Here is a 1,153,433-nt window from a genome sequence, read left to right on the forward strand (position 1 = left end):
TTAAGTAGTTCTAAGTTCTAGGGGATTGATGACCATAGATGTTAAGACCCATAGTGCTCAGAGCCAGTGCTGTGGTGAGTGTCTTCAGCACGTGCCGAAACCAAGATGAAACATTCAAGACGTCGGTGGGTTGGGCGGCCACCCCGCAATACGGATGTCGTGGGATGGACTGATTGGTAACAACAGGACAGGCGGCGAACTTGGGCGGAAGGAACATCAGATTTTAATGCTGGGCATGTCTGTCTGAACTCACAGTGCACCGATCGGACCTCACTTCCCGAACAGCCCTCGGATATTGTGTAAGTGGGCTGCTTAGTTTTTCTTATTGGTAACGCCACATAGCGCTCTGTTTGAAAAATCACTGGCTGTGCTGTGCGCAGTCTGTGGCTAGTTTGCATTGTTGTCTGCCATTGTAGTGTTGGGCAGATGGATGTTAACAGCGTGTAGCATTGCGCAGTTGGAGGTGAGCCGCCAGCAGTGGTGGATGTAGGGAGAGAGGTGGCGGAGTTTTGAAATTTGTAAGACTGGATGTCATGAACTGCTATATACATTATGACTTTTGAACACTAGTAAGGTAAATACATTGTTTGTTCACTATCAAAATCTTTCATTTGCTAACTATGCCTATCAGTACTTAGTGCCTTCAGTAGTCCGAATCTTTTATTTAGCTGGCAGTAGTGGCGCTCGCTGTATTGCAGTAGTTTGAGTAACGAAGATTTTTGTGAGGTAAGTGATATGTGACAGGTATAGGTTAATTTAGTTTGGGCCATTCTCTTGTAGGGATTACTGAAAGTCAGATTGCGTTCTCTATAAAAAATATTGTGTGTCAGTTTAAGCACAGTCCTGTATAATTTTTCTAAGGGGACGTTTCATAATTGCTAACGCGGTTGTCGCCTGGCTGATTACCGTTCCCGATACATATGTAGTGAAGGTTGCATAAAATGAATTGGTAGGGGCAGCTGAATCACCTGTATAGAACGTTAACATACTGTACGTTCGTAACTTTCGTTAACATCAATGATAAGACTTAAACTTTTCGCCATTGGTAGCTAAGCTTTTCCAAAAAATTATCAACTTAAAGAAGTACGAACTTAACTTGTCAAGAAAGTTCCCATCTACATCGCTTAAGGAACTTAGAAAAATATTTTCAGGTTTCGTACATCAACGTGCTTAGAACCAGTCACAATGAAAAGAAATCAACAGTTTTTGTGTCTTTTTTCTGTTTTGGCACTTTGTTTATTAGATTTTACGCACTCCAATACGTAATGCAATTATGGAAGAACTAAAGATGGACGGAAAAAGACCTAGAGGGTGCCCAAGAACACGGTGAAATATGGGAGTGAGAATATCTGTGGAAAGGAGAGGTGTGACCTGGCAGCAAGAGGAGGAAGAAAAGTGGTGGAAGGACCGAGCCAAATGGAAAGGACTCGTCAGCACCCCGACCCGGCAGTAGCTGGAGCGGGATCCGATTGTTGATAGAATACGTAATGCAGAGTAATCGCAGTTCGGAGAGGGTATTAAACGTACAGCCGTTTCGTTTTGTTCTACCCTTAACCTATTGATGGTGACAGTTTTCTTCCACTTCAGACCAGAATTAAGGAACCATAGGATATGACACAAGCAATTCTTGAAAATCCGGTTCCCTGTTGCTTTGAAGTCAAGACTCCCATTACATAGCGTTGATCATTCTCCCTTTGTCTTCATCGCAAGTTGTCGATAATAATTACAGTATGGAAGGATTATTGAAGTGTATGTGTGTTGTCGCATGTTTGTGTTTAAGCTGACCAGTGCGTTCGTTGCACCTTCTGACGATATCTGAAATCCACTGTAAGCTGATCGATTTACGGGGAAATATTTGTCATAATTTACGAACCTCTATTTGCTTCCATTTTCTTTATCCGAGTCATCCTCAGGTTGAGAAATACGGGCTATAATCAACAAAAGTACTGTTCAGCCTTCCTCCGACACAAATGAGATACTATGGAGAGTAGTGCAGTACCTGAGTAAGGGAACTTCTATCATCAGTAGTTGTCATGCGCGATGTCTTCTTTTGAGATGGTACTTCACGGCTTTCGGCTTTTCTGGTGGCTTCATAGAGCAATTGAGGAGCCACAATCTCTACTACAATGTTCACAAACATTCACGTCGCCCACAGAACTTTGAGCGCTCTTTGTTAAAACAGCCATCCGTTCCGTTCTTCTAAGCCTATAACACACTAATTTGATGCAGCTGATTTTCCTGCCAAATTATCATGGTCCTCAATGGACTAGTGGACGCCGTGCTTTTCGATTAGATATTGCACCCTACCAGGCTTCTATAAATCGTTTATACCTGTTGTGTTTTAAGGAATTTAGACAGTTGTACAAGAATGCGTTGCCGACCCGTAAATTGATTCGCAAGGGGAGACGAGAGTGACACCACGTCTCAAGTGCTTCGGTTCTCTTCTTTTCTGGTTTTCCATTTCACTGCCGTACTATGCAGTGCTCCAAACGTACATTCTCAGAAATTTCTTCTTCAAATTAAGGCCCATGTTTGGTACTAGAAGAGTTCTCTTAGCCAGGAATGCTCTTTTTGCCAGTGTTCGTCCGCTTTTGATGTACTCCTTGCTCTGCCCCTCGTGGGTTGTTTTGCTGTCATAGGTACCAGAGCAGAGTCGAGCATACGCATCACACTAGCAGTCCGCCGAATCATATTTGATTATTGTTATTTCTATGCTGCTACCAATGTCTTCTTCGATGGATTAGTGTAATACAGTATTTGTTCGTTTCAGCTGCCCATCTATATTTCTGTTGCTGTTTCATGGCTGTGATGACTTCGCTACTAACAACGAACTGCAACAGTCGTTAGTATTAACAATGATGGGTGGAAACATTGTGACCACCTGCTTAATATCTTGTTTGTCTGTGTGTGGAACGAAATACATCACTGATTCTGCGTATCAGCGATCTGAGAGTATGTTGGTAGGTTTGTGGAGATGTATGGCGTTAGATGTCTAGACAGAGGGCATGTACATAACGGGCCTCTGATTTGCATGTGAGGTGATGGAGCCCGATAGTGACCCAGACATCACCCTGAGTGTACTATAGGGTGTAAATTGTAAGTTGACAAACCATAATAACTCGAAAAATAAACTTCACACGAAAAATTGTGTAGAATCCAAAGTTGATTATTTTCGAGGGGGACATCTGCTAGTGCTAAAATTAGCCCGCCACCCCAGCACCCTGGGGGTGGGGCGGGAAGCAACTTTAAAATATCAAATGTGAATCCCCATTTTTATTGCAAAATCAGCCTCTAAATAAATAACTGCGCACATTTTGTCTTAAACATTTGTTTTGATTCTTGGTTGTTGGCGCTGCAATTCAAGAAAAGCCATGTTCTCGCTTTTGAGTGGAAAACGGTTAGGGACAAATAGAAAACACTTATTTACATCGTAAACTATGATTTTCTAAACCTAAAACTCTCCCCCTCTCCCCACATTGTGGGGTTTGAGAGAGAGGAATTAGGGTTTTACAAATGTTGATCCAAATATTAATTTTTTTCCTTAGATTCTGATAAGTTTTGTTGTTTCGTGGTCATGAGGCCACACGACTGCCCCCCTTCCTCTCGCCCCCTCAAAAATAATCAGCTTTGGATTCTACACATTTTTTTGTGTGAAGCTTATTTTTCGAGTTATTCTAGTTTTCCAACTTAAAATTTCACCCTGTATACTGCTCCCCAAACCACTGTACCACGGTTTTGGCTCCGAGCAACGGACAGTTATACTGTGCAAGATGACATCGCCGTCGGGGAAGACTTCAAGCGTGAAGGGATGCAGGTACTTGTCAGCTGTCAGCGTGTCTCCGGTTACTACCTCACGTCCCACGCAAGCGCAGAAGAATGTCACCCGAACCTTAACATTGCGAATAATACGCGTTCGTGACGCGCTGCACGTTTCGCGCCGCCGTTTACGACGATGACGGCGTTTGTCGAGACGACCATCGACCTAGTGCACCAAAAACGTGATTTACCCGAAGAGCTGGCACATTTCCATTGACCGAAGGCCGAATCCCAATGGTCACGTGCCCAATGCAATCACAATTGATTCTGTCTTTGAATCAACATGCGATCACATAGGAGTGGTCTGCTGCGGAGCTCTGTGTTCAATAATGTACAATGAACGGTGTGCTCCGAAACACATGTGTGTGCACCAGCATTGTGCTCTGTCGACAGAGATGTCACAGATCACCATCGATCCTGCTTTCAAAGCAGACAAGCCTCCGAGCCACACGTTCCTTGAAGACTCGTGGACTTAGCGCCTAGTGGTAGTTTCACTGTCCTATCTCTTTCACTAGGTGCACACGATAGTAGCACGTAAACATTCGACCAGCTTTCGAGCTACTCGTTCACAGGCTCTGCTTAATAATAATCTGCCGTTTGTCAAACACGCTTATCTCAATGGATTTCCCCATTTCCAGGTCATATCTTCGTTAGGGCGACCCACCGTGCGTGTCTGCTCCCCTTACATACTTTTGTTCCGAGTCACCTGCCCGCAACGCCACCAAGCGACATTCAACACCGCTGTGGGCAGTGGTCATGTTTTGTCATATTTGTATTTGTGATCACATTGTTTGCAGTCATAGCGTTAGCTTTCTTCTGCCGTCGGATTTGTGTTTGTCCTGGTTTCCACGACACCAATTTGTGACAGTGATATGCGTGGTTCGTGTTTGAGACGCAACTCGCCACTATTTCCCCTTCGGCGACAAAATGTTCATCACTCGTCCCTAACATCCTCCATTATTTGTTGGAAACATTTCAAGCTCTGTCTTCCCATACAGTTTTTACCTTCTGATACAGTCAACAATATTCCCTGATTTCTTGACCCTGAAGTCTTTGGTTTTCTCTTGTCTGTCTTCTTTAAATGTTCATTTTCTCGCCGTTTCTGTGGCGCACTTCTTCATTTGTAATGTTATCGCTATACCTAATTTTCAACATTCTTTATAGTACCACATCTCAGAAGCTTTGATTCTCTCCTTTTCCGGTTTCCGATGATTCACTTCTGTACAATGGAGTGCTCCAAAAGTACGTTCTCGAAATTTCTTCCTCAGATCAAGGTCGATGTCAGATTCTAGCTTTTTTTTTGTTTTTTGTTATTTTGTTTTTGAGTTGTCTGTTCACCGGTGCTAGTCTGCTTTTTACGCGCTCCTTACTTTGTCTTTCATGTGTTATTTCGCTCCCAAGGTAGCAAGACTCCTTCACTTCAGGAAGACGTCGAAGCTGTTTAGAGGCGTGGTGCTAGATTCGTTATGAATAGGTTCAAAATGGTTCAAATGACTCTGAGCACTATGCGACTTAACTTTTGAGGTCACGAGTCGCCTAGAACTTAGAACTAATTAAACCTAACTAACCTAAGGACATCACACACATTCATGCCCGAGGCAGGATTCGAACCTGCGACCGTAGCGGTCGCTCGGTTCCAAACTGTAGCGCCTAGAACCGCACGGCCACTCCGGCCGGCATGAATAGGTTCAGTCGACATGCAAATATTACGGAAAAGCTTTGAGAAATCGAAGTGAAGGCGGTTATTTTCCCAGCCGCTATTGACAAAGTTTAGAGAACCGGTATATTTGAGAGGGATTGCAGAAAGGAATCTACAGACGCCAAAGAAAATCTTGCACAAGGACCGTAAAGACAAGATACGTTTAATTATGGCCAATACGGAAGTTTACTAATTGAGATTTTTCCATCGCTTCATTCGCGAGTGCAAGAGGCAAGGAAACGTCTATCAGTGGTAGAGGTGAATCGGATGAAACGTGGTCATGATTTCAAATTCCTGACGTGGTGTGATTCACGGAGTGCTCCGACGACCATCCAGCATGTGTTCTGAGCAGGTAAAACATATAGGACACTATTCTGCAGCTGCAGAAACAGAGTAAGGAGGTATCTTTCGGCTGGTATCAAGACACTTTACGATTCGTGCGAACGATACCTCAACCAAGCCGGCATGTAGCCTTCAGAAAGCAATCTACTGTCCTTTCCTTCTACGTGCTGTGATGTTACTGCTGAGAAGGCCCGTCACATACACAGAAGTGCCAAAGAAACTGTATAGACATGCGTATTGGAATACAGCGATATTTAAACAGACAGAATACGGCGCTGCGTTCGGCAACGCCTATAGGAAAGAACAAGTGTATGGTGCTATAAGGGTTGGTTATCAAGATTTAAGTGAGTTTCAATGTGGCGTTACAGTCGGCACAGGAGCGATGGGACATAGCATCTCCGAGGTAGCGATGAAATGGGGATTTTCCCCCCGTACGATCATTTCACGAGTGTGCCGTGAATATCAGGAATCCGGTACAACATCAAATCCCCGACATCGCTGCGGCCGGAAAAAGATCCTGCAAGAACGGGACCGACGACGAGTGAAAAGAACCGTTCTACATTACAGAATTGCAGCACTTACGCAAATTGGAGAAAATTTCACTGCTGGGCAATCAACAAGTGTCAGAAACATCATCGATATGGGCATTCGGAGACGAAGGTCCACACGGTACCCATAATGACTGCACGACACAAAGTTTTACGCCTTGCCTGGCGTCATCAACACCGACATTGGACTGTTGATAACTGGTCGGACGAAGCTCGTTTCAAATCGTATCGTGAGGATGGACGTGTACGGGTATGGAGACAACCTCATGAATCCATGGAACCTGCATTTCAGCAGGGGACTGTTCCAGCTGGTGGAGGCTCTGTAATGGTGTGGGGTGTGTGCAGTTGGAGTGATATGGGACCCCTGATAAGTGTTTCTGACATGTGACACGAACGTAAGCATCCTGTCTGATCACCTGCATCCATTGACGTCGATTGTGCATTCCGAAGGACTTGACCAATTCTAGCAAGACAATGCGGCACCCTACACGTCCAAAATTGCTACAGACTGGCTCCGGGAAAAAATACTTCCACTGGTCATGAAACTCCACAGACATAAACATTATTTAGGATATCTGGGATGCCTGGCAAAGCGCTGTTCAGAAGAGACCTCAGTGGTTGTTACGGACTTATGGATAGCACTGAAGGATTCATGGTGTCATTTCCCTCCATAACTCATCAGACGTTAGTCCATGCCACGTCGTGTTGCGACACGTCTGCATGCTCTCGGAGGCCCTACACGATATTATGCATGTGTGCCAGTTTCTTTGGCTCTTCAGTGTATCTGTGTGAGGAACAGTGGTTGGGCGTGATGGATAACAAGCTGCGAACAATAAAACGGACTGTAAGGCCATAGTGCACCTCCTTCCGCCCAGTTAGAAGCGAGAGAGTCTGTGTAACATGACTTCGAATAGGATAGAGCTCACTAACCCACGGCTTCCTTCTCGGACGGGAAGAACTCCTCCTTCGTGGTCCATGTAGCCTGCTGGACACAGTTCACTGCAGTTTGACTGAGTATCTTTCATATTATCATGAGAGGGTGGAAGCCAATTTATCAGCATACCTGTCCTGAATTTTAATTGATATGAATGTATCTGACGTAGTCAGAATAGGAGAAAGCAATAGTAAGCAGACAATCAATTGTAAAATTATAAAAATTATAAAAAAAATTGTTAATTTCCTTTACAGTCAGCAACTCATAAGCTATTGACTTCTAGTGTAGCTTACATGCTACTGACTGTAAAGGAAATGACTACATGGACGCTTCAGTGCGTAACAAACTTCTACGACCATGTACAGGCGTTTTGTTTCGATTACAGTCATAGATAACGGGGCTGGACATAGAACATTTTACCTGGATATTTAAATAAGAATGGCATGCACCATGTAACGATCTTGTAAGCTGCGACTGCATTTAAAAAGTGCATTTAGAATACATATTATCTGAAGATGGCAGTTAAGCTTGACTGGTGTCATTTGAGTATTAATCGATTGCGCTCCGTCCGAATAGGCTTTGAAAGGCCCAACGGTACCGACTGTCCACCGTGTAATCCTCATGACCACATGCGTCAATGGATACGGATACGGAGGGGCATGTAGTGAGCATACCGCTTTCCCGACCGTGTGTCAGTTTACGAGACCGGAACCGCTGCTTCTCAATCAAGTAACTCCTCAGTTTGCCTCGCAAGGGCACACGTCCAGTCCGACAACACTTAACCTCGGTGATCTGACGGGAACCGGTGTTACCACTGCGGCAAGGCCGCTGGCCAATCGATTGTACAGTAATGTCATATCTTTGGTCTGGAGCTGTTTCATGTGAGCGAGCAACGATGTTGTAAGCTATATCGCAGGGCTAGGTTATCATCTTCGTCGAGCCCGTATGGTTGTAGTAGATAGCGGTTAGCTATGTTAACTGAGGAAACAGTTGTTTCAAATGTGAAGTCTCAAATTGTCGATGTGTTTAATTAAGATGGTTAACTCATGGTAATTGATCTGTGAAGGAGGAAGTGTGACAAATCTTTTATTTACTTGAAGAGGAACATAATTAAATTTTTTTGAAGTCACTCTTTTATTATCGTATCGCCATTTTTCAGCTACCTTTCTATTACAATTTTTAACTTATCGCGTTTTTTTGAAAGTAGAAAAGGAGCCAAGTGTTTTTCGTAAATACCTCGATTTGCAGCTAACAGAGAACTCATTGCACCTCACGAGTGTGTCTGTGTAGATACAGTAATTTGCAGCTTTAGCGTAGTACACAGAGGGGTACTGCAACGCGTTATCCACATTTGTGCAGAATAGAGGTAAGGGCTGAATATCTTGATGTTTTTTTTAGTCAATCAGGGCCGACTTTTGTCGTTCAGAGACAGTTAGATTTTTCTGTGTTTTGTATCAGTTTTAGTTCCGGGATCTGGGGATTATCGTAGCACAAGCTGCGACATTGTTAAGAATAAAACAGTGACCCGAATATAGAATAAATTTCATTTACATCTATGGTCACAAACGTTTTGTCAACAGATTACCGGTTTCGATCTATAATGAGCATGTTCAGATCTGTTTTACAAAAACAATGTCTAATGTAATGAGCCATAGTGTCCATGCCCCTATGGCTGCAGTACATTAGGACACTGTTTCTGTAAAACAGATCTGAAGATGGTGATTATAGATCGAAACGTGTAATCTGTTGACAAAACGTTTGTGACCATAGACGTAAAGCGAAGAAAATTTATAACTGTCGTAGGTTTTATATCAAAGTACATTATTCAGGCAGTTTATACTGTTCAAAATTCTTGCAGTCAGATTGTTCACTTCATCAGTATTAAAGCCTTGCCTTCTCGTTACAACGTTTCAAATTTGTACTACAGTTCATGATTAATTCTACATAGCTCTTATTATTGGTAACAGTCTATGTCAGTCATATTTTTATTGCGTAGAGAGAACTTCGAAGGTCCGGAAACTTTTCATTACTTTGGAAATAATTTTTCAGTTTTAACTGCGTTTGAGACAATACGTAGAAAACATTTTTACATAGTTTTTTAAAAATTTTATGCTTCTACAATGACAAAAGTGATTTTTCCATTTCCTCTCTCATTCTGCCGAATCTGTAAGGCAGGAGATTTTAATGTGCGCCGGGGATGATTGATTCATCCAGTTAGTGGTCAGACAACCATCTTTCTTTAACTGATTGTTTATTGGTCTGCTAACCATATTTTAATAGCTTGTGTTGTATCGGTTTTTACTTTTATACAGTTAAGAATGACCCTACATCTACATCTAAATCTACATTTATGCTCCGAAAGCCACCCAATGGTGTGCGGCGGTGGGCACTTTACGTGCCACTGCATTACCTCCCTTTCCTGTTCCAGTCACGTACGGGAAGAATGACTATGCAAAGCCTCCGTGCGCGCTCGAATCTCTCTAATTTTACATTCGTGATCTCTTCGGGAGGTATAAGTAGAGGGAAGCAATATATTCGATACCTCATCCAGAAACGCACACTGTCGAAACCTGGACAGCAAGCTACACCACGATGCAGAGCGCCTCTCTTGCAGAGTCTGCTGCTTGATTTTGCTAAACATCTCCGTAACGCTATCACGATTACCATCTAACCCTGTGACGAAACGCGCCGCTCTTCTTTGGATCTTCTCTATCTTCTCTGTCAACCCGACCTGCTACGGATCCCACACTGGTGAGCAATACTTAAGCATAGATGGAACGAGTGTTTTGTAAGCCACCTCCTTTGTTGATGGACTACATTTTCTAAGGACTCTCCCAATGAATCTCAACCTGGCACCCGCCTTACCAACAATTAATTTTATATGATCATTCCACTTCCAATCGTTCCGTACGCACACTCCCAGATATTTTACAGAAGTAACTGCTACTAGTGTTTGTTCCGCTATCATATAATCATACAATAAAGGATCCTTCATTCTATGTATTCGCAATACATTACGTTTGTCTCTTTTAAGCATTCAAGATGGTTCAAATGGCTATGAGCACTACGTGACAACATCTGAGGTCATCAGTCCCCTAGAACTTAGAACTACTTAAACCTAACTAAACTGAGGACATGACACACATCCATGCCCGAGGGAGGATTCGAACCTGCGACCGTAGCGGTCGCGCGGTTCCAGACTGAAGCGCCTAGAAGCGCTCGGCCGCCAGCGGCCGGCATTTTAAGGATCAGTTGCCACTCCGCTGCAGATCTTCCTACATTTCGCTGCAATTTTCTAATGCTTCAACTTCTCTCTATTCTACAGCATCATCTGCGAAAAGCCGCATGGAGCTTCCGACACCATCTACTAGGACGTGTGTGACGAGGGCCTGCCATCGGGTAGACCACTCGCCTCGTGCAAGTCTTTCGACCTGACGCTACTTCGGCGACTTGCGCGTCGATAGGGATGAAATGATGATGAATAGGACAACACAACAAAATCTCCGATCCACCCAGGAATCGAATCCAGGCCCTTAGGATTGACATTCTGTCGCGCTGACCACTCAGCTACCGGGGGCGGACATCTACTAGGTTATTTGTATATATTGTGATAAACAATGGTCCCGTAACACTCCCCTGTGGCTCGCCACTTTAAGGTCTGTAGAATAAGATGCCATATTCTGTTTGTTAAAAACTCTTCAATCCTGCCACACAGCTGGTCTGATATTCCATAGGCCCTGTGTGCTAATGTAAGGAAGAGTCCGATGGAGTGAGTGAGTTGTGTACATTTTTTTTTTTTTTTTTTTTTTTTTTTTTTTTTGCAGACGTATTCGTCATTCGTCTTATGCAGGAATTGTAAAGACCCTGATAACCGCGATCTGAGAGCCCTAAACAACAGCGGTATAGCCTACCCTCCGCTATACATAATTTAGTGGCTTGCTAACTGTAGATGTAGCTGTAGAAGAATAAGAAATAAACTTCAAGAAAGTCGTTGTGCTAAGTTGTTGTTAATTCTGACTTAGCCCTTGGTCTTGGTCCGGAGCGCTGATGGGCCGCACCGGACGACCGACTGCTGCCGTCGAAACGACGTCGTCGCCTCGCCGGCACGTACGCCGCCGACACGGCTGCTCAGGTAGTGGAGTGCGTCCCACGCGGTGTGACCCCCGAGAGACGCGGCGCCCGGCGCGCCGGTGAGTTATGGCGGCGCGGCAGGTAGGCGCAGACACGGCCGGTCTCCATCCAGTCTGCACGTGCGCCGGAGGTCAGTGCTCCGGCACATATCACACGCGCGGGCTAGCGCCGCCGCGGCCGCGCTCCGCCGTACCAGAGACCGGCGCGCCCGAAACGGAATTGCATCGCTCCGCGCCGTACCTCACGGGGGGCGATAATCCATCAACGTCAGATCAGCGCCAGATATCTGGGCATCGCGCTGAGGCGGGGACGCGTCCAGGCCATTTGCTCAGAGTTCCAGGTGCCGACAGGCGGACACTGCCTCTTAGTCCGCTAATGCCGTAGTCGGGGCGGCCAGCATAGATATCTCATGTGCGTGTAATACTGGGCCAGTGGCAACAAATACTGACGCTGTGAAAGAAAGAAAGATACATTTAGACTTGTATAAAAACTAACTACACTACTGACCATTAAAATTGCTACAACAAGAAGAAATGCAGATCATAAACGGATATTCGTTGGACAAATATATTATACTAGAACTGACATGTGATTACATTTTCACGCAATTTGGGTGCATAGATCCTGAGAAAACAGTGCCCAGAAAAACCGCCTCCAGCCTTAATAACGGCCTTGATACGCCTGGGCATTGAGTCAAACAGAGCTAGGATGGCGTGTGCCGGTACAGCTGCCCAAACAGCTTCAACACGATACCACAGTTCATCAAAAGAGTAGTGACTGACGTATTGTGACGAGCCAGTTGTTCGGCTACCATTGACCAGACGTTTTCAGTTGGTGAGAGATTTGGAGAATGTGCTGGCCAGAGCAGCAGCCAAACATTTTCTGTATCCACAAAGGCCCGAACAGGACCTGCAACATGCGGTCGTGCATTATCCTGCTGAAATGTAGGGTTTCGCAGGGATCGAATGAAGGGTAGAGTCACGGATCGTAACACATCTCAAATGTGACGTCCACTGTTCAAAGTGCCGTCAATGCGAACAAGGGGTGACTGAGACGTGTAATCAATGGCACCTCGTACCATCACGCCGGCTGATACGCCAGTATGGCGATGACGAATACACGCTTCCAATGTGCGTTCACCGCGATGTCGCCAAACACGGATGCGACCATCATGATGCTGTATACAGAACCTGGATTCATCCGAAAAAATGACATTTTGCCATTCATGCACCCAGGTTCGTCGTTGAGTACACCATCGCAGGCGCTCCTGTCTGTGATGCAGCGTCAAGGTTAACCACAGCCATGGTTTCCGAGCTGATAGTCCGTGCTGCTGAAAACGTCGTCGAACTGTTCGTGCAGATGGTTTTTGTCTTCCAAACGTCCTCATCTGTTGACTCGGGGATCGAGACGTGACTGCACGATCTGTGACAGCCATGCGAATAAGATGCCTGTCATCTCGACTGCTAGTGATACGAGGACGTTGGGATCCAACACGGCGTTCCGTATTAACCTCCTGAACCCACGGGTGCCATATTCTGCTAACAGTCATTGTATCTCGACCAATGCGAGCAGCACTGTCACAATACGATAAATTGCTATCGCGATAGGCTAGACTCCGACCTTTATCAAAGTCGGAAACGTGATGGTACGTATTTTTCCTCCTTACACAAGGCATCACAACAACGTTTCACCAGGCAACGCCGGTTAACTGCTGTTTGTGTATGAGAAATCGGTTGGAAACTTTCTTCATGTCAGCACGCTGTAGGTGTCGCCACCGGCGCCAACCTTGTGTGAATGCTCTGAAAAGCTAATCATTTGCATATCACAGCATCTTCTTGTTGTCGGTTAAATTTCGCGTCTTTAGCGTCACTTTCGTGGTGTAGCAATTTTGATGGCCAGTAGTGTACTTCTGTTGCAACATCAGCTCACTCGGGAAATTGACAAAAAATCAGCTTCGCTACTGGGTTCTTTCCAAACGAGTTCCGTCATATTGTTACTGATGACACTCATCTCGCACTGAAGCGCCGAAGAAACTGGATAGGTACGTGTGTTCAAATACAGGGTTATGTAAACAGACAGAATAAGGCGCTGCAATGCCAATATAAGACAACAAGTGACTCACACAATTATTACTGCTGCTACAATGGCAGGTCAAAAGATTTAAGTGAGTTTGAAAAAAACGTGGTGTTATACTTGGCACACGAGCGTTAGGACACAGCTCCTCCGAGGTAGCGATGAAGTGGGGATTTTCTCGTACGACCTTTTCACGACTGTACCGTGAATATTAGGAATCTGGTGAAACACCAAATCTCCGACATCGATGCGGCCGGAAAAGATCCTGCCAGAACGGGGCCAACAACGAATGAACACAAATGTTCAATGTAGTAGAAGTGCAACCCTCCCGCAAATTGCTGCAGATTACAATGCTGGGCCATCAACAAAAGTCAGCGTGCGAACCATTCAACGAAACATCATCATTTCGGAGCTGAAGGCCCACTAGTGTTTCCTTGATGACCACACGACACAAAGCTTTACGCCTCACCTGGGCCCGTCAACGCTGACACTGGACTGTTGATGATTGGAAACATGTTTTCTGGTCGGACGAGTCTCGTTTTAAATTTTATCGAATGGATGGACGAATACGGGCATGGAGACAACGTAATGAATCCATGGTGTCTGCATCTCAGCAGGGGACTGGTCAAGCTGGTGGAGGCTCGGTAATGGTGTAGCGGTTGGACTGATATGGGATCCCTGATAGGTCTAGATACGATTCTGACAGGTGACATGTGCGTAAGCATCCTGTCTGATCACCTGCATCCATTCATGTCCGTTGCGCATTCCGTAGGACTTGGCTAATTCCAGAAGGACAATGCGACACCCCACACGTCCAGATATGCTGCAGAGTGGCTCCAGGAACATTCTTCCGCTGGCCAGAAAACTCCCCAGACCTGAAAATTATTGAGTATATATGGGATACCCTGCAACTTGCGAAGCGATCTCTATCCCCCCCCAATCCCTCGTACTCTTACGGATTTATAGACAGCCCTGTAGCATTCATGGTGTCAGTTCCCTCCAGCTCTACTACATACATTATTCGGCTCCATGCCACGTCGTGTTGCAGCACTTCTGCGTGCTCGCGCTGGCCCTACACGAAGTTGGACAGGTCTATCAATTTCTTTGACTCTCAGTGAATATCTGCTACAAAAATACTTTTCATTAATTTCGTTTCTTATAATCAAAGCCGGCCGTTGTGGCCGAGCGGTTCTAGGCGCTTCAGTCCGGAACCGGGCTGCTGCTACGGTCGCAGGTTCGAATCCTGCCTCGGGCATGGATGTGTGTGATGTCCTTAGGTTAGTTAGGTTTAAGTAGTTCTAAGTATCTGATGACCTCAGATGTTAAGTCCCATAGTGCTCAGAGCCATTTAATCCATTTTATAATCAAAGAAAAAAGATATTGCGGCATGTCCTCATCACAGACCATGTTTTAATAAAGAGGTTACTATATCTTTTAAATTGTTATAGCACCCTGATATTTGTTCGGCTGTGGGGTCACAGATGGCACTCAAAGCAATTCAGGAACTTTTCCGCGCTAGAGACTGCCTGTGTCATGTACGAATATCTGGTTGAAAGTTAAGTGGGTCGACGAAATAAGAATCCACAGAGTTACACGCTTCCCCAGAATTGTCCCAATAAACCGAAATCGGGCATTCGCTTTCGTTTCAATTGATTTTTAGTTGTCGCTCCATTCCAACGCTTTGCAACATTACTGCTAGATATGTAAATGCCGTGACTGTGCAACACACCGTTAATGCTGTATCTGAATATCAGAAAATTGTTTTTTCTACTCATTTGTGTTAACTTTCGTGTTTCCTCGCTTAGAGATAGCTGTCATTCATCACATCAAAGTCTTCTCGGTTTGGCCATCTGAGATAGTATTAAATCGGATCATCAACACAAGAGCAGAGAAGGCGGTCAAACAACGTCGGCCAAGGTGCGCTGATTAGGACCGCAACACGACAGAAGCGGCTTCTACAAGAAGAGAACATAAACGCCGCTCCTGCCAGCTTTGGCCGCTCAGTATCGGCTCAGTTTTACGACAGTAATTGCAGAGTATTAGCGTGGCCTAGAAGATAGTGTTACAACAGCATTTATTAGTGATCCACAAACTGTGTTTCAACTTTAAAGGAGTATACTGGGGCACGTATGTGGCACCAGAATAAGATAAGAATATTAATAAATTAAAATGAAACTAGGATACTATAACGATGAATGCCTCTGACATTCTCGATAATGTGGATCGCTGACTTTGTGTGACCACAGAACCAAAGATACTGTACTGCTAGTGTTGGAGTAAGGGAGCGCTGGGCGTACAGTTGTAAGTAGCTCTCTGTGAGGAAAAGACGATGGAGTAGGCAGTTTCTGTGGCGTGCTGCGTGAATTCATCAAGAATTAGATTATTGTAGGTATGTCAATATTGTTGATTTGTTTTTGCCAGCGCTTTAGTATAGATGAGTTGGCTGATAATTTGTAATTGGTGAGTAACCCAGGAATGTACGTAAACTGCTTTGAGAAAAAGACTAGCTAGATATTTCATTTTAGTAATGCTTTTTAGATTTGTTAACAGAGCTCTATGTAATTTGATGATTTACAGTTGTGCTAGATTAATGAAATGAGATAATAATCTTATTGTTTGTGAATCAATTTGAGTAATGTGGCTACAATTGTCAGATGTTTTAGAAAAGACAAAATTACCTTGCAATGTTATTTTGCTAAGAAAACTCAGTGTTAGTAATTCGCCGTAATCAGTACCGCCTTCCAGTACAGGCCATATATTTTTTTAAGGAAGATTATTCTCAAATGCTCTCTTTTATCAGCCAAAAGAATTTGAAGTGCATTTCAAGCATTGCACACTGCTGAGCCTGTAGCTAGCATTCATATTTTTTATGAGAGACCACAATATATCGCTTTACTCCGTTGCTACTTTAGAGGTAAGAAAATTTAATTTATTTGTTGCGTGAACAAGGCCTTAAGATTCAGTGCCTAAGGGGCTGAATATATTTGCAGTGACTGTTAACATCTTAGTATCGTCATGACGATGCCATTACGGCCTTATCACTTTAGGACATGGTGTAAAAAAGATCTGAGGATGGTCATTACAGACTGAAGCCGGTTATCGTCTAAGGAATTCATTTTGTGGTCACTGACTGGAATAAAAAGGCATTTTACAGTATTTAATCACTGTCTGTATACGCTATTATGCCGCAGTTGGTGAGACTGTATTTCTTTGTTGGTACTGGGAGTTGAATTGCCGAATTGACTCGTGTAAAGTTTTGCTAACAATGACACAGAGTAAGCACCCAACTTGCAGTTGGAGTTTTGTATCCAGTCCACAGATCAGACTTCATTCAACGTAATCGTCATCATTCTCATTCCTTTTTTAAGAACGTTACACTTGCAATGTTACAGACCTACCAACCGGTCCCTTCTTCTAGTCAAGTTTTGCCAAAAACTCCTCGTCTCCCCAATTCTATTCAATACCTACTTATTAGTTATGTGATCTACCCATCTAATCTTCAGCATTATAAAACTATTAATGTTATTTCCTTGAATTGTTGTATAGCATTCCGAGAACGGAGCGTCCTTCAAGCACCCTACACGAGACGAATGGGCAAGACCCCAACTTCCGGTCATTGTCTCTGTCTAATATTACGTCGACTCATAATTTGCATCCTTCTGCGCCTGGTGTCGATGATTTTTTCCATGTGGCTCCGACCTGGAAACTAGTCACAATCTGAATTTTTTGTCTGACTTACCCAGTTGTAAATTTCTGTTTCCTGTATTTCAATTTATGCTACCCTCCTTTGTATCTCTTGATAACGGTATTTTGTTTCTTCTGTTCAGAAGAAACTTCATTATCTGAGTGTCAGCATCCCCTGGTTGTTTATAAGGATGTGTTCAAAGAACATGTCCGGCTTTTCCTAACGGTGCCTGAGATTTTCTCTACCAGTGTACACAGTTCCTGGTTCGCTCGTCTTCTGTATTGATGGTATCCTGTTCTTCTTCCCAATATCTTCCTCAGAATCCCTCTGTTCTACAAATTCTAACCCTTTCATTCTGAATGTCAGCAAATCGCTGTCAACGAGTCTGCTACCATTAACATGTTTTGTCTTTGGTTTGAAAATATTTAGCTCAAAGTCGAATTCTGGTAGCCTGTCGAACGAAAAGATTGCCCATACTTCATCTGCTCATTTGTCACTGGATTTCCTGTTATTCTAATTCCACCCCCTGACTCCCATTACCTTTGTGTCTAATTTCCCTTAGTTCATCGCATGTTACACGGGTCACACTGTCCACAACTGACTACGATCGTGCATGCGTCGCTAGGTTCAAAGCACCACCTATTTTCTCAGTCAAACTATGGATTCATGCAGACCATTTGTAAAATTGGAATTTTTCTTTAGTTTAAATCCACAAAAAATTTTGTTTGATGTCGCGATGTATTATGAATTCTGAAATGCCTCTGCGAAGTAGCAGCAAGTGTCAAGCAAAACCGATTTCCGTAACATAGAGCTAACCTCAGTTCATATTTAGCACATTAGTCTTGTCTGTGACTTTCGCTATTGCAGTAACTGTATTGTCTCTGACACAAGGACACTGAACTCTTCATTATAGCTTCAGGCCACATGGTATTAGAGTCTCTAAGAAGAAGTAGAACCTCTTAGTGGTCAGCAGTAAGTTGCAGCTTGCCTTAAAATGGCTGAAAGATTTTCAGCAGAAACATGAGAAGAGTAAGTATTCCTGTACAAAGGCCTGGAAAAATGGTGAAATGTTTCGTCTGTTGAGAAATGCTCAAGAGTCACAAATGTTTAACCTGTGTGTCATAGTCTGATCAAGTTTAACTTCCATCAAGAAGTTGCTCTCTGATCCGCCCGAAGTACTGACTTTCGTATTTCCTTCATACAGTTTTTCAGGATTATTCGTCCCTTCTTATTGGAAGACAAGATTAAATTTGTACTGTGTATTCCCTTATGTACAATCAACCATCCAACCTAAACATCACATTTACCAACAAACTGTTACCCAACAATAAGTTCATCGGACAAAATATGAATCATCCTAATAAAAAAGTTACGGAGCGCTTTACATGGTGCAAAATAGTGGTTGTATAAGTATCATGGCGTACAAAGGCGAATGTCACGCCTTTTCAACGACAATCGGTACAAACCCTGTAGGGCTGATTGCTGCTTTGTGAAGGTCCACCTCATCCAATTTTCGAGCCAACATAGGGAAGAAAACTGCTTTCACTGGATACTCTGAGTCGAATACCTCCCAGCAAGTCAGTATGTTCATCAGCATATACAATGAGGTGACAAAAATCATGGGACAGCGATGTTCACAATATACAGATGGCAACAGCACCGCGTACACAAGGTATAAAAGGGCAGTGCATTGGCGGAGCTGTCTTTTGTGCTCAGGTGATTCATGCTAAAAGGTTTACGAATTGATTATGGCTGCATGACGGGCGTTAACAGACTCTGAACGCGGTATCTGCAGCTAGACACATGGGACATCTCATTTCGGAAATAGAGAGGGAAATCAATGTTTCGAGATCCACGGTGTTAAGTGTGTACCAAGATTACCAGACTTCTGATATTGCCTCCGATTACAGACAACGCAGTGGCCAACGGCCTTCACGTAACGACCGATAGCAGCGGAGTTTGTATAAAGTAGTAAGTGCTAACAGACAAGCAACAATGATTCAAATAACGGCATAAATCAATGTGGGACGTATCCTTTATGACACAGTGGCGAAATTTGGCATTAATGAGCTATGTCAATAGAGGGTCAAGGCGGGTGCCTGCGATAACAGCACGACATTGCTTGCAGCGCACCGCCTGGGCTCGTGACCGTATCATTGTACCCCAGACAACTAGAAACTGTGGCGTGGTCGGATGAGTCCCGATTTCAGTAGGTAAGAGCGGATGGTAGCATTCGGGTGTAGCTCAGTCCTCACGAAGCCGTGGATCCTAAGTGTCAACAAGGCATGGTGCAAGCTGATGGTGGCTCCACAGTGTGTTTACAAAGAGTGGACTGTATCCTTTGGTCCAACTGAACCGATCATTGACTGGAAGAGGATATATTTGGCTATTTGGAGACCATTTGCACCATAGATAGACTGCATGTGCCCAAACAAAGAGTTTTTTTTTTTTTTTAAGTTAGAATGTGCCTTGTCACCGGGCCACAATTATTCGCAATTGATTTGAAGAACATACTGGAGACTTTGAGAGAACGATTTGACCACTCAGATCGCTCGATAAGAATCCCAGAGAATATTCGTGGGCATATTGGAGAGGTCAGTTCCTGCACAATATCCTACAAAGGCAGCACTTTAGCAGCTGTGGACGGCTATGGAGGCAGTAAGGCTCAATGGGCCTATTTCTGCTGTGGACTTACACCGACTTGTTGAGTCGATGCCACGTCGAGCTGCGGCACTACGCCGAGGAAAAGGAGGTCCGACACGATGTGAGGAGGTATCTCATGACTTTTGTCACCTCCGCGTGAGGCTGCATGTCTTCAGGGGTTGAAACAAGACAGAAACTGTACAGTAGCTACTTGTGAGCGTACGGTGTAGTCCGAAGAGTCGCGATTTTGCTCTTTTCAAATTACGTAAAGCAAGGAGTGTGCCGACGACCTGATAAGGTGTTTAAACCACACTATTTGGAGGGTGCACTTCAGGTCGTAAGTGGTTCTGAGATGATTTGTAACTGTTTTTCGTAGCATAACTTGGCCCTCCCATACAGGTTACCGTGAACATCTTTTAAGATATTCGGTGACCAAGTTTTGACCTTTCTTGTACATCTTCATTATGACTGTACTGTGCATACTCCAGTCTCCCAAGGTGACCATAGTCGTATTCGCGTTGATATCATGTATCACGAACAATGAGGCACCGCGTCGTTCTTTGACCGACACACTACAATACCCAACCTTAATCCGAAAAAAATATCTTGTATTATTTAGACCACCACCTGAAACGCAGCAGACATCATCCCCTTATTTGGAAGCTCTACGGGATCTGATCATCAGTAACTGGATTGAGCTGGTTGTGGTTTACCTAGTTGATTTTGAGAACTCGTAATTATAACTTAGCTCTAGCAGTGCGTTTGGCAAGCAATACGCACAGCTTACGTAACGTTAAAGACGACTTCTTACATATACAGTCAAAAGGACCGGTCCTTAACATTCTCGAAGAGTTAGAAATCATGAAGTGCAAGTTGAAACATCCAGACAACAGCTACAATGAGCAAACCGAAGTTAAACATAAAGAGATGCTCAGCAACTATTTGCAGTGTCTACAGTGGTGTCCACTACAATAGGTTGCGTTTTTGGTCATTTTTGCCTGAGTTGTATCTGTAACGTCCCCTTGTCATGTCAAATGTGAGGCGTTGCCTAACTTTTCGGAACTAAGTTCGATTTTTCTTTTGATGGGTGGTGCATAATACATTGTTGCCCAACTTAATGCCTAATGTGTAGCTCTTCAGCTGTGTATATATTTTGTATGTTGTGAACTTTACTAGCCACGCTGGCTTCTCCATTACTGAAGATTTTGTGCATCATGACTATGTTGGATGCCCTAAACACTGTGTTCCACTACTTGCATCCATAGCCTAGCATTGTTAATATGACGCACTTTATATATTAACATTAACTAGTATGTCTAGTTTGTGGTATTTCCGTCTGGCTCTTTTTGTATTTTGTACTATGTTTTTATTAATTTTGAAATTTGTACTAGGGTTTTATTATTTTTATTTATTGACAGTTCCATTATACATTTGAAGTCTAGCTTTTATTGTTTGCTTTATACCAGGCCTGTCTTAGCTATTGTCATGTCAAGTGGTTTTAGCGCTATTACACTGAAGCACCAAAGAAACTGTTATGGCCATGCGTATTGGAATACAGAGATGTGTAAACGGGCAGAATGCGGTGATAAGGTCAGCAACGCCTATATAAGACAACAAGTGTCTGGCGGAGTTGTTTGACCGGTTACTGCTGCTACAATAGCACGTTATCAAGATTTAAGATTGTGGTGTTATGCTCGGCTCAAGAGCGATAGGACACAGCTACTCCGAGACAGCGATGAAGTGAGCATTTTCCCGTACGACCATTTCACGAGTGTACCGTGAATATCAGAAATCCTGTTAAACCTCAAATATCCGACTTCGCCGCAGCCGGAAAAGGATCCGACAACTAAGGGACCAACGATGACTGAAGAGAATCGTTCATCGTGACAGAGGTGCTCTCCTTCTTCAAATTGCTGCAGATTTCAATGCTGGCCCGTTAACAAATGTCAGCGTGTGAAACATTAAACCAGACATCATCGATATGGGTCTTCAGAGCCGAAGGTCAACTCGAGGTGGTGGTGGTGGTTAGTGTTTAACGTCCCGCCGACAACGAGGTCATTAGAGACGGAGCGCAAGCTCGGGTTAGGGAAGGATTGGGAAGGAAATCGGCCGTGCCCTTTCAAAGGAACCATCCCGGCATTTGCCTGAAACGATTTAGGGAAATCACGGAAAACCTAAATCAGGATGGCCGGAGACGGGATTTAACCGTCGTCCTCCCGAATGCGAGTCCAGTGTGCTAACCACTGCGCCACCTCGCTCGGTTTGGGGTCAACTCGTGTACTCTTGATGACTGCACGACACAAAGCTTTACGCCTCGCCTGGGCCCATCAACAGCGACATTGGACTGTTGATGACTGGAAACATTTTGCCTGGTCGGACGACACTCGTTTCAAATATTATCCAATGGATGGACGTGTACGGACAAGGAGACAACCTCATCAATGCACGAACGCTGCTTATCACCAGAGGACTGTTCATGCTGGTGGAGGCTCTGTAATGGTGTGGGGCGTGTGCAGTTGGAGTGACATGGGACGCCTGATAATTCTAGATATGACTCTGACAAGTGACACGTACGTAAGCATCCTGTCTGATAACCTGCATCCATTCATGTCCATTGTCCATTCCGACGCAATTGGGCAATTCCAGCAGGACCATGCGACAACCCACACGTTTAGAATTGCTGCAGACTGGCTTCAGGAACACTCTTCTGGGTTTAAACACTTCCGCTTGTCAACAAACTCCCCAGACATGAACAATATTGAGCATTACTGGGATGTCTGTTCAGGCACTCCTGCAGATTTATGGACGGCCCTGCAGGATTAATGGTGTCAGTTCCCTCCAGCACTACTTTATACTTTAGTCGAGTCCATGCTGCGTAGTGTTGAGGCACTCCTGCGTGCTCGCGGTGCCCCTACACGATATTAGGTCAACTAACACCTTTGACTCTTCAGTTTACTAGCGGGTGGTGTTTGGGGAGAAAGTGGGGTTGCAGTCGTGATGCTATCTATCATATCTTGGCCTTGTCCCTTAGTTACGGTGTCGGCGACTCACTGACTTACATGTGTACTTTTTTTTTGGTCATCAGTCTACTGAATGGTTTGATGCGGCCCGCCACGAATTCCTTACCTGAGCCAACCTCTTCATCTTAGAGTAGCACTTGCAACCTACGTCCTCAATTATTTGCTTGACGTATTTCAATCTCTGTCTTCCTCTAAATTTTTTGCTCCCTCTAGTACCATGGAAGTCATTCCCTCATGTCTTAGCAGATGTCCGATCATCCTGTCCCTTCTCCTCATGTGTTTTCCGCATATTCCTTTCCTCTCCCATTGTGCGTAGAATCTCCTCATTCCTTACCTTATCGGTCTACCTAATTTTCAACATTCGTCTATAGCACCACATCTCAAATGCTTCGATTCTCTTCTGTTCCGGTTTTCCCACAGTCCATGTTTCACTACCATACAATGCTGTACTCCAGACGTACATCCTCAGAAATTTCTTCCTCAAATTAAGGCCGGTATTTGATATTATTAGACTTCTATTGGCCAGAAATGCCTTTTTTGCCATAGCGAGTCTGCTTTTGATGTCTTCCTTGTTCCGTCCGTCATTGGTTATTTTACTGCGTAGGTAGCAGAATTCCTTAACTTCATTGACTTCGTGACCATCAATCCTGATGTTAAGTTTCTCTCTGTTCTCAATTCTACTACTTCTCATTACCTTCGTCTTTCTCCGATTTACTCTCAAACCATACCGTGTACTCATTAGACGGTTCATTTCGTTCAGCAAATCATTTAATTCTTCTTCACTTTCACTCAGAATAGCAGTGTCATCAGCGAATCGTATCATTGATATCCTTTCACCTTGTATTTTAATTCCGCTCCTGAACCTTTCTTTTATTTCCATCATTGCTTCCTCGATGTACAGATTGAAGAGTAGGGGCGAAAGGCTACAGCCTTGTCTTACTCCCTTCTTAATACGAGCACTTCGTTCTTGATCGTCCACTCTTATTATTCCCTCTTGGTTGTTATACATATTGTATATGACCCGTCTCTCCCTATAGCTTACCCTTACTTTTTTCAGAATCTTGAACAGCTTGCACCATTTTATATTGCCGAACGCTTTTTCCAGGTCGACAAATCCTATGAACGTGTCTTGATTTTTCTTTAGCCTTGCTTCCATTATTAGCCGTAACGTCAGGATTGGCTCTCTCGTGCCTTACTTTTCCTAAAGCCAAACTGATCGTCACCTAGCGCATTCTCAATTTTCTTTTCCATTCTTCTGTATATTATTCTTGTAACCAACTTCGACGCGTGAGCTGTTAAGCTGATTGTGGGATAATTCTCGCACTTGTCAGCTCTTGCGGTCTTCGGAATTGTGTGGATGATGCTTTTCCGAAAGTCAGATGGTATGTCGCCAGACTCATATATTCTACACACCAACGTCAATAGTCGTTTTGTTGCTACTTCCCCTAATGATTTTCGAAATTGTGATGGAATGTTATCTATCCCTTCTGCTTTATTTGACCGTAAGTCCTCCAAAGCTCTTTTAAATTCCATTCTAATACTGGATCCCCTATCTCTTCTAAATCGACTCCGGTTTCTTCTTCTATCACATCAGACAAATATTCACCCTGATAGAGGATTTCAATGTATTCTCATCTGCTCTCTCCTCTGCATTTAACAGTGGAATTCCCGTTGCACTCTTAATGTTACCACCGTTGCTTTTATTGTCACCAAAGGTTGTTTTGACTTACCTGTATGCTGAGTCTGTCCATCCGACAATCATATCTTTTTCGATGTCTTCACATTTTTCCAGCAGCCATTTCGTCTTAGCTTCCCTGCACTTCCTACTTATTTCATTCCTCAGCGACTTGTATTTCTGTATTCCTGATTTTTCTGGAACATGTTTGTACTTCCTCCTTTCATCAATCAACTGAAGTATTTCTTCTGTTACCCATGGTTTCTTTGCAGCTACCTTCTTTGTACCTATGTTTTCCTTCCCAACTTCTGTGATGGCCTTTTTAGAGATGTCCATTCCTCTTCAACTGTGCTGCCTAGAGCGCTATTCCTTATTGCTCTATCTATAGCGTTAGAGAACTTCAAACGTATCTCGTCATTCCTTAGAACTTGCGTATCGCACTACTTTGCGTATTGATTCTTCCTGACTAATGTCTTGAACTTCAGCCTAGTCTTCATCACTACTGTATTGTGATCTGAGTCTATATCTGCTCCTGGGTACGCCTTACAATCCAGTATCTGATTTCGGAATCTCTGTCTGACCATGATGTAATCTAAATGAAATCTTCCCGTATCTACCGACCTTATCCAAGTATACCTCCTCCTCTTGTGATTCTTGAACAGGGTATTCGCTGTTACTAGCTGAAACTTGTCACAGAACTTAATTAGTCTTTCTCCTCTTTCATTCCTTGTCGCAAGCCCATATTCTCCAATAACCTTTTCCTCTACTCTTTCCCCTACAACTGCATTCCAGTCGCCCATGTGTATTAGATTTTCGTCCCCCTTTACATACTGCATTACCCTTTCAATATCCTCATACACTTTCTCTATCTGTTCATCTTCAGCTTGCAACGTCGGCATGTATACCTGAACTATCGTTGTCGGTGTTGGTCTGCTGTCGATTCTGATTAGAATAGCCCGGTCACTGAACTGTTCACAATAACACACCCTCTGCCCTACCTTCCTGTTCATAACGAATCCTACAACTGTAATACCATTTTCTGCTGCTGGTGATATTACCCGATACTCATCTGACCAGAAATACTTGTCTTCATTCCACTTCGCTTCACTGACCCTTACTATATCTAGATTGAGCCTTTGCATTTCCCTTTTCAGATTTTCTAGTTTCCCTACCACGTACAACCTTCTGACATTCCACGGCCCGACTCGTAGAACATTATCCTTCCGTTGATTATTCAATCTTTTTCTCATTGTAACCTCCCCCTTGGCAGTCCCCTCCCGGAGATCCGAATGGGGGACTATTCCGGAATCTTTTGCCAATGGAGAGATCATCATGACACTTCTTCAACTTCAGGCCACATGTCCTGTGGATACACGTTAAGTGTCGTTAATGCAGTGGTTTCCATTGCCTTCTGCACCCTCATGTCGTTGATCATTGCTGATTCTTCCGCCTTTAGGGGCAATTTCCCACCCCTAGGACAAGAGAGTGCCCTGAACCTCTATCCGCTCCTCCGCCCTGTTTGACAAGACCGTTGGCAGAATGAGGCTGACTTCTTATGCCGGAAGTATGCGGCCGCCAATGCTGATTACGAGTCATGTACGCAGTATTGAATGAATATTCCATGCTAAGACGTAAGCGGCACAGTACATTTTCTGAACAAGATGTAGGGCACAAATATCGTGAATACATATTTCATCTTTCTCCGGGATAATGTAATGTGATGTGCATCCAATTTCGCTACTAATGTATTGTTGAGAACTGCACATGCTCATGCTTTTATTACAAGTTGTTTTTACTCTGTTAAAAAAGAAAAAAAAACATTGTCTCAGCGCTGTCGTATCCCTTGTTGCCCATGTTCTGCAATTCACAATGGACAAACGCAATAAAAGGAAAACGAGACGTTGTCGACGTAGTAATATTTCCTGGAGTGTTTTCTTAATTAATATCAACTTCTGGTGTCCTGGAAGGTACTGAAGATATGCCTTATTAATTTACACAACAGCGGGCGTCCTCTCATTGTTCTCAGCAGGATGTTAACGCGTAATTATGAACATCATAAAAGGAGCCTACGACACTATTCTTGACATAAGAAGTGATATTAATACAGTCGCGTTCACAAAATGCTTACGTATACCTACTGACGACAAATACAAGTGCATCTAGATAGCCCCATGTCTCACATGTCAGTTGTGGTTATCGTCAATTGTCGCTAGAGGTTGACCACAACCAAGCGAAACGAGTACCTGTTACTTAGTAGTAGTACATATGCGTCAGATAAACTTCAGAGTTTCGCTGCCCCTACTTTAGCTATGATTAACACACATTTCAGTGCGAAGAACTAAGATTTTACATTAATAAAGGCATTAACTCTTTTTGTAGCAAGGTACTTGAATTCGGAGGATGTTTTGTAATTCGCTCGTTACACATCTTGTCAACTCCACTACCTGTAGGCATCATCTGTGACCGCATGGCCAATCGTTTCTGTGCATGGGTAATTCCCATTCTCACATGAGAGACGTATTTCGTGGTATTGAGTTTTGATAAATTCGTCGTTTTTCTGGAAAAATAATTTGTGAAAACATGGACGTCTTGTTAAGCCTTTCGGATACTGAAGAATCGGCACAGAATGTACTAGCAAGTGTGCAAGACACATAACGTCCAGTTTCAGATGTGTCATTTCTTTTACACAGGCAGTGTATAAACGTAGCTTCCATAACACGATGGCGTCTGTGCCACAGCTATAATTTGGATTCAGTTTCGACAAAGTGTATTACACGAACGATCTCGTAAACTGACAACGACAGGGAGAGCGGTGTGATGACCACCTGATCCTCCATATCCGCATCCAGTGACGCCTGTGGATTGAGAATGGCACGGCGGAGTTTTTTTAGTTTTTGTTTTAATGTCACAAGAAGGATTTTGCTGGATTGGGCGTTTGCATTCCTTTGCATTCAGCTCGAGATGACAACTAAGTAGCTAGTTGTAGGTCAAGTATAGATTGAATGAAATTTTCACTCTGCAGGGGAGTGTGCGCTGATATGAAACTTCCTAGCAGATTAAAACTGTGTGCCGGACCGAGACTCGAACTCGTGACCTTTGCCTTTCGCGGGCATGTGCTCTAACAAATGAGCTACCCAAAAGCACGACTCACGACCCGTCCTTACAGCTTTAATTCCGCCAGTATCTCGTCTCCTACCTTCCAAACTTCACAGAAGCTCTCCTGCATACCTTGCAGAACTAGCACTCCTGGAAGAAAGGATACTGCGGAGACGTGGCTTAGCCACAGCCTACATCTGCCAAGAAGTTTCATATCAGCGGACACGCCGCTGCAGTGTGAAAATCTCATTCTGGAAACATCCCCCAGGCTGTGGCTAAGCCATGTCTCCGCAATATCCTTTCTTCCAGGAGTGCTAGTTCTGCAAGGTATGCAGGAGAGCTTCTGTGAAGTTTGGAAGTTAGGACACGAGGTACTGGCGGAATTAAAGCTGTGAGGACAGGTCGTGAGTCGTGCTTGGGTAGCTCAGTTGGTAGATCACTTGCCATCGAAAGGCAAATGTCCCGAGTTCGTGTCTCGGTCCGGCACACAGTTTTAATCTGCCAGGAAGTTTCAAGTATAGAATGGTATCTGAAAACCGACATGAACAGCAAGAAAAAAGGTTTTCTCAGTGCAGAGTACATGCCTTATGCCTTACCACTTGTCCAGTGACGCATTAGTACGGTCGGGAAGCCGATGTTCAGATTCGAAGATACGCTACTTGAATATAGATTACAAGGATGTGTAGACCAAGCATCATTAACTGTGCTGACATAGTTATTTTTCATTTTTTTAGAATGAACCCAACTCTTTTCATTTGACCTGAAACGTAACATTCTTTACACATTATTGTGTCCCTGAAAAAATGTTATTATCTCTGGTAATTAGATTCATTCTTTGGGTACTGGTTCTACATTCCTTGCAGCTTTTCATGTTCTGTCAAATAAGCAAGTTCCACCAGCGTTTTATACTTTTCTGTGTAAAATTGTATTTTTAAATTAGTTTTATACCTCTTCAGCTTCACTAATAAATTCTCCGCCATACGTTTGAAGGACAGAGGTCAGGAAACAATTAATCGTATTGTACTGCAAAACACCGATACTTCGTAGAGTACGTAAATATATTGCTGTGTTCATTTACTGTGGAAGGCATGGCTCATCAGTTATGTGGTGGTGGAGCTCATAGAGAAAAGGATTTAAGCACAGTTATTAAGAGCATTTTAGTGTCACAATCTCTTGAAAATGGAAAACAGAAACTCAATTTTTAAATTAACTATTTCCCCACACGCGACTTGTAAGGGGTCGCAAATAATCGCAGGTGCGCAATTGGAATGGTGTCATTGGCATCACATCAAGAACAACGCTTCCTTCTTGCGTGGTGTTTGAAGCCTCCATGTGCCCGCGGATAATAATTGGCTGCCATTGTTCTAAACAATAATTAATATCGTGCAATATTTTGTCATGGTGTCACTTCTCAGGACCACTGAAAGGGAATGGTTGCAAGTTTGGCTATATTGCGGGAACTGATTTCGCTATCGACATAGAATTTATATTGTATTTATAATAGATATTACCCGCGGCTGTGCTCACATGTTCGTAGTTTTACAATGATGAGTGATAATGATTATGTATGCCGTCAAGTGTCTGCCTGATCGGGTAAGGATAAAATGTATGCATTATAAAACAAATTTCATAATTTTTAATATGGTTTATGATCGCTGATGTAAAAAAAGTTCTATTCCTTATTTTACACTCTTAGGCCTCGTTTTTTTCTGCCCTTCTAAAGTAGCCTATGTTTTTCCTCAACAGTTCAATCTATTCCAAATCATTTAATCGGAATCGGTTCACCGGTTGAGTCGTGCAAATGTAAACGACAGAGTTACTTTCGTGTTCAGTAATAGAAGTATGGGTAAACCCGTTGAGGATTTTATAAGCATTGTATTCACTGCTTTTAGTCGTATAATGGAGAATACATCAAACAATAAAAGTATTTTCGCAAATAATGCAAAGCTCAAAAGTCAAAGAGTAAACAGCTATTTCAAATAGATATTATTGTTCCATATTTTGTCTTATATTCCTCCAGTCAGTAAGTATACACTCTTTTCAAAGTAACACATATTCTTCCTAGCTGATCAAGCAATGTCCATACCAAATTCCATAAAAATCGGTCCAGGAGTCTAGTTGTGAATGTGTAACAGACGGAGCTACTTTCACATTTATGATATTAGTACGGATCATATGTTGGAGGCAAATTCCGTCTTATGCAGGACATCGTTTTCCTTTACTCAGACATATATCATCACTTTTTATGATATCCTCAGTGGCTTTTTATTTATGAGCTTTCTCAAGTAACGATGTCTGTTATATATGTTGGTTGTTTTATATCTGCCATCTAGCCTACCGCTTGCCATGGTATTTTGAATGCTGTAATTTTGCTTCACAACGAGTGGAATGGCGGCACAAAACTTGTGTTTTGCTAATTACATATATCAAATGCCTGTGTAACAGCTAACAATGCAACTAGCAAAGTAAGTGTTCTAATGCGTCATAAGCAAGGGAAGGAAGACCACGGCATTAAGAAGCCACGGCAAGCCCCTGAATGCGTGGTGGACATTAAACTATCAATATACGTATCCATAATAGATTGTGTCATGTTAAACCTGGAAACAGAATAGAAAGTGCTGAAACATGTTGTCGTAAAACAAACCTCATAAAATGGTGCCTTGCACAAAGTGGAATTTCTCACCATTCTTAGCAGACACGGATAGTAAAGGAGCTGTAACATCCAAAATATTGCATTATATGCTTCAATTGTGGGATTAAATATTCGTGAAAAAGTTACTGTTGTACAAAATAGATCTGGATTATCTATAGAATCAAATACAGGTACACGAATGATGGATGTATGCTTCTCTCTGAGGGAGACAGAAAGACAGAAAGAAAACAGAAGTTATAAGATTCTAAGGCACAGTTAGTACGTGCATAAATATTATGCACAACTTTTTTCAGTATTTTCGAAGTAGTTACCAAAGTATTTACTTTCCATGTTCAGATCGGCCCCCCTTCCCGCTATCAGCAAGAGTACGAACGATTAAGTCAACGGAGGGGCCGCGTTATGCGGAAGTTGTGGCAGTACCGGCTTCACAGCCGATACACCGACAAACCTGTTGTAAAAGCGCAGGCGATATACCGAAAAGTCTGTGAGTTAATAGCCCGGAACAGCCGAACGGTTCTCCGAAACACTCTGCAGCCGGCTGGCACCAAAGGCGCCGTCGTGAGCAGTATTAATCATGTTTGCGAGATTCGGTACCCAGTACACGGGCGCAGTTGATGGTCAACCCGAATGGATGGTCCTGCAGCGGCCGTTGCTTAGTCACCGCAGTAAATACGGTGCCAGAAACGCGATACGGGCGGACGCTGTTAATCTCGCATTCCATCGTGACCAATTTGCGGATCTGCTCGGGCCGACGTTAATGCATGCTGATAATCTGGGAGCCTAACTGTTTAACGCGACACCGGCGAGTAACGGCCGGCAGCGCGAAAGCTTTGCCCCACGCCGGTGGGCGGACGGGAAGCGAACGGAAATCTAGACCATAGAACAGCACGACACGTGCACTTTGTTGTAGGAGGGTCAGCGATAATAAATGGTCCCAGCGTCTGTACCCCATACGTTACTGTTCGGTGCGGAGCAGAGGCAATGCGATAGCAGTGAACTACCGTTCCACGTTTTTCATTCACGCCAAACAGGAAGTTCCTAATCTTGTATTTACGCACACCGAGAAACACATTAGTCACCTACAACAGACAACAGGCTAATACTGTTTAACATCGGCAGTGTATTTCTTACGGCCTCAGTTCGGCAAGGCAAAATACAGGACATTCTTCAGGTATAATATAGTCTTTAGGGAACATCCACAATTATTGCTAAATTTTTTCATGATCGATAAATCCCCTCCAATTGTACTTGAAATATCCTTTATTTGGATAGCGTAGACACACACACACACACACACACACACACACACACACACACACACACACACTCACACCAGGTTTCAGTATGTAAACCCCATATGCAGGTGCTACAAAAACATAGAAAACCAAGAGGAATTCTTCATAAATTAATTAACATTAAAAGGGCTCATACATATTCATATGAGAAAGTCAGAATGCGTAGGAAAAAGTCATACCAGTCATGTAAAAAATCCAACAAATTTATCAAGTAGTGTGGGAGATTCCGTCCGGGTGAGGTATGAATAGGTTGTCTGAGTCAACCATTGCCACACCGGATAAACGGGACGTAACCGAAGAAAACATAAACGTAGCAGCAAATAAGTCCAAATTGTTAGCCTATTGTAAGCTATGAACCAAAGCGAATGACTATACGTAGGCGTAGGTAAAGAAATGAAAAACAGGGCATAAAAGCCTTAAAATGTGAATTCGTGAAACTGAGAAGTAGTTTACGGTATGTGCCCAGTCCACCGGATATCGTGGACGCCCAGCAAGACCGGTCAGCACACTGTCTCGCGGACCATAATTAGACAACTTAGAACACATGCACCCGTGGTCAAGGGGTGCCGGCACGGTAGCTCAGCGTGTTCGGTCAGACTGCTAGTACCACTCTGTAATGAAAAAAACTGAGCTAATCGATCAACAATGAACTTAAACGGGTGTGTTACGACGTCCGCTCCGAGCATATGCAACGAACAAAACTGAACAAAATGGGATTTTTTTTTTAAAAAAAAGGAGGGGTAGCGTCTTTGATTCATAATCAAAAACGTCTTCGGTCCCGGCTTCGATCCCCGCCACTGCCTAAATTTTAATAAATAATCAGCATTCCAGCATAAGAAGTCAGCCTCATTCTGCTAACGGCCTTCTCAAAGAGGGCGGAGGAGCGGATAGAGGTTCAGGGCACTCTCTTGTCCTAGGGGTGGGAAATTACATTTCGTCATGGTCACACAGAGATTCCGAAATCAGATATTGGATTGTAAGGCGTATCCAGGAGCATATATAGACCCAGATCACAATATAGTAGTGATGAAGACTAGGCTGAAGTTCAAGACATTAGTCAGGAAGAATCAATACGCAAAGAATTGGGATACGGAAGTTCTAAGGAATGACGAGATACGTTTGAAGTTCTCTAACGCTATAGATAGAGCAATAAGGAATAGCGCTCTAGGCAGCACAGTTGAAGAGGAATGGACATCTCTAAAAAGGCCATCACAGAAGTTGGGAAGGAAAACATAGGTACAAAGAAGGTAGCTGCAAAGAAACCATGGGTGACAGAAGAAATACTTCAGTTGATTGATGAAAGGAGGAAGTACAAACATGTTCCGGAAAAATCAGGAATACAGAAATACAAGTCGCTGAGGAATGAAATAAATAGGAAGTGCAGGGAAACTAAGACGAAATGGCTGCAGGAAAAATGTGAAGACATCGAGCCGGCCTCAGTGGCCGCGCGGTTCTAGGCGCTCCAGTCCGGAGCCGCGCTGCTGCTACGGTTGCAGGTTCGAATCCTGCCTCGGGCATGGGTGTGTGTGATGTCCTTAGGTTAGTTAGGTTTAAGTAGTTCTAAGTTCTAGGGGACTGATGACCACAGCAGTTGAGTCCTATGGTGCTCTGAGCCATTTGGACCATTTTTTTGAAGACATCGAAAAATATGTGATTGTCGGAAGGTCAGACTCAGCATACAGGAAAGTCAAAACAACCTTTGGTGACATTAAAAGCAACGGTGGTAACATTAAGAGTGCAGCGGGAATTCCACTGTTGAATGCACAGGAGAGAGCAGATAGGTGGAAAGAATACATTGAAAGCCTCCATAAGGGTGAAGATTTGTCTGATGTGATAGAAGAAGAAACAGGAGTCGATTTAGAAGAGATAGGGGATCCAGTATTAGAATCCGAATTTAACAGAGCTTTGGAGGACTTACGGTCAAATAAGGCAGAAGGGATAGATAACATGCTATCACAATTTCGAAAATCATTAGGGGAAGTGGCAACAAAACGACTATTGACGTTGGTGTGTAGAATATATGAGTCTGGCGACATACCATCTGACTTTCGGGAAAGCGTCATCCACACAATTCTGAAGACGGCAAGAGCTGACAAGTGCGAGAATTATCCCACAATCAGCTTAACAGCTCACGCGTCGAAGCTGGTTACAAGAATAATATACAGAAGAATGGAAAAGAAAATTGAGAATGCGCTAGGTGACGATCAGTTTGGCTTTACGAAAAGTAAAGGCACGAGAGAGGCAATTCCGACGTTACGGCTAATAATGGAAGCAAGGCTAAAGAAAAATCAAGAAACGTTCTTAGGATTTGTCGACCTGGAAAAAGCGTTCGACAATATAAAATGGTGCAAACTGTTCGAGATTTCGAAAAAAGTGGGGGTAAGCTATAGGGAGAGACGGGTCATATACAATATGTACAACAACCAAGAGGGAATAATAAGAGTGAACGATCAAGAACGAAGTGCTCGTATTAAGAAGGGAGTAAGACAAGGCTGTAGCCTTTCGCCCCTACTCTTCAATCTGTACATCGAGGAAGCAATGATGGAAATAAAAGAAAGGTTCAGGAGTGGAATTAAAATACAAGGTGAAAGGATATCAATGATACGATTCGCTGATGACATTGCTATCCTGAGTGAAAGTGAAGAAGAATTAAATGATCTGCTGAACGGAATGAACAGTCTAATGGGTACACTGTATGGTTTGAGAGTAAATCGGAGAAAGACGAAGGTAATGAGAAGTAGTAGAAATGAGAACAACGAGAAACTTAACATCAGGATTGATGGTCACGAAGTCAATGAAGTTAAGGAATTCTGCTACCTACGCAGTAAAATAACCAATGACGGACGGAGAAAGGAAGACATCAGAAGCAAACTCGCTATGGCAAAAAAGGCATTTCTGACCAAGAGAAGTCTACTAATATCAAATACCGGCCTTAATTTGAGGAAGAAATTTCTGTTGATGTACGTCTGGAGTACAGCATTGTATGGTAGTGAAACATGGACTGTGGGAAAACCGGAACAGAAGAGAATCGAAGCATTTGAGATGTGGTGCTATAGACGAATGTTGAAAATTAGGTGGACTGATAAGGTAAGAAATGAGGAGATTCTACGCAGAATCGGAGAGGAAAGGAATATGTGGAAAACACTGATAAGGAGAAGGGACAGGATGATAGGACATCTGCTAAGACATGAGGGAATGACTTTTATGGTACTAGAGGGAGCTGTAGAGGGCAAAAACTTTAGAGGAAGACAGAGATTGGAATACGTCAAGCAAATAATTGAGGACGTAGGTTGCAAGTGCTACTCTGAGATGAAGAGATTAGCACAGGAAAGGAATTCGTGGCGGGCCGCATCAAACCAGTCAGTAGACTAATGACCAAAATCTGGGGAGCGCGATTCTAAGCATTATTGTGAGACGAGGTATGTCTGCGAGAGTGGATGTAGTAGTGTCCGTCGAGAGCTCGGACTCAGAAGACGTGTCACTCTGCCCTCACGTCGGTGGTGGCAGATCTTATCGCACTCAAGGCCTGATTTCATTTATATAGCCAGGAGAGATTTAGATAGCGTAACTACGCCTGAAGATGGTATTCAAGGTGATATTCGCAAGCCTAGCGTGAAGTGCAGTTGCAGGGTTAGGGCCATGATTGTTAGTCCAAGTTCGTAATAATCCCATGTTTTAAACTTCCTGGCAGATTAAAACTGTGTGCCGGACCGAGACTTGATCTCGGGACCTTGCCTTTCGCGGAAAAGTGCTCTACCAATTGAGCTACCCGAGCTCAATTGGTAGAGCACTTGTCCGTGGAAGGCGAGGTCCCAAGTTGAAGTCTCGTTCCCTCAAACAGCTTTAATCTGCCTGGAAGTTTAATATCAGCGCACACTCCGCTGCAGAGTGAAAATCTCATTCTGAATCCCATGTTTTGCTTGTCAGTTAAAGAAGCCTTCTTATCCTTCACACAATAATAATTCTTCTCCACATCTGACTAATAAATATGCTGTGGTTATTAAATGGTACTATGGTTTTGAAATTGAAAAAATTTGTTAATCTGGCACTCAGCGATTATTGATACTTATGTCATTGTAATTGTCATTGTCTATTATTGGTTATGGGTTATGATGATTCTTAAGTTTTTAAATAGACTTAATCTATTAAACCCCTTCCCACAAGTTATGTAGTAGTTAACAGGACAGTCTGGAACCGCGTGACCGCTACGGTAGCACGTTCGAATCCGGCCTCGTGCATGGATGTATGTGATGTCCTTAGGTTAGTTCGGTTTAAGTAGTTCTACGTTCTAGAGGACTGATGACCTCAGATGTTAAGTCCCTTAGTGCTAAGGGCCATTTGTTGAGTTAACAGGACCCAAGCAAATTCTTTTTTATTAAGCTCATTCTTAGTAATAATAAGATTTAGCCGCTGCTGTTACATGCTGCTGTGACTTGCTGTAAACCACATGGAAAAAGGCAGTCATCTAAAGTGGTGAGCACAAAACTTAGGGTCAAAACAGGGACACTGACACTCCACAGTATGTCATGTACTCTGATCCAGTGAAGTCCTTTGGACAAGTCCGAATCGGTATCACTTGTAACCCAGTCAGATAACTTAGGTATTCATTGTTACAGGTTCATTCGTTTCTGTAGTTTTTCATATTCAAATACGCAGTCAGATAGCTTATCCAAATGTTAGTTTTAAGTTTTTCATGTAGCGATCTGTTGAGGACTCATACAACACACACACAGTGTTATGAAAGATTCCGTTTATTGATAGCTCAGGTTGCTTATCGAGTTTATTTTCACAGACGAAATAATCATTTTTGTTGTAGCTACACACACATATTGGTTGCATGTGCGTTACAAAGTTAATGAAAATGCACGGGGATAATTTCAAAGACGCTTAAAATTGAGTCATTCAGCGATGGTACAGTGGGTGAAGAACAGTAATTACAACAGCACATAGTCGTTATCGCGCCTTAAAATGCTTTGAGAAAGGTAATATCCTGAAAAGGGTGAAAGTTAGTGAAATCTTGGATCGCATACCTTACTTACTGCCAAAAGTATTTTTACAAAGTTACACGTTCACAGTGATACACGTCTTCAAGGAGCGGCAGGGTTAATGAAGTAGAGTGGTCCTGTTTCAAGTTCTTCTGCCAGCTGATATCATTATCTGTACTGGCAATGGTTCAAATGGCTCTGGGCACTATGGGACTCAACTGCTGTGGTTATCAGTCCCCTAGAACTTAGAACTACTTAAACCTAACTAACCTAAGGACATCACACACATCCATGCCCGAGGAAGGATTCGAACCTGCGACCGCAGCAGTCGCACGGTCCCGGACTGCGCGCCTAGAACCGCGAGACCACCGCGGCCGGCTGTACTGGCAATCAACGTGGCAGTGAATCAAACTATAACACTTGGTTTTCAGTAACAATATTCAACAGAAAAATTAATGATGAAACTGTGCATGTGATATTTTTTGTCGCAGACGTGTATTTTCACTGTTGTTTAACGTAAGAAGTTAGCACCTGAAGCAGTTATTTTCTAAAAAAAAAAAAAAAAAAATAGGAAGAAGAAATATGATAATTAATATTCCACTTTATTGTGTCAGTCGCAGCCAATCCAATTGACAGTGGAACTCTTATTAATGCTGTTACTATTGTTATTGTTATTACCGCTATTGTTATTTCTTGTCGTTAACAACCTTGTGCAAATCTTTCTAGTGACACCACTTCTGCGCTTGTATGTGAGATGTCTTAGTTGTAATGTTTAATTTGAAAATAATTTTCGTGTCTAGAAGTGAAATACGTCTGGCGATAGGAGAAGTAAAATGCAATGTCGTATTTCTGACAAAAAAGATGAAGCAGTTCGTGTACTTGCGCGGCACGAGAAAAGTACCGTCAATCGTAAACTTCTGTCGTCGGTGTTGATCTTCGGTCTGGATAAGTCTTACAGAGGAACGCAAGTATGAGAATATAAAAGAATTAGCTGTCCTACAGCTGAGCTACTCCCAAAATTCATTACTGCTCTTCCAGGTAGATATTTTGCTTAGTCGGATTATGGTTTCGTGTTCGTCTTGTATGGTGACTATGAGAGAGGGGAGGGGGTGAAACCTGGTACCGACACGTCGCCTATTCCTCTCCAATGGCAGCATCGGACGAGCAGAGTTTAACGTCCCAACCTACAGACACACCACCATCGCTTGTCCTCCGTCCAGCAGCAGACTGCTGGTAGCAGGTAATGGTTGGCCATTACTTCTATTTCGCTTCGTGCTCCCATGAAAGTAACGAAGATATATTCTACAGCCAAGATATAACTGGTTATCCCAAAGCAAAGATGCTAGTGCTAGCTAGCGTGGATATGGAGACAGACTACATTAGGACTGAATTTTTAGTAACAAAGTACGTTGATGGAGTCGATCTCATAAGTTTAAGAATAATATTCGCTTATTACAAGGTGAAGAAGAATGAGACGTCCTACTTGTGCATATCTGATCCAAACATGTTTAATTTAACATTGCAAAACGCTTTTAGTATTGGCTAAATTACTTCAAAATAACATATTTAAAGCGATTTTTTCCCTGTAACACTACTTGTGAGCAAAAGATGGAAGTAGCTCAATGCAAGGTTTATTTATTTGTGGGTTTATTTATCCTCAAACGGTTAGTCCCATAAGTCTGTGTCACTTAACATCTGCGCACACTTTCTGCATACTGAATTACTACCTTCGATATGAAAAGTTGTAACTTACCTATTATAATTGCATTTATCCACCCGTGTTGTCTCATCATGCAACAGGAACACATCACACTATGTACATTGATTTACACTCAGCTAATAGACTTAAGGCACAACTCTCACACACTGTGTGGCTTGAATTCATTGTCCGCAGAGACAGAAAACCTTTTCCGAGACAGCTCGGAGTCTCATAGACAAAGCCTACACGACTCTTCCTTTATTTTACAAAACCTGTAGGGTCGATATTTCGGAAGAGTAATTATCAAACGACTATTTTAATGGCGCATGGATTTTATGGTTTTCTGATTCCGAGCCTTACTATGGTCTCATTTTGTGAGGCCACTCTAGGTATAAGTCACACAAGAGCTGGCGCCGGGACAGATACGTTGACTTCCGACTGGAGCGAGGGCATAATGGGTTTGTTTTTTCCTAACGCCCGATATGGCACAATAACAATGGTGAGTATTATGGGCAGGGCATATAATATTCCCTTAAATCTTCCACCAACGTCAGATATGCTCCCAGTAAAGTGAAGTGGATAATAACAGTGAGAGAGCTGTGCCAGAAGGCATGTTAATGAAGGGAAATGACTCACAGCAATGCCTGTATTTGAATCATAATCCTATCTATCATTCAGAATATCAACCCAGATGGGCTGAAGAGCTTTAATGTCTAAACAATTTCGGAGGTCCTTTCATCAGCCCTCGTCGGTGTTGAAGAAGCCATGGATGCTCTGTGACAAAGATGCTGTTGAAGAGTGATTCATATTTATCGATTTCGGGAGTCAATAGTGATCAGTAAAGTTATTTTACCAGTGAATAAGCCTTACAAGAATACGCAAGTGCATTACCGTTGAGGGTGTGCAGTTCTGATCAGTCTTTGCGGTATCTATAGGCAAATGTTATGACCCAGTCACTTAGTGGCTGCCACGGAACGCGGGGGTCTCATATTGGGTCGTCAAACTATTGACTGGCTACGATGGAAAAAGTGGATGGCGAAGTTAAATTAAAGCTAAAATGAAGTACCTGCTTTTGTGGAAACATGAAGAGCTTTGAATTTGATATGTCGACCGATGTAGCTTCAGACTGTTTTGGTTTGTGGAGATTTCTGCGCAGATTGCAGGGTAACATATGGATGTAGCGAACTAATAGTTAATGCTGTGCATTTACTAGTCTGGTCACTGCACTTCACAATAATTTGTTGCTGTAGGGTTCATTTTATTGGCATAGGCGCTGTATTTATTTTAACCTGTCTCGGTAATAAAAGAGTGTTTAAAGAGGTGGCAAAGTGTAGCAGCGTCGAAGATTGACAGTGGTACGGTGGTTAACGCTTCTGAGAACTAAGTCAGCTAATTTCAGTCTCAAGACACCATCGCTTATGCAGAAACGTGATTTTACAGACGCTGTACCGTCGCCACGCTGGATGCCCGTAAGGCCTGAAACAAATCAGCGACGCGGATGAAAGCCTGCAGCCGCGGGCGGTGAAGGCCGCGAGTATCAGAGCGCGTCGATGGTAACCCAACACCTGCAGGGGCGCGCACCTCAGATCGCGTTCAGCTTATTACGCTCAATTAGCCTTTACGTCGAACGCCCCCCATGGCAGGGGTCATGGGCGCCCGTTCCGTTGGAAGTGCCCTGTTTCTTGTCTATGAACGCTGTGCCGTCAAGGAAACATGATCTAGGAAGACGGAGAGGTCCGTTCCATTAACGAAGTGTTACCTAAGCGTTTGGCAATGACTTTTACCAAAGTACTGCACTGTGTGAGACAAAAAGCCAAGGCTGAAGAGTCATAAGGATTTCAGGAACGCTACGTGTACGTCTGTCGTGAATAAAATAGTCCTGAGAGGCTTAGAATGTCATACAAAGATAGAAAGGTTGTCACAGTGTAAAATCAAAAAGAAATATATAGAAATAAAAAAGTTAAAAAAAAAAGAAATAACACTTGGAAGTTTGCTTATGGTATTGTAACCCTATTAGATACGGCAAAGGTTCGGAATATCAGTTGAACGGAGTGACTAGTGTCCTGAAATTATAAGATAAATACCAACAAAAATAGAACACGGGTAACTGGACGCAGTGATTGGAATCAGGCGATACCGAGAGGCTTAAAGTAGGAAATGAGTCACTGAAAGTAGTAGATGGGTTTCACAGCAATCTAAGTCAAGCAGAACGAATATTAAATGCTGACTGGTATTAATAATGAACACATTTGTAGAGAAGTTTCTTAATGGGTCAAATGAACTGAGCACTATGGGACTCAACTGCTGTGGTCATCAGTCTCCTAGAACTTAGAACTACTTAAACCTAACTAACCTAAGGACATCACACACATCCTTGCCCGAGGCCGGATTCGAATCTGCGACCGTAGCAGTCGCACGGTTCCGGACTGCGCGCCTAGAACCGCGAGACCACCGCGGCCGGCGAAGCTTCTTAATATCAGATATAAATTTGTCAGGTGATCCGAGGAGTTAATCTGTGTGTTCGGAAGATAAAAGTGTGCTTTAGACAAGAAGAGAATATAAGCTTTTGAAACGTGCAGCTACAGGAGAACATCGGAACTTTGATGGGAGCGGAGTGGAGTAGTACTAAATGAAATTGGGAGAAAGGAAATTTATGTTATAAATTGACAATAAAAAGAGATTTCTTGGTAGTACACGTCTTGAGTTATCAACGAATAGTTGGTTAGGTAATAGAGGGAAGTATGGAGGGGCATGACTACAATAAGCAGGTTCAAAAGCACGCCAGTTCCATTCGCTAGAACACTGGTACAGTGTTTGGAGTCTTTCTAGGGATAGTATGGCAGCAGTCTAAGCCTATGATATCGGAGAAGAGTTGAGGAGTTGCCAGAATCTTAACAGGTCGACATAACACGTACGGAAGTGCAACAGAGATGCTTTGACAGAAAAGCGACTACTTTGATCCTGTGAAACCTTCTTTGGTGCAGATTTATTTATTTATTTTTGCACCTGTGATGCCGAGTCAACTATCTTATACTTGTCCCGATTTTCCTGTTTTGGAATTTTTAGCACTGAATATAACTATGTAGTAGTCGAAATGTAGATCTACTATAATAAAACGACAGCCTATCTTATATTTACATGACGCGTCCGGAGGAACAGATACCATCTTCATATAGTTAAAGCTAACCGGCCATTGACTTTCTTCTGAGCTGGATGCACACACATTGCCCGAACTCTTACGGGACTAGAACAGATTGTTTGCCCCGAATAATGAGTGTACTGGGCAGGGGCACTATGAGTGTAGTGAGTGGACATTAAGTTGGGAATGTGGGTCTTGCGGGGAGCGAGCAAGGCAAAATTCCCTGCAGTCGCACTATCTTCTGTGCCCTCGGTGCCTCAGATAAATAGAGCGTCTGCCATGTAAGCAGGACATCCTGGGTTCGAGTCCCGGTCGGGGCACACATTGTCCTCAGCTCGTGGTCGTGCTGTAGCGTTCTCGCTTCCCGTGCCCGGGTTCCCGGGTTCGATTCCAGGCGGGGTCAGGGACTTTCTCTGCCTCGTGATGACTGGGTGTTGTGTGATGTCCTCATGTTTATGTTTTAACAGTTCTAAGTTCTAGGGGACTGATGACCATAGATGTTAAGTCCCATAGTGCTCAGAGCCATTTGAACCATTTTTGGGGCACAGCATCCTATGTTCTTGATTTCATTATCATTTCATTCTGCATGGTCACCGATGGTATTTGATCTTTAAACATGTCCGAAAGAACCAATACCATCTTCATATAGTTAAGGTTAACTCGCCATTGACCTTCTGTGCAATGCACACGAATTGCCCGTACTCTTACGGAACTCGGCAAGATTGTCTGCCGCAAGTAATGAGTGTAAAGGGCAGGGGCACTACGAATGTAGTGTGTGGACATTAAGCTGGGAATTTGGGTCTTGCGGGGAGCGTGCAAGGGATAAATCCCTGCAGTCGCAATATTCTCTGTGCCCTCGGTGGCTCAGATGGATGAGCGTGTTCGGTCAGAAGGTTAGTCACCCTGTGTAAGAAGAAACTGAGTAAATGGATCAACGATGAACTTGAATGGGTGTCTTGGGACGTCCGTCCCGAACAAATGGAACGAAAAATAAAACAAAGCCGGCACGGTAGCTCATCGTGTTCGGGCAGAGAGCTGCTTGCCCTCTGTAATAAAGAAAGAACTGAGTAAAGGAATCAACGATCAGCTTGAACTGATGTCTTGTGAAGTCTGCCCAGACCAAACGCAACGAACAATGCCGAACAAAATGAAAAAAAAAGAAACAAGAAAAAAGATGGATAGAGCATCAGCCATGTGAGCAAGAGATCCCGGATTCGAGTCTGGGACGGGGCACACATTTTCAACTGTCCCCGTTGATGTATATCAACGCCTGTCGGCAGCTTACGACCTTGATTTAATCATATTTCATTTATCTTATATTTGTACCTGGGTCTCGTGTTTTGTAATTTTTAGCACTGAAGATGACTGTGTAATAGTTGAAATCTAGATCTGCTGTAATAAAACGACGGATTTCGCGATCGATTGCTGTTCTTTTCTCCATTGTCTATGTCTGACTTCGTTGGCGGAGCCACAACGTCTAGCACCGCAAGTTGTCTTTTTGTTCTGCAAATATGAAAATCGGATGCGGCCAAGTCGGGACTGTATAGAGGATGATCGATGACATTGAAGCAAAGGCGTCGGATTGTTGGGGATGTTGCAGCGCTCGTGTATGGTCTGGCATGTTCATGCTGAAGGAGACGGTACTCCATGTGTGGACGAAGTTTTGCGCCGTTAGAAACTCGATTACAGCACGCTGTTTCTTGCATACCTATATAGGTTTGGTAGCTTTGCCTCCAAACCGACCAACCAACCGACATACTTGCATTACAAAACGCCTGGTTACGCGCTAGAATTCGGAGCCCCATAGCGACAGTAAGTTGTTATTTACGTCAGCAAAGTGGGAAATTTGGTCGAGTAATATTTATGAGAGGCAGTATCTCAATCGATATTGAGAACAGAATAAAAAATTGTGAAGCTTTCATTTTCTGCCCTCCATTATAAACTTAGATGTAGGGGTGGGAATTTAAACAGGCAGTCCGATTACGAAGTCTTTGAGACACCAGGACGACACCTCACTCACTAATAAACGTAAAACAAGCTTGTAACAAAATAATACCATTAGTAACTAACAATAACATTATGACTTGGTTATAACACAACTAGTGTCATCAACTGTTAACGTTATCACGATGTACTGTTATTGTAGAAAGCTGTACAAGAGGTATACACAATATCAAACCCTCGGTCAGTGTAAAACCTCGGTCAGTGTATAACATGAAAAATCCACATAGTCTATCTGTTGCAAATCCTTTGTGGGGACACAGAATTTTCGTCATCGAAAGAAATCTTTAGCATTTGTTGACACAGAATAGGAAACAAAATCGAAATATATCTTAGCTTTTGATATTGTCGACCGCAGAGATCATAATCTCACTGAAAAAAATGTCATCAAATTACGTAACATTTCTCATAAAGAGTCAGAACGCTTTTCAGAACCAACACAGACTGTTTTGCATAAAACATATCACTATTCTAACGTAGCTTAATTAATGGTTCGCGTGTATATTATACTGTTTCCTTACATTAAGTACATTCATAGTGTTTTGCAAACATGAAGAACGAGGAGGAAGAAAAACTAGAATTTAAAGCCCCATTGAGAACGAGGTCATTGTCGCAAAGTCGAAAATGAAATCAAACAAATGCGCTACATATTACCTTGTGACACGAGTTTATGCCAAATTCTATCCTATGAAAGAGAAGAGAAACACTGGTATTTGATAATCGAACGTCGTTTCAATGTTTAGCATTTTGACCTTCAGGTAACAACCATTTTTTTACCTACAGTTTCTGTTAGATTGTGCCGCTACATTTAAACTGAATGCGTTCTTACAGGAATTACTACCATTTAAACTTCATCATTTCCAGGTGCCTCACTTTTTACTCGATATTTCATGGATACTTCACATGAGAGGATCACACGAGACTCATTGGATACACCTTTTCCCGCTACAGAAAATGGTGCTTTATTTATTTCCAATCCATTCTACTACACCAATTTTTTTGAAATGTTGACCAAAAGCATTTATCATTAAATAATATGGTAAACTCACAAGCAGCATCCAAATAAGTGAGTTTCTGTTTCGCGTGTTGCATTTGAACCGATACCACCATCAAAGTAGTTAAAAGAATCTTACATTGTTGGAAAATACATGTCTGTAGCCAGAGTTACTCACCTATTTATTGGTGATATTGTGCCTCAAAACGAATCGACAACTTTCGTGGATTAGTCAGTGTAATTCCCATGTAAAAAGGTTTGCTCATTTTCCCGTCGGCACTGCATTCTCCGATGAATACGATAAACCAAAAACGAAAGAACATGAAGTTGTCAACAAGAGAAATAAAAGAGCGCGCGTCTAGTTTATGGAAATACTGCCACGCTAACTTCTTCGGCCACTTCTGGTCATTTAAATATTAATATGCGATTCAACAGAGCAAGCTAAGAGAGTCATAAATAACCTCGACAGGAGAGAAAGACAAATATAATTAAGTCGGAAAATGAAACAGAAGAATGAAATATAGCGGCCGGCTTTCAAGACGGGTTTCGGTTATTAATGGGACACGAGACAGTTCTATTTGGGATGAATGCGGCTAGCACACAGCCAGGAGGCGTCTGCGACCTTTCCACTCCAAGTTGCTGAGGCCAGCATTTTAAGGAATTAATTGTATCTACAGCTACACGTGGTAATAACATAGCCCTGTGCATGAAGAATCACATAATTTTAGTGATTTAATTTCATCATATTATTACTCGCAGTTCAAAATTAGCTATACAACTCATGCATTGCAAATCCCATACACAGTTCGATATATAGGGGAAATCTCTCAGACTTTCGCCTTTAGACATCTCTGTAATATATGCATAATATATTTTATTTCACTTTTACAGGAAAACATTCAGTTTTATGTGCTATACTCTGAAATTATAAAAAATACTCAGGAATATTATAAAAAAATCTTTATGTGCAAAACATGTTCCGAGGTACGACATGGTTATGTAGCTAAGAACAAATATTCTAATAAAATTTACAGTGTTACAGTCGAGGAAATCCCGGCAGTACCGCATTTAATCACATATGTTTTGTATTATTACTCTGCTACACACCAATAAACAGCAAGTGAAATCAAACTAAGTAAAAGTGTGATAGAAAACCAGCTATAAGTTAAAAATGTACATACATACATATCCAGTGCTTTCAGGTCTTGCAAACCATGCCCTGCTTGCACGAACTACCGCGGGAAGTGGCTTCGTGGTTTGAGGCGCCATTTCACGGATTGCGAGGCCCCTCCCGCAGGAGGTTTGAATCCACCCTCGGGCATGGATGTGTGTGCTGTTCTTCGCGTAAGTTAGTTTAACTAGTGTTAAATCTAGGGACCGATGACCTCAGCAGTTTGGTTCAATTGGTTCAAATGGCTCTAAGCACTATGGGACTTAACATCTGAGGTCATCAGTCCCCTAGACTTAGAACTACTTAAACCTAACTAACTAAGGACATCACACACATCCATGTCCGAGGCAGAATTCGAAACTGCGATCGTAGCAGCAGCGTGGGTTCGTACTGAAACGCCTAGAACCGCTCGTCCTCAGCGGCCGGCTAGCAGTTTGGTCCCTTACGAATTCACACACATTTGTAACGTTTTTACACAAACTACCTTCATTCCATTCTGTCTTGCCCTCGGTTCCTCCATGTGTGTTCAGTCCTCACGGCTACTATGTCCTTTGCCAGGTCATCCACCCAGTGCTGCCTTAGTCGTCTTATGTGATAAACACGTTTTGAAACAGAAACTACTAGAAACAAACATAAATTTCTATTTTCAAGACAGGTAAAATTGTTAAGAAATTAAGGAAACTCAGTTAATTTGCAAATATCCCATGTTCCGTGGTAACAGACCTTGTGTTTCAAGATACAAGATGGTGCACTACCGGCGAAGTGTGCCTTTACCGTTCACATGTCATGTAACTGGTTTTAAAAATATATGGACTTTTATAAGCCATAGCTGAAGAGTTAACAATATATTCCATATAGCTTTAACGTAATACACAACACTTAAACGTGTAGAACTCAAAGTATTTACAAGTGCTGCACAGAAAATAGCATCATGTCTGGCAACAAGAAAAACTCTAGAAAATGTTGGGAACTGTTTATGGTGGTCTCTAATCCGCATTCTTCCAAATGGTCCGAAAATCAGTCACTAAACAGAAGTACAAACGAAGAAGCATCATATATCACTAGGTACCCTATGATCTAGGTATAAGACTCTCCCCTCTCGAACTCCCACAAGACTGACTGTGAACAAAGGCTTATCACATTGGTAAAAGTGGGAAACTATTGACATCTCTCAGTATAGTACTCGAGTACAATTTTCGTGTTACCGTATGTATTGCTGCCCTGCTGTAAAAATCTGATCAAATAAAAAGTACCGAATTAGAAATTCTGGGCTGTACTTTTAATGACAGTTGATTCTAGTAGATACTAGTATATGTAGGGAGAAATTACTACTAACAAACTGATGATAATTGGAAAGAACATAATTCGACCATAGTTTTTTTATGAGTAGCCCCAGTTTCTCCATTTACCTGGTTCCTTGCAATATACACAGTCAGTCACATCACCGGCCATCATTGCATGAAATCGCAGAGCACGCCTCCAGACTAACATCAGATACTGAACACATATTCTTCGCAACAGTTAACAGTTCCCTTTGACAATAACGTCTGAAAAGTAATCTATGAAGTTTACAATACAGCTCTACATTTGAAATTATTTTATAAGACTGCACCATGTAAAGGCATAAAAGTCCTTATAGTAGTACTGGTATGAAAGTTTCAAAATTCAGAACACTCCTCTCACACCAAACAAACCTCAGCCTCAAAGATTGTACCTTACGTATGAGGGCGGGGGAACAGGAAACTAGCTTGAGGGGGGGGGTGGGGGTGGGGAGTGGCAATGAAGACGAGCTCTACGGCTGAATGTCTCAACTACACAACTTATGTAACCGTTATCCGTGTGGAAGTGTACCGCATCGTGACTTGTCTTGCGAAGTATATTTGTAGATGTTGGTGAAGGTCTCATGTTCCGCTTACGGGTGTCTTCGTTTAGTAAATAGTATTGCTGTTTCAGGATTTATTTCATCGCAAGCACAATCAGTTTGTGCTATTGCATGATATAAATCCGTGCTGCTCAACAGCACTAATAAACTTTACTTTGGAAATGCAACAGCACTTAATCGAGGAAGCAAACTGTAAGTGGATCATCAGCCCCGCAAGCAGTATGCACAGGCGGTAGACCATTTTATCAAGAAGCCGAAAAAATTTATTCTGTAGTCTGTAGAAAACTCAGAACGAAGAATCAGGGCAATGAATGCTCTCTTCCCCTCATCCTACAAAAATTGTTCAAATAGCTATAAGCACTATGGGACTTAACATCTGAGGTCATCAGGCCCCTAGACTTAGAACTACTTAGCCGGCCGTTGTGGCCGAGCGGTTCTAGGCTCTTCAGTCTGGAACCGCGCGATTGCTACGGTCTCAGGTTTGAATCCTGCCTCGGGCATGGATGTGTGTGATGTCCTTAGGTTAGTTAATTTCAATTAGTTCTAAGTTCTAGGGGACTGATGACCTCAGATGTTAAGTCCCATAGTGCTCAGAGCCATTTGAACCATTGAGAACTACTTAAACCTAACTAACCTAAGGACATCACACACATCCATGCCCGAGGCAGGATTCGAACCTGCGACCGTAGCAGCCGCGTGGTTCCGAACTGAAGCGCCTATAACCGCTCGACCACAGTGGCCGGCTACACTGATAAATGTTTGGGAAGATCTCACAGTCATTCATATGTAAGAATATTTCTTTTACTTGCTCTTTCATTTCATGTATTCTTTATAACTGTAAATTGAATAAATAAATGTTACAAAGCCTTAAAACCGCGATATTCATTTTGAAACTACCGATAATTGGTCCAAAGTTAGGGAATGAAAGGAAGGAAAAGGAACAGAGGTAGGAGTAGTGCCGACCGATGTGACCGAGCGGTTCTAGGCGCTTCAGTCCGGAACCACGCGACTGCTACGGTCGCAGGTTCGAATCCTGCATTGGGCATGTAGGTGTGTGATGTCTTTAGTTTAGTTAGGCTTAAGAAGTTCTAAGGTTAGGGGACTGGCGACCTCAGATGTTAAGTCCCTTAGTGCTCACAGCGATTTAAACCATTTTTTATCAGTGTGTCTGGAGTAGCTGTTTCCATAACTGTCTCAATAGTGTTTATCAAGTCGACTGTATCACCTGGTAGCGAAGGCTTGTACACGACCCTTTATGAAACCACGAAGGTAAAAATCGCATGTCATCAGATTAGGTGGACGTAGATGCCATGCCAAACAAGCTGTCATCTGGCCCCTTGTGGTGATTCCAGCTGTCGGGTATAACGCCGTTTAACCAGTCGCATATCCGAAGTTGACTCTCGGCGCGGTGGCTGATGACGACGACCGTAAAAGCATTTCCATTTAAGTCGCTCCCATCAGCCACCGCGCCGAGAGTCAGTTGGAGCGAACCATACTGAGTTATGCCGGTGAGGCAGCGAACCATCTTCCTGCCAAATTAAGTTTTGTGGCTCACCTTCCTACAAGATAAGAAAAACAAGTTACAGTTGCTTCACCGAAAAACAAAGGCCCATAAACTTTCCACTGGGATAGGGCACAGCAAGTATTCAGGTTAGGGGAGTCTGATTACAACTGTACCATCTTGTGGGGATTTGCACACATCCGCACATATGTGTGTTCACATTTCCATTTTGGTGAAATGTCGATTCACCACTGAGGACGACACGATCCAGAAAAATCTTGTACAAACATTTCGTTTGCAAAGTTGGCAACTGAAGCATAGCTTTCGAGCTTGTAACAACTACAAAAGATAAGAATATAGTTATAAGCGTCTCCTTAAATGTCTCCAGAATGACGTTGGAATTTGCTAATTCATGAATAGCCTTCTGAACTGATTTTTTGGGCTGTGCAGAAAAACTCTCTCACTCCCTCGACAGGTTTTCCCGTCACTCTTGGTTATCTCGTATTTTTGACTTTTCAAAGAAAGATGATGTCTTCAAACTCATGATACCATCGACAGATCTTAACACATGAAGGTTTACAACGGAACTCATTGTGGAACATACGATGCATTATAACAACAAATATAGTCCTTGCAGATATTAACACGAAAAGTTTTTTGTTCACTAGTTGCCATATTTGCTACGGAAGACCCATGAAACAGTGCTTGTGCAAGCAGTTACGCAAACAAAATTGTTTGTGTTGCTCTTTCATTTAACGTATTGTTTGTAATTGTAAGTCTAATGTAATGACTGCTACAAAACCTTAAAACCCAGATATTCATTTTGAAACAGCTGGTATTCTGCCACGAGACTCCCAGATACTAGTGTGGCGAGATTTACGGCTTTTCCCGGAAATAGGATTACCTCGGGCTCATTGTATTTGCTCTCGCGTCGTCTTGTTTCAACATTTGCTAGAGAGGCCGCAGCAAACCAAATGAGGTAGCGACGCATGTAGCGTCGGAGTCTCCATACAATTTACCGTGATCATTGCACCTGGCCGCTAGTCGGGAACTAGTTGCCGTATACGAGCGTATTGTCGGATCGAAATGTTGGCAGTCTCTTATTAGTTCCCAAGTAGAAAGCGTGAGGGAGGGCAGTACACCGTCTTACGTAAATGCTAAAACATGGGCTACTTCAGTACTAGTGCTGACATTTCTCACTTCCATTCTCAGTTTTCAATTGCTTCATCTTTCTGAAAGAAAAATCACAAATAAAATAAAAAACCCTTTTTGATAATAGTTCTCGGAGGGGTAATATCAGAAAAAAAACGCGTCTGTAACCAAATATTGCGGCAATTTAATAAGACACAAACCAATTTAAAACGCAGGTAAAACTTTCACTTGATGTAATGAAAGGCATTTCTCCCTTAAAGGAATAAATGCTATGTAATACGGTTAAATTAAAGGTAGTTCCTCTGCAGTATTTTGCTTGTGTGCTCCTTTTAAGATTTTTGACTCACATTGATTAATTATCTACGGAAACGATCAACAGTGAAACTGAGTGAAATGAATGAAATCAGGCCTTGAGTGCGATAAGATCTGCCATCACCGACGTGAGGGCAGAGTGACACGTCTTCTGAGTCCGAGCTCTCGACCGACACTACTACATCCACTCTCGCAGACAGACCTCGTCTCACAACAATGCTTAGAATCGCGCTACCGTGTTTCGCCCTCAGATTGTGACTATCGATATCTGAGTGCTTTTTTTTTTTTTTTTTTTTTTTTTTGGTCATCAGTCTACTGACTGGTTTGATGCGGCCCGCCACGAATTCCTTTCCTGTGCTAATCTCTTCATCTCAGAGTAGCACTTGGTACATAAGTCCTCAATTATTCGCTGGATGTATTCCAATCTCCGTCATCCTCTACAGTTTTTGCTCTCTACAGCTCCCTCAAGTACCATGGAAGTTATTCCCTCATGTCTTAACAGATGTCCTATCATCCTGTCCCTTCTCCTTATCAGTGTTTTCCACATACTCCTTCCCTCTCCGATTCTGCGCAGAACCTCCTCACTCGTTGGCTTATGAGTTGACCTAATTTTGAAATTAAGTTTGTAGCACCACATCTCAAATGCTTTAATTCTCTTCTGTTCTGGTTTTCCCGCAGTCCATGTTTCACTGCCATACAATGGTATACTCCAGACGTACATTCTCGGAAGATTTTTCTTCAAATTAAGGCCTGTGTTTGATACTAGTATACTTCTCTTGGGCAGGAATGCCCTTGTTGCCATTGTTAAAACTTCATCTACTTCGTGTCCATCAATCCTGATGTTAAGGTACTCGCTGTTCTCATTCCTACTACTTCTCATTACTTTCATCCTTCTTCGATTTACAAGCAATCCATATTCTGTAGTCATTAGAGTATTCATTCCACTCAGCAGATCATGTAACTCTTCCTCACCTTCAGTCAGGATAGAAATGTCACCAGTGAATCGTATAATTGATCGCCTTTCACCTTGAATTTCAATTCCATTTCTGAACCTGTCTTTAAGTTCCATCACTCCATCTTAGATGTACACCCTTTTTAATCCGAGGACTTCGTTCTTGGTCGTCAACTCTCACTATTCCCTCTTGGTTCTTGTACATACTATTTATTACCCGTCTCACTCTATAGCTTACCCCTATTTTTCTCAGAATTACGAATGTCTTGCAGCATTTTATATTGTCAAACGCTTTTTCCAGGTCGACAAATCCTATAACCATTTCTTTATTCTTGCTTCCATTATTAACCGCAATGTCAGAATTACCTCTCTCGTGCTGCCACCTTTTCTAAAGCGAAACTGATCGTCATCTAGCACATACTCAACTTTCTTTTCCATTTTTCTGTATATTATTTTTGTCAGCAACTTGGATGCTTGAGCTGTTACGATGATTGTACGATAATTCTTGAACTTGTCAGCTCTTGCTATCTTCGCCATTGTGTGCAACATATTTCGTCCAAAGTCAGATGCTATGTCGCTAGCCTCACTCATTCTACACATCAAAGTGGATAGTCGTTTTGCTGCCACTTCCCACAATGATTTCAGAAACACTGATGGCATGTTATCTGTCCCTTCTTCCTTATTTGATCTTAAGCCCTCCAAAGCTCTCTTAAATTGTGATTGTAATACTAGATCCTCTGTCTCTTATAAATCGACTCCTGTTTCTTCTTCTATCACGTCAGACAAATCTTCCCCCTCACAGAGGCTTTCAGCATGTACTTTCCACCTATCCACTGTCTCCTCTGCGTTTAACACTTGAATTCCCGTTGCTCTCTTAATGTTACCACCCTTGTTTTAAATGTTTTGACTTTCCTGTATGCTGAGTCTGTCCTTCTGAAAATCATTTCTTTTTTTATTTCTTCACATTTCGTCTTAGCATCCGTGCCCTTCCATTTTACTGCCTTCCCCAGCGATCTGTATTTCTGTATTCCTGAGTTTCCCGGAACATTTTTGTACCTCCTCCTTTCATCGAGCAACTGAAGTATTTCTTCTGTTACCCATGGTTTCTTTGCAGCTACCTTCTTTGTACCTATGTTTGCCTTCCCTATAGTTTCTTCGCAGTTATCTTCTTTGAACCTGTCTTTTTCTTCCCAACTTTTGTGATTGCCTTTTTAGAGATGTCCATTCATTTCAACTGTACTGTCTACTGAGATATTCTTCATTGCAGTATCTATAGCCTTAGAGAACTTCAAGCGTATATCGTCATTTCTTAGTACTGCCGTATCCCACTTCTTTGTGCGTTTATTCTTCCTGACGAGTCTCTCCATCACTACTAAATTTCGATCTGAATCTATATACGCCCCTGGGTACGCCTTACAATCCACTATCTGATTTCAGGATCTCTGTCTGACCATAATGAAATCTAACTGAAATCTCGTCGTGTCACCCGACCTTTTCCTAGTATACATCCTTCTGATGTGATTCTTGAACAGAGTGACGAATCACGGAACACAATGTGGTGATACGATGGCAGGGTGTGGGTATGGTGAACTCCCAGTGAACATCATCTGCCAACCAGTGTAGAGCCAACAGTAACATTCGGAGGCGGTGGTTCATGGTGTGGTCGTGTTTTTCATGGAGGATGCTTGCACCCCATGTTGTTTGCGTGGCACTATCACAGCACAGGCCAACATTGATGTTTTAAGCACCTTCTTGCTTCCCACTCTTGAAGAGAAATTCGGGGACGGTGATTGCATCTTTCAACATGATAGAGCACCTGTTCATAACGCACATCCTGTGACGTGGAGTGGTTACACGACCATAACATCCCTGTAATGGACTGGGTTGCACAGAGTCCTGACCTGAATCCTATAGAACACCTTGGGTTATTTTGGAACGCCAACTTCTTGCCAGGCCCCACCGACCGACATCGATACCTCTCCTCATTGCAACTCTTTGTGAAGAATGGGCCGCCATTCCCCAAGAACCCTTCCAATACCTGATTGAACGTATGCGTGTGAAAGTGGAAGCTGTCATCAAGGGTAAGGGTGGGCCAACACCGTATTGAATTCCAGTATTACCGATGGAGGGTGCCACGTACTTGTAAGTCTTTGGCATCCAGGTGTCCGGATACCTTAATCACATAGTATGGATAGTGGATCAATTTTGTGATCCGTTACCAAAGATAGCTCTAATACACAAATTAAAATGTAGATTAAAGTAAACGACTCTTTGTTATTACTGACATATGAGTACTTGACGGATATCTTCTTTTCTCTTCATTTTTCCCAACTAAGGGGCCAATTTCCACTTGGTAATTAGCGGGATGGTTCTGGTCTTCTTATGCTCATAAAATATCTTCAGTAGTATTTTCTGAGAAATTTCATACTACACTGATCAGCCAGAACATTATGACCACCTACCTAATAGGTGGTATGTCCATCTTCGGCACGTGTAACAGCGGCGACGCGTCACGACCTGGAAGCGATAATGCCTTGGTAAGACGCTGGAGGGAGTCGGCACCGCATCTACACACACAGGTCACCTAATTCCCATAAATTCGAAGGAGGGGGCGATGCGGTTTGTGCCACTTCTAGTCATACCCCACATTTTACTCGGGTTCAGATCTACGTAGAGGGGGGGGGGGGGGGCATCACATCAATTGGATCTCGCCACTATGGCTCTCGAACCATTCCATGACACTCCTGGTCTTGTGACATAGCGCATTATCTTACTGAAAAATACCACTGTCGTTGGGTGATGTGATCGCAATGAAGGGGTGTACGTAGACTGCAACCTGTGTACGATAATCCTTGGCCGTCACGCCGCCCTGCAAGGGCTGCGCTTGACACATGGATGCCCACGTGGACGTCTCCCAGTGCATAATGGAGCCGCCGCCAGCTTATCACCGTCCCGCAATACAGGTGTCAACGAGCTGTTCCCATGAAAGACGACGGATTCACGCCCTCTCATCGGCATGGTGAATTAAGAATCGGGACTCATCAGACCATGGAACTCTCTGCCACAGTGCCAACGTCCAGTGCCGATGGTCACGTGTCCATTTCAGTCGTAGTTGCCAATTTCGTGGTGTGAACATTGATACGTCCATGGGTCGTCGGCTGCCCATCGTTGGGAGTGTTCGGTGCACTGTGTGCTCAGACATGCTTGTACGCTGTCAAGCATTAAAGTCTTATGTTAGTTCCGGAACAGTTGGCCGCCTATCCTGTTTTATGCCTTCCCAGCCTTGGACGTCCGACATCGGTAACGAGGAGTGGCCGCCTAATTCCTCGACGTCTGGACATGGTTTCACCCTGGTTTCGCCATGTGTTGAAGACACTCACATCAGTACTCCTCGAACACCCGAGAAATGTTGCAGTCTCCGGAAGGCCCATGCCGATCCTCCGTGCCATCACAATCTGCGCTCGGTCAAACTGAGGTAGATCGCGCGCTTTCCGTATTCTATGTACGCACAGACAGGACGCACATTGATACTACATGAACCGTGCGTGTATCTGACAGGCAGCCGTGCCTCGCCAGATGACGCTCTTATCGCCTGGTCATAATATTCTAGCTGGTAAGTGTGTTTCTTTACAGTGGTACTTTTCATTATTTATGTTTTTCCTTCTGTTCTTATATTTCTTAGCAATCTAAGCAGCACTGTGAAGAAGAATTTCGTTACTAGTATTCGGAATGCTAGATTATTTACTATCAACTCTTCTCCTACTTTCTAATTCGTAGATTTTCTCTAGTTTCTCCTAACTGTATATCGATCCTGCTTTCTTGTAACAAGCTGGGATTGATGTTCTTAGGACTGCAAATTTTAGGCAGTTCCTATGATTCTGCTGCTTTCGAATCTATAAAATTAGTATGAAAATATCAAACGTTTCTTGCACATAGTGTTAACGAACTTAAGAGTACGTGTGGCTTTACATGATAGTTTATGCTCGACCTGTCACGTTACCTATGTTTATAATGTAATTCGTGGATACTAAGCGTCAGTACAGTCAGCTCTTTAAAGCTGCATGAAAACTGCAGAAATTATTCACTGTTGCTAATGATCTCACTGCTAATTACTTCGTCTTCTCCTTTCCTCTTAATACGTTGATGGAGACCTATTTTTTCTGCAGCCTTCGGAGCTTCCTTTAGCTTGGTCAAAGCAGGAACGTTAACTTAGGAGGACCAGAGTGGGGTGCAGTTGGTAGATGCTGAAAGCCCTCTCTGAGCGGGTACATAATAGGAAAATGGCAGCATCTGTGTCCCACAGCATAAGTGTAGGAGTGATCAATCTCTGTTCCATGAAACTGGTCTATACGAGATTTAGGCTAGACAAGATCTGAAGGTCAGGTGAAAACATAGAGCTTCAGATGGTGGGACCAGCCGTTGGCCTCTACTGTACCATTCAGAAATGTTTGTTCAGATCCTGGTTAGAGGTTCTGTGACTGGCTCACAGAAGGGACGAATTTCCGTGCATACCTACGTGCAAAGCTTTTGGTTCACTGTGGGTGGAGATCTGCCATGTAGTGAGAAAGATTATCTATCTTATATCCCACGCCATTCCACTATTGTAAATGCCTGGCAGTATCAGCACCAGCCAAGAGTCACAGAGTAAACTAAAAGACATTTGTGGCCCAAAAGTCGAAGAGAACACTGGCTTTAGAGACGTCATCGAGAACGTACTTCACCTTCGGTAGGCGTCGAAGATATTAATAGAGAGAGATGCCTCCAACATGGAGCAAACTACAAAGGCCTAGCTGGACTCAGACGACTTACACTCTCGCGCCGTTCAGAAGTGGTACGCAAGTGGCGTCGATGCAGCCACAAAGGCAAGAGGGACACGAAACTAGTTAATCTGTATCAGAGTTTCATTGCACATATGTACCACTTACATCCAGCTAATTGCACCCACCATGCACTATGGCAAAAGTATTGGTGTTCAGTCTTGCTTTTCCTGGATCTCTCTTTCAATCATTAATCCTCTCCAAAGTCATTGGGTGTATCCGCGAAATCGTTTCACAACATACTTTCATGTATCCATCAACCTGTTCCATAGGTTTTTTTTCGTATTTGCAGTCTCTTGTCCACTTATTATACGTTTATATGTTTGCTTCAGTAAGTAAATCATTTTTCTTGACATTTTATGAGAATAAACCAATTGTTGTTGTGCCTGATGGTTTTCGTTTGTAGCTAGACGAGCCCCTTCATTAATGTACCCCTGCGAGGCGTGGCACCCGTACTTTCGTGCTTCATTGGATCACCCCTAACAATTTTCGTTTAATAAGACGTTATCCACAGTGCAACATTGTTCCCCTTAACTTCACATGGTCTTATAGGAAGCTTCCCTTCCAGGTGGGTCATCAGGGATTGGTTCTGTAGCATGTTTTCCTGAGGAATTCTATCTTCTGCTTCACATTCCTGCAACTTCAAAGTACAGTCCACTAGCTAGGGACCCTGATACGTATACTGGCTCTGACAGAAGAACTGTCTTGACGTATATCATATTATGAACTATATTTTACTTTTTCTTTGACTTATATCGTATTATAAATTATTTTTATTTTTGTTTTTACTAAAGAAGATTACCTCAACAACTGATGATTTTCTAGAACATCTGCACTTATAAAAATATTCTAAATACAGAATATCAATAAACACACTGTTAGACAAAAAGAAACGGGACGGAAATGTGAGATGTGACGTTTATGTACAGACCCCAGTTCGAGAAGAAATTAATGGTTTATTCAAAAGAAGGAACTTCACAAATAGAGTAACTCAACAACGAGTTGGACCACCTTTGGCCCTTGTGCAAGCAGTTACTCGCTTTGTCATTAATTGCCAATGTTGTTGGATGTCCTCCTGAGGTGTGTCAGGCCAAATTCTGTCCAATGGGTTCTTTAGATCATCAAAATCCTGAGCTCGCTGGAAGACCCTTCCCAAAACGTTTTCAATTTCGGACAGATCCGACAACCTTGATGAAGAAGGTAGGGCTTCGCAAGGAAAATGACGAGAAGCAAGCACTCTCGCCATGTGCGAGCAGGACGGCTTGCATTGACTGACAGACCAAGAGGGTATTTCTATGAAATGAAATGGCATCCCAGAGCGCCACTCCTGGTTGTCGGGCCATCTGATGACGACAGTCAGTTTGGTACCCACGGCTGTCTAGATCGCCTCCAGTTCCGTCTTCAGCCTAGAATCTCGCTTAGTGGAGTATAACTGCCTTCACTGGTGAATCCCGCCTCTAACCGAGCCCCAATGACCAGCGAAGAAGTCTGTGCAGACGTCTTGGACAGCGGTGGGGTATCAGCCTGACTGTCGCCCGCCATATGGCCCGACAACCAGAAGCGATGGTCTGGGGAGACATTTGATTTCATAGTAAGACCCTTTTGGTTGCCATCCGCTTCAACCTTACAGCACAGTGGTTAAGTCGACGATATTCTACTTACAGCTTAATTGCCTTTCATGGCATGCCATCCTGGGCTTACATTCCAGCAAGATAATGCCGACCCGTAGAGGTCGATAGTTTCTACTGCTTGTCCCACCCAGAACGCCCCCCTCCCCCCCCCCCCCCCCCCCGCTACTGAGAACGTTTGGAGCATAACGGGCAGCACCATGCAACTAGTTCCGGATTTCGACACTCTAAATTGCTGGTTGGACAGAATTTGGCAATTTGGCACTATGTCCGTCAGGAGGAAGATTCAACAGTTCTATCGGTGCAAAACCGAGCAACTGCTTATATAAGGGCCATAGGTGGACGAAGATGTTATTGACTTGCTCACTTTACGAACTTTAGTTTTTACATGTACATCACATCTACCGATTTCCGTCCCATTTGGATAATTCCCTCGTGGTGCACCGGTTGCATAGTATTAAAGAGAGACCCACTTTATGCAGACAGCGAATACCAGAGATCCGGAGATGCTCCCGTGAGGCGCGCCAGACCTTATGAGCGTCCACAGTGATGAGTCCCCACTCGGGACGACTTAGTGAGTTCCGCCTGTCAGGAGGGGCCGCATATCAGCCCAGACAGTCGTATCCCGCGGCCATAATTAACCGGTGGCCACGGCCCGTGGCTGCCGCAGGAGGCAGCTAGGAGACTCGGCGGCTGCCCATCGTTCTCCCCGCCAGCCCCCATTACCGTCAGCTCTAATTTCAATATTACCGTTATAAAGCTCTCCCGAGACCCTCGGACACATAACTTCTCCTCTTTCTGTGCCGGAAATTTATTCCAATTTTATTCTGTCCATTATAATCCCATGTTCGTGGCGACCACCACCGAAAACGTACGGCGACAAAAAACGCGCGAATATTTATAAACCGGTCCGGGGCAGGGCGCGCCGTGGAAGCCAGCGGAGGCTGCAGTCGCGGCCGGTCTGCCTCGTGGGCGGCGCCAGCCGCGGCACCTGCAGAGTGCCGCGTTCGCCTCTCTTCTGCAAACACACTACTGGCCATTAAAATTGCTACACCAAGAATAAATGCAGATGATAAACGGGTATTCATTGGACAAATATATTATACTAAACTGACATGCGATTACATTTTCACGCAATTTGGGTGCATAGATCCTGAGAAATCAGAGCCCACAACAACCACCTCTGGCCTTGATACGCCTGAGTATTGAGTCAAACAGAGCTTGGATGGCGTTTACAGGTAAAGATGCCCATGCAGCTACAACACGATACCACAGTTTATCAAGAGTAGTGACTGGCGTACTGTGACGAGCCAGTTGCTCGGCCACCATTGACCAGACGTTTCCAGTTGGTGAGAGATCTGGAGAACGTGCTGGTCAGGGCAGCAGTCGAACATTTTATGTTTCTAGAAAGGCCCGGACAGGACCTGCAACATGCGGTCGTGCATTATCCTGCTGAAATGTAGGGTTTCGCAGGGATCGAATGAAGGGTAGAGCCGCGGGTCGTAACACATCTGAAATGTAATGTCCACTGTTCAAAGTGCCGTCATTGCGAACAAGAGATGACCGAGACGTGTAACCAATGACATCCCATACCATCACGCCGGGTGATTCGCCACTATGGTGATGACGAATACGTGCTTCCAATGTGCGTTCACCGCGATGTCGCCAAACACGGATGCGATCATCATGATGCTGTAAACAGAACCTGGATTCATCCGAAAAAATGACGTTTTGCCATTCGTGTACTCAGGTTCGTCGTTGAGCACACCATCGCAGGCCCTCCTGCCTGTGATGCAGCGTCAAGGGTAACCGTAGCCGTGGTCTCCGAGTTGATAGTCCATGGTGCTGCAAACGTCGTCGAACTGCTCGTGCAGATTGTTGTTGTGTTGCAAACGTCCCCATCAGGCATCGAGATGTGGCTGCACGATTCGTTACAGCCATGCGGATAAGATGCCTGTCATCTCGACTGTAAGTGACACGATGCCTTTGGGATCCGGCACGGCGTTCCGTATTACCCTCCTGAACCTATCGATTCCATATTCTGTTAACAATCATTGGATCTCGACCAACGCGAGCAGCAATGTCGCATACGATAAATAGCAATCGCGATAGGATACAATCCGACCTTTATCCAAGTCGGCAACGTGATGGTACGCACTTCTCCTCCTTACAAAAGGCATCACAACAACGTTTCACCAGGCAGTGCCGGTCTGTTTGTGTATGAGAAATAGTTTGGAAACTTTCCTCAATTCAGCACGTTGCAGGTGTCGCCACCGGCGCCAACCTTGTGTGAATGCTCTGAATAGTTAATCATTTGCATATCACAGCATCTTCTTCCTGTCGGTTAAATTTCGCGTCTGTAGCACGTCTTCTTCGTGGTGTAGCAATTTTAATGGCCAGTAGTGTACACTTGCCGTACGTGTGGAGGAAACTATTGATCGTCGCTTCAGCACACTATACCGGAAAACTAACACGTATTATAGGGAGAAACTACACGATCCAGCCATTAGCGTGACTACTCATGTTAATGTGATCACCTTCTAGGTTCGATGCCAATGTGCAATAATGACTCACAGATGGCAGGTGGCAGCAATAGCAATGGAGGGTATATAAAGCGTGTGTCCCGATGAGGAAAAGAAGCGGTTTATCTGACGTCAAAAAGGCCATGATCGTAGTCCTTTAGGTCAAGGGTTGCAGCATTTTCGAAACGGCTAAGTCTGTGTTCGCGTGCCACTATAAAGTAATACCGCGTATGGCGCTATCCAAAACCGGCGCCGATGCAACTGTGGTACAACCTGGGCCACAAATTACGGGGTGACGGCTGTGCAGGTGAATATGGGCGAGCAGACTTGCAACTGTTGAGCAACTAACCGCCAAGATAACCAAGAGTCTACCAACACTATCTGATCAAGGACCGTGCAGCGAACGTTGCTGTGTATGGGCCTTCGGAGAAGATGTGTGGTCCATGGAAACGTGCTGATTGCTGTTCATCGTTGACGAAGCCTGTAGTCTGAATGCCAATGCCGCAACTGGACGTCGACTGAGTGGCAGCAGGTAGAATTTTCAGGTGAGTCAATTTTTATGTCCATACAAAAGATGGCTGTAGACGTGTAGACAGCGTAAAACATCTGAAAAAAACGCCCTGCAACAATCATCGGGAGGGTCCACGCCGGAGGAGGAAGCGAAATGGTCTGGGAACGTTTTCGTAGCATTCCCTGCTTGACTTCGCCATTCTGTAAGCCACAATGGATCAACACAAGACTGCATCCTTTGGAGACAGTATTCCGCCCTACATGCTTCTGTCAGTGTGACAATTCAACATGTGACACAATCTCAGTGTATGTGCATGGTTCGAAAAGCATCAGGATGAGTTTGCTGTACTCCCTTGGCCACCAACCCCCTTCCCCCCCTCCCTCACCCCCGGAACTAATCCCAATCTAGGATCTGTGAGACCACTCCGATCGCGTGTTCGTTCCATGAACTTCACTTGGGACTCCTAGCACAGCTGGCCACGGTAGTGGAGTTGGTACGGCTTCACATCCCTGTTGGGTTCTCCAAAAACTTAACTCTCTTCCTGTACGTCTCGTAGCAGTCTGTGCTACAAAAGGTAGTCAGATTTTTCACAGGTGGATACCTTACAGTGACTGGGCAACATTGTAGAAAGTTCTAAATCTACAAATGGGGTCTATACTCCACAATCCAGTGAACAGTGCGTGGCGGAGAGTACAACGTACCATTATCATCCATTTCCTGATCTATTCCATTCGCGTCTTGAGCGAAGTAAGACAGACTACTCCTCAGTAAGCTCCCTGATCTATACCTTACTTTCATGGTTTCTGTGCGAGATGTACTCGGTCACTCCAAAAGTTTCTAAACTCTGTTCATAAAATAATTAATGAAATAAAAATAAGCTTTTATGTAAACGTTTTTAAATCGAACTAAAAAATTTAAAATAATTTTTCCTAGCCCAGTAAAGGTTCCTAGCGCCATAGAGAAAATTTTGAAAATTCGTCACTGTGAATTTTTTATAGCTCCGAAAAAAGTGAAATTAACTCCGTGGCAGATGCAACAGATAATTAGGAGGCGCAATATTCACGCATCAACAACGAATTGTATGGGCCATACATTCTTCGTTGTAAATCTTCCAAATATTTTCAGACCCATTCGAATTTCACACTCACATGTGTATGGGGCTAGGAGGGTTAATTTTATACGTTATAATACGATCATGTTAGAAAATTTATTTTTATTTCAATAATTATTTACTGCTTCTTAGTTGTGTTTCTGGTAGATATCACAGCACTTTTCCCAAAATGTGTATATGGTTGAGTGAAAATCTGTTTCACCAGCTACCTCACGCTGACGTCGCACTACTGCATCAGATTCCTGACTTGTTTCTAAATCTCTTAATTCAGAGCGTCTTAGTACATCTGACTCCAGTCGACGTATATGCGCTTCAGTGGTCTCAGTCACTCCTGTTTGATCATGACGAAGAGCGTCAATAGAAAGGAGAGAGGTCTGTTCTTCAGCTGTTTCTTTTGATCTTGCTTGAGCACGTCACTGCACGTCACTGTTAAGTCGATAGGAATGTCCCAAACATCCTCACCGACGTAGCTTGAGCCATATGTGTCTTGGCGTTTGCACTTCGACATTGTACTGCTTTCCATAAACGTCTTTAGCTTGCATTTGGTTAAACTTGCAGACATACTTGCCTCCGATTGCTGTTGAAATTACTCTTGTCGTTTCAGCTTATCCTTCTCAAGGCGTCACTGGCATTGCGTGGCTGTTTCCTGCACTATTCACTATTAATATTATTACCTTATTGTTGCAATCAGCGTGACGGAGTGTCAGTCCTCTGAGCTCGGGTTCGATTCCCGTCTGGTTCGGGGAATTTTTCCGGCCCAGGGATTGGGTCTTGTGCTGTCCTCATCATCATCCTATCATCCTCATCAACTGCAGGTCGCCCAAGTGGCGTCAAATTGAAACACCGGCACCCGGCGAACGGCTTCTGAGTTGGATATGATAGACGAAATGGAGCACAACATGATGAGAAGAGACAGAACTGAAACGAGGTTCGCTCACTCATGCAGTATCACACAAATCAATGTAAATCGTAAAATGTGGAAACTTAATCCATTAATGAATAAGCTGAGAAAAGTGTTTCCTCTCCAGTTTCAGCCTGAGCAAGATTTGGATTACGATGAGAGCATAATAAAGTATTTTGGAAGACGTGGGTGCAAACAGTTTCTGAAAGGTAAACTGTTACATTTGGTACAATGCTTGATGCCTAAGCACAAATGTGATTTACTTAGCCGATTTTCAAATATCCCACAGAACTGATCCATAAGGGAATGAAGTATACGTGAAAACATTTGGAAAATGCGCTGCATCTCTGGTTCTGATGATCGATTCACCGCCTGAAAAAATTAAAACTATGCCCTTCACTTTTTGTTTTGACAACCTGTTACATCACCAACGTTGGTGGTTCACCTAAAAGTACTAGGTTAAGGTGCAACTGGGACGTTGGTGAGAATCGTGTGCCTTAAGAAATTTCAACTTAAAACCCTCTAAGCCAAATTTTTATTAGATGGTCAGCAAGGAAACTGGAGCGATTATTACGAGAGGACTAGATAATTCTGCAGTAACAATTACTTAGGCCAGCCACGGCATCAGTCCTGTGTGCTCTGTGGGTCAAGATTCCAGTCAAGAGAAGGAAAGGATCCCCCTATCCAGGTCACATGTTTTTAGAGAATACAACAAAAGTATAGAGGGAACTGACAAAATGGGTGATAATATATCGTTATATACGGTATCAGAAGAAAAGTATTACGATGGTCAATTCTGCATGACTATTGGATGTGTCTGTAGATGAATCACGTTGGCACGTGGTTTCACTATTAATATGCCACAACTGCAGTTTCAGCGCGATATTCTTATATGTTACCAGATTTCCAATGCAACAATTCCTAGTGATTCTGATGGCCCTGCAGGAAATTCATATTAAGGTAGAGTGCATCATGAAATCAGAGACGATGAAAAAAGTAATCTGGTAACCGTGGTGCCACAGAAAAAAAAGAAGATGCTGCATAGCAGGAAAATGGAAAGAAACTCTAAGAACAATGTGCTGCAGATGTGAAGCTTTAAGAATAACGTTTTATACCACATGACAGAAAATGAACATAATATAAAAGACATACACTGTGATGCTGTGATGTATTTCACTTAAAATGTATGTTCTGCACATTATGACATAATATGACACACCCTGTTTTGTTAAATTACACAGGCCATCGATGGAAAACTATTTTCCTGAAAATACCGTATTCTTATGTTTCAAAAATGGTTCAAATGGCTCTGAGCACTATGGGACTAAACACCTGAGGTCATCAGTCCCCTAGAACTTAGAACTACTTAAATCTAACTAACCTAAGGACATCACACACATTCATGTCCGTGGCAGGATTTGAACCTGTGACCGTAGCAGTCGCTCTGATCTGGACTGAAGCGTCTAGAACCGCTCGGCCACCGCGGCCGGCTATTCTTTCGTTTTTTTAGGGTGGGAAATCGAAATATGATACTTAAAAAACTGTATCACCCACCCTTTCTTCATATTTTACAGTAAAATTTATTAAATTAAGTAATTTTTGTAAAGAATTTAACAGCTTTTATATATTCAAATAATTTAAGAAGGTGGTATAATGAATGTAAATAACGTTGGTAGCCCTGCTTAAAAACAATTACTGGCAAAAAAAGATCGATTCTATTTTTATGTTAACAGATGGTGTTTTGTTCACTGTCAACCTAACCTCACCTTCCTATCTCCTGTACATGTGCTCAGTACAATGTCTAATCGTGGTTATAAAAACTCTGCTGATATATTTATGGTGAATTTGTGATTAAAAACACCAAAGAAACATTATAGACTTTGTGAAAAATACTTATCTATCATACTTCGGATCTAAACTTGGTGATCAATTTAAATCTTTGGCCCCACATTAGATATGTTACGTCTGCGCTGAAGATTTGATAAAATGGTCCAGAAAAGAGAAAAAAGCGCTTAGATTTGCTGTTCCTATGATATGGAGGGAGCCAAGATCTCATTCCGATGATTGCTACTTTGTCAGTGATGATATTACTGGTCATAATTCGAAAAACAAGAAGGTAATAAGCTACCTCAACCTTCCATCCACTATCCGAACAGTAAGGCATGATGTAGATTTGCCGGTTCCTGAACCACCAGATGATTTAAGTTCTATTCCAACAGAAGTATGTTCTGATGTACAATCTGTTTTACAAGACCAGATGATGATGAATTCCATTGTAATACAGAGAGTCTGGAGTCCAAATTGTTTACTCTGACAGAGCTTAACGATTTGGTTACGGATCTGGGCTTAACGAAAGAAAAAGCTGAATTGCTTGGCTCTAGATTAAAAGAAAAGAACTTATGGGCACTTGGAACCAGCAAATACATGCACAGAAAGAGAGAGCAGCAACTTTCCACGTTTTTTTTAAAAGATGAAGGTGATTTAGGGTACTGCTCAGACATTCCTGGTCCGATAAATGAGTTTTGTATTGAATACCCAAAGGAAGACCGGAGTCTTTTTATTGATTCATCCAAAACTAGTTTAAAGGTGTTTTATTAAAAATGGTTACATTTATGCATCTATCCCTGTTGGAAATTCACTGTGCGACTGCTCCCGGCGGAGGTTCAAGTCCTCCCTGGGGCATAGGTGTGTGTTTTTGTCCTTCGGATAATTTAGGTTAAGTAGTGTGTAAGCTTAGGGACTGATGACCTTCGCAGTTAAGTTCCATAAGATTTCACACACATTTGAACTTTTGTTTGACATTCGGTACATATGAAAGATAGCTGTGGCAACCTAGAAGCCGACCACGGTGGTCGAGCAATTCTAAGCGCTACAGTCTGGAACCGCGCCACCGCTACGACCGCAGGTTCGAATCTTGCCTCGGGCATGGATGTGTGTGATGTCCTTAAGTTAGGTATAAGTAGTTCTAAGTTATAGGGCACTGATGACATGTGAAGTTAAGTCCCATAGTGCTCAGAGCCATTTGAACCATTTGAACAACCTAGAAATAGTGCTAAGTAAAATAGGCAATTCTGCTCATGGTAGGATGATATATGGCGATCTAAAATTAACATGCATGCTTCTTGGTCAGCAACCTTGTGTGAATGAGACAGTATGGCTAGGGATCAACATTGGTGCAGAAAGAACTCGCTTGTGAGGGAGTCTTTAAAACCTGGCGAGAAGAACATTCTACGCAGAAACCTTGTAGATCCAATAAACGAACTCCTGTCACCTCTACATATAAAGTTAGGCCTAATGAAACAGTTTGTAAAGGGTTTGCCTAAAGATGGGCTATGTTTTAAGTATCTCTGCCATAAGTTTCCACACCTTTCAGAAGATAAACTAAAAGAAGGCATCTTTGTTGGATCTGACATTAGAAAATTTATGTTTGGTGTTAACTTTGAATCCACAGTGACCTTAAATGCGAAAGAAACAGGGTATCATTCAAGCAAGTCAAGTTCTTAGGACACGGAAAAGACAGGACATTAAAGTGATATAAAAACGCTACCAAGGCCGCTGAAACACTAACATGATGGGGGACTACCGTGGGTCACTTAACCGAGAAATTCAGGAAGCGACTCATCGTAGAAAAGCTATACAAACTGCTTCAAAGAAAAAAGAGAAGAAAATACAAACCAATTCCAGCTGACAAGTGAAAGCTCTATTGACACATATCATTGTTTTAAGTAGCGTACTGTAAATACAAACCCTGCTTATGTTGTAACAAAGCGTTTCATTCATTTCCCTGTTTACTGCAAAGTAAAAAACGTTTATACCATATTCTAAAAAACATATTGCTCCAAAACTATGGGTGATACACAAAAACTGAGGCTAGATTTTGATTCAGCTCATAAAACTCTATAAAAAATAGCTATCAAAGTAAAAAAGGTTTTCCAGAAATGATTTTTCGTTGGCCTGTTTTATTAATTACTTTATTGGTTAGCTTTTTCTGTTCTGTTCCTCTGATGGCAATAAATAAACAGATATCTAATTTGTACAATTTAGAAGTGAAAATTAATTCAGGCAGAAATGGGTTTACTTGTGAATGTTTCTGTCAATATACCTTGTGTTCCTTAGCATGATCAAATTTCAGCGAAAGTTACTCTCCGCTCATACGTGAGTTGCTGTCTTCAAAATACAGGGTGTAACAAGAAGTTTCAGCAATTCCTACAGCAGGTAGTGTTCGTGAAAACAAGGAGGAAAGTCTCTAGAGTCCCCAGAAACTAATACCTGTTGAGATAGAGGTTTTTTACATGAAAATGGTACTGAAACAGAGGATGACAGACTAAAGGCCGAAATACTAAATGTCTTCTTCCAAAGCTGTTTCACAGAGGAAGACTGCACTGTGCTTCCTTCTCTAGATTGTCGCACAGTTGACAAAATGGTAGATATCGAAGTAGACGACAGAGGTATAGAGAAACAATTAAAATCGCTCAAAAGAGGAAAGGGCGCTGGTCCTGATGGGATACCAGTTCGATTTTACACAGAGTACGCGAAGGAACTTGCCCCCCTTCTTGCAGCGGTGTACCGTAGGTCTCTAGAAGAGCGAATCGTTCCAAAGGATTGGAAAAGGGCACAGGTCATCCCCGTTTTCAAGAACGGACGTCGAACAGATGTGCAGAACTATAGACCTATATCTCTAACGTCGATCAGTTGCAGAATTTTGGAACACTTATTATGTTCGAGTATAATGACTTTTCTGGAGACTACAAATCTACTCTGTAGGAATCAGCATGGGTTTCGAAAAAGACGGTCGTGTGAAACCCAGCTCGCGCTATTCGTCCACGAGACTCAGAGGGCCTTAGACACGGGTTCACAGGTAGATGCCGTGTTCCTTGACTTCCGCAAGGCGTTTGACACAGTTCCCCACAGTCGTTTAATGAACAAAGTAAGAGCATACGGACTATCAGATCAATTGTGTGATTCGATTGAGGAGTTCCTAGATAACAGAACGCAGCATGTCATTCTCAATGGAGAGAAGTCTTCCGAAGTAAGAGTGATTTCAGGTGTGCCGCAGGGGAGTGTCATAGGACCGTTGCTATTCACAATATACATAAATGACCTGGTGGATGACATCGGAAGTTCACTGAGGCTTTTTGCAGATGATGCTGTGGTGTATCGAGAGGTTGCAACAATGGAAAATTGTACTGAAATGCAGGAGGATCTGCAGCGAATTGACGCATGGTGCACGGAATGGCAATTGAATCTCAATGTAGAGAAGAGTAATGTGATGCGAATACATAGAAAGATAGGTCCCTTATCATTTAGCTACAAAATAGCAGGTCAGCAACTGGAAGCAGTTAATTCCATAAATTATCTGGGAGTACGCATTAGGAGTGATTTAAAATGGAATGATCATATAAAGTTGATCGGCGGTAAAGCAGATGCCAGACTGAGATTCATTGGAATAATCCTAAGGAAATGCAATCCGACAACAAAGGAAGTAGGTTACAGTACGCTTGTTCGCCCATTGCTTGAATACTGCTCAGCAGTGTGGGATCCGCACCAGGTAGGGTTGATAGAAGAGATAGAGAAGATCCAACGGAGAGCAGCGCGCTTCGTTACAGGATCATTTAGTAATTGCGAAAGCGTTACGGAGATGATAGATAAACTCCAGTGGAAGACTCTGCAGGAGAGACGCTCAGTAGCTCGGTACGGGCTTTTGTTAAAGTTTCGAGAACATACCTTCAGCGAAGAGTCAAGCAGTATATTGCTCCCTCCTACGTATATCTCGCGAAGAGACCATGAGATTAGAGCCCACACAGAAGCATACCGACAATCCTTCTTTCCACGTACAATACGAGACTGGAATAGAAGGGAGAACCGATAGAGGTACTCAGGGTACCCTCCGCCACACACAGTCAGGTGGCTTGCGGAGTATGGATGTAGATGTAGATGTAGAATAATGTGTAGTACATTGTATTTTCCGTCTTACTGTTTCAGTTCATCGTGCTTGTCTCAATGGTTGAAAACATTACAGGATAGTAGGCTCGCTTCAGCAGCAACGTACAGAAGGGGGGGGGGGGGGGGGGGGGGACCCTCCAGGCAATTCGAGCACGCTAACGCGCTGCTTCCTGGACTCGGGTAGGCGCGCTGGCCCCGGGTCGAATCCGCCCGGCGGATATTAACAACGAGGGCCGGTGTGCCGGCCAGCCTGGATGTGGTTTTTAGGCGGTTATCCACATCCTCCTAGTCGAATGCAGGGCTGGTCCCCACGTCCCGCCTCAGTTACTCGGCTCGCAGACATCTGAACACTTGCGCACTATTCCATGGATTATACTTGTTGCAGACAGTTGGGGTACACTAATTCCTTCCCAGGGGGTGTGGGGTGGTGGCACGAAGGGCATCTGGCCACCCCTTCAACTAACATTGCCACATCCGATTAACCATGCTGACCCTGCGTATCGGCGGGAAAAACGGCACTAGCAAAGAAGGAAGGAAACGCTCGTTGGGGGGAGGGGAGGGGAGGCGTACACTGTTACCGAACCTTATCTTTATAGAAAGATAACCAGTGTAGTTTGCTCTCTACGGGGACTCACTCCATTTTGTACGGATCGTGGACAGTTCAGATCACCACAACTTTTTATTTTTTGAGTCATCATAGAACTTCCATCTGGTTTGATGCGGCCCGCCACGAATTCCTCTTTTGTGCCAATCTCTTCGTCTCAGAGTAGCACTTACAACATACGTTCACAGTTATTTGCTGGATGTATTCCAATCTCTGTCTGCCGCTACAGTTTTTGCCCTCTACAGTTCCCTCTGGTATTGTGTAAGTCATTCCCTGATGTCTAAACAGGTGTGCCATCATCGTGTCCCTTTTCCTTGTCAGTGTTTTCCATATATTCCTTTTCTCTCCGATTTAGCGCGTAACCCCCCCCCCCCCCCCCCCCCAATTATTTACCTTATCAGTCCAACAAATTTTCGGCATTAGATGCTTCGATTCTCTTCTGTTCCGGTTTTCCCACAGTCATTGTTTCACTACCATACAATCCTGTGCTCCAAACGTATTTTCATCAATTTCTTACTGAAATTAACGCATGTGTTTGATGCTAGTCGAGTTCTCTTGGCCAAGAATGACCCTTTTAGGGGCATAAGGGCCGGAGGTGTACGATCGCGCTAATGACCTGCTCAGTTTCCGAAGCTCTTTCTATTGAATAAACCATGAAACTGTTCTGAAATTGCAATCATTTGTTTATCTGTGCATGTATATCAGATTTACAGATTTCCGTCCCATTCAGATAATTCCTTCGCGAAGCGTCGTTTTTCTCGTCGCAGAGTGTAGCTAGATACACAGTTCACAATATTACAGACAGTTTATGACGAACTTACCTATGGTGTATATGTTGTCTGTGTTGCTGCTAGCGGAAAGTATAGGGCATTTGCAACAGCTTAACTAAAAGTGTAAGATTTTGTGAATATTTTTTAATTTTTCCCTGTGTTTTTTTTTTCATCAGCAAGTGTGAAGTTTATTTAAAAAAATGGTTCAAATGGCTCTGAGCACTACGGGACTTAACATCTGTGGTCATCAGTCCCCTAGAACTTAGAACTACTTAAACCTAACTAACCTAAGGACATCACACACACCCATGCCCGAGGCAGGATTCGAACCTGCGACCGTAGCAGTCGCGCGGTTCCGGACTGAGCACCTGAACCGCTAGACCACCAAGGCCGGCTGAAGTTTATAAATCAGCTCACTTTTATATACGCTCTGTATATGGCAGTTGATAGAAATCCAAGAGCACATTTGCACCACATTTCCGCCTTCAGTTTTATATACGTACAGGAAAGATTATCGAATTAATTCTTTCCAAAACCTCAGATCAGTGACAAAAATACTGTCTGCTTTCGTCCTACTTTCCATATATTGCTGGTAGAATTCCAGACCGAATGCCCGTTTTCGCATTAATGACACGACTGCGAAATGTGTAAGTGTCAGAGATACGAAAAGTATAGCGACGAGAGTAACGGAGATGGCACGACGCAGACGGGCGTGATACAGAGCAAGAGCACGGCAAACATTGACGTTGTATTCGTACGTATATGCATATCCTACATTTACATATACATCTATGTCGGCAACTACTTCTGCAGGTTGCAAATCAGTGTGCAGCACATTATGACAGTGGAGATGCATGAGTTTATCTAGGTTGTCTAATAGAAAACAAGCTTTTCCTAACTCAGTCGCTAAACTGCTAAGATGTTTCTGTTGGAATCTGTCATGACAAATTAGTCATCTACTGAATTGCTAACACGGTTCTGACACGCCATATTGCTCAAAGTCTCTTGTACATTCTCAGTTAGGTCAACGGCATTCCGAACTACTGTGTTGGAGTTATTTGCATCTACATCTAGCTGAACAGCGCTGCCTATGGTACCACTTATTTCATACTCCTTTACTTGTCGGTCGCCCAGTTATCTGTGGTCTGTTTTTTGAAACAGTCTTCCACAACTTGTATGCACTTTTCATGTTGTGCAATTTTAGTATGTAAGTTGGCGAGTTGTCATCGGCCTCCTTCAAAAGACGACCGACTCATTGTGTTTGTTCCACGTTCTCGTAAGTTACGATAAATGAAGAACTGAACGAAAATATGCTTCATTCATATAATAATGTTCTGACTGAGGGGGAAACAAAGAAATATTTTTGAGTAGAATTCAACAACTGCAGAATTTTAACACAGCATTTCCAGTAACAAAGAAAAAATATTTAAATACAATAAGAAAATAGAATTCGAAAATAGCACAGGAAAGTCATCTGCTACTCAAACATTGTTGCCCTTCCTCACACCATTTCGAATTTACCACCGTAAAAAAGGTTTTAATTTCCCCCTATATTGAGATAATTATAGACGAATGCTCAGATAAGTTGGACAAAATTTGGGAAAAAAATCAGCAGTGGTAACTTCCTGGGAAACATCCTAGCATGCTCTTTAACGTGAAACTGGATGACCTGACGGTGATTTGAAGTAAAATCCTGTCTAAAACTATTCAGGTGTCTTAAAATACGTTTGGCTACAGTACATTATTTGGTTCCCACAATGTAACATTACTCTATCCCTATCTTCTTCGCATTAACGATATATAGCGATTAAACTTGTAAGAAATGATCCCCTGTCTAAAAGAATAATAGCTTTGATGCTCAACACACGGAGTTATTCTCCTTTTCATGTTCCATCCGCCGCAAAAATAAGCACCCACTCAAATCCACATAAATAAAAATGTTATCTGTTTCTCGTACTGAAAATTATTTGCGAAGTTCGTCTGTTTACCTCGTCTTGTTAATTATTATTTCAAACCGCTTCCAACATTGTTCCAGGGATGAAAACATTGCCTTTAATGTTCTTATTTTCTCGCACATAATCCTACAGTGAACTCCTTTATTATGTTGAAAAGTGAGTGGATGTGTGTGTGTACTGTAGCATTTACTTCTAACGACCGAAGAAATATGAACCAGACCTGGTACACAAATAGTTCAGTACCAGAAGGGACGACACCCGTAGCAGTCTTATGTGTGGATGGTGCCATGTAAACGTAACGAGTGGAGTGATTTCAGCCAAACTTATTATGACAAAAAGCATTAAGCTGGGATGAGACACTCATAATATCTTTAGGAGTGGGTGTGCTGATCCCACGCCCCTTCATATCCGCATCCAGTGGCTCCTATAGCCTGAGGATGACACGGCGATCGGTCAGTACCGTTAGAGTCTATCGAGACCTGTTCGGACGGAGTTTAGTTTAGCTAGTGTGGGAAGGAGGCCAGTTGCAAGCGAAATTGAAACGTTTGATATCTGTATCTAATTCATAGTTTATATATAGCTAGAGTCATTGGTCACGCAACCTGAGATTGTAAGCCAAGATGAAAACAAAGTGACAAGTAAAAATAATTTACTAGAACTGCCATTAGTGTCAAATCTACAGTCTTCGGGATCACGAAGGGACATTTCCAATGACATTTCACACGTTGATATTTGATGGAGGAAAGAGAGAGAGAGAGAGTGAGAGAGAGAGAGAGAGAGAGAGGGGGGGGGGCGGTGACGTGAAAATGACTGACAGATTTAATTCCCTTTCTTGTTTAATGTAACGCTCTGTTAAATACGTAACATGGCATGACCAGATAAACATTATAAAAATAAGGGTGAATATGAAGAACTTATTGGTATCGTACTGCTACGTAACAAACAAAAGTCCTTTGTGGCTGATTCAGGGCTATTATACAACTGTGGACAGTTCCTTGACTGTAATGTTCCGTGAAATGCTCTCCGCGCACGGAGCTGCAGAACCTGTCGTGCAGGAATCTCGTGGGTACTAGCAGAATACCTACCAGTACTAGCAACGTTAACTTCTTTTAAAAAACTATTTATAATCTGAGGCAATTATATCACCGTACTTCATTAAATTTACTGCTCACGCGCAACCGCGACGGCATTAGGTAATCCAGCAGTGCTCCAGTTGTACTGGCGGACAACATTATAAACTCTACTTATTTGTGTAATTTGATATTTGCTAGCTGTCACCGTGGAAGGAATTAGCTCGGATACTGTGTAAATATTTTGCATTTATGGCCCAAGATGATCTTTGCATGTGATCACCGAGAAATATAATGTACGTTTCGTAAACCAAATTAAAAGCGTTATTAGATGTCAGTGTAAGACAACGCTATAATTTACATTTCTGACTCAGAAACATGATCACTTCCGTTAGTTACAAATTTACAGCTTAAATTTACTGGCACTAAAGCTTCAAACAGGTGCAGTAAAACCTCAAGCAATACATTGTATGTCCATCCTTGTACTAGATGGATACTGGGACTTAGGAAATATAAATTGGGAACACTTGCAGCCGTCTCTTTTGCGTGTAATTGATTAAGGCACCCTGTTCTGGTGTCCTATTACACCATATTCAAGCCCCTTCATTAAGGTAAATTGGGAGGAATCCAAACTTGAGTGCAGGTGCCGCTATTAAATAAGCGATGTGTGGAATCTCTAATTAACACGATACTTTCACTACTTTGATCAACAGATGACTGCCACGATAGTCGTCGGTTGATGAACGAGTGACAGTATAGCGTTAACCAGAGATCTACTACCTTTACCAGCACCAAACGTACCAGTACCGAACTGAAAAAGACATCCTGCATCCAACAAACACACAAGGTGCAGAAAGGAGCTAAGTTTGGGCAGTTCCTTTGACAGTTTTATTGTTTATTCTCAAAGAACAAGAGGTGGCGTCGACGCTTTGATCACCATATACACTGTAGAGCGCTGGCGCTGACGACGATGACGTACACTCCAGCGCTGCGGCATGGTTCAGTTGCTGAGTTCAATGCTGTTGCCTGTGTCGCAGCGTCACGTAGAGAGAGAATCGACCGACAACTGTCAATACAGCTATCGTTCTGATAAACAAAGTGATAGTGTCGTGTTAACCAGAGATCCTCGGGCAACTGTTATATAATATTGGCACCTGTTATGACAGCACACGAGTTTGCATTCCTGTCAATTTACGTTGGCCAAGGGACATCTATATGATGTAATAGAACACTGAAATAAACCAAATGCTAAACAGATGGCTGCAGGTGTTTTTGTATTCATTTTCTACAAAACGTTTTTACACTACTGGCCATTAAAATTGCTGCACGAAGAAGAAATGCAGATGATAAACCGTTATTCATTGGACAAATATATCATACTAGAACTGACATGTGATTACTTTTTCACGAAATTTGAGTGCATAGATCCTGAGAAATCAGTACCTAGAACAACCACCTCTGGCCGTAATAACGGCATTGATACGCCTGGACATTGAGTCAAACAGAGCTTGGATGGCGTGTACAGGTAAAGATGCCCATGCAGCTTCAACACGATACCACAGTTCATAAAGAGTAGTGACTGGCGTATTGTCACGAGTCTGTTCCTCGGCCACCATTGACCAGACGTTTTCAGTTAGTGAGAGATCTGGAGAATGTGCTGGCCAGGGCAGCAGTCGAACATTTTCTGTATCCACAAAGGCCCGAACAGGACCTGCAACATGCGATCGTGCATTAACCTGCTGAAATGTAGGGTTTCGCAGGGATCGAATGAAGGGTAGGACCACGGGTCGTAACACATCTGAAATGTAACGTCCACTGTTGAAAGTGCCGTCAGTGCGAACAAGAGGTGACCGGGACACCCCTTACCATCACGCCGGGTGATTCGCCAGTATGGCGATGACGAATACACGCTTCCAATGTGCGTTCACCGCGATATCGCCAAACACGGATGCGATCATCATGATGCTGTAAACAGAACCTAAATTCATTAAAAAAAATTACTTTTTGCCATTCGTGCACCCAGGTTCGTCGTTGAGTACACCATCGCAGGCGCTCCTGTCTGTGATGCAGCATCAAGGGTAACCGTAGCCGTAGTCTCCGAGCTGATAGTCCATGCTGCTGCAAACGTCGTCGAACTGTTCGTGCAGATGATTGTTGTCTTTCAAACGTCCCCGTTTGTTGACTCAGGGGTCAAGACGTGGCTGCACGATCCGTTACAGCCATGCGGATAAGATGCCTGTAATCTCGACTGCTAGTGATACGAAGCCGTTGGGATCCAGCACGGCGTTCCGTATTACCCTCCCGAACCCACTGATTCCATATTCTGCTAACAAGCATTGGATCTCGACTAACGGGAGCAGAAATGTCGCGACACGATAAACCGCAATCGCGATAGGCTACAATCTGACCTTTATCGAAGTCGGAAACGTGATGGTACGCATTTCTCCTCCTTACAAAAGGCATCACAACAACGTTTCACCAGGCAGCGCCGGTCAACTGCTGTTTGTGTATGAGAAATCGGTTGGAAACTTTCCTCATGTCAGCACGTTGTAGGTGTCGCCACCAGCATCAATCTTGTGTGAATGCTCTGAAAAGCTAATCATTTGCATATCACAGCAACTTCTTCCTGTAGGTTAAATTTCGCGTCTGTAGCAAGTTACCTTCGTGGTGTAGCAATTTTAATGGCCAGTAGTGAGATTCATACATACGTGAACAGCATGACAACTGGATAACTCACTCTTCCATTTTCAGTATCTCTGCAAAAAATGAAAAGAAAGAACTCTAATACCACATCTCTCCGTCCGAACAGACCTCGGAAGGCCCAACGGTACTGACCGACAGCCGTGTCGTTGTCAAACGATAGGCGTCATTGGATGCGGATGTGGATGAAGATGTGGTCAACCTATCGCTCTCCCGGCTGTATGTCAGTTTTAGTGACCGGAGAGACGTCTTCTTTAACAAGTAGTTCCTCAATTGACTTCACAAGGGCTGAGTGCATTCCGCTTGCCACTAGCGTTTGACAGGCACGGACTGTCACCCATCGAAGAGGTAGCCAAGCCCAACTGCGCTTTGGTGATATGACGGGAACTGGTAAGACCTTTTCTTATGATAATAACACCGATTGTAATTAATTAAATAATTTATGAAAAATACATAAAGATTTTCTTTCAACAAATCATAGCCTGGCATCTGATGTTTTTACTAGTCTTACGCGCTCATTCCTTTTCATACTGCAGGCGAATGGTTACTCCTAGATATAGTTCCAGTAATCTCTCGCAATAATTTAACCAAAGAGTATTGGATTTTTTGATTTATTTACGGAGTGGTAGTTATTGAACTAAATGAAAAAAAAAACCTAAATTAGTTACAAACTACGGTGTGCACACACTTTATTCAACATGTAAACGTCATACAGATATTTGGATTAAGGTTATGATATGTTCGATATGCCTGCCATCATTCTCCATGACCCACCAAAGTGTCGAACAGCGATGCTGTCGGTGGCCTCCTGAGTGGCTGTTTTTCCCTAAACAGTACGCCTTTACTAATATAGCCTCAAAAATCGGATCCGGAGAATATGGCGGCCAATCGAGGCTCATGCCAGTGTCTCTGGGTACCCCGGAACCAGATGGTGGTCCCCGAAGTGCTCCTCCATGGCTTCAAACATTCTCCTGCTTGAACCACACCTTGTCGAAATCAGTGTCACTTTGGACAATGGGGATTAACTCATCTTCTAAAACCTTCACGTACCGTTCGTTAGTCACCTTGCCATCAAGGAATATCGCACCCATTATTCCTTGACAGGACATTGTACACCACAGTCACCCGATGAGCCTGAAGAGAACTCTCTATCGCTAAATGTGGATTGTCAGTCTCCCAAAAGCGCCAATTTTGTTTACTGACGAACCCATCCAGTAGCCTTCGACGGTACACCAAACCATATTCACATCAAAATTCGCATCATGTCCCTTGCCCAACGGTGCAGTTTTAACGTCCTAATGCAAAGCATTCAGAAGTTATGACGATTTTATTTTATATAGTTTCATAATTGCCACCCTGTAAATGCAATACGTACAGTTCATTCATGTTCAGGGCCAATAGTTGGCTCTCACACAAATCATCGTCCTCAGCAGCTCTATCTGTCGTTCTCAAAGAATAGTGTAATGGTTCTACCTTGACTGTAGCTTTTTTTTTGTGAGTCTTCTGACTGGTTTGATGCGGTCTGCCATGATTTCTTCTCCTGTGCCAACCTCTTCATCTACATTAGTCTCATTAACAATTAATTAGACAGCAAATAATTAACTAAACAACAATGGAGGTGGAACCATGACATTGTTCTTTTAAAGATTCACTGCTGTGGTACTGTACATGAGGAACGTGATTTCTGCATTTCACTACAGTCTATTATCGTTACAATACTGTACGAACATGCACAGCTCCTAGCAACGGAGCATTGGGGGCAATTACTCGATCTTCTAGAAAAAATACTCCACAAACAGGAATACACACCTTGTCCTACCGTACAGGTAGACATGTCCGGTTTATTTTATTTTCATTTAGACGTCAAGTTCCGTAGGACAAAATTGAGGAACAAATCTCCAAGGTCATTTAACGTGTCAGTACATGAAACTACAGCGTAAAAGTAATAACAGATAAATGTAAAACGTTTACGAACCCGAAAAAAGTCAAGTCATTAGATCAAGTAAACCCAATCAATAATACAACAAGAATCAGCTTAATTTTCCAAGGAAATTCTCGACAGAATAAAAGGAGTGGCGCATGAGGATACTCTACAGTTTCGATATGAAAGCGCCTCGATTACTGCTAAGATTTTTGAGTGATAGTGGTAGCTTAATGAAAATGCATGCAGCAGTATACCGCACACCTTTCTGCACAATATTTAAGGAAGTCCGATCGAAATGCAGTATTGATTTCTGCCGAGTATTAACTAAGTGAAAGCTGCTTATTCTTGGGAATAAGCTAATATGTTAATCAAGAAATGGCAGTTAGGAGTATATAGATACTGAAAGGCCAATGTCAAAATAGCCTGACACCTGAACAGTGTTCGACAAGAGGTTCTTGAACTTACACCACTTATTGCCCGAACCACCCGTTTCTGAGACAAAAATATCCTTTTCGAATGGGAAGAGTTACCCCAAATACAACACAATAAGACATAAGCGAATGAAAATAAGCAATGTAGACTAATTTTCGTGTCGAACGATCACTTACTTCAGATACCGTTCGAATAGTAAAAATGGCAGCATTAAGTCTTAGAACAAAATCCTGAACGTGGGGTTTCCATGACAGTTTACTATCTATCTGAACACCTAGAATATTGAACTGTTCAGTTTCACTAATCATATGACCATTCTGTGAAATTAAAACGTCAGGTTTTGATGAATTGTGGGCACGAAACTGTAAAAACTGATTCTTACAGGGATTTAGCGTTAGTTTATTTTCTACAAGCCATGAACTAATGTTATGAACTGCACTAGTTGAAACCGAGCCAATGTTGCACACATCATCCCTTACTGCCAACAGAAAACTTAAATATTTTAGAGTTACCAATAATACTAGAGGCCCTATCATTTATATAAACACGGAACAGGAGTGGCTCCAACATTGATCCCTGGGGCACCCTCCAATTGGCTGTACCTTACTCGGACCTCACATCACAGCCATTCTCAACACTGTAAATAATGACCTTTTAATAACTGTTGCTAAAGTAAGAGGTCAAAAAATCGTGTGCTACTCCCTGTATTCGCTAATGGTCCAACTTCTGGAGCAATATTTTGTCATCAACACAATCAGACAACTTAGTTAAATCAAGAAAATATGCCTAGCGTTCGAAACGTTTTGTTTAACCCACCCAGTACTTCACAGAGAAAACAGATTATAGGATTTTCAATAGTTAAAAGACTTCAAAACCAAACTGTACTCTGCGTCTATTTGGAGAATGGCAGAACACGTCATGGTGTACGCAAAACAAATCTCAAAATCATTTCACGATTCACAGCGAAATTAATCTTAGTAGCATCTACCGCTCCTAACGCTCCTGCCCCTTATCAGATCGTTGGAATACACTCTTACCGGCCATGCATAGGGTAAAAGAACTCAAGACAGCTCGTCAACAGGCAGCATGAAGGGAACAAAATGTAAGGACTGCGTTTCCTCATGAACAGACTTTCTATTTCATATTGCTTATTTTTATATCTTTTAGCCATTTACTTGCAGATTCGCTGGCAACAACATCATTTCCGCCCTTTTTATTGCTTGTAAAGAACACACGTTGCATGTTGCACCACCATTCAGCGAGACCTTCAGAAGCGGTGTTCCAGATTGCTGTACACACCAGTACCTCTAACACCCAGTAGCACGTCCTCTTCCATTGATGCATGCCTCAAGTCGTCGTGGAATACTATCCACAAGTTCATCAAGGCTCTGTAAGTCCATATTGTCCCACTCCTCAAAGGCGATTCGGCGTAGAGCCGTCAGAGTGGTTGGTGGGTCACCTCGTCCATGAGTTAAGTGATTTTTATAAGTTTTCCTCTTCATCCAACTGGGGTGAAATTACATTAGGCGTTCCACATGGTTCAATCGTGAGTCCCCTTCTGTTCTTTGTATGTGTCAACCACCTCCCTTTGTATCTGAAACAGGAAGCTGTACTGACATGGTTTGCTGTTGATAAAAGCATCATTATTAATCTGGTGAAAGAAACTCCAATTGAAAATGACACAAATAAGGTCTTTGGAAAAGTCATTAATTTGTTTTCTGCAAATGGGCTTGCTCTAAACTTTGAAAAAACATAGTACATCCAATTTTCTCCTGCAAAAAGTATAGTTCCTTCAATAAATATAGCACATCAACAGAATTCAGTAGACAGGGTAGAGCATACTAAGTTTTTTGCAGTACACATAGATGAGAATCTTAATTGGAAAATTCATATTTTGGATCTCCTAAAGCGACTTGATTCAGCAACTTTTGCAATCAGAATAATTGCATACTTTCACTCTCTGTTGTCATACAGAATAATATTTTGGGGCAACTCAACACTTAGACAAAAAGTATTCACTGCTCAAAAGAAAATGGTTAGAATAATGTGTGGGGTTCATAGTCACACATCTTGAAGGCATCTTTTTAAAAGATTGGGAATTCTTACAATAGCCGCACAGTACACTCACTCACATATGAAATTTGTTCTCAAGAAGATGGCCCAGTTTAAAACCAACAATGACATTCATGATTATACTACCAGAGAAAAGAAAGACTTACACTAACCTTTATTCAACCTATCTTTGGCATAGAAAGGGGTAAAATATGCTGCTATAAAAATTTTCGACAAATTACCAGATGAAATAAAATGTTCAACATTCAGCAGTAATGGCTTCAAAAATAAATTGAAATCATATCTCATTGATGGGTCCTTCTATACCATAGATGAATTCTTGAATCGGAATAAATAAATCTATAAATATAGAATATGCATTTCGTGCCATATGCGCATTTCTTATACACTTGACATGTTCCACATCATAACGGCTACCATAACGTACGACTGATCAATGGAATACGCAACTAACTGAACACCCCTTTTCAATCTATCCTAGGCATGTTCGATGGGGTTCTGTCTGGAGAACATGCTGGCCACTCTATTCGAGCGATGTCGTTATCCTGAAGGAAGTCATTCACAAGATGTGCACGATGGGGGCGCGAATTGTCGTCCATGAAGACGAATTTCTCGCAAATATCTTGCCGATTTGGTTGCACCATCGGTCGGAAGATGGCATTAACGTATGGTGCAGCCGTTACGGCGCCTTCCATGACCACCAGTGGCGTACGTCGATCACACGTAATGCCACCCCAAAGCAGTAGGGAACCTACACATTGCTGCACTCGCTGGACAGTGTATCTAGGCGTTCAGCCTGACTGGGTTGCCTCCAAACGCGTCTGCGATGATTGTCTGGAAGGCATATGCGACACTCATCGGTTAAGAGGAGCGATTCCAATCCTGAACGGTCCATTCGGCATGTTGTAAGGTCCATCTGTACCGCTCTGCATGGTGTCGTGGTTGCAAAGATGGACCTCGCCTTGGACGTCGGGAGTGAAGCTTCGCATCATGCAGCCTGTTGCGCACAGTTTGAGTCATAACATGACGTCATGTGGCTGCACGAAAAGCATTATTCAACGTCGTGGCGTTGCTATCAGGGTTGCTTCGGGCCATAATCCGTTGGTAGCGGTCATCAACTGTAGTAGTAGCCTTCGGGAGGCCTGAGCGAGGCATGTCACCGACAGTTACTGTCTCTCTGTATCTCCTGCATGTCCGAACAATTGTTCAAATGTGTGTGAATTCCTAAGGGACCAAAATGCTGAGGTCATCGGTCCCTGGACTTACACGCTACTTAAACTAACTTGACGCTAAGGACAACACTCACATCCATGCCCGAGGTAGGACTCGAACCTCAGGCTGGTGGCCTGTCCGAACAACATCTCTTGCGTTCACTCCGAGACGCCTGGACACTTGCCTTGTGAAGAGCCCTTCCTGGCACAAGGAAACAATGCGGACGCGGTCGAACCGCGGTATTGACCGTTTAGGCATGGTTGAACTACAGACAGCACGAACCGTTTACCTCCTTCCATGTGGAATGACTGGAAATGATCGGCTTCCGTCTAATAGGCGCTGCTCATGCATGGTTGTTTACATCTATGGGCGGCTTTAGCGACATCTCTAAACAGTCAAAGGGACTACGTCTGAGATAGAATATCCACAGTCAACGTCTATCTCCAGTAGTTCTGGGAACTAGGGTGATGAAAAACTTCTTTCATGTGTGTATTATGCCAAATAATATGCAACTGTTCAAAGAATGCTGACTGGCTGCAATGGACTACCAGAGTTGGCCACTTCTGTAAATCTCTGTGATGGACCGCAATGTCTTTTAGTCGTGATAAAATAATATGCAGAACTGATGGTTTCATTAACAAACGCGTCATTGGCGAACAGGATTGTAAAAAATGAGTAGGAATACCCGAATCGGCAGAAATTTTATAAGTTTTAGTGATTCATCGTGGCGTTGAATAGATAATGATTAAACAAAATAATCGACCGAGTGAGTTTTCACTCAGATATTAAGTGTGAGGTGTTTCAAAAGTTCCTGAAGAACAGGTGCTGGCAGACGTGAGTTGTGATGATGGGTCGTGAGTCTGCTTGGATAGCAAAATTGTTAGAAGACGTTGCCCGAGAAGGCTAAACATCGCAGCTTCGAGTACCGTTCCGGATCACAGTTTTAATCTGGCAGGAAATCTCTAGTAAAATAATGTTCCTAATCCTAAACATTGGTGACCTTCTATTGTTGTTATTGTTGTGGTCTTCAGTCCTGAGACTGGTTTGATGCAGCTCTCCATGCTTCTCTATCCTGTGCAAGCTTCTTCATCTCCCAGTACCTACTGCAGACTACATCCTTCTGAATCTGCTTAGTGTATTCATCTCTTGGTCTCCATCTACAATTTTTACCCTCCACGCTACCCTCCAATACTAAAATGGTGATCCCTCGATGTCTCAGAACATGCCCTCTCAACCGATCCCTTCTTCTAGTCAAGTTGTGCCACAAGCTCCTCTTCTCCCCAATTCTATTTAATACCTCCTCATTAGTTATGTGATCTACCCATCTAATCTTCAGCATTCTTCTGTAGCACCACATTTCAAAAGCTTCTATTCTCTTCTTCACTAAACTATTTATCGTCCACGTTTCACTTCCATACATGACTACACTCCATACAAATATTGTCAGAAACGACTTCCTCACACTTAAATCTATACTCGATGTTAACAAATTTTTCTTCTTCAGAAACGCTTTCCTTGCCATTGCCATTCTGCATTTTATATCCTCTCTACCTCGACCATCATCAATTATTTAGCTCCCCAAATAGCAAAACTCCTTTACTATTTTAAGTGTCTCATTTCCTAATCTAATTCCCTGAGCGTCACCCGACTTAATTCGACTACATTCCATTATCCTCGTTTTGCTTTTGTTGAAGTTCATCTTATACCCTCCTTTCAATGCACTGTCCATTCCGTTCAGCTGCTCTTCCAAGTCCTTTGCTGTCTCTGACAGAATTACAATGTCATCGGCGAACCTCGAAGTTTTTATTTCTTCTCCATGGATTTTAATACCTACTCCGAACTTTTCTTTTGTTTCCTATATTGTTTACTCAATATACAGATTAAATAACATCGGGGATAGGCTACAACCCTGTCTCACTCGCTTCCCAACCACTGCTTCTCTTTCATACCCCTCGACTCTTATAACTGTCATCTGCATTCTGTACAAATTGTAACTTGCCTTTCGTTTCCTGTATTTCACCCTTGCCACCTTCAGCATTTGAAACAGAGTATTCCAATTAACATTGTCAAAAGCTTTCTTTCAGTGTACAAATGCTAGACACGTAGTTTTGCCTTTCCTTAATATTTCTTCTAAGATAGACCTTGTATTATAATCTCCATTATCCATTCCATTACGGAGTATATACTGATGTGAAGTGCTGTAGTGTTAGGGAGACATTGTGCAACTACAGACAGAGGGTAATGTCGTGAGCACAGCACTCGACTTGTATCTCGCGTTCTATCCGAATGTCGGATAGTCATACTGTCTGTAAAGCTCGTAAACATTGGTGGTAGTTGTGGAAGAGGCACGGCACAGGTGTCTTCACTCGCGGGAGAATCATGCGGTGCTGTCGGTAACTGGCTCAGCGCCTACTTTACGGCTAGTTAATATGACGGCTAGGGTCGCGGGAGCGCCAGATCCGGGTTTGAGCCCCGCAGTGAGTTGTTAGCGGCGGGCGATGCGTATCGGCAAATGGCTCGGTTGCGTGTGAGCCGCGATCACGAGCATCTCTCAGTTACAGAACAATTACGCGCTGCGCGCCCAGATGCTATCTGTGTGCAGCGCCGCTCCGCGCCGCCCGCCATCGCCGACTTTCGCCACCGCGGCGGCTGCCCCCGCCCTGTAACCCAGAGACATTTGAGCGGCTCAGCAATTGTAACAGAGCAAGTGCCGCGGAGAAACTCGCCGCGGCGGGCTTCCAATTTCTTTGCTCTTTGTCTTCCGGTACAACTGGGTCAGAAGTGAACCGTGTCTGCCGATACACTGGACAGGACCTGTACTCTTGTAACAGACTTATTTGCTTAGTGCTAATTTTTTTTGTCCTAATTAAAGGAGTGCCAGAGGTCTCCACAAGGTGAGGAATTCGCTTCATTAGTCTCATTAATCGTGTATGTTGACTGGGCCATTTGTTTCCTGTTGCCGCGTCTAAGGTTACAGGTCCACTAATTGGAGCAAATTAGGCAGTCTGGCAAGGCAGCATGCATCTGCTTGAAGAAATACCACAGAAGTTGAAAAATTAGAAAGTAGAGACTAATTTTGCAGGCAACCTGCTTAAAAAAGGCCATAGTTACGAGATGCTACGTGAAGCACTACATCACATCCATAAAGTAAGGAAGATAACCATCTTGAAATAACGGAAATTAATAAACGTACTTCCATGTGTCCAGCCTTTGTACTGAATGGCCAGACACAGTTCCCTTTCTCTCCACTTCTAGCTGCAGATACTACTCACAGTCTTAACCAGACCATGTTATAAATTACCCTCTGCTAGTCATATGCTCCAATTTGTTTTTGTTTCAGTTACTATAATTCCTCTCGTGATGTTTGAAAACATTTACTTTGTGTAACGATAGCTGCTTCACTTACCTTATTATTCTCAAAATACATCATATTTATTTGTAATTTAGGACTTATTAAAGAGACGATTATATTGTTCAGCCACCCTCTTGGAGGAAGTCACCTAAATTTATTATTAAATTGGTTTTCTTCTATGAACAATTGTTGTATTTTGTATTTAGGCCACAAGTTAATGTGTCACATATTTTATTGTAGTTCAAAAATCCTACATAGCATTTACACCGAAATAATTGCTATCATTTTATTCCTAAATGTGACATTAATGTTTTAATCTCTGGAGATGGGAATATTATGTTCATGCACTAGTTTAAAATCTTTGATCCAACAATATTTCACTGCACCATGTATTTATCTTTGTTCTTAGTGAAAGCGTAACAGCCGAAAACGGGTTTCTGAAGTAAATAATAAATATTAATTTATAAGGTCTGCTGATGTTCTCAGTGCACACAAACGTGTGAGACATGATCGCGAACATTATCAGATTGTTGTCTACAGGGAAGGGATAAACCAGATCCTTCAGTATCGACCCTCGACTTCAACCGATGACGTCATTGCAAGCCTCGAAATGAAAGACAAATATTTCAAAATTACGATCATGACGTCACAATCAGCTGTTCCAATGGCGTCAAAATATGAACATCAATTAATAAATACTGAACCTCAGGAGGCGTCTATGACAAATTGCGGCATTTAGGGGAAGACGAAACTAAAACCTAAAACAACAATCGAAGAATCAAAAACTGAACAACAGAAATCAAAACAACGAGAAAACACGGAACAACGATTGGTACCAAGAAACAAAAAACACAAAATTGGCGTGAACAAACTATAACTTGAAACATAACTGACCTATATAGTTCAACCAAAAACTCATTTACCGATACAGTAAGATAAAAACCGATACAAATACAGGAAGCTAAAAAGTGATAACAATACAGACACCCAATCCTCGAGCAAATTAACGAAATGTGGTATCTAAAATATCATTTGACCTGCGTAGCTCAATACAACAACCCAGAATGTCAGGAACGGACAAAACATGGCATCGAAAACATGAATTCACCTATACACTTAAACTGAAAACGCCGAAAGCCCAACTCGCAGGCGCTGCACTGTCTGACAGAAACGTCAGGCACTCAGAAGACATGGTCGGATCTGCCCCTGATAGATCTTTCGTGGGACCGCCTCGGACGTCAACTCCGCCCCACTGTGAGTATCCATGACATCAAGGACCAGCAGCAATAGCTGTGGGCCAGCTAGCAGCCACAGGAGAGGAAACAATGGCTTTATGACACCTTACCAACCGTATCAGTACAGGCATCCAAGCCAGAGGGAGCACAATACCATACTGATAGAGAGTTTCATGAAGTCCCATTTAAATCTGACTCGGTTTCATAATAACTAAAATAATGTAATTGCCCTCTCAGTCCGCGAAGTTTCATTTCGGTTCTTCTTCACCTTCTGGGTGCAAAGAGCAAATGAGTAGTAGATGTAAAAGTTTTATTGTTTCTTCACAAACTCCCTGAGGTGCATGGGAGAGGTAACGTCCCACTGTGCCAGTTATTAGTGTTTCTGGCCGTTCCATTCAGGTTTGGAGCGCGCCAAGAATGACTGTTTGAATGCCTCTGTGCGTGCAGTAATTATTCTCATATTATCCTCACGATCCCTATGTGAGCTGTATGAAGGGCATGTAGTGTATCCCTAGAGTTATAATTTAAAGCCGGTTCTTGAAGCTTGGTTTATAGACTTTCTTGGATAATTTATCTTCAAGACTCTTCCACTTCAGTCCCTTCAGTATCTCTGTGATACTCTCCCACGGATTAAGAAAATCTGTGACCGTTCGAGTTCCCCTTCTTTGTATTACGTTCAATAACCCCTGTCGGTCCTATTTGTTACGGGTTCCACATACTTGAACATGATTCTAGGATGGGTCGCACGAGTGATTTCTAACAATCTCCTTTTTAGATCCAGTGCACTTACCCTGTATACTACCAATAAAACGAAGTTTACCACCTGCTTTTCCCACGACTAAGTCTATGTGATCATTCCAAATGATATCCCTACAAAGCGTTACACCCAGGTATCTGTATGATTCGGCCGATTCCAACAGTGACTCACTGTATATTATAATTGTGGGATACTACGTTTTTTCGTTTTACGAATCTCACCACTTTTAAATCGTATCGAGATTTGACTCAATATTTATGGAGATTCTTTCAGGTAGTACTCCTTTACTGATAACTGCATCATTTGCAAAAAGACTGAGCTTGATATTAGTATTGTCTGCAAGATCATTAATATACAACATGAACAGCAAGGGTCCCAACACAATTCGCTAGGGTACAAGCGAAGTAACTTCTACCTTTGACGAAGACTCTCCTTCCATGATAACCCGCTGGGTCCTCCCTACCAAGAAGTTCTGTCCTGTCACAAATGTCACTTTACGCCATAAGATCGTACTTTTCACAGTAACTGTAGGTGTGATACTGCGTCAAATGCTTTTCAGAAATCAAGATATACTGCATCTACTTGCCTGCCTTGATCCAAAGCTTTCATTGTGTCGTATGTGAAAACTGCGAGTCGTATTTCACATGATCAGTGTTTTCCGAATCTTTCCTAGCTGGCATTGAGGAGGTCATTCTGTTGAGGATACCACATTATGTTTGAGCTCAGAATGTGTTATACTATTTTGCAACAAATCGATGTCATGGATATTGGATGGTACTTTCGTTTATCACTTGCACCACGCTTCTTGTAGACGGGTGTGACCTGTGCTTCCTTCCAAGAACTGGGTACGGTGTTTTGTTCGAAGAATGTGTGATACATTATAGTTAGAAGAGGGGCTAACTTATCCGCTAATTCCGTACAGAATGTGGCAGGGATTCCATCGGGCCCCGGAGCTTCGTTCAATTTTAACTATTTCAGCTGTTTCTCGACACTACTGTCACTAATATTTATTTCATTCATCTTTTCAACAGTACGACGATTAAATTGAGACGATCCTTCCAGGTTTTCCTTTGCAAAGGAATATTTGAAAACGGAGTTAAGCATTTCAGCTTTTTCTTTGCTACCCTCAATTTCAGTTCCTATCTTACACAAGTCTGTCTGTTTGATTTAGTTGTCTTTTGTACTTTGGTAACCATTATTGCCAAACCTTGTTAGAGTCAGTGATACCAGTACGATGTCTACGATATAAAGTCAGTTCGTAGTAAAAATATTCCTATTATTGATAAATCAGATATATGTACAGTATTTAACAATCATTTTCTGAGGATTGATGGTGAATTAGATAAAAATGATTGATGTTTGAAATACTCCTCTGTGATACAGACAAGGGCGAGATAATAATTAAATCACTGAAGACTAAGGACTGTCCTATATATGATGGATTGCCTAGCAGAATATTAAAGTACTGTGCTGTACATGTTAGCCCTGTATATAGCGATATTTGTAGGTTATCCTTTAGGAATGGTCAGTTTCCTGAACGATTAAAGTAGTAGAAAAGCCGCTTTATAAAAAGGGAGAAGAGGATAAAGTAGACAATTTTAGACCTATTTATATGCCCTCAGTGTCTGCTAAAGTTATTGAAAAGTCTTTGTGTGTAAGAATAATTGATCACTTTATATCACACGGTTTGCTATCGAATTTACAGTTTGGCTTTAGAAGTCGACCAACAACTCAAAATCCTATGTTCTCTTTTCTCTGTGAGGTACTGGATAGGTTGAACAAAAGTTTCCAAACGCTGGGCATAATTTTTGATTTAACTAAGTCGTTTGATTGCGTTGATCATAAAATATTGCTCCAGAAATTGGACCATTAGGGAATATGGAGAGTAGCTCACAGTAGGTTCATCTCTTACTTTAGCAACAGACAGGAAAAGCTCATTGTTCACAGTGTTGAAACTGGCTGTGATGTGGGGTCTGAGTGGGGTCCGGTCAAGGGGGGGGGGGGGGGGGGGGACTCTGCCCCAGGGATCGGTGTTGGGGCCACTACTGTTCCTTTTTTATATAAATGGCATGCCCTGCACTACCAACGGTGAGGAATATTAGTTGGGTTTCAAATATTGCAGTTCATAACATACGTTAATGGCTTGTAGAAAATAAACTAACGCTAAATCACAGTAAGACGCAGTTTTTACAGTTTCTAGCCAACAATTCAATAAAAACTGACGTTTTAGTTTCACAGAATGGGCATATGATTAGTGGAACAGTTCAAGTTTCTAGGTGTTCAGATAGAAAGTAAACTGTCGTGGAAGGCCCAAGTTCGGGATCTTGTTCTAAGACTTAATGCCGCCATTTGTACTATTCGAACGCTGCCTTACGTAAGTGATCGTTCGACACGAAAATTGGTCTACTTTGCTTATTTTCATTCGCTTATGTCGCATGGTATTATATTTTGAGATAACTCTTCCCATTCTAAAAGGATATTTTTGGCCTAGGAACGGGCGGTTCGGGCAATAAGTTGTGTAAGTTGACGAACCTCTTGTCGAACCTTGTTCACGAGTCTGGCTATTTTGACATTGGCGCCTCTGTGTGCATATGTTACTGACTGCCATTTCTTGTTAACATTTTAGCTTATTCCCAAGAATAAGCAGCTTTCACTTAGTTAATACTCGGCAGAAATAAAACCTGCATTTGGATCGGAATTCGTTAACTCTTGTGCAGAAAGGTGTGCAGTATACTGCTGAATCCATTTTCATTAAACTACCACTGTAACTCAAAAATTCTAGCAGTAATCCACTCGCTTTGAAATCGAAAGTGAAGAGTTTGCTCATGCGCCTCTTCTTTTAATTTTGACGAGTAGATCCTTAAAATATTACCTGATTCTTGTTGTTTTGTTGATTGCGTTTACTTAAACTAATGGCTTGACTTTTTTCGGGTTCATAAACATTTTATTTTTATCTTTCATTACTTTTGTGTTGTAACTTCATGTACTGACACGTTCCAAGACCTTGGAGATTTGCTCCTCAATTTGGTCCTACGGAACTAGACGTGTAATTAAATAACAAAAATGTTGACATCCTCAAAGAGGCCTGCTTATTGTCATTACATCTAAGATATTTCCATCAGGAGAGGGTTTCTAACTGTCTGTTCTAGGTAATTTTCAGTCAAGACAAAAATGGCTCTGAGCACTATGGGACTTAACATCTAAGGTCATCAGTCCCCTAGAACTTAGAACTACTTAAACCTAACTAACCTAAGGACATCACACACATCCATGCCAGAGGCAGGATTCGAACCTGCAACCGTAGCAGTCGCGCGGTTCCAGACTGAAGAGCCTACAACCGCTCCTCCACATCGGCCGGCTCAGTCAAGACATTTAGTAATGTTTCGCAGGATGGCTTATAACGCCCTCCACTAAAAAAATAGTAATTTTCTCATCTAATTGTTGGATGGTTAAGGTCTCCACTAACGATTACAGTATGATTGGTGAACTTATATACAAGTGAGCTGAAGTTTCCTCTTAAGTTATCGGTTACATCAGGACATGAGTTTGGTGGGCGATAGAAGGATCCAGTTATGTTTAACGCCCGTCCCTGATACTGAGACTTGCCCAAACAATCTCACATGAAGCTTCAATTTCTACATCGGTGGATCTGAGTTTCTTGTCTACCGCGACAAAAATACACCAGCTCCATTTACCTTTTCCTATCCTTTCGATATACATTTCAGTTATCCCCAAACGTTTTGCTGCTGTCAATTTCAGGTTTAATACAGATTTCTGATCCTAGTATTATGTGAGCTTCACTGCTCACTCATGAGCGTATCAAACTCTTGCGAATGCTTTGCAGTTTACCGTTAGGATTTTAATGGTCTCACCTGTGGGAGCCATTTCTTTCAATCTTACACTGATACTTCTGCGTTTCCTTCAACTATCGTTGCCTGGACTCGATGGACAGTCGCCTAATATCGAAAACTCTTGCGGGCACACCACGCACAGTCAGCTACTTGAGTAAATGCTGCTGAAGTGTAGTTTATTCCACCGTGTGGCACAATATGCAACTGATTGCACCCTGTTCCCTCAATTGTTTCCGGGATTAGCCTCTTCAGCATGTTGAATGAGGCACCCAGGAGTATACACTGGGTGCACATGGTGTCGTTTCCTGTCCTTTGCTGCCATTTCCCTAAGCAGCACCACCATTCGCCGTACGGTTGGACTGCCGACGCTTAATAGACCCCTATACTTTTGGGTTTGCCTCCTCTTGACCCTGGAAAAAAAAGGTTTCCCCAAGACAGGTGAGTCACACTGGCGTAGTTTCAGTTTCAGTGAGAGACAGCACCGCAGACTTGTTGATGGACGAGTAATGGCAGATCTTGTACTTTTTGCAGAGGAGACAGGATCCACGAGAGAGGATGGTACTTGAGGTAACTTGGGTACTGATATCACATGTCCACGACTCTCGGGAGCTGTTGCAACACACCGATTCGCAGCAGCTGCCAATCGCTCGACAGTAGTCAGGAAGATTTCCAGCTGCTTCGAGAACAGCATTTGCATTGGGGATGCATTTTGGTTGGAGCTGTGTATTATAAGGAAGTGAAAAAAAGACTTTAAATTAAGCCCGCTTATTGTCTTTTAATCTGTTGAGCTAAAAAGTTGCTAATTCCTATAAGAATTGCAATAAATACACTAAGCGAGATTTCTGTTAAGGCAATACAAAAACCTGCGGTAAAACTTACTAGTTTCCTAGTTCGGGGTTAATTATAGCTGTTTGGTAATTTGAATACAGAGTTAATTTACGATAATGTATAGGATACTCCATTTAAGGGAAAACTAGATATAATGCAATATGTTAGTTAGAATATGTTAGTTAGAATATCCGCTACTGTCACTAAATCACAAACGCCGAATTACTACAAATTGCCCGTAGATTATTCAAGGGACTATTGTAGCTTCCGAGAATTTTAAAAACGCACGTTTATTTATGTTGATATACGAAGATATTAGAGGTAATGTATTCTTTGGCAGAACTGTGAACTACAAACGCTGATTTGCTACGAAATACATTACGTATCGTACCGGTAACTTACGGAAATATAGATTTGTAGCCAATTTCTCACGTGATTTCACAATTAAATTAGAGAACGATGGTTTTGATCGAGGATAGGCCTGCTGTTCTCAAAAATGTTTTTAAAATCACAATTATGCTTAAGCCTATAATCGACGATAACAGTACGAGTATATTGCGGCACTCGCATATGTTCGAAGTCTGGTGGGATATATTTCTTCATTCCTATTGCTTGTCAGCTACCTTCTCCATTTCACGGTAATTGCTGCACCTTCCAACATCAGTGATCCTTTCTAAATACATCTATATCCACCCCTGCGATTCTTTCTTTCGTCTATTCCTTCAGCTACAATTTCCAGGGACGAGTCATATTGTAAAATGTGAAAAGCCTTTGACAGTGTTGACTGGAATACACTCACTGATCAAATATTTGTGTGATGAAGGCTGTTATATTTTTTTATCAACTAAGCAGACAGCTCCTCCGGTCTTCTCAGAATGATAAAGTGCAACCACATAGTGAGCCGTGTATCGACTCGTGCTACACCTTGTGTTTCGATTGCATTGGTTTTTCTTTTCTTCCCCTGACATGTTTGTTTGATTTGTTGTCTGTCATTAAGTGGCTGCTTGGTTGTCTTTTCCCTCTGCTATCGATATCTGCGTTTCTGCTTCCGGGAAATTGCTATGGAGGAACTGAGATCTTTGACTGGTTGTAGCCTCGTGTGGTGGCGCGGAAGTAGAGGTGGAGCGCAGAGAGTGTGGTGGACACGGGATGGCAGTGTGGCTCTCCAGCGCGAAGCAGGTGTGGTCGGTTGTACCGAGTCCCCACGGGATGTATGCAGGTTGTGTGTAACGAGCGGGTCGAGTTGACGGAAGAGCTCCCCGCGTGTTGGTTGTATACAGAATCGCCCCACGAGTAGTTGCTGTTCGTTAACAAGCTTCTTTAAATCCTCCGTTTCAACACCGGGGGTTAGAAGGAGACACCCAACATGAAGGAGCGGTCACTACCCGTCAACGTTGCAGAGAAGACGTGAACTCAGGTGACAGAGCGTGTTGTCGCGTGACCGTGGCGTGTTGGGTACTCTGGCGACAAGTTCGCGGTCGGATGCGTGGATCCTTGCCATCGGAGGTCGTGTACTGCCTGTTCGAGCTGTCGTGGAAGGTTTAATCATTAAGTAATAATTTGGTGTAACCAGCGTCTCTTCTGCCTTGTGGCCTCCGGCGACCGGGATTCCTGTCCCCGGCTCCGGTGTAATTGTAGACTGTGATCTTACCTCCTCCTTTAGTTACTGTGTGATGGGAGGTGTAGTTTTGGCAGTTTAATTGTTTCGCTATTCTGTCGTGTGTTATGAGTAAATTAATGGTTCTTGTTGGTTGATCATGTGGTCGCTCATTCTGGACTGTATGGTGTAATGTTCCCTTGCACGAGGTTAGCTCTAATTCTGTCAGCAAGTTAAGCCATCTTATGTTTTCGCTGGCTAAAAGTCGGTGCAGTGACCAGCCTGAGAGTGGCAATTGTGTTTACGGGTGTGTTTAAATTGTTCAGTATTGTCTAGCCTGAGCATCCCTGAGGAGGTGATTTGTGGCCGCCTTACACGGGTCCGTCATATCTGTTATGTTCTAATGATATTCCAGGCCACTTTTGTATAATTTTTTTTTAAAATTCCTCCATCTTTGTAAATTCCTTTTATTGCCATTAATCGTATGTTTGCTGAGACCTGTTTAATTTTTTTAATGGTGGTGTTGGTAGCTTCACTACCTCACCGTACTTTATTAACAAAGTTCTGTATTTACTTTAGTAGCCTGTTTAATAATGTTGATTGAATTTTTTTAAATTGTTGTATTGCTATAAATTACTTTGTCTGGCGTTAGCGGCGTGTTTAAAAAGGTAGTTTATCGTCGTACTGCTAGCTTCAGTTTTTTTTTAATTTTTAAACTGTTGTATTGCTGTAAATTACTTGATTGCCGTTAGCGGCTGTTTTAAAAGGTTGCTTATTGCCGTACTGTTAGCTTCTGTGTTAAAAAAATTTAATTGTTGCATTGCTATAAATTACTTGATTGCCGTTAGCGGCGTCTTTAAAAGTCTGTTTATTGCCGTACTGCTAGTGTCTGTAAGATACGAGTAAAACATTTGTGAAAATCTCAACTCGACAGTAAACAACTAGAAATTTGGCCCTGTTTCCCAACTTGTGGTGTGACTTGTAGTAACCGTAACCACTGTGTGTGTCAAATAGATACGAGGTCGTGGTTGTTTAAAACAACGTTAAAATATAGGCTCAACGGCCTCTCACAGCGGAAAGCACTAAACCGACGCTTTACGAAAAAACAAGCCTTCATCATCTGAATTATTATACGAAAAATTAACAAACGCGATAAAGATAATATTGTAAATGAAAACCGCGTCTTTCTAACATATGCTTCCACATCAATCATCCACTGGATAATATAAACTGCAGTTATTAATATCGGTCTCATCATAGCAACGGATATTTGTATTTCGTGTGCGTAAACAAGAAAGCAGAAGTACACTATGATCGAATGCAATGTATAGAAGCATAGAGATGCTCAGGATGATGTGGAACCACCCTTGTAACTGTTCGTGTAGATAGTTGTTGTCTTGCAAACGTCCCCATCTGCTGACTTAGGGATCGAAACGTGGCTGTACGATTCCTTACAGCCATGCGGATAAGATGCCTGTCATCTCGGCTGCTAGTGATACGAGGCCGTTGGGATCCAGCACGACGTTCCCTATTACCCTCCTGAACCTACCGGTTCCATATTCTGCTAACAGTTATTGGATCTCGACCAACGCGAGCAACAATGTCGCGATACGATAAACCGCAATCGCTATTGGCTACAATCTGACCTTTATCAAAGGCGGAAACTTGATGGTACGCATTTCTCCTCCTTTCCCCGAGGGCATTTCCCCTCCTTACACGAGACACAACAACGTTTCAGTAGGCAACGCCGGTCAACTGCTGTTTGTGTATGACAAATCGGTTGAAAACTTTCGTCATGTCAGCACGTTGTAGGTGTCGTAACCGGCGCCAACCTCGTGTGAATGCTCTGAAAATCTAATCATTTGCATATCACAGCATCTTCCTCCTGTCGGTTAAATTTCGCGTCTGAAGCACGTCATCTTCATGGTGTAGCAATTTTAATGGGCAGTAGTGTATTTGTAATTTTAATCTCTAAGGGTTTAACTAATGTTTGTTCTTTTGTGAAGTCCCTTAGCGACACTTCAAGATAGCTACAGGTGAAGTAACACCTCTGTTTACTGTATTTACGTGTCCGCCCCCGGTAGCTGAATGGTCAGCGTGACGGATTGTCCATCCTCTGGGCTCGCGTTCGATTCCCGGCTGGGTCGTGGAATTTTCTCCGCTCAGGGACTGCCTGTTGTGCTGTCCTCATCATCATCCACATCGACTGCAGATCACCGAAGTGGCGTCAAATTGAAATACCGGCACTCGGCGAACGGCCTGCCCGACGGGGTACTCTAGCCATACGATTAAATGAAAACTTTACTTACGTGTTCACCTACCATTTCTGCTCCTATTTAGCTTCCCTGCAATGACATCTGCTGCACCACTCTGTAGCTTGCAACTATTACACAACAGAAACTGCCTTTATTTCAGTGGTTTGAAGTTCCTCAGAAATGTTCAAAGTTTATTTTCTCGAAAATTTTCGAGAGTTGTATCGAACTGCTTCGGCAGGTTGAGGTTTATTGTCTGAACCTCACGTATCATAATTATAAAAAATCACAAAAATCCTTCTGCTGGGTACTCTCCTTGTAAGATGAACACAAAACAGTTGCTGACTATTTTGCAGAAAAATTTTAGTTGTTTCACAAAAAATGAAAGCTGCAGGTCGGTAATGTAGGGGCTCTCTTTCAATGGCGATTATTCTGCTCCTCTACTACGACTACATTGGTTTCCTAAGAACTCTATTCACTGGAATGCTATGTTGCTGGGCATCTCGGCCGTTCTTTTCAGCAAACACGCAACAGATTATTGGACAACTACTAATAAAAGGTACTTTTCCTGTGTGTTGCCCTTTTCCACTACTTAATAGTTGTTTAATTTGCATCAGCTTTAATAAAAATTGATCTAATAGTTTGGCTTGGAGGGGATGGGGGGAGCGGGGGGCGGTGGGGGGGGGGGGGGGCAGGCAATCGTAAAGAGTATGTAACGGGAGTACTAAAAGCTGCACTTTAGAATCACCGCCGTCTACCGCAGAAACGACTCCTTGCAGGTAACCTCCCTTCCCTCACTCAACCAAAGGAACGTAATGCGGCATTTGCAGCATACCTTTTGTGGTGGTTGTAACAAGAGACAGACGTCATATTCACCTCAGTGCCTGTGCTACGGCAAGATCTTTACGGTGAATCGTCAAGCCGAGACCATTCAGCTGTGTCGCTTCAGGCGGACCGCTAACGACGGCCTCGTCCGGGACGTCAGCGGCCCGAGCGTATTCAATATCCGGCGGGCAGTGCTTTATCCAGATAACGCTGGATAAACAATGAGAACACAAATGAGAATCTTAATGGCCAATTTCTGAAGCGGGAGGGCCAGCCGAAAATAGATGCATAAATCTGTAGCTCGAATCTTAAGTGAGCGAGAGCGCGCGCGAGGGGACAGGCTCAACAGCTTAACTGCGGCGTGATAAATGACCGATAATAGAGATGTTAGGAGCAAATAAATATTCAGCAGCGCCGCGCCGGCCGCGCCTGGGTCCTGCTGCCCTGCTCCGCCGGGCCATGTCGCCGGTCTGCCAGGCAGTAAACCCCGCACGCAGACTGCCACGGGCGCGGTAAATAAATAAATACCTGCCGAGCAGCCAACCCCGCCAGCTGGGTCGCGGCCCGCATGCGCAGGCGCAGCCGCTGACGTCACCGGCCGTGATCCGCCGCTGCTGCTTGACAGGTGCTCGCGCCACAAGAAACCGTCGCACTTAGCGCCGCTGTGAAGGGTCTGCGAAATTCTGAAACAGCCAGCGCACGTGGAAAGGGGAGCACCATACGAGCACGACGCTGTTGTATGTTACCAAAACCGGCAGATACAACTTCGGGAAGTCGAAAATTTTTTTTCTGTAATCACTGTACTCTACCCCACACACAGGCGGGCGAGACGGCCGACCCATCCACCCAGTGGGTGTGCCCCGACCCATTCGTCTATGTGTGGGCAATGGGGCCACTGGCCGGTATTACACTATAAAATTTCTTTGACAAAGTTTCGATCAAAGATGTGATCAAATATTCGTCATATACATTTGACAAAGATTAAGAGCGGAATATCTGGACGTTTGTCCGCCGGAAACAGTAAATTTGTAATACTGGATATCATGAACTGATACATATATTATCACTTTTGAACACTTTTAAGGTAAATAAATAGTTTGTTCTCTATCAAAATCTTTCATTTGCTAACTATGCCTATCAGTAGCTAGTGCCTTCAGTAGTTAGAATCTTTTATTTAGCTGGCAGTATTGGCGCTCACTGTATTGCAGTAGTTCGAGTAACAAAGATTTTTGTGAGGTAAGTGATTCATGAAAGGTATGTATTGTTAGTCAGGGACACTCTTCCGTAGAGATTTTTGTTAGTCAGATTGCGTTGCACTAAAAATATTGTGTGTCAGTTTAGTGCAGATCAGAATAAGTAAAGAGAGAAATGTTTCAGTATGTTCAGTTTTGCTCAGTTGTTTGAAAATCAAATAACGTAAGATGTTTGTCAGCACCGTCATTCATACATTTTTCTAATGGTACGTTTCAAGATCTTTGACGTGGCGCTAAAAAAGGGGGTCACACTGTCATCATATTTTCCGTCAAAGTTCAAGATGGCTGACAAAAACAACTTGTTATTAACCACAGCAGTTGCATGTACCACAATTGCAGTGTGTGCACTTGCGGAAGAGAAGTGGGGGAAAAAAGGAAACGTACCTTGGTGAAGCCGTGAGTTTTACGACGACATGATTAAAGCACTCGACGGAACGTGTTACATGAACTTATAGCGGAGGACATCAAGTTGAACATCAATTACTTAAGAATGGATGAGCATACATTTCTGTATGTGCTCAGTGAAGTATATCCTCATATCACAAAGCACAATACTTACTTAAGAACTGCTATATCTGCAGAAGACAGGCTGACTGTAACGTTCAGATTCCTTGCTTCCAAGAGAGAGTAAGGTTAGGTTTAGTCATCTTCTTAATCAATTTTTGTATTCAGGGTGCCTCACCTTGTAAAGCGCCTCATCAGCTTCATACATCTCTATTAATTTAGTAGTTGTCGGTAGACACCAGTTGTATTTACTGGCAACGTTTATAAAAACACTACAGATGTCAGAACGCTGAAGCGATGCTAGCGCTCCACATGGTAACATATCACATTACAGTGATCAGAAGACAAACGACTTGTTTGATCAAATCTACAGCGAGGCCCTAGATTTGATGAAATATTTGACGACATTTGACAAAGATCGCTATTACACTATCAAATTACTTTGACAAAGATATCTGACAAAGATACTGGACAAAGAAATTTGTTAATGTAATACCAGCCTATGGACCAGTTTCGTCGGTTTGACCCACGGCATGCCATACTGGCTTCCTGCAGAGACTGCTGGCGAAAGAGCGTGACGTCTTCAGGAATGTGGGAAGGAGAAGTGGGAGGCGAGAGCACTACACGTGCACTGTTAATGCAAGCAAATCCACATATCTCTGGATTGAGATAAATAAAACGCATTTGTTTATTAGCTACTCTTCTTGCATGTCGCTTTGTAGTACTATGAGCACAAATATAAATTATTGTGCTATTGCTAAACGCAAAAATGTTTCATATAAAACTGCAGATGTTATTTACCATGGATTTCCAAAAGAAGAGAGAACTACAGTGGTAATGGGTGTCACTCCTGTAAAAAAACTGATCTTCTTAATGTGAATAATGCAAGGACTTGTTGAGATTATTCCCTTCCCGAAGATTATGAACGGCACACAGGTCAAGAGCTTTTGAGGTTTTCTTTGAAAAGATAATTAAAGAGTAACTTTTTGTCATCACAAATTCAAATTGCGTAGGAGATGCATCAAAGATTATCCAGCAAGGACAACGAACCGAACATACAACTGCCAGATATCCATCCTCTTTAGAAAAACAATTCTGTTTATTATTGGCTTTGGAATCATTCGTGCTCTGTTTTTTACGGAGATCACCAACGTGAAAAGAGAAGAGTCGCTGTCTGATTTAGAAGCTTTACCTCCGAAGATAATTAAATTAAATTAGTCGGCCAGGACGGATGTAGTTCTTAACTTTGATGATACTGTTAAACGAGAAATAGACAGATTAAAAACTAAGATACAAAAGACAGAAAACTGCGCTTTGAAAAGAAGTAACAGGATCTTCCAAGCCAAGCATCTTAAAAATTTTGTGGAAGGAAATAAATGTGCTTCTTCTACATCCACACGACTACTCTGTATTTCGCAGTTAAGTGCACAGCAGAAGGTTCACTGAAACACCTTTAAGATATTTCTTTACAATTCCACTCTGAAACAGAAAGCGTAAAAAACATCTAAGTCTTTCTGTGCGAGCTCGGATTTCTCTTACTGTATTACGATGATAATTGCTGTCGGTAGGTAGGTGCCAATAAAATATTTTGGCATTCGGAGGAGAAAGATGGCGATTGAAATTTCATGCGAAGATACTACCAACAGTTAAAAAGCCTTCGTTTAAATGATTGCCACCCTAATTCGCATATTATATTCATGGCTCTCTCTCCCCTAGTTCACGACAGTACAAAACGAGCTGCTCTTCTCTGAACTTTTCCAACGTCCAGCATCAACCCTATTTCATGTAGGTCCCACACTGCACAGCAGTACTCCAGAATAGGGCGGACAAGCGTAGTCTAAGCTGTCTCTTTATTAGACCTGTTGCATGTTCTAAGTATTCTGTCAATACATCGCAACCCACAGTTTGTTCCCCGCAACATTATTATGTGACTGTTGCAATTGAAGTCACTCATAACTGTGATCCCTAAGTATTTAGTTGGATTTACAACCTATAGTTTTGTGCGATTTATCGTGTAACCGAAATTTAGCGGGCTGGTCTTAGTACTCATGGGTGGAGGACTTCCCATTTTCATTATATAAAGTCAGTTGTCAGTTTCCTTCTGCAATAAAACAACAAGTTAGACAGTGTTTCACAAAGTCCACATTCAGTCTTAAATGATAAATCCTTGGATTCAGTCTCAGAGTAACTTTTTCTGATTCAGGTTACGTCACCGGTAGTGGTTCAAATGGCTCTGAGCACAATGGGACTTAACATCTAAGGTCATCTGTTCCCTAGAACTTAGAACTACTTAAACCCAACTAACCTAAGGACTTCACACACATTCATGCCCGAGGCAGGATTCGAATCTGGAACTGTAGCGGTCGAGCGGTTCCAGACTGGCACGCCTAGAACTCATCCGTAATGACTGGATGTCCGTAGTCTCCTGCGTTTGGCTCACTTCTCCGTCAATTGGCTCCTTCAATACAATAAACGCGTTTGAACTGACATTATGCAGTTTTCATAGACAATATGTTGGTAAATGTGACAGTATGATTCAAAAGATAATATCTACAGTAACATCAAATTTTCCCGAAATGCATCGCAAAGTGGTTTCTCCCCATGTAAGGCCAATAACCTTCATCAGAATAAAGCATCTGAGCATACAAGCTAAAACAGAAAAAAAATCTTGACCCGAAGAAAAAACTGTGTGTTGCTTCATGACCTTCCTGAGCTGTAGTGAGTATTTACGAATACAGTAAGATGTTCTAACTCTTAATATTAAATCTCTGAAGTTAGCTATTATTGTAGGATACAATTGCTTATTTAATAATTTCAGATTTAATAAATGCTTAATAATGTACATTCGCATTTTAAAACATATGATTCACGAGGCTGGTGTAAAAACTCACGCACACCATTGTTGTTGTTGTGGTCTTCAGTCCTGAGACTGGTTTGAAGCAGCTCTCCATGCTACTCTATCCTGTGCAAGCTTCTTCATCTCCGAGTACCTACTGCAACCTACATCCTTCTGAATCTGATTAGTGTATTAATCTCTTGGTCTGCCCCTACGATTTTTACCCTCCACGCTGCCCTCCAATGCTAAATTTGTGATCCCTTGATGCCTCTGAACATGTCCTACCAGCCGGTCCCTTCTTTTCGCCAAGTTGTGCCACATGCTCCTCTTCTGCCCAATTCTATTCAATACCTCCTCATTAGTTATGTGACCTACCCATCTAATCTCCAGCATTCTTCTGTAGCACCACATTTCGAAAGCTTCTATTCTCTTCTTGTCCATACTATTTATCGTCCGTGTTTCACTTCCATACATGGCTACACTCCATACAAATACTTTCAGAAACGACTTCCTGACACTTAAATCTATATTTGATGTTAACAAATTTCTCTTCTTCAGAAACGCTTTCCTTGCCATTGCCAGACTATATTTTATATCCTCTGTACTTCGACCATCATCAGTTATTTTGCTCCTCAAATAGCAAAACTCCTTTACTACTTTAAGTGTCTCATTTCCTAATCCAATTCCCTCAGCATCACCCGACTTTATTCGACTGCATTCCATTATCCTCGTTTTGCTTTTGTTGATGTTCATCTTATATCATCCTTTCAAGACACTGTCCATTCCATTCAACTGCTCTTCCAAGTCCTTTGCTGTCTCTGACAGAATTACAATGTCATCGGCGAACCTCAAAGTTTTTATTTCTTCTCCATGGATTTTAATACCTACTCCGAATTTTTCTTTTGTTTCCTTTACTGCTTGCTCAACTTCTTTTTTTTTTTTTTTGTCATCAGTCTACTGACTTGTTTGATGCGGTCCGCCACGAATTCCTTTCCTGTGCTAACCTCATCATCTCAGAGTAGCACTTGCAACCTACGTCCTCAATTATTTGCTTGACATATTACAATCTCTGTCTTCCTCTACAGTTTTTGCCCTCTACAGCCCCCTCTAGTACCATGGAAGTCATTCCCTCATGTCTTAGCAGATGTCCTATCATCCTGTCCCTTCTCCTGATCGGTGTTTTCCACATATTCTTTTCCTCTCCGATTCTGCGTAGATCCTCCTCATTCCGTACCTTATCAGTCCACCTAATTTTCAACATTTGCTCAATATACAGATTGAATAACATCGGGGATAGGCTACAACTCTTACTCGCTTCCCGACAACTGCTTCCCTTTCACGTTCCTCGACTCTTATAACTGCCATCTGGTTTCTGTACAAATTGTAAATAGCCTTTCGCTCCCCGTATTTTACCCCTGCCATCTTTAGAATTTGAAAGAGAGTATTCCAGTCAACATTGTCAAAAGCTTTCTCTAAGTCTACAAATGCTAGAAACGTAGGTTTGCATTTCCTTAATCTTTCTTCTAAGATAGGTCGTAAGGTCTGTATTGCCTCACGTGTTCCAGTATTTCTACGGAATCCAAACTGATCTTCCCCGAGGTCGGCTTCTACTAGTTTTTCCATTCGTCTGTAAAGAATTCATATTTTGCAGCTGTTGCTTATTAAACTGATTGTTCGGTAATTTTCACATCTCAACACCTGCTTTCTTTGGGATTGGAATTATTATATTCTTCTTGAAGTCTGAGGGTATTTCGCCTGTTACATACATCTTGCTCACCAGATGGTAGAGTTTTGCCAGGACTGGCTCTCCCAAGTCCGTAAGTAGTTCCAATGGGATTTTGTCTACTCCGGGTGCCTTGTTTCGACATAAGTCTTTCAGTACTCTGTCAAACTCTTCACGCAGTATCGTATCTCCCATTTCATCTTCATCTACATCCTCTTCCATTTCCATAATATTGTTCTCAAGTACATCGCCCTTGTATAGACCCTCTATAAACTCCTTCCACCTTTCTGCTTTCCCTTCTTTGCTTAGAACTGGGTTTCCATCTGAGCTCTTGATGTTCATAGAAGTGGTTCTCTTATCTCCAAAGGTCTCTTTAATTTTCCTGTAGGCAGTATCTATTTCACTCCTCTCCCATTTCCATAATATTGTTCTCAAGTACATCGCCCTTGTATAGACCCTCTATAAACTCCTTCCACCTTTCTGCTTACCCTTCTTTGCTTAGAACTGGGTTTCCATCTGAGCTCTTGATGTTCATAGAAGTGGTTCTCTTATCTCCAAAGGTCTCTTTAATTTTCCTATAGGCAGTATCTACACTCCTGGAAATTGAAATTAGAACACCGTGAATTCATTGTCCCAGGAAGGGGAAACTTTGTTGACACATTCCTGGGGTCAGATACATGATCACACTGACAGAACCACAGGCACATAGACACAGGCAACAGAGCATGCACAATGTCGGCACTAGTACAGTGTATATCCACCTTTCGCAGCAATGCAGGCTGCTATTCTCCCATGGACACGATCGTAGAGATGCTGGATGTAGTCCTATGGAACGGCTTGCCATGCCATTTCCACCTGGCGCCTCAGTTGGACCAGCGTTCGTGCTAGACGTGCAGACCGCGTGAGACGACGCTTCATCCAGTCCCAAACATGCTCAATGGGGGACAGATCCGGAGATCTTGCTGGCCAGGGTAGTTGACTTACACCTTCTAGAGCACGTTGGGTGGCACGGGATACATGCGGACGTACATTGTCCTGTTGGAACAGCAAGTTCCCTTGCCGGTCTAGGAATGGTAGAACGATGGGTTCGATGACGTTTTGGATGTACCGTGCACTATTCAGTCTCCCCTCGACGATCACCAGCGGTGTACGGCCAGTGTAGGAGATCGCTCCCGACACCATGATGCCGGGTGTTGGCCCTGTGTGCCTCGGTCGTATGCAGTCCTGATTGTGGCGCTCACCTGCACGGCGCCAAACACGCATACGACCATCATTGGCACCAAGGCAGAAGCGACTCTCATCACTGAAGACGACACGTCTCCATTCGTCCCTCCATTCACGCCTGTCGCGACACCACTGGAGGCGGGCTGCACGATGTTGGGGCGTGAGCGGAAGACGGCCTATCGGTGTGCGGGACCGTAGCCCAGCTTCATGGAGACGGTTGCGAATGGTCCTCGCCGATACCCCAGGAGCAACAGTGTCCCTAATTTGCTGGGAAGTGGCGGTGCGGTCCCCTACGGCACTGCGTAGGATCCTACGGTCTTGGCGTGCATCCGTGCGTCGCTGCGATCCGGTCCCAGGTCGACGGGCACGTGCACCTTCCGCCGACCACTGGCGACAACATCGATGTACTGTGGAGACCTCACGCCCCACGTGTTGAGCAATTCGGCGGTACGTCCACCCGGCCTCCCGCATGCCCACTATACGCCCTCGCTCAAAGTCCGTCAACTGCACATACGGTTCACGTCCACACTGTCGCGGCATGCTACCAGTGTTAAAGAATGCGACGGAGCTCCGTATGCCACGGCAAACTAGCTGACACTGACGGCGGCGGTGCACAAATGCTGCGCAGCTAGCGCCATTCGACGGCCAACACCGCGGTTCCTGGTGTGTCCGCTGTGCCGTGCGTTTAATCATTGCTTGTACAGCCCTCTCGCAGTGTCCGGAGCTAGTATGGTGGGTCTGACACACCGGTGTCAATGTGTTCTTTTTTCCATTTCCAGGAGTGTATTTCACCCCTAGTGAGATAAGCCTCTACATCCTCTGATTTCTCCTCTAGCCATCCCTACTTAGCCATTTTGCACTTCCTTTCGATCTCATTTTTGAGATATTTGTATTCCTTTTTGCCTGCTTCATGTACTGCATTTTCATATTTTCTCCTTTCATCAATTAAATTCAATATTTCTTCTGTTATACAAGGATTTCTACTAGCCCTCGTCTTTTTACCTACTTCATCCTCTGCTGCCTTCACTACTTCATCCCTCAAAGCTACCCATTCTTTTCTACCGTATTTCTTTCCCTCATTCCTGTCAATTGCTCCCTTATGCTCTCCCTGAAACTCTGAACAACCTCTGGTTCTTTCAGTTTATTCAAGTCCCATCTCCTTAAATTCCCACTTTTTTGCAGTTTCTTCAGTTTTAATCTAAATGTCATAACCAATAGATTGTGGTCAGAGTCCACATCTGCCCCTGGAAATGTCTTACAATTTAAAACCTGGTTCCTAAATCTCTGACTTACCATTGTATAATCTGTCTGATACCTTTTAGTATCTCCAAGGTTCTTCCATGTATACAACCTTCTTTCATGATTCTTAAACCAAGTGTTATCTATGATTAAGTTGTGCTCTGTGCAAAATTTTACCAGGCGGCTTTCTCATTCATTTCTTAGCCCCAATCCATATTCACCTACTATATTTCCTTCTCTCCGTTTTCCTACTACCGAATTCCAGTCACCCATGACTATTCATTATTAAACCTACTCCTGCATTAGCCCTATTTGTTTTTGTGTTTATAACCCTGTAGTCACCTGACTAAAAGTCTTGTTCCTCCTGCCACCGAACTTCACTAATTCCCACTATATCTAACTTTAACCTATCCATTTCCCTTTTTAAATTTTCTAACCTACCTGCCCGATTAAATGATCTGACATTTCACGCTCTGATCCGTAGAACGCCAGTTTTCTTTCTCCTGATAAAGACATCCTCTTGAGTAGTCCCCACCCGGACATCCGAATGGGGGACTATTTTACCTCCGGAATATTTTACCCAAGAGGACGCCATCATCATTTAAGCATACAGTAAAGGCGCATGCTCTCGGGATAAATTACGGCTGTAGTTTCCCCTTGCTTTCAGCCGTTCGCAATACCAGTACAGCAAGGCCGTTTTGGTTATTGTTACAAGGCCAGATCAGTCAATCATCCATACTGTTGCCCTTGCAACTACTGAAAAGGCTGCTGCCCCTCTTCAGGAACCACACGTTTGTCTGGCCTCTCAACAGATACCCCTCCGTTGTGGTTGCACCTACGGTACGGCTATCTGTATCCGTGAGGCACGCAAGCCTCCCCACCAACGGCAAGGTCCATGGTTCATGGGGACCATAGTTGACAGTATTAAAAGGCCCGTGAGGTGGAGCTACGAACATTACTCCCTCTGATATCATATGCGATGGCCGATAGCAACGCGACCCCCCAGAATAGAGTACCTGTTTGTTACTAGTTGCTACGGGTTGCACCGGCGGACCTCAACCTGCCTCAACCGACTGCCAGCTGGCACCCTACGTAATTTGTCGGCGCAGACAGGTACGTTCCGCAATGCAGTCGCTGGTCTCTAAACACAGCAGGACTGGTCAGCGAAGGGGTCGGCACAAGGTCGGGCTGTGAATGGGTGCATTCAGACTACATTATTTCACCACTGTCACTGCCTGAATCTTGCAGAGATAAGGAAGTTGCGCTGTATCACAGCCAACTTTGGCGCCTAGACATTGTAGTCCCAAGTGACTGAGAAAAGAGCAGCTTATACGTGTATAAACTAGGGGTAAAAGTACAGACGTGCAAAATTACAGATTAGTGTCCTTAGCATCGCTTTTCTGCAGAATTATTGAGCACGTTCTATGTCCGAATTTCCTTGAGAAACGAAAGCTACCATCTACAAATCAACATGGATTTAGAAAGTATCGCTCTTGCGAGACGCAATTTGTCCCTTCCTCACACGATACCTGCATTTAATGAATATCCGAGTAAACGGTTCCAGATACGTGAGTGGATCAAAGACGTCGTAAGTTGCAGAACCCAGCGAGTGTTCAACAGAGACAGATGTGTCGTCAGGTATACCCCAGCGAAGTGTGCTAGGATTCCTGTTGTTCGCTATGTACATGTGCGTTCTGACGGGGAGGATGAAGAGCAATCCGGGTAACGCTGTACTGCGTAGGAAAGTGATGTCTTGAGGGGCTGCAGGAAGAGGACTTAGAATTTCTATTTCAGACTGTGAATGGCAGCTTGTTCTAAATGTAGAACAATGTTAGGTAAGGCAGATCAGTAGGAAAAATAATCCTGCGACTTTTCTAAAACTCTCCTAATAAACCAAAGTCGACCATTCGCCTTATCTAATAGCGAGCTCAGGTGCTTGTTCGATTTCATTTCGCTATGCTACGTTACTCATATATATTTAACAAAGTCTTGTCAAGCAGCACAGTATTAATATCATATTCGATTAGTGATGTGCCGCTGGACAAAGTATTTGTACAATCAGCTTGGTTTTATGCCTCTTATCGATCGACAACATGCCATTTTGTTCGTCCAGTTGTGCTACTTTGATGCGTTTTCTTTTTATGTCTTAACTATATACACTGTTTTCCACGCCTTTTTGTAATTCACTCTCACCTGTTTTTACACGATTTTTACTCAGAAACGAAATTGGAGAAAATGCTCACAGCGAGATATGGCGATTCACAGAATTTAGCTGAGTTTCAGGTTAAAAATTAGTAAACAAAATTAACTGCTATATTACGGCACCTATGGTAAAGATAATATCGAACGGTACTTCTCCTTTGCTACTCTGTTATTCCTCGCATAAGGCGAACCTGAAAACCAATACAGAATTAACGAAATAAAATCAAAGAGAACCAAATGTCAGTAGCAGTTGTAATGGAGGAGTGACAGTACATGGTCAATACATTATGTAAATACACTGCACCAGCGTCACCTTAGTCGAATTACGAAGTTTATTCCTCAGAATACTGAAAAATAATCATGTATTAAAATTCTATGACACTTGTGCTCCCTAAGAGGCATCCTTCACTGATGTACTCTATATGTTTTTAAGTGCTCAAAGTATGACGTTACTGTTACATTTTGCACATTTACCTTGCGGAACATTTGGAAAAGCTGGATTCCTGAGATCGACGATTAGCATTCTCTGTCACAGTAGCCCTACCGGAGGTATTTGAGAACATAATTAGAGAAAGTAACAGTAGACTACCAAGATTAACATCAAGAAGTCTGTGAAGAAACCCCACGGTCCTCGGGACCTACGCAATGCTTGACAACAGCTAGATCCTCTATTTGATAGTGCGGTAAGGACCGCCTACAGTGGCTATAAATCCAGTCTCGTCCCTAGATAACACCCATGACACGTGATGACGTCTTCGATAGGAGTCTTCCACGACTTGTGAAAACGGCAGTTTCCTGTTCAAATAAGAATTTGCAAGTATGGAGTATGTGATGTAACATAAATTCCTGTAGATGCGTTTTCATCTCTGATGTTGTCTGAGAGGCTGTTGTCTTATGCTCTCTGAGTATAATTCGCTCTACAGAAAGCGTCTCTTACACGAGCTACTGCCATGTCTCAATCGACTACTCGTGGCAAGTGAGACTTCCGCAGCGACCCTAGCGTTGTACCGAGTCACTTCTGTCACGAGTGACCGTTACCCTTTACACATCGGCGCCTAGAATTGCGTGTGTTGTTAAGAGGTGTCTGCCGTTAAATTGACACCGGAACGATGAAAGTGGAGCCATGAGGAATCTTCGCTATTACAAAAAGTCGGACTGTAGTAACAGAACTAAGCAATGGTGACAGGGTTTCACTAATAACCAAACGAAAAATCATAGTTGTTGTTTTTGGCAAAGTAGGGAAAACTAAAGCGTCAACATTGCTGAGAATGAATGGAAATGAAAGGAAAGGGAAACTATAGTTCAAACATTTCGAAACGTCCACATTTATTTTCTCGGGAAAATAAGTACACGAGCGCATTAAAGACTGTTTAGAAATCAGTACAGAGCATCTTTTTATTTTTATTTTTGTGTTTTGTGTTTTTTATAAGGACCAAACAAGAACTAAAATTAGTTTTCTTGATAAATAAATTCGTCTTTTTCGCGAAACAATTTTCATTAAAAATCTTTTTCATATATTTCCATTTTTTAATTATCGAGTTGAGCCTCTATGGACTGCGTGGTAATAACCAATTTCATTTTAGTGTCTAGGTCTTGTTCTTGTTCCGCCTTTGACTTCCTGCAGTACCTTCTGAGCCCGCCAAGAAGTGTCTGTTTATGCTGTTCGGATAATGGTCGTCTTTTGGACGCTGATGCCATTTTAAAACCTTGGTAGTTGTTCACTAATATTCTAAATTTGTTCCTGTCAGGAATATCTTTTTCTGAGATACCAATCTGCCTAAGATCTTTTTCACATTCCTCTGATGTTGTTTTCTTAGAATGGATGAAACTCCATATTCTTTTAGTTAGTCGGTCACCGTCCATCCTCATGAGATGACCGTAAAAAAACAATCGTCTCTTCTTAATGGATGCTGTGATAGGATCTGTCTTGTTGTACAAGTCCTCGTTTGCTCTCATTCGCCATTGTCCATTAATCCATCTATTGCAAAGGATCTTCCTTAATATCCTACGCTCTCGTTTTTTCAGCCGCTCAGCTTGACCTTGTCTATTCATGTTCAAAGTTTCGGACGCATATAAGTCCACAGGTTTCACAACTGTATCATAATGTCGGAACTTGACCCCTATACTCACAGACTTTTTGTTATAGGTATTCTTTGTCAGTTGGTATGTTTGGTCTAACTTGCTCATCCTGGTATTAATTGCTTCTTCTTCTAATCAGTTCTCCTGGATGACTTCACCGAGATACCTGAAATTCTTAACTCGTCCGATTTTTCCTGTACTGGTGATCATCCATTCAGGTCCATCACAGATGTTCGTCATATATTTTTTTCTTTTGAACAGAGATCTAACTTTCTCAGAAATTTCTGACAGACTATTGGCTCTGTTGACTGCTGACTCTATGTTGTTAGCAAAAATGGCCAGGTCATCGGCAAAGGCTAAGTAGTGAATGCACACCCCTTTGTTGTTAGGACCAAGTCTGAACCGCTCTTCATTTGTATCTTCTTGGGCTAACAACTTTCTCTACTCTCGAATGACCTTATCCAAGACACAATTGAAAAGGATTGCGGATAGGCCATCTGCTTGTCTCACGCCCGTTCTCATTGTAAAGGGTTCTGATATCTCACCCATAAATTTTATTTTTGACACTGTGTTAGTTAGAGTTTGTTTCATCAGCTTTCTTGATATATCATCTACCTCAAACTCTTTCACAAATCCGGCCGCTGTGGCCGAACAGTTCTAGGCACTTCATTCCGGAACCACGTTGCTGCTACGGTCGCAGTTTCGAATCCTGTCTCGGGCATTGATGTGCGTGATTTCCTTAGGTCAGTTAGGTTTAAGTAGGTCTAAGTCTAGGGGACCGATGACCTCATATGTTAAGTCCCATAGTACTCAGAACCATTTGAATCATTTTCCACAATATTTGTTAATGCCTGTCGGTCGATGGAGTCAAATGCCTTCTGAAAAACTACAAAAATGACCACGTAGTTATTTCCTCCAGTTAGACTAGCACATCTAAAATTTCAAAATCTGCCAGCTTCAGTAGTTCCGCCATTATTGAATCCTCTCCAGCTGCCTTATTATTCTTAAGGTGGTTGATGGTCTCTTTCATCTCTTCTTTACTAGGTGGAGATGAGTTGGGTAGTTTGTGGATCGGGGCATATACAGGGCATATACAGGGAAGCTTTCTTTCGGTTCATTACAATTAAGTAGAGTTTCAAAATAACGAAACATGATGGAGTAGTTTTCTTTGTTAGTCAGGCGGAGCTTTCCATTTTCGTCTCCAAAACAAAGACTTGGGGTAGGTATCCTGTCAAATTCGATTTGAACGTCTGATAGAAGTATCTGGCATTGTTTTTCGGATATCCTGATTCCTGTTTCTCATACAATCGCTTAGCCCTTCGTAGAACTCTGGCTGCATATTTCAAAATCTTCAGGTCTCCTGGTCGAGTTCCACTTTTTCCATGCATTTGTTCTTTGGGCCACCTCCTCATTACAAACCTCATTCCACCATCCATGATTTCTCTTTTTCGCAGTCAGGACTGCAGTATTAGCTGCTTGTTGGATCTTGGAGGCGATGTCCGTCCATTTATGGGATTCAAGTGACAACTGGTGGTGGTTTGTTCCAATATGTTTTGATTGATTTTGAGCATCTCTGTACTTCAACATTCATTATTTCCTTAACTGCTCTCCTAGAGATTGCTATATAATCAATGTTTCTCTCCACACACACATTGCCTGGTGGTCGCCAAGTCTTTACTTGGCTTGTATTTCTATAATGCAGACATTAATAAAAGATGGAAGGATCGACACATATTGACGAGTCTAATACCATTTCTGTTAGTCATCTTGTGAGCCGGATACTTTCCAATTGTTGATCTGAATTGCGGTTCTATTCCCCAGCTGAGCGTTAAAGTCACCTTAGTAGGACCTTTATGTTCTTAGATGGTATTTTCTGTAACTGTTCTTCCAGAAGGTCCCAAAAGTATTCAACTTTCTCGGGATTGCGTCTGTTGTCTTCATTGAGTGGTGCATGCGCATTGATCAGTGTGTATCCTTTGTTACCACAGCTGAGAGTTGGGATAGAAAGTCTCTCAGAAGGGCCGAAGAACTCCACGATTGAACTGACAACCTTCTTGCGAACAACAATAGCTGTTTCAAGCTTAGGGATGTTCTTACTTATTTTGACTGCCCTTTTACCTTTATAAATTCTGTAACCTTCAACGTCCGTTGTGTCCACATCTAGGTATCTGGTTTCTTGAATGGCCATGTTGGTTATGTCATGCTTGTCCATCATCGTCAACTCTTTGTGTTTCCCAACTTTCAATAGAGAATTGACGTTCAAAGTACCAAAATAGTTTTTCTATTTTGTCTTGAATTTTGTATGCGTAGCTGTGTCCTCAAAGCATCTAGGTTCAGGCTCCCCAGAATCCATAGGCCTGATTGCACTCCTAAGAATGGTTTATCCCCTCAAAGAGGTATTGCCAGGAGGAGTGTTCTTTTTGTGAGGACATTCCATGATGGTTGGTTGTTCCAACTAGTGTGGGTTGGAGAAATCCTTCCCGGTAATAGAACCAAGGTTGAAAGCCCCGGAGCTTGTTAACAGGCCGCTCCTCTAAGAACAGACGGAGCTAAATGAAGATAGTTCGTCCGTTTAATCCAGCGCTGAGACAGGGTTGTCGTCTTCCGCCTTCAAAACCGTTGACCATATTCACCGACACCCTGGCAGGGGCCCTCATAAGATACTATCAGCCGGGTCAGGTGAACCAAGGTGCTTTTAAAGAGGTGGTACTCCTCTATCACTCCCCCTTTGTTCTGGCTTGTGACAGACAGTGCCTGGCTCTGCCGGGGATTCTATTTGCATTATTATTTATGCACATATAGAGCGTCTTCTTTCTACAGGTATTGCGAAACATAAATAACTTTTAACTTTCAGATAATTTGCTTCTATTGTGGAAGAAACTCGTAGGAGATATACCAAATTCTCTTACACCTTTTGCAGTGTAAACTAAAGAGATTTGTTTCTGGAGAGCGTCTGCCTTGAGCAAAACGCGGAATATATTGTTTTTTTTTTTTTTTATTCCTCAGACATGTTTCGATGAAGCTTTAGCATCGTCAGTGGATTTTTGCTATCGTGTAAAAAAAAGTTTCTTGCTGCTTGTAAACGTATAAATTTGGGTTTTTAAGATAGTATTTACATATTTGAGAAACACACAATATTTTGTATACACGTCCTGTTACCACATGCTGTGGGTTTCCTTAATTTTATGTCATTTATTGTGGTTGTTTTGTTTCACAGCTTGATATCTACAACCATGAAGAAATTAATGTAGAACAATTATTTATTTCGAAAATTGATGAGTGGGGGTGTTATGATTACGCCTACCATCAACTAATACAACGTGGAAGATTGTGTGTGTGAGGGAAGGAGAAAGAGTTTCATTTATTTAATTACTGCTTTTTTTGTTTCTGTAATTTATATACAGTAACACGAAAAGTTAATTGATGCAGGCACAGTGAAGATAATGAGGAAACCAGTAAAAGCAAGTTAAACATATTGGAAACACACACACACACACACACACACACACACACACACACACACACACACACACACAGTCTTCCATAACACGCCCAGTTGTAAATTTTCGAAGCAGATAACTACGTTCAGTATTATATGGTTGCAGTGGAAAACAAAATTACTGCACTAAAAGTCATAAAATGTAGAAAACCCACAGCATGTGGTAACAAGGTTCACATATAAAATTTTGTCAGTTTTTTAAATACGTAAATACTTTCTTCAAAACCGAAATTTATTCCTGCATAAGTAGAAAAAGCATTTTTACTGTTTCATAGAAGATAATAAAAAACCCACTGATGATGCTGAAACTTCGGCGAAATAAGTTCAAATGTTCAAATGTGTGTAAAATCTTATGGGGCTTAACTGCTAAGGTCAGCAGTCCCTAAGCTTACACACTACTTAACATAAATTATCCTAAGGACAAACACTCACACCCATGCCCGAGGGAGGACTCGAACCTCCGCCGGGACCAGCCGCACAGTCCATGACTGCACCGCCTCAGACCGCTCGACTAATCCCGCTCGGCGCGTAATATGTCTTGGGAATAATAAGAAAACGGAAAATCGTGTTATGTTCATGATGCACCCTCTCCAAGAACAAACCTATTTGTTAGCAAACACGGACAGAGTAGCTACAACCTCAAGGTGATTGGTAAAATAAAGATTCACAAGCCAAAAACAGGAGGAAATAGGATAACTATGGGTGACGGTGACGTGAAATGGTTAACTTCTGTATTAGCAGACGGCACCACTGCCCCCTATCGACGTTAGTAGTCTTCCTATTTCTGGAGCAAAAATCAAGAGTTTAGAGCTCTACAGTCGACACAGTCGATTGGTTATTGACACCAACGACGTGACTACCGGCCGATTTACTTGTTGGCATGTGGCGTATACCCTCTGCAAGTAGTCGAATATGACCAAAGAGTCAGCTTGAAATTGTGACCACTCTTGTGCTTTGTAGATGATATTTTCCCCTGTTTGGAACAGGCTGCCGTTAGAGTCACTTTTCCCATTACCAAAAACAGTAGCCGTTTTCTATGCCGCGGCTGCAGCAGGACAAACACCTACAATCATGCTTCTTAAGAAGTCTGACAGATTATCCACAACGAGGTATTCACACTGCATTTGTAAACCCCCGCGATGTTTATAACATACTCGGCTATGTGTGGTTGTCTTATGTGGTCTACGCCTACGAATGATTGAGGAGGCCCTGTCATTGACCACCTACACCTAGACATTTCCATACAAAGAAATATCGTGTTGTGGTTTTACTTCAGTTCAGCACATCGAACCAATAATTCCTATCGGATTGCTACTATTATGAATCACGACGTGGATTCCGTAAATTATTTATTCTCAAAATATATACAGAGTTCAAAAATCGTATTAATATGAAGTACCCAATATTGTATTCTATCCTGCATGTAATTTCTAGATTGACAGAACATATGTTTGACTTTCTTTAGACCGCGTCCTTCGTAATTAGACGTACCCGAAGTTGGATCACGCTGGTTAGCGGTGAAAAACAGAGGACCTCCACCGTGACTGGCACCTTCATAAACGCTCAATGGGGAAAGAAATGTAAATAACATATTTACTGCGAGTTGTCCCTATCCATCGAACCGGAGTGGGCATATCATTTATTGAAGGGCGGACAGCACTTGGTGCACTGCACCGATGATCCGTTCGCTGGAGCACTGGGCACCGTTCAGGTGACGTACTTGGCGTACATACAATTCTCTGCCTTCACTGTGGGCGCAGAATACCGTCCACAAACTAAAGATCGTCACTCGAGTAAGGAGAGTAACAACTCTGTCATAGTGAAATAACTTCACGCACTCTCGCTGCCGAAAGCAACACTTATTAAAATCCAATCGCCAGATTTTCCACTGTAGCTCTCGCCAGCGACGTCTCTTCCTCGATCCCCAGAGAGAACTGTCTTCCATTTCTCCCAGCAGGAAAGTCTCTGCTCACTTCATACTCTGCTTCTTCCTGGATACGTTGCATCTACATTTGCGCCGACGAATCCGAGTGGCCATTACGAAAACATTACTTCCCAGTGCAAGAGTCATTAATCTGTCAGTCACTCAGCTCAAGCTTATACTTCTTTCACAAGATTTTCTGGTAGGTTCCATTTACCATCAAACATGTTTAGTAATTCCGCCCATCAAAACGCATACCTACTTTTCAGCAGGAAGCCTGTAGGTCAGCTTGCGAGCATTGTTTGTGACCGGACACATTGTTTTGCACTTAAGGATGTCCTTTCGCGTTCTTCCACCCGCAACACTCTTTCTCCAGGTACACCATTCTAATTTTTTTATCCCACCAGAGAGCAACCTCCCACCTGCTACATCTGTACTACGAGGATTCTGCTGCCTCTAGCTACGTGTGGCGCCACCGTACCCTGCTCTCCCTCAGCGAGTAAATGTCCACCCCAGCAGAACCTGGCAACTCTCTTCCCAGCCCCTCTGTAGCAAACAGCGACTTTCGAGGAAAACGTTGCCCACATCGCCTTTTCAGTCACTGTTCAGCAGCAATTAACTCCCAGACATATAGTACTACAGAAATCGATAGCACATGGCGTTAGTATCAGCCAATGAAATGATTAGTAGTAGCAGGGCAAGGTTAATTACACCCCACCCTACACTGGCGCCAAATTTATTCAAGATGGAATGGTGGTACCACCCCACTCTGCATGGCTGCCAAATTTATAAGCCCCCATTGAGCTGTTGTTCAGCTAAGTGGATTATGACCTCCTGGGGATAATCCATCCTTCTGAGAAATCTCCTACCCCTCGCTTTCCCCCTTCAACACCCCAACCTCTAAACTGTTTCCCCTCCCCATCACGAATATAAGCACATTTTTTATATCAAAGTAATTGAATAATTAATTAAAACGATATATTTATTACCCCTCCCTTTGGAAATATACCTGCCATCCTCTCGCATCCCTCATTCCCCCTGCCCTCCACCATCTAAAAATTGGCGGGAAAAGGACTCAGTCTGTTTTGGAGAGGAAGGATATCATGGTATGAAACTGAAGTAAATGCCAATCACATAAGAGAGTATATAATGTTTATTTTCTCTTTATTTGGTTGGAAAAGCTCACATCTGGCTACTAATATCCCAATTCCATAATTACACTGTTGCAAATTGAAGATGTTTTCATGGAAAAAATTGTGTGTGTGTGTGCTTACTTGACATACGGAGGTCGACTACGCTAGTGCACAATGCCACCACCAGAGGACCTCCCAAAACCCTCACCCCCCCTCCTTCCCTTCCCTAACAGAAGAAAATAGCGGGAAAGAAGACTCACTCAGTGCTGGAGAAGAAGAATCTCATGACACGAAATTAAAGTCAATGTCAATATAATATGTTGAAGCATATTCTTTATTTAATCAGTTTATGGTAGACAGCCCTCCCCCCCCCTTTCCGCTCCCCACCTGTACGTCAGAAGAGCTCATGTCTGCACCCACACCTCCGACTCACATAGTATAATAACCGTAATCACCAAGTAATGAAATGAAGTGCAGTATAGCAACTTGGTGACCATCAGTGTGTATATCTATCGTCCGGATGCCACTACGTAGGTCAGAAACTGCCATAGGTCCCCAATACACATCATAATAATAAACACTGCTTACGACAGACACGATGTCAGCCCGCTCTGATGATATGGCCCCAAAGAAAGCAATAAGTGGTGTCGTTTTATTGATAAGAAAATTTCAACCTCGCTTCTTATCTCTGTCTCTCTGAAGAGCCTATTTCCTGTTTGTGTGTGTGTGTGTGTGTGTGTGTGTGTGTGTGTGTGTGTGTGTGTGTGTGTGTGAATCAACGTCTCCAAACACATAGATGGGGATTTTGTCTTTCCTCAGAATACTGTGTTACTATTGGCTAATGGTGGGAAAAAAGAGGCATCCAAAATCGAGTGAGGTAGTCCATTTGCTGTGCCCTATCAAATTATATGTTTAAAAATTTACAGGAGTCACATTGACACCTTAAAGCACTCACTTCCACCTTACTATGACCATTCATCTTAATAAAACATATTTTCAGGGCTTAAGTATCCCACACAAACATTATGCAAATCAAAATATGAAATTTCACCACAAGTAGTTTGTAGTGCTAAATATATCCGAGGTCTTTGTTTGCACCGACGTTTGACAACACAAACACCCTACTCCATCGAAATGTTGCCACTACATATATCTGGTGAAAAAATACACACTGATCACACATGCGTCATCCGCCAAATTGCACGTTTGCACCAGCCGGGAAAGATCTGCACCTCTGCCGACTTTGCCGGCAGCTGCACGCCCATCCCCTGTCATTTACATGGTCACTGTACCGAATGTTCCGAGGCAGGGGAAACTGTCACCAAGCAGTCAAGCGGTCAATTTACATGGGGGGAGCAACTGTTCAGAGCAAACACCCGTCTTATTGAATCTTCTCAGGCAAAGCACACATCCGCTTCTGTCGCCGCTCACCCAGCACACTGGTCGATTCACCAGCCGCCACTGCCACGGGCAGGAGCAGACTGGTCGGCACATTCTTTGTACCTAACCGGCTAAGCTAACCTGCGACTTCCGGTCACTGAAGCCCCGTGACCACTCATACTGCCGGCCGCGGTGCACCGCGATACAGACAGCTGCAGCTTCCAAGTATTATATACTGTAGTTCTAACTAATTCCACCCTGACATAAACTCTCTATTTTTAAAAATCCACTTCACCCAATGCGAGACAGAGATGTTGCTGACGATGTACTTTGAATTTCTCAAACGAAATGCAGGCTTCTCTCTTTTATACGAGTTATTTTCGAAGACAGTAAAAATCGCTAAGGTATCGTTACTTCTGAAAATCCTGTCACAATATGGCATGGGATATATTTCCTTTACGTATTCTCCCATCAGCTAAAAAAATCTGTTCTAATCAGCTTCATATCTCTACGATCATTTCTCTCTTGCCAATACTAGTTGGCACGCCCAGCTTAACCCGCAGGACAGGACAGGTAGTTTAAATTGTGGAAAAGGGCCAAAATAAGGGACTGTCAGTTACACTCGAACATACAACTTTGTTATTTGATCAGACATTACAGGAGCCAAAAAAAACATTTTTTTAAACAGACCGCTTTAATCTTTTTGACTTAATTACCGTCTGAAAGCCACTTTAATTTAAAAACGGTTGAAGACCAATAACATAAAACGCAAGCATAATCAGAAATTTAAAAGGCAAGCCTTGTCTTACAGCAGTTCTTTATTTAGGCTGAAGGCCCAAAGAATCTGAGATTTTCAGAGCAAATAATTTGAATTTAAAATCGGCTGATTGCCCAACACTTAAGGCTAAGCAACATTAAATTTTTAAAAAAGGCCTTACGTAAAACATTTCTAAATTCGGCAAAACTCAACCAAAACAGAAATTTAAAAGGCAAAGCCTTATCTTAAAAAATGTTCCTTAGTCAGTTTGAAGGCCCAAAGAATCAAACACTTCAAGAGCAAACAAGTTAAATTCAAAATCGGCTGAAGGCCTAACACTTAAAATTCAACAACATTAAAACCTTTAAAATGTCAAAGGTCTTACGTGAAACAGTTATTTAAATTAGGCTGAAGGCCTAAAGAATCTTAAGCCTTAAGGACAAAACAATCTTAATTGTAAAAAAAAGGCTAGAAGCCATACAAGTACAACCAACAAGAACAAATAAAAAAAAGGCAGTACACACAAGGTTAAAAGAAGATGACAAACAAAAAATGACATGAACACGAGCCGTGCCCGGCTCACTGGTATCTTCTTGGTACAGACCCCCAACATTAGAACAAAACTTCACAATTGACAGCACAGTTGATTTACGCAAAACGCTTCGAACTCTGTTCATCTAGATCTCCATGATGCACATATCACACGTGTCGTCTCAACCGTCTGCTGCATTATCACAACACTTTCATATCTACTATATACTAATAAGTTGTGCTAACCTCTTATGGAAGGATCTGGAGACATCTTGTGCACTTGAAAGGGTGCCACGAATAGCACTGGTGTGGAACAGTCTTTGCTGATCAGCAGTTATAGACTAAGTTCACTGTTCCTTCGCGAAACATGGAATGTAGAGGGTATAGTACCCTCCTACTTCTGGTCAGTTGTAAATTAAATCGGCGACAGTGTTTTAAGGAATGTTGGTCAAAGACAGTGCGGGAGCATCTTTCGATCTCCAAATTTATCCTATGAATGCGGGAATAGTACGTGACTCCTACCCACACAAGGAACAACCGTTCATGGTAAATCGTACTTCAAAGTCATCTATCTATATTTGCAATATAGTATATGGTACTCGCAAAGTGGTAGAGGGGTGGATTAGCAATAATACAGAAATGGGGTAAACATGCAGGTGTGTCATTGGTTGGAGTTGAAATTACGGAAAAACTGGTAAAACTGCTAAATTTGATCGCACTTTCAACTGTTGTGCTTATTGCACTACATCGTCCTATATGGACGGTGTCTTTTCCGTCCCATCCGTCCACTGCTACGCTGTTGATTACCAGAACGTGATTGACTGATACCATTTCTTTGAGATGGAGAGAGTCTTTGTGAGAACAAAACCTTCCAGCGGTGGTCAGCACCGATACAGTGGTAGGATAAAGGGCTGCAATATGAGGAATCAATGCTCTTAGTTTCCTTGAAATGGAACACAGAGACATCTGCTACCCGTCACTGTGGAAGTGGATATTAAATGTGGAGGTCATCACCTTCGCACAGTTTTTTGAAAACGCTCCACAATGCTGCAAACTCTTCTAGTTTCCACATGTTGCGATGTCTTTCACATGTTTGTAAGCAAGAAACACCGCCTCTGTCTTTTGTTTCAAACAGCCTCTGTCTAGTGGGAGCAGCGTACACCACGCGGTGTCCAGCTTCCTGTGGGACCCAATGGATCCAAACTTGTTAATGTCGGTTTAGCACTGACACAAACCTGCAAGTGGAGAAGCAAAATGTGTTGCGGCGTATAAAGCTGTAGCCGTTCATTTGCCTGGATGACTTACAGCATAAAAATAGTATATCAAACTGATTGTGAAAAAACAACACAAGAAGTTTCCCCTTGTGACTGATAGCCGATATGATCTTCCTCCAGTTTGGGCGACATAACTTCACACTGGTCTGTGCAAGCTACTTCGGTAACTTGCCACCTGCTCCAGTGCTTCAGTACCTGTATATTCAATAGGTCACCACATATGCTCGATGTCAGCATGCAGACGGAATTTGTTCTCGATATATCGAAAGTCAGGGACACGGTAATATCTTATCGAGTTCTCTAAAAGGTGACATTAGCGAAGTTTCTATAGTTCGGAGGTTTACTCTGTTTGTTGTTACAAAATAACAAGGAGAGAGACAGACACTGTGCTGTCAAGTAATCTCTGACACCATTACTCTGTCATATTTCTGACGTAGTAGAAATACAATTAAGGCGCCGGCCGCGCTGGTCTAGCGGTTCTAGGCGCTGAGTCCGGAACCGCGCGACTACTACGGTCGCAGGTTCGAATCCTGCCTCGGGCATGGATGTGTGTGATGTCCTTAGGTTAGTTAGGTTTAAGTAGTTCTAAGTTCTAGGGGACTTATGACCACAGATGTTGAGTCCCATAGTGCTCAGAGCCATTTGAACCATTTGAAACAATAAAGGCGATCAGGAAATGTATAGAGCGGTATTTGTAGACCATCACTCAATATCAATGAATTGTAGGTGTTATGCTTCTGAATTTCTTTTTGTAGTCCACGTGTAGTCTGCATGATTGTGAATTTCTTCCTGTACGTTGGTCTGCTATTTTTCTTGTAATATCTGTCTACCGATGAGCCCTCTAACTAACTGAACAGTCCCGTCAGAACATGATGGGATTTCAAGAGAATTAGTGGGGTCTGTAACTTGGCGGGTGATATCTCCTACTCGTGGAAATCATATGGATTTACATACTATATATCAAAGACTGGAAGACACGTGACAATACGGTAGGTAAGCGATACTCTGACGAAAGAGGAGTTGAGAGGTGAGCTTTATACTGCTTCTTCTATATGTATATGCTTACTCTGCGATCCATCATGCTATGTGTAGCGGGTTGGTACCCTGTACCGCCACTAGTCATTCCGTTTCCTATTCCACCTGCAAATAGAGCAAGGGAAAGGACTGGCTATATGTCGGATTGTGAAAGCTATCTCCACGATCCTTACGCGAAATGTATGTCGGTTCTGAACAGTGTTCCTCGAAAACAAAATCGGCTTCTCTCCAGGGATTCCTTGCGACTGCTGAAAAAAATATTACTCGCGATGCAAAGTGACTCTCAGGATCAATTTAATTAATTCGCCTATCAGTTTATTATCAGTGATATGCCACCTGTCGGGTGAAAGCGAGTGCATGGGTAACACGGATATGATTTAGGAGCTGGAGTATAATCAAGCGTTTTTCAGTTGTGGCGATATCTTTTAACAAACTTTCGATTTCCAATATACGCATGGAGAGATGACCATAGTAATAAAATACACTGTGTTACCGAATTTATATAGTGATAGTAGTACAGACATACTATTTACAACTTCTCTGTGCTGTTACCTTAAGGGACTCTGTATGTGGGGAAGTGTTTGATTACTTTAACGGAGGTTGAAAGTGAGGAGGCGTCCTGTGACAGAGGTTGATCTTAGCACTATGTCTTGAGCCAAAAATGAATTTAACCTTCTAGTTCTGTGAGGCAGATATTAAGCTAATTAGACCAAATTTTATTAGCTGATGGGAGAATACTTGAAGTAAATATAGCCTATGCCATGTTGTTACAGGATTTTCACAAGTAACGATACTTTAGTGATGTGAAAACGAGTATATGTCCCGACTTCTTCTGTCTTCCAAGATAACTCGTATAAAAGGGAGAAATCTGCATTTCGTGTGAGAAATTCAAGGTATATCGTCGAAAACATCTGTCTCGGATGGGGTGAAGTGAATTTTTAAAACTAGAGGGTTTACGTCAGGGTGGAATTAGTTGCAACTACAGAAGCTGCAACTGTTTGTCTCGCAACGAACCACGGCCTGAAGTATGAGTGGCCACGAGGTTTCAGTAACCGGAAGTCGCAGATTAGCTTAGCCGGTGACGTGCAGTTAGGTATAAAGAACGCGCCGATGACCAGTGTGCTAGGTGAACATCGACAGAGGCAGATGGGTTGCGCTGTGTGAGAAGATCCAGTATGACAGGTGTTTGTTCAGGACTATTATTCCCCACATCTAAACTGACTGGTTAACTGCTTGGTGACAGTCTATCCAGGCTGTGAGCGTCTGGTACAGCGAGAGTGTGAATGCCAGGGGATTGAATGGCAGCTGCCTTCTTGGCCAGCACATGTGTCGGTCTCTCCCAGCTGGCGCAGAAGGGGCTATCTTGCAGTCGGAAGACGGCGCGCGCCTCACGATCACAAGTATGTATGATAGGTAGGATTTTTTCACTAGATATGTTTAGTGGAAACGTTGTTGTGAGAGAGGGTGTGTGTTGAAAAACGTCAGTCCATACAAGATCCTGGGTATATTTAGCACCACAATCTACTTCTAGCGGAAATTTGATAGAAGGAATTAAAAAAGAAAATTTTAAATACAAGTATGGCTATCTATTTTAACAAGCAGTGTGAAAAAAGGGGACTTGTCCCAACTTATACAAAAGCCTAAATCCGTTTTTCTGTATGTAAAAAAAAATCCGAAATCCTTTAGACCTATCATTAAGATAGGATAAAAGAGCTGTAAGCTAAAAAAAGACCATCTTAACGAAGAAGCATAACATTTGTACTTAAATATCTCAAACACTTACCGTGTTAAATATAATTTTAATATTGACGACATGTGGACGCAAATTAACGAACATCTAGAGATTTGTAAAATAGGTATAATGCAGAAACACGAGAAGAAGCTCAGCAATCTTTTTTGTCTGCTTTATAATGAAAAAATGCCCTCAGAATACATTTCAAAAAAGCTGTCACGTCTTTCATGAAAGAATTTTAAATAAAACCAACATCGTCTTTACTCAGAATGAAGATGTCCCGTTAGGAAAATGACTAAAATACAATGTCAGGCCTAACCTGTCAGACAGGAATGTGAAAAAAAAAAGCTTGTTGAGTTAAAAATCGGTCTCGATTATGATAAGATAGATAATGCTTCTCAAGCCAGAATAGCGTATGATGTAACCCGCATGCTAGAGAAAAATACAGCTACTTTGTCTAATGCTACGCATAACGACAGAATTTTAGTAACTTCCATTAATAATAAACTTAAAACAGCAAATGCTTAAATAACTAAATCCGATAAAGGCTGTGGTCTAGTCATTGCTTACATTTCTGAGTATATTCTAAAACTGAAAATTTCTTCAGCGAAAACAACATATCGGAGCTGCATGATGATCCGACTCCTAAATTACAGAAAGAAGTGAGGTCAGCCATTAACAATGCAAAATTTCTTATAAACCCTTTCCAAAAGAAACTACTCATCAATATGAACCCTCAGCCACCTAAACTTCGGTCCCAGTTCAAAATTCATATACCTAATCATCCAATACGTCCAATCTCCAATAGCCTGAATGGCGCATATCACGATTTGGCCCAATTTCTACACGACATTTTGAAAAAATCTTTCGTTTTCGAAAATAATTATTCCGTTCCTAACAGCCACGTTTTGGTCAAAAATATTAAAAACTTAGTATGCAGTTTAGACACCAAGCTCTTTTCCTTAGATATTAAAATCTTTATACCAATGTCCCGGTACATGAGATGCTCATCATTGTGGAAGAAAATTTACGCCAATTCAAAAATGATTATCAGATGAACAGATTACTGATTTTATGAATCTCATTAACGTCGTTGTCAAGTACAACTACTTTGAATTCAACGGACAACTGTACCAGCAGTCTGATGGGCTCGCTATGGCAACCCTTTACCCGGCATCGTTGCCGACATCTTTATCAATTCCTTGGAAAAAAAGCTGTTTAACCGTGTCTCAGCCGCTTCACTAGGTATCCTTTCTTAGACAAGATACGTTGATGATATTCTAGTCATCTATAACGGACCCGCCGATAGTATTGATCATATATTTAAACTTTTTAACAGCCGCCATGAAAAAAAATTATTTCACTATTGAACTCGAAAACGAAAACCGCCAATTGCATTATTTAGGCTTGAGGCTTACAATAGAAGACAATAACATCACTTTCAATATTTTTCGAAAAGAAACGTATACTGACCAAATCGTGCCTGCTTCCTCTTTTCATCCACAGTCTCAAAAAATGGCCTTTTTCACTCTGCCGTCCACCGAGCCGCCTCTGTACCACTTTCAACAGAAAAGTTTAATGAGGAGCATAGCAGTCAATAATGAATATACGCCTAACATTGTGGACGATATCCTAAAAAAGAAAACTGCAAGAACTACCACGCTCAACACCTCATGCACTGAAATTAATCCAAAAAACGTTTATCTATTCCTTTCATAGGACCCATTACCTGTCAGATTCAGCGCATGATTCGCAACAAATACAACTCCAATGTTGCTTTCTCTACTAATAATAATCTAAAGAGAAACTTCATTCAGAATTTGAAATCCATTCGCTCCCCTACAGAAAGTTCTGGCGTTTATAAGATCATCTGCGATACCTACTCTTCCTGTTATATAGGGCAAACTGGACGTGCTTTCACCATCAGGTATAAAGAGAATCTTTTGAGAAAGAACGACACCAGTCCCCTAAATTCATCCTTCGCCGATCATCTCTTAATTACTGGACACGTGCCTAAAGCCATAGGCGATAACAATATTCTGCATACCGAAATGAAGGATGTTTTAGAGGAACTGGAGATTTTCAAACATCTCTCTCGTCATTATGGCCTCATTCTCAACGAACAGCTGCAACTGCGAAATAAAAACTTTTTCGACTGTGTAAAACCGTTACTTGATCTTTGATTCATATTGCCTCATGCAGTTTACCGAAATGTTGTTTTCCTGTTACATCTTTGCTGTTTTCTTGTATAACTAACGTTTTTTTACGTTACAAAATGTATCTCTGTTTAAAGCAGATAAATATGTAACTTCATCCTATTATTATTAGTGCTTACGTTTGCCTGAATCAGCTGCATCACGATTTCACGTGTCTAATTTTGAATGTACAGTAGCCTAGTTGTTTCTGCGGCTACTACATGGCGCTCGTACATGTTTACTTGTCCACACTTTCTAACGTGGGCACCTCAGTCTTGTTGCAACCCTTGTTCACTCAAGTACGAGCAGCCCTTAGCGGCTCGCCATCTTACTTACAACTATTCATGACGTCACCTCTCCGGCTTACATCTTTTTTAATATGTGACTTGTAAGTACTGCATCTTTTCCCAGTCAGTACAAATTTAATTTTAATAACGTATTATATACTTAATATGTTTTAGAACAGTTAGTCTAATTCTGAAGACGACGCACATAGTAGTGTCGAAACCACGTCAATTTTGACTTAATATTTGTGTCGGAAGACTTATTTGTTCTAATATAAGAAATTTGATTACTTGATTGGTATGATGTTTGCATGTGATACTCAAACGTTGAAAGTATGTTTCAGTACCAAGAAGGATCATTGTGTGAGTGTTTTAAGTGGTCTAGTTGACTCCTGTAAATTGTGAAACAATTAATTTGATATGGTAGGGCAAATGGACTACTTCAATCTATTTTTAATATCAAAATGGTGCCAACTGTTCCTTTGAACGCAGCATTAGCCAATAGTAGAACAATATTCTGAGGACAGATGAAAATCTGTCTGCGAGTTTGGAGACTTTGGTTCACTCACACGTACATACAAACTTGAAGTGGATCTTGAGGGACACAGTGACAGGAAGCGAGTCTGGAAGTTCCCGATCAACAGAATGCCGCCAGCTGAATCTTTGTTTGGGGCTGCAAAATGAAGGAAGACTGACATCCTATCCCTGGTCGGCGATATTTAGTTCTGTGATCAATAATAAGGAATTAGGGCAGTTTTTGACCTGCACAGGAGGTTCAAAATGGTTCAAATGGCTCTAAGCACTATGGGACTCAACTGCTGTGGTCATTAGTCCCCTAGAACTTAGAACTACTTAAACCTAGGATTTCTAAGGGGGATTGCGGTAGTTAATTTATCGTTTTAATTAATTAGTCAATAACTTGATATCAAAAATGTGCTTGTATCAGCGAGGGGGAGGGGAGAGGTTTGAGTGTTCGGGTGTTTTGAGGGGGAGGGGTGAGGGGTTTCTCTGGAGGATGGATTATCCCCAGGGGCTCATAAACTACTTAGCAGAACAAATGGTTAGGAGGGGATTATAGATTTGGCAACGATGCAGAGTAGGATGATACTGCCTCTTCATCGTGAATGAAGTATTTGCTTATGAACTGCTATAGCTGCTTGAGTCGAGTCGGTTGCCATAAGATCCCTGACAGTTGCAGTGTCTGGGAATACAGCTTCATGTGTCAACCAAAACGAGTTATGTGATGTGACTTTGTAAATGTCTCTATGGTAGTGGGTAACTTTTGTTGTAGCTATTTAGACAACTACTGTTTTCAGGTGACAGCCTTTAGCACTACATAGTGGAAAGCTGGCAACAGCTTTACTGTCTGTCAGGGACTTCCTTATGCTTACTCGATTATAGTCTGTCTGGTAGACAGTGAAAGTTGAATAAAACAAGGCAGAAAGGCAAAGAGCATCCATTAGCAAATAAATAATAGAAAAATGGCTTTCTCATATAGAAATGAAAAGAGGTGGAATCTGTGAAGGTGTTGATAGTGGGTCCTTCATGTGTCGAGGTAGGCACACAGATCAAGGGGCCCCATCATGGATGAAGAAGATGGGAAGTGGTTGTTGACTAGAATGGATGGATATATAGCATGTCGACTTTGGGACTTTACGACCATTCGAGAAGTTGGTTCTGGGTTTAACTCTCTCCGAAAGGATATGATTATACTGAAAAGGGCGGTAGAACTGCCATGAACTTGTTTCTGTTAGAAGAGTGGTGGGGTATTGAGAAACCCATTGACCAAAGGACTCTGGGATAAGGATTTGCAAGGAACTGGTTGATTCATTTACACAACCTTCAACCTAATATCACTTCGCTGTACCGCAAACTGACTCGTATCTTTTGTTGTATTGCTATAGGCGCCTTGTTCTTGCTGAGGCCAGATAGAGCTGGCATGAATAATATTGGGGAATGGCTGATCAAAGGGGCTGGTAGCTGTATGTATTTAACTGTTAGTCACAGGTAAATTGCAATGAACAGATTAAGTAGCTATGTGTGTAGCTGAAATGTGCAGAACAGTTATGAATCAGTTGCTAATGTTTGTTTTAAAATAAACTATCTTATTTGACTCACTTTTCTCAAATTATAATCCGTAAATGTAAATTTTTTGTGATTTTAAAAACACTTTTACAACATGTTTATGAAACACTAATTTATTTAAGATTATGAAATACCTTATTATTTTGGTATTGTTTTGTGTTTCAGGCTACTAAATATCGATAAAGAGGTTTCTTTGGCTTTCGGTTTGCTCCAATCCCCGCAAATCCATGTGTCCACCCTGTTCATCAGCACTAAACACGAACAACACTAAAGCACTCTAGTGCCCATTCTACCTGTCGCAGAGAATTGCAGCTCTGTCCATTTATGTACCAAATGGTGTTGCTGTGTTCGAAGTTACAGTGGTTTCTGACCATGTCTTCTGGCTGCTTCGTTTTTTTTCTAACTAATGCGTATCCATGTATATTTTATTGTTACTACAATGAAAATCCAAGGCAACTGTGATTCGTTAAATGCGGGAGTGTCAGAAAAGTATATTTAGGGCGGGGGCCTACTGTTAGCCCTCTCCTCACAGTCCAATCCTGGAAACATGTGATAGTAGATCCACAACCTACTACACTGAGAGTGGGAAGCAATGTTCAGAAATGTATATCTATTATGTTATGTACATACTCAGTGTTGACCACATAATAACAGTGTATCTCATAGAAATTGTTCGAAGTTATGGCCATCAGTCTCAGTGCATGTATTATAATGGCATACACTGTTCTGTCATATCCTTGGAAAGATCTCTTGTGCAATGGAAGTGGCAGTGGATGATAAACAGCATGCAACACTGACCATGAAACAGCATAATGTACATAACTTAGCTTATAGCATATGCATCATATGATGACAGTGTGCATTGCACCAGTTTGTTAAACTATTTTGCATGCACACTGCTATCCTTGGTGTCAATAATTTGTCCATTGCATCAGGCAGCTTGTGATGTGTCCATAGTGAATTGTGAGCGTGGTGCTCAGTCAAAGATGGAACATTGCTTGTGATGAGAATTGACAGACATGCATTTAATGTACAGTGTCACAGAATGTAGTGGCTGGAAATGCTATCCCAACACGCCGCCCCCCCCCCCCCCCCCCTAGTGGAAGAAATTTAGCTCCATGGATACCAACTTATGAGAGTCGGAGTTGTTCACACCACAGAGAGCTGGCCAAGATTCCCACCAAACACGTCTAAACTTGCAGAAATGCATGCTAACACAATGTGCTGTCTTATAATATAAATATAATATATTTGTACACTACCAGTTTCAATCAATGACCATCTTCACAGTTAAAAAATATCATTCAGATGTCATACATGCTATTTAACCAGAAACGTATACATAATTGATGACTTGAAAATGTTAAAATGATCACTTAACACCATAATACCAGCTATATGTCAGCAATGGTGCATACTTTTCTGGTTACATAGTATGTACAATACGTGATGTTGTCACAATAAATATTTTTCTGCTGTGTAGTCCATGATGGAAACTGATAGTGAATGAATATACTGTAAGACAGCACGTTGTGTTATCATGCATTTCTAAGATGCTGTTGACAGCCACATCAAGAAGATTTTTGACATATCCAAACACCAGACTTGGAGATGGTGTTGGATCATGTGGCCGACCACAGCACAATAGCCATCTGTCAACTTTCCTGAGAAAGCCACACTTTGAAGAATGTATAGTGGAGACTACTAGTGGAAGATGTATTACGCCCTTATTACTAAGAACATGTGCAAGCACTGAGACCAACGGAGTTAGAGGTCCACACTCACTTATGTCAATGGATTATCCACCACAGTGCTGTAGTGTTGAACATGGTATAGTTCGTTTTGTTCACGGATGTGGTCCTACTCATCCACAATAGTGTTTGCAACGCCCATGTCTGGAGTGAGGACAACCAAAGGCTATCCACATCTGTGGCCACCAACAACTATTTTCTGCCAATGTATGGGTGGAAATTCGGAAAGATCACCTAAGAGGGCCTTATTTGCTGCCTCCCCATTTGACTGGTCCATGTTACCCGATGTTCCTGCGAAATGTGCTGTCACAGATGTACCATTTGTTTTCTAGGAAAGGATGTGGTTCCAACATGATGGTGCACCATCGCACTGCGATGTTAATGTGCAAGCATTTGAATAACATGTACCTTCATCGCTGCATAGGAAGGAAAGGCCATGGCCGGCATTGTTGCTGGATGTCACACCTCTGCGGTTATGTCAGGACATTAAACTAAAAACTAAACTCCGTCCGAAGAGCCCCTGGAAGTCTCAATGATAGCGACCAGCCGCCGTGCCATCCTCAGCCCACGGACATCATTGTATGTGGATACGGAGGGGCATGTGGTCAGCACCACTCTCCTGGCCGTATGTCAGTTTACGAGACCATTGCCGTTACTTCTCAAACAAATAGCTCCTCAGTTTTTCCTCACAAGGGCTGAGTGCACCCTGCTGGCCAACAGCTTGACAGTGGTTAACTTCCGGGATCTGACAGGAACTCGTGTTACCACTGCGGCAAGGCCATTGACACATCAGAACATTGGTGTATGAAATTCGCATCGAAACGGAAGAAGACTTGCTTGCTAGGTTCCAAGCTGCCTGTCTCCTGGTAGTAAGGACGCAAAGGGATCTTTAAGAGAGTGCGTCATTGCCATACATGCACTGAGACTGGCAGTTGTCACTTTGAACAATTAAAATAAGCTACGGCGTTGTTATGTGGTGTACGCAGTAAATATGCTTTCCGACCGTTGGTGCCCTGTCTCAATACAATCGGTCGTGGATCCACTATTACGTGTTTGAATAGAACAAGCACTCCGTCTTCAGGCCACAAGTGGCCCATCGGGACCATCCGACCGCCGTGTCATCCTCAGTGAGGATGTGGATAGGAGGGGCATGTGGTCAGCACACCTCTCCACGTCGTTATTATGGTTTTCTTTAACCGGAGCCGCTACTATTCGGTCGAGTAGCTCCTCAATTGGCATCACGAGGCCGAAAAATGGCAACAGTGCATGGCTGCCTGGACGGTCACCCCTCCAAGTGCCGGCCACGCCCGATAGCGCTTAACTACGGTGATCTGAAGGGAACCGGTGTATACACTGCGGCAAGGCCGTTGCCGTTTGAATATAAACCCAGTATTAATAAGGTTCCACAGCGACAGTCACTGGACTGGATATATGATCTGGGCCTAGTGGGCTGTTCCTTCCACTTTGTACCAGCTAAATAATACCACGAAAGAACGGTTTCTCCCGTTACTTGGTAGGTGTTCTGAGAACAGCGGCAACCTGTCGCGGTGCTCCTCACGACCGTACATTCGAGATTTCGGTGCATGATGCTATCTCGGGCAATCAGCAAAGAATACAGAGAGGTGGGTGGGTGTATGCGTGACGCCCGGCACCTCACACCGCAGCAGCAGCCAGCCGACACAGAGAAGCGCCGGTCGCTTATCGCGCGCGTATCGCGGCTGGTCCAACGCGAGGCCCGTAATGAAGGCCGCGTGGTAATTTATGTGGCCATTGTGCGATGGGGCTGCCCGCCGCAGCGCGGCACGGCGCATGCGCCACGCGGCAACTTGCGGTTCCGGGTAACTAGGCGGTTGCGTCGCGCAGTGGTGATCCGCCCGCCCCCAATTAGCGGAGGGACGCCGCTGTGGTCGCCGAGTCCCGCGGGCGACGGCGGCGCGCTTCGCAAGGCGCCGTCCAGGGCGCGTCGGATTGCAGTAGCGTGTGTGTCAGGCTGTGAGGAGGCGATGGAACCTGATGGCCCAATAGTTTTCTTGGGCGTATATGTAATTCACACGCTATGAGAATGACTAGATACACTCCTGGAAATTGAAATAAGAATACCGTGAATTCATTGTCCCAGGAAGGGGAAACTTTATTGACACAATCCTGGGGTCAGATACATCACATGATCACACTGACAGAACCACAGGCACATAGACACAGGCAACAGAGCATGCACAATGTCGGCACTAGTACAGTGTATATCCACCTTTCACAGCAATGCAGGCTGCTATTCTCCCATGGAGACGATGGTAGAGATGCTGGATGTAGTCCTGTGGAACGGCTTGCCATGCCATTTCCACCTGGCGCCTCAGTTGGACCAGCGTTCGTGCTGGACGTGCAGACCGCGTGAGACGACGCTTCATCCAGTCCCAAACATGCTCAATGGGGGACAGATCCGGAGATCTTGCTGGCCAGGGTAGTTGACTTACACCTTCTAGAGCACGTTGGGTGGCACGGGATACATGCGGACGTGCATTGTCCTGTTGGAACAGCAAGTTCCCTTGCCGGTCTAGGAATGGTAGAACGATGGGTTCGATGACGGTTTGGATGTACCGTGCACAATTCAGTGTCTCCTCGACGATCACCAGAGGTGTACGGCCAGTGTAGGAGATCGCTCCCCACACCATGATGCCGGGTGTTGGCCCTGTGTGCCTCGGTCGTATGCAGTCCTGATTGCGGCGCTCACCTGCAGGGCGCCAAACACGCATACGACCATCATTGGCACCAAGGAAGAAGCGACTCTCATCGCTGAAGACGACACGTCTCCATTCGTCCCTCCATTCACGCCTGTCGCGACACCACTGGAGGCGGGATGCACGATGTTGGGGCGTGAGCGGAAGACGGCCTAACGGTGTGCGGGACCGTAGCCCAGCTTCATGGAGACGGTTGCGAATGGTCCTCGTCGATACCCCAGGAGCAACAGTGTCCCTAATTTGCTGGGAAGTGGCGGTGCGGTCCCCTACGGCACTGCGTAGGATCCTACGGTCTTGGCGTGCATCCGTGCGTCGCTGCGGTCCGGTCCCAGGTCGACGGGCACTTGCACCTTCCGCCGACCACTGGCGACAACATCGATGTACTGTGGAGACCTCACGCCCCACGTGTAGAGCAATTCGGCGGTACGTCCACCCTGCCTCCCGCATGCCCACTATACGCCCTCGCTCAAAGTCCGTCAACTGCACATACGGTTCACATCCACGCTGTCGCGGCATGCTACCAGTGTTAAAGACTGCGATGGAGCTCCGTATGCCACGGTAAACTGGCTGACACTGACGGCGGCGGTGCACAAATGCTGCGCAGCTAGCGCCATTCGACGGCCAACACCGTGGTTCCTGGTGTGTCCGCTGTGCCGTGCATGTGATCATTGCTTGTACAGCCCTCTCGCAGTGTCCGGAGCAAGTATGGTGGGTCTGACACACCAGTGTCAATGTGTTCTTTTTTCCATTTCCAGGAGTGTAATTTAAACCTTGCACAAGCAAGTCGGCTTCTTTTGGTTACTTGAAGGAGTGGTTTGTATTCTGTAGTTTAATTGTGATAAATTGCCTATTTGCCATGTTGACGATATTTGAAAGTTTGGGTGTGGCCGTGTTTTGCATGGATAGCCAGATAGTTAGGCAGGGGACTCCAAACTTTTTAGTCCGAAGGCCAGATTGAGTCCTCTACGAAGTCATGAGGGCCAAGATCTACCTAGTGGGATTAAAACACCCTAGCACTCCATGATAACCGTAATGTAAGGCTAAAAGAAAAATGAAATCGCAAAAATCTAAGGTTGTGCGAATAGCTATCACTGAAACGAACTACGATTTTTATTTCATTACATAATTTTGATTGGTGGACGTACCTGACCGAAATTCTGGCGTATTTTATGCTGGCGAATTTCACCGACAAAAAAGTATGTCACTGCACACTCTTCACGAAAGCGTCCTGCAAAGGTAACGAAATCTCAAAATCATTGTTAGCAACACTATTACTGCAAGACGTAACAGAGGTAGAGTATGTCAACGCATTGTTATTTCAAGCGGTGCAACAATAACTTTAGTTATGTAGTCTTGTAGCGTGTAGGAGAGCCAATGTCGCGGTGTATTGGTCGCGATAGGCCTCGAAACTCAATTGTTGGCAGTATAGGTACCACCTAAAATATTTGGCGGGCCGGATACCGGGCATGTCCGGCCAGCTAACGCGGGCCGGTTTGCCTGCCCTGGCGGGCCGGTTTCGGCCCGCGGGCCGTAGTTTGGAGACCCCTGTGGAAAGGCGACTGCTCGCGATAAACGGGAAATCCGGGCTAGAGGCACGGTCCGGCACAAATTTTCATTGTTGTCATTCCATTGTGCAGCTGATGTATAGTTCAATTTGGTCTACTAGAACAGTGTACTGGAGCACACACACGTCGTTATTTTTGACCGTACTACCATTGTTTAAAGTCTGTCGGTGGATCGGTGGAGCTCTGGTTCACTCTCCACCGACAAACTTTCAGGGATGATAGTAAAAAACAAACCAAAATTGGTTAAAATGGCTCTGAGCACTACGGGATTTAACATCTGAGGTCATCAATCCCCTAGAACTTAGAACTACTTAAACCTAACTAACCTAAGGACAACACACACATCCATGCCCGAGGCAGGATTCGAACCTGCGACCGTAGTGGTAGCGCGGTTCCAGACAGTAGCACCTAGAACCGCTCGGTCACTCCGGCCGGCGAAACAAAACAACAACAAAAAGTGTCTACTAAACATGGGCTCTAAAATGCATGTCTTACGACCTATGTACACTTGTTCACTAAAAGAGAGGTTTCATAATAACGAAAATGAACAAGTGCAGATATCTCTTAAGGGAAGAGCATTGGAGTCCATATTTACTACACATATTTCGTGGTTTGGTGTAAGGAATCTGTACCCGATATTAGTAAAAGTTCTTTTCAAGTACATTATATGTGATACGTGACAGACTACACAAACATGCGTGCTGTAGAAGGCACCTTCCCACTCTACTCGAGGTAATCTCCCAAACCTGATGGTACGGACAGGTAACGAAGAACACAGTTAGCCCATTAAGCTCTTATTGTTACTCACTCAACTTTTTAAGTTCACATACTCAAGCAGAAACAATTAATTCAACGTAGAGTGTGTTATCCGACTTACTGGTTACGATTCGCTGGCGACAAATTGTCGCAGAGATAGCTCTTGGGCCTTTCAGGAAGAGCTGTCTGTGTTGTCATTAAAGGTATGGAGGAAACAGTGCACTATACTTAACTAATCATCACCGTTACCCCGTTTACAGCTAATGAGGTCAAAGGAAATTGTGTAGAATTGTACGCTCATGGGTGGTCACTGTTTCGATTCTATAGCAACAACGTTGTTGGACATGGTGATGTTCCACGCAGCGTAAGGCTCCGGGAGCGTTGTAATAGCAATTTCTCAAGTTGTTGTTTAAATGTCTAGTGTAAATGAAATGAGGTATGGGTAGGTAATGGTACTGTTGGTACTGTTGACAGCGGTGCTATTAAATGTATGGGGCAACACAGCATACACAGATCCCATCATAATACAGCATGGCTGCTCGTAGCACACATTTACTGTCAGATATTACGCTGCTGTTACACTACATAATTATACTAATAATGAGCCTTAGCCATTAAGTAACAGAATCTTATCTCATTGTTTTAGTGGTCAAGTTATATATATGTGTTTCTTAAGGTCTACACACTTAGTTATCATTAAACATACATATTATTTGCTATGTTGATTACATGCTACAAAACTCAGATTATTAAATACAAGAGCGCTAAATATTATTTTAGTGTTTCAGGGAACGCCTTGCTGTAATACCGTTAGACTAAACTGTAATCAGTAAATAAATTAAAAAAATAAATATACAGAAAATGCTTTGAGGCATATGTGCTTTCACTTTTCATTTTTATTTCAATGTACCAGGTTCCACGATATTATATGCTTTTAAACTATTTTATGGTGGAGCGAGCCACTCCCTAATTCATAAACAGCTGATGAGAAACGCTAAGAACTAGAAAAAATGGTTCAAATGGCTCTAAGCACTATGGGACTTAACATCTAAGGTCATCAGTCCCCTAGACTTAGAAATACTTAAACCTAACTAACCTAAGGACATCACACAGGACATCACACACATCCCGAGGCAGGAGTTGAACCTGCGACCTTAACAGCAGTGCGGTTCCGGACTACCAGAAAAGAAGGCTACAAAAGTCAGAGCACGCAAACTTTTTAGTAGCATATAAAATACACAGTATGTTACAGTGCAAACCTATAAAATACACTGATAGGAAGAATTCCTGTGGTGAATAGATGGAATCCTTTTACCTTAGAGTTTAAAATTTGGGCTGATTTGTTCAGACTTTTCACACGAGCTAGAAGACCATTGAAAATGAAGCTTACAGAGTAGTTTCACACCTATTACACAAGTGCAAATCGTTTTCAGTCTGTAGCCCACAGAACGAACATGGCAGCTTAAATGTTACGGTAGTTATTTTGTCAAGAATGTGAATGATTCCTCCCTATTCTCCTAGTCCATCCCTCCCTACATTTTTCTGTTGAACTAGTGGTCTGTCAACACGGGAATCGAAGTTACGGGGATTACACCGTGGTTCAGGTAGAAAAAATCATTTTTCTGCTTTCATCATATTTCGGTAGATTAAGGTTATATTTAAGTACTCTGAAAAAGATTTTGCTGAAAAATTTTTTTTCGAGTATTTAAAGACCATTTTCCTACCACGTGTGTTTATGTGCCACGCCCACTTTTCTGTCACCAACTTTTATGCATATATTTTGGATCTTTATATCGTCTACATTGCACGGTAGGGATTTTTTTTACCCCCTAGTGTGTTGGCTATCCTTGGAATTCAACGATCGGCATTCTTTCGTTTCTGCTGTTTGTAAACAACACGCTTGCAAACACGCCGTTAGTTTTGTTTAAGTGTAATTGCAAGTAGTTTTTACAGAAAACTCGCAGGCATACTATGGGTAGGCCATTAGGAGAAATAAAGAAAATCTGGAGGCAATGGAGAGAGATGTTTGTGCCATATTCTTCCATAAGTCCTGTACTGATGATAAGCCATGTCATGGATTGTGTCCATCAGTAGAAAATTCGTAGTGCAAATACAATAGGGCTCATGCACCTGGAGAATCTTATTCTCACCACCATTCTCTTCCTGCTGCTGTTATTACAGCAATGAAACCTATTTTCAGAGACTTGTCTCATCCTGACCTTCGAAGGAAATGTCTACATGGCCAGACACAGAACCCAGATGAATGTTTCAACAGCATAATTTGGAACCGCCTTCCTAAAACTGTATTTGTAGGCATGCGTACAATGAAACTAGGAGTTCATGATGCTGTTATTACACTCAATTGTGGAAATATTGGAAAGTGTTGGGTACTGAAAAAGCTGGGAATTAATCCTGGTAAAACTACGATCACTGAGCTGCAACATTGCGATAAAATGAGGATAGCTGACGCAAACAGCTCTGCATCTAATGTGGCCAAGAAAGCAAGACAAACATCCAGGAAGTTGAAAAAGAAGCTGGAAGACATGCTAGAGGCCAAAGAAGGGCGATTATATGCAGCAGGACAGTTTTAATTAGCTGCAAGTAACAATTTTCAACAGTTTTTTCTTTAAAGTCAAGTTCCCACATACTAAAATTTTCAGTACATATGCCCCATTATATCAGAAACTGTCATAGACAAATGAAGGAAGTTTTCAGAGACTCTGCATAACATAAAAAGCCACCTCTGGTACTACATTCATTAATATTTCCCCCATTAGAAATTTCTGCAGAAAAAACTTAGTATTTTTTTATAATAAATTTGAAAGAGTATTTCTTAAAAACTGTGAAATGGATAAAGCAGATTTTAGTACAGTTGACTCTTCTAGAATCATGTCACATACAGTACAAATATTAAGGTCCTGCATCAAATAGTTTTTTTCAGAAATGGGTCAAATACAGGCCTAAATTAACATGGGTTGGATAGGCAGGGTGTGGTCTACTTAAAGTCTGGATCCCCTGATCCTTTATTTTCAAGCAATCCGTCTTTCAGAGACAACAAACACGTCATTAGTGCCTTACGTTCGCAGGTGACGAACACAGTTTTAATAGCTCTGTTGTGCCTCTCAGACGCATTGGGGGGGGGGGGGGGGGGGGGGAGTAATAAGCGAATCTGCACGTCACCTGACGGATTGGAGCATTCGAAAGTTGTTCGCGAGATAAGAGGCGAGATTGAGCACCACTGACAAAGGCTCGCGTGACCTGGAGCGCACCGTCCGCTGGGTCTAGCCGGCAATCTCGCTTTACCTCCTACGGGAGCCCATCTGCAGCCGAAATGGTAGAAGCTTTTGTTGGCGGCTCTGCCACTTGACTACAATGCCGCCAACTCCAGCGAGCACAATAGGGTCCACTTTCACTTGCAACCTGTGAACCTGGCGACGGTCCAGTTCCCACTCTGCGCTTCCAGTGGCACAAAGCAGCTTTTTGCTCACTATAATATTCGCTTCATACTTATCTGTATCAGCGAGATCTTCATTGTCGAAAAAAATTGCTTGTTTATCATAAGCTGCCACTATTTCGGAAAAAAGGTGATCCTAGCTATGAATGTGTGATAAAACGAACAAAACTACTTTGGTGTCTGGTCGGAAGATTTTTGAATCTACATTTTGGAACAATTACAAAAGAAGTAAGTGACTGAAATTACACTTAGTGCACATAAATGATTTTTTATTCATTTAAATATATATGATAATGATTTGTTAAGTCATGTTACGAACAGCACCGGCCTCTTTTATTTAAAAAAAATAATCTTACGCAATCAGAATTGATGTTTTATTTTATTACTGGCGACTGGATCGAGTCTTAACAGACGATCTTTAGACCTGTGGTGACACTACTGGTGACATTCGCAATCGATGAGTACAATTGTTCTGTACTCAGGAGGCCAGAAGCTCGTTGGTATTTAGCTACTTGATGCAGCTGGAAGCCCCAGATATTTTATTAAATTCATAACTATTTTGAATCGATTTTACTGTACAGTGTCTCATGAGCCTGCTCCCGTACTGCTGTGTAATTCAGATTGAGTGCGTTACCTAAGGAGCGTGTGCCGGACCGAGACTCGAGCTCGGGACCTTTGCCTTTCGCGGGCAGGTGATCCACCCAGAGAGCTACCCAAGCACGAATCACGGCCTGTCCCCACAGGTTTACTTCCGCCATTATCTTATCTCCTATCTTCCAAACTCCACAGAAATTCTCCTGCAAAACTTGCGGCTCTAGGACTCCTGCAAAAAAAGGATATTGCGGAGCTTGGGGATGTTCCAAGAATGAAATTTTCACTCTGTAGTGGAGTGTGTGCTGATAGAAACTTCCTGACAGATGAAAACTGTATCCCAGACTAGACTCAAATTTGGGACCTTTGCGTTTTGCGGGTAAGTGCTCTACCACCTGAGCTACTCAAGCACAACTCACGTAGTTTTAGTCTGCCAGGAAGTTTTATAACAGTACACACTCCGCTACAGAGCGAAAATTTCATTCTGGAAACGTCCCCCAGGCCTTTGCTAAGCCATCTCTCTGCAGTATCTTCCTTTCAGGAGTGCTAGTTTCGCAAGTTTCGAACGAGAACTTCTCGGAAGTTTGGAAGATAGGAGGCGAGTTCCGGCGGATGTAAAGCCGTGAGGGCGGATCGTGAGCCATTCTTGGGTAGTTCAGTTGCCGAAAGCAAATATTCGGAGTTCGAGTCTCGGTCTGGCACACAGTTTCAAGTCAGGAACAGTGCGATATAGCGTCCAGAGCAATACAGCTACGCCACTGCTTACTGGTAACGTGTCCTAAACCCATCTCTGAAGGGCACTTTAATAGTAAAAAATAGTCCAATTACAACTGATCAGCATGCGTGTAGTCTAAAATAGCCCAACTACAACAGATAAGTGCCAGGAAATTTCTGCTAGGCTCACAGAAAGCCCAAATGCCACATTAAAAATGAGTTCGCAGAGCAAAAATTCGGATAAGACAAGAATGAGAAATGGTATCGGCCGCGTCGCCCGGACCGTTTGTTCATCGGTATAGGCACATTACGTAAAAATTAATTTGTACGACGAGTAGGAGCAAAGAACAAGTCCAGGACATTAAACAGCATCACCTCGAAGGGTAACCCGGAAGTATATCGATAATACCATTGCCAGACCAGACTTGTCTGCCGCTCAGCAAGGTATAAGAGCCGTTTTTTTTTTTAAAAAAAAAAAGAGCCAGAGTCCGGAATGCACAAACCGGTGACAGGAGGGTAATATCGTGGCGTGTGTAACAAGATGTGGTTCCGACCAGGGAGTGGAATTTCACAGCCCGTCGCTAGAGGACACGCTTGCACGTCACGTGACTATGCAGAGCTAGCAGCAGCATGCATCAATCGTCCAACGCTGCCAGTCGCATTGCAAACAGTGACATGGAGGTGTTCGTTTTCTGACTGCGGAAGGAGTAGGAGGAACGGACATTCATCGACGAATGTCACATGTGTACTGCGAGCACTGCATGTCCGTTACGAATGTCAAGGCGTGGCACAAGCGCTTCAGGGAAGGATGGGTGTCGTTAGCCGATGATGCACGGTCTGGAGCACCACGCAGCATTACTGATGACATCGTCCAGCTACCGGATGCCACTCATTACCGAGGACCGCCGAGTGACAGTGAAAGCCATAGCCGCTATGGTCGGACTGAGCGTCGGAAGTGTTCGCGCATGAGCAGTCGTTCCTTTCTGATGGTGTGAAGTGTGTGCCCAATGGGTGCCCCAAAGTCTTCAACCACACCAGAAAGCACGTCGGATGACGCAACGCTATATTCGTGATGAGAATGCATTCCTGGCATGAGTGGTGGCTGGAGGTGAGTCATGAAGTCATCACTTCGAAACAGAATCAAAACGACAGACTCTCCAGTGGAAGCATTCAGGGTCACCACCACAAAAAAAGAAAAAAAAATACATAAGGCCATCCCCACAATTGCAGGAAAGGTTATGCTGACGATTTTCTTTGACCAGGCAATCTCTTCCGTGGGGTCATTCTGCTCCACGACAACGCAAAACCCCCTTACGGCCAACACAGGCACTCCTGAAAAAATTCAATTGGGAGGTTCTCGGCCACCGTCAGTACTGTCCGAACCTCTCCCTGTGATTATGCCATTTTTGGTCTCCTTGAAAAGTCTCTGAAGGGCAAACGGTTCACCTCGGACGATGGCGTCCAGCTGTACCTGCGGAACTGGTTTGCATCGCAGCCCTGGGAATTTTATGAGACCGCCATTCACTGCCCTATGTCACAGTGTGACACAGCGAGGGTCAATACTTGTAACAAGAAAGGTGCTGGTTTCTGTAATTATTCCTCGGCTCGTTTCTTTTTGAAAGCCCCTTACATTTGGAGTCTATTGCTTCCAGTGGAGTCTCATTACCAGTACATCTGGATATCCGACAGTTGTCTGTAAACATGGGCAGGAATCACTCGTTTGAACCAACAAATTCCTTTGATTTCTATTTTACAGTTCACGTCTTCAGGCAGCTTCTAGATCTCTCCAGTAATTTAACACGCAACCACACCGCTAATCAGTAACTGTCATGTGACCAAGATAACCAACAGCCAACAGACCGACAACCTAGTTCGTCCATTTCGGATGTTGACGGGTCCAGGTGCTCACGTGAGAGTATACTCTGTGTGCAGTAATGTTGCCTGAAACGAAGCTACTCTCGCCGAACAAACTCACATATTATACTTCAGTTCTGCATTTCGCGCATTTGCGGCTCCTTGGCCTATATTTTATTCCTTGTTTCATTTTGATGATATACATCTTCCCTGTGTATGTTCTGTAAGAAAGCTTGATTATTTGAGGCAGAAATAGTAGTTAGATTTGAAAATATTATTTACATTTTTCAGCACTTATGCAAGTAATATATTGCATAAAATCTCACTGCTAAATGTACAGTGAATTAGCAAATTCAAGGGATAGGCACGTAATATCACCTGGGGCCCCCTCTGACCCGTCGGACGCCGTGGAAGTCAGTCCACAAGCTCCTGGTACTGCTCTGGAAGCAGCTGACACCAAATACTTTGCGTACTGGCAGACAATTTTGGTCTGCCCGTTGGTGCGTGATCCATGGCAAGGAGCCTGAGTTCATGACCTCCCAGATATCCTCGATGGGCTTCTAATCTTGGATCCTGGTTGGCCATCTCAGTATCTGGGTCTCCCCTGCGTGTTCCTAGAACCACTGCCGAGCGATGTGGGAGCGATATGCGAACGTTATCTTGAAACACCGCTTAGCCATCAGGATGCTGGAAGGCCAAAAATGGCAGGAGATGGTCCCTGAGCAGCTCAAAATATCACGAACAATTCAAAGCCCCTTCTAGAACAACTATGGGGCCCATTCCATGCCAGGAAAATGCATCCCACGCCATGACAGAGACACCACCGCCTTGGACCACACCTTCGGGGTCCATCGATTCCTGTGGTCTGCGCCACACACACGGTGCCTCTCGTCGGCATGGTGCACTTGAAATCGTGTTTCGTCCGACCGTATCACGTCACGCCATTGTGCCATTGTCAGTACCTAGCGATTGGCGACAAATGCAAGCCGTCGTTGGTTTAACAGTGGCACCCGTGTGAGGCGACAGCTCCAACATCCAATGGAAACCAAGGTTGGCTGGTTGGTTGGTTTGGGGGAGGGGACCAAACAGCGAGGTAATTGGTTCCATCAATAATGGAAGGATGAGGAAGGAAATCGACTGTGCCCTTCCAACGCGACCATCCCGGTATTTGCCTGAAGCGGTTTATGGAAATCAAGGAAAACCTAAATGAGGATGCGGGTTTGAAACTTCGTTTTCCCGAATGCGAGTCCGGTGTGCTAACCATTGCGCCACCTCTCTCGGTAATTCCATGTCCGTATGTTCCTCCGGACTTTCCAGTGGTAGACGTGATTTGCTGGACTTTAGACTATCTCTCACTATTGACGATCTATCTAAGATGTTGCCGGCCGCCGTCATCTAGGGTGGCTGGATGGAGGGTAGTTCGTCTTTTGTGGCGTATGACACACTCATTCGACCATTCAAGATACACTCTGGACGCGGTTGAACGTGTTAAGACCAATTCCTACATCACTGCATTCCCGTTTATAGGTTAAGTCTCGCTACATACAGAGTCTTCGAGTCGCTGAGCAGGGCTAAAAAGGGAGTGACTTGCATTCATATTTTTTGAGCCAGGGCCTGATTCGTTAAGAATGATTTTCATGGTAACAGTAGTGCTGTAATGATTTCTAGTCGGCAGACGAGAGTTGTCGTGCTTTCCCTTTGATACCTTCGAGTCAGATTCAATGTGCTCTAACTACAGCTTCACTGTTTGGTAGAGTTAATATCTACATATTTTCAAAAAAATAGTTTTATTCAGATTTAGAGTCAGAGATGCAGATTTAGTTAGTTTTCTCGCATGAGAATTTGGTCTGTAATATACGCATGCTAATTGTACAGTCCCAGAACTGACCTAAAAACTTTCACACCCCACTACCCCTGTGACAGCGGCAATTGCATAGGAGAGCGCCTGAGAAGTGGTTGTGCACGTACCACAATCCCTCTTCGAACTGCGCCACCTCCCGACGACGTAGCGTGTTGCACAAATCACTTGCACAACCACCTCTCAGGCGCTCTCCTATGCAACTGCAGCGGGCACAGGGTGAGTGCCGTGCGCATACAACGCACCTGCGCTATTTGTGCCCTACTATTACTTGACATTTGTTCAGTTGGTTCTAGGTCTGTGCAATGAACATGAGTACATTTCATTACAAATACTCATATAATAAGAATAACTAATTCTGAGTCTCTAAATCTAAATCTGAATAAAACTAGTTCTTTGAAAATACGTAGAGGCTGACTCTACTACAGAGTGGAGCTATCGTTAGATCATATTGAATCTGACTCGAAAGTACCAAAGGAAAAGCACAAACTGAACACGAATATCCTTCTGCCGACTAGAAATCCTTACTGCCTAACTATTACTCTGAAAATCACTTTAAACGGATCAGGCCCTGACTGAAAAAATATGAGTAAACTTACTTTGTAAATTGAAATCAGTTTGTCATACGATTTTTGTTAGGTGGTGTAATTGAAACTTCAGGCATGGCACAGGGGAAATACGGAATATTGTATCTGGGATATAATGACCTAGTAATAACGGCTTTGGTTAACTCACTTACTTTACTACAAAACAAGGATATGGAGTCCAACGTACATCATTACTGAAACCTCACATGGTCAATAGCTGTTGGTTCCCAATCAGATTTGTGGGCAAGTGTTACTTAGGCGATCCCTGATCAACACTTTGAGATAATAACTCGCTCATTAACAACTCAAAGTGAATAAAAACTCATATGAAGCAACATCAGACACTATCGAAGAAACAGATGGTTGAATGTCCGCATGGAACTTCATTAAATAAACTACCAGTGAACTGTTGAATGGGATTTATTATGAATAAATAGCATGTGGTTGCTCCACAACCGCGAGAACAGCATCGGTAGTTTGACGAGACTGTGGCTTTATTTCCTCGCTATACATACGCAACGTGGTGGCACAACAAAACAAGTAATAACTTTTCTAGGCACCCACACGTTAGCTAGGAAGCTGCGTGAACTGAGAATTCGTAGCTGCAAGACAATATGAAGAGTAGGCACGTTGCTTATATACTTGTCAGCTCAAACGAATAATAGAAAGCTTATTCTGAGAAAGTTCAACAGTATAGATCAAAACACATAATGTTTACTGCAGTACAAATATGCACAAGCAGCAGCATATGATATGGAGAATGTAACACTATTTATGTTGCAATTATACTAAATATGTGCACTCAGCATCATATATTTTGCTATCGGTCAATGCGTTTTGTCAAATACACTGTTACATGTCACTTCTTGTCACTTTTTATTGGCAGGAGTAGATCGTACGAGATAGGGAAAACTGACATTATATAGTGGCCAATTTCTTTTCCCAGTATCTCAGAGTTTCTTTGCAATGCTTTGACAAACCCGGAGTTTGCAGGATACCAGCGTTGCCAGATGAAATTCGTAGCCAGACGTACTGTATTTTGAGTGAATCTCTATACAACCCTTAGTCTAGTGCGCGTATCCATGAAATCCTCAAGTTCCATCTTGAAGACTAGTAACGCGTTGTCCTTGGCGTTGGAAATGACTGGAATTCAGTCTTGTCGGTCATGTAGATTGTGAAAGAATCTTTCGTTCCTCTGTATACGGGCAAATCCCTAGTGCGTGGTCGGAAATAATGCCACACGATGAAGAATTTCTGGCCTACAGCAGTGAAATATTTAAGTTTCACAGATTCATAAAAAGGCCTATTAATAAATTTTAACATTTCAACTTACAAATTTATATCTTAACCCAAATAATATAGACAATTGTTTTAACTGGATAATAAGATTTAGGAACCAGGTTTTAAATTGTAAGACATTTCCAGGGGCAGATGTGAACTCTGACCACAATCTATTGGTGATGACCTGTAGATTAAAACTGAAGAAACTGCAAAAAGGTGGGAACTTAAGGAGATGGGACATGGATAAACTAAAAGAACCAGAGGTTGTACAGAGTTTCAGGGAGAGCATAAGGCAGCAATTGACAGGAATGGGAGAAAGAAATACAGTAGAAGAAGAATGGGTAGCTTTTAGGGATGAAGTAGTGAAGGCAGCAGAGGATCATGTAGGTAAAAAGACGAGGGCTAGTAGAAATCCTTGGGTAACAGAAGAAATATTGTATTTAATTGATGAAAGGCGAAAATATAAAAATGCATTAAATGAAGCAGACAAAAAGGAATACAGACTCAAAAATGAGATCGACAGGAAGTGCAAAATGGCTAAGCAGGGATGGCTAGAGGGCAAATGTAAGGATCTAGAGGCTTATCTCACTAGGGGTAAGATAGATAGTGCCTACAGGAAAATTAAAGAGACCTTTGGAGATAAGAGAACCACTTGTATGAACATCAAGAGCTCAAATGGAAACCCAGTTGTAAGCAAAGAAGGGAAAGCAGAAAGGTGGAAGGAGTATATAGAGGGTCTATACAAGGGCGATATACTTGAGGACTATATTATGGAAATGGAAGAAGATGTGGATGAAGATGAAATGGGAGATACGATACTGCGTGTAGAGTTTGACAGAGCACTGAAAGACCTGAGTCGAAACAAGGCCCCCGGAGTAGACAACATTCCATTGGAACAACTGATGGCGTTGGGAGAGCCAGTCCTGACAAAACTCTACCACCTGCTGAGCAAGATGTATGAGACAGGCGAAATACCCTCAGACTTCAAGAAGAATATAATAATTCCAATCTGAAAGAAAGCAGGTGTTGACAGATGCGAAAATTACCGAACTATCAGTTTCATAAGTCACAGCTGCAAAATACTAACGCGAATTATTTACAGACGAATGGAAAAACTAGTAGAAGCCGACCTTGGGGAGGATCAGTTGGGATTTCGTAGAAATGTTGGAACACGTGAGGCAACACTGACCCTACGACTTATCTTAGAAGCTAGATTAAGGTAGGGCAAACCTACGTTTCTAGCATTTGTAGATTGTAGACTTAGAGAAAGCTTTTGACAATGTTGACTGGAATACTCTCTTTCAAATTCTGAAGGTGGCAGAGGTAAAATGGCTATTTACAATTTGTACAGAAACCAGATGGCAGTTATAAGATTCGAGGGACATAAAAGGGAAGCAGTGGTTGGGAAGGGAGCGAGACAGGGTTGTAGTCTCTCCCCGATGTTATTCAATCGGTATATTGAGCAAACAGTAAAGGAAACAAAAGAAAAAAATATGGAGTAGGTATTAAAATCCATGGAGAAGAAATAAAAACTTTGAGATTCGCCGATGACATTGTAATTCTGTCAGAGACAGCAAAGGACTTGGAAGAGCAGTTGAACGGAATGGACAGTATCTTGAAAGGAGGATATAAGATGAACATCAACAAAAGAAAACGAGGATAATGGAATGTAGTCGAATTAAGTCGGGTGATGCTGAGGGAGTTAGATTAGGAAATGAGACACTTAAAGTAGTAAAGGAGTTTTGCTATTTGGGGAGCAAAATAACTGATGATGGTCGAAGTAGAGAGGATATAAAATGTAGAATGGCAATGGCAAGGAAAACGTTTCTGAAAAAGAAAAATTTGTTAACATCGAGTATAGATTTAAGTGTGAGGAGGTCGTTTCAACTGCTAATGTTGCGACCCATCCCCTTTCCCAGGAAAACTACCTTTCTGCAATTTTCGTTCTACACTCATTTACAAAATTTTTTAGTTTGTATGGCAAATTTCACACAACTGAAACGCTATTGAAAAATATGTCGCAAATGTGCTACATAAATGGAAAGTGTTTCACGCAACAAATAAGACGTGTCGCAGTAGCAAAGCAAAATCTAAGTCTTATTGTTTATGTCAGCGCCTGCATTCTATTATGATATACAATAAACAAAAGGTTTTATATCCTTCTCATAAAATACTAACGGCAATTTGAAATAAAAGACGAAGGGCTGTATTTAACTATTGAGTACGCATTCCTTTGAAACAATGAAGTTTCTTTGAGCAAGCAAACTCTCTGATTATGCAATAGAAGTCACATTTAGCAGCTCGTCATATTCCACTGAAAAAATAACTGAATTTAACAGTCAGCTTTACCTAAACTCGATATTAGTAGTATTTTAAACTCCTCCCGAACAATCTATGAAGGCCCAACGGTACCGACCGGCCGCCGTATCATCCTCAGCTCACAGACGTCACTGGATGCGGATATGGAGGGGCATGTGGTCGGCACACCGCTCTCATGGCCGTATGTCAGTTTTCGAGACCGGAGTTACTAGCATTTTAAGATACATAATTTGCTGAGACTGCGTTGGCGAGATGCTGCACACAGTAGAACTATTATAAATATCCTCAAAGCTATTTCTATCTTTGCATAATCATCTAGTAATCAAAAGAAAGGAGAGATTTATCCATTTCGGTAGCTACGTCAATGCCCTTCATCAGTTCCAGAGAGGTCAACTGAGAAGCTACTTAACTGAGAACTAGCGACTCCAGTCAGAAAAGCTGACAACGACCAGTAGAGTGGTGTGCTGACCACATGCCCTTCCATATACACATCCAGTGATGTCTACCGGCCGAGGATGACACGACGGTCGGTCGGTACCATTGGGCCTTCTGAAACGTGTTCGGACGGAGTTCTGTGCCTGTGCCCGTGGCTGTGGTCTATCTCTCCATGGGCTCGGTGCGGCTCTGGTCAGTCGTTATTTAGAGCTGCACGCCCACGGTCTCATTTTTATGTTTGTTGTGATCTTGGATTTATAACTAACAAACAAACACTTTAAGTAATATTTCTTATTGTTTAGTATAAAAAAATAACAGCTAATGGCCTTGCAGCAGTGGTAACACTGGTTCCCGCCAGATCACCGAAGTTAAGTGATGTCATTGGATGGGTCACCATCCGGATCTGCCAAGTGCTGTTAGCAAATGGGGTGCACTCAGCCGTTGTGGTGCTAATTGAGGAACTATTTCATTGAGAAGTAACGGCACCGGTCACGAAACTGAAAACGGCAATGAGAGATGTGTGCTGAGCACATGACCTTCCCTATTCTCATCCGGTGACGAATATGGGCTGAGGATGTCATGGCGGCCAGTCCGTACAATTGGGTCTTGAAGGCCTTTTTGGACGATGTTTATTTTGTTTTTTGTTGTAACAAATAACAAGAGTGCGACGAAACGAAGGATCTAGCTGCATAAGTTTTGTGCTGTCACTATCTCTCTCTCTTCCTCGTTGTCATTGTCATAGACTCTGCTTCTTATAATCACTGGCAGTTACCCACCTGCAGTTTCTCATTCTTTTTATTCCTATCCCAAAGACACTACCCAATCACTCATTTTCTAGAACTGTTCTGTCACTGTCAGCTACCACTGTGTCCCTCTCTTTCTCTCACACTTCCAATATCACCTTCGCTCTTTCTAAACCCGAATCACTGCTGTCTTCCAATATTTTTACTTTTCCGTCTCTTTGCCACTACCACTGTCTCCTTCTCTCTCAGCACATAAAAAGACGAATACGTTCGCATGCCACGATTTTTGAGAAATTTTTGAAGGTGCCGAGGAAGGTAGAATGAGCAACTGGTACCCCCCCCCACCTTTCAGTGAATGGGAGCATTTTTCCGCATGTTCCCTTCTTTTTCTCCATACAGCAGAGCATATCACTCATACCAAAAGAACTTTGTGGGTCAGTAAAATTTTGATAGTTTATTTATGTGAAATTGAAGTAACCAAAGCTATGAAACTTCCTGGCAGATTAAAACTGTGTGCCCGACCGACTTCGAGTCTCGGTCGGGCACACAGTTTTAATCTGCCTGGAAGTTTCATATCAGCGCACACTCCGCTGCAAAATGAAAATCTCATTCTGTAACCAAAACTAGTTTTACGCATCAGACTGGATTTTACCTGAACAAAAGTTTTACATATGTTTCGGTATTACAACATAGGGTTCCGAGAACCTTTTTGATGATAACGGAGTCAATTTACAGCACATTTCTGCGTGGTGCGTCACTTTATAATCTATATTTCCGCTTCACACCGGGTTTTACTTGCGTATTTTACGTGCACAAGTGTGGTAACTTGGAACCTCTCTATCTTCGAAACGAATAAATATATAAATAAAATTTTTAAATTTATTCGAAATCTGCATCTTATGAATATAACGTAAAAATTTTCACCATTTCCAGGGGTGTAGCAGTCTCGTAATGCACGGCAGGATTTGTCTTTCGAAAATGGATAAACAGTTTTCAAAACCGGAAGTTGGCACTTCTGGATAAATTCCTAGAGAACACACAGCTAAAACTTTAGCAATTTGCTGTTGTTAGAATTTTAGATATCTCTCACACTTCCAATATCACCTTCGCTCTTTCTAAACCCGAATCACTGCTATCTTCCAATATTTATTACTTTTCCGTCTCTTTGCCACTACCACTGTCTCCTTTTCTCTCAGCACATAAAAAGACGAATACGTTCGCATGCCACGATTTTTCAGAAATTTTTGAAGGTGCCGAGGAAGGTAGAATGAGCAACCGCTTAAGGTGCACTTGGTCCACATCTAACGCAAGAAGAACAAACCGATTTGCTCCACTTGCCTAAGCTGGAGGAAGTGTGTAACATTCATACTTTGGCCCTCCACTGTAGGACTGTTAGACTAAGATGATCCTCTGTTGGGTTTACAAATGATCCCTAACCCAAGGCCTATATAGAACACTTAACACTTGACGCTACCTTTCTGTCATCAATAGAACCCGAATCAACAGAACCCGCGCCCCAGAAAAAGCCCGTTCTCATGCGCGGCGTTCTGGAATACATTGGTAGCGCACGCAGTCGCATGCGTACCTAATGAAGATAAGATGGGAGATATGATACTATGAGATGGATTTGAAACAGCATTGAACGACCGAAATTGAAACAAGTTGTTGCAGTATTCCCTCAGATTTATTGAGATCCTTAGGAGATTTACCCAAGACAGAACATTCCTCCTCCTTGTGTGCAAGATGTATAAGGCAGATGGAATTCCCCCAGAGTTCAGGAGGAATGTAATAATTCCAACTACAAACAAAGCAGGTGGTGAAAGTTGTGAATATAACCGAACTATCAATTTCAGTAAGTCATATCTGCAAAACATCTAAACGAATTATTAACAGAAACAAGGAACAGCTGGTAAAAGTCGACCATGGGGTATGGATTTCGGAGAAACGTAGGAAGACACGGGGCAATACTGACCGTGCGATTTGGAATACCTACGTTCAAAGAATTTGAAGAATGTTTTTGACAACGTGAAGTGGACTATACTTGAAGAGAGCAGAGATAACATAAAGGAGCCGAAAGATCATTTACAACAGAAAAACGTGCGTGAAAGTGACGCTGTAGTTGGGAAGCGTGTGAGACAGGGCAGTAGGCTATCTCCGATGTTTTGAGGGAGCACAGTAAACCAAATAAAAATTTGGAGATGGAGTTAAAGTCCAGAGAGCAAAAATAAAAACTTAGAGATTTTTCGATGATATTCTAATACTGTTAGAGGCAGCACGGGCGTTGAGGAGCAGCTGAACGGAACTGACAGTGTCCTGAAAGGAGGGCATAAGATGAATGTAAACAAAAACAAAACATGGGTAGTGTGATGTAGCCAAACTAAGCAAGACGAAACAAGATGAGTGGCTGCAGCGTGAAAAGTATTTATTTAAGAAAAGAAGAATTTGTTAACATATAATATAAGACATTTTACTGGAGTGGAGCCTAGTACAAAAGTGAAATGTGTACTACAAATATTTCAGACAAGAAAAGAACAGAAGCTTTTGACAATATGGTGTTACAGGAGCATGCTGAAGGTTAGATCGAGTAACTAATGAGGAGGTACTGATTCAGACTAGGGAGAAAAGAAATGTGCTCTAAATTGTCTACAAGAAGAGACTGGTTGGTAGAACACATGTTTAGGCAACGAGAAATCGTGTTTGTTAATTAAGGAAGATAAAAGTTGCAGAGGGAGACGAAGAGATGAATACAGTAGGCAGATTCAATTGGTTGTAGACTGTAGTAGCTATTCGGAGACGAATAAGCTTGCACTGGGCAGAGTAGCGTGGAGGCTTGGAACAATTACGTAGGACTGAACACCACAAGAATAACATGTGAAGCACGTTAGCGCAGACCTTGCGCGTTCTGTACTTGTGAATTTGAAAACTTAAGCACAAATCACACAATAAATTACTTCTAAGATTGACGGCTGCGTTAATAAGGGACTAAAGTATTAATTTAGACGACCTGCGAGAAACGAGGTGCAGCGTTGCAAGACAGCCCTTGAATCGCGTAGTGTTTCATCACATCCCAGCAGTATTGTATCATAATGAAAGAACGAAACAGCTTTTCTACTGTGAAATCTGAGCCATCGTGATTTGTGGGCGGCGGCTGATTGGTTCTTGATCAATGTTTTCAGTGGTTCCTGGAGTTCACGCTGTGATGCGTCATCGCTATCGCTACGGCTACAGCTGTTAGGTAGGTGTGTAACCTGTTGAACTAACATCAATCGCTATAAGCTACATGGCCATAAACAACACTCGCGTTCAGAAAAGACAGACGTCCATGAACGATCAGAGATAGGACGTTCATATTCACGAGACATGTACATTAGTATGTTCTGCAGAAATGATTTGCATTTGAACCATGTTGGCCTGCGGGTTCGAGGTCAACATCGATATGGTGGACGAACACAAAATACCGGTAAACTGTGCCTGTGGCTCTCGTTGTCGCTATAAACCGAAGGTAAACGGATCAGTGTGACTTGAGCGGACGTAAAGAATGCCTCGCAGACGTATGCGTCAATCGTATCGTCCAAATCAATTAATTTGGAAGAGGGCGCATTATTGACGTGAGGGAATATGATGCATCTATCCGGGAAACTGCTGCTCGTCTGGGACTAAGTACTTCGGCAGTACAACGGATGTGTGCAGAATGGTTCACGAGATGGGCCAGGTTGCACCACACAAACCAACGCCGCCCCCGTCCCCTCTCCCCCCCCCCCCCCACCTCCCCCGGATCCTGGAAGATCGACACATCATGTGAATGGCAGGACAGATCTGCGTTCTCTTTGGCTCTGGCAGAACAATGCAACAGCGTAACACATCGTACTATCAAGAGTGACAGTGCGTCTCCGTTTATTACGTCATGGGTTAAATGCGCGTCTTCCACTTCTCCACCTACCTTTGACGAATGTACAGAAGCTTGCTAGATGCCGGTGGTGTATGGACCGACGTCTCTGCGGACAGGAGTGGCATCAGATAGGGTTTTTGGACAAATTCAGGTTCTGTTTGTTTGAAAAACACGGCCATAACTCGGTTCGCTGCAAGCAGAGGGAGTAGCACTACAGTGATTGCATTCGCACAAGACATACGGAGCCAACTTAGGGCCTTATGGTGTGAGGTACTATTGGGTACAACCAGAAATCTCAGTTGATGACCAGTGTTACTTATGGGAATGACATCCTGCGACCCCCGGCCATACGCTTCCTCCACAACACCCCAGACGCCATTTTTCAGCAAGACAATGCATGACCACATGTTGCTGCACGAACACGTGCCTTCTTGGCGTCACAGGTTGTCGGCCTTTTGTCCTGACCCGTCAGATCACCAGACTTGTCCCCAATCGAAAATGTGTGGTATATGGTGAACCGACAGGTGCTGTGCTGTGCAATGCCAGCCACCAGATACAAACTTTGTAACCAGGTTAATGCAGCTATACCACAGGACGCCATTCGTACCTTATACACGTCGATGCCACCAGACATGGAACAAGTTATCAGGGCCCATGGCGGACCCTCTGCCTACTAGGCAGTGGGACTAATCAGCATTAGTCCAAGGTCACTGAAGCGCTACCTGCAGAACATACTAATGTGCAAGTCCTGTGTGTACCAACGTCCTATCATTAGTCTTTCAAGGTGTTCTTTTTTTTAACTGAGTGTACGTTTCCGCAAATCAACGTTAGGGAAGATGCAAGTACATTTCTGTATGTACAATATTCAGTTTCGACCGTACAATAAAATAAGAGAACAGCGTGATGCTGACTGGCCTATTTGTCATCCTCTTGCAGTGGTGCTATGGTGCGGCAAGGGATCAGCACACTGCCCTCCCGGCAGTTCTCTGCTTTCCAGACTCTGGGGCGGCTGTTCAGCCAACTTCTCAAGTTGCATCACGAGGTTGAAAGCACAACCTGGCGATTCTTCCACCCGGAAGAACGTGTTGCCATACTGAGAATGTAGTCCAGGTCCTCGGCACGGTAGCCAAGTAAAATGACCGCTTACCTCCTTGATGGACTTCCAGAGTCTGGTAACACACTGAAAACAATTTACACTACTGGCCATTATAGTTGCTACTCCAAGAAGAAATGCAGATGAAACCGGGTATTCATTGGACAAATATATTATGCTAGAACTGATATGTGATTACATTTTCACGCAATTTGGGTGCATAGGTCCTGAGAAATCAGTACCCCTCTGGCCGTAATAACGGCCTTCATGCGCCTGGGCAGTGAGTCAAACAGAGCTAGGATGGTGTGTACAGGTACAGCAGCTTCAACACGATAACACAGTTCATTAACAGTAGTGACGGGCGTATTGTGACGAGCCACTTGCTCGGCCACCATTGACCAGACGTTTTCAGTTGGTAAGAGATCTGGAGAATGTGCTGGCCACAGCAGCAGTCGAACATTTTCTGTATCTAGAAAGTCCCGTACAGGATTTGCAACATGCGGTCGTGCATTATCCTGCTGAAATGTAGGGTTTCTCAGAGATCGAATGAAGAGCAGAGCCACGGGTCGTAACACATCTTAAATGTAACCTCCACTGTTCAAAGTGCCGTCAGTGCGAACACGAGGTGACCGAGACGTGTAACCAATGGCCCCTGATACCATCACACCGGGTGATACGCCATTATGGCGATGACGAATACACGCTTCCAATGTGTGTTCACCGCGATGTCGCCAAACACGGATGCGACCATCATGATACTGTAAACAGAACCTGGGTTCATCTGAAAAATGACGTTTTGCCATTCGTGCACCCAGGTTCGTCGGTGAGTACACCATCGCAGGCGCTCCTGTCTGTGATGCAGCGTCAACGGTAACAACAGCCATGGTCTCCAAGCTGATAGTCCATGCTGCTGCAAACTTCGTCGAACTGTTCGTGTAGTTGGTTGTTGTCTTAAAAACGTCCCCATCTGATGACTCAGGGATCGAGACGTGGCTGCACAATCCGTTACAGCCATGCCGATAAGATGCCTCTACTGTTAGTGATACGAGGCCGTTGGGATCCAGCACGGCGTTCCGTATTATCCTCCTGAACCCACCGATTCCATATTCTACTGACAGTCATTGGATCTCGACCAACGTGAGCAGAAATGTCGCTATAGGATAAACCGAAATCGCGATAAGGTACAATCCGACTTTTCTCAAAGTCGGAAACGCAATGGTACGCATTTCTCCTCCTTACACGAGGCATCACAACAACGTTTCACCAGACAACGCCGGTCAACTACTGTTTGTGTATGAGAAATGTCAGCATGTTGTAGGTGTCGCGACCGGCGCCAGCCTAGTGTCAATGCTCTGAAAAGCTAATCATTTGCATACCACAGCATCTTCTTCCTGTCGGTTAAATTTCGCGTCTGTAGCACGTCATCTTCTTGGTGTAGAAATTTTAATGACCAGTAGTGTATTTGAACGAAAGTATATAGAGTGAAAATAAGTGATATTACGAATAACGTCAGTAAAGAAGTTTCTGTTAACAAATTTGTAAAATGTGGTAAATGTAAAGGGACAGCAGCTAATGGAAACATGTGGAGACAATGCTGGCCAGAAATCAAATCAGAGAATCTGTACTCCACTGACGAACAAATGGCTGTAGTTGCACGAGAGTGCAAGCTTGCGCGTTGTGGGCCAGCTCAGTGAAACTATCAACAATTAGTGTATCAGTCTGGTTGAACAACGTGATATCAATCCCGATCTCACCTCCTCCAGATATCATCACACTGGATTTCTCGTAAATTGTTTATATAGTTGTTGTAATGTTCTTGGAAAAGCGTGCCACAAATTGTGCCTCAATGATTCAAAGGACCCTGTTTGCTTTTTATGTGTTGTTTACATTTCTTTGCAATGACATGTTTCGTCTGTGATCAACAAACTTAAAGTTGAGGACCTTCTTACAAGTATCTCGAACCACGATAACCAATGGACTAACAAGGAGAGGCCGCCAATTGTGAAATTCAGATTCGATTCATACTGCGCATAATAAAAGCTCATGGCCAGAGGCATAATGTGGCAAAGCATCAAGATGCACTTCTCAGCCGTTGTCGAGAAAATCGACAGTTAAAGGAAACCGTTGCGGTGAAATACCCTGTACGATTAATAATTTTCTACAGCGTCGTGGCGCAGCGGTTCGTAGTCCGAAGGTCGCCAGATGGAATCTCTCCCCATCCACCCTTTTTTTTAGTATTTGTTTTTTGTAATTCAAATATATATATATATATATATATATATATATATATATATATATATATATATATATATATATATATCCGGCACTCAGTTGCAACAATTATGCATATAATAAGTTGTTGAAAGTGGTTTGTCGTGGAAAAACTGGCGACTTCGAACATCATTATGTTTTCCGCCAGCAAAGTTGTATTTCACAAATGTTATTAATTGTCTTCATAATGTTAACCACTTATAGTTAACGGAAGACGTAGAAACGATATTCCGAAACGAATACGTATAGCGTAAGTCAAACGTTCGAATTAGAATAGAGGCCCCACGAACACAAATTTGATGTGGCAGGTATGAAATATAAACTCCGTTACTCCCTCGTTACACTTGAAGGACAGATGTTGAATGGGCCGAAACGAGCTGCCGCATAACAGTGTAGTTGCCTGATAACTTCGAAAGAAGGTAGATGCGGTCTCTAGAGCAACTTATAACATCGTCGAAAATCAATGCGGACGGGAGAGCTTTGGTAAACCCTGTTAAAAAAAAAAAAAAAAAAAAAAAAAAAAAAAAAAAAAACGGAAAAATGGAGGCGGTACAATTGGAGAGCGATCCGGCCTCACCAACATGCATAAGCAATTCATTAATAGTAATATATGAATTACAAGAAAGTAATTATAAAAAAATTTGCATGGCGCGAGATTCGATCCGGCGACCTTTGTATTACGAGCCCGAGCGCTTACCGCTGCGCCACGACGCTGTAGAAAATTGGCAATCGTAGCGAGTATTTCACCGCAACGGTTTCTTTTAACTGTCCATTTTCTCGACAATGGCTGAGAAGTGCATCTCGGTGCTTTTCCACATTACACCTCTGGCCATGATCTTTTATTATGCGCAGTACGAATCGAATCTGATTTTCACAATTGGTGGCCTCCCCTTGTTAGTGCTCTAAAACTGAAGTATTCGATGTAGAAAAAATGACTTATCTAGACTGTGTGTTTTATGCGTATAAATGCGTAAATTTTAAAGGGAAGGATCTTGAAATACTCCGAACCAGTTTTCGCTAATGCCCAATGAAATTAGGAGACGCCATATAGCTTTTAGTGCAACCTGCCACGAATTCCTGTATTGTGCCGTCACCTTTATGTCAGAGCAGCACTAAAGTTATGGTGACATGGTTTCTCCAGCGGCAGGGCAGGCACGGACGGAAGTTGGTGGGAGCACCTGTCGGCCCTGGAACCTCAGGCGAGCCTCGTTTGGACAGCTCTGCCGCCTCCGTGTGCGACTGACTCATCTGCCGCGCTGAACATCTTTCGCAACTTGCTGACGGCAGTGTGGGCGCACTAAGCATGCCGCCCATCTCGACAGGGGCCGGACTAGCTGCTGCTCAGAAGTGCAAGCGGAAGAGCACGGTCGGTTTAACTTCATTTGTAACTTTAGCTGCCTGACTTACTATCCAACGGGAAAAATAAAAAGTTTACGAGCTACATAAGCTTATTGTGCTTCTGCTCATTGGGCACTCTTCTCCAGTGATAGTCACTGAACGTATTATTAAGTACGTACAGTCACTGAACCGAAGAGTTACTCCAACGCCGGCACACTGTTGTAAATATTGAAGGAGAATATATTGTTGATGACTAAATTCTCAGTTACGTGTATCTGCTGTGTTCATTAAACTTATGGAAAAAAGCTAAAAACTTATGCCCCAACGCAATACTGGGAAATTTCTGTTATAAGCTTCTGGGTCCTATAGAGGGTACTGAGTATACAACATCTGGAACAGGAACCCATGCCTGGAAACGTTATTCAACCATACTACAGAGCGTCAAAGTTATACGGCCCGGTGCCTGTAAATGAAGGTATATGTACAGGGTGATACCGTGATGAGGTTACCAACTTTCGAAGACGATGCAGGATAACTGTATCAATCTGAGGTAAGGGCCCCTCTACCGGAAACGAGCAAGTCGAAAGTTATAAGCGAAAACCGTTCTGATACGTCTGGCAGTGAAATACATGTACCGGTTCTGTTGTGGCCAAGATGGTAGCATTAACGTCAAGAGTATGGGGTGTATTTATTCGCATGAAGTGTTGAGTGCTATTGACAAGGGACTTCAGATCGATTCCGTATTTCTGGATTTTCTGAAGGCTTTTGACACTGTACCACACAAGCGGCTTGAAGTGAAATTGCGTGGTTATGGAATATCGTCTCAGCTATGTGTCTGGATTTATGATTTCTTGTCAGAGAGGTCACAGTTCGCAGTAATTGACGGAAAGTTATCGAGTGAAACATAAGTGATTTTTGGCGTTCCTCAAGGTAGTGCTATAGGCCCTTTGCTGTTTCTTATCTATATAAACGATTTGGGAGGCAATCTGAGCAGCCATCTCCGGTGGTTTGCAGATGACGCTGTCGTTTTGTAAGGTGTCAGGCAAATCCAACACCTTCCGTGAAAACCCTGACATGATAAGCAAATCCAGTAGTATGTCACATAGCTCCAAATAAATTGTGACATTAAATTAACCAAAGTAATACGAGTAACGAGTGAGCAAATGGAATACCACAGACTAACACAAGAATGCCTATGCATGTTGTACCTTCCCACCGTGAGACCGACGCAGTTTCGAGAGGAGAAACGAGAACAGAAGCCGAGACCAGAACCGTGTTAAGCTAGAAGGCCCTACGATAACGGACGGACTGGACACCCACGTTGCCAGCTAACCTCTAGGGCCACACAACCCGCGCGTTTTAGCGTGAGACTGTTTCGCGTCTCTGCTACGTCAAGGACCACCCCCCAGCCCATGTTAAAAGCTAGAGCCCTCCAGCAAATCAGTATAGATCTTACGATAACACAAAAAGGGCCACTACCACCCGCAAGTTTTAGCGTGAGACTTTTTCGCGTCTCTGTTACGTTGCAAACTTTAAAAACATTACCCCACCACGAAAACTATAACGTTTCTCATTGGATAGACAGAATTTTTGTAGGCGGAGCTTAAGAATAACATTGAGACCCTGATTGTTCAGATGAAAACACAGCCAGATAGTTTTTCTTAAACCAACTTCGGTAAATTGTAGTAAGGAGAAGTTAGGGAGGAGTTGCTTCCGAGATGGCGAGGTGAGCGGAGCTGTGCTGCCCGCCGCTGCCCTGACGCTGCCTGAACACCGACAAGGTAATGAACGCACGCGATGCCGCATTTTTGAGCGCATAAGGCTTCACTCAGAACTGCAGAAGTCTCATCTGTTACACCCCCTTTTTGCGTAATGCTAGTGTCGATCGTAAATTAAGGCTCATGGTGTTCACATTTGCCACCTGAAGTAAAAATCTGAAACGTGATGATTTTTCTGTTATATAGTTATTGAGAAGCCACATCAGTCACTGTAATTTACGACAAGTTAGATAAGTAATTAAAGATAATTGAGGGGCACTGTAGATCATTTTGATATTTTTTTCTTTTGTGAAACTTAATTTAAACCTAGATTATAGATGTGATATGGCATAGGTCATCCTTCGATCCATTGTAGAACTTGGAAACCCATTCACGGAATATTCGCTCACATTTTTGTTGAACGCCGTTGGTTTTTACCATCCTGTATTAAAACATTTCCTTTTATCAACAGTGTAATTTATAAACGATGTTTTGTGAGTAGAATAAAATTTCCAATGGTAAACGTAAATGCTATTTCGACGTTATTTTACCAGCTAACTAAAAATAGGAAAGCGTTGAACCCCTTCCACTAAATTTAGTTAGTATTAAAATTCTTTTACAGGGAGTGCAGTGGAGCTGACCCTGAGATCATTAAGTATTTGGTTATTTCATCGCTAGTCTCACTGAACTCTTCTGAATTCTACATGTCATGTGTGATCTGGCGTCTCCTTACCAGCAACAGGTCCCAGGTTCAAACTAGTTAATTCCCTAAAAAACACGCTCAGAGCGTCGTTGCGCGAAAGTGGTAGGGAGACACGATATAGAACAAACAGACATCACCATGAATGTTTGGAGTTTATCGACTAATAAAGTCATCAGAAGATCAAAACAAACTGCAAAACGATTTAGAAAAGACATCTGAAAGGTGCGAAAAAGTTCAAAGAAGGTAGCAAGTTTTGTATTATCGCGAAATGTGGGTGAGAGTGTCACTGAAATGCTACAGGATTTGGGCTGGACCTCATTAAAAGAGAGGTGTTTTTCGTTGCAACGGAATCTTCTCACGAAATTCTAATCACCAACTTTCTCCTCCGAATGTGAAAATATTTTGTTGACACCGACCTACATAGGGAGAACCGATCACCACGAAATATAAGGGAAATCAGAGCTCGTACCGAAAGTTATAGCTGTTCGTTCTTGCCGCGCGCTATACAAGATTGGAATGATAGAGAATTGAGAAGGTGGTTAGATGAACACTCTGCCATTCACTTAAATGTGATTTGCAGAATATCGATGTAGATGTATGATTTTCATACGTCACAACACCACCGTCCAGTTCCAACTATGGCCACAATGTGCAGTGATCAGTCATAGTGATTCATAGTCTCACACAACTGACCAGTCGCAGTGCACTTGTTGACATGTCAACATGAGCTTGGACAAAAGGAGCAGGGCAGTACTGGTGAAGCTCTATTATCGAAACAACAATAATGCTGCAGCTGCCAGCCGCTGTGGCCGAGCGGTTCTAGGCGCTTTAGTCCGGAACCGCGCGACTTCCACGGTCGCAGGTTCGAATCCTCTCTCGGAAATGGATGTGTATGATGTTTAAGGAGTTCTAAGTTCTAGGGGACTGATGACCTCAGATGCTAAGTCCCATAGGGATCACAGCCATTTAAAACATTTGAGCCAATGCTGCAGCTGCACTTCGAGAAAATCGTCGGCTGAAAGGATTACGGAAGGCTCCTCCTTCTCCATTTGCTGTGCGGTGCATGATGAAGAAATTCGAATCGAATGGGGAACTGGGCGTCTCTCCAGCAAGAGGTCGACTACCGACTGCACCACAGTTGTTTTGGCGGACAACGCTGCGCGCCATTCCCGAACCATATGGTACAGCAGCTTGCACCACGGGACACACAACGACGTGTTGACTTCACTCTTCACTGTCTCGCGAGAACTGAAGTTGATGAGCGATTGACCCTGTACTATCTTATGGTCAGTCAAAGCTCATTTTGCTCTGACGGGTGAGGCGAACACATAGAAGCGAGAATTGAAGTTGAGGAGTGCTGGCCTTGGACTATCTTATGGACAGACGAAGCTCATTTTGCTCTGACAGGTGAGGCGAACACATAGAAGCGAGAATTGAAGTTGAGGAGTGCTGGCCTTGGACTATCTTATGGACAGACAAAGCTCATTTTGCTCTGACGGGTGAGGCGAACACATAGAAGCGAGAATTGAAGTTGAGGAGTGCTGGCCTTGGACTATCTTATGGACAGACAAAGCTCATTTTGCTCTGACAGGTGAGGCGAACACATAGAAGCGAGAATTGAAGTTGAGGAGTGCTGGCCTTGGACTATCTTATGGACAGACGAAGCTCATTTTGCTCTGACAGGTGAGGCGAACACATAGAAGCGAGAATTGAAGTTGAGGAGTGCTGGCCTTGGACTATCTTATGGACAGACAAAGCTCATTTTGCTCTGACAGGTGAGGCGAACACATAGAAGCGAGAATTGAAGTTGAGGAGTGCTGGCCTTGGACTATCTTATGGACAGACAAAGCTCATTTTGCTCTGACAGGTGAGGCGAACACATAGAAGCGAGAATTGAAGTTGAGGAGTGCTGGCCTTGGACTATCTTATGGACAGACAAAGCTCATTTAGCTCTAATGGATGAGACGAACACATAGAAGCGAGAATTGAAGTTGAGGAGTGCTGGCCTTGGACTATCTTATGGACAGACAAAGCTCATTTAGCTCTAATGGATGAGACGAACACATAGAAGCGAGAATTGAAGTTGAGGAGTGCTGGCCTTGGACTATCTTATGGACAGACAAAGCTCATTTTGCTCTGACAGGTGAGGCGAACACATAGAAGCGAGAATTGAAGTTGAGGAGTGCTGGCCTTGGACTATCTTATGGACAGACGAAGCTCATTTTGCTCTGACAGGTGAGGCGAACACATAGAAGCGAGAATTGAAGTTGAGGAGTGCTGGCCTTGGACTATCTTATGGACAGACAAAGCTCATTTTGCTCTGACGGGTGAGGCGAACACATAGAAGCGAGAATTGAAGTTGAGGAGTGCTGGCCTTGGACTATCTTATGGACAGACAAAGCTCATTTTGCTCTGACAGGTGAGGCGAACACATAGAAGCGAGAATTGAAGTTGAGGAGTGCTGGCCTTGGACTATCTTATGGACAGACAAAGCTCATTTTGCTCTGACAGGTGAGGCGAACACATAGAAGCGAGAATTGAAGTTGAGGAGTGCTGGCCTTGGACTATCTTATGGACAGACAAAGCTCATTTTGCTCTGACAGGTGAGGCGAACACATAGAAGCGAGAATTGAAGTTGAGGAGTGCTGGCCTTGGACTATCTTATGGACAGACAAAGCTCATTTTGCTCTGACAGGTGAGGCGAACACATAGAAGCGAGAATTGAAGTTGAGGAGTGCTGGCCTTGGACTATCTTATGGACAGACAAAGCTCATTTAGCTCTAATGGATGAGACGAACACATAGAAGCGAGAATTGAAGTTGAGGAGTGCTGGCCTTGGACTATCTTATGGACAGACAAAGCTCATTTTGCTCTGACAGGTGAGGCGAACACATAGAAGCGAGAATTGAAGTTGAGGAGTGCTGGCCTTGGACTATCTTATGGACAGACAAAGCTCATTTTGCTCTGACAGGTGAGGCGAACACATAGAAGCGAGAATTGAAGTTGAGGAGTGCTGGCCTTGGACTATCTTATGGACAGACAAAGCTCATTTTGCTCTGACGGGTGAGGCGAACACATAGAAGCGAGAATTGAAGTTGAGGAGTGCTGGCCTTGGACTATCTTATGGACAGACAAAGCTCATTTTGCTCTGACGGGTGAGGCGAACACATAGAAGCGAGAATTGAAGTTGAGGAGTGCTGGCCTTGGACTATCTTATGGACAGACAAAGCTCATTTAGCTCTAATGGATGAGACGAACACATAGAAGCGAGAATTGAAGTTGAGGAGTGCTGGCCTTGGATTATCTTATGGACAGACGAAGCTGGTTTTGCTCTGACGGGTGAGGAGAACACTTAGAATTGCTCAGTGTGGGGATCCTCACCTCCAGTCACTGTGCATGTAGCTCCTGTGTATGGTGAACGGTTCGCCGTACTGTGTGGCTTAATGGTTACGTTCATCATTGGCCCACTCTTATTTTTACAGGTTGCCGCTCAAGGACCAAAGACGTACATCGTGACTGGCCAGCGTTACTGCGATACGCTTTTCCAGCCCTACAGGAGGGAGACGCTTTGATCTCAACAGTTTTCACGCAAGATGGCTCCCCTCTCCACATCACTTGTGAAGCTCACTTGCTTCTCAGAACCACATTTGGAAATGATCTAATTATCAGCCGATGGTTTCCAAATGCTTGGTCGGCACGATCAGCTATGTCAGTCCATTGATTTCTTGTGGGGCTACCTGGGGGACAGGGTTTACCAGTGGAACATCCACACAGGCGCTGATCTGAAGCGCAGCATATCAAGAAAGGTAGCCAGCATACCTGCGGACATGCTTCGTTCTGCTGTCCAGAATGCAAACCTGCGCTTCAGACTCTTCTGGACACTGAAGGGGGCCATACCTAGCTCTGTTTTGTAGAAGTAATGGTACCAGTATGTAATACTATGACGTACTGCATCAGCATATTACAAGTGTTTGAAATGAACTGATTCTGCTTTATTTCTCTTCCCGTTACCCTTGACATTAATGCTACCGAGTTTTATTATGAGCACTTGGCACATATCTTTACAGGCGCCGATATGTAGCGTCATTGGATGACTTCCGCACCTGGATTCATGTTAAAAATGTTATCCACTCACTCCCCTTTCCCAAGTCCCAGAATTCTGTGATTGGAATTTACGAACACCCTATACATTGATGATGAAGTTTCTATTACGCCGCGCGGGGTAGCCGCGCGGTCTGGGGCACCTTATCACGGTCCGAGCGGCTCAGCCCGGCGGAGGTTCGAGTCCCCCCTCGGTCAAGGGTGAGTGTGTTGTCGATAGCCTAATTTAAGTTAGATTAAGTAGTGTGTAGGCTTAGGGACCGATGACAACAGCAGTTTGGTCCCATAAAACCTTACCACAAATTTCCAAATTTTTCTGTTATGGTAAGTACTGACTATATTTGCATGAAGGCTGTGCCTCGTGTAGTCACATACCTGTCATAGTGAAATAAACGAAGAATTGCCGATTTGATACGTTATTCATAGCTCGGAAAGATCAATAAAGGATTTCCTTCGAGTCTTTAGCGGGTCTAGACCTTCCTTTGCTACCCTCTCTTTATTCTGTGGTAAAGATTACTGTACCTCTTCCTTTCCTCCTTGAACTGCGAGGAACGCGTCACGTCCTGGCTGCATGTACTGCGAGCGCCACGGCTATCTCCGCTGATGTGTGGAGGGTCCGCGGTGGGACGCTGGGCGCTGTCGTGTCTGCCACGGCACGAGGTGGCGGCCTCTCCTGCGCGAGATAAGGGCTCAGAGGAGCCGACGCCGGCACCTGTGTGTCAGCCTGAGGGACGAGGCGCAGCCGCCGTCACTCGCCGGCCCATCCCCTGACGGCTGGACGGATTCTGCAGGCTGTAGACGCTTGAGGTAGCTCGCTCTCTGCTGGGTTGGACTGGTTGATGCGCCCTCCCCACACAAAGGTGGCGCTCGGGGTCGTGATACACGACACGAAACCAGCTTTGCGAAAGGCATGTTTATTCCCTGAAGCGTCAAAGAACCTGCTATAGGAATACGTATTCAAATACATGTAAACAGGCAGAATATGGCGCTGCGGTCGACAATGCCTGTATAAGACAACAAGTGTCTGACCTAGTTGTAGATCAGTTGCTGCTGCTTCAGGGGCACATTATCAAGATTTGAGTGAGTTTGAACGTAGTGTTTTTGTTGGCGACGAGCGATGGGATACAGCACCTCCGAGCTAGCCATGAAGTAGAGATTTTCCCGTTGTTGTTGTTGTGGTCTTCAGTCCTGAGAATGGTTTGATGCAGCTCTCCATGCTACTCTATCCTGTGCAAGCCTCTTCATCTCCCAGCACCTACTGCAACCCACATCCTTCTGAATCTGATTAGTATATTCATCTCTTGGTTTCCCTCTACGATTTTTACCCTCCACGCTGCCCTCCAGTACTAAATTGGTGATCCCTCGATGCCTCAGAACATGTCCTACCAACCGATCCCTTCTTCTAGTCAAGTTGTGCCACAAACTCCTCTTCTCCCCAATTCTATTCAATTCCTCCTCACTAGTTATGTGATCTACCCATCTAATCTTCAGCATTTTTCTGTAGCACCACATTTCGAAAGCTTCTCTTCTCTTCTTGTCGAAACTATTTATCGTTCATGTTTCACTTCCATGCATGGCTACACTCCATACAAATACTTTCAGAAACGACTTCCTGACACTTAAATCTATACTCGATGTTAACAAATTTCTCTTCTTCAGAAACGCTTTCCTTGCCATCGCCAGTCTACATTTTATATGCTCTCTACCTCGACCATCATCAATGATTTAGCTCCCCAAATAGCAAAACTCCTTTACTACTTTAAGTGTCTCATTTCCTAATCTAATTCCCTCAGCATCATCCGACTTTATTCGACTACATTCCATTACCCTCGTTTTGCTTTTGTTCATGTTCATCTTATATCCTCCTCTCAAGACACTGTCCATTCCGTTCAACTGCTCTTCCAACTCCTTTGCTGTCTCTGACAGAATTACAATGTCATCGGCGAACCTCAAAGTTTTTACTTCTTCTTCATGGATTTTAATACCTACTCCGAACTTTTCTTTCGTTTCCTTTACTGCTTGCTTAATATACAGATTGAATAGTATCGGGAAGAGGCTACAGCCCTGTCTCACTCCTTTTCCAACCCCTGCTTCCCTTTCATGTCCCTCGACTCTTATAACTGCCATATGGTTTCTGTACGAATTGTAATCAGCTTTTCCCTCCCTGTATTTTACCCCTGAAACCCTCAGAATTTGAAAGAGAGTATTCCAATCAACATTGTCAAAAGCCTTCTCTAAGTCTACAAATTCGAGACACGTAGATTTGCCTTCCCTTAATTTTTCCTTCTAAGATAAGTGGTAGGGTCAGTATTGCCTCACGTGTTCTTCTACGGAATCCAAACTGATCTTCCCCGAGGTCGGCTTCTACCAGTTTTTCCATTCGTCTATAAATAATTTGCGTTAGTATTTTGCAGCTGTGACTTATTAAACTGATAGTTTAATACTGCTTTCTTTCTGATTTTAATTATTATATTCTTCTTGAAGTCTGAGGGAATTTTGCCTGTCTATTACATCTTGCTCACCAGATGGTAGAGGTTTGTCAGGACTGGCTCTCCCAAGGCTGTCAGTAGTTCTAATGGAATGTTGTCTACTCCGGGGGCCTTGTTTCGACTTAGGTCTTTCAGTGCTCTGTCAAACTCCTCACGCAGCATCATGTCTCCCATTTCATCTTCATCTACCTCCTCTTCCATTTCCGTAATGTTGTCCTAAAGAACATCGCCCCTGTATAGACCCTCTATATACTCCTTCCACCTTTCTGCTTTCCCTTCTTTGCTTAGAACTGGGTTTCCATCTGAGCTCTTGATATTCATGCAAGTGGTTCTCTTTTCTCCAAAAGTCTCTTTAATTTTCCTGTAGGCAGTATCTATCTTCCCCCCCCCCCCCCCCCCCATGAGATAAGCCTCTACATCCTTACATTTGTCCCCTAGCCATCCATGCTTAGCCATTTTGCACTTCCTGTCGATCTCATTTTTGAGACGTTTGTATTCCTTTTTGCCTTCTTCACTTGCTGCATTTTTGTATTTTCCCGTACTACCACTTAACGAGTGTCTCGTGAGTATGAATCCAGTAAAACATCAAAACTCCGACATCAGCGCGACCGGAAAAAGATCCTGGAAGAGTGGGACCAACGACGACTGAAGAGATTCGCTCAACGTGATAGAAGTGCAACCCTTCCGCGAATTGCTGCAGATTTCAATGCTGGGCCTCCAACAAATGTCAGCGTGCGAACCATTCGACGAAACCTCATGGCTTTGGGCTTTCGGAGCCGGAGGCCCACTCGTGTACCCTTGATGACTGCGCGACACAAAGCTTTACTCGTCGTCTGGGCCCGTCAGCACCGACATTAGACTGTGGATGACTGGAAACGTGCTGCCCGGCCGCACGAGTCTCGTTTCAGATTGTATTGAACGGATGGACGTGTAGGTGTATGGAAACAACCTCATGAATCAATGTACCCTGCCTGTCCGCAGGGGACTGTTGAAGCTGGTGGAAGCTGTGTAATGGTGTGGGATGTGGGCAGTTGGAGTGATGTGGGACCCCTGACACGTGTAGACACGATTGTGACAAGTGACACGGACTTGGGCAATTCCAGCAGGAGAATGCGACGCCCTACACGTCCAGAATTGCTATAGAGTTGCTCCAGGAACTCTCTTCTGGGTTTAAACACTTCCGCTGGCCATCAAAATCCCCAGACATGAACGTTATTGAGCATACTTGGGATACCTTGCAGCGTGCTGTTCAGAAGAGATCTCCACCACCTTAATGTTCTTAAGGGTTTATGGACAGCCCTGCAGGATTCATGGTGTCATTTCCATCCAGAACTACATCAGACATTAGTCGAGTGGAGTCTGGGTGATTGCGGGGACCCTACACGATATTAGGCAGGCGTACAGTTTCTTTGCCTCTTCAGTGTATATCAAACATCCCCTTCTGCTTGTGTGACGTGCTTTGTAACAATATTAGTAATTTTAAGTCCTATTTCATTCGTTTATTGAGTTGGGGAAAAGTGGTTGTCTGTATACCTCAGTACGCGCAACGCGTTTTTTTCTTCTCATATGCAACTTGAGGTAGCTATGACGATCCACCGAATGTAATCATTACATATCCCAATAGATGTCAACTATATTACTGCAACAACATTTCTAGTCTTGATAACGGCCTCATTTGAGTGCACCATCACCTCTAGGGTTAATAATGATCTCAATTTTGTGACGAAGAGAGTGCACAAGTTAGTTCAGATATGTCCGATCAGGGTGAAGTTACTGACTGACGTTTAGAAACAGTAGAAATACGAAACTGTGAGGTTACCGATCGAATTGTGTCACCTGTTGCTCCAAATAATCGCAGAGATTTTCTATGAAATTCACATTGAGTGATTTAGCGGGCCATGCTATATTGATAGGGTTTCTGAGCGCTTGTCAAATCAGTAATATACGTTTGCGGCCCTGTGAATATGATTATTGTCGTCTTGGAAGACGGAAGTGTCCACATCAAACTCATAAGAAAGATGTAGAAGGAAGAACAGCATACTGTCTGCGAGGCAGTAGAAATAAACGCTCGGGTTCATGTTCACGGTAACATGATTGAGTGGGCCCGTGCATGGTACTCAAAAAACAGTCAAAACATACAGAAACACTGCCAGCCTTAGCTGCATATAATGCAGCCTGGAGATTAAACGGCTCATATGGTCGTCAGTTCACTCGGCACCTTGTATCATTTTTTGGGGGGAGGTGGAAGGCTGAATAACGACCGCACCTCTAGTCCGCTACTGACCAGTTACTCTGTTGTTTGATACGCTCAAGAGTAGGTGTTTTATGTGTCGCCGTGAGATACAGCCTTTTGCGAGGTGTCAAACTACATCGTGGATCGCATGCAGTACTGTTCACCACATTTGCTAAGAAACTAGTTGAAAGGGAACTGCATCAGTTGACATCTGCAATTCCTTCTGGGTTCTAACGTTCATTGCGATTGGCCACAGGTACATATAAGTGATTTATTAAACGCAATAGATTTTGTAATAGTATGTGATGGGTGCTCTGACACTTATATGTACTCCCAGTAGCAGCTCGTTAATCTTATTTATATAAATCCAGCAAATTGTCCGTTTCCTACAATATCCTCTTGATAATTAGTAATTCAGGATATGCAGACAAGTTCCCTGTCCCCTTCAACTAACTCATAAATTATACTTCATCAAATATATACAAGTAAATTAAATGATCATGATAAATTACTACCTACCGAAGATTAAAGATTGAGCCCACAGATGTTGAAATAACTGGTTGAAATAATTGGCAAAATTTATATTCTCAGAAATAATGTACGTTATAGGTTTTCCCTTTATTGCTATTGGTCCTTCACTGCTTAGCTCCGACCTGTTTAACGTGTGCCATCTGCTTATACACACGGAATGACTGACATCACCGTTGTATGAAAACCAGAAGAAATTACTACCTCAATAAGTAATGTGAAATCTCAGTGCAGAAAGAAGAGTACATGTGACCTCAGTAATTTATCATTATGTCCCTACAGTCCCAGACCGCATGCCGTATCACCGTAATCATAGAAATGCGGCAATATAGAGCCGTGCTTCCCGAAGAGGTAGGCGGCAAAAGCACTGCTGAAGCCTCTCAGATCTCTGGAATATGCCCCGAAAACCTTGGACTGCTAACTGCGGACCGAATACTTCTAAACGAATACTGTCTTATAGCTTCACTGTACAATAGATTATGTGCTTTGTGTCACTGTTTGCTGCACGAGACGCGAACTCCCAGTCGTGGGGCGAAGTTCAGATAATGTCCTAATATAGCAGCAAGTACAGTGTCCTAACAGCTATCTGCTACAAAAGAGCACAAGACAGCAAGTCCGTCCATCATCTGCACAGAGCGCGTCGGATCTGAACGAGCTCTACGACGGAAGATGGCAGGCTGACCACCTTTCTGTACTACGTTTCCTGCAGCAATTCTCAGTTACCTACCACTTAAATGTGGGTAGCGAATTATATGTCTGGAAGTGGCTTTTCTGCGCACGCCGACTCAGCTCCGACGTGGATTTCTGTTATGGCTCGAAGATTCTGGAATATCTCCCTACTTTATCGACAAAACGTGAACCTACCAATCCGAGTCAAGTCGGTTAAATTTTCCCGGGGAGTACATTGTGTCTACGTACTCAATAAGTTAACGGATAACTGTTAAAATTCATGGTGAACCTTCAGCTGTCCTTTATGTCGTACAATTCGCTTCGTTTCTAGTTTCGGTCAAATGGCCATTTCAGGCATAAGCTGGTACAAACGGCAGGAAAGTTTTACAATAAACTGGAGACTGAAACGGAGGGTAAATTACCTTTCCTTGACGTCTTGGTCAGGAGAAGGGCTGACGGCACCCTAGGTCATGGTGTGTATCGAAAGACAACACACACTGATCTGTATTTGCACGCAGACAGCTGCCACCACCCTTCACAGAGGAATGGGGTACTTAAAACTCTAGTACATAGGGCGCGCACTATCTCTGACACAGAGAGTCTACCCCAGGAATTGGAACATCTGATAACAGTGTTTCAAAAGAATGGGTACTCAGAGTGGCAGATCCAACGTGCTCTCCGCCCAACCACTGCAGCACAACCTGTTGAGATGGATGAAGTCACGAGGGAGGAGGTAGGCACTGCATTTATTCCATACACAGGCGCACTCTCGGGGAAAATCGCCCGCATTCTGAAGAAACACCGGGTTGGAACTGTGTTTTGTCCTCCGAATAAAACTCGTGCACTGGTGGGGAGCGCCAAAGATGACCTCGGTTTGAGGAAGGCCGGCGTGTACCAGATTCCGTGTCAATGTGGCAAGTCGTGTATTGGTCAGACGATGCGTACCGTCAAGGATCGATGCCGTGAACACCAGAGGCACACTCGACTGATGTATCCGAACAAGTCGGCGGTCGCTGAATATTGTTTGTCGGAAAATCACGCTATGGAGTATGACCGCACGAGGATTCTGGTACAGACGTCGAGATACTGGGACAGTGTTGTTAGAGAGGCTATCGAAATTCGCACCAATGACGACCTCATAAACCGTGACTGTGGCTATAATCTTAGCAAGGCTTGGGAACCAGCGATTGGGTTAATCAAGAGTAAATCGAGCAAACGCATATTTGTGACGACCACGACGGACAGAGCCATCACACCGACGTCATCTCAGACGCCGTCGCAATCTGTTCCACCGCGCTACCGTGGCGCGGGGCGCGGACGGCGGAGGGAGCGCGCCGCGGGCGGAGTGTATTTAAATCGCCCGCCTCCGCGACCGAACCCAGTTCCCCCTGAGCAGCCATAGCGTACGGATCTCCGTGCCGGCACGTTCACAGGAGCTCAGTCCGTCAGTTCACCTGATGATGGCGACATGTTTGATCGCTGAAATATTGTGCCCGTTGGACACTATAGACCGGCAGTACACCCGTGGATATTTTGATTATCAAATACGCCGGGAGAAACTCAAGAATCACAAGAACATTTTGCTGCTACCATAGTAGTAAAAAATTACTAGCTGTCGATTTGGCCTTTGATTCTTCACGAAAACCATTGTACACAGTTACTATTTGCAGAAAGATTTTTACTATTATGGTGGGCTCAAAATAGCAAATTATTCTTGTTCAAATTATGGTATAACTTTCCTCCCTTTTATGCCAGCTTAAGCGTGATAAGGGTCATTTGACCGAAACTAGTAGCGAAACGAATTGTGTGAAATAAAGAACAGTTGAAGATTCACCATGAATTTTTAACAATTATTTGGTGGCTAAGTGTCTTCACCTGCAAACATGCATTAACAGGTAGTGGCGCCGTGGAGGTGGGTGTCAAGCCATGCCTACGGTCGCCACGTCCAGGCCACCAGACGCCAGCGCGCCTCAGGGTTCGCGACACGTAAGCTGTTGCCCATATTCACCGCCGAAATCTACAAAGACGGCCACCACGAACTGCTAGTCCTTCCCACAGCTACGCATTTCAAGAGCTACCCGGAAGGAGGACGGCTTGGTGTAAGCTTATGCTCTCGTTCTTTCTTACACTGAGCTAGCACCGCATTGATTCAACCCAGTCACCCAACCTGCACAAACTATAAGAAAACTTGTGTACTTGACGATGTCAGTGAGACAGATTATCTAATAATGAATTAGAACCTATTTGAAATCTGCTTGTAATCGCTTACTCAAGTAATATTGTAAGGTGGCTATAATTTCGCACCTTACAAGCAGTCATCTACATACCTTGCCGTGATTTACAACCGGAATTAGGTATCATTTGATAGGTTGTACATCGTATATATGACTATTGAAAGAAGAGTGACATTGTCTCATACACCTTGTAAATAGTTATTAACACTTATTGCTTGAAAGGTTATGGAATGTCTTTATTATCAAAACGGCGTAATGAATGATCGCCTATAATAGTAGAGGATGGAACAACAGAGGAAATAGTCCCATAGTACTCAGAGCCATTTGAACAGAGGAAATGATATGGAAGGCGTAACTCAGGCCCTGAGTGGAACAGCCCACACAGGTGTGTTGGTCCTGCTTAACAGACCAAGTAGCCCTAACCAGACGGTCGCGGCATCTGAGCGCAATGGAGTCGCAGCTGGCCGGTGTTGTAGCTAGGGCGGAAGGATAACCGGAAACTCTGAAAATCTTGCACGCAGCAGAGAGGAACAAGGAAGCGTTACTTCGGAAATCACGCAAACTGGGTTATTTCCGAGAATTTTTAATCTGAGAAGCGTGCCATCATATGAATTCCTAATTAACGGGGATAGGTATTTCCGATCTGGACGACAAAAGATTAAAATGTGGTAGGTCGGCGTTCGGAAGAATCTGTAGAGAGGAACAATATTCCGTGGTTCCTAGAATATGATTCTCCTTCTGCAGTTACAAGAGAGGGGAGCCGAGCTTTGTTGGGAAGTCCGCAGTGGAGAGAAAGTAGTCTCCCGTTTCGAGAGCACGTGTTTGACGGTCGCTCATTATCTACTATTGTTGGTACAAACGGACTTGCTGTCTTCGCTCTCAGGAGATTTTATAGTTAGAACGGTTAGCCACTGTACTGTAGCGAACTTATACGATTCTGGACTTCGCCTCCAGGTAGGGAGACGTTGCAGAGTATCAGCGTTCAGTGATTGAGAGCACTTCTTCTGCCTATACTCACGTAGAGACGTTATCTCAACTATGTCCTTGTTGCCGAGTGTGCGTGTTTGTCGTCTGTAGAAAACAGAGGGGAAAAGACAGTATTATAGTCACAGGACTGTCTTCTGCCGCCCTAGTGTTTGAAAGAGGGTCTTTTTTTATATATAAATTTTGTGGCTGGAGTTCTGCCGTCGTCGCAGACGAGAACCATCACCCCGACGCATCGGACGCAGTACAAACGGTGATATTGCTAATTGCTTCGGTTTTTTAGGGCTATAAAGCTTATCATCTGTGATCACTTACATTTTATTTCCACTGAGGTTGCACACCACTGTAGATCATCTTTGAAAGTAGTGACTTCTAGTGTTTGACACTTAGGTGGTGTCAGTCATCTCGCGTTATTTATATTAGATCGCATACCCATAAAAAGGGGCAGATTTGGGCAATTGATCAATCATATTAGTTAGGAAATCCATTTGTATCCCTATGTCGATTGCACATTGATGTATAAACATTTGTAAATTATAAAGAGTTTTTAATCCACAATAAATGTATAAGCAGAAACAGCATTTGTGATTCGTAGTTACTAGTTCCCTTAACTATTCATTTATGTTGATGTTGTAATTTATATGTTAAAGAGCCAGAAGGAGGAAATTATATCACCATTAAGAGATCCTAAGATCTGCTTCAGGGGGTAGTCAGGCAGGGCCAAATCTTCACTTTCGTGTTCAGTTTTTTCCGTTGTGTAGCTTCATTTTACACCCACCTGGAGTGTTGCATCTTGGAATATTGGAGGGAAAGGCTAACTGTAAAGTGCAAAATACTGTCACCTTACAGTGTTTGTTAGCTGACTGTCACTGACAGAGCATGGCACTTGTCAAAGTCCTTATCGGTTAGTACCTATTACGACAATTGTCCTTACATGCGTTAAGATGCTCCGAGTGGTAGACCATTCCATGTAGAAGCTTTTATGAAGTCCGTGTCGGTACACCAACAAATCGTGCAGCTTCGTTCTTGGTGTGGTAGCGGAGACGTCCTACGATGACTGTCCCTTTCTGTCATTCGGTCACGTCTCCAGGTCGACCCATATTATTGTGCTGATTCCATACAGTAGACTGAAACATACGCACCACTTCACTGCCACGATTTACGTCACTGTTGGGCACCCACATGACCATCTGTTAACAGTTCGTCGCTATCTACAGCTCTCGAAAGGAGCCACTGTTCTCTGAAGGAAGTGTCTAACATTCTTTTCGGTGAGCGAGTAAATTTATCACGACACTGTTTTGGCTGGCTTACAGCAAACAATGTTGCAAATTTTCTGATATACGCAAGTAATTTTAAATGTTTATATCTGCCGAATTGTGACATCAACGTTTTATAATGGAACTATCTTCTAGAGGTGTTCAGTAAGTAATGCAACACATTTCTTCTCTGCCAATTTCGCTTGAAGCAATGCAGAATTTGTTAAGGAACATCTTGGAATGTCCCCCTTTCAGCCCCTGTATTTTTATGAAGTTCCAATTAGTGGCGACGATATGCGTAAACCAAAATGGCGTTTGAAACGGAGGAGCGTTCCAAGCAGAGGGCTGTCATTGAGTTTCATTTGGTCGAAAAGCAGAGCATCGCTGATATTCATAGGTGCTTGCAGAATGTCTACGGTAACACTGGAGTGAACAAAAGACGGTGAGTCGTTGGGGGAGGCGTCTGTAGTCGCCGCAACGAGGTCGCGCAAACCTTTCCCATCTCCCGCGCACTGGTCTGCAGCGCACAGCTGTGACTCCTGAAATGCTACCGTCAGGAATGCTCCCGTCAGGAAATAGAAGAAACGATTTCACCGTTTTCGTGGCCCCAAAAATCCAAACGAACGTATCCTGATCCGTGACAACGTTAAGGCCTAACAAAAGTCTACGCATCCGAGAGGATCTCACAAAACTTCATTGGAATGCTCTTCCTCATACCCACTACAACCAGGATTTCGCACCTACCGACTTCCATCTGTTTGACAGTTTGACATAATGAAGGATGTACACTGCAAGAAGCAGTAGGTGGATGATGGAGGGGGGGGGGGGTTATTGATGCAGAAATATTGTTTCCGACGTCGACCTGTAGAGTGGTACCACGTGGGTATATAGGACCTTCCACTAAGGTTGTGTAAGGCCTAGCACCGAATGGAAATTATGTTGAAGAACACGATTTTGTACCCAAAACAATGGGTAATGATTTAGTGTATTGGAATCCTAATGGAAGCCAACCTGCAGTCAGAAAAAAAATCCGTAGGATTACTTATTGAACGCCCCTTGTATTTTTTTCTGTGCCATTAGAAAGAGTAAAGAAATAATTAACGTCCTAGAAGAATTTGCCTACGATCATGGCGCGGAAATCCTGCAGACTAAAATTAGAAAGAACTTCCGAAGATGACTTTAACGACGCTCCATTTGCGGATATTAATGATATATTAACAAGCCACTTGTCAGGAGAAGCCATCCGTTCCGTATCAGACGTAGCAAACGAGTAACAAAGTTGAGTTCCGTGTGTTTATAACTATGGCTGTCATATCAAGTGCTCAAAATAGGCCTGCCGTTGTGGCCGAGCGGTTCTAGGCGCTTCAGTCCTGAACCGCGCTGTGTTACGGTCGCAGGTTCGAATCCTGCCTCAGGCATGGATATGTATGATGTCCTTAGGTTACTTAGGTTTAAGTAGTTCTAAATCTGGGGGACTGATGACTTCAGATGTTAAGTCCCATAGTGCTTGGAGCCATTTGAACCATTTTTGAGCTCAAAATGGGCTCCTATTTAAAGAAGGCCTGGGTCGTGTTGTACGGTATGGCAAGTCTTCTTCTTTTGCCACAGATAAGGATGCAGATATGTTATTAAGCCTGGCGATCGTGTATTCCTGGTTGCCTTGCTCAAACGATCGACCCAAGATCTCTGGAATGTCTATGTCTATGTGGGATGTTCGAACTACACGGATTGTCTCATGTCACGTCGGATGTCTTCCAATAACAGGAACTAATCGTAGATAGTTGTTATTTTTAGTCCAATCATCATAGCAAGAACAAATTTGTGAAATCGTGCATTCGGAAAATTGAAACCGATTTGAAAGTCATTCCCATTAAGTTGCTTATGAAACGAAATCTGGAAAAGATTATACGTTTTAGAAAGTATTATTGACAGAACCTCATTTTGTTAACCCTACGCACACTTTCGAAGTGCCCTGCAAGACCGCGTGAACTTTGTGTTACCACTGATATAATGTTAGTTCCAGTCTCTCGCCACTTGTTATTCCTTTTTGAAGGCGAATAATATTCTTCAGCCGACCGATGTGGCCGAGCGGTTGTAGGCGCTTCAGTCCAGAACTGCGCGACCGCAGCAGTCGCAGGTACGAATTCTGCCTCGGGCATGGATGTGTGTGGTGTCCTTAGGTTAGTTAGGTTTAAGTAGTTCTAGGGGACTGATGACCTCAGATGTTAAGTCCCATAGTGCTCAGAGCCATTTGTACCATTTTTGAGCCAATATTCTTTAAATTTGGAATTTATAGTTTTTTTGTGTTTGCAAATACAGATTGTGAAATTATTTTATATAGATAACTTACTGCAGCTGTCAAAAATTTGAATCAAAGAATTTTTTTAGCCATTAGCAGCTCACATACAACTTTATTCTTCCCTGGTTTTGGATTTTACAATCATTATCACTGGGAGACTAAATAACAAAAACGGAAAAAATCGTATGTACTGTATACAGACGAAAGACAAAAAACATAACAGTTATACTTAATACACTAAAGCACAGTCACTACTTAAAAAGTAGTACATCAGATGGGTAAACAATGTATACTTCTCAAATATGGCTCAACATACCATATACAACGATGTTCCACATTGGTATTTAAACTGCACACAAGCTGACTAATTTCATAAATCGTATCAAGCAGGTAAAATCTAGTATGAAACAGAGCTGCATCAAACCAGTCTCAGGACTGAAGACCACAACAACAACAATGTGAACTTGTATTTTAGCCAATTCCTTGATATGCTTTTGTTTGTATGATTAGTTGATATCTAAACAGTACAGAATCAATCTTTGTGATCAGCCGTACCCAAGATTTATATCATCTGCAGCCTGTGACCTATATTTCGTTGCAGTCATGTTTTATTACTGACTTACAACGATTGTCAATGTCCTATACAATTCCGTGACGTGTATAATTGTTCCTGTAACTGTAAAAAAAAAAATCTCTAGTCCTACTTGTACACAATATCACTGTCCCTAGCGGTTCATATTACTGTTACTTTATAATGTATGCCCATTTATTCTTGATCAGTGTACAAGGGTTTACGTCATGTGCTTCTAGGTCTCAACTACGTTATATACTGGTTAAATAGCAAATTTCAAATTTCGTTTAATAGCAGTCCAATAACATAATTAATTATCACTATGCATTGCATTCACTGCGAGTACCGTTGATAAGAACTGAACTCGATGTTGTATGTTAAATATGGAATTAGACCCCTGCTTCAGTTTAGGTCATTAAGTTCGTTGATTAAATATACTACCTATATCTGCTACAAACTGTTATCATTTTGCCAAAAATGTATTTGTCTCACAAGGCTTCACTTATACAACATACAATTTAATGAAATGCCATGTTGTGTGATGCAGCGTCATCTGAGCTAATTCTCTTAATGTTACACTCAATGTAGTTAATTTGTGTTAGTAACCATAACATGTTACCAACAGTTAACATTTCTTGTATTAATTGTGCCCTCTGACTTCTCCCATTGACTAAATTATAGGTATTTTAATCTTTGGATACTACATTCTTTGGTGACCTTACATTATGTCAGTTGACAGTTACTTAGATGAGGGCCATTCGGAAAGTAAGGAATGATAGGTCGCGAAATAGAAACCACAGTGAAAATCAAAACTTTTTTACTTGCAACTGTTTGCTATATCTTCCAGCTACTTCCCTACACTGTCGCCTCTCAGACTTAGACATCTGTCATAGCGTTTTAACAACTTTTCAATTCCATCGTTATAGAAGACAGCCGCCAATGCTTTTAGACAATTGTCTGTGTCAAAATATTGTCTTCATAGCCAGCGGTTCATCTGAGCAGAGATGAACCTCAGGGGTAACCAATTACGGCCTGTATGGTGGGTGGTCACACACTTCTCATCGAAAACGCTGCAAGAGCCTATTCATTGTCCCTGCAGAGTGCAGCTGAGAATTGTCGTGTAGAACGAACAGCATGACAGTTGTGTCATATGGATTGCATAGCTTCAGGCGACATCTTTCTCCAGGCCCTCATACTTGGCGGGAGACCCTAATTTCTAGCCATTTTTACATCCCCACTATGAGCTCAGAACTGAAAAGAGCTACATGTTGCGATCAACGGGATTACTAGACACAGTGCCCAATGCATCTGTGCAAAACTTCATCAGATTTTCACTGTATTTCCCACTTCGCGACCGATCGTTCCTTACTTTCCGAATAACCCTCGTAATTGCCACCACAATTTAAGCAACCTGTTACACACTGGATTATACCTGCTTGTTGTGATTTACGGTTTTAGCTAAATGATTTGTAGTTTATATGTCACTGTACAACATTCTTCTATTTGGTAATTTATGAGACGCATTCATTTTCAGCCCATGTGATATTTTTGGAAATTTATTTTATGGGATCAAACTGCTGAGGTCATTGGCCCCTAAGCTTACACACTATTTAATTTAATTTAACTAACTTTGGCTAAGGCCTACACACACACCCATGCCCGAGGGAGGACTCGAACCTCCGACGGGGGAGCCGCGCGAACCGTGACAATATGCCTAAGACAGCGCGGCTACCACCCGCGGCAGTCCATTTGATCCATGTGATATATTGCTTTGTGAGTACTGAGTATTATTTGATGTACATAAGCATACTTCTTACGTTTTGCATTTCCGGGCATTTTGTATCGTTGGAGTCTTCGTCGAAGGTCTTTGTTAATGCCGCAGAAAAAGTGTATAAATCCATTTTAAAAGAATTCTGTGTTATAGTTAGATGACAAAAAATTACGACTGAAAATTTGCCGCGTTGTCCACACCTCCACATACGTTCTCGTTCTAGAAACTTCTGTTCTTACCTGTCTCAGCTGCTTCTCTCAGTGCAGTATGATAATTACAACAAAACTGTCCCACGGTCTTTCACGGAGCAGATAGAAAGCACATACGCAGAGTTCGTGAGATTCAACATAAATTTGCCCGCCCGAGCAGCCGCGCGGTCTAACGCGCTGCTTCCTGAGCGGGAAGGCGTCCCGGTCCCCGACACGAATCCACCCGGCGAATTAGCCTCGAGGTCCGGTGTGCCGTCCAGCCTGTGGATAGTTTTTAAGGCGGTTTTCCATCTGCCTCGGTGAATGCTGGCTGGTTTAGCGAATTGCGCCTCAGTTAAGCTATGTCGGCGATTGCTTCGCAAACACTGTCTCCACGTACGCGTACACCATAATTACTGTATCACGCAAACATTTGGGGTACACTCGTCAGATATGAGACGTTCCCAGGGGGTGGGGGGCTGGGGGGGGGGGGGGCGCGTGAGAGTGGGAGGGTTCCACTGGGGGCCGAACCGCACAATAAACCTGGCTTCGGTGTGGGGCGGCGGTGGGGTGGGTGGACTGCTGTAGCCTGTTGTTGGGTTGTGAACCACCGAGGACTACGGCGGGACGAAGCCTCTCTGCCGTTTCTAGGTCCCCAGTTCAATACACGATACACACACGCAACATAAATTTGCGGATCTCGATTGATTCACGCAAACTGTCAACTTGCCTGAAGATAAAGGCATCTGAATTTTAAATGGACAACGCGTAAAACTAACACCAAAAAATGTATCTGAAGCAAATAAACAAAAAAAAATCTATCGAACAAATCATGTTCTTGTAGCTTTCGCGAATGCAGGAAAAAGAAGATGAACAGTTGTGTAGTTGTATGCCTTAATGAACATCTTGTAAATCGATAATCCAACTTTCTTACGGCTGGAGGATGCGCCCATGGTTTCATTATTTGCCTAGGAAATACGTACATCAGTTTCGCTCAGCAGCAGCCCCGCCTCCAGTGCTTCGTGACTGCGGAGGCGCGGCGCGTCTGCATGTCCCCACACTGACCGAGGCGTAAAGCTAGCCGATAGGCATCTGGGCACGCCGCCACGCACCGTCCCAGACTTGTCGGGGCACGGTTCGTGGTCCACGTGGGGCACGCCTAACGTGTCTGGCGACACGCTCACACGTGTGTCTGGGACGGATAAATCTCAGCAGCGACACAAAACTGCGACTCAGGCTGAGGAATCGATGAAACTCCCCCCGTCGCTAGTGTCGTTGTGTATCGGACAGACTCACTCCAGACATAAGCAGTGTGAAACGAAATGAATTTTCTTCGTGAACAAGACTGTGAGCTATATCAGTACTCGAAGCTCTACTGGTTTTTTCGTGTAAGTCTTCAATGGGTACTCGTTCTCGGAGTGCAACATGAGACTATCACATATTCCCTTACTATCACTATTTTGACCATTATCGGAAATTGACTGCCACAAAACGAGATGGTTTCTTCTGAAAATACCACAGCTTAAGGATCACAGGATCGTTGTTTCCCTACCTTCAAAGATACCAGCATGTCAAGTAGTCACTGATATAATGCAGGAAACGCATTCAGGGCCTAGTTGCTTGTTTATTGTTATTGTTGAATAACGACTGATAAAGCGTGCTATATCAACTACAACCACATCTCATAAATGACGCTGACACGGTAATAACAGTCTTAACCGCAGTTGCAACCAAGACTAGCTTCGCCGGTCGGTTGCCCAGATGGCCTGCGAATCCCTCTGTACAGATAAATTGCGCCCAAGGAAGGGAAGCATGAGTCTCTATCTTAGTGTGGAACATATAATTGTTTTTCAGTTGCAGAGTCTGCCATATGCATGTGTGTATGTTGCACATTTTCCAGCAGTCAACATGAGCAAAAATCGACAATTTATTTCCGCGTTATGTTTGCTGTCTGGTCAAAGTCCTAACATTAATGATAGCTGCTATCAGTTTAGCCATGATACAGAATAAGATAAATTTTGTGAAAATGAAAGAGAGCAAATCTGAAAGGATTCTTTACTTCGTTCTCGGAGTTTCCGTTTCATCTCCCGATGTCTCCTCTCGGTCGAGGCCAAAATCCACGCACTTTTTGAGTTGTGCAGTTCGAGATTACACAACGTACGTCACCGTCCCATAGTGCTCGGAGCCATTTTTCTGAGAACGTACATTGTTGATACTTAATATATGCCTCCAAAGTTGTTCCTAACAACTTCCTCAGATATATTCACAAAAGCAAAGCAGTGTAACAGTTCAAGGTCACATAGACAATATCACCTCAAAGAAGATAAATTCAATTATCGACTTCTACTAAACCTCGCCAAATATACTACGCAACACAGTTACAGGTTCACTTTCATCGAAACGCCGTAGTGGCCACCCACTGCCCCGCTTAAGTGTGAAATTTTGCTCAAAGTTACTTACAAACTTCTTCTGGAATGGTGCAAAAGCTTGACACCCTGTGATGTCACCCTCGGCTGGACGACGCTTCACATAGTTAGGCACAACAAGGCCACAGGTGGTAGCTAAATGGTGTCAATGAAACTGCTTCTTTCCCTGGGCGTCGATTCCCACACATTTCACGGTCGAAAACGAAGTTCGCTGTGCAACGAGTAATAGGAAGACGTTCTTCACAGCCTCTGACACTGCTGACAAGATTGGGCGTTGCAACGCTTCTTTAAGGACGTCGTGAGACTGCATTCACGTTGAACTTGATTACATCCGTTTGGAGTGCAGCGAGGTTAATTTTTTGCTCTCGTTTACAGGTTGGAACCACTACGGACAGTTCAAAACAATTCGACCAAGTTTGAACGTGATCGGAAGCAGCAAAGGATGCACATGGTTACTCAGAGCTTCTATTTGTGCCCGTCCGCCTTCACCCCTATTGAGACTTTTAAAAATGTACCTGCACAAACAGAACCCGTGAGGTCCTAGACGCCTAAAGACCGCCAACCCCTTCAACACAATCGGAGATGGCCTACTATCAGGCGCAAGAGCAGCAGCACCTTGAACTTTCGTCACCAGTTCTGTTTATACAGGTACATTTTTAAGATACTCAACAAATGCGGTTAGGTGACACTACCGAACTAGGAGCAGGGCAGCGGGGTGGACGATTTGTAGGATCCTTTGCCGTTTTATTCACGCATGATCAATGTCGCGTCATCCCTACCATGCCACAAGAGGAAGCAAAACAGGAGGGATGAAAAAAGCGTAACAACCCTTTTCTACTTCGGATCACTTTCGTATTTCGTCAGATGGTTTTGAGCGGTCCCTAGTGCTTTCAACATGCTCACGAAGGCAAAAATTGCTGTCTGAAGGGATCATGTTTAACTTGGATACAGTCCCACAGTGTCCTTAGAAAAGTGTTAAAACTCCCGACTGTCTCAACAGTGTCAAAGGCTGTGTCCAACGTAGTGGGAAGCATCTTCCTATTCACCCTTTGCACTCTGAACTGCCGTATTCGACCGCAAAATGTGTGGCAGTCATCGCTCCAGGGAAGTAGGTAGGTTCATTGCCACCCTTTATGCCACTCGCTGAGGCGTTTTTGTGCCATTTCTGAGCAACGGTGTGACTGGAATGTTTACTTCAGCCACTCGTAACAAAACAGCGTGATTTGAACGCTGGGCGTCGCGGTTCTGGCCTCCATCGCAGATGGGGTGAAATGTCGGTAAAAGGAGTTGTGACGGCCTTCCGTCTGATTGACATCTGAGTTGTGGTCGTTTTTCGCATGCGTCGACAGCTTGCTGTTTGTTCGTCATCAAGTATAAGGGAGCCGTCGCAGGGCGCCACGCTTTTGCACCATTACAGAGGAACGCTTTACGCACCTTTCAGTCGGATTTCAAACTGAAGTGTCGTAATGGGAGGGAAGAAAGCCACTAATTGCGGTGCGGAGTGTGGGTACCGTCTATTAAGCACTGCCTCCTGCTAGCTAATGGCTTTACAATTTAACACGAAACCTGTATCTATCAACCATCTGCGCACCCTCTCAAGCCTAACACTCGCCAGTTCCGAAGCCGCATAGAAAAACGCACTTCCTTTCTATCAGCTACATCCATTGATCCCTGAGGATCACCGAATCCTGACTTGAAGTGTACAACTCCTCAGGCCCCATGACTTGGCTCCTACAACGACAACCGGCCGACTGACTGATTTATTTTGTGTGCTAGAAGCTCTACCGTTCAGGTCTTATAATCATTTGGGACTGTAGCTGAATAGTTTATGGTTCGTTGAAGTATGACCGTTATCGTAGGTCATCCCCTTCTCACTCTAACAGCACTGCAGTAGAATGTGCTGCCTTCCGCCAGAACATCTTAAAATTGATATTGATACTGGGAGAATACGCGAAGTCAATGGAAACTAAAGGAATATTCCCTAAATCCCAAACGAGCACAACTTCAGAAAGCATTCTGCAACCCTCCTACAGAAGACTTTACACGAATTAAGGAAAAACCAAAACATCGGCTCCAGCTCTAAGTAGGAAAACCTCTGAAAAACTTTGCCAGACATCAGCTTTATCGTCGCTAACAAGCAAGATTATTTTCCCTTGGCCCTAAAGTGACGTCTACACAGCTGGCAAAAAAAAAAAAAAATAAATAAATAAATAAATAAATAAAATCGGCAGCAGAAAGAAGAGCGGGCTATGGAGTTAACTTAATACGAGTGTATACCATAGTAGGAAGAATACAGGTTTAAACTTCTGATTTGTGAGCATGCAAGGTGAGAAATTTAGTATGCAGAGTCACCACCTCTGGCAGCATCAGTAGCTATAACCCGGCTAGACATCGAGCTGAACTTAACTTGTAGAACATATCGGGTCCACTTTTCCGTGCTGCCTCTCTAACCGGCTATGCAAAAACGCAATCGCGTGAGCCTAATCGGATCAGAAAATTGAAGTGATCGTTTCCGAAGCAATAACTGATTAGTTGGAAAATAAATTTCTCCATATATTTCTTGTGTAATTTTAGAATGATCTTTATAAAGTTGTGGAAATTACACACACGTAGCATGAAATTTTGAATAACGTACAGCTATGCTATGAAATTATTTTTAAATTTTGTTACCAACGCAATTAGACAAACTCTGTTCATTAACCATTTAGTTATCAGGACAGTAATTATTATTTAAGTTATATGAGGAAAGTTTAGATTCCGGAGAAATTTAGGAACACGAGAGGCGGTACTGAGCCTACGACTTCTTCAAGAAGACAGGTTAAAGAAAGGCAAATCTCCATTTATTTTATTTGTGGAGTTAGAGGTAGCTTTTGACCATTCTGAGCAGAATACTCTCTTTGAAGCTGAAAAGGTGAAACGTAAACTCCTTCCACAGGACCTGTCGGACCCAGCGGTACCGACCGGCCGCCGTGTCATCCTCAGCCCACAGGCGTCACCGGATGCGGATATGGAGGGTCATGTGGCCAGCATATCGCTCTCCCGCCCGTAATTCAGTTTCCGAGAGCGGAGCAGCTACTTCTAACTCAAGTAGCTACTCACTATGCCTCACAAGGGCTGAGTGCACCCCGTTTTCCAACAGCGCTCCGCAGACCGGAAGGTCATCCACCCGTGTGCTAGTCCAGCCGGACAGCGCTTAACTTCGGTGATCTGAAGGGAACGGGTGTTACCACAGCGTCACGGCCGTTGGCGAAGCTGAAGAGGATAAAATACAAGGAACGAAAAGCTATTTACAACTGGTACAGAAACCAGACGGCAATTGTAAGAGTTGAGGGCCATCAAAGGAAGCAATGTGATGGAGTGAGACAGGGTTGTTGTTGATGCACACTGAGTAAGCAGTAAAGGAAACCGAAGAGAAATTTCGAGTAGCTAGTAGAGTTCAGGTAAAAAAAATTAAAAATTTGAAGTTTTTCAGTGACATTTTTGTTCTGTCAGAGACAGCAAGTGACATGGAAAAGCAGCTGAACTGAATGGACAGTCTTGAAAGAAGATGTAAGATGAATATCAACAAAAGCAGTACAAGAATAATGGAATGTAGTCGAATTAAATTAGATGACACTGAGGGGATTAGCCTAGCAGACGAAAGCAGTAAATTATTTTTTGATGTTCGGGTACTAAAATAAATGATGAAAGTCGAAGTAGAGAATATATAACATGTAGACTGCTAATGGCAAGAAAAGCATTTCTAAAGAAGAGAAATTAGTTAACATTGAATACAGATTTAAGTATTACAAGGTCTCTTCTAGAGTTATTTGCACGTAGTATAGCCATGCATGGAAGTGAAACGTAGGCGACAAACAGTTTATACAAGAAGAAAATAGAAGCTTTTCAAATGTAGTGCTGCAGAAGAATTCTGAAGATTAGGTGAGCAGATTACGAAATAATGAGGGGGTACGGAATATAACTGCAGACAAAAGTAATTTATGGCACAATTTGGCTAAAAGAAGGGATCGTTTGACAGGAACAGTTTAGAATTGGAGGGAAGTGTGTGTCAGGATTGGGGGGGGGGGGGGGGTGCAGAGGGGGAGGGTAAAAGTCGCAGAACGAGACCAAGAGATGACTGCAGTAAACAGATTCAGATTCAGAAGGATGTGTGTAGCAGTAGTCATTCGGAAATGAGGCTTGCACAGGATGGAGCACCATGGACATCGGCATCAGACCAGACTTTGGACTGAAGACTGGAATTGCAGTAGTCATTCGGAAATGAAGGGGCTTGCGCACAATGGTGTTGCGTGGAGATCTACATAAGATGAGTCATCGGACTGAAGACTACAACAAAATCTGAGGAAACATGTGCTAACGAAATTGGTCGCACACGAAACTAACTTAATTTCTTTATGAAGCAACAAAGGGACTGTATTTTCAGGATGTGACGACCAACTGCTCGCATATTTTGAAAAGTTTCATCATGAATCTGTTCATAGCGTTAATGCCGGTGACAGTTTTAACATGAATGTGTACATTTGAATGTGTACACTTCATAGTACAGTTTTTACAGATTGACGACATAATTTGCATTACTATATGATGACAGTATACTGCTAAAAACTTTACCACTTGACTATAAAGATTTTATATCCCGACTAACGTAATGCTTTCAGATCTTTTATGAACCTGATGATGGTCAGATGAATGAAACTGGTTGTACAAATAAAGTGTTTTATCAGCGGCTCAAGATGGCAAGACGACATTTTTCGAGTAACAAAGGTATAGTTAAGGTTTTAAACTACCAAACATGAAATGAAGGGTAAATGGTGAAGTTCGGCATTCTGGTTCAGGGGACCAATCGGGCCCGACCGACCGCCGTGCCTTTATCTGCCAATGGGAATGTAAATACCGCCCAGGGGGAGAACGGCGAAATTGGGTAGAAGGGTGAGGGGGGGGGGGGGGAGGTGAAAGGAAGGACATCCAGCCAACATACGCCAGTGACATTGGCATAGCCACAGTAACATGATGACTCTGTGAAGACAAAGCTAGGAAAAGGAACAATATACTGTAATTACGTTCCTTCTGCTAATTATGCTTTCTTCATTGCAAATACAGCGACCTAGTATGAATGTTATAATTATTTCATGTAACTGATACAAGGTAGCATCACATTGGGGATTGGATAGTAAGTCCATCAGTCAGTGGCTCAAAAAGCTGATAACTGCACGAAATACGTAGCTCCCCAATGTGTGCCTACAATAAAAGTACAAACTATGGCCAGCCAGGAGTGGCCGAGCGGTTCTAGGCGCTACAGTCTGGAACCGCGCGGTCGCTACGGTTGCAGGTTCGAATCCTGCCTCGGACATGGATGCGTGTGATGTCCTTAGGTCAGTTAGGTTGAAGTAGTTCTAAGTTCTAGGGGACTGATGACCTCAGAATTTAAGTCCCATAGTGCTCAGAGCCATTTGAACTTTTTTTTTTGCAAACTACGAAATTTAGCAAAGGAAGATGTAGAATGAGCTGTTGAACAGGGGACCACGTGCCAACCCCAGAGACACCGTTAGGTCTTCTCTGTGAGACGTGGGTAGCGGAGCCGCCGATGCAGTCCCGTCTCGTTCTCCGGCCCGCCGTCGCAGCCGCTTACATTCGCGCTCCAGCAGGTTGCTGTCGAGATGTTCGCCGGCGGCATCTGAACCGGCTGGCCCGTGGAGCGCGCCGGCACTTTGAGAGCTGCCTAACTGGAAAATACTTTTACCTGCGCCGACCCTCTTGTTCACGCCGCCCTACATCAAAGACTTCCGAATTCAATCGTCTCTCGTGTTCTCTCCGTCGAACAAGGAACTGCGGCCGCAATTAAGTATGCGCTGGAAATAGTGGGAGACGAGCTGCTCCATCTTTTTCCCGTCCTCCTCTTTTTTGGTGAGTGTGTGTGTCCACGAAGCGGAGAGCGGGGCAGCGGTGTTACTACAGCCGATGGCTCTCTTACACAGCAGCAGAGCGGAGTCTCCAACCGATGCTCCGGCGCCGAAGGTCACTGTCCGCCCCCGCATCGGGCAGGCAGGTATCCGGTGGGTCCCGCGTAATGAGGAGACTGCCGGAAAGAAACCCGAGACTGGGCAAACTTCCCCCCGGCACCCGTGGGAGACGCTAATGTTGCTCCCCCAGCCGGTGGCTGCTCGGGCCAGACGGAGTTTGCTTTTCGAGACAGCGCCACCTCCGCTCCTCTTTCCGTCGGAAGGCCGTTCCGTCCCGGAGAGACGCCGGTGTGGGAGTACGAGGAAGAATAGGCGCGCGGGAGCGGAGGGAGGGGGGCGGGGGCGACGGCTGTCTCCGGTTTAAAAACCCGAACCGGCGTCTCTGAATGGAGCCGGCGCGTTCTCTTCGCTCTTTTTCTTTCTTCTCCCTCCCACGCGTGCTCCTTCTCTGTCTCCGAGTTCGAAGGCCACGGGATACAGGTGGAAGGAGCTACCTGCTGCATACCGCGGGCCATTGACGAGGGCACCTTTACTCGCGTTTCATCTGTCCCCCGAGGGGCAACCGGTTTGCAGAGACTCTTTGGTGCTACCGGAGGAAGTGGGAGGCCTGCGGTGGCCAGGACAATAGTTGGGCAGCGTGCGAGCTCGCTTCTGTTCTGGGACCACCGATGACAAAAGAGTGACGCTACACAGGCAAGTGGAAGTACGCAACAGTTTCGGCCTCTGTGGAGCGTAACAGTGGATGCCTGTTACTGCAAAGCAGTTATTATTCTGTCCGTCATAAGTCATCAAAATCTTTTGATGCACCCCTTCATGCACCTCTTCATCCCAGAATAGCACTTGCGCTCCTGGTCTTCTATGATGTGTTAGATTATTCCACTCTGTGTCTTGTTCTACTGTTCATGCCCTCTAAATCTCCCTGGACTGTCACGGAAGCTACTTCTTGGTGCCATAACACATGCTCCTTCTTGTCAATACTTTCCACCTGTTCCTCTCCTCGCTGATTCTTTGCAGAACCTCCTCATATCAGTCCATCTCATTTTCAGAATTCTTCTATACCTCAAAATCTCAAACACTTCAATTCTCTTCTTTTACGATTCTCTCATAGTCGACGAATCACTTCCATACTGTTCTGTTTTCCAGACACGTAGTTCCAGAAATTTCTTCCTCAAATCAACGCCAATTTTTAATCCTTCTGAATTTGTTTTGGCAAGGCATGCCCTCTTTGCCTTTGCTAGTCTGCATTTCGCGTTCTCCTCGCTTCGTCCTGTATGTGTCGTTTTGCTTCTAATTTGCATTCCTTCGTCTACTTTGTAGTGCTCTAATTTTGATGTTAATGTTGTCCTTTTCCCTTTTTCTCTGGTCTCTCTTATGCAGTCGTAGTCTTAAAAGTTCACACGTTGTACAAAACCACAATATTTTAGTTTGACCACTGACAACGCTTTAAACGGAGGCACATTCGGTGCAAATAAAACCTGATGCAGTAGCTTAAAAGTGCACTATTCCAACGTTATATGACCTTCAGTTTATTGCTAATCTACTTTCTTCCACGCCTTATTACTTTCATCTCTCTTCGGTTTACTCTCAATCCACAGTGTGTGCTTATTAAAATGCTCAGTCTGCTCAACAGGTCCTGCAGTTATTTCTTACCTCCGTCCAGGATAGAAAATGCATCAGCGAATCTTATCATTCATGTCCTTTCACCACGGATTTTAATCCCACTCTTGAGCACTATTTTGCTCATTGCGTCATCGACGTATAGACTGAACAGAAGGGGCGAAAGACTGCATCCCTGTCTTACGTTTTTACTCCGAGCACTTCATTATTGATCTTCAGTTCTTATTTTTCGTCTTGGTTCTCTTACGTCATTGATGACCCGTCTTTGCTACATCTTACACCTGTTTTCCTGGAAATTTCGAGCATCTTGCACAATTTTACGTGGACGAATGCTTTCTCTAGGTCGACAAATCCTATGAACGTAAGTTGATTTATCTTAAAAATTGCTTCCACTATCAATCAGAGAAAGCCACTTACTACGCGGAACGGAAAAGGTGACTTCAAAATACTTAGCACACTATTACGAAAACCTTGTAGTCTTTTGCTCAAAGTGCTCCCGAGGGAATAAACTGCTGATGAGCTAATATAACCTGGCATGTATGTTTCTTGGCAAGATCAACTTCAACCAGAACGACTTTCTTATTTAGTATAAAAATATCATGCAAAAGATCACAACGACTAATTTCAAAATTACACAGTAGAAGCTGCTTCTGAGATGATAAAACTCCTCATTGATTAACAAGGGTAAATACATTAGTCATAGTTGCGGAAAAGAGTATATCGAAAGTTGTTCAGCCAAAAGTGCTGACATATGGCTCCGTTACTGGAATAAGAGAATGTAGGAATCGATTTTGTTGTTACTGTGGTGATCATTCCGAAGATTGGTTTGATGCAACTTAAAGCCATATATTCTTAAAATTAAATGTTTCCGTGAGACTTTTAAGTCTCTCTTTATTCTCTACTATAATGATCGGAAGAGATGAAATGAATTAAATGTCTCAGGGAAACATTTAATTACAAGTCCTGTAAGATCACCAATGGTACAAGGGCGTCCCATTACGTCCAGTGTTGGGGTGCTTGCCAATATCGGAAAGCCCTGGCAGTAGTGACAATTTGTAAGGGAAAAATGAATTGAAAGTTTGTGTTGGGGAGGGCACTCAGCTTAGGTAGTTCGTGCAGCAGTGTTAACCATCGTGCTGTGCTGGTTAAAATGGTTAGCATTTCTGTCTAACAAACAAGAAGACCTGGGTTCGAGTCCCGGCCACAGCACAAATTTTGATTTATTTCGTCTGTTCCGATCATTATTGCCATGTATTCTGGCCAACTTCCTTCATCTCGGATAACTACTCAACCAACATCCATTGACCCATCGTACAAGACCAACAAGATAAGCATTGATCTCTTGCTCCATTTCCCCCTCCCCCCAAATACTTCCCTCCATTACTAAATTGACTGTTCCTTGAAGTCTCACATCCCATCAATCTAGTTCTAGTTTCATTCAGACTGGGCCATAAATTTCATTTCTCTGCAGTTCGATTACGTTATACTTAATTAGTTATGACACATTTCACTAAGGCTGTTGTAAGTAGGTTGTTTAGGTTTTTTTATTGGTAACGCCGCCGCCACGCAGCGCTCTGTATAAAAATCACTGGCTGTGCCGTGTGCAGTCTGTAGCTGGTTTGCATTGTTGTCTGCCATTGTAGTGTTGGGCAGCGGCAGCTGGATGCTAACAGCGTGTAGCGTTGCGCAGTTGGAGGTGAGCCGCCAGCAGTGGTGGACGTGGGGAGAGAGATGGCGGAGATTTGAAATTTGTAAGAATTGGTGTCACGAACTGATATATATATATTATGACTATTAAGGTAAATACATTGTTCGTTCTGTATTAAAATCTTTCATTTGCTAACTATGCCTATCAGTAGTTAGTGCCTTCAGTAGTTTGAATATTTTATTTAGCTGGCAGTAGTGGCGCTCGCTGTATTGCAGTAGCTTGAGTAACGAAGATTTTTGTGAGGTAAGTGATTTGTGAAACGTATAGGTTATTGTTAGTCAGGGCCATTCTTTCGTAGGGATTTTTGAAAGTCAGATTGCGTTGCGCTAAAATTACTGTGTGTCAGTTTAAGCACAGTCGTGTATAATTTTTCTAAGGGGACGTTTCAATGTGTCTTAGTAAGACGAATCAAAAGAATAAATGGAACAGTTTGTATAATGATTAGTCGGCGCGATCACATTTAAGACCACTGTTAGCAGCACTGTCAGCCCTTCATAATATCTTTCATTTTTACTTCAAGTTCCTGCTACAGTAGGAATATTTAACTGCTTCTAATCAGTAAGGAAATAAAACATCAAAACTGCATTGTTTTCCGCTAACAAAAAATGGTTCAGATGGCTCTGAGCACTATGGGACTTAACATCTGAGGTCATCAGTCCCCTAGAACTTAGAACTACTTAAACCTAACTAACCTAAGGACATCACACACATCCATGCCCGAGGCAGGATTCGAACCTGCTGCCGTAGCGGTCGTGCGGTTGCAGACTGAAGCGCCTAGAACGGCTCGGCCACACCGGCCGGCTTTCTGGTAACACTTTTGTCAGGAAAGCAAATATATAGATCGCCTTAAAACTTCGCCGCAACAGACTACGACGGTCCAACGGTACCGACCGGCCGCCGTATCATCCTCAGCCCAAAGGCGTCACTGGATGCGGCTATGGAAGGGCATGTTGTCAGTACATCGCTCTCTCAGCCGTGTCAGTTTACGAGACCGTATAGATCGCCTTAATTACCCAAAATATAGTGCTGTTAATTGTCCTCATAAACATGTCGCCGAGGGCTCACATTTACCGGACATAATTAGTCACTGCTTGTTTATCCGTGGTGCTGATGTCATAACAACTACTCGGTATCTCAGTCTTGCATAGGTACAAGTACGTCTGCAGAACGGAACATAACGACTTTAAAAGTAGTGTCCTCTGTTAACTGCACTAGCAACTGAAACCGACGCTATTATCTACCTTAAGAAACACATTTGCGAACTATACGAATCATTTTCAAAAGTTAAGCGCAGTTTTGGGGACTATCGACAAGACGTTTGGAATAACACGTACAGCGATAAACCCAAAATTTTCAAATCTAGGTTGAAAGACCTCCTTATACTACATTCTTTCTATTCTACATTCATTCTTTCTATTCTTCATGCTCTTTACAATTTGTTATTTATACTTGCAATACAAGTTCACATACGTCCAGCACCTTTGTTGCACTATACATAGCACTATTTTTTCCTCCACTTCTATTTAATACACACGACTCTGTGTAAACTGCTCTGTGACCGGTGTCTTATGAAAAACCATGCAAAACTAGTCTGCATTCAAGAAGAGATCGAAGCTTTAACTGTTGTCAGTGGCATGGCTTCCCTCTTGACGTACCCCAGCTGTTTCTCTTCTGCAAATGCAAAGATTATGACGCACCTGCTGTCCAGATGTGTGGTTTATTTAACCTGACAAACACAGCATGTTTCGGGAAAGTTCTATAAAGAAGGAAAAGTGTTTTTCCTGATAATATCTTCTCGAAACATATTGCATTCTCAAATTAAATAAATCTGGGCAACTGGTAGATTATTATCTGCGTACTGACATAGTGACACTGTTTCTATACGATTTCGCATCATGTAACCTGTTTTCTTCGTATCCGACAGTGAACCAGTATCCGTGTTACTCTGTCAACACTAGGCATGCTTTTCTCAGCTAATTCTACTTCTTCCCCTTCATCTCTAATCCTAAACTTTCCTTGATGTTTCTAGTCCTTCCACTGACCCATCAACTTCTCCTCTGCATTTCGTTCCTCCTGTACCGCTTCCATACATTCTATTAAACAACATGGCATTTACCTAGGACATAATCAGGAATTACTTAAAAATATTAATAACAACGTTATTTTCTTAAATTCCATGTATTTATTACTGTATATATAATGATTACTGTTATTACTGTTATTACTAGCCATTTATTATTATTATTATTATTATAGTTTGTTATTTTTATTATAAAATCAGAAAAATGTATCATTATCGATTTCGAATGTTTGCCTATTTATGAACACGTGATACGTTTAAAATGAAAGAAAAACACTCTAGAATAATAGTAAGAAAGCAAATAACAAATAAAATCAACTTCTTTACATATGTGTATGTAGTTGTGATCGTTGTTGATTAGCTACATTTTTGGAGTTTCGCCTCTGGCCAGCCCCGTAATGGAAGTTTAATACTTTTTGTTATTCAGTTTTGAAATGATTGCTTTCGCTTAATGTGTGCTGCCGTCTTTTCTGCTATTACGCAAATTACTCTGGGAAGTAAGGCTTTTCCAAATGCGATTAATTGTTGCACCATAGGCTACACCATGGTCCTGTTCCTGGGAATTCTACTCAAATTTCAAAATGTTACAGTCGGTAAAATTTGTCAGTACTGCATTTAATAGTCTATCCCTCAATCCTTACTCAAGGAAACCGAAATGAAATTAAAAGGAGTATTAACAAAAACCAGCTACAAGTTGAAAACATTTTCAAGACAAGCAAAATTTTTAAGACATTAAAGAAACTCATTTCATTCGAAAATATCACGTGTTTCATCTTAGACTACCTCCTTCCCTTTCAAGGTACAACATGGTGCACCATGACTAAGTATGGCTTAAGCGTCTACATATTATGTGACTAGTAAAAATATACACAATCGTACTCACTGTAAAACTCTGTGGCTCAAGAATTGACACTGTCCTGCATATAGCTGTAATATATTCAACAGCAATTAAATATTTAGAACACGTCATATTTACAAACGCTACACCATACACAACGTCATGGATCACAGTAACAAAAGTAGTAATCAGTCACCAGACTGAAACGCTGATCAAGAAATACTATCATCTAGGCACAGCACTCTCCCCTACTCGAATGCGTCACGTAGTAACTCGTCATCCGAAGAGGCGCTCACAGTGCAAAGCACGTATACATGTGAACAGAGGTTAATTTGATCTGTTATTTAGTTTCCTTGTACTTTTTTATAACCTTCTCTTTAAACAATTTACCTGATCTGTTTTTGGAGAGTGTCCATTTAAAGCAAAACACAATTTTTACTTTTGGTTTCACTTCCCAAACATGATTCACTGAAGTTTCAGTGTCAGCCGTGGATTTTTAGTTGTTGTTGTTGTTGTTGTTGTTGTTGTTGTTGTTCTCTTCAGTCCTGCGACTGCTTTGATGCAGCTCTCCATGCTACTCTATCCTGTGTAAGCTTCTTCATCTCCTAGTACTTTCTGCAACCTACATCCTTCTGAATCTGCTTAGTGTATTCATCTCTTGGTCTCCCTGTACAATGTTTACCCTCCACGCTGCCCTCCAATACTAAATTAGTGATCCCTTCATGCCACAGAACATGTACTACCAACCGGTCCCTTCTTCTTGTCAAGTTGTGCCACAAACTCCTCTTCTCCCCGATTCTATTCGATACCTCTTCATTTGTTATGTGATCTACCCATCTAATCTTCAGCATTCTTCTGTAGCACCACGTTTCGAAAGCTTCTATTCTCTTCTTGTCCAAACTATTTATCGTCCATGTTTCACTTCCATACATGGCCACACTCAATACAAATACTTTCAGAAACGACTTCCTGCCACCTAAACCTATACTCGATGTTAACAAATTTCTCTTCTTCAGAAACGCTTTCCTTGCCATTGTCAGTCTATATTTTATATCCCCTCTACATCGACCATATTCAGTTATTTTGCTCCTTTACTACTTTAAGTGTCTCATTTCCTAATCTAATTCCGTCAGCATCATCCGACTTAATTCGGCTACATTCCATTATCCTCGTTTTGCTCTTGTTGGTGTTCATCTTATGTCCTCCTTTCAAGACACTGTCCATTCCGTTCAACTGCTCATCCCAGTACTTTGCTGTCTCTCACAGAAATACAATGGATTTTTAGAATCTTTCTATAAAACAGAAAAAGTGCTTTTTGCTACTTATACACACATAAGAGTTTTTAAAAAAAGTATTTACATGTTTGGAACACAGACAGTTTCATATGTCGACCTTGTTAGCATATGCTATAGCATACCTGTTTTTTGTTTTGTTTTTTTGTTTTGGTTATTATTGCAGTTGGGTTGTTTCACAGTTTGTCATCTGCAACTAGACAGAATTTAATGTAGAACAATTATTTAGTTCGAAATTTTACGTCGTGGAATTTATGCTTGTGTGCACCATTAGCTTATGTGAGTGAGTTTGTGTGATGTGTGTGTGTGTGTGTGTGTGTGTGTGTGCGTGTGTGTGTGTGTGTGTCTGCAATCTATTTCACTTGTTTTTCTGTTTCCCCGATTATATACAGTGTGAAGCCCTGCAGTAAGTAACTGATGAAAACTATAGACCTATACTTCTGACGTCGATCTGTTGTAGAATTTTGGAACATGTTTTTTGCTCGCGTATCATATCGTTTATGGAAACCCAGAATCTGCTCTGTAGGAATCAACATGGATTCCGGAAACAGCGATCGTGTGAGACTCAACTCGCTTTATTTGTTCATGAGATCCAGAAAATATTAGGTACAGGCTCCCAGGTAGATGCCATTTTCCTTGACTTCCGGAAGGCGTTTGATACAGTTCGGCACTGTCGCCTGATAAACAAAGTAAGAGGCAACGGAATATCAGACCAGCTGTGTGGCTGGATTAAAAAGTTTTTAGCAAACAGAACACAGCATGTTGTTCTCAATGGTGAGACGCCTACAGACGATAAAGTAACCTCGGGCGTGCCACAGGGGAGTGTTATGGGACCTTTGCTTATCACAATATATATAAATGATCTAGTAGATAGTGTTGGAAGCTCCATGCGGCTTTTCGCCGATGGTGCTGTAGTATACAGAGAAGTTGCAGCATTAGAAAATTGTAGCGAAATGCAGAAAGATCTGCAGCGGATAGGCACTTGGTGCAGGGAGTGGGAACTGACCCGTAACATAGACAAATGTAATGTATAGTGAATACATAGAAAGAAGGATCCTTTACCGTATGATTGTATGATTGCGGAACAAACACTGATAGCAGTTACTTCTGTAAAATATCTGGGAGTATGCGTGCGGAACGATTTGAAGTGGAATGATCATATAAAATTAATTGTTGGTAAAGCGGGTACCAGGTTGAGATTCATTGTGAGAGTCCTTAGAAAATGTAGTCCATCAACAAAGGAGGTAGTTTACAAAACACTCCTTCGACCTATAGTTGAGTATTGTTCATCAGTGGTGGTGGTGGTGGTGGTTAGTGTTTAACGTCCCGTCGACAACGAGGTCATTAGAGACGGAGCGCAAGCTCGGGTGAGGGAAGGATTGGGGAGGAAATCGGCCGTGCCCTTTCAAATGAACCATCCCGGCATTTGCCTTAAACGATTTAGGGAAATCACGTAAAACCTAAATCAGGATGGCTGGAGACGGGATTGAACCGTCGTCCTTCCGAATGCGAGTCCAGTGTGCTAACCACTGCGCCATCTCGCTCGGTGTTCATCAGTGTGGGATCCGTACCAGGTCGGGATGACAGAGGAGATAGAAAAGATCCAAAGAAGAGCGGCGCGTTTCGTCACAGGGTTATTTCAAAAGCGTGATAGCGTTACGGAGATGTTTAGCAAAGTCAGGTGGCACACCCTGCCAGAGAGACGCTCTGCATCGCGGTGTAGCTTGCTATCCAGGTTTCGAGAGGGTGCGTTTCTGGATGAGGTATCGAATATATTGCTTCCCCCTACTTATACCTCCCGAGGAGATCACGAATGCAAAATTAGAGAGAATCGAGCGGGCACGGAGGCTTTCCGGCAGTCGTTCTTCCCGCCAACTATATGCGACTGGAACAGGAAAGGGAGGTAAAGACAGTGGCACATAAAGTGCCCTCCGCCACACACCGTTGGGTGGCTAGCGGAGTATAAATGTAGATGTAGATGTAGATGTAGACGTAGATGATGAATTGATAACAAGAAAAATCCGATCCCAATTTCTTGACACGGAACTGGATTATACGAATGTAATGAAAAGCTCTACAAGACCGATTCGTGTATTCATAAACTAGTATCCCTTGTATCTGTAGTATTACTGTAATTGTGTACAACCCACATATTATGTATTTTGTAAAATTGACTCCCTAAGGATGTGTGATTATATGTAAGAGAGAACCTGAAGACCCTTATTTCGCCAGATGAAATAAATAAATTGTAAACAAAGCCGAACACGCTCATGTCTGGAGGTGCACGTCCCCCTGAATGACTGCGGAGGGGAGCTGCAGGCTGGTGCTGGGCGAGCGCCGATTCCAGCGGAGCGGACAGCTTCCTCGCAGCAGCGCTGGGGAGCGACGCGACGCCTCGGCCGGCCCAGCCCAATGGGATTATTGTTGGCCGGCATTGTGTGGAGCCCGCATTCCTGGAGCAGGTGCGTCCGGAGCCGTGTTGGTGCGTGCCCGCCTCTGTGTCAGCGCGTGCGTTCTGGAATGCGTCCCGGAGGACGGCCGACGCAAGCGTTCTTGCTCCGAGGTGACAATGGGCAGGGCACGAACGCGGCGGTCCAACCTGCACCAAGAGCAAGAGGTGTCGCTCCGCCATCACCTCTGCCTCTGTCTACACGAGGATGCCGTACTCAGGGCTGCTGGTTCGAAACTCAGTCAGCAAAATTTCGAAGGCTCTTCCTGGATATTTTCTGAGTGTTTTCGTACTGCAGATCGGTGGTCTCCAGTATTGTGTTGCAGATTAATTACATTTCGTGTAATTCCTTATATCTGATTTATCTTTGTATCGGTACTGCGTGGAAAATATCTGTGCAACAGTGCAAATATGTTCCGTGTGTCTTGTTTGGAAACGACTTCCTTCCATTCACTCACTGTACTTGTTGTAGACGATAGTAATGCCCACTCTGCACTTCGCCTTCGCTTTCTGTACTACTTGGTCTGGTCTTTAGTGTATTTCCACGCAGTGACACTTGTTCTTTGACGGTGTTAAACTGCAGTATGGAAAAACTTATTGAAGAAGGGTTGGTCAGTTTCCATCTGTTACGGCCTGTAAATTGATACAGGAAACTGAACGCTCAGTGATGAAAATGTACAGGTTACGCATGAGGGTTGCTGGGTTACCTGTGTTTTGATTTGTACCTTCTGGTGATTGTAAATTACAGGCTTCTTCACTGTTGTGATGATGACTCTACAATAACAAAAATTATTATAGTAACGAACCTAATAAATCATAATTACCTTATAACTTTATAGCGAGCCATCAGAGTCTTTACGTCAAAATACTTAGAAAACGACCGTGAAAAACATTCTAAGTTTTGACGATATATTTCAGGTTCGCTCTCGATATCATTAAGTGCTTCAGGTATGACCAATGTACGACAACAATACACAAATCTATCAAACTGCTTAGTAGACGTTTATTTTCCATATAAAGTCTGGCATGTTGATTGAAATACAGTCTCTGAAATTATGAAGATAACAGAGATAAAATACTGGGAGCGAAATGTTAACTGCAATAATTGTAAAGAAATTGTAAACATAACATCATTTCAATGTTTATTTATTCATTCTTATTTGATGTTTTAGTATGAATGAAATGTGATACAGATCATAAAATTTCGATGTATTTTTTTATATAAATTTGACAGTTCGCAGTTTGCTTTGGTCCAATAGAACAAACCTACCTGTACTAAAATTTTGTTATCAGGAGAGTAAAAAGTGAAAACAGTTAGTCTGTACTGTTACTGGGTCATTTCATAACAGACAGGCGCCAACGAGGTGTTAATTAATCGTAAAGTTATAATTTCGCAGAAGCACAACCGGTTTTCATGGTGGTGGACGTTGGGGGACTTCACGAAGATAGGGGAAGTGTTGTACTGGGACGGAGGGGCAGTAAAAGCCTGTGGAGATGGACAGAACATCGAAGTTCCAAGAAAACTATTGCACCAGCATTGTTGCAGTAAAAGAGAAGAGATCTGGTTCTAAGAATTCAGTGAAGAAGAGGAGTCGCAAGAGAGGAAAATTTGGACGAAATAAAAAAGCAAGAAACACGATTTTCAAATTAGACTTACTACGAACCAATGCATAAGACAAAGGAAGTCCAGCAGCAACGATAGGTCGAGAAGTGGAGAGACTGAAGCAGTCTCATAAGAAAAACGCGTATATTGTGCTTTCTCAGAGACAGACTACTGAACAGTCAGCAGTTCGTTTTATTTTAGAGAGACCCTGAGGTACTCCAGCACTAACTACTGTATTTCGAAGAGAAATTCTTATCAATTATTTGATTACTGAACAGTGATCAGGTTCGATGAAGTTCATCTAATTCGTGTGAAGGCCAAAGCGTACATTATTGGAGAATGAAAGCTAAGGAAGTGATGACTCGCCAGTGAATTACATTAACAAGCGCTAGTCCATTGTTAAATTTTAAAATACCGTCGAAATATTTCAATCGAGCACATTCCTGACGCCTATCCTCTCTAAAATAGTTTTACAGTAAGACAATGACAACTGCTCAGATTGACGACGCATCGGAGCGACGAGGGTAATTTGATATTTTTCAAGAAAATTTTCATTAACAAGATAGCACCCTCCGTGTTAATCTGTTCACATGAATCGCCAAACATCTATAAAACAACAACACCAGAGGTCATATGTAAAAGCAGTGGCACCAGGTGAGAGAAGAGAGCATTCCAGCGATTTATCTACATTTTAAAACAGTATTTTTTATTAAGTGAATACCACCTCGTAGCAAAATCCCAAGTAAGATTTGTATACGACTCGAAGAAGGGTAGCATTAAATCAGTTAACGAGTAGGAATAACGGAAGAGTTAATACAGTTAAACGTTGTTCTCGCATTACGTAACTGAATTGCGAAAACGTTATTGCTTGAAAACAAAATACCCTTCTAAATGGTTACAGCAACATAAAATATTGTAATTACGGATTTGTTTGTTTCTCTGAATAAATTCATTTGCAACAGCTCATATTCACTCATACTCAGTGAAGAGGATTGGAGCTATGGAATACCACAGGATATGATAGAAGTTACGCAGTAGACCTTTTCACTGTTTTTCCTTTGAATTTTAAAATTTTGTGCGGAGGTGTTTTAGTAAATTTTAGTAAATTTCCACAAATCACATTTATTTATAAATCACCGTGTTTCCTCTCCCAAACCTAAGTACATTCACGCACAACTCTCATTACGTAGGGTACAGATTAATCAGTGTATATTAATTCGCAGGAGTTATGTAAAGTTTGGAAGGTAGGAGACGAGGTACTGACAGAAGTAAAGCTGTGACGACGGCGGGTGAGTCTTGCTTGGGTAGCTCAGTTGGTAGAGCACTTGCCCGCTAAAGGCATAGGTCCCGAGTTCGAGTGTCAGTCCGGCACACAGTTTTAATCTACCAGGAAGTTTCATATCAGCGCACACTCCGCTGCAGAGTGAAAATCTCATTCGGGAAGATTTGCTTTCACTATCTTGGCTCCCTAACATATAGGCTTACTAAATGCACCAACATACAACGATATTTTTTAAGAAAAACTGAAGAAACACAGTAGCTTTCAAGTAGTTGTGTGTACACTGAGCTGAAAAAAAAGCCAATATAGTGTCGGATCTTCTTCCTCTCGGTATAATGCAGCAACTCGAAGTAGTAAGGAGATAACAGGTCATTTGAAGCCTCGTGCAGAAGTACTGAGCTATGCTGGCTCTATAGCCATCCGTAATTGCGAAATTGTTGCCGGTGCAGTATTTTGTGCACGAACTGACCTCTCGATTATGTCCCGTAAATATTCTCAGGGATTCTGGGTGTCCAAATCATTCGCTCGAATTGGCCTGAATGTTATTCAAACCAGTTGAGAACAATAGTGGCCCCGTGATATGACTGTTGCTTGGGAACATGAGGTCCATGAATCGCTGCAAATGATCTCCAAGTAGCCGAATATAGCCATGCCCTTTCAACGATAGGTTCAATTTGACCAAAGGACCAGTCCATTCCATGTAAGCACAGCCCAAACGATTTACGAAGCTTGCACAGTGTCTTGTTGAAAACTTGAGTCTAATGGCTTCGTGGGATCTGTGCCTCATGCGAACCTTGCCGTCTGCTCTTTCCAACTGAAATCGGGACCCGTCTGACCAGGCCATGGTTTTCCTGTTGGCTAGGGTCCAACCAATATGATCATGAGCCCAGGAGAGGCGTTGCGGGCGATGTCGTGCTGTTAGCAAAGGTACTTGTATCGGCCGTTTGGTGCAACAGCCCATCAGTGCCAAATTTCACCGCACTATCCTAGCAGCTACGTTCGTGATTCGTCCCACATTAATTTCTGCGATTATTTCACGCAGTATTGCTTGTCTGATAGCACTGACAACTCTACACAAACGCCGCTGCTCTCAGTCGTGAAGCGCAGGTAGTCATCCACTGCGGTGTCCGTGGTGTGGGGTAATGACTGAAATGATATTCTCGGTACACTCTTTTCACTGTGGATCTCAGAATCTTGAATTCCCTAACAATGGAATGTCCGATGCATCTAGCTCCAATTACCATTCCGTGTTTTCAAGTTTCGTTAATACCATCATGCGTCCCTAACCACCTCTGAAACATTTTTAGATGAATCATCTGAGAACAAATGAGAGCTCCGCCAATGTACTGCCCTTTTATGCCTTGTGTACGCGATGCTGCCGTCATCTATGTATGTGCATATCGCTGTCCCATGAATTCTGTCACCTCAGTGACATAAACTACTCTGATTTTATATATTTGTTTTGTTATCTTACATGTAAATTTATATGTATTATATTGCCGGCACTAGATCAAGGTAGGAGTCGGGCTAACATCGAATAGATCTCTACAGATGCATCAGCATAGTATTAAACTATTTTGTTGAGGCTGAGGCAAGCGATAGGTGTGCCACTCTGAGAGACAGTTCCAGCACGTAGAACTTAACAGCAGCATTGCGGAGTGGTCATGTACGAAAAGTTAGTAACACTACATCATAACTGATTTGCATCATTGTTTGGCTCTTCATACAGTGAACATTTTCTTAAAATATAGGTTTCAAAACTACGAACTGACTGAAATGTCCACTGGTCCGCTACAGCTGTATTTGTTCAGCTCACTTATATAAACTCACGCAACCGGTTTCGCACCTTTCTTGATCCATCTTCTGGTGCAAATATCAGTGGAAAGTAGTTTTTAAAATTTATGCAGTTATCCGAGATATCCTAAAATACTGAATGGCTAGACATAAACATGGAAGAAAATATAACACATCAAGCAAGGCAACTGGTGTGTATTACATACGCCCCACTTTGAAATGCAATGTCACAGGTCGCAGAATGCCGCAGTCGAACAATTGGTGTGGCTTGGTAAAGGTTTCAGTATGTCTCAATCGGAGGTATTGCTACGACAGTGGTCAAACAATACTAAAATAAATTTACGTATAGTATGAGGACACTGATCAAGTGAATGAAAATTTTGATTTTATGAACTTTGTTCGTACTGCTATATCTAGAGTCAAAAAATTACAAATAATAAATTGCTTGCTCTCCGTAAGAATGTGTGGACATGTCATCACCGTTTGATTCAGTGGTCAGGAGCCATGCGTTGAAGAGTTGATCATCTATTTTTTTTTTTGACAATGATAAAGCGGTTCGAATTCCGTGATTGGGTTAAAATGAAAATATATTTGTCCGTTTGCTCAAACGTATTGTTGAACCAACTACAGACAGCCACCAAGAACTCAGACACCTCTCGATCATGTACAGCAGTGAACGTTAAGTAAAGTAGTATACAACCCGAACGTTGGCTTAAATACAAGTCATACTGGAGATGATACGTCCTTGTATTCCCGACACCTCTGTAGTGATTACCCCAGCCAGTTATTGGTGGACTGCGAGCAACGGCCGGAGGTGACATTTCTTACACTGAAAGTCGCTGAAGAAAAAGAGTTGGTTAGCAGAAAGAAGCTCTCAGACCAACTTGCGGTCTACGGCCAGAGCTGTAGATTTGTAGTTTGGCCTTTTCCCTCGGAGCCATCGCGCAGTGGTCTTTGCAAAAAGTTGCAGCTGTATGCCAGAGCCGGGCTCGAGCATCGCTGACTGCATTTTGTGAGCAGTGTGCTACCAGTTTGCCATCTGAGAAAGCCTATTTCAACAAGTCTCAAACTCTAGAGGCTTTCCCACGACTCCCTGAAATCTAGCACCAAATTGACAAAGTATATAAGTATATAGTGAAAAGTACGACTTAACTAGAACTTCGGGAATGATGGCGCGGAGAACCAAATGGCTACAGTCTCGAGAAGAGTTTTTCAGTTCATAAAGGGGTTGGTACAGCAACCAGTATATATGATACGAAGAAACAAGCAGTCTTGGTTGCATTGTTAAATTTTCTTATTATTTCTCAGTGACGCGTTTCACCTTTATTTAATGCTGATGTGATTATATGTTATATTTTACATTTGCAATTGCACTTATCAGCAACCCACTGAAGTGTATTTTATGCCTTAGATGGAAGACTTGCTTGGCAGTGAGAGGTACCTAGTAGCTTGGCATGACCTCAGCATCGAGTGAGAGGTGGGCGGGGGGTGGGGGGGGGGGGGGGCGGTAGAGTCTGGTTTTAGGGAGATGTGGGTACGCACATTCTTATTGGCTATGGTACTAATTGAGACAGAATTTGAATTTGGAGCCTCCTTGTGTACTCTTTCCCGCTAAAGCGATGTACTTTTTATATGCTTTAGTTTTTAATTTTTATTCACTCTGGTTATTCTAGCTATTACCGTAAGGTTTTTATCAGCAATATTGTAGAAAATCGATCATCTACAGTAGCTGCCATGGCTTGTCGTAGCTCACAGCGTGTAGGCGCCATCGGACGAGAGCTGCTTGCACTAGTCTTATGGCCTTGTATGTTTCCATATCCAATATGACGTGTGCAACCAGAATATGCACTACATCTCTGGCATGCTTGTGATGTAAGGCCTTACTGTAGCCCTGATCCCGTTTGGTTTGCATTCGACTACACCACGTGCCGTAATAAGATAATCTGCTGCTTTCTTGTTACTTCTAATGTGTGTTTATACTTTAGGAACAAAGCAGATTATACATTTTTCAAAAATACCTTTCGCTCATTTTTTGTTTTATTCTGTTTTATAGGGCACCGTGCAGTGTTTTTAAACCTTTCAGAAAGGCATTTACCTGCTGGGATATTTTATGCACGGGGTCCCATATACCCATCGCTACCACATATCAGTAACTTGTTTAATACAGGGTGATTCTAAAGTCACCACATATTTCAAATGGTTCAAATGGCACTGAACACTATGGAACTTAACATCTGAGGTCATCAGTCCTCTATAACTTAGAACTACTTAAACCTAACTAACCTAAAGACATCACACACATCCATGCCCGAGGCAGGATTCGAACCTGCGACCGTAGACTGAAGCGCCTAGAACCGCTCGGCCACCGCGGCTGGTCATAGATTTCAATTATATACTAAGTCACTATACATTTCAGTGACATAGCAAGGGAATATTTGTTTCTTGCAGGTACTACGACAGACGTATGAACAGGTGCGGGCAGACTTTGTCCGTCGATTCCGGAAAACAGGCCCCACTGGACTTTCTATCAAGACCCTCGTCAATAAATTCCAGCGTACTGGTAGTGTTGCAGATGAAGAACGTCCAGGGAGGCCGGTCATAATGCCAGATACCGTGCAAAGTGTGCAGGATGCAGCCCTTCTGCATCTACCAGGAGTAGGGAGCTTTATATTCCTCATACCACTGTATGGAGAGTTCTTCGTTACAGGCTGCACAAACGTGAGTACCATATCCAGGTCGTACATAAGCTTGAAGCGGAGGACTGCGCAACCAGAAAGCTATGTGTCATGACCTGCAACAAGCTGTGGAAAATGATAATTTGATGCAAAATGCCTTGTTCAGTGATGAAGCTACATTTCATACCTGTGGTCATGTGAACAGACACAACTGCAGGATTTGGGCAGACGAACAACCAAGTGTGCTGCACGGGTGGCAACGGGACACAGCAAAAGTGAACGTGTCGTTAGGGATAACGAGGTCAACAGTGTACGGGCCCTTCTTCTTCACAGAACAAACCATTACTGGAATCACATACCTAGGTATGTTGGAACTGTTTCTGGAGCCCCAGTTAATATCTGATGGGATTTTTGTTTTTCAACAGGATGGTGCACCACCCCATTTTGCCCTCGTAGTCACTTAACACAGCGGATTCAAGCAGCAGCTGCTGAGATTACACCAGATATGCTTGGGCAGGATTTTCAGTCTACAGTGGAGCACTGGGGGGGGGGGGGGGTCTAGACATTCAAGGTGATCACATTGAGATGTACTGAAATTATGTCCAATTGTAACATAACTTGCAGTGTCTTTACATATTGGTTAATAAAATTTGCAACCAAGACTGCATGTTTCGCGAAGGTCCATGTACGAATGTTAGCAACCTGGCTTCGAGACCTGTCATGCACACTCTTTTAACAGCCGCTGCAGTGCGTGTTCTGTTGATCAGTGAAGAATGTCACGGCGATGAGGTACCGTCCCTCCTGGGAGGGGAGATGTATAACGGGCTGTAGACCAGCTGGCCTCCCGTTGGCGAGCCCGACCTGCGCTGGGTGATGAGTGGGCACGCCGCGGTGTCAGGTGGCCACGTGAGGGTCAATTAGTGCTAATAGAGCCCGAGCCCGCCCGAGCCGCATCTGCCATCAGTGGGCCCTGGGGAGGCGGTTGTGCCAATCGTCAAGGTGGCCTGCGTCATCGGGGTTACTCACCGCCAGCTGATGCTGAGCGCGCCTACCTGCTGGCCCGGGTCACCTCTCACCGCCCAGGCGAGCCTTTCCCCAGCAGGTCGTTCCGTTGTGAAACGACGACAGGGAACGTCGTCAGAACTGATGTTCATGTGTGTGAAGGTACGAGGGAGGATCGGAAAGTAGCGCACAAACATTTTTCTGTCCCCAGGTACTGCAGCTGGAAAGTTGAAATTTCACGACGATATAGTTCGAAGTTTCCGCTACACAGGGTATTACGTTTCCATGCGCAGCTCTAGCGAGAGAAAACTGAACTACGAAACAAAAATGGCCTCCACGTTACTGTCGTTTACTTACGAAGACCGACGTGTGAACTGCGAACCTTATCGGAGCAGTTCAACATATCCTTCGGGTTAGAGTACGATAATTCTCACGACACGTTGAAATTTTATAAAGTTTGTGCTCGCTGGTTGCTTAAGAATCTGACGGACAACCAAAACGGCCAGATTTGGGTTGGAAGTGCTCCAGCATCCATCATACAATTCGGACTTTCATCAGTGTGGTCCCAAAGCTTAGTAACAGAGTGGAAGTAAAACCAGTCCGCAGATGGCTGCACTCTAACCAAATGGACTTCTACCAGCAGGGCATATTGAAACTGGTACCACGATCGGAGAAATGTTTTGAGAATATTGGAAATGTAGAAAAGTAGGTAAAAGAAGTAAGTTCATTTATGATTTTCTTGTTTTATCACCTATTAAACTTTCTGGTAGTAAAATTATTGTGCTTTACTTTCTGATCTTCCTTCGTACTGAAGTATTTTTAAACGATAGGAATATCCCATGTTTTAGGACACTGTTTCACGTTTTGCGTACTCAGTTTCTTGCAGATTTCTAGCAACACTCGGTTTTATGAAGCTGTCTGCCTCAACTCCATCTAGACACAACACACACATTTGCTTACAGTACTTGTTTTACAATTGGGTTACAGTATATAGGAGAACGCATATCGGTTAACACAATCAAGAAGTCGCTATCGACCACTCCTCAAAAAAGATACAATACTTATTTGGGGAGTTCTACAATGTCTGGCTATATTCAGCACTTTAATACGACTTGTGTAGTGAATAAAGGAGAACCTTTAATCTCGGATGATTACAGCTAGTGATAAATGACTATCAAGCGATAGGGGTAGGTCGGGGTAAAGCCCCGCGTAGGGTAAAATCACGTATCCACGAAATGTGGTCCCGGCAGGCCACTGCAGAGGTGTGGAAATTAGGTGAGTGTTTTTCACAACTTACATGTAACTTTGCTGATGTTATACTTCAACAGCATATAAAGAAGAATCAAAGAATTATTCTTTGACACAAGTGAGAGGAAATAATGGTTCCAGTTAATTGCCAAAATAAAAAAGGCGTATTTATCAGAAAATGGCGAAATGGGGCAAACCCTCACAGGTGTTTGGGGTAAATATCCGCAGCTCCAACAATGTGAAGACAATTCTCCAATGATAAAACCCGCAAAATATGGCGCTCAACCAACATCGCGTGACATTATCGCATCTGAAGATACAATTCCGCTGCCTAAAGTAGATATTTAGAGGTAATGTTCTAGGAAAACATTGAAATGTGTGCCTCTAACGTCGACACCTGCCAGCGAACGAATAGAAGAAGAGTTCATGGGGAAAGGAAAGCTTGCTACTGAGAAGGAAAGACGTGCTAAAGAAAGAAAGGAGCGAGCTGCAGAAATAAAACGACATAAGCTAGATTTCGTTACATCAGCGCCCAAATTGGAGGAAAACGGTCAGTCAACTGATTATTCTTCAAAGTGAGATTAAGAATTTTCACTTCATGACAGTAGCTCAGATATAAATATGGTTCTACCATTGGGCGAAGAGGTATCCGAAGAAGAGGAGGAAGAAACAGAGCCCGGGGCTCCAAGAAAAAGTCACACTTCGTTGTAAATCAGTTTAATTACAGTAAGGGTGGAGGGACACACCAAAGACTATCATTCATTTTTAAGTATTTTTAATATGGAAGGATCTTTTCTTATCAATGTTTATCTGAAATGGGACAAAGACCAGTACGGGGCCCTTCACCCCATTTTGTGAAGTAAACACCAGCATTTGTATTTAATTTTTTTTACTAAATTGTAAATTTCTCCGTCATTAATAATCCGAATCAGCTGAAATTTGGATGGGATATAGGTACAACCCAATATATAACTGCATTTTGAAATTACAGGAGAACCTATCCCTCATTGACCACACTGTTAGGAAAACTAAAAATTGCAGGGCTTTACCTCCACCTACCCTACGTGTGTTAAAATTCACAGGAACTCTAAATAACCTCCAAATCAACGTCAGCATGACAAAACAGATAAAAATCCACCATAGTTTTGGCATCAAATGAAGTAAAAACTCCCCTTAAGATATATGGGAAGGAATCGCCTGGGGCACTGCTCAAGGAACCATCTCACTGTGCACGTATTGTGACTAAAAGGAAACAATGAAAACATAAACACAGTCGGACCAATAATTGAACATTGCTGTCACCGGGAACAAATTCAGTATCTTAGCTACAACGTCATCTCACTCGGTTAGTTTATATGACATAACATCTTCCTCAGTCTGGATAATTGCCATGTTGAAAATGGAGTTTAGTTTGGGCAATACGACTTGTCTTTATCGGCATTTCGTTTGAAGTAAGCAAGGTTATCAGGGTCATGCATATCACAGTTGCCGAGTTAACTGTAGCAGTGCTTCTTTTAGAGAATGCGAAAGGATTTTTATTTATTTAAGGTAATAAACGCCCTTGGAAACAATAATGAGACAATATAAGTCAAGTTCTAAAATATATAGTAGTTACTATCACATTTTAGTTTAATGTGGTTCATTCTACGATAAATCAAGGTACAATATTTTTCAAAATAAGTGTATTATATTTCTTTAGTCCTACAACTATCTTTTTTCTGTTATATCATATCGATGTTCTTTTAGTGTCACAGTAAAGGTCATAGGTTATCTCTGCTCGATCGCTATCATTTTACATCACGTCTGTCATTTCTTATTACTGTCCTATAACACATAACTATATCTACTCAAATTGTTCACAAGTTACTGTACAAAGTGCGGCGGAGAGTACATCGTACCAGTGTTAATTATCCTGTATCATATTCCACATTCATACGGATAGCGGAAAATCCGATCATTGGTATTCCTCAGCGGGCGCCCTACCATCTATCGCATTCACATGGACACCACGCGACGTACAAGGTGGTTCACAGCCGAACTATCAACAGTCTCCCTCAAATAACAGTTGTCTACATTCACCGAAGAGGGTTTCCCAAAAACAAAATCGTCTTTCTTTATAGGTCTCTTCTCAAATTTCCCGATGACCTTTGTCGCTATTTTCGTGTGGACCGTACTGTAATCGGGTAATATCTGGTTCGCCATTACATTTATCTACATTTAACGAGCACTGTCTTTCCTTACGACGAATGGAAATTGTGTTCACCTTTCTCAGAATATCCTCTGTGTCGTCCAGCGACGATACTTTCCCGTTGACACTAACGTCGTCAATAAACATGTTTGTTCGTCTCAATGAAGAAAAAACACAGCCAACCGGTGGCAAATAATTGTTTAATTCGTTTACCTAAGTTTCAAGACCTCTGAGGATATCTCAGCACAATAAAACTTTAAATGCCCTATAAAATAATACATACAAAAATAACTTTGACAGAAACGTTAACCAAGGTAAAAAATGTATTGAAATAGAAAGGGTACTCATATAAAGTTAAATTGCGAGAAGTCGATAGGCAGAAACAATATTAAACTGATCGGCCCAATGTCTTACATTGCTGCTGCGGAAACAAGACACAAGTTGCACCGCCTGTCGGGCGCGGATAGTGGCAAATCCTATTTGAGACATTACAGCAGAGATAATCGAATTAAACAATAGTTAATTATAAAAAACAAAATTCAAAGGACGAAAGCTTAAATATCTACGGTGTAGTTACGTAAATGACCTTTAACTACTTCGCTTTACTGAAATAACCATTTCTTAAAGTACAGAGTATTGGAGAATTCTTACACAAACAGCTGCACGGTCCAAAAAATCTGCACGAAGGAAACTTTAGTAGTACACATCTATATGAGATTGCTAGAAAAAGGTGTTTCAGAACTAGAGGCAGGAAAACATAGTAAAAAGATAAAGGAATAAAAAATCCCCGAGTAGTGTATTGAAGCCATTGAAAAAATGTTTTGGTACATAATTGTAACTTCGTTGAGAATGAGGGCATCGTTTTAGAAATAGGCTTGAAAATCTCCAGCTCTTGGATTACGTCAAGCCTGTGAGCTTTCTTTTCTCATTTAATATAGAAATTTCTTCAACACTTTTCGGTTTGTGATCGTAAATTCACAGGTGATCAGTAAAAGTGGAATTATGTACATTAGTACCTCTTTTTCCAATAAATGTTCCTTATACCTGGCACTGAAAGATCTTCCAATTTGTCCTATGTAATAAACAGGACACATATCACAAGTGATTTTATAAACTTCTGAACTGTGTGCAGGACTTGAGATTTTGTATTTAACGACGTTACACCCCTATTTCGCTCCCTTGAGAGATATTCGTCGTCTAATATAACGCCCTGGCTTCTGGCCGTCAAATAACAACCGAACCAATCGTATTTTCGAGTAGATACCCGGTATGATCACATCTTTATTACTAGTTACAGATTCACTACAGTGAAGAATACTTTCGGAAATCTTGCTCATCTGCATTTCCCAGTTACATGATGCTACACATGAATGAGCCAACACATTGATTTTACTACATAAACAACGTTTACTCATTTTCTTCTTACGACCTTCAAAATTATTTAGTTAAGCAGATATACTGCGAAAAGAACTGTACAATAGGTAAAATGCATACGCTCGCAATAAATTGATGGTGGAAGATTATGATCAGCGTCTATGCCCTAAATTACGACGCAGAACAAACACGATTTCGTGACACCACACTACAGAGACATTCATTTTCAAACACTCTTTCCGTTATTTATTTCCCACTGACACAAAAACACAAGACGCCGCCATCCTCCTAGATATGGTCGAAGACTTCTCCTCTGAACTGACGATGAGTTGGAAGCCATAAAAACGTCATTTTCATTTATTCAGCCACAACGAAACACAGTTTATATTGAGCATACTGTACACACACACACACGCACACACACAAACACACACACACACACACACATCCGGTACATCGCTCCACGCTCCTGTTCATCGCAACATGTTGGACACGCCTTGTTACATTCAATAGTGCCGGCGCATTGGCAAATTTCAGTTACGTTGCAATTTAAAAACCGTGTACTATTTTAATTCTGCTGTGCTGACATGTTTGTTACAAAAATCCCTGGCGGGCGCCGGAACGCCGTTTCAGTGCTTTACGGCTGAAATTAAGCCTTGCAACGTAATGTGTAAATCACAAAAGCTGCACAAAATTCGAACTGAGCTCCTTCCTTCGTCGCTGTGGTAGTTCCAAGTGAGCACATTCAGAACTCATACACTTTTCTTTTCTTCAAGGACAAAAACCGATTATTTAGTTCCTTTCATCCTTAGTTTCCTTCTCCTCCGCAAGAAGAAGTATGTTGCATCGCAATTTAAGTTTAAATGTATATTTAGTTCTTATTAGTCTGCATTCCAACTTCCCTAGTCACCTTCCATTTTCTAGGTAAAATTTTTCATATTATTGGTCTTTGTTTGCGAAATGCTTAACGTAAATTCCCAGACAGTCTAGGGGACCCCAGCAAGAAAGCTGGGCATCGTGAACGCAGACAAAGCCATTACCAATAAATGACGCCACGCGGGTGGGAGCTCAGATTTTCCCCGCAAACCTCGCATGCTAAGCACCTCTTTTTATACGGTGGTCGGAAGGTCGTTTAGACTTCGCCAACAGCTGTTTTTCAGGAATTTGCATAAATTATCTCCTTTCACGCATTCTCCTCGGATCCTCGTAGGAACCTCGCCGTGTAGCTCTTTTTCTTTCTTTTTTTTTTGCGCCGTTTAATACTGTAGATCCTCGCCGGTGGTACGTCTTCTCCGTGGCCACCTGCTCCCGCTGCTCGGTGGTCCGGCGCGAGGGCGGACGTGACGTCACGGCATCCCACTTGTCCGCACCTTATTAAATACGCGCGCCTTCTGCAGCTTTTAGCCTGTAATGTATTTCAGATGTAGCAGGCCCCCGCAATTATGAAAATTAGCGTCCAGCCGGCCCCTTCAGTATGCAGATTTCTCTCGCAGCGTGCGCGCTTTCGCAGTTCTGGGCAGTCGGCGCGTTCCCGAGTCCGCGCTTGGCCCGTTAGGCCCCTGGGAAAAGCTGCCCACGGACAGCTTACATATGTAAAACACTTCCGCGCCATTAGAATTTCTTGTCCCGATTCAATCACACCAGTCTTAATTCACGTGAGCGCTGTGCCGCATCTGTTGACCAAAGTTGTCGCAAATAGATCAAAACGAACGACGGGCGAGCAAGAAAGTTGCAACGAAACGTTTATCGCCCGTCTCCAAATTGCATGTCTCCGCGGTGTAATTTGAATAATGGTAACCACCCAGAAATGACATCATGTGATGTGTGACGAAAAGGTCTCGTATATATTCCGGAGTGTGAGGCAAGCTGTTAAAGCGACGATTATGTCATTACTGACTGACTCATATGTCTGTGCTAGACGAGTATGCAAAAGTAAATCTCAAGTAAAGCCCCGTTGTTAGGAAACTGCATTTATAGCAAGAATAAAACACTTGGAAAAAAAAGAAGAGAGAATGTGTTTCCGAAAGTCTTTTAATTTCTGTTTCATTTAAAATTAATGGCTTTTATGTAAAAACAATTCTTCGCTATTTTCAGTGGCGTAAATCTTATTTTTAACACCTGTATTTTGGAAGTATTATTAAAATTTTCACCTATGTCGTGTTTATCATCTATGTCTTGCATTTATATGTCTAAAAAAATAATATAACTTTGTGTAAGTCAATTTTTGAGGTGTCAAGTGTCGTCAGAATTCCTTTTGATTTGACTCGGCTCCACCAACGTTGTCTCTCTTGTGCCAACTTCTTCATCTCAGGGTAGTACAACACCAAACGTTCTTCATTATTTGTTCTGTGCATTCTAATTTCTGTCTTTCCTTCTATAAGCTCTATAAAATTTCCTCAAGTACTTTGGCAGTTTTTATTAATGTCTTTACATACGCTGTACCATCTAATTCCTTCTTCAATTTCGTGTTTTCCATACATTATTCTCCTCGCCACATCTGCGGGGAAACTTTTTATCAGTCCACTAAATTTTGAGCTTTCTTCTGTAGCAACACGTTTCAGACGCTTCGATTCCAGTCTCTTATAGCCTTCTCGCAACTCGTGATTCACATCCGTACAATGTTTCATTCCAGAGGGTCATTCTCGGAAATTTCTTTCTCAGATGAAGGCCTAAGTTTGATAGTAGTAAACTGTAAACAAGGTGTGCATATTCTCTCTTCCTCTCCCAGGGAGGCTGGTGTTCAGTTTGTCATTTTTTTGGGCTGCTCCTTAATATTTTCATATTCCTTTTGTTCACTCCCAACCTTAGTTCTGCATTGGACAGATGGTCCATGACATTCGATTCAGCATGTTCGACACAGTATGTAAATTTTCCTCAAGCATAGTCTTGAGCGGATATTATCATTTGTATCCTCTCATACTGAATATTAATTCCGCTCCCCGATGTGATACACCTGTACATATGGAAAAGTAGAGGACGAAGATCTCATCTTTGGCTTGTCTACTTTTTCACCAGAGCATTTCTCTAGTGGTCTTCGCTTTGTATTATTCTCACTTGGTTCTTGTACCTGCTATATGCTGGCCATCTTAATGTGCTGTGAATACCTGTTTCCCTGGGAATTTTAAACATATTGCAGCAACTCAATTTAACGAAAGCTTTTTGTGAGTGGACAAATTCTATGAAGTTAGTCTGACTTCCATTATCAAGCGTAATGTCAAAACTATAGTTCTGCTATCATAACTTTTGCTAAAAGCAAACGTATTGCAATTTAATCGAACCTCAATTATATTTTATTTAATCATATGGATTTTCTTTAGTTTGCGCAAAAAACAGAAAGGAAATTAATTGATTGTATCTTTTGAATATAATTATTCACAATCTGAAGAATTATCTTATTTTTCATATGATTTATAGCAGTGCATCACAGTATTAATTTTGGTGAGAGCACTATTGTTAAAATTTCACTCCCCCTGATTTTACATTACATGTATTTGCGTTATAGATTCACGGAAAACAAATTAAACTACTCTTAGGACAAAAAAATGTTTTCGTAACTCAGACATTATTATAATTCCCATATGGTGAAACACTCCTTTGTTTCTTTGACGTAAAAAGTTCTCTTACTCTACTATATCCTGCACCAATGTTATTGCGATTGGAACATCTGATTCGTTTTAATAGATGGAACCTAGGGCAAAACTAGTAGAGGAATATAGCTAATGTGCTAGCGGGCCTACTTGTAACATTTTACTTGCTTATTATTATCTCTGTTAAAAACTAGACATAGCCCGCTGCAAGGTCTTCTTTGCTTATATTATCAGTAGAAATGACGCCAAGCCAAACATTTTGAGGAAGACCACTCCATAATTAAGGCAACAGCCAATAAATTCTTACTGAGATGGGAGCACGTGATGCATTACGACACGAGTCATTGTGAAACACTTTTCCTTCGTTGATGTAAGTAAAACAAATATAAATTACAAAAGAAAACCTCACGTAAATAACAGTTTCAATAATCGACACAGGACCCACAGATGTTCCGAATGTAAACTGAATCAGAGGCTCAGGCGGTTTTGCGACCGTATTGGCTGCAGATTCCTTGACTTGCGCCATAGGGTGGTGGGATTTCGGGTTCCGCTGAATAGGTCAGGAGTTCACTACACTCAGCTGGCGGCTACACGGGTAGCGGAGGCTGTGTGGCGTGGACTGGGCGGTTTTTTAGGGTAGAAGGCCTCGGGAAAGTGCGGGATGAGCTGCAATGTCAAAGGGTGCTTGGCAATTACAGGACGTGCTTGGATCAAGGAACAGTCGGAATTATAGTTGTAAATTGTTGTAGTTGCGCTGGAAAAGTCCCTGAGCTTCAAGCGCTAATAGAAAGCACAGAAGCTGATATCGTTATAGGTACAGAAAGCTGGCTAAAGCCTGAAATAAGTTCTGCAGAAATTTTTACGAAGTCTCAGACGGTGTTCAGGAAAGATAGATTAGGCAGAATTGGTGGTGGAGTGTTTGTGTCTGTCAGTAGTGGTTTATCTTGTAGTGAAGTCGAAGCAGATACTCCGTGCGAATTGGTATGGGTGGAGGTTATACTTAACAGCCGAATTAAGTTAATAATTGGCTCCTTCTACCGACCCCCAGACTCCGATGATACAGTTGCGGAACAGTTCAGAGAAAGTTTGAGTCTCGTAACAAATAAACACCCCACTCATACGGTTATAGTTGGTGGGGACTTCAACCTACCCTTGGTATGTTGGCAAAAATACTTGTTCAAAACCGGTGGTAGGCAGAAAACGTCTTCCGAGATTGTCCTAAATGCATTCTCCGAAAATTATTTCGAGCAGTTAGTCCACGAACCCACGCGAATTGTAAATGGTTGCGAAAACACACTTGACCTCTTAGCCACAAACAATCCAGAGCTGATAGAGAGCATCATGACTGATACAGGGATTAGTGATCACAAGGTCATTGTAGATAGGCTCAATACCATTTCTTCCAAATCCATCAGAAACAAACGCAAAATAATTTTATTTAAAAAAGCGGATAAAGTGCCACTAGAAGCCTTCCTAAAAGACAATTTCCATTCCTTCCGAACTGACTATGCGAATGTAGACGAGATGTGGCTCAAATTCAAAGATATAGTAGCAACAGCAACTGAGATATTCATTCCTCATAAATTGGTAAGAGATGGAACGGATCCCCCGTGGTACACAAAAAAGGTCCGAACGCTGTTGCAGAGGCAACGGAAAAAGCATGCGATGTTCAGAAGAACGCGAAATCCCGAAGATGGGCTAAAATTTACAGACGCTCGAAATCTGGCACGTACTTCGATGCGAGATGCCTTTAATAGGTTCCACAACGAAACATTGTCTCGAAATTTGGTAGAAAATCCGAAGCAATTCTGGTCGTATGTAAAGTACACAAGCGGCAATACGCAGTCAATACCTTCGCTGCGCAGTGCCGATGGTACTGTTATCGACGACTGTGCCGCTAAAGCGGAGTTATTGAACGCAGTTTTCCGAAATTCCTTCACCAGGGAAGACGAATGGAATATTCCAGAATTTGAAACACGAACATCTGCTAGCATGAGTTTCTTAGAAGTAGATACCTTAGGGGTTGCGAAGCAACTCAAATCGCTTGATACGGGTAAGTCTTCAGGTCCAGATTGTATACCGATTAGGTTCCTTTCAGATTACGCTGATACTATAGCTCCCTACTTAGCACTCATATACAACCGCTCGCTCACCGATAGATCTATACCTACAGATTGGAAAATTGCGCAGGTCGCACCAGTGTTCAAGAAGGGTAGTAGGAGTAATCCATTTAACTACAGACCTATATCATTGACGTCGGTTTGCAGTAGGGTTTTGGAGCATATACTGTATTCAAACATTATGAATCACCTCGAAGGCAACTATCTATTGACACGTAATCAGCATGGCTTCAGAAAACATCGCTCTTGTGCAACGCAGCTAGCTCTTTATTCGCACGAAGTAATGGCCGCTATCGACAGGGGATCTCAAGTTGATTCCGTATTTCTAGATTTCCGGAAAGCTTTTGACACCGTTCCTCACAAGCGACTTCTAATCAAGCTGCGGAGCTATGGGGTATCGTCTCAGTTGTGCGACTGGATTCGTGATTTCCTGTCAGGAAGGTCGCAGTTCGTAGTAATAGACGGCAAATCATCGAGTAAAACTGAAGTGATATCAGGTGTTCCCCAGGGAAGCGTCCTGGGACCTCTACTGTTCCTGATCTATATAAATGACCTGGGTGACAATCTGAGCAGTTCTCTTAGACTGTTCGCAGATGATGCTGTAACTTACCGTCTAGTAAGGTCATCCGAAGACCAGTATCAGTTGCAAAGCGATTTAGAAAAGATTGCTGTATGGTGTGTCAGGTGGCAGTTGACGCTAAATAACGAAAAGTGTGAGATGATCCACATGAGTTCCAAAAGAAATCCATTGGAATTCGATTACTCGATAAATAGTACAATTCTCAAGGCTGTCAATTCAACTAAGTACCTGGGTGTTAAAATTACGAACAACTTCAGTTGGAAGGACCACATAGATAATATTGTCGGGAAGGCGAGCCAAAGGTTGCGTTTCATTGGCAGGACACTTAGAAGATGCAACAAGTCCACTAAAGAGACAGCTTACACTACACTCGTTCGTCCTCTGTTAGAATATTGCTGCGCGGTGTGGGATCCTTACCAGGTGGGATTGACGGAGGACATCGAAAGTGTGCAAAAAAGGGCAGCTCGTTTTGTATTATCACGTTATAGGGGAGAGAGTGTGGCAGATATGATACACGAGTTGGGATGGAAGTCATTACAGCATAGACGTTTTTCGTCGCGGCGAGACCTTTTTACGAAATTTCAGTCACCAACTTTCTCTTCCGAATGCGAAAATATTTTGTTGAGCCCAACCTACATAGTTAGGAATTATCATCAAAATAAAATAAGAGAAATCAGAGCTCGAACAGAAAGGTTTAGGTGTTCGTTTTTCCCGCTCGCTGTTCGAGAGTGGAATAGTAGAGAGATAGTATGATTGTGGTTCGATGAACCCTCTGCCAAGCACTTAAATGTGAATTGCAGAGTAGTCATGTAGATGTAGATGTAGAAAAGCATTCTTATCGAGCAGCTGTCACACTTAAACAGCACTCGCGAAACACCTTTCCATAGAGAAAAACCATACTACGAGTGACTGGCTAAAGGCGTCCGACCTAATGACAGATAGTACAGGGCGCTGTTGAAGCTGTACGAATTTTCATGTGAACGTCATTAGAAACACACAAATACACAGGAAAAACATCCATAAAAATTCTGAAAAAAGCTTATCAATCTTGGGCATCATCATTTGTTGCAGGTCGTGGTTGACGTTTCACATGTGGCTGAACACTTCCTGTTTCCTTAAATAACGTAACTATCCGGCGAACGGTCAGGACACCTGGATGATATCGTCCAGGATACCGAGTAGCATACATAGCACACGCCCGTTGGGCATTTTGATCACAATAGTCACACATTAACACGATATCGGCCTTTCCTTCAATTGGTAAACGGCCCATTTTAACACGGATATGTATCACGAAGCAAATATCGTCCGCATTGGCGGAATGTTACGTGATACCACGTACTTATACGTTTGTGACTATTACAGCGCCGTCTATCACAAAGCGAAAAAAGTGGTCCAACTAAAACATTCATATTTCTTTACGTACTACTTGAATATGTAATAAAAAATGGGAGTTCCTATTTAAAAAAACGCAGTTGACACCCGTTTGACCTATGGCAGTGCCATCTAGCGGGCCAACCATAGCGCCATCTGGTTTCCCCCTCAAGCCAAACGAGTTTCGTTCTTTGTATTTTTTTCGTTTGATGCTTATTTCGTGAGATATTTGGCCAGGTCACGATCAACGGGCCACCCTGTATGTGCCACAAGGTGTCGACAAAGAGGGGGGTGGAGTCAGCGTTCTTCAGAGAGAGTCTCTCAACGCTTAGATCTTCACAACAAATGTGCTAAATTTGTCTCTTTTATGACAAAATAGCAATTTCTTCTTGTTGTACCAAAAATTAAGCAGGGGAGCGGTGCGTATATTTATAAATAATGACAGTATTAGGAATAAGTGTAGTCTTGGGATTAGGGTAGCTGTGGAAACGAAGAGCAAACATTTTAAATAATTAGGCGATCGGCGTGTTATAATAATTATGAACGCGCGATACATCTTTGTAAACAGATTTACATGCGCCACTGCTATAATTTCTACTTTGCAACAGCAATATTTACATTTACCCATTACTGGAGAGAAGATTATTGAAGAGTGCGAGTGTAAAATAGAGAGAACTAAAAAAATGCGAAACGTATATGTTAGAAAGCAATGTTCGCTTCTTACCTGGTGTATCAGCAAGACCACTGTAACCTGTTACTGAATTTTGAGGTAACTGCATTTCGTACGTTATGTAAGCACGTTATCACGTAAATCACGGTTCAAAACGACAATCGCAAATGCGTTTGTAGTTTGGGAAAGTATATCCGTTTAGAACAGTTAACTTGTACAACAGGCTCACACAATGTACTATCGCAGTGGCCACTGTTATTATATATGACAATGCTGCACACAAATTATCCACTTCACAAGTACTTTAAAACAAAAACCTGTTTTTGTAATAAGATGATACGAAAAAGGAGTCTGTTATTCGTGACTAATAAGTTAGCTCCGTAAAATATAAGTATGAAGGTGGGCATTCATTATGCTCTTTTGCTTATGATAATGAAAAGCAGTATTATGTTAAAATTTTCCACGAGTAGTAAGTTTTAGCGCAAAATCGGTGTGCAGTCGCAGAATCCCGTCAAAAAAAGAACCATCAATTTAGCTATTCCTCATTCATCCCAGTTTGTTGAGTATGTGATGAGAAAAATTGACGTTAACTTGAGAAATAATATGTACGATGCTCACTTATTATGTTTGTGACGAAATGCTTCACTCGTTCTTTTGCCATTATATATAGTGTCACGTCCAGAAAGGTGGCGTATTCACGACACATAAAACTGCATGTTACGTCACTTGCACTCTTGAACACAGTCGACAAGACTACCACAATAATTTCGCCGTTAGTTCGATAAGAAAGAAGATCTCGTATAGGAAATAAAATAGGAAGTTCTTTACAAAGACTTCCAGTTTCCAATTGAAGAAATTATCGACGGCCAACCATTTCACCTTGATATACTTCCTCTCAGGAGTGCTAGTCCGAAATTTGGAAAGAGAATTAATGTTCAGAGAGAAGAAATAAAAGCTTTGTTGATACGCCAACGCCATTTTAATTCTGTTAGAGAAGGAAAAGGGCTTGGAAAATCATTTGAACAGAATGGATACTGTCTTGAAAAGAGATTATAAGACGACCACTGACGAAAGTAGAGCAAGAGTAATAAAATATACGAATTAAATCAGGCGATGCTGAGGGACTTAGATATGTGACATAAAATGTAGTAGAGGAATTTCACTACTGCAGTTACTAAAGAACTGATGATGGCGAAGTAGAAAGAATATGAAATGGAAGCTAGCAGAACAAGGAAAGTATTCATGAAAAAGAGGGATCTGTTGAAACGTGCCGGCCGCGGTGGTCTCGCGGTTCTAGGCGCGCAGTCCGGAACCGTGCGACTGCTACGGTCGCAGGTTCGAATCCTGCCTCGGGCATGCATGTGTGTGATGTCCTTAGGTTAGTTAGGTTTAAGTAGTTCTAAGTTCTAGGGGACTAATGACCACAGCAGTTGAGTCCCATAGTGCTCAGAGCCATTTGAGCCATTTGTTGAAACGTAATATATGCGTAAATGTTAGGAAAGCTGCGGTATGTGTTGCAGGCCTCCACACATTTTTAAACTGTCAGAGAGTTTCGAAAGAGAGTGTATTTTGCTCTGTTTAGATTATAGAATTCATTGTAGCTCAAACGTTATAAAAATATTTCTGATCGTCTCAAGACCACGGTAACCTGTTACTGAATTTTGAGGTAACTGCATTTCGAACTTTATGTAAGCACGTTGTCCCGTAAATCACCGTTCAAAACGACAATCGCAAATACGTTTGTAGTTTGGGAGAGTATATCCGTTTAGAACATATATGGATGCTCGTGAAGACAATGTATACATATGGCATTATAAACTTCCATGAACAAGTGCCTGTATATGAAAAGCGTATATTACAGTTTTACCGCTGTAATGTGTTGTATCAGGTGTACTGGTATATCTCCAATTACAGAAAATGCTCTAAATGCAAAGCAAATTTTAGTGATACCCTTTAAGGTCAAGCTAGAAACGGAGTTTGTTACCTTCACACTTAAACCTTATCTCCCTAACACTGACCCCTCTGAGATACGTAAAGCAAAACACTAGTGGATGCTGATTACGGTATCAGTAGACGGATCTTACCATCGTTTGGAGACGCAGAGTCTAGCTGGGCGATCTGCAGTCGCATTGTGTAGTGTGCTGGCGCGGTCGCCATATCGGAGCCGTACGCGTTTGCCGCTAATGAGGCATGCCGCGCTAATTGGAGACGCCTTGTCTGCGACTTGTCTGCGCTGCGCCTTGCCACAGGTGTCCCGCCAAGGCGCAGCTGGCTGACACCGTCCACGCAGAAGTACTGAGTAGTGGGCGGTCGCTGTTGCAGCCACCCTCTCAGTGCTGGGGATTTCTGTAGGCGCTACGTGTGAGTGGACATCACTGACTACATGCACAGCTACAGACAAGTCTCGTCACGAGGCTAGTTTGTTTAGTGTATATGCTATGTATCTATTCAGCTCCTCTTTTCTTGTTATCAACTTATTGGCTCTTATTAATCCCTGATACAATCTAGAGATGGAGACAAGCGATCAAAGTATATTCAAAAACTTTTCAAAATAATGTTTTACAAAATATTTTAACAGCCAAATTCACAAATAAAAATCCATTAAAGGATGACTATTTTCAGCTGTTACAACAACATCTTCATGTCAATTACAGAATCAAGTGTAGTGCCAGCTGGTAAAATGAAGTATGTTTGCACATCGCAATGTATTGTCATATACGAGTTTATCTCAATAAAGTGTTGGCTATACCAGTGAGAAAACGTCCATCTTTAGTACACTTTGCATACAGCATATGTACACAAATAACTTGTTAACCACAAACTTCTATGTATAGGTATGCAACCAGCTTCAGTAGTAAGTGGCCTATTCAGAGTTGTAGGCCAACCGGTTACTGACTGGTTATTAACAAAAAGTCTTTCTCAATAATTCTTCAATGGTCCTCTCATAATTTCCGATACTTAGTGATTAAAAACGACATCTCAAATGTGTTACACAGATTTGGAATACAGCAATACAAAAGGAGGATGCTTGGGTTTTTGCATTGAAGACAATAAGAACCTGGGTCGTCAGCTGCTAGTTTATTTCTTATGTCAAATATATTTTCTCATCAGCTGCGTCGCTTATTCCAGTGGTCAAATGATGCTACCAAAGGTTCCGGAATCATATGATGCCATCTTAAGGTACCCGGAGAGATTACCCTGAGCAGTCAAGAATCATTTTAAAAGTGTTTAAGGGAAAAAAAGATTAAAACATCAACGTGTTCGGCGTTGATCAGATTCGTCACCATATTATGTAATTAGTAGTCTCGTTATCTCATTTCGATCATACAATACAGCCAATGTTGACGAGTACAACCGCAAGTGCGTAGTTCCAATTACCCAGAACGTGCTCTAAATTAGGAGCTTGTGGTTCTGGAACCGCTCGCATACCAGTTGCTTAAGTTGATAGGTGCTAAATTCAGTCCTCAGTAATCCATCAGTTTCATCTTCATAGTAGTGCCATTTCTTTACTTTTATCAGACTCACTCACAAGTCTAGCATCAACTCCAGAATAACACACTCGATGTTTCTGTAGAATAACGCTTGGTTCTGGTCCAGTGTTAAACATCACTCACTATTTCTTATCATAGTCGTTTCATTACATTGACCACTGTCTGAAGGAGGGTCGGTCGCCAAACTTGTGGGACAACAGTCACTGTAAAGACAAAGTGGCATGAAGTTCTCCATCATTACTCAAAAAAATCTTTTGAATTGCACCGTGGCTGTGACAAAACAAAGGAATTTCGATCTCTGTTTTCATTCTCAGTTTTCAGAATAGGCTAGGAAAAATTATTGAAAAATTAAATGAGATCTAATGCATGAGCTTGTTACTTACAGAAAAGTGGTACACGCAATAATCTAAGTGTCACACACTAAGAAGTTACCAGATATTAAATCACGTAATGGTAAAGTTCTTTGGATGCACTGTAGCTCCCACAGTGTCAGATTGCGTTATTGAGGCTTGGCCGAAATAACAGCAAAGTAATTTTCGAACTTAGATACTTAAGTCTTATACACTCGTTAATCATACGGTTTTCGCAACACAGAGTCACCTCCTGTAATTCCATGCTTGTCTAACTCATTTCATACAAATGCATGGGTTGTTCAAACATAACGGCAGCCATTTCTCAACCCCATCACTGTCCGTCTCTAATGACCACAGTGTCGGGGGGACATTCCTCTTTTACATACATGACGGCCAAATGAGGGTTGGACAGATGCTCCTGAGGCACATCACTTTAATGTTTCGTGTGCCACACACACACACACACACACACACACACACACACACACACACACACACACACACAAACACACACAAACGCATTCTGAAGGAATTATCCTAATGGGACGGAAATCAGCAATGCTAATGTAAATAATACATTGGTCCACCTCTGGACCTTATGTAAGCAGATATTCGGCTTGGCATTGGTTGATAGATTTGTTAGGTGTCCTCTTGCGGGATACAGTGTTAAATTCTGTCCAGTCCGAGTTATTTGGAGGGCCCCATAATGATGCAAACATTTTCAACTGGAGTCAATTGGGGACAGATCAGTTGGCCTTGCTGGCCTAAGCAGGGTTTGGCAAGCACGAAGACAAGCAGTAGAAATTGCGGGCGGGCATTATCTTGCTAAAATGTAAGCCAAGGATGGCTTGCCACGAAGGGCAACAAACAACGGATAGAATGACTTCAATGTACCGCTGTGCTGTAAGGGTGCCGCGATGACAACCTGAGGGGTCCTGCTATGAAAAGAATTGGCGCCTCAAATCCTCATTCTCAGGGTGACATCCGACTACTGCCTGGGGGGGGGGGTCCCCAGATACGTCTTTGCCGGCCGTCAGGGCCCAGTTCGAAGCCGGACTCTTCATGAAGACAATTCTACTCATTTAATCAGATTCTCATTTGTTCAGTTTAACTGAGAGTATATTATGACGCTGTGACCAAAACGTGTAAAGGTATATTTTTCAAAAGTAAAAATATAAATATCGATCAATACGAACAATTTTTTTGACATAGAATTTTATTTGTGATGTTGCGATTTGTAATTTTTAAACTGACTGTCGTCGCAGAAACTTAGGTAAGATAAGACGATGGTGATACAGATCTTGTCACAGCAGCAGGTAGTTTTCAATAAATTTTAAGGGCCTCTCACCGCATTAACACGCTAAACACATATACTGCATATTGTCTCTGTAAGCATAACTGTCTTGATAACATCAGTAAGGATGCAAAACGGGGTCAGTGTGCTTTGCGGGAGTGGAGGTACTCGCTGCAAGCAAGTAGGTGAGTAGACAGTAGACGGTACTAGCGTGTGACAAGTTCAGAATTTGCGTCAAACGGAAAGCTTGTCCGGAAGGGCAAGGGGGTTAAGGGAATCGCACACATTAAGTCGGAGGTGACTGGATTCGGTCTCACCTTTGAAATTTTATAATTAATTCTTTTTATTTTTTAATTATCTTCCAAGTTAACTAATACGTCCTCATTTTTCACGACGTCACTTTTTTCAGAAGTTCACTTTCACGTGAAGGGTATTATTCCTAAGAGTTGGCAGGCGCATTTTCTCTGGTATTTCGGTACGTACCTGGAATTATGTTTTCTCGCTGTGTAACTAGACTCAACCTAAACGAATAATGTTCATTAGATCTATGACGTGACATCCGGCGTTGACGGAAAGCGACGGTTTGTTTTCCGGGACAAAAAAATCGGATGTGGAGTTAATATTGTAGTTCTGTCAGAGACAGCAAAGGTCTTGGAAGAGCAGTTGAACGGAATGAGCAGTGTCTTGAAAGGAGGACACAAGACGAACATCAACAAAAGCAAAACGAGGATAATCGAATGTAGTCGAATTAAGTCGAGTGATGGTGAGGGAATTACACTAGGAAATCAGACACTTAAGGTAGTAAAGGAGTTTTGCCATTTGGGGAGCAAAATAACGGATGATGGTAGAAGTAGAGAGGATATAAAATGTATACTGGCAATGGCAAGGAAAGCGTTTCTGAGAAGATAAATTTGTTAGCATCGAGTATAGATTTAATTGTCAGGAACTCGTTTCTGAAAGTATTTGTATCGAGTGTAGCCATGTATGGAAGTGAAACATGGACGATAAATAGTTTGGACAAGAAGAGAATAGAAGCTTTTGAAATGTGGTGCTACAGAAGAATGCTGAAGATTTGACGGGTAGATCACATAACTAATGAGGAGGTACTGAATAGAATTGGGGAGAAGAGGAGTTTGTGGCACAACTTGACAAGAAGAAGGGACCGGTTGGTAGGACATGTTCTGAGGCATCAAGGGATCACAAATTTAGTATTGGAGGGCCGCGTGGAGGGTAAAAGTCGTAGAGGGAGACCAAGAGACGAATACACTAAGCAGATTTAGAAGCATGTAGGTTGCAGTAAGTATTGGAAGATGAAGAAGCTTGCACATGATAGAGTAGCATGGAGAGCTGCATCAAAGCAGTCTCAGGACTGAAGACCACAGCAACAACAACGTTTACATTCGTTAGAACGGTTCCAGATTAGTTTAGTGCGATGTCTGATAACAGGGACAGTAAAAACACGAAGAGCAACGAGCTCTCCACCAACGACAGTACCGAGCTCGACCGCAATGATTGCTGCCAACATGCACCAGCTCTGCTAGAGTACTGGTTAATCTTTGCCTTTTATTGTCCGTTAATATATATCGATAAAAAGAATATCGCACTAGACAAATTCGGAAGGCTCTGTCTAATGGTCATGTAAAATTCCGTTGTTAAAAACCTTTTGTTTTCAAAGACACTTTCCTCTGAGACTGGGAACTGCATGGAAGACTGGCTGAGGAATACTTTTTTGGGCTAACGTCAGATACACGAAATTGCAAAATATTTGCCGAAATAGAGAGAAAGCCCACGTGACGATCCTTGAGATGGATACCCTATGTATTAAAAAGGATATATCTGTATGACCATTATTAATACGAGCAGGCAGGAAACGATGTTATCTACTAAGTTTAATCAAATACCCTTCTGACGAGAGTTCTATTAGTCAGTACGCTTGCAACAGACCTAGAGTCGAAGCTGAGATTCTGTTTCAAGATACAACTTGACATGCCGCCGCTAACGCTATTTGTGGCTTTCGTGTTGGCTGCCCTGGAAATTCCTAGCAGCGCATAAAGTACGCTGATTCATCACCGCTGCGGTGGCATGCAACGCAGTAAGTTTTCCACAAAATCTCGATACCGCTGATGTAGGGTCCGAGTAGTAGTTCCAGCCTCGACCGCAGTGCGATACTCGACGTAAGGAACGTAACCTCAGCTGAGGCGGAATAAGGATAACAATCTACACGCGACGGTGATTAGTGTGGAAGGACAAGACCAGTCAGAGGTTGTTTCACTTAACTCACGTCAAGTTAATATAAATAAGTTAAAACGAACTCGTTCTCATTCTCCAGGAAACTGAAGTTAACATGTATATTGACTTAATGCGGTGTAGATATGTATCAAGTATTACTTAAGGTACTCAATTAGAAAACTGTTAAACGACAAGTAAGGGTACTAAACTGCATGTTATTACACAGGAAAGAAGACCAGACAAAAATGTATCTTATATCACGGGAAATAAAGACGTAATCAGCAACTGGACGTTGAAATACGTCAATGGGGACAGCTGAAAATCTGTGCCAGACTGGGACTCGAACCCGGACATTTCCGTTTCTCGCCAGCGCTCGCCTTGACCGCCCCGGCCATCCGGATACGGTCCCCGACCGATTCAAATGTGCAACTTACACACACTACTGACGTAGTGCCCCTACCCATTACCTTCATTATTCCTAGCGTTTCGCTGATTCCCGTAAGGGTTAAAAGCGTAGTATGAATCTGCACTGAGAGTATAAATGGGCCATCTCACCCTATTTATACATACATCAAATCATGTACATTACGTCTCCTAAGCAAATACTAGTGGGTTTATATTAGTCGGAAGTAGGCTGTTTAGGTTTTTATGTCAGTGACGCCACATAGCGCTCTGTAAGTAAATCACTGACTGTGCTGTGTGCAGTCTGTGGCTGGTTTGCATTGTTGGATTATTCTAGTGTTGGGCAGTTGGATGTAAACAGCCCGTAGCGTTGCGCAGTTGGAGGTGAGCCGTCAGCTGTGTTGGATGTTGCGAGAGAGATGGCGGAGTTTTGAGAGCGGATGATCTGGACGTGTGTCCATCAGAGACAGTAAATTTGTAAGACTGGATGTCATGAACTGATATATGTATTATTGCTTTTGAACACTATTAAGGTAAATACATTGTTTCTTCTCTATCAAAATCTTTCACTTGCTGAGTATGCCTATCAGTAGTTAGTGCCTTCAGTAGTTAGAATCTTTTGTTTAGCTGCCAGTAGTGGCGCTCGCTGTATTGCAGTAGTTCGAGTAATGAAGATTTTTGTGAGGTAAGTGATTCATGAAAGATATAGGTTATTGTTGGTCAGGGCCATTCTTTTATAGGGATTATTGAAAGTCAGATTGCGTTGTGCTAAAAATATTGTGTGTCAGTTTAGTGTTGATCAGAATAAGTAAAGAGCAAAATGTCTGAGTACGTTCAGTTTTGCTCAGCTGTTGGAAAATCAAATAACGTAAGGGGTTTATCAGCACAATCATTCATAAATTTTTCAAAGGGGACGTTTTATAGAGTCTCCGCAAAATTTTAAGAAACAAATGGTTCAAATGGCTCTGAGCACTATGCGACTTAACTTCTGAGGTCATCAGTCGCCTAGAACTTAGAACTAATTAAGCCTAACTAACCTAAGGACATCACACACATCCATGCCCGAGGCAGGATTCGAATCTGCGACCGTAGCGGTCGCGCGTTTCCAAACTGTAGCGCCTAGAACGGTTCGACCACCCCGGCCGGCTTTTAAGAAACAGTAACCTTTCTTAGACTATAATGTTCTGCAGATATCGACAGCAAAAGGGAACATTAGCTTAGGTGGAACAGCAGACACGAGACGCCTTGACTTAACTCAATAATACGCCCTCGTATTCCCCTGAAATAACCTTGGGGATGTCACAGGAAACTTAAATCACGGTATGGCACCATAAGCAAACTACCTGTCTTAACCACTACGCCTATGCAGTATATACACTGAAGGGCCAAGGAAACGGTAGACCTGCCTAAATCGTGTAGGGCCCCCGAGAACACGCAGAAATGCCGCAGAATGACGTGGTATGGACTCAACTAACGTCTGAAGTGGTGTTGAAGGGAACTAACATCATGAATACTGCAGGGCTGTCCTTAAATAGGTAAGAACACGAGGCGGTCAAGATCTCTTCTGAACAGCGCTTTGCAAGGCATCCCAAATATGCTCAATAACGTTCATGTCTGGGAAGTTTGGTGGCCAGCAGAAGTGTTTAAAGTCAGAGGAGTGTTAATGGAGCCATTCTGTAGCAATTATGGAAGTGTAGGGTGTCGCAAGTTGCACTTTTGTCGTCGTTGGCACCGTTCTTGCGGCTACTATAACACCACATTCAAACTCACTTAAATCTTGATAAGCTACCATTGTAGCATCAATAACCGACTTAACAACTGCGCCAGACTCTTGTTGTCTTAGTTAGGCGATGCCGACCACAGCGCCGTATTCTGCCTGTTTACGTATCTCTGTATTTGAATGCACATGCCTATACCACTTTCTTTGCCGCTTCAGTGTATGTTTATCGAATAAAATGTTAGTCATTCCCTAAAGAGAACACTAGTCTCTCTGGAACGCTGTAGAATTTCTAGAATTGCTACCAGGCACTTTCTGCTTTTAACCTGTCCATGGATGTCTGTTAGCCAGACAGGCAAGCTGTCGCCCTTTATAAGCAGAACAGGCAGGCTGTTTTACTCCCATCCAGGCCAATCTGTGGCCAGCTCAAGCAGGCTACAGGCTTGTAGGACAGAAAATGGTGGATTTTGTTTATCCTTTATTTCTTTTTAGGGTACTTATTTATTTATTTGATATGAACGGTTTGCTCTACAACTTCACCATCCTTCGACTAATACTGGCTAAAATCGTCAGATTGCCCGTAATAATGTTTCCTGTAGTAATGAGAACCATCACTGAAAGTCAAGATCATTTGTACCTTCGGACCTGAAGATGTCTATTATTTTGCAAAGCCAACTGAAATACTTTACAGAAGTCTAACTTCTGTAACATTAGATTAGATTAGACTAATTATTCATTCCATAGACCCATAAAAGAGGGAATCATCCTGGATGTGGAACATGTCAGATAAACAGATTACAAAAATGTAATTAGAAAATCTTGAGTTTCATGAATTTTAATGATCCTCAGTCAATGAACAGTGAAATTATGTATATGAATTAAATTTAAACATCTAATATTTACAGGTTTAATACTTACATCTGCTTTCATTAAACCCATCATTCAGATATTTGCTAGTTTCTTGACTTTTACAACAGGGTATTGTCAAAAATTAAAGGAAATTATTCTTTTCAGTGATCCTCAGTTAAGAACAATCAGATAATGTACAAGATTTAAAATTAAACTTACACTGTTTACAGACTTAAGACTTACATCTGTTTTCTGTACATCCATCATTCACACCGTAGATCGTTACTTGTCTGTTACAACCAAGTATTGTCAAAAATTAAAGTATAATAAATTTTCATTAAAATTGTTTACTGCACTTGTTGAGAAACTCATGGATGGAATAGAAGGGTTGGCCACCAAAAATTCTTTTAAAATATGTTTAAATTGTGCCTTGTCTGAAACTAAACTCTTAATGGTTGCTGGTAACTTATTGAAAATGTACGTTGCTGAATACTGGACTCCTTTCTGGGCAGGAGTACGTGATTTTCTTTATGTATAAAGGCTTAGCAATACCATATGTCGGCATTTATCACAGATGCTAAAACCATTGGTGGGTTGCGGTGAAAAACTCGTTAAAATGGTCTACTGCACTTGTTGAGAAACTTATGGATGGAATAGAAGGGGTTGGCCACCAGAAATTCTTTTAACATATGTTTAAATTGTGCCTTGTCTGAAACTAAACTCTTAATGGTTGCTGGTAACTTATTGAAAATGTACGTTGCTGAATACTGGACTCCTTTCTGGGCAGGAGTACGTGATTTTCTTTATGTATAAAGGCTTAGCAATACCATATGTCGGCATTTATCACAGATGCTAAAACCATTGGTGGGTTGCGGTGAAAAACTCGTTAAAATGGTCTACTGCACTTGTTGAGAAACTTATGGATGGAATAGAAGGGGTTGGCCACCAGAAATTCTTTTAACATATGTTTAAATTGTGCCTTGTCTGAAACTAAACTCTTATTGGTTGCTGGTAACTTATTGAAAATATACGTTGCTGAATACTGGACTCATTTCTGGGCAGCAGTACGTGATTTTCTTTATGTATAAAGGCTTAGCAATACCATATGTCGGCCTTTATCACAGATGCTAAAACCATTGGTGGGTTGCGGTCCACACCATGTGAAAAACTCGGCTGAGTTTGTGAAAGTACTACAGGGAATGCGGTTGAAAAATGGAGACATACTAGTCAGCTTCGATTTGACATCCTTATTCACACGAGTACCAATAGAAGACTCCCTGGCTTTACTCGAAGAACACTTTGAGAAGTATATCATCAAGCTCTTTCGCCATGTTCTGACCACCACTAATTTCAAGTGTGGTGGGAAGTTTCACGAACAGATAGATGGTGTAGCTATGGGCTCCCCCCTAGCACCAGGCATAGCCGACCTATACACGGAGCACTTTGAAAAGCTAGCACTGGACACTGCTAAACACAAGCCAAAAGCCTTCTACAGGTACGTTTACGATGCCTTTTATAGTTTGGCTACATGGCAGGGACAAAGTGCTAGAGTTCCATCAACACCTCAACAGCATACATGGAAATATCAAATTTACCATGGAGATAGAAGAGAACAAAAACTTACCCTTTCTGGATATCCTGATCACAAGAAACATGGACGGCACGCTGGGACATGTAGTGTATAGAAAGAAAACACACACGGACCGCTATCTTCACGCCATAGCTGCCACCACCCTGCACAACTCAATGCTATACTCAACATCTTAGAGCACAGGGCCAGGTCCATCTGCGATAAGGAAAGTTTTCCAGGAGAATTGCAACACCTAAAGGACACCTTCAAGAAAAATGGATACAGTGAGACACAAATAAGGAGAGATCTGAAGACCGACCACAAGAAGAGAGAAGTGAGACCGGATGAAGACGAAGCAATGGGCTGTGCGTTCTTGCCATACTCGGGTCCTTCAAGATCGCGAGAATTCTCAAGAAACATAAAGTGAAGACCGTTTTCCGCGTAGCAGGAAAAATTAAAGACCTTCTCGGTTCAATCAAGGATCCACTAGGTCTGACGGCACCGGGTGTGTACAAGGTCGGATGTGAATGTGGGATGCAATGTATAGGACAGGCGCAGCGCTGCATCTCACAGCGCCGCAATGAACACGTCAGGTATGTACGCTTGGGTCAGACCAACAAATTTGCTGTGGCGGAACATAGTATTGACGAGAAGCACACCTTCGATTTCGAGGACACAAATAAAATATGCAGTACAAACGGATTTTGGGACTCAGTAATCAAAGAGTCCATAGAAATACTATTACACGACAACCTAATCAACCGCGACTGTGGCTACCATCTCAGCACAGCCTGGGAGCCTGCAATCAGAGAAGAACGTTCCGTTCCACCAAGGGCCGCGGACGGAGCAGGCAGAGACTGACGCCGGGACTCGAACGCGGCCCATCCACCGGCCCATCAAGGCCCATCGGGCGGTTCTGCGGGCGCGTGATTGGCCGGCCGCGGGAAGCGGAGATATAAGCCCGTGACCGACGATATCTCGACACTTCGCCCAAAGATGATGGAGACGCATTCAATCGAAACGTTGCTACGAGACAACGACGCTACTCAGCTGACAACCCATACCACACGTAATTTCTTCCCAGTCAGATGACGTATGATTGCCTATTGCTAAAGTGTTACGTAATGACGCCCTTTGTTTTCTATTAGTAAGATATGACTGAAACCACTTTGCAGCACTAGCACTGACGCCATAATATTTTAATTTACTTAAAAGAATGCTGTGATTCACACAGTCAAACGCCTTTGACAGGTCACAGAATATGCCAGTTGCCTCTAATTTGTTGTCCAGTGAATTAAGGATATTTTCGCTGTAAGTGTAAATAGCTTTCTCAATATCAGAACCCTTGACTTTGACAATGTGTTATTTTCACTAAGGTGCTTAAGTAGACTCTTGAATATAATCTATTCAAAGATTTTGAAAATACTAAGGAATGGCGATATATACCTGAAGTTTTCTAAAGCTATAGATACAACAACAAGCAATAGCTCAGTTGGTAGTACAGTTGAACAGGAATGGGCATCTCTAAAAAGAGCAATTACAGAAGCTGGAAAGAAAAACATACGTGCAAAGGAGGTAATTGCGAAGAAAACATGGGTAACAGAAGAAATACTTCAGCTTATCGATTAAAGAAGGAAGTAAAAAACTGTTCAAGGAAATTAAGGAATACAGAAATACATGTCGTCGAGGAATGAAATAAATAGGAAGTGAGGGAAGCTCAGACGAAATGGCTGCATGAAAAATGTGAAGTATCTAAAAGGAAATTATTGTCGGAAGGACTGACTCAGCATGTAGGAAAGTCAAAATAACCTTCGGTAAAATTAAATCATTCATATTAATCTCATACAAAGTGTCTGGATCGGAGGGAGAAACGTAGAAATTAACATACCAGCAAATTTTTATCTCACTGGACTGAAACCACCGTTAAAGCTAAGGATGGTGTTACTCGGTATTAGTATAATGTCTTCTTGGAGTGACAAATTTTTGCTCAATTGTAGTTCTTATTGGCCTTTTGATCAACATGCATCATTTCACTGCTTATAAGCGAACACTATTAACACCTTTCTACATTAATAGGATAAGGTAACCTGTCGGTTTACCACAAGCTAGCGTGATAATAGCATGCTATCTAATGGCGTTATACCCACGTCCCCTAATGAACTACCCTGCCGAGGAGTACTGGTTTGTCCGTCTCAACTATAGACAGCCGTACTGTACGTGCAATCACAACGGATGGTTATCTTGTAGAGGCCTGACTGTCTTTTCAACAGTTGCAGGGGCAACAGTCTGGTTGATTGAATGATCTGGCCTTGCAACTTTAGCCAACATGGGCTTGCTGTGATGGTGCTACGACCGGCTAGGAACAAGGGGAAGCTATAGCCTTTATTTTTTCCCCCGAGAGCATCCGATTGTACTATGTGTTTTAGCGCTGATGGCATCCTCTTAGGTAAAATATTCCGTTGGTAAAATTGTTTCCTATTTGGATCTCTGGATGGTAGATATCGTCACCAGGAAAAGCAGGACTGGTATTCCACCAGATAGGTAGAATGTTGTTAAACTCCTTAAGCTGATAGTTTTGTTAGGGGAATCAAAAAGAGAAATCGGTAGGTTGAAGTTAGATATACTAACGCAGGAGTAGGCCTAGTAATGAATACGAAAACTGGAATGTGAGTAAGCTGCTACGAACAGCACTATGAACCCTTTATCGTAGCCACTAAAGGCACAAAGCCAACAACTATCACAGTAGTATAAGTTTATATGCCATGTAGCCCCGTAGATTATGAAGAGTTTGAAAGAATATGTGACGAGATAAAGGAAATTATTGTTAAAAGAGAGAAAAATTTAATTCTAATGGATGACTGGAATTCGGTGATAGGAAAAGGAAGAGAAGAAAAAAAAGGAGAACATGTACTAGGTGAAATGAATGAACGAGGAAGCTACCTGGTAGAATTTTCTACAGATCATAATTTAATCAACGCTAACATATGACTTAAGAGCTATGAAAATAGTTTATGTAAGTGGCAGAGACCTGGTAACGCTGGAGGTTTCAGGTTGATTATATAATGCTAAGACAGAGATTTTGAATTCTAAACCATTTTCTGAGGCAACTGTCTATTCTTGTTGATTACGAAAGCTGAGAAACTGCTAAAAGGTGTGAAATTAACGAGACAGGATCTAGATAATTGGAAGGAACGAGAGCTTTTTGAGATTTCAGGACAACACTGAGCGGAAACAGGTGAAAGACGTACCACGAAAACGAATGGGCAGTTTTCAGAGATGAAACAAGGTAGACTGCAGAGAATCATAAACGTAAGAAAACAAGGACTAGCAGAAATCCCTGGACGACTCTTGAGATGTCCAATTGAATGGACGAAAAGAGAAAATATGGAAATCCAGCAACTGATGCAGTCGAAATAGAATATAGACGTCTAAAAATTGTTACTAACAGGGAATGCAAATTGGCTAAGCAGTAATGGCCAGAGAAAAATACAGGGCTGTGACAAGCATGAATAACTAGTGGAAAGACTAATGTCACCGAAAGCCCATGCAGTATATGTCCCTTGACTAACTGTATCATGGTTTTACATCTCTGAATCTTCACCTCATCGCCCCGAGAATCCTGGACAGGGCAGACACTGTAGTCTCCTTGGCTGTAGTTTGTAGGGCTCAACACCAGAGACTGTACTAAGTCACGCATCCTTCTCGTGTGACTGTGAGCAGGAAAATAAGTAATTAAAGACACATAATATTCACTGCATCGTCACTATACCCACATTTAAAACTCCAAAAATTTATGGAATCGTTACGCAATTCCTTTTAACAAGAGAGAACTCGAGGAACCGCTGCTTATATAGGCAGTACAGAGGGCGCCACTGTCCATCAAGTGACGTCAGCTATGAGACTGTCCCTTGTAATGCCAACATTCTCGATTGAAAGTAACCGATCGTCAAGCTTCCGGTGCAACGTTGACATTCAAATTTTATCCAGTTTAACACCTTCGTCTTTCTTGTTAAAATTATTACTGTGTTTATCAACCTCGATAGCCTCTCTAAATATGCGCGCTTAACAATTGTCTTGTTAGTCTGTATGTTCAGTCTGTGAGTTCAAGCACTTTCGGTGAATCATGCGATGGACTTGGATATCGCAATGTGGTTGGTCCTTATCTTAACTGGTAATTGGTACTGAGTTGTGTTGAGTCTTGCTAGTTTCTCCATAATTTTGGCTGGCTTTGGCAGTTGTCAGTTTGATACGATCGTTGAACATCTGGTTTTCGTCGAGATGCAGTCCTAGATAACGTGTGGCTTGCTTCCTCTATATGCTAGTATTGTCGGATTTTAGAATTTAGCTCCTCTGTAGGCCCCTCTGAGCAGAAAATGCGCAGTCTCGTTGGACAGCAGTTACGTGGCTTTGGTCTCTAGTGCCGCTCTCGAGTTGGCTGACACCACTACGAGGAGGTCATCTAGTCGCCAGAGCCCCGGTGTTCAGCTGGGGCTCGACTACCATTTCCCAAAATATTGGTAGGCACATCGGGCCCTGTGGACATCCATTTTCTTGGCAACCTTGCTTGTACCGGCCCTCCATTCTGCTACTCTGCCTCTGCATAGTCGAGAAAGCTGGTGTAGAGGGATGCTGAGGAAAGCTGATAGCCGCATTTCACTTGTACTGGCAAAGAGGGATGGCCAGCACAGGTTATATGTCGATTAATACGGCTCCACGTATTTGTCGCTGATGCTACTTGTTACTGTCAGTGCTTGGTTGACGGCGTCTTCTACTGAATTACCTGTACTGAAGCCGAATTGATGCGTGTGACCGAAAAGGCGTCTGTGCGATTGTAGGCGGTCACACAGGTGCCTTTCATGTACCCCTTGGCGAGAGTCAATAGTATGGCTTCAGGAGGAAAGTTTTTCGTTACGTTCTCCAACCAGTTTATTGAGAAATTCAAAGCTCTCGCAACGCACGCTGCATTGATTTCCTGGCACTACGAAAGAAGCTCTCTCTCTCTCTCTCTCTCTCTCTCTCTCTCTCTCTCTCTCTCTCTCACTATCTCTCTTATTCGCTCGACGACAGTCTCAGGAACTCGTGGGCTACCTGTCAGAAGTAAACTATAGGCCTACTGGGGGGTTACTTACTGTACTCCGTGCGAAACTGTAGAATCCTTGTTGGTGACTATGTTTCTTCCTTCAGAACACGATACAAGCCCTTTCAGTTCTGTAAAGTCAACCATTTTTATTCTGTAGTTTCTGTCGTTCCCAATGGTGGAATTCGCTACCACACCAATAAGTAAATGAAGCTTGAAGTGTTTTTTCCTCCCATTAGCAAATACTTCATGCTCTCGTGACAAGGTGTTCAAGGCGAGGTGTGCTGTTGCTCTGTCTTGCCAAAAATGTAGGTATAGTCTCTCGTCACATGTGAGTTGGTTTACGCTTGGATTAAACAGTTTCTGGACATACCGAGCGGCATTAGCTGTTTGGTGAAAAAACCGTTTTACGATGTGGACACCAGGCATCGCACGAAGAACACCAATCTTGAGATTATGCCAAATGATAGAAGAAGTGCATTTTCAGGTTATACAACTTCCTGAAAGATGCTCACCATCTCATATTCATAGCTATTTTTAACACATATATTTTTTGGAAGGTAAACAGTTCTTTAATTTTTTGCCTGAAAAAAAAACTGTTAAGATAACAGTTACTGCTACTACTTCCGCTAACAAGAGGATGAATAGAGTAATTTTCATTATGCAATTTAACTTATGCATGCATGGCTATTATTTTAGAATTTATCATTAAAATCATTTTCTTTTTTCCATTTAGAGGCCAAAACTAGGCGGAATCGTTAATAGCATCTCTAATGTCTTTCGCAAATGCCGGAAGTGTATTTTTGAGAATGTATACAATTTCATTCTTTTCGAAGAACTTTTCAGTTTCTGAAATGTAATCAGCGCAATCAAAAAGAACCAAGAGGAACTTTTGTCGGCTCTAGTAACCAGGCAAAAATTAAGGAATTATTTACCTTCTTTCATTTGACATAAGAACCTATATACGAATGTACCAACTGATGAAACGTTACAATTTATTTATAATAATGTTATACGGTTTGGAAAAACGGACCCCGTGTGTGCAACTGAACCGTTGGGAAAAGTTAAAGTTTCTCTGTCTTTTAACTACTTTATTTTCAATCAGAAAAAATTACTACCAGAAGGAAGGGCTTGTTATTGGATCAAGTTTATCATGAATATTTTCAGAAATTTTTGGTAATTAGCTAGAAAACAAATTCTTCACTACTTACTTTAACATTTCAGAGAAGATAAAACTGTGTCATAGATATGTTGCCGACATCCTTACGGTCGTCGAGATGACGAGGCTGATGTTCCTGAGCTTTTAAATAATTTTAATCCATTGCATAAAATATGGAATGTACGATGGAAACAGAAGTAGAGGATATAATTAATTTCCTGGACTTACAAGTCATAAGGGCTGAACAAAGATTGAAGATGATATTTCACCTATGCCGACAGCCACTGACTTGAATACTGCAAAGGATTTGTATGATCCACCGGCACAACAGCGCACATTTTTAAATTCAATATTTTATTCCGTTGCAAAACTAGGTGCCGCTAAGGAGGTTATTGAGAAGGAGACTAATGTGTTTATCAAAGCAGTTATAGCAAATGGTTTCAAAGAAACAGAAAAAAGAAAAATCGTGGAAGCGGTTTTTAAGAAAGTGTGGAAAATAATCTGAGGTTCTTGGACAGGCGATGATGAAAAAGCATACTTCACTCTCTTACTATGGTCCTGCGTTAGATGAAATTGCTAGTGCCTTCCGCAAAGTCAACGTTACAGTGTGTTTCCGGACAAATAATAAATTGGACAAAATACTGCTATACACTTGGACCCAGTGATTAATAAGTCTACCAAAGCAGGGCTTTACAAGATCAAAAGCGGCTCCTGTGCGAAACATTACACTAGACAGACTGCGAGGGATTTTCAGGTCAGGTATTGTGATCATGGATTTGCTAGTTATGGTAGCGCATTAAGGGACCTTCTAAGAGAATTAAGGCGTTACTTAAGAAGCATTAGCGATGGCTTGTTTGTACTGCACTATAGTAGTAAATGCATGATCCTAGATATTTCAGGGGAGACTGAAATTTACGTGAACTACGAGCAGGATATGAATATTTTGATAAATGAGCAGGTAACGAGCTGTCGTAAATGGTCTTCCGCTTTCCTCAAAAATGTTATAGTGGAAAAAATATAAAAATAAAAACAGACCTTTTTAAACAACTTGTCAACCTTCAATTGCTTTTTATATACTGTTTTGTATTGTGGCTGCATTCTAAATATTACGAAATTCCGTATAAGTTACATTAAGACTTCGTGCATTGAAAGCTATAGTCAATCGATAGGTCCTCTAGTGGGAATATCGTAAGTTTTCTTCTGACAATTGTGATGTATTTGTTTCAAGAGAAAACAAAAAGTTTCAGGTGGCTCTTTTTACATATTGACATTTTCAGTATTTTAATGAAAAAAGACAAAAAGTGAAAATTGTTGTTATTGGTTTTATTTCTTAAACTCATGACGGATCATACGATGTATATGACGTTCAGCTTATGTACACTGTGCTTTCATTATGGCTCCGTAGTGAACCAGTCTCACTTCATGTTTTGGCTTCGACTGATCTACGCCACTCGCTGTATTTGTTGTCAGTTTTGTTTGTCAATTTTGTATCGATGTCATTATGCTCCCACTTTAACATTTTGTAAAAAGTTTGTTTAGCTGCTCTGCTCGTTTAAACAACTTATAATGCCATGTCACTGTATATACTGTTATTTGTATTTTTTGTGTTTTTTTATTTGGCGCTTTGATGATGGGTGATGGGCTTTGCCCGAAACGCGTCAGCTCAGTAATGGATTTAGTACCACCTCCTACATATCAGCAGCCTATCAGCATTTTTCAGGACGTATTGCTGTTAGTAGCATTAACCGTCCCTGTGCTGACTGATGATGTCCAACAATCATGGAACTCCATCCCAAAAACAGACATCTAGCATCTGTACAACAGGATACATGAAAAGTTTGAATGCCAGCATTCAACATTCTGGCGGTTACAAAGGTTATGAATGTACTAGCATTTCAAGCTTGCAATTTCTTATCTCAAGCTTAGAATAACCAGTGATTTTGCAGTGTTGATCACTTAAACGTGTCACCTACACAAACGCATGTCCAAAGTTTCATTACTCTGTATTAAATATTTTTTGATGTTGCGATTTTTTCCATCGGCGCATATGTACGGGGTGTTACAAAAAGGTACTGCCAAACTTTCAGGAAACATTCCTCACACACGAAGGAAGAAAATATGTTATGTGGACATGTGTCCGGAAACGCTTACTTTCCATGTTAGAGCTCATTTCATTACTTCTCTTCAAATCACATTAATCATGGAATGGAAACACACAGCATCAGAACGTACCAGCGTGACTTCAAACACTTCGTTACAGGAAATGTTCAAAATGTACTCCGTTAGCGAGGATACATGCATCCACCCTCCGTCCCATGGAATCCCTGATGCGCTGATGCAGCCCTGGAGAATGGCGTATTCTACCACAGCCGTCCACAATACGAGCACGAAGAGTCTCTACATTTGGTACCGGGGTTGTGTAGACAAGAGTTTCCAAATGCCCCCATAAATGAAAGTCAAGGGGGTTGAGGTCAGGAGAGCATGGAGGCCATGGAATTGGTCCGCCTCTACCATTCCATCGGTCACCGAATCTGTTGTTGAGAATCGTACGAACACTTCGACTGAAATGTGCAGGAGCTCCATAGTGCATGAACCACATGTTGTGTCGTACTGGTAAAGGCACATGTTCTAGCAGCACAGGTAGAGTATCCCGTATGAAATCATGGCGGTGAATCGAGGAAGTACTGTACATACTGATGAAACTAAAATGAGCTCTAACATGGAAATTAAGCGTTTCCGGACACATGTCCACATAACATCTTTTCTTTGTTTGTGTGTGAGAAATGTTTCCTTTAAGTTTGGCCGTACATTTTTGTAACACGCTGTATATAGGGTGAAGAAGAATTCGAACACTCCGACTTCGCAGTTCGAGTCCTCATATACTAGCAAAATGTCAAATTTCGTGCTGCGCACATTTCGGGCTGTAAATGGACGTTAAAAAGTGGCACTCTGGCAACACTGTAATCTCGTGTACGGTAACTGTGTCAGCATGAAATGCTGTGGAGGTGCAGTGGATAGCGTTTTGAGTTAGTACACAGGAGATCGAGGTTTCTATTCTTGGTAGAGGCTTATTTGTTTCTATTTGCTAAAAGTAGTCTGCATCGTACGGTACCTGGCGTCTTAATCATCGTAAAGCGATTACAGTGGGTCATCTACTAAATGTTTGCAGTTGCGTGCTGCGAACACAGGAAGGGAAGTACAGTCGTTCTAACTGGTCACTGTTTCAAAAAGCCTTTTGCACGTCGTGGACGCGAACTGTTTCGCTCCACTGCATCTGTTAGGTTCCAAACCTGTTTTGTGTGCACCCTCCCCCAATGGTAACATCGAAATTATTTGCAAAGCACGTTGCTAGCCGTACTGGTGATGTAAGGCCGTAAAGAAATGTAATGGACCCGAACGTGGCAAAAAAAATAGGTGGTTTTAGTGAGACGAGAACACGGGGAGAGGGCAAACACAAAAAAATGTTTGGAGTCAAGTAGACGCAGCGGTGCGAAACAGTTCGTGTCCACGAGATGCAAAAGATTTCTTTAAAAGATGAACAGTGAAAACGATTGTATTTGCATTTCTGTGTTCGTAGTAGTAATTGCTTATATCTGAGGAAGACCAGCTGTAATTACTGTATGGCGATTTAGGCGCTAGATACCGTACCAAGTAGACTAATTTTGGCAAATAAAAATATATAGTCCCAGAATCGACCCTCGACCTCCTTTATACTAACCCTAAACACTATCCACTGCACGAACTGCACAGCACAACTATGTGTACTTGCAGAGGAAGTCACAGTACACGTGATTACAAAAGTCATAGAATCCGCTGCACAAAGATTACCGAGAAAGTAAGGTTACCCAGGACCATACAAGGGTTATGCCAAAAGTTTTTAACAGAAATTAAGAATTTTTTTATTTACTATACTACTGTTATATCTTACCAAAATACTCTTCATGAGCACTTACACATTTTTCCATCCTTTGAAAGCACTTCAAAAATGTCTCAGTCCAATCTTCTTTAGGGAAGTCACTTACGAGTTGCGTTAGACTCCTCTTTGGATGAAAAACACTGACCTTGAATTTATTCCTTCCTCCTTCCGAACAAGAAGTAGTCACATGGAGCCACGTCAGGTGAAAAGGTAGGGCGGTATCACTCGCACTTTTTCCTTCTTCAAGAAGTCCTTTGGTCTAGCAGGCGTGTGTGCTGAGGCATTGTCGTGATCAAGAATGACGTGATCACTCTTCTATTTTGAGTGCTTGGCCTCCATATGGCAATGACTTCCGGCAGACATGCAGTCACATACCACTCAGCATTGACTAAGTGACGTGTGTCCAATGTCACAGATCTACCTACCTAGTTGAAGAGTGACCACCATGTTATTTCGAGAGCCTCAACTTTAGTGGGTGGTTCCTGAATTAGAAATCGCTTTATTGAACACTGCTTTATTTTGAGGTCATAGTGGTACACCCATGTTTCGTCACATGTTACGATACTGAGATTGTCTTTGGGCTGTTCTTTGTCGTATTTTTCAAGCATGAAATGACGTCAGTGCATTTTTATGTATTTTAGGGCATCTGTCAGGGAACGTGGCACCCATTGGGACCAAATCTTGGTGAGGCCTAAATAATCATGAACGATATCCTGTGACACAGTCAGTTCAATGTTTAATATTCCTTCAATGTCGCACAATCCAGGATGAGAACCAACGTCGATAATTTTCCTCACAACATCGATGTTTTCTTGGGCCACTGTCATAGATGGAACGAAGTTCATCCTCAAGTGACTCCTGACTCTTTGAAACCAGTTTCTAACGGGGGGACCTAGAAGGGGAAGACTCATCAAAAACATAAATAAGAGAAGAGTGGCATTTTACCATGTTTAACTTCATTTTGTAGTATTGCACAAAAACTGCAGGGTGGAAGATACATCCTGTACTGTGACTCAGCAATGCCTCCGTCTTGACTCACTTTTCACAGCATGATTTAAAATCCAGTGGTGGGAGACCGCTGCGGGTACATTTCAAGATCAAAAACCAATGCTCTTTCTAACTGAAATAATTCCATTCTCGTCAGGCTTCCGGTTTAAGGCCTACTAAAAGCTTTCAACACTGCCCTCATTTCTAAAAACGGATACCGTTACGGCTGGGCTACTTTTCAGCACATTTACCGTCTAGACTAACACTCGAAACCCCTGGGGTTTCAATTTCTAAACTCCTGTGCCCTGTGAATCTGCAGTGCCACGTACGAACAAATCCTTAACTTCAGTAGGCACCTCTTCGCCACTACGTGTATGTTGACTAGACAGGAATTCTTCACGTGTAAGAGGAGATAGATATCGGTGGGAGGAAGAGTAAGGCTCCAGATGATCAAACATCCGCCAGCTCAGTACCAACGCAAGAAATGTTGCTCTCTGCGTTAGTTACGAGCGTGCGTTGTCGTTCATCTGCGCCACATCTGCTCAGAGCATCTCGCATCTCTGTTTGTGAACGGCTCTTCACAAATTCCACAGTGTTTCACAAAAACGGACGTGGTTCCCCGTTTCACTTCTGAGCAGGAGGCCAACAACTGGAATGACCTTCTCCCACAATACCGTAGAACTCAATTTCTTCGTCTCCTTCTTCTTAAATGCGTTCTTACACAGAAATAAAATTGTATACCGACTTATCAGGGTATCTACAGGAAATGGCCTCTCCATATAGCACCACTGCACATTATGCAGAAGGTAGTCAGTGAGGAATATCGCCTTTTCAGTTTATATATTGATGACTTTCTTAAAATTATGAGCATTAGCAATCCATTGTCTGTTTGTTCATTCACTAAGCGAAACTGTTTACATAATTTTATAAAGATTACCTTAAGCGAGTTTAGAGACTTACTAACTACGCATTTATAGAGAGAAATGATCACATCTTCATATACAATCACGTTACTCCAATCGATAGTGTATTCTGTTCTATTTTCTACTACTGGCTGGATAATAAACTACAATTTTTGAATTGGAAATGTTTTCTGACTTTTAACTGTGAAGTCATAAATGGAAGTGAATGAAATTCTTTTACAGCTCTCTGCGGAACAGATGTACCTCAAACACATCTGAAAAGAACATTCTAGGAAATATAATAGTAAATGTTCTTAGTTGTACTTTCTTCACAGTGGGAAACTTACATCTTCTTTCTGCTGCGATGGTAGTCTCTAATACAGCCATCGTTGTTTGTTGTTGTGGACTTCAGTCCTGAGACTGGTTTGATGCAGCTCTCCATGCTACTCTATCCTGTGCAAGCTTCTTCATCTCCCAGTACCTACTGCAACCTACATCCTTCTGAATCTGCTTGGTGTATTCATCTCTTGGTCTCCCTCTGCGATTTTTACCCTCCACGCTGCCCTCCAATACTAAATTGGTGATCCCTTGATGCCTCAGAATATGTACTATCAACCGATCCCTTCTTCTAGTCAAATTGTGCCACAAACTTCTCTTCTCCCCAATCCTATTCAGTACCTCCTTATTAGTTATGTGATCTACCCATCTAATCTTCAGCATTCTTCTGTAGCACCACATTTCGAAAACTTCTATTCTCTTCTTGTCTAAACTATTTATTGTTCATGTTTCACTTCCATACATAGCTACACTCCTTGCTAATCGTTGACCGTGTCGCCTAATGGAAGAAATTCATATTTCAAAGAGGTGAGGTGAACTGTTTCTCAAATAAATAGACAGGCACTGTAATTTCCTTCACGTTCTGTAAATTAACCCAAAATCCAATCTTATTAACAAAAGTCTTACAATAGAAGAGCGAAAAAATGATTGCGTCCTCTCTTCATCAAGACACGCCACAGACATCTTCCATTTTCCCGACTTTAACAAAAGTGAAATTCACATCTCTATCATGTAACAACATCTCTGCTCAGAGAATCGCTTCCGTTTTTCACTTACCTATGCTTCTTTGCAAACATCTAGCAAGTGCCGTTACGCCTGTCCCAACTGTACGTTGTGGGTTCATGTACATAGCACACAGTATAAAATTTTCTTTTCTTATTAGTTGATACCAGTTTATACGTTTTATGTTGTTTTACCCAGAGGGGCGAGGTGTAGTCGTCTGCTTTCGTGGCCGAAGTATCAGAAGCCTTTATTTTGACCATTTAACTATTGGTATATTGGTCTGTTATTCTTTAATATACTATTTGACTAATGTGTGTCAGCTATGTGGGAACCTCTTTTTTAAATCTTTATATGTGATGTATTTTGCCAAACTTTTTCTTTTACTACATCAAAATCACAAATAAATCATTCATTTTACATATATAAGGAAAATATTACAAGTTCCGTTTCACGTCATTGGAGACCTTTCTCACATTCAAATATTTATCTCTTTTTATTTATCTTTATGACAACCGTGTTTCTCTCCTTTAGTTTGCAACAAAAATTTTGCTCTTCTCTGTCCTTTGTTTTTCTAGTGTCGTCGGGCCTCCGGCGTGAGGTGAATCAATTGTTTGAAGTTCCTCGAGGTTCTTGTTTTCCACATCAGGGAGAGCATTAATCGCGAGCGGGTAAGAGTGTGACCAGTTAGTAGTGTCCATTCAGGGCAGCTGCTCACACCTGCCTACCAATTCCGTAAGCTATGACGGTCTCCACTGCATCATGAGGTCGAAGGACTTTGCTGGACCAGGTGCGTCTGGATGAAATCTTCGTGGACATATTGGTGAGTTTTCACCTTAATATTAAAACACAGTTTACACTGTTCTGCTTATTCAGTTCGGCACTGCCGATTCTCTCAGCTTTCTGCACTGCAGATGAATCACTGGGCGATTGCGAACTTAAGTCGTCGCAAAGCACTAGTTTTTAACCCCTGGGTGGCAACTCTCCATATTTGAGGTATGTTGCACAGCCCTTTCGCACATATTTCTAATACGTCTGAGGTCACATAAGATTGGTTTTCACTGGTTTTCAAAATATAGATGAACATACAGATTCATGAAACAAATAAAGGTCATTCAAGCACAATCACAAGAAAATCTTATCTATACTCTAAATCGATGTTCCTCGTAATTAATTTTTTATGACAGCTTTAGTTTTATCTCTAAGAATTTTTTTCCCTTTTTATTTATTTCATTGAGTGAAGAATTTGCTTCTCAAAACCCTTACGTCTACAGTGACAATCTGGAAACTGATATTACCATCAACAAAATGAAGAGGAATTTCTCCACAACAGGAGGAAAAGAAAGTCATAAGAATTATATAAAGCAACTTCTGTTTAAGATAAACATAGCTCATGTTTTTGTACTAGTATTTGTTTTCACAAAGAATTTACGCTACTTGCTATGAGTACATGTGCAATACTGGTGGTAAATCTATGTTCTCTTCATATCATAATGCTTCTTATATTACTATCTACGTCTCAAAATCATTTGTTTAGTACTTAAATTTTTTAATCGGCTAATCGCTTTTGAAACCATCTTCGTACGCTACAAACCGAAATATATGTTTATATGTTTTCATTTAATTTTTTCTTCCGTTTCACTGGTATTCTGTGTTTGAATATAGTGTTACTTGTTTCTACAACGCATTAATTTACCATCAGATGTGGCTTGCCATGTATGAATTGCATTGGACATAGCACTCAAACGTTTACTTAATCGCTTAACACGAAGGCTAAATTAATATCTGATCCACCGTACTCATTATTATTCTTCAGCTGGCATCGTGTTTGGCTGTTTCAACATAATGAACATAAATGTACCTACTTATCCCCCAAACAAGTCAGCCAGCATACCCATTCACACATACGCAGACATTAAGAACAACTCGGTAGATTTAATATTTCTGCTAATAACGTTCCGTCTTCATACCGCTCAGAGTATATCTTTAACAATATTTAATACTTCCTTATCTTTGACAGCGATTTTCTTGCTGAACTATGTTTGTAGAAATAATGGTTATTTGCAGTAATGACTCTTACTCATCTTGAGGCTTGTAGTTACTAGTTCTGCAAAGCTTTTGCCATTTCAATCACGTGAACCTAATATTTCTATTTTTTTACATAGCACATTAGTTTTTCGTACTCACTTGCATGTAGAGGTAGTTTTCAGTAAAATATGTATAATCGACATAGTTTAATCGGTTACAGTTTTATATAAATAACGCAGCTCTTTCATACTGTAAGTAGCTGTAGACAGTGTAATATAAATTGCACTTAATTTTAGTATCATCAATATATTCATTAGCCTGTTCCTCTTTGTAGCCTAATCGTTAAAAATTTGTTTCATTTATTACTTTAGTGTAGTCGAGCCTGTCCGTAAATAGTTCTTTCCTTGCGTTTGACCAAAGCTCTGTCTTTGCAAATAATTTTGTTTTGTGCATAGCTTCTTACTCTGATATATGTAGTCTTATGTGTTGAGTTGGTTTTAAGTTTGTCACATAATGACGTGCTAAAACTGTGCTGTCATTTGATGAAATATTTCATACCAGCAACATTTATGTAAAAAAATACAAAGTGTGCAGCAGTGATACTGGTTATACAAGTTTATTCTTCTAGTTAACACAGTGGCTAGCTATACGGATTTCAAGCGTACTCATCATCCCACTAACTAGTTGTATAACCAACAGCGATAAGTTGCTAACTCACTTGTTAGATTTTGGTTTTATTTGGCCTGATGTGTATTTTATTGTTTACTTAATGCACATTATTCGTAGTATTTCCTTTGCACGATAAAATCTTATTTTATCATTTTCACGAGTTAATGTTTGAACATTCAATCATTGTTTGTTAAGCACCACGTTAGCATGTTTACTACCCGCAACGCAGATAACTCAGCCAAGCGGAGGCTACCATCGATATTTTTGTCGTTCATATTCACTGTTTCCAAACATATATGTAACATGCGGTTGGTATATTGTCATTTCACTCCGAAAAGAATAACAAAACTTTCATAACCGACTTCAAAGAATCTTCATACTTACCTTGGTCTATACCTAGACTAAGATTCATTATAAGATTCTCCAATTTGTTTCAAAAGTAATATGGATATTTTGTGTGTGGTTAAGCGAAAATATATACAGGTATTTTATCACATCCTGAAAGTATTCAAAAATGGTTCAAATGGCTCTGAGCACTATGGGATTCAACTGCTGTGGTCATCAGTCCCCTAGAACTTAGAACTACTTAAACCTAACTAACCTAAGGACATCACACACATCCATGCCCGAGGCAGGATTCGAACCTGCGACCGTAGCAGTCGCACGGTTCCGGACTGCGCGCCTAGAACCGCGAGACCACCGCGGCCGGCTCCTGGAAGTGTTTTCATTTTTTACTATCTGATACATTCTCCAAATTTCTATAATGATTATAGATTGTATAATTTTCCGTAGTAGGTGTAGGTGATGTAATACTTGAAGTCCACTGACCTCTCATGCTTACTGCATAAATTCTGTCGTGCTTTTATGCTGATATAATCCTAGTATTTGCCCTGTCCTTGGGTTGCTCAACAAATAGCATCCTGAGTGTGATATTCTGTGTATAATATATGGTTCTATGTACAACATGTGCCATTTCTATTAAGATTTTTTTGTTTCGTAGATTTAAGATGTATGGGCAATAGCACCTCCTATCCAATGTGAAAAATATTTGCGCAACCTGTTATTTTATCACACTGTTTTTTCCTAGTTCGAGCCTTTCCTTCTAACTTTATTAAGATTTGTCCAACCCTTTCTCAAAAAATTTAGGTAAAGGTTAAACCCACTCGTCTATTTTATATTTCTCGTACATTAATTCGATTGGTGTAAGTCCCGTCGATGAGCGTGGCAAATTATGTAGTATTCGCCGAAGGGCGTCACGTATCCAATACGCTTAGTGTATCTATGTGGTGTATACGTTGTGATAAACCTGTTATCTTAACGAAGTACCCATTCTATGAGGCTGGCCTCAGGGTGAAATTTGGATAAATAAACATGTTTTATGTGATGTGACTTGAAAAATTCTTTTTGTGAAATTAGTTGTATTATTTGTCAGACTAACTCTTGGTTTACCCACTTTCACAAAATATTCTCTCACAATCCGCTTAATTATAGGCCCCGCCGTTACAGTTTTAGTGACATAAATCTGTAGTTATTTATAAACCACATCATATAAGGCTACTACATGATTCACTCCTCCTTTTGCCATGCAAAATGATCCTGCTGCATCGACTGATACCGGGTCAAGGGGTTTCACCGGTGTAATAGGATATAATACATAGAATCGTGATCTATTTTAGTGTTTATTCTTTTGACAGATTACACATAGTTTGATGACCTATTGTACGCTACGTCAAGGTAGTAGTTACAGTAGTATGACATTATTTTCCGAGCACACTTGGCTACACCATAGTGACCCCACAAGTTATGTGTCCACCTGACAACATTGACTAGATTTACCAGACTGAGGCGTTCGACGGTAAAACAATACTCCATTACGTAACTGTAATGTGTTCTCAAGACCGCATCATACTTGTTAGTTGTTGCCTTACTTCGTTCCATCGAGTATCTTTCTCTTGAAACAGACATAGTTTTTACACATTTTCACATAATAGGGCCCATATGTAGCGCCGTACATGAGTAGAAGTCAGGTATTTGCTCTGTGAATTCTGTACATTCATTTAATCGGGGGGGGGGGGGGGGGTGTAGGCCGTCCAATCGCCTTTTACCATCTGGAGAGACGAGGTGCCGCCGCCGCCGCCGCCGCCCCCGGCAGTCACTTCTACAATGTTTACAACGCGATCGGTATTTTGCCTTGCTCTATTCTGCGCACAATTGGGGGCGTTTCGCTGATTTTAGTTTCCACCGCTCCCACAGCCGTTGTTTCCATAATTGTTACTTATGCACAGATGTTCATTCCTGTTCCTGTCCCCTTGTTCATTACCGCAGGGACAGCACCAATTATTCCAACTATTACGGTTTTTTCTTGGTGATGAGCCGCGGAACCTTGAATTGTCATTTCTTTTATTTCTGTCTCGGAAACAGTTTCTTTGAGGCTTTCCGAATCCTCCATTATCGTTCTGTCCCTGCGGCGGTGCGTGTGGATGCCAACCGCACTATGCGTTGCTGTACTGATTTCTGCTATTACTGCCGCTGTTGTTGTTGTTGTTGTTATACCTTATTAACTTCTTCATTTTTCGGTGTACCTTGTAGACGTCTTTTTTTTAATTTTTTTTAATTGCTGTCATGAATGACGTCAATCGTATCCAAGATCATGAGAAAGTATTCTAGGTCATAAGTTGGCACAGTCGATAAATGACTCTAATATTCTCAAAACATCGACATATGATATCGCACTGCTCTAATATCTCTTCTTGTTTAAGTATCTTTCGGTATACCGAAGCACAGATGGCTGTGGATCCAAAACTTTCACTCGTACTCTTCCCTGAATTTCCTTTGTACCAGTATTTCTCCAGGGAGGTCTGTTCAAATTCTGCATACGTTCGACAGTGATCTGCCTCTCCTGCTGCCCACAACCGCGCATCACTTTGTAAGAAACCAAAAACGAACTGAATTTTTTGTAAGTCGGGTGAATGCCGAGGTAAAACATTTCTAAAAAGCTCTCACAAAGACAACTGAGTGTGTTTTCTTTGATTTTTGTGAGAAGACTGGGGACTGTCTATGTTTTGTTGTACCCTCGTCTATTATGACTAACGATAGGCCAAGCGTTCTGTCGTCAGATTGCTTCGCCGTCCTACACCTTTTCGGAGGCGCCAATGCTGCGTGAGGTGACATCGGAACATACGTTTTATTGTTGATAATCAGTTCTTCCTCGTTTTGATTATAATTTCGTGAAACAATGATCGCGTGACTACTGCAGAATGCGGTTTGTTCGATCTATCTCTTTCACTGATAAATTCGGAACGAATTTTAAACTTATATTGTTTTCACATCCCTACCCATTTCAGCGAGAATTTTATGTTCTCTTCCGTTTGTGATTTCTTCGACGTCGTCAACATAAGTTTTTTGTTCCTGGACCCACTCTCCAGCTAGAGTGGAATCGCTGTCATAGGCTCCGGCCTCAGATCTCTCATTGAATCTTTTGATATCCTTAGTGTTACGTTCGTACTCGGTTTTCAAAAACGTTTGCCTTAAAGTGAGAAATCCTGTTTCTTGCCTGAGTTTTTATACATCATCCGGTCAATTTTCACTCGAAGTCTTCATTTCAGGTGGGGGTGTTTGAATTGTTGTTACCGCATGAGCAAAGCTTCCATGTGCGCTTTGTGATCTTCCATGAGCCGTTGCAGGTTCTTCAACTTGAACTTCATCTTCACTCAGGCTAGAATTTTTTTGTCTAGCTGATTGTACATACTAATAAATTTTGTATCTAATTTGTTGGTTGCACCTGTCAACTATGTTCAAGTTCATACGCAAATTTTCGAAGTCATTCAAATGTGTCGTGAGTTTTTAATCTAAGGAATTGAGACTTTGATTTAATTTGCCGAGACCAGTGAACGCGTTTGTAATTTTTGTACTCAAGTCAGTTAGTAGCTCAGTATTCATTTGTATGGATTTCAGTAAGTATTGTTCTATGGTTGATACCTGCGAATAATATTGTTTAATGTACGTATAGTTTGGGTATGTGTATGTGTCTATTTCATTGTCTCTTTCCAAATTATTTAGAAAAGAGTCATTTATTATGGAGGTCTGTGAATTACCCTCATAGACAGTTATTCATGTGTCATTATTTGGTTTAATATTCTGTCCAGTCATTGTAGATGATTTCAGTTGTATATTGTTTTCAATTGTCAAATTGCCGTCGTGTTGCATTGTCATTTTCACTACCTAATATGTTAGACTCTGATCAAGTACCTTCGTGATCACTACCGTTAGTATTAATTTTCTCGCTGATAATTGATACCATTTTTACTGACAATAAAAGTTACACATTTCAATTGAATTATTGGAACATAATAGAAACTCTATAGTTGTGGAAAATTTCAATAATGATATACGTTCGCGACAAGATGGCTTTTCATTGTTGTCACTGTTATGTACTTGAAAATCAGTCACTATTCCAATGAAAAATCTTCTCTACCATAGGTATTGTTAGTTGCAAAAATGTTTTAAGCAGGTTAAGGATCTGGATATTGGAGCAAAATTATTTTTCTGTGCTTAATCCAGGCTTTGGTGGCGTACTTGTTCACGTTCCGTTAAGTCATTTATTTGTCTCTCGAGAAAATTACTTTTTACTTACGATCCGAAGATTGCGGGATCTGGTCTCTATTCGGTCAGTGTATTCTAATCTATTTTTTACTAGTGGCTGCTTAATTAATTATAATTTTTGAATGGGAAATGTTTTCTGACTTTTCACTGCGAAGTCAGAATGGTAGTTAATGAAATGCATTTACGGCCGGCTGCCGAACAGACACATCTCAAACATACCTGAAATAAACTTTCTAGGAAATTTAATAGTAAATGTTATTAGTTGTATTTCCTTCACAATGGGAAACCTTACCTCTTCTTTCTGCTGCGACGATCGTCTCTAATGCAGCCACCGTAGAAATTACTAGTTGTTGACCATGTCGCCTAATGAAAGAAACGCGTATTGCGAACTGGTGAGATGAACTGTTTATCAAATTAATAGACAGGCACAGAGACCGCGGTTAAACTAAAATCCAATCACACTAATAAAACTCTTTCAATAGGAAGAGCGACAAAATGTTAGCGTCCTATCATCATCAAGACGCACCACAGACCCATTTCTTTTTTCCGAAAAAAAACTGGCACATCCCTCTCATCAAACAGCATCTCTGCTGCAGAGCATTGATTCCTTTTTTAGTTTGCGTATACCTCGTTTGGAACATATAGCAAGTGCCATTACAATTGGTACGTGTCAGTTGCAGCAAACGGCGGAAACCACTCAGTTGTCTCAAACTTGCGTTCTCGTCTTTAGCAATGTATAACTTGATGTCACAAGAGGATGAGGGAAACTTACCTTCTTGATCGTGTGCTGTTCTATCCTATGCTGTGGAGTAATGAAATACACTTTTTCAACACATCTGTTTATTGCAGTAACTAAACGAAGTACATTTCTGAGAGAGAATACCTTCACAACTTGGTAACAGAAGAATGTGTATCATAGATCGTACATCGAGAATCACGGTAGAAATTTCGGTACCGTCCTACGAGGTGACGAGCTCATAGGCAGCCCCTGGTAAGCATGGAGAAGCGGTGACCGCGGGAGTCTCCGTTGGAAGCCCGATGACGGATGTGGCTCACGATTAAGACGGCATGACAACTCAGTGGGTAGCAGACCGGCAGGTTAGGTTCGTTGCGAAAACTTGAAACGGTTCTTGATCCGTCATAGTCCGGGAAGCGACTCGCTTCCTCTGATTTTTGTTTCGTTTCTTCTTTTTTGTGTGTTTTTTTCCCGCACCTGATGGGAGACGCTTGGGAGCGTCTAACTCTATTGGGCATTAGCTTAACGTAATCTATTGTTTTAGTTTTCCTCATTGACAGTTCTTTTACATATAAGACTTACATCTAATTCATATTTTACACTTCTTGATATACATTATGCTATGGTGTGTTAGTGTTACTGTGATTAATACACTACAATAAAATACGAGAACATAGATATATTTACGTAGCTGTGCAGTCATTAGCTCTTTTGTGATATAAAAGTATGGAGGGCATGGTTGTGCCATGTTGATGGTTTTCATTTTGTTTGGGGGGAGTTGTTGGTGAATATTAGTTACAAAAACATTTAGGCTTTGTTTACAGAATGATGGTGTTAATGCTATACAGCATACAATTAAATGTAAATATTTGTATTGAAAATACGAGTTTAAATAGCAGAAAAATGTGGATGACTGGATATGGATTGAAGTAACTTTAGAGATACACAATTTCTTGTGCGGCCACTCCCGCTGGAGGTACGAGACACCCTTGGGTACGGGTGTGTGTGTTGTTCGTAGCATAAATTAGTTTAAGTAGTATGTAAGTCTAGGGACTGATGACCTCAGCAGTTTGGTCCCTTAAGGATTCACCCATATTTGAACATTTTGAGCACAATTTCGTGGTGTTCGGAAGCTCAGGTATACAATTTCTTGGAGTCTGGAACCTCTTTGTCAGAGCGTTGTAAGGCTGATTTTGTATACAAGTTTGTGGAATTGGGGGCGATTCAATGTGAAAAACATTTTGTTTCTTTCGTTGGGATAATTTAAAGATGTAAAGCATACACAGTTTCCAACGTAGTAACATTTTTAGTGTTTTCAGTCAAGCGGGAGTTAATGTTGAGTCGGGGTTCGGAACCAATGGCAGGAGGTGCGATTGTGTTGGTGTTTCTTGTGCTATGATCATAATCTGTACTGAAAGTTCATGGTTGTGTATTGTGTGTGGGTGTGTGGAGTGTGTTGAGTATGATAGTTCCTCTGGGCTGAGCAGGGACCTATGTAGCGGCCTCTGGAATGATACAGCGCATTATCACTTGAGCACGTTACGGTGCGGACGTAAAATAATGAACGCCGACTGCAGCGCTGCATGGTGCAGCTCACACGCCACGCAGTAGCGAACCTGTCGCCGCCGGACGCTGTGGCAGTCTCCGGTGGCTTGACTGTATACAATGCGTTGCCTCAACTATTTACAAACAACCTCGTAAGCTAGGAAGGGGCCATAGAAGGGCCGCCAAACGCTGACGGTAGCGCGGTGGTCGAACTATGCAGGGGTCAGCGCCGCAGCAGACCTGCATACACCAAAGTGCCATCTGTGAAACATATTGCATTACAGTTAACATCATGTGCTACTTCCGTAATATACAGTAAGAGTGTGTGAGACACCATTTTACTGCTCTGACGTATACCGAACGTTACTTCTGCTTCAGCTTTGTGTGATGTTTTCCAATAAATTATCGAGACTGTCGCAATTAAAGCAGATCTCCAGTATCTCAGATGTAGGGTTGTCCAATGTGTGAGGTACACTGAGATGACAAAAGTCATGGAATACCTCCTACTCCTAATATCATGTTGGACCTTCATTTGCCCGACGTAGTGCAGCAATTCGACGTCACATGGACTCAACAAGATGAAAGTCCCCTGCAGAGATACTGAGCCATGCTGTATCTATAGCCATCTGTAACTGCGGAAGTGTGCCGGTGCAGGATTTTGTCCATGAAATCACTACTAACTTAGGTCCCAAAATGTTTAATGGGATTCATGTCGGGCAATCTGGGGTGGCTAAATGATAAGCTCGAGTTGTCTAGAACGTTCTCCAATCAGCAAAAATCGTGGCCTGGAGACATGGTACCTTGCCATCCAGATAAGAGGACCCTGTACATTTCATGTTAACACAGCGCACAGTCCAAACCATTATCTGAGTCATCACCAGCTTGCACAGTGCCTTGTTGACTTGGGTCATGGATTCGTGGGGTCTTTGCCACACTCGAAATCTACCGTCAGTTCCACCGTCTGCACACGTGCATATGCTATCCCATGACTTTTGTCACATCAATGTGTACTTAGTTACTTTATACATTGATTTGTATTACACCAACTATGTAGCGAAACCCTAGCACGAGCAGAAGGGAGATACGTTTTACAAAATCTCTACTGATAATGATAGTTGTTGAATACGATTAATTCTACCAATTGAAAACGCTGTTTTGCGACCTTTTTCTTCTTGTTACTGAGGCAAATGTTATATGCCACACGTAAAAGCTAAATCCTATTTTGGGCGGTACTCTATGTTATTACTCAAAAGTGTAATCTTTGCATCGATATTATTAGGCTCCTTACTATAATGACGAAGAAGTAAATATCTAAATCTAAGGACAGTCCACGTCTGGAACAAAACTGTCTTTATCATGAAGGAATTGTGAAGAACTCATATCAGTTACGTCAAACTGCACAAAATACTGTATTCGATTTCCAAAAATATTATTAAATAACGCTGTTTTTACTATGTGGCACATCATGCAACTTATTTTATTATGGTGATTGTTGTTGTTGCGGTCTTCAATCCTGAGACTGGTTTGCTGCAGCTCTCCATGCTACTCTATCCTGTGCAAGCTTCTTCGTCTTCCAGTACCTACTGCAACCTACATTCTTCTGAATCTGCTTAGTGTATTCATCTCTTGGTCTCCCTCTACGATTTTTACCCTCCATGCTGCCCTCCAATACTAAACTGGTGATCCCTTGATGCCTCCCTACTTCTGGTCAAGTTGTGCCACAAACTTCTCTTCTCCCCAATCCTGTTCAATACTTCCTCATTAGTTATGTGATGTACCCATCTAATCTTCATCATCCTTCTGTAGCACCACATTTCGAAAGTTTCTATTCTCTTCTTGTTCAAACTATTTATCGTCCATGTTTCACTTCCATACATGGCTACACTCCATACAAATACTTTCAGAAATGACTTCCTATCACTTAAATCTATACTCGATGTTAACAAATTTCTCTTCTTCAGAAACGCTTTCCTTGCCATTGCCAGTCTACATTTTATATTCTCTCTACCTCGACCATCATCAGTTATTTTGTTCCCCAAACAGCAAAACTCCTTTACTACTTTAAGTGTCTCATTTCCTAATCTAATTCTCTAAGCATCACCCGACTTAATTCGACTACATTCTATTATCCTTGTTTTGCTTTTGTTGATGATCATCTTATATCCTCCTTTCAAGAGGCTATCCATTCCATTCAACTGCTCTTCCAGGTCCTTTGCTGTCCTGACAGAATTACAATGTCATCGGCGAACCTCAAAGTTTTTATTTCTTCTCCATGGATTTTAATACCCACTCCGAATTTTTCTTTTCTTTCCTTTACTGCTTGCTCAATATACAGATTGAATAACATCAGGGAGAGACTAAAACCCTGTCTTACTCCCTTCCCCGCTGAAAGTGTCCATCTTAATTATGTAGACGGAAGATAAAGTGTGAAAACGAGACACCAAAAAGCACGAACCGCGTTGTGTTCTGCAAGCTAGTTTAATCTTTTTATTGAATGGAACATCTGTCGGAAAGCCTATTCTCCTGAAGGCAAATCGTCTGCTTAACGGAGGTTGCCTTTTCGATGGCTCGTCAACACACCTTTAAATTTAGACCATTCAGACAGATAAATGATATAGTCGGTCGGCGAATCTGTGAGGTTTGGCCAGGAACCAATGCAATTTGAGTCAAAAATATTTTCAGCAATCTGGACGCGTCCGAGCAGATTTAAAATTGCTGATTTCGGCAGTAGCCTCCATCGTGTTCGTCAGGAAGAACTGCCATCTTTAGTTGCCGCTGTGACGAAGTTATAATCGGCTCGTGATTAATCGCCCTACGTTATCAGGCTCACATTTTCTGTGGTTAAATGTTACATACCTTTTTATCTCTCGCAATATGGCACTGAGATCCGACAGGCCGACCAATCAATCTGATTATCGGACTATCACAGCAGTAATTACGATAGTCATTAGTTCCTAACAAAGGCGGAGGAGACTGCAGTTAGAAGCTTGAGTTTTTATTGCAAATTGATGCCGTAAGAATGCTGAGAATTTCATAGTTTCCAAAACTTTAGCTCTCACACTACAGTGTTTCACTTCGAATAATAGTACGGCAAATATAAAAATACATTTAAAACTCCTCAACTTGCATTATACGACTCTAGATGTTCCTACAGCAGCATGTAGTGACGCACTTTATACGAAAGAGAAAGGTAAGTTGTACATCGTTGCTGATGATGATTTTCATCACACAGAATTTTTATTTTTAGATGTTTCGTGTAAAAATCAAGTATTCCTTGAAACTGTCCGTGATGATTGCTTGGATGGTGCAGCGTGCTTGTCTGCTGCTTATTAAAGAAGCGATACAATGCGTTGGCAGTATGTTGGCACAAATCCTCTCCTTTTGAAATATTCTGTATTCCAGAATTTCGCTGAACATTTTTGTACTTCCTCCTTTGATCAATCAGCTTGTAACACTACAACTCAGGCCCTACCTAATTGTTTACAGACTTTTTTGCTTTATGTTTATTTAATATTATATCGTTGAGTTTCTGCAAATGTTGTTGGTTTGAATCGATAGCACAAAATTGTATACTTCTTTATTTGTAAAAACTTTGATGTCTCGTTAAAATACTGTGCAATGTATTGGCTTCATTACTTAAATTCTTTGTCTCATTTGGAGGGAATCAAACTTAATGTATATAATTGTAATTTTGTTTAAATAATTTTTTATAGAAATACCAACATGTGCAAACGATATGTTTTGTTTAAAGTAACTACTTGCTATTATCTAAAGAATGATCCTCACTAAGGGCTTTTGCTTATTTTGTATGTAAAAGGTGGTGTGGTTCCCCTCAGAAACAGAACTTTGTAGCGCGCGCAAGTGAAGGATCAGCTCATTGGATCTTATAGTGTAGTCAAATGTAAGGTATCCAGAATGAGATTTTCACTCTGCAGCGGAGTGTGCGCTGATATGAAACTTCCTGGCAGGTTAAAACTGTGTGCCCGACCGAGACTCGAACTCGGGACCTTTGCCTTTCGCGGGCAAGTGCTCTACCAACTTTTTTTTTTTTTTATTATCAGATTGACTTGGTATATTTCACGAGAATTCAGACAACCATAGTCAAATCATCATTTAATATTAGCTGCAAAAAGAAAATCAAAAAATTAGGTGAAACACAAATAAAACATTTCTTCTGAAGGGGAAGACCAACCCGTTACCCCACCCGTATGAATTTTGGGTGTATATATATACATGCAAAAGAGAGAGAGAGAAAAAAAAAATAAATAAATAAATAAAAATAAAAAATTACGAAAAAATACAACAAGGGAGGGGACTCGAGCTCAGGGAAGAAACAGGAATCACAGGGGAACTTAACCAACCCCTTGACGGTTAAACACAAGAAAAAGCATATTCGCAAAAAGCGTTCGGTATTGTGGTAACCGCTGCCATTTCCAATGCGCAGTTGACAAATAATGGTGAAAAACGCGGGGATCTGGGTCATTACCGCCTTCAATGACGTAATGGACATAGTAACCCAAGAGCCAGACAATCGTGTTCGTTTTCGTCTGAGGAAAATAAGAGATGTCCGGATGTAAGAAGATGTCGTCTGGGAATGCGGTTTCAGGCCCTCTAGTAAGAAAAGCTAATTGACGGCGGACCCAGATCCAATGATCCCGTCCGCAAGCAACTAGCCTGTGAAGTAAGGTGTCAGTTGGTGACATTCCTCACACTGATCAGTCGGACGAAGGCCAATACGAAAAAGACGATCACCAGTAGGTATCAGACGGTAAATGACCTTATACCACGTTGAAACAATCTCCATCGGCAAAATGGGAAGACTAAGATGATACCAGACCGTTTTCCATGACGTTGACGGGGAAGCAAGTTCAACAGAAGAAGGGAAACATGCTGTACCCCAACGGATTTGTAGCATGTTGGTAGTAATATGCGTCATAGAAAGTATATCAGCACCCAGAATACCGACAAGTACAAAGTATTCACGAATGTGCCGCAATTTAGGATTAATCCGTCCAACATCAACAGGAGGGGTCAGACTGGCCGGCCGGAGGCGGGAAAGTAAACGAGAGGTGACTGAATGCGGAGCCCGCGTACAGGTTAAAACATTGCGGCGGGCAAATAAGATGGACGTCTTCACTTTGATATCTGAAAGACCCAATCCTCCAAGCTTCCGAGGCCTGGCCACAACTTCATACCGGACACGGAAGACATGGCGGCGCCACAGAAATCGACTAGACAGCTGTTTCAGCCTGCGGGCCATCATCGCGGGAAGCGGAAAGACCTGCGCAACGTAGTATATTTTACTGAAGACATAGGTCTCTAAAACCCGTGCCTTGTGAAGGAGGCTAAGGGAACGGCGGTCATGTTCAAGGATCGCCCCGTGAACACGACTCGTAACCTCACGCCAATTTAGTGCCGCCATTTTGATCGGATTACGATCCACTATGATCCCCAAGGTCTTATGGCGATCGACAACCGTCGCCCAAGGAATGACGACATGATCAAAGCCTCTCAACGGCAGGAACGTGCATTTGCGATCATTAATGCGAGCACCAGCAAGACCACAAAATGAATCCAAGGTATCCTTAAGCCGCGGTATATCCTCGGCATGTCGTACTAAAACCATGACGTCATCGGCGTATGCACGGACTGCAAAAATTTCCCCCAATATATTCCAGCCACGTAAGTGCATGGTGAGATGGCGAAGTAAGGGCTCTAAGGATAGAACAAAAAGTGACATGGATAAGGGGCTTCCCTGGGGTAACCCCCGTCTGATCGATATCCGGGGGGTAGGGTGACCGTTCACAATCACCGAGACACTGATACCGGTAAAAAGATTAGTTAAGACTTGTCGAGCATCATTATTAAAGCCGACAGCGGTGAGCACTCTCGATAAAAAATCATGGCTGACGCGATCGAACGCTTTTTGGAAATCAAGAAAAAGCAAAGCCCCTGGGATATTAGCGGCAGCCGCCACCGAGATTACATCGCGACATTCGAGAACGGAAGTCAGTATCGTGCGTCCAGGCACACAGCTTTGGTGGGCGGCAATAATGGTATCGAGCAGCTTAGAGAGACGGATATTAATTGCTCGAGCGACAAGTTTATAATCAAAGTTAAGGAGAGTAATAGGACGGAGGGAATCAATTGCAGGTCGACCTGTGGATTTCGGGAGGAGGACCATTCTGCCTTCCTGAAAAGGAGCAGGAAGTGAGACTCCCCGCATCACTTCATTTACCATTGACGTTAAGGTGTCACCAATGAGCGGCCAAAATTGAACATAGAACTCCTTAGGAATACCATCTAATCCAGGCGACTTGCGGGACTGCGATCCTGCAACAACATCATATATGTCATCCTTCTGAAAGGGACGCAGAAAGGCGTCGTTTAATTGAGGAGTGACGACGCGAGGCAGCAAGGAGGTAAAGTCGTCAAGAGAGGTTTCCGCCGGGACATGAGTATCGTACAGATCAGTAAAATAGGTGTAAACGAAGTCAGAAATGTCACGGTGAGAGGTGAACACGCGGCCGTCAGCGGTTGTGAGGGAGGCAAGGCACCCACGTTTCCGGCGCGACCGTAAACGGACTAGATGGTAGAGTGACGTCAGTTCCTCTTGTAGAAGGGAACGTGGTTGAGACCTCGTCCGCAGGCCCTCCATTTGAATGCGTTTGAGCTGCAGCAATTTGGCTTTGATGCGCTGTATATCAGTAACCCGGAGGGGAGCATGCGTAGCACTATCGTACAGTTGACGTAAGACAGAATAGTAAAATTCTTGCGTTCGTCGATCTTCTGCCACCTTCGCAGCCCCAAAACGCATGAGAGCCCTACGGATGTGTGGTTTTGCATACAGTGTCCACCATGCCACGATAGACGGGTACCGGTCCATAGTACGAGAACAACGAGTCCAAATGTCCTCCAGGACGATACCAAGTGAGGTATCTTGCAAATACGCGATATTGAGCATCCAAGGAGGACGAAACAATTTTACCGGTTGTCGCTCGTAATTAAACGTAACGGCTACAGCGCAATGATCAGTAAAACAGGCTGGTATCACATCAACAGCCAGAAGTTGCCCACACAAGGAATCGGAAAGGTAAAAGCGATCGAGGCGACTGCTAGACGTGGGAGTAAAGTAGGTATGTCGCACAAGTGTAGGATAGCGAGAAACCCACACGTCACGCAGGTGCAAGGAGCGCACAAGGTCGTCGAGTTCTTTACTGAAATTAAAATTAGGAGACTGATCTACCGGCCGTAGAACACAATTGAAGTCCCCACCTAAAATTATCTTTGTCGGGGATTTACGAAGCAGGTAAATGACTTCTTCTTTATAGAAACTCGAGCGTGCGGTAGTACAACCCGAACCAGAAGGGGCATAAAGAAGGAGTAAACTGAGATCATAAAACGTGCACCCGATCCCCCTTCCACTTTCGAGTACTTCGAAATTCATCAACGGAATGCCTTCTCTATAAAACAAGGCAGTGCCCGTAGAAAGTTCGGAAGCGACATTAAAAAACGTCGAGAACCCAGGAATGGAAAACTGGTCGAATAGGACTTCCTGTAAAAAAACAACATCTGCCCCAGACTGATAGATAAACTGTCGCAAAGCGGCGAGCCGAAGCTCAGAACATATTCTGTTAATATTCAGAGTAAGAAATGTATATGCTTGCATGGAACTTCAACCGAGAAAGAAAAACAAAGATCGGTAGAGAGCCGTCAGCTGACGGAGCAGCATACAAGTAATCATACCAGAAACAAGCGCTGAACAACAGAGAGAAAAACTACGAAACAGAACCCTCATCTTCCCACTGCTTTTTCTTCGGCCGTGACGCGGCTCTCCGTGGTTGTTTACGGATTCGACTGCGGCTCCGCGGTGCCGACGCTGCAGCGTTCGGCTGCGTAGGAGCATCATGTAGACATTCCGTGTCAGATTGCGAGAGAGAGGCCTCTACATCCCACTCGTCCGCAGACATGGGTTCACGGTGGGACAGTTGGTGAATAACAACGGGATCCACTGGCTCTGGAGAATCAATCAGTTGTTTGATGGGAGGAGGCTGTGACCCAGAGGGGGCGACAGAAATTCCAGAAGGGGGATGCGAAACAGAGTCAATAGGAGAAGTGTCAGAGAGCACCGGAGAAGACACGTGGCAACCAGAAGCAGGTTCCGTCACGGGCGTCTCCGAAGAGGCTGCCGCGGTAGCAGGAACAACGTCAGATAAGGTGTCAGGGAGCTTCTGCAAAGGCGTGATAGCACCTGTGGCTTCCTCATCCACGATTTCCGACTGAGAAAGAGAGTCCTTTACCGGAGGCCCATCGGAAGGGCGAGCCAATAAGGAAGATTCATCAGCCGCATCATCCTGTGTTCGCCGACGCTTGTTGTGAGAAATCAGCGCGGGAACATCGGAATTAAGGGCAGCAACATCCCTACTCAAGGACAACGGGGGAAAATCACGGCCGTTGTCGGGCAACGGATCACTGCGTCCCTCAGTAACAGTGAGCGATTCAGTCCGAGATCCTTGCGGGAGAAGATCAGCTAAAGTCAATTTTTTACGCTGTTCGTATGTAGGTTTTAATACCACCACACGCCGCGGACAATTAGTACGGAAATGACCAGTTTCATTACAATAATAACATGTTCCTTCCTGGCCACTGTACGTGATATGGACCCTATAACCACATACCTGTAGGTGAGAAGGAATAGGTTTTTTGACCACCATTTCCACCAACCGAATACCACTATATACCTGTAAGCGGTGCTGAGCAGACCAGCGTTCCTTTCGAATATGGCGTACGTCCCCATAAGGAAGCAAAACGGACTTCAGAAAAGAGTCGTCAACCTCGGGCGGAAGGTTAAATACCCGAACATTTGTATATATCACTTCTGCATTTGCCAAGAGAACCATACTAGTGGAACCATCACGGTGCGTAAAGGGTACCTGAGAACCATGGCGAGAAAGTAGCCTATCAACCTGGAGCGGGTCAAGAAACTTAACAAAAAACACATATAATTCGCTGTCGAAATATGCGGTATGCACCTGATCAGTAGTGACCTTAACTGTATCGACTAACCAGTCATGTATCTCCAAAGAACCGGGCTGGACGTGACGCGTGGATTTGTCAAAGGTAAAACTGACTGTACCTGTACGCGGAACTTTCGTGGGAACCATGGTGGACATCACGGCGAGAGACGACGCCGCGACAGGAAGGGCCGCACGAACACCAAACACCAGCCGACAACCAGCGATGCGACGCGCACGGAGACCAACACGGCACTAAACTGACGAGGAAAACACGCTGCGCTACGGTAGAGGCGGAACTAAGAGCACGACCTAGTCGCCCGACGCGCGAAGCGAGAATGTCCAACTGAGCTACCGAAGCACGACTCACGTCCGGTACTCACAGCTTTACTTCTGCCAGTATCCGTCTCCTACCTTCCAAACTTTACAGAAGCTCTTCTGCGAAACTTGCAGAACTAGCACTCCTGAAAGAAAGGATATTGCGGAGACATGGCTTAACCACAGCCGGGGGGATGCTTCCAGAATGAGATTTTCACTCTGCAGCGGAGTATGCGCTGATATGAAACTTCCTGGCAGATTAAAACTGTGTGCCCGACCGCGACTTGAACTCGGGACCTTTGCCTTTCACGGGCAAGTGCTCTACCATCTGAGCTACCGAAGCACGACTCACGTCCGGTACTCACAGCTTTACTTCCGCTAGTACCTCGTTTCCTACCTTCCGAACTTTACAGAAGCTCTCCTGCGAACCTTGCCCGCGAAAGGCAAAGGTCCCGAGTTCGAGTCTCGCTAGGGCACACAGTTTTAATCTGCCAGGAAGTTTCATTATCTAACCAGTTCGTAAACATCCAATGTATTATACCTCTGGAAACGTACCAAAGACTTGACTAATCCCTGTCACTAATCTGTGACTGAGTGATTTGAATAGCTTATTGAGTGCCAATAGATGTTGAAGTTTCAGTTATTACGCAGCTCAGATCGATGACAGTAAGATCTCTAATTTAATGAACTTACGCTTTTGAGATTTGTGGACACTATTTCGCAACAGTTTAAGCAAAGGTGAGCTGCTTGGTTGCTTAGTTAAATCTTTCTAAGTATAAACGAGCTATATGTCTTCTGAAGTGATGACTTGTAACGGGAATGTTAAAATTAGTTGTCGAATGACAGTTCTTAATAACAATACAGAGAAAATCGTTGCACTGCAAGTGGAACTTATACTAGCGACAATGTGTCTTTGACGGTTATAAGTTACGCTAAATGCAGTGTAAACGTAATAGGGACATCGTACAGAGGAAAGAGCTACGATTAATAATATTTAGAAGTTAAAGCACTCACTATAACAGGTAGCGCAGACTAAGGGAACTCATGATCAGTGGATTAATAAAAGACTTTTCGACAAATAAGTACTAATAAACCAGAGATCATTTACGAAATATTCTTCGTGTGGAGTGAATCACTGCCTTCGTGAAAAATACAGGCCTTATTGCAGAAATGGCGGGAACACACTCAGCTGTTTCAATGAGTCGGTGGATTGTGCAAACGAGCATGTTTCCATGATTTTTCGTGTTCCTATAATGTCTGGAAGCTGTTGTGTTCTTCACTGCAAATTCAGTTACTATAAAGAGGAGAACGTGCTGATTTTTTTCTTTTCCTTCTGATGCAGGAAAGACGAATATGTGGACAAAAAAATTCAAAGGAAAATATAGTAGTTACAAACAAGATAGGTGTTAGCATCCTACATATTCTGAAGCTCATGACAGAGCACCTCGAGCTGATGGTAAGTAATTATTAATAGCTTGCAATTATTTTGTTGGGTGCAACAAGCGTGGATACTGTCACTGAAGAGACTCATGTTCTTTTTTTAGGTTCTATACTAGTATTCCCTAGCAAGTTATTATGATTGCGTTCCATCGTTACTTCAGATTTCTCTACCTATTTATCCTCTCCTGATGTTCCTCAGCGCACACTCCAGAAGTCCGAAGAAAGTTTCAGGACAGGTAATAAGTGCTTCTTTGCATCATTATATAGTAACAATACTGATTTAAAATTTAGCGTACTGATGGAATCAGCTTTCTTTCAAGTTTACTCTCTGTTCACCGCAGCTCCGAGTCTATACATGTCATGTGTCTTTGATTATTTTAAAATGCTATCCAAAAGTTTTGTCCCTACACCCTTATATCGACAGTGCACGTATGTGTAAAGCTATACCGAATCCTCTTGATAATCTTTTAGTCATTTCAGATCAGTTCGTCATAGACCGATAGACATAGATGCTTTTTAATCTTTCCTACAAAAAACGCGTTCTGTGACTTGTCCGTATTTTAACTGATGCCCTGCAGTAGTGAACTATTGTTTTGTAAATTTCACACCGAACTGTGTCGTCTGCATTTTGCTGATTGTAATGTACATGTATCCCATACATGGCAAAGAGAGAGCGGTATAATGTCTGTCAATGTACATTTATGTTGTTAATTTTCTATGTAAATCGTTTAACAGTATTTTAAAACATTGAGAATGCAAAACCATATAAGCTGTCGTCAGCTCTATTTCATAAAATTCAGTTACGTAAATGGAATTTGATTTAGGTCTGTGTATTAATCTGCCGCATCACTGCCGACTTGACGAGGCCCACGAGAAAGACAGGCCGCGGCGCGTACGTCACGAAGGTAGTTCTGTGCTCGCTCGGTCTCTCAAATCAGGAGACAAACTGTTAACTCGCAGCTAGGCGTGTCCGTACAAATGAAAACTGAATCTTCTACAGGAATCTTACGGCTACTAGTCCTGTAATGATGGGAAGTCCATGGGCCTACTTATAATTTATTACGGCTGTACTGGCGTACAATAAAATAAAATCATGCTAAAATGATCATCAGTTGCATAAGGAACCATTTCCAGCATGTAATGAGAACTGTTAAGCAGAGAGACTAAATGCTATAAACAAGCTGTTATACCATATCGAGTACTGGTCTTAAATTAAATGTTAATGTAGTTCTGTTAATCAATAAGACTTCATACTAGCAGATTCCAGTTGAAGATGCAATTCTTGTTAGTAATTACAAGCCCAACTGCGGGTTAACAAGTCTGGAAACGGATTTTGTCTGCTGAGCTGAGCGAGCGAGTTCAGGACAACCTTCGTGACGTAACGCGCCGCGGACTGTCTTTCTCGTGGGCCTCGCGACTCAAGGTGTGGCGTCATCAAAGCCGTGCCACGGCCTTCAGTTCACGAAAGCAATGAGAGAATATCGGTCTGTTACTCTACCAACAAGCTATCAACATGACCGTAATGAGGCGATTTTATAATAGCAAACATTTCAAAAGCTATTGCTAACTACAAGCTTCCACCATCAATGATCGACCTAAAATGAAACCTGCAAATTCATTAAAATATATCTTCGGAACTACTTGGTGCTGTGCGCCTGTAGTATGAATTTCACATTATTGCAACTCCACATCGTCGACCAGTAAGAAGAAGAGTGAACTTACACTACTGGCCATTAAAATTGCTACACCACGAAGATGACGTGCTACAGACGCGATATTTAACCGACAGGAAGAAGATACTGTGATATGCAAATGATTAGCTTTTCATAGCAGTCACACAAGGTTGGCGCCGGTGGCGACACCTACAACGTGCTAACATGAAGAAAGTCTCCAACCGATTTCTCATACACAAACAGCAGTTGACCGGCGTTGCCTGGTGAAAGGTTGTTGTGATGCCTCGTGTACGGAGGAGAAATGCGTACCATCACGTTTACGACTTTGATAAAGGTCGGATTGTGGCCTATCGCGATTGCGGTTAATCGTATCGCGACATTGCTGCTTGCGTTGGTCGAGATCCAATGACTGTTAGCAGAATATGGAATCGGTGGGTTCAGAAGGTTAATACGGAACGCCGTGCTGGATCCCAACGGCCTCGTATCACTAGCAGTCGAGATGACAGGCATCTTATCCGGATGCCTGTAACGGATCGTGCAGCCACGTCTGGCTCCCTGAGTCAACAGATGGGGACGTTAGCAAGACAACAACCATCTGCACTAGCAGTTCGACGGCATTTGCGGTAGGATGGACTATCTGCTCGGAGACCATGGCTGCGGTTACTCTTGACGCTGCATCACAGACAGGAGCGCCTGCGATGATGCACTCAACGACGAACCTGGGTGCACGAATGGCAAAAAGTCAATTTCTAGGATGAATCCAGGTTCTCTTTACAGCATCGTGATGGTCTCATCCGTGTTTGGCGACATCGCGGTGAACGCACATTGGAAGCGTGTTTTCGTCATCGCCATACTGGCGTATCACCCGGCGTGATGGTATGGAGAGCCATTAGTTACACGTCTCGGTCACCTCTTGTTCGCACTGATGGCACTTTAAATAGTGGACGTTACATTTCAGATGTGTTACGACCCGTGGCTCTACCCTTCATTCGATCCCTACGAAACCCTACATTTCAGCAGGATAATGCACGACCGCATGATGCAGGTCCTGTACGGGCCTTTCTGGATACAGAAAATGTTGGAATGCTGCCCTGGCCAGCACATTCTCCAGATCTCTCACCAATTTAAAACGTCTGGTCAATGGTGGCCGAGCAACTGGCTCGTCACAATACGCCAGTCGCTACTCTTGATGAACTGTGGTATCGTGTTGAAGCTGCATGGGCAGCTGTACCTGTACACGCCATCCAAGCTCTGTTTAACTCAATACCTAGGCGTATCAGGGCCGTTATTACGGCCAGAGCTGGTTGTTCTAGGTCCTGATTTTTCAGGATCTATGCACCCAAACTGCGTGAAAATGTAATCACATGTCAGTTCTAGTATAATATATTTGTGCAATGAATACCCGTTTATCATCTGCATTTCTTCTTGGTGTAGCAATTATAATGACCATTAGTGTACTTAACCTTATTCCTGATTTTCATGTGGCAGAGTGGATGATTTTTTCTGGCTTCTCACTTGAACTGTGGGGGCGATTTTCAAAGCACACCACTAGTTACCGACTAGCAATATCACTGATAATCTCTGAGAACACTCCAGTTCTTAGCAACTGGTGACAGCTACGATAATACTTGTTTCGCGTTTCAGCTGCTGTTGTATCAGAAAAAGATCCTGCTACCTGAGAAACTCATAATGAAGATAATTTCTATACAATATGATTAATACAAGGGAATGATCAAGTCTTCCGCATTTTATAATTTTACATTATTCAGCATAAAAGATACATATTTCTCTGCTTGCTCTGAAAGCAGAATACATAATCTTGTGCCACTTGCTTTTGATGGAAGCTTGTAATAAATTTCTCGTCTTTCTCACGTCCCCAGCTGGTTATTTTGGGCTTCGTAAATTTCCTTAAAACATATTTCTTTTTGTTCGGAATTTTTATCTGAGTGTCTTGGATCCCACAAGCATGTACGATAGCTATATTGTATTAGCAACATTGCATTCTCTATTGACGACACCTTCGTTCACAGGATTACGTCAAATTAAGCTCACGTATTAAAACCAGCACAGTTTGAAATAATTTTTATTCTGTTCATGCCGAGGTGGTGAGACCGGAAGCACACTTCAGGAGAACTTCCTTTAGTGCTTTGCTTAAGGACGGATGAGTAGCTGAAAGCGTGCGAAAATCTGTGAATAGTTACTGGATACGGCCGACAGCTTTCCGCACGCACTGCCTGACATTTAGGCTACAGAGATCGCTCGTTTATTTATGCTAGTTCGGCTTGTGTTTGCTCGGGTATAAATCAAGTTTAACCAAATTACAAAGTATAGATGTAGATGTCTCACACTGTACTGCCTGACTCTTAAAAGCGAAAGGTCATTGATGCCTCTGACAGAATCGTTTCCTGGAGACAGATGAGCCGAAGCATACTTTGAATTTCCGAAGAGGTCGAGGAATCCCGGGATGGTGGCCGGCAGACCGCGGCCACACGATTCGGAGATTACCGGACGATGCTCGGCGGATCTCTGACCCGCCAGCTGGAACTGAGCTGCGTGCCGGCGTTCTTTTGTTTGGCGCTGCCTGCGCGGACCGGACCGGAGCGGCACGTCTCATTACCCGAGTACTTTTGGTGAATTAAAGTTGCGCGGGTACCTGATTTGTAGAGAATCACGTCCGGCATGCTTCGTGATTAATCGGAAGGCGATCGGAAAATCTCACCAGCATTCCAGAGTCGGGCCGGACCTGGCGGAGCAGGTACACAAGCATCGGCCGACTTAATCTCCAAAGACGGTGAATTCCACTGTTTCTGCGGCTACTACTCGTGTTGTTCCTTTGCGGTGGACTGGTCGGCGCGATCTGAATGATGCAGAAATCAGGTTGTGGGAAATTAATGCGGCAGCAGTGGTGTTACATCCACCTAGGTTTGTTCCTATTTTTCTTTATTTTTAATTTCCCACGATGTTTACCGCTCACCTCTCAAAAGTTTTGGGATGTCAGAACTAGTGTTAACGTTTCTTGGAAAGAGTTAGTTACACTGCAGAGATCATAAGACAGTTTCTACAGGCACCAGAGGCTTGTACAGTTTCCGTACGGATTAGTTTAGACCCCAAATTTTCCAGGTACAATAAAAGGCTAATTATTATCACGTCTTGTATTCACTGGAGGAATGTTGCAATTATGTTTGAGTAAGTTCATATCATCAGCCACAAAATCCATTGACTTAGTTTAAGTGCAAAGTTGGCACAGTTAGAAATACGAGATGCTTAACAACCGACTGCTCGAAGTTCGCGAATTGACGCTGCAGATCGTTCTGCCTTTTTTCTGGGCTAAGAATATTCCTTGTGAACGCACTGAGAAATCCAAAATATGATCTCATACGATATAACAGACTGTAATTAAGCAGAATGAACAAGCTTTCCAATATCGGTCACAGAGAGAAAGGATATCATTCTTAAAGGTGGAATTCAGTTTCCACAGAATATTCTTAATGTGATATTTCCAATAGAGGTTGTAGATAATATAACAACAGTCAGAAAATGAGTGCAGAGAAAAAAAAATAAAGGAATTGGTCCCGCTTCATACCAGCTGTTCGTTATCTATCATCCAAGGAATAAACCGAGCAACCAGACACACACTAATCAGTCTTATAGAATCTAATCACACTTACGATGTTACTTAAAAACCGTCTTGATTGCAAATTTTTTATTCATATCACCGGTTTCGATTCATTCAGAACCATCTTCAGATCTAATATTTCAGTTACAGGAATAAAATCGCTGGATTTGGACGGGTTAGTCCTGTAACTGAAATATCAGATCTGAAGATGGTTCTGAATGAACTGAAACCGGTCATATGAATAAAAAATTTGCAATCAAGACGGTTTTTAAGTAACATTATAAAATCACTGATTGCTGTTATCCCATAAGACGTTACGTCTGTTTTTGCAAATAATCACACTTAAGCACTACAAGCTTTATTCTTCACAGTACTATTAGGATTATATTTTACAATACTTCAAATCCCTGTCCGTCTTCCAGATTTTGAGTTCTACAAATTAATTACAGGAAATGTCGAGATGGTTCCTTCGAGACGGTTTTACTGGAATTTCTTCCTCATTCTTCCCCCAGCGAGTCTGTACTTGGTATCTATTGTTGTCTACTGTTATCGACAGAATGTTGTACACTAAGCCCACTCCGTCATTTTAGTCTTTTTAAGTAGTTCTAAGTCTAGGGGACTGATGACCTCAGATGTTAAGTCCCATAGTACTTAGAGCCTTTTTTTTTTGCACTTAAAATATTCAGACTTTCTTGTTCAGTTATTTGTCCCTCTAAAACAATTTTGGCTCTAAGGTTCCAGTCCGTGAAATAACATCAATTTTGTTTTATCTGTTTATATGCGTATCCCGCATTTACCAGTAGTTTGACTAAATTTGTGTACTGAAATCTGAAACTATTATTCATATTCTCCTATTATAATCTGATCATCAGCAAATAACGTCGTCATAAAATTAAAATGATCAATTCTTAATGAGTCACTTGATGAAATCAACCATTTATGGATGACGTCATCAATGTAAACGTTAAAAAGGTGCAGGGACAGTGGACAGTCTTGCTAACTCCTTAGATTTCGGCAGATTCTGTCACTTTACTCACAGTACGGGTCATTATTTTACTGTTTTTGTGTAATAACTAAACTGCCACTGGAAATCTAATTGTAATTATCCTCTTCATAACACTCTAGTGATCTAGTCCGTACACTTGCCATGGATTTCTGTATTCAGTGAAAATGGTTCAGGTTGCAGGGTGACTCTTTACAGTGTAATCGTCTGTTGCCATATTCGTAACGCCAAGAAGTGTTATATTGTCTCTTACTGCCAATATAGCGCGTTATGACAGCTACTTCACGTAACGGAAAGCAATTGTTGCGTCGGCAGGAGGGGGGGGGGGGGGGTCACTGGAGATGGATAACAATAATAAGCAGGTAGTCACGCGATCGGATCGACAGGTGCTTCCGTGTAAGCGTCTGGCGGGACCACGCTAACATTAAGTCAGACTGCCGCTACGGCTACCAGGGGGGCGGTTATCTTGTCAGGGCACGCCCCGCGGCGAACGGCCACCGCCGAGCTGTAGCAACCGCTTTCCACATAAGTTACTTACAAATCAGTCTGCCCCCAGGTGCGGACAGGTACCACACGAATATCAGTAAAGCTTACTGCGCTAAACACCAGCTGGCATCACGTGCTTGTATAATCTGCGGCCTGACTAGTACGCTTATTTAAAACACTGAGCACGTGTAATCCACCTCCTCGTTGTAACGACCTGACGAATTGTAACGTTACACACCAGTTTACCATCACGTCCCGCTGCTGACCAGTAGCAACAAGCCTATAAATGCGATGGGAGAGGATGCAAAACATCGCTACGTGTTCACTACGTTCGGAGTGGCCAGTAATTGGCAGTATTGTTACTGCCAACTTCCTTCACAGCTTATTTGCTACCCATTCTCTTCATCCACAATCACAGTTCCTTGGTAGGCTGTCGTACAGTTAACCAGATGCAGGGAGAAATCACCTTGTCGTTAAAGGCTTTCTCTTCGGTGTATCGTGTTTTCTCTACCTATGGTATCGTACAGCGATTCTCTGACTTCCCTGCTCCAAAGAGCTAAAGTTCAGCTTGTTCTTGTTGTTGTTGTGGTCTTCAATCCTGAGACTGGTTTGATGCAACTCTCCATGCTACTCTATCCTGTGCAAGCTTCTTCGTCTTCCAGTACCTACTGCAACCTACATCCTTCTGAATCTGCTTAGTGTAGTCATCTCTCGGTCTCCCTCTACGATTTTTAACCTCCACGCTGCCCTCCAATACTAAATTGGTGATCCCTTGATGCCTCAGAACATGTCCTACCAACCGATCCCTTCTTCTGGTCAAGTTGTGCCACAAACTTCCCTTCTCCCCCGTCCTATTCAATACTTCCTCATTAGTTATGTGATCTACCCATCTAATCTTCAGCATTCTTCTGTAGCACCACACTTCGAAAGCTTCTATTCTCTTCTTGTCCAAACTATTTATCGTCCATGTTTCACTTGCATACATGGCTACATTCCATACAAATACTTTCAGAAATGACTTCCTGACACTTAAATCTATACTCGATGTTAATAAATTTCTCTTCTTCAGAAACGCTTTCCTTGCCATTGCCAGTCTACATTTTATATCCTCTCTACTTCGACCATCATCAGTTATTTTGCTCCTCAGATAGGAAAACTCCTTTACTACTTTAAGTGTCTCATTTCCTAATCTAATTCCCTCAGCATCGCCCGACATTCCATTATCCTCGTTTTGCTTTTGTTGATGTTCATCTTATATCCTCCTTTCGAGACACTATCGATTCCGGTCAACTGCTCTTCCAAGTCCTTAGCTGTCTCTGACAGAATTACGATGTCATCGGCGAACCTCAATATTTTTATTTCTTCCTCATGGATTTTAATACCTACTCCGAATTTTTCTTTTGTTTCCTAAGTTCAGCTTATGCTAATTTTATTACAGATTTTAGAATTTATTGTATGTTAGTAAAATGTAATATCTAAAAGTGTGTAACTTGGAGTGCTTTTAAAACGGAGCATTCATTTCGTTCGTCATGTACGTAGAATCAGATCTCCAGAGAAGTTCCTTAATAGTGCTTCGACCTTTTTGCTGACTTGCTGAGTTCCTTAAAAATTTTCGAACACATATTTCACGCATTGTATACGAGGTGTCCCAGAAGGAATGATGAATATTCAGCGACTTGACAGGAACGACCACACGAAGCAAAAAACATCTAGTAAGAATGGGCTCTAGAGTGCACACTATGAGTTTTGTTCTTCTTCGCTCCTGTGAAACACGCCTCTATTGCTGAACATATGTTCGCCGCTCTTAAGATATGGATTTTAGGGCCAATTTTTATTTGACTATTTTTTTCTTCTTTTGGTCCATTTTCAAATGGAAGAGATTTGTTTCACGATATCGAAGATGATGAATTACTCATTGTTCTTAAGTTATGCAGGTTAGAGCTCATGTTTACTTGATTTTTTTGCTTCAGACGATTTTCTCATACTTTTTAACACTGACCATTCTTCCTGGGACACCGTACAAAGTGAAAATCTTGTTAATCAACTTTATTGTTTTCTTCCCAAATAATCATGCACAATAAGCAACTAAATTTCCTGCTGTTGTCAGACGTATTACTTTCAATGCTGTTAACAGCTTGCCACATAAAACATATTTAAGAGCAAATAATCTTGATTACGCTGAGCATCGCAGTTGAACTGACACTAATATTAATGATTAACGCAAGATTTTTTTTTCTTCTAATGAACGCACGACTTGTCTGCTCCCCATACTTAAGCCACGTAATCTGCACAATGTATCATTTAACTGCTCGCAGCTAAAGACAGGTGTCTCTTAACACATACAATGGCTTTGTACAACGACTCCACGCGTCACCAGCATAGATACATTCTGGGCTCTAGATGGTCTGTCTATGACTGAAATCTGTTACCAGAAAAATTAATGCCATTTACGATCTAGACTTTTTTTTCTAAAATTATGCTACAAGATAGCTGATGTTCCTCATATGACTTCAAAAATTTATCACTGTTTCCGGAATACTCCTTAACCTTATATACGACAACCAGACCATTTACTTCATGATTTTGGCTCAACTTGGAAGTCGGAAGATGTAAGAAAGAAGCCGGACTAGCTCAATAAATGTGTAATAATACAGCTGACTTGTTTTCATTAATCATTAACATACTTTACAGCTCAGCAAACCTATTTACGACCTCACACCTTTCAAGTGTGTAAGACGATATATTTCTTTTTGTTTTAACATTGTAAAATAATTAAATATCACTGACGCAAACAAATCTTCTTCTGCTGACTGGCCGTATGATGGTAAGTTTTCGTCGACCGGCGGTAATCAGACCCGTTACAAGACAAGAGTATGTTCATGGTCTCCTCTACTCTTGCTAGGTGACATGTGACACACAAAATGAACACAATTATGTAGTTTCATTTATGGGTTTGACAATAATACATTTATGGCACCCCAAAAGTAAGACAAAATCACCAAACGTTTCTCGGTTTTCCAAGATGTTTGGCACGCGACAGAATGGTGTTATGTTTGTGGACATGAGGTTGTTGTAGCCTTCTGTTTCAAGACTGATTTGATGCAGCTACCCCGCTAATCTGTTCTATGAATCTCTATCTCCAAATAACTGCTGCAGCCCATCAGAACCTAATTACATTAATAAAATCCTTAAATGGTTGCTACTTCCTACAGTTACTTCGTTTCCAAATGAAATACTCTTGATTCATGAGGATGTATATTCTCAACTTATACCCCCTTTTAATTGTGTCATGAATATCATTTTTAATAATTTCTACTGAATATGTCTTTAGGGGGCGAAAGGCTATTTACAGTTTGTACAGAAATCAGATGGCAGTTATAAGAGTCGAGGGGCGTGAAAGGGAAGCAGTGGTTGCGAAGGGAGTGAGACAGGGTTGTAGCCTATCCGCGATTTTATTCAACTTGAATATTGAGCAAGCAGTAAAGAAAAAAAATAAAAATTCGGAGTAGAAATTAAAATCCACGGAGAAGAAATAAAAACTTTGAGGTTCCCCGATGACATTGTAATTCTGTCAGAGACAGCAAAGGACCTGGAAGAGCAGCTGAACTGAATGGACAGTGTCTTGAAAGGAGGTTATAAGATGAACATCAACAAAAGCAAAACGATGATAATGGAATGTAGCCGAATTAAATCGGGTGATGGTGCGGGAGTTGCATTAGGAAATGAGACACTTAAAGTAGTAAATGAGTTTTGCTATTTGGGGAGCAAAATAACTGATGATGGTCGAAGTAGAGAGGATATAAAATGTAGACTGGCAATGGCAAGGAAAGCGGTTCTGAAGAAGAGAAATTTGTTAATATCGAGTATAGTTTTAAGTGTCAGGAAGTCGTTTCTGAAAGTATTTGTATGGAGTGTAGCCATGTAAGGAAGTGAAACGTGGACGATAAATAGTTTAGACAAGAAGAGAATAGAAGCTTTCGAAATGTGGTGCTACAGAAGAATGCTGAAGATTAGATGGGTAGATCACATAACTAATGAGGAGTACTGAATAGAATTGGAGAGAAGAGATATTTGTGGCACAACTTGACTAGAAGAAGGGATCGGTTGGTAGGGTTCATCAATTTCAGTATTGGAGGGCAACGTGGAGGGTAAAAATCGTAGAGGGAGACCAAGAGATGAAAGCACTAAACAGATTGAGAAGGATGTAGGTTGCAATAGGTAGCGGGAGATGAAGAAGCTTGCACAGGATAGAGTAGCATGGAGAGCTGCATCAAACCAGTCTCAGGACTGAAGACCATAACAACAACATATCTTCATTAATAACTCAAGCTACTCATTGAAATTTAAGATTTCTTCTTTAACACCACATTTAAAAAGCTTCCATTCTCTTGCCTGTACCATTCATGGTACACATTGAGAGATGCAAAAACCTTTTGACTTGGCCTCTCTAATTTATTTTCTTTCACTGTCCTCTTTGAGGGTGCCGATAGGAAGTTGATCAGCTGTCAAGGGCTTTAATTACTCTTTGCTCGAATTAAATCAGGTCATGGGTCTGTTGGTGGACTTTTTGTGTGGGGGAGGCGCGCAAGACAGGGGATTTCTGTGTGGCCGACTCCGCCAAGTCCAGGAAGGTAAAGCCCAGGTGACAATGGCAGTATTCAGGGGCGCCTCTTTTCAAAGGCGTTCTTGGCACCTGGGTAACGGTGAAAGGTAACGAGGCTTTCGTAGACCGCTGAATGCACAAACAAGGTGCCACGTTGATAGACTTACTGCTAGGGGCTGGTACCCTGAGTGAGCCTGACATCCCCAAGTGCGGCGCCGTCTTTGCAAGGGCGGCCGGGCATTGTACCGACCGACTCTTGCGCGACTCGTGTGACAGCGGTGTATGCAACAAACCAGGGCCTCAAGTAGACACAGTATTTTGCTATGTCGGTTACTATTCTCATACCGCTGTCTTCCCGAGAGTGCTTTAAAAGAGCAAGCTGATTGGCAGAGATTCGATGACTCCTGCTGACGTAAGAAGGAGCCACTAGTTTCTGCGCAGCCAGCCTCCTTGTAGGAATAGGATATTTCGTGGTGTTCTGGAGAGGAAATTGCGCGGCAGTTGGTTTACTGGTGATTGGCGCTAAAATCCTCGAACGGCCACTATTGGCAACCATGCAGCTCGGTGGTGTCGCCACAGCTTCATTTTTCAGAGTTTGTGTAGAGAACTGAATTTTCTCGGGGACTCCATTCCGATCTCTCGGAGGGAGATGTCGTGGAGTGAAGACCGGACATCCAGCTAGTTAAGAGTTTTACCTGTCTTGGTAGCCCTGGCCGAGTTTTGTAAGTACTAATCCGGACCGATGGCCAGCACAACTCGGCAACTCGGTTTGGATATCGCGACTTACAGGAAGATGGTCCATAGCCGCAGGCAGCTTACCGGGGAGGTCAGCAGTCCTGATTGCAGCCTGCACTGCAGCCCATTTCTGATAGTTTACACCATACGGTTCGAGCACGGCGTTTGATAAAGTATTCGGCAGCTGCGGCAAAGTAAGGGTTCAGTCAGTTATTTTTGACACCCGCCGTGCCGCATCTCCTTGCACTGTGCCCACAGAGGATCTAATTTACTTGTGGGATTCTATACATTAGTTCTGTTATTCGATCACTACTCCAGAAGTTTGTGAATTAGCAATCTGTGAGGATGATCAGCCCACACACAATAGGGGAAAGGAAACTATATCATTTAACATGCTCCCACTATAACTTTGCCACCTCAACGTGCCATGTACTTGAATAGCCACATATTGTCATATAGCTGAAGATTAGAGGTATTTGTTCTTTAAATTAATAAAGCTCATTGTGGTACTAAATTCTGCTATCATTTCAGTAATTACGGAGCCACATTAGCATATGCTGCATTTAATCATATTTTTCCGAGAGAGATTATTGAATATACTGAAAATTATATAAAGGGTTTCAACCCATGGATTGCCATTAAAAACGGTACCAAACTGATGCTTTTGCATTCAGATATCTTTGCGCAGAACTGGGAGAGTGACGTTTCTTCACGGTGGTTCGTATCTTTGCAACACCAGAGGAATAGTTTCAACTCGCCACTAGGAACTCTTTCAACTTTTCTCTTCGATATTTTCAGAAATAGCTCTTCAATCCTTAATCTTATTTTCGATGGCAGAAGATTTCTCTTTCTGAGACAGTCGTTTCTCACTATTGTCAGTCTGCATTATATATCTCCTTAATCCTGCCTATCATCCGTTATTTTGCTGGCTAAATAGGCAAACGTGAATGCCAAATTTAGAGTGTCACTTTCTTACCTGAAACACTCAGCATTTCCTGATTTAATCTGACTACACTCCATGTTTATTTTATAATCTCTTTTCAAGACACTAAATATTCTGTTCAATTGATCTTCAAAGTTCTGTGCCGTCTCTCATAGAATCATGAGCAAACATTAATTTTAATTATAATTCTTTCATCTTGGTTCATTTAATACTTCTCTATGTAAAGAATAAGTGACATGGGGGACAAGTTATGACCCTTCCTCATTTCTGTATCAACTATTGCCTCCCTTCCTCCTTCGACTATTAAAATTTCACCGAGTGAGATGGCACAGTGGTTAGCGCACTGTACTCGCATTCGGAAGGACGATGGTTGAAGTACGCGTCCGGCCATCCCGATTTAGGTTTTCCGTGATTTCCCTAAATCGCTTCAGGCAAATTCCAGAATGGTTCTTTCGAAAGGGCACTGCCAATTTCCTTCCCCATCCTTCTCTAATGAAGGCGGGACGTTGAACACTGATTTCCTCCTCCTCCAATTTAACAACGTGTCTGAAACTTTCCATTGCTTCCAAGGTTCTTCGAGAAACACAACTTTCTCTCATAATTCTGAACCCAATGTTAGTAGTGTTCCTCAAAAAATTTCAGTGGGTGACTCTCCGTTTAATTCCTTTGTCCCAGTCCATATTATTCCACTATTCTTGCTTGTCTTCCATTTTCTACAATCACATTCCAGTTCCCATCAGGATAAAAATTTTCTCATTATTCAGTTCCTCTTCAGGTTCAGAATTAAATGATTGTCTTTCTTGACGTACTAAATCTTACAGTGTCTAGATTTCTTCACTTGTCTATCTTGGTTACGCTAATTACAGAGTATTGTTAATAGTAGTTCATACATACTTCTTCTACCTTGTTCGTTATTATGCCTATTTCTGCATAACCACTTCTTGATTTTATATTGACAACCTTGCACTCACCTAATCAGAAATCCGGACCTTCCTATAACCACGCTTTGCTAATCGTCATTACTTCTTATTTCAAAATACGCAATTTTGCTGTAAAATTCTCCGACCTACCAGCAATATCAACGCAGCAAACATTCCTTTATCCGACTCGTAGAATGTGTATTATAAGTCTATAGATCTAAAAAAAGGATTGTAGTACCTCTGGAATATAAACAGCTGAAAATAGTTTTCACCACCTCCATACATACAACTGTGTGCCGGATTAGATTTACAGAAAGCAGGTTATGAAAGTGTAAGCCTTATGGGAAGAACAAAAGTAAGAATAAGAAAAAAAACTTTTAGTGCGAAAAAGAAACAAATAGCCAAAATAATGTATCTGTATTGGGGAAAGGCTCATTTTTGTTCATTTATGAAATAAAATGTGGTGTTAGCTAATATGCAATAAAGCGTTGCCCCATACTGTCCGCTGTCACATGTTTGAATTCTCTTCGATTCACTTCTTTGCGTCAAAATACAATACTCGCAAGTTCTACATTTGAAATTACTCTTCCCGCTACCTAGACAGACTGAACAGTGTGCACAGGCAGCATTGCAGTTCCCTCGACTGGAGACAACTTCCACTGTAGTGGACTGCTCTTAGATTGAAAATTTGTCAGCATTAATGAACTGGCTCTGTGCACAAAAGTGCTGGGTATGGTGCAAAATATTATAATAGATATGAAGCCTTATTCAGCTGTCTCTATCTACGGGTTCTATGTAACTCGCAGCACCTACAAAACCCATATGCGAGAGTTTCATATTCTGTCACTCTCTTTGTGCAAGCTATTAGTCCTACAGAAAAAAAGAACACGCCCTTTTTGTAGGAAATTTAATGTAGTTAAATTTTGTAATGGGTTACATTTTCGAATTGTTCAAGAAAAATGCATGCACTAAAAATTTAACTACATTAAATTTTCCACAAAAAGATCCTATATATTTTCTCTGTAGGACTAATAGTTTGCACCAGGGAAGTGAGACAACATGAAAAAACTTGCGTGTGGTATTTGAAGGTATTGTGGGTTGCTTAAAACCCATAGGTAGGGGCTGCTGAAATCACCCTGTATATGCTTGCAGGGTATTTCAAAGTCTTAGCATCAAACGTCTAGGAATGGTAAAGCACATCAAGGGGAACAACTTTTAATAAAGACAAAATATTCACTGATGCTTCATTCTGTATACATTATGCTCCTGAGATGCAGCAGAGCGTTGGCATTCTGGGATGTGCGTATTCGGTGTGTGTTGCGTATAATCCAGTAATTTGCTGTATGTGAAAGGAGGTAGCGCTAGTCAATTCACTCCTAAAATGTCTTTATCCGCTTAGATACATTTATTCGTAAAGTTTCCTCTCCGAAAATTGCTCTGTCAGTTTACTGGGGTGGATAGTGTGTAGTACACCTGGTTAGTAGGCACTGCTAGTTCGGTGAAATCTCGTCGTCCCATGACTGGCAAATACTAAAGGATTCCTGCAGGGAAGGGCCAGTGAACATTTTGTCCCTAACGAACGTTTTTCCACACGTGACATGATCTATCACCCCTAGACGTTTGATGGAAACACTTTGAAGCACCTGGTACGTATTTCCTAGCGTTTATCTTGTCGTATGTGGTCTGCTGTTATCATGAGTTGGTACATTTATTTAATTTTAACCTTGTGACAGGATGTCCTTCCTGTTGCCACAATCGTCGCATACGGGAGATAAGTCGAGTACGCCGTCTGCCTGTGATTCATGTAAAAAGCTTGTTATCGTATTTTAGCAGTTTATGTGTTGTATTTTCTAAGGCAAAGTATTTGGATCAGCCTATCAGTTACCTAAACTGACTTGGAAAACCGCCTAAAAAGCATATTCTGGCCAGTGTACCATACTAACGGTCGGTTATCAGCCGCGAGGATTTGGTTCTGGCCCTGTCTCACCTCTCTGTACTTTATTCTGTACCAGAAGGACATGCGACAACTATAAAAATGGGCGATTAACAAGTTAGTTCAACATGGAGTGCTTCCAAGTAAGATACCATGCACAGTTTTTAGTGAGTTAGCTGTTGTATTCAGCGAGTGTGGAAAGTGCAAAGTTTGCAGGTTCTGTGGGAGGCGTAGTAGCCGTGACCTGATGGTCAGCTAGACAGAGAACGCTGAGCTATTCCTGCTACCGGAGTCGAATGCGGCGGCAGTGGCAACCGATGCGGCTACAAAGCGGCTTAAAAATTACTAACATGCGTTTGTGCTTACGCTCGACTGCCGTAATTGGGCAACAAGAAGTAGGGGCTTTGCGGCGGCTGCGCCGAGAACACTTTGCGCACCTGACGGCAAACAAGAGGGAGCTCTCAGTGCGCAGGTGTACGAAGCACGTGGCGCGCGCGTGGCCTCCGGAGTCTGGAGCTCCAGGCGTCGACGCGGGGAAAGCTAGAGACACACTGCCTCCGTGGAAAAGGCCACAGGCCAAACATAGGGCTTTGTCGTGTGCAACCTCTGACGGTCATACTTACGATACTGAAGCTTAAAAAATTCGTAAATCACGGACGAGATAAATCTACTACGGACAGTTACGAAGTTTTAATTATCACGTCGAAAACATGAAGCTGCTGCCATGAAACTTCATGAGGTAAACCCTCGTTTATGCACACTAAAAGTAGAAAAAAAAGGTAAGCCACGAAGAAATTATCCAAATGGAACGAAAATCGGTGCTTGTGATGTACATGTACATGTACAGACAGTTTTAGAAAAATTAAACGATTTATTAAAGGGAAAGAGCTTCATAAATTGACCAAGTCAGTAACGGGCTGGTTCAGCTCTGGCATTTATGCAAGCAGTTATTCGGTTTGATTGATTGAGAGAGCTGTTGGATGACCTCCTGAGGTATATCGTGCGACATTCTGTCCAATTCGTGTCTTAGATTGTCAAATTCCCGAGCTGGTCCCAGGGCCCTTTCGAAATGTTCCAAACCTTCTCAACTGGGGACAGATCCCGCGACCTTGGTGGTCAAGGTACGGGCAGGCACGACCAAAAGCGGTAAATACTCTGGCTGTCTGAGGGCTTCCTTACAGAATTAAGAGCCCACGATGGCTTGCCATGAAGGGCAACAAAATGGGGCGCAGATATCGTCGACGTACCATTGTTGTTTTAAGGATACCGTGGATGCCAGCCAAAGAGATCCTGGTTGTCGGGCTGCATGGGGGGTGCCAGTTAGGTTGGTACCCACCGCTGCCTGGAGTGTCTCCAGACACGTCTTCGCCCTGGTATCTCACTGACTGGAATAGAATTGTCTTCAGTGATGAATCTCGCTTCGATATGAAGCGCGGAGATCGTCTTGTTGCGCTTCACGGCAAGCCATCCTGGGCTTACTTCCAGAGGTGCATCGAATATTGTACATTTTATACAGGGTGGTCCATTTATAGCGACCGGGCCAAATATCTCACGAAATATGAATAAAACGTTCTAGGTTTTCCAGCCGCGACAATTCGAATAAAATCCTCGATCTTTCGATGGCCATCTCCGCCATCGTCGTCAGTTCACTGAATGCCGGGGGCTGCTTTGGTTCCTCGCTATATATAGGTATGATGACATCATCAGCAGCAAATCAGATCGATCCAATGTGCTGCGTGCCTAAGTCGACCCGGGCATCTAGCGGAGCTACTGACCGTGGCAGCACCAGTGACGTCAGGTTTGAAACTGCCGCTCCCGCGTAGCTTTCTTTCGATGTCCGACGCCCGTCCCCATGCCCTGCTGAGTGTGTATCCCTGGTCTCTGTTGACACTGTTGTTGTTTAAACGAATCTCGGTCGCTTCCTTTACGACTGAGTCCCAATATGTAGACGCATGAGCCAACACTTTTGTATTTTCGAACTGTATTTAATGTCCGTTTTTTAGGGAATGCTCCGCTATGGCCGACTTGTCAAACTCCCTATGTTTTATATGGCACATGTGCTCAGTACAACCCCCAGCAACCGTGTGAATTGTTTGTCCAATATGCTTGCTGCCACATTCACAGGGTACATAATACACACCGGACACTCGAAGAGCAATGTCGTCTTTAACAGAGCGCAACATATCTCGTATCCTGGGGGCGCGCCGGAACACTGGTCCTAGCCCATGTTTCTGCAGCAGACGTCCTAATTTATTGCTAGTTGCTGCACAGTATGGCAGGAATACAGTCCGTTTGGCCTCTTCTACTGATTCACCAGGTGTCTTTAGTCGGCGGCCTTTGAAAGCGTTATCGATTTCTCTTTTGCTGTATCAAATTTTCCTGAAACCACGTTTAAAGTTCAGCAATTCAGATTGTAGGTGGTCGTCGTCAGAGTTAATCTTGGCTCTATGAACCAACGTGTTCAGGACAGCTTTCTTGTGTACACGGTACGTATCGTACAGTGCAAGACGGACGTAATGTCGCAGTTTGCAGAGCCTGCTCCTCAAAGTGCTCCATGAAGAAACTGGCGTCTGCTGGATACAGTGGTGATCCCATGGCACCGTCCGCACTGGCGGAATGTTACGTGATACCACGTACCTATACGTTTGTGACTATTACAGCGCCATCTATTACAAAGCTAAAAAAGTGGTCCAAATAAAACATTCATATTTCTATATGTACTACACGAATATGTAATAAAAATTGGGGGTTCCTATTTAAAAAAAAACGCTGTAGATATCAGTTTGACCTATGGCAGCGCCATCTAACGGGATAACCATAGCACCATCTGGTTTCCCCCTTCAAGCTAGACAAGTTTCGTTCTTTGTAGTTTTTTCGTGTGACGCTTATTTCGTGAGATATTTGGCCCGGTCACGATCAATGGACCACCCTGTATATCCGCCATATGAACTGCGGTCTCCTTCACCTCTCTCCCATTCCCCTAAGATCAGATAAGACTGCTGAAACCGGTCATCTTTGAGCAAATACAATTGTCACCAATGTGATTGCGTCGTACGAGGTGTGTTCATTTATTCACCCCACAGCGCAGCATGTGTACCTTACAAAATTGCAGTCGACTTTTATTTCAAAAATTCTCATTTAGGACACTCAACGTCTCTCTTTCACTTCCGTGTGCTTATTACGTTCCTAGCAACGTGTGTCTGTTTCCTTGAACGTTTGTTGTAATACTTGCTTGTTTACTTTTATGCTGTAATTTGGTGTACTGACACATTCCATGATCTTGGAGATTTGGTCCTCCATTTGGTCCTACGGAACTTGACGTGTAAATAAATAAGTAAAACCAACTGGATAAACATAGAGACAGTATGTTAGTATTGGTCATACTACCTTCTGAAATGCGATTTCCCTCGTACTGGTGACCACTAAAATTGCAACACCACGAATGCGGCATGCAACAAACGTCAAATTATATGTGTAGTGTCTGTTCTTTCGGACAAGCCCGAGAGAACAGACACCACGCATGTAACTGCATAGACAGAGCTCAACGGGCATACGACTGTATTAATGCGGATGCGTACCATCGTTCGTCCCCTCGCGAAAATACGGTAAGGTTGCGAGCAACGGGGAAAGTTAGTGAGGTCACAAAATCAGTAGGGAGCAGCATCGGCGAACTGGAGTAGGACGGGAAGCGTGTACAGATGGCCGAGACAGTCAAGGCGACCGTTCACCAGAATCCCGGGATCGAGTCGTGGTCTGCTCACAAACTATCAAGTCTAGCTGCTGAATGGTTTCAAAGCCCCAAAGCAGCTACGTGATACAAACTTTCCTTCAGTTATAAACGTCAGTTTGTAGGGAAGCAGCCTACTCACGCCGTATAAAATTCACAGCAGTCTTCCCATTGTGTGCCAGCCAGTCCGCTGTAACTAGCTCTGACGTCATAAATGTTGCGCAATACTTTAAAATCAAGTAAATAACCTGAAACGTTTCTAACACGTCAGGAGTAATACTAAATCAATATGTGTTGAATATCAGTTTAATAATTTTAACCATTTTCGAAACTTTGACGTTTCTCTGTAAAAATCATTGGCGCAACAGAAAAGAGCTAGAAACTTAAAAATTTATATTTAGATTCCTTTTGCATAACAATTTAGTAGAAACACTATTCTGGATCTCATAAACTAAAATTTTAGTTGAAATTCGTGATTTTCTGTTTTTGTCTTAAAAATTAAGGAAGCAAGATAGATTAAGTGGGTGAATAAATAAAGCTAGGATGTTTAAATTTAAGTAGAAGGGAGATACACTACAATAATAAAGATGTGAGAAGTTTCAACTGAATAACTATAAAACTATAGAGATAGTGTATCTCTAAAGGGCAAGTTCAGAGCTCGTCTACTGCGTGTAGTGTAATTAAATTAATTCTCTCGCCCAAAATATTGGACTTAGCCACGTCAGACTTTTTTATGATTACTTACCTGTGTGCTGATTGCACATTTAAATTGAGAGCTTCATCGGCCATCAGTAAAGGAAGCAATGATTTATTTAGTAACTTAAAGTGGTGCATTACTAGCCCAGCGGCTAGTCGTAACAGCGAATTTAATCAAGCGTTCCCTTAGCCGTCCGCACCGCGGCTTTATATATAAGCTCTCCAGACGCTAATCAGCGCAGCACCTGTGCCGCGAGACGCGTCGCGTCGCTATCATTGCTATAAACAGCCTCGGATGCCGTAATAAGTTACTCGGGATACGCGTAACCATGAAATCATTTTCCAGTGAAGTGTTAATTCTGGGATGACTTTTTAATGATCTATCTTCAGTTCGCGTATGTCGTATTTTCACGTGCCGCCGCGGGACAGACATTCTACCATTAATTAGCGTGGCGTTTGATGAACAATATCATCAAATTATGGCGAGCATTCACTTAAACATTTAATTTGTACAGTTATAGTTGCATCAGCGCATTAGACTCTGAACTGCTCTGGTAGTTGGATTGTCTGGATTCTTTTTGGTCTGTGACTTTCAGAATATAGTGAACATTTTTGAAAGAATCGTTTTTGATTATGAATCCCAGACAATCTCCTAATTCCTCAAAGCTATAAACTGTAGCTGTAAGTGTGTTTCTCAGTTGAAGTGGGCACTAGGAATTCTAATTACGTTTTGCTAATCATTTTCTGGTTGCCAATATTGTAGTTAGAGAGCCAGTGTTAGAACGGCAAACAACAGCATTAAATAAATCATAGGAACATTTTAATAACAAATATTTCCATACGCCGCCCCACATATGGTCCATCGTTGGGAAAGACATATATCATTTATTATTTAACAATTATTTCTACCCGCCGCCCCACAAGTTGACATGTTGTGCAAAATAGGAAGGAGTAAAGCGATCGACATTCTGTACGTAATCAAAGACTACACAACGAGTTCCTCACTCACAAATCGTATTTGAATGTTGGCTGTTTGTGAGGAGATTGTATTATGTCTCCAGGAAGGAGGAGAAGTGTAGAAGATCGACAGCAGCAGGATCTATTTAGACAGTGATACTTCTGCTCGTGTTCGTCGGAATCCCACGGCAGTCAAGCGAAATGCAATCGATGGGTTCAAGAAGGTCGTACGAAACACCTCACATGATCGTAGCAGCACCACGCGACTAGCGCCTGAGAGACCTGACGTGCTGCTCGGTCGGTCGTCTGCATCGTAAAGCAACGCCACTCATTTTTTAGTCAAGAAATGTCTTCGTTGGCAGCATGACATGCATCCACACGGACAGCGCGACAACGCCTGGAGCTTCACAGCCTGTCTGCACGGCAATCGATGTCGCAGCTTCCCCTGAAGCATCAGCAGAAAGAGGCGATCCGGCAGCGGTGCGCCCAATGACCACGCTGGAGACAAGAGTGGCTCCACATTATCTTTTGATACGGGCCATGATCATATACTCTCACACGAATTTTCTTTACTTTGCATTGCTTCTTCGACAGACATTAGCAAAATATTCAAATGACTATAATGCTTACATAAAAGTTTTATGGAATTGGATTCGTCTAATTGTCACTGAATAAAACCGACGATACGGTCAATTATACCGTTACCGTCCTTTGGTTCAGCATCTGTGCTGCACTGTCGAGATTTTAGTTATATTTCGTTATGACCCCAAATGTGTGATATACATCAGAATTTGGAAAAAATAGTGATTGTTATTACTATTTTTCTACTTCGGTAACAGAGTGTAAAGCATTATTAGATTGCTTTCCGTGTCGGAAGTAGTTGGAATATGATGAAAAACATTTGTGTTTATTTACTCTATCAGCGGAAATCCACGCCTGTACCATACAATTTTTATTAATATTAGATCTGATGTTGTTTTTTCGGATTTATATCTGGATAAGAAGGAGGACTGGGGTTTACTGAACCGTCGATAATGAGGTAGTTAGAATTTTTTGTGGAACTGATGATCGTAGTTGCAAAAAAAAATCTTGTTTCGTGTAATCATCTCCTTCTGATGCTCGCTGTCTCGACTCCAACCATATTGTTACATTTGTAGTACTAGTAGTTTGCTGCTCAGGCTTCTTCCACTTTTCAATAGTGGCCACCTTGAACTCATCCGACTTTTCAATTGGGCCTATGCGTTTTTAATTGGGCGTGCAGATACCTCAGGCCATTAAAAACAGATTCCTGCCTTCCGATGTAAGGTACACACAAACTTGTCGATTTGTGTTTCCGTTTCATCGTCTTGAAATCCATACCGCAGCAATCGATGTGTCGTACAACTGTTGGCTGGAAAATAGGTTAGAGGATCATTGCCCGATAAGTGTGCATATTAGCATCAACAGCGACGACTGCCCATCTGTCTGCTGAACATACATTATGTGATTAAAAGTATCCAGACACGCCCACACATTTGGGTGCATTGTGCTGCCACATAGTGCCAGGTACTCCATATCAGCGACCTCAGTAGTCATTAGACATCGTAAGAGAGCAGAATGGGGCACTCCGCGGAACTCATGGACTTCGAACGTGGTGATTGGGTGTAACTTGTGTCACACGTCTGTAAGTGAGATTTCCTCACTCCTAATCTTCCCTAGGTCCACTGTTTCCGATGTGATAGTCAATTGGAAACGTGAAGGGACACGTACAGCACAAAAGCGTACAGGCCGATCTCGTCTGTTGACTTCCAGAGACCGCCGACGGTTGAAGAGGCTCGTAATGTGTAGTAGACAGACATCTGTCCAGACCATCACACAGGAATGCGAAACTTGATCAGGCTCCACTGCACGTACTATGACAATTAGGCGGGAGGTGGGAAAACTTGGATTTCATGGTCAAGCGGCAGCTCATAAGCCACAGATCATGCCGGTAAATGCCAAACGATGCCTCGCTCGGTCTAAGGAGCGTAAACATTGGACGATTAAACAGTGGAAACACGGTATGTGGAGTGACTAATCACGGTACACAATGTAGCGATCCGACAGCAGGGTGGAGGTATGGCGAGTGCCCGGTGAACGTCATCTGCCAGCGTCTGTAGTGCCAACAGTAAAATTCGGAGGCTGTGGTGTTATGATGCGGTCGTATTTTTCATGGAGGGAGCTTGCTCCCCTGTTGTTTTGCGTGGCTCTATCACAGCACAGGCCTACATTGACGTTTTAAGCACCTTCTTGCTTTCAACTGTTGAAGAGCAATTCGAGGATGGCGATTGCATCTTTCAACACGATCGAGCACCTGTTCGTGATGCACCGCCTGTGGCGGTATGGTTACAATAACATACTTGTAATGGACTGGCCTGCACAAATCACTGATCTGACTCCTATAGAAGACCTTTGGAATGTTTTGGAGCGCCGACTTCGTGCCAGGCCTCAGCGACCGACATCGATACCTGTCCACTGTGCGGCACTCTGTGGGCTGCCATTCCCCAAGAAACCTTCCGGCACCTGACTGAACGTATGCCTGCGAGAGTGGAAGCCGTGATGACCGATAGAAAAACTTCCCCATCAGAAGTAGTCGTTAATTTACTATTATTTGGTTTAAGCGACCATTACTCACTTTCACGAACATGTAAGTCATTTTCAGCGATGTGTCCGAATACTTTTGATCACACAGTGCACGTGCCTGAGCCGGACATCGCTACTACCTATTTGGCTTCACTCTCGTCAGTGGCGATTATCAAACTTCAGATATATTCAGCATGGCTTGTTAGCCGTCGAATTCGCCACACACCGTCAGGTGGCTTGCGGAGTATGGATGTAGATGTAGATTTGAATGATATCGCAGTAGCGTATGTTATTTTGCCGAGCTACTCCCCTACTGACAACCTTCTTGCAGTCAACTGACAATTATTTAAACTTGAACCCATACTTTGAGGCATGCTGTAGACTGAAAAGCGTATATAATCAGCGTTGTAACTTTTACCTTGATTACGCAGGTGATAGTGGCAAGCAGCAATTTGCTATGACCACATGAGAATTGAGAAAGTAGCTGAAAACACACTACACAGCCCCACAAGGCTGAGTGAACTCCAGACCTTTCGATCACAGAACAAGTTAAGGTGGTCTCCCAAGCGAACATGAGGCGGTTTCAAGTGCATCGCTAAAATTCCTCACATGACGAAACTGGTTCTATAGGCACTTGTATCCTGTCATCGGCCTTAGACAAATATTTACCACGCTTTAAGTGTCCGCAACAATCTCTTTCGACCAACTTGAAATTTGATGAGATTACGAAAATATGTGAAACGGAGCTATTCCAATCTTCAAAATTACCCGATCCTCTCTCTCTGCAACAAAGCAGAATCAGTTTCGTTATGTGAGGAATTTTAGCGATGTACTTGAAACCGATTTCTCATCGACGTCATGACCCTAAATCGTTATATAGAATTTACCTTTTATTTCTTCATTAGCATTGCCTCTCCGGTTGTTCTCTAATTACGTAGTTGTCAATGAACAGTTTATCGACAAAAATTAGAAATCTTAACTTTGCAACTAGTGTACCGACGATTATTTTTCGAACAAAAAACATTGCTGTGAAATATTCAATACACCTTACAAAACGACTGAATCGAGTAATTAGATTCCACAGAGGACAATTTTAATTTGAAACGAGATAAGATCTCTTTAGCGCGAAATGATATACACGACTAGATAAAGGACATTAGACCGTGTACTGGTCGCTCTGAATATTCATTCCACCCACATGGGTGTGTGAGAATGAAGAACGAGTGAGCCCAACAATTCCTTGTCGAATGCACATGTACGACGTTTTTGTGCGTTCTAGACCTGCGGCAACATGAAATAAATCAGCTGGACACTGCTGTTCTGTCCGCAGTGCCACCCACAGAGGCCGGAAGGTATTTCTGTATGAATTAACCCGACTGCTGTACGGCTGTAGGCGAGCAAAGCAAACGGTACTTCATAATGATATTCTTATCTGATCTGAATGGATATAAAGCTAAGAAACACAAAAAAACAAGAAGACCCTTATTAATTATTGTTTACTCGTTTATCTAACGAACGTATGACTCTACTGGATGGCAAATAAAATCCCATTACTTTACAGCCCCTGAAAAATTCCCTGAGAAGGTTTTCCTCATTACTGATATTTCTAGGTTTGATTAACAACTTCATGCTCGTTTAGTATTTTCTATTGTCTTCAGATAATTCCTATTCTTTCAAAGCTCTGTGATCACAGTTATAAGCTTCTTCAACGATATATAAAAGCACAGTTTCTGCCATGAAGTATCACAACGACAATACTGTATCAACATTGCCTTGGAGACAGGCATTTTCTAAAAATAAGACGGTCTACGAATTGATATTGGAAAGACGTTTCATTTTGCAAGGTTGAAACTATCGTACCTCAATCAGACGACTGTATGGAAGAACTTTCAGCGGTTGTCACACGATGGTGAAGCCACCAATGTGAAACTCCAGATGACGCCCTAAGCGCCATGGCCTGCAAATAAAAGGACAGGCACCCTGAACTACATCACATTTTTCTCGGAGGTGCTACACTTACCTTCTAGTTACGTATTATTTCGGATCACTTCTGCGCAGTTGCTTATGCTTGTACTGACCATGGGCGTTTGTTATTCTGGTATTGGAAACTGTGCTACAGACTATTTTTACTTGGGACTTTGCTACATCGTACACTCCTGGAAACTGAAATAAGAACACCGTGAATTCATTGTCCCAGGAAGTGGAAACTTTATTGACACATTCCTAGGGTCAGATACATCACATGATCACACTGACAGAACCACAGGCACATAGACACAGGCAACAGAGCATGCACAATGTCGGCACCAGTACAGTGTATATCCACCTTTCGCAGCAATGCAGACTGCTATTCTCCCATGGAGGCGATCGTAGAGATGCTGGATGTAGTCCTGTGGAACGGCTTGCCATGCCATTTCCACCTGGCGCCTCAGTTGGACCAGCGTTCGTGCTGAACGTGCAGACCACGTGAGACGACGCTTCATCCAGTCCCAAACATGCTCAATGGGGGACAGATCCGGAGATCTTGCTGGCCAGGGTAATTAACTTACACCTTCTAGAGCACGTTTGGTGGCACGGGATACATGCGGACGAGCATTGTCCTGTTGGAACAGCAAGTTCCCTTGCCGGTCTAGGAATGGTAGAACGATGGGTTCGATGACGGTTTGGATGTACCGTGCACTATTCCGTGACCCCTCGACGATCACCAGAGGTGTACGGCCAGTGTAGGAGATCGCTCCCCACACCATGATGCCGGGTGTTGGCCCTGTGTGCCTCGCTCATATGCAGTCCTGATTGTGGCGCTCACCTGCACGGCGCCAAACACGCATACGACCATCATTGGCACCAAGGCAGAAGCGACTCTCATCGCTGAAGACGACACGTCTCCATTCGTCCCTCCATTCACGCCTGTCGCGACACCACTGGAGGCGGGCTGCACGATGTTGGGGCGTGAGCGGAAGACGGCCTAACGGTGTGCGGGACCGTAGCCCAGCTTCATGGAGACGGTTGCGAATGGTCCTCGCCGATACCCCAGGAGCAACAGTGTCCCTAATTTGCTGGGAAGTGGCGGTGCGGTCCCCTACGGCACTGCGTAGGATCCTACGGTCTTGGCGTGCATCCGTGCGTCGCTGCGGTCCGGTCCCAGGTCGACGGGCACGTGCACCTTCCGCCGACCACTGGCGACAACATCGATGTACTGTGGAGACCTCACGCCCCACGTGTTGAGCAGTTCGGCGGTACGTCCACCCTGCCTCCCGCATGCCCACTATACGCCCTCGCTCAAAGTCCGTCAACTGCACATATGGTTCACGTCCACGCTGTCGTGGCATGCTACCAGTGTTAAAGACTGCGATGGAGCTCCGTATGCCACGGCAAACTGGCTGACACTGACGGCGGCGGTGCACAAATGCTGCGCAGCTAGCGCGATTCGACGGCCAACAGCGCGGTTCCTGGTGTGTCCGCTGTGCCGTGCGTGTGATCATTGCTTGTACAGCCCTCTCGCAGTGTCCGGAGCAAGTAAGGTGGGTCTGACACACCGGTGTCAATGTGTTCGGTTTTTCATTTCCAGGAGTGTATTTCCCAGCAGTCTGTGAAGATTGTACTGTTCTAAGCTAACACCTGTATATTTATCTGGTGTTCTTGAGGCTATAGCAAACCAAGAAGGTAAGAGAAGCTTCAGCCATGCGTGAACTGTAGCGTATCCTTATCATCATCCCTCGCCCCCGTCAAACGTTGACAGCTTACGAAATGATACCATAAAACCAATACCTCTCTGAGTATAATTGTTATTCAAAATATTCACATGTCATTTTCATTGAAACCACTGCGAATTTACTTATTTTAAGCAGTAGTAAGAAGGAAAAATTTGCTAAATATAGCAATGCTAAGTCAATCGTCTTTTTAAGTAACAATTATTTCTGTAAGAAATACTGTTTTTAATTATTCTTTCATCGCTTCCTGGACGCTAGATAGTATAGTTGTTAAGTTCACCACAGTGTATGACTTTTATGAGTAATAATGTTGCATTTCATTCAAAGCCATTTTATTTCAGTCAATCGATTAAGCAACTGTTCCTCTTATTTTAACTGCGCCATGGAAATAATGTTTTGACCGTTATAATTAAGTCGGGGGTGGTTTGTTGGATGACGCAACGATCAAGAACCATTAGCGCCCTGCCGTAAGCTTTTTATTTATTGAAAGGCGAATCAGTGGTTTTACCAAGAAGTCTGATAATCTTTTTCAAAACATTTTCTACGCGTGAATATTAACTTACTTGTCCGTGCATCACCAAACATACCGGCGACCAACACTGACTTCTGGCCTGAAAATTTTAGTCTTTTAAAGGAAGCGAAATACGCAAATAATTTACCAAGGAATTTAAGAAAAGTAATCAAAATTACAATTGCTGATCGTATAACGAATTTTTATTCCACCCTTATTGAAGTGGATGCTTTCGATGAATACTTTCAAGAAAAAATCGATTTGGAACTGGCAATGAGTGGCATAAAAGGAATCACTTAAGCGCTCAAGTCGATACCCTTGGCTGGGCCCCCGTGGCCCCTACAGAGGGCTATAAGCGCGGATGCAACTAATGTTATCTGTATACAGGCGTTACTGACTAGCTGGAGTTCAGATTGACATTCTCTGTTGATAGTATTCATTACTCCAGGAGAGTAAACAGCAAGTTGTATTGGACAAGAACCATATTTTCTGAATCCTGGTTGGCTGTTTGTCAACAAATCTTTTTCTTCGAGGTAATTCATGACGTTCGAGCACGTTGTGCATTCCAAAACGCTACTTGAAATTGCAGTTAGCGATATGGGTCTGTGATTTAGCGAATTGCTCCTATTTCATTTCTTGAGTATTGGTGTGGCATGTGCAACTTCCCAATCCTTAGGGTCGTATCTTTCAACAAGGGTGACAATGTATATAAGTTTTAAATATGGGGGTATTGAAGCAACATTTTTTAAAAGTTTATGCAAAATTTTCGTATTCATATAGCATTGATGCCGCGCAAAGTGATGGTCATTTCGAAGAGAGATGTAACATCTACGTCGAATTTCGTTACGCAGTAAATAAACACAGAATTAGCAGTTACATATAAATAAACCTCTGAGCGTTAACAACATAGAAATAGCCAAGTTAATTTTAAAAACTAAAGTAAAAATACTTTCACAGAACGCTACTGAATTCCGACGGTAAATAATTCATAAACACGCTTTCCGGCTTTCACTTTGCTAATACGCATATTAGGCTGATTTAAGAGCCGAAGTAATTCTACGGAGCTATTGTCGATACTAACAGCGCATCCCTTACAAGCTGTGTCACTGTTTACGCGGAAAATAAAAAAAAGTCTTCCGCTGCCATAAATAATGGAGTAAATTCATTCAAGAAATTTACGAACACAGTAATTCAAGCTGTGGAATTTATCTAAAAGACTGAGTGCGTCCGAAGCGGGATAGCGCGTTCCCGCACCGAAACAAAAGAGCGTGGAGCGAGCCGGCGGTCCTAACGTATGCTGGGACTCGCTAAAGAGACAGAGATTAAACGCGCCCCGCCGTAATGGACTCAGTAAATCTGAAATTTGACGCCGGCGGGCGCGAGCTACCTGCAGCTGCCACCGGCCCCTGACTTACGTCTCGCGTCGTGATTAACCGCCGTCGTGTGGGGTGCGGGGTGGGTTGGTTGCGAGATTCACACCTCGGTCCGCGCGGCGTCTCTATAACGCGGCCCTAACCAGCGCCAAAGCTGCCGAGCGCGTCCTAGGAGGAGCCACCGGGACCGATGGATAAATGCTAGGAGAGTGTCTCCGGCGCTTTCCCAGAATTCATCTAGTGCAATCAGGCAGACTCGCGTTCAGAGCCTCTTCGAGTTTGCTGACGGTGTAACTTGTTCAGAGCAAGATGGAATTACTATACTTCTTATTGTGCTATCACTAATATTATGGATGTGGTATCGGTACTTCATCTTTACGAGCTTGAGGCGAAAAAGGTCTTACCACTTAATCTCCTCAAACTGTACATACACTATTTTGGTATATAACTGCTGTAGGCACCCAATAAATTCTAGCTGCAAGAAATATACACTGCTCGCCATTTAAATCGCTACACCACGAAGATGACGTGCTACAGATGCGAAATATAACCGACAGGAAGAAGATGCTGTGATATGCAAATGATAAGCTTTTCAGAGCATTCACACAAGGTTGGCGCCGGTGGCGACACCTACAATGAGCTGTTTCTCATACACAAACGGCAGTTGACCGGCATTGCCTGGTGAAACGTTGTTGCGATGCCTCGTGTAAGGAGGAGAAATGCGTACCATCACGTTTCCGACTTTGATAAAGGTCGGATTGTAGCCTACCGCGATTGCGATTTATCGTATAGGACATTGCTGCTCTCGTTGGTCGAGATCTAATGACTGTTAGCAGAATATGGAATCTGTGTGTTCAGGAGGATAATACGAACGCCGTGCTGGATCCCAAGGACCTCGAATCATGAGCAGTCGAGATGACAGGCATCTTATCCGCATGGCTGTTCAAATGGTAAAATGGCTCTGAGCACTATGCGACTTAACTTCTGAGGTCATCAATCACCTAGAACTTAGTACTAATTAAACCTAACTAACCTAAGGACATCACACACATCCATGCAACAGGCAGGATTCGAACCTGCGACCGTAGTAGTCGCTCGGTTCCAGACTGTAGAGCCTAGAACCGCACGGCCACTCCGACCGGCCGCATGGCCGTAACGGATCGCGCAGAAACGTCTCGATCCCTGAGTCAACAGATGCGGACGTTTGCAAGACAACAACCACCTGCACGAACAGTTCGGCGACATTTGCAACAGCATGGACTATCAGCTCTGAGACCATGGCTGCGGTTACGCTTGACGCTGCATCACAGACAGGAGTGTATGCGATGCTGTTCTCAGCAACGAACCTGGGTGCACGAATGCCAAACATAATTTTTTTGGATGAATCCAGGTTCTGTTTACAGCATCATGATGGTCGCATCCGTGTTTGGCGTTATCGCGGTGAACGCACATTGGAAGCCTGTATTCGTCATCGCCATACTGGCGTATCACCCGGCGTGATGGTATGGGATGTCATTGGTTACATGTCTCGGTCACCTCTTGTTCGCATTGACGGCACTATGAACAGTGGACGTTACATTTGAGATGTGTTACGACCCGTGGATCTACCTTTCATTCGATCCCTGCGAAACCATACATTTCAGTAGGATAATGTACGACCGCATGTTGCAGTTCCTGTATAGGCCTTTCTGGACACAGAAAATGTTCTACTGCTGCCTGGCCAGCACATTCTCCAGATCTCTCACCAATTGAAGTCTGGTCAATGGTGGCCGAGCAACTGGCTCATGACAATACGCCAGTCACTACTCTTGATGAACTGTGGTATCGTGTTGAAACTGCATGGGCAGCTGTACCTGTACACGCCATCCAAGCTCTGTTTGCCTCAATGTCCAGGCGTATTAAGGCCATTATTACAGCCAGAGGTAGTTGTTCTGCTTACTGATTTCTCAGGATCTATGCAGCCAAACTGCGTGAAAATGTAATCATATGTCAGTTCTAGTATAATATATTTGTCCAATGAATACTCGTTTATCATATGCATTTATTCTTGGTGTAGCAGTTTTAATAGCTAGTAGCGTATTACGGGTATGGTATGTATCGATAGTTTCATTAAAGCTTTCTATTTCATCTTTACGAGCTTGAGGCGATACAGGTCTTACCACTTCATCTTCTCAAACAGTTCGTATAGTATTTTGGTATATAACTGCTGTAGGCACCCAATAAATTCTATGTACAAGAAATATAACATGGATTTTACAGCTTATCGAAAATCATCTTCAGTGTAGGCTTACAACCAAATCTGCAACTACACAATTATAGAGAACATGTAAATTTTGCGTATTACATGTCAACAAATCTCGCAGACAATATTCAGTGTAGGCTTACTACCAAATTTGCAATTACACGATTATCGACCAAATATAAATTTTGCTTATTACATATAAATAAACCTCTGAGTGTTGACAACACAGAAATAGCCAAGTTAATTTTAATAACAAACTAAAACACAAAAGTGACGAACTGTGACGTTATGTTAAATTATAAATGAAATTACCTCCCGGAACTTCGTCTTTTTCGACAAGTTAGGAGACAGATAAACGAAAACGCTCCCTAGTTTTTGCCAGTCCTATCTCAAATACAAATTAGCTACATTTGTAACATGGAAATTGCATTATATTTTTCTAATTCAGAGACGTAGGACATTAACAAAACTGTTCACACCAAAATTTCATCTGTTATTTGTTAATACTGATCGGGAACATACAACAGACGCGAACTGTTCGTAAAATAACACAAACAGCGAAACACCTGTTTGACAGTCATAGTGGAAAGCGCGCCTTAATCAAACTCAGTATACCATTGTCAACACAATATAAAACATTATATTCTCATAAATAGAAACCTGTAATGGCGGTTAACGTTTTTCTCAAGCTATATACTTCGTATTTTTCTATTTATTATAGTGATATTAACCTGTCTCAGAAGCGTCTAAACTACAATCAGACTAATAACTCCAGCTAGGAACTGAAGGTTTTGAAAGGTCTTTGACGTATCGAAGCAGAAGAGATTCCAGCAAACTTATGTGTGTTAAGGATTGCTCTGAAAACTACTAGGTTTTGGAACCTTAATAGTGGCAGCTATTTATTTACAGCTCGTAAAAAATAGTTACGCGTTTCAAAGTTTTACTGACCTTTAAAGTACTCACCAGCATCGTGTATAGCCCATTGCCAGCGATGTGGAAGTCGTAGGATACTGAGCACTGCCATTTGTGTTGACAGTTCGAGCGCCGCGCTCTATTGCCCAACGAATTTGTAGCAGTTCTGAAGCGAATGCCGTGAAGTGTTTCCTTCTTTGGAAATCGAGTTGAATTCAGCTTAGGGGAGTGCAGTAGGTGATATAGCACTTAGTAGTCCCATCAGTCAAACAACCCAGTAACAGCTTGCACTGTACGTGCTACAACACTGTCCTGCAAAATGATTGTCAGGTCCTGCAGAAAGTGTCATAAGTCCTGTCTCTAAGCTGGGCGTAGGTTGTGTTCCAAAAATGAACAGCATGGAGACAGAATAAAATGCGCTCTAAAACTTTTTTTTAAAGAAAGAAAAAACTGTTTTCAGTAGGCAAGCACGCAGATACGTCGCATGACACGGGAATGTAATCAGTCTCTGAAAGTAATCTTTTAACTGTCTGAGCCACCTTATGGTACATATCTGAAATTATTTTCTCTGAAAAGTATACCGTGGCAGAGCACTCATAATCAATGTTCTGAGACCAGCTCTTTGTACTATGTCTATACTGGGTGGTCCATTGATAGTGACCGGGCCAAATATCTCACGAAATAAGTGTCAAACCAGAAAACTACAAAGAACGCAACTTGTTTAGCCTGAAGGGGGAAACCAAATGGCGCTATGGTTGGCCCGCTAGATGGCGCTGCCATAGGTCAAACGGATATCAACTCCGTTTCTTTAAATAGGAACCCCCATTTTTCATTACATGTTCGTGTAGTACGTAAAGAAATATGAATGTTTTAGTTGGACCACTTTTTTCGCTTTATGATAGACGGCGCTGTAATAGTCACAAATGTATAAGTACGTGGTATCACGTAACATTCCGCCAGTGCGGCCGGTATTTGCTTCGTGATACATTACCAGTGTTAAAACGGACAGTTTACCAATTGCGGAAATGGTCGATATCGTGTTGATTTATAGGTATTGTGATCAAAATGACCAACGGAGGTATGCTATGTATACTGCTCGGTATCCTGGACATCATCCAAGTGTCCGGACCGTTCACGGATAGGTAGGTTATTTAAGGAAACAGCCACATGTGAAACGTCAACCACGACCTGCAACAAATGATGGTGCCCAAGTAGGTGTTTTAGATGCTGTCGCAGCTAATCCGCACATCCTTGCGCGAGAATCGGGAATCTCAAAAATACTACTTCAACATCGGTTGGACCCGTACCATATTTCTATGCACCAGGAATTGCATGGCGACGACTTTGAACGTCGTATACAGTTCTGCCACTGGGCACAAGAGAAATTACGAGACGGTGACATATTTTTTGCACGGGTTCTATTTAGCGACGAAGCGTCATTCACCAATAGCGGTAACGTAAATCGGCATAATATGCACTATTGGGCAACGGAAAATCCACGATGGCTGCGACAAGTGGAACATCGTCAGCGACTTTGGCGGGTTAATGTATGGTGCGCCATTTTGGGAGGAATGATAATTGATAGTTGGCCCCATTTTATCGATGGCAATCTAAATGGTGCAGTGTATGCTGATTTCCTACGTAATGTTCTAGCGATGTTACTATAAGATGTTTCACTGCATGACAGAATGGTGATGTACTTCCAACATGTTAGATGTCCGGCACATAGCTCGAGTGCAGCTGAAGCGGTATTGAATAGCATATTTCATGACAGGTGGATTGGTCGTTCACCGGATCTGACGTCCCCGGATTTCTTTCTGCGGGGAAAGTTGAAGGGTATTTGCTATTGTGATTCACCGATAACACCTGATAACATTGGCCAGCGCATTGTCAATGCATGTGCGAACATTACGGAAGGCGAACTACTCGCTGTTGAGAGGAATGTCGTTACACGTTTTGCCAAATGTATTGAGGCTGACGGACATCATTTTGAACATTTATTGCATTAATGTGGTATTCACAGGTAATCACGCTGTTACAGTGTTCTCAGAAATGATAAGTTTTCAAAGGTACATGCATCACATTGGAACAACCTAAAATGTTGAAATGTACTTACGTTCTGTATTTTAATTTAAAAAATCGACCTGTTACCAACAGTTCGTCTAAAATTGTGAGCCAAATGTTTGTGACTATTACAGCGCCATCTACCACAAAGCGAAAAAAGTCGTCCAACTAAAACATTCATATTTCTTTACGTACTACACGAATATGTAATAAAAAAGGGGGTTCCTATTTTAAAAAACGCAATTGAAATCCGTTTGACCTATGGCAGCGCCATCTAGAGGGCCAACCATAGCGCCATGTGGTTTCCCCCTTCACGCTAGACAAGTTTCGTTCTTTTTAATCTTTTCGTTTGAGGCTTACTTCGTGATATATTTGGCCCGGTGACGATCAATGGACCACCCTCTATAGGCTATTCCTTTCAGAAGCCACAATCGATTATCATTAGTTAGACCTTACACAATTTCACTTTTTAACAAATCAAAGAGCAGAGAGCACGTTAAACTGTGCGTGTGTATTGACGATGTGTGTCACACGAAACGTGTCAACGAAAACGCAGCGCGGCAAGGATTGTGTGTATGCGACGACGAGGAGTGAGAGGGAGGTGAGTACATCGGTACAAACTCGCTAGAGATACCGATACAAGTTTTTCCGCCACGCAGCGGCCAAAGCTCTTGCCTAATATTCTGCTGATCGGCTAGAAAGCCCGCAGAATATTCGATATTAGGCGTGTAGCCGAATTCTCGTACTTCTCGTAGCAAGTCCGATTTTAGACCAACGCATGACCGCGCTCTTGGTGTGTATCTCTGTGTACGTTATTCATTGCCAGTAGAGTACTTGTAGAGTCAAGTTTGGCTACCGAATCGGACTTTCAAATGTGCCTTCACGTACTTTTGAAAATTTAGCTCGTGCTCCACCTAGAAGGACAACTATAACTTTTCGTTTTTGTAGTAGTTAATCACTGTTTATTATATCATGGATACTTCAGAAATTTTAGACGCGCGCTCACCTGATCGTAGTAGACGTTAACCGGATCAAATTGGAGCTCCGGATGGAATACTGTTGGTTTAGTACCTAAAAATACCTTAGAAGTGGATTTTACGTACATTTCTTCATTGATTCAGGCAAACACCGTAAGTGGTTCCCCTTTCTGCCTTAGAAACGCAATACCAGAGAAATCATGCAGAACTGTGTTCGGAAAATCGCTGGCAGACGGAGTAAGCGATCTTGTACTCCCCGGTCTTGGATTAATCTGACACTGCAATAACACGAAGGGCAACCAGAAACAGAATGGAACTGACGCCAAATGGAGTACGAGGAAACCTGCGCTACGTGAGAATTCCGAGCAAGAACAGTAAAACAAAGAAAGAGCATTTTGCTAATTCATTATCAAACCAGCCTCTTGTTATAGTCGGCTACGTGCACGATTGCAACTGCTGCGAAAATAAATTCAGCGTGATGAATAAATTACGTCTGCTGTATTAGGCACGAGCGCCCTGACTTAAATACAAGGTGCTAGACAAGCCAGGGGAAACTGCTAGTTGCGCAAAAGTGATCTATGCCTAGTTCATGCTTCCGGTGACCTCGTATCTAATAATGTCTCCGCCGCCAATTGTGTTTCAGCATCTGATATAATTTTTGCCGGCGCTCGTGCGCCGTAATGAATCCCGTGCTGAGTTATCGCCGAATATGATCGGCGAGGGATCGCCGCGGCACCGTTAGGTGGCGCTCCGTCGGTGGTCGGCTTGTTACAATTAGCGTTGTTTCCCCTCGCAGATCCGGCCTGGCGCTAAATTGAGCGCGCTCGATACTTATCGTCACGAGTCTGGCTGCGTGTGAACTTGCACCTCCTCCGACAATAGTTACCGCTCCTTCGTGGCCCGAGATACTATCTCGGGGGTCTCTTCCTTATGCACCGGGCACGGTTCCACCTGATACAGCACCGACCAACTCGCCAGATCTCTGACTGAAAAGAGTCTCTGCCCAACAATTTCCTGCCATTGGTTAGAGCGCAACGTCTGTACTCACTGATATTTACATGAGGGTATTTTTTATTTTATTTATTCTAGTGCATAATTTGCTTCAAAGTCGTACAGCACTCACAAGGAACCGCTTGAGTGTGAGGTTGCAAGTTCAGTCTTAAGTAAGGCTCATTTGAAAGTGTTGTGTTCCAGTTATGACAGGTAAAGTATTAGGTGCTAATCCATGTGCATCCGGAGGGCGACAGAAAATGAGTGTGCGGCAGATGCAGAGATCAATCTTCATGGAACGTACGTTTTACGCTGCACTAAATGGACGTCGTCGACATCCATGAAATGTTCAAAGCAAACCATTAATTAATGAGAAATGAGGAGCTACAGAGATCACAAAATTTTGGACCATGAAAATCGAAGGGTAACTTCTTATGAGTTACAAACCGTGCATGACCTTCAGCTAGATATACACTCTTAAAGAATGCATAGAGAATCATACGGGTGTAACGAGGTGGTGAGAACTGATGGGATGTGATGACTTGTAACCGAATGCGAAACGATCTGTCGTAGAGCTTACCGTGAAACTCTCTATCCTTCAATGCGTTCTTGCAGATAGTGAGATACTATGTTTTATAGGCACGGAAAAAACAAACGTCCATAAGTTGAATTTGTCCAGTGCTTCCAAGTGGTATGGATTACAATGTCACACCATTTTCAGGAGGGACAGTTTGCTCTAAGGTAGTACAATGTTTACATGCAGAACAGAATCGTTTAAAAACAAGTTATTTTGACCAACTACTGACGAAAAGCAGTGCTCATACCGTAATTATAGTTCTTCTACCCACTTGTCCCGCTCTTGCTTGCTGTGAAATAAGGGGTGCCCTTTCAAAGGAACCATCCCGGAATTTTCCTGGAGATCTTTAGAGAAATCTCGGAAAAACTTTATCTGCATGGCCAAATGCTGATCTGAACAGTCGTCCTCTAGAATGCGAGTCCAGTGTGCTAACCAGTGATCAACCTCGCTCCAGGTAACTATTAGTGACAACCGTATTAAACTACCTGCAGTAGTTACTAAGGAGAATAGATAGTAAAGAGGTGGATGGCAACTTCAATTTATAATATTTGTAGATACACAGCAACGTGTTCTGTAGTATCCATAATGCATAAGCTTAATGTATGATATTTTCACTTTTACTATGGTACATCGTCATTATCAGCTATTTGACATGGACTGCTTGGCGTAGGCTGCCTCCAGAGACAACAGGGGAGGTACTTTCATTAATCATTGCAGTACGATCCTTGTAGGAAAAGAACTGCCATAAACTCCTCCTCTTGCAATAATTCGTAAGGGCCGCGTACCCTTACACCTAACACTATTTGCTGTTCTAGTTATAATCTTCTCATTTGGAATCTGGATGTCTTATCGATTATACGTACATGAATATAGGACAACTGCCAACTGTTGAAAGGATAAGGAAGATTTATAACTATAGAACTGCAATGTTGTACATCGCCTTGGATGCAGAGGTGGAAAAAGTGTTATTGTTGTAATTCTATTAACATTTGAACACAAAACGACGGAATTAGATCGCAAAATGTAGTCGTGCATCGGTGTCAGGAAGAGACGGTCAGTCTAGAATTTCAATGTGAAAGGTTGGTGGTTCGTAGCGGAGCATTGTGCTTTTAATGTGGATCTTTGCGGGTGAGAAATGAACGACTAAAATAACGCTCATGATCCTAAATGACAGTGTTTCCTTATTCGAACCTTCGTTATCCTATTCACTATGGAGCTTTCATTGATTTGACAAGGCGAGTAGGGCGTAGAAATAGTATTACTAGGTCACACAAGAACTGTTGTAAAGTAGTACAGACAGATAAACCCAAGTCTCACTGCCAAAATCCGCTATTTGTAGTACGCACTAATTGTTAAGTTTCGTTCTGCGACAGAAGCCGAATTTATCGCTTAATTTAATCTGGTACGCCTCTCAGTTCTTGAACGAATTCTCGCAGTTTGCGTTTATGACTTCCTGCCTGATTTTTTCGATCTAGCTTTGTACCATTTTTATAGCGCGTCTGACTGGTTTATAGCTACTTGCAATCTTTCAGTGGTTTACGGCCGTGACGTCATGTATAATTTCCTCAGTGTTTCGTCAAATATATTCATGTTCATTTTTAGTTCCAACTAGTCCTCACAAATTTTTATGCACTTTCTTCTGAAAAAATATTTTACAATCATTGTTGCCGTAGATAAATTTTTATGATGTATGACCTGTCATTTCTAGTACAGAAATGAGTATTTAGGGTTTCAATATTATGAGTCACTGAAAATGAATATCAGAAGTCTTACCAGTGTTCAAAATCTTTGTTAAAATTTTCCAAACTACCGTTGCTGCAGTTAATCCCTATTCAACGAGACAAACATAGTCCACTTTTATTCCTGTCCATTCTACGAATCAGACTGAACATATATTCGGGTTCCGTCGTTCTGTAATTTCATGCATGGAAAAATGAAAAATTATTTGTTTGTAAATTGAACAAGGTTGCTCTAAATCTTCGAAAGCTAACCTTTTTTTTTTTTTTTTTTTTTTTTTTTACCGCGTTAAGTGTGTGTACTTCGTCGGATCCTTCCAGTAGCTTGCTACACATCCTTGAAGATGTTTGTTTATTTTTACTTTTTTTTATACCACCTGAAGCAGGTATGTTGCTCACATTCTCAAATTACGAGGAGCTTCTCACCTTCATATTCCTTATTACGTGGACCTTGTGTATCATAAACACAAGAATTCTGCATATCTTCAGATTTTCTCGACATGGACGTTCTTTACGTTGTGGTCGCTGGGGAATGTGGACTGCACAGAAATCTCTCTGAGCGATCTAAAGGCTGTGCTATGTTTTCGACTGTATCATTCCTGGTTGCGTATGTTTTTCATAGTCGCATTTGGAGAACAGGATCTCATTGGCGGTAATAGGCAGCCATCTGTGGCAACGATGCACGGAAGACACTTTCATCAATCGGCAGTACTGTGTGAGCATTTTTCTGTCTTTCTTCACTATCTTATTCGTTCCTAATCTACAGTAGTTGAAACGCTTCGTTTCTAACATTTTTGCGTACAAGTAACAGAATCTCTTGCTTGTGGTAAACTGAGCGGACAATTCTGACTGCGAGAAACTGTTGTGAATACGGACAAAATTGTACTACCTGAGAATAAGACAGATGTTAGGATACACTTATCTACAACAGTACACAGATGAAACTGACAGAAAACGCAGAGGAAGCAGAGTCTTAGTCAAAGAAATTATTCGGTTGTTGCATAAGTTCGTAACGTTTTTCCAGGACTGTAATAAACACAACAAATACACATAAAAGAAACTTTAGTCATCACTAATATATTTTCCTTGACTGTTTACAGCAGCCTGCCAATGCTGGGGTAACTTTTCGATTCAGCGACTGTAGAAGTCACGTTGTTCTGAAGCAAATAATTCGCCGAGCCATGCTCAGGTAGCATTTTCATCCCGAAAGGAAGCTCCCTGAAGGTTGTTCGATACATATCGGAAAAAGTGAAAATCTGAGGGCGCAAGGTCAGGTGATTCAGTTCAGGTATGGTGTTTCTTGTCTGTCTATCTCAAAAGACGAAAGGCTCCTGGAACTGATGGGATACCAGTTCGGTTTTACACAGAGTACGCAAAGGAACTTGCCCCCCTCCGTGCAGCGGTATACGGTAGGTCTCTAGAAGAGCGTAGCGTTCCAAAGGATTGGAAAAGGGCACAGGTCATCCCCGTTTTCTAGAAGGGACGTCGAGCAGGTGTGCGGAACTATAGTCCTATATCTCTAACTTCTATCAGTTGTAGAATTTTGGAACACGTATTACGCTCGAGTATAATGACTTTTCTGGAGACTAGAAATCTACTCTGTAGGAATCAGCATGGGTTACGAAAAAGACGATCGTGTGAAACCCAGGTCGCGCTATTCGTGCACGAGACTCGGTGGGCGATAGACACGGTTTCCAGGTAGATGCCGTGTTTCTTGACTTCCGCAAGGCTTTCGATACAGTTCCCCGCAGTCGTTTAATGAACAAAGTAAGAGCATATGGACTATAAGACGAATTGTGTGATTGGACTGAAGAGTTCCTAGATAACAGAACGCAGCATGTCATTCTCAATGGAGTAAAGTCTTCCGAAGTAAGAGTGATTTCTGGTGTGCCGCAGGGGAGTGTCGTAGGACCGTTGCTATTCACAAAATACATAAATGACCTTGTGGATATCAACGTAAATTGACTGAGGTTTTTTGAAGACGATGTTATAGTATATCGAGAGGTTGTAACAATGGAAAATTGTACTGAAACGCAGAAGGATCAGCAACGAATTGACGAATGGTGCAGGGAATGGCAATTGAATCTCAATGTAGACAAGTGTAATGTGCTGCGAATACATAGAAAGAAAGATCCTTTATCATTTAGCTACAATATAGCAGGTCAGCAACTGGCAGCAGTTAATTCCATAAATTATCTGGGAGTACGCATTAGGAGTGATTTAAAATGGAATGATCATATAAAGTTGATCGTCGGTATAGTAGATGCCAGACTGAGATTCATTGGAAGAATCCTAAGGAAATGCAATCCGAAAACAAAGGAAGTAGGTTACAGTACACTTCTTCGCCCACTGCTTGACTATTGCTCACCAGTGTGGGATCCGTACCAGATAGGGTTGACAGAAGAGATAGAGAAGATCCAACGGGGAGCGGTGCGCTTCGTTACAGGATCATTTAGTAATCGCGAAAGCGTTACCGAGATGATAGATAAACTCCAGTGGAAGACTCTGCAAGAGAGACGCTCAGTAGCTCGGTACGGGTTTTTGTTGACGTTTTGAGAACATACCTTCACCGAGGAGTCAAGCAGTATATTGCTCCCTCCTACGTATATCTCGCGAAGAGACCTTGAGGATAAAATCACAGAGATTAGAGCTCACACAGAGGCAGACCGACAATCTTTCTTTCCACGAACAATACTAGAATGGAATGGAAGGGAGAATCGATAGAGGTACTCAAAGTACCCTCCGCCACACACCGTCAGGTGGCTTGCGGAGTATGGATGTAGATGTAGAATGCTAGAGGGCACTCTTGTGGAGTAGCCTCACTTCACGCAGTCTTCCTGGTCTTTCTTCTTGGACAGTATCTGCAAGACAACTCATTTGTTGACAATAAGTTTCACCAGTGATGGCTACGACTCGGGAAAGCAAATCATAGTACAACACACCGTCGCTGTTCCACCATATGCTTATCATTGTCTTTTATCTATGCGCGTGGTTCTTTGATGTTGGACTTGCTGCTATGTTTGAACTCAGCCAATTCTTTCGCTTCTTTGTGCTGACATAAATACACCATTACTCGTTGCCGGTAGCGATACAGGATAGGAATAGTTGGTGTTGTTCATGAGCCAGTTTATGACGAGCAAGCAGAGATGCCACCCGCTGATTTTGGTGATTTTAGCTTAGAGCATGCAGTACCCTTATACCCGATTTTTCAACCTTCCACATTGCTTGCAAATGTCACACGATGGTGGAAATATCACAGTCCATCAGTTTCGAGTACACTCAAGTGGGTCGTGGTGACTTACAGATCATGCGCTTAAAAGATCTTAATCAAACCTCCAAGGTCTTCGGTCTTCGTGAAAGTGGTGGGTAAAACGAGAAAACCGTTTTATTGCCGTGTTTCGTTCAATGGCATTAGCCTCATACACGGTGAAAATGTTTCTGCCCGTCTTCGCTGCTACTGCTACCCCCCCCCCCCCCCCCCTCTATTGAAGAATAATTCGGAAGTGATCCCATTTCTCCACTTGGCATTCCATTTTCTAGGGCCCACAGCTCCATTCACGGTCTCGAGATGACAAAATGACAATATGTAAACTCAAATAGGAACAATGAACTAAAAAAAAGCCAATCGATAAATAAACTGTTAGCAACCACAAAACCATCATGCAAAACAAAAACACTAAGAAATTATTCACCAACGTAATACATACGTGTTACATTAGAAACATAAGAAACCATGTACGAAAAATATTGGAAGTAAACGTTGTAAATTGTTATATTGATTATTTTCAGGTTGCGCTTGTGTGCTGCTGCTGCATTAATGCTGTTTATGGTTTGCTATAGACATTTCATTCCAATTCAGAGACATGAAATGCATTTACAGCGAAAACATTTTACTCAAGATCGAGGGGTCCAAATAACTTTTATATTAAAAGAATTAGCATTAAAAGAAAGAAACTGTATTTTCAAACATATTAAATTTCAAGATTTTCGTGTTAAAACAGAATGATGCAAAAAATTTGATATCATTTTGTATGCTCTGTACTGTTATTTCAAGTTACCAGACTTTTGGTGTCAAACGTTTTCCAGTATTTTTTTTTTCACTTACGTGGAGTAACTTATGTGTGACTTACATATTGAGATATTGTAGTTTTAGGCTATAGACAATTCTGGCCTTCGGTCTTCCTACCTTAATAAAATTTTGATTACTTACTGTGGTGCTGATGCTGCACTGTGTGTGTACTTGCTTTTGTGCTGACGTACCTTTTTTTTTCTTGGTTTCAGCATTACAAGCACAGTGCAGTGCACAAACGATACTATGTTTTAACTTTTTGTGGTGCAGCCAGAGGCTGAATGGATTTATGTGACGTGGATTTGTGTGTGTGTATGTGTCAGTGTGTCTGTGTTTCATACATTTTAATATCTTTGCGAAGCTTTAGCAGTAAGTTATATATACCGTTGCCCATGTTGCTGGCAGAGATCTGGTATTTTGTAAATAATAATATTATTTCCGGAAGATTCGAAGATGACAGCTATACTCTGTCGAAACCACTCATTGGGGAAATAAAATAAAGATAAAAATATTATGCAATTTTGGCTGCTAAAATTGTTATTTGTATACATCGTTTGCAAGCTGTATACTAGTCTATGCGTTCATGGGTATGATGGTTCTCTTGCAGAGGCAAGAGGTATTTGTTTTGGAATTATTCACACTGATAATTTCTTTCTATGTCTTCGCTGTCTGTGATGGTTGCACTATTTTAGATGATTTTACAAAGTGAAATGTTCACTTTTCATATGGTCAGCATCTGATATGCCGTCTGCATCTTATTCTAAAACTTTTACTTGTCATTAACATTTACCATTGTAGTGCACCTTTGACATTTAAGATGATACAAGCTGTATATCATTTAGCCAGCATTAAATCATGTACATAGGCGTGCAGGCGTATCAAGCAATAACTGTACGTAATAACAAAATACATATTCAGCCTGAAAAAGTCACTGTCAGAATTGTTAGTAACTAAAATTTAAATGAAAGAATACATAATGCCAAAGTGTTGGTTGTAAGTGAAAACTTGTATGTATTGTTGTACTGTGTAGCAAATCTACTGGGTATCTTTGCTACTTGTGGCTTAAATCCGCCGTAGACGCACTAGAGGAAACTTGGACTAGTTCAGTCCAACGCAAACGGAAACATCGCATACAGAAAGTTTATATAATTAGCAGACATGTTTGGCTTTTGTTTTTCGTTTGGCTGATGGGTTAATTAATAAGTAACTACAAAGTGGTTTGTTTTGTAGAAACGAGGAGCTATCCGGGAGATTTTTTGGTTCGTGTTGACTATACGCTGAGAATACTTTATAAGGAAAAGTATGGCATATTCACTCGAGTACTTTCACCAAATAGGAGGCGTATCGGGTTTTTTTCGCTTGATTCACTTCTGAAATTTTTCGTGCCTTTCGTGATCAACTTGTTTCGTTTAGCTGCAGCAATTAAACTTCCATATGTTCTGTACTTTAGGTGCACGCATTCAGGAGCTTTCTTCCCATATCCATACCATCTGATGTCAGCTCTTTTATTAATGAAAACTTTCTTCGCCTCTGTCAGTCAACTTCCTTACTCCGACGATCTTGTGCAATCCTGCTTCCTTGATAGAAGAATTTTTTCGCATCCTCCATTACCGTGTGTTTTCCATTTTAAAGTTAAACAACTTTCTTCTCCTTTCTACTATTCTTCATCACCTTCGCGTTTGTTTTGTTAATCTATTAGCCATTGTATGCACAGTACACTGCACGTTCCTTTCAACAGGTCTACGTCTCCCTTGTGTGGGGGGACAAAGACTACACCGTCTGCAAACCTTTACAATGACATCCATTTCTCTTGCACTTCCTTTCCAGAAAATTGTTGAAATTCTGTCATGTTTTCTTCCCCCAACATATGGAGTACCGATTACAATACATGGCAAATGCTGCATTAACACAGAATTGCCTTTCATCGCCTTCCGCCTTTGTTAGTCTCACTTGAGTTTAGTTTTCACTGGTGCTTCATCCTTGACCCCGTAAGAATTGGTAACATGTTATTCCGCATTACGTAATACAAGACGTTCTTTGTATTCACTAATACCTAGAAAGTGTACTTGCGTTCATAAAATGGCGTTCTATTACTAAGCACAATGTTATAAGCGTTTCTCTGGTACCATTTATCTTCCTGAAACCAAACTGCTTTCTCTATTGCCCGTGTTCAATTTTTCTTTCTATTCTTCTCCTCAGCAATTTATACACGTGACTTGTCATACTGATCTTTCGATTTCATATTTATCGGCACGTGCCTAATTTACGTGTGTTAACGTCCCGACAATGCCGACTTGGCTCAACATTTATTGCGCGGCCCATTCAGGGCTATCTCGTGCACCGAAGCGGAGAAACCGCGGGCCAGCGGTAATGGCGTTCCGCCGGTTTCTCCGCTTGACGACCTCGCCCGCTGATTGAGCATGCGTGTGCTCTTCCCGTGTGTGTTCGCGAGTTAGCGTGGGCGGAGTATCAGGTGCCGGCGATCACATAACGCGGCCCACCTTGCCGGCCGCGGACTTAGAGGCCGAGATCCATCACGCTGATTGACCCCACCTGCCGACGGGTTGAGGCACGGCGCGGCGTGGCGCAGCGCAGATGGGAGCGGCCGGCCGTGCTCCAGACAGCAGGTTGCAGTCGGAACTGCTCGCTTGTGCTTCAGACCGACCACAGAGCGGGGACCACCGTAATGACTGAGAATCGCACAGTTTTCGCTGTAGTACTGAAAGGTGGCAGCCTTCCATTGTAACAAATATGTGCAGTGACCCATAAAATTGCTGGCTCTCAGCCCAAAGCAAACACCACATTTGCCATGAAGCTGGAAATGCACGGACATCTCCTTTATAGAATGTCTTATTTTTTCGTTAAGCCGACACCTCCCCGGGACTTGGTGTCCTCCGCAAGCCGACACACACACACACACACACACAGGCCCCTACCTGCGAGCAGACATTTTCCATCAATCTGACAAGATCAGTACTGTTGTGAGCGTATTTGTGTACAGGGTGTATCTGATTGTCGATAAGGACCATGTAGCGGGATAACTTTAAAACCTTAAAAAAGTTTTTGAGATAAAGGGTATCCACTATGGAAGGCCCGCAAGGCTTTGTAATGCAAACTGAAGGTGGCAGTCACATTCCAAGAAGTTGATAAAGAAAGTTTCAAGTTTGTGACCTCCCTAGAGTTCGTAGCAAATTTTCTTGTGAAATGCAGGGAGACAGTTATTGAACTATATGAAATAAAATCATCATAACTTATGAATGGTTTGCGTTAGAGTGTTCAAACTGCACAGCTGGGCGCGTGTTTATGGTTTGGTTTAGCGACGAAGCTCACTCTCATTTTGACGGATTCGTCAATAAGCGAAATCGACGCAATTGGGAGACTGAGAATTCGCACTGCGCGGTCGAGAAGTCTCTTCATCCTCAACGGGTGACTGTGTGGTGAGCAATGTACAGTTACGGAATGGTTAAAATGGCTCTGAGTACTATGGGACTTAACATCTGAGGTCATCAGTCCCCTACAACTTAGAACTACTAAAACCCAACTAACCTAAGGACATCACACACATCCATGCCCGAGGCAGGATTCCAACCTGCGACCGTAGCGGTCGCGCGGTTCCAGACTGAAGCGCCTAGAACCGCTCGGCCACTGGCGGCCGGCAGTCACGCAATAATCGGTGCGTTATTCCTTGATGGACCGATGGACCGAACGGAACGTGAAGGTTTTGGAAGATGATTTCATCTCCATTATCCAAAGCGACCCTGAGTTCGACAAGATGTGTTTCATGCAAGACAGACCGCGACCCCATCGAAGCAGGAGAGTGTTTCATGTCCTGGAGGAGCAGTTTGGGGACCGCATTCTGACTCTGGAGTAGCTTCAGGCCACTGACATGGGGCACAATTGTCGGTCATATTCTCCGCATTTGAACACATGCAACTCCTTGTCGTGGTGCTATATTAAAGATAAGGTGTACATCAGTAGCCACAAAACCACTGGTGAGTTGAAAATAGCCATTCAGAAGGTCATCGACAGCATCGATGTTCCCACTCTTCAGTGAGCCATGCAGAATTTCGCTATTCGTCTGCGCCGCATCATCGCCGATGCTGGCTGTCATATCCTGCTTGTCATAACCTAAATTCAAATATCTGTAGCGACGTTCACAAGTTCAGTAAAGTCTGTGGACGCCGTAGTTTGTAACTAATTTACGTTTCTTTCCATATAGTTCAATAAATGTCGCCCTGGAGGTCGTATCCTCTATAAATAAAACGTCAAGGTTCTTTTGCTGCCAATACCAGCGATAACCACGCTTGTTGGCTGTGTGAAGGATGACTTGACTGTATGGAAGGCAGGCGTTTGTAAGATTCTCTAGAAGTGAGGCTCGTCACCTGCCGGACTTATGTATAGTTCAAGAACTTTTCCGGGAACATCAACGTTATACTTGCCTATTACAACCTGGTGATTGTGAGGGGGTGGACTGTTCAGCGGATACAAATCGCCTCTATTCAGCCACATGAGAGCAAAAATTTTAAAACACACATATACGCCGGGAATGGCGGTTGGCCAAAATGAAATCTTTACAGACTACAGAAGACAGACCGTAAGTTGCGTAAGTTAAAATATGAAAGGCTGATTTGTTGACTGATGAAAATATGGACGCACATGAACGGAAATGACAGACGGACAGTTGCATAAGTTGATTGATTAAAGTAGATACATAGACGAGTGAAGTGATGAGTGGATGTAGACTGCCATGGGTAGGCGTATCATGGTAACATAGCATTCAGGATGGTGCGTAGGAGGTGTTTGTGTGGGTGGATGTTTGGGGAGGGATTTGGGAAGAGTGAAGAGGGATGCGTTACCGAACAAAGATTTAGGACCTGGCAGAGAGGAGCGGAGGAGAAGGGAGCCCTGAAAAGTGGACGGTGGATGACATCATCTCCAGGTAAATATACCGTGGGCGAACAACTTATTCAGCAAGCCACGCTATAAACTATAGAGAACGTCTAAATTTTAACGTTTGTTTTATACTTTTGGGGGTCCGTTTTCTTGGAAGCTGTTGAAATAAGTTTGACGATTGACTTAATCAAATGTGATGGTGGTCTCAACCTTGGAATAATTTCGATTCCAGGGAGTAGTTAATTCCAATAGCAACGGTACTGTCCTCTTCTCAGACAGAGCTTTGTGAAACAACATCTTTCACAGAGGGGTGATGGTAGTGTATATCTCTGCCGGCCGAGTGGTATTCCTACCACAGTGATTTGTTGTCTTCTCATTCGCACTGGGCTCGTCCTATCAGTAGACAATATGGTCAGCAGCGCTATACTGTCAAAACAGTTTACGAGCGTAACGGTAGCTCCATTCCCAACTATGGCTCCCAGTTTTCAATACTTGGACAACACACGGGAGACAATGCTTAACACTCTAGTTACAAGACATTCAACCGATTTTGAACAGACGCTCCATAAGAAAGACAACACCGCTCCCGGTCACGGCTGCATTACCTTCTGACACCTCTCCTTCCTAGAAAGTGTAACCACTATTTACAATGTAATTCTCTACATAAATTTCTAAACTGTAATCCTAGTTCTTCTCAAACCCTACAGGACAGCCAAACATACGTCCTACTACCCTGTCGTCAGCTTGGCCTCAGTGTTTAAGCAGAGTCTTGGAGTCTATCCTTTCCCTAAGCGTCCATAAATACCTAAAGATCACCTCCCCCCTTCCTGTCAACCAATGTGGTTTCCGTCCCAACTTCCCTTCCGATGACCGACTACTGTGCCCCCCCCCCCCCCTTTCTGCCCTCCCCCAATATTAACAAAGGTAAGTCTGCCATTTTTGTATCCCTTGATCTTGGAAAAGTGTATGACCATATATGGATTTTTCAGAGTACTTTTTACATTCGAGACCTATGGCTTCCAGTTAATTGTTTCCGCCTACCACCGAGCATATGTCACCATCAACAACAACAGCACTGGTATTTTGTTTCCAGATGGAAATGTGTCCCTAGTATCTCGCCACTCTTGTGTGTCCTATATACAACCCATATGCCTAAGCAAACTCCTCTCGTATATATTGCACTAATGCTTAATAGAATAGTATTTTATTCTTCTGAGTACATTTTGAAGTTGATGGTTAATAAATCTGTTCTTCTTTCATAAGAAAGGCCTAGATACCCTATTCATTTAGACGCTTGGTTAAATATTTTTATTATGTTAACAAACTTTAGGCTCTAACCTTATAAACTGGACCCCTTCAATCACTTAAACCGAACCTCTTACTTTTACATGTTTACCCTGCCTGCATTAGTACACCGTTTTCTTTTCTTGGACTTCTCTTGCGGAGGATAATGGGAAAGGTTAATCAAGGAAAGTGAATTCCGCCTAAAATGACTGAAGCTAGTGGTGCATTTAAAAAAAGATGGTTTGAAAGAAGGCAAGGAAACAGTGAGTGTTTCAAAAACAACACCTACAAGATCGTCCAACATGAAGTTCACACCTGAGAAAACAGCAAAAACAAAAACAGGCAGACTTTCAAATTTGGGTAAAAATGGTGAATAAGAGACGGTTGCATTGTCTTGCTTGGGAAGCTTCTTTCTTTGGGCTTACTCGTAATGAGTTGTAAAGAATGACCGTACAAATGCAAACAGAAATAACAATAAACACGCTTTCAGATGCGAAATTGCTGGAGACAATGGGCTAGTTTTTTTTCCTTTAACGCCTCAAAACTAAACTATTAGAAGTAAGAATACTAGAACATCCTAAAGAAGGGGTCTTGGATTTAGCAAAGAAATAGTGATAAATTCCATAACTTTCATTATAACTACTTCGAAAGTTCCTACGTTTTTTTCTGGCTTAATACCTTTTACTCATTTTGTTTACTATTATTTTGATTACTTTTACAAGGTTACCGATTTTGCAATTTTTTTCAAGCTCGGTAAGTGTAAAATATTGAAACCTTTTTCGAAATAATTTTTCCTTATACCTTCTCAGTGATAAATTTATATGGTGCGTAACATAACAAATTAAACATTACATGCGCTTAAAACATAATTTTTTACTATTTCCTGTTCTTTTAAGTTAAAATCAAATCGGTGTTCCTATTTTTCGCACTTCCCTCGAATACTAACCCAGGACTTTTTAAGATGATGCAGTTATCTTCAATGCAGCATTGTTTTAAAGAAAAAAGCGCTGAAATTTTCAGTAAGGTCTTGATAAGATTTCAAAGTGGTGCAAAGGCTGATAACTTCATTTAAATGTACAGAGATATAAAATATTTCACTTCAAAAAATGGAAAACTTAGTATCCAATGACTAAAACAGCAATGTTTCACAATTTCAATTAGTCAGCTCACATAAATACATGGACGTAGCACTTTGTAGGAATGTGAAATTGAATGATCACATATTCTTAGCCGTAGGAAAGGAAGGTAGTAGAAATGTCCATTGGCATGACATTTGTAACATACAGTCTACAAAGGAGACTGCTTGCATGCCGCTTATGCGTCCCATATTACGATACTGCATGTTCAAAACAGAGTTAGTATGGGATATCAAACGTATGCAAAGAATGTGGCACGAATCGTTTCGATTTTGTTTGACTCGCAGTGAATGTCACGGAAATGCTGAAAAACTTGGTTTGGCATTCTCCTGAAGAAAAGGGCAAGCTATCCCGTGAAAGCTTAATTACAAAATTTCAGGAAACAGATTAAGTGAAGAATTTAGAGATATCCCTTAGCCGCTAACTAACGCTCCCGTAGTGAGTGTCGAGACAAACTTAGACTAATTGGATAATGTACAGAGTATTTAAGCAGCCATTCTTAGCGCGGCCAATATGCGATTGGCTCGAGCAGGAACCTTAGAATGTGGCACTATGTTGTATATCCTCTGCCACACAGTTCACAGGAATTTTCTGTGTCTGTATGTATGTAGATGTAGATGTATACAAACCGTTACACTGCAAAAGAATTTCTGTCAGAGAGAGAGAGAGAGAGAGAGAGAGAGAGAGAGAGAGGGACACAGAGATATGCATGTATAATCCGCAAAGTGTAGATCGATGCTGCATTTGTCGTCTGCTGGCACACAATGTAAAAGTTGTACGTATTTTGGTCTCCTCACGCCGTATCTCTTAATTTACAAAAAATTGTGGGAGTTCTACCGCATAAAGTTTGTCTACCCCTAATACAGTGCCTGATAATTTGCTCATTCGATACCCACACACACTGTTTTAGCTACACATAAGATTAGAATATGGTCAAGAGTCACCCTCGGAACACTAACTCAAGAGCAACGCATCTTATCGTAATGAAGTCACTCAAAAGAGTCATGCTGGGCCAATTTTTAACGGTGGTAACTATTTAGTTAACTTCCAGAGCCAATAATGTTCAACTTCGAATGTCTGTCTTACTAATCTAGAAATCACTTATAGTACATTCCTTTTTTATTAGACTCTTATTATTTCTAGAAATATATGTACATTTACACACTTTGCAGTGTAAATGTGCGGGACGTAATATACACAGATGATAGAACAATTTCTATCAAACGTTACAGTCTGGGTACGTAATAAGAAGGATTACTTCATTAATATTCTGCTGGGCATACATATTCACGTTCATGGCAATATAAATATGTACAGGAAATAAAGAAATTATTCCAATTCTTGGGATCTACTATATTTACAAAGTCACAATATAAGATAACACGCCAGTTTATCTTTTTTTATTAGACTCTTTCTCTTTCTCTGTTTACAGCCCCCATCTTGCACCATAGGATCAACTATGAGAGTGCTAAAAAGGTTTACTTCCATGTGACGAATTAACGACACTAGGTTTTTTTTAAATGCAGACAGATATTTCCTAACTCTCTAAGTTTAGTGTGGCGTTCATAGTTAATGTTGACTGAATCCAAAATGTTTTTCTCTAAGTGGAAACTCTCCTGAATAAAACAGTCTGAGACAGAGGGCTAGTGACATATTCATTCATTAATGTGAAAATTCTATATTGAATACATCTACAAAATCTCCCTTGGGTTCCCCTTATCCTTAAAAAATCCACACTAATATTTCGTACATCGAACTGAATACCTAGCATCTCCTCCAGTCGAGGAATACTTTTGTGTTCCTCGCTCTTTAGGAGCTATTTTTTAAGTTAGCCACCACGAGGAATGTGCCAAATGTTGGTAGGCTCCTGATAAATATTTTTGTTTGAGTCAGTAGTTTGACTGGTTTTGACCTACACCCAATAGCACAAATTACGTTACAGTCGTGTACTGGGGAAGTACGAATCTTTCTAACAGAATTTATTTTATGAAACAAGTTCTTGCATGCCACATTCGTTTCCATCCCCGGGTCAAGCAAACCACGCCACTAACCTCTTTTGATATTACTATTATTATTGTTATTGCTATACCCAGGATGACGTATATTTTTAGTTCTTCTCCATTTACAGGAGTTTGAGGAACCTTGTGTGTGGTGTGCATTATACTGATTTAAAGCCACAAACTGCTGCACGTTAAAGTCAGGCAATCCGTTGTAGGGCTGCCGACTGTGTTTGTCGAAGCTTTGCTGCAGAGTAGGCGAAATGACCACGATGTTATTTCTAACACTAGCACCACGAACATTCTTTGAATCTTCATAAATAATGTCAGTGTAATCAAGAGTTGACACAAATTGCTCTGGATCAGTTTCAGGTACACGAACTAGCTTCTCACCAACTACTATGGGTAATTTTAACTTTAAAATGGGAAGCACATCATCACGTGAGACCAATTCGTCCCAGTGACTGGTCTTGTTCAAGTACTGTTCAAAGTATTTCCTTGAACCCTTTTGGCGGACATTAAACACCTCAGTATTGCATACCTCTTTTCCTATTCTCTCTTGAATACAGTCAGACCAATAATTCTTGAGGGAATGTTCCTCAGTTCGACAGAGTTCTGCTATTTGTGGGGCCCAAGACCCATCTCCTTGTACAGTATAAGGCCTGTAGTGTATAGAATCTTCTATTGTTCAGTCCATGACCTTGGTACTTCTTTCCTGTGGAAGAAAGACCTGTGATTGCCTACGCTTCGACAGGCTTTCTTCACGCAGTACTGATGTCATAGTCCCATACCATAAGTTAAACACGGTGGTGATATATCACGAATTTTAACTCCTTCTCCCTGGCCGTTGTCAAAGGGCCTGGATAAGTCTACGAGTACCACTCAATAGTTCTGTGGATTGGGGAGGCGCGTTCATACACATTTCCCTTGACAACAGATAACTGCCTTTCTATGTTGTTCATCTTTTAATGGATCTGGATAGACTGCACAGATGTAACTTGTTCTTGATATGTCTTAGCTATTGTTTGCTGAATTACATAATTTATCGGTCTTTATTTCCTGTAAATTTATCCATCTTCCATTCTTTGTCAGCCGAAATATTTTCTTCGACACTAATAACCTTTTGAACCGTGGTTCTTAATGCATCTGACTAAAACCCCTTAAAAAATTCCATTCGGTCTCAGGAATACCATGGGCCAACGTTTGCAAAGCAGAAATTTCATTTCTAATTGTTTGTGATTATCTTTTAGTGTGCCTCGTTTGCAGTCGCGTCTGTTCTGTAATGTGGTTGGTCAAAATCTGTTCTCAATTGTTCGGCCTACTGTTTAGCGTGTTAGGTTGCTGTTTATTCTGTGCCGGCCGCGGTGGTCTCGCGGTTCTAGGCGCGCAGTCCGGAACCGTGCGACTACTACGGTCGCAGGTTCGAATCCTGCCTCAGGCATGGATGTGTGTGATGTCCTTAGGTTAGTTAGGCTTAAGTAGTTCTGAGTTCTAAGGGACTGATGACCACAGCAGTTGAGTCCCACCATAGTGCTCAGAGCCATTTTTTGTTTATTCTGTTCGGTTTGTTCTAACTTCACTTATTCGGCTAGTTGTTTGCTCGTGTAGTTCTAAGTTCAGCATGTTGACCAAGTACTCTTACATATCTGTAAGTGGATCTAGTACTGAACTAGGAGTCCTATTAGAAATAGTACTCACAGGTCGTGACTCGGTTTCATTTAATTTATCACGAAACTCGTACATGGTTCGTTCAAAGGGTTTGTTAGTCTCAGTTAGAGGATTAGCATTACTTTTTTCACTTCGTTCCGTCACATACTTTTTTGATCAGCTTTTAATCATACTTATTTTCTTGCAAAGATACCATGAAATAGTATAAAATGTTCTCAACAGTGTCACAGATACAGAGCGCTCTCAATCGCTGGAGTTATCGAAAAAAATATCTCTCTGATAGACAAACAAACAACGATGTTCTCTCTATCGTTCTACCAAAACGTAAGTCATTTTGTGAAATACTGATATGCTAATTCCAATTACGTACAGACTTAAAATTTTATGTTACGTCCTACTAGCAATTATACGCAAACGAGAATTAAATGAGCAATTTATCGTTCACACGTGATTGCCAAGCAAAGCAAAACATATAAGGCATTACCCTACCTTACATAGCGTTGTCACCACGATGTTATGGAGTCAGTCCCTTTCTTCTCCAAACAATTTCTAAAATTTTGTCTATATTTATTAAAGTTTCAAGTAACTTCAAAAAATGGCTCTGAGCACTATGGGACTTAACATCTTAGGTCATCAGTCCCCTAGAACGTAGAACTACTTAAACCTAACTAACCTAAGGACATCACACAACACCCAGCCATCACGAGGCAGAGAAAATCCCTGACCCCGCCGGGAATCGAGCCCGGGAACCCGGGCTTGGGAAGCGAGAACGCTACCGTACGACCACGAGCTGCGGGCTTTCAAGTAACATTCAGTATCTTTTTTCTTCTTTTAAATAGACAGTTCTTTGGTTAACTTTCCTTGGATAAAATTCATTTCTCGTAGAGCAAGAAAAATAAATTACAATTCTGTAATACACTAATATAAACAAACTTCATACAACAATAGATATATTTCATTTCATGGTGCCACGTTGGGCGCCAGACTGTGACACTACTTCTGGGACGTCAAAGAGAGTACAGTAGAGTAAAAAGTCTGTTTCAACCGGAACGAGCAGTACACATTATGGAGCAAATTATTGAATTATTTTCTCCGCTTTATGAACAAAATAAGTTAACGTTAGCTCCGAAAGATTATCAGTAGGCGCCATGAAGCACAGCCAATAACGGAGCCAGCTTGATGGCACGTCGTCTGACTATGAAATAATCACAACTGAGAAATAAAGTTCACAGAACAGTAAACGAGTTTAATATTGGAGAATATAATTACGCAACTCTAAGAGGTGAAACATTACCACTGGAATAAATTGAGATTTATTGCAACTCATGATTTCAAAGCTGAACTTTTGCAAAGGTTTTTTTCCTCTGATTGAGAGAAATTTGTGTCATTTTTATCGACTTATGATTGTGTATAATCTTTGTCTCTGCTCTGTAAGCGCCTATTGCGGTAAAATGACGATCGGTCCTTCTACTGTATGATAATTCTTCTTTCTTCTTGTTCATGAGGTTCTGTAAGCTACATGCAGGTTAATCTCTGTATGCTACATTACTTGAATAATTATTGTAGTATCTCATTTACAGCCATGTATGACACAGCCGTGTATGACATTTCAATTCCATCATCCACCTGAATATTCCCCATGCAGATAATCTCCATTGCGTTAGTAGATTTTTATTTCAGGATCTACGTAACGTAAACTCATGACGAATTGATGTCCGGCGCGTCCTCTCGTTACTTAATCCTTCAAATGAAACTAAAACGTCCCTGAGTTATTTCGTACTGATATGGTTTCAATAGCTTACGGGATATTCTTGGCTGTAGCAAGCTGATCAGTCACCTCCGTCTAAGAATTGCGTTAATAAATTTGCTCATTGGTCAGGAACAAAAGCGGAGGAAGAGGGCGCTTTTGAGGTAAAAAGTACTGAATGGATGTTAACTACCTCTTTCGCACTGAACTGTAACGTGTATTAAATAACATTTCTGTCCCTTACCTTCAATTAAGCTTGCTTCCCCACCAAAGACTTTTTTTTTTTTTAAGTGATCAGTCCTCGGATTGGTTTCTTGCCGCCCGCCACGAATTACCCTCCTGTACCAAACTCTTCATCTCTAGCACTTGCAACCTACATCCTCAGTTATTTGCTGAATGTATTCCAACCTCTGTCTTCCTCTAAAGTTTTTACCCGCAGTCTCTCTAGTACTATGGAAGTCATTGCCTGATGTCTTAACAGATGTCCTATCATCCTGACCCTTCTCATTGTCAATGTTTTCCACATATTCCGTTCCTCTCCGTTCTACGCAGAACCTCCTCATTTCTTATCTGTCAACCTAATTTTCAACATCCAGCAGTAGCACTACATCTCAAATGCCTCGATTCTCTTCTGTTCCGGTTTTCCCACAGTCCGTGTTTCACTACCATACAATGCTCTGCTCCAAACGTAAATTCTCAGAAATTTCTCCTCAAATTAAATTCTATGTTTGATACTTCGCTAGGAGCGCTCTTTTTGCCAAACCCTTGTCTGCTTTTGATGTCGTCCTTGTTTCGCCAGTCACTGGCTATTTTGCTGCATAGGTAGCAAAATTCCTCAACTTCATCTACTACGTGACCATCAATCCTGCTGTTAAGTTTATCGCTGTTTCGTTTCTGCTACTTCTCGTTACTTCCGTCTTTCTTCGATTTACTCTCAATCCGTATTCTGCAGTCATTATGCTATTCATGCTATTCAGCATATCATGTAATTCTTCTTCACTTTCATTGAGGATACAAGTGCCATCAGCTAATCGTATCATTGATGTCCTTTCACCTTGAATTTTAATTCCACTCCTGAACCGTTATTTTATTTCCATCATTGCTCTTTCGGTGTAGAGACTGAACAGTAAGGGCCAAAGACTACATCCCCGCCTTACATCATTTTTAATTCGAGCACTTCGTTCTTGGTCGTCCACTCTAATAATTCTCTCTTGGCTCTTGTACATATTGCATATTACCTGTCCTTCTCTAAAGCTTACTCCTGCTTTTCTCAGAATTTCTGAACATTTTGCACCATTTTACACTGTCGAACGCTTTTTTCAGGTCGATACATACTATAAACGTGTCTTGATTTTTCTTTAGTCTTGCTTCCATCATCAACCGCAACGTCAGAGTTGCTTTTCTGGTGCATTTAATTTTCGTAAAGCCGAACTGTTCCGCATCTAAAACATCTTCTTTCTTTTCCATTCTTCTCTGTATTATTCTTGTCAGCAATTTGGATGCGCGAGCCATTAAACTGATTTTGCGATAATTGTCGCATTTGTCAGCTCTTGCAATGGGGAATTGTGTTTATTATATTTTTTCCGAATGCCAGATGGTTTGTGGCCAGACTCATACATTCTATACATCAATGCTAATAGTCGTTTTCTTGCCACTTCCGCCAGTGTGGAATGTTATCTATCCCTTCTGCCTTATTTAGTCGTAAGTCCTCCAAAGCCCTCTTAAATTCTCATTCTAGTACTGTAGCCCCTATCTCTTCAAAATCGACTGCTGCTTCCCCTTATATAAGATCAGACAAATTTTCCCCCTCACAGAGACCTTCAATGTACTTTTTCCATTTATCCGCTCTCTCTGCACTGAACAGTGGAATTCCCGTTGTTCTATTAATGTTATCATCCGTGCTTTTAATTTCACCGAAGGTTATTTTGACTTTCCTATATGCTTCCCACAATCACGTCTTTTTCGATTTCTTCACATTTTTCACGCAGCCATTTTATCTTAGTTTTCCTGCGCTTCCCATTTATTTCATTTTTCACCGACTTGTATTTTTGCTTTCCTAAATTTCCCTGAACAGTTTTGAATTTCTTTCTTTCATCGAGCAACTGAAGTATTCTTTTCTGTTACCCATGATTTCCTTGCAGTTAGCTTCTTTGTACCCATGTTTTTCTTTGCAGCTTCTGTGATTGCCCTTTTTATCTCCATTCTTGTTCCTTACTCCTGTTTCTATAGCCTTACTGAACTTCAAGCGCATCTCGTGAATCCTCAGTACTTCCGTATCCCACTCCTTTGCGTACTGAGTCTTCCTGCCTAATCTCTGGAACTTCAGCCTACTTTTCATCACTACCACATTGTGATTCGAGTCGATATCTGCTCCTGGGTACGCCTTACAATCCAGTATCCGATTTCGGAAGCTCTGTCTAATCGTGACGTAATCTAACTGAAATCTTTCCGCGTCACCCGGCCTTTTCCAGGTATACCTCCTCCTCTTGTGGTTCTTGAACAGACTATTTGCTATTACTAGCTGAAATTTATTACAGAACTCAATTAGTCTTTCTCCACTCTCATTCTTCTCATTTCATGCCCCAAGCCCATAATGTCTTATAAGCTTTTCTTCTGTTCCTTCACCTACAGCTGCGTTCCAGTCCCCTATGACTAGTAGATTTTCATCTCTCTTTACTCACTGTATTACCCTTTCAATGTCCTCATATACTTTCTCTACCTCTTTACCCTGCACCTATCTGTCCAAAAATCCTGGTCTTCTTTCCATTACACTTCATTGACTCCTACTAAACGTAAATTGAATCTTTGCATTTACTTTTCACATTTTCTAGCTTCCCTACCACGTTCAAGATTCTGACATGCCACGTACCGACTCGTGGAGCGTTATCCTTTCGTTGGTTATTCACGCTTTTTCTCATGGTAACCTCCACTTTGTCCGTCCCCTCCTATTTCGGTATCTTTTGCCAATGAAGAGATCATCATGGCAGTTTTTCAGTTACAGGCCGCATGTCCTGTGGATACACGTTACGTGGCTTTAATGCAGTGGTTTCTATTGCCTTCTGCATTCTTATGCAGTTCATTATTGCTGGTTCTTCTGCCTTTAGGGGCAGTGTCCCGCCCCAAGGAAAAGAGAGTGCCCAGATTACGTGTCTGTTCCTCCGCCTTCTTTGAGAAGGCCGTTGGCAGAATGAGGGTGACTTCTTAAGCTGGAAGTCTTCGGCCGCCAATGCTGATTATTAAAATTTAAGCAGGAGCGGGTTACGAACCCGGGACCGAGGACATTTTGAGAACTAATCAAAGACGCAACACGTCCACCACGAGTGTTGCTAGATATACAATCTTAAAACAGGTAGCGCTGCAGAGATTGGATTAACAGTTTTAAATTAGTGACCACGAAGCCAATTATCAATGATGAAATGATAATTAAATCAAGTCCCAAAGCTGCCGACAGGCGTTGGTAAACATCAACGGGGACCGTTGAAAATGTGTGACCCGACCGGGACTCGAACCCTGGAACTCCTGTTTACAAGACAGACGCCCTATCCATCTGAACCATCGAGGGCACAAAGGATAGTGCGACTGGAGGGATTTATCCCTTGCACGCTCCCCGTAAGATCCACATGCCCTACTTAATGCCCACACACTTCACTCGTAGTGTCCCTGCCCATTACACTCATTACTCGCGGCAGACAATCTTGCCGAGTCCCGTAAGAGTTCGGGCAATGTGTGTGCATCCAGCACAGCACAATGGCCGGTTAGCGTTAACTATATGAAGATGGTATATAGATTTCAGCGTCTGCTGAGTGGCGCTTCGAATTCAGTGAAAATATTTAATCCAGTTGATACAGCTGACTACAGGGTACAAGCTACAAATTTATGACACCCCTGAATTTAAAATGTTCATTATCATTTCAGAACAATTATAAGAACATCCTTACAATAGCTGCTCTGTGCAGTTTGTCCTCGGCAATGTTCAACAGAGTAGAAGTACTAATTGCTATGTTTTGAGAACAAATATGAGGTGCCTAAGCCACCTCAGAGATGTGGATAATTCCATTGAACAGAATACGGCACGGAAATGGTTTTCTCGTTTTAAGGAGGATCGTTTTGATATTAGTGACTCTCCACGTTCAGGAAGACCTTGGTGAAGATCATTTAAACACATTACCTGTAATCTACAATGATCCACGTCAGTGTACTAGAGACCTGGAAAATGTGTTGGAGTGTGGTATTTCCACCATCGTGTGACATGTACACACAATCAGGATCATTCAAAAACCTTGTGTATTGATACATGATGATCCAAGTGAAAGTCACAAAAATCAGAGGATGGAATCTCTACTTGCTCACCTTCAACCGGCTCGTGAACAACATCGACCATTCCAAAGCTGTATCATTAATGGCGACGAGAAATGGTGTCTTTATGCTAGTATAAAGGACAGAAAGGATTGGTTGAGTCCAAACAAAGGAGCAACTCCAAGTACGAAGACCTGCGCGCATTCACAAAAAATAATTATATGTATCTGGTGGAACAGAGGCGGTGAGATGTACTAAGACCAGAAAGACTGCATGAAGTGATGTTACCCCGCCCGAATTCTGATAGACTGACAAAAAACGCTATACAGGAGTTGTGTTGGGCAGTCATCCCACTCTCACCTTATTCACCCGATCTTGTACCCTCTGATTTTTCCCACTGTTCGCTCTCTATTCACCAGCCCTTAAGGAACTTCCTTTCCGGATGAAAATGCGCTCCGAATATGGCTCGACGAATTCCCTGCATCAAAACAATGCGAATTATATAGTCGCTGAGTCGCAAAATTACCGCACCGTTGGAGATTCTTGTAAGTGGCGAAGGCGAATATATTACTGATGAACAAAAGTTTCTGTCATCTGTATCTGTGTTTCATTAAATTCATGGAAAAACACTATGAAATTATACACCACCCCATAACAACCTGAGCAAGCTAAGTTCCCAACACAATTTCGTGGGGCACTTTGGATGTTGCGTCCATTTTCTCAATGAAGCAGCATCCAAGATATAACGCTGCGTCCTCCCTAGCTGCTAACTGTCAACCCAATCACAAATTTGGCTTGTATCCCACAGAATCGTATTTTTCTTGAAACTATCTCTGGAAAGCAAGAGTGTACCTGACTTACACTATGGACTGTGCCATTCGCTCCAGAGAGCCAGAAGGCGTCGCGCTACTTGACGTCATAGGCATTTCCGTCCTGGAGTGTGTGCGCAGCGAATAAAGACTCTGCTCTCTGTTGGGCCTGTGAACGATGCGGATGTGGTCGGTAGACTGGCGGGAGACGTCAATACGGGACCTGTGGTCTGCTGAATTGTTTCCATCAAGTGCAGCTTTGTAATTCTCTGAGGGTAAATTATTAAAATTTCTTATGACCCTGTTTAATTTTTCTCCGCGATTCAGGCTCATTTTCTGAATTGGTACTTCTGCAAGACAAAAAGTACTTGTGGCAGAATCCGGTAATTTCCACTGTCATAATCTGTATTGGCATGTCTTCAAAGTCAGAAGTGTCTCAAATTTTCTCGCATGGTCTTCGTGTTACCGAAATCTCCTATATCAGTCTCGTTTCTTGTGTAGGTGTTTGGATTACGAATACTGTTGTTGTGGTGTTCACTCCAAAGGCTGTTTTGATGCAGCTCTTCTAACTACTCAACCCTGTGCAAGCCTCTTCATCTCCGAGTAACTTCTGCAAGCTACATCCTTCTGAATCTGCTTCGTGTGTTGGTGTGTTGGTCTCTTGGTCTCCGTCTACGAACCGATTCCTTCTTCTAATCAAGTTGTGCCACAAATTTCTCTACTCCCCAATTACAATCAGAACCTCACCATTGTTTTCGTGATCTACGCATCTAACCTTGAGCAATCTTCCGTAGCACCATATTTCGAAAGCTTCTGTTCTCATCTGAACCATTTATCGTCGGTGTTTCACTTGAATACATGGCTACACTCCAAACAAACACTTTCAGAAAGGACTTCCTGATACTGAAAGCTATTCTCGATATTAACAAATTTCGCTTCTTCAGAAAAGCTTTTCTTGCCATGATTCATGGGGGGATGGGTGGTGTGGATGATTGCGGGGTGCCCCTGACTAGGGGCAATGCTCCTTTTGGAGGTCCATGTGAAGCCCTCAGCGTGATTTCCTCACCGAATTATAAACTCATCATTCACGTTCACTATGTTTTATATCTACTTCATTTGTGAAATAAAGGTATATGAGCAACCATGACACGTTCGATTAATGTTGTGAGCGTTCAGCTGTTGACTGCAAGTACCAGCAATGTCCTTAATTATGTTTTCACAGTGAATCTGGTTCAATATCTGTTGATGAATGTTGAAATGTATTCCAATTAAAAGAAACTCAGGACTCTCCATTATAATTTCAGAATAATCACTATCCTCTGCTTCACTGTCTCCTGCGGATTCTCGTTTCCTTATCGTAAAACATTTTTTTTGTGTTTGATACGTACACTTCAGCAGATTGAAGCAGTAGCTGGGGAGCAGTACGGTTCTTTGCATTAGATTGATCACGTTCAAATTCCCAGTGTATTCCTTGCGCATACTGAACAGTGTCGAGTCTCATCGATATATACTCTTATGGATATTGTAAGAGATTGCACTCTTCCACTGTTAGGAAACAACAGTTTCGCACATGACAAACGGTCATACTGGGCTCAGGTTTTGTAGTCTCGCTCTGGCGATCAAGAAGGACATTTATTTCTGGCAACAAGAGCGCTATCTCCACTCCCAAGATACAAACTGGGTGGGCGCCTTCAGAACAACAGCGGCCGTGTGTACGACGTCGGCGTCAGGTCCTATGTGAGCGTGTGATGAGGAGGCAAAGTGGACAGCTGTACATGGAGCGAAGGAATCGTCGCGTCGCATGTAATGGCCAAAGGAAGATTGGTTCAGCAGTTGCCACTTGGGAGAGCCCCTGTTCAACCAAAAATAACTAAACTTGGCAAGGGCGTTTCAGAACATTGTCTGATGTTGTGCACCTGGGCCGCGGAGCTCACTTTAACATACAATTCTATCTGTTTAGTGATTTTTCCAGACCTTACTACCCACTAAGTTGCAGTTGGTTATGTTACTTGCTTCTGACAGACCTGAAGATGGTGGATTATTCACTGTTTCTTGTTTCATATTGAGGCATATTGAGGCCTCAAACATCTGCAGGAGATATTTTTTAAGAATGACATGTGTTTGGTCTTAAGCCTAATTATATCCCACTTTTGACTCCAACACTCATTAACTGTTTTAGTTACCGATTATTTTGTTTCTGCTTGTGAACTTTATCGTATTACTGTTTGATGCTATAACTTAATGGAAAAAAGAATTGAAGGACATTAGCACGACGCAGTTTACCCTCAACAACGGACAACACACTTAGCTTACTGATATCAAATTTAGCAGTGGAAATATCAGTGGTAAGTTAACTTGAAAAGAAATACATCATACAAAAAATGCTAAATGGATAAGAGAAGCAGAACATTATAACTAGACAACCATTAACTTTGTTGCTTAGCATAGTGGTTGTCAGTATTATAATTAACTATTATACCACAGTAACAACGCTAAACAATCTGTACATGTGGTGGTCATGGTCTGTGTAGAGGGTTTAATGCTGATGATATACTGATTCAGTTAGTTAGTTACATGCTCTGTAGATGATTTGAACGATTCTTTTATCGAAAATACGTGGAACTAGTTAGTTCACGGTGCATGTAAATCAGTATTAAATTAATGAGCACATTACCAGCATTTGAGTACATTGTTTTTTTACATTGTTTTGCAAAAAGATGTCGGTAAGGAAATCCGATGATAGTTGTTTAAATATGTCTTCTCACTTTTCTTATGTAGTGGTTTAGTTTTGCACTTTTAACATGTCTGAAAAAGTTCCCTGTGCCAGTGATGAATTGCATGTACCACTAAGGACATTACTTACTAAGTTGGAACGACTTTTCAGGATTATGTTTCAAATTCCATAAATCTCATAGGAGAGTTTGTAATTTAGAAGCCGTGCGGGATTAGCCAAGTGGTCTAGGGCGCTGCAGTCATGAACTGTGCGGCTGGTCCCGGCGGAGGTTCGAGTCCTCCCTCGGTCATGGGTGTGTGTGTTTGTCCTTAGGATAATTTAGGTTAAGTAGTGTGTAAACGTAGGGACTGATGACCTCAGCAGTTAAGTCCCATAAGATTTCACACACATTTGACATTTTTTTGTAATTTAGAACTTTTATAATCAAGTTACTTTCAGTGAAGAATGTCTTTGCTAATTTTATTTGATTAAAATTTTGTTGAATGACATTTTTTTAATCTTTACTTGATTCTTCAACGGAATTATTTGATTATATTTTTGCTGTTACCTTTAGAAAGTGATGGTTAAAAACACTAGGAAGCTGTGAAATATCAGTGACAGCATTGTCATTTAGTTTAATTATTATGGAATCTTGCATGCTGACTGGCTGCCTTGTTCCTGTACGACAATGTACCATACAGCTTTAATCTTATTATCTGGATTATTTATTTCTGTCAGGACATGCCTGCTTCTGGACATTTCAAAAAATGTGCGTATTTTGATTACTACTGCTAAAATTTGCAGCTGTTGAAAACTAGTTTATGAACATACTACTGCAAGTACTACACATATTTTTTAATTAAAAAAATGGCTCTAAACACTATGCGACTTAACTTCTCGGCACATCAGTGGCCTAGAACTTAGAACTAAGTAAACTTAACTAACCCAAGGACATCACACACATCTATGCCCGAGGCAGGATTCTAACCTGCGACCGTAGTGATCCCTCGGATCCAGAACTGTAGCGCCCAGAATCGCATGGCCACTCCGGCCAGCTTTTAATTACATTTGTATATAAAATGTTTTAAGAGAGAATGGTGATAGCATGAAGTCAATAAGTGATTTAGAGGCTTGGATTGTCCGAGGAGGGGTGCACTGAGGACTTAAAAGGACGGTGGCCATCTTTCTCTTTTCCATTGTCCGAGACGGTTTGGAAGAGGCAAAACCTACGCTGGTCTGCGTGGTGATCCGGCCGCATGCATTTCGGTGACAGAAAGTTTAGAGTCGTCGGTAGAGGCACAATATTTCACGGCCGTTCAGTGAGGACTTGGAAATTTTCTGCAGTCGTGAGGATTCTGTTTCATTTCTGCCAGTTGCTAAACAGAACTTGCATTTAACGAGTGAAGCCGATATGGACTTCAAACGCCGGCCGCGGTGGTCTAGCGGTTCTAGGCGCTCAGTCCGGAACCGCGCGACTGCTACGGTCGCAGGTTCGAATCTTGCTTCGGGCATGGATGTGTGTGATGTCCTTAGGTTAGTTAGTTCTAGGGGACTGATGACCACAGATGTTAAGTCCCATAGTGCTCAGAGCCATTTGAACCATTTTTAGGACTTCAAACTATTTGCACTTAATCTGATTTTTAATTCAGTTTGCCAGTGAAAATTATCATAATTTTCATCGCTGATCGGCACTTAGAATTACTGCGTATTGTATTGGTTATACTACCAGTTGTGTGATTTCTGAGGAATTTGATTAATTTTAGCAGTGAGCGCAGCCTGTTTTTCCAGCTGTTTAACTTACTTTAACCATAAAGCCTGTGTGCCAACCGCTACATTGAGGGCTAGAGTAAAATTTCACTTCATTTAACTACCTAGAGTTTGTCGTTATCCTACGGAATTTTTGGTGGTACTGAGAACAATAAACTTTATTTGCTTAGTCAAATACTTGTTTTCGTACTACAATTATACCCAGTTCAAGTAACGGAAACAGCCATGATACAAACCCTAACATAGACGCTCAATCAATAAGAAAATAACGGGCTGACGACTATGATGATGAAGAATAAAGAAAGATGTGTATGTGGTTTTCGATAAGCACAGGTAGTAACCTGATAAAATAAGGAAAACCCTTCGTAATTTCCGTGGCGACATCAATAAAAGGTTTCGTAGGCTGGTGGCAAAAGAGGATCTTGATGTATCTCAAGGGTAGTTTGGTATGGAAATAAAAAAAGTTGATGGAACAACAATATAAGAGACTTTTATTGAGGTTCATGTACATCTACATCTACATGATTACCATGCAAATTACATTTTAGTGCCTGGCAGAGGGTTCATCGAAACACCTTCCACTCTTGAACAATGCGCGGGAGAGACAAACAATTAAATCTCTCCACCTGAGCTCTGATATTTCCTTTTTATTATGATGATCCTTTCTCCCTGGCGCCAAGAAAATAGTCCCTCACTGAGGAGAAAGTTGGTGACTTAAATTTCACGAGCCTGTCGAAACGATAAACGCTTTTGCTTTAATGGCTAACACCCCAATTCCCGTATCAAATCCGTGGCTCTCTCCCCTGTTTCGGGATAACACAAAAGGAGCTGTTCTTCTTTGAACTTTTTCGATGTCCTCCATCGACTCTACTGTATGTGACGTGGACTCCACATCGCACAGCTCTACTCCAGAAGGAGGCGAACAAGCGTACTGAAATCAGTCTCTTTACTAGAACTGTTGCATTTTCTAAGTGAAGTGCTCTGCCAATAAATTGCAGTCTTTTGTTTGCTTTATCCACAGCATTATCTACGTGATCGTTCTAGCTTATGATAGTCGTGATTGTAATCCTTAAATATTTAGTTGAATTAACAGTCTTCAGATTTTTGTAACTTATCGTGCAACCGAAAATTAGAGGAGTCCTTTCAATACTTATGTGGATGACTTTACACTTCTGATGATTTAGAGTCCATTAACACTTTTGCATCATAAAGATGTCTAAATGATTTTGCAATTGGTTTTGATTACCTGGTGACTTTACAAGACCGCATATGACAGTATCGTCTGCAAAAGATCTAACAGAGCAGCTCAGATTGTCTCGTAATTCGATTTTATTGTGCAACGCCACCTTTGTGAAAGGAAATCACAAATCTAGTCGCCAACTTAGACGATATTCCATAGACATGCAATTTCAGTAGAAGACTCTTGTTAGGAATGGTGCGAAAAGCGTTCTGAAAAACGAAAAACATGGAATCAATTAGAGATCCCCTGTCCACAGCAGTCATTATTTCGTGAGAATAAGGACCTACTTGTGTTTCACAAGAACGATATTTACGTATCCGTGTTTGTCGATTATCAATAAATCGTTATCTTCGGGGTAACAAAGGAACATGCAATATATGTACGACCAAGTCACAGATCAATGTCCTTGATACTTGGGATATATGACAGGTAATACTGTGAAACAATTTACAGCGCATCAAAGTCTTCTTTTAATGTTCAGCCCTGAGGTCGGTTTGCAGCAGAGCGCCATTCCTCTCTTCTTACTGCTTTCCTCTTCTCATTTCCACGTATTTGTTACATCCAACGTCATTCATGTGTGATATCCTTGGTCATCCTCGCCGATTCCTTCCAACAGCTCCTTCTGCAATTGTTCCAATTATGTTGTTGTGTCGTAGGACGTGCCCTAAGAGATTGTCTCTTCTTGTTTGGATGTGCCTCCACAGAGATCTGGTTTTCTGTACTCTTCTAAGCACCTCTTCATTTGTTACTTTGTCTCTCCAGCTGATTTTCATCATCCTTCTATAGCACCACATCTCTAGGACCTCTAGCGGTCTTCTCTCTTCTCTTACAATTATCCAAGTTTCACATCCGTATAGAGCCACACTCCAAACGAAACCTTTCATGATACGTTTCCTTTTTTTCAGACTGATGTTGTTGCTGGTAAGTTCCTTCTCCAATTAAATGTAATTTTGACCTTTTGTATTCTGGTCGCAATTTCTTTCCAGCTTCTATCATCTCTTGTGATTTTTCTTCCCAAGTAAGTAAATTCCTCTATCACTTCCATCTCCTCTTTTCCAAGCCTCATTCTCAGAGGTTCATATTCTGCTCCTATACTGCATACCATCACTTTAGTCTTTTTCGTGTTTATTCTCATTCCATACTGGTTACAAGGATTTTTTTCCTTTGTTCTGAGGACTTCCTCTAGATCTTCTTTTGTCTCTGTGACTATAGTAATATCGTCTGCATAATGTAGCATGTCTATCTTCTGCCCATTCATTTTAATCCCCATCTCAGTAGTTTCTCGAACTTGGTCTATGGCTTCCTGGATGTAAGCATTGAATATAAGAGGAGAGAGAGCACATACTTGCCTTACTCGTTTTCTAATATGTTCATGGTGACAGTTACTAATCACTGCCACCTCATTCTTATAGAAACTGAGTATCACACGGATGTCTTTGTACTTTATTCCACTTTTTCTCAGCACCTTGTACATCTCTTGCCACATAACCTTATTAAATGCCTTTTCCATGTCTACAAAGGCAATATAAGTTGGTTTATTTTTCTGTAATTGCTTTTCGATAATGGGTCTCAGTGCCAGAATCGCCTCTCTTGGTCCCAATCCCCTTCTGAAACCAAACTGATGTTCACTCGGCATATCCTCCAACTTCTCTTCAATTCTCTTCAGAACTATTTTTTATGAGAATTTTTGATGCATTGGTATTAGGCTTATAATTCGGTATTTTTCGCATTTTGTAGCTGCAGCCTTCTTTGGTATAGAAACAAAGATACATTTCTGGAAGTCTGTCGGTATCTCTCCTGTGTTATAGATGGACTAATAAGTCATCACAGTAGAATGTGACAGTGCTGTAATATTCTGCAGGCAACCCGTTGGCATTCAAAACAGCTTCTCGTCCTCTCGGACTGGATAAATATCGGTGCGAGTGTGACATTCATTTGTATAGTGACTTTTGAAGCTGTCACCCTCTAATTTTTCGTCGCAATACTCTTTAAAGACAGACTGTTGCGATAACTCAACATACACTTTCGTCCACATTGTGATTTAGTGGATGATGTTTTTACTCTTTCCCTGTACGCGGAATAAATTTTCACTGGTGATGGTTTCTGAGACATCAAACTATTCAGCTCCCTTGGCTACGGAAGCACCCACCATACGAGTGCCCAAAATTTGGCCGCTTTCGAATCCACTCAGCTCCGACATAATGCATTCACGGTTACACGGAACACCGTTGTGACCACGGCTGACACAACTTATTGAAGGAAAGGTGCGGGTGTCGTTCGTGGTTAAATATACTAGCGCCAAGTGCAGGATTGGCTCGCCTCTGCATTTATTTTCAAGCATCCATTTCTTGCGTGTTTCCATATTTTTGTTCAACCTCTGTACAGAGAACAGGGTGAGGTCTGGAATGAGAAACATTAAAATTAAAACAGAGACAGTTGCTTAAGAAAGCTCATCTAAAAGTGAAAAGAGCGAGACAGAACTGAGATAGTTATCTGAAGAGCTACCTTCTGCTACTAATGACATTTCCATCGCTACAGCCAGTACCATTACTGCCGTAATGTAAAAGTGATTTTTATGATAATGAACGGAAAAAATAGTTATTGTTCCGTTGTATACAGACTTACAGGAATAGATCAAATAAAGAATATATCAACAGGTAAATTCTTGGGAGTATTTTCAGAGTCATTAGAGACCAAGACAGAGACAGACGAGGAGAAGACTCATTCCTGCCACTATTCCGTTTAGTATTGGGGAAAGTGACTGGAGTGTGACATATTGAACTGAAGGATATACTTATTGGCCACTTTGAGCCAGATGTCATTACATAATGTGCAAGTTTGAATAAAGATGGCAGGTATTCAAAAGTCACCTTCCATCTGCACATATTCTTTAGGTCGACAGCAAGATACATTCTCTACATCAAAGTGACCAACTTTCTAGAATGTTTTGAACGTTCGTTTCGCATTGTTTGCAACTTTCTCAAAACTTGTACGAGTACAGTGGTAGTCAAGTTCTACATCTTTTCTATCTGTTGTTTTTCCAGAAAGAGATTCATATTCTTTGCGTTTATTACATATCTCCTACTTAAACTTCCGTGCATCTCATCCTTTTCCAAGAAGATCTCTTGGTCTGTTCCTCTACCTCTTCATGACAGGTATCAGAGACAGTGACAGACTACTTGATATTAACGCCAATTCGAAATCTTTGGCAGATTACGTGAATACCAACGATTATTATTATTATTATTATTATTATTATTACTATTGTCACCATCATTTTGAAAAATGTTACGATTATTATTATCACCATGATTTTTATGGTTATTAATATTATTACTTATATGAATATAAATGAAGAAATGTGCATATACACTCCATCAACCCTTCTGCAGCAGCCAATCAATAATAACCTTATATTTAAAGCATTTAAGGAACGTAATGGTCTGTTCGTGCACTTACTATTTCAATATCTATAGTTATTTGAATCATTGGGAATGTATTCTGCATTCTAGACGGAGGTATCAAGATTACAACGAATATTATGTTTTATCGTAGCTCGTCAAATGTGGCTATAATTTCGAAAACATACACGGCTCCCTCTTAGCGCCAGTCATTTCAGCTTTAGCTTGCCGTTATGTTCTTGTGACAGGCAGCCATTGGCGTTTACGATGAAGAGTCGCCTGACATTTTCCGGTGTATTATATTCTGCTGCCATAGGTTGCACCGATTGCCCTGTAATGCAAAATACACGGCAGTAGCGCATACCATTGTGTTCCCGAAGCGCTCGATTCATTCTTTAGAGAAACTTCATGAACAAATTTAGACTCGCAACAGTATATAGTAAAAGATAGTGTGTGGAATGGACAAGATCGGAACTAAACAAGTAAACTTAAATCTCACAACAAGTGTAATGCAAAAATATTTAGCTGATTTTATCAAACCAGCTGGATTTTAAGAAATCTCTGTCGCAGAAGTAGAAATTTCAGCTACATACTACAGATGCTGAAGCTGAAGTACTTCACGAAAATGGTTGCTGATACCATATAAGAAACACAACACTACAATTCTGAGGAAAGTTCTATGACGAAAATGTGCTGGATGAAGAAGTAATCAAATGACATACATAAAATTACAGAAAAACTCACAGCACAGAGACATTCACAAAAAAAATGATTAATTTTATGGAAGGAATAACAATAGGTCCAGAAAGAAAATTCTGAAATTAACTTTATATATGAAGACCCAAACAAATGGCCAACATAAATTCATGAAAACCTGTAGGAAATTTGTTAACCTGAAGAAAGTTTTGAAGATAGGAGTAAATTTCGGGAAACCTGAAGGAAATTGGTTAACCTCAATAATGTTTCAAGATAGAACTAAATTTAGAGCGATAATTAATAATCAAAATTTTTTGAAGTGCTTTCTCGACAAGCTTTAGAATGGATACAAACTCGAAAGACGAAACACGACTGACAGGTCAAAAGACAATAGGAGGAAAAGCAGAAAAGAAGCGCTGTTAGATTGTGCACAAGAAAAAATATTAGCTAATAACCACGTACGCGGTAAGTCAGTACTCTGACGTATGCAGATTTTTAGTCGCTTTATAACATTCGTGCCACGATCAGAATTTTCAGATTCTATGAGAAAAAGTCATAGACTCCAATTCTTTAATTACAACAGTGTCACCAAAAATCATGCTTCACGACCTTCAGCTAATGAATACTGCTGGTTTATAAAGCTCAACGTGCTTCTTGTATTACATTGTTCAGAGAAAGAGTCAGTGACGGATGTGGAGCAATGCCGAGTCCACTGCCGTGGCCAGATACGCTAGGTTTCTTGGTTGAGGATCCATAGCACGAACACCCAATCGAGGTGGTCCTACAGAATCTTCATTGGGTTTTAGTGAGGGGAGTTTAGTAGCCAGTGAAATATGGTAGACTTATCCTGGGGCTCTTCAAAGCGCACACGTGCACTGCGAGCCGTGTGAAAGGTTTTGTTGTCCTACTGGTAGATGCTATCGTATCGAAAAAAAACAGCATGTGGGGGGTGGGCATAGTCCTCAAGCATAGATGCGTCCTTGTGTTGATCCATTGTGCCTTCCATTACGACAATACCACCCAGGGAATGACACGTAAACATTTCCCATGCGCCGGCCGGGGTGGCCGAGAGGTTCTAGGCACTGCAGTCAGGAACCGCGCTACCGCTACGGTCGCAGGTTCGAATCCTGCCTCGGGCATGGATGTGTGTGATGTCCTTAGGTTAGTTAGGTTTAAGTGGTTCTAAGATCTAGGGGACTGATGACCTCAGAAGTTAAGTCCTATAGTGCTTAGAGCCATTTGAACCATTCCCCAGGTCATAATAGTCCCTCTGGGTTGCGGATCGTTTGCTTTCAGACAGTTCAAATCTGAGTCCGACCATCCTGGTTTAGGTTTTCCGTGATTTCCCGAAATTGTTCCAAGAAAAAGCCGCGATGCCTCATTCGCAAGAGCATGGTTGATTATCTTCCCCATTCTTGGAACAATCCAGTCTTTGCTTATCGTTCAAATGTGTGTGAAATCTTATGGGACTTAACTGCTAAGGTCATCAGTCCCTAAGTTTACACACTACTTGATCTAAATTAGCCTAAGGACAAACACACATACCCATGCCCGGGGGAGGACTCGAACCTCCGCCGGGACGAGCCGCACAGTCCATGACTTTAGCGCCTTAGACCGCTCGACTAATCCCACGTGGCCCTTTGCTTATTCATCAATATTCTGAGTTTCAGATGTTTCTCAGCCCTGAAAGGAAGCAAGGAAGATTAACTTAAGGGTTAGCTTAACTGCTATAATTGCCTACAGTGACGTCGTTGTTATACAGCTTTTCTCTCAGCAGGTATTGGCTGCTAGCAGTAGAACAAGACACTTTTTATTCATGGGCTGTGCTTGGTGCCAAAAGTCTTGTTTTCCATGTAGACAAATATTTAAAATGGATAAAAGGCACAATGACGCTAAAATTTTTGGGGCTTGGTTAATTAATTTGTAGAAGGTAACTTAATGCTTAGAGCCTCAATTAATTCATTGACTAGGCCTTCTGGTTGGTTGCTACAAGCCAACTAAAACATGCTACAGTTTGCATAAAATCCTGTAAAAGAGATTATAGTAATGTGATACGGATGTATCAGGTATCACAAATTAAGCGAGCAAGCAAACTAACATTTTTAAATACATGTATTGAACCACCGGAAAAGAGCTTATATGACAAAATATTTGCAGCCAGTGATTGACTGAATACATATTGACTGACAGCAAAGAGGCCGAGATTCTCACGGGATGCTTTGCTGGGGAGCACTAGACGATTAAAAGTTTTGGTATATGGCGAGGATTATTGAAAGCAGAGCCTTACCACCTTCAGGTATTGAGTCGACGGTGCGTCGACAGGTATACCCGAGTCAACGACAGCGTCATGTTCCTGTTGTGGCAAATGTCCAACCGCTCTGATACACGTGACGGGATCAGGCACGCAACAGACATTACAAAGGCCACCACCTCGAAACAGTTATGATTGGTTCCACAGAGTGAATTCTCCAATGCTTGAAACGTCCCCTTAGAAAAATTATTACAAGACTGTACTTAAACTGAAACACAATATTTTTTAGCGCAACGCAATCTGACTTCCAACAATCCCTACGAAAGAATGGCCCTGACTAACAATAACCTATACGTTTCACAAATCACTTACCTCACAAAAATCTTCGTTACTCAAGCTACTGCAATACAGCGAGCGCCACTACTGCCAGCTAAATAAAAGATTCAAACTACTGAAGGCACTAACTACTGATAGGCATAGTTAGCAAATGAAAGATTTTAATAGAGAACAAACAATGTATTTACCTCACTAGTCATAATATATATAGCAGTTCATGACACCAATTCTTCCAAATTTCAAAACTCCGCCATCTCTCTCCCCACGTCCACCACTGCTGGGGGCTCACCTCCAACTGCGCAACGCTACGCGCTGTTAGCATCCAGCTGCCGCTGCTCAACACTACAATGGCAGACAACAATGCAAACTAGCCATAGACTGCGCACAGCACAGCCAGTGATTTTTCATACAGAGCGCTACGTGGCGCTCGCTGTATTGCAGTAGCTTGAGTAACGAAGATTTTTGTGAGGTAAGTGATTTGTGAAACGTATAGGTTATTGTTAGTCAGGGCCATTCTTTCGTAGGGATTTTTGAAAGTCAGATTGCGTTGCGCTAAAAAATATTGTGTTTCAGTTTAAGCACAGTCTTGTAATAATTTTTCTAAGGGGACGTTTCACGCTCTAACAGAGCACCCCTGTACAAAAGAATCTTCTTCGTCGGGTCTCCACTCTAGCAGCCATGCCTCGAAATGTGTCTTCCTAGCCTTATTCTTTTCCCATGGCTTTGGTTTGTCCAGTGAACGTCCTTCAGCCAAGTGGTCTGGAGTTATAATTTCGCGGCATACACTAAGTCTTCCTGATATCACTTTGTTCATCGACCAAACATAATCTCCCCTCCAGGCACACGTAACACGTTCTGGTCGAAATTCATATGTTTTACTTGCACGTAACTGTAGCCACCAGAAAATTTCTTCTTCTAGTTTCCATTAATTCGCTTGTTCGTATCGGCGTCGTCGGTGTAGTTGTCCCTCCCAGCCGTAATCTTTCTTCGAGGGCAGATGTTACATATGGCCCAATGGACAGCCTAGCGCTTAGAGAATGTGAAGTCTGTGCGGAGGCATTTTCTTCTTGTCTTAACGGTCTATCTTCCTTTCCCACGAACTGTAGCTGTGGACTGAACTGTTAACAGTGACTACACCATTGTATGGAAGCAAATCAGTGTTAAATAGAAGCACCAATAATTTAAATCACTTCATTTCTGTCTTTACCACCACTTACACTGTTTTCTGTCATGGAAACGCAAAACTGACACAGGTTCTTTCACAGATGTAGCTCAGTTTAAAGCATTTATTATATGGGGTTCATCATCAATAAATCTTAGTTTCCACTTTCAAAGAAAAATGGTATCCCTACATATGCAAGAAGTGCTGAATTGCTGCTCACAAAAATTGTTGACATAATAATCACAGAGAGGTGTTCATAGCATTAACCTATAACGAAATTTCCCAGAAAACTGTTTTGACGTCACAGGCAAGCTACTCCTTTGGGTGCCGGGGTGAAACCGACCACTTCATTGGAATGTGCTTATTGCAGTTAGTTGACGTCACAAGGACAAGCACATGGAAGCAGCGCCACCATATATCTGCTTAACTTTCGCTGGCATCATGAATGATGCTGCAGGAGAAGCAGCTTGCTGTTTCTGGAAGCGTGTGGACACACTGAGAAAATGTTCAGGCGCGCTGCCTGTCCCATTAAGTTACTGCAACAGCTATTCCGCGACGCCAGTTCCAGGAAGACATGCAGATGCGTACATTCATTAAGTATTTTATTTCGCAGTTTCCAAAGATTTCGCACAATGACCTCTGCTTGTGCGTAAGCGCTATCACATTGGTTACTTTTACTATCCATTTTTGTTTATTTTTTGTATCTTAATTTATGTTTGTTACATGTTAAGGTTCAGTTGGAGACATTCAACTTGATACTTACTTAAATGTTTTGACTGAACTCGGTAAAAAGTACAAAAGCAGAGTTTAATACAAATATTGAGGACCTTAAGTAATTACAGCGTGAATTTCAAAGTCTGGATTCCTCCAGCATTGTGTTTATTCGAGTAATGTGGTGTACGTCTACTTTACTTTAGCTTCGAGACTTTTCTTCACGATGACTGGGTGTTGTGTGATGTCCTTAGGTTAGTTAGGTTTAAGTAGTTCTAAGTTCTAGGGGACTGATGACCATAGATGATAAGTCCCATAGTGCTCAGAGCCACTTTCCTTCATGACCACTGTTGTTCGGACCTTCCTTCACGACCACAACTACTCGCTGAATTTCTTTCATGAAACAAAACACATGATGTAAATAGAGTTTTGCTCTTAACTCTTCAAATCCTTACTCATTTTGATTCAGCATGGATCGAACACTTACAAGAGGGAGCTGAAAGGAGTTACCAGGGTTGCTGTATCTGTTTTCTGCTAACCTCATGCTGAAAGCAAAGCAATGAGTAGTTAAATTTAATAACGTGTTGGGTATCCTTCCCATCGTATACACCCAGTGAGGGGACGAAGAGGTGGTAATTCAATATTTGCATTGGACGGACGCGGAGTCAAATCCCTGTTCGAGCATTCTGATTGTGTTTAAAGTTTCCTTCTAAATCTTTTCCTACATATGTAAGGTTAGAGCCACTGTAAAGTACTTGGTGAGGGATCCTACCTATCAGTATCGTCCACCCTCCCTCGAATGCCATTCACGTATTGGGCGAGTGAACATTATGTGCCTGGGTCTCTCTACACGACACACTTTCTCATCATATTCTGACAAACGTAAAGTGAGAGATATGCCAGAGACAGTTTACAGCCTACTTGAAAACCCGATACTGTAAGTAATGTTATTGATTTGGTACGGATGTACCGTGTAATGTTAATAAATTTTAAGTAATGTTATTGATTTGCTACGGATGTACCGTGTAATGTTAATAAATTTTATGGGGACCTGCCGTTGTGGGTGTTCATTTTAGAAATTGACCATGGCCATTTAGGCAAGCTGTTTTTTATTTTGTTCTGAAGAAGGCGTGGTTATCCACGTTGAAACCTGGGTAAACACCGGGAATTTTCGCAATCGAGGCGGATTACTCATAATTTATTTAGATAATTACGATTGCTGACGCGCTGCAATGATGAAAGTTCTTTATTTCAAACAGACTTTGATAAAGCATTTAATAACAAAATTAAAACTTTCCAAGTAATGAAACAAAAAGTCACCAATTTGCATAAAATTTCGCTACCGAACTTGTAGGGAGCCAACTTGCTTTTAAACTTTGGCAAAACATTAAATTACAAGGGCTCGCTAACAGGGAGGCAGAACTAGCATTTTCAAAGGATGCCAAGTAGAATAAAAGAATCAAAGTAAAGATACAGTCATTCACCTCTTACAATAACTAACAATTTTAAAGCCACGTAATTCTCAAATCCCACCAATGAAAGGCAAACTTAATTTTTTTTAAACAGTGGGCAAAAACAATCAGAGTAAAATACAACCATTTAACATTTTACAATAACTAACAACTTTAATAGCATTCAGCAATCACATCGACCTCACGCGAGGCCAGGCGAGGAGGAGGAATCAAGTCAGGAACCATAATCCCTGCCCAAAAATACACTTCCTCCCAGGAAATACTAATAAGAAGCCAAAAGATCACTGTCTATAATTGCACCGGCGACAGGGACAGGAAATCTGAACGCAGGGGAGCCACAAGGCAGAAAAAATGTAATCTAAAACAATAATCACTGCCCAAAAATACACTTCCTACCGGGCAGTACTAATAAGAGGCGGAAAAGATCACTGTCTATAAATACACCTGCAACAGGGACAAGAAACCCAAACACAGGAGGCCACAAGGCCGAAATGACGCTGGTTTGCAAAAACCAAAATTCTTCAGCTAACATCTAAACCTTTAACCAACTTAACTTGCAGTTTATCAGAGAAACAGCAGGTGAACTCCGATGCAAAGGTTCCTCACACCCGACCGTGTACACGTCGCCAGCTTACCCAACAGTGCACAGTTACGCAGCCACGCGCTCTGTCACTGGAGCCTCGTCCTCTCTGCACCAACGGCAGCGAAAGTACCACTCCTCAGGTTAGGCGAGTTACTAGTCCATCATTCCCACCTCCAGATGGAAAATTTAAAGACATCCGTTGCCGCTCCCACTAAGTAGTGACTCGGAACCACAGCCGTGGCCCCCGGGTGTCCACAGCAAGAGCTTACAGCCTTGTCCCGCCAACTCGTTCCACTCGTCTCGCACCGCCAGCATAGACCATGCGGCTTCTCGGAACAACAGCCAACTCTATACCGCCACGCCACGCCGCGGTCTCATCGTACGACATTCTCAAATTCCCGATTTAAAAAACCGACCGACCGTCACCGCTAGGCAACCAACCGGCCATCTACCCAAAGATCTTCTTACCTTACACAAGGCTAACAGGAAGCAACGACTCGAAGATCGATAAGACCAGACACGCCGCCAGAGGGTAATCTCAACAGAATCGTACGCAGCATAACGATAAATATGAAAGAATCAATCAACGGTGGAATGTAAGGACTCAGAACAATCTTTACAGCGCGATATATGTTGAGAGCCGACACACGGCTCACCATCTACTGAAATGGTATATACAATAAGGTGTACTATTGCACTGTCGCTTGGTGCTTTTTATGTACCATATGCAGGACGCAATTGCAGAATCCTCTTTCCAAATCCAACCCAGCAATTTGTCTGATTTCACAGATAGGTTCCACTTCATACCGTTTAGAACCTATTCAAATGACGTTACAAACTTCACATGTTTCCTATCAATTTCGTAATCGGATACTATAGGTTCCATTTTCTTGTTTATGGAAATTATCTTACATTTATTCGTAGTTAAAAAAATGTAAACAGTGCACCATGTGGAAATAGCGAGCCATAGAAACACTTCACTGTGAATAATAATGTTGTTAACAAGCAATAAGTTGCTGGCAATTTTCTTACCAGCATTAGTGAGGGGGCGCCCAATAAAAGACCGCTGATGCGTACCAGATGTTTTCAATAATTTTAAGAATAGATGAGAAAATTCCTTCGAGGTATTCGAAAGAGAAAGTAAAACAGCACAGTGAAGAGTCCGTGCAGTAGAAATTTCGTGAAATGAAAATTTCTTACACATCCCTACCCGAGATAAAGGAAGTCATCTCCAATTTCAAAAGTTAGAGTTTACGTTAAACTGATAATTTGTTTTGGACGTCGTGGAATATTCCCGCTTCAGCTTGTTTGAAGTTCCGATAGGTGGCGGCATTTTACGTAGCCTTTAAAACAACGTCTACACTCCTGGAAATGGAAAAAAGAACATATTGACACCGGTGTGTCAGACCCACCATACTTGCTCCGGACACTGCGAGAGGGCTGTACAAGCAATGATCACATGCACGGCACAGTGGACACACCAGGAACCGCGGTGTTGGCCGTCGAATGGCGCTAGCTGCGCAGCATTTGTGCACCGCCGCCGTCAGTGTCAGCCAGTTTGCCGTGGCATACGGAGCTCCATCGCAGTCTTTAACACTGGTAGCATGCCGCGACAGCGTGGACGTGAACCGTATGTGCAGTTGACGGACTTTGAGCGAGGGCGTATAGTGGGCATGCGGGAGGCCGGGTGGACGTACCGCCGAATTGCTCAACAGGTGGGGCGTGAGGTCTCCACAGTACATCGATGTTGTCGCCAGTGGTCGGCGGAAGGTGCACTTGCCCGTCGACCTGGAACCGGACCGCAGCGACGCACGGATGCACGCCTAGACCGTAGGATCCTACACAGTGCCGTAGGGGACCGCACCGCCACTTCCCAGCAAATTAGGGACACTGTTGCTCCTGGGGTATCGGCGAGGACCATTCGCAACCGTACCCATGAAGCTGGGCTACGGTCCCGCACACCGTTAGGCCGTCTTCCGCTCACGCCCCAACATCGTGCAGCCCGCCTCCAGTGGTGTCGCGACAGGCGTGAATGGAGGGACGAATGGAGACGTGTCGTCTTCAGCGATGAGAGTCGCTTCTGCCTTGGTGCCAATGATGGTCGTATGCGTGTTTGGCGCCGTGCAGGTGAGCGTCACAATCAGGACTGCATACGACCGAGGCACACAGGGCCAACACCCGGCATCATGGTGTGGGGAGCGATCTCTTACACTGGCCGTACACCTCTGTTGATCGTCGAGGGGACACTGAATAGTGCACGGTACATCCAAACCGTCATCGAACCCATCGTCCTACCATTCCTAGACCGGCAAGGGAACTTGCTTTTCCAACAGGACAATGCACGTCCGCATGTATCCCGTGCCACCCAACGTGCTCTAGAAGGTGTAAGTCAACTACCCTGGCCAGCAAGATCTCCGGATCTGTCCCCCATTGAGCATGTTTGGAACTGGATGAAGCGTCGTCTCACGCGGTCTGCACGTCCAGCACGAACGCTGGTCCAACTGAGGCGCCAGGTGGAAATGGCATGGCAAGCCGTTCCACAGGACTACATCCAGCATCTCTACGATCGTCTCCATGGGAGATTAGCAGCCTGCATTGCTGCGAAAGGTGGATATACACTGTACTAGTGCCGACATTGTGCATGCTCTGTTGCCTGTGTCTATGTGCCTGTGGTTCTGTCAGTGTGATCATGTGATGTATCTGAACCCAGGAATGTGACAATAAAGTTTCCCCTTCCTGGGACAATGAATTCACGGTGTTCTTATTTCAATTTCCAGGAGTGTATAATGGAGGCGCGTTCCATGGAGAGCTGTCACTGAGTCCCTTTGGTCGGAAAACCAGACCGTCACAAATACAAAATTTAGGCCCTTGCAGAATGTCTACGAAGACTTGGCTTGGCTCTGAGCACTATGCGACTTCTGAGGTCATCAGTCGCCTAGAACTTAGAACTAGTTTAACCTAACTAACCTAAGAACACCACACACACACATCCATGCCCGAAGCAGGATTCGAACCTGCGACCGTAGCGGTCGCGCGGTTCCAGACTGAAGCGCCTAGAACCGCTCGGCCACACTGGCCGGCTTTCGAGGATCTATGGATCAACAATGGCCCTGGCAGTAAAACGACAAGTTGGGTCACTTGACTCGTCGATTGAAATCCACGTGTTTTTATTTTTTACTCCATCTTAACTATTTTCATTATTGCATTCCTGAAGAGGGGCAGCAGCCTTTTCAGTAGTTGCAGGGGCAACAGTCTGGATTATTGACTGATCTGGCCTTGTAACAATAACCAAAACGGCCTTGCTATGCTGGTACTGCGAAGGGCTGAAAGCAAGGGGAAACTACGGCCGTAATTTTTCCCGAGGGCATGCAGCTTTACTGTATGATTAAGAGGTAAAATATTCCGGAGGTAAAATAGTCCCGCATTCGGATCTCCGGGCGGGGACTACTCAAGAGGATGTCGTTATCAGGAGAAAGAAAACTGGCGTTCTACGGATCGGAGCGTGGAATGTCAGCTCCCTTAATCGAGCAGGTAGGTTAGAAAATTTAAAAAGGGAAATGGATAGGTTAAAGTTAGATATAGTGGGAATTAGTGAAGTTTGGTGGCAGGAGGAACAAGACTTCTGGTCAGGTGACTACAGGGTTATAAAGACAAAATCAAATAGGGGTAATGCAGGAGTAGGTTTAATAATGAATAGGAAAATAGGAATGCGGGTAAGCTACTAGAAACAACATAGTGAACGCATTATTGTGGCCAAGATAGATACGAAGCCCACACCTACTACAGTAGTACAAGTTTATATGCCAACTAGCTCTGCAGATGAGGAAGAAATTGAAGAAATGTATGGTTCAAGAATCATAAAAGAAGGCTGTATACATGGAAGAAACCTGGAGATACTAAAAGGTACCAGATCGTTTATATAATGCTAAGACAGAGATTTAGGAACCAGGTTTTATATTGTAAGACATTTCCAGGGGCAGATGTGGACTCTGACCACAATCTATTGGTTATGACCTGTAGATTAAAACTGAAGAAACTGCAAAAAGGTGGGAATTTAATGAGATGGGACATGGATAAACTAAAAGAACCAGAGGTTGTACAGAGTTTCAGGGAGAGCATAAGGGAGCAATTGACAGGAATGGGGAAACGAAATACAGTAGAAGAAGAATGGGTAGCTTTGAGGGATGAAGTAGTGAAGGCAGCAGAGGATCAAGTAGGTAAAAAGACGAGGGCTAGTAGAAATTCTTGAGTAACTGAAGAAATATTGAATTTAATTAATGAAAGGAGAAAATATAAAAATGCAGTAAATGAAGGAGGCAAAAAGGAATACAGACATCCCAAAAATGAGATCGACAGGAAGTGCAAAATGGCTAAGCAGGGATGGCTAGAGGACAAATGTAAGGATGTAGAGGCTTATCTCACTAGGGGTAAGATAGATACTGCCTACGGGAAAATTAAAGAGACCTTTGGAGATAAGAGAACCACTTGTATGAACATCAAGAGCTCAAATGGAAACCCAGTTCTAAGCAAAGAAGGGAAAGCAGAAAGGTGGAAGGAGTATATAGAGGGTCTATACAAGGGTGATGCACTTGAGGACAATATTATGAAAAAGGAAAAGGATGTAGATGAAGACAAAATGGGAGATACGATACTGCGTGTAGAGTTTGACAGAGCACTGAAAGACCTGAGTCGAAACAAGGCCCCCGGAGTAGACAACATTCCATTGGAACTGACGGCCTTGGGAGAGCCAGTCCTGACAAACCTCTACCACCTGGTGAGCAAGATGTATGAGACAGACGAAATACCCTCAGACTTCGAGAAGAATATAATAATTCCAATCCCAAAGAAAGCAGGTGTTGACAGATCTGAAAATTACCGAACTATCAGTTTAATAAGTCACAGCTGCAAAATACTAACACGAATTCTTTACAGACGAATGGAAAAACTAGTAGAAGCCGACCTCGGGGATGATCAGTTTGGATTCCGTAGAAATGTTGGAACACGTGAGGCAATACTGACCCTACGACTTATCTTAGAAGCTAGATTAAGGAAAGGGAAACCTACGTTTCTAGCCTTTGTAGACTTAGAGAAAGCTTTTGACAATGTTGATTGGAATACTCTCTTTCAAATTCTGAAGGTGGCAGGGGTAAAATATAGGGAGCGAAAGGCTATTTACAATTTTTACAGAAACCAGATGGCAGTTATAAGAGTCGAGGGACATGAAAGGGAAGCAGTGGTTGGGAAAGGAGTGAGACAGGGTAGTAGTCTCTCCCCGATGTTATTCAATCTGTATATTGAGCAAGCAGTAAAGGAAACAAAACAAAATTTCGGAGTAGGTATTAAAGTCCATGGAGAAGAAATAAAAACTTTGAGGTTCGCCGATGACATCGTAATTCTGTCAGAGACAGCAAAGGACTTGGAAGAGCAGTTGAACGGAATAGATAGTGTCTTCAAAGGAGGATGTAAGATGAACACCAACACAAGCAAATCGAGGATAATGGAATGTAGTGGAATTTCGTCAGGTGATGCTGAGGGAATTAGATTAGGAAATGAGACACTTAAAGTAGTAAAGGAGTTTTGCTATTTGGGGAGCAAAATAACTGATGATGGTCGAAGTAGAGAGGATATAAAATATAGACTGGCAATGGCAAGGAAAGCGTTTCTGAAGAAGAGAAATTTGTTAACATCGAGTATAGATTTAATGGTCAGGAAGTCATTACTGAAAGGATTTGTATGGAGTGTAGCCATGTATGGAAGTGAAACATGGACGATAAATATTTTAGACAAGAAGAGAATAGAAGCTTTCGAAATGTGGTGCTACAGAAGAATGCTGAAGATTAGATGGGTAGATCACATAACTAATGAGGAAGTATTGAATAGGATTGGGGAGAAGAGAAGTTTGTGGCACAACTTGACCAGAAGAAGGGATCGGTTGGTAGGACATGTTCTGAGGCATCAAGAGATCACCAATTTAGTATTGGAGGGCAGCGTAGAGGGTAAAAATCGTAGAGGGAGACCAAGAGATGACTACACTAAGCAGATTCAGAGGAATGTGGGTTGCAGTGGGTTCTGGGAGATGAAGAGGCTAGCACAGGATAGAGTAGCATGGAGAGCTGCATCAAACCTGTTTCAGGACTGAAAACCACAACAACAACAACAACAACAACATTCACTTACGTAGAATATTTCCAGACTTGGCGCACCGGGAGCTGAATCGTCCGCGTACATCATGTAGGCTTCTGTACTTTCAGCAAAGTGATTCCGGCAGTAATAAATGTTTTAAATAAGTGAAGTGCGAATTCCAGTTTTCGACTCGACGTTGCAATTGCCGTTGGAAGCAAAAAATTTGTTTTTTTCCAGATGCCTTGTGAAGTTCATTTATCCTTTTGGTTACAATTGTGTGTTAAGAAATTAAATGTTTTAGTAGTTCGCTGACTATTCACGCATTTTAGAGCCAGCAGGAAGTACGGGGGAATATGAAAACGTTAATGTAATTTAGCGATTTACTGCGTGGAACACTGAATTCGGGATTTGTATTAGCTGCCTTGCACCACAACGTTGCAATTAAAACTGAAGGAAAGTGAAGTTAGAACAATAATAAAATCACGTTTTAGCTCTATCAGTTATTGTTGCTTTTGCAGGAAGTTTGACGCCATAGGAAGCCTTACTTACTGCTACCTTCTTTTACGGCGACCCTCAGATTGTTCTTAAATAATACGGGAGTAAGTAATAATCAGAAAGGGAACAAAAGGCATTTATTTCAGCAAATGGGGATTTTTATAAAAAATGCGGCGTTTTAACCACAAAGATGCAGAGCGTACAGATTCACCATTCAAATCTAAGATAGATTTAACATATTTAAAAAGGCATTGTGCCAGACTTCCGATCTCTGATTATATGTACATCCATGAACGAATAGATTACGACAGCATGTTGATACACTTTTCAAACGTAGTGCAGCAGCGATTCTGCTTGACATAGATTCTACAAGTCGTTGACAGGTTTCCAGAAGTATGTTGCACCAGATGTCTATTCATACGTCACTAAATACCCGCAAATTACGGGACGGAGGTTTGTGGGCACGCAGCTAGGGCCCAATACGTGTTCCAATGGATAAGAAGCTGGGTCATTTGTTAGCTAAGAAATCAATTTGGGTTTACTTTCATGATGCTCAAACCACTGCAGCACGATCCTTGCTTTGTGTCGCGGAGAGTTATCTTGCTGGATGGTGTCATCACCATGAGAGATTATTTCATCCATGAAGGGGTGCAGGTCTTCCGGTATTACTATAGATCCCATAGAAAACCAACTCTCAAAGCATACAACAACATCATTCTGTCGACCTGTATCTGTGGCGCGGTACACATTTCAAGCAGCCATACCCCTGGATGACAGAGTTCAAAATGGTTCAAATGGCTCTGAGCACTATGGGACTTAAAATCTGTGGTCATCAGTCCCCTAGAAATTAGAACTACTTAAATCTAACTAACCTAAGGACATCACACTCATCCAAGCCCGAGGCAGGATCCGAACCTGCGACCGTAGCAGTCGCACGGTTCCGGACTGAGCGCCTAGAACCGCTAGACCACCGCGGCCGGCGATGACAGCGTGTAAGGGCCCAATCATGGACCTGGTGTAAGAAGAAATGCCATTAATTCGACGAGTGACATGTTACTATTGATCCATCGTGAAAACTTAGTGATAGTGTGCCCATTACAATCGTAACACAGGAAAACGTAGTGGTTGTGGGAAGTGGATAATGGCCGACATAAAATATAGACCGACATGGCAAGAAAAGCGTTTTTGGAGAATAGAAGTTTTTTAACATTAAATGTAGTCTCACGTATTGGGAAATCTTTTCTGAAAGTATTTGTATAGGGTGTTGCTATGTATAGTCGATAAACCGTTTAGACAAGAAAAGAACAGATGTTTTTGACATGTGGTGCTACAGAACAATGCTGAAGATTAGACGGATAGATCATGTAACTAATGACGGGGTACGAAATCGAATTGGGGAGCGTAGAAATTTGTGGCACAACCCCGATTTGAAGAAGGGATCGATTAGTGGGACACTTTCTGAGACATCAAAGGATCACCAATTTTGTGTGTGTGTGTGTGTGTGTGTGTGTGTGTGTGTGTGTGATGTGGGGGGAGGGGGGTAAAAATCGTAGAGGGAACCAAGAAATGAACATAGTAAGCAGATTCAAAAGGATGTAGGCTGCAGTAGTTATTCGGGGATGAAGAGGCTTGCGCAGTATAGAGAAGCATGAGAGCTGCATTAAACCAGTCTTTGGACTGAAGACCACAACAACAAACAATGAACATAGTAAGCAGATTCAAAAGGATGTAGGCTGCAGTAGTTATTCGGGGATGAAGAGGCTTGCGCAGTATAGAGAAGCATGAGAGCTGCATTAAACCAGTCTTTGGACTGAAGACCACAACAACAAACAAGGCTTATGTATGTAGACTTGACAATATTGATAATGGTATGAAGAATTATAATTAGGAAGAAAACTGTTTTAATGTGTCAAAGTCTAATACGGAGGATGTTGCATGGAGAGCTAGGTGCGGAAGGAGAAACTGTGCAGGTTATGTCCTCTTCATGCATTCGTACTCCTGGTGCTTTACTTAGTATGACAACGCATCTTAGATACATTCCATGTATCGTATGCTGATACATGGCTGTTGGCCAATTTTATGTTTATCTTAAAGCTTGTTTGTCAAGTAAAGGGAAACTATTTTTAAATTTCATGATTGTAATATGTTTTATGTATCTTCTATAGTATTTTCTGAAGATTCGGTCATAAATAAAATTTCGTTATTACGACACAAAGAAAATAAAATAAATTATTATCACTTTCGACTATAAAAATTTTGGCGTTGCTGTTCTTGTCCGAGCATCTCCAGTCCTCTTTGATAGCATTTATTGTAAAGCACATGTATGACGAGTGAGATGGTTGATGTGTGAGATGGAGCTAGAGCTCATATTCAAAGTCCGCCAGAAAAACGTATTCACTCTTTGTTAGGTTCTATCTAGATATCGATATTGTTGTTCGATTTGAGTTACAAGTGTGTTGCAATATGGTCTTTGACTCAACATATGTTAGTACTTTCATCTCGGTATTGAGAAAACAAGATGGCAGGAGCATACTTGACATTCGAGCGAAGAAAATATATTGTGAAATGGTTTCTCAAGTTTGGTAATGCCGTTGAAGTGCCACGTGAGTGGAGACGGGAGCTTGAAATAGAACCGCCAATCCGCCTAATAATTAAACGCATCAGTGACAAGTTTGAATTGCATGGAACGATTTGTGATACTCACAAAGGAAGATCAGGAAGACAGCGTACAGTTACAAGTCCTGCTTCGTCGGCTCTCGTGTGGATCGCTTGTTAATTCTCCACAGCAGTCTGTTACGCAATGTGTACGTGAAGTGGGGGTTAGCAGCAAAAGTGGCAAAGAACTCTGAAAGCTGCAAAGCGGGAAGTCTACATTCCACGATTACTGCTCACGATTAATGATGGCGATCCTGATCGCCACATGAATTTTGACAAATTAAATCAACAAATGGTAACTGATGACGAACAATTTGTGATGAAGGTAGCGTGACGTGACGAGGCCCAATTTAAACTTAATGGAATCGGCATAACAGTGTGTAATGGGCTCTAGAAAATACCCATATTTATGTGGATAAAGCGGTCAATCTACTATAAGTTCATGTGTGGTGTGGACCATCATCTAGGGGCTTAGTAGGACCCTGTTTCTTTGATACTGTCATCACTAGAAAAGTGTACCTGGAAATGTTACACACATCAATTTTGCCAGGTACACGTGCACTTTATGGAACTGATGAAGAGGTCTTCTACCAGAATGAGATTTTCACTCTGCAGCGGAGCGTGCGGTGATATGAAACTTCCTGGCAGATTAAAACTGTGCGTCGGACCGAGAAGTTCGTGTCGATGTTATTTTCAGAAGTCGTAGTTGTAAGGGCGACTTTTTGACGAATCCATTGCCAATTGCGCATGCGGTGACTGCAAGTATCTCTATGGGGAACAGTATCCACTTGGTGGACAACCTGGACAATGGGCTGTGTCGCTTAGCACAATCGCATGCAGGCCCTCGTTTGTGCTGATAATGTTGTTAACCGTTTTGTACCACGTCGACCTGACCAAGGACGAAATACACTGCTGCTGATGTTCGCCCACAGGACATCCCAATTGACACCAGTATGCTTTTGTTCGATTTTGTTCTTGCCCTCATATTGTTTCCTGTGCTCCAGAATGTCCTTGGCAGTTAAAGGGCGATGTTGGAGAAGGATCTCCCTCAAGTAGCTCTTTTACAGACAATATGTGCGGATGTGGGAGAGCTGGAAGTCGATCGTCTGCACATTGATCGGCGGTTCTATGCTTTCCGGCGCGACTGCCTCAAACAACTTTGCCGTAAGGGTGTCAGAGTAGCTTTGGATTAAGGAGGTCATCCGTTTAATGTACAAAGCCATTGCTTTGGCGTTCAGATCGGTCAGACCCGTACCACGATGCAGAGGGTCGAGGGTTACAGTCTTCGCGTCAACTCGAAATATTTCCCCCCGCCACAGAAAATTGGTCAACTTGCTCATTATCTGTTTGGCTATGACGGTGTAGAGTGGAAAGACCTGTGCCACATAATATGCTCTAGACAGGATACATGTATTTATAAATTTAACCCTCTGAAATTGGTCCATGCTGCGATGGACGTTATCTATTAAAGCACCCTTGACTTTGAGCGAAACATCCCGCCAATTTGCCGTTATCATCCTTTGTGGGGGGACCGTCAGTATCGTCCCAAGAGATTTGTGTTCCGTAACATGGTTAGCCCATTCTAGGCCGACATCGTCAGGTCCCCTTAGGCGTAATTCATTTTTGCACCAGAAGCGGAACAATAGCTTCTGAGGTCTGCCACCAGTTGAATCACATCTTCCATGTTCCCCACCACGATGCCGACATCATCAGCATATGCACCAACTGCAGTTTTCTTCCCGGCGATCGTTATGCCCGTCATGTGCTCTTGTACTAGCCGCAGCAATTCTTCTAGTGAGATGACAAAGAGCAACATGGAAAGGGGGCTTCCTTGGGGGACACCTCTTGCGATGGTAATTGGTCTTGTGAGTTGGCAGTTGATGGAGATCGTGGCTTGGTTCAAAATGGTTCAAATGGCTCTGAACACTATGCGACTTAACTTCTGAGGTCATCAGTCGCCTAGAACTTAGAACTAATTAAACCTAACTAACCGAAGGACATCACACACATCCATTCCCGAGGCAGGATTCGAACCTGCGACCGTAGCGGTAGCCCGGCTCCAGACTGCAGCGCCTAGAACCGCACGGCCACTCCGGCCGGCAGAGATCGTGGCGGCCAGACCAGTGATCATATTGCGCACGAGAGCGATAGATTCCTGCCGGAGGCTCATCCTCCGAGTCGTTTCGAAGAGGAATTTATGGCTGACACGATCAAATGCTTTATAAAAATCAACAAAAAGGAAGCCGCAATTAATGGTGCTGGCAAACGTCAGATCGACGATATCTCTATATTGCGCTGTAGTCTGAAATATCGATCGCTTATAAGCACAAGTTTGCTGTTGCCCAATTATGTTTGCGGTCAACGGCATCATTCGTTTGTTTAAAGCTCTCACAATAATCTTATAATCTGAATTAAGAAGAGACGTCGGCCGGAAGTTGTTATTCTTTTCACGTCCCCTATTTTTAGGAATCAACACGATTATACATTCTTTAAGTTCTGGTTGTACAAACTTCCCCGCAGGACGTCGTTAACGGCAAGTGTAAACTTATCACCTATGATACTCCAATATCGTTGATAGAATTCAACCGGAAGGCCATCAGGGCCCGGCGATTTCCTTTTAGGGGAGCCGCGAATTATTTCAAAGACGTCATTTTCAAAGACGTCATCTGGACTAAAAGCCGAAAATAAGCCGTTGTCGTTGGCCGTAATTGTGGAGGCTATAAACGCAAATAGCACATCCGAACCGTCCTCTTGGGTTGCTTCCGCCTCATACAGGGCACTGTAATACCTGCACAGTGAGGACAGTACCGTTTTCTAATCTAAGTTCTTCCATGAATATCCGTCATCGGTTCTTGCGGTGTTTAATCAGATGATATAAGGCAGCCGTTTCGTCCTCGCTGACAGATGTGGCTTTTGACTTAATTTTAAGACCCTCTAGTTGTTTTCTCTTTAACCTTAATAATGTCGCTTTAATTTTCTTGATGTCGGACAATCGCCTGTCTGAGCCATCTGCCTGATCATACATGTCCCGTAACACCATGTAGCCGGCCGGAGTGGCCGTGCGGTTCTAGGCGCTACAGTCGGTCGCAGGTTCGAATCGTGCCTCGGGGCATGGATGTGTGTGATGTCCTTAGGTTAGTTATGTCTAATTAGTTCTACGTTCTAGGCGACTGATGACCTCAGAAGCTAAGTCGCATAGTGCTCAGAGCCATTTTGAACCAAAACCATGTAGTAAAATTCCATTGTACGGTGAACTGCCCGAGATCTCTCTATACTGTAAGATATAATTACTTTCCGTATTTTGGGCTTCGCCTTACAGGTCCACCACTCCAAAACACTCGGAAAGTTGTGTACAGAGTGCAAGCAAAATTCCAAAGCTGCCGTTAGTTCGGCCTCGAGCACGTCGTCTGTTAAAAGTCCGACATTCATGCTCCACTGATTCCTAAACCAGTGAGTTGGTTGCCGGTGTAAGTTTGTGCAGGCACTCACACTACAGTGGTCAGAAAAGCTGACTGGAGTTATTTCCACTTGTAGCAAATTCCTCACTATGTGACTCGACATATGGATTCTATCAATTCTGCTGCTGGAATTATGTGAAATGTACGTGTATTTCACAAGCATGTGATACTTAACTTCCCACGCGTCGCTAAATTTCATTTGGGAGACAAGAAAGTTTAATTCATGGGAATAATTAAAATTGGGGGATTGATCTTTATGGTGTTATACACAATTAAAATCGCCTGCAATGATCAAGTTCGGAGAGTCTCCCAGCAATAAGTAAACGATATCCTCCTTAAAAAACTTTGTTCTGTCAGAGCGCCGTGCACTTCCAGATGGTGCATACAGATTGATTACACTGACGCCCATGATATTCACGCCTATCCCCCGTCCAGAGTCTAACTTTTCGACATCGGTTAGAGGTATTCCTTCCCTGACTAAAATTGCTGTGCCAGCACTCCATTCGGGAGCGAAATTGACTATTGCAACATAGCCGGGAATGTTAATTTGCCATGCTGCGACCTCTTGTAAGAGGGCAATATCCGTACAAGAGTCAAACAAAAACTGTTTTAATAAAGCAAGTTTTAACTCTGACGTAATGTTATTGATATGAAGGGAGGTCATAGTGTAGGCCTGTAGCGTATAGAAAAAGAGATGCAAAAATTTAACAAAACGATGGCATGGGGGTGCAAGAAGGCCGTCTGCAGGATTAAAAATGGCATAATGTGAGCAGCCATGGGAGGATTATTGGATCAGGAAGCTAAATAAAGACCATAACAAGTGATACACTGTGAATCATAGGCCGGTGTGAAGCAAAAACAACACAGTGAATACTGCGAAACATAACCGGATAGGAGGACAGAAGGAAACACGAAAAAGCTTTGCAACCTTAGGCGACAGCACGGAACAAACCCTGTACGAACGGAATTACTACTGCGGGGGACGGGCTCCGCCGAGTACTTCGCTGTTGTCATCACCGCATCCTTCCCTCACAATTTCATAACTAATATTCCGGGTACTACATCCTCTTGCGACGAAGTGGAATTTCCCTTGTTGCCAGGAACGGAGAGATTTGGCTGTGGATTAAGCCTTCGTCGTGGGGCGTTTTGAGGTCCCGGAATTTTTGTGGATTCTTTGAGACGCGGTGGTGTCGTTGTCGCAGCACTGCCGCCGGCATCTGGCATGTTGGTAAACACTTTCGCTTGTGTACTTCCGCCAGGAACTTCTTGTCGGGCGTCAGCTGTAGAGTGTTGCTGACACAACACTTCCTCACTGTGTGCGCGTTGTAGCGGCTGTTGTCCTTCGGACACGGCACGCAAAATTGGAAGTTTCTGTTCATGACCTGGCGTCTCAGAATTCGGCATCCCCTCAAGTCCATCCGCACTGGCTTCAAAGTCTACCCGCATAACGTAATCTGGTGCTAATTCCTACCCAAGCACGACTCACGCCCCGTCCTCACAGCTTTACTTACGCCAGGACCTCGTCTCCTACCTTCTAAACTTTAAAGAAGCTCTTCTGTGAACCTTGTTGAACTAGCACTCCTGAAAGAAAGGATATTGCGGAGACATGGTTTAGCCACAGCCCAGGGTATGTTTCCAGAATGATATTTTCACTCTGCAGCGGAGTGTGCTTCGATAAGAAACTTTCTGGCAGATTAATACCTTGTGCCGAACCGAGACTCGAACTCAGGACCTTTGCCTTTCGCGGGAAAGCGCTCTACCAACTGAGATACCCAAGCACGACTCACGACCGGTACTCACAGCAGTTTTAATCTGCCAGGATGTTTCATATCAACGCACACTCCGCTGCAGAGTGAAAATCTCATTCTGGAAACATCCCCGTGGCTAAGCCATGTCTTCGCAATATCCTTTCTTTCAAGAGTGCTAGTTCTGCAAGGTTCGCAGGAGAGCTTCTGTAAAGTTTAGAATGTAGGAGACGAGGTACTGGCGGAAGTAAAGCTGTGAGGACAGGCTGTGAGTCGTACCTGGGTAGCTCAGTTGGTAGAACACTTACCCGCGAAAGGCATAGGTCCCGAGTGCGAGTCTCGGTCCGGCACACAGTTTTAATCTGCCAGGAAGTTTCAGGTCTTCTACCAACAGGAAGGGGCGCCACCACAGTACCATCTGTACGAGCTTTCCTGGATGACAATTTTCCGGGGCACTGGATTGGATGAAGAGGGACCATTGAGTTCCCTCCACAGTCACCAGATCCAACACCTGTGGAATTTTACTTGTGGGTAACTGTGAAAGTTAACGGCTACCGACATAAGCCAGTCACGCTGGAGTAACTTTGCCAGGAGATTACAGCGACATGTGCAGGGATCTCCACTGTAACATTGACTGACGCAGTTACGGCGACAGCTCGTCGTTCTGTTATGGGTATAGCCGCCAACGGTGAATATGTTAAACATTTAAAGTAACCATGTGCTAAACTGAAGGCTATACAACATGTGTGATCAATTATTAAATGTAAAATAAACACATAAGTATTACTTCTCGTTTTTTAAAGTGTGTATACATTTTCCTGGCGGACTCTGTATAATAGGCTGAATCGCCAGCCATGTTTTCTCCAACTCTGAGGTTTCGGCAATGTTTACCTTGTGGGTGGTTAATCTATTCAAGCAACTTTTTACAATATTTCTTATGAAATATTTGCTATTGCGTATATGAAGTGTACCGAACAGTAATTTACGTGTGTAGAGAAATTTAGAATGCCCTTTCTGTGTAACAGAAAAACTTAAATCTATTATTACACGTATACAGAAATGCAGGCTCGAAACTAGCGTGTAGTTTGCCAATATTAAATGTAATGAGTTAAGAACTCGGTACCATTGTCCTCAAATATTGGTGTTATGCAGTAACATCCTGTGCCTGTTTGTTAGTTTTTGACCGCATTCTGGCACTTGCAAAACTGGCACTTATTTTTTAATCATATGTAGATATTTTAAGAAATGTATCACTATCTACATCTACATATATACTCCGTTAGCCACCAAGCGGTGTGTGACGGATGACACAATTCGCGCCAAAGGCATATTTCCCCCTCTCTGTTCCACTCGCGGATCGCGCGAGGGAAAAACGACTGTCTGAACGCCTTGTTATGAGCTTTAATTTCCCTTATCTTTGAATGGTGATCATTGCGCCATTTGTAAGTTGGTAGTAATAATATATGCTCTACATCTTCGGCGAAAATCAGATTTCGGAATTTAGTGAGCAACCCCTTCCGTTTAGCGCGACGTTTATCTGCAAGTGAGTCCAACTTCAAACTTTCTATGAGATTTTAAAAGCTCTCGCGATGGCTAATTGTAACAGTCACGAATCTTGCCGCTCTTCTTTGGACCATCTCAATCTCTTGAATCAGATCCAACTGTTAAGGGTCCCATACAGACCAACAATACTCTAAGACTTGACGAACTAACGTATTGTAAGTAATTTCCTGTGTCGAAGGAGTCCCTCGCTTCAGCATTCAACACTCCTGGAAATGGAAAAAAGAACACATTGACACCGGTGTGTCAGACCCACCATACTTGCTCCGGACACTGCGAGAGGGCTGTACAAGCAATGATCACACGCACGGCACAGCGGACACACCAGGAACCGCGGTGTTGGCCGTCGAATGGCGCTAGCTGCGCAGCATTTGTGCACCGCCGCCGTCAGTGTCAGCCAGTTTGCCGTGGCATACGGAGCTCCATCGCAGTCTTTAACACTGGTAGCATGCCGCGACAGCGTGGACGTGAACCGTATGTGCAGTTGACGGACTTTGAGCGAGGGCGTATAGTGGGCATGCGGGAGGCCGGGTGGACGTACCGCCGAATTGCTCAACACGTGGGGCGTGAGTTCTCCACAGTACATCGATGTTGTCGCCAGTGGTCGGCGGAAGGTGCACGTGCCCGTCGACCTGGGACCGGACCGCAGCGACGCACGGATGCACGCCAAGACCGTAGGATCCTACGCAGTGCCGTAGGGGACCGCACCGCCACTTCCCAGCAAATTAGGGACACTGTTGCTCCTGGGATATCGGCGAGGACCATTTGCAACCGTCCCCATGAGGCTGGGCTACGATCCCGCACACCGTTAGGCCGTCTTCCGCTCACGCCCCAACATCATGCAGCCCGCCTCCAGTGGTGTCGCGACAGGCGTGAATGGAGGGACGAATGGAGACATGTCGTCTTCAGCGATGAGAGTCGCTTCTGCCTTGGTGCCAATGATGGTCGTATGCGTGTTTGGCGCCGTGCAGGTGAGCGCCACAATCAGGACTGCATGCGACCGAGGCACACAGGGCCAACACCCGGCATCATGGTGTGGGGAGCGATCGCCTACACTGGCCGTACACGTCTGGTGATCGTCGAGGGGACATTGAATAGTGCACGGTACATCCAAACCGTCATCGAACCCATCGTTCTACCATTCCTAGACCGGCAAGGGAACTTGCTTTTCCAACAGGACAATGCACGCCCGCATGTATCCCGTGCCACCCAACGTGCTCTAGAAGGTGTAAGTCAACTACCCTGGCCAGCAAGATCTCCGGATCAGTCCCCCATTGAGCATGTTTGGGACTGGATGAAGCGTCGTCTCACGCGGTCTGCACGTCCAGCACGAACGCTGGTCCAACTGAGGCGCCAGGTGGAAATGGCATGGCAAGCCGTTCCACAGGACTACATCCAGCATCTCTACGATCGTCTCCATGAGAGAATAGCAGCCTGCATTGCTGCGAAAGGTGGATATACACTGTACTAGTGCCGACATTGTGCATGCTCTGTTGCCTGTGTCTATGTGCCTGTGGTTCTGTCAGTGTGATCATGTGATGTATCTGACCCCAGGAATGTGTCAATAAAGTTTCCCCTTCCTGGGCAATGAATTCACGGTGTTCTTATTTCAATTTCCAGGAGTGTACCAATGAACCGCAATCTACTGTTCGCCATGCCCGTTACTTGTGTATTCTGATCATTCCATTTGAGATCATTTCGAATAGTCACACCTTGCCTCTTGAATTGTACCATGCGTGAATTTTATAAGTCTGTTAATACTGGCATGTTACACAAAACTAACATTTTACATCATCTTGTTGGTCGTTACATAAATTATTTCTTGCCCAGCAAGGAGGTTTGAGTAACCCAACCTCCCACTCCACCCCGCTCCCTAAAATTTGTGTATCTGTAATTTAAGCAGTTATGATATGCCTCTGTCATTAATATAAAAATAAAACAGCAAAAAATTTTGTTTCTTGTTGAATTATGATCAAAATTTTATTCTTTGAATATTATGTTACTTGTGCAGTTTCGCTCACAGCGACAAATCCACTATAATATAACAATTAACACTCGTCCTGCAGTAGTACATAGGAAATGGGGTGTTATTCAGTTTGTGTATGTAGTTTCATGCTAACGTCGTATAAATATATTACAATATGTATTCCACTCCATTTTGCCAGTAGTTAAAATATGCCAGAAATCGGTAAATTTTGAGACGAGCTGCTTCAGACCGACTGAGGAAAAAAACGCAATCGTCTACAACTAGTTTCACGTCCAAATCCACTGTTATAACTTACACATACAGTACACAATTGAGCGCTAGATTCTGGTTCCCAGTTGTCTCTGCGACAATTTATGGTCCATCTTTTTCTTCGTTCGGAATCACTTGGGAATCTAAACGTGTAAAAGACAATTTTGAATTGTTAGTGCAGTTCACGAAAGAGCAGGCACTCATATTTACGACGAATTCTTCGTTTACATTTAATTATAACTCTTCATTGTCATCCCTACTCATATGTACACAAATATGAATATCCTCTACTTTGGGGAAAACATGGCGGATAGTTCAGCTCTGGTTTAGCAGTCTTGGTAGGAATGAGGCGTAGACATATTTTCATTTATTAACATCTCTTTATTTCTAATACACATTTGATTTACAGTTGTTGCAGCAACCCCCGACAGTAAGCTATAATACAATTAATTCAAAATCTTTTCGTAAATTACGTTCTTTAACAACCTTAGTATTGCGTAAAGGACGTAATTTTTGCCAAGCGATTTATGTAAAGTAATAGGAAAAAGTATTAACATTGTTAACTATTTGAACTGTCTCACGAATGGCATTGAAGTCGAACATGTATTATATCGGATGTAAGCCACTGAAATTCCTGAACTAATTTTGACTTTTCGATTAGTAACATTGAGAGCGCTAGTCTACTTAATAGTAACTTTCTTTCAGCACCACATCAAGAGAGCCAAACACCACAACCTAAGATCTGCTTTTGCGTAGCGGCATCTGCAGAAGGACACATAATGTCCGCCACGGAAGCTGTGCGGTAAGCGCGGTGCATTGTTACCCAAAAGAGACCAGGTTCCATTCGTTGCAAGGACACAGACTTTCACTGCTTGGGGAATGGGGGTTGTGTTGTCTTAATGTTAAAAAAAAATGGCTCTGAGCAGTATGGGACTTAACTACTGAGGTCATCAGTCGCCTAGAACTTAGAACTACTTAAACCTAACTCACCTAAGGACATCACACACATCCATGCCCGAGGCAGGATTCGAACCTGCGACCGCAGCGCTCGCGCGGTTCCGGACTAAAGAGCCTAGGACCGCTCGGCCACTCGTGCCGGCTTCTTAATGTTCGAATCGCCGTAATTGGCGTTAGCGTTACCCTATTGAGATGTCTAGATAGGGACGTCCGGAAAACCAATAAATTAAGGGGGGGGAGGTAGAATACAGCATGCTGGTAAAATTAGAACTGTCGTATTTCTCTTTGATGAGCCAGACTATATTCCTCCACGCACGCTTTGCATTAGAAGCACATGTCTGGACAGGCACGTGTAATCTGTATTGATACAGCGGGGAGAATGGACAGGACACTAGGGTACTTGTTGTGGTGAACACTGACATTTGTTTCTGTCCAGTTGCAAAGGCTAGTTCCCAAACAATCAGCGCCTACACCAACAGTGGGCCCCATCGTATTGTTCCGCTGTAAAGTTACTGAGTCCGGACAGTGAGATTAACAGACATTACGTGCGGTTCTACGCTCTACAGTCTGAAGTCGAGCAACCGATCCGGTCGGAGGTTCGAATCCTGCCTCGGGCATAGATGTGTGTGATGTCTTTAAGTTAGTTAGGTTTAGTTTGTTCTAAGTTATAGGCGACTGATGATCTCAGAAGTTAAGTCGCATAGTGCTCAGAGCCATTTTTCTGGGCACAAACTTTATTGGTTGCAATTTTCAGGACACTTTCATCCATCTCTACGAATACTCCGCAAATCACACTAAAGTGCCAGAAGGAGATTATCACTCTGCAGAGGAGTGTGCGCTGATATGAAACCTCCTGGCAGATTAAAACTGTGTGCCCGACCGAGACTCGAACTCGGGTCCTTTGCCTTTCGCGGGCAAGTGCTATACCAACTGAGCTACCGAAGCACGACTCACGCCCGGTACTCACAGCATTACTTCTGCCAGTACCTCGTCTCCTACCTCCCAAACGTGACAGAAGCTCTTCTGCAAACCTCGCAGAACTAGCACTCCTGAAAGAAAGGATATTGCGGAGACATTGCTTAGCCACAGCCTGGGGGATGTTTCCAGAATGAGATTTTCACTCTGCAGCGGAGTGTGCGCTGATATGAAACTTCCTGGCAGATTAAAACTGTGTGCCTGACCGAGACTCGAACTCAGGACCTTTGCCTTTTGCGGGCAAGTGCTCTACCATCTGAGCTACCGAAGCACGACTCACGCTCGGTACTCAGAGCTTTACTTCTGCCAGTACCTCGTCTCCTAAAAACGTGGACTGCCATTCCGACGGCAACGTCGGACCCGTTACCGTCGATCACACAGGTCTCGGCACACGGACGATAAGGATCTTCGAACTGCTGTTCGAACTACCTGCAGACGTCGTCATCGAGGCGCTCCGTCCCTATGGCAACGTTCTGGAAGATGTTGCCGAACGATGGGTACAATTTCAGACCTATCCCGTTTTAAACGGTGTTAGACAGGTCCGCATCGAGTTGCAGAAATACGTGCCTTCTTACCTACGTATCGGAGGCTGCCGTGCCATTATAATGTACGACGGGCAACCTCGAACCTGTTCCGGTTGCGGGAAAGAAGGTCACCTACGGTCTGAATGCATTCAACGACGTGTCGCGCAGCTCCCGTTGTCGGAAGCGTCCGTCACACCCACGATGACCGCCCTACCGGTCACTTATGCAGGGGCTCTTGCCACGTCTACAGTTTCGTCCAGTCCGTCGCCCGTTCCTTCCGATCGGCACGTCCCATCGTCCCAGTCACCTATGGACGGTGCGGACGTCCCACCTGACAACCTTGCCGCCGAACAGGCTCCAGCACCGGACGCTGAGGAGAACAGTACTTCTTCACAACACCTGTTTGACAATTTCATTGTACCCACCGACGGATTCGAACCAGGTCCCCGCTCTTCCTTGCCGTCGTCCGACACTGAGGAACACGTGCGCAAACAACGCTCGCCACGTAGGCGCAAACGCCGTCGCCGTTCACCCACGGGCTCTCAAAGCGTCGCCACCCGCGACGACGAAGACGACACCCAACCAGCCGACATTTCCATGCAGAGGCCGGCGGACAACTTTCACGATGATCAAGACATTTCGCAGGACGGGACCACTATGGAGGTCGCCTCGCACAATGTAACGATCGGTGCGCCGGTTGAGACGCCTGTCTCCCCGCCGACAACTCCAGATCTCTCTCACCACGACGCAATTCCCATGGACATTGGACGGACCCATGGCACAGGAGCATGGGCCGACGACATTGAGTAAGATACGCCCCCTCCTCCGGATGAGTTGCCTCCGCCGGACAAGGCTGCCTGTTAACATCAAAAGCGAGGCCCTGCAGCTTATGGGACGGGACTTGCTGTCGGTGCCCTCTTCTTACTTCCCTTGGTGACGGTAGATGCACGTCCACCACCACTTAAACAAACGTATCGGTTTGCCACGCTGAACATCAACATGATCGGCACTGTACCCAAGCTGCAACTCCTATGTGACATGCTTCGGGCCTCTGACGTCGACGTCGCCCTTCTTCAGGAAGTACGCGTTGCCACACTACCACCAGTCTACGGCTACGACTCATACACGTCCACATGTGATCAATCAGGGCGTGGAGTGGCTTTCTACATACGCGAAGGAACCCCACTCAAGGACACGACAATCCTTCCCTGTGGAAGAGGCATGGCTGTTACGATCTTCGACACGCGCGTCATCAATATCTACGCTCCGTCTGCCTCCACGAACCGTCGGCAGCGGTCCACGTTCTTCGGACATGACGTGGCGCCCCTGTTTTCTGTACGCTATGATCGCCTTATCATGGGAGGCGATATCAACTGTGTCCTCCATCCGCAGGACCAAATGCCTGGTTATTCGACATGCCCGGCGCTTCTCACCTTAATCGAAGATTTTCATCTAGTGAACGTTTGGGAGAAAATTCATGGCAATACTCCCGGTTTCACCCATTATACAGCATATTCTGCGAGCAGACTGGACCGGTTATATGTCTCTGCCCACCTTGGCAATGACGTCGCCCAAGCTGAACGGTGGCCCCTTGCATTTTCGGACCACTGCGCCGTCATTTGCTCCCTGGCTCTGCCACCTCAGTCAGTGTGGCGCAGCAGAGGTTACTGGAAGCTTAATACCTCCCTCCTTAATGATCCACACTGCCGACAATGTATTGCCACTACGTGGGCGTCTTGCGAAAGACGCCTTCCGCAGTACACATCCACGTTCCATTGGTGGCTCAAATGTGCCAAACCAGCGATCAGAAAGGCCTTCATACAATGTGGCAAGGAAGCAGCAGCATGGCATCGAAACACCACAAATTTTTACTACGCCGTCCTCCGTGAGCTCGATGCGCTCCCTCCATCACCTGACACCCATAGGGAACGACAACGTACTAAAGCTCGTCTCCTCTCTCTTCAACGTGCATGTCTGCATGGTGTCGCGGTGCGTTCCCGACGACAAGACGTTCTCCACGACGAAACCCCATCCACAATCCATGCCGCATCCGACAATAGTCGTCGACGTCGACTTTTCGTCTCCAACATCACGACATCCGATGGTGTTCACCACACAACACAGGCGGCGGTGGTGTCTGCCTTTGCTGAACATTATCGCCAATTTTATGATGATGAACAGATGGCGACGCCCATTCCTGATGATCTCCGTCCTTCCCCTGACCGGACCCTCACCGTAGCGGAGTCCATGATGTCTGCAATCACCGCAGAAGAGGTAGTAGATGCGATCAACAGAGGGGCCAAGAACAAATCACCAGGACCAGGTGGTCTCCCAGTGGAGTTTTACCGGGCGTTCACCACGTTAATGCTTCCTCGCTGGACGGAAACGATTTAGGAACTCTTTACTCCATTCTTCCCAATTCCACCTGAATTCGTCACTGGCATTCTTCTACCTGTGCCTAAACCGAAGGGAGGACCTCATGTCTCTGCATATCGCCCCCTTACACTACAGAATGCAGACTATAAAATCTATGCACGCCACTTAGCAGCGCGCATGCGCACCGTCTTACCTACGGTCCTTTCGCCTGAGCAGACTGCACGTGGTTGTGGGACCACCTTACAAACAGCCCTAGGAGAATGCCGTGACCTCATTGCACTGGCGTCGGTTTGTCGCCTTCGTGCAGCACTGGTATCCGTCGATTTCACGAGTGCCTTTGATCACGTTCGACACCCATTCCTCCTAATGGTGGCGACACGTATGGGGTTCCCATTACTTTTTGTCGATGCCATTCGCCGGTTACTACTTCCGCGGTCTCGATGATACAAGTCAATGGGAGGCTTGTAGGACCGATTCCTATACGCTGCTCTGTACGTCAAGGATGCCCTATGTCTACTTTACTATATGCCATTGCACTTGAGCCCCTCATCACTGGACTTACCTCTAGACTGCAGGGCCTCACTTTGCGTGACTACACTTTTCACTGTAGGGCTTATGCGGACGATCTCCTCTTTCTCACCTGCTCCTCCACGGAACTCAATGACGCCATCCAATGGATCCACCAGTATGGACGTCTTTCTGGTAGCATTCTTAATGTCCGTAAATCGACTATGATGCACATTGGGCGCGGCCTCCCGGCTATGGTGCCGAACCCACTCCCAGTCAGTACCACCCATCGTTACTTGGGTATTGAATTTACGGGATCCACACACCGCACAGTGGCCCTGGCATACCGGCGGCTTTTGCAGTCGATTCGGCACCATGTCCGCGGTCAAGTGCACCGTAACTTAAACCAACTCCAACGTGTGTCCTATGTCAACATGTATGTAGCCCCTAAACTGGTACACGTCGCCCAGATCCTCCCAATGCCGTTTCTCCTTGGCCGCCGCATCCAATCAGCCTTTGGATATTTCGTGTCAGCAGGGGCACTTTTCAAAGTCCGCTACAACACTTTAACATTGCCTCCTGCAAAAGGTGGCCTCGGACTCGTCAACGTGCGGGCACGATCTTCTGCACTCTTTGTCCACACTCTGTTGCGGCACTGGCAGGGGACGGTTCCGTCCTTAACACGCAGTCTCTTAGATATCCTCCGACCAGCTTCTCTCGATCCACCGATCAATGTGGCACCTATTTCTCCATTATTGTACCACGTCGCCAATTGTTTCATAGAACTCAGCTACGTTCGGGCCGATCTTCCAGTCACCCGTCCTCCCCGTACAAAAGATTATTATCGTTTGTTTATGCTGTCCAACCCTTGCGACCCCATGGTGCTACGGCATCCTGACATTAACTGGCGCACGGTTTGGGGGTGTGTGCATGCACCCTTTTTACCGTAGTCTGTGTCTGCACTCTGGTATGTTTTAGTTTATGGAAAATTACCGACTAACAGTCGACTTTATCGCATAGGACTGGCCACCTCCCCACTCTGCCCTGACTGTCAGCTCGAAGACACCGACGAGCACCGTCTTACGTGCCCCCTGAAACAAAACGTATGGCTCCTCATCCAACGAATCGTGGGCTTTTACCTCCGTGCCCCGCCAACGACGGTAACCCCGGATTTCCTGTTGTTGCCCCAGACATTTCACTACCCTCTTGCTAAGCACCATACTCTCATCTGGTTTCGAGGACTGCCTTTAGAATACCTCTTTCAGAATGGTCCGCATACAGTCCTTGACTTCTGGTACAAAGTTGTGACCTCGCATAGCACCCTCACCCGAAAACCATCTTACTGACAAACTTTTGCCGGTTATCTCCGCAGCGTCTTCCTTGACCCCCCCTCAAAGCTGGGGTGTACCATGCATACCTGTCACATGATGCAACACCCTTATCCACGTTCCCATGCATCGACAAAAAAAAAAAATTTAAAAAAAGCAAGAAGACAGAATATGATATACTTTGTTGTATTTTTTTTCTTTTTAATGTATTTATTTATTTTTTTGCTTAACTAACAGTCATTTGTATATGTTTTAATGGAATGGTACCTTGAAGAACTCTTGCATAGTGAATATATATGTACTTTTAGTTTCTTCAATACAAATTATTACAATAAAAAGAAAAAGATGGTAGAGTACTTGCCCGCGAAAGACAAAGGTCCCGAGTTCGAGTCTCGGTAGGGCACACAGTTTTAATCCACACTAAAGTACCTGGCAGAGTGTTAATTGAACCACCTTCACAATAATTCTCTATTACTGCAGTGTTGAACAGCCCGCAAAAAAGAAACGAACACGTGTGACTTTCCGTGCGAGCTCTTATTTCTCTTTTTTTATTATGAAGATCGCCTCTGAGCACCACCGGTGTGAGTAGTATTATGACGATCGTTTCTTCCTATGTAGACGAGGATCAACAAAATTTTCGCATTCGGAAGAGAAAGTCAGTGAGTGAAATGGCGTGAAAAGATTCCGCCGCAACAAAAAACGCCTTTGTTTTGATGATGTCCACCCCAAATACTGTATCTTGTCTCACATTCTCTCTCCTGTTTCGCGATAATATAAAACGTGCTAGTCTTCTTTGAACTCTCTCGATGTACTCCGTTAATCCTATCTGGTAAGTATCCCAGACTGCGCAACAGTACTCCGATAGAGGACGGACAAGCGTAGTGTAGGCCGTCGGTTTAGTAGCTCTGCTGTATCTTGTAAGTGGTCTGCCAATAAGACGCAGTCTTTGGTTTGCCTTCCCCACAACATTTTCTAGGTGTTTGTTTCTATTTAAGTTGTTCGTAATTGTAATTACTGGGTATTTAGTGGAATTTACTTCCTGTAGTTTTGACAGGTATCCTGTGTAATCGAAGTTTAATGGTTTCCTTTTAGCATTCAAGTGTATATCCTCATACTACCCATTATTTATAATCAACAGCCAATTTTTGTCACCATAAAGATATATTTTCTAAATATTTTTTGTAATTTGTTTTGATTTTCTGATGACTTTACTACATGATAAACGGCAGCATCACACTCAAACAACCTAAGAGTGGTGCTCAGATTGTCTCCTAAATCCTATACACAGATAAGAAACAGCAGAGAGCCTATAACACTACACTGGGGAACACCAGAAATCACTTCTGTTTTACTCGATGACTTTCCTTCAGTTACTACGAAGTGACCTCTCTGACAGGAAATCACGAATCCAGTCACATCACTGAGACGATATTCCATAAGCACGCAGTTTAATTAAAGGCCGCTTGCATGGAACAGCGTCAAAAGACTTCTGAATATCTAGAAATAAGGAATCAATTTGAAAATCCTCATCAATAGCACTCAACTCTCCGTCTGAGTAAAGAGCTAGTTGTGTTTCACAAGAAAGATGCTTTCTAAACCCGTGTTGATTGTGTGCGAATAGACCGTTCCCTTCAAGATAATGCTTTAACACAACACATGCCCCATAAACCCGGCAGTATATCGACGTTAATGATATGGGCCTCTAATTTAGTGCATTACTCCTGCTATCTTTCTTGAATATTGGTGTTAATTGTGCAACTTTATGGTCATAGGGTACGGATCTTTAGTCGTGTGAGTGATTGTATATGGTTACTAAGTACGCAGCTATTGCTGCAACATGCCCTGAAAGGTACCTAATTGGTATGCAGTTTCGAACGGAAGATTTGCTTTTATTAAGCAATTGAAATTGCTTTACTAAAATTATATATATAAACTTCTAACTTCCTGATGTTGGGAGCTGTTCTTGACTCCAATTCTGGAATATTTACCTCTTGTTCCTCGGTGAAGGAATTTTCGAAGGCTATGATTATCCCTCGTCATCGATAGTATTTGCATTGCTATCGCGCAGAGAAGGCATTGATTGTATCTTGCCGCCACCATACTTCACATAGATTAGAATCTCTTTGGATTTTCTGCCAGGTTTTCAGACAAAGTTTCGGTGTGGAATCTATTATAGACATCTCGCAACGAAGTCCGCGCTAAATTTCGAGCTTCGGTAAAAGATCGCCAATTTGTACATTTTGCGTACGCTTAAATTTTGCGTTCTTTTTTCGGCGTTTCTGAAACAGTGTTCTGATGCGTTTGGTGTACCATGGAGGATCAGTTCCATCGTTTTTTAATTTATTTGGTATAAGTCCCTTAATTGCTATCGATACTGATTCTCTGAATTCAGGCCACGTCTGGTCTACACTTACATTGTTAATTTGGAAGGAGTGTATATTGTCTCATAGGAAGGCGTCAAGTGAAATTTTATCTACCTCTTTCAGTAGGTATGTTTTTCGTTTATTTTTGGAGGATTTGGGGGTTACAATATCCAGTCATGCTACGACAAAACTGTGTTCACTAATCACTCAGGATGTGTTGGCTACAGTCAACTATGGTCTCCACATCAGCGACCTCAGTAGTCATTAGACGCGGAACTCATGGCCTTCGAATGTGGTCAGGTGATTGGGTGTCACTTATGTCATATGTCTGTTTGCGAGATTTCCACAGTCCTAAACATCTCTAGGTCCACTGTTTCCGATGTAATAGTGAAGTAGAAACGTGAAGGGACACGTACAGCACAAAAGGGTATACAGCACAAAAGCGTACAGGCCGACTTCATCTGTTGACAGACAGAGAACGTCGACAGTTGAAGAGGGTCGTAATGTGTAATGGACAGACATCTACACAGCCTGACTGCAGTTACTGTAACAGTAGGCGGCAGGTGAGAATATTGGGATTTCATGGTCGAGCGGATGCTCTTAAGCCACACATCACCCCGGTAAATGCAAAACAATGCCTCGCTTGGTGTAAGGAGGGTAAATATTGGGCGATTGAACAGTGGAAAAAGGTTGTGTGGAGTTATTAATCACGGTTCACAATGTGGGGATTCGATGGCAGAATGTGGATATGGCGAATGCCCAGTGAGTATCATCTGCCAGGGTGTGCAGTGCCAACAGTAAAATTCGGAGGCGATGGTGTTATAGTGTGATCGTGATTTTCATGGAGGGGGCTTGCACCCCTTATTGTATTGCGTGGCACTATCACAGCACACGCCGACATTGATGTTTTAAGCACCTTCTTGCTTCGCACTGTTGACGAGCGATTCGGGGATGACGATTGGATGTTTCAACACGATCGAGCACCTGTTCATAATGTACGGCCTGTGGCGGAGAGTTTACACGACAATAACATCCCTGTAATGGACTGGTGCCTCGGGCATGGATGCGTGTGATGTCCTTAGGTTAGTTAGGTTTAAGTAGTTCTAAGTTCTAGGGAACTGATGACCTCAGAAGTTAAGACCCATAGTGCTCAGAGCCAACACCATATTGATTTCCAGCATTACCGATGGAGGACGCCACGAACTTGTAAGTCATTTCCAGCCAGGTGTCCGGATATTTTTGATCACATAGTGTATGTGAGACGTTGCATTGTCATGCTGGTAGATGCCATCGTGCATGAGGAGAAACGAACTGCATGCATATTTGTGTAGATCCATTATGCCTTCGAGAATGACAAGGTCACACCTGCGGAATGCCCCCAGATTTGGACTATCCCGACGATTTTTACATGGTTTTTGCTTTCAGACGTATCACGCCATACACGCCAACGGCCATTTGTCTGATGGAGCATAAAATCTGATGGTAGCATAAAACGTGATTCATCTGAAAAGGCCACCTGTCGTCACTCAGTGGATGCCCAGCTCCGGTGCTGGCAAAAAAATTCCAACCTTCGCCGCTGATGGACGGTGTCGGCATGGGTACAGGAGCCAAACGTCTGCTATGGAGACCAATTGCAGCGACGTTCGCTGAACAGTTGTTGAGGAGACGCTTTTGGTTGCCCCTTGATTCATCTGGGCGGTCAGTTGCTCAGAGTTCCTCCTCTATTCGCCCATACTTATCTCCACAACCGTCGCTGACCCCTGCCATATATAGCCCTGGGTGCACCACGAATGCCTCGGCGCTGTATTTGGATTGCCCCGTTGTACCATGCACGGTATACATTTACAACGGCGGCACGCGAACAGTTTACAAACTTAGTCGTTTCTGAAATGTTTCAGTCCTTGGCCCGAAATCCAATGACGATGCCCTTCTTGATTTCAGATAGCTCCGTTTCCGCGTTACGACAAAGACTGTACTGTATACGCATTCCCCCGGCATGCTATGTGTATCCTCCATTGCTAATGCTACCGTCTGCCGACTGTGAGCGTTTGTTGCACGTTTAGGTCAAACATAGGCAGCTGTCTCATTACTGTGACAGGACCGTGTAAGAACCCTCTACTCGTATCTACAGCCTATCAAATCCAGTATCTTAATTTTGTGTGATATTGACCAATGACGTTTACGTTTCTTCACAGAAAATACATTTGACCACTTTCTGGAGCGGGGGCCATTTCTTATACTCCCAAAAGTATTTACCAATTGTTGAAAACTTTCCCGGGTGTCATACTACTCACAGATTTGGGGAAAATACACTACATCGCCTAAAACGTTCCTATTCTTGTGCTGTTTTGAAAGTCTTTCGGAAATCACATTAATAAAATTGCCTTCCTCAATGATTACTGCTGTATCTCGCAGCTCATTTATTTCTTTGTAAACCACTCTCCATAAGAAATGATTACGCATCTGACAAATAGACTCCCCGACTTCGAGAAGATACGGTACGTAGTTATCACAAGACAAATAAAACATCGAGAGAAAAATGGTTCAAATGGCTCTGAGCACTATGGGACTTAATATCTGTGGTCATCGGTCCCCTAGAACTTAGAACTACTTAAACCTAACTAACCTAAGGACACACATCCATGCCTGAAGCAGGATTCGAACCAGCGACCGTAGCGGTCAAGCGGTTCCAGACTGAAGCGCCTAGAAACGCGCGGCCACACCGGCCGGCACCGAGAGAAGAATTATAGATTTTCACTTTATTGTTAGTTAATTGTCATGAGTTTGAATGATTTCTCTCACGTAACGTTAAAACTTTTTGATTCGTTCTATCTTACTGGTGTATTCTAGAAGAATGTTCGAATATGAAATACGCCAGGAAGAAGGAGATCACTAAGGAATATTTCGAGGTAGATAATATTTTATTTAGTTCTACAAGCACAAGAGTAAATGCTGACCGGCGTACTTTTTGATGAAGCACGATGACGTCGTAAGTCAATTCGTTTACTTATGTGGAGGATCGCTATTGTAATAATTGTGTGAAAGTCTCCTCTTTCTATATATCTTTACCCACTGCCCAATCAAGGCATAATGAAGGCCTCTTCCGTTTTCCTTTATTTTCTCGTTTATGTGCCGTCAGGTAGCACTGTATTTCAACAACGCTTTTGACGTCGTAGATCCATTTTTCTGGGACATTAGACGCAACTTGTGTGATTCCAAGCTCTCCGTGTCCGAAAGAACACACTACATATATGTAAGTAAATGGAAGACGGCTAGTGATCTCTTTAGTGCGGATGCAGACCAAGCTCGAACTGTTACTGGAACCGGCGATATATCACGAGCAACGAAGCTAATGAGCAGTGACACTGTATCACCAGCGTATGGTAAAGTTGACAATTCGGGTCTGACGGCAGGCGTGCTAGGGTACTCCTTGCGGCTGTGGTGACCGCTGTGTCCGGAAGGCGTCTTTAATTCCTTTGTGTCTTGACACTTAAATTAAATCAGGGAATATTTCCGTTGGAAAACGCATCGTTGATACCTACTCCCTCCATCGTCCTATACTGCTGGAAGTCCGTCTCAATCGGAGAGACTTCTTTTTAGATGATCCATGTCGGTCACCATTTTTTTTTTCTCTGGGAACAATCCACATGTTTCTCCTCTCCACCTTTACTTTCACAGACAGAGGCGTAGCTCCTGTCGAGTTTGTACGCCAGGGAAGATTTTGACTTGTTTACGTGCAAACGTTTTTACGACAATGACAACTTGTCAGCCACAAAAGGTGTACGCGTGTAGCTAAGCCAATTTACATCCCTTCAGCGAGAGAGTTTCACTTCAAAACAGGCAACTAGCCTTCTGGAGCTGCGTCATTAGTGTCGGCAGATAAAGATCACGGGGTGCCGCCCTCGGCGGGCAGAAAGGTACTACGGAGCGCTCATAGGCCACACCAGTGCGTCACCGCCGTAGCTCCGTCGCGAACACTTTCACCCAGGCTGCTTAACTTTCGGTCGGCCTGACTCCTGACCCTCGCAGCGATTAGTCTTCAGTGAGGCCCCTCTCCCGCACCCCGAGTTCCCGCGAAAACGCTCCGCCGTTGTTTGTCGACGCCTCGCGCACGGAGCCGAAGGGGATAGGCGGGAGGGGGAGGGGGGGCGGAGGGGGGGGGGGTGGATGGGATGGCTTGCAGGTGATTGATGGGGAGCGGGGTCCCGTTCGCCAACTGGCCGGGGATCACGCGACGGCCCACAGGTTGGCCAACCTCGTGCGTGAACTCCGCAGCCGCCGCTGCTGTCGTCTCGGTTTTCACGCGCGTTCTCACTTTACGGACGCAGCCTGCTGCGGCATTGCCTAACAACACCGCTCCATGGAGTACTGGCGCACGGTCTAGTTGCGGACGCCACTTTCCGTCGCCATGTGTTCTTCGCGGCATTCCAGCACGACGCTCTGGAATTAAGGTTGTGTGAGGTGTCGATGAGTGAAGTGCCAATAGCGATGGCAGTTGTCGCTGAGACAGATGGTTTTCAAAATTACCGGTTCCTGAAATAGCCGATTTCTTATTCCTATTACTTCCTATAATTAAGGCTGAAATCGAACAAAGATTGGAAATATTTTGACTACCTCAGCTCCAAGATACGCAGAATCAAAATACTAAATTAAATATTAGAGTAAAAGAAAAACAGTCCGCTGCTGTCTTCGAGAAGTGTTACGTGGTTCAAATGGCTCTGAGAACTATGGGACTCAACTGCCGTGGTCATCAGTCCGTTACGTGGTTGATTACTACAGTAAATTAGTAGTATTTTCCCGTTGACCCCAATTTTTTGGATCTCTGCTCAAAAATCGTGTTATAATCTGGGAGAATATCACTATTTGGACGTTATACGTCAGTACTGCCGGCGTTGTGGGCGAGTGGTTCGAAGCGCTTCAGTCCGGAACTGCTACAGTTACAAGTTCGAATCCTGCCTCGGGCATGGATGTGTGTGATGTCGTTAGGTTAGTTAGGTTTAAGTAGTTCTAAGTCTAGAGGAATAATGACCTCAGATGTTAAGTCCCATAGTGCTTGGAGCCATTGTAAATAGTCAGTACTACAGGGTGAAAACTGGGGTTGGAGAACTGTTTTTTTTTTTTTTTTCGTGTTAATTAGTCTGTTTTAAGGGCTACAAACAGTAAAGGCATGTTATATAGACACAGGCAGCAGAGCAGCTGCTTTCTATTTTTATTGTAAAATATGAATGAACTGTTAAGGTTTACGTTTTCTCCATATACTATGTCACAATTTGGTTGTGGCTGTGTCTGCTCCCCCACTCCACATCCCTCACCGTTTGTAAAGCAAATAGAGCGTTGGACATCACTTCATAAAATACTTCCAGATTAGGGATGGTGCGATTCTGCAACACCGCTAATGCTGACAACGACAGTGAGAAACTGCCATACACGCCAGATGGGCAAGTCTTGTACACTGCATGTACATATCTAACAGGCCATGCCATAAACTGATTGATACAATATTGTCTCTGGAATGCTGTATACCATTGTCTGTAAATTGCTGTATCAATTGTTATGCCATGTGTTTGTCACTCGTTTCTGTCGGCATCCATTTTCTACAACAATTCAATATTTCTAAACAATGCGAATTTTACGAATAAAAATTACTCGCCCTTTAAAAAAGGGGTGTTAAAATCTTCAAATTGTAACAGTACTGCTATTTCATTTTTTTTAACCAGTTATTACTAGATAGCAAAAGCACCTGTTACAAACGACACCAAACAAATACCGATAAACACCGGAAATTCAGAACTAAAATACCGGTATAGGGTTTAACAGATCGTTTATCCCCCACTCCTAAGTGCCGAACACAAACAATAAATACAAAAAAAAACAGACCAAATCTGTGTACGGAACTGCATGTCCAAGCCAGATAACTTAGCTTTCGAGGGTAATATTTTATAGACACATTTCGCGAAGTTTTATTCCTCAGGCAAAAAAAATTGCACGCAATTATGCTACAATAAGAGAAAGAAGGATATAGGTTGCAGTAGGTACTGGGAGATGAAGCAGCTTGCACAGGATAGAGTAGCATGGAGAGCTGCATCAAACCAGTCTCAGGACTGAAGACAACAACAACAACAACAAGAGAAAACCTAACGATAAATAAGTAGCCGATAAACTCATAATCGCCCGTGTACTCATTTTGCCAAAAAATGAATTTTGTACAAATGTATAAGCTCAGCTGCTTTGCCTTTCTACAACGTGATTTTGTATAGGTCTCTATGCAACGACTCTTCATTCCTCCTTAGTGGCCACTGTTTTCGGCTACTGCCGTTTGCACTTCGCACTTGAAAGCTGCCAATAGCACTGCCGGGTGTGAGAGATTTTCTTAGGTTTACTCGACTGCGGGAGTGTCTTAGTAGTAAAGAACAAGTGTTTTAAGACTTCGTGCATGATACGGCATATTTTCACCCATCTCATTGTCTATGTCGTCATATCTCCTGATGTATGTGTCATACAACGATATAAGTTTGCGGGTACGTTCAGGGTCACACTTGGATAGTGTCTGAGAAATTAATTGCGAATAGATTTAGAAGCACAGAAGTAATAAATTTAAATGTCATGCATGATGCGATATTTTTTCAAGCTTCTCATTGCTTATGACAGCATATCTCTTGAACTGTAATAGACATGTGGTTCTTACCGCGACAGCTACTGTTGCTTAACAGTATGGGATACGACATCTGTTCACAAAATTCCGAAACCTTACATACAAAATTTATCTACGCTTACCTTTCATTTATTGTGCATGGTGTCCTTCGGAATACTCTCCTCCACAATTCATAAATCGCTACTAACGCCGTTTTCACTTCCGAAAGCAGTCTTGGTACGGGTCTTTCTGCACCGCGCGAAGCGCCGTCTGCGGATTTTCTTTTATATTGTCTATCGTTGCAAATCTTCGTCCTTTCAGTGCACCCTCGTTAGCAGAGTGGTCAGAGCGGTGGAACACCACGCCAAGGGGCTCGGGTTCGACTCTTAGCTGGGCAGGAGATTTTCTCCGCTCAGGGACTCGGTGTTGTGTTGCCCTCATCATCATTTCATCCCTATCTCCGACGCGCAAGTCGGCCAATGTGGCGTCGAATGCAATAAGTACTTGCCCTCGACGGCCGAACTTTCCCGAATGTGGGACTCCGTACGCTCATTTCAATTTTTCGTCCTTTCAACGGGATTTTCAACTTTGGAAATAAAAAATTCCGTAGGGGCCAGGTCTCTAGAGTACGGTGGATGAGGCATCACAGTGTTTTCGTTTTTTGTGTAATAGTCGTTCACCAACAGGGTTGAACGTGCGCGTGCGTTATCGTGATGCAAGAGCCATGAGGTCTCACCACATTTCATGCCGTTTCCTGCTCTAATTTTCTCGTAGGCGTCGCAACACGTCCCGATAGTACCATCGATTAACAGTTTGTCCCTGTGGCACGAATTCGTGTCGAACTGATCCTTCAAAGTCAAAGAAAACTATTAGCGGACTTGATATTTGACCTGACCTGTCAAGCCTTTTTTGGTCTTGGAGGACCTTCCCCGACCAATTGTGAACAACATCTTAACTGTAAATCCTTGTCTCATCACCAGTTATGATTCCGTTCAGGAACATCTCGTTCTGCTATTTTATCAAAAACTGACATATTGAGCCCGTGGCTGTGTACAAAATACCGGTTGACTCTTACACTGAAGGTTACAGCAGTCACCCACTTTTTATAATGCTATTTATTTACTTAAATAACGCCGTTACCGGTTTAGAACCGGTGAGTTCATCTTCAGGCGTCTAGTTCATGTTTTACATTACATTTGAGTTTCATTTCCCCTCTGACGAAATTTCCTTGGGGTGGTGATGCCCTACAAGCAAGACAAGATGTGAGACAGCGTTCTTTTAATCGTAATTGTGCCTCACGACGATCTTAAGTGAAGTAAACAAATTATTGTTATTAAATGGATGATGTTTCGGTTACTTACAATGAAGAATCCGTGCCATTACGTTCCAGTGCAGGTTGTTTATCATCTTCATGTTTCGGTTACTTACAATGAAGAATCAGCGCCATTAGGCTGCAGTGCAGGTTTTTTTTTTTTTTCAACTTCTTTGTAAGTAACCGAAACATCTTCCAAATGTTTGTGAATTCCCAAGGGGCCAAGTTGCTGACGTCATCCGTCCCTAGACTTACACACTACTTAAACTAACTTAGGGAGGACTCGAATCTCTGGCTCGAGTAGTCGCGCAATCCGATGGCGCCTCAAACATCGCGCCGCTGAGCATCTCCGTGAAGTTCCTCACTTACTTCATGAACCTGTAACGAAACGACCTGCTCTTCTGTCTGTTTCATCTATTAATCCCATATCGTACATATACCACACTGACAAGAAATATTAAAGTATTGGTAGAACGAGTGTTTTGTAATTTACTTCCTTCGTTAATGGACTACAATTCCTGAAGATTTTTGCAATGAATCTCAGTCCGGCGATTAATATTAGGTAATCGCTCCGTTTTAGATCATTCCGTTCGCGTGTTCGTAGACGTTTTATGAAAGCAGTTACTTGCGGTAATTGTTCTGCAATAGTGTAGTCATACAGTAACGGGTCTTTCTTTTCATGTACACGCAATAGATTACATCGGTTTGTGTTGTGGGTTAATTGCCACTCCCTGCAACCAAGCGTCTACCATCTGTAGGTCTTCCTACATTTTGCTACAGTTTGCAGGCGACGGGATTCCTCCGTATACAACATCATCCGCGGAAAGCCCCATACAACTTCCGACATCATTTACTAGGTCATTTATCTAAGGGCGAAAAGCAATGGTCCTTTAACACTACATTGGGGCACTCTCGAAGTTAATTTTGAGTGTGAGAACTTCTCTCCGTTGAGAATGACATCCTGTACCATTTTCTAGAAACTCTTCTGTCCAACCACACGACTGCCCAATATTCCGTACACTCGTTCATTAGGCGGCAGTGTGAACTGTATCGAACACCTTCCGGAAGTCAAGGAACACCTCACCTACACGGGCGCCTGCAAATACCGCTTTGTGGGCGTCGTGGACGAACAGAGCCAGCTGGCTTTAAAACGATCGTTGTTTTCGGAACCCATGTTGAGTCCAGCAGAGGAGATTTTCGGTCACCGGAAATGTATAAGCCGGCCTTTGTGGCCGAGCGGTTCTAGGCGCTTCAGTCCGGAACAGCGCTGCTGCTACGGTCGCAGGTTCGAATCCTGCCTCGAGCATGGATGTGTGTGATGTCCTTAGGTTAGTTAGGTTTAATTAGTTCTAAGTCTAGGGGACTGATGACCTCATATGTTAAGTCCCATAGCGCTCAGAGCTACTTGAACCACTTGAAGAAATGTGCAAACAAGGGACCATGAAAGAAGTTCGAAAATCCTATGACAGACCGACTTCAGAGAGATTGGTCTATAGTTTTGTCGGTCTGTTCAACGGTATTTCTTGAAAACAGGAAAGACCACGTGTCTTTCCAACCATTAGTAACGCTTCGCTCCTACAGAGATTACTGTACACCGCTGTTTAAGAGGAGCAGCTTCTTTCGCATTATCTATATAGAATCAAAATCGTATCCCGTGAGGTCTAGTGTCATTTCCTCGGTTGAGTGATTTCACTTCCTTTTCTGCCCCTTGATCAGTTAAAATGACATCTGTCAACCTGTCGTTCATGCGACGGTTTAAAGGAGGAACTGCAATGCAGTCTTCCTCTGCGACACAGTTTTGGAAAAAAACGTATAGTTTTCCGGCCATTATGCCATTATTTCAGTGTTATGGTCCCAGTGTGTCTGGACATGTGGCTTAGATTCGTTTGCTGATTTAACATAATAGCTACATTTCTTACGGCTTTCTACCAAGTCGGTAGATAAAATTTTTACTTTCGAAGTCGTTGAACGCTTTGCTCATGACCCTCCTTAGGAACATTTTTCACATCGTTTGGTTTTTGTTTATAACTTTTGTTCCTTATCAGATTTTTCACCTTTTTCCTTTTCGTCCTCCTCCAGTTTCTTTTCGTTATCCGTTGATCACTTCTTGTTTGGTGGCCTCCACCAGATTATGATTTCGCAAATCAACTTATTTTAAATTTGCAATGAATGCCCTTCCTGCCGTCACAAGGATCAAAATAACCTAGGGGGGAATACTTCGTAGGCTGCTTCTGCCTGAAAATCTTGGAAATATCGTTCCTACTGCTACCACACAGCCTGACGAAAAAGTGAAGCACCCAAAAGATTGCTCGGAGGTCAACGCAACATCGTACACGTACACTCCATCAGCAGGTATGTGAATGATTAGGTAAGCGATTAGAGTTGCAGTTCTTTTTGACGGGTCGAACGACGACCAAAGTACATTATTGTTCTTCGTGTTTAGAATTTTAACAGACTTTCTAGGTGTATAAGAACAGCGGCAGATGCTATGTGATCACTGAAAGACACTGAGTTGCTGCGTACTCGCGTGAGACAGCGTTATCTGAAAAGAAAGGAACCTCACTTTGGTTCTTCGTATGAGTTCTCCATATGACTGGTTAGTCAAATCGTATATTTTCAATATTTGTGAGACATTCCAATGTGACAGTGGCCCGGTGCTGGACTACTTGGGAACGAGACGGCAGGGACATTCGTCGTCGAAGTTTCAATGGCTAGGTCTGACCACTGTAGGGGGAATCGCCGTATATTGCACCAAGTACATCGTAACTCCTTGACGTCTCCGCCTGCTATCCGAGAACAAGTATTGGAGCCCCTGCAGCATTCTGTCAGTCCGCACCATTGGTCAGAGACTAGCAACAGTCACACAGTGCAGGCTGTGTCTGGAGTGGTGCCGTGAGAGGGAAACAGGGACTGCTGATGAATGGCGTGTCGCAACGGGTTCAAAGATGCTTCGCGGTTCAGAACTAACGTTGGTGACCGTCGACGGTGAATATGGAGGCGATCTGGTTAGTTTGTTAGTTCAGTTTACAGGATATGTATACACAAGTTGTGGCCGGTCTCGCGTCCGTCGTAAGTCGTAATTTAATATATTATTATTGTTATTATTACTTTTTGATTGTTGCCGACTTACGTGGTGGGCCTTAATAAAAATGATATTTCATTTAATTTTGATTTACGATTAAATGCTTTCCTGAAGTTCTCCTTTTTAACAATATTAATCTCAAATTATTTGTTACGTTAATGAATGATAGACTCGCTGAATCTTAAAACATGAGTATATAAGCTGAACAATGTAATAAACTTTTCATATTAATTTCCTCGACTAGTCAGCTCACTTTAAAGCAAAAGATCTTTAGTTATTAATTACAATTGCGGCCCACACACGCGCGAGAGTACTTTTTCTCTTACCTACGTTAACCATTGCCACGTAGTCGAGAGTCCTGGCTCTCGCTGTCGGCTATGGTATTGAAAATAAGGATCTTAAAGCTACATATTTCTGCAACTTCGTGCGGCTGTAAAGAAAAATTAATATTATGCTAATAGCGGGCGAGTATTTCGCTTCCGCTAATTTTTCATAAGTTAATATCGCCACGTAATGGCGTCGTTGGCTGCATCGGCCGCTGCTGTAAATTACTTGAATGCAGGTTAATTCAAGGAAGGTGGACATGAAATCGGGATCACCTCTTACGAATTAAAAGTGCACAATAAGATTATCTGCTTAACTCATACAAATATGCTTACATTTGCCAGCACTCGCAAAATGTCCGTCTATACACAATCAAGACAAGAGAAGAAGTGAAGACGACTAAAAAATTGACGAAAGAGCGTATCTTGTCACCTCTTTAGATCATTTTGTCATAAATTATTTCTTTGCAATCGAAACTTACACAGAGAAATTATTATTTTACGGCTACGTGATAAAAATATATTATTCAATTTTTGAACGTCTCATCTTTATAAATACCGTTTTTAAGTCTTTTCGTACTATAGCACTGGGGACGCTATACCGGCCGGTGTAGCCGAGCGGTTCTAGGCGCTTCAGTCTGGAACCGCGCGATCGCTACGGTCTCTGGTTCGAATCCTGGCTCGGGCATCAATGTGAGTGATGTCCTTAGGTTAGTTAGGTTTAAGTAGTTCTAAGTTCTAGGGGACTGATGACCTCAGATGTCAAGTCTCATAGTGCTCAGAGCAATAACAATGAACACATCATTACTTTCGTCTTGCTCACTCAGTCACGCTTTCCTTTTAACTGGCTACCTGTTTTAAGTAGAAATTCATGACTGTAATAAAAGGAGTTGACCAGGAGAAATGATGTGAAATTGGATTTAAAACTTCCTTCACTACCTTTTAGACATTTTACGTTATCGGGCAAATGATCAAAAACATTTGTTCCTCCATAATTAGCTCCTTTCGGTGTCACATACTACTTTAACAATGGGTAATATAGATTATCTTTCCCTCTACTGTTGTAGGTACGGACATCGTTGTTCATCTCAAATTGTGATATTTATGATGAATTTCACTATCGAATATATGTACTGTGACGGCGCAATTAAAATTCTCGTTCCTCGAAGAGTTGAGGGTGAACACCGCACTTTATTCTTACTGCTCGCTTTTCTGCAACCCGTACTTCCTTCCTAAGCGGTGAGTTACCGCAGAACGCAAAATATATCAAGGTGCTGATACGTTTGTTTCCAAGATTAGCAATTATAACAAGAATAAAAGTATCTGAACTGAATGTAGTGTGTTTCTTTCAAAATTTAGGGAGAGTCCATTTCAGAGAACCACTTAATAATTCTTGTGTTGCTTTCTCTTTAACGGGATTTACAATAGCGCTAATATCGTCTGCAGAAAGTACCGATTTTGCTTGTTGAAAGATAAGTGGGAGGTCGCTGCCATGTATAGGAAATAGGAGTGAACCCAAAACTGAACCCTATGGGACTCCCTTTGCAATTTTTTTTCACTCAGTAAAATTTTCTACCTTCCCGACACTGTCTGAATTATTGAGCATAACCTTTTGCACTCTGTTAAGAATGATTTAGACCAGCAGTTGGTAAAGCCATCAATTACGTACTACTTGAATTTTTCTAATAGAGTAACATGATTTACACAATCGAACGCCTTGGAAAGATCACAAAAAGCACCAACTGGCTATATATTATTATTTAAAGCTTGTACTGTTTGATGAGTGAATGTAGAAATAGGACACTCAGTTGAGCAGCCCTTCTGGAATCCAATGTTTCATATGATAAGAAAACTGTTTCCACTATTCTTTCCAATATTTTGAAAAAGATGTCAGTGAGGAAACAGGATGTCAGTTGTTGAGTTGGGCTGATTTGGGGAAAGAGCCCTGTCAAAGGAACCATACCGGCATTTGCCTGAAACGATTTAGGGAAAAACCTAAATCAGGATGGCCGGACGACGGACTGAACCGTCGTTCTCCCGAATGCCAGTGTGCTAACCACTGCGCCATCTAGCTCGGTAATTGTTAAGTCTATCTGGGAAAGGTCACATTTTTACAGCGTTTTAGAGAGGCGTAGTGGTGTGGAGAACCTTAGGAAATGACTTCAGGTCACGGCTGGTAGCGATTGAGGGAACAGCAATCAATATAGAACAAACCAAGAGAATACTCCAGATAGTTCAGAGACAAGCTAATACGTCAATAATATGTATAACAACAATGTATAATGTAGTCCATCTGAAATCAAGTAGGCCGCGCGGGATTAGCCGAGCGGTCTCGGCGCTGCAGTCATGGACCGTGTGGCTGGTCCCGCCAGAGGTTCGAGTCCTCCCTCGGACATGGGTGTGTGTGTGTTTGTCCTTAGGATAATTTAGGTTAGGCAGTGTGTAAGCTTAGGGACTGATGATTTTAGCAGTTAAGTCCCATAAGATTTCACACATTTGAAATCAAGTAAACAAAAAATGTTTCAAATGCCTCTGAGCACTATGCGACTGAAATTCTGAGGTCATCAGTCGCCTAGAACTTAGAACTAATTAAACCTAACCAACATAAGGACATCACACACATCCATGCCCGAGACAGGACCGTAGCGGTCGCTCGGTTCCAGACTGCAGCGCCTAGAACCGCACGGCTCAAGTAAAGAGTCAGGTCGCCAAAGTACGGTGTAGGTGAGCAGCGACTTACACACACAACGATTGGAAGTATACTGCATGTATCCAGGTGGCGGCTTCTCTCTCTGGCTTGACCACCGCTGCCTTATGATGGCCCGCTGGTGCCTCTAATTGACCACTGGACTTGTCGTCCGTAGCTTACAGCACAGTATCGACTGTCGGGTGAAGGAGACACAGCAATTTGTCCATTAACGATCAACATGATGATCGTAATGGAGGCATACATGTCGCCATATAAGACATGGTAAACAATTTTCTTAAAAGCATCAGTGACTGGTTTTCTACGAACGGTCTCACCCTCTTTCAAAATGACGCAACAGATTCACTTCAGTAAATCTACAGGTACAGCATCAAAGATAAGTAAACACATAATGAGTAAATTACAAACAGGGTATAAACTTCAAAATTTTAGATGTATGTACTCATGAGAGTGTAAACTGGAAGAAGTGCGTAATGGAATTCCTAAAACAAATTAGTTCAGACAAATTTGCTCTTAGAATTATTGCAAACCTTGGGGAGAGATGAATCACTAGGTTGGCATAATCTGCCTGTTTTCATTGAAAAACATCGCATGGAAAAAAAAAATTGTCCATTGCTGAGAAATGTGCTGCAAGAATAATATATTCTCACCAACGATCATTTATAGATAATTGAGTAGCTAGGCGGTTTGACTGCTGCCTCAAGACATATTTCTTGCTTCGTGAAGTTTATTGTAAATAATTCACTACAGTTCAGAAGGAACAATGAGTACGTAATCACAATACCGGAAGAAAAGAGGCGTTCACAAGCCCTACTCCACATTAAGGTCGTCCTTAGCACGTAAAGGGGTGAACAACGCTGCAGCCAAATTTCTTTATCTCTTACCCATTGATATAAATTTTCTGACAGAGTGCAAAGCAAAATTTGAAAAATCCTTTTCCGTAGTAGAATTTCTCTTATTGTAATGTGAAAGATGGTTAGTAGGAATAACTAACTTACATCTGCATATTTAAAACAAGAAAACTCAGCATGTAACCATATTTACGAATTAATCTTATTTATGGATTTGTTCGTTACTTATTGGCAGAAAAATTCCATATTTAAGGCTGAATAACAGGTACACTATTTCTGTTTTACAGTAGAATAAAAACAGTGTGCTTATTATTCAGCCTCAAATACAAATTAATCTGTTATTTGGCTCTAAAATGACCCGTGCCATGGAAAAGACAACTACCTAATGATTTTTTTGACAACCCCGAACATGGGACAACAGTTTTCCGATGGTCAGCCAAAGCGCACCTGCAAGACACTTCAGGCCGTGCTTTCTTTAGGCCTGTTCACACACGTCAGTGATGTGACAGTGCCGTGACCGTCCCGTTACCCTGCCGACATGTTTGAAGGAATTGTTCCAGGAATTTAAAGGGCAGTCTTCACGCTCGCCCGTGGCGTTACGGTGACCGTGACAGTGCAAACCGTGATCCCGCCAGCGCCGGACCGTTATCGCTGTATTTCTTGCAGCCGATATTTTCTCACCTCACGGCTGTGGCACGGTCAGGTGCTGTGTTGTCGAGCAATAATTTATCATCATAAATATAAATGACGAAAAACTTACTGAACAAATTCGCAACTGGGTTGTACGATCTCTGAAATCCCAAATACATGTACACAAAGTTGACGAATACACTCTGGAATAGAATAGGATCGGACATTAAAAGAACTGGCAAGTACATAGCGTAAATTTCTAATTTTACGTCAGTGAGTAAAAATAGCTACGTAAACGATTATTGTTTGAGAGTATTGGTTATAGCTGTAACTCTCCCTTTCCTTCTGCCCCGGTGTCAGTAGGAATACAGTTACATGCGGTGTCTACAAGGAACAGCAAAATTGTGTACAATGTCTTTATGCGATAAAAGAATTGTGGTACGGTGTACGAAGGAGCCTGAATAGAAACGTGTTTCCCATCCAAAGCTCCTATAAAGTTAGGAAAAGTGCCCCAATTCATAATACCCTCGTCGATGTTTTTTTACATTTCTTATGACGGAGTATCCATCAATTCGTCCATCATATTATCAGTAATGGTCGTGGGGGTTACTTGTACGATATTGGGAACTGTTCTACGTCGCATACGTTGATTATATGAAACCGTATTTAGCGAATCTCCCGTGGCAAAATATCTGAAAAGGTAGACAGCTGAGATATAACAAACAAAGATTTCACAGATGGTTGCAGCGGTAATGAATCAGTATAACGCGAATCAGAAGAAAACACTCAAGACTATTAGCAGTAGCCAAATTATTAACGCTGATTTCACATATTTGATTATTCAATAAGCTGTCGAAGTCTGTTACTTATATCACATACTCTTAACAACAAACAAACGGAGAGACGTTCTCTTGGTGTATGGCTTTTCTCGAGTGTGTATTTCCCTATGTCAGAAGAGCTTCCTACTTGTTCCATAGTAAGCTGAATGAATTTTTTTATATGATGAAATATTCGTAATACTTTGCTCCGTCGTCTGTCAGCTCAGTGTAGACATTGGCAAATTCCTCTTCCGTTGCTGTGTTTTCTTACTGCTAACGAAGTCACTTTGCTACTCCCTTATGCCTTTCATGACCTGACTGTTCACTGGATTTAAACCGGACAACGTTTGGGACTGTTGTTTTACGGATTGTTGAAGGATTTGCTTGACTTTGATCTGGAATATTCTATTGGTGCTGGCCGGTGTGGCCGAGCGGTTCTAGGCGCTTCAGTCTGGAACCGCGCTACCGCTACGGTCGCAGGTTCGAATTCTGCCTAGGGCATGGATGTGCGTGATGTCCTTAGGTTGGTTACGTTTAAGTAGTTCTACGTCCTAGGGAACTGATGACCTCAGATGTTAAGTCCCATAGTGCTCAGAGCCATTTGAACCATTTAATTCTATTGGTACATCCTATACTGAAGAGCCAAAGAAGTTGGTACGTCTGCCTAATACCTTGTGGGGCCCCGCGAGCACGTAGAAATGCCGCAACACGACGTGGCACGGACTCAGACTAAAGCCGGAAGTAGTGCTGGAGAGTACTGACACCATGAATCCTGCAGGGCTGTCCATAAATGCGTAAGAGTGCAGATCTCTTCTGAACAGCACGTTGCAAGGCATCACAGATCCGCCCAATAACGTTCATGTCTGGAAAGTTTGGGGGCCAGCTGAAGTGTTTAAACTAAGAAGAGTTTTCCTGGAGCCACTCTGTAGCAGTTCTGAAAGTGTAGGGTGTCACACTGCCCTGCTGGAATTCACCATGTCCGTCGGAATGCACAATGAACATGAATGGATGCAGGTGATCAGACAGGATGATTACGTACGTGTCACCTGTCAGAGTCGCATCTAGATGTATCAGGGGTCCCATACCGCTCAAACTGCACGCGTTACACACCAGTACAGAGCCTCCACCAGCTTGAACAGACCCTTCTGACATGTAGATTCCATGGACTCATGAGGTTTTCTCCGTACACGTTTCAGGTTCATCCGCTCGATACAATTTGAAACGAGACATGTCAGGCCAGGCAACATGTTTCTAGTCATCAACAGTCCAATATCGGTGCTGACGGGCCCAGGCGAACCGTCAAGCTTTGTGTCGTGCAGTCATCAACGGCGCTGGATTAGCCAAGCGGTCTCAGGCGCTGCACTCATAGGCTGTGCGGCTGGTCCCGCCGGAGGTTCGAGTCCTCCCTCGGGCATGGGTGTGTGTGTTTAGGTTAAGTAGTGTGTAAGCTTACGGACTGATGACCTTAGCATGTAAGTCCCATATGATTTCACCGTACCCGTGGTCTAGAAGAGCCGGCACGGTAGCTCAGCGTGTTCGTTCAGAGAATTAGCTGCCCTCTGTAATAAAAAAAACTGAGTTACTCGAGTAACAACTAACATAAAACGGATGTCTCGTGACGTCCGCACCGAATAATACAAGAAACGAAAACGATCAAAATGATATTTTTTTAAAAAAAAAGGGGGGGTAGCGTTTTTGATTCATAATCAAAACGTCTTCGGTCCCGGGTTCGATCCCCGCCACTGCCTACATTTTGATAAATAATCAGCATTGGCGGCCGAAGACTTCCGGCATAAGACGTCAGCCTCATTGTGCCAACAACCTTGTCAAAGAGGGTGGAGGAGCGGATAGAGGTTCATGGCACTCTCTTGTCCTAGGGGTGGGAAATTGCCCCTATAGGCGGAAGAATCAGCAATGACCAACGACATGAAGATGCAGAAGGCAATGGAAACCACTGAATTAAAGACACGTAACGTGTATCCACAGGACATGTGGCCTGTAGTTGAAGAAGTGTCACGATGATCTCTCCATTGGCAAAAGATTCGGGAATAGTCCCCCATTCGGATCTCCGGGAGGAGACTGCCAAGGGGGAGGTTACCATGAGAAAAAGATTGAATAATCAACGAAAGGATAACGTTCTACGAGTCGGGGCGTGGAATGTCAGAAGCTTTAACGTGGTAAAGAAACTAGAAAATCTGAAAAGGGAAATGCAAAGGCTCGATCTAGATATAGTTGGGGTCAGTGAAGTGAAGTGGAAGGAAGACAAGGATTTCTGGTCAGATGAGTATCAGGTAATATCAACAACAGCGGAAAATGGTATAACAGGTGTAGGATTCGTTATGAATAGGAAGGTAGGGCAGAGGGTGTGTTACTGTGACCGTTTTGTTCTAATCAGAATCGACAGCAGACCAACACCGACAACGATAGTTCAGGTATACATGCCGACGTCGCAAGCTGAAGATGAACAGATAGAGAAAGTGTATGAGGATATTGAAAGGGTAATGCAGTATGTAAAGGGGGACGAAAATCTAATAGTCATGGGCGGCTGGAATGCAGTTGTAGGGGAAGGAGTAGAAGAAAAGGTTACAGGAGAATATGGGCTTAGGACAAGGAATGAAAGAGGAGAAAGACTAATTGAGTTCTGTAACAAGTTTTAGCTAGTAATAGTGAATACCCTGCTCAAGAATCACAAGAGGAGGAGGTATACTTGGAAAAGGCTGGGAGATACAGGAAGATTTCAATTAGATTACATCATGGTCAGACAGAGATTCCGAAATCAGATACTGGATTGTAAGGCGTACCCAAGAGCAGATATAGACTGAGATCACAATATAGTAGTGATGAAGAGTAGGCTGAAGTTCAAGACATAAGTCAGGAAGAATCAATACGCTAAGAAGTGGGATACGGAAGTTCTAAGGAATGACGAGATACGTTTGAAGTTCTCTAACGCTATAGATACAGCAATAAGGAGTAGCGCAGTAGGCAACACAGTTGAACAGGAATGGACGTCTCTAAAAAGGGCCATCACAGAAGTTGGGAAGGAAAACATAGGTACAAAGAAGGTAGCTGCGAAGAAACCATGGGTAACAGAAGAAATACTTCAGTTAATTGATGAAAGGAGGAAGTACAAACATGTTCCGGGAAAATCAGGAATATAGAAATACAGGTCGCTGAGGAATGAAATAAATAGGAAGTGCAGGGAAGCTAAGACGAAATGGCTGCAGGAAAAATGTGAAGACATCGAAAAAGATATGATTGTCGGAAGGACACACTCAGCATACAGGAAAGTCAAAACAACCTTTGGTGACATTAAAAGCAACGGTGGTAACATTAAGAGTGCAACGGGAATTCCACTGTTAAATGCAGAGGAGAGAGCAGTAGATGGTAAGAATACATTGAAAGCCTCTATGACGGTGAAGATTTGTCTGAGGTGATAGAAGAAGAAACAGGGGTCGATTTAGAAGAGATAGGGGATCAAGTATTAGAATCGGAATTTAAAACAGCTTTGGAGGACTTACGGTCACATAAGGCAGAAGGGATAGATCAGAATTTCTAAAATTATTAGGGGAAGTGGCAACAAAACGACTATTCACGTTGGTGTGTAGAATATATGAGTCTGGCGACATGCCATCTGACTTTCGGAAAAGCATCATCCACCCAATTCCGAAGACGGCAAGAGCTGACAAGTGCGAGAATTATCGCACAATCAGCTTAACAGCTCATGCATCGAAGCTGCTTACAAGAATAATATACAGAAGAATGGAAAAGAAAATTGAGAATGCGCTAGGTGACGATCAGTTTGGCTTTAGGAAAAGTAAAGGCACGAGAGAGGCAATTCTGACGTTACAGCTAATAATGGAAGCAAGGCTAAAGAAAAATCAAGACACGTTCATAGGATTTGTCGACCTGGAAAAAGCGTTCGATAACATAAAATGGTGCAAGCTGTTCGAGATACTAAAAAAAGTAGGGGTAAGCTATAGGGAGAGACGGGTCATATACAATATGTACAACAACCAAGAGGGAATAATAAAAGTGGACGATCAAGAACGAAGTGCCCGTATTAAGAAGGGTGTAAGACAAGGCTGTAGCCTTTCGCCCCTACTCTTCAATCTGTACATCGAGGAAGCAATGATGGAAATAAAAGAAAGGTTCAGGGGTGGAATTAAAATACAAGGTGAAAGGATATCAATGATACGATTCGCTGATGACATTGCTATCCTGAGTGAAAGTGAAGAAGAATTAAATGATCTGCTGAACGGAATGAACAGTCTAATGAGCACACAGTATTGTTTGAGAGTAAATCGGAGAAAGACGAAGGTAATGAGAAGTAGTAGAAATGAGAACAGCGAGAAACTTAACATCAGGATTGATGGTCACGAAGTCAATGAAGTTAAGCAATTCTGCTACCAAGGCAGTAAAATAACCAATGACGGACGGAGCAAGGAGGACATCAAAAGCAGACTCGCTGTGGCAAAAAAGGCATTTCTGGCCAAGAGAAGTCTATTAATATCAAATACCGGCCTTAATTTGAGGAAGGGATTTCTGAGGATGTACGTCTGGAGTACAGCATTGTATGGTAGTGAAACATGGACTGTGGGAAAACCGGAACAGAAGAGACTCGAAGCATTTGAGATGTGGTGCTATAGACGAATGTTGAAAATTAGATGGACTGATAAGGTAATGAATGAGGAGGTTCTACGCAGAATCTGAAAGGAAAGGAATATGTGGAAAACACTGATAAGGATAAGGGACAAGATGATAGGACATCTGCTAAGACATGAGGGAATGACTTCCATGGTACTAGAGGGAGCTGTAGAGGGCAAAAACTGTAGGGGAAGACAGAGATTGGAATACGTCAAGCAAATAATTGAGGACGTAGGTTGCAAGTGCTACTCTGAGATGAAGAGGTTAGCACAGGAAAGGAATTCGTGGCGGGCCGCATCAAACCAGTCAGTAGACTGATGCCCAAAAAAAAAACGTTTTCGCACACATTTGAACATTTTTTGAGTCATCAACGGTAGACGACAAGCGCCTTCGTCTGAGATAGGCCATATCCATGAGGTTTCGTTGAATGGTTCGCACCCTTTCTTTTTCCGGTCGCAGCGATGTCGGAGATTTGCTGTTTTGCCAGATTCCTGATATTCCCGGTACACTCGTGAAATGTTTGTACGGAAAAATCCCCACTTCATCGCTACCTCGGAGATGCTGTGTTCCGTCGCTCGTGCGCCGACTATAACACCATGATCAGACTCACTGAAATCTTGATAACCTCTCACTGTAGCAGCAGTAACCTATCTAACAATTGCACCAGACACTTGCTGTCTTATATAGGCGTTGCCGACCGCAGCGCAGTATTCTGGATGTTTACATACAGGGTGATGAACACTAACCTGTTGATGCTACGTACTGATGTGCTTGATGCTAGTTCTGTAGAGCAATGAGTAGCGTGTCAATACAAGCACCGAAGTCAACATTACCATCCTTCAATTGGGCCAAATGGCGGTGAATCGAGGAAGTAGAGTACACACTGACGAAACTAAAATGAGCTCTAACATGAAAAGTAAGCGTTTCCGGACACATGTCCACATAACATATTTTCTTTCTCTGTGTTTGAGGAATGTTTCCTGAAAGTTTGGCCGTACCTTTTTGTAACACCCTGTATAACTGTATCTGAATAGGAGTGTCTATAGCGGTTTCTTTGCCGCTTCAGTGTATAATGTATGACGACCCGGTACTGACTGTAACTGCTGACTATCAATTTCCTGCCGCGCGGGATTAGCCGAACGGTCTAAGGGCGCTGCAGTCATGGACTGTACGGCTGGTCCCGGCGGAGGTTCGAGTCCTTCCCCCGGGCATGGGTATCTGTGTTTGTCCTTAGGATAATTTAGGTTAAGTAGTATGTAAGCTTAGGGACTGATGATCTTAGCAGTTAAGTCCCATAAGACATCACACACATTTGAACATTCGAATATCAATTTCCATACAAACACGTAAATACCCCCAAATCGGATTCAAATTAAAGGAAATGGACCGGAAAATTTTCCTCGTGGTGTGGAACTGCGATTTACGGCGTTATGGGTCATCAGCTTTCTCTGAAGCCACTGTGCGTCGCCGCGGCTGGGAATCGTGTCTGGGGATTTCAGTGGCAGCGGCCGGGGCCGCACCTGCCGGCGCCGCCCGGCACGACGTCCATGCGATCACGAGCTGGCCGCCGCCGGGCTTTCACAAAGCAAAACTGCGTCACTGCTTTCACTCACCTCGACTCACCTTTTACCTCCCGTTCCGTGATTCCAGCTGCCGTTTTGTACCACCTCGAGGAAACCGTGCGTGGGAATACGAATCGGCTACCTTCACCCGGCGCTCGTAGTGGCGGATTTCGAGGCGGAAGAAAAAAAAGGGTCATACCGACACTACTCCTGGAGTACTCCTGCTTGAGGTAGAGAACTGTACTCTCTTTGGGGGATCACATCTTTGAAAAATACGTCTTTTACTCTATAATGAACCTTTCATTCTGCAGCTGAGTTTTCGCTCTATTGAAAATTCCTGACAGATTAAACGCGTTAAGCGGAGCGGAAATTCAAACCGGAGCCTTTCGTTTCGCGCGCAGCGCTGTTAGCGACAGAGCTATCACATCACGGCAAACGACCTTCGCTCTTACAAATGCAATTATCCGCCACTTTCAAAACTTCAAAGACGCTGTTCCTCATACCTTGCTGGACTATCGCTCTTGGAGATAATTAGAAGAAATGTCATAGCCTAGGGGCAACTTTGGAACCCGTGCGGAGATATTTGTAGAGCTGACGCTTTGTGGGTCGGACGTGCGTCGTGCCGACGTAATTCAATCGGTATTACTGTTTACCACACAAGGCAAAGTTCCGTGTTCTAATCTCGGCTTTGCACACAGTTTTAACCGGTCACTAAATGTCATCTCTGATCCTCTCTCACCGTAGTATCATACGTACCAAGTTAAAATGACAGGCTAAATTATCACATACTGTGGTTACAAAATGGCTCTGAGCACTATGCGACTTAACATCTGTGGTCATCAGTCGCCTAGAACTCAGAACTAATTAAACCTAACTAACGTAAGGACACCACACACATCCATGCCCGAGGCAGGATTCGAACCTGCGACCGTAGCAGTCGCGCGGTTCCGAACTGAGCGCCTAGATCCGCGAGACCAGCTACTGTGGTTACAAGTCCACCTGCTTGCCTTGTGTACTGTGTAACAACAGCACGTAGTCATTTAGCTTTTAGTACACTTGATAAAAATTCAGTTGATAAATGCACACAGTTCACAAAATTCCCGTAACATCAACAAATACTTGCGGCGAACGTGATTCTCCCAAGCGTGCCGCAGTGTACTACGCTACAGGCAGAATGTTAACGTAGTGGCGGCAGATCCGCTGGAAAGTTACGTATGTCGCAAGTGTACTAAAAGCTAAATGACTAGGTGCTGTTGTTACACAGTACACAAGGCAAGCAAGTGGGCTTGTAACCACGGTATGTGATGATTTAGCCTGTACTACACACTCCATCAAGGGGCGAGATAGTTGAATTTGTAGCGAATTTGCCGCCTCTGTGTTAATGCTCCGCCTACTGCGGAGCGCTGTGGGGAAAGCTTGGGAGAGTCAGTTCGCTGCCAGTACGCAAGGATGCTGCCAGAATTGTATCAATTGTGCGCGTATTCAGCTGTGTGCATTATATGTATATGTGAGAAGTGCCTTTTTTGCTTTGACTTTATGTAAAGTTACATGACAATCTTTCTAACAAGCTCCATAGCATCAGATGATGGCACCATGACTGTTAAAACCAGTCATCTTGGAACAATACACGTGTCCACAAAGCGAACACGCGTAAGTAGTGTATTCTTCACTTCCAACCATACTGATCGCCAAACAGCAGAGCATGTGTACCTTACTCTGTAAGTAATAATCTTTTTGAAATATTTTAATTTCGTTCAGAAACTTACGGAGCTGGTATATTTAGTCAAGGCTTATTTATCCTAACCTCATGAGGAATTTCAAACCCCATCTGTCATCAGATCAAAAACTATAACGTATGTACACTTTTATCACACTGTATATGTGCAGATATATGTGCTATTGTGACTAATGCCCTTTTACATGTTTCCCAACTCTAAATGCAAAACGTATAAAGTGCCCTCATAATATATTCTTCTGAAGCTTGTTGAAATGGATCTACTTTCCCTGACAGTCAGTTCGTGTCACATTTGAAACTATCATTCATAAGTCGTAACTCTCAGATACGTGTGACTAAGTTCCCTTTACGAACACTATTACAATGTGGCGTTTGGTGTAGGTTAGTCACGTCCGACAGTCCACGTTCATAAACCAAGGAACTTTATTCACTGCGAGGACAGGAGCATGTCCAAAAACAAAAGCTCCTTACTGCCATTGTGTCACACATCGGCGTCGAACCATCTTAAGTACACATCACTCCGTTGTCCTGACTCAGGGGTTGGAGAGGGGGGGGGGGGGGGGGAGAGAGGTCGGGGTATGGTACCACATCCACACCATCGACTTCCGAAGCGACCTGTGTGCTGTTCTTTAAGGGTGATACATTTTGTCCTGTGTGCTTACCTAGTAACACAAATCCGTTGTTATAGTGCTAATGTACGACACGATGCTGTCGGGATACTATCTACACCACATGACAAGGAAAGTACATAACAAATTAACAACACCACGTGCACACCAGACCTATTCAGCTGATGTTACGACTGTGCAGAACCTGGAAGTCAGTACAAGAAGCCCTTCCGCCACGAGCTTGTGCTGTATGAGCCATGTTTATGATAAGTTAAATATTAAAAAATAACATTTTTTGAGTCATTAGTCATCTGCCAAACTCTTCATCTAGGAGCAACACTTACGACCTATGTCCTCAATTGGTCCTCATCTCGTGGTCCTGCGGTAGCGTTCTCGCTTCCCACGCCCGGTTTCCCGGTTTCGATTCCCGGCGGGTTCAGGGATTTTCTGTGCCTCCTGATGGCTGGGTGTTATGTGATGTCCTTTGGTTAGTTAGGTTTAAGTAGTTCTAAGTTCTAGGGGACTAATGAGCATAGATGTTAAGTCCCACAGTGCTCAGAGCCTATGTCCTCAATTATTTGCTGCGTGTAGTTCGATTCTGTCTTGCTCTACCATTTTTACCCGTTACAGCTTGCTCTAATATTGAAAAGGGTCCTGTAGCCACTTTTCATTAGACCGGTAGCCCATTTTCACTAGTATTTCTCTTTCCTTCCTTGTTTCTCTTTTCTCATAATTATCATAATGGCGTGATTGAATGAATGTGGTTGTGCGTCACGTTGATAGACGGTGGTGTAGTCTGCTGCAGAAAGTCTGCGATAGTCGTACAGATTCAGCAGCAGTTGTACAGAATAGCCAACTCCCGTAGTGGTCAAGTAGGCAAAGACGTTTTCGCTACTTGTGAGAAATCCACCTGCGTTAGGTTGGCGGCGAAAATGGCATCTTTGGGTTTTCCGGGCCACGCGGAGCGTGGAAGAGGTTGGAAAAGAAGCGGGGGACAGTCTGCCGCCGGTACGGGAAGCGTCCACAGCTGTGCTCCAATCGAAGAAGGGTGAGTTAGACTGACCGCGTGGAGCGTTGTTACTTGGCGAGGGGAGAGCTGTTAGCTTTTGGTCTCGCTTTTCAACTCTGAAAGATTGAGTTGCCTTGTCGCAGTGAGGAATGCAAAACTTTGGCAGATTTTTCTTTTAGTAAATTTCTGTAGCAGACTTGAATCCACCTTAAGAGCGTCGCACAAAGGTGTCGACAAGAAGTGAGAACTCGCTTCTGTATGAATGTCTGTTTGCCTTCAGCTGTGCCGGCCGCGGTGGTCTCGCGGTTCTAGGCGCGCAGTTCGGAACCGTGCGACTGCTACGGTCGCAGGTTCGAATCCTGCCTCGGGCATGGATGTGTGTGATGTCCTTAGGTTAGTTAGGTTTAAGTAGTTCTAAGTTCTAGGGGACTAATGACCACAGCAGTTGAGTCCCATAGTGCTCAGAGCCATTTGAACCATTGAACCTTCAGCTGTGCCTGTATAAGCTTTCATTTTTCTAAATGTTAATAGCTTTGCCTTCTCGTGAATTTTCCTTGCTTTTTGTATCTTTCGTCCGTGGGGAGCCGACCACGTGGTTGAACATTAAAGTTTTCTTGGGCTACCGTCATCACTAGCTGTCCGGTCTCATATTTGTTTTAAAGAACGTTAACTGTTCATGACTGTGTGATGTGATATTGTTGCAACTTGGCCATAATACCTAGAAATCGCGTCTCCACGAACCACTTCGGCACGCGGGTATACTGCGAAACGTGTACCGTTTCTCGAGTTATTCAGATCAGTTATCAGGCAACAACAGTTGTATGAATGGTTCACACCAATGATTTTAGTTGTAGATTATAGCGGTGAACGTATCGACGCTTTTATTTAATGTTTTAGGAATTAATGTTATCAGGAATTGTGTACATGCCTCACATCCTCATCTTAGGAATAAATGATTTTATTTACAATTTTCTCTTGTGTTCCGAGATTACGTTTTTGCACCTAAGCCACTCGTAGCTTTCCCGTTAGCACATCCAACGCGTTTCCTTGCGCTCAGGTCCAGTGAATAGTCTTCCTTTCTGTTTTGTAACAAATGCTTTAGATTAAGTCTTATTTTCAAGTGTGTTGGTGGGAGCTGATCTTATGCAGTGTTCATGCATTTTCTATTTGATTTTAAATGTTTGGTTGTCGCGAACAGTGCACGGGCAATACTATTAATTACATCGTATCCGCTATGAGCGACATCACAATGTATGCATTTTTGTGAGTTTTTGGTCTGTGATCAAATTAGTTTATTTTCCGACTCGACCAAACCTTCGATTAGTTGTATGGTTAGAGTCGGTGGCGACTCTAATCTTCTCACGTTAACTTCACAAACAATAAGTATTTACATTCCCAATAATAAAAAATACGAGGGTCGGTCAAAAAGTAACGCCTCCCATTTTTTTCTACTTAAAAATATTAAGTTAATTGAAAAATTTTAATTTGGCGCCATTCCTCAAACCTTCTTCTGCAATCCACTGCAGTAGTAACTTTCTGTGTCAACAGGTGGCAGCACAGCAGAAGTTTGTAAGATGGCCGACATCGATGTTCGTTTGAGACAGCGTTGTGTGATTGAATTCTTGAATGCAGAAGGTGAAACGCCCATACGCATTCATGAAAGACTGAAGAAGGTGTATGGTGTTGTGACAGTGGATGTCAGCACTGTTAGACGATGGGTTCGTCGTTGTAAGGAAGCTGAAGGGCAAACACCGTTGACTGACGAAAAGCGGAGCGGCAGGCCGGTGAGTGCAGTGACTCCACACAACATTCAGCAAGTTGATGACATCATTCGTGGTGACCGTCGGGTGACTGCAGATGAAGTGTGTCGCATTATTTCTCTTAGTAAAGGCAGTGTGATCACGATTATTAAACAATTGGGGTACTCAAAAGTTTGTGCACGGTGTGTTCCAAGAATGTTAACCGATCAGAATAAAGAGGCAAGGAAAACAATAGCCTCCCAACACTTGCAGCGCTTCCGTTTGGAGGGAGATGAGTTTCTGAAAAAAGTTGTGACCGGGGACGAAACATGGGTGCATTTTTTTGAACCCGAATCAAAGAGGCAGTCAATGGAGTGGCGTCACACAAGCTCGCTGAGGAAGAAAAAATTCAAAACTGTGCGATCGGCAGGGAAAGTTATGACAACAGTTTTCTGGGATACAGAGGGTGTGATTCTGGTTGATTTTTTGGAGCAGGGATGCACAATAAATTCTGTTCAATACGTCACAACCCTCAAAAAACTTAAAGCACGTCTTCAGCGAGTTCGCCCAACAAAATCAATGGCAGATGTTCTTCTTTTGCATGACAATGCAAGACCACACACCAGTCGTCACACCTCTGACGAGATTGTCAAAATTGGATGGGAAGTTTTGCCTCATCCCCCATACAGCCCTGACCTGGCACCATCAGACTTCCATCTGTTGGGGCCACTAAAAGAAGCTCATCGTGGGATTCATTTTGAAGATGAGGAGGCCGTCAAAACATCCGTGCGTCAATGGCTTAGAAAGCAGAGCTGTGATTTTTACTGTGCTGGGATACATGCCCTTGTTCAAAGATGGACCAAAACTGTAGAGATGGGCGGAGATTACATTGAAAAATGACAAAATCATCCTCAATGTTGTGGTTTTCAACCTATGTAATTGCATTTAAATTTCCTGACAATTAAACGTAGAAAAAAAATAGGAGGCATTACTTTTTGACTGACCCTCGTAATAACTCGTAGAAACAGGTTAGTCACAGTATCATGAAAGTTATTCCGCGATCTCTTAGCAGATGTCCTACCAACCTGATCCCTCTTCCTATCAGCGGCGCGTAGTATCCGTGCGATCTTGCGATATAAGGAGCCTTGCCACAGTTGCCCCCCCCCCCCCCCCCCCCGCAGGTTCGAGTCCTCTCTTGGGCATGTGTGTGTCTGTGTCTTTGTCTGTGTGCGTAATCCTTAGCGTAAGTTAGTTAAAGTTAGATAAGTAGTGTGTAAGCCTAGGGACCGATGACCTCAGCAGTTTGGTTCCATAGAACTTAAACAAATTTCTTTTTATCAGTATTTTCCAAATATTCCTTTCCTCTCTGATTTTCCGGAGACCCCCTCTCATTCCTTACGTTATCAGTCCACCGAATTTTCAACATTCATCCATAGCATCACAACTCGAATGTTTAGGTTCTGTTCTTCTCCGGTTTTCCCACAGTCGATGTTTCACCACCATACAACGCCGCTCAAATTAAGGCCTATGTTTGAAATTGTAGACTTCTCTTAGCCGGAAATACCATTTCTGACAGCACTATTCCGGTTTCTACATCCTGCTCGATCCGTCCGTCATGGGTTTTTGCTGCCTAGGTAGCAGAACTCCTTTACTTCATCTACTTCGTGATCATAAGTCCCGATACTAAGTGTTTCGCTGTTCTCATTTTTGCTACTTTTCATTACTTTAGTCTTTCTTCACTTTACTCTCAGTTCTTATTTTGTGTTCATTAGACTGTTCATCCCATTCAACATAACCTGTAATTCTCCTTCACTTCCACTGATAGCAATGTCATTAGCGAAACCTATGATAGATATCTTTTCACCTTGAATATTAATCTCACTGTTGAACCCTCCTTTAATTTCCGTCATTGCTCCATCGATGTATCGACGTATAGATCGAAATGTAGTGGCAAAAAAAATATATTCGTGTCTTTCACTCTTCTCAATACTAGCCCTTTGTTCCTGGTCTTTCTCTCTTATTTTCTCCTCTTGGTTCATTTTCATATCGTATATTACCTGTTTTCCCTACAGCTTACCTTTATTTTTTTTCAGAATTTCGAACATCTTGTGCCATTTGACAATGTCGAGTGCTTTTTCCGGGTCGACAGAGCCTATGAACGTCTCTTGATTTTCCTTAGCCTTGCTTCCATTATTGCCTCTCTGGTGCCTTTATCTTTCCTAAAGCCAGACTGATCGTCGTCTAACAATATCTCAATTTTTTTTTTCATTCGTATGTGTAGTACTCTTGTCAGCAACTTGGATGAATGAGCTGTTAAGCTGATTGTGCGATAAATCTCGTTCTTATTTAATTAAAATTTTATCATCATTAGAGTTGATCTGAAGTTTAGTTCATTATTTAAGTCTTTCTGTATCCCTTAGATAAACTACACTGATGCCATGAGTGAGGAATTGCTTTTGTTGAGGCCAATAGACATCAGAACTTGGTTGAAATGGCTTTGCTGGATTTCGAATATGTCATAATTAAGCAGCGACGCCGCTGACACTCCCTCGGTCGCTTGCTTTCTAGAAATTTGATTTACTTGTGCTCGTAGAATCAATACAGTTCTTACTGATGCAAGTACAATTCTGCAATGAGATTTGAATGATCTTTACGGTAGCGTAGCATTTCATAAATGAGGAAACGAGACAATAATGTTTCCCAAAGAGTAAGAGACGGTGCGCGTAGATTCGGGCGTTGAAGCATCCAGTATACATCGTTGCGAAAACTGTATGAGTGTAGTCTGTAGCCACAATAGTAAATCAGTCACAGTGTAAAGAAATAAACTATTTTACTCATTTTTCACTAACGAAATATGTTGTTGAATTCTTTACACCAGTTTGGAAACGAAATATTAACTAACTAACTACATGTAGCAGGAATCTCTATTTACGTTTGTAAATTAACAGTTGACATCGACATGATGTATAACCTTAAACTTTATATACGGCCAAGATCGCGTTCAAAACTATTTCTTACTGGCCGCTTTCGACAGATGAAACTGTCATGTTCAGGTTTTCAGTACCTGATTAGGTTGTATGTCATCGTGTCGTGATAAAATTTTAGTGGAGAGGATATTGCACATTCCACACGGGTTTATGAAAAATAAAGTTGCAAGCATGTCTGTGACAAGTCAAAATTTACACAGCTAAAAATCACTTCGTGGAACTTGTTAAAATCCACAATGCACAGTAAATGTGCACATTTATGTCATTTTTTACGTTTACAGTGGCATAAATTGAATAATGGCATCTAAAACGCCATAAATGCGCAGTTATTTAAAAACTGACTGGCATCAAGCATGACTGCTTAGTGTGCTACATATGTGGACATGCTAACTTCCATAAGGTACGAGTACATCTTAGCCGTGTATATTTTTCCTTGCGCGAAACATGTCTGTAATTTTATTTTTGACAAAACCTATGGGAAATTCACAGTGTATTCTCCTTTAAACTGTTAACATGACATGAGAAATGAACGCGCAATGGAACAAGAAGCGCAACCAAAAATTTTGTAAAGATATGAAAATGACAGTCTTAGCCGTCGAAATATGTCAATAAAAATATTTTTGAACGCGATTTTCGCTAAGGAAAAAAAAAAAAAAACTTTAACGCACATGCACGTTCACTCCTTCTCATTTATCATTATGAGAAACTTCAATCACAGTGTATGATATAATACAATGAATGACACAGCCCTCCGCTAGTTGCCTCGTAGCAGTGCGTGAGTATACGTGGTGAGTAGCGCGAGACCGCAGGCGGCCCATACCACCTCCCAGCGCCCACCGGACAGCGGTCACTCCGTGTTCCGGGTCGGGGCGCCAGCAACAGCTACGGGTAACCCGAGCGTCCCGCGTCTTCCTGGAAACGGGATACGGAGATGGACGAGCACCGACCCGGCTGGCAAGTGGACTGGAAAACCATCCGCGCGCGCCGCAGACGCACGGCCCGGCAGTATCCGTGTCGGGCGCGCACCGCAGGCCGACCGCACACGCCCGCCGCCGCCGCCGCCGCCGCCGCCGCCGCCGAAAGCCACCTTGCTCGCGCCTTCCGGATCACTTGCCGCTACAAATCTGCGGACAGGTTCAGCAGTGGCCGAAATGAAACACACGCTGCCACACTCGGCGCGTAGTTAGTTCTGCAGACCGCAGTTCTGAAACGTAATACGGCACGCAGGTTTCTTGTTAACACGTTACAGAGACCACTCACAGCCTTTGAGATCAAGGTGAGCTGTACCGTAATCTGTACTTTGATTCCTTGCTGGTAACTGTGTCCCACTTGTCGGAGAAATTTTAAATTATTTTTTCCATGTAACTTATTTCATTAGTATGGAGAGTACAAGGCAGTAATCATTCAGACCGCGCAAAGAACGATATAGAAGGACGTGAGTTCCTTGAAGCATTAGCGTTACGGGACTTGATGTAAATCATAAATATTTTAACAGCCGTTAGGACCCAGTAACTTCTATCTGGAGGACTTGTATCAGTTAAGATCAAAATAAAGCCAGAGCAATTTTGGATTCTGTCGATGTTAGGTAATGTGGTGAAATATTGTCGCTTTCGTGAAATTATTTTTGTAACACTTCCATAAAATGGTATGCATTTTAAAATGTGGGGTTACTTTAGCTCGGGCAAAGTAAACCCAACATGAGGAATAAGTGGTCTAGAACCTGATGGTGATTATGAAAGTTTCTCTGACGAGCAAGATTATGTCCAGACACAAAAACATGTTGACACATAAATTATCAGTGGGACAAAATGCAGAAGCTTTACACGCCAACGAGAATACCCCAAAATTGTGGCTGTGGTTCGTCCTGAGGGTGTTGAAGTGAACTGTAGTACAAAAGACGATGTCCTGTTGCAAATGGCCAGAACAAAAAGATAGATATTTTATCCTTGGGTGGATTTGATAAAGACTATTGTGGTTGGCAGGAAAGCCAACACCGTATTGCTAAAGGAGGCCGAAATGCACGCGATTTAGCTCACGCAGGCTGGCGTGAGGTCTGGAACATGAGAAGGGAATTAGAATTGAGAAAAACGGACGTAGCTGGTGGAATACTTAACTTTAATCCATTAATGGATAACGTCGCTCTTTATGGTACATGATTCACAATATCAATAGTACGGATACTGGCGCCTTGCTAGGCCGTAGCAAATAACGTAGATGAAGGCTATGCTAACTATCTTCTCGGCAAATGAGAGCGCAGAAGTCAGTGAACTATCGCTAGCAAAGTCGGCTGTACAACTGGGGCGAGTGCTAGGAAGTCTCTCTAGACCTGCCGTGTGGCGGCGCTCGGTCTGCAATCACTGATAGTGGCGACACGCGGGTCCGACGTATACTACCGGACCGCGGCCGATTTAAAGGCTACCACCTAGCAAGTGTGGTGTCTGGCGGTGACACCACAAAAACTAACAAAACGTTGCTATTTTCAAATGCCAGAGCTTCGGTTATTTGCGTAATAAGGATCATATCCATACTGCACAGTATCCTTAACATACATTACCTTTGCAGATAGTTACCACAGTGTGATATGAAAGTTGATAATGAATTAGTTGAATGCTGAAATATTGTACTCTTGCATATTTACTGCAGAAATCTCTGAATGAAGTACAGTGTTTCTTATTCCTGACTTGAAGAAATTAGTGATTTATTTGTTTCTGATGCTCCTGTATGCCAATTCTACAGATATTCATTATGTTTGTTTATTCTGACATTATATTACTGCTTTTTATGAAGAAGTAAGTAAATGGTTAGAAGTAGCCCAAAGTGTGGGTAACATTGATCCAATTTCTTTATGGTACTACAACAGCAGATGTGAAGTATTTTCTTTAATACCATTTTTAAATAATGACAAGTCTTTGAGAACACTAGAAAAATTTATTTGAAATTTTCTCTCTGCGTCTGTCCTTAGTTTTCTTCCCATATATGAAAGGTCGGGCAAAAATTAGACAAAAGTAGACCCGATTTAAAGTACCTAGTGACTGATTATGTGGGTCAGAATGCTTTAGTCGGTGTCTTAATAATATCTTAATACATGTCGATTATCAATAAAAACTAAACGTTATGTTTATTTGATTATCTCCAGCTCAGATGACGGCCTTGGAACGGAAACTTCTTTATCGCCCCTTATAATTACAGTTTTTCAAAAGCGTTTTTTCTTGCTATTGCCAGTATGCAGTTTATATTTTCAGTGTCCCCGCCAGCTGACATAGAGATGAATACAGAGGAGGTGTTGTAGGTATAGCAGTGGAATAATACAGAATGCTGCCACAGCATGCGTGTGAAGCATGGAATGGGCAGAGCCACTGATTCAAGTGGAACGTCTGCGGACCAAACCGTCCTCACACGGAACGAGACACCTAACTTCGACATTAATGCGGAAGGTACATCCGACCTTAAGAGAGACAGCGCTGCCGGCACACGGGATAAACTGGCTAACGTGATTTACGGTCTGACCGCTCTGCAACGACCGCTTTCTTTATGAAAATGGTAACGCAAACTCAAAATGGTCGTCATAAAATAGGTGCTTTAACTCTGTTAGAGACTGTCGAAAGCCAGTGGCGAAAATCGCGAAGAATATTCTGCACTCGCTGATGGCTTGAAGAAACAATTGCTGGTAGAGGAACATTACATACTACTGTACAACGATCTGTGATATACACGGTATTCGGAAATTCCCGTTAGAAACTTCTAGGGAGTGAGTAGATAAATTCTTGAACTAGAACCCCTGTCCTGAAACTTACCGTTTTCGTGCTACAACCGATTGAAAATATGAAACTTCCTAGCAGATTAAAACTGTGTGCCGGACCGAGACTCGAACTCGGCATCTTTGCCTTTCACGGGCAAGTGCTCTACCAACTTTTTTTTTTTTTCTTTTTTTTTTGTGTGCCCGACCGAGACTCGAACTCGGGACCTTTGCCTTTCGCGGGCAAGTGCTCTAACAACTTTTTTTTTTTTTATTAATTTATTTATTTTACATATATTTGTTCATATCACATATGACGCCCTCCAGGCGAAAAAAAAAATTATGTGGAATTACCATCAGTAACATATAAAATAGAAAGGGAATTATAGGAATTAAAGAAAACGCCCTCCTGGCAGAACAGACAAAGCAGCATCCGCGTCCCGCCAACTTGTGGGTAGACGCACACCGAATCCCAAGGCAGTCAGGCATGTTCCAGGCACGTCTTCACGAAGAATATTGCATTTTCCGGTACATGGGACTTAGTCCTGGTATTACACACTCTCATTGAAGTCATCTTCTCATACCTGGGACACCCCAGCTGCAGGGGGGATCGAAGAAGGCACTACCCAAAAAGTTGGCATAGTACTGACGGTATCGCGGATGGTGCATGAGAAAAGTAAAGCGATCTTGCAGGAATGTCCAAAAATCAAGAACACTCTTATCACCTTCATGGAACAAATAAGAGATCGAGAGACCTTTTATCCAGATCACAGCGTTGGTCTTCGTACTTGGGAAGTATGTCTCATCTGGGAACAGAAGAGATTTCGGTGTAATGGCATGGGGAGCCGTACGTAGAAGAAAGGCAAGTATCTTCTGAATCAGCTGCCACACCTCTGCAGAAGATCCACACATCAGTCGATGTTCGTCCGTATCAAGCGTTTGACAGCGAGGACACAGCGGCGAATCTGTCATTTTTATGGCATGTAGACGAAGTTGTGTCATGTATTTTCCATTAACGACCAAATACCAGGTCGCACGTGCGCTCGTGTCTAGGTATATATGGTGTACAGAACGCCATACCACGGGCCATGCGATCGTAGGATATCGCCTTTCCACAACATTCCGAGTGTGATTTCTCATCATGATTCGGTAAACATCACGTGCCATAGGGGGTCTGGTACTAGGCAAGTCGGCATGGACATAACTGTATTCGATGAAAAAGGTCCGGATATGTGAGAGAGGGGAAGAAATATGGGCTACTGCAACGGGTGCCACTCGAGAGGGAGGGGCCACTTCATCAATCAGGCTTCCCGATAATCCGTTTCGGCGGCGGATCCACGATTTAACCATCGTACTTACATAAAGGGCAGCTGCTCTCGCTCGGACGTTGACAAGGCCGAGGCCGCCATCTCGAGGAGGAAGTGTCAGCGTGTCGTAGCGGACTTTGAAGATAAGACCCGCGCTAACAAAGTAGCCGAACGCCGCCTGAAGTCTGTGTGCCATTGCCTTTGGCATCGGTAAAATCTGTGCTAAATGGGGTAGTCGCGAGACTAGATGAGTGTTAACAAAATCCACCCTTTGTAACATGTCCAATGCTCTCAGGAGGTTGCCACGAACGTTCGTGCGGATAGCTTGAAGCAGGCGTTTGTAGTTAAATGAGATCGTGCGCTGTATATCACGCGTGAAGGTGATCCCCAAACATTTGAGCTTGTCCACTAATGGCAATGGTGCCACACTCTCAGATGGAAGGCCTCTACCGACGGACATAGCACTAGATTTCGTCAGGTTCACACGGCTGCCCGCAGCAGCCCCGTACTGGTTGATCCACGCCAGTGCCTCTCGCACTTCATCCTCCGATAGAACCAAGAACACCAAGTCATCTGCATAGGCGCGGCAGATGAAAGAAGTCCCCCTCATTGTTATGCCTGTCAATCGGCTCCTCAAACCGTGTAATAGTGGCTCAAGGGCAATGGCGAAAAGCAGCATCGACAGCGGACATCCTTGACGGACCGACCGCATGACGTTAATAGGGCCCGCCACACGGCCATTGACCAGCACCCGCGACGTGGCACCTCGGAGAAGCCGCAAGACGAGGTGTATAAACCTGTGGGGAAAGGCCATCCGTCGGAGTACGTTTTCGAGAAAGTCATGACTCACTCTATCAAAGGCGTGGTCGAAGTCCACTGTCACTAAGGCACCACGACTGCGACATGTCATCGTCAGGGCTATAACGTCACGGTAATCGCTGAGTGCCGTCTGAATGTTACTATCACCTCCAAAGCACGTTTGATCCAGAGAGATAACTTGAGGGACGACGCGCCTAATGCGAGCGCCAAGAATCCGGGTAAAAATCTTGAAGTCACAATTTAACATGGTCAGCGGCCGATAATGTTCCACTCCTCGACCTCCCGATGGCTTGGGGACCGGGATAAGCAAGCCTTCTACGAATTCGGGTGGGAGAGGAAAGTCAGGGTTCATCAGTTCTTCATACATCGCAGTCCAGCGTGAGCCCATGATGTCATGAAATGTGTGGTAAAACTCCAGCGGGAACCCATCTGGACCTGGGGCTTTGTTTGCCGCACCCTTATGAAGAGCATCGGCGACGTCATCAGCCGTAATTGTCGCCGTGAGAATCTCCGCAGCAGACTCGTCCAGGGTATCTGTCAAGGAACGGAGGACATCAGACATTACCGCCACGTTCCGGTCCTCTGCTGCATAGAACTCGTTGTAGTGATCCACGAAGGCTCTTACGATGTCATTCTGGGACGTCAATCGACGACCATCTGGCATGTCGAGGGCGTTGATCAACTTTCTACGACACCGCTGCTTCTCTCGGATAACATGATGCATGGACGGGAGCTCTCCTGGTACACATTCGTGACATCTTGCGCGTACTACTGTGCCTTCAAGGCGGTGACGCATAAGAGAAATTATCTTCGCCTTAATACGTTGAATTTCAACCTGTCGTTGAACTGAGGGGGCAAGGTTTGAGAGTTCCCGGAGAATTGTGAAATAGTATTCCATGGTATGTCGGTGCCATAACATTTTATCGCGACCGTAATTCATCATAGAACGACGTAAAGCAGGCTTGGCGCAGTCGATCCACCACCGAAGTGTTGAAGGATACGCTGGAAGGCGTCTCACACAGTTGTTCCACGTCGTCTCTACGACCTGCCTACATTCCGGATCCTTGAGATGGGCCACATTCAGCTTCCACAGGCCTCGACCGCGCCACACCTTCTGCCTCTGGAGTGAAACAGTGCAAATGTAGGCGATATGGTCGGAAAAGGCGGTAGGCCATAACTCAGCGTCAAGCGTGGCAGTTACGAGTCCTGGGGACACGTAGACACGGTCAAGACGACTTGCTGAATGGCTGGTGACGTACGTATACCCAGGCCGATCGCCATGCACGCGGTCCCAAGTATCGGTGAGTTTCAGTTCATGCACAAGCAGCTTGAGTTCCTGGCATGTGGTGAAATGGGGATGTTGGTCCTTTTGGGATAACACACAATTGAAGTCGCCGCCAAGAACAATATGGTCGTAGCGTCCGACAAACAAAGGAGCGATCTGTTCTGAATAGAATCGCGACCGCTCCCGTCGCTTGGCCGTGCCCGAGGGAGCGTAAACATTGATGACTCGAACACCGTGGAAAGTCACAGCAAGACCCCTAGCTGATGGTAGGTAAATCACGTCATCTACATCAATGCCTTCCTTTAAAAGAATAGCTGTCCCACTGCCACCGTCGGCACACGGCGTGAGGTAGGAAACATAGCCATAGACATTAGGAAACGTCGCCAGGCGAACTTCCTGCAAAAGGGCAACATCTAGGTCCGACGCCCTCAACATATCACGGAGCAATTGTAGTTTGACAGGGGTGCCAATGGTGTTGACATTGATGGAGCCAATCCTGTAAGCTTGTCGTAGAATTGGGGCTACAGGGACGCTCATGGAGGCACGAAGAGCCGCAGCGAACAAGAATGTTGTCCCAGTAGGCTGCACATCCCCATCCTGTAACCCTGTCGATTAGGAGTCGTTGGCTGGAGCAGCGGCATTCGCGGCTGTCTCACTAATTGGTGTTTCGTCGGCTACATCGTCAGACCACGCAAGGGTGCGTGGATGGTGTGCGTCCAGGGTAGTACCAGCAGAGTCCGAAGGCAGTGTCACGTCGGTGGTGGAAGAGTTGTCCTGGCTCAGCTGTTGTTCAACGTCCATAGGTACAGCGCCTGGTGCATGCAAGGATGGTTGTACGTCCGACGGAGTGCAAGTTGGTGCTTCCACCACGGATTCGTCCTTCGGGGGAACAACTTGATAATTTTGATCTTCATCGTCTTGAGACTGCGTCCTGCAGGTGTCAGACGGGGCGATCCGCCGTTTCCGACGTCTCTTCGGCGACCGTTGCTTGCGCACGTGATCTTCAGTGTCCGAAGACGCCTGGGGATCCGGATGTTCAGGCACAAAAGCATCGGTAGGCACAATCATGGAGTCAAGGGCCATCCCCTGTCCTTGAGATTGCTCACCACTGCACACGTCGGGAGGAGGAGGCAAGGGCGTCGGTCCGTCCGCAACAGCCTGAGGCAGTACCGGAGACGACGATGTACCAGTAGTAGGAGCCAGTGGTGTTCGCGGTCGGGGGTCGCTATGGAGAGCTTCGACAAACGTCAGCGGTAGCGACGTCGGAGCGGTCGTGGCCGGCAGGTCCCCAGGCGGTAACTGTGTGATTCTGCGCTGCAGACAGCTGGAACGGAGGTGTCCTTCTTTGCCACATCCCGAGCATGTCTTCGGCTGTCCATCATAAATAATAATTGCACGGCAGCCACCAATATATAAGTAGGACGGCACATGTTTGGTTAGTTCTATGCGGATCTGCCGTACTCCATTGAGAACCGGGTATGTAGTGAACTGAACCCACTTCTCAGCTGTGTGGCTAATCACTTTTCCATATGGATGGAATGCAGATACCACTACCTCTGAAGGCACCTCGAAAGGGAGTTCAAAAACACGTATCGTGCGCAGTCCAAGTCCCGCATGTTCCACAGTTACGTCACCAATGTGTCCATCAGAGTGACGGAACTTAAGACCACTTCGAGTTGCATCTAGAATTTTTTCACATATGTCTTCGTTGACCAATTTCACGTATACCACACTGCTCACTATAGAAAGGTGGATGCCAACAAGATCGTTGCAGTCAATCTTGACTTCATCTCTGATAAACTGTTCGATTTCCAGTGCTTTTGGTCGGGCATATTCAGGTGCAAAGCTAATCTTCAGTGTCGATTTTCGGTGGGCATAAGCCATTCTCTGTCGAATGAAATATAGCGCGCTAAGACGGCAGAATCACGTAAACAACTCCGCGAGCGAGCTGCGCGGCGAGGACGTAAACAAGACGTCCGTGCCGCTAGCGTGCCGAAAGGCGACTACACTAACTGAGCTACCCAAGCACGACTCACGACCCGCCCTCACAGCTTTAGTTCTGCCAGTACCTCGTCTCTACCTTCCAAACTTTAGAGAAGCTCTCCTACGAAACTTTCAGAACTAGCACTCCTGAACGAAGAGATATTGCGGAGACATGGCTTGGCCACAGCCTTGGGGATGTTTCCTGAATGAGATTTTCACTCTGAAGTGGAGTATGCGCTGATAGGAAACTTCCTGGCAGATTGAAACTGTGTGCCGAACTTGAGACTTTTGCCTCGGTTCGCAGGAGAGCTTCTGTAAAGTTTGGAAGTTAAGGAGACGAGGTACTGGCAGAATTGGAGCTGTGAGGGTAGGGCGTGAGTCGTGCTTGGGTACCTCAGTTGGTAGAGCAGTTGCTACCGATAGGCAAAGGTCACGAGCACGAGTCTCGGTCCGGCACACAGTTTTAATCTTCCAGGAAATTTCATATCAGCGCACACTCCGCTGCAGAGTGAAAATTTCATTCTCGATTGATAATATGTTGGTAAAGCGACTACTTTTACATGTAATTGACTAGGCGTGATCCAGAAGATCACGTGTTTTCCACTCATTAAAAGCCAAAGAGTACTCACTGACGGGTTCTCTTCAAAGTGATGCAGTACGGCCTTTGCAGTTCTCCTTGGAGCAGCACAGTCATCCCTGTCGGCGGTAAAGGTACTCTTTCTCGAAGCCGTTACGTAATTGTGGTGAAAAGAGTATTCGATAGAATCGGACGTTGTGGAGAACGATCTTGATAAACGTGACGAGCAGCTCTTCCATTACCGTGAGTTTCACCGTTCATAAGGATGATGTCGGTATATTCTGCAAACGTGTACGCCAGCATATTGCTCTAACGCAAACAGACGCATGAATGAGGCTCGAACCAGGTCAGAGAGATGGGACAGACTTGAAATGACATCAGCTAATCAGATGTAATCAACCTCCACCATGACTACCGTGACCCTTACCCTAGCAAACATGTTTTCAACCGTCTGTAGCATGGAAATGGTACTTTTACGGACATGGGTTCCTTCTGTATCGTTATTAAATTCAGCACTACTCGCTCGTCTCCAACTCCAGGTAATTGGTAAATGTTACCTGGCGAACCTGTTTGTGCCGGCCGGCCTGGCCGAGCTGTTCTAGGCGCTTTAGTCTGGAACCGCGCGACTGCTACGGTCACAGGTTCGAATCCTGCCTCCGGCATGGATATCTGTGATATTCTTAGGTTAGCTAGGTTTAAGTAGTTCTAAGTTCTAGGGGACTGATGACCCCAGTTGTTAAGTCCCATAGTGCTCAGAGCCATTTGAACCTGTTCGTTTACTCATTTACCTGTAATGCACGTTGCGAAAATGGTTCAAATGGCCCTGAGCATTATGGGACTATGGTCATCAGTTCCCTAGAACTTAGAACTACTTAAAGCTAACTAACCTAAGGACATCATACACATCCATGCCCGAGGCAGGGTTCGAACCTGCGACGTAGCGGTCACGCCCTTCCAGACTGTAGCGCCTAGAACCTCTCGGTCACCCCGACCGGCAATGCACGTTTCGACATTCGAGTAGTGTGTTTAGTGGAATGTTTCTCCACCTTTGCTGAGATGCGGAGTTCGTGCCTGCCGCTGTTAGTAGACAAGCTGTAGTTCAAAACAGGTAAGACAAGAAAAAAAAAGAGTATGCAAGAATAGTGGATGCGGCCACCCCGACCGGCAATGCACGTTCCGACATTCGAGTAGTGTGTTTAGTGGAATGTTTCTCCACCTTTGCTGAGATGCGGAGTTCGTGCCTGCCGCTGTTAGTAGACAAGCTGTAGTTCAAAACAGGTAAGACAAGAAAAAAAAAGAGTATGCAAGAATAGTGGATGCGGCCACCCCGACCGGCAATGCACGTTCCGACATTCGAGTAGTGTGTTTAGTGGAATGTTTCTCCACCTTTGCTGAGATGCGGAGTTCGTGCCTGCCGCTGTTAGTAGACAAGCTGTAGTTCAAAACAGGTAAGACAAGAAAAAAAAAAGAGTATTCAAGAATAGTGGATGCGGCCACCCCGACCGGCAATGCACGTTTCGACATTCGAGTAGTGTGTTTAGTGGAATGTTTCTCCACCTTTGCTGAGATGCGGAGTTCGTGCCTACCGCTGTTAGTAGACAAGCTGTAGTTCAAAACAGGTAAGACAAGAAAAAAAAAAGAGTATGCAAGATTAGTGGATGCTAGTTAAAGCTTACAGAAAGATGCACTTGAAATGGTGTAGTCTACAGCTCGGCGAAACGAAATCAGGAGAAGGAGTTGACGAAAAAAAGTGAGGGAACACACTCGCTGCCCTGGACCACATAGTGGGACGTGCCTTTTCCGGCCGAGGAATGCCCCTAGCACCTCCGGCAGCCTGTCTGCTGGGCAGCCGACCGCTTCAAGGCGAGAACACGGCCGTCCGGCACCTGTGCCCCTGGTTAGCAGCGGGTGAGCAGGTGCCAGCCAACAGGGCATTGTGCGCCCGCTGGGTGGCCGTCGCTCGTGACTGACTTCAAGGTTGGATGAGCTGCGCGCCGCAGCACACATTGTCTACGGCAGGCGTCGAAAACACTGCTCTTTGGGTCGCCGTGTCCGTGTCCTGTCCTTTCCGCCACGGAGCCACTTCACGCTATCGGTGGCTACCGGACCCCACACGGTATGGACTTTTGGCTCTCACAGGCCACCTGTAACTAATACAACAATTACTATCATTGAAATGCAAAAGTCATGGGATAGTTCTTATAATTAAATGTATCCCTGAGACATTTAAGTCTCTTTTTTTAATTATCTACGATAATGATCGAAGCAGACGAAATGAATTAAAATTTGTGCTGCGGCCGGGATTTAAACCCGGGTGATCTTGCTTGGTTCTTTCCTTTTTTGTTTTGTTCATTATAGTTCGTTGTAATTGTTCGTGGCGGACGTCCCCTGACGCCCGTTGAAGTTCATTTTTGAGCCGTTCACTCAGTTTTTTTTTATTAAAGAGGGCTGCTGACCCATTTTTTTTTTTTTTAAATCTCATTTTGTTCGCTGTTGTTCGTTGCATTTTCTCGGGGTGGACGTCGTAAGACATCCGTTTTTGTTCGTTATTGATGCATTAACTCAGAACTCAGTTTTTTAATTACAGAGGGCAGCTAACCCTCAGACCGAACACGTTGAGCTACCATACCGGCATCCTCCTGTAACTAACACAACAATTACTATCATTGAAATGCAAAAGTCATGGGATAGTTCTTATATTTAAATGTTTCCCTGAGACATTAAAGTCTCTTTTTTAATTATCTGCGATAATGATCGAAGCAGGCGAAATGAATTAAAATTTGTACTGTGGCCGGGATTCAAACCCTGGTGATCTTGCTGGTTAGGCAGAAACGCTAACCACTACACTACCACAGCAAAATTGTCAACATTGCTACACGAACTATCTAGCTGAGTGCCCACCCCAACGCAAACCTCAATTCATTTTCCCTTATGTATTGTCACTACAGCCAGGGCTCTCCGATATTGGCAAGCACTCCAGCATTGGACGTAATAGGTCGTCCTTGTACCTTTGGTGATCTTAAGGATCTTATAATTAAATGTTTCCCTGAGACAAAATGGTTCAAATGGCTCTGAGCACTATGGGACTCAACATCTTAGGTCATAAGTCCCCTAGAACTTAGAACTACTTAAACCTAACTAACCTAAGGACATCACACACATCCATGCCCAAGGCAGGATTCGAACCTGCGACCGTAGCAGTCCCGCGGTTCCGGACTGCAGCGCCAGAACCGCACGGCCACCGCGGCCGGCAAATGCCGGCTTCCCTGAGACAGTTAAGTCTCTTTTTTTATTATCTACGATAATGATCCTAGCAAGCAAGATCACCCGGATTCGAGTCCCGGCCGCAACACAAATTTTAATTTATTTCGTTTCCTTCTATCATTGTCATGGGATAGTGATACGCACAGATAGCGGGCCGGCTGGTGTGGCCGAGCGGTTGTAGGCGCTTCAGACTAGAACCGCGCGACCGCTACGTCGCAGGTTCGAATCCTGCCTCGGACATAGACGTGTGTGATGTCCTTAGGCTAGTTAGGTTTAAGTTGTTCTAAGTCCTAGGGGACTGATGACCTTAGATGTTATGTCCCATAGTGCTCAGAGCCATTTGAACCATTTGAACAGTTAGCGGGGTGTTGTGTGCTGTCCTTAGGTTAGTTAGGTTTAAGTAGTTCTAAGTTCTAGGAGACTGATGACCATAGATGTTAAGTCCCATAGTGCTCAGAGCCTGCCGGCCGCTGTGGTCTCGCGGTTCTAGGAGCGCAGTCCGTAACCGTGCGACTGCTACGGTCGCAGGTTCGAATCCTGCCTCGGGCATGGATGTGTGTGATGTCCTTAGGTTAGTTAGGTTTAAGTAGTTCTAAGTTCTAGGGGACTAATGACCACAGCAGTTGAGTCCCATAGTGCTCAGAGCCATTTGAACCATTTGCTCAGAGCCATTTGAACCATTTTGAACAGATAGCGGTGGTGTCGTGTACACAAGATATAAAAAGGGCATTTCATTAGTGGAGCTGTCACTTGTACTCCAGTGATTCGTGTGAAAAGTTTTCCGACTTGATAATGGCCGCACGACGGGAATTAACAGACTTTGAACGAGGAATGGTGGTCGGAGCTACACGCAGGGGACATTCCGTACCTGGAATCGTTAGGGAATTCAATATTCCGATATCTACGATGCAGGAGTGTGCTGAGAATATCAAATATCATGCATTACCTCTCAGCACGGAAAATGCAGTGGCTGATGGCCTTCACTTACTGTCCGAGAGCAGCAGCGTTTGTCGAGAATTATCAGCCCTAATAGACAAGCAACACGGCGTGAAATATACACAGATACCAATGGGGGACGAACGACGAACGTACCTATTATGACAGTGCGGCCAAATTTGGCGTTAATGGGCTGTGGCAGCTGACGACCGATGCGGGTGCCGTAGGTGAAAGCACGACATGGGCTGCAGCGCCCTTCCTGGGCTCGTGACGGCTGGAAACGCCGCAGTCCGACGAGTCCCGATTTAAGTTGGTAAGAGCTGACGCTGGGGTTTGAGAGTGGTGCAGACCTCACGAAACCATGGAAACAAGTTGTCAACAAAGCACTGTGCAAGCTGGTAGTGGCTCCATAATGGTGTGGGCCATGTTTACACGGAATGGAATGTGGCCTCTGATTCAAACTGAACCGATCACTGACTGGAAATTGTTACGTTCGACTACTTGGAGATCATTTTCAGCCGTTCGTGAATTTAATGTTCCTAAAGAACGATGGAGCTTTTATGAATGAGAATTCGCCAAGTCACTCGGTTGCAACTGTTCTCAGTTGAAGAACATTCTGGACAATTTCTAGAGAATGATTTGGCCACCTAGATCGCTCGACATGGATCCCATAGGATTAACGTGATAATCGAGAGATGAGTTCGTACCCAAAATCCTGCACCGGCAACACTTTCGCAATTATGGACGGATAGAGGGACAGCGTCACTCAGTATTTCTACAAGGGACTTCCAATGACTGTTTGAGTCCATGCCACGTCGACATGCTGAACTACACCGGGAAAAATGATTTCCGACACGATATTATAAAATATCCCATGACTTTTGTCACCTCAGTGTGTAAACACAGAGAATCCTCCATGTCGAATAATTTGTAAACACCACGCTCAACAATTAAAACACATATTGTAAAACACTACATATTTATTACCTTTGAGCTGCTATTTACTCTTTATCTGTCACACACTGCCTGACGAAAAAAGTGAAGCACACAGAAGTATAGGAGGAAGATAAATTAAAATTTAAAACATGTAAATTGAAGGCAGAGAGCGGAAGAGGGAAGGGAAAGGAAAGGGGAAGGATCACTGCTGTCGCTTGCATTGGGACATTACGCGAAATCGGCGGCGACGAATGAAAATGTGTACCGGACTGGAATCCGAACCGGGATCTACTGCTTACTAGGCAGGTGCGTTAACCAGTGCACCAACCGGGACACAGTGTATTCCCAAGTGCACGGACTATCTCGGCTCGCCTCATGGCCGTGCGCCACCTATCCACAGCCCCTGTCCATTTCCTCCATATCCGCTCTTCCGAGATTCCCACTGGAGATCGGACGTATTTGTGCATCCGCACTGAAGAAAGTGGATTCATTGCCCAGCTACGCCTATGAAATTATGTATGGATATAAAAAAATATATATAATGTACAACAGCCGTGACCAAGGCTAATGCCTTACTCAAATGCCTCACAAATCAGGATACTGCACAAGTGGACCAGTTGGCCAGGTGGAGACCCACACAGAGGTCCCTTTCAGATTCGGCCAGGTGCTGATTACGCTATCACAATGATTGCTCAACATCTGACACTGTTGGCGCCTGTTACATACCCTACCTGGTCTGCCAGCATCACTCAGCCCGAATGACAATGAAGCACTTCAATGGCTGTTCTAACTGTCACAGAAAACTGCACCTCTAATCATTCATGTACATGCTTTTGGCGTGTATGTGTACGAAATTTCATTGACATCCATACATGTCTTCTGTATGCTTTACTTTTTGTGTCAGGCACCGTTTACTAGAGACGTTTAAGAAAAAATGCAGTATCAACAAACACGTTGTCCATAATAAAAGTACTAACGAAGAATGAGCTACAGATAATCTCGATTAAACGGTTCATAATCATCCCTGAACTGAGATAAAAGTCACCATTTACTGATAAATTCGGGAAGTTTAGGAAATGCATTATCTTACAACATTGAATATGTATTTCACCATAGGGTCATAACCACCAACATTAAATCTACGGACATTTCACATAAAATTATTCCACTACTTATATTATAAAACTGAACTCCGTCCGAACAGGCCATGAAGGTCAAAGGTACCGACCTGCCACCGTGTCATCCTCAGCCCACAGGCGTCAATGGATGCGGATGTGGAGGATCATGTGGTCAGCACACCGCTCTCCCGGCCGTATGTCACTTTACGAGACCGACTACTTACATATGGTGCCATGTATTAGTCAATAATACGTGTTACCAACATACTTGTTACATTAACGCGTCATATGAACAACAATAAAATAGTATGAAATTTTCACCCTATAGCGGAGTGTGCGCTGATATGGAACTTCCTGGCAGATTAAATCTGTGTGCCGGACCGATACTCGAACTCGGGACCTTTGCCTTTCGCGGGCAAGTGCTCTACCGACTAAGCTACCCAAGCACGACTCACGCCTCGTCCTCAAAGCTTTAGGAGACGAGGTACTGGCTGAATTAAAGCTGTGAGGACGGGGCGTGAGTCGTGCTCGGGTAGCTCAGTCGGTAGAGCACTTGCCCGCGAAAGGCAAACGTCCCGAGTTCGAGTATCGGTCCGGCACACAGTTTTAATCTGCCAGGAAGTTTCAAAAAATAGATCAGCCTCGTCCTCAATGAATACCATAAACTCGAATCACGTGAACCCTTGCCCTGTGTGCTAGCTTAAACAGAGTTCCCGCCTGTTTTTGTGGGAAAAAAAGCACACTATTGACCATCAACGAAAGAATGTGTTACAACTAGGCTCACTTTGTCAACGTTAAGTAAGGACAAATTTAAGATCCTCTGTTTCAATGAGCGATACTGCCCCCCCCCCCCCCCCCCCCCACCTCCCTTTACAACATAAAAAACATTTCTGTATCTCCTATAAACACCCTAATTCTGCTGTTAAATGCAGAGGAGAGAACGAACAGATGAAAATACTACGTTGAAGGCCGCGATGAGGGTGAAGACCTATGTGATGACAGATTAGGAGCCGATACAGAAGAGATAGGGGAATCAGTATTAGAATCAGAAGAGCTTTGGAAGACGTAAGATCGAATAAGACAGTAGGGATAGATAGTATTCCATCCGAATTCCTAAAATCATTGGGGGAGGTGGCAACAAAATTACGATTCACGTTGCAGTGTAGAACGTATGAGTTTGGCGGTATACCATCTGACTTTCAGAGAAACATCATCATCACAATGCAAAAGCCAACAAGTGCGAGAATTATCGCACAATCGGCTTAACAGTTCATGCATCCACGTTGCTGACAAGGATAACATCCAGAAGAATGGAAAAGAAAATTGAGAACGTGTCAGATGACGATCATTTTGGTTTTAGGAAAGGGAAGGCCTCCAGACAGGCAATTCTGACGTTGCAGCTGTCAATGAAAGCAAGACTGGAGAAAACTCAAGGCACATTCATAGGGTTTATAAACTTGTAAAAAGCGTTCGACAGTGTAAAATGGGGCAAAATGTTCGAAATGATGACAAAAGTAAGGCTAAGTTATAGGGAAAGACGAGTAGTATACAATACGTACAAGAACCAAGGGGAAACAATAGAGTGGACAACGGAGAACCAAGTGCTCCGATATAAATGGTGTAAGACTGTATATAAATCGACGGAGAAATGACAGGAATAACAGACAGGTTCAAGAGTGGGATTAATGTTCAACGTAAAAAGATATAAATGACATGATTCGCTGATGACGTTGCTGTCCTCAATGAAAGTGAAGGAGAAATACAGAATCTGTTGAATGGGATGAACAGCCTAACGAGTAGAGAATAAGGGTTGAGAGTAAATCAAAGAAAGACTAAAGTAAGGAGAAGTAGCAAAAATGAGAACAGCGATGAACTTAACATAACTGGTGATCACAAAGCAGACAAAGTTCAGGAATTCCGCTACGTAGGCAGCAAAATAATCCGAGACTGACTGAGCAGGTAGGGCATAAAAAAGCAGACTAGCACTGGCAGAAAGGGCATTCCTGGCTAAGAAAAGTCTATTAGAGTCTACCATAGGCCTTAGGTTGAGGAAGAACGTAAATTTGGATCTCAGCATTGTATGGTAGAGGAACTTGGACTGTGGGAAAACCAGAACAGAAGAGAATCGAAACAGGTGAGATGTGGTGCTACAGAAAAATGTCGAAAATTAAGTGGTCTGATAAGGTAAGAAGTGAGGAGGTTCTCGCATAATTCCTTCACTTCATCTGATTCGTGATCACCCATCCCGATGTTCCATTTCTGCTGTTCTCGTTTCTGCTACTTCTCATTACTTTAACCTTTCTTCGATTTATTTTGTTGCTATTTCTCCCTGTTATTTTAGAAATTCTGATGGAATATTATTTAGCCCTTCTTTCTTATTCGAATATCAGTCTCTCAAAACTCTTTTAAATTTTGATTCTGTTACTGAATCCCCTGTCATTTCCCTATCGAGTTCTGTTTCTTCTTCTATCGAATGTCAGACAAATCCTTTCCGCCATAGAGGCCTTGAATGTATTCTTTCTACCTATCCGCTCTGTCCTCCGCACTTTTCATCTTTAGTTTAACGAACATTGTCTGACTTCTGTATACGTTGAGTCACTCCTTCGAACAATCATTTCGGTTTGTGCACATTTTTCATGCGAGCATTTCAAAATGGCTCTGAGCACTATGGGACTCAACTGCTATGGTCATCAGTTCCCTAGAATTTAGAACTACTTAAACCTAACTAACCTAAGGACATCACACACATCCATGCCCGAGGCAGGATTCGAACCTGCGACCGTAGCAGTCGCACGGTTCCGGACTGCGCGCCTAGAACGGCGAGACCACCGCGGCCGGTGCGAGCGTTTCGCCTTAACTTCCCTGCACTTCCTGTTTGTTTCATTCCAAAGTATCTTGTGTTTCTGTATTCAGAAATTCCATGAAAAATTTTGTTCTTCCGTGCTACTCATGGTTTCTTTCCGACTCCGGAGAATATCCTTTTTAGAAACGGCGATTCCTCTTCAACTGAACTTCCTACTGAGCCTCCCATTATCGAAGTATCTATAGCGTCCGAGAACTTCAGTCGTATCTCCTGGTAGGTACAGATCGAATAAAACGACTGCGATTCACACGGACTGCAATGTAGAGGAGCAATGTTGAAGGCTAGCAGCCAGCCAGAAAAACTTTTATTTGTATAGTTAAGCTGATTAGGTGAGCGGCTTTGCCCCTATTTACGTTGGACAATGGTTTCCCACACATAGTACTATGTACATCACTTCATAATAATTCTTTGGACTCCACAAATAGTATTATAATAGGTCAAACCGAATAAAATTTTTTCGTTTACAACGAAACTAGAGACTAGGAGGTAACAACAATAATGTTAGCGATTTTACTATTGTTATTGGGGTCCACAGTCGAAACACTAGCTAGACGTAATTTCCATGCTAGTGTATCCTATGCAGCGCAGGCATACCACTAATGGTAATGGTAACACTAGTGATAGTAGAAGAAACCAGATTTGTTTACGGGTGTACAAAGTGAGAATATGTGACGCGATGACTTCAGAGGAGGAGAAATTGAGATAGTATGCACAGGCTACGATCTTCCGGAAATGAGAAAGGTCTGGTGGTAATCAATACTCTTTAGTTGCAATAGAGTACAGGGAGCGTTCGGAATAAAGGCAGCCACTTTTGTTGTTTTAGTCAGTATGCTATTAGCGGTCTTTCGAAGCTGGATGATGAAATTTTAAACATTTGATTGGGTGTGGTCCAGCAACCTATCCTAGTTAATTACAAGACGTATGTAGAGCCACTTTGGTTGCAAAAACAACTATCAATCGTTAAGTTGACTATATTGTTTTCAATGTAATGGAGAGTTCTGACACACTCCTTTGAAGATCTTCAGAATGTGAACACATTCATCCCTTATCGTCTACGGATACTGCATGCAGTAAACATCTTCAGTGTTATTATTGCAAACCGTATTCACTGTTCTGTGAAATTGCAGCGCATAAATTAGTTCTAATGGCAGATTTGATTTTTTTTTATAATTACAATAACATAGATACCAAATGCACACACTTATTGATACAATGTTGGTCAAAAGAAAAAAATTTCTCACAGTCCATAAAGACAGTCCTACGAGGTACGGACAGAAGTAAAGCTGTTAGTACCGGGCCTGAGTCGTGCTTCGGTAGCTCAGTTGGTAGAGCACTTGCCTGCTATAGGCAAAGGTCCCGAGTTCGAGTCTCGGTCGGGCACACAGTTTTAATGTGCCAGGAAGTTTCACAGTCCTGATAGTTCATCACAATAAAATTGCAGTGTTTTTCTCAAAGTCTGAGCAGAAAAAGAAAATGCACGCGGAAGTAGTGGATTTCCATGCAGTCTTGAAGAAGTAGTGTTGTCCTTCCAACGGAAAGACAGTGCTGACTCTTGACATGCAGACAGGTAATGGGCCACAACAGAGCAAACCAACAGCAGAGTCAGTCGAAGTTTTGAAGAATATTGGTAGGTCGGCCATCACAGAGCAGACCCACTGTAGTCCTTGTAGAGACATCTGTTGCGACTGTGCAGGTGCACAATCACCATCGAAGAGTCTTTCGGACAATATAGCAAGTCCATAAACCACAACTTGTGCACTAACAAAGTTTTTGGAATTGTTCTTAGACCCAGCACTGGTGTTAACTAGTCCCTTGCTGAACTGTTAACACACGTCCAAACACTAACAGTCCCGACTTCTCACATATTGTGCATATACTATAACCAACAGAAATATGTGCAGTGAAATGAGCGCTTACAAGTTACTTAATTTGATGAACTGGTGTCAATTACAATTTTATAACATGAGAATACAATAACAAAGGTACCAAATGCATCATTCAAGAACATAACAATACAGATAACATTTGTAGTAATACGGGCTTTACAAAAGAATCGAAATAACATATACATCAGTGTTACAGGAATTATGACGTAAGTACATACATAAAAGATCAGAATAACTTTTGAAACATGAGCAACAAAACAGAACAGATAAATAATGTCTAAACATCTTTACAAAGTAAATAGCATAGTATTAGAAAAATTCTGCAACATAACTCTCATCAGCTATACACATAAAGACAGGAAAAACACAAATACACAAGGGTACACAAACACATAGCAGAATAACACTAGAGGAAAGGGCAGGTTTTGTTTTCAGTGTAACATTTGGTACTGCAGTCCAACCCAAAACTTCATTCCATAGATCTTTCGTCTTATTTCAACATCTGTTTCCACCAAAAAATCCAATCCAAGCATGCTTTCGGTATTTATATGTTCACATATTTCTGGTGTGAACTCTTATCTTTTCGCGTAGTTAACGAGGTGGAGTATGGAACTTGTAATTCGTAATGAGATTGTGGATGATCGAACTGTATCAAATTAATGTGCTGTCGAGTGTAACAGTAACTCTAAATACGACCACTTTCGCTATTAGTTTGCTTTCTGAATAAACATTATTCTAACCAAATCGCAAATGTGTGGCCTACGTCATTTATGCGTCGTTAATTTAGTTCCCGATATTATTAGTACTGTTATTATGTGTTATGTTAACTTTTTATTTCGCAAACTTGCCATCTACCAGACAATTTAACCAAAGGGTCACAAGTGTCTAATTTAGGGCGTGTAATGATTCAGGTGCCGTTCAACCCCTAGACGAGTTTGAGCCAAGACATTTCGACCAAGAGGAACCGCACGTGAGGCGGAACACCTTTGGGATGTTAGCTCGCAAGTGTTCATCATGTTTTGGATTATCAGTGTATATGAGCACTGGTTCATCTTCGATGCTATGAAACATATCTCTTCTAGTGCAAGCTCTTTGCTATCATTATTTTGAGAGGATGAAATAGTGACCAAAACAAGGGAAAAAGAGTCTATCAAACATGGCCTTGAAAATGCATACCTTAAGAGCTATTAGCCCTTGTTCAGCAGAAGAGTTTCACTCTAGGGAAAATAAACAAGTGTTCATAGGAGTTAAAGTTTGCATTTTAACCCTCATGTTTATTAGACTTTTTTCTTGTTTTGGCCAGTATTTCCTCCTCCCAAAATACGGAATGTGAAGACCCTGCAGTATAAGAGATCTGTTTCATACTATCGAAGTTGAACAAGTGCTGATATCTCTCAAGCTATCCATTTAGATCCCATCTACTAGACATTTATTACTTATTTCTGAGTAACGAACCAGTCCATTATCACTTGCCTACTCTGATTTGCCTCGAACTTGGTTTCGAGATCTACAGATGTTTACAAAACACTCATTGTCGAAGTGACGTGCCGTAAGTGGTGCGCGCTGAAAACCACTCCTGCGATGATGAAACCTATTTTAATGCTTACTGGGAAGACGCCGTCGGAATACTGCCACCTGTGACTTCTACAGGTCACTGTGGCTCAGTTCGATCGTTAGCAATTCATGGACGAGAGACAGCTCCCGCTGACGAAGTGTCAGCGCAGCCACGTCGTGTGTTCACAACAAACCACACAAATTTCCAGTCGCCATTACTTATACGGCCGCTAAGCCATGCAGCCGCGGCGGTGACAGCGGAGCCGGCAGATGGCGAACGATACGGCCGGACACGGCGCCGTCCATTAGGCAGTCCGGCGTATCGGCAGCGTCTCCGCCTGTATTTGTAGCGGCCGGCCCGCGGACCTGCCTATCTGGCAGCCCATCTGGACGCCGGCCGGCCGATATCGCCTCCGCATTTCGAATGTGATCGCGACGTCTGCCGCGTGACTTACTATTGTTTCGTGTCGTCGCGGGACCTGTTGTCCCGTGTCGCATTCTTCAGCCGGTCGATTTGAATAGATTAGAATCGGGGCAGCGCGACTACGGCTGGTAGTTGGGCCCCTTGACGTTCTGGACGCAACAGCTTTCATTTGGTTTCCTCCGTCTGCGTCTCAGCCCAGCAAAAACTGCGTGGTGGCCATTTGATAGGCGCACTGCTGGGGAAGCTACCGAGTGGTTACAGTTTAAAAGCAGGTCCAGTGTAGGCCGCAATTATTGTATGTCAGCGAAACTTGGTAGATATGCTAATGCGTTCATGCGGAACCGATTTACACTGGAAAAAATTAGTTCCAGTATTGGTCACCATGTGCAAATCTGGTGGTCTAGACTGTTTGTATGACGGTACGGCATCCACACTGTCACTTGACGTGACTGAGCAGTATGGCTATCGCGAAAAGAAACCTTGCGCTGTTGTTGAAACTATTTTATGTAACGGCACCAGTTTACAGTGCTTCATTGAGAGGTTAACATTGACTAAAAAATCTGTGGAAAGGCCCGATGCCATTAAATGTTTTAGGGAAGATGATAATGGAATTCTAAAGCACGCGCGAGTTTGCTATAGCACCTCGAAGAGGAAGGCGTCCTATTCCAGTCGAACGTATTGACTAGCTTGCTATTGATGTGACTGACCATGCAGCACATACATACCCCACGTTGTGCCAGTGCTCGTGCAATGTCACGAGACCACTCTATTCCATCGTCAATAGTAGGGTAAGTTTGAGGTCTATTTTACACTGGTATTCGTACAGGAACTACATCTACATCTGCATCCATACTCCGCAAGCCACCTGACGGTGTGTGGAGGAGGGTACCTTGAGTACCTCTATCAGTTCTCCCTTCTATTCCAGTCTCGTATTGTTCGCGGAAAGAAGGATTGTCGGTATGCTTCTGTGTGGGCTCTAATCTCTCTGATTTTATCCTCATGGTCTCTTCCCGAGATATACGTAGGAGGGAGCAACATACTGCTTCAGTCTTCGGTGAAGGTATGTTCTCGAAACTTTAACAAAAGCCCGTACCGAGCTACTGAGCGTCTCTCCTGCACAGTCTTCCACTGGAGTTTATCTGTCATCTCCGTAACGCTTTCGCGATTTCTAAATGATCCTGTAACGAAGCGCGCTGCTCTCCGTTGGATCTTCCCTATCTCTTCTATCAACTCTATCTGGTACGGATCCCACACTGCTGAGCAGTATTCAAGCAGTGGGCAAACAAGCGTACTGTAACCTACTTCCTTTGTTTTCGGACTGCATTTCCTTAGGATTCTTCCAATGGATCTCAGTCTGGCATCTGCTTTACCGACGATCAACTTAATATGATCATTCCATTTTAAATCACTCTTAATGCGTACTCCCAGATAATTTATGGAATTAACTGCTTCCAGTTGCTGACCTGCTATTTTGTAGCTAAATGATAAGGGATCTATCTCTCTATGTATTTGCAGCACATTACACTTGTCTACATTGAGATTCAATTGCCATTCCCTGCACCATGCGTCAATTCGCTGCAGATCCTCCTGCATTTCAGCACAATTTTCCATTCTTACAACCTCTCGATACACCACAGCATCATCTGCAAAAAGCCTTAATGAACTTCCGATGTCATCCACAAGGTCATTTATGTATATTGTGAATAGCAACGGTCCTATGACACTCCCCTGCGGCACACCTGAAATCACTCTTACTTCGGCAGACTTCTCTCCATTGAGAATGACATGCTGCGTTCTGTTATCTAGGAACTCCTCAATCCAATCACACAATTGGTCTGATAGTCCATATGCTCTTACTTTGTTCATTAAACGACTGTGGGGAACTGTATCGAACGCCTTGCGGAAGTCAAGAAACACGGCATCTACCTGGGGATCCGTGTCTATGGCCCTCTGAGTCTCGTGGACGAATGGCGCGAGCTGGGTTTCACACGACCGTCTTTTTCGAAGTCCATGCTGATTCCTAGACAGTGCAGCAACTGAAGAATTCCATAATACGCAGAAACGTTCTACTTTTTTCCTTCGATTTCTGGTTGATATCGAAGGCCATGACTTAAGCTCGGCCAATATTCCATGGAGTGACGAGGCACATTTTACCCTACAGGTTGCGGTGAATTCACAGAACTTCCGAATTTGGGGTACTGTTAAACCGCGTGTTGTGCACGAAGAGCAATTGAACTCGCCGTCTGTGACTGTCTGGCAACGATCACGATTATTCTCAGTCCGTTCTTCTTATAGGACCTGCCAGGTGTACTGTGACGCTTGTACGTCATCGGGAAATCCTTGTACACCACGTGATAGCTGCTTTATAAAAGTGCAACTGTGTGTAAACCACTGTTTTCACACAAGATTGGGCAACATTTCAAGTCGCTCGTCCGGTGAAAGATTTGTTTAATTCACCAAAGTGTTGTCTCCAGAGGTTTTCCAGGTGCAAGGCGTACAAGATCACCTGATCTGAATACACTGACTTTTTTTGCTGTGGCAGGAGTACATAGTTCAGATTCGATTGGCACTGGTGCGAGCAGCCATTGATCACGTCGTTTTACGTATGCAGCATCTCGCCGATTTGTCCGGTCCTTACAATGAACAAACTGTGTAAGCAGCGCCTAATAGTAAAGTCCATATTATGCATTTGTCAATGTTTAACTTTTTCTGGCGACGTCCCATTCCTAACCCATTATTTCTATACGTTTTCTTGTAAGTCAGCGCCAGATTTGCACCTGCTAGTGAAAATTAGAAAAAAAATTTTCAGCGAAAATTGGTTCCGCATCAACCCCTTAGAACGTCTATATATTTCGCTGCTATGTGAAACTCACACTGGACCTCTGTGAGTAGCACTATAATTATAACCAACGGCTCTTTATGGGGTAATACATTTGTGACACTATCCAACGACAGAAGCTCAGTTCTTAAGAAGCTGATAACAGATTGATTTGATTTTATGTAATTACAAGTAAAGGAAATATGTGCTGCAGGCTGCGAGAATGTAGTTCAGCTCTTTATTTGCTCACGGAATGTCTCATGAATATGGCCAGGTTGACTGCAGGTATCCCTTACAAAATTTATTCCAGAACAGTTAATATCTTACCATTACACACTAGAACAGTAATGCCTCCACTATATCAATAATTTTCTTGGGCTCACTTTCCTAGGTATCAGTTTCCCCTTTCAGGCAAATAGAATTTTGCATTGTGAACTCCTGCTCTGGAGATTTAGAGCACTTGATTAACAGACGACGTATATTAGATCAGTCGGCACTGTGAGCCTCGTGCCTCAAATAGAGCAACGTCCCCGTGTGGCGCACGCATAACAGCGCAAACAGCGCTCTGTAGCTACTGAAACGTCCCCTTTGAACAATTATACATGACTGTGCTTAAACTGACACACAATATTTTTGGCGCAACGCAATCTGACTTTCAAAAATCCCTACAAAAGAATGGCCCTGACTAACATTAACCTATACGTTTCATAAATCACTTACCTCACAAAAATCTTCGTTACTCGAACTACTGCAATACAGCGAGCGCCACTACTGCCAGCTAAATAAAAGATTCAAACTACGGAAGGCACTAACTACTGATACGGATAGTTAGCAAATGAAAGATTTTAATAGAGAACAAACAATGTATTTACCTTAATAGTGTTCAAAAGTCATAATATATATAGCAGTTCATGACATCCAGTCTCACAAATTTCAAAACTCCGTCATTTCTCTCCCCACATCCACCACTGCTGGCGGTTCACCTCCAACTGCGCAACGCTACGGGCTGTTCACATCCAGCTGCCCAACACTACAATGGCAGACAACAATGCAAACCAGCCACAGACTGCACACATCACAGCCAGTGATCTTCATACAGAGCGCTACTTGGCGTTCCAATAAAAAACCCGCACAGCCTACTTACACTACCGCCACTGGTTTTAGCTGTTTGTCATCACTTAGTTCCACGACCAAAGTCTTGGGCGCCCTCCCAGCGGACAGAAAGCTTCACATACGACCCTGTTTCGCTGTATGATGCTTATTTTAGTTGACGTGTTAATCGCAGCTGTCCCGCTGGTACTGTTCGAGAGGATGTGCCGGTACCGGTTTCACCCTCTCCCGTCTTCGTCCTACACAAAGATGATACCACAATTTACAAAACCATTTTAGTCACTTACGCCCAATGCAAAACTGTCACACTTCGCAAAATTAAAGCCGCCTTTCGGGGCGAAGGAAAGGAAAGCGTTTTTAATTAGGCGGTGCAACCTACCCGACCAGATCTTTCACCAAATCATGTCATACGATAAACAAGTCGGTGATAGATGTATATCGTTTGATCCCATAAAAGAAAGCAAAGTCACAAGTATGTAGTTTATCTTTCAAGCTACTTAATATCTACAACGATAGTGGATTTAAAGCGATTAATGAAAATACTGGAATAGAAGCGAATGATCTATCAGTAGCCAAATCGTGTTTTTTATGCTGACAACCTTACACTGATTTCTAGGAAAGAAACTGACCAGTAGATAGCTGTTAATGAACTAAATAAAATGTTATTTTTACATGTAAACTGAAAATTTCTGAGAAAAAAACGAAAATCCTATGTTTATTTATAAATAAATATTTACAGGGTGATCAAAAAGTCAGTATGAATTTGAAAACTGAATAAATCACGGAATAATGTAGATAGAGAGATACAAATTGACACACATGCTTGGAATGACATGGGGTTTTATTAGAACCAAAAAAATATAAATGTTCAAAAAATGTCCGACAGATGGCGCTTCATCTGTTCAGAATAGCAATAATTAGCATAACAAAGTAAGACAAAGCAAAGATGACGTTCTTTACAGGAAATGCTCAATATGTTCACCATTATTCCTCAGCAATAGCTGTAGTCGAGGAATAATGTTGTGAACAGCACTGTAAAGCATGTCTGGAGTTATGGTGAGGCATTGGCGTCGGACGCTGTCTTTAAGCATCCCTGGAGATGTCGGTCGATCACGATACACTTGCGACTTCAGGTAACCCCAAAGTCTATAATCGCACAGACTGAGGTCTGGGGACCTGGGAGGCCAAGCATGACGAAAGTGGCGGCTGAGCACACGATCATCACCAAACGAGGCACGCAAGAGATCTTTCACGCGTCTAGCAACTTGGGGTGGAGCGCCATCCTGCATAAACATCGTACGTTCCAGCAGGTGTTTATCGGCCAGGCTGGGGATGATGCGATTCTGTAACATATCGGAGTACTTCTCACTCGTCACGGTAGCAATGACAAAACCAGAATCACGCATTTCCTCGAAGGAAAAAGGCCCGATAACGGTAGATGTGGTAAATCCAACGCATACCGTGACTTTGTCGTAGTACAATGGAGTTTCCACGACAGTTCTAGGATTTTCGGTAGCCCAAATTCTGCAGCTGTGGGCGTTGACAGACCCTCGGAGCGTGAAATGAGCTTCGTCGGTCCACAACACGTTACTCAACCAATCGTCATCTTCCGCCATCTTTTGAAACGCCCATACCGCAAATGCCCTCCGCAACACTAAATCGCCAGGTAACAGTTCATGATGCCGATGTATTTTGTACTGATAGCATCGGAGGGTGTGCCTAAGTGCTGACCAAACAGTAGTGTATGGAATGCCGATGCGACGTGCGACTGCACGAGCGCTGACTTCCCCGTGCACAGACGAACTCGCTACAGTCTCCATTTCTTCCTGAACCGTCTCAGCAGCATTACGCCTTGTGCTCTGCCGGCCACTGCGGGGTCTATCGTCTAAACAACCCGTGGCTTCGAACTTCGAAATCATTCTCGCCACAGCTGCATTTGTCAACGGACCTTTACCTGTTCGAATCTCATTCCTAAGGCGATAGGATCGTAACGCTGAACTAGCACATTCCCCATTCTGATAATACAGCTCCACTAAAAGTGCCTTTCCAGGTAACGTCCACATGCTGCGATTGCTAGCGCATCTGATTATCTTTCTCATTACAGCTCCTTTTATACACGATTCTCATGCGGAGTCACTGACGGTTTGCTGTCATCTGGCGGACATTTTGTGAACTTTGTTTTTTTTGTTCTAATAAAACCTCATATCATTTCAAGCATGTGTGTCAATTTGTACGTCTCTATCTACATTATTCCGTGATTTATTCAGTTTTGAAATTTATACAAAATTTTTGATCACCCGGTATCTAAATGTCACGGAAATCGGTGAAAGTGATATACATGTACAGACAAACACATGGTGACACTTTCAGGAAAACTGGGTGGTTTATGAGAGAGAAAGAGCTTCACAAATCGAGCAAGTCAGTAGCGTGATGGTCCACATCTGGCCTTTATACAAGCAGATATTCAGCTAATCATAGGTTGAGAGACTTGTTGAACGTACTCCTCTTATATATCGTGCCAAATTCTGTCCAATTAGCGCGTTAGATCGTCAAAATTGCGAGATGGTTGGGCCTTGGCCATTACCCTCCAAACGTTCTCAATTGGGCGACCTTGCTGTCCAGGGTAGGGTTAGCAAGCACGAAACGAGCAGTAGAAAATCTCGCCGTATGCTGGTGCTGAAATGTAAGTCCAGGATGGCTTGCCGTGAAGGGCAACAAAATGCTGGTAGCGTATCATGGATGTACCACTCTACTGTAAGGGTGCAGCGGATGAGAACCAGAGGGGTCCTGCTACCTAATTAAACGGCACTCCAAACAACCATTCTTGGTTGTCGGGCTTTATGGCGGACGATGGGTTGATATCCCACTTGTTTCCATTGCGTCTCCGGACGCGTCTTCGCTCGTTATAGGGGCTCAATTGTAAGTGGCACCCATCACTGAAGACAATTCTACTCCAGTGAGTGAGATTACCGATTAATAGAACTGATATAATTCTGAAATTTTTATGTGGCAGTCTAGAAGCAGGATTATCACTTGACGTTGGTATTATCACGTCCCTTAGGGAGTATTCAATCAGGCACAGAAGTTCGTCCTTGTGCCTTCATCAAAAGATATAATGGTTAATGACCATGATTATATGTTTTTGCCTGTTTCTGGAACAGACACACACGGAATCATAGATCTCCCGGTGATGCATAACGCCTTTCTTGTACAGTCTGCAACGAAGACAGATGAATATTTCAGCGACAGAGTCATCCTGATTAATCATCGTAGTATGTGGAAGAGTGCGATAGTGATATTTTGTACAGATTATTATTCACCGAGGCTGCTTGCATTCCTATGGTTCCGTCTTTTAAAATGGAACGATATAGAGCAAGTAAGAGGCAAGCAGTAAATATCAAAGGTAGTAGTTTCAATCGCTGCACGAGTCTTGCACAATCACGAACAGGTGGGTGAGCTGTGTCGAGCTCCATCTCGACTGCACAGACTGCTGTGTGTGTGTGTGTGTTAGACGAAGCGTATCGCGTTGCAGATGGCGGCCACAGAGATAGCCTATTTGGCGTAATGAAACCTGTCGTACGGCGCGGCAGCAAATTGATGGATAGAGCGTTTTCCGCCGGTGCGCTGCAGAGCGGTGCCCGGGTCGTGATCATGACCACTGCCAAATTGAAAACCGGTAACGAGGGCGATGCGAAGCGATGCCGTACCGCGCCCTCCGCCCCCAGCACCGCCGGCAGCTCGCCGTGACTAGCCGCCCCCTAACGCTAACTAGCCGATCGGCAAAGCTCGGCGCGCGCACGCCTTGGTAATCGAGACGTGTACGCCTGCCCGCGTCGATCGATGAGATGCTCGAGATGGAGCTCACCCCTCGCACTGGGGGGTGGGCTGTGTTAATATGCCACTCCTCTCCTAGAATCTAGCATCTCACGTGCTGGAGTATTGATACCCAAACACTGGAAACACGATAATTGTGATACGCAGAAAAGCGTAGATGGTGCGCCAAATTGAAGCCAAATGCTGCTTACGGTCGCCATCTTCTTACTATCGTAGGACATAGCGAAATGAGCTGTCCGTGACTCTCGTATGCCATCGGACGGCTCTTCAAATTGAAATACGCGTGTTTGACGATACTTACCATTTATTCACAGTTTTGTTTACTTTAAATCCCGTAATAGTGTTTGGAAGCTTTTCACAAAGATATCCTGCAATCGCTCATCGATTGGTTTGAGTTAGCCCTCCATGAGGCACAGCTGTACCGTACCATGCCACATATCAAGTCTGGATTCCTGTCCTTGTAGTTTTGAAGGACTGATGGGCTTTGCCTCAGTGCCTTCTGTCTGAGTTTGGATTCTGAAACATGTTGGTTGATGCTACATGTCTTTTCGTTTTGTTGTGGTATGTGTGAAAGTATGTGTTTCGAGTGATTTGCACCACGTGTCTGGACTCTTGTATATGTAGTTTCAGGACTGATGGACTTCACATTAATGCCATTTGTCTGAGTTTGGGCTTTGAAACACGAGGGTTCATTTTACAAGTGTTTATGTTTTGTTATGGTGTGTATGAGTTTGTGCCTTCCGAGTGATTAAAGCCAAGAAGTGACGGGTTCAAATGGGTCTGAGCACTATAGGACTTGACATCTGAGGTCATCAGTCCCCTAGAACTTAGAACTACTTAGATCTAACTATTCTAAGGACATCACACACATCCATGCCCGAGGCGGGATTCGAACCTGCGACCGTAGCAGTCGCGCGGTTCCGTACTGAAGCGCCTAGAACCGCTCGGCCACTGGTGATAGTGTTTTTCGGGTGTTTATAGTTGACTTGGAATGGATCAGTGCCCAAGGATGACATGATTTGATGAGATGAGTATCTGTACTTGTGTAGAATGTTTGGATTTTCTGTTGAATGAATGATGAAATGGTGGGCATGTTTGTGTTTCTGTCAGTAAGTGTATTCGGAACGAATGGACGTGCGTCAGTTATTATCCTGAGAGCCTTGTTTTGAACTATTAGCAGTTTTGTTATTTGGGAATCTGCGGCCATCCTCTAGATCTCACACCATAAAATTCGAAGGACCTCTATCTTCCATGTGGGTAACTTGCATTTGGTGGCAAATCTATTGCATTTAAGCAATGGGTGTAACTAGTATAGTCTACCCAAACACAGAGTACACGCATGGGATATATTCGCATTCCAAAACAGTTTTTCATCAAATTTTGGGTCTAAGTATTTGGCCGTGTCACACCAGGGGAGTTCTGTTTCGTCAATACAGATATGATGATTTGGATATCTCCTTCTGCTTGTGAACATTACGCCACTGCACTTTGTGGGATTGGCTTTAATTTTTCAGAGATTAAACCATTATGTAATCTTGTCGAGGTGCCTTCGGAAATTGACGACTTTGTAACTGGGATGTTCGCGCGACTGGCGAAGACAGCAGTGTCATCCGCGAAGAGGACAAGATGAATGCTGTCTCCCTGAAATACTGTATAAGGAGAGGGAGGGGCAGAACAGCTCTCTGGGGCACTCCTGCCTCCATCAACATTATTGTTATACCTGTATAACTTCACATAAAATTTCCTATTTGAGAAACAGGAGTTCAAAATCTTGTGGAAAGTCATAGTAAAAGAGCTTGTAGATTACACTGTCGTGCCAGACACAGTAAAATGCTTTTTCTTTGACTGAAAAGACGTCCCTCGTGCTGCGCTCGTCGGGTCTAGCCTTGCACATCTGTTCAGCACTGCTGCAGTAACGCCTTTCACCTCTGGCAAGTCCCGCTTGTTTTCAGCCATTGGGAGTAATCCTCAATCGAGTAGGCCACGTGGCCGAAAGTGTCTGACTGCACTTTGATCTCGACAACGAAGCCAGTATATTGGTGTGGTTCGGAGGTTGCGACTGCAGTTTTGGAGATTTATGGTGAGACCGTTTTTAGTTCTTTGTAGTGGCTGTTAGTAGACAACGTTCATTATATTTCAGTAATATGACTTTCGTATACGCACATTCATTTTGTTACCAGTTCGCGTGCTGAACTGGTGATGAATTTCAAATGTGATCTGGTATTTAGGTGCGAGGCATCGCAGAGGTACGGAGGTAGTTGGTTTCTCATAGGTTGAAAATGATTACAGTCGTAGTTACTCTGTCCGATGCAGTTTTGTCACTGTCTCCTGTATTTTAGACTACTGAGTGCTTCAGTCATTACGACTTGTGAGATAACAACGTTCACACACTACAGCTGCAATGACTGGGTGAACGCACATCTGCCGCTCACAGTTGTTAGTTCAACCTGCAACTGCAGCTACTGCCCTGACACCAGTTGTTCGCCGAGAACAAAACAGAGTCTGAATTCTGGACGGGCGGTTTATTCTGTCACCCCAGTATAACTGCCTACGAAATCTTCCTTAAGGTTCCTAATGTCATCAAGCAGGATATTTCCCCTTTTCAAACATTATCAATCGCAGCGTCAGAATTGCCTCTCTGGTGCCTTTACCTTTCCTAAAGCCAAACTCATCTTCGTCTAACACATTCTCAATTTTCTTTTCCATTCTTCTGTATATTATTCTTTTAGAAACTTTGATACATTAGCTTTTAAGCTGATTTTCCTATAATTCTCCACTTGTCAGCTCTTGCACCCTTCCGAACTGTGTTGATGATGTTTTATCGAAAGGCAGTTGGTATGTCGCCAGACTCATACATTCTACACACCAACGTAAAACGTGAATAGTCGTTTTGTTGCCAATCCCCCCTCCCCATGATTTTAGAAGTTCTGCTGGAATGTTATCTATGCGTACTGGCTTATTTGATCTTAAGTCCTCTAAAGCTCTTCTACATTGTGATTCTAATACTGGACACCCTATCTCTTTTAAATCGACTGCTGTTTCTTCTTCTGTCCCCCGTACAAATCATCGCCCTCATAGAAGCGTTCAGTTCACGCTTTCCTCCTATGCGCTCTCTCCTCTGCATTTAACAGTGAAATTCCCGTTGCAATCTGAATGTTACGAAGCTTGCTTTTAGTTTCAAAGAAGGTTGTTTTGGCTTTCCTACATGATGAGTCAGTCCTTCCGGAAATCGTATCTTTTTCGATATCTTTGCATTTTTCATGCAGCCAGCTCGTCTTAGCTTCTCTGCACTTCCTGTTTTTTTCATTCCTCAGCGACTTGTATTTTTATATTCCTGTATTTCTCTGAACATTTTTGTACTTCCTTGTTTCATCGATCAGCTGAAGTACCGGTATTTCTTTTGTTACCTGTGGTTTATTTGCTGTTACCTTCTTTCTACCTATGTGTTTCTTTCCAATTTCTGTCATTGCTCTTTTTAGAGACGTCCATTTCTCTTTGACTGTACTGCGTATTGAGCTATCCCTTACTGCCGCAGCTAGAGCCTTAGAGAACATCAAGCGTATCTCGTCATTCCTTACTGCTTGAGTATCCCACTTCTTTGCGTATTGATTCTTTCCGACTAATCTCTTAAACTTCATCCTACTCTTCATCACTACTGCACTGTGATCTGAGCCTATATCTTCTCCTAAGTACGTCTTACAATCAAGCATATGGTCTCAGAATCTGTGTCGGATCATAATGTCAGCTAACTGAAATCTTCCCGTATCACCCAGCGTTTTCCAATTATACCACGTTCTCTTGTGATTCTTGAACAGAGTATTCGCTATTACCAGCTGAAATTTATTACAGGACTCAATTAGCCTTTCTCCTCTCTCATTCTTTGTCCCAAGTACTTATTCTCCTATAACATTTTCTTCTACTCCTTCCCCTACGACTGCATTGCAGTCCCCCATCTCCCTTTACGTACTGTGTCCTCATATCCGTACTCTGTCTCTTCATCTTCAGCTTGCGAGTCGGGATCCACATCTCTCGTGGGGTATAGAAATTCAAATCACAACATTGTCCCTGTTCTGGGAAATTATCTTACTCATTAAGATCCTGCGCATAATTCTGCGAGAAATGCATTCTTATTTGCCATCAGCTTTATTTATAATTTTTACGTTTGACCGGTTTCAACTAATTAAACCTTCAACAGAAAGAGAAATTATAACATCCGTTGCTTTAGAAATGCATATTTCTCGCAGAAGACTCTTTCATATGTCACATGTGACACTGATATAACTAGAGTTTGACGATACCTTGAAAAGGTCACGGATTGCGCGGCCCCTCCCGCCGGAGGTTAGAGTCCTCACTCGCGTACGGGTGTGTGTGTTGTTCTTAGCGTAAGTTAGTTTACGTTAGTTTAAGTAGTGTGCAAGTCTAAGGACCGATGACCTTAGCAGATTGGTCCCTTAGGAATACACACACATTTGAACATTTGAAAAGCTTAGGTAAGTTGCTCACACATTCCTGACAGTTAACAGACGACTGTCATCTCAGGATTCACTTTTTCTTTCTTCAAACCTCAAATCGTTCTATACACATCATCTGATATTTTCGTATGTCACAGTACTCTCTCTGGTGTTAGTAACTGTGCAGTCTGCCGCTTTGACTGATGAAACGTGGTAGCCTGGTAGACACATGAATGTGGTGAGAGTAGGTGCCATTATACACTGAAGAACCAAAGAAATTGGTACACCTGCGATTTAAGAGTACGAGGAGGTGGAGATCTCCTCGGAACATCACGTTGCAAGGCATCCCAGATATCCTCAATAATGTTCATGTCTTGGGAGTTTGGTGGCCAGTGGAAGTGTTTAAACTAAGAAGAGTGTTCCTGGAGCCACTCTGCAGCAATTCTGAACGTGGGGGTTTCACATTGTCCTGCTGGAATTGCCCATGTCCGTTGGAATGCACAATGGAAGTGAAAGGATGTAGGTGATCCGACAGGATGGTTAAGTACGTTTCACCTGTCAGAGTCGTATCCAAACGTATCAGGGGTCCCATATCACTCCAACTGCAGACGCCCCACACCGTTACACACCATCCACCAGCTTGAAAAGTCCCCTGCTGACATGCACGATCCATGGATTCATGAGGTTGTCTCCATACCAGTACACGCCCATCCGCTCGATACAATTTGAAACAAGACTCATCCGAACAGGCAACATGTTTTCGTCATTAACAGTCCAATGTCGGTGTTGATGGGCCCAGGCGAGACTTAAAGCTTTGTGTCGTGCAAGGGCACAAGAGTGGACCTTCGGATCCGAAAGCCCATATCGATGACGTTTCGTCGAATGGTTCACACTTTGATGATAAAAAAAAAAAATTATTATGTAACAAGGAAAAATCGATGAAAATGTGGGGAAGAAATGGCTTTAAATATTTATGTTATTTACTCTTTCAGTACGAACTTTGTTGTAGAACCCCTTATTTACGTGTGGTAATAAAAATTCATTTAGACAGAATTAAGCAAATTTAAAATTACGTGAACCTTAGCAACCCTTTCATGCTGATAAATTCGAACTAACTAATTAATAACATTTATTTGAAATTTGTGTAAATTAATTTTTTTTACGTATTTCGGCCTCGGCACACATTTTCTAGATGCAGTAGGTTTTTAAATATTTACTGAATTCTTTCCCGGCGTTAACTATGGAACACAAGACTGTCTCTGTTAGTATAAAATGGTTAAATATTGCCAAGCCGACCTGAACGCGTTAGCTATGGAACACAAGACTGTCTCTGTTAGCATAAAATGGTTAAATATTGCCAAGCCGACCTGAACGTTTAATTATCATTGACAAAACACACTTCACTATACGTTTAAGTTATTTGCTTTAGAAATGGAAAGAACCAACAGATTGACAACTTCAACGTTAATTATCCGCCTATGAATGCACAAATGTAAAACCAGTAATAAATTCAGTGAGCCTCAGGATCGCTGTAAAAGAAAATGATTTCTTAATTCACTGCTAATTTTACGTGCTCCCGATTTACGAATTTGGTTAATTTTATAGCGGAACAATTTTTTAAATGTGCCGCCGCTGAAAATCGTTAGGTCGCGGCACAGCCCAGCAACACCAACGATAATCGCTAAAAGTGCTGAAAATTCGTTAAAGAAATATTATAGATGACATGGGCAAGCTAATTTACATTAGTAATAAATAATTTTGATAAATTATAATGTATTTAGACCATAACAATAATTTAAATTACACACCTGTACAATTTCTCCTCTAATGGCGGCTAAAGATAGATACAGACAAACGAAGTCTACTCATTCATATAATGCTACGTCACAGAACCTTACCTCTCTCACCTCTCGAGGAAGACGACAAAGAATACACATTACATAGCGCTATTTATATTATTGCTGATTGTGAATGTCTCTTTGTAATCTTACAACATTATTTTCCTCTGTGGCTATATTTTATATTTATCATAGGAGATATTAACATATTTCAATACTACATTATGAGTATAGAAATATTACGATCATAAATACATGGAGAATATTATTACAGAAAATATTACAATAATAACCAACGTCCTTTACACAAAATTAAATAACATTTTTTGTTAAACAATTACAGTACATACGAACTGCTTCATAGCGGCGTACATAGTACAATTAAATGTCATTTCATTTTATTAATAGTGTGTGTGCTGCCAGGGAACGTTACATTGCCCCCTGGCAGCATTTGGCAAAGAGTTTCTTTACTTTGACACAATGGTGCCAGTAACGTTCTTTAAAATTCTGTTTTTATTTTTTATTTTATGGAATGGCTCTTTTAATTAGTCCCAGGGTTATATATGTTCATATCTCCCCCATTTGGGCGAAGGCAGACAGGAAACCTGGGCAAAACTGTGCCGGAGCCCAGCCATCCCAGTTCGTTCATGATTAATCTTGTCTCTTTAATAGTAATTGTTTTTGAAATGATTTAGCAGTTTGTCATCAACGGTTGCATAATATCAGTCACAAACAGTTCAACGAAAGTTTTTGTGTGAGTTTAACAACTCGTAATTATCATTTTGCGATATACTGCAAGGTCACTTGTCCTAGGATATATCAATTAGTTTTTTGAAATCATTTAGTACAACGTCACTTTCATAATGTTCTCACTACCTACGTGTTACAAATCCATCTCCTATACTTGTTAGTGTTCATTTTCTCTCGTCAGTTTACGGGTATACATAATAAGTGTTCGATGTTTGTCAAAAATCGAGTTCATTGACATGTTATGCAGTTTGTGTAAATATTTAGGAATATGTCAATAATGCTCCGTGTAGGTCACCGCTCCCGGTGTTGACAGCTACGGCGCGGATAGGCATGTGGCTGTCTGTTCTGCTACGGGTTGCTGCGGCCGCTGCATGGCGGAAGTAGCCGGATGCTCGTTGTATTATCAGCTCGCCCGTGTGACATCTTCTTGCAGTGCTCCAGCAAACATGCAACAAGTTCACAAATAGTGTACTATCCTTATGGACATTTTTTCTGCTGTGGGAAAGAACGCACACAGTTATTGGCAGTTATTATTCGGTAGGCCTTCACTAGTCTGGTTTGCACAATGTTTCGTTGTCACAGTAACGCGTTTTATGGGCACACAATATTTTTTTCACCATGTCATGACTTGTCATTAGTCACACGCAAGTTTTCGCCTTAGAACAAAATGTATCTCTGTAGTCAATGCGCTTTCCTGCCGTCCCTTGGCACACAAAGAATATTTTTTTTGTACACACGCACAGTACAAGTTATAGTTTGACACTAGCTTGGTCCACCGTCTATTATCGGCTCACTGTGCGTGTCGTGTTAGTTCCTTGTCCGTTTGCACACACCGCGATGATACAGTTTCTTATTGCTTGTTAGAAACAACCTCGTGACGTATTGCTGCAGTTTTAACAATCACTGTCTGTCTCTGCCACACAATACTGCACATTTGTTTAAGTTTTTTCAGTTACAATGTCCGTTGTGCAAATTTTTTGTAACAGCACATTCGTAACTTTGTTCGCTCTTTACCAAGGTGTGTGATAATTGCGTACATGGTAACAAATATTAAAATTTCGTATTAGTTTGCCCAAAAATCATCTATATTTATGTTCGAGTAGATTTTATTTGTGCATTCCAGCCGGATGCAGGCATATTGTTCAATAACTCCTTTGAAACTATGTCTCACTTTACTTCAAGGTCCAACGTAACTGCAGTGTAGTCTCTGTAGGGTAAAATTGACTTGGACGGTATCAGGCTAACTCTTTTTACTGATTCGATCTGTACATGCTTCAATTGAAGCTTCTTTGTGCGTAACTTTGCGTTGCTTAAATTTGCAAGAAGTTTTCCTCCAATGGTGCCCTCGGGTCAGTACTGGGTGCATTACTCTCTTCGGTAATACTGGTTTGAAAATAAAGTTCTCAGGGTCTCATACTATTAATATTATTCCGGGTTCGTACCTGTCAATCTGACAGCTACACACATATATATGTATATATACATGTAATGGAAAAGACTGTACCAAGAAATATTTCAAGTTTTACACACACATATAGAATATTATGCAGTACACAAACTAATCACTACTAAAATGTTCCTCCTGACTGATCTCTGTAACAATTTAACACTACAAATAATTGCACTAATCAGGTTATCTGTGCAGACATTTAGAGCATGTTTAAGGTAACACTAATTAAAAAGAAGACATAACACAAACAATCATAAACAAAAGAGAAAATCAATCATATTCTTATAACTAAATTCTTCTACACTAGTACATCATCTCTACAGATTACATCATTAATGTTCATTCATTTCCAAAAGAATGGTGTACCTTTTCACACTTAACACATAGGACTATTAGTCGTTTACTGTAGGAATATTTTCACATCCTTAGGCGGATACTGTCCCCGTACTCTCCCTGATTGGGAATCTGCTAAGAGATGGCTACTACTTCCTTCTCGGACCAAGGAATGGAGTATGAGGCTCGACAGTGAGTTTTGTGAGGCTTCACCTCGATATTGTATTGATATCCCTTAACAACTCCTGGTCGTTCTGAAAAAAACATCTGCATAATCAGATAATAACTGTACCAAATCCTGCTTTTGCATTGAGTTCAAATTTTCGGACTGTCATACTTTGTTCACAAGTGCGTCCACATTTGCTGTTAATTGATCACCTTGAACGTCTGGATAATAGAGATTTTGTCCTAGAGAATGATTGTCTAAATGTAGTATCCACTGATTCCTACATTTCATGTTAATAGCATTACAATTAGGCACAGGTACCTCTTCAGATCTTAGCATGGACAATTCTATCCTCCTACCCGTGTTCAGCAAACTTAATGTTCCCCGAGAAAGGTCGATTACTGCGTTCCTTTCTCTCAGAATATGTACCCCCAAAATGCAGGCTACCTTTAAACCCTTTACTACCAGGAACGAGCACGCTATGGCTTCTCCCCCTATATACATCTCTACACGTACTTGGAGTTTAATTATTTGTCGCTGTGCACTGATGGCTCTAGTGACGTTGCAATTGTTCACAGGGAAGGTCAGCATACGCTTTTCTTTCCCCAGTACTCTGAATAAGTCCATACTCATGACACTGACAGTAGCACCTGTAACTACGATTGCTTGCACATCAATAATGTTAATTTTGATTTCTATTATCGCCTGTACTTTGTCATTGGGCTCCTTTATGCAAGTGGGTGGTTCAGTTATCAATTCATGTCCCATCTGTATCCCGTCATTATACCTGAGGATACAGATTTCCGATGTTTTGTTCTGTGTCGGGCTGCTCTCGCTCCAAACCTCAGCCGACGATGGAGAGCGTATCTCGACTGAATCTAGTTTGTTGGATTATTACTGGTAGATGGGTGTGGCTGCTCTGTGCCGCTGACCTCCACTATGTGTAAGTTGTGTTGCGTCGGCCGCCACGGTTGCGAAATTGGCGTATTTTGTGGTGACGGTCGGTTTTTGTCATATCTTTCACTGTTTTGCCGGTCCGGACTGGGCCTCTGGTTCTGTAGTGAAGTTCGGTTTGCATCGTTATAGGTATTGGTGTTCCACGGCCCCGGGCATTTTTCCATCTACTATTGCTTGGTGGGCCTGTTTCATATCGGTCATCGAACCTCCTTTTCCGGTTATATTTCACCGGCGGACTATTGCCGTTCCGGTCTCTACCTCTATTCTCGTTTTGTACATAATCTTGTCTCCTATTGTTACCTCCGAGATTTCCATTATTTGGTGAAGGCGTGTTATTTCGACCATTTCTGTAACCGTTTCCGTTACTTCTAGTCCGTTTAGAGGCTGCCTTAACATCCTCCTGAATCAGGTCAATTGAGTCCAGAACAGACAAGAAATGTTCCATGTCGTTCTCCGGTACGTGTATAAATTTTTCCTTTACGTTTATCGGCAAGTGTGATTTCAAAAGTCTGATCAAATCCCGGGATGTAATCTGCTCGTCCCAGTAACGGGTCTTATTAATGTATTTCTCAAAATATTTTCGCAAATTGCCTAATCGTGGAGAATATGGCTCTGGATTATATACCTCTTTCCGTAATCTCTCCTGAATACATGTTGACCAATATTTGGCCAAGAATGCCTTTTCAAATTGCTCGTAAGTGTCGCAACTCTCAGCTGCTTCGGTTGCCCATAATGCAGCATCTCCTTGTATGTAAGACATAACGTACTGTATTTTCTGTGTATGACTCCAAACACTAGGCAGAATGTTTCTAAATCCCTTGATAAATACTACAGGGTGAACAGATTTCTTCTCCGTTGTAAAGATCTGGAACTGTCGGTTTTTAATCAGGGTTTCTTCAATCCCTTTTTTGGAGTGACATTTGTTTGTTTCGTTAACATTGGTTGTCTGTTCTGTCTCGCAGTCGCAATTTTTTACTGCTGTATTTATATGCTTATCATTGTTGGACCTGGCTGGCCTTGAGAAGCTGTCACTCTGTGACTACTTTCTCTCCCCCCCCCCCCCCCTCCAAACCATCACTTCAAGATTGTCTGCCACCACCTGATATCAAGACGCCGCTACGAAGAAGAGGAGGCCAGAATAATGGCCTTTCGATTTCACTCACTCTAACTATTCCTCCTTTATTCTATAATTTAATGTAATATCCCCGGCTAGTCAATGGGCCGTTCCTTTTCCGCCACTGTTCTACTGTCCCTTTCTCTGTCCTGTCTTACTTAAAAAAAAAAAAAGCACCATGACATCCCATCACCCACCAATCTTCATGCCAGAAGGAGAAGCGCCTTAGGTGCGCTAGAACTTCGATTACAGCAGAGGGTTCAACCCTCAACATATGTGCGTGCGTGGCGTGGACCTGGCTGGCGTCACACACGGCTGTGCGTCGCCGTGCAACAAACTGTTTTCCAGCTCCGCCGCTGCCACCGCGGAATGTCAGTGTGCACCGCCCCTTTTAGGTCCTGCACTTCCGCACTCGACCCAAGTCTTTGGCCTCAATCGCGGCGTGCACTTTCTCGTGGTGGTGGTTAGTGTTTAACGTCTCGTCGACAACGAGGTCATTAGAGACGGAGCGCAAGCTCGGGTGACGGAAGGATGGGGAAGGAAACCGGCCGTGCCCTTTCAAAGGAACCATCCCGGCATTTGCCTGAAACGATTTAGGGAAATCACGGAAAACCTAAATGAGGATGGCCGGAGACGGGATTGAACCGTCGTCTTCCCGAATGCGAGTCCAGTGTGCTAACCACTGCGCCACCTCGCTCGGTGCACTTTCTCGTCTATTGTTTGATTGAGGTCGGTGTCTTTTGCCTCTAACCAGTTCCCAATTTCATTTTCGATTTTGTTCGCGTGTTCGGATATTTTCTGCTCTATTGCTTGACTTGTGTCAATGTCTAATTTTTCCATCCTGTTAGCCAGTACACTGATTTCATCTACGATACTGGCGTTAGCCACCTGGATATTATCTACTCTTTTGCTCAGTTCTTGCACCGCTTTGGGTATTGGTTCATATTTTGTCTCAAACTAACAATCTCACTTTGCATAGCTTCCAAAGATTGCATTAACTGCAAGTCTCTCTCATGCTGGCGTCGATCACGCTCTGCTTGTTCATGCATAAACGTAGCTTGGAAATTGAGCATGCGCTCGAACATAACTCTTAATGATTGCACTTATGACACCTCACCACTCTCTGGTCCGTGTCTAGTGCGTGTGGGTGGCACAGTGTTTCTACTTTCAACTGAATCACTGGCTGGCAGTGGCAACATTTCTTGCCCTTCTGCCCCCATATTCTCACAATGTACTTCCTGAACTACGCCACTAACATTACCTTGTGCCCCACTTTCTAACTCAGTGTCACTGCTTGCTAACTGTTGTTCATTATCCATGTTTATATTTTTCTGACTACGCAATCTAACCATAGTCAACAAAAGAAACATAATCTGAACTAAATATCCTAACACTCAGGTTTCTCTGACATAATCACGCAAGAAATGGTCATTTGTTGAACACTCTTATTATATACTACTATGACTAACTACTCAAATGTCCTGTTATTTAAAAAAAAACTAACAACAAGCACACCACTAATGATCCGAGAACACCGCACTGAGGCTACTTTACTACCCACAGGACAACTACACTGTAGCTTTACCTTCTGGTGATCTATGTTGGGTGCAGCTGCCCCTGGTATTGTGGTAGGTAATTAATTTTTTGATATAATGATCTCTCTTCTTCAGCTTGCCTCTGGGTATATAGTGTTCTCATGCAAAAAAATCATATACAGGTATTACCACACAATATTGGTTAGGCAATACATACAATACATGAAAAAATTATTAATTCTTCTCCAACAAAGTTCGACTACAATAATTCCCTAATTATCTCATGGGTGTTTTGTGGCCACTGCTTATTCTGGCCCCACGTTATTGGGCGCCAGTTTAAAGAGAAGAAAAAGATAGAAGAAATATTTATTATGTACAAATGAATGAATGGATGAAAATGAAAATTGAGGGGGGGGGTTAATTTTATAGTGGAACAATTTTTTAAATGTGCCGCCGCTGAAAATCGTTCGGACGCGGCTTAGCCCAGCAACACCAACGACAATTGCTAAAAGTGCTGAATAGTTTTTAAAGAAATATTATAGATGACATGGGCAAGCTAATTTACATTAGTAACACACAATTTTGATAAATTATAATGTATTTAGACCATAACAATAACTTAAATTACACACCTCTACAATTTCACCTCTAATGGCGGCTAAAGATAGATACAGAGAAACGAAGTCTACTCATTCATATAATGCTACGCCACAGGTTCCTCTCTCTCCCAGCTCTCGAGGAAGACAACAAAGAATAAACATTATGTAGCGCTATTTATATTATTGCTGATTGTGAATGTCTCTTTGTCATCTTACAACATTATTTTCCTCTGTGGCTATAATTCACATTTTTCATCGCAGATATTAACATATTTCGTAATTACAAAATGAGTATAGAAATATTACAATCATAAACACATCGAGTATATTATTACAGAAAGTATTACAATAATTACCAACGCCCTTTACACAAAATTAAATAACATTTTTTGTTAAACAATTACAGCACATACGGATTGCTTCATAGCGGCGTACATAGTACAATTAAATGCCATTTCATTTTATTAATAGTGTGTGTGCTGCCAGGGAACGTTACAACACGCTGACTCTTGTTGATGCCCCAGCATTGAAATCTGCAGCAGTTTGCGGAAGTGTTGCACTTTAGTCACGTTGAACAATTCTCTTCAGTCGTCGTTGGTCCCGTTCAGGGTCTATTTCCGGCCGCAGCGATGTCGGAGATTTGGTGTTTCACCGTATTCCTAATATTCACGGTACACTCGTGCAGTGGTCGTCCGGGAAAAGCCCCACTTCATCGCTTCCTCGGAGATGGTGTGTCCTATCGCTCTTGCGTCAACAATAACACCACGTTCAAACTTAAGTAAATCCTAATAACCTGCCACTGTAGCAGCAGTAACCGATTTAACAACTGCGCCAGACACTTGTTGTTTTATGTAGGCATTGCCGACTGCAGTGCCGTATTCTACCTGTTTAACATATCTCTGTATTTAAATACCCAGTTCCTTTAGCGCTCCAGTGTATAATGCTTTCTAGAAGTGCTGCTTCAGTTTTTCGCACTTCTGTTTTATGAGGACATAAACCATTTGCGGTTCGTCGCTAAGGCATTCTGATGGACGTGAATGGCGCTGTACGGGAGACGGCAATGACTGCGGCCTTCTGTGGCGCGCCCTGCGCAAAGGAGGCACCGCTAACGAATCACCTGAGAGGGGAACAGCGGCCGGCTTGTCCGTCAGTGCGAGGACCCGTCTGCAAAGGAGGCCGCCCGGCACTTGGCGAGCAGAGCGGCGGCCTTTGAGGCTGGTGGGCGGGTGCCTGCCTGCGGCTCGGCTGCTGCCGGTGTCGAGTGTCTCCGCCCCCGTGGGAACCGCGGGGCGCGGGCGCAGAGGCGACACGACACCGCGCTCGTATCGCGCCCTCCATCTGGGCCCACGCCGCCCAAACACTTGCCCACGGACGCCACTGCACCGCGCTGACACGAGGCAGTCTCGCCCTGTTTGCTGGAGCGGTAGCGGTGCAGAATCTACCCTGCCAGTTGACTGTGTGAATCGCAGCATTCTTTTAAGTAAATTAAAATATGGCGTCACTGGCAGTGATGCAAAGAGGTTTCAGTCATATCTTAGTAATAGAAAATATAGGGCGTCATTACGCAACACTCCAGCTGTAGGCTATCAGACATCATCTGACTGGGAAGAAATTACATGTGGTGTTCCCCAAGGTTCCATTGTAGGTCCACTACTGTATCATGTGTATATTAATGACCTGTCATCTGTTACATTGCCAGATGCCAAGTTATTTGCAGATCATACAAACATTGCAATAAGTAGTAAATCAAATATAAATTTAGAAAGGGCAGCTAATCAAATTTTTACTGACATTAATAAGTGGTTCATAGCCAATTCGGTGTCATTAAACTTTGAGAAGACCCACTATATGCAGTTCAGAACTTCCAAGAGATTTCCTTCTGGTGTGATGACATGGAAATAGGAGAAGCTGAGAGTGTAAAATTCTTGGGATTGCAACTTGATAATAAATTCAGTTGGGAGCAACATACTAACGAACTGCTAAAGCGCCTAAACAGGCCTGTGTTTGCAATGCGAATGATGTCAGACATACGAGATACGAATATAAAACACTGGCATATTTTGCTTATTTTCACTTCATTATGTCATACGGTATCATATTTTGGGGTAACTCCACAAACAGAGAAAAAATATTTAGAGTACAGAAGCGTATAATAAGAGTAATGAGTAGTGTAAATCCAAGAACATCATGTCGAAAGCTATTGAGCATATTAACCACAGCTTCTCAGTTTATTTATTGCTTAATGAAGTTTGTTGTAAATAATACATCTCTTTTTCCAACTAACTGCTTCATACACAGTATCAATACTAGGAATAAGAACAATATACATAAAGATTTAAAATCACTTACTCTTGCCCAGAATTGAGTCCAGTATTCAGCAACGCATATTTTCAATAAGTTACCAGCAATCATTAAGAGTTTAGTTTCAGACAATGCACAATTTAAACATAATTTAAAAGAAATTTTGATGGCCAACTCCTTCTATTCCATCCGTGAGTTTCTCAACAAGTGCATTAGATCCTTTTAATGAACATTTATTATACTTCAATTTTTGACAATACTTCGTTGTAACAGCCAAGTAACTACCTACTGTGTGAATGATGGATGTATGGAAAGCAGATGTAAGTCTTAAGTCTGTAAATAGTGGAAGTATAATTTTATATCTTGTACATAATCTGACTGTTCTAAACTGAGGATCACTGAAATGAATAATTTACTTTAATTTTTGACAACACTTAGTTATAATAGCCAAGAAACTAGCAAATGTCTGAATGATGGATTTAATGAAAGCAGATGTAAGTATTAAACCTGTAAATATTAAAAGATAAAATTTAATTCATGCACATAATTTTACTGTTTACTGACTAAGGATCATTAAAATTAATGAAACTCAAGTTTTTCTAATTAAATTTTTGTGATATGTTTATCTGACACGTTCCACACCTAGGAGGATTCCCTCTTTTATGGGTTTATGGAATGAATAATTAATCTAATCTAATCTAATCTAGTAGAATATGAGCCACTCACCCACCGTCCTGACCGGCTGGAAGAAGTTTTAGATACCGCAATATACGCTATTGATGAAAAGTGTTTGGATGTAATGCGGAATTGATGTATCACGAGAGGCGGACCCTCCACTGCGAAAGGAGGCGGGGAACAGCGTGCTGTCAATAAAAAAGCAGTAACAGCAATATGAGTAAGTCAGGATAGTCAGTGCCTTGGAACGTGGGGTAGTCATTGGATGTCGCATGGCATGGTATCAGCCCATTGCATCCCAATCATCTTTAGTTGTAAGATGATGTGTTGTTTTTAATGTATATGTTGCTGTTTCATTCTGCTTTGACTGTGTGTACGTGTGCAGTTCATTGTAGGCACATGTACGTGTATTACACAGTCTTTTTTATGGAAATACACTACTGCCCATTAAAATTGCTACACCAAGATGAAATGCAGATGATAGACAGGTATTCATTGGACAGTATATATTATACTACAACTGACATGTGATTACATTTTCACGCAATTTGCGTTCATAGACCTGAGAAATCAGAACCCAGAACAACCACCTCTGGCCGTAATAACGGCCTACATAGGCCTGGGTATTGAGTCAAACAGAGCTTGCATGGCGTGTACCGGTACAGCTGCCCATGCACCTTCAACACGATACCACAGTTCATCAAGAGTAGTGACTGGCGTATTGTGACGAGACAGTTGCTCGGCCACCATTGACCAGACGTTTCCAATTGGTGAGAGACCTGGAGAGTTTGCTGGCCAGGGCAGCAGTCGAAAGACCCGTACAGGACCTGCAACGGGCGGTCTTGCATTATCCTGCTGAAAAGCAGGGTTTCGCAGAGATCGAATGAAGGGAAGAGCCACGGGTCGTAACACATCTGAAACGTAACGTCCACTGTTCAAAGTGCCGTCAATGCGAACAAGAGGTGACCGAGACATGTAACCAATGGTACCCCATACCATCAGGCCAGGTGATAAGCCAGTATGGCGATGACGAATACACGCTTCCAATGTGCGTTCACCGCGATGTCGCCAAATACGGATGCGACCATCATGATGCTGTAAACAGAACCTGGATTCGTCCGAAAAAATGACGTTTTGCCATTCATGTACCCAGGTTCGTCGTGGACTACACCATCGCAGGTGCTCCTGTGTGTGATACAGCGTCAAGGCTAACCGCAACTATGGTCTCCGAGCTGATAGTCCATGCTGCTGTTCGTGCAGGTGGTTGTTGCCTTGCAAACGTCCCCATCTCTTGACTCAGGAATCGAGACGTGGCTGCACGATCCGTTACAGCCATGCGGATAAGATGCCGGTCATCTCGACTGCTAGTGATACGAGGCTGTTGGGATCCACCACGGCGTTCCGTATTACCCTCCTGAACCCACCGATTCCATATTCTGCTAACAGTCATTGGATCTCGACCAACGCGAGCAGCAATGTCGCGCTACGATAAGCCGCAATCGCAATAGGCTACAATCCGACCTTTATCAAAGTCGGAAACGTGATGGTACGCATTTCTCCTCCTTACACGAGGCATCACAACAACGTTTCACCAGGCAACGCTGGTCAACTGCTGTTTATGTATGAGAAATCGGTTGGAAACTTTCCTCGTGTCAGCACGTTTCAGGTTTCGCCACCGGAACCAACCTTGTGTGAATGCTCTGAAAAGCTAATCACTTGCATATCACAGCATCTTCTTCCTGTCGATAAATTTCGCGTTTGTAGCGCGTCGTCTTCGTGGTGTAGCAATTTTAATGGCCAGTAGTGTATTATTCGAAGGTTTAATGCCCAGAATATCAAAAACGTGAACAGTGGTATGAAGCACCGTACCAGCTCGTATGTTGACTATTTCTGGTTCTTTGCATTGCTGTTTCATTGAAATTAAGATTGCTTTAATGTCACGGGTTCGCGTGGAGATGCATTACTGTGCTGCATATTTATCACTCATTATTTCGGAACAAGTTAATTACTGTGAATTTACGTACTTGAGATAAAGATAGCTGTTATGCGGCAACCACATGATTTAATGAACACTACTGTTAATCTTCGCAAATAAATAAACATGACACTGAAGGTAAATAATATAATTAATATGCGAATTTGGAAGTTATTTCCGGCGCTCTGTGTCGTTTAATATTAGCAACATTCAAATAAGACGTCGCGGCTGTGGGAATGGCCGACAACAATCACTCATAGCCTCGGGCTGTATTGCGCGTTCTGATATTCCGAAAAAGAGTAAGTCACTAGTGTCCTAACATACCGGGATGCTAAAGAAACATAAATAAAGGTTTTAAGAGCAAATAAACTCATATATTTAGCCTAAATGGAACGTAACTGCGCTTACAATGCCTCCTACGTCTGTCCTCATCCAAGATCAATACCAGGGTAGAAAATTACATAAAATCATTCTACTGTTTTATAGTTAACATTTTTAACATAGGACAAAGAACAACATACATAATAAATCGACATTGTTTTTGAATACAATTACATTTAAGGATACATGTTGTCTCCTAAGGTCGCAGCTTCGAATTCTGCCTCGGCATGGATGTGTGTGATGTCCTTATGTTTGTTAGATTTAAGTCTAGAGGACTGATGACCTAAGATGTTAAGTCCCATAGTGCTTAGAGCCATTTGAACCATTTTAACCGTTGTCAGTCTGCCCAAGTAGACTGTTGGTGATGTGATATGACCGGAAACGAGTGATTTTGAATGACGAATGACGCTATTCCCTCCGGCAATATGATGGAAAGACTTGGATATGATAGAAATCTGGAAAATGTTATCTGTCATTCTGTTGAGTGCCAGCAGTGGAGTACGTCGAGGTGGGGTATTGTATGGGGCTGCTTCTAGTGCTTAGCGTGTTGGCCCTCTATAACAGTTAAAAAACGCTAAATGCGGAAGGATATGCGCAAATTTTACAGCACTGTGTCCTGTGAAGTGTTCGAAGACCACGACTGTTTCAGCATGGCAGTACACCCTTGTATAAAATAGCATCCGAGAGGCAATGGTGTGTGCAAAATAATATTTCTGAAATAGACTGATCTGCCTGGAGACCCAATTTGAACCCAGCTTCCAACGTTACTCCATTCTCTGAGCTCGGGTCTTGAGGAAGACTGCGCTACCATTCCTCCGCAGACATTCAGATACCTCATTCAGTGTGTCCCAGCAAAGTTCCAGCTGCCATTCTGTTGAGTGCCAGCAGTGGAGTACGTCGAGGTGGGGTATCGTATGGGGCTGCTTCTAGTGCTTAGCGTGTTGGCCCTCTATAACAGTTAAATAACGCTAAATGCGGAAGGATATGCGCAAATTTTACAGCACTGTGAGGTGTGTGCAAAATAATATTTCTGAAATAGACTGATCTGCCTGGAGACCCAACTTGAACCCAGCTTCCAACGTCACTCCATTCTCTGAGCTCGGGTCAGGAAGACTGCGCTACCATTCCTCCGCAGACATTCAGATACCTCATTCAGTGTGTCCCAGGAAAGTTCCAGCTGTCATAAAATATATAGAAAACAATGATTAAAAGAAGGGACAGTGTGATAGAACATGATAGATGCTGCATGGACCTCTTACAGATATGAAAACAACAAATAAACGGGTGCACACTCTAATACACATCCAGATATATTTGGTCAGGTAGTGTATATTATCAGTACACATCACAGCATATCCTGACAAAAATGGTCTTACACCGGTACCAGTCCAATAATTACAGGCTTAATGGAAATGTCCATCATCTTTATTCCAGTTTTCTGACAGGCTTTATGTGACCCTCCAAGACTTCCTCACCTATGCCCACATTTTCTGAATACTCCTATATGCTCAATTATTCCTTAAATATACTCCACTCTCTGCCGACCCCTGCAGTTCTTACTTGTACCATTGGTGTCATTCCGTGATATCTTAGCAGACGTTCTGTCATGCTGTCCTTTCTTCTTGTCAATGTTTTCATATATTCCCGTTCTCGCCGATTCTGTAGAGAACCTCCTTATTGCATACACTACCATTCAACCTAATTTTCGACATTCTTGTGTAGCACCAAATCTCAAATGTTAAGATTCAGTTCTGATCCGGTTTTCTCACGCTCCATGTTTCACTGCTATACAGTGCTGTGCTTCAAACGTACTCTGTACTGCTGAACGATAATGTTCGACCTCATACAGCGTGAGTAGTTCTGTTTTTCCTGGAAACGAAAGATGTTACACGCATGGCGTGACGCGCTCGCTCTCCCGATTCGAATCTCACAGAGCACATCTGGGATACACTACGGACACTAGATGCACCACGTCAGCATCCACCAACCACTCTCCAAGACTGGCGAGCTGCGCCGCAGGGCGAATAGGCGTTATTGCCTCAACATGGGATTGATCACATCATTCACAGCTTGCCCCATCGTTTTTCAGGACTGTATAGCTGCCAAAGGTGGTCACACCCCACATTGAGCGCATGAACCATTTGTTGGAATGCATGTGCAAATCCGTTAAGTTGGAGAAAATGAAGAACATTTTTGTCTATCGTTATGCATGTTGCAGTTGTTTACGCTCTGTATTCTTTATACAGTTTCAACTTTACTCGCACATGATTGTGGTAAAATAAACGTAACCTAGCAAAATTTCAGTTTGTTGCTTTAATTTTGGACACCAGTGTACAATCGGTGCAGACTTAGCAGTACCCCCTGCCACACAGTTATGCTGAACAGCAGAGCTTTACTGTCCGGTAGCACAGAGTAACGTTCATGGAGACGAAGGGTTGCCAACAAATTGTCTGTAGATGTGAAGTCGAAAAACTATTCGAGCATTGTCTGTTTTTAGATGATACGAGAGACGTTATTCGTGCTGAGTAATATATCCCTTATGTTTATCTTTTGTCTTAAATAAAAACGACAAAACGCTAGTTACTTGAATTTTCTGCAGGTGCTTGGTAGAACATGAGAATACTATTAAAAAGGAAAACACTTCCGGCCCGTCCCCGCCGGAGGCTCGAGTCCTCCCTCGGGCATGAGTGTGAGTGTTGTCCTTAGCGTTAAGTTAGTTTAAATAGTGTGTAAGTCTAAGGACCGATGACCTCAATGTTCTGCTGCAGAATTATGTTTATCTGGTCACGAACTAGCGTCCGGCTCCTCAGGCCATCTTCAGGCCACAACTGAATGTCGCAAACACAGATCAACATTATTTGCGACTTACACAGATTTGTTCGTTCATGCGATAAGAAAATGACAAATTGTTTACGCAGAGAGACATGAAAATGGTTACATTAATTAAAAACAAAAAAACAAAGTTTTTATATCGAGTTTCCCATAACAAATGATTAGAAATAAAATGAATTTAAAGGTTGAATCCAGTATTTGCAAAGAAAACTTAATTTAATAAATGGCGAAAATGGAAACTGAGTCTGATTATTTAATACTAAGCTGTCAATCTGTGCCATGTGTCTAGTCTCAACTACTTAAACGTAACTAACCTAAGGACATCACACACATCCATACCCGAGGCAGGATTCGAACCTGCGAGCGTAGCAGCAGCGCGGTTCCGGACTGAAGCGCCTAGAACCGCTCGGTCACAGTGGCCGGCTTTTGCTTAAGTATATAAATGAATGTTATTTACTCACATAGTTAACGGCGTCTGGTGATGCTAAGAAAAGTAACCCGCTTCCAATGAATCAGATTTTTAGTTTGCAGTTTGCTTAAGGCAGAAAAACAAAATAGCCTACGACAACGACAGACTAAGAGAACCGCCGAAATAATTTTCTGTGCTCTTTACCTGCTGTGTTCGCGTTGCAGTCGGTGCATCTGGATACTATTCGTAACTAAGCCTTAGGTTCAAACAATAGTTTCAGAAATGAGAATAAATCTCTTTACTCTAAACTAGGTATTTCTGCTCCCAGCCAATGATGTGGCAGCAGGTGACACGCTGTCTCAAAGGGCGAGCCTTCCCCGATCCTAACAAGTTCGAGATTCACATCTGCTGAGCAGCCGTCATCTGCATACCACTAGTCTAATGAAGAATCGGCAGTATCGTAGAATACCTCTGGCAACTATGTAACCACCGATTTATTCCTCGTATTGTTCTGAGTTATCATTTTAAATTCAATCGATGTTTTCGTGGCCTTTAGATTAAATAATCTGAGTTATTCTCATTTTAGGTTTGATACAGAGGTTGCAACTGTATGGTTTTGAGTCGAGAAAGATCGAGCTTCCTTCGCTATTTACGCTACGAATTCTCTGTATTGGCCATCACTGGGGCAACAAGAGCGCGCCGTTTGACGCAACTGTATGCTAGCCTGTCCACCGTTCCAGTGGAAGGCTGTGTTATTCGGTTCTAACCTTGCTGAAGATAAGATTTTTATGTCTTCCGTGAAACAGCCAGTAGCAGGCAGATCGACAATCAGTAATTCCGCCTTAATATTCGTTGCTACTTTGATTCTGCACCATTTGGATCTAAAGGTTAAAAACCTACAGATTTTCACACTTGTCAGGGTCAGCTTTCACTGCTTCTTTCGATTCTTTAGATGTAATTGTAGCACTGAATGATTTTTTAACTGCATATGGTTATTATCCAACCCTACTGCTACATTTACATACTTTCGTGGTAGTCCTTCCTGGAACTCTACTTCAGTGTCACTCTGGAACGAACGTACGTACAGACCGTTTCAAAGGCGGAATAGCTTATTATCCTGCTAATCCAGCAGTTTGGGATACCTTGTTTAACTGAAAAAGACTTTTTTGGTAACGTTATTATGATCAGTTGTGTTTCATTTGTATTAATACAGTGGATACTAAATAGCGGTCTTTCGTTTTTGTGGCCACCTCACACTCCCGGATTTCCGAAATTCGGAGAAGTTCGAAAACTTTTGCCAATGGAGAGATCATCATGCCATATTTTCAATTACAGTCCGCATGTTCTGTGGATACGCTTGATGTGTCTTTAATGTCGGTGATCATTGTTGAGTTTTCCGCCTGCTGGATCAGTTTCCCACCCTGTGGCTTAGAGAGTGCTCTGAACATCTGTTTGCTCCTCTGACTTTTATGACAAGACCGTTCGCGGAAAGAGGGTGATTTCTTACGCCGGAGGTCGTTGGCCGCCATTGCTGATTATTTTTATTCAAAACTTAAGTAGTGACGAGGTTCGAACCCTAGACCGAGGACTTTTTGATTGCTAGTCAAAGACGCTACCCTAGACCCCGGGTGGATTGCTATACAGAATTTTAAAACTGCCTCGCGAGTCAAATCGAGGCAGGTAACTCTTAACCAGAACTGATTTGTCATAGTAAAAGGACAAAGCGTTAATACAGGTCCTAAAAATGTTTCAGTTAAACTCTGGGGAAGATTACGTTATCTGTCACGCGCGATGCACGTCCGCAAGAGAGTGGAATGTGGTCATGACCCGACGTGTGATGACGGACGAAAGGAACGTTTCAAATGACATTACACCGTCGCTGCAACAGTGGAATATAAGCTTCTACAGCCGTAAGCTGAAAATGACGTCTAATATGTATTACAAACCGGACACAATGAGAAGGACCAGGCCCCTTTGCTTTTTTCTTTTATCACTCGCTTATTGCATCAGAGAAATACACATTTTAAGACAAAATTTAATTACATGAAATATTGCTCCCAGTAAAGGTTAACATAAGGAGTGACAAAACTTAGTTGTCTTAAGGGTTTCCGATGGCAACAAATTTTAAAGAGGCAATGTAAGGTTTATATCAATTTAGTTCAAACACGTAACTAGTGATTGAATCACGACACAGACACTTCAACAATTTTGGTAACAAATAAATAGCGTGAACTTGTACTCACAGTAGCCAACTAATCAACAACCTTGCCACTGAATAAGTAGTAGGCCATTTGGAATGAATTAGCAACACCCCGCAACTAGGAGAGTTAATACCAACAGTCTTTAAATGTCTTGCTCCCCATTAAATAAACAAACTTGCCGTAATTAAATGAATAACAAATCAAACACACTACGCTCCACTCAAACCCTTCAGTGGAAGCCTAGCCAAAATGAAGATTCCATGAACTGACTAGCACTGAAGTCACACTAAAGCTCATCTCTGCGTTCCCAGACACACATGGGGCGAACTTATACAAGACAAGATTTTTAAGGGAGCACATCAGTAAAACCGGTAGTGGAGCTAACTCGTGTCACTGAAAATTAAGGTACTAGACCGGGGCCCAATGTGGTATACAATGAGGTTTCCTTAGTGCTATACTGCGCTCCAAATATATTAATTCAGATGGGCAATTCAAAATGAAGTACACATAAACCAGCATTAATTAACGAGGAGTGACACCATGTCGCTCGAAGGGATGACAACACTTAATTGAAAAGACGAATGCCGGAAGCGCTAGTAACATCAAAACCTTCTCCGAGTTTTAACCAGGAGTCACTTCCCGCTATACAAGTGAACATTTAACCAAGCACAAGGAAGGAACCCCAAAGAGAAAATTCAAATAAAACCCTCAACAGATTATAAAGGACAGGGAACCCCAACTATTTAAATTTAAAAGAATTAGCTCTCCCCAAAGGCAGTGTAGAAGCGAAGGCCACACTTAAGAGGCCACCAAATTTGGTTAGAAAAGGTCTTATACATTTGCTCCTTTTCTGTTAATACAAGGCTGCTTAACTTCATCTACATCTACATCCATACTCCGCAAGCCACCTGACGGTGTGTGGCGTCGAGCAAAACCAGGAGAGCAGACAGGCAGGCAGCCAACACATATCCTCCATGCTGAACCGGCAGACCGCGTACAACCAACTCCACATATACGTGGTTGCTTCCCACCTCGCACCTCGCGGCGTCTCAGCAGGTCGGTTGAGCAAACGTCAACTGCCACTCGCCCCGCGAATGCCGAAAACAACAAGGTCAAGCAAAGATAAGAAACATCGAAGGATCGATAATGGACATCCAAGAGACTGGCGCGCCAGTAAAGAGCGCCACTGCTCAACGTCCTTTAAACGATATTAACGTTATTGTCAAAAGCAAAGGGTAAGATTTAAAATTACGAAAATTTTCACTCGAATCCTCGAGGGATGAGAAGTTCGAGAAGCCCTGCTCTGTGGCACAGCGCCGGCGGTTTCTTCTCGCGCCTGGGTGATGTCTCTTATCAGCTCTGCGTTAGAGCTCTGACGAGAGAAGTCGGTCAGCTGTAGGTGTCGGACTGCTCAGAGGGACGCCGCAGTCCCAGCGGCTGGCGCGAGGAACTCCCCGCAGCCCTGATGGCGCCCAGACGCGCAGGTGCCGCCAGCGGCAGAGATCGCCTTCACAGAAGCCGACGCCGGCGCGCGGCAATAACTTACCACCCTCTCTGCCACCAAAAAACGCCAGCTCATTTTTTACGTCTGTTCCTCCAATATGCGGGCGCTGGGGAACGGCCGCGAGAAACATAACCTGTTGCTGCCGCCGCGCTCCTGATGGAGGCCCCGGCGAAGGAAATGAAGGACATATATCTCAGCTCTAGTTGCGAGCGGGCCGCGCCGCTTCTCGGAACGAATAACTCTGTCGCCACGTGGAAGGATCTTCTCGAGAGCATTGTCCGAGAGCGCTCCGCGGCAGTTTGGAACTAACGGCTGCCCGCTAGAGGGCGAGCAACCTGAATACCGAGAAAGATTTCGTTAATTACTGGAATGACCTCCGCTGGTCACCATGGTTGCTGGAAACGTACGCCGTGTTCTTAAGAAAGTCGCCTCTTAAGCATTTTGTCGTCTAGGTGGTGTAAGCATTGTCAGAAATTGGAATGGTTGCTACTCCTGCTGTAACTAATCCGAGTTTGTGAACTGTATCGTGACCTTATGAATGTTACTCCTAAGAGGCTTAAATCATACAGATTGTTAATGGACATGTACTTTGTAGACTTCCACGGTCAGTACACGCCAATGCTAACAACCAGAAAGTGACTGCCGTTAGGGAGTATCCGATGTAGACTCGGCAGTCGAAGTCCTGCTATCATGATTGTTCGTTACAAGCACGCCCGTCATTTAACAAAGTTATGTTACTAACGGCTAACCCAGGGCAAAGTACCACTTGCAGTTTACCTGTTTAACGGTTTCCAGGGCCAACAAAATCCTCATTTTTAATATTTCATCCCATTATTGACCGAATTAAAAAATTTAAAGTCGTCATCTTCTCATTATAAGCTAATAATATTTTGTTAACACAGTAAGTCAAATATTAAAATACAGACTGTGTATATGTCTTCAGGCAGTGTAACTCGTGGCCTCCAGATTTCCCAGGCTATTCATCCATTATGCGAGAACTTAGTGATTTCCAACAAACGTTACACGTAAGTTCAAACCTTTTCCAAACTTTTCCACCTATACACTTAAAGTCAAATTTTTATCAGTTTAACTCACTTGTCAATTAATGAGACTGTGAAGCTGTTTCATTCGAAGGCATTTGATTTTTCAAGGAATCGAGTATTTACTAATAGCATACTATTAGAATAATTAAAATTCAGCTATGACCGTCCAACAACTTACAACATACTGAAGGCGAAATTGGTTGTCATAGTGAACAGATGTTACAATTTTTTAAACAGATGTGATACTAGTTTGATCGAAAAACAAATAGTGGTATATATTTGAAGTTTTAGGTGCTACCGAAAGATATGAAAGGCAGACAGAAACAGAAACGAGAGTACTGTGAAAGAATGGCAACAGGTGAAACACATAAACGGAGTAAATAAAAGAAGATGGAATGTACATCTACGGGGAATGAATGCATAAAAAAAGCCGACCAGGGAAAGTGTAAGTAGGCTGTTTAGGTTTTTTTATTGGTAACGCCCCACCACCACGTAGCGCTCTGTATGAAAATCACTGGCTGTGCCATGTGCAGTCTGTGGCTGGTTTGCATTGTTGTCTGCCATTGTAGTTTTGGGCAGCGGCAGCTGGATGCTAACAGCGCGTAGCGTTGCGCAGTTGGAGGTGAGCCGCCAGCAGTGGTGGACGTGGGGAGAGATGGCGGAGTTTTGAAATTTGTAAGACTGGATGTCATGACTGCTATATATATTATGACTATTAAGGTAAATACATTGTTTGTTCTCTATTAAAATCTTTCATTTGCTAACTATGCCTATCAGTAGTTAGTGCCTTCAGTAGTTTGAATCTTTTATTTAGCTGGCAGCAGTGGCGCTCGCTGTATTGCAGTAGCTTGAGTAGATTTTTGTGAGGTAAGTGATTTGTGAAACGTATATGTTAATGCTAGTCAGGGCCATTTTTTGTAGGGATTTTTGAAAGTCAGATTGCGTTGCGCTAAAAATATTGTGTGTCAGTTTAAGCACAGTCTTGTAAAATTGTTCTAAGGGGACGTTTCAAAAGGTGTCCCTTGCAGTCAAAGGAAGCGATAGAGGACATACTAAGCAACAAAAATTATATAATACAAGAAGAGAAGAAGAAGATATTCAGCCGAGTTCAGGTCGACCAAACGCAGCACGTTTCATTGGTGTTACGATACTCCGTAACCTGCTCTGTGGAAACGAGTATTAGCGTGGCTGTAGGTGAGAGGTTCGATTTTGGACTGTGGCCACAATCTGCGGGGCATGTCACTGTCTTAAATATTCCCATGTAAGTGGGTTTTTCTTCCACCATCGACACGCAGTAATAATTTGACCCCAAATCATGAAATACGCCCCAGTGTATCACATCGGAATTTCAGTGTCGTCACAATGTAATCTTGTAAACATCGTTCTCAAAGGCGTATGTTTGGTCCATACACAATGGTATTTTACCTCTCAAAAAAAATTAAAGACAGCTACTAGTCAGCCATCTGAGAAGCACACGTCAGACTGTTACTACTAACCACGCTGCCACTAACGATTCATGGCTGGTAAACCCTAAAGGTTTAAATCATCAATCATAGTCACAATCGTCTCTGTCATCATCATCATCATTATTACCATCATGATCATTGTCACCACAGCTTTCATCTCTGCTAGTTGCTCGTATGCTGCTACCACAAGAAAAAAGATTGAACAACTAATTAAAGGATAACATCTATGAGTCGAATTGTAGAATGTCAGACGTTTCGCCATGTTAGGGAAGCTAGAAAACCTGGAAAGGGAAATGCAAAGGTTCACTCTAGTTACAGTAAGTGTAAATAAAGTTAAATAGTAAGAATAATTATTCCTGACAAGACATATAGGATAATATCAAAACCAGCAGAAAACGGTACGACGGGAGTAGGGTTAATTAAGAATATTAAGGTACAGAAGAAAGTGGATTACTTTGAACCGCCACAGAGATGTTCTTTAAAAACAATAGTATACCAACACCAATAATGATAGTTCAGGTATAGAAGCAGAAGATGCACAGATAAAGGAAGTATATGAGAATACTGAACAAGTAATTCAATACAGTATGTAATGGGAGATGATTATCTAATAATCATGGGAGACTGTAACTTGGTAGCAGTGGAAGGAAGAGAAGATTGAGTGACGGGAGACGATGGGCTGGTTAGGAGGAACGAGAGGAGGAAAACTAATTGGGTTGTTCAATAAATTGCACCGAATAATAGTGAATACAGTGTTCAAAAATCACAACAAGTGAAGTATTGTCGAAAAAGGCCCACAGATTTGGGAAAAGTCCAGCTGAATTACATCGTAATCACACATATATTCCGAAACCAGATTTTGCACTTAAAGCACACCCAGGTGCAAATATAGATTCAGATAACAGGTTAGAGCTGTTCTGTCGAAAACTGAAATTCTGGGCCCGTGGCTGTGTACAAAATATAGGTTGACCCTTACAGACAACAGCCAACTTTTGCAATACTATTTATTTATTTAAATAGCGCCGTTACAGGTTTCGAACGGAAAGTTCATCTTCAGACGACTAGTTCACGTTAAGGCACATTTTACATTAGCTTTCACTTTTGTTTTCCCAAATAATGAAATTTCCTTTGGGGTGGGGGGGGGGGTATGTCGTTAAAGAAACCGCACTATTAAGTTCCAGTGCTGACTGCCTGTGAACGCATCAGTGATGCCATCTTTGCGTACATACTTCCATGTGGTGAAATTTCTTGGTGTGTGAGTGGTGCTTCAGATTACGTGCATAAATAAGCTTTAAAAAAGTGCATCGTACAGTCTTCGCTGCTGCATGATCACAGGCTGTCAGCACTGGTACGTAATGGACCGATTTTTTCAACGACACTACCACCTTAAGGACATTTCACCATCTGGAAAAACAAAAGATGAAAGCTAGAGAAACGTGTATCTTAACGTGAACTAGCCGTCTGAAGATGAAGTTTCCGTTCGAAACTGGTAAACGCTCTATTTAAATAAATAAATAGCATTGTAAAAAGTGGATGGTTGCTGTTGTCTTCTCTGTAAGAGTCAGTCTGAAAAATAATTTAGTGTTGATGAAGAATGGACGGAGGCTTAAGAGAATCGTCAGAAAGAAGCATTGTGGAAAAAGGTGGGATACTGAACTTCTGAGAATGCATTCACGGCAATAATAAACACCACAATAGGGAGGTCAGTTGAGTAGTGATCGATGTCTCTGAAAAGGGCAGTCACATAAATAGGAATTAAGAATGTAGGTACAAGGAAGGTAACTTCGAATAAACTTCGGTAATACAAGAGTTACAGGGTGGTCCAAAAGACCGTTAACATTTGAAATATACTGATTCAAGGTATAATGTAGGTGGAGAGATAAAACTTCATACACGTACCTAAAATTACGTGGGGTTTTATTGAAACCGAAACCTAGCGCAAAGAAATGGTCAATAGATGGAGCTACACAACAAAGTGTCCGTGACGCCGCATCAGAATCGTGTATAAGATGAGCTGTAGCAAGAGAGGGAGTCCGATGCGTAGCCGATCATTGGATGTTGACTCTACCAGAAAAGGTACTGTCAGTGAAGCTTTACTGTCGTAATAGAGAATCCGCTACTGCTGCTTTACTGTCCTATCGCCATAAGAAGGGTATCCGAACGGGCAGAAGTCGTGTGATAAGAGTCGCTGTGAAGAAAATGATTACGAATTTCGAATCCATGGGTTGTTAAGACGATCGGCCCCTTAGTGGGCAACCAGATACAAGTCCTACTGCCGCTCAGCCAGTTCTCGAAGAAAAGTAGATTTTAGCGGGGTTTATCTCCTCATGATGAAGTCAGCACTTGTGATGTCACAAGTCACACCGGTATTTTCCACACTACTGTTTGGAGAGCACTAAGGCGTACCCTCCAAGGCCATCGGTAAAAATTCCATAGTCATCATGAACTTTTGGCCATAATTTTTTTGACGTGGAGAGCATTTGCGGTGTGGGCACTTCAAATAATGCGGAATACAACGATTGGTTGTCTAACATGTTATGGACCGACGGTGTTCATTTCACGCTCCAAACGGCTGTAAACACCCACAACTGCAGAATTTGGACTACCAGAAATCCTAGAACTGTCGTGGCAAACCCACTGCATGAGAAGAAAGTCATGTGCGGTGTGGATTTACCACATCAATCTTGATCGGATCTCTTTTTCTTCGAGAAAATACGGGTGCTGCTTTTAAAACTGTCAGCGTGATGGGTGTGAGGCAGATATGAATCGCATCATGCCCAGCCTGGCTGATAAACACCTGCTGGAAGGTATGACTTTCATGCAGGACGGCGTTCTACCCTATGTTGCTACACGTGTGAAAGATCGTCGTTTGGTGAGGATCTCGTGCTGAGCTGGAACTTCGATCATACTCAGCCTCCCAGGTCCCCAAACATCAATCCGTGTGATTACTGGTTGCGGGATTACCTGAAGCCGCAAGTCAACTGTGATCGTCCGACCTCATTATTTATAACATCAGACAGTAATGACATGCAGTTATGCTAATTGCTTTTTATCATATGAAGCGCCATCTGTTGGTCATTTTGTGCGTAGTTTTTGGTTTCAATAAAACGAAATGTTATTTCAACCGTGCGTGTCAATTTTTACCTCTCTATTTACGTTACTCGTTGAAGTATTGAATTTTTAAGTGTTTAAAATTTAACTTTACCGACGAAAAAAGGAAGCATAAAAATGTTTAGCTAAAGGCGGGAATAAAACAATATAAATCACTTAGAAATGAAATAAATAGGGAGTGCCGAGAAGCTAAGACGAAATGGCTGCAAGAAATACGTGAAGAAATCGGAGGGGAGAAAGTCTTCGAAAGCACTGACTCACAATGTAAAGGATTCAAAACAATCTTGTAACTAGAAGCTGAGAGGACAACATTAATAGTGTAATTTCACTTTTAAAAGCAGAGAAGAGAACTGACAAATGGATGAGTACATTGAAGGCCTCTATGAGGGGGAGGACTTGGTTGACGACTTGACAGAAGCCGAGTCAGATTTTAACTATCTTCCGCTTGTTGCCTGCGAGACTCACTATTCTTTGTCCCACTCATCCCTAATGAGGTTCTTTTGTTGGGGTTAAATTCTCCCAGTGTTGCTGGTTTGTGTTCTTCTTTTCTACTACCCTCCAGATTGATGAATTATTGGCGCTACGACCACTGAATGAAAAAAAATTACAATTGCTTTGATTTATTCTGATAAAGGTGTGCATAAACAATTGACGAACAATGACAGTAGCAAAATAAAAGACGTTGACGTTTCTAACAAAGGGTTTGACGGGAGAAGTCTAACAATTGTTCAAGTGAATAAACTGCAATTGCCAATAGTCTATTGAGTGTCATGAAGTTAATTAAAAGGTAATTAATATTACAGAAGGAAATACATCGTACTCATGGTTAGAGTTGAAAGCAAACGGTTCAGTAAACAAAAAGTGCTAGTCTTCAAAGTGAGGCATGAAGTAATCAAACTGTTATAATGTGACATTATTCGCTCTACACATTGCCCTGTGTTTGTGGCTCAATCACACCATAGTGTTGTAGGTGGAAGTCGAAGTGCCTGTAGAATGAGTCATTCGCAGCAGAAACGACCATCACCAGTAGCAAAGTGCAAATTAGCCGTCTTAGTTCCCGCATCAGCCCATGTGGCGGTGGGCCAGCGAGGTCTCTCAGTAGCTGTTGCTGTATACCAAACTGATGGAAGTCTCCAATGAAGAAATTGAAGGTGAAGAGGTTCTTGATCGAGTATTTTCTACAAGGAAACATCGCTTCTCCATGTTTCACATTTTTTACTTATTTCAAATCCGTTCGGATCGGTTGAGCTTTAGATCTCCCGTTTGCTGAGCGAACACTTTGCACATTAGGACTTGGTAGTCCGTTTCCCCGAGCTACCCTCTCTTCGGTTAACCAGAAACATGAGTTCTAACGTTTTTCACAGAAAAAAAATTCTCTCACTTTTGTTCTGTGTCTCTCTTTGACCAGTGAGGCAGTCCAAGTTCGGCACAGCCAAACGTCTCTTGTCTAACAGCTAACATTCAAGTGGTCGCAGACATTCCGTCCGACCTCGCGAGATACAGAGCGCTATCAGAGCTGGACAACATGATTTTCGCTCTCAGCGATCTCCAGCTGCAGTTGTCAGCTATATTTGGCTCGCAAACAGTACAGTTTGTTTACAAAAATGTACACATGTAAAATTATGTTAGCTCTAATAAAACAAATATTTCCCCCCCTTGTCCGTATGCTAGTCAGGTGGCTCTGTTGTATACATAAAAAATAAAAACTTCATTATTGAAGAACATAAAAAAGGCAAAAATTGGAATTCCAAGTCCACTCAGTAAGAACATCAGAATATAAAACATCACCAAATTGGATAAACACAATCCTGAGATATAGCACTATTATACTTGCCTAACAGCAAGTGGCACAGAAAATATTTCTGTCAGTTTAATAAAAAATGTCTGTAATTGCTTAGGAAAGGTTGTAAGGTAGCGTGGTTTCCTGACCTTTATTTCTTACATATTCCGACCTTACCATCGTATTATGCGTATCAAGACGTTTCATTTGAGCGAAAACTCGATAGGGTACAGTCAGTTTTACATATTTCCATTTAATCAATATGCAAATACAATAAATAAATCGCAAGTGCACACTGAGATTAAAAAGTCAATGCTGGCGTACACAAACATTCAAGACACGACGGCCATGGGAGTTTTTGCTCGGCGTAGGCCGCCAGCCCGCTGGAAAGTCCGTAGGAGGGTGGGTTAGCACAGCTGCGCAGGCCGGCCAACCACCAATGGACTGAAACAGTTTTTATCAGAGCAAAGCAAAACTCGCTGTATTGTTTGGGAGAGCCCCAGCATATGAATTTTTTTGATGGACCTAGTGCACAGTTTCAGAGTTCTCACAAGTGGACCGTAGAAGCCTAATGGAGATACTATATATTTACAAATTTGTTGGCTTAGCCATTCTCCTGGTTGTAAGAGCAACACTGATTGGTGGACTATTCCTGATGCAATGAGCCGGAGAAGTGAGGGAAAGACAGCGGATGATATACCCTTTCTCTTTTTGTGTGGAGGGAAGTCATTCCGGTAACGCTCTTGTAGTGGGAAAATGTAGCGGGAGTAAGTGTGCTCATGCACGTACGCAGAGAGCGAGGAACAAAGTCTCTACTCAGTACGGCACTGAGAGAGCACCCCTGTCGCTAGCGAATCGGATTGATACTCTACATTGAGTCGCTTGTGATTAAGCATTTGGTCACTGTGTAGCCAGTGACACTTAATGTGCGATGTGAACACAGAGTATTAGTTAGGGTCTGTGAGTGAACATTAAGTGGCATTGTGGTGGACTGGTTATCTGACCAGTGTACCATGCCAATAGTTAGACTTGGGGCAGATAGGAGGCCTTGACTTCATCAAGGCATAGTGAGAGTTCGAGTGGCGAAGGTGAATCCAGATAGAAAGATATAGTTTTGTTATTTACCAGTGGCGCACGACGCAAGCAGCAGTAGTCACAGCTCACGCTAATGTGTTCTACAGCGTAGGCGATCCCCATCTTGCATCCATTAAAAATAACGTACTTCATTCGCGTCACTCCAGTACATTTCTCACGCGACAGCCGCAACTGTACTTAGAAAAATTCAATAGGATAATTATTCAAATTGAGTAGGCGAAGCTATCAGCAATTCTGCCGAGTAAATAACATTCTTAAAGAAAAGGAATAAAAGAGCTTTCCCATACTTTGTACATAAATGTCATTAACAAGATTCCTATTCCAAAAAGAAAACGGAAATTTTTGTATCACGTTATAAATAAAGTTCCACTTGATTTTCTTAAATTTTGCAATAAATAATATTTTCGTTTGTTTAATGTTTTTCTTACACTAACTAGCAATACTCCAGTACCCACGTATCCCACTAATTACGTAAGAAAATAGAATATTTTTGTATCTTTTCCTTACAGCGGACGACTCCAGAATATATTTATTGCTGATGGTTTTTTAGGAATTTCTTTTTGGTACTTTAGGAGAATCTGTCTAACTTCTATAGAAGTGTTGGGTGGAAATTACTACCTGCGGGAGCCAAAGGGTACTTGTCAGATCAATCCGTTGTGCAACTCGTCAACATAACACCCACACACTGACAAGATGAACATGGGATACAAGAAGTTTGGACATTGCGTCACTACCTGGTGTCTCTACCGACTATGTTACACTGAAGATCTGCAGTGAATAGTCTTGTACTTTACGTTACGATCTTCAGAAGGCTTTGATCACTGACTTGTTATTGACTGACATTTCAGTATAACAAATCATATTAACCACGACACGAATCTACGAATCTTCAATGTGCTGTTCCCTTTCATAACACACGAATTATAACATGGAAATAACAAGAAAATTATGTAGCTACTACTCGTAATATGACGAGCAGACCGGTGTGGCCGAGCGGTTCTAGGCACTTCAGTCTGGAACCGCGAGACCGCTCGGTCGCAGGTTGGAATCCTGCCTCGGGCATGTATGTGTGTAATGTCCTTATGTTAGTTAGGTTTAAGTAGCTCTAAGTTCTAGGGGACTGCCGACCTCAGAAGTTAAGTCCCATAGTGCTCAGAGCCATACTAATATGACGCTTTCCGACATTTAATTTCAAAAAGTGACACCAATAACAACACGTTCTGAGAGGATCCTCAATGCGCTTTTGCTTGGAAACAGGATATATTCATAGAGTGTCACTTGCAACAAACCAAAGAAGCAAAAAAAGAAACCCTACAAATATGGGCTTCAGCTTACAATATGGATTCTCGGAAGTTCCTTCACTTGACGAAATGGCTACTCAACAAGAAATAGTAGGAAATGACGTCACCAAAGTCGTACAGTTTCATGTCAACGTGAGAACTTTCTTAGCGGTGATGGGCTGTCTCATAAAACTTAGTAACCGCTGCTCTAGTTGTTACGTCCGCTGTCGTGAACACTTAGCCAGAGGGTCGCCGGGAACGGCAGCCACCACTTCGCCGTGTCTGCAGGCCAGAAGCCCAGCGGCCTGGCCTGCGTGTCGCCTTTTAATGGCAGCCCGAGGCGCGCAGCACACTGTGCGCTGACGCCGTAGATACACGGCTGAATGGTGCGGGGCGCCTCTTTGTGCAGCGGCACAGGTGGAACGCTACCTGACGCATTCCAGCGCTCGCGCCGCGCCGGCACAATGCGCCCGCGTGTGCGGTTCCCGAGCACAAAGCCGGCCGGCCAGCGAGTGCGCGGATTACACAGGTCACCCCACCTCTCCCAGCTCGTGTCTGCAGGCTCTCCCATAGCCAAGACGTGGCTTGTGGAGACCTGTTCGTAATCCACTTTTTGAGGGGCTCCGCTGCACTGCGTCCTCCTTTCCAAACGTACCAAGGCTATATGGTCTGCGCAAAGCCGAGAGAACTACAGAGAACACCAATTTTGCGCTACGTATCTGCTACAGTTCTGGCCATTAAAATTGCCACAACAAGAAGAAATGCAGATGATAAACGGGTACTCATTGGACAAATATATTATACTAGAACTCACATGTGATTACATTTTCACGCAATTTGTGTGCATAGATCCTGAGAAATCAGTACCCAGAACAACCACCTCTTGCCGTAATAACGGCCTACATAGGCCTGGGTATTGAATCAAACAGAGCTTGGATGGCGTGTACAGGTACAGCTGCCCATGCAGCTTTAACACGACACCACAGTTTGTCACGAGTAGTGACTGGCGTGTTGCGACGAGACAATTGCTCGGCTACCATTGACTAGATGTTTTCAGTTGGTGAGGGATGTGGAGAATGTGCTGGCCAGGGCAAGAGTCGAACATTTTCTGTATCCAGAAAGACCCCTACAGGACCTGCAACGGGCGATCGTGCATTATCCTGATGAAATGTAGGTTTTCGCATGGATCCAATGTAGGGTAGAGCCATAGGTCTAACACATCTGAAATGTAACGTCCACTGTTCAAAGTGCCGTCAATGCGAACAAGAGGTGACTGAGACGTGTAACCAATGACACTCCGTACCATCACGGCAGGTGATACGCCAGTACGGCGATGACGAATATACGCTTCCAATGTGCGTTCACCGCGATGTCGCCAAACACGGATGCGACCATCATTATGCTGTAAACAGAACATGGATTCAACCAAAAACATGACGTTTTGCATTCGTGCGCCCAGGTCGTTGAGTACACCATCGCAGGCGCTCCTGTCTGTGACGAAGCGTTAAGGGTAACCGTAGCCACGGTCTCCGAGCTGATAGTCCATGCTGCTGGAAACGTCGTCGAACAGTTCGTGCAGATGGTTGTTGTCTTGCAAACGTTCCCATCTGTTGACTCAGGGATCGAGACGTAGCTGCACGATCCGTTACAGCCATGCCGATAAGATGCCTGTCATCTCGACTGTAACTGATACAAGGCCGTTGTGATCCAGCACGGCGTTCCGTATACCCCTCATGAACCCACCGTTTCCATATTCTGCTAACAGTCATTGGATCTCGAGCAACGAGAGCAGCAATGTCGCGGTACGATAAACCGCAATCGCGATAGGCTGCAATCCGACTTTTATCAAAGTCGGAAACGTGATGGTACGCATTTCTCCTCCTTACACGAGGCATCACAACAACGTTTCATCAGGCAACGCCGGTCAACTGCTGTTTGTGTATGAGAAATCGGTTGGAAACTTTCCTCATGTCAGCACGTTGTAGGTGTCACCACAGGCAACAACCTTGTGTGAATGCTCTGAAAAGCTAATCATTTACATATCACAGCATCTTCTTCCTGTCGGTTAAATTTTGCGTCTGTAGGACGTCATCTTCGTGGTGTAGCAATTTTAATGGCCAGTAGTATAGATTGAAGATTCTTGGCAATTATAACTGTTCCGAGATATTACTGCTCGCTTTGGCCGAGATCCTACGATCTCAACAGCCCCACGCGTCTAGCATCTGCGAGGATATACAGTTTGCTCGTCTGTGTAGGACCGTACAGTCTTGAAACGTACCTTGAATCAGGATATAGGCATTTTTCAGCAAGAAAAGTATCCACAAGGTCGCACTCTTAGTTTGTTTTCAGTTCTGCGCAATTTAGGACCAGCTACCTGAGTAATTTGAAGCTACCTGGAAGGCTGCTGTCTTGTCTATTAGGCGGGGCTGGTAGCTTGACGACAGCTCATGTATGCTTGTGGTCAGCTGGACCAGACGATAACTGTGTCCACCCACGAGCAGGCGACGCTTAGTAGTAGCGATTATCCTCTAAGTGGCAGGCTTCGTGTCACTGCAGCGTTACAAGTTACGGAAAGTAAGAAATAAGAGAGCGGAAGTTCTAAAAATTGACAACAACTATACACAGAAACGGAAAAAAGATACAGGAATTTGTGGGGATTAGAAGACCGCAACAATTGAGGGTGCCCAGGGGCAGCCACAGCCCGCTATAATTCTACATTACCACCCACCTGTAAGTGAGGATCTCAGCAAAGAGCTTTGAGCTGCTCACTCACAAATGGCTACTTTTACGCCTAATATGGTCCCTAATGTGCCACTACTACAATTTTTCCCTCAGTATCTGTAATACTAAATGTGCTAAAACTATTACTATCATGATAATGTTCTATTACTACCGCCGTCCTGAGGGGCCGAGCGGTTCTACGAGCTTCAATCTGGAACCGCGCGACCGCTACGGCGCAGATTCCAATCATGCCTCGGGCATGGATGTGTGTGACGTCCTTAGGTTAGTTAGTTTTAAGTAGTTCTAAGTTCTAGAGAACTGATGCCCTCATATGTTAAGTCCCATAGTACTCAGAACCATTTGAACCATTTCTATTACTACTATACTGCAATTACGTTACTGTTTCTCGTCCACCTGCGACCACTAGCCGTAATATAGCTGCTTGTGCTCTGGGGTCCCTCTTCGTTTACTGAGAATATCAGCTTCCTGATAGAGACCGACGCGATGTAGGTGACTACAATACCGCCCGTTTCCTGCCAGAAGATGAACGTTGCCCTGGTTGGGATTAACATGCTTCATTTTCAGCCGCCCCGTAATATCGGGGAAGAATGCGCAACCACGATGAGCTGTTTTCTTATTCCTTTTGTCAGAAATTCATCATGCAGTTTTTAAGTTCTTTTGAGATTTCAGTTGCCTCTTCTATGCCTTTTATTTTTTTTTAACTCGCCCGGTTGGCTGTGCGATCTAACGCACAGCTTTCCGGGCGGGAAGGAGTGCCTGGTCAGCGGTACGAATCCGCTCGGCAGATTTGGGTCGAGGTCCGGTGAGCCGGCCAGTCTGTGGATGGTTTTTAGGCGGTTTTCCATCTACCACCACGAATGCGGGCTGGTTCCCCTTATTCCGCCTCAGCTACACTATGTCGGCGATTGCTGCGCAAACAAGTTCTCCACGTACGCGTACACCACCATTACTCTACCACGCAAAACATAGGCGTTACAGTCATCTGGTGTGAGACGTTCCCTGGGGGGTCCACCGGGGGCCGAACCGCACAATAACCCTGGGTTCGGTGAGGGGCGGCGGAAGGGTGGAGTGAACTGCGGTAGTCGTCGTGGGGTTGTGGACCACTGCGGCTGCGGCGGGGACGGAGCCCATCCGTCGTTTCTCGTCCCCCTGTTAACATACAATACAATACATACAAAGATTTTTTTTTCACTTTGGCTTTGCTGCTATGTTTCAGTTTGGTACTTGAAAGTTCTGTCTATCGGGTGTATACCGAACATGACCGCTACGTGTTTCCACCGACTAGGTGCCAAATATCCCCGATAGTCGCATGAACTGAACACGCTTTTGAGAGCTCCGTTCGGCCATTCAGATTTATGTTTTTCGTTATTTTTCTGAACCACGCCAGGTAAATGCCATGATGGCTCCTTTGAAATGGCCATCCCATTTCTTTCTCCACACTTCTTCGCCGATGGGAGGTTAAACACGTGTCATCCTTCTCCGATAGTCCCAGGAGTAAACTAGTCTGTCCGAGTCTCACCTCAATGGTTTTAGCTGCGGTACAGAGACTGCGCGCCCATTCACTCCCCTCAAAGCACATTACAGACTCGAAGAGACCACTAGGATATGATTTAAAGTTCATGAAATTTATCCTTAATGCCTTACCTAGCAGCTTACACGCTTTTTCTCCTGCAATTCTAATAAGATCATACAGTACGAATCTGGTTTCTTCAAGGTTGCACATTTCACAGCAGAGTTCTGTTTTATTGTTCTTTAATTAAACCGCATTACATAGGTTCCCTGCATGTTCCCATCCATCATTGTATATACCGTTTAGTTCGGTGCTACACAGAATTTAGGTCTAGCTCTACAGCTGTTCACATGTGCAGGATTGCACATGCCTTGATTTTTAGATCCTATCTCAAACTGGCGGTATCACATGTAGGGGTTCATCAGCATACGCACTCACTTCTTCAGTGCGGTCGTCTCTCTCCATTAGTGACTCGATGTGTATGATGTTATGTTTCAGAAATCGAGTCTACGGATCGACCACTGCGGGCGCCCCCTCGGGATATTTTTGATCACTTCACACGGTCCCCTGCATACCACACAACGAGGTTGTTTGCCTGCTGCTCTACGATGGCCGTCGGATCCTGCAGGCCTCGAAGGCGTGCCAACATCACAAGTCATCATAGATTGTGAAACGCACCTCAAATATCTGTTAATGGTACTACAGTGTATTTGTCTTCTGTGTTGTTCTTATGAACAGTGTGCTATGGACTGCCAGAACGTCGAGTATTGTTGCAGCTCCCCTTCACGCGGCAGCAGAAGACGCGGTCGTATAGTGGTGATCCCAAGGTTAACACTGGACATGAAATAGCATCAAGAGCATTTTCGGACGAGCCTCCCATCTGCGTGTAACATCACAATGGATTAGGTGTTTCGAAGCTCCGTGGGGAACAAACTTTACTTAAAACTGGCACAGAACTTCTTCACCACTGGGATCCAAATGTTATTATATTTCACGACCTCCTCCTTCCTACTGAGATTTCTGGGGCTTTTTACAGTGTCTATGGCCTCTCTGTATATTCTTTCATGGTATCCGCTTGCGGCTGCCGATACTTGAGTCCTATCAAAATGAATGTGATGGTCTCCTGGCTGCAAAGCCCGTTCCGCAACAGCAAATCTGTCAATCTCCCTCGTTCTGATTGCCCTTGTGCCCCACTACACGTTTTTCACAGTTTTTTATGTATCCTCGTACAGCTACACGGAATCCTATGAATTACTGCTTTTTTGTCAGGGATTTGCGAACATCCTTGGGCAATTTTAGGTGATCTTGTAACTTCTTTGTGGGTTTGTAGGTGACCGCGATATTTCGTTTTTTGAGGATTTTTCCTGTGCGGTCACTAACGTCCTTAATGAAAAGCAGAAAAACTTTCGATTTCACATGTGCTTGTGCCTCAATATTATTTCTCCGCAATGCTGAAGATGTGTACCTATCTTCCACTGTTGAATAATGGCAACAGCAGACAACGGCAATCCACAACGGCCAATTGAGCTCGGGGTGTTCAAAACATGTGACGTCACGCCACTGCGCGGAAACACCCGTAAAGGGAAATTCACGGCAGTCAGTAACGAGCCAGGCTGTGAATTGGGCACTGATATAAGCTACGATCCCCCTTGAAAATGTCCCTTTCAAATGGGGAGGAAACATTTCGTTCAAATGAGAAATCCGTTCGACCACGGCGTAACAGCCCGGGACGTTTTATTATCGTTACATTTCCCGCAGGAAAAGTTTACATTTCATAATGTTACGTTTCTGTTATATTAAGAAACGTGACTATTTGCTATCTTCGAGGTCTCCGTGATGTTTCCTTTCAACAAGATAACGCAATACCAAGTCGACCGCGGTGTCATGACCTACTTAAATATAGACTGGAGCTATGTCCAGCACGTTCTTCAAATCTCTCACACATCGAAAACATCTGGGAATGTGTGATCGAGAGCCTGTCACGCAGCTGCAATTGATGCATTGTGGCAAAGAGTTGAAGCAGTACCGAATGACGCCCAGTGAGTGTCGTTCGAGCTCATACCCGTGCCTAACCAGGCTAGAGCCACTGTTCTTACCAGAGGTGAGTGACAGTTGTGTGTCCCAAATTTCGTACCGTATCTGCCACTAAAGCACCTGTAAATTTTACCGCGCTTCCTTTCTGTTTTGGCCGAGCGGTTCTAGGAGCTTCAGTCCGGAACCGGGCGACTGCTACGGTCGCAGGTTCGAATCCTGTCTCAGGTATGGATGTGTGTGATGTCTTTAGGTTAGTTAGGTTTAAGTAGTTCTAAATTTTAGGGGACCGATGACCTCAGATGGCAGTGCTCAGAGCCATTTGAATCTTGCTGTTTATATTCGATACACACAACAAGAAAAATTTTATATTTTCAAATCTTAATGACCGAGCGAGGGGGCGCAGTGGTTAGCACACTGGACTCGAATTCGGGAGGACGACGGTTCAATCCCGTCTCCAGCCATCCTGATTTAGGTTTTCCGTGATTTCCCTAAATCGTTTCAGGCAAATGCCGGGATGGCTCCTTTGAAAGGGCACGGCCGATTTCCTTCCCCATCCTTCCCTAACCCGAGCTTGCGCTCCGTCTCTAATGGCCTCGGTGTCGACGGGACGTTGAACAACACTAACCTAACCTAACCTCAAATCTTAATGGTTTTGCAATCTTAAAGACCAGACGTGCAGTTTGTACATGTGGCATAACCGTATCTTCTTTAAATGGGTGTGTGTGGTACGGAATGGAATGGTTTTAGAAATTATTCCTTTACAGCAACGTGAGGTAATATTTGTTTTAAAGTCAAATGTATCCACAAATTATATTCATTCTGAATTCACTGCTGTGCACAAGTAGGGCTGTGGTCTATGCTGCTCACTGAATGGGGTAGACACGAACCCTACGATCCAGAAACGATTGAGAAAGGGTCCACCAATAGTAATTCGACTTTTCTTTTTAGAACGACAGATGATTGCGAAAGGCTTTATTCTTGTTGTAACCCTTGGAATGGGGTTACCCCAATGGATTTTTAAGTACAACTAGAGAAGACGGCAAATACTCTGCGCAGAAAAAAAGTATCACTTTCTCAAAACTCCATAATTCTCTCTCATTGTGCAGCTTAAGTTAGAAATATGGCTCAAATGTGCATATAGCATTCCTATGTAATGGTGCAAAAGCGAGGCACCCTGCGACCCTCGAAGGCAACTGCGCCTAAGTGATGTTGAAGGGGTTGCCTGACCTCAGGCGCTAGGGCAACCAAGAGGCATCGCTCAACTGAATGGGTGTCGTCTCTGGCAGGTACAGTTTTAATGTTCTCAACAGAGGTGTGTGTGTGACACAGAGGGTGAAGCTGAACGGGAGTGGGGGCTCTTTACAGAAGCCGTTTGCGTTTTCTTCACGAAGATACCAACATTGTACCCCTACGTCATCGCGCCATAGGAGGGCGCAGAGGAGGAGGACTGAAATGCTTAAATACCGTTTGCTACTTCAGATCATGTCCAAATTTCGTCGAACGTCTTTGCAAGTTCCCTAGTGGTGCCATCCTGCAAACCAGAGAAAAATTGCAGTCGCACTACGCTCCAAAGGGGTCAGATAACGAACGGTGGAGTTGCAGCCTCACTACGACCTTAGAGTGAATCCGTCACAATAGAAGACAATTACGAGGTTTCAAAAAAGTTACATTTTTTGCGCGTTGTATAGTTTAAATTCGGCTAAATAGTGTCCACTTTGGCACTGTACCAAAACCTGTCAAGAGAAGGAAAGAAAGAATTGTAGAGAAAAGTTTGCAGTGGTAAAATTGTGAAACAGACAGCCTGCAATTATTGCACTGTGTTTATTACAAAAGTTAAATGTTATCGTTAGCTTAAAAATAACTTCTGAACATAGGTCCTTGCAATGGAAGCTCATTTTTTACACTTTCTTTGTCTAAAACACATTTTCGTTTTCTATCACCTACGGTATTCAAGGAATTTTTGTAAAAAAATGATTCTCTACCATTAATATTGCTACACTAAAACAACATAGCTCACTGACTTTTTGGGGAGTGGCTGAAAGAAGATCATAAAACAACTACTGGAAGTTTTATGATTTCCTCACTGAAAGTGACGGAATTCGTGTGAACCGACCGATGATGGGTGGATGCGGAGTGCGGGCTGCAGTCATATTTATACGCAGTTCTAAATGCAACGATGTGACCCCAGAAATTTCCTCGAATGTTAGAAGTATATGAACACGAGCAGGAAAATGTTAAGGAACTTCCTGGCAAATTAAAACTTGTAAGTAAGCTGTTTAGGTTTTTTTATTGGTAACGCCGCCGCCACGTAGCACTCTGTATAAAAATCACTGGCTGTGCCGTGCGCAGTCTGTGTTTAGTTTGCATTGTTGTCTGCCATTGTAGTGTTGAGCAGCGGCAGCTGGATGCTAACAGCGCGTAGCGTTGCGCAGTTGGAGGTGAGCCGCCAGCAGTGGTGGACGTGGGGAGAGAGATGGCGGAGTTTTGAAATTTGTAAGAATTGGTGTCATGAACTGCTATATATATTATGACTGGTGAGGTAAATACATTGTTTGTTCTCTATTAAAATCTTTCATTTGCTAACTATGCCTATCAGTAGTTAGTGCCTTCCGTAGTTTGAATCTTTTATTTAGCTGGCAGTAGTGGCGCTCGCTGTATTGCAGTAGCTTGAGTAACGAAGATTTTTGTGAGGTAAGTGATTTGTGAAACGTATAGGTTATTGTTAGTCAGGGCCATTCTTTCGTAGGGATTTTTGAAAGTCAGATTGCGTTGCGCTAAAAGATATTGTGTGTCAGTTTAAGCACATTCGTGTATAATTGTTCAAAGAGGACTTTCACATAGACCAGTCGTGTATAAATTTTTCTAAGGGGACGTTTCAAACTGTGTACCGGACCGAGACTCAAACTCGGGAGCTTTGCCTTTCACGGGCAAGTGCTCTACCATCTTTTTTATATTTTATTCGTTTCATCTGCTGGGGGCGGACGTCGCAAGACACCCGTTTCAGTTCGTCGTTGATCCATTAACTCAGTTTTTTTGTTACAGAGGGCAGCTAACCCTCTGACCAAACACGCTGAGCTACCATGCCGGTACCATCTGAGCTACCCAAGCACGACTCACGGCCCGTCCTCACAGCCTTATTTCTGCCAGTACCTCGTCTCCTACACTCCAATCTTTACAGAAGCTCTCCCGTGAACATCATTTAGGAAAATGTTATGTTTTCCTTTTGTCGTCTGCAGCAGGTAACCGGCCTTACTTTCTACGTTGCTATTGCACACTATGCTCCCGTGAGAGGCAATTGTTGTAGGAAATGTTATGAATATGTGAAGTCTGTGACATGAACTGTTTAAAAGGTATGTATCGTTCAAATAAAAACCATCTATGTGTCCAGAAGAACGCAATAGAAATGTGTCTGGAAATACAGTATTACTACTGCAGCAAGAAAATAGTGTTCCGTTTATTAAACAAGTGATAATATACTTGCTACGCAGAAGTTCAGGATTCGTAGCAGATGAATTTTGGTTCCACTAAGTCGTAGGTCAGGGCAACGGCTTTGCCGCAGTGGATACACCGGTTCCCGTCAGATCACGTAAGTTCAGCGGTGTCGGGCGTGGCCGGCATGTGGACGGGTGACCGTCCGGGCCGCCATGCGCTGTTGCCATTTTTCTAGATGCACTCAGCCTCGTGATGCCACTTGAGGAGTTATTCGACCGACTAGTGGCGGCTCCGGTCAAAGAAAACCATCATATCGACCGTGAGAGCGGTGCGCTGACCACACGCCCCTCCTATCCGCATCCTCATACGAGGATTATACGGCGGTCGGATGGTCCCGATGGGCTACTTGTAGCCTGCCAACTCGTAGATCAAACCGTCATTCATCCACAAATACGACACAGCTTGACGATTTGGCAGTAAAGTAGTGACGTTCCTGGTTGTTCCTTCTTCGGTTTCCTTTTCTTATGGAAGTGGAGGGATACGTCATGCAGTGGGATGTCCTTCCAGCGTCGACGTGCCTGGCGGCATTCCCCGGCCGCTGGCGGGAGGAGGGTTCGGAAGTTGCGGTGTCGCCGGCGCTTGTCCACCTGGCGCCGAGCGCGGAACGGGTCCCGGGGTTACGGGAACCTGCCGCAGTCGCAGCCGCAGCCGCAGCCTTCGTCCGTAATGGGCTGCTTAATGGCGGCGGCGGCGGCGGCGGCGCACGCCTCTTGCTGGAACCAATTCCGCAACGAGAGACATTCTGTTTCCGTCCAAGGGCGCGCCTTTCCACTTTCACCCAAATTGCCGCGACATGCGCTGACCCCGGCGGAATCGATTTCAGCGGGTCGCCACTTGTGCGCGGAAACGGACGGCCGTTTACACAGCGCGGCCCTGCTCACCTCCCCCCACCAGCGTACCCGACGTAACGTCATATGGCGGCGACTCCACAGCGCGAGGTACTTCAGCACGTCACGCGAAGGTCTTTCACAGGTTTAAAGTCGGTCGTTTCCTCAACGTGTGCCCGTAACCTCACACCCTTTCTCTCTCTCTTGCCAGAGAAGGAAAGCGTGAGAGACGACTGCACACGAGATAATTAGTATTTTCTTTTGCTGGTGTCAAATGGAACATGTGAAGGCCGTGTCCCTACGGTTTATGAAGTTCGCTTGAGTGTAGGCCTCTTATTGTAGGTACCACTTTATATGAAATGAGCTTGATCTTGCTTTCGAACTGTCACATGTACTGTTACAAGCGGCAGTCATATGAAAATGACACAGATGAAAACAAAAGTAACTCTTCTTGGGGTCCACATTTTGCTAACGATTTTTCGACTACGCTGCATTAGTTCTGCTGGGAAGCCCTGACACATCCTCCATACACTCCTGATCCCTCCAGATGAAATTTCATTAGTGCCCTGAAAAAGAGACATTCGTCGCTGTCGATTTGCTTCGGAGGAAGAGGTGCACGCCAGGCAAAAATCACGGTCACGTATGCAATTGCAGATATTTGTCCATGAAGGCGCTGACTGTCCCGTGTCTCCCGTGGGATAAATGAATTAACAGTTATGGCGATTTCTTTTGAAATAACAAATAGTCTTGCCTGCTGTTTCCCATCTGTATCGTTTTCATTTGACTCACACTTATATGTCAATTCATCCCGTTCTGGGGGACAGTGTTAACAAAAACCGCTTGACCATGGAACGAGTATACGAGCCTTATAAATAATTCGCAGAAAGCTGAGAATAAATTTTAGAAACCGAAAAACAATAGAACTAGAACTGAAAATTAGGCCTCGAATACTAATTTGGACATATGATAGCTCTACAACTACTGAAATATGTCAAATAACACCATTAGTTATTTTGTGCACTTAGTTTTGGATGTACTACACCTGCAGCTTGTCTTGTGCAATAAATAAATAAATAAATAAATAAAGGCTCAAATGGCTCTGTACACTATGGGACTTGACATCTGAGGTCATCAGTCCCCTAGACTTATAACTAGTTAAACCTAACTAACCTAAGGATATCATACACATCCATGCCCGAGGCAGGATTCGATCCTGCAACCGTTGCAGCAGCCGGGTTACAGACTAAAGCGCCTAGAACCGCTCAGTCATAGCTGCCGGCTGTCATGTGCAAAAAGCAAAACAGGAAAGACATCATTTGTACTATGCATGTAGCTCAAATTTTGCGAAGGCATGGAGAGCCCTGAAACAGTCTCATCATCATCATTAAAACTTTTCTTCTGTTTTTCGTCCATTTGACATACAAAATTCTACTTTTAGGGTGTGACTTACGAATTACGTCGCTGGAGACTAGTGTTCCGTTGTTTTAGACTAGATATATTTGTTTTTAATGTTCCTTGATTTTTTTATCGTTACTTACGCATTTTATTGAACTATGAGAAAACCTAAGGCATCTGCCATCAGTTCACGTGTTATTTTTACCTGTACGTTATTCATGTGCTCCATTGTGGTGTTAACACAGTATAAACGTTAAAGGTATTAGTGTATCGGGGCTTAGCGTTTAAGTGTCAGCAATCAACAACGCATCAGTGCTCTGAATGTACCTAACACACACGGGACAATTTTCTGGAAGACAGAGGGCCACACTCTGAGTGTCCACGGGGAGCGACCCACTGCCACTAGAGGTCGGTGTGCAACACGGACCTATCCTCTTTCACAAGACACATGATGTAAATTAGGCCTGCCTCTTTCCTAGCGGGAAGTGAGTATTTTGGGCAGATGTTGGGCCTCCATGATGCCACTGCCGTTCACATCTCACATTGTGACACTGGGAGCTATCCGTTGTGGACTTATACAATGTCTGTGGCCTTCTTCGCTGGTGAAGTGGGGGACTTTCTCATCATGGGAGAATTGTGAACTTGTGAATTTGTTCCTGATTAACTCTCAAATAGCGGCACGTTCGACTTAAACAAGTCTGATCACTATGAGGTTTAAACTTTCTTCATTCACTTTGTACTTTAAGTGTCCTTCGTGACTGTGAGTTTTATGAACTCAGACTCAGTGACAATTTAACTGTTCTTCAGGTACCGAAAGTATTGTTGTTCTATTTAAAGAAGTGACGTATCCAATGTGCTCTTCCTCCCACACGGGAGGAACAGGCTTTTAATCTTTGATAAACAAACTTGCTTAATCACTGCAACGTGAATTTTTTTGGCCCAACATTGTTGGACATATCAGTGATATGTTTCGACTGTGTAATTTGTGTCATTAACTGTATATATTACCTTATGTAACCTGTATTGCTTGGTTAACATTCTTATATATACATATAGCTTGAAGCCAATATTCATGTAATTTTCAAAAGATGTCATAATAATTTTCAGTCAGAATAATGAGCAAAGACCCATTGAAAAAATATTAAAAAATTAATAAAATTTCTCTCCAACAGAAATTAAAAGAGAAACACAAAAATATTTAAAAGTTGTAAACACAATAAATAATTAATTACAGGCTCCAGGCTACCCTTCCTTTCACACAATTTTTTCAGTTCAAGATAAAGTCTACTGTGAGTGGAAACTACAGAATAGTATTCACATTTCTGTTCATTGCTTAAAGAAGTACTATCCAGGACAAATTGTTCTCCAGTCGAATGCTCATTGAGTTAATGTTGTGGATCCCTTTGAACGAGTTCATAGTACTAATCATTCGTCCTAAAAGGGAACACCCATTCCGAGATGCATGACAAAGAATTCCGAGATGCTAGAAAGCCAGGACGAAGTTCGGTGATTGACGCGGCAAATAGTTCTAGTAGGATTCTTCTGTCTTAAGGACATTCTTTGGAGAAATATGGAGCTATGCCTGAAGATAAGAAGATATAATAGCGTGAAGGTACACAAATTCAACCTTTGTAGTTTCAGTGGAGATGACTCTTACAAAAAGATCAACAGCATTTAGTTTATGTACAAGTTAATGTGATTCTTCAAAAATAGATCTTCATAAAGAGAGTGTAGACAAATGGCATATAAAAATTTTTAGAGTGTTTGGAAGAGAAAAATAAGGAACACCTTTTTCGTGAGACAAAATGTGACAGATACATCGTTTCCCCAGGAAGGATCCAGAAAGTTCGACGCTAGTGATTTGCTATGTGATGTATGTTCTTTAAGATATGATGCTTAAAATGTCGTCCTTTATATGAATGCAGACCTGGAGTCTACTTGATAATGATTGTCTAACACGCTCAAAAGCATCAGTTGTTTCACGAATAATGGCTACAGCTTCAGCAAAACCGCAACCAGCTCTTCAGGAATGTCTATTGGTGTCTCATAAATCAACGTTTCATCTTGCAACCCCTCCCCCCCCCCAAAAAAAGAAAAAGGTATCTATAGGAGTGGGGTAGGAAGAAAGTGGTGGCCATAACACAGACCCACCCCTCCCAATCCAACAGCTGGCGAAAACACATCATATGTGGTGGTACACCGTCATGCTTCAGTCGTAATGGCTGCCTGACTCCCAGCCGGAAATTCTCCAACATTTTACCACTTCACCGGGAAAGCTACGATAATTTTCTCCACCGAGCGTGTTAGGCCCATTTAGGTGGTCGTGAATAATGGCTGAAATGGCTCTGAGCACTATGGGACTTAACTTCTGAGGTCATCAATCCCCTAGAACTTAGAACTACTTAAACCTAACTAACCTAAGGAAATCACACACACCCATGCCCGAGACAGGATTCAAACCTGCGACCGTAGCGGTCGCGCGATTCCATATTGTAGGTCGTGAATAATACCAGGCAACACGTCTGTGGTAAATCTTTGTTGAAGGTGGAAAACACGTGTTGCCTTAGGATTTTCCAACTCCCAGACTTGATTACTGTGGCTATGGAATATGCCTTCCTTTGTAAAGGCCTCCTCGTCGGTAAACAAAAACCACGCTTGGAAGTCAGGAATGTTTGATGGATGATGTAGATACCACTGAGAGGTGTTGTACTTTCTAATACTCGAATGGATGCATGGCCGTCTTGTGCAGGAACTTCCACACATTGACGTTGGAGATACTTAGTTCATTGGCTGTGCGATTGGCATCAGTTCGCCGTAACAGAGGTTCCTCAAACAAACTTTTCCAGTTTCCGGTTGGTCTGATCTAATAGATCCTGTTTCACTAATATGGTCACCAAAGCACTGTAATGTGACATGACCTGGTAACCTCTCCCTCAGAAATCTGTCTGTTTACAGGTACTTTGTTGCTCGACATGAGAAAAGTCATCTCACTATACACACTCACATCAGCAGTAATAATCTGGTAGATTAAGGTAATGATGGAGAGAAAGAACCAGGTGGGAACATATGTCGTGAGCCTAGCAAGGGATCACGAGATATCAGAATTTTGATTGCCCACGATAATCCGAATTCAATGTAGACGGTGGCCACTGCGAGAGGCTATTATTAAACAGGAGCTCGTACGGACGCATAAAAAACGAAAATCAACTTGGTAGGACCTGAGACTACGGCGTGTGTAAAACTGGAAACCTGGCAGAAGAATAGTAACGACGAAAACAGAACTACGGACCCGCCTCAGCTAAGACGTAGTGTAACAGTCCAGGGAAATGCAAAAGGTGAAAGGAAAAGTATTCCATAATAATATTACATATTGTCGGAGTTGAGAGGTAGATAAATTGTTACTAAAATGTAGACTTTCACGGCCGGAAATATCATGTCCATTATAATTATCCGGGCTGTTATGCCGTGGTCGGTTGATGAATTCTGTGGTAATTTCCAACGTTTCGTCTCCGACTGCGGAGACATCATCAAGGGGGTTTTCAAAACACGTGACGTCACGCCGCGGCGCGGGAGCGCGCGGACACGGAATTTAGCGGCAGTCAGTAGCGAGCCAGTGGGTGTGTTGGACCTTCCATCGTGCTACGGACCCCCTTGAAGATGTGTCCCGCAGTCGGAGACGAAACGTTGGGAATCACCACAGAATTCATCAACTGACCACGGCATAACAGCCCGGATAATTATAATGGACATAGAAAAATTGTGTCATGTATCACTTTGAGTGTCTCCACTGGAGCCATTGAGATAAACAATTGCAATACAAGAAGCTTAAATATTCCGAAAGTGGACTGTCTGACTTCACTGCAGCTCAGAAAGGTTAACAAGGGTCTTTGCAAGCATCTATTCAGGGAGAATGCGGGTGGTGCTGAAAGAGCACGGTCGTGCAACGAACGTCAGCGCAACCTGTGTGGCATAATATGCTTTGTTTCTGCTCATGACGAGTTGAAAACGTCCAACTAAGTACATTCACAAGACAGTAAATTTGATTGATGTTGATAAAGTGTGTTTTGATTTGTGATAATATACACAGATCTAGATGAAATGAAATGAAATGAAATGTCGTGTGGCTAGGGCCTCCCGTCGGGTAGACCGTTCGCCTGGTGCAAGTCTTTCGATTGGACGCCACTTCGGCGACTTGCGCATCGATGGGGATGAAATGATGATGATTAGGACAACACAACACCCAGTCCCTGAGCGGAGAATATCTCCGACCCAGCCGGGAATCGAACCCGGGACCTTAGGATTGACATTCCGTCACGCTGACCACTCAGCTACCGCGGCCGGAAGGATCTAGATGATGGTTGATAATGAGCAGTGCTTAAGCTGTGCGATATGCCATCGCCCCAACTCATGTAAGTTAGTGGGATGTTGTGGCCTCTCTATGAATTACGGGAATCCAACATCAGCCGCATTATGGCTCTGAAATAAATCCAAAAGGCGACAGATGAAAGAATATGCCGGACAGGGACTCGAACCCAGATTTCCCGTTTAAAGCGAGCGACTTCGTTATCCTAGCACGCTTCTCATCCGACATTATTTCCCTGCTGTCACACGCAAGTAGCGTTCCTGTCCATTCTCCCCCTGCTGTCACCTAAACCTGATTTCCACAGGCGTTCTGACGTATTGTGCATCCACAGTGAAATAAACAGTTGCGCTCATGGACATGAAGAAAAATGGTTCAAATGGGTCTGAGGACTATGGGACCTAACTTCTGAGGTCATCAGTCCCCTAGAACTTAGAACTACTTAAACCTAACTAAGGACATCACACACATTCATGCCCGAGGCAGGATTCGAATCTGCGACCGTAGCGGTTGCGCGCTTCCAGACTGAAGCGCCTAGAACCGCTCGGCCACCTCGGCCACCTCGGCCTGCCGGACATGAAGATCGACAGGATGCATAGACATCTGTGTATATATTCATATCATCTTTAGTTCTTTACTGCGTCAGTATTGTGACTGGACGATCACTAATAAATCCTTGGCCATGACAGCAGTTTTAGATATTTTTGTCTCTTGGAGACTATCAGGTTATTAATTTGCCAGCAGACCATAAGCTATTCTGAAGTTGTGATTAGTTCCACACGGCAGAGAGCCTGAATCATACATCAGACAGTATAGTAGTGTCGTGTCAGGTCAGACTTGTAAGTTCATATGTGACTAACTGTTTCGTTAGGGGAAATAAGTGCCATGTTGAGTGGAAGTAGTTATGGTCGTGTAAGCTCCGTGAACTCAAATGAAAGGACTTGTAACTCTGCAACAATTATTTTAAAAAATGTACTCTACCAAGTACAGGACCATGGGCCTAAACAATATATTAATATCTCACCAGATTTGTGTGTTGTTCTTTTACAGGTATACCAAACTTGTCCTGGATAGTAAATCATCATCCGGGTTCGTATGTTGGAGCGCATCGTACTGGCAAATAGACTATATGTAAGGAGAGGTAAATGTAACAAATCTAGGATGTGCAGATGGTCTTGGAAGGCTCAATAACAACATGTAGACGTATACTACAATTGAGTCGCGCACCCGTTTGAGGGTTCCGCTTCCTGGTACAGGCTGTTTGCTCCATAGTGCGTTGCTGGTTAGGGTTTGAGTCTGTATTTTCTCTCCATCAAAGACGATGTTTATTTTATCGATTCTCACGAAAAAGATAAAGTTAGTTACCATCAAACAAGAGAGAAAGTAAAAAGAGATGTTTGTTACATGTTGCTTAGCCATAAATGAGACGCATAGCAACAGACGTGGTTATAGTCAACCGTCAAGAACCTGTAAACACCAGTAGAAAATTCCATGTAAACACAGCATAAACAATAAACATGTGATCGTTTACACAGTGTGTGGACACTGCTAACAGTATTGAAAACTTACCCATCCTAGCAGTATGATGTGACTGTGTAGCTAGTCAGATTCCAAACCAAGGTGTTGCGTTCTAAGCAGTGAAAACAGCTGTGAACGTTGGCTTATGGGAAGTCCAGCGTCAAATCTTTCAAGGGCCCTTAGTGAAGAAGCAATGCACCTGCGACATTTGTGTCACATAACAATAGTGTGTCTCTTATCTCCTCTGAAGCTCTGCAAATTTGTGTATATAATTTTTTTACGCCCTGTATAGTATACCTAAGACTTTAAAATGTTAGATATGAGAATTCTGTAAGAGTTGGTACTACAAGAGCTCGGTATCAGAAACTATGCACATTCTTTATGATTAAGTTTGCGTATGTTTTCTGGAACCCATGAGCTAATTTTACCGAGTAGTCATATACATCACGTTCCTCTACTTCTACATTGGCACTTGTGTTGTCTGTATGTTTAGTGGTAGACCGTTGATGTACATAAAGAAAAACTAGGAGCACAGAACAGAAACCTTGTTGAGTCACCCAATTTACAGCACCTTATTTAAACTCAAGTGTGTTACTTATTGAAAGTGGAGGATAGCCATCTCTTGCCTATTTGCTAAATATGAAAGGAGCAAGAGATAAGCTTGAAAGATGCCTGTGATTCGGCGCTTTCATTTCCTCACAGTATATGTTATCTCTTTTGAATTCTGATATTTATTTTGCTACAGTAGAGATGATGTATTAACCAATTTCATTATGTATCGATACCAGCTTTTTCGCAATCACTTTGCTAAGTGGCTGTGTCAAACGGAGTCTCTGGAGTAATTAGTTTTACTGTCTACCAATAAAAAGTGTTCGCAACTTGCAAGCCTTGTGGTTTCCTTTTTTGAAGTGAGTGAGTTTTCCAGTGCAGCCTATCTGGTTACAGTTGTATGCTGGAGAGCTACTTCTGAGGTTACGCACTGCTTTGATGGAGGTCACCTTTGGTTAGATGGAGAGCCATGTTGTTGACAAGACATAAGAATGTACAAGGAAGCTGGTAAGATTACTACATTATACGTATATTTAGTGTTGAATTATAGTTTTCCGCATGAGGTTAGCAGGCTATGTTTACTAGCATCGTTCTGCGCACAGGTATTTGATCGCATGTTTCTACACAATGAAATAAGCGTGAACAGGCCGCAAACTCGTAGTTACTTGGAAGCTTGTTACTGCTTCATTGATCGCCTTATTGAGTACCGCACTATCACAAATTCGTTGATGTTAGTCGTTCAGGGAGTGTAAGATTATGTTTTGTGCTGATGATTTTGGGTTACGTATTCCACTGAGGCTGCCTTGGTTTGTAAGGACGTATGGAATTTGAATTATGGCTGCCAGGCTATCCAGTGTTTCAGTCCGATTTTTAAAGGTCAAAATATTCCTTGTTTGTTTATTCGAGGCATGCTGCCACGGAATGGTAGGTCCATAACTATTCAGTCCTGGGGAAATTGGATAATTGTTTTTTATTTTGTCCATCGCAGCTGCACTGATATAAAATTCAGCTACAGTGGGTACCGGTTTCGAGCTGACACAACAATTTTCCAACCACACACCTTGCTATTCACCATAATTATTCACACAATATGATGCCAAAAGGCACAGCAAAGTATACGGTGGACAAAAAGTATCTTCTTTAATCTTAGCCTACGCGTCTGTTCCTACTGACAATATTCTTGTTAAAATCACGCCCTGTGAACTCATTTCGAAGAAACGAATTTATTTGTACTTTCTTTGTTTAAATGGACGACGCTACGCAGGCGCCATCTTTTCATTCTACTGAAGTCAAAACACTACACATAGTCTACACTCAGCGGCAGAGTAGGAAGAAAAATCATAAATAATCATCAGTCGAACATTTACGCGTACCAGTTAACTTTGAGGAACTGAGGAAGGAGCGGATACGTAAGATGGGCCGCTGGACGGTGCTATGAGGCTTGTCGTTCTACTGCTTCACTGAGCTGCGATGGTAACGTGTCCGACAGGAACTGAGGCTTTTATTACATCGCCTTCCAGCTAGGCAACTGTTTTCTGCATACTGAATTTCCGTGTTCACAACAGGAGAGTTTGCCCCATAGCAAAGGTGGACGTTCTAAGCAGAAAGGTAACACGTATTAAAAACAATTTGTTGCTTTCATGGAACTATTCATTGACATACCACAAACTACATTTAGATATATAGGCCTATTACTCTTTCTATTGCGCTGAATTTATGAAAGCATGTTGTGTATGACTTTTTTCAATTTTTTTTTTCGAGTTAGATGTGTAAATATGTTCTCTACCGTGTTACATATTTACATTCTGTATATTATTGAAGTATTGGGGTTTAACACACACAGGCACACACACACACAAACACACATTGCAAACTTTGCGATTACTTTCGTGATGTTCAACCACATGTAGAAGTGAAACATGGTCCATACAATCAAATTGTTTTGTTAAAGCAGAGAAGAGACCTAATGTAATCGTCTAATCATTTTACTTCGTAAGTGTCTCATACCGACTATAATAGACTGATTTTCTGTTGATGACCCACTCCTGAAACCAGAACTGAGTTCCGTAACAAATTATGCAAAAAAAAAAGTGACGAATTCCATATACATTACCTTCCTAAAAATATTCGAATAAATCTGCTGAATTGATGCTACTGTTATGGTCTGCAGTCCGAGGAGTGTTTCCATGTAACTCACCAGGTTAGAGTGTCCTACCTGCATCCATCTGAACCTGCTTGCTTTATGCAAGTCTTGGTCTCCCTTTACAGTTTTTTGCTACGCCACTCTATCTTTCAGTATCCAACGGACAATTCCTTGATGCCTCAGGATGCGTCTTATCAACCGATCTCTTCTCTTACGAAAGTTGTTTCAAAATATATTTCCCCCCAATTCGATTTAGTACCTCTTCTCGCAGTGTCATGCCTCCCATCTCACCTTAGCCTACTTTCTTTTCTCTAACATTGTCCTCAAATTTGTCTCTCTTACATTGACCCTCTAAATATTTCAGCTCTATCTTTTTTCTTGCTCCAAAATAGCTTGCTATCTGCGATCCTGATATTCATACAGCTGCTTCTCTTTTCTCCAAGATTCTCTATAACTTTCTTATAGGTGTCATCTATATTTTTCTTGGTTGTACACACTTCTACAGTCAAGAATGTCTCCGCTAGTCATTACTCCTTAGCCACTCTCCACTTCCTGCGCACTTCCTTTTCTGTGACATATTTTGTTCCTTCATCAATTAAATTCATGATCTCCTTTGCTGCTCTTCTTATTTCATTTCTCAGTGCTGCCTACTCATCTTCTACTGTATATTGGCCCCTCATTGTCAGTGTTGGAACAAAGCTGGTTTCGACACAGCCTGCAGTGTTGTTAGATCTCCCCCAGTCATCGCTCCCCCACCCCTCACCGACTCCCCTCCTTCACCGTTCTAGTCCAATTTGGTGAGTCATGAATGGTGGAGAATTAAAGTATTGGTCTTGAGGTGTTATCTTATTGGTCAGGATGACTGACATAGCCTACATAGTTGCCACATTTATCCAAGTGATGGATCTGATTTATTACCCATTTGATGTAATTTATTATCCAATTAGTGTAACTTATGTTTGTAACATATTACCCTTATAATTTATCATCCAGTTACTGTAACAGCTGGTATGAAAGGTTGATCATCATGAAGAAACACCGGAGATCTGCCTCCACATTGCGACAGAATAAATGAAGATATAGATTTGCACTGTTGAATGAAAGTATTATACACTCTCGCAGTTCATTACTGTTCACTGTGCATGTGTAGATGTTTTTGCAAATACTTACCACTTTTCTTTTAGTTTTCCCACAGTGCAACAGCACACATATGCATTTGTGCTGAAATCAGTACTACCTGATATATAAGAGAAGGACGCACACCTGTTTGAGTTTCCATTGTCTGCGTCACCAAAGCTAAATGTGTCCACTATACTGCTCTTTGCCACCACTTATCACTTCACTGCAAGCAGATCAAATTCTGTGAATATAGGCAAGGAACAATATAGCGGCTATGAAGTAACAATAGAAACTGAGAATGTAAATGATACTAAAGTGAAATTTTCCGAGATGGATTGGGATGAGTTATGTGGTAAGATGGAGTACACTGAGAGTCAATGTCAAATATGTCCGATATCATACCTCTGGTGATGTCCGAAAGAACACCATATCCTTATAATTATATAGTTCTGGCAATACCGGCCATGACCTTCTTCTTCTGTGCGGATGCAAACATATTATCCGAAGTCTTACGAGAGTTGGTACGAATGTCTTCAATGAGTAATGAGTGTGTTGGGTAGGGACACTACGAATGTAAGGTGAGAATGTGGGTCTCGCGGGTGGCGTGCGAGAGGTAGTCCATACAGAAGCACTATCCTCTGTGCCCTCGGTGGCTCAGATGGAGCAGGGACGGTAGCTCAGCGAGTTCGGTCAGTGGGACCCTAGCTCTCTGTAATAAAAAAACGCAACGAACGATACCGAGCAGAATGGAAAAAAATGGATAGAGCGCCTGTCACGTAAGCAGGAGATTCTGGGTGCGAGTCCCGGTCGGAACATACATTTTCACCTGTCCCCGTATATATATATCAATGGCCGTCAACAGCTGAAGGTATTAATTTATAATACTAATTTCGTTTTGAATGGATGCAGGTAATCAGACAGTATGCTTATGTACGTGTCAGAGTCGTATCTAGACGTATATCACTCCAACTGCACAAGCCCCACACCATCACAGAGCCTCTACTAGCTTCAGCAGTCCCCTGCTGACATGCAGGGTTCATAGATTCATGAGGTTCTCTGCATAGCCATACATGACCTCCATAAGCTCGATACAATTTGAAACAATACTCGTCCAACCAGCAACATGTTTCCAATCATCAATAGTCCAATGTCGGTGTTTATGGGCCCAGGAGAGGCGTAATGCCTTGTGGCGTGCAGTCATCAAGGGTACACAAGTAGACCTTTGGCTGCACTTGAAATTCGTTGAATGGTTTGCATACTAACACTTGTTAATGGCCAGCATTGAAATCTGCAGCAATTTGGGGATGGATTGCACTTCCGTTATGGTGAACGATTCTCTGCAGTCGTCGTTGGTCCCATTCTTGCCTGATCTTTTTCCGGCCGCAGCGATGTCGGAGATTTGATGTTTTACCTGATTCTTGATATTCACGGTACTCGTGAAATGGTCGTACCGGCGAATCCCCGCTTCATTGCCTACCTCGGCGGTGCTGCGTCCCATCGCTTGTGCGCCGACAACACCACGTTCAAACTCACTTAAATCTTCATAACCTGCCATTGCAGCAGAAGTAACCGGTCTTACAACCGCACCAAGCACTTGTCTTATATAGGTGTTGCCGACTGCAGTGCTGCTTGTTTACTTATCTCTGCATTTGAATACGCATGCCTATACCAGTTTCTTTGGCGCCTCAGTATATAATGACTGCACATTTTTATAAGGACATTTTTAAGAAAGAATAATCATAACACATCATGAAAATATTAACTTTATTTGTTCACCTTTACAGCCGTCACACTTTATTTTAAGAGAAGGAACTTCATCAGTCTGACAGTTTTCGTCCAGATAAAAATCCTTATCTCAATAATCGTACTTACAAATAAATGCATCAGCCTGAGACACTTGATGTAAGTTGTGAAATCTATGTGAAATATTACATAAAAAGTGTATTTGTTGTTTAGGAAACGAATGATAATTACTTGTGTTCAAATTACGTCAATCTTCTGTGAGTTCATTTTATAATGTTCAAGAAGGAGTTTACAGACGTTTTTCGACATAAGCCACTGAAACAAATTACAACTACCAACCTTCTCACCAAATCCATAATCTCCTAGCTGCAGCATAGGGCGTATGGGAATAATTTGTTGCAGAATACTTAGGTCGAATGGGCTTTATAGTTTTCTCTTCCTTTACCAGAGACCAAATGAATGAGTTCAATGTACTCTTTAGAATTTGCATCACTCATATTAGCAATTAATAAAATCACTCTGCAGTTGTAAGATTTAGCATTGATTATCGTAACCTTATTCAGTTTTTCAACCCTATCTATAGTGACATCATGAGCCATGTTATGAACTGATTGTAGCCCCTAGCGATTACCTGGCTGTAGAGCCTACTATGTGCTTGTTTTCTATCGAAAACCAGCTATATACTTTAGTTATTTGAAGTTGCATGTACTGCTGTAAATGTTACATATATTAACAATAGTTGAAAAGCGTTTTCCCAGTCATATACTAACTCTCAGAAGGATAACATGTCGAAATATGTAGTGCAGTTCCTATCCTCAACATTGATGATGACTGTAGTAGTATATACAGGTCTAGCTTTTTACTAGTACTTTTTCATGCAGGTGAGGCAGTGTGATGACACTAGTGTCGGCACAGGCGGGAATGGAACTCGTGTGCATGAAGTGAAAATAATTTTTAATTCAAAAAACAATTTAAACAGCAGTGATGGTTAATGTATGAGGATGGGAATGATGGCGGATCGTGAGTTCTACCCGAAGGTGAGTTTCAAAAATCCTGAAATGAAAGTAAAATTATTCGTGGATGAGTAGAGTCGTCTATGTGATGTTTCAATGCAAATTGTTGCCACGTTCGGCAGAAGTGCTCCAACTCCCTCCACAATAGCACTTGATCATACAGTGTCTGCACGATACTTCACATGAATTGTACAAAGAGAGAAAAGGTGCACTCACCTACAAGAACAAACATTTAAAAATTTAAAATTTAATATATGTGGCAGCCTCAGACGATCCAGCAAGCTAAAAGCAATGATTAGGCTGGCAGCCGCACGTGTACAGACTGTATGAGAAAATGTTGACCACTCTGATGGAGTTAGCACCCCATCGGAAGAAGTCACTGTTCAACATTATGATGCATGCTGTGCCTCAGTATGTGGCAGTATGCATGAACCAGCCATGCCAGATTTAGGCACAGAAATACGTTCTCTTATAACCATGTACATACATCCAACCATATGTACTAGTTTACTAACAAAAAACTGTAACAGCCACATGTTTCCTTTTTTTCTCTATAATACCCCTTGTATGTCAATTACACGTATACTCGTTACAATACTGATTGGACGTAACACCTCCATCACAAGTACTTCATAGTAACTGACTGGCCCTTCAGTGCTATCAAAAAGCTGGAGAAGAAGAATGGGACACTCCTTTCTGATAATACACAAGCTACAATTTTTGGTCCATGAAACTGCTCCAAGACGAATATTCTTATGTCACTGCTAACACATCCTGGTGGGATCTGCTTCGATCATATGAATGTATTTTGAAACACAATATTTCAGCCCAAGTACTGCCTGTTACAGGAGATATTGTCCACCAATGATAGTGTAACAGACACAGCATTCAGCGAAATCTGTTGTAACCCTTCCCTAGAAAGAGGAACGTCTAACTCTGTATTTACATTTGATGATGTTTTTGTGGAAAACTAGCATCAAATGCTGAAATATTTCTGTCATCATGTGTGGACAGACGTATTTCATTTGAGTCAAACACATTCCAGGATTATGAACCAGTTGGTAATAGATAATGCAAACCTTATCATAGCTTTCAGACAGGATAATATGAATTTAAAACACATTTGTCAAGCACATGTAGGAACTGATACGACGTTCAACAAATTAATAATAATATATGGACACTGCTGTGTGAGTTTGTTTTTAAAAGATAGTGCACTATTACATAACAGTATCAGTATATGACGCGCCTTGGACAAATTGACATACGTCCTACATTCTTTCTGAGGGTGTGATGCATAGCTCAAATATAAGTTAGGAGGTTATGGACAAGTCAAATACATTTTTGTACATTGACGTAAAAACTGAATCTATCAACGAAAGTCTTAAAGATCGTACTATGGAAGTGCAAACGATCAGAAAACATCTTCTAAAACCCCCATCTATGGGAATTGCTGTGTTTAGTGATACAATCGAAAGATACAATACCCAAACTAAAATTCTCTGTGAAAATCTTAACTGCCACAACGTAAATGTGCAAATGATAAACAAAATTCTCAAAAAATATACTACCTTGATGGCACTGGTCACAGAAAGACATAAATATAAATGTTCAAGAAGAGAAGAATACTACATCTGTTGTGGCTCATAAGAATGTGCTAACCGCAAAATTTCGTGATCAGAACCCACTTTGTCCGGGGACTTGCAATATACTGTACGTCCATCTGTACTGAGCAACTGTACGTACCTTTTTAGAGTAAAACTCTCGCATATTAATCTTTCATAAATGCCTAAATGACCATTGAGTACAAATGCTGAGTAGAATGGCTGAACACAATCACTGAGTAAAACTGAAACCTGCTGGCGAAAGAAGATTTCACTCACTAAGTATTGGCCATTGAAGGCAGGAGAATGAGAGGTGAACAGCCCACAACCAGAAGAATGTGTCACAGGGAATACCAAATAATTCGCAGTTCATGTTGTGAAAAACAAAATGACACTGTTGATCGTTCAAATGGTTCAAATGGCTCTGAGCACTATGGGACTCAACATCATAGGTCATAAGTCCCCTAGAACTTAGAACTACTTAAACATAACTAACCTAAGGACATCACACACATCCATGCCCGAGGCAGGATTCGAACCTGCGAGCGTAGCAGTCGCGCGTTTCCGGACTCAAGCGCCTAGAACCGCTCGGCCACCGCGGCCGACTGTTGATCGTAATCAGTTTTTCTGGATTGGTGATGTTCTTGATTACTCTCTGAGATTCCACATTAATTCTGTTGACAGATATGTTTAGAGCCTGAACTCACTCTGTTTGTCCATGAACTCTAGAATACACTAGATAATGATGCCCAGGACATTGCTGTGTTCTTTGATTTCCGGAAGGCATCTGCTGCAGTTACGAAGTGCCGACGACTAAACAGAATATTAATCTACCGGATTTTGGACCAACATTGTGATTAGATTGACCCGTTTTTAGCAGATGAAAGTCAACAAATGAGGCAATTAGAGGGTGACTGATATTTTGTGGCAAGTTTCAGCGTCAGAAAATTGAATCAAAATGCTGAAACACCTGCAGAATTTCGACGCTTGTTCCAGAAAGTTATTGTTGATCGTGAACGTAAATAAAGTCAATCAGTCATGGGCGTGAATCACTGTAAACAATAACATGCGTAAAAATGTCTAAGAGTTCGCATCTATAGTGGCATAAGTGGAATACTCACACAAGAAAGTAATTGAAGCAAAACGCAGATGTCGGAGAAAGATTAATTACAAGAAACCTACGGAAATAATGCAATTCATTCGCGAAAGAGCTATGTTTCAAAACCGTCGTTTGGCTCATTCTCGAGTATTGGTTGTCTGTATGAGACCCTTATCAAGTTAGGCTAACACAAGAAATATGGAAGATCCATAGAAGATTTCGCGTTTTGTTACAGATTTGTTTAAAAGTCTCTAGAGCGTCGAGGAGCTTCTCACCAGTTGCAGTAGCGGACGCGGCAAGAGGGGATTTGTTTTTCTCAGAGCTGCCGTCATCCCGAAGATTGTTTTGAACAACGCAATGTGTCATTAGGCGTGATGCTACTGGGGGTAGCATAGAAGGCCTACTCCCGAAATTCCTGCGGTCTTAGTCAGTCAGTTACTGGAGGACCTACAATTTAAAATAAACTGCGTATCTTGCTGCATCCGGCATTTTTTCAGAATAACGAGTCATTAACAGAGGTTAAGTGATGAGGACGGATCGAAGATTGAATCCAGGACCTTTGGAATTATAGTTTGTTATTTATCTACTTAGCACCTATTTCTTCTTATTTCCTCAATCCTTGCCTCATTGGCTATGTTTTCCTGACAGAATTTCCAGAATTCTGTGCCTCTGAAAAGAATATTCTTGTATCTGCAAACAAGAATTTCGCACTTACAAAATAATATGAGAAGGGGAGTATTTACTTCAATAGGTAAACGAAAGAAACATTACTATTTCTGCGAAGTTATGGGAGTAGTTTATTTAGTTATTTTCAAGTGAGTTACAACAAGTTGTAGTTTTCTACCAATGTTGCTTAGGAAACTAGAGACGACCAAAGTTTCAGAGGGGAAAGCGTTATGATGTACATAATTGACTGTATTCATATGGATGTTGAGGTGGCTGAAACTCCATTTCAGAGAGTTGTTTCAGCGAGTGCCCAGTTTCCACATAATTCAATGTGCAATCTCAACGCCTTAGGACTAGATGTAAAGTTATTGGAGGGACTAGCTTCATTGATGCGCTGTTTCAAGTCATATTCCACTTCGTTATTGAACGCATCCTTACACTGTCGCATACAAGGCAGGTTAGAATGCACAAACAAAATAAGTGAAATAAACATGGCATACACAGTACGTTGACACGTTATTGATACCAGTATCGTACTGTAACATCAGCATCTTTACATCCATTCTGTAGGTTGTTTAGAAGCTATATCGATCTGTGCATTCAGGAAAATGAGCACTCGTTTGAAAACCTCGCTTTTATGGATATTCCACCACGATAGTATCCTTCTAAACAGTTATGTACAGCGTGTTGCAACCGACTGTAAACCTTTAAAAGTTTCTATCTTCGCAGCTAATAGTTTGATTTACACTGATTTGTATAGGATTAAATAGACCAGATACGTGACTGAAAAAGTAGTGCAATATTTAAAAAAAATTATGACGCGTTGAGATAAATCTCTGCAAAATGACTATATAAACGTTTAACGTTTGATACAATTTAATCTTATTTGATAAATTTTAACCTATAATTGTGCACACCATGATACCGTTTGGCAAATCTACACTTGCTTTTGCCTTCAATAGCAGCATCACGAAACACACAGTAGCTTTAATGATTCAGTAATTGAATTTACAGCATGTGACTTGTTCCATTCTGTAATTGTATTTTATATTTTACCTGTCACTTTCTTTTTGTTTTTATGTTATACATATTGCAAAAAGATATAACTTTCTGTGAACAATACTTCTCTATTTTAGATCTGAAGATGATTCTTAGCACAATCGAAACCGCTCATATCATTTTACAAATTAGTGTAGAACAAATAATAGTTATACTGAAAACAAAAATCGCTTTTCCACAGTCTTGACCAAAGCAAACCTTCCAAAAATTCATTATCTTCGATATTGTTAGGCACATCTCTTCTTCATCAAGCTCTTTGCTTCCTATATTTTGTAAGGAAACAGACTGACCAAAACAAGGTAAAAGTGTCTGGCAAACATGGGCTCTAATGGAAGACCTACGTGCACTTATTATCTTGGCTATTGTGAAACATCACTGACTTACATAATTATATTAAAACAGGCCCGTCACCGTCCCGAAATACTTACCATGTGTTATCAATGCTAACGTGACAGCACGCAACTGCGTGAGCGCACGAGGCGTCAAGTATCGGAAAAGCCAGAGTCACAGAGTTCCAGACACAATAACAAGAGAAAGTATACGTACTTGATGTGCACAATGCACTCGTATCTCGGCTTTTTGGCAAGATCAGTGTGTAGTATCCCAAGGAGTGCCCATAGAATCATAAATATGCTGTGGCATAGATACGAGTATTTAATCTCATAATATACACTCAACTCTCCATTATACGCAGGTGGATTATGGGCTTTGCGGACTATCCGCGTCCTGTTCCTCTCACTTTTTTTGCTACTGAAAGTTTTTCTTTAACTCGAGAGTGGTTGTGGGTGAGTGGAGTGTTATTCTCACGTTACAACATGGGTGTAGTAAACAATGTGCTGCTCGAGCACTGCAAGCACTGGGCTCAATTTTGTCTGAAAATGTTGTGAGGTATTCTTTCTAAGACCCGGATTTTCACTTGTACTATGATAATCAAAACAGAATTTATTATAAGACTAAGTTCAGTAATTTAATAACCTGGTAAGTAATTTTTGTTTTTAAACAACGCTAATACATTACTGTGTACTCTGCAGATTATCCACAGAATTCGAGTCCCTAGTTACTGTGGACAATCGAGAATTTACTGTATGTGTATTTCATCACAGAAAGATCGAGTATTTCATCTCGACATAACTAAAGGTGCGTTTACACCTGTGCGCCTTGTTGGCTATGCTTGCCCCAAACAGTAGCAGAGGCGCCTAGTGTCAGCACAGGCGGGAATGGAACTCGTGTGCACATGAAGAAAAGGCACCCATTTACACGCTTGCCTCTGCTTGCGTGCGGGGTAAGCACAGCGACTATCCACAAGTTGTAAACGCACTTTAGGGGTGGCATAGTCAGTGTTCAAGTCTTCAAGACTCCTGCACTCATTTATGGCAGGGGTGGCCAAGATTTCAGCTTGTCGGCTGTGCCTGGACTGGAGTGCCAAAGCGCTCAGCCTCGCTTCACATTTCCCCCACCACCACACCACGCTGCATGAGTGCAAGGAGGGGGATGAGGGGAAAATAGCCAACAAGTTGCATTTAAAATAGCAGTACAGTGGTAGCGCATACGACTTGATTTTGTATTCCGCGTTTGTCAACAACATAGACCACAACAAAACCAGTTTTCAATATTAGTTAATTACTTTTGGTGTGTTGAAAACATGACAATTTTTGTCTGGTACAAACTCTCGGCATACGAACAGACGCAGACAATTTCACAGAGTTTTGCACTCAAGGTGCTAGGTAATCGTGCCTTAGTTTCATAATCCAGAAAAGGCCTTTCACACAAATATGTCGATCAAAATATTGCAACAGCATTATGGAGACCTGGATAATGTACCTGAGAAAAGCGATGTAGACATCCTGGACAGACTTACCGTAAAAAGATTTGTAATTAAAAATGGAATTACCTTGCTCGTCAATAAGTTACATCTGCACATGAACAGGAGCGCTTTCAATTGAAATGGAAAACGTTTTCGAATACAAGTCGTAACAGATGTAAGAGTGACAGTGTCCTCAAAACCCTTATAAAACCATCGTTGTAACTGATGCAAGGCCACAGTGAAATCTTCAAACCTCGCGCTTTGTTTAGCATCAGTGAGCTTAGGAAAAAGGATTGTCTTCGTCGGAACGTGTCTCTTTTACACCGAGATTTTTTTTTCAAATGCTCCGCCATCAAATCAGAAAGAATTTACGTTTCAGTGTCTTACTCTGGGTAGTGTACAGTCAAGACCACTTAAAATGGGATGTGCAATCCATTCAGGATTTCTAATATTTGTTCCTGCACTCCTTTTTCTTTCATCAATTCAACAACAACGACTTTTAAATCGAAAAATCATTCAAGGTATGCCCCTTCACTTAACAACCATACTTTGCAGTAATGCAAGAAATCTCCATACTCCCCATTCATTACTATTGAAGACTGTTGGAACTGAAAATGGAGCAATGGGTGCGACTACAGAACTTTCACTATTCGTACCCCCGTTTTTTCCAAGTGCTCCATGTCTGCAAATTTAGAACAAAGTCCTTCATTATGTACAGAACAATGAATCTCGTCCGGTGATCATTGTAATATTTTGCTGTTTCACCGTCGTCAAAAAGTTTAAACTCTTTCTCCACGGTGCTATAATGTCGTTTCATAGCAAGTAAGCAGTACCCGTCGCTTATGCGAATTGAAAATTCCCATCCTTATCTTCCATCATTCGATTTCATTTCAAAGGATTGTGACGATAGATCGCCAGCTGCCTCTTTTTGTGCAGACAGCCACTACACCTGTGAACGGGCTTCATAACACGGGCGGATGGAGAAGGGTGAACAGCGCTGACACCACGATTGTGAGAAAGTCAAATAGTTGTGCTGAGTGCAGGAGGCCGCCCCGCAACGCCAAATGAAATGTCGCGTTGCTCCGGGTACTCCTGTGAAGGACCGTGCAAAGCCGGGTGACAGGCCCATAGCGGCCTGCACTCGTTGCTCACATGAAGTATGGCACACTGTGACTGGCTCTCATTTAGAGGATTCCACATGTATCATAATTATATTAAAATATTTTAGTATAATTATTGGCGGACCCGACAGACGTTGTCCTGCATGATATTTCAAGCGAGTAGGATATTAAAGAAAGTATGAAATGAAAGACAAATAACATAATAATTTCATTATTCTTTATTTTGAAACAACATCAGTTTTTCTAAAAATAATTCGTTATAATCAATACTGTTTGTTCATTTTATCTTAGTGAGATCTGATGAACAATATTTTTAGTCAATTCCTGAGGAGTATGAACGAATAAACTTTACGGTTTTCCAACGCGAGAACACGCCACATACAATTGGCCATGTGAAAAGACCGGATTTTCTAGATCCAACCCAAAAATCGACATTGTTTGACCTTGTGACATATTAATAGTCATGGCAAATGATAAGCGAATTTGAAATTGTAGACGTCTGAATAGAATGGGTGAGTCTGAAGGGATCATTGGGATTCGTGGCAGGAGAACAACTTCACCTTCAAATTTGCCATTCAAAATTGTAGATTCAAGAACATTGCCCATAATTTCTTTATGACTAATCTTGTACCGTTGCACAGCTTAGGTGCACTTAAATTCCGAAGCAAAATGATAGGTGAGCTAATTTTTAATCGCAAGTTACGTGGTGGCATTCCCGGTAAATCCAGCGAATTCAAAAGTTTAACAGGATAGTTGACTGCTTCGTCAGCATCGGTAAAAGTGTCGATCGATTTGAACAATATACACTCCTGGAAATTGAAATAAGAACACCGTGAATTCATTGTCCCAGGAAGGGAAAACTTTATTGACACATTCCTGGGGTCAGATACATCACATGATCACACTGACAGAACCACAGGCACATAGACACAGGCAACAGAGCATGCACAATGTCGGCACTAGTACAGTGTATATCCACCTTTCGCAGCAATGCAGGATGCTATTCTCCCATGGAGACGATCGTAGAGATGCTGGATGTAGTCCTGTGGAACGGCTTGCCATGCCATTTCCACCTGGCTCCTCAGTTGGACCAGCGTTCGTGCTGGACGTGCAGACCGCGTGAGACGACGCTTCATCCAGTCCCAATCATGCTCAATGGGGGACAGATCCGGAGATCTTGCTGGCCAGGGTAGTTCACTCACAGCTTCTAGAGCACGTTGGGTGGCACGAGATACATGCGGACGTGCATTGTCCTGTTGGAACAGCAAGTTCCCTTGCCGGTCTAGGAATGGTAGAACGATGGGTTCGATGACGGTTTGGATGTACCGTGCACTATTCAGTGTCCCCTCGACGATCACCAGAGGTGTACGGCCAGTGTAGGAGATCGCTCCCCACACCATGATGCCGAGTGTTGGCCCTGTGTGCCTCGGTCGTATGCAGTCCTGATTGTGGCGCTCACCTGCACGGCGCCAAACACGCATACGACCTTCATTGGCACCAAGGCACAAGCGACTCTCATCGCTGAAGACGACACGTCTCCATTTGTCCCTCCATTCACGCCTGTCGCGACACCACTGGAGGCGGGCTGCACGATGTTGGGGCGTGAGCGGAAGACGGCCTAACGGTGTGCGGGACCGTAGCCCAGCTTCATGGAGACGGTTGCGAATGGTCCTCGCCGATACCCCAGGAGCAACAGTGTCCCTAATTTGCTGGGAAGTGGCGGTGCGGTCCCCTACGGCACTGCGTAGGATCCTACGGTCTTGGCGTGCATCCGTGCGTCGCTGCGGTCCGGTCCCAGGTCGACGGGCACGTACACCTTCCGCCGATCACTGGCGACAACATCGATGTACTGTGGAGACCTCACGCCCCACATGTTGAGCAATTCGGCGGTACGTCCACCCGGCCTCCCGCATGCCGACTATACGCCCTCGCTCAAAGTCCGTCAACTGCACATACGGTTCACGTCCACGCTGTCGCGGCATGCTACCAGTCTTAAAGACTGCGATGGAGCTCCGTATGCCACGGTAAACTGGCTGGCACTGACGGAGGCGGTGCACAAATGCTGCGCAGTTAGCGCCATTCGACGGCCAACACCGCGGTTCCTGGTGTGTCCGCTGTGCCATGCGTGTGATCATTGCTTGTACAGCCCTCTCGCAGTGTCCGGAGCAAGTATGGTGGGTCTGACACACCGGTGTGAATGTGTTCTTTTTTCCATTTCCAGGAGTGTATCATTGCCGGACAATGTCTGTTGTATTTTGAAGTTAATAGCGTCAACATCGATATTTTTTGCGGTTAAAATAGCTCGTTCACGAAGCCACGCATGACTACTATAATTACCTTGTAAATCTGGAAATATGCTTTCAATCAAAGCATCTCTCGTATTTACCATGTTGCAGAAATTGCCTTGCAATTTGATGCATTGTTGTCCCCATGTAATGGTATTGTTCCATTTCCATCATTGAGCAACTGCTCGGAGAATGATAGTGCCAATGGATCGTTTTGCACTTGACACGTATATTTGTGTTAAGACGTAATTTACTGACATTTCGCCATAGGTTATTTTATATATGCGTTAATTTCATCCGCATATGTAGCGCGTGGAATGACCGTCAATGTCTGTCTAAAATCACCGGACAACAACAGTAAGGCACCACCGAGAAGCCTGGTGTTATTATTTAGACTTTCGTCATCCTATCGAGAGCTTCAAGTGAATGCTTGTGGGCCATAGTGCATTCATCCCAGATAATAATTTTGCATTTTTGCAAAACTTTAGCCATACCGGAACGCTTTTTATTTTGCACACTGCATCTGGATTTGTGTGAATGTTCAACGGCAACTTGAGTGTTAAATGTGCAGTCCGTGCGCCATCAAGCAAAGTGGCTGCAATACCTGATGAAGCAATTGCTAACGCAATATGGTTTTGTGATCGAATGCGAGCAAATATTAAAAAAGAGATTCCACCTTGTTCTGTTGCAATTGACAAATTAATTCCATTTAATTCCATCGTATACATTCTGTTGTTCATCACTGAGTAGTTCCTCATTATATATCGCTATTAATGATGTGAGTTGCTGGTCGGTTAGGTGAGGGCATAGCAAAATGAATGAGTGGCATATTAGAGATCAGAATGCAAATATCTTCAATCTTTATTAGCGCCTCGTTATATATTTCCGGCAAAAAGTCGATATTGGGATCTTGATCAGCGATGCAGAATGTCGTCGCTCACGGAAAATTTGTCCCAGAGGACAGAAGCTTGAGATGGAAAACATGTCATCAATAATATGGTGAATAATTGGCGAATTTGATGAGGAGAGGAACTCAATGCTGCATCTGCAAGTGTAATATCCCAATGGTTGTCATATATGGAATTCGTGACACGCATTATGATGTGTGTCGTACAAAATGTCATTGACTGTTCGCAAGAATTGGAAGAACGTCGGTCCCGGAACATTAACCCACAATAAACGCTAGAAGAAACATTCGCGTTGTTTTGGATGGACTGTGTATAATCGGCCTAAAGTATTTCCCGTAAATATGCCTTCAACCGTAAGAGCTCACTTTCGTGGTTCCCACTTTTTTTTGACTGTTTGTTCAATGTGAAATATCGCACATCAGTATACACTAATGTCTTTGCGAATTGACCCGGAATACCTGGTCGGTTGCGTAGTTCGAGAAAGTCAGTTAACGTGGTTTTTGGGGCAATTGATGCACGTGGCGGAGCAGCCTCTTCCATGAAATAAACATGCTGTCCATTTTAAACGTGCACGGCCAAATGTTAAACAGCAGGCTCTTTTCCATATATCGGAAAACCCAAAATACGCCAAACTGCTTCATTGCTGCTGATGTTTTGACCCATTTGATACCGTGTTATTTCATCGTTTTCGTTAACCTTGTGAACAGCAAATTCAGCCATATCACTGCCCTTTTCGATATATTTGCATATATATTTTATGGACTTAACCTAACTGCAGAGCTCAGTATTTATGTGTGCTTTACAGATTTTACACAGCAATGGTGAATACGGAACCACCAAGTGATTGTCAGTGTCATCTGTTGTACCGTTTGACATGCCAAATTGATGTGATTGACCACCATTGTCAGTGTCTCTACAACGATACAATGGATAACCATCTATATTAGTGATTAAATCATTTATACAATATTTTGGAAAACGTTTCGTACATTTGCTATCGTCCATGCAGGGCGCCGTCATGTTTATAGCACCGCATGGACCGTGGATCACGTTAGCGATAACAATCTCATACAGTTTTTGATCGATATTCCGATCCGGAATCTCTGCTGAGATAATTTTATCAATTTCTTCAGACTGTATTTTGTCGACCAACCAAATCAAAATACAAGCGTATGGCAAACCTCGTTTTCGCCATTCATCAGAATACAGCCAGCAACGTGTTTTGCCAAATACAGAGGAATGTATAATGAAGTTCATCAACGATTTTAACTTTGTCTGAAGAAACGTGCAGTGACATCGTGCTGATCTATTGCAGTTTGACCTGCCAATAACGCAATTTTAATTTCATCCCGTTTTGGATTACAAGTAAATGTAATGAATAAAGCTGGTCGTTCGTACGCGCGCACAAAAGTTCAAATGGTTCTGAGCACTATGGGACTTAACGTCAGAGGTCAGCAGTCCCCTAGAACTTAGAACTACTTAAACCTAACTAACCTAAGGACATCACACACATCCATGTCTGAGGCAGGATTTGAACCTGAGACCGTAGCGGTCGCGCGGTTCCAGACTGCAGCGCCTAGAACCGCACAAAAGTCATGGCGTCTTGACTATATTCTTGCAAATGACGTGGGCTACCGATATGTGATGATGGAAGAATATATGAAGTACCGATGACGTTGATATTAGTTATTCCATCTACGTTACCAACAATAGCATCACGCAAATGAATGTATTCCTCAGCTCGAAGTTTCGCTTGATTGCACCTGATGTATCGTAATCGCTCGCTTTCAATTTTCGCACACATATCAACGATATATTGATGAAACAGCTGGCGGTATCAGATAATATTATTGTCTTCATTGGCATGAATCATCAACCGATATGCGTAGACGTTGATCGCGCTCACTTTCTTGGGTTCTGCACCTTCAAAGTAAAAATATAAGTAAGACAAAAGAAATTAATCGTGCATAAAAATAAAATATTAGGTAATGATGTGTAAATTGTACCTGTTGCTGGATTTCTTTGTTTGATATTTAAATAATATACATCTTATCTTTCCCAAAATATAAGTGAATATTGCAAAGCGTCGTAAGAGCTATGACTGTTTTCAGTCGTATGTACTGTGTTATCTCTTCGTTGGATTCGTGTATCTCGACGTTCAAATGCTTCGGCAACTATAACAACTGCAACTTCATTAATGGTCGGTGCATCATATCGGTCCGCGTGCTGCCCAGATGGTACTTTGTCTGCTCTGATGACGATGTATAGTTGTCGTTTTGGAGTCTTTTTGAAACGGTATTGAACAACTGGGCCAGCTGGTAGTGATTCTGTAAAAACGATTCTAAAATACCCACAATTTCTCGCTCCTCCATCTGGTCGATATGGTTGTAGTGGCAGCGTACGTTTATTTGATGCTCCTCATCACCCATGAAGTAGATTTGCAGAAATTTTGAATCGATATCAGGCATCGACATTAAAGAACCAATTTATTGATAGACTTGGCCCTGAATCTTAAACGTTGATTGAAAATTGCAACCATTCTCATTATGAACGATTTTTGTTGTTCCAAATGATGTCATTTGAAAGCACGAATTGAATTTGCGAATTTTACGCAAAAAATTTAGATTGAGATGTAGCTCCAGCCAATAGTGTTTTCAAAGGTTCTGGCGTCGAATTCAGTGGTGGCAATACAACTTTTCCAGACGCGCAGCAGTAACCGGCCGATTCACCTTTGTATTTGAGTGCATGACAGTGTTGGCATTGTTTGTTCACAGCACCGATTATAATTTGTGAATGTGACGAATAGTCGATGTCCGACTCATATGCAAACGCAAGGCGAAGAAGTGAGGCACCTGTCAATGGCCGATACACTTGCAAACGCTGTTGTTCACGTGTTCTGAATCTGTCGGTGACTCGTTGACGTGTCAGTCTTTGCCTTAATGCATTAGCTCGAAGGCGTTCGTTGCGTTGCTCTTGACTTTCATTAGGACCTCTTATTGCAGCCTGGTTTCTTACATTTTCATTGTCCGTCAATTGATCTTTTGCCGATGTATTTCACCGACTGGTCTGGACTAATTGTGAATTCCGAGTCCGTTGACCAATATTTCCTCCTCGTCCACGAAGACGTGGCATTGTTTCATGTACGTAACTTATATTTGAATATAATACCTTTAATATTCACTGAAATGCGACACCTGAAACACCAAAACACACCGTACAATAAAATTAAAGTGTCAAAATAACGAAACACACTTAATATAATACACTGAAATTAAAATGTCGAAAAATAAACGAGATCCTACGCTCGTAACTTATATCAGAGTATAATACGCTCAATATTGCACACAAAAATGCAACGCCACCTACCATGCTGATTTAAGAATGTAAATTTTCCAGGCCCCCACTTGAATGGATACACAAAAATTCATTCAAGTCGATCCAGCCGTTTAGTTGCAGTATAGATACATAACCTAGATACCGACTGCAGCGTCAACTGCCGCGTTGATTTGTGAATCTAAACCACACAGGGCGCCACCCAAACGCATACAAAAAAATTCATTCAAGTCGGTCCAGCTGTTTATGAGGAGTTCAGTGACATACACACGTACAGTAGAATTATATATATAAAGATGGTATACACACACACACCCACACACACACACACACACACACACACACACACACACACACACACACTTACAAACACACATGCATGCACATGAGGAACACATACACAAGGAACAGAATGTCGTATCAACACGATGGGAGTCCCGCACATTTTTCGCTGATGGCTAGAAATGAGTTGGAAAGACAATTCCCAAATCGTTGGATTAGACGCAGAGAAGATGTGTCGCGGCCGGCTCCCTCTAGATTTTTTTCTTGTGGGAATTCATAAAATACAATTTTTATAAGGACGTTCCAACTATACCTGAAGATATGCGAGAGAGAATTGTCAGAGCATGTTCTTCGTTAAGTTCAAAAATATTTCAAATGGCTCAGAGCACTTTGGGACGTAACTTTTTAGGTCATCAGTTCCCTAGAACTTAGAACTACTTAAACCTAACTAACCTAAGGACATCACCCACACCCAGGATTCGAACCTGCGACCGTGGCGGTCTCGCGGTTCCGAACTAAACCGCCTAGAACCGCTCGGCCACTCCGGCCGGCTCTTCGATAAGTGCCGAAGTGATAAGGAATACCAATCCATGATAAGACGATTGAATCACTGCATTGACACCAATGGTCATCACGGCGAACTCCTACAAATGCCTGTTCATGCCACCTTTGTGACCTTCGTTGACCTTCAAAGACCTTACTGTTACACATCATTGGATTAGTCTGAATAGCAGCTATCAGAAAATAAGTTCCAAACTCCAGCATCCCACTTAAAAAAATTAAAAAAAACAAAGTTGACCTTCATATCTCTTACGCCACCCAGCTAGCAACAAAAAACCAATCTCATATTATGGCCCCTGTTATCCCATGCAACATTTGTTCCACAAACTTTTCAACTTCTATCTACTTTCGGAGTTATTCTAGCTGGCAATAGCTAGTGACTCACCCTGTGTATACAACTGAAAGCAGGAGTCTCATACCTCAGAACCGATTTGAATACTGTGGCTACACCACACTTGTATATTTCGAAGTGAAATACTTGAGCCCTTTGCTATCTGCATCTTGCAAAAAGTAGGGAGGTGTATGGAGAGTGCATATAAAGTGGGTATCTCTTAGCTTGCTGTTGTTTTTGGAACCAGAGGACCTCGGCTTTATTTTTACGTGACATTTTGGGGTGTTTACGCTGTTGTACACTGCAGAAACACTGCTATCATATGGTAGGCGTTTGGGAATGATGGTGAGTCCATTTTAATAGAATTACGGTACTGTCAGAATTCCCGAAATGAAAGCAAGTGTCTCTTCACATATGCACTTTCAAACCTATGTTGCCCAAACACTTTCTTATAGTCTTGGTCCATAGTACTTACTACCAAAATATGGAAAGCGAAGAGTTTGTTTTAGAACAGATGTGTTTCACGGTATCGAAGATCAAGTGACCATAGCATTCAAGGTAAGTTGTCTACTAGATAACTTTTTCTTGTTTTGGTACAAACTCTGAAAGTTTGTCTTTGGAGTTCTGGTTCCCTCTATACGTCCTACGCTGGGCGCTTCATTATACACTGCTGCTGTAGAAAGGAGTTCTGAAAATCTCGTACACATCGTCCCTACGGCCGTCACTTTCGGTAACTTCTCATTAAACACCCTGATCTGCAGTACGTAACAAACACATGTGCCAAACGGTGAAGAAATTTTGCCGTATCTGTCAGCTTCCTCGGCAGTCTCGCGCTGGAACAAAGGCGCCGGCGGCGGGTGGCAGCTGGCCCCGAGCCGGGAGCCGCTAAACGGGCTTTATTTCCGGCCGGCGCGGGATTCGCTGCGGTCCTCTGCCGAGCGGCGCCCTCTCATTCCCAATGGGCGCTGAGCCATAAATTAGCCGCGCACGCGCAGCTCCCGTAATTGGCCTGGCGGCGCTGCGCGACTCGCGGCGGTGTTTGTGCAGGCTGCAGGCTGGGCCGCATATGGCACGCGCCTCCACCTGTCGGGAAGTAAGTCAGCCAACAATGGCCGCCTCGCCTCCCCCGACTCAGAATAGCAACCCCCGCCAGCAGCTGGCCAAACCGCGCGCGCCTACGGGGAGCCCTTATTAAAAGGAGCCGCGGGGCTATTTAAAGACACCCACCTACCCATCCACCTCTCAGACCGACGTTCCGCCTCCCCTCCACGGTTTCGTAACAACAGCCCTCGAACCAAGTGTCCTTCTAATTTGGGAAGCGCATCGGAACTTTCCTCACCTGTCTTAGCGACGGTCATCCTGAAATTAGACTTCACAGCGTGACACGTTCTGTGTAGACAGAACATCTTTCACTTGGCTTTTAAAAAATTAAAATTACCATGTGTATCACTACCAGTTTCCTAACACTCTTAAATGGCATTGTTGTTTCACATGCTCATTGATTGCCCCTGTTGCGGAGCTTACACTACTGGCCATTAAAATTGCTACACCAAGAAGAAATGCAGCTGATAAACGGGTATTCATTGAACAAATATATTATACTAGAACTGACATGTGATTACATTTTAACGTAGTTTAGGTGCATAGATCCTGAGAAATCAGTACCCAGAACAACCACCTCTGGCCGTAATAACGGCCTTGATACGCCTGGGCGTTGAGTCAAACAGAGCTTGGATGGCGTGTACAGGTACAACTACCCATGCAGCTTCAACACGATACCACAGTTCATCAAGAGTAGAGACTGGCGTATTGTGACGAGCCAGTTGCTCGGCCACCATTGACCAGACGTTTTCAATTGGTGGGAGATCTGGAGAATGGGCTGGCCAGGGCAAATGGTACAAATGACTCTGAACACTATGGGACTTAACTGCTGAGGTCATCAGTCCCCTAGAACTTAGAACTACTTAAACCTAACTAACCTAAGGACATCACACACATCCATGCCCGAGGCAGAATTCGAACCTGCGACCGTAGCGGTGCGGATCCAGACTGTAGCGCCTATAACTGCTCGGCCACCCCGGCAGGCACTGGCCAGGGCAGCAGTAGAACATTTTCTGTATCCAGATAGGCCCGTGCAAGGCCTGCAACATGCGGTCGTGCATTATCCTGCTGAAATGTAGGGTTTCGCAGGGGTGGAATGAAGGGTAGAGCCACGGGTCGTAACACATGTGAAATGTAACGTACACTGTTTAAAGTGCCGTCAGTGCAAATAAGCGGTGACCCAGACGTGTAACCAGTGGCACCCCATACCATCACGCCGAGTGATACGCCAGTATGGCGATGACGAATACATGCTTCCAATGTGCGTTCACCGTGATGTCGCCAAACACGGATGCGACCATCATGATCCTGTAAACAGAACCTGCATTCATCCGAAGAAAAGGCGTTTTGCTATTCGTGCACCCAGGTTCGTCGTTGAGTACGCCATCGCAAGCGTTCCTGTCTGTGATGCAGCCATGGTCTCCGAGCTGATAGTCCAAGCTGCTGCTAACGTCGTTGAACTGTTTGTGCAGATGGTTGTTGTCTTGCAAACGTCCCCATCTGTTGATCAGGGATCTAGAGGTGGTTGCACGATCCGTTACAGCCATGCGGATAAGATGCCTGTCATCTCGACTATTAGTGATACGAGGCCGCTGGGATCCAGCATCGCGTTCCCTATTACCCTTCTGAAGTCACCGATTCCATAGTCTGCTAACAGTCATTGGATCTCGACCAACGCGAGCAGTAATGTCGCGATACGATAAACCGCAATCGCGATAGGCTACAATCCGACCTTTATCAAACTCGGAAACGTGATGGTACGCATTTCTCCTGCTTACACTAGGCATCATAACAACGTTTCACCAGGCAACGCCGGCGAACTGCTGTTTGTGTATGAGAAATCGGTTAGAAACTTTCCTCATGTCAGCACGTTGTAGGTGTCGCCACCGGCGCCAACCTTGTGCGAATGCTCTGAAAAGCTAATCATTTGCATATCACAGCATCTTCTTCCTGCCGGTTAAAGTTCTCCTCTCTAGCATGTCATCGTCGTGGTGTAGCAATTTTAATGGCCAGCAGTGTATTTTTCTTAGACAGAAATTTCCATTTTCCGCTTTCGCTGTATTATTATCTCAGTCAGTTCTTTCACGCGGTCGCCTGATTTCGATGATGCGTCATTTTCAAATGCCTACTTATATTCTCCGAATTTTACGGTCATCCTGTGGTGGTTTATGTAACTTACAACAATTATTTATGCCAGCTTTTATGCATTTAAACGAAAGATGTACATTGTACAGTGTACGACGCTTAAATCCATACAAGTGAAACTTCTTTTTTAAAAACAAATTTATTAAAACAAAATACAAATGAAAATGAAAATCCCTTTATATGTAAGTAGTGATATCTCTCAAAAGTAGCATTACTCGTCGCCATTACCTCCTCCAATCTTCTTCTGAAGCGATCGCACACACACTTTAAAACAGCACTCTCCATATTCGCGAATGCTGGTTCGAAGCAGTGCGTAGGGATGCGGCATTAAGATGACCTCGTCTTATTGGTGACTCTTTCACTATGCTCCAGACGTCGTAGTCGAGGGGTTCACATCTGCGATATTTGGTGGCCAGGACTCGTGTAGAGTTCCAACATTAGGGTGCTTCGTCTTATTGGTAACTCTTTCGAGTACGCTCGATGCGTCGTAGTTGAGGGGCTTCAAATCCGGACTATTCATGGGCGAGAACTCCTTTGACCAGAAAATGTCAACCTTATCCGAGACCCACTTCTGGACTGAATGGCCCGTGTGACATCCTACTTTGTCCTCCGACGCATTATTCCCTCGATGACATTCAGTGCTTAAGCCAGTTTTCTCAAAGATGCCCCGGTCCTCCGAAATCAGCGCCTGAGCCTTTTCAATGACTGCGCAGTTTGTGACAAGCGTTTCCTCGAATGAGCTATCCTTGCCGGGTTAGTGGAACCTTCATCAAATTTCTCCGAAGTTTAATATGGACCCACAATAGTTGATGTCGGGTACTCGAAGGATCGAACTATTTCAGTGGGTCTGGGCTGAATTACAAGTACACAAGAGTGTCTAATGCCTTTATCAATAGTTGCATAATTTTATACTAGTCTCCAGTTCGAATAACATAACCAGATGTAGACTTACAAAGAAGTAAAAAATCGTAATAATATCATATGTATGAGCTCAGGCTTAAATATATAATAAAAAATCGCTTACTAGACTATCGCTGTGTTCCTCTGAGTCAGTGTACGTAAACATTTATAAGCGGTTGTATATCTGTTTGCATTGAAATAAAGTTATATTTTAGGCTTAATTATTTACTACAAATAAAAACTGATTTGTAAAAATACTTCGTTACATTCAGCAAATCGACTGATGACCATAGATGTTAAGTCCCATAGTGCTCAGAGCCATTCAGAAAATCCTAGTGACACGACAAATCATTATAAATATTACTCACGATTCTAAGGCAGTGGCCCATAAAAGGCTAGTGGATTCCGCCCTAGCCTCTGTACTATTTATCTGGTCTGATAGCTGTATAGTTTCAAACGCCACCTAAGGCATCTATGCACGTTTAAACACAGCCTTTACTGCACTTGCCCTGTATGAAGTAGGGCGTTGATTTACCCTGTCTTGCAACAGCAAATGAACAAACGTCTGACTGGGCTACAATATAGCTTAATGTTACTCACGTTTCATGCCCTAGCACGAAACTGCTTCATTTCGTTTTGTTAATTAATAACATGCCTTGAAATATTGCAGATGTACTTGTTTATTCTGTAGGTAACATAAGTGTGTCACATATTCAGATCAGCAAGCGCTAAGTAACCAGTAACGTATGACAGATCTTGCAGATGAAGCACTGTGGTGATGTTAACACATTCCCTAAGTGTGCCAAAGAGCCTTAAAACTTAAAATTAAACAAAAGTGTGTCCCCTATAATCATAGAAATTATTTAAGAAGTCGTTGCAAATAAGCAAGCAGAAATAGTAACAAATTTCTTGCGGATGCCAGGGCACAGGGGCATATTTCGTAATGAAATAGTACATTCCTCAGCGAATCGAACAATGAACTTAGGGAAAAACTAAACAAGAGACTTCATCATTAAGAAATGCTGAGCTTAGTCAATGAAGAAGCGAGAAACGACTTGCAGAAGCAATGAGATTCGTTTAAGATCGAAGTTCGCGTGGCCAGCTGTACCCTAAAATAGCGTTATCCCCTTGGTTTACTGATTGGAATACGAGCAGAGGATTCACAACTGTGATTACACGCATGCACTTAAACCATGGCAACCATACCCACCTGTTCTGAATAGGTTCAGAAATGGCTCTGAGCACTATGGGACTCAACTTCTGAGTTCATCAGTCCCCTAGAACTTAGAACTACTTAAACCTGACTCCTTAGGTTAGTCAGGTTTAAATCACACACATCCATGCCCGAGGCAGGATTCAAACCTGCGACCGTAGCGGTCCCGCGGTTCCAGACTGTAGCACCTTCAACCGCACGGTCACTCCGGCCGGCTGTTCCGAATAAGGTGCGTGGAATCTCAGTTATGTGATTTATGAAGTGAATAAAGAGACTCTCTGCTCTCGTGGACTAGATATAAGACACAACCAAAATCCTTTACCAGCACGTTTGTTAACGCATATTTTCCTCTTCCAACGTCGGCTGTACCCCAAATGAGTGCACTAGCCTTTAATGTTATATTCAACCATTTAAATATATGACCTACCTATCTGGTCACACTGTGTGCATGATGTGTGGATTTTTGTATGTCATGCTCCTTTTCTTTTATTATTGTGGTGTAATCACTTTATGAGTAGTGTACAGTCGTGACATGTATCACTCATTTATTCATACTCCAAATATTTTTATAAATAGCAACAAATAACTTTTATAAATATGGTTGAATAATCATTAAGAAAGGTACTTTGTAAAAGTGGTGAATGGATATGTGACGATAGCCAAATGCCAATAAAAAATGAGTAGTTAAGTGAATCGTGTTCTGGAGAGACTCAACTCCTGGAAGACGAGTGGCAGGCTAACTCTTTAATTGCAATAAAAAATACATCCCGTTTCTTACATACGAGACGGTCTACACTGAAATCCACCCTGCCAAAGAGATGGCGCGCGCGACTGGTGAAGCAAAAGACACCAGATGTATGGATATGAGGACAGGTAGTATGCAGCAGGATACTCAAGATCTATTGCACATTTATAAATGAAAAGCACGATACCGCAGAAATTTGACAGTTTTAATTTAATTCCTTAACAAGTTTTCGGCTTATAAGGCTATCATCCCCCCATGAACCATGGACCTTGCCGTTGGTGGGGAGGCTTGCGTGCCTCAGCGAAACAGATGGCCGTACCGTAGGTGCAACCACAACGGAGGGGTATCTGTTGAGAGGCCAGACAAACGTGTGGTTCCTGAAGAGGGGCAGCAGCCTTTTCAGTAGTTGCAGGGGCAACAGTCTGGATGATTGACTGATCTGGCCTTGCAACATTAACCGAAACGGCGTTGCTGTGCTGGTACTGCGAACGGCTGAAAGCAAGGGGAAACTACAGCCGTAATTTTTCCCGAGGACATGCAGGTTTACTGTATGATTAAATGATGATGGCATCCTCTTGGGTAAAATATTCCGGAGGTAAAATAGTCCCCCATTCGGATCTCCGGGCGGGGACTACTCAAGAGGACGTCGTTATCAGGAGAAAGAAAACTGGCGTTCTACGGATCGGAGCGTGGAATGTCAGATCCCTTAATCGGGCAGGTAGGTTAGAAAATTTAAAAAGGGAAATGGATAGGTTAAAGTTAGATATAGTGGGAATTAGTGAAGTTCGGTGGCAGGAGGAACAAGACTTCTGGTCAGGTGATTACAGGGTTATAAACACAAAGTCAAATAGGGGTAATGCAGGAGTAGGTTTAATAATGAATAAGAAAATAGGAATGCGGGTAAGCTACTACAAACAACATAGTGAACGCATTATTGTGGCCAAGATAGATACGAAGCCCACACCTACTACAGTAGTACAAGTTTATATGCCAACTAGCTCTGCAGATGACGAAGAAATTGAAGAAATGTACGATGAAATAAAAGAAATTATTCAGATAGTGAGGGGAGACGAAAATTTAATAGTAATGGGTGACTGGAATTCGAGTGTAGGAAAAGGGAGAGAAGGAAACATAGTAGGTGAATATGGATTGGGGCTAAGAAATGAAAGAGGAAGCCGCCTAGTAGAATTTTGTACAGAGCACAACTTAGTCATAGGTAACACTTGGTTTAAGAATCATGAAAGAAGGTTGTATACGTGGAAGAACCCTGGAGATACTAAAAGGTATCAGATAGATTATATAATGGTAAGACAGAGATTTAGGAACCAGGTTTTAAGTTGTAAGACATTTCCAGGGGCAGATGTGGACTCTGACCACAATCTATTGGTTATGACCTGTAGATTAAAACTGAAGAAACTGCAAAAATGTGGGAAATTAAGGAGATGGGACCTGGATAAACTGAAAGAACCAGAGGTTGTACAGAGTTTCAGGGAGAGCATAAGGGAACAATTGACAGGAATAGGGGAAAGAAATACAGTAGAAGAAGAATGGGTAGCTCTGAGGGATGAAGTAGTGAAGGCAGCAGAGGATAAAGTAGGTAAAAAGACGAGGGCTGCTAGAAATCCTTGGGTAACAGAAGAAATATTGAATTTAATTGATGAAAGGAGAAAATATAAAAATGCAGTAAATGAAGCAGGCAAAAAGGAATACAAACGTCTCAAAAATGAGATCGAGAGGAAGTGCAAAATGGCTAAACAGGGATGGCTAGAGGATAAATGTAAGGATGTAGAGGCTTATCTCACTAGGGGTAAGATAGATACTGCCTACAGGAAAATTAAAGAGACCTTTGGAGAGAAGAGAACCACGTGTATGAATATCAAGAGCTCAGATGGCAACCCAGTTCTAAGCAAAGAAGGGAAGGCAGAAAGGTGGAAGGAGTATATAGAAGGTTTATACAAGGGTGATGTACTTGAGGACAATATTATGGAAATGAAAGAGGATGTAGATGAAGACGAAATGGGTGATACGATATTGCGTGAAGAGTTTGACAGAGCACTAAAAGACCTGAGTCGGAACAAGGCCCCCGGAGTAGACAACATTCCATTAGAACTACTGACGGCCTTGGGAGAGCCAGTCATGACAAAACTCTACCAGCTGGTGAGCAAGATGTATGAGACAGGCGAAATACCCTCAGACTTCAAGAAGAATATAATAATTCCAATCCCAAAGAAAGCAGGTGCTGACAGATGTGAAAATTACCGAACTATCAGTTTAATAAGTCACAGCTGCAAAATACTAACGCGAATTCTTTACAGACGAATGGAAAAACTGGTAGATGCGGACCTCGGGGAGGATCAGTTTGGATTCCGTCGAAATGTTGGAACACGTGAGGCAATACTGACCTTACGACTTATCTTAGAAGAAAGATTAAGAAAAGGCAAACCTACGTTTCTAGCATTTGTAGACTTAGAGAAAGCTTTTGACAATGTCGACTGGAATACTCTTTTTCAAATTCTAAAGGTGGCAGGGGTAAAATACAGGGAGCGAAAGGCTATTTACAATTTGTACAGAAACCAGATGGCAGTCATAAGAGTCGAGGGGCATGAAAGGGAAGCAGTGGTTGGGAAAGGAGTGAGACAGGGTTGTAGCCTCTCCCCGATGTTATTCAATCTGTATATTGAGCAAGCAGTAAAGGAAACAAAAGAAAAATTTGGAGTAGGTATTAAAATTCATGGAGACGAAGTAAAAACTTTGAGGTTCGCCGATGACATTGTAATTCTGTCAGAGACGGCAAAGGACTTGGAAGAGCAGTTGAACGACATGGACAGTGTCTTGAAAGGAGGATATAAGATGAACATCAACAAAAGCACAACGAGGATAATGGAATGTAGTCCAATTAAATCGGGTGATGCTGAGGGAATTAGATTAGGAAATGAGACACTTAAAGTAGTAAAGGAGTTTTGCTATTTAGGAAGTAAAATAACTGATGATGGTCGAAGTAGAGAGGATATAAAATGTAGACTGGCAATGGCAAGGAAAGCGTTTCTGAAGAAGAGAAATTTGTTAACATCAAATATAGATTTAAGTGTCAGGAAGTCATTTCTGAAAATATTTGTTTGGAGTGTAGCCATGTATGGAAGTGAAACATGGACGATAACTAGTTTGGACAAGAAGAGAATAGAAGCTTTCGAAATGTGGTGCTACAGAAGAATACTGAAGATAAGGTGGATAGATCACGTAACTAATGAGGAGGTATTGAATAGGATTGGGGAGAAGAGAAGTTTGTGGCACAACTTGACTAGAAGAAGGGATCGGTTGGTAGGACATGTTTTGAGGCATCAAGGGATCACAAATTTAGCATTGGAAGGCAGTGTGGAGGGTAAAAATCGTAGAGGGAGACCGAGAGATGAGTACACTAAGCAGATTCAGAAGGAAGTAGGTTGCAGTAGGTACTGGGAGATGAAGAAGCTTGCACAGGATAGAGTAGCATGGAGAGCTGCATCAAACCAGTCTCAGGACTGAAGACCACAACAACAACAACAAGGCTATCATCAGAGTTTAACTATCGTCCTCAAAGAGTGTACAATTTTCGTAACAATATTGAAAGTGAGAGAGAGATACAAACACAGGGTGCGGTGGTAACGTAATTAAATTAATTAAAGAGTAGGTAAATACACAAGGAACGAACCAGAAAAACATTAACAAATAAAAATGCTTAAAATAACAGCACCATCCAGTACCGCACCCAAGGCTTGGAAATAGTCCTTGATTATTTTGCAAGGTAATGTGATGAACCCTGCAGCTTACATTTTAATAATCCCGTGGTTTGAAATCCACGTCAGAGGCGCTCCTCAATGGAAACGCCTTTATCATTTAGAATACTTTTGTTCCCACTATGGAAATTTAATTCGCTGAAATAATGGGAATCGTAGACTATTGTGAACATAACTGAGTACTTTAACGTCTACTCGGCTGTATTATTACTATTGTAAGTCTCTAAATGCACCGAAAAGTTCAAAAAACTATTCATTATGGATGGATTTTTCACCCTTTTCCCGAATCATTACAAGTGAATGCCAGGTCTGTGAGTATTGACAGAAGACAGAGGCCGCCTTGCCCTTCCCGTAACTAATAACTTTTGATAAATGAAACAGATGTTTACACAGGATAATGATGATGATTCAGACATTTTACACACATTATGTGAATTCTTCCTACAACGCACTTTTTATGTTTTTTAATGACTGAAATGTATGAAGAATTCTGTTGAGTCGTATCGCTGACACGATGAAACAAATGGGTAAATAAATACACATTACAATTTATAATTCGTGATCTATTATTGATTCAATCTTAGTGGAGCTATAGAGTGTTGTGGTCAATGTCTTCGTCTAAAAACTGATTTGATTAAATGGTCGATGCTTGTTAATACTGTGCATAGCTAAGAAACCTACGTCAACTTGAACCTGCTTACTATATTCGGGCCTGGACTTCCATCTATACTTTTTACCTCCTCACATCGCTTCATTGACAAGTCGCCTATTCTTTGACGCTTCACATTTTCTTGTATGGAGTTATCTCTTCTTTTAGTCAAGTTGTATTATGAAGCTTACATAATTATGAAGCTTATATCATGAAGTTTTCTAACTCATCGGTTCAAAATCTTCCATTCTCTTCCTGTCGGATATGTTTGTTGCACACGTTTCACTTCTGCATAACGCTATACTTCACGCCAATGCTTTTAGGAAAAGCTTTGTAAGACTTGAATTTGTATTCAGTATTTATATATATATATATATATATATATATATATATATATATATATATATATATATATATATATATATTATTTTCCAGAAAATATATTCTTGTCTTTACCAGTTTGTATTTTGTGCGCTCTTCTCTTCCGCCTCGCAATTTACTTCAACCCCTATATAGCAGATGTTGTGTACTACTTTTAGTTTTTTTTTATAGTGTAGTTACCCTGTGTTAATTCCACTAAATTCATGGTTGTACTTTTATTGCTTTTCTTCTTATGATCACTTTCCAAGACACTATCAGTTGTCTTCAGCAAAAGTCCTTTGCCGTATCTAACAGAACTGTAATGATATTGGCGAACTTCAAACTTGGTATCTCTTCTCCGTACACTCCTATTTCATCAACCAAGCTGGCGTCGTGGTGAGACACTGGACTCACGTCTGGGACAAGAACGACTCAAATACTCGCCTATCAACCACATTTGGATTTTACGTGGTTTCATAAAAACGCTTCAGGCTTACGCCGGAATGATTCCTTCATCATGCTTCTTCCATACGCTGCGTTCTGATATCCTCGGCGTTGAAGATACGTTAAATCCTCATCTTCTTGCCTTCCTTGAAAAGGCAGCTGACGGCTGTTGGGGAATGAAAAGTGATTACGTTACCTGCAGTAATGCCGGCCGGTCTGGCCGAGGGGTTCTAGGCGCTTCAGCCTGGAAACGCGCGACCGTTACGGTCGCAGGTTCGAATCCTGCCTCGGGCATGGATGTGTGTGATGTCCTTAGGTTAGTTAGATTTAAGTAGTTCTAAGTTCTAGAGGACTGATGACCTAAGATGTTAAGTCGCATAGTGCTCAGAGCGATTTGAACCATTCTTTGAACGTGCAGTAATGTCTACTTTTCCTTCCTGAACTTTTAATCAACCGTTTCTCCACATTTTCTGTTTGTTTCTTTCACTCCTTGCGAAATATTGAACAAATCTGTACTAATAATAAATCTGTGAAAGTGTCGTGTCTGTCTGAACTGGTTTCTCCAAAATTACTAGACGAATTTTAAGGGATTTTCGCAGGTAATTTGAGTGTAAGTTGGCGCTTTACTTCATTAAAACCACTGATACCATAGTTTAAAATTTTATCACTACCAATAATATACATACGAAAATGACTGTGATGCGTTTCCAAGACTAGCCCGTTAAACCAATTTCAATGAAATTTGGTACGGAGATAGTTTGAATCCTCACTAATAATGTAGGACACTTTGAAAAGAATTAGTACAAGATACTTACTGATTTGAAGAATATTATCCGAATAAGGAAAAAATATTTACTCTTTGAGAGAAAGATTTATTTTTTGAGTGTTAGTCTTCACTATATTTGTGAAAATACTTTTAATAGTTGATAAGTGCTATGGGAAACAATTCAGAGTAATGAGTACATTGATTATACGTTCTTCAATGTGTTTCACATATACTGCCTCACTATTTGTTGCTTAATGTACACTATGTATAACGTGTAGCTCCTTCAGTGCCCCTCCACATGCAGCACTGGACGTTAGTGACACTGCGCACGTCGATACTCGTGCTTTGGGGCAGCATGCTACACTCACCCGAACAAGCAGCCCTGTGAGGGCAGCTGATGTTATCGATGTAAAGTAGCTGACTTACTTACTGTCACTCATCATAAGAAAACCACTGCTGTGTGAGTGCAGCCACAGGTAGCAGCTAGTACTGAAAAATACTGAAAAATACTGAATTCAGTTTTTAATAGTAAACACAATCTTTCCGATAATCACATGTAAAATATGATAGCGATTAGTACTGATATACGGTTTGTATGTCCAAGTATCTTAAAGCCAAATTTTCATTATAATGATAAAATGACAGATGCAGAAACTGAAGAACAAACATTTATTTGTAATAGATACATATGATTGGTGAAGTGAAATTGTTAGAAGAAACAAAGATTTGCGTCCTGACTTCAATAGAGTTAATGGTTTGAAAGCTTCTGACTGCAATTGAGTTACACACTACTTCTATTTTGGAAGAATTGATCTATCAGTGAACTTTTTTGTTGTTATTCAGTTTCTTTTTTTATTCATGCAGTTCCAGCTGGGTGGAAGGTTTTCCAATTCTTACCATTTTGCCGCTTTGTGTCGTGGGTCTTAAGTGTATTTTAGTATTACAAATGCAGTGTCCTATTAGTGCTAATGTCGGTGTTACTGCTGTGTATGATACTGATGATGGTGGTGATGGCGATGAACAAAAAGAAGGAGAACAAGAAGAGGAGGAGGAAGAAGAAGGTGATGATGGAAGTCATAGTGATAAAAGAGGAGGTAGAGAGTGAAACTCACTAAGGGAACATAATCTTTTCTTCTTGAATAGCACCAGAGGGCACCCTGATTTACTTCCTTATCCGAAGGAGAGTTACTCGTTGAGTGAAGTTTGGAGCATACCACAATCATGCTTTTGTCCACTACCTGCCCTTCTGATGCCAGCGAAATAGTTGAGATAATGCTTTCTTATACTGAAAGAATTCGTTATGGCAACTTTAGATTCTAACGCGATCTCATTAGCGCACAAAGGAGTCTGAAACTTGCATTAACATTAAACGACAAGCAGCAATAGAAACTGAGGCGCGATCTACAAGAAAAAAGAAAACAGTTTCACGCAGCCTAAGCAATTAAAAATAATCATAAATTTACAATGTTCGGTATGTGGCACAGAGGAGTCCTACAAATTACGAAAATTAATTATGAAACGACAAATGATGAAAATACTATGACACCAATTAGAAAACCTAAACAGGAAACAGAACATAGATACACTGAAATAGAATTTGAGGTAAGAAACAGTAGTTGGTTTGATACATAAGCGTATTTCAAACCTTGAATTTCGTTTTTGCTACTGATTCCATTTAGAACTTCCACACAAAGGAAATGAAACACACAAACGTAATGTTCTAGCACTTGCAAAGTGTAACTGCCACTGACGTTGAGTAACAGAGTGTTTATTCTGAAACGATGCACAATTTCAGAGATTTAAGAGACTGTTGTATAATATGAACATTTGTGAATTTTGTTGTAGGTGCTTGAATGTACTACCAGCCTCTATGCTCGCAGTGCAGCGTCAAATAATCGACAGCGATGTAAATTCCAAGACTCTAGTATGCCTCGAATGTTATTAGAGGGTCGGCAATTCTTGCGATGAAATGCCCTTGTTTTAATTATCCATTCGTACATGACCCACCACCTCAAGACGAATAAACCTCGATGTCTGCTAGGGAAATCTCAGTAGCTACGTCAAGGGCGCCCGAATCAACCAGTCGGTTCTCAGGTAGTGCCTCACAAAATTACTGAACCAAGTTGACATCTCATCGGCTTAGAAATACACTCGTCCTGTAGTATAGAAAGACATGTCTCCCCAAAATTCCGGTGATACACCTTCGGTGATGCAATTCCTCTGTCCTTTTGGTTAGTTAAAGAGCCTCAGTCATATTAAAAGCAAGGGCGGCAACCCTAAGAGTGCATCATGGACAAAAGTTTTAGTCCAAGGCTTTAATACGGTAAGCAGGTTCGAAAAGGTCTCGGTTTCAGCATTCATGCAAACTTGCACACAATAGAATCTCTCTAAACTGACCTTTACATGCAGTGAAGCATGTATTTTCATCTATGTCAGATGCACAGATGTACGGTGGTGGTCGTTTATATTCCATTTACTTAACGCACAAAATGTAAGGAAGTTGAATGGATTTAATACGAGAGAATTGCCCCACACAAGAGAATATCAGAAAGTGAAATTCTACCCTTGAAATACTATAACAAGCGAGGAACAGGGGCTGCTAATTTTACTTTTTAAAGGTTACTCAAAGTAAATATATATTTCTTTTTACACTTGAAGTGTGAGAAAGTCAAATGAATGCGCACGTATCTCCGTTTTCATAAAGTCACACTGGAGACAGGATTTGGCGATAGCTTCATGTGAAGCCTGTACGAGCCAGTGATACTTAAGTCACTGGATGATAAATCAGATTCGCATGCCGGAGATAAGAAGTTCAGATTCCCACGTAACGTTTCTTATAAGAAATCCCTTAATTATGTCAAGTTAAGGAGGGTAGGACGTCAAACGGGCCGACTTGAAGCAGGAGAGGCATCACAGGACATTTTAATTTCCAGTGTCTATAATTTTACAAATAAATTCATAAAACTTTGTCAGCAACACCAGGAAGGATGTAATTTCGCCGCACTTCAACTTCTGTTTGAATTGAAGAGAGGGAAAGTAGAGGCGTAAAACTTTTTATGAAGGTAAAGGAAAGGGCGCTGCACGGTTTAATGATTTAAGGAAGACGATGCCCATTTTAAGTGTAACAAGACAGAGAGACAGTAAACGACCGGTGTTGCATATAGACTAATCGAAGAAGCCTCACGTAAACGAATTGGAACTATTTCACTAATACAAATGCAGAAAACAGAAATGGGCCAAATAAAGAGAGAGACAGGTTCACTAACACAGCGATTAATAAATTACGCAGTGTAACCGTCTGCATCACTTTTCTAAGAAGAGAAATTCAGCACCGATTTGACATACCTGCTTAGTTCCAGAAAATTGCTCGCCGAAAGCCTATGAGTAACTGTGTTACATGTGTGCCGTCTGTAAATCACAGGGGCCCTTTACCCTCTTAGTTCACAAAAGACCGGCACTAAACTCCAGTAAATCGCTCCAGGGATACGTCATTAAACTGTACGAGGTTGTGTACTGTAGGCCTCGTAACGCGGTCACAATCGAAACAGGAATCGACCTCGTACGATATGTTTCCCAGCGTGGCATTAACTTTATTTGCCCAGTGAACCTTCAGCTTGGCCATAACTGAGGTCAACGCCGGGTCGCACACTTTCTCTCTAATGAAGCCTCGACGGCAGTAACCCATGAGCCATTCACAAGGAGATCGTTCGGACGGATCACCATTCGTGGACACACGCGCGAGGTGGTCTGGTCTTACCTAATGGCTCCTTCATTACAACGAGAGAGCGACGAGTCAAAGGGTCGTGAAACGGCTCTGGAAGAATATACTACAGTGTGTCCCAACAATCCGCGACTGCCTTCCACCTCCTACTGTTGGAAAATGACTGGTACTCAAGTCTGTGGGATTGGACGTGATTCCAATAACACATGTTGCACTAATCGCTCAGCTTCGTTCCTACATAATAATCATGTAGACGCTGCCTAATATCATGGACGCTTTTGTTAGCCATCTCCATTTCGTGAATAGCACACTGCTTTAGTCTTAACGTTCCAGGAGGTCACGTTCTGAATGGTGTCAAGAAGCGTTTTGGTTCCTCCAGCTTACAACTCGCTCAGTGATTATGATTGGCAAAATGGGCCTTATGCGGAGCTGTACCGACAATATTTATTCCAGCGATGTTATAGAGGACTGATGACCTCAGCCGTTAAGTCTCATAGTGCTCAGAGCCATTTGAACCATTCGAACCTGCGACCGTAACAGCAGCGCAGTTTCGAAATGAGGCGCCTAGGACCGCTCGGCCATAACGGCCGACAAATGCCATCCTCCGGCCGATAGTGCAAATTGACCAAGCATTTGTCTTCAAGGACGACAATTCGCGCCCCCCATCGTGCACATCTTGTGTACAACTTCCTTCAGGATAACGACATCGGTCGACTAGACTGGCCAGCATGTTCTCCAGACATGAACCCTCTCGAACATGCCTGGGATGGATTTAAAACGGCTATTTATGGACTACGTGACAACCAACAAATCTGAGGGATCTACTCCGAATCGCCGTTGAGGATTGGGACAATCTGGGCCCACAGTGCCTTGATGAACTTGTCGATAGTGTGCCACGGCGAATACAGGCATGCATCAATGCAAGAGGACGTGCTACTGTGTATCGGAGGTACCGGTGTGTAGAGCAATCTGGATCATCAGATCTGAAGGTCTCGCTCTATGGTGGTACTATATGCAACGTGTGGTTTTCATGAGCAATAAAAAGGGCGGAAATGATGTTTATGTTGATCTCTATTTCAAGACGTGCTACTGGGTATCAGAAGTACTGGTTGTACAGCAGTCTAATCATCATCTCTTAGGTCTCGCTGTATGGTGGTACAACATGCAATGTGTTGTTTTCATGAGCAATAAAAAGGGCGGAAATGATGTTTATGTTGATGTCTATTTAAATTTTCTGTACAAGTTTCAGAACTGTCGGAAACGAGGTGATGCAATTTTTTTGATGTGCTTATATTGCGCTTGTGTATGTTAACTAACATTGTCTGTTATTATTATTACTATTATTATGATTACTATCAGCATGAACATTGGACGTTGAAAAACAACACTAAAAGTCTAAGTAAATGACGCACAAAGTGATTTTGTTTTCAATGGATTTGATATCTATGACATGTAATATCTTTGGACTTGTTGATTTGGAGGAAGATGTTAATTCAGACATGTCTGAGAAGGTGTTGTGTGTGTGGGGCACAATGACGTGATGTGCTGTACCGGATGCCATTATCAGCGAAGATTATAGTAAAAAGTGGAAAAAAAGGAACTGGTCTATTAATTTCATTTAACAGTGCACATAAAAAAAAATTGGTATCCTAAAATCTGTTTCGTAAGTAGGTATACACCACCAGACGTACTGTGCCATCAGCAGCAACGAAATACAGTAATGAACTGACATCGGACACCAGGCAAGTAAAACAATAATTTCTTACAGTATTAACTTATAAATGGTGGTTAACGGTTGTAATACTATCCCTTATATTTACTTTCAAGGCACTGAAAATCAGATCACTGCGTCAGCTAGTCAGGTTTTCTAAGTATGATTGTCATTATTTAGAATAACTTCACATAGTATTATTGTAAGTTAGAACTTATAAGATTAAGTTCTTGTGGCATGACATGTAGCAAAATTGTTCAGCTCATTTACATCAACAATGGCAATTTTAGAGCCTTACCATTGCCCCCTCCCCCTGTCGACGACATATTTCGATGTCTTCCATACGATTTTACTTTCCCTTTACGGAGAAATTCAAATGGACGTCGTAATCAAAATGAAGCAGAGATGGGCAGCAGGATACGTAGGAAGGCCCATGGATGAGCGGTAGACCAAGGTGTTCTTTCCTAGATTCCGGAAGGTAAGAAAATTTCAAGGCAAATCCTGACGTAAGGTGAGTAGATGAGGTTAGAAAACATGCAGATGGAGGTCTTTCCAGCAGTGTAAATCGAACAGCTGATGATGTTAATGACGAAGATTCTGTGTGTTTGTGTTTGTGTGTGTGTGTGTGTGTGTGTGTGTGTGTGTGTGTCAGAACCCGCGCCTCATGTAAGAGTCGTCGTGCAAATCGCAATGGTCTTTTTCTTTTTCTTCTAATCTTCGCCAACAGATGTGTGCCCCGTAGATCTGTGTGCCTAATCGCAGGGGTGTTGGTTTCCGGAGGTCTACCGCTAATGAAAGAGAGACACGGAAACAGGAAGCATCGGCGGCCAGCTGGGGCGATCGCTCTAGTAATAGCATCGGCGCAACTGCTCGTTTTGTCATCGGGACGGTCGACCACATCGTCCCAAGTTTCAACCCCAGGAAGGGAAGAAGAGCCAACAGACGGCAGAGCTCCAGCCATGCAGTTTGTAGAGCGCCTTAGTTTGGATTAAGATGCAAATGTCCTTGACAGATACTTTGTGCGGCGTGTCTCTAGCCTTTGTACAATTATTTCAGTTCTCATTTTACGTATTATTTACTCACAGTCCGGAGTTCAATACAACAAAATAAACTTCCAGGAAAATCTACTGGTTCTCGTAACCACTTGCAAATGTAACAGTGCCTCAACGACATCTTCTGTGTCGGGGAAATTATTTCTTTAACTTAGATACTGAACGTGATATTTGACTGTCAAAGAAAGGAAGCTGGTTTAGCAACCTTCAAAAATTCTCTGTAATGCGAGGTAAAGTCTCATAGTACGAGGGCTGTTTGACATTAACTCATATGAGTCTGTTTATCTGGTTTCACTGTTCAGTGATCACAACTTGAATTGTAACGCTTTAAATACGAAAACTTCGTTACATTTTCTTTTATAACTAAGGCAATCGACTTATTAGTTTTTAAGATAAATCGTCTGTTAGAATATCAGGAGAATATCTACCATAAATGGGTTATTGACCTTAGTTATCACTGGTACAATTAGTGACTTGTCAGATTAAAGAAATGGTCCATTGGTACTGTCAATGGACGTTTCAACGAAAACAAGCCTGAAAAGTATTTTCGACATTTTGTGACAACGCAGTTCGAATAGACAATATATAATTAGGAATCATTATAGATATAATTTGTAAGATTATCCCCAAGAGACACGCTGTGTTCATTTCGTGTGCAACTAACTTAACGCCGGTCGTACAGTATAACGAAATAAAACTGCTACCAGAAGCTAAAGTCTGATCCACTCTGCTATGAGGGTGGCAGTATCTCATACAAAAGGAATGAACTGAAATTAATGGTGGCTACGAAACTTGGCTTCGACATTCCGCTATAATTAATGCCGTAAATTGACATAAATTTCTATGAAATTTTTAAGTTAACAAGAGGTTTTACTTTTTCTACTGAACGACTGCTTAAAGCTATATTCAAGAGCTTTTAGCGGCTATCCTAGGATATCCGTTGATTGCTATCTGATTGCATTGCATGCTTAAATGCAGTCTACAAATTGCGTCCGACTTCAGCTTCCTAAAAGCACAGAATTTACTTTTTGCTGAAATATTTCTGCTCAATAATTCGTAGGGCAACAGTCCTGGTTACCACCCTCAGCTGTACAAATCACACGATTCTACAAACGTAGAACTCCAAGTGGGTCAAATTACAATATGAAATTGACCAGAACGTGTCATGTCTCGGTTACTGCTTCAGAAACTTCAATGGTATGTTAGCAAATTATAAGTTGCCCGATATAAGTCTATCGTGTTCAAGATGTCAATGTTTCAGAACATTCAAACGTAATGTATCTATCAATATAGGTAAAAATGTTTACAACCTTATTTTACGCTAGAAACATTCAGAGGGAAAAATAAACAAATTAGACAGAATATTGTGAATGAAAGTCAAATGTTAGACAACGTCTGAAAACAAGCAGTGTTCACGTTAAAGATAAGTGCAAGCTTTCGTAATAAAAACTCAGAAAGCTCAGTTTTGAACCAACTGACAAATGTTTTATGACATTATAAATTAGAGTAACCTTCCATTCTCAGTCTTTAAGTATATTCCAGAAGCCACTGCATGGAACATGGAAGAGGGTACTTCGTCCCAACGTTGGTGATTTTACGTCCGTTACCATTCGCTCAATCAGCGAGATAAATATGGTTGCTTGTATGCCCCTATACTCACACTAAGTCAATAAATAAAAAATAGGAAGATAACAGCAGCTGATCTTCCTAGAACAGCATACTTTCATTGTTGATCGGTATAATTTGGCGTCATCTCGGCCATTCCTGCGGTCCCGTTTCCACGTTTCAGAATAGCTTTTGAACATATAAATATTTATTATATAAAATATGAATACCAATCCGTCTTTAGCCACATATAGTTAAAAATTAGAGTTACCAATTTATTTTGAGTTGTTACCTAATTACGTAGGAACTTAGTTTCACGCATTAATCTGTGTTACGAGGCCTGTCATACGTGCTTCGATGATGGCGTACTACTTGCGCTTCATTGAAACGCTAGGGTCGCTGGCCGCGGTGGCCGTGCGGTTCTGGCGCTGCAGTCCGGAACCCCGGGGCTGCTACGGTCGCAGGTTCGAATCCTGCCTCGGGCATGGGTGTGTGTGATGTCCTTAGGTTAGTTAGGTTTAAGTAGTTGTAAGTTCTAGGGGACTTATGACCTAAGATGTTGAGTCCCATAGTGCGCAGAGCCAATTGAACCATTTTTTTTTTTTTACGCTAGGGTGAGTCGCACGGGGCGTTATACAAGTGCGACGACCCGAACGGGCAAACAAACGTGAGGGCAGGCGTCGTTGACAGTTGTGTTCTTTGACGGTTGTGTCTACATTGCAAATTTTTCCAAGTAAATTAATTAAGACTTAGAGTCAACGAATAGATCGTGTTGTTTTGATATTTACATAAGATGCCTAGGATGCTTACTTGTAATTAAATTTCGTACTGTATCGTTTTTAGATGTGTTTTGTTTTTGTTTTACTGAAGTAGTGGTATCTCGACGCGACGACACTAGGATCAAAATATTACTACTTATATTAAATTTAAAGGATCAGTATATATTTTTGACTATTTAAAGCTTTTTGTCGGTTTTTAAATTTTAAATTTAAATTTTATTTCATGCTTTTTAAACTTTATATTTTACTAGTAGACTTTATTTCATGCTTTTAAAACTTTATATTTTACTAGTAGACATGGTACTGTCGACACTCTGTCCCCAAGTACACACAAATACGCTCTGTTACGAAACACGAAAGCGTGACGCGAGATCTTTCCTCGCCAAAACTGCGTATTCTGACAATAGATGTATTTTCATGAACATTTTGGCAGTGCAATAAGGCACATACGGTTTCGAGTTTCAATCTGAAATTATTATTCTGTCATCTTTCTTTTCTTTGTTATCTTGTTCACATATGCGATTTGCGTGCTTCTTTTTAGAATTCGATCACATATTCACTGACGCTGGTATAATTGAAAGTGAAGTCGGAAGCAAGTGGGATGCCATTGCACAGTCATGCAATAGGCTGGCTAAACTACACTCCTGGAAATGGAAAAAAGAACACATTGACACCGGTGTGTCAGACCCACCATACTTGCTCCGGACACTGCGAGAGGGCTGTACAAGCAATGATCACACGCACGGCACAGCGGACACACCAGGAACCGCGGTGTTGGCGTCGAATGGCGCTAGCTGCGCAGCATTTGTGCACCGCCGCCGTCAGTGTCAGCCAGTTTGACGTGGCATACGGAGCTCCATCGCAGTCTTTAACACTGGTAGCATGCCGCGACAGCGTGGACGTGAACCGTATGTGCAGTTGACGGACTTTGACCGAGGGCGTATAGTGGGCATGCGGGAGGCCGGGTGGACGTACCGCCGAATTGCTCAACACGTGGGGCGTGAGGTATCCACAGTACATCGATGTTGTCGCCAGTGGTCGGCGGAAGGTGCACGTGCCCGTCGACCTGGGACCGGACCGCAGCGACGCACGGATGCACGCCAAGACCGTAGGATCCTACGCAGTGCCATAGGGGACCGCACCGCCACTTCCCAGCAAATTAGGGACACTGTTGCTCCTGGGGTATCGGCAAGGACCATTCGCAACCGTCTCCATGAAGCTGGGCTACGGTCCCGCACACCGTTAGGCCGTCTTCCGCTCACGCCCCAACATCGTGCAGCCCGCCTCCAGTGGTGTCGCGACAGGCGTGAATGGAGGGACGAATGGAGACGTGTCGTCTTCAGCGATGAGAGTCGCTTCTGCCTTGGTGCCAATGACGGTCGTATGAGTGTTTGGCGCCGTGCAGGTGAGCGCCACAATCAGGACTGCATACGACCGAGGCACACAGGGCCAACACCCGGCATCATGATGTGGGGAGCGATCTCCTACACTGGCCGTACACCTCTGGTGATCGTCGAGGGGACACTGAATAGTGCACGGTACATCCAAACCGTCATCGAACCCATCGTTCTACCATTCCTAGACCGGCAAGGGAACTTGCTGTTCCAACAGGACAATGCACGTCCGCATGTATCCCATGCCACCCAACGTGCTCTAGAAGGTGTAAGTCAACTACCCTGGCCAGCAAGATCTCCGGATCTGTCCCCCATTGAGCATGTTTGGGACTGGATGAAGCGTCGTCTCACGCGGTCTGCACGTCCAGCACGAACGCTGGTCCAACTGAGGCGCCAGGTGGAAATGGCATGGCAAGCCGTTCCACAGGACTACATCCAGCGTCTCTACGATCGTCTCCATGGGAGAATAGCAGCCTGCATTTCTGCGAAAGGTGGATATACAATGTACTAGTGCCGACATTGAGCATGCTCTGTTGCCTGTGTCTATGTGCCTGTGCTTCTGTCAGTGTGATCTTGTGATGTAACTGACCCCAGGAATGTGTCAAAAAAGTTTCCCCTTCCTGGGACAATGAATTCACGGTGTTCTTATTTCAATTTCCAGGAGTGTATTAGGACAAAATAATTTCATTTAGTACTGTACTATAGACCTCAAAGAGAACTACAAGGAAGGCTGCGAGAGAGTATGTCTTTTACATTTGAGTCACAATTATTCTTTTTTTCCTTTGTATGTGTTGAAACGTGCTACTTCAAAGAGATAAAGATCTTCATTGCTGGTTGAACGTAAAAGACAAACATACGTTCTCTCTGACTTTTATGTGTGTGTGTGTGTGTGTGTGTGACTGGCGCTCAACGGCTTGAAGAAACCATTCCGAGGTATTGACGGTCAGTCACATTCGGTGGCGGTACTAACAAATCTCTCATCTATCTCTCTCTTCTTTTTATATACTTATTAAAAAACCACAAAATTTTATTTATATTTCAACCTTAAATTATTGGTATTTTGAAAAGTATCATTCTTTGTAAAAAGGAAAGAAAACCGTAAAAAGATGAAAAACGAAAATTGTAAGATGTACGACCTTTTTTAAACATCAGGTAAAAGTTCTATAATTTGGCAATAAATAAATTTAAAAAAATAACAATTGAATATGGGATCATGGAGGAATTGTATAAGGGGGACTATGCTCCGCCGGCCGGGGCAGCCGAGTGGTTCTAGGAGCTACAGTCTGGAACCGCGTGACTGCTACGGTCGCAGGTTCGAATCCTGCTTCGGACATGGATGTTGTGATGTCCTTAGGTTAGTTAGGTTTAAGTAGTTCTACGTTCTAGGGGACAGATGTTAAGTCCCATAGTGCTCTGGGCCACTGAACCATTTGAATATGCTCCAGATTGAACGCTGAAAGGCGTAATCAGTCTTAAATGATGATGATGATGATAAAAATAAAAAAAAGAACTGCATTAAAATCGGACCTTTCTTTTGTGAGCTACGAAGACACAGAAAGTTACACAGAGGCACGTGTTATAACACCCCTCTGTTTGCGCCGGAGCTTAAAAATTAACAACAAACGGGAATTGAAAAATTCAGACACACGTGCCATCTTCAAGTCCTTCCCTTAGTTCTTCCCATGTATCCTGCATGAGGTAAAAGCCCAGCGATTTTTGAATAAAAAATGGCTCTGAGCACTATGGGACTTAACTTCTGAGGTCATCAGTCCCCTAGAACTTTGAACTACTTATACCTAACTAACCTAAGGACAGTACACACATCCATGCCGGAGGCAGGATTTGAACCTGCGACCGTAGCGATCGCGTGGCTCCAGCATGTATCGCCTAGAACCGCTCGGCCACTCCCGCCGGCTTTTGAAGAAAGTAAAGCTTTACACACAAACTCATTTCCACTCTCCTTGCAGAATCATATAAATACTAGCTAAGACTCTAAGAATAGCTCTGATATCTGAATATGGAGAGACCGGTAATGGAGACCCGATCTTCGCAAGTGCGCGCGGAGGCGGTACATATCTCGTTCGGTTTCTAAATTGCAGCGCGCCTCGCCGCTCGCTTGCGCCACATGCCTACACAAGGCTCGGCGGCCGGTGTGGAGCACAGGGACACCCTCCCGTAAATGGAGATCGGCGCGGCGGCCGGCACTGCAGGGCACTGCGCTATGTATGTGGGGCAGGCAGGCGCTCGCAGGTGTCCGCTAGCGCCAAAGCGCGCCGCCTGACCCCGCGTGTCGGGGCGACCGCAACCTGCGCGAGGCGCGCCGGACAGCTATACAGTAGGTGGGTATAGGTAATGCCGGCCGAGCCGGCCGCGGGCGCCCGCCTGTCACGGCCGATATTGCGAGAACGCGTCAGGAGCCGCGGGCGCCTGCAAGCACCACTTTACTCGTTCCGCTTTGTGGACTTCGCAGCGGGTTGAGCGTCATACTATCGCCCGTCATACAACCACCCTCTGCATGTTCGATGTTGTATCGGCCGGTGAAGCGGTTCTAGGCGCTTCAGTCTGGAACCGCGCTACCACTACAGGCGCAGGTTCGAATCCAGGGGCCCTATTCTGTATCTTTCCGCCATTGTGCCGATCGTTTCGGTACTCAAGAGCACCGAACGGTCTAGAGATGGGCAAACTCGTTCATCCTTGGGAACTAGATCACTGATGATCGTTCTTTTTTGGGAACCATTCATTTTCACTCGTTCACCGTTCATTTGTGGCTCGTATATGGTTCTTATGAAAAACTGAAAACTAGTGGTGTAGGTGACTGAAGGATGGAGGGCACCAAGAGGGGGCACTTGCCTCCTCCCTGGAGTACAGAGTTTTTATTCATTACAGGATTCTTACACACTTTCAGAAGTAATTTCTGTGATTCTGCACAACCTCTCGTTTAGTCAACCATAGCCTTGTGTGGCTGACTGAAACAATATAGGGTGTCGCACGGAAAACCGGCTCCGAGTGCAGACTGCTCGCTAAAATTACGGACGATGTGTTGCCCGTTACGAGCAGATACAACAAACAGACAAACATGTAATAATTAGGCAGTGAAGAAATAACAAGCTATTGGAAGCAACAATTGCGAAACAATCGATGACGATGTGTAGAGAGCTGTTTCCCAACTTAATAGACCACAAGTGTCTTGTATAAAGTTCTTCGTTTCGACTTCCACTACATAGCTAAGCTACGTTGTAAACAATAATTGTTTACACCATTGTTTCTGAGTTAGTAGGCGAAGTAGAGACTTTATGGAAGCATAAAATAAAATGTGGTTTCTCATACTTCCGTCACACGCTTAGAAAACATTAGGTTTTTATGTTGCATTATTGAAGCTAATGGAGCAATAATAATCATAATTAAGTTCGCAGTAATAAAGTTTTTGGTTCGAAAGCTCCTTCTGAACAAATGGTTTTGAGATAATATGTAAATACGATTTTATAGCAATCTATGACTTTTTAAATGGAGAGGCACCGGTTTTCCTACTGAGCCAAAATGACCCACTATTTTTCCAAAGAAACTAAACTAGCAGGTAATGAAAATTGGAAACAACCAAACTTAAAAATAATTAGAGCCTTCCTAAATGTGATGTTTTGCATATGAAAGATAAACGAAAATCGTTTTGTATGAATTTTCTTACACTAAAAATTAAGCAAATTTTTGAAAGTTAGCTGCTAAATCAAGTCGATGAAACAAAAAAATATATGAATAACGAAAAAAGAAAAAACTTGCGTTGTTATAAGTATGTCTTCTGCTGTTCATCGATATAATGAAGTGAGCTGATATGCCACTTTGTTACCTGAAAAGAAGTACCTATTACATACAACTTAATTGTTATGTAATTAACAAAACTATAAAATACCTTTTGTTTACCGGTCGTGGACGCTGAATAGCCAGAACCAAGTGCAAGAACAGTTTGTAACACATGTAAAATAGGCGAGCGCTGAGAGCGAAACGAACAACTGTATACTGAACTAACTAGGAGCAGTCGGCAGTGAAACTGAGACAGGTGGTCATGCGAAGAACGAAAAGTGCGGCCGAGGGAGACCGAGACTGAGACGAGCACGCGACCGATTCTGGAACGAGAACTGCCGAAGTAACCGCCGCGACCGAAGTGAACTAGTGAACTATGAACCGATCGTTCCTCTTCCTGGGAACTATAAGTAGACCACCGCGACCGAAGTGAACTATGAACCGATCGTTCCTCGGAATTCGTTCCTCGGTCCTGTCGTTCATCTTGGTGAACCGTTCCTTTGCACCCATCTCTAGAACGGTCTAGTACTCGAATTAGAGTGCCATCATTATTCAGTATGCATTTCGGTAGTTATACCGTTCGGTCCTAGAGAACCGAAGCGCTGTTGTCGATTCGCGTCGCGCAAGCCAATCAAAAGCAAGCGGACGCACATCCGCGCATGCGCACTGCAGCGCACACAGCGCCACGAACACAAAGCGGCTAGCAGACGCCACAGGCGCGCTATTCTTCGCAGTGCCGAACTTGCGTTTTCGCAGTACGAAGTGTTGCTAAAATACCAGCGGAAATGTCCGACTAAAATGTGGTTAGTAGGTTCACAGTTCAGTGACACTGAAAGAGTGTTTAGGATTGCTATTGTGATTGTCGTTTATGGGTATTTTATTTGAAACATAAACAGTAACCCTGGGTATGGAGAGGCACGTATTATTGAACAGTTTTGGCCAGTATTTATAGCCTGTGCTAAAAGAGTAAGAATATAAACAGAATGTGGTTATAACTCGCTCTTAGAGATCCAAATGATTAAGTAGCCCATTTCCCTATATGATACGTCAACCATTTCCGTCTTCAAAATAAAATTGAAAAAACGCGTTTTCGAGGGCTCCTGCAGTTCGTCGAAGTTTATAACATGCATCTCATGAATAAAAATGTTTCCAATATGGTGCTACAGTTTAAAAATATTACGGCGGAGATCTTTCATCTCTGTCTACTGTTGTTGCTGATTCGATCGCACATAAAGACTTGTGAGAAGCGCGATTATGAAGATGACCACTACTAGTTACATTCCCAGTAATTTAAGTCGTGCTCTCAGATTCCTGTCTGACCGCATACTCGGAAATAACTACATACTCGGAAAAAATAGTGAATTATTTCTGACAAGAAAATATATTAAGTTCACTGTCTGTTGTTTCACTCATAGGAATTTCATCTCCAACACACAGAAATCCCGAAATCATTACTGAGGAAGTGCGCTCTTACATGTAAGTAATATTGCAGAAAAATCGTAACTTACAGGGATAACAATGTCTCAGAACGTGTTCGACATACGAGGAGCGAACCATCCTTTTTTTAAAAAAAAGTGTAGTTATCCCATGCGCTAACCACTTGGCTACGCTAAACAACAACTACGCGTGGCTGAATGCTTGTCCATTGCGGAGGAACGTAGGCTGACTTCGTCGCCAAACGATGCTGCGTAAGTCAGAAATGCGCAATAGTTTGGAAGGTTTATAATATTAGGCTTCAGATAATTCCTTTCCATTGTTACTTGAAAGTTCTAAAAACGTTTCGATAGTTACTAACTAAACCATTTGCGAGAAAAAGTACACAAAGTCACTAGTAACGTCAGTTCACACTCATGTAATATACGAAATCATAGCCGATTTCTTGCTATTTAAAGATCTTTAAACTCTAATTTCCATTAAAGTAACACGTATTTTGAGAGAATATTGACCGAAAACGTTTTCTGTTTGGGTGTAATCATTCACAGTAACAACCTAACCTAACCATATTTCTAAAAAAAGAAAATAATTATGAACTCACTTTCCAACCGGACGCGTCCTCTGGTGATTCTTTAGTAACACAATCACTAAATCTAAAGCTAAAATTGCCAAATATGATTAAAATAACAAATTATAGGTGTACATAAACCACAGCTCACCGATCGACAGGGCCACACCGATATCCAAAACCTCTCGGTACAATTATAGTAAATTCGGCGGGAGGACCGCTCGTTAACAGGTCTCCAAAGCTTACTCAATCGGATATTTCGGTACATAACCGAAAATGACGTTACTACCGAGACAAATCTACTAGACGATACATAATAGGTGCCCTGCCTTGCCATGGATGTGTGTGATGTCCTTAGGGCCGGCCGGTGTGGCCGAGCGGTTCTAGGCGCTACAGTCTGGAACCGCGCGACCGCTACGGTCGCAGGTTTGAATCCTGCCTCGGGCATGGATGTGTTTGATGTCCTTAGGTTAGTTAGGTTTAAGTAGTTCTAAGTTCTAGTGGACTGATGACCTCAGATGTAAAGTCCCATAGTGTTCAGAGCCATTTGAACCATTTGATGTCCTTAGGTTAGTTAGGTTTAAGTAGTTCTAAGTTCTAGGGGACTGATGACCTCAGATCTTAGGTCCGATAGAGCTCAGAGCCATTTGTTACTGTTGTTATCTTCAGTCTGATTCGATGTGGCTCTCCATACTAGTACATGCGTTACAAGCCTCTTCATCTCTCCATAGCTTCTGCAGTCAACATCCACTTGAACCTAGTTTTTTGGCTTCCTACACTTTAGAATCTGCATCATTTATACTCCGCTAGCCACCAAGCAGTGTGTGGCGGAGGGCACAATTCGCGCTAAAGTCATATCCCCCCCCTCCCCCCCTCCCGCTCCACTCGCGGATCGCACGACGGAAAAACGACTGTCTTAACGCCTCAGTACGAGCTCTAATTTACCTTATCTTTCAATGGTGATCATTGCGCGATTTGAAAGTTGGTGGTAACAATATATGCTCTACATCCTCAGCGAAGATCGGATTTTGGAATTTATTGAGCAGCCCCTTCCGTTTAGCGTTTCGTCTATCTGCAAGTGTGTCCCACTTCCAACTTTCTATGAGATTTGTAACGCTCTCGCGATGGCTAAATGTACCACTCACAAATTCCTTTGGACCCTCTCAATCTCTTGAATCAGACCCAACTGGTAAGGGTCCCATAAAGACGAACAGTAGTCTAAGACTGGACAAACTAACGTATTGTAGGCTATTTCCTTTCTTGAAGGACTGCATCGCTTCAGGATTCTACCAATAAATCGTAATCTAGAGTTTGCCTTACCCGTTACTTGTGAAACCTGATCATTCCATTTGAGATCATTTCGAATAGTCAGACCCAGATACTTGACGGATGTTACCGTTTCTAAAGACTGGGCATTTATTTTGCACTCGTACATTAATGGGGATCTTCGCCTTGTTATTCGCAGTAGGTTACACATACTAACTTTGAGAGACAACTGCCAGGCATTATACCACGCATTAATTCTCTGCAAAGCACCATTGATTTGTTCACAACTTTCGTGTGATACTACTTTCCTGTAGGATACAGCCTCATCGGCAAACAGTCTAATGCCACTGTCAATACCATCAGCCAGATCGTTTATGTAAATAGTAAAAAGCAGCGCACCTATTACGCTGCCTTTGTGCTCACCTGAAGTTACGCTTGTTTCTGTTCCAGTCACCCCCTTCAGGACATGCTGCTACCAGTCTGTTATAAAACTTTCCATCCAACCGGATAGACCGTAAGTGCGCACTTCTTGGAGCAAGCGACAGTGCGGAACTGAGTCGAACGCCTTTCGGAAGACGAGAAATATGGCATCAACCTGGGAGCCGGTGTCTAGAGCCTGTTGTATAGCCATCAAACATCTAGCTACATCCTATTGGCTGTAGGTGGGAAGGCCCGATAATTACAAGAGAAAATATCGAGCAGAAATGTTAACCAACCTGTCGGCAGGTGGTCACGTGGCAGCGAGAATGGAAACAAAAAAATAGGGGCGCAGGCTGTACACCTTTTCGCCCTGCATCAGGGAGCGATTACGAATGAAATCCGCAAATCCGAGACCCGGCGTGGTTTAATTCCGAACTGGATACGGACCTTATCCAGCTCATTTGCAGCTCGTTTCGCTTGCTCACAGAGAAACTCATCAGCAATTACCACAGTGATACTACAAGAAATCGTTAGGGTTCAAAATGGTTCAATGGCTCTAAGCACTATGGGGATTAACATCTGAAGTCATCAGTACCCTAGAACGTTGAACTACTTAAACCTAACTAACCTAAGGACATCACACACATCCATGCTCGAGGCAGGATTCGAACCTGCGGTTCCAGACTGAATCGCCTAGAACCGCACGGCCACACCGGCCGGCCGTGCTATCAGTGACAAACGCCACAATATTACTGGTGACGGTGTTATACTTCTTCATTACAGTATTCGCCCACATGTTGCTCCTCCTGTTCGTCAGAAAATCGCCAAATTTGGATGGGATGTGCTCCAGCATCCGCCACACAGTCCAGACCTTGTACCGTCGTCGGACTTTGATCTGTTTGGTCCAATGAAGAAATTCCTAGCCGGCACCGCTTTGCGACAGATGCGGAAGTTAAATCGGCAGTTAGCAGATGGCAATACTCTAACCAAACATGTTGTTGTTGTTGTGGTCTTCAGTCCTGAGACTGATGCAGCTCTCCATGCTACTCTATCCTGTGCAAGATTCTTCATCTCCCAGTACCTACTGCAACCTACATTCCTTCTGAATCTGCTTAGTGTATTCATCTCTTGGTCTCCCTCTACGATTTTTAACCTCCACGCTGCCCTCCAATACTAAATTGGTGATCCCTCGATGTCTCAGAACATGTCCTACTAACCGATCCCTTCTTCTATGTCAAGTTGTGCCACCTCCTCCTCTTCTCTCCAATTCTATTCAATACCTCCTCATTAGTTATGTGATCTACCCATCTAATCTTCAGCATTCTTCTGTAGCACCACATTTCGAAAGCTTCTATTCTCTTCTTGTCTAAACTATTTATCGTCCACGTTTCACTTCCATACATGGCTACACTCCATACAAATACTTCCAGAAACGACTTCCTGATATTTAAATCTATACTCGATGTTAACAAATTTTTCTTCTTCAGTAGCGCTTTTCTTACCATTGTCAGTCTACATTTTATATCCTTTCTACTTCGACCATCATCAGTTATTTTGCTCCCCAAATAGCAAAACTCCTTTACTACTTTAAGTGTCTCATTTCCTAATCTAATTCCCTCAGCATCACCCGATTTAATTCGACTACATTCAATTATCCTCGTTTAACCAAACATACTTCAATGAATAGGATATACAGAAACTGCTGGGACAAATGGGTTGAGAACGTTGGTGACTGTATAGAAAAGTAGGTAAAATATGTAACTTCATTAACGATTTTTTGTTTGTTACCTATTGACCTCCTGGTAATAAAATTATTGTGAGCTACTTTCCGATTTTCCCTCGTATATTCTTGGGGAGGGGGGGAGGGGAGGGGCTGGGGGAAGCACGTGGGAACGAGAGTGTGACCAAAAAGATAAAGAAATTAGAATTATATTAATACCTTTAGCTGCTAACAGGCGCTGATATATATCAACGGGGACAGGTGAAAATGTGTGCCCCGATCGGGACTCGAACCCAGGATCTCCTGCTTACATGGCAGACACTCTATCCATCTAAGGCACCGAGGGCACAGAGGATAGCGTGACTGCAGGGACTATCTCGAGCACTCCCCGCGAGACCCACATTCTCACCTTGTATGTCCACACACTACATTCGTAGTGTCCCACCCCAACACACTCATTACTCGTGGAAAACATTCTTACCAAGTCCCGTAAGAGTTCAGGGAAAATGTGAAGAAGGAGGTCATGGTCGGTATTGCCAGAACTATATACTTATATGAATATGGTTTCTGTTCTTTTGGACATGTCTGAAAGGACAGACATCATATTCATATAGGTCTAAGTATATGCATTCATTCATGTTCCCGCGCGGGTTTAGCCGAGCCGTCTCAGGCACTGCAGTCATGGACTGTCCGGTTGATCTTGGCGGAGGTTCGAGTCCTCCCTCGGGCATGGACGTGTGTGTTTGTCGTTATGATAATTTAGGTTAAGTAGTGTGTAAGCTTAGGGACTGATGACCTTAGTAGTTAAGTACCGTAAGATTTCACACACATTTGAACCACCCATGTTCATTGTGCTTTCCGACGCACTTGAGCAACTCTAGCAGGACGATAGGACATCCCACACGTCCAGAATTGCTACGGAGTTCTGAGTTTAAACACTTCCTCTGGTGACCAGACTCTCCGACACATCTACATCTACATCTACATCTACATGACTACTCTGCAATTCACATTTAAGTGCTTGGCAGAGGGTTCATCGAACCACAATCATACTATCTCTACTATTCCACTCCTGAACAGCGAGCGGGAAAAACGAACACCTAAACCTTTCTGTTCGAGCTCTGATTTCTCTTATTTTATTTTGATGATCATTCCTACCTATGTAGGTTGGGCTCAACAAAATATTTTCGCATTCGGAAGAGAAAGTTGGTGACAGAAATTTCGTAAAAAGGTCTCGCCGCGACGAAAAACGTCTATGCTGTAATGACTTCCATCCCAACTCGTGTATCATATCTGCCACACTCTCTCCCCTATAATGCTTTAATACAAAACGAGCTGCCCTTCTTTGCACCCTCTCGATGTCCTCCGTCAATCCCACCTGGTAAGGATCCCACACCGCGCAGCAATATTCTAACAGAGGACGAACGAGTGTAGTGTAAGCTGTCTCTTTCGTGGACTTGTTGCATCTTCTAAGTGTCCTGCCAATGAAACGCAACCTTTGGCTCGCCTTCCCGACAATATTATCTATGTGGTCCTTCCAACTGAAGTTGTTCGTAATTTTAACACCCAGGTACTTAGTTGAATTGACAGCCTTGAGAATTGTACTATTTATCGAGTAATCGAATTCCAACGGATTTCTTTTGGAACTCATGTGGATCATCTCACACTTTTCGTTATTTAGCGTCAACTGCCACCTGACACACCATACAGCAATCTTTTCTAAATCGCTTTGCAACTGATACTGGTCTTCGGATGACCTTACTAGACGGTAAATTACAGCATCATCTGCGAACAGTCTAAGAGAACTGCTCAGATTGTCACCCAGGTCATTTATATAGATCAGGAACAGTAGAGGTCCCAGGACGCTTCCCTGGGGAACACCTGATATCACTTCAGTTTTACTCGATGATTTGCCGTCTATTACTACGAACTGCGACCTTCCTGACAGGAAATCACGAATCCAGTCGCACAACTGAGACGATACCCCATAGCTCCGCAGCTTGATTAGAAGTCGCTTGTGAGGAACGGTGTCAAAAGCTTTCCGGAAATCTAGAAATACGGAATCAACTTGAGATCCCCTGTCGATAGCGGCCATTACTTCGTGCGAACATTACTGATCAGATCTGGAATGCCGTAAGAAATGCCTCTTAGTCTTAAGGGTTTGTGGACAGCCCTGCAGGTGTCTTGGTGTCATTTCCCTCCAGCACAACCACAAACATTAGTCTAATCCATGTCACATCGTGCTGCGGCACTTCTGCTTGCTCAGGAGGGGCCCTCCACGATATTAGGCAGGTGTACCAGTTTCTTTGGCTCTTCGTGTAATTTAGCCAGTTGATGGCATGGCGGTAATAAAACCACTCTGCATCACCTTTGCAGTTACCTTATTCTTCGAGTTAAAATGGCAGCACATCTTTGTAAACATTTAAATCACATTAAATGACAGGATGGAGTGGGTCGAAAGAAAACAATTTTTAAAAATTTTTATTTTATTATTTACGGTTCATACAGTAGTAATCGTTAAAAATGCTGTGATTTTCTTCTGGATCTACGTATGTCCAATTTTTTTCTAAATAACTTGTCGTCTTCCACGAGTAATGGGTGTGTTGGGGTGGGACACTACGAATGTAGTGTGTGCATTCAACGTGAGAATGTGGGTCGGGCGGGAGGCGTGGGCGGGATAGTTCTTGCAGTCACTCTGTGCCTTCGATGCCTTAGCTGGACAGAGTGTCTGCCATATAAGCAGGAGATCCTGGATACGAGTCCCGGTCGGGGCACACATTTTCACCTGTCCCCGTTAGCAGCTGAAGATATTAATATAATTCTAATTTCGTTCTAGACGGCCGCAGGTCGTCAATGGTGTCTGTTCTTACGGACATGTCCGAAAGAACAGACACCATATCCATGTAAGTATAAAGAGGTGGAGGTCGCAGGCTGCACAAGAATAAGAATACCACTCCGATCCGTGCCACGTTTCACTTCCTGACTGGGCGTATCCCGTGTCCAGCGCAATTGCGACGCATTTCGCTCGCTGGCAGCGGCGACTGGCAGTAATGGGAATACGGATCTCCTGAAATGAATGAAGGGACAAGTTTACTGTCACCGGTCATTGTTTGTTTACGTCCACAACGCGGTGCAGGGATTTACACCCCCAACATCAGGTGGATTGGTATGTACTAATACGACATGTGTGCGCTGTGTTATGACTTCAATTAACACACATATCAAATCTCTGAAATTGAAACACTATCTACAAACAAATGATACCATATCGACATCGAGTTACACGACGGAGAGATGAGTGGTTTAGTTCGGATGAAGACTCTAGAACAACGGGCTGCTGTCACACTAACTCGAATGACGAGAGAAATGAAGAATATTGCGAGTGCAGTCAAGCGCAGAGATTTCCATCACATTTGTCTTGTCTGCTGTCTTATCAGCTAACACTCTTCCCTATAACTTTCCTCAACCTGGACGCTCTTATCTGAACAACATGGTAGAAACAACCGTTCCTATCAGAGAAAAATCCTTTGTGTCCCACTCGTCATTCAGCCACTTTCTGGAAGCCATTCTGAGTAGCAGGAACCCGACCCTACAATCGCCTCCTGCATTATATTAGAGAACTGATTAACATCTCCAGCTTCTAAGGCAACAATAAGTATTACCACTGCCCCTGTACACTCTCATTGCCCTCGTTTAGCTTTCTTCGCGCCCAGATATCCCTCTTCTCGTGATATTCTTAGCTCTTGCAGTAACCTTAAATTTGCTTTCCCGAAAACTCCCTATGTCAGATCTATCTTGCCGACCTATAAATTATTTTTATGTCTGTAACTATCATTACTGTTATTATTGTCATTACTATTGCCATTATTATTATTATTATACCATTATCACTGTTAGTGGCAGCAGCTGCAGTAGTAAAAGTAATGCTGGCATTAATTAATTCACAGTCAGTATTATATACTCAAATTGTCATTTCAGACGCTCAAATCAATTTAATGATATTTATCATATTAACATTGTTACACTCCTGGAAATGGAAAAAAGAACACATTGACACCGGTGTGTCAGACCCACCATACTTGCTCCGGACACTGCGAGAGGGCTGTACAAGCAATGATCACACGCACGGCGCAGCGGACACACCAGGAACCGCGGTGTTGGCCGTCGAATGGCGCTAGCTGCGCAGCATTTGTTCACCGCCGCCGTCAGTGTCAGCCAGTTTGCCGTGGCATACGGAGCTCCATCGCAGTCTTTAACACTGGTAGCATGCCGCGACAGCGTGGACGTGAACCGTATGTGCAGTTGACGGACTTTGAGCGAGGGCGTATAGTGGGCATGCGGGAGGCCGGGTGGACGTACCGCCGAATTGCTCAACACGTGGGGCGTGAGGTCTCCACAGTACATCGATGTTGTCGCCAGTGATCGGCGGAAGGTGCACGTGCCCGTCGACATGGGACCGGACCGCAGCGACGCACGGATGCACGCCAAGACCGTAGGATCCTATGCAGTGCCGTAGAGGACCGCACCGCCACTTCCCAGCAAATTAGGGACACTGTTGCTCCTGGAGTATCGGCGAGGACCATTCGCAACCGCTCCATGAAGCTGGGCTACGGTCCCGCACACCGTTAGGCCGTCTTCCGCTCACGCCCCAACATCGTGCAGCCCGCCTCCAGTGGTGTCGCGACAGGCGTGAATGGAGGGACGAATGGAGACGTGTCGTCTTCAGCGATGAGAGTGGCTTGTGTCTTGGTGCCAATGATGGTCGTATGCGTGTTTGGCGCCGTGCAGGTGAGCGCCACAATCAGGACTGCATACGACCGAGGCACACAGGGCAAACACCTGGCATCATGGTGTGGAAGCTAAATAAAAGATTCAAACTACTGAAGGCACTAACTACTGATAGGCATAGTTAGCAAATGAAAGATTTTAATAGAGAACAAACAATGTATTTACCTCACTACTCATAATATATATAGCAGTTCATGACACCAATTCTTACAAATTTCAAAACTCCACCATCTCTCTCCCCACGTCCACCACTGCTGGCGGCTCACCTCCAACTGCGCAACGCTACGCGCTGTTAGCATCCAGCTGCCGCTGCTCAACACTACAATGGCAGACAACAATGCAAACTAAACAGAGACTGCACACGGCACAGCCAGTGATTTTCATACAGAGCGCTACGTGGCGGCGGCGTTACCAATAAAAAAACCTAAACAGCCTACTTACATAGCCCCCATGCTCCCCACAAAAAAATTTACAAGTTGTTTTGGGCAGTGGCCAATACAGATTTGAAAATTTTTTTCATAATGACAATAACAAAGAAATGAAATGCACACACTTATCGATACAATGTTGGTCAAAAGCTAAAATTTTCTCACAGTCCATAAAGACAATCATGACCATTCATCAAAGTAAAATTGCAGTGTTTTTCTCAAAGTCTGAGTAGTAAAGGAAAATGCACACGGAAGTAGTGGATTTCCATGCAGTTTTGAAGAAGTAGCGTTGTCCTTCCAAAGGAAAGACAGTGCTGACTCTTGACATGCAGACAGGTAATGGGCCACACCAGAACAAACCCACAGCAGTTAGTTAAAGTTGAAGAATATTGGTAGGTAGGTCGTCACAGAGTAGACCCACTGTAGTCCTGGTAGAGATTACGGTATTGGTGGGCCACCAGAGGTGCAGACCCAGTGCAGTCCTTGTAGAAATAATGGTATTGGTGGGTCATCAAAGGTGTAGACCCACTTTAGTCCTTGTAGAGATGGCCAGCAGCCATCTGTTTGACTGTGCAGGCGCACAATCATCATTGAAGAGTCTTGCGGATAATATAGCAAGTGCATAACCACCACTTGTGCACTCAGAAAAATTGTTTTTGAAATGTCCTTAGAACCAGCAATGCTGTTATCCAGTCCCTTACTGAGTTATTAACACACGTGCAAACACTATCAGTCCCTTGACGCGTTTCGGGAGATACCCTTCAGCAGATAGCCATGAGCACCTAGGTATTAGCATGCACAAAGACATGTTGTAACTGATATAACAGTCCGCAACGACAGCTGTATCAGTTACAATAAGCCTTTATGCATCTGAATACTTAGATGATCATGACTATCTGATGATGGGTATCTTCCAAATCGCATCAAATAAAGCCATTGGTTTGGTATTTCATTTTGCGACCCATTCACAAATTTTGCGGCACTCATATTAATTTGGTTAGAATACACAACGGTCTGTTTTATATGACTATTCCTGGTGAGTATTCCGATGGTTTCTCTAACGACCTCGGACCACGAATGCAAAACCTGGTGCGTTCGCATCCCATACCATGAGTCTTGTACAAACAATGCTCTTCTACTGCGGACTTCTTAGGGTACATCTATCGAGTGTAACGCTGTTGATTTCGGCAGCGATCTTCGATGGTTTGTACTGTTTGTTCAGCACTTGTACAGAATCCAGAATACGCCAGTCTTCCTTAAACCGAGGCCCTCTTTCACACTACCCAGTAACGCCCACGTTTTATTGGAATTGCAGATGACGGCTACTATTCGGTGATATTTTAGTATGCACCAAAATTTTCCTGATAGCACGCCTGTTGATGGTATAAAGGTTGTGGCTGCCTCTTTCTCCTTAACTTTGTCTGTTTCCATAGGTTTTACTGTAGTTATAGAGCGTGGAGAGCACTTGGCCATTTTAAGTAACTCTGCTTCTGAAGCACCGTTCCCGCGGGAAACTCCCTCTGTATGAAACGGTGCACTACAATTTTCAGCACACCATTCCCCTGCGCAGATACAGACCAGTGTGCTTTTTATTTCGGTGTCCACAGTGAGACTCCAACATTTTAATATCCTATATCTTTCTCATTTCAGATGGTGGACTTGTGAATCCTGAAGGGGCAGACAGACCAACAAGTTTGTGGTGTGCAAATTTGATACGCCAAGTGGCCGTAGTGGAGCTGCAATCAATTATTTTAGCAAAATGTAGGATATGAAGGAGCGTGCACAAGTGGTCTGATGGTATGCAGAGACAAAATCGGCGACCCAAGTACAAAGAAACTTTCGTCGAGTTTACAACAAAACGCCCCTGTCGTTCAAGATTGTAAAGAAATGGTGTGATCAGTTTTTGGCTACAGGGAGTGTTGCGGAAGGGCATGGTGGTGGTAAGCCTTGGATCAGCGAACATCATGTGGAACAAGTGCGGCGGTCATTCGAACAAAGTCCACAGAAGTCAGTGCGACAGGCAGCACGAGAACTTCGTATGAAACGTTCAACAGTGCTCAAAGTGCTTCATCAGCCATTACGGTTGCAGGCATATGAAGTGCATGTTGCGCAAGAAATCAAGCCTGATGATCTACCAAAGCGAGAAGAATTTGCATGAGTCATGTTAGATCGCATTGCCGCGGAGGAGACATTTTTATCACGCGTGATGTTTACTGACGAGGCAAACTTTCACGTGTCAGGGGCTGTCAATCGTCACAATATGCGCATCTGGGGGTCCGAAAATCCACATGCACCTAGGGAACAAATGAGCGACAGTCCGAAAGTTAATGTGTGGTGTGGTTTGATGATAAAGTGCATTGTTGGGCCGTTTTTCTTTCAGGAGCCGACTTTGGATGGAGCCATCTATCTGGACATGTTGGAACAATTTGCCGTGCCACAGATAACATACCTGCAGCCAAATGTGATGTTTCAACAGGACGGTGCACCACCGAATTGGAGCCTTGATATCCGAAAATTTTTAAATGACACATTCCCGCAACGATGGATTGGAAGTAGAGGTCCAATTCTTTGGCCGCTACGTTCGCCCGACATAACCCCCATCGATTTTTTCTTGTGGGGTTATGTGAAAGACCGGGTATACGCTACACCAGTTATGAAACGTCCCCTTAGAAAAATTTATACATGACTGTGCTTAAACTGACACAGAATATTTTTGGCGCAACGCGATCTGACTTCCAAAAATCCCTACGAAAGAATGGCCCTGACTAACATTAACCTATACGTTTCACAAATCACTTACCTCACAAAAATCTTCGTTACTCAAGCTACTGCAATACAGCGAGCGCCACTACTCCCAGCTAAATAAAAGATTCAAACTACTGAAGGCACTAACTACTGATAGCCATAGTTAGCAAATGAAAGATTTTAATAGAGAACAAACAATGTATTTACCTCACTAGTCATAATATATATAGCAGTTCATGACACCAATTCTTACAAATTTCAAAACTCCGCCATCTCTCTCCCCATGTCCACCACTGCTGGCGGCTCACCTCCAACTGCGCAACGCTACGCGCTGTTAGCATCCAGCTGCCGCTGCCCAACACTACAACGGCGAGTATTACAACAATGCCAACCAGCCACTGACTGCACACGGTACAGCCAGTGATTTTCATACAGAGCGCTACGTGGCGGCGGCGTTACCAATAAAAATACCTAAACAGCCTACTTACAAAGTGAAGGACCTGCAAGACTTGAAACAGCGCATAAGATTTGTCATCAACTCTGACACAGAACAGATGCTCCTCAACACATGGCATGAAATCTATTATACACTTGATATTCTTCGCGCTACCCGTGGCGCCCATGTTCAAGTGCACTGAACCGTCCACCCGTGTATGAAAACTTCATTAGCTGTTGTATGATTTACCTATATTTGTTCGCCAATAAATTGTGTTTCCTCTCAGATTTTATGAGTTCAAATGTTGGAGTCTCATTGTGGACACCCTGTATGACGTGAGCCAAGGTGCCATCCGCTATTTTCTTGACTATGGCCTCCGGGAATGGCAGTCTTCCGTTTGCCTCTGTCTCTACAGTTGGAATGTATGCAGTTTACAGGTACGAGGAAGTCGTGAAGTTTGTCTCTTCCCCAAAGCCAGGTGACGAACAGTCATCCAAATACCGGAAAGAGCAAGGAAGTTACCATCTGGATGATTCCAGGGTTTCTTCCTCAAAGTTCTCCATATATACCCAACAAACACAACGAGCCGGCGGCCAGAGATGGCGGAGAGCCTAAATCTACTGTGACGCAGCCGGAGCTCCTTGCCGCTGTGGTCGTCGCAATCGCATCTTTGGCCAACAGCGCCTGCAGCGACCCACGTGGGGGTGGCTTATAAGTTGAGTGTATGCCCCCAGGAACTCAGTTCGTCAGAGTACTTGTCGAAAGCGACATGTCTCATAATCGATATATTGTGCCTTCTGGACGCTATTAATTTCCACTGTACCCGTGGAATGTTTCGGTCATTTCCCATACTCAGTACTCCAGGAACTCCAACGTTAGGTGGATTAAGAAGCCTCTCAGGGAAATAGCGGGCAGGGCGCGAAAGAATGCCCGTGTTCACTTGATATGTTTGCCGCGAAGCCTCGTCCGAGATGTGGAGGGGGCCGTGCCGACAGCTATCGAGAGCACTGGGTGCAACTGGATGCAAATGATGGCACATATAGCCACGAATGACACCTATCTCTTGGGTCCCGGGGTTTTCCTCATTTTCTTTTGGTGGATGGCTGATTTGATGCTGACTGCAAGCTAAGGTCGGTATTTTAATCTTCTACCAAGTGCGATCGTGGGACTCTGGTAGGGAGCAGAGTGGGAGGTTTAAACCAGAGACTCAGATAATTCTGCGACGGTATCGGGTGTGAATTTCTCGACTTCCACTGTCCAATGAGGAATTGTAGGGTTCCCCTTAACAGGTAAGGCGTCCACTACTAAAAGGAAGCGGCTACTAGGGTGTCAGAGTATGTGTGGCTTGCACATGAATTAGATTAGAGGAACACCCCCTTGGAAAGACATCAATTGCATACTGAAATCGAAGATACATCGGCCACATTGTTGTTAGAGAATGGCTGTCTTTGCAGATCGGCTACAAAAAAGGTTAATATTAATAAACTGCAGGAGCATCCATTGTAAGGACCCAGAATTGCTATCGCTCGTCGTAGGTGATAATGCCAAGATAAGAAGAGGAACATATAGTCGGCTGAAAGCGGAAATGAATAACTACAAACCGCAATGTATGCGTAGGCTTCCGCGGCCGTTCTCAATGTCAGTGAAATTCTTCTGGGCTGTTGACCGCATTGACAGTACACAAAATTGTCCGACGTTTAGGCCACTATTCCAAGTGGCCTTCCTCAGGGCTGTTTGGCTGAGCTCCTCTATAAAAATCAATAATAATTGTGCAGACACAAATTTTGCGGAAGTCAGTTCTCTCTGTTTCTCCATGAGATCATAGCGCTGTAGAAAATGGCATTCAGCTTTATGTAGTGTTCCTTTAGTTCAGGAAAGCTTTTGATACCCTCCCACACTGCAGTTTAGTTAAATAAATATCAGCCTACTGAGTATTGATTCAGATTTGCGTTTGGATTGTTCTTGCACTTAGAACACTCAACACGTCGCTTTTAACGGAACAAAAATCAATCGTTAACGGAACAACAATCAATATATGTGATGATACTTGTAATTTTCAGAGTACTCCAAGGAAGCGTGATAGGACCTTTGCTGTTTACAATGTATATACATGATTGCAATACATTAATACTTGTTCCACGACATTTCGTAATGATATGGAACGTGTAATTTCTTTCCTACTTCGTTTCTAAAAATTTGTATATATACTACTTCATGTCTAAAAATGCATCTGTTGGGTGGCAGCATAATTCACCCTTTCTGTTCCAAAGTTATATTTAAGCCAGGAAAGTGAAGATCATCCTTTCCTCTGGTGTTGTAGCTATGCACATCGCTATTATTTTTGAATTGGGATGGGATATTATTAAAAAAAATTTCGTAAGTGAATATATATATATATTGCGAAGGTACTGTGAATATCACAAGTTCCTTAAATAAATGTCTGCAAGATAATCTTGACTGGGCTATTATTCTGATTACAGGCTTTAGTGCCATGAATAATTTTTCTCTTAATGTGAATTACCCCAAAATGTGACGACATATGGAAGCAGTGATTGACAATAGGCGCTGTAGGCTTACTGATATGTTTATCACCCTAATAGCATAAGTAGCTGAACTAAAAGAGTTCAGAAAAGAGTACATGGAGCAAGAGCATCGGCATTGGAAGAAGGCGAAATGGACATCCTTTTCGGTGCAAAAGAATACTTGGAGTAACAAACGATGGTTGCGAGCTGAGTTTCGACGAATCTTCTCATTGGAAGCGCCAGAGCAGACTTACGGCCGAAAAGCAGAGGCACGTTTTTGTTTGACGGAGTGTTGAGAATGTAGGAGAGGAAATGAAACCCCTGCAGAAAATCTTCTGAAAGGTGACTGACTGGCATATTCATGACACATGCAGCGGGAGCCAATGTTTTTTTAACGCCCCCTGGGATTCGACACATGAGTGCAACCGTAGATGCTGTGTATCCAGAAAGGAGCAGAGACTGACGTGAGCAATGATTTCCCTCTGGGAACTGCTCGAGAACAATTCCCTGCTGGAAGCGCCTGAAGACAGCTCCCACCAAGGTTCAAGCTGCACACTTTCCTGGCGAGAGAATCCTGCGGTTAGATTTTGAGAAATGTTGCTGTAGATACAGGGGGCGTATGAAGTCGTTTTCCATGACAGAGTTATTATTCTGATAACTCGAGTGACGATTCTTCAGCTCTCTGTGGAGTCTAAAATGGTTCAAATGGCTCTGAGCACTATGGGACTCAACTGCTGTGGTTATTAGTCCCATAGAACTTAGAACTACTTAAACCTAACTATTCTAAGGACATCACACACATCCATGCGCGAGGCAGGATTCGAACCTGCGACCGTAGCAGTCGCACGGCTCCGGACTGCGCGCCTAGGATCGCGAGACCACCGCGGCCGGCTCTGTGGAGTCTGCCACACACTGAAGTGCTTCTTTAGGAGAGAATATCAGAGATGAATTTCTGTTTCTGGCTAGTGAGCAAACGGAAATCTTGACTCGTGTTCTGTCTTGTACTGATGCAATTTCAGTCCTAGGAGTTCGCGGACGGCATAGTGCGTCCGCTGTGAAGGCAGAGAATTGCAGGAACGCCACGTACATAGTCTGCACAGGGGCCAGTGCCCATCAAACAGATCGTCGGCGCAGTTCCACTGCTGTCGTTCACTCAGTGGGTGATGTTCTTATTATGGTTGGACGGATAGGGAAACACTCACGTACATGTGTTGAGTTCCATTCTGCTTGTCCACTTCACGTTTTCTGAAAGTGCCATGTCTTCTGTTTCTCACCAGCCCTGTCTCATAACGGGGACGCGATCTAAAGAAAGTCAAACATACGTTCTGCCGATCTCGAAACTACATTTAGGGTAGAATCCGATAGTGTGTACTTCATATTTATACATTTTTTTTGTTTTCTTCATGTTTTTTTAGAATGAATAATTCATGATATCCACACTGTGATTCATTCTAGTAGCATCCCAGTAGGATTGATTGATTTGCTGTCCTAAACTGAAATGAAGTAAAACAACAGCACAATACTTCGTTTTGCAGAAATCCCTAGGAGTAGGTTGTCAATGGCAGGGTCATCTTAGTCATTTGAAGGCGTAAGAATTTAGTTGCAGAGGGATGATTACGCAACCATACATACACACGCTGTATGATACAAACACCGCGGGGTTTACAACTTCTGCAATAAAAATTTCAAATTTCGTAGATTATTTACAAAGAGCTGGTAAAGATCCACTAGACGGTGCTTCCTCTGCGACTGTTCGTTTATTTACATCACAGTAGAGTCTCGCAGGCTTCATCAGTAGGACAGGTGAAACGGGACAAGAGGCAGAGGGGTTTCCGGTCGATCGTCTTTCTAAAATAGGAGGTCATCGAATGCATTGAAATACGTGTGTGTGGTGAATTCCTTTGGTTCATTCAGGGATTTACCTGGTCTCTTCCTGTTTCCTGTATAAATACTCGCATTCGGGAGGACGACGGTTCAATCCCGCGTCTCGCCATCCTGATTTAGGTTCTCCGTGATTTCCCTAAATCGCTCCAGGCAAATGTTGGGATGGTTCCTTTGAAAGGGCACGTTCCATCCCTGTCCTTCCCAAATCTGATGAGACCGATGACCCCGCTGTCCGGTCTCCTCCCCCAAAAACAATCCCAACGTGTATAAATTTCTAGCTTCTCCACTGTAAGTGTGACATCCCACCCGTCACTTATCTGGTTTTGGCGTGTGTTCATCCCAGCTAATTGACTAACAGATCAACAGAGAGTGCAAAACTGCCACAATATAGGATAACGCAAAGAAGGCTCTGTGAGTCCTGATTGAACTGCGGTGGCAGTGTTGACATTAACTGATTCAGAATTGATCATGTTTAATTAAAAAGGGGTGCACATTGATGTTATATGCAGCTATTGAGCACCAGATGCAAATGTTGAACATAAAATTAATTAAGAAAGTGACTTGGGATTTCAACTACTTCATTGACAACAGATGCAGTCGATTATCACAAATTTATTTTAACTCACGACCTTCAATCGTCACATTACATGACTCTCCTACCAGGCAGTGGTAATAAATTGCGTTTGCGTGGAGTAAAGCTTGATAACTCAAAAGTAATTCCTATTGACTAACCCAGGCGTAATGTGAAGTGCGAGAAGAATTCTACAGTACACTGCCCATGAAACCCTCGTGGAAACTTTGCCGACGTGATCCAACAAATTCATCAATGGCACAAGCGGGCGCAATATCACTGAATACAGCATGGCAGAGCGGCGTCGTTGTGTGGACATCGGCCAGCCTTGTGGAGCTGTGAGGCTGCGTTCGTCTTTTCTCTCCCAGCTGTCTTGCTCAGTACATAGCTGAACCCAAACTGTCTATCTCCAAACTCATTGTTCCATTTGATAAGTCCTAAACTGCATAGATACTCACTCTTTCTCAGGCAAGCTCAGTAAAGAACGCCACGTCTGTACTCTACGCAAGCTGAAAACGGAAGTTGTCTATGGAGACGTCTCACAGTCCGCTCTTCGCCTTGGTTTCCCCTCCAGCAAAATCACTTACGCCACTTACAGCGCAAGTTGCATTAATTATGCGTTGCTTCCCAGTGCTGACCAATGCCTGCTCTGGAAAGTGAACAAATTCCCACAAAAATTCCCTTCCTCTCAACTTCTGCTATTTCGCTGCTCCCAGGCCACCCATCAAGGTTTGCATTTGCACAAACACCAAGTTTTTCGGAATTCTGACTCCCAGGAGAGTACTTCAAATTCCTTGGTCCTACATTCCCATTGGAGGCCGGCGTATTTCATTCTGTCGCTCTTCACCTGATTTACTTCAGGCTCTGTGGACTGTGAATTCAGCGTGAAGTTGCTACAGTCATGAACACGCGTATTTTGACCTCTGTTGACCGCTCCACCGTAACTTTGTGCTGCTCTGTCGCATATTTCACTGAAAACAGGACGACGGATATTTATCAACGGGCATACAAGTTCTCTGTCTGCTTCACGGTACACCATCATGGGGTCAACCATCCCCTCACTGTCACTCATATTAAGGCAGCTGGAGGCCGCGCCCTGTTACCACTTTCTCAGAGTTTGAGCAGCCCTAAGCTGCCGATCGTTGCTTCCGTTCACCGCTCCCCAGCCGCACGCTGCCACCCGGCCGCAGTCAACTCTGCATACTTCCCTGGGATAAAGTAAATCGACACGTTTCCACCAAGTTTTCATGTTGCGTGAATTACTTTAAAACCATCACCTGACATTAATTACTCCAATACGTCCATACTATACCCTCTACAAGATGCATTAAGCCTTGTCAGTCATTTTTTGTTCAGCCCTACTATTCGCTCAACGTGAGTTAAGTGATCTTTAGTGACTTCATGTGAGGGGCATAGTTCTTGCCATCTTACATGTGCAGGTAAAGTCGCTTGTAGGCTGTGTGTAATCTTTTTGCTGATGTTTGTAATGCAACATTTTATTGCTCTATATCTTTCCGTCTGGAAGTGAGATCCCAATGCTGTCTTCTTGCTTGCGTATTGTCTGCAATGTGTCAGAAAATTTCTTCCTTTTTGGGGTATACAACTGTGTACCTATCACACGTAATATTGTAAATACTAGAGCTGGTAAAGTTATTGTTTCTAGCTTTGATGCTTCGGGAAAGGAATTTTGAAATTTTAAGTGACTTTAAACGGAATTTTGAGTCCTCTGTTCCGAAATATCCTCTTAGTTTCAGTCTGTTATGTATATGTCATACTAAGAGCTGATGAAGCCTATTCTCGTCTGGAATTTTTTTTTAAATTTGTGGCTCTACCTCTATTTCCAAATTCAACGGCGCTAAACACAGAGGTAGGTGTATCAGAGAGCAGAAATAAGAATATTTGTAGCGTTCAGGGTGATTCACTTGGGCAGTAATGATTGCAACCACACAAGTCAGCTTCGTGCATTCAATGAAAATGTTATCCTTCCTTACTCGAGATCATTAAGAAAAGAATGTTTTCTTTTAATTTTTTATATTGCGCAATTTTCTTAGCTGAATGATTAAAAATTTCTTAGCCGCCGCGACGAAAGCTTATTGTATCATCGACGTATATCATATCCACTTGATATCTTGTGTGTGAGGTCTGAGTAGAATGGACATGTTTTGCAACAACAGAGTTTAAGACTTTAAGATAACAGCATAGTCTGTTGAAGCCGATTGTCGCAGAATAAAAAGAAAATATTTTATGCCACCTTGGCAGCTGAATGGTTTTTTACATAACAGAAAAATTTAGATGGATGCGACGATCTTCACGACGGCGTTATTCAGCAATAGAGGTACATAAAAGTGTTCATCTCTTTTTCTTTCGTGGCCGCCAATGTCAGTTTCAATATTTAGGTCATATCTGCACGCGACATTCAAAACCTGCAGTTTTTCTTTTCGTTTAGTTACGATGTCCGATTATTTTCTTTCTCACATAAATAAAATCATTTTAACCACTATTCTTTTTTACCCAGGCCACGGGGAATTATAGTACTTTGAACGTACGTGCCTCTATCCTGATCGTACTTTCACGTACAACTGTGTACCGACGTAACATTTATACGTAAGACCCATTTCCCTACCAGTATTGATTTTGAACTACTCACTCGTGAATGTACGTGCCCTGTTATTATGTGTACCCACTCTGATGTATTCCTTAATAACGTTTCCTTTAAAATTCTGTGGCCTAGTTTCCACACTTGACCTTTGACTGTGTCGCAACGGCGCTTCACGCGAAATACTTGTTACGCTACGTTCATATTAACACCTATCTCAAAATTACAACACAGGCTGACTAAGTTTCTAGAAATTTGACAGGTTGGTTACAATGGCGACCGAGAGACATCACCTCTGTTTCCCCAAAAAAGAAAAGTACAAATTTTATGGTGAAATATTCAAATAACTTTTTCCATCCATTATTGTGACTCTAACCAATTGTTTCTGTTACATGTTACACCAACTGCGTACCGGGTAAGAAAATTATTACCGAAACCAGTACATAAAATTCACAAATACTTATCCTAAAATTTTGAAAAAGGAGGAAGTTTTGGAGGGTTAAACGCTAAACCTACTACCTACTAACAAGAAAACCGACCACCGACCAGCAAAAAAAAAAAAAAAAAAAAAAAAAAAAAAAAAAAAAAAAAAAAAAAAAAAAAAAAAAATTGTATTTTTGCGACACTACCTGTGTAGCACGCATTTGTTTCAAAATTTCTGTTTTAGGTAGTTTTGTAGACTGTTGTAAATATATTACACATGAATGCATCACAAGACAGCGGATCGTTATCACTGATTGCGTGCGTGGAAGTCACTTATCAGTGTGCTGTTTCACCAGAACCATATTTTACTGCATTGAATTTCATCTGTGAGTTGTTTAAGTGTAGCACGAGCCGCAGTAGTAGTGAAGTTCGGCTGCACGTTGATTTACAGCTGTATACAGCTATGGTGAAATTAAGATCACAAACCAAAACGATGGGTAATTCATCCGATGAGGAATCAGTTGCTCAACCTATGCTTAACACAGAAGTAGGAAACACTATAGGTACTGACACGCAGTCGCAGCGACGAGTGGTACTCCGTCGCAAGCGACAGACGATAATTTGTCAACTCTGAAACTGTTCCAAATTTCGCGAATGTACAAGGTCCAGTAGCACCAGGTGTTATGCAGATGTTTGGAGTAATGGTTCAAATGGCTCTGAGCACTATGGGACTCAACTGCAGTGATCATCAGTCCCCTAGAACTTAGAACTACTTAAACCTAACTAACCTAAGGACATCACACACATCCATTCCCGAGGCAGGATTCGAACCTGCGACCGTAGCGGTCGCTCGGCTCCAGACTGCAGCGCCTAGAACCGCACGGCCACCCCGGCCGGCTTAGAGTAATCATGACAGATTTGATGTCACAATTTGCAACTCAAATGGCAGCCCAGACGAATACACAGATAGGAAATGTCACAACACAGATAGGGAATGTAACAGTCCAAATGAATAAACAGGTAAGAAATGTCACGGAACTGATAAGCAATGTCACTGCAAGAGGTGGAGAATGTCACAACACAGATAGGGAGTGTAACCACTAAAAGGAAACAGCTAGACAATGATATAAAAAAACCTTAATTATATGCACAATAACCTGACATCACAACTGAAACAACTAAAAAAGAGACGTAGTGGATCAGGTAATAAAAGGGATACGTGAAGATTTAAGTTCCATGGATCGGGGCATTGATAATCTGAAAACCACATTTAAGGAAGTGCTAAACCAGATACGTAAGTTAACTGAAAATTTCAATGCTATGAACGTACAGCAAACCTGGCTCAATACAAAAATGCAGGAACGTGCAAATCAAGTTGAGGACATGGCAAAACAGCAAAAACAGCAGTTTGTATACTTTATAGAAGAAAACGTTACTCACATAAACCATACACTAGGAACAGAGTTGCCAAAAGCAATAAGTAACGCAATGGAACAGGTATACAATCAACAAAACACATCTGTAGTTAAACTGAAAATTACCAGCTGGAGAGCCAGTGCGGTTCTAGGTGCTGCAGTCTGGAGCCGAGCGACCGCTATGGTCGCAGGTTCGAATCCTGCCTCGGGCATGGATGTGTGTGATGTCCTTAGGTTAGTTAGGTTTAATTAGTTCTAAGTTCTAGGCGACTAATGATCTCAGAAGTTAAGTCGCATAGTGCTCAGAGGCATTTTTAAATTGAAAACTGACATAGGCCAATACAGAAAACTTTGACACAAGACTTACCAGGCAGGCAGAATGAAACAGTCGAGCAACTTTACAGGGAACTGTACAATGAAGGAAAAACACTGAAACCTGGTAGTCAGAGGAAGGCAGGATTCGGTTACGATTGTGGGCGGCGCCGTAATCAGTTTCTTTTACAGTTACACACAATTTATTTTAAACCAGTAATTCCCGACTCAACAATAAATAAAAATACCACACGTTATTAGTGATGGAATAAACAGCTGTATAAATAATAGTGTTTCCAGTGAGTTACAATTTAGCGAATCACGATTAAATACCGATACAGCAGATAATGTTTTAAAAGTAGTCTCTGTGATCTGGCTGGAAGTCCTTACACGCCATAGATGGCAAAAAATTAAGAATTGTTAAAAACTCGCTACAACTCACAAATTACAGGTCTGAAATATTAAGGTAAGTCGCCACTAACACAGCAGAAGGCATCAGACGCCACTATTGGCTGTAAATAAAGTTTAAAAGGCTTACTGTGTAAATACAAATACCGAATTAGAATTTTAAGGCAAGTGACCACGAACAAGGCTGAAGGTCTTACACGCCAAGAATGGCAATATCATATCAAATTTAGAAACCTGCTGTAAAACAGAAAATACAATAGCAAAGGTTAATTAAAAAAACAAGCAACTGATCAACTAAGCTGGTGAAATAAAATGATGGTAAACTTTGTAACACAACACTTAACATCCACTGAATACTACACTGCTAGATTTATTCCAGAAGGCGACCAGAACTAATCATTCTACTGACTGGTTTGATGCAGCCCGCCACGAATCCCCTTCCTGTGGTAACCTCTTCATCTGAGAGTACCACTTGCAACCTACGTCCTCAATTATTTGCTTGACGTATTCCAATCTCTGTCTTCCTCTACAGTTTTTGCCCTCTACAGCTCCCTCTAGTACCATGGAAGTCATTCCCTCATGTCTTAGCAGAAGTCCTGTCATCCTGTCCCTCCTCCTTATCAGTGTTTTCCACATATTCCTCTCCTATTCTGCGTAGAACCTCCTCATTCCTTACCTTATCAGTCCACCTAATTTTCAACATTCGCCTATATCACCACATCTCAAATGCTTCGATTCTCTTCTGTTCCAGTATTTCCACAGTCCATGTTTCACTACCATACAATGTTGTACTCGAGACGTACATCCTCAGAAATTTCTTCCTCAAATTAAGACCGGTATTTGATATTAGTAGACTTCTCTTGGCCAGAAATGCCTTTTTTGTCATAACGAGTCTGCTTTTGATGTCCTCCTTGCTCCGTCCGTCATTGGTTATTTTGCTGCCTAGGTAGCAGAATTCCTTAACTTCATTGACTTCGTGACCATCAATCCTGATGTTAAGTTTCTCGCTTTTCTCATTTCTACCACTTCTCATTACCTTCGTCTTTCTCCGATTTACTCTCAAACCATACTGTGTACTCATTAGACTGTTCATTCCGTTCAGCAGATCATTTAATTCTTCTTCACTTTCACTCAGTATAGCAATGTCATCAGCGAATCGTATCATTGATATCCTTTCACCTTGTATTTTAATTCCACTCCTGAACCTTTCTTCTATTTCCATCATTGCTTCCTCGATGTACAGATTGAAGAGTATGGGCAAAAGGCTACAGCCTTGTCTTACTCCCTTCTTAATACGAGCATTTCGTTCTTGATCGTCCACTCTTATTATTACCTCTTGGTTGTTGTACATATTGTATATGACCCGTCTGTCCTTATAGCTGACCCTTACTTTTTTCAGAATCTCGACCAGCTTGCACCATTTTATATTGTCGAACGCTTTTTCCAGGTCGACAAATCCTATGAACGTGTCTTGATTTTTCTTTAGCCTTGCTTCCATTATTAGCCGTAACTGTATATTATTCTTGTAGGCAGCTTCGATGCATGAGCTGTTAAGCTGATTGTGCGATAATTCTCGCATTTGTCAGCTCTTGCCGTCTTCGGAATTGGGGTGATGATGCTTTTCCGAAAGTCAGATGGTATGTCGCCAGACTCATATATTCTACACACCAACGTTAATAGTCGTTTTGTTGCCACTTCCCCTAATGATTTTAGAAATTCTGATGGAATGTTATCTATCCCTTCTGCCTTATTTGACCGTAAGTCCTCCAAAGCTCTTTTAAATTCCGACTCTAATACTGGATCCCCTATCTATTCTAAGTCGACTCCTGTTTCTTCTTCTATCACATCAGACAAATCTTCACCCTCATAGAGGCTTTCAATGTATTCTTTCCACCTATCTGCTCTCTCCTCTGCATTTAACAGTGGAATTCCCGTTGCACTCTTAATGTTATCACCGTTGCTTTTAATGTCACCAAAGGTTGTTTTGACTTTCCTGTATGCTGAGTGTGTCCTTCCGACAATCATATCTTTTTCGATGTCTTCACATTTTTCCTGCAGCCATTTCGTCTTAGCTTCCCAGCACTTCCTATTTATGTCTTTCCTCAGCGACTTGTATTTCTGTATTCCTGATTTTCCGGGAACATGTTTGTACTTCCTCCTTTCATCAATCAACTGAAGTATTTCTTCTGTTACCCATGGTTTCTTCGCAGCTACCTTCTTTGTACCTATGTTTTCCTTCCCAACTTCTGTGATGGCCCTTTTTAGAGACGTCCATTCCTCTTCAACTGTGTTGCCTACTGCGCTATTCCTTATTGCTGTATCTATAGCGTTAGAGAACTTCAAACGTATCTCGTCATTCCTTAGAACTTCCGTATCCCACTTCTTAGCGTATTGATTCTTCCCGACTAATGTCTTGACCTTCAGCCTACTCTTCATCTCTACTATATTGTGATCTGAGTCTCATATCGTTACAGTTCAGACGGTCATCAGGATGTCGGTTTCGATGAGAAGGATGGACAAGGCGCTCAGTCTCTCTTCAGACAACGCAGAATGTAGGTACGATTTCAGGCTTTTAAAAACCGAAAACGAGCGTTCTGCTCAATGGTTTGTAAGTGCCAATACATAGAAATATTCTAAGAGAAATGTCAGCAATGGGAAACACGGACTGTAACCTCTCTTTTCCTAAAAGATTACTAGTTTCGACTGGTATATCTTAGTATCAATATTTACACTTTGCAATTTCAGATTTACGCTATAAAATCTCTGGAGTATGTCCTTCCAAACCATCATGAATACTCTTTCTAGTCTACTGAGTTGATCCAATAAAACTGAAGCCTCGTTTTGCGCAAGTGATTTTTAAAACGTATTATTGGCAATAAGTGTGAGGACATTGATAACGCCCTCCCAGTTTTCATACTTACACACGCATATCTTAATATGAAAGATAGTTGATCAATATGTGAAATGTATGCAGTAGAATCAAGTATTATAGAGAAATATTTAGCCTGTTTTATTTCACTTATGATAATTCTTTTTATTTGTTCAGAATGAAGCTCTATTGTTTCATCACAGATTGTTGATGAAAGATAACGTGTATGTCCCTGCCCTGGATTTCCATATCATTTAATGTGCTCTGCGAGAAAAGGATCAAGCTCAGCTATAAGTTGAAGAGACATCATAAACTGAGCATTACGTAAAGAGTGGAATCTTTCAACGCGTCCACGTAGGGGAAGTCCACGACTTGTTAGCTTCTTCACTACAGCAAACATCCTTTTCAGCACACTGCGCCAGTACGTTTTTTTCTGTTTCGGCATATGACTCGAAATGGTTGTCTATTGTTCCAAGTGACTTTTTTCTTGTTAAGAGTGATGACTTACAATTTTTGTGTTCAAGTAAATTTTCATGATGAGATAAAATATTAGAAATATTTTTCCAGTCTGAAGTACCATTAGTAGCAATAGAGGCCTTACCTCCGAACAATTTACATGGTGCACGAAAGACAGCACCGGTGCTACAGGAGTATCTAGAAAATCACGCAAAGTTGATTCACCAATTAAAAGTTTACAGTAAAAGACATTTTTGTTCAAATATCTGGTTTTATCGCCTATTGATCTTCTTGAATTAGAAAACCACCATTACAATTTTGAATAATGCCACGTTGTACGAGAATGTCGATTGTTGATTCATTGACACATCATTATGCACAATCATCACTAACGAGGTTATTTATTTTTGTAACGTCTGACTCGATACTTAATTTTTCGTAAAACTCGAAATCAGGAATAATTTGCTATGCTTCATTTTTAACTTTTGTATCGTCTGCATTTCTACTATTTCAACAGCTGCAGTGTCAGAAATATCATTGGTACTACTTGAACTCGAAGTCGAATCCGCAACATTTTTTGCGAAAAATTTATCTACTTTGCCAAGCGGTTTTAGAACATCGGTTTCTCGTTCTCGCCTCTCCTTCGGCAATTTCCGAAATGCCGCCCCACTTAATTTTGCACCTTTGCTTTTTTCACTGTTATGCATGTTAAGGCACTTACAAAATTGTCAACCAACAGTCAAAACAAAATAAAGAAGTTTGTAAAAGGAAAGAGAGAAAAAGACTTTATCCAGTTCCAATCGTACTACACCACACATGAGCACAAAGCATTTTACTTTAAACAGGGCACAGGAACACGAAATTTTTTCCTTTAAACACGGATCGATGAACTGACCAACTCGGATTATTCGATGTAACTGTACTATGAAATAACAACAATGAAGAATAATTTAATTTCATTGTCGTCTGTTTCTCTGTTGCCAGTGAACAGTAGAAGCACACCTGCCGGCTGGAATTCGTCTCGTAAATAAAGCGGGACAGTCCCTTTTTTTAGCTTCTGTTTCCCGCCTAGGCTGAATTTTACTTGGGACGCAAATATGTTCTGAATATTCTTCGCACTGTCTTTCTGATTTAAAAAGCGAATATTTTTGCAATTTCTTGCAGTGAGTTGTGCTGTATCAACTTTTATCCCATGTATTCTTATAACATTTTAGCCATTTCTGTGGGCAAAGAAGACAGACTTGAAAGTAGTCTTGTTGGCAGCTGATGTGGTGTGTTGTCATTTGTGTGAACACTGCTGTTATGTCTACAAGCAAATGAACCTTTTGTTTCAACATGAAATAAAAATAACCTTTCCTTGAAGAAAAAAGGCTTAGTTGAGAAGTTTAATATAAAATTTGCAATGCCACATACTGTTCGATTGCACAGAGTGGAAACTTTGATGTCGTGCAGGCTGCAGCACAATAAATGAGACAAATGAAAGTTGGTTTCTTCTTCTTTTTTCGCAAAAAAAGTAAGTAACTAAATAAATATAATTTTTAAACTGTTATGAAGTGTCTTTCACACATTATTAGATATTCTGCTTAAATTCTTTTCGTATAAACGTGTGTTTAAAATGTAAAACATTCGCAGTATCCAAATGTTTTGCGAAATTAGTGTCATTAAATTAGAACTTAGATATTGAAGACCACAGAGCTTCATATTAATTACAGTAATGGTGGACTGACATGATACTTCCTCGTAATTTCTACAAGAAATTTAAGTAGAGTTGGTTTTTACATACTGAAGCCCACACATGTTACTGTACCAGGGGTCCTGGTATTTTCACTGGGAAAATATGGTAGGGATAAGTAGAAGCCGACAACATTCTCGGAATAATATTTTAAACATTGTATTGTAGGTTGTCGTCCTGACAGCTTACTTCAAAATATTTTGAACAATCATAAGGCTGATATTAGACAGAAGCCCAAACTTAAAATTTCCATTCAGTCACTAAGTAAACTATGTATATTTCCAAGCTTGTATGTTCGAATTTCGTTCTTAAGGCTTATTTAAACTAGAAAGTTGTTTAACAATATTAAAAAAAAAATTTGTAGTTTTTAAGCGCATTACTTTAAAATGTAAAAGGTTAAAATGAGTACAGAGCAAAAAATGCCGTCCCCTTTAAGGCGCCGCCCCTTGGCACATGTCTAGTGCGCCTGTACGCAAATCCGCCACTGCAAACCAACCAAAATAATTTCCGTGGCATTGGTGGCAACCAGCCTGCGTAGCGCCTGCCGCAGTACCGAATCAACAATGTTGCGTGCGCGGCTGAGTCACGACCGGCCTTTGTTGATACCGCCGCAGCAGCGCATATGCCAGGCGCGAGTACGGGAGGCAGTTTTAGTAATAACTATAGCGAAAATATTAACCCAGGATATAAAAGAAAAAAAATGGTGACAGAAACTACTCTCGCTATTCCGGTAACCGGAAAAGAAATTGGAATAGAAACGTTAACGGGAATCAGTGGGGTAACGTTTACAATACTTTTAAGTCTCAATTTATCAACAACACGGCTGACCCACGACGTGTGCAGTGGCAGTATCCGATTAGTGATCAAGTCTGTCAGTCCTAAGCTCAAAACAACATTACGCCTATAAACTCAGGGCAGAATCATGATTAGATTAGTTTTTCGTTCTATAGATACGTGCTGAGAAGACCCTTGTGGATGTGGAACATGTCACTCTTTTTTTAAGCTGACATAACAATAGTAATAGTATGAGTATATAAAATACATAATTTTTTAAGCTGAAATAACAACACTAATTGTATGAGTATATACAATACGTAATTATTTCTATTAAAAAATTCGTCAATGGAGTAGAAGGAGTTGGCAAGTCTTTCAGGCTCCTTTTAAACTAATCTACACTCCTGGAAATTGAAATAAGAACACCGTGAATTTATTGTCCCAGGAAGGGGAAACTTTATTGACACATTCCTGAAGTCAGATACATCACATGATCACACTGACAGAACCACAGGCACATAGACACAGGCAACAGAGCATGCACAATGTCGGCACTAGTACAGTGTATATCCACCTTTCGCAGCAATGCAGGCTGCTATTCTCCCATGGAGACGATCGTAGAGATCCTGGATGTAGTCCTGTGGAACGGCTTCCCATGCCATTTCCACCTGGCGCCTCAGTTGGACCAGCGTTCGTGCTGGACGTGCAGACCGCGTGAGACGACGCTTCATCCAGTCCCAAACATGCTCAATGGGGGACAGATCCGGAGATCTTGCTGGCCTGGGTAGTTGACTTACACCTTCTAGAGCACGTTGGGTGGCACGGGATACATGCGGACGCGCATTGTCCTGTTGGAACAGCAAGTTCCCTTGCCGGTCTAGGAATGGTAGAACGATGGGTTCGATGACGGTTTGGATGTACCGTGCACTATTCAGTGTCCCCTCGACGATCACCAGAGGTGTAAGGCCAGTGTAGAAGATCGCTCCTCACACCATGATGCCGGGTGTTGGCCCTGTGTGCCTTGGTCGTATGCAGTCCTGATTGTGGCGCTCACCTGCACGGCGCCAAACACGCATACGACCATCATTGGCACCAAGGCAGAAGCGAGTCTCATCGCTGAAGACGACACGTCTCCATTTGTCCCTCCATTCACGCCTGTCGCGACAGCACTGGAGGCGGGCTGCACGATGTTGGGGCGTGAGCGGAAGACGGCCTAACGGTGTGCGGGACCGTAGGCCAGCTTCATGGAGACGGTTGCGAATGGTCCTCGCCGATACCCCAGGAGCAACAGTGTCCCTAATTTGCTGGGAAGTGGCGGTGCGGTCCCCTACGGCACTGCGTAGGATCCTACGGTCTTGGCGTGCATCCGTGCGTCGCTGCGGTCCGGTCCCAGGTCGACGGGCACGTGCACCTTCAGCCGACCACTGGCGACAACATCGACGTACTGTGGAGATCTCACTCCCCACGTGTTGAGCAATTCGGCGGTACGTCCACCCAGCCTCCCGCATGCTCACTATACGCCTTCGCTCAAAGTCCGTCAAGTGCACATACGGTTCACGTCCACGCTGTCGCGGCATGCTACCAGTGTTAAAGACGATGGAGCTCTGTATGCCACGGCAAACTGGCTGACACTGACGGCGGCGGTGCACAAATGCTGCGCAGCTAGCGCCATTCGACGGCCAACACCGCGGTTCCTGGTGTGTCCGCTGTGCCGTGCGTGTGATCATTGCTTGTACAGCCCTCTCGCAGTGTCCGGAGCAAGTATGGTGGGTCTGACACACCGGTGTCAATGTGTTCTTTTTTCCATTTCCAGGAGTGTATATTTGTAACTAAATTTTTTATCTTTGCTGGCAAATTACTGAAGACGAATGTTCCTGGGTAGTGGACCCCTTTTTGAACTAATGTAAGTGCTTTTAAGTCCTTGTGCAGATCATTTTTGTTCCTGGTATTGTATGTATGAACTGAGCTGTTTGTTGGAAAAAGAGGTGTATTATTTAAGACAAGTTTCATTAAGGAGTAAATATACTGAGAGGCAGTAGTTAGTATACCCAGTTCTTTGAAGAGGTTTCCACAGGACGTCCGTGAATTTACTCCACAAATTATACATATTACACGCTTTTGGACTCTGAAAACTATTGTTTGACTTGGAGAGTTACACCAAAATATTATACCATATAACATCATGGAATCAAAGTAGGCAAAGTATGCAAGCTTTTTCATTTTTATGTCGCCTATGTCTGCTAACACTCGCAATTGCAAATACAGATTTGTTAAGGCGTTTCTGAAGTTCTGTGGTGTGCTTCTCCCAACTGAATTTATTATCAAGTTGTCATCCCAGGAATTTAAGGCTGTCAAATTCTTCTATCTGCTCTTCTTCATACTTTATGAATATGATGGGTGGAAACTTCTTAGAGGTTCTGAATTGCATATAGTGAGTCTTTTCGAAGTTTAATTTCAGTGAATTGGCTTTAAACCATTTATTAATATCTATGAAAATATCATTAGCAGATCTTTCTAGAACTACACTCGACATACGATTTATTGCAATACTTGTGTCATCTACAAACAAAACGAACTCTGCTTTTGGCAGTGTAACTGATGAGAGATCATTAATGTACACAAGAAAAAGCAATGGCCCTGAAATGGATCCTTGTGGGACACCACATGCAATTCCTTCCCATTCTGATGATGACTTATGACTTAATTCACTAGTCTCTTGCACTGACACCCTTTGTTCCCTCTTAGTGAGGTATGACTTGAACCATTTTGCAGCGCTGCCTGTGACACCATAGAATTCTAATTTATTTAAAAGGATGTTGTGGTTCACACAATCAAATGGCTTTGACAAATCACAGAAAATACCTGCTGCTTGTAATTTGTTATTTAATAAATTAAGTACATTTTCACTACATGTGTAAATAGCCTTCTCGATATCAGAACCCTTCAGAAATCCAAATTGTGTTTTTGATAATTTGTTATTTGTAGTCAGATGGTTGAGAAGCTGTCTGTACATTACTTTTTCTAAAATTTTTGAGAATGGTGGCAAAAGTGAAATCGGTCTGTAGTGTGATGGTATCTATTTATCCGCTTTCTTGAATAGAGGCTTAACATCTGCATATTTTAGCCAGTCCGCAAATGTCCCAGTTACAATGGATTGGTTACACAAGTAACTTAGAATTGTACTAAAATCACGAGAACATGCCTTAATTATCTTTGTTGGTATTTCATTGTAACCACAAGAATGCTTTGTTTTTAAAGATTTTATTATGGAAGTTATTTCTTTTGGTGAAGTGAGTGACATATTCATGTACCTGAAGCTATTTGTAAAGGCTAGTTTCAGATATTGAAGGGCATTATTTACTGATCCTGTCAGTCCCATTCTATCAGTAACGGATAGAAAGTACTTGTTAAACAGACTTACCACACTATGCCCATCAGTTACTAATGTGTCATCTACCCTTAATGCTATTGGCTCCTATTCCTTTGTGGTTCTACCAGTCTCCTCGTTCACTATATCTCATATTGTTTTTATTTTGTTCCTTGGCATTGGTATCTTCTTCTCGTAGTGCATTTGTTTAGAGTCTGAATTCCTTTTTTAAATATTTTGCAGTATTCCTTGTATTTAGCTAAATAATCAGCATTGGAGCTATTCTTGGTCGACAGATACATTTTCCTTTTTGTCTTACAGGAAATCTTTACACACCACTAGGCATTATCTACGAATACATCGAACAAAACGGTATTAACTTTTTTGGTATGCTGTGATGATGAAATGATTTCTGGCTGCTAATGAAAGTTCAGCTTGGTATATACCATACGAACTACAACTTAATTTAAGTAAAGTACAGCTAAAGATAAAACCTAAGAATAAAAACTAGTGTGATCTTACGGAAATACAAATTATTTGTCAACTTTATACACAAGTTAGAGTGCCAATATTCTGTTGTGGTACGACTCGTAAACGTTATCTGAGGCAAGCTTAACACCGTCTCTTATGCAGGGTGTTACAAAAAGGTACGGCCAAACTTTGAGGAAACATTCCTCACACACAAATAAAGGAAAGATGTTGTGTGTACATGTGTCCGGAAACGCTTAATTTCCATATTAGAGCTCATTTTAGTTTCGTCAGTATGTACTGTACTTCCTCGATTCACCGCCAGTTGGCCCAATTGAAGGAAGATAATGTCGACTTCGGTGCTTGCGTTGACATGCGACTTCTGCGAATGGTTCATCCAACAATGTGTCAATCCTCATTTCAGTGCAAATGTTCTCTTTACTGACGAGGCTTCATTCCAACGTGATCAAATTGTAAATTTTCACAATCAACATGTGTGGGCTGACGAGAATCCGCACGCAATTGTGCAATCACGTCATGTACACAGATTTTCTGTGAACGTTTGGGCAGGCATTTTTGGTGATGTCTTCATTGGGCCCCATGTTCTTCCACCTACGCTCAATGGAGAACGTTATCATGATTTCATACGGGATACTCTACCTGTGCTGCTAGAACATGTGCCTTTACAAGTACCACACAACATGTGGTTCATGCACGATGGAGCTCCTGCACATTTCAGTCGAAGTATTCATACGCTTCTCAACAACAGATTCGGTGACCGATGGATTGGTAGAGGCAGACCAATTCCATGGCCTCCACGCTCTCCTGACCTCAAACATCTTGACTTTCATTTATGGGGGCATTTGAAAGCTCTTGTCTATGCAACCCTGGTACCAAATGTAGAGACTCTTCCTGCTCGTATTGTGGACGGCTGTGATATAATACGCCATTCTCCAGGGCTACATCAGCGCATCAGGGATTCCATGCGACGGAGGGTGGATGCATGTATCCTCGCTAACGGAGGACATTTTGAACATTTCCTGTAACAACGTGTTTGAAGTGACGCTGGTACGTTCTGTTGCTGTGTGTTTCCATTCCATGATTAATGTCATTTGAAGAGAAGTAATAAAATGAGCTCTAACATGGAAAGTAAGCGTTTCCAGACACATGTTCACATAACATATTTTCTTTCTTTGTGTTTGAGGAATGTTTCTTGAAAGTTTGGCCGTACCTTTTTGTAACACCCTGGATATGAAAAATATGTACGAGTTATGTTTCAGGAAACTGGATGGCAGAGAAATTAGGTAATGACAAAACAAACACAATTCTTTACACATGTAGTTCATCGAGATGCCACGAGACTTCCACTAGCGATGAGAAGAAACTAAGTTATAGTAATGTCACTACGATTTACAATCGACTTTATAAAATATTACCAAGATCACAGAGAAACACACTACGTGACGCTCAGTAACACCAGAGATTTTTAAATAATTTCTCTTTTCTTCGGCATGAAAGTACTAAGAATCTATGTTGACTTCAGAAAATTACATACACTGATTTTCTCTTACGTCTACAATATTTTGTCCAATCTGAGTTGAAGATATTTTGTGGAAGAAGTAAAGTACAGGAATAGTGACAACTAAGGCCACATTCAATATAAAAAAAACCGTGTACATACCAGTGATACAGTGATGAACACACGAACATGAAAACATGTAGAAACACAGACAAAGACTTAAGAGCGTCCAACAGTCAAGCTTCGCTGTCTATCTGTTGTTCGTATTACCTACCATTTCTATTTTCTATTTATGTGTGGATTTAAGTACATTGATTTCTTTATTTATGTATCCTTATTTCGTTCCACTTGTTTTTGATGTGTGCTCCATGCTTTTCTACAATGTTGGATGACATAAACATGAAATTACGCTCCCCCCTGCCCCTCCACAGTAACTCGCTGGTACTTAATGCGCAGATTCTGCCTCATTTGCAGACAATTTCTATAAGCACTTTCAGTGCATTCATTTTTTGTTTAATCGTTTCGATGTATACGTGCATTTGTCGCACGATTCTAAGTCAGGGAAGTGCTGTTGTTCTCGAAAACGTGTTCTCTTATGCCCTGTGAGATGTAAGATAGTATTTTGATCGAGAACTGTACTACCAGAGGTACATATCTTCTGATAACACATTCAACTACCAACTTGTGTAATGAAATATTTTATGCATTACGTACACAGATACTGTTTTGAAAGAGGATAATTGAGCAAATAACGAACGTGCGCATAAAAACTAGCCAGTGGTCTGAGGAGCTCCATTTTACTGAACGGCAAATATGAACAGAACAGTGTATAGTTACCCAATGACTTATTTATTGAGTGACATGTGCGTTATACGCATAAAGGCACGTGAGAATAAATTTTATACGAGGAGCCTTCTACTTCGGAATAAATGAGACTTGGTGGATCGAGGAAACCTGCTACAGTACGGGTGTTTGTGCACAAGGACACTGTCCTGTTGGCAAGCGAAATGATGGAGCACAGTACTTACCTTCGTGCATTGAATAGCACCTTCTCACAGCCAAGGTGTATGCCAAGTTGACGCAGGTGCAGTAATTTCGTAAATGCTGGAAACACGGCACAAAACACTTCATGCAGATGCATTGACACGCTGTATCCTGTCAGACTAATCGTTGCGTGTGCAGTTACTTGTAACTGAAGCATTATTGACAAATGCGTGATCCAAGAGGACAGTTTGAGTGGAAAGTAAAATCAACCTTCAAATGGACACTCACCATAGTACACAGAGATATAGAGACACGATTTTGTGACCCACTAAATAAATTGTTACCACTACAGCTCCTGATTTATTACCCACGTTACGAAATAAAAACAACATCCATATTCATTGAACTGCACTTGTGTTTATGTATATGTTAGAGTTAAGTTACACCAAGTACTAATTTCTGTTAATTTTATTTGTTACATGTTTATCTTGTCCACGATGAGACAACTATAAAATCCTGAAAGGAGGTATACTAGGACGTTATCAAATTGATACTGCTAAAAAAGAGAAAGGCAGTGGAAAGCATAAGCAACAATGAGGATGATTTTATCACACTTACCACTCCAGATACCGTAGCTAACCTTACAGCCTGGATCGGCACACCAAAATATACGACGTTCTTCTGAAACATTTTTTTTTTCAGGAAAAATGTAATTTTAGATTCATATAAAAAAATGTAATTTTGCTGTCAAGGTTCTACTAAAAATGTTATTGGTATGCGAGAACAATGACGCTGCAAACCAATCGTAATGAACTGAACTATGGACTTGTATAAAATGTAATGTAATATTCATGTATTTTATGTGAAGGACGATGCAGTAATTTTTGTATGTAGTATGTAGATTTTGTGAACCCTAGCGTACATGTTTTGATTTAATTGCTAAGTGCCAGGGCCGAACCAAAACTATGTAAGGAAAGTGGTGATGAGAAATCCCTCAGAAGACGCAAAAAGTTAAATTCAAGTAAGTGTGTAAAGGAGTGAAAGAACTACCAGTGTGTAAAGTGGTTGGGCTCATTACCCGGCATTTGGCATTTCTTCGGACAATTCGCCCAAGGGGGCTATATAAAGGAACTTAACAATGTTTTCTTATTGGACCCTCAGACCAAATATTAATTTGAAAACCATTTAACACTGACGGACAGAAGAAGATTTACGCACTTCGTTTATTAGATTTAGTAATAGTTACCTTTCGTTGTTCTCATGTCGTGGTGATAAGACGTGCCGTGTCATTACTATTGAAATTTTACTGAATAATGAAAGCAACTTCCGAAAGAAAACGACTTTCTCATTTAGGATACTATGAATCCCAATTCCTGTAACTCTGGAAGGTTTAATTTTGTGTGGAGAATTTAGATGGAGGCGACTATCTTGACGACGGCGCTGCTCAACAATAGAGGTACGCGAATGTGTTCATCTCTTTCCCTTCGTGGCCGCCAATGTGATTTTCAATATTTAGGTCACATTTGCAGCTAAAACACACTGTTCCACTGGACTGCTTGTGTGTAAACAGCAGCCACGCTCCATGTTAACAGTGCGAAGTCCGAAACTCAGCTACCGGGTGCACCAAATTTAGAGCAAGTTTCCCATTCTTGGCTGTCCACACATAGACTCCATTTCGGTAGGTGGCTCTGACGAATGACAGTTCCTCTGACCACGTGCGTGTGTTTCTTGTATGCTGCAGGCTGTGTGATTGACACAGCGTACAGTAAGCACCAGAATGGTTCGGTAAACGTGTCGGGATCAAGCCGAGATGGTGTTTGTGTACGGCCAACCAGACGAAAATGGTCGAGAGGCAGAACGGCTATACTAAAACAAGCACCCTTTTTGTGTGTTTGTAGTTCCCGCTCGTTATTAGCGTCTCTGGCCGCAACAGCCTGCAGCGGGCAGGTCTGTGGGTTTAAGCGTTGTGCGGCCAGGTGGCGCTCTCGCAGTGACGGACGGTTGAGCGATGTGTATGATAGCGGCTGGACTAAACGCCATGACGTAGCAGAGAGAATCCTTGCCCGCTGCTAAAAGTTCTGGTCACTGTGGTTCGGTGTCGTCTGGGAGCGTGAAGATTGTTCGTTGGTAAAACTGCGTCTGCGCGATGCACGGAACCCAGTTAGTTCTGGGCTTTTGAATTTGCAAGAAGCCTGTGTTCACTGGAGGGGAATCTGGTGAACAGCATTTGTTGGTTCCTGGTTCTCAGCAAACTCGTCGTAACACCTTGATGGCAGCTCTTGGTTGAGCGGCTTTCAACTTACACTTTCATCTGCAAGAAATTTCGGTGAGCGTCCGATTACCATGTGCATGATTGCTCCGCGCTGTGGCTATTCTACTCGCCATCGTGGTTATCCCTCGTGACATGTAAACATCTTCATTCACGAATACTTTAAGTGTTCTCACACAAGTTACGTTTCTGTGAACTGAATGTGTGTGACAAAGTTAGTGGTGCTTGAGATATTTGATTAAGTTTTGTCGCAACTGTAATTAAAATTTGTTGTTTATTTTGGAACCAGGTGCTTGATGAGAACGTTCCCCATTTTAAAGTGTATTTACAGAGTCTGTTTGTGTTGTAAATACTGTAAGTAGGCTGTTCAGGTTTTTTTATTGGTAACGCCAACGCCACGTAGCGCTCTGTATGAAAATCACTGGCTGTGCCGTGTGCAGTCTGTGGCTGGTTTGCATTGTTGTCTGCCATTGTAGTGTTTGGCAGCGGCAGCTGGATGCTAACAGCACTTAGCGTTGGGCAGTTGGAGGTGAGCCGCCAGCAATGGTGGACGTGGGGAGAGAGATGGCGGAGTTTTGAAATTTGTAAGAATTGGTGTCACGAACTGATGTATATATTATGACTACTAAGGTAAATACATTGTTTGTTCTGTATTAAAATCTTTCATTTGCTAACTATGCCTATCAGTAGTCAGTGCCTTCAGTAGTTTGAATCTTTTATTTAGCTGGCAGTAGTGGCGCCTGCTGTATTGCAGTAGCTTGAGTAACGAAGATTTTTGTGAGGTAAGTGATTTGGGAAGCGTATAGGTTAATGTTAGTCAGGGCCATTCTTTCGTAGGGATTTTTGGAAGTCAGATTGCATTGCGCTAAAGATATTGTGTGTCAGTTTAAGCACAGTCGTGTATAATTGTTCAAAGAGGACGTTTCACATAGACCAGTCTTGTAATAATTTTTCTAAGGGGACGTTTCAATACAAACTGTTAAGTTACTGGTTCGTATGTGACAGGATAACTTGATGTAAGTGTCATTTATATTGTGTGTCCATCTAAAGAGGCATTTACTGAAAGTTTCTATCTCTCTAATGGCGATCGCCATCCACACCTAAGTGAAGAAAGAGAAACTGCTTCGCTGTGCTACTCCCACTTCTATCGTACTTTGAATTTAGTTTTGTCAAGTTATTCCGCTTGCTTGGAAGCAGAGCTCTTCCTTTCTGGTTATCCGCAAACAGTCACGTAATAGTGGGTGGCTGATGTTAATGACCTGTTAGCCATTTCCAATATGTTTTTGGAAACGTGTAATCGGCATTATTCAGGTTTATTTCATAGACTTGTGATCTGATTAGACATCTGGGCTAATCATCTATAACTTTATTTTTAACTTAACCTTGTTATTTTTGTGATTTCATTCAGTCATTTCTGGAAGTTATGTAATATTTGCCAGATTTTGTGTCGTCGGAAATGAATTTAATTAATTCTGGGTAAGCTGCTCAGATTGTATTGCATTCTGTGTTTTAATAAATTGGTTTGTGCTTCAATACATATACTGACAAACTTGTGTACCAGTATCATTCCACTCGACACTGTCTCGCTACCACATGGCAGTGGGTGCTTCCAGACAGGAAGGTGGCGGACTGCTCGTACACCAGATTTGGACGACCAGGTTCTGCGGGACACTGAGACGAACTCTAGTAGAAGCTGCAGGCAAGTGGCCTGCCAACATGGTGTAAGTCAAAGTACTATTACGTGTGTCCTTCCCAAATATCTTACACTTATTTTTCTCAGAATTTCGAACTTCTCGCAAGATTTTAAATTGTCGAACGGTTTTTTCTGGTCGACAAGTCCATGGAATGTGTTCTGATTTGTTTTCAGTCTTGCTTCTATTATGAGCCAATACGTCAGAACTGCCTCTCTGGTGTCTTATGTTTCCCAAAGAAAACTTTTCTTTTCTACTTTTCTGCGTTTATTATTGTACAAGCAGCTAGGATGCAGGAGCTGTTGAGCTGATTGTTTGATAATTCTCACACATGTCGCCTCGTGCTATCTTCTGAATTGCGTGGATGTTGCTTTACCGAAAGTCTGATGGTATTTCGACAGTCTCATACAACGTGATTAGTTGTTTTGTTGCCACTTCCCGCAAGGATTTTAGAAATTCTGAGTGGATGTCATCTATCCGTTCTGCCCTATTTTAGGTCGTTCAAGGCTCTTTCAAATTGTAATTTTAAAACTTGATTCCCTATCTCTTCCCTATAGAGGCCTGTTTCTTCCTCTGTCACATAAGAACACATACATTTACCCCTAAGAGAAGCCTTGAATGTATTTTTTCCTCATGTCTGCTCTCTCCTGTACATATAACAGTGGAATTTTCACCGCTCTGTTAACGTTAGCGCCCTTAATGTTAATTTCACCAAAGGTTGTTTTGACTTTTCAATATATCGAGCCAGTCTTCCTGACAAACAATTTTTAATATTTTTTTTTCATAGTTCTCATGCAGCCATTTCGTCTTAGCTTCCTTGTACGTCCTGTTTATTTTACTCCTAACTGATTTTTATTTCTGTATTCATAAATTTACCTGAACATTTTTGTACTTCCGTCTTTCGTCAATCAACTGAAGTATTTCTTTTGTTATCCGTGGTCTCTTCGTAGTCACTTTCCTTGTAACTTTGGTTTTCTTTACATATTCTGTGACTGCCCTTTCTAGAGATGTGCACTGTTTTTCAACTGAACTACCTGTTGAGATATTCACTATCACAGTATCTATAGCCTCAGAGAACTTCAAGCGTGGCCCGTGATTTCTTAGCTTTTTTCGCACTGATTATTCCTGAATACGCTATTCAACTTCAGCCTATTCTTCTTCATCATTAAATTATGATTTCAATCTATATGGACTCCTGGGTAACCCTTAGAATCCAATATCTGATTTCTGAGTCTCTGCCTAACCATGTGTAATCTAACCGAAACCTTTCTGTATCTCCTTGCCGTTTCGAAGTACAACTCTTCTTCTTGTGATTTTTGAACAGAGTAGACTCTATTGTCAATAGAAATTTATTAAGAAACTCATTTAGGCTTTCTCCTCTGTCATTCCTTGAACCAAGCCCGTATTCTCCTGTAACCTTTTCTTCTACTCCCTCCCCTAAAACTGCATTTCAGTCGCCCATGACCGTTAGATTTTCATCTCCCTTTACGTTCTGTTTTATCCGTTCAATATCCTCACATACTTTCTATGTGTCTTTATACTCTCCTTCCGATTTCAAGACGTATACTTGGACAATTGTTGTCTGTGTTGGTTTGCTGTCTATTCTGATCAAAACAATCGTGTCACTAAACTTCTCACAGTAACTCATCCCCTGCCCTTCCTTCCAATTCATAACAAAACCTTCTCACATTATACCATTTTCTGGTACTGTTGATGTTACCTATTCTCATCCGACCAGAATTCGTTGTCCTCTCTCCAATTCACTTCAATGACCCCCACGGTATTTAGACTGAGTGAGTGTATTTCCCTTTTCAAATTTTCTGACTTCACTACTAAGTTCTAACTTTTGGTATTCCACGTCCCAACTCGTTGAACTTCTCATTGTCACCTCCCTCTCGGCAGTCCTCTCCCAGAGATCCGTATGGAGGATTGTTCCGGAAATTTTGGCACTGGAGAGATCATCATGAACGTTTTTTCTATTCCAGGCCACACGTCCTGTGGATGAACATTGTGTGCCTTTGTTGCAGTGGCTTCCTTTGCTTTCTACATCCTGATGCTATTAATCATTGCTGAATCCCTGTCTACACCTCCGCCTGGTTTGACAAGGTCGTTTGCAGAATGAGGGTGACTTCTTATGCCGAGAGTCATCGGCCGCCACTGCTGGTAATTTATATTCAGTATTGAGGCAGTGGCGGGGTTCGAACCTCGCACCGAGGACGTTTCGTTACTTGTCATGGACGCTACCCTTAGACCACGAGCGATCTGTGTAGGAGATATGAGCTGATAATCACTGAGATGTGTAATAAACTGCCGCGTTATACATGACGTTTAACTTTATTGCTTCTTTACTACTAACTCTATTCACAACACACTTCGCAGACAGTAGTCACACATAACGCTGAATGTACGTGCAAAATTCTGTCATTTTATAGCAGATAGTTCTGGAATGTCATCATAAACATTAAATTCTGTGAAGAAGAAACTGCAGCGCGAAATTCGCTAGACGTACATGTAAAATATGTGTATAAATACATGAGAAATATGTTAAATGTACTTGACAGGCATGTATACGGACAAAACTATACATAAAAAGCCCATCCTCAACACTAGAATGATTTAAATAGCAGTTGGTAGACATCATAATAGTTATAATCTGGAAAGAAATATTGCCAGGATTAGAACCACCAGCCTCGTATTAGGGCGAGCGTGTTAAGGAGAAAAGAGAAGGTGAAGGAGGAGGACAAACAGCGAGCACAGACAGAGGTAAGAGGAAGCGAATGGAGAGATGAACAAAGGAACAAAAGAGGAGGAGACAGACAGAGAGAGGGGAAGTAGGAGAGTAACCTGCAGACAGGGAGAAGTAAATGGACCAAGAAAGAGGAGAGGACGAGGAGTACAAAGAGAAGGGCGAGGAGGATAAAGAAGGAAAGGTTCTGAGATGAAATGGGAGAAGAGGAGGAAGATAGGGGGTGTGAGGGAGAAGCAAGCGATGGAGAGAGAAGGGGGGAGGAAGAAACAAAGAGAGAGGGAGATAGATGTTAAACTGTTTGGGGAGGAAGAGATGGAGAGAGGGAAAAGGAACAAACAGACAGAGGTGGGAAGAGCAGAGATACAGGGGAAAGGGAAAGGAGCAAATGGACAGAGGGGAGGGGGGAAGAGCAGACTGACAGGTAGTTGGAGGGGAAGGAGGAGATTGATAGAGCAGCAGGAGGAGATGGAGGGAGTGTGGGGATGGAAGAGTTGACAGAATGGGAGGAGGGGGGACGAGATGGACAGACAGGTGATGAAGAAGAACATCGAATGAGAGGGGGGAAGAAGGAGATTGGCTAATAGTAGAATGGAATAAATACATACCTGGGCAACCAAGGGTACACAGCTAGTAAACTAAACCATTGAAACAGTGAGCCATCTAGAAGGTAATTTAGGTGGGAAAAGCCTGTCTGTTTACATTTGGCTGCCTGCTCATATGTTATATGTTCGAGGGGTAATAGCTCGATATAATTAGCAAGCTGTCACCTTGTGTTCTAGATCTGCGCCATCTGGTGGACCGGTCATCTCAGACGCAATTAATCTTCACAACGCTACACTCTGCCAAGAAAAGCAGTTGACGAACGGAATCCAGTACACTACGCTCCACTTTCCAAGGCGAGATAAAATACCAGTTGACGGACGTGGGAGGTGGTCTGCTCTGGGAGGTTGTCTGCTCGGACGCACCCACACCTGACGGGTAAGTGAAAGCCGAAGGGCGAGACACCTGTGCTAATCAGGCCGTGAGTGAGGCAGGCGCGACAGCGCGATCCCGCCCTCAGCCGAACTGGAAAGTGAGAAATACCCTGTTTCGGGAAGCGGAGCTTTCACTGCAGCTGCCTACCCGCTTGTTTTCAGAGGCTCTATCTGCGGGCCGCATCGCAGCATTAAACTGCCGGTACTGCACCTTTTCTTGCGAGGTGCCAGCGGCGCAACAGCGCGGCAAGTGTCTGCGTGGTTAACACCTGCTGCGGGGGGTCGGCTGAGCTTCTCGCAGAACTCGTTAAGCGCTGCTACTGGCCGCCTGATCACGGCTTTTGTGAAAGCAAGGACTCTTTCCCACCCGCGGCGTGATCGAAAGGGCATCGCTGTTGAAACAAAAGAAAGAGAAGTCATAAAAAACGTAGCGTCGAGTAATAGATGGAACAGCTGCATTCGGATGGGTGTACAGTTGGGTAGGAGAAATATTCCGCTCGTTTCATTGTAACAGAGAAAGGGCGTAGTTGACACTAGAACAAATATTTCGCCATTCAAGTCGACGATGGCGTGAGATACAAGATGACTGAGGTGACATCAATCACGGAACAGCGGTATGAACATGTAAATATGGCGGTAGCATCGCGTACTCAAGGTATAAAACGGCAGTGCGTTGGAACAGCAGTAATTTGTACTCATGTGACAAGGTTTACAACGTGATTATGACCGCACGATGGGTATTTCTGATCACGTTATAGTACAGTACTGCCCATTAAAATTGTTACACCACGAAGATGACGTGCTACAGACGCGAAATTTAACCGACAGGAAGAAGATGCTGTGATATGCAAATGATTAGCTTTTCAGAGCATTCACAGAAGGCTGGCGCCGGTGGCGACACCTAAAACGATCTGATTTCTCATACACAAACAGCAGGTGGCCAAAGTTGCCTGGTGAAACGTTGTTGTGATGCCTCGTGTAAGGAGGAGAAATGCGTACCATCACGTTCTTTGATAAAGATCGGATTGTACACTCTCGCGATTGCGGTTTATCGTATCGTGACATTTCTGCTCGCGTTGGTCGAGATCCAACGACAGTCAGCAGAATATGCAATCGGTGGGTTCAGGAGGGTACTACGGAACGCCGCGCTGGATCCCAACGGCCTCGTATCACTAGCAGTCGAGATGACAGGCACAGGATAGTGCAGCCACGTCTCGATCCCTGAGTCAACAGATGGGGACGTTTGCAAGAGAACAACCATCTGCACGAACAGTTTGCAGCAGCATGGACTATCAGGTCGTAGACTATGGCTGCGGTTACCCTTGACGCTGCATCGCAGACAGGAGCGCCTGCGATGGTGTACTCAACGACCAACCTGGGTGCACGAATGGCAAAACGTTATTTTTCGGATGAATCCAGGTTCTGTTTACAGCATCATGATGGTCGCATCCGGATTTGGCGACATCGCGGTGCACGTACATTGGAAACGTGTATTCGTCATCGCCATACTGGTGTATCACCTGGCGTGATGATATGGGGCGCGATTGGTTACACATATCAGTCACCTCATGTTCGCATTGACGGCACTTTGAACAGTGGACGTTAGATTTCAAATGTGTTACGATCCCTGCCTCTACCCTTCATTCGATCCCTACGAAACCCTACATTTCAGCAGGATAATGCACGACTGCATGTTGCAGGTCTTGTACGGGCCTTTCTGGATACAGAAAATGTTCGACTGCTGCCCTGGCCAGCACATTCTCCAAATCTCTCAGCAATTGAAAACGTCTGGTCAATGATGGCCGAGGAACTGGCTCGTCACAATATACCAGTCATTACTCTTGATGAAATGTGGTATCGTGTTGAAGCTGCATGGGCAGCTGTACCTGTACACACCACCCAATGTCTGTTTGACTCAATCCCCAGGCGTATCAAGGCCGGTATTACGGCCAGAGGTGGTTGTTCTGGTTACTGATTTCTTAGGACCTATGCACGAAAGTTGAGTGAAAATGTTATCACATGTCAGTTCGAGTATAATATATTTGTCCAATGAATACCCGTTTATCATCTGCGTTTCTTCCAGGTATAGCAATTTTAATGGCCAGTAGTGTATTTGGAGCGAGACGCAAGGGACATTCCTTATTGGCAATCGTTAGGAAATTCAATATTCCGATATGCACAATGGCAGGAGTATGCCGAGAATACTAAATTTCAGGCATTACCTCTGACTACCGACAACACAGTGGTCCACGGCTTTCACTTGACGCCCGAGACCACTGGCGTTTTCATGGAGTTGTCACTGCTAACAGACAACCTTTTCCATCTTATTGCTTCTACACGAACACCATCACCTCTTATTTCCTACATGAATACCTGATCATTTTTCTGCTCTATACAGGGAAGGTAATGAGACTGGTTAATTTCTCGTTGATAGCGAAGCAATATTTGGTTGTTACAGTTTTTTAATTGGCTTCTGGACAATAAATTATTTGGGACAGTGAGGTAAAAAAGATTCTATATTTGGTCACACTACACTGTAAAATTAGATCATTGTTGGTCGTTTCATTGAATATCATCACTTCCATGTAGTACTGAAACTATTTATATAGTTTCGAAATAAACATTATCTGTTTGACAGATATTTACAAGTGGACAGAACTATACAATGACCAGCTATATCTGAAGAATATGACATATTAGCGGAGTTAATACCTGTTAGAGTAAAATGCACATCGTTAATAATGAATAAAATGACATAAAAATGTGGTCTTTAACATTGTTTCTAATATTATTATAGAATCAACATGACAAGAGAATTTCGTAACATTTTACAACTCACACTATAGTCAAAACGTGACACAGCGCTTAAGACATTCGTATTCAGAATGGGCAGCGTTCAAAACACAGTATGGCTGTCTTGATTTACATTTTGGGCAAATACTGGCTCAATTTCATAATACAGTTATAACCATCCCGTTAATGTGTTAATCACAGACTCTATTGCTCATAGATGGAGGTCCACGTCCAATTCAGTGAGCAGGCACAGCACAACGTTGAGAGTACAGTAATCTCAGCCTTACGTTCCTCTATTACAGCGTTGACAGGATGTTATTGACACATTTTTTAATACTTTTTCTACTTCACAGTACACAGAGTAATGCGATGTTTTTATTATAACCATCAGTCCACAGAATATGGGGATGGTTGATCTACATTTAAATATCAATGGGTATTGTCTCACTAAGCAAAGATTTCTTTAATACTTTGCGTTGCCCCAGTATTTTCCAATATCAGCTCCAACTTCCCTCTACAGTTACACAGCAATATATATCAAAAAGTGAATTGTAAATCACGATGGGAGTTCTACACGACTTCAATATTTTGTTGCAGGTGAATGTGAAAGAAGTGTATTGAGGTACTCTTTGGCGTACTTTCTTTACATGGGACTTAGGGACAACTGTGTTTACATTTGTAACGTCACAAGAAACGCCATGCAGTTCTATGATGTCATCATTATCACCGGCCAAACGTCATCTCTTAGTCTCCCCTTAACTTTTTTATGTTACGCAGTTACTTCCAGGTCTAAAATTAGTAATCATGTCTCGGAATGTATCTTGTGTATCCTGTCAACCGATACCTTCTTTTAGTCAAGTCGTACCATAAATTTCTTGTCTTCCCAATTTAATTCAGTACCTTCTCATTAGAGACACGATCTACCTATCAGCATTCCTCTGAGGCACCACATTTAAAAAGCCCCGGTTCTCTGCAGAATGTCTGTTGGATTTAATAAAGTGACACGTTATTTTAAAAAGGAGACAGAGAGCGAGAAAACAAAAGATATCGTCACAAAACAGGGAATCGTAACGTAACGAGGCACAGAGTGTACATGATGATCAATGGGTTCCTTACTACTGTCTTCTGGATTAATTACTGTGAGAAAATCGATAGTGTCTTGTGGTACAGTGTGCTGGCAAAAGCAATGTTCTCCCAGTGCTGCCCGCTGTGCAGCGCTGCTTGAGTACCCTGGTATAGTATGGAACGAGGCAGCAGAGACATGCAGAGGACGCATTTTTCGCGTTCAGCTCCTGACACTTTGACTCGCTAAGCATTTCAACAACTGTCACATTTATGTGCGAGGCATACGAGAGTATCGAGTCAGTATGACGTGGCGGCCACACCTGCTGCGCAGCTGAGGAACTGCTACCAACGAAAGGAAACCAGAAGGACACCAAAAACAACTGAAATCACTGCGGACTGAAAGAAAAAGAATTTGGGGGCATAATCTCTAGTTTGAACTCCACAAACAGCCGTAAACTCAAGATACTCAGTCATTTTGTAGTTGAATTTCTTTAGTACAATCTTTATGTACGAGAGACGACAGCTTAGAATCGTAGCCACGGGGTAAATGTGCGATTTGGAAGTCAGCAAGGTCCAGGATCCAATCAACAGAATAACGTGACGTGAAGATGCTTTCAAAATTCACCAGAGAAATATTTCTGCATATCACTCAAGTTGAACATCTCTCCACTCCTGCGATATGGAGAGAGAACGTGACGTTTTCTGCAAGTAGCTTACGGTGTTTTCAGTTCCTTTCCATGTTTTAAGTGGACAACTGTTTTCCCTTTCCCGCTGAAGTTGAAGTCAAACATTTTTAATCACCTTCATTGTTAATTTTTTTCTGTTTCACTGAACACTTGACAGAAATTCATTGGTTCGTCAAATGGGCGTACAGAGTGTGTGAGAATCGACTTCAACATGTTCACGTGAAAAACAAGTTGCTGGAGGATTACGCCAAGGAAACTCCCACAACTGTCACATCTCCCACCAAACGCAGAGGCTGAGCAAAGCTACCAAATTTCCATGCAAAAAACGAAGCCATGGATCATAAACAAACTCGGAACTTACTTGGATAAATACCTACAGGGAGTGTCTCCCGGAAGCTAGCAAGGTGGTAACGAGAGAACTAGGATTTTACATCCCCGATCGCTGGAGAAGAAATCATATTGAGTTTCTGACAAAAGATTCGCTGCCCATGCCCTTCGTTACAACATCCACACCTAAGCTCCCCAACTTAATTTTGCATCCCAACTGACATGAGTAAATCTCATTTCAGATCTGGCAAATGCTCATAGGGATGGCCTGAATAAAATTTTCGCCGAACTTACTACAAATTTTGTCTGTTCCGTATTCAGAAAAAGGTCGTGGGGGGCGCATATGGGAATCATTCATTGGCAGCTTGGGCAAGACCCTAGTGAAAGTGCCTTATCGTTTCTTTAATCCGATCTCGTATAAGGTACCAGTCTTGTATCTGTGTCGTTTGGACGACTGTGACGAATGATTAAGGAATGTAAAATTAGTTTTGGCTTCTGGTGACCTATTCCTCTCGAATAGTCCAAAACATATCGCTGAATTTGCGTAAACAGGTGTCACATGCTCTCACTTCATGAGACCCTGGAATTTAGTACAGAATACTGGTGCGAAATCTGATGATCAGAAACTGCTAACCGAATACCAAGCACGAAAATTCCTTCCACTGACAAGCTACCTGTGATTCGGGTGCCCCTGCGCGCACCTGGATTTGGGAGCTCTGGTACAAGGACAGGTTTGAAAGTACTAATGAGTGTTTGCTGATACAAGACGAGTATGGTGTGGTTTCCCGTTCGTGTACTGGCTATGTTCTCCCTCATCTCATAAGAAAAAATGGAAAAAAAACACGGAATATCAGCCGACCGGGGTGGGCGAGTGGTTGCAGTCACTACAGTCTGGAACCGCGCGATCGCTACGGTCGTAAGTTCGAATCCTGCCTCGGGCATGGATGTAAGTGATGTCCTTAGGTTAGTTAGCTTTAAGTAGTTCTACTTTCTAGGGGACTGATGACCTCAGAAGTTAAGTCTCATAGTGCTCAGAGCCATTTGAACCATTTGAACGGAATATCAAAAACACCTTCTGGGGCATTTTTGTTTTAAAAACGTTATTTATATCTGTTGCATTTGTGGCTGTTGTCTGTCATAGATTATCCTTTTAAGCTTAATTCATTGAAGCAGCTTGTGACCTAGTTCAATAAATTACTAGCTTCCATCTAGAACAATAAATCATTTTGCGCCAAGTATCTAAATCTCGACAAAAAATTCCTTTATTTAGAAACTTAAGATTAGCAGCCTTCATAAACTACATTTTGATACAGTGCATGAGAAATGGTTATGGACATCTTAACGTAGTACCAAATCTCAAAAGCAGCGACTTTTATTTGTCTACTTACGACTTGTCTCAGAAGAAAGATTAAGAAAAGGCTAACCTACGTTTCTATCATTTGTAGATTTAGAGAAAGCTTTTGACAATGTTGACTGGAATACTCTCTTTCAAATTCTAAAGGTGGCAGGGGTAAAATACAGGGAGCGAAAGGCTATTTACAATTTGTACAGAAACCAGATGGCAGTCATAAGAGTCGAGGGGCATGGAAGGGAAGCCGTGGTTGGGAAGGTAGTGAGACAGTGTTGTAGCCTCTCCCCGATGTTATTCAATCTGTATATTCAGCAAGCAGTAAAGGAAACAAAAGAAAAATTTGGAGTAGGTATTGAAATTCTTGGAGAAGAAGTAAAAACTTTGAGGTTCGCCGATGACGTTGTAATTCTGTCAGAGATGGCAAAGGACTTGGAAGAGCAGTTGAACGGAATGGATAGTGTCTTGAAAGGAAGATATAAGATGAACATCAACAAAAGCAAAAGGAGGATAATGGAATGTAGTCAAATTAAATCGGGTGATGCTGCGGAAATTAGATTAGGAAATAAGACACTTAAAGTAGTAAAGGAGTTTTGCTATTTAGGAAGTAAAGTAATTGATGATGGTCGAAGTAGACAGGATATAAAATGTAGACTGACAATGGCAAGGAAAGCGTTTTTGAAGGAGAGAAATTTGTTAACATCGAATATAGATTTATGTATCAGGAAGTCGTTTCTGAAAGTATTTGTTTGGAGTGTAGCCATGTATGGAAGTGAAACATGGACGATAAATAGTTCGGACAAGAAGAGAATAGAAGCTTTCGAAATGTGGTGCTACAGAAGAATGCTGAAGATAAGGTGGATAGATCACGTAACTAATGAGGAGGTATTGAATAGGATTGGGGAGAAGAGAAGTTTGTGGCACAACTTGACTAGAAGAAGGGATCGCTTGGTAGGACATGTTTTGAGGCATCAAGGGATCACAAATTTAGCATTGGAGGGCAGCGTGGAGGGTAAAAATCGTAGACGGAGACCAAGAGATGAATACACTAAGCAGATTCAGAAGGATGTAGGTTTCAGTAGGTACTGGGAGATGAAGAAGCTTGCACAGGATAGAGTAGCATGGAGAGCTGCATCAAACCAGTCTCAGGACTGAAGACAACAACAACAACTTAAATTTCAAGGCCAATACATAGATTTGACTTCAAGGACTAAGTCATTCACCTACCCTACTGTATGACTAAATCAACTACTCCAGCAACGCTGATAGTTTCCAGAATGAGATTTTCACTGTGCAACGGAGACATATACGTAATACATTTGATTATCGTTGCCTGTATTTCTCTGTAGATTTTCTACTAAAGTACTTATTGTGTTTGATCAGCAGTCATGAGAACTTAGAACTGTTAGTTCACTCACTTTACATTGGATCTGGGGATAATAGTTTATCGAGGCCTTTGTCAGTTAACCCATAATCCTTTACCATCTGAATGTTGAAGGGACGTCAGTCCTGACGGATGTAGAATAACGGGAACTAACTAAAAAGTACTGCTATAAATTCACAGTAGTGTGGCATAAGCGTAACAGCTTAATTTTGGGCAAAACGGTTACACGAAATTACTATTTGACAATTGTTCTTGTTGGCATGGCTACAAGACGAGCATCGGTGTAGTGTGAGCGGTTCAAGTGGAGTAAGCGCCAGCGACCCGACTCTGCGTCGGATGAGAAACGGAGCACTAGGCGCTAGACATGTCGTGGAGATAAACGGATCCGGCAGAAAGCAAGGGAGGCGACGTCCAGTAAATCATGAGCGGCCGCAGCGGACGGGTGTGGTCCGCGCGCGGAAGGCGTGGGTATGGGCCACGGCGGCCCACCCGATTGCGGTCCCAGCTGGAAACAGCGCATTCTCCAGCGCGAGGTCTCTATTTCCCTCCTCGCTCTGGGTTTACGAGCGAGCGTGACCGTCGCTCATTGCATCTCAGCTGACGTGCCGCAGGCTGGCCTTCTCATGGAAATTTTAAGCTAGAGCTCGCACATCCACTGACAGCAACGTCTACCACCGTCTCGGTTGTTTCCTCGTTATCCTCAATCAAACATTTTATTGTTTTCTGCTATCTCTTCTGTTATGAATCTTGCCGTTCATTCTAAATTGGCCTTCGGGCACTTCTGTGTCGCCCTCCACATTTCACCTTCCACTACGTTCAGGCATTTTGAAAATTTCAATCTTAACTGCTTAATTTAGCATTCGTTCACGATTTTCATGAAATTTAGCTACATTGGTGAAGAAACCATTGTTGATTTATTGATTCTTTTTTTAGTATGACCAAGTAAAATTGATTTCAACCTTTTTATCTCATTAGCTGAATTTTTCATTAGCGCTTGCCAGAATGTGACAATAACATTAAACAGAAAACTTCCTAATTCTCTGCAAAATTGTATTTATTTGGTATCGAACCAGCTTTTGTCTTCCCAGGCCGTCTTCAGTTGACAAATGAGTCGCAAACACAGTTAAAATAATGTGCGAATGCACAGATGTTATTGTTATGATGACGACAAACGGATCATCGCCAGTATTGACTGGTGGTCAATGAAACTGTTGTAGTATATGCAGGTTAACGCAGCTAAATTACAGGTAACACGATTTAAGGGACAAAATAAACTTATGCTTTATTCGCACAACACATGTTAATACATCTGACAACCAAATTATATTTCGTTGCCCCATCAACAAACAAGGAACATGTATATTCCATAGAGTCTAAAGAACTCTGCACATCATATCTTGTGCGCCACTATGTACGCTGGAAAATGTTTGTTCATATATCCCCAACACTCCCCCTTGAACAAATATTTTTCAGATACTTAGCACTATACATCTCACATTAAATCATAATGTTTCACCAGCTTCTGAAATTTGTCCTTACTGAGAGGCTTGGTTAGGAGATTAGATAAAATTTCTTCCGTGCAAAGATAACTGAGGATTGTACTCCCCTGTTCTACATGATGTCTTATAAAGTGATGCCTTATGTCAATATGTTTGGATCTTACACTGGTGACATTATTTTTTTCAAGTCTAATAGCTCCCATATTGTCACAAAATGTCACAGTTGGCTTTAATGTTTGAGGAGATTCTATTTCACTCATCACTGCACGGATCCAAAGAGCTTCTGGGACAGTGGAGGACAAGGCCATATATTCAGCTTCTACAGCACTCAAAGCAACAGTTCTTCGTCTCTTACAAGACCATGATATCAATCCTCCCATTAGTCTAAAACAACTTCCAGTGATGCAGTGTCTGCTGTCCAACTCATTTCCCCAGTCTGCGTAACTGTATCCTTCCAAATGTACATTTCCAGTTTTAGAATATTTTAACTTATAATCAACAGTTCCATTTAAATATCTTAATATTCTCTTGACTGCCATCCAGTGCTTTTCTCTCGGATCACTGCAAAACTTGCTTACTGCATTTGTGCCAAATGCAATGTCTGGTCTGGAAGTCTGTGCTAAGTACAGCAGACTTCTTACAGCTTCCAAGTAGGGTACAATTTCCTTACATTTCTTGTCATCATCAGTTATTGGCAGTTTTGCACTGTTTTCCATAGGAGTAGAAACAGGTTTACAATTTTCCATATTGAACTTTCTTCAAACGCCAAATTCTCCTTTTCCCCCTATAAGGTCGCTTAACTTCATCAGGTGGAATCACATATATTTCCTGTTCCAGTCTTCCATTCAGGTAGGCTGTTTTCACATCCATTTGATGAATTAATAAGTCTTCCTTTACTGCCAGAGCTAGAAGGTATCTCAATCATGAATACTTCAGCACTGGTGAGGAAGTATCATAATAATCTGTTCCTTCTTTCTGGGAATGTCCTTTAACAACCAATCTGGCTATGAAATTTGGTGTTGCACTCTCAGGATTTTTAATACTAAACACCCATCATGTTCTTAGTGATCTTTTATTTTCAGCCATGTCAAACAATTCATATGTATCATTATCCACAAAAGACTGAGCCTCCTTTTCAATAGCCTTTTTTCCAATCTTGAGCATTTGAACTTGCTGAAGCTTCATCAACTGTGATTGTTTCATTGTTGATTGTTTGGGCAGCATACATTTCATAGGATATTCTTAAACTGACTTCCTCTGTTGAATGTTCTTGCTCGATTTGATTCTCGGGTAGCACATCAGCTTCCTCTTTATTCTCATCTTTCTCTCTTTTAGTTTCCATCTCTGTTTCAGCACTACCACACATTATGCTTGGTAGCATTACTGTGTCATTTTGACTAATTTCCTTTATTTTATGTCTATAATCCTCCAAAAATACTACATCTCTACTACTTATTATCTTCTTATTCACAGGCTTATAAAATCACAGCAGGTTTGTCAGTAACGTCGATAAGGTGCTGGCTTCATGATCTGGATCTGCAAGACTAAAATAATTAGAAGTCGTTGGTAAAAATACACATTCTACATAACTGGTTGTACAGGATTTTTCTTGGCTGCATACATATAATTACAAACAGAGAGTTATCGAGTGCTCACTTAAACCATACCTTACTAAGCGCCTTGTCAGAGGTTGCTTCTTATTAGCTGAAGGCTATGCTACTTTACTACTTGAAGTCCCGCTCGCTAGAAAGGCGCTAGCGGTGCTGGTCGCGACTCGCGGGTCCAACGATACTAATGAGTACCGCGGTCGATAACTGCTACCCCTAACAAGTGCGGTATCGAACGTTGATGCCACAGTTATTTGTACAGAAGATATAAAAATGACGTGGGGTATGTACTGGAAAATATTATTTTTTGTCACGTATAAGTAATTCCATTAACTTTAAAAGGGGGAAACGAGCTTTTCGTACGTGGAGATACATTTTAAAGCTAATGAGATACACGTTGTATTTGCAGTTTGAATCTGGAACTTGTGACGAAAAACAATGTACAAACGGGAAAGAAGGAAAACGAGTCCGTTCATTTAATACTAAGGTTGTATTCAGTCGTACAAAAGTTTGTTAATTCCCAGTTGGCATCTTTCTCCTTTTCTAGGCAGAAAAGCTTCTCTCGTGTTCAGATAACCTAATTTCAACAGTTCTACCTCATTGATCAATATACACATTCACACTGTTTCCACGGGATATTATACACACTACTCTGTGCTAAGTGTCGCAGTTTGTCTTTAAAACTGAATAAAATTTACATGTGCTGTTAGTATCTTAAAATGAAGGTCTGTAGTTGCGAGACATACTTTTCTGCGCGTCTATGTGAAATGTTGTCCATACATGTATATGGGATTTTGCACAATGTTTTGTAAATGTGATTGCTTGCTGTTGGCCAAGATACACAATGGTGTGATGTTATGCATTTCCTTTATTCTTAGTACATAGTGAGCCGAGGCAGAGCTATAGCCATTACTGGAAGAGGTATGTTTGATGGTCTGAAACGCTGATTCAGACAGTGGAACAGATACGAGGCGATGCACCATCGTATAGAAAGCTGTATGTTTGTGGTTGTAATAAGAAAATTCAGTTCAGAATGGACCTGGAAGGCTCTCTCATAAATTTTTTGGATATTGATATAGACCATAGCACAAAAGACAGTTATTTATCATATACAGAAAAAACGATAGCTACAGATATGGTAATTCCTGCAAGGTCCCATCACCCACACAGCCACTCCCGCAAGCTCCCATCTCCCATGCAGACACAAACAAGGAGCTTTTCGCAAGATGTTGCTTTGCCCTATATCTGTATCGTTATCTGAATAAAGCTTTTAAAAATATCGCTTCCAGCAATTTCCATGGCTCCACGCTGATTGATAATATGCTACGAAAAAAGAAAATGCATAAACGTACACTACTTGTCTACGTTGGCCAACAGCATTCAGTCAGTAGTTATGAAAACTGGTGCAAAATCCCATATATGGACAACATTTCAGATAAATCTACAAACATTTTAAAGTCTCCCAGCAGTATACCTTCATGTTACAATACCAGAAGCACATCAAAATTTTTATTCAATAATAAAGAAAAATTGCAAACAGTGTGAAGAAACATGTATTGATTAGTCAGGCAAAGCCAGGGCATTTAGGTTATCTGAATATAAAACTGGAGATGAAGGACGAGAGATTAAACTTTTTCTAAATATATAGTTTAACAGAAAATCATTCACATGATGTAGAATGTGAAGTTTTACATTCTAAAAGGAAGGTATAAAAATTAGGGACTAACATCCCTTCGACGTCGAGGTCATTACAGGCGCTGTACAAGCTCGGATCGTTTCAAGGAAGGAGAAGGAAATCGGTCGTTCTCTTTCAAAGGATCCATCCGAGCATTTGCCTGGCATGATTGAGGGAAATCCCGATAAAAACGTAATCTGGATGTCTGGATGAGGGTTTGAACCGTTCTCCTGTCAAATGCAAGTCCAATGTTGTAACCACAGTGCCACCTCGCTCGGTGGTTTTACATTCTGGCAAGAAAAGCAGAAACATGACCATACAGGAAATCAACAAACATAAGATAATGAAAACCAGCTTGATATTACATATTCAGGCTCAATTTCCTATGCCCGTTCGTTAAATTAAAAGTTTTCGCTACAAATACAGTTCTTCTCTAAATAAGTTTTAACTCCAAGGGCCAGGGAAAAAGAAAAAACTACCAAGAGTTCAAAATAAAATATCGTTAACGAAATGTGTTTCGATCTTAAAAACAAATCAGATTACATCTCTAATTATAGAACAATGATGATGCTTTACTTGAATAAAGCGAAATGCGTCTGGTGGAAAAAACACTCATTATCTTACAGCTGCAAGGACAGAACAAAAATACCCTCAGTAGAACGACAGGAGTTCAAGGCATCGAGAGTGACGAGGAAAACAATTCAAATGAACAAGAGTTTTACGAAAAGTAAGTTATTGTACACACTGTACGTATTACATAGATATGTACATCCATTTTTATTTTAATAAAGTACAAAATAATATACATGTGTGACAAATGTGCAATATATGAAAAACATACGAATGAAAATGTTACATGACATTTTGAAAAATTGTCGGTAATTTTTTTTGGAGAGAGCAACTGTCACTTAGCATTCATTATCAATGACATTTCGGTGGTGATAAGAGCTGAGTGTGCAGGGGCGTGCGGTATAACCACATGACGTTGTCTAGCTCCATGTGACTGGAGTTGGCGGTTGTTCGTTACCTTCTTCGTCCTCATCCTAACAGGCCAGCAGTTGAACATCGGTTAGAACACAATGGACACCGATGTCATAGTGAGCATGAATTAAATCCTCAAAGCTAAACTCACCACAGCTGGGTAGAAGTTCACACCTTGAGACCAGCGCAATTATGGTGACTGTTCCGAGTTTTCTCTTTGCGTTACAAGTCAATGAATAGGATGTAGGTCACAGAAACAAACGCCAGACAGACTGAGCCTGTACAGCGAATCACAGAAGCAGAGGACTTAAAAATGCACTGATTGCGGGAGCCCAGACTTCAGATTATACAGTGTTGGCGAGATCTTCTCACCATTACAAATTACCGAAAGAAACAAAATATATTGATTTTTTCAATGCATCAAGTATTATTTCCAGAGAGTGGAAAAAAATTCGTATTACTGAAGATTTTGGATTATAGGTGTCAAATAATGGAGGCTGGACTGTACTAAATTAGTATAGGAAATTGGTCTTATTTCTTGTCAGTTATGAATCTATTTCCATGTGAGAAACTTTGTTTAATTAATGTGAAAATGTAATGTAGCTGTGGTTACTTCAGTGTGAATATGAAACAAACATAACTGTTAAACGGGACTGAAGAGAGAAGTGTATTTCGTGAAAAAGGAACAATAAAGCGAAGTAATTTCATTTGTAGTGAAATTGTTTCAAAGTAACATTTTCATCCTTTAATTGAGTAACCTTAATATTTGAAACATAAACGAGACACTTATTCGAGTTAGACCCAAGGTCAAGTTATTTTCGTCTCTCAGCAAAACCACGAAACTAAATTCAATAGCCGCAAAACATTGTAAGTAGGCTGTCTAGGTTTTTATATTGGTAACGCCATGTAGCGCTCTGTATGAAAATCACTGTACTGTGTGCAGTCTGTGGCTGGTTGGCATTGTTGGAATATTCGCTATTGTAGTGATGGGCAGTTGGATGTGAACAGCGCGTAGCGTTGACTTTTGAACACTGTTAAGGTAAATACATTGTTTTTTCTCTATCTAAATCTTTCATTTGCTAACTATGCCTATCAGTAGTTAGTGCCTTCAGTAGTTAGAATCTTTTATTTAGCTGGTGGCAGTATTGGCGCTCGCTGTATTGCACAAGTTAGAGTAACGAAGATTTTTGTGAGGTAAGTGATTCATGAAAGGTATAGGTTATTGTTAGGGGGTCAGGGCCATTCTTTTGTAGGGATTATTGAAAATCAGATCGCGTTGCGCTAAAAATATAGTGTGTCAGTTTAGTGATGATCAGAATAAATAAAGAGAGCAATGTCTGAGTACGTTCAGTTTTGCTCAACTGTTTGAAAATCAAATAACGTAATGGGTTTACCAGCATAGTAATTCATTATTTTTTGTAAGGTAACGTTTCAATATACGTTAGCAAAATTGAAGAATCAGGGACAATAACTTTACGGTAGTTGAAGACTAATGTCAGGAACTACTGACTAGTTTCTAATACGGCTTTCACTGATAGACTGATTCACACCCAACTTAACCTAAATTATCCTAAGGACAAACACACACACCCATGCCCGAGGGAGGACTCGAACCTCCGCCGGGACAAGCCACACAGTCCATGACTGCAGCGTCTCAGACCGCTTTTTTTGTAGTTTTAGCGCTCTTTTTTGTTTATTTTTTGCAGTCTTTTTTAACCACTTTTTTTTGAAAAGCCTTTAATAAAATGGAACTAAAAATACTAAGTGCCATCGCCACTTTTCATCCTATAACAAAAAAGTCTGGTCCACTTCAGGCGTTGGCTCCTGACTAAACCTACCCCAGAGAGCTGCCTATATACCAGGGGAAAAATGGTAAATCAAAGTAAGGGCTAACCTTACAAACAAAACAAAATCTTCCTTTTTATGAATTTTATTTTTATTTTTATTGTTGTTATGTTTTTTTTGTTTAGTTTTGTTGTGTAATTGATCAGAGGCCTTATGCGCCCCGCTGGTAATATGTTGAGTCAAGGAAGTTCGAGAATAATTGTCTGTATTTTGGGTGACGGACAACGACATAATGACGGTCATTGAGGTATGTCCAAAAATCGAGTACAGAGTCTACAGTTTGTCCAAATAGGTAGCGAATGGCATGTCCGCGAATCCAATTCACAGCATTGGTCTTTGTCCGAGGAAAATATTCACGTTCCGGAAATAATAATGAAAGGGGGGTAATCTGATCCGGAATGTCCCACGTTAGAAAAGCGACAATACGACGAATCAAGTGCCAAACCTCCGCCGCCGGTCCGCAAACAAACCGATGCTCATCATTGTCCAGTACTCCACACGTGGAACAGAGAGGTGATTTGGCGAGGTGGATACGATGAAGGCGAAATTGGTTGATTTCCTTACCATTGACAGTTAGGTACCAGAGAGATTGAACATTTGTGTCAAGGTAACGGGCGAAAACCGCTCGCCATGCATGACGCCAGTCAACCTGGGGGAACTTTTGTTCAATCGGGTTAGGTGGACGACCTAATTGGAGGACATTGTATACTGCCTTTGTCTTGAGTAAAAGCTGTCTTGGTAAGGTGAGGCGTCGATAACTGAGTTCAAGAAAGAAGCATCGTATATAATGGAACTGGGCCGGAACATCCGAGATCATCACTGGGGCTGACAGCGAGACCGGCGAATATGCCGACAGGAGGAGACCCGTGAGGCTCGTTGGGCAACGTGTCCAGACCGTCATCTGGAAGCTGACAAATAGGGCGCGAGCTCTATCCGGCACGTGAAACAGACCTATCCCACCTCGTTCACGGGGAAGAGTAAGGGTTGCATAGTTAACTTTGAACAACAGCCCAGAGCTGACGAAAGATGCCATCGCTGCCAATATGCAACGTGCCACAGTAAGCGGGAAAGGTAGAACTTGTGCTACATGGAAAAGTCGGGATGCGACATATATATTGACATATCGAGCTCGTTGGAGAATGTCTAGGGATCGAAGGCGATGGTCCATAAGACCTGCTCTGATCATTAAAAGGAGGCGTCGGCAGTTGATGGCGGCTGAACACCGGATATCAGATGAAAAATCTATTCCCAAACAGAGAATGGTATCAACGGTGGTGAGAGGTGTAAAACACTCCACAGGGAGTCCCGTGCCAATGAACATAACTTGTGACTTACGTACGTTTAAAGAGCTACCCGACGCCTCACCATAAGTCGCTACCCACGTCAAAACAGATCGAACCTCGTCGGCATTACGTAAACAGATGACTACATCGTCAGGATAGGCAGTGCAACAGAATCGGTATCGATCTATGGACAACTCTACCAAACGTTGTCCGAGTCCACATAGCAAGCATTCCAAGGAAAAGGCGTACAAAATCGCTGATAGAGGGCAACCTTGACGTACGGATCGACCTATTTTTATCGGAGGAATGAGTCTGCCATTATACATAATCCTGGAAGAGGCAACCCGCAGAAGGCGCATCACCACCGTGATAACGGCGACTGGGAAACCCATATGGTGGAGAACGGCAGTAAGGTATGAATGGTCAACCCTATCAAAAGCTTGACTAAAGTCCAAAGACGCAAGTGACCCCGAGAGGCGTTGTGCCTGGGTAACGGCGATCATATCCCTGTAGCGGCATAAAGCCGTACGGATATTATTATCCCCTCCCAAAGATGCTTGGTCTGGCGACACAACATATCGGGCAACGTTTTTAAGCCTTGCCGCCAAAACGCGAGCGAAGATTTTCATATCACTGTTAAGGAGGGTGAGGGACCGATAATCACTGATATTGTTGCCACCATGCGGTTTATGTACAGGAATAATAATTCCTTCCATGAAAGCGTCCGGCACAGGTGCTTCCGGAGACATCAGTTCCCGATAGATGGAGGTGAAGGTGGACTCTAACAAATCACGGAAGGTGCGATAAAATTCGAGGGGAAGACCGTCGGGTCCTGGGGAGCGATTGATGGTTCCTGCCCGGAACGCATCGCGGACTTCATCATCTGTCACCTCTGACACCAAGTCAATCGCCGCATCTCCCAGGATACCACGGAAGTTGAGCTGTGAGACTTCCTCGATCTACCCTGGTGAATGTGGAATTGCGGCGTAGAGCGGCTGGTAGTGGGCGTGAAGCACATTCCCTATTGCAGATTGGGTTACGTAGCGACGCCCTTCTTGGTCTGTTAGGACAGGAATCAATTTTCGGCGTCGATGTTGGCGTTCTTGGATGATATGGTATGTTCATGAGGCGTGCGACCAGCAGTAAGAGATCGTACTATCGCTCTTTCCAAATGCCTCCGCATGAGATTGGAGATTTGGGCCTTAGCATGGTTCATCCTTGTATGGCGCTCAGGGGAGGCTGGCATCGTGGAGCATTCTCTTAGGATCCTGTAGTAAAAGTCCATAGTGCTCTTCCTCCAGGCGACAACATCTTTGCCATACCGGATCAAAGTTTTTCGAAGAGCAGGTTTTGCACACTGGATCCACCAGGATATGGTAGACGTATACGTGGGACGGCGTCTATTACATGTGATCCAAGTGTCTTCTATTAGAAGTCGACAGTCAGGTGAGTTAAGAAGTGCCGTGTTCAGTTTCCATAAACCACGTCCGTGCCATACTGCCTTTCTTGTGAGAACAACGTCACAGAAGTAAGCCTCATTATCTGAGAAAGCAACAGGCCAGATTTCAGCCTTTCGAGTGTGTTGAATTAGGGATCGTGAGATGTAGATGCGATCCAGTCGGCTAGAGGAGTGCGCAGTGTAGTACGTAAAGCCCACAAGATCACCGTGAACATGTCTCCACGTGTCGACAAATTGTAGCCGCGTCACGACTGTTTCCAGAGCTGCGCATGGTGAGTGACGCGGCAATTGATCCTGAGGTCGCTGGGTGCAGTTGAAGTCTCTACCGATGACCCAGTCATCTTGTGGTCCCATAAAAAGGGGTGTAACTTCATCTACGAAGAAGGCATTGCGTTCACGACGGTAGCTGAGCCCGACGGCGCATAAATGTTGACGAAGCGTACACCAAAGAGAGTAAGGGCCATACCTCTGCCGTTGGGGAGGAATAGGACATCTTCGGCAGGAAGACCTTCTGGTAAGATGATGGCAAAACCACTACCGGTGTCCGAAGCGGGAGAAAGATGCGCCGTGAAGCCATGTGGTGGTGAAAAATCGGCGACATGCACTTCCTGAAAAAGTGCAATATCAATGTCCGCATCATAAATCATATCGCGGAGCAGCGCTAGTTTGTGGGGCGCACGAATGGTCGCGAGGTTAATCGTTGCGACACGATAATGCTGGTGTTGGAGTCCCACAGGCACAGGTGGGGCAGCTTCTTCAGGAGCGAGAGGTCGTCGATCTTGCCGGTCCGCCGAAGAGGCTGCTATTGTGGAGAGTTTGCGGGCGCGGGCGCAACCGATGGGGGCGCCCCATCATCAGCACCGTCCCCCCAGTCCCTTCGATCTCCACGTCGTCTGCCCAGGAGACTGATACGGCGGTAGGGTACCGGTTGTGTACATCATCCATGTGGAGAGGAGACGTAGTTTTCGGCTCAGCGGATAGACTCTCTTCAACGTCGGCCTGTGGCGGCGACGGCGCCAGTAAGGGGAGGGGGTGTTCGTTGCCAATGGTCGCCTGTGGCGGGTCACTCGCATCAGACTTTTGGTCATCATAGGGCGGTTTATCGTCCATATTCGGTTCTGCATCCCCGGTATCCATCCGTAGAATGGATTCATGAGGGTGTGTACGACTACGTTTCTTTCTCTTTCGTGTCAACCCTTGTTTTCGAACAGGTCGTTCCGAGTCTGATTGCGGGTGGCTTTCGTCTGATTCCGGACCAGTCTGAAGGAAAGCAGAAGTAGGTACCACTCCCGGATCAACGTCCATCTCAGTACCATTTTCAGACGTTTTTCGTCAAGGCGAGACCTTTTTACGAAATTTCAGTCACCAACTTTCTCTTCCGAATGCGAAAATATTTTGTTGAGCCCAACCTACATAGGTAGGAATGATCACCGAAATAAAATAAGAGAAATCAGAGCTCGAACAGAAAGGTTTAGGTGTTCGTTTTTGCCGCGCGCTGTTCGGGAGTGGAATAGTAGAGAGATAGTATGATTGTGGTTCGATGAACCCTCTGCTAAGCACTTAAATGTGAATTGCAGAGTAGTCATGTAGATGTAGACTGGCGTCTGTTGCACCTCAGAAGGAATCTCAGTAGCGGTTGCATCTACCTGATCAGACGACGTCAACGGAGCAGGAAGACCCTGTGTAGAGGTGCTACCTTCCTGGGCAACCTTGGCATATGTGACAGGGATCTGAGTGATCACCGCTGGGGACGCTGCCTCGCCGACCGGCGTCTGGATCAGGCGGCGTCGCATGCAGGCGGATCTGATGTGGCCTTCTTGTCCACAACCCGCACATGTTCGGGGTTGGCCGTCGTACATGACAATGGCTCGCACCCCGCCAATTGTCAGGTATGATGGTATATGTTTTTTCAGTTCAATTTCGACCTGACGCACACCATTAAGGACATGGTAGGTCGTGAAGGTTTGCCATTTTTCCTCGACGTAACCGATGACGTTACCGTATGGTTGTAACGCAGAGACAACTACGTCCTTCGGCACTTCAAAAGGTAGTTCAAACACCCTAATCGTGCGTTGACCGTACTCTGCGAGTTCAAGTGTTACAGCTCCGACGTGACCATCAGAGTATTTGAACTTAAGTCCATTAGCATGGTTGCGAATAACCTCTTCACACACCTCGGCGTTGGTCATTTTAATATGAACGACACTACTCGTGATCGAAAAATGGATTCCGAGAACGTGGGTAGGATCTAAACGAACTTCTTCACGTAGGAACGTTTCAACTTCATGCGCACGAGGTCGCGCATGTTCAGCTGGGAAGGAAATTTTAAGGGTCGCACGGCGGTAAGCGCTCGACATGTTCACGGTAGACGGACACAAGCTTTAAAGCTACGCCGGCCGCGGTGGTCTCGCGGTTCTAGGCGCGCAGTCCGGAACCGTGCGAATGCTACGGACGCAGGTCCGAATCCTGCCTCGGGCATGGATGTGTGTAATGTCCTTAGGTTAGTTAGGTTTAAGTAGTTCGAAGTTCTAGGGGACTGATGACCACAGCAGTTGAGTCTCATAGTGCTCAGAGCCATTTGAACCTTAAAGCTACGACGCGGAAGTAAACAACGCCTGCAGCGGAGCACACGGCCGGCGCGCGGGGCCGTCCGCACGCTGCCACGGCTGAGAGCCGAATGACCGCTCGGCTAATCCCACCCGTCGAAGCAGTGGTAGGTAACCTAGCAGTGCAAACAATGAAAACACTATCAGCAAAACATAAATTGCCCACCAACACTAATCTCTTAACAGATGAGTAGGGGATTTAAGCTGTTCAGGTAGTTACACGCACAGTATATTTTCTGACATGTTAGCGCAATTAGAACGAAATAGGAAGTTAAAGACACACAAAATACACGTTTTAGACACAATCCTGGCAACCTTTACTTTCCATTGTTTCAAGTTGCTGTCATAAAATTTAAAAATTCCGTAGATCGCACAAAAAAAATGGCTCTGAGCACTATGCTACTTAAATTCTGAGATCATCAGTCCCCTAGAACTTAGAACTACTTAAACCTAATCAACCTAAAGACATCACATACATCCATGCCCGAGGCAGGATTCGAGCCTGCGACCGTAGCGGTGGCGCAGCTCCAGACAGTAGCGCCTAGAACCGCTCGGCCACTCTTAGGAATAGCGCATGTCATTTTGAACTATTTATTGTTCTACAAACTTCCAGATGATGCCCACAGTTCGCCTTGAGCTGCTGGTAAAATACTTTATTTATACAAACTATTTGTACAACCAGTTTCAGTCGTCTGACCGTCAGGTTTATCGAAGTATTCACAGTATCATGTTAGGAAAAATCTAAAATCGTTTTCGTCGGGTGATAGCACCAGTTTTTATAGAGTGACGACCTAATTTAAATTACGATATGGTAACAGCGTGTTATTTATGGTTTTAGCACCTCACGGCAATGATTTTCTATTTTGCCCGAGATGATACTGTGGCTACTTTGATGAAACGATAGCGGCCAGACGAAAGAAACTGGTTGTATAAATAAAGAATTTTACCAGGTCAAGGCGATAATATGACGTTTTTAAAATAGCTTGTTCAGTTACACACATGACATGTCGGTAAGATTCTGAAGACGAATAACCGCAGAAGCAAAGAAACTGCTTTTTATTAATATTATTAAATACACAGTTCGGCGAAACTAGAGGACATGACAGACTAAGCAACGTAAATGAATGAAAGTGTATGAGCATATTATCAGAGGTTTCCTGGTCGTGCACAAAGCTGGACGTCACATGTCGTTCGGTCGGCGTACGTATAACGCCAAATTAGGGTGGCTCCGTAACCTGAAGGGGTTGAGAAACGGGGAAAGACAGTGTGTCAGTAGCGAGAAGTTATGGTGGACTGTGATTATGTTCCTCATTACGACATGGCCCGAAGACAACATTTGAATTATTGGAAAGTCTTGGAACTGCAAGAACGACGAAGTATGAGGAGTGTTACCCAGGAGTTTCGTTTTGCCCATAATATTATTTCACATACATGTGGAGCGTTCGGAATCACAGGCACACCCCGAAGAAGAAGCCGCAGTCGACCATGGTCAATCATGGCAGCAGATAACCGCTACATTCCCAACCGGCAAGAAGGGATCCACTTCAAACAGCGGATGCAATTGCAACCACGGGGCTGCTAGGCAAGCAGTCCCTCGCACCACAGGGGCACGGCGACTCACTCCAATGAGGAATACATTACGTCACAATCACATCTGCAGATCGGTGGCACCATTCCTAATGCACAGTAAGTGGACCAGCAACAAGTGGGGTCGCGTGATCTCAGATGAGGGCAGATTCAGTGGCGTTGTTGGACATACCCTCATAAGCGAGTGATGGGAACGCATAGTGCACCCAGGAACATTGTCTAACAAGATCGTTTTGGTAGTCCAGAGTTTATGGTGTGGGGCGGCATAACGTTGAAAGAGCGTACTGTCCTCCCAAGATTTTAACTTAATACACTCTGACCACAATCTATTGGTTATAATGCTGTAGATTAAAACTGAAGAAACTGCAAAAAAGTGGCAATTTAAGGAGATGGGACCTGGATACACTGACTAAACCATAGGTTGTACAGAGTTTCAGGGAGGGCATAAGGTAACAATGGACAGAAATAGAGGAAAGAAATACAGTAGAAGAGGAATGGGTAGCTCTGAGGGATGAAGTAGTGAAGGCAGCAGAGAATCAAGTAGATTAAAAGACGAGGGCTAGTAGAAATACTTGGGTAACAGAAGAAATATTAAATTTAATTGATGAACGGAGAAAATATAAAAATGCAGTAAATGAAGCAGGAAAAAAGGAATACAAGCGTCTCAAAAATGAGATCGACAGGAAATGCAAAATGGCTAAGCAGGGATGGCTACAGGACAAATGTAAGGATGTAGAGGCTTATCTCACTAGGGGTAAGATAGATAATTCCTACAGGAAAAATAACGAGACCTTTGGAGAAAAGATAACCACTTGTATGAATATCAAGAGCTCAGATGGAAACCCAGTTCTAAGCAAAGAAAGGAAAGCATAAAGGTGGAAGGAGTATATAGAGGGTCTATACAAGGGCGATGAGGACAATATTATGGAAATGGAAGTGGATGTAGATGAAAATGAAATGGGAGATACGATACTGCGTGAAGAGTTTGACAGAGCACTAAAAGACCTGAGTCAAAACAAGGCCCCGGGAGTAGACAATATTCCATTAGAACTACTGACGGCCTTGGAAGAGCCAGTCCTGACAAAAAATTTCCATCTGGTGAGCGAGATGTATGAGACAGGAGAAATACCCCAGACTTCAAGAAGAATATAATAATTCCAATCACAAAGAAAGCAGGTGTTGACATATGTGAAAATTACCGAACTATTAGTTTAATAAGTCACGGCTGCAAAATACTAACGCAAATTCTATACAGACGAATGGAAAAACTGGTAGAAGCCGACCTCGGGGAAGATTAGTTTGGTTTCCGTAGAAATGTTGGAACACGCGAGGCATTACTGACCTTACGATTTATCTTAGAAGAAAGATTGAGGAAAGGCAAACCTACGTTTCTACCATTTGCAGACTTAGAGAAAGCTTTTGACAATGTTGACTGTAATACTCTTTTACAATTCTAATGGTGGTAGGGGTAAGACTATTTACAATTTGTACAGAAACCAGATGGAAGTTTTAAGAGTCGAAGGGCATGAAAGGGAAGCAGTGGTTTGGGAAGGGATTGAGATAGGGTTGTTTGTAGCCTCTTCCCGATGTTATTCAATCTGTAAATTGAGCAAGAAGTGAAGGAAACAAAAGAAAAATTCGGAGTAGGTATTAAAATCCATGGAGAAGAAATAAAAACGTTCAGGTTCGCCGATGACACTGTAATTCTGTCAGCGGCACAAAAGGACTTGGCAGAGCAGTTGAACGTCTTCAAAGAAGGATATAAGATGAACATCAACAAAAGCAAAACGAGGATAATGGAATGTAGTTGAATTAAGCCGGGTGATGCTGAGGGAACTAGATTAGGAAATGAGACACTTAAAGTAAAGGAGTTTCGCTATTTGGGGAGCAAAATAACTGATGATGGTCGAAGGAGAGAGGATATAAAATGTAGACTAGCAATGGCAAGGAAAGCGTTTCTGAAGAAGAGAAATTTGTTAACATCGAATATAGATTTATGTATCAGGAAGTCGTTTCTGAAAGTATTTGTATGGAGTGTAGCCATGTATGGAAGTGAAACATGGACGATAAATAGTTTGGACAAGAAGAGAATAGAAGCTTTCGAAATGTGGTGCTACAGAAGAATGCTGAAGATTAGATTGGTAGATCGCGTAACTAATGAGGAGGTATTGAATAGAATTTGGGAGAAGAGGAGTTTGCGGCACAACTAGACAAGAAGAAGGGGCCGGTTTGTAGGACGTGTTCTGAGGCATCAAGGGATTATTAATTTAGCATTGGAGGGCAGCGTGGAGAGTAAACATCGTAGAGGGAGACCAAGAGAGGAATACACTAAGCAGATTCAGAAGGATGTAGGTTGCAGTAAGTACTGGGAGATGAAGAAGCTTGCTTCCCTTCAGTCTCAGGACTGAAGACCACAGAAACAACAACAACAACAACAACACTCTGACACTGTACTTTTCCCACCTGAGCGTCTTTTCAGGCGTGCTACCGGTCCTGAATTAAATTGTGTGGGTGACAATGAGCTACCGCGCTGAACATCAGTGGTGAAGGATCTCTCTGAAGGAGACGATATTCGGCAATAGGACTGGTCTGACCGTTCCCCTAACTTAAATCCTATCGAGCGGCTGTGGGATGCCCTGTCGCGGTGGTGGAGGAATTGGACGCCCTGCTCACAAGAACTGATACCCAACCTTGTGTCCAGCATGGGATCACGTTGCTGAGCATGCAGTGCCACCCGTGGTGATCACACACCATATTAAGGATCATGCCCTGCCTTTTTTTATGTTTAAGGGACCACTGTACATCGCGATGGCTTCAATATAATTAGTGTCTTTGGATGAAAATGGCAGTTATGTTCGCCTCATTGCCTGTTCCTTTCATCTCTCTTTTATACTATAATGTAGCAGCTCTTTCTGTGTATGGTTAAACGTTCACTGAACGATGTTACTGCGCAGTGCCACATCATGTGAAAGTTATTTCCGTCCATAAGTTGAGCATATTCAAAATGACCACCAGCAGCGGCAACGCACGCTTCCAGTCTGGTATGGAACTACATCATTGCATATCATTCAGTTTAGTTAGAATGTTCTTGTAGACAGCGTCTTTCAGTTTGCCCCACAGAAGAAAGTATACAGGCGCCAAATCTGGGAACGGCCCAGGCCAAGGTGCAGGTCTTCTGAGTACAATCCAACGATTTGGAATCGGTTCTTTAAGACATGCTGTAGTACTTCGTGGACTATGTACTGGACAGCCATCAGGAGGTACCACAGGATCCTAAGTCTGCAAAAGAACGTCTTCTAGCATCCATAGAAGATGGTCAGTTAGAAGGCTGTATTATTTGTACGCATTCCTTGTTCCGTCCACGAAAAACGGACCTACGGCCTCATGATTTACAATCCCACATCACACGTTTATATTTCATGGACGCTGACGTTCCATCTGACGAAGTCAAAGAGGCTTGTCAACAGACGTTTTACTCGGCGCTTTACACTGCCATGATTGGTGAATGTGTGTTCATCTCATAACAAGGTACATGATACATCTGGAGTATCCTGTCGTGCTGCCCATGTCAAGAAGTTAACATGGTTCTCATGATCGTTTCCATGTTGCTCTTGATGGAGAGAGATGTCATGGAGATGGAACGCATGTCGCTGGAGAATAAGTAGGAGATTTGTCTGACTCTTGTCACTTCCCCGTGCGATTGCGCAGCAGCTATCGTGAGGATCAACTGCCACAGCAGCAAGAATTGTTCTCTTTTCTGTCGTCACTTGTTTCGTTCTGTTACGTTGCCTAGGTGTTACAGTACCACTTTCACCTAACTGGCTGAAGACGTTGACAAATAATAGCCATGATGGTTGATTCTTCCTACACTCTCCATATACCATCACCATGTCGCCTTTTTTCTAAATTGGTAAATTCCATCAGCCACTCACGACCTGCTGCTTTCACAGTCATGCTAACTGAACAGCGAGTCGCACTAAAGGAACACACAAGCAAATTGTAACCAAACGTAACACCATCGTACCTGGCAACTATGAAGAGTGAATGGCATAAACAAGTGTCGGTTTGGGATCTTTCAAAATACGAATTGTTGTAAACGACTCGCACTGTAATCCTCCAGTACACAGCACACAGCATCATGTACCCTATTTTATTTGTTAATGTCAATAGGCATTGTTTCATTTAAAAAATTGTATGTCTGGGCAAAAATACACCTCGTAGGTATTATTGCAATCTGGTTAAGAATACGAGTCCCTGACTACCAATCCATTCTGCGAAAGCCACTCATCAGTAGCGCTTTCTATTTCCGCAATATCTGCGGTGCAAATTTTAGGTGACTCATCCTGTAGAAAATTCGATACTTGATTTTGTACAGTAATGACAAAATTTGTATTATTAGTATGTGGTCAAATATCCAGGACGCCTATTAATGGACACAATGGACATGTCCACCCGTCTGCTTTATGACCGCTTTCCTGGGGACACTTTCAACGCAGGGTTTGAATACCTGTGGAGGAATGGCAGCCCACTCTTCCTCAAGAGCCCAAGGTAATGACTTTGGACGCTACCATCTCGAACAAAGTTGACGTTCTAACTCATCCCAAAAGTTCCGTTGTGTTGAGATCTTGAATCTGGCCAGGCTTGTCTATCTCAGGATTGTTTGGCTGAAGAGGGGCTGCTCGGTCATTGTATCCCACTCCTTTAAATTTGTAAGCATAATCGTTGTGCTAATTGGTTGTGCTAATTGGACAGCTCGTAGCACCTGGGGACTCAAGAGCGATTTCTGCAGCTGGTCTCATGAAATTTTTTACAACCACCCTTCACAGTGCTGAACGGTCCGTGTCTGTCAGTACCTGAGGTTTGCCTGGTCTTAGTTTAATTGTTGTTTTCACTCTACATGCACATCACCAACAGTCGACTTAGCCAACCTTAGAATGGTCGAAATGTCCAGGTGACACCAAATGAGCAATGCAGGTTCGAAGCCATAGGGCTCTCCTGACTGACCCATTTCCCTGTTACTACTGCCCTAATGACGACACAGTACACTCGCACCTTTCTACCTCTCCTGATATCTAGTGGTCTGTTTCTCATTTCTTACTCCCTCTCATGCACTGTAATGTTGTATTACTGGGAATGTGTAAGGAATTCACGAATGGTTAACTACCTTGTCGACAAATGGCGCATCTGTGGCCGGGACACCTCAACAAAGTAGCAGAAATAAGAACTGACTTCGTTGCCCAACCATGACCATTAGATTCACGTGAATCAGCTTTTGAGAGTAGCACTGTTTCGGTATTACTACGACGATAGCTGCTGTCGTAATCACAGTCAACTAGCGCCTTAAGCTGTCGTCAGATCACGTTGTGTATTTGGTCAAGGGGTTGCTGTAGACAAGGTCGGGAAACGGAAAGTTTGCACCTACTATGACCTTACGCCAGATTACCATTGTTGTTGTAGATCACGTACGATTAGTACTGTGTGCTGGGTGCTGGGATATAACAGCGATGAAGTGTTGTTTTCCTGTGTCGAGGGTTGAGGTAAAAGGGTTAAATTTCGCAAGTGAAAAGTTTTACACGAGGAATAGCGGTAGTAGGTTCACAGAAAATTTCAATAGTGCGTAGTTAGTATGGCTGAAACTAATTTTTGCTTTGGAATTTCTTAATAACCTATTGTCCGCCCCGATAGCAGACGATCAGCTTGACGGACTGCCGCCCTAAGGTGCCCGGGTTCGATGGCGGCTGGATCGTGGATTTTCTCCGCTCAGGGACTGGGTGTTGTGTTGTCTTCATCATCATCATTGCATCCCCATCCGGCGAGCAGGTCGCCCAATGTGGCGTCGAATGTAATACGACCCGCACCAAGGCGGCGGTACCTGCCTCGTAAGGGACCTACCGGCCAATGACGCCAAACGCTCAGTTCCAATAACCTATTGGAACCGGTGAGAGTATATTATCAATTATGTGATTTATAAAACCGTTTCGGTAATTGCTACAGAATCAAGTACAAATTCATCTTTCGAAAATTAATTGTAATGTCTTTGTTAAACATCATTAAACACATAATTTTTTTAGTTCTGCTCATTCCACAGCACATAAAACGTAGTTAGTACTCTTTTTTCAAGCTGCCAATTTTTGGACAGAAATTAGTACATGTACGATGGAGCTTTGAAAAGTTCTCGAAATCACCAAGAGATGTCAGCGCAAGCGCAGTGAGCTGTTCGCTTGATATTCATGATGCCTGTGAACACGTGTCACGTCATTGCTCTTGGAAGAGAGCTGTGGCGGTGACGTAGCTCTGTTGTTGTCCCGCGTAGTGATGTGCGAAGATGGAAAAAAATTTAGATTCGAGCAGTGATGAAGTACTTCGTAAAGAACGGTATGAAAGTAAAGGACATTCATTCCAGTTTCCAGAATACACTGGGAGACTCTGCTCCTTCATATTCAATTGTTGCCAAGTGGACAAATGAATTTAAATTTGGTCGGGAAATGATGATCTGCGCATTGGTCGGCCAAGATTTGTCACTAATCCAGAAATCATTGCAAAAGAGCATGGAGGATCACGGATTGAAAGTGCGTCAAATTGCTCACGCTTGCCAGATGACATCTGAAAGGGTATATCCAGTCCAGCTTACCAAATTCTAGTCATACGACAACCGGTGATTATATATATATATATATATATATATATATATATATATATATATATATATATATATATATATATATATATATATAAGAGAATTTAAATAAAAAGAAATAAATCAGTTTATATTTGGAAATTTATTTTAAGATTAATCATTAAAATTTCAGCATATTAAACTTGAGTCATAACTAAGCTCGTGCCTTATTTAGGGCTGTGAAAATGTGAGCTTGTAATCTTACAGAACACAACAAGTATGGAGCCAAGATTGAGAGACTGCACACAACACTGCATTCATAAAATAACACACGAAGAACGTTGAAACATATGCAAGAGGAAATTAACCACTACCAACCGATTCAATTTTCACCCAAAGAAGTTACGTCCGTAGTGCAATCCCGTCCGTCATGTAATTACCACACACTGGTATACTAAATTCATACTAACTCTCTGTGAAATCTTCCCGAAAAGAACAGATGAGAGCTACTTTGATGATTACACGGCATGGTTCACGTGGTCAACTTGGTTTACACAAAGAGTGTAACTCCACAATAATTTCAATAGTTAAAATAAATTAGATCGAAAAGAAATTTACAAAAGAAAAACCTCGAACTGGTTACTATCGTCTTACTATTAACCTGATGGGTCAAACAATTGTACAAGCATGTGGTACTGGTCTCAGAAAGTACACCCCACGTGGGTTGAACATAAAGAAAAGTCGCTATATTGAAAAATATTGTCAAGACGAGACGTTATAATCTCACGCACATTCGCATTTAAGATTGATGATCTTAGTTAGAGTTACTGATCAACACGTGGTTCCACCTTACTCACAAAGTAGTGACAAAGCAACTACCGGAATATATTCTGAACTTCACACTCGAATTACACTGCGTTGCAATTTAAGATAAGATTAAATATTTTAGAGCTAAACTTGAAATAAAGGTCATTAAACTTTCAGTTAGGCTGATCTTAAGAAATCCATTGTGCTATGGACTTAGCAGACACGCGCTTAGCCGGAGATCTTACCACTTCAGACGCTCGCCTCGGACAGACTGCCGTGTCCCTTCCTGAGGGGTGGCTCACAAATACAAACGGAAGTGACCAGAGAGGCAGCTTCCTATACCAATATGACAAGGGACGGACAGGACCATACTAAGAATAGAAACCTCTTTGCTTCTAGAAAGCGTAGCTACCTGTTCCGATGTTGGTCCTACTGTTCTCTAACAGACAGGCTTGTCTGCTACCATCAAGCATGCAGTTAGAAATACTTTTGCTCATTCATTCTTTCACACGGAAGGGAAGGGGGATGACAGTATCTTATCATCTACGGTACATAAAAGAAAGCGGATGTAGGTTCCGTATGAGACTGTGTGACATGAATTACATATAAACTGTGTTTTAAAGTGTTGTAGTGTGACAGATCGTTCATGTTTATGTGTAAAAGTAACACGTTTCAGTCTCCTCCCAGATAGTCAGAAACACCACAGTAAATTTACAAGAGGAATTTATGCGGTAAATGACAACAGATTTCGGAAATTTACATGAAAGGAATCCAACAGAGACCTTTCATAACCCCAATGCTCCGGGAAAAGACAGTGAAGGGAATTTTCTGGCCATGCTAGGACATTCCCAAGCAGGCTTCTCACACCCAACTTAAACCAAAAATGTAAAGAAAAGGCAAAAGGTCACCAGCTACTTCCTAAAACACAATAATTTTAAACACAATAATTTTAGCACGTCTTTAGAATCTACTAATTTCAAAGAGAAAAAAACAATCTGTGACGCCTGTTTAAAAGATAGTGTAGACCTAATTCAGTCAGCAAGTAAAAACAATGGTTCCTGTGTCATTACTATGAAAACAGTTTCTGGTTGTTACCCTTATGGAGTTCACCAGTATTTGCTCATTGCAAGAGCCAACTCATCATCATCATCATCATCAGCATCATGATCACAGGAAAATTTATGACTGTTTATTAACAAGTAAAATTTATGAAAATAGCAAAGATGCCACAGCAATAAAAAAACATGAAAATAATATCAGTAGTATAAAGCAGAACATTCTATATCTTATAAAACTAATAATTTGTAGAATTAATTATGTGATTGTTAGCCTTAAGGGGTTCCTCACTATAAATATGACCCATGCAATGGCTAATCGATCACTGTCCAATGAGCATGAATAGCTATGTGACTGATAAACGAAGCAATGCCACAGGAATGAATTTACGAAACAAAATATCACAAATCTAATACAGCACACAAAAACAAACATTGAGAAATAAAACAGCTCTGAAAGTACAGTAGTCAACGACTAAAAAAAACACCAATAACTAAAACACCTGCAAAATACAAGAGTCAGTCTAATAAAAAAAAACACCAATAAATCGAACCCTTGCAAAACACACGAGTCAAAGTTTCTCTAACAGAACACACTTATATGTATTGGACTAAGAACCGTATAATCACTTTCACTGGCACACTCAGTAGTTCCACTGTTCCGAGGCACAATATAAGTGGAGGGGGGAGGGGTTCGTCGCTGTCAGGAGGGATTTTTGTCCATCTGTTGCGTGCCATCCCGCCGTCTCTGCCCTCTCATGAAGTTTCTCTTGGTGGACCGTTTCACGTACATCTCGATTTGGTTCCATGTTTGTGTTGTCAAATTCGTGCGGTATCCTCGTTTGACACGCCAGGTTGATATTCCTGGGCAAGGATGACACTTAATGGCTCTTCTTTGTGTAATCCTTAGCGACCACAGAACATCGAACCATGATTTACTGTCGCTTGACAGTGGGCATCCGTCAGGAAATGTTGATAGGCGTCGTTGAATGCCATTTTCTCTGGACAGTACCTGTCAAAAGGCTCCACGCCTCTTTGTCCCCTGTCTTCTGTCGTTTCACCGCGCCCGTCTCGCCACGGTCGCGTGCGTGTGGTGCGTTGCCAGCAGATGGATTTCCGCGCGGTGGACCGCTCGCCCATCTCAGGTCATCGCCTCCACGAAGGGTGCACTGGTGCGGCCGGCCATTAGCTCCAGGTGCGAGGGAAAGTGTTTGCCGCGTACCCTTCTTTTGTTGTCGATCGTGCTCCCGAAGTGGCCCGGTTGACAGTGTATCCTGCTGGGAAACCCGCCTGTTTACAACTAGTCCTCCTCCTCGCTGCTCCCGCTGTCTCGTAAGAGTTTAGCCGCTTCGTTTTCACGTTCTCAAATGCATTCACAGAAATTGTTCATCATAGTTATGTGATTACGAAACGTCACACATAATACCACTTAGTATTGTCTTTCACAATTTTTAAGAACAAAAGTGAGACTTAATTTTTTTAATAAAAAAATTAGATGAATTGACAATATAAAAATAAAAGTTAAATGACTGGACGATAAAAAAATAAAAGTGAAATTACTTGACAGTATAAAAATAAAAATTAAATGAACTGACAATATAATATCTAAATCCACATCATTAATGTGGTTCACTTGCGTTTGAATAAATCAAATGCCAGTTATTAATTCACTAAAATGAATAGGATTATGCCTTGTGCAAGTATAGGTCAGGACAGCATAGGGTTCACATGTTATTTACACACACAGGTGCACTCCTGTTGTCTATACTACAAACTACCTACCCATAAACATATATTCTCAAAATTCTACTTCAATCCACTACTAGTTAACCCAACAAGCTACTTCAATACTACTTCAACACAGTGTTTATACCACTACAACATTGTTCTAATTCGTCCTCTTCTTGACGCTCGTGGCATATGTCTTGTCACATGATAAATATGGAGAAACTTTCCTTAAATATACATAGTAAAAAGAACAATGGTTATTTACACGCCAAAACATTTATACCAGTTGACATACCTGTTAAGAGACTCGCAATTATACATTTATCATACTCATATGTTTATACATAAAACAGTAAGACAATTTCATCTAAAATTACGTTATCACAAGAATTAATCACACAGATGACTCTGAAAAGGGTAAAGATATTTTCATTACACAGGTTATACTACGTTTTCTTACCCATTTTGCTCCCATTTCGTTCATTCTTTAAGTTACCTTTCGCTTCCAAATCAGTTATTTCGCCTGTGGTGGTTATTCTGGATTCATTTCTCATGAATGGCAAAATTGTGGTCTCCTCTATTCTGTAAAACAGATTCATCTTAACATATCTAACTTACAACAGACACAAAGGATCCGAATCCTCCTGCAGTTTAAATGACAAATGTTTTGCTTCATCCTTATTACAATAAAACCAAGCTTTCCTTCGGTCCCATAATCTTCCTCTACCTTCAAGAGGGAAATTTCTTCAGTTCATCTCATATAGGCTGCAGTGCATCCCGCACCAGCGAAAACAGTAAGCTGTAATGCTCACGGCATCAGCAAAACACAAAAACGTCGCTTTTCAGGGCCAAGTATTAACGCAGAATAATTTTTTAGGCTCTGGCTCAACATCAATCAAGATTACAGAAAGGATCCATATTTTTGTTCCATTCTCCATTTGTTGAAAAACTGCTCGTATTTGACTACCACAATAATATTTCAGGGCCACGTAAATTACACAAACCACAATTCTTCTTTCACCTTGAAGGGAATCAATCTACTTACGAAATCCACAGGCAGCACTTTACATACTCAGCTATAAAGAACAAAAAAGACATATATCATCAATATTAACATATTAGCGTATATTGGGAAGCCATTGGTTAAACAATCGTGTTATCGCAACCTGTTTTCAAGATTCCAAACTTACTCATTCCTTTCTCAGAGTTCACCTATCTTAAAATATTCATACAGCCCGCATACTATAGTAAGAGATCCTCATTTATACTGACAGATATAGAATAGTAATAGATAGATAGTAACACTGAAAGCAAAAAATTGGAAACATGGCTACTAACAGCTGGGGACCTGGGTTTGCCAGACCCATAATACCCACAGATCGGATATTCCTCTGAGTTTTGCATTAATTCAACACAGATCTTGCTCCTCTCAGGAGCGACTCTTTTCAATTTACACAAAAAAAACATAAACAGCATTTCACTCGTTCACAAAGAAATCTTTTATCTTCACATTTGAACTAACATAAATCCAAATTGCACAAGGAAAGAAAAAAAGCTAGAAACACCACTTTAATCAATCACATAGAAACATCTTTATCATTATATTTACCAGCATAGTATTCAAAATGCATACGTCACAAATTTAAACTAATCAATTCTTTCTCGTCACCGTCCTCTCTACTTCTCACTGTCCTTTCGACTCATTTGCCATGTCGCTCATTTGTTCCGATTGGGCGCCTTCTGCGCTGACCGTTTGCCATTGCCGGTTTTGTTCATTTCCATTTGCTGGTTTATGTCTAGGGTTAGGCGGCCGAATTTCAACATCATGAGGTGCCCGCCTACAGTCCTATTCCCACCGTATTCCTCGTAGTATCGATTCTGGTTGCCGTACCTGTAGCGTTCACAATCTTCTCCACGTCTTCGATCATTTCCGTTGTTCCACCTGTGTTCGCGACTGTTACCCCAGTTTCTATACGGCCGGTCCCGATTATTGTTCCGTTCGCGTCGCGACGACCAATCACGCCGTTGATTAGTACTACGGCCACGACAGCGATCGCGCTGCTGTGACCCGTAATAACTTTGTGCCTGATTAGGCGGCCATTCTGCTTCATTATATTCCAACTCTTGGGGAAGTGTCTTAAACGTTTCCACGTCCTCTTTGCATCGTCCCGCAAGAATGACGTGGCGCAAGTGCATCGGCAGTTTGGTGATGCATATCCTAATTAGTTCCGCAGGCCCGTATGGGTCGTATAAAAATTGATTTGCCAGCAGCATGTGGTCGAATAGGTGTGCTGGGCAGCCGAAACCAGACTGGTTCAAATTTGGCTGCATAATTATGCCATGCTTGACCCTATCTTCTGCTGCTTCCGACCAATAGGCGGACAGAAAGGCTTGTCGAAACTCCCGAGTGGAGTTGCAGTGACGCGCTGCCGACCTCATGCGAATCGCCGCCGCCTTCCAAATAGCCACACATTTATTCTATCTTATGTGAACTTGCCCAGTCGTGGGGAAGACAGAACTCAAATTGCTCGAGCCATGCTCGTGGATGTATTCCTTTTTGCGAATTTCGAAATATCTCAAACTTTCTCACCGTAAGGAAATGTTTGAAATCAAATCCCCGCATTTCCTCCCGGCGAGGCCCTTGAATGTTTCTATTTTTCTCATGTCTGTCCCTCAACATACATTCTTCCCTGTCGTCAAAATCTCCCTCGTGGCCGGAGTCCCTCTCTGCACAGTTCGTACAGCAAATTTTAGTGCTATTGGCGAGTTCGGAATCACACCCCATGCGGCTTTCCAGATGCGCCACGCGTTCTTGTAATTCGCCTGTTACAGCTTTGTGCCGCCTGTTCACTTCGAACTATCCCTTCTGAAATCTAAGAAGCGAACGCACTTCTTCGGTCTCTACGACCGCTACCGGTGTAGTATTGTTATCGCTCTCCGTCACCTTCATCGTGCCTACGATGTCCGCTAATGCCGCAATCTTATCCTGTATTTGTCTGTTGTCCTCCGCGCCAGTCTGCTTCAATTGTTCCACTTGCTGTTCGAGTGCGTGAATCGCTTGACTGTTGTCCGCTACTGTGTTGCTAATGGACGCGGGACAATGCCCTCCCGCCTCATGGACCCTGGAAAGTACCTGCTGGTGTTCCCTTTGGCATTATTCTCTCAACGCTTGGAAATTGCTAAGTAGCTGTTCTTCGCTCTCTTTCGATTCCGCATTGCGACTCCGCTTGCCTTGTTCTAAGGCTTGCAGACGGTCATTGATTTGTTCAAATGTACGGCCTAATTCTTCCATAATATCACTTTTTATTTCACTTGCCAGATTGTTTATTCTTTGTGAGATATCATCGGACACTCTCTGCATCGACTTCTCGAGTGGATCGATTTTTCAGATTTCTGCGTCATTTGTTCGCCTAGCTGACGGATCAATTTTTCAGATTTCTCTGTCATTTGTTCGCCTAGCTCTCGAATCGCAGATTTCTCTGCGTTTTCTTTATTTTGTTGCAATAAGGCTTTCATGAGTTCTGCCAAATCAATTTGGTTAGTTGGAGGCAATTATATTTCTGGCTCTGATGTGAGCCCGTTCGTCCTGTTTTGCATTTCCTCTGAAGTATTTCCTAATGCATTTTCGGAACCGTCCGACGTGTTAATATTTGAAATCAAATTATCCCCTTGGTCCATGCTGCTTAAGTTGTTGGACCGCCTACTTTTAGCTTGGTTACGTGTCTGCATTAGTTCAATGTATACCCGGAACGCAACACACTAATCAGAATAAATGTATCCCCCAAAAATTACGACAGTTATACGAAAGGTACCCAACCTAGTACGCACTTTTTCACACGCAAAACAAATTTTTATCTTTGATCGAAACAGAGCAATTTACAAGCGAGGTAAAAAAACACACACACATATAAAACACACAAATATAGAAAACAAAACAACAAGACAAAAAACACAACGCCGCTCAACAACGCCGTGAATCATTGGAAAGTCTGCTCAGAAACAACGCAGAAGTTGTTTGATCGCTGCAGGGAAAAAAATTAAGATTATACAACGCTCGCAATCTAACGTTTCAGAGATTCCAGAGTCTAGCGGAATCACAGAACAGGGTCGCCATGTGTAACGTTGTTGCATTAATTTGAGGTGTAAGCTGTGAGCTGTCTGGGGAAGTTACCCTTGCATTACTGAGCAACTGTTTCACCAGGTATGCAGTCTAGCTTACCAAATTCTAGTCATACGACAACTATATATATATATATATATATATATATATATATATATATATATATATATATATATATATAAGAGAATTTAAATAAAAAGAAATAAATCAGTCTATATTTGGAAATTTATTTTAACATTGATCATTGAAATTTCAGCATATTAAACTTGAGTCATAACTAAGCTCGTGCCTTATTTAGGGCTGTGAAAATGATGTGAGTTTGTAATCTTACAGAACACATCAAATATGGAGCCATGATTGAGAGACTGCATACAACACTGCATTCATAAAATAACACACGAAGAACGTTGAAACATATGCAAGAGGAAATTAACCACTACCAACCGATTCAATTTTCACCCAAAGAAGTTACGTCCGTAGTGCAATCCCGTCCGTCATGTAATTACCACACACTGGTATACTAAATTCATACTAACTCTCTGTGAAATCTTCCCGAAAAGAATATCTGAGGGCTACTTTGATGATTACACGGCATGCTTCACGTGGTCAACTTGGTTTACACAAAGATTGTGACTCCACAATAATTTTAATAGTTAAAATAAATTAGATCGAAAAGAAATTTACAAAAGAAAAACCTCGAACTGGTTACTATCGTCTTACTATTAACCTGATGGGTCAAACAATTGTACAAGCATGTGGTACTGGTCTCAGAAAGTACACCCCACGTGGGTTGAACATAAAGAAAAGTCGCTATATTGAAAAATATTGTCAAGACGAGACGTTATAATCTCACGCACATTCGCATTTAAGATTGATGATCTTAGTTAGAGTTACTGATCAACACGTGGTTCCACTTATTCACAAAGTAGTGACAAAGCAACTACCGGAATATATTCTGAACTTCACACTCGAATTACACTGCGTTGCAATTTAAGATAAGATTAGATATTTTAGAGATAAACTTGAAATAAAGGTCATTAAACTTTCAGTTAGGCTGATCTTAAGAAATCCATTGATCTACGGACTTAGCAGACACGCGCTTAGCCGGAGATTACCACTTCAGACGCTCGCCACGGACAGACTTCCGTGGTCCCTTCCTGAGGGGTGGCTCACAAATATAAACGGAAGTGACCAGAGAGGCAGCTTCCTATACCAACATGACAAGGGACGGACAGGACCATACTAAGAATAGAAATCTCTTTGCTTCTAGAAAGCGTAGCTACCTGTTCCGATGTTGGTCCTACTGTTCTCTAGCAGACAGGCTTGTCTGCTACCATCAAGCATGCAACTATAAAATACGTTTGCTCATTCATTCTTTCACACAGAAGGGAAGGGGGATAACAGTATCTTATCATCTACGGTACAGAAAAGAAAGCGGATGTAGGTTCCGTATGAGACTGTGTGACATGAATTACATATAAACTGTGTATTAAAGTGTAGTAGTGTGACAGATCATTCTTGTGTATGTGTAAAAGTAACACGTTTCACTGCTCAGTACCTCCCAGATAGTCAGAAACACCACAGTAAATTTACAAGAGGCATTTATGTGGTAAATGACAACAGATTTCGGAAATTAACATGAAAGGAATCCAACAGAGACCTTTCACTAGTTACGAAAAGGCGGCGGTAATTACACATTTTAACTCCAACATCAGGTGTTTAACAACAAGCGTGCTCGCTGAACATGAACTACCGGCTGTCAGTTCCCATCTCTCAGTCTGAGGCAGAACTCATTGAATGCACTACCACATAAGTAATTTTAAGAATTGTATTCCTTCGCATTCATTCTGTAAAATGTTTGGAAGTTCACTCTGAGGTAATTCATCTCAGACCTAACAATCTCTATTGAAACAAAATCTTTTCGAGATGCCATTCCCTTGTTCATAACTTGAATACCTTTTTACACGTCATCTGGTATTACTTCAGGAATGTCATTAGTTATTTCATATTGTAAATTGATGCGACGAATGGAAAAACTGGTAGAAGCCGAACTTGTGGAAGATCAGTTTGGATTCCGTAGAAATATTGGAACACGTGAGTCAATACTGACCTTACGACTTATCTTAGAAGAGAGATTAAGGAAAGGCAAACCTACGTTTCTACAATTTGTAGACTTAGAGAAAGCTTTTAACAATGTTGACTGAAATACTCTCTTTCAAATTCTAAAGGTGGCAGGGGTAAAATACAGGGAGCGAAAGGCTATTTACAATTTGTGCAGAAACCAGATGGAAGTTATAAGAGTCGAGGGGCATGAAAGGGAATCAGTGGTTGGGGAGGGAGTGAGACAGGGTTGTAGCCTCCCCCGATGTTATTCAATCTGTGTATTGAGCAAGCAGTAAAGCAAACAAAAGAAAAATTCGGAGTAGGTATTAAAATCCATGGAGAAGAAAAAAAACTTTGAGGTTCGACGATGACATTGTAATTCTGTCAGAGACAGCAAAGGACTTGGAAGAGGAGTTGAACGGAATGGATAGTATCCTGAAAGAAGGATATAAGATGAACATCAACAAAATCTAAACGAGGATAATGGAATGTAGTCGGATTGGATTGGATTGTTTGGGGGCAAGAGACCAAACAGCGAGGTCATCGGTCTCATCAGATTAGGCAAGTACAGGGGAGGACGTCGGCCGTGCCCTTTCAAAGGAACCATCCCGGCATTTGCATGGAGTGATTTAGGGAAATCACGGAAAACCTAAATCAGGAAGGCCGGACGCGGGATTGAACTGTCGTGCTCCCGGAATGTATGCGAATTAAGTAGGGTGACGCTGAGGGAATTAGATTAGGAAATTAGACACTTAAAAGAAAGGAGTTTTGCTATTTGGGGAGCAAAATAACTGATGATGGTCGAAGTAGAGAGGATATAAAATGTAGACTGGCAATGGCAAGGAAAGCCTTTCTGAAGAAGAGAAATTTGTTAACATCGAGTATAGATTTAAGTGTATGGGATTCAGCCATGTATGGAAGTGAAACATGGACGATAAATAGTTTGGCAAGAAGAGAATATAAGCTTTCGAAATGTGTTGCTGCAGAAGAACTCTGAAGATTAGAGGGGTAGATCACATAACTAATCAGGAGGTATTGGGGAGAAGAGGAGTTTGTGGCACAACTTGAGAAAAAGAGGAGACGGTTGGTAGGACATGTTCTGAGGCATGAAGGGATCACAAATTTAGCATTGGAGGGCAGCTTGGAGGGTAAAAATAGTAGAGGGAGACCAAGAGATGAATACACTAAGCAGATTCAGAAGGATGTAGGCTGCAGTAGGTACTGGGAGATGAAGAAGCTTGCACAGGATTGAGTAGCTTGGAGAGCTGCATCAAACCAGCCTCAGAACTGAAGACCATAACAACAACAACAAATGGATGCTGTATGGATACTATTATTACCTCGTGTCCAGAAATTAAAAAAGAAAACCGAAGGGTCAGGGCTTCGCAGAGATAAATGCGATCCCACGGAGTGTCTAGTTTTGTATTGTGTACTGCGAGTAAATACGTCAAGGTTGTGGACACACTCGTGAAGGTAATCGAGAAGGGAACGGACGACCCGCTGTGACACGGTTAAGAAACGCCTCCGAGGGACGATACAGTAGAAGGGCGAAAGTGCGGGGAAAGCGGCGGGCACTTCCGCCTAATGTAACGGCGCCGCGGTGGACAGTGAGGCTGCGAGAAGAACGGCCCGGCCGGGGACGAGCGACCCCTGGGCGACGACGCGGCCACCCAGCCGAGCTGTCAAATTACATCGGCCTGCGCGGCACTAATTGCCGATAGCATCGGCCGCGCTGCGCGGCGCGGCCGGGACAGCAAGTGTGGCGGCGCTGCCCTCGTACATCATCGGGCACGGATCGGCCCTGCTATCCCCGCGACGGGGCGTGGGCGCCGGCACCGTGCGGCCCGGAACACGGCCGGCTGTCGCCGCGCGCAACGGTATTTCACGTCTCGTGCCGGTGGGTGGCCTGGCTCTGCCCGCACAGCTAGCGCCGCTCGCGATTCCCGCTCGCGGTGCCGGCATAATTAATCAGACGGACCGACGTGTGGGTAACATCGAGCACTGTAGTGGGGAATGGTGGCATAGTTAATATTTATGCTCTGTGCTAATGAGGTTCAAATGGCTCTGAGCACTATGGCACTTAACTTCTGAGGTCATCAGTCCCCTAGAACTTAGAACTACCTAAACGTAACTAACCTAAGGACATCACACACATCCATGCCCGAGACAGGATTCGAACCTGCGACCGTAGCGGTCGTGCGGTTCCAGACTGTAGCCCCTAGAACCGCTCGGCCACTTCGGCCAGCTATTGAAGAGTTTTTAGCAAACAGAACACAGCATGTTGTACTCAATAGAGAGACGTCTACAGACGTTAAAGTAACCTCTGGCTTGCCACAGGGGAGTGTTATGGGACCATTGCTTTTCACAATATATATATAAATAACCTAGCAGAAAGTGTCGGAAGTTCCTTGTGGCTTTTCGCGGATGATTCTGCAGTATGCAGAGAAGTTGAACCATTAGAAAATTGCAGTGAAATGCAGGAAGATCTGCACCGGATGTTCACTTGGGGCAGGGAGTGACAACTGACCCTTAACATAGACAAGTGTGATGTATTGCGAATACATAGAAAGAGGGATCGTTTACTGTATGATTATATGATAGCGGAACAAACACTGGTAGCAGTTAATTCTGTAAAATATCTGGCAGTATGCGTGCGGAACGATTTGAAGTGAGCTGGCCGGGGTGGCCGAGCGGTTCTAGGCGCTACAGTATGGAACCGCGCAATCGCTACTGTCGCAGGTTCGAATCCTGCCTCGGGCATGGATGTTGGGGATGTCGTTAGGTGAGTTAGGTTTAAGTAGTTCTAAGTTCTAGGCGACTGATGACCTCAGCAGTTAAGTCCCATAGTGCTCAGAGCCATTTGAACCATTTGAACCATTGCTCATCAGTGTGCGATCCGTACAAGGTCGGGTTGACGGAGGAGATAGAGAAGATCCGAAAAAGAGCAACGCGTTTCGTCAGAGGGTTATTTGGTAAGCGTGATAGCGTTACGGAGATGTTCAGCAAACTCAAGTGACATACTCTGCAAGAGAGGCGCACTACATCGTGGTGTAGCTTGCTGTCCAGGTTTCGAGAGGGCGCGTTTCTGGATGAGGTATCGAATATATTGCTTCCCCCTACTTATACCTCCCGAGGAGATCACGAATGTAAAATCAGAGAGATTAGAGCGCGCACGGAGGCTCTCCGACAGTCGTTCTTACCGTGAACCTTACACGACTGGAACAGGGAAGGGAGGTAATGACAGCGGCACGTAATGTGCCCTCCACCACACACCGTTGGGTGGCATGCGGAATATAAATCTAGATGTAGATGAAACACTCAACAAAAATTTATTTCAGTTACCGAATCTTCCGTGCAACTGTTCAGTTCGAATCTGGTTTAATGCAAGTTTACACGTTTGTCTACGAGTCTCTGCGTAACTTTTGCACTCTACATCCATTTGAAACTCCTTACTTCAAGGGGTGGACAAAAATATGGAAATACGTCTTTTGAATGCTGGAACAACAAACATGAGTTTAAAGTTTATAGGAAACCCACAATCACCAGCACCATCATTCATGTCCAATCCAGTCACCCCTTAATTCGTGAAGAAGCTTCAAATATTTACTACACAAACTAACCAAATACGAGGGCGAGTCAAATGAAAACCTTAAATTTCTAATAACACATCGGAATTTCCTGCCGTTATCCTGTAAGTTGGTAAACGCTCTAGAAACATCGTGCAGAATGGCCTGTAGGTGGCAGCATAGTGCAGATGCACACATACCGTCGCAGTATCAGTATAAAGATGGCTGCCTAACATGCGACTTGCAGCAGGGAAGAGTAGCGTTCTGTTATTCGGTTTTTGCGTAGTGAAGGTGTGAAACCTATTGAAATTCATCGACGAATGAAGGTTCAGTACGGTGATGCATGTTTGTCACAGCAGCAAGTCTACGAATGGAGTAGGCAGTTCACTAATGGTGTGACTTCAGTGGCCGGCCGGAGTGGCTGAGCGGTTCCAGGCGCTACAGTCTGGAACCGCGCGACCGCTATCGTCGCAGGTTCGAATCCTCCCTCTGGCATGGATGTGTGTGATGTCCTTAGGTTAGTTAGCTTTACATAGTTCCAAGTTCTAGGGGACTGATGACCACAGCCATTAAGTCCCATAGTGCTCAGAGCCATTTGAACTATTTTGTGACTTCAGTGGAAGATGCTCTCCGTCCAGGTCAGGCACAACGAGTTGGGTCTCAACAGAACATTGCAGCAGTAGTGGAGGAAAACCACCGAGTGACACTGAATGACACTGCAACATGGTTACAGATTAATCAGTTCGTTTTGTATTATCGAGAAAACAGGGGAGATAGTGTCACGGACATGATACGTGAATTTGAGTGGAGATACAGCTTTGTACCACTTCTGCACAATAAATAATATTTAAAAAATATGTGGAAACAGCTCATAAATTACCTAAATGACTGCTCGAAACCATCTCATCGACACAGAAGAACAGAACACAATAAAACAAACTGCGCAGGAGAAAAGGTATTATACAATAAATGTAGGTAAAATAATCAACAACATACAAAAACAGACATCACATAATCACACAACATGCACACACACAGACACAACACAAAACACACAAAATTAATCTACGGTAAGTAACAAATGGCGCACAATGACCTACAGCAACATGGGCACACACAAGGTGGGAAATATAGTAAAGAGAAAAGGCTCGGGATTGATTTGCTGTCAGACTATATATATATATATATATATATATATATATATATATATATATATATATATATATATATATATATATGGGTTACACATGCAGGGATATTAAAACCAGGCACACACAACATTTTAGAGCACAGAAAAACAATGGCTCACACTAACTTGTTGCAGTCAGCAGATCATCTAATAGTGCAGACAAAAATAGAACCTTTAGAAATATCGTAAATCAACAATACAGAATACTTTAACTCAGTTATACGTGTCTCAGCTCTATACTATATGCAAACCAGTGTAAAATAGTTGACAATAATCGCTCATATTTCAAACGTATATATTTTTACCAAAAGTTCCCTTAAAGGTTAGCGTATACAACAATTTTGCAGAAGGAAAATAAACAAACAAACCCACTAGAGATAGCACAAAAAGTGGTGAAACATTTCTGGGTGAAAAAGAATCTACAAAGGTGTCTTACATAGGGCGGAACCCCTCTACAATTAGGAAAACACGCATGATTCATTACCATACTAGTATGGTGTAGAAAAACCGTTGGCATACAAAACAACTTCAAATCGTCCCGAAATTGATAAATGCAGGTCTGTGCCGTTATCATATGGAATGTTATCCTTCCTGCAAAAGAGTGCAACTTAAGGTAACGATGATGGTGGTGGACAGCGATCACGCACACATCTCTTTAAAGTAGACCACAAAGGCCTAATAATATTGAGATCTGGTGACGACGGTAGCCAGAGGTGATGCGATAATTCATCCTCGTGTTCACAGAGCCATCCCTGGACGATACTACACTATGTAGTCAAAAGTATCCGGACACCTGGATGAAAATGACTTGCTAGTTCGTCGTGCCCACCATCGATAATGCTGGAATTCAATATGGTGTTGGCACACCCGTAGCCCTGATGACAGTTTCCATTCTGGCAGGCATACGTTCAATCATGTGCTCGAAAATTTCTTTGGGAATGATAGCCCATACCTCATGGAGTGTTGCACTGAGGAGACGTATCTATGTCGGTCAATGAGGCCTGGCACGGAGTCGGTGTTCCAAAACATCCAAAAGGTTTTCTATAGGATTCAGGTCAGGACTGTACAGGCCAGTCCACTACAGTGCCGTTATTGTCGTGTAACCACTCCGTCAAAGGCCTTGCATTATGAATAGGTGCTCGATCATATTGAAAGATGTAATCTAAACTAAAACTAAACTCCTCCCGAATAGGCCATGAAGGTCCAACGGTACCGACCGGCCGCCGTGTCATCCTCAGTCCATAGGCGTCACTGGATGCGGATATGGAGGGGCATGTGGTCAGCACACCGCTCTCCCATCCGTATGTCAGTTTCCGACACCGGAGCCGCTACTTCTGAATCAAGGAGCTCCTCAGTTTGCCTCACAAAGGCTGAGTGCACCCCTCTCGCCATCCCCGAATTCCTCTTCAACAGTGGGAAGCAAGAAAGTGCTTTAAACATCAACTTAGACCTGTGCTGTGATATTGTCACGCAAAATAACAATGGTTGCAATCCCCTTCCATGAAAAACACGACCACATCATAACACCACAGCCTCCGAATTGTACTGTTGGTACTACACATGCTGGCAGAAGACGTTCACTGGACATTCGCCATACCTACACCCTGCCATCGGATCGCCACATTGTGTACCGTGATTCGACATTCCGTATAACGTTTTTCCACTGTTCAGTCGTCCAATGTTTACTGCCCTTACACCAAGCGAGGCGCCGTTTGGCATTTACCGGCGTGATGTGTGGCTTATAAGCAGTTGCTCGACCATGAAATCCAAGTTTTTTCACCTCCAGCCTAATTTTCATAGAACCTGCATTGGATCCTGATGCAGTCTGAAATTACTGTGTAATGGTCTGGTTAGATGTCTGCCTATTACACATTACGAATCTTTTCAACTGTCGGCGGCCCCCGCCAGTCAACAGACGAGGTCAGCCTGTACGCTTTTATGCTGTACGCGTCCCTTCACGTTTACACTTCACTATCACATCAGAAACAGTAGACCTAGGGATGTTTAAGAGTGTGGAAATCTCGTGTACAGACATATGACGCAAGTGACACCCAATCACCTTGCCACGTTCTAAGTCCGTGATTTCCACGGAGCGCCCTATTGTGCTCTCTCACCATGTCTAATGACTACTGAGGTTGCTGATATTGAGTACCTGGCAATACGTGCTAGCACAATGCACCTAATATGAAAAATGTATGTTTTTGTGGGTGTACAGATACTTTTTATCACATAGTGTAGCTGTATGAGCAAGGGCACTGCCGTCTGGGAACACAGCATCACCACTGCAGAACAAACACTGTGCCATGGGATGGATCCGATCACCCAAAATTGTCACATAATCTTTGGCAGTAGCTTGACCTTGGGGAGGAACTATGGGGTCCATTGAATATCATCATATTGTAGCCCAAATCATCACCGAACGTAGCCACATTTCACTCCCGGGAAGTAAACTCGGCTAGAAGTTGGAAACAGTGTGAAACAAAAATAATACGACAAAATAAGATTCTTCCATTGCTCCATAGTTCAGGTTTCATGGCTTCCGATCTACGTTTTCCTGTTACGCGCATTTGCATCATTATTGAGTGTCTTTGGTGCTGTCAGGTTTCGCGACAGTGACATTCAGTTCTGCAGTTGCTTATCTCTGCTCACAGTCCTCTGCAACGACCGTCTGTCCCGATCACACACTTCCATCTGCACTGTGACTTAGCGAATGATGTTTTTCTGCTTGCCCTGTACGCGGCATGAATTTTCGTTACAGTGCCTCTTGAAACACGAATCGCTCCGGCTATCTTGGTTACGGAATCACTTACACACGAGCACCAACAATTTGCCCACGCTAGAATTCGCTTACCTCCGACATGATGCCCTCACAACTTCACAGAACACTGTCTTATCACGACTGACATTTACAACGCACTAATGATATTGCAAAGGGGGCGTGCTTGGTCAAACACATCAGCGTAACGTGCAGTGTTGGATAGCATCTGTATTTATGTTCAAGCATGTATTTCTCGCTGTGTTTCCGTATTTTTGTCCGAACTCTGAATATTACAGTCTTGGTCTTCCTCCGCTACTTTAAACCCCACCCCTTTTCTTTCATACTTCCTAGAGGCCTGAAGAAATCATCTTTTAACCGATCTCTTCTCTTCCTTCTCCCACTTCAGTTCCTTTTCATTAGTTATTCAGTCTACCCTCCAAACCTTCAGCATTCATCTGTGGCTCCACATTTCAAGACTATCTGTGAACCTGGTTCATGTGTTCTTTATCATCCTGGAGCTACACTGGTGTGACACTATCCATTCCTTCAACTGGTTTTCTAAGTACTTTGCCATTTCTGAGAGAATTGCAATCTCATCGGCAAACCCGAAATTTGATTCTTCTGCTCTCTGGTCTCTCTTCCTTTTCAACAACTATTTCCCTTGTAATTGCCGGCTGTTTCAGTTCAAGTTATAGATAACTTTTCGGTCCCTGTATTTTGTCACTGTTGACTTCAGATTTTCATAGCGTGTAGTCCAATGGACACTGCCAAAAGCTCTCTACTTCTTCAATCTTCTAAGATATGTCGTTGCGTCAGCGCTTTCTACACACCCCATACCAATTTATCCCCGCAAGTTGACTTATGGCAGTTACTTTTTTAAAAAAATCGTTCAAATGGCTCTCAGCACTATGGGACTGTACTGCTGAGGCCATCAGTCCCCTAGAACATAGAACTACTTAAACCTAACTAACCTAAGGACATCACACACATCCATGCCCGAGGCAGGATTCGAACCTGCGACCGTAGCGGTACCGCGGTTCAAGACTGTAGCGCCTAGAACCGCTCGGCACTCCGGCCGGCCAGTTTTTTTTTCGTTCTTCTTTAAATAATTCGTGTCAGACCATACAACTGTATCACACAATATATTTTGATTTCAAATCACATAGTCAATTAACAGAGAACATAATTTCGCCATCAGGTAGGAAACATGCTTGAAAAATCGAGTGCCATACATTCAACATTAGTTCGATCTTACCTCATGGCAATGAATTCTGTTGTTAATGAATTAACCATGGGAAGGGAAGAAAATGATGTACTTAATTGAATGCCGGCCGTGGTGGTCTCGCGGTTCTAGGTGCGCAGTCCGGAACCGTACGACTGCTACGGTCGCAGGTTCGAATCCTGCCTCGGGCATGGATGTGTGTGATGTCCTTAGGTTAGTTGGGTTTAAGTAGTTCTAAGTTCTAGGGGACTAATGACCACAGCAGTTGAGTCCCATAGTGCTCAGAGCCATTTGAACCATTTGAACCACTTAATTGAATAAACTGAACCCTACCAACAATGGACGGTGAAAATAGCACAGACTAATTCAAAGAGTGAAAGAACTGCCGTTGAGCGGGATTACGCACCCTTTAAATCTCTCTGCTTCCTCTACTGTATCGGACACCACAGACTAACAACAAGCGTGAGGTACCTCCCACAACTACAGTGGCACCTGGTGTATCATTGCCTGGCGAGATGCTTTCTGTTCCATCTTCACGTCTACGCAAGTATACTCACAATACAATACGTCGTAAGGGACATGACGTGTCTGCAGTTTTGACTTGAGAGGTGTTTAATGACACGAACACATTGCTAATACAGAAGCTACCACAATTTCTCTGACGACTGTGAATATACGCAGCGTTAATGGTATTTATTGGCCCGAGTATATTTGTACAATACTTTTTTCATAATTTTCCTCATAGTCGTAAATGTGGAAACAGCTCATAAATTACCTAAATGACTGCTCGAAACCATCTCATCGACACCTTTACTTGTCAATATGCCTTACGATTTACAGTAGAGTTTGTTCGGTACCACAATCTTTTCTTCACTTTCCTGTTCGCGGGAAAAACAGCAGCAGGCAATCATCGTACAATCCAAAATTTCTCCGAGTTCCTTGTGCTGGTCATTTCACTTCATGGGAGCAAGAAATACGTTGTCCGAATCTTCTTGGAACGTACACTCACGGTATTTCAATACTAAACTTCTCTGTAATATACCCAAATCCTCTGCCATTTGAGTCGGATGGACGAACCCATAATTTCATTACGCTTACTAAATGAACGAGTGGCAGAGTGTGTCCCTCTTCTTTGGAGCTCCTATAACTCCTGTATCAGTCCCACCTGGTAATTGACCTGGGACTGACGAACGTTTTACAAACCATTTCTTTAGTGGACTAATTACGCTCCATTACGATACTTCGAATGAATCAGAGCTTGACGTAGCCATTTCGACGTGAGCATTCTGTCTCAACACAATTGCTGGGCCGGGCGTGATGCCTGAGTGAAGATAAGTGAGAATTTGTTAGACAAACAGGGAAGCGTAATTGTATAAAGATAGAGAACAAAATTGCAGCAATTGCTGTTATCCAGTGACTGAAAAATCGGAGCACCAAAAAGTAATTGATGTAGAGGGATGAAATTTCAGGAGTACATTTGTTTAGGTAACATATTTCAGTGGTTAGCACTGCAAGATACAGCGTTGCAAATATGAAGTGCTGGTATATTAATAACGGTGTAACCGCCAGAATGTGGGATGCAAATATGCAAACATGCATGCATTGTGCCGGATGTCAAGACTCTGTAGAGCATGTTGGGTTACAACAGCGGTTTGTGGGCGAGCGTTATCCTATTGGAAAACACTCCGAGGAATACTGTTCATAAATGGTAGCATGACATGCCGAATCACTAGACTGACGTACAATTTTTCAGTCAGGGTGGGTGCGATAACCACGAGAGTGCTCCTGCTGTCATACGAAATCGTACCGCAGACCATAACTCCAGGTGTAGGTCCAGTGGGTCCAGGTTGGTAGCTGGGATTGGTAGCTGGCCCTCAATTGGCCTCCTCCTAACCAACATACGGCCATCAATGCCGCCGAGCCAGAACCAAGCTTCATCTTTTTTTTTTTTTTTTGGTCATTAGTCTACTGACTGGTTTGATGCGGCCCGCCACGAATTCCTTTCCTGTGCTAACCTCTTCATCTCAGAGTAGCACTTGCAACCTACGTCCTCAATTATTTGCTTGACGTATTCCAATCTCTGTCTTCCTCTACAGTTTTTGCCCTCTACAGCTCCCTCTAGTACCATGGAAGCCATTCCCTCATGTCATCTTAGCAGATGTCCTATCATCCTGTCCCTTCTCCTTGTCAGTGTTTTCCACATATTCCTTTCCTCTCCGATTCTGCGTAGAACCTCCTCATTCCTTACCTTATCAGTCCACCTAATTTTCAACATTCGTCTATAGCACCACATCTCAAATGCTTCGATTCTCTACTGTTCCGGTTTTCCCACAGTTCATGTTTCACTACCATACAATGCTGTACTCCAGACGTACATCCTCAGAAATTTCTTCCTCAAATTAAGGCCGGTATTTGATATTAGTAGAATTCTCTTGGCCAGAAATGCCTTTTTTGCCATAGCGAGTCTGCTTTTGATTTCCTCCTTGCTCCGTCCGTCATTAGTTATTTTACTGCCTAGGTAGCAGAATTCCTTAACTTCATTGACTTCGTGACCATCAATCCTGATGTTAAGTTTCTCGCTGTTCTCATTTCTACAACTTCTCATTACCTTCGTCTTTCTCCGATTTACTCTCAAACCATACTGTGTACTCATTAGACTGTTCATTCCGTTCAGCCTTGTCTTACTCCCTTCTTAATACGAGCACTTCGTTCTTGATCGTCCACTCTTATTATTCCCTCTTGGTTGTCGTACATATTGTATATGACCCGTATCTTCCTATAGCTTACCCCTAGCTTTTTCAGAATCTTGAACAGCTTGCACCATTTTATATTGTCGAACGCTCTTTCCAGATCGACAAATCCTATGAACGTGTCTTGATTTTTCTTTAGCCTTGCTTCCATTATTAGCCGTAACGTCAGAATTGCCTCTCTCGTGCCTTTACTTTTCCTAAAGCCAAACTGATCGATACCTAGCGCATTCTCAATTTTCTTTTCCATTCTTCTGTATATTATTCTTGTAAGCAGCTTCGATGCATGAGCTGTTAAGCTGATTGTGCGATAATTCACGCACCTGTCAGCTCTTGCCATCTTCGGAATTGTGTGGATGATGCTTTTCCGAAAGTCAGATGGTATGTCGCCAGACTCATATATTCTACACACCAACGCGAATAGTCGTTTTGTAGCCACTTCTCCTAATCATTTTAGAAACTCTGATGGAATGTTATCTATCCCTTCTGCCTTATTTGACCGTAAGTCCTCCAGAGCTATTTTAAATTCCGATTCTATTACTGGATCCCCTATCTGTTCTAAGTCGACTCCTGTTTCTTCTTCTATCACAACAGACAAATCTTCACCCTCATAGAGGCTTTCAATGTATTCTTTCCACCTATCTGCTCTCTCCTCTGCATTTAACAGTGGAATTCCCGTTGCACTCTTAATGTTATCACCGTTGCTTTTAATGTCACCAAAGGTTGTTTTGACTTTCCTGTATGCTGAGTCTGTCCTTCCCACAATCATATCTTTTTCGATGTCTTCACATTTTTCTTGCAGCCATTTCGTCTTAGGTTCCCCGCACTTCCTATTTATTTCATTCATCAGCGACTTGTATTTCTGTATTCCTGATTTTCCGGGAACATGTTTGTACTTCCTCCTTTCATCAATCAACTGAAGTATTTCTTCTGTTACCCATTGTTTCTTCGCAGCTACCTTCTTTGTACCTATGTTTTCCTTCCCAAATTCTGTGATGGCCCTTTTTAGAGATGTCCATTCCTCTTCAACTGTGCTGCCTACTGCGATATTCCTTATTGCTGTATCTATAGCGTTAGAGTTCAACGTATCTCGTCATTCCTTAGAACTTCCGTATCCCACTTCTTAGCGCATTGAGTCTTCCTGACTAATGTCTTGAACTTCAGCCTACTCTTCATCACTACTATATTGTGATCTGCGTCTATATCTGCTCCTTGGTACGCCTTACAATCCAGTATCTGATTTCGGAATCTCTGTCTGACCATGATGTAATCTAATTGAAATCTTCCCCTATCTCTCGGTCTTTTCCAAGTATACCTCCTCCTCTTGTGATTCTTGAACAGGGTATTCGCTATTACTAGCTGAAACTTGTTACAGAACTCAATTAGTCTTTCTCCTCTTTCATTCCTTTTCTTCTACTCCTTCCCCTACAACTGCATTCCAGTCGCCCATGACTATTAGATTTTCGTCCCCCTTTACTTACTGCATTACCCTTTCAATATCCTCATACACTTTCTATATCTGTTCATCTTCAGCTTGCGACGTCGGCATGTATACCTGAACTATCGTTGCCGGCCGCGGTGGTCTCGCGGTTCTAGGTGCGCAGTCCGGAACCGTGCGACTGCTACGGTCGCAGGTTCTAATCCTGCCTCTGGCACGGATGTGTGTGATGTCCTTAAGTTAGTTAGGTTTAAGTAGTTCTAAGTTCTAGGGGACTAATAACCAGCAGTTGAGTCCCATAGTGCTCCGAGCCATTTGAACCTGCAGTATCGTTGTCGGTGTTGGTCTGCTGTCGATTCTGATTAGAACAAACCGGCCACTAAACTGTTCACAGTAACAGACCCTCTGCCCTACCTTCCTATTCATAACGAATCCTACACCTGTTATACCTTTTTCTGCTGCTGTTGATATTACCCGTTACTCATCTGACCAGAAATCCTTCTCTTCCTTCCACTTCACTTCACTGACCCCTGTGGATACACGTTACGTGTCTTAAATGCAGTGGTTTCCATTACCTTCTGCATCCTCATGTCGTTGATCATTGGTGATTCTTCCGCCTTTAGGGGCAATTTCCCACCCCTAGGACAAGAGAGTGCTCAGAACCTCTATCCGCTCCTCCACCCTCTTTGACAAGGCCGTTGGCAGAATGAGGCTGACTTCTTATGCCGGAAGTCTTCGGCCGCCAATGCTGATTATTTTTCAAAATTTAGGCAGTGGCGGGGATCGAACCCGGGACCGAGGTTTTGATTATGAATCAAAAACGCAACCCCTAGACCACGGGCTTCATCAGTAAATACAAAAACCTCTACCCACCCTGCCCGAGCTCTCGCTTGACACCAATGAAATTGCAAGAGGCGGTGGTTAAGGGTCAGTGGAACGCACGGTACATTTCGTTGTTTCACGGCGGCGCCAACTGCTGTTGATATTGCTGCCTCAGAAGCAGTATCTTGCGCCAGAGCCGTACGCCAAATACGATGAATTTCACTCTCGGTAGTGCCACGTGGCCATCCAAAGTCCAGTCTTCTTGCGATCGTACATTTAATGACCGCCGCTGCCAGCAATCCTGTACAGTGGCTACATGCCTGCCAAGTCTTTCTGCACTGTCGCAGAAGAAACATCCAGCTTCTTGTTGACTTGCTGCAAGACCCTGTTCAAACTCAGTGACGTCACTGGCGCCTTAAAGGCATTCTTGATTAACATGAACTCACCACGTCCAGTCTCAAAGGCAACTAATCTTCACGACCTTTACAGCGTGTAGTGACCGCATAGTGATTTGCATTCTCATAGTGACGTTACGAGCGCCATTCTTACGCGACTTGTGAAATTTGAATGGACGTCGTCTTTCAGATGTATAAACACGCCTGCCAACTTCTGTTTACGGTGCCCAACTCCTTGGTGATGCAATTTTTTCCGTCAGCGAATTATTTATTTAGCTGCCTAACAACAATACATCTGTTTCATTCACTGAGCTTCTCGTAACAACTAAAAATTACTTTTTGTGTGGCGTCTCTCCATTCATATTTTCATGTATTTTCTATTGTAAAGAACCACCCTCTCTCGGTGGCGAGTGGAAATGCTTACTTTATATGGATCACAGAATATTTACATTATATGTGTGGATCGCAAATTAGGACGGGCTAAGAGGGATTCAAACCTGTATGGCTTACGGACCAACGAACTTTTCAGTTACTTATCGGGTCAATCAGGAAATGTATACGACATACTAAAATGAAGAACACCAAGTATCATAGTGAGTCGAAGTCCATGTTAAACCATAAGTCCCCTTTGCCAGCCCCCTCCCCCCCCCCCCCCTTATAAATTACCAGATAAGTGAACTCGAAGTCCAGAGAAAATCAGAAAACTTAACACCTCTAACAGTAATGCACTTTGATGTTCTAGCCAAATTTCGGTTGATGACAAGTTTCAGCATTTTACCTTGCAGTGTTACTGACCATTGGTGACTGGTGACGCTTTATTTTGATTACTAAAACACGGTATTCTTCTAATCACCTTCTTCAATGCCGCCTAAATTAAAATGTGTTTATCGTGTTACATAAGTAATGCCTAGTAGATGACAGGCAAGACAGGCACTAACTACATCCATTACTACACACATATGTATTTGGATTAGGATAAAATAATAACAGGCGGTCTACCCACCCAGCGTAAGTATATGATTAACGTAAGCGAATTCCAGTGAGTACGAAGTTTTTAATACTGTCGATTGTCAGGAACCCCAGAAATAGTCCCAAGAGCGGCCCTTCTTCTGACATCTGAAACTACTACGGGATGTAACTGCAGTGCTCTTCAAAGGGCCTGCTGGTACAAAAAGTTTGACGCATGTTAAGTACGTACTGGAAGCCTAATTTAGGGGAGTAGCCCTTTGTGGCAGCGGCTCCGGGCACCGCACGTGTGAGATTCGGAGCGCCGCGCTCGCATGGTGCTGTCCGCACCCACGAAGTGCGACGGCGGGCGGACGTGTTTTCGGCAAGGCCGACGGTTCCTCGGCCACCTTCAAAGGAGCGGAAGTGCGTGAATGCGGCGAGACGCGAGGCGTTGCGGGGGAGCCTGCAGACGTAATCCCCTCTTCCTCCCCTCACTTCTTCCCTCTTTCTCCCCACCACACTCTTCCCCCTTTCAGACTATGTCTACCGGCAGGCAGCCATGATCCACAATCGGACTCGGCATCTGCTACTGCATAAGACATTATTGTCATTAACTGCATATTTTCTTTAAGTAGCAAAATACATTATGTATCCAACGTCCGCAGACATAAATTAAGGAGATTGTTCAGGGATGCTTTCTGTGTTGGTTCATAGCACCAATGTCTCCAGTAGCTCGTTATAGTGAAATAGTAAATTATCATTTACTCCATTTCTTGTCCCCAATTGCCTTTGTTTCTATGAAAATTCCTTCGGAACAGTGAAAAAAAGCCTGTAATATGTGATCTCCGTAACTTACAACACAAAACGATGCGTAAAGAAACGACTCTCAGATGAAACACATACACTTTTATCACAGTTTATCTGTTCTGTCACTGCAGTATGTAAGAAATAGAGACCTGTTTCTTACAGGTAACGTCCAAGATTTTGACCATCATGATGAAGCTAGAATGCACAGGTAAACAAAATCGTACACCCAGGAATCCCAGGGGTCTGGCGTACCAGTTCCGTGGTTGCAAATCAGATAGACTTGAGTACAGACTGGAGCGTCGAAAATTCGGGACTTCACAAGAAGAATCCGTCTGACGTCAAGTCTGGAGACCAAACTTGCCTTAGAACAGGACCACCGCGATCATTCCATTGTTATCCAAAATTTGTGTCAATGTGGCCCCTAACTTTGAGTACAAATTTGCCGTTGCCCCAGTTTCTTGAAACCACACTAAGGGACAAATTTGAGCGATTTGTCATCTGGGGAACTGTGAGAGGACATGTAGGAAGAATTGTGTACGAATGTGTTCATTTTATGGGAAACTACAGTCACATAATCGTTGACAATAGCACCCCCAGTTTCACAGTGATCTCGGGTTGATAAATACACTCCTGGAAATTGAAATAAGAACACCGTGAATTCATTGTCCCAGGAAGGGGTAACTTTATTGACACATTCCTGGGGTCAGATACATCACATGATCACACTGACAGAACCACAGGCACATAGACACAAGCAACAGATCATGCACGATGTCGGCACTAGTACAGTGTATATCCACCTTTCGCAGCAATGCACGCTGCTATTCTCCCATGGAGACGATCGTAGAGATGCTGGATGTAGTCCTGTGGAACGGCTTGCCATGCCATTTCCACCTGGCGCCTCAGTTGGACCAGCATTCGTGCTGGACGTGCAGACCGCGTGAGACGACGCTTCATCCCGTCCCAAACATGCTCAATGGGGGACAGATCCGGAGATCTTGCTGGCCAGGGTAGTTGACTTACACCTTCTAGAGCACGTTGGGTGGCACGGGATACATGCGGACATGCATTGTCCTGTTGGAACAGCAAGTTCCCTTGCCGGTCTAGGAATGGTAGAACGATGGGTTCGATGACGGTTTGGATGTACCGTGCACTATTCAGTATCCCCTCGACGATCACCAGAGGTGTACGGCCAGTGTAGGAGATCGCTCCTCACACCATGTTGCCGGGTGTTGGGCCTGTGTGCCTCGGTCGTATGCAGTCCTGATTGTGGCGCTCACCTGCATGGCGCCAAACACGCATACGACCATCATTGGCACCAAGGCAGAAGCGAGTCTCATCGCTGAAGACGACACGTCTCCATTCGTCCCTCCATTCACGCCTGTCGCGACAGCACTGGAGGCGGGCTGCACGATGTTGGGGCGTGAGCGGAAGACGGCCTAACGGTGTGCGGGACCGAAGGCCAGCTTCATGGAGACGGTTTCGAATGGTCCTTGCCGATACCCCAGGAGCAACAGTGTCCCTAATTTGCTGGGAAGTGGCGGTGCGGTCCCCTACGGCACTGCGTAGGATCCTACGGTCTTGGCGTGCATCCGTGCGTCTCTGCGGTCCGGTCCCAGGTTGACGGGCACGTGCACCTTCCGCCGACCACTGGCGACAACATCGATGTACTGTGGAGACCTCACGCATCACGTGTTGAGCAGTTCGGCGGTACGTCCACCCGGCCTCCCGCATGCCCACTATACGCCCTCGCTCAAAGTCCGTCAACTGGACATACGGTTCACGTCCACGCTGTCGCGGCATGCTACCTGTGTTAAAGACTGCGATGGAGCTCCGTATGCCACGGCAAACTGGCTGACACTGACGGCGGCGGTGCACAAATGCTGCGCAGCTAGCGCCATTCGACGGCCAACACCGCGGTTCCTGGTGTGTCCGCTGTGCCGTGCGTGTGATCATTGCTTGTACAGCCCTCTCGCAGTATCCGGAGCAAGTATGGTGGGTCTGATACACCGGTGTCAATGTGTTCTTTTTTCCATTTCCAGGAGTGTATTCATACACGGTGCATCTGGTATTACGTCACCACATACATGGCTATTCCTTCTGTTTAATGTGCCCTGTCTTGTAAAAATGGTCTGTGCGTATGTGCACAGTAAGAAAGCAGGGAAGTTGTTGTTTTCAGTTCATTGCCATAGGACTGCCAAGAAATCTGTTATCAGAGGAAAGATTGCGCAGCAGAGATGAGGCGGAAGAAACAGAATGCGAGATAACATTAAAAAAGGACGAAGGTAGCAGCAGACTAAGGAAGAGGCCCGGGACAGAGGAGGTTGGAGAGTGTTCAGTTGCTGCCTGTTGTAAGACAAATACACGAACATGCCTGGATAGCTGTGTGCGTTAATACGTTGCTTCGGGGACTTGGGAAGGCAAGTCTGACTCGGATCGAATCCGCCTCACTGGGTAGCGACGAGGGCTGGTGAGGCGGCCAGCATGGTTCTAGTTTTCAGGTGGTTTCCCACATCCCACTAGATGAATACCGGACAGGTATCCACGTTCCATCTCAGATACACGTTACGTAAACATTTAGAGCAAGTTCTTGCTCTAAGACAGAGGATTAACTCATAAAAAGATAGCGCCCTAATGCCTGAATAAGAGACTGGTGGCCATAGATGATTAGTCTCTTCCAACTCTTTATCAGCAGAGCAAGAAACAGATACACCAAAAAGTAGTAAACCCTTGATACCCACGATTTTAAAGTTCAAAATTCAAGTCATTAATATCGTTATTTTCCGATATTTATACGTAGAGTACCTGTAATCTGAACTACAACCGTCTACTCACGTTTTAACAGTGAATTATAATGAAAATATTTGATCCAGTGCAGGGTACAAAGTAACTACGAGAAAATACCGCGTGCAATATAATTATGAAAGTGAGGAATACTAGCCAAAACTGACGTGGGTGAAGCGGGCGGTATTAAGAGAAATAATTTTAAAGTAATCATGGATCTACAAGACAGCCGTTTGCATTATAAATACTAACGTGTGCTTACGAACCGCCACTGAATTCAGTATGAAATACAGACCTGTTGGGTATAAATGAATATGAGAAGTAAGATTCTCAATTAGTTCCCCATCCAACTCAGCTCAGAAAATGAATGAATCTCAGCTCTCGCAGTATCGACGAATTTTCAATAACCTGTATTACCTGAGGGGGGGGGGGGGAGCAGGGAGGGGATTAAACCCTTTAAGTACCCTGGACGTGTTAACGCCCGCGCCTTTGTACCTGTCTCTGTGTGCTCTGAACGTGGTTACGCGCGCCACCAGTTCTACATGGTACTCTTAACGTGTCTACGCGTTAACACGTCCAGAGCAGTTAAAGGGTGAAGCCCACCCTAAGACGAATTTAAGAAAGACAATATTTGTTGATTATTGTCGACTTTCATTAACAACATATTTTTTAAAGCAGTACTGGTATGTAAGCAGCGCCCAGAACTGGGATATTTCTTTCAGCACCCTCTTTGCAAAACGAATACACTTACAATAACGCATACCACGAACAAAGGAGGAAGGGGCTGGGAATACTTACAAACTTCGTTAATTATTGTTCGCTTTTACTCACAACATGCTTTTTTAAGAGTAATTGATAATATGGAAGGTCCTGAACCAGAAAATACTGAATATGACGTTGTTAGAAGTCGCATCTTCTAGTGAGACTCAAATTTGTGGGTTAAGTCTAACTGAAAATTTTAAAACATTTATGGAAACTGGTAATACTTTACTAAAAATAATAAATATTTTGTTTTCAAAATTTTAAACTACAAAGTATCTGACGAGATTATAATAATTTAAAATGTGGGCATGAATTATCCGCACCCTCCCACAGCCCTTAAAAGTGAGACGCTGTTGGTAGTTATCTTTCTTTCTTTTTTTTCCAGGGAAACCATGTTCCTTGATAGGATTTAGAGTCTGCTCTACGGAAACAACTGATTTCTAATATAATTGCGTAGGCTTCCGCGACCAGAGTCAGTCGACATAAAAGTTTTCTGGGTACGGTACCGCGTCATAATGTAAAAAACTACTGCTGCTGGAGAAAAACAAACGTTTCGGCCACGGTTGCAGCGGCCTTTTTCTGGGAAACGTTGGTTTTTCTGCAGCAGCAGTAGTTTTTTACATTATGACGCGGTACGATACCCAGAAAACTTTTATGTAGATGATTTCTATTTCATACATGTATATGTGGTAGATTCAGTACCTCAGTTCACGCCCAATGGCAGTCATGGTAGGATTTACCAATCTCAGTTAAAAGCGTATACAATTAAGTTACCTTGCTAAAGCGGATCGACATATAATATCTGCTCGAAAGAAATTTGCAGTTAGGGAACCAGGTTTAATTACCTGCAATTATAATTTGAGTTACTAATCTTTAGCACGAAACCCTTCTTTAGAAATTTTCCGGGCCACTATGCTCCTTCCATAAACGTATCGGGCGAATTTCTGGCTGATATCGGTACGTCGTAAGAGCTAGATCAGCGTGCAAGTTTGCGCTTACATTGTTCGCAGTATCATGAATCAAGGGCTCAATTAACCTCCTAAACGGTGGAAGACCTCGTAATAAGATCCTGTGTAACTCCCTGCACATACACACACACACACACACACACACACAAACACACACACATACGATAACTAAGCACGCAGCTAAACACATTTATAATTATTGAAGGGCGCGGATGTGTTTGTGCATGAGTGTACGTGTGCGCGCGAGAGAGAACAAGAGGTGCGTACGATCGCGTGCATTAGTCGCGCGCAGCTCTGCCGGCACGCGAAATGTCAGGAGGTCGCGAGTTTTCAAGGGCGCCTTGGCGCCGGCGGGACCCGTGGGAGTCGGCCCGCGCTGACTTATCCCTGATTACTCCCTCCGCAAAAGTGCTAATTACACTCGCGGCGCGTAATTGATAACCGGCGGCTGGCGGCTCGGCCACGCTGTTTGAGCAAGGTGGTGCTCTCTTGCGGGCGCTGATTATTGTTCCTGGCTGGCGTGCGCGCGAACTCCCATGGCCGCGCCAAAAGCGATTTACTGGCGCGCACTGATCGCGGCATTTGAGCAGATAACTCGCGGGCTCGCCCTCCGCTTCCCACCTTCCCCCTCCCGACTCCCTCCTCTTGCCATACCTGTAAGGAATTATACTTCTCCTCTCCGCGATTCTCGCCCTCTTTCCCCCTCTCCAAGGAGACCCAGTCTGCTCCATATACCAGGTCGAGCAGCAAGTATCTTTGCGTGTTGTGAAAGGTTGCTGTTACCGTTAGATGCATCGGGGCAGTCCTATACCGCGATGAACAGAGGGCGCTGGTCTGCGGTCCCGTTACCTGCTTCCTGTTCGCCGCTGTTGTGCCACGAAAAAACAGTTTACTCATTGTAGGGAGCACTTCCGTTGCACGTTCTGCGGCATATGACCTCACACTGAACATATGGAAGTCTGTGTTTCTTTATGCGCTGTGGCCTACCCTAAGGATCTGCAACGGATTTCGGATACCACTTGGGTTTAGTGTAAGCGGCGATCAAAAAGTTTCCCTTCGAAGGCCGCACACATAACAATCGTCATGCCAATCGGGAAAAATCGCGGTCTGCACTGTGGTAATCATCTCACCGACACACCAGACTGAAGATACTCCTTTGGTAGAACTGCTGCGTGAAGAAGTCCGTAACTGCTTGCAGCAAATCCTTTATTCTCCAATGAATGTCTAACGATGTTTGTCGTTCGACAGCCAAGAAAAGAATAACAGCACGTGGGTCTTATTTGGGCGCAAATGGTAATAACGTCACCATAATTTGTCCGCATTTACCGCACTCACGTTGAAAATACATACTAATAGCTTGTCTACGTAATGGTACTTACATACCCTTATCGAAGTTGCGCTACGTTGCATATACTCTGCAGCAACACTCTCAGAAGGAACCATTTTGATCTCCCTTTCCACATACCAATAAGCTCAACGATTAGCCACCTTGCGTAAGGAAGACATGAATGGTATCATACAATACGTAATACACAAGATGCATACACGTCTAAAATCCGCATACCAATTTACGGCGTATGACGCTGAGTACTTTCTGGTACCCATCCTCTCCTACAAAATTACCAATTGTTGCATGGGAAGAATAGTTGTCGGTGGGCCTACCTGTCATCTCTAATCACAGTGATTTTCTAGACACGGTAATTACGCAATACCTGACTCACTCATGCTGGAACGTATTCTTTTAAAATTTTTACCGTAGCTCTCTTTACGCACAATGACTCTCATGTAGTCTCTTACAAAAAAATTCCGAGACGGAATCTTCTTCTTTGGTATGTTTGTCTTACGACAGATATGGTTGGTCATTCTTCAGTGTCCTGTGCCTCTTCCTCAATGTGCTGGAAACTTCGTCCTTTTTTTTTACTGTCATCTAGCATTCCATCTCTCACTCTCTCTCTCTCTCTCTCTCTCTCTCTTCACTGCCACGTTCATGTCATTAACTTTTCTTTGCTTGCATTTCTCCTTAATACATGTCACACTTTTTTTTACCCTCTCCTGCCCTATAAACTACTTCTTCATTCGTCAGTTGGTCAGTCAATCCATTTTACTTACAACACATTTCTACACAACCATTTTTCAAAACTATGAATTTTTGCTGCTTCTATTTGACTGTCCATTTGCTGCCATACAGTACACTTCAGGTATAAGGTTTGAAAATTCGGTTTCTTGAGTCTATTGTAATTATTTTTGTTGTAAATAAACCTTTCACATTTGAACAGCACTTTTATCCATAAATAGTCTACTTACGTCCTCCACAGAGCTTCATTTTCAGGTATAAAGAAAAAGATTTTACTTATTTCCGAGTCTTCCCTTCTACCAGTATTTTGGCAGAATCGTTATGTTTTGTGATTATCGTAACTTTCATTTTTCCTACATTTATCCTATTTGGTTATTCATTTTTTGGTCCTTTCCATCGTACGCTGTATTTCTTCCTCTGCTCCAGCTACACCGCTTGATGATCAAGTACATGGCTGCCTTTATCCTTTCTCCTCCTAATGTAATGACTCTTACTTTTTCTAATGCTTTATCTGTTACTGTCACAGCATAAAGATTGAAAAGCATTGATGACAAACAACGTCCCTTTATAACCTCTTTTCCAATACCAGCCTTATTGGTTTCTCATGGCCATTACGTACTTCTACCTTCTGTGTAGAATTCCTTTGTAAATTCTTTATAAATATTCTGTCGTTGCGGTCTGTACCTTTTAAGCTATTCAGAACGATACTCCAATCTTCTCGGTCAAATGAATTTTTCCAGTTAACGTGACATATCCTTTCCTCGTCCTGTCATCCATAAACACACATTCGTGTATTTTACCCTTCCAGAATTCAAACTGATTCCCACCTTTCCCTTCTCCCGTTTTTCTTCACTTTTCTTTCTAATCCTTTGAGTAAAAGGCAGAACATGGTCTTTGTAATATCATACATGAAATTAGTTGTCCTGCACTCTGAACAAATGAGACGCTTTAGTAAGTTTTTGGCTTTTTCCACTGATCGACACAGCAAAATTAGCAATGTTGAAGTATTGGTTTTTTGGGAAGTGAATCGAAATGTGCGGCAGGCAGCCATGCACTACGGCTATGATGGTTGCCTATTGTCGCACCAACTTGCAATAAGTCTCACTCCCAGACACGTTATTACAGGATGTTCCAAAAAGAAAATATTTATCTAGAACGAACGTATTTATTAAACTGTAAGTCGTAAAACTATGAAACTTGGGACACATATTTATGAATCACTCAAGTTCAGATTGCAGATGGTCAATATGCCATCCACCAGCTAAATGAGCAGTATCACATCGATACGTGAATTCCTCCCACATTCGGGTAAGCGTGTCCATAATAACTGGCGTTATTACACAACGGATCTGGTTCCTCAACTCTTCTGGGTTCTGTGGTAATGTTGGAGCGTAAAAATTGTCCTTAATGAAACCCCCTAGGAAGAAGCCACAGACGGTCAAATCCTGTGACTGAGGAGGCAAGCTAGAAGTGCTAAGTCCCCAGTTGTTTAAATACCATTCCAGAGGCTCAGTAGAGTTCCATTCAGGTATTCACATACTTTGTGACTCTAGGGAAAGGATGCCTCGTCTTGTGAAAAACCTTGTTCTCGTTCAACCGCAAAAACAGCGTTTTGTAATATAGCATGATACTGCTCACCGTTAACCGTGTTTCCATCAAAGCAGAAACAGCCGTAAACAGTTGAGCGGATATCGCACAAAACACATTGAGTTTGGGTTAATTTGTTACATGTTAAGAGTGCACATGTGAGTTTTGTAGGCCTCAAATTCGAACTTCATGACTGAACATGATGCATTGTGCGAAAGTGTTATCATTGTTAATAGCGTTCTGGAGCTGGTCAGAAAACCCAACACTTTGCGTTTCTCGTCATGACGTAGAGTCTGGAACAGCTGTTAAGTTGTACAGCTTCATAACGAACCGACGTCTCAAAACACGCCAAGTTGTAAGCATTTGTAGCTCACGACTAGCACGTCGAGTTGATTTTGTAGGACTACGGTGGAAAGAGGTTTGGTTTCGTGGGACAGGAACACCACGGAGGCCAGGACTATTCCCATTACATACACATCTTCTGTCTACATACTAGCGATACCATCTGCGAGTGTTCCACCCATTGGTACGTCCACCTGAAACGTCTTTTAATCAAGGAATTACACTTCGCAAACTCGAGAACGCAAAATGATTTTCGCTGCGGAGTAGTCATTTTGGGACATGCGACGGTAACCAAACGAACAGAGGACAACCGATATACTGCAGCAATGAATGTAAACTAGACAATGTATTCGTTCCTCCAATAACCGAGGCCTGGGGTAGCGATCGAATGTTTTGACAGTATAATACCTTGTAATACTTACATCCTTTTTGAAACACCCTCTGTTCCTTCATACCTGGGTTCACTAACACACGCCTGTGTGGTGGTCCTTGATTCTTAAGTTCCCGTTTCGAAACCTTAAGGTGGTAGGAAGTATCGTCGCCTGTTGTTAACTGGCCAGCGGATAAGAGATGATGGCGCACAGTACACAATTTCCTTGCATCGATGTTGTGAATTATGTTCCATTACTAGTATCATACAACACATACACTATTCGCACTTCCGTTGTGAAATTCAGTAGGTCATTTTAGCTGTAAATGAGAAAATATATAACTTTTACCTTCATTTGACATCTCTCGTAATGACAAGCAACAGTATTTATTGCACCCCTCACGTGATTCTGATGTTGATTTCGAAGCTCAGCTTTCCAGAAATAGAGTCCTGTGTGATCTGCATGTACCAAAAGTCTAACCATCCTGTATCGATGATTCAAGATAGGACTTTAAATTCCGCTGTTTTTCAGGCCATCTGTCTCTAATTTAAAGACGTTGCATAATGCACAGTTATTCATCTACCCAGATATAATTTTAGCATGAAGATGTTTCTCTTTCGTAACTCACTTCTGTAGTCTCTGAAAAATTAGTGGTAACAAGACGTAAAATGTAGGGCCTTAATACTTCAATAACTTTCTAAATGGCAAAACTTTAGTGTCCCCGATTGTCATATTTGGTGCAAAGCGACGAAATTCATTAAATCAAAAATCCGCACATACAACGTGGTACTACCTTTTAAGAAATGATACTTTTACATTGGGACGATTTCTTCTGCCGTCAGATCAGAATATCGCGTTACGTTCTGAGTCTCTTATGCACCCTTCGATTCACATCACAGCATAATAAAAAGTCTCTGTGAAGATCTCAGTCAACACAGCATTTTATACTTCACTAATTCACTGTCCGTAGACTTGCCTACTGTAACGAACTTTTATTTTCTAATATTTTAGACATTCTTCAGAATAATCTAACAAAACTGTCAGATCCCACTCCTCATTCGTTAACAGCCAGACAACTAAATACTTTTGCTAATCGAATCTGTATTTATTTTACACGCTGAAGTTAATTAGTGGCAGATTTTCATGCGGTAAACATACTAGTTTACAGTACCCTATTTTCATACAGTCACTGACGAAATTCAATGTATAATATCAATCTCAGATTTACAGTAAATGCTTGTAACATTCAGCATTTTCTTTCTCCCACTCAGTATGATATGCGTTCCTGTGAAAAATTCGTAGACTCCATACAAATTACAAGTGCGAATGTAATTTACGTTACACACCAAGGAAATTGTAAAATAATATTCATTCTGATACGTTGGTAGCGGATTGCCATTACAACCATCGTTCTCCCTACTCCTGGATGTAATATTAAATTCTCTAGCACCCGTTATGCGGTAATGTGCACAGAATATTTTCATTTTTCATCTTACTTTCAAATGGTTCAAATTGCTCTAAGCACTGTGGCACTTAACATCTGAAGTCATCAGTCCCCTAGACGTAGAACTACTTAAACCTAACTAACCTAAGGACACCACACACATCCATGCCCGAGGCAGGATTCAAACCTGGGACCGTAGCAGCACCGCGGTTCCGCACTGAAGCGCCTAGAACCGTTCGGCCAAAAACGCCGGCTTCCATCTTACTACTTACATTTCATCAGATGCTGATTTTTAGTACAAGTCTTTCTTTTATATCATCGGTCTAAATCTGGTGCCTATAACTTGTACATTTCAGTCCCTAGCAGAGTGATTCGATTGCTACGTTGCTCGCAGTAACACGTTTCCTTGCCTCCTCCCTTTCAATAACGCGCACTCCTGTTCCTCTGTTCACAAACCCCTTTGTTTTTACCATATAAACTCTTCAGATTAGCAGCTCTGTTCATCTGGCATTTGACTTCACTAATTCCTGCAATGCGTAACTTCAACTTTACTATCTGTCGCTGGGACATTCATATTTTTATACATTTCACACCCGTATTCGTAGAAAGCAAATTATTTTCAAACATCTTCTGATAATCATCAACTTAGTCATTCCGTTACGTGGAGCCTAAAGGGAAATTAGTTTTTTTCTGGATGTAAGTTATTATGTGTATTCTTAAGTCAGTCATAGAAAGTCATGTACCTGCTGCGCAGTACCACTATGCCATATTTCGTTTGAATGAGCCAGACTCTTTCTTCGGCTCTATCAGCTATAATTGCTTTCAGAGCAGGTGCTCCGTCTTATCCGAATAGCACCCGAAGTGGTCGAATAGTCAGCCGATTTTATAGCAAGCGAACACCCGACATTTATCACCGAAAATCTAAGCACCGAGCGACGGTCTTGGAAAAGCTTTGCAGCGTAATGGGTTCAGTATCAGTCGCCGTTACACCTATTGGAAAGAAAGAGGCGGCTACTGTGTTCTCTCGTCCAGAAATATCGTTGACGGCAGCAGGGAAAGCTGTTTCCGCTCCATGGAGCACACCGCTTATCTGCGACAGATTGCGCTGGGTCGGTCGCAGCAGAGACGGGGGACGCGAGGCGTGGACGCGAGCCACCCGGAGCACGTGATGCGCACAGTAGCAGGAGGAGATCGCAGCCGATCGCTGCCGCCGGCCGCTATCGGGGATCGGCGCGGTAGGCTGTTAGTCTCGCCACGATCTCTGATCCGGCCCACGCCCGGGATCGCAGAGATATTGAAAGACTGATGTAGCGCACCACACGGCTCTGCAGCGCCGGCTTAGCAGATTAAGCAAATTAGAAGCCGCCGATTCATCAGCTGCGTAACGTGTGGGCGTCTGTCTGTTGATTGCTCTAGTGTAGATCTACGCTATCTCCAAACCAGAAAGAGAGTAAAAAACAAAGATCATAGATGTACTGGTACTGTAAACAGCTTGCATCATGCTTCCCCGGCGGAATTGATCTTCCTTTATGTTTCAGTCGTGGAGTCTATATTTTCTCCACAGATATTTTAGCAGTATGACTATCAGGATGAAGAGTGAATTTTAGGAACTAACCGATGGTGTCGTTCTTGGTGTCCCTTTCCTGCGGGCAACCAGCGGTTTCCACTGCCATTCTACTAGAGGTTTTGCCGTCTATGGTGAAAAAAATTGTCCTTTCGGCCAACATCTGCCTGACATGCGAAACCTGTGTTTAACGTAAACCAGGTTACAGATTACTCAAATACTGCGTATTTGAGAATTTATCTGTGGACAGATAGCAACGATAATTACTGATAGGTGTTGCACCGGTGCCTCACGTATGCTCAGAAAATAACTAAAATCCGCCTCAGGATTTCACACTCGTGAATATGTTGAAACGTTGTCATTTCTTTGACTTTCTCAGAAACATTTTCATCTTTTTCGAGATGTGCAATGTTTATTTTTTAACTGTCTCTGAGGTATTAAGCTATCCGGCTCCATTATATATCGATTTTGGTACGTCTTTTGTACTGTTTGCTTGGGCACTAATTCGAAAACCTTGTCTTTGGTGTGCTGTTGGTTCCCATCCAATCACAGGCTAGCTGTGGTGAATGAAGTATATTTATGGTTCGAACGTGAAGTCAGCCATTATTCTAGTGCTTGCTTGTTCCGGAGATCCGTATTCTGTATTCTCGAGGGATGAGACGTGCTATGTATTGGAGCCATATGTGGAAAAGAGACTGCTCCGATGAAACTATTTTACCATATGGAGGGCTATGATGTTGAATTACTGTGTGATGCATCGAAGCACCGATAAGACAATTCCAAACTTCTTTCCTTCTTTCTCCTCTTTAATTCACGAGCAATTGAATGAGTCAGTCACTTTTCCGGAGAGAAAACTTTTCTTTTCCCGAGGCGACTGGGATTTCGTCAAACCTTGCCATCGCCGTCGACGCGACAGCCAAATACATTATGATGAAGACGCTCGATTTCAATGCATTTGGTTGCGTCCAAACTGTGACTGCCCGTTGCTTGACGTCGTACAGGCAATGCGATCTTCAGCTGCTGCCTGGTAAGCGTATGCAACATTATACGTGACACTTGCACAAATATACGTCTGCTCGTAGGGCGAAGAGATAAACACAGGCGCATGAAATACGTTACCGAATGCTTAATTTTGTAAAGCTGATGGCAAGATACGACAACGTTGTCAATCACGAGTGGCTCCGCATTCCGCTTGCCGAAAATGCCTTACTCGGGTTTGTGGAGGAGGCATTCTCACATGGAGGATATTTCAAGAGAGTTAATGTTGACCCCCTATATGTCTACCATCGCCTCTCTCCAGTTAGTAATAAGACATCTGGTTCTTTATGTTCTTCCATTTCTCTGCTACAGCTTCCAGCAGGTGGCATACTGCAGAGACATTGTACGCCATCCATATTGTCCTGATTGTGTGAGAATCGAATGAAGAACACTTCACTTTCGTGGGATGTGTCTCCCGTCTCCCCCCCCCCCCCCCCCCCCTCACACCGTTTCAGGGGACTTCACCTCAGTTCGCACTCAGCAAATCTTGTCCGCCGGCTAGCGACGTGTGCGCTCCTAGGTCACAGCTCCTACGAATATCCGAGAAGTATCGGCGGTGGTTGAGCAGTCGTGATGCAGGTTATATCTCTGCAGCTACTGCAGTTGGTATCTGCAGTAGCCCATACTACGGTGCACCGTCACCTCAGTGAGGACGACCGTGGGTCACGCCACTAGGTGGTCCCAGTAATTCAGTTGCTCATGCCACTATGTATTTATTGCCAGTGTGTTATCCATTGCGAGCATCCATTACCGTTGTTGGTGATCTGTTCGTCACATAGGAAACTAGTTTCGTTGTCAATCCTGATAACTTAACAAAGGATTGATCACACATTCTTCATTTCCATTCTCATCGATAGCAACAATAAAAGATGCGACTGCACTGCGCAAGTATTCATCGCAGTCGTCCATGACACACGATCATTGAACAGACGCTTCATCGACTATTCCGATACCAGTCACTGCAAACCACATCCACTGGAACATTGCCCATTCACAAATACCGTTCTGTCGACTCTCATTTGAGAACTGAAAACAGGTTCACTTTCTTTTTTCTGATGTATCCATGGTTGCAGACGATGACATCTCGAAGGTACGCAACTGTAACGTGTTTTAAAACGCAGAAAATTATGAACTTGTTTAGGCTCTGCCTTATTGATGTCGATTACACATACAGCATCCACGGTCGATTTAAGAACACACATTCTATCATCAGATATACCCGGGAAACCGGTAACGTCTATATTGCTTGAATGAAACGCATGCATGGACGGATAACTTCCATACTGCTTTACCGTATGGGTAAAATTAAGCAAAGTTATACGAAAACAAGTTTGTTTGCGTGACAAAAATGGTTCAAATGGCTCTGAGCGCTACGGGACTTAACATCTATGGTCATCAGTCCCCTAGAACTTAAAACTACTTAAACCTAACTAACCTAAGGACATGACACAACACCCAGCCATCACGAGGCAGAGAAAATCCCTGACGGCGCCGGTAATCGAACCCGGGAACCCGGGCGTGGAAAGCGAGAACGCTACCGCACGACCACGAGATGCGGGCGTTTGCGTGACCTTGATACGCAAAAAGAACATAAATATTCGTGGTTAGAGTTCGTACCTCGGTACAAACGGAACTCCTATACGTAGGATAACTTTGTTGTCCGTCCGTCCGTCCGTCTGTTTGTCCTTCTGTTTCTGTTTTTTTCTAAGGAACGGTTGGAGGTATCACGCTAAATTTATGACACACTCTAAGGTCTAACGTATCATGGAAGTGTAAAAAATTATGCAATGCAATCAAAAGATACGGTGATGAGGCCAATTATGTCACATTTCGATAGTCGCAAATTCACTCATCAAAACCTCAAGCGTACTTCCCGTTGAACTAGAATCATAAAATTCCGTAAGACTCACGGTTGCGAATTACAAGAAAACGAAAAGATCTGAAAATTGTTAATTTGCTACTATATCACATAAAAAACATTTTATTAGCATTTGTTGTCCGTCTGTCTGCCTGGCCATGTGCTTTGAATCTCTCTCTCTCTCTCTTTTTTTTGCCAGAAATGTGTATAGATACCAGGGAGAAATTTATAACATCACCAATGTCTACGACGTTGTGGCGGTGCAAAAACATGTAAGTTAGTAAGTCAATGCAATCAAAAGATATAGCCATCTGTATAGACTATTTTTTCCGCAGGAGCGGATACTGTTACCAAGTTGAAGTTTATGTGAAGTACTATGGTCTGCTGCTAGCTTCTAGGTCAATGCCATCAAAAGATATGGCCATATACGTCGCTCATACTTGTAAACTCTCTTCAGCTACATAAAATATCTATATACATATCGGTCCTGGTTGTGCAGTGGTAAATGCGTGTCTGCAAATCGAGACGTCATGCGATCGAGGAGTCTCCGTCAGACTACAGATTTTTCAGGCTTCATTTGAGCCTAGCCTTCATCTCTCAGCGATGAGAAGACCCGCTAGAATCAATATGTGGTTCGCATTCCACGTTTGGCTACAATCTCCCTTTCCCCGACTGGACAACTGGGGTAAGTTATGGATTTACGTAACTAAGTTCGCACGGAACGCCCCAGATAGTCAGTCCTGCTCGTAATTGTCAGGTTATTTTTGAAAATTCTTTTTCCTACTGGAAAGTAAAATATAGACTGAAGTCAGAAAAACGTGTTTGAATTGTAAAAAAATATTTACGCCAAAACTGTTTTGTTGTCACAGCATGTACGACCCCAAAGTGAATGAGGATGGTACCAACCATAAATAAGGTCATTCGACAGTTGAATACCTCTTACTTTCGATAATACTTTTTCTGTACTAAACTTAGCAGCTAATAAATGCTGAACGGACATTATGTGTCTGAAGAATTTGTCCAGTGGAGATGGATTAGATCATTCTTCCTGCTTGTGACTGATCAATATCTGGTGACGATGTCCGTAATGAGAGCTGTAATACTCTGATTGTGTTGATAAGACTCACTACTTTTACAGGCGAAACAACTTGTGAAAGACGAAAATCAAATTATGAAAACCAGTTTCCAATCATTTTTAGGTATTAAGGCCTGAAGCGGGTTTGATGAATCGAACATATCATTTTTCTACAAATACGAGTACATTAATCGATGGTTCTACTCTATAAGACATGTTAAAACGCGGTATAGACTACACTGCTATAACAGGCAAGACGCACGGTTAGTAACCAGAGGTCTACTATTTATGGATTAATGGAAAATGAAACATAAAATCAAATCAGAATGAGTGCTCGACGATGACGAGGCTCTAAATAGCAGGCGATTGCCGCTATCTTTGATCTTTTTACTAATTACCTGCCGCCCTCAAAGCCAGCAATCTCAGCCCTTGTACTGCCGCCATTTGGGTTCATCTTCCTACAAAGCTTTCTTTAATGGGCAGTGTTGTCGGACAGTACAACGAGAGGACAGCCGCACTTCATCGAGGCAGATTCCATTGTTTGTAACCTGACAAGGCCCGTGAACAACGATACCTGTTGTAGTGTAGACCTTTCCTGCACGTTATAGATATTGTTGTTCCCTATTCTCTAAACAAGGATCAGAGGAGTTTTATATTGACTTTAGGTGAAATAACGGCTGTGGGATATAGTTTTCCTCCTCAATAACGAGAAATCACTTCACAGTAGACCCAAAGCAATCTGTAGCAATCATCTGTAGTAGGTAGTGCACTTCAGCTTGCATGTGTTATTATAAAATCATACTGTAGCACTATCAGCTACTATCGAAACCTGTGTTAATGGTACCACTTTCGATTTCCACAAACCATCAGGCACAGGAAGTTTATCACACTGTTCGTACTCATGACTTTCTACCCCACTGTACATATCGGCTTAACCGCAGAAGCAAAACTTAACATCAAAACTTCTTCTTCTTTTCTTCTTCTGCTTAGCGTAGTTTCCTGTTCTTTAAAGATACACTGTCGCAGCTGTTTTCAAATGCGTTAATTTACCACTTCTTCTGCATGTTCTTTCAATTATTTTCTGTTTTCCTTAGTCTTTTTGTTGCAGTTGCAAATTTCGGCACTCTCCCGACTGGTCTCATTTCTTAACCTGTATCTTCTTGTTACTGCCTCGACTTTTCTCAAAAATCTGTTGTCTGGTAATTGGAGTATGTCATCTGTTATACAGTCTAGTTTTCACTTGCAAGTAGTCCTCATAAATCACCCATAAATTAATAAAATTTTAATATTCTGTCGTTTCATATTTCTCCCCTGAGCGTTTCCATCTGCTTGGCCGTATACAAGCACCTTCTTGGCGTGTTCCCGACATGAATACCGGGCCATTATGCTGCTTAAAGTACGCTACGTCAATCATACAGTCTGCAACACTCGCGGAACACTCTGCACGTGCTCAGCGCCATCTACCGTGGTAACGATGCAGTTCGGGTCTCATGTTCACAGAACCTGTTTTCCTCCACTTCCAGTCGGGAATACGTCCCTCCCGTTTTTCTGGTTTACTGATGTTTACCCTGTATGTGATACATGTTATTAACGGAAACTGTATTGCTCTCTCATTGAAACCGGTCATACAATTAAAAATAAATCATCAGCAGCTTCACGTGTTACAATATGTCATTTCCATCACAGGAATTAATTTCATACAACATGATTTACAGTAAATTTTCTGTAATAATCCATTGTGGCAGGCCCTGTGACCCAAGATGTTACATACTTTGTACCATCGTGGCAACTGCTGTCGAACAGTCAACTGTGTTACAGGACTAGATTTTGATTAGAAAACTTTTATACACGGGGACTTGCCTGCCATAACAGTAACTAATAAATATATGAAAGGCGAGCATGATTACGAAGACGTTAAGTCCCACTAACGCTCAGCATCGGAAATTGCGACATCTCTCTCACAATAAAACTTCTTATTCTCCATGAACAATACTTTTATTATATAGGCACCTATAGGCAAAAAGCACAGCGAAAAATTGTTAAGACCAGACAGCACAATCTTCCTTAAAACGAAATAAATTGTTGATTGTTTACAACCATCATCCACAAATTGGTTGTAGGTTACTTTACTCAAAAGTCGATTTGAATTTATAACGACGCATTATCCGACGGTTTTTTCATGCTTTCATCAAATCAGATGATACATTGGTTTTTTGTGAGTTGCCCAGTGATAAACTATGATTCACAATTACAACCGTGTAGCTAAAATGGTTGGGGTACAGATCTGTATCGGAATGTAACTTAAGTGAAATGTCTATCTGGCGCAGAGTTTTTTCAATTTTCTTCCCGTGAAATATAATCTCAAGGACGCTCGTATTTTCACAATCATTTACGTTGATTTGCATTGTAAAACATTTGCGTTTGGTCACAAAACGAACTTTCAGTGTGCATCACATGTATTGCTTCACAACATACAGAAACAAACACAGAGGTTAGAATGTACCTTAGTGTCAAAGATGCTGCGCTGCAATGATACAAAGATATAGCATCGTATCGCAGCAAGAATCAAAACATGTGGTGCACACTAAAAATTCATCCTTTGATAAACGACAATGTTTTTCAGTGCAGACCAATACATGTGGCTGTGAAAATACGAACGTCCTAGAGAATGTACACTCCTGGAAATTGAAATAAGAACACCGTGAATTCATTGTCCCAGGAAGGGGAAACTTTATTGATACATTCCTGGGGTCAGATACATCACATGATCACACTGACAGACCTCAGGCACATAGACACAGGCAACAGAGCATGCACAATGTCGGCACTAGTACAGTGTATATCCACCTTTCGCAGCAATGCAGGCTGCTATTCTCCCATGGAGACGATCGTAGAGATGCTGGATGTAGTCCTGTGGAACGGCTTGCCATGCCATTTCCACCTGGCACCTCAGTTGGACCAGCGTTCGTGCTGGACGTGCAGACCGCGTGAGACGACGCTTCATCCAGTCCCAAACATGCTCAATGGACAGATCCGGAGATCTTGCTGACCAGGGTAGTTGACTTACACCTTCTAGAGCACGTTGGGTGGCACGGGATACATGCGGACGTGAATTGTCCTGTTGGAACAGCAAGTTCCATTGCCGGTCTAGGAATGGTAGAACGATGGGTTCGATGACGGTTTGGATGTACCGTGCACTATTCAGTGTCCCCTCGACGATCACCAGAGGTGTACGGCCAGTGTAGGAGATCGCTCCCCACACCATGATGCCGGGTGTTGGCCCTGTGTGCCTCGGTCGTATGCAGTCCTGATTGTGGCGCTCACCTGCATGGCGCCAAACACGCATACGACCATCATTGGCACCAAGGCAGAAGCGACTCTCATAGCTGAAGACGACACGTCTCCATTCGTCCCTCCATTCACGCCTGTCGCGACACCACTGGAGGCGGGCTGCACGATGTTGGGGCGTGAGCGGAAGACGGCCTAACGGTGTGCGGGACCGTAGCCCAGCTTCATGGAGACGGTTGCGAATGGTCCTCGCCGATACCCCAAGAGCAACAGTGTCCCTAATTTGCTGGGAAGTGGCGGTGCGGTCCCCTACGGCACTGCGTAGGATCCTACGGTCTTGGCGTGCATCCGTGCGTCGCTGCGGTCCGGTCCCAGGTCGACGGGCACGTGCACCTTCCGCCGACCACTGGCGACAACATCGATGTACTGTGGAGACCTCACGCCCCACGTGTTGAGCAATTCGGCGGTACGTCCACCCGGCCTCCCGCATGCCCACTATACGCCCTCGCTCAAAGTCCGTCAACTGCAAATACGGTTCACGTCCACGCTGTCGCGGCATGCTACCAGTGTTAAAGACTGCGATGGAGCTCCGTATGCCACGGCAAACTGGCTGACACTGACGGCGGCGGTGCACAAATGCTGCGCAGCTAGCGCCATTCGACGGCCAACACCGCGGTTCCTGGTGTGTCCGCTGTGCCGTGCGTGTGATCATTGCTTGTACAGCCCTCTCGCAGTGTCCGGAGCAAGTATGGTGGGTCTGACACACCGGTGTCAATGTGTTCTTTTTTCCATTTCCAGGAGTGTATTTCAATTGAAGAAAACTGAAAAAGTAGATGCCCCAGACGGACATTTAACGTGAGTTGCAGTCCAGCACGGATCTGTAGTGCAACTATTTCGCTTTCACGTTTGGTAATTGTGCACTATTGTTTGTCCTAGAGCACGTCAAACGAAGCCGATGTATCATCATCTTTTGATGGAAACTTGAAAAAAAAAGTCTTACGATGAATTTTGAAAAATTCGTAACCAGTGACTGTGCTTTTTGAATAACGTAACGTAAAACGAGTTTGCGGCTGATTGATGCACACAATCAAGAGTTTATTTTACATAACAGCCACTGTCTCCATACATGTTTTTGACAAAATTGCACGTTCCGTATAATATATGCAAGACGCCGATTCGGGCTAAAAGACCTTCGGTCGTACCGACTGGGCCAACTCGGAAAGAGTCTGCTCCCCATAAATTCAGATACATTGAAAGGCGTGCGCTATTTTAGTACAACTTCCATAGTATTGTCTGTTACTTTCATTTTACAATTCGATACTAATGATTCTATCAGATTGATGTAGGTTTTACTGTAGCTATGCTTGGAGAAATTTCTGTAGGATACGTGTGTTAATTTTATTTTCCCTGGTTAGTCGCGTGTAATCAGCTGCCTAATGCTTCCTCGTGCAGTCTAAAGCAAAAGTCCTGCATGAAACAGGAATATCGGAAGTGACCACATGCTAGAGAATCTTGCTCCTTTCCCTTCGCTTGGCAGAATTCGTTTGGTTTTTTCCCATTCAATCTGAGTAGGCCCGCCAAATCTCAACGGCAGAGTCAGGCCTTCCTGCTTGTTTTCCGATCAAGCCGTTTCATTGTCTTTGTAGTGTTTTCACACAGCTGCGAGATCCTTCTAGAAACGTTTCGGCTCATGAAGCAAATCTGTGCACCTTCCGAGCATGTTTTTCAATCAATCTGACAGTTCACGTTTTCTGAGGAATACAGCGGATCGACCCTCCCTCCTGAAAAGGGGGGATGTTAGGTGAGGCGAGAGAGACGAGGTAGGGATTCAGCTGCAAGCGAGATTCTCTGCTCAAACACAGAGTTTATAGACGTGGTTTGGATTATGCGATAGGAAGCGCTTAAATTTGTTAACAAACCTGCACTCAACAATAGCGAGTGCTGTATTTTCTTGCGCGTAACGTTTATTTTCGAGCAAAACTCAGAAAAATGAATTCAGTACGTATAAGTTAATTCTGAGTGTTAAATAGGCGAGTAATTGAAAATTATAAATTTGCACGAAATATTAATTGTTGGTGGGATAACTGACTTCGCTTCGTACTTTCGCGACCATGAAAGATTGGCACATCTCATGTGCACTTATTTTGATTCACGTTGGGCAATATAACTTTTTAATTACACAATATGCAGGCCCTAAGCAATTATTACATTACGTAGTTTTCTCGTGGAGATGACCATAATGGCGGCTAAAGAGACTACGTCCAAGACTCTCGTTTGTGACTGCTCCTCGTCTAGTCGGCGTGGTATTTGTGCGGCAAAGCCTTTCTTTGGAAAAGTGAAAGAGCCAATCGTCCATTTCTTACCGTGGCCTATTTCTCTCCAGCCACCAGCGCTTGTCACTGCTCATGCCATTCCATGTCGGGGCGCTTGCACAAAACTTTTAACCCTAATAAGGAGAGAAATGTAAACAGTAAGCTTCACGTGGCCTTCCCACATGAAAACGACCACCTCACTGTCTTTTGCCCAGTACGACTCCTTCCAGCTTTCTTGGAAGGCCCTTGGCTAAAACTGCACCCACCGAGATATTCTTTTAACAGAGACAGCAGCTTGTAAAGCAATTTATTTTGCGCTGGCCCAACGTGCTACATTATTTCCAAATTGAGTCCTTAAAAAGTCACCAAAAGCCACGCTGGACGCAGTTCACGTTTTTAAAAACTTGCAGACACAATCACTCAGCAGGTGCCGCCGTACACAAAGCAGGGTGGCCACACATTCCACCTGGTGGCCAGCGCGCCCAGTAAAAAAATCGAGCAAATATTGCTTAACTACCAGCGAGAAATTAACCATCCTGACTGACTTCCTTGTGCCTTTCTTCATTACTAAGACATGAACAGCAACGTTGGTGTAAACATACATTGGTGTACATTATACTCCCACTGTGTCTTTCTAATTATTTGCTGTCAACTCCAGCAAGTGAACCAGTTACTTTACCTGGGTACCTGCACTGTCTACTACTACAGAGCGGTCAAAGTCAGTTTTGTTTCACGTTTCGATGTATCAACTCTGTGTTCACCTATTTTATCTATCAGTCTTTATGAAAATCCATCTTTTCATCTCCTTTCTCTTCTTTACTTTTCCAGACTCTTCTTATATGGATTTCAAGACCATTCTTTCCTTCTGGCGTATTTCTCTGAATTTTAGAGTTTTTATTCAACGGATCGAGAGTAAGTCTCGGATTCTTCAGTGTTCAACTTAAGTACCTCTTATTTTGTTACAATATCTTCTTTTAACATGTGATCTACATTAGGATCTGCTTCACGGATTGTCTTAGCCTTTTTCACTGCTTTTAAATATCTTATTAGTCACTGTAAAATTAATTTGGTATCTAGTACAGTCACCTGGATCTTTCCAGGTTAACAGTTTTCAGTGACTCTTCTAAGTTCGTTTGTAATCGACAGGCCAAAGTGACCGCATGAGGATGTTAATTTTTCAGGCTTCTCGTTTTTTTCTTATTATTCTCAAATTGCATTCTTTCCTACTATCCTATCCGAATCTTCTACCGTTATAGTCACTAATTATCTCAGTTTTAAGAAATCAAGACCAATCTAAAATGAAGGACTTATTTCAATAGTGGTACAAGTCCATTTTCGTTCATTTTGAAATACAGAGGCCTAAATTTAAATGAGCGCTGAAAAATCTGCAGTTGAGATACCAGAAATATTGAAGCATATGGCTTCTTGATAGAGATGAAATTGTCTTTTTTTTGTTGGATCATTAATTTCAGAAGCATTATAATCAGGAAAGTGGAGGTAATGGAGCTTTGCCACTATTGAAATAATCCCTTCACTTATAAATGTATTTCAGAGATTTCAGAGATACAACCAAACCCAGCTATGTTAGCGAAATAGTGAAGAAAAATGAAAAGATGGATTATTAACAAAAGTGTAGAGATGTTGCAATTATGATCTTACTTCATCAATACATGAGGAAAGTGACACCTAAATTGCCTTTTCAATATGCTCAAAAGGATCGAAACCTGAGAAATTTACATCCTGATTCAACAGCTGCTTCTTAAACGTAATTCCTGCTTTGAATTGAAGAGAAGAAGAAGGGGAGAGAGAGAGAGAGAGAGAGAGAGAGAGAGAGAGAGAGAGAGAAGCACTATTATGCCTCACTGACATACTGGAATTTCTACACCTACTTCATGTAGTAGTGTGCGATAATGTGAAGAGTAAGGCTATTAGTGTTTCGCCCCTTCGACGCATTGCACTCTCCTGAACACAGTGGCTAAAACAGAGACATGATTTCTTTTGGAATAGTTTCCCCTCTCGGCATTGCACTTGCGCAAGCTATTCTTTTATTCAACTTTCTTGCTGCTGCGCTGCATATGATGTATTTATCACTTCTAGCAGTGCCCCGTTCCCGTTGCCACAGGTAAGGCACAAAAATTTGTTGGGGCCAGTTAAGGACTTGGAAGAGCAATTGAATGGAATGGACAGTGTTTTGAAAGGAGGATATAAGATGAACATCAACAAAAGCAAAACGAGGATAATGGAATGTAGTCGAATTAAGTCGGGTGATGCTGAGGGAATTAGATTAGGAAATGAGACACTTAAAGTAGTAAAGGAGTTTTGCTATCTGAGGAGCAAAATAACTGATGATGGTAGAAATAGAGAGGATATAAAATGTAGACTGGCAATGGCAATGAAAGCGTTTCTGAAGAAGAGAAATTTGTTAACATCGAGTATAGATTTAGGTGTCAGGAAGTCATTTCCGAAAGTATTTGTATGGAGTGTAGCCATGTATGGAAGTGAAACACGGACGATAAATCTTTTAGACAAGAAGAGAATAGAAGCTTTCGAAATGTGGTGCTACAGAAAAATGCTGAAGATTAGATGGGTAGATCACATAACTAATGAGGAAGTATTGAATAGGATTGGGGAGAAGAGAAGTTTGTGGCACAACTTGACCAGAAGAAGGGATCGGTTGGTAGGACTTGTTCTGAGGCATCAAGGGATCACCAATTTAGTATTGGAGGGCAGCGTGGAGGGTAAAAATCGTAGAGGGAGACCAAGAGATGAATACACTAAGCAGATTCAGAAGGATGTAGGTTGCAGTAGGTACTGGGAGATGAAGAAACTTGCACAGGATACAGTAGCATGGACAGCTGCATCAAACCAGTCTCAGGACTGAAGAACACAACAACAACAACAACAACAACAACAACAACAGTTACATTGCAGTCAGGACACAATGAAATCTTTCATAGGTAGGTGCGGCTTTTAAAAATTGTTATTAGGTTAGATACAGGTGAAATTCAGTTGGAATTACATTTCTCACAGAGCATTGTTACATTTGCTTGTGTATTATTCATTGTATAGAAATTTGTTTAGTCAGTACGGAGCACGTAAATTCACAACACATGTTTACAGAAATATTTTGGTTATTTATTCTTTCAAAATTCAATTACTAATTCTATGTATCGTTTTCATTCTGTTAACACAGTGTGTTGTAACTTCAAGTCACATACGTATTTTGACCTCACGCGTTGTGCACTGCTCACTGTACTGCACATTACAGTTTCATTGGACAGATTATTTACTTTACTGTTTTGGCTATCTAATTAATGTGCAGTTTTAGTTTTGGCGATTCATTTATCAGATAGTGTTATCCATAGCCATCCACAAGAATTGTTCAGGATTACAACACAGATACATGAGTATAAAGAATAGCAGCCAGTTTAGTTTCAGTTCGCAAGATAAAACATTAGAACAGTTATAGAGTAACCAGTTATGTACATTACCAATGTATGCATGGTACATTATTAAATGAAAACAAAAAAGAACGGTATATTCGACCCCACAGTACACCGAAAACATACACACACGGACCGTCTCGTACACCTGGATTCAGACGGTAATTCACTTCAAAAATGCGCGGTTATAAAAACTTTAGCGAAGATCATCTGTGATCCAGAGCAGCTGACCCAGAACTGGAATCTCTCAGCATTGAGTTTCTCAATAATGGGTAGCTGTCTGCGGAAATAAAAGGAGCGTTCGGCAGCTATGTAGGTATTTTAGTGACTTCCTCCCGTCTACAAAATTGTCTTTCAGTAAAGGTCCCGCTGGCCGTACGGGAAGGATCTTGACGAAAGGCAGTGTCACTATAGTTGGCAAACGATTCCACAGATACAGTAAAATCTTAGGTCTTCCACTGACGCTCGAGAGTCGCTGGAAGAAGCAGGAATTTCCAGGATACCATTTAGTTATGGAGAGTCAATGTGGGTACTACACAAGTTTCATATATTTGTAGCACCTTATGTTAACTGTCATTTCATTATACATACTGTAATTACCCATTCTAAAGTCTATATTTTGTATAAAAATTTATGTTAAGATTGCGAGTAAAGAGACGATGATAGTATTTGCATTATCTGTGTAATAAAAGAAGGCGCGCCTCTCAAATGTTTTAGAGAACGGATAGGAGAAGCCTGGCTGTTCACACTAGTTATGCCTTCAGCTTTCGGTATACACGAGTAAGCATCGTGGACTGCAATTTCAGTAGTTTTATAATATACTAACTTTCTTTGAATTACTTAAATGCCATTTTATTATCATGTAACCAGTCCACATGTTTATTTCATTATTCATTTATTAAGACTTTATTTTTCAGCATTTCTAGCAGAGAAGACGCAATACTTCCATGTGGCACCGCCCGCCTTTGGCGTGATTTAATTATTAATCTGCAGTGCCCATTCTTACTTTCTGTATGTGTAGAACCTGCAGTCCTAGAGAAAAGAAATCTGAGATTTTCCACACTAATTTTACAGCACACAGTTATTACCAAATAGCGATACGAAAATTACATTTCCTAACATTTAATTTGCCTGCCGGAGTGGCCGAGCGCTTCTAGGCGCTACAGTCTTGAACAGCGCGACCGCTACGGTCGCAGGTTCGATTCTTGCCTCGGGCATGGATGTTTGTGATGTCCTTAGGTTAGTTAGATTTAAGTAGTTCTAAGTTGTAGGGGACTGATGACCTCAGAAGTTAAGACCCATAGTGCTCAGAGCCATTAGAACCATTTGAACATTCAATTGGTCCATATTACGCTTCTACCAGCACTAATCTGGAGTCACAGTCTTCACGCTGGTAACAACATCTTATAATATTTGAGTTGGTGGAAGTGGACGCCAGCTCACAATACATATTTTGTCTTGCATTTCTGCTAACGAAATGTTATGTTTACAACGTTGTTGAAGCACAAATGTTAATTTTTGTGACACCTTTGTTACCCATCATCACGGCCATTCATTTTTTAGAGGTTGGTCTGGATGCCTCCATCAGGATCTAATTATCATCATCATCTTCGTTTCCTCTCTATCCAACACCTGGTCACGTCGGGTATCAATGGTACTTCGCCACTTTATTTGGTCTTTCCATCATTTTTCTTCCACAATTTGGTTCCATATCAAGTTTCTCCTCCTTAAACTCATCTTCATTATATCAATCTATCTTGTTCTCCGTCTTCCTCTTGGCCTCTTGCCCTCAATCTTGAACGACATCATTCTTTTTAGTATTTTTCCCTCTCCCATCCTCTTCACATGCCCAAACCATTTTAATTTATTCTTTTAATTTTCTCATTCAACTTCTCCATTCCAGTTTCCTACCTAATATCTTAATTTTTCACTCTGTCTCTCCTCGTCTTCACTAGCATACTTCTCAGAAACTTCATTTCACTGGATTGTATCCCACTCTCTTCCAGTCATAGTCCAATTCACCGAGCCGTAAAGTAGTATGGGTGTGAAGTAAATCTTGTATAGCACTTCCCTTCCCCACACCAAGCCCCTCACACAGTGGTAAAATGTACTGCTAATTTCTGTGTCCAAACGAGCATTCACCATTAATACACTTCCCAAATATTTAAAGTTGTCCACTATTTCGATATCCCGTCCCACCTTGGTCTTGCTTTTCTCCACACTAAATTTCATTCCATACTTCTTGACATCATCATTTAGGATGTCTATTTGTTTTTGTACCTCCTTTCTGTTTCTTCCCCACACCGCAATAGTAACAGCTTCGTCTACCTTCCTCTGTGGGCTTCTGTCGTCTCTTTGACTATTTCATCCATCACCATTATAAATAGTAGGGCGATATCATACTTTCTTGTCTTAGTCCCGTAACATTCTTAAAACCTGCAGTTCTTCCAACTGGTGTCTGCAAACAACTAGAGCTTTTTTCACACATTGCCAGGATGACTTGAAGTGTTTGCTTTCCAACTCCCTTTCTCTTGATCAGGATTTAGTATGCCTGGAATCCCGTAACATGTCACCAAAACTGGTGTCAAATATAACAATTATTCAGGGACTTTTGTTTTCCAAGGGTGTAAATTTGATTTTGTTTTTAGCAATTTAGAAGTATCGAGTGAGCAAAGGTGGTTCACCCTCACATTAGTTTGTGTTGACAAGAATCCTGTAAACGCAATCTCTTCTTTGCATAGTGTAAACCTCATTTCTGCTTTATAACGTACCCCTCCTCGTGATGCTTCGGCGCATGAGACATTAATGTAGTCTGAAACTACCATAAGCCTATTCACAAAAGCTTCATCATCTGCACCTGTGGACCAAACTCTCTGCATCGTTCTCGTCGTACTCTTTAATAAAGTCCTCATGATATAACATTGGTTAATGCTTATAAAGCCTTTAAAAAGAATAGCTTGCGCAAGTGCAATGCAGGGAGGGGAAACTATTCCAAAAGAAATCATGTCTCTGTTTTAGCCACTGTGTTCAGGAGAGTGCAATGCGGCGACACACACAATCAAAAATACGAAATTCTCTGGTGAAGTGACGATGGTCGAATCAGAGCTCGCTAAATGACTGTAGCAAAACTGACGTTCAAAAAAGCTGCATAGCAAAACCTGATACTCTTTGTTCGAGTATTAGAATCATCTTTATAAATTTTGTAGTTGATCATAAATTCTACTTTTTCAAGCAAGTAATTCCTACAGATGGTAACGAGTGGTAAACTCTGTAATTGCTGAGTGCAAGGCATGTCATGGAAAACTTTATTCTCTTCTTACAATGAAACCAACTAAACCAAACCAATAAATAAAAAATTTCCGTTTTTAAAACACATTGCAATTACGCCCAAGAACCAATATAGCACAAATTTATATGGAAATCTTCAATTCTGAAATTAATCTTTACCAAAGCAAAGAAGTAAGACATGGCTCCGATATCTCTCCAGCTTTGTTTGACATCTGCATGGATGAAATAATGGATATATGCAAATCAGACTTTCAGAGAGTAATGATGATTTTTTAAATAGCTTACTATAGTACTGACGATGCAGTGATCCTAGCAGATAAAGAAGAGGACGTTCAGAAAGGAATTTACCTACTGAAACAAATAAATGCGACATTTTTCATGTCAACAGGAAAAGCTAAGACAATAGCCTTCACCGAGAAATAACACATTACAACCAAAAGAGTGGTCGATCAGAAGATTTTAAAGCAAATAAACCACTTGAGTTACGTAGGACTTGAAGTGGCATATTGCCGCAGCAATTGAGCTGGGTATGTGGAACAGTTGACAGGTACATTAAAAACAAAACTAGCCAATATATTCAAATTAAATTATACAAAATGGTTGCAGTCCCCACAATGAAATTCTGACAGGAATTAAGGATTGCACAATAGAAAACAGATTAAGGAACCAAGATACTATGGAAGAACTAAAAATTGTTAGTCTAAATGATAAAATTGTAGATAATAGTTGAAACTTGAACAAAGATCTACAAAGACTGGAGAGTGACAGACTCTCTTAAAAACTAAGAAATATTAGTGGCAAGGAAGACGCGATAGATTAAGACTGGCGGCAACGATGGATACCGCAACGGGCAATTTCGCCCAATACCTGAACGGAAGAAGAACAAGAACAAGAACAACAAGGAAAGCTAATCTTTTTTCAAAATCCATTCGTCTCCGTGCTCTGCAAAATATTTCTGTTCTGACAATAGCAAAGCGAACAGCCATGTCTGTCACTAGCGTACTGCAAATGCAATACTATTGACCACCAGAGATCGCAGTGCTGCGTAGTATATCCACCACCGAAATCTATTGATTCAATAATATCCAGTAGCATACATGTGAAATATGAAACATCAGCTGAAAACAGAAGTTACATCACTTTCCTTGAATACGTAAAATAATCACCACACATGAAACAAAGTTTTGCATTACCTAGTTCCCAAGACTCCCGAAGATAGACGTTGAATGTGGATATTGTACCACAGATATAGTCTCTTTGACTGTTCAGAGATGTCACTAAACCCGCCCAAAGATGTAAACAACATTTCATGAGAAGCGCCTATTAGACGGAGGGGGCCCGACAGCCGATCAGTTCCAGTCATTCCACCCGGAGGTTGTCTGTAGTTCAGCGATGCCTAGACGGTCAATATCGCGGATCGATCACATCCGCATTGTTACTTTGTGCCAGGAAGGGCTATCAACAAAGGAAGTGCCCAGGCGTTTCGGAGTGAACCAAAGCGATGTTGTTCGGGCATGCAGGAGACACAGAGAGACAGGAACTGTCGATGACACGCATTGATTAGGCCACCCAAGGGCTACTATTGCAGTGGATGATTGCTACCTACGGATTATGGCTCGGAGGAACCCTGACAGCAACGCCACCATGTTGAATGAAGCCTTTCGTGTAGCTACAGGCTGTCGAGTTACGACTCAAACTGTACGCAATAGGCTACACGATGCGCAACTTCTCTCCTGACGTCGATGGCGAGGTCCATCTTTGCAACCACGGCTCCGTACAGTGCGGTGCAGATGGGCCCAACAACATGCCGAATGGACCGCGCAAGATTGGCACCACGTTCTCCTCATAGATTAGTGTCGCATATGCCTTCAACCAGATAATCGTCGAAGACGTGATTGGAGGCAACCTGGTCAGGCTGAACGCCTTGGACACACTGTCCAGCGAGTGCAGCAAGGTGGAGGTCACCTGCTGGCAGTATGTAGGGCAGACATATGCCGCAGGTGGTAATGGAAGGCGCCGTAACGGCTGTACGGTACGTGAATGCCATCCTCCGACCGAAAGTGTAACCATTTCTGCAGCATATTGGCGTGGCACTCGTCTTCATAGACGACAATTCGCGACCCGTCGTGCACATCTCGTCAACGACCTCCTTCAGGATAACGATGTCGACTAGATTGGGTAGCATGTTCTTCAGACATGAACTTTATCGAACATGTCTGGGATGGTTTGAGAAAGGCCGTTTATGGACGACGTGATCCACCAACCACTCTGCGGGATCCACGCGCCGATTCGCCGTTGTAGAGTAGGACAATCTGGACCAACAGTGCCTTGATCAGCGTGTGGATACTATGCCACTACGAATACAGGCTTGCATCAGTGCAAGATGACGTGCTACAGGGTATTAGACGTACCGGCGTGTACAGCAATCTAGACCACCACCTCTAAAGTGGTTACTGTATCTACTTCTCTCAGTCACTCAAATATAATGAAAAGGTGAAGTACTTGGCACATAGCATGGGGTAGATGCGGTTGCTGAGACGTGTGTAAGCAACCGATTGGTACAATGAAATCACGCCTTCCATCATTTTCTATTATGAGCAGTTAGCCTGTTCATTAACAAAAATCGTTTCCGTGTCAGTCGTAGAAATATTTCCGGTGTAAGTTTTATTTTGAGGACCATGTAGTCATAATCTAACAACGACGCATGCTCTGTAGAAGTCCACTGAACCACCCCAAGTGAGTCTTTGATGAATACAAGTAAGTATTCACCTTCAGCGTCCAGAAATCCCGAGCACTACGGTCGCAGGTTCGAATCCTGCCTCGGGCATGGCTGTGTGTGATGTCCTTAAATTAGCTAGGTTTAAGTAGATCTAAGTTCTAGGCGATGACCTCAGAAGATAAGTCGCGTACGGTCGGTAATTTTCTTAGACACTTCAAGGCAATCACACATCGTCACAACAGCACAACACGATATTACACATCAAAAAAAGTTTTGCATCGCTCTGGTTTCCAGAACTCCTGAAGATAGATTTTGACTGTGGGTATTGTATCAGAGATACAGTCCCTCTGACTGTTCACAGTTGTCAATAAACCCACCCAAAGATGTAAACAACCATGCATGAGCAGCATGTTCTCCAGACATGAACCCTATCGAACATGCCTGGGATTGATTGAAAAGGGCTGTTTATGGATGATGTGACCCACCAACCACTCTGAGGGATCTGCGCTGAATCACCATTGAGGAATGGGACAATCTGGACCAACAGTACCTTGATGAACTGATGGATAGTACGCCACGACGAATACAGCCATGCATCAATGCAACATGACGTGCAACTGGATATTAGAGGTAGTGGTGTGTACAGCAATCTGAGCGACCACCGCTGAAGGTCTCGCTGTGTGGTGGTACAAGATGCAGTGTGTGGTTTTCATGAGCAGTAAAAAGGGCGGAAATAATGTTCATGTTGATCTCTATTTCAATTTTCCTACAGGTTCGGGAACTCTGGGAAGCGAGGTGATCCAGAACTTCTTTGATGCGAGTATAAACGTTAGAACTTCAAACAGGAAGTCCCACATATACTTGCTAGAACACCAGCGTTACACGGCCCGCCGCACCTCGGCGGTCACGGTCCGTTTCGCAGCTAACTGTCGGCGGGAGGAGCGGCCGGTGCGAGGGCGACGAGACACATGTGGCCGTATGGCGCGTGATGGCCATCCCCGTCGGCAGGTAGAGGGTGCGTCGGTCGCGTGCCATATGGGCGCGGCCCAGCCCGGGGGCTCGCAGCACAACGGAACGGAAAGGAGCGACGCTAACAAACGGCCGCCCCCCCCCCCCCCCCCCCTGTAATTAAAACCGTGACCCGCCACCCGCCACCCGCAACCCACCAGCCGCCACCCGCCAGCCGTTCGGTCAGTTGTAAACTTTTACACTGCTGCAGCTAATTCGCCGACTGCCGGAAATAAAAGATCTCTCCCTCCCTCTCTCTCTCTCTCACCGCTGCGACTTCACCAAACTCCATTACCCAACATCACGCGTGGCCACAATGGCACGACTTTCTTCCAGCAGGAAATTGCCTCCTTATCGCGGTCGCAGCTGCCCTTGCACAGTAAATCAGAGGAACGTGACGGTTTCTTGCAATGTATCCAGCTGTGTGGCAATGTATTCTACTTTTTTCTCTAAAACAGAATGTGTGCAACTTTTTTTTTTCCTTTGCGGTCATACCTGCTACTTAACAAATTGTAATCAGATGTCACTCCGATCTGGAATGGAACGCAAAAGCGGACGTTCTCAACTCTCATCTGCTACTACTCATAGATGCGCGTCGTTTTAGTTGTAAAACAGTAATTTTTTATGGACCGCTTTTCACCAACGTCTCATTTCACCTACAGTTTTTGCTTCCCATTTTTCAACTCCTTCTATTTAACCAGTCTCCTTCACAGAGCTTTCTGACTGCTATTGCCTCATTTACACCTTCCTTTCAGTGTTGGAATTCTACCATTCATCTGCTCTATGGTGTCTATTTCAAAATTTGTCGTCGTCCGTCAGTATCATACTACTTACATTTTTTTCTTTCTATTTCAGCAAATTGTATCGATTCTATATCTACTATCCTATAGGTGACATGGAAGTGTCACGTCTGAAACAGCGTCAGTAACAACTATTCAATAACCAGTACTTAATTCAGAATACTGAACAGCTTCCTAAATAGTTGCTGAAATAAATAAAAAATGTTACTGATAATATAGAACGTGGAGACGAGGTACTAGCAGACGTAAAGATGTGAGGACCGGGCGTGAGTCGTGATTGGGTAGCTCAGATGGTAGAGCACTTGCCATCGAAAGGCAAAGGTCCCGAGTTCGAGTCTCGGTCCAACGCACAGTTTTAATCTGCCAGGAAGTTTCAAAATAGAACATTACTTGATAAATTAAAAATAAATTTTGGGATGTAGCAATAGGTAAAGTTCCCATTTTTATTTAGTAAGGTATACTATCAATTTAACAAATCTGAACTTGGTACAATAAAGTAGCCCTCAACTAGTGCTGATAAAGACACCAGTAAACTAGTTTCTCTTCTGCATTTACGAGTGATGAATGGGGAAAAAATTGCATGCTTCAATTAATAAGAAATTGTTCACACAGCGCTGAAATGTGCAGTAGTGACCTAATTATACCCGGCTTCTACCTGAAACACAGAACATGGCGTTGCTCTATAAATTTTTTGAAGATGAACTACTTTCATTTGAGTTACCAACACTTTGTGGTAGCAGTTTATTTGATTCTTGTTTTTTTAAACAGACCTAAATGCCTAAAACTAGTTCTGAATACGAAAAGGACAAATTAATTTGAAAGGGGTGCATTAGATCCACTTCATATGGAATGTCTCTCATTGTTCAGCTGAATTTTGTTGAGATGATATTACACCTTAGAGAGAAGCTTTTACACCTGTCTGGTATGCATAAATTTTTCTGTATGTACCCTTACTGCATACCGAAGCAAGAATGAATGATAATGTGTTAGGTTTACTTTGAAATTTTCTTGGGTAACAGTTAACTGTAGCACAACATGGCAGCTCTGCCAACGTGAGGTGAAGATGGAAGAAAGCAGGGAGATTTGTCTAATCCATAATACATAGGAGACACCAATGAGAATTTTCGCCTTTCGGCAGTTATGTTAGCTAAAGAGCGCCAGGTGGCTCTTTGCTTAGCCCCAACCCCCTGACTTGCCACAACGCCACTCCTCCCCCCCCCCCCTTTCTTCCCGAGGCACTATGGAGTAGACGATTGAGACGGTTGTGACCATATCATGGAGAATTTATGTTTTTCTTTTCAGTATTCACGTTTTTCAGTATTCGACGAATGTGAGTAATGTCTTCATGAGGGCGTTTTGTCCTAGTCCGACCTGCTCCCACGACAACTAGTACAAGGAAATGGTCATGTTTATCTAACTTTATCTCCCGACTAAATCCATTGAGGGTTTCCTGGGTTCGTGAACGTTAATTCCCGCATATCTGTATAATTTCACTCGATTTGTGTCACGTTAGAGACTTCATCCTTTGTTCAGTAGCTTTCGGTGTGTTGTCGAATGGGATCGAATCCATCCTCTTGTCCAGAAAATTTAAGATGCATGTGCCTTCTGCTCTTATTTAAGAAAACATTCACTCCCAGTCTGTGATCGAGTCTCGTTTATTTTCGCGAAAGAAAAATTTTTAGCTCCCCATGGCCACCACTTGTGGTGACGTCTCCATCAGGCATGCTATTGGTCTGAAGTAGGTCTAAATCAAGACAAAACGACTGAACGTCTACTGTGACTACTGGTATCAAAACAACCCCGTTTGTACGTGGAATGTACATAATATGAGGTGCACGCGCGTCTGTTTCGCCAATGAGCAACTAAATATGTTTAGTTAGGAAATAGTCCGCGGCCATCAGTGCCTACATAATTTCCCTCCATTTGCAAACTCAAGCCTACCCATTGAATGGGGACGCGCTGTCTCTCTCCTGGTCTTACTGTAGATGTGTGATTACCAACTACAGTGAAGAATGAGGTCTTTGATTGCGCATGTGATTCTTATACATTTATCCTCACGCTGTCTCTTGTACGTTCCCACCGTTCCTGTGCCACGTGGTATTCTTACAAGTCAAGGACACTTGGGTAAACCAATGAATTATTTCTTGCAATGCCTCCCAATTAGTCGCAAATTAGACCACAGTTTCAACTGACCTCTGTAGGAGTTTTGGATGAAATTAACTATCATTATCATAATCAATGTAATAAAACTGTTGCTCAAAGTTAACAAATCTCCCCATATTGCAATTCTATTGCAATTCAAATGCGAGGAAGTTATGCCTTCTTTATAATGAGACCTATTCACGAAGGTATATACACTCCTGGAAATGGAAAAAAGAACACATTGACACCGGTGTGTCAGACACACCATACGGGCTCCGGACACTGCGAGAGGGCTGTACAAGCAATGATCACACGCACGGCACAGCGGACACACCAGGAACCGCGGTGTTGGCCGTCGAATGGCGCTAGCTGCGCAGCATTTGTGCACCGCCGCAGTCAGTGTCAGCCAGTTTGCCGTGGCATACGGAGCTCCATCGCAGTCTTTAACACTGGTAGCATGCCGCGACAGCGTGGACGTGAACCATATGTGCAGTTGACGCACTTTGAGCCAGAGCGTATAGTGGGCATGCGAGAGGCCGGGTGGACGTAACGCCGAATTGCACAACACGTGCGGCGTGAGGTCTCCACAGTACATCGATGTTGTCGCCAGTGGTCGGCGGAAGGTGCACGTGCCCGTCGACCTGGGACCGGACCGCAGCGACGCACGGATGCACGCCAAGACCGTAGGATCCTACGCAGTGCCGTAGGGGACCGCACCGCCACTTCCCAGCAAATTAGGGACACTGTTGGTCCTGGGGTATAGGCGAGGACCATTCGCAACCGTCTCCCTGAAGCTGGGCTACGGTCCCGCACACCGTTGGGCCGTCTTCCGCTCATGCCCCAACATCGTGCAGCCCGCCTCCAGTGGTGTCGCGACAGGCGTGACTGGAGGGACGAATGGAGACGTGTCGTCTTCAGCGATGAGAGTCGCTTCTGCCTTGGTGCCAATGATGGTCGTATGCGTGTTTGGCGCCGTGCAGGTGAGCGCCACAATCAGGACTGCATACGACCGAGGCACACAGGGCCAACACCCGGCATCATGGTGTGGGGAGCGATCTCCTACACTGGCCGTACACCTCTGGTGATCGTCGAGGGGACGCTGAATAGTGCACGGTACATCCAAACCGTCATCGAACCCATCGTTCTACCATTCCTAGACGGGCAAGGGAACTTGCTGTTCCAACAGGACAATGCACGTCCGCATGTATCCCGTGCCACCCAACGTGCTCTAGAAGGTGTAAGTCAACTACCCTGTCCAGCAAGATCTCCGTATCTGTCCCCCATTGAGCATGTTTGGGACTGGATGAAGCGTCGTCTCACGCGGTCTGCACGTCCAGCACGAACGCTGGTCCAACTGAGGCGCCAGGTGGAAATGGCATGGCAAGCCGTTCCACAGGATTACATCCAGCATCTCTACGATCGTCTCCATGGGAGAATAGCAGCCTGCATTGCTGTGAAAGGTGGATATACACTGTATTAGTGCCGACATTGTGCATGCTCTGTTGCCTGTGTCTATGTGCCTGTGGTTCTGTCAGTGTGATCATGTGATGTATCTGACCCCAGGAATGTGTCAATAAAGTTTCCCTTTCCTGGGACAATGAATTCACGGTGTTTTTATTTCAATTTCAGGAGTGTATATTTGACAATAAAAGATGGTAATGCAATAAAAGTACAGTGCTTAAGTCACATGATTCTGTCTGTAACGCTACGTTTCCCACTCATTTTTGCCTTTCTGTGTTACATCGTTGTGCTCCATTGTCACAAAAAATGTTTTACAGGCCGCATGTATAGAAATCTGATTGTAGATAAATTCTGTTAGGGACAGTAAAGGTGAATGGTGAAGAGAGGTAGAGAGAGTGCTCGAACGTAGGAATCGGCTTTCGTGGAACTAGGCAGATAGCGAACAAATGCTGAATGTAACTTTCACCTGGAGATCCCTGCCATGTCTTTGTCCGCGAAGCGGGTAACTTTCATCTGGTGATCGATGCTGCGATTCTTTCGAATTGCAGCTAAGACAGCTATAATTACTCTGTGACTTTTATATATAAGGATTAGGTACTTTCACAAGCTGAAGTCTTTTCTATATTATTTCAAAATACACACATCAAATAAAGTTTTGCATTACCTCGGTTCCAAGATTTCCGGAACCTGTACAGAAAACTGAAATATAGATCAACATAAATATCATATCCGCCCTTTTAATTGCTCATGAAAACCACACATTTCTTGTTATACCACCATACAGCGGTTGTTGTCCAGATTGCTGTACACACCGGTACCAGTAGCCCGTCATCTTACATTGATGCACGCCTATATTCGTTGTGGCATACTATCCACGAGTTCGTCAAGGTACTGTTGGTCCAGATTGTCCCACTCCTCAACGGCGATTCAGAGTAGATCCCTCAGAGAGGTTGGTGGGTTACGTCGTCCATAAACAGCCCTTTTCAGTCTATCCCAGGCGTGTTCGATAGGGTTCATGTCTGGAGAACATATAACACTGCAACCGGTTTTACGTAGCTTATGCAATTAAATACCAAATTTTGTTTATTACGTACAATGCCTCAACAGAACAATTAGTTCTGTCACGGAAAAGCCACGTGTAACACTATCTTTCGTTACTGTTATACTACAACCTTAAAGTTTGAGGCAGGTCGTGGAATAAAACTATCTTGTTAAAACAATAACGGTATAAAGCAACAGAGCATTGTTACCCCCTGAGAGGAATTTTGTTATGTTTACCGTGTTGTACCCAACGGAGGTGGCTTATCGGAAGTGAAAGTCAGAATTACGTAAATATTTAAACAGTAACAAACAATGATTTGCCTAACCACAGTGTCAAAATGATAATAACAACGGTTGCAGCCTAATAAGGCGTAAGAATGAGTAACATTCTTATTCAAGAAATTGAAAATAAGTAAAATCAATGGACAATCACAGCCTATACTTTGCACACGAGAGTGCAATTAACTTTGGCACCTGCATATGTTCACGTTAAAAAAGTGCTAACAGTTATAAGAAAACATGGCAATTTGCATAATGGTAACAGAAAATGACATATACTTTTGCCTTCAAGGCTTGGTCAAAGTAAGTGGTTTCAAGATGTTGTTATTACAGTGAACTTTAGAATCAAAATTTGGACGTAGGTTCGGTATTACTTTTCAAACATTTTCTTGTCTGACAAAAAATTGTAAATGTAGTTCACTGCAAAATTATAAACTGGTCATAGGTTAAGTCTCTCTCAGCTAAATACCTTTTTATTTAGAATGAAAATTAAATGGAATTCACTAAAAGATTACTTCTCACTGTCTTTTGAATGAAAAAGATATTGTTTTCATAAACAGTTGTCTTTCTATTAATCGTTCTGTAACATGAGCACGATAGACAAACTATAGATCCTGCTACAACATTAATATGCACTTTTAATACACAATATTATACAGAATTTGACTTGTATAGCAAGAGTAACTGAAACTTTCTATAATTAAGTAACTTTGTGCATTTGAACTACTTTCAATGGAGGGGAGGGGGGGGGGCTTAATCTTGACCACTGTAGCAGAGCAAACTAAACACACTTACACTACATCAGTGAAACGCTTAACAAGCGTGAACATATAACTCTTAACAGTTGCAGTTCTTAACTTTTACTGCAGTGAAACACAAAACTGAGATATTTGTTAGATACTTTCAAAAACATTATTAATCTTAGGACACTCTATTGCCATATTAATTTTAATATGCTTTCAATAAAGGACACTCGGTAATCATAGTTCAAACGGAGAGGAACCTGTGAGGTTTTGTGATAAGGAAAAAATCAAGGTAGGTAGATAAATTCAGTTATAAATTACCTTATATATGAGTACACTATAACATCCTATGAGCTTATCCTTCACTGTCCGTTACTGTACTGTTCCATTACAGTGATTGTGCAACGTGATGGCGATTGCATGTTGGTAGGTCGATTTGCATGTACAATTACTGGACTGTGCCATCTCTTGGTGGCGATGCTAGCTACCAGTTCCAGAATAGTTCCAGCCCTTTATCCATCCATCGGAGGCATTGGAATGCGTCAGAAAAAGCCTCTCTTGGAAGCAGCATAATACACAACTTTTACATGAGCAGTTGACAGTTTGGTAGCTCGTCCCCGACTAACTCTCAATTCCACCGTGTCTACCTAGGCCAACCACAATTTGCGCGGGCTACTAAGTTGCGTCCCGGAGGGGAACAACAACACCTTTTTCATACAAAATAACTAAGAACCCAAAATGAGCATCAGCAATTAAATAATAACAACCGAACTTATCAATCAAAACAGAACATTTGCACATATTGACATTTCTACAAAAAATTATTTAAACAAAATTGTTCAACCTCAAAGATAACCAAAGAGATTATGTGGGAGAGACAAAACATATCATTTGCTCATATTACAGACATTACACTTGATTACACTCTAAAAGATATCAAAATTTTTAACAGAAGAGAATAAACACTGTCATGGTATCGATTGAATCCAACAACATTTACGGACACTCAACGATATAACACTAAGCAAAACAAAAGGCAAAATAAATCAGTAAAGCATTAGAGCTATGGTCTTACAAAAATGCTGCTCGTGGATGGTTGTTTACAGCTTTGGGCGGGTTTATTGACATCTCTGAATAGTTAAAGGAATTGTGTCTGCGATACAATATCCACAGTCAACGTCTATCTTCAGGAGTTCTGGAAACTTTTTTTGATTGGTGTAATATAGTGTTGTGCTGTTGTGACGACTTATGATTGCTATGATGTGTCTGAGACAATTACCGACGGTCAGGTGCTTGTTAGGAAATGGAGTATCATAGAATTCCTGGACGCTGAGGGTGAATCCTTATTTCTATTCTTCAGAGATTCACTTGGGGTGGTACAGTGGACAGCTACAGAGCGTGCGTCATTGTTACGTTATTACTACATGATGGTCAAAATAAAGCTGACCCCGGAAATATTTCTTCGACTGACGAGGAAACGATCTTTGTTAATGAACTGGTGAAATGCCTATCTTGGACAATGGTGGAAGCAGTGATTTCGTTGCACTAATCGGTTGCTTACACACGTCTCAACAAGCCCATCTACCCCATGCTCTGAGCCAAATACCTCACCCTGTCATTATATTTGAGTGACTGAGGGAAGTAGATATGTTTAGTGACCAGCTGAATGCAACGCAAAATAGTGCTCACGATAAAACAGAGGTTTTTCGTTGTCGACTGTTAAGCAAAGGTCCGCAGCTCGTGGTCGTGCGGTAGCGTTCTCGCTTCCCGCGTCCAGGTTCCCAGCTTCGATTCCCGGCGGGGTCAGGGATTTTCTCTGCCTCGTGACGACTGGGTGTTGTGTGATGTCCTTAGGTTAGTTAGGTTTAGGTAGTTCTAAGTTTTGGGGGACTGATGACCATAGCTTTAAAGTCCCATAGTGCTCACAGCCCTTTTTGTTAAGCAAAGCATAATTCGTGGAAAACCTGTGCGAACCATCTGTGCAAAAGTTAACGGTGGAAGTGTTTTGGCAAAACCTTTAACAAAGTCTACAACGCTGAACGTGTTGGCAAACTGGACCGAAACGGGCTCTGTAGCGAATATAAACCGCAACTTTCCTAAAATAGTTCGAACACAAGAAAACAGTTGGGAACTGCTGTGTCGTCCGAACAAGACATGGACAGGGCGAAAGCAGCACAGGCGCAAAGATGCGAGCTTGGGACAGTGCTATGGAAACTAGCCATTTGCGCGAGCTCCACCAGCGCCATGGACGGCGCTGAGGATGAAGGTACCGATTTTGCCATTTGCCGGCCGAGTACAATCCGCCAATGACGGGGCGACAACAGACAGAAGCCTACTTGGAAGACAGAGCAGCTTTCGCCTACTTATTTATAGATCATCGTACAGGGCTATCTTAGGCAGCGAATGTCGTTTAGTGAACTCTTAGAAGAGAACAGACATTTGTTGTAAATTGCATTTGCTATGTAGTGTCAAGTTTACCTGCGATTATTTGCTCTTAGCCATTAAGGGCCTTTTTGTGTTACATTGCAAGCAGTGTTGCAGACTTCATTATTCAACAAGGTACAAAAATAAGTAAGCCTTGAAACGTCCCCTTAGAAAAATTATAAATGACTGTGCTTAAACTGACACATAATATTTTTAACGCAACGCAATCTGATTTTTAATCATAACTACAAAAGAATGGCCCTGACTAACAATAACCTATACCTTTCATGAATCACATACCTCAAAAAAATGTTCGTTACTCGAATTACTGCAATACGGCGAGCGCCAATACTGCCATTTAAATAAAAGATTCTAACTACTGAAGGCACTAACTACTAAGAGGCATATTTAGCAAATGAAAGATTTTGATAGAGAACAAACAATGTATTTACCTTAATAGTGTCCAAAAGTCATAATATATATATCAGTTCATGACACCCAGTCTTACAAATTTACTCAGAAGGACTAACTACTAAGAGGCATATTTAGCAAATGAAAGATTTTGATAGAGAACAAACAATGTATTTACCTTAATAGTGTCCAAAAGTCATAATATATATATCAGTTCATGACACCCAGTCTTACAAATTTACTCAGAAGGACCCAAGTCCAGATCATCCGCTCTCAAAACTCCGCCATCTCTCTCCCCACATCCACCACCGCTGGTGGCTCACCTACAACTACGCAACGCTACGCGCTGTTGACATCCAACTGCCCCACACTACAATAGCAAATCCCAACAATGCAAGCCAGCCACAGACTGCACACAGCACAGTCAGTTATTTTCATACAGAGTGCTACATGGCGTTACCAACATAAAAATCTAAACAGCCTACTTACATCTAAACAGCCTACGTACAGCCTTTTAACTCAGTTGTGTCATTTTGTTACTAATTTGTTGGTGTGTTGTAGAACATTCGTTCTCCTATCCTGTTACCTGACCCTGGAACAAAGCTGTGTAACCTTGGCAGGGAAAAATTGTTTTAGCGGTGTACTGCACCAGAAGAAATTTCACGAACTCACAAACTCGGCCTACCGTAAACAGTGGCAGTAACAACACTCGGCCTGCACAGCAGTTTCGACGAGGCTTTTACAAAAACTGGCGGCTAGGGCTCACAAAAGGAACAAAATCTGAAGAAATATCAACGCTAATTTATCTGTACACGAAGTCTTTGGAGCAGTCGAAAATTTATCAAAAGGACCTGAACATCTATCCTCAAAAAATTACTGCTGTGTACGATCTAAAGCCAAGTGTGTTTTGTTCTGTGTGAAGTTGTATGAGTACTTTCGGATCCTCAGTTATCATTTCTTCAGCTGAAACTTGGAGGAGCCTGTCAGGGTATGTGAGCTCACAGAACATGCACCATTACCCATAAGAATATCCCCATCAGGATATCGAAGTATCATCGCACGATAAGATTAGTGTTTGACACGCATTGTCTGTTGTCCGCATCATAACTTGATTCTTTCATCAAATTGTTGATGTCTACGTGAAATTCATAGATGACGAACCACAGTGTGGATATTTTTTTCGGGAGGACGACGGTTCAAACAGCGTCCGACCATCTTTGTTGTAATCCGCCTGGAAGGCGGCACGTGGATATGCTCCCGTAAAACTGAAGGGTAGGCCGAATGTAGAAAATGAGTAGGAGTAGGAAAAGGTGAAATACTTCGATACCATGTTTAACTTTACAGAACATTTAATAGAGAATAGTAGTCAATAACATACTAACTTTGCACTGAAAAGCACGTAGGTGCGAAGCTGGATAGGCATGAACGCTAATAGCCACTAGTAGTAGGACAAACCATCATTAAAGTAACAAAGTCTATAATGGCTAGCCCCCTATGAAGCAGAAGCTAAGTTGCTCGGTCGTCGGCTCGGAATCAAATGGGTAGAATCTGGAGCGGCGCTCGTAGAGCTGCACAGCGCCGGCTAGAGGGCGCTGTCGTCGGTGTCGAAGTGCCAACCAAAAAACTTGTACCTACGTCGTAGGATAATAGAAGAGAAATAGAAGATCGGACGAATAGTAACTCGTTTCATCATTCAGTTGGTAATTCCGACAGTTTCAAGGAGATGCTGTAGCTATCGATACCAGAAGCCTGATTTAGGTTTTCCGTGCAATCTACTAGCCACCGTAACCGCCTGTCCTCTGCTATAACTTGCTTTGCACGCTTTTTGGCTCTTTAGTGGATACAGGAGCGAGGAACAGATGCGGTTCTTTGACAGAGAATTCAGATATTAACTTATTCCCAATCTAACATCAAATATGAAATAGATAATATTGTTTGCTACAGTTCCAGCTTCACTTGCTAACAGTTGAATTGCCGACAGTAGATTTGAATGTTAGAATATATACAGACAAAAAAGGTTCCTACAATTCAGTCTTGAATATAATCAATACAATAAGTGTTGCGTAGATAATGGTCTCTGATCGCTATGAAAGTCTGTAAATGATATGAAATGGCAAACACCCAGTATGGCCTCTGTGCATCGTTGTTAGAACTTAAGTAGACACGGCGCTGGAGCTCCGGAGAGGGGATGCTTGCACCTCATTGGCAGCGGCGTAAGCGTTCGGGGCATCGCTCCCGTGCCGCGGTGGCGGCTGTAGGGAATGGGGCGGCGTAACTGGCGGCGCGCGTATTTTAAAGGGCGGCCGCCCAGACTGCAGCTAAAACTGCAGTCTCTGTTCCCGTGAATTTGACCTTTGGGCCAAACTGAAGAGCTATGGCAAGACACTGCAAACGGTGTTGCTGGCGTCGCTCAGGCAGAGCTGCTACTGTTTGATAAACGGAGCATACCCTGCCACGTCGTCAACGGTGACCTTTTCCAGTGTCTTCTGTGATGTCCATTAACGAGGGTCATTCCCAGTCAGTCTTATTGTAAGTACTTTCCACACTGGCTTTACTTAATTCATCCTGTACCTATACATCTGCACAACACAAACGCACTTACGATGTGTGGGGAAGGATTACTTCCGGGGCGAGTGTCCATTCCTCTCTTCCCTGTTATATTTATGAGTTATGAGCCCGGAGAAGGGCTATCGACAAAACTCCTTTAGTTATGATTTTTCTGATTTTCTCGTCGTGGACAGTTCGAGAGACGAATGTGGCAGAAAATAATAAAGCACACGACTTTTAGTGGGATGCAAGATCTCGGAACTTGAGTAGTAGACTTCTCAGTGAAACAAACCCGTCTCTCGGAGCGTCGGCTACTGGAATTTGTTGAGCATCTTCTTGAAACTGTCGAAATTACCAACTGAATGATGAAACGAGTTACTATTCGTCCGATCTTCTATTTCTCTTCTATTATCCTAGCCTGGTAAGAGACCCCGACCGTGAACAGTATTCAAGAATCAATCTTACAAGTCTTCAACGAGCTACTTTTCTGTATATGAATGACATTTCATTAATATTCTTCCAATTAATCTCAGCCTGAAAGTTGCTTTTCCTACAATTAGTTTTATGTGGTTATTCAGATTTAAGTTGTTTTCAACGCTTACTCCGAAGTAAGGAGGTGGCTTAGAAAACACTCGTTCGACCTATACTTGAGTATTGCTCAACAGTGTGGGATCCGTACTAGGTCGGGTTGACAGAGGAGATAAGATCCAAAGAAGAGCGGCGCTTTTCGTCACATGGTTATTTGGTAAGTGTGATAGCGTTACGGAGATGTTTGTCAAACTCAAGTGGCGGACTCTGCAAGAGAGGCGCTCTGCATCGAGGTGTAGCTTGCTGTCCAGGTTTCGAGAGAGTGCGTTTCTGGATGAGGTATCGAATATATTGTTTCCCCCTACTTATACCTCCCGAGGAGACCACGAATGTAAAATTAGAGAGATTCGAGCGCGCACGGAGGCTTTCTGGCAGTCGTTCTTCCTGCGAACCATACGCAACTGGAACAGGAAAGGGAGATAATGACATTGGCACGTAAAGTGCCCTCCGCCACACACCGTTGGGTGGCTTGCGGAGTACAAATGTAGATGTAGATGTAGAAGTAGATGAAGCATCCCACGGTTGTTACTGTTTCCAGTGGTTTGTAGCCAATAGTGCGACCGAAAATGTATGTGTAATACCGCTCTCGAAATAGTTAGTTACGTAGACTACGGTACAATTCCCCTGCAGACCTGAATTGGTGGCACGACATCCTTCACACAACGTCCGCCGTACAATACATCTCTGCGGCCAGTGTGTTATTACCACTATGATCTTTCTTATACACATACACAACTGGCTCACACAACTGGTATATAAGATGGACGGGAGAGATTTACCGTTATTTTCTGTGGCTCGCTCTGAAGAAGGCCGAAAAGTTTACAGCGGAAGTATTAGCAGAAGAAAAAGTCTCATTATTTATGAATATCTGAAATTTTAGGGATTAATGTAGTGTTCGATAAAAACTACAAAGGGGTAAGCCACATCTTACTGTTTCACAGCTGTTACAAAGATTCCATCGTTTAGTACTTTTGTTGTTCTAGTCCATGTTTCGTTGTCTGGACTGGGCGGAGGTGGTCAGAGAAAACTCCAGAACAAGCCATATAAGTTTGATTCTTGAGACGATATGAAGTTCTTAATTCTCAAGCTTTATTCAAGAGATTTCTCATTGGTCCGAGCAGACATTATTCACTAGTCGGAGCGGAAACTAATGGCTGCGAGAGGTTCCAGAAAATTCACAAAGTAGAAAATTTTTCGTTGTGTCCACCACCACTTGCTGAGAGCGGATTATGGAAGTTACTCCTTCGAGTATACCTCATCGGGAGTCTCTGGCACAAGATAACGCCATGCTTCTAATTACTGTGTGGAAACAACATAATCTGATATGTTGTTACTAGTTTCTCCTTGTCTGGAGAGCACTGCTACGTCGGAACCGTGTACTGAATTTACGAATAACGGCTCCAGTTACTAAAGAGTTCTTTGTTTTGTTCGACGACTGATTTCGGCTTGTACGTTGGTGTCTGGTATTTGTGCTGATGTGTAGCAGAGTCAAATTGTGCTTTGCAGATATAAAGCACGCACCTTTCAGCAACTGGAGCTGATATCATCAAACGTTTATCGTTGTAGTTTTTTTGATTAGAAGAACAAAACGCTCATTTATTCAGAAGGAACGAACTTCAAACCGCCCCTCCGGACACCCTGGATTTTACGTGATTTCTGTGATCTATTTCAGGTGAAGTATGATTTTCCATTCTCCGATATATCAGGTACCGTAATTGTGAGGTCTCCGATGTCACGGAATTCTTAAATGCAAAGTCATCTCTTCTTTATGAAACATCCCTAAGCAGATCATCTGCCGCATTTTATCGGAACCTCATCTGAGTCAACACTGACCAAGCCATTCGTATTCTCGTATTCCCGTTCGTGAGACGCCAGTCGGTCATAAATGTTAATTGTCAGTTGTTTTCGACGGTCCAAATGGTTCAAATGGCTCTGAGCACTATGGTCATCAGTCCCTTAGAACTTTTTTTTTTTTTTTTTTTTTTTTTTTTTTTTTTTTTTTTTTTTTTTTTTTTTTTTTTTTGGTCATCAGCCTACTGACTGGTTTGATGCGGCCCGCCACGAATTCCTTTCCTGTGCTAACCTCTTCATCTCAGAGTAGTACTTGCAACCTGCGTCCTTAATTATTTGCTTGACGTATTCCACTTAGAACTTAGAACTACTTAAACCTAACTAACCTAAGGACAGCATACAACACTTAGTCATCACGAGGCAGAGAAAATCCCTAACCCCGCCGGGAATCGAACCCGGGAACCCAGGCATGGGATGCGAGAACGCTACCGCACGACCACGAGCTGCGGACATGTTTTCGACGTCTATTGTCGTTATTCTGTGGTCTTAGCAATTAGCAGAAGCGCGTACAGACCTGAGAGTACGCCGCCATTTGCGTGCACATTGCTCACCAAGGTATAGACTTCTTCAGAGCGACCTTCCGCCTTTTTGTCGGTCAGCACAAAGGTTGCTCAGACCTAGTGAGGACGGCACTGTTTCGATCTCATAAGTGTCTACGCGGTCGCAAACAAAGTGGTCCACAGAACGCTCAGGTGAGCTGCTTCGATGCGGTTTCTTCTCTGACCAGCTAGCAAGCCGATAGCGACTACGTTGTTTTGCAATGGACACTGGGATCGAGAGGCACTGAGTGTTGCTGAGAGCAGTGAAGTTAAATGTGGAGGTATTTTGTCAAACACGTTCGTTTCCGTCCAAGTCAGATTATCACAGTGACTGTTTCTCCGCCAGCACCCAGCGAACGCCAACAATATTATTGAACTCCAAAGCACCCAGCGCACGCCAACAATATAATTGAACTCCAAGCATAATAATACACCGCGCTAAGTATAACCCGGGTTTAATTTTCTGACTTCGCAGCTAAAGCTGTTGGAATATATATGCTGAGAATAATAATACAAAGGATACTGGAAACGAAGCTGAGGATCTGTTAGACAGCCATTTCTGAAGCTGCGCTTGATAGTAAAAACAAAATTAACGAATAACAACATATCTTCATAGGGTTTCTCGAGCTGGAAAAAGATTCGACAGCAAAAATTCGTGCAAGATATTCGAAATCTGAAGAAAAATAGGCATACACTGTTTGGAGAGATGCTTAATCTATGTCTATGCTGCTGTATAAAGACATTTACTATTTAACGTTATTACAAAAAATGTCAAAAAGTTCTTGGTCGGTTTGTTTTAAATTTTTACACCATAATAAACGTTCGAATGGGCATAGGCTACATATTATTTTAAGTATGTGTGGTATATAAATATATACACTGAAGGGTCAAAGAAACTGGTATAGGCATGCGTACTGAAATACAGAGATGTGTAAACAGACAGAATACGGCGCTACGGTCGGCGTCTACATCAGACAACATGTGTCTGGCGCAGCTGTTAGATCGGTTGTTGGTGCTACAATGGCAGGTTATTAAGATTTAAGTGAGTTTGAACGTGGTGTTATAGTCGGAGCACGAGCGATGGGATACAGCATCTCCGAGGTAGCAACGAGGTGGGGATTTTCTTGTACACCATTTCCAGAGTGTCCTGTGAATATCCGGAACCCGGTAAAACATCAAAACTCAGACATCGCTGCGGTCGGAAAAAGATCCTGCAAGAACGGGAAAAATGACGACTGAAGAGAATCGTTCAAGTGACAGAAGTACAACCCTTCCGCAAATTGCTGCAGATTTCAGTGCTGGGCATTCAAGAAGTGTCAGTGTTCGAACCGTTCAACGTAACATAATCGATACGGGCTTTCGGAGGTGAAGGCCCACTCGTGTACCCTTGACGACTGCACGACACAAAGATATACACCTTGAAAGGCGTCTACTGGGGCACTCTTCTATGTGGCACCAGAATAAGATAAGAATATTAATAAATTAAAATGAAGCTAATGTACTGTAAATATAGAGTGTCTCTGATAGGTTCGATAATGTGGATCACCGACTGTGCGCGACCACAGGGCCGAAGATACCTTACTGCTTTGTTGGAGTAAGGGAGCGCTGGGCGCTCAGTGCTAGGTAGCTGTCTGTGAAGGAAAGATGATGGAGCAGGCAGTTTTTTTGGTATGCTGTGTGAAGCCACCAACAGTTAGATTAATGTACGTATGTCAATATTGTTTAAAATGAAAACAGAAGTCTTCAGGCAAATAAAGTAAAGTGGTTCAATAATTATGATTTCTGTTTTTGCCAGCGCGTTAGTATAGATGAGCTAGCCCATAAATTTTAATTGTTGAGTAACCCCAGAATGTACTTAAACTGTTTCGAGTAAAACACTAGTTAGAAATTTCATTTTTGTAATACTTTTAAGATTCGTTAACCGAGCTATGTGTAATTTGATGATTTGCGTTTATGTAGGACTGATGAAGTTAGACAGTACTGTCTGTTCAAATCTCACTGTTTGTGAATTAGTTATGAGTGATGTAGCTTCAATTGTCAGATGTTTCTGAAAAGCGATACTTAACTTGCAACATAATTTTGCTACAAAAACTGAGTGTTAGTAATTCATCATAATCAGTAACGCCTCCCATTCCAGGTCATATAATTTTTAAAGACAGCATTGCACACTGATGAGTCTGTAGCTCGAATTCATATTTTTTGTGAGAGACCAGAATATATCTCATTCCACCGTTGCTGTTTTATAGATAAGACAATTTAATTTATTTGTTATGTGCACAGGGACCAAAGTTATCAGTTTTGTACAGGGCCAGATGACTCAGTGCCTAAGGGGCTGAATGTATTCTGCAGTGACTGTATTTCTTTATGGGTACTGGGAGTTACATTGCCCAACCGATTCGTGTGAAGTTTTGCTAACAATCACACACAGTAAGCACAGCAATTGCAGTTACAACACGCCCCACGACAATTCGAGTTTTGTATCCATTCCACAGATCAGACTTTATTCAACGTAATCGTAATCTTTCTCATAATTTTATTACAGAAAGAACGTTCTAGCCTCGCCTGGGCACGTCAAAACAGGAACTGGATTATTAATGACTGGAAATATGATGCCTGGTTGGACGGGTCTCGTTTCAAATTGTATCGTGCGGATAGACGTGTACGGATATGGAGACAACCTCATGAATACATGACCACTGCATCTCAGAAGGGGACTGTTCAAGCTAGTGGAGGCTCTATAAAGGTGTGAGGCGTGTGCAGTTGGAGTAATATGGAACTCCTGATACGTCTAGTTACGACTCTGACAAGTGACACATAAGTAACCATCCTATGAGATCACCTGCATCCGTTCATATCCATTGGCATTCCGAAAGACTTGGGCAATTCTAGCAGGACAATGCAACACCCCACACTTCCAGAATTGCTGCAGAGTGGCTCCAGGAACACTCTTCCAAATATTTCAGCAAGACAATGCGACACCTCACACATCTAAAATTGCTGCAGAGTGGCACCAGCAACACTCTTCCGAATTTAATCACTTCCGCTGGCTACCAAACTCCACAGTGATGAACATTATTGGCTGGCCGCTGTCGCCGAGGGGTTCTAGGCGCTTCAGTCAGGAACTGCGCCGCTGCTATGGTCGCAGGTTCGAATCCTGCCTCGGTCATGTATGTGTGTGATGTCCTTAGGTTAGTTAGGTTTAAGTAGTTCTAGGTTTTAGGAGACTGCGACCGTAGCGGTCGCCCGGTTCCAGACTGTAGCGCCTAGAACCGCTCGGCCACCCCGGCCGGCGGGACTGATGATCTCAGATAATAAGTCCCATAGTGCTTAGAGTCATTTGACCATTTGATACGAGACGGCGCATAAATCAAAAGACAGAGTACAACATCCATTGTACCAGAGGAAGACAAAGGGCTAATATAGTAAGGCGAGATAAACATTGCACTATATCCAACAAATAACTGAGCATGCTTGTTGTGTTCTATGAGATGATAAGGTTGTCACAGGACAGGAGTTCGTAGCGGAGGGTGCTAGACCAGCCACAAGACTAACGATGGTGAAAAAGCGTTGTAGCGCACAGCATTATTCCAGAAGAAACAATACTTACCACGCCAGATGGGAAGAAAGATAATGCGTGAGGAATGCACGGCAGCCCTCCGTTTTCATTTCGTTTCGTATAACATCAAGTGAATAGTGTCCATAAAATTTATAATGGTCTAGAATTTTTAAATCCTTATTAATATTAGTCGTACACCTCTACAGCTGAGAGGTGAGCATGTCAGACTGCTAGGAGCAGTAGCTGCGTTCGATTCCTAGTATTACGAAGAAACTTTCCTTAGTGGGAGGACGAGACCCTCCGTTCCGTATCCTAGTGATGCCACTGGCAGAAGTTGCCAAATCGATTCTCAGTGTCAGTTTGCCGAGTTGTTATTAATATTAAACGATGGTCACAGTCATATCTAACAGAACGTAATACTGAATTGAAAAAGAAAAATATATAAAATCCACTCATAGGCTATATCAATAGCTTGTATAAGGGGCGTTCAAAAAGAGACGAGCTGGAGTCTCGAATATGCAAACCGGTGATAGGAGGGTAGTATCTTGGCGTGTGTAACGAGATGCTGCTCCGACCAGAGCGAGGAAGTTCACAGCCCGTCGATAGAGGGCACCCATGCACGCCACGTGACTATACAGAGCTAGCAGCAGCATGCATCAATCGTTCAACGCTGCCAGTCGCATTGCAAACGGTGACATTGAGACGTCAACAGAAGAGCAAAGAGGTTCGTTTTCTGACGGCAGAAGGAGTAGGAGGAACGGACATTTATCGACGAATTCACAAGTGTACAGCGAACACTGCATGTCCGTTGCAAGGGTCAAGGCGAGGCACAAGCGCTTCAGGGAAAGAAGGGTGTCGTTAGCCGATGACCACACCACACTGCATTACCGATGACGTCGTCCAACTGGTGGATGCACTCATTATCCAGGACCGCCGAGTGTTCGGATTGAGCGTCGGAAGTTTTCACACCGTTATGAAGCAATGACAGCACATGTGCAAAGTGTGTGCCCAATGGGTGCCCCGCAGTTTTCAACCACACCAGGAAGCACGTCTAATGGCTCACTGTCTTTCCCATTTGCAGCGCTATGCTTGGGAATGGAATGTGTTCCTGGCACAAGCGGTGCCTGGAGACGAGTGTCATAACTTTGAACCAGAATCAAAACGACAAAGTCCCCAGTGGAAGCTGGTTGTGCTCGACGTTGTGCTCGAAAGGTTGTGCTGACGTTCTTCTACGACCAAGATGGCCCCCTTCTGATTCACCTCCGAAAGCACAGGACAACAGTGAATGCCCAACGTTACTCGCAAACCTTGACCACCCTTTGCCAAGCTATCATATCAAAACGACCAGGCAATTTCACTCGTGAGGTCATTCATCTCCACGCCAGTGCAAAGCCTCATATGGACAACATAGTCGCGGCACTCTTGCAGAAATTCAAGGGGGGGGGGGGGGTTCTCCGCCACCCTACATACAGTCTGGACCTCTCTCCCTGTGATAATACCATTTTTAGTCCCCTTAAAAAGACTCTCAGGGGCAAATAATTCACCTCGGACGACGACGTCCAACTGTATGTGCGGAACTGTTTAACATTGCAGTCCTGTGAATTTTATGAGACAGCCATTCACCGCCTTGTGTCACAGTGGGACAAGTGTCTCAACAACCAGGTTCAGTACTTCTAACATACAGGTGCTGGTTTCTGTAATTATGCCTCTGGCTCGTTTCTTTTTGAACGGCCCTTTTAATAAAAACTGACACATAACAGAAGGTAACAACACTAATGAAATATGTTATAAATGATTATAATACATTATACAATGGCACACTGGTTAAAACATTGATTAAACATATAAAAACAAATGAATGAAGACATGTGTTCACACACACACACACACACACACACACACACACACACACACAAATACATACACACACATGCTAGTGGTCTAGTGGCTAGCGTTGCTGCCTCTTGATCATGGGGTCCCAGGTTCGATTCCCGGCCGGATTGGGGATTTTCTCTGCCCGGGGACTGGGTGTTTGTGTTGTCTTCATCATTTCATCATCATCATTCGTGACAGTGGCTAGATTGGATTGTATAAAAATTGGGTCTTTGTATGGGCGCTGATGACTGCGCAGTTGAGCGCCCCAATAACCAAACATCATCACCATCACACACAAACACGCACTCACACACACACACACACATACACACACAAACACACACACACACAGCCATTCACTAAAATGAGATGAAAGGAGATTTTATGCCTCTGTCTGCAAGAGAGGAACATGTTACAATGTCAAACACAACGAGGCAAACGGTACCTAATCACGAATTTTCAGAATTAAACAGATTTTGGTCATTTAATGTTGGTCTTACAAAGATGAACTCTCTAGGCACTTAAGTAATTATTAAAAAAGAGCAAAAAGTGTCTTTAAGCCAGATCTTTCACTCTGGGAGAATTTCTAAAACGTGTTTCAATTTTCATACCTCAGTAAAATATAACCTACTGATGATGGCACAAACGTCCCGGAACATATAGGACAATAAGAAGATCTTTTGTTTGCATAAGGAGGTGGAGACCTATTCCCATACGTATCAAAAATATCAGATGTAAATGGTGACAACCGCGATGGCTGGCTTCAATTATTGTTTCATTTTATTGAGAGATAATTACACTCCTGGAAATTGAAATAAGAACACCGTGAATTCATTGTCCCAGGAAGGGGAAACTTTATTGACACATTCCTGGGGTCAGATACATCACATGATCACACTGACAGAACCACAGGCACATAGACACAGGCAACAGAGCATGCGCAATGTCGGCACTAGTACAGTGTATATCCACCTTTCACAGCAATGCAGGCTGCTATTCTCCCATGGAGACGATCGTAGAGATGCTGGATGTAGCCCTGTGGAACGGCTTGCCATGCCATTTCCACCTGGCGCCTCAGTTGGACCAGCGTTCGTGCTGGACGTGGAGACCGCGTGAGACGACCCTTCATCCAGTCCCAAACATGCTCAATGGGGGACAGATCCGGAGATCTTGCTGGCCAGGGTAGTTGACTTACACCTTCTAGAGCACGTTGGGTGGCACGGGATACATGCGGACGTACATTGTCCTGTTGGAACAGCAAGTTCCCTTGCCGGTCTAGGAATGGTAGAACGATGGGTTCGATGACGGTTTGGATGTACCGTGCACTATTCAGTGTCCCCTCGACGATCACTAGAGGTGTACGGCCAGTGAAGGAGATCGCTCCCCACACCATGATGCCGGGTGTTGGCCCTGTGTGCCTCGGTCGTATGCAGTCCTGATTGTGGCGCTCACCTGCACGGCGCCAAACACGCATACGACCATCATTGGCACCAAGGCAGAAGCGACTCTCATCACTGAAGACGACACGTCTCCATCCATCCCTCCATTCACGCCTGTCGCGACACCACTGGAGGCGGGCTGCACGATGTTGGGGCGTGAGCGGAAGACGGCCTAACGGTGTGCGGGACCGTAGCCCAGCTTCATGGAGACGGTTGTGAATGGTCCTCACCGATACCCCAGGAGCAACAGCGTCCCTATTTTGCTGGGAAGTGGCGGTGCGGTCCCCTACGGCACTGCGTAGGATCCTACGGTCTTGGCGTGAATCCGTGCGTCGCTGCGGTCCGGTCCCAGGTCGACGGGCACGTGCACCTTCCGCCGACCACTGGCGACAACATCGATGTACTGTGGAGACCTCACGCCCCACGTGTTGAGCAATTCGGCGGTACGTCCACCCGGCCTCCCGCGTGCCCACTATACGCCCTCGCTCAAAGTCCGTCAACTGCACATACGGTTCACGTCCACGCTGTCGCGGCATGCTACCAGTGTTAAAGACTGCGGTGGAGCTCCGTCTGCCACGGCAAACTGGCTAACACTGACGGCGGCGGTGCACAAATGCTGCGCAGCTAGCGCCATTCGATGGCCAACACCGCGGTTCCTGGTGTGTCCGCTGTGCCGTGCGTGTGATCATTGCTTGTACAGCCCTCTCGCAGTGTCCGGAGCAAGTATGGTGGGTGTGACACACCGGTGTCAATGTGTTCTTTTTTCCATTTCCAGGAGTGTATTTACAGAAGGTTCATACTATTTATTGACGGTCATGAAGCAGTTAAGAGGTTTTAATTATTGTGAAACACTTAGAGTGTTGCTTTTGCTGCCACTGCCAATCAGTAGAAGTATGTAAGTATTTCCTCTGTAGAATAAGAACTTCTGCGTGCGTATTGGCTTCTTTGAGAATAATTTTAGCTTCAGGTAATTGAGAAATATTTTCAGGTATAGTTTCAGATATGGTAATACGAATGACTAGCTAATTCCGTAGTTTTTAAAATTCAACATTCGTAGGTAAAATTAGTATATGTAAAGTCAGTTCCATAAACTCAGAGAGGGAAAGTTTTATTTTTTTATTTTTTACATGATTCTGCTGAATGACAGGTATGGCATCATTAATTCCTGTATTGATGAATAGGTCGGCAACATCTAGAGATATGATTCAGTATTTCTCATGTGTTCGTATCGAGATATTTTGGGTACGCTGCTTCACCTTGGCCCTCTTTAGCAAACCGAGAGGGTGCCCCGCTTCTGATAGACGGTGAGAGGACTCAGCGCAATCGCGGAAGGAACAGAAGGGTCCAGTCTCATAACTGCCAGGAGAGTGCGTAGGTTTTGCAGGACAGAGGAGAGTTCTAAGTTTGAAGGGCAGCACGTTATCCTGTTTAGAGACGGCTGCGTTGTGGATAGCCACATGTAAAGTCGTCGCTTCCTTTGGGCCATCTCAACTGCTCTTGTGGAGCATTCACTGCGGTGAAGCCGTGTTTTAATTCGGCCACGAAAGTGTATCCGCGAGGCTTATGTTTAGCAAGGCTGTGTGATAGTTTTCGCCATCATTTAATGGAAGTTCATGGTGGGCTGCTGTCTGCTGTCTTGCATAATAACTGATTTTTGTCGAAGGCTAGTGAACTTGTTAGCTCCCGTGGGAGTTCGGCATTTTCATCATTTATTATGTTTCATTTATTCAAATTTCGAGGGGAGCGCCAACCGAAACCTGTGTGTGTTTTGGGAGATTTAAATGTTCCTGTAACTATTGCACTGCTTGGGCGGTATTTTGCTATGTACGGCTTTTCGCACTTGCGCTATTCAGCCAAGAGGGCCCTCCAGTAGTTAGTTATTCATGGTTGAGTTATGTAGATGGTTAAGGAATGTTAAAGATGCAAAACCTTTTTTATTGTAAATGATATATAATTGTTTTTAAGGTGTTGCTTCAGATGTGGTAACATTGTTTCTCTTCTGTGGTTTAGGTGCAAAACGTAACTGTACATAATCCACCTCAGTGAAGCTATATCGACGACCGGTCACAACCAGTACCCAAGACATAGGCCAAATTCTGGTCAAAATTTTTAAGCGAAGCCTCGGCGTTCTTCTCCAACATAAAATATGGGTTGTAATTTAACCTGTCTCATTGGAAGTCTCCTTGTACTGATTTTAAATCCATGGGAGGATTCAGTGTTTGTTCTAATCATTGGGGCCTGTAAAACAGTTTTTGATATTACAAAGGTTAATTTGGTCTTTGAGGTCCTTTGATGCCAACTATATTATTATATTTTGTTAAATAAATCGGTTCTAGGCGCGCAGCCCGGAACCGTGCGACTGCTACTGTCGCAGGTTCGAATCCTGCCTCGGGCATGGATGTGTGTGAAGTCCTTAGGTTAGTTAAGTTTAAGTAGTTCTAAGTTCTAGGGGACTGATGACCTCAGCAGTTGCGTCCCATAGTGCTCAGAGCCATTTGAACCACTTTTTGTTAAATAAATTGTCAAATTTGGTCTTAAGGTTTCTGAGGCGAAGGTATTCTTTTATTGGCGTCTGTAAAGTATTTTGTTAGTAAAAACTTCCAATTCGATTATTGGATCTCTCCCTTAAACAATTTTGGTTTTAAATTCTATAACTAAACACGTGGAGCTTTAAACATGAAAATGAGGTTAAGCTGACACTTTATCCATAGCGCTTTAAATATTGGTTTGGGCGTTACCTTTCATTAGCCCATCTTTCTTACATATTAAAAACATTTAATGTATGGTCAACAGTCTGATAATAATTTGCATCTCTTGTTCCTGATCTATATTAACGTCATAGGAGAAGATCTCAGTAGACGTCTTAGATTTTTGGCATGTGATGCTGTCATTTACCCTCTTGTGAAGTCATGAGATGACCAAAACGAATTGCAAAATGATTTAGATGAGATATCTGTATGGTGCGAAAAGTGGCAATTGAGCCTGAATAAAGAAAAGTGCGAAGTTATTCACATGATTACTAAGATAAATCAGCAAAAATTAGATTACGTGGTACGTCAGACAAATCTGAAGGCTGTGAATTCAACTAAATACTTAGGGATTACTACTACTACGTGATCAGGCCCAGTGGACCGCACGCACCTACAAGTTTGCTCCTCCACTGTATTCTGTCCATTGCTGCTATCCGCCATCCGTTCACATCTATTGACACTTAGTTTAAATCTTCATGGAGCCCATCCCTCCAACGCTTATTGAGTCTCTGTGGCGGTCTCTTTCCTGTAGGTGTGAAATCCAGGAGCTCCCGAGGCCATCTGTGATCCTTCATCCGGGCCACATGGCCGGCCCACTGCATTCGTTTGGCTTTGACAGTTCCTGCTATTGAAGTTAAAATCTTCTGAGTTATTAGGCCGCGTCATGTTTCTTCTAAAATGTTCGACGTTTCGACCCCTCTGCTAGGATCTTCCTCAGGATCTTCTGGTGTTGACTACTGCTAGAACACAGTGTTCTAATAACCCAGAAGATTTTAACTTCAGTGACAATGGTCAAGAAAGCCTGCAGACTTACATACTTCCTGCTATGTTGGGCTGCTGGTATAGTTCCTCGAACTCTTGGTTGTATCTGATCCTCCATTCTCCTGTATCTGCATCCAGAACCGGAACGAAGATCTTCCGAAGCACTTTTATCTAAAAAACAAGGGATTAAAATTGCAAATAAACTAAATTGGAAAGATCACATAGATAATGTTGTGGGTAGAGCAAACCAAAGACTACAATTCATTGGCAGAACACTTAGAAGGTGCAACAGGTCCACGAAAGAGACTGATTACACCACGTTTGTCCACCCTAGTCTGGAGTATTGCTGTAGGTATGGGATCCGCATGGAGTGGGTCTGACGGATGACATCGAAAAAGTACAAAGAAGGGCTGCTCGTTTTGTGTTATCGCGAAATATGGGAGATAGTGCCACAGACATGATACGTGAACTGGAGTGGCAATCGTTAAAACAAAGGCGTTTTTCGTTGCGACGGAATCTTCTCACGAAATTTCATTCTGCTCCGATTGCGAAAACATTCTGTTGGCGCTCACCTACATAGGGAGAAATGATCATCACGATAAAATAAGAGAAATTAGGGCCCGCACAGAAAAATTTAGGTGCTCGTTTTCTCCCGCGCGCCGTTCGAGAGTGGGACGGTAGAGAGACAGCTTGGAGGTGGTTCATTGAACCCTCTGCCAGGCACCTAGTTGTGAATAGCAGAGTAATCACGTAGATGTAGGAATGCATTTTTTTAACTGAATAAATAAAAGTGCTCAGTATACCAGCGGGTGCCTTCTGTAAATTGTTGGTGTTAAACAAAATTTTGAAATTTGGTTAAGGCTGGGCTTAATCGCTTACCACATTCCAGATTGCCGCATCCCGTACCAATTCAGTTCACTACCAGTACACATCTCATGCTGAGAATTGGGAAGTAACTAGCTGTTTCTTCCTGAGTATATCTCACAGTGATTTAATAGAAGAACCGTTAATAGAGCTAAATTGCCAAAAGATAGAAATTATGTAATAATGAAACAATGAAATTGAAAGTAATCATGTATTCGCGACAGTTGTTACAATTTGCAGGAACGGTTTTTGAATTTTGTCCAATAGTACAACAGCTCGCATAATGTTAGAAGAACACAAAAATGAAATCGAAGTAAGTTTAGCTCGAAGGCCTGTGGAGGGACTTTCATCTCCTGAGTAAAATAAATGCACCAGTTACGCAGTACTACTAATTTTCTGCAATTTATTCACAACAGTAGAAGCGTTCAGACAACAAACGGTAAAAACTGGACGTTCCCGCCCCGGCACGTGCTTGAATAGAGACAGTAAATACCAGACTCATCGTTAAGTAACACATTTAGATGGCCGTAATGCTATAGTAGAACGAGCTGCTACCAATGTCTTCATATCACGCCCGGCGATAGCTACTGGTCCGTATTATTCTCTCTCCCGAGCGCGCACCTCTGAGGAAGGAGCAAACAGATTGAAACGCTTGTTTGTATTGCGCCACTGTGCGCTACCGCGCGAAGCACCGTGTCCAGCGATTAGCGATGGGGTCCGCGATAGGGCGCAGCCAGAGCCACCGCCAGGCGTTTAAGCAGGGGCACACGTACTCTGGCCCGGCCAGCTCGTTTCGGTAAATTGGCCGACGCTGTCCATCTCTGATAAATGGGGATAACAGCTGCCGATAATACTACTTGGCCCGGCTTCTTGGAGCCGCGGCAGCAATTAGGACGGCGACGCCAAGTACCGGGGTTCGACTCCCCGCGGGCACGTTCCCACGGCGCCCAGCGCCGGCGCCCTCGCGTGTTCCCGCTCGGTGCGAACACGCCGAATAATGGGTTGCGGAGCAAATATAATCACCGCCAGACTAATGGCTAACAGTCGCCGCGGAGGCAATACGGTGGCGGATAGTTACCCAAATTGCATACCGTCCCGTGGCAATGAGTACCTCCCTAGTGCTTGCCACGAGAAGCTGCATTTCCAGGGTCCAGCCTACTCTCTCGTAGCCAAATTACCACAGCTCGTCATCTCTCCTGTTTATCTGCGTCCATTCTCTTTTTTTAAAGACGTGATGATCTGCAACGTGCGTCTCTCGTAAGCTATTCTCTGTGACATACCTAACGACTAAGGTTGTGTAATAGGCAAAGGCAGGTACAGTAAGACAAAGTCGAGAAGCTGTTATAAAACGTAGTCGGTAGATGTTAAAGTAGTGAATATCATTGTCTCACTGAAAAATGACACCTATTCTTTTTCTTCCTCGTAAGGAGAGATCGTGAACTATATGAGTGGTACGAACTGTATTATGAAAGGGACTGTTACCAACTGTTTTCTTTAGAGGAAGAACTGTGAAGTAATTGCTACATTAACGTTAAATAAAAATTTCATGTGAGGACCAAAGCACAGGCTAAATTTCAGATTGTGAGAGATCAAAATAAATTGGCGCCACACTAGTAAAATATAATTTCGTTTTGGCGTCCATTTATTTTACCAGATATTCAGTATCTGTGAATTTAATCATCCAGTCCCATCCAAGCAACCTTCCTAAAGAATTTAAGGAAATGTCAGATGTTGGACGGAATGACTGAGACGTCGAATTACTTATTTTCTTCTAATATCTGACTTCATTATGAGCCGGTAAATTCCCATCTTGGCATCTCCTTGCTTCACTGAGAACGTCTGATGTTCTAAGGCTCCAGCGAGCGTAGGTTACTGTACAAGATCCCAGGTGTGCAAGCAAATGGCACATCTCTGGTAACGGACATTGTTTGCTACATCTCAGTAAAAGAATTTCTTTACAGACATTAACTACATGTAGGAAATACCATTTTGTTCTGATTTTGTGTTCGGTAAGTTTATTCTTCTGTAGTTGCTGCAATCTCTGACATCACCTCTTTTATGGATCGGAATGACAGTTGCTCTCCGCCGTCTTCGTAGTGGAGTTTTTTCTCTCCAGACTCTGTTCACAAGGCTCAGTAATCATTCCTGTATTCTCTAGTCAGTGAAATTAAAATATTTCGGTATTCATGTCATCCTCGTCAGCGGATCTCATAATTGTACTGGATGTCAACTCTCATTCTAACTCATTATAGCGGATTTCATCTTGTATGTCGGTGTATGTTAGATATATGTTTTAGCCAGGTCTCTTTATTTAGCACGTGAATGTCTGAGTCACTTCTTTGTTTAATTACATAATGATTTTGAATTTTGAGGGTGTCGGTCAATTACGTATCTTTGATGAAAAGGTCCCACCGCGTTCTGCGCCTTTTTCAAGTTTCTGTTTTATCTATTGCTCTTTTAGTTTCATAATCAGCAAAGCTACCTACTTTCTTCATTGCCAAATGCCGCTTACAAACATTTCCCTTCGATAATTCTCTTGATATCCTCGTCCCAGAACCACAGTCCTTGTTTTCTACCTCTTCATTATCATTTACTCCTTCCTTAAAAATTCTAGTCAAGCTTTCCCATTCTAATTCAAAACTTTCCCCTACTTTATACTTCCTTTGGAATTCTCTTTATCTTCTCTGACGCATCCATGTAATCTTTTGATTTTATAAGGACTCCACTTTCGAATGCAGTGGATTTGACTTACGTTGTTGTCCATCAGACATAAGGATGGAAATCTTGCTGTATCTAACAGATGGTGACGATTCGATTCAATTTCATACCTCGTATCAAATATCTCACCACTCTATGACAGACTCTGAGACTGGGGAGACTAAATTTGTGTGACATATAACTCAGTTCTCTTTTACCGCGAATCGAGAGGTCATGTTAAACATTTGACAAGTACACGGACCGGGGATTATATCGGCAGTTCTTGTTGCTTTACTGAACCCTCTGTACGCTGAAATCAAATATAAAAGTTTCCTCGCTCCCTGGACCTGAACGCTGATGTGGAAAACTGATTATGTCTTGCTGTTTTACAAGACAGTGTATTTACTGCATCTGTACATCATTTGATGTGACTGTCCTATCAGTTGTAAGGTTCGTTCACCACTGCAGGTTTGGTCACCTTCATTTCCACACGCTACACTGATCAGCGCTGTTTGTGCTATGGTACATCATAAAATATTTAAAGTCTACACAGTAATTACCAGTAGTGCTTCGTTAAATTCCATTCACTTATAACAAAGAGATACAACAGTGTGTATGAAAACGTGTTGGACACTCCTGCTGCAGACCAAAGTATCAACAGCAATTTCCTTCAAAAGTATGATAGAACTAAATAAACTCTATCACAGCGTTTCGGTTAGGTAGCGCCGGAAAAAAATATAATATGCACAAAATACCAGATCAGAAACATACAGGTCGACGTTTTCTTTTTATTTTTAATTTCTCCCAGCTTTGACGTCGTATGAAGGTATAAAAACTAAACTCTATCCGAACAAGCCTCGGAAGGTCCAACGGTAGCGACTAACTTACGTGTCTTCCTCATGCGACTTACATCACTGAACGTGGATGTGGAGGGTCAGGTGGTGAGCACAACGCTCTCTCGGCCATTACCGGTGCCAGTCATCGTGACTGCACCGCTACAACTCTGTCAAGAAGCTCCTCCATTGGCCTCAGAAGGGCTGAGTGCGCCCAGATAGCCAACCGTGCTCTGCGGTCTCGGACGGTGACCCATCAAAGTGCTAGCCAAGACCGACAGTGCTTAACTTTGGTGATCTGACGAGAACCGTTGTTACCGGTACTGCAAGGCCGTTGGCATATGAATAGATAAGCTCAATAAATATCGCAAGCAATATTCGTAGAGTAATACTGTCACACAACGGGATGGCTGACCTAAAATAAATAATGTAACTGACCGAGTAATCAACTAGTGACCTGATCTCGTTATGTTAGTCTCAGTGAACTTAAATGTGTTAGTCAACAGTGATTAATGTCACGCTCACGATTCTGAGCCAGATGAATGAAATTAAATTTACTGTCCACCACTAAATTAATAAAGCTCTACTCATACAGCCTCCCTTTTCTTTACTATAATGCTAAAAGCTGTATGAGAAACATTAGAGAAACGTCACTCTCTGACGAGACTATAGTTCCCACAAGTATACATTACCAACGTTGTTGAATAATAACTTTGTGTGGACCCAGCAATGCATTTAGATTCTCGAAATGCGCTGTGTAACGCGTCGAAAGGAAATTTTGCTAGTATAAACTCTGTCACTCTAGCAACAACTAATCCTTTCTTTCCAATACCGAACTTAGTAACCGCACTTTCTAACAGTCTAATTCTCTTAGGTTCTGAGTACTGCAAAATTGATAAAATACTCCAAGTACGTAGTTTTTTATGACATTGCCAGTGCAGTTTACTATTTCATATTTTCCTTCTAAGAGGAAATTACTAAGATGGTAGTAGATACCTGGTTTGACGAATGTTCTTCACAAGTTTATCTAACGGCAGTACACTATATAAAAATAAAACCTCACAGAATTATATTTATATCATTACAAGCGTAACTACCATTTCCTTGATACAACTTGAGTACTCTTTTAAAATTTATTTACACGGCTTTACCTAATGCCGATAGCTTTAATTTTCAAGAACACAGCAGCTTCAACTGTAAAGACAGAATATTTTCTGGGTACTGGGTTTTTAGAAAGCCTAGTGCATTAGTTTTTAGACTTACGCTTGCGCGTAAACAGAGTATCTCTTGACTTTACATCCGGAAATTAATTGAACTTGTTTCCCGCGTACGATACCTCTTATAAACTGATAACTAAATTGTCAAAATTGTTTTACTCTGCCTGTGCAAAATTTATCTTATACAAATCTATATATTTATCCCTGTTTACCGTATTAAACTAGTGACGCTGTCTTTTGTTCTGCGAAATTTTCATCACAGAAGCAAGGACCTACCTATTGTGAAGTCGCCGGTATACCATTCGCGTTTCTTTAGAAGCAAGTACAGGGTGTTACACAATGTTTTGATGGTTTCAGATATGAATAACACAAACTAAACGTGAAACAAAGTTGAAGATGTTGCACAAGCTATCACAGTTATTTAAGTTTAATTATGAAATACTAAGTTGGATAAATGACGAGCATTCGTGGCCCCACAATACTCGAGGCGTTTCACCCAGTTTTTGAACACATCTTTCGTAACGGCTGGAGGAATCAGGAAAATATATAGCACGTATGCTACGCCTGTCCCATCTAGGCTTAGGGTAATGTGGCTCATAATTCTTTGACGAGGTGTACCTCACAAATTATAGCTCCGCCTGTGTCTTAGTGGACTCATGCTAGATTATTAGCCTTAGAATCCTTCTTACTGCCTTACGTTACAATATCACCTATAGCTGTTCGACAGTCACATTGATAACTTTAGTAAATTTCACCTAGACATTGGGTGACATTATGTTTTAGATTTATATTCTTCACAGGAATTTATACCATGCATAATTAAAATGTTTTATTATTATGTTAGTTACTCTAAGTTAGTTGCTGTCTGTGTTGGTCCAGAAACCTTTGCCACTAGTTAGCGACAAGGAAAATTATCGCATCGTATTGGGAGTGCTTCGTTTTTAAAAGTGGTTTTTATCCGTGAAGTTTGGAAATTTTTTTAATAAATATGCAGGTAAGTGAGAAAAAATGAGATTCGTAGAATATTCTATGTTAAGATCATATTAAGAAAAAAGTTTTATAGATTCTATGATGTCATCTAGACATTAGGTTGTTCGTTGGGTAATTGTACTGTATGGTATGAGCTTAAATGTTAGGTCAGGACATTGTGAATGTACACTGATGTTCCTACGATAGTGGTTTGTAATTTTGTTACTCCAGGGCGACGTAATAAAAAGTGGTGATGTTACACTATAGGACCTTATATATAAATGATTGAAATGTCTAGAAAACTCTGGTTTAGAAACCAAACTAAGAATTCATGTTGCCCGTCTTATATAGTATAGTGGTTATTTCTTTTTAAAAAATTTTCGTACAGAACTTGGGCTGTGCAGTGACAATAAAACTGAAAAATTAAATAATTTTTTTTTCTAGTTTGCTTTTAAATACTATAAATATGACATATAGGTATTAGAAAAAGATTTTTCTGTTCATTCTTCCTATCATTTGTTCTCAAAACAAACTGAAAAATGATTCAGAAAAAAAATATCTGAATGGTGCGAAAAGTGGCAGTTGACCCTAAATAATGAAAAGTGTGACGTCATCAACATGAGTGCTAAAAGGAACTCGATAAACTTCAGTTACACGATAAATCAGTCTAATCTAAAAGCTGTAAATTCAACTAAATACTTAGGTATTACAATTACGAACAACTTAAACTGGAAGGAACACATAGAAAATGTTGTGGGGAAGGTGAAACGCCCCCTTAGAAAAATTGTTCAAGACTGTGCTTCAACTGACACACAATATTTTTTAGCGCAACGCAATCTGACACCTTTCACAAATCACTTACCTCACAAAAATCTTCGTTACTCAAGATACTGCAATACAGCGAGCGCCACTGCTGCCAGCTAAATAAAAGATTCAAACTACTGAAGGCACTAGCTACTGATAGGCACAGTTTGCAAATGGAAGATTTTAATAGAGAACAAACAATGTATTTACCTCAATAGTGTTCAAAAGTCATAATGTATATAGCAGTTCATGACATCCAGTCTTACAAATTTCAGAACTCTGCCATCTCTCTCCCCACATCCACCACTGCTGGCGGCTCACCTCCAAATGCGCAACGCTATGCGCTGTTAACATCCAGCTGCCCAACACTACAATGGCGAATATTCCAGCAATGCCAACAAGCCACTGACTGCGCACAGCACAGCCAGTGATTTTTCATATAGAGCGCTATGTGTCGTTACCAATAAGAAAACCTAAACAGCCTACTTACAAAGGCTAACCAAAGGCTGCGTTTTATTGGCAGGACACTTAGAAAATGTAACAGACCTACTAAGGAGACTGCCTACACTATGCTTGTCCGTCCTCTTTTAGAATACTGCTGCTCGGTTTGGGATCCTTACCAGATAGGACTGACTGAATACGTCGAAAAAATTCAAAGAAAGGCAGCACGTTTTGCATTATCGCGAAATATGGGAGAGAGTGTCGCAGAAATGATGCAGGATTTGGGCTGGAAATCATTAAAAGAAAGGGGTTTTTCGTTGCGACGGAATCTTCTCACGAAATTCCAATCACCAATTTTCTCCTCCAAATGCGAAAATATGTTGTTGACACCGACCTACATACGAAGAAACGATCACCACGATAAAATAAGGGAAATCAGAGCTCGTACAGAAAGATATAGGCGTTCTTTCTTTCCGCGCGCTATGCGAGATTGGAATAATAGAGAATTGTGAAGGTGGCCGCGCGGGATTAGCCAAGCGGTCTTGGGCGCTGTAGTCATGGACTGTGCGGCTGGTCCCGGTGGAGGTTCGTGTCCTCCCTCGGGCATGGGTGTGTGTATTTGTCCTTAGGATAATTTAGGTTAAGTAGTGTGTAAGCTTAGGGGCTGATGACCTTAGCAGTTAAGTCCCATAAGATTTCACACACATTTGAATTATGAAGGTGGTTCGATAAGCCCTCTGCCAGGCAGTTAAATGTGATTTGCAGAGTTTCCATGAAGCTGTAGATAGATGTTAATAAATCTTTTGGAAATTTACTTCCACTCAATCATTACATCCTTTTCAATCTGTTCATGTTTTTTATAATTTCTTTTTCTTATGATTCTTTTACTTTTCCTTTAATCAGGAGGAAGTGCGACTATCAACATTGGAAAAATGACGACCCCTGGAACTAAATTAATCTTTTAAACACTCCTATACTGAAACTTCCTGGCAGATTAAAACTGTGTGCCGGACCGAGACTCTAATTCGGGACCTTTGCTTTTCGTGGGCAAGTGCTCTACCAACTGAGCTACCCAAGCATGACTCACGCCCCGTCCTCAGAGCTTTACTTCTGCCAGCATCTCGTCTCCTACCCTCCAAACTTTACAGAAGCTCTCCTGCGAACCTTTCAGAACTAGCACTCCTGAAAGAAAGGATATTGCGGAGACATGGCTTAGCCACAGCTGGGGGGATATTTCTAGAATTCTGGACGCATATATTCTTTATTCATCACATGCGAATTCAGTGGTATGACGCTGCGTAAGAATCCCAGTTTTCCAACAATGCTAAAAGAAATCTATTCTGCAACTTTGACCCTGTACTTAACAGAACCAAGAAAAGCTCTTCGTCTTCATGTATTGGCGTCTCAACTAGCACTTTCCCGCAGATGTGTTACAGAAGAATTGGTTAGTCGTACAGATTTATCTTAGGTGCAAAGTAAGACGGAACGTGATACAAATTAATTGTTGCATCATATACACCACAAATCGGCAAAACGTTTGGGTATCTTGTAAACTTTAAGGCTCCTACAGTTGCGTTTCAAATCATTAGTTCGACCATTAATTATCTAAGGTTTGCAAAACATTATCCGCACTTGAGTGGTCCCAAATAACTTAAAAATAAACCACATATCCAACGACCACATTGAGAAACCACTATTCCTCACGAGAGCGCCCTGTATAGGACCACTAGTGACAGTGTCTGGAATAGAATCGGAGCCAATGCCCATACACAATAACATAACCCCTTATGGATTACATCATTCTATTTAGGCCAGGAGAGTACTTTAGTATCGAACAAGATCCCAAATTATATTCAATACTTTGTCGTAATTGAACACCAACTCATAAAATTTGCCCTGAAACCTCAGCTAACTCGCAAATCGCTAGTATCAACCACTGAATCACGAATCACGCTGTCCACAGGAATTCATATATTTACGTTGACTTATCCAACTTCGCACCATCAAGCCGAATTACTTCTGGAATGATAAAGATCCACGGTCATATGACAGTTCTTCTCTGTGACCAAAACGATGCTGCTAATAAAACCCACGTTAAAACATTTCCGAACCATTAAAAAATAAACGAACAGCGACATCAACACCTTTCGCAATGATTTTATTGTATTCAACGGCTGTCGGAATTCTGCGTCGCGATATATTCATATGATCTTTGCCACTCGATAGGCTTCTTATTGAAAATGCTTACCATATCGTCTTTCGTAGCTATGTTTACTCCACACACTTTTTTTTCAATAATTAATTCACAGCACTGAATAACTCGCAATAACCATATTTTAGCCAAATATTCGGTTGCAAATTATTCCGTGCTAAGCTGGGTCGACACCTTGCTACATGATGTTCAACACGGCACATTTTGGCACATTATCACTCTCACTTCCAACACAAGCAACTCGAGGAATGTTGTAACTAAAAACAGTACCAAACACATGCTCATAATTCAGTTTCAAATACTGCGTGAGCTACGGTTCTCGTTTAGTCTGAATAAAACACATTTGTAATATGTTCGCGTGCACGTCGTACAATGGTGGAAATCTGCTCACCTCAGAAATATATTTTTTTGTAGTTGCTGCTGTGGTCTTCAATCCAAAGACTTGTCTGATGCAGCTTTACCTACTACCCTATCACGTGCAAGCCTCTTCTACTGCAGCTTGCATCCTTATGAATCTGCTTACTGTATTCATCTCTTGGTCTCCCTCAAAGATTTTTACCTCCATACCTGCCTCTAATCCTAAATTCGTAATCCCCTTACGTCTCAGAATGTGTCTTATTCACCGATCACTTGTTCTGGTCAGGCTGGTCCACAAATTACTTTTCTCCGCAATTCTGTTCAGTACAATGTTGTTAGTTACATGAGCTACGCATCTAATCTTGAGTAATCTTCTGTAGCGTTGCATTTGAAAAGCTTCTATTCTCATCTTGTCGAAACTGCTTATCGTCCACGTTTTACTTTCATACATGGCTACACTCCATACGAATACGTTCAGAAAAAGACCTTCATCATTTAAATCTATTTTCGATGTTAACATATTTCTCTTCTTCAGAAACGTTTTTCTTGTTATTGCCAGTCTTCAATTTATATCCTCTCTACGTCTCTACTAACTACTTTTTTGCCCAAATAACAAAACTCATCTACGACTTTAAGTGTGTCGTTTCCTAATCTAATTCCCTCAGCATCACTTGATTTAATTCGACTACATTCCATTATTCTCGTTTTGTTTTTGTTGATTTTCATCTTATATCTTTCTTCAAGACCGTATCCATTCCGTTCAGATGCTCTTCCAAGTTCTTTGCTGTCTCTGACAGAAGTACCGCATCATCGGCAGACCTTAAAGTTTCTTTTCTCTTCTCCCTGAACTTTACTTCCTTCTCAAAATTTTTCTTTGGTTTTCTTTACTACTTACCCAGAATAATGGAGGACAGGCTACAACTCTGAGTCACTCCCTTCTCAATCACTTCTTCCTTTTCATGTCTGCTCTCTGTACGGTTTGTAAATAGTTCTTCGTTTTCTGTATTTTACTTCTGTTAGCTTTAGAATTCAAAGAGAGTATTCCATTTGTCAAAAGCTTTTTTTGAGTCTACAAATACTGTAAACGTGGGTTTGCCTTTCCTTAACCTGTGTCCTAAGAGACGTCGCGCTCTATCAGAATCTTATCGCAGTATTATCTCCCATCTCATCTCCGTTTACGTCCTTTACCATTACTGTAATACTACCTGCAAGTTCATCTTCCTTGTGGAGATCCTCTGTATTCCCCTTCAATATTCCAGCTTTCCCTCCTTTGCTTAGGATTGGTTTTCCATCTGAACACTTGCTATTAATACAGCTGCTTCTCTTTCCTCCAAAGGCCTCTTTAATTTTCCTGTAGGCAGTATCTGTCTTTCCCCTAGTGATAAACCCTTCTACATCCTTACATTTGAACTTAACGCTCCTGCTTAGACATATTTCACTTTCTCACAATCTCAAATTTAGACTTTTGCATCCGCTTTCGTCTGCTTCATTTGCTGCATTTCTATACTTTATCAGTTCATCAATTAAGTTCAATAACTCCTGTGTTATCCAAATATTTCTGTTAGGTCTTGTCTTTTTATCTATTTATCCTCTGCTGATTCATTATTTCGTCTCTCGAAGCTACATCTTCTACTGTATTCCTTTCCCCTGTTGTAGTCAGTCGCTCCTTCATGCTTCCTCTGAAACTCTCAACAACTTCTGGTTCTTTCAACTTACCCAAAACCAATCTCCTAATAGGATATCCTTATGTAAATTCGTTAGTTTTACTGTACAGTTCATAACCAATAAATTGTGATCGAAGTCCACAACTGCTCCTTCAAATGTCTTACAGTTCAAAAACTTGACCCTAAATCTCTTTCGTAGAATTATATAGTCAATCTGAAACCTTCCGGTGTCTCCAGATACCTTTCACGTGTACAACCTTCTTTCATGACACTTAAACCAAGTCTCAGCGATGATTAAATCATACAATTCACAGTGAAGGCATTTGATTGCTTTCCTCTATCTGAGCCAACACTGGTACGGGCATTTACTAGAAATGCAGGTAGTGAGACTTGGTAGGCAACTCGTTGTAGAGACTCTTGGATAAACAGGGTTTTGAAATAGTTGTTTATTCCAGACAGGACTAACAAATACACTGAAGACTAATTATTGGGTTAGAAAAAGCATGAATAACACTATTACAACAGAAGCCAGTGGAGAAGTCCCAGGAGTGGCTGCTAACCACGGTAGGGAACACCAGCAGCATCTTAGGCAACTACTTAGTTGCAAAACATACTGAATGTGACACTGTTCACTGAGGCACTCCAAGTGAGAGAGCTGAGTTACGCGGAGCTGGACCGTGGCTGGAGTCGGCGGACGCGGATTCTGCGCCCAGATCGTCTGACTGAGAACTCCACCAAAATGCGGAATCTAGGGGTTTTAAGGAGTCTCGTGGTGGCACTGTTTTTCCTACTTAAAGCCACCCAGCCAATCCCGCAGGTCTCTTTCAGGCGCCTGCCAATCACGGTTTAGTTAGGACCCCTCTACTTCTCGTACGGCGGGTATGTTAACGCAGTTGCACTAACTAAGTCCGTATTTGATATCAACATTGTTCAGCTGAAAGCTAAAAGTAACTGCTCTGCCAAATAAGGCTCGCATAATTATTGTTATACGTCATTCAGCTCCGCCCTTATGGCTCTCCGGAGTAGGGACTGCTAGGCCAAGAGTTTCTTTTTCTAAGTCTTGTGAGCCCACTGACGTTGCTGTTCACAGGGCTGGTACCAAATTGACTTTACACGATAGTACATGCCTGTTGGTTACAAATTTCTACGGTGGCAACCTACCACATCATATAGTCGACATATGAAGTTACATGTTAATTCCTTGAAGAGTAACTAGCGCCCTGGGGCCGCGTCTGGTTGCGTCTGCATTTTCGCTAGGCTCTCCCCTCACTGGTTACTTCATATAACAATATCTCTCCTACTTTCGTCTGCCCCCAGAATCGTCTCTGCTTCCGTGCTTTGGAGCACCTGTCCTCCTTTCTCACAGCTTCAAGATAACACTACAGTAGCAAGGAATAATCAATACATTACAAAACAGATACCAAAGCAGCCGGGGAATCAAAATATGGAGTCGAATGGTGGTGGAAGTCGTTGACAGGTCCAAACATGTCCTCGTAAACAACGACCTTGTAGGAATTCGAGGTCGCGTTGCCGCTTAATAATCTCCTTCAGTTTGCTGAGTCACGTTTCACATTTCCTGCCGTTGATGTTTTCTGTGGATATTGATCTCGCCAAGTAGTTGATGTACGACACTTTAAAATTATTGACAGTGCCTATTGATACAGGATGCTTCAGTAATACGTAAACTTCCGCATTATAGCGGAATGCATTCAAAGGAAATGGATTGTCTGTCTTCTCCGTTTACTGCCAACATATTCCAATATCACATGCAATATTCAGGTTATTCCGAGGAGGAAAGGTCAATATTCAGGGATGTAACATGAACGACCATTAGAAGCTAAAAAATTACTAAACGTGGGCTCCAAAAGGATACTTAAGGGTTACGAGCCCTTCTTCATCTTCGTTACTCTAAAACAGGGATCCCCAAACTATTTTGGACAAGTGACCCCTTTTCCATAATGAGCCTCAGACCCCCATGGCCAAATTACCTACTTTTAAGATCAACCCCCTTATTCATAATGGTCCGCTAACTTAAAACGTATGCTCGAACTCATTATCAAGCACAAACTTGTCCACAAACACTTGCAGAGTTTTTCATCTTGTACGAACTTGAGACTTTACATTACTACAACAATGCTATTTCCTACAAAAATATTAATTATTCTTAGTACAACTAACACAACATAAACAATACAGTACCTACCTATCTTGAAAGTTTTAAATAAGAACTTGTGTTCATTTAATAGAGGTCGATTTTTAGATCTCGTCGACCCCCAAAATCAGTTTTCGTTTATGTAGACCCCTAGGAAACCGATATCGACCCCTTGGGTCTGCAAGTTCTTTGCTCTCCATATTTTGAGAGGAGGTCGTATGGACGAAAATAAAAAAAATATTTTTTTAGCGGAGATGGACAAGTGTTCATAGCTCTTACGGTATGCAAGTCAGAGACTGTGTTTACTAGGCTTTTTTTCCTGTTTTGGTCGATATTATCACCTTTCAAAATACGGATGCAATAAGCTTGCAGCAGAAGATATTTGTTTCACAGTATCGAAAATGAAGGAATGCTGGTAGATCTTAAGGTATGCATTTTAGAACCCAAGTTTCTTGGACATTTTTGCTTAGAATGATCGTTCCTGTCGTATCTCTGAATATTGGCCATTCCATTTGCGACACCCTTGTTTTATTCCGTCTCCAGTGCAGAATATTTTTAAGGATAGTCTGTGAGTCGGACAAAAAAATGGTTCAAATGGCTCTGAGCACTATGGGACTTAACTTCTGAGGTCATCAGCCCCTAGAACGTAGAACTACTTAAACCTAACTAACCTAAGGACATCTCACACATCCATGCCAGAGGCAGGATTCGAACCCGCGACCGGTGCGGTCGCGCGTTTCCAGACTGTAGCGCCCAGAACCGCTCGGCCACCCGGCCGGCTGAGTCGGAGGCAATTAATATTTTTAATAAAGGTGTTGAAGACACAACATAAGGTTGCTTCTAAAAATCCCACTCCCCGCCCGTAAAAAACTGAAGCACTTTCATCAAGTTTAAAGACTTCGCTGACTTACAACCGCCTGGAGTGGCCGCGCGGTTTGAGGTGCCACGTCACGGACTGCACGGCCCCTCGCGCCAGAGGTTCGAGTCCTCGCTCGGGCATGTGTGTGTGTGTGTGTGTGTGTGTGTGTGTGTGTGTGTGTTGTTCTTAACATAAGTTAGTTTAAGAAATGTGTAAGTCTAGGGACCGATGACTTCAGCAGTTTGATCCCTTAGAAAGTCACACATATTTGAACGTTTGAACTGACTTAGATCTGAAGGCATAGAAAAGCACGGCCCGCACCCTCCTCATGACGAGTTCTGGATCCAAGTGTGTGTATACACATGTAAAACAGGCCACTGAGCTTCAGCGAGAGGATTAAATCTGAAATTTGTTTGTTGTACTAAAATACGAGTCAGACTAAAACCTCACAGCTCAATGTATCAAGATCATTTTCAAATAACGGCAACTGTGAAGAAGATCGTAAGGAATGTAAGACAAGGGCTCGAATATCATAGCTGTCACAAACGGCTGAAACTTGATTTCTTCTACTGGCAGCAGTCGTAGTCACTGCAGTTGTGCCGCCTGCCTTGTTTCCTGGTATTTGTTTTATGTTCCTCGACCGCCATGCCTAGATGTTTACGGGTAGCCATCACTACGGCGAGACATTTGTATTATACAAATTGTAACACTGATCCACTGACGGTGTCTGACTGGATATACGAGACGGCTTGAAGCCCATTCTCGTAAGGTGAAATGAAAATAAAAACAGAAATAATTTCGTGATCACTAGTATAGTTTTCAAACTGTGACCGACTTTTTGTAAAAATAAATACAGAAATAATAATAATGTCGTGTGACGAGGGCCTCCCGTCGGGTAGACCGTTCGCCGGGTGCAAGTATTTCGATTTGACGCCACTTCGGCGACTTGCGCGTCGATGGGGATGAAATGATGATGATTAGGACAACAAAACACCTATTCCCTGAGCGGAGAAAATGTCCTACCCAGCCGGGAATCGAGCCCGGTCTCTTAGGATTGATATTGACATTTTGTTCGCTTATGTTCGTTGCATCTGCTTGGGGCGGACGCCGTAAGACATCCGTTTAGGTGCGTTGTTTATCTAATAACTCAGTTTTTTTTTATTACAGAGTGCAGATAACCCTCTGACCGGACACGCTGAGCTACCGTCCCGGCACCAGTCAGCTACCGGGAACGGACAATACAGAAATAAATTCGTGATCAGTAGTATAGTTTTCATATGTGAACCATTTTAAGCAACAGTCTATTCTGTAAAACAGTAAATGTATCGTGAAGGTGTTACTAAAGTGATTGGTTGGTAAAAGAGCTCAAAATATGAGGTTTATTAAAGTAAAGAATAAGTAATCCCTGTTGTACAATGTCGTCAGAATTAAAATGAGCCGGCCGCGGTGGTCTCGCGGTTCTAGGCGCGCAGTCCGGAACCGTGCGACTGCTACGGTCGCAGGTTCGAATCCTGCCTCGGGCATGGATGTGTGTGATGTCCTTAGGTTAGTTAGGTTTAAGTAGTTCTAAGTTCTAGGGGACTAATGACCACAGCAGTTGAGTCCCATAGTGCTCAGAGCCATTTGAACCATTTGAACCAATTAAAATGACTGTTCTGAGTGCTGTAGCGCGGACTGTTACATATTAGAACGCTGAATCACTGTAGGTATGTTCAGTAATTGGTGCGCTTGCAGAGTTTGAGGAAAAAATGATAGTTGCACTTTCTGTCACCAGCTAAAAATACGGCGGCATAAGCTGTCTGAAAAAGAGGTGTGGGTGCAATAAAGGGGGATAAATAATCAAACAGATGATAACAGCAGTTCTGGCACGTTTATTAAGATGTGTTGAACACGTTGCAACATGGTCTCTCGATTCAGCAACATACTATATCCGTAACACGGCGTGATCGATAGTTGCTCGCGGTATCTTGTAACCAGAGCGATATGTCATCGTATGTTGTCCTTCAGATGAGAAAGAGTCCGGAAACGTCCCTGATAAATAGTGTTTTTCAGATATCCCTATGCCCAGAAGTCCGAAAATCTGGAAAAAAAATTCCTAGAGATGCTGCAGTCTTTAACGAAGGTTTCTTGAAGTAAATCTTTCACCTGACAAGTGATATGTTACGTTGCCCCAGCATGCAGAAAAATAATTGTGTGGGCATAGTTGCGTTCTTGTAAATTTGGAATCACGAATTGCACACAGAAGTGCTCATAACGTGCAGATATCACCGAACACCTAACAGTCCCGATAGGTGTTACCTCCTCGAAGAAAAACGGACCGAGACAGATGACACCACATCACACAATCACATAATATGAGTACAGTCGATCTCCATGTACAACATGAGGTAGAGGAGAACAACATATGCGACAGTTCAGACGGACGGCCGTCTGTAGAATGTTCCTCGGCCACACGTCTTCCATTTCCATGAGTGCCAAAACACGAAGGGCAAAATCACGGTGTTGTAGCCTGATATAGAGCTTCTTTTGGTTCACCTGAATCTGGTAGGGATACCAGGGTAAATTGTGCCTCTAAAATCTTTTGCACTTTTGACTAGGAGGGAGAGAATTCCAATGGCACATCTCGAACACGCGCTGCACAGTCAGGTATAATAGAGTCAGTTTAATCAATAATTGCAATGGGAATGGCAGTTGTTGATCAAGTTTCTTCAGATTTATTGACCATATTCTTCAACTTATTTATTGACACGGATCCTCTTCGCTGTTGTTTCTGTTGACGATATTCCCACAATGCAACACTGTTATTGCTGCTATTCTGGCAAACCAACTTTACTAGTATGCACATTTTTTTCTTCTCAATAACCATAGCGTTTCATATAAAAACCTTCAATCTTCATAACTCTGTATAGCAAAAGTTAGTTCACAAAAGGAATGAACACTCGTCACCAAGAGACGGACATCATAATGACGTCAGAACAGGAAACACTTCACATTCTGACTGCTTACAGTAACATAGTTTTACCTGTAGGCAGAAAATGGAACTTTTTTTCCCAACGTACTCCGCGACCTCACCGATCAGTGAACATATCTGCGATGACCGAGCGAGGTGGCGCAGTGGTTAGTATATTGGCCATGCATTCGGCAGAACGACGGTTCAAACCATCAAGGTTTAGGTTTCCCGTGATTTCTCTAAATCGCTCCAGGCAAATACCGGGATGGTTTCTCTGAAAGGGCACTGCCAATTTCCTTCTCTGTCCTTGATACCATCCGAGCTTCAGCTACGTCTATAATGACCTCGATGTCTACTGGATGTTAAAACATATCTTCCTTCCCTTCCATACCTACGATGTTTCATTTTCCTGCTATGTATACAGCCCGCACTGCACCGTCAGCTTAATTATAAGCACCCCACATATCTAATCACCTGCATAACTAACAATCGTATTCGTGTGTGGAGCAAAACTATTGTAATAATAGAAGTTGTAAGGATACCGTGATCGATATCTTTGCGACCGAGCTGCCTGGTGGCAGGTGCTAGCTGGCGAGCCTTAGTTTCTATAACTGTCTATAGCCTGGCGCTTTTCCGACAACGCGAATCGGTAGCGAGTGGGGGGAGGCAGTAGTGGGGCAGAGTCGGTTGAGTGAACATCTATAATATATAAAGTTTCTAATAGTGCAATGAGACTAGAGACGAGTATTATATAGGAACAGGAATGTTGAATCGATCACGGCTTTTTTAGAGCGAGTCATTCTCGAAATTTATTAGTTACGTCAAAGTGAGTGATTGTGGTACAGACAGGCGTGTTCATGTTGTGGAAGCTAAACAGTCTACATTAAATGACGTCATCTTCCTTTCCAGAACAGCGTTACCATCATTCAAAAGTAATTTTGTAGCACGTGACAAGAGATACGTGAACCAAAGTTACGTAGCAGTTTAATTTTCTCTTCGAATGTGGCTAATCCCCTCCCTCTCTCAAAGGTCTCATTGTAAATCCTTAAGAACACGGTTAGTCGCATAAAATTAGAGGGAGAGAGTTTGCGCAGTCATGAGCATATTCTCCATCCTCCTAGCATCATGAAGAAGCAGGTGTTACTGCATTTACTCTGCAATAGGAAATTACTTAACACCGCGAAAGTCCGAAGGTATGTTATTGTGTACGGCTTTTCCAGTCCATTATTTCTATCCGTGCTGTCTCCAGATTAAATAAGTCGTCCTCGTGTTGCCCTTCTCAAAGCTGCTTGCCGAGATTATGGCACTTAGTTTCATAAATTTACCGGCGCCTATAAAAGATTTTCCGAAGGCTGCGGCTGCGTCGGCGCCGATACTCGAATCTATCGACAATAAATTACAATCGACGTTCTCTCGGGCCTCGCCAGCCGGGCCGCCTGCCGAAATGATTAACGGGACTATAAATGAAAAAGACTCGGTAATTTGCATGCAGGATACGTATAACGATATCTTAAAAGGGGAACGCCTTATATAAATATTTCAACAGGTGCAAACTCATTTAAATATTCATAATTCAATATGCGGGCGATCCGAGCGTCGGGTACAGAGTGGGGGTGGCCATAAATAAGCCCTGCAGTAACAAGACAATCGTACAGCAGAAACAACACGAACATGTTGCTGTGCGGTGTTACTGGGTCGGGAAACGCGAGATGCGCCCTTGACTTCCTGGTTTCTCTTTTATTTACAAAGAATGGCGCCGCGCCACAGTCCCTTATTATCTTGGTGTCGGAGGTTAGCGAAAACTTTGTAGCCTCGCTATCCCAATGCTGTAAATAACGCTGCGAGACATTTTGCATTCATAAACTAAATGCTCGTCATGGGCTCGGCCTGCTCGATGCTGGGAAGGGAGCATCGACACCGCAGCTGCATTAACATAAATGGTCTGACGGATGTTATCGCCAGGCTATTACCATCAATGCAAGGGGAGCCATGTAAGTTTCTAAGAATCGCAGATGAAATTTATTTTAGCACATAGAGGGGTCAAGAGTAACACCAAATTGGAGGCATGAATTGGTGATTAGTTTATGACGTCCTGTCGACAATTAATTGCATGGCACCATAGTCGTAACCCCAATAAAATACAAGAAATGTGATTACTGGTTTAGGTTGGCTAGCAACCATTCTCATATCATGCTTACTAAAGAATCAGTGCTGATCACAACACTGTCGTTACTATCATGCTTAGTGAGGAATTGGTAAAGTGCAGTGTGTAGTGTCCAGGAAGCCTGCATACTCGGTTCGCTATGTAAACAACGAAATAACTCGTGTTAATGAGTTTTATTACAAAAGAAAATTACAATACTTAAGTTTGGCAATTACACAGATGTGTCGCAAGCAAAGGGTGACGTACGAAATAGGCTTTGCTGTGACTGCTGATCTCTAACTGACAAAAGTCTTTCCTGAGCTGCTATCCAACTCGCTAATATTGAAGCTGCTGTCGCACTAGCCGTCATCAGTCGTTCACAAAGGGGCCGCTGCTGTCCTGTTGTCATCATGGAGGGAGCTCCGGTCAGCGTGTGATTGGTTGATCTCTTCTCACAGCCTTCTCTACTTTGTCGTTCCCGACTGGCGTGCCGGCGCTTGACTTTACGCCGTAACACAATGCGCCCACACAAACGTTAGTAGCAAGTGTAGCAGTGACTCAGTAAAAATTTTAATTAGGTACCCACTGTTCAGCAACCATTATCTGATGATGGCTGGTACTCCACCGAAACGGGTGATCACCAAATTGTAATTATACTTTTTAGGGATCAAGACTAAAAAATTTTTAAGAAATATTACAGAACTCTATATCTCCTTTACCCGATGATGTCGGGTCTTACAAATTGATATTATTTGCCTAATCTTACGTTAGTTGGCATGTCTACAGATTTCACGCCGTGAAAGACGACTCAGTGTGGCAGGCCTAATGTTTGTTTGCGAAAATTAGGATAGTACGGGTGTAAAGATTAAGAATGCAACAGGAATTCCTGTGTTAAACACAGAGGAAAGAGCGAAAAGCTGGAAAGAGTACAGTGATGGCCTCTAAAAGGGGGACTCGTTTAATGACCTGTTAAAAGAGTAAATGAGAGCAGATATCGAAGACATAGGGGTACCTGTGTAACTGAGATTATCAGAGCTTTGGAATACACATGATCGCCAGCCGGTGTGGACGAGCCGTTCTAGGCGATTCATTCTGGAACCGCGCGACCGCTACGGTCGCAGGTTCGAATCCAGGCTCGGGAATGGATGTGTGTGACGTCCTTAGGTTAGTTAGGTTTAAGCAGTTCTAAGTTCTAGGGGACTGATGACCTCTGATGTTCAGTCCCATAGTGCTCAACGCCATTTGAACCAATACATATGATCAAATAAGGCGTATTTGCTAGACACACAGCGCATACCGTCAACATTTGCTCTGTTGGGCACTATTTTTAATACAATACAGATACAAAGCTCATTGGGACAAAAACAAACCGAACGGAATGCAATAACTGTGTAAATAGGCGCCTCTATAGCCGCCAATAATTACGAAACTGTTGCCGGTGCGGCATTTTGTGCATGGCCCAACCTCTCGATAAAGTCCAACAAATGTTCGACGGGATTCATGTCGGGTGATGTGGATGGCCAAGTCGATTGCTCAACTGGTCCAGAACGTCCTTCGAGCCAATCGAGTACAATTGTGGTCTGGTGACATGTCTGGGAACACCATGGTTGCAAATGGTCTCCAAGTAGCCAAACATAACCATTCCCAGTCAATGATCTGTTCAGTTGAACCAGAGGACTCAGACCACTCCATGTCAACAAAGGCCACACCATGATGGAGCCACAACGAGATTTTACAGCGGCTCGTTGACAATTTGGGTCCATGTCTTCGTGGGGTCTGTGCCAAACTCGTACCCTATCATCAGCTCTTACTACATGAAATCGGGACTCAACTGACCAGACCAAGGTTTGACGTTTGTCTATGGACCAACCGATTAGGTCACGGGCCCAGGAGAGACTCTGCAAACAATGTAGTGATGTTAGAAAAAGAATTCGCGTCGGTCGTCTGCTGCCATAGGCCGTTAACACCACATTTCTCCGCACTGTCCTAAAGGATACGTCAGCCGTACGTCCCACATTGATTTCCACGGTTATCGTAAGCAGTGTTGCTTGTCTGTTACTCTACGCAAATCCTACAGCTACCGGGGTTAAGTGAAGGCCTTTAGCCATGCATTCTCTGTTGTGAGAGCTAAAGCCTAAAAATTGGTATTCTTGGCATACTCTTGAGCTATGGGTATCGAAATATTGAATTCCCAAACGATTTTAGAAATGGAATGTCCCATGTATCTAGCTCTAGCTACCACTCCGTGTTCAAAGTCTGTTAATTACCGTCGTGCGGTCATAGTCACGTAGGAAATATTTCACAAGAATCACGCGACTGCAAACGACAGCTCCACGAATGCACTGCCATCTTATGACTTGTGTACGCTATACTACCGCCATATATCACTCCCAGTGGTTGTCATACAGAGAGCTACGTGGCGTTACCAATATTACTTTTGAACACTATTAAGGTACACGGTTTGTTCTCTATCAAAATCTTTCATTTGCTAACTACGCCTATCAGTAGTTAGTGCCTTCAGTAGTTAGAATCTTTTATTTAGCTGGCACTAGTGGCGCTCGCTGTATTGCAGTAGTTCGAGTAACGAAGATTTTTGTGAGGTAAGTGATCTGTGAAAGGTGTAGGTTAATGTTAATCAGGGCCATTCTTTTGTAGGGATTATTGAAAGTCACACTGCGTTGCGCTAAAAATATTGTGTGTCAGTTTAGTGATGATCAGAATAAGTAAAGAGAGAAATGTCTGAGTACGTTCAGTTCTGCTCAGCTGTTTGAAAATAAAATAACGTAAGGGGTTTACCAGCACAATCTTAATAAATTTTTCGAAGGGGACGTTTCACTGTGACCTCAGAGTCTTCGCTGAAGTAGTAGATTTTACTCAAAAGCTCAGATGCCCTGAAAAGAACTATACTGTACTGGGTTATTTTCATACGTACGTCCAGCCAACTCCCTATAGCCTGCTACTCGGTTTTGTATTAGCAGTATTGAAAGAAAAAAAAATCTTATCAGGGAAATGTTCGTATGTCGTTTGCTTACATATTTGCTTACAGAATAGACGTTCTCTAGCCTATCCACGGTTTACATCAACGCCATGCTGTCACAAACCAATGCGCAACAGTTTGAAGATCTTTGCACTATAAAAATTCTAACGAGCTCTGTTAAAATTGTTTATGGCTTCACAGGAGCTTTTCGCCTTCATATGCCACTTTTCAGATAGTAGTGGCTTGTCTGCCCATTCTCAATGTTCCACATCTTACAGCCCGCTTCTGACATTCTGAAATGGCACACGTACATAAACACGCATGTCCACGTCTTAATGTACCACACTTGTAACAAAATTAAGTATGTAGACCCTTTCGTCTAGTTATTATGGTCAGCGCAGTGGTGAACGTTCAATCCGTTCTCATTTTTGAAGAAAAGACATTCATCCATATCGTTTGATATTAGTACAGTGCCACTTCGGCTTCTTGTCGGTAGTGACAGAGCAAAGTTAAAGGTCAGGCGATTTTTGTCTCGGAACTGAGAAATCGAAGTTGCTGCGCCAGTCTTATTGTGGCCTTCAGTTCTGATCTTAATTAATTTCCCAGCAATCGTATCTCGGTCAAGGAGAACAAAAAGAATTATTAGAAAGTATTACCAGCAGCAGCGCCGACCTCTGAGTTGGCGGGAGCGCTCTCTTGGAATTCCAGCGCGTGACGCCATTCAGGTATTGCTATAACCATCCACAGACTCACTGTTGACTGCGAATCGAATCTGGGCCCCTGATGGCAATAGGCGTCTTCCAACGGAATTTTAAACACATTCTCTTTATCACGGTATATTGATAATTTTTCTTCAGGAAGACAGGACTACAAAAATTCAAGATGTTAACATTCGCTTTATCTACCTTTGACAGCTCGTAACTTACCGTCCTCGGGTAGGGGTTTAGGGGAAAATTAAGTGCTCAGTAGATGGCGAAGAACATGGCTGGTTCATTGAAATAAAGTCAAACTTATTTTCTTTCACCCAGTTTTTTATATTTCTTCCTTCTCATCAACTTTCACACACATAATCCCAAGTACACATGATGGCCAAATTTATCCCCAATTAATTCGTACAACATCCTGCAGATAAGTGGTGTCTCCAAAGTGCGTACGGAATTAAATTCCAATGACTTGCTCGTTGCTGCATATTCTTTACTTTTTTACAAGTTTCTGGTTGTAACCCGCCGGGAATCTCTTCTTCCTGAATGGTTCGCACTATTCCCTTTGACATCGACAGTTTCTTGTTCGTCTTACCTTCCATACTTTCCTTGGAGGCAACCAGTATCATGTATGTATTGGATATTCACTTCATTCACCTACCACCCACGTAAAATATATAATCTTTCCTTTCCAGTACTATCACTTATTCGCATCTGTTAATTGCTTCTTTCACTATAGTATCGAGTAAACGCTCTCACTGTCTCTTTTCGACACTTCCCATGTCTCTTGTAAAGCTCATAATTCATTCTTTCTTATAAACCACCCATTGCTTGGATTAGTTGGAAGTATTCCGACAGCAAATATGTAACATTTACAACTTTTCGGTGTTAAGATAGCTACAGGCATGTTAAATCAAAGAATAACAGCCTAAACTAAGACTGCTAATTTAGTGTTAGCAGGTACGGACTTCATGCGTACAAGTTATTACGTGTGAAGTAATCAGATTTCCTCTTTCACTTTGGTGGAGTCAGTTATACAGTTCACTCAGTAATGTGATAGTAACTCCTGTTTTGGCGACAACCAATTCAACTAATTTGGCCTCATAAGAGTGAAGGCAATCGTTTTCCCTCCCAAGTCATGGATACAAAGCAATTACAATATGTTGATGACTTTTTCTGTCACTCATTGGTAGAAAAATATGTGTCTATCAGTGAATGTTTTCAAAAGCGTGTACTCATCGATAAAATGATTCAGCTCAATGACTTTTCTCAAGCAGTCATCGGTGGCTCTCAAAGCTACTTCATCCAAAGCTGATCAAAGTTATCAGCGAAGCATTAAAACCTCGCTTTGTGGACTCCACAGCCTCCAGAACCATGATAAAGCTTCCTACCCACTTTTTTACCCAACATAGCGTCCGCCCACGGTAGCTGAGTGGTCAGCGCGGCAGAATGTCAATCCTATGGGTCCGGGTTCGATTCCCGGCTGGGTCGGCGATTTTCTCCAGTCAGGGACTGGGTGTTGTGTAACCCTAATCATCATCATAATTTCATCTCCATCTACGAGCAAGTCGCCGAAGAGGGATCAAATCGAAAGACTTGCACCCGGCGAACGGTCTAACCGACGGGAGGCCCTAGTCGCACGACATTTGCATTTTTATTTACCCAACATCGCCATCAGCATTTCTACTGTCTACGAATTCTTCCTTGGCAAATGCCACAATTATCTACTGTGTAGCTATGTAATTTTTTCCTAGTTCTCGATAACAGTATTTCATCAGTGCAACTCCATTCCGAGAATAAGTCCGACACCTTCATCAGGCAGACCGGGACATTTAATTGTTCAGGTAGCTAAATATGTATTAAAACTTGATTTTATAAGACAATAATAAATCTCGGTAGAGCACATGCCCACGAGAGGCAGGACGCTAGGTTCGAATCCTGGTCCTACACTCAATTTTAATCTGCCAGGAAGTTGAGAAATGGACCTGATTGACAGTACCCATGAGACAATCTGATGGAGACAATAGTTACGCAGCATTAGAGAACAGGCAGATATGTGGTCCGTAGCGGAGTGTAATAGTAAGTACTGTGCAGACCATTGTACCGCGGCGTCTGCAGTGGGGGCAGTAACTTCCGCAACGTCGTTCGCGAAGCTGCACCCACGAAGCGACCATCGGACTTGTTAATCATTGGTTTTCATCACACGTGTGTTGTAGAGAGGCTTGTCGTGAGTACCTGGTTAGGGACATTTTATACGACTGCTCCTTGTTTCGGAGTAAATCGATGTTGAAATTTTCAGGCGTACTCCCTCAACCTGTTCAGAATGGCTGTGGGCACTATGGGACTTAACATCTGAGGTCATCAGTCCCCTAGAACTTAGAACTACTTAAACCTAACTAACCTAAGGACATCACACACATCCATGCCCGAGGCAGGATTCGGACCTGTGACCATAGGGGTCGCGCGGTTCCAGACTGAAGCGCCTAGAACCGCTCGGCCACATCGGCCGGTTTCCTAAACCTGTAACGCTACTGTTTCGCCCAAGCGAACGTATCTTAACGGCTGAGGTTCATGGCTTTCTCGCTAACAGTACGCGTTCAGATCCAACTCGCGTACTTTCATTCTTCAATTTCATCGTACAGAAAGCCATTTAATAGTATATGTCACACATAATAACTCAAAACTAGTCATATTCGCTGTAGTAATTTCGTTAATATACCATCAATTAAACAAACGTTCTTCAAATGTTTATTCCATTTGTGGTTGGCAGTTGGAATGCCAAATATTTAGGTAATGTTCGTTTGAGTCACAGGAAGGGAAGACTGATCAGACACTTTACTATCAAATGCTTGTAGATGAAAAGAAAGCCAGCACCTTCAGCATAAAAATTATCTAAATGTGTTCCTCTTTGTCAACGCAGTGAAGTTTATTGTTACAGGCATGTTAAAATTTTCACGAAAAAAATTCAAAATGCTCTCAACTTGGTATAGACTAATGGAAAAATCGCTTGGAGGGGACATTCAATAAAAATACATTCCTTAATTCTGCGTCAGTTTAATGCACGTGCTTTCAAGGGGATGATAAAGAAAACATCTTTCGCATCGAAGCTGATCTGAAAAGAACACTTTTCTCATGTGAATGAACTGTTCTTTCCAGTGTCACATGTGAAAAATCTTTTGCCAGCAAGGCAATGTGCATGGCGTTCTACGAAATTGCGTTTCGTTCGATTCCATGGCAAATACCATCCAGAATTCTGTTCCAGCACGGCAAGCGATAGCGAGTCAGACGATTTAATAATCTGCAAAAACTGAAACACACATCTGAAGGAAGAGTCCTGTGATAATGAATTTATTATTGAATTTACTAAGGCGGAAATGCCTATTCTTGAATTATTTCGCATGACTTAAGGGCCTACTAATTAATGATATTCTAAAGAAATGTAGTACATGGACTGGACTTGAACATGCACGTTGAGCGTGATAGCGCGAACTTTAGCCGCTGCACTACTGTCGCTCGATGGTAACATGTGCAACGTTACCGATATAAGGGGCACGCATATAACGTCAACACTAATTTTCTCGGTGACTAGGGGCCGTCGCATGAAAAGCGGCTATCCAGGTACTCAGGACAGATCTCTCTACAACACAGCTGAGAGATGTCTAAATCCGTCATTAAAAGGTCTGATAGTCCCCTTGTCAGACTGCCATCTTGCTGCGTCGGTGCAGAACTTCCAGGCGCCGACATGGTCTCCCTCCTATCGGCTCTCCATGAATGGAACTGTCTCGATTATTTACAAACACAACGCTGTACACCTCAGACCGAATAGCAACTCAAGTGACAGAAGTTACGCTACATAAATGGCTTGAAAAATCTCCAAATAAGAGATCTGCACTGCTGCTACTTCCATGAAAAGCGAAAGGAGAGGATGATTCTGATTCCTTAGTCAGTTTGCAGCTCTAATTTTTGACTTCTGATCATTGAGTTTACGTGCCCATGTAGGCAGTACTCTTTGAAAATTTATTAAGGGGAGGACTTACGTCCTGCACCCACAATGTTAAATTTGCAATATTGATGACCCATTATCTCAGAATCTGTGACAGAGATCTGAAATTTTTGGGATGTATAGTATCACTCCTTTTCTGATTACTGAACCAGAATCAAAATGTGTACAGAGAAATAATTAGCTAGTTATGATTTTTTAAAAATGTTGTTCAATATTTTCTTTTAAAAGTCCACTTTTTCTTCCGTAAGTAAAAAAACGTTAGAGGTAGAGATGTTTTGGGAGGTTCAGTAGCTGCAGTATACTAAGTGGTAACAGACTGTAAAATTAGAGACATGTATCTGTAATGGTTCCTGAGATAATGGGTCAAATAATTTTAAAAATGTCATTTCCGGCAAATCAAGTTCAAACATTTTATTTGATATTGACTTACACATGGAGGCTTCCAGCTTATAGAAACAACCAAGCCCATAATCAGCATCATCTGGATCCTGTTATTGACTATCCTCCAAACCTAGGAGCTTCCTTCTTTTCCTGCCTCTTGCTTCTTTAGTCATTTCATCTGCTACACGCTGGGCTTTCATGATCCTAAGTCGATCCATTCGCTAACAGACTTGCAGTGTGTTGGCACCTGGAGTGATACCCAGTTCCTCTAGTACCCCAATTCTTCCCTTTGTACGATCATTAAACGTTATCACAACATCACAAACACCCAAGCATAGAGTTTTCCTTCCTACAAAGACATTTTTTGGTATGCAGGTCCAAACTACATTATTGAAAGACTCGTTCGGGTTTTGTGTCCGACCATGGAGACATTTGAAAAGGTCAGGTGGAGCTAATTCTCTATATATTGGTTTCATAGCTTCCATCACTGCAGATGGTATGCTATTTTTGTGCCTAAATTGTTCCTCGCTACCCGCTGCCTGAACTTTGCGGTTATTGCACCATGAATCAGCACCAGTTGGACAAAGACCATCTATAGGTGTATCATCGGTGGAAGATTTGTGGAAGAATGTAGCCCACACTGCTCGTTTCATCCCTTGGAGGTCATGTGTGTTGTTTCTTATTGCCATTCCATAATAATGCTGGAGTTCATCAATGTTTTTGTCTGTAAGTCTTCCTTTACCGTTTAGAGTTTCCATCTGATAACTTCTCTTTTCCTTTTGTCTGCTTCAATTTTCGGAGACGTGTTCCCATCCGTTTTTCAACGTGGCCCACACATTCAATCTTAACAACAACAGATTTGACACATTCACCAATTACTTCTGTGTACTTACTTGATCTGGTTGGTGGCTTTGGCAAGTTCAGCGTTGCACTTAATACTTCAGCTGCAGTCAATCCTTTCCGAATGCACCTCATTCCATACAGGAATGTATCATTGCTATCAAACAAGTCATTCTAGCACTTTTCAGAAGTCCAAAATGATGTCGAGAGCCTGCAAACGTCGCACTGAATATCAAGTTTGTTAGCCAGTCCACTCCTTGCAGGTGAGTCCTCAGAGATGCTAATTTGCCCACCACAAACCGTACATGACACAGCATATTGCAAAACTTGTCGTAACACACTCAAATCTAAAAGAACGTAACCTAAACTATTTTGATCTTTGCCAGCAAATAAATCCTCATGGTCTCCAAGTTATCTCTTCGAAGCACTGGTAGGCATGTCCTTATCACGGGTCTGTGAAAAATCTATTTCAGGATCAACCCTGGATTCAGATTTTGTGATATGTTGATTTCCATGGAAACGTCACTTCTTAAAACAACCCTCTCTTTTCGTCACGTTGGAAAGAGGCATAAGAGCGTATAATAACACTCCAAACAAACTATGTTTTCAGTTCAAAATTAATGAAACACGACAACCACAAAGTAAATAAACAAAATGCATGTGCTATACCGCAATTTCTGTTTAGACAATGCATCCAAACTCTTAACACGAACATTAACATGATTTCAAGGAATAAATAGGTGAAGACAACAGCCTTCTAGATTGAATAGTTCAAGAGATAGAGATACTTAGGCAAGTCAGTACAGAACGACAGGATAATTTTACACACGCACTATTAACTTTGAAATGATAAAAACTATACTTCCAATTGGAATCTTTCGACAAATAATGCATAAAATTATTCAGGAGAGATCAAATATTAATAAGAGATAATAATCCGAAGATGTCACTTTTTGACCAGTTCCTCCATACGTACTTCCCTTAAGTCACATGTAGTCAATTTTAGGACACTTAAACCTATCCTCGGGCACCTTGATGCGGACGTTGCAAGACATCTTTTCAAGGGGGGTAGGGGTGGGGGGAGGGAGGGTAGATGGAGGGAGAACAGGACGGTATTGATGTAGGAGAGGAATCGTCCCATGAGTGCTAAACATTGAAATAGGGGGTGAGGAGTAACACAACGGGTTTGGTGTGGAGCTTGATTTCCAATTGCTGTCCGGCATACTCTAATGAAAAGAAACAGGGTTTCATCTGGTGTAGTGCCGAAAGCAGCTGGGAGTCTTGGTTAGTACTCCATTGCACTCGCCTCAGATTAGTCCTGACGCCCTCCTGGAGCAGCCGATGCATCCACACGCTTCGTAGTTATTCTATCGAGTGGCTCAATGAACAAAGTTGACTACTGCATGTAATACGATGTTACAATGTCTGTAGGGTTAAGATGAATTATGCAATGCTCATTCCGACGTGCATGGATCGCCGATGGAACAGGCACTGCGGCAGCTATAGCCCTTATGAAATAACCAAAATTAAAGAGAATACACAAAAGTGAAGCAACAAACGGAAACTTCGCAAGGTTGTTCTTAATTTACTACAAAACGGTAAACAGGTAACAGTAAAGTAGAAACAATGCAAAGAATTCAGAACGTAAACAACTGCAACATGCATATTGGTAGACAAAAATGTTCTTCGTTTCTTCCAACTTGACGGATTTGCATACACGTTGCCCCTGTGACAGCAATGCAGGCCTGACAACGAAGGCGCATGCTGTGAATAATTGCATCAGTCTCATGTCGAGGCAGTAACGCCCATTCTTCCTGCAGAGCTGCTCGCAGAGTGGTTGGTGGATGCTGACGTGAAGCAAGCCATCTCCCTAGTGCATCCCAAACATGCTCTTCTTCTTTTGGTCAGCAGTATTCTGACTGATTTGATGCGGCCCGCCACGAATTCCTCTACTGCGCCTAACTCTTCATCTCAGAGTAGCACTAGCAACCTGAGCCATGGCTGGCTCATGCTATGCGTTGGATTAAACCTTTATTGTGATTCTGTGTTTAGTCTCAGCGGTTGTCTCGATTATGCTGTTATCCTCTGCTTCCGCGGGTGGCAGCAGCGGTGCGCTTCGATATTTGCACCTTGGGCTATCTTTGACCTGGCGCTTATAGTTTCCGGCTGCCCGGTGTGAGGCCAGCCGGTCGGTTGGCGTGGAGCAGTGACGAATTCTCGGTGGGGCGTAATTTGGCCGGGGCCCGCTGGCGATCTCTACGCGATTTCGGAATTTGTGGCGCTGTTCCCATTGCTACGAGGTCCGTGGCTCACCGACCCTGGACACGAAAGTTGAGTTTAGATTTAGCCTACCAGCAAGTCAAGACTTTCACATTGCGTCGTTTGGAGTTCATTGTCGGCTCTTGGGATATTCCCCCGAACTACAACGTGGTTTTCAGGTTGGAAAATTCCAGCCACCCACCATTAAAGTTTCACTGTATATGGTTATTTGAATTGAAGTACACCAGCGGAATCCTCTGCCTTGTGGCCGTTAACGTTCCGGTTACCTGCCCTGGCCATTTAAGTAAATTTCCGGCAGTGTACTTTCCTCATCGTGCTGTTGCTGTTCGGCACTGTGTGTAGTTTGACAGCTCCGTGTATGATTGGATGTGGGCGCCAATAAGATATTGGCGCATAGAAGATTTATGCTGCTCTGCTGAACTCCATGTTGTGCCCTGTATGGGTGAAGTGGAAGTTATCTTGTCGGTGGGTCCGCTAACTGTCGGTCGGTTGGATTGTCGTCGGACCGTGAATCGAACATCTGGGCGCCCTTGTGTGTACTGCCTTATTTTTTTAAAATTTGTCCTTCTTGTTGGTACTTGTTTGGCTTCTAGCCGGTTTTGTGTTTTGAATTACAGTTGTTTCACTCTTAAGGCCTTCAGCCTAGTTTAAAGTACTGTCTCACGTAATCCCTTCGGCTTTTTTTTTTTTTTAAAGGAATTTTTTGAGTCTTCGGCCTTCAGCCGATTTGAATTTAACTTGTTTACTTTAGCCTATTGAAATTTTAAGTCTTCGGCCTTCAGCCGATTCGAGTTTCAGTTGTTTGTTGTTAAGGCCTTCGGCCTCAATTAAAGAACTGTTGCACGTAAGGACTTTGATATTTTTTTAAAAAAATTAATGTTTTAGAGGTTTAAGTGTGCGGCATTCAGCCGATTTGAATTTAACTTGTTTACTTCAGCCTAAGTAAGGAACTGTTTTAAGATAAGGCTTTACTCTTATATTTCTGATTATGCATGTGTTTTAAGTTACTGACCTTCAGCCGTTTTTAAATGAAAGTGGCTTTCAGCTGGTAATTAAGTCCCAAAGACTAAAGCTGTGTGTTAAAAAAAATATGGTCTTGTAATGTTTGATCAATCAATAAAATTGTATGTGGTTCGCAGGAGAGTTTCTGTAAAGTTTGGAAGGTAGGACACGAGATACTGGCAGAAGTAAAGCTGTGAGTACCGGGCGTGAGTTGTGCTTCGGTAGCCGACACGGTAGCTCAGCGTGTTCGGTCAGAGGGCTAGCTGCCCTCTGTAATAAAAAAACTGAGTTAATGGATCAAAAACTAACTGCGAGGAAGTTTCATATCAGCGCACACTCCGCTGCAGAGTGAAAATCTCATTCTGGAATAAAATTGTATGTTCGAGTGTAACTGACATCCCCTTATTTTGGCCCCTTTCCACAATTCTATGTGTCCTGTCCTTCGGGTTAAGCAGGGCATTTCACAAACTACGTCCCCAATTATTTGCTGGATGTGTTCCAGTCTCTGTCTTCCCTCTACAGCATTTGCCCTCTGCAGCTCCCTCTAATGCCAGGGAAGTCAGTCTCTCATGTCTTAACAGATGCCCTATCATACTGTCCCTTCCCGTTATTAATGTTTTCCACATGTTCCTATCCTCTCCGATTCTGTGCAGAGCCTCCTCATTCCTTACCTTATCAGTCCACCTAATTTTCAACACTCGTCTGTAGCACCACATCTCAAATGCTTAAATTCTCTTCTGTCCGCTTTTCCCACAGTCCTTGTGTCACTACCATACAAAACTGTACTCCAGACGTACATTCTTCCTCAAATTAAGGCTGATATTTGATATTAGTAGACTTCTATTGGCCAGGAATGCTCTTTTTGCCATTGCTAGCCTGCTTTTGATGTCCTTCTTGCTCCGTCCGTCATCGGTTATTTTACTGCCTAGGTAGCAGAATTCCTGAACTTCATCTACTTTGTGACCATAAAAGTTTCTAGCTGTTCTAATTCCTACTACTTCTCATTACCTTCATCTTTCTTTGATTTACTCACTATCTTTACTCTGTACTAACTAGATGGTTCATTCCGTTCAGTAGATCACGTAATTCCTCTTCGCTTTCACTAAGGATAGCAATGTCATTAGCGAATCGTATCATTGATATCCTTTCAGCTTGAATTTCAATTCCACTCCAGAACCTTTCTTTTATTGCCATCATTGCTTCCTCGATGTGCAGATGAACAGTAGGGTGAAAGACTACATCCTTGTCTTACACCCTTTTTAATACGAGCACTTCCTTCTTGGTCGTCCACTCTCATTATTCCCTCTTGGCTGTTTTACATATTGTACATGACCCGTCTCTCCCTATAGCTTACCCCTACTTTTCTCAGAATTTCGAACATCTTGCACCATTTTACATTGTCGAACGCTTCTTCCAAGTCGACAAATCCTATGAACGTGTCTTGATTTTTCTGTAGTCTTGCTTCCATTATTAACTGCTGGGTCAGAGTTGCCTCTCTCGTGCCTTTACCTTTCTTAAAGCCAAACTGATCGTCATGAAGCGCATCCTCAAATTTCTTTTCCATTCTTCGGTATATTAGTATTGTTAGCCACTTGGATGCATTAACTGCTAAGCTGACTGTGTGGGAATTCTCGCACTTATCAGCTCTTGCTGTCTTCGGGATTGTGTGGATGACGCTTTTCCGAAAGTCTGATGGTATGTTGGCAGTCATACATTCTACACACCAACGTGAATAGTCGTTTTGTTGCTACTTCCCCCAATGATTTTAGAAATTCTGATGGAATGTTATCTATCCCTATTGCTTTATTTGATCTTTGGTCCTCCAAAGCTCTGTTAAATTCTGATTCTAGTACTGGATCCCTAATCTCTTCTAAATCGCCTCCTGTTTCTTGTTCTACCACATCAGACAATCTTCCCCGTCATAGAGGCTCAGTGCATTCTTTCCACCTGTCCGCTCTTTCCTCTTCAGTTAACAGTGGAATTCCCTCTGCACTCTATCAATGTCACCGAAGGTTGTTTTAACTTTCCTGTATGCTCAGTCTGTCCTTCCGACAATCATTTCTTTTTCGATGTTTTCACATTTTTCCTGCAGCCATTTCGTCTTAGCTTCCCTGCACTTCCTATTTATATCATTCCTCAGCTACTTGTATTTCTCTATTCCTGAGTTTCCCGCAACATTTTTGTACATCCTCCTTTCAACTGAAGTATTTCTTCTGTTACCTATGGTTTCTTCGCAGTTACCTTCTTTATACCTAGGTTTTCCTTCCCAACTTCTGTCATGGCCCTTTTTAGAGATGTCCATTGCTCCTCAACGGTACTGCCTACTGAGCTATTCCTTATTGCTGTATCTATAGCTTTGACAACTTCAACCGTATCTCGTCATACACTTTCTCTATCTCTTCATCTTCAACTTTCGATGTCGGCATGTATACCTGTGGTCAACGTTGGTTTGTTGTCGATTCTGATAAGAACAACTGTGTCATTGAACTGTTCACAGTAACACGTTTTCTGCTCAGCCTTCCTATTCATAACGAATCCTACTCCAGTTATACCATTTTCTGCTGCTGTTGATGATACCCTGTACTCATCTGACCAGAAATCCTTGTCTTCTTCCCATTTCACTTCACTGACCCCTACTACATCTAGAGTGAGCTTTTGTATTTCCCTTTTCAGATTTGCTTGTTCCCTACCACGATGAAGATTCTGACATTCCACGCCCCGACTCGTAGAACGTTATTCTTTCGTTGGTTATACACTTTTTTTCTCATGGTAACCTCCCCCTCAGAGATCCGAATGGGGGACTATTCCGGAATCTTTTGCCAATGGAGAGATCATCATGAAACTTCAATTAGACGCCACGTGTCCTGTTGATACGCGTTACGTGTCTTTAATGCAGTGGTTTCCATTGCCTTCTAAATCCTCATGCCGTTGATCATTGCTGATTCTTCCACCCCAAGGACAAGAGAGTGCCCTGAATCTCTGTCCGCTCCTCCGCCCTCTTTGACAAAGCCGTTGGCAGAATGATGGTGACTTCTTATGCCTGAAGTCTCCGGCCGCCAATGCTAGACATGTTCCATGGGATTCAAATCGGGAGAGCGACCAGGCCAAGCCATGCGTGCAACATCTTCCGTCTCCAAGAACGATAACCACCCGTCCTCTACGAGTATTATCGTTCATGAAGGTCAGTCTGCTGAAGCCTTCTGCACACCGTTTGCCTCGATACAATACGACAAATGAAAGGAGTGAGCCTATATGACAGTTGCCGTGCAGTACTAAGGCGGTAATGTCGTGCCCATGCAGCCTAACTACTTTCCTTTCTTTTTAAGTCACACGAGGTCGTCCCTGCAACGGTCTTCGGGATACAGAGGGTCTGGTAGGCGTGGTCTACGTGCCATACTGCATGGTCTGTGACTGTGTACACAGCGATTGTGGATGTTGGCGTAACCGGCAAACACTATCTCGTTTCAAAGCGTTTCATCAGCGTGGGCATAGTGATTTAGATACAGGGAGGGGAAATAATGGATTTTATTCCCAGTTTCAAATGTGGACAACCGTCCTGGCCGGGAAGTTAACCCGGTTTCCCCGCTTTACCTGAGTGGTCGCCGTAACTCCTTTGGCTATCCGTGGATGACTCGCGGCCGGACCTAAACTTCCATACGTCGTCGTTCCTGCGTCACTGCCTGTACCCGTACACGTACCCCTACATACATTATGTAATTCCTATACGGGGGACTACATTTTCAATTTAAAATCGCTGCGTTGTATCGGGAGATAAACACGAAACTGCAGGGTCTGTGTTGTTAAGTCCCGATCCGTCAAAAATTTTTATTTGCCATTATTCCCTTATATAGCTGATTGTTGGTCGTATTCACAACTGCGAATGTATGTCATGTGTTTCATAACGGCTGTAGTCACCGCTGTGCCTGTCCGAAGAACCACTGCATCGCTTGTCTTAACAACACAGGCACTGCAACATCGTATTTGTCTGCCAGTACCGGCCATCAACTTCCAAATAAAGTTCTCCCCTCTACAGGAATTACGCAAAGTGTGTACTAGTATAGGTTCTGACGCAGGAACGACGGCATATGGAAGTTTGTGTCTGGCCATGAGTCGTACACGGATAGCCGAGGGGACAGCTTTTGCGTAAAGCGGAAAATCCTGGTTCGAGTTCCGATCGAGTGCAAATCTTTACTGTCGTCATTTCCTTATACAGCTGATGATTATTCGTATTCGCGACTGTGAATACATCTCATATACTGCACTGAAGCTAGCGTGCAGCAAACGTGCACAGTGTGGAGCGACATTTTGTCATCTGAAGTGCTGGAGTGGGCTATTACGAGGCTAATTTGGACCTAGTACAGAAAAACTGTGACTAACCACGAGAAATGGTATGGAGGACATAAATAAGGAGGCAGCTAATCTAATTTCAGCTGCTGTGAAAATGTTGGCTTGAGAGCGGGTATTAAAGGAAGTGGCCCTCCGGACTTCGCGAAGGCATAGAAAGAATCACGACAGCCTTCTGAAAAAAAAAAAAGAGGGATGATCCACGACGAAATTCCGCTGATGGCGTAGCACCTGAACATCCATGGTGTCGTGGACAATGGTCCTCTTTGCCCTGCTACCCCAAAGTCTGGGTTCCTCCACAAATCGAATTCAACGAATCACTGCGCTGCGTTTAAATCGTGTACGTCCTGTCTGATATGAAGTATATAAACATATTCAAGGCAAAGACAGTCTGGCACTCACCAAGTCTCTTGGAGAGATAACACTTATCCAAGCCTAAGTTGCCATAAAATTATACATCTAAGAAACAAAGGTGACGCAGCACGAAGGAGTTGTGCAAATTGGTCACAAATGGATATTCTTACGGTATCTGTGGAAAATACAAAACTTTAAACTTGGGAAGCCAATGGGATGAACATGCGACGATGAAGCGCAATTTTACCACACAGTTAGCATCGATAGTAAACAGGAGACATGTCGATACTAGGGCATAAAGTGTTTGTGAATGTCATTCCATATAGTCTGTTTGACAATAGACGTGCCGCGCGAACAGGTGCATGAACAATATACGCAAATGTCTGCATCTGACGGAGAACGTGTAAATGGGCTCAAAGAAGCCGGTTGGAGTAATTGGTGAGTCGCTCTAAATCTGACTAGGAGCGACAATGTTGGCAGGGATGGATGAACGATGACCGAACACACCATCAAGAAGGAAACCATTGAACTAGAGAGACGACAGGACCGTGCAACAGTCGTAGAGGCTCTCAGAGCACCGGACTCATTATTATCATACGAGAATCGACGCGCAGCTGGTGCTTCAGTAACCACATGGGTCATTAATAGGCGGTTCTCAGGAAAGGGGCTGAGTTCACGACGCCCCTTGGGCCAAATACCATTGACCTCTCTACATCAAGCCCTTTAGGAGTGGTCTCGGGCACATTCGACTTGGATTCTTGTTGACCTGTGTAGCAGTGATGTGTACCATTCGGAGTTAAGCCCTAATCACCAACAAAGACGTGTCTTCATACCAACCAACCCGATTGTCGCCAGCCGTTCTGCCCGACAGCCAGAAGAGATGGTCTTTGGTGCTATTTCATTTCATAGCAGCACCTCTCTGGTTGCCTTCCGTGGCTTACTTACAGCACAGCAGTATATTGACTATATTCTACGATCTGTTTTGTTACCGTTCATTGGAGAATAGTTGTATTCGTTGTGAAAACTGACGAATTTCTCTGGAATGGGAGCTCACCAGTTTACCGCAGAATTACGTGAAACGCCTCCCGGCCGGTGTGGCCGTGCTGTTCTAGGCGCTACAGTCTGGAACCGCGTGACCGCTACGGTCGCAGGTTCGAATCCTGCCTCGGGCATGATGGATGTGTGTGATGTCCTTAGGTTAGTTAGCTTTAAGTAGTTCTAAGTTCTAGGGGACTGATGACCGCAGATGTTAAGCCCCATAGTGCTCAGAGTCATTTGAACCATATTTTTTTTGAAACGCCGCTGAAGAAGATTTTGGTCGTTTCCTCACGAGGCGGGAATGGCACACTGCTCGTTCAGTTTATGCATGAGGCCCAACAATTAATTTAGCACTGCACAGATTGGAACTAGATTTGAACTACAGCAAATTTGAGTTCAAGTGTGGTCCAAATAATTTTACGTCTGCAATGTTACGCAGCTTAATACAGCTGAAAAAAAGGCTGGTGTTTGGATAATTATGTTTATTAGCTTCTAGATTCGCGAATGCGACCCTCAGTTCATATATTTCGTAACGCTAACCGCTTACTTAGGAAACTACATGGTGACGAATACACAAAGCTGCCCAGCGACGGTGTAGTCGTATGTGTTTGTTAAATTGGATATATTCTATGCACTTTGCTAATTTTAGTACCATGCACTTGTGGACATGTATGCCAATTCTAGTCTCGTCAGGCAAGGCCTAAAATTTTGCGCAGGCTATGCATTTCTTTTATAATTTTTTTCATTACTTGTTAGTGCGCGACTGTCTTTAGGCTATCAGTTCTTTCTTTACGCCTTGAGAGTTTTCATAGAAATCGATTACCTTGGTCGAGAGGGATGAGCAAATTATTACACTTCTGTTCATCTGGTCAAACGGAAAATACCGCGTACGAAATGAGACACGCTGTAAATATGTCTATGAATCTTGATTTCTGTGGCTTTTCAGAGCAGATCGCCTACAATCTCCAGAACATTTATTCCATATTCTTTATTTCTTGTATGTACTTCTCAAAGCATTTATGTGCATTGCATTTATGCAGCTTGATCCCATATATTTAGATTTCCAGGAGGCTTTTAACACCGTTCCCCACAAGTGACTTCTAATAAAATTGCGTGCGTACGGAATATCATCTCAGGTGTGCGACTGGATTCGTAAAATCGTGTCAGAAAGGCCACAGTACGTAGTAACTGACGGGAACTAACCGAATAGAACAGAAGCAATATCTGGCGTTACCCAAAGAAGTGTTAAGGGCCGACTAGTGTTCCTGAAATATGTAAAGCATTTAGAAAACAATCTGAGCAGATCCCTTAGATTGTTTGCAGACGATGCTGTCATTTAGAGCCTTGTGAAGTCATCTGATGATATGAATCAATTACAAAATGATTTCGACAAGATATTTATTTGGAGCTATAATTGGCGACTGTCTCTAAATAACGAAAAGTGTGAAGTCATCCACATGAGTACTAAAAGGACTTCGCTAAAGTCTTGAATTGAACTAAATACTTAGACATTGCAATTACGAATAAAGTAACTTGGAATGATTTTAAAGACAATGTTGTGGGGAAAGCGAACCAAAGACTGCGATTTATTCGCAGAACTATTAGAAAATGCCCCATGTCTACTAAAGAGACCTTCTACACTACATTTGGCCGTACTCTTCTGGAGTATTGGCGTACGGTGTGGAATCCGCGTCACGTAGGACTGACGGAGAACATCTAAAAAATTACAATAAGGGCAGCTAGTTTTGTATTAGCGTGGAAAAGGAAGAGGGTGTCATGGATATGATACACGAATTGCAGTGGCAATCATTAAAACAAAGGCACTTTTCGTTGCGATAGGATCTTCTCAAGAAATTTCAGTGAGAAACATTTTCCTCCGAATGCGAAAATATTTTGTTGGGGCCCACCTACACATGGAGCAATGATTTTCGTAATAAACTTAGAGAAATCAGAGTATGCACGGAAAGAATTAAGTGTTCGTTTTTCCCGCGCGGTTCGAGAGTGGAACAGTACAGAAGTAGCTTGAGAGTGGTTCGATGAACCCTTTGCCAGGCATTTAATTGCAGAGCGATCATTTAGATGTAGTCATACAGGGTTTTCGGAAATCACCTTTACAGACTTATAAGGTTTGTAGAGTGGAATGAATAGAAAGTATTTTCAACTGGAACCCATCGCCGGAAACGTACCGTTTCCGTGCTACTACCATTTCAAAACACGTTGGTTATGCAACCACTTTTACAAGTAATTGATTAGGTGTGATCCAACTATTTTACAGTTCCTCTCATTAATAGCTATGTACCTGATGACGGGTTCTCAAAAAAACGATTCAAATGGCTCTGAGCACTATGGGACTTAACAGCTCTGGTCATCAGTCCCCTAGAACTTAGAACTACTTAAACCTAACTAACCTAAGGACATCACACAACACCCAGCCATCACGAGGCAGAGAAAATCACTGACCCCGCCCGGAATCGAACCCGGGAACCCGGGCGTGGGAAGCGATAACGCTACCGCACGACCACGAGATGCGGGCTGACGGGTTCTCTTGAGGGGTGTATGTGGTTTGCAACCAGTGTACGATACTCTTTGGCCGTCATGGTGCCTTTCACAAGCTCCGCTGGACCCATGGATGCCCTCTTGAGTGTTCCCCAGAGCATAATGCAGCCGCCGCCAGATTGTCTCAGTTCAGCAATACAGATGTCACGCAGCTGTTCCCCTGGAAGACGACGAATTCGCGCCATCCTTCCGGCATGAAGAAGGTATCGGGATTCGCCAGACCGTGCAGAACTCTGCCACTGCCAATGTCTAGCGCCGATGGTCACGTGCCTGTTTCAGTTGTAGTTGAGAATGTCGTGGTGTTAACTCTGGCTGCGGAGACCCGTAGTTAGGAGTGACTGGTGCACTGTGTGTTCAGACACTCTTGAACTCTGCCCAACATTGAAGTCCGATGCCAGTGCCGCCACAATTCGCTGCCTGTCTTGTTTTACTAGTCTGGCAGCCCCATGACGTTCGACATCTATAATGAGGGGTGGCCGCTCAACGCCATGACGTCTGGGCCTGATTTCACCTTGGTTTTGCCACTTGCTCGAGATGCTCACCACAGCACCTCTCGAAAACCCGACAAGTCGTGTAGTTGCGGAAATGCTTGTGCAAAGCTTTTAGGCCTTCCCCATTCTACACACGGACTGCATGCACCATATGTGTGTCTGGCTAGCAGTCATGCCTAGTCAGGTGACGCTATCGACTGGACGGATTTATATCGATAATAGGCCATAATATTTTGGCTGATCCGTGTACTCGTATGTATACCTACAATGCGAGAAGGGAGACAGGGCCTTTGCCTACGGATACACAGCATTTCGGAGCTGATATTGTATAGTCGCAGGAAAATTCATATTGTGTTAAATTTACTTCAGTTGCGGTTGCGTGACTGGAACTTGCTCCGCAGCCACACAAAAGCAATGGAGCCTTCTCTCTCTGCTGTAAATAACGTTGTCATCGCCGAGTGGTGCAGGCATTGTGGCTCGGCTCTGCTGGGCATTGCGTAATACCACTGCGCCAGACGTACCCTAGCACAGCGCTTGATAAAAATCCAGGAAAGAAATTAAATTTGTCAGAGAAGAACGATTGCCGCTGCTGCACAAACAGAATTCCTGCCCCCTCCCCCACAACCCTTCCCCCACCAGCACCACGTCACCGTTTCACTTTCTCTCTATTAATAACTCCCATTCCAAGGGACGGCGTGATTAATGGCCTTCTCACAAACGGACTGTGGTATGGCTTACTACTACAGCTTCCTGATTCCGGCAAGTAATTGCTTTCGTATTAGAAGCGGTAACTCATTCACCACTTACCTTTAGACGCATTACGCCAGTTCATTTAATTTACCAGTTCAACATCATGATTAAATGCGTGAGTGCTTCATCACAGCGCAATATGATCATGGATTAGTAGTGGGTAATTAATTAACTGCAGATGACACGCTGTTCATGGGAAGCGAGGGCACGCGATATGCTCACTGCCTGTTAATGTGTTGCAGTTTTCTGGTGCCTCTCCACGTTATAGTTCTAAAGTGATATGTCCTCTATATTGGAACTTTTCTTCCAAAGTTTGTGAAAGTTAGCAACCAGGGTAGTTGTGGTAACAGAGCTTTAAGCCTTAAAAGGAATAGTCCTAAGTTAATACATGTAAAAGTTACCAAAAACACTTTGCATATATAGTTATAACCAAACAGTGTCGTATTCTTAAGGTAATGAATCACTCTGTGATGAACGGAGAGACCATCTGAAGATAGTCTTATAGACAAAATCTCGTAAATGACACTGGCAACCGTAGTACCAAATTAAATGTGATTTGTATTATTTTACGCTAACTTATTTTTATGCCCTGTCACAGACTGTTAAAAACATTGCTGTAATTTGCACATACGTATGTTGACGACACACACACCATACTCCCGCAGAAGGCTCAGGAGAATCGAACGTGGAAACAACAACACACGGGGCACATGTACAATAATAAAATTGACCGGAAAATAGGAAAACTCGTTTAAGAAACAGGGGCTGCAAGTATGATACTAATGAGACTACAGAAAAAACCCAGAACACATGATACTCCTTCGACCCAAACAAATCTGATATGTACAAACCAACACTTAACTCTCGTCTGAAAGCTGGCTAAAGACGGATATAAGCTCAGCCGAAATTTTTCGAAGAACCTAACGGTGTTCCGAAAGGATGGGCTAAACACGGTTGACGGAGGCGTGTTTGTTGCTGTCAGAAGTAGTTTATCTTGTCGCTAAATTGAAGTAGATAGTTCCTGTGAGATAGCATGGGCAGAGGTCATTGTTGGCAACTGGAATAAAATAATAATTGTATCATTTTACCGACCTTCAGGTGATACAGTTGCTGAAAGGTTCAAAGAAAACTTGAGTTTGATTTCAAACACGTACCCGACTCATACGATAATAGTTGGTGGTGACTTTAATTTACCCTCGATATGTTGGCGAAAATACATGTTTAATTCCGGAGGTACGCATAAATTATCATCCGAAATTCTGCTGAAGCCATTATCTGAAAATTATTTCGAGCAGTTAGTTCATGAACCCACGCGAATAGTAAACGGTTGTGAAAACACACTTGACCTCTGAGCAACAAACAATCCTGAGTTCATAACGAGCATCAAAACCGATTCAGGTATTAGTGAACACAGGATTGTCGTAACGAGATTGAATATTAAAATCACCAAATCCTCGAAGAATAAGAGGAAAATATACCCATTCAAAAAAGAAGAGGAAAAATTCACTTGGCGCCTTCCTGAGATACAATCTCCAGTCATTCCAAATTAATAATATAAGTGTAGACCATATGCGACTTAAATTCAAAGAAACAGTATCGGCAGCAATTGAGAGACTTATACCAAATAAATTAACAAACGACGGATCTGATCCTCCTTGGTACACAAAACGGGTTAGATCACTGTTGCATAAACAACGAAACAAACATGCCAAATTTAAACAGAAGCAAAATCCCCAAGATTGGCGATGTCTTACAGAAGCTCTAAATATAGCGCGGACTTAAATGCGAGCTGCTTATAACAGATTCCACAGCGAAACTTTGTCTTGAAACCTGACAGAAAAGTGAAAGCCGGCCGTGGTGGCCGAGCGGTTCTAGGCCCTTCAGTTTGGAACCTTGCGACCACTGTAGTCACAGGTTCGAATCCTGCCTCGGGCATGGATGTGTGTGATGTTCTTAAGTAAGTTAGGTTTAAATAGTTCTAAGTTCTAGGGGACTGCTGACCTCATATGTTGAATCCCATAGTGCTCAGAGCCATTTGAACCTTTTGAAAGTGAAAAAAAGACAGGATGTGTTGATTGGAGTAGATTGTCTAACGAGCACAGAATATGGATTGGGGGTAAATTGAAGAAAGACGAAAACAGTGTAATGTAACAGAATTAATGAACAGTGAGAGACTGAAAATCAGGACAGTGATTACGAAGTAGATGAAGTTAAGGAATTCTGCTACTTGGGCAGCAAAATGAGTCAGGCGGGCGGAGCAAGGGAAGCATAAAAAGCGGCCTACCATTGGCAAAAAGGGCATTCCTGACTAAGACGTCTGCAGTTCTGCACATAGGTCTTAATATGAGCAAGAAATTTCTGAGATTGTACGTTTGGAGCACATAATTATATGATAGTGAAACATGGACTGTGGCAAAATTGGAACAGCTTTTGACATGTGTTGTTTCAAATGAATGTTGAAAACTAGGTAGGCCGATAAGGTAAAGAATGAGGAGGCTCTCAACAAAATCGACGAGGAATGGGACTTATGGCAACACTTCCAAGATGAAGGGAAAGGATGTTAGGAGGTTTGTTAACTTGCATGATATCATTGAGAACTGTAGAGGGATAGCCTATAGAGAAAGACAGAGATTGGAATACAAACACTAAATAACTGAAGACATAAGTTCCAGTTGGCACTCTCGGATGAAAAAGACGGCACAGGAGAGAAACTGATGGCGAGTCGCAATCACCTCCATTGGAGACAGGAATGAAGAACGTGTTAGGGGTAAGGAAGAACAATATTGTTATTAAAACAATCTTGTTATTGAGAAATCAAAAAGTAATGAAGTACACCATCCAAATTGTGAATGAAAGTGGCACGGAGCCATCGTATTTGGTCAACTATCGTACTACACAAGCGGGAAAAGCCCACACTATAACTGACAATTGAATAAAACAATGTATGGCTTACATAACACCATGTATACTTTAAGAAAATACTGCAAATCATCTTTCTACTTTGTTGCTTTCGAACGACACTGTTTTGAGTCGAATTAATAACATCATTGGCTATATAAAACATGAACATGAACGGTATCATACAAACATTCACTCGAACAAGATTTGCTTGTGCTCACATCGCTGCCATTTAGCTCTAGTGGAAGAGATATTTTTAATACTATCAACAATTCATTTCAAATAAACCGTCTCGATCGGAATAATAGTATCGATATTTGTACCGATGAAACCAAGGGAATGACTGGTAAAACAGAAAGAACTGTATCACTAATAAAAATTAAAGCTCCGAAGCGTAGTTCCATCCATTCTAGCCTGCGGAAGGAAGCACTCGCGATGAAAAGGTGCCGTCAAATCTTAACTTAGTTCTTGATCAGCCATACAAATAATCAGTTACTTTAAATCATGCACATTACAGTGTCGTTTATTGTCAGTGTTATGTGAGATGACGGTATCAGACATAAAACCCATTGCTCCACACCAAGGTTAGATGGTTCTCTCGGGGTGAGACCCTAATTCGATTAAGAGCTGAAGTGCAAGCATTTAGGGCTGACATTTCATTAAAACTAAAACAAAGCCGTCAAACGATGTAGCTTGATTGTTCAGGCTAGGTATTTTGGCACATATATGTGGTAGGATTTTTAAACTGAATCTGTCTTCACCAGGGAAACAGACAACACACTTTAATAATAACAAAAAAGTAGCCGCTTTAAATAATCATGTTTCTGAGTTAGTTGTACTGGAAACAGAGAATTAGAAAGCTTTTTGAACTCAGAACGAGTTCCTTGCACCAGAATTATCAAATGAAATATTTGAAGACTTGGTCCAGTGTCTCGATGATATGCGCTCTTTTGAGGCATATTTTCGTGAAGAATAGAAAACAAAACTAAAAGTGAATTCATAGGTTTAGAATCCTTTTGTGGGTAATTTACAGAAGACAGAAATGCCGTCAAACGAAATCTATGAATCCTTTTCAGAAATGACGTCAGCTTCAAGAATTGAATTATTATACTAATAGTCTTAACTATACCACTTGATGAATTTGATGCAGAGTTCGTGATGAATAACCATGATGAAAATTCACAACTTTCCACGCAGCCTCTGGCTGCTCTTCTCTCATTCCTAACAATATACTTGTGTGGAACAGGATTCTCCGCATAATCAGCTATAACAACAGCTACGCAGACAAAATGCCTCAGTAGGCAGGATACTGAACCTGACATGCGTCTTCAGCTCTCTTATATCAAGCCTGACATTAAACAGTTGGCCAATAATAAAAAAAGCACTTCCTTTCTATAATTAAATGGAAACATTTTTATCAATTTGCAGTGAATTTAACACAGTGTTATTTTGTGCATTATATAATTGTGTGTTGTTATTTATATTGTTGTACAAGCCAGTAGTGTAAAAAGAAATAATTTTTATGTATTTAATTAAAATGATGTAAAACCAGGTTTTTCTTGTTTTAGAGATCCATAAAGTGTTTAGTACAGTATTTCAAAAGGGGTCGGTATACAAAAATGTTTATGAACGGCTGCACTACATTATGATGCAATATCACGTTTTGTGCATTAAAGGATTTATACAGAAATGATACCACCACTGTAAGTAATATACACACACATAGTGCAAGGGCACACACACACACACACACACACACACACACACACACACACACACACACAGAGAGAGAGAGAGAGAGAGAGAGAGAGAGAGAGAGAGAGAGAGAGAGAGAGTTTGAGAAAGCAAAAGTGGAGAAGTAGTTCAAATGACGTGTTAGAGTAGAAATGCAATCGAACTTCGAGAAGGCCGAGGTGAAAATGGTACACCAAATGGAAAAGAAAATCAGTCCTACATCGACATCGCTATTGATATGAGACGAAAAGAAATGTGCTTTGAAATCCAGTGGCTGTATTTGTGAATATTGTTAATAAAAACAACATGTGCTTGAGAACAACGAGAGGAATCACAAAACATCTTCGCGAATTAAAAGGAGGGTAAATTATAGGGGAAGAAGAACTGGTTTAACTACCGGGTCAAATACCTTTACAAAAACGTAATGTAGTTGTGGGTCAAAAGTTGTTTCACCAGTTGAAGAAAGCTCTGCAACGCCTAGTCAACTTGAAATTACGAGAAACGGTTGCGATAAATAGGGCAGATTTCTACGTTGAATTTTTATTCAAGAAGTTTTCGTGCAATATGTTGTACTTAAGACCTTAATAAAATAAGACCACACAGACGATAGCAAAATATGCCAAACAATTTTCGGGTGAGAAAAGAAATATAAGAAGATACTGTAGTTTGCGTCAACAGCTGCAACCCTGTTCCTGTAGTGATATACCATTCTTGTGTCGGTGGTGAAAAGGGCTAGGGAAAGAGAATGTATCTTTAAAATAGGATATAATAATCGGTTCTTATACTTCTTACAAGTTTGGAAACATAAAATATCTCCAGGAAAAAATACAAATCAGCAAACCAAAATTAAATGCTTTTATGATAACAGTGCTTGTTACATTTAAAGGTATAAGCTTACGCTGCATGCTAAACATTACAGGGACGTAGATATCCTAAAACATCGTCAGTTTAGTATCCTCTGTATACCTTTAAATTGATCAGTCACTTCTGTCGTTATGTTTCTTGTACAAAAACTTTTATCTTTACTAGCTGAAGTGCTTTTACTATGTAATATTCTTCCATTTCCTATATTTCTGAACATATTTTACATCGGTACACTGATAAGAAATGCACCTGTCTGTAAATATAACCAATTTTTGTCGTGATATTTTTTGCATCTATTCTAAACTATATAGTTTTTATTAACACAATATGCAAGAAACGATATAAAGAAAAATGATCCTGTGGGATCGGAAAGTTCGACCGCCGAGTTGCCTTATTTCAAGCGACGCCACAATGCGCGACTTGCGTGTCGGTGACGATGAATTAATTATGAGGAGAACACAATGCCCAGTCCACGAGCGGAGAGAATCTCCAACCCGGCCCCGCTGTATGGTAGGGAAACGCGTTAACCACTAAGCGAAGTAGGAGGACACTATTTAATGAAACTGATGTAGTCGCTGTTACGTCGAAAGTACCTGAGGATATGTCCCGAGGCTCCGGAATGTCATAGTGCCTAACTGTAGATAAGTTATTTTCCGACTGAAGTCAACTCTTTCATTAACCAGAATAATGACACACAATTCGTTTGATGATGACAAATATCAGAATATGTAAGAAGTTAAGCATTTTTAACTGTACGCCAATCAAATGTTTTGCTGCTTTGCTTACTAAGTTTAAAAATATATGCCATTGTCTTGCTTGGTACTTCACATTAGTAGCTACGTCTCAAAATACTGTGTAATTGTCGTCAATTTCTCTCAGATGGCGCTGGGAAACAAAGGATTTTACAAAGAAATATTCCTTTCCTTTACGTGTACTTTGAGACATCATGCTGCGAGAAGCTGTCCAAAGCCACTACACTTTCTCTTTTTTTATAGTCGTCACTGAACAACAGCGTCTAACATTCATAAGAATTATATCCCTTAGGACTACTTTTCCAACTATATTCGGAAGTAAAATCTTCAATATTCGGCATATGTTAAACTAGACCTTCTCAGATTAGTCAGTCGCGGGCTGAAACAACTAACACATAGACCAGACTACTCTTACGGGTGATTCCATGTGGTTGTTTCTACACCATGTAGCTGTTACAGAACTATTGCTCAGTAAGTTCATTTGGGTCAGTAATCAAGGCTACTATGTCAAACACAAACACACACACACACACGCATATATATATGGACTCATTTGTAGAATTGTGCAAATAAGCTGGAAAGTTGAATGTTAGAAAAGGTACGACACAAAACGGCATGGCATTTCATATTAAGTGGCGAAATTCTTGTCTAGCTCGCGTACTTGTAAGCCACATAAAATTTATGCTGTGCGGCCAACCAAGTCACGAAAAAGCATTATGAAGAACTTTTGAACAGTCGTTGGTAATAAACGCCGCCGCTTTACCTAGGGTGTAATGCTTCATTGTGGATAAACTAAGCTCCAAATGGCGAATAATCGAACCTATGAAGTTTTTCTGAGCGGAAACTTCCCTGCTATTTCATGAGTTTTTAACTAAATGAGTTAACAGGAAGGGGCGAATGGAGTGATGAAAACCTAACTTAAAATTTATTTTATGAAAAATTTTACACAAACGTTGTATTACATGTTCGATTCATTTTCTCATCTTACGATCGGATTTGAGGTAAATAGCTGTCGGAATCGATTTATACAATCAGTCGAATGCTTTTTAACTCAATCGTTGCTCTGCAAGCGTACTTGAGGTTTATTGAACATCAGCTTGTAGTGTTTAGGCACAAAATAGACAAAGTTCGCGAATTTAAAAAATTAAAAAACAATATTTCCAGTTGCACTAGTAATAACAGCGTCTAACTGATATTAGCTACAGAGGAGCTAACGGTCTGTTCGCAAGAGATTTTACGTAATTTTTAAAGTACAGGAAAACTGGGAATTAATTATGTTAATTTCTTAAAAATTAAAAATGTAATGTATTAATAAAGACTATAATCGTCACTGTAAGGAGCAGAGTACAATACGTAGTGTATCGCCGACCAGTCGTGAAGTATTAAATGCCATCAGCACTCTACAACTTATAAGCGATCTCTCTCTTTATGAGCTTCCCTCCACTTACGGTTCATGAATCAGGCGTGTGACCTGTATATAGAATGTTTCACAATTCCTATTGCAAGCTTCCTGACTCATAGAGAAGACTTAGTGTATTAAGTTTTGATTAGGAATCCGTATCCATAAATGTACCGTAGGATGTGAAATAAATTTGAAGATCGGATAACTTTCAAAGCTTCGCTCTCACCGTATGCATTCTGTAAGGATGTATGTGCTCTACAGGAGCTCATGGTAAGGGCAGTGCACCGACTGCTCGTCGTCGGGTTCTCTACAGGGTGACAAAGGACGTCCTCCAAAAAGCCGAAAGTGAGGTGCGTCCATAGAGCACCAGAGCCAATAATCCTACCAAAGGACGTACGAATTTCTCGCTGCCGTTCTTGTAGCCAGATGGAAATATTAAGTGATGCCACTATTACAATAGGAATTGACGCCAGTGCCCTCTGTTCGGTTTGTGTGTACAACGTGAAGTGTGAGGTTTGAACGTAGTCAGATCTTCAAACTTACTTTATATGCATAATGTACTTTTCCGGACCAGGATTCTTCATTAAAACGTCATCTACTAATTCCTGTCTGCAACCCATAGGAGCCTGTAATAGGAATTATGAAATACCTTTTGCATTTTGTCGGACGTCTTTACGGGCTCCGCCACGGACATCGCGGCCTGCGCCCCTGCGAAGCAGCCTACCCGGCGAGCAGCTTGAAGCTTACAGCGATAGAATGGCAACACAGATTAGCCAGAATCACGTGCCCTGCACCGACCACTGGACAGAACACGAAAACGGCAGTTGTTATGAATCAACGGGTGCATAGTGGGAGATGGAAGCATAAATAGTTCCTGTAACTGCTAATTTTATTTTATTCTAGTCCTGCCGGACAGTTTCGTCATACATCACGTATATGGAGCCATTTGTTAAAACTTCAGTTCGTAGTACCGACACATCGCTCCATATTGGCAATATCGCTGATGTTTATGATCCAGGAACATGAAGATGGTCTAAGGTCGAAACTGTAAAATAGCATGAAAAAAAAAATTAAGAGTTTCTGGCATCAAGGAGTCACTCGAAAAATTCGTAGCAACTGTGGACCGAGGGCCAAAGCAAATAGGACCATCGAGTAAGAACACATCTTCACATATATGCATTAATACAATCAGAACGATTATCCTACTGTCGGAGTGCAAGAACTCATCAAAGAACATACGTGCTTTAACATATGTAGTTGGCCGCATTATCTGACTATGCACTTAAAAGCATTAGAAGAGGTGTATGTAAATTGGTACTAATCAAGCATACAGTTAAGGACTGTGTGGACATTCTGAACTATATACAGTGATATCTCGTTGAGGAAACAAACTATTTTTATTTCTATTGGTGTTTGTGGGAGGTTAATCGTCCAGTAAAAAAGCATCTCCCTGTTGGGTGCATTAGCAGTAAGGGCAATGGCATCTTCATACAGCTACTTCGGTCAGTCTACATTACGTGTGACGTCTCTATAACAGAGCTCTCAGCTTTGTGGTACATTTTTGTGTTAGGTTATTTCACCAGAGTGAGACTAAGTAAAGTCTTATTCAAGAACACGAGTAAGAGATAGACATCATGTTGTTGGATCAGTATGACTGACTCAGTCCAGTGGCAGGCGGTTAGTTAGGTAACGTGACAGTGAAGTGAGGCGTACGCTGAAATGTTGCCTCCTGCCGCTGCTAACCGGGGAAAGGCAACTGATGCCGCCTCCAAACTGCCTATCTTTACAGCTTGTCACTGACTAGAGTTGCTAATTTGATAACTTTACCAGACTGAAGAGTAAAAACTACTGTTGACTGTACCAAGTTCAACAACAGAGGTTTTTACCGTGAAGCGATTATTTCCGATTGAACGCGAATATCTATGAATTGTTATCCAAAGTCTGGAACAAGCATTGCACGTTGGATTAAGACAAGCCAGCAATTATTATTTAGACATGATCTGGTGAACACGTACATATAGAACTGAGATTTCGTCTGAGAACCTTTTGGCAAACTACACGCTAGTGTCAGATTCCGCAGTATGTTTAAACTGAATCTGATTAATTAAGTGCCAAAGGAGAGAAGAAAATCAGGCATAGGTACGTGTAGGGCTCACGCACCGTAGGTACGACAGAAACTAAATTCTGTATACAGATAGTTCATCGAACCAGGGAATCAAAAATTTTGACGATTTTTGTCTGTTGCCGATATCGATATTGGCAAGATATCAAATCGTAGACTTTGGCATGTGACATGAATTTCAGTTAGACGCCTGTACCCGTTCGTGGAGAAAGAGAGGTGCTAACAGACTGAGACACTGTCGCAGAAAATTACAAAAAGGTTCATCGTCTAATCCAACTAAAAATGAAGAATTTTCGGTTTTGAGGGTTCAGTACCATAATCAGAAAATCTAGATTTTTATACGATCTCTTTGTTTCCCGTCTGTCGGTGGACAGTTAAGAACCCTTTTTCTCAGGAACGGATGAAATTATCTAGTTGAAATACGTGTCATAAACGAAGGCCATTGGTCCCTTGGCGATGTAAATAATTTGAGCTCATACGTCACTGCACTCAAAAGCTGCGGGGATGTGTTAATGTATGGCTGTTCGTCTACTGAGACCCCTTTTTCTCAGGAACGAGAAGTTGACATTTACGTCACATTCTAAGGTTCACGGTCCCTTAGTCACGTAGAAACTTTAAGCTTCTAAGTCAATGTAATCAAAAGATATGTCCATTCATGTCGCATATTTTTCCAGTATCCGTAACGATAACAGAATAGAAATGTTAAAATTCTCGATTTCCGAGGTAGATAAATTATTTATATATACACTACTGGCCATTATAATTGCTACACCACGAAGATGACGTGTTACAGACCCGGAATTTAACCGACAGGGAAAAGATGCTGTGATATGCATATGATTAGCATTTCAGAGCATTCACACAAGGTTGGCGCCTGTGGCGACACCTACAACGTGCTGACATGGGGAAAGTTTCCAAGCGATTTCTCATACACGAACAGCAGTTGACCGGTGCTGCATGGTGAAACGTTGTTGTCATGCCTCGTGTAAGGAGGAGACATGCGTGCCATCACGTTTCCGACTTTGATAAAGGTCGGATTGTAGCCTATCGCGATTGCGGTTTATCGTATCGCGACATTGCTGCTCACGTTGGCCGAGATCCAATGACTGTTAGCAGAATATGGAATCGGTGGTTTCAGGAGCGTAATACGGAACACCGTGCTGGATTACAACGGCCTCGTATCACTAACAGTAGAGATGACAGGCATCTTATCCGCATGGCTGTCACAGATCGTGCAGTCACGTCTCGATCCCCGAATCAACAGATGGGGACGTTTGCAAGACAAAAACCATCTGCACGAACAGTTCGACGACGTTTTCAGCAGCACGCACTATCAGCTCGGAAACCATGGCTGTGGTTAACCTTGACGCTGCATCACAGACAAGAGCGGATGCGATGGTGTACTCAACGATGAATCTGGGTGCACGAATGGCGCAACGTCATTTTTTCGGATGAATCCTGGTTCTGTTCACAGCATCATGATGGTCGCATCCGTGTTTGGCGACATCGGGGTGAACGCACATTCGAAGCGTGTATTCGTCACCGCCATACTGGCGTATCACCCGGCGTCTTGGTATGGGATGCAATTGGTCACACGTCTAGGTCACATCTTGTTCGCATTGACGGCACTTTGCACAGTGGACGTTACATTTCAGATGTGTTACGGCCCGTGGCTCTACCCTTCATTCGACCCCTGCGAAACCCTACATTTCAGCGGATAATGCACGACCGCATGTTGCAGGTCCTGTACGGGCATTTCTGGATATAGAAAATGCTCACTAGCCATTCTCCAGATCTCTCACCAATTGAAAACGTCTGGTCAATGGTGGCCGAGCAACTGGCTCGTCACAATACGCCAGTCACTACTCTTGATGAACTGTGGTATCATGTTGAAGCTGGATGGGCAGCTGTACCTGTACACGCCATCCGTGCTCTGTTTGACTCAATGCCCAGGCGTATCAAGGCCGTTATTACGGGTACAAGTGGTTGTTCTGGGTACTGATTTCTCAGGATCTATGCACCCAAAATGCGTGTAAATGTAATCACATGTCAGTTCTAGTATAATATATTTGTCCAATGAATACCCGTTTATCATCTGCAATTTTAATGGCCAGTAGTGTAATTTGTACGGAATCCTCGGTGCATGAGTCCTAGTCACCCCTATCCACTTTCTGACTGTATTCAAGTTTTCGCGTCACCAAGGGACCATAGACGTTAGTGTATGACATAAAATTCAACTTGATACATCTACCAATGTCTGAGAAAAACTGTTCTTGACTGGTGATAGGCAGTTTGTTAACAAAAAGACGAAAATTATGTTATTGTGACTTAACTACAAATTAACAATTATCGGAGTTTTTCCCTTACTTGCTCTCTGAAACACTGCTTCATGCCAAATGACATGATTATAGGTGAACGAGAAGTACTCTATAGATCTTGATGAATGAGTATCAAAATATGTGACATAAATGACCGTAGCTTTTGATTACATAGAAGTAGAAGCTTAAATTTTTACATCGACAAGGGATCACTGGCCTTAGTGACATGAATTTGAACTTTATGCGTCTACCCATTCCTGAGAAAAGGGTAGTTAGCAGTCACGGAGACAGACACGCAGACGGAGAGCAAAATGATCGTATAAAGGCTCGGTTTTACGTGATTGAGATGGAGAACCCTAAAAATTTAGATTTAACGTCGATGACGAGGTGATTAGAGACGAAATAAGAGCTCTTTTAGGGAAAGGAAGAAGAAGAAAATTTACCATTACTTTCAAAGGAATAAAGGAATCGCCCCAGCATTCACTTTAAGTGATTTTGGGTGATCACTAACGAAGAGTTGTTTTTATATCCTGAAGTATGTCATTAGTATTCGAACTTACCACACACCCACCCACCCACCCACACACACACACACACACTCACACACACACACACACACACACACTCACACACACACACACACACACACACATACATACACACACACACACATACATACATACATACTCACGCATGTGCCCACACATACATACATAACACACACAGACCCGCGTGCAAAGGATACCTGGTATAGTTGTTACGTTATAGTGAGTACACAAAAGCTGTTTTTCAAGTAGAAGGATTTGTACGGGATGGAGCTTGCAGTAGCTTGGTAACTGATGGAAACCATTGAATTGCCCCCTCTGTTTATTGATTGGATTGCCACTGAATTGCTATTTATTTATTTAATGGGATAATAATAATTATTAAATGGTGCCAATTTTATTTAAGCATTGATTTTACTCTTTCGATTGTTACGAGTCAGCGATAGTGCAATGCTGCTCGCTTTGGAGAACACGCATTTCATAAGAATTATTTGGTCCAGGAAACACTTTTGCGATCACGGTTGCGATTTAGACGGTATTCGCGTAATTGTACTGATTAAAAGTTATCGTTTCCGAAAGACGCAGGTTCGATTAAAGCTGTGTGCACTTTTGCGCGTATAATGAAAATATTCATAATACGTTGCGCTACAAAAAGAAACATACGCATCACAACCGTGATCAAGCGAAGAAAATATATGATAACATAAATGTTCTTCGCTGTTATTCAGGACGGGCTCAGATTAGACCTTGCAATTTTTAGGTATAGGAAATGACAAGTCGTTACACTTGGGAGATATTTGTTTTGAATAAATTGTATTTACCTTCTCTCTCTCTCCTTTTTACAGCCTTTATACCTTCACAGTGATTAAGGAACTTTTCCTTCTCTAGCGACCAGTACGAGAACAAAATTCAGACTCAACAAAATGTCTTACATCGAATTATTACATGCTTAACCCTTAACAATCATATATAGTTCCGTAGTACAAACAATGCTAATTTATTCTGTGCACTGGAAAGTCTTTGATACACTGAGCACAAAAATGAAAATAATAAAATTATAATTACATTTTTAATATCATGAAAACTTCTTTAAATCATGAAAATAAGGTCTGACATCGTCGTAATATTAATTTTCATCGTTGTTGCATTACACCATTTAGTTACAAATCGTGACGCATTTGCAGAAAATAAGGATAATGAACTGTATAATATTCCATGACTGTTGTTCAATTAAGTACTGATAGGTCTCCTCTGTCATTGGCAAAATAATATCAGTTGTTCAGTAAAAGTCTGTAAATAATTTATTTAATGTTTTAGTCTATGTTACACAGTTTTAATTTGTTGTGATTGATTCTTTCATTTACTACTGTAGTGATTACTGTATTTATCATTATGTTGACAATAATAATGTTGGAATACACTTCTCATTGTGAAACAGATCATAATGACAAACGTTATTCCACGGACGATATCATACTGTCTAGTATTTATTCAAGGACATTGAGTAATTTAGGATGTGAATCAACAGTACTCGTACCAGAAAATTTTTTGAGTTGCTTTTTGTTGGACTGAGCTTAGATGTGCTGCTCACATGCGTAACGGTATAGTATTGAGCTTCAAACGCAGTCAATCCAGAAAAGAAAGCAACACGAGGTGCTTTCTGCTCTTAGTTGTGACGCAATTAATTAATTATAATAATTAACTCGACTGATTTCAATCGGATTACGTTAACTAATTGACAGAATTTGTCTCAACACTTCGTAACCATGTTGTGGTACACATACTAGTCATTGCAATTTATGTACACTGTGTGATCTAAAGTATCCGCACACCCCAAAAAAAAAAACATACGTTTTTCATTTTAGGTGTATTGTGCTGCCACCTACTGCCAGGTACTCCCTATCAGTCACCTCAGTAGTCATTACACATCGTGGGAGACCAGAATGGAGCGCTCCGTGGAACTCACGGACTTCGACAGTGGTCAGGTAATTGGGTGTCACTTGTACCATAAGTCTGTACGTGAGATTTACACACTCATAAACATCCCTAGGTCCCCTGTTTCCGATGTGATCGTGAATCGGAAACTTAGAGGGACACGTACAGCACAAAAACGTACACGTCGACTTCTTGTTTTGACTGACAGAGACCGCCGATAGTTGAAGAGGGTCGTAATGTGTAATAGGCAGCCATCTACCCAGACCATCACACAGGAATTCCAAACTGCATCAGGCTCCACTGCAAGTACTATGACAGTTAGGCGCAGGGGAGAAAACTTAGATTTCATGATCGAGCGGCTGCTCATAAGTCACACATCACTTCGGTAAATACCAAACGACGCCTCGCTTGGTGTAAGGAGCGTGTACATTGGACGATTGAACGTTGTGTGTAGTGACGAATCACGTCACGCAATGTGTCGGTCCGATGGCAGGGTGTGGGTATGGCGAATTCCCGGTGAACGTCATCTGCCTGCGTGTGTAGCGCTAACAGTAAAATTCTGAAGCGGTGGTTTTACGGTGTGGTCGTGTTTTCAATTGGAGGGGGGGGGGGGGGGGGGGGCATGGCTCTATCACAGCACAGGCCTACACTGCCGTTTTGAGCACCTCATTGCTTTCCACTTTCGAAGAGCAATTCGGAGATAGCAATTGCATCGTAAAACACTATCGAGCACCTGTTCATAACGCACTACCTGTGGCAGAGTGGTAACACGATAATACTATCCCTGTAATGGCTGACCTGTACAGATTCCTGAATCCTATAGAATACCTTCGGATATTTAGCAACGCCGACTTCGTGCCAGGCCTCACCGACCGGCATCGATACCTCTCCTCTGTGCAGAACTCCGTGAAGAATGGGCTGCCATTCCCCAAGAAACCTTCCAGCCTGCGAGAGTGGAAGTTGTCATCCAGACTAAGGATGGGCCAACAGCATACTGACGTGCAGCATTACCGACAGACGGCACGACGAACTTGATATTCATTTTCAGCCAGGTGTTCGGCTACTTTTGATCACATAGTGTAAGGGTAAATTGGCATGTACGATAACTGAAGGTGCTCTCTTAACTGTATCACTTTTGACACGAATTCTCTAATGAGATGCACGACTGTCATTAGCAGTGGACAGAAATACGATAGTATTGGTCACGAACGTAATTTTTAATAACATCTCATCATCATGCGTTTCGGGTTATACTCATCATAAGATTTCTGGAGTAAACATTCAAGACATGAAATTTAAACGCGTTGAAACTGACAAATATACCTGTTGCAAAAAAGCGTACAGAGTCCCTTATCGCCTACTACTATATTGCAGCTCACTATCAGTGCAAAATTTGGCGCTAGCAGTACAACGTCGTAGAAAGCAAACAATTTTGGTAGTAGGTGGCTTTTGTGACAGGATACTTATCACGACAGACTAAACTGTTTTATAACAAGGGTTATTGACACCTCAAATATATGTATCATTTCTTGTTCGTAAATTGTAGTTCTATTATATAACAAAAGAAACACAGTGCAATAAATCCATAGCTGCTGTTTGTTCCCCACTGTGATATTCTGTATGAAATTTAGAAAAAAATTTACCTCCCACACTATTACCAAAACTATGTAGCCACAAACTGTTATGCAACTTAAACTCGTACGCTAATCTTTGACTAAACTGAACCTGATCTAAGTACAACTTGTCTTCGTATAAAATGCACATCTGAAGTAAAACAATTGTCAGCCCCTAATCGAAATTTTCACTTATTTCGCGTCTTGACAACATTGTTGCAGATATTTTGAAAGCCCAAGAACAAACAGCAACAGGTGATTAGGCTAGATTTCTATTTTTTAAACGAAATTTCCAAACAATATTTAAAATGTTGAATACTATATGGTGCAATGTGGTAATGCGTAATGATAAACCTCCTTGAAGCACTGGCATGGGGAGAGTAACTATTTCCAGGAAACGATATTCCAAGACAAGATTTTAGTGAAGCATGTATTCAAAAAGACATAGTAAAACTTCGCGAGATCTCCACACATAACATTGATCTGAAGGATAGTGTGCTTAACAGAGCGAACAATGATTTAAAGAGACTGTAATGTTAACAGAGAATTTCTATAAAAACCAAACAGCTTAATCAGTTGATATGTATGTTAACGAAAGACTCGGGGAAGTGTAGTGGCTTTGTCTCAGACCTGAGAGAGTAAAATGTAAACGCCATGTGGCTAGGGCCTCTCGTCGGGTAGACGGTTCGCCTGGTGCAATTCTTTCGAATTGACGCCACTTCGGCGACTTGCGTGTTGATGGGGATGAAATGATGATGATAAGGACAACACGTCACTTAGTGGAGTAAATCTCCGGCCCAGCCGAGAATCGAATCCGGGCAGTTAGGTATGACATTTCGCCATGCTGACCACTCTGCTACCAGGGCAGGACATCTGAGCAAGGGAAAAAGTTAACCAGCTGACAACTGCGCAGTGTTGTAGTCTTACCTCAAACTTTTCTTAGTAAATATAGATAAATAAATAATAGAATTATTCAAATTTATTTTCTTTTCGCCTTTCACTGTATACATCATATTCATTCTTGCTTTACATTACAAAAAACCTTTCTTATCAAACAGATACAATCATCATATGTCAATGAGGCGCTACTGAATACGTCCATCAAATATCACACTTCAACTAAGAATCAGCTCAGAGGCAAAGACTGTGCCACTAAAAGACCAAAGATTGTTTAAAAGTAACATAACTTGCTCTCCCTCTGACGTGCACATCGGTAACTTACAAAAATCAAAATGACATGACATGACTGATACGTTACAAGCCGCTATATTTTGAACTACCAGTTTCCATTATCTTGGTGTCTGAAGCTATTCCAGGTGCAGCGGCTCAGTTTGTTGGCATTAGCGCTCTCACGGAGCTGACAGTGACAGCAGGTACCCTTCTTCCCTCCCGTATGAGAACCAGGTCAGTAGCAGCGTGCAAGCAGTGAGACAAAAAACGGAGCCAGCGGTGCGTCTGGTTCTGCTTTAAGGTCTGCACCCTGAACGGCGGTTGAGCTCGGCGTGCCAATTTATGTGCGGAGCTCTTTCTTTCCCGCACGTTGACGCGCCATGTTCTATGGAAATAAGGCAATACGTAAGCGGAGGGAACCCGCCAGAGCGGACGCATGCACGCAGTACCGAGCCGTGGCTGCAGCTATTATTGCCCTGGCCTGAATGAGGTCAGAGAGGGAAGCCTTACGGTCAACTGTGGGCCAGTCTGCAGAGTTCAACCGTCTCTGCGCGGTGCAGTGTCTTGTGACAGATGTGCGAAATCTGTGCGACTTAGTCAGAGCCGACGGACTCACAAGAATGGGTTATTGACTCCATCTTCAACAGCCGGTTACGTGGCTTAAGAGGCGCCAGAGGAAGAGCCCTAGAAGACCCCCAATTCGCTAACTTGCTCAGTGTGTGGAAGAGGCGTTCTCGGCGTTTCCGACGTAACATAAATATTGTCACACATCACAGCAGTCGTCTAGCTTGACTGATGACGAATCGTAAACGCACACTCAAGTTTTAGGAGATGAAAAAATTATGAGACATATGAAAAAAGTATCGAACCAATCGTTGGCAGACATACATAGACTGATTTGGAGGTATAGAACCCTAACCCCCTTCAAAGTAGCCTTCTTGGTGATGAGCATACCTTTACGTCTCTGAGCGGTACGTTATTGTTGGGAATAATTCTGCAACGCGTGTTTTGCGGAAGTGACCAGCTAGGCTATTGCACTCTTCATGATGTCTTCTCTTGTCTCAAAAATGATTCTTTCAAAGAAATTTTAAGTTTGGGAAGGAGCTGAAAATCACAGAGAACCATGTCAGGGAGAGTAGGGAATGTTGTGTTTGGCGAGGGAAGTCTGAATCACATTCGCAGAGTGAGGGAGTGCGTTATTACGACGGTGCTGCCAATATTTTTCTGCCCACAGATCCGATCATCTGCGGCGCACAGCATTACGAAGGCGACCAATGAGTTCTTGGTCGTTTTTCTATGTGATGGTTTGGCATTTGGTACGTACTCGTATATTTGAGGAAATTCCATCTGGAAGAAACTGCAGTAATATCCCGTTAAAATCGACAAAGCATCAGAAATGGAGAAATGTAAAATTGTACAAATCACGAATAGCAAAATTAAAGGTTCATTTTTACTAAAGGTTAAATGAAATCAATGAATCACGACTACAGTCAGAAATATCAAACACAAATTTTGGATTAACTAGGTTTGTACATAAAAAGTGAAACGAGCACATAGATTCAGTTGCAGGTTAAAGGCAGGCTACGAATTTCGGTAGTATGACACTGTAAAAGTACACAACTCATACCTTAATACTGCTCATGTCCATGGAACGTAGCACAGAACATTGAGCTTATTGGTAAAATGGCTGGTTATTTGACTGCCGAAAAATTGTGAAAGTAATATTGATAATCGTATCCGTCAGACACATGACGAAATAAACCCGGACACGTCGTTGGAACCAGCTTAGTGTTCACTTCGGTAGCTACGCGTTGAGTGCGGCGGATTTGTAACTGTAGGGGTATCTATCTCCGAAGATTTTCTCCGCTCGGGGAGTTGGTATTGCGTTGCCCTCAGCTCGTATCGTCGTAATTGTCATTCCACTAATGAGATGACTCTACTAGCTTTGTACTATAATTCATAACGGCTAAGGGCCGCAAAACTCAACAAGTGGCTTGGTAATTCAGTTTACCACTCTAGACATGAAACAGAGCGGCACAAGCTCCAAGTCACTTCGATCAAATTTGTAAATTTGTGGTAAGATCTTATGGGACCAAACTGCTTAGGTCATCGGTCCCTTAGCTTACACACAACACAATCTAACTTAATCTAACTTACGCTATGGGCAACATGCCCGAGGGAGGACTCGAACCTCCGACGAGAGCACGCGCGCGAACCGTGACAAGACGCCTAAGACAACGCTGCTACCCCACGCGGCTGACTTCGATAGTTGTACGAATGTGAGTAAATTCTAAGTAAAACTAATCACTTTAATAACATTTGTCCAAGAAGACATATCTATGTGTGATTCCTCCTCTTGTAAATTAATTAATCCTATTTGTCATACATCATCCCCGTTATGATCATTCCCGCTGTAAGTACTCAATGGCAATAATGGAGCTAATATTAACTCACGCTACATTGGTAGTGACATGTGGCATGATTCATTTTTGTGTAGCTCAAATGAGATGCACAAATGGTGTAATAGTAGCAGTATGTTTAAAAGCTAGTCGTTTGCAGTTTATACGTTATACATTCGTACGTAAGAATTTGAGGGTGGAGTAGTAGTGATACAGAGAAAATCCTCTGAATGTCATTTTTCTTAGAGCTATTTTGTGTTAACTGATCGAAAATTTTAGTTACTGTGGAATTCACTAAGAAAAAATTATAGTGAAAACATGAAATGAAAGAAGATCTAAAAATGAAAGAGAAATATGCATTGGAATCTGTACCACCGGAAAGGTAATTCCGTGCAAAGATTATGTACGAATGAGAAAACCATGAGATGATTGTAGTTTATTCCAAGTATTACAATGAGCAAGCCATTAATGAAGACTGAAATGGGAATTAAAGTTCAGGGAGAAGAAATAAAACCTTTAAATGTAGCCGATGACATTGTAATTCTGTTAGGGACGGCAACGAACTTGGAAAGAACTTTTCAAAAGGCAAAATCGCATAAAATATTTTTTATTCAAGACAACTGGTTTCAACAGGCTTGGCTATCATCTTTAGGTCTTAAACATGTTCATTTTACGCTGAACCTCATGCATAAGATGTCACGTGGACAAAACTCAGCACGTTACAAACGTTTATCATCGCTAAAATATTTAAAAACACACAGCACCTTGTCGAAATAGCCCCGTCCATGTACATATTGCTCACAGATACTTGTTACATGATATAAATACCAAACATAATAGCACATCTGCTTACATATGCTGGAGACATACTACACAGTGATAATCTACTTTAAATGGCGTATAAGGTTTTTTAACAATAAAAGCAGATCGCCCTGCAGTGCACTCATAATGACAAAATTCAATTGTGCTTGGAAAACCAGTTGGACGGAATGGATAATGTCTTGAAAATATATTGTAAGATGAATATAAAAAATGTAAGACAAGGGTAATTTACCGTAGTCACAACAAGTCCGGTAACCGGGAAATGGGACACTAAAAGTAGACTGGGTGTTGTGTGATGTCCTTAGGTTAGTTAGGTTTAAGTAGTTCTACGTTCTAGGGGACTGATGACCATAGATGTTAAGTCCCATAGTGCTCAGAGCCATTTGAACCATTTGAAACTAAAAGTAGTAGACCAGCAACAAAATATCTATGGCCGTAGTAAAGACGATATATTATACAGTCTTGCAAGAGAGAGAAAAGTATATCTGAAAAAGAGAAATTTTTTTAACATTGGAAATAAAATTTAGCATTTGGGAGCAGACGATGAGCTGCACAGAAAGAAACTAGACGATTTAGGAATGCACTACAGAAAAATGGTGAAGGTTAGATCGGTTCTTCTGACGACTAATGAAATGTTTCTGACTTAAACTTGTAAGAAAAGACATTCATGACAAAAGAAGGGATTATTTTACGAAATATCCTGAAGCAGCAGCAAGCACTCACTGTGGTATTGGAGAAAGTGTGGAGGGTAACAACTGTCAGGGGCGACCAAGGTTTGACTACAGAAAGCGTGTACGGTTGGGTGTAAAGTGTTAGTTCACATTACACGAAATGAGATTTTAAAATAAACCCAAAGAACGTGGAGTGCCGGCCGGAATGGCCGAGAGGTTCTAGGCGCTTCAGTCTGGAACCGTGCGACCTCTACGGTCGCAGGTTCGAATCCTGCCTCGGGCATGGATGTGTGTGATGTTCTTAGGTTAGTTAGGTTTAAGTATTTCTAAGTTCTATGGGACTGATAACCTCAGATGTTAAGTCCCATAGTGCTCAGAGCCATTTGAACGTGGAGCACTGCTTGAAGACGTGCCTTTATCAATGGAGCTAAAACATGTTCTTCATGCTCGGTGGAGCCTCTCCTCATTTCAGTGTTAATGTCCATCGGTTTCTACAAACCGAAAGAGGTGGATAAGAGGACGTAGGTTACTTCCGTAGCTCCAACGCCCCCCGAACCTAAAGCCATTTGATTTTTGTTTTGAAAGCCCTTTGAAATTCTTTTGAACCGAACTTCAGCAGAACATACTGAGAGCTTGATGCCTTCGCTGCGCAAAGCTGCTAGACCATACTTCGTGATCCCCAATTTTGATCCTAAGTTTCTAGTTGTTCTCCTTTCTGCTACTGCTCATTATATGTGTCTCTTCGAGGTTTACTCTCATTCCATATTCTGTACTCGTTACACGGTTCATTCCTTTCAAAAGATCATTTACTGTTTCTTAACTTTTACTCAGGATGGCAACGTCATCAGCGAATCTTATCACTGATATCCTTTCACCATGAATTTTATTCCCACTCTTCAACCTTTCTTTTATTTCCATTATTGCTTCTTCGATATATAAGTTAAGTAGGAAGGGCGAAAGACAGCACGCCAGTCTTACACCCTTCTTAATCAGAGCACCTCGTTCTCCATCTTCCAGTCTCATTGTTTCCTCTTGGTTTTTGTTCATATTGTATGTTACTCGTCTATCGCTATAGCTGGTACAGTGTCCCACCGTACCGCAATCAAATGACTGTGAATGGCATAGGATGGCATGGTTGTCGTTCGACATCGTGCCGTCTCTGATTCTAACTGTGGAGTGTGCGTTTCTCTCTCCCATTCGTATATGTGTAAAATGAAACTACTTCTTATGGTAGGAGAAGTAGATCTGACGAGTCGAGCACGGCAAATACCATAACGCGATTTGCCAGAAGTTATGGGATGGTCAAAATAAGAGAAGTGTTTCACGTAGTGAATATTTCAGCTTTGATGGCGCGTGTTCGAAACCTGATAATTATTTACCCATGCCCGTAGAAGATTTCTACACGAATGTTTTCCAATGTATACTGAAACAAACTGTCCATATTTACCATTAATTGTACGTCTGACGAATGAATTAAAAAACGGTAAATGAACAAGAAAATAATTTGAAATTCTTTTCAGAAACATTCCTGTAGTGTATCTTGATTCAGAACAAACTACAAGCGCCAGTTTCCGGTAAAGTGATCCGTTGTGCGTGTTTTGCCCCAAGATTATTTCCAACACCTAAAGCCTTTACCAATGTTAAGAAATTTCTTTTCCGAGTGAGATTCACACGAATAAATGTCACTGAGGCGTACCTGACTTCGTGCGATGCTCGTTGTGTCCGGAATTTCTAAGTTTCGAATGTCTCTGCGAATGGTATCATCCAAGGGCACGAACCTAATCTTTCTGGAGAATGAACATAAGACTAAAACATAAGAATTAATGTGTCATTGTTGTTGTCTTTCGTCAGAAGACAGGTTTGACGCAACTGTCCATGCTGCTCTATCCTGTGCTAGCATTTCCAACTCCGAGTTACTTCTGAAACCTACATCTTCCTGAATGTGCTTACTGTATTAATTTACTGGTCTCCCACTACTGTTTTTACCCCGCCACACATCCCTCCAGTAGTAAGTTGGTGATCCCCGGAGGCCTCAGAATATGTCCTGCCAACCGATCCCTTCTCTTAGTCAGGTTGAGCCACAAATTTCTTTCCTCCCCAATTAATTATCAGTGCCTCGTCATTAGTTATGTGATTACTCATCTGATCATCAGCATTGTTCTATAGCACCAAATTTCAAATCTTAAGACTTAATATAAGAATCGATATAAGAATGAGTATCTGAAAAACATTTATAACCCCTGAAAACACCGAAAAAATGTAAATTATATAACAAATGTATGACACCCGGATGTAATTTTACACTTACTGTAATACCTTTACATGCCTTAACTTGATAAACATTCGTGTTGGGTACCCACTTTCTACGGGCGTGGGTACATAAAGGAAAATCTACATAAAAACAGTATTCGAGTTTCGAACACGGCGAGAAGAAATGAGAGGCCTCGACGCTAGCCACTGTGTCATCATAGCGGCTGAGGTTTCGCACGCTCAAAGGCATTTAAAGTCGAAAACAGTGACCGTAGTGTTTTCAGAAACTGACAAGTATCTAGGAATAAACCGAGGAACATGTTACTTTATTATGACTTCTCTTCCTTTCAACGAAGTTTCTGAGAAATCAGGTTAGCCGGACGCGGTGACCGGCGGTTCTAGGCACTTCAGCCCGGAACCGCGTGACTGCTACGGTGGCAGGTTCGAATCCTGCCTCGGGCATGAATGTATGCGATGTCCTTAGGTTAGTTAGGTTTAAGTAGTTCTAAGTTATAGGGGACTGATGACCTCAGATGTTGAGTCCCATAGTGACCAGAGCAATTTTTTTGGAAATCAAGTTATGTCACCGTGTACTTTTACTGAGCCTAACCAACGTCTCTATCAATTCCTCCTCAGTTTTTCCTGAAAAAGACAGTTAATGTCATCAATTTGACGATCTCTCGGTTCAGCACAGATCAGCGTCAGGATGTGTGGTGACAATGCAGGCGCCGTCCGCCGCTGCAGGTGCCGTCGCTCCACAGGCCGTGGCCGGGCCCCACCCTGCTCGTAGCTATCGGCAGTCCACAGCCGGCAGCGGCTGACCTGCTCCACTTCGGAGTGCCGCGCCGCCAATTAATTGCGCCCAATCGAGGCGGAACGGCGGTCGTTGCTATTGAAATCCCATTTGGCCGGCATATGCCAAGGCCGCTCCGGGCGCGGAGGTCTCTTCCCTAATGACAGCCACGGCCAGCGCCCGCCTCCACTCTCTCTCCCGCCGCCTCTATTGAGGTTCTTCATGCCGAGGGCAACTGATGGCTGCGCTGGCGAGTTAGACATCGGCGGGAGAGCATTTAGACCGGACATTCCGCCAACAGTATGCAATACGGCACTTTGTACACTACTGGCCATTAAAATTGCTACACCACGAAGATGACGTGCTACAGACGGGAAGAAGATGCTGTGATATGCAAATGATTAGATTTTCAGAGCATTCACGCAAGGTTGGCGCCGGTGGCGACACCTACAACGTGCTGATATTAGTTTCCAACCGATTTCTCATACACAAACAGCAATTGACCGGCGTTGCCTGGTGAAACGTTGTTGTGATGCCTCGTGTAAACAGGAGAAATGCGTACCATCACGTTTCCAACTTTGATAAAGGTCGGGTTGTAGCCTATCGCGATTGCGGTATATCGTATCGCGACATGGCTGCTCGCGTTGGTCGATATCCAGAATATGGAATCGGTGGGATCAGGTGGGTAATACGAAATGCCGGGGAGGATTCCAACAGCCTCGTATCACTAGCAGTCGAGATGACAGGCATCTTATCCGCATGGCTGTAACGGATCGTGCAGCCACGACTCAATGGAGACGTTTGCAAGACAACAACCATCTGCACGAACAGTTCGACAACATTTGCAGCAGCATGGACTATCATGTCGGAGACCATGGCTGCGGTTACTCTTGACGGTGCATCACAGACAGGAGCGCCAGCGATGGTGCACTCAACAACGAACCTGGGTGCACGAATGGCAAAACGTCATTTTTTTTGGATGAATCCAGGTTCTGTTTACACCATCATGATGGTCGCATCCGTGTTTGGCGACATCGCGGTGAGCACACATTGGAAGCGTGTATTCGTCATCACCACACTAGCGCATCACCCGGCGTGATGGTATGGGGTGCCATTGCTCACCTCTTGTTCGCATTGACGGCACTTTGAACAGTGGACGTTACATTTCAGATGTGTTACGACCCGTGGCTCTACCCTTCATTCGATCCCTGCGAAACCCTACATTTCAACAAGATAATGCACGACAGTATGTTGCATATCCTGTACCGACCTTTCTGGATACAGAAAATATTCGACTGCTGCCCTGGCCAGCAGATTCTCCAGATCTCTCGCGAATTAAAAATATCTGGTCAATGGTAGCCCAGCAACTGGCTCGTCGCAATACGCCGGTCACTACTCTTGATGAACTGTGGTATTGTGTTGAAGCTACATGGGCAGCTGTACCGGTATACGCCATCCAAGCTCTTTTTGACTCAATGTCCAGAAGTATGAAGGCCCTTATTACTGCCAGAGGTTGTTGTTCTGGGTACTGATTTCTCAGGATCTATGCAACCAAATTGCATGAAAAAGTGATCACATGTCAGTTCTAGTATAATATATTTGTCCAATGGATACCCGTTTATCATCTGCATTTCTTCTTGGTGTAGCAATTTTAGTAGCCAGTAGTGTAGTTCAGGATCGACATATTGGAAACATTACCGATAGACACTTCTTTACCACTGCTTCGTAATCGTATACCTACTGTAAATGCCTTCTTTTCCAATCTTGGAAGCAGTGTCTGTAAAAATGTTTACCATTCCATCCTGGGGGCCTAGTACAGTAACCGGTTATGAATTTCTAGCGACAAGACAGTCTTCATTGCAAACTGTTTTATCTATTTGTTGGCAATGACGCGCTTCGCCCTTGTGGGGTAACTTCATCTTAACGTAAGAAGCAGTGTGGTGTGCCAACAATTTGCAAACAAGACTTTCTTATTCGAAACAAAATCTACTGGTACAAACTACTTTATACACCGAAGCGCCAAAATAATGTAACCAACTTCTTAATAGAGCGTTGCTCCCCCTTTAGTACGCAATGCAGCAGTAATTCTGTATATTGTTGATTCGACAAGTCGTTGGTAAGTTTTCGGAGGTTCATGGCACCACAGTACAAGTAGTTCCCGTCAATTACGTGCGCGGAGATCTCGCGTCCTGCAGCTTCCGACTGCAGCTTCCGACTTGAGTTTCATTGTGTTCAGAACAGGAGACATTTGTGGTAAACATGAATTCACTATCACGCTCTCCAGCCGACTGTAGCACGATTTTAGCCTTGTGACACGTACAGCTAGCTGTAAGGTAAGCACAGCTAAAAAGCAGACCTTCGATGTAGTAGCGTTGTATGTAATCCCAATGGGTGAATGAGTTTGCTGAGAGACGGTGCAGTTGCACAGAGTCGGGTAAAGGACTTCGCAGCAGTTGCATCATTTCCGGAGATTTGTCTCGCAGTTCGTTGCATGATAGGTTTCTCCCGATTAGCACAAACAGCGGTTATCCAATTATTCTCGCAAAAATTAGTCGCGGGATGGCAGAGGTGCACTGGGAGTAGTGTCTTCCATGGCGAACAACATTCCGTGGGTGTCGTTTGAGGCAGGACGTGTAAACATTAAGGACATGCCATGCCACAGGGAGGGTTACAATTTCGGCTGTGGAGGAGCTCTTACGGACGAATCGCCGCATCACCACAATTGCCACTGCAGTTGAACTGTCGATAAGCGAAGTACCTGTGCATCACATAATCCACGGGAAGATTTGCTGTGAAAGTTTGTACGCAATGGGCACCCAAAAATCTTTCAGTGAATCAGAACAGGGTGAGAATGGGTGTTTGTCTGACCTATCCATTGAGTTAAAACTAAACTCCACCCGAACGGGCCATGAAGGCCAACGGCCCGACCGGCCGCCATGTTGTCCTTAGCTCACAGGCGTCACTGGATGCGGATATGGAGCAGCACGTGGTCAGCACATCACTCTCCCAGCCGTATGTCAGTTTACAATACTGAAGTCGCTACTTCTCAATCAAGTAGCTCCTCAGTTTGCCTCACAAGAGCTGAGTGAGATACGCGGAGCGAATAACAGGTTTCATTTCTCAGATTGTGCCATGTGACGAAACATGGTGTTAACGCTTCAATCCTGCCTTCAAATAGATGATCTTGAAGTGACGCCAAACCGAACCCTCGTCGAAAAAAAGCCCGCACTGTCCCGAAAGCCAGGAAGCTGATGCTCAGTTTCTTTATCGACGAAGATGAATCTCTGCTCATCGACTGGCTACCACGGGATGCAACATTAACGCTGAGAGTACTGCAACACGCTGCTTAGACTTCCAACAAGCCAACAAGAACAAGCGGAGAGTCAAGGACTCGAATGGGATAATGCCTCTCCAGGACAACGCTAGACCACATGTGGCCAAGAGGATCCTCGAGCTCGTACAGAAATTTCGGTGGGAGATTCTGGAACATCCACCTTACTGCTACTGTAACTCCCCACATGACTCGGATAGCATCTCAGGTAAACTCCATATTTCTGTTCTTCACAAGAGGCTTCTAATCAAAGTCGATAACCTTCCATTAAAAAAATCTCTGAAAGGTCAGAGTTTCACCTGTAACAAGGAAAATCGGACTTATCAACAACCCAGGGGTTTCTACACTGAAGCCATCAGCTTACGCACTGTGACTGGCGCTCGAACAACCTTCTGACTCTCTAATAACATTCGGGAAAAACGAACACTTAAATATTTCCACGCGACCTTTGATTTCCCTTACATTATTACTAAAAGCATGTCTCCCTACGTCGTCGAGCGTCAACAAAATAATTTCATATTTGGAGGAGAAAGTTGGTGATAGAAATTTCGTGAAAATATCTCCCTGCAAAGATAGACGCCATTGTCTTCATCACTGCGTCGCTAACTCGCGTATCATCTCCTTTACAGTCTCTCCCTATTTCGCGATAATACAAAACGAACTGTCCTCCTTTGAACTTTTTGGTTATATTCCATCCCATATCTCGCAAGAGTACTCCAGAAGATAACGGACAAGCGTAATACAGAAAGTCCCTTTTGTAGATGTGCGTCTCCTAATCGTTCTGCTAATAAAAGGCAGTCTTCGGTTCGCTTCATCAATAACATTTTTATATGCGATAGTCTCAGTTTAAGTCGCTTGTAATTTCAGTCCCTAGGTATTTAGTTGAAAAGACAGCCCTTAAAATTGTGCGACTTACCATGTAACCGAAATTCAACGAATTCCTTTTATTACTCATGTGGTTGATCTCACACTTTTGATTCTTTAATCTCAATTGCTACTTTACTATATAAATAATTTTTTTATTCTTATCGACCTTTTTGTGACTTAAATATACGGTAAACGACAGCATCATCTTCAAACACTCTAAGAGAGTTGTTAAGATTGACTCCTAATACACTCCTGGAAATGGAAAAAAGAACACATTGACACCGGTGTGTCAGACCCACCACACTTGCTCCGGACACTGCGAGAGGGCTGTACAAGCAATGATCACATGCACGGCACAGCGGACACACCAGGAACCGCGGTGTTGGCCGTAGAATGGCGCTAGCTGCGCAGCATTTGTGCACCGCCGCCGTCAGTGTCAGCCAGTTTGCCGTGGCATACGGAGCTCCATCGCAGTCTTTAACACTGGTAGCATGCCGCGACAGCGTGTACGTGAACCGTATGTGCAGTTGACGGACTTTGAGCGAGGGCGTATAGTGGGCATGCGGGAGGCCGGGTGGACGTACCGCCGAATTGCTCAATACGTGGGGCGTGAGGTCTCCACAGTACATCGATGTTGTCGCCAGTGGTCGGCGGAAGGTGCACGTGCCCGTTGACCTGGGACCGGACCGCAGCGACGCACGGATGCACGCCAAGACCGTAGGATCCTACGCAGTGCCGTAGGGGACCGCACCGCCACTTCCCAGCAAATTAGGGACACTGTTGCTCCTGGGGTATCGGCGAGGACCATTCGCAACCGTCTCCATGAAGCTGGGCTACGGTCCCGCACACCGTTAGGCCGTCTTCCGCTCACGCCCCAACATCGTGCAGCCCGCCTCCAGTGGTGTCGCGACAGGAGTGAATGGAGGGACGAATGGAGACGTGTCGTCTTCAGCGATGAGAGTCGCTTCTGCGTTGGTGCCAATGATGGTCGTATGCGTGTTTGGCGCCGTGCAGGTGAGCGCCACAATCAGGACTGCATACGACCGAGGCACACAGGGCCAACACCCGGCATCAAGGTGTGGGGAGCGATCTCCTACACTGGCCGTACACCTCTGGTGATCGTCGAGGGGACACGGAATAGTGCACGGTACATCCAAACCGTCATCGAACCCATCGTTCTACCATTCCTAGACCGGCAAGGGAACTTGCTGTTCCGACAGGACAATGCACGTCCGCATGTATCCCGTGCCACCCAACGTGCTCTAGAAGGTGTAAGTCAACTACCCTGGCCAGCAAGATCTCCGGATCTGTCGCCCATTGAGCATGTTTGGGACTGGATGAAGCGTCGTCTCACGCGGTCTGCACGTCCAACACGAACGCTGGTCCAACTGAGGCGCCAGGTGGAAATGGCATGGCAAGCCGTTCCACAGGACTACATCCAGCATCTCTACGATCGTCTCCATGGGAGAATAGCAGCCTGCATTGCTGCGAAAGGTGGATATACACTGTACTAGTGCCGACATTGTGCAAGCTCTGTTGCCTGTGTCTATGTGCCTGTGGTTCTGTCAGTGTGATCATGTGATGTATCTGACCCCAGGAATGTGTCAATAAAGTTTCCCCTTCCTGGGACAATGAATTCAGGGTGTTCTTATTTCAATTTCCAGGAGTGTACTTTTAACGGATTAGAAACAGCAGAGGGCCTATAGCAGTTCCTTGAGGAACGCCATATATCGCTCCTGTTTCACTAGATGACTTTCCGTCAGTTTCTATGAACTGTCACCTTTCTGAAAACACCGCGCGGTCTATGGCGCCTTTCCACGGTTCACGCGGATCCTCCCGTTGGAGGCTCGAATCTTCCCTTGGGCATGGGTGTGTGTGTTGTCCTTAGCGTAAGTTAGTTTAAGTTAGATTACGTAGTGTGTAAGACTAGGGACCGATGATCTTACCAGGTTGGTGCCATAGGAACTTAACACAAATTTCCAAAATTTCTTTCTGAAAGGGAATCTCTAATCCTGTTTCACAACTCAAACGATATTCCATAGGCATGCAGTCTAATTAGAAACCTCTTGTGACGAACAGCGTCAAAAAACCTCTGTAAATTTATAAATATGGAGTCAACCTGAGATCCATTGGCGATAGCACTCATCGCTTCGTATGAATAAAGGGCCAGTCCTGTTTCACATGAGCGATATTTTTTTGAAACAGTGCTGGCTATGTACCAATTGACCGTTTTCTTCCAGGTAATTCATAATGTTTGAACATTGTATGTGCTCTAAAATCCTACTGCAAATTGACGTGATATGGATCTGTAATTCTTTTCTTGTGTGTTGGGGCCACTATTGCAACCTTCCAATCCTTAGGTACAGTTGTTGTATACTGTATGGTCGCTAAGTATGGAGCTATGACATCAGCATACTCCGAAACGAACTTAACTGGGATACAATCTGCACTGGAGGTGTGGCCTTTATTAAGTGTTTTAAGTTGCTTCACTACACTCGGGGTATTACCTCTAAACTACTCGTGTTATCAGCTGTTCTTGATTGGAATTCTGGATTATTTACTTCGCTTTCTTTCGTGAAGTAATTTCGGAAAACCGTGTTTAGTAACCCCGTTTTCGTCGTACTGTTATTGATTATATTATCATTGCTACCGCGCAGTGAAGATATTGATGCCGGCCGGAGTGGACGAGCGGTTCTAGGCGTTTCAGTCTGGAACCGCGCGACCGCTACGGTCGCAGGTTCGAATCCTGCCTCGGGCATGGATGTGTGTGATGTCCTTAGGTTAGTTAGGTTTAAGTAGTTCTAAGTTCTAGGGGACTTATGACCTCAGATGTTAAGTCCCACAGTGGTCAGAGCCATTTGAACCATTTTTGAAGATACTGACTGTGTCTTGCCGCTGGTGTACTTTACACACGACGAGTATCTCTTTGGATTTTCTGACAGATCTCGAAACAATTTAATTTTGGAAACCATTAAAAGCGTCTTTCATTGAAATTCGCACTAAATTTCGAAATTCTATAAAACATCGCGAATCTTGGTCATTTTGGGTTGTTTTAAATCGGTCATGTCTTTTTCATTGCTTCTGCAACGGTATGCTGACCTGTCTTATGTACCATGAAGAACCTGTTCCGTCTCTTATTATTGTATGTGGTATGAATCTCTAAATTTCTTTGAATATAAGCCAATCCAGTCTAAGCTTACACAGTTAACTTGGAAGGAATGGAGACTGTCTCCTTGAAAGGCGTATAACAAATATTTTTCTGCTTTATAAAATAGATATATTTTGCGTGAATATGGATGTTATGTTATAACGAACTTGTTGTCACTGATCCCTGTATCCGAGTCGATGTCCCCTAAGTCAAGTACGTTATCGCTACTTCATGTGGTCTGCTGAAACATTAGTTCAAAAAACATTTCCGAGAAAGCATTTGGAACAATTTCGGACGATGTTTTATGCCTACTACAGACTTTAAACACGTATTTTCGCGAAATGTGGATAGATGGATGCAGATGAACCACAATAACGTTTGCATAGTACATATTTGTCATGGCACCTTGAATTACTACCATGTATCCCATGGAAGGACAGGTGAATGTCCCCCGCTGCACAGTACTGCACCAACTGACGAACGTCAATTGCTCGGTGAATACTTCCAGATGCCGTTAGCCTGGATGGCCTCGTGTACAGACCATGCCTGGTATAACAAGACACGTGACTCATCCAAGCGATCGGGACGCTTGGTCCACTACCGATGATTCCACTACAGTTGTAATTGACGTTGAGCGCCATGTTCAACAATGTGCGCTTAAAGATGTGGCCTGTAATATTTCTGCCTGGAATAACATTGTACACTGTCGTCAGTTTCACCACAGACGGTAACCTATTCTGCTTTACAGAGAAAAGAAGCTACCGACCTCCGCGTTTTGTGGTGAGGTGTCGGCGTCCAGCACCTTGTCGCCCGCTCGTAGTTTATCGTCCTTCGACCGCTTTCCAAAGATGCTCACCACAGCAGCTCGCAAACAGCCGATCGATTTCGCAGTTACTAGTTCTCAGGTTTCACCAATAAGATCAGCCCTTTGCCAAAGTCACTTATACCAGAGGATTTCTTCCTTTTGTAAGCGTATCGTCGCTAGAATAGTTCCCCATTCGCGTCTAAGCCACTCACACATTTTCCTTCCCGCAACGCTGGTGGTAGTAGTCATGTTTTGGATCATCACTGTATAACACAGTTTGCAGGCCGTCTCATCTGGTTTCCTTAATTCTCGCTTCTTGTTTTTATGTCACGAAAATAGTTTATCACACTATATGAGAATACGATGAACTTGTAATTTGCCTGCTGCAGAAGATGGTGATGGAAAACGGGAATCTGTGTATTGACCAGCACTTACCTCAAGAACTGTCAACTGGTCTGTCAGATTCATAACAATAATGCGACAATCGTATCGCAAACCATTCTGCTCTTATGCCTTCTTTCCTAAAATTGATTGTAGAGATTTGTTATTTGCTCTATGAGACTGATTCGAGACTGAAATGGTTTGCCGACTTCAGTATTACTTTTTAGGAAATGTATGTTTACTTCAAGAATGAACTTCTACTATGCACCAAAGCCATCTGCCGATTTGTAACTTCCTGGTAGTTTAAAATTGTGCCCTACCGGGACTCTAACCGGAACCTCTGCTGGCAGGAAACCTCCTGAGCCATCCAGTTATGACTCACGACCAGTCCTTAGAGCTTTACATCCAAAACCACCTGTTTCCTAGTTTCGAAACTTTACAAACGTTTCCCTACGTACCCTGCGGGACAAGCATTGCTGGAAGAAAAAATATTCGTTGAGGTATGGCTTAACCGCAACCTAGAGGATTGCTTCCAGACGTTTCAACACACTGATTCCGTCTGAAAATTTCAGATCAGCGGTCTTTCCACTGCAGAGAAGAAAGTCAGTCTGATCAAGAAAACGTCTGTTTTGTCCTGTTCTCCCATTAGTTTCCGCCACACACACACCGCACAGCCGGTAAATATGTCCGCCACACCAAATATAGTACAGCAATACTAGTATCGATACACGCTACTGCCACTCACGGAGAGAAGACAGTAACGTTATGGCGGTAACCGAAGAAGAAATAAGACACCACTGGCCTGCAACCAATTATAAAAAAAAAAAAAAACAAGGCATGACGCAAGCCAGCCAAGGCTCAATCTTCACATGCTCGTTCCATTCGTATCGCTTTGCAGCGTTGCAGACAGATATTTAAGCGAAGTGATTCTCTCAAGCAGGAAACTACTATTGCTGTATCCGAATATTATGAGTTTGTTTTTCCTACTCGTCTGCGCTTATTGCTAGTTGCCATTCATCGCACCAAATAGAAATTTGATCTAAATCATCCTGCAGTCAATCAAGTTCTACTTTTTATCTTACACCGCTGCATCATCAGCAACCAACCTCAAATTGCTGCCCGCCCTGACCGCCAAATCATTTACGTATATAGAGAATAACAGCGGTCCTATGACACTTCCTGGGGCACTCCTGTCGATACCCAAGTCTCTGACCAACACCCGCTGTCGAGGACAACATACTGGGTTATATTGGTTAAGAAGTCTTCGATCCACTCACATAACAGGAAGCCTGTTCCATACGCTCGTACCTTCGTTAATAGTCTTGGCTGGAGCACCGTGTCAAATGCTTTCTGGAAATCTAGAAATACTGAATCTGCCTGTTGCTCTTCATCTATAGTTCGCAGTATATCATGTGAGAAAAGGGCAAGTCGAATTTCGCAGGAGCGATGCTTTCTAACACCACGCTAATTCATGGACATATGTTTCTGGGTCTCAAGAAAATGTTTTTATTCGCCCCGTCTCAAATGACCTCGCTATTGGCGAGAAGCTAAACACTAACATTCCTTTCCCAAAATTCACAAATCAGAATACGGTCGAATTGAGAGGAACATAAGCTTTAATTCATGCAGTTTATCTCACCCGGTACAAGTAACTCTGGGAGGTACAGAGCAGTTAGGCGTTCTTGGTCCATTTATCTTGTTCCACCTACGTGAATATGATCATCATTTCTTTTATTACAGTGGTATGGTGCTCATCCAACATTAAAAATGCCTAATTAAGCTAGGGTATTACATGTTGTTGTTGTTGTTGTCTTCAGTCCTGAGACTGGTTTGATGCAGCTCTCCATGCTACTCTATCCTGTGCAAGCTTCTTCATCTCCCAGTACCTACTGCAACCTACATCCTTCTGAATCTGCTTAGTGTATTCATCTCTTGGTCTCCCTCTACGATTTTTACCCTCCACGGTGCCCTCCAATACTAAATTGGTGATCCCTTGATGCCTCAGAACAAGTCCTACCAACCAATCCCTTCTTCTAGTCAAGATGTGCCACAAACTTCTCTTCTCCCCAATCCTATTCAATACTTCCTCATTAGTTATGTGATCTATCCATCTAATCTTCAGCATTCTTCTGTAGCACCACATTTCGAAAGCTTCTATTCTCTTCCTGTCCAAACTATTTATCGTCCATGTTTCACTTCCATACATGGCTACACTCCATACAAATACTTTTAGAAATGACTTCCTGACACTTAAATCAATACTCGATGGTAACAAATTTCTCTTCTTCAGAAACGCTTTCCTTGCCATTGCCAGTCTACATTTTATATCCTCTCTACTTCGACCATCATCAGTTATTTTGCTCCCCAAATAGCAAAACTCCTTTAATACTTTAAGTATGTCATTTCCTAATCTAATTCCCTCAGCATCACCCGACTTAATTCGACTACATTCCATTATCCTCGTTTTGCTTTTGTTGATGTTCATCTTATATCCTCCTTTCGAGACACTGTCCATTCCATGGATTTTAATACCTACTCCGAATTTTTCTTTTGTTTCCTTTATGCTTGTTCAATATACAGATTGAATAACATCGGGGAGAGGCTACAACCCTGTCTTACTCCCTTTCCAACCACTGCTTCCCTTGCATGTCCCTCGACTCTTACAACTGCCATCTGGTTTCTGTACAAATTGTAAATAGCCTTTCGCTCCCTGTATTTTACCTCTGCCACCTTTAGAATTTGAAAGAGAGTCTTCCAGTCAACATTGTTAAAAGCTTTCTCTAAGTCTACAAATGCTAGAAACGTAGGTTTGCCTTTCCTTAATCTTTCTTCTAACATAAGTCGTAGGGTCGGTATTGCCTCACGTGTTCCAACATTTCTACGGAATCCAAACTGATCTTCCCCGATGTCGGCTTCTACTAGTATTTCCATTCGTCTGTAAAGAATTCGTGTTAGTATTTTGCAGCTGTGACTTATTAAACTGATAGTTCGGTATTTTTCACATCTGTCAACACCTGCTTTCTTTGGGATTGGAATTATTATATTCGTCTTGAAGTCTGAGGGTATTTCGCTTGTTTCATACATCTTGTTCACCAGATGGTAGAGTTTTGTCAGGACTGGCTCTCCCAAGGCCGTCAGTAGTTCCAATGGAATGTTGTCTACTCCCGGAGCTTTGTTTCGACTCAGCTCTTTCAGTGCTGTGTCAAACTCTTCACGCAGTATTGTATCTCCCATTTCATCTTCATCTACATCCTCTTCCATTTCCATAATATTGTCCTCAAGTACATCGCCCTTGTATAGACCTTCTATATACTCCTTCAACCTTTCTGCTTTCCTTTGTTTGCTTAGAACTGGGTTTCCATCTGAGCTCTTGATGTTCATACAAGTGGTTCTCTTATCTCCAAAGGTCTCTTTAATTTTTCTGTAGGCTGTATCTATCTTATCCCCCGAGTGAGATAAGCCTCTAAATCCTTACATTTGTCCTCTAGCCATCCCTGCTTAGCCATTTTGCACTTCCTGTCGATCTCATTTTTGAGACGATTGTATTTCTTTTTGCCTGCTTCATTTACTGCATTTTTATATTTTCTCCTTTCATCAATTAAATTCAATATTTCTTGTGTTACCCAAGGATTTCTACTAGCCCTCGTCCTTTTACCTACTTGATCCTCTGCTGCCTTCACTACTTCATCCCTCAAAGCTATCCATTCTTCTTCTACTGTATTTCTTTCCCCTATTCCTGTCGATTGTTCCCTTACGCTCTCCCTGAAACTCTGTACAACCTCTGATTTAATCAGTTTATCCAGGCCCCATCTCCTTAATTTCCCACCTTTTTGCAGTTTCTTCAGTTTTAATCTACAGGTCATAACCAATAAATTGTAGTCAGAGTCTATATCTGCCCCTGGAAATGTCTTACAACTTAAAACCTGGTTCCTAAATCTCTGTCTTACCATTATATAACCTATCTGGTACCTTTTAGTATCTCCAGGGTTCTTCCATGTATACAACCTTCTTTCATGATTCTTAAACCAAGTGTTAGCTATGATTAAGTTGTGCTCTGTGCAAAATTCTACTAGGCGGCTTCCTCTTTCATTCCTTACCCCCAATCCATATTCACCTACTATGTTTCCTCCTCTCACTTTTCCTACACTCGAATTCCAGTCACCCATGACTATTAAATTTTCGTCTCCCTTCACTGTCTGAATAATTTCTTTTATTTCATCATACATTTCTTCGTCATCTGCAGAGCTAGTTGGCATATAAACTTGTACTACCGTAGTAGGCGTGGGCTACGTATCTATCTTGGCCACAATAATGCGTTCACTATGCTGTTTGTCGTAGCTTACCCGCATTCCTATTTTCCTATTCATTATGAAACCTACTCCTGCATTACCCTTATTTGATTTTGTGTTTATAACCTTGTAGTCACCTGACCAGAAGTCTTGTTCCTCCTGCCACCGAATTTCACTAATTCCCACTATATCTAACTTTAACCTATCCATTTCCCTTTTTAAATTTTCTAACCTACCTGCCCGATTAAGGGATATGACATTCCACGCTCCGATCCGCAGAACGCCAGTTTTCTTTCTCCTGATAACGACATCCTCTTGAGTAGTCCTCGCCCGGAGATCTGAATGGGGGACTATTTTACCTCCGGAATATTTTACCCAAGAGGACGCCATCATCATATAATCATACAGTAAAGCTGCATGCCCTCGGGAAAAATTACGGCCGTAGTTTCCCCTTGCTTTCAGCCGTTCGCAGTACCAGCACAGCAAGGCCGTTTGGGTTATTATTACAAGACCAGATTAGTCAATCATCCAGAATGTTGCCCTTGCAACTACTGAAAAGGCTGCTGCCCCTCTTCAGGAACCACACGTTTGTCTGGCCTCTCAACAGCTACCCCTCCGTTGTGGTTGTACCTACGGTACGGCTATCTGTATCGCTCAGGCACGCAAGCCCCCCACCAATGGCAAGGTCCATGGTTCATGGGGGGGGGAGGTTATTACATAACTGACTCCATAACTGGCCCCTAAGGCAATTCCTACAAAAGAAACTTCTTTATCTAGACAGCAATATGTAGGAGTGAGATTTCTGGAACGCCACCTAATAAATTTCAATTTATCCTGTCGTGTCAGCTCAATTCTGCTGATGATTTCGTCTTTCCACCTTGGTGTTCGAACGTGCTAGTTCCTGGTCGAACACCACTACACCTCGGTTTAGTGACTTTAACTGGTGGCGGGGAAGGAGAGGGATGGGGGTGTGTGTGTGTGTGTCGGGGGGGGGGGGGGGGGGGAGGGATCCCAAGGATGTAGGAAATTGTACATGCAAAACTACGCAGATTTATAACAGTAACAATATGCGCAAATTTTATCCGTGTAGCTAACAGTATACCTACCTCGTGTGAACTTTATAACTTCCAAACTACTGTATTCGCTTACCCCACTTGTTACCTGAATAGTCGCCTGATCTTCACCGAGTTCTGTTTCAACCAGTTTTTCTACTCTTCTGTAAAGGATTCGTGTTATTATTTTGCAGCCGTGACTTATTAAACTAATACTTCGGTAATTTTCACACCTGGCAGCACCTAATTAGATTGGAATTGGAATTATCATATTCTTCTCCAAATCTAATTGTATTTCGCCTGTCTCATACGTCTTACTCACGAGATGGAGGAGTTTTATCATGGCTGGCTCTCCGAAGGTGATCATTCTTTCAATGCTTTGTCAAATTCTTCACGCAGTATCATGTCTCCCTTTTCATCTTCCTCTACGCCCTCTCCCATTTCCATAATATTGCCATCAAGTACATTTGCCTTATGTAGTCCCTCTTTGTGCTTGTTTCAGCTTTCTGCTTTCCCTTCTTTCTGGTTTTCCATCTGGTAGAAATATTATCGTAGCTATGCAAAGCACACACAAAATATTTATTTGCAGTGTCACGAGGCTACGGTAAAATATATTCTTAAACGTTCGCGATTTACCTATAAAATATATCCATTATCTATAAAATGTTTGCTTCCAGAAATTAATGCGGGAATAAATTAAATCTGTCGTAGAACTAGTACGCAAGGCATGCAACGATATTTGCAGATCTTTTAGGAGGACTTAACACTGAAAGGGGTCTATAGTTGGGTCTTTTATTTTCACGTAATGTATTTTACGTTTTTCAACATCTTTAATATTTATTTTGAACCTATTTTTTTAATTCTTTATTCAAACTATTTTATTTGATGGAAAGCTTGTACGATGTGCAAGATTACCGGTAAGCACGTTCCCAATCATTTGTTGTGCTGAGTTCTGTTCGATCACTCGAGGTGAGTGAATTTGTGTTTTGTATCCTACCGCACAGTGTTATTTTTATACTTCCGCGTGCTCACACGATGTGATGTGGGTTAACATTGGTTGTGAAATACTGAGAGTTTAGTGGATGGTAACTGAGTCGTTGCTAAGCCCATTTGATTCTCTTCTGTGTTAAATTTTTCCACAATAAATTTCGTAAGAAGTACAAGTTCATTTGGTGCGATGGTATCAGAATATACTTCCGACGACTTAAGCGTGTTCTGTAAGGTTGAATATGAACGGGATTCTAACGTCGAAACTGTAATTTGAGTCCATACTTTGCAGGAGCAATGTACTCATTTTTAACAAACGTATTGTATAGTCATTTGTAGACACATCATTTCCTTTATTCATTTTTTGCTTAAGTATACTGAGAATAGGTCGTTGCCATGTTATTGAACTGAGGTTAGGCGAATAATGGCAGTTGTGAAAGTTACTATGACGATTAAATTACGTACCATGTAACAGGGTTGGGAGCAGTTGATCCTTTGCATGGTAGTCAACTTTTTCAGTCACAGAACTAGATACAGGTAAGGCGACGTGGGTTGCTGTTGCTGGTCATCAGACTGTTATGTATGGTGACATTGTATATGGTATCGCTGTTCGACGGCATTATACTTATTTTGTACACGAGAAATGACAGTGTTCTATTGAATGTTTCTTATTTCATGCTTAACTATTGCATTCGATGTGAATAGTTGGATACATGCTTGGGGAATCAGCCACACTGCAGGGCGGATCACTACAAACGCGAACTTAACACAAACTAGTAGCACCGCTTCTCCAATGCAACTGCTCCTTGCGCGTTGTATACTAATTGAGACCCTTTGTATCCTTGGCGCTAATTACACTCGTAAAATGAATTGCATCACCCCGGTTCCCATAATTCGTGAACACTGACGTTGACTGTCGATAGTCCACCACTGACACACTCTCTTTGACTATTCAGAGATGTCACTAAACCCGCCCAAATAACAACCACACATGAACAGCGCCTATTATACGAAGGGGGTCCGACAGCCGATCAGTTCCAGTCATTCCACCAGCAAGGAGGTACGCTACATGGCTCGTGTTGTCTGTAGTTCAACCACGCCTAGACGGTCAATTGCGTACGCATTGTTACTTTGTGCCAGGAAGGGCTCTCAACAAGGGAATTGTTCAGGTGTGTCGGAGTGAAGCAAAGCAAAGTTGTTCAGACAAGGAGGAGATACACAGGAACTGTCGATAACGTGCATCACTCAGGCCACCCAAGGGCTACTACTGCAGAGGATGACCGGCACCAATGGATTATGGCTCGGAGGAACCAAGACAGCAATGCCACCAAGTTGAATAATGCTTTCCGTGCAGCAACAGGAAGTCGTGTTACTACTCAAACTGTGTTCAATAGGCTCAATGATGCATTACGTCAATACCGACATCCACGCAGCGCTGTGCAGATGGGCCCAACAACACGCCCAATAGACCTCTCAGGATTGGCATCACGTTCTCTTCACCGATGAGTGTCGCATATTCCTTCAACCAGACGATCGTTGGAGACGTGTTTGGAGGCAACCCGGTCAGGATGAACGCCTCAGACACACAGTCCAGAGAGTGTGGCAAGGTTGAGGTTCCCTGCTGTTTTGGTGTGGCATTATGTGAGGCCGACATACACCGCTGGTAGTCATGGAAGGCGCTGTAATGGCCCTACGATACGTGAATGCCATCCTCCGAAAGATAGCGCAACCATATCGGCAGCATATTGGCGAGGCATTCGCCTTCATGAACGACAATTCGCGCCCCCATAGTGCACACCTTGTAAATGAATTCCTTCAGGATAACGACATCGCTTGAATGGCCAGCATGTTCTCCAGACATGAACCCTATCCAACGTACCTGGGATAGATTGAAAAGGGCAGTTTATGGACGTAGCGACCCACCAGCTACTCTGAGGGATATACGCCGAATCACCGTCGAGGAGTGGGACAACCTGGACCAACAGTGCCTTGATGAATTTGTGTATAGTATGTTACCACGAATAAAGGCATGCATCAATGCAGAAAGACATGCTACTGTGTATTGGAGGTATCGTTGTGTACAGCAATCATGATTACCACCTCTGAAGCTCTCGCTGAATGGTGGTACAACATGCAATGCATGGTTTTCAAGAGCAATAAAAGGGGCGGTAATGATGTTTGCGTTGAACTCTAATCTAATTTTCTGAACAGGTTATGAAACTCTCGGAACCAAGGTGATGCAAACTTTTTTTTGATGTGTGTATATGAATTTGTGTGTTGTGTGACTACTTCAAAGGTACGATTACTAGTCAGATTAGCGTTAGAAATATTTTCGTGGCTATTTCATATTTCATTTACATATCACTATAATATAAGGACTGGCGCATCACCACCCCTGAGAGTTATTGATGTTTTTCACAAAACTTGCACACACCTTTAAACATAAAGCGTGCAAGTGAGTATGCCTTGATTTGAGGATTTAACTTAACAATATCTGAGAGAATACATAACAGTGTTTTATGAACCAGTGCTGTAGTGATTATATGCCGCATACAACGTTGTAACGCGTATAAGAGCAGCTATTTTTGTATGAGGTAGCTTAATATGTACACACATCAGTGTGTTGGCTGTTTCTTTCTCTGCGTGGAACAGTCTTCCCAAAAACACATCATAAACTTTATGGACTACTGTTTTCTGCACGTTCGTAAGTGCACTACTATGTCAACTGTGCCTGTCTGTATAGACTAACCATTTTGCGACCACGCATCCACACTTCAAAAATTCAAATTTTTGGTAAGGTCTTATGAGACCAAACTGCTGAAGTCATCGGTCCCTAAGCTCACACATTACTTAATCTAACTTAAACTAACTTACGCTAAGACGACACACACACCCATGCCCGAGGGAGGACTCGAACCTCCGACGGAGGGAACCACGCATTTCACACTTCAATACCTGACCTGCAAACCCTGGGGAAAATAAGAATTAATGGCTTGCTCTTTCCATATGTTCTAGAAGGTATCAACCTACTTAAAAACGTAGTACTCCTAATAGCAATAATGTTGCAGAGTATATTGTCCTCGGTCATGAATAAAATTATCTTCACTTATACCCTTTACATCCCATATACGTAAGCTCATTTTCTGAAAGCAAAAGGGAAAGCACAAACCTCACATTTCAGCTAGACTATCTGAGATTTCCTTAGTATAATTGGTGGTTTCGCTCATCTTGTATTCACGCTTCGAAATGGAAAGGAAAGCGGCCAACGCAAGTTTTAAAAAAAGGTTAATCCTCTTCCATCGACTTTGAGTTAACTACTGACGTCAGTTTATTACTTTAGAAAACACCAGAAACATTACTAACCAAACGGATTGTTTTGAGTGCCTATCCGCGCGACAAATGGCGACAGGTGCTGGGTACATGGTAATGAAATCTAGACGCAAAGTAATTCTGACACTTGACAGACAGTCTCAGCATATGAAGGGTGTCTAAAACACTTTAATAAATTGTAAGAGTAATTTCCTGGAGGCAGCTTTCTGATACTTGTTTCGCGGTACAGTCGCTTTCGAAATTTCTCGCAGCAGTACCTGCAGCACATGCCGGCTGTTAGCACAGGAGCACGGCGTGTTCCAAACCTCTTGTCCGCGCACGTCGTGTGATTTACGGGCTCAAAGTGTAAACGCCGCAGAGGAGCCTTGACAAGATTCCTGCTCGTAATTGATAGCATCCCTGGCGCAGGGTTAATGGCAGCAGTTATGATCTGTCATTTGACAGTGTCAGCCAAACCGCCCGCTGCATTGTACGGGCAATGATCAAATAATGGCCTGTCAATAGTGATTGTCGGAAATTAATTCGTCGTGACCTTTAACACCGCGACGGTGCCAAAATTTTCACACTACTGCTCCCACCACGTTCAGCACTATTCTCTGCACTAACACATATTTTAGAAGACTTTTCGGGTAATTATCTCAGACTGTGGCAGAAGAGAGAGAGAGAGTAACAATCGAAATAAACTTGGGTATATTTTACAAACGCAGAGATAAGGTATATGCTGCGCCAGAATTTGGATTCAACTGCTGACGTCACGTTCCGAACAATCTTTACAGATTACAGTCCCGCGTCGCATAAATACCGTTAATTATATTTCAAGAAGACTGGTCAAACTTGCTTTGCTTCTATTTCCTGTAACTTCGGCAGCAAATTACCAGTTAAAGTCAATTAAGATGATCATTTCAGAAGCAGTTTTAAATAATAACTTCACTCTTCTCGAAGTATTAGAGGAAGCCAGTTGTATTTTAACGTCCCGTTCACAGTTCGTCTTTATTACTTTTCTAAGATAAAAACGGTGGGAGGAATTAGCCATGATCTTGTCAAACCAAATTTGACTTATTGACTTAATTCCTTTGGCCTCAGTGTGCTCTTGTGGCTTCCAAAAGAACTTGCCATCCATCTCTGTCTTTGGCCAATAACCTCAATTCCATCCAGGTCTTGTCAACACTGCTTGCTTCCCACTCCACCGTCCTCTTCCACGTAGCTCCAGGCTTGCCTGTTTTTCTTGTACCTTGGGGATTCTACAACAATGTCTTTTTTTCGATTACTCCATCTGGCTTTCTCAATACTTACCCCAGCCATCTAAACTCTCTGTCTCTGTCTATTTTTCTACAGGTGTTGGTTTTCCTTTCTTCAGTGATACTCATTACTTTTTCTGTACACCAGATATTCACTAAGCGCCGGAGACATCTGTTTCCGAAGCACTGTAACTATGATGTTATTCTTTCACCTACTTTCCACTGGCATACCAAAGTACAGCTTTCACATTCGTATTACAAATACGAAATTTAGTTTTGCATGTGATTTCCTGTTTCTCCGCATTATATTTAGTTGTATGAAGGCAACATATCCCTTCTTTACGCTGTTTTTCACGTCGTCTCCGGCACAGCCATCTTCTGTCTCTTCACTACCCAGATGCAGAAATGAATTATCAAGCTCCTGTTGCTTGCTGCTCCCCTAGAAGCGGTAACACTCCCATGTTCCCAGAATTTATCTCGTTTCGTCTGCGTCTTTTCAAACAAACTTAATGCTCATTATCTGATGTGATGCACTACAGGGAAAAAGTACACCAATAAATGAATTTGAACCTGGTTATTAGTTTGTTACAATAACTCTGCTTTTCTTAAAACAATGGATTACAATCAAGCCCTACAGAGTGTTTACTCACAGAGGATGCCAGTGTAAACTCAAAGGAAGTAAACCAGTGCCAAGACTAAGATATATTTCTTACTCTTTGGACATTCAACTGTCATCCTATCAGCAGAGATGAAGACAGTGGCAGAGAGATCTGTTTAGGGTTCACTGGCTCACTGAATTTCGCGCTTTTTTGTCGAATTGCGACGTACGTAACTAGCCAACTTCAAAAGATGTGTAAATAACCCGTTTTCATCTGTATACCTGAATGAAATGATAATACCATTGGTAACCAGAAATAACAGCGAAAATTGGATTTATTAAGGGAAACAGAGTGAAAATGAATAATGTCATATGCAAATGAGTTGCAGAATATAATGATCTGTTTATTTTCTTTATTGCGGTGTCCACTTCACATACCTGTATTTAATGTAGTATAGTAATCGCTATCGATTTCGAAGCACTCGAAGTATCATCATTGCTATGCTTGATAACAATTTAGGACGATATAGTAAGATATTTTGTTGCTGCACAGTATGTCACCGCCTGTGTCTGCTGATAGAAGTTTATTGGCAATTCTCTCGTCAAACATTATTAGGTCTTTCCCCATCTTTGTACCGCAGTTCGATATGTATTTATTTATTCTGAGATCCAAGCGCCAATTCTTTCACAAAACGTCGATTCTCTTTGCATTGAGAGAAATGCGAAAAATGGAAACAATAATTCTTTGTTTCCGTTGATGCGTAGCAGATTGCTCTTGCACCATGAAACTCTGGGTACTTTGGTACACACAGATATGGCCAAAGAAGAACTTCCTTTAGCTCTTATTCTATTTGGCGCTCACTATCCTGTTCATAGTAGCTTATCCGCATTCCTATTTTTTTACTCGTTATTAGACCTTATCCTGCATTACCCCTATTTTGATATGGTATTTATAACACTTTATTCACCTGACCACAAGTCTTGTTCCTCCTGCCACCGCACTTCACTAATTCCCGCTATATCTAACTTTCAGCTATCCATATCCATTTTTAAATTTTATGACCTACCTGCCCGATTAAGGGATTTGACATTCCACGCTCAGGTATGTAGAACGCCAGTTTTATTTCCCCCTATAATGACCCCCTCCTGAGTAGTCACCGTTCGGAGACCGGAATGGGGGAGTAATTTACCTCCGGAATATTTTACCCAAGAGGACGCCATCATCAAGTAACTCTACAGTAAACCTTCATGCCCTCGGGAAAAATTACGGCTGTAGTTTCCCCCTGCTTTCAGCCGTTCGTAGTACCAGCACAGGAAGGCCGGTTTGGTTAATGATACAAGGCCAGATCAGTCAATCATCCAGATTGTTGCAGCTGAAACTACAGAAAAGTCTGCTGCCCCTCTTCAGGAACCACACGTTTGTCTGGCCTCTCAACAGATACCCCTCCGCTGTGGTTGCACCTATGACACGGCTATCTGTATCGCTGAGGCACGCAAGCCTCCCCACCAACGGCAAGGTCCACGTTCATGGAAAAAGAAAAAGAATGGAAGACCGAATTACTTCGACTTTCTCACTTGCATGATGCATTTAGCTGCTTGAAAAATCACTTAGAAATTGTATAGATTATTTTCATCACATTATCGAGTCATTAAAATTTTATATTTTATTTATTTATTGGTATCCTCCGTCCTCTCAATGATTTGATATGGACCTCCTCTGAATTGTCTCTTGTGCTAGCCTTTTCATCTCAGAGTAGCACTGGCACTGTACACCCTCAATAACTGAGAATTATTTGCTGGACTAACTTCAACGTCCATCTTCCCCTACAACGTTTACCCACCGCAACTCTCTCCAGTATAACAGAATTTCTTCCCTGATGTGTTAACACATTTCCTTTCAGCTTATACTTTCTTCTTGTCACAATTTTTTGGTAGGTTTTTCGAGCTATGTGCCGTTAGATGTCTACGCACAGGTAATGTAATTCGCGTAAATAACGGACCGCTGATTTGCGTACGCGATGATAACATCCTATAGCGACCTAGACGAGTTCCATAAGATTTACATCGGGGGAATTTCCTCGCTGAGACATTAACCTGAGTTCACTATAATAATGCTCGAATCTCTGTAGAACGATTCTGACTCCGAGACCCTGACAAGTACACTGCTGAAAGATAACACTGACGTCGGGGTTACATCGAACATGAAGGGATGCACATGATTCGCAACTGTCACCGAGTCTTCGATTACTGCGACAGGTCCCACGCAAGCGCAGGAAAAGGTCTCCCACAGCATAATGCTGTTCCTACCAGCCTGCGTACGTGACGCGCTGCACGTTCCGAGCCGCCGTTCACCTCTCACCTAAAATCATAACTGACGATTTTGTTGGGTCAACATGTGAACACGTGGGGGTGGTCTGCTGTGGAGCTCCATGTCCAGCTACGTACGATGAACGTTGTCGTCTGCAACACTTGTGCACGCACCAGCATTGTGATCTTTCTACGGAGGTACCACACATCGCCATCTATCCTACTTTACAAATCAGACAAGCTTCCGAGCTGGACGTTCAACCATTTAGCGCGCAGTGGTAGTTTCACTGTCCTCCTACCTCTTTCTGTAGACGCTCAAGACAGTTGCAGGCAAACAATCGACCAGCTTCGCCTTTTTCGAGGAACTCGTCCACAGGCTCAGCGTAATAATAATCTCCACCTTTTCAGAGTCGCTTGTCTAGATTTCCCCATTTTCAGTCCGTATCTTCGGTATGGTGATCCTCCGTCATGTCTGCTTTGCTTCCATACCTTTGTTACCGTTTCACGTGCCCAGAGCGCCACAAGGCGGCATCCAACATCGCGATGGGCGGTCGTCATAATGTTTAGCATTATCAGTGTAGGATCGTATCTTAAAAGTTCAACATATTAAGACAAGAATTATAGTTTGGAGCTGTGTGCTCTTCTTGGGACAGTGCAATCAACGGTGCACGAACACACGGCCTTTATTCATATAGTATTTGAGAATGAGCACACGTAGCGACTTCCAACAAATTATCAAATATTTGTTGAACGTTTTCCGGCTGACACCCGCCACAAAATTAAGTTATTATTTTCTTACCGTCAACTCCATTCGTAGCACAGTTTGCAGACAGCTTCTACATATACCACCGAATGTTCCTGCAAAATTATATCATCGTACGGTGCCTAATTCAACAGATGTGACGTCATAAGCATTGAGATGCGCTCAAAGTTTGCTTCTACTGAAAGTAAAGTGCAAGTTAGCCATACTACATGCGGTCCAGTGTTTCATAATTCGAGCACTCAAGACTTCCAAAGAGCTCTGAGCATGCTTTCAAAACTTTTCTGAACTCTTTGCTGCTTATGAACCATCAATTAGGGCGGTTCACAAACAACAACTCAAGTACACATGTTATTCCAAAAACGTTATCGTGGAAGAGGGCCAGGAAGTGCTGTTGAAACAACACATACTGCTAAGGTTACCTTTTTATTTTAAAAGCTTTTTCGAAAAAAAATTCAAAACAATTTCGAACAGCTGGAAAGTTTTCTTTATGAAAATGAGATTGCTAGGTATGACGTTAACAACTTCCCAAAAGTAAGATTTTAACTTGACGTATCTATATGTAAGAGAACAATTTAAAAAAAAACTCCTTTAAATAGCTGGCCAATTTTCTGTATGTAAAGGATACTGCAAGATATGGCGTTAACAACTTCCCAATAATAAGATTTTAAACTTGTTATATCTATAAGAGAACAATTCCTTAAAAACACCTTTAAGGAGCTAGTTTGTACTAAAGCTAAAATAGTTGTCTCTCGCCAGTTAAATAACTTATATTACACCTGTCAGTTGTACAAGATAAACGTGAATAAGCCAGCACACAAACCTTACAATTAAAGGCAGTTCCTTACAAAAAAATTCCTTAGCTCGGTGAGGGAGGACACGTGTAAAGGGGCCCAAATCACAGTAGTGGTGGTCTACAGGGCCACTGCAGATCAGCTCGAAAACTTCCATTGCAAGCCACCACCTCCCGAGTTACCCAAAACCAGAAGATGTAACAAGGGTGGTGCTAGCACGGACTCCGAACCACAGAGACGCGCGACACCGAACCTAAATCACCCAATCGAGAGGTGAATGAAACTGCCCGACCAAGAAGCAATTACCACATTCTCGCAGACAGGCAAACGAAAACTGTGATGGGAAGACCCCAACAAAACCAGTGGTGAAGAAACTCATACACTTCACTAGAACTTGAAAAACCCCTACTTATATATACATATATAACTATGTTATATAAAAACAGTACTCAACTTCGCGCACTCCACCACAGCGCCGGGAACACGTTGCAGTTCCAAATGCTCGTCAGAGCCAACCAACCTCTGCCAGAGGTTTCAACGGCCGATAAGAAGACATACGGTCCCAAGCGCTGATCTCCTGCACCACGGCTTCTAAATTTCATAAGCCACGTTCATGCGGGTAAGGCAGATTTAGCCCCTGACAGCCAAGAGGTCAGGCAAAGCACGTGGCGAGCAGTTGACGACCCCCAACAACAGGGCCCTGCTCGCCGCACCACGTCTCTCGGTCACCGCCCACTACGTACTCTTCGATCGTCACGCGACCGTACACTTGCTCCACCTCCCGCCAGAGGGCGGTAGCGATTCAAACAGTGCGCCAAACCGAAAGCGCCACTACAAACACTAGACGCGAAGCGAAAGCACTCCGCCTGGCGCTCTCTTCGAAGAGCCGGACACAACTACGGCTCAGCTTACATGTTATCTTTCAAATATTTAACACATTAATTCAGTTGTAAAGTAATAAAAAATTGAACTGTTTTATGCGCGGGACTTAGATTCTTTGAAAAATCAGGGCTTTACAGGGTGAATACTAGATATGAAAAGAGGTTACGTTCCAAATTCACGCCCAGAATGAAACCTTGTTGTTTATCATTATGAAGGATCTATACCGATTGGATCCTGTGTTTTTTGAAGCTCAAACGTCTATGGGAACAGACCAGACAAACACATGAGGAATAATTTACACTCTTCCGGCACTACCAGTATCCTATCACGGACTACGTGCAAAGCTGCTGAATGGGCTCTACGTCCGAAACGAGCGCACGGAGAAGACCAGTTCCTTAAAACTTATGGTGGCATCGTCGAATGCTTTGAGTTGCAGGAGACGTAGTAGCGAGCAGCTACTTGTAACTGACTCGCCTGTTGAAACAGAGATCGGAGAAAGCCTCTTATTGAGGCTTCAGCGCCATTAGGCACATTTAGCAATGAACGAGAGAGATACGGGTACTGGACAAAAATACAGAAACGCCAAAAGAACGCTTGAACGTAAATGAGATCCTTGCGACGTCTGCAGGTTGCACTGTTGTATTTGACCACAAGTGTCACCTGTCCAATGTTGCATATTTCAGTCGTGGTCAGCACAGTATTCTTTGCAGCTGTGAGTGCATTATATGGAGCTAAGTGAATTCTCAAAGCGGGTGGACTGTTAGTGGTTGTACGGTAGACGCTTCCGCAACCAGAAAGTCTAGCTGTCTGCGTCGAAGACTTATACTGCACACAGGGAAACAGGTAAAATATCGTTCGAAGTCACAACGCGGACGAAAGCGTCAGTTGAGTGATCGTGAGGGGCGGTCCCTGAAGATGTTGCAAAAGTTACTGCAGAAATAAATGCCACACTCGGTTACTCTGTCACCACTAAAACAACACTAAGAGACTGACAGAAGCAGGGAATTGCAGAGGGAGTTGGAATCCAGAACCACTCATCAATGATAAAAATGCACCTAAGTGGAAAACATGGGGCCGAGCTCATAAAACCTGGTAAGCCGTGGTCGGCTCTCGTTAATGCCGTTTATCCTTAGAGCATTCTGTCACCAGCGAGTGGCGTCTTATTCCTCCCTCAGTTACTATCTGAACGAGTTGCTCACTTGCCTCTGCAAGTGGCAGCATTAGCTTTTATCGATACTAGTACTGCTGTAACTTCTTTGGTGTGGCAGCTATATTTCCATGTCATTGTGTGTGGTGGATGGTCGGTTGCGGCGAGGCAGTGAGGAAGTCTCTGGGGCGTGTGATCTGGTTGGGGCCGCTGGGGGCGTGCACGCGCGGCCGCAGTTGTATTCCACTAGCTGCGCACCGTACCTGCATACTGGAGTTGAGTAATCAGTGAACCTGTCATTAAAGCTCAACCGTTGTGACATCTCTTGTTGATTGCTGGTTGTTGCATCCTGGGCTGTCCCCGCAAGCATCAACATGATGGTGTGTTGGAGTCGCCACAATTTTGTAGCCGTCTCCCTGTATTGTGTTTAACCTTTGAAATTATTATAATTTATTAGCGAAGTGCACCATGGGTATCTTCTGTGTTGTGGCTGTTAACGTTCCAGTTACCTGCCCTGGTCGTTGGCGTAATTTTGTGGCAGTGTGTTTTCTTCGCTGTATTGATGCTGTATGGCACGGCATGTAGTTCGACAGCTTGGTGTTGTTCTCTTTTTCTCTTTCAGTGTCTATCCTGCCTTGACTGTGTTTATACGCCAATTGTTAAGACATAATGCTGCTGGGATCCTCGTCTTCACTGATAGATTACTTTTGGTTGTCGTGGTGCTGGTCGGGTGGAAGGTAATTGATGAGGTGGTTGGTTGGTTCGTCAGCCGATCGTACGTCGTGCTGCAACCCGATTGTAAAGTGTTGCGCTTGACTGTCTGTCTCACCTCAACTGTGGTTAGAGTTTCTTCTCCAGGCTGACCCTTGGAACACTTCTGAGCACCACTGTTTGTTGTCGGTGATGGTCATTTTGTTTGGTCGCAGGTACTGTGCCAGGCTTTCAGCCGTGTATTAATATTGTCTGTTTTATGTTCAGTATATGGCCTTCAGCCGAACTTCATAATAACTTTAAGATTAGGCCTTCAGCGGTGTTTCGTTTAAAATTTTTGTTGCTCTGCATTTAGGCCTTCAGCTGCGTTTGTCTCAGAATTTGTGGCTTTAATATGTAAATCCTTGTCTGTGAGCTTTCTCTTTAATTATCTTGAATTTTTGAAACGGCCTTCAGCCGTGTTCCGTAAATGTTTATCTCACGGTTGTCTTTAATTATTCTTGAGTAATTTTTTGGGCCTTCAGCCGACAAGACTCTTCAAGTTTTCTAAGATGTTTTTCTGTTGTACTGTGTAAAAGCTCATCTTTTATTATGCAAAGAAATTTTTTATTGGGCTTCCAGCCAAAGAATTAACTTGAATTTTCCTTAATATGGACTTTAGCCGGAATTTGTAAATGCTTGTCTTCTAAGGAATTTCCTTAGCCGATATGAAATATTATTTCGGCCTTTAGCCGAGAAGATATTGTAATTTTACTTAAGTAAAGCCTTCAGCCGTTACTCTAAATCCTGGTGTGTTAAAGAGAATCATTTAAACTTATTCTCGAGAAGTTACTTGGGCCCTCAGCCGTGAATTGATCTTTGTTGTTTTAAAGAGAGAACTGTGCATTGGTTTGAGGAATAAAGTTGTGTATATTCTAGTATAACTAACAGTAATTGACCTTGGTCCCTCTTCACAGCCTAATCGCTCTGTCCTGCGAAACCAGATTTCACCTGGACTGTAGTGCAATGGAAAAAAAGTAATTTGGTCGGTTGAGTCTCTTTTCGCACAGTTTCCAGTTTCTGGCCGATTGTAAGTCATAAGAGAGAAACATGGTGGGGTTCGGTGATAACTTGGGTAGCCACATATTATTATACCATGGGCCCCAAGCTTACTCTGGAATGTCGCTGTACTACCAAAGATTATGAGACCATTTTGGCTGATCAGATCCATCCCATGGTCCACTCTTTGTTATCCATGGGGATGCCATGTTCCAAGACGACACGGACCCTGTTCACAGCGGTTGCAGCATCGAAGACTGGTCCTGTAAGCACGAGGATAAATTGCCGCGTCTCCTCTGGCCACCACAGACAGCAGATCACAATATTGTTCATCCTCAGTAGTCCACTTCGGGGAGAGGTTCACGAAATCACTATCCACCTCTATTATCATTACATGAACTGGCTACTATGTTGGAGGAAAAATGGTGTAAGAACCCCTTGAAAACCTTACAAAAACTATATTCATCCTCTCCGAACCGAATGGAAGCCATTTTGAATGTCAACGTATTAGTCACATTAATGTGTTGTAGGTCTTTCCAAATTTTTTTCCACCCCCCTGTAACTCTAAGACGCCCACCGAACTTAAACGTCCCCTTCGAAAAATAAGTGAATTACTGTGCTGGTAAACCACTTACGTTATTTAATTTTCAAACAGCTGTGCAAAACTGAACGCACTCAGACATTGCTCTCTTTACTTATTCTGATCGTCACTAAACTGACACACAATATTTTTAGCGCAACGCAATCTGACTTTTAATAATACCCACAAAAGAATGGCCCTGACTAACAATAACCTATACCGTTCATGAATCACTTACCTTACAAAAATCTTCATTACTCGAACTACTGCAAAACAGCGAGCGCCGCTACTGCCAGCTAAATAAAAGATTCAAACTACTGAAGGCACTAACTAACTACTGATAGGCATAGTTAGCAAATGAAAGATTTTGATGGAGAACAAACAATGTATTTATATTAATAGTGTTAAAAAGTCATAATATATATAGCACTTCATGACATCCAGTCTTACAAATTTACTGTCTCCGATGGACAGACGTCCAGATCATCCGCTCTCAAAACTCAACCATTTCTCTCCCCACATCCACCACTGCTGGCGGCTCACCTCCAACTAACTGTGCAACGCTACGCGCTGTCAACAGCCAACTGCCCAACACTACAGTAGCATATACTCCGACAATGGAAACCAACCACAGCCATCACACAGCACAGTCAGTGATTTTCATATAGAGCGCTACGTAGCGTTACCGACATAAAAACCAAAACAGCCTACTTACAAACTATACATGAACAGGCAGCCTAAAACCACTGTCAAATTGAGCTTCGGGTTCCAATGCATCACACAATTTTACCCCTAGATTCTGTCTTCATCCATGAAGGAAATATGGTAATCTGAATTTAGATGAATCTTTTTGAAACGCGCTGTGTTTTAATACTGTGAAGCTCCGGCCCAGCCCAACTCCCTTGCACCCGCCGACGTTCGCTGACGAAGGCGCTTTTCCGTGGGAGCGGACATGATGTCGGCATTCACGCGCCCGCGTGATGGCAGATTACCGCTTCGAGATACGGACTGCCATCTCGGCTATCGTCGGCCGCATCTGGAGCACGCTGGCTGATTGGACCACCAGACGTGTGTGCTTCTCCGAACAAGTTCCCACCAGTCTGCCGGATAGCTGTGGCCGCTAGTCGCAAATAAAAACTGTGTCTGGTACTCTTAGGTGTAGGCAGTTAATAATCGTCTCCGCCTTCAGTAACACGATCTACTTTATAGGCTCTTACCTCGTTATAAGGATGTGTGAAGCGAGTTACCGAGTCGTAAAATTTTATTTGGTATTTCAGTGCTGGCTCACAAAAGGACACGTACCACTTGTCCCATAAAAGCGAGTAGTCACTTCTCCGGATAGCGGACATCTTCCACATTAAACTAAGCAGATCCCGAGATAAGCTGCCGTTTAAATTCACGCATAAAAAACAAAAATTGAGACTACATGAACTGAAATACTTTGTTGCACAAAGTGAGGCAATGTAGGCAATCACGCGTCGAGTTCGACATCGAGAACATAACGAAGTCCGCGTCAGAGCAACCCGAAATCAGTTACAGTCGTTATTTGTTAAGACGAGGACAGGGCTGTTCTCACCGCATCATCTACATTTTCAATCCGCAAATACATACTAAAATGTTTAGTTACGGAAAATTCAAATTTAGTCCGCAAATCTGACCAGTAATACAACAAAGGGAAAATAATTTATTTATTTATTTTATACCCATACAATCGACATTTATTAACTCCGTCAACACTCTCTCAAGAAGCATAAACGGGAAAATTAGGGTCGCTCAGTATTTATTCCTTGATGTACATGAGTGGCCAGTGAAAAGCCTTTGATGAACAGCATTTGTCAAAGATGCTGAAGTAATCAAACACTGAAAATGTTAATATAGCACAGAAACATTTCCCACAAGACTCGAACTCGGGACCTTTGCCTTACACGGGCAAGGGCTCAACAAGCTGAACTACCCAAGCATGACACCCAACGCCTCCTCACAGCTTCACTTCCGCCAGTACATGGTCTCCTACCTTCCAAACTTCATAGAAGCTCTCCTTGGAAACATGCGGAACTAGCACTCCTGTAAGAGAGGGTACTGGGGTGAAGTAAGTTTTCATTCTGCAACGGAGTGTGCGATGATATGCAACTTCCTGGCAGATCAAAACTGTGTGCTGGACCGAGTTCGAGTCTCTGCGAGGACGGCTCGTGCGTCGTGCTTGGGTAGCTCTGTTGGTAGAGCACTTAACCGCGAGAGGCAAAGGTCCCGAGTTCGAGTCTCCGTCCGGCACGCAGTTATGACCTGCTCCAGAGTGAAAATTTCGTTGTGGAAATTTCCCACTATTTTTAAAATATTTTGAGTTTCTTTGTCCGTAATTTCAGCTAAATCAAGCCACACGCAGGGAATGTATGCATCAAGTTTGCTACTGTTCATGCCGATATAGATCTTGTGGATGGCCCTTAAGATGTCAGCGATGTATTCAACGAATGCAGCTCGCATCGATTGATCGCAACAGTCTCCTTATTTCAATTGGCTGGGCGGCACAACGTTCGTTACTAAGCGACAGCAGTGTAAGCGATGTCTTTTCACATTTTGTTTATTTATTTATGTTAATCAGTCTTCGGCCGTCACGAATTACTCTCCTGTGCCAACCACTTCATCTCAGAGCAACACATGAAACTTAAGCCCTCAATTATTTTCTGGATGTACTCGAATGCCGGCCACGGTGGTCTCGCGGTTCTAGGCGCGCAGTCCGGAACCGTGCGACTGCTACGGTCGTAGGTTCGAATCCTGCCTCGGGCATGGATGTGTGTGATGTCCTTAGGTTAGTTAGGTTTAAGTAGTTCTAAGTTCTAGGGTACTGATGACCACAGCAGTTGAGTCCCATAGTGCTCAGAGCCATTTGAACCATTTTTTTGTACACGAACCTCTGTTTACCTCTACAGTTTTTATTTTCTACAGATCGCTCTCTTACCATTAAGTTCTTGCGTGATGTTTTAACAGATCTACCATCCTGTCTCTTCTTCTTGTCGGTGACTGTCTCACCCATGTTTTTTGTATATCATCAGCCAGTCACATTTCCCTGTACCTTTCATTTAGCTCCTCTGTCGTTTTACTTGCATTTTAATCTCCTGTATAGCACGTTTTAGTATTTCTTCGTTGTCTTAGCGCATACATTAACATTTTCGTATTTTATCCACATTCGTTTCTGTGTGTAAGGGCGTTGATAAACTCGTCATTGAGCGAAATAAGCTACACACACACACACACACACACACACACACACACACACACACACACACACACACTTCTTCCTGTCAGTGTTTTCCATATAGTCCTCTCCTCGCCTATTCTGCGGAGAATGTTGTTGTTGTTGTGGTCTTCAGTCCTGAGACTGGTTTGATGCAGCTCTCCAAGCTAATCTATCCTGTGCAAGCTCCTTCATCTCCCAGTACCTACTGCAACCTACATACTTCTGAATCTGCTTAGTGTATTCATCTATTGGTCTCCCTCTACGATTTTTACCTTCCACGCTGCCCTCCAATGCTACATTTGTGATCCCTTGATGCCTCAAAACATGTCCTACCAACCGATCCCTTCTTCTAGTCAAGTTGTGCCACAAACTTCTCTTCTCCCCAATCCTATTCAATACCTCCTCATTAGTTACGTGATCTATCCACCTTATCTTCAGTATTCTTCTGTAGCACCACATTTCGAAAGCTTCTATTCTCTTCTTGTCCAAACTAGTTATCGTCCATGTTTCACTTCCATACATGGCTACACTCCAAACAAATACTTTCAGAAACGACTTCCTGATACATAAATCTATATTCGATGTTAACAAATTTCTCTTCTTCAGAAACGCTTTCCTTGCCATTGCCAGTCTACATTTTATATCCTCTCTACTTCGACCATCATCAGTTATTTTACTTCCTAAATAGCAAAACTCCTCTACTACTTTAAGTGTCTCATTTCCTAATCTAATTCCCTCAGCATCACCCGATTTAATTTGACTACATTCCATTATCCTCGTTTTGCTTTTGTTGATGTTCATCTTATATCCTCCTTTCAAGACACTGTCCATTCCGTTCAACTGCTCTTCCAAGTCCTTTGCCGTCTCTGACAGAATTACAATGTCATCGGCGAACCTCAAAGTTTTTACTTCGTCTCCCTGAATTTTAATACCTACTCCAAATTTTTCTTTTGTTTCATTTACTGCTTGCTCAATATACAGATTGAATAACATCGGGGAGAGGCTACAACCCTGTCTCACTCCTTTCCCAACCACTGCTTCCCTTTCATGCCCCTCGACTCTTATGACTGCCATCTGGTTTCTGTACAAATTATAAATAGCCTTTCGCTCCCTGTATTTTAGCCTTGCCACCTTTAGAATTTGAAAAAGAGTATTCCAGTCAACATTGTCAAAAGCTTTCTCTAAGTCTACAAATGCTAGAAACGTAGATTTACCTTTTCTTAATCTTTCTTCTAAGATAAGTCGTAAGGTCAGTATTGCCTCACGTGTTCCAACATTTCGACGGAATCCAAACTGATCCTCCACGAGGTCTGCATCAACCAGTTTTTCCATTCGTCTGTAAAGAATTCGCGTTAGTATTTTGCAGCCGTGGCTTATTAAACTGATAGTTCGGTAATGTTCACATCTGTCAACACCTGCTTTCTTTTGGGATTGGAATTATTATATTCTTCTGGAAGTCTGAGGGTATTTCGCCTGTCTCGTACATCTTGCTCACCAGATAGTAGCGTTTTGTCAAGACTGGCTCTCCCAAGGCCGTCAGTAGTTCTAATGGAATGTTGTCTACTCCTGGAGCTTTGTTTCGACTCAGGTCTTTCAGTGCTCTATCAAACTCTTCACGCAGTATCGTATCTCCCATTTCATCTTCATCTACATCCTCTTCCATTTCCATAATATTGTCCTCAAGTACATCGACCTTGTATAGACCCTCTATATACTCCTTCCACCTTTCTGCTTTCCCCTCTTTGCTTAGAACTGGGTTTTCACCTGAGCTCTTGATATTCATACAAGTGGCTCTCTTTTCTCCAAAAGGTCTCTTTAATTTTCCTGTAGGCTGTATCTATCTTACCCCTAGTGCGATAAGCCTCTACATCCTTACATTTGTCCTCTAGCCATGCCTGCTTAGCCATTTTGCACTTCCTGACGATTTCATTTTTGAGACGTTTGTATTCCTTTTTGCCTGCTTCATTTACTGCATTTTTATATTTTCTCGTTTCAGTAATCAAATTCAGTATGTCTTCTGTTACCCAAGGATTTCTACTAGCCCTCGTCTTTTTACCTATTTGAACCTCTGCTGCCGTCACTACTTCATCCTTCAGAGCTACCCATTCTTCTTCTCCTTTATTTCTTTCCCCCATTCCTGTCAATTGTTCCCTTATGCTCTCCCTGAAACACTGTACAACCTCTGGTTTAGTCATTTTATCCAGGTCCCATCTCCTTAAATTCCCACCTTCTTGCAGTTTCTTCAGTTTCAATCTACAGTTCATAACCAACAGATTGTGGTCAGAGTCCACATCTGCCCCTGGAAATGTCCTACAATTTAAAACCTGGTTCCTAAATCTCTGTCTTACCATTATATAATCTATCTGATACCTTTTAGTATCGCCAGGTTTCTTCCATGTATACAACCTTCTTTTATGATTCTTGAACCAAGTGTTAGCTATGATTAAGTTATGCTCTGTGCAAAATTCTAACAGACGGCTTCCTCTTTCATTTCTTAGCCCCAATCCATATTCACCCACTATGTTTCCTTCTCTCCCTTTTGCTACTGTCGAATTAAATTTTCGTCTCCCTTCACTAGCTGAATAATTTCTTTTATCTCATCATACATTTCTTCAATTTCTTCGTCATCTGTAGAGCTAGTCGGCATATAAACTTGTACTACTGTAGTAGGCATGGGCTTCGTGTCTATCTTGGTCACAATAATGCGTTCACTATGCTGTTTGTAGTAGCTTACCCGCACTCCTATTTTTTTATTCTTTATTACACCTACTCCTGCATTACACCTATTTGATTTTGTATTTATAACCCTGTATTCACTTGACCAGAAGTCTTGTTCCTCCTGCCACCGAACTTCACTAATTCCCACTGTATCTAACTTTAACCTATCCATTTCCCTTTTTAAATTTTTTAACCTACTTGCCCAATTAAGGGATCTGACATTCCACGTTCCGATCCTTAGAACGCCAGTTTTCTTTCTCCTGATAACGACGTCCTCTTGAGTAGTCCCCGCCCGGAGATCCGAATGGGGGACTATTGTACCTCCGGAATATTGTACCCAAGAGGACGCTATCATCATTTATCCATACATTAAAGCTGCATGCCCTCGGGAAAAATTACGGCCGTAGTTTCCCCTTGCTTTCAGCCGTTCGCAGTACCATAAGAGCAAGGCCGTTTTGGTTAGTATTACAAGGCCAGATCAATCAATCATCCAGACTGTTGCCCCTGCAACTACTGAAGAGGCTGCTACCCCTCTTCAGGAACCACACGTTTGTCTGGCCTCTCAACAGCTACCCCTCCGTTGTGGTTGCACCTACGGTACGGCTAGATGTATCGTTGAGGCACGCAAGCCTCCCCACCAACGGCAAGGTCTAATGTTCATGGGGGGGGGGGGGGGGGGGAACCTCCTCATAACTTACCTTAATGGCCCACCTAATTTTTGGCGTTCTTCTGTAGCACTCACAGCCTCAAAGCCTTAGATTCTCTTCTTTTCATGTTTTCCCGCACTCCATGTTTCGCTACCATACAAATGTGTGCTCCAAACGTACATTATCGTATATTTCTTCCTCAAATTAAGACCTGTGTGATACAAGCAGACTTTTCTTGGCAATAAATGCTCTTTTTTGCGAATCTTATCGTTGATGTCCTTTCACTTCGGATTTTAATCCCACCCTTGAACCTTTATTTTAGAGGGTAATCCCAAAAGTAAGGTCTCCTATTTTTTATAAGCACATAAACCTCTTTGTTTCTACAGTTGTTTACACCAGTTTACAGCTTGATCATTTAGCTATTTTTCGACATAATCATCATTTCTGCCGATGCATTTTTATAGACGCTGTGGCAGTTTTTGTATGCTCATGTCGTACCAGCTCGCCGCCATGCTGTTCAGAAAGTTAAGAAACGGCCTGATTATTGCTTGGTCTCAGGCGTAAAGCGGTATGCCCAGGTTTCTTCACCCGTGGCAATTGAGTCCTGAAAGTTGTCCTGTTCTGCTGCAAGGCGGTGAAGAAATGCGCGGGATGCATCAACTCGTTGCCGCTTTTGGTCCTCAGTCAGCATCTTGCGCACATCTTCCGGCAGTTCAACGTCTCCGTTAAAATTCTGTGAGCGGTGCTTCGGGAAGCATCAGGAACTAACATGCAGAGATCACCCAGAGTGATCCGCCGATCTTCATGCATGCTTTGCTCAACCTTCAACACTGTCACCTCAGAAACTGACGGTCTTCCACTCCTTTGTTCGTCGTGAATTTCTGTCTGACCAGCTGCAAGCCCTCTACACTACTTACGAACATTTTTGACATCCATGCACGACTTACCATACACTTCCGTCAATTGGCAATGGATTTCAATCGGCGCAGTGCTCTTTGCATTCAAAAACCGGATAACTGCGCGCCGTTGGCACTTGGCGGCAACATCCAACGGGAGATCCATTCTCAACGGCTACCAAGCCAAGACTGAACGCCTCAGCGTGGCTTGCGCACGTTTACACACAGCGCGTGACGTACTCTTCTTAACAGTATGACCAACTGACACAGAAACAGAGTTCTGTACTTATAAAAAAATAGGAGACCTTACTTTTGGGATTACCCTCGTACATTATTGCTTCTTCCAAGTATAGATTGAACAGTAGGGGCAAAAGGCTACCACTATGTCTTACCTCCTTTCATAATCCGAGCACTTCGTTCCTGGCTTTCCATTCTCATTGTTCCCTCCTGGTTCTTGTACAGACCATGTACTACTCGTATCTTGCGTTGCGGCCGCCTGCCTGTCTCACAGTTTCGATAATCTTGCACTATTTTACATTTTCGAACGCTTTTCCAATTCGACTGATGCTATGAGCATATCTTGATTTTCCTATAGTCTCGCTTCCATTGTCAGTTGCGACGTAAGAAACACCTCTCTCGTGCCCTCATGTTTCTTAGAGCCGAACATCGTCATCTACCGCACCCTCTATTTGATTTTCTGTTCTTTTCATATTGCAGACATTCTAGGGAGTATTCCTGGCCGAGGCTGGCGTCAGTTGTTACGTGACCGTGGTTGCGTGTCCAACGCGTAACAACAGCAGTATGTACCGTGTTGACGCGTTGGGCAAATGATATGCATTAATGTTGGGAAACGATAGAGATGTACTATAGCTGTGTGACATAATGAATTATGTTACTAACAATAAAACAGTAATAATAATAAAAATAGCCGGCCGGGGTGGCAGAGCGGCTCTAGGTGGTACAGTCTGGAACCGCTACGGTAGCAGGTTCGAATCCTGCCTCGGGCATGGATGTGTGTGATGTCCTTAGGTTAGATAGGTTTACGTAGTTCTAAGTTCTAGGGGACTGATGATCTCAGAAGTTAAGACCCATGGTGCTCAGAGCCATTTGAATCATATTTAGTAAAAATAACACAAAGAGTCACGGGTTTCTAAAACCGTAAGAGCTGACTGGTTACTCTCAAGGCAGCTTTCACAGCATCTAGTAACACAGCTGGGTATATAAATGACTCAGACTGTTCCAGACAGACTTTGTCGGTTTATTAATGAAGATGGAAAACAGTGTTCGAACATGGAAAGAAATGGTGTATAATGTAATTTGTTGGTAGGTGTGTATCGTGTACAGATTATTAAAAACTAACATAAGTTACGTAATATAAATAAGTGTGGAGCGAATTTTGCACCACCCTTCATACATATTGCATTTTTAAATAAATACAGTACCTCGTAATGATAAACGGCTGTCAGGATTTCAAATCCTGCAGTGCTTATTTTACAACATTTCTCTCTATTGTACTTCTCTCAAAGAGATTTGCTTAATTTTGTTTAAGTTGCAGAAAACTGAATATCTATATTAAATGGATCACAAGAAGATGATGATGTTCAGATGTGTGTGAAATCTTGTGGGACTTACCACAAGAAGAAATTAAATTCACAACTAAGCAAATTATGTGATGATTTACTTCAAGACGACAGTTGGTATCATATATATTAATGAAAAGATTCATATTTTAACAAATTACATTACAGTGGCACTATCTTCAGTCCAATTACTGAATTGAATTAGCAGTTCAAGATTCGGCGATTGATTTAAAAGTGTTGATTTAAAAAGAATACTTTCAGGATATTGCTTCGCAAATATGGAATAAAAAAGTACGTAGTACCCACTTTAATAAAGTAGTATACACTATCAAAAATTAGATATTTTTGACATTTCTTATACACAGTTCACTTACAAGAGCTACATTTTGGTTGTAGCTATCTACTAAGCAAATGTTTTTACTGTGAATGAAAAATTGATCCTTGTAGGAAAACAGGCCTCAAGAATCCTCGTGTATTTTGGAGCTATGTATACAGGAAGTTTTCTAAATTTCATTTAAAGTAATTAAGAGTGGAAAGAGCTTCTTTAAGCATACCTTCATTTCGCGGCAGAGGTCTTCCAATCGAGTAAGCCAGAAACGTTCACTGGCTGATTCGGAATATAAATTAACATTAACTCTTTTGCGCCGGCCGGCATGGCCGAGTGGTTCTAGGCGCTACAGTCTGGAACCGCGCTACCACTACGGTCGCCGGTTCGAATCCTGACTCGGGCATGGATGTGTGTTAGGTTTATGTAGTTCTAAGTTCTAGGACTGATGACCTCAGAAGTTAAGTCCCATAGTGCTCAGAGTCATTTGAATCATTTTTGAACCTCTTTTGCTATTCCTTCCAAACTACTACACACAAGAATTTTCTCGTTGATGTGAAAATACTGTCTTATGGAAGAGGGATACAACACAGAGTTTGATCACCGCACAATATAGTCTGCTGGGAAAAAAGTAAGTTCACCTCCATTACGATAATTTTACCTGCATAGCGATCCTAATATTATTCGTTCCTTCTAGGGTTCAGGGCCACAGAATTGCGGGAGTACGGAACGAAGCCCATGGCCAAAACAAGATTTAAATGTTCCACCATCTAGAAATAAAATTTCTTAACCTAATTCAGAAAAATGTGGGAATGATGACTTCAACAAATCCACAGACGAAATGGCACATCTGAGCTAATCCTCAGTATTGTAAGCCATCAGTACTTAATTTACAATTCACTCTCTTCCATTTTTCGATACATGTGGTGAAACTCTGAACTACAGACAAACCGAGCCGTGTACCTCCTTCCCTGTGTAATGACTGGAACTGATCAGATGTTACACCCCCTCCGTCTAATAGACGCTGCTCATGCACGGTTGTTCACATCTTTGGGCGGTTTAGTGACATCTCTAAACAAGCAAAGGGACTGTGTCTGTGATAAAATATCCACAGTCAACATCTGTCTTCAGGAGTCTTGGAAACTGGGGTGATGCAAAAATTTTTGTTGTGTGTAATATCTTGGATTACTCTTGGATCCTAGTCTGTATGACGCTAATATTAAAAATCGAAATTAATGTGAAAAACTCATCAAGTGGCTAACTTCCCTACAGTCAGACACCGTCGCAGAGCGACCAAAGTTGTTCTTACTACTTACAGATTAGCTCTAAGCGTGCGCTACGCTAATAATCTGCACAGAGACATAGACATTCTCTGCCAAGTAAATACAAAGCATTTACTGTACATACTTCACTAAAAAACATTATTTTAATAAGAAATATTTACAACGTATACAACGTATACTCCCGATTACTTTTATTTTACTTATCCACATATCTTTGCTGTGAGTCATAGTCTGGTGCAAGCCTCGCCAACTGTAAATTCAACTCTTGTATGTTTCTGACTGTGATGGCGTCATAAGAAGTTTAGTGACATTCTTTTTGTTGCCGTTGTCGTCTACAATGATGATGATGATTCATAATGAACTTCATAATGGATTTATGCTGTTGTTGTTGTTGTTGCTTCAGTGATTACGATGATGATGATGGGAGAGTGAGCAAAATAACGATCATAAATTATAAAAGGGCAATTAAAGTGTCTTCAGCTACTAGGATTCGAACTGTCTACTTTCGAAAAGCGTTAGCGTGTTCTGGAGCCTCAGATCAGACGGCTTAGAGCACGTGAAATTCATCGCCAATCATTCTTTTTTGTGGCTGAAATACCGTTGAGCTTGGATGCAATACAGAGGGGGTAGCGTGTTAAACGTACGTCTTTCTGGCGCGTATCCGTGATGAGGAGGGGTTACAGCGTTCATTACCAACTGCTCCAACAAAAACAAATTCATTTCAATAAAAGTGATTATATTTTGACACAAATAAGTTTTTAATATATGAGACAGCTTTTATAGCTGCTTATTCTGCAGTTTCTATGAATTAATGTAAATCGCATAGTGATGTAATGAACTAGTTACACGTGTTGCTCCTGGGGTATCGGCGAGGACCATTCGCAACCGTCTCCATGAAGCTGGGCTACGGTCCCACACACCTTTAGGCCGTCTTCCGCTCACGCCCCAACATCGTGCAGCCCGCCTCCAGTGGTGTCGCGACAGGCGTGAATGGAGGGACGAATGGAGACGTGTCGTCTTCAGCGATGAGAGTTGCTTCTGCCTTGGTGCCAATGATGGTCGTATGCGTGTTTGGCGCCGTGCAGGTGAGCACCACAATCAGGACTGCATACGACCGAGGCACACAGGGCCAACACCCGGCATCATGGTGTGGGGAGCGATCTCCTACACTGGCCGTACACCTCTGGTGATCGTCGAGGTGACACTGAATAGTGCACGGTACATCCAAACCGTCATCGAACCCATCGTTCTACCATTCCTAGACCGGCAAGGGAACTTGCTGTTCCAACAGGACAATGCACGTCCGCATGTATCCCGTGCAACCCAACGTGCTACCCTGGCCAGCAAGATCTCCGGATCTGTCCCCCATTGAGCATGTTTGGGACTGGATGAAGCGTCGTCTCACGCGGTCTGCACGTCCAGCACGAACGCTGGTCCAACTGAGGCGCCAGGTGGAAATGGCATGGCAAGCCGTTCCACAGGACTACATCCAGCATCTCTACGATCGTCTCCATGGGAGAATAGCAGCCTGCATTGCTGTGAAAGGTGGATATACACTGTACTAGTGCCGACATTGTGCATGCTCTGTTGCCTGTGGTTCTGTCAGTGTGATCATGTGATGTATCTGACCCCAGGAATGTGTCAATAACGTTTCCCCTTCCTGGGACAATGAATTCCCGGTGTTCTTAGTTCAATTTCCAGGAGTGTATAATTAGGAAGTAGAGTACATCAAAAGATACCAATTAAAATTTACACATGTCGTGGACTACTTGCTAGACAGTGCCTTCTAATATGTGGCTGGTGCTGACGTAATGCGTATTCAGCGCGGTAATTACACGCTATTTAACATGTGGCTCTACGGCCGTCAGTTACAGTTACAATGGTGCTGCCACGAGAGCAGCTGAGGAGACACCAGCTCCAGCCACAGGGGTAAATGTTGCAACATTTCTGTATTCTGCTGTAAGGCCATACGTTTTAGTACCCTCGGTAACACTGCTGTTCCTAATTTGCAGTTCTCACATACTGAAAACTTTGCTTAAAAATCAAAACAAGCCACAAAAAATAAAAGTCATTGCGATCTAGACTGTCATTTCATTCAGATCATCACTGTTTTGACTGTTTACATTTCACTTTTTCTGCGATGTGGAAATTCTAGTGAACTGCTAATACCCTGAAACTCTTATTTGGTTAGCAATGAATGCCCGAGGTTTTAAGCTTCACAAAATGCAAATTGATACCTGAAGTTCTTGTACTGCCGAGAGGGATTGCGACTGTTTCAAAATCCCCCGCAGTAATAATAAAAAAATTATCCGCTAGAATTCAAACCCAGAACAGCAGCGACACCCAGCAAGCAGTTAAAAGACATCGCGGGGTATAGAGGTAGGCCTCCTCCAGCCAGCACAGAGGCAGGAACGCCGTCCAAGAACCATTAGTGTCAACAAAACCGATTCAACGCTAACTCCACCCGAAAAGGTATAGTCAGCCATTGACCCCGGGTTACAGACACAAGATGTGCAAGACCAAATTGTAAAGGACAGTCGGCATTCATGTGCAGAAATGCAATGTTCATCTGGGTCTAAGCAAGAGAGTAAAATGCTTCCGCGAATTTAGCGAATAACGCTACATTGTAATATATGCAATTATTGAAAATTCGTGTTAGCATATTCGATCATATCCTATCAAAGTATCATCAGAATGTTAATTAAAAATTTTTATTAAATAAAGTGCTGTATGTGTTCAATTTATGATAAAATGTTGTCATAAAAACGAGACATTCCCAACTATATCTGTCAGATATAACATATCTTAGAATTGACATTAAGTGCACTACAACACTTCATTACTGGTTGCAAAACATTATTTTTTGGTTCCTTACATCAACTGACAAAACTGAAACTTTGTAGGGTCACTTTCTTGTCCGATTGTCAGTCTTTTTGTCTGTCCGGCTGTTAAAAACCACTTGTCTCAGGAGCGGGTCGACGTATCAAGTTGAAATTCATGTCACATACTGTGCCCTACGATTCCTTGACGGTGTATAACACTGGAAGCTTGTAAGTCAATGCAATCGAAAGGTGCGGCCATTTATGTCACATATTTTGATACTCTCAAACTCACACATCGAAATCTACATAACCCTTCCTGTTAACCCGGAATCATGAAATTTGGCGACAAGTATGATTTCATGGTACAACTAAATAAAAATTCCGATATGTGCTAGTTTGTAATTATATCACACGAAAAAAATGTCGTTTGTTATCCGACTGTTTGTTTCTCTGTGCGTCTGTTACAACGTCATTTTTTCGAGAAGGTGTAGACGTATCAAGTTGAAATTTGTGTCGCATACTAAGGTCTCCAGTCGCTTGGCCATGTAATAAAAGGGAGCTGATTTTATGCAGGCAAAAGATATGCAGACACACTGATCAAATCCTACAGAATACGTCTCATTGACCTAGAAGCATGAAATTTGAGAGGAAGCAATGTTTGGCAGTCCAATTAAAGGAGAAATATTAGCAATTTGTTATTTTGTAATCATGACACACGAAAAAAATTCTCATGGCATTTGCTATCCGACTTCAAATTGCAAATTAAAAAATTCCCGAAAGTTTTGCGACTGATATCTTGCCAGTGTCGATGTATCAGGCAAACATTTTCTAAATTATCGATTCCTGGGATGGATGAAATGTCTATATACGCAACAATGTTTGTACGGAACCATCAGAGTGAGAGTGCTGCTTGACTCTGGCTACTCTTTCTTTTGTCTTAAGTATAAATTTTTACAGGTGTTATGAGGTTAAAATCAGAGTGAGCGTAAGATATACAAACATCAAAAAAAGTTTTGCATCACCGCGTTTCCGAGACTTCCGCAACCTGAACAGAAAATTGGAAAAAGAGATCAACATATACATCATTTCCGACCTTTTTATTGCTCATGAAAAACACAAATGGCATGTTGTATCACCATACAGCGAGACCTTCAGAGGTGGTGGTCGAGATTGATGCACGCATCGGTACCTCTAATTCCCAGTAGTACCTCCTCTAGCAGAGATGCATGCCTCTATTCGACGGGGCATTCTATCCACACGTTCAGCAAGGCACTGTTGGTCCAGATTGTCCAAATCCTCAATGGGGATTCCGCGTAGATCACTCAGAGAAGTCGATGGGTCACGTCGTCCATAAACAGCCAATTTCAATCTCTCCTAGGTACACTCTTGGAAATTGAAATAAGAACACCGTCAATTCATTGTCCCAGGAAAGGGGAACTTTATTGACACATTCCTGGGGTCAGATACATCACATGATCACACTGACAGAACCACAGGCACATAGACACAGGCAATAGAGCATGCACAATGTCGGCACTAGTACAGTGTATATCCACCTTTCACAGCAATGCAGGCTGCTATTCTCCCATGGAGACGATCGTAGAGATGCTGGATGTAGTCCTGTGGAACGGCTTGCCATGCCATTTCCACCTGGCGCCTCAGTTGGACCAGCGTTCGTGCTGGACGTGCAGACCGCGTGAGACGACGCTTCATCCAGTCCCAATCATGCTCAATGGGGGACAGATACGGAGATCTTGCTGGACAGGGTAGTTGACTTACACCTTCTAGAGTACGTTGGGTGGCACGGGATACATGCGGACGTGCATTGTCCTGTTGGAACAGCAAGTTCCCTTGCCGGTCTAGGAATGGTAGAACGATGGGTTCGATGACGGTTTGGATGTACCGTGCGCTATTCAGTGTCCCCTCGACGATCACCAGAGGTGTACGGCCAGTGTAGGAGATCGCTCCCCACACCATGATGCCGGGTGTTGGCCCTGTGTGCCTCGGTCGTATGCAGTCCTGATTGTGGCGCTCACCTGCACGGCGCCAAACACGCATACGACCATCATTGACACCAAGGCAGAAGCGACTCTCATCGCTGAAGACGACACGTCTCCATTCGTCCCTCCATTCACGCCTGTCGCGACACCACTGGAGGCGGGCTGCACGATGTTGAGGCGTGAGCGGAAGACGGCCTAACGGTGTGTGGGACCGTAGCCCAGCTTCATGGAGACGGTTGTGAATGGTCCTCACCGATACACCAGGAGCAACAGTGTCCCTAATTTGCTGGGAAGTGGCGGTGCGGTCCCCTACGGCACTGCGTAGGATCCTACGGTCTTGGCGTGAATCCGTGCGTCGCTGCGGTCCGGTCCCAGGTCGACGGGCACGTGCACCTTCCGCCGACCACTGGCGACAACATCGATGTACTGTGGAGACCTGACGCCCCACGTGTTGAGCAATTCGGCGGTACGTCCACCCGGCCTCCCGTATGCCCACTATACGCCCTCGCTCAAAGTCCGTCAACTGCACATACGGTTCACGTCCACGCTGTCGCGGCATGCTACCAGTGTTAAAGACTGCGATGGAGCTCCGTATGCCACGGCAAACTGGCTGACACTGACGGCGGCGTTGCACAAATGCTGCGCAGCTAGCGCCATTCGACGGCCAACACCGTGGTTCCTGGTGTGTCCGCTGTGCCGTGCGTGTGATCATTGCTTGTACAGCCCTCTCGCTGTGTCCGGAGCAAGTATGGTGGGTCTGACACCTTTTTTCCATTTCCAGCAGTGTATTTTCGAAAGGGTTCAAGTCTGTAGAAGAAGGTGGCCACTCTATTCGAGCGATGTTGGTATCCTGATAGACGTCATTCATAAGATGTGCACGATGGGGACGCGAATTGTCGTCCATGAAGAAGAATGCCTCGCCAGTATGCTGCCTATATGGTTGCACTATCGGTCAGAGGATGGCATTCACGTATCGTAAAGTCGTTAAGGTGTACGTCGGCCCCACATAATGCCACCCCAAAACAGCAGGGAACCTCCGCCTTGCTGCACTCGGTGGTTAGTGTGTCTAAGGCGTTCAGTTTGACCGGGTTGCCTCGAAACACGTTACCGACGATTGTCTGGTTGAAGGCGTATACGACACTCATCGGTGAAGAGAACGTGATGCCAATCCCGAGCGGCCCATGTGGCATGTTCTTGGGCCGCATCTTATTGGGCCCGTCTGTACCGCGCAGCATGGTGTCGTTGTTGCAAAGACGGACCTCGCCATGGACGTCGGGAGTGAAGTTGCGCAAAATACTGTGTATTGCGCACAGTTTGAGTCGTAACATGACGTCCTGTGACTGCACGAAAAGCATTATTCAACATGGTGGAGTTGCTGTTAGGGTTCCTGCGACCCCTAATCCGCAGGCAGCGGTCATCCACTGCAGTAGTAGCCCTCGGGCGGCCTGAGCAAGCCACGTCATCGACAGTTCCTGTCTCTCTGTATCTCCTCCATGTCGGAACAACATGGCTGTGGTTCACTCCGAGGCTCCTAGGACACTTGTTGAGAGCCCTTCCTGGCACAAAGTAACAATGCGGAAGCTATCGAACCGCGGTATTGACTGTCAGGGATGATTGAACTACATACAAGAGCCTTGTACCTCCTTGCTGGTGGAATGACTTTATCTGATCGGCTGTCGGACCCCTCCGTCTAATTGGAGCTGGTTCAAATGGCTCTGAGCACTATGGGACTTAACTTCTGAGGTCATCAGTGGTTCAAAAATGGCTCTGAGCACTATGGGACTCAACTGCTGTGGTCATCAGTCCTCTAGAACTTAGAACTACTTGAACCTAACTAACCTAATGACATCACACACATCCATGCCCGAGGCAGGATTCGAACCTGCGACCGCAGCAGTCGCACGGTTCCGGACTGCGCGCCTAGAACCGCGAGACCACCGCCGCCGGCTGAGGTCATCAGTCTCCTAGAACTTGGAACTACTTAAACGTAACTATCCTAAGGACATCACATACATCCTGCCCGAGGCAGGACTGGAACATGCGACCGTAGTGGTCGCACGGTTCCAGACTGAACCGCCTAGAATCGCTTGGTCACTCAGGTCGGCTAATAGGAGCTGCTGATGCATGGGTGTTTAACGCTTTGGGCAGATTTAGTGACATCGCTAAACAGTCAAAGGGACCGTGTCTGCGATAGAATATCTTCAAGAGATCTGCGTACCGGGGTGATGCAATTTTTATTTTTTTATTTGTGTTATTTGGGAGGAGGAGAGAGACTGTAACAAACCGATGCCCCGTGTGCACACTTGAAACCTTGTCCTGGATGCAGAAGCACAGGTTCACTCGTACGGAAAGTGGCCTGCGCTCGTCCGTGCTCTCCGTATATTCGCCGGCTGGTGAAGAGTCGGCAAGTGGATGGTCCTCCGGCGATGACAGCCAAATCCTCCCCAGGGAGGACGTGGAGAGCCGCCGAGGGGCCGCCTCCACAATTAGCAGAGAGGGGACGCGTGACGGAAACGCCATGTGTGCGGCCACATCCTGCGCGACCCGGAAGGATGCTGCACGCCAGACGAGCCGCACCTGCTCCGTCTGCAGGCGGCGGCGGCCCGGGACTACCTGCCAGCGCCGCCGCCGTCTGCCTGCTCCCAGGCTGGCGAGTCCGTCCGCTGGCTCAGGCCCACATCTACGTCTACATGATTGCTATAACGGTGTGCACAACTTAGGGACAATGAGTCACTACCAAGTAATACAGCACGATGAAACCTGAAACGTACACAGAAACAATTGCTACAGTATAGTACAGTAATGTACAGAGATAAATGAAAGAAAGTGAAAAGAACAACAGTGAAATTTTATTCTTACTTACTTTTACTTATAAGGGCTTCTTTTCCCATTCGCCAGCTTCTAATTACTCTCCATCTTAATCTCTGCGTCCATGCTTCATGGATTCCTGCTTCGCGCAGGCTACCATTCCACGATTATTTTTACCCATCGTCCTTGCTCCATTCCCTGTAGAAGGCCATATCACTGAAGACTTTTGTCCTCAGTTCTCAGTTCTTCCATTACCTTCGTATTTTCCTCATTCTTCTCTGCTCTGTTCTTGATATTCTGGTCGCCCTCCTTATTCCACCCACCTCTGTTGCCTGTACTTTGCTTCATAGCTTCTCCCTCTGCGTCACACCTTAGTACACTTTTCACTACTGTTTGCAGAATCCTCTTCTTTCTTTCTTTCGAGATTGCCCGGCTCCACATAATTTCGTTTAACATTTCAATTGCTCCTCTTGCCTGCTGAATCCTGCGTTCCTCATCTGCTTCACAGCTTCCCGAGGAATGGATACTCCATCCCGAGCGTTTAAACTGCCTTACAACTTTAATAGTTCCCTGCGAAAGTATTATAACCCATTCAACTCAATCCCGTAGTAGATATTCAGTTTTGCTCATATTTATTCTAAGCCCACCTCGTTCAGATACTTCATAAATTGGACATCCTCTCTACTTCGTGCCATCATTACTTTATCACCGGCAAATAATAATGAGTAGGTACCATCCTGCTGGGAAGAAGTTCCCATACCTCTGCACAGCTGATTCCACACCTCTAATATATACAGCATGTGTATTTTAAATAAGGGCAGCGACATACTACAGCCTTCTCTAAGTCCTTTGGAATGCCTCACTCAACTTCCTCCCTGCTTTGACTATTGCGAACGATCGGTGGTATATTCTCCAAATTAGGGATATTTGTTGTGCTTCTTTACCTACATACTCCATCGTTTCCCATATTGCATTGATAGGTACAGAATTATTCGCTTTTTCTAAACCCACAAATATCAGGCGTACTTCCTGGCGCTCAGATTACTCTTCCTCACTTGCTTGTCTAAGGCTAAAAATATAATTAATACCAGTTTTTCGGTACAGTACTAAAAAGTCTACTGATAGATGCCATAGCACTACTTCCCCTAATTAATTGGGTGCATCTTGTTTACTTTTTTCTTGGACAGCAGATATGTAGGATGCAAACCATTCTCTTGCTATTTCTTCTCCAACCACAATCTGATTGAACAATTTACATGCATGTTTTACCATTTCAGCTAGCCCATATTTCCACAACTCCTGCCGATCCACTTGCTTTTCCACTTTTATTCAAAACCAAGAATTAAACTAAAGTCATCGCGATTCATGATGTTCCCATGACATTACAAATGGCGGGACATGGTTCTTAATAGGGCGTATGACCATAACGGTATATGCTTCCATGCTGACCGTAAGTTTGTAAAGGAGTAATGGTAGATCGTTCCATTCGTCCCAGGGTGCGGTTGCCATCTGCTGGGTGGTCGATGCTGCACGTGGAATGTTGCGGTGCGTCTTCCCAAGGAATCCCACACGTCTTAGATAGGATTTAAGTCGGGGCAACGGCCAGAAAAGTCCATTCGCAGAATATACTCTCGCTCTAAGAGTAGTCGCGAATTATCATCTATCAAAAAGAAACTAGGGGCGAATGAATCTCTGATCAGACGCACGTGCGCAAAGATTATTGTGTACAATAACGTTGACCGCTGAAACTTTGGTGTTCAAAAAATTGTAAGTTCGTACGCCCCTGGTTCAAATGATTCAAGTACCTCGGAGCACTATGGAACTTAACATCTGAGGTCATCAGTCTCCTAGAACTTAGAACTACTTAAACCTAACTCACCTTAGGACACACACACGTCCATGCCCGAGGCAGGATTTGAACCTGCGACAGTAGGTTCCAGACTGTAGCGCCAAGATCCGCTCGGCCACCCCAGCCGGCTGAGTACGAAAAAATTGCATTACATTCCTTACCAAGCCCCCCCTCTCGTTAGGTGTATGTCCGCTAAGAAGATACTAAACTACCAAACACAGCGATGCAGAAATGTATAGCTGAATACAAATGCAGCTGCTAGCCAAACCTGCAAGTTGCGCTGTTGTATTTGACTACCAACGGCAACCTTTTAGGTGTTAGCCATAATCAGAACATTTCTGCGTGCATTGTTTCGAAAGTGGGAAAATTGTTGGCTCCCCTATGGTGCGTAAAAAGGTAGGAGAAGTGTTTATTGTTTCAAGGGGAACCGTGTCGAAGATCTGCACTGCATACAGGAAAAGCGGAGGTACATCATCCGCTAATCCATTTCCCGAGTTAATTTGTCCGTATTCAATGGCCACAAGCATGTATTCGCATATTGTGTAGACATGGGCAGCTAAAAGCCAGTTGGATAGAATTTGGCACGTTATCCCTCAGGAGGACAGCCAGTAACTCCGTCAATCAAAGGAAAGCCAAATAATAGCTTGCAAAAAATGCCAGATATGAGACGACATGTTACTGAGTTGCTCAATTTTTGAAGCTCTTTCTCTTAAATCATCCAACTGTTCTGAAATATTAATCATTGTATGACTGTACATTTACGGATTTCTATCCCTTTGGGATAATTGCGTCGTCGTGCTTCTTTTATTTTTCTTATTTTTCCATAGATTCTGTATACTCAGCAGTTTGTCGTTTGTGTAGGATTCGTATAAATTTAATCTGTTATTAAATTTTCCTATGTTAATTTCATGTATTGTATGTTACATGGTCGTGGTGACTTGTTCGTCCATTTGGTATAAATTAAAATAACACGTAAATAAAAATCTTCGGTGTTTTATGACATTCTCAAAACGCAATATGCGGGAAGTGCTGCGCGGCAGTATACGACGCTGATCCTCGCACGGAGAGGCGAGTTGCCCCGTAAGGATGGAGGTTATCCATTAAACAATCGATTATATCAGTTTTTTAAAATGGGTGTTAAAACCGCACAAAATAACTGGTCTCTGAAGTTGTCGATTTTCGATTTCCATTTCTTTTATTTCCTGTAGTAAAAGTAGAAATGTAACAAACACTGAAAACTTTTTACTCCCTCAGTTGCAAGAAACGTAGAGGCACAATATTAAATTAAATACACAAATAAAAGAAAACTTAGTACATCCACTAGTCCCTGCTTTCTGCATAAGTGATGAGTGGTTCAACATAACAAAAAGTCACCAGTATTCTCCTATTTTTCTGGAAATCAACCCACTGTTTAGACATTACAAATAGTCAGTGCTGAAGAGTGAAAACTGAGATTGGAAGACTCCTTTTTCTGTTAATTTGTCCGTATTCAATGGTCCCAAGCAGATAAACGCATATTATGTAGCCATAGGCAGAAGGTTAGCCACTTGCTGTTTCTAATGTTTACTATGAATAATAGCTGTTAAGTTTTCAGTTTATTACTGTTACCATAATTTCCTTCCTCTTTTATCGTGTCGTAGAAAAGAAAAGAAGCTTTCGAAATTTGGTACTACAGAAGAATGATCAAGATTAGATGGGTAGATCACATAACTAATGAGGAGGTATTGAATAGTATTGGGGAGATGTGGAGTTTGTGGCACAACTTGACAAGAAGAAGGGACCTGAGTGTAGGACATGTTCCGAGGCATCAAGGGATCACCAATTTAGTACTGGAGGGCATCGTAGAGGGTAAAAATCGTAGAGGGAGACCAAGAGATGAATACACTAAGCAGATTCAGAAGGATGTAGGCTGCAGTAGGTACTGGGAGATGAAGAAGCTTGCGCAGGAGAGAGTAGCATGGAGAGCTGCATCCAACCAGTTTCAGGACTGAGGACCGCAACAACAACAGCCTAAAAAAATAGTTTGGGCATGCGTATTCAAATAAACCGTTAGAATAGGCGCAGTGGTTGGCAACGCCTATATAAGACAACAAGTGTCTAGTGCAGTTGTTAGATCGGTTACTGCTGCTACAATGGCAGGTTTAAATGCGTGGCACACGAGCGATGGGACTCAGCATCTCCGAGGTAGCGATGAAGTGGGGATTTTCCCGTACGAGTCTAGAGTGAACATCGGGAATCGGGTAAAACATCGAATCTCCGACATCGCTGCGCCCGGATAAAGATCCTGCCAGAACGGAATGCCTTGCCCATTACGATATTACACAGGTGTACCAGTTTTTTGGCTGTTCAGAGTATGTGTGCTATAAATGGGAAACGTTGCTAGGAAAAATTTAGAAATGTTCTTGACCGCTTTACTTCGGTACTTTACACAGTATTTTAATATATATATATATATATATATATATATATATATATATATATATATATATAGGGTGCGATACACAGGGTGTATAATGCAACCAGTTTCGGTGACTCAGTATACCATTTCCACGCATTAACTGCCGCTGAGGTGGTGCAATCCAATCGCTTACAGGATCCCGTCAGTGGCCAACATATATAAATTGGCTTCCGTACAACACAATAACAGTGATGTTGTGTCTGCAACCATCAAACAGCCTGTGGGGACAGACACAACATCGCTGTTACAATACGATTGGAGTTCACCATCTCAGCCTCAGTTACTGTATGAAGATGGTGTAGTGAGTCAACGAAACTGGTTGCAGCACATCAGGTAACGTCAACACGACGCCTACAATACGTAATTTTTCCTCGTTTATGAGGAAAAAAGGCCTGTTATAACGGTGACCAAACAAATATGAAAAAGTTGCGGTATCGCTTTTAGCGGGTCGGTTTTCCCCATCCCTTGTGCTCCCTCGCGCTCAGCTGCGGGCCGCCACCACCCCGGAATCGGCGTTCGGAGTCTCCCGGAGCAGCTCGGCCGCCTCCGGCGCCGCACAGCGGCTGGCTAATGAATTACAGGTGGCACGCGACCCCAGACGCAGGCAGGCTGGCCCGCACATGCGCCTCCGAGGCGCGCGCGCCCGGGCTCACGCAGCGTGCTGGGACACAATTATACCAGTATGGCCATCGCCTACCTGTAATTAAAACCGTGACTCCGCTCCTTCTCCTCTAAGCTTCTGTCAATATGGCGGCGAGGCGCGCAGGCGGGAGGCCGCGAGATTAATCGCTCGCACCGGAAATAGAGCGGCGAGCACGCGCCACCGGGGAGTCCCTCCGACGCCCTCCTCGTTACGCTCGACAGAGAGAACTACAATTAATTTTACCTGCCGCGCTTCTCTTAGTTACGGAAAATTTTTCATTTAGAAAGGCACCCGAAAACGCTGTATCCCAGGATCCGGACGTGATGAGGCGTATAATGCTAGCGTCAGGTATCATTTGTTCTTGTTCAATTTCCGACGTCAGAGCTAAAGAAATTGACGGAGCGCTTTATAAGAAATGAAAGCCGCCTTTTTCCTTTCTACATCTACCTCTGCATCCATACTCCGCAAGCCACCTGACGGTGTGTGTAGGAGGGTACTTTGAGTACCTCTATCGGTTCTTTCTTCTGTTCCAGTCTCGTATTGTTCGTGGAAAGAAAGACTGTCGGTATGCCTCTGCGTGGGCTCTAATCTCTCTGGTTTTATCCTCATGGTCTCTTCGCGAGATATACGTAGTAGGGAGCAATATACTGATTGACTCCTCGGTGGCTGACCGGTGTGGCCGAGCGGTTCTAGGCGCTTCAGTCTGGAACCGCTCGACCGCTACAATCGCAGGTTTGAACCCTGCCTCGGGCATGGATGTGTGTGATGTCCTTAGGTTTAAGTAGTTCTAAGTTCTAGGGGACTGATGACCTCAGATGTTAAGTCCCATGGTGCTCAGAGCCAGTTGAACCATTTGACTCCTCGGTGAAGGTATGTTCTCGAAATTTCAACAAAAGCGCATACCGAGCTACTAAGCGTCTCTCCAGCAGAGTCTTCCACTGGAGTTGATCTGTCATTTCCGTAACGATTTCGTGATTACTAAATAATCCTGTAACGAAGCGCGCTGCTCTCCGTTGGATCTTCCCTATCTCTTCTATCGTACCAGTAGGGATCTCACACTGCTGAGCAATATGCAAGCAGTGGGAGTACAAGTGTACTGTAACCTACTTTCTTTGTTTTCGGATTGCATTTCCTTAGGATTCTTCCAATGAATTTCAGTCTGGCACATGCTTTACGAGTAATAGAGCAGTTTCGAATCGAATTTGAATTAGTGCACTTGAATAACAGCACGAGATGATATCAAAAAGTTACTTGCACATTGTTATGCAGATGAACTAGCGTTTACTGAATGCTACTCTACACTTCAATGTGGCACAATTAGATGACACTACTTTTCACCATAGCTACAAAGTCTCTGCGAGCAACGGTGAGAACGTTCTATAAATTATTCAATCCCTCTTGTTGTTTATGGCGTTGCGCAGCGAAAAATAGAAAGGTACAGAGAGGGTGGTAAGCCCTGAAAAATTTGTAAGCTTTCTATAGAAATTTTATCTATGTATGATTACTATATTTTCTTTTTTCAAAATCTGTCTCTTTGTGTAACGTGTACTCTAGGTATCGTGACCAACCGTTAAGCAATATTGACAGTTGGTTGGCCCTGTGTTGCGGGAGAGAACTGTGTCGTCAAACAAAACTTCAATCTTAATGAAATACTGAATCCGAAATAATGAAAATTAATTTAATTTAATGCCGAAAAAATTAATTGTGTGCTCAGTGAATACTATTTAACTAAACCTCAATACTGAAATACAGGGTGTTTCAAAAATGACCGGTATATTTGAAACGGCAATAAAAACTAAACGAGCAGCTATAGAAATACACCGTTTGTTGCAATATGCTTGGGACAACAGTACATTTTCAGGCGGACAAACTTTCGAAATTACAGTAGTTACAATTTTCAACAACAGATGGCACTGCAAGTGATGTGAAAGATATAGAAGACAACGCAGTCTGTGGGTGCGCCATTCTGTACGTCGTCTTTCTGCTGTAAGCTTGTGTTGTTCACAACGTGCAAGCGTGCTGTGGACAACATGGTTTATTCCTTAGAACAGAGGATTTTTCTGGTGTTGGAATTCCACCGCCTAGAACACAGTGTTGTTGCAAAAAGACGAAGTTTTCAACGGAGGTTTAATGTAACCAAAGGACCGAAAAGCGATACAATAAAGGATCTGTTTGAAAAATTTTAACGGACTGGGAACGTGACGGATGAACGTGCTGGAAAGGTAGGGCGACCGCGTACGGCAACCACAGAGGGCAATGCGCAGCTAGTGCAGCAGGTGATCAAACAGCGGCCTCGGGTTTCCGTTCGCCGTGTTGCAGCTGCGGTCCAAATGACGCCAACGTCCACGTATCGTCTCATGCGCCAGAGTTTACACCTCTATCCATACAAAATTCAAACGCGGCAACCCGTCAGCGCCGCAGCAACCCCTCAGAGACATTCGCTAACGATATAATGCACAGGATTGATGACGGCGATATGCATGTGGGCAGCATTTGGTTTACTGACGAAGCTTATTTTTACCTGGACGGCTTCGTCAATAAACAGAACTGGCGCGTATGGGGAACTGAAAAGCCCCATGTTGCAGTCCCATCGTCCCTGCATCCTCAAAAAGTACTGGTCTGGGCCGCCATTTCTTCCAAAGGAATCATTGGCCTATTTTTCAGATCCGGAACGGTTACTGCATCACGCTATCTGGATATTCTTCGTGAATTTGTGGCGGTACAAACTGCCTTAGACGACACTGCGAACACCTCGTGGTTTATGCAAGATGGTGCCAGGCCACATCGCACGGCCGACGTCTTTAATTTCCTGAATGAATATTTCGATGATCGTGTGATTACTTTGGGCTATCCGAAACATACAGGAGGCGGCGTGGATTGGCCTCCCTATTCGCCAGACATGAACCCCTGTGACTTCTTTCTGTGGGGACACTTGAAAGACCAGGTGTACCGCCAGAATCCATAAACAATTGAACAGCTGAAGCAGTACATCTCATCTGCATGTGAAGCCATTCCGTCAGACACGTTGTCAAAGGTTTCGGGTAATTTCATTCAGAGACTACGCCATATTATTGCTACGCATGGCGGATATGTGGAAAATATCGTACTATAGAGTTTCCCAGACCGCAGCGCCATCTGTTGTTGACAGTTGTAACTACTGTAATTTCGAAAGTTTGTCTGCCTGAAAATGTACTATTGTCCCAAGCATATTGCAACAGACGGTGTATTTCTATCACTGCTCGTTTAGTTTGTATTGCCGTTTTAAATATACCGGTCATTTTTGAAACACCCTGTACATTATGAAAAATGCATAAAATGAAGTCCAAATGCCTGACTCGATATACCCACACAAATAACTGTTCGAGATACCTACACTGTTCACAGTAAGTTAATCTGCTTATTTAGCACAGCACTGAAAATTCCGCCTATGTGCTGTTCCCTCATAGAAATACAAAATGAGATCTGCCCTGAAATAAAAGTATCTTACCTCATGCTCAACTTACTGTTCCGTGTCTGGTGTACCGATGTTCTCCAAAGCAAATGGACACCAGCAGATGCACCAGGTAAAGAAAAAACAAACTACTCACTACAAAACTTGGGTTTTGCTTGTCAGAAGCTGTCTGTAGTTTCGTCTAGCATAAGATGCAATTCACACACGACAAAATATTGAAAGCCTTTCTAAGAATGATGGCGGAGGGTTTTGCTTTAAAGGAAGTCGTTTGTGAAAAATTAAGCTCTGATTATTATCAAAAAGTCTGTACAACATAAAAGACCTTAACAATTACGAAATTATCTCAATACAAATATTGGCAGACGTACTGTTCCGTGTCTGGTGTACCGATGTTCTCCAAAGCAAATGGACACCAGCAGATGCACCAGGTAAAGAAAAAACAAACTACTCACTACAAAACTAGGGTTTTGCTTGTCAGAAGCTGTCTGTAGTTTCGTCTAGCATAAGATGCAATTCACACACGACAAAATATTGAAAGCCTTTCTAACAATGATGGCGGAGGGTTTTGCTTTAAAGGAAGTCGTTCGTGAAAAATTAAGCTCTGATTATTATCAAAAAGTCTGTACAACATAAAAGACTTTAACAATTACGAAATTATCTCAATACAAATATTGGCAGACATTCCATTGTTTGTGAAATAATTATCACAAATAAATGAAATTAGCACTCATCATGAATGTTATTCGTTTCCTGAGGGTCAAAGTTTTCTTTCAATTAATAGTTCTGAGTAACATTTAATTCCTGTTCATGCATTGGTTAACTCGAAAAATTCCTCCAGAAGTCTTCTCCATCGACAGGGTCAATAACAGATGTTGACAAAGAAGTTTTCATATCCGTAATAAAGTATTCCATATAATTTCCTCATATTCACAAACGTCAAATCTCCTTCTTTGTTCCACAAATATCTAATTTCGTTCTCTAAAAAGTCATCTGCTCGCTTCTACGCCTCAGATAAGAATACAGCTGGTTGGCGAGCAAATGAACCAAAGATAACACAGAGTAAAGATCTTATTCACTGCATTTGCAGTGAACTCATTTACCTTTGTTCCAGTACAATGGCAGAAAACATATGAAAACCTTAGAAAAATATATTTATTCATTTCATTGTAATTGCCTGTGTAGGCCTGCTCCTAATATCGTGCAGTTACAGCTGTCATTTCCATCTTTTAGTCAGTTTCCTGTATCTGTTTCCATACGTACTACACCTTCAAGTTATACTTTAGCGCTCTTAAGGACTGATTTTATTTCATTGGTTATGATAGTTCAAGTTGTTGCATATGTACTAGACTTCATGTTAACTGTTATGTTTTCACTGGTTTTCTCTCTTTGTATTTATTTACGGTTCAACTATTAAGTTTTTAATTGTACTACCACTACACAGTTTAAGATAACGCTTACTTCGTCTTCGTGTCTCACTCAAAATTAGTAATAGGCTTTCCAATGCTTCCTTACAAATATTGTAGCTTCCTTGACGAAGATAGTCAATTAAGGCTTGATGACCGCCTTGTATGAAGAAAACCGGTTAAATAAGTAAAAATAAATCCTGCAGAACATAAACAATACTGTGCTTCTCATTTACAATTTTATAACAGCCAATGATGTTCGGTCCATCGAAACAGGTACTAAATATTTATTTCTTAAGCAGCTGGTTGTGGATGACAAATATTCCTTCCTCTAAATTTTTAGACGATTCCGCTCACGTCCAAGTGCTACTTTTTTGGTTTATATCCTGTACCATTGTACAAATTCGTTCTTCGTCCATTTCATAGCACGTAAATACATTTGACGACTATGTGATCTCGTTGGCTCAATGGTTATTCAGTCTTGGGCTGGCTACCCACTGTAATAAAAAAAAAGTGAAAAAATTTGAAAGATACCACACAGTGACATCTCTGTATACGTTCAATATCCTCTGTTAGTCCTATTTAGTACGGGTTCCACGTGTTTGAGCAATATTCTAGAACAAATCGCGCAAGCCATTTATACGCAGTCTCCTTTGTAGACTGATTGCACTTCCCTAGAATTCTATCGATAAACCGGAGTCTACCACTCGCTTTATTCACGACTGAGCCTAAGTGAATATTCCCTTTCACACCTCCACAAAGTGTTACACTCAGATATTTCCATGAGTGGTCCGATTGCAATTTCGACTCTTTGATATTGTTTTCATAGATGATCCAACATCTGAAACATCTTGACAATGATGTCTTGGATACTAGATCTGTAGAGAAATAAATCATAGAATTCAAGCAGGCAAGGTTACTATCAAATTGTTAAAGAAATACTATGGAACAGGTTAGTACCACTAAAATGCAAGAGAGTTATTCATAAAATCTCCATTTTGATGTAAAGTTGTGAAACATGTACCATGAGAACTAAAGACGTCAGCAGAAATGCGGCATCTGAGATGAGGTTTGTTCCTAACATGGTCGGAAAAACATGGAGGGAGTGAATCCGGAATGACGTAATCCTGATACAGGTTTAAGCAGTAGGACTACAAGACACAATAATCTCGCTCCGGCTGAGATGGTATGGACATACGCGACCTATTGATTATATGAAGTACCTTCTACTAATCAATGATTTACTTTAAATACAACCAGTGACGAATTTTCAAACTAGTTTCCTTTGTCGCTACGACAAATTTTAGTAGACTGGACTACCATTTCCTCTACGTAGAATCCTGGGTGTAAATCTGTCTTCATAGCCTGAGTAAACATAATTTATGTGATTCACGTATTCTAAAATTAAGGACCATTTTATATCTTCATGGTATTTATTTTGGATTTTCTCCACTGCTCCATAAACAGTAACAAAACTCACAACAGCTAATACCTCTATGTGCTTGCCTCTGCAGGTCACACCCACCCACACCAAGACACACACACATATATATATATATACACTCCTGGAAATGGAAAAAAGAACACATTGACACCGGTGTGTCAGACCCACCATACTTGCTCCGGACACTGCGAGAGGGCTGTACAAGCAATGATCACACGCACGGCACAGCGGACACACCAGGAACCGCGGTGTTGGCCGTCGAATGGCGCTAGCTGCGCAGCATTTTGTGCACCGCCGCCGTCAGTGTCAGCCAGTTTGCCGTGGCATACGGAGCTCCATCGCAGTCTTTAACACTGGTAGCATGCCGCGACAGCGTGGACGTGAACCGTATGTGCAGTTGACGGACTTTGAGCCAGGGCGTATAGTGGGCATGCGGGAGGCCGGGTGGCCGTACCGCCGAATTGCTCAACACGTGGGGCGTGAGGTCTCCACAGTACATCGATGTTGTCGCCAGTGGTCGGCGGAAGGTGCACGTGCCCGTCGACCTGGGACCGGACCGCTGCGACGCACGCATGCACGCCAAGACCGTAGGATCCTACGCAGTGCCGTAGGGGACCGCACTGCCACTTCCCAGCAAATTAGGGACACTGTTGCTCCTGAGGTATCGGCGAGGACCATTCGCAACCGTCTCCATGAAGCTGGGCTACGGTCCCGCACACCGTTAGGCCGTCTTCCGCTCACGCCCCAACATCGTGCAGCCCGCCTCCAGTGGTGTCGCGACAGGCGTGAATGGAGGGACGAATGGAGACGTGTCGTCTTCAGCGATGAGAGTCGCTTCTGCCTTGGTGCCAATGATGGTCGTATGCGTGTTTGGCGCCGTGCAGGTGAGCGCCACAATCAGGACTGCATACGACCGAGGCACACAGGGCCAACACCCGGCATCATGGTGTGGGGAGCGATGTCCTACACTGGTCGTACAGCTCTGGTGATCGTCGAGGGGACACTGAATAGTGCACGGTACATCCCAACCGTCATCGAACCCATCGATCTACCATTCCTAGACCGGCAAGGGAAGTTGCTGTTCCAACAGGACAATGCACGTCCGCAAGTATCCCGTGCCACCCAACGTGCTCTAGAAGGTGTAAGTCAACTACCCTGGCCAGCAAGATCTCCGGATCTGTCCCCCATTGAGCATGTTTGGGACTGGATGAAGCGTCGTCTCACGCGGTCTGCACGTCGAGCACCAACGCTGGTCCAACTGAGGCGCCAGGTGGAAATGGCATGGCAAGCCGTTCCACAGGACTACATCCAGCATCTCTACGATCGTCTCCATGGGAGAATAGCAGCCTGCATTGCTGCGAAAGGCGGATATACACTGTACTAGTGCCGACGTTGTGCATGCTCTGTTGCCTGTGTCTATGTGCCTGTGGTTCTGTCAGTGTGATCATGTGATGTATCTGACCCCAGGAATGTGTCAATAAAGTTTCCCCTTCCTGGGACAATGAATTCACGGTGTTCTTATTTCAATTTCCAGGAGTGTATATAGCAATTAAGTAAAGAAAACAATAACTGTTGAAATTGCCAAACAAGTACTTACAAGTTAATTACGAAAGTTCTTGCTGCAGTAGTTGTACATGAAATAAACTGCCAAACTGATACGTACTTGTGTTTGTTGCATTAAGTAATTTACTGTGCAAAATAATCCTTTATATCTGATTCAATAATGCAAAATATAAATCATTGATTTTGTTCTTAATTACAAATTCGCTCTTGTGGTTGACGTTTTCACAAGTTCCGGATATATTGCTTCATCTTCTCATTTACGTTAGTTTTCTATGAAGCGAACAGAGTTTGACAAATAAGAAAATATATCTATTTACAATACATTTCGTAAGTTTGCAATTTAAAGGCCAGTTACATAAGTTTGTACTACTGTGGTGTCACATGGAATAAATTACGACATTTATACATAATAATGGTTATCGAGGATTTCGCGACTTTCTGTACAAAATAGTATTTTTATGTAGGATCCAATAATGCAATAATATAATGTTGATTTTCTTATTAATTACAATTCGAATTTTAGTTAAAAATTTCCATAACTTCCAAAGATACTGCTTTGTATGATCTTTATTTTAGTTTTCCATGAAACGCACAATTTTTATGAAAATTCTAAGATATGCTGTTTATTTACAGTTTCTTTCGGCAAATTACTTTTGAAATACTACTCTGTTATTTGATTAACCACTTAAACTCTTACAGATGTTACTAACATTGCGTTTTACCATTTAGTCTGTGGCAACAAGTGTACGTAAAATATACAGGTATGTGAGATGTTTGGTATATGGTTGTATACTGCCGCGCGGTATAAGCCGAGCGGTCTGATGCGCGGCAGTCATGGACTGGGGGGCTGGTCCCGGCGGAGGTTCGAGTCCTCCATCGGGCATGGGTGTGTGTGTTTGTCCGTAGGATAATTTAGGTTAAGTAGTGTGTAAGCTTAGGGACTGATGACCTTAGCAGTTAAGTCCCATAAGATTTCACACAAATCTGAACACTTTTTTTTGGTTGTATACTAATATATGGTGCTGTAATATTCAGGATACCTAGACTAACGTGTGATCTAAAACTCAGAGACAGAAAACCAAGAGGAAACACTAAGATTCAGATAAGGATATGGTGAAATATGATATAGTGTGAAAGGACATACGTGGGAAATCATCGAAGAAGTTTAAGGACCGTAACTGCTGAAGGGCCCTCGTTCGCCTACCCATCGAATGAAATGGGATGATGTGGGATATTAAAATGATGAAATAAGATCACCTTTCAGAATTCTGTTGTTTGACTGAGTGGACATAATTAGTTCCTCTTTGCCAACTAGTTCAGTACAATTTACACGTGAGTAAATTGCTCCCGGAACCGGTGCAGCAACTGATGCGCCGTTTTTCCGGGCGGTGAGACGCCCAGCGCCGCCATGTGCTGCAGGCAGCACGCCACATGTGGCGGTAATTTCATTAGCGGCGTGACGCGCTGACCCTCCGTCCTGAGGGAGGGCGCCGTCGCGCCCGCTTCCGCTATATATAGGTAGCGGCAGTCTGCCCTGGCGCCGGAACCACGGAGGGCGGCCCGTCTCTGCGAACTGCCAAAGCTGCAGACAGCGAGCGGCGTGGCAGAGAGGCTGCTGTCCCACCTACTACGACCTCGATGCTGGCGACACTTCCAGCGCCAACAACGTCACTGCCCCGCGATGCTCTTTAGCTGAACCGTATTGGGAGCCATTGTATCCATACATTTACAACTTTAGGTGCAGACCAAATTATTGGACGCAAGACAGTGGACATCTCAGTCATTATTTATTACGCACAGCTGAATATAGACCTTTTTCTGGCTGCCACACACATAAAAGTTGTCAGCTTCTCGGGTCTGTATTCCCCGTGCTAGTTACTCTATGTTAGGCATGCAGGGCGGTGAGACTCTTACACCCCCGGAACAACCACGCTCTCTTGCAAAAGTACTATCTACCCTTCCATAAAAGAAGGTTTTTCACAGCCAAAATTCACCCTATCAACAAGGGGGCTTAATTCCCTGGTCACATACCTGCTGCCAAGTACAATGTCGAAGCGCCAAAGAAGCTAGTGTAGGCATGCGTATTCAAATACGGAGATACGACCACAGCCAGAATACGGCGCTGCGTTCGGCCTCGCCTATATAACAAGAGTCTGGCGCAGCTGTTAGATCAGTTACTGCTGCTACAATGGCAGGTTATCAAGATTTAACTGAATCTGAAAATAGTATTATAGTTGACGTAAGAGCGATGGGACACAGCATCTCCGAGGCAGCGACGAAAGGGGGATTTTCCAGCACGACCATTTCACTAATGTACCGTGAAACATCAAATCTCCGACTTCGCTGCGACCGGATAAAGATCCTGCAAGAACGGGAGTAATGACGATTGAAGAGAATCATGGAACGTGGCAAAAGGGAACGCTTCCTCAAAATGCTGCTGATTTCATTTCAGTGCTGGTTCATCATCAAGTGTCAGCGTGCGAACCATTCGAGGAAACACCATCGGTATGTGCTCTCGGAGCCGAACGCCCACTTCATGAGTGCACAACACGAAGCTCTACGTCTCGCCGGGTCCCGTCAACATCGACATTGGACTGTTGATAACTGGAAATATGCTGCCTGGTCGGACGAGACTCGTTTCAAATTCTATAGAGCGGAGGCACGTGTACAGGTGAGGAAACAACCTCTTGAATCCACGGAATCTGCATGTCAGTAGGAGACTGTTAAAGCTTGTGGAGGCTCTGAATTGGCGTGGGGCGCGTGCAGTTGGAGTGATATGGACCCCTGATACGCCTTTGACAGGTGACACGTACGTAAGCATCCTGTCTGATCACCTGCATCCATACGTGTTCATTGTGAATTCCGAAGGACTTGGGCAATTCCAGCAGGACAATGCGACACCACACATGTCCAGAATGGCTACAGAGTGGCTCCAGGAACACTCTTCTCAATTTAAGCTCTTCCGCTGGCCATCTCACTCCCCAGACATGAATATTATGGAGTACATCTGGGAAGCCTTGCAACGTGCTGTTCAGAAGAGATCTCCACCCCCTCATACTCATATGGGTTTGTGGACAGCCCTGCAGCATTCATGGTGTCAGTTCCCTCGAGCACTAATTCAGACATTAGCCGAGTCCGTGCCACGTCGTATTGCGGCACTTCTGCGTGCTCGCTGGGGCCCTACACGATATTAGGAAGGTGTAGGTTTCTTTGGCTCTTCAGTGTAGATTACCACACGGTAAATTATCGATTCCGAAAGAGTTGAGCTCTACACTAAGAAAGCTGTTGTACATATACAGCATGCCTCGCCACAAATTCAAGCCACGTGACCCCTTGACATCGAAAGAGGAGTATGTCGTCTAGGAAGATTTACATGACTGGTATATGTCTGTCAGATTATATCCATTTTATCACTGAGTTTCTGGTAAACCATCTTCCCACACGTAAATAATAGAGGTGGTAACCGAGAACGTTCGCGGTCAACTGGTGGTATTCCGAAACAAAAGATATCTTTTTGTATACTTGGAGCTGGAAGCTAGGGGGATGACATAGACAGGTTACTCACTGAAGATCAATTGCATTTAGCTCATGGGGAGAAAAACTTCAGGGAGAATACGTATTTCGCTTAAATATACGTGGTTAATTGGTTGATTTGGGGGGAGGAGACCAAACAGAATAGCGAGGTCATTGGTCCCATCGGACTAGGGAAGCATGAGGAAGGAAGTCGGGCGTGCTCTTTCAGAGGAACCATCCGGGAATTTGCCTGAAACGATTTAGGGAAATCACGGGAAACCTAAATCAAGATAGCCGGACGAGGGGTTTGAACCGTCGTCCTCCCAGTGTGATAACCACTACGCCACTTCGCTCGGTAAACATGCGTGTCATCAGAAGCACCTTACCATTATTTCCTTTTCACGTGGCAGATGTTAAATTCCTAGAATGTCTGGTGTTAAGCATCTGGAACTGTGACTCTGCCATTACTTGATGATGTTCTTGTAGCCGTAAAGGCAAATATAGTGCAATTTATGACGCAGGCAGGCGAATGTGACAACAGTGAAGAAAAAGTCTGATCAACCGGCGAGGTACGATCTGCGTCACAGTAAGTTTTCTTACTGTAAACGAACGGTTATCCGAAAGTCTGTATTGGTTTGATAATTAAGCACCTCACAAAATGTAAGGTAGAAAGGTAAAATTGGCACTCATGGGATTTTATTAAAATAGAATAAATTCAGAAAATGATTAACATATAGCGCTTCATATGATACAAAAGCAATAATTAGCGGAACAATTGACTTTTAACAAAGATGATGTTCTTCATAATAAATGCTCAAAATGCTGGCCGTTCTTCATCAACAGTACCTGTAGTCGAGGGACAACTTTGTGAACAGCACTGCACAGCATATCAGTAGGTACGGTGACAAGCTGCCATCGGACATTGTCTTCTAGCATCCATAATGAGGTCGGACGATCGGCGTAGACTTGGGACTTCGTGCAAACCCACAATCAATTATCACTCGGATTGAGATCTGTGGACCTGGGAGGCCAACGATGATGCACGATGGAAGTGGCGTCTCAATACACGATACTCACCAAAGGATGTGCGCAAGAGATCTTTCATTCGCCTAGCAATATGTGGTGGAGCGGCATTCTGAATAAAAGTTGTACCTTCCTACAGGTACCTATCAGACGGGCTAGCAATCATGTGACACTCTTTCTCTCACTACAGCTCATTTTACACGAGATTCTCACTAGGCGTCACTGACTGATCGATTGCCAACTGTTAGGCAGCTTTTGCACCCGTTTTCGGTTTGAATAAAACTCGGTATCATTTCAGATTTGTGAGTCAATTTATGGCTCACTTTACATTGAAACTTTCTGGTAGATTAAAACTGTGTGCCGGAACGAGAATCGAACTCTGGACCTATGCCTCTCGCGGACAGGTGCTCTACCAACTCGAGCTACCCAAGCAATACTCAAGCCCCTTCCTCACAGCTTAGCTTCCGCCAGTATCTCGTCTCCTACTTTCCAAACTTCACAGAAGCTCTCCTGCGAACCCTGCAGAACTATTACTCCTGGAAGAAAGGATATTGCGGAGACATGGCTTAGCCACAGCGTGGGAGATGTTTCCAGAATGAGATTTTCATTCTGCAGCGGAGTGTGCACTGATATAAAACTTCCTGGTACATTAAAACAGTGTGCCGCACCATTCGGCTGACGGCCACACACCACGCAGAAAACTATTTTACAGCTTAAGGCCGAAAGGGAAGAGCTCCTAAATTTCAACTAAAATAGGCTAAAGGCTTTATCCTAAAATGCTTCATATAACCCTCGTCTGAAGGCCACACACGAAACCCAAACAATCTCACGGCTTAAAGACCAGACAAAGACTTTTCCAGTTAAGCTGAAAGAGTAGAAAACATTTCTTACGGCTTTAGGCATAGGTAACATTTTTCCACTTTTGATTTGAAAAGGCTAAAAACTCGGCTGAACGCCACATACCAACTTGAAACCAATTTACGGCTTAAGGCCTAGGCACAAGGAATTTTCAATTTTAATTTTGAAAGGCACAAACCAAACAACAAACTTTTTTTTACTGCTAATGGCCTACGAAGAAAAGTCTTGCTAAAACTCGGCTGTAAGCCACACAGAGAGACTAAAAAGAAAATCACTATGTAAAACACAAGGAGCGGCGCTTAGAAGGTTCCACGGATCGGCCAGGTAAGGTAACAGTAACGCACGTTTGGGTGAGACAGCCAGCCAGACCGACAACCTATTAATCAGAAGGCAGACAAGCCTAAAGCCAGCCGACGAACCAACCAACAAGAACAACAGTTCTGCTCCACCCGACCAAGAAAACGACAACAAGCTGTCAAAAGCACAACGTTCTGAATACTAGTGCCCAATCCAGCCAAGTCAGAATAAACGCCCAAAACTACCAACAACACCTCAGCTGTCAAACCACACGCCGTGCTGTGCAGCATCAACACGACTAGGAGAATACACTGCCAAAACTACGTCTACACCCAGGACAGGTAACTGGAACGTTAACAGCCACAAGGCAGAAGATACTGCAGATACACTTCACTAATGAAGGAATGAATTAAGTTAAACACGACAGGAAGACGGCTGCGATTCTAGCCGACTTCAATGTACATAAGTTGTTGCTCCCTGGAATCTCCCAGAAAGTGACGACCAAGATCATACGAAGAGATGTGATAGCAGTTGAGGCTTGATGGTAGGTTAAGTGAGCAATCGACTTTAGTGTCCAGGATCGGTGGGCGACGAACCTTCGCAAGAAGCGCCTCACAACTCCAACCGCGCGTGCACGCCGCCCGATTCTCCGGGCTGACTACGCGCCACGGAGACTCATTCGTATGTGACATCTTTGCTATATAAACAGATTGTCTGCCAATCCAAACTCATAGCGATCTGCTCCCATATCCCATTGACAATCGAGTACTACCACTTACAATAAGCCCATGACACATCCTTAAAATAACAAATACGAACACCAGGAGTTTACAAACACTCAACCCAAGAAATAGCCTGGAGATACCAGACCTGCCCCACCGACCGACTGCCACACACACGGAAACGATCAAAAGACGAAATACACTTCCACCGATGAGACGACCAACCGTAATACCAACCAACAGTCGTTCCTGCTCCAGCCTCCTTCACTCGGACAGTGCATGTGCGCCCCCAGCTTTCGGCAAGTAATGTCTGTCAGCCTCTCACTGGCGCTCCGTCCTCGACGCTGCTCCGTGCCAGGCTGCAGTCCTGGTCCAACTAAATTCTAGACACGACGACCCGGAAATACTATCGGTCGCTCCAGAGGTAGTACGACAGTGTACTTATCGGTAAGCGCTGTTGCTGCCACTCACTGGCAAGTAAGGCAAAAGTTAGTGACGCTAGTTAATGGAATAAGAAAACGAGGCGACAGTACCGTAAAAGAAGACGATAAACAATAAACGGCATGAACACGAGCCGCGCACGGATCAGGTACAACAATTTCTTTGAGAGATTTTCTGTCAACAACATCTTCTTTGATGAAGACAATGCAGTTGTCGAAATCAGCAAAAATTTTACACTGTCTGGTTGTCTTCCTTTAACGTAATAGGATTAAGTTATGCCAGCAGCGCAGACTTTTTTTTTAACTTTAGATACATGATTTACAGGTAGTGGCTACTGTAGTGCACATGCACTATTCCGCAATTCTCAGCTATAACATCGGAAGTGGCAGCACAGATCACGTCTACACACAGAAAGGCACTTGCAAATTTTTTTAAGATTTGCGACCACAGAGGACCACCAACTCATTACTTGAAATATTCAACACTTCTAAAGGTCAGTGCCATTGCACAGGGCTCTTGACTTGCTTCCCACACCCAGGGAGTCTATCGAACGACTCCCAGATATCACAAGCTACCAGTAACTCTTATTATTACTCAAGAAATTCTTTGCCACTCAATCTCAGGAGGAGAATGCTATATCTTGTAACTCCCATCTCTATCTTGTAAACGCTGCTTTCTTCCGGAACTTTTCTTTCTTACAGGTGCTATAAAACACTTGCCACACGGATAGTCACTGTCATTTAAGCCACCCTAGTAGGCTCCGACCAGAATCCACTTTTGCAGAATTAGTAAAACAACTTGTTAGCTCCACGTTCGATAAAGGCCCCTTTCACAGGACGACCAGTGTCAACTCTTCAGTCCGTAACATCCAAGAATATCACCGTATGACGCAGTGCAGCCGAGAATTGTATGTTACATCTTCACCTTAAGAGGTTTCTTCACTGATTTCGAGAACTTCCCCTGTCGGTGCAATGTGTTTATGTTTCAGAGTGGGAAAAAAATGTAGCATTGTGTTCGGCGCTTCCATCTACATTTATTATGTTGTTTGGATCCTCATATTGAAAAGTTGATGGTAACTGGTAGGAGTTGCGGTGCCGGGTTGAAAGCTGTGAACAACTCATATGTGACATCTTTCCTATAGCCACAGAATGTCTGACAATCCAAACTCAAAGCGATCTGCTCCATATCGCATTCACAAACAAGTAATATCACTTACAATAAGCCCATGACACATCCTTAAAATAGTAAATACGAACACCAGGAGTTTACAAATACACAACCTAAGAAATAGAGCGGAGATACCAGACCTATGAGCCAGTTAGGCTGGTTTTCACACTCTTTAACAATATTTAAAACAAACTTCTAAAACCATCACCCTGAAACCACAACATAATTTGTATTCATGCAGTTACATTAACGCCTTCAAAACTAAATTAATCGTTCAAAGGAACAATCCCACACTGTATTAAGTAGAGCTAACTTTAGAGGAACCCTATTTAATCATAAGTGGAACCTAAAGTACTCAACAACTGACGTGAAACTCAAAACAAGTTTGTGCAATTAAAAATCACACACAGAGAACTGCATTTAACTGGATTGCTACATCACTCATTGTTAGTCCATCGTGTATGTAATATCCTAACAAAATATAATTTATTAGATGATAGCGTAAATTTGGCACTTTAAGTAACCAGAATAATTACGTTTGTTGCAAGCGCAGTTTACAAGCACGAACATACAAAAATTTATACAACTATTGTTTTATTTTGTACCGCAATGAAAGTCTTTCATCACGATCCAAGGCAAGAGTTTCCTGTTATTATTGGTAAACGCAAAAGTTGTTTATGAGTAACAGAAATTTGTTTTATATACTGTCGAAGAATTATTGAAGTGATGTTTGATACGTTTTTGTTTTGCGGTCTTTTTTACCGTTTTGTTCAGGAAATTGCGTTCCCTGGGGCTACATAATAAATCTGTGTTGTTTTCTTTGTTTTACTACCAAATCTCTCGGTTTCATCTTACAAATCAACAATTTCCGAATAAGACCTGTATTAAACATTAAAAGTTCAATTTTTCTGTAGGTACTGTTCGTTTTTAAGTAACAGACAGGAGGGTAACTACGAAGAACAAAAATATTCCGTAGTAGTTTACGTGGCCCTTTATATATCCTCACTCAGTTTTTAGACGGTTTACCACTTCCGATTGTTATGGGAATCTGGTAAGACATTGACCGGTAAAGAAAGAGAGAGTTATGGGATAACGCCCGAAAGGTATGCAACACGTATAACGCACAGGTAACGCAGGTACTAACTTAACTGCTCAAAACTAATGGTAAAGTACACAATGGCCTGCGATAGTCTTACAACTCTAATAGCAGCCGATGTTTCCTCGTTGCTCGCCTGACGGCGGAGGCGGGATCCGGCAGCCGCGCCGGCCGAAGTAAGCCGGAGCGCCCCCCCCCCCCCCCCCCCCCCCAGTCGTTGCGGCCAGCAAATGCACTTCTCTGGCAGCGAGAGCACTCCGCGGCGGACCCAAGCAGAGGAAGTTCTAACGACTGCACAGCACACTGTGAGCCAACTCGCTTCAAAACCCGGCCAAAAATAGGTGCGCTTTCCAACTTCACTCGCGCGAAATCTCGTGTAGATTGCACTGGCTCATATTAGCCCAATGCTTTGTTGTCTATCCCGTCTCCAGTCGATATAATATAAGCCGTGACAGTTGACTGTAAACTGTCAATCAAATGACAAGACTTTTTCAGATACTGTTTGTGTAACATGTTCAAAACACATTGATAGGAAAAGAAATCGCAACACCAAAAAGTAATTTATTTAGAGTACTGAAATTTCGGGAAAATATTTTTGCCTAGGTAACATATGTAAATGGTTAACATCACACAATCACAGGTTACGACAAGTGCGAGATAAACCATTGCAAATGGAAACTGCTGATAAGCGCTGTAATCCCCAGAAATGCATGCATTATGTTGTACAGGTGCCAGATAGAGTTACATGCCTGTTGCAGTTGGTCGGTCAATATAGGGAGGGTTAATGCTGGCTGTGGATGACGTCCGAAATTGTCGTCCGATGATGTTCCATAAGTGCTCAATTGGAGACAGATCTGGTGATCGAGTAGGTCAATGCAATGTGTCGATACTCTGTAGAAAAAATGGTTCAAATGGCTCTGAGCACTATGGTACTTAACTTCTCAGGTCATCAGTCCCCTAGAACTTAGAACTACTTAAACCTAACTATCCTTAACCTAAGTACGTCACATACATCCATACCCGAGGCAGGATTTGAACCTGCTACCGCAGCGGTCGCGCGGCTCCATACTGTAGCTCCTAGAACCGCTCGGCCACTCAGGCCGGCACTCTGTAGAGAATGTTTTGTTACAACAGCAGTATGTGGGTTAGCAGCATCCTGTTGGGAAACGTGCCCTAGAAAGCTGTTCATGAATGGAAGCACAACAGATAGAATCACCAATCTGATGTACAAACTTGCGGTCAGGGTACGTGGGATAACCGCGAGAGTGCTCCTGCTGTCATATGAAATCCCACCACAGACAGCAGCTCCAGGTGCCGGTCCGGTGTGTCTACCACGCAGAAGGTTGCTTGCAGTCCTCAGCTGGCCTCCTTATAACCAATACATGGCCATCGCTGGTACCAAGGTAAAAGCTAATTTCATCAGAAAACACAACAGACCTCCACCCTGCCACACCACGATTTCTTACTTGACACCTTTAAAGTTGACACAGGCCATGTTTGCCATCGGTGGAATGTACGCTACAGGGCGTCTTGCTCTGAGATGCTGAAATATCTACTAAAAAAGCAGTCAATGTGCCTGAGCTATAAGCCGAACACTATCGTCTTCCCTCTCAATACTTCCACGTAGCCGTCCGGAGCCGTCTTCTTGCGATCGTACTTTCGCGTGACCAATCATGTACAGTGGCGACATTCCTTCCAAGTCTTTCAGCAATATCGCAGAAGGAACATTCAGTTTCTCGTAGCCCTTTGACACGACTTCGTACAAACTCAGTAAGGTATTAAAACTGTCGTCTTTGCCACCTCAAAGAACTTCTTGACTAACATAACTCACCACGTCCTCTCGTGAAAGTAGTTACCTGTCACGACCATTACACCGTGTATATCAATATAAAGCAAACATGATTTGCACCCTAATAGTGGCGCTACTAGCGCCGCTATTATGCGACTGCCGTCAAATTTTAAATATCGTTCAAATGGCTCTGAGCTCTATGGGACTTAACATCAGAGGTCATCAGTTCTCTAGACTTAGAACTACTTAAACCCAACGACATGACACACATCCATCTCCGAGGCAGTATTCGAACCTGCGACTATAGGAGCAGCGCGGTTCCTGACTGAAGCACATAGAACCGCTCGGCCATAGCGGCCGGCGGCGTGACATTTTAATAGACGTCATTCTTCATAAGTAGAAACAGGCCTACCAGCTTTCGTTGATGTACAATCTTTTATTTATGTATTTTTTTCACTCAACGTATGACAGTCATCTTGCCTAGTTGTCAGAATAGAGAAAGACTGGTAACATTCCAGAGGGCATGGTTATGACATGTAACCGGTTTAATGGCTTATATCCGCTTAAAACTAAACTTCTGCCCATATAATCCGAAAGTGTTGGCTACAAAATGTCCTCAGATTTGCTCAACTTTTGTAAATGGTTCTTCTACTACCTTGATAGTGGACGGTCCATTATCTATCGTGTAGCCGTGCCACATGGTAAAAATTAGTCTCTCATTATTGCAATTAGCCCATTTCATAAATTATTATCTGCACAACAAAATGTCATTAGGGTCTTCGGACTCAGAAATTCTACAATAACACCCGATTCCGGCATCAGGTCACATAGTCTTGATGCAATTATAATCGAAACTTCTCCGTTGCTGGTAGCTCAGCTATTGGAAGATGCGTAAGAAGCTCGGAATAAAGATTCCCAGCGTCCCTTGGAAGATTTTACACACGAATACTTCCCTGGGAAACCGATGCATGTCGTATTCCGTCGGCTTCTGGTATCTTCCAATCCATTCCTCTCGAGAGTTCAGAAAAGATCTTCCTTTCGAATCGTTTCCCAATTGACAGTCTGACAGCGACCTTTCTGAAAGTAGCCGGCCGTGGTGGCCGAGCGGTTCTAGGCGCTACAGTCTGGAACCGCGTGACCGCTACGGTCCCAGGCTCGAATCCTGCCTCCGGCATGGATGTGTGTGATGTCCTTAGGTTAGTTAGGTTTGAGTTCTAGGGGACTGATGACCTCAGAAGTTAAGTCCCATGGTGCTCAGAGCCAGCTGAACCATTCTGAACCTTTCTGAAAGCAATAATGACACAAGCGAGCAATGTGACTATGGTTTCAACGAAAAAAGTTAAATATCGAATAAAACGTTTCAATATGGCAATTTCGATTTTTAATTCGTTATCACCGACCTCGCAGTACATTATACCCCAAGTTTTGTTAGAACCCACTAAATTAATAGTTTTTATTCCGCCATATTGGAGCCACCAATTTTAATTTTGTAGCTGCGACATCGGATTACTTTATAAATAACCCAGTTTTGTAGCATTTTATATCTGTTTTTCTATAAACTCAGATTTTGAAGCGAGCTGGCCCACTGTTAGGCGTTGTGCAATTGAACCGTCACGTAAGAGCCTGTCATTATACTATAGTCTGTGAATACTTAAATACTAAGCTGAAATTTTTCCCTTTACATGAAATCAGACCCAAAAGTAAACGAGAGAAATGTAACTAACATAGTTTTCGATAACGTAGTGACAAAAATTAATGAAATGGCGTTTTAATATAATCTAAAACAAAACAAAACTGAAATCATGATATCTGCAACAGAGTGCATGTGTTCACTCGCTGTCTGTACCTTATAGGCTTCATTCCTCCTATGCATATGTATCTGGACCCTATATTCTACAACACCTACTAAATTAAAAAGATTGCAGCTACTGTAATTTTTCCTCCTATCTATGTAATTATGTAGTTATGTTGTTCTCAAATCGTACGAGCAATCAATTATTCACAATAGGAAACACAGTCATAACTCAGTCACTCAAAATGATTCACGAATTTTACTTGTTGGAATGAAATCAGACGATGATTCTTCTTCTCTGCAGGCTCGTGCTTTGCGGCACTCTGCTAATCTGTACAAATAAAATGCCTCGTATTTTTGGGAGCGTTGTGTAATCATTCGGGAAACCTCAGGTCAAGCGGATATTTGGCTTTGATGAAGTTATCATTCCGAAGAAGTGATGGAGCTCTTGGATTATTAAATGCATGTTCGTATCCAGTCTTCCGGAAGTTCCCTTTTGATTAACAACTGCGCAATGTATCGATGAATATCATTAATTCTCAAAGGTCAAATAGTGTAAATTGTTACACACCTTTTGTATGAAGGATATATGTATATATAAATTTCCCTTCTAATCGTACAATTTCGTGTCAGTTACCTTTTGTCATAAATCTCAATATTCAGATTACAATTCTTCAAACAATGCTCAGGCTAATCGGCACGAAGACAATCTAGGAAGCTTTTTCCTAACAACCACCAGAGTGAGTACTACAAAGAATAATTTTGCGCTCATGGCATAGCTATTGTATGAAAATACATTGCGCATGGATTCTGCGAGTATGAAGATAGAAAATTAGTAAACGTCATTCAAGGGGATAATTGTACCAGAATAATTCATCGAATATAAAGAAATATTACACTACTATGCTAGCTAAATTACAACCACGTGCCTCGAAGTTCCACTGCAACACAAAAGCACACGACCAGCTGAAAATTTCATTTAACAATATGAGAGTGTCGTCACTGCCCAAGACAGTTTACTGCTCCTCTGGGTGAAATGTGAAAACGAAACATTGTTCGTCCGAAAATGTATTGTTAAGCGAAGACATGTAAAGATCTGAATAAAAATTGGAGAAGTGAAAAAGAAGTTCCTAAGAATCCCAAACTGCATGAATACTGAAAATATGGTGATCCGAAAATCAAAACAAGACTTCATGTTTCACACACGGGTACCCGTCAATGTACCACATGAGTTTACATGAGCACACACACACAAAAGCCAAGGGAAACCATCCTGTATTCGTGTTAACTTCCGTGATAATACTGAACGAGCGGAAAAGCAATGAGAATATCAATTTGCAAGCCCCAATGACTGAACATAAATTGGATGTCGATTCCCATTAGCTCCAACGAAATTGTGAACTCGAAAAACGAACTAATATTTTCCATATCGAATACAGCTGCATAGTATCCCGCATAAAGAAAAGATTTTCCACTGAGCACAATTACGAAAATGCAGCGAAAGCAAACAATAAACTCATCATAGTCTAGACCACTGCTGCCTTAACGCCCCTATTTCTCTATCCCAAGATCAAGTGGCTATATTAAACTAACCGGCAAGTCCTTACGACACCAACTAGACGAACAGTGTGTGTCCGCTTTGTTCACTGAACATGAAACCCTAGCTAACTGATTTTCCCCGCCAAGAAAATCTATTGGCTGGCTCACCTCAGACTTTAGACGAATTGCATCCAAAGATTAGCTACTCTGTCAGATGAGCCGCGCGACTGCTACGGTTGTAGGTTCGAATCCTGCCTCGGGCATGGATGTGTGTGATGTCCTTAGGTTAGTTAGGTTTCAGTAGTTCTAAGTTCTAGGGGACTGATGACCACAGATGTTAAGTCCCACAGTGCTCAGAGCCATTTGAACCATTTTTTAGATGAGTAAGTGACAGGTTCTGTAACACAAGACAAGTGATTATCAATATACACACGAATACATGTAGTGAAAGATTTCTAGCAGCAGACGATTATCGGTATTCGTTTGCCATTATACTGTATTGCAGGGAACGTGCATTTTCGAGTCATAGACTTCAAGCACGACTCCGTTTCCTTTGAAGTCGTTGTTCGTCGTAGCGAGGGCTATTGCATAACGAAACTAATGAAACTTCACGTATTTGCAAACATATAGGCTGCTGTAGTTTGGCTTTCTAATGACTAAGCACGCCGCAGCAGACGTTGACGAGACGTTATCAACGACGAGTCGTCTGCCACTCTCCGTAATTACAGTAATTCATGTCGAGCGTCACGCAGAGCCAATTAGGTACCGGTTAATAAACATGAGGACAGGCGCGCACGAGCCAGTGAACTTCGCGCTAGCGTCAGCTGTCAACTGACGGCTCCGCACTGCTACCAACATAATTGCAGGTCGTGAATGATAATGGACGTTCAGCCGAGGTCCGACGCCCTTCGTAACACTCTTACGGAAATGGAAGATATTGCACCGTGAACAACTCGACAGTACGCTACAAAACTGGAAGTTTCCATACCTGCGGGATATTCTGTTTAAAATTTCATTCTTATGTGATCTTCTCATTATTTCCATACGCAAAAATAACCATCCTACAGGTGAACAATACTGTGAGAACATGATAACTGCTGTACATTAAATGTATTAGCAATTGCGAACATAGATAAACATCAGCTGATGGATGTTGACAATGAAAATTTTGCCGGAGTGGGACCCTAACGCGGATGTCCCGCCCACAATTTTTATGACCTTTACACAATTTTTTTTTCCACGGAGCGGAGGCATGGAAGAGAGGGCAGGGAGGGCAAGAGTGGGCAGGGGTCGTAACCCGAGGCTTGGCCACAGTGGCCTCCTTGCCCGTCAAGGTATTAGGAATGGAGACGGGAAATCTACAGTCGTACATTCCTTTTCATAAGATTTATTTGTTTGTATATTGCTTTCGTTTTTTATTTTTCGTATATTTTTAATTTGCGTTTCCTGTATACCACACCGAAAACACATGTATGTAGCATCGCATCTTGCACTAAGTAAACAAAACAAATACCTCCGTACTTCCCTGCGCCGAGGTAATATGCACGGGGAAACGAAATATGTGCTTCGTACACAATGCAGAAGGTTCGCCTCTACTCTCCTTACTCTCTATCATCCAGGTATGTCATCACACATGTCGTATATCATTCCACCGATAGTCGGACAGCCGGCAGTGGTGACCGAGCGGTTCTAGGCGCTGCAGTCTGGAACCGCGCGACCACTCCGGTCGCATGTTCGAATCCTGCCTCGGGCATGGATGTGTGTGATGTCCTTAGGTTAGTCAGGTTTACGTTCTAGGGGACTGATGACCTTAGAAATTAAGTCCCATAGTGCTCAGAGCCATTTGAACCATTTGATAATCGGACATGTTGTTGTCAGCTTAGTCAATGGGTATCTTCTCCGACCTGTTGATTCAGTTGCGTGGAGGGTCGCGTAGGACACTCCCTAAATAATTAGACAAATAGTTTCCATGTTTTGGCTTCCACAATCTTGCAATGACGTTGTTGTAGGTAATTCCACCCCATTTGGCTATCCGTTGGCAACTCACAGCCGGACTCAAACTTCCGTACGTTGTCACCATGCGTCTGCAACCTGTACTCGTACATGCGTCATGTATATTCCCGTACAGCTCAGATATTTTACTTGAAAGTCGCTTACCCGACGTTGGCGGATAAATACGATATTGCAGCGCCTGTGTTATTCAGAGTTCCTTTGGATATGTATGCACTTCGAAAGGAACTTTGCATCGTATTTCAATATAACACAGGCACTGTTAATTCGTATGATAAGTGTTGGGCCTGTATAATGGTACTGGAGATTATCTGCTTGAAATCTCATCGCAGCATGTGCAGAGGACGTGCGCGTGCATATTATTGTCATATTTCGTGTTGTGACTATGTGAAATTACTTTCGTCCAATCACAACTGTGGGTTCTTTGACTGCTCTGAGAGAAGGCTCATTACACAAGAACACAGGAAATTTCAGTTCATTTTATTACTTAAAAGAACGAAAGATGTGCTTAACTTTGATACCTTCTTTGTGACAGGGTTACTGGATAAATTACAACTATTATTAACTAGAAAAGCTCTAGATGCATAATTCACCAAACCTCTTAATTCGTGATTCCTTAATTGTACCACACTTACACACCATATCTTAAATACCATAAAAGAGGAAGTCGCATGGAATAATGGTTGGTAGTCACAATTTATAATTAAGACAGTTTATTGATACTATCCCTATAAAAAAAAGCTGACAATTTCAAATTGTGGACGAGCCACTAGATAAAACTTTGCAAATACAGTTAGAAACCCAACGCACTAAGAACTCTAACAAACAATTCCAAATTAAGAAAACAGGGTTACTGACAAAATTGAAAACTTCAAATTACCAAAATAGATATAACGAAAACAATTACAGGTAAAGGGTGACTAAATAACAATGGAACACTAGTGCCAAGCCAAGATGCCATTACATACCATGATAGAACCACTTAAATAAAAAAAGACACAACAGCAACACTGATATTTAAAAAATAAATGTTCGCGTGCTCAGAAGCTGCACAAGGAACTCGGCAGTTGCTATGCAGTTTAAAGTTTAGCCAGCTGCCAGTCCCTAATATTTAAGAAAACAAGTTTATATACAAACAGATTATATATAATGTATGTATCTACCAGCTTCAACCGCATTGACGGAAGGAAGATAAGTACTGAACGTTGGAAGGCGATATGTGAACAACTCCGGTTGTGGCCAGGTTCTTAAACCCGGCGCTGGCACAATCAAAAGTTTCTGCCCGAATCAAAAAGACATTCCAGTAACTCTGAAACAAAGAAACCCTGGGCAGAACGTTTCACTCATTTACACATGGACAACTGTATTAATAGAGTGCAGGCTTTAAAAACGGGAACCTAAAATCATTTGTGATTCTTCAGTTTTTCCAGAGGTATTTTATGACGAAATAAATCATTTGATTGCAACAGACACAAAGCACTAGTAAAACTTCTGAGAAAGTTTTCAAATAACGGCCACCATTTAACTAGGCCAACTGAATTGTTCCACACCGTCTTAAGGTTCGACTATGGAAATCTCACCATAATAACAAAGTTTAAAATCTGTGAGTACGTCGGTGAACAAACAGAATTACGACGACTTACTCCAGATCAGGTGCACAATACGAGGGAGCGGGTTCCACAGCTTCACAGCTTCCCTTCAAATTTTGTTCCAAGCGAAGTCATAGAACTTGTATCTCCAAGCTGCCCAAGTCGCCAAAACGCCCGACCAATTTCACACCACAACGTGTAACGGTCATCAGCTCGTTCGGCAGCCGTTGACACTCGTCTCCCCGCGAATGCACGAGATTTTGAGGGTTACCTGTAGAAGGCTAACTACCAACTCGCTTCGCCCGCCAATCCGGAAGATAAGACACGTGAAAAGCAAAGATAACATAGCTCAATCACAATCGATCACAACGATACATGAACAAAATAACACTCGAGCCAGCTCTCCACCGCTCACCTCTTGTAGAGCAAAAAATCTACATTTATGAAAGCAGACTTGCACTGTCTTACTCTATGATGTTGACTACTGTAGCTGAGGTCTCAAACTCGAGAGAACTCTTGATACCTCGACCGTATACTGAGCTCAGTGTGAGGGCGCTGATATGCTGGCAGGGGGGACGCGGTCTTCAGGAGCCCCTCCCATACGCCCCTGACGACTGCAGTGAGTCCTCGCTAATGTCCCTGGTATTAATACACTTTGTTAGCTTTAGTGCGGCAACGCGGTCTCTGTACGATACATTTCGGACTTCATGAGAGGTCGAAACCTAGGCATGAGAGATATAGGTATATCGTATCGTGCCACCTGATCGCACGGACAGTTGGCCGTAGTGAAATGACCGCAGAGCGAGTGGTGGCGAGATGATCTAGGGACAACACAATGGCAAGAACGGAAGGTTCAAATTCAAATGGCTCTGGGCACTATGGGACTTAACATCTATGGTCATCAGTCCCCTAGAACTTAGAACTACTTAAACCTAACTAACCGAAGGACATCACACATCACCCAGTCATCACGAGGCAGAGAAAATCCCTGACCCCGCCGGGAATCGAACCCGGGAACCCGAGCGTGGAAAGCGAGAACGCTACCGCACGGCCACGAGCTGCGGACAGAACGGAAGGCAGCCGTGAGAATGTTACAAGGTAGTTCAAGTCACTCTGGCGAGTCGACAGATGGTAACAACTGAAATCCGGGCAGGAGTTACGTGCAGTGTCACCAAGAGAAGGCGCAAACAGAGTGCTGGAAGTTGGACTGAGCACTCAAGCTGCCGTGCATCGCTTACCGCTGACAGCATACGACAGTCTACGGGAACTTGCGTAGTGTAGAATCACAATCGGTTGCGGAGACTGACTATCCTCGTCATCACAAAGGAAACGGTACTGGTTTGATGGATACCTCTGAATATGAAAAGGAAATGGAAGAACTGTTGAGCGACCCCATTTTCAGAGAACTAAGGAGCGTCGAAAGGTGAGGATTAGTCAAGAACACGAAGACCCTCTTGCATGACTCGAGAATTTGTCCTGACACAGCGAAGAATCTCATCACCATCTCCTAGCATCTACCTAAGCTCCATAAGAAGGGTTATCCACTGAGGTCCGTAGTGAACAGAATCCACTTACCCGACTCGCGTCTCGTACTTAGAGAAATATGTGGCATCTATATTGCTCTATCTTTTGGGACAAACGGGTTCGTATGCGAAGGATTCTTCCCAGTTTGTACAACTGATTACGGAGCGACGGATGTAGTCAGCTGACATTATGGTCAGTTTCCGTATCAAGTCTCTCTTTAAATAAATAAACCCATAGAGGAGACCGTTTTCCTCCTGCAGGAGCAGACTCCATCTGGTATTTGTGATTTGGTGCGCTTACGCTTATCGTCAATGTACTTCATCTGGTGCCGAAAATATTATGTTCAATTATATATGGTGTGGCAATGGACCATTTGCTGCGGACATCTTAATGGAACCTTTTAAGCAAACGGCCCTTGCTTTTGCACCATTGCTGGCTACGGTATGTAGTCGACACATTCGTTACCTGACTGCAAGGGCAGGTGAAATTGGGAAGCTTCCTTCAGCATTTAAACAGGTTGCATAAGGCTATTCAGTTCGCTCACGAACCCGCAAACAACGAGTGTTAAAATCTTGGGACGTGGAGGTAAAGAGAGCTGCGGACGGTACAGAAAGTGTACCCGAAGCCGATCCACACAGATCGGTACCAGAGAGCTACCAGCGACAGCTCAGAAGTATTCAGTTCTGCACACGCTGTCATCCGTGCCCACTGGATAAGTGATATTAATAAGAAAAATTAAAAGAGCTACAACACAAGTTTCGCGCCAACGATTATGACTGTTATATGAAAGGATACCAAGGCCAACCGAAATAAAACAATCGGAGGCCGAAAGAAAGAGCAGCTTCCGATAGTGCACTTACAATATGAGAAGGGTGTTAATGAAGGGTTGGCAAACGTCACTCGGCGACGAGATTTCAAACCGATTTTCTTCAGCAGCCACAGGAGGCAGAATGTGATAGCTTCCACCAAAAATGCTGTCAACAAACCGAATACTCCCTGTGCGTATCAACTACGTTGTGAGTGCGGAGTTGCCTACGTAGGGGAGACAAGAAGACCTGTTAGTACGCGAGTAGCAGAACATGAACTGGCCACGGTGTGGAGACGACACACTCGTTAATTGGTCGCAGCGCTGAACGGGAAGGCCATGCTACTAGAACTCATCGACCAGCCCTACGCCCGTGAAGTGTTGCGGTGAGGTGCTGTCATTCTAGTAAATGTGCGATTAGCAGAACGTAATAAATTGGCGATAGTGGAATACTGCCGTGACGGTGCACAGCCTGCCTTATTCCAGGAAGCCCTGGTGCTGGCGGAAGTCGTGGGGCGCCAACGTAAAATTTGAGACTGAAATTATCACGCAACCTGACAACACCAGTAGAGTGGACGGCTACAAACTTCCGGCGTCCTGGCTTCCAGCTATCCCAGCATAACGCGCCGCTAGTAGTCGGCGGGCAGAAACCTCAACGAGCACGGACGCGACAGCTTAAACAAGCAGCTACTGTCAGTATATTTCCACGCACCCAAGGAAGAAACTGCGCCCACGAGAAACCGAGCGCTGATTTGCAGACTGTCGCCAATTACCGCCAAGCCTGCTAGCCCGCGAATGGCTTTCTACCTACCATTACCTTTCGCCATAACTAGCCTATTATATTCTATGGCCAATAAAGCTTCACAAATATGACGTACTGACTCCGATCATCTGTAATAAACAGAGGCACCTTTCCTCAAACAGAACCATTCTCTACCTGAGGAAGGTCATTGTAATAGGGTCGAAACGGTTTTACAGTTTATAATTAAAATATTTTATGCATTGATACTATATAACACCCAAAAGAATTTTAATCATCATAACCAACTCTGATTCCATCAGGAACCGTTGTGCACAGCGACCGTAGATTGCAAGGAACAAGAGGCACACAGCAGTCAGTAGTAATCCATTTAGTTTTTATTATTCTTTCGAATCTAGATTTCAGCTATAAATAGCCATCTTCAGAACACTTGCATTATAATTCAATAGACTAGCCGCAGTTCTTGTCATCTTATGTTCTTAGAGGTGTATAGACGAAATCTAGATTTTTCAAGAATAATCAAACCTAATGGGATTGCGGCTGACTGCTGTGTGCCGTTCCTTCCTTTTATCATCTGACACTAGCAGCAGAAACCTACGTAGTTAAGACTCTTTTCTGTTTGTGGAGACTAAATCAATGCAACGTGCCCGTAGATGATATGATGGAACGTCACAGGAGGCTGTTATTCTTGAAAAACAGACTTCTGCAACCATAATCATGGTATAGGCAGCTATTGGATATGAAGAGAGGACTGAGTTGGTAAATGCTGAAGGGAAGCCGAATGCTGGCCTGTATATAGGAATAATCGGAAACACTGTTGTCATTCCCTTCATGACCAGGTTCTAAATGGTCTACTTCAGGAGCATAACACAAAACTCTCCAGTTCACGCCTATCCAGTCCCTCAGTTTATAAACTACAGAGCATATCTGTGACGCTATGGGACATCGGTATGTATTCAAGCAGCAGTTTTTATGAAATTACACATCATACGCATCAAGCATGGGAAGAATTCTTCTGATGACGTTGGGAGGCTGTTTTTCACCATGGCACGACGAACGCTAGATTGTATTCATGCTCGGGCGGGTCGTGCCTCGTACTGATGAACACCAGTTCCGATTAGGAAGATATTCCAGTCAATTAATACACGTGTTGTGTTGAACATTTCCACAAATTCCGCATTTCTGTAGCCATAAAGTCAGCAGCTGTTTCACTGTTACTGAACGAAATAGCCTTATTTTCGATCAGTTGACGATTATTTTTATTATTTCAAGTTGAAAGTATGCGACACTGCCCAGAACTGGTCAGTATGGAATAATAAGGCGGAAAGTGTTTTCTACTAGTAAGGTTCGCGGATAACTGCCTACCACCAAGAATGTCTTATTTTGATAAATTATTAAAGGCGTTTAATGTGCGCCGTTGCAGCTGTGAGAAATGCGTCTTTGTGTTGCTACACGCACTACATTTTACTGATTTACGACATCGTCAGTGTTCCGGAAAGAAATCCGTTTAATATTCTTGTTTGCATTCTAGATATAAAAACAGTTCTCCGTAGAAGATTTTAAGTGTAATTTCCGCTTACATCTGCAAATGTTGTCCCCTTGCATATTTTCCAGGTATGCCTGTGATTGGCACTGACGTTTTTAGCCCAGTCACAAGTTGGCGAGCATCACAAAAATTCAGTAAAAGTCTAAGTTTTCAAGAAAACTATCACATTCTCAAAGCACCAACACACAATGAACAGCTGCTTAAAGACCACATAAATATAGGAAAAAAGACACTATACAAATCCTCTGATCATTTCAGCTGAGTGAAAGAAATAAACTTGCTTGTCTCTCTCTCACTTGCTATCTCTCCCCCCCCCCCCCCCCCCCCATCTCTCTCTCCCAGTACACACACACACAAACACACACACACACTGTATCACTTTCACCTCCTGCCTCTTTTTTCTCTGTTTCACTACCAACCTGTCCTCCGTTCTTCCATACTCAGTCCACACGTCTTCAGTACCCAGACCACGCCTTCATCCCACTCACATATTAACATAAACGACGTAACAGGTATATGACAAACCAAGTACACATATCAAAAAAAGTTTTCGATCACCTCGGTTCCGCGAGTTCCGTAACCTGTACAGAAAATTGTAATAGAGGTCAACATAAACATCATTGCTCATGGAAACCACACATTACATGATGTACCACCACACACCTTCGGACGTGGTGGTCCAGTTGCTGAACACACCGGTACCTCTAATACCCAGCACAATGTCCTCTTGCATTGATGCATGCCTGTATTTGTCGTGACATACTAGCCACAACTTCATCAAGGCGCTGTTGATCCTGAGTGTCCCACTCCTCAATGGCGATTCGTCGTAGATCCCTCAGAGTGGTTGGTGGGTCACGAAGTCCTTTTCTATCCATCCCAGGAATTTTCGATAGAGTTCATGGCGGAAGAACACTCTGGCCACTCCAGTAGAGCGATGTCGTTATCCTGAAGGAAGTCATTCACAAGACATGCATGATGGGGACGCGAATTGTCATCCATGAAGCCGAATGCCTCGCCAATACGCTGTCGATATGAATGCACTTTCAGTCGGAAGGTGGCATTCTCGTATCGTATAGCCGTTACGGCGCCTTCCATGACCACCAGCCGAGTACGTCAGCCTCACATAATGCCACCCTAAAACAGCAGGGAACCTCCACCTTACCATACTCGCTGGACAGTGTGTCTAAGGCGTTCAGGCTGACCGGGTTGCCTCCAAACAAGTCTCCGATGATTGTCTGGTTGAAGGCATACGCGACACTCATCGGTGAAGAGAACGTGGTGCCACTCCTGAGCGGCATGTTGTTGGGCCGATCTGTACCGCACTACATGGTGTCGTGGTTGGAAAGATGGACCTCGCCATGGACGTCGGGATTGGAGTTGCGCTTCATGCAGCCTATTGCCACAATCTGAGTCGTAGCACGACGTCCTGTGGCTGCACGAAAAGTATTACTCAACATGGTGGCGTTGCTGTCGGGTTTCCTCCGTGCCATAATCCTTAGGTAGCGGTCATCGACTGCAGTAGTCATTAGCTGAGTTCCTGTCTCTCTGTATGTCCTCCATGTCCGAACAACATCGCTTTGGTTCACCCCGAGACGGCTGGACACTTCCCTTGTTGAGAGCCCTTCCTGGCACAAAGTAACAATGCGGGAGCGATCTAACGGCGGTATTCACCGTCTAGGCGTGGTTGAACTACAGACAACGCGAGCCGTGTACCTCCTTCCCGGTGTAATGACTGGAACTAATCGGCTGTTTGACCTCCCTCTAATAGGCGCTGCTCATGCATGGTTCTTCACATTTTTGGACGGGTTTAGTGACGTCTCTGAACAGTCAAAGGAACTGTGTCTGTGATACATTATCCACAATCAACGTCTACCTTCAGGAATTCTGGGAAACGGGGTGATGCGATACTTTTTTGTGTGTATAGGGAAGCTATTTTTAGATAAAGTGAAAACTAAACTAACAGCTAAGTTTGCAACACTACGTAGAGATACATAGCCACGTTTACTCAGGAGCATACAAGCAAATTCAATAGTACTGGTGCTATTTTGTCGTATTTCGCGTCAAGAAATATGTAGTGCTGCAAATGAACGAGAGACTAGGCGGAAAACATCAGTGCCATGCAAAGGGAAACCTGAAAATGTGCAAGTAGACGATAGGTCTAGAAGTAAGCGGAAATTAGAGAAAAAAAATCCCTAAGTGAAAATTATATCTCAATTTTCTTTTGTAAGGAATAGTTTTTATATCTAAAAAGCAAAGCAAAAATTTAAATAATTTAATTACTTACCATGGACAATGTTTTAATGAATATAAATAAGCTTTTTTTAGTAGTTCTTAAGACGGATTTTAAATGCATAACCTCCACAATGTTAGAGTGATGCTGGACTGCTGCCTCACGGTGTAATACAGCGTATATCGGTTCAATACTACTGCAACTGGGAACCGGGCATGGCCGTGACATTTCCGACGTACGGCCAAACGTTGGGCCGCCTGGGTTGTCTGTCCGCGCCACTGTGTCCGGAATGGAAGACGCAAACGTAACGACCGGTGCGTTCTCCGTTGCGTTGTCGCCGCGCTGATGCGTCGCCACTTTTCGGCTTCATTTCACCCGCGCCGCTCCCTGGCGCTCCGTTTTCTCTGTCGGCCAGGTTCAGAAAAAGGAATACCGAGAAAACTGGCGGCGTAGAGGGCTGAGGGCGCGGGGATTCCGAGAGAGCAAGAAGCTGAAGCGAATTGGAGAGAGGTCAGCGTGTCAGGGATTGACGTTTACCTGAAGGAGCTGGATGACTGTGCGTGCGTGATGGGAATCGCAGAATGAATTTTCTGTCTTTATTTTTGTGTCACTACGATTTTTGTCACGCGACAGTGGCAGGTCTGTTTATTAGCATATCAAGTCGGACAGCTACGAGAATAGAGAAAAAGAAAATGTTTCTGTGTCCTTGAAACGTAGGTCTCGCAGTATAGGTGGATGCTTGGTGCTTATTAGTTTGTGACAATAATTTCGCTATGAAACTTTCACACTTAGGATAAATTAACTCAATGTATCCATGAATCTCAATGTTCTGAGCAACGTTGGAAGTGATATTCCTGCTGGAGAGTAAAAGCTTCAGAAGTTATAAGGTTAAATACTTTTTTATCACCGTAGGTAATTAAAGGCAATAGTCACTACAGAGCGTTAATACTTTCTTCACTACAATTACAAACATACCAATCTGTTCACCATTTAAATAAAACCTAATATCTCTTATAATCTGTACCATAGGTCATAAAAAATCATCTTCCTTCCAAATACTTACTTTATCCTGCTGTCGTCATCAACAAATTATCTTCTGCAAATGCTGTTAGTTTGACGTGATGCTTTTGGTTAAACCTACTTTTCTCGAACAACTGAATAGTGGAAATGTAAAATGTTGTGTCATTCTTTTCAGAAAAGCGAGAAACTGGTGTGTTCTTCGTGCTCTGTTTCATGTCCTCAGTCTTGATCCTGTTGGCAAACCGTGGAGTAAGTCTTTCAAACAAGCGTCAGTAGATGAAGACGCTCTTTGTACCAAGCTGTGCTTCTCTTTAGAGTTTCAAAATTTAAAAAAAAATGCTAAGCTGTTTTTGTTGAATAATTCTGCATTTCTGTGCTTTATTATTACACATAAAATGTAACGCCTCAGTAGTCACGGCACTTGAAGCAAAATCTTTCTTCCTGCGATTTTGTCGTGTCTGTGTAGAGAGTACAAGTTGACCAAAGCAGAAAACAGCAAACATAACTTAACAAGGCTATTTATTTACAAAGATAGCGTCGTTGCCAATTCGAACGTACAGTTTCATCTTTTGACGGCTCTTCACTTTTGTATTACATTTGTCGGTCTTTACATTACTTGTTGGCTGTTTTCTTCTTTTACAAGCATCAGCTAGTAAAAAATTCCATATTGGCAATTAAGACCAGTCACTTTCCTGGTGAGGCACATAGAAGATTCTTAAAAAGATATTTATTTTCTAATCGTCTTCGCTTTCTTCGGATGACACTGCTGTGTACAGAGAAGTGGCGACGCTAGAAAACTGTGGCGAAATACAGGAAGACCTGTAGACTGTCGAAGCTTGGTGCAGGCATTGGCAATTGACATTCGAACAAATGTAACGTGTTACTAATACATAGACAGAAAAAGCCCCTAATTTACGGTTACAAAACTGTGGAACAATCACTGGAAGCAGTTACTTCCATAAAATATCTGAGAGTATGCGTAAGGAGCGGTTTGAAATGGAAGAAACTAATTACGATTAAGGCAGATGCCAGTTCGTCGCCGCCAGGAGGCTCCAACAACGGAAACAAACTCTTAGGTTTCGCGGTAGACCTAATCATTTCCGTTGTTAAGGCGCGTCTATTCAGCTGATTCTCCGAAGTTTTCAGTGGCTTCCATTTTGAAGGCCAAACAGTACCGACCGGCCGCCGTGTAATCCTCAGCCCACAGGCGTCACCGCATGCGGATATGAAGGGGTATGTGGTCAGCACACCGCTCTCCCGGCTGTGTGTCAGTTTCCGAGACCGGAGCCGCTACTTCTAAATCAAGTAGCTCCTCACTTTGGCTGACAAGGTCTGAGTGCACCCACCCTGCCAACAGCTCTCTGCAGACCAGATGGTCATCAATCCAAGTGTTAGCCCAGCCCAACAGCTCTTAACTTCGGCGATCGGACGGGAACTGGATTACCAATGCAGCAAGGCCGTTCGCCGGCTCCCATTATCACCACATGTTATGCAGTAACAACATATAAGTACAAACGCTTCTGACAGGAAGAAAAGCAGACGCTCTGTTTCGTATCTTTTTGGGCTAGTTTTTCGGAAAGGAGAGATATGTCTTAGTGAGTGCCTAAGGTTTGTTCCAGGTTGTTATTTGCAGTATGTAGCTGAATGTAAGCTGCAATGAAACTTCCTGACAGATAAAAACAGTGTCGATTGGATGATCAGATCCAGGTCTTTGATGAAGAACACAGTCAGCATTATCTACTGAGAACTCAATTACAGAAAAATTTAGAGCTTTCACAAGGGGGGGAAATAAGTCAACAAGAGGAGAAAAATGAATGTTTGAGCAATGAAACTGGACAAACGTGTTGTCCATTCACTGCGAGCAGTTTTCCAAAGTAGTGTTCAATCAAAAATCATAGAAAGCTAATAACCTATGCCACCTTAGATTCCAACTGACATGCCCCATATCGCTCATCACTCTAAGTGCTAATAAGGCAAGTACATCGTTCATTTATTACATATTTCTACGATATTTAAACTGGATAAACTTATTTTCAGTTATCTGGGAAGTTACTAGTTTATTTTTGTAATTTATTGCTTGTTTGAGTGCTTACTAGGCACGATATTTCGTGTCGTTGAATACTGCCGTTGGTATCGACGCTTTTATCGACCCTCGTATCGAACAGGCTTTTGTTAGTTTTGGTTAGAACAGCTCAGTGTCGGTTAGACAGTCAATGAGAGGGCACCGTGAGTTCCTGCTGCTAATAAGGCGAGTACACCGTTTGTTATTACATATTTTTACGACCTTGAAGGAGGAGCGACTTCAGGAATGGATAGGAACTGTGAATGCTGTGTGCAGATGCGAGCTGGGTTCTTGACCGTTCACTGACAGCTCCAGGTGGTGTTGGCTTCCGTTTCATAGCTTGAGCCTGCTCAAAAGGGGCATCACTGTGGGGGGCACATAACAGGGCCCCTTACAAAGCATTGCTGCCAAGAAGGGGAAGGAAGCCAGGGTGCAAATCCGTGTGCATACTGGGGCACTCATTCTGGACGTGGAAAGGGTGGTTCCATATGCCATGAATAATACTGGGTGAAGACAACTACAGGTGGTGGCCCATGTCGGTACCAATGACGTGTGTCGCTTTGAATTGGAGGAGATTCTCACTGGTTTCGGGCGGCTAGCGGAAATGGTAAAGATTGCCAGTCTTGTTTGCAAGATCAAGCCGGAGCTCACCATCTGCAGCATCGTTGACAAAACCGACTGTGATCCTTTGGTGCAGAGCCGACCGAGGGGTCTGAACCAGAGGCTCAAGCGGTTTTGTGACCGTGTAGGCTGCAGATTCTTTGACTTGTGCCCTCGGGTGGTGGGTTTCCAGATTCCGCTTAAAGGGCCAGGAGCCCAGTATACACAGGATGCGGTTACACACAGACTGCGTGGAAGGGTCTGGGCGGTTTTTAGGTTAGATTGCCTCTGAAAACCACAGAAAGGACGTCCATTTAAAAGGGCGTAGGTAAATGACAGTAAGGTAGCTGTAGAAACGATCGGTATTGTAGTTGTAAATTGTCGTAGCTGTATTGGAAAAGAACCAGGGCTCCAGGTCCTAATAGAAGGCCCTGAAGCTCAAGTAGTTATAGGTACGGAAAGCTGATTAAAGCCGGAAATAAATTTAGCCTGGTTTTTTTTTCAAGCGACCTAACAGTATTCAGAAAGGATAGATTACATACAATTGTTGATGGAGTATTTATTGCTGTCAGAAGTAGTTTACCTTGTAGTGGAATTGAAGTTTTTACCGACCCTCAGACTCGGAAGGTGTAGTTGCTGAACAGTTCAAAGAAGACTTGAGTCTCATTTCATATAGGTACCCTACCCAAATAAATATAGTATGTGGTGACTTCTATCTACCCTCGATATACATGAAAAATTATACGTTTAAACCCGGCGACAGGCATGAAACGTCATCCGAAATTGTACTGAATGCTTTCTCAGAAAATTATTTTGAACAGTTAATTCATGAGCCCACTCGAATCGTAAATGGTTCCGAAAGCATACTTGACCTCTTAACAGCAAATAATCCTGGACAAATAGGGAGTGATGACGAATTCGGGGATCACCGACCATAAGGCAGTTTCTGCTAGCCTGAATAGGGTAACACCTACAATCGTAAAGAAACACAAAGTACATGTATCTTAAAAAAGTTGATGAAAATTCTTTTAAGGCCTTCTTAAGAGGCAGTCTCCACTCCTTCCGATCTGATCAATCAAGCGTAGAAGAAATGTGGAATAACTTCAAAGAGATAGTATTGAAGGCAATTGAGAGATATATAGCACTTAAATTAATAAGTGATGGTACTGATCCCCCACGTAATGGGTCAGATTGCTGTTGCAGAAGCAACGAAAGAAATATGCCAAATTTAAAAGAACACAAAATCCCGAAGGCTGGCAAAATTTTGCAGAAGTTCGAAATATAGCGCGTACCGCAATGCGAGATGCTTTTAATAATTTCCACAACGAAATACTTTCTCGGAATCTGGCAGAAAATCCAAAAACATTCTGTTCATACACAAAGCACAGCGGTGGCAAGACGCAATCAATATCTTCACTGCGCGATAATAACGGTGAATTCACTGATGACAGTGCCACGAAAGCAGAATTATTAAACGCGGTTTTCCGGAACTCCTTCACCAAAGGAGATGAAGTAAATATTCCTGAAATCCAATCAAGAACAAGTGCCAAGATGAGAAACATATAAATAGATATCCTCGGTGTAGCAAAGCAGCTTAAATCAGTTAATAAAGGCAAGGCCTTCGGTCCAGATTGTACATCAGTAAGGTTCCTTTCAGGGTATGCTGATACAATAGCTCCATATTTAGCAAATATATGCAACCACTGGCTCACAGGAATTTCAGTACCTGAAGACTGGAAAATAGCTCAAGTCACACGAATACCCAAAAAGGAAATAGGAGTAATCTGCTGAATTACAGGCCCATATAACTAACGTTGATCTGCATTAGGGTTTTGGAACTTATATTGTGTTCAAACATTATGAATTTCCTCGAAGAAAACGTGTTATTGACACGTAGTCAGCACGGATTTAGAAAACATCATTCTTGTGAAACATAACTAGCTTTTTATACTCTGGAAGTAATGAGTGCTATCGATAGGGGATGTCAAAGTGATTGCATATTTTCAGATTTCCAGAAAGCTTTCGACTCCATTCCTCACTAGCGTCTTTAAACCAAACTGCGTGCCTGTGGAATATCGCCTCAATTGTTTGACTGGATTTGTAATTTTTCTGTCAGAAAGGTAACAGTTCGTAGTAATAGACGGAAAGTCACCGAGTAAAACAGAAGTAATATCTGGCGTTCCCTAAAGAAGTGTTATAGAACCTGTGTTGTTACTGATCTATATTAACAACATAGGAGATAATCTGAGTAGTCCTATTAGATTCTTTGCTGGTGATGCTGTTATTTATCGTCTTGTAAAGTCACGAGACGACCAAAACTAATTGTAAAATGATTTAGATAAGACATCTGTACGCTGCGAAATGTGGCAAATGACCCTGGATAAAGAAAAGTGTGAAGTTATTCACATGGTTACTAAAAGCAATGCAGGCCGGAGTGGCCGAACGGCTCTAGGCGCTACAGTCTGGAACCGCGCGACCGCTACGGTGGCAGGTTCGAATCCTGCCTCGGGCATGGATGTGTGTGATGTCCTTAGATTAGTTAGGTTTATGTAGTTCTAAGTCTACGGGAATGATGACCTCTGATGTTAAGTCCAATAGTGCTCAGAGCCATTTGAACCCACTATTGTTCTTGCTCTATGTGAATGATCTGCCATTCTGTTTGAGTCAAGAGAGAGAATTGCTTCTGCTTGCTGATGGTACAAGCATTGTTGTGAAAGCGAGCAAGAAAGCGTCAACAGAGAAAATAGTAAATGACGGTTTTGCGAAACTTACTTATCGCGGAAAAGGGGAGATGGTGCCACAGACATGATATGTGGATTGGACTGGCATTCATTAAAACAATCACCATTTTTCTCCTCCCATTGGGAAAACATTCTATTGGCGCCGAACTACATAGGGAGAAATGATCATCACGATAAAATGAGAGAAATCAGGGGTTCCACAAAAAAATTTAAGTGCTCGTTTTTCCCGTGCGCCATTCGAGAGTGGAACTGTAGGGGGGCAGCTTGAAGGTGGTTCACTGATCCCTCTGCCAAGCACTTTATTTTGAATAGCAGAGTAATCACGTAGAAGTAGAAATGGACAAGTGGCCATTCGGAGTGGATGAAGTGTATTCGCTGTTGCCGGCATTCTAATCGCAGTAGTTCTAGCTTAGGTTTCTCTGTTTTTTTGTAAGTCAGTCCAGGTGGGTAGTGGGAACGTACCTTCAACAATGACACAACCGAATTCCGTTTAAGTGCTTGTGTTGGTGTACTAGTGCCGACTCGGAAAGTTGAAACGTCTTGTTGCGTCCATCCTTTGGAATTACCACATTCGCTCTCAGCTGTTTCTCGAAATTTGGAAACTTTGGTCTTGTTACTTTATGTAGGCTTAGTTATTTCGAGAAACACTACACATTGCTGTATTATGGATGCTGCAATTCATAGATTTCAAAGAAGCAAGTAATTACTCGACGATTTTCCACAGCATATGTCCGCTCACAAAGGAAACTTAGGAAACTATGGTGCTTTCTGCAAAACAATAACACTATAAAAAATCCTCAAGTGTAATATAGTTCACATTTGATGTGCTGTGATTAAAAAAAATTATTAAAAGTAAGGAGGAGTAAAAGACTGTTATACAGGGTGAGTCACTAACTATTGCCACCAAGAATAACTCCGGAAGTATGACAGGAGCTGAAAAGTTTGTGGGACAAAAGTTGCATGGGACAATGGGGGCCATAATATCACGTTGATTTTTTGTTGCTAGGTCGGGTCGCTCCAGAGATATGAAGGTCAACTTTGATGTTTTAAATGGTACTTATTTACTGATAACGGCTATCGAGACGAATCCAATGACGTGCAACAGTATGGTATTTGAAGGTCAATGGAGGTCACAAAGATGGCATGAACGTCAATTTACAGAAGGTACTCGAAGTCCTGCAATCTTTTTAACATGGAATGAGTGGTATTCGTTATCACATCGGCACTAATCAGAGCACATCCTCTTACAGTTCTCTCTCGCTTATCTTTAGGTGTAGTTGGAACGTCTTTATAAACAATGTCTTTCACGAATCTCCACAAGAAAAGGTTCAGAGGCGTTGAGTCTGGAGAACGAGCCGGTTACGACACATCTCCCCCGCGATCAGTCCAACGAAATGGGAATTGTCTCAGCAACTCATTTGTAGCCATCAGCGAAAAATGTGCCGGACACCCATCGAGTTGATATCACATTCTGTTCCTTGTTCCTAAATGTATTTCTTCCAATAACAGACCTAATCTTTCATGTAGAAATCTGGTGTACTTCCTACCATTAACATTTCCTTCGATGGAATAGGGGCCTATAATTCTGTCCTCCAGAATCCCACACCATGCATTCACCGACAACGGTTTTTGGTGTGCAACGTGGATTTTCCGTTGCCCAATAATGCATGTTATGCAAATTAAGATTTCTATGGTTCGTGAATGTAGCCTCGTCAGTAAATAAAATCAAATTAATAAATGTGTCATCCCCCTGAATGTGAAGTTCAGCCCATCGGCAGAATTCATTGCGACGCATACAATCTGCCCCAGTTAATTCTTGGTGGAGAATGACATGGTAAGGATGATATTTATGGCGATGCAGAACATGAACAACACTACTCTGGCTCATGCTAGATTCCCTTGTGATTTGACGCGAACTAACAGAAGGATCTCGAACGACAGTGGCAAGAGTACCAATTTCCGTTTCCTCGTTAGCAACTTCCATTTGCTGGATATGTTTCCGATGCGTTAAAGATCCAGGCGCTCTCAATTTACCACGTACATATTTAAATGTACGACGTGTAGGGTGAGTACGTCGAGAATATCTTTCAGCGTATAAGTCTCTATCTCTCACTGAATTTTGTTGGCAATATCCGTAAATGAGAAGCATGTCGACTTGTTCTTCAAAGGAATACATCATTCACATTCGCTTGATTCGACGATACTAGTCTTACCGTTCCTATTAGTGTTGTATTGCGAAACTGTCGAATGGTGTTTACATGTCAATGGCACGTTAGATGGATAAGCTGTATTCGGCGAATATTTACTATTTGCACTATATACGAGAGAGAATTGTCAGAGCATGTGCTTTGATAAGTGTCAATGTGATAAGGAATACTACTCAGTTCATGATAAGAAGATTGCAGGACTGCATTGAAACCAATGGTCATCGCTTCGAACACTTTCTGTAAAAGGACGCGGATTTGAACCGTCGTCCTCTCGAATGCGAGGCCAGTGTGCTAACCACTGCTCCACAACGCTCTGTGTGACGCTAGTGCCCTCCACCTAGACGCACATGAATACATAGACTAAGGCCGGTTTTACACTATTATACTCAGTTGACAAGGAAAATGTTCAAATCGTCGTCAAGTTTCTTAGACAAAGATCTTTGATGTGGCGCTAAAAATGATATTACACTTGTCATCATATTTTTCGTCAAATTTCAAGATGGCGGACAACAGCTTGTTATTATTCGCTGCAGATGGTAGTACCACAATTCCATTGTGGCTGTATTTAGAAGAAGAGTGTCGAAAAAAAGGAAACATACTTGAATGAAGCCACAGATACTAAAAACATTCAGCAAAATGTTTTACACGAGGTGCAAGTGGAGCAAGTAAAGGCAATATATAAATTACTTACGAATGGATGAGAGTGTTCTTCAGTATTTTCTCTGCAAAGTCGTTTTTCACATTGTTTGTTGTTGTGGTCCTCAGTCCCGAGACTGTTTTGATGCAGCTCTCTATGCTAATCTATCCTGTGGAAGCTCCTTCATCTCCCAGTACCTACTGCAACCTACATCCTTCTTAATCAGCTTAGAGTAATCATCTCTTGGTCTCCCTCTACGATTCTTGCCCTCCACGCTGCCCTCCAATACTAAATTTGTGATCCCTTGATGCCTCAGGACATGTCCTACCAACCGATCCCTTCTTCTAGTGAAGCTGTGCCACAAACCTCTCTTCTCCCCAGTCCTATTCAGTACCTCCTCATTAGTTACGTGATCTACCCACCTAAACTTCAACATCCTTCTGTAGCTTCTGCAGTTTCGAAAACTTCTATTCTCTTCTTGTCCAAACTATTTATTGTCCATGTTTCACCCCCGTACATGGCTACACTCCATACAAATACTTTCAGAAACGACTTCCTGACACTTCGATCTATACTCGATGTTAACAAATTTCTCTTCTTCAGAAACGCTTTCCTTGCCATTGCCAGTCTACCTTTTATATCCTCTCTACTTCGACCATCATCATTTATTTTGCTCCCCAAATAGCAAAACTCCTTTACTACTTTAAGTGTCTCATTCCCTAATCTGATTCCATCAGCATCATCCGACTTAATTCGACTACATTCCATTATCCTCGTTTTGCTTTTATTGACGTTACTCTTATATCCTCCTTTCAAGACACTGTCCATTCCGTTCAACTGCTCTTCCTAATCCTTTGCTGTCTCTGACAGAATTACAATGTCATCAGCGAACCTCAAAGTTTTTATTTCTTCTCCCTGGATTTTAATACATATTCCGAATTTTTCTTTTGTTTCCTTTACTTCTTGCTCAATATACAGATTGAATAACATCGGGGAGAGGCTACAACCCTGTCTCACTCCCTTCCACTGCTTCCCTTTCATCCCCCTCGACTCTTATAACTGCCATCTGGTTTCTGTACAAATTGTAAATAGCCTTTAGCTCCCTGCATTTTACCCCTGCCACCTTTAGAATTTGAAAGAGAGTATTCCAGTTAACATTGTCAAAAGCTTTCTCTACGTCTACAAATGCTAGAAGCGTAGGTTTGCCTTTCCTTAATCTTTCTTCTAAGATAAGTCGTTAGGGCAGTATTGCCTCACGTGTTCCAACATTTCTACGGAATCCAAACTGGTCTTCCCCGAGGTCGGCTTCTATAAGTTTTTCCATTCGTCTGTAAATAATTCGCGTTAGTATTTTGCAGCTGTAGCTTATTAAACTGATTGTTCGGTAATTTTCACATCTGTCAATACCTGCTTTCTTTGGGATTGGAATTATTATATTCTTCTTGAAATCTGGGGGTATTTCGCCTGTCTCGTACATCTTGCTCACCAGATGGTAGAGTTTTGTAAGAACTGGCTCTCCAAAGGCCGTCAGTAGTTCTAAAGGAATGTTGTCTACTCCCGGGGCCATGTTTCGACTCAGGTCTTTCAGTGCTCTGTCAAACTCTTCAAGCAGTATCGTATCTCCCATTTCGTCTTCATCTACATCCTCTTCCATTTCCATAATATTGTCCTCAAGTACATTGCCCTCGTATAGATCCTCTATATACTCCTTCCACCTTTCTGCTTTCCCCTCTTTGCTTAGAACTGGATTTCCATCTGAACTCTTGATATTCATACATGTGGCTCTCTTTTCTCCAAAGGTCTCTTTAATTTTCCTGTAGGCAGTATCTATCTTACCCCTAGTGATGTAAGCCTCTACATCCTTACATTTGTCCTCTAGCCATGCCTGCTTAGCCATTTTGCACTTCCTGTCAGTCTCATTTTTGAGACGTTTGTATTCATTTTTGCCTGCTTCATTTACTGCATTTTTATATTTTCTCCTTTCATCAATGAAATTCAATATTTCTTCTGTTACCCAAGGATTTCTCCTAGCCCTTGTCTTTTTACCTACTTGATTCTCTGTTGCCTTCACTACTTCATCGGTCAGAGCTACCCATTCTTCTACTGTATTTCTTTCTCCTATTCCTGTCAATTGTTCCATTATACTTTCCCTAAAACTCTGTACAACCTATGGTTTAGTCAGTTTATCCAGGTCCCATCTCCTTAAATTCCCACCTTTTTGCAAATTCTTACAAAACAGAATACTCTCTTGAGTAATGCTATATCTGTAGAAGACAGGCAAACTGTGACGCTGCATTTCTTGATACAGGAGAGAGAGCAACTCTAGCTTACAACACACCACTCGAATCTCACATTGCATAAGCAACATAATTTCAGGAACGTCTTAAAGAATTTATAAAGCACTGAAGGGGAAATATGTGAAGCTAAATGAATGTTAAGTACACTATATCGGCAATTATTTTTATTTTTTAATGGAAAACTAAGAAAGAATTTTTTATTTTAGAGTGTGACCAATCCTTTATTCCGTGTTGCTGACAAGCTGCCTGGATGTTTCTAGATGTAGAGATGGATGGCTGTCTCTGTGATTGTGGACACGAAGTCGCCTGCAGCATATTCCACCTGCCCATCAACACACAATTAATAGCATGCACTGTGCTCGTTGCTCGCCGCACCCACCCTAGTCGAAGCAAGTTTATTAAAAAAAAAAAGAGTCGAAGGAGCAACAACTTTGAAGCCATGTTTACACTACAGATACGTCAAATTGTTGTAGCGACGCCAGCGCCAGCGCTCCAAGCGGTTACATTTCACATTCCAGTCAACAGAAGACGACGAGGCCTTAGATTTGATCATATTTACACTACTGACCATTAAAATTGCTACACCAAGATGTAATGCAGATGATAAACGGGTATTCATTGAACAAATATATGAAACTAGAACTGAAATGTGATTACATTTCACGCGTAGATCGTGAGAAATCAGTACCCAGATCAACCACCTCTGTCCACAATAACGGCCTTGATACGCCTGGGCATTGAGCCAAACCGAGCTGGGATGGCGTGTACATGTACAGCTGTCCATGCAGCTTCAACACGATGGAGAATGTGCTGGCCAGGGCAGCAGTCTAACATTTTCTGTATCCAGACAGGCCCGTACAGGACCTACAACATGCGGTCGTGCATTATCCTGCTGAAATGTAGGGTTTCGCAGGGATCGAATGAAGGGTAGAGCCATGGGTCGTAACACATCAGAAATGTAACGTTCACTGTTCAAAGTGCCATCAATGCGAACAAGAGGTAACCGAGACGTGTAACCAATGGCACCCATAACACCAAGAGATACGCCAGTATGGCGATGACGAATAGACTCTTCCAATGTGCGTTCGACGCAATATCGCCAAACACGGATGCGACCATCACGATGCTGTAAACAGAACCTGGATTCATCCTAAAAAATGACGTTTTGCCATTCATGTACCCACGTTCGTCGTTGAGTACACCATCGCAGGTGCTCCTGTCTGTAATGCAGCGTCAAGGGTAACCGCAGCCACGCTGCTGCAAACGTCTTTGAACTGTTCGTGCACATGGTTGTTGTCTTGCAAACGTCCCCATCTGTTGACTCAGGGATCGAGACGTGGCTGCACGATCCGTTACAGCCATGCGGATAAGATGCATGTCATCTCGACTGCTAGTGATATGAGGCCGTTGGGATCCAGCACGGAGTTACTATTACCTTCCTGAACCCACCGAGTCCATATTCTGCTAACAGTCATTGGATCTCGACCAACGCGGGCAGCAGTGTCGCGATTCGATAAACCGCAATCGTGATAGGCTACAATCCGACCTTTATCAAAGTCGGAAACGTGATGGTACGTATTTCTCCTCCTTACACGACGCATCACAACAACGTTTCGCCAGGCAACGCGGGTCAACTCCAGCCTCTGTACGAGAAATCGGTTGGAAACTTTCCTCATGTGAGCACGTTGTAGGTGTCGCCACCGGCGCCAACCTTGTGTAAATGCTGTGAAAAGCTAATCATTTGCATATCACAGCATCCTGTCGGTTAAATTTCGCGTCTGTAGCGCGTCATCATCTTGGTGTAACATTTTTAATTGCCAGTAGTATATCTGACGACAGGCCGGATTTGACGAAGTTCCCTATTACACCATCAAATTTCTTTGAGATAAATATTTGACGTATCAGCTTTGACAAAGAAATGTGATAGTGTAATACCGGCCTACTGTCGCGGCCCTCTGTGGAGAGCGGTTGAAGGTATACTGTCATCCTCTGCCTAGTATGATGTGAGTTTACTTAATCGTCTGCCTTTCAGCGTTACTAGCTGGGACTTTTTTTCATTTTGTTCTTTCCATTGTAGGTTTCTTTGGTTTTAACATGTCAGTTTTTACATTTGGTAAATCTGATCTGTGCCGCCCTGGCTTTTGCAAATAACACCACTTTACTCTCAGAAGGCCGAGTACCCTTCCTTCCCTTATGATGGAATTCATTTTCTCGTGCCGTGTATGTCGCTCATATGGTTGTTATGTGGCGTAGATAATGAAGGTAGGTGTCTGTTTCTGGATCATAATGACGACTGTATGCTTTAAACCCCGTTCAGAAGTGCATCTGAGGATGTTATGAAAAAAACCCTTAGAAAAATTAATGAATTAATGTGCTGATAAACCTCTTACGTTATTTGATTTTCAAACAGCTCAGCAAAACTGAACGTACACAAACAAAGTCTTTTTACTTATTATGATCAACACTAAACTGACACACAATATTTTTAGCGCAACGCAATCTGACTTTCAAAAATCCCTACAAAAGAATGTCCCTGACTAACAATAACCTATACCTTTCATGAATCACTTACCTCACAAAAATCTTCATTACTCGAACTACTGCAATACAGCGAGCGCCATTACTGTCAGCTAAATAAAGGGTTCTAACTACCGAAGGCACTAACTACTGAGAGGCATAGTCAGCAAATGAAGGATTTTTATAGAGAACAAACAATGTATTTAACTCAATAATGTTCAAAAGCCATTATATATATATATATATATATATATATATATATATATATATATATATATATATATATATATATATACCTGGAAATTGAAATAAGAACACCGTGAATTCATTGTCCCAGGAAGGGGAAACTTTATTGACACATTCCTGGGGTCAGATACATCACATGATCACACTGACAGAACCACAGGCACATAGACACAGGCAACAGAGCATGCACAATGTCGGCGCTAGTACAGTGTATATCCACCTTTCGCAGCAATGCAGGCTGCTATTCTCCCATGGAGACGATCGTAGAGATGCTGGATGTAGTCCTGTGAAACGGCTTGCCATGCCAGTTCCACCTGACGCCTCAGTTGGACCAGCGTTCCTGCTGGACGTGCAGACCGCATGAGACGACGCTTCATCCAGTCCCAAACATGCTCAATGGGGGACAGATCCGGAGATCTTGCTGGCCAGGGTAGTTGACTTACACCTACTAGAGCACGTTGGGTGGCACGGGATACATGCGGACGTGCATTGTCCTGTTGGAACAGCAAGTTCCCTTGCCGGTCTAGGAATGGTAGAACGATGGGTTCGATGACGGTTTGGATGTACCGTGCACTATTCATTGTCCCCTCGACGATCACCAGAGGTGTACGGCCAGTGTAGGAGATCGCTCCCCACACCATGATGCCGGGTGTTGGCCCTGTGTGCCTCGGTCGTATGCAGTCCTGATTGTGGCGCTCACCTGCACGGCGCCAAACACCCATACGACCATCATTGGCACCAAGGCAGAAGCGACTCTCATCGCTGAAGACGACACGTCTCCATTCGTCCCTCCATTAACGCCTGTCGCGGCACCACTGGAGGCGGGCTGCACGATGTTGGGGCGTGAGCGGAAGACGGCCTAACGGTGTGCGGGACCGTAGCCCAGCTTCATGGAGACGGTTGCGAATGGTCCTCGCCGATACCCCAGGACCAACAGTGTCCGTAATTTGCTGGGAAGTGGCGGTGCGGTACCCTACGGCACTGCGTAGGATCCTACGGTCTTGGCGTGCATCCGTGCGTCGCAGCGGTCCGGTCCCATGTCGACGGGCACGTGCACCTTCCCCCGACCACTGGCGACAACATCGATGTACTGTGGAGACCTCACGCCCCACGTGTTGAGCAATTCGGCGGTACGTCCACCCGGCCTCCCGCATGCCCACTATACGCCCTCGCTCAAAGTCCGTCAACTGCACATACGGTTCACGTCCACGCTGTCGCGGCATGCTACCAGTGTTAAAGACTGCGATGGAGCTCCGTATGCCACGGCAAACTGGCTGACACTGACGGCGGCGGTGCACAAATGCTGCGCAGCTAGCGCCATTCGACGGCCAACACCGCGGTTCCTGTTGTGTCCGCTGTGCCGTGCGTGTGATCATTGCTTGTACAGCCCTCTCGCAGTGTCCGGAGCAAGTATGGTGGGTTCTGACACACCGGTGTCAATGTGTTCTTTTTTCCATTTCCAGGAGTGTATATATATCTCAGTTCATGACATTCAGTATTACAGATTTACTCTTTCTGGCAGACACACGTCCAGATCGTTCGCTCTTAAAATTCTGCCATTTCTCTCCCCACATGCACCACTTCTGGCGGCTCACCTCCAACTGCCCAACGCTACGCGCTGTTCACATCCAGCTGCCGAACACTGCAACAGCGAATATTCCAACAATGCCCACCAGCCACACACTGCACACAGCACAGCCAGTGATTTTCATACAGAGCGCTACGTGGTGTTACCAATATAAAAACCTAAACAGCCTACTTACAATGTGATCTGATATCACGAAGCAGGTCACATTCATGTAAACAAGAGGTTCGTACATAGCAGGAAACAGTTTATTGGTCAAATATGGAATACTTTGGATGGTAATGCTAGTGATTTGCTTTTCTTTTATAACTTGCATCGAGATGGAATGTAAAGGCATATGGTCCGTGGTACTGGAATTATGTATGAAACATTACGCCTCGTACTCAAGTATTGAACATTATATTAAGTGTGAGCATAATTTCGGACCTTTGCGAGTCTTTTGGTCATACCCCTCGGCCTGCGTTCAAGTAAACATTCCTCGTGTTCCTTACCTCCCCATGCTTTAACTCAAGAACTACTTTCTTTAAACGTGCCAAATTATTTTTAACCGAAGTTAAACCTTCCTTGAGGAGAGATTCAGGTTTTATCAAATAAAGTTCATAAAGCTGCTACACTTCAAGACACGAACCAGCAAAGACGGAAACTTCGAGATAATTTCTGTTACCACAAGCTCATGCTTTTTTTTTCAAGTTATTAGGCGTTATAGGATACAGAGAACAAAATTATTTACACAATTAGAACTGAAACTGTAAGATGTCGTTGTTGGACACGTTTAGTAGTTACTGTGTGAGGGCTGTTGTAAGCACCACAGTTTCAGTTTTGTTTATGTTCGCTCTTGTTGAATCCCCCATGTACCTATTCCGTTGTGTTCTGCGAAAGTTCTTGTAACGACGACGCCTCAATTGAAGTTAGTATAACTGCGTTTATTCACGTATGGGTGACTTCTTATCTAAAGGTTTAACGTTTCAGAGCATCAAACCACAGCTTTTAGCTTCTTATGATACCACACCCCCCATGAACTATGGACCTTGCCGGTGGTGGGGAGGCTTGCGTGCCTCAGCGATACAGATGGCCGTACCGTAGGTGCAACCACAACGGAGGGGTACCTGTCGAGAGGCCAGACAAACATGTGGTTCCTCAAGAGGGGCAGCAGCCTTTTCAGTAGTTGCAGGGGCAACAGTCTGGATGATTGACTGATCTGGCCTTGCAACATTAACCAAAACGGCCTTGCTGTGCTGGTACTGCGAACGGCTGAAAGCAAGGGGAAACTACAGCCGTAATTTTTCCCGAGGGCATGCAGCTTTATGGTATGATTAAATTATGATGGCGTCCTCTTGGGTAAAATATTCCGGAGGTAAAATAGTCCCCCATTCGGATCTCCGGGCGGGGACTACTCAGGAGGACGTCATTATCAGGAGAAAGAAAACTGGCATTCTACAGAGCGGTGCGTGGAATGTCAGATCCCTTAGTCGGGCAGGTAGGGTAGAAAATTTAAAAAGGGAAATGCATAGGTTAAAGTTAGATATAGTGGGAATTAGTGAAGTTCGGTGGCAGGAGGAACAAGACTTTTGGTCAGGTGAATACAAGGTTATAAATACAAAATCAAATAGGGGTAATGCAGGAGTAGGTTTAATAATGAATAAGAAATAGGAGTGCGGGTAAGCTACTACAAACAGCATAGTGAACGCATTATTGTGGCCAAGATAGAAACAAAGCCCATGCCTACTACAGTAGTACAAGTCCATATGCCAACCATCTCTGCAGATGATGAAGAAATTGATGAAATGTATGATGAGATAAAAGAAATTATTCAAGTAGTGAATGGAGACGAAAATTTAATAGTCATGGGTGACTGGAATTCGTCAGGAGGAAAAGGGAGAGAAGGAAACATAGTAGGTGATTATGGATTGGGGCTAAGAAATGAAAGAGGAAGCCGTATGGTAGAATTTTGCACAGAGCATAACTTAATCATAGCTAACACTTGGTTCAAGAATCATAAAAGAAGGTTGTATACATGGAAGAAGCCTGGAGATACTAAAAGGTATCAGATAGATTATATAATGGTAAGACAGAGATTTAGGAATCAGGTTTTAAATTGTAGGACATTTCCAGGGGCAGATGTGGACTCTGACCACAATCTACAGGTTATGAACTGTAGGTTAAAACTGAAGAAACTGCAAAAAGGTGGGAATTTAAGGACGTGGGATCTGGATAAGCTGAAAGAACCAGAGGTTGTACAGAGTTTCAAGGAGAGTATATGGGAACAATTTACAGGAATGGGGGAAAGAAACACAGTAGAAGAAGAATGGGTAGCTCTGAGGGATGAAGTAGTGAAGGCAGCAGAGGATAAAGTAGGTAAAAAGACGAGGGCTGCTAGAAATCCTTGGGTAACAGAAGAAATATTGAATTTAATTGATGAAAGGAGAAAATATTAAATGCAGTAAATGAAGCAGGCAAAAAGTAATACAATCGTCTCAAAAATGAGATCGACAGGAAGTGCAAAATGGCTAAGCAGGGATGGCTAAAGGACAAATGTAAGGATGTAGAAGCTTATCTCACTAGGGGTAAGATAGATACTGCCTACAGGAAAATTAAAGAGACCTCTGGAGAGAAGAGAACCACGTGTATGAATATCAAGAGCTCAGATGGCAACGCAGCTCTAATCAAAGAAGGGAAGGCAGAAAGGTGGAAGGAGTATATAGAAGGTTTATACAAGGGCGATGTACATGAGGGCAATATTATGGAAATGGAAGAGGATGTAGATGAAGACGAAATGGGAGATACGATACTGCCTGAAGAGTTTGACAGTGCACTGAAAGACCTGAGTCGAAACAAGACCCCCGGAGTAGACAACATTCCATTGGAACTACTGACAGCCTTGGGAGAGCCAGTCATGACAAAACTCTAACAGCTTGTGAGCAAGATGTATGAGACAGGCGAAATACCCTCAGTCTTCAAGAAGAATATAATAATTCCAATCCCAAAGAAAGCAGGTGTTGACAGATGTGAAAATTACCGATCTATCAGTTTAATAAGTCACAGCTGCAAAATACTAACGCGAATTCTTTACAGACGAATGGAAAAACTAGTAGTTGCGGACCTAGGGGAGGATCAGTTTGGATTCCGTAGAAATGTTGGAACACGTGAGGCAATACTGACCTTACGACTTATCTTAAAAGAAAGATTAAGAAAAGGCAAACCTACGTTTCTAGCATTTGAAGACTTAGAGAAAGCTTTTGACAATGTTGACTGGAATACTCTCTTTCAAATTCTAAAGGTGGCAAGGCTAAAATACAGGGAGCGAAAGGCTGTTTACAATTTGTACAGAAACCACATGGCAGTCATAAGAGTCGAGGGGCATGAAAGGGAAGCAGTGGTTGGCAAAGGAGTGAGACAGGGTTGTAGCCTCTCCCCGATGTTATTCAATCTGTATATTGAGCAAGCAGTAAAGGAAACAAAAGAAAAAATTTGGAGTAGGTATTAAAATTATTGAGAAGAAGTAAAAACTTTGAGGTTTGCCGATCACATTATAATTCTGTCAGAGACGGCAAAGGACTTGGAAGAGCAGTTGAACGGAATGGACAGTGTCTTGAAAGGAGGATATAAGATGAACATCAACAAAAGCAAAACGAGGATAATAGAATGTAGTCAAATTAAATCGGGTGATGCTGAGGGAATTAGAGTAGGAAATGAGACCCTTAAAGCAGTAAAAGAGTTTTGCTATTTAGGAAGTAAAATAACTGATGATGGTCGAAGTAGAGAGGATATAAAATGTAGACTGGTAATGGCAAGGAAAGCGTTTCTGAAGAAGAGAAATTTGTTAACATCGAATATAGATTTATGTATCAGGAAGTCGTTTCTGAAAGTATTTGTATGGAGTGTAGCCATGTATGGAAGTGAAACATGGACGATAACTAATTTGGACAAGAAGAGAATAGAAGCTTTCGAAATGTAGTGCTACAGAAGAATGCTGAAGATAAGGTGGATAGATCACGTAACTAATGAGGAGGTATTGAATAGGATTGGGGAGAAGAGAAGCTTGTGGCACAACTTGACTAGAAGAAGGGATCAGTTGGTAGGACATGTTTCGAGGCATAAAGGGATCACAAATTTAGCATTGGAGGGCAGCGTGGAGGGTAAAAATCGTAGAGGGAGACCAAGACATGAATACACTAAGGAGATACAGAAGGATGTAGGTTGCAGTAGGTACTGGGAGATGAAGAAACTTGCACAGGACAGAGTAGCATGGAGAGTTGCATCAAACCAGTCTGAGGACTGAAGACGACAACAACAACAACAACAACAATGATACCACAAGTTAAAGTAAAAAGCCATAGCAGGATTTCAGTATGAATAGAATGGACGAGACGAGGACGCATAGGAAGACATGCGATATCTTTATCCCTGCGAACCTCTTGAATATTTCGGGAAAACACGAAAATGAGTCACCATTCCTTAAAAAAAACTCGGTGTCATCTATCAAACCTGTCGGGTAATGACTCTGCACGACAAGAGTGATGTATTTAATTTCCTTTGAATAGGTTTGCTGTATCTTCGAAATGTTGTAGGAGTAAAGGCCTTCGCCCTGACCTTCTATATGCTGCAGTCATATTATTCCACCTCTGTTTCTATGTGTATAGTAGACAAACTGTGTTAAGCAGTGCCGAAATGTTCCTGTTATGTTCGCCAAAGTGCCCTGGAAAATGACGAAGCACTTAGGCACATGGCAAACCCCACGCACCCGGCCCAGACTTGTCTTCCACGATTCTTTTTTCCTCTCTTTTTCAATACGAAGTGCGATTTTACCAGTGAGCGGATCTCGTAATAGTGGTGTGTCTGGATACTTCCGTTCAGATATAGTTTCGTAATTCCTTCCGCATTTCGTCCAAAGAAACTTTGCCGACGGACTCTGTAGGCGGCTAGTGAGCAGTGGTCGGTGGATTGCGAACGGTGGCGGGGGTGGTGGTGGGGGGGGGGGGGGGTGAAGACTTCTAATGGAGTACAGAATCCCGTTGTTGCTGGAGCTGGGCGGCACTTGCATCCACCGGTGGTAGGGGTTGTTTTTTAGCTGTCTCTTACAAAAGTGAGCATTGCCTGAGACACCGAGATGTTCGAACGTACGGAAAAAGCCTTAAGGAGCACATACGACTGTGCCCTTTTGACGCTCTTGGGAGACGCTACACTAGGTGGTGTTCGTTTAAACATAGACATGGCAATTATTCGCATACCGTCCTAGCAGTTCACGTGCCCAAAGTAATGCAAAGCAGCCCGAGAGCTGGAAGTGACTTATATCCGGTAGGCGTTTGCGAACATGCACAGATGTGCGCTTCTTGCGTACTGCAGGCTTCATGAATGCATATACATTTCTCTGTCTTTTTTTTCTGCACGTCCGCTATAATCATATAGTATTAGGGAACCTGATAGTTGCGTCATACACAAAAAGGTGCGACGGGTAAGTTCGTTTTTCAGTTTTAAAGCCAGTCCATTTGTGTGAAATCATTCAGTAAGTTTCGCAAAACCGTCATTTACTATTTTCTCTGTTGACGCTTTCTTGCTCGCTTTCACAACAATGCTTGTACCATCAGCAAGCAGAAGCAATTCTCTCTCTTGACTCAAACAGAATGGCAGATCATTTACATAGAGCAAGAACAATAGTGGGTTCAAATGGCTCTGAGCACTATTGGACTTAACATCAGAGGTCATCATTCCCGTAGACTTAGAACTACATAAACCTAACTAATCTAAGGACATCACACACATCCATGCCCGAGGCAGGATTTGAACCTGCGATCGTGGCGGTCGCGCGGTTTCAGGCTGAAGCGCCTAGAACCGCTCGGCCACAGCGGCCGGCTAAAGCTGTTTAGCGTCGAATATCTATGTAATTTGTTAGATTACTGTGATGTCGTGATAGTTTCACCGATGTATTTATGTGTGTCTTCCTGAAAAAGAAAGGTGCTATTTGCGGAGAAAATCGATATAATTTTAACGAAACAGCCATATTTACATATGTTGTCTTACAAAAATTGGTAAAATTATAGGCATTTGAGAAATACTGGGGGAATATCGATAAAATTCTTCTACAAACTTAAATAACTCGTATGTTGGTGGTGCCAGTGTTTAAACATTTAACGTTATTTATATTACGTGTACATCCTGAAAATAGCGGTAAAATTTGTATTTACGTGCGTTGTGTCAAAACACACGAAACACATATTTACATGTGTCTTCCTAAAAGGTATGAGAGAATAGCAGTGGAGTCAAATATATGTGTATTTGCTTAAAAATGGGGGAAAGGGGGGGGGGGAGGAATCCTTCAAGTAGCAGTGAAACTGAAATACGCGTCTCTTAACAATCAGCCACAAACCGTAAATACGGTCATATGTTGCCGAAAAAAGCGTACATCCAGAATATTTGCGAAAACTCCCAAAGCCACTGGGTGCTTTGTTATAAATTTCTAGCATGCCCTGCATTTACTAATGCTGCGAGGACTAAGTGGAAGTGGTGGCGGTTGGGAAACGACCTGTGACACCCTGAGGGTTTCATTTCTTTGGGTTATAAGTTGCTGTCATTCAAAATGACACTTATCACTTTAAGCTAAGAGCATTCAATACCAGAGTAAACATGCCACCATCTTGTCCATTAACTATGAGAGCTACTACGATAGCTGTTGACGATTAATTAAGAACAGAACATGTCACCATGTGTACTGATTGCTTACATAAGCGCTATTAAATTAGCCAACTGGATGGTTTATTAACTTCCGGAGAACAGTGCCACCTTAGTCGCTGAACTCTTGTACACCTGTCGGTGAGTGATAAATTTAAAGAAAGATTGGAAGATTAAGATGGCTAGATGCTGAGGAATAATAGTGTGGCAAAACGTCTTTTCTGTTAAAACATTAATAATCAAATAAATAACAATTTAAAAACATTTAGGTATCAAATGTGTGTGAAATCTTATGGGACTTACCTGCTAAGATCATCAGTCCCTAAGCTTACACACTACTTAACCTAGATTATCCTAAGGACAAACACACACACACCCATGCCCGAGGGAGGACTCGAACCTCCGCCGGGACCAGCCACACGGTCCATGACTGCAGCGCCTCAGACCGCTCGGCTAATCTCGCGCTTCATTTAGGTATCAATAATGTGATTACAGGATATATATATAAATATGAAATTTAACTAGTTATAGTCTTCGCTACTCCCCCGTCCAGCACAAATAAATATGGCCAACACAGACAAACCAGTTCACTTGGCTAAAAAAAAAAATAAATAATAATAATAACGCCGCTGCCAGTACGCCTCTCTTGGGAGTGAGTATGCTTAACCACTGAGCACAATCACCCCACAGAACCAAACATTTCCATATACATCCTCTGCTCCATTCTGTCCCTCTACCCATAGATCAAGCAGAGGGGAGAACCAGGACATTTTTGGAGCTCGAGCTACTTGTTTTTGAATGAGTTTAGCAGTCAAAGAGCCATTCAAAAGACATCATAACGTCAAGAAATGCTTGTTTGTTTTTCTGCCCCTCGGAACGAGCACCTGTCGCCACTCAGAAGATTCCTTCTCCAGCTAGCAGCAAGACGGCTCTGACCAAACAACAAAGCAGCTCGCTGGTGAGTCACTGCGGCTGGTCGCGCAAGCACCCTCTCACGATACACCAGGGAGGAGACTGGCGGTATCGATGATGAATTGTTAGTGGGCACGGCTAGATAAAATATGAAAATGGTATCTGTTCTTTCGGACAATAGCACCACCAACATGCGACGCTTTTTAAGTTTATAGAATATACACTTATTGCCTCGCATTGTTCGAGGTCGAGCACAAAACAGTCCATGAACAAATTGTCCGTCAGACTCTCTTCCCGACTAGAGTCCAGTAATCCCTGACGTTTATTGGGTTTCGGCTTTGCTAACCGGTGTTCCTGGCACTGGCCAACCCATTTATTGACAGCGGAGATGAGGGATGGGCACATCTCGTGCTCTCTGATTTTCATGATGACGGATCCCAAATGACCCTCAGATAAGAAACGATGAAAATATTTGAAGATGTCGGGGCTAACTGCTTAGGAAGGCATATTTTCAACTTGCCTTCGTAGTGGGTGTAATAATAAAGGAAAGGTCTGTTAAGGTGATACATAGCTGTCTTCTTCCCCTCAAGGAGTTGATCCTCCATCCTCTTTAGCAATGGCTAACGTTGCTGCTACTCTAAAAAGAGATGGAAGTTCAGTTAGGGTAGCTATGCTACACAGATAAGCCTTGCCCTCGTCCTAATGGGTTGCTTCTTGGGGGGCATCATGAACCTCAGTGTATATACGGCTCAATGTATTAGTCAACTGCCGGGCGTGGTGGCCGTGCGGTTCTGGGCGCTACAGTCCGGAACCCCGGGACTGCTATGGTCGCAGGTTCGAATCCTGCCTCGGTCTCGGATGTGTGTGATGTCCTTAGGTTAGTTAGGTTTAAGTAGTTCTAAGTTCTAGGGGACTGATGACCTAAGATGTTAAGTCCCATAGTGCTCAGATCCATTTGAACCCATTTTTGTATTAGCCAACTGGTTGTCAGAACCTTTACCATGCCTTACGACAAATCGGGAGACTGAAAGTGTAACATCTTGCTGAGCTTTCCTTCCAGTCTTCTGGGGCCTCGCCAACACCAACGCCAGATTGTCAGTTTTCAATACAAAATCTCATGTTCCAAGTTTGTCTTGAATTTCTCCAGGCGGAATAGCACTGCCAAACCCTCCAGCTCGTATACAGACTATGTATTTAACCTCTGCCACCGATAGGTCCCTTGAGACATAGGCAACTACCTACAGCCTCTCTCAGTCTTTTGCAATAAGATAGCAGCAAATTCAGAATTGGAAACATCAGGCTGGAGGATACGTTGACGCTGGGGATCAGGAATTTCTAAAACAGGTGCGTTACTAGGATGTGTCCAAGGCTGCCTTATGGCTACAAAACCATTTAAATGGTTCACCTTTATGACATAGTTGGTTTAAGGGAGCAGCTAGTTGGACACACTGGAATTCACCATGCTAATGAATCGAGCAGTTCCCTTCTTAGTCCGAGAGGGTGGGAAATTATACATGGCAGTAAATCTGCCACCGTGGCAGGTCACGCATGCTTCCTATCGCGAAACAAGAATGACGTTTCTTAGCGATTCCAAAGATGTTTGCCTCACGCTACCGATGACGAATCGATAGTGCACACGCGACTGTTTGCCTTTAATTGTTCCGCGAGAACTTCAGTAATACGAGAACCACGTGAGTAGTTTGTACACACTAATTTAAATAAACTAGTTTCACTTGTTATTTGATCAGATACACATAAATAAATATGACAACATGTTTTGTACGATATCGATCCTCTCTTAAGCAAGGAACACAAAACGTCGAATTTTAGTGTGTCACCTTCTACCACAGACTCCTGTATTTGTTAATCTATCACTCCTGTATTTCCAAACTCAATGAATTAGGTAGTAGTCCATTAACTTCAGTCGGCACTTTTGTCGCCATTACGCCTTTGCTGATAGTCCCAAATGAGCTGGCACAGTGATAAGGCAATAAACCCGCACTCACGAGGACAACAGATTCCAGTCTGGCCATCAGATTTATGGTTTTCGTAGTTTCTTTAGGTCGTTTGAGGAAGTGCTGCATTTTGTAGTCCGAAAACGACACAGCCGATTTCCTTTCCTGTAATTTCTCACTCACATCATACAGACCATCGTGGGCAGAACGTAAAAGCCTACACATCTTTGTGCCCTGTTCTGGCTAGTATTGCTATCTACACGTCTTTCCATCAACTTGTATGAGTATTACTGCCATTCCTTCGTCATAAATACAGCTGAGACCTAATGTTGACCCCTCTAATGTATCTTCCTTAATAACAGTTCATTTTATATTCCATTCTTACAGTGTGGACCAGACTAAATAGTCTCCGAGCCATCAAGTAAATTAATGTAATCGATATTTTTACGATGACATCAGGCCATCAGAAACGTAAATATAATTTTTGTTTAACTACGCACCAATCAGTTTCAACCAGTCAGAGCTCATACTGAGACCATTATCAACCCATAAATTGTCCCTTATACGACGACTCTCTCCTGTAAATCGGGTTCATGTTTTCTTATCCTCAACAAAACAAATAAATTAAATATACATGTATGAAACGTAATTGTCAGAAGTAATCAGTAACCAAGTCTTGTTAAGCTCAAATGATGCAATTACGTTTTAGTTTCTTGAGAAACTGATGCCTAATAACTGAGAGAAGGACATTATTACTTTATAATACAGTAAAAGTGCATACAATATAAACAAAAACAACGATAAAGGAAACCGTGCAATGTTAGCTAAATGTTGCGCTGTGGACTACAGATGTAACGTGGAATACCGTGTTGTTGAGATGGCTCCTCTTGAGAGTACTAGTATTGTTGGAACAAGTTTTTACAGACGTATCGTGAGAAATTAATCACAGTAACAAATGATTGTTAGATGAGAAATACGCTATACTTGGACAAGCCGTGTGCGGAAAGGTGGCCAGAGCAAGTGAAGGGGCCAATAAATAATAAGGGAACGAAATATCTTCTATGGTACAGACACCGAGAGAGTGTGGATTGCCGGTAAGATTCTGAAACATGACACTAGTTGTCTCCGTGAACAGAAAAGTACCGGTCGACCAAGAGTGACAGAAAGCAACCGTGGGGATTGTGAAGGAAACTTCCACACGCAATCCAAACACCGTCGACGGTCCGCGCACGCCATACACTTTCTGATGGGACAAACTGTGTGTAAGATTTTGCAACGATGGTGACATTTCAGACCGTACCGTCTGCAGCAAGTGCAACAATTAAAACCGGAAGATTACTGACGAAGTCTTCAATTTGCATCGCAATGCAGAAATCGCTTGAGGACGAACATTTCGCCTCCTAGCCTATATTCACCGATGGATCAACATTCCACTTAACTGGGAAGGTTAATCTTTACAATGTGGGAGTGTGATGTACTGAAAATCCTCATTTAATTGTGATGCATGAACGAAATTCACCGAAGGTTGTGATTTTCTGTCCAATGTCTCAGGCGGAGTTGTACGTGCCGTTCTTCTTCTGTGACAAGACTATGACTGGTACCTCTACCTTGATATTTTGATGTTGTAGTTGTCATCACAACTGATTGTTGATTCCGAAAAGTTATCTGCCAGCAAGACGGCGTACCACTCCCTGTGGCAACGATATTCGTCGCTAGCTGAACAACGAATTTCCACTTCGCTGGTTTGAGCGTAGTGGTGAACATATGGCTCCCCCTGACCCTCCCAGGTCGCTTGACCTAACGCATTGTGAATTTTTACTCTGGTGGTAGATTAAGGACCGTCTTTACGTACACCTACAGCCAAGAACACTAGAACAGAACACAGAACGCATCTTTCGATATGTATATTGACAGGATGTTGCTACATAATGTACTGACTACCTATTTCGCATGTATCATGTGACCACAGCGGAAATCACAAAATGTGTGTAGCCTGCAAAACGTAAACTTGGTGAGTGTACGGTTCTATTCATGCATCATATTTGTACATGTAATGTACTGGAAAACATAGAGCTCTGAAAACAAATGGAGCACTGACAATTCTGTACTTAGATCATATTTACTGGCATATATTGGTTTTTTTTGTACTTTCTCTGCAGTATATGAAAAACGATGATTCACATAGTTCGCGGTGTGGTGTCGTTTATTACTTTATCCCCCTCCCTTACCAGTATTTTATTATGCTTTTGTTCATATCTTCCTGCATGATCACATCTCATATTAAAAAATCACATCTCATACTGCTTTGCTTTTATTCTTTGGATTTATATTATTTTGTGATTTTTGTGTTATGTATTCTTTTTCATGTAATTTAAGTACTCAAGAGTTTGGAGGGATTTCCTAGTATCTCCTGTTACCTAGTTGTTTTTGTACGACATTGTTAGTGACGTGGGAAATTTGGAACTACCTGTTCAGAGATGAATTTAAATAACCTCGTGAATTTAGAGAATTCCGTGTTTACATCGGTTCCTCAGTACACTTGCTCCCAAGTTTGGTTTGCTAGTTCCCTTGAAAGATAGGTGAGTCTTGATTCCTGAGAATTGTCTTTTGTAGAGCTGTAGATTAGGGATTTTTCCATAGATGATTTTACTGTTACTATTTTACAGGAATGGTCTGAGAGTCTTTTAGAGCTATAACACACTTTCCCCGTCTGTATAATGGCACCATGACCCATTAGGTCCAGTAATTAAAGTAAACCTTGTTGCACTATAGAACAATTGGGACTTGAGAAACAATGAAGGATATTTGTGGGGATGATACTAGTTCTGTTTATGTGTCTGTTTTATACCTCCACATAAAATTATGTTGACTTTCTTAGTGGAGATATTATCTAGAACTTCTGTTAATTTATTTAAAAAAGGACCCATTTTTCCAGCGTCTAGTCGATACACACATGGTTAACCTCTTGTTGGTGTCAATCCATGTTTATTCAGCAGCTGATATTTCAAAGTTTTAAGCCTTCACTTACTGTACTGATGTCTGACTTGATTTAAACTGTGTTATTTTTCTGAAACAAATGCATCATCCTTCACCCACTGAAGTAGTCCTCCAGAAGAGTCTGTCGTTTCTTACAAAGATAATACACCATGCCGGATTTCTGTGTCTGTACACCAATGCGCACTGACACAAACCACCATCCACTTGAAATACTATGGCCCAATTTCATTTTTACTGATTGCATGTTTCTATGAGGAACTGTTAAGTCTGTGAAATGTCCCATGTTACTTTTTCCAATAGTTTATTTTCCTTTATGGCAAGCAGTATTTGTGTCACTTAGGGTTTTAGCATCAATCCTGTAAGTGATTATTACAGCATTTCTTAGACTGCTGGAGGTAATATCTAGGCAGGCGAACATGTTGTATTGATTTATCCTAAGAACATACTTCTCCTATGCATGATAATAGGTATTTCATAATGCTTTCATAAATCAATTGTACCAATCTTCCCTGCCTAGCCCTGTATAGGTGTAAGCCATGCCTAGTTAAACCGCATCTGTTTATACTGCCAACTGGTACCCGAGCAGGAAACACGAAATTGGCTGCCATTAGCGTTAATCCACGTTAATCCACTTCTCAGTTCCATTAAGGCGTAGCCGATCATATCGTCTGAACGACACAACAAAGTCAGGAAAGCTATCTTGCGTATGTCACTGCCTACATCTTGTGCTCCGTCGAAGCTGTTTTTCTGCCCCATACATCAAGACCCTAATTCCTCTACCACTTCAATTATCTGTGCATTTACTTTGAAAATTCTGGTGGCCAAGTATGTTGTCTCTCATTTTTCCTGCAACTCACGACCTACAACTCGCCAATAGCTAATACCTGGAGCAGCACTTTCTTCTTCTTAACTTTTTGCACATTCCTAGGTACCCTGGTTTCACCTTAAGAGTGCTGTACCTTTCCTGCTTCTAATCCTACCTGAGCCTCTTTCCCAAGTAACTCTTCTGCACTCAACCACGAAAGTGTAGCTACGCCGCCAGTACCACATCATATCTGTTCCTCACTTGACCCTGCCACTATCTTCCTCATTCAGCCTTCTCACTGTCTTCTCCTCTACACGACTCTCCCTCACCACACGCTTAATCACAGCGTCAACCACAGCCTCATCCTCACCCACCTCACCACAATCCTCACCGTGACCCTCACTTACAATTTCTACCTTCCCCCTCTCCACCTCTTCCCCTTTCCTCCTCAACCGTCCCCCTACCCCCCTATCCCATCCCCCCTCCCCCCTCCCCCTCCCCTTCCCTACCACATATCGCTCTCCATCCTCCCTTCCCCTCTCTCTTATACCGTGTATTTCTGTTGTTTTGTTGTTCTTTAATCCCTCCATTATTGTACGTGAATGTCAGTATAATATCTTACATGTTTGCATCTGTTGTTTGAGTCTTGCAGTATTGTGTGTCTTACGAGTATCAATAGGAAGAAGGTACCGATAGACACGTTGGCTCCAGGCGACAGCCATGACTTGCGCCCGCGTGAAACTCGACAGCCTCACCAAGCGCTGCATTCTGACGAGTGTTTTCCGCTAAATACGGCAGTCCGGCTACTGCGAGACAGTCTCTCTCTAGTCACTGAAGCTTTTAGCTACGTTCCATTGAACAGTAGAGTTTTGGCCTGGCTGATTAACGTCTGAGATCTGGATTGTTCCTGGATTGTAGGATACTTGTTTTTTTGTTATTCGTTGACTTCGTGACATCAAGTGTCCTTTAGCTCCAAAAACGTCTGTTCAGTTGCGCCGGTCTCTACACTTGCAACACTGCGACTTATCGTGAACTGTGTTTTGCCTAAGCAGAGTGTAAATAAAAGAATGAAATACAGATAATCAAACAAATTGCTGTAACATAGAAACTGAATCACAAAATTAAAGCAATAATAAAGGAGACAGCTAGCACACAAAAAGAAACAACTCGTCACCAAACTGCAAATACAGAACACGCACACGTAGAACATAAACACAGAGAACACAAACACGCAGAACACGCACACAAGCACACATAACACGCACACACAAGCACACATGGACATACATCCATAACAAACAACAAGCAAAGGGTACACTCACACACACAAGCACAAATGAACAAGTAACAACCATAATAGCAATCAAATTGTACACAACGAAGTAGTCCACAGAATAGATAACAAACTTCAAAAACATGAGCTGGAAATAGCCTACAGAACAGATAATTCGATGAAAAGGAAACTAAGGGCAACCAGTACAAATGCACTCAAACACATCACATCTGGCATTTTGCACGTGACATCTCATGACTGCAAATCAATATATATATATATATATATATATATATATATATATATATATATATATATATAAGACTGACAAGCATATGTCATTCCACATTTTCTGAACACCTTATGGACATGAAACAAGCCTCAGAGACATCAACGCCGGGTTCAAAACTCTGAAATGCTGCAACAGACCTCCTCCCCCTAAAAAAACTAATAATTCAAGAAAAATATCAAATGCAAAAAGCTCATAGTATAAGGAAAACAAATAACAAATGAATACAGAGCTCTCTGCAATGGAAATTTATATTCAACCTTCAAAGAACTATCAGCCAACATTAACCCATAAATACATCCACCCACAACACCCTACCACAAACACACACGAAAATTATTTAAATAAACAAAGTCCACAAATCGTCAGCTACAGACAGACACACACACACACACACACACACACACACACACACACACACACACACACACAAACACACACAATCTTCTACAGAGATTTATTTAATGTTATCCCTAACGATAATATTTCCAGTCGAAAAATTTCGAAGTAAATAAGATTTCTACCTTAAGTTATATATATGTCCGCCTGGAAGAGAAATAAGGTAATTGAAAAGCTTCGGTAGCACTAACAGCTGCTACATTACTCTGATTTTATATATATATGTATATAATTTTCTGTTTTTCGTATTCGTAAATTCCTTCTTAAAAAACTAAAATTTATATGTTTACAAAAATTGAGGAGCAGTTTTCGTGTTCAACAGAAGGAAAATAAAAGTCCACTGAGGAGGCTGAAACTTTAGTGAAACTTGTCCGGGACATAGTGTTTTGCTCAAAGCGGACCCCTTCCAAAAACGTATCTAAGACAGAAGGGTTCCACCTGGGTGCTTGAAGGGGTTACAGAATCAAGACTTATTATTTTGCTGGCAGTGCTGATCTGTTTTGATAGGCGTGCATTTCACGCTATCCTGTTTCCCAGACTGGTGAAGTTTTTGAGAAGTAATAATATTGGCAATTGGAATGTTCAGTTACGTAACAGCCTCATCGACATAAATCTGTCAGTACGCCCCTTAGCCAGACTGGTATGAACCACGTACAGCACGTAATGTAATTTATTTCAGATCGCCTTCTGTTGCTGGCGCTAAATTAGAGAAAATATCGTGATGCCTAACAACATAAAAAGTATTCACCTGCGTGGCTCTGGGGCTTTAACTATCAATCTTCGGGCACTAAAAATAATCCGTGAGTCGAAGCAGGAAATTTTTCACTTAGCTACCAAATGATTCGCAGCTTATGCCACACAGACTGGCTTAACGACGACTAACGACGCCATTTCCCGCCAGCGGTTAATCCCTGAGTCTCAGCGCGGTCCCTTGGAGCGTGCTGGCGCCAGGATCCTTACCTTAACGCTCTGTAATCCGTAGCTCTCGTTACGCCTACAGGCCCCCAGGACATTTTTACGGCTAGCCAGGTGCATGAATTCTAGTTTTCAATCACCTTCTTAGAAATAATCCGATTATCCCCATACCCAGGGCCGAGCTACAATCTCGCGTTAATATACGATTCCTGAAGGGCTTTGCTCCCTCTTCCCGTGCCTTACTTGTCCCTTACGACCTCGCCGTAACTTCAGTAATGGTCTCTGAGCAGGTGCACGCTTTGTGTTACTAAACGTATTTATTTCACATGACAATACAGCAGTGACAATCAGCACAACAGTGTCACGTTAATATCATACACTAAATATCATGCCGCTAGGAAATGACGGTAAGCAAAAGCCACTTATGAACTACTACCGGCCAGTAGTGCTCTCTTACACAGATAAAGAAAAGAGAAATACTGCGCTCAGAAAATTCTTCTTATAGGACTGATAAACCATGGATTCTGCTTTAAGGCTCAGTGGTGATCGAGGGAATTGTGAGGAAATGCAACAGACATCACTGCAACAAAGACCTGAAGCAGGCAAAAACAGTGATACGAACACGAAATAGGAAAAAAATCAGAGTAATGCAGCAGCTGTTAGTGCTACCGAAGCTTTTCAATTACCTTATTTCTCTTCCAGGCGGACATTCCTACGAGGAAGTACTGAAAAGTAATGCCTCCGAATTTTTTATGTGAAAGCTCTTAAATATTTTTAAATAAAACAGATTATTACCATTCTACATCTTAATTCTTCATGTCTACATACACTCTTTTCAAGAGTGGAAAATACCGGGTGATACGGGAAGTTTATATCATTGTGAGACAGGGACTCCGAAATCAGATACTGGATTGTAAAGTGTATCCAGAAGCAGACATAGACTCAGATCACAATGTATTGTACTGAATGTTAACTTTGGTCCTAGAAACAACGGAGAGGCTCCGTCCCCGCCGCAGCCGCAGTGGTCCAAAACCCTACGACGACTACCGCAGTCCACTTCACCCCTCCGCCGCCCCGAACCAGTCTTTCAGGGTTGTCGTGCGGTTCGGCCCCCGTTGTAGCCCCCCCCCCCCCCCCCAGAGAACGTCTGACACCAGACGAGTGTAACCCCTATGTTTGTGTGGTAGAGCAATGGTGGTGTACGCGTATGTGGAGAACTTGTTTGCTGAGGCTGAATAAGGGGAACCAGCCCGCATTCGCCGACGCAGATGGAAAACCGCCTAAAACCCATCCACAGACTGGCCGGCTCACCGGACTTCGACACAAGTCCGCCGGGTAGATCCGTGCCGAGGACCAAACGTTCCTCCCCAATCCGGAAAGCTGTGCGTTAGACCGCAAGGCCAACCGGGCGGGCTCAGATCACAATGTAGTAGTGGTGAAGAGTAGACTGAAATTTAAGAGATTTGTCAGGAACAATCACTACGCAAAGAAGTGGAATACGGAAGTTCAAAGGAAAGACGAGGTACCCTTCAAATTCTCTAAGGCTATAGATACAGCAATAAGCAATAGCCAACAGGCAGTACAGTTTGAGAGGAATGGACTTCTCTAGAAAAGCAGTCACAGAAGCTGGAAAGAAAAAATTGATTCAAAGAAGATAACTGTGCAGAAACCATGGGTAAGAAGAACTACTTCAGTTGGTCGGTAAAAGAAGGAAGTACAAAAATTTTCAGGGAAATTCAGGAATAGAAAAATTTAAATCACTGACCAATGAAATAAATAGAAAGTGTGGGGAAGCTAAAACGAAATGGCTGCATGAAAAATGTGAAGAAATCGGAAAAAGGAGTGACTGTAGGAAGGACAGCCTCATCATATAGGAAAATCAAAATTGCCTCCGGTGAAATTAAAAGCAAGGCTGGTAACATTAAGAGTGCAACGGGAATTCCAGTGTTAGATTCAGAGCAGAGAGCTCGTAAGTGGAAAGAGTGCACTCAACGCCTCTACGAGGGAAAGATGGATAACGTTCCGTCAAAATTTTTAAAATCTTTCGTGAAGTGGCAACAAAACAACTATTCACGTTGGTGTGTAGAATGCATGAGTCTGGCGACATAACATCTGACTTTCGGAAAAGCATCATCCACACAATTCCGAAGACGGCAAGAGCTGACAAGTGTGAGAATTATCACACAACCAGCTTAACATCTAATGCATCAAAGTTGCTTAAGAGACTAATATACAGAAGAATGGGAAAGAAAACTGACACTGTGTTAGATGGCTTTAGGAAAGGTATAGGGACCAGACAGACAATTCTGACGTTGTGGTTGATAATAGAAGCCAGACTAACGAAAAATCAGGACACGCTCATAGGGTTTGTCGACCTGGAAAAAGCGTTCGATAATACAAAATGGTACAAGACATTCGAAATTCTGACAAAAATAGGGATAAGCTACAGGGAGAGACGGGTAATGTACAACGTGTAGAAGTGCCAATAGGATATAATAAGAGTGGATGACCCAATACGATGTGCTCGGATTAAAAGGGTTGTACGAATGGAGTTGTAGTCTTTCACCCTTACTTTTCAATATGTACATCGAGGAAGCAATGATTTAAATAAAGTGAAAGTTTGGGAGTGTCGATAAAATTCAATGAAAAAGCATGTTAATGATAGGGTTCGCTGATGACATTGCAATCCTGAGTGAAAGTAAAGAAGAATTATGTGATCTGTTGAATGTAATGGTCTAATGAGTACAGAATTTGGACTGAGAATAAATGGAAGAAAGACGACAGCAAGGAAAAGTAGCAGAAATGAAAACAACGGGAGACTTAACATCAGGATTGATGGTCATGAAGTAGATGAAGTTAAGGAATTCTACTACCTATACAGAATTAATCAATGACGGACGAAGCAGGGACATCAAAGGCAGAGTAGCTGGCAAATATGGCGTTTCTGGCCAAGATAAGTATACTAATATCAAACATAGAACTTAATTTGAGGAAGAAATTTCTGATAATGTACGTTTGGAGACCAGCATTCTAGGTTAATGAAACATGGGCTGTGGGAAAACCAACAGAAGGGAATCGAAGCGTTTGAGATGTGGTGCTACAGACGAATGTTGAAAATTAGGTGTACTGGTAAGGCAAGGAATGTGGAGGTTCTGCACAGAATGGAAGAGGAAAGGAATATGTGGAAAAGACTGACAAGGAAGAAGGACAGGATGCCCGGACACCTGTTAAGACATCAGGGACTGACTTCCACGGTACTATATGGAGCTGCAGGAAGACAAAGAGTGGACTACATCTAGAAAATAATTGAGGACGAAGGTTGGAAAAAAATTGCTCTGAGCACTATGAAACTTAACTTCTGAGGTCATCTGTCACCTAGAACTTAGAACTAATTAAACCTAACTAACCTAAGGACATCACACACATCCATGCCCGAGGCAGGATTCGAACCTGCGACCGTAGCGGTCGCTCGGCTCCAGACTGTAGCGCCTAGAACCGCACGGCCACTCTGGCCGGCACGAAGGTTGCACGTGCTACTTTGAGATGAAGTGGCTGGCTCAGGAGAGGAATTCGCGGTGGGCTGCATCACAACTGTCAGGAGACTAATGACTATAAAAAAAAATCTTCTGTAACGACAGATTTTAAAATGAGAGCATGAGAGCAGAGCAAAGTTTAGTCTCTCCTCCGTAAATCAGCATGAGGTTATTTTACAGCGTACTGTTGTCCAGAAAGATGTTTGGTTGAGTAATGTGCCAATTTTGTACTTAAGCTATACTTAAATTTAGACTAAACAGAGACTTTATAACTCTCCTAGATCTTCTAAGTGCAAGGGGAGAATGAACGTCAGATAGTGATGCTATCGAACGGTAGGTGCTGATACAAATACGAAAATGTAGCGACAGGAATGCCGTAGGAAGAGCACAATGAATATCAAAGGCTCCAATTTTGTAAGCACAGTGGGGTGAGGTTCGAAAAAACCCTCAGGAAATATCTAGGTGAAGAACTGTGTGTTACGGATGTACTAAACAATGATGAGGTGCGTTTGAACTACTGTAAGGCTGCAGACGTTGCGGTAATGAACACCGTAATACACAGTTCAACTGAAACTGAATGGACATCTCTAAAAATAGCAATTACATATGTCTGACCGACCCATATAGGGGCAAGGAAGGTAATTGCAAATAATCCATTACTAAGGAAGAAAAACTTCTTTGATTAACTAAAAAAAGAAGTACAGAAATGTTCAGGAAAGACAGGAATGTTTTTTTTAAAAAAATCGGTAAAATCAAAGCCATATGTATCAAAATGTCAGCATTAAGAATCCAAGTAAAGTTCCACTGCCAATCACAAAGGAGAGACCAGATAGTTTGAAAGAGTACGCTGAAGTCCTCTATGAGGACAGAGGAAGAACTGGGACACAAGGCACCATTATTACAGTCAGAATTTAACAAAATCGTTCAGTTTGCCTTTAGGAAAGGCAAAGAGCTATAGCGGTAATTATGATGATGAACTTGCTACTGAAAACCAATTTTAAGAAAAATCAGGACACGTTCGTAAAATTTGTCGACCTAGGAAAGCGTTTGGTAACGCAAGACTGTGCAAGATGTTCGATATTCTCAAGAAAATAGGTGTAAGCTAATGGGAAACTCGAATAATGTGCAATATGTACAAGAACCAAGAGGGTACAGTAAGTATGTTACAGAACTTAGTGCCCGGACTAGAAACCTACACTGAGGTGACAAGCGTCATCTGATGCCCCTTAATACTGTATCGAACTTCATCTTGCCAGGAATAGTGCATCAGGTCGACCTGGCATAGACTCAACTAGTCGGTAGAACTCCCCTGCAGAAATGCTGAGCCATGCTGCTTCTATATCAGTCCACAACTGCAAGTGTAGACCTGTGTTTGTGAGCGAACTGACCTCTCGATTAAGTCCCATAAATGTTCGATAGGATTCATGTCGCGCGCTCTGGGTGGCCGAATCCTTCGCTCGATTTGTTCAGAATGTTCTTGAAATCAATCGCAAACAACTGTGGCCCTATGACATGACATCGTTGTTTGGGAACATGAAGTGCACGAGTGGCTGCAATTGGTCTCGTAGCTGTACATAACCATTTTACAATTGTCATTTAGTTGGACAGGGGACCTAGTGCATTCCATGTATATACAGTTCACACAATTACGGATGCACCATCAATTGGCACAGAGCCTTGGTGACAACTTGGGCCTATGTCTTTATGGAGTCTGCACCACACTCGAACCCCACAATCAGCTCTTACTAATTGACATCAGGAGTCATTTGACAAAGCCACGGTATTCCAATCGTCTAGGGTCCAACCGGTTCACGAGTACAGGAGAGTCGCTGCAGGCCATGTAGTGCTGTTAGCGAAGGGCTCGCGTCAGTCATTTGCTGCCATTGGAATATCCCATACGTCTAGCTCCAGATACCATCCCGCGTTCAGATTCAGCAGTGGCGAAAATAAAAGAATGGTTCAGTAATGGGATTAAAGTTCAGGATGAGAGGATATCACTGTTACAATTTGCTGATGACACTGTTATGTAGCCCTTGTTGTTGTTGTTGTTGTGGTCTTCAGTCCTGAGACTGGTTTGATGCAGCTCTCCATGCTACTCTATCCTGTGCAAGCTTCTTCATCTCCCACTACCTACTGCAACCTACATCCTTCTGAATCTGTTTAGTGTATTTATCTCTTGGTCTCTATCTACGATTTTTACCCTCCACGCTGCCCTCCAATACTAAATTGGTGATCCCTTGATGCCTCAGAACGTGTCCTAACAATCGATCCCTTCTTCTAGTCAAGTTGTGATACAAATGCCTCTTCTCCCCAATTCTGTTCAGTACCTCATCATTAGTTACGTGATCTACCCATCTAATCTTCAACTGACTCCGTAGAACCACATTTCAAAAGCTTCTATTCTCTTCTTGTCCAAACTATTTATCGTCCACGTTTCACTTCCATACATGGCCACACACCATACAAATACTTTCAGAAACGACTTCCTGACACTTAAGTCTATATTCGGTGTTAACAAATTTCTCTTCTTCAGAAACGCTTTCCTTGCCATTGCCAGTCTACCTTTTATATCCTCTCTACTTTGACCATCATCAGTTATTTTGCTCCCCAAATAGCAAAACTCCTTTACTACTTTAAGTGTTTCATTTCCTAATCTAATTCCCGCAGCATCATCAGATTTAATTCGACTACATTCCATTATCCTCGTTTTTCTTTTGTTGATGTTCATCTTATATCCTCCTTTCAAGCCACTGTCCACTCCGTTCAGCTGCGCTTCCAGGTCCTTAGCTGTCTCTGACAGAATTACAATATCATCGGCAAACCTCAAAGTTTTTATTTTTTCTCCATGGATTTTAATACCTACTCCTAAATTTTCTTTTGGTTCCTTTGCTGCTTGCTCAATATGCAGATTGAATAACATCGGGGATAGGCTACGACTCTTCTGACTGCCATCTGGTTTCTGTACAAATTGTAAATAGCCTTCCGTTCCCTGTATTTTACCCCCGCCACCTTCAGAATTTGGAAGTGAGTATTCCAGTCAATATTGTCAAAAGCTTTCTCTAAGTCTACAAATGCTACAAACGGAGGTTTCCCTTTCCTTAAATTATTTTCTAGAATAAGTCGTAGGGTCAGTATTGCTTCACGTGTTCCAGTGTTTCTACGGAATCCGAACTGATCTTCCCCGACGTCGGCTTCTACCAGTTTTACCAATCGCCTGTAAAGAATTCGTGTTAGTATTTTGCAGCCATGGCTTATTAAACTGATAGTTCGTAAATTTCACATCCTGCAACACCTGCTTTCTTTGGGTTGGAATTATTATACTCTTCTTGAAATCTGAGGGTATTTCGCCTGTCTCATACATCTTGCTCACTAGGCGGTAGGGTTTTGTTAGGCCTGGCTCTCCAAAGGCTGTCAGTAGTTCTAACGGAATATTGTCTACTTCTTGGGCCCGTGTTTCGACTTAGGTCTTTCTGTGCTCTTTCAAACTCTTCACCCAGTATCTTATCTCCTATTTCATTTCCATCTACATTCTCTTCCATTTCTATAATATTGTCCTCAAGAACATCGCCCTTGTATAGTCCCTTCCACCTTTCTGCTTTTCCTTCTTTGCTTGGAACTGGTTTTCCATCTGAGCTCTTGATATTCATGCAAGTGGTTCTCTTTTCTCCAAAGGTCTTTTTAATTTTCCTGTCGGCAATACGTATCTTACCCCTAGTGAGATATGCCTCTACATCGCTGCTTAGCCATTTTGCACTTCCTGTAGATCTCATTTTTGAGACGTTTGTATTCCTTTTTGCCTGCTTCATTTACTGCATTTTTATACTTTCTCCTTTTATTAATTCAATTCAGTATTTCTTCTGTTACCCAAGTATTTCTATTAGCCCTCGTCTCTTTACCTACTTCATCCTTTGCTACTTTCACTATTTCATCTCTCAAAGCAACCCATTCTTCTTCTACTGTATTTCTTCCCCCCATTCTTGTCAATTATTCCCTAATGCTCTCCCTGAAGCTCTCTACAACCTCTGGTTCTTTCAGTTTACCCAGGTCCCATCTCCTCAAATTCCCACCTTTTCGCAGTTTCTTCAGTTATAATCTACAATTCATAACCATTAGATTGTGGTCAGAGTCCACATCTGTCCCTGGATATGACTTACAATTAAAAACCTGATTCCTGAATCTCTGTCTTACAGTTATATAATCTGTCTGACACCTTCCAGAATCTCCAGGCTTTTTCCATGTATACAACTTTCTTTGATGATTCTTGAACCAAGTGTTAGCTATGATCAAGTTATGTTATGTGCAAAATCCTACCACGCCGTTTCCTGTTTCATTACTTACACCCCCTTTCTATATTCACCTATCACATTTCCTTCTCTTCCTTTTCCTACTATTGAGTTCCAGTCACCCATGAATATCAAATTTTTGTCTCCCTTCACTATCTGAATAATTTCTTTTATCTCATCCATCATACATTTCATCAATCTCTTCGTCATCTGCAGAGCTAGTTGGCATATAAACTTGTTCTACTGTGGTAGGTGTGGGCTTCGCAACTATCTTGGCCACAATAATGCGTTCACTATGTTTTTAATAGCTTACCCGCATTCCTATTTTCCTATTCATTATTAAACCTACTCCTGCATTACCCTGTTTGATTTTGTGTTTATAACCCTGTAGTCACCTGACCAGAAGTCTTGTTCTTCCTGCCATCAAACTTCACTAATCCCCACTATATCTAACTTTAACCTGTCTATTTCCCTTTTTAAATTTTCTAACCTATCTGCCCGAGTAAGGGATCTGACATTCCACGCTCCGATCCGTAGAACGCCAATTTTCTTTCTCCTGATAACAACGTCCTCCTGAGTCGTCCCCGCCCGGAGATCCGAATGGGGGACTATTTTACCTTCGTAATAATTTAGCCAAGAGGACGCCATCCGCATTTAACCATCCAGTAAAGCCGCATGCCCTCGGGAAAAATTAAGGCTTTAGTTTCCCCTTGCTTTCAGCCTCTTGCAGTACCAGCACAGCAAGGCCGTTTTGATTAGTGTTATAAGGACTGGTCAGTCAATCATCCAGACTGTTGCCCCTGCAACTATGGAAATGGCTGCTGCCCTATTCAGGGACCACACGTTTGTCTGGCCTCTCAACAGATACCCCTCCGTTGTGGTTGAACCTACGGTACGGCTATCTGTATCGCTGAGACACGCAAGCCTCCCCACCAACTGCATGGTCCATGGTTCATGGAGGGGGGGGGGGATGATGTAGCCCTTAGTGAGGAGGAATTGCAGCACATGTTGAATGGAATGAACAGTTGGAAATTGGGAAATTTGTGGTAAGGTCTTATGGGACCAATCTGCTTAGGTCATTGGTCCCTACGCTTACGCACTACTTAAACTAAACTTAAACTAACTTACGCGAGGGACAACACACACATCCATGCCCGAGCGAGGATTCGAACCTCTGAAGGTATAGATTGAAAATAAACCGAAGAAAGATGAAAGGAATGAGATGTAGCAGAAATAAGATTAGCAAGGAAGTGTGTTAACAAATCAGGGAATAACTCAGAAGTCGTTTGATGAAGGTGTATAGGGTAAAATATGTAAATCGAAAAACGTCCAAATTATTATTTTGTTGTATGCAAGTGCTACCCTCAGGTGAAGAGGTTGGCACAGGAGAGGAATACTTGGAGGGATACTCCAAAACCATTTAGCTGACCAATGCCGCAGAGAAAGAAAAGTAGGTGCTTCAATACTCAACCTACAGGTACGTTTGATGCACGAGCAACACACTTACATAAAATGTAAGCCCACAGGTGGAACCACCAAACTGTAGGAAGTCGACTAAGGAGGAAGGGAAATCCCTCAACTAGGAAAAATAAAATCAAAGGGGTTTTCAAGTAAGTTCTGCGGGAGAGATGGTGGTGGCTGGAGGGGGGGGGGGGAGGGGGAGATAGAGACAGTAACAAATTGTATGCCACCATTCCACCAAAATCGAAGGATATGTGAAAACTTCATCCAGTGAAATTTGCGCCGAAGCAGACGTCTCTGACATTTGCTCCCAGCATTCCTCGAAACTACCTGCTCACTACGTCACGGCCTGCCCACCCTCCTCGTCCAGCGGCCACAGTCCATACGCCCACAGTGAGTCGTTGTGTTGCAAAGTCCTGGTGGTTTCAGAAAGTCAACAAAACATTCTGCTGCCCGAAGAAGAGCAAGAAAGCCAACAATTGTCGACGTAACATTCAGCGATATGCTTTCTACCATACACTTATGACACTCATAGTTGTTGTAACATTTGAATTTTACATTTCCTGCTTCTACAGTGAGTGTCCTTTCCTCATAAGGAAAATTGCAATGAATTTTCATCTTTATGATAGTACGTTATAATACTCAGATCAATTAAAATATTTATTTATTAAATATGTAATTTTATAATACTTATGTATCTTCACAGGGCAATAACGATAATAATACGCAGAAGTATCGAACATTATTGCTGCTGTTTAATTCTTGCACCAATGAAATCTTGTGTGGTATTCGTATTAGTGTCTGTGGTGTTGACAAATAGTTGAAATCGCTGAAACTGAACAAATCTTGAGGACCCGATGGGATCTGTAGCATATTCTGTACTACACTTGTGGCCCTGATAGTTTTTCTTTTTGTCATAATCTCCTGTAGATAACTCAATCAAAAACCTATGCCCAGTGGTTGGAAGAAAGCGCAGATAAAATCAGTGTGCAATAAGGGAACCAGTAAACTAATGTCCAGTATCTTTGAGATCCGTTTGGTGTACAATCTTAGAACATACTCTGAGTTCAGACATAATAAGGTATCACGAACAGAGTGCGCTCCTACATCATGGACGCCGAGAACACGCAACTCAAATTTTTCTCATATGACTTGCTGATTTCCGGAAACATTTTGACTCAGTACCATATCCACGCTTATTGTATAAAATTATTATATATTATATAAAAAAGAGACATTTGTGACTGAATTGAGAATTTCTTGCCCTCTGCTGTGGCAAAGTGGTTCTAGGCGCTTCAGTCTGGAACGGAGAGACCGCTACGGTTGCAGGTCCGAATCCTGCCTGGGGCATGCATATGTGTGATGTCCTTAGATTAGTTAAGTTTAAGTAGTTCTAAGTTATAGAGGACTGATAACCTCAGATGTTAAGTTCCATAGTGCTCAGTGCCATTTGAACCATTTGAAATATGTGGTGACTTTAGAATCACCCTGTATTAAACAAGTTACTGATATGTGGTAGCGATGGGTGTATGGGACCCCATGCATAAAATATCCCAGCAGGTAAATGCCTTTCTGAAAGCTTTAAAAACACTGCACGGTGCGATATAAAACAGAATAAAACAAGTTCTACGGGACTGATGACCTCAAATGTTAAGTCTCATAGTGCTCAGAGCCATTTGTACATTTGAGAATTTCCTGGTAAGAAGGACGCAGCATGTTTTCTTGCTTGTATGGTCATCAACAGACGTGGAAATAGCTTTGAGTGTTCCCCAGCGAATTGTGGTATATTAATGACGTCGCATACAATATTTCACGGATGATTTAGTTAACCATAATGAGGTTCTCTCTTAAGAAAGCTGCACAGTATTCAATTGCACCTTTATAAAATTTCAAACTGGGCTGAAGATTGACAGCTTGTTTAAATGTTCAGAAATGTAAAACTGCGCACTTCGAAAACGAAAAAAACGTCATATGATATGAGTACAATATCAAAGAGCCACAACTGAAAACGATCAATTTATACAAATACCTGGGAGTATCGCCTGGGAGTATCAATTTGCAGGAATATTGAATGAAACGATACTAGAACATCCCGGCCACACCACCCGGCTCAGGATAGAACAGATCCTGTGATTAGTTCGTGTTCATCTATGTCTTAGTAGAGAATTTGTTAATAAAAGTGGGTAATTTGAACCAGTATTTCATTTGGTAGTGAGATAATTCTCCTTTGCATTACCGTTTTTGAGGTGTGACATACGACCCACCTTTGCTGGAGCCATCGCTGTTCTACGTAAGCTGATGTGGAGCTATCTGACTATCGATTCGTCCAACCGATGAGTCTCATTCTGACATACACAGAGGTGTGTCAAAAGCTCAGCTGACTCCTCACTTGGTTTCAGTCCCCACTCAGGATATTTATGCAACGTTTCTTTATGTGAAAAACGTCGAGCTGCACCGTGATTCGGGATCCACGTTAAACTGTCGATCCACCTAATACTGTGTGGATCAGTCAGTTAATAATTCATAGGCAGAACTTTGCCTTATAAAGCCCAATGAGCCCCATTGCGGACAAACCAATCAACATATTTACAACAGGTAAATTCACAGTCTTTTCAACTTTAATGTGAGAATTATCTTCAGCCCAGCACACACAATTGTGTCTAATGTTATCCAACCAAATTATGTTACTCATAAACCACAGTTCATGTCCCACCACCTCCTAAATCAATTCACAAAATTCTTATCTTCCATCTGGATCGTCGTCAATTGGATGTTGCAACAGCGTAGCGGTGTACACGTGAAGCATACCTTTCTCTATAATGCCTTGCACACTACCAACACTTATATTACTCTCAGATTTATTAGGTGAACGTTGAAACATTCCCAAGACTGCAGCCGAGAATTCATCACTAGTATCTGTACGAGGTCGTCCAGATTGGCTTTTATGCTCATCACACACTCTTCCATGTACTTACAATTTGTCTCGGAGACTAGTAAATGTTAACTTTCACATTGATTCTGTAATATACTCACTTCTCCTCTATCTTTGAAGAGCAGGAATATTCTCAAACATCCAGTACTACTTAATTACCTGTACTCCTTTAGAACAGGCCCTGAAGGCCCAACGCTACTGGCCGACCGCCAAGCCGTTCTCAGACCATAGGCGTTAATGGGTGCAGACATGGAGGAGGGGGGGGGGGGGGGGGAGAGGGAGGGCATGTGGCCGGCACACCTCACTCCAGCTCCAGGCCGTTGGCAGTTTTCGTAACTCGGATACTCAAATGGCCTCACAAGGGCTGACTGCACCCCTCTTGTCAACAGCGCTCACCAGACCAGACGGTCACCCATCCAAGTGCTAGCCAAGCCCAACAGCACTCGGTGATCTGACTGGAACCGGTGGTACCACCGAGGAAAGACCGTTGGCCAAACGTGCAACTGCCGTGTTGAAGTTACTTCTTTGCCTCTAACTGGGATCAGTAGCGAAAGCGACGATTCTGCTGCCACCTGTTGAAGAAATATAACATTACTTTCTCCCAGAAATTGAACCTTCTTGAACAGAAAGTACTCTTTCTGAAGCATATGTGAATAAAAACCCTTCATCGAGATAGCAAATGTTGTTTACTGGCTACCGGTTTCCGCTCATTAATGAGCGATCTTCAGATAAGTCTAAAAATTGCTCATACATTACAAATTATCGTATTTTTTAGAACTCAGGAGCCCCAAATTGAAAATCGTAAATGGTTATGTAAGTTGACAACGTTAAACACTAATCAAATATTGTTACAGTGTCCATTTTAACAAACGTGTGTACGATGTATAGAGTATGACACATTGAACAGCATTCTGGATTGATCTAAAGATAGTTCAGTAATGAGCCAAAACCGGCGATCGTAAAGAAAATATTTACTACCTTGATGCAGGGTTTTTATCCACACATGTTTTAATTCAACAGATTGCGGTTTCTCCCGACTGACAATGTCAAAGACTAAACTAAATTTTCTGTGACAGTTCAAAGAGTGCATACATTTTTTTTTAAGTACCCTGTTCTTGACGTCAATTGAGATCAAATACTTAGGATAACACAAACATCCACATTACAGAACTTCTCTTCCAAATCGCTAATTATAACCTTTACGCTCGATGACCGGTTTCGAAAAACAATAATACCATGTTCAGATCTCGACAGACAGGTTACTGCATAGACCTTAAAATATCAGTAAGTATAGTTTCTCTCATGAACTGAACGGTACTCTCACTCCTATTTTAAAAAATATGCAGTATCCTGCCTGTTGAGATCTGAAGACGGTAATATTGATTACCGAAACCGGTTTTCGAGAATAAACCCTACTATTAGCGATCTGAGCAAAGAAGATTATCTTCTCTCATCTGTTATTTCAAATCGCCCCTTGCGGCTCAAAGTGAGTAAGCTATGACCTGTGACGGTACGTCACATAAATGGACATTTGGAGAAAGGGAAAGGAAGTTTTTGTTATGAGACATGTGAATTATAAATTATTTCAAGACTGTGTACGTATGCGCGATGTATAACAAATAGTAAAGAACGTAAGTTATTATTATCAAAACACAAATATCGATATAATTAACAACACATTTTTTGATATAATCTCCGTGTAACATAGGCCATGAAGATCAGAGACTATGTTTTGATTGAACTATCTATCCTGTTCTGTTTCGTCTAGCGGTAGGCCGCCATTGTAGTGCTGTCTGATAATTAACGGAAGTTTTATCTGTATTTTGAAAAACAGAATAGAAATTGTTATTGGGAAGTGTGTAGTATTGACTTAGTTGTCACCTCGCATGATCGCAACCATTATTTATAATTAACAAAATTTTTACAGAACTTCATAGTGCAAGGAGCTCATCTCCCCTAGCAGGATTTAGTCGGCCATTACGCTGACTGTATTATTTAATTAAAATTTCATATCATAATATTAAATATAAATGCGAGAGACTTCTCAATTTTGATCTTTCATTATCTTGGGATATTCACAGTACCTTCGCAATACATATATTCACTTATGAAATTTGTTATTAATAATCCATCAACAATTCAAAAATAACAGCGAAGTACATAGCTACAACACTAGAAGAAAGGATGATATTCACTATTCTGTATTAAATCTGACTTTGGCACAAAAAGGGTATAGTGCTACGACGATGAAAACTAATATTACGACGGTGTGAAACCTTATTTTCATAATATAAAGAAGAATTGACGCTATAGAAAATGTAATTATAATTTTATTATTTTAATTTTTCTGCACGGAATAAACTAGCATTATTTGTACTACGAAACTATATATGATTGTTAAGTGAGAACTTATTCTATGTAAGACATTTTGGTCTGGGCGGATTTTGTTCTCGTACTGGTCGGTAGAGAAAAAAAAGTTTCTTGATCGATGTATGTAATGAGAGTGTATAAAGGCTATAAAAAGGAGAGAGAGAGAGAAAATCCTTGCGGACAACCACCATACTGTGTAAGAAAAGGTAAATACAAGTTATTCAAAACAAATATCTCCAATGTGTATCGCCTTGTGATTTTTTAAGGACTGAAAATTGCGGTGTTTGATCTAAACCTGTCCTGAATAACAGCGAAAAACATTTATGCCATATATTTTCTTCGTTTGACCACGCTTGTGATTCGCATGTTACTTTTTGTTACGCGACGTGTTACAAATATTTTCATTATACTCGCAAAAGTCACACAGTTTTAATCGAACCTGCATCTTTCGGAAACGATAACTCTTCATCAGTACAATTACGCGAAACCATCTAAATCGCAACTGTGATCACAAGAGTGTTTCCTGGACCCGATTTTTATAAATGTGTAGACTTGAAAGCGAACAGCATTGCACCATCATTGGTTCGCAACAATTGAAAGAAAACAAAACAGGGACTGAACAACTTTAAATTTTAACGCCGTCCGCGTTACGAAATGTGAACGACGTAAGTTAATTAATTAAATATTAACAGGAACAGAATTATTAAATTTTAAAGATTAAATCATAGCAAGAAACGAAAGCTTTTTAGTATAAAAAATTGGTTCAAATGGCTCTGAGCACTATGCGACTGTGGTCATCAGTCCCCTAGAACTTAGAACTACCTAAGCCTAACTAACCTAAGCACATCACACACATCCATGCCCGAGGCAGGATTCGAACCTGCGACCGCAGCGGTCACGCGGTTCCAGACTGAAGCGCCTAGAACAGCGCGGCCACACCGGCCGGCTCATTTTAGTATCATTACGTTTCTTTGCATTAGTACTTGAGTATCAGATACCATCATATCTATTTAAAAGACAGTGCGTAAGTAAAATTGCCACCTTTTATAATTATTATTATAGCAATTCAAAGGGTGGATTATGCTGCAACAAAAATCTTCGATCATTTGCCAAATAGTTTTAAAAGTCAGACAGATAGCCAACCAAAGGAATTTCTGAATGACAACTCTTTCTACTGAATAGATGGTTCAAATGGCTCTGAGCACTATGGGACTTAACATCGTAGGTCATCAGTCTCCTAGAAGTTAGAACTACTTAAACCTAACTAACTTAAAGACATGACACGCATCCATGCCCGAGGCAGGATTCGAACCTGCGACCGTAGCAGTCCCGCGGTTCCGGACTGCAGTGCCTCGAACCGCACTGCCACCGCGGCCGGCCTCAATAGATAAATTCTTAGACATGAAGTGGTAACTGTAAAAAATTAATTAATCAATTAATTAATTTTTTGAATAAAGGAAACTTGTTAAAGTGACACGTTCTACACTCCTGGAAATGGAAAAAAGAACACATTGACACCGGTGTGTCAGACCCACCATACTTGCTCTGGACACTGCGAGAGGGCTGTACAAGGAATGATCACACGCACGGCACAGCGGACACACCAGGAACCGTCGAATGGCGCTAGCTGCGCAGCATTTGTGCACCGCCGCCGTCAGTGTCAGCCAGTTTGCCGTGGCATACAAAGCTCCATCGCAGTCTTTAACACTGGTAGCATGCCGCGACAGCGTGGACGTGAACCGTATGTGCAGTTGACGGACTTTGAGCCAGGGCGTATAGTGGGCATGCGGGAGGCCGGGTAGGACGTACCGTCGAATTGCTCAACACTTGGGGCGTGAGTTCTCCACAGTACATCGATATTGTCGCCAGTGGTCGGCGGAAGGTGCACGTGCCCGTCGACCTGGGACCGGACCGCAGTGACGCACGGATGCACACCAAGACCGTAGGATCCTACGCAGTGCCGTACGGGACCGCACCGCCACTTCCCAGCAAATTAGGGACACTGTTGCTCCTGGGGTATCGGCGACGACCATTCGCAACCGTCTCCATGAATGGGCTACGGTCCCGCACACCGTTAGGCCGTCTTCCGCTCATGCCCCAACATCGTGTAGCCCGCCTCCAGTGGTGTCGCGACAGGCGTGAATGGAGGGACGAATGGAGACGTGTCGTCTTCAGCGATGAGAGTCGCTTCTGCCTTGGTGCCAATGATGGTCGTATGCGTGTTTGGCGCCGTGCAGGTGAGCGCCACAATCAGGACTGCATACGACCGAGGCACACAGGGCCAACACCCGGCATCATGGTGTGGGGAGCGATGTCCTACACTGGCCGTACACCTCTGGTGATCGTCAAGGGGACACTGAATAGTGCACGGTACATCCAAACCGTCATCGAACCAATCGTTCTACCATTCCTAGACCGGCAAGGGAACTTGCTGTTCCAACAGGACAATGCACGTCCGCATGTATCCCGTGCCACCCAACGTGCTCTAGAAGGTGTAAGTCAACTACCCTGGCCAGCATGATCTCCGGATCTGTCCCCCATTGAGCATGTTTGGGACTGGATGAAGCGTCGTCTCACGCGGTCTGCACGTCCAGCAGGAACGCTGGTCCAACTGAGGCGCAGGGTGGAAATGGCATGGCAAGCCGTTCCACAGGACTACATCCAGCATCTCTACGATCGTCTCCATGGGAGAACAGCAGCCTGCATTGCTGCGAAAGGTGGATATACACTGTACTAGTGCCGACATTGTGCATGCTCTGTTGCCTGTGTCTATGTGCCTGTGGTTCTGTCAGTGTGATCATGTGATGTATCTGACCCCAGGAATGTGTCAATAAAGTTTCCCCTTCCTGGGACAATGAATTCACGGTGTTCTTATTTCAATTTCCAGGAGTGTATATCATTACGAAATGTCATCTTCATGATCTATGGAAGAAGGATTAATGTATGTTTGTATGTATGTATGAGGCTCGCTGGTGAACAATATACGCTAAGGGTGCCAGGTACGCTGCCGAAGCCGTGTAAACCCCGCTGTAACCTGCGTGAAACGCCAAGGATGCCCGCAGCCACGGCCCCAGACTGTCAGGTGTAGCCTTCGGTCCTGTTCCACCACTCGGCGCAGAGCTGTCGGGAGGCACATGCCGCGTCTTCGCACGATATATATTCTGACCGCGCCACCAAAAGTGGACGTGACGTCTCTATCTGCAATCAGGGAGAGGTGCAGCGCGGTTTGCCGAAAGGCGGGCCGATCCGGCGTAAGTAAACAGCGGCGACCGGCGAGAGGCGCGGCCTTGGCGGCGTCGGCGGCCCAGGAGGCCTTGGCCGGGCCGGGCGGCGGAGCGGACGCGCCGGCCGGACGTGCGCCGCCTTTGAAGTCGCCGCCACTTTATGGGCCGCGCCGCGCCGGCGCTCGCAGCACGCGCTCCGCTCCGCCCCGGTACGGGCCGGTGCACGGCGTGCGCGCCCGCGGCACGCGAGCCGGCCGGCACCCCGCGGCGCCGCGCTGACTCGCATCGCTGCGTGCCGGGGGCGGTGCAACGACATCGCACAGCGCTCCACCTGCCGAGCGTTCCGGATGTGGTCAGGCCTCAGGATTGCGCATCTGTACCGCTAGTGCCACTTTTCAGCCTGACGGGTGGGTATGACTGTATATGAACTGAAGTAAGTAGCGTGGGAAGGGGTGAAAACAATACTCATTGACGTATCTCCGGCAGCTATTTTCAGTCCGGCCCCACTCCGAAAAGTCTGCCATAGATGGCAAGTGCGTGACAGGTTGCGCCAGCTGATAATATGCTTCGAACTACCGGGCTTTCAGATTTTCAGCTTGTCGTTCCTATACCGTGTCCAGCCGCGTAATAGGGTATTGCAGCCAAGTAGCTCCCCTTGGGCGCCTCTTCGGTGTAGGTGCAGTCTTACGACAGGCAAAATATACGGTGAGGGCAAAATAGGAAGGGCAAGAAGATAAATCGTGTCATACGAAAAGTAACTGTTGCAAAGTCATTTTGATAATAAACGATTAAGTACGCTAAGCAGTGAAGAGGTTTAAACAAGTGATGGGCTGATATCGGCAGGGAGGAGGTGGAAGGGTGGAAGAGTTGCGAAGTTTCACCTGAGCGCCGGCTACCGTAGCTTCTAACATTCTGCGTGGCGTCTGTTTGTTCTATCTCGTGTCTCCCTATCACTTTCGCGCAACGTCGCTCTGAGCGTGTTTTTAGGGAATTGACTAGTTTGAATCTGGGACCTGTTGCTGTTAAGGAGACGCCAGACCACACATGACATGTAGAGTTCAGAAGAGTTCAGTGAGACTAGCGATGATATAACCAAATCGTGGTCGTGCGGTAGCGTTCTCGCTTCCCACGCCCGGGTTCCCGGGTTCGATTCCCGGCGGGGTCAGGGATTTTCTCTGCCTCGTGATGGCTGGGTGTTGTGTGATGTCCTTAGGTTAGTTAGGTTTAAGTAGTTCTAAGTTCTAGGGGACTGATGACCATAGATGTTAAGTCCCATAGTGCTCAGAGCCATTTTTTTGATATAACCAAATACTTCATGATTTCAGCGTCAGCTCCGCTGCACTCGAATCTTAATACTAACTAAATTTAGTGGAAGGGGTTCAAGGCTTTCCTATTTTTAGTTAGCTGGTAAAAGAACGTCGAATAAGCAGTTAAGTTTAGCATTGGAAATTTTATTCTATTCACAAAACATTGTTTATAATTTGCACTAGATAAAGGAAATGTTAAAATACGGGATGGTAAAAACCAACTGCGTTCAACAAAAATGTGGACGAATATTCCCTGAATGGGTTTCCAAGTTCTACAATGGATCGAAGGATGACCTATGCCATATCACATATATAATCTAGGTTTAAATTAAGTTTCACAAAATGGAAAATTATCAAAATGATCTACAGCGACCCTCAATTATCTTTAATTACTTATCTAACTTGTCGTAAATTACAGTGGCTGATGTGGCTTCTCAGTAACTATATAACAGAAAAATCAACGCGTTTCAGATTTTTACTTCAAGTGGCCAATGTGAACACCATCAGCTTTAATTGACGATCGACACTAGTATTACGCAAAAAGGGGGTGCAACAGATAAGACTTCTGCAGTTCTGAGTGAAGCTTTTATGCGCTGTTTTGCGGCATCGCGTGCGTTCATTACCTTGTCGGTGTTCGTCAGGGGGCGGCGGACAGCACAGCTCCGCTCACCTCGCTGTCTCGCAAGCAACTCTCCTAACGTCTCCTTACTGCAGTTTATCGGAGTTGGTTTAAAAAAAATACTATCTGGCTGTGTTTTCATCTGACCAATCAGGGTCTCAATGTTAACCTTATGCTCCGCCTACAAAAATTCTGTCTATCCAATGAGAAACGTTATACTTTTCGTGGTGGGGCAATGTTTTAAAGTTTGCAATGTAACAGAGACGCGAAAAAGTCTCACGCTAAAACTTGCAGCTGGTGTGGTCCTTTTAGCGTTATCGTAAGATCTATACCTTTTTTTCTGGAGGGCTCTAGCTTTTAACATGGGCTGGAGGGTGGTCCTAGCGGTTATCTGGAGACGTGGGTGTCCATCCCTTATCGTAGGGCCTTCGGCTTAACACGGTTCTGCTCTCGGCTTCTGTTCTCGTTTCTCCCCTCGGAACTGCGTCTGTCTCACGGTGGGAAGGTATGACATGCATTTAGGCATTCTTGTGTTAGTCTGTGGCATTCCATTTGCTCACTCGTTACTCGTATTACTCTGGTTAATTTAATGTCCCGATTTATTCGGAGCTATGTGAAATACTACTGGATTTGCTTATCATGTCAGGGTTTTCATGGAAGGTGTTGGATTTGCCTGACACCTTACAAGCTGTGCCACAAATCTATCGGGCTGCTCATCCACATTTGATCAGAAGCCATATTATCTTTGGATAATATTCTTCAGCATATCGCTTCTTCCATTGCTGATGAAATTTATGACGGGCACGTTTACTTTGGGTTCCTACGTTGAGCCTACAGGCACAAATGTTCAGCGCGGAGTAATTATCCGATGCGGATTGTAGTTGGAGCTTGTTGTTTTACGTTCAGTTGAATCTGATCCCATAGACGGCTGTGCCTTAAAGCATGGTCTAAATTCTTAGTGACGCAATACTGCCTTAGGATACTACGTATTCCTACTGCGTTGATTTTCGTAATGTATAGAGTGGATAGAGAATGAAGCAACATAGAAACAATGATGAAAGGATTATTCCGCCCTCGCATGTCAGTATTTCTTACCATCTTATGACAAGTCAGAAAACTCATACGTAAGACAATCGTGTTAGAAACATTTCCGATGGTACTTCGTCACAACCAAGCACGTTCGTTACAAAACACACCAAAAGTTTCCGTTTTTAATCAAGTTAAAGTGGCTATTAACTTTGGAAACACCATATTACTAGGCTGCAGGCAAAGTAAATTTCCTTCTACCTGACCTTCGAGTGCCTCTTCCGCTATATACACCAGGCCTTCTATTCTGGATACGTTGCCATTAATTATCGATTAAACTGCATTTTATGAAGTATTATGGAAAAGGAATTGCCTGTACGTTTTGCAGGTGACGTTCAATAAAGGGATGGAAAGATTCCCTGTGTATCAATGGTCGGCCTGCATGTGTATTAACTGATCCAAACATATTATATTTGCAGGTGATATGCCATTATGAAAGACTTCCAATATCATGCAAATGTTTCAGCAGATACAGTAGTGGATGACATGACAGGAATCAAATTGATTAGAAACTGCACTAAAATGCTGTGCATCTAGTTTCTAACACGGAACCCAGGTGGAATAAAAATTTTGCTGTCACAAGGTGGTCGAATAATCACTGAATTCTCAAAGCTGAAAATAAATTAAAAGTTATGGTGAAATCGTCACTCACGTTCTCACTCACAGAACAGGAAGCACTAAAACGATTTGTATTTGCATAATAATTCTCTAACGGTTTAACGGAAAGTCTGCACAGTCACGGGATCTTGTCTGCAAGTGGGAATTGATGGGCTAGTTGTCCCTAACTCATTAAAGATTGTCCAAAATACATGCGAACCGTTGTCAGAGTCTGTTGACTCGCCAAGTAGTGGGAGAGTTCTCGGTGACGCCAGGTTTTCTCCCACCAACAGTAAGTAAGAAACAATAATGCGAGAATGGTATCCAGTGGAGTAACTTATCAGAGCCGCGAGGCATCAAGGGATGACCAGTGCATGTTACAGCCTTTGATACAGAAGCCAAACATTCGATGCCTCCTGGCTGATTTTGTGAAATTGCTCGATGTTTAAATAATTTCCACAATTGCTTGGAGCTCGCAGAATGTAGGGCTCGGTCAGAAGCCACGTTGCATATAAGAGCGGAGTCATGAGCCCTCTAGGACGGAGCAGATGCGTCTGTTATACATATTACTTACACTGATAAAAATAACTGAAGCACCTAGTAGGAGAATAAGAAACTTCATGGAATTAGAGGGACTGTGCTGTTATTTCACTGACTACAGAACCAAGTTAAATTTACAAAGAACTTGGCAGCATGAGCCCACTACCAATATGATATTGTACTTCCTGTGGCCTGGATACATGGCACGGGAGTACCTCAGCATCACGTAGACAGTTCATAGTAACACGTGCAACATGTGGACGAGCATTGCCTTACTGAAAAACGGCATAGCGATACCGCCGAATCAGAGGATACAAATGATAACGCAGGATGCCCGTGACGCATCCATGTCCTGAAATCATGCCCGATGGCTCTCCATGCCATCACGCCGTGAGTAAAACTGTGTCTTTCCAAAACTGTGGGAGAATGGGGCCTCTTCCCAGGTCTGCGCCATAGTTGCCGAAGATGACTCTAAAACGGACGCAATACCACGAAGACGAACACAATACCAAGAAGACTAACTCATTAACTACAAGAGGAAAACGTAACTAAAACGTTGTATACCCATTTCTACGGAAGGAGGTCGCATTTGCAATTGCCAGTCTGAAGAAAAGAAAAAGCAAGAGCCTTGTTGAAACATTACAGCATGCAATACCATTGATGACACCTTACCTGACAGGCGTCTTAAATGATGCTCTGTGGACGGTAAAGGTGCTTGTATCATGTAAGGCAGCCAAAACTGACACTATCAAAAAATCTTTAGACAAAGATCCATCAATATCTAAGTCTTACAGATGTAAGTGCCTCATAAACTCCCTATCTAAGGTGCAGGAGTGGTTCCTACGTACCCGACTACAGGAACGTAATTTCTCGCATCTTATTTTCATGCTCCTTACTCCCGAAGCGATCGGGGACATTCCGCACTAGCTCAATAGAGGAGCCAGAACAATATAACGATACGATACGATATCGGGTCGTATGCTACTAGCTTAGGAGGGGATCTAATAGGGGAAGACATCGAATACAAACGGGATCAAAATGATAAAGCTGTAGGCTTTTTCCCGAACATTAGGGAACGGTGTGGTTCATTTCCTAACTTGGCATGACCCATGCCCAACACACCTACAGCGCCTCTCACTTTCTGCCGACAGCAACTTCCAATACGGTGAACATGGATCACCTGAACACATTGTGCTGCACTGTGAATGATACACGCATGGCGAAAAGTAACAAGAATTACAGCAGAAACACTACAAAACACACTTAGGAATTTACACAAATAGGGACTATTAAATAAACCAACAGACCACTTCTCCAACACGGAACACACCGTCTAGAAACAAATGAGACCTTACAAACATCGTAGCACACATCACATACGTGACTGGAATAGTTGAGATGAGGACACGAGGACGCCTCAAACACCTTATCCAAGGACACTATAGACAAAGAAGAACGTGTAGACACCCAAATATGGGCACATTAAACACAGATCAAACAACAGAGATACTCACGGAGTACCCAAAACATTATAGACGCTGCCCACCGGGACGGTCGACGCCGTCTGATGGCGTTGTGGATAGGTGACGCAGTAACAAAAACACGTAAGGGGAGTAGACACGGACGTGGGATCACCCTAGCGAAGAACGGTCTGCAAATGGGGAAATCCATTGAGCTAAGTGACCTCGACCAAGGGCAGATTATCATTACGCAGAGCCTGTGAGCCAGTGTCCCGATACGGTGAAGCTGGTCGAATGTTCAAGTGCTACTGTCGTGAGTTCCTGCGGAAAGAGATCGAAGAACAGTGAAACCACCACTAGGCGCTAAATGGTTGGACGTCCACGACTCTGCACAGAACGTGGGGTTCGAAGGCTTGTCTGCTCTGTAAAATAGGATAGATGTTCCGTGGCATCTCTGCCGAAACAGCAGAATGCTTGTGATCGCGCAAGTGTTTCGAAGCACACCGTTCTTCGTACATTCTTGAACACTGAGCTCCACACCAAACCACCCGTACGTTTTCATATGTTCACCCAACGACATCGTCAATTACAATTACAGTGCGCACGGGACCGTCGGAAGATTCGACCGTCGATCAGTTGAAACATGTCTATTCTTCGGGCGAATCACATTTTTGCCGCACTACAAACGCAGTCACCGAGGTGAACTGAGCGCGCCACGGACACAGGGAGACGTTCTCATGAGCTTGTGGGGGACCTGTAGTAGCAATCGAAGACAGGTTCAGACTGCGAACTACCTGTATCCCTTCACGCTTGATGTCTTCCCTGGAGGCGATGTCATCCTTCGCCTGTATAAATGTCCAAGTCTCGGAGCCAAAACAGTGCTGCAATGGAGCATTATAGCGAACTCACTTTGATGCCACGGCTACCAAAGTCGCCTGATTTAAATCCTGTGGAATCCATCTGGATAGCTGTCAGTTGCCATCACCGCGTACGCAAATCAGCGGCTCGTTATGTACGCGAATTACATGACCTGTGGGCAGACATCTAATGCCACTTGTCTCCAGAAACCTACCAACAAACTTTCGGATTCCTGATACGGGGAATCAGTGATATATTTCGTTCCAAAGAAGGACACACAAGCGATTGAGTAGGTGGTCATAATGTTTTGGTTCAACAGTGAATGTTATCATATAATGGTGGCAGATTACACTAGTTACCAAATTTAAACATTTTTTCTCCATCTGGTTTGTAAATGGGTGGATTTACCTAATTTTGGGGCGCTGAATCCACTGGTAAAATCAGTTTTCCACTATGACATCACAAATCCTAGGTACACGGCTGAATAAAAAATGGTAATAGCGAAAAATGACACCATTTAGTCAAAGAAAAATATACATTCAGAGCTTTTAAAATTAACACTATTTTGTATGTATATATGGGCATGATGCCTATAAAAGGTCCAAATTAGATCAGAAGACATTTTCACCTTTAATCGTCTTTGGTTTTTGAAAAGTGATACGACGGTGCTCTTCTTATGTTTGCCGTTTCTTGACTCTCCCTAAGAAGACCCCAGTATTAGTCACCCATCATCGAAGGGTTACGATGGTCTTGGTAACGGTATTCAATGGTAAGAATGTCTTGATGAAAGTGTCCACCATGCTCATCGCTTACGGCTCCCGACTTCTGCGGGAAGAAATCAAGGTGACAATGTAAAAAGTGAATTTTAAGCGATATTCTACACCCCACGTTCTTATAGTTGTCCAACAGATCATTCACAGTGGTAAGACAGTTTTTAACTTTTCTGTTACCCAAGAAGCCCTTCACAATTGCTTTAAAAGAACACCAAGCACTTTGTTAGATATCTATGAGTTTGGTATCAACGATTGGGTCTTTCTGCAATTTTCTTATTTGTGGTCCAACAAGTATACCCTCTTTCAGCGTTGCCTCACTTAATTTGGGAAACTTTCCTTTTAACTGATTTAAGGCCTCACCTTCTTTATCCAGAGCTTTTACAAAGTTCTTGACAAGGCCCAACTTCATATGAAGGGGAGGCAAAATGATTTTGTCGGGCTCAACCAATGGTTTATTGTTCACATTTACGTTTCAAGGAACATATGACTTCCTTATAGGCCATTCCTTGACTGTATAGTGGTTCTTGGTGTCACGGCTGTCCCAAAGGCACAAAAAGCAGCAGTATTTCATGAATCCAGCCTGTAAACTTGTAAGGAGTGCAACAACTTTTAAATCACAACAAAGCTGCCATTCATAATCCTTATTTTTGATTGCCTCTAGCAGCAAAGCCATGGTTTCATGATTTTCTTTCATGCCTACTGCGTAAGCGAAAGGCTAAGGCACGGCGTTTTCCTTTCCACCACTCGGTTAATGTTGTAGTCAGGCTCTGCAGACACTATGAGGTGCTAAATTTTTATCTTGATCACCAGCAGGAAAATTAAAATACAATTTATATGCGTTCTTAACCAAATCAGTGTTTGGTTTTCTTTGGGACTTTAGAGTGAATTTCCTACACACATAAAAAAATGTTGTCGGGGTGGTTTCGACAGAAACGAGATTTACTAGTTGCCATTTTTCTTAAAGTTTTAAACACAAAAAATTAGCACTATCTTTCATAGGAAACACTCACTGAGAGTCTCTTTCACACCACTAGACTACCACACCGACCATTTACTGACGAGTTGTAGATCTTCCAGCTCTCCTCTGCAAATCAAAAACAAACAATTAAACATCAAAACGGAAGAACAGAAAAAAGCGAAATACTGAATACGAAAAATAAAAAAACTTTAAAAACTCAAACATTTTGAAATTTATATTCGGATTCTACACACAAAAATACATAATAGTTGATGTATGACATCCCAGATGCAAAATTGATGTAGACTAATGTTACTGTACCAGGCATCACGTTAAACCTCTTAGAATAATAACATAGATTTTTAGCATATAGCGTAAGTTAGAAAAACAGTACACACACACACACACACACACACACACACACACACACACACACACACACACACACACACACACGCACGCAAGCACGCGCACACACACACACACACACACACACACACACACACACACTTGCACCAACCCTCCAGAAGTCAGGCAGTCAGATCAACACCAAACGCTGAATGTCAACCGAGTACCAGAGCACCTGTCAAAACTCCGATAGAGCTTGTGCTACGTGCTGTCGCCCAGAAAAACGTCCGTAAATGGTAAATAATAGGTAACACATGCCTATGGAGCACTCGAAATGTGTGTGAGCGTCAGCCATGGAGATCCAGTGGGGAGCTGGTACGGTAGCTCAGCGTGTTCGCTCGGAGGGCTGACTTTGGCTTTCTTCCGCGAAATATTCAACAATCAACTTGAATAGGTGTCATTTGACGTCCACACCGACTAAATTCTAACAGTAACAATCAAAATAAAAAGTGGAGAAACTGGTAGAGCGTTGGTTTATCGTATCAAGGGTTGCGTGCTCGAGCACTGGCCATGCCATTCTTTGTACTGTACTGTAGTGGGTGAAGCTGTTACATGGGTCAAAATCTTCCTGACATGTAAAAGGACTGTTCGCATTTTGTAGCAATGTCCTAATGGCAATCTTCTTTCACTTCGTTTATCAGAAATTAACAAACCTGTAGCGTACATTTGTAGTTTCACAGAGTAAACAGACACAGTCGGAACAGATGAATAGAGAAACAACTGCATCATACGTGCGGAGTTATTAATATTAATAACAATAATAATAGTAAGGATGATAACCAGCTGCTAGATGGCAGCACCGCCGTAGATCTATAAACTTCGAACCCACTTTTACATGTCAGAAACATGTGGTCCCATATAACAGTTTCCCACGTATTGTAGTACAAAAACTTTCATGGCCATGGCTTGAACTGGGGACCGTATGTGCGACGATCTAACGCTCTACCGACCCACGACACCCAGGCTCACAGTTATGCTTTTCCTGTGCTCCGTAGGTATTGTGGTACTTATTACTTACCGTTTACGCACGGTCTCCTGGACAACAGCGCATATCATAAACTGTATCGATGGTCTGGCTGATACTCTATCGATATACAACGTTTGGTCCCGATTTCACTCTCTGATATCTGGAGGTTTGGGTGAAGCACAACCAACACTAAAGCACTCTGGTGGCGGTTCTATCTGTCACAGAGAACTGCGACTCTAATCGTTTACATACCCACCGATTGGTGTTCGTGTATAAAGTTACAATGACAATAGCCTCTGTTTTCGATCGTGACACTGCTAACTGGCTGGTCGTGAAAGGGGCGGAGTCGATCAGAGGTTTCGGCAGAAGTTCCAGGCAACCTGTTGCATATGATGCTGGAACTATTGGTGCTGTAGACCTTCTAGTCCAGTAGTCGAATTTGTAGCCAGAATTGAACTCTTTAAGAATACGGGGCGTTTTCATTGATGTACAATTGGTGACTGTTTTAACTCCTTCCGGCGGAAATGAGGGGGTTGGGGACACGAAGACTGTGTAGGTGTGCCAAGAGTTAGCTCTGGTCCAACGTTAAACGTTCCCTTGCTGTTGAGCCGTGTAGTACGCCGCGTAATTAGTGTCGCGCGCATCATATGACGAAGAGCGCGTGGATTATCGTCTCGGGCGCGAATGAGACCTCTCACGACACCACGGTTGACCGGAGGAGAAGCAAGAAGAATTTCAGTTTTTTACAGGTTAGCTGACGAAAGCATGGCGTGACTTAGACTGCAAGTGTAGTCTTATCTGCAGGAGTATTCCCATTTTGCAGAAGCTGCAAAGTTGTATCTCGATTAAGTACCACAACTCAACAGGTGTAATGCGCAGAGCAGGGGTAAATTACCGATAATGTGATTTGATGTGTTGTTATGTACTAGTGACACCAATATGCAACTACAATCCTTTCACTGACGCAGCGTAGGCAGCAATTTTGTTATGTCGTAATAAGTTGCTTCTGACCTTGCCTTGACCATTATTGCTGACTGAGTCGGTATTTGAGGGAAGGACTTATTTATTATACGGCTGGGACATGAAGGGTAGAACTTCCTGCAATTGGTTATGGGCCCATGCTGCTTTAAGGGCTTGGTAGGTTACCATGACGCCACGTGTTTCTCAGAAACTATTGAAAAAATTTTTAGAATATCGTGACAGGCAACTTGACCTTTCCGACGAATTGCATTAGCGGTAGCTGGGAAAGTTTAATGGTCCGCTCCCTTAGCTCAGGGGTCAACTCGTCTGACTGCCATGCAGCGGGCCCGGATCCGCTACCTGGCCGGGTCGGAGATTTCTCAGCTCGGGGAATGGGTGTTTTGTTGTCATCATCAGCAGCGTGGGAGTCGCCCAGCGTGGCGCCAACTGAAAAGACTTGATACTCGGCAGGCGAAATTTGTCCTATTGGGACTCCCAGCCATCAGTCCATCAGTGCCATACGATCAATTCCTTGCCTTTCAATAATGAAATGCAAGCGTTACTGCTCCTGATGTTAATTGACCGAAAGAGCGATACAATAACCTCCTCCATCCGTACTAGATCGGATGGCTGTAAGCCGCAGTACCGAGAATCCGGATCGCCCGGAAAAATTCTGTTAAATGCAAAAACTCTAGTAAGTACTACAATATGAACCGTCTTATTTTGGCTTTAAGGAGAAACACATCGCTAGCACTTAAACTCAATAGTTAATCTAGACTTATCGCGTATACTTTCTCAAGTGGTGTGTAAGTTTCCCACGTTTTTTATGTCGCGTTATAGAGCTACGTGACCGAGTAAATTTTTATGTTACCATTTCCTCGGGAGTTGTTTCCAGCAGTTTCTCCAGCTGTGCGGTGGCCCACTATGAGACACTATTTCTTCCCTGAAACAGCAGTTTCATTGTCCAACTCGTAGTCAGTGTCGTTTTCTGTGGTCTACAGGCGGCAACATAAATTTCTTCATCGGTGATCATGCCGTAACCAGCATCACCGTCATTCTGCTACGAGACATCTCATTATCATCTACACCCGTACAACCGGAAACGTTAGTTAACATTTCAAGAAATTCGGAGATATTGGTAACTTCAGCTGTGGGATCAAAATTAGCAGTTAATATTATTTTCCATCACTTCAGAACCACTAGTTCAGTAACTTGGTTCTTGGAAGACGCCACTATAAAATTAAGATCTTTGATTTTTACCGATCTCAGTACAGAAATCACACCAATTTGTCCCTATTTTTCAATTAATTTTCCTAGTATCTGTCTTCCGTATACACATTTGGTGCTGTCCAGTACAAATGGCTTGGTTCAAATGGCTCTGAGCGCTATGGGACTTGACATCTGAGGTCATCAGTCCCCTAGAACTTAGAACCACGTAAACCGAACTAACCTAAGGACATCACACACATCCATGCCCGAGGCAGGATTCGAACCTGCGACCTGTGCGATCGCGCGGCTCCAGACTGAAGCGCCTAGAACCGCTCGGCCACGCTGGCCGGCTATCCAGTACACCTTGACCCACATGGTTATAAAAGAGCCGTTGCATTAGCAGCAAAAAACACTCTATGTCACAACAGACTACCTGACCCGCTACCAGATGCGACAGCGTATTGTCAGTAAACAGCACAGCCCCTTGGCAGAAGACCATCTTCCTTGTAGACAACTAGCAAACAACACTAAAACAGGAAAAGGAAAAAAGTGATCTCGGTTAACTGGAAATACGGATTAGTTAGGTTCGTATAAATGAGGTTCTTGTCAAATGTTGAACGTCGAGAAATTGATGACTTAACTGGCAGCCCTCTCCAATGCAGGATACTCGGACGACGACGCAGCTTTCAAGAGCTTCGAGTATATCACATCGCTACTGATTCTCAGTGATTATTGAAGTTGTTCAGAATACACGGGAAGCTGGAAAAAGTTGACAAGGGCAGTTCTATGCGTGGCTGAGGAACAATATTTACTCCTCCTGTTTCCTCGACGTGTGTTGCACGTTAGTGATCGTTCATTTGTTTGACAGGAAGAGGCCTTATTGGAAATGGCGCCATTAGCTAGCCGGATGTGGTTGATGAAAGTGACAGACTTGGCGGGGTTGACTGAAGACAATAATTTATTTTTCTTACCACATAAAGTTGAAGTATGGTTATTTCTGTGGCAGAGACCTGTTGACTTGGAACTGTTACCCAGTTATTGACTTTGTGGAGTTCATCGACAGCAGGTGGCAGGAGTCTACATCTACATCTACATCTACATTCATACTCCGCAAGCCACCCAACGGTGTGTGGCAGAGGGCACTTTACGTGCCACTGTCATTACCTCCCTTTTCTGTTCCAGTCGCGTATGGTTCGCGGGAAGAAGGACTGTCTGAAAGCTTCCGTGCGCGCTCGAATATCTCTAATTTTACATTCGTGATCTCCACGGGAGGTATAAGTAGGGGGAAGCAGTATATTCGATACCTCATCCAGAAACGCACCCTCTCGAAACCTGGCGAGCAAACTACACCGCGATGCAGAGCGCCTCTCTTGCAGAGTCTGCCACTTGAGTTTGCTAAACATCTCCGTAACGCTATCACGGTTACCAAATAACCCTGTGACGAAACGCGCCGCTCTTCTTTGGATCTTCTCAGTCTCCTCCGTCAACCCGATCTGGTACGGATCCCACACTGATGAGCAATACTCAAGTATAGGTCGAACGAGTGTTTTGTAAGTCACCTCCTTTGTTGATGCACTACATTTTCTAAGGACTCTCCCAATGAATCTCAACCTGGTACCCGCCTTACCAACAATTAATTTTATATGATCATTCCATTTCAAATCGTTCCGCACGCATACAGATATTTAACAGAAGTAACTGCTACCAGTGTTTGTTCCGCTATCATACAATAAAGGATCCTTCTTTCTATGTATTCGCAATACATTACATTTGTCTATGTTAAGGGTCAGTTGCCACTCCCTACACCAAGTGCCTATCCGCTGCAGATCTTCCTGCATTTCGCTACAATTTTCTAATGCTGCAACTTCTCTGTATACTACAGCATCATCCGCGAAAAGCCGCATGGAACTTCCGACACTATCTACTAGGTCATTTATATATATATTGTGAAAAGCAATGGTCCCATAACACTCCCCTGCGGCACGCCAGAGGTTACTTTAACGTCTGTAGACGTCTCTCCATTGATAACAACATGCTGTGTTCTGTTTGCTAAAAACTCCTCAATCCAGCCACACAGCCGGTCTGATATTCCGTAGGCTCTTACTTTGTTTATTCGTGTATGAACTGTTAGTGGCGTATATTTTCCAGTCGATTGGTCGGATCTCGTATACTTTCTGAATGTAATTAGACTGCAACAAGGGATTTATTAGTGGTACAGAAGGAGTCGTAATTTTAACGCTAGTAAAAATGTAATGTACAGTGTGGGATGTGCGATTACACTATGTATTTCATAATTTGAGGTAACAACTTTTGTACAGCGGTACGACTTCAATGTTTGACTGTACTTGGAAGCAAGTAATATATCTTTCTTTTATATGGACATGACCTGTAATCTCTCACGTTTGATTTTTGTTTGTACTACAATATTATATGTTTCATGTAAAACAAGTTGTGCTCATTAGCAGAAAATAGTTCTTCAAATCTAAGCGCAGAAAAGCACATCGGGTATTTTCTGGTACCGGATTTGAGTCTGACAGAGAGACTGTCCTTGTCTCAAAGAAAATGTTGTGTTTCCTTGCATTGTTTTATTGCCTGTATTTAAATTTGAGGCATGTTTATATTGGTATTTTATATTTTTATTATATGTAGTTCGTCACATCGTATAGTTATAGTGATTGTAACTTTGGTACTGTGTGGCGACGAATTTAAAGAAATATTTCCTGTAACTTGTTATAGCTGTAAAGTCACCACCATTTCTACAAAGAAAATATTTATTTTATAATAAGTTGGTTCACAGCCAACAGACACGAGGTAAAATAAACGCACAGTGGTAGATGCGACGTGGCACCACTACACTTTTCGTAATGCCGTCTGGTGGCAAATTATCTTCTTGGTGCACATTCTGCAGAACTGTCTCAGTAGTTTGCGAATGTTTGTTTCACATACATCTTGAGACGCCATATCTACGAGGGTAAGTCAATTATATCCGCAAAGTAGTTATAAAATTTTATTCTAATCAAATAGGAAACTTACAAGAACATCATTTCTCGACATAGTCTCCTTGCGTATCAACACACTTGGTCCATCGTTGTACAAGATTTCTGATACCCTCATAAAAGAAGGTTCTCGGTCAGGAATGCACCGCTTCTTTCATTGCTTCGTGCGAGGCAAATCGACCGCCCCTTATTGCCTGTTTGAGTGGACCAAACAACTGATAGTCAGAAGGGGCAAGATCGGGAATATATGAAGGATGATCGAGTACTTCAAATTTGAGTTTCTGGAGCGTTTCAGCAGTGTGGGCAGCCGTATGTGGACGGGCAATGTCGTGCAACAACACGGTGCATTTTGACAGCAATCCTCGTCGTTTTTTCGAACTGCAGGCTTTAGCCTGGAATTAAGCATCTCACTGTAATGTACACTGTTTATTGTTGTGCCCCTTTCCCCATAATGTTCCAGTACTGGAGCTTGTGAGTCCCAAGAAAACCGTAAGGATCCGTTTTCCTGCGGACGGTTGCGGCTTGAACATTTTATTGCACGCCGAATTTGGATGTTTCCATTCCATACTCTGTAGTTTACTCTCCAGCTCGTAATGATGGATCCATGATCCGTCACCAATAACGATCCTGTCTAAGAAGTTATCCCCTTCTTTACCATAGCGATCCAAATGTTTTTTGCAGATGTCCAAGCGCGTTTGTCTGTGCAATTGTGTGAGTTGTCTTGGGACCCATCTTGCACAAACTTTGTGAAAAACAGGTCAATCGTGAATGATTTCGTAGGCAGAACCATGACTAATTTGCAGACGACGTGTTGCTTTGCCAACAGTTAACCGTCTGTCTAAGAGAACCATTTAACGTCAACGCTCAATGGTTTCTTTATTTGTGGCAGTAAATGGTTGTGCGTAACACTCGTGTGACCATTCGTAGACGGTTGCGGCAAATCACTGTTCTCGTACTGTACTAAAGTCTTCGATGAATTTCGGCCCCTGATTCACCTTCCGATCACAAAAAACGAATCACTGAACGTTGCTCTTCTTTGGTGCAAATAGACAGCGGAGCAGCCATGATTAACAGCAGGGCAGCGATAACGAAATTAACCTAGCAGCTTGAAAATTGCAAAGATGTAACAACAAATAAACAAAGCAAGCGTCATCAACGTAAAAAGACAGTACTACTAAAATAAACATAAAGTAACTAAATTGCGAATAATAATTGACTTACCCTCGTACCAGCAGCAGTCGCTATTGGGTTGGTGTACTACAATTTGTGCCACGTGATTTCATTCAAAGTGGAGTACTGAAACGTCCCCTTAGAAAAATTGTACATGACTGTGCTTAAACTGACACACAATATTTTTTTAGCGCAACGCAATCTGACTTTCAGTAATCCCAACAAGAGAATGGCTCTGACTAACATTAACTTATATGTTTCATAAATCACATGCCTCACAAAAAACTTGGTTACTCAAACTACTGCAATACAGCGAGCACCACTACTGCCACCTAAATAAAAGATTCAAACTACAGGAGGCACTAACTACTGATAGGCATAGTTAGCGAATGAAAGATTTTAATAGAGGACAAACAATGTATTTACCTCAATAGTGTTCAAAAGTCATGATGTATACAGCAGTTCATGACATCCAGTCTTCCAAATTTCAAAACTCCGCCATCTCTCTCCCCACATTCACCACTGCTGGCGGCTCGCCTCCAACTGCACAACGCTACGCGCTGTTAACAGCTAACTGCCCAACACTACAATAGCGAGTATTATAACAATGCTAACCAGCCACTGACTGCACACTGCACAGACAGTGATTATTCATACAGAGCGCTATGTGGCGTTACCAATAAGAAAACCTAAACAGCCTACTTACATAGCCCCCATGGTCCCCACAAAAAATTTTACAAATTGTTTTGGGCAGTGACCAATACAGATTTTAAATTTTTTTTGATATTTACAATAACAAAGAAATCAAATGCACACACTTATTGATACGATGTTGTACAAAAGCTAAAATTTTCTCACAGTCCATATGGACAGTCCTGATCATTCATCACAGTATAATTGCAGTGTTTTTCTCAAAATCTGAGCAGCAAAAGAGAATGCACACAGAAGTAGTGGATTTCCATGCACTCTTGAAGAAATAGTGTTGTCCTTCCAACGGAAAGACAGTGCTTACTCTTGGCATGTAGACAGGTAAGAGGCCACAACAGAGCAAACCCACCGCAGAGTCAGTCGACGTTTTGAAGAATATTAGTAGGTAGGTCATCACAGAGCAGACCCACTGTAGTCCTGGTAGAGATTACGGGATTGGTGGGCCATCAAAGATGCAGACGCACTGTAGTCCGTGTAGAGATGGCCAGCAGCCATCTGTTGCGACTGTGCAGGTGCACAATCACCATCGAAGAGTCTTGTGGACAATATAGCAAGTCCATAAACCACCACTTGTCCACTCACAAAGAATTTGTTTGAAATGTCCTTAGAACCAGCAATGCTGTTATCCAGTCCCTTGCTGAATTATTAACACATGTGCAAACACTATCAATCAGTCCCTACTTCTCACATATTGTCCATATACTATGACCAACAGAAACGTGTGCAGTGAAATGTAATTTACAAGTTACTTAATTTGATGACCTGGTGTCAATTACAATTTTATAACATGAGAATACAATAACAAAGGTACAAAATATGCCATTAAAACATAATAGTACACATAACATTTGCAGTAATACAGGCTTTACAAAAAAATCGAAATAACATATACATCAGTGTTACAGGAATTATGACATGAGTACATACATAAAAGATCAGAATAACTTTTGAAACATCAACTTCACACATGAGGATTAAAACAGAACAGAATTAATAATGTCTAACATCTTTACAAAGTAAATAACATATTATCAATGCAAATTATATTTGAGAATAACAGTATTCCTCATCATAGTGAATGTAGCTTAATATTAGAAGAGAAAAAAATCTATGAAACAGTACACAGGGACATGAAGAAAACAAATACACAAGGGTACACAAACACATAGCGGGATAACACAAAAGGAAAGGACAGGGTTTGTTTTCAGTGTAACATTTGGTTCTGCAGCCCAACCCAAAACTTCATTCCATAGATCGTCCCTCTTATTACAACATTTGCTCCAGCCAAAAAAAGTTCTATCCAAGCATGCTTTCTGTATTTATATGTTCACATATTTCGTACCTCATTATTTATTTTCCATCATCTTACCTCATCATTTATTTCCTAGAAAATCCTACCTAAGCCTGTTGTCCCTAAACCCTACTTTTTTTTGTTCCTATCCTCTTTCAAAATACTTTTTTGGCCAAACCATTTTCTTAAAGATTCTCAATGCATTCCTTCCAATTCATCACAACTCATTCTCTTATATAGTCTACCCCCTCTTAAGCTAACTTAAAACTACTGAGCTCAGATGCTAAACTAAGGGACGAGGCAATGCAGCAGCACAAAACAATTAATACAAACAGCAATGAAAAAAATGGAAGTTGTCAAAGCAAGCAGCAATATTACAACTAATATAAGGCAATAAAAAAAATGAAAGTTGTCAAAGCAAGCAGTAATATTATAACTAAGATAAGGCAATGAGCAGCAAACAAGAAAAATATATCAGTAGTAAAACTGGCGTAATTTAGTAGCACTATGCCTGGCAAACAGCAGCTGTAAATGCAATAACTTATATCTAAACATGGCAAAGCTCAAGCAGAAAAAATATTACAGTAAAGACAACAATGCAGATAAGGGAAATGTATATTCGCATCTTAATGTCTATGTCATTAAAGTGGTGCACCACAAAACTAATTCTATAAAAGATATTACCAAGTAGTTGAAAAGAAAATTAAGTATGCAGTAACTGTTATTAATCCCTTCTTATTGTTCTTTCCTTTCCAAGTGCTCCTTTTTCAAAGAACGTGGATCATAAAATTATTATTTAATAAATCTGTTGAAAGAAAGTGTTCACATTACCAAATGCATTTAATTTTATTTTATAAAACCAATGCTGCAACACAGCTGGAAACCAGATATCAAATGAAATAAGCAACTATGAAAGGCAAAGCATAAAAATATCATTCAATAGTCATGTGACATTTCATAAGTTAGTACAAATTCTCTCAACTCTCGTAGAAAGACGCTTGTCATTATCATTTGTGCAGGTGTAAGAAAGTATCTTTCCAAGTAATGAGCGTGTCGTTTTTGCGATGCTTTCTACAAAGGAATGTCAATAGCGAGGATAATGGCCTCTTTTTTTTCACCTAATGGCGTTCGTTTGTCAGGTGGCTGTCGCGCAGCTGGGTGCCCACGACGCATTACGTGCAGGTGGTCACTTAACTGTCTTACCGAAATATTTACGACACCAGTTTCCGCTACAGTGGCAGTCTCATATAAAAAATTTCACAGGTCAAGAATTTGTGTTACAAATCTGTAGAAACAAAATCCTATTCATATAACAGTGTCCAAAAAATTTTCGTCGGCATTGTAATACATTCACGCATTTACATACATTTCATAACTCTTAAAGTACAATTCTTGGTTTCCAACCACCTTTTTCACAAACCAAAGTCCCTAACCACTACTCATTATTCCTTACCTTATTCGGCAACACTTCTTCAATATTTCATCATAACAGATACGTAGCATAATCAAATAACTCATATAGCATCAGCTTATTGATCATAAATATACCGCAACAGCATAATACATATAGTCATCGTAATAATAACATCACAACACCTCAGTCAACTCTCAAAATCGTCGTAGCTTCCTCCAATAATTTCAAAACCTAAAAAAATTCTCTGCTCATGTCAAAAGTGTCATCTGCCTCAAACGTACTTTAAAAATCATGATCCCATACCAAATACATCATTCAAAGCTCTCATATTATTACAATGGTTCCGAAAAAAATATGAACAATTCACAAAGTACAGACAAAATACAATTTCATAAGTGTGAAGTTATCCAGATGTATAAATGCATAAACATGTGTCACTGACGTAGTAAAATAAATGTTTGTCTCTCTCAGTTAAATGATCAGATAGCTGTGTAATTCTGTGTTAAAGTATGGTACCGATGTGTAAAGTTGTATAAGCAAATACCTTGTTAACTAGGGATCCTTGTGCTTGCCACACACATGGTACACAAAGTAGGCGTGTACCCCCCTGAGGATTAATGTAATTATATCCTCAGGTGTTACAGATTACAGCAATGGAATGAAATGTATCACGGAAAACCTTTGTATAATTGTACTTCAAATATCTTTAAAAATAAATGTTTTAAGTACAAAATTAATCACTCAAATACGTGTACTGTAGCGCTAAATGTGTGTCTTGCCGTAAGATAATTCAGTGGAAGTGTCGTAGTTATCGTCCTCTGTAAGCAAACCTCTGCTGAATTAAATGTAATTACCTCATGATAAACAAAATCGAGATGCTATGCGTATAGATATCGTAGTTATTATGTCCATTACCGTGATCAAGAAAGTACTATACTGTAACGTATTGCTGTGCTACGAAAAAGGCTGTCACATTGTAGCTATACCACAAAAGTTACTACTGAAACATGTTTTACTTTCCAGAATAATACAGAAAAACTGTGCAGATATAAAACAGATACACCGCAAAAGCAACAATGTAAATTGTGTCACATATTAGTAGCGTTGTGATATAATCGTGTAGCTATCAAAGAAACCAAATGCTAAGTCATCTTTAATCTCACCGAATGTACTTCAAATAAAAAGTACCTTTTCAAGTAAATGTTGCATTAAATGTTGCATTAAAATCTCATTAGCAGTACCAGTATATGTTCTAAGTATGTAAGCCTGATAGTCGTTACGTAATTGTGCAACTATCAAGCAAGAATGTACAAATAACAACACTGTGTCGTCTGTTCACTATAACAATACATTCGTAATTTCTGTTTAAAAATATTCCCTAGGTTCTAGACTGGATAGTTAACTTCAAAACATTGTTGCATGTTAATAGTTTCTCAGTGTGACAAATTGAACTAGTATCGTGAAGTGAAAAATTTTATGGCAAAGACTAAGTTAAAAAGCAGATTATCTCTCAATAAACGGTTTTACATGTGAAATGTGATGCAATCCTTTACCCTTTCTAGTGCGCAGAGTTTCAACTTGCAGAGTAATTATCATGTTGTATATGTAGGTAAGGAATGCTAAAATTTTTCTCAAGGTTATCGTCTATGTTATTTTTCCCAGAGCCAGCCGGCGCACATGGGCGCCTGCGGTGCGAGTCATTGTCTGTTTCTTTGTTGGCGCGCGTCGTTATTGGGATTTGGAGATCTAACTTCTACAAATTCACCTTGTCGAGAGGGCCCTGCCCTGTTTGAATCCCGCCAGTTCTCACTGAATTCTGGTCTGTCGTTCTGTCCGTAGTTTACATAGTTTCTTTTTTGTCGGTCATGTGGTGGAGAATTTCTCCCAGAATCGTAACTGCGCGGTGGACCGTTGCGTCTGACGTTATTCTGTCTCCCTTGATAATAATTATTTTGGTTCCCATACTGTCTGTTTCTCTGATTGTCTCTGTGATAGTCACTACCGCGGAGAGGTGATCTTTCCCTGTAATTATTACTACTCTGCCAACGGTTGTCATACGGGTGGTGTCTGTTTTGGTCACGATTTACGTTGTAAGAGTAGCCTTGTCGTGTATTATGTCTGTCATCGCGGGATTGTGACAGATGTGACCTGTAATTGTTGTGCTCCTGTTTTCGCGTTCCGCGATTGTCAGTGTCAATTTCCTGTTCTTGTAACAGTCCCTGAAAAGCTTCAATGTCGTCTTTGCAACGTCCTGCTAAAATAATATGTCGTAAATGTTCAGGCAATTTCATTAAGCAAATGCGGATGAGTTCTGAGGGGCTGTATGGGTTTGAAAGATACTGATTCTTATGCTGTGAGTCCTCAGAATATTTCACAAGACTGGAAAATTCAGATTGTTCGAAATGTTTCATCACTATGATGCCATGTTTTACTCGGTCTTGTGTGGCTTTAGACCAATATGCTGAGAGGAAGGCATGGTAAAATTCTCCTTCACTGTGGCAATCGTGAATGACCGATCGCGTTCTCACAGCTGGTTCATTCTCTAAGTAGCCACACATAAATTCTAGTCTGTGCTGTGATGACCAGTTGGGAGGAAAACAATGAGAGAATTGATGAAGCCACGCTTGTGGATGAATGTCGTTGCCAGAATTCTTAAATGTTTTGAATTTACGTGTAGTAATGAACAGCTTACAGTCAAAATCATCATGTCGGCGAGTCGCATGTCGGTCATTGTTACGTCGTTTCGACGGTTCCATCTCAAAATTCGGTGTACCTTGCCAATTTCTTTCATAATTTCCGAAGTGCCCTGTGTTATTATTTTGTGGCAGTTCCGTATTTCTATGTCCCTCTTCCCCTTCCCGTATTGGAGCGCGAGTGTCCTCTGAAATACGTAATTCTTGTATTACCTGTGTCAGCTGATCTTGTACTTCCAGATTTCTCTTTGGTGTTGCGTACTAATTTGATTCTGATTTTGTTTGAATTTTCTAATTTGTTCGAACTCTTCTGTGTCATTAAAGACTACCGGTTTTGTGTCATTCAGATTATCATCAACCTTCGTAGATAAATTATTTAGCTGATCCGAAAGTTCAACTACTTTCTCTGATAATGAACTAATTTCCTCCATGTGTCTTTCTGAACCTACTTTCAGAGTATCTACTGTGTCCTTTAAGTTTTCTTGAGTTTTGCAAGTTGTGTAACCGTATCGGTAGATGCAACTGAGTCAATTTTAGCTTGCAAGGTCTCATGATTTTCATGAACAATAGTTTGCAGTTCTTTTATGGCTGCTTCGTGATTCTGTAATGCATTTTCATGCCACGGAAAAATAGGTTGGAAATGCTCACAAATTTGTGTTTTTACGTCATTACAGACTTTTTAACATTTCGATTAGATTTTATGTAATTCAGTAGTTAAATCTTCACGTGTTTGTTCAAGCGTATGTTCCACTGAGTCTAACTTTTGAAGCTTTTGTTCCATTGCGTCTAACTTTTGCTGTGTTTGTCTTTGATTTTGGTCCATTGTGTCTAACTTTTGAAGCTTTTGCTGTGTTTGTCTCTGATTTTGTTCCATTGTGTCTAACTTTTGAAGATTTTGTTCCATTGTGTCTAACTTTTGAAGCTTTTGTCCCATTTGTTGCAGTAATGGTAACAACAATGCACTGGTGTCTGAAACATTTTCCCCAGTGCTGTTCGGCAATGCATATGAGCCGGCAATATTCGCAGTTTGAAAAACAGAAAATGTGTCTTGACTTATTTGAGAAAATGGTGAGGACGCAAAACCTGAATCTACAGTATTTGCAAGATTGTGCTCTGTCATACCAGCTTCCTGAGGCGAGCTGTTGCAGACCGATCGATCGATAATGCTTCCCTGTTCACTAGCTGTTTCACTGTCTACACCATTTTTTGACGCCCGCTCTATTTCCCTATGCACAGTTACCAAATTACTACTTTAAATGTCTGTTAATTCATTACACAGTGGTGCTGGTAAGCTACGCTCGTTGTCACTATTATTTCTCAATTTACTTTCGAGCCTAGTGTTACGTTTTTCACACTCCATTATTGTCACAATATTTCACACGATAACACAGAAAACCACAATTTGAAGAGGAAAAATAAGAGAACACATTAACATAGCACTGAAAATAATATCTCGTTAATTGCAAGCGCAGCTGCGAAATACTTGCTGCAAATCTACATGCATGCCACAACTGTTTTACTGTACAACAATGACAAACTACAACTACAGAAGAAACTCTCTCTACAATTACGCGCTAGCAATAAACAAAGGCTACACTAACTACACAAACTACAAGAAAAAAATCAGAAGATTGCAGTGAGGTATCGTCGGCTAAGGGTCGACATATGAAACGTCCCCTTAGAACAATTATACAAGACTGTGCTTAAACTGATACACAATATTTTTTTAGCGCAACGCAATCTGACTTTCAGTAATCCCTACAATAGAATGGCCCTGTTAACCTATATGTGTCACAAATCACATACCTCACAAAAATCTTGGTTACTCGAACTACTGCAATACAGCGAGCACCACTACTGCCACCTAAATAAAAGATTCAAACTACAGAAGGCACTAACTACTGATAGGCATAGTTAGCGAATGAAAGATTTTAATAGAGGACAAACAATGTATTTACCTCAATAGTGTTCAAAAGTCATGATGTATACAGCAGTTCGTGACATCCAGTCTTCCAAATTTCAAAACTCCGCCATCTCTCTCCCCACATTCACCACTGCTGGCGGCTCGCCTCCAACTGCACAACGCTACGCGCTGTTAACAACTAACTGCCCAACACTACAATAGCGAGTATTACAACAATGCCAACCAGCCACTGACTGCACACAGCACAGCCAGTGATTATTCATACAGAGCGCTATGTGGCGTTACCAATAAGAAAACCTAAACAGCCTACTTACAGTACTATAGCTATCCATTACCACATTTTATACAACATTTTATGTATGACTTTTTATACTTATCTCATGATGAAGAAACTCTGAAACGCCTCATATGAGCAATGGAGTCATGCCTTGCTTGATGTTCGACTTTTACCATTGCGACCCACTCAACCTGTATGCACAAATATCGATTACTGTAATTTTAATGATGCATCGATACTCAAAGCGAAACTGACGTTTCTTAATTAGCCTAATTTTATACTTTTAGCACTGCAAAAGACTAGCTAGTGTCAACCAATAAACGTTTCCGAATACTCTGCCAAGCAGTACGTCGCTCAATATGCCTCGAGTTTCCTGGCACTTCGGACGACACCACGGAAGCTCCGAGAACAAGACAAAAGGACTGTTTCCTACACTATCGTTCTTTCCCAATGCTGCCACTGAACTTGCCCGAGGTGTCTCGAACGCTATTCTTCTGCTAAGCCTGATGCGAGATGGCCTTGCGACCTTCGCACGATTTCTTGACATATACTAAGAGGGCAGTCACATAGAATATTCACCAAACCACCGGTATTGAACGTGCCGCGTTAGAGGGTGATCTAAAAGAGAAATTGAAAACATTATAACACCCGAATTGTTCCAACGATTGTCAGTTCGCAAACTCTATCTGCAACGTGCTTACACGCCATGAACAATCATGACTCTAGTGTAATCCTATGTATTCTGATACGAACGTTTTCAGTACAGTCCATGCTTTTCATACTTTATTAATAGACTCGGCTTATATTTTTTTAGCAACGATTTTTTGTATACAACGTGCAAAAGTTGTATTTAAGATAACATTCAGAAATTGTCTTTTCTCTGTGTTGGGCTTGTATTTATGCGCATCGCGCTTTCGAATTTCAGCTTTCTACGTCAGTTGTATACTTGTCAATCACTCGCTGTATCTATGTGCTCTGCCTGTATCACTTTTAGAACGATACGCTGCCGTAAGCGTCTGACAGTACCGTCAGAAGCGGAAGTTAAAGTTCGGTGTACCTCCTCAGTCTCGGTCATTTACAATTATGGATTGTCATTGCAGCTGATAAAAACAATAGAAATTTCGCCGTAACAATGCGAAAAGTTATGATGTCCTTTACGCCACATGATTCTCCCAAGCCACTCGCACTCAGCAGTGACTTCAAAAATTTGAAAGAGTAACAATTCCATTTAAAGTATCGACCAATTTTGGGATGAGTGTTGCAAATATCTCCTACCCTAAGTTTAGTTATAAACGCTATAAATACTGAAAGTAGTTGTCCTACCTTAGTTGCTACGGATAAATTCCGCTAATCCCATACTAAATTTAATCAGTACCCGAATATGAAAATACTGAAATAGAAAATTCTAGTTCTGTCTACCCCCTATTATTAATATCACCTACAAGACATAATTAGGAGCAAGTGTTAAAGGAGTTACCAGTTTGACGTTCATACAAAGTGTGTAAGCAAGGTTTACTTATGGTACTTGCTGTGAACTGGATTAAGAAACCAACACAGAGAGGGTTTAATAATTTTATTGGAAACAACTGAGAAAGATTCTGTTGGTTTTTACGATACTTCTTAGAAATTTAATATTTCAGACTGCAACAATTCCGTTTCCTTCTGTTGGTTGGTTGGTTGGTTTGGGGAAGGAGACCAGACAGCGTAGTCATCGGTCTCATCGGATTAGGGAAGGATGGGGAAGAAAGTCGGCCGTGCCCTTTCAGAGGAACCATCCCGGCAGTTGACTGGAGTGATTTAGGGGAATCACGGAAAACCTAAACCAGGATGGCCGGACGCGGGATTGAACCGTCGTCCTCCCGAATGCGAGTCCAGTGTCTAACCACTGCGCCACCACGCTCGGTTTTCCTTCTGTTAATCTTTAGATTCTACCTCATGCAGTAGTCCGGAAATTCTGACTGACGATGTTGGATTCCTCTTCCAAGTCAAAGAAAGTCATTTTTGAACCATAATACTGTTTTCCTTAGAAAACGGTTGGGAATCGTCACTATACGAAGTAGAAAAGCCATCTTCTTTACTTCATTTTGAGTAAAACGGAAAAGAAGTCTTTTTTTCAGTGATGCATTATTGGCATCTTCTTACTTTCTCCTGATTTTTCGCTTTTATAATGTTCTCAAGTATTTCACAGGCAGGCGCCATCCAGATGTGCGTACTGCAGCCAGCGAACATGTTACCATCCTCGGGACTTCCTGATGCAAGCATCTTTCCCAGATATCACACCATTCGCACAACGTCAGCCAGCTGAATACACGAGAACATTTCAAATTCATTACATGCAGGGAAATATCTCAAATGACAGATGAATCTGGTAGGTGATTGCTTAAGTGTCCATCATGCTGAGTAACGCGGGCTGCCAGAGTATCAGTTCGCTCTAAATACACGCCTGTAATGAGGGTTGCCTAACCTTGTGGCAAGCGTCTACTCGTTGTCTCCTCACAAAAACTGTATTTTATTCTGTAACACTTGGGGTTAAGGAGTCCCGGCAGAAGAATCCTTTTCTTTATTTTTTTAGTATACTGCGTGATAAAACGACGTATATATTTCCATTAAGTTCAGTTACAAAGTTCTTGGCTATATTCGACGGGGACAAGGGGCATTGTGCAATTCATTAAGGCTTGTAGTCACAGTGACGCCATATTGCGTCCTAAATTGTCTCGTGGACGTCTGTCAGTACGCAATAGCTCACTGTCTTAGTCCAAGTGATTTCCATTTAATTGTTGGTTACTTGAGTGAACGTTGAAAAATTCAAGAGCCGTTGTAAGCTATGGTATTACGTTATTCCTAAAATACTATAGTTGTGTGTATAAGTAAATAACAAAATACTCAGTTTAGGTTCGTCTTCCGTCTACATAATTTGGACCATAAAAATTTGTGACAGTCTGTTGGACGTATGACATTGTAATCAAGTGGCTGGCTAGTGCAGTTCGAGCGTGTTGGAGAGGTTGATCCTGAAATACTCCTTAATTTGTAATGAATCGTCCCAGAACAATAGTGGCTAGAGATCTAAAAGACGGCGACTGTTTCATGAAGAGCCTATGCACCATGTGAAAAGAAGAGCGTGCTGTATAAGTAGTACAACACGAACTACTGCACCTACCTCCTTTCACTAAACCAGAAATTCCGATTGGTATTTGAACAATACACTACAATCTTCTTCAGGCAACTAACATCCACCGAAAAGACTTACACTTCTGTTGTGCAGGAAAGTGTAAGAATACACACCGCCAATACGTGTACAAAAATCTAACTCAGATTTTATCATACGATTTTTCACTGACCTTATTTTCCCCGAGAACTAAATACATGCGTCTTTTATCAAGGAAGAATTAAGAAGATTACATATACACATGTAATTCCCATATATTTGTGCCGCATTCGTCTGCCTCTAGAGTAAAACAAGGCGTAAGTGCGAGATCGTCGACGTGAGTATCAGTCCGGTATTCACCTAGACGGTTGAGGGCAACTACCTGGAAAGCACATCCAGGCTGGCCGGCACACGGACACTCGTAGTTAATCTGCGGAGCGGATTCGATCCAGGAAATGCTCTCCTCCCCGTTTCCTGGAAGCAGCGTGTTAAGACACTGGCTATCACTTTTATTTTAACAATAGAAGAATCTAAATTTTTTGCGTCTGGGGAGTTTTATATTAATGGTGAAACTCTGGTATTTTATTAATGAAGTGAAATATGGTTTCTTTAGAATTCTGGAGCAACCATATGTTTTTGGTCCTCTGTGACTGTAAGGAAGAACAGTTTATTTTTGATTCCCAAATGGTTCAAATGGCTCTGACACTATGGGACTCAATTGCTGTGGTCATCAGTCCCCTAGAACTTAGAACTACTTAAACTTAACTAACCTAAGGACATCACACACATCCATGCCCGAGGCAGGATTCGAACCTGCGACCGTAGTAGTCGCACGGTTCCGGACTGCGCGCCTAGAACCGCGAGACCACCACGGCCGGCTTTGATTCCCAGTTCGGACTGTGTTAATATTTTTCATGTTTCTTTCCTTAGGTGGTCCGCGATACCTTTCCCTGTTGTTTCATTAAGTACAGGGCTTCATTCTGCTACGCGGGTTCCTATATCTACTTCATGATTCTGTGTCAACTCATTTCCAATTGCACAATCGAAGTTAGGCTTCCTGCGGTGGATCTGACTGATATTTGAACAATACGCTGCATATTTTTCAGATAACTAACGTTCATTAAAAAGACCTACGGTTGTGTTATGCAGGATCTGCCCAGGATCCTATATTTCGTTCACGACCCTTTTCTTACAGATCTTTAAAATTTTGATTTGCAGCACAGAGATTGACGCAGTTTCATTGCCTGTCTTTTTTCTTTTGTGTTATTCGGTATTCGAGACCCGAGCTCTCATTTCTCAGCTTCTTCGACGCTTGTCTTACCTGTTTTTGGACAATGTACTGTCGTTGAGCTGCAATTTTGGATCAAGAAAGGATTTGCTATACAGTCGATTTTCCAAGTATTTTTTCCGGATTGGTGCCTCCAGTGGTCATAGATTCGCCATTGCATTTGTTTTCAGATTAGATATTTTCATTGTTTTTAAGTTGCTGTTTCCTTTCTCTAACGCTTGAGAATAGCGGGAAACTGAACATAAAAACTGGTCAAGAAGTAGATGAAATTAGGGAATTATGCTACCTTGGAAGCAAAATAACCCATGCTAGACACAAAAAGGAGGACATAAAGAGCAGACTAGCGCAGGCAAAGAGGGTATTCTTGGTCAAGAGAAGTCCACTGGTATGAAACATAGGCCAAAATTTGAGGAATTTTACTTTAGTGTATCATGGAAAGTGATAAAACCGGAAGAACATCAAAGCGTTCGACATGTGGTGCTACAGAAGAATGTTGAAGAGACATTGGGGAATAGCCCCCCATGGCACTAAAGGAAAGTGTAGACGATAAAAACTATAGGGGAAGACGACGATTGGAATATGTCCAGCAAATAACTGAGGACGTAGGGTGCAAGTGCTTCTCAGTTGTAGAGAATAGCGCAGAAGAGATTTTCGTGGAGGGCCGTATCAAACCAGTCAAACGAAGCGTGCTTCCTGCCATCTCCACATTCTGTTCCACCTCCACAGACGCCTTCTGACGTTCCTCATAATGTACGTCCTCAATGACAAGATGGCATCCTTATCGTTTGGTTTTCTTTTGTTATCGGTTTTATTGTTTTCCATTCGGTTCTCTTGCTGGTAGGAAATGGATCCTGTAACTTCGTCATTCACATTTCTCCCACAGTCAGGGCCTGATCCATCCATAGTAAGATCAACTTCCCTTGGCAGAAAAGTTATTTCTTGCTCCTGGTTGACTTTTTTCAGTAGGGTATCTTACAGAGCGTCTACAGTAGAAATTTGGCCTCTGGTGTATTGCATATTTAGCACATGCGGGATTGTTACCCATACACAATAAGCACCCTATGACAGCGCACATTCACATGTGCCTTTGTAATTGAACTTCAGCTGTTCGATTGCACTTGAATGTGCCTTGTAAAATATTTGCTGGTCACTCTTCTTCTGTGATGCTGTGTCCCGTACAAACTAAGCACGTCTTCCATCTATTCAAGCAACATTTTAAAAAAATTACTCTCACAGATCTCAAGCCAGACCTGCGTATGTTATTGATGCTGTGCTGACAGAATCATCTTTATGCTTTAATTTTACGCTATTATTGGTGACACGTGGCGCCGTTGGCGCCAGTCGGTTCTTTCTATTCAAGATCTCTGCGATCGACCCCGTATCGCGTGGTCACAGTTTTCCCCTTTGGAAGCTTTTCGGCTATTTACGCACACGACGCTATGGGGAGAGGGCTAATTTTACTCGGTCAGTTGGTGCTCCGATTTGCAGTCTGGTTGTCGGCGGTCGTTCTTCGCGCATGCTCAGCTTCTTTCTGTCACGTGGGCAGTGGGGCTGAGGACGGAGACGTGCGTGCGGTCGACGAGTGTGTACTGCATCTAGTGAGAGGCCTATGGTCTCGTCTGTGCTGCTAAACGACATGAGAAATTTATTATTACGAGGGTAGTCCCAAAGTAAGGTCTCCTATTTTTTTAACAGCACAGAACTGTTTGTGTGGCAGTTGGTCACCCTGTTATGAAGAGTGATTCATGCGCTGTGTGTAAACATGCTCACGACGAGCTGAGGCGCTCGGTCATGGCTTGGCAGCCGTTGAGAATGAGCTTGCGATGGATGTTACCGCCAAGTGCGAATTGCGCGCAGTTATTCATTTTTTGAAAGCAAAGGGCACTGCGCCGATTGATATCCATCGCCAGTTGACGGAAGTGTATGCTGACTCGTGGGTGAATGTCAAAAATGTTCGTAAGTGGTGTAAAGTTTGCAGCTGGTTGGAGCGAAATTCACGACGAACAAAGGAGCGGGAGGCCGTCAGTTTCTGAGGTGACAGTGTTTAAGGTTGAGCAACGCATGTGTGAAGATCGGCGGACCGCCTTGGATGATCTCTGCACGTTGGCTCCTGAGGTTTCCCGGAGCACCGCTCACAGAATTTTCACGGAAACATTGAACTACCAGAAGGTGTGCAAAAGATGGGTGCCAAGCGTGCTGACTGAGGACCACATGCGACAACGAGTTGATGCTTCCCGCTCATTTTTTCACCGCCTTGCAGCCGAACAGGACAACTTTCTGCACTCAGTTGTCACTGGTGACGAAACCTGGGCATACCACTTTACACCTGAGACCAAGCAACACTCACGCCAGGTCGTAACTAGGGATCTTCAAGGAGAAGAATGGCAGATATTTCAGATACTTGGAGGAAATTGTGGTGGGCGGAAGTATTCTGATTTAGATGAAACGTTCTCCATACCTGGGAGGAACGTCCTAGACGTACCGCTCCTTTATCTTATGAATGAACACGTTTACTCCCTGTTAAAGCTGTTTTGGTTTGAAGAGATATGTATCCATTGTGTCGAAACGAAGCGTAGGTGTTCTACCAGTTCTATTCACGAGAATATCCAGTTTACGATGGAAGTGGAAAGATAGTCGTCTTCCTTTTCTAGATGTCTGTCAGCTGGGAAGTGGATGGATCACTAAGCCATTCTGTTTACTGTAAGCTCACAAATACGATCTTACATTTAGAGCTCTGTCACCATCTTTCGCAGACAATGGGCGTCCTTCGTACGATAGTGCACCAGGGACATGTGTGTGATAGAGACAACTTTGCAAAGGAGCTCTAACACCTACAGTCTGTGTTTAAAGGCAATGGATATTCCTCGCATCAATTCAGAACAGCTTAAACGAGGAGTTACAGGGATAATTCAGAATATGAAGAAAAGTAGGAGCTGTTCAAGTCCATGAAGTTCTTCCCACATGTGAGCAACATTTTATCTAAATTAGGCTGATCAGTGGAGAAACATCATGTTCACCTTCCATTCATCTACAAAAAACATGTGCTCTTCTCTGCTCCACAAAGGATGAGGTAGTTTTGCGTATTCCTGTAATCTACAGAATACTATCTCACTATTGCGAAGCCTATATTTGTCGGACCACACGCGCAGTTCATGAAATGTGCGCAATACACTTTTGCCACGCAGGCCTTTCGTAACCCAATTAGTTAATCACAGCCAAGCCTTGTATCTCCACAGGACCTACTATGGCTTATTCTGGAAAGAAACTCTAGGCAATGATAAGTCGCTTCTAGGATTAGATCATTAAGGAACCTGTGGAAATACGTTCGGCAGAAGATTGGTTAATCGTGATGGCGGCTTTCAACTTCATGAGACAAGAGCCACAGTGACTTTTCTTATATTTTCATAAACTCAAAATTTTGCCTCTATAGGGCACGACCGACGACAGTTTAATTATTTTGAAAAATGAATTTTAACTCCGCAGGCCCGCATTTCGTCAGAGGGCAGACATATAATATCACCGTTGCCCTTGGGACTGCGTGCTTCAGATGCAGCAAGACAAGACAGTACGGTCATGCAGAGATGATCTAAGTGCATACAGCAGCGCACAAATTTTCGGCATAAAGCCAGCGACATGCACCAACAACCTTACATGCAGATGGCTGAAATGGTTGTCAGCCGAAATATCACTGCAAGGTGTCATCCAGCAACAACTTAAAAACCTCATGAAATGAATTGTTACTGCTCACCTTATTTCTCAGCATGACGGTGAGCTGGTATGACATGGACATACAAAAACTGCCACGGCGTCTACAAAAATGCATCGACAGAAATGGTGATTACGTCGAAAAATAGCTAAATGTTCAAGCTGTAAACTGATGTAAACCATTTTAGGAAGAAACAGGTCTATGTACTTATAAAAAAAGTAGGAGAACTTACTTTTGGGATTACCCTCGTAATATGTTACTGTTACCAGAAGAAGATAATCGTTGATTTGTATTGTTTCAATTAGCGATTCTTTTTCCTGATTAAGTTCCGATCCGTCAGTGGTGATGTAAATAGAGGTAGGGCGGAACCAGTGGCATAGTTATAAACTTCGCTATTTGCAACGTGATTATATTGTGAACATTTTAATTATTAATTTACAAAGCGAATCTTAACAGCCTTGTCGCAATATAGCTTATGTTGTCTGAAGTGCTGTTATGTATAGTGCGCTACAGAACTGTGGCATCGAGAAAACTGTACATAACTTAGTACTGCCCCATATGTGTGAGTATCATCGAAAAATTGTGTGGGAGTGATTTGTGTACATCGCTTTTAATGTTAATAGGAAGTGCTCAGTGTGAATGGCATGTGGGTCCCTTGTGGGTGTGTTCCTATTTTGAAATATTTCTAACGTTTTAAGGATTGTTTCTCTGCATACTGCCCAGTTTCTGTGTGGTTTTATATTGTTGTTTCAGTGGTATAATCAGCGGTGCTCGTCTCCGTTGTAGCTGGTCGTTTAACAGGGGGAAGACGCCTTGGGGGCGGCCAGTTTGAATTGTAACCCACAGCACGATCGCTGTATTCATCAGTAGAATCCAGTTGTACCTCGAATTTACGCTGAGTATTTTATTATTTGTTCCTGGTGACGCCGAGGTGTTCGTCTTTCCTTCTTCACCGATCCTTTCAGCTTTCATTCAGACTCGATTTGAGTTGTAGTTTCCGTGCACCTCTGATGTGCGATTACTTGTCACTGAAATTTTGCATACCTGAACGATACCTTTCATTGCACTTGGTTTTTAATATCATTTTCTGGGAGAGGAATTGTGAGTTGTTCCTGCTGTTACGTACTAAAAGGTGTCCTGCTTCTCTGAGAATTTTCTCGGTAAACCATTTATCGTTCGTATGGTTCTTAAGATTTATGTAAAGAGGTTTTAAAATTATTTGTTGCTTGAGGTGGGCTTTGACGATCGTAGACATATTGTCTGTTTAGCAATGCTTCAAATTGTAGGGCAACTTTGTATATACGGGCTAGGGCATAGTTGAATAAAATATGTTGGAAATTACAAGTCAGATTTTGTGTTTGATTGGTAATTACTGCCTAATTTTTATGGAGGTGCAGTGTCCCATGTCTCAATTAGTGTTTCTGGCTATTCGCTCACAAACGTCGTTAATTATTAATTTTCATATATGTTATTCACATCATTCTTAGTGTGAATGCATCTCACTTCCTCATCTCGCAACTTTACATAGTTAATCATCCATTTCCAAACAGCTCAAAGAGTGAGCCTTTCGGTGTTTCATTCAAAACTAAATTTCAAGATTTCTCTGCTCGGGGAAGCGTGTTACAGCTCAGCTGAAACTTCCCTGCAGCTACCCGAACGAATCAGTTCCCGAGAGAACCAGCCGGCACAAATACTTATGAACAACTAGCATGCTTTTGCGCCTTAACGGTAACATTTATAGTTGTAGAATAATATGATATACGAGTGGCGTTATTTGCCTTTGGTGTAGATGTGGATAAGCGAAGACTGGTTGTGTGAACCACTCCAGGTTAACGATCGTGTGTGAGGAGGATGGTCTCAGGCGTGCTGGCAGGGGCAAACTATTTGTGTGAGATATGGAACCCGAGTAGCGAAACGACTCATTTGAAAGTGTAACAGACAAGGAGAAAATTTAAATTTCATCATTGGTGGCTGATGGTGACATGTATCGAAATTTACTGCAGTTGTTCAAAGTGACGTTCCCCACTCACTTGCAGGTGTGACATACGTGCACAAAATTATATTGAGTGAACTTCTGAGTTAGTATTAATTCTGGCATGCAAATTCTCTTCGGCCTCTACGAGTGTCCCGTATATTATCACACAGAAAAGTATTAAATCAGATGACTGGCCACGAATCAAGTCCTCCCTAAATTCTGACACTGGTGTTCGCCAAGACTACGTAGACAGTGAGACAAACATGATAAATTAGTTCATCACATCATACAAACAACTACTTGCAGATTATGTTTTGCTATCATACTCTGCCAAATAGAATTTTTTTAAATTATCAACTTTTTTTCTAACAGTCTATTTTTAAATAAAAAATTTCAACCAGAAAGTGCGTCTGTACTCCGTCAGACTTTCACGTAGGTTCTCTGGTAAGATACCGAGTACGGCATACCTCAAAATATTTCTGCAGAAATTATTGGGGATTCTATTGTAGCTACTGCTGAGATTATTTCAATTATTTCATAATTGTCGTTTCCAGTAGAGCGACAAAGCCCTGTAAATCAAATTAGAAGGCTCATTATTAATTGGGTTGACTCATATGTTTTAATTTTTTTTAAATTTCCTTCCTCCATCGACAATATGGTCATAAAGAATAACAAATTTTGTTAGGTAAGAAAAGAGGAAGCAACTAACGTGGTGTGTTAAACGGACCACTCTGTTATTGCTCTAATCATATTTACAAAACCCCGAAAGACTATTCCTGGTAGTAGATAAGTTTTTGCTTTATTTATCACGTCACGCAATACCTTCATTATGCTTGCTATTTTCTACAATTTTCCAACTGACGTAAGCCGTGCCGGTGTTCCAACGAACTTCTCTTCAGCAAGAAGGATACTCATTTCTAGCAGTGACTTTGCAAGGAAGCTGAAGCATCTCATAGTTCTAACTTCCAATGCACCCTAGGCAACAAATTAAATCTACGCCTACCGTACACACTATGGTAAAATGACTTCTAACAAACTATATCGTTTTTCGTTCCTATTCCATTCAGAGCATATGTCTTCTAATACGAAACTGCAGTGCCTGTGTTATTCATAAGTACGACGCGATGTTCCTTCCGATAGTCACTCCCACGTACGGGAATATACATAATGGATGTACGAGTGCAGGTTGTAGATACGTGGTTGACGAAATATGGAAGTTTGTTTGTCACAGTAAAGTGTGTTCAGGTAGCTGAATGGTAAGGCGACAGCTCGCGATAAGCGGGAAACTCGGTTTCGAGTCCCCATCCGGCACAAATTTTCATTGTCGTCATTCCTCTACACTCCTGATGGTTGTCCTTATTCGCAAATGTGAATACATTCCATATCCGTCTTCTGACGTTACCAACAGGACCTTACGAGAACTATGTCTTCTTTCTTCCAATGATTCCCCTTTTCGTTCACCCAGCATTTCTGTCAGACTTTCGAATGGGCTGCAAGGACCTATTACGACCCTGTCTGCGCGTCACTGTATTCATTTGATCTCTGTCGCCATACATACTCGATAAGGACCACAAACACTGCACCTATACTCTACAATCCTTCCAAAAAATACAAGGCTTCCATTCGCCTTCCCTAAAACTGATTTTAAGCCATCGTCCCATTTCACACAGGTCCTTGTTATCTAAATACTTACACGGTATGCCATACTCAAGACGTTAACCACTAATCTTTCAATCGTGATCTGAGGCTTTCCCGGCGAATGTGCTGCATCCAAGGTTCTCAGGTGTCCAGCCGGATCCGATCGTCGAAGTTCCACGATATTTCGGGGAATAACCGTTCCGCCATCATCAGGTGGTGCTGATGGAATCCATCAGCCCACCCGATGATGGCGGAACGATTATTCGCCGAAATATCGTGGAACTTCGACGAATCCATCAGAACCACCTGATGATGGCGGAACGGTTATTCGCCGAAATATTGTGGAACTTCGACGAATCCATCAGAACTACCCGATGATGGCGAAATAGTTATTCGCCGAAATATCGTGGAACCTCGACGAATCCATCAGAGGCACCCGATGATGGCGGAACGGTTATTCGCCGAAATATCGTGGAACTTCGACGAATCCATCAGAACCACCTCATGATGGCGGAACGGTTATTCGCCGAAATATCGTGGATCTTCGACGAATCCATCAGAACCACCTGATGATGGCGGAACGGTTATTCGCCGAAATATCGTGGAACTTCGACGATCGGATCAGGCTGGATACCCGAGAACCTTGGATACAACCTTTCAATCATTTGCTGTCATGTTAATTTTCTTTTTTGCGGTATTTACATTTATCCACGTTGAAAGAGAGACGTCGTTCATTACACTAGGTTACATTTTTGCCCTAGTGATATTGATGATGTTTGGTTTGCGGGGCGCTCAACTGCGCGATCATAAGCGCCAGTACAAAGTCCCAGCCGGCCCAAGTGGTCGAGCGGTTCTAGGCGCTACAGTCTGGAACCGCGCGACCGCTACGGTCGCAGGTTCGAATCCTGTCTTGGGCATGGATGTATGTGATGTCCTTAGGTTAGTTACGTTTATGTAGTTCTAAGTTGTAGGGGACTGATGACCTTAGAAGTTAAGTCCCATAGTGCTCAGAGCCATCTGAAGCACAATGTCCCGATTTGTACACAGTCCAATTTCTTCACAATCCAATGGAACCACTGTCACGAATGATGATGATGGAATGATGAAGACAACACAAACACGCAGTCCCCTGGCAGAGAACATCCCCAACCCGGTTTGCCGTAGTCTTGCTGTTTTTCTTCACGATAGTCAAACGACGATTTCTTCCTATAAATAGGAGTAACAACACCATCAGTGAAAAATAGCCACCACGTCTTTTATGGACATTGAGAAAAATAGATGTACCCTTACTTATTCTTTCTTGGGGTACACTCCATGTTACTTTCGCTTCTGTGTAACATTTGCTGTCCACTGTAAAGTATTTGGGTTCTGTTAGGGTATGACCATATCTTGGTTTGTAGCATTTAATGAGGCAAAGTGTCAAAGCTGAGAGGAAGGAATGTATCTGACCATCGACTGTTTTGTGCCCTGCAAGAATAGCGTAATCTGCGTTCCTTACCAGTAGATTTTACTGAATCCATGCTGGTTCATCAAGAGAAATGTGTTCCGCTCGAGGAATCTTTGTACGAATCTCCAACAGACGTTTGAGTGGCACCGTCTGTAATTCTGTACATCCGATAATTTATCCTTTTCGTAAACACTAGCGCTCCTCTTCTGTCACATAGGGCTATATGCTCCGTAAGAGACTCTCGATAAATATGAATAAGGAACCGAGTTGATTGTGCGGCGCATTCATCGTACCTGGAATTCCGTCAGAGTCGGATTCATTGACTCGATTTATGACGTGCATTTCCAAGAATTTTCTCACAGATTTTTCTCTATAATCTGAGTATATTCGCAGGCACCTCGCACAACAGCTAAGAAATTACTGGTCTTCTTTGAGCAGGTGTAAGCTCTTACGATACCTCTCATCCACTGGTCCGAATTCTATTATTTGACCAGTGACTTTCGCCCACATTATTATCTCAATAGCTGCCTTACGGCTCAAAATCAGTCTGCGTGCCATTAGAACGACGCAGGTCGATTGAACCCGATTCTCACGCTCGGCCTGCGTTATTTCATTGTTCCACCGACCTGTAATTTGATTGCGTAAAACAAAAGGAGGTGAGAAGATTGACCGCACAGGGTGGGGAATATAGGTAATTTAAATCAAGCACCTTCTCGGCACAGGGTCCGAACCGTTATGGAGCACTAAATCCGAGTCACGAACACATAATTTTCTGTTTTACGTAAACAAGAAGAAAGGAGAGTGCACGCCAGGTGGCCTTGTAGCCTTGTTGCGTAGGCTGGCTGCAGTTTTTGGTCAGCCTGCAACGGCTGCCGAACGAGAAGAGAAAGCGAATTCTCCAGCCACCCATCGCGAGGTGAGAGCCGGCCGGCCCTAGTGCTTGTCAAATATCTGAGCGACTGTAACTATAAAATTTTCAATGTTTTGGAATACCAACAGCCATGGCCCCAGCAAAAAGAATCCCAATGCATTTTGATTTACAATGTCGGTATGTCATCGATCGGCTACGCCCAGTTGGCGGGAAGGTCCATCACTGCAAATTCGGTAGTTTTGCTACCTTTCTTTTCGTTTCTTGATGTTGTCAGTTAACTGGTATCTTCCTTTACTTCTTCTCGTCTATCTAGGCTCCTATCCTATTTCTTTCCCTGCTCTTCTTTCCAGTTTTTGTATTTTCTCATTCACGGATTGTAACACAATTTTATTCCGTATATTATCTGTCAATTTCAACAGTCCTTTCTTTTCCAGACCCACATCTCAAAAGCATCTACGTATTTCTCCTCACTTCTGCACAGTGCTCGTGTGTCTGTACCATTCAGGGCAAGACTCCATACAAACCTCTTCACTATTTGATGAATCACAGAAAATACTTTCGTTTGAAATAGCAGTCCTTGACTCTGATTACAAGTTCTGTTACTGGTAATTTTGTGTTGTAGGTGCCTATAGCTATCAAACTGCCTTGGTCTTCTTCACATGTTTCTTTATTCCACATTCCTTAGACCTGGTGTTCAGCTCTTTTAACATGTTGTTAAATGGGTATTTCCTTTTCACTCAGTGACACCATGTAATCAACAATTCTTATACATTTTTATTATGTTTCCACTCACTGTCTCACCACAGTTTGCCTGGAAGCAATTCTTAACTAAATATTTTAAATACAAATTAAGAAGAGTGGGTGAAAGACAAAAGCGTAAGTGGTAATTTAAAGCTGGTGCCAAAGCAAACTGTTCGTGTCAACGTATAAAATTCATACCAAGCTTCTTAAAATTGGACTCTTTTTTTTTAATACCCTGTATACACATATTCCTTCAGAAAGAATGACGTTCGACTATGACTATCATCAGATTTGGTCACATGCATAAATGAAATGCCCTTATGTTGCATGTGGAACTCTCTCTCTCAGTCTCTGACACGCACGCACACACACACACACACACACACACACACACACACACACACACACACATCTTACTCTAGCACATCCTACGATTTTCCGTTTAGCATGATTGAATTTGTGTCATAATGGCAATATTCCACAAAGTACAGGTGGCTTTGGCACTTTCATAAATGTTAAATTTATCTAATTTATACGACTTCTGCTCTGTCTATCACTGAGCTCATTCGTAAAAAGCTCGCTCAGTTTCTTCTCCACTACCACAGACCAAAGATAACAAAGATTGCACATGACGTCATTCTACTCAAACCAACATTTAAGTCTCGTGACGCGGGGCACGAAACCGAACATATCATTACGCGTTTATAGTGCACAGCTTATGGCATTTTTGTTACAGTTCAAATGTTGTGCTTTTTACTAGATGCAGAAGTAAAGACCTTTCCATAAATTGAAAGTTATGATAGATGTTGGTCCTTGGATGTAAAATTGGTGAATGACTGAAGTTTTGAGACGACATATCGTTAATATCTAGCTCACTATACCAGTACAACCAACGTTTTGTAATATATTGCGCTTCCCATATTGATTTCGTTTCGGTATCAGTACTGCAATAAGGAAAAGTCAGAAAACATATGTGCTTGTTTTGTGTAAATACCTCACATTACGCACAGAAACGAATTCCCTTTCTTACAAAAGCTCACTAAATAATTTCACATATATTCTTGTGGAATCGTTAGAAAGCTAATGCTGCGTTCGAAATTGTTATTTTGTCTTCCACTCATGGGGAAGCGGCGACCTACGAGAATTCCCAGTGCGAAAAAAATATAAAAAAATATTCTCCAAAGATGAGTCATTCTGTCGTTTGTTAAAAGAACTGTCAATACGTTTCAATCTGACCACATGTAAAAAAGGTAACCATTGCTTTCTTATCAGGAATTTCGAAGAAACTATGTTAATTGCGCTACCACTTGTGTAAGAGTAGTACTACAGTTCGTTGAATAGTCAGAATCAATGCTTGATTTCAGTTATAAGTGAGAGAAACTGTAACTGCCTGTTCCGCATCGCACAGCGCTCAAAGACAGGTACTTGGCTTTCTGCCCCCAGTGACAAGACTTAGATGTTGGTTTCAAGAGTTAACACGACAGAGATAGGGCTATGCGCGGTCTATGTTGTATAAGATCTATGTCCACTACCATCATCAGTCATTTGTCGTTGTTTGTTGGATAACTGTTTGCTCCAAGCTTCCCCATGAACTTAATGAGCCGTATGTGCACTAATATCGATTCCGGCCGCTCTTCGAACTCATCCGGTCTTCGTGTTTTCGCAGTAGCCTCGCTGTCGTCCCGCAAGGGGGCAGCCTTACGTCTCTTTGAGTCGTAGATGTGGCTGTCTGTGAAGAACTGTCTTGCTGGGGGTCCGGTCGCAATTTTGTGGCTGGCGATAATTGGGCAAAGTATTTGCTAACCCCATGTGAAGAATTATGGTTTCCCTCTGCCTTCGTGGTTGCAGGTTGCTTCTTCTGATTCGGTATAGCTCCCATTTTGGCTTCCTTGTTGGGTGCACGTATTTCTTAGTACACCAAGATCTGACGTAGATAAAAATAGTGTACACTTTGCCTAGTGTGTGATTATTGTTGAATTCGATACGAACATCTGTTCTTTTACCAGGCCTAGACAGTGAAATTTGTTTTTGGGTTCTCACGTAGGGTTTTGAGTGACTTTCGCTAGTGGCTGTTATTTCCACTTGTGTGGAAGCATCGCTGAACTAAAAAGAAAAAAGAAAAAAAAGGAGCGCCGTTAAATGCAGGCTGTGGCATCTAGACAAGGCCGGTACTTCAATGAATGGTGGGAACTTAAATAATGCAATACCACAGTGTATGCGTAACAGCGCTAGTAGCTACACCAACTCCCGGGTTTCCTCATGCCCGCCTACAAACAGCAAGCTGCGCAAAATATGTAAGATGGAAGCTACAATTTATCATATTGAGCGTTATCAAGTTACCCTCCATTAAGACTGTGATATGATTTTCAAAATGATGGGCACAGCAATCATTCGTCCGTTTTTTGAGGTTTCATTAAGCAAATCTAGATTTGGGCTACTGCCTGGCCATCATCAATGCTCTATATCGTAGTATCAATGCACGTGCTAGTACGTCAGTCCCCTACTGTTCGGGCTTCTATCACATGTTGTTCAAGACTCAGATACCAGCCGAAATCTAGATTTGCTTGTCGTTGTTGTTGTGGTCTTCAGTCCAGAGACTGGTTTGATGCAGCTCTCCATGCTGCTCTATCCTGTCCAAGGTTTTTCATCTCCCCGTACCTACTGCAACCTACATCCTTCTAAATCTGTTTGGTGTATTCATCACTTGGTCTCGCTCTGCGATTTTTACCCTCCACGCTGCCCTCCAATACTAAATTGGTGATCCCTTGATGCCTCATAATATGCCCTACCAACCGACCCCTTCTTCTAGTCAAGTGTGCCACAAGTTTCTCTTCTCCCCAATTCTATTCAATACCTCCTCATTAGTTATGTGATCTACCCATCTAATCTTCAGCATTCTTCTGTAGCACCACAGTTCTAAAGTTTCTTGTCTAAACTATTTATCGTCCATGTTTCACTTCCATACATGGCTATACTCCATACAAATACTTTCAGAAACAACTTCCTGACACTTAAATCTCTTCTTCAGAAACCCTTTCCTTGCCATTACCAGTCTACATTTTGTATCCTCTCTACTTCCACCCTCTTCAGTTATTTTGCTCCCCAAATAGCGAAACTCATTTAATACTTTAAGCGTCTCATTTTCTAATCTAATTCCCTCAGGATCACCCGATTTAATTCGACTATATTCCATTATTCTCGTTTTGCTTTTGTTGGTGTTAATCTTATATCCTCCTTCCAAGACCATGTCCATTCCGTTCAACTGCTCTTCCAGTCCCTTTGATGTCTCTGACAGAATTACAATGTCATCGGCGAACCTCAAAGTTTTTATTTCTTCTCCTCGGATTTTAATTCCTACTCCAAATTTTTCTTCTGTTTCCTTTACTGCTTGCTCAATATACAGATTGAATAACATCGGGGAGAGGCTACAACCCTGTCTCACTCCCTTCCCAACCACTGCTTCCATTTTATGTCCCTCGACTCTTATAACTGCATCTGGTTTCTGTACAAATTGTTCAAATGGTTTAAATGGCTCTGAGCACTATGCGACTTCACTTCTGAGGTCATCAGTAGCGTAGAACTTAGAACTAATTAAACCTATCTAACGTAAGGACATCACACACGTCCATGCCCGAGGCAGGATTCGAACCTGCGAACGTAGCGGTCACGCTGTTCTAGACTGAAGCGCCTAGAACCGCACGGGCACACCACCCGGCGAACAATTTGTAAATACCCTTTCGCTCCCTGTACTTCACCCCTGCCACCTTCAGATTTTGAAAGATAGTATTCCAGTCAAAGATTTGCTTAATAAAAGCTGAAAGAAAAGGGCAACTGATTGCTGCTCTCCACCATTTTGAAAAAAAAGTGCTTTGCTTAAAATTACATCAACCTGTTGTCATGAAGCATTCGAGACAGAATATCGAACCTTGCAGCTTCTGTAAACCTGAATTGCGTTACACATAAGCTCCAGCAATTCGGTAAGCTGCTGCCGCGGAGACAGGTTCCCCAGCGAGCGGGCAAGATATATCCTGTTTTGATTGGTCGTAGAGCATGGCGTTGAGTAAGCAACGTTAAGAAAACGGGAGAAACGAACTTCATTTCCTTGACAAAAGACGCCAAGAATGCCGGTTCGTTCACGGGCGCCTATTTCGCTGGAGCGGTGTTATTCCTCGGCGCACGCGCCTTTGCGCCGGCAATCGCTGTCTCTCGTTGTGATACGCGGGAATAGACAGCTCCCGCCTTCTGCCCGACAGATCCATTCCGCGGTGCGGCGTTTCCCCGGCGAATGGAATTCTTTTCTGCCGGCTGCCCAGCGCGACAGCGAGTGGCGTACAATGGCGTCGCGACAGGTAGAGTTTTCACCTGACACCCTCCGCATCTAGAACGCACAATGGCCGCCTCCATTGAGTTCACACTCACACACACGCACACGAACACGCTCACCTACAGGGAATTTGAGCAGCAGGAAGCGGGCTCCCACAGGCGTGCCAGCGCCCCTCTCACCCACGCCAGATTCGGAGCCCATCGGCCCAGATAAGCCCCTTCCTCGGAACGCCCCTTTACGTGTAATTATCCTCTCTCCCACACATCGGGCAACACAACACTTATTTACCGCCCATTAAAAGGAATAACATTATTCCCGGCGACCCACGCTGAAGAAGCTAGGTCGCTGCCTTGTTCTCTCGAGTTTCTCCCCGACGAGCCCGTAATTTTCTTCCGCGCTCCAGTCCTGGGTTCTCGTTACCTTGCCGCCCAACAGAGGTGCGACTCTGACCTGGCGCGCAGCGGGTGACCTCCGAGGATCATATGAAGGTGGGAAGGGCTGAAAACCGGGCCACAATTCAGTGAAGTCCAAGAAAGCTGACTACGATTTCTTTAATGAAATTTCTGCTTTGCGGCGGAGTGTACGCTGATATGAAGTTTCCTGCCACACTAAAATGCCACAACGAGACTCGGATTAGGATTTTTGCCTTTCGCAGGTAAATGCTCTACCGACGGTCTGTCAAGCTCGGAAACAGCATAATTTTATGCTGTTAAAATTCACAGTACTTCGAGGTAAAATTTACACACACGTCAGTTATACATTTTGCAGGTGCCAGAATAAGGAGTTTTTGACATTCAAGGACAATTTCTGACAAACTCCCGCACGGCGTGCTTCTGCTGCAGCTTAGGTTGCCTCTGTAGTCTTATTTGAGCCTGTTTTTTAACTAGATAAATCAGAAGTGCCCAGTATCAGTTTGTTCGTCTCAGCTTCACCTAAGCCACTGTGGTACCTTGTAAACAGTCATTGTTTACAAAGTGTATACGTAAATAAACATGGTCACTACACCGGGTTTCAACTATACAATTTAGTGTCATTTTCTACAGTAGCGTGCAAGAGATGTACACTGTGGCGATAAATGAAATGACACTTTCAGAGACTTTTGTGGTGTCATACAGATATGATTTTATGCATATAGACTGAAAGCGGAGAGTGAAAACTTCTGACAAGGCCAGGGATCGAACCCGGATTTCCCGCTTACTAGGCGGTTGCTTTAGCCAGTAAGCCCCCCCCCCCCCCGTTTTTTCCCTCTTTTTATCGCATTTTGTTGGTTATTGTTCGTTCTGTTTGTTCAGGGCGATTGTCCCTTGTTCATGTTCATTATTGATCCATTAACTAAGTTTTTTTTTTTATTGCAGAGGGCGGCTATCCCTCTGACCTAACACACTGAGCGACCGTGCCGGCATACTGCACGAAATACCGTGGCATGTCTCCCTCCTCGACGCAGATTCTGACTGCCACCCCAGTCTCTTTAAAATTCCTCCTCACAAACGAACAGAAGTTGAGCCTGGGGTGACAGTGAGAATTTGGATCGAGGAAGGGGGCGTGCCAGCGTAATCGATGTCATTTTGTGAACAGCTGTGCCAAGATGGATTAGTGACTAACACACCTGCCTACGAAGCAGACGACCCAGGTTCGATTCCCAGCCTTGGTACAAATTCTCACACTCCACTTATATATATAACACCATACTTGTATGAGACAACTAAAGTTTCTAAAATTGTGCCATTTCTTTTGTCTAAGTACATGAACCTGTGTTTCAGGCTGGATTTCTCATTTACGTTCGATGCTGAGGTGCTATTTCAGAACATGGAGAGCCTCGGAAATTCTATTCGCTTGTTAGGGGAAATTTGAAGTAGAGTAGGAGACCCGGGTTCGATTCCCAGCTTCAGTTTATATACACAAAAACCTTGGCGACAGTTTATCCCACTTAAAGCCGTGGAAATCGTAGAGCGCAACCGAGCCCGTCTTCCATTTGAGGTGGCTGGCAGCTTAAGGTAAAACACAGAATGTCGGACATTGCTGTTTCAGGAGTCGCCTACGTTCTAGTCTTGCTCACAATGGGGCAACCGGAATTTGACTTGTACATCTACATCCATGTGAAAAGTACATATTTAGCACTATATGATTTAATGGATCCTGCTATAGTAGCGTGCAGAGAATGTCAAATTAGGAAAACAACTAGATGCCTGATGCTGTGGCTGCTGTAATACGCAGCGGAATAGACGTCCATACGCACATGAAATTAAATTTACCACTCTTCTATTTTAGTCGTCACTCGACTCTGAAATAACCAGCGCTCAAGTACCGTAGTGGCAGCACTACTGAACCGTTTCCCTGGAAAAGAACTGCGGAAACTGCATTGTTAGCCACCTTAAGCGGAAGATGGGGTTGTTGAGTTCCGAGATTTTCGAAATTTTTCGCGAAGTAAGGTGATGCTACACTGCTTATGTTTTGCACGCTAATGTAGCAGGATCCAATAAATCATATAGTACTAAATATGTACATTTCGCGTGGATGTAGATCTAAAAGCCAACTTCCGGTTTTCCTCTTATGAACAAGCTGAGACTAAAACGTAGGCGACGCCTGTAACAGCAAACTACTGGCTTCACAGATAACGGATAAGATTCAGCTATTATTCTTGTATTTATTTTAATCCATGCTTTCGCTGGAACTGTGACAGGTAGGTGGTTCGGGCAAGAAACTCTCAATTAAATATCGTCTTGCAGTTACTTGGTGACAGAACACCTTGACAAAGACATATTTACACTATGAGAACAATAGTGTCGTGAGCACTCTTTTGTATAGCTTTTGCTCAGATAATTGACAGCCCATAGCGCACTATGGTCGTCTCACAATGGATAATTAAAAGGGCAAATAAAAAATTGCAGTAATTTCAGAAAATATCTATTTAATTTTGTCAAATAAATTAGTATTTACATAGAACGCCAACGTCTATGACATTTATTCCATCTTTTTATCACGACCTAACAGAAGCGTTAGGTACGAAAAAACGCTATCACTATTATGATTTTACGCCATTGTCTCCTAAGCCAAGAAATGGTAAGATTGCAACTCTTTCAGCTATTCAGACCTCAGGCTAAGGCGCTGCAGTCATAGACTGTGTGGCTGGTCCAGGTGGAGGTTCGAGTCCTCCCTCGGGCATGTGTGTGTGTGTGTGTGTGTGTGTGTGTGTGTGTGTTTGTCCTTAGGATAATTTAGGTTAAGTAGTGTGTAAGCTTAGGGATTGATGACCTTAGTAGTTAAGTCCCATAAAATTTCGCACACATTTGAACATTTTTGAACACCTAAGGCTCTCAGGAATCCTGCGCTTACCAGCGATCGTCAAGCAGGTGAATATGTCACAAGTAGGAGCTTGAAAGCTGTAGAAACTCTTTAGCGAACGACCGCGTTCAGCTCAAGTGCTGCCAGGGTACTTTGTATGCAGTTTCCAGCGAACGGTATCGCGCCGCTCGGCAGGTAACCGCGGCCGACCTGCCCGGGTCGTGTCGTGTCGTGCCTCGTGGCGCGGTGCGGTCTGGAGTCAGGTGTAACGGGACGGCGTGGAGCGGAGACAGGGGCGTGGCATCTTGCGACCTGCCACCCGCCCCCTCCAGCTGTCACGGCGCGCTCCGTTGTCAGGGCGACGCCGATATCCTCCTCACCTCGTGCCCCGTCCTATTTATACAAGCTGCGCTAGATATGGTCAGTAACTTTACACGTAAGGCTCTTACGGCTGCGAAATTTTATTTAGTACACTACTGGCCCTTAACATTGCTACACCACGAAGATAACGTACTACAGACGCGAAATTTAACCGACAGCAAGAAGAGGCTGTGATATGCATATGATTAGGTTTTCAGAGCGTTCACACAAGGTTGGCGCCGGTGGCGACACCTACAACGTGCTGACATGAGGGATGTTTCCAACCGATGTCTCATACACAAACAGCACTTGACCGGCGTTGCCTGGTGAAACGCTGTTCTGATGCCTCGTGTGAGGAGGAGAAATGCGTACCATCGCGTTTCCGTCTTTGATAAAGGTCGGATTGTAGCCTATCGCGATTGCGGTTTATCGCATGGCGACATTGCTGCTCGCGTTGGTCGAGATCCAATGGCTGTTAACAGAATATGCAATCGGTGGGTTCAGGAGGGTAATACGGAACGCCGTGCTGGGTTCCAACGGCCTCGTATCACTATCAGTCGAGATGACAGGCATCTTATCCGCATGGATGTAAAGGTTCGTGCAACCACGTCTCGGTCCCTGAGTCAACAGATCGGAACGTTTGCAAGACAACAACCATCTGCACGAACAGTTCGACGACATTTCCAGTAGCATGGACTAGCAGGTCGGAGACAATGGCTGCGGTTATTCTTGATGCTGCATCACAGACAGGAGCGCCTGCGATGGTGTACTCAACGACGATCCTGGATGCACCAATTGGAAAACGTCATTTTTTTCCGATGAATCCAGTTTGTTTACAGCATCATGATGGTCGCATCCGTGTTTGGCGACACTCGGTGAACGCACATTGGAAGCGTGTATTTGTCATTGCCATACTGGCGTAGCACCCTTCGTGATGGTATGGGGTACCATTGGTTACAAGCCTGGGTCACCTCTTGTTCGTATTGACGGCACTTTGAACAGTGCACCTTACATTTCAGATGTGCCTCTACCGTTCATTCGATCCCTGCGAAACCCTACATTTCAGTAGGATAATGAACGACCGCATGTTGCAGGTCCTGTACGGTAGGCCCTAGTCACACGACATTCACATACATCTCCATTGTGAATTCCTACGGACTTGGGCCATTCCAGCAGGACAATGGGACACCGACACTTACATAATTGCTACAGAGTGGCTCAAGGGATTTCTGAGTTTAAACACTTCCACTGGCCAGCACACTCCCCAGACATGAACATTATTGAGTATATTTTGCATGCCTTGTAACGTGCTGTTCAGAAGAGATCTGCACCCCGTCGTACTATTACGAATTTATGGATAGCGCTGCGGGATTTATGGTGTCAGTTCCCTTCAGCACTACTTCAGATATTAGGCGAGTCCATGCGACGTAGAGTTATGGCAGTTCTCCGCACTCACGAGGGCCCTACACGATATTAGGCAGGTGTACCAGTTTCTTTGGTTCTTAAGCGTATATACCTAAAACACCTCTCCTTATCCTTTAGTCAGAGGGGATATTTAAAACGATAGCCTACCTTTGATTTAAATGTCATAATAAAAATGCAATATTACTCTCCTGCTCAACGTTACTACACTCAGATTTGGCTTAGTAATGAGCAGTTACCAAGTGGAAAGCACGGCTTTTAGTTGCGAAGATCGTATGCTGACGGTAAGTGCAGTATTGTACAAGCTGTGGAATTCGGGTACTGTGCAGGTGAAATCCGCAGGGTTCGTGTATTCACCAACGAGGTGTTCAAACAGTGTTGGGGCTTAGAGCCTTACAGATGGGATCTTAGGCCCTCGGCAGAATTGTCAAACATAGCAGAGACGTCGCGCACTGATATGACTCGCCTCAATGGGCAATGAATTCACAACCTTCAGTGAGGATGCAACGTTTAGTTTCCACTTCCGGCAGGAATCTAAAATTAACGAGCGTAGAGGACATGGACGGGGGACTGCAGATAGCTGGCGCTAGGTGGTAATGGGAGTCGGCCAGGGAGCGGGCCGAGACAAATGGTTCTAATGGCTCTGAGCACTATGGGGCTTAATATCTGAGGTCATCAGTCCCCTAGACTTAAAACTACTTAAACCTAGCTAACCTAAGCACATCACACACATCCACGACCGAGGCAGGATTCGAACCTGCGACCGTAGCGGTCTTGCGGTTCCAGATCGTAGCGCCTAGAACCGCTCGGCCCCTCCGGCCAGCAGGACTGAGACAGTCCGCGTATTTGCGGTGAGCACGTGCTCTGATTGTGCAATGTTTAACTGATTACTAGGCAGGATATCCCGTGTTCGAGTGTTAGCCCAGCACGCATTTTTCCTCTTTGCCTTTGATTCCGCACAAAGTCCCAGTGTAGCTAATATCATTATTTCTTCCCTCTCCGTTCTTCACCTTTTCCCTTCAATTTACTTAGTATAACTAATGAAATAGAATTTTATGTCACTTTTATTTACGAAGTGTCCTCTGTGGTCATTCTAGGAACATAGACACTTATGTTTGTACATTATGATTGTTATAGATTTAAAACAGTATTTCTTTATAAAGTTAGCGTGCAGTTCACTTATGGTGCTTCTGCTTCTCGTTCACACATTCTACTAACCATTGCTTTTTACTTCGTAGTTAGCGGAGATTGACAGATTTTTTTCCTTTTTTAAAAGCACTTTTTCTTTCCCTGCATTGGCATTATTTGCACGTCACCTCACTTTAGATATAGAAAGAAAAACAAATGAACAAATGTAAACACTGTAAATATTGTGCTGAGTGAGGAGCACTTGTAACTGAAGTTGTGTTTCTGAAGTGAGGTTAAATGCAAATAACGCCAGTGGAGCTCCGGAAAAAGTGCTTTCAAAAAAGGCAAAAAACTGAAAATGTAAATGTACAACGAAATTTCTTTCAACCTCAACCAACGCTTGCAACGAAGCAAAAAGCAGCGTTTGCATTGTACGTGAACAAGAGGCAGAAACATCACAAGTAAATTGCGCGCCACTTTATAAAGAAATACTGTTTTTAATCTGTAGTAATCGAAATGTAGAAACGCATTAGCCATATTTCCAGAATGACTACAGAAGATGCATTGTAAATAAGAACGAAACGCGTCTGGACTAAAATTCTCTTTAATTGCAGTAAACTTAAGACGGTGAAACCACTAGTAACTGAAGATACATTTACCTTTGTCCATCATTCCGGTAAGTTAGCATCAGCATTAGGTCACACACTATAGATTAAGATGACCGACAAAGGGTCAACTGAGAGAGTGCAGAGCAAGGAATCACATTATCACAATGAATCAGATTATTATTCACGCAGGACCCAGGAAACTGAATCCGAGCATTTTTTGTATTTCACACTCACGATATTGCCGTAATGTTTGTAGAATGTGAATAACTGTATATTCACAATTTTGACAAATTTTAAGCTGTAACTGTCCTGGCGCCCTCCCGGTTAGCCGTGCGGTCTAACGCACTGCTTTCCGGGCGGGAAGGCGTGCCGGTCCCCGGCACGAATCCTCCCAGCGGATCAGTGTCGAGGCCCGGTGTCCCGGCGAATGTGGGATCGTTCCCCTTATTCCCACTGAGTTACACAATGTCGTCGATTGCAGCTCAAACACTACCTCCACGTACGCGTACACCATAATTACTCTACCACGCAAACATTGGAGTTACACTCGTCTGACGTGAAACGTTCCCATGGGCGGCGGAGGGTCCAATGGGGGTCGAATCGCACAATCACACTGGGTTCGGTGAGGGGCGGCGAAGGGGTGAGTGGACTGCTGTAGCCTGTTGTGGTGTTGTGAACCACTGAGGGCTACGGCGGCTACGAAGCGTCTCCGCGGTTTCTACACTCCTGGAAATTGAAATAAGAACACCGTGAATTCATTGTCCCAGGAAGGGGAAACTTTATTGACACATTCCTGCGGTCAGATACATCACATGATCACACTGACACAACCACAGGCACATAGACAGAGGCAACAGAGCATGCACAATGTCGGCACTAGTACAGTGTATATCCACCTTTCCCAGCAATGCACGCTGCTATTCTCCCATGGAGACGATCGTAGAGACGCTGGATGTAGTCCTGTGGAACGGTTTGCCATGCCATTTCCACCTGGCGCCTCAGTTGGACCAGCGTTCGTGCTGGACATGCAGACCGCGTGAGACGACGCTTCATCCAGTCCCAAACATGCTCAATGGGGGACAGATCCGGATATCTTGCTGGCCAGGGTAGTTGACTTACACCTTCTAGAGCACGTTGGGTGGCACGGGATACATGCGGACGTGCATTGTCCTGTTGGAACAGCAAAGTTCCCTTGCCGGTCTAGGAATGGTAGAACGATGGGTTCGATGACGGTTTGGATGTACCGTGCACTATTCAGTGTCCCCTCGACGATCACCAGAGATGTACGGCCAGTGTAGGAGATCGCTCCCCACACCATGATTCCGGGTGTTGGCCCTGTGTGCCTCGGTCGTATGCAGTCCTGATTGTGGCGCTCACCTGCACGGCGCCAAACACGCATACGACCATCATTGGCACCAAGGCAGAAGCGACTCTCATCGCTGAAGACGACACGTCTCCATTCGTCCCTCCATTCAAGCTTGTCGCGACACCACTGGAGGCGGGCTGCACGATGTTGGGGCGTGAGCGGAAGACGGCCTAACGGTGTGCGGGACCGTAGCCCAGCTTCATGGAACGGTTGCGAATGGTCCTCGCCGATACCCCAGGAGCAACAGTGTCCCTAATTTGCTGGGAAGTGGCGGTGCGGTCCCCTACGGCACTGCGTAGGATCCTACGGTCTTGGCGTGCATCCGTGCGTCGCTGCGGTCCGGTCCCAGGTCGACGGGCACGTGCACCTTCCGCCGACCACTGGCGACAACATCGATGTACTGTCGAGACCTCACGACCCACGTGTTGAGCAATTCGGCGGTACGTCCACCCGGCCTCCCGCATGTCCACTAAACGCCCTCGCTGAAAGTCCGTCAACTGCACATACGGTTCACGTCTACGCTGTCGCGGCATGCTACCAGTGTTAAAGACTGCGATGGAGCTCCGTATGCCATGGCAAACTGGCTGACAATGACGGCGGCGGTGCACAAATGCTGCGCAGCTAGCGCCATTCGACGGCCAACACCGCGGTTCCTGGTGTGTCCGCTGTGCCGTGCGTGTGATCATTGCTTGTACAGCCCTCTCGCAGTGTCCGGAGCAAGTATGGTGGGTCTGACACACCGGTGTCAATGTGTTCTTTTTTCCATTTCCAGGAGTGTAGGTCCCCAGTTTCATTCAGTACAATACAATATTGATCCTGGCAGACTGCGTAATTATTAAACAAATCTGGATATGTTGTGTGTGAATCTATCCCACAGCGATGAAAGTCAAAATTCAATTTGATTTGCAGAATACTTCTTGGTACGTTGCTTTTAAAATTAATCGTTATGAGCGTATCTCTCTCATAGCAAAGCTGGAGTAGTGGAAGGCCATAAAATTTCTACTTTCGAAGAGTTAATGACCAGCAGTAGTCGTTCAAAAATGTGTAATGGTTTACAAGAGGTTGGTTACTTCTTATTAAATGGTTAAGAAGCTGATAACATAATAGTCGGAACAGTAACGAGGACTTTTTCAGTCTTTTTTTTTTGCGCTTATCCTCCTGTCAACATCTTACGATTCATGGACAACATTATTCTGTCTTCTAGAGCTGAGTTCGTGGTAATATACTTCATAGTGAATAAAATGCAAATGTGTGTGAATTCTTATGGGACTTAACCGCTGAGGTCATCAGTCCCTAAGCTTACCCACTACTAAACCTAAATTATCCTAAGGACAAACACACACTCCCATGCCCGAGGGAGGACTCGAACCTCCGCAGGAACAGTCCATGACTGCAGCGCCTAGACCGCTCGGCTAATGCCGCGCGACATAGTGAGTTACACTGTAATGTTGTGACTGATGTACTTATCATTCAGTGGAAGAAACAAATACACTAAAGTTAATAATATCACATCCTACAATCTTCGTTTAAAAAATTTGCGTTTCTAAAATAAATGATTATGCCGAACATCGCGTAACAATAGCTATAACAGAAACTACACTCACTTTAAGAAACTGTGACTGTCTTCTCATAAACCTATTTAGGATGTTACCCCAGATCACCATCACGCAAGGCAACATAATAGAATGGATGGGTATAACATCATACAGATCGTACAGACGTCAAGGTACTTTGTATTGTGTAACGATACCTATAAATACCGGAATGAAGAATTGTCGATAACGGAAGAAGAATTCAGTTGAATAAAGTCCCCAATCTCCCCTTTCAACTTTTATAAATTCGTAATACGTACCTACAGTACAGTAATTATAGCAGCTTATAGCCAACAAGGTTCTAATATCTACGTGAGCGATTTTTGATTATTATAATCATCTTCCTACTGACTTGTTTGATGCGGCTCACCACAAGTTCCGCTTCTGTGCCAAACTTTTCGTCGCAGAGTAGTACTTGTGATCTACGTCCTCAATTATCTGCTGGATATATTCCAATAGCTGCCTTCCTCTACAGTTTTTACTCTTCACAGCTCCCTGTAGTACCATGGACGTTATTCCGTGATGTCTTAACGTCCTGTCGCTTCTTCTTTTCAATGTTTTTCATATGTTTCTTTTCTCTACTATTCTGTAGAGAACCTCCATTCCTTACATTATTAGTTCACTTAATTTTCTACACTCTGCTGTAGCATCACTTCTCAAACGCTTGGATTCTGCTCTCTTCCGGTTTCACTACCACACAATGCTGTGCTCCAAACGTACCTTCTCAGAAATTTTTTTTCGTATTAATGCCTATATTTGATACTAGTAGACTTCTCTCGTCTGAGAATGCCCTTTTTGCCAGTGACAGTCTGGTTTTTATTTCCTCCTTGCTTCGTCCGCCGTGGGTTATATTGCTGCCTACGTGGCAGAATTCCTTATCTCGTGCACTTCGTGTTCCTAATCTCTGATGCTACGTTACTCGGTGTTCCCAATTCTGCTAGTTCTCATTACTTTCTTCTATCTTCGATTTACTTTCAATCTAAATTTTATACTCTTAAGACTGTTCATTCCATTCAACATATCCTCTAATTCTTCTTTATTTTCAAAAAATAGTTCAGATGTGTGTGAAATCTTATGGGACTTAACTGCTAAGGTCATCAGTCCCTAAGCTTACACACTACTTTACCTAAATTATCCCCAGGACAAACACACACACCCATGCCCGAGGGAGAACTCGAACCTCCGCCGGGACTTTAGCGCCTAAGACCGCTCGGCTAATCCCGCACGGCTCTTTATTTTCGCTTCAGATAGCAATGTCATCAGCTAATCTTATCGTATGACCATTCTTGAAACTTTCATTTATCTCCATCATCGCTTCTTAGATGTATAACTTGAACAGTAGGGGCGAAAGACTACAACCCCGCCTTACAACCTTTTTAATCTTATCACTTTGTTGTTGGTCTCCAACTCTTATTGTTGCCTCTTGGTTCATGTACATATTGTATACTATCCCTCTTTTCGTATAGCTTACCCATACTTGTCCCAGAAATTCAAACATCTTGCACCATTTTACATTGTCGGACACTTTTTCAAGGTTGACGAATCCTATGAAAACATTTTGATTTTTCTTCAGTTTTGCTTCCGTTATGAACCGCAACGTCAGAACCGTCTCTGTGAGAAACCCCCCCCCACTTGTTTTTATTTTACCAAAGCTTTTTTGACCTTCTATACATATTTTGAGTCATTTCGGTAAGATAGTTTTGATCTAGTCCTCATATTGATTTCATATGTGAGTATCAACTGAAATACAAACACTCATGCAAATAATCAGTTTTACTTTAGCATTGAAAACCTCTTCGAAGAAGTACTCCTTCAACACAGGCTGATTAGTAGCATGCGTTGTCTTTTTAATGAATTGGTTTGAAACACTAAACTGTCAATCTCCGATGACTGTAAGTATGGACTGTTTTCGGAACCAATGATAATGATATTTTACACTCGCTGTCGTTTTACTTACGTGCAATTTTACATTTTTACTTACTATCCTTCGCTTTAGTACTAAATAACGAAAGATGTTGCCTTTCCATAGCTACCGAGCAATGGCCGTGGCCCCTTTAGCTCCACTCGCCACTCGCTACCATCACCATGACGAGGCAGTTACGTTAATTGTTAAGGGAGATGTTAGCAGAGTATCATTAGAAACAATTACCACTCTTACACTGTTAAACGGTCTTGACCTACCATTAACGCACTGTGTGGCTCCATTTGCTTTCACTTCACACTGCAGCACTCCTTTTCAGTTCTCGTGTCGCAGCACCTTAACAGCCACTCAGCTTCTCCCTCAGCCTCTCCCGAGTTCTTGTGGATCCCGCACCCATAGGAATCACCGACCAGTATACACCACTGCAGGGAACGTACAAATTGAGACAAGATGGAACTACATCTCAGCTCGAGCCTTTCTGTAGGAATGGTGTCAGCATTAACTTGAAAATATAAACAAAAACTACAAGAAGCAATTAATCTCGCACCGAACTAGTGTAACCGTTATGTTTTACCCATTGGCTCACGCTCCACGCTTTAAATAGTTATTACTATTTAAACTGCAGGTATTACACGTAACTGCAGTAATAATCTGAACACTGAAGCTGCCACTGTCTGTATTTCTAGGAAGGGGAAGGCATCCTTTGACTAATAAGTGAAGGCTCTCTGCCGGCCGGGGTGGGCGAGCGGTTCTAGGCGCTACAGTCTGGAGCCGCGGGACTGCTACGGTCGCAGGTTCGAATCGTGCCTCGGGCATGAATGTGTGTGATGTCCTTAGGTTAGTTAGGTTTAAGTAGTTCTAATTTCTAGGGGACTGATGACCTTAGAAGTTAAGTCCCATAGTGCTCAGAGCCATTTGAACCATTTAAAGCCTCTCTGAATGCATGAAAAACATCCTACAAAATAAGCAGAAACATCAAGATGCCTGATAGTTACCGCAGTTCATCTAATATTGGAGGTATAAATATGTGGAAACACATGATGAAATCACAGTTTAAAAAAGTTACGCAGTACAATTCTCGTCGTACATTTTTAGTTCATCTACAGAACACAGATGCCAGTTTATAGCAGTTTACATACGGAGTCTTTAAACTCCGTCTGAACAGGTGTCGGAACGCTCAGTCGTACCGACCGACCGCCGTGTCATCCTAAGCAAAAGATATGTCTGGATGCGAATATGGAGGGGCATGTGGTCAGCACATCGCTGTGCCGGTCGTTGTCGGTTTTCGTGACCGGCGCCGCTACTTCTCAATCAAGTAGCTCCTCAATTAGCCTCAGAATGGCGGAGTGCACCTCGCTTGCCTACAGCGTTAGGCAGACCCGCGCAGTCACCCATCCAAGTGCGAGCCAAGTCCGACAGTGATTAACTTCGGTGATCTGACGGGAACCGGTGTTAACACTGTGGCAAGGGCTTTGCCAGAGTCTCGAACCTATAGTGAAATTGTGTGTGACCCTCTCGTAGTCGTTTTCAACGAAACTAAGATCCTCTGTGAGGTTGGTGCGTCTTTTTTTCCTCCACGTCTACATTTTGTATACTCCGAAAACCACTATACAGAATGTGGGGGAGAGTACTTGGTACTAAAAAAAGCCCTCCGTCGTCAGGCCACGAGTGGCCTACCGGAACCACCCGACCGCCGTGCCAACCTCGGTGGAGGATGCGTATATGAGGGGCGTGGTGTCAGCACGCCGCTCTCCCGGTCGTAAGATGGTATTCTTGACCAAAGCCGCTACTATTCGGTCGAGTAGCTCCTCAATTGGCATCACGAGGCTGAGTGCACTCCGAAAAATGGCAACAGTGCATGGCGGCCTGGATGGTCACCTATCCTAGTGCCGACCACGCCCGACAGCGCTGAACTTCGGTGATCTCACGGGAACCGGTGTATCCACTGCGGCAAGGCAGTTGCCGTGCGTGGTGCTAATAGTAGCAAACTATCGTCGTACTTCATTCGCCTATTCTGAGAGGCGTAAATGCTTCATACCTCTGTAAGCAGCAAAATCTCTTACGTTATTCACGTTATCTTCAAAGAGATATACGATGGCGGCAGGAGAACTGTAACGCAATCTGTCACCAATAAAGTTCCCTAAATTTACTCCACATGACTCAGCATTAAAATCCCCGAAAGTCTCTGCCATACTTTAGATATGAACAGTGCCGATCTCTTACGATCCTAAGTGTTCATCTGTGAAGTTGACTATCAAGCGTATTTCATAACCTCGTCAAACGCTTGAGCAATAGTCTAGAATCAGTCGTACTAACATCTTGTGAGTGATGTACAATCGTGTGTGCTGGTGACCGGCACTATTGCATCCGGTCGTGGCTGTGTCAGAGATATCACTGGGAGAGGTGACCTCTTCGACACGTTATCTGAGGAGTGAGGAGGTATAGACAGGCAGTAAACTGAAGTGGACGTTCCGACTGGGGTAACAGAATTGTCTTTACGGATCGTTTATACGGAAATACTACAGAGAACATGCTGTTAGCCGCGTGGATTAACCGAGTGGTCTAGGGCGCTGCAGTCATGGACTGTACGGCTGGTCCCGGCGGAGGTTCGGGTCCTCCCTCGGGCATGGGTGTGTGTGTTTGTCCTTAGGATAATTTAGGTTAAGTAGTGTGTAAGCTTAGGGTCACACCTTAGTAGTTAAGTTCCATAAGATTTCACACACATTTGAACATGCTGTTAGTTTTCGGGGAATCGCACACGGTTTCTGCAGGGTCGAACAGAACTGTGTTTATTTGCCCTTTGCTAACGGGCTCCTGGGTCATATTTCCTTCTCGGGAGGGAGCAGTTCTTTCCAGATATCTGTTAAGGCTTGCGGCTGAGTGTGTCTGTGCGTCTGTGCAGACAAGGAGGTAACAACCACATTTGACAAGCAATGCTGCGCTGGTGCAGCGGCGAGTGGACGCTCTTGTGTGATGTTTGTCGGGTCATCTTTGAATTGGATAATTTTTGGGACGACGCGGCCCTGTTTTGAAGTTTGTTTTACGGTACGTTGTGGTCACTTTGAAATCTGCTGTGTATCCTTGTACTCGTACAACTTAGTCTGGAAGATTAATGTTGCCGCTCGAACTGTAATCTCAGTAGTAACAATTTCTGCTTGTTTCATGATATATAATGATTATGATGCTTCGTCCAAGATGATTTAAGAATATTGTTGTGCTTGTGTTGTTGAGTATTATTGACTTTTGTCCTATCTGAGGCACCAAGTAAAGCTGCACGAAGTAAAGTTGTCGTTTATGATTTGTGCTGTCGCATCAAATGTAAAGCTTGTCAAGAATACGTGAGGCTTGTGTTTGAGTCTGATATTTCGCTATATTTTCAGAGGCTAGATTACAAGTGTTCTGCATGTGTAGCTGAAACTTATAAACATTTATTGGAACTATCGTGCCTCGCCTTGAAGAATTCATAATTTCACTGTTTTTTCTGTGCGCGATTTGAAAAGTTACTGTCACGCAGCAAGAGCTGCTTTCAAACTTTTTCTTTGTGTATGATCTACCGTTAGCCTCTATCTAAACTACGCATAGTCAGGAAATGACAGTGGCAAGCAACAGGAAGTATTTTCACATTTATACGAGGAATCTGGTTCATTTTGAGATGAAAGTGGACGTCAGTGGTGGTTAAGAGATGAGAGGCTTATGCAGAGTTCAAATGGTTCAAATGGCTCTGAACGCTATGGGACTTAACATCTGAGGTCATCAGTCCCCCATAACTTAGAACTGTTTAAACCTAACTAACCTAAGGACATCACACGCATCCATGCCCGAGGAAGGATTCGAAACTGCGACCGTGCCAGCGGCGTGGTTCCGGACTGAAGCACCTAGAACCACTCGGCCACAACGGCCGGCACTTATGCAGAGTGTATCACTTAAATACCTGTGATTTCAACAGGTGTGTTGGCTTCCAATCAGCCTGTCGTTACTGTAAACTTTATCATTTGTTTTTCTGAAAGCTTTTATATTTTGTTAATCGAACTGAACAGATCTCAACTTATGTTTTTCAGTTTCTCGTAATGAATTATTGTGTTTGTTGTTTTAAAAGTGGTTAGGCATTCTACAGTAATTAACACTTGCGGGAATTGTTTTAAAGCTCTGGAGAAATTATGAGACTTTTTCTGAGTTCCGGAAAAGTGTCCGTCGTTAGAGATATTGGGCCATTATTGTCCTGGTGCACTGATGTTAAGAACTTCTTGGCTTAATATTTTTTCGAGCAACTATTTTCGATTGCTTGAAGTATGTACAGAAATGTTTAAATTTCAGAGGTGTAATTGTTTTGGATTGTTTGAAATGAAGTGGATGGATGTGAATGAATGTCAGGCTGAACTGGTATCCTAACGCCCCAGTAACGCACGGACATTTTGGTAGGGTGCTTAAGTTAAATTACTGGCATAACTGATTCACTGTACTTTGCCGGAACTCTCGCTAATACTGGCTGTATATTTTGTCCCATTTGGTGCCGCTTGTTGGTGTTATGTTTAAATACGTACTGGATACTGAAGTGCCCCAGGCGTTCAACAGTAATCTTTTAGTCGGATACTATCTGATTTTTCCTCTTAGATATAGGCATTATATAGTGCTTATGGACGTTTAAAGAGAGCTGTAGCTTATTACATCCAGTGGAAACATTTTTCAATTCTTTCTACACTTCTTTACGACAGTCAAACGACTATGGATCCTGTAGAAAACATCATCTTCAGCGGAAAATTAGATAATGCAAGTTTCCTGCTTCATCAAGAAATTCGATTCCTTGGCTACGTGTTGACACCATTGGCCTGTTGTTTAAGATCTTAGTAGAAGGATATAAACGTGTCTGTTGAAATAACAGAAAACATAAGTATGGCGGCGCAGTTATGTAGAAGTATTAGCATACGCTTAATTTCAATTTTGATGAGTCAGAGGAACATTTTACGTGTGAGAGTGTACGTGGTCACATATCCTTTCAGGGCCGGTTAACATTACAGGCACTATAGTTTTATCTTAGGAGGAAAGAAGGGAGGAAGACTAAGCTTTGACGCCGCGTCGACGACAGTGTCATTAGGATTGGAACAGAAACTCATACTGGAGAAAGACTGGGAAGGAAATCAGTCTTACGTTAAGCAATCAGGGAAGCAACAGTGGCTGCTCAGGTAGTAGAATTGCGGACATCTTGTCTCCGGATATCCCAGGCGGTGTCAGGATACACAACGTCTTGAACGGTGATATACTGTCTTGTTTCCATCCGAGTGATAACATTGAGAAACAGCACTGAGAAACAGTGACGCTTCGACGGGGAAGCTTGCATTCACATCTTTAACTTTCGATCGCAGACCGAAAATATGTACAGGCGATCAGTGTGTCACACTATTGTACTCCTCTTGTTCGTAAGGACTGTCAACAGAGAAACACATACACAATGTGATCAAAAATAGCCAGACACCCCCATAATCATACGTTTTTCATATTAGTTGCATTGTGCTGCCACCTACTGCCAGGTACTCCATACCAGCGACCACAGTAGTCATTAGACATCGTGAGAGAGCAGAATGGGGCGCTCTGCAGAACTGACGGACTTCAAACGTGGTCAGGTGATTGGGTTTCACTTACGTCATACGTCTGTACGCGAGCTTTTCACACTCCTAAACATCCCTTAGATCATTGTTTCCGATGTGACAGAGAAGTGGAAACGTCAAGGGACACGCACAGCACAAAAGGGTACCGGCGGACCTCGTCTGTTGACGGACGGAGACCGCCGACAACTGGCCATAGTATGTAGTAGGCAGACATCTATCCAGACCATCACACAGGAATTCCAAACTGCATCAGGATCCAATGCAAGCGCTATGACAGTTAGGCGAGAAGCGAGGAAACGTTTATTTCATGGTCGAGCCCATACCTACCAATAGCTCCGCTTAAAACACGAGGTAAATCAGCTCAAAAGTCGCAGAAAGTGAAGGACAATCGAAGTCCAAAAACACGTTTAGTAAATTTCTCTTGTGTTCAAAACAGTGTTTGGGTTGAGGATATACAAGGTTTGTCAAAAAGAATCATCCGATTTGGCACGTCTGTATTTTCGAAACCAATAGACATATACACTCCTGGAAATGGAAAAAAGAACACATTGACACCGGTGTGTCAGACCCACCATACTTGCTCCGGACACTGCGAGAGGGCTGTACAAGCAATGATCACACGCACGGCACAGCGGACACACCAGGAACCGCGGTGTTGGCCGTCGAATGGGGCTAGCTGCGCAGCACTTGTGCACCGCCGCCGTCAGTGTCAGCCAGTTTGCCGTGGCATACGGAGCTCCATCGCAGTCTTTAACACTGGTAGCATGCCGTGACAGCGTGGACGTGAACCGTATGTGCAGTTGACGGACTTTCAGCGAGGGCGTATAGTTGGCATGCCGGAGGCCGGGTGGACGTACCGCCGAATTGCTCAACACGTGGGGCGTGAGGTCTCCACAGTACATCGATGTTGTCGCCAGTGGTCGGCGGAAGGTGCACGCGCCCGTCGACCTGGGACCGGACCGCAGCGACGCACAGATGCACGCCAAGACCGTAGGATCCTACGCAGTGCCGTAGGGGACCGCACCGCCACTTCCCAGCAAATTAGGGACACTGTTGCGCCTGGGGTATCGGCGAGGACCATTCGCAACCGTCTCCATGAAGCTGGGCTACGGTCCCGCACACCGTTAGGCCCTCTTCCGCTCACGCCCCAACATCGTGCAGCCCGCCTCCAGTGGTGTCGCGACAGGCGTGAATGGAGGGACGAATGGAGACGTGTCGTTTTAGCGATGAGAGTAGCTTCTGCCTTGGTGCCAATGATGGTCGTATGCGTGTTTGGCTCCGTGCAGGTGAGCGCCACAATCAGGACTGCAGACGACCGAGGAACACAGGGGCAACACATGGCATCATGGTGTGGGAGCGATCTCCTACACTAGCCGTACACCTCTGGTGATCGTCGAGGAGACACTGAATGGTGTACGGTACCACAAACCGTCATCGAACCCATCGTTCTACCATTCCTAGACCGGCAAGGGAACTTGCTGTTCCAACAGGACAATGCACGTCCGCATGTATCCCGTGCCACCCAACGTGCTCTAGAAGGTGTAAGTCAACTACCCTGGCCAGCAAGATCTCCGGATCTGTCCCCCATTATGTTTGGGACTGGATGAAGCGTCGTCTCACGCGGTCTGCACGTCCAGCACGAACGCTGGTCCAACTGAGGCGCCAGGTGGAAATGGCATGGCAAGCTGTTCCACAGGACTACATCCAGCATCTCTACGATCGTCTCCATGGGAGAATAGCAGCCTGCATTGCTGCGAAAGGTGGATATACACTGTACTAGTGCCGACATTGTGTATGCTCTGTTGCCTGTGTCTATGTGCCTGTGGTTCTGTCAGTGTGATCATATGATGTATCTGACCCCAGGAATGTGTCAATAAAGTTTCCCCTTCCTGGGACAATGAATTCACGGTGTTCTTATTTCAATTTCCAGGAGTGTACAATGAATTCTTTTTTTAATGAGCGGAAAACTCAAAAAAAGAAATTTTTTTTCATGCCTTTACCTAGGTGTTCAATATGCCCCCTTGAGATGCACGGCATATATCAATGAGGTATTCAAATTGTTCCAACACGGCAGAGAGTATGTATTCAGTTATACCTTGAACAGCTTTTGTTATTGGTAACCGAGGTATATGAACAGTTTTCTAAAAACCTCCACAAGAAATAAACACATACCGTCATGTCCTGTGACCTTGGAGGCCAGTAATGTAAGGCTGAAGCATTTGATCCAGTGCGACCGATACACCGTTCAGTACTCCTTCGATTAAAAAATTCCCACTCTTCCGGATGCCAGTGTGGCGGGGCCCCATCTTGTTGGTAAATGAAGTATTTCGAATCAGACTCCAACTGTGGAAACAGGAAGTTTTCAAGCATCTCGACATTAGTGCTTTCAGCGACAGTGTTCTTGGCAAAGAAAAATGGACCATATACAGTTTTCCGCGAAACTGCAATAAAATATATAAATTTTGGATAGTCCCTCTCATGTTGTATAGCGTATTGTGGTTGTGCCGTACTCCACATCATCACACCATGGCGGTTCATCTTTCCATTTAAATTGAATGTTGCCTCGTCACTAAACCCTAAGTGTCGTGAAAACTGTCATCCTCCAACTTGCCAAGAACGCAATTACAGAACTCCACACGTTGTTGTTTGTCACCTTCACGAAGAGCTTGCAGTAGATGAATTTTGTATGGTTTCATTTGTAAACGTCGACGCAACACACGCCACACGGACATCGGGGGCAATTTGAGCTGTCGAGTTGCATGGTGAACGTATTTATGAGGACTCCTCCTAAAACTACGGCGGATGCGATGGATGTCTGTGTCAGACACACAACGATTCTAGGAATTGTTCATGTCATCGCTTAATGCTCTGTACTGTAGGAGGATCCACATCAGACCTTGTACGACAATCAAGCTGAACAGTTATCACTGATCCGCACTGCGCATAACGTAGAACACAAAACGCTTTCTGTTGTCTCGCCACCATTTTTACTAGAACTGCTGCTACCTATCGGGAACCATGTAAGACTTAAGAGTTTGCTGTTTCCAACAGTTCGTTGTTCAACACATACCTCAAATAACAAAGCAGGTATGGTTTTTTTTGTTTTGTTTTTTTAAACGGAATATTTTTTTATATACCCTGTATTCAATTTACACCCATTTTCTGTCGATGTAATAAGAGAAGCTCACATCAAGTTTTCATTAGAAAAAGTCCCATAATACTCACAACGCTGGAAAATATGAAACATGGAGATTAAATTTAAGAATACTTAGCGTAGAGGAAGTGACGACATCTTGTGGCGTTCTTGGGCGATTTTGACACACATAGATGTCGCAATATCTAAGTACCCAAAGACGAAAATGCTTATACTTCTGAAAAAAATCGTATTCCAAGGTAGAAAGTCCACAAGCCCATCATTTCAGGATCGCTCGATTACTCGATGTTAGTAATCAACTAACAAGCTGCCAATTTTATGTCACTAGGAAAAGTAATTTAATAGACAGTAATGACAGACACAAGTATGAGTAATACGAAATCTCAGCAACAACTAGCTCTTCACCTGCAGTGGTTATACGAGGACGTGCTGACAAGTATTGTTTCCTAATTACTTGTGTGAAAACTGTTAAAGTCTTTTAAATACAGCAAACATTATTAACATCTACGTCTTTGTTCTTAATGTCTAAATATTTGCAGTTCTCTGCCACTAGATGCAGGACGTAAGACGCTGGTCTGTGACGTAAACTATGTCGGTCCATGAAAAACAGGGTGCTGTAACTGTGCTTCGTATTCGAAAAGTTCGTCCACACATGCAGCATGACAATGCAAGACCACACACCAGTGCTGCAACATGTGTAACAATGCGAAGCCTTGATCTCACTGTCATCGATCATCCTCCATAATGTTCCGACTTGACACCATCCGATTTTAGCTTGTTTTCACAACTTAACATATTCGAGGACTTCGCCTTGATAGTGACGAAACGTTCAAGCAGAGGTGAGGTTGTGACTACGCCAAGAAAGTGAAACATTTCACAGTGACAGTATTTATCAACTGATCTCTCGTTGGGAAAAATGTATCCGTCACCGGGGATGACCACGTTGTGAAAAAAGAATGTAGACATCATCATCATCATCATCATCATCATCATTTAAGACTGATTATACCTTTCAGCGTTCAGTCTGGAGCATAGTCCCTCTTATAAAATTCCTCCATGATCCCCTATTTAGTGCTAACATTGGTGCCTCTTCTGATGTTAAGCCTATTACTTCAAAATCATCCTTAACCGAATCCAGGTACCCTCTCCTTGGACTGCCCCGACTCCTCCTACCCTCTACTGCTGAACCCATGAGTTTCTTGGGTAAGCTTGCATCTCCCATGCGTGTAACAAGACCCCACCATCTAAGCCTAAAGGATGTAGACATGAAGAATAAAGATGTAGAATATTAATAATGTTTGTTTCATTTCAAAAGCGATATGAATTTTCACTTAAACAATTTGGAGACACCACGACTTCGCACAGAGACGGCAATAACAACGCGGTTATTCATGAGCCACGATGCCTATTCCTGCCTCCAATAATGGTAGGATATAGTTTACTCAAAGTTCAGCGGACATGTACACATTGGATTCATCCACCGTTACACACACGAGTACATGAATACTGCGTGTTTTATCAAATAAATCAGAAAATTGCAAGTAAAATTAAGGAATTATGAGAACTATGTTGTGCGTGGAAATGCAGCAGGAATGTAAGATTTTAAGCATGCGCCAAAGAAGTTCCATTCTGGAGTAATAAACAGTTTTCGATTTTTTACGAAGGGTGTTCAAAAATTCTTAATCACAGCCTCCAAAATGTCAAGCTGCGACCATGAAACTTCTGATGGTATTAGCACTTTTCTGTTCACTCTTCATTGCGATTTGTTTTTCCTAACAACGAATGGCTTGGTGGAGACCTCTGTTGTACAGGTTTGTATTTTGGCTGTTGAGGAAACATTGTAACAACTTTACTGACGTCTTGACGACAATCACCTTACTTATTTCGAAATTCTATCATGTCAGTGTGGTCAGGACACCAGAAAAGTTACTAAAGTGCATCCAAATGGCAGATTCGTCTGATAGCATTTTCATACGATTGCAGCTGTTCAGTAAACTTTCAAACTTGAAAATAACCATATATTTATTTTGAAAATTGCTGCCTTGTAATGGTTTGTTCATCTGAGGAGAAAGGAAAAAGGCACTCAATGTTATGTCACGAGAATTCAAGGAATGAGGCTAAATTTCGTAGTCCAGAGAAGAACTGTGTCCTGTTCAGAATGATCTGGGGCTCTATCGGCTGGCAAAAACATCCCCTTGGTCAGATAACGGTGACGTTCCGTCTTGACGAACTCCCATAACCTCTTTTGGCAGTGGTATGGCTCTATGACGATTTGCCCCTTAGGAGCATAACATTCTTAGACCAAAAATGGTAGTTGCGAGATCCCCTCGCTGTGCTAAACGTAGAAAAGTTTTTCAGTTTAACCGCGATTAAATAGGAAGTGGACTCAACAAGTCGTTGCAAGTTCACTGTAGAAAAATTGAGCCACGCTCCCTCTGCAGGCATTCATTACCGCGAAAGTGTTGCAGTGCAGGAGTTTGTACACGAACTGACCTCTCGATTATTTCCCATAAATGTTTGACTGAATTCATGTCGGCTGACCCGGGTGGCCAAATCGTTTGCTCTAATTATCCAGAATTTTCTTTAAACCAATCGCGGGAAATTGTAGCCTAGTGACATGACATTGTCGTTTGGGAACATGAATGGTTGCCAACAGTCTCCAAGTAGGCGAACATGACCATTTTCAGGCAATGATAGGTTCAATTGCACCAAAGGACCCAGTTCATTCCATGCAGTCACAGCACACACCATTATAGAGCCACAATGAACTTGCATAGTACGTTTTTGACAACTTGGCTTCAAGGCTTCGTAGGGTCTGCCCCACGCTCGCCCATTACCATTGCTGTTGCAATATTACTAGCCATTTTGTCGGAAAGAAGCATGCTGTGCAGGTCGTGGGAGGAAAAACTCAGCACCACTGCTTTTGTGCTTTGTGAAAGTTGGCGTCAAATGGAACGATGGGGACGTAAATGCCTCGCCATCAAAACTTCGAAATTCGGTGGAGTCAGACGCAAGGTTGGCGACTACTCGTGCCTTCCCTTGCCTCCGAAATTTTACAGCCAACGGCCTAAATTCCAATGGAGAAGTCACATGACGACAGTAAATTGGATTTTCTCTTTACTATAAAAGAAAGAGAAGATAACTCTGTTGAAAAAATAAATAAATAAAGCAAGGAGAGCTTTTTCTCCAGCCTACAGTATGGGGAGGGCTTTTAAAAAAAGGCATAGTTGATATAATAATTAGCAATAAGGAAGGTGGAGGATGTGCCAGCTCCTGATTGGTTAATGCAGCTACCGGTTGGGTGAATCTGTCGGGATACGAAAGTTCGAAAACACTAGCTAATGGGCCCTCACGTGGCGCAGATGCGCAGAGGGAAAACTCCAGGTTTGAGGGGTGTGCTTTACTGGTGAGATATGGTCCATCCAACACTTGGCCCGTTCAGCGTTGTGTCTTCCCCTCAACTATCCGTTCATGGCCTAATTAATAATTAATTGAAACGATTAGTCTAGGATACATCTTGCGCTTCTTGACAGCCCGACACTGCTGTATCTGTATTCCGTGATTAAAATTGTAGTTGACTTATACACCTTGAGCGATTTTCTTATTTGTTTCCTTAAGGACATTAGTAAATGTACCACGTTTACAGCAATAAATATCTACTTAACAAGATCGTCATGTATTCTTTTTCAGATGACTGAAAGAAAACACTCTTGGTTGCGATGTTGAAATTACGATGAACGAATGAACAGTAATTTCAGAATTTCTAAGAATAATGTTTTTGTGGTGTCACCGCCAGACACCACACTTGCTAGGTGGTAGCCTTTAAATCGGCCGCGGTCCGGTAGTATAAGTCGGACCCGCGTGTCGCCACTATCAGTGATTTTAGACCGAATGCCGCCACACGGCAGGTCTAGAGAGACTTCCTAGGACTCGCCCCAGTTGTACAGCCGACTTTGCTGAAGATAGTTCATTGACTTCTACGCTCTCATTTGCCGACACGATAGTTAGCATAGCCTTCAGCTATGTTATTTGCTACGACCTAGCAAGGCGCCAATATCCGTACTATTGATATTGTGAATCATGTACCATAAAGAGCGACGTTCGTCATTAATGGATTAAAGTTAAGTATTCCACCAGCTACGACCGTTTTTCTCAATTCTAATTCCCTTGTCATGTTCCAGACCTCACGCCAGCCTGCTTGAGCTAAAACGCGTGCATTTCGGCCTCCTTTAGGTAGTACCAAGTGGTTGGCTCTCCTGCCAGCCACAGCAGTTTTTTTTCCCTCATTCTACTTACTGGTTGCTGTATCACCAAGCCAAGAAGTGGCGGTTATTCGGTGGAAACTTCAACATATCAGCAATTCCTGCTAATGTTGTGCACCTACAGTATGAAGAGTGTTATGTGTGTCCATTATGCAGCAGGGCACAGAGATAATTCGTAATGTTTGGACTAGGATTAGAGATGTTAGGACAATATAAAACTGAACCCGGACCGTGGTATTATTCCTTCTGTTGCACATTTCCTTCATATCCAGCTTTCCAAGCCGAAGGTTCAAATGGCTCTAAGCGCTATGGGACTTACATCTGAGGTCATCAGTCCCATACCTTAGAACTACTTAAACTTAACCAACCTAAGGATGTCATGCACATCCATACCCGAGGCAGGATTCGAATCTGCGACCGCAGCAACAGCGCGGTTCCGGACTGAAGTGCCTAGAACCGCTCGGCCACAGCGGCCAGATCAAGCCGAAGGTAGTGCCTTAAAAGACCCCGACATTTCTGAATGTTTCGTCATACTGTGCAGTTTCATCAACTCAGCATGGATTCTTGTGAAAGGGCTCAGTTGACAAAAACGTAAGTTCTTTACAAGGGTTTCTTCGTAAAATGTTAGTTAGTTAGACTTCCAATACTAAACTGTTCCAAAATGACTTGGAGACCTAGTAAGGCAAGGAACACTCACTGTACGCTTGTGCGTAGAGATCTACATTGAGCGGATACTAGATTCAAACTAAGTGGAAAATTAACGACTTTCTTAAGAGTGTCCGACACACTACGCTATTGACATTGTTGTCTTGAGTCTTCATTGACGATCCTTCTTACGCATTCGGTGCGACGTTATGGCGCTGGCTGTGACGTAAGGACGTCTACTGACGAACACTAACCACTGCATGTCGACCAAGGAATACCTCAAATAAATAAAAAAATACAAAACTAATATATTTTAACTAATACAAAGTGTCATTTAAGTGGAAGATACGCAATTCTGCTGTGACATTTCGTTCTGACAAACACTATAATAAAATTAGTTACAGTCATGATTGCTCATTTACAGACGAAGAGAGCATTGAAATTTTCGCATTTCTAATTCCTATGAGGATAATCTCGAATTTAGCTCAGCATAATTCTGTATCCTCACTTTTAGCGCGTTGTTCTTGTAGATTTCAAAAACGAATCAGTGGTGTACGCCATTTTGTCGTGGCAGCGGCGTTTTAGTTACTGTGTTGTGAAGATATGAATGTGAATCAGTGCTAAAGAGAGGCATCTGCAGACGAAAAGAAACTTCGTTACGTAACTTTAGTTTTCGCAGTGATAGCTAAAAATTTGTAGCTGTACCTCGTATATGGTACGGATTTACTGCACATGAGAGGCATTAACTTCTGTAGCAACTTTCGCAGGAACTGACTGTTGCAACATCTTCAAGAAGTGGCCCACTCACAAGTAAGGCGCTGGCGGTGAAGAGATTTACCGTCCGTTGGCCAAAGCCCGTTTCACACGTCAGCTAACGCACAAAAAGCCCCAGAACAGGCGGCCGTGCTGTTCTCCTTTCACCGAACCGAAATCAAATGCTACGGAACGAATCCTGAGTGTACATAACAAGCTCCAAATTGCTGAGGCACCGTGCAGCAACTTCTGGCAGGCGCTGGAAGGGCTCATCGCGTATATCGTTGTTAATATGGTTGTGGTGCCAGGCGCCGAGGAGAGAGAGAGAGAGAGAGAGAGAGAGAGAGAGAGAGAGAGGGATAGAGAGTGGGTGGGAGCCTTGGGAGTGCAGGAGAGCGGCAGTTAACACCCGTGGGGGCGAGGGCGCGGACCAGCTATCGGCGACCCATCTCGCCGGGAACGCGGTAACGGACCGCCCCGTGGCGTCCCGTCACAATCAGCCGTGGAGCATAGCAGGCAGCGCGGGCCCGGCCTATCTGATGAGCGGCCAGAGACGCCTCGCCGCTGCAGCCGCTCGGGTCGCGGGGCGAAGGCAGCGCTGCAACCGAGGCGCCTGCTGACGATGACAGCGGCCTCGCATACCGGAACGCCTGCTTCTGCTCTTACACGCCTGGTGGGTGGCACCCCTAGGAGATGCGCACTTGCTATAGTGGTGGACGTCGCGCGTGCTTTCAGTAATTGCTCGAGGCCTGCTATGTTCGCCTAGTTATGGGATCTCCAAACCTCTAAACGTTTTTACGAGAATCCTGTGTACTAAAACTAAACTCCATTCGAATAGGCCATGAACGTCCAACGGCACCGATCGGCCGCCCTGTCTTCCTCAGCCCATAGGCGTCACTGGATGTGGATATGAAAGGGTATGTGGTCAGCACACAGCTCTCCCGGCCTTTTTGTCAGTTTACGAGACCGGAGCCGCTACTTCTCAATCAAGTAGCTTCTCAGTTTGCTTCACAAGGGCTGAGTGCACGACACTTGCAAACAACTCTCGGCAGACCTGATGGTCGCCCATCCAAGTGCTAGCCCAGCCCAACAGTGATTAACTTCGGTGATCTGACGGGAACTGGTGGCCGTTGGCAATCCTCTGCACTACTACAGAGAAATAATTGTTCAATACGTGTCCACCTTCTGCAGCCCACACCTCTTGAGTAATTGTGTGTGGTATATTCGAAGTCAAAATGTACCAGACATTTCGCCCACATCTGTACAGTAATTGCGTGACATAAAAATGAAGACATCTCATCCATTGTGCTGTTTCTGGCTCAGACAATGATCTAAGATGATCCTCCCCCACTGATCTAAGGAATCAGGAAACCCTACCCAGTTATCTCTACAGACCAATAGAAACACATTAAATGGCAGGAAACCTCTCCTCCTTTCCTCACTATCAACTGAATGAGCTTCGTGATTATTAATCTGTTCATCATAATGAATGAATCATGTGTTTTTGGTACGAGGGTGTTCTCTTCTTTGTAAATAATAACAGGTATATAACAAATCATTTACCAATTTATGAACAGTAATTCTCTTTTTGTAAACAGAGTTCTTTTATGATAATTTTCTTAAAATTTCGCATCTGTTAACAATATTTTTGAAAGTTTTTTTGAAATACATAAATTTTAGTACGTGTGTAATAGAAAACTTACATAAGTGGAAACAATTTTATAACTCTTATTAGAAGGTACAGGTAAACTTTTTATATACAAAGAGATACTAGTTTTTAAGAAACTAATACTACTAAAGAAGAGTCTATATACTATGTTTCCCATGACAAAGATTTTCAACATTTTCTTCTGATTGGTTTTCAATATTTTTAAAGTATTTTTTCCAACAACGCCTTTTGTTATCTGATGCAGTTGTCTTCCTTCATACTATATATATATTATATATATATATATACTTTGATATGAGAAAAAAGACATTCACAATACTAACTGCTTTAACTAGCAACACATAAAGAAAACCGCACACACACACACACACACACACACACACACACACACACATACACACGGAGAGAAAGAGAGGGACAGAGAGAGATTTATACAGATAAGTTTATTTTAAGTAGGTCAGTGGCGCAGTAGAAAGAATGTATACCTTGAAATGGCAGTGGACTGGTCATGCCACTCGCAGAAGATGGCACGTGGTCAAAATGAGTACTAAACTGGAGCCTAATTTATTATAAAAGACCAATGGGAAGACACCTGGACTTATGCGACAGAGATTAAGGAAAGAAACCCGGAGTGAACTAGCAATGGGATGCTCAAGATCTGCACAAATGGAAGAACCTACAGAGGTAATACGTTACATACCGACTCAAAGTGACCACATCAACAAGTGACTGAACTGACTGATGATATGTATATAGTTATATTGGTTCGTTTTAACTTGAGACAAACACGTATCCCGTAAATGATGCATCCTACGAAAAAAAATGTTGTAGGTGAAAAGTTAATATTAATAAAAGGGAGTCAAGGCTACAACTGCCCATCTCCTAACCACCCCTACTGGGCGGACAGGGTCAGCTTTGTGTTTTAAAATGGAAAACCCAGTTTTGTAGCATAATCAGATTGTACACCAAAGATATGTATGGTTTACCAAACCATTATTTTCTCTTCGCGGTAGACGGTGCTATATCGACAAATATCAAGTGGTCTGCTTTTACAGTTGAAGACTGACACATTTTATTCCACATTCCACGTGCAATGTAAAGGTAAACCTATGTATTGTATGGGTTGACATGTATGTTTCAAATTTGCTTAAGTGCAGTTAATTTGATTGTACAGTACTGTACAGTTAGCCATTTTAATGTCAGATCAGAAACTACATTTAGACTACTCCACGAACAACGATGTGGATGTAATAGTTAATCTTCCCATCGGGATGCTGGATTTCGATGAGTCACCATGCCTGTCGCCAATGGGATGTTTGATTTCGGTGGGTATCCATGGCAGCTCCACCTGTCACTAACAGCTAACGGAGATTTTACGTTATTACAACGGCTGTTGTTTGTACACCGCGAGTTAGCGCGATGTTTAGGGCTGTTGGATGGAACCGCACACCAAAATCATTCACCCTAATGGCAGGGTTCGAGGGCAGCCCCCGAAATCAAGCATTCTGATGATCTGGGAACGCACCAGTATCAACCACATAGGTCACAGACAAATGCGCTACCACAAATATAACTTATTCGCCAGAAATTTCAGTGTCTAGCCATATTATTTGTACTGCACGGTCACATTGACAAGTAACGTTTGAACAAGAGTATTAACGGTAAAAACTCAAGTATTTACATTTGCTTTGTAAATGAAACAGCGTGACTGGTTGAAGGAGACAGTGTGGGTGACTCAAATAATTTTCATCCTCAAACTGAGGCACTGGGATAGAACGTATCTCTTTTTATGACCCGTCTCGTCACCAGCTTGAGTATCGAACTAGTTGCTCCAGACACAGCAACGATTCGCTGTGCACGTAATGCAAAGTAGTAGGATACGCCAATTTTGGCTCCACAACATTTCTTACGCTAGAATCCTCAGCCACAACTTGGAACTCATCCAGTCTGACGATTTTCTCATTTGACAACCATCGAATGCCGGTCACTCTCCCACCCAGTGGCAAAGACGTTTCCATGGCATGCCAATATAAGCTGTTTACATAGAGGTAGAAATGCAACTCATATCGTCAGATAGGCAAAAGTCCCCACAAATACTATGTTTGAAAAACAGCAGCATGTCAGCATCGGTTCGACACCGACACGTATCTTTTCTAACATGGCGCCCCATGAGAGCCCTGGCGAAGGTGTAACAGAAGGCAGGATCCAGCTTGTATATGTCCATGCTTACACTTCGTAAATCCTCAGAAATATCTACGAATAGTACAGCACACTCCCCTAAATTTCAAATATTCTACACCTGGAAAACATATACCATATGCTCATACTCCACATCTATTACGGCAGTGACAGTCCGTTTTCTGGTGAATGCCACTATTCTGGGAAGTGTAGTTTCGTTATCTCCACTGAATCCCAGTATTCGCATGGGAAGACCTCTTTTTTGTCACAAGTTGAAACTTTGCATCACCGACATGTGGAGCTCTGGTGATGCGCATTTTCTCCTGATACAGTTTCAGAAAGTTTCTTAAGTGTTGAGGGCATAAATCTGATCGAATTCAGGATGCAGAGCATATTTTCAGCTTCACTAGTAGGGAAAATGAAATGTAATTTTCTACGCTATCTGGCAGTATACTGACCTAATTTTTTAAAGCCAAACTTATTCAAGTTCTCAACATGAAAATGAGCATTATACCCGCTCAAATTATGGAAGAATACTGGGATTAGTCATGGCTGTTGGTATTTCAAGTTGCATGCATTGTGTGCTGAAGCACAGACCTACCCTGTTACGTGATGGTCGTCTCCATATGGAATCCTCACTTTTCTGTTCAAGGACGTCTCATAAATATGACAGTCAACTGCTTGCTCGTACAAGGCATCATTCTTCTTTATTTGAGCTCAGTGAACAGTCATTTCACAGGATTATTCACGACACGAATCAAAAAGCTTACAGGTATAGTAGCACGAGCAGGCACATAAAATATGTGACATTCTGTAAAGGTTGTGTGGGGGGAAGTGTGCTCACATTCCCAGTGCATCACAATAACTAGGAGGCATTACAAATAAACGTGAACCAAAAAGAGGCAACACTCTTGGCAGTGGACATTCTTAAACTTTAGGAACTGATGTGCCTTGGTAGGCATTTCCATGCATACTATTTCCTTTCTAGGGCAATTTACCAGAGTCTTTTCTGAATGATCACTCATAGAAAATGGGTTGGGACAAGTGCGGCAAAAACGACACGTATGGTGCTTTTTATTCCACTGGGTGGAAAGTACGCAGAACATGATTCGATGAAGATATAGTGTTTTTCCTCACACTCAGAAACAACCAACAAATCTACATCTTAGGGGCACTGATAGACTACTTTGGAAAAGCACAGTGGTCCAACTACTTTATGCTTTGTATGTTTTATGTTCTGCAGTGGTTTGCTCCCATCTATTGCTAGGCTGTAAATAGGAGCTGAATAATCCTGTTCCGAATTTAGAAATGTCCTGGAGTGTCAATGGCAAATTTATAAGGCTCACAAACGTTAGATGTTTGGTATGTTCCCAGATGCTATATGCAATTAACTTATACCTTCTTTCACAAGCCAGAACCTACTATATAAGGCAAAATTCATTACCCTCAACTAAATTGTGTACAGTGATACATGGCATTTTACCAGCGACATCCCTTGGAAGTGGTGATGAAACTGAAGGCCTCATTTACTTGTTCATAACGATTCAAGTATACATAGAGGTAAAGTAGATGGCTGACTGCCTTACCAGACCCTGTTTCCTAAATTTCGAAAAAAACGGTCCAGTACGACACTCAAGGTAAAAGTTCTGGACAGTCTATAATTGCATCACCCCATGATACCACACCATTATCCCACACTGTTCGCCAATATAGACAATGGGATTTTCTTTACACCCCTCAGTAATTTCTTTTGTGGGATGCATGAGCTAGTAGTATAGAACTACACTGCACTTATATGAGATATTGTGGTTCTTAAACGATTCTGAGAATCTCCCTTTCAGTAGCCTGAATTAAAGTTACCTACATGGACATGCGATATCTGATTCCCAAAAGTGCCAGTATCCACAGATTAGTTCAGAACAGGCACGTGACTAACCTGGAGCTCATTAACAGAAAGCACTAGGGGACTGCTGCTAGGTCTAGGACAAGGTGATGACTGATGCTGAGGTGACGGTGAATGCCAGGAAGGTCCAGGGCATGGAAAATGCATCATTGATGCACTGGGCTGGGGTGACAACAGCAGATGTGGCATTAATGGGCGTGTGCCCAGTGCTAGTGGGCGCAGTGGATGCGGCATCGATGGAACCTGTTGCAGTGTTGTCTCTGGAAGCCTGCCTAAGGTTGTCTCATGTACACCTGCAAAGGAGGAAAGTGAAACGACATTGATACGTAACAAGTGTAAAAATCTGGAAAGAAAACAATAGACCTATTCAGATGTCTGTTACAATAATTTCTTGTACTTATGTAGAAAATATTGGAGTCAGCATTTCTGAAATACAAGGACCTCATGCACTATCTCTTAGTAGCATTTCTGGTTATCGTCCTTCTCCTCCTTCATCACAACATCGTTAAATAGTACACCTATTAAATAAAAAAGTCTCATAAGCAATGCCCTCAAGTATACATACATTATTGTTATTGCAAATGAGAAAAAATGATCCACAACTACTTACAGAGCTACTGCTAGAAAATTGGCGTAATTCCACATGAACTCACGCTAGAGAAAGGTGTCTTGGCTTGGGACGGATGAGGCATTCAGTTAAATCTCAGCAGCCGTGGCATCAACCTATTATCCTATAGCCACATTGTCATCGATAGCACCTGGAAATAAAGAAATAATCTCATAATCACTGCACACAAGCGAAATTTCCTATAAAGAAGAAGAAGGAAAATAAGAGAAAGAAGAAGAAGTATCAGTTACTATGTAAGTATGCATTCCCTAACAATAGGAGCCCATCTCAGTAAACTCATACTAGAAAAGGCGATATAGACAGGTAAATCTCAGAAATGTGTGTCATGAATTAGATTGTCAGCAGCATTTACTGTGCAACATATCCCTATAATATTTCAAAAGTCTCCGTGAGAAGCAAGTTTGTTTGTGTGGCCATCCTCCGCAGCAAGCATATAAATACTTGTTTTGAAAAAACTGCCTTTTCCTGCTGCTAGTTACTTTATTTATCCCATACGCGTTTCGCATTCTCCTGTTCTAAGGCATGATCAGTGGGATGAGTTGCTGATCTGCATCTCTTCACATCTGGTCTGGAGGTCGCACTACCATTTTTATCACTGCCTTTTATCATTACCTGAGAAAAAATACATTCACAAGCATTCTATACATAAATAATTATACAACACTCGTATTTGAGTTACTAGTACCACTTTATATATTGAGCAGTCTACAGTTTGAGTTAAGCATTGGGAGCCCATACTTTGGACCTGCTCCAACGCTACACACACACACACACACACACACACACACACACATATATATATATATATATATATATATATATATATATATATATATATATATATATATATATATATATATGAGAAGGTGTCATGGAAGTATCATTCGCACAAATACATACGCACAAACATAAAGAGAGAGAGAAAGAGAGAAGGACGGATAGATCATATATTTCTTTTTTGCAGACCATGGTATGCTGTTGTAGGTGGACTGGTCATTGTATCAACTTCAGTGATATTTTGTGCTGTGGATATACTCTTTGCGTACGTAGTCATAGGGTTAGTCTGTACTTTCTCCAGCTCTACTGCTTCAGCCTCGTAGAAAAATTCTAGAAGAAAGAAAAACATTGGATAACATTGGATAACCGAAACATTATTACTTTTCACAGTAAGAGAGAGAGTAAAGTATATAAAAAGATGTATCTCTGATCACAACATTCGTCTGTCGAGAGCTCTGGTTCAACACGTTCAAGCCAGGCATCATCCTCTGAAATGTGCCATTCTGTCTTCTAATATACTGTCCTGCATAAGGACTGACAGTTCATTCAAAACTGCAACTAAGTAAAATTTACCAGATTGCAGCTATATGCAATGAACACACACACAGACACAAATATATACATAGTAAACTTATCTTCAATACACCACTACAGCATTTTCAAAACAAGAATAACTGCTCGTCCCTACTGTATCAAAATTTGCAAAATGGCTTTTCCTTTCTACTATAAGATTAGCACTGGCGATGTTATCACTGCTCTGACTAGAACAGAAGTGGTTTCTCATTGGCAAACACCTCTTATTTATATCCAGAAAACCTGTAGGAAACAAGGACGGATAATCCCCAGTGTGTAGGCAATGGCAGGTCTACCTCTGCAAAACCATGCTCAGCTGATTGCCATTGGAATGATTTGAAGATATAATGAGAACACTGCTTTGGCCACTGCCAGCGATAGTCAAAGGATTCTGTCTTATATTTAGTTATGCATAGCCACTAGTACCGTCGTATAGAGACACATCGGACAGCAGGCACTATTCTTGCCCTACTGTGCTAGGAAGGACTCATTTAGGCGCTCTCACAACACGCTGGCTACTACTATGAAGTCGCTACCATCTCTGTCCAGCATGTACCAGCCGATGCACTCTGCAGAGAGCAGCATGTGCCAGCTGACTTTAGTATGCAGTGGTGACAGGCATGTCTCCATAAAGAGAAAAGATTGAGGAGATGGTTCATCGAAAGCGGAGAGGAATTACTGTTTGTGGATCCTGACTGTAGCTCAGTTAGCACTTTAATGAGTTCAAATTTTGCTTACCTGTCAGTGCAAGTACAACACTGACAATAGACGACAATACATCGTTGTCATTTCCAACAACATGTTGAAGGTACATCCAAAATTACATTTCCAGTCCGCAATGAAATCCATATTCTATGGGTGTGGACAAGACTAAATACTTACCACCACCCATGTTGGAACTTGTTAGTGGTAGGGGAGAAGGAAGGTACGAAGAAATACAAAGTTTCTGAAAGAAAGTTTCATTTATCTGAGCACACATAATACCAATTTTGCTTCCATCGTACATCTGCCTGAGTCACAAAACAGATTGACAATTGTACAACTGAAGATTGTGAATTGATGCATTCTTGTAGATTTCACAGAACCATATCACCTTACTACTGTCTGTCATGTAAACAACAGTGTGGTAAAAGATTCAAGGCAATATCACCATATCTTCATAAGCATTTTAACGTCATCCAAGTGCTTGCTTTGGCGCAAACACATTAACTATGCATTACGTTTTCGAGTCTTGGCACACTTCGCTGTTCTGAATGATTTTGGTGAAGCAATGACTTTGGAGAACGTCTTTATTACACATCAGGCATTTGGGAATGCTACGAAGGCATTATCCTGAAATATAAATTGTACACAATTGTCGTAGATACCCTCTGCGTCTACGATAATATTTGCACTCTGAGGTATCATCGTGAAATGCCTCATATATGACATAACACTTGCTAAGTAATACAACTGTCTACACAACACTAGTTAGTGGGAAAGAACTAAAGACACAATCATGTAGCAACAATGTGTACACTGTGGAGCTTGGAGGGAACATGTTGGACGATTCAGATTCAGTGTAGTTGTCAACTGGCCCTAATTTCAGAATTCAGTTTTGTTCCGAGCAATCTATCATGACGTTTCGCACTAACTCCTTGAAATACTGTGAACTGAGTATACATCCAAATGCACTGCCATCACAGTAAGAAGAGTAAAACAGAAACGTAACGCCAATTGAATACCTGAATTCTATAAGCGTAAAACTTTCAGATGCTCCTCGTCTGTTTCAGATATATGAGGCATTTTCCGCACCACTTTCTCCAATACACTTTTATTGTGTTCTTGCTGTCCTTGAATATACGACTTATTATCTGTCGCATCACAGCCGGAATTTGTTCCTGTTTCAAATTCATGATTATGTGTCTATGATCCTCAAAGTACGCCATGCACGGTTTTAGGAAGATACACACAGCAAATTGATTACTGACTAACTCATCTGGGAGCCATCCTGCATTGTGTATACCATTCCATCCTGATGTTGGTGTGCAAACATGTGTTTTGAGGATCAATGTGAATCCTACATCTCTTATGCGGTTGACCTCAAAACCATTAACTTCGCTTCTTATTTCTTGGAACAGAAAACTGAATGTATTACATGTAAGTCACAATGATGATGCTGAAAATATTCCTTTCTTTCTCATAAATAATCCTTCCAAGTATAGCATACACTTCCTATAGATTGTTAAATCATTCTGGCCTTAAATGAGAGTCCTCATCCCATCATTATTATTAAACGTCACTGAAGCAAAAGATCTGTAGCAGAAATATTCCTGGGGAATGAGTTGTTCATCAAATTGAACTGGGGGTGTGGTTTCTATCCTATCTATTTTCTAAACTTCTGTCTCCCTTTCTATCAAAAATGACATACTCACATCTGCGAGTGTCGAGTTCACACCTTATACAAATGCTGCTTTAAGAGAGATATACTATGATATTCTCTCCCCAAAAATAGACTAAATCTCTACCCTGGTCCGCAATATTCAACTCGAGATGGTTTTGAGTCTGAACAGCCATTGTCAGGTATTTCAGGCTGCTGGACACGTCAGTGAGTTTGTATCTTGGTCTCACTGTAGGGGAGAATATGTAGACTGAACGAATTAATCTGTCATTAAGATACGAATTCGTTACACTGATGCACAATTTGAATCTTGTTAAATAGCACTGTACCCATTGGCTGTTGCAGCTCGTAAACGTGTATGGCGAATCTTCTTCAAAATTGCCCTTCATAAATCCAGCAGTAGTACTATTAAATATTCCTGATTAAATTCTATGGTCTGGTTTGCTGTTTTCATTTAAGGTTGAAATGTATTGATGTTTACACATAACTGAAATCATTTTACAGATCTTTTTATAAATGATTTTAAAAATCGATATTGTATAATCAGGGGGCATTTCCACAAATTTATAATCATCTGGATACCGTTTATTGTTCACTCTTGTGACATTAGGGGCGCTGTTGTTTGCTTCCTGATCAATCGATGGTATACTCAATTTCACCTTTCCTAAATCTATTGGTGGAAAGCAGTTTGCGTGTAATAGTGATGATCATTTTTTTAACATTATAGTATATGACACACAGCAAAGCCTCAATGACATAATGGTTGAATTTCTTCAAGCTTGGTAGTTAAAAAGGAACAGTCTGTTTTACTTGGCAAAAACTTTATTAAGACAAGATCGCATAAATATATCCTTATTTACAAACAATCTGTCATCTACAGGTCTTGAGAAAAAATGAGATTTTAATAAATGTTCATTTTGAGCTGGACCTCACGCCAAGTTGTCCTGTCAATAAAATGTAGCACACAATATAAACGTTTTTCACAAAAAAGTTTCAAATCAAGAAGCACCTTGTGCCACAGGACCACATCCATGTACACAGCATTCACAGACGATTGTTAAGCTATAATAAACACAGTGTACAATAAGACAAACACTAGAACATCTGCATATGTTTAGCTAATGTTAACAGTTGCGTTACTTTGGATTTTATTTTATACCGTGTTTGTTATGACATAACAACCATCTGCAAGTACTATGTTTATGGACATAGCCATGTATGCAACGTGATTCTTGATTTTAAATGTTGTATTTATGACAAACCCCTTCAATATGTGTGAAAACACACTTGACCTCTTAGCTACAAATAATCCTGAGTTAATAACGAGCATCAAAACCGAGTCAGGGATTAGTAAACACAGAGTTGTTGTAGCGAAATTGAACATTGCAATCCCCAAATCCTCGAAAAATAAGTGAAAAATATACCTATTCAAAAAAAGCAGATAAAAATTCACTTGAAGCCTTCCTGAGAGACAATCTTCACTCATTTCAAATTCATAATATAAGTGTAGACCAGAAGTGGCTTAAATTCAAAGAAATAGTATCGGCAGCAATTGAGGGATGTATACCAAATAAATTATTGAACGGCGGCGAGGATTCTCCTTGGTACACAAAACGGGTTAGAACACTGTTGTAGGAACAACGAAACAAACATGCCGAATTTAAACAGAAGCAAAATCCCTAAGATTGGCGATGTTTTTCAAAAGTTCGAAATTTAGCACGGACTTCAATGCGAGATGCCTATAATAATTTCAACAACGGAACTTTGTCTCGAAACCTGGCAAAGTAAATATCCTCGGAGTAGTGAAGCAACTTAAATCACTTAATAAAAGCAAGTCTTTTGGTCCAGACTGTATACCAATTAGCTTCCTTTAGGAGTATGCTGATGCAGTACCCCAAACTTAACAATCATATACAACCGTTCGCTCGACGAAAAATTCGTACCCAAGGACTGGAAAGTTGCATAAGTCACACCAATATTCAAGAAAGGTAGTGGGAGTAATCCACCAAATTACAGGCCGATATCGTTAACGTCGATATGTAGCAGGATTCTAGATCATATATTGTGTTCGAACATTGTGAATTACCTCGAAAGAAACGGTCTATTGACACTGTCAACATGAGCTTAGAAAGCATCGTTCCTGTAACACACAACTAGCTCTTTATTCACATGAAGTGTTGAGTGCTATTGACAACGGATTTCAGATCGATTCTGTAATTCTGGATTTCGGGAAGGCTTTTGATACTGTACCACACAAGCGGCTCGTAGTGGAATTGCGTATTTATGGAATATCGTCCTAGTTATGTGCCTTGATTTGTGATTTCTTGTCAGAGAGTTCACAGTTCGTTGTAATTAACGGAAAGTCATCGATAAGTGATTTCTGGCGTTCCCCTAGGTAGTGTATAGCAGCTGTCTTCGGTTGTTTGTATATGACGCTCTCATTGATCGACTAATAAAATCATCAGAAGATCAAAAGAAACTTCTAAATGATTTATAAAATATATCTGAGTGGTGCGTAAAGTGTCAATTGACCCTAAATAACGAAAAGTGTGAGGTCATCCACATGAGTTCTAAAAGGAATTCGTTAAACCTTGGTTACACGATAAATCAGTCTAATCCAAAAGCCGTAAATTCAACTAATTACCTAGGAATTACAATTACGAACAACTTAAATTGGAAGGAACATATAGAAAATGTTGTGGGGAAGGCAAACCAAAGACTGCGTTTTATTGGCAGGACACTTAGGAAATATAACAGACCTACTAAGGAGACTGCCTACACTAGGCATGTCCGTCCCCTTTTAGAATACTGCTGCGTGGCGTCGGATCCTTACCAGTTAGGACTCACGGAGTACATCGAAAAAGTTCAAAGGAAGGCAGCACTTTTTGTATTACCGCGAAATATGGGAGAGAGAGTCACAGAAATGATACAGTATTTGGGCTGGGAATCATTAAAAGAAAGGCGTTTTTCGTTGCGAAGGAATCCTCTCACGGAATTCCAAGCACCAACCTTCTCTTCCTAATGCGTAAATATTTTGTTGACACCGACCTTCATGGGGAAGAACGATCACCACGATAAAATAAGAGAAATCAAAGTTCGTACTGAAAGACATTCTTTCCACGCTCTATACGAGATAGGAATAATAGAGAATTACGAATGTGGTTCGACGAACCCTCTGCCAGGCACTTGAATGTGATTTGCAGAGTATCCACGTAGATGTAGATATGTACTACAGTTAATTTACCTGAAAATTTGGCGTGAGGTCCAAATCAAAATAAACACATTTTATATCATAGATTTTTGAAGACCTGAAGATTGCTACTGAGTGTGCCAAAACCAGTTGTTTGCAAATAAATAAATATTTATGCGATTTTGATTTTAGAATGTTTTGACACAGTGATGAGCATGCTGCTTGTTTCTATGCATTCAACAGGAAAAATATTAAGCAGAGATGTCCACAGAAATATGAATCAAAATCTTGTAGCATCGAAAAGTGTAGAATATATAGTTTTTGGGGGAATAATGTTACAATTCCTTGGGAAAGTGTAAATTGCCATGCAGCTCAAAGTAATAAATGATATTCCAATTTTTTTAATTATATGCCACTCCCCCTATAACACCTAAATATACAATTCCATATTCCCTACATTTCTACATTCTATTTGGCATTGTGTTCTGCATAAAAATTCCACAAAAATTTTATGATTTTGAATTTTTTGAGGAATTTAAGCAGATCTGTATGTGTAAGCAGTCTGGAAGGTTTTTTGGTGGACAGCTGAATTTCTCTCTTCTGTGGTTCAAAATATAGTAATTTCCTGATAATAAAGCCTTACATCTACCTATTATACCTTTTAGCCTCATATAGTTGCTCCTCTGCTCTTTTTGTATTCTTCGCTGTTTGGGCTATGGCTACAGCCCATCTAGCTACTGGTTTAATAATCGTACAAACATTGGAATTAGTAATGTGATACTTTCACCATATGTCATAGGTATTACTAAAATATCATGTAGAACAGTCTTGATCATATAAAAACCCTTACTCACAGGTGGTGACTGGTTCTGACTCTATCTGGATCATCTTCAGACTTTAGTCCAGTGATAACATGCGGATACAATGACATGAAGCAGTCGACATCTATGGGTGGTATCCACAGGCCTTGTTCCATGTCATTGTCTCCACATGTCTTCACTGGAGTATGGTATGAAGATTGTCCAACACCGTCTCCACTTGTCATCACTGGAGTCTGGTCTGGATAATATCCAAACTGGGGCAGAACAGGTAACTACTTGCGAATAACAGTGCTTTTATGTGATTAAGATTGTTCTACATAATATTTTATTACTCTTCAGTGGGCTTACTGCTATGCCCAATATGTTTAAAAAGATTATCATAAATATTAGCGGAATCTCAGACGTTGGAATCTTAGGTGTAACCTTCTTGTTACTCTTTACTGCTTCAAGGCACATTAACTGCTGACACCAATTATTGGAAGTAGTTTTTTAAACGTCCCACAGATTTCGTCTTGTGTTTCTTTAGTAAAAAATGACCTGCATTCATAACTTGTCAAAAATTTATCTCAACATCCAGTTTAAGTTTGGCGCAGATTGCTTTATTAAATGCAAATGGTGCTGTACATGGCACTATGTTTATTTCCCTTCATCTTCATATTTGGTTCACTTAGCTTTATGAATACACCTGATACACATCTTATACACATGTGATACGTTTCTGAAGTACTGATGCACAACGTGAATTGTGAGGCTGAACGATAATTTCTTCTGACAGATGACGAGTTTGCCCTATTAGCTCCACCATTGCTCCATTCTCACCAGTAGGATCTACAAGTCACATTAAAATAAATTATTTTCAACATAGGTGGCTGTTGTAATGAGTTCGCCTCACTTGTATGGAGGAACAGAAAAGAAATTCGAAATTTCTTTTTTATGACTACATTATTCCCATCATTCTCATAATCACTAACAGTTATGTGTCAGCTGTCTTCCAACATGGACTGTTGTTGCTATGCAATTTGACATGTTTACCCTTTGTGAATTCTTATGTGACTGGATTGTTGATTTATTAATTGCTGTTAATATCGACAACAGTGCAGGAAACTTAAGAAAAGGAAATTATATCATCTTTGCTTCTTTCAGGAATAAAGGAAAAACACTATGGGTTATACAGCCACTTCATTGCTATTACCCACGCAAAATGGCACTAAAACACATCAGTGCAGAATGATAGTACTTGCTATTATCTTATGTAGGGTTAGCCAGTATGTAATACACATTCTGAACACTGACGAATTTGCCCATACTTTGTCCATATCCGTTAATACACTCTTAAAGGATAATGATGACGAATTGTGAACACTGAATAATTTGCTTGTACCTTGACATATCCGTTAACTCACTCTTAAAGGGTAATGATGACTGCATGATGTTGGTGTATTCAATAAATCTACTTAGTTCAGGTGTCACAAATATTCTGTACATAATTATTCCCAAAAATGTCACAACACTGCAACTAAAGGACGATCTTTTTGATGAGAATGAAGAGGAATGTGTTAATGTTCATTTGAGTGACTGAAATCAAAAACTTTCTGTAATCTGCTTTTAGACATTATAAATAATTTTCAGAATGTTGTTGCAGTTTGAATGCAAATGGCTGTTATTTGTTTCTCACACATTGTTCAGGCAGTTGGCTAGTCACTAGCAGGTGCCTGGCAGGCTGTCTGTCCTCTTTCGATGAGGCAGGGTGTGTCCGCCTCCCCATACCGACACTGTCCTGACATACAGGTAGTAAATAAATTATTGATTCTGACAGCCTCTTTTCTATGAGCCTTTATCAATGTGCCACTCAGTCTCAACCCTCATCCTTTCGACATCGTGACGATGTAGACATCTCGCCACCGGCTGGTAAGTTATAGGTATATTTTAGTTCTATTGTACAAGTTGCCATGTGCAGTGCAGCTTCCTATTCATTTTGAATTTTGAGCCAGCAACTGTGTGAATGGATTCAGAATTATTCCTAAAGTCTCTAAATAATGGAACAACAATGGCCCATGATTCTGATTGTATTGCTTGACAGCAGAACAGATTTTAGTTCGGTATAAAACTTTCTGTAAAGACAAAAATACAACTAAAGTTCTTTCAACTCACTACGTTCTCGATTGTAGTGTATATGAAGTTTCTGAGTGGTCTATCTCCATAGTGACTGGGGCCTGTCTGTGATGTACCAGTTAATTTGCATGTTTTCATAGCTGTTGACCTGTAGCAAGACGTAGACAGTGCTTCCAGCCTCGTCAATGAGCGCGTCTAAACATGTTTAATCACAATGCAGCTGCTCGAGTGAGGGTGCATGCATTTTCTTCCTCTTGACGTTGTCCATTTACACATGTACAGCACTCCATCACATGTCTGCTCATACTCACAGCTAACCATCTTCCTACTGCAGCATGTCTGTCACACAACGAACAGTTATCTCAAAAGTTCGACAATGCCCCATTGATCACTCGCCATATTGGTTTTCTTTACAAAGTTTTCCAAGATAAAAACTTTGATTACCATACTTTCATAATAGTTGATTCCACATGTATAAAAATTAAAGATATGCAAATATGATGATTTACAAAAAAAAACTTAACGTATTTAGGTACACCATCGACGGGTAGTATCACAGACATGTCAAGCGGCACGTATGTGCAGCCATCACAGGAATTTTCTTTTCTTTTCTTTTTTTGAAAAGAAAGCAAAAAAATAATATCTACATGTGCAGACTTAATATTAAACTCATTTTTAAGTTAATAGCTTCTGTGGGAACAAGTAAATAATCGGAACGCCTGATACAAAAAGAGATGCTGACTTGAGAACACCACTTGTCTGCGTTTACGCTACAATAGCCGCTTCCGGCCACCTCGCTTTCTGTTCGATATTTCTACGAAAAGCTTAACCGTTTACGTTAATGATGAAGTCCCATACTCCGTGACAGAGCGTAGGGGAACGATGAGGGAGACCCACACCGCCGTACTAGGCAAGGTCCTAGTGGAGGTGGTTTGCCACTGCCTTTCTGCAACCGTAATGGGGATGAATGATGATGATGAAGACAACACAACACCCAGTCATCTCGAGGCAGGGAAGTGAACCCTGGGCACCGTGCCTGGGAATCGAGAACGCTACATTAACCGTCTGTATATCACTGCACTAGACATTTCTGCCGTCAAAAGAGTATAACTCCACTGTAAACGACATACTTGTCTCAATCTCTCGGTTAATGTAAGAATTGAGTAAATGCGATACGCAAAAAAATTACGTAATCCTTTGCATACTATCATATCCCGGAAATCTGTCGAATTGCTGATCTACGGAAAAAAGGTTACAAATTTTACTTCATTCACTATGCATAGGAGCATACTCATGTGTGCATTTGTTCATAGCATCATCTGAGTGAATATTGCTGCATTCTTACTTGTTTCGCCTTGATCTCATGACTGACTTACCGATATCAACATCTACATCTACATCCGTACTCCGCAAGCCACCTGACGGTGTGTGGCGGAAGGTACCCTGAGTACCTCTATCGGTTCTCCCTTCTATTCCAGTCTCGTATTGTACGTGGAAAGAATGATTGTCGGTATGCTTCTGTGTGGGCTCTAATCTCTCTGATTTTATCCTCATGGTCTCTTCGCGAGATATACGTAGGAGGGAGCAATATACTGCTTGACTCTTCGGTGAAGGTATGTTCTCGAAACTTTAACAAAAGCCAGTACCGAGCTACTGAGCATCTCCTGTAGAGTCTCCCACTGGAGTTTATCTATAATCTCCGTAACGCTTTCGCAATTACTAAATGATCCTGTAACGAAGCGCGCTGCTCTCTGTTGGATCTTCTCTATCTCTTCTATCAACCCTACCTGGTGCGGATCCCACACTGCTGAGCAGTATTCAAGCATTGGGCGAACAAGCGTACTGTAACCTACTTCCTTTGTTGTCGGATTGCATTTCCTTAGGATTCTTCCAATGAATCTCAGTCTGGCATCTGCTTTACCGACGATCAACTTTATATGATCATTCCATTTTAAATCACTCCTAATGCGTACTCCCAGATAATTTATGGAATTAACTGCTTCCAGTTGCTGACCTGCTATTTTGTAGCTAAATGATAAGGGACCTATCTTTCTATGTATTCGCATCACATTACACTTCGCTACATTGAGATTCAATTGCCATTCCGTGCACCATGCGTCAATTCGCTGCAGATCCTCCTGCATTTCAGTACAATTTTCCATTGTTGCAACCTCTCGATACACCACAGCATCATCTGCAAAAAGCCTCAGTGAACTTCCGATGTCATCCACCAGGTCATTTATGTATATGACTATTTAATCTCTTCCGTGAGTAACCTGGTGGTTGCAATAAAGCGTCGCGCTACACGCTGCTAATCTGTCCTGTCGTGATGTTACAGAGAGGACAGAGTGTCCATTTCCAGCCACCTACATTTATTGGGGTCCACGGTCTTCCTGTGGGATTGCATGCAGGGATAGTGCTGTCAGTAATATCATGGCCCTTTCCTCTACCATTAACTCCGTCCATTTTACCAGTCTCTTATTACTTTAACGTTTACGGGGTACCGGACTCTCGTCGCGTTATGCTGCGAGACCGTTAAAAATACCGTGGACGGACTCTTTGCAACGCACTGTGCAGTGGCCACCAGAATGTATGCAGAAGCAGAAAGCATGAAGCGTGGCATAGCGGCGAGTGTGGACTTTGGCAGGGCGATGCGATCAGCCACGGCTGTATCCACTATCTGTACGCGTGGGAGGGCCCGACTGGAAATATTAGCCGTACGTTTCGGATAATAAAGTTCGGCGCCACGGTGCGTAAATTAGCGTCACGCCGCGGCAGCGAGTACGACTCCGCCCCATAAGGTGCGGTACCTGCGGCCTCGAGTCGCGTGCCCAGCTATGGAAGGAAAGGTATATAACGTACAGTCACTGGCTACGTGTGTGGGAAGAGCCGGATAGCCGCACGCGTCTGCCTGCGTTCCTCTCCTCTTTTTCTCATGCCATACGAACGCGTTCCGTAATTATGTCATGCAACATCAACGCAGAGTTACATGTTCCATTGATCAATCTCACGGTAACCGTTATCATGTGTAACGTGTAAAGTACATAAGAAATGCACAAATAAATGAAGGTCTTTTTTTAAAAAAATTCTTAATTTTTTTACCTACCACACTACCTTAAATGGCACAAAATTCATGTATTATACATGTATATTTATTTATTCCTATTCAAGAATTCGTCTATGGTTTACAATGAGTTGTCAAGGAGATAAGGTTTCAATTTATTTTTTAAACTGTTACTGCTGTCTGTCAGACATTTTATTTCATCTTGTAGTTTATCAAAAAGTTTTACAGCTGCATATTTTGCCTTTTCTGTGTCAAAGATAGTTTAAGTAGATGATAGTGTAAGTCTTTCTTTCATCTACATCTACGTACATACTCCGCAAACCACCATACGGTGCGTGGCGGAGGGTACCTCGTACCACAACTAGCATCTTCTCTCCCTGTTCCACTCCCAAACAGAACGAGGGAAAAATGACTGCCTATATGCCTCTCTACGAGCCCTAATCTCTTATCTTAACTTTGTGGTCTTTCCGCGAAATGTAAGGTGGCGGCAGTAAAACTATACTGCAGTCAGCCTCAAATGCTGGTTCTCTAAATTTCCTCAGTAGCGATTCACGCAAAGAATGCCTCCTTTCCTCTACAGACTCCAAACCGAGTTCCTGAAGCATTTCCTTAACACTCGCGTGATGATCAATCCTACCCGTAACAAATATAGCTAACCGCCTCTGAATTGCTTCTATGTCTTCCCTCAATCCGACCTGATAGGGATCCCAAACACTCGAGCAGTACTCAAGAACAGATGGAATTAGTGTTTTATAAGCAGTCTCCTTTACAGATGAACCACATCTTCCCAAAATTCTACCAATGAACCGTAGGCGACTATCCTCCTTCTTCACAACTGCCATTACATGTTTGTCCCGTTTCACATCGCTCTGCAATGTTACGCCCAAATATTTAATCGACGTGATTGTGTCAAGCACTACACTACTAATGGAGTATTCAAACATTACAGGATTCTTTTTTGTATTCATCTGCATTAATTTACATTTATCTACATTTAGAGTTAATTGCCATTCTTTACACCAATCACAAACCCTGTCCAAGTTATCTTGTATCCTCCTACAGTCACTCAACGATGACACCTTCCCGTACACCACAGCATCATCAGCAAACAGCCGCACATTGCTACATTGCTATCCACCCTATCCAAAAAATCATTTATGTAGAGAGAAAACAACAGCGGACCTACCACACTTCCCTGGGGCACTCCAGATGAGACCCTCACCTCCGATGAACACTCGCCATCGAGAACAACGTACTGGGTTCTATTCCTTAAGAAGTCTTCCAGTTAGGAGTCTGCAATGGGGCACCGAGTCAAACGCTTTCCGGAAGTCAAGGAATATGGCATCCGTCTGATACCCTTCATCCATGGTTCGCAAGATATCGTGTGAAAAATGGGCGAGTTGCGTTTCGCAAGAGCGATGCTTTCTAAAGCCGCGCTGATGCATGGACAGTAACTTCTCTGTCTCAAGGAAATTCATTATATTCGAACTGAGAATATGTTCGAGAATCCTGCAACAAACCGATGTTAACGATATTGGTCTGTAATTTTGAGAATCCGTCATTCTACCCTTCTTATATACAGGCGTCACCTGCGCTTTTTTCCCGTCACTCGGGACTTTACGTTGGGCAAGAGATTCGCAATAAATGCAAGTTAAGTAAGGAGCCAATGCAGTAGAGTACTCTCTGTAAACCCGAATTGGAATCCCATCAGGACCTGGCGATTTATTTATTTTTAACCCATTCAGGTGCTTCACAACCCCAGGGATGTCTATCACCATGCCCTCCATACAGGAATCTGTACGAGACTCAAACGGCGGTATGTTTGTACGATCCTCCTGCGCGAAAGATTTCTCAAATTTAAATTTAAAATTTCAGCTTTCGTTTTGCTGTCTTCCGTTGCCAGGACAGACTGATCAGTTAGTGACTGGATGGAAGCCTTCGACCCGCTTGCCGATTTTACGTGAGACCAGAATTTCCTTGGTTTTTCAGCAAGATCTTTTGCTAAGGTGTGACGGTGGTAGTGGTTGAATGCTTCGCGCATCGCTCTTTCTACAGCAGCACGAATCTCTACTAACTTTTGCCTGTCCTCATTCTCCCGACCTTTCTTGTACCGAGAGTGAAACTGCCTTTGCTTCCCGAGCATTCTACGAATTGCGCTGTTAAACGACGGTGGGTCTTTTTCGGCACATACTTCTCCAATGCGTGATTTACAATGTGTTTAAAATATGCCCAAAATTATTCCACGTCCATGGTATCGGAAGGAAACGAATTCGATTCATTTACTAAGTGGGATGCTAACAACTGCTTATCTGCTCTTTCTAGTAAGAATACTCTCCTAGCCTTCTTGACCGACTTTTTATCTTTCGTTACCATAGTCGCAATGACAACATCATGATCACTAATCCCTGTCTCAACACTGACACCGTCGATGTGGTCTGGTCTGTTAGTGGCTACCAGATCTAAAATATTTCCATTACGCGTTGGCTGTCAATTTAGCTGCTCAAGATAGTTTTCGGATAATGTGTTCAAAAGTAATTCACACGATGGCTTGTCTGTACCACCTGTAATGAATCCATAGACATCCCAGTCCATACTAGGTAGGTTGAAGTCGCCCCCGACTAATATAGCATGACCCGGGTACTTCTGCGATATAGAATGTAGACTCCCTTTGAATGATTCTAGAACTGTCATGGTGGAACCTGGTGGCCGGTAATAACACCCCACAATTAACTTTATTTCCCCTAGCCCTATTAAACAGGTCCAGATAACTTTACAGTCACACTACTTCGATCTCAGTAGACACAATATTTTTGTGAACTGCAATGAAGACACCACCTCCTAAGGCGTCTAAACTGTCTTTCCGGTACACGTTCCAACCATCACTAAATATTTCAGAACTTCATATCTCAGGGCTCAGCCAGGTCTCAGCCCCGAGAATAATTTGCGCGCTACACGCTTCCTGGAGAGCAGTAAATTCAGGAACTTTCTTCCGAACACTCTGAAAATTGACTGCTAATATCTTGATAGCTGAAGTGTCTTTACACTGAGCGTGTCCTGATTTCTCTGCCTGCACGTAGATTGCTGAGTGTTCGTCAGGACTCCTCGCACTACTGCCTAGCCTAAAAAACCACCATGTGCACGCCACAAGTACTCTGCTACCCGAGTAGCCGCTTCCTTTTTGTAGTGCACCCCTGACCTATCTAGGGGCGTCCTACAATTCCCCACCCAATAGCGCAAGTCTAGAAATCTGCAGCCAAGACCGTCAAAGAGTCGACGAAGCCTCTGGTTGAGACCCTCCACTCGGCTCCAAATCAAAGGACCCCTATCCACTCTGGGAACGATGCTGCAAATAAATGCTTTTCTTACACCCCGCGTGCGAGGCTAGCGGTCTTCACCAAATCCGCCAGCCGCCTGTACGAACTGAGGATCGCCTCAGAACCCAAGCGACAGGCATCATTGGTGCCGACGTGAGAAACTACTTGCAGACGTCTGCACCCCGTACGCTCGATAGCCGCAGGCAAGGCCGCCTCCACATCTTGGATGAGGACCCCCGGCAGACAAACCGAGTGCACGCTAGATTTCTTTCCAGCCCTATACGCTAATTCCCTAAGGGCCCCATCACCCGCCTAATGTTGGAGCTTCCAATAATCAACAAGCCTTTGCCCTCCTGTGCCTGCTCAGGCACTGCTGAAAAAGCGGCCACCTGCCCACTGGCAGTACGATCGCGCGAGGCCAGCCGGACAGCCTTCACATCGGCCCTCCACCTCGAGCGACGCGAACGCGTTGCAGTCCGTAACTCACCCTGAGGTGAGGGCGGCCCCAATGCGCCGGGTACAAGAAGGTGCCTCGGCGGCTGAGTCAGCAGACGCAGCAAGCGACACCTGGGGTGTCTCAAGCGACGCGCCAGACCCTCCACCGTCGCTGCACGTCGAGGCAGCAGCCTGAAGGCGGCTGACCGTGGCCAACAGCACGCTCAGCTGCTCGAGAACCGCGGCCAGCTCCTCCTGCGCCCACACACAGCACGGACACACCCTATCCATCCTACTGCTAATGTCTAACGATTCCGCGAATTTATACTCTACAGCTATCAATAAGAAATATTACTCCTCTAAAATACGAGAATACGCAAGGATTTTATATAATTAAATATGCAAGCGCACAAACACTCGGAAAGAAATTAAGAATCAAACTACAGAACAAATATAAAAGCTAAATATGCGACTCGTTACTGCACTGACGCTCCACTGACATTTCACCAGCGGCTGCTCAAGGCTCACTTTCTTCTGGTGTTATAATCATGAATGTCAGTATTGTTTTGAAACTGGTCCATATTGTTGATACGAAATTTCATTACTGAGTAAATGTACTGAGAGGCTGTTGTAAGAATTCCGAACCTTTTAAAGAGATTCGTACAAGATGTGCAACTGTGAACCCCGCATATTATTCTAACGACTTTCTCTTGAGCAGCGAATACTTTTTGCCTAAGTGTTGAGTTACCCAATATATTATTCCATATGACATCATAAAATATGCACAGTAGTTCGCCTGCTAGTTTATATGTTCTCCAAATTAGCAGTTATTCTGATTGTAAAAGTTGCTGAACCTAGTTGCTTTAGGAGATTTTTCCAATTAAGATTATCATCTACATGTACGCCCAAAATTTAGCATACTCTACCCAGGCTACTGACTTCTGTTGATGTGTTATATTTGTTGAAGGAACTGTACTCCTTGTAGCAGAATATTGGATGTACTGTGTTTTTTTCAAAGTGTAGAGAAAGCCCACTCTCAGGAAACAAATCGATAACTTTTCCAAATACATTATTTGTATCATTTTCTATAGGAGTTCCTTCTACTGGATCAATAATGATGCTTGTATCATCAGCAAACAGTGTCAGTTTAGCTTCTTATTTCAGATGAGAAGGGAGGTGATTCTCATATATCAAGGACAGAAGGAGACCCATACTTGAACCCTGTGGAACACATAATCTAATTTCACCATAGATGAAGTGGAAAACTTCCTTAAATCAGTTAAACCATCTAAATAAACTTTTTTCTTGCTGTTCTGTTTGTCTGACTTAAACCACTCATATGTTGATCCATTTATACCATAGAATTGTAATATCTGCAACATAATGTCGTGCTTTACTCAGTCAAACGCTTTGGATAAGTCACAGAAAATTCATGTTGGTGATATTTTACTATTTAAGGAATCTATTATGTGCGCAGTGAAATAGTATATTGCTGTCTTGGTGGAACAACATTTTTGAAATCCAAACTGTGATTTACTAAGAATCCCACTACCTTTGAGGTGGCTAACCACTCTTGAGTACATTAGTTTCTGAACAATTTTTGAAACTGCTGTGAGCAAGGATACTGGCAGATAATTATTGATATCTGTGGTGTTCACTTTTTCTAGAAAGGTTTGACAATGGCGTATTTTAACCTGCTTTGGAAAATACCTTGAGTTAGTGATGCATTACAGATATGATTAAGAACATCAGCTGTAACTGCTCCACATTGTTTTAATATCTCGTTAGAGATGTCATCTACTCAAACGGACCATTTATTTTCAAAGATTTAATGATTTTCCTTATTTCATAAGAGGTCGTTAGATGAAAACCAAGCTGACTAGGATTTCTCAAAACTGATTCTTCCATGTACTGCTTGGCTTTATCTTTTGAACTATTCACACCAATTTTTTCACTTACATACACTCCTGGAAATTGAAATAAGAACACCGTGAATTCATTGTCCCAGGAAGGGGAAACTTTATTGACACATTCCTGGGGTCAGATACATCACATGATCACACTGACAGAACCACAGGCACATAGACACAGGCAACAGAGTATGCACAATGTCGGCACTAGTACAGTGTATATCCACATTTCGCAGCCATGCAGGCTGCTATTCTCCCATGGAGACGAACGTAGAGATGTTGGATGTAGTCCTGTGGAACGGCTTGCCATGCCATTTCCACCTGGCGCCTCAGTTGGATCAGCGTTCGTGCTGGACGTGCAGACCGCGTGAGACGACGCTTCATCCAGTCCCAAACATGCTCAATGGGGGACAGATCCGGAGATCTTGCTGGCCAGGGTAGTTGACTTACACCTTCTAGAGCACGTTGGGTGGCACGGGATACATGCGAACGTTCATTGTCCTATTGGAACAGCAAGTTCCCTTGCCGGTCTAGGAATGGTATAACGATGGGTTCGATGACGGTTTGGATGTACCGTGCACTATTCAGTGTCCCCTCGACGATCACCAGAGGTGTACGGCCAGTGTAGGAGATCGCTCCCCACACCATGATGCCGGGTGTTGGCCCTGTGTGCCTCGGTCGTATGCAGTCCTGATTGTGGCGCTCACCTGCACGGCACCAAACACGCATACGACCATCATTGGCACCAAGGCAGAAGCGACTCTCATCGCTGAAGACTACACGTCTCCATTCGTCCCTCCATTCACGCCTGTCGCGACACCACTGGAGGCGGGCTGCACGATGTTGGGGCGTGAGCGGAAGACGGCCTAACGGTGTGCGGGACCATAGCCCAGCTTCATGGAGACGGTTGCGAATGGTCCTCGCCGATACCCCAGGAGCAACAGTGTCCCTAATTTGCTGGGAAGTGGCGGTGCTGTCCCCTACGGCACTGCGTAGGATCCTACGGTCTTGGCGTGCATCCGTGCGTCGCTGCGGTCCGGTCCCAGGTCGACGGGCACGTGCACCTTCTGCCGACCACTGGCGACAACATCGATGTACTGTGGAGACCTCACGCCCCACGTGTTGAGCAATTCGGCGGTACATCCAACCGGCCTCCGGCATGCCGACTATACGCCCTCGCTCAAAGTTCGTCAACTGCACATACGGTTCACGTCCACGCTGTCGCGGCATGCTACCAGTGTTCAAGATTGCGATGGAGCTCCGTATGCCACGGCAAACTGGCTGACACTGACGGCGGCGGTGCACAAATGCTGCGCAGCTAGCGCCATTCGACGGCCAACACCGCGGTTCCTGGTGTGTCCGCTGTGCCGTGCGTGTGATCATTGCTTGTACAGCCCTCTCGCAGTGTCCGGAGCAAGTATGGTGTGTCTGACACACCGGTGTCAATGTGTTCTTTTTTCCATTTCCAGGAGTGTATAAGAAAAGGTTGTTAAGAGTAACTACTTGTGTTCTGTTGGTTAAGATGGTCTCATTGTGTTTAATAGTAGTACTACCTACCACAGTTGTTACTTTTCCTGTCTGTCTTCTAACAACATTCCATATTGATTTCATTTTATTGCCCAAGTTGTTGATTTCATCTCTAATATACCTGTTTTTTTTTATTGTCTGACAAATTTTCTCACTATGTTACAACAATTTTTAAAGTGTAAAATTACTTCAGGGTCTTTAATAATTCTTGCTGCCTCATATAATTTTCTTTTCTTTTCAGAAGACACTATAGTGATTTAAGGTTTCTTTGAAAACATTGGTATTCCATTTAGTAATTTCTTGGGGCAACAGTATTCAGAAAGGGTCACAGTCCACGTAAATTCTCAGAAATTTCTTCCTCAAATTAATCCCTATAGTCGACAAAAGGAGATTTCTCTTGTTTAGGAAAGCCCTTTTTCCCAGTGCTTGTCTGCTCTTTATGTCCTACTTCCTCCGTCCGTCATGAGTCTTTTTCTGCCTAGGTGGCAGAATTCCTCAACTTCATCTACTTCGTGACTACCGATTCTGATGTTAATTTTCCCTCCGTTCTCATTTCTGTTATTTCTCAGTACTTCTTTCTTTCTTCGATATACTCTCAGTTCAAATTCTGTGCTAGTTAGACTGTTCATTTCATTGAAGAGATCCTATAATTCTTCTTCACTTTCACGGAGGATAACACTGTCTTCAGCGAAACTTAACGCTGATGTACTTCCACCTTGAATTTTAATACCGCTCTTGAACCTGTCTGTAATTTCCATCATTCCTTTTTCGACGTACACTGATAAGCGGAAAAGTTTTGACCCTATCGTTGAATAGCACCTGGTGTTGTTGCGGACACTTGACGCGGTAACAAAACAATTTAAGCGAAGCAGACACGGGCGGGGGATCACCATAGCAAATATATGGCTGCAAATGGGGAAATCCAATGAGAAAAGCGACTTTGATGAAAGACAGATCATAATTTGCAGAGCCTGTGTACGAGTATCTCGAAAACAGCAAGTGGGCCGAATGTTCAAGTGCTACATTTTGAGCATCTGGAATAGAAAGACGTAAGACCGTGAAACTACTGCTACGCGCAAATGGTTGGACGTCCACGACTCTTCACAGCACTTGGTGCCTGGCGTGTGTCGTCTGTAAGGTAGAATACATGGTGATCCGTGGCCTCTCTGCCGAAAGAGCACAATGCTAGTGTGAATACACAGGTGTTTAGCAGCACACCGTGCATCGTGCAGCTCCGCTGCAGGCCACCACTACGTGTTCACATGTTGACCCAACAACATCGTCAGTTACGATTGCAGTGGGCACAAGACCATCGGGATTCGGCTGTCGATCAATGGAAACGTTCCTGCTCTTCGGTAAATCGACTGTTTGGTGCAATAGGTTGGTGGTCGTCTCGACAAACGTCGTCTTCGAGGTGAACGGTGGCTCGAAACATGCAGCTCACCACTGACGCCGGCTGTTGGGAGCGGTATTATGCTAAGAGAGACATCCTCCTGCGCTTACATGGAATCTGTAGTAGTAATCAAAGACAGGCTGACAGTTACGAACCACGTGCGTCCCTTCATGATTGATGCCTTCCCCGGCGGCGATGTTATCTTTCAACAGCAAATCATCCGTGGCTCGAAGACGGAAGCGTGCTGTAGTGATTTGAGCAGCACTATAGTGAACTCACATTGTTGTTTCCGCGATCAAAGTCGCCTAATATAAACCCTATGGATCCCATCTGAATCGCTGTCTGGCGCCATCACCGCGTACGCAAATCAACGGCCCGTTATCTACGCGAATTGCATGACTTGTGCCTAGACGTCTAATGCCACATACCTCCACAAATCTACCAACCAACTGTCGTAACCATGATACGCAGAATCAGTGATGTATTTCGTTCCAAAGATGGACAAACAAGCTATTAAGAAGGTGTTCGTAATGTTTTGGCTCATCGGCGTACAGATTGAACGGCAGGGGCGAAGGGCTACATCCCTGTCTTACAATCTTTCTAATCTGGTCACTTCGTTCTTGCTCTGCCACTCTTATTGTTCGTTCTTGGTTCTCGAAGGTATTGTATGTAACCTATGTTCCCCCTTAGTTTACTCCTATTTTCTCACAATTTCTAACTTTTTGCACCGTTTTACATTGTCGAACTCCTTTCGCATGTCGACTAACGTAACGAACGTGTCAAGCCAGAACTGCCTAAAGCCAAACTGATCGTTACGTAACAGATCCTCTATTTTATTTTCCATTCTTCTGTACATTATTTTTGCCAGCAACATGGATGCATGAGCTGTTGATTATGAGATAGTTCTCCCACTCGTCGGCTCTTGAAACCTTCAGAATTCGGTGGATGATATTTTCGCTAAACTCCGATGGTACAAGTCCATTCTCATACATTCTACACGCCAACGTAAATAATAGTTTTGTTGCCACTTCCCCACGATTTCAAAAATTTCGGTAGAATATTATGTGCCCATTCTGCCCTATCTGATCTCAAATCATCGAAAGCTTTTTTCAGTTCTATTTCCTCCCTATCGGCTCCTGTTCCTTCTTCTATCACTTAATCATGCAAGTTCTCCCCTCTCATAGAGGCCTTCAATGTACTATCTCCACCTATCCGCTTTCTCTTCTGCGTTTTAAAGAAGAATTTCCATTATACTCCTGCCCTATTGGTACACTTAACACGACTTCGACGTTCACGTCTGCAAGATCTGTAGGTACGAAACTGAAATCTACGAGTAAACGTACTATTCAGAAATCCTCAATATGAAGGAAAACACAACTTCTCAAATCTGTTGTAACAATAATAAATCTAGCTAAGGCTTGCGCTTTAAGTTTCTTAAGTTACCGGAGATAAAATGCTGAGAGTGAAGAACTGAAAAAACGAGATTGCACTTAAACTCGAAGGGCGCAAAAGATTTGTTCAGATTTGGATGCGACATTGTTGTAGCCTGGAATGCAGCCTTAGACTGTTAAATGATGGGATGACGAGAGAATCAGATTATGAAATGAGACACTAAAAATAGTACTTTAGTTCTTCTGTTTGGGGAACCCCCTGTTTGGGGAACAACATAGACTGACAGCGGGAGAAGAAGATATAAAATGTAGATGGGCAGTATCCCAAGATGAGTCTTATTGAAAAAGATCGATTTCCTGAGACCGAATGTAAATGTTAATGTTCAAAATCTTTTATGAACTTATTTGTTTGCAGTGTGGCTTTCTACGAAAATGAAATGTACAGAATCAGTTCAGACAAGCTTTTGAAATATAGTGCAGTAAAAAAGTGTTGAAATTTATATAGGTAGAACCAATGCTAAAATATTGAATTAAATTTGGTAGAAAAGAAAACTATGCCACTACTCGACAGAGAGAAGGGATAGGTTTGTAGTATAAATCCTGAGGCATTAAAGTATTGTCAGTTTGATAAGGAGTAAAGTATGATAGGTAAAAGTTGTGGAGCTAGACCAAAACATTGCCCGCATTAAACAGGTTCAGATGTATGTAATGTGCAGTAATTATGCAGAGATGAAGAGGCTTGCACAGAATAGATTACCGTGCTGTGCTGCATAGAACCGGTCTGTGAACTGAAGACAACAAGAACGATAAGTGTTTAACGCTGAATCCCAGCATCATGCTTGTACTGTTTTCATAGTGAACGTGTTCGGTTCGTAATTTACTGTGTCTCTACATTACTTCGCATGTACGTGACAGATAAGCATTTTATGTTTATCATTTAATTTACGTTAAAAGTGGCCACTGTGGTGTAGCTAAGTATTAATATGATCTAGATAGCACAGAGAAGCAGCGTGAAATGTTTCGATGTAATTATAGCTTTAAAGCCGAGAAACTTATGGTAAATGAAATGGCCGAATGATATGATAAACCGTACACACGACGGCATCTGCAGTACTATTCAGAACATGTAAGTCATTTTCTTTGCTTGGTGCCTCAGCTAGTGGCATGGAAGGTTCTCTGACATCCAGTCAATTTACGAGCTGTGGGTGAGCTAGAGGTGTTCCCAGTTGGGAACAGATGTGAGGGGGGATTAACGGTTCCAACAACTGTCACCCTGAAACCTCTCATAGATTCGGAAGACTGCCGCCATCAAAGTAAGCAAACGCTCCTTGTACCGAATCCTACTGATCTCATTACATGTGGGCGGCGACTGAGCAGTCAGGCTTCCCAATGTTTCTTAAGTCTCATGGAGTCTATACTGTTATCACAAGTAACGGCCTGTCAATTTATCATTTTCGTTACACAATAACGGTCAGTTCATTTATCATTTTTGAGCCGTGTGTTACCGTTCGGCTCATTTATAATTTTCGAAAGGCCATATACTGTGTGGGGTTTGCTAGTCCCCCATCGGGCGCCGCCCCAGTAGGCGGATAGGGGAATGCTCTCTAGATATAGAGGGTGCCGGGGAAATAAAATACCCGTAGTGGACCAAAAATAGCACGGGCAGGAGAGGCTCGCTCTGCCGCCGTGAAGGCAGCCCTCCTAGGGGTAGAGTACCCAAAACTCAAGACTCCTGGTCCCCCAGGTTGGGAGTTGCGCAGAGGGCTAATAATGCACTCACAAAAAAATATGAAACGGTCAGGATACTCAACGCCAGGCTCGCAAACAGGACAGGATTTACTGGAACAAAAACTGGCAAAGCTACAAGGAATTCTCTTTTGGATCATGGAATATTGAAGCCTGTATCGTCCTCGAACTGCCCAAATACTAGCAAACGAATTAAGAAAATATAGAGTGCAACTGGCAGCTCTCGAAGAAGTAAGATGGCAGGGAACAGGTTCACTGAAAATAGCAGACGGGACAATAAAGTATGGAGACTGCGGTCAGCACCATGAATTTGGAACCGGTTTCTACATTCATAAATCAACAGATGACTCAGTAAGGGAATTCAAACATGTTAATAATCGTATATCATACATAACTATTCAGACGCAGTGGTTAGACATTACATTTCTAAATGCACACGCGCTCACAGAAGATAAGGATGACAACACGAAAGAAGAATTCTGCAGCCAACTGGAACACGCGTACAACTTATTAAGTAGGCAAAATGTGAAATAGATTTTAACGCCAAAGTAGGAAAGGAAGAAATCTTCAAGCCAACCATCGGCAATTTTAGCTTACACGAGGAAAGTTCAGATAATGGGGTTCGACTTATAAACATTGTAATGACAAATGGTCTTACGATAAACAGCACAAAAATTAAACATAAACGCATTCATTTAGGAACATGGATATCACCAGATGGAAAGTTACTCAATAAAATAGATCATGTAGCTATCCAGGAACGATTCCAAAACAGTATTAAAGATGTCAGAACCTTTAGGGGAGCGGATTGTGACACAGGCCACATGTTAATAATATCAAAAATGAAAGTGAAACTCAAACGGAAAGTAAAAAATAGAGAAGAAATTACAAGATATAACATAGGAAACCTGGCGAAAGTAGATATAAAAGTAGATATAAAAGAAAATTTTACAAAATAAATTAAAAGCAACCGAACAAAACCGAGATAGATATAAAAGAACATTTTACAAAATAAATTAAAAGCAATCTAACAAAACCGAGACTGACCACAGGATGTCGAAAGCAGATGGAGACACCAGAAGGGCTGTATTCAAGAAGCAGCTTCCAAAATCAGAGGTGAAAGAAAACGACCTAATAAAATTTGGTTTAACACGAAGGGTCATGAAAAAGTGCTGGAAAGAAGAAATGCGAGGAATGCATGGATTAAAGAAAGGGACAATATGACATTGAAGGAAAGATACTATAAACTCCGCCAAGAACGCAAACAACCCTAAGACAAGAGAAAAGGGATTACTATAACAGTATGATCAGAGGAGCAGAGGATGATTTCTAACATCACAGGACAAGGCAGATGTATCAAAATATTTAAAAAAAACTTTGGTAAATTCAGTAAAAGGGAACAGTTTATAAAGGATCAGTATGGTAAAATATTGACTAACAAAAGTGACATACAATACAGATGGAAGACATACTTTTCACAACGTCTCAACTGCAATGGCCCACACTCTTACTTTAAATTGGAAGAACGTGATACATCTGATACAGTTATTACCCCATCAGTAAATGAAATACAGCAAGCAATAAAGAAATGAAAGTATAACAAGGCCTGCGGCGAGGACAGGACATACGCTGAATTATTAAAGAATGGAGGCCCACAACTGGAATTAGAAATACAGGCGTTAATAGAGACAATTTGGGAGACAGAAACCATTCCGGCAGATTGGAAAACTGCAATTGTGTGCCCCATATTTAAGGAGAATAATCCACTTGTTTGTGATAACTACAGAGGAATTGCCTTACTGGATGTCACCTACAAAATCTTATCGAGCTGCCTATTAAACAGGCTGATGCCAATAACAGAAGAACAGACTGGGGACTACCAATGCGGTTCCCGCAGAAACAGATCCACTTTAGGTCACTTATTCAACTTAAGACAAGTAACTGAGAAGGCGTGGGAATTCAATGTAGATGTCCACATATTATTCGTAGATTTTAGAAAGGCCTATGATAGCATACACCGACAGACACTCCTAAATATAATGAAGGAATTGAAAACACCATCAAAATTAATCAGATTACTTTAAATTTTTATAGATGAAACTTTATGTCGCATAAAGACACCGGTAGGAGAAACTGAAGATTTTATGGTGTACACTGTACTGAGACAAGGGGATGCCATTTCACCTATTTTATTTAACCTTGTCCCAGAGAAGATCGATGGAGAATTTTCTGAAACCAGTCCACAAGGGATCCAGCTACAGGATGTGAACATTACAGGACTTGATTATGCCGATGATGTAGCATTATCAAGCAGTTCCAACAGAGAATTAATCAGAATGGTGCAATATGTTTACAAAATTGCTGAGAAAACCGGATTACATGTCAATGAAGAAAAGACAGAATACCTGCCCATAAGTAAGAAAACCAGAAAAGATGCACCTCTGACTGTATATGGATTTAACTTCAAGACTGTTGACCACTTCAAGTACGTAGGAAGTCTTTTTAGTAATAACAACAGAATCAGATATAGAAACAGATTCCCGTTTATCAACAGCAAACAAGACACTTTCTAGTTTCATCAAAATTCTAAGAAAAATATCGCTTAGCAGTAACTTGAAAATCCGCTTATATCAATCGACCATTGTATCTGTGATGTTGTATGGATGTAAAACATTAATACTGAGAAAGGAAGATGAAGAAAAACTGTTAATATTCGAAAGAAAAGTACTAAGGAAAATTTTTGGACCTGTATACCAAGGAAATAACATGGAATGGAGAATAAGAAGAAATGAAGAATTAAGAGGGCTGTACAAACACCGTTAACATCGTGGAAGCGCTGGAGAGAAGGTTGAATTGGGCAGGCCATATAGCAAGAGAATAGAGTACCTAGAAAGGCATTCAGCAGAACAGTAGGTGGAACGAGAGGAAAGGGGAGATCCAGAATCAGATGGCGGAATAACATTAGGGAGGACACAACTAGGATGAACAGCAATAGCAAGTGAACAAACAGAGCACTGGACTGGCAAAAGTGGAAGAGGCTCATAGAGCAGGCGTATGATCGATAAGGCCCTTGCCACATGTACACTAAAGTAAAGATGTACTGTGTATTTAATAAATGAGTGCACTTGTGTCAGATTCAAGCCAGTTTACAGATTCAAATTATAATAGTTCTACAGTTTTACGTGCAACAGACATTTTTTTAGAACGAATGTGATGTTGAACTACATCAGCTTATAGATTGTTGTGGAAAAACATAAGGACCATAGAGAGACAATGCGCCATCCAGCGGAACATATTGCCACAGTTGACTTAAAGCTGATAATGAAGACAGTTCTTCAATGGGGACATGAAACAATTTAAAATTATATTTGTGGCTGATTGTTGATGAATAATACAATCATTTACGACAGCGGAGATAATACGGTCAAGCATTGTTTATTAAAAATGCAATAAGTCAATGAACTGATTCATTTTTTAAGACTGAAACGTTTTCAATAATTTTATTAAGGTTAATGATGTAATTCATACAACACTTTTGCTGTTAAATGTTTAGTTGAACGTGTTAGCTTTATTTTGGCAGAGTAGTGGCAGTCTCGAACGCACAGCGTAATGCTGTAATGTGAACCAAGTAACAAGTACAAGAAAGAAATTGGCTGGGAGACTGACGATCAGAAAGTAAAGTTTTACTGAGAAGAATGTGAATTTTGCAATTATTCCTGAGAGTATTTTCATTCCGTCGTCACAACTACAAGAAAGTGCATGTTTTCTCACCAGACGCGTTTCGCTTTATTGAGGTATGACATCATCAGTGGTCTGTATTTAAAGATGTTTACAATTTGACTTGTTTTTAAGATCGAAAAACAGTTCGTTATAAATTTGTTGGTCTTTACTTAAGGCAATTTCTGCTTGGTTTCTCGTCTACATCAGGATAAGTCATCTCGTAGCACATCTTTAGTTTATGTGCATTTTTTCGCTTTACACAGCATACATTTTCGTACACCATTGTTTATTATTTATTTTTATATGTCTAAGTCTTTATTGTGCTTTGTAGTGTTGTCAACATTACTAATAGTTTCTGACCTATACATATTTGTAGTTAATTATATGTGTGTTATTCTCTCTCTCTCTCTCTCTCTCTCCCTCTGTGTGTGTGTGTGTGTGTGTTGTGTGTGTGTGTGTGTAACATGTACACTCCTGGAAATTGAAATAAGAACACCGTGAATTCATTGTCCCAGGAAGGGGAAAGTTTATTGACACATTCCTGGGGTCAGATACATCACATGATCACACTGACAGAACCACAGGCACATAGACACAGGCAACTGAGCATGCACAATGTCGGCACAATACAGTGTATATCCACCTTTCGCAGCAATACAGGCTGCTATTCTCCCATGGAGACGATCGTAGAGATGCTGGATGTAGTCCTGTGGAACGGCTTGCCATGCCATTTCACCTGGCGCCTCAGCTGGACCAGCGTTCGTGCTGGACGTGCAGACCGCGTGAGACGACGCTTCATCCAGTCCCAAACATGCTCAATGGGGGACAGATCCGGAGATCTTGCTGGCCAGGGTAGTTGACTTACACCTTCTAGAGCACGTTGGGTGGCACGGGATACATGCGGACGTGCATTGTCCTGTTGGAACAGCAAAGTTCCCTAGCCGGTCTAGGAGTGGTAGAAGGATGGGTTCAATGACGGTTTGGATGTACCATGCACTATTCAGTGTCCCCTCGACTATCACCAGAGGTGTACGGCCAGTGTAGGAGATCGCTCCCCACACCATGATGCCAGGTGTTGGCCCTGTGTGCCTCGGTCGTATGCAGTCCTGATTGTGGCGCTCACCTGCACGGCGCCAAACACGCATACGACCATCATTGGCACCAAGGCAGAAGCGACTCTCATCGCTGAAGATGACACGTCTCCATTCGTACCTCCATTCACGCCTGTCGCGACACCACTGGAGGTGGGCTGCACGATGTTAGGGCGTGAGCGGAAGACGGCCTAACGGTGTGCGGGACCGTAGCCCAGCTTCATGGAGACGGTTGCGAATGGTCCTCGCCGATACCCCAGGAGCAACAGTGTCCCTAATTTGCTAGGAAGTGGCGGTGCGGTCCTCTACGGCACTGCGTAGGATCCTACGGTGTTGGCGTGCATCCGTGCGTCGCTGCGGTCCGGTCCCAGGTCATTTTTGAGCCGTGTGTTACCGTTCGGCTCATTTATAATTTTCGAAAGGCCATATACTGTGTGGGGTTTGCTAGTCCCCCATCGGGCGCCTCCCCAGGAGGCGGATAGGGGAATGCTCTCTAGATATAGAGGGTGCTGGGGAAATAAAATACCCGTGGTGGACCAAAAATAACACGGGCAGGAGAGGCTCGCTCTGCCGCGGTGAAGGCAGCCCTCCTAGGGGTAGAGTACCCAAAAACGGCCTAACGGTGTGCGGGACCGTAGCCCAGCTTCATGGAGACGGTTGCGAATGGTCCTCGCCGATACCCCAGGAGCAACAGTGTCCCTAATTTGCTGGGAAGTGGCGGTGAGGTCCCTTACGGCACTGCGTAGGATCCTACGGTCTTGGCGTGCATCCGTGCGTCGCTGCGGTCTGGTCCCAGGTCGACGGGCACGTCCACCTTCCGCCGACCACTGGCGACAACATTGATGTACTGTGGAGACCTCATGCCCCACGTGTTGAGCAATTCGGCTGTACGTCCACCCGGCCTCCCGCATGCCAACTATACGCCCTCGCTCAAAGTCCGTCAACTGCACATACGGTTCACGTCCACGCTGTCGCGGCATGCTACCAGTGTTAAAGACTGCGATGGAGCTCCGTATGCCACGGCAAACTGGCTGACACTGACGGCGGCGGTGCACAAATGCTGCGCAGCTAGCGCCATTCGACGGCCAACACCGCGGTTCCTGGTGTGTCCGCAGTGCCGTGCGTGTGATCATTGCTTGTACAGCCCTCTCGCAGTGTCCGGAGCAAGTATGGTGGGTCTGACACACCGGTGTCAATGTGTTCTTTTTTCCATTTCCAGGAGTGTATTTTGGCATCCTTGGCGCAGATCACACACGATTAAATTTGAACTCGTGAAGATAAGTAATTAATTCTATAATAGCTGTCAATTAAGTTAATATTACAAATTAAATAGAGTCTATTTCATTTTATCTACTGCATTTTTCACTCATTCAAAGTACTCCTCGAAACAAAAACATAAACTGAAGTCCTTTTCCACGTACTATAGTCTTAGGTTTACATACAAATTAAGACAGTTCTTCAACTAGTAAGTGAAGAATTTAGGCTGTTTTCATTACACATATATTTAGTACTGCCGTATCTACTCGGCGAATTAAAGGTTACAAGTTCTATTCTTTATTTTCTTTCAAAACGGTAAAGTACGTATCGCGTATGCACGATCTTACTCCAAATTTTTCGGGTGTACAAGTTTTGATTTTTAACGTTAGTTTAAGTGAATTACGTTACTGTGTTAATAGTATTCACGTGTATTAGTGTTCCTCATAACTTTAGTGACTCTTGATATGTGTAGTTAATAGAATATTACTGTTATTGCCTAGACAAATTTCGTAAAAATACTGTATTGTAAACAACCATGAGCGAGAAGTGTTTGAGTTGCCACAGGAAAGTCAGTTCTGGGGTTCTGTGCAGCTGTTGTGACGGATGGTTTACATTGGGGCGAATGTAGTGGTATGGGAATCAGGGAAATGATTAGGTGTCCTCTATGGTATTGCAGATTATGTACAAGGGCTAGGAAAATAGCGGAACAGGAATGGAAAATTAGAGCAGTTAAGGTTGTCAACTAAGGAAGAGGCTCAAGTAGATGTAAGTGTAGTCAGTTCTCTGTAGACTTTCATTAGGAAACCAATTGTTTGGAAAAAGTAGGAAGTAGGAGAGAAGTTCTATTGTTAGGTGGTAGCCATGGAAGACGTGTGCGCCAGATCTTGTAGAGAAAATTAGGTGACAGATACCAGGTCACAATTATTTTCAAGCCCAGTGCATGTCTTAGCTAAGTGATAGAGGACGTGAGATCATTGTTAAAGGGTTTTACAAAACATGATCATGTTGTGGTAGTGGGTCAAGTGGGAAACAGTATTGAGAGCAATCAGGGCAACAATACTGAGTGACCTCGTAAAAGTAGTATCTGCACTGAACCATATTGATGTTGGCTTCGTTCCGGCTTTCATGCAGTATGATCAGCCCCAAATGAACAGCTCTGTCAGGAGGGTCGGTATGGAAGCACATCAGCTGCTTTGGGGAGCTACTTTGTCAGGCACAGGTATGGTCCCTGTTGATTGTATTGGTAGGTGGGACATCACAAGGCATGGCCTGCATCTCAATAGGCAAGGGAAGGGTAACCTGGGTGTGATAACAGCAAATTTTTAAAGGGGACGCTGAAACTCAAAGGAGTACTTCTGTTTTAGGCTAAGATCAGTGTCCAGTCATCCAACATCGACTGAAATTAAGCTTAATGAGAAGTTCAGACTGGCAGGTACTAGAAATGTCAAAATACTGTAACACAAGATCCTCATAACATTACAGTGAAAAATTATGTTATTATGTCACAAGATTCTCATAAAAGCAAAGTAAAAAATAATGTTAATATAATGCATCAGAATATCAAGGTATTATAAAAAACAATAGAGAGCTTCTTGTTTGTTTAGAACATTGAGAAACTGAGGGTGGAATAGTCTCAGGTATGGAAAAGGTAAATGTAGGCGGACATAAGCTCTAAGGACATGCAAGTAGAGACACTATGGAGAGAGGAGGAGTTGCCATATACGTTAAAATCTGTCAGAGAGTGGAAAATTTCGAAACTAAAAATGTTAATAATAAGTGCCAAGCGGTTATATTTGCTGTTAGTCGTACTGCTAATGTACCTGGTCAGATGACATTTCTAATTGTTTCAGTTAATACTATAAACGATATTAATGCAGGTGGTGTGTAGAGGAACATATAGCAGCATGTCATGTGAACTTATACTAGATAATGGAACTAGATAATATTTTAGCTGTGTATATGGGAAATTTTCAACTGTTTTTGAGAACTTGCATTCTTGGTTGTGCTGTCAGACAGAGAAAATCAAATTATTGTTCGTGGGGATTTCAATGCAGAATTTCTGAAAGACTCAAGTAGAAAGCTTGACCTTTAAGGGTTACTTGGCGTCAGTTATAGATTTTCCCATCTCAGGTAGTACAGGAAAGCAGTACACTGACATTTTCATAGACCAAGGTAAATTTAATCAAATAAAAACTATTCCTGTTCCGAATGGTCATTCTGATCATGAAACATAGGCAGTTACAGTATTTAGCTCCATACAGTAATGCAAAACAGTTCTCCAAAATAGTGCATTCAGTTATCAATTTAATAACTGAAAATTTTAGAGAAAGCTTGCAACAGTTAGACTGGGATGAACTGTGCAGGGAACCTGATGCTAATTTGAAGTTCAACCTATTTGATGATAACTTTGTAAATATATTTGAAAACAGCTTCCCTAAGAAAACAGTGAAATATAATTGTAAGAAACCATGAAAAAGGCATGGCTTACTAAAGGAATAAGATTATCTTATAAACAGAAAAGCGAAATGTATCTTATGACTAGGAGGAGCAGTTATCCTGAAACAGTGAAACATTATAAAAACTACTCCACCATATTATGAAAGTTATTAAAATGTCCAGAATTATGTCCATTATATTTGAGATTAGCACATCTGATAATAAATTTAAAACAATTTGGAATATTGTTAAAAGTGAAACATGGCAACCAAGAGCGCAGGAAGAATGTATTTCTATCAAAGCCAATGAAAAGTTTGTTAAAAAGATATCAAAAATAGAAAGCATATATAACTGTACACTTCGATAAAACTGAAATTCAACCAACCTCTCCTATTGAAATAAGGAAAATAATAAATTCACTCAAAAGTAAAAGCTCACACGCAGCTGACGGCATTTCCAATCGAGTACTAAAAACTTGTTCCCAACAAATAAGTAGGATTCTCAGCCACGTATGTAGTAGCTCACTGAACTGGGCATTTTTCCGAATAGACTGAAATACACTACTGTTAAACCATTGCATAAAAAAGGGATAGGTCTGATGCTAACAACTACCGCCCAGTCTCAGTTCCGACAGCTTTATCCAAAATTCTTGAAACAGTAATGTATTTAAGAGTAGCACCACCATTCGTGAAAATGAAGTGCTAACAAAATGTGAATCTGTTTTTCAGAAATGCTTTTCAATAGAAAATGCTATATGTGCTTTCACTGATAAAAGATTAAATGCACTGAATAACCAAACATCATCTATTGTGATACAATGTGATCTCTCAAATGCTTCGATTGTGTGCATCATGGTACAAATGGTCCCCTAGACTTGGAACTACTTAAAGCTAACTAACCTAAGAACACCACACACATCCATGTCTATGGCAGGGTACAAACCTGCGACACCAGTAGCAGTGTAGTTATGGAATGAAGCGCCTACAATCACTCAGCCACAGTGGCCGGCTGTGAGTCATGAAATTCTTCTAGATAACCTTAGGTATTGTGGTATGAGTGGGTCAGTTCTCAAATGGTTTACTTCATATTTAACTGGAAGAGTGCAGAATCTTTAAATGAACACTAGAAATAGTCTCCAAAAGTCAGCAGAGTCCTCTGACTGAGGAGGTATCAAAAAATGGTGTCCCACAGGGTTTAGTGTCGGGTACCATATTGTTCTTAATACACATTAATGACTTGCCACTCTATATTCATGAAGATGCAAAGCTAGTTCTTTTTGCTGATGTATAGTAATCAGACACAACAAGCAATAATGAGTTGAGAAAACTGTAAATAATTTCTGTCAGAAAAATATTAAGTGGATCTTGGAATTGGATCTCACTAAATTATGAGGAAACACTGTTTATACAATTCTGTAGAGTAAATGGCATAACACCATTGATAAATATAGGCTATGAAGAAAAGTCTGTTGCTAAGGCAGAATATTCAAAATTTCTGGGTGTGTTCATTGATAAGAAATTGAATTGGAAGGGACATATCTATGATCTGCTGAAATGCTTAGGTTCAGCTACATATGGTATTAGGGTTATTGCAAGTTTTGATGATAAACATAGCAGCAAATTAGCCTGCGAGGCCCATTTTGTTTCACTGCTTCCATATGGCATCATATTTTGGGGCAATTAGTCATTTAAGAGGGAAAGTATTCATTGCACAAAAGTGTGTAATAGGAATAATAGCGGGAGGACACCCAAGATCACACTGATGACATTTGTTTAAGGAACTTGGGATATTCACAGTACCTTCGCAATACATGCATTCACTTATGAAGTATGTTATTAATAACTCATCGCAATACCAAAATAATGTCGAAGTGCATAGCTACAACACTAGAAGAAAAGATGATTTTCACTATTCTGGATTAAATCACACTTTGGCGCAGAAAGCGGTGAATTATGTTGTCACAAAAATATTTGATCATTTGCCAAATAGTATAAAAGTCTGATAGACTGTCAACAAACATTTAAAAGCAATTTCATAGAATTTCTGGATGAAAACTCCTTCTACTCAATAGATGAATTTTTAGATATGGGGTAGCAACTGTAAAAAAATTTAATTATTTTGTGTAAATAAAAATTATGTTAAAGTGACACGTTCCACGTCATTACGAAATGTGGTATTCATGATCTATAAAACAAGAATTGATGTATGTATAAAATTAAGTACAAAAAACGTCGAAGACAGGCTAGTAACAATGTCGGAAACATTATAAAACATATTATATACTTAGAAGTAGAAATAAACAGTAATTAGGGGCGTAAGAAAAGGTGTGCAGCATAAAATATAAAAAAATGCATAGTTCTGAAAAGTAGCGAATAATTTGATTTCAAGAATCAGTGTCTAATGAAGGAAGAAGAAACCAAGCAGAAATTGCCATTAGCGAAAACCACCGAATTGTTAACTAACTGTTTTTCGATAAAAAAAAGCAAGCTGTAAATATCTTTATTTACAGACACCGACGATTCTTTTCCTAAATAAAGCGAAACACGTCTGGTGAGAAAAAAACATGTATTTTCTTGTGGTTGTAACGACGGATCAAAGATACCCTTAGGAATTGTAAAGCAACTACGAACAGTATGGCCACACAAATAAAGAATTAAGGGACTTACACTGAAGGACTAACTGTGGCCCTGAACTTGCTATGTAACTATCAACTGCAACAACGTATAGTGGACTGCGTCGAAGGAAAGTATTAGTTAAAACTCACTGTAACGTTTTTCCAAGGACATTTATGTTGTAAGACAGGAAAAAAATCAGTAATATTTGAGTAAAATGCGCATAGGAGTGTATCAGGGTAAACGGTGTGATACTAGTTAGGTTCCCATTCAGATTCTTAAGAGCGTGCATCTGAAAAGGAAACTTTAACTTTTCCTCGTCTTGCATCTATAGCTTTTTAAAGGAGCTCTAAACTGGTAGCTGTACCCATCTTCAGGATTTAATTTATCATTTGGATCTGGCCTGCTATCTGTTCCACTGTCAGTCATTTAAAACTCAGACTGATGTATTGGCCACATTTTCGGTTCATGGGACGTGCTCAGATTACCTAACTGGTAACGTCGAATCTTGCGATGTGCAAGAGATATGGATTCGATTCCCGGCCTGACATATATTTCGAGATGTTGCGATGTATAAACAGCATCACAATAACTCCACTAATGAAGTAGTTTCAATCATTTATTTTATTCAGTGCTTCCATGGATGCTTAAGAAAATGTTCCCTCTTTTACATCTACTATTCTTGTAAAATAGTAGTCAACCAGCTTTTAGAGCAGCATACGTTGTTCATTACGTTAAGCTTAGCATTCGATAGAACTGTTTTACGATTTTTCAGAAAAAAAACAACGAATTGGGTGAAGAATGGGTACTGACAGCCACTGACAGTCTCGATTATCTCTCTAGGCTTTACTCACGAGGGAGTAGCCAAGGCGCAATCAATTTGTTTAACTGGAGTAAAAGAACAGAGAATGCGAAGACGTCATCTCCTTATTTATGTATTACATCAGTGGCGTCCTTAATACCTGGAATTACACGGAACGTAATTCGAAACGCAAGATCGCTTGAGAACAATGAGCGGCGATTATCTGCTGAAGACGCTAAGTAGGACCGTGACTGCGGCTCGGAGGCCCCTCTGTCTCCATAGCCCGGCAGGTCTCGGCATTCTTCCAAGTTCCTTTCCCTTGGACGCCACGGCCGCTACGACAGAGTCATCACCTGCTCAAAGTGTATCGGCAACATCACGAATCACTCTCTTACATAAACTGTCAGCCGCAATTATTCCTACTTCCCCGTTTTCTCTTCTGTTATGCAATTGTGTCTAACTAAAATTAACAGAGAAATTCATTACTCTTAATGACGTTGACAAATGGTCTCGTCTCCTAGCTTTCCAACTGCGACTCACATTTGGAAAACAAGACATGCGCAGGCTTCACTTTAAGTTATCGATGAACCAAGAAAGAACAAGAATAAGAAAAATATCATGAATTTTACCAAAAGCAGATTATCATCAAAACTGAAATAGTCGCAATGGGGGCATTAGTGATTGTTACATGTGCACTTTGTAATCTGGCTGTCGGATTTTGCATTAAGAAAAGACTCCCTAATACTTAAATTTGTAATGAATGTTAACAAATTCTTCTTTTGCTGAATTTTTTTCCTGTTGTTGCGATTCTGCGTTTTATATCCTCTCTACTCCGTTCATCAACAATTATTTTTCTCCCCGAATATCAAATCTCATCTACTACTTATAGTGTGCCATTTCCTAATCAAATTCCTTGCGCGTTATCTTATACAAGTAGACTACATTGGGTCATTTTTGTTTATATTTATCTTATAATCTCTTTTAAACACTATCCATTCCCTTCAAACACTTGTCTCGGGCTGTGTCTCTGACGGATTATAATGACATTGGCAAACTTCAAAAACTTTAATTTTTTCCCATGCATTCGAATTCTCTATCGAAATTTCTCTTTTTCCTTCAGAGCTTGCTCAGCGTGTAGGCTGAATAGCATCAGGGTTAGACTATAACCCTTACCCACTCCCTTCTCGGGTACGGATTCATATCAGTGTCCATCGACTCTTAAACTGCAGTGTGGTTTCTCTAAAAGTTATAAATAATTTTTCACTCTCTGTATTTAATTCCCCGAATTTTCGTAATTTTAAAGGGATTATTCCACTCAAAACTGTCAATAGCTTTATCAAAATGTATAAATGCTTTAAAAGTAGGCCGGCCGCGGTGGTCTCGCGGTTCTAGGCGCGCAGTCCGGAACTGTGCGTCTGCTACGGTCGCAGGTTCGAATCCTGCCTTGGGCATGGATGTGTCTGATGTCCTTAGGTTAGTTAGGTTTAAGTAGTTCTAAGTTCTAGGGGACTGATGACCACAGCAGTTGAGTCCCATAGTGCTCAGAGCCATTTGAACCATTTTTTGTAAAAGTAGGTTTGTCTTTCCTCAACCTGTCTTCAAAGATACGTCGCAAGGACAGTATTGCTTTCTGTGTTCATACATTTCCTTCGAACCAAGATGATCTTCTCCTAGGCCGGTTTCACACGGTTTTTCCATTATTCTTTAAATAATTGGTGCCAGAATTTTGCAAACATTGTTTATTAAGCTGACAGTTCAGTACACGGGTCAGTAGCTCCCTCCTTTGGAATATTCAGGTGTAATAATTCCCCCCCCCCCCCCCCCTGCCGCTCATTGATTACATCCTGTAGAGTTACAAAGTTGTAAGAATACTGATCCCTAAGCTTCTCCCGTTAGCCTACGTCGCCCCAGAAACATTCTATGGGATTAAATTCGGATAATTTAGTGGCTTAGTAAAGGATGCTACAGGGTCAAAGATTGCTCATTAGACCAGGAACGTATGTGTACTGCCCTGTAAACATGGCTGTTGTCATCTTGAAGAAGGCAGTGTCCACATCAGACTCACGATGAAGATGTAGCGGAAAGGGCTACAGTTGCTTACAGAGAAATTTGAAATAAACATCCTTGTTCATATTCACGGTAAGCGGAGTGACTTATCCGAAGTCGCATGAGCGACGTAGTGGTGATGAAAGATTATTCCACCAGCAGGAATTGAACAGGTTACCTCCGATATAAACATCATCATTCTAATGTGCATTTGGGACTACTATTGAGGACATGGCTATTGAGAGCGTTAGCCACACAGTCACACATTTTGTGGTAACGTCTTTGTTCTGGGAGAAGGTATGCCAATTAGGATGATCTGACATGACAAACTGAAGCCAGAAACATACGAGGGGCATTCAATAAGTAATCCAACACTTTTTTCTGACAGGTTGGTTTTATTCAAAATTCCATTTTTTGCGTTTATTTATATATTTTTTTTTTAAATTTTCTTTTGAGTCATCAATCTTCTCGTTGGTTTGATGTGGCCCGCCACAAATTCCTCTTCTGCCTCAACTTCTTCGTTTCATAGTAGCATTTACAACATACGTCCTGAGTTATTTGATGGATGTATTCCAATCTGTGACTTCCGTTACAGTTTTTGCCGTCTAGAGCTCCCTCTAGTACTAAGGAAGTCATTCCCCGCCGTCTTAACAGACGTCCAGTCATCCTGTCCCTTATCCTTGTCACTGTTTTCCATATATTCCTTTCCTCTCCGATTCCGCGGAGAACCTCCACATTCCTTACCTCATCAGTCAACCTAATTGTCAACACTCGTCTGTAGCACGACGTCTCAAAAGCTTTGACTATCTTCTGGTCCGGTTTGCCACAGTCGATGTTTCACTAGCATACAATGCTGTGCTCCACCATAGTCTCAGATATTTCTTCCTCAAATTAGAACTTATGTTTGGTACTAGTGAAATTCTCTTGGGCAGGAATGCCCTCTTTTTCGGTGCTATTCAGCTTTTGATGTCGTCCTTGCCCCGTCCGTCACGGGTGTTTTCTGCCTAGGTAGCAGAATTTCTTGACGTCATCTACTTCGTCACCATCAATCCTGAAGTTAAGTTTCTCACTGTTCTCCTTTCTGCTACTCCTCACTACTTTCATTTTTCTGGAGTTTGCTCTCAGTCTATATTCTGTTCTCATTAGAATTTTAATTCCATGCACCATATCATGTAATTCTTCTTCACTTTCTCTCAGGACAGCAATCTCGTCAGCGAATCGTAAAACTGATATCCTGTCACCTTGAATTTTAATTCGACTCCTGAATCTTTCTTTCATCTCCGTCATTGCTTCCTCGATGTACAGACTGAACAGTAGGGGTGAAAGACTACATTGCTGTCTTACAAGCTTTCTAAGCCGAGCACTTCGTTCTTGGTCATCCACTCCTATTATTCTCTCTTGGCTCTTGAACATATTGTGTACTACCCGCCTCTCCCTATAGCTTACACCTATTTTTGTAGTAATTTCGTACACTTTGCACCATTTGACATTGTCGAACACTTTTTCCATGTCGGCAGATCCTATGAACGTATTTTGATTTTTCTTTAATTTTGCTTCCATTATCAACCGCAACGTCAGAATTGCCTCTGCAGCATTTACCTGTCCTAAGGCCAAACTGATTGTCATATAATGCATCCTCAGTTATCTTTTCTATTCTGCTGTACGTTATACTTGTAAGCAATATGGTTGCATGTGCTGTTAAGCTAATTGTGCGATAATTCTCGCAGCAGTCAGCTCTTGCAATCTTCGGCATTGTGTCTATGACATTTTTCCGAAAGTCAGGTGGTATCTCGCCAGGCACGTACATTCTGCACACTAGCGGAAGTAGTCGTAATGCTGTCACTTCCCCCAATGATTTTGGAAATTCTGGTGGAATGTTATCTGTACATTTTGCTTTATTTGATCTAAAGTCGTCCAAAGCTCTCTTAAAATCTGACTCTTATGGTGGATCTTCTACCTCTTCTAAACCGACTCCTGTTTTTTCTTCTATCACATCAGAAAATCTTCCCCTAATAGAGGCCTTGAGTGCATTATTTCCAAATATCTACTCTCTCCTCTGCATTTAATAATGGATTTCCCGTTGCACTGCTAAAGTTATTAACCCTACTTTTAATTTAACAGAAGGTTGTTCTGACTTTCCTGTATGCTGAGTCAGTCCTTCCGACAATCATTTCTTTTTCGATTTCTTCACATTATTCGTCTTTCCTTCTTTGCACTTCCTATTTATTTCATTCCTCTGCGACTTGTACTTCCGTATTACTGTATTGCCCCGAACACTTTTGTGCTTTCTTTTTCATTGATTAACTGAAGTTTCTTCGCAGTTACCTTCTTTGTGCCTACGTTTTTTTTCCAACTTCTGTGATTGCCCTTCTTAGATAATTCCTTTCGTCTTCAACTGTACTGCCTTCTGAGCTGTTCCTTACTGCTGTATCTATAGCTTTAGAGAATTTCAAGTGTACCTCTTCATTACTTAGTACTTGTGTATCTCACTTCTTTGCTTACTGGTTATTCCTGAGTAGTCTCTTATATTTCAGCCCACTGTTCGTCACTACTATATTTTGAACTGAGCCTACATATGCACTTGGGTACTCCTTACAATCCAGGATCTGATTTCGGAATCTCTTGGTGATCCTGATGTAATGTGACTGAAATCCTCCCGTATCATCCGCCTTTTCCAAGTATACCTCTTTCTCAAGTGATTCTTGAACAGAGTATTCGCTATTACCTCCCGTATCATCCGCCTTTTCCAAGTATACCTCTTTCTCAAGTGATTCTTGAACAGAGTATTCGCTATTACCAACTGAAATTTATTACAGAACTCAGTCTTTTTGCTCTCTCGCTCCTTTGCCCAAGCCTATATTCTTCTGTAACCTTACAGTCTACTCCTTCCTCTACAACTGGATTCCAGTCCCCCATTGCTACTAAATTTTCATCTCCCTTAATGTACTGTATTATCAATATCCTCATACACTTTCTCTGTCTCCTTCTTCAGCTTGTGTCGTTGGTATGCATGCCTCAACTAGCGTTGTCGGTGTTGGTTTGCTGTCGACTCTGATAAGAATAACCCTATCACTGAATTGCTCACAGTAACACACTCTCTGCCCTACCTACCTATTCATAAAGTATCCTACAGCCGTCATGCCATCATCTGCTGCTGTTGATATTACCCTGTCATCATTTGACCAGAAATACTTGTCTTCTTTTCATTTCAGTTCACTGACCGCTACTAAATCTAGATTGAGCCTTTTGCGTTTTCCTTTTCAGATTTTCAAGTTTCCCCCATCACGGTTAAACTTCTGACATTCCATGCTGGAAATCGTAGGAGGCTATCCTTTCTTTGGCTATTCAGTTTTTTTCTCATCGTAATCTCCCCCTATGGCAATTCTTTCCCGGAGATCCAAATGGGGGACTAATCGTTAGCCAATCGTGAGATAATCCTGACACTTTATCAATTCCAGGCCATATGTCCTGTGGACACACGTTATGTGCCGTTAATGCAGTGGCTTCCATTACCTTCTGCATCCTCATGCTGTTGATCATTGCGATTCTTCCTCCTTTAGTTGAAGTTTACCACACCAAGGACGGGAGAGTGCCATGAACTTCTGTCTGCTCCTCCGTTCTCTTTGACAGGGCTGTTGGCAGAATGTGGTTGACTTCTTATGCCGGAAGTCTTCGGATCAGGATTCCAGTACTCATTATTTTGCACTCTTTTGTCTCCAAAACCCAGTTTTTTAACGTAGTCTCCGTTCTATGCGACGGCCTTGCGCCTTCTTATTCGGAGGGCCTGTATGCCCGCATGGTACCACTCTACTGGTCGATGTCGGAGCCAACATCGTGCTGCATCAGTAATCTTCCCATCATCCTTGTACTGCTTCTCGCAGAGTGCATAGTTCATTTCGTCGAACAGATGGAACTCGGAAGGTGCGAGATCTGGGCTGGAGCTTGGATGAGGAAGAACAATCCAATCAAGTTTCGTGAACTCCTCTCGGGTGTGAGGATTTTGTGAGGCTATGCGTCGTCGTGGACAAAGAGAAGATCGAATGCATTTTTTGGTGACAACTATACCGAAGTCGTTTCTTCAATTTTCTGAGGATAGCGCAATACATTTCAGAATTGATAGTTGCACCATGAGAGAGGACATCAAGCAGAATAACCCCTTCAGAATCATAGAAGAACATCGCTATGAGTTTAACGGTTGTGGGTGCGGCTTTGAACTACTACTTCGGAGAAGAGGTGGTGTGGCACCACTCCTTGGATTGCCGTTTTTTCCTGGGACGAAGTGATGAACCAATGTTTCGTCGCCTGTGACGATGTTCGACAAAATATTGTTACGACCTGCCTCGTAAAGCGCATTCCGCACAGATAGTCCTTCATTGCTCTTTAAGGACAGTTAGGTGGCGAGGAATCCAGCGGGCACACACCTTTGAGTACTCCGACCGGTGGACGAGTATGTCAGCACTACCAACAGAGACATCCAGTTGAGCATCGAGGTGTGTTATTGTGATTCGTCGGACACACCGAGTATGTATGTTCGCACGATCCTACAATGCAGGAGTCACAGCTGTGTGCGGCCGGCTCCAGGATATCGCACAGTTTTGCGCGGCCTTACTACGATGATGACAGACGCTTCGCCCAACGACTTACCGGGCTTTTGTTCACTGTGAGTATCTGCAGTGCTCTGGTTTCTCGCCAAACGAAATACAGTGTCAGTTATCTGCTTGTAAGGCACAGGCCATTTTCAAGACATCGAATAGCATCGCTTCCACGTATCGTAACTTCGTGAAACTAAACGGACTGAACGGTGAATATTTCACGACGTCCCACAACAAATTCCACATTTGGCCGAGAAAAGAAAAAAACGTGTTACATTACTGAGGGAACGTCCCTTCTAATAGGAAAATTGCTGCTATGATCAACATCTACATCTATTTACATTTATACTCCCCAAGTCAGCCAACGGTGTGTGGCGGAGGGCACTTTAAATGCCACCGTCATTACCTCACTTTCCTGTTCCAGTAGCGTATGGTTCGCGGGAAGAACGACAGCAGGAAAGCCTCCGTGCGCGCTCGAATCTCTCTAATTGTACATTCGTGACCTCCTCGGGAGGTAAAAGTAGGGGGAAGCAATATATTAGATTCCTCATCCAGAAACGCACCTTCTCGAAACCTGGACAGCAAAATACAGCGCGATGCAGAGCGCCTCTCTTGAAGAGTCTGCCACTTGAGTTTGCTAAACATCTCCGTAACGCTATCACGCCTACCAAATAACCCCGTGACGAAACGCAACGCTCTTCTTTGGATTTTCTCTATCTCCTCTGCCAACCCGACCTGGTACGGATCCCACACTGATGAGCAATACTCAAGTATAGGTCGAACGAGTGTTTTGTAAGCCACGTCCTTAGTTGATGGACTACATTTTCTAAGGACTCTCCCAATAGATCTCAACCTGGCACCCGCCTTACCAACAACTAATTTTATATGTTCATTTCACTTCAAATCGTTTCGTATGCATACTCTCAGATATTTTACAGAAGTAACTGCTACCAGTTTTTGTTCTGATATCATATAATCATACGAGCAAGGATCCTTCTTTCTATGTACTCGCAATACATTCCATTTGTATATGTTAAGGGTCAGTTGCCACTCCCTGCACCAAGTGCCTATACGCTGCAGATCTTCCTGCATTTCGCTGCAATTTTCTAATGCTGCAACTTCTGTGGATACTACAGCATAATCCGCGAAAAGCCCCATGGAACTTCCGACACTATCTACTAGGTCATTTATATATATTGTGAAAAGCAATGGTCCCATAACACTCTTCTGTGAATGATGTTACTTTGCAGACGTCTCTGCATTGAGAACAACATGCTGTGTTCTGTTTGCTAAAAACTCTCCAATCTAGCCACACAGCTGGTATGATATTTCGTAGGCTCTTAGTTTGTTTATTAGGCGACAGTGCGGAACTGTATCGAACGCCTTCCGGAAGTCAAGGAAAATGGCATCAACCTGGGAGCCTGTATCTAATATTTTCTGGGTTTCATCAACCTGTTTAAAAGACGCTCTGGTGAGTCCCGTGAAGAGGAGAGGGGGGGCGTTCGGCGCCGCGGTGCCGGCGTGCAACCTGTTGGCAGGACGGCCGATCAGGGACCTGTTGCTGCTGCTGCTGCTTTCTGGTGCCGTTCGCGACAGGTGCAGCGCCTCGGGGCAGCCATCTGGCGTGCGCCGCTCTCATGGGATCACCAAGGTCACCACACCTACCGCCCTGCCCTAACTGGGTCATCTCCATAATGGGCGACGGCCTTATCTCGTTATTACGCCATTACCATTAACTGCTATCCGCTATGCTCTACGGCAGCCGGGCGAACTGATCAGGCCGCAATTCCCGTGGAGAGCTCACGGACGCGAGAAAAATAATAATCGAAAAAGCACATCCGCTACATGTAATTGCCCTCGTGAAAGCATGAAATATTAATGAACGCCTATTGGAGGAGAGCGAACGAGGCATAATTCCGCAGCAGAGCAGCAAAAAGGGTCTAATACCGAGTGTATAATCCAGTTGGAATCTACAGCCCCGAGTGACGGTGAGTAGACCTCCTGACAGTTGCGGCAAGATCTCGGAGCCAGCATCAGTGAGTGACCTGTGCCAGTCGAGGCTAAGTGGGGTCGCCAACAAGGATGTGGGTACTGCAACGTATTACAGGAGGTACACGAAGGCATCGTTACCACTTCTACCTCGTGTAAAGAATGAACTACATAGGTGAGTTTTGGCAGGGCTGGTGAATGATATTGACTGTTCAGATGTCAGGAATCTGCGACCTCGAGTCGTATCAAGCAAGAAAATCACGTAAATAATGAAAATTTAGTAAGGTATCGCATGTGGCGAAACGAAATGCAGAATATGTGACACTCATACACACGGTCTCAAAAAAATGTCTTATGATGGAACTTAGGGTGTAATTGAGATCTGCCAAATTGTAAGTAATGTGTTCACCACAAGCGGTAATAGAGCACATACAGAAAACAGTTATGTAATTAACGGTGGTGTCAGTGAGTTTCACAGGGTGTGAATGTCATTCACCTTGTAAATTTTCTCTCAGTACAGCAAGACCCCAGAGTGAAGGGCTCTGCATTGCCAAACTCCTACCAGGAACAATGTAAATTGATAGTATATCGCCTCATTGAACGTCTAAAATTTGCAGAAAGATGATGAAATGATGACAGATAGATCCTTCATTATTTTGCTTTGTATTTCTTTTTCCTCCTTCAGCAACTTCACCTTGCCTCTACTTGTTCATTCCACTACGAGGCCTGCCACAAGCTCTAGCAAACAAAATGCCACGCAAGGCCTCGAAAGTTCCAGCAAACTTCTCTTAAACATCGCAGTTATTCGTACCTTTGGAGCTCAGTATCATTAAGTAGGCACAATTGACTTGCCGCTGTACGTGCTCCACAGCAACTCTTGATACGTACTTACGTTACTTAAAGTACTGTCGTTCTGAAATCACGACAGTGCTACTTGAATGATAGTCAATGGCCGCATGCGACGGCAATATTCCAGGTCTACGATGTCAGTTTGTGCTCCGCTATGGTCGATTGGAATGCTCTATCTCACAAAAGCTTACCACAAGCTGCGGAGCATACGAGAAGCATATTCCTACCAGACAATACAAACGTCCCCAGAAAGGACAAAACAATCCGAAATAAAGCCAAAACTGGCCCATAACATTACTATGTCCGAAACATAATTCAATGTTTTTTTACTCAGAAAATTCATGTTATCTTTACCATCTCTCAAAATATGCGTAATAGAATACATCCATTCAAAAGACGACGTCTTTGTGGTTCTAGTACATGTACCCTATTAAATATTCTGTCACCCCATCCACCAAAATTGTGCCTTTAGGAAGTAACCTTTTCATAGCTGTATTGACAATGACAATGCGTTCCTGACTTCTAAGACACAAAGCACATCCCATGTCACAGTGCGAGCAAAACCAGGATCAATCTTTGATGATCCCTTCCGATCAACAGTTCATAGTACTTGTTGTGGAAACGCTTCTTCCTGTGACTATCATTGAACTATTGTAACGTTCGCTGGCAGCACACACACTATTAATAAAATGAAATGACATTTAATTGTACTACGTTACGCCGCTATGAAACAATTCGTATGTACTGTAATTGTTTAACAAAAAATGATATTTAATTTTGTGTAAAGGACGTTAGTTATTATTGTAATATTTTCTGTAATAATATTCTCGATGTATTTATGATTGTAATATTTCTGTACTCATAATGTAATTACGAAATATGTTAATATCTGCGATGAAAAAATGTAAAATATAGCCACAGAGGAAAATAATGTTGTAAGATTACAAAGAGACATTCACAAAGAGCAATAATATACATTGCGCTACATAATGTGTATTCTTCGTCGTCTTCCTCTAGAGCCGAGAGAGAGCGGAACCTGTGACGTAGCATTATATGAATGAGTAGACTTCGTTTGTCTGTATCTATCTTTAGCCGCCATTAGAGGAGAAATTACAAAGGTGTGTTACTTCAATTATTGTTATGGTCTAGATACATTATAGTTTATCAAAATTGTGTATTACTAACGTAAATTAGCTTGCCCATGTCATCTACAATATTTCTTTAAAGAATTTTCAGTACTTTTAGCGATTATCGTTGGTGTTGCTGGGCTGTGCCGAGACCGAACGATTTGCAGCGGCGGCACATTTAAAAAATTGTTCCGCTATAAAATTAACCAAACCCGTAAATCGGGAGCAGGTAAAATTAGCAGTGAATTACGAAATATTTTTGTTTTACAGCGATCCTGGGGCTGACTGAATTTGTTACTGGTTTTACATTTGTGCATTCATAGGCGGATATTTAACGTTGAAGTTGTTAAATTGTTGGTTCTTTCCATTTCTAAAGCAAATAACTTAAACGTATAGTGAATTGTGTTTTGTCAATGATAATTAAATGTTCAGGTCGGCTTGGCAATATTTAACAATTTTATGTTAACAGAGACAGTCTTGTGTTCCATAGCTAACGACGGGAAAGAATACAGTAAATATTTAAAAACCCACTGCATCTAGAAAATGAGTGCCAAGGCCGAAATACATAAAAAAAATTAATTTAAATAAGTTTCAAATAAATGTTATTAATCAGTTAGTTTGAATTTATCAGCATGTGATGGTTGCTAACGTTCACGTCATTTTAAATGTGCTTAATTCTGTGGAAATGAATTTTTATTTCCACACGTAAATAAGGGGTTCTACAACAAAGTTCGTACTGAAAGAGTAAATAACATAAATATTTAAAGCCATTTCTTCCCCGTTTTTTCATCCATTCACATTTTTACTTAATAAATATTTCGTATCTTTTTTTTCCATCAAACTATATTACCATAGTCACTGAGGCCCCTCATCCCACCTTCAAAACAATATACTAATATGATCTACTTCCTCTACAATTTTTTCCTCTCTACATATCCCTCTAGTGCAATGCATGGCATTTCTGACGTCTTAACCGATGTCCTATCATCGTGTCCCTTCTCCATGTCAGTGTTTTCCACATATTCCTTTCCTAACCGATTCTGCTCAGAACCTCCTCATTCCTTACCCTAACAGTCCACCTAATTTTCAATACTCGTCTATAGTACCACATCTTAAATGCTTGGATTCTTTTCTGTTCCCGTTTTCCCACAGTCACTACCATACAATGCTGCTCCGAACGTACAATACCAGGAACTTCTTCCTCAAATTAAGACTTACGTTTGATACTAGTGGAATTCTCTTGGCCAGGAATTCCCTTGTTGCCAGTGCTAGTCAGCTTTTGATGCCCTGCATTTTCTGTCCTCACAGGTATTTTGCTGCCTAGGTAGCAGAATTCCTTAACTTCATCTACTTCGTGACCATCAATCCTGAAGTTAAGTTTCTCACTGTTCTCCTTTCTGCTATTCCTCACTACTTTCGTATTTCTGCAGCTTGCTCTCAGTCCATATTCTGTTCTCATTAGAATTTTAATTCCATTCAGCACATCATGTAATATGTAATTCTTCTTCACTTTCTCTCAGGATAGCAATGTCATCAGCGAATCGTATCATTGACATCCATTCGCCTTGAATTTTAATCCCGCTGCCGAAACCTTTCTTTTATTTCCATCATTGGCTCCTCGATGTACAGACTAAACAGTAGGGGCGAAAGAATACCACATATTCTACTAAACATATTCTGCAAAAATCAGTAAACCATCTCTTCCACTGGGATATGCTGCATTTTAGTTACATAATCTGTTTCACTTTGTACTGTCATTAAAAACCCTGGGGTGGATCAGTTTCCTCTCCTTTTCTGTATGTGGCCACAATTTCTTTTTCAGGTTCGGAGTCGGTATGTAACCGAAGAGTTCTGTTGAGCTGTATTCTGTTCGAAGTCAATAAATGTACATTTTCTTATAATTACTTTTATTCAATTCAGTGTATGTTCTACCCGTGTGCCATTTAAAAAGCCACTTCGCAGACATAGACGAATATTCAGGTGACGATATAATGATGTTGAACTTCCTGTCCGTTTGATGCGTGGGTCATTTCGCGATCATGCAAAACGAGGTGCTCTTCTTAGGACTTTCGGTTTCCTCTGTCAATCCTGTCTACTAATGATCCCACTCTGCACAACACATGACGGGCTCTTTAGTAGACATGTTGCATATTCTACACATTCTTCTAATAACACGCAGTCTGCCTGCTCCATGACATAACCTGTACGATAGTTCCAATTCAAGCTGTTCACCATTGTAATTCCTAGGCACTTAACTTAGTTGACAGGCTGTAGATTTTAGTGATTTAATGTGCAAAGAAAATTTAACGCATTTCTTTTAATACACGCGTAGATGATCTCAAAGTTTTCCTTATACAGAATCAGATGCCCTTTTCCTGTCCCTATTGCAACAAATATCTATACAATTATGTGGGATGAGTATGGGAGAAGAATGTAGTCCATAAATAGTGTATATTGCCTAAGGATGCACAGATAAGCGGTGCGAAACCGGTCGCAGATTTAATAAAAATCATTCATACTGCCAGTGCGGAATTTTCTTTGAAAAAAAGAATCTAGTAGGTAGAACTAGGATGTCAGCCAGGAATTACTAGGGTCACTCCAAAAGAAATGCACAGTATTGTTTTTTTTTTAATCCATCTTTTATTCTACATGTTTGAAAGTTTTACATTGCGTAGATACACCCTTTAGGAACAATATTTTAATTTCTCCACATAATTTCCACCCCTCTAAACTGCCTTACGCTATCTTGGAATCAGCTCCTGTATATCCGCACGATAAAATTCTAACCTGTTGAAGTCACTGTTTGACAGCGTGCACAAGGGAGTCATCATCCTCAAACTTTGTTCCACGACGAGAGTTTTTCAGTTTCCCAAAGCGATGATAGTCACATGGAGCCAGGTCAGGAGTGCAAGGCGGGTGTTTCAGTGTTGTCCATCCGAGTTCTGTGATCGCTTCTATGGTTTTTTGACTGACATGTGGCCGTGCATTGTCGTACAGCAGCAAACTATCCTGCTCTTGCCGATGTGGTCGAACACGACTCAGTCGAGCTTGAAGTTTCTTCAGCGTCGTCACATATGCATCAGAATTTATGGTGGTTCCACTTGGCATGATATCCATAAGCAAGAGTCCTTCTGAATCGAAAAACACCGTAGCCACAACTTTTCCAGCAGAAGGTGTGGTTTAATTTTTTTTTTCCTTGGGTGAATTTTCGTGATGCCACTCCATTGATTGCGTCTTCGTCTATGGTGAAAAATGATGGAGCCATGTTTCATCACCTGTCACAATTCTTCCAAGAAATTCATCTCCACCATTCTCGTACTGCTCTAAAAGTTCGCTGCATACCGTTTTTCTTGTTTCTTTCTGTGCCACTGTGAATATCCCTGGAACACACCTGACACAAACCTTTTTTAACGTCAACACTTTCAGTATTCTGCAAACACTTCCTTCCCCTACCCCAGCTTAGCGTGACAATTCGTCCACTGTGATGCGTCTGCCAGCAGTCACCAATTCGTTAACTCTCTGCACATTGTCTGGAGTGTGTGCAGAACGAGGCCTGCCGCTGCGAGGATAATCCTCAATATTGCCGTGCCCGCTTTTATCACGTAATCTGCTTGCCCACCGACTAACTGTGCTGCGATCGACAGCAGCATTTCCACACAACCATTTTCAACCTCTTGTGGATGTTTCCCACTTTCTCGTTTTCACAGCACAGGTATTATGACAGCACGTTGCTTCTGACGAACGTCAAGAGCAGCAGCCATCTTGAAGCCGTGCTGTGACGGCGCCACTTACGGGAACATGTTGAAGTTTGAAAACAAGCAGGAAGGATATATCTACACACTGTAATACTTTCACACATGCCGAATGAAAATGAAAACAGACGGGAAGGATATATCGACACACTGTAAAACTTTCACACATGCCGAATGAAAACTGTATTTTTACAACAATAGTATGCATTTCTTTTGGAGTGGCCCTCATAGATAAGACAAATCTGTATCTGTCAAGGGGCGGGTGGTTAGCGTACGGTTAACACGCTGGGTGGGTTTCAAGGATGATTTCATGGTCTAGGCGGGTTTGTGACGGTATATGCTGTAGGCGAGGTATTGTTGGAACGTGGGCATTCATTGCACTTTTAAGAAGGTAGATGGTCTCGGCTTTGGGGTCCCAACTGCTAGGTAAGTGTCTCATGTCGTGGACCACAAGACTCAGAAGCCTTTATGTAACGTATGTCGATTCTAACGTTGCAGGAAGTTAGAAGCGGAGTAAAAGTCGCAGATGCCACGCCCCGATTATCACTATGCTTAGATCTCATTACGTAAAACCAACACGTCGGCAGAGGTGCCAGTGGCGTGGGAGAGGGAGAGTAGAATTGGGAGCGGAACGGGGGCCAGAGGTTAATGACTGCGGCCAGAGAGTGTTGCCGCCGTTGTTGGCAATTACAAGGGCCGGCGCCGCTTTTTGTGCGGCCGCCCCGGCAGGTGGACGGTGCGCCGCCCTGCCATCTGGCGGGCAGCGGCTCCAGAGGCGCTCCGGCAGCGCAGGTCTCCAGGGGTGCACCTGCCGGGCCCGGCGCCACCGCCGGTCAACAACAACATCCGCACCTCTGTATCAGCGCTGTTTCTACTTCAGTGCGTGGCAATGCAGGTTGACTCCCACCATCCTACTTTATATGCACTCCTATTGCAGGTGTTAAAGACCATACACTGAAATCGAAAAAAAAAATCATGGGATGTCATATAACATCGGGTCGCACCACTATTTGCCCGGAGTAGTGCAGCATCTCGACGGGACATGGACTCAACAAGTCGTTGGAAATCCCCTGCAGAAATATTGAGCCGTCATGGCGTCTATAACCACCAGTAAAGGTGAAAGTGTTGCCGGTACAGTATTTTATGCACGCACGATTATGTCGCGTGAATGTTCGATAGAATTCATGCCGGGTGATCGGGATGAGCAAATCATTCGCTCAAATGGTCCACAATGTAGTTAAAACTGACATGTGATTAAATTTTCAGGCAATTTGGGTGCATAGATCCTGAGAAATCAGTACCCAGAACAACCACCTCTGGACGTAATAACGGCCTTGATACGCCTGGGCATTGAGTCGAACAGAGCTCGGATGCCGCGTACAGGTACAGCTGCCCATGCAGCTTCAACACGATACCACGGTTCATCAAGAGTAGTGACTGGCGTATTGTGACGAGCCAGTTGCTCGGCCACCATTGACAAGACGTTTTCAGTTGGTGAGAGATCTGGAGAATGTGCTGGCCAGGGTAGCAGTCGAACATTTTCTGTATCCAGAGAGGCCCTTATAGGACCTGCAACATGCGGCCGTGCATTATCCTGCTGAAATGTAGGGTTTCGCAGGAATTGAATGAAGGGTAGAGCCACGGGTCGTAACACATCTGAAATGTAACGTTCAAAGTGCCGTAAATGCGAACAAGAGGTGACGATACTGTAAACAGAACCTGAATTTATCCGAAAAAATGACGTTTTGCTATTCGTGCGCCCAGGTTTGTCGTTGAGTACACCATCGCAGGCACTTATATCTGTGATGCAGCGTCAAGGATAACCGCAGCCATGGTCTCCAAGCTGACTGTCCCTCCTGCTGCAAACATCGTCGAACAGTTCGTGCAGATGATTGTTATCTGGCAAACGCCCCCATCTGTTAACTCAGGGATCGAGACGTGGCTGTACGACCCGTTACAGCCATGCGGATAAGATGCCTGTCATCTCGACTGCTAGTGATACGAGGCCTTGGGATCCAGCATGGTGTTCCGTATTACCCTCCTGAACCCACCGATTCCATATTCTGCTAACAGTCATTGGATCTCGATCAACGCGAGCAGCAATGTCGCGATACGATAAACCGCAATCGCGATAATCTACAATCCGACCTTTATCAAAGTCGGAAACGTGATGGCACGCATTTCTCCTCCTTACACGAGGCATCACAACAACGTTTCACCAGGCAACGCCAGTCAACTGCTGTTTGTGTATGAAAAATCGGTTGGGAACTCTCCTCGTGTCAGCACGTTGCAGGTGTCGTCACCGGCGCCAACCTTGTGCGAATGCTCTGAAAAGCTAATAATCATTTTCATATCACAGCATCTTCTTCCTGTCAGCTAAATTTCGCATCTGTAACACGTCATCTTCGTGGTGTAGCAATTTTAATGCTCAGTAGTGAATTTTGGAACATGAAGTCCATGAAATGTTGCAAACGGTCTCTAGTTGGACCAGAGGATCCTTCCTTTCCATGCAAACACAGCTCACTTGATTATGAGGCTACTACTGGCTTGCACTGCGCCATGTTGACAACATGGGTCCATGGCTTTGTGGGGTTTGCACCACTCTCGAGCCCTACCATCAGCTCATGCCAACTGAAATCGGGTCTGGTCCAGTCATCTAGGGTCCAAATGATACGGTCACTGTCCCAGTAGAGGCACTGCACTCGTTGTAGTGATGCTAGCGGACGTACTGGAGTCGGTCGTCTGCTGCCATAAGCTGTGAACATCACATTAACACCCATTAAAGCCTCACTGTCGTATCACACATTCGCCGTACGTCCCATATTGATTTCTACGGTTGTTCATGCAGTGCTGCTCGTGTGTTAGCACTGACAACGCTATGTAAACGCTGCTGCTCTCGGTCATTAAATGAAGGCCGTTGGTAACCACGTTTTCCATTGTGAGAGGTAATGCCTGAAGATTCCGTAACGATCGCCGATATGGAATGTCCCATGCATATAGAACCAGCCACTATTCCGAGTTCAGAGTTTATTGATTCCCGTCGAACGAGCATAATCATGTTGGATATCTTTTCACTTGAATCACCTGAGTACAAATTACAGCTCCAAAAATGCACTGCCCTTTCATACCTTGTGTACGCGGCACTACCGCCATCTGTTTAAGTATTTATCACTGTCGAATTGCTTTGTGACCACAGTGCATAAAATTTTCATTAATTTTTTTTTGCAAAATGCTTTTAGAAATAAATCCCTCTCACATAACTTTATTATTCAGATCAGTTTGTTTCTCTAGTTGCAGTGATATAATAAGTTTCGTTAAAAAGCAGGGCACACCAAAAGTTATTGCAACTATAAAATTTTTCTATCAGACTTAAGAAAAATCTTATGAGCTAATAGTTAAATTCGGAAGGAAGACCAAATCCAAATCACGGAGCTGCTTCTCCTCTGTTCAGTATCTTATTTACACTACACAAAATTAATTAGTTCAAAACATCTTGACAAGTAAAGATTTCCCTGGTCCAGACTTTCAGTGTCAAACAACGCGAAACAACTATAAATTTCCGTGACATGTTGATACACTTCTGATCGTATGATTTTCTGAATCTATTGACATCCAGATTAATGAACAAGGGTCTGCAGTTAAAAATTACTAAATTTTCGTTAGCAAATTTTCAAATACAAGATGGATTCCATGGCCATAAATCCTGGTTTCTCAACTGCGTAAACATAAATTTGTACTGCATGTTTTAATAGGTGTTGCTCATGAGAAATAATATTAAAAACAAAATATAATGACAAAATCAGTAATCAATAAAAGATAGACTGTCTGAACTATATAATGTATAAACTATTATCATTTAACAGAGTTCTGTAATACCCTGGAATAAGTCTTGACAAGACGGAAGCTCGCGCTATTTCAGTCAGTCTTGCTTTAGATTTTTCTCATCCTCGGTGCCGGCTGCAAACAGTATTAATCTTCCCTCTTGCCTCTGCTCAGTTTAGCCTCTGAACACGGTAGGGCTAAAATTAAGATTTGTTTAATCAAGACTGAATGGGTGTACTTTATAGAAAAGAGCCGCATCCTTTAAAATGTGTGGCTTCGGTTTAGGAGGAGAACGTTGACGCGTATAATAACAGTTGCGTACCGTGTTTACTAAGTTGTGTGCGAAGCAGTCTTTGGTCACACCATCTGCTTTTTGTGCTTTATGTTCTGACGAGGTAAGAACTGTTAAGTTCCGCATATGTCCGCAATAGCAGAATGTTTGTCAACTTTAGAGACTGTAAGATATCTGTTAATCAGCTTTGGAATTTTCAGGGTAAAATTACAGGCTGGTGAAGTTCCTTTTTTATGTTAAAAAGAAGTCTCTCTCTTTTCATTTTAAGGATAGATCCTACATTAACATTTTCAGGTGGTCATACACCACAACCAACAGATTTAACTGCATGATAAGTGGAGGATAGCTATATCCCAATATCGGTCTGACATCTCCAAGATTCAACATTAAGAAGAAGAGAGCAACGATCAAAAAAATGGTTCAAATGGCTCTGAGCACTATGGGACTTAACATCTATGGTCATTAGTCCCCTAGAACTTAGAACTACTTAAACCTAACTAACGTAAAGACATCACACAACACTCAGTCATCACGAGGCAGAGAAAATTCCTAACCCCGCTGGGAATCGAACCCGGAAACCCTGGCGTGGGAAGCGAGAACGCTACCTCACCACCACGCGATGCGGGCAGCAACTATCAAAGACATGCCCCTCAGTGAAAGGCATTTCCCTTAATACACCTTCAGAGTATCCGTTACAATTAATATATTGTAATAATTAGAGGTTTCATATAAATGTCGCGCAAATACGAAACAGATTATAAAAACCACGTTAATTGAACTACAGTACTGAAAAAAGAGGAATGAGAGCTCAAGATACAGTCTAATAAACAGTGTTTAACTTTAGTTCCTGTACAGCTGTAGCCGGCCGGTGTGGCCGTGCGGTTCTAGGCGCGTCAGCCTGGAACCGCGAGACCGCTACGGTCACAGGTTCGAATCCTGCCTCGGGCATGGATGTGTGTGATGTCCTTAAGTTAGTTATGTTTAATTAGTTCTAAGTTCTAGGCGACTGATGACCTCAGAAGTTTAGTCGCATAGTGCTCAGAGCCATTTGAACCATTTTTGAATTCCACGATACGGCTTCCCACACCATCAAGGAACCAGCGATATGCTACACTTCTGTGACAAACACAGTCTTAAGTTGGAAACAGCGTGAAACAAGACTCACCCACCCAGTCCAGGTTGTATGGTTTCGGCATCTCGTTTCCTGTTACGGACATTTCTTTCAATGATGAGTGATTTTGCAGTTCCAGGTCGCCCCGCAATTCCTTGATGATGGGTATCCCTTCGTGTTGCTTTGGCGGTTACAGTGTTCGCGAGTGGAACACTCAGTTTCGCAGTTACTTTTGCAGCTCTCGTACTTCTGTGTTTCGTCCCAATCCTTTCCAATGACCTTCTGTCAATATCACTCACGGCACTCTTTCGTCCGCAATGTGACTTAACATATGATGATTGTCCGCTTTCCCCGTATGCGATTTCAATCTTCGGTGCGTCTTGAAAAGCCAGACACATCGGCTGCCTTGGTTTCGGGAGCACCCACCGTAAGAGCACCGACAGTTTGCCCACGTTTGCATTGACTTAGCTTCAACGTATACACAAACAACTACACAAACATTGTTCTGATCGCAACTGACGCTTGTAGCGTATTGAGGCATTGCACAGGTGATGTACGTGGTGAGACACAACAGCCGTCTGGAGTGGCGGAGCGGTACTCGGCGCTACAGTCTGAAACCGCAGGACCGCTACGGTCGCAGGTTCGAATTCTGCCTCGGGCATAAATGTGTGTGATGTCCATAGGTTTAAGTAGTTGTAAGTTCTAGGGGACTGATGACCTCAGAAGTTAAGTCCCATAGTGCTCAGAGCCATTTGAACCGGTTTTTCGAAACAACAGCGCAAAAAAAGGTTCAAATCGCTCTGAGCACTATGCAATTTATCATCTGAGGTCATCAGTCCCCTACAACTTAGTACTACTTAAACCTAACTAACCTAAGGACATCACACACACTCATGCCCAAGGCAGGATTCGAACCTGCGACCGTAGCAGTCGCACGGTTCCGGACTGAAGCACCTAGAACCGGCGGCCGGCCCTCAACAGCGCAATCGCAGGCTTCGCTAGCATCTTCCTTAATGTTCAAGCATGCACCTATCGCCGTCTTTCCACATTTTTGTCCATTTCCTGTCTATGACTGGACTACTTGAATAAACGTTTCACGTACCATTGGTAGAACGAACAAGGTCGGTGCAATGACGGTCTAATACTACACAAGTCAATGGAGGCGTTGTTTCGATTGCGTGTGCTCTCTGATTTTAACTTGTTCTTCACTTTTGCTACCAGTTTGCTAAACTCCTTGCGAAGCTTGTTTCCAAAACTACGTACAGCCTGTGTAACATAGGTCTACTGATAAGAAATGAAGACAAATATATTCGGGACATTTCAGTTACCATAAACGTTTAATGAACAGCAACTACAGAATATCGTCTGTACCGTTACGTTAGTTTGAGTGCCACTCACAAGTGGCGTCGCAACTTCTGGATCACGTGAAGAGCCAGAGTTAAAAAATATTCGTATTTGCTGCCAAAATACAGGGTAAGTCAGCAGGGAAGGTGCATGCTTTGAGGGCTGGTAATATTAGTAATTCAGAAAAAACGAGTCAGATGAACATATGCCGTTTTCTTAACCGTATCCGACTTAAAGCCTCAGTCGCATGTCCTACAGCATTCGCCTGCGAATACAACCAAAGTGACAGTGACACTAAGCTACGTAGTCTTGTCCACACTTGACATTTCAGTCTGTACTTCATTCACGTACGGCCGGTACTTACTGAAAAGTATCCTGGGAGTTGGATGGGTAACCGTGCAGTCATTTCTTAGCTACCAAGGCTACCCGCTCGTACTTCATTAGATTACTATTTGGGGGGGGGGGGGGGGGGAGGAAGGGGCGGTTGCCTTAAGAGCAAAGTCTGCAAGCGTAGAGTGGACACAAGAGACGGTCTTCTTGTTCCTGTTATACATGCGCTCGCTCAAGTAAAAGACCATACGAATGAGCTCAGACCAGCAACACACCAGCTGTCAGCAAAAGTTGCAAAATGCGCTTCAGACTGTGGGTTTTTTGAACGTCTTTTGTGAAGAAATGCACACAGTGAAACAAAACATTAGATCACAGTGTTTCATTTACTATCACCGTATTTGTCGTGTTTCCACTCTAGTTCCATTAGTTTCCTCGGAAACTGACGAACATAGGACAGGTGTATACACAATGCTTTTTGTGTACATCATTAATACTATCACGATTCAAAGTAAGCACTTTTCTTCCTGACTCACCTTGTACTCGCAAAAATATTTATCAAACTGAAGTTGTAGTATTAAGCTGTTTATGGCATTGAAATGCACGTCTCTGATTCACCAGCAGAGTAAAGGCGCGACTGCTCTGAATGTGTAGGGTAAGCGGCCCGCCGGAATAGTTCTGAAGCCTTGCCATCTGTGGAAGTATAAATCTTTTACATTCAAAACATCCAACCGGTATTAAAAGAGTGTATTTATTGTATGCATGTCCATGCAATGTGGTGTACTTTTTAGAATTACGTTTAGGATCAATGAGTCATCCATTGGATGCATGACAAACATTAGACGAAAGTTAAACTTATCTGATAGTTTTACGAGGATGTTTGGAGTTATTACATTCACTGTTACTGACTTGTTGCGTCTCATTTACTCCAGAGTGCTTGGAAGGAAGACACATAGAGCCTTTCACAAATCCACGTCACAAACAGTGATATCTTGCGCCTTTGGAAGCCAGTGGTGCAGTGCGACATCCATACTCTGCTTACGGTCAATCCTCACTGTTACGAAATACTTTCACATGCAGGTACCAGAGCGGTTGCTGTCTGCCCATTTTAAAAAAGAAATTTTCGGCATATCCTCGCACTTGTAGCAAGAGCCAATTCTCCAGTCACCGTATAACCCCAACCCCCCCCCCCCCCCCCCCCCGCTTGTTCCCGGGATTTGCGAAATTACAAGTTAATAATGACCGTGAACTATGAATTTTGACCCGTGTCGGGATAAGGCATCCGAATCCGAAGTAAATAATGATTATTCCGCGGGAAACAGGAGACGTTATAATTTGATCGTTACTGAATAAGTAATTTAATTCAATAACGATCGGTAAATGAAATAATGGAAATAATTTGGAAATAAATTTTGCCAGGGGAAGTTTTGCCGAAAGAAACGATTAAGCTGTAAAAGCAGATAAAAAATCGGTCGCCAGCTCAACTGATGAGCGACAGTACTATTAAGTACGTGAATAATTGTGTCAAAAATAAAGTTTACCTATTTGTAGGGCAGCTGGTGGAACGGGAACTTTAACGTAAGTGCTGTGTCAGGCTCAGTAGTCATATAAAATAATGTCATAACAATCTAACTACACTTAAAAATTAATGGTTAACTTTCAATAAGTATTTTGATAATTATTTTGTTCATAATTTGCCAGCTAAGTGCAATGTTGACAACACAGATAATTATCTATCGAGATTTTGAATAATGGACTGTCATTCAATCTTTAAAATTACGTACTTTGCACAGTTTAATCTGCTGACAATGAAATATATTGCCAATAATTGATTAACTATGTTTTGAATGATAATAATTCATTAATTGGGCGATTGTCAGGTGGAATAAGCTTTATAGTTTCATGAAATATCCTTGAACTAACTTCAGCTGAATATGCATTGAAATAAGTCTTAATAATCAAATTTATTACTTCAGTCTATTAATAAGTTACTACAGTTTGCGTAAGCTTATTAAGAGCAACAATTAACTACGATAACCAATCGTTCAAAAAAGTCTGAAATTTACTCTTCACCGTCTATGCAAATCATTTGATAATTAACATATTTTCTCTTGAGAATGGTGTGACACACTCGGTTCAATAAGGTAAGGATCAGAAGGAACCTACTTGGTGTTATTGTAGGGTGAAATGTAACTGCACCACTGCGATTATAGAGTGCTTGTTATTAATTGTTCAACTTGAGAGAAAAGCACAGTCACTGGCAAGCGTTCTGCAATTTTATCCTACGAAAATTACGTAGATCTTACTTCCCTCGTCGTCGGTGAATCGACGGAAGTCCATATTTCCACGCAAGTTACGTATCGTTTGGAGCCCGCCTCTCCCCCACACCCGCCCTCACACAGCGAGAGTATCCGCTGCTTCTCTTCAGCCTTACGAAATCGATTTTTGGCCAAGAAATTTGCAAGATCTCTCCACAATTGAGAATGTTTGTAGCACTGTAGGCAGGGTGCCCTACCAACTCAGGATTTTCACGATCTAACACGGCAATTGGACAGAATTTGGCACGATATCCCTCTTGACGAAATCCAACAATTCTGTCATTCATTGACAAGCCGAATAAGTTTTTGCACAATGGCCAGAGGGGGACCAATGTGTCATTGACTTGCTCTCTCTCTTGAATAAATCACACTATTTTTTTCTAAAATGATAATCATTTGTTTGTCTGTAGATATACATCACATCTATCGATTTCCATCCCATCCTGGTAATTCCGTCCTTGTGCGTCTTTTTCATTAGTGAAATTTCGTACGTGATTTGAGCAGAAACTGTAGCACGATGACATTTTCTTGTAGGAATAGTAAATACACATTCAGCTGCAATGTGGATGATTCATTAAAACCCTTTTATCACGGTTTCAGCACTGATAAAAACTTTTTTTTCAGTAGTAAATTACACGTGTATATTAAAATGTATCCGAAAGGCGTCAGTCATACATAAAATTTCACCCGCATAAAAATTAAAACATGCACAAATAGTAGTTGTCTTCTGATATTTACTCACAACGTACAGCTGGTGAGCTAGCGTCACTTACGCAATGCTTGTTGGTCTAAGCAAAGTGTCTGCCAAGAGGTCGCACTTCTAGTAATTGGAGAACATTTGACTTTTCACTCGCAGAGATGCGAAAGTAAAGAATATATAATTTCCTAAAATTTCTGGCTTGAGTCGGAAGCGTTTTGACCTACGTATGATCAGCATGTTCAGGAAAACAAAGTCTATTTTCGCAATGTATCTCGACGGCCGGGGGACAGCTCTTGCTAATGCTTACTGCTAACTTGGTGTTCTCGCGTGTTGCTTCGTATTTTCCTGAAGGTGCTGCCTGTTTGCCTAACGGTTTCCTAGAAGGAACAGGGCTGAATCTGATGCAAGTTACGGGCCGCCACTCCCTCGGACGGGACGTTTCCGCGCCGGCGCCGCCTCTGCTCAGAAACACTCGACCTACCTGGTGGTCACAGGCGAAGCCAGGGGCGTGGCTGGGCTGCGCTTGCGAAAGGCCGCTGCCCCCACCGGGTCACGCACCCTGCACCTACCTAGCTCTGCTGCTCTACGACCTCGCTGCCAACATTCTGCACGACCCCACTATGTAATTTCCGGATACGCCAACTAACGAGACAGTAGCTGTATGTAAGTTGCTGCTGTCAAGCGCCAATGTCTCATAGCATTCTTTTTCTTTTGTCTTATCCATTCTAGATGCTGATCGATGTAATAATACACTGGCCAATCATATCAATGTATTCACCACCTATGTTCAACGTCAACGTGCAACAACCGATCACATAATGCACGAAGCAGCACTAGTATTGGGTGTAAAGTGTGTTGGGGGACGCAGTCGTTGTCATAAGGTGCGAACGGAACGATTAATCTGACATAAAAAAAAGGCATGATATTGGGGGACGCAGTCGTTGTCATAAGGTGCGAACGGAACGATTAATCTGACATAAAAAAAGGCATGATTATTGGCTTTCGCTTAGCATTTCCGAAGGGGCTAAGTTTGTTAGCTGTCTGCGGTGCTGCCTTGGTTACGTATACCGTGCTTCACAAAATGGCGCTGTCCAAAACCAACACCAAGGAAACTGTGGCACCCCACGGACCATAGATGAAAGGCTCTGGAGGTACGTACGGCGAACAGAGGTCCACCTGTTGAGCAGCTCACCCCCAGAATAACGAAGGGACCACCAATAGTGTCTCCTCGACAACTGCTCAGCAGACGTGGATGGGTACCGGCCTCCGTGGCAGGCACCTAGTTCACGCACACACACTAACTTCTGTTCATCGGCGACGAAAGCTGACATTTGCACACCGACATCGCAACGGCACGTCCACTAAGTGGCAACTGGTGGCCTTTTCATATAAATCACATTGTATGCACCATCGGCGTCAAACTTTTGAAAGCGGGTATCCTGCAAGAGTCGTCGGAATGGTCCAGGCAGGAGGTTTCTAAAATTCCCTGCATAATCTCATGTCAACATAATTATATATTTATCTTTGGGGACCATGTCCACTCCTATATGGAGTTTGTTTCTTCCTCGGTACAGTGACATCCACCAACAGCAAAATGCAACGTTTCACACAGACGCAGTTACGTGCAACAAGATGAGGCCACCGTACTCCTCTGGCCACCAGTCTCCCCATATTTAAGCTCGATCGAGAGTCTGTGTGACCACGCCGATCAGGCTGTTCGGCCCGTGGATCCTCAGCCTAGAAACCTAGCGTAGCTGGCCACGGTACAGGTGTCTAAATGACTCCATATCCCTGTCGCTACCTTCCAGAACCTCACTGACTGTCGTCCACTCTCCAAAATGTGGTTATTCATTCTACAGGTGATCACATTATTGTGACAGGACAATGTATATCATTCCTATCTAAATAGCCAAAACGAAAAGAAGAAAGAAGTATCATAGTCGAACTGCCGGTGTTTCGGAACCGTGCAGAAAGACTGAATTTTTAGACACAAACTGTAACAGCATAGGTCTGTGATGAATACGTCAAAACAATTACAGCGTGGCGTTGTTCAGCTTTAGTGTAAAAGAACTGTGACGCCAGTTGAGGTTTACCGTCCAGTACAAGCCGTTTGCGGGGAAGTGTGCTTCAAAAGCAGCGCTGTATCCAAGTGGTGTGCTGAGTTTCAGGTTGCTCGCCACAGCTGACGTTCTCCGCCACGAACAGAACTTCTTAACTGTTTCCAAAACAGCTTCTCGTTTGGAGATTCGATGAACGGAAATCGTCCAATAACATAACATGAACTGCCAGGTGCTATGAACGTTAGTACGTCATCAATACACTAAGCGTGTGTAGAGGACTGTGGTACCGGAAAATTTGTGCTGTATGTCTCCCTCGCCACGATCAGAAAACCATCTGATCTGATAACAAAAGGACGGGAGTGCATTTTGGTTATGAATGAAACGTAGTGCTACGGTTTGACGCTCGCAACAGAAAAGGAGTTTTCACAATATACATCATCGCCCAAGTCATAGAAGCCAAATCACATGATGCGGCTAGAAAGTACATTTTAACCCTCTAATAAACAGCTCATGATTACTGAATTCCAGAGACAACATAAGCTGTTCACCCACATCGGATATAAATTACATTTTGGAGTAGATACCTGCTAGGACAACCTTCAACATTCTATAGCCAGAAACACAGTCACAAGATGTGCTTTTCTTTTACGATAACGAAATGACACCTGCTGTCAGTCCAACAAGAATCACTTGGAATTATTTTCGATGGCAAGTGCGGGATCACCTTTCTTGGAAACTGAACCTGTTACTCTTGTACAGTGTGGAACTGAGCGACCGCTACGGTCGCAGTTCGAATCCTGTCTTGGGCATGGATGTGTGTGATGTCCTTAGGTTAGTTAGGTTTAATTAGTTCTAAGCTCTAGGCGACTGATGAGCTCAGAAGTTAAGTCGCATAGTGCTCAGAGCCATTTGAACCACTTTTTTTTTTTTTTTTTTGTAACTCTTGGCTTATCACTATCTAGGTTTCATAGTGAGGGTGATCGTCTGTAGGAGAGATCGTGGGCATACCGACGTACCAGAATATAACGACACCATCGTTTTCTCAGTTGGAAAGTACTGTTGTCAGTGGGAAATAGTGCTGCAGTATAGCGGACGATGTTAGAAACAGCTTGCAGGGGCGACGATATCTTGTAAACAACACTCTTATTATGGCGCTAATAACTGATTTTTATTGGATTTTTATGTTGTTTCTGCTTTATACTTAGAATGAATGTAGAGTTCAAACACTTTTTAACTGTAATAACAATAATGTAGGTAGGCAGTATGTTTTCTAGTACGTCTTTTAGCGTGGGTTTTGAAACTTTTCATGCATGAGCAGTCAATAAAGCCTTTTCTCTGCCATAATATCTGCGTGGGGTAATATCGACAGACGAATATGGGGCAGTGTCGACAGGGTGTCTTTGTTTGCTCGTGCTCTAAACTCAGAAAAATAGTTGTTTACACTTAAGTATCGTCTTGTATATAATTTCAGACGGCCAGTATAAGAAATAGGAAAAATCGAGTGAAAAACCCTAAGAATAGCATTCAGTTTAATGAAATGAAAGAAACTGAGTTTGTCAGAGGCACTGAACACAACTAGAATTGAGCTTCATGATAGATTGCAGTCAGATTCAGACAACGCGGCTTCATTAGGAAGATCTGTTTTTATTTCCTAACAAGACAAGAGTTAGTCGACCATGGCACAATTATTCTATGGCAGTTCCGTGGTTGAATTTCGTGGAATTTCCTATTACCTTGCTGAATAACTATACCTTGAGCACAGTTTTAATAAAGTTACCAAAATGGCTGGAGAAGACTGCGTTTCTAGCTTTAAAAAGAGATTTAAAATAAGCTTAAGGAAACCCATCGGCAACAAGTATCAATAGAGTTCTGTGTTGTAGTAAAACTGAAACTGATTTATTTTCTTCCAAACTGGATACCTTTACCGGAAAGAGATATTGTGTACGTATTCTGAAACATATAGAGATACTAAAATGAATTACTTACTTAGAGCAGGCATTTTGTTTGGTCTGTATTTCATACTGTTGGTATTACCCTGTAAGGATGTCGATATTTCCCAGGTTCTCCGCGCAATACGGACAGATTGCAAACTTAATGTTTGTGTAGCTCCAAAGGTATTCAATTTTGAATAATTTTAGCATGGTGCAGCAGAGTCAGCAACTGTGAAATGTGTTTATATTAAATTTCAGCGTCAAGTTGTATAAGCAAAGAAACTTTACTTAGGTTTCGGCTATAATAACTTAGCCTTCTTCAGAAATGTCACAATATAAAATTAAATTAAAACCTGCCAGGTATTGGCCTTGTCAGACTAAAAATGTTAGTATTACATTACATCATAATAAGACTGCGTCACTTCTACTGATATTTTGTTTATAGGTCGCACCAACAGGCCAGACAGGTGGGCCGCGGGCGCTGAGTCGTAACCAATATCTGGCATGTTTTAATTTATTTTATATTGTGACATTTCTGAAGAAGGCTACATTATTATAGCCAAAAAGTAGGTAAAGTTTCTTTGTTTATGTAACTGGAGGCTAAAATTTAATATAATTGTATTCAATATTTTGTCGTACAACTACGCGTCTAACGTTCCTCGGTCCCACAAAGTGCCAACAATTTTTTCATGGAAGTGACTGATTAAAAAGTAAAATGTAAAATCTCTAAGGTGTCGGTATTCTGCCGATCTCCCCTACAAACTCTTGCTCATTACAATGTTTCTCAAGTTTCCCAAATCTCTGAAACTCCTCCGTGATTGTACTAATGAGTTTTATGCTTTCTCGGGGTAATTTAGGAACTTCCTGGAACTGGAATCGAGTTAAAGTTATTGTTTACCAGCCTCGATGTGTAGTTGTTTTGACTCGAACCAAACTGTGAAGGCCATATGCTGCACATTGCCCTAGCGGCTGTATCTAGATGCCGTCAGAAAATAAAGCAGACTCTCAGAAACTTAAAACCAACCAAATGGTTACGTGAATCTGCAAAACAGTTGTAACTGAGGAATACGTCGTAAGACAATAACCTTCCCAGAAAAACAGCCTTAATAGGTACTTACGTATGAAGCAAAAGAGAGCATTGGTCTATTGATCCACGGGATGTAAACAATCTAAGCGGCGTATCGCACGCTTTACTTAAGCTACTCTCTATATCCCTGTTAATTAAATGAACCTTCACAGTAATCTGGAACGCTTCTTTATGACGTTGTCTTAGGAGTCGGGTCGCCGCACCAGTGCGCTGTTGTCTTCGTATCTGATTTCTTACTCGTAGGTAAACGTTCCTTTCGTCTGACCTCGGAATTCCTGTGACGTCGCGCAGAGATCCGCTCCTGGCCGCTGCCATTTTCCACGCACTCACAGCAACGTACTGTGCCGACACAAGTTACGTGGCATACTGCTCTGCTACTCTGCGGATTTAATCTGAAACTTTAATGGCAGGCTCAGATTAATTTCCTGCACTGCTATACTATTACGATCAGTCTAAGGACTGCCAGCCCTGGTTTTGAGTCGTGAAACAGTGTTAAGAAGACCACGTACATATTGTTAAAAGGAAATCTTTTAAGTCACGCGCTCATGGAATTAAGCGACAGGTCCATATAGAGAAAGTCCGTCACCAGATACTTCTTGGACACTTATCGAAGGAAGGTGCAAGAAAGGCAGGAACATGATGCACAAAACTATTAGTCTCGTCATGTTCGATTATAAGCTGCCAATGAAAACGATGAGAAAGTGTCGTGGCGCTATCTTAACTGCGATCGCGGGAAGCAGTAGAGTGCTCTGGCTCACAGACTTCTACTCGTAACATCAAAGCGGATAGTTAACAGTGTGCAAGGTGGAATACTTCTGCTTTGGTTGACGAGAACTTTTGCTACTGCGTCACTTGAGGCGTTGCAAGTAATACTTGGAATATGTTCACTCAGTCTCCAGGTACAGAAGAAAGGGCCTTTGTAATGGCTGAAGAAAGAATGGTGTTTAATAGGAATGTGGGCCACAAGCAAGTAGAAAATTCGATGCCAGATCCTCCACCTATCGTGAAAATCAATGAGATTACGCCAAATAGCGAGGCGCATTTATTATGCCAAACATAACAAACTGAGAAAGAAGCATCTGAATCACACAAGAGGCTTGACACATTTTTTCTTGGTCATGGACCGTTCGGCACGTACTGGCGTTGGACTGATAGACCTCTGAATGTGCCCAGCGTGAAGAAGGTATGTCACGACATACAATCTGGGGGCATCAGTAGTGAGGCAACAAGGACGCAAGTCCATTTTGTTACTGTGGGTTGCCTATATCAGGCGTAGGTATGCACTCAGGGACAAACCTATTGCCGGCCGGAGTGGCGCTACAGTCAGGAACTGCATGACCGCTACAGTCACAGTTTAGAATCCTGCCTCGGCATGGATGTGTGTGACGTCTGTAGGTTAGTTAGGTTTAAGAAGTTAGTTCTGAGTTCTAGGGGACTGATGACCTCAGTAGATAAGTCCCATGGTGCCTCAGAGCCATTTGAATAAACCTATTGTTCTCCTTCATTGACAGGTACTTAACCTATTGTTCCTCTTCGATTGACAGACCCTTAACCTATTGTTCTGTAAAGTAGTTTTCCATGTCACTGCACTTAACCTATTGTTCCCCCAAACACTCCATGCCATCTCCCCTCCTCCCTCAGGAACTCCCCCCCCCCCCCCCCCCCCCCCCGCTGCTGCTACAGGTACACTTTCTGATCTAACCTATTGTTCTGTTAAGTGGTTTTCCATTTCACTGCACTTAACCTGTTGTTCCTCCACCCCCTCTCACTCCTCTCCCCCTAAGGAAATCTCCCCCTCGCTACAACAGGTACACTTTCAGATCTGAGATACTGGAATAGCCCCTGTCACTAATATTAGTTTGTTGACTATTTAAATAACCTCTCCTCCTCTGGTAACCCACCGTCCCTCCCAGCCTCTCCTCCTCCCCCAGAAAATGGCGGGAAAAAGACTCAATTGATCGATCACTTGAAAGGAAATCGATTGCTGTGTATGGAACATTGTTTTAGGGGATGCAAAGCTTTTCAGGACTGAGTTACTGGAATACACCCTCTCAATACTATCACTGACTGACTACTTAAACTCATCAATTAAATAACCTCTCCCCCTCTGGTAAACCCTCTCCCCTCCCACATTTTCCTCCCTCCCAGAAAAAGGCTGGAAAAAGACTCAGTTGATCGATCATCTGGAGGAAAATCGATTGCTCAGTATGAAATGTTGCTTAAACAATTTAGACAATGTATGGAATATACAGAAAGGGTATACTGTTTATTTATAAAAAATTCAGTTTGTGGGGGTTGGATTTCCCTTTCTCATCATTATCTGCTGTTTGGTAACATCTAGATCTTATAAGAAGTAATTACATGGAGCAAACATGTTGCATAACCCAATGTTCGGTATTGTACTCATGGTGTCTTAACCTAATGTTTGAGCCTTTGTTGGCACTTAACCTATTGTGCTGTTAAGTGGTTTTCTATGTCACCCCCATTTCCTTGAACTATTGTACTGGCTTTGATACCAAATTAAGTAATTAGTTATTTCCTCCCACCATTTTCTGGTACAATTTCCGAATTTCACATGGTTTTGAACGCCATTTCTCGAGCATTCTTCTCTGTCATCCATCTCTTAAACTATTGTATTGCGTTTTACATAAAATTATTCAAATTAACTTAGTGTTCTGCACTTAACCTGATGTTCTACTCCATTTCACCCACTCACACACAGCCTCCCCTTAACTATTGTACCGTAACACCATGATGATATAAAAAATTATGCAAATTAATTAAATCGATATTCTTCACATGTATGGGGTAGTTTTCTTTTAATTTACAGCATCCTATTGATCTCAGATTTGTTCATCTGTATGAGGGGCCCTTAGCAGTTGGGTCTGATTCAAGTGATTTAGAAGGTCTAAAGACGAACCGCAAGATTCGTGACTGGTACATTTAGCCATCGCCAGAGCGTTACAAATCTCATTGAAAGTCTGAAGTGGTACACATATGCAGATAGGCGATGCGCTAAACGAAAGGGGCTGCTCACTAAATTCCAAAATCCTAACTTCGCCGAGGATACAGAGCATATATTATTAACACCAGCTTTCATATAGCGCAATGACCACCATTCAAAGATACGGGAAATTATAGTTCGTACTGAGGCCTCGAGCGATCTGCGAGTGGAACAGAGGGGGGAGGGGAAATATAAGTTTGGTCTGAATAGTGCCCTCCGCAACACACCGTTTGATGGCTAGCGGAGTATGTAGATGTAGATGTAGATGGAATATAGTTTAAACAGAAGATCACTAGTAAATAGGGAAACTGGAAGAGTTTAGAGGCACTGTGGAGAGTTTCCAAACTGCTGTCCGAAAGTGATTGACGACCTCTACATTTAAACTCATCTGTCACAGTGACGTAACAGCTGATGACTCTGCTTTGCATTTCGACTGATTCCTCACAATGCAGACATGTACGTGATCGCTGTTTCGGTGCTATCCATCCCCAGAAAGTGTTGTGCCTCCAGCAAAACTCTTTCTCCAACTCAAACAAGCGATCTCAGTCAGTCATTATGTGGTAACGAACAGTGTACCAGTGCACGGATGTGGTGGAAAAGCCACCATCAATTTACCCTAATAATAAGCATCTCAGTTGATAGTGCAAACCGTTTTAGCAATTTTACAGTAATTTCAACACTGAGCAATGCTGTGACAGCATGTTTCCCAATTTCAGCATCATAGCTTAACCGCCACCCTCCCTACTTTGTGCCGGCCGCGGTGGTCTCGCGGTTCTTGGCGCGCAGTCCGGAACTGTGCGACTGCTGCGGTCGCAGGTTCGAATCCTGCCTCGGGCATGGATGTGTGTGATGTCCTTAGGTTAGTTAGGTTTAAGTAGTTCTAAGTTCTAGGGGACTAATGACCACAGCAGTTGAGTCCCATAGTGCTCAGAGCCATTTGAACCATTTGAACCCTACTTTGTATCATTGCGAATGTAGATAGGTGACTGTGCAGCATGTCCATTTACTGTTATTCGTCGAACACATACGTCATCAAAGTATACCAGACTTTACATATTTCTAACATCTCCAGCATTGTGCTTAATTTACGATCTATCTCTATGCAGAGCATTCTCACAATCTTAAAGTAAAATTAGAGACTGAAAGACCCGTCACACTGTCATTGACCAACTTGCCCTGCAACATCGTTACCGATTAAATCTGCATCCGACCAAAAGTAGACCGTTACATTCCACATCTCGTGAATGAATAGAGCTTGCCAAGTCCTTGGCCATCGAAGTACACAATATTTCTCCAGATGCACCCACATCGATGAGGCTAGCACCCCTTATCGGTGTATAGTGACAAATTTGAAAGTGTTGTGCTGGAACAGCAGACGGTTAAGAAGAAAAAGGGATGGCTGATTTTTATGCATGATGGAGCTCCAGACGGATGCAGTTCGAAGCATTTTACGTAAATCAACTATGCTATCAGCTCTTAAGTATTGCACTACAGTCTAGGATCACTACCTGGAAAGTATTAGTAAGAGAGAACATAAACACAAGCAGTCCTAAGGCTGCGACATCCGCACTTAAAACAGGCTATAATGTTAGATCGCTTGAGTTTCCGACCTGCCAGTCGTGTGGAATGCAGCGCTATTAATATTCCAGTGCAAGAAATATATTTCGAGCGCATGACATACATCCTTCTTGCAGGTTTCTCTACGATAAACTGTGGTATCGAAAGGTAAAATGAGAAAACTACTTCCTTAAAAAAATGTCTCTGTCTGATACATGCACAATATAGCTTTCTAGAGATGTATAGTATCCACTGTCCACATCCGATCGCGATTCAGAAATTATACTATGCCTACATCAGCCCTATATAAAATGATCGTTAGTAACGGAGAATACCTCTTACAAGGAAACAGATAAACGCATAGCAGCGGCGTCCGACATGTGAAATTACTAGTCATGTCGCCACTAACTTTGTAAACAGCACATCTGTCAAGCAGATGTATACACAGGGGAGTGCAGTGTCTCACAAACACCTGTCGCTAACTTAGTTCCAAAACTGAAGTATCGATTTTACACTTAAGAAGCGATAGGGGAATGGAGTACATCACACAAATCTTCGTTCGTTTAGGGGAATGCGTCACGTTTCGTCGCACATGCAATGGGAGTCCTCTGACGACCGAGAGGATTACTGTTAACAACCGCAAGTAGACACTGCTGTAAGACCCACACAGAACAAGCAGTTGTATATGAATTAAATGTTAATGAAATCTGATTTGGTCCATTACAGATGGTTTTTCAAAGCCTGCGACTGTAGAAACAATAGGTTTGTTCATAAATAAATAAATCTTCTGCTACCAGTCACGATGTTTCTTTATTTTACTATTCGCACGACGCGTTTCGAGAAATAATTCCCATTTTCAAGAGCGTTTTTTGTGTGTATTAAGCCATTTCTTTTGCTGTTGTCAGTGTGTGTGTGTCTCCTTCATTTTGTTGACTTTTACTGTAATACATAAAAAAACACGCAACTTTTTAGTTGGGTATCAATTCTTTTTGTGACGTTAGTGGCTAAAATTTAGAAGAATTTGTACTTACAGTTTTCTAATGGTCCATTAGTGTAGAACCTCACACACACTTAACATCACACACAACTTGTTGTACATTTTACACTTCGAGAATATCTTACATAAACAAAACAGTTCTGTAATGCGAATATATCTCCAGATCTATGTAACTGTTTTGTTTATATAACCTGCAAACAGGCGTTGATAAACATCATTGGGGACATGCTGAAAATGCGTACCCCGACCAGGACTGGAACCAGGGATCCCCTGCTTACATTGCAGATGCTCTATCCATCTGAGCCATCGAGGGCACAGAGGATACAGCGCCTGCAGTGACTTATTCTTTGCCCGCTTTTCGTGAGACCCACTTTCCCAACATGTTCCCACCACTACATTTGTAATGCGCCTAATAGAAGTTTGCCCATCACACTCAATTCCCATCGCAGATTCCCGTACGAGTTGGGTCATAGTGTGTGCGTCCGCACAAGAAGGTCAACGGCCGGGTAGCCATATTTTAACTATATGAAGGTAGTATCTGTTTCCGAAACAGCAGATACCATTGATCACCGTGCAGCTTCTCTAGAATTAGGCGTTGATATACATCACTGTGGACATGTTGAAAATGTGTGCCCCGACCGGGACTCGAAGCCAGGATCTCCTGCTTACATGGCAGACGCTCTACCCATCTGAGCCAACCCATGGCTGGCTGGCTAGATGAACTAACTTCCGTGTAACAAAATACAAAGGGTGGCCAGAAATAGACAAAGCTTCAAAGGGTGATGCAGGGAAGATTGTGCTGGGAAATTATAGTTAAGAAAAAATCCGGTAAGTTGCTCCATTTCCAATTTAAATTTTATTGGCCCTGGCCAGTAAGGTTGAATGCTCAATACAATTTAAAAGTGACTTTTTCCGAAGTGATAAATTTAAGCTAGGTGGGCAAAAGGTACGCTGTTCTGTTTGAGATAACCAAACAATACTGCCTCTTGCGGACTGCTTGAATATGCTAGCGCTGCGACCTAACTTGCAAACATTAATGCCAATTAAATTGAAAATGGCGCAATGTATAGTATTTTTTTTCTTGAAAATTATTTCTCCGTACAATTTACCCTGGAAAACCCTTACAAGCTTTTCAGACTGTCTCTGACTATCGTGTATGTCGGCCACACTAGGAGGACAAGCGTAACAAAATATGTATGGGGAAACTGGAGGGATAGTGAGAGAACTCATTAACGACCACGATGCAAAATAAATAAATAACATACATAATGGAGAACCAAGCCTACCAAGATAAAATAATGTTTATTGAAGGAATGTCTGCGAAACATTAGAAGTATCAAAGAATGAGTGAGGTATAAATAGACATGGTAAATACAGGCTTCCGTCTTTTTGGATGCCCGCTATAATGAAAGTAAACTATCAGCCACGGTTAACTGGGCATCATAACAACAATAATACACTGAAGAGCGAAAGAAACTGGTACACCTGCCTAATACTGTGTAGGACCCACGCGAGCACGCAGTAGTGCCGCAACACGACGTGGCATGGAGTAGACTAAAATGTCTGGAGTACTGCTGGAGGAAACTCACACCATGAATACTGCAGGGAGTACGAGGAGTGGAGATCTCGTCTGAAAAGCACGTTGTAAAGCATAATTTTCACGTCTGGAGAGTTTGGTGGCCAGTAGAAGTGTTAAAAATGAGAAGAGTATTCCTGGAACCACCCTGTAGCAATTCCGGACGGGTGGGGTGTCGAACTGCCCTGCTGGAATTGCCCAGGTCTGTCGGAATGCACAATGGAGACGAATGCATGCAGGTGATCAGACAGGATGCTTACGTACGTATCAACTGTCGAACCCGTATCTAGATGCATCAGGGGACCCACGTCATTCCAACTGCACATGCCCCACACTATAACAGAGCCTCCACCAGCTTCAACAGTCCCCTGCTGACATGCAGGGTCCATGGATTCATGAGTTTGTCTGCATACCCGTACACGTCCATCCGCTAGATACAATTAGAAACGACACTCGTCCGACCAGGAACATGTTTCCTGTCATCAACAGTCCCATGTCGATGTTGACGGGCTCAGGCAAGGACTGAAGCTTTGCGCTGTGCAGTCATTAAGGGTACACGAGTGGGCCTTCGGCTCCGGAAGCTCAGATCGATGCTGTTTCGTTGAATGGTTCACACGCAGACACTTGTTGATCGGCCAGTATTCAAATCAGCAGCAGTTTGCGGAAGGGTGCACTTCTGTCACGATGAACAATTCTCTTCAGGCCTCGTTGGTCCCGCTCTTGCAGGATCTTTTCCAGCCGCAGCGATGTCGCAGATTTGATGTTTTACCGGATTCCTCATATTCACGGAAAACCTGGTGAAATGACCGTACGGGAAAATCCCCCTTAACCGATACCTCGGAGACGCTGTGTCCGATCGCTGGTGCACCGACTATAACACCACGTTCAAACTCACTTAAATGTAGAGAAGCTACCGTTATAACAGCAGTAACCGATGTATCAACTGCGCCAGAAACTTGTTGCCTTATATAGGCATTGCCAACGGCAGCCCCTTATTCTACCTGTTCACATATGTCTGTATTTGAATACGCATGACTATACCAAATTCTTTTTCGATTCAGTGTATCTGGGAATCTCCCTGACCGTCAATATCTATATTAGTTATTTAATGACGACGACGGCGCTCCAACTGCAGCCTGAAGGTTTTTATTCAGTATATTTCTCTGAAAAAGGATGGGAAAGTAGCCATTTGCATGTGAGCGCCACATTGCCTATCGACAGTGTTCACCCATCCAGGGACACCAGTGGAACACTGGAGAAGATTCCAGAGGGTAATCGAAAGGTGCAGACGTTTGTAGAGGAATACAGTGCGACCAAACTATTCAGAAGACGTTATCATCTGAAAGGGAAGTCGTCTAAATTTAATGGAAGAAAAGTGACAACATCAACTCGGCCTCCGTCCCGAAAATTCACTAACACTGCCTGTGACTGTAAATTAAGTCTCAGACGGCTCGTGCAACGTCCCACCAGTAGCAGCCTGAATATTTTTACCCAGTAACCCAGCTTCTCCTAAAAGCGCTGGAACATAACCATTTAAAAGTGAAAATGAAATTGTCTTTCGACTGTGGTTAGCAATCCATGGAGAGCAGTGGAGAACTGATGAAGATCCGAGTAGAGGGATCGAAACGTCGAGCAGTGAAGAATTTTGCAGAGGAATATAATGGACCTAACGAGTCAGATTTCATCAATATCATGAAAGAAAAGATAGAATTTTTTTGTTGATTTATAGACATAATCACACGTTTACGACACAGTCATAACCGGTTTTGGCCATACAATGACCATCTTTAGATGCTAAAGGTGGCATACACTGAACACAGATTCATGCGTTGTCAAACCTGTGTTCAGTGTATGCCGCCTTTAGCATCTGAAGATGGTCATTGTATGGCCGAAACAATAAAAAAATGGCTCTGAGCACTTTGGGGCTCAACTTCTGCGGTCATTAGTGCTCTAGAACTTAGAACTAGTTAAACCTAACTGACCTAAGGACATCACACACATCCATGCCCTAGGCAGGATTCGAACCTGCGACCGTAACGGTCTCGCGGTTCCAGACTGCAGCGCCTAGAACCGCACGGCCACTTCGGGCCGAAACAGGTTATTACTGTGTCATAAACATGTGATTGTGTCTATAAATAAACAAAAAAATTTTTACAAGAGGATCAATCACGCGCTCCATAGACAAAATGTGTTTTTTTTTTTCAAAAAATACAATATTAACTCGGGTGCCTTCCCAGAAATTTCGTAATAGCCCCAGTGACTGTTTATTGAGAGTTCGGTGACTCGTGCGCTGGTAGCACGGTGGGGCTGTTGACCTCACTGAGAGACTATCCCAGTCGACAGTGACCCTTGCTCCGCGGAAGAAGTGCACGATCTCCAGCGTCAAGCACATTCACGGAAACCTCTCTCTACCTGTGCCTCGTCTTGATGCAACAGTAAGGAGGGGGGAGTACCGGGCATATAGAAAGTAACCATTTCCCTCCTCCTTTCCGGCAGGAGCGCACAATGAGCTCTGATTACATGCTACTAAGGCGGGCCACGACCGTGGCAGGGCGGATGAACGCCGCCCCCGCCGTCACAGCCGCCGCCGCGCTCGCCTAAAAGAAAGCAACAAGAGGGACTGTTGTGTTGTGCTGTGTGCTGAGTGGCGCGGCGCGGCGCGGATCACGTTCCCATGGCGGCGCTGCGCCCGCAGGCGGGGAGCGCCGCGCGCCTGCCTCCGCCGTGACCGTCGGCGCCGCGACGGCCGGCGTCGCGCGCCCCGCCGTGATTTACGAGTGGCCGGTGGGCCTGGGGGCAGAGCGGCAGAGCGGCGCGTCCCCCACCGTCCACGGCTGGACCTCCCAGGAACGGCGGCGAGGGCCCGGGACCCCTCCCGTGCCGTGCAGCTCCGATTTTCGCGCGGCTTTCTCGTGCCGGGCGGTCGGAGAAAGCGTAGCTCTGCTTGTCGGAAACTGAGCTCTGGACCCTCTCCCTCGCGTTTCGGATCAACGAACATCCGTCTTTCCGTGATCGCTCAAAGCATAGATCTCTCTATTCGAATACTGTTGGAATGAAAAGTGAGAGCTTTGGGTAGAATTTTCGAAGCGCCAATTCGTCACGACTCTTCTCCGCAGCCGACGTCGCAACATTCTGAGATTGCATTGACGTGAGAGCTGGAGCCAATCCCTTCAAATTCAATATTTTCCTGTAGCAAAGGGATCAAGGAAATGTCTCAGACTGTTTTACAACTTTTGTAAACAACACAGCTGTATGTTTCATTCACATTTAAAAGTAATATACACCGAAGTGATCAAAGTCACGGGATAGTTATATGTGTTATAGTCAAAACCCGTTTTTAGTTAGAACCGCTGTTGCTAGTTAAAACTAGTTTTTACTGACCTACTTTGTCAAAACGCGTTTTGCCTAGTTAAAACTAGGTTTAGCTGACTTTCGCTTTTTTTACCAAGACGACCGCTTTGCCGCAGTGGATACACCGGTTCCCGTGAGATCACCGAAGTTAAGCGCTGTCGGGCGTGTCGGCACTTGGATGGGTGACCATCCAGGCTGCCATGCGCTGTTGCCATTTTTTCGGGGTGCACTCAGCCTCGTGATGCCAATTGAGGAGCTACTCGACCGAATAGTAGCAGCTTCGGTCAAGAATACCATCATAACGACCGGGAGAGCGGTGTGCTGACCCCACGCCCCTCCTATCCGCATCCACCACTGAGGATGACACCGCGGTCGGGTGGTCCCGGTAGGGCACTCGTGGCCGGAAGACGGAGTACGTTTTTCGCTTTTGACCAGCAGTAAACACTAGTTGTAACTAATGTTGCCTAGTTAAAACTAGTTTTAACTGACTTTCGCTTTTGACCAGCAATAAATTCTAGTTGTTTCTAAGGCTATCAGTATCTACTAGTTTCAACTAGAAAGGAATGAAGTTGGCTTCAGATTCAGTACATGTCACTGTAGGAATCAGTGACAATATAATTATAGCGATTCCTGTTATCGACAGAGTAAAAGCTAATCTCCCCAATATTACTCGAGTTGTTCTTCAGAAAGATGAACAGGACTTGCACAAGATTGGAACAAAATATGGGATACTCGACAAATTTATTTCAATAATTAAGGACAAACGTAAGACATATTCATTACTTCATTAATGCTCTGAAAATGTTGCTACCTATTCAAGTAATTAATTAATATTTTAATTTTTGATACTTACATTGTAACATATTTTATAAATATGTATTAAGTACCTAATCGCCTTTCAAACAAGCTAATTAAAAGTTCTCTTCCAGATCCGAATTCGACGTGTCCAAAGAAAAATTCTTGCTGCTGGAAGACGTGCCAGAGAACTGCTGCCAAGATGGTAGCCTTAGGATCAGGATAAGGGTTTGTTAGCTGTGTGTGTAAGAAGGCATGTATTTGAAAAAGGTGCTTTTGTAGGAAAAAAGGAAACCTTTGTAACTGAAAATATCACGACAGTTTGCATTGCAATAACAAATAATCAAAATTTATTTGTTTAATATTTTGGTACGTTTCTTTTTTATTACAACTGTAGCAACGTTTGTCAAATGTATGAATAATGAATATATTTTTACGGTATGATTATTTTGTTTCTACTTTCGTAACTAATACTGTTAATATGGCTCTGTAATGTTCCTTAAAATGTTTCTCCAGTGTATGCTTATTTTTGTATTGCTGTATTTAATATTAATGACTCAGATGTATGATCAATCTTCAATTACTGCACAATACAAAAATGCTGCTTTATTTATTTCAGTCAACACGCAGTAGTTCTTAATTTTAATATTTGCCCCTAAATAAATTTAGTGAAAACTAGTTCTGTCTAGTTCTGTTAGAGCGCGTTCTTACTAGTTGAAACTAGTTTGGTACTGACAGCCTTAGTTACAATCAGAATTAACTGCTGGTCAAAAGCGAGAGTCAGTTAAAACTAGTTTTAACTAGGCAAGACGCGTTTTGACGAAGTGGCTCTGTAAAAACTAGCTTTAACTAGTAAGAACGCGTTCTAACTAACAACGGGTTTTGACTGTAACATAAGCACAAGTACAAATTGTGCTACTATCATGTACAAAAGGGCAGTGCATTGGCAGAACTGACATATGTGGTCAAGTGATTCACGTGAAAAGATATCCGACGTATTGTGTTGTGGCGCTAGTTGGAGCTAGTTCCTAGGGACATTTCATTTCAGAAATTATCAGGGAATTCAGTATTCCGAGCTCCACAGTGTAAAGTGTGTGCTGAAAATACGACATTTTAAGGCATTACCTCTCACAACGGACAAGACAGTGCAGGCGGCTTTCATTTAACGACCGAGAGCAGCGGCGTTTTCGTAGAGTTGGTGGTAAGAGACAAGCAACATTGCGTGGAATAATACCGGAAATCAATGCGGGGCACACAACGAAAGTATCGTTAGGACAGTGCGGGGAAATTTGACGTTGACGGCCTGTGGCAGCAGACGACCAAGGCGAGTGCCTTTGCTAACAGCACTGCACCGCCTGCAGCGCCTCTCCTATCCTGTGACCGTGTCGGTTGGACCCTAGAACACTGGAAAACCGTGGGCTGGTCATATTAGTCCCATTTTCAGTTGGTAAGCGCTGACGGCTGGGTTCGAGTGTGGCAAAGATTACACGAAGCCACTGACCAAGTTGTAAACAAGGCACTGTGCAGGCTGGTGGTCCCTCAGTAATGGTGCGGGTTGTGTTTACTTAGAATAGACTGGATCCTCTGGTGCAACTGAAACGACCTCTGACTGAAAATGGTTATGTTCGGATACTTAGAGAAAGTGGAATTTCTGTGGGCGGCAATGTGCCATGCACTACACCAGGTCATTGTTGTTCATGATTGGTTTGAAGAAGAATTCGAACGAATGATTCGGCCACCCAGATCACCCGACGTGAACCCCTTCGAACATTTATGGGATGTAATCGACAGGTCAGTTCGTGCACAAAATCCTGCATCGGCAAGACCTTCGCCAAATAGTCGGGATCATCACACAAACAGATCGGAGTAGACTAGTTTGATTCTAGAGTCTCTTCTAAGAGGGTCCGCAGCTCTGGTCTCGCTTCCCGAGCACGGGGTTCCGGGCTCCATTCCCGGCGGGGTTAGGGATTTTCACCTGCCTTGAGATGACTGGGTGTTTCTGTTGTTCTCATCATTTCATCATCATTCATAAAAGTGGCGAGACTGGATTTAGCAAAGGTTGGGAATTTGTACGGGCGCCGATGACCGCGCAGTTGAGCGAACCAGAAACCAAACATTATCATCATCATCTTCCAGAAGGACAGGTTCGTTTCGAGGACAGATTTGTGTGTCTCTCATGTCAGTCATAATTTAGTCTATGCTTCTTCTAAAAGGCTCGTTAGATACACGTTGCAAAGATCATCAGACTACGTGAAGGGAATTAGATAAACCTGAGACGCCTGTGCCGAATTAAATGGAGTGAGGTCATGTGGCATTTTTGGTTGCAACGTGCTCTTCAGAGGGCAGCGCCAAGCTTGAAGGCCCCATCGTTCTCTGTGAAAGGATCTGGCTATGGTCCAACAGGTGTTTTCACAATATTCTTTTGTTTCATTCCACTATAAGGAGGAAACAAGGAAGGTGAGCTGGTTTAACGTCAAATCGACATAGAGGTTATGTAAGTAGGCTGTTTACGTTCTTATATTGGTAACGCCGCCGCCACGTAGCGCTCTGTATGAAAATCACTGGCTGTGCTGTGTGCAGTCTGTGGCTGGTTTGCATTGTTGTCTGCCATTATAGTGTTGGGCAGTGGCAGCTGGATGCTGACAGCGCGTAGCGTTGCGCAGTTGGAGGTGAGCCGCCAGCAGTGGTGGATGTGGGGAGAGAGATGGCGGAGTTTTGAAATTTGTAAGAATGGATGTCATGAACTGCTATATATATTATGACTTTTGATGATATTAAGGTAAATACATTGTTTGTTTTCTATTAAAATCTTTCATTTGCTAACTATCCCTATCAGTAGTTAGTGCCTTCTGTAGTTTGAATCTTTTATTTAGCTGGCAGTAGTGGCGCTCGCTGTATTGCAGTAGTTCGAGTAACGAAGATTTTTGGTGAGGTAAGTGATTTGTGAAAGGTATAGGTTAATGTTAGTCAGGGCCATTCTTTCGTAGGGATTTTTAAAAGTCAGATTGCGTTGCGCTAACAATATTGTGTGTCAGTTTAAGGACAGTTATGTATAATTTTTCTAAGGGACGTTTCATATGTCGACCCTTAGCCGAGGATACCTCACTGGAATCTTTTGATTTTTTCTTGTAGTTTGTGCAGTTAGTGTAACCTTTGTTTATTGCTAGCGCGTAATTGTAGAGAGAATTTCCTCTGGAGTTGTAGTTTTTCATTGTTGTACAGTAAAGCAGTTGTGGCATGCATGTAGGTTTGCACCAAGTATTTCACAGCTGCGCTTGCAATTAACTAGATATTATTTTCAGTGCTATGTTAATGTGTTCTCTTATCTTTGCTCTTCAAATTGTGTTTTTCTGTGTTGTCGTGTGAAATATTGTGACAATAATGGCGTGTGAAAAACGTAATACTAGGCTACAAAGTAAACTGAGAAATGACAGTGAAGACGAAATCAGTGTGTTAGCGCCACCGTGTAATGAATTAACTAATGTTCAAAGTAGTAATTTGATAATTGTGCATAGGGAAATGGAGCGGGCTGCAAATAATGGTGTAGACAGTGAAACAATTAGTGAACATGGAAGCATTATCGATCGATCGGTCGGCAACAGCTCGCCTCAGGATTCCGAAATGACAGGACACAATCTTGCAAATACTGTACATTCAGGTTTGCGTCCTCACCGTTTTCTCAAATAAGTCAAGACACATTTTCTGCTTGTCAAAACGTGAATGTTGCCGGTGCAAATGCACTGCCGAAAAGCATAGAGGAACAGATTCCAGACACTAATACATTATTATTATTATTGCAATTAATGCAACAAATGAAACAAAATCAGAGACAAGCACAGCAACAGTTAGACACAATGGAACAAAATCTTCAGAAGTTAGACAAAACGCTTGAACAAAATCAGAAACAAATGGGACAAAATCTTCAAAAGTTAGACACAATGGAACAAAACCAGTCACAGACTGCACACAGCACAGCCAGTGATTTTCATACAGAGCACTACGTGGCGGCGGCGTTACCAATATAAGAACTTAAACAGCCTACTTACAGTTATTACAGACGGAGCACACGCTCGGATTGTGTTAAGGATGGGGAAGGTAATCGGCTGCTCTCTTTCAAAGGAACCATCTCGTCATTTACATGGAGAGATTTAGGGGTATTGTGGAAAACCTACATCTAGATGGCCCGGCGCGGCTTCGAAGCATCGTCTTCCTGAAAGCGAGTCCAGTGTGGTAAGCACTGCGCCACCTTGCTCGGTTTCGTTCCATTACAGTCTATGCAAGGAAGAAACGGCTTACTGTACAGAAATTGTGTTTATTATCAAGACATAAAGGTGCCCTCTGGTTTCCCTAAGGATGGAGTTACAGTTTTGGACTCGTTCTCATCTGTCGATATGTTTCAGTACTACAGAAAAATCAAAGTAGTATTTTGAAATTATTCTATTTGGGCAAGCTGTTCATATGAATCCACCAATGTGGAAGCAGCTCCTATGGTAAAAGTCCGTTGTTAACTGAAAAAAATATGCAGGTGTGTAACACTCAGTGCCTTAAAAATCTAATGGTCCTGTATGCAGTGTAGCTATAAATCTGATGTGACACTGGTATTATCTTTACATTGCCGGAAACTTGGCAATAGGTTACTTTTTGTCCTTCATGAGAATGATCGAAAACCTCCTCTGTAGGTGTAAGCACGGTTTTTCCTTCGTCGAGGACCACAGTTAGATGGCGGAAATTTCTTTCAAAAATAACCAACATAGATGACAGTGATTGTGTGAAACCAATTTCGCTCCGTTTACACGCGAGACCCAGATAAATACCGTCGCCCAGGTAGAGGCCGTGTTCTGTGGCTTCAGTAAGGTTTTCGACACAGTTCCGCATTGCCTCGTAATAAATATAACACTAGCGTACTGATTATCAGACCCACTGTGTGTCTGGACTGAAGAGTTTCTAAACAACATGTCATATGTCATTCTCGACGGAGAGAAGTCTTAAAACTTAAAAGTAACTTCGGACATACACCAAGGGAGTGTTATAGGTGCATTACCTTTCACGAAGTAGATATATTGTTTAATATATAGAAGTCACAACGCTAGAAACTTGTAGCGAAATGTAGGGAAGTCTGTAGAGGACCAAATCTTGGTGCCGAGAGTGGCAGTTGACCCTCAGCATAAACAAATGTAAAGTATTGCGTATACGTAGACAGAGAGCCCCATTGTTGTATGATTACACGATTGTGAATAAGCACTGAAAGTAGTTACTTCCATAAAACATCTAGGAGTATGCGTACGGAGCGATTTAGATTGGAACTATCACACAAAATTTACCACGGAGAAGCAGAAGCCAGGACTGAGATTCATTGGAGGAATCCACATGTAAGTCATTTATTGAACAATGGAAGTCTCAATTGTGAGAAATTACTTATAGTCGAGACTTTACAACGTTGTCTGACAGAAAAACAGGAATGACGTTCGGTAATATCACAGAGTAAGTTTGTTAGAACACATTAACTGTTCCTTTTGTGTTTCGATTTGGATAATGAACTAATCAGATTATGATTAACATAATAAATTTAACTACAGTCGGAAATATGTTTCTTCGTGTAAATGAATTATATATTATTTATTCACAATTACAACAGCGTATTAGTCCCAAATTCTTGCACCTGACTGCGTAGTGATGCGTTACAAATAGTACCAAATACTGCCAACCGTCTGAATTTGTTAGCTTCTTGAGTTTCTGTATGTTCCGCATTATATATGTTTTGTAGACACACATATATATCTAATCAGGAGATGTTCAGCAGTTATGCTGCCATGCTACGTAATGTGGTACGTCTTCATCTACTTATATCTACTCTGCAAACCACAGTACAGAGGAAAGCAGAGGGTATTTGGCATTCTACAACATTTTGAGGTTTCTTTTCGCTCCGGTTACGAATGCAGTGCGGGAAGAACAGCTTAAACGCCTCTGCGCGCACCATAATTAGTCTGATCTTGTCTTCACGGCCACTTTGCAAGAGATATACAGTATTGCATTGAGTGTGAGAACCACGTGTTGCACGACACACATCAAAACGGTGGCTCACTTCATACCACATACGAAGCAGCTGGTCTCTCGTTATCGAATTTACAGCTTCAGCAGTGCGATGTCGCAGACTTCCAGGATTGTCAGGCATAAGGAGGATAACAATGCTGTCTTTTATTAAAAGTCACAAGGTGTGAGGTCAGGAGATCTGGGACGTCACCGGCGATGAAGTTCGTCTTCTGATCCTCCTCTTCAAAACCAATTTCGCAGACCTCTCACCTTGTGAGTTTTATGTGTCGTGTTACGTAACCGGGAAAGACATATTTACGTGATACAAAACCTATGTAAACAAATAAATTTAATTCCAATCACATGAAACCAGAAGTATATTAAGATAGCCCTATATAAAGCAGAAAAATAGGTAAAATGACGTGAGAAATAGCGATTCCAAATGTCATTAAATCTCTGACATACGGAGTAAAAAAGCTAAATTTGAAGAACGTGCGGAGCATATACGTTCAACAAACCCAAACCTCAGTGCATTGATGACATATTTTGAATAGCTATTTTTCGTGTCTTTTACCTTTTTCTATATTTTTGGTTTCGTGTGATTGCAATGTTTTCATATATGCATCTTATTTTATTCGTTTCACGTAGTTTGTTTATTTCGCAAATATCCCTAACACCGGTCATGCGAGCCACCTGCGCACTTCTTGCCACTCTGTAAGCGGCGTTGCCCGCCGGGGTGGCTGAGCGGTTCTAGGCGCTACAGTCTGGAACAGCGCGACCGCTACGGTTGCAGGTTCGAATCCTGCCTCGGGCATGGATGTGTGTGATGTTCTTAGGTTAGTTAGGTTTAAGTAGTTCTATGTTATAGGGGACTGATAACCTCAGAATTTAAGTTCCATAGTGCTCAAAGCCATTTGAACCATTTTGTAAGCGGTGTTTCCATCCTGATCTGTTTCAGTAATATTTTCGTGCTCGCCAAACGGACATTGTGCTGTGTGCGACTCACACCGCGTTTGTTTTGTAAGCGTGGTTTTATTTTGTGCTGTTATGGTGGAGTCACCTGGTGTTCGAAATGGTAACATGTAATAGCAGTTCAGATTGTTCCGCCACCTTCTCGTACCTTCATGATGACATACTGTCAGTTTTCTTTTATTTTAACTAGGTCTAAATTCCTTTTTATATCACTTAAGGAGTCACGGTTACATATCCAGCTAATCTGACGTAAGTTGCTATTACATTTAGTTTCTTTATCTGTGTAGTAGTGCAAGGTAAGCAGCACGCCCCCTTCCTCTATTTGTTTCCTATAGTTTCATTTCTTGTTCTCGCAGACAATCTGATGATGTTCCAAAAGGCTGAAATGTGTTGCCGGCCGCTGTGGACGAGCGGTTCTAGTCGCTTCAGGCCGCTGCTGCTACGGTCGTAAGTTCGAATCCTGCCTCGGGCATGGGTGTGTGTGATGTCCTTAGGTTAGTTAGGTTACAGTAGTTACTGACGACCTCAGATGTTTAGTGCATAGTGCTCAGAGCCATTTGAACCATTTGAAATGCGTTATTGACGTTAAATAACATTGCAGCCAATACTGTTATTATCCTTAAATAATTCGATGGAATGGAAATTTTTACTGTGCTTCTCTTTTTTCCCATCTGTATCGCTTCGTACAATTACCCATTGGTTCCAAAAGTCAAGCTGTAAAGTCGGGCCGTGACCAAGTACTGAGGCCATAAAAGAGTGACTTGAAGTAGAGATACCTGCTGCTAGGGTTGGGAAGCGAGACGGGAGCAGCGAGAGTTGCTAAAGAGGGGGAGCGAGGCACGGCACGGCGCGGCGCGGCGCGGCGCGGCGGCGCCGTCACGATGCTCCCGGGTTCGATCACCGGCGGCGACAGTCGTGAGCGGCGCTGCGACCCAGCTGGCGGCTGACCTGCGCAGTGCGCGGCTTGGGGACAGCCGGCGTGGCGGGCAGATTATTTCCGCCGCTCTGCCTGCTGCACGAACCTCGCGTCCCGCGGCGTACAAGTAGCGGAATGCCAGAGACGGCCCTTTGTTCCTCGGAATAGCTTTAACACCGTTTCTCTGTGAAGCACAGTGCGCTGCATATCAGGAGCAACATCTTTCCGACCACGCACGTAAAAGAGAAATTGTGACTGCCACATAATACATTTAAAATGCAAAATCAGCAAGGAAAGCGTATAACGAAATATTATTTATGGATCAAACAGATGCGAGAAAACATGATTAAATATACAGGATAATTCTGCTGCCACTACCTATGGATTTTATACAACCGACAGTGCTTTCAAGAACCACGTGTGAGTTATTCACGTTCTCTTGGTCGCTAGGCGCAAACTACACTGAGTTGATAAATTACAATGAAGTGAATGCCCTCAACTACATACAGTCGTTGATATAAGTCATCGAGGAGAGTTGAAAATTTTGTGCCCCGACCGGGAATCGAACCTAGGATCTCCTGCTTCCATGGTAGACCCTCTATCCATCTGTTCCACCGAGGAGACGGGGGATAGTGCGACTGCAGGGATTTATCTCTGGCATGCCTCCCGTGAGACCCACATTCGCAACTTATTGTCCTGCACTGTATTCATAGTGCCCCTGTCCATAATACACATTACTCTCGGATTTACCGCCGATTCCCGTAAGAGTTCGGGCACTGTTAGTGCATCCGCACAGAAGAAGACGGTCAAATGGCCGGTGACCCTTATATATATGAGGATGGTATCTGTTCTTTCGGGCATGTCCGACAGAACAGATACCATCTTCATATATATAGAGTTGATAAATCATGGGACAGCGATATGGTAGCAGTATCGCGAACGGGCACTGCGTTGACAGAGCCTTCATTTTTACTCAGATGATTTATGTCAAAAGGTCTCCTACATAATTACGGCCGTGGGACGGGAATGAACAGCCTCTGAACGCGGAATAGTAGCTGGAGCTAGACGATTGGATAATTCCATTTCTGAGATCATTATAGAGGTCAGCATTCCGAGATTCACAGTGTGAAGAGTCTGTCCAGAATAGCAAATTTCACGCATTAGCTCTCACCACGGACGATGCAGTGCCCGAAGGCCTTCATTCAACGACAGAGAGCAATGGCGTTTGGGTAGAGTTTTCAGTGCTAACAGGCAAGCAACACTAAGAGAAATCGATGTTTTACGTACGACGAACGTACCGGTCATGACAGTGCGGCGAAATCTAGCGGTCGGCCGCTGTGGCCGAGCGGTTCTAGAGGCTGTCGTCCGGAACCGCGCTGCTGTTACGATCGCAGGTTCTAATTCTGCCTCGGGCATGAATGTCTGTGATTTCCTTAGGTTACTTAGGTTTAAGTAGTTCTGAGACTAGGCGACTGATAATAATGTCGTGTGACGACGGCCTCCCGTCGGATAGACCGTTCGCCTGGTGCAAGTCTTTCGATTTCACGCCACTTCGGTGACTTGCGCGTCGATAGGGATGAAATGATGATGATTAACAAAACACAACACCCAGTCACTGAGCGGAGAAAACCTCCGACCCAGCCGGGAATCGAATCCGGGCCCTTAGGATTGACAGTCTGTCGCGCTGACCACTCAGCTACCGGGGGCGGGCGAGGGGACAGATGACAGTCTCATAATGCTTAGAGCCATTTTGGAAATCTAGCTAGCGTTAATGTGCTGTGACAGCAGACGTCCAACACGAGTGCCTTTGGTAACAGCGCGACATCACGCTTCTCCTTGTGCTTGAGGTTGAGCGTACAAAGAACTTGCTTTACTACTAAATAATGTTTAAGACATGAAGATGACAGATAAGACTGTTGAAACTGGTTGTCTTGAATAAAAAATATTTTGTGCATCTTGGCGTTTGAATGGCTTTTAACAAATAGCACAGATGGTTAAAACATGTGACTTTTGACAATTAAAACAGATTGTACTTTATTACTTTCATAATGAGAAAATTCAATATCGGTTGGACTTTACACGACTGAAAAATCGTTGCCTGATCACATTAGTGATCATTTCGTAAGAGCTGACTGTTGGGTTAGAGGTTGGCGTAACTCTACAAAGTCAAGGACCCAAGTTATCAACAATGCATTGTCCAAGCAGGTGGTGCCTCCATAATGGTGTGGGCTGTGTTTACATGTAATGCACTGGGTCGTCTGGTAAAACTGAACCGATGAGTGAATGGAAATCGTTATGTTCGGTTATTTGGATACAACTGACAGCCATTCATGGCCTTCATGTTCCGAAACAACAATACGATGTGTCACCGACCCACAATTGTTCGCAAACGGTTTGAAGAACATTTTGGAGACTTCGAGCGAATTGTTTGGTTACCCAGACTGACCGACATGAATTCCATCGAACATTTATGCGACATAATCGAGACGTCAATCCGCGCACAAAATTCTGCACCGGCAACGCTGTTCTAATTATGGGCGGTTATAGCATGTCTCAATATTTCTGCAGGAGACTTCCAACGGCTTGAGTTCATGTCAAATCGAGTTGCTGGAGTTTATCGGGCAAAAGAAGATCCGTTGCGATATTAGGGGCTATCCCCTGGCTTTCGTTATTTCAGCATATTGGTCATATAGGAAAAATGAAACGAACATTTTTGTGGTGAATTTAATGTAGTTAAATTTTGTACTTGGATACGTTTTCGCCAGAGGCGGCGGTTGTCGAATTATTCATGAAAAATGCACGAATGTGACCTTCAAATGCGGTTTCTTTGAGTAAATCTAAAACCGTGGCCTCCAGCACAGCATATTCAGTGCAAAATTTAACTACATTAAATTTCATACCATAACGTCCTATTCCGCTTTTCTTTCTATAGGTCTAATAGTTTGTGCGTATTGAGCTAGAGAATGCGAAAATCTCGTGTGTAATTTTTTGAAGGCGTTGCATGTTGCATACAATCCATAGACTGTAGATATAAGGGTACGAGATTGAGTTCGCACAGCCGGTATCTCTGATAGCAACAATGGCTCTAAACCAGCTGGATACCAAGTTGTATTTGTGTGTATGAATTCCTAAGGGACCAAACTGCTGAGGTCATCGGTCCCTAGACTTACACACCACTTAAACTAACTTATACCAAGAACAACACATACACCCAGGCCCGAGGGAGGACACGAATCTCCGGCGGGAGAGGCCGTGCAATCTGCGACATGGCACCTCAAACCGCGAGGCCACTCCACGCGGCAAAATTGATTTCAGTTAGCGGATAGGGGTACGTCTTTTTTTTTGTCATCAGTCTACTGACTGGTTTGATGCGGCTCGCCACGAATTCCTTTCCTGTGCTAACCTCTTCATCTCAGAGTAGCACTTGCAACCTACGTCCTCAATTATTTGCTTGACGTATTCCAATCTCTGTCTTCCTCTACAGTTTTTGCCCTCTACAGCTCCCTCTAGTACCATGGAAGTCATTCCCTCATGTCTTAACAGATGTCCTATCATCCTGTCCCTTCTGCTTATCAGTGTTTTCCACATATTCCTTTCCTCTCCGATTCTGCGTAGAACCTCCTCATTCCTTACCTTATCAGTCCACCTAATTTTCAACATTCGTCTATAGCACCACATCTCAAATGCTTCGATTCTCTTCTGTTCCGGTTTTCCCACAGTCCATGTTTCACTACCATACAATGCTGTACTCCAGACGTACATCCTCAGAAATTTCTTCCTCAAATTAAGGCCGGTATTTGATATTAGTAGACCTCTCTTGGCCAGAAATGCCTTTTTCGCCATAGCGAGTCTGCTTTTGATGTCTTCCTTGCACCGTCCATCATTGGTTATTTTACTGCCTAGGTAGCAGAATTCCTTAACTTCATTCACTTCGTGACCATCAATCCTGATGTTAAGTATCTCGCTGTTCTCATTTCTACTACTTCTCATTACCTTCGTCTTTCTCCGATTTACTCTCAAACCATACTGTGTACTCATTAGACTGTTCATTCCGTTCAGCAGATCATTTAATTCTTCTTCACTTTCACTCAGGATAGCAGTCGTCAGCGAATCGTATCATTGATATCCGTTCACCTTGTATTTTAATTCCACTCCTGAACCTTTCATTTATTTCCATCATTGCTTCCTCGATGTACAGATTGAAGAGTAGGGGCGAAAGAGTACCAAATATTCTACTAAGCGGTTTCGATGTATTGCGAATATATAGAAAAAAGGATGCTTTATTGTATTGCTGCTAGGCGTTTACTAGGTGTAGGGAGTGGCAACTGACCCTTAACATAGACAAATGTAATCTATTGCGAATACATAGAAAGAAGGATCCTTTATTGTATTGCTGCTAGGCGTTTCTCTTTCTGACATGAGACGTAACACGGTCGTATAGCATTAAAATGCGATTTTAGTAGGGGAGACCTGCTGCATAATCTTGCCTTGTGTACAGAAAGTATATGTCGTTACTTCTAGCTACTACGTGTGGTTCATTGAAACACTACTCATTTTCTTATCCATGCACATAGTGTGCTTCATGCCAATTTACCATTTGTTGCTTGCCTCATTCGTGGTGGTGTCATCTGAATTGCCTCCTGTTGGTAATAAGGTCTATCAATTGTATAAATCCTAGCTTCGATTCGACGTTGTAGTTGAGAAAGTAATTTCTAGTTTTGCATAGGGGTATGTACACTACTGGCCATTAAAATTGCTACACCAAGAAGAAATGCAGATGATAAACGCTTATTCATTGGACAAATGTATTATAGTAGAACTGGTATGTGATTATGTTTTCACGCAATTTGGGCGCATAGATCCTGATAAATCAGTATCCAGAACAACCACCTCTGGCCTGAATAACGGCCTTAATAAGCCTGGACATTGAGTCAAACAAAGGTAGTGGCATGTACAGGTACAACCTTGTGTGAATGCTCTTAAAAGCTAATCATTTGCATATCACAGCATCTTCTTCCCGTCGGTCAAGTTTCGTGTCTGTAGCACATCATCCTCGTGGTGTAGCAATTTTAATGGTCACTAGTGTAATGTAGTACGCACATGTCATATAATTCAGATTTCTGCCTCCTTGCTTCAATTAATCTTTTGCAATTTGTTGCAAAACTATAGGTTTTAAGAAAAGAAATAACGAAACGAAACAATTCATAAAAAATAACGAACAACAAGAAGATAATATCAGCCACGGAAACTACGAAGAAACGAAATATTGAGATGAGCACATGGCCGTGTATCGGGTGGAAATGAGCTTCGGGGTCACGTGGTCAAGTTTCGTCCCGAGAAACGTGGATGGTGCCGTGATGTGCTGTGACGTGATGGGACAGCCGGTGAGGATGCCGCCATTTGACATGCATTTCGGAATATTTTGACGGGATGTGATGTGACTTGACGTGAAGTGGTTGACAGTGTGAATTGGCATTATACCATGCTTTGTGATATAGTTAGCTTCTTAGTTTCATGCTCCACACATCACTTGCACCATAAATCTTAATGATGTGGAATACATCATTTTATATTAACACACACGTGTTTCTGCAAACATTATTCCTTGCTGATCAGTGATGAGCTTTTTCTTCTTTTATTGTTTTTTAAATGAGGAACATGTTGTGGTTGGCAGGAGAGCCAACACTGTGTTACTAAAGAAGGCCGAAATGCACGCCTTTCATCTCACGCAGGCTGGCGTGAGGTCTGGAACAGGATAAGGAAATTAGAATTTAGAAAAACGGACGTAGCTGGTGGAATACTTAACTTTAGTCCATTAATGATGAACGTCGCTCTTGCCGGTACATGATTTACAACATCAATAGAAACTGATCATGGCGCCTTGCTAGGTCGTAGCAAATAACGTAACTGAAGGCTATACTAACTATCGTCTAGGCCAATGAGAGAGTATTTAGTCAGTGAACCATCGCTAGCAAAGTCGGCTGTACAACTGGGGCGAGTGCTAGGAAGTCTCTCTAGACCTGCCGTGTGGCGGCGCTCGGTCTGCAATCACTGATAGTGGCGATGCGCGGGTCCGACGTATACTAACGGACAGCGGCCGATTTAAAGGCTACCACCTAGCAAGTGTGGTGTCTTGCGGTGACACCACAGAACAAACAGATCTTCCACAGTAATTCCTGCTCATCAACGTTTACACTTTACATTAATAGAGATTCTTGTGCGGAATAGGAGTAATTGTCAAAGAGAAACGTTTTTAGAAAAGCAGCTGAAATCACTCAACAGAGGAAAGTCCACTGGACCTAACGGAATACCAATTCGATTCTACACAGAGTACGCGACAGAACTTGCCCCCCTTCTAACAGCCGTGTACCGCAAGTCTCTAGAGGAACGGAAGGTTCCAAATGATTGGAAAAGAGCACAAGTAGTCCCAGACTTCAAAAAGGGTCGTCGAGCAGATGCGCAAAACTATAGACCTATATCTCTGACGTCGATCTGTTGTAGAATTTTAGAACATGTTTTTTGCTCGAGTATCATGTCGTTTTTGGAAACCCAGAATCTACTCTGTAGGAATCAACATGGAATCCGGAAACAGCTATCGTGTGAGACCCAACTCGCTTTATTTGTTCATGAGCCCCGAAATTATTAGATACGGGCTCCCAGGTAGATGCTATTTTCCTAGACTTCCGGAAGGCGTTCGATACAGTTCCGCACTGTCGCATGATAAACAAAGTAGGAGCCTACGGAATATCAGACCAGCTGTGTGGCTGGATTGAAGAGTTTTTAGCAAACAGAACACAGCATTGTTATCAATGGAGAGACGTCTACAGACGTCAAAGTAACCGCTGGCGTGCCACTGGGGAGTGTTATAGGACCATTTCTTTTCACAATATACACTCCTGGAAATGGAAAAAAGAACACATTGACACCGGTGTGTCAGACCCACCATACTTGCTCCGGACACTGCGAGAGGGCGGTAAAAGCAATGATCACAAGCACGGCACAGCCGACACACAAGGAACCGCGGTGTTGGCCGTCGAATGGCGCTAGCTGCGCAGCATTTGTGCACCGCCGCCGTCAGTGTCAGCCAGTTTGCCGTGGCATACGGAGCTCCATCGCAGTCTTTAACACTGGTAGCATGGCGCGACAGCGTGGACGTGAACCGTATGTGCAGTTGACGGACTTTGAGCGAGGGCGTATAGTGGGCATGCGGGAGGCCGGGTGGACGTACCGCCGAATTGCTCAACACGTGGGGCGTGAGGTCTCCACAGTACATCGATGTTGTCGCCAGTGGTCGGCGGAAGGTGCACGTGCCCGTCCACCTGGGAACGGACCGCAGCGACGCAAGGATACACGCCAAGACCGTAGGATCCTACGCAGTGCCGTAGGGGACCGCACCGCCACTTCCCAGCAAATTAGGGACACTGTTGCTCCTGGGGTATCGGCGAGGACCATTCGCAACCGTCTCCATGAAGCTGGGCTACGGTCCCGCACACCGTTACGCCGTCTTCCGCTCACGCCCCAACATCGTGCAGCCCGCCTCCAGTGGTGTCGCGACAGGTGTGAATGGAGGGACGAATGGAGACGTGTCGTCTTCAGCGATGAGAGTCGCTTCTGCCTTGGTGCCAATGATGGTCGTATGCGTGTTTGGCGCCGTGCAGGTGAGCGCCACAATCAGGACTGCATACGACCGAGGCACACAGGGCCAACACCCGGCATCATGGTGTGGGGAGCAATCTCCTACACTGGCCGTACACCTCTGGTGATCGTCGAGGGGACACTGAATAGTGCACGGTACATCCAAACCGTCATCGAACCCATCGTTCTACCATTCCTAGACCGGCAAGGGAACTTGCTGTTCCAACAGGACAATGCACGTCCGCATGTATCCCGTGCCACCCAACGTGCTCTAGAAGGTGTAAGTCAATTACCCTGGCCAGCAAGATCTCCGGATCTGTCCCCCATTGAGCATGTTTGGGACTGGATGAAGCGTCGTCTCACGCGGTCTGCACGTCCAGCACGAACGCTGGTCCAATTGAGGCGCCAGGTGGAAATGGCATGGCAAGCCGTTCCACAGGACTACATCCAGCATCTCTACGATCGTCTCCATGGGAGAATAGCAGCCTGCATTGCTGCGAAAGGTGTATATACACTGTACTAGTGCCGACATTGTGCATGCTCTGTTGCCTGTGTCTATGTGCCTGTGGTTCTGTCAGTGTGATCATGTGATGTATCTGACCCCAGGAATGTGTCAATAAAATTTCCCCTTCCTGGGACAATGAATTCACAGTGTTCTTATTTCAATTTCCAGTAGTGTATATAAATGATCTAGTAGATAGTGTCGGAAGTTCTATGCAGCTTTTAGCGGATGATGTTGTAGTGTACAGAGAAGTTGCAGCATTAGAAAATTGTAGCGAAATGCAGAAAGATCTGCAGCCGATAGGCACTTGGTGTAGGGAGTGGCAACTGACCCTTAACATAGACAAATGCAATGTATTGCGAATAAATAGAAAGAAATATCCTTTATTGTATGATTATATGATAGCGGAACAAACACTGGTAGCAGTTACTTCTGTTAAATATCTGGGAGTATGCGTGCGGAACGATTTTAAATGGAATGATCATATAAAATTAATGGTTGGTAAGGCGGGTACCAGGTTGAGATTCATCAGGAGAGTCCTTAGAAAATGTAGTCCATCAACAAAGGGGGTGGCTTACAAAACACTCGTTCGACCTATACTTGAGTATTGCTTATCAGTGTGGGATCCGTACCAGATCGGCTTGACGGAGGAGATAGAGAAGATCCAAAGAAGAGCGGCGCGTTTCGTCACAGGGTTATTTGGTAACCGTGATAGCGTTACGGAGATGTTTAGAAAACTCAAGTGACAGACTCTGCAAGAGAGGAGCTATGCATCGCAGTGTAGCTTGCTCGCCAGGTTTCGAGAGGGTGAGTTTCTGGATGAGGTATCGAATATACTGCTTCCCCCTACTGATACCTCCCGAGGAGATCACGAATGTAAAATTAAAGAGATTCGAGCGCGCACGGAGGCTTTCAGACAGTCGTTCTTCCCGCGAACCATACGCGACTGGAACAGAAAAGGGAGGTAATGACAGTGGCACGTAAAGTGCCGTCCGCCACACACCGTTGGGTGGCTTGCGGAGTATGAATGTAGATGTAGATGTAGATGTAGTTTAGTTTCAAATTTTACTTTGCTCCCTGTCAGCCATTTTATATCATTGAGTAAATGATCAAAGTTCTGGTTACAGCACTGTGAACACCGGTTTGTGCTACAGACAACTTTAATGTGCTGTAATAAATGTCTGTTTTTTCGTTTGATGTTGTGATTATGTATATCATTGTTCCTGTTGAAGTGCAGTGGATTATTTACAACAAACTTCAGGAGGGAGTAGGTATACTGTGAAGCGGTGAGATTGTTACTCACACGCCAAGCGGCAGGTAGGCACGATAAAAAGAGCGTTCACATAAGCTTTCGGCCAAATCCTTGTTTAGACAAGAAGCAAAGCACTCTCACACCTTGATAGAACCATACACCCGAACCACACACACACATGACCGCTGTCTCCAGCTGTTCTAACCAGAATCTTTTTTAAAGAGGAACGAAATATGAACAACGAACAATTATCGGCGGGAGGAATTTAGGGCATGAGATGCTGAACCAACAACAAGAGCAGTCACGTAACCGTGCGTCGTGCGGGACAAGGTCCTCTATATATTGTGGCTCGGAAGCCGGAGCGCTTGAGGTTTCGAAGGCAATGAAGAACACAGAAAAGAATAACAGTAAACAGCGTATCCATAACTCGTGTATACAAAAGAAAATATTGCTTGAACGGCTCCTCCTACGAATGCAGTGTGAATCTTTTAAACTATACTTACTATTAAAATCAGTCTTGATCATAAATTTATTTTTTATGGTAACCGGTTTCGACCGCGCCTGCTGTCATCTTCATACCAAAAATGCTGTATGAGCAGGAGCCTCCTTGTGGTGGTGATTTACCTCCAGGAGGCTTCTGCTCAAATCGCATTTTTGGTCTGAAGATGACCGCAGGCGTGGTAGAAACCGGTTACCAGAAAAAATAAATTTATGATCAAGACTGACTGTAATAGTAACTATTAGTAATAACATTGATCACTGTCTGCTCCCACGATGTATTCAAAAGCTTTCAACTATAGATTACGATCGCATCGATTAGTAAACGACGCAAGGACAGACTCAGCAGTCAAGAAAGTGAAAATAACCTTCTGTGGCATTAAAAGCAAGGGTGGTAACATTAAGAATGCAGCGGGAATTCCCCCGTAAATGTAGAGGAGAGAGCGTGTAGGTGAAAAGAATTCATTACAGCTTCTACGAGGGAGAAGATTTGTCTGACTTAATAGAAGAAGAAACAGGAGTAGATTTAGAAGAAATAAGGGCTTCAGAATTTAAAAGAGCTTTGGAGGTAGAAGGGATACATAACATTCCACCAGAATTTCTAAAATCATTAGGTGAAGTGGCAACAAGACGACAATTCGTATTGGTGTGTAGAATGTACGATTCTGGCGAAATACGATCTGACTTTCAGAAGAATATCACCCACACAATTCCGGAGGCTGCAAGAGCTGAAAAGTGAGAGGATTATCGCATTATCAGCCTAACAGCTCATTCATACAAGTGGCTGACCAAAATAATATACAGAAGAATGAAAAAGAAAGTCGAGTATGTGTTAGATGACGACCAGGAAAGGTAAAGGCATCAGAGAGGCAATTCTGACGTTACGGCTGATAATGGAAGGAAGACTAAAGGAAAATCAAGACACGTTTATAGGATTTGTCGACCTGAAAAAAGCGTTGGACAATAAAGAGCTGCAAGATGTTTTAAACCCTGGGAAAATAAGGGCAAGCTATAGGGAGAGACAGATAATATAAAATATGTACAAGAGCCAAGAGAGAATAATAACAATGGACGACCAAGAACGAAGTGCTCGGATTAAAAAGGGTGTAAGGCATGGATGTAGTCTTTCGTCCCTACTGTTCAATTTGTTCATCGAAGAAGCAATGATGGAAACAAAAGAAACGTTCAGGGGTGGAATTAAAATTCAAGGTGAAAGGATGTCAGTGATACGATTCGCAAGATGGCATTGCTATCCTGAATGAGAGTGTAGGGGAATATGGATTGAAAGAAAATATCAGAAAGAGAAAAATAATGAGAAGTAGCAGAAATGAGAGCAGCGAGAAACTTAAAATCAGGATTGGTGGTCACGAATTAGATGAGATTAAGGAATTTTGCTACCTACCGCAGTAAAATAACCAATGACGGACGGAGCAAGGAGGACGTCGAAAGCTGACTAGCAACGGCAAGAAGAGCGTTCTTGGCCAAGAGAAATCTACTAGTATCAAACATAGGCCTTATTTTGAGGAAGAAATTTCTGAGAACGTACGTCTGGAGTACAACATTGTATGGTAGTGAAACATGGACTGTAGGAAAACCCGAACAGAAGAGAATCTAAATATCTAAGATGTGGTGCTACAGACGAATGTTGAAAGTTAGGTGGTCTGATAAGGTAAGGAATGAGGAGTTTCTACCTAGAATCGAAGTGGAAAGGAATATGTGGAAAACACTGATAAGGAGAAGGAATCGGATGATAGGACGTCTGTTGAGACATGAGGGAATGACTTCCATGGTATTAGAGGGAGCTGTGGAGAGCAAAAGCTGTAGATGAAGACAGAGATTGGAATACATCCAGCAATTAATTGAGGACGTAGCTTCAAGTGCTACTCTGTGATGAAGAGGTTGACACAGGAGAGGAATTCGTGGCGGGCCGCATCAAACCAGTCAGAAGGCTGATGACTCCGCCTACCCCCCTCCCCAAAAAAAAGCAACGACGCAAGTTGGTATTTTTGATGGAACAACTTCGTCTCCACACAATCAGAGCACCAGATGCTATTTGGGACACGACTACAAAAGTCTATGAAGATTGCCAACGGTCAAAGCTAGACATGGGCATGTCAGAGGACACACGTAGGGAAGTATCACCGCGGTGAACCATGGAGGTATAAATGCGGTGAACTTAATGTTTCGGGTTATTTAAGATGGCAGACGTCGTCGCCCATTTTCTGACGTAGTGACAACTCCCCTCCTTTTCTGCCTCCGCGGTTGTATCACTACCTACTGAGCGGTGAACGTCTTAGCCTTTCGGCTGGGAGTAGATGGCAAATGAACAAACCTGTCACAGTTTTACTAAAGTTTGAATCTTCTGGGTTCTTAGGCCGTGTCATATTTCCTTCTAAAGTTATCAATGTTTCGACCCCTCTGCTAGGATGTTCTTAAGGATGTATCGGATAGCAATTTAGAAGGAAACGTGACGCACCCTAACAAATAAGAAGATTTTAGTGACAATAATCACGAAAGCCTGTACTTGTCATAATTTTGTCAGTGTCGTCTAGTTAAATAACGTGAATGAAATAACAGGAAGGAAGCGTGCGAGACGTTCTTGAAAGGTAACTATCTAAAAAGAATTTCTTTACGAAGTATGAGACTGTAGGATTCACGTGCTCGTATATGTAATAGATCCCAAATAATAAGTATCAGTTAGCGATCCCACAATGTGACATTATGTTATTGGAAATTTTCCTAGAGATGGAAAACCAAAGGCAGACTATCAGGATCATTAAATACTAGCCAAACCAAAACTCTTTCAACCAAATAAGAGAAATGCAGATCAGCGAGGCATGGCTAGAGAAAATTTATAACTGATCTCTTTACTACAAAAGCTAAGTGCACTGGGGTTATTGGCACTTTACACCATGTATATCGTTTTCAATGTTTGAAATGGATCTATCCCATGAACAGTGAGGGCTCTTCTTAACTATGTTGCTAGCCATATTCCTCTTTTGCCTAGAGACTTCCGGATTCTCCGCTGCAGGATTACCTAAAAGGGTTCTGTATACTGTATACTTTTGTTCAACAGTCTCTTGAGTTTCTTCAGTTCAAATCCTTACACTTTTCTTTGTCCTAAATTTTCTTTCCTTTCCTAGATCTTCCATGCCTGTTTTCTTTCAGGCATTTTCATTGGTCTTCCTTTCCTATTCGATATTTTTTGTTTCTCTTTGCGGGAGCTACTGACTTAGTCGCTTGTTGGAAAAGTATTAGTAATACTCTCTGGTTCTAACCGATACATTTTATAGACTATTTTTGTCGATATCGATTTCTTCGTTGTCTCTTCCATCTGACATACATATCAACAGCAGTAGATAGTGGTCTGAGCTTATATTGTAAACTCTGTATACCCATTAGTAACTTGTCAATCTAGTTTGTTATTTGTGATGATGTCATCCATTACTGAACCAAAGTCTCTTGCAACCCATGTAAGTTTATGCATATCCTTTTTTCATAAAAAAGGTATTCTGTTCATTCAGTTCGTTAAAAGTTCCAAAATATCTTACTATTATTGTTTCTTATGTGAATCAAATGAATCTGAGCACTATGGGACTTAAAACCTGAGGTCATTTGTCCCCTATCTGAGGTCATGAGGCCCCTAGAAGTCAGAACTACTTAAACCTAACTAACCTAACGACATCACACACATCCATGCCCGAGGTAGGATTCGAACCTGCGACCGGAGCGGTCGCGCGGTTCCAGTCTGAAACGCCCAGAACCGCATGGTCACAACGGCCGGCTTGATGTGAATCACATTGTAAATTGATCACATTAAAATTCACTTATTTCAGAATAACAAGCTTTCATAATAAATTTGGTTTAGTCAAATAATTAAATTATTGCATTAGGTTTTGTAATTGATGAACCTAATTCCGTCTTTTCTTTGTGTGAACTAACTCGTACACAACGATGGCTAAGAATGTAAGTTCAGGCTTGATTAATTCATCTGAAACGCAGCCCAGTAATATATCACCTGTATTCCATTTAAAGGAAATTCGACAACCCAACGGTTTTAACATTATGAAGCTACTGGAAGAAGTTATAGAATTTCTGAACAATGTTGTAACCACAAAACTTCTGGCTGCCTGTTGGAGGAATAGCTTGTTAAAGGCAATACGTCTCAAACGCTTCATTAGCGGTGACAAGTGACGACGTAACTGGAAGTGAGGGTTATGGATTTGCAAAACACAACTCGAGAAAGTTCTGTAAATGTTTGTCTACCGCTCCGAACAGTCTAGAGATGTGAATGTGACACGATAAAAATTCATTTCATTAGACTAATAATTTCAGTAAATAATTTGTGATAGTCGTTCATTCAATAATGCAATAAAGATAATACCCAGCGCACTCATTCTCGCAGTTACATATTAAACTGTAATGTTACTTATAAACTCCAATAAAGTGCGGAAATGGAAGAGGCATATGTTCATTGGGGAAGGTGATTTTTGCTTCAAAACTGATTGCTCTATATTGAGTAGAGCTTTGCGATTTATGGTTTGAGTTATTTGCAATACCTATGTCGTCTTCATGGTTGTTTGTTGACTGCTGCTCTTCCTCTCTAAATCGCCACTGTGACTCAGGGTTGACTCTTCCTTGCAGCTGATAAGTAATGCCCCCGAATTTTAGATGAGGAAACTCTTAAAGCTTTTCAAATAAAAGAATGGTTATTGACATTTTACATCTTTATTCTTGTGTCTTCATGTTTGTTGCCCTCCGTGGAGTTTAACACCCTGGTGTGTAACGTAACTGTGTCAGTATGTGGGAATCATTGTGCTGTAATAGCTTTTCGGATTCGCAGAGTTCGGCTACACATGCAGCATCCTCTCGCTCAGCATGAGAATGCCAGAACACGTACACGAACAAAGCGACATCTGCAACAATTCGATGTCTCCGTTTAGCTGTCATCGATGAACCCCGACTTGATCCCATCCAATTTTCATCTATTTCCAAAATTTCAAATATAAAGAAGTGAAACAAAAAGATGTAAAATGTTAATAACCTTTGTTTTATTTTAAAAAATTGTCTTCATCAAAACTTCGGAGGCATTGTAACACTTGCTAAGTATTTTCTGCACGCATGTGCGGGCATAGTAGATTCGACAGAAGTTTAGGAATAGACTTGGACTAAAAGTGTGACTTCTCTTAGTGGGAGTTAAAATTATACTGTTGCGCTGCAGTAGGCTGCTCCCATTCCTCAGTCGTTATGGACATTGGCCAATAACACAGAGAAGGTGAGAGGGAGGTGTAATGATGTCACTCCAGTATTTTTAAACTTCACATAACGTGTACCACGTTACCATCAGAACAGCACTTTCTGGAGGAAAATGAATAAGACAGCTACCTCGGCTTCTCCACAGCCTTAGTGCTGCTTCCACAAAAACCGTTTTTGCTTAAGCTCCGAGAACGAGAGGCTGACTGCAGGTTTTGGCTCGTGTCAATATTCGAACTGTGTTAGAAGAGATTCTTTCTGGTTTCCAGCGACCATATGAAATGGTAAAGACGGCTGAGTTGCACAATGTGAAGCATCGTTGACAGGAGTAATTGTAGATTTTGGGTACAGAGCCCAGCGGAGGGCCTGAATCAAACGGTTCTGCGGCCGAATAGGCTGGAGATTTCTTGACTTGCATCACAGAGTGGCGAGGTGTGGGACCACATAGTAGATTAAGTGTCCGCTACACAAATCCAGCTTCATCGGCAAGAGATACGTCATTACAGTCTCAAAGATTAGTCAAGAATCAATGTGCAAAGAAGTAGCATGCAAAAGCAGTAAAGAATAAAGTGATATGCTTGAGTTCTCTGAGGCTACAGATATTGCGATAATGAATAGCTTAATAGGCAGTTCAGATAAAGAGGACGTCTCTAAAAAGGGTAATCACAGAAGTTGGAGAGAGAAACGTATATACAAGGAAGTTTATTTCCAAAAAATCTTGTATACCAGAAAAATGCCTCAGAAGATCGACGAAAGAAGGAAGTACTAAAACGATCAGGAAAATTTAGGAATACAGAAGTACAAGTCACTTAAGAATGAAATATAAAGGAAGTGCAGGGAGCTAAAAAGAAATGGCTACATGAAAAATGTGAAAAAATCGAAAAAGAAATGATTGTCGGAAGGAATGACTCAGCATATATAAAAGTGAAAACTATCTGTGGTGAAATTAAAAGTAAGAGCGGTAACATTATGAGTTCAATGAGAATTCAACTGTTAATTGCCGAGGAGAGAGCAATAGGTGGAAAGAGTACATTGAGGGCGCCCTTGAGCGGGAGGACTTATCTGATGACATGATAGGAGAAGAAACAGGAGTCGATAGGAAGAGATAGGGGATGCGGTAGTAGAATCAGAATTTGGAAGAACTTTGGAAGACTTAAAATCAAATAAGGCAGAAGAGGTGGATAACATTTCTTAAATAACTGCAGGAAGTGGCAAAAAAAATGATTATTCACGTTTCTGTGCAGAATGTACGGAATTGGCGATCACCAATAGACTTGCGGAAAAACATCATCCACACAATTTACAAGACTGCAAAAGCTGTGAAGTGCGAGAATTATAGCACAATCGGTTTAAACAGCTCGTATGTCCAAGTTGCTGACAAGAACAATGCACAGAATAATGGAGGACTAGATGGCCTCCTAACTAATAGACATGGCTGTAGGAACAGGAATTCATTTCGAGATAATTGGCACCGGTCTGTAACTTGGCCGAGGACATCTCTTATTCTCGAAGTCACGTGGATTCAGATGCCATATATCAAAAGCTGGGGGATTATTGAGAATAGGGCAGGTAAGTGATGCTCTAACAAAAGGAGGTTAGTTCTATACAATAGTCCGCTCCCGGTAGCTGAGTGGTCAGCGCGACAGCTGTCAATCCTGAAGGCCCGGGTTCGATTACCGACTGGGTCGGAGATTTTGTTCGCTCAGGGACTGGGTGTTGTGTTGTCCTAATCATCATCATTTCATCCCCATCGATGCGCAAGTAGCCGAAGTGGCGTCAAATCGAAATACCTGCACCAGGCGAGCGGTCTACCCGACGGGAGGCCCTCGTCACACGCCATCATCATCATCATCTTCCAAGTATTGTGGCCAAATATAATACAAACACCCACATACTTCTCCCGAAGTGAATGCAGTCAGAAAATTAGGGGCTAATACGAGGTTTCTACAGAGAGACATCAATTTCCTTGATAAATAAGAGAGAACATTCTTCTATGAGTTTTGCGTGCCTATAAATGGATGGACTGATATCTTAATACGTGACTAAATTTACATTTACATCTATATGCATAAATCGCAAGCCATCGTATGGTGCGTGGCGAAGGACATGCTGTACCGCTACTATTCAGTCTCTTTACTATTCCACTCGCAAACAGCGTGAGGGAGAAAAAGACCGTCTATGTGCCTCCGTAAGAGCGCTAATTTCTCGTATGTTATCTTCGTGGTCCGTACGCAAAATGTACGTTGGCGTCAGTAGAATCCTTCTTCCCTCGCTTCAAACGTCGGTTCTCAATAGTGTTCCTTGAAAAGAATGTCGCATACCCTCCTGGCATTCCCATATGAGTTCTCGAAGCATCCGCTACTAATTTGACGACAGCCAATTGGAACGTTCTATAGGGCTTATTCTGAGGGAAACATAGGTCTACAGCCTCTTACACGTTTGAGATGTGGAAATTCTACAAGGTTGCGTTATTTGCCACAAAAAATTATAAACATGTGATAGTAAAGTAGAAACAATGTAAATAATACAGAATGTAATCAACTGCAATATAGATAACTACAGACAAAAATGTTCTCAGAATTTTTTTACAACTCAACGGATTTGCACATACATTCTGCTCAGTATGAGATGTGATCACCAATACAGACCTGAGAGACAGAACATGGAGTGAATGATGTCATCAGTCTCATGTTGAGGCAATAACGCCTATTCTTCCTGCAGAGCTGCTCACAAGCCTTCGAGAGTGGTTGGTGGATGCTGACATGTTGCAACCCGTCTCCATAGCGCATCCCAGACGTGTTCCATGGGATTGCAATCGTTAGAACAAGCAGGCCATGCCTTGTCTACAACATCTTCCGCTTCCAAAAAGCATCAACCACCCGTGCTCTACGCGGTCGAGCATTATCATCCATCAATATGAAGTCTGGGTCCATAGCATATCGCAACAACCGCGCATGGGATCCCAACATCTCCTCACGGTATCTGACAGCAGTTAAATCTTGCTGATACCCCGTAAAATTTCAACAAGAGGTATTCGAGTGGTCAACGTAATCCCTGCCCCCACCATTAGGGCTCCTCCTACATATCAGACTCTTTTCACAATGTTTGCGTCCTGAAATCGTGTTCCACGTGCGCCCCGGTGTAAGTAGGCTGTTTACGTTTTTTTATTGGTAACGCCACATAGCGCTCTGTAAGAAAATCACTGGCTGTGCTGAGTGCAGTCTGTGGCTCGTTTGCATTGTTGTCTGCCATTGTAGTGTTGGGCAGCGGCACCTTGATGTTAACAGCGCGTAGCGTTGCGCAGTTGGAGGTCAGCCGCCAGCAGTGGTGGACGTGGGGAGAGAGATGGCGGAGTTTTGAAATTTGTAAGAATTGGTGTCATGAACTGATATATATATTATGACTATAAAGGTAAATACATTGTTTTTTCTCTATTAAAATCTTTCATTTGCTAACTGTGCCTATCAGTAGTTAGTGACTTCCGTAGTTTGAATCTTTTAGTTAGCTGGCAGTAGTGGCGCTCGCTGTATTGCAGTAGTTCGAGTAACGAAGATTTTTGTGAGGTAAGTGATTTGTGAAACGTATAGGTTAATGTTAGTCAGGGCCATTCTTTCGTAGGGATTTTTGGAAGTCAGATTGCGTTGCGCTAAAAATATTGTGTGTCAGTTTGAGCACAGTCTTGTATAATTGTTCAAAGGGGACGTTTCACCGGATGCGAATCCGTTGAGCATCAATCTCTAGACCAAATAGAAACTCATCTGGAAAAGGACATTTGCCCACCATTCGACAGTCCAGGTGGCACGCTGACGACTTCACTTTGCCGACTTCACTCTAGACGCTCCGTCCTGTGAAGACACACCGCAAGTAAACAGACAGCAGGTCTCCAACATTAATGGCCACTCTGCTGAAGCCTTCTGTACACGTTTGTCTCGATACAACTCGTTCAGGGCACACTGCAAGGTCAGATGTCAGCTGCAGTGCAAAAGTAAGCCTGTACCGTCATGCCCTGAACGCCAAATAACAGTCCACTATTTCTTATATCACACGTGTTCGGCTCTGTTCTGGTCTCCGGGACACAGTTTTGGTCTCTACAAGCTGTCACCACATGCGAGAAACTACAGAATGATTCACATTAAGCCCGGAGCTACATCAGTTTGCGACTCTATTGCTTCCATTTTTGCTATGACTCTCCACAGCAGAGAACCTGGAGGCGGCTTCTCTGTGCCATACCGCACCCTGTGTGACTATGCACAGCGATTGTGGATGTGGGACTACTCCGAGAGTGTTGATAGGTGCCCTGATGTCATTGCTGGTGTAGTAGTCAGTTGATCAGAATAAAATCTTCTATGCCTAACACGATCGCAATGACATTTCTTGACAATTTGTATGATTATATCGTGAATTAGACAGGACAGGGATATAGTAGTTTGCTGATTTAATTTTTGACACCAGTGTATTTAACGTATTTAGCTATTGCTCACTGGGTCAGACTTCCGGGATTTTCGAAAGAAGAGAACGTTTCAGTTCGCAGAGGTGATGAGGAGGGAATGTATTGTTGACGTCTTGGTATTTACCCCAGTCGCATTTAAGCATGCACCCCTTTTGCATGAAGGGTGTGGAGAGGGGACTGAAACATTGTCCTGCTCCCATAGATAGGGACAGGTCTCAGCAATGTTTGTTTGGTAGCAGTATACCAAAGTTCTGAGTAACTTACTTCCACCAGCATAAGGCAACCAAGAGACAGAACTCAGCGTTGGAGGTCTTCAGCAGTTTGAGGGCGGTTTTGGTAACCAAGGAAGTGGCTACCTGGTCTGGGGTGCCATTAGAGACGTCATGGAAGCGTCTCTAATAGTTAATTGGTGAGTATAATCCGACAGCAGCAAAAAAGATACTCATCGTGCAAAGGGACTCTCACGATGAATTTAATTAGACGATCAGTTTGATATCAATGACTTGCCGGCAGCAGGGTGGAAGCCAGGGCGAGAGTGAGATGGGTATGATTTGAACGTTGAAATGGTAATCAGGCATTTTTTCGCTGTGGAGAAATTCTTTAAATTTCAGTCTCCACCAAAACAGGAAGAGGTGATCACCGTAATAAAATCAGCTATATTACCGAATTAATAAAGTATATATAGTATAAACCCCTCTCTGCTGCTAACTTGAGAGACTTTGTAGGTGACAGGGCATTTGGTTACTTTAAGAGAGTTCGAAAGTGAGGAGGCATCTTATCAGTATAGCAGAGCATTCTCTCAGCATTCCGTTATGAGCCAAAAATGAGCTAAATGTTCTAGTCTTGTGATACAGACCGTGGCATATGTTAAGTTGATAGTAACAGATACTTCTACTTGATGAGAAAATACACAGAGGACATACCTCCTATGCCATACTGGTTTACATGATTTTCACGACAGATAACGATACTTACACGATGTGAAGAGATGTCTATGGTCCGATTTCTTCTGTTTTCCAAAATAACTCATATAAGCCAGGAAAAATGCTCATTTCATGTGAGAAATTCAATGTGTATTGACAAAATAGCATCCCCACTTCGAATTGGGTAAAATGGACTTTTTAAACGAGAAAGTCTATGTCAGGGGTCTAAGTGCAATTAGTCCAAGTGACATCCGATTGTTTCGCATTGTGCCCTGGCCAGCAGCAGGAGTGGGCATCAGGAGGCGCCGGACAGTGCTCAAATGGCGCTGAGCACTAGGGGACTTAAGTTCTGAGGTCATCAGTCCCCTAGAACTCAGAACTACTTAAACTTACTAACCTAAGGACATCACACACATCCATCGCCGAGGCAGGATTTGAACCTGCGACCATAATGGTCGCGCTGTTCCAGACTGTAGCGCCTAGAACCGCTCGGCCACTCCGGCCGGCTAAGATAAGGTGCACTACATTCATAAAAAATATCATAAGATATATTTCCCATGCTTCTGTTGGCTAGGATGCCAGTTGCGCCTCTTAAATAGGTACAAGTATTTTTCAATCTCAGTGGTGTTGCTACAGGACTTCCATATATAGGGACATGGCTTTATAGCAGCACTGGCATCCTGTGGGTTGGAGTCCCACAACTTCCTGATTGGAAGATTTCTGCAGCCTGGACTACCCTCAATGGCAAAATCGAAGTTTAGGTAGCCTCGCCTCCCACCGTCTCGCCGACTGCTGCCGTCTGCTGCTATCTGTCCGCCCATCCCCCGCGCTGCAGCCGCCGCCGACCGGTCCTTGCCCCGTCTTTCTTCTCTTTCCTTACCTTGGGACACCTGTCACCATTAGACTGCAGTCCACCATGGACACCCCACCACCACAATCACATACACTTCCCCTTTCCCTGTCCCCATCATTAGCTCCAGGAGTCCCTATTCTAGTTTTCCTCCATCTGTTCCACGTCCCCACCTCACTGTCACCATCCCTTCCGTATCCTCCCCTGTAACCCCACTTACAAACTGCCACTGCCACTCCCCTCCTCACAGTCTCTTCCCATCTCCTACAATCCCCTGTATCACCATCTGTATACTGCCACTGCCCCTGCTCCTGCTCTTTCTACTGCTCCTGCCCTCACTCCCATCGCTACGACCCATTGGGATGACTTCCCCCTACTCCCCACTCCCCCTGCTATGATTGCCCCTCCTTCCCCCGCACATGTTACAGCCCACTACCCTATAATCACCACCACGGAGCACCAAACCTCCGTTCAAAGTGCCTCTGCCCCACACAAGGGTCCTGAAACTTCCCACTGCAACCAGTCCCTCATCCCTGTTCTGATGCTACCTCCACCAAATATCCCCCAAATGCCCAAGTGCCAATCTCAGCTCCACCCCCTTCTCCAAGAAAATACCACACACCTTTCTTCCTTCTGATCCCTCCATGGACACCACCCTTCCTCCTGCATCCCCAGCCCCACCCTGTATACATTCGTCCTTTCCCACCCTGATCCTAAATTCCTCTATGCCCACATCCTCATCCTCGAAATCTGCAAGTATATCGCCAATGCCCCCACTTCTCACCTTATCCCTCACATGGACTCTGCTCTTATCAAATCCCCCTCTCCCTCTTCCTCTGGAAACTTCCCCACACATTTTGCCCACTTGCATCTCTCACACCTTTCCTTACCTCCTTCTCTCCCTCATCATCCACCAACACTCACGGCCATGATCAGAAGGCTCAACCCTGTGGTCATGGAGGTGGAAGTGTTGGTGGAATGAATTCCCATCCCACCCTGGAATTACCCTCAGCCTGACGTATCTACAACAACTCCGGCCCTGCCTTCCAGATGTGTGAGTTCACAGAGTCCACCTCCACTGATCAACTTCTCAATCAGGGACCTCTGATTTTCAACTGTCCCATTCCCCTCCTCAGTCCTACTGGTGTGAATGCTATCCCTTCTACAATGACCATCTCACCCAAAACTGCAAGCCCCCAAGACTGCCCTCACTGTAAAGCTCCCACTTTCTCAAACAGAGTCCTAATACTATCTCTGCTCCTTCCTGCAACCCACCTACTCATCCAAATGCAAGACCAAACCACATGTTATATGTTCCCATTCAACCCATTGATCAGCCCATCCACCCCAACAATTCCTTCCACTCACCGCTAGGGCTGAAGACATCATTCAGTTACTGACCATCATCCTCCAGAATATCCACAATCTATATCCACACCCTCCAGCAGACCTCCCTTCCTGTCCACCTTCCATCATTTGAATACCTACAACACAAACTCCCATAATCAGGCCCACTTCACCTTCACCCACCTAGACACCTCATTTAAGCCTCTCTCCTCCTCCCTCCTCTCACTTCTCCCCTTCCCCCCGATGCACCAACAGTATTATCTCCTACAGCTATACATTTGTTTCCTCCCTGACAACAAATATGTCTTCATGCATACCATACCATGTCCTAGCACATGATCGACTCCTTCATCCTTAATGAAACCTTCCTCCAACCTCACCATGTTGTCCACATCTCTCCCTACTTCCTTCACCATGCCAACAATCCCCTTCCCCTTGCATAAGGTGGGATCACAATTGTCCAACTCAAGCCACCCTGTCTGGTGACAACCCCTGCTCAATGACCCAACTGAACATCTTATCATCAGTATCTTTTTTCCCTCCCTCAACATCACCTTCGTCACTATCTATGGCTGTCCTGCAGCTCCTCCCCCCTATGAATTCATCTCCTATGTTGACCACGCCTTCTCCCCTTATGTGACTGCCACAGACATCAACATCCATCAGTAACTCCAACCTGGATGTCATCCTTACTTCCTCGAACTTACATTTAAATCAATACAATGAAATGAAAACCCTTAGCTGTATTTGGACATGTCTGAAAGAACAGATACCATCTACATACATTCCTCTAACTTCCTTAGTTCTATCACCATGGACATCCTCGACCCCATACCTTACAGTGTCTACGCCTCCCAGATGATGAGTCCTCTGAGAGGATTTTTCCTGTTTCCTATGCCCCTCCCTTTTCTGTTTTTCCCTCCTGATTTGCTTTCCTTCTGCCTCTCCCACCCCACCTGTCTCTTCCCCCATAATTTGCCCTCTGACTCCCTTCCTTTTCATCCCACACTCTCCAGCCCCCTTCCCCCCACTGCTCCTTCTCTCGTTTCCCACCTCTCATGATGCCTTTCCTCAGCAGGTCCCTTTCAGTAGCTTTATTCTTTGTCATGTGTGGTCCATCTTCGTGCAGTGGTTTTATTCATTGCTCTGGTGTGTTTTAAAACTGTGGCCAACTTTTAACTTGTGCATGTGACTTCAGCTGTTTTACATATTACGCAAATTGTCAACTGTATTTCTTATATGAAACTTCCTAGCAGATTAAAACTGTGTGCCCGACCGAGTCTCGAACTCGGGACCTTTGCCTTTCGCGGGCAAGTGCTCTACCAGCTGAGCTACCGAAGCACGACTCACGCCCGGTACTCACAGTTTTACTTCTGCCAGTACCTCGTCTCCTACCTTCTAAACTTTACAGAAGCTCTTTTGCGAACCTTGCAGAACTAGCACTCCTGAAAGAAAGGATATAGCGGAGACATGGCATAGCCACAGCCTGGGGGATGTTTCCAGAATGAGATTTTCACTCTGCAGCGGAGTGTGCGCTGATATGAAACTTCCTGGCAGATTAAAACTGTGTGCCCGACCACAAGGTTCACAGAAGAGCTTCTGTAAAGTTTGGAAGGTAGGAGACGAGGTACTGGCAGAAGTAAAGCTGTGAGTACCGGGCGTGAGTCGTGCTTCGGTAGCTCCGATGGTTTCCCGCATCTCGTGGACGTGCGGTAGCGTTCTCGCTTCCCACGCCCGGGTTCCCGAGTTCGATTCCCGGCAGGTCCAGGGATTTTCTTTGCCGGCACGGTAGCTCAGCGTGTTCGGTCTGAGAGTAAGCAGCCCTTTGTATTAAAAAACCTGAGCTAATCGATATACAACGAACTTAAACGGATGTCTTACGACATCAGCCCCGAGCAGATTAAACGAACAAAATGAGATTAAAAAAAAAAGATGGTAGAGCACTTGCCCGCGAAAGGCAAAGGTCCCGAGTTCGAGTCTCGGTCGGGCACACAGTTTTAATCTGCCAGGAAGTTTCATATCAGCGCACACTCCGCTGCAGAGTGAAAATCTCATTCTGTATTTCTTATAGCTATGTGTACTTTTTTAACTGTCCCACAATGAATGTCTCTAAGTGTACATTTTAGCTCCCACTGTCTTCCTTTATTATGGTCTTACGTGCATTCTTATTACGTTATTATTTTGCTGGGCGTTGTGGCTGATCGGTTCTAGGCACTTCAGTCAGGAACTGCGCTGCTGGTATGGTCACAGGTTCGAATCCTACCTCAGGCATTGATGTGTGTGATGTCATTAGCTTGGTTAGGTTTAAGTTGTTCTAAGTCTAGTGGACTGATGACCTCAGATGTTAAGTGCCATAGTGCTTAGAGCCATTTCAGCAATTTTTTTGGTGGAAAATTTGGTTTTGCCTGTCAATTTTTGAAATTCTGTCAGTAGGAATGGGAGAGTTAGACTGCCCCATTACTCTGGATCCCCCATCTTCGATTGTGATGTCATAATTAGACTGTGTCAGTATTGCAGGGATGATATGTAAATTGAATTTCTGTAAATAAGGCATATATTATTATTAATTCTTATTGGTCCTCTGCAATACAATGTAATTAGCGTTTGAATTAAAGCCAGAATTCTAATTTAGCATGACATTTTTAATTTCCTGCTGCTTTTGATTTCCTGACACTTTTTTGGTTGGGGGAGGAGAGGGGGTGTGAAAAGGGGACACATTGCAGCCAGTGAACATTAAATTAAAATAATTTAATATAGATAATTATTATGATATCAAGGAACCATAGACCTTGCCGTTGGTGGGCAGGCTTGCGTGCCTCAACGATGCAGGTAGCCATACTGTAGGTGCAACCACAACGGAGCGGTATCTGTTGAGAGGCCAGACAAACCTGTGGTTCCTGAAGAGAAGCAGCAGCCTTCTCAGTAGTTACAGGGGCAACAGTCTGAATGATTGACTGATGTGGCCTTGTAACATTAACCAAAACTGCCTTGCTGTGCTGGTTCTGCGAACGGCTGAAAGCAAGGGGAAACTACAGCCGTAATTTTTCCCAAGGGCATGAAGCTTTTCTGTATGGTTAAATGATGATGGCGTCTTCTTGGGTAAAATATTCCGGAGATAAAATAGTCCCCCATTCGGATCTCCGGACGGGGACTACTGAAGAGTATGTCGTTATCAGGGAAGAAAACTGGCATTCTACAGATCGGAGCGTAGAATGTCAGATCCCTTAACTGGGCCGGTAGGTTAGAAAATTTAAAAAGGGAAATGGATAGGTTAAAGTTCGATATAGTGGGAATTAGTGAAGTTCGCTGGCAGGTTGAATAAGACTTCTGGTCAGCTGAATACAGGGTTACAAATGCAAAATCAAATGGCTCTGAGCACTATGGGACTCAACTTCTGAGGTCATTAGTCCCCTAGAACTTAGAACTGGTTAAACTTAACTAACCTAAACACGTCACACACATCCATGCCCGAGACAGGATTCGAACCTGTGACCGTAGAGGTCCCGCGGTTCCAGGCTGACGGGCCTAGACCCGCCGGCCACACCGGCCGGCTACAGCCGCCTTTAGCATCTGAGGATGGTCATTGTATGGCCGAAACAATAAAAAAATGGCTCTGAGCACTATGGGGCTCAACTTCTGCGGTCATTAGTCCCCTAGAACTTAGAACTAGTTAAACCTAACTGACCTAAGGACATCACACACATCCATGCCCTAGGCAGGATTCGAACCTGCGACCGTAGCTTTCTCGCGGTTCCAGACTACAGCGCCTAGAACCGCATGGCCACTTCGGCCGGCATACAAAATCAAATAGGGGTAATGTAGGACTAGGTTTAATAATGAATAAAAAAGTAGGAGCGCGGGTAAGCTACTACAGACAGCATAGTGAACGCATTATTGTGGCCAAGATAACCACGAAGCCCACACCTAATACAGTAGTACAAGTTTATAAGCCAACTAGCTCTGTAGATAACGAAGAAATTGATGAAATATATGACGAGATAAGACAAATTTTTCAGATCGTGAAGGGAAACGAAAATTTAATAGTCACGGGTGACTGGAATTCGATAGTAGGAAAAGGAAGAGACAGGAACGTAGTTGGTGAATATGGAATGGCGATAAGAAATGAAAGAGGAAGCCGCTTGGTAGAATTTTGCTCCGAGCATAACTTAATCGTAGCTAACGCTTGGTTCAAGAATCAAGAAAGAACGTTGTATACATGGAAGAAGCCAGGAGATACTAGAAGGTATCAGATAGATTATATGATGGTAATACAGAGATTTAGGAACCAGGTTTTAAATTGTAAGACCTTTCCAGGGGCAGATGTGGACTCTGACCACAATCTGTTGGTTATGCAGTGTAGATTAAATCTGAAGAAATTGCAAAAAGGTGGGAATTTAAGGAGATGGGACCTGGATAAACTGAAAGAACCAGAGGTTTTACAGAGTTTCAGGGAGAGCATAAGGGAACAATTGACAGGAATGGGGGAAAGAAATACAGTAGAAGAAGAATGGGTAGCTCTGAGGGATGAAGTAGTGAAGGCAGGAGAGGATCAAGTAGGTAAAAAGACGAGGGCTAGTAGAAATCCTTGGGTAACAGAAGAAATATTGAATTTAATTGATGAAAGGAGAAAATATAAATATGCAGTAAATGAAGCAGGCAAAAAGGAATACAAACGTCCCAAAAATGAGATCGACAGGAAGTGCAAAATGGCTAAGCAGGCATGGATAGAGGACAAATGTAAGGATGTAGAGGCTTATCTCACTAGGGCTAAGATAGACACAGCCTACAGGAAAATTAGAGACCTTTGGAGAAAAGAGAGCCACTTGTATGAGTATCAAGAGCTCAGATGGAAAGCCAGTTCTAAGCAAAGAAGGGAAAGCAGAAAGGTGGAAGGAGTATATAGAGGGTCTATACAAGGGCGATGTGCTTGAGGACAATATTGTGGAAACTGAAGAGGATGTAGATGAAGATGAAATGGGAGATACGATACTGCGTGAAAAGTTTGACAGAGCACTGAAAGACCTGAGTCGAAACAAGGCCCACCGCAGTAGACAACATTCCACTGGGACTAGTGACGGCCTTGGGAGAGCCAGTCCTGACAAAACTCTACCATCTGGTGAGCAAGATGTATGAAACAGGCGAAATACCCTCAGACTTCAAGACGAATATAATAAATCCAATCCCAAAGAAAGCAGGTGTTCACAGTTTAATAAGTCACAGCTGCAAAATACTAACACGAATTATTTACAGACGAATGGAGAAAATGGTAGAAGCCGACCTCGGGAAAGATCAGTTTGAATTCCGTAGAAATGTTGGAACACGTGAGGCAATACTGACCTTAAGACTTATCTTAGAAGAAAGATTAAGGAAATGCAAACGTACGTTTCTATCATTTGTAGACTTAGAGAAAGCTTTTGACAATGTTGACGGGAATACTCTCTTTCAAATTCTGAAGGTGGCAGGGGTAAAATACAGGGAGCGAAAGGCTATTTACAATTTGTACAGAAAGCAGATGGCAGTTATAAGAGTCGAGGGACATGAAAGGGAAGCAGTGGTTGGGAAGGGAATAAGACAGGGTTGTAGCCTCTCCCCGATGTTATTCAAGTGAGTGAGCAGTAAGGGTAACAAAAGAAAAATTTGGAGTAGGTATTAAAATCCATGGTGAAGAAATAAAAACTTTTAGGTTCGCCGATGACGTTTCTGAAGAAGAGAAATTTGTTAACATCGAGTATAGATTTAAGTGTCAGGAAGTCATTTCTGAAAGTATTTGTATGGAGTGTAGCCATGTATGGAAGTGAAACATGGACAGTAAATAGTTTGGACAGGAACAGAATAGAAGCTTTCGAAATGTGGTGCTACAGAAGAATGTTGAAGATTAGGTGGGTAGATCACGTAACTAATGAGGAGGTAGTGAATAGGATGGCACTGCTGAAAATGTCTCTATGTTATGATAAAACTGATGACGTGGCTATTCTCAGTGAAAATGTGAAGAATTACAGGAGCTGTTGAATTGAATGGTCTAAAGCGTACAGAATTTGAATTGGGAGGAAACCGAAGAATGACGAAGGTAGTGAGATCTAGCAGCAATAAGAACGGCAAGAAAGATTTCATAATGGATTATCACAAAGCAGATGCAGATAAGGAATTTTGTTACCTAGGCAGAAATATTACCCATGACATACGGAGCAAGGAGAACACTAAACGCAGACTAGCACTGCCAAAAGAGCATTCTTGGCCATGAGTACTGAATCAGTATCTTAGGCCTATATCTGAGGAAGAAATTTCTGAAAATGTACACTTGTAGTGCAGCATTATGCGGCAGTGAGACATGGACTGCGGGAAAACGGGAACATAAGAGATCCGAAGCGTGTCAGATGTGGTGCGACAGAAGAATGTCGAAAATTAGATGAAGTGATTAGTTAAGGGAAGAGGAGGTTCTCTACAGAATAGGCGGGGAAAGGAATACATGGAAAACACGGACAAGAAGAAGAAAATGTTAGGACATTTGTTGAGATATCACGAAATAATTCCATGGTACTACAAGGAACTGTGGAGGATAAGAACTATAGAGGAAGAGACTGGGGTACATCCAGCAAATAATGAAGGACATAGTTTGCAACTGGTACTCTAAGATGGAAAGGTTGCCACAGGAGAGGCATTCGTGGCGAGCCGCATCAAACCAGTGCGATCACTGAGGACTAAAAACAATACAAAAAACGTGGGGGTGGAGGGAGGGGTCTGAATGGGTGCTGGACAAACACAGGGCGATGATTAGACCAGGTCTTCAAACGCTGATAGAAATCAGTGAACAAGAAATTGTAGCTACTGAAATCTGGTTAAAGGCGGAGATAAGTTCAACCGAAGTTTTTAGGAAGGTCCTAGCGGTGATCATAGACTAAATTCAGTTGGCGATGGCTTGTTTGTGGCCATTTAAAATATTTTCTATTGTAGTAAAATTGAAGAAGATACCTGTTGGGATTTAGTATAAACAGAGGTTATAATCGACAACCGGAATAAACCAACTGGTTCAAGTAGAATTAGAGTCTACCTTGAAATAGGTACCCAACTTATTATTATCATTATTATTATTGTTGTTTTAGGTCTACGTTTTTAAGACTTTCCACTCTTCTCCCCGAATAAGTTTTATGCTGCTTTATTCTTGTGTTTGGATTCTTGTGATCGCTTCCCATAAGGAGACGATGTTATTAACGAAGCAGAGCGCGAACGCGATGTTGACCTACTTGATGGGCCGTGTCTTGCGATGGCTTTGTGATCTGCGGAAGAGGTATGATGTGTGTAGGGGTGACAGCTTGTCCATCACCATCACCATCACTAGTCCTATTTTCCTCTTTGGTATCTCTTTCTTGAGGACAGTTAGCATGGTAATGAACAGAAAATTCATGCTCTCTGAAGAAGTTTCTTCTGTGCGGTATGAGACCTGTTTTACAGAAGGCATTCACAGATCCTTCCATCGTTGCTAATTGGTTGTAAGCTGCCCCAATTAACATGGCTGTTAATAACGAGGAGACAACAAGAACTGTGGTACTTGCCAACCACATTTCTATCTCTTGGGCGCAATAGATTTTAAAGGGTCCACCGTCAAGTGGCTGCATTTTATGCGTTGAGTGAGGTGGCAAACAAAAAATATGAACAGTATTTTCACCTGCTCCATCTAACACATCGAGATCGTTCGTGTAGGGATATTGTCTATCAAGAACGAAAACAACAGGGTCATTTGATGGTGGCTTTACATGACTCACAACCGGCTCTTTATTCACACGAAGTAACAAGTGCTATCGGCAGCGGATCTCAAGCTCAGTCCAAGTTTCTAGATTTCCAATAGACTTTGACGCCGTACCTCACAAACGGTTTCTAATCAAATTGCATGCTTATGTCGTTGTTGCAATTGGGCTACTAGTTTTGTGATTTACTTTCAGAAAAGTCTCAGATCGTAGTAACTGACGGGAAGATAACGAGTGAAACAGAAATGACCTCTGGAGTCACAGGCCCTCCGTTGTACCTAATCTACACTACTGGTGATTAAAATTACTACACCAAGTAGAAATGCAAATGATAAACGGGTATTCATTGGACAAACATATTATACTATATACTTACATTCTCACGTAATTTGGGTGCATAGATCTCGAGAAATCAGTACCCAGAACAATCACCTCTGGCCGTAATAACGGTCTTGATACGCCTGGGCATTGAGTCAAACAGAGCTTGGATGGCGGGTACAGTTACAGCTCTCCATGCAGCTTCAACACGATACCACAGTTCATCAAGAGTAGTGACTGTCGTATTGTGACGAGCCAGTTGCTCGACCATCATTGACCAGACGTTTTCAATTGGTGAGAGGAGAATGTGCTGGCCAGGGCAGCAGTCGAATATTTCTGTATCCAGAAAGGGCCGTACAGGACCTGCAACATGCGGTCGTGTATTTTCCTGCTGAAATGTAGGATTTCGCAGAGATCGAATGAAGGGTAGAGCCACGGGTCGTAACACATCTGAAATGTAACGTCCACTGTTCGAAGAGCCGTCAATGCGAACGAGAGGTGACCGAAATGTCTAACCAATGGCACCCCATACCACCACGCCGGGTGATACGCCAGTATGGCGATGACGAATACACGCTTCCAATGTGCGTTCACAGTGACGTCGCCAAACACGGATGCGACCAACATGATGCTGTAAACAGAACCTGGATTCATCCGAAAAATTGACGTTTTGCTATTCGTGCACCCAGGTTCGTCGTTGAGTACACCATCGCAAGCACTCCTGTCTGTGATGCAGCGTCAAGGGTAATCGCAGCCATGGTCTCCGAGCTGATAGTCCAAACTGCTCCAAACGTCGTCGAACTGTTCGTGCAGATGGTTGTTGTCTCGCAAACTTCCCTATCTCTTGATTCAGGGATCGAGACGTGGCTGCACGATCCGTTACAGCCGTGCGGATAAGATGCCTGTCATCTCGACTGCTAGTGATACGAGGCCGTTGGGATCCAGCACGGCGTTCCGTATTACCCTCCAGAACCCACCGATTCCATATTCTGGTAACAGTCATTGGATCTCGACAAACGCGAGCAGCAATGTCGCGATACGATATACCGCCATGGCGATAGGTTACAATCCGATCTTTATCAAAGTCGGAAACGTGATGGTACGCATTTCTCCTCCTTACACGTGGCATCACAACGTTTCACCAGGCAACACAGGTCAACTGCTGTTGGTGTATGAGAAATCGGTTGGAAACTTTCCTCGTGTCAGCACGTTGCAGGTGTCGCCACCGGCGCCAACCTTGTGTGAATGCTCTGAAATGCTAATCATTTGCATATCACAGCATCTTCTTCCTGTCGGTTATACACACCTGGAAATGGAAAAAAGAACACATTGACACCGGTGTGTCAGACCCACCATACTTGCTCCGGACACTGCGAGAGGGTTGTACAAGCAATGATCACACGCACGGCACAGCGGACACACCAGGAACCGCGGTGTTGGCCGTCGAATGGCGCTAGCTGCGCAGCATTTGAGCACCGCCGCCGTCAGTGTCAGCCAGATTGCCGTGGCATACGGAGCTCCATCGCAGTCTTTAACACTGGTAGCATGCCGCGACGGCGTGGACGTGAACCGTATGTGCAGTTGACGGACTTTGAGCGAGGGCGTATAGTGGACATGCGGGAGGCCGGGTGGACGTACCGCCGAATTGCTCAACACGTAGGTGTGAGGTGTCCACAGTACATCGACGTTATCGCCAGTGGTCGGCGGAAGGTGTACGTGCCCGTCGACCTGGGACCGGACCGCAGCGACGCACGGATGCACGCCAAACCGTAGGATCCTACGCAGTGCCGTAGGGGACCGCACCGCCACTTCCCAGCAAATTAGGGACACTGTTGCTCTTGGGGAATCGGCGAGGACCATTCGCAACCGTCTCCATGAAGCTGGGCTACGGTCCCGCACAACGTTAGGCCGTCTTCCGCTCACGCTCCAACATCGTGCAGCCCGCCTCCAGTGGTGTCGCGACAGGCGTGAATGGAGGGACGAATGGAGACGTGTCGTCTTCAGCGATGAGAGTCGCTTCTGCCTTGGCGCCAATGATGGTCGTATGCGTGTTTGGCGCCGTGCAGGTGAGCGCCAAAATCAGGACTGCATACGACCGAGGAACACAGGGCCAACACCCGGCATCATGGTGTGGGGAGCGATCTCCTACACTGGCCGTACACCTCTGGTGATCGTCGAGGGGACACTGAATAGTGCACGGTACATCCAAACCGTCATCGAACCCATCGTTCTACCATTCCTAGACCGGCAAGGGAACTTGCTGTTCCAACAGGACAATGCACGTCCGCATGTGTCCCGTGCCACCCAACGTGCTCTAGAAGGTGTAAGTCAACTACCCTGGCCAGCAAGATCTCCGGATCTGTCCCCCATTGAGCATGTTTGGGACTGGATGAAGCGTCATCTGACGCGGTCTGCACGTCCAGCACGAACGCTGGTCCAACTGAGGCGCCAGGTGGAAATGGCATGGCAAGCCGTTCCACAGGACTACATCCAGCATCTCTACGATCGTCTCCATGGGAGAATAGCAGCCTGCATTGCTGCGAAATGTGGATATACACTGTACTAGTGCCGACATTGTGCATGCTCTGTTGCCTGTGTCTATGTGCCTGTGGTTCTGTCAGTGTGATCATGTGATGTATCTGACCCCAGGAATGTGTCAATAAAGTTTCCCCTTCCTGGGACAATGAATTCACGGTGTTCTTATTTCAATTTCCAGGAGTGTATTTCACGTCTGTTGCACGTCATCTTTGTGGTGTTGCAATAGTGTATTTAAACGATTTAAGAGACAATTGGAGCACCTCTGTTGGGTTATTTCCAGACGATGCTCTCGTTCATTATCAAAAAATGGTAAATGTCGCGTTTACCTTTAACAACAAAAATTTCCGTGAAATTTAATTTACACGGTAAACAACACTGATCTGACGAATGTAAATTCGATGAAGTACCTAGGGCTTGGAATTACAAACAGTTTAAATTGGATTTAACGCATAGAAAATGCTGTGAGGAATGCGAACCAAAGAATGGATTTTATTGGTTGAACGCTTATAAGATGCAACGAATCTACTGAAGTCCGCGTTGTTCCAGGGCAATCCTGTGTGACAAGGGTATCCTTTCCAGATAGGGTTGACGGAGCACATCGAAAAGTCCCAAAGAGTAGCAGCTCGTTTTGTGTTATCACTGAATAGCGGAGAGAGTGTCACGGATATGATAATCGAGTTAGAGTGACAATCACTATAACAAAGATGGTTTTCGTAACGCCAAGATCATTTCATGAAATGTTCGCCCCCGATAGCTGAGTGATGCCGGCACGGTAGCTCAGCGTGTACGGTCAGAGAGCCGGTTGGCCTCTGTAATTAAAAAAAACTGGGTTAATCGATCAACAATGAATTTAAACTGATGTCATACGACGTCTGCCCCGAGCAGATGCAACGAACAAAAGCGAACAAAATGAGATTTAAAAAAAATGTGGTCAGCGCGACAGAATGTTAGTCCTACGGACCCCGGTTCGATTCCCGACTGGGTCGGAAATTTTTTCCGCTCAGGGACTCGGTGATCTGTAGTCCTAATCATTATCATTACATCCCCATCGACCCGTAAGTAGCCGAAATGGCGTCAAATCGAAAGACTTGTAACCGGCGAACCGTCTACCGACGAGTGGCCCTAGTCATACGATATTTCCATTTATTTCATGAAATTACAGTCATAAACTTCCTCTGTGGAATCCTTGACTCACCTGCGTAGGGAGCAATGACGTCTGTAATGGGTGGAATGAGAGCTCCATCGGAAACATTTCGGAATTTATTTTCCCACTTGCTATTCTGTCAAGAAATAGTCTGAGTTTGGTTCTGTCAACCATCTGCCGAATACTTCTACTTGATTTGCAGAATGGTCATGTAGATGCAATTGAGTTTTTGGAGCGAAATATTTGCGTTTTAGAAAAGCTCATACTCCGTGGCAACAAAGGGGAAAACGAGAGAGGCTTTCGTAGTTCACTTCGAGTTTGTCATCCACAGACATTTTTACAACGAAAGGTAATGCGCAACGCTCCGTAGAATATTCAAGTTATGATAATATCCTCAAAGAAATATTTAGTTCAACAGTTCATGACCTCTAGCTTCATATTTTCCTGGCAGCGACAGTAATTTGCATACCACCCACAAACATTTGAAAGAAAATCGTGATGCCTTTCTTCTGTAATAATCTCGCTGTAGTAAAAGGACAGTCGTTATAATAATCCGGTTATATTGCTGTCGCTGTGAGCCATAACGGTTTTGCCGCGCAGTATTTCAACTAAATGAGAATTTGCGGGCGTTCAAAGAGCCGGAAACGCTGATACATATCGTACTAGAACATGAAGGCTACGTTACCCCAGTCACTGCGAAGGAGAACGTTCTGTCACTGTAGGAATCTTCGAAGTGGTTTCGTGTATGAAAAATTTTAGGGCAGCTTACTGAGGATTATTTCCTTCTGTGGGGTTTTAAAATAATTCTTCTGTCGTGTCATTGCTGATCTCAATATATGGCACTTGCAAAGTGCGTTTCAAAGCAAATTATTTTCCCTCGACTGGGTCGTTGAGATTACAGTGTTCGTGCGTGAGAATTACGCCGAATGATCATATCGGTCAGTAATAGCTGCGAATCATGCCGTCTCTCGCAGCAGAATGGCTCGTACTGAATGGAAGCTAAGTTCCGCATGAAATAGCAGTGACGTAAATTACCGCTGTTCGTAAACGTGGGCAGATGGCGGCAAGCGATTAGCCACCTCAGACGCACGCACCATTTTTACAACTCTTGCATCTTAATATTCCTGTTTTTCGTTTCGGTCTTGTGCTGCAGTGGAATCTTTAAGCGTCATACAGACAGGATACGGCGAACCTCGTAACAGCAATCACACCTGCTACTACTAGTACATCACACGCTTTTATTACACCAGGAACGAAAAGCTTCATTTTAACAAACTTTTCTTTCAAGTGGGTTTGCGAAAGGGACTGCATGGTTCGAGGCTAGCAACTATATCTCATAAACACATTGTGGTGTAATATAAAGCTATTCTGCAGTGTTTAACAAATTTCATGTTGTTTTCATTGTGACAGAAATTCACTAGTTGTTGAAGGAAGAATGAAAGGATCATGTTGTACCGTGTAAACGTCAGCGTATTGCCAGCCTTGGTGGCCGAGCGGTTCTAGGCGCTTCAGTCGGGAACCGCTCGATTGCTACGGTTGCTGGTTCGAATCCTGCCTCGGTCATGGATGTGTCTGATGAGTTTAGGTTAGTTAGGTTTAAGTAGTTCTAACTCCTAGGGGACTGATGACCTCAGATGTTAAGTCCCATTGTCTTCAGAGCCATTTGGACCGTCAGCGTATTGTCTTCCACCTAGCGTGGCGAACACTTGATAATACCAAGAAGATTTGAGCTACACTACGGAACTTATATTGTATACCGTAATGCTCTCTTGCACCTACTCATGCTGAAGCTTCTCTTTCTTGAATTTCACGTTCAGTCTTCCTAATTGTTTAGTGCGGCTATTATGGAATCTCATTATTTCGGACACTTTTGCTCTTGTTCACATCATATTTCCAAGTCCACAATCGGGAATAACGAAAAAGGGTATTGGGAAGATCAATAAAGCCGTGGAAAGGCCGTGGTCACTGGTACCCCTTCATTCCTTTTCCCATTGTTTTACCCTCTCACTACTCAGATTGCTATTTGTCCATGATTCTCTGCCTGACAAAAAATGTGAGGCACCCAGAAGACATTGTGGGACTCCAATGTAACTTCATACACCTACACACCACCGGTATAGGATAACAAAATTCTCTGTGACACAAAGAGGGAAATCTGACGGCAATAAGGTATACCACAACAACATCTACAAGTACATCTACATGTCTAGTCTGCAATCCGCACTGAAGTGCCTGCCGGACGGTTCATCTAATTACTTTCACACTGTTTCTCTACCGTTCCGTTCTGGAAATGCGCGCGAAGAAAACGAACGTAAGCAATCCGTGTAGGCTCTGATTTCTCTTATTTTATTACGAAGTTTATTTCTCTCTTTATTGGTGGGTATCAACAACATATTTCGTATTTGGAGAAGAAAAGAGAATTAAAGTTTCATGAAAAGGCCCCAACCACAACGAAAAAAAGCCTTTGTCCTAATACTTACCACATCATCTCCCGTATCACATCAATGACCCTCTTCCCCTTCCCCCACCTCTCCCCCTCACCCCCTTATTTCGCGATAATACGGAGCTTATTTCCCTTCTCTGAATGTTTTCGTTGTCCTCCGTCAATCCCACATTATAAGAATTCAATACCCGCAGCAATACTCTGTCACAGGACGGACAACTATAGTGCAAGCAGTCACTTTAAGGGATTTGTTGTATCTTCTAAGTGTCCAGCCAATGAAACGCAGTCTCTGTGTCGTATTTACGTAATTGTTCGTGATTGTTGCCACAAGGTATTTAGCTGAATTGACACTCTTTAGATTCGTGTGATTTATCCTGTTACCGTATTTACGTAATTGTTCGTGATTGTTGCCACAAGGTATTTAGCTGAATTGACACTCTTTAGATTCGTGTAATTTATCCTGTTACCGAAATTAACGGATTCAGCTTAGTACTCATGTGGACGACCTCACACTTTCCATTATTTTGGATCTATTTCCCTTTTAACACCATATAGAAGTCTTGTCTAAATCATTCAGCAATTGGTTTTGATGTTATGATGACTTTTCTAAACGGTAAGTGACAGCATCATTTGCAAACAATATAAGATTGCTGCTCAAATTGTCTTCTAAATCAATTACACAGGGTATTAACAAAAGTGTAGAACATTTTGAGAGGCGGCAGTACCCACAAAAGAAGAAAAAAAGTTCAGTAGACATGGACTTTGAAATGCATACCTTAAGAAGTATGAGCACTTGTTCGTCTTCGCTGCTTTGCAACACGTATCTTCGATTGAACAGGTGCTAACTGCACCAAATGAATGTATTTTAGTGCTCATGTCTACTGGACAATTTTCTTCTTTTGGTCCATATTATCTCCTCTCAAAATATGAAAAGCAAAGAGCTCGTAGTAGAAGAGATGTGTTTCACTGTATCGGAGATGAAGAAGTGGCCATAGCTCTTAAGATATGCATTTTAGAGCTGTTTTTTACTAGACTTTTTTTCTTGTTTCGGATGGTACTGCCACCTTTAAAATGTTCGACATTTTCTGTTAACTTCCTGTATATATTAGGAATAGCAAAAGGCCTTCAGCAGCTCCTTGCCGAACGACATATACCACTTCTATTTTACTTCATGACTTTCAACCAGTTACTAGAAATTGTGACGTTATGGACCGGATATCACGTATCCTATAACACAATAGAGGCGATACCCCACTGGCATGAAATTTGATCAAAAGCCACTTGCGAGGAAGGGTAGAAAAGGCCTTCTTGAAGTCCAGAAATATATAGTTAATTTGAGGTTCCTGTCGATAGCACTCTTTTCTTCAAGGGAATAAAGGGATAGTTGTGTTGCACAGAGACGATATTTTCTAAATCCGTGCCATATGTCATTATATCGCTTTCTTCAAGTTCTTAAAGTCGGAAAGCAGTAAATGTTTTAAAATCCTTCTGCAGACCGATTAGTGCTATGACTCTCAGCGGATTACTCCTGTTGCCTTTCTTGAACTTTAGTGTGATCTGTACAACCACTTAGTCCTAAGGTTGAATACGACTGCTAACTAAGTATGGAGCTATTATAGCAGCATACTCTGTAACCAAAACTTGAAATTATAATCATTCAGATATTTTAAAATACCTGTTGCTTCTGCAATGGTCTTGCAGAATTTGATGCTCAATGAATTTCAGAATTGTTGGTTTTTAAAGGTTGCAAATTTTTTTGCTCTAATGTTGAAAGTCCGCACTGTAGAAGACGGACGTGGAATGCTCAGTTCAAAGGCGCTTGAGAATGAACTTTCGAAGTGGTGACCTTGAGAGGAATATTGCAGTAGCGAGAATTGTTAAAGAAAAATATTCTTGCGTTTCGCGTAATAATTGCTGCTTCTCTCATTATTAAATTGAAACGCATAACAGCGTTTGAAACGCTTTGATTTTTGCTTCATATATATTTTTGCCTCTTATGAAAGTTTTACGATCAAATGTCTGAGCTGCCGGTTTGTATACATTTCCCTGAAGGATTACGCACTGTTATTCTAAAGTATATTTTGATTTGGTACCTGCAGTTTCATTTTACAAGATAATGAGTCGCCAAAACGGTTCAAATATTTTTACAATAAAAACGGTACGTACCGTAGAACAGAAATCATTTATGTATGTTTCAAAACTTATTGTGTGAACACCCATGACAGCTGCAAAAAAAGCTTTTCTAATTTCCGCCCGTATTTCATTCTCGATCGTCTAAAAAAAAAATAAGACTGCACTAGCTTTTAAGGTATTTTTCCAATCTGAATTTGATTTAGATGCAAAAATTACTAATACTTAAATACCTCTAAATTTACTGAACCATTTTTTCAACAAGTCCACGTAAAAGAATTTCAAAGTTTAAAAAAAAAAGAAAATTGCAGCCTCTCATTATGGACAATATTTCGCCTTTCTTTTTAGCCATTATTTTATGCTCATAGATTGAAACTGTGCAGGCTGTGCTAAGTTTCTCCTTAATACCAATTGTTCCTTAAAGCGACAGTTCAAGTACAACGTGCTTTTTTGACTTCTCATGCTTTTCAGTGTTTGCTTCCACTTCTGAAACTGACTTTTTCCCACCAAACAGCAGACACGGGAAAGAAACAAAAGCTATATACATTTATATAGTACTTCACATCCACTAGCCATCATTTGTGTTCGAACCACTCAGATTGAAAGCTAAAAATTTATTTTTTGTTTCCAGAATGAGATTTTCACTCTGCAGCGGAGTGTGCGCTGATATGAAACTTCCTGGCAGATTAAAAGTGTGTGCCCGATCGAGACTCGAACTCAGGACCTTTGCCTTTCGCGGGCAAGTGCTCTACCAACTGAGCTACCGAAGCACGACTCACGCCCGGTACCCACAGCTTTACTTCTGCCAGTACCTCGTCTCCTACCTTCCAAACTTTACAGAAGCTCTCCTGCGAAACATGCAGAACTAGCAGGAGAGCTTCTGTAAAGTTTGGAAGGTAGGAGACGAGGTACTGGCAGAAGTAAAGCTGTGTGTACCGGGCCTGAGTCGTGCTTCGGTAGCTCAGTTGGCAGAGCACTTGCCCGCGAAAGGTAAAGGTCCCGAGTTCGAGTCTCGGTCGGGCGCACAGTGTTAATCTGCCAGGAAGTTTCATATTTTTTGTTGTTGCTTTTGCCTGGCTGAGATACTAGTACGTCAGTGTTGAATAACGTCTCTTCTTTCGCTTACATTCACACAATTTATTTCTTGGGAATCAAAAACGATAGTTTGTTTTCTGTAAGGTAAGAGGCCGGGAGAAACGATTCAAACAGAACAGCTGGAAGCAGAATAATTAATTCGACACTTTCTATCATTAAAGATAGTTGTACTGGGTTAAGCACAAAACGTGCGGAATAAAATTAAAAATAAAATTACCTGCCACCAACAAGCTAGAGTCGCCACTGCAGAAGCGACGAAGCGACAGTGCGCAGCTCCCACGTCCGTATGCCCACTACAGCTAATCATCATGCCGCTGAAACTCTGAAATGCAGTTCCATACAAAGATTTTTTTTGTAACATCTAGTGGAAGTAGTGGGTGCTGCAGTGAACCGGAACTCCCACCAACTATAACAGTATGAATGGTGTATATATTGAAATTATAGTCAAGTTTTCTTTGAACTTTTCAATAGCTGTATCACCTGAATTAGAATATCAACCAAAGTTAATCTTGTGGTTAAGTATAATAGATATACATAACTCACAGGAACTATCCACTTCAATTTCGCTACGAGATAAACTACTTCCAACAGTAACAAGCACATCACCACCAACTGCGTTTAATCTATCCTTTTCTGAACACAATTAAGCCTACCGATGTGATAGAATTACATGTTCCTGGATATATGTAAGTCTCAACTTTCTCTTTCATAAAGATAGAAGCTGAAGTAACGAATTAAAATTTGTGCAGAGGTTAGGACTTGAAACCTGCTGGTCTTCTGTTTTCAAATCAGATGTGCTAACCATTACACCACACAGCCAGTGCGGTGTAGTGGTTAACTCATCTGCTTATTAAGGAAGAGATTTGGGCCCAAGTTCCAGCCTTAGCAAAGATTTTTACAAAGGACCTAATGGTCATAATTAGGTCCTTTGTAAATTTTTCGGCTGAAAGTATCTATAACTTTAGCCAGCATTCAGTACCTATAGTGATTTGAACTTCAGCGCTTTCTAGTAGAGCTAGAGCTCCGGTTTCTTCGAAAAACAGTATGGCCATACTGGCCACTTAGATTAAGGGACTGGACTCATTGAGTTTCTGTTACCAAAACAATAATGACATATTTATTTTTACCATGTTTGTTGTTGTGGTCTTCAGTCCTGAGACTGGTTTGATGCAGCTCTCCATGCTATTCTATCCTGTGCAAGCTTCTTCATCTCCCGTTACCTAGTGCAACCTATGTCCTTCTGAATCTGCTTAGTGTATTCATCTCTTGGTCTCCCTCTACGACTTTTACCCTCCACGCTGCCCTCCAATACTAAATTGGTGATCTCTTGATGCCTCAGAACATGTCCTACCAACCGATCCCTTGTGCCACAAACTTCTCTTCTCCCCAATCCTATTCAGTACCTCCCCATTAGTTACGTGATCTACCCATCTAATCTTCAGCATTCTTCTGTAGCACCACATTTCGAAAGCTTCTATTCTCTTCTTGTCCAAACTATTTATCGTCCATGTTTCACTTCCATACATGGCTACACTCCACACAAATACATTCAGAAATGACTTCCTGACACTTAAATCTGTACTCGATGTTAACAAATTTCTCTTCTTCAGAAACGCTTTCCTTGCCATTGCCAGTTTACATTTTATATCCTCTCTACTTCGACCATCATCACTTATTTTGCTCCCCAAATAGCAAAACTCCTTTACTACTTTAAGTGTCTCATTTCCTAATCTAATTCCCTCAGCATCACCACACTTAATTCGACTACATTCCATTATCCTCGTTTTGCTTTTGTTGATGTTCATCTTATATTCTCCTTTCAAGACACTGTCCATTCCATTCAACTGCTCTTCCAAGTCTTTTGCTGTCCCTGACACAATTACAGTTTCATCGGCGAACCTAAAAGTTTTTATTTCTTCACCATGGATTTTAATACCTACTCCAAATTTCTCTTTTGTTACCCTTACTGCTCACTCACTTGAATAACATCGGGGAGAGGCTACAACCCTGTCTTATTCCCTTCCCAACCACTGCTTCCCTTTCATGTCCCTCGACTCTTATAACTGCCATCTGCTTTCTGTACAAATTGTAAATAGCCTTTCGCTCCCTGTATTTTACCCCTTCCACCTTTAGAATTTGAAAGAAAGTATTCCAGTCAACATTGTCAAAAGCTTTTTCTAAGTCTACAAATGCTATAACGTAGGTTTGCCTTTCCTTAAGCTTTCTTCTAAAATAAGTCGTAAGGTTCCAGCATTTCTACGGAATCCAAACTGATCTAGTTTTTCCATTCGTCTGTAAATAATTCGTGTTTGTATTTTGTAGCTGTGGCTTATTAAACTGATACTTCGGTAATTTTCACGTCTGTCAACACCTGCTTTCTTTGTGTTTGGAATTATTATATTCTTCTTGAAGTCTGAGGGTATTTCGCCTGTCTCATGTATCTTGCTCACTAGATGGTAGAGTTTTGTCAGGACTGGCTCTCCCGAGGCCGTCAGTAGTTCCAATGGAATGTTGTCTACTCCGGGGGTCTTGTTTCGACTCAGGTCTTTCAGTGCTCTGTCAAACTCTTCACGCAGTATCGTATCTCCCATTTCATCTTCATCTACATCCTCTTCCATTTCCATAATATTGTCCTCAAGTACTTCGCCCTTTTACCATAAGCAACATAAAAATAGGTAACTAACACAGATTTTAACTAGCTCTCAAACGAGTAATAAGTTATACCGATCAGTAGCTTCCTGACGACAAATCATTAACAGTCCCAAATGAATTTATAATACCTTAAAATGAATTAAAAATCCATATTTGCAACCAGCTAATAGTACATAATTGAAAAGTATGCCAAATAATGACATACGAAGATTAAAATCCAAACTTCAGAAATGCCTATCGAATTTTTAGGTCAAATATTTTTGCACAAATATAAAAATTAACAACAGTAATCTCCCTTTAAGGAAAAGTGTCGATATCTCACTTTTTACTTGTCTGCAATTTCCATCCATATTGGGATGAGACCATTTATCCACCTCCTTGGATTAGTGTACGTGAAAGTTAATTACTGAAACAGTTCTTAATTAGGCGCAGAATACAGCAATCTCTCTCAATATCAATAACATGTATTTAGCCAAGCACTCACTACAGCTGGTCTAAATTTTGCTAGATTCAGCCATCCTCCACATTCCACGTGCAACAGACTCGAAACACACTAATTTGTAACAGTCTGCATTTGCGAATTTACTAAACATTCTCTGTGACCAGTCACGCTAATATAAGCTATTATAAAGTCTGTACTTGAAAACGTAACTAATCATTCACTCTGGCCAGTCACATTAAAGCAGTTCCATGATTGTGAGCAGAATATCAACTCATAGTACCTGGTGATGCACTACCTTTCTTAGCACGTTTACTGGTAATGCCGTACCATCACGTGTCCAAAATGTGGAGCCGTATATTCACCACTCCAAGCATGCACTGTGTCCACTACGCCATAGGATAGCTCCGCTTCAGTTGGCCATCCTCCATCATCGACGTGTTAGCATTCGGCTTGCAGTAAATTTTGCTACATTCAGCCATCCTCCACATTCGACGTGCAACAGACTCGAAACTTGTGTCACAGTGCACTCGTCTCTTCTCCACTCACTCCCCCCAGATATCTACCTTCTACGAGAGAGGGCATAACATCATGGCTAGTGACTTGTTGACCTTGCCAACCTCTAAACCAAAAAGACGCATAGTGCCACCCTTGGCTTATATTCATCCACCTGATATGCCTACGTGCTATTATATAACTAGATCAGCCTTGAGAAAGAGCTTTATTTGGATAAAGAGGAGCCCTCACGTCTCTACCAGTCCGAAGATTGATTTACCGGATATTTACAGGAATTACAACTCTACTGATTTTAAATGGACCCTTGATCACCGACAAAAGCTTCTCTAGTGGCTCTGAAAATAATCTAAAAATTGCTGAAGAGAACTTTATACCCACCACAGTTGGTATTTGGCTGCCACCCCACATTATACTGCGTATCTTCCCTTATCTTCCCTTTTATGGCCTTCTCTAGTATTCCATTGGTGAACCGCTTGTTGAGCATCTGTACTCTCAGGCAGAAGGTCATCAAGTAATCGTGGGCTTCACAGTTGACTGGCTATTCCATAACCCAAGAGAACCTAGCAAGCATATGTGATAGCTTTCATGATGGAACGTGTTAAATGCCATGATTAACTAGGGAAGCAATCGATCCCATCAACTCTTATCACTGTTATGATAAGCTATGAGGGCAGGCGCTCAGTATATGAGGATAATAAGGTGTCATAATTGTATACTGAACTCCCATACCGAGGCAATACTGCTTAAAATAATGGGCTGTAAAAGATGTCACATTATCAGTTACCAGACCTTGAGATGGCGCAAAGGTACCTAAATTCTATGCAAATTCTGGACGACAACTTGAGCAGTAGCAGCTCTGGTAGGCAGCAGCCTTAAGCAATGCACAAACTTGACCGCGCAATCCCATAGTGGTTCTCCAGCTTAGATATAGTTAAAAGATATACAGAATCTACATACATCTTCTGAAAGGCCCTATCCGCTGGCTTACGTCAAATAACGTACCATGCTGTTCTAGGCCAGCTTAATCGCTGCACAAATACTACAACTGGATGCTCGTTTCCAGATTTTGTTGTCAATGGTTCGCCAAACGAACTGATGGCAGATTTTCTCACGAATTGTATCCATTCCTTCTGTCCACATCATTAGAAATTGGGGATCTCTGCTGGGTACTAGTTAGGTTACAGAAAACTGAGTATATTGCCAGATTGACAACCAGAATTTCAACCTTGAAATTCGAGGTGCACAACATAGAGGGAGCAAATAACTTGGTGGGTAACAGTTTGAGAGACATGTTCGTTCAGAGTGAAAATCACCAAGTAAAAAATAATGCCATAGAAATCTGTGCTCCACTTCCTCTGCTGACTTCCATTTTAACACAGATTCATCAGTTATTTTGAGACATCAGGCAATTTATAGGTCAGGATGACTTTTCGAAACATCGAAAACCCAAAAGAACCAATTCTTCAGGAACAAATACTTCATATTTAGTATAACTGCATGACACAGCATATAACTTTACCTCTCAAAATTTTGCCTTCATTTCCCTCAAGCGGTCATCCTGATCTTGAAATTACCTGATGTTCTGAAATAACTGAGGAATCCGTGTTAAAATCATGCTCGGCAAAGGAACTGGAATACAATCTTCCAGAGTCTGATCTTCAGCTTGGTGATTTGCACCCTGATCAAACATGCGATTCAAACTGTTAGCCACCAAATTATCTGACCACTTTGTGTTGTTGATCCCGTAACTGGGAGTTAAAATTCTGGCTATGCATCTGGAAATATGTCCAGTTTTTGTGGAATATCTCCTGAGCTGGGCGACTGGAATCGTGACTTCGTGTCAGAAAGGTCACAGTTTGTAGTAGTAGACGGACAGTCATCGAGTAAAACAGAAGTAATATCCAGCGTTCTCCAAGAAGTGTTATACGTCCTCTATTGTTTCTAATCTATTTTAACGACATAGGAGACAATCTTTTTGCAGATGATGCTGTCGTTTACCGTCCTGTAAAGTCATCAGATGACCAAAACGAATTGCAAAATGATTTAGGTAAGATATCTGTATGGTGCGAAAAGTGGCAATTGACCCTGAATGAAGGAAAGCGTGAAGTTATTCATAAGAGTACTAAAAGAAATCCGCAAAATTTCGATTACAAGATACTCACACAAATAAGGCTGTATATTCAACTAAATACTTGCGAATTACAATTACAGGTAACCTAAATTAGAACTATCAATTGATAAAGTTGTGAGCAGAGCAAATCAAAGACTGCGATTCATTGGCACGACACGTAGAAGGTGCGACTGGTCTATTAAAGAGACTGCTTACACCACGTTTGTCCACACTGTTCTGGAGTACTGCTGTGCGGTGTGGGATCCGCATCAGGAGGGACTGACGAATGACATCGAAAAAGTACAAAGAAGGGCAGCTCGTTTTGTACTACCGCGAAATAGCCGAGGTAGTGCCACAGACATATTACGTGAATTGGAGTGGCAACCATTAAAACAAGGCGTTTTTAATTGCGACGGGATCTTCTCATGAAATTTCATTCACCATTTTTTTCCACCGATTGCGAAAATGTTCTGTTGGCACCCATATACATAGAGAGAAATTATCATCACGATAAAATAAGAGAAATCAAGGCTCGCATAGACAAATTTAAGTGCTCGTTTTTCCTGCGCACCTTTCGAGAGTGGAACGGTAGAGAGACAGCTTGAAGGTGGTTCATGGAGCCCTCTGCCAGGCACTTGATTGTGAATACTAGAGAAATCACTTAGATGTAGATGTAGACGGGATGCAGAAAGCAGGGGATCCATTTTAGCTTAAGACTTGAGAGCACCTGGAGATCAGCCAGTCGTCGCCGCGGCGAGTTCTTCTTCGTAGAGACGTTGCATTTTTTGTGTTTGATACCTGATTTGTAGAACTCGGTTTATGAACATTAACTAAAAGGTGGAATAGATTATAGAGTTGATTGAAATTTTGTGGGAAGTTCCTATGGGACCAAATTGCAAAGGTCCTCGGTTCCTAGGCTTACACGCTACTTAATCTAACTTAAACTAACACTCACACCCATGCCCGAGGGAGGACGTGAACCTACAATGGGCGGAGCTGCGTGAATCGTGGCAAGGTGTGTACCCTCGTGTACCCGCGCGGCTCACAGAGTTGATAAGGATAAGAAGTCATGCCACTACACTTGGTGTTACTGAAGGTAACGTACCACTGTCTTCTTCCGATTTCTTTGCATGCTCACCTAATAGCAATAAGTGACGTTTTAGGTTGACTTCTGTCTCCAGCCGTGGAACTGACTGACATCCAGATACTACAAGAACATCTGGCAGTTACAGTGTATGGCAACACTGTAGCCAGCAAACCTACCTTCCCTGCATGTACTGTCCAATTAGAACTTTGCCCTCCTGTTGGTGATATGTGAACAACCGCTGAATGTAATTATGTCCGTGGGAGAAGGCTGGCTGGCCAGCAAATAGTAATTTAACCCGTCTGGTAAAAACAAATTATACTGTCGAGGCCCTGTGTCCTCCAATTAAGTTGGTATATATCTCTTAGCAGTATTAGTTTCAAATCAGTAATAAATGGACCTCACAGAGGTCACTAATTCAAGGTAATCGTGTCCCCTACATGACTTTTACGAACTAGTGAATCCAATAGGGTATTTAAAAAATGTCGGAGGAAGGCAATGATCTTGCCTAGTAGGCGGTGCAGTCTCCCGCATCGTCCCCTACGCTCCTCGGAGTATCATCATCATGTAAAAAATAAACTGCCACGCTGTACTTTATACCTGAAATGCCTAGCAAAATGCTAAGCAAATTAACTGCTGATCTTATGTTCTGTTGCTTATCTCCGCCAACAGATGGCTGCTGCGGTAAAATATTCGAAGTTCGATTTGCGTATCATACTTGGTTTAAGACGCAACAGACTTTCAAATTAATAGTTTCCCCAATGTATGCTACTTTCCAAATGTCAGTATATCCTTTGCAGGTCTAAAATGTCTTTAAAAATGCATCAGCAGTGCAAGAAAGTGCAATGTTCACGTCAAGCATCTTAATGTTGTTTCGTATGTACATTCATACCCATCATATTATTGCTTAAAACATGATAGTTAACTCTGCAATATGTGACACCCCACTATGGTACTTTCATAGTTGCGAATAAGAGAGAGTTTACGTTTCAAGTCAGGCATAAAAGGTCGAAACTACGCTGACTGGACTTATACACGCAGAGAACAGAGAATACAAGGTAGCTGAAATATTACGCAAGCATATAAATGGATCGCTGTGCTGTGTCAAATTAAATAATAAAGTTCTATTTCCATGTCTACACACAGATATTTCTGTAGTTTCAAGTAACAGACAGATGGTATCGCAAAGTTAGGCTTCAAGGATCGAAACTAAAATGACAGGGGTAGCAATATACAGACAAACAGGTACACTGAATGTAATTATTTAGGCCTACTCTAGGTGTAACAAATTAAATATTTCGGGTGTTACACTGATGTTCAATCTGATTATGTATACTCTCATCTCCTAACGTTAACCCCACTAAATTAGGAGGTGTGAAGTAATGCATTATCAGTAAAACATAGTCGATGACGTATATGGGCAATTATTGCAAATGTTTGGCGAATTTCCAACATGTAATTTAAATAGTGGCAACAAGCGAGTAGTGTGTACTCTAATAAGTTATGCAGAGAATTTGGATGCAGAAGTGTTCTATTTGAAGTTCCATAGAGCTTGAAAAATTTTGGTACAACTGTCAGTCTATCATTGTCACTGAGAGCAGGTTAACTTAAAAGCTTTTATCAGTAGTGCCGACATGCAAGCTGTGTGCCTTTTAATAAGAACGAGGACTTGTCAATAGAGAATTGTCATTATTTTTGGTCATGATTCCTCACTCTGGAATTTCATTTCATGATATTTTGTTAGCTAAATGTGTAACAAATAAGCAACAGAATTTTTACGGTTGGCGGTCTGGGGTCCCACCTGTGATAGCCAGATAAAGTGAGACACGTTCAGTACTGGCTACTGCAACAAAAGGACATTTGTATGCAGGTCTGAATGCAGGCGAAGTTGATGTTAAGAGGAAGACCTAGAGTTTTGTTTGAAGGGAATCAGCTCTGATAAAACTAGTCACCATCATTTTAATCCTGGAACAAACAAAAAAGCACAGTTGGAAATCTCATTCTTCAACAATACTGATAAAAGGGAAAGTGGTTGCTTCTGGTTGGAAATTTCTGGGCATCTCACTTTTTTTCATATAATGCTTTATCACCATATTGTAGCTGCACGCACGACAATAAGTGGATGGCACTACCTGGATATCCATAAATCTTTTCAGTTCCATATCACGCGGTAAAGATCAGACATTCAAGAAACAATCTGGACGATGCACCACGATAGTAGCTAAACCCTGCAAATGTTGTTATTGAATATGTTGCAAAATTCAATGTGCAGTACATCCCACACACCCCAGCTGGTAAAAATTTATCCCCATGTATCTTTTTTCTTTCCCCTAACTTCTAAATCTTGGTGAGAGGCATTTCCTATCGTCAGCAGCAGTATTGAAGGCTGCGGAACGATTATGGAGGATCCTTCAAAAAAGGGTTTCCAGCATTTCTGCGCTTTCTGACAAAAACGTCGGGACTATTTTGAAAAAGTACGACCAACATTATGAGTATGAGTAAAGGTATGTTGTCACAAAAAGTTATTATTGTTTTATGTAGACGCAGCTATCATAATACGGACGATTTAGATGTGGAAATATTTAATTTTAAAGAAAATGTAATTATGTTTATCTCGAATTTTGTAGAGGACTGTGCTTATACTTGCATATTACAATTATCACCCTGAGTATGTGTGTGTGTGTGTGTGTGTGTGTGTGTGTGTGTGTGTGTGTGTGTGTGTGTGTGTTTGTACTTGATAAGTAATAAATACACTAAGGTGACAAAATCATGATATAGCGATATGCACATATACAGGTGGCGGTAGTACCATGTACACTCCTGGAAATTGAAAAAAGAACACCGTGAATTCATTGTCCGAGGAAGGGGAAACTATTGACACATTCCTGGGGTCAGATACATCACATGATCACACTGACAGAACCACAGGCACATACACACAGGCAACAGAGCATGCACAATGTCAGCACTAGTACAGTGTATAACCACCTTTCGCAGCAATGCAGGCTGCTATTCTCCCATGGAGACGATCGTAGAGATGCTGGATGTAGTCCTGTGGAACGGCTTGCCATACCATTTCCACCTGGCGCCTCAGTTGGACCAGCGTTCGTGCTGGACGTGCAGACCGCGTGAGACGACGCTTCATCCAGTCCCAAACATGCTCAATGGGGGACAGATCCAGAGATCTTGCTGGCCAGGGTAGTTGACTTACACCTTCTAGAGCACGTTGGGTGGCACGGGATACATGCGGACGTGCATTGTCCTGTTGGAACAGCAAGTTCCCTTGCCGGTCTAGGAATGGTAGAACGGTGGGTTCGATGACGGTTTGGATGTACCGTGCACTATTCAGTGTCCCCTCGACGATCACCAGAGGTGTGCGGCCAGTGTAGGAGATCGCTCCCCACACCATGATGCCGGGTGCTGGCCCTGTGTGCCTCGGTCGTATGCAGTCCTGATTGTGGCGCTCACCTGCATGGCGCCAAACACGCATACGACCATCATTGGCACCAAGGTCTCATCGCTGAAGACGACACGTCTAAATTCGTCCCTCCATTCACGCCTGTCGCGACACCACTGGAGGCGGGCTGCACGATGTTGGGGCGTGAGCGGAACACGGCCTAACGGTGTGCGGGACCGTAGCCCAGCTTCATGGAGACGGTTGCGAATGGTCCTCGCCGATACCCCAAGAGCAACAGTGTCCCTAATTTGCTGGGAAGTGGCGGTGCGGTCCCCTACAGCACTGCGTAGGATCCTACGGTCTTGGCGTGCATCCGTGCGTCGCTGCGGTCCGGTCCCAGGTCGACGGGCACGTGCACCTTCCGCCGACCACTGTCGACAACATCGATGTACTGTGGAGACCTCACGCCCCACGTGTTGAGCAATTCGTCGGTACGTCCACCCGGCCTCCCGCATGCCCACTATACGCTCTCGCTCAAAGTCCGTCAACTGCACATACGGTTCACGTCCACGCTGTCGCGGCGTGCTACCAGTGTTAAAGACTGCGATGGAGCTCCGTATGCCACGGCAAACTGGCTGACACTGACGGCGGCGGTGCACAAATGCTGCGCGGCTAGCGCCATTCGACGGCCAACACCGCGGTTCCTGGTGTGTCCGCTGTGCCGTGCGTGTGATCATTGTTTGTACAGCCGTCTCGCAGTGTCCGGAGCAAGTATGGTGGGTCTGACACACCGGTGTCAATGTGTTCTTTTTTCCATTTCCAGGAGTGTATATACAGTATCAAAGGGCAGTGTATTGATGGAAGTGTCATTTGCAGTCAGGTGTTCCATGTGAAGAGGGTTCCAATGCAATTATGGCGCACGACGGGGATTTACAGAGTCTGAACGTAGAATGGTAGTTAGAGGTAGACGCATTGTTTGCCATTTCAGAAATCGTCAGGGAGTTCAACATTCCGAGATCGACAGTGTCAGTAATGTGCCCAGAACACCAAATCTGAGGCCGTACCTCTCACCATGGAACAAAGCAAATGGCCGACGGTCTCCTCTTGACCACAGAGAGCAGCGGGGTTGGCCTAAAGTTTTCAGTGCTAGCGGACAAACAAAACTGCCTGAAATGACCTCAGAAATGAAAGTACGACGTACAACCTTATCCGTTGGGACACTGCAGCGAAATGTGGCGTTATTTGGCTATGGCGGCAGACGACCGACACTAGTGCCTTTGATAGCAGCGCGGTATAGCCTGCAGCGCCTCTCCTGAGCTCGAATTTATTCAGGTGGAGCCGGCCGGTGTCGCCGAGCGGTTCTAGGCGCTTCAGTCTAGAACCGCGCGACCGCTACGGTCGCAGGTTCGAATTCTGCCTCGGGCATGGATGAGAGTGACGTCCTTAGATTAGTTACGTGAAAGTAGTTTTAAGTTCTAGGGGACTGATGACCACAGATGTTGAGTGCCATTTGTACCATTAATCAGCTGGGCCCTAGACGACTGGAAAACGGTGGCCTGGTCAGATCCGATTTCAGCTGGTGAGAGCCGATTGTAGGGCTAGCGCGTGGCGCTGACACCACGACGCTATGGGCCTGAATTGTCAAGAGGGCACTGTGCAAGCTGGTGGCTCCATAATGGAATTGGCTTCGTTAACATGGAACGAAGTTGATCTTCTGTCCCAATTGAAACGATCGTTGGCTGGAAATATGTTTGGCTACATGGAGACCATTTGCAGCCCTTCAGAAACGTCATGTTCCCAAACAACAGTGGAATTTTTGTGGATGACAATGATCCATGTCAATGGGTCACAATTGTTCGCGATTGGTTTGAAGTTATGGACAATCCAAGTGAATGATTGGCCATCCAGATCGCCCAACATGAATACAATCGAAGGTTGTGCGTTGTACTTCGGCGGTCCTCACACGTCAGTTAGCGGTTATACGAATTTCCCCTGATTTCTGCGTCGCACAGACATCACACTCACTGTATTCAGTTCGCTAGGCTGTAGCGTTGACTCTTATCACGGGCCAGGCGTTATTTTCGCTATTATCAGGCATAGCTATTTTTGTATCACTTTACACTTGCGAATATTTTACTCGTCCGTCTCGTTGCACTTCACATATATACATAAATGATTCTAATCAAGAATAAAATTTCATGTAAAATTGACAATAGTATATACATTTTACATAGACATAGACATTGACAATAATAAAAATGACAAATAAATGTGCAATTCGCATTCCCATTTCATACATACACTTCATGATAGGCACCATCTTATACACTAATATGTAAATTAGAAGGAATCTGAATATTTGCATTTTCCTTTCTTGTCTTGCAGGAACGACCTCCTGCGCGTTTTTACCTTCACGACTACACATAGAAGTACTTTCCAGCACTGCTCATTACATGGAAGGAAGAGGATTTTCTAACGTCTGCTTCAGAGATCAAGCTTCTTCTAGGATTGCTACTTGTAGTGGGTTGTTAGTGTACTTAATCTATCCATGGCTTTTAGTAAATCTTTATTCTATGAAAATATTTATAAATGCTTGTTTGTGAGCGAGTATGGAGACTGTTTTATCCCCTGACAGTCCTGACTTCATCACTGCTTGTTAATCATCGTAATTTATGCATACATATTTCAAGCTGTATATCTGCCTTATTAGTGCGACGACATACACATGTTTACCTTAGTAAGGTGTGACTGGTAACCTTGCTGTATTTTTAGCATGTGCAATTCCACTAGCAATTCATTCCCACTAAAGAAGAAGTGCTTTTTCTAAATCTACTGCTTTTTCTTCTGCGTGTGTCAAGAACTCAGTGTAGAAAATATTGTTTCACTGCATTTTGTGTTCATCCCTCGTACGAATTGTATATCATATTTTCATTTACATTCGTCTTACGGTTGCTCAAGCTGTAGCAGTTAGTGGCTAAGGAAATGGCTTTCATACTAAATTGTTTTTCATTCTGATGTACGTGTAGCAAATTACTGAACTGTAGTGTATGTTAAATGTACCATGTACCTTTGTAATATTGACTTCACTGACTCTTCTTTACTCTTCACTGCTTCTTCAAGATGTACGTTACGTCAATTACTTACAGTATATATATATACATCATTATACTTTGCTTTCCACACTCATCCAATCATTCATTCTAACTATGTAATCGATTCTTACTTAAGTCGCTTTCGTGGACTTTTCGTAGATACCACAGAAATATTCATCTTCATATTCATCACCGTATAGCCGTATAACTATTCATTAAAAACCTTCCACATAAATCTCCATTCATAACCATATCTTACCTGTGGGGTCCTTACACTGGCACCACCCTCTCATCGGCGGAGGGATGTTTATAGCTCCGCTTACCTCCCCCGGCGATGATATTACTGAGACGTGGGGAAGCAGAAAAGGTGTGGATAGGGCCTAATCAGTTAACGATGGTTGCACAGAAAACACAAACACTTTACATAAAAAAAACTCTCAACAAACATTTTTAAAAGATTTTACTACACTGGCGGCTGAAAGCCTTATTAGAATAACTGCAAGTTATTGTCGGCTGAAGGCCACAATCAGTGTTACACAACAACGATGGCTGAGGACCTGATGAAGAAGGTTCAAAATTATTCGTCAACTGAAGACCAGAAGCAATTTCAAAAATACACAACGGCTGAAGGCCTGACTAAGAAGGTTCAAAAGTATTCGTCGGCTGAAGGCCAGAAACAATCTCAAAAATACACAATGACTGAAGGTCTGAATTACAAGTGAGGAAGGCAGTTACACATTAACAAATACTAAGATATTTTCTTCTAAACAATCAAAACAGTAACAAGCTATACTAACGGCTGAAGGCCTTATTAAGAAAAAAATGCAAATTATTTGTCGGCTGAAGGCCATAAACAATGTTACACAAAATTAATGGCTGATGATCTGATTAAGAACGTTGAAGGCCACAAGCCATTTCAGAATACAAAGGGGCTGAAGGCCTGAATTACAAATCAGGTGTACAATTACACTTAAAAAAACTAAAACCCTTTCTAATAATCTTAATAACTGGTAACAAGCTATAGTGACGGCTGAATGCAACACTACAACATGATTGAAAATTATTTGTCGGCTGAAGGCCACAAGCAGTGTTACAAGCAATTAATGGCTGAAAGCCAGAATTACAAGTGGGTAAGCCAATAACACGTTAAAACATTAGGATAAATTTTAAACAATTATGACAACTTGTCCAAATAAGTCGGAGTGATCCACAGACAGTGCTCCCTAGATCGACCTGAGCAAGGTGACTACAACTATGTAAGCAGTGAGACGGGCAGCCAAGAGTTGTACTCATGTAACAGGATAGCAACTCACACTTGGGGTAGCTCACGCCATGTTGCTCAGGATCAACGCGATGAGGAAAGTTACACTGCCGGAGAAGACCGCTAACCTCCAGGGCAGGTAACTGGGGCGTTAGCTGCCACAAGGCAGAAAATACCGCTGGTTGCACTTCACTATTAAGAATAATACTAAATCCAAACTAACGCTAAGCAGTAGAAGGCGGCTAATAGCTTCCGCCAGCCTGACAGCCTCCACTTGTTGGCGGTTGGTCTCACCGACCCTAGGAGGAGCAACACGCAAACAGCGAGATCCCAAACAGTGGTTTCGGTACTGGACACGTTTCACTCAACTTCCTACGTCCTGGATTCGGTCGTCGGCTACAACCCCGGGGTCGACAGTGCCTGCACTCTGCCAGCGGTCCCGGCCTGCTCTCGCGCTGCAGACCTCCTCGCTGCTCTGTCCAGAGCCGAATTGCCTGACACACACAACGACTCCGAAAACTAGCCGTGGCACCAAAGAAGGTACCACAGTACTGGCGATCGATAACAACTGCTGCTGCCACTCGTGGACAAACAATGCTAGCAACTCAGTGGCACCATTAACTCAAGAAGAAATGGAGACGCCACTACCACTACTACACGTCGTCAAGTTATGAACGGCAAGAACGCGAGCCGCACACGGCTCAATTACCATACTTGATTTGCTAACTGTTTCGTCCATTAATCTTTGTTCTAACTGTTTGATATCATGTTCTACGCGTTTTAAAATTTCTTTTCCCTTGTACCCCGTTACTTCCTTTACCACTTCCACATTAGTATGCTGTTCGAATACGCATTTTTCCATGAACGTTGTGTTTTCATCTTTTGTATTATCCTTGTTTCGTAAAGTTGCACAATATCTAAGTTGGTACTTTTATGTTCCAACTTAAGTAATCCTGTGTCCACTGTGATTCTGTGATTTTTCTACATTTTCTGGTAAGTCGTCATAGAACGAATGCAGCTTCGCTACTTCTGATTGTACGTCATCTATGTTAACTTGCATATCCTTTTGCATTACCTGTAAATTATCCTGAGTTTCTCTGATTACGGATAACTCCTGTCCATGCATGTGTGTGAGTGTTTAAAATTTTTCTTCCACCGTGTCTTTTAATTTCTCACTTATATCGTGAACTGAAGTTTGTACTTTTTCGTTAATTTTACTATCCACCTCCGTGGGGATTTGCGAGATCTACTGTGTGAACTTCGTATCCAGATTGTTGAGATCTGTCCGCAAATATTTTACTTTGCCCAATATGTGTGTCATGTTTCCATTTACCTTCTCGATCTCTGACTTTAATGCTTTCATTTTAGCCATGTCTGTGTGTATTGTTTCTAAATTCGATATTTTTGAATTTATGCCTTCAAATTGTTCTATGATCACGACATTTTCGAATTCATGTCTGTTTTCATTCCATTTATGTCTGTTTAGATTGTTTTTGTTAAAAACTAGATATAAAGCTTGCATATCTTCCCTAGTCACTTGTGCCCTACACCTCTCAGCATCTGCGTCTGTACTACACTTAATACTCCCACTCAAAATATTCCCTTACCTTGAGGTGTCATTAATATCGTCTACTGTAATCAACGTATTGCTTGTAATGAAATGTTCCGTATTCACGGGCGTCGAATACGAACTGCTCGTGTTCATGCCATTTATTCGTGCCTTATTTGCCTGTGAGCGGCAGCAGCAGCGTGTATCGATAAGTGCACTGTCGTACCATTGTTTGAGCGAATGATAGTAATTCCGGATCGTCGTGTGTCTGGCAGTCAGTTCGGGATGGACCAGCAGGGCAGTCGGGACTTAGCAGCAGTGAAGTCGGGGGTTGGAGCGCCGGTGAGGCGTTGACAGCCAGTGCTCGCCGACCACTGGCGACGCACATGAACTGTCCAATGGAGGGTGATTGGAGCGGGAAGACCGATGGTTGGTTGTTCGGTTGGTCGTCTCATAGGCCGACGTATACTTGATCCTTTCACCGTTTTTGGGCCTGGGCAGTTGGTCGGTTGGCAAGGAGCAGCGAGGAAATCTCCGCGGTGCATAGGGCCCACTGGCGGCCTCTATGCAGTGTCGGAGTTTGTGGTGCAGTTCCCATTGTTATGAGGTTCATGGCTCACCGATCTGGACATGAAAGTTCAGGTTTGACTTAATCTACCAGCATGTCACGACTGTTCACATTGCGTCGTTTGGAGTTAGTTGTCGGCTGTTGAAATATTCCCACGAGCTACAATGTGTGTTTTCATGTTGGCAAATTTTTGCCACCCTCTGGTGGAGTTTAATTGTACTTGGTTATTTGAACTGAAGTGCACCAGCGGAATCTTCTGCATTGTGGCCGTTAACTTTCTGGTTACCTGCACTGGCCAGTGATGTAAATTAAGGCAGCGTATTTTCCTCATTAAGTTGTCGCTGTCCAGCACTGTGTGTGGTCTGACAGTTCAATGAGTAATTGGTTGTGGGCGTCAATACCTTCTTTGTTGTTCCATTGAACTCCCTGTTGTGTGCTGGTCGGGTGAAGAGGAGGTTATCTTGTCGGTGGGTCCATTGACTGTCTGTCAGTTGGGTTATCGTCAGATCGAGAATGGCTGGGCCGACTGCCTGTCTCCGACCCTCAAACTTCTGAGCCCCTTTGGGTGTACTGACTTTTCATGTTTGTTCTTGTTGTTTGTACTTATATGGCTCCTAGCCGAATTTTAGATTAAGGTTCTTTTGCCCTTAAGGCGTCAGATGGTTTGGGCCTTCAGCCTAATTTAACAATTGTTTCACATAAAGCCCTTGGCACTTTTAAATTTATGTTACTGAGTCTTAAGTGTAGGGCCTTCATCCGATTTTGAATTTAAATTGCTTGCTCTTAAAGTGTCAGATTCTTTGGGCCTTCAGCCTAATTAACAGCCTAATTTAGGAGCTGTTTTAAGATAAGACTTTGCCTTTTCAATTTCTGATTTTGGTTGAGCTTTAAGTGATTTGCTTTCTGTCGTTTTTAAATTAAAGTGGTCTTGCCCTCGAGGCATGAGATTGTGCGGTGCATTCAACCGCTAATTAAGTTCCAAAACTAAAGATGTGTTATTTTTTTTTAAAATTTCTTGGCTCTTGTAATATTTGATCAAATAAAAGGTTTATGTTCGATTGTAACTGACAGCCGCTTATTTTGGCCCATTTCCACAACTTAAACTACCTGTCCTGTCCTGCGGGTTTAGTAGGGCGTCTCAGAATGCAACAATGATATGTCGCGCCTAGCATCCAAATAATCACTGCTTGACGGTTCCAAACCACTCATTCTTACGTTTTGCAAATGCAAGTCAACTACATTGGTATTTTGATTGTGAAATGTCAATATATTATAGTTTTGACCGTCCATTTTGAAAATCTTTACGTCTCTGTTGTTAACTAAATTGATATTTTCTCTGTTTGGATTTTACTTCCGCGCTATTTCTCACGCAGCAGAATGCATGTATAGCTATATGATTGTCGGATGGACAGAATCAATATACAGGAAAGTCAAAATAATTTTCGGTGTCATTAAAAGCAAGCGTGATAACATTGAGAGTGCAACGGGATTACACTGTTAAATACAGAGGGGAGAGCGGATAGGTGGAAAGAATACAATGAAAGCCTCTATGAGGGGGAAGATTTGTCTGGTGTGATAGAAGAAGAAACAGGAGTCGGTTTAGAAGAGATAGGGGACCCAGTATTAGAATTAGAACTTAAAAGAGCAGTGGAGGACTTAAGATCAAATAAGGCAAAAAGGATATGTAACATTCCACCAGAATTTATAAAATCACTGGGGGAAGTGACAACAAAACGACCATTCGCGTTGGTGTGTAGAATGTATGAGTCTGGCGACATACCATCTTTCTTTCGGAAAAGTATGAACCACACAATTCCGAAGACAGCAAGAGCTGGCAAGTGCGAGAATTATCGCACTATCAGCTTAACAGCTCATGGATCTAATTTGCTTACAAGAATAACATACAGAAGGATAGAAAAGGAAATTGAGGATGAGCTAGATGACGATCAGTTTGGTGTCAGGAAAGGTAAAGGCACGAGAGAGGCGATTATGCCGTCGCGGTTAATAATGGAAGCAAGACTAAAGAAAAATGAAGACACGTTCATAGGATTTGTCGACCTGTAAAAAGCGTTCGACAATGTAAAATGGTGCAAGATGTTCGAAATTCAGAAAAAAAGGGGCAAGCTATACGGAGAGACGGGTCATATACAATATGGACAACAGCCAAGATGGAATAATAAGAGTGGATGACAAAGAACGAAGTGCTCGCAATAAAAAGGGTGTAAGACAAGGGTGTAGTTTTTCGCCCCTATTGTTCAATCTGTACATCGAGGATGCAATGATGGAATTAAAAGAAAGGTTCAGTAGTGGAATTAAAATTCAAGGTGATCGGATATCTATGATAAGATTCGCTGATGACATTGCTATCTTGAGTGAAAGTGAAAAGAATTACATGAACTGCTTAACGGAATAGTTTAATGAGTGCAGACTATGAACTAAGAGGAAGGTAATGAGAAGTAGTAGAAAGGAGGAAAGCGAGAAACTTAACATCAGGACTGATGGTCACGACGTACATGAAGTTAAGGAATTCCGCTACCTAGGCAGTAAAATAACGAATGACGGACGGGTGGAGGAGGACACCAAAAGCAGACTAGCAATGATAAAAAGGACATTGCTGGCCATAGAAGACTACTAATATCAAATATCAGCCTTAATTTGAGGAAGAAATTTCTAAGAACATACGTCTGGAGTACAGCGTTGTATGGTAATGAAACACGGACAGAGGGAAAACCGGAACAGAAGAGAATCGAAGCATTTGAGATGTGGTGATACAGACAAATGTTGAAAATATGGTGGGCTGAGGAATGAGGAGGTTCTGCGCAGAAGCGGAGAGAAAAGGAAAATGTGAAAAACACTGATAACGAGAAGGGTAGGATGACAGGACATATGTTAAAACACAAGGGAATGACTTCCATGGTATTAGAGGGAGCTGCAGAGGGCAAAAACTGAAGAGGAAGACAGAGATTGGAATACGTCAAGCAAATAATTTAGGACGTAGGTTGGAAGTGCTACTCTGAGATGAAGAGGTTAGCACAGGAAAGGAATTCATGGTGGGAAGCATCAAACCTGTCGAAGAATGATATGAGAAAAAAATCATCTCATCATAATTATCAGCATTTATTTTAGTCTCATATCTTATTGGGTATTAAATTGTGTAACCAAATGGGTGAAGGACAGAAGTTCTTCCGCAGTAGGAGGATCGGAAATAGCTTTTAAAAAGTTAGATATTCTGTGTAAGAAAATTTGGAGGTAGAGCAGTTATGAGAAGTCAGTGGAGGCGGTGTTGTGGTACGTGACATATCGCTACACGGCACCAAGTTAGTAACAGCCGCATTGTCGTGTGTTGGAGGAAGGTGTATTATGCAGTTCCACAAGTGGAATTACAAAAAAAGAAAAAGAGCCACAAACACACACACACACACACACACACACACACACACACACACACACACACACACAGTGGTATCTCTAATGAGGTGATGAAACGTAGATTACCGTTTTCTGGTGCTGTTAGCTTTCGATTCCCTTAATAAAAGGTAAAAGGCAAAACATTACTTCCATTCTCGAATGTAGCATCGAAATCACTATTCACAACGTCGCACCGTACGTGCGTGGACTAAATGTCACTCGCATCTGGTGTGTAGCTTGTTGACTAAGGACATTCAAATTTTCTGCGCGGTGACATGACATCACCAAAGCGTTCCATTACAGTCTAGTTAGCGAAATATAACCAGTCCTGGTACCATAGTTGTTGTGTACTTTCATTTGAAAGACACTTACGTAAATGTGGCGTATGAATGATTGCAATAAGTGGTGTGCAAAGAGTTGTTGACACTTGTTAAACGTCTGAACAAACTGACGTTGGTGACGATCTTATAGCTGTGCTACATTTTTGATATTTATTCGCAATTACAGAAGACATTAGGTGCATTTCTCACTTACGGCTAAATTTAGTCCAGTTACAAGATCGTCACCAATATTAGTTTCCTCCGACATTGTTAACTATAAGCAGTAGAAGCCTCTACTGACAATATGACGACCGTGATAATAAAGTCTCCTTAACACTCTGTGGCGAGAGGTGATGTTGCCAGCGATGCGATTGTATACAGCATGACATTTGGAAGTTTGGGTCAGTGCTGAAAGCGAGCTTGGATTGCAACGTGGTTAAGACGACCACTCGCGACAAGTGGGCAACCCGCGTTCGAGTACCATTCTGGCACCAATGTTAAGATCCTCATACCTAATGTAGCTAATGCTAGACAGATTGCACCATTACGAACGAATTTCGTAAAATAAAGGGTTTTTGTGATAATCATTATAGCGAGAATGAAGCACTTAACTGCACTGCACTGAACTGGAGGACATTCGCTGTATGTGGAGATGTGTGGTGTGATAGATTAGGTGCATGTGAGGATGGAATTTAAAATAGAGGGACTTATTATGGAGAGCAGACCGTCGACATGGACATGAAGGGAGAAGATATAATGGGAAACTGTGAAAGTGCTGTTGGAAAAGTATATATGGAGTGCATACGAGTAACTTCGGAAGGGTGTAGATACTGACTTGGGAGACTGCTACCAGCTAATATTGGTAACTGGAGGAGAAATTATACTCTTGGAACCGACGTTGCAGGACGTTGTAGGTAATTGAAAGTGGATGAGAAGGAGACTGCATCCGACGACTTTGTAAGGAAATCGAATGTTCAAATGAGTGTGAATTTCTACGGGACCAGACTGCTGAGGTCATCGGTCCCTAGACTTACACTCTATTTAGACTAACTTATGCTAAGAATAACACACACACCCATACCCGAGGGAGGACTCGAACCTCCGGCTGGAGGAGCGGCGCAGTCACTGACATGGCGTCTCTAACGGTGCGGCCACTCCATGCGGCAAGGAAATCGTTTATTGGTTGATTTGGGGGTGGGGGTAAGCGATTGAGGTGAGTAAGACTGAGCCCATAGCGTTCAAGGAATTGGAGGGACTGATAGTGACTGCTGCAGATAATCAGGTGAAACACATATGATTAGATTGGTTGGGTCACAGCTTTGTACGATTAAAGATTGGTGGAGAGATGCATTTCCCACGTTAGGGTAGTTAGCTGTTTTGATTACTTCGTTGACAGGTCAGCCTTACCCTTCCACTTGGCCTCGGACCGAGAACCGCCGCGGCAGCTCGACGTCGCAGAGGCGGGCGCAGTGTACCTGAAGTACACAAGGTTCTGAGAAGAAAGTGGTCTGTCCCAGATTTGATGGACACCGGAGGCTGGCAGACGGCGCTCTCGAGGCGGCATTGTGCGCCGCCACCCTTCGGCGCTCAGGCGGAAGCGTGTCCTCGGAGGCGGTGCAGCTGGCGCGCACATTGCGCGGCACTTGTGCCCGCGCGGCGGAATGGCAGGAACAAAGCGGGGCATTCCTCCGGAGCGGCGCGCAACCGCCGCCGCTCACCCTTCGCCCGCTTATCAGCCCGGCAGCAGGAAGCGCTGCAGCTTCCCCGGTAGCCGGTGCGCGGCCCTCTTCCGCTACCGGAAGTCTCCGTCGACTGCAAATAATAGCCTCCGCGGCCAAAGTCAATGTTGGCCCAGTCAACCTGGCCCGCCACGGCAAACAGAAAAGAATTCACTCGCCGCCCGCCGACCGTTGAGAGGCGCCGCCCCTGCCGGCCTTGACTGGGAACAGGTTTGTTCTTCCCGCCTCCCCCGGCCCCCATCGGCACGAGCACAATGCCGGGATTTCTTCTCCAGTAGCCCTTCCGAGCAATTACAAAGCGGGCGCAATTTCGCCGGTGCGGCTGACCAGGTGCGAATCTGGCGCGACCCGACCGTTGGCAGCCCTCCCGCGTCGACTCCGCCTCGAGAGGTCCTCGTTAGCGGAGCTCTCGTCGCGGCCGCCACTGGCTCGTGAAACGGACTCGCGCACACGTCGAGTGTATTTCCGCTGCGCCCCATATGCAGCGGAAGTACTCAGCTGCCCGGCCGAGCTGAAATTATTTTATCCCCATTCAAAAGATGCAAATGGTTTAGCAACGGAAAATTGTTAACCCGTTCCTTTTCGGTCCACATCAAATACAAGTCGACATGAGAGCACCGAGAAAAGGAGTGTTTTATGGAGCACACTATCACGAACGTTCGTGGTCGCAGCACAAATTACTGTACATTCTAGTAGTGATCGTTTTCCGCTTCCTTTACATCTACGACGGAATAAGTAACGCAACAATTTTCCTTTTCTGAAAGCAGGTGGAGTTTATTCAGGATTCCAGTACAGCACAGTATTCCCCATTCTTTTGGCTACGAAATCCTATTTTTCAACATATGTTTCTTCAATGGGACGGCGTTACGCCACCTTATAGTGGGGGCCTCCATTGTGCGACTCTGCAGGCCGACGTTGGAGTCAGAGTCTTTCTGCATCAATAACCAATGTTTCACAAAACAAAACACAGATGGTCCTTCGTTGATCTTTATGGTCTCCAGTTAGGTGGAATGTCTGCCATGCTCCGATTTTACTCAAAAAGAAACTCAGTAACTGTTCTCTTTCTGGAGCGCACCCCCGTTGCCGACGACATTATAAAGGCTACACATAGCGCCTACACTTACAGGAGAACTTAATGAAACTATAGGGGCAGAAGTACAATATAGCGACTAAAGCGGGAGTACTCCACGCTGTTCCACAGCGACTTCAACATTTTTTCAACCGAAACTGTCTGAGAAAAAAAAAATGTTGCATTACTTGTTGAGCGACTTTCGTATGTCCTTATTTTGTATCGAATTCTGTGATCACGACTATTCGGTGTAAATCCTTAAGAAAGAAAGTTATGTAGTTGTTAAAAATGAGCATATGGATTAAGAGAACCGATCAAGTACAGATTACATCAGGTTCCTTAACTTCCTATGGTGGCACAGAACATGCGTACCACCTGGCGATTTCTACCGCTGATATTGTAACGGACTTTTGTATCAAAACGCAGGAGTCATATAATCCATTCATCTCTTGTATTGATGGTGTGTCATTCAAACGATCTATTTAGAAATTATACAATTTCATCTTCAGACGTATTTACGGCTGTCCGGCTCGATCAAAATATTATATTACAATGTCTAAAATCAATAGTGCTATGGTAAGCATAAAACATTGCACTTATCATGACCGAAGAAGTTTCGGGCGTGCATTGCCTTTATGGACTGCCACAACATCTGAAGATGGAATTCTGTAATTTAGAAAATTAAGTGCCATCAACGAAACAGCGGAATGCGTTATCAAGTAACAGCAACAGCTGAACGCTTCTAAGGTGTCATGTATGAAGATGAATTACACCAAAATTTTGGTGATTAATTTTTCCATTTCCCAGTGTAATCAGTTATCATCTCACCTCACATATCAACAACCGCAAAAATCAGAAATGAGGTACTGAAACGAAATTTTCGACACGAGGGTTGTTTCTTTTCCAAACGTGCCTTAACGACGCAATTGCACTGTAGGTGGAAGATAACCATGATTCGGAAATGCTCAGTTGTGGAGCTACGGGCGGAAAAACCTCAGCTAAACACTGTAAAAAATTATATCTTAAATTTAATTTCTGTTCTGCTTGTCATCGATATGTCAGTTTACAATTACTGGTCTATTTATTAGAAGTAATATTCATTTGTGTTCTCCGTGCGTCAGCAAAAGTGAAAACTCGTAACCATTAAATTTCAATATTAGAAACAGCGAAACTTACACACCACATCTCGACTACCTTACTATATTACTGGCTCTGTTATACAGCTTATTATCGCAAGACATTAATGGTATTACGGTACCGGTAGCGTAGATCTTACCCCAGCAAACACTGCAGAGGAATCTCTTCTAAAGAAATCAGCTTTGCATAGAAAATTAAAGTAAACCTCTCTTTCATTATTGGAGGAGAAGAATATTTTTGTTTAACGTTCCGTCGGCGACGAAGTCATTACAGACGGAGCACGAGGTCGCATTAGGGAAGAATGGAGAAGGTCAAATGGCTCTGAGCACTACGGGACTTAACAGCTGAGGTCATCAGTCCATAGAACTTAGAACTACTTAAACCTAACTAATCTAAGAACATCACTAACATCCATGCCCGAGGCAGGATTCGAACCTGCGACCGTAGCGGTCACTTGGTTCCAGACTGAAGCGCCTAGAACCGCTCGGCCACTACGGCCGGGTAAGAATGGAGAAGGAAAGCGCCCGAGCCCTTTCGAAGGACACAGCATGGAATCTGCCGTAAGCGATTTAGGGGCATTACAGAAAATCTAAATTAAGATGGCTAGACGCGAGTTTGAACCGACATCACCCCGAATGCGAGACCAGTGCGCTAACCACTTCGCTATCCCGTTCTGCAATTTTACTATTCAGCTTGTAAACGATTACCATGTGCTAATTTATCACTAACAACACTCTTCCTTATAACATGTTTCAGCTGGGGCAAGATATCTCAAGTGCACATAGTTTCGCACGTTCGTCGCTCGTTTTAGGGCCATAGTTCGACAACGGGGATTACTGATCCGTAATGACCGGACAAATTTTAGTCGGTTCGACGCCCTTTAAATTGTCCTAATCTTATTATCATGTCATTTTTGCATACAGTATTTGAAGAAGAAGAAATCTTGGTTTACCACACAGACCTAGACATTTAACTCAGTTCAATATCAATGAAACGAAGTACACCGTATTTCTTTTTTTGTTACAGCTAACATCCACTATATTAAAATAGAAGCAAGATTAGTGAAGCAGAAAAGAAGCAATTCTACGTTTGAGCATAAAATGATATAAATCGCGGAAGACATCCATTTGTGATGTTCCACAGCCGTATGCAACTACTTCTACGATTAGAATATTGTCAACAGTCCTAATCTCAAGAACATGCAAAACTTCTTTAATCAGTATCTTTGCTTTTGGTCCCATTGCCGCAGTGATTCCAGATGAAAAATAGCCTAGAGACTAACTCCGTTCACAGGCCCTGGTGGACCCAGGGGTACCGACCGGGCGCCCTGTCATCCTCAGCCCCAGGCGTCACCAGATGCGATAGGGAGGGGCAGGTGGCCAGCACACCGCTCTCCCGGAGTGGTTTCCGTGACCGGAGCCGCTACTTATCAGTCAAGTAGCTCCTCAACTCTTCAGTTTGTCTCACAAGGGCTGAGTGCACCCGGATTGCCAACAGCGCTCGGCTCACCGAATGGTCACCCATCCAAGTGCTAGCCTCGCCCGACAGCACTTAGCTTCGGTGATCTGACGGGAACCGGTATTACCTCTGCGGCAACGCCGGTGGCAGATGAAAAAGATAATTCTACTTTAACAGTTGATAATCGTATATCAGCAAGTTTCTCGATATCAGTTGGAAATAGTCTCTAAGGTAGAAACTGCCCAACTGTGATGAAAAAAATAAATTTGTGACAAAAGCTTACAGCTCCTGTGGAACCGGAGTTTCAACCTTAAACTTGAAACTTACTTACTTCTTTGAGCGATACAAAATTACATTTCGAGGCATAGTGATTAATTGTCTGATTTAGTGAAATCCTCCGTGCATTACTCATGCCATAGGTTCTGTCATAGTTACTGCTATGAATTCTTCAAAATGATAAATTACTGTCGTTCTTGCGAGCAACAGTTTTACAAGAGTGAAGCTTTTAACGAACAGTGTGGCATGTGACTTAAAACGGGTCGGTGTTTCATGTTACGGTTTTTCAATTAAAGCGCGATATTGTTGACGTTGATGGGCTTCAAAATCACAGTGCCATTATGTCGTATTTAATACCCACTGTTTCAGAAAAGAGTAAGTGTCATTTTTGCCTGTCTTCGTTCTAACAATAAGCTAACCAGATCACCATTCTTTTTGTGACGTGGCATACAGGTTGCTACACGATGCTGCATCAGTTCAGATACATCCACTTCCAACTATCTGAGACCCGGCTTTGCACTGGGATGTATTTTCAGTGCTATTAGTCTGACTCCTCCTTCTCCTTCTCCCTGTTCATCTCCTCTGCTGCCCTCTTTGTCCATCTCCTTCTCCTGTCTGTTCATCTTCTACTCCTCCCCTCTCCAACTCATTGCCAATCTCCTCCTTCCCTTCTGTCTGTCCTTCTGTATTCCCCCCACCACTCTTTGCCCTTCTCTGTGTCCAGCCTTCCCTTCTCTCCTTTCTGGTCGGTCTCCTCTTCACCTTCTCCCTGTCAGTCATATACTCTTTCTGTCCATCTCCTCATCCCCCATCTCTGTCCATTTCCTCCTTGCCTCATATCTCCTGAACTGTGAGTCATGCAATGATATAATTTTTGATGTACATTCGCCATAATATGAAGATTGTATAGTATTGTATGGAACTGGGGACCTAGAAATGACGGAGATGCTTTGTCCTCCGCCGTAGCCCTCAGTGGATCACAACCCCTAGAACAGGCTACTGCAGTCCATTCACCCCACCGCTGCACCACACCGAACGCAGGGTTATTTTGCGGTTGGGCTCCCGGTGGAGGAACCCCACCACCCCCCACCCTACCCGGGAACGTCTCACACCAGACGAGTGTAAACCCCGTGTTTGCGTGGTTGAGTAATTGTGGTGTATGCATACGTGGAGAAGGTGTTTGTACATCAATCGTCGACATAGTGTAACTGAGGCAGAATAAGGGGAACCTGCCCGCATTCTCCGAGGCAGATGGATAACCGCCTTAAAAACCATCCACAGGCTGGCCTTATGCAACTATTTCTACGATCAGAATTCTGTCAACAGTCCTAATCTCAAGAACATGCAAAACTTCTTTAATCAGTATCTTTTCCTTTGGGCCCATTGCCACAGTGATTCCAGATGAAAAATAGAGTAGAGACTAACTCCGTTCAGAGGCCCTGGCGGACCGAAGGGTACCGACCGGCCGTCGTGTCACTCTCAGCCCACAGGCGTCACCAGATGCGATAGGGAGGGGCAGGTGGCCAGCACACCGCTCTCCCAGAGTGGTTTCCGTGACCGGAGCCGCTACTTATCAGTCAAGTAGCTCCTCAACTCCTCAGTTTGTCTCACAATGGCTGAGTGCACCCGGATTGCCAACAGTGCTCGGCTGACCGCATGGTCACCCATCCAAGTGCTAGCCTAGCCCGACAGCGCTTAACTTCGGTGATCTGACGGGAACCGGTGTTACCACTGCGGCAACGCTGGACCTCGACGCTCGACGCTAATCGGCCGGGCGGATTCATGCCGGCGACCGGCACGCCTTCCCGCCCGGAAAGCAGTGCGTTAGACCGAACGGCTAACCGGGCGGGCATCATATGAGGATACTGTCAGCTGAATGTGTTGCGAATAGAGTTAGTAACAAAGAAGCAATAAATGTGCGTCTTGACGTCAAGCTTGTGTTACAGTTTCGCTGCATGAACATGGAAAATTGCAGAAACGATAACCTTTTTCCTTTCACCCTCCTGTGGGGGCTGTTAGCGAGAAAAAGTTTCGTAATAGTTTGAAATGATGTGTAAAGTTCATTGCAAGTCACTAAGTTCTCTCTTTCTCAAATATAGGGTAGTGCGCGTAGTGCCTGTACGAGTACATTAAAAGGGGGAACGACAGGGTGACGGGCGAAAATACTACTCAAATTCAGGGTTGTTTTCTCAGTACATGAATGTAGTAGACAGTTGGAGTTTGCCGCAATGAATAAAGCGTACACTGAAGTTTTTATTTGTATTTTTTACTGAAAAGTATTAATAACTTTAGTGTGTAATTGGGATTTTCCCGAGGCAGCTACGAATCGAGATAGATTGACGTCTGTCGCTGAAAATCCGGTTGTGGTTATTTGAAAAAAGGAAATTAACATACCATCCTGATCCTCAGAATTATAATTTCAGTTCATCGTAGGGATTTTCAAAAAAAAACATTTGGCGAATTACTGATATTGGAGAAATGGCCGAAAAAATACTAAATACCAACACTTTTTTTTAAAATCGTGTCACAAACACACACTATAGCTTACAAGTCACACAAAATGTTCCAAAACATGGTACTATAAGAATTACTATTACAATTAAATGCGGCGTGACCAGTATGCAGCAACTTCGTTTGCTTCCTTGGTGGCATCGATGACATTCTGTGGCGATCATGACGTTGGACATAGGCTGCAGAGAAGAAGATCATTGTCTGTTCTTCACCACATTCACATTCTGTGAAGTCACATGCAAATCCCCACTTTTTCAAGTTGGTCTTCGTTCTTACAACTCCAGAACGCAGCCTGTTGAGGGTCTTCCATATTGACCAGCTTTTTTCTTGACCTGGGGGGAAGGCCTTCGGTCGTGATCGTCCACCCTGCAAGATGCCTGGATCTGGAACGCCATGAATGGACTATGAAGTTCGAAGGTGGGTCAGTGAGGCTTAGAGTTTAATGGAGAAAGCTGTTCCTTGACTTGAGCCTTGGTCCTGCTGGCCGATACCCGTGTAATGCGTGGATCTTCAGACTCAGTCTGAATGCACATTCACGACGAATATCTGGAGGTGGGTTTCCCTCTGGACAATAAACTTGAGTCTGCAGGTTTCATTCAAGGCGATATCCACTTGTTTAGCATGACTAGATCTGCACCAGACAGGGCAAGCATATTCTGCAGCTGAATAACAAAGAGCTACAGCAGAAGTTCTTAAGATGCGAGGATACGTCCCCCATTTAATACCCTATAATTTCCGGAGAATGTTGCTCCATGCAGATACCTTCAGTTTGGTGTTCAAGCAAAATGGCTCTGAGCACTATGGGACTTACAACTACTTAAACTAACTAACCTAAGGACACCACACACATTCATGCCCGAGGCAGGATTCGAACCTGCGACCGTAGCGGTCGCGCGGTTCCAGGCTGGAGCGCCTAGAACTGCTCGGCCAGCCCGGCCGGCGGTGTTAAAGCAATGTATTATGTATGTAAGTGCTCGATCAAGAGTTACTCCAAGATATCTGGTTGTGAAGCAGTGTTATAATGGCTTACCTTCCCAGAACACTTGCAATTTCCTTGCTGTATGTCTCTGTCTAAGAACGCACAAATCTATGTTTTTGCTGGGTTTGGCTTAAGCTGGTTGTCTTGGTAATAGCTACTTATAGTTTCTAGAGCATGGAAGACCTTCTCTTCAACATGTTTGAAAGATGTTCCTTGAACTGCTAGAGCGACATCATCAGCACAAATAAATCTCTTTGTCCCTTCCTTGCGGGCAGGGCTGGTCAATTGTGTAGTTGTTAAAAAGAATAGGAGCTAGGACACTCCCTTGTGGAAGGCCGTTCTTTACATTCTTCCATCTGCTCCGCTGACATTTAAATTCAACAAAAAGCCTTCTGTCTTGAAGAAAGCACCCAACCATTTGGACGAGTTTGAAATCCCCAGTCATGTTAAGCACTTTATTTAGCAATGTAAGGTGTATCGTAGGCTGATGTCAAGTCAATAAAAGCTACACCACTGACTTTTTGTTGCCATAGGCGTCTTCCATATATTGTGTTAGGTGAAGCACTAGTGAAGTAAAGTTTTTCCCTGGTCGAAATCCGGCTTGTTCTGATATGAGCAACGGCTCTACCACATCAGATAGTCTGTCCAAAATCATCCTTTCCAAGATTTTATATAAATGACACAGTAAGGAGACTGGTCGGTAGTTCTTGGGATCCCTTGCGTTCTTGCCAGGCTTGAGTATTGCAATAACTCCGACTGCACTCCACAGATTAGGGATTTTGCAGTAATTGATGCAATTGTTGAATAAGTCCAAGAGCCATTGCTTACTGGCAAGACCAAATCTTTTAAGTTGTTCAATGAAGATGAAACTTCCTGGCAGATTAAAACTGTGTGCCGGACCGAGACTCGAACTAGTGACTTTTGCCTTTCGCGGGCAAGTGCTCTACCAACTGAGCTACACAAGCACGACTCACGCCCCGTCCTCACAGCTTTACTTCTGCCAGTACCTCGTCTCCTACCTTCTAAACTTTGCAGAAGCTCTCCCGCGAACCTTGCACGACGACCACTCCTGAAAGGATATTGCGGAGACATGGCCTAGCCACAGCCTGGGGGATGTTTCCAGAATGAGATTTTCACTCTGCAGGGGAGTGTGCGCCGACATGAAACTTCCTGTCAGATTAAAACTGTGTGCCCGACCGAAGATTTCATGCATACCTGCCGCCTTACTATACGATGAGCTTACGAGAATTCAATTTGCTTCAATGGAGACCAAAAATCACCAGTATTGGACGAAAATTGTTGCGTGAGCGACGACATTGTTTTGAGATAGACGCATTTAAGGTTTGACGATCAGGTTTACTGAAATCAGCATAAATAGGGAGCGTGAGCGCGGAAACGGTTCTCTAAGGCCGAGACATGCCGTGCACGCTCGGCTCCTGATGCTCACAGAATCGTTAATTTTTGGAGTTCCCGCACAATATTTTGGGGAATAATTCGTAAATGCGTATACATTCGAACACCTTAAAAAAATTTCGAGTTTTTTCGAGCGTCACCCTGTCGTTTCCCCTTAAGCAATGTGTACATTATACAAAATATAGCATGAAAGTACGGAATCAACACACTGCAAAATGGGCAAGCGTTGTATGGTTTCCTGAATCGTTTCTCGTAGCACAGATTAGCCGACATAAGAATTTTCATAAATATGGTAAAGTTCAAATCTCACCTGGTAAAAAACTTTTTTCAAAGAGTAAACATTTTTCCATAATTCGCGTAATATTTCTCAGATCAATAAGTCTTTAGTAACCCCCCGCCCACTCCATGAATCATGAATCTTGCCGTTGGTGGGGAGGCTTGCGAGCTTTAGAGATACTGATCTAGCCTAGTAACATTAACCAAAACGGCCTTGCTGTGGTGGTACTGCGAAAGACTGACATCAAGGGGAAACTATATCCGCAGTTTTTCCCGGGGGCATGCAGCTTTACTGTATGGTTAAATGATGATGGCATCCTTTTGGGCAAAATATTCCGGAGATAAAATAGTCCCCCATTCCGATCTCCGGGTGGGGACTACTCAGAAGGACGTCGTTATCAGGAGAAACACAACTGGCGTTCTACGGATAGGAGCGTGGAATGTCAGATCCGTAAATCGGGTAGGTAGGTTAGAAAATTTAAAAAGGAATTAGTGAAGTTTGGTGGCAGGAGGAACATGACTTCTGATCAGGTGAATACAGGGTTATACATACAAAATCAAATAAGGGTAGTGCATGAGTAGTTTTAACAATGAATAAAAAAATAGGAACGCGGCAAAGTTACTACACCGCATTATTGTAGCCATGATAGATTTAACGCCCACGACTACCACAATAGTACAAGTATATATGCCAACTGGCTCCGCAGATGATGAAGAGATTCAAGAAATGTATGATGAGGTAAAAGAAATTATTCAGATACTGAATGGAGACGAAAATTTGATAGTCTAGGGGGACTGGAATTCCATAGTAGAGAAAGGAAGAGAAGGAAAAGTAGGTGAATGTGGAATGAGGGTAAAGAATGAAAGATGAAGTCGCCTGGTAGAATGTTGCACAGAGCATAACTTAATCAGAGCTGACACTTGGCTTAAGAATCCTGAAAGGAAGTTGTATACGTGGAATACGCTTGGAGGCAGCGGAAGGTTCAAATGGTTCAAATGGCTCTGAGCACTATGGGACTCAACATCTGAGGTCATCAGTCCCCTAGAACTTAGAACTACTTAAACCTAACTAACCTAAGGACATCACACACATCCTTCCCGAGGCAGGATTCGAACCTGCGACCGTTGCGATCGCGTGGTTCCAGACTGAAGCACGTAGAACCGCTCGACCACACCGATCGGCGAACCGGAAGGTTTCAAATAGATTATATAATGGTAAGACAGAGATGTAAGAACCAGGTTTTAAATTGTAAGACATTTCCAGGGACAAATGTGGCCTCTGACCACAATCTATTGGTTAGGAACTATAGATTAAAACTGAAGAAAAAGCAAAAAGGCGGGAATTAAAGGAGATGGGACCTGGATACACTGAAAGAACCAGAGGTTTTTGAGAGTTTCAGAGTTAGCATTACGGAACGATTGACAAGAATGGAGGAAAGAAATACAGTAGAAGAAGAACGGGTAGCCTTGAGAGATGAAATAGTGAAGGCAACAGAGAATCAAGTAGGTAAAAAGGCGATGGCTAGCAGAAATCTTTGGGTAATAAAAGAGATATTGAATTTAATTGATGAAAGGAGAAAATATAAAATGCAGTCAATGAAGCAGGCAAAAAGGAATTCAAACGTCTCAATAATGAGATCGACAGGAAGTGAAAAATGGCTAAGCAGCGATGGCTGGAGGACAATTGTTAGGATTTATAGGCATATATCACTAGGAGTAAGATAGATACTGTCTACAGGAAAATTAAAGAGACCTTTGGAGAAAAGAGAACCGCTCGTATGAATATCAATAGCTCAAATGGAAAGCCAGTGCTAAGCATAGAAGGGGAGGCAGAAAGGTGGAAGGAGTACATAGAGGGTCTACACAAGGGCGATGTACTTGAGGGTAATATTATGGAGATGGAAGAGGACGCAGATGTAATCAGAGATATGATAGTGCGTGAAGAGTTTTACAGAGCACTGAAAGACCGAGGCAGGGCCTCGAGAGTAGACTACATTCCATTTGAACTATTGATAGCCTTGGGAGAGCCAGTCCTGACAAAACTCTACCCGCTGGTGAGCAAGATGAATGAGCCAGGCGATATACCCTCTGCTTAAAGAAGAATGTAATAATTCAAAACCCAAAGAAAGAAGGTGTTGACAGGTGTGAAAATTACCGAACTATCAGTTTAATAAGTCATTGCTCCAAAATACTAACAAGAATTTCATTACAGACTAATGTAAAAACTGGTAGAAGCCGACATCGGAGAAGATCAGTTTGAATACTATAGAAATGTGAGTTAATACTGACCCTACGACTTATCTTATAAGATAGATTAAGGAAAGGCAAACCTACGTTTCTAGCATTGGTTGACTTAGAGAAAACTTTTGATAATGTTGACTGGAATACCGTCTTTCAAATTCTGAAGGTGGAAGGGGTCGAATACAGGGAGCGAAAGGCCATTTACAGTTTCACAGCAGTCAGATGCCAGCTTAAGAGTCGAGGGGCACTGAAGCGAAAAAGTTGTCGAGAAGGGATTGAGACAGGATTATAGCCTTTCCCCCCCCCCCCCCCCCCCCCGATGTTATTCAATCTGAATATTGACCCAGCAGAAAAGAGAACAAAAGAAAAATTTGGAGTATGAATTAAAATTAATGGAGAAGAAGTAAAAACTTCGAGGTGTGCCGATGAAATTGTAATTCTAACAGAGACAGCAAAGGACCTGAAAGAGCAGTTGAATTCAATGACCAGTGTCTTGAAAGCAGGATATAAGATGAACGTTAACTAAAGAAAAACGAGGATAATGGAATGTAGTCTCATTAAATCATGTTATGCGGAGGGAATTGTGTTAGGAGATGAGACACTTAAAGTAGTATATAAGTTTTGGAGTTTTGGAGGGTAAAAATCGCAGAGGGAGACAAAGAGATGAATACACTAAGCAGATTCAGAAGGAAGTAGGCTGTAGTAGGTACTGGGAGATGAAGAGGCTCACTCAGGCTGGAGTAGCATGGAAAGCTGCATCAAACCAGTCTCTGGACTGAAGACCACAAGATCAACTGCTACGGTCGCACGTTCGAATCCTGCCTCGGGCATTGATGTATGTGATGTCCTTAGGTTAGTTAGGTTTTAGTAGTTCTAAGTCTACCCCTAGACTGGTGACCTCAGATGTTAAGTCCCATAGTGCTTAGACCCATGTGAACCATTTAATCCCTGAAACAGCCACAACATTACTTTCGCCACCAAGCGCCCACTTGAGATATAGGCAAATATCTATTCAGTGTAGACATCAACAAGAATCCTGCTTTCCATTCCCATGAAACGTGAGAAATTTAGCTTTATCTGCAGAGTATTTCTAATAGATACAGGGAATGGCAGGATTGGTCGTAAATTTCTGATCAGTTTATTATAAATCGATTTCAGCTGTTGTGTAACTCTATTCAATGCAGTTATATGGAAGTATAAGAAAGACAAATAGAAAAAAAGGAGTACGATGTCACCAACAATGTCAACTAGTGCACAACAAAACAAGAGCAGTGAGACAACACTCTTTGAACATCTGGGTGGGAATATGAATACAAGTATCAACTACGGAAATGTGCAGACGTCCTTTCAACAAATCACGGCTATGAACATCAGCATCCCACTTCGCAGAAGCAAACAAATATTACCAACAACCAAAACAAAAGCATGGCGAAATTCAACAGCCTGGAGGCAACAGCTTGGGCTGCTGCTGGCACAGACTCTCCAACGGACATGAATCCCGTCAATAGTTGCAACATTGCGGAAGAAAAGTATTTTATCCTAACAGATTACATCGACGATGCGTGTTTCTGCGGCGCCATGGACTACAATGTGGCGAGGCACATCAAACACGAACTTTCCCAGTGAGCAACACTGGTAACGGCGACCTTTCTTAGATTAGATGAAGTGAAAGTGGAAACTCTGAGTGAAGAAGGCCTTAAAAACAAAACACTACACACGACAGGAGTACATAAAAGTGACGATAGACATCCAAGATACGGCCATGCCCACCAGGAAGAGGACCATTACACAGTCGTTAAACGCAACACACCGTCTTGGCAGAAGTTCATAACAATAACAACAGATATCCGAGACACGGCCAAGACCATCCAGGGCATAACACCAGTCCATCCGGATGCACCGAAACAACATAAACGCCAGAGTATAGGTTACCGTATAATGAACCAATAACTTCAAAAATAAATGAATAGGACACATCAAAATGTAAACCATAATGCAAAGTGTACGTTTTGTCTACGGTGGCAAAACGCTCTCAAAAGACAACTCAGGCGCCAGAAACAATTATCATTGAGAAACAAACGCAAACAGAAAACTTCAGACAACAAGAAGTGGCCACAAACCATTGTATACTAGAACAACAAGAGCACACAGAAAGCACAAATCACAACCATCTTCAACTGACTAGACATTACGTAACTCAAAGCCGGAAACTACACTCCTGGAAATGGAAAAAAAGAACATATTGACACCGGTGTGTCAGACCCACCGTACTTGCTCCGGACACTGCGAGAGGGCTGTACAAGCAATGATCACACGCACGGCACAGCGGACACACCAGGAACCGCGGTGTTGGCCGTCGAATGGCGCTAGCTGCGCAGCAATTGTGCACCGCCGCCGTCAGTGTCAGCCAGTTTGCCGTGGCATAAGGAGCTCCATCGCAGTCTTTAACACTGGTAGCATGCCGCGACAGCGTGGACGTGAACCGTATGTGCAGTTGACGGACTTTGAGCGAGGGCGTATAGTGGGCATGCGGGAGGCCAGGTGGACGTACCGCCGCATTGCTCAACACGTGGGGCGTGAGGTCTCCACAGTACATCGATGTTGTCGCCAGTGGTCGGCGGAAGGTGCACGTGCCCGTCGACCTGGGACCGGACCGCAGCGACGCACGGATGCACGCCAAGACCGTAGGATCCTACGCAGTGCCGTAGGGGACCGCACCGCCACTTCCCAGCAAATTAGGGACACTGTTGCTCCTGGGGTATCGGCGAGGACCATTCGCAACCGTCTCCATGAAGCTGGGCTACGGTCCCGCACACCGTTAGGCCGTCTTCCACTCACGCCCCAACATCGTGCAGCCCGCCTCCAGTGGTGTCGCGACAGGCGTGAATGGAGGGACGAATGGAGACGTCTTCAGCGATGAGAGTCGCTTCTGCCTTGGTGCCAATGATGGTCGTATGCGTGTTTGGCGCCGTCCAGGTGAGCGCCACAATCAGGACTGCATACGACCGAGGCACACAGGGCCAACACCCGGCATCATGGTGTGGGGAGCGATCTCTTACACTGGCCGTACACCTCTGGTGATCGTCGAGGGGACACTGAATAGTGCAAGGTACATCCAAACCGTCATCGAACCCATCGTTCTACCATTCCTAGACCGGCAAGGGAACTTGCTGTTCCAACAGGACAATGCACGTCCGCATGTATCCCGTGCCATCCAACGTGCTCTAGAAGGTGTAAGTCAACTACCCTGGCCAGCAAGATCTCCGGATCTGTCCCCCATTGAGCATGTTTGGGACTGGATGAAGCGTCGTCTCACGCGGTCTGCACGTCCAGTACTAACGCTGGTCCAACTGAGGCGCCAGGTGGAAATGGCATGGCAAGCCGTTCCACAGGACTACGATCGTCTCCATGGGAGAATAGCAGCCTGCATTGCTGCGAAAGGTGGATATACACTGTACTAGTGCCGACATTGTGCATGCTCTGTTGCCTGTGTCTATGTGCCTGTGGTTCTGTCAGTGTGATCATGTGATGTATCTGACCCCAGGAATGTGTCAATAAAGTTTCCCCTTCCTGGGACAATGAATTCACGGTGTTCTTATTTCAATTTCCAGGAGTGTATATCAAGAGATAAACACCAAGAATCAGTACATCAAACAGAGTTACGAAACCATGAAGAAAGAAACAAAATAGACTACGATGACATCGAAAAGAACTTGCTCCTAAGTGGACTGGTAAATAAAGGAGATTTTCTAACGGCACTAAGATTGGCAACAAGACTGAATCATACTTTGTGCAATCCGACGACTGAACAAACAGACAGAATGATTCTACGAACCGAAAACCTAGCAACAGGTAAACTCGAACTCTATAATCTTTTACTTAAATCATGTGAACGAACACATGAAGACCCAAAGCAGCACACATTACAGAACGCACGTTCTTACAGAAGTCTCACAGAGAGCACAAGCTACAGCAGTACGTACAGCATGCCACGCACCCAAACAAATCGCGCCATGATCAGCACTGTTAATAAGATTAAGAAAAGACGCTGATGATAAACTACCATATAACCAAAGATGAAAGTCAGCACAGGAAAGAGAAATTAGACTTCAGCGTTACCGTGATGCTAAAGTACGAAACAAAGACGAACTAGATAAGACCACGAAAGACCACTGACAAACTTAAGTTTGGACAAACTTACAGAACATCTGGCGGGAGCCGTTTAAACACTGCAGATGGAACGTATAAAGACCCCTACGGTATTATCAACACTAAAGAAACCAGATGGAACTACCACAAGAGACTGCAGGGACGCGGCACACTATCTCCTCAGTAAACTACCTCTTGACGATGACAACACTTAGAACAACCAGCTTCACATCGCACTTCGCAGACTACTTTATGACGAGTACGAAAACGGAGGTCTCACTATCCCCTTCGAATTTCCGACGGGAGGGGCTGCACAGTCCGTGAGATGACGCCTCAAACCGGGCGGCCATACTGGCAATAGACACGAAACCATCAAACAAGCTGTTCCACTTGTCGTACCAAATATGACAGACTTACTGAATGAAGGACGAATACCAAATATATCTGAAAAGGAAATGCAGCTATAATCAAGAAAGCGGAGGACAAACACTCGGCTGACCCAAAGACATGCAGACCAATACGCCTCATTAACATTCTGGCAAAGGTACAGGAGAGACTCTCTGCGACAGACCTCAGTCACATTGGCAGCTGTTCGACTTTAGACCGATTCAGTTTCGTTTTAGACCACATAAATCCATCGACGGCGCAGTAATTAGGGCCATAGGAATGACACAGACAGTACATGATACACAAAAAAATGGTTCAAATGGCTCTGAGCACTATGGGACTCAACTGCTGTGGTCATTAGTCCCCTAGAACTTAGAACTACTTAAACCTAACTAACATAAGGACATCACACTCATCCATGCCCGAGGCAGGATTCGAACCTGCGACGGTAGCAGTCGCACGGTTTCGGACTGCGCGCCTAGAACCGCGAGACCACCGCGGCCGGCTCATGATATACATAGTAGCAGTCCTAATTGACATTGCTGGCGCTTTCGAGAACCTTTGGAATCAACTGGCTCAATACAACAGCCATAGAGATTATTGTAAAAACAGGAAATTGGAATGGAAGGCTGGTCGCCCAAAGGTTATAAAGAAGGTAACAAAGGGTTGTCCGCAAGGATCCATATTTTCTTAGGCATAGCCATAGGACCACTTGTGAATGCCCTAAAAGACAACGACATGGCAGACGGGATGGTTGCGTACGTTGATGACCCTATGGTCACAGTATCTGCAAACTTCAGGTCCCAATTAGAGAAAAAAGGCACGTGGCACTTCGCGCAAATCAGTGAACGGTGCGTGAACAACAAACCCACAATACCAACAAACAAAACTGTTTACCTACTTCTACGAAGCACACTGTAAAGAAATCCAGTTAAAAAGTTAAACAACTCATCTCTAAAAAGAAAAGCTATTACGAGATACCTTGGCATTTATATTAATGAACAATTACACTTTAACCACCATACCGGACTGACATTTAACAAAGCTAACAAACTCATCCACAATATTGCAGTACTGAAACTATAAGACACAGACTACTTCTTCAGACAATGAGGACCTATTACGCAGTACTCTTTGGGACAACAGCTTGTTTTGCGGCTAGTGTTATACATATCTATAATGCTTAGGTACGGGTAAAACCAGAGGAATGTCCTCCTCAGATTCTCGGGGCTTTCAGCACGACCTCGATTGAGATACGACAAACAACTGGACAAGACATGCCCGACAAACAGAAATTAAACAAGTGGAGAATTGACAAACAGAATGGGACACAACAGATAAGGGAAGACGAGTCTACTCTTTCTTCTCCAGTATACGAGAGCAGATGAATACATGAATCCAACACGCGACATGGTGCGCTTTCCCATGTGCCATGGCCTGTATCCCGTGCATCTCCACAGATTCAGCCTAAGACAGACTCACACTTGTGCCTGTGACGAAAATGGCACACTTGAACACAAGGCGCTCATCTGCGATGCCCTAGGAAACATAAGACCGAGCTTAGGAAACCAGGACATAGGACAGTTAATACGCAGACAAGATGAGTGGAACCCTATAAACAACATCGCAGACAAAGTATCGCGAACACTATATGTGACATGCAAATAAGAGAGAACATACCATAGAACAAGGCAGGCTCAACATCGGGCAGATCAGCAGTACGCATTAAGTGACACAGACACAAGCACAGACACGGAATCGGATGCTAAATCCCATGCAGAAAATGAAGACGATATAAACATAGAAACATAGCAAAAGTAATCGACGGTTCTGCAACGCTAAATCGAAGCAATCTGATAATGGGTTTCGATAGCTGCGGCCAGCGACAGTACCGCCGCAGCTGAGTACTGCAGTTACACCAGTGAGGGCGCTGCCGCTGTTCGGTGTGGCTCTTCTGTCTCCGCAATTGCAACGCATTCGCGGATGTACTATCAGCGCACTATATAAGCTGGAGCGGAGTACGTCTTCGTCAGTCTACCTGCTGCGGGAGTAGTTTCTCCCGCAGCCTCTAAGACGCATTTGACGCAGCGTCCGCCCCCACGCGGCGGCTCCTATAGGCCAATCCTAACCGTGAGGCCCCACAATAGTTCTTGAGGTCCACACAGGAACATCAGCTTCGCTGCTTAGCCTGTCTCCCTTCTGGTAGATGTAACCAGAGAATTGCGGTGCAGTGCAGTGCAGTCTTCCTCACTCCTCGTTCGGCTCACCTGAAGAAGGCTGGCAGTTGTCCAGCCGAAATATCGTGCAATGAAGTTTACGACGACCGGCTGCAAGACGGAAATCTTTTTGAACAATTGATTCGCCGGGAAAATTTCATATTTTACACAGCAACAACCTATTATCTATTATGTATCTTATTTATTATCAAAGCCAGAAACAAGTTTAAGCAAAATTATATATATATATATACTCCTGGAAATTGAAATAAGAAACCGTGAATTCATTGTCCCAGGAAGGGGAAACTTTATTGACACATTCCTGGGGTCAGATACATCACATGATCACACTGACAGAACCACAGGCTCATAGACACAGGCAACAGAGCATGCACAATGTCGGCACTAGTACAGTGTATCCACCTTTCGCAGCAATGCAGGCTGCTATTCTCCCATGGAGACGATCGTAGAGATGTTGGATGTAGTCCTGTGGAACGGCTTGCCATGCCATTTCCAACTGGTGCCTCAGTTAGACCAGCGTTCGTGCTGGACGTGCAGACCGCGTGAGACGACGCTTCATCCAGTCCCAAACATGCTCAATCGGGGACAGATCCGGAGATCTTGCTGGCCAGGGTAGTTGACTTACACCTTCTAGAGCGCGTTGGGTGGCACGGGATACATGCGGACGCGCATTGTCCTGTTGGAACAGCAAGTTCCCTTGCCGGTCTAGGAATGGTAGAAAGATGGGTTCGATGACGGTTTGGATGTACCGTGCACTATTCAGTGTCCCCTCGACGATCACCAGAGGTGTACGGCCAGTGTAGGAGATCGCTCTCCACACCATGATGCCGGGTGTTGGCCCTGTGTGCCTCGGTCGTATGCAGTCCTGATTGTGGCGCTCACCTGCACGGCGCCAAACACGCATACGACCATCATTGGCACCAAGGCAGAAGCGACTCTCATCGCTGAAGACGACACGTCTCCATTCGTCCCTCCATTCACGCCTGTCGCGACACCACTGGAGGCGGGCTGCACGATGTTGGGGCGTGAGCGGAAGACGGCCTAACGGTGTGCGGGACCGTAGCCCAGATTCATGGAGACGGTTGCGAATGGTCCTCGCCGATACCCCAGGAGCAACAGTGTCCCTAATTTGCTGGGAAGTGGCGGTGCGGTTCCCTACGGCACTGCGTAGGATCCTACGGTCTTGGCGTGCATCCGTGCGTCGCTGCGGTCCGGTCCCAGGTCGACGGGCACGTGCACCTTCCGCCGACCACTGGCGACAACATCGATGTACTGTGGAGACCTCACGCCTACGTGTTGAGCAATTCGGCGGTACGTCCACCTGGCCTTCCGCATGCCCACTATACGCCCTCGCTCAAAGTCCGTCAACTGCACATACGGTTCACGTCCACGCTGTCGCGGCATGCTACCAGTGTTAAAGACTGCGATGGAGCTCCTTATGCCACGGCAAACTGGCTGACACTGACGGCGGCGGTGCACAAATGCTGCGCAGCTAGCGCCATTCGACGGCCAACACCGCGGTTCCTGGTGTGTCCGCTGTGCCGTGCGTGTGATCATTGCTTGTACAGCCCTCTCGCAGTGTCCGGAGCAAGTATGGTGGGTCTGACACACCGGTGTCAATGTGTTTTTTTTTTCCATTTCCAGGAGTGTGTGTGTGTGCGTGTGTGTGTTACTTTTTTATTTTATACTTTTGTAAATTTTTAACAAAGAATTTGTTTATTAGTAATAAAACGGAATGTGTATGATCTAACAAGTAAAATCACACAATGTACGATCTGCTATATAATAACAGGCAGCAGGTCTTTACTTTAAAAAGAAATAAGTAAATTCATTAAATAAATAGCTCTGTGAAGACCGGCTTGAAATCGTTGGAGACGGTCGCCTCTCGTTGTTGGCATGCCGAGGCGATCGCTGTTAAGTCCCTCCAATCACCGGTGTCCACTTGTATGTTGACGCCTCCCCCCTACGACGTCTGTTCTGAGGCGAGAATCATTGGCAAAGTCTTCTTAATGCGGCCGGCTAATATCGTGGCGTTCAGTGTTGTAGGTGTGCGATAATCGTTGATCGATTGCACTCCTGCTGGCTTGTGTACTGGAATGAGAAATCCTTCAATGAAGGATGGCGGTTTGGTGCAGTCCAGGGACACGAGTTCTCAGAACACTGTAACAATCGGGACATCATGATGTCACGGAACTTGGAAGTGTTCGTATCTCCAAGAAAAAGAGGGGGGAGGGGCAATATGAGCGGTTTAGAACCCGGTTTTGTCACGAGATTTGTTGGTGCCCGACGGTGCACAAACTTAATGAATCGGGTGCCAAGTGCCGTGACCGCTAATCCTCGTGCCCAGAGCATATATGTGTCTGATGTCGATGCCTTCGATACCGTCACGCTCTATAATCGCCAAGCCGGTGTCTATGGGACCAGCAGGCGAAGCCATAGAAATCCGAGAGTGCGGTCTATCACACTTCTTGCAAGGATGTAAAGTCAACTCCTGTGGCTCGTTTGTTTCTCTCAGAAGATGGATCTTGGCAGGAGGACCAGTCATACTGATATTCATCGTCGGCAGGCGGTAAGCTTGGTGGTGCGGTGGTTGGACAGGGTCATCAATGGTGATGGTGGAGATAAGCGGACATCGCGAGTGACGGCGAACCCCGCCAATTACGGTCCTCCCGGAATTTTTCAGATCTCAGCAGGCCTTGATTTGGGGTCATGCTGAGTATCGACGTCATCGGACCACGATGTGGCCACGGAAGTCTTCTCGTATTCCATAAAATCATGGTGATTAACAGGGAGTTACCGAGAGGCTTCGCAGCCTGCAGTGCAACCTTCCTACAATTTACTACAATCAGTCTCCTGGACATCCCCCATCGTATTCCATAAAATCGTGGTGATTAACAGGGAGTTACCGAGACGCTTCGCAGCCTGCAGTGCAGTCTTCCTACAATTTACTACAATCAGTCTCCCGGACGTCCCCCATTCCACCATCAAACACTAACATCCAACGGCACAATAATATTTTCTGTTGTTCGACTTAGGTGACGGAATTCCTCATTTTCTGAGAACAGTTCTGAATTTTCATGCTTTTTCACATGGACAACAAATGTCCTCATTTTCCGATTTTTCGGCCTCATTGTTTGAAAATTTCCAAAAACAATTGGAATAGGAAGAACGTACTGAACATTTTAAACTAGAACTCAACTGAATATACCTGTGCAAACAAATTTGGCATTAAGTGCTGCTTGATTTGAAATTAAGTTTTCCAGTTCTTTGCCGTCCCTAAAGTTTTGCCGCCCTAGGTGGCCGCCTAGTCTTGCCTAATGGTGAAACGCCACTGAGCTAAGTACAAATGACAATGCTTAGTGTACGCGATACCGTGCGGCTGGTGCCGACGGAGGTTCGAGACCTCCCTCGGGCATGGGTGTGTGTGTTTGTCCTTAGGATAATTTACGTTAAGTAGTGTGGAAGCCTAGGGACTGATGACCTTAGCAGTTAGGTCCCATATGATTTCACATACTTTTTTTTTGTACGCGATACTAACGCCGTCTGATTATGTGCAAACCGCCATGACTCTTGTCACCTCAGTGTAGGGTGAGTTTCTGATATGAGGTATTCTTTATTTCTCCTAAAGATTTAGTTTGAAGCAGTAGAACATTTCTCTACACCAACTGAGTACAAAGGATTAAAGTGAGATGAATTGATGACTTGTTAATCGTACCATTTTCATTTTGCGCGTCGTTTATGCATATTTTAAGAATTTTTAGTGCATATTGTGTTACTTGGTTTTTGGATACAAATCCTGGCTCTGCGAATCCCTCTCAGCTTTTCAGAATGTGGCTCTACGCGTCTTGTATTTCCGCTGCCCCAGCTCTCTCGCGAAGGCAGCACTTACCTAGTACGTCAACATAGCACGCCAGTAGAAAGCAACACGCGAGCGAAGTGATTCGCCAGATGGCAGGTGCAAGCGATCGCTCCCACGGTGCCGGTAAGCAGCCAGTGGCGGCGCGAAACTCGATCACACACGCACGACGCTGCTTTCTCCGGCGCGGCGCGGCTCGGCGCGTCATTAGCGCTGACCTTTGCCGGCGAGCGCGCAGCCCGCAGCCTCGCCCTGACGCCAGCGCCGCTGTCCGCTGGCGCCACTAATTGATTTCTCGTCTTCCCGAGCGCCGCGCTGCGCCGGCGGGCACGCCCCTTAATAACACGCTCGCCGCGCGACCGGCCAGCAGGTTGCTCAACGCCACGCGACCCCATATACTCGGAGAACAACGCCGCGCCGGGCGACGCTATTGTAATTCGATTCCCTCCTCCCCGCTTGCGCGGCCTCTCCGCAGTATGCATACTGAGTTCGGGTTCGCTTTCCGGCTGCCGCGCATAAATTCTCGCCGTGTTTTGTTTGGCGAGGAATACCAGACACCGCTTTCGTCACCGATCGTGAAACGGTATTGTTATTTACGAAACATCTTTATGTGGGCTCATCAGAATGGCTCGTATTCGCGCGAGGACAATAGAATTCGTAAACAACTCTCTGGAACTACACCCAAATACCTTTCTTTTCTGGCTGTCGACGTTAATTTCTCCTCCGACAGGGGCAATAATCAAACACTTGCGAGGCTCCTTCATGATATATCTTCAGCGAAGCATAATAGAACGGTGAAGTCCATACCTCACTGCGAATCGAAGAAGCTGTTGTGGTGCTAACATACTGACGTTTTGTTGCAACGGATGTTGGTTTTCCGCGGTTTATCTGGATCGCTTAAGGTGAACCCGGGGATGGTCCCCTTGGAAGGCGGCGGCTGAATTCCTTCCGTCTCCTTACCTAATACAAGCACCTACTCCCTGTCTGTTGGCATCCTCAGTGACAGGACATTAAAACGCCTAATAATGCTACCTTCCCAAAGGTGAATATACAGGAGTACTACAAGTGATCAATTTGTTTTCAAAGCTCTACGTTTCTAAAGTATTACATCTACAAATATGATTGATACGTGAATAGAATCATAAACTCCCCAAGTTCGCAATTTCCACTCTACAAATGTTCCGTAATTGCCCCTCTTGTCATACGACACACGTCGGAGCTGTATTCAAGTTCGTTACACACTTTATTTAGCAACATCCTATCAGTTCAGAAATGGTTCCAATGGCTCTGAGCACTGTGGGACATAACATCTGAGGTCTTCAGTCTCCTAGAACTTAGAACTACTTAAACCTAGCTACACTAAGGACATCACACATATCCATGCCAGAGGCAGGATTCGAACCTGCGACCGTAGCAGTCCCTCTGTCCGGGACTGAAGCGCCTAGAACCCATCGGCCACGCAGGCCGGCTTAAATTTTACATTCTGTTCTGCGTCTCATTTGTGATCTCAATATTGCTAATGCTGTATCCTGTAATCTCCAACTGTATATCTCTTTCCCCAATACTTCACTTAGTTTTTGGTGGCAACCACATCACCTTATCCATTCCCATACCCCAATCTTTATCAAATAATTGAGCAATTCACACGTCACTTTTAATAATGTCCACAGTCACAACTTCTCTCTCTGGCAGATTTAACTGTTACCTTACAAATGTCTCCAGTATTCCATCAACCTCAGAGATCATCCTTGCTTATGTCCTTCAAAGTAATTCGTACTGGCGGAAAGAACCTTGTTAATAATTAATACATCTTTCACTTTAAACTGACCACAATACAGTATGCTTGCTGAAACATTTTCTGTTACTCCTCCCGTAACATATTACTATTTCATCGAACCCAGAATCGTTTTTATTTGGGGGCAATAATCTAACTTGCCGATCTATCCGAGCACGAATGCTGACTTGCTTTACTCTCGTCAGTAACTCTAGCCGGACTAAATCTCCCAGACGAAAAACTGTTCCTCTCCGTCTCTTTCCTATAGCTTCGATTAGATAGCGAGCCAATCGCTTAGGACGTATACGTACAATCGCACCGAAAAGTATTGGCACACGTACGTATTTATCGTTGCTGGTTACAAACACCGCACCTTCCGGTACACAGCACATGTACGTGCTACCCCACATACCAGACATTACAATTCTGCTCACAGTGCCTACCATTAACACAGATTTGCAGTGTTAAGGGCAAACATGTATCTCCTCTGCACACACAAAATTTTGGCGCAGAGGGTGGCTTCTGCGTATATTGCCGAGTTTTCAAGTACCGAAACGCCATCTGCTGACACAATAGACACTACGTGTTGTTGACGGCCCAGTGGCCAGTATGTTGCTGTATTGCGCGATAGTGGTCATGGGGCCGAAGAAGAAGGAACATTCAGTAGCGTTGCGTGAGAGAGCGGTATTGCTCCTTTCACAAAGGATAAGCTATCCACAAATCAGAGCAGCGGTGTCTGTTAGCTACAACACGTTACGAGCCAACATTCATAAATATAAAGAGACTGGAACAACAGTGAATAAGTGTCGTCCTGGACGTCCGAAAGGGCTTACAACCCGAGAGCGTCACGGCATCATCGCACTTTCTCGGAAGGAACCTGCTACAAGTGCAACAACTATTGCTGAGGTCGTTCAGACAACGTCCGACAAGACGGTTAGTGTTCAAGCTATACGAAATGTGTTGAATGAGGTTGACATGCATGGACGTTCTCCCAGGAAAAAACCATAAAATCGGAAATTAACCGGCAGAAACGCCTGCAGTTTGTTAAGAACTACATCAGCAAACCAATGTAGTTCTGTAACACTGTGATATTTAGCAACGAATCGTAGTTCAATGTGTTAGGATTTGATGCAAGAAAGAAAGTTTGGCGCAAGCCGAATGCGCACATCGACATCAAACACATGCATCCCACAGTCAAATACGATGGGGTCAGTGTCATGGGCTGGGGCTGTATGGCGTCGTCCGGCGTTGGAAATCTAGCTGTAATCCACAGTATAATGGATCATATGGGATACATCGACGTGTTGCGAGGTAACTTACACGCTAGTGCACAGACAATGGGCCTTACTGGGGTGTTTCATTTCCAGCAAGACAACAACCCAAAACATACTGCCATGAAAACCCGGGAGTGTTTACTGTACAATGCCCTCAGAAGGGTTCTAACACCACCTCAGAGCCCTGATTTGAACCCCATTGAGAACCTGTGGGCTCATCTTGAAACACAAGTCAGAAAAAGGAGTCCGGCCGGTGAAAACTTGGAGAAAGTGCTCCTGGAGGAATGGTCGAAAATTACCCCTGATATCACCCGGAATTTAATACAAAGCATTCCTAGGCGTTGACGTGCTGTTATAGATGCTAAAGGGATGCACACTAGCTATTAGAAGGTGAAGATCAATGAAGAAAACGAACACACTGTCTGATTCATACGCGTGTGCCAATACTTGTTTTTGGATGCAGAAGAGCGATGTTTATATTCATAACACTGTATGAAACTTTACGGACAGGTGATTTGCACATATTTGTAAGCTATGTATGTAAGGTGGCCCGTGTCTGGGTTCTGTTCTGAAATATATGTTTCGTTTAACCTACAACCACTAAAATGTAACAGTGCCAATACTTTTTGGTGCGACTTTATGTTCAAAAGTCGATAACCGTTTTCAACGATCACCACCAGAGTGCATTGTGGCGGTAGTCCTATGGTTGAGGTGCTACATGCGCGAGAGCAGGTGCGGGTCTGGGAGCGGACGACGTGAGCTATTCGACAGTCCACACAGGGCTACCCGCAGCGGTAATTGGCAGCTGGTACGGCTACCGCTTGCGAAATGCCGCAACCAGCACCAGCCGTAATGATAGGTGGAGCCCCTGTTCTCCGGGATTCTCACGTGCACCAACTACCTGCGCCTCTACGCACGGGGCGAGCCCGTACGCGGTAATCACGGGCGGACGCAATTCACACCTAACTCTTCCGGGCAGGTGTGGCGTAAAGAGTGAGGAGCACACAGCACGCGACTCGTGTTTCCGCCTACCGTACGTGTTCTGACTGCAGATCCGCATTTCTCGACCATCTGGCTCGACCAGGAGAGCGAACGTCAGTCCACGGTGAGCTGCGCTCCGTATGTTAACATGGAAATTGATATGCGCGACGGTAACCTTAACCCGCTAGCCGGTGGTGTGTACTTCTGTGGTCTCCTGCTAATATTCAGAGCTGCCGCTGTATGTAGTGAATACAGATGGTCAGCGAGCAGCAAGTTATAGAAACCAGCGTGGTTTCCAGTAACATCGGTGACATGAAACTTAACTCTCGCTTTAAACACATGCCAATTCTAATCAGTACCGTTGTGACGTTACATGAGTTTTCAGGGTTACTTATGTATTGGCTTTCAGTGTACCAGCTCCTTTACCTCACCACTTCTATTTCACCTTCACTCTGTCCCACCACTTCATACATTAAAATTCAGCGGAGGCCCTATTGTAACTGGTAACTTTCGAAATGACAAACATAAAGTGAACAACGCATAACAGGGTCGCAACTACGCTTTACTACCTAGAAAAGAAATAAGTAAATCCTGCAGCTATTCAGATCTATATCAGATCGGCGAATCAACTTTCGTAACCACACCCTCGTATTATCATCTACTGGAATTTACAAGTAATAGTGACACTTTCGTAACATGAGGCACAGCAAACATTCATCAACATTTAATGTAGGGTAAGGTGGGGTAAGTCCGACCGGGTGAGCAAACCCGACCGCCCTCTATTTGTGAAAAACGGCAAAGCGGAGCGATTTGGTATTAGTGTCACTATATAGAGCATTCGAAATAACGAAAATGTCGCCTTGACAGATTTGCCGCATTTGACATTTAGACACTAAAAAGCAACAAGTGTGTTTTAGATTGTTTCAATTTAATTTTCGTTCAAATTGCATTACTAGTTTTGCCTTATTAAATAAAACAATCTCAAAACAAACGATAAGCGCTTTTGCAGTGCATTTAGTGACTTATTCAGTGTATGTATCGTTTGTGTTGGAATTGTCGTGTAAATTGTTTCTATGTGTGGTAAATAAAAAAGGCGTGGTTTGGTAAATTCGACCGCTAAATGGTGGGGTAAATCCGACCGCCTATTTTTTTATCGTTTATGTCTATGGCATTATTTATTTATGTAAACAAAGTGAATTTTTGTTAATCTTTAGCCGGCCAGAATGGCCGAGTGGTTCTAGGTGTTACAGTCTGGAACCGCGAGACCGCTATGGTCGCAGGTTTGAATCCTGCCCCGGGAATAGATGTGTGTGATGTCCTTAGCTTAGTTAGGTTTAAGTAGTTCTAAGTTCTAGGGGACTGATGACTTCAGAAGTTAAGGCCCAGAGTGCTCAGAGTCATTTGAAACATTTTGTTTATTTTTAGGAAAGTGGTACGTCATTATAAACTAAAAATGACAAAACGCAGTTGCTGCAATGCAAATGAGAATGTCTTAACGAGCTGTGGCTCGTGATTTTAACATTCTGAGATCGACATTGATGTTGCACCGCCGTGCAATGAAATCATTTGTTTTCAATTACAATTTACATTCATTTAACTTTCAGTACTTTTAGTACTCTAAACATTGTTATTTTTTGAATACATTTTGTTCATTTATGTAAAAAATATAATTGCTTATAATTATTTCCCAAAAAACAGTTCATTTAGATTTCTGTGCAAAATCATCCAAAAGAACTGGGGGTCGGATTTATCCCACCATTTTTGCAAATGGCAAAAATGGACGTTTCTAAAAATATGGATATCTCAAAAACTATTCATGGTATAGCAAAAATATTTTTCAAGAAGTAGCTCCTTTACATTACCTATAATTTAACGCATATAGCGTTTAGATCCAACCTCGGATAAGCGTTCTATAGCCGCAAGAAATTACTAGGTCCGATTTACACCACCTTACACTAAATAAATTTATAACAACGTACTAACAAAAATATCATAGATGTAATAAAATAAATAAATAAATAGCAGCAGTCTGTCTACACCAGATACTCAAACATGTGTGCTGCCGCACTGGTGTGGAAGTAATACGTAGCCTGTCACGTGCAGCACTTACTTCGCGTCCTCCCGCTGTTACGTTGCAGCCAAGAGTAAGGTGCTGCGTTTCGATCTTCTTTTTATTCTATATCGCACACTGCGCTAGTGATCCATACTGCACTATCCACATTTTCGCGATTTCTCTGTTCATTCGTAATAGGGATTGAGAAGGGGAAGAGTGACACCCGTCCTGAAAACGCTCCACCAAGAAAAAAAGAACACTTCATCGTTGCAAGTACGTGGATGGCGAAGGTTCCGAGTGGCTGGACAAACGCCCCATCCCATAACAGGGGCGTGGCCGGCTCTGGCCGCTCAGAAATCATCCCGAGGTTGCAATATTCTTGCAAAATGTTAGCATCTCGTCACCTTACACTATGTAAAGAGCAAACGGTGTTGATTCGGTTCCTGAGAAGCAGGATGCAGCAAGTACCCCTTATAAACATTTTAAACACACTGAAGCAGCATACGGTGTGGTTCAGGGCAGTGTAGTAGAAACGTTACTCTTCACTTTGTACATTAATTATTTAGCAGAGGGGTTTGGTTGCACCCTCAGGCTACTCGCAGGCTGTACAGTAAGCTATGAGGAATTTCTAACTGGTAGAAATTACAGTAATACCCATGTACGTCCCGGTAAACTGTCAGCCTGGTCCAAGGACTGAAAATGTGCTGTTAATGAAAAGAAATGCAAATTTATGCACGTGAAATAATGAATCAGTTCGCTACTGGTTTAATGACTCATAGCTATAATCACGTTGTACATATATATGAGAGTAACAGTGTGTAAAAGTATAGATTGGAATGACCACACCAACGCTCAGTTGTTGCCAAAGTAAACGACAAACCATAGGCTACGAATCATATATGGCGTATTCGGAAATAATAGTTCAACAGCAAAAGAAATTACACTCAAGACATTTGTGCAGCTCGCAGCTGAATCGCGCACTTCATATAAATTTCAAGAATGCAAGTGTAACTGAAGATGTAGATATGGAACAGTTATATACTGCACGAGAGGATCACAGACTGAACACACCTGATGAAAATTTGGGAATTGGTCGAGAAGGAAAAAGAATTCAAAGACTGTAAAGCAGTTTAGTTTGTTCCAACAATGACTGTCATGTTCTTCCAATCCCAGTTTCCACCTGGTAAGTTTTTCATCCGATCTTTGAAGCTGAATACGATGTTTACCAAGGACAGTCAGTTGCAATTCAGTATCGATACTGCAGATCCAGTTTATGTTTCTACGTTGATGAAACCGTCCGTGTGTATTGAATCATAATCCATTTGCTTCAAAATCGAATGATCAGCTGGTTTTGGGGTACATATGAACCTGGCAACATTCCGGTTAACTTGCATGGTGAGTTTTCCCTCTGTGCATTCGGCTGACTTTCACCCAATTTCGTAGCCAGCGTTTACTTTGAATATCAATGCCATTTGGTGTTCGCAGACGCCAGGACGGGTACTCATGGTGCCGTAAGTAGTTCTGTACGATGCTGGTCTACACCAGATGAGCGAACACATTTACATAGTGCGTCTGGTTCACATTTCTGGCATCCATTGCCCCCCTCCCCTCTCCCTCACGCCCCTCCTATTGGCTAGAAAAACGAGCCCCTGCGCTTTGTCATAGGAGACATCAGTCTAGGAAATGCAAGGAATTGTGTGCATTCACAACTATTGTCGGCAAGCCACTATATGAAGTGGAGGGTACTTTTATCACGGTTATAATTTTCTCTCTTCCTTGAGTGATGCGCGGTAAGAACGATTCTCGGTTAGCCTAAGTATGAACGCCAGTTTTACTGATTTTGCATGTGGAACGTATTGCGAGTTGTTCGTGGAGGCAGCAGTGTATGGCAATACTATGCTTGGGACGTATGCTCTCTACATTTTAATATTAAACCTCACAATGATACAGAAAGCACCTCTGGTGAAGCCTGCCACAGGAATCTCATGACCAGATCCCTAAGCTCTAACCCTTTCTCAGCGAACATCTGACGAAGTACGCCCCTCTTCTGTGGATGTTCTCTGTCTTTTCCGTAAATCATACTCTGACAGCTTTCCAGACTGATGCGTAGTTCTCGAAAATGAGCCGAATATTTTGTAAGCCATTAGCTTCTTGTGTGAATTAATTTCCCTTAAGATTCTTATAGTGAATCTCAGCCTTTCAATTGCTTTGGCTACAACTAGTTTTATGTGATGGTAGTTCCACTTTAGGTCGCCAGGGAAGGTTATTTTTAAATAATTTGCAATGCTTTATTGAATCTAACTTAATTGATCAGTAATTAGTTTTCCGTCTATTCCCTTTCAGCATTTTGAACTGGTTACGTCGACGGTCAAATGGCAGCCCCTGCACCAAACACCCAGCCTTCGCAGTTTTCTGGTGCCGCTTCTTGCCGACAGACAACAACACCTTCGGCAAACAGCCTCTCGGATCTCCCGACGATGTCCTCTAGACAAGTTACACGCATTGTGAACAGTAATAACACAATAACAGTCCGTTCCGTACTTCAAATGTTACTTTAAAAGCTATTTCGTTCCGTTAAAGGACGAACAGGTTAACTCAAGTTTCACAGACCTTCTGAGGTTTAACTATTACCGAGTATTAGTCAAGTATTTTGGTATTATGTTCGTTATTTTACGTTTCCTTGCCAGTGTGATGAGCGAATGACTGAGCAATCGATTATGATATGTTTACTGACACTATGTAAGACCAAAGTCTTGTTAGGAAATCTCGTGGTCTCTATCGGACAGTTATATTTTCGAATACGTTGAACGTTTCTCGCAGTGCGATGTTTACGTTCACTTTGTTTCATTCATATTTTCTTTGCCAACAAGGCTTCGATTTCGCTTGAATCTGTGATTAAGCTGTGTTTTTATCAGAATTTCAGCGCCAGGAGCTCCGCTGATATACAAAAGACAGGTTTCGTCTCCTATGGCGATTATCAAGTGTTGCTATCTAAATAGCCGTGAATCTATTCAGACGCAAAGAGAGCTAACTGAAAGCTCTCTTTACTTTCAGAGCTACTTTCTAACGTGGATATTGGTCCACGATGGATCTTCCCCGTCCCTCCAAACTTTTATCGTTATGTAATACATTTCCTAAAATGATTTTTCTACAGTGCTTGTGAGTGTTAACAATTTGTGCTTCAAGTCTTCAATTCCAGAGATGGATCCTTAATGTTGACTAAGAAATCATTCAGTCTCTTTCCTGTCTCCTTCTCGAAGCAAAAATGTGTCCTTACTTTTCTCAAAATTCCTGTTAACGCCTCTAACAATAGATGTTGTAAATAGCGTTATGGTCACCTATACCTATTCTACGTTAACTGATTGGAAAAGTTCCTGCATGTTACTTATTAACAGATCGAAAATTTCCTTTACAAGTTGATTCTATATCTAATGATCCTGATTTATCACACATTTAATTAGTTACGTGCTGCACAGATCACATCCAATAGATGGTCACAACAGCGAGAACCCAGGTTGCATAGCCACATGCGAAAATGCAGTATAAGAATTTCATTCATGGGATAGGCTTCTAATCTGCTCCATCCTCAAAAATCGCTCTCCTCCTCTTCCTATGTCTTTCTATGTCTCTACCAGAGGAAGATAAAAAGCTAATGCTAATTTAGCTATTTGTGTCTTGATGAAGCTCATCAAAGAATGTTAAGTAAGTCCGCAGCAGTTGTGGTTTGCATTGCTGTATCTAGAATGAAGGTTTCCGGGTTCAGTTCCTGTCCTGCAACTGGGTATTCGCTCGAGACTGGGTATCTATATTTCCATCACTTCTTCTCTTCTTCATCGACGCGCAAGTTGCCAAAGTGGAGTAAAATTGGAAGACTTGCTCTACGCGGCCGAGCTACTCGGAGTGGATCTCCCGCCCAATAAATTCATGCGACCAGTTCAATACATATCAATGAAATCAATTGTACGATCAAGACATTACCGTGATTCTTTTAACCTTGAGTAGAGCTGCGGCTGATCTCTACAGAGATATCGTGTCTTATTAAGCAGTTCAGAAAGATAATATTTCTGTATGCTACATACATGAAATACCATTTTACCTAAGTGTGGCGATCTGGGTTACTTTCATGACTGCAAGTAGAATTTAATGTAATAATTATGTTATTGATGAGCAGATAGAAAGGAGAGAGCGAAACGTGGTGCCGACAGGTAACCTACTGCTTTAGAAGTCCACCAAAGGGTCATGTGACTAGCGTCAGCATCCATCGTACGGGTCCCCATCAACAGTGAATACGTCCTCGTCGCACGACATACGACACGGGTGTTTGGAATTGGGTCCTGATGGCTGGAACAAAGTCTGGTGAGTAGGTACTTTAAGTCACAACGCCTCCAAACTTTGTCAGACAACAACTGGTGATGAAAATCTAGTATACCACTAGGATCAGAACCAGCTACCTCCGAACAACCGGCCGTTAGTAAGCTCTTTTGCGGAGGTGACTGCTTGACCGCACAGACAGCAGAGGAAATCGGCAATGGGCTCTATCGTGTAACGAACTTGAGACTAATCATAAATTCTGAACACCGGGAACTCTAGTAAATTTGTCGGTGGTAAGCAACAGTAATTAAGTCGTACTGAATATATTTTCTTTCTCCACAATCCAATTCTTATCTTCAGCAACTTGGTAATTTTATTTTTGTACGTCATTCATATGTATATGTTCCCTTGTTAATGTAAATGAGACGTCAGTAAAACAGGCATCTTTGGTTTCTGACTCACTTTCCACAGAGACACTAGCTTTCAAAATGTGCTTAAGCTATGTCAGTGACAAAGTTTTTGTCTCTTTCACTCATACGTTTCTATGTTAGAATTTCGTATCTGCGAGTGAACTACTGTTTAAGTGATAGACTCCAAGAACCACCAGATCCCGGGTTCGAAAGTAGAAGATGGTTGAATTTGAGATAAAAATCACCAACAATGGCGGCCGAAGACTTCTCACATAAGTCAACCTCGTTCTGCCAATAGCCTTGACAAAGAGGGTGGAGGAGTGGACAGAGGTTCAGTGTACTCTTTTGTCCTTAGGGAGGGACGCCCTTAAATTCCGAAGAATGAGCAATGATGAAGGGCATGAGGATGCGGAAGGCTTTAAAAACAACACTAAAGGCACGTACCTGTACCCATAGGAGATGTGGCGTCTAATTAAAAAAGAGTCGTATTGATCATTGCGTAGCCACTCTTTGATGGCATTAAGCCGAAATTTCTGTAAAAATAAACTTTAATTAATTTAACTGATATATTACAGTATTTGTTCACAAAAGGAATACAAGAGTAAAGTAGTAGGAATATTCTAGATTAGAATTCGTTTGTTTGTATTACTCTGTAAGTAACAGAGGCAACAGTGTCTCGCTCTTACTTGGTACAGATCATTCTGTTAGCTTAGTTTGGTTCGATCATCTTATTCCCTCACTGAATGTTCATTCTGGTCCAGTGTTAGCTCCTTTGAGCGATATGTATCTTGAGTTGTGACAATGTATGAGATCAATAGGCTAACCAAACATTAATTTCTGAAAAATATCCTACCATTGTTATGAAGTTAAATAAGAAAGACTTTCAGTTTTATTTAAAGTGTAATTCAAGACTAATTTTATGAGAAATTAACCTTGAATGATTTATTTTGGAACATTATGGAGAAAAGATTGCTGTTAAATCACTTCATAGATCAGAGCAGGAATAGTCCATTGTTCAATAATGTGCCAGTATTAATTATCAGCCCAGCATCTCTGGCTGGTGTAGAAGCAAGCTTTGGAACAATTTTTGCTACGAAAGGTAGCTTTAAAATGTAACCAAAGCCCATTTCACTTTTCTAGGCCCAAGAGTATAATACCAGGTAGTGAAAGACATTTTTTATCAAAATTAGTTTCTATCTGAAAGTGAACGACGTTTAGTTCACGATAAAAGTACACTGTATTTGTATTTGATCTGGATCCTGGGTAGCTTTGTCTTCTCCTATGTCCATGAGATACACCACAGTGAGTTTCGTAATAAAATCCACTGCCAGAACTCAATAAGAAAGAAGTCACGTAAGCACATCGAAGTTTTAATATGATCTTCAACAGAAAAAATTGACAGGAGAACACCAGATTAAATACTATTGGCAAAAGATTTCGCATTTGAATATCTAGGAGGGAGCTGGCAGTTGCAAAGTGACCATGAGAAAAAGATGGAATAACCAGCGAAACGGTAATATTCTACGACTAGAGTGTCAGAAGTAGCTGGTAGCTTTATGATGCACCAGTGATAAACCAAATATACGAATTTTACTGATGACTCATTTACGGCAACAGAAGAACAAGGAATGTCAGAAATTTGAACGTGGTAGGGAAGGTACAAAACCTGAAAAGGCTCAATCTAGATACAGTGGATGTTAGTGAAGTGGAATGGAAAGATTTTCTGGTCAGAAGAATATGGTGTAATATCAACAGCAGCAGAAAATGGCATAATGGGAGTAGGGTTCGTAATGAATAGGATGGCAGAGCAGGAAGAAGCTAATGTGAACAATTCAGTGATAGCGTTGTTCTCATCTGATTCTACAGCAAATCAACATCGACAATAACAGTTCATGTATACATGCTGACGTCACAGGTAGAAGATAAAAAGAAAAAAGCATACAAAGATAGTGAACTGGTAATTCAGTATGTAAAGGGAGATGAAAACCTAATAGTCGTGGAGAACTGAAATGCGGTTGTAGGGGAAGGAATAGAAGAAAGAGTTACGGGAGAATTTTGCCCTGCTAGTGGGAATCAGAGAGGGGAAAGATTAATTAAATTCTGCAACAAATTTCAGCAAGTAACAGCAAAACAGCAAAAACACTGTTCTAAAATTACAAGATGAGGAGATATGTTTGGGAAAGGCCTTGGTTACATCATGGTCAGACAAATATTCCGAAATCAGGTACTGAAGCACAAGGCTTATTCGGGAGCAGATATAAAACTTGATTAACGTGCGCATTTCTTCTGAACCTGAACGTTCCACATCATAACGGTTACCGTGAGATTGATCAATGGAACACGTAACTAATTAACTAGGGGAATTGTGCTACCTTGGCAGCAAAATAATCCATGACGGGTAAAGCAGGGAGGACACAAAAAGCAGACTAGCACAGTAAGAAGGGCATTCTTGGCCCAAAGAAGTCTAATTGTATCAAGCATAGGCCTTGATTTGAGGAAAATTATTCCTGAGAATGTACGTTTGGTACACAACATTGTATAATAGCGAACCATGGACTGTGGGAAAAACCAGAATAGAGGAAAATCGAAGCGTCCGAGATGTCGTACTACAGCAGAATGATGAAAATTAGGTGAACTGATAAGATGAGGAATGACAAGGTCCTATTTAGAACTGGCGAGGAAAGGAATTATGGAAAACACTAATACGAAGAAGAGGCGGGATGATAGGACATTTTTAAGGCATCACTGAATAACTTTCATGTTAGTAGATAGACCTGAGGAGAACAAAAATTATGGGCAAACACGGAGATTGGAATACATCCAACAAGTAGTTGAGGACGCTGGGTGCTAGAGCTCCATTGATTGTGAGATGGAGAGGGTGGCACTAGACAGCTTCAACTGCCGTTATATTACTATTCCGGTCGTTACGAGAGTGTTAAAATGAAGAGAAAAAGAATTATACCTTCCAACTTAATATCGTATACTACTTGCCACGTAACAAAATTGCAGTACACCTCCTTTTACCGGAAACCTTATTTGCCATCATGAACCTTTCGTGTATTTAACGGGGTGTAATATTTCTCGTGGATTACCCTGCACATTCTTACTAGTGCTTCGAACTTCACAGATTTTCTGAGCTATATATGTAATAACGAAACTGAATTGTGAAGCTGTTATTGGCACTGGGGTTCTGTCTGTAATTCTAGGACAACGTTAAGTTAGGAGTCTATATTTGTCTCTAAGACAAACCGCCATTTCGAAACACATTAGTATACAGAGAATTTCAGAGTGAGCTACGGAATTTACCGTTACGATCGAATCACAGCAATAGTCAGAATGTTCTGGCTGCCGTTGCTGTGGTCTGTGAGACAACAGAACTTCAATAAAAGTAACGAAGTGCGGTAGTCGGCTGCGCTACGTCGGCGAAACATGGCGGCAGCGTAACGCGTCGGAACGGCTGATTGCCACAGGTTTACAGCGCGCCATTAATTCCCATCCTTTGCACACAAAGACACAGGAGCCGGTTCTTTGGACACACTTGGCTCTCGGGTCGCAAGACTTTCGTTTAAAGCAACGCAGCCGCGTCCGCGGTGACAACAACCGCGACATGAGAAAGGGTTTCCAAAGGCTATAAAGCAATTTGCGACAATCTTTCGACGGTTGACCTCACCGGCGGATGGCACTTCATAAAATTTTCGTTAAGTTGCGTAAACAGCGAAAGTTGATTCGCTTGTCTGAAAGTTGTCATACGTGACAACTGCTCTTTCATACAGTCGACTTTCTAAAGTCCCACATAATTATCCCGTTTCTTCGTCGAGATGAGAGGAGGCTTCACAAAGCAGTGTCAGATTCTAACGTACGGCCCATTCACGGGAGCTGGCTCGCTGCTTTCACGCACCGCGGCCGTTGGAAGCGGTTTATGACGCGATGCGCCGCCAAGAGGTCGGCTGGAACTGGACAACTAGCTATATCAGCAGTTCCTCGGTTGGTGTCCTGATTACGCAAGAGACAGAACCAAAGTTCAGAAAGAGATCAGACTTTTTAATAATAATTGTGTCCTTATAATGCTGATGCATTAGCTCCATACTTAACAATCATATACAACCGTTCGCTCGACGAAAGATCCGTACCCAAAGACTGGAAAGTTGCACAGGTCACACCAATATTCAACTAAATTACAGGCTCATATCGTTAACGTCGATATGCAGCAGTATCTTAGAACATATATAGCGTTCGAACATTATGAACTACGTCGAAGGAAACTTTCTATTGACACACAGTCCAGATGGGTTTAGAAAACATCGTTCCTCTGAAACACAACTAGCTCTTTATTCATATGAACTGCTGAGTGCTATTGATAAGGGATTTCAGATCGATTCCGTATTACTGGATTTCCAGAAGGCTTTTAACACTGTACCACACAAGCGGCTCTTAGTAAAATCGCGTGCTCATGAAATACCATCTCAGTTATGTGATTAGGTTTGCGATTTCCTTTCAGAGAGGACAAAGTTCATAGTAATTGACGGAAAGTCATTCAGTAAAACAGAAGCGACTTCAGGCGTTCCCCAAGGAAGTGTAATAGACCCTATGCTGCTCCTTATCTATATAAACGATTTGGGAGACAATCTGAGCAGCCGTCTTCGGTTGCTAGCAGATGACGCTGTCGTTTATCGACTAATAAAGTCATCAGAAGATCAAAACAAACTGAAAAACTCTTTATAAAAAATATCTGAATGGTGTGAAAAGTGGCAGTCGACCGTAAATACCGAAAAGTGTGAGGTCATCCACATGATTACTAAAAGGAACTCGTTAAACTTCGATTACACGATAAATCAGTCTAATCTAAAAGCCGTAAATTCAACTAAATACCTTGATATTACAATCACGAAAAACGTAAATTGGAAAGAACACATAGAAAATGTTGCGGGGAAGCCTAACCAAAGGCTGCGTTTTATTGACAGGACACTTAGAAAATGTAACAGACCTACTAAGGAGACTGCCTACACTACGCTTGTCCATCCTCTTTTAGAATACTGCTGCGAGGTGTGGGATCCTCACCAGGTAGGATTGACGAAGTACATGGAAAAAGTTAAAAGAAAGGCAGCACGTTTTGTATTATCGCCAGATATGGGAGAGGATTTGGGCTGGAAATCACTAAAAGAAAGGCGTTTTTCGTTGCGACGGAATCTTCTCACGAAATTCCGATCACAAACATTCTCCCCCGAATGCGAAAATATTTTGTTGCCACCGACCTACATAGGGCGGAACGATCACCACGATAAAATAAGGGAAATCAGAGCTCGCACGGAAAGATATAGGTGTTCATTCTTTCCGCGCGCTATACGAGATTGGAATAATGGAGAATGGTGAAGCTGGTTCGATGAACCCTCTGCCAGGCACTTAAATGTGATTTGCAGAGTATCCATGTAGATGTAGATGTCGATAGATAACATCCCTTACTGTGAAAACAGACCACGAAATGCCCGTGGTTGTTTGAAAATAGCTACAAAGAGTGTTTACCTTACATTTCACTAATTAGGATCGTTGTTAATTTATAATAATTTTCTCTATGTTGTCTTCTCCCAGGGTAGCTGCACAAAGCCTTCCATTATCATTTGAGTGGAAAACCTGAAACAGTTTGCAAAAGGGTCTTATGCACACTTGAAACATCGTATCGAAATCATTAAAAACCACTGTGCCTGGACTTTTGACTTTATAGGACCCCAGTTTCGCTGAAGTTTAAATGAGCAGGTACGTAATGTATTAAGAAATTAAAAAGTGAAGTTTGTGCCTTCAGTACTTTTGGCGCTTAATTTACTATCGTTTTGGTTGCATAGGTGGCAGAATTAAAAGACACGAAATCTTTTTGAATAATAGTAATTAGGGCATACATCTGTTTATAAGGCATCTAATTTCAAGATTTCAGCTTTTTAGCAGTAGTTTTCTGTTCCCTGCAAGGCATCGATAAATTGTTACTGCATCAAACTTCATGGAACTGTGTAATTTATAATATTCTGTATCGAATACCGCTTTGTTGGAGTAACAGAGCACTGGGCGCACAGTTGTAAGTAGCTGTCTGTGAGGGAAAGACGATGGAGTAGGCTGTTTTTGGGGTGTACTGTGTGAAGCCACTAAGAGTTAGATTACTGAAGGTATGTCAGTGTTGTTGAACATGGAAGCAGAAGTCTTCATGGAAATAAGGTAAAGATGTTCAATAATTATGATTCCTGTTTTTGCCAATGCCTTAGTATAGATGAGTTGGCTCATATTTTACACTTGTTAAGTAACTCCAGAACGTACGTACACGATTGTGATAGAGAGGCTAGTTAAATATTTCATTTTTGTAATGCCTTCAATACTTTTTAACAGATCTATTGCGTTTATCTTGGACTAATGATGTTAGATCATATTTGCAGTTTAAATCTCACTGTTTGTGAATCAATTATGAGTAATGTTATTTCAATTGTCAGATGTTATTCAAAAGCCAAACTTATCTTGCAATATAATTTTGCTAAAAAAAATATAAATGTTAGTAATTCACCAAAATCAGTACCGCCTTCCAGTTCAGGTCATACATTTTTTAAAGAAGTTGAATTTTCTTAAATGTTCTCGTTTATCAGCCAAAAGAATTTCACGTACATTTCAAGTATTATCGCCAGCATTGCACACTGCTGAAGGTGTTTACATTTTTTTATGAGAGACCAGAAAATATCGCGTTACACCGTTGCTTTTCTACAGATAAGATAATTTAATTCATTTGTTATGTGCACAGGGACCAAAGTTATCAATTATGAACAGAGCCAGATGATTCAGTGCCTAAAGCGCTGAATGTATTTTGCAGTGACTGAATTTCGATTTTGGTGGTGGTAGGTGCATTACCCAATCGATTCGTGCAAAGTTTAGCTAACCATAACACAGAGTAAGCACACCATTTGCAGTTACAACACACAACACGACAATTCAAGTTCTGCACCCATTCCCCAAATCAGACTTCATTTAACGTAATCGTAAAGTTATATAATTTTTTTTTTATTTAAAGGCCGTGTCATGCCGTAAGCACTGGCACATTCTTGGGTCCTCGGCTTAGGAGGCCTGTCGTTAAGAGTGATCGGTGCACTATTTGTTCAGACGCACTTCTACTCCGCCCAAGATAAAAGTATGACGTTAATTCCGTCAAGTTTGCCGCCTGTCTCGATTTACCGTTCTGCCCGGCCTACTATTTCTGACACATGTAATGAGTAGTGGCCGCCCAACTTGATGACGTCAGGACGTGGTTTCACCTTGGTCTCGCCACGTGTTGAATAAATTTATTACAGCACTCGTTGAACACCCGACAAGTCGTACAGTTAGCGAAATCCACACACCGAGCTTCCGAGCCATCACAAACTGCCGTTTGTTAAACTGGTCTCTCACTGACTATTAATATCCCCTCTCTCTTTCCTACTGTCTTTATCCATCTCTCTTTCTCTTTCACTGCCACTTTCCCACCGTCACTACCTGCTCTTTCTCTACCACTGGCACTGTATCCTCCTTCTTCCACCGGCACTGTCTTCCAGAAACTCTCTTTCAGTATAAAAAGAGTGAATGTGCATGCCAAAAATTTTGGTGAGGAAAGCGGATTGAAGATTGAGACTGCTGGTTCCCCACTCTTCTGTGAGAGTTTTTAAAAGAGGATTATATTCGCCTCTTTGTACAACGATAGGGGCATTTTTCCTCTAGTTCCCTTCTTTTCCCTGCTACATCAGTGAGGGCCCCTTATGTAAAAAGAATTCTATAGGTGAGAAAATTTTGACAGCTTATTTAAATACTTCATCACATTAATGTACTTTGATACATATAAAAAACAGATACGAACGGATGCACACGTAGTCCAGGAGTAGCAGCTTTAATTAACAGTCTACGTTCCTGGACCCAGGTTCGAAACACGCCAATATTTAAATTTCTATCGGCGGACGAAGACTTCCGGCATAGGAAGTCACCCTCAATCTGCCAACGATCTCGTCCAAGAGAGCGTAGGAGCGGGACGGGGCCTCTCGTATCCTTGGGGTGGGAAATTTACTCTGAAGGCGGAAGAAATGATCAACGGCATGCGGATGCAGAAGGAAATGGAAACCAGGCCATTAAAGACACATAACGTGTATCCACAGCACGTGTGGCCCGTAATTGAAAAAGTGTCATGATGATCACATCATTGGCAAAACATTCCGGAATAGTTCCCCATTAGGATCTCCCGGAATGGACTGCCAAGGGGGAGGTGACCATGAGAAAAAGACTGAATAACCAACGAAAGGATAACGCTTCCTAGTCGGGGCCTGGAATGTTAGAAACTTGAATGTGGTAGAGAAGCTAGAAAAACCGAAAAAGGAAATACAAAGGCTCAAAGGGTCAGTGATGTGAAATGGAAAGAAGACAAATATTCCTGCTCAGAGGAATATAGGGTAACATCAACAGCACCAGAAAATCGTATAAAGGAAGTAGGATTTGTTATGAACAGGAAGGAAGGGCAGAGAGTGTGTTACTGTGAACAGTTCAGTGATGTGGTTGTTCTTATCAGAATCGACAGCAAATCAACACCATTAACGATAGTTCAGGTATGCATGCCTTGCGACGTAGGCATGTATACGTCGCAACTTGGGTAAGAAGAGATAAAGTATATGAGGGTACTGAAAGGGAAATACAATACGTAAAGGGAGATGTTAATCTAGTAGTCATGGGGAACTGAAATGCAGTTGTAGGGTATGGAGCAGAAGAAATGGTGACAGAAGAATACAGGCTTGGGACAAGGAATGATAGAGGAGTTCTGCAATAAATTTCGCTTACTAAGAGCGAATACTCTGTTCAGGAATCACAACAGAAGGAGGTATACTTGGGAAAGGCTTGATGATACAGGAAGATTTCAGTTAGAATACATCATGGTCAAACAGTTTCCTAAATAAAATACTGGATTGTAAGGCGTAACCAGGACAGGATATAGACTCAGATAAGAATACAGTAGTGAAGTAGAAGTTCAAGGCATTAGTCAGGAAGAACCAATGCCCAAAGAAGTCGGATACGGAAGTACTAAGGAATAACGAAATAAGGGTGAATTTCCCTAAGGCCATAGATACAGCAACAAGAAATAGTGCAGCAGGCAGTACATTTGAGGAGGGATAAACATCTCTAAAAAGGACAATCACAAAAGTTGGAAAGATAAACAAGGGTCCAAAGAAGGTAACTGCAAAGAAACCATGGGTAAAAGAAGATATATTTCACTTTATCGATGACAGAAGGAAGTATAAAAATGTTTAGCGATATATTTAGGAATTCAGAAGTACAGGTCGCCGAGGAATGAAAGAAATAGGAAGTGCTGGGTTGCTAAGACGAAATGGCTGCATGACAAATGTGAAGAAATCGAAAAAGAAATGATTGTTAGAAAGACTGACTCAGCATAAAAGGAAAGTCAAAACAACCTTCGGTGAAATTAAAAGCTAGGTTGGTAACATTATGAGTGCAACGGGAATTCCACTGTTAAGTGCAGAGGACAGAGCGGATAGGTGCAAAGAGTACGTTGAAGGCCTCTACGAGAGGGAAGATTTGTCTGATATGATAGAAGAAGAAACAGCTGTCGATTTAGAAGAGACAGGGGACCCAGTACTAGAATCAGAATTTAAGAAAGCTGTGGAGGACTTGAGATGCATAAAACAGAAGGGTTTGATAACATTCCATCAGAATTTCTAAAATAATTTGAGGAAGTAGCAACAAAATGACTATTCACGTTGCTGTGTGGAATGTATGAGGCTGGCGATATACCATCGGACTTTCGGAAAAATATCATCCACACAATTCCGAATGCTGCAATGCTGCAAGACTGACAAGTGCGAGAATTGTGGCACAGTCAGCTTAACAGCTCATGCACCCTAGTTGCTGATAAGAATAATATACAGAAGAATTGAAAAGAAAATTGAGGATGTGTTGGATGATGATCAGTTTGTCGACCTGGAAAAAGCGTTTGGGAATGTAAAATGGTGCGCGATGTTCGAAATTCTGAGAAAAATAAGGGTAAGCCATAAGTAGAGACGGATAGTATATAACATGTACAAGAGCCAAGAGGGAATAATAAGGATGGACGACTTATGGACGAAGTGCTCGGATTAAAAAGGGTGTAAGAGAGAGATGTAGTCTTTCGCCCCTTCTGTTCAATCTGTACGTGGAAGAAGCAATGACGGAAATGAAAGAAAGTTTCAAGAGAGGAATTAAAATTCAAGGCGAAAGTATGTCAATGATGCGTTTATCTGATGACATTGCTATCCAGAGAGAAAGTCAAGAGGAAGTACAGGATCTACTGAATGGAACGAACAGTCTAATGACGGAATATGGATTGAGAGTAAATCGAAGAAAGACGAAAGTAATAAAAAGCAGCAAAAAAGAGAACAGCGAGAAACTTAACATTGGGATTAATGATGACGAAGTAGACGAAGTCAAGGAATTGGACTACTAGGTAGTAAAACAACCAGTGATGAACAAAATGATGAATGCAGCATGGAGGACATCAGAAATAGACTAGCACTGGCAAAAAAGACATTAACGGCCAAGAGAAGTGCTAGTCTGAGATGAAGAGGCTGGCACAGGAGAGGAATTCGTGGTGGGCCGCATCAAGCCAATAAGAAGACTGATGACTCAAAAAAAAATGGTTATCACAAAAAAGTTTGATTTTTATATCTTCTCCATACTTCGTTCATTGAGAGCAATTCATCGAAGACTCTCATCTTATGATTTCTGTCTGAAAAGAGTAAAAACGTTATTATAAGTGTTTTGTTACTTTACAGTTGTTTTCAGTTTTACATAAATTTTGGCAGTCTTTTTTTCCAGTGTTTTCTGACAATTTTTAGCACACTTTTGGTCACTGCATTACCACTTTAGGCGTATCTATGAAGGTGTGAAGAGCACATTATACAGAGACAGAGCTTCATATGAGCTCTTCGGAAAGGCACGATCTGATCGGTCTCGAAACGGAAACAGCTGTGAAGTATTGCACATATGTGTTGGGCGGTGTCTCTAGTACGCCCGTCGATCGCACCATGTCGCTATTTTCACTTCTGAGTACCTAAATTTGCCTAGAAAGTAGTGTCTCCCACCAAGTATGAGGGTTCGATGTGAGATTTCGCCTGATGTCATGCAGCCCACATAACATAACTGCGAATAAGGTTCCTTCTTCGTGACAAATTTCGGCCGCATTCCAGAGGGGGAATGAAAATGTTCCTGGAGCGTTTCCGGTGGGAAGTAGTTGATTGCCCATAATACAACCAGTAACTGGCTCCTTCTGAGTGTCGTCTTTGCTCATATGAACTGCTGGCTACGTTTTGGCACAGACAATTAGCTGCAGATCAGCCTAGAGAATTGGCGGAAAGCATAAGCAGCTGCCTTCTGTGACGAGGGTCCATGAAAATTGATACAACGCTACTACAAATGTCCAAGTCGGAGCGGCGACTAAGTAGAGAAGTGACTGGAAGTTGTAGCTAACTGCTGCAAATAAAACATTTTTGATTTTCACAGTGATATCCACTTCAATACTGACTGGAACTTACTTTCCGAACAGGCATGGTATTTCGGTTGAAGAAATGCGATATTTAATGTGGGAAATCGTGGAATATTCTCACGTTCGACCGTGCAGTTTCGTGAGGTTCCTATAGATAGTGGTGTTGTGCTTAGTCTTCAAAATGACATCATTTGGCGAGTTGCGTTCCAAGCAGAAAGCTGCTATTGAGTTCCTTTTGGCGGAAAACGAGAGCATCACAGATATTCGTAGGCGCTTGCAGAATATCTACGGAGACCTGGCAGTGAACAAAAGCACGGTGAGTCGATGGGAGAGCCGTCTGTCATTATTGCAACAAGGGCGCACTAGCCCGTCCATTCTCCCGCGCGCCAGCCAGCCCCATACAGCTGTCAGTCGAGGTGATCGATGGATTAGAATCAAATATCTAGCTGCTCAACTGGGCGTCTCTTTTGTTAGTGCTGACACACTCGTCCACAAGTGGGTAAGTCAA

The sequence above is a fragment of the Schistocerca gregaria genome, chromosome 5 (genome assembly GCF_023897955.1).
Source record: "Schistocerca gregaria isolate iqSchGreg1 chromosome 5, iqSchGreg1.2, whole genome shotgun sequence".
Lineage (NCBI taxonomy): Eukaryota > Metazoa > Arthropoda > Insecta > Orthoptera > Acrididae > Schistocerca > Schistocerca gregaria.